The sequence below is a fragment of the Rhipicephalus microplus genome, chromosome X (genome assembly GCF_043290135.1).
Source record: "Rhipicephalus microplus isolate Deutch F79 chromosome X, USDA_Rmic, whole genome shotgun sequence".
NCBI classification, from domain to species: Eukaryota; Metazoa; Arthropoda; class Arachnida; order Ixodida; family Ixodidae; genus Rhipicephalus; species Rhipicephalus microplus.
In genome coordinates this window covers 241,695,545-242,848,977 of record NC_134710.1, presented here as the reverse complement: position 1 = coordinate 242,848,977, position 1,153,433 = coordinate 241,695,545, and the positions used below count along the sequence as shown (strand labels likewise).

General features: G+C 45.0%; 5 protein-coding genes and 4 long non-coding RNA genes across 12 annotated transcripts in view; 5 read left to right on the top strand and 4 right to left on the bottom strand.

The window, feature by feature from the left end:
• The window catches only part of LOC142775200 (sushi, von Willebrand factor type A, EGF and pentraxin domain-containing protein 1-like), a 258,013-nt gene extending 52,123 nt beyond the window's left edge, over positions 1 to 205,890 (bottom strand). Inside the window, exons 1-7 of the mRNA XM_075876543.1 lie at positions 205,766 to 205,890; positions 187,859 to 188,050; positions 163,441 to 163,614; positions 162,490 to 162,663; positions 156,416 to 156,592; positions 121,256 to 121,441; positions 116,591 to 116,767 (exon numbers count right to left, since the gene is read on the bottom strand). Coding sequence (XP_075732658.1) covers positions 116,591 to 116,767; positions 121,256 to 121,441; positions 156,416 to 156,592; positions 162,490 to 162,663; positions 163,441 to 163,614; positions 187,859 to 188,050; positions 205,766 to 205,841 — 1,156 coding nt within the window. The 5' untranslated portion in view covers positions 205,842 to 205,890. The remainder of the gene's footprint in view (positions 1 to 116,590; positions 116,768 to 121,255; positions 121,442 to 156,415; positions 156,593 to 162,489; positions 162,664 to 163,440; positions 163,615 to 187,858; positions 188,051 to 205,765) is intronic.
• On the bottom strand, positions 91,040 to 97,244 carry LOC142776038 (uncharacterized). The gene is made up of 2 exons (XM_075878869.1): positions 96,398 to 97,244; positions 91,040 to 93,380 (listed from the first exon to the last, which is right to left on the bottom strand). The coding sequence occupies exons 1-2, from the start codon at positions 96,669 to 96,671 to the stop codon at positions 93,046 to 93,048; spliced, it is 609 nt and encodes a 202-aa protein (XP_075734984.1). The 5' UTR covers positions 96,672 to 97,244; the 3' UTR covers positions 91,040 to 93,045.
• On the top strand, positions 169,433 to 170,437 carry LOC142776969 (uncharacterized). The gene has a single exon (XM_075881283.1). The coding sequence runs from the start codon at positions 169,433 to 169,435 to the stop codon at positions 170,435 to 170,437; it is 1,005 nt and encodes a 334-aa protein (XP_075737398.1).
• An 8,059-nt stretch (positions 205,891 to 213,949) lies between the features above and the next one.
• LOC142776036 (uncharacterized) lies at positions 213,950 to 322,558 on the top strand. Its single transcript, XR_012887249.1, has 5 exons — positions 213,950 to 214,132; positions 219,968 to 220,147; positions 316,584 to 316,709; positions 320,926 to 320,989; positions 321,114 to 322,558. It is a non-coding gene; the product is annotated as an uncharacterized LOC142776036 (long non-coding RNA).
• Positions 251,745 to 253,854, top strand: LOC142777130 (uncharacterized). Its single transcript, XR_012887936.1, has 3 exons — positions 251,745 to 251,900; positions 253,215 to 253,300; positions 253,664 to 253,854. It is a non-coding gene; the product is annotated as an uncharacterized LOC142777130 (long non-coding RNA).
• Positions 322,559 to 333,680: 11,122 nt separating the features above from the next.
• On the top strand, positions 333,681 to 377,806 carry LOC142776037 (uncharacterized). Its single transcript, XR_012887250.1, has 2 exons — positions 333,681 to 333,883; positions 374,211 to 377,806. It is a non-coding gene; the product is annotated as an uncharacterized LOC142776037 (long non-coding RNA).
• Positions 377,807 to 484,593: 106,787 nt separating this feature from the next.
• On the top strand, positions 484,594 to 548,652 carry LOC142776035 (protein transport protein Sec24A-like). Of its 4 annotated transcripts, none has more exons than XR_012887247.1 (5): positions 496,057 to 497,133; positions 510,635 to 510,815; positions 531,759 to 537,267; positions 543,579 to 543,682; positions 547,365 to 548,652. XR_012887247.1 is itself a non-coding variant. In XM_075878868.1 (3 exons), the coding sequence occupies exons 1-3, from the start codon at positions 485,104 to 485,106 to the stop codon at positions 510,727 to 510,729; spliced, it is 210 nt and encodes a 69-aa protein (XP_075734983.1). In that variant the 5' UTR covers positions 484,594 to 485,103; the 3' UTR covers positions 510,730 to 512,686. The 4 variants fall into 4 exon arrangements, 2 of the variants coding, with proteins under 2 accessions (XP_075734983.1, XP_075734982.1); XR_012887248.1 differs by lacking the exon at positions 496,057 to 497,133 and adding an exon at positions 507,844 to 507,977; XM_075878868.1 differs by lacking the exons at positions 531,759 to 537,267; positions 543,579 to 543,682; positions 547,365 to 548,652 and adding an exon at positions 484,594 to 485,107 and having other exon boundaries at positions 497,023 to 497,133; positions 510,635 to 512,686.
• A 105,465-nt stretch (positions 548,653 to 654,117) lies between these two features.
• LOC142776033 (sushi, von Willebrand factor type A, EGF and pentraxin domain-containing protein 1-like) lies at positions 654,118 to 1,150,347 on the bottom strand. The gene is made up of 22 exons (XM_075878866.1): positions 1,150,271 to 1,150,347; positions 1,149,439 to 1,149,474; positions 998,794 to 998,961; positions 924,775 to 924,954; positions 906,117 to 906,308; positions 889,856 to 890,029; positions 888,839 to 889,012; positions 874,440 to 874,616; positions 837,803 to 837,982; positions 833,128 to 833,304; positions 820,662 to 820,991; positions 817,456 to 817,665; positions 732,567 to 732,767; positions 719,663 to 719,890; positions 718,361 to 718,723; positions 713,981 to 714,256; positions 706,949 to 707,122; positions 686,777 to 686,914; positions 676,710 to 676,883; positions 675,747 to 675,926; positions 674,169 to 674,345; positions 654,118 to 659,259 (listed from the first exon to the last, which is right to left on the bottom strand). Exons 1-22 carry the CDS (start codon positions 1,150,278 to 1,150,280, stop codon positions 658,973 to 658,975), a joined length of 4,206 nt encoding a protein of 1,401 aa, XP_075734981.1. The 5' UTR covers positions 1,150,281 to 1,150,347; the 3' UTR covers positions 654,118 to 658,972.
• On the bottom strand, positions 747,645 to 754,323 carry LOC142776034 (uncharacterized). Its single transcript, XR_012887246.1, has 3 exons — positions 753,818 to 754,323; positions 750,861 to 751,085; positions 747,645 to 748,295 (listed from the first exon to the last, which is right to left on the bottom strand). It is a non-coding gene; the product is annotated as an uncharacterized LOC142776034 (long non-coding RNA).
• Positions 1,150,348 to 1,153,433: the final 3,086 nt, after the last annotated feature.

Here is a 1,153,433-nt window from a genome sequence, read left to right as displayed (position 1 = left end):
TTACGGCATATGCACAAAAAAACGATACGTTCTGGGTCATCAGATGGAACACTGAACCAAACGTGGCACGGAGACGCAGCAACGGTGACTTCGAGCCAACATGATTCAGTGGCACACTTGAGGTTTCATCAGGGCAGTTTTGATAACTAAATGGTGCCGTAGGTGCTTGCATTTGCATTAGTGGGAATGTCTTTCACTGTACTAAAAGCGCACCAGTTGGCATGCCCCACGTTCTGTTTTAGCGTTAGCGCTGAATGGCACGCTAAAGCTAACTTAAGCGTCTTCCAATACTCTTTTCTTGCATATTTCGCGAGTCGAACTGATTGAGTGCCACTTAATTTGTCGACGAGTGAGTCTATCTACTCACCTTCAGAATTACGATCTTGTTTGTATTCACTTCTATAATAACGTGTACTGATATGTATTCCAAGTAGTGTCGTTTATACACCCCGTCAATATTTATTGATGGAAGGCGTGAGTTACGTAGGAGGGAGCTTTGAAATTGATCCCGCCAACGCTTCCGGAGAAGTTCTTGATCAATGTATTTTATGCTGTCATCTCTGTCAAGAAAAATCACCTCACGAGTTTGCCAGCACTCATAACTTGTATTTGAAAGCACTATACCAAAAGGCGCCAAAAAGAGCACCAATTAGGTGAAACATTCGTTTTAAAGAGCACTGACACCATGGTAGCAAAAGCTAAATTTAGGCTAATGGACTCATGAGTCTATTTACTTTGACTCACTCAGGCTCAGATAGAGCCGTAAGTCTGAGCCAGAGTAAGTTCTCGTGAAGAAAATTTGAGTGAGCGTGAGTCCGAGCGAGTCCAGCTTGGGAAAATGTCGGTGAGTCCAAGTGAGCCTACAGCGCAAGGTATATCAAGTGTGTGAGTCTGAGGGAGCTCCACAAGTCTTGCCGACATATGAGGACAAGACGCAGCACGCCCAGTATCAACAGTTGGCACCCGACGGAGTTTTCGCTCCCACTCGTGGGAATCGCACCGCAGACGTGCACCGAATGCTTCGGAAAAAGACAAATCAGCTCGGGCCATTCGAGTCACCCCATATTCGGGCCGAACAGGGGGTACCAAAAACGAGGAAACCGCAAGTGGACATGGAGGAGCCCTAATGGCGAAAATAAGAACGAAATAGACTTTACAATGAGTGCACAACCAGGCATCGTGCAGGATGTGGAAGTGGTTGGCAAGGTACGATGCAGTGACCATAGAATGGTACGGTCTCGAATTCGCCTAGACTTGAGAAAGGAACGGCAGAAACTGATACGAAAGAAGCCAATCAATGAGGTAGCACTGAGAGGGAAAGTACAGGAATTCAGAGTCTTGCTTCAGAACAGGTACTCGGCTTTTAATGAGGAAACCAACCTTAGCATAGATACAATGAATGAGAATCTGACGAGTATTATTACGGAGTGTGCAGTGGAAGTTGGAGGCAGAGTAGTTAGACAGGACACTGGCAAGCTTACCCAGGAAACAAAGAATCTCATTAAGAAGTGTCAAATCATGAAAGTATCAAGTGCAACAGACAAAATAGAACTGGCAGAGCTATCGAAGTTGATTAATAGGCGTATGGCATCCGATGTGAGAAGGTATAACATGGAGAGAATTGAACACACTCTGAAAAACGGAGGAAGCGTCAAAGCAGTGAAGAGGAAATTTGGAATAGGCAAAAATTGGATGTATGCACTAAGGGACAAAGAAGGCAATATAGAGAGGATAGTTAAAATAGCGGAGGAGTTTTACAAAGATCTGTATAGTAGCCGGTACAACCACGACTTTAATACTAAAATAACTAGCAGTAACCCAGAAGACACCCCACCAGTAATGATAGAAGAAGGCATAAAAGCTTTGGAGAGCATGCAAAGAGGCAAGGCTGCTGGTGAGAATCAGGTAACATCAGATCTGCTGAAAGATGGAGAACAGATTGTCTTAGAAAAACTAGCCACCCTGTTTACGAGGTGTCTCCTGACGGGAAGAGTACCAGAGTCTTGGAAAAACGCTAACATCACCCTAATACATAAGAAAGGAGATGGCATCGACTTGAAGAATTACACGCCAATTAGCTTGATCTCTGTAGTATACAAGCTATTTACAAAGGTAATTGCTAACAGAGTAAAAAACATTAGAATTGAATCAACCAAAGGAACAAGCAGGATTTCGAACAGGCTACTGAACAATCGACCACATTCATACTATCAATCAGGTAATAGAGAAATGCTTAGAATATAACCAACCACTATACATAGCCTTCATAGATTACGAGAAGGCGTTTGATTCAGTAGAAATATCAGCCGTCATGCAGACACTGCGGAATCAGGGCGTCGATGAAGTATATATAAACATCCGGGAAGAAATCTACAGGGGATCAACTGCTACCATAGTGCTTCATAAAGAAAGCAACAGAATACCAATCAAGAAGGGTGTAAGGTAGGGGGACACAATCTCCCCAATGCTATTTACCGCGTGCTTACACGAGGTTTTCAGATGCCTAGAATGGGAACAGTTAGGAATAAGAGTTAATGGAGAGTACCTTAGTAACCTGCGCTTCGCCGATGACTTTGCATTGCTGAGTAACTCAGGGGACAAATTGCAACTCATGATTATGGAGTTAGACAAGGAGAGCAGAAAAGTGGGTCTTGAAATGAATCTGCAGAAAACGAAAGTAATGTACAACAACCTCAGAAAAGAGCAGCGCTTCGAGATAGGTAATAGTGCACTTCAAGTTGTAAAAGACTATGTCTACTTAGGGTAGGTAATAACCGCGGAGCGGAACCACGACATTGAAGTAACTAGAAGAATAAGAATGGGGTGGAGCACATTTGGCGAGCACTCAAATTTTGACAGGTAGATTGCCACTATCCCACAAGAGGAAGGTATATAACAGCTGTATCTTGCCGGTACTTAGCTACGGAGCAGAAACCTGGAGGCTTACAAAGAGGGTTCAGCTTATTTTGAGGACGACGCAGCGAGCAATGGAAAGAAAAATGGTAGGTGTAACCTTAAGAGACAAGAAAAGAGCAGAGTGGATTAGGGAACAAATGGGGGTTAAGGATATCATAGCTGAAATCAAGAAGAAGAAATGGACATGGGCCGGGCATGTAGCGCGTAGACAGGATAACCGCTGGTCGTTAAGGGTAACTAACTGGATTCCCAGAGAAGGCGAGCGGGTTAGGGGGAGACAGAAGGTTAGGTGGGCAGATGAGATTAAAAAGTTTGCGGGTATAAATTGGCAGCAGGACGCACAGGACCGGGTTAACTGGTGGAACATGGGAGAGGCCTTTGTCCTGCAGTGGACGTAGTCAGGCTGATGATGATGATGATTATGATGATGATATTCGGGCCGTTTCTTTAGAGGTGCTGATTCCAAACCTTAGAGCATCCTGCATAGAAGGCCCGAAGAGTACAATATGCCATATCAACCGAAAGCACTTCCATTCCACTGCCCAGGTAATATCTTCTGTTGAGGCCTCATTGACTTTGTGCGCACCGTAGTGTCCCCTATGCGACCTGACAAGCTTATAGACACAATAACGGCTGTCTCCTCTTGCGTTTTGGACCACTTCGGTTACGAGCAAGAGCGCCAAAGGACCCTATGCAATCCAATATCAGGTGTATGCTTTCGCTCGGAGGCAGTGTCCGCAGAAGAACATGAAAGTCTAGAGCGCTCGCTCCTTACTTGAACCAATCAAAAGCATAGCCCCGTTATTCACAAGTCCTGTGCGAGCCGAGTATGACAGGTACTTCTGCCATAGGTGCTCCAGGAGTTCCTCCGCTGGATGGCGTCATTTCACAGATTGACTAATGTACAGTGCATATAGGCGAGATAGTCGTGTGCTCATGTGGTCATGTAAGGCGAAAATGCTCTGCCTGCTGCGGCACAAAACCGCTTCGGCTGGCGACACTGGCAGTAAGTCATAATTAACAGCCATCAATGCCGGAAGCGTGCCATACTATCGTGTACCTGCAATCGAAGACCACCATGCTGGTGTGTCGGTCATCGTTTCCTCTGTTTGCCGCAGAGCGCAGGTTCAGTCACCAGAAAAAAAAACGATGCAAGTTAGAGAGGAGAAATAAACCGGCTCTTCTTGATACTTGCCTTCATTAACCGGTGATTCGTTGCTGGGACATTCTAAAACTAAAATGACTGGGCTTCGTAACGCAAAGATTCGATTGCGAATGACATAAAGCCGTGCATCATAAGCTGAACGCCGTGTTCAGTAAGGAATGTGGAAGAACAAAACGTCAGAGGCTCCTTTCGCTGCCGGATGTGTCAGTACTCATGCTTCTTGGCCGATATTTTCTAGTTAAGGTTTGTTTCGTGCTGTGCTGTTTTGCAAAAGGCTACCGCATTGTAGTGTAAACTAAAGCAACACCTTTTGCGGAGGATGCGGAACCTGAACCTGTACAAGGAAGCGTACGAGGAAAGCCGTGTTGACAGAATTATTAGGGATGTTCGCGGAAGATCGCGGAAAGACTGACGTGCTAGTCCAGTGTCAACAGTGGTGATGTCCGCTTTTTGCATTACAACCCCAGACCACACAGCCCGCACAAGCGAGTCTTTTTCGACAAATCGGATGACCTCTAAATGAGATGACCGCCACCGGAGCAGTGTGGTTCTCGGAAAGTTCATGGGCCTTCCCTGCAGTCCTGGTCCCAAGAGACATTACGGCACGTTTCTGCGTGGACCATTGCAAACTGAACCCCGTTACGGTGAGAGATTCGTATTCGTTGCCGAAAATATCAAGCGTAATTTATGCGTTGGGCAGCGGGAATTTCTTTACCATTATTGACAGTTTTTCTGGAAATCTTATAATTGCAGCTCTTGCACTCCCCTAAACGGCCTTCAGATGCTTTTGAGAGTTCTTTCGTGTTTGTATACCCTTTGGTAGTTATAAAAGGCCGGGCATATATTAGCCCATGATGCATATTTTCTTTGGTGATGCAAAGTTTCATTATGCTGCATCTTATCTCAACCATGTGATGGTGTCTTCACGCGCATTTGAAGAACATCTTGAACCCCTGCATATTGTGCTACAGTGTATGTCACTCGCATGCAAAACTGTTAATTAAAAAACTACAGCTCTCTACTAGCAAAATAAACCTTCCGGAGTGTGTTTTCGATGAAGGTGTTTTCAAACTAAACCTGTATGAACTGCGTCAAAGCAATGGCAGAGTACACAACAGTAACGCAACCTTTACACCTGCAACGTTCCTTTTGGACTTCTTGCTTTTTGCCGTCAGTTCATTTATGATGCGCAAACATACTTAGACCGCTATCTCTTTTACTCGACGGGCACGAAAGAGCACTGGAGAAAAGAGCAACACACGTTTCACACTCTTTTGCTTGTGATTACCCAAAACTTCTGGCTTTATCTGCCACCTGTAAAAGATATGCTTTCTGTTGCAGACCAACGGTAATTATTAGCGCGACAAAGACGAAGACATTTCAACGCAGACGTGGTTTCTTTCGCTCCGTTAGAAATTGCTCGCCACCAACGAAAATCTGGACCGTATCTATAGGAAGCTTATCGGAAGCGTATGAGGACCAGAGGACTTCCGCGAGGACATTCCTTTGCCCTGTCCTGCTGATCTTGCGTGACTAGTCGACTTTGAATCTGCAAAGAAGTTGTTTAGGCCTAGTGTGGCTCAGCGGCCATACTCACCTGAAGAAGAAGACGCGCTGGTGGCAGATGTGAGCGTTTCATCTAAGCCATCTACTGGACTATCGTGCCTGACCACATCCGTGTCAACTATGCAGCAGCTACGTGCAGCTGACAGACGATTCAAGGTGCAACGATTAAGGACTGCACACTTCGAGATGAGAGTACGAACCAACGAGAGGTCGTGCTGGTGGACAGTGGGGACCCCATGGACGTGCAGTTTTCTGGCAGTCCCGTGATTCTAGCAAAGTGAGGTCCTCCTGTCATTGTGCATCAACAAGATGCCATCGCATCGGAGCAACCACTGAAAAAGGTAAGGGCCACCCCTGATAATGCCTACGCTCTCCACTTCTCAGTCTTACCCAACGCCCGCCCCTTCCCAATCTTATAGAGTTCACATCTCATGCTAGGACATAATTTCAGTGCCCAACAAAAATGTTCAAAGGGTCATTGACCATGCCCTTGAAACAAAGGAATACAAAGAGTTCGCAGCATACAGATCGACCAACACGATTACTGTGGACTTTGCATCTCTCAACGATGAGAAGAAACTATGCTTTTCAACATATATATCGCTGTCAGAAGATCGAGAGCTGCCTGTGGAGTGCTGCTTTGCAGCGGGCCATAACATACAAAAGTGGGTTGTCTATGGCAACACACGTTGTCAAAAGTCTATGGCATTGACCCTCAAGACTCTTTTGAGATAATATGTCGCGAATTGTACTCCCCGAAGCCCAGGGTTCTTGCCGCCAGATTCATGGGCAAAAGACGTACTTGCTTAGTAACGGTGCAGAGCCCCCAATGTATTCCGGACAAATTTTACTACTATGGGTGTTTGTTGCGCCCTAAACACTGCCTTCCTCGGGCAATTTTCTGTTACCGTTGCTTTCAACGGGAACACATGCAGCAATTTTGCCCACAGCGTACTATTGATCCAGAAAGGCTCACTCCTGAGGGCCAACCAAGATATTGAGGTGGCCTATGTAAATCCGATGAGCACGACATGACAAGCATAAACTGTCCGATAAAACAGAAAGGCACAGAGAGATTACGAAAGGCTACACCGAAAAAATAGAGTAAGAACTAAGCATCGCCTCGAAGTTCTTACTGAAGAGCCAGAGGAACTCACGGCAGAAGACACACAAGGCTTCAAGACACAGCTGTACTCTTCTGTGGTTAAACAAAGCAGACAGACCCAGAAAATGAAACCAAAGTTAGCTGCACCACTGCTTTAATCGAATGATGGCCATGATGATATTGACGCTCGGATAGAAGCTCTGGCCAAAGAAATTGAGAGGCTACGCGAACGTGAAGAACTGGTCATTCTGAGGCGCCAGAATCAGGACCCACACGCAACGACTCACTGAGTGCGTATTCCCCAGTTACGCCTGCCGCTCACACGACACAACGGGTCAACCAACCTGTTTGGACAGCAGTTTTGGATCAGCTTGTTCAACTGACGGCACTCATACAAGATTGCTTGATTCATGGCTAACTCTCTACAGCAGCTGCCACGTGACAGAATTCTTCAGTAAAAATGTCTAGGCTTATGCTCCAAGTTTGGAAAAAGTAAAACCAAGCTTGAATACAACAACCTAGATGTATGGAGACTACTTATTCAAGAGCATAATAGGCTGTGCTCTCCGTACAATTTTAATGGGTATCATAACCCGTCTATTACTGATAGGCATGTGTCACGGACGGCCATTTTTGGCGACCCCGCGTCACGGCAATTAACGGGCGCCGTACTCCACCCCTGACCGTGGGAACGGCGGGCGCATGAAAGAGAGCCGAGAAGTGCAGAATGGGGTGCTCTTCCTCGAACGTCGCCGCCGACGTTTGATCCTTTGTAACTGCGGTGGCGTCTGCAGCGTCGTGGAAGGCCGCGATGTACCCCGAACAAGGATTAGACTACGAGACGCACCAGCTGAGAGCCAAACAGTCTGACCGTTCCCACGGGAAAACCGTGGGAAATCCTCTGGTGGCCAAGTCGTATGACAGCACCCCAACAGCTTGTCACTCTCGCTAGTTGAGGGCCCTCTCCTAATTAAAAAGGGGTGGGGTCAATATATTTTTTGGGTGGAGTTTCCATTAATGAAACGCGCATGATTGGACCCATGTAGAGGTCTCTTGTCCCCAAGGAAGAGAGCGAGGGGACACGAGGGGGATTTAGGCGTAGGATTTTGCCCTGCTAGGCAGACTAGTCGCTGACCAGCATGGTTTAGAAACAGATCAACAAGTATCTCTTCTAGAAGTATTTAGTGTGGCTCTGTATCGGCTTGCCACCTAAACTTAGCCGTTCGTCTAGTTGTGACGCGATATTAACGTCTGCAACGTAGACATCGAGACTTCGCCTCGAGTTAGCTCAACCTGCCCGAAGTCACCTGCGAGCACTAGACTCCCGGAGCCACCAGCGTTGCAACACCGCCGACATCGCAGTCGTGCCAGAACTCTCTTCGACTTCTCGCATGCGATCGTCGGGGACGCAACGCTGCCGGTCATCACACGTATGCCTTCACCTGTTTATATCTTCGAGCTTTCTCCTCCGTAGTTCTATTGTTGTTAGTTTGTGTAGTTTGTAATAGTTCTCTCTCGTAAGCTGATTTATTGTTTTTTAAATGTATTTTTTGTTGTATCAAGTGTTGATGTATTTTGTTAGTTGTATTGAAGTGTTGTACTAGATCCCGTGTGCTGCAATATCACTAGAGTAAAGTTGTTTTGTTTTCTCACGTCTCTGATCCCTTCACTGTCCCTGCTTGCGTACGGAACGAACTAACCTGCTGTCATTCCCGTCGCCGACTTCGCGCTGGTGACGCTAGAGTGGCATCTTGTAACAGCATGCTAAGACTATGGGTTGAACTCCGGGAAAAGCCGCAGTGTATGTGCCATCGCGTATTTTGTTTGTTCTTTGTTGTATATTCAAAAATAGGTACATTTTTTATGAATACATTTTTCGCATGTCGAATGAACAATCGGAGGTCTGAAAGTAAAAACTGTCAGGGGGACCTCCTAAAAAAAGTAAAAAAAGGATTAGTTTTTTACTCAGCAGACAGCGACGAAATCACAGCAATATTTAAAAGAAAACGGTGTAAAATCGTAGGGCCATATGAGCAATAGTGACAATGTGCCTGAAATAAAGAAACCCAAAAGAAAACATCCAAGTCATAAGTCATTTAACAATAAGACCTTCAAGCGCTTACTAAAGGAGTACATTGAGCATGATTTGAAATCAACAGGCAGTATGTTCCACAGTGTTATGCAAGAAAATCTTGCCGTCATTTGACCATAGTTGGTACGTACTTTATGTAGAAGTAAATTACGGTTAGCTGAAAACCTCGTGTTGTTAGTATTTACAAAAGTAGCTCCCGAGAAACTTGAAATGTATAATTCATTATTAAGGATACGAAACATGATCATTAGAATTTTGTAGCTGAAGAGTTTATGCAGAGGTAAAATGTTCACGTTGCTAAAATGGGGCGCTGATGGTGAATAAAATGGTTTGAAAGTAATGAGTCTCAAAGCTTGCTTCTGTAATCGTTCTAGATGATTTACTTGTGACCAATATGTATTTCCCCATGATGATACGCAGTATGACAGGTGACTATGAATGATTGCGTTATATAAAGATAAAAGGATTTCAGTGGAGAAGTAAGGTCGTGTTTTGATGATCACGTGAATACCGAAAGACACCTTTTGAATTAAGGCCTGCGCATGCTCACTGAATTTGAAATGTTTATCTAATGCTACACCAAGAAATTTAGTAGATGAACATGCATGAATGAAGTGTCCATCAAGCATCACTGCTAATGAAGCGATGTTTCGAAACATTTGCGGGGAATGCAATACCATGAAATTAGTCTTTGATGGATTGATGAGTAACAGATTCGATACACACCATGAATGAACGTTATTTAGGTCGACGTTTAGTGATTGTTGTAGCATGAGTGGATCCTTGTGTGCGACAAAGTAGCAATGTCATCAACGTAAAGAAGAGCTTTAGTGTGATTCAGACGAAGTGGTAAGTCATTTATAAATACAAAAACAGGAGGGGTCCCTGGATTGACCCTTGAGGAACGCCAATGTTAGTGGTTTTTGGAGATGAAAAACTCTGGTTTATCTGAACAACCTGCGTCCGATCACCAAGATAGCTTTTGAAGAGCTGAAAGGGTGGTCCAGATTTGCCGTAACAGTCAAGCTTATGAAATAGGATAGCGTGGTTAATTGTATCGAAAGCTTTAGTAAAATCAATGAACACCGCTCGAAAGAAAGACCTCCATCAATTGTCAATTTAATCCCGTCAGTGAAAGTTATTAGTGCAACTTCAGTCGAAAGACCTGGACGAAAGCCAAATTGGTGATCAGATATGTTGAATTTAGATAGGTAGTTCATTAAACGGTTGCAAATTAGTTTTTCAATGACTTTACTAAAGAAAGGTAAAATGGAAATTGGGCGATAGTTGTTACAGCGTTCGCGATCACCTTTCTTAAAAATGGGAATATTTTCCCTGCTTTAAGGTCTTCAAGAAACACAGCAGCAGTGAAAAGCTTATTGATTAAATGGGCTAAGATTGGGGAAAGTTATTTTGATACAAGTTTATTTTAGAAAAGCAGATTTGATCAAGCCCTGGGCCAGTATTCTTTAATGATAGGATGATATTGTTAACTTCATCTGCTACCGTGGGATACAAAAAGAAAGATTGAGGAGTTCTTGGAAGACTTGACAGTGAGAGTTCTGACTGAGTGTGCATTAGTACTCACAGAGGTGCTGAAATGAGAGCTGAAAACCTCCGCAATAGAATCAGAATCAGTGTATCTGTTTTCGTTAACAGATATAGAGATATAGCAGTTGGGTGCGATTAAGGCTCATTGCTGTTCAGAAATTCTTTAATTACTTGCCACTTCTGCCTTGTGTTGTCACAATTATTTCTAATCTTACTTTGATAGTATTCCCGTTGAGCGTGCTTCAGGGCAGCTCCCAGAATATTGGAATAAGTTTTTAGCTGACATTTCAGTGAATAATTGAATGGTTCTGCCTTGATCTTTTTGCAAAGATTGTCGTTTTTCCTTATAGAATGCATTAGTGCCTTAGTAATCCAAGGATTCCTAGGTGCACGGAACAATTGTTTAATTATGATTTCAGATCACGACTGACTAATACATTCTCTTACCTTAGCTGAAAAAAGTTGAATGCAGTTTCGGCATTACTTTCGTCATATATTTCGTTCCAGTTAGTCTTTCGAATGGTGTCTACAAAGGTTTTTGAATCAAAAATAGTGCGCACGTTATTTTTACTACGGCGAATCTCTTTAGAACCGAAACACAAAAATATCGGATAATGATTCATGATAGCAAAATCCAATACTTCTGCGCTAATGTCATCAATAGACATACTGACGAAAATGTGATCGATCAGTGTATTAGAATCGTACATAGTTGGAGTACGTATTACTGACGAAAAGCCGCAACTATGAAAACAACGTACGTATTCAGAACAGGATTGGTTCTGTTGATCAGCGATAATAATGTTTATGTCACCACATATAACTACGTTCTTGTTCTCTTCAATTAGTTTGTTTACCCATAGCTCAAGTTCTGCGTAAAACTCTGCATATGATGAAGAAGGGGATCGGTAAAGTGATATAGTGATGGTGTTACGGTTGTTCATCGACAAATAATGACAGCCAATTTTAATGCAAACAAATTCGCAAAGTGGTGTGCTTAAGGACAAATCAAGTCGCCGCCGGTAAGGCACAGAAGATTCAACCAAAATAGCTGAACCGGCCCCACGACTACCCTTACGATGACAATGTTCTGATGTGTAGCCATGGATTCCATACATAGCGCTGTCGTGTGAAGTCAACGAAGTTTCTGATAAGCATATGAGTGAAAACGTATGATCGACAACTGAAAAGAAAGCGCTAAGGTCATCGTAGTGTTTACGAAGGCTCCTGATGTTAAAATGAATCAGGGACAGTGCAGACGTATTGTCCTTGAGAAGTGCTTTGGTGCGTTCGAGTGAAAATATGGTGGCGTCCATTTCGAACGGTGACTATAGTATAGTAAAATGAGGCTTACAATCACAAGTTATTTATATACGGCAAGATCTCCCACGCCAGAGATGCGGTGTGCTCGACTAGCTTCCGATTTCCTGGCCTTGATAATGCAGTTATCTGTCCAGAGAAATTTCCATCCCTTTGCTCTCTTCAGCTGAAGGGCTTGCGCAAAAAGTCGTTTATTCTCTGGTGTCAGGTGGTCATTGACGTAGATAGGTGCAACTGAATTCCTTGAAAGCCCAATAGCTGTTGTATTAAGTCTTGCCTTTCTTGCTTTAGCAGCGAAGTCTGTTTTTTTCGACCTTGAACAGAACCTCGCAATAATATGCGTGCCCTGCCTTCCCGGTACATGGTGCGCTATATCTACATCACTCGGGGCAATCACACAGCCAACTTTTTCGCCAATGGTCTGCACAATAGCGAGGCAGCTCTCGCCCTCTGTCTTTGGAATACTTTTTATTTCGACATTGTTCGTCCGTTAATACTGCTCAACGTCAGAAAGCCGCTGCGAGAACAGCCTGCAGTCATCTTTCAGTGATTTGTTTTCATCTGTCAACTCCTTGTTTTCTTTCGCGAGAGCTTCATTTCTTGTCTTGACTGATTCATAAATTTCATTGAATGCCTCAAGGCTGTTTCGCATGTCTGAAACCTCAGAGCGGAGAGCTTCTATTTCCCTTGCCAATTCAGCATTTGTAGGCATAGTGACAAGATGCAATCACAACACAAAATGGCAGCAGCGGCAGTGCCTATAACAGAGCACAAAAAGAGAAAGGACTGGCAAAGCACCAACCTATACAGAATTTAAGTGGATAGTTAGAAGCAGTCACGCTGCCACAACCACTGCTGCCAAATGATCGCCGTCGTCCAGGAGCACGTCCTCATGTAGGCTCTTGTCCCAGCTAGGTGTCGGAAGTGCAGACTACGCAGGCGCAGAAGTACAGTCCAAGCCAGCCCAGCAAGTCAGCCACGAGAGCAAGACAGCCGAACGTGACACGTGTATTACTTGAATACACGCTAACAGCATACGACGACCAGCCGGAGGCAATAGGGTCAGTAAATCTGTACAGAATTCAAGTGGATAGTTAGAAGCAGGCACGCTCCCACAACCACTGCTGCCAAATGATCGCCATCGTCCAGCAGCACGTCCTTATGTAGGCTCTTGTCCCCGCTAGACGTCGGAAGTGCAGACTACGCAGGCGCAGAAGTGCAGTCCAAGCCAGCCCAGCAAGTCAGCCACGAGAGCGAAGCAGCCAAATGTCACACGTGTATTACTTGAATACATGCTAATAGCATACGACGATCAACCAGAGGCAACAGGTTCAGTAGATCTGTACAGAATTCAAGTGGATAGTTAGAAGCAGTCACGCTGCCACAACCACTGCTCATACAATGATTACTATAGTACCATGGTGCAGTGGCAATCAAGAAGTTGTAACGGTTCTGACACGATCATTTAAAACTCCTGCCGTACTAGTGTATTTTTATGCAAGACCACACCGTACACGTCTTAACTTGGAATGAACAGCACAACTGCGTTCTACGTATCCGAGTATTCCTACCTTAGTAAGTGGAGATTTCAAGGCTCCACATACAGATCGGGGATACAAGCACAACTCCCAACGAGGATGCCCGGTTAAAAACATCATGACTGATGCCACGTTTACTCTGTTGAACCATCACGCCATGTCTACTTGCTCTGTACGTACAACATCGGAAACGCACGCTCCCGATCTCACATGGTGCTTGGGTCCTGGGACGCCGCAAGGGCGAGTGGAGCCAGCTACCTGGGGTAGTAGTGGCCATATGCCAATCAATATTGGTTTACAAAGAAGACGCATAAAAAAAATTCAACGACGCGTTGCGATCACGCATTGGAATAAATTTAGAAAATTGTCAATTGATAAAGTTTCCACAAACCCCACAGAAATTTTTCCGCTTAGCAAGAACTGCTCCGCAGTAACACAGTCGTGACCACCGTTGATGAAGAACAACCTCAACCGGGCTTCGTTCTTTTGAGACTCTGGGCGAAGTGACATCAGACGGAGCTGTATGCGTCGAGGAATCTAGATGCACCAGGTAGCTGCGTACATGACAACCACATAGCAGCAAAGGCGCGTCGGCACAAAAAGCAGTTTTCTCGACAGCGGTGGTATGAGTGGTGTGAAAAACTTGGATATGGCATGGGAAACAGAGCCCTTTGGCGTACGTTCCAGCCAATGAAACGAGTTCGCAAGCAACCTGACCCTGCAGCGAGCGTTAGGTTATCGATGCAAAGTACGCCACAAGAATTTGCAGCGCGGGCTGCAAGATCATTTTCCCCGAAGTATGATAGCGCATCTTCTATAACCTGCCCCGAAATCGACAAGCTTGACCCAAGTGCCAAATCCGATATATCCAGTCCTTTCAGCATGGCCGAACTAATAGCGGCGATTGAAACTTCTCACCCTGGAATACACCTGGTCTTGACGGTATTCCTTACGAAGTTTTCAAGAACATGGAAGGTGAAGCTCTCGATGCACTTCTGCAGGCTAATAATAAAGTATGGGAGACTGGGGACGTCCGATCTGATGGGAAACACTCAGTTGTCGTCCCGATTACCAAACCCGGAAAGTGTCCAAATAACCTGCAATCCTTACGCCCAATTTCATTGACTGCTACTGTCTGCAAGCTTTCTGAAAAGATGTTGGCCACACGTGTTTCCTGGTGGCTTGTACGACACAACAAGAGCCATCTGGCTTAAATTGGCTTCCGTTCTCCTTTGGGGGCTGAAGACGGTCTTTCTATCTTGTCGAATGACATTTTACAAGTTTTTCCACACAGCCACGCAGTACGCACTGTACTAGCAACCGACGTAACAAAAGCTTACGACAACATAAACCATGACGTCACTTTATCTAACCTGAGCTTGGATTTCCGCTGCGAGTAGTAAGATTTATTTACTCTTTTCTTCACAACCACACATTTGCGGTAACAGTAGATGGAAAGCCTGAAGGTTGCTTTATGTCCAACAGAGGTGTCCTGCAAGGATCCGTTTTGGGTCCGCTCCAGTTCAACATTGCTCTAATACCTCAGGCATGGTAACTACACTGAATTCCAGATGAGAGATTTCTGATATACGCTTATGATGTGAATTTATTGTGTGTGCATTAGGACGTCTCAAGACAAGCACAACAGCTTCAGAAAGGCCTTGATGTTCTTTAAATCTACGCTCGGAACGCAGGGTTAAACATGTCCGCCCAAAAAACAAGCTATGTTCAGGTGGCTAACACGACAGGGCGCAGAAAAATCAAGCAGTGCCCCTTTACATTTACACTAGGTGCAGTGACCATTCCTGAGTCTTCGGAGGTCCGCATACTAGGTATTGATATTCACCAGTCCGGCAGTGGAGTGCACTGCAGATGGCTTCGCAAAGTCAGACAGGGTTCCACAAAAACAATTCATCTGATTCGCTGCATTGCATCGAAAGCAGCTGGAGCTCATACACATGTAGCTGGACAGCTCGTCCACACAGTTCTGCAGCCAATAATTTTATACCAGGCGCGATTTCAACGGTTAACTTTGGCCCAGTTGGAAAAGTTGGAGACTATTAACCGTGATGCTATGCACACAATAACAGCGTTATCTCGCATCCCTCTTATACCAACTTTACAGGAGCACGCCCAGCTTAACACAATTGCAGAGCTGATTTCGCAAAGAGAAAAAGTTCGTGAAATCAAAAGGCAACTTGTTCCAGTTGTTGCTGCGTTGCATGGTCACTTTCAACATGGCTCCCACATTGACAACCAGCCCGAGTCTATGCCTTCCTGGGAAGTCACCACCACCACATCTAATAAAACAACAAAGTTACGGTGCTCCGATACACCATCTACAACCGACGAACGCTCCATCATCGAGGCCCCGTGCGCTAATACTTGCAAACTATATACAGATGCTGCTATCCTACAAGACGGCAAAAGGACATCATTCATGAGTACTAAGCATAATTTTGTCAGTGGCCACCAGCGTTATCTATCTACGGAAGCCACTCCTCTTGTCATGGAACTTCAAGCCATCCACGACGCAATCTAGGATGCTACCTCTAAGCTGCCAACAATTCGGCTGATTGACATATACACTAATTGCTTAGGAGCTATCAAGGAGCTCAAGAAAGTACACAAGGCGATGGATATATGCGAGGCGATTCATAAGCTGAACCATAATACGGCTACTTGCGTGAAAGTACATTGGCTTCAAGACCATGCTGCGAACCCACACAACATTGCTGCTGGGCAGCAGGTGCACTGCCCTCCAGACATAGACCTTCCAGCCATTGCCCTTCCACCTCAGCCCCTAAACTTACTCCATACCCGTAAAAATGTTCTCCGGAAGGATACACGTGCTTTCATACCACCGTGTGTCTGCTCTCTCCCCCTCACCTTACTAGGGCGGAGGAAGTTGTGCTTAGAAGGCTTCGGGCAGGGGTGGACTTTACACCGGCCGTTAGATTGTCATGAAACTGGTCACATTTACGAGTTGGTGATACGCGTCTGTATTGTCTCACTCCTGCGATGCAAGCAGATACATACAACTTTTTATGGACATGTAAAGGGTTGCAGCCAGAACGCTCCCGTCACCTCCTTCAAGCCGGCCTTCGCTACAGCGACACAGATAGTTACAACCGCTGGATACAAGAAAAAAGATTTCACAAGGCACTACTTCATTTCATACACAACACCGGCCAAACAGCACACATTTAACAAAAAATATTATGCCTTAATAGCAAGTCTTTGTCGCAATATAAAAAGGTAATGATTACGGGCTTTTCGCAGTGCTTTTACACTATTGAACAGAAGTTTTGAGGTCCGTTGCTTACTCGAAGTTTCAGATAACCTGAAGCAGAGGTTGATCGATGCTGTTAAACAGACGAGATCGCACTTCAGTGTATCACGTGCGGGACAGGCAAACCAATACGACAAGCGTCGCCGCACTCTGACTTTGAAGTTTCAGTAATCGTGTTGAAGCCAACGCACCCGCACAGCGGCACCTCGAGTTCTCGCAGCATCCCTGGTAAATGGGTGGGACGGATACAGGCCCACAGCCAGGCATTTTCCTCGTGGGGGGAAGGATACTCGTTCCAGACTTTGAATAAGATCTATTTTTATTATTTTTCCTTGGTTAAACACCCTATTTCATCCAAATTATTTGGAGGGGGGGGAGGCTAGCGCTTTCTTCCTTGCTACGGGCCTAGACGGATCACATGGGATCACGCAAAATGTAGCCTTTTACGAATATTTAAAGGTCGCTTCAGTAATAAAGTGTGTGTTTTCCTGTCGTTGTTTCGGATCTGAAACTTCCTTTCTGCCTGACCAGGCGCGAAGGCTAGACATCCCGAAGTTCCTGCCCAGATATTCGCTCCCATGTCACCACCGGCGATATACTGGTGGTGGAAGTCATGTGTACCTCCGGCCAAAGATAACTTACGGAACATGACATATAATGCCTTCTCCCTTTTTGATTGCTTTTTCGTTTTCGAGCTTCTGTAATTAGCAGGGAAAGTTGGGGATGATGCGTTCACAAACCCTCTCACAGCACAGCTGCACTGGTGAATTTCTCATTCTGCATCGGGATGCCGGTGCCTTTTGCTAAATGAAGAGAAGAAATAATTTTTTGTCCTGTTGGCTATGACCCTCGTCTTCTACTTTTGAATCATCGTAGGCGAGACCAAAGACGCCGCCACGCCCGCCACCCGTAAGCCAGACCTCCATTGAGCGCGGCCCCAATATTCCCGTCGTGAGTCCCTGGCCTGCCCGACCTGCAGTATCGTGCACACCGACAACAACCGTCTACATTGCAGAGATGCTGCTGGTGCTTCACACCTTGCAGCCAGACGTTTCCTTATACTCTCGGTCCCTACCTGCACATTTCTGAAGGGAGGGAGATGTGTGCAAACCATAGAAAAACATCCTTTAGCAAAGAGCTGCCACTAAAGCTGTTTCGCAAACGAAAAAGCGAGGGTCTCAACCACTGCCAGGTCGCATGGCGTCGGCTCGGTGGTCACTAACTTTAACAGCCGCCTCAGGAGGACAATCAAAACGTGAGTTAGGCATTATATTTTTGTAAAGCCAAACTTTTTCTGATGTGCACAATTGTTCATGTCTTCTATACATCGTGTCCTGCAGATAGTGTTTATTGTCGAGTGCACTGCCATGATGTCAAATGCACTCGTTAAACCCCACATTTCTATGTCGAATGCACTGTCAGTATTTCTCAATGTTTGAACCACGCACACCGCCTATCCAGAAAACATGCTGCGCAGTGGCGGTGTAATTTGCCCACCTGCGTGACTTATAGGAGTCTACCTGCACGCTATCCCTGAGGACGGACGCAGCCATCCACTCTGGCTGGTCGCTGCGGTCCCGGATCGTGGACTTCCTTGTCCTACCGCGTTGATTGATTGATTGATATGTGGGGTTTAACGTCTTTCAAACTACCATATGATTAGGAGAGACGCCGTAGTGGAGGGCTCCGAAAATTTCGACCACCTGGGGTTCTCTAACGTCCACCCAAATCTGAGCATACGGACCTACAATATTTCCGCCTCCATCGAAAATGCAGCCGCCGCAGCCGGGATTTGATCCCGCGACCTGCTGGTCAGCAGCCGAGTACCTTAGCTACTAGACCACCGTGGCGGGGCATATACCTTCTTGTCACGGCTTAGTGCAAGGGAGCGATTTAAGAAATATGGTCGCAGAGTTGAGCAATAACTCCTTTTTTGTTCAGAAAGATCAGCTGCTTAAGCTACAAATATTACCAAAAAGTGTAAAGTTAATAAAATAAATAAATAAATAAAATTCAACAGATCCAACGTACCTGGGGATCTACGTTATATGCGAAGCATGCTGAAGGACGTTGACCGTGTTGCAATCTTGTTTGTTTAGCGATACGCTATGAAATGACGCTAAATATATGTACAAATGGTGCACGCACAGACATTTGTTGAAGAAGGGTTGCTTGAAGGGCCAGTTGGTACATGATACTGAGAGGAACAGCGCAAAAAACGGGAAGGAGAAAGATTGAACACACGACACAAGCGCGGGCGAACAACTGTGTGTAAATTTATTACACATAGAAATATATAGCTGAAAACCAGAACAAAAACCATCACGTGCATATAAGAGTGAAAGGCAAAAAAGAATCTGCCACGAGTCGAAAAGTACAAGTTAACTACTCAAAAGCATTATCTCTTTTTCTGGGAGGGTGATTGCAAGATACTCTTAAGTTATCGTAACAAGACCGAGCATGAAATTAACGAGGCTTTTCACACAAAGACGAAAGGGAACATGTGCGTCAGTGAGCCTTCACTCATTCTACCAGAAAGCAACACCACGTGTCGGAACTACTTTTCAAATAGACGCTAAGTTTTGTGAAACGTCAATAGTGGCTGCAGTGCTGCATACCCAATTTTATAAACATTACTTACGTACTCCATTTAAACCCCCGTCACGTCGGGTTATAATGTCAATAGTGGTTAGCTTCCATGCGCTCAAGTTGATTTATGTAGCAGCTTCCAGGGCCAGCATCTTCGTGAGAATCAGCACTTCATTTCGGCTTCTGTTGTTGCTAATACGCATGTTCAAGTTGACATCGTTGATATGTGGGGTGTAACGTCTCAAAACCACTATATGATTATGAGAGACGCCGTAGTGGAGGGCTCCGGAAATTTAGACCACCTGGGGTTCTTTAACGTGCACCCAATTCTGAGTACACGGGCCTACAACATTTCCGCCTCTATCGGAAATGCAGCCGCCGCAGCCGGGATTCGAACCCGCGCCCTGCGGGTCAGCAGCCGAGTGCCTTAGCCACTAGACCACCGCGGCGGGGCCAGTTGACATCGTTGAACAAGTGTAAACAACTGGTTATATAAACATCTGCCAGTCTTCAACATATGTCTGTGCGTGCAACATTTGTACATATATTCAGCGTCATTTAATGACATGTCGCTCAATAAAAAAATTGCAACATGTTCTCACCTTTCCTACGCATGCTTCGCATAACATTGATTCCCAGGTACGTGGGATCTGCCAAATGTTTTCCTTGGTTAACAAGCCACGATGACCCAGCGGTTAAGGTACTGAAATGCTGGCCCGAAGGTTGCGAGATCAAATCCCGTACGGCGCCTTCATTTACAATGAAGGTGGATATGCTTGAGCTCAACGCACTCAGATGTTTAACATGTTAAACACGTTAAACAACCACTGGTGCGTGAAATTTCCGCAGCCCGACGTTCATAATTATTAGTGGTCTTGGGACGTCAAACCCGAACAAATAATATTGTCTCCGGGGAAGCGTAGCATACTACCGCCAACTCTGAACTGGTTAACATTCCTTCTTTTCTCCTCTATCCTCTTTTCTTGGTTTTTACGTCCCTCAATTTAGGAAGGTATTACAAGGTAGTAATATTGCCGCCTGGCAATATTACCACGATGCATTACGGTAATGTTAGGTCGAGCTAATTTAAAAGTTTCGTGCAATTGTTTGTTGTGCATGTAGAAATCAAAAAAAAATCAATAGGGTATCTGAAGTATCAACTGTTATTGTACAAACAGAAATAGAAAGCGAGCATCAGCACATCCTTCAGCGTTCGACACTAGATAGCTGCGAGCGGTGAGCGGGTGTTGCTGCAAATAGGTACGTTATGAACGAGGATTTCGTTGCTATCATTGTTAGACCATGCACGCCGCTGGCTTGCGACTGTCATATTTCGGCGAGGACTCTCACAGTGTTTTGTGTTTTAACGCGACAGCATTAGAGAGCTCGTGTCGCAGAAACCCCGCCGTCGGCGTTGGTTGTGAGTGAAAAATCCTGTGTGCGTCTGCGAGCGAAAAAGCAAGTTACAGAAATCGCTGCGGAAGGCCGCTACTTGTCCATGGCTGCACGCGCTATCACACTGCAAAATCCGCGCATTTGTAGAAAACAAGTGCTAAAGGTCCCGAGGCGCGCTAGTTTCTTTGCCTCTTCCAACCCTCCATGCTTAGCTTCCAGCGCTTTCGTCGGGACGAGAGAAGAGATAGTGCAATTGCAACATGTGACAAACCTTTGTAACTTCACTCGTACAGGACGGATTCTTAAACATTTTGCGGCACTGAATTTGTGAGGCAATAAGATCTTCTAGGGAATTCATTCCATGGTTACTTGAAAAAGTGTTTCAGGGCCCCTTGAACACGTTTTGTTCGACAGGTGTCATGACGAAAACGAGCCAATTCGGCGATTTCTGGCGCATTTGGGAAGCCTCAAGCTACGTCAAAAGAGGCTGCGATAGTTAAGCCATCGCCGCTAAAAACACACAGGAACTTTCAAACAGCTCTAGAAATAGACAACTATGTCCATCTAGCGGAAAACATATCATGCCTTTTCAGAGACGTTGATCAAGCAAACAGCAAACGCTAGATAATGTGCTGCTATCTGTGAGGTATTGTGAGACTCTTTATGGCCTCCGAGATGCTAAGCGCGCGGCATGTATCTTGGAGGCCATGACACTCTTGTTTTAGATCAAAAACCTGTATGTACGATTCACCAGCGCTGGTATGATCTACTGTGTGCCTGCGTTTGTGCGCACGCACGCGCACGCGCGCGCGCGTGTGTGTGTGTAACAAAACTTATTAATAAGTATACCCTTAGCGGTTGAAGGGTGCACTAGGGGCCGGATTTCGCTATCACGTTCAACTCTTAAAAGCGAAGCTTAAGGGTCCCGCAATTTTTTGATGGGCTTGATGAGTAAGAATAGTAATAGAAGGGGAGCATAGTCGCAAAAGCTGCACTAACGTTGTCATAGTCTTTGCAATTCTTTTCATAAACTCTTTTTTTAAGCCTGCGTTTTTAGCAAGTCTGATCGCACTGTACGTTTTACCGTGCGCTCGCTATGATGTAATTAGCATCACTTAGTACCATTTGCAGGATAGCTCCTAATTAGAGTTCTAATTATATATACCATAATTACTCCTATATAAGGCTGGTAAAAAAGGTATCAATCGCCAGGTCACTTCAACTGTTCGAATTATGTCATATGAACATTTAAAGTTTTATGAAAAGGAGGTGACGTATACCAGTTTTACGGTCTTATCCATTGGCCGATTGAAAAAAAAATGTATTGCTTCAAATAGTCCAGCTATGTTCTCGTTTCAGAAAGTGATAGTCACGGATGGTTTAATCTAAGATTATTCCTAAGAATCATTCAGAAAGCAACTGTACAAACTACAAAGAAACCAGGCATCTGAAATCGGCTCTGGAGTTTGGGACAACTTACGCTGGTGGAACTGAATAAATGGCCTGTCGTTTGCCTTCCTTGACTCAACAAATAAAACAAATATTGCTCAATACTTGGCTACTTGGCTATTGCGTATGATGTAACTCATGTTGAAGAAAATGCTCACGTTCTCAAAAATGGTTGGATTTAGGACATGTATGCTCTTTTCATCTTAAATTTGATTGTTCCGTCACACCTTATGCGATAATCCCCTTCACATTAGTTTTGCCGACCTCGTCAGTACGAGGTGAAGTGAATGTCCAGACCAACACTGAGTAAGCTACGAGGTGCGGGAAGAATCAAAAGAGAAAACTACCCTAAACACGGAAAAACTTCCTCCCCGCCGGACGAGTAGAGCTACATTAATCCGAGCGAACTGAAAGTAACCTTAAGATACTTGCTTGCCACCGGAAACTGAACGGTGAGAAAAGTTTATCCCCTGGTTTTATTTACAAAAAGCGTGAAAAGCTGCATACCGGTGTACGTTTGCGATAAGGGATGAATTTGTAGGGAAAAATGTTAATTGGTACCAGCACAAAAAAAAAACCACAACAATATCTTGCGTTTAAAATTTAATTTCAAACAACACAGACTCGTCGCAATACTGCTGCAACATTTGGCGAGAACGACAAAGCGATAAGAGGAGAAAAATGTACTTATTAGGTGGTTCGCATGAGGGCGATTTACGCAAAAGCGATTTCGGTGGAGCCCTTTCAGCTCGAGATATGGCGAAAATGCTATGTCATACATTCTGCTGGGACTACAAGCTGAAAGATGTGGTCGGCACGCAAGCTAAAAGGGTGATCCCGTATAAATGTAGGGAAAAACATCCAATGCAGGTGTTTTAAGACCGTTATTTTGATAGTAACAATGAAACATTTTTCGTACGCGAATCTTCTGAGGCTTGTGACTGAAAAAATATTCGTGGGCACGCTAAGAAGATAGAAAATCTTTTTCATGCCAAGGAACACATAAGAATAAAACGCCCTCCGAGAGTGCTGCTTTGGTGTACAGAAATAGACATATAGAGAAAGAGAAAGAATATATTCACACACACACACACACGTGGCAAATAGTCCAGCAATATTCTCGTTTCAGAAAGTGATGGTCACGGATGGCTTAATCTAAGATTATTCCTAAGAATCATTCAGAAAGCAACTGTACAAACTACAGAGAAACCAGGCACACACACACACACACACACACACACACACACACACATATATATATATATATATATATATATATATATATATATATATATATATATATATATATATATATATATATATATATATATATATATATATATATATGGGAAAGAAGTGTATACCTAACGACTCGTTTTTCCGTGTTTTAACAAAATATTAATGAGATCTAACAGACAGTAATGCAGAGGAATGTACAGGGGAAGTTATTAGAACCAATAGAATGTAAATAAGAAAAAAGAAAAGTGGATGAAAAAATAACCAGCCGTGAGTAGGAATCGAACCTACGACCTTCGAATAACGCGTTCGATGCTCTAACCACTGAGCTACCAAAGCGGCCTTCCCTCCATCTGCTTTTTTGGGTTTATATGTGAATTTAGAAGTTTTAGAAATTGAGAAATTTACATTCCCTTGGTTCTAATAACTTCCCCTGTACATTCCTTGGCATTACTGTCTGTTAGAGCTCATTAATATTGTGTTAAAACACGGAAAAAACGAGCCCTTAGGTATACACTTCTTTCCCTTATTTTATTGAACGAGGGTCTCGTACGTGCAGACTTGGTGTGTTTAGGTTGTATAAAAGGGAAAATTAATCAGCTGCCCGCTCATAATAGGTTCACGTGCTACGTGACGCCAAAGATGCGCATAAGAGTGTTTTCACACTCGTCGTTTGGCTTATAGATGGCGCTGACTGTCACTCCTACTTCTAAATTCACATATAAACCCAAATAAGTGGATGGAGGGAAGGCCGCTGTGGTAGCTCACTGGTTAGAGCATCTAACACGTTATTCGAAGGTCGTAGGTTCGATTCCTGCTCACGGCTGGTTATTTTTTCATCCACTTTTCTTTCTTCTTATTCACATTCCATTGGTTCTAATAACTTCCCTGTACATTCCTTGGCATTACTGCCTGTTAGATCTCATATATATATATATATATATATATATATATATATATGTATGTATGTATGTATATATATATGTATGTATATATATATATATATATATATATATATATATATATATATATATATATATATATATATATATATATTTATATATGGGTTGTGCGCATCTGTCTCCGCAAATAAAGAAGAGTCTTCGGTCCTCAACGTTGCTTTACAAGTGGTGGAGAGTGCTCACACTCTCCTGGAGCTTCGTTCTGATGGTCGCCTTACAGCCATCTCTCAGTTATGTCTGACGATGAGCCGAACCACGCGGGCTCATCCACCGTGCCTGCACCATTGCGGATTCCTTCTTGGACCGTCACCTCTCCTAAGAACGATCTCCCGATGTACGCTGGTTTTCGTGGTGAAGACGTGGAGCAATGGTTGGAGGAATACGACCGCATGAGATTGCTCAACCACTGGGACAATTCTACGAAAATGTCTCGCGTCCCGTTCGATCTCACAGGGGTCGCCAAGACTTGGTTTTTCAGCCATGAGCTAGATTTTTCTAACTGGGAGACCTTTAAGCAGCTCCTGCACCAGATTTTCGACAACCGTTCTGTGCGTTCCGACATTGCCAAACGGAAGCTTGCTGAGCGTGTCCAGCACTCTGGCAAGCCATATACTTGGTATTCAAGACATCCTCGCCCTTTGCCATAGGGTCCACGGATCGATGATAGAAAATGACCGCATTCATCACCTGCTAAAAGGAATCGACACCATGGCGTTCAACGCTCTGGTAGCAAACAATCCTACCACAGTCGCAGATATCATCAGCACGTGTCAGCGCCTCGATGATCTTCATCTTCTCCTCTTGCAGCTTAACGTGCCTACTCCGCGAGCACCCAACGACAGCCAGCTACGGGCCTTGATCTTTTCTATTATCCGCGAAGAATTGCAAATACAAGCGGTGTCATCCTCTCTTGAGCGCCGTACCACACCTTCTGGAGACAATCTCTGCACCGTCGTCAGGGAAGAGGTGGCGTCAATGACATGCATTCAAGTCCCGAACCCGCATCCCGCACCAACGCTCACCAATGCCCAGGTTGCCGCTCTCGTGCCACCTTCCCAGCTGTCCACCTGCGTCGACAGTGCCTGCTTCACTCAATTCTCTCACACCAAGGGCAACGCCTGGCGTCGACCACGACGTGTCTGCTAATATTGCGGAATTTGAAGCCACATCTGAAGGCTCTGCTGGTGGCGTTAACAAGATGAGAGGCTTGGCTATGACAATTCTGAACGAGATGAGTTCGCCTGTGTTCCTTTCCGTCACCGCCTATATAATTACTAGGGTCGCTAATCATCTCCGCAGATCTTCGATAAAGCGGATGCGTTCAGTTCATCGCGTCGTCGCTCCCCATTGGATATTCGGCTGTCGTCATCTCTTCTTCGACCAGCTAAAACGACATATGCTCTTCGACTGGAAAACTGAACAGTGCAGCTTAAGGATGGAAAGCCGCATGGTATGAGCTGCATCAAACTTCTCCGGAACGTCCCTCAATGTACTTTCAGTGTGTGTTTAAGGTGTTTGGACGGAAGCCTTGGTGTACATGGGTGCATCAATTTATGTGATAACTGTCGACCTGTGTTCTCGTTTGCGAAAAAGTCAAGACGCCATATGGTGGTCCACCTCTTCGGTGCGCTATAGTTTTTGTACGACACTCCGGTGTTTGGACAGTGCGAATCTCTATTGAGGGCATTCTTCATCACATACGATTTCCTATTCTATCTTTGTGCTCTAACGCACTCATTTTGGCATGAAACTTCCTTTCTTCAGCTTCTGCAGTGATATCTTGCCGTCATAGAATCATTCACATAGCAGACACTACCATTTCCTCAACTTTAGATGCACATAGCCTCCGTTTGGCCGCGTCTGCTGATTGCTCCATTCCTCCAGGTCATGAGCATATCCTGACACTGACATCCGATACCATCAATAATGAAGATGTGTTTCTTGCACCTTCCGGACGTTACATATCTGGCAACCTCACCATTGCTTCTAGCCTGGTGTGGTTCCATGATCATAAAGCGTTGGTCGCCGTAGTTAGCCTTACTTTTCATGTTGAGCTGCCCTAGGGCATCACTGTGACTTGCTTTACTGACACCAAACCACTTTCTCTCGAGCCCCTCCAGGCGGAACCACCCTCTTCAGCGTCTGGTAACAATGACGAAGCAACGATGACTGCTTTGCCGGCCGCAATAAACCCTAATCCTCAGGCTGCGAAAAAAGAAGCACATTTAGCTATACTTCAAAAGCACAGCGCTTCCTTTTATGTCCATTCCAAGCTCCTGAGCAGTACTTCCATCGCAGTGCTTCGCATCGAGACTCAAGGCAATACAATTGTACGCCACTGCCCCTATAGTGTCTCTTTTTCTGAGCGAAAGATGATTGCAGACTACGTCGCCGACATGCTCAAATAAAATGTCATCCGGTGACCATCCAGCTCTTGGTTTTCACATGCCGTGTTGGTCCGCGAAAAGGATGGTTTGGTACGATTCTGTGTTGACTATTGGGGACCTATGAAGATCACGTTCAAAAGACGTGTACCAGATGCTACGCATTGACGACACACTTGGCCCTCTCCAGGGCGCTGAATTCTTCTCCAGCCTCGACCTTCGATCTGGGTATTGGCAAATACTCATGCACAAAGCGGACAAGGATAAAACTGCATTTGCAAGACCACATGGCCTCATTGAATTCAACGTCATACCTTCCGGCTTAAGTAACGCCTCTGCCGCATTTGAACACATGATAGGCACGCTTCTTCACGGCCTCAAATGAAAAACATCTCACTGTTATCTAGACGACATCGTCATATTTTTCACCACATTTAGTCAGCACCTTGAGCGGTTGGACAAAGTTTTGTCGTGTATTTCTAACGCTAGACTACAGCTAAACACGGAGTAACGTCAATTCGTCAACACGAACATCAAAGTGTTGGGCCACCTTGTCAGCAAGGACGGCATTAGGCCGGATCTTGAAATTATTACTGCTGTGATAAGCTTCCCTCGCCCAGAAGCTCAAAAACACTTACGCAGTTTTGTATGCCTGGCGTCGTACTTTCGCCGCTTTGCTAGCATCGTCTCGCCACTGCACAAACTGCTGACGTCCGAACGTGCCTTTACGTGGACCGATGACTGCGAACATGCCTTTCAAGCCCTAAAGCACGCTTTAACATCCGACCCCGTCCTCTCAAATTTCGACCAAAACGCACCCGCTTGTTCACGTACCGACGCTAGTGGCCATGGGAACGGTGCAGTTCTTCTACAACGGAATGAAAGTTCACGAGAAAGAGTAGTTGCTTATGCTATTCTTTATTTTGAGATAAGGAAAAAACAAATTAGTTGCCTATGCCAGTCGGTAAATCACGGCTGCTGAGCATAACTACTCCATAACAGAGGAAAAATGTCCTGCTGTAGCTTGGGCAATTCAAGAATTTCGGCCATATCTTTATGGGCGCTACTTCACAGTAATAACAGATCATCACGCCTTATGCTGGATATCTTCACTGAAGAACTTATCTGGTCGTCTGGGTCGTTGGGTATTCCGTCTGTCTACAAGAATACGATTTCGGCGTCGCTTAGAAGTATGGCAAAAAATACCAAGATGCAGACGCTTTCTCTTGCTCCTTCCTGCCACTATCAATGTCGAGCCCGTTTGGTCGATGTTTGTCACGTGATCTTGACGCTGTGTCAACAGCTACGCTATCCCAACTAGTGGTTGCTGGCACGCTGCCTTCGTATAACTACACTCAGTTCGCCTCGTGCCAGAGGGATGATTCGTACTGCAACCTAATTATAGAACATCTAAATGGCAGGTCGCCTCGTCCTAATGCCAGATCACGTCGTCAACTACGACAATTTAAGATAGACAACAATATTCTGCTACGTTATGTGTAAACCAGTGATGAACATCTCCGGGTTCCAGTTCTTCCACGTTGTCTACGTTGCCAAGTCCTCGAAGCCTTTTATGATGACCCATATGTAGGCCACTTGAGTCACAGCAGTGGATCACCTGACACGGTACGCAGACTGCCCTTTTATGCACAAGTTCTGCCTCAGATGTCACAGATGTACTTTTCAACGCCATTGTGTTACGGAATGGTGCACCTCGCGTCTTGTTGAGTGATCGAGGCAAGAACTTCTTGTCTAAACTCATTGAAGACCTTCCGCGACTTGTCGCACAGTGCACAAAACAACGTCAGTCTACCACCTTCAATGTAATGGGTTGACAGAACAATTTCATCGCTCACTGATCGACATGTTATCGATGTAAATCGGACCACACCACGGTGAATGGGACACATTTCTTCCTTTTGTGAAGTTTACACCGAACACCGCTGTCCAACGAATAACAGGTTCCTCTCCTTTCTACCTAGTGTACGACCATGCACCAACATTCACCATTGACGTTTCTTTGTTGAATGTTCCAACTAGCACCTCGTCAACCATATCCGAGCAGTTCATCACATGGGTTTAAGAATGTCGGCAACGTGCGCGCCTCATCACAGAAGCCAGTCAGCAAGATTGCAAGCAGTGCTACGACAGCTCTCATCGCGATGTTTTCTTCGGTCCTGGGAATGAAGTCCTGCTTTGGACGCCTTCCCTTACTCCAGGATTATGCGATGAAATGCAGTTCCCGTATAGTGGGCCCTAATAAATTAGTTAACAAACATCGCCAGTGAACTATCGCGTCATTCTCGTCGAGCTTTCTCCAGATCGTCGTTGTCGTGTGTCGGAGATTGTTCATGTTTTGCGTCTGAAACCATTCATTCGACGAAGTTCCATGTCCTTCTAAGACACGGCCGGGCTGGCCGCTTGCAAGAGGGGGGAAGTCGGTGTGAGCATTATTCATGCGCCTCATCTTCTCATCTGTATATACTCATCATCACCACTTAGGTCTGGGTTGTGGGGATCTGTCTCGGGTAAAAAAGAAGAGTATTTGACTAGCATACTACTCCAGATGATGAGGGTGACAAGGAATAATCGAGATGTTATTAACGTGTAATCACGACGAAAACACAGCCCTGGCAAACATAATGTCAAGTGTCGTCCACGAAACTCTCAAAAATTGTTTCCGTAAGACCTGAGAAGAACTTTCTGGAATGTGTCACAGTTTTTTTTTATTACTGAAATCGAAAATAAACGAAAAAGTTTTTGTCACCGTTACTTGGTGACGGCTACTCCTTTCCACTTGATTGTTAAAAATAAATGAAAAATAGGTTATATACATACATACAGTCCCACATAGCTGAGAGCAAAAGCTTTCCTATGGGCAGAACAAACACGTAGTCGCCACGATCACATTTAGTTATGTTTCACTAAGCACTGGGCACCAATCTTCGTTTCTTCGAAGAAGTGTTGCAGCACCTTTATTGCTTTGCCATTTGTTTTAAATGACGGCCATGGGCCTAGTATTTTATTCAACGCAAATGGCCGCTCGGGATCCAATTTATGGAGTTCCTGTTCGAGTCGCCTTCGGTGTGTGTCATGTTTCGGACAGTAGAGCTAGAAGTGATAGATACCCTTGTCATCGTGGCCGCATGAACACGCTGACGATGTTGCACGCTGAATACGAAGTAGGAAGTGCTTTGTGTAAGCAGTTCCGAGTCTTAGGCGATGTGTGAGTGTGTCGATACGCCATGGAAGGTCAAGGTATAATTGGCATTCAAGTTTAGGTTCAACAGCATATAGTATCAATTTCTTTGTTTTGTCTGTGAACCAGTTTGACAAGCATAATTCAAGTTTAGTTCTTTTAAAATTTTATTTACACCATATTGAGATACAGAAATGTGACACATTTGCGTAGAATGAAGACGGGTTTTCGCCAACTCATCAGCCATTTCATTTCTCTTGATTCTGCAGTGATTGGATACCCACTGAAATGCCACTCAATGATTTGAATTCGTAGCTTCTGAAAGTTCTTTCAGTATAGCGTATACTATACGCACATCAATGTGTCTTGAAGTGGAATTATCCACACATGCGAGTGCCGCCAGAGCGTTTGTAATTATCACCCGTTTTTTGGTGTCGTTGACTGTGTAAAGCTTATGACTAGTAAAAACGCTACGAGTTCCGACGTTGTTGAAGAGGAGAGATGACCCAGCTGACACGCATAATCTTCGTGCAATTCCGGAATTATAAAAGCTGATGCCGCTGTCTCTTTGGCGATGCAGCTGTCAGTGTCTCATTTTTTTTCGCTAGTGAAGGAATTTAATAAAAGGTTATTTTCAAACACCTCCCACGTCATACCGAATTGATGTTTTGGCTCAAATTTGACCAGTAGAGATTCCCAAAGTTCTGTTCTAACTGCTTTGCTGAGGAGAAGTTCAGGTTCCTAATGCCTCGGCTGCTCCATAAGGAGTAGTTCTGCAGCAAAAGAAAAAAGAATAATACTGAACGGTACCCAAAAGTTCTTATTTATTTTCAGCTGCCAAGATAGTCATTGAGTTATCCGGCGTTTTCCAAGATAAATATGGTGAATTGATTCTTTGTCGCCAAAGTGTTCACCGACGGTGACGTCGGCCATTCCAATATGGAAGGCATATACGAATGGGTAAACACGACAGCCGGAGTATAGCATGAGAAGACGGTCACTTTGTCAGGATTTCAACAAGTTAGACGACGAGCCTCTATCAGAAGAAAGACTATACCACGTCAACGTACAGATTTAACGTCGCGGAAGGGGGTGTTACAAGCACAACTAAGCTTCCAATGATGTACTGACTTGTCAGAACGACTCTGTGTGGAACGCTCTCGTGTGTGTGTCTGTGTTTAGTTGTTCTTCCCCCTTAATATGCATTTATTTTCTCCCTCTCTTTCGACCCCCTATTCCGCAACCTCAGTGCAAGGTAGCTTACCGGATGCTACATTTTGGTGAACCTCTCTGCTTTTATCTTCTTTTTCTCTCTCTCGAAGCTGAAACTCGATCCCAGTGTTTAAAGATTCTGTTCGGGTTAGGTCACCATTCTTTTACAGCGAAAGCTGTTGTGGGATCATAACACGAGTCGCGTGCGCACCGTAGTTGTCCGTCGCCGCCACCGCTGTTGTCTGTAACCGCTCTCACACGAAAAAAAAACCAGTAAATAAAAACATGAAGGACACAACAAGACTCGAACCCGGGTCCGCTGCGTGCTGGTCCAGTATCCTACCGCCGAGTCATGCCGGTGTTGGAACTTCTTTGCAAACTGACCTTAGGCAGGCTTGATGTCGGGAAAATAATCACGTTAATATGAATAATGAAGAGTTTTATAGAAGCAAAGGAAGAACCAGGTGCCACATAATGCGAATTGTGCACCGAATGGGTCGTCGAATGCTCCAACCCTTTACATTAAACTTGTTCACCTATAAACTGTGGCGCATACTCATTGTGGGCGATTGCGGGGATTACAAAGTTTCTGAATGAATGAATATACTTTATTTAAAGTTCAGCAGTTTTACCGGGCGAGGTGGAAGAGGGGATTAACCCTTGTCCTTTCCCACTCTCCGTCGATTATGATGGCGGTGCCTCAGGTGACCGCTTGAAGTCCTTGCACCCGGGCGGCATCTTCAGCTTTCCGGACGACCCAAAGCTGGTTGGCCAGCTCGTCACTTGTGAGTGCCGCCCCCCCCCCCCCCACCTCACTGGCAGCGCAGCTGACGCCCCCGATCGGCAACAGTGACCGCATCCGCGGTGGAGGCCGGCCCCTGCCCTCGCGCAGTGGTGGTAGCAGCAATTAGCCTCGGAGTTCGTCCCTGCCTAACATGCGTCGCGAAGGGAGCGGCGGCAGGGACGTTACCTTTTTCAGCACACTCCCAAAGCTTGTGCCGCAGTGTGGCCCTTTCCCCGCACGCTCTACACACGCCCGTCGGATATAGGTGAGGATAAAACAGGCGTAGGATCACCAGGCTGGGGTACGTATTTGTTTTAATAACCTCAGAGTTACGGCCTGTTTTCTGTACCATTTGTTGTGTGGTGGTAGGTATTTCCGTCTGTTTAGTCTGTAATGTTGTGTAATGTCATTGAATGTGGTCAGGCGATCACCCCACGACCATTCCAGTTGTTATTCAGTGTGTGAATAGTGCCATCACCCCGCTCTCGGAGGTGAAGGCGGCCACCAAATCGGCCGCGGCTCGGTGAGTGAGATCTCGAGCTTCGGTGTGGGCCGCCTGGTTACCTGCGATTGGGACGCTGGTGTGAGCCGGGGTCCACAGAAGGAAGACATTCACCATTTCAGCTTTGAGATACGAGGACGACGACGCCGAGGCCATCGCTCCTCGAAGCTCGCCGCCATTCTTGTTGCCATTACTTGATTGTAGTATTCGGGCCACCAGACACAAGATGCGACCGCGCGCAAAGCCACGGACGGCAGCTTGCGAGTCGCTGATCACGACCGCAGCCTCCGGTGCTGCGACCAGTGCAAGAGCAATCGCCGCCTTTTCGGCCGCCTCTGTGTGTTCCGTACGCACCGTGGCGCTTGCGAGGCATTTGTATGTGCGATTCACAACGGCGATAACAAGAGCACGCCTTCCCTCTGGTATCGCGCGGCGTCCACATACACCGCTTCGTCGCTGTTGCCATAAATTCTTTGGAGGTCACTCGCTCTTTTGTTGCGGCGCCCGACGTGGTGTGTCGGGTGCATGTTCCTGGGGAGCGGTGGGACGATGAAACGGTCGCGGACCGTGATAGAAACAATCTTCTCCCCGCATTGCATGTGGTATGCTACGCCTAGAGATTCGAGAATGCGCCTGCCCGTCTTCGACTTGGACAATCGCTCGCATAGCGCAATGTTGTGCGCCTCGATCAGTTCGTCCAGGGTGTTGTGCAGGCTCAGCTCGAAGAACATATCGGTGCTCGCGTTGACAGGTATGCCAACCGCCCTTTTGAACGCCTTGCGAATCATGCAGTTGACCTTGTTCTGTCCGGACGCCAGCCATTTTAGATAAGGGGCGACGAACGTTATGCGACTGATCGCGCACGCCTGTACGAGGCGGATCGCACAGCTTTCCCGCATGTACCACTGCGTCTGTTCGTTATGTGGCGTAAGAGTCGAATTGTGTCATCTACCGAATGTTTAAGTCTTCGAACTGTTTCACCGTTGTGACCGTTGGCCTGCAGATGTAGTCCCAATATTCTTATGTTCTCTACGCTCGGTATGGAAACGCCGTCCGCCGTTATTACTCTGATTTCTGATCTCCCTCCACTGAGAAGGACGGTTTCGCGGCCCCTTCTCGTGGGTCTGTATATCAATAGCTCGGACTTAGCTGCCGAACATTCGAGGCCCGTACCTCTCAAAAATTCCTGCACCACGTCCCCGCCCATCTGCAGCGTTCACTCCACGTGGCCATCACATCCTCCTCCGGGGACCCAGAGGGTGATGTTTTCCGCGTAAAGGCGGTGATGCACACCCTCTATTGTCGCTAGTTTCTTGGGTAGGCTAAAGAGGACGAGGTTAAACAACATGGGCGATACGACAGAGCTCTGCGGCGTACCCGTAGAACTCGTTTCGAATTCCGGTGATTTCGCGTTGCCGACAACGACGCTCGCACGCCTGCCGGTGAGGAAGTCGCGTATATAGTTATAAAAATTTTCGCCTTATCTCAGCGATCGGACACGATCGAGAATCGCCGCACGCCGCACGCTCCACGCTGTCAAAAGCTTTTTTCAGATCAAGACTGAGAATTGCCTTTGTGGAATTAAAAGTGCTGTCTACAATCTGATGTTTCAGCTGCAGCATCACGTCCTGTGCGGAGAGGTTGCGGCAAAATCCGACCATTGTGGGGGGGGGGGGGAAAGACGTCAGCGTCTTCGAGGTAATCAGTAACGCGAGTCAGGATAGCGTGTTCCATGACTTTAACCACGCAGGATGTGAGCGAGATTGGCCTTAGGTTATCGATTGTCTCCTGCTTGCCCGGTTTGGGAATCATGACCACGTGGGCTCTTTTCCACGCATCGTTGAGGGAGCCCTCTCGCCAGCAGTCGTTAACGTGTTCCGTCAGTCGCGTAATTGACTCATCCTCCAGGTTGCGTAGAGTCTTGCTGGTTACCCGATCCTGGCTAGGAGCAGACCTGGTGATGAGGTTGCTTAAGACTGCCCTAATTTCAGCTTCACTAAACTTCGCGTCTAGCTTCTCATTGTTGTCTCCATTAGACATTGCGTGCTGTGTTCTTTCTCCTGCTCTAAAATAGCGCTCGCGAACAGCCTCAAGAAATTCATCTGGTGTGCCCCCAAAGTCACGTACGAGCCTGCTAATCTTGTGCTCCTGAGCACTCTTGGTCTCCTCCGAATTCACAAGGTGCCGGAAGGGGCGCCAAGCGTTCGCACCACGCATTTGTCTCTCGAGGCCATTGCACGTCTCCTCCCATTGTGTGCGGCATACCTGGAAAGCGTGTTCTTTTGTCTTCCTGTCCAGTTCCCCCCCCCCCCCCTAAATTACATAAAGTTCCTTGCAAGTGTGCAGCTGGTACCATGCTTCTTCGAAGAATGACGAAGGATGGCATAGTGAATGTCTGCCTACCCCACAATAAATAATGGCGTAGTGGATACTCTGCAAGTGCGTTTGGAGCAGCTACCCAAAGAGTGTTAAAAAAGGCTTTTGGAGGCCGCTCTTCCAGCTTGCGCTGTGACAGTGCTGCGCGTTTCGTTAAGGCCTGGCGGTACTGCCTGCCACCAGATATCTAAACGTAATAGAAGCAGCTATCGAGTTAATATCCCTGACACCTGTGAGGAATATGAAGATGTGCAAAAAGCATGCCTCTAGTTAAGACGAACTGTATGTGCCGAAAGTTAGTTTCTAAAACCAACTGACAGAAGAGGAGTGAGAAAAAGAAAAGAAAACAGAACAAAACTAGAACAGATCAAAATACCAGCTTTGTCGAATGGCATGTGCTTAGAATCAAGATGAAATACTGTTAAACTGAAACGCATCATACATAGCTCTTGCTTGACGCAGAAAATATACATATATTGCATTGACACGTTTGTGTGATAACGTAGAGCGCTGTGCTGGAGTAGGTAACGTTTTGCTTTTATTGCAAATACGGCGTTCTCTTCCTGTCTTACGCGTACGCGTCAACAAGGACGAGAGTATTGGAATGCTTTATTGCAAAAGCTATTATATGGACACTATCGGCTCTCGGCTGAGTTTTGCCGTTGCCGTCGTGTTGTCCAGGATATATATATATATATATATATATATATATATATATATATATATATATATATATATATATATATATATATATATATATATATATATATATATATATATATATATATATATATATATATCCTGATGAAGGCCAGACTCTAGGCCGAAACGTCGAAATAAACCACGTTGTGACCGCTCACGGAGGATCTACTGGACTATATATATTGAAATACAACGGTGCAGCTGACGCTTTATTGAAGCAACAGCAAAATGGCACCGATCATGAAGAGGAACGTGCCGAAGACTGATAATGATAATTGATAGATGAGGAAGATGACGTACAATGAATTCTCACACTAATTTCCCCCGTCGACGGAAGCGGCCAGCCTGGCCGCGAATTACGCTGTGGAACGCATACAATAGGGCTTGAGACGCGAAACATGCACAATCTCTGTCCCGCGGCAGCGTTGGTCAGTGGGAACATGAACAGGTGTGACACGGTAGTTCACCGGTGAGGTCTGTTCGATAACTTTGTAAGGGCCAAGATAGCGTGACTCAAACTTTTCGCATAAGCCAGGCGTTCGCGCAGGAGTCCACAGAAGTACATTGTCGCCAGGGTGGTAGAGAACGACGCGGTGAGTGGCATCGTAACGATGTTTGCGATCTTCTTGGCTAGCTTCGGTGTTTACGCGGGCAAGACGACGGCCTCGAGCAACGCGGGACAGAAACTGGTCGCAAACGAATGGTGAAGAGTTGACGGGGCCAGAAAAGAATGAAACGTCGAGTGGTGATGTCGGTTGGCGTCCGTATACTAGGAAAAATGGAGAATAGCCTGTGGTTCGTTGAACTGACGTATTATATGCATACGTGACAAAGGGTAGTATGGCATCCCAATTGCGATAGTCCGGTCGGATATACATGGACAGCATGTCACACAGCGTGCGATGAAATCTTTCCGTTAAGCCATTGGTTTGCGGGTGATAGCTAGATGTTGTTTTATGAACAGTTTTTGATGCTTGAAGAACTTCACTGAGCGTGCTTGAAAGAAATGCCTTTCCCCGGTCGCTCAAAAGGACACGAGGGGCTCCATGACGTAGATAAATAGCATTCAAGAAGAAAGTTGCTACTTCCGAAGCACTTCCTGAAGTGATTGAGGCCGTCTCAGCGTACCGGGTCAAGTGATCAACCGCGGTGACTATCCACCTCTTGCCGTCTGATGTAGTTGGGAGGGGCCCGAAGAGGTCAATTCCGACGACAGAGAACGGCTCCGATGGACAAGGAAGTGGTTGTAGGGTCCCGACTGGAGGAGTAGTGGGCCGCTTGCGGTGTTGGCAAAGTGCGCACGAGGCAATATATTTAGCTACTGTCGTGGAAAGACCTGGCCAGAAAAATCAACTGCGGATGCGCTCGTATGTTTTGTAGTAACCCAAGTGTCCTGACGTCGGGTCGTCGTGGGAAGCGCGCAGAACTTCAGTGCGTAGTGCGCGTGGTACGACGGGAACCCATCGGTGGCCTTCCGGGTGCAAAATGTATCGATATAGCACATCGTCCTCCAACTTGAATAGTCGGAGTTGTTTCCGGAGCCTGGCATTAGGGGAAGACGAAGCACCGGTAAGCCGACCAATGATGTCAGTGCAATAAGAATCGGCTCGCTGGTGAGTAGCAAGTGCTGACGGACGGGTGGATGAAGGTAGGGAAGAAATGGATGATATCGACGAGGCGTCCTCCGTATAGCCAATTTGACAAGGGGATGTGACGTGCACCGAAAACTGCGGCAAAGGGCATCGTGACAAAGCGTCGGCATCTTGATGTTGTCTTCCAGTCTTGTAGATGACGTCAAAGTCATAAGATTGTAATCGGAGAATCCAGCGGCCAAGTCGTCCCGACAAGTTTTTGATTGTGGACAACCAGCAAAGAGCATGGTGGTCTGTCACAACAGTAAAATGTCGACCATGTAGGTACGGACGAAATTTTTGGATGGACCAGACAACAGCCAAGCACTCTTGTTCGGTTATCGAGTACCTCTTCTCTGCAGTGGTCAGAGTGCGGCTTGCATACGCGACAACTTTCTCGCGAAAGGCATGGTCGCGCTGGAGCAGTACGGCGCCGATTCCTTGTCCACTCGCGTCAGTGTGTAATATCGTAGGTGCCTTGTCATCGAAATAACAAAGCACCGGTGGGGATGTCAGTGCCTGCTTGAGTTCTTGGAATGAGGCTTCGCATTGATCATTCCAATCGAAGGAACCGGTACTAGCAAGGAGCTTGTGGAGAGGAGCGGCAATAGTGGCAAAGTTGCGAATGAAGCGGCGAAAGTACGATGCGAGTCCAAGAAAACTGCGTAGTTCTTTGGAGCGAAAGGGTCGCGGAAAGTTGAGGACTGCGGAAATTTTGTCCGGATCGGGCTGGATGCCATCTTTAGTAACGAGATGTCCTAGTACTTTTATAGCTGTGTTGCCAAAATGGCACTTCCTTGTGTTTAGTTGAAGTCCAGCGTTGGAGAGACATGTAAGCACTTGATCTAGGCGTTGCAGATGATCATCAAAAGTGGAAGAAAACACGACGATATCACCGAGGTAGCATAGACAAGTTTTCCACTTGAGGCCACGAAGAACAGTGTCGATCATCCTTTCAAATGTGGCGGGAGCATTACATAGACCGAATGGCATTACGTTAAACTCGTAAAGACCGTCCGGCGTAGAAAAGGCGGTCTTTTCTTTGTCTGCTTCGCCCATTGGTATTTGCCAATACCCGGACCGAAGGTCAAGGGTGGAGAAGTATTGGGCGCCTTGCAATGAGTCAAGTGCATCATCTATACGGGGCATCGGATATACATCCTTTCGGGTAATCTTGTTGAGCGCGCGGTAATCAACACAAAATCGTACCGATCCATCCTTCTTTTGTACCAACACAACGGGTGATGACCAAGAACTGGTAGAGGGTCGTATGATGTTTCTGTTTAGCATATCGGTCACGTTCTCCTCGATGATTTTGCGCTCGGCCAAGGAGACTCGGTAGGGACGACGGCGTACAACAGTCTGACCTTCAGTGTCGATGCGATGACACCTACGCGGTCATAGTTGTCGAGCCAGTCTTCGACATCTTCGCCAGGCAGACCGGAGAAGATTGGAGGCTCCCGAGGGGGGTTGTTGACCGGGCTAGGGTTGGCGGCTGGTGGTTGCGCCGGCGGGTGGTTCGGTTGGGCTTGCTCTTGGGCCATGGTGCTCTGCTGGCGCAAGCGACGTCCCGAACGGAGCTCCAGGAGCTAGCTTTGGATGGAGAGAGGTCGAAGAGATCGGGAAGCACCTTCCACCACTTGAAATACAACGGTGCAGCTGACGCTTTATTGAAGCAACAGCAAAATGGCACCGATCATGAAGAGGAACGTGCCGAAGACTGATGATGATAATTGATAGATGAGGAAGATGACGTACAATGAATGCTCACAATAAATATATATATATATATATATATATATATATATATATATATATATATATATATATATATATATATATATATATATATATATATATATATATATATATATATATATATATATAAGAAATTTCAGAAGAAAAAATTGCGAGGCACCCACCATAAATTCGAACCAGAGACCCCACACTCCTCAGCCGAGCTTCATTAACCAATAAACAATTGTATCGGGCCAGTTGGTAAGGATCCATCTTGCTAGGAAGCGCAGCTTTTATAACACAGTTCTGTTCTGTGTTATAGTGGCTGCACTTCCTAGCAAGATGGTTCATTAACCAAGTAGTGCGATGCCGCTCATACAGTTCATCACACTAACGGCGAGACATGTATACGCCCCTTTTGCCACTGGCTTACTGTCAATCGCTTTAATAGAAGTATTAATAGAAGTATTAATAGAAGTAATAATAGAAGAAATAATAGAAGTAATAATAGAAGTATTATTAGAAGTATTAATCGCTTTAATAGAAGTAGAAACCCCACAAATCAATCAATAGAAGTATTCTTGAACACAGCATGCACTTTGTTTGGACACACCTTACATGCTTTCCTTAAACATTGATGTGCCCCATGGCTCGATAAATGGAGGGGTGGGTTCACTGAAACAGATACAGTTGGATTAAAGAGGCATCTTATAATGTCTACTGCTCCACTTTCGCACGGAAGCAACAGGAACAATTGCTTCATTAAGTCCAGCACTATTCGATAGTTGCTGGTCTTGTCCTATTTCTGAATTCGGTTCCAATAGAAATGCGCACCACCACTATCACTTTAAGCGGACAAACGGAACTTGCTGCCCCAGATTACTTAGGGTTACGCTTGCGCCGTTTAAGCATCACACAGCTTTGTGGTCGCAACAGTGTACATCTCGCTAGAAATCTCGCAAACTGACGTCATGAACTTCTTGCTACAAAACATTCGTGCGGTGTACCTACAGGATGTGCGGGTGATAGTCACTGGACACTTCAACAAGAATGTACTTCAACGTGAAAACCAGTGGCTTTTCACATTTCTCGATGCCAAACTTGGACTTCACCTCCTGTCGGACGACACGCAGTCAACTATTCACAAAAGCATTTCTTTAGATACTGTTGTTACTGCATTACTGTCAATTCAAGCACAATTGACCACGTTCCCTAGATTTCTTATGATTACTAAATCTCCTAGCCTTGCTTCGCATAACAGGCCGATGAGTTGCTACCGAATTCATTGCTTCGGCCTTGTGCTGAAACTGTGTCTGTTTTCATTCCAACTTCATTCTTTTTCTGGAATGTGTTCTTGAGCATAGCTACATGGCGACAACGCTTTTGACATATTAGATCACTCTAGAGGGCCCGATGCTAAGTATGGAAAGAAATCGGAGTATGAGTACATGCAAGTTACTTTCACTGCGTTCGGTTACCACTGCATTTATTACTCTAGGCTGCATTTTAAAGGGCCCGTAGACCCCCTTCTATATATTGTTTAAACATTTCAATTGAACACGCGCATCGTGTGCAGAGTGCCGTTGTGATCAACGATTGTACACGTGCCCCGCTACGAGCAGCCAGCACGCCACAAATTCCTAAAAAAAAACAATTCCTCCTTCTTTCTTGGCCTTTCGGGCCTCCAAGTGATGCGCCGTTCCATATCTTTAACGCGTCGAGCCAAATATGCTGTGATTGGTCGAGCAACAGCCTATGACTTCTGGTCAGCCTGCGAGAAGCTTTACGCACTGCTTATTGTTCGTCGTGTTGCCCATGCGCGCGCCTCATTTCGTGCGGAGGTTGTCTGGCATGGCGTGTCCTTGCACGGTTCCATCGCGCTGGCGATCCTTTGAAGGCGTGCGCGCAATGCAGCGTTCATACCGGCATGACTACGAAAGCCATGGTTCGCCAACAAGCACGCAGCAACAACGCAGCTGATGGATTCGACTGCCGATTTGAGGCAACCGGAAGTAGACGGTGTTTACAGTGCGTCAGCGATGACGTATGCCACACGAGAATGGGAGGGGCATGGCAGGGGCGCCTGGCGAGAGGGCAAAGTAGCTTGGGAGAGGATACCAGTGGAGGGAACGCGCAGGAGAGAGCGGAATGAGTGACCACTGTGGTTTCGATAACCGAACGCGTCAAACTACGTTCTTACTGCACAATTTAGGAAAATTCTCACGGCTCTGTGTTCATCGTACACTCGAGCACAACTTCCCCATCACAACCTAATTTTGACCTCTGGTTGGTGTACGGACCCTTTAAAAGTAATACAAAGCACTTGAGCACATTAAAACAAAGCTGTAACTATCAGAAAATTGCTCAGAGGAGGCGTTATCCGAGAAGTATTTATTTACGAATACAAATAAACAAAAAAACTTATGTTTACTTCTTCTACACAACGACTATGAGGATTGTTGGAGGTAATAAACAAGAAGAAATCCCGCTACATTTAAAACGGACTCGAACTTAGGGCAACATCTGTCTGATGAATAGCCGGAGCGCGAAACATCTAAGCAGATAAGTCTACACTACATGCCACTCAGAATTTAAGAACAATATGCGCATGACGCGTGGCGTTATTCTTGAAAAGTAAGAATTGCTGTGATTTTACGTGACAAAACCACAACATAATTATTAGCCATAACGTGGCGAACATACTAGCATTTTATTGTGACGTCGCCGCCGTGGCCGGAAATTGAATCCGAGTTCTCGAGCTTTGCATTACAATACATTAGTCCTTAGCTATCAATGTAGGTATCTTAGAAGACTCACAAGAAATTTTACATAGGCTGTAGTTTGTATACAAAACATTTGTCAAATTCAAAATTTTAAACAAGTGGGCGACTATTGCTAGCTAAAAACATTTTCTCTGTAAACAAGCAGTGTACACTAATTCGGTTGCTTTAATGGAGATGAATTCTGAATATTTAAGCTTTCTTTTGCATCTTGCAGCCCCATCCACGTACGCACCCCGCAAAAATAGCAGAGGAAAAAAGTACACCGTCTCCCGCTAAAGTGAACCATGCGTATACATATAGATGCGAAGCGGTGGGGAGATTGTCAACGGTACCCACAGAATCTCGTCTACGTTACCTTGAGCAGCTGCACCAACATTCAGAACCTCTACCTGACTAACGCTGGCGTTGACCATCACTTGATGCCGGTGACCACTGCCATGAAGGTTGCCGATAACCATGACTACAGCAGTGCTAAGCAGCTGGTACCTCAACGTGCACGCCGGAGACATCGAACGCGATCCGGTGCTAATCAAAGCAGACAAGCTCTGTCTCACGGAAACGTGGAATGCCGCGACCGACGATCAACGGCTACGAAGTGAGCGTGTGTGCTAAGGAAGCGTCTCGTTGCTTTCGCTGCCGACTCGGGAGAGAGAGGGGGAGCGTAGGAGAAGAGAGAAAGAGGGGGATGCGCATGCACTGTTTAGGTGTGGACGCTGCACTACCGAGGAAGCGTTTCGCTGCCTTCGCCATCGACTTGGGTAAAAGAAGGGGATAGTAGGAGATGAGAGAGAGGGTGGGAAATGCGCATGCGCAGTGGGAGAGCGGACGCGTGATGGAAGGACGGACACAGCCCTGAGCAAAATATGCTTCGCATCTAGTCTTAACAAGGACGCCATCACCCATTAGAAAATGGGTAGGCTGGTAAAGCAATGATACCATGAGTGGCCATACCGCATGCGTGCTCACGGCGTTTGCATAATTGTTATTTCGAACACAACGACTACGGATAGGTGATGCTGGCACAGTCTGCAGCTGCTTTCTTGACTGCAGTGGACAATTGTGATTTAGACCGTACCTCTGGCTTACTGTTTAGTGATTATTCAGGCTTAGTAAAAAGTCAGTGCACGGGTGTCAAGCACCTTCGCCTCCATCGAAAATGCGGCCACCGCAACTGGGACTCGATCGCGTGACCTGCAGGTCAGTAATCGAGTACCATAATTACTAGACCATGGTGGCGTTAACCTTGCATTGGAGGCTACGATCCCACACAAAGCGGCAACATAGCTCCATCTAAAATTTCACTTTGAAACTTTTGCAGGAAGATGTCCAATGTACGTTGTGGAAATATGAATTCTGTAATATTTTACATCAACCTTTGGCTATATAGTAGGGTAGACTGCAGGGGCATTGTTTTTCAGTTGGGCTCTCATGAAATCCTGTAAAAAAATGGAGGACATCAAATTGTGTTTCAGTGCTTCAAACTGCACTTTCATAGGTTATTTACCCTGCTTTAAATATATCTTTGATGGCATGATCGTACTGCTACGAAGTCTTTTCTATATTTTGGAAATCTAAATTGGTAATATCATTAATGGTATTGAAGCCCACTTACTTCTCGGTATCACATTGTAAGTGCATGGTAAATACATTCTGTTTTGAGGGTTGGATGTGGCAAGCCATCTGCATATCTTTCAGGTTTTTTTTTGCATCTTGCAGATGAAGATAGCACTTAGGAAGTTCGAAGACCTTCAACTTTGATTGCACAAATTTACAAACACAGTCTTAGCTAGCTAGATTGCATTCTGCACTGCGATGACGCTGAAACAGTGGCTGTATTTGTTTTTTAGTCTAATCGACAGTGATTATATAATTACAAATATTTTGAATAGTGTGTCAGGCATTTTGAATGAATTGCTAACAAAACAGGGTTGGCTGAATTTGTACACAGGGGTGCAGTTTTTGTTTAGTAAGTTGTTTTAAAAAAAGTAATAATTTTCCTTGGTCATTCTTAAAGGCCCCTGCAACACTTCTGCAAGTAATCGACGACCTGCTTCATGAAAGAAGCTTATTGCCTCAGAAATAATTACATCCAACATATTTAGCATCCGTGACTACGTGCGCAATTACGGGGATTTGCCTCACGCTTCAAGCAAGTTTCGCTTTTAGAACTAGCGAGCGCTCCGAAAGCTACAAAGAGAGGGTGAACGTAAGAAGGCAAGAAGATGCATTGCTTCGTCAGCGCATGTAATAACCTTGACCACTTCTCTGTTTTTTTCTTCGAATGCATCATTTACTTTCAGTACGAGCATGAACAGGTCGCAGCATCCCTTGGTGCCTGCGGTAACTATAAACTCACGATGCTCCAATTAGCCAATGGCCATATTATTTGGGCTTATGGCACCGCATCCCTAATCTCCTTCTTCCCGCAGAGTAGCAATTCGGATATTAGCATATGCCGGCTGAATTCTCTGCTTTTCAATAAAGAGTTCGCTCGTTTCGCGAGAGAACAATGAACGATGTCTGACTGACTGACTGACTTTGAGAATTAATTGTAAGTTCCACGCCGCGTGCTTCGCTATAATGTCTGGCTCGTGTTCTCAGGAGCCTCGACTGCCGACTGGCAGTGTTTACAAATCCTGCTGAAAAAGTGTTGCAGGATCCTTTCAACTGTCGTGCGGTCAGTGAAGAAGTGGGGAAAGTGGGCAGTGACAAGAGAGAGTTGCAAAGAAAAGGCACAGAGGTAAACCTGGCACTAGCAGCCATTATGTCTTCAACAAGATTTTGCAGTGACTTCAAAGCAACTGAAAAGAAATTTCAAGTTCTTTTCCGGTTCAATGGTGCGTCACTACTGCAATATCGAACACCAGCTGCTTGTGCGTGCGGCAGAGATCTTTCCTAATCTCTATATGGCTCTTTTAAGATGAAAAACCTGCTACATGCCACACCCGACCGGGGACATCTCTACCCATATATAAAAAAAATTACAGCATCTTCCACTAAAGGAAGCCATGTGTGCATGCGAAGAAATGGGTGCTAATGCTTACACTGCAGGGTGACGTTGACGCTGGCGCTAATGGCGGCGCTGGCAGGAGGTAAACCTGGGGAGGCGTAGAGCAAGCAGTGATGGACCGTTGTTTCCTACTGGAACATGCCAGTCACGGTTAATGGGCAATTGATTGATTGATTTGTGGGGTTTAACGTCCCAAAACCACCATATGATTATGAGAGACGCCGTAGTGGAGGGCTCCGGAAATTTTGACCACCTGGGGTTCTTTAACGTGCACCCAAATCGGTTAATGGGCAATGAGAGAGAGCAGACTCCGATTGGGCACAGAAACCCGCAGTCTGCTTTTAGTTAATGCGCATCCTGCGAATTTTTATTGTTCAACACCGCACAAAAAAAAAAAAAAAACCTCCCACCGGCACTAGCTTACTTGGCGATCAAGATCCGGTGCCTATATACACGGGGTGGCCAGTGAACGATTGAGCAGCGCGAGCAGTCTACTATCTATCTATCTATCTATCTATCTATCTATCTATCTATCTATCTATCTATCTATCTATCTATCTATCTATCTATCTATCTATCTATCTATCTATCTATCTATCTATCTATCTATCTATCTATCTATCTATCTATCTATCTATCTATCTATCTATCTATCTATCTATACACCTACGACTTTTAGCTCTCCTGGCCGTTTCAACAATGGTATAAATACCAAACTTAGTATGGCATAACATGACTGCGTTAAGAACATATTTAACTAGTCATAACAAGAAAATCATGAATCATAACATGGATGTCATGTTTAACTAGTCATAACATGAAATCATGAATCATAACATGGATGTCATGTTTAACTAGTCATAACATGAAATCATGAATCATAACATGGATGTCATGAATGTAATGATTTACATTTCATGGTCTTGTAGCCCTTGCTGTGGTTTCGTTCACGTGACATGTTGTAAAACTGGTATGGTATGGCTTGATTGCACGGCGAACACAAGCGACAGACCGTAACATGAAAATCATGACATGCATGTCATGTAACAACATGACTACATGCCACGCTCATGATGCGCTCGTGGCCGTTTTGCTAGCGTCACATATACCAAATTTGGTATTGCAGTACGAGAACGGATGACGAAAGTATGTGACTGGTGCAAACATGATAATCATGAGATGCGTGTCATGTAACAACATGACTGCATGTCACGCTCATGACGCGCTGGTGGTCGTTTCGCAAGCTTCAATATACCAAATTTGGTATTACGGGACGTGAATGGATGACGAAAGTATGTGACTGGTGCAAACATGATGATAATGAGATGCGTGTCATTTAACAACATGACTACATGTCACACTCATGATGCGCTGGCAGCCGTTTCGCAAGCTTCACTTATACAAAATTTGTTATTACGGGACGTTAATGATTGACGAAGGTATGATACTATATGATACTAATGCAAACATGACAAACATGAGATGCGTGTTTTATAACAACATGACTGCATGCTAGGTCATGATGTGCTCGCGGCCGTTTTGCTACCTTCACATTACCAAACTCAGTATTACGTGACGTGAACGGACGACATATCTAAATGACACATCCAAACAAGATAATCACGACATGAGCGTCATGTAACAACATGATTACATGCCGCACTGATGATGTCCTCGCGGCCGTTTCGCTAGCTTCACATATGCCAAACTTGGTATTACGTGACGCCAATGAATGACGAAGGTCTGTGACTGGTGCAAACATGATAATCATGAGATGCGTGCCATGTGAGAACATGACTACATGCCACAGTCAAGGCGCCAATACATTTCCACGTGACGCGGTGCGCGTGCTCGCCGGCGTTGCCACGCCAGGCGCCAGTCCTGCCATATACACGCAGGCGCGCGATGCGCTGAGTTGCTTTGACGCATGCGCGCTTCAGCGCGTCCAGCGTCCCTCCGTCACGAAGAGAGGGAGACGCAGTGTTGTCTGGGTAACGCATCGGTGCGAAAGGCAACATGTCGCATTTCCCGCCGGTTGCCGTCGGGCCATGCCGACGGACTTTGGTTGCGCCTGGCGTCGGACCATAGAGCGCTCGCATTTTGCTAGCGTAGCGTCACTGTGCCCTACGTGCGCGTGCGTCATCGCTACGTTGGAGTATATTGGGCTCTTCATGATGCGCTCGCGGCCGTTTTGCTAGCTCCACATATATAAAATTTGGTGTTACGTGACGTCAATGGATGACGAAATATATGACCGGTGCAAAAATTATAATCCTTACACGTGTCTCATGTAAGAACATGACAACATACCCCGCTCATAGCGTGCTCGCATCCGTTTCGCTAGCTCCACATATACTAAATTCAGGATCATGACACATCCAAACCTGTAACACATCCAAACAGGTAAACGACCCATACGAACATGATAGTCATGACACTGAAGTCATGTACGGCATCATTTAGCTCCACCTCGTAACGTTGTGCTGATTTTAAAGTGACATATCAACATTTCTCATTTGTTCTTCGCCTATCATCGATTCCCACAGTACGTGGGATGTGCTATTTTTTTGCTATCACTGCATGAAAATTGCAACTTGATTGATTGATTAATTGATATGTGGTGTTTAACGTCCCAAAACCAGCATATGATTATGAGAGACGCCTTAGTGGAGGGCTCCGGAAACTTCGACCACCTGGGGTTCTTTAACGTGCACTCAAATCTGAGCACACGGGCCTACAACGTTTCCGCTTCCATCGGAAATGCAGCCGCCGCAGCCGGGATTTGAACCCGTGACCTGCTGGCCAGCAGCCGAGTACCTTAGCCACTAGACCACCGCGGTGGGGAAATTGCAACTTGAGGAAGTTGGTACGAATTCATCTAGATTTAACAGGAAGAACGAGGACTAGAAGAAAAGTAAGGGCACAAAACGGCGCTGTTGATCAAGATGTTGCTATCACATTCATTGATGCTCTCTTGTGGTGGAACACAGTTTTTCATTCGTTTTTTTTAGCCGCAGCAGTTGGGGCATATCGCTGGAGCATGCAAATGTCAAAATGTTGTTAGCACATGTGTGATTTTGATAAAGAAATTCCCGCTTTCATTATAAAATGCACAAAAGGAGGCCAACCTTCTCATATGTATAGTGGGAAGCATTGTGTGAACCCTTGCCCCAGAACATGAAGAAGTGCGTTATGGCCATGGTGCGTACGTGGAGCCATTGCAAAATAGATGTCCAGTGTCTCAATGGCGTCAGATTTTCCGGCCTTAAGTTATACTGCATCCAGCATCGCACCGCTTTGTAAAACCATTGTCTGCAAGATCTCTTTGTCGAGTGGTCCGATCCTAGAGTGTCGCACAATACCGAATGGCACTTTACTGCCTGGTCAGACCACCGAATCAGTGGCACGATGCGAAAAATTCTGGCGATTAACGCATATTTTATATTAAAAGAATGGAGTCCCTGATGACGTATGCCGGGTGTCGCATTCAGCTGGGTTGAACCAAGATTGAAGAAGTTCAAAAACGCTAGAGGTCTAGACAAAATCGTACCAACTGCATATCAACGGTAGTCATGGGACATATAGATATTTTAATTGCACAGTATTGGCAAAATTATTGTTTTAATTGCTTATCTCTTCAATTATCACTTCGAGTGCTGAATTGTCGGTTGTAAAAGGTTAAGGCTACGTGAAATAAGCTCAGAATCGTGCATTTCCTTGGCGCTACAACTTGGTTGGGTTTCGCAAGAGTAACTGAATTCCCAGAAGTACACAAAATATGAAAGAACTGCTTCTACATGAGATCTCACTTTTACCCGATTACGTTCCTTCGTTAGTGGTGGTAGCTCGGCTCAGGGCTTTACTCTTTTTCGCGGACGTGGCATTATAACTCGCTGCTGATGCATTGATATGCATGGCGCAGTCACAAGGAGTTGGGGCTGTTGCGATTTAGAAAGCAGAGAATCTGTGGCAGTCCTACTACTCACGACTGTGAGTTTGCGCACCTCTATCGTTCTGTAGGGTGGAGCGCCAGGAATATTGTTTTCTCTTTTTCCTCTAGTGAAGAGTACATAGGCTTTGTGCAAGCGCATGTCCCCTTAATACGAGCAGCACTTGGTGTTGTCAACTCTAAACTATTCGCTTGGCCTGTCGAATGAAAAACTAAATCTGGGGTTTCACGTGCGCCAACCACGATATGACTAGAGGCACACTGTACTGTAGACCTCCGAATAAATTTAGCGACCTGGTTTTCATAAACGTGCACTGAAATGGCACAGTACGCTTGCCTATATGCATTTCGCTTCCACCGAAATATGACTGCCACTGCTGAGATTCGGCCCTTCTGGAAAGTTAAAGCTATGCTGAGTTCTGCACGAGACAACATGGCTGCGCTGGTATATGCTGACGCTTTTTTGCCCGCCAGTTTGGTTGTGAAGCCCATCGTACAATCTTACGGCTTGGAGTCCAGTACGATGTGGTGATAAACGGATGCAGCAGGTATCAATCAAATTTCGCTTGGAAGCTCTTAAGTAGGGGCGAGTGAGCGCGCATCTATTTCGTATTTCGAGGGTTTAGAACGCTTTTTTTCTTGTTTCTCACGATAAACAACTACGAAAATTTCAGCACGGCATAAGTACTTGATTACGGGTTCTCTCAGACGGCATAGAGCTTTTAAATTGACATGTTACTCTTTCAAACAATTATACAAAAAATGACCAAATCAAAAATGTATATTTACTGCAAAGTGATGAGATGAAAAACAACGAATACATGACTGCCATTATTATGAGGTTAGTGCAATTTTTATAGATCTGTTGGTGTTTAAAACAATATTGGTCCGAGTTGGCATGCGCAAATGGTGCCTGTATAGTCAACTTTTCGGTCGGTTTCAACGTAGTAATAGCAGCAGCACGTGTTGCTACCCAAGAAACTTCCAGTCACTTCATTTATTACGCTCTAACATCAAAGCAGAAGCCTTCTGTTTTAAGTTGTGCTAAACTAAAAAAAAATCTGTTTCCACTTTCAGATAAAAGGGAGACGCTCAAAGCGAAGGAATAACTCATAAGAAGCAAATATTTGACCACACAAAGGGAGAAAACTCTTAGAAATGAACTGGCCCTTCGTTAATGCTCCTGTCCCGACCAATACTTCTAGGCTACGCCAGAACGAAACAGGAAGCCATCAAGCACCTTTGTTTGTAAACAGTGATAAGGTCTATACATTGGCTATAGGCTAGGGATCATGATAGGTGGTGGTGCTGTGCTTCTAACACCGGTCATTATCCTTCGACTACGAACTTTAGCGGACGTCACTGTGTAATGAATTGCTATAGCTATGAATGTTTACCCCTTCAACTACAGCTGCTGCTTTTTAAAATGTACTTTCGAGGAAACAAACAAACAAACACATAAAAACATTACCGTCTATTCAGCAGCAAGCTTGAGTGAGAACACAGAAGTATTAGTTTTTACAAATATAAATTTGTATATGCCCTCGTTCACTGGAAGCTATTGATTCTCAAAACATATACATGCACCATCAGAAATCCATGCAAAATTCAAAATCATTATATCACGATTCACGCTGGCGCGTATATTTTTAGGTGCACATTGAGGAACGCCAGGTGGTCGAAATGCAGCGTCTCCTATAATCATATAGTATTTTGGGGAGGTTGAACCCTGCATATCAATCAATCAATCAATCAATCAATCAATCAATCAATCAATCAATCAATCAATCAATCAATCAATCAATCAATCAATCAATCAATCAATCAATCAATCAATCAATCAATCAATCAGCTGGCACCTACGTTCAGAGCCACTTCATGCACTTTAGAAATCCAAGCTAGCGTGCAGGACTTCAATTTATTTAGGTGGCGCTGGCCTAGACACATCTTGAAGAACGCTTGCAAAGCACAGCACCGGTCATGATCCTTAACGTCTAAATGTTCAAGTTTTATACAAAGAAAGTTACATTAAACTTGGCCCTAATCCCAACTGCAGCTAGTTTTGTGTTGCAAAACCTGTACAGTTGAAGAGCCACGTGATTGCATGTACTTTTTTTTTTCAAAGTGTAACGTCGCCCTCTCCATAGTCAGCTAGTTTATTGGGGGTGGGTAGCTGAACTGAAATGGCGATAACGAGAAAGTGACTCCCCGCTGAATATATCAAACAGAGCAGCCGCGCGTCAAGCTAGAAGACATGCCGAGTGCTCAGCAGCCAACGCATATAAAACTCGCTTTGAAAACTCTGCCATGCGCGCCTCTACCTCGTCGCAAACAACGATTAAACATTCAAGCGGACACGGTGAAACAGCAACGTACCACATATTTTCATAAGGGCCGGAGGCTGTTTTTCTGGGCTTTGCAGGGTGTGTTCTTTCTTTTTGAGAATAACTTTCACTCTACCGTGCTCAATTAAAATTTACATATTCCATCGAGAGTGCGTACGGGGCGTCACCCTCACGTGCACTCTCGCTGGTTTCGTTCGCGAGCGCTAAAGCTCGACGGCTCACGGCTTTTATGATTTCTTGAGTGAGATGTATACATGAAAGTTTTACTCAAACAAATCGTTCGAACTTTTGAAAACAAGTATAGTAGTTCGTTTGCGGTTTTATTCTCCTACTCATTTCCGCTCTTCGTGAATGATTAAAGCGAGGATTGGACTTCATTATCCCTGGGATAGAAGAGGCGTTAACGGCGGATGATGGAAAAAGAATTGAATCGAACGAAAGAAATCTTCATCGTATAACGTGCTTTTGCGTATCATTGTCGGGATAACGTTGCATAGGGCGCTTCAGTCACGTGCGTACAATAGAGAGAAAAAAAGTGTAAAAAAAGCCAGGGAGGTGGACCAGGCTGCATCCGGTTTGCTACCCTACATGGACGAGGTGGAGAAAGAGAATGGAGGAAGGAAGAAGGAAAGAGAGGACAACTAGTACGCTCGTAAGCATAGCCATGTTCACCGCGTGCACTCAGAAGGTTTCAGACTACGGACTGGCACAGAGTACGTTCCGACATGAACTGCCTTAGATGAAGTAGACTGCAATGCTTGATGTTAATGAAAGCTTGTAAGGACTGGCTCCAAGGTATTCAGAACTCGCAGTGCGCTTCGAGCTGATGGTGTTACCATTCCGGGGAGAAATGGCAACACGCTCTGCCTCAACACAGTGATGGCACGTAGGTCTTCGCCGCGGAGATCATTAGTGGGATCTTCTGCCGGCTCTCTATGAGTGCGCGTGGTGGTTATGATGGCGTGTTAGAAGCGCTTATGCTGAAGAGCAGCGTGATCACTTCGTTCTAGTCAAAAGTTGACTCAGTACAGCTCATTCGCTCGTGTGCAACGTCATGACGTCTTCATGCCTTTCTCGTTACAACACATTGACTGACTAGCGGTAGCTAGACACAGTCATCAGTGGAGATGAACATGACCTCGTATTCCAGTACTTGTGCCCTAAGCGCAAGAATGTCCTAGCCTTTCAACTACGCTCATATCTCAACAGCAGCGAATAATATTGTTTCATATGCCTTCGCACGTAGCGGTTTGCGAGAGGCATACTCGAACCTCGGTCGTGAGCAACTTTGGAGAACGCTCACAACATTGGCAGGAAGGCTGCGTTTGAAGTTTTGCTGACGCGTGAGCTTGGGTAAAAATTTAGAAAAAAAAGCAGATGAAAAATACAGCTACGGTTGTCACGGCTTGAAAGACAGACCATGATCGCACCAGTATGACATTGAAAACTCCCGTGCGTGTGTGTGTGTGCGTGTGTGTGTGTGCGTGTGTGAATATTCGACTCGGGATACCAGTGATTGTATCCCCATCTCTTTTGCTCGAATAAGGCATGTCCTTTGCAGCTTGCGTTTCGCTTCAGATGGTCTACCTCTTAGCCCCGCCGCGGTGGTCTAGTGGCTAAGGTACTCGGCTGCTGACCCGCAGGTCATGGGTTCGAATCCTGGCTGTGGCGGTTGCACTTCCGACGGAGGCGGAAATGTTGTAGGCCCGTATGCTCAGATTTGGGTGCACGTTAAAGAACTCCAGGTAGTCGAAATTTCTGAATCTCTCCACTACGGCGTCTATCATACTCATATGGAGGTTTTGGGACGTTAAACTCCACATATCTATCAAATCTACCTTTTAGTGCCTTCAATTCAACGTACGAAAGTAGTACGTCATTTATGGCGTTTGACTACTGTGTTGCTTTCTCGCCCTCATCTTGCTTTTATTGCTTTTAGAAATCGTTATCGTGTCGCTGCTCGGGAGTGTCCGTCGTTTCCTTATCGGGTACTATAACGGCGTTGCTTTTCGCAAGAAATGCGATTGTCCTAGGCGTTAATATGTGAGAGGACGCTTATATGCTACCCATGAGACTGAAAATAATTGGGGCGAACGTGAAAGAACGCCCATAATTGGCCCTACAGCGTTAAGAGAGCGTCATTCGCATGAAGCTTCGAGGTGATTACATAACCTTTTGTATAAAATAGGGGAGTGTAAAATAAAGGTTATTGATAATGTTGTAGAAAAACAGCGCCGCTCTCTATCTTGTGTCGTGTTATATGAGGAAAAAAACAAAAAAGGGGAAGAAACAGCAACCCAACCACATGGGCGTCGAACCTGTGTTTTTTTTTTTGATTGTCTTTGTCAATTTAGTAGCAATTATATCATAAAGCAAGTACCAGCTAGGTGATAAAGAAGTTCTAGATTTAAATCTTAGCATATAGGTAACGGGGTGTTGCACATATTGGTACCATTTCGAGAAGCTGCTTAAGCAAACTATGCACGCTGTCAGCGGACAGCTGCATGTGATTAAATACAGTCTAGAAGGTAGCGCGCTTCTTATTGAGTCAGTCTATTTCTAGCTTATAAATAATTTAAATGAGGCCACAAAAAGCTGATGATGTTGTCTGGATGTTCCTCGCGTCCGAGCAGTTTGTACTTAACGCTATAGGATTCATTGCTACCCGCATAAACACGTGCAGACACATTGAGCGGTAGAATGGCAATTGAATAACAATTTTCTATCTTAAAAGAAAAAAAAGTAATTTGATAAAACTTTCTTAGTGAGTAGCGAATGAAGGTTGCTTGTAAGAGTGTTATATGCACCGGGCGGCCATCGTATGGCGCCAGCTGAGCTTATCCAGAAAAGCGCCGGAGCGGCGGCAGGGGTGCAAGAGGCGGCACTGGCATGTGAAGCAGACGACGCGTAGAAGTTTCTGCTACTTTCTGCATCACATTCGTACAGTAGCAAATGGGCACATGTTTAGTTTTAACAGTCAGAAGCTGTACTTAGTTGTGTCTGTCGCCCAAGACAAAGGAAAGCGGCAGCAACAGTGCTTTTTGGACAATGCACGAAGTGTTTGACTGTAGGACTTGTGTTCAGATAACGGGGCTCGTCGTCGGGCTTCTGTGAGACTCCCAGCGCAGTCGATTGTGGTCATGGCAGCGTTTAATGGTCTCCAAGTAATCTAGAAAGAATGATACGTAACCTTCGTGTCTTCTAATCGAGAAGTGCAGTGGGAACATCAAACAACTCAGTTTCTTTGCGTGGTGTGTTCTGGCGTTTGTTTACGTTCGGAGGTGGATCAGGAAGGACACGATAGCTCTCCTCTTTTTCGGAACGGCAAATGAGACTTACCCAACTGGTGAAATATTGTAAAATAAATATCTTTGCATTTCAACTTGATAACTTGCTATTACATTTTTGTCCATATGGTTCCTAGAGAAAAAGTGAGTCCTGACAGCGCAAGCGCACCAATGGCGATGCCACTTATATTGTGCGGTGGCTATCAAGGCTTGACCAGCTGGCATATGCGTTATCGTTTCCTTTAGACAAGGGTTGCCGCTTGCTTGAAACAGGCCAAGTGCGTGAAATTACGGAAAATGGTAGCGACAATGAGTGCAGGTTACGTTGCCGATGCACACCATAGCTGAAGCTCAATGTGACGAGCTGAAATCTAATAACCCCATTTAAATTTATAGTTTCAATGTGAAACATTTCTTCGCGAACCAAAGACACTTTCAGCGTTTCTATCTACGTGTCTATATCTATCAAGACGCCGGACCTAAAATAGGAGCTTTCATGGTCGCCTTCTTAAGCTAATTGGTATCAACCTATATTAGCGTAGGCGGTTACAAGAATATGACGAAATACCTGATAATTGTAACATCTGTAGCACAAAAATCTGAGCGTGTACGTCATGAAACCTTTTGCTACAGCCATGTGTGGCACATGGAAGGGTTGTGAAATACGTGAATGAGCCACATATGATTCATAGTTTATATAATTATAAGGGGGGGGGGGATGAACAACAAGAGAGAAGGCAGGGAGGTTAACCTGGCACATGCCCGGTTTTCTACCCTACGTTGGGGGAATGGGAAGGGGGCATAAAGATGACAGAGAGGGGAAAGAGAAGAGAAAGAGAAAGAGAAAAAAAAGAGGATTGTCAGTCAATCGGCTGCCACGTATGCAGCGGTGGCACTACGCAAAAGTTAAGGGTTGTCACATAGGCCTGTAGTCCTCAAAAAGCACAAGACAGCTTTGACTACTTTCTGAGCCGACGAAAGGCGAGGACGGTGTCCCAGTAGCATCTGCATAGAGAGTGGCCGATCGTCCAATTGTTGCAATGCGTCCGAAAGCTTCTGTCTTTCGGAGCCAAATCGAGGGCAATGGCATATCAGATGGTCCATGTCTTCTTTGGCGCAGCAGACGTCGCATTCCGCATTGTCGGTCAATCCGATGAGGGTTCTATACGCTTTTGTGAAGGCAACCCCATACCAAAGGCAATTACTAACAATAATACGTCCCAAAACCAAGATATGATTATTAGAGACGCCGTAGTAGAGGGCTCTAGAAATTTTGACTATCTGGCGTTCTCAACGCGCACTGGAATCGAATGGTACGTGGTTTTCTACCCTTTCGACTCCATCGACCGCCGCGTCCAGGTTTGAGCCCGTGACCTTCGGGTCAACAGCCGAGTATTGTAGCCTCTATTTCACTGAGGTGGGCTGACACAGTTCATGATCTACCGAAACACAGTGAGAACAGACATTGGTAACTTCAACGGGTACGCGTCGAGAAAATGGGGCATCAGCCATGGTGACCCGTGACAAGCAGATAATAGAATTCAGGATACCAAAAAGAGCCACACCCAGGCATTCTTAGTGGCTACTAAGTATTCTAGAATATAGCCAAGCCAGGTCTTGAAAATCTTTTGGAAAAGACCCTATGTGCAAGAAAATATTGGTGCAAACAACGTCAGTAGTGGTTGCAGGGCTGGCTTTCTAATTTTATGAGAAGGTAATAAACATAACTTTCACCCAATCTTGAGATGCAGACGTCAGGCTGGTTAAAAACCAGTTTTTGTTGCAGTGCGTGTTGGCTCCGCTTCTATAAAGTGCGTTCCCACTGAGTGCGTATCTGGAAAGCGGACGCAGATTATACGCCAAAGCGAAAAATCCGCAACCGCTTCTCGGGGTCGCGCCAGGACCAATTTTATCCACGCGGAAAAGTTGGCCGATTTGGCCACAGCCAATCAGCACCCGAGACGCACGCGTGCTGCACGGCGTAGTGCCGCAAGATCATGTGATAGGCACGCCTATCACAACGTAATAGACGTGCTGTGGTTGTTGTCAGTGCCTCGCGCTAAACTGCCGCCAATCTTTTGCTTCATCTTGTTGAAGCTTAACGAGAAAAGCTAACCCAACGGAGTCAGAAAAGTACGAACTAGTAGAAGGAATGGCAACATTAAATTGAGTGTGATGCTTGCTAAATTTTCTCAGTATCGACCAATAATCAAAATCAAGAGTATTCAGTCAGGCCGCATTCAAGTGCACGAAATCTAGTCTCTTAATCTCGCACGTCGCTGTGGCTGTAGTACTCATGCCTTATTGAAAGCAAAGAAAAGAAAGGGTAAAAAGATGGCCAAATAGGGTTGATTGCGGTAGAGAGGCCCTGAAACCGACACCCTAATACTAGTAGAAATAAACAAAAAAAGGACAAAAACTTAAGAATAATATATGGTGGTGATCAACAAATATCATACGAATTTACTTAATAGATACTGACGGGCTAGTTGTCCAACCGCGATACCGATGAAGTAGCACACCTAAACAAGAGTCAATCACACACACATGAAAAATACACACACACGAGTGCTTCAGTGCGTGTGTGTGTTGTTTTTGTGACCTTGTTTAACTGCACCTCTTTATCAAAAACGTTATACGCGGCGATGATGCCAGAATGGCGACAACGGTTACGAAACGATGATGACACTACGACAACACGAGGCTTCCACGCTGCAGACATGATGCTTAATTTGTGTGGTGGAGAAATAGTGATCACTATGATAATGAACATGATGATAATCAATGCGTAACGACGCTATCACAGGCTATAGGAACGCGAATTCTTTAGACGTAATTCATCCTTGCTTTCTTGATTTCGAAGCAGAACGTCGCAAGTACTTTAGTGGGATTTAGTGGGCGCAACGTTGAGGTTTTCTCAAAAATCAGGTCTGCCTGGTACCATAAAGTCTGAGCTGTTTGTATGAGGAGCCCGGATGTGATAGCCTCACGTGCAAACGCCATTGGCTCGCTGTTAAAGAGCGACTGCATGGTTGCAAGTGAAACATACTCGTTCATTCACTTATTGAAAAAAAGCAGGAAAACATAAAGGCGCAACTCGCAAGTAGAACGATGGACTCGCGAAGCTCCTTACGCTCCCGTAGGCATGAATGATGAGCGGACTCGAGCGAAAGCTCTCCTCCGACGCTTCCACCTCTACAATAAATCTTCAACTGTACTGTTTCGGCTAGAAATTAGAGAACTATATTTCGTCTGCGCGTTAGGCTCAAGACTGAAAGAGAGCAGATAACAGCCACCAGAAACTAGAGAGTTTAGGTTCTCCTATTCTTCGTTCACTATAGAGCCACGCAAGACGTTCCGCGAGGGTTACCTTAAACACGCGCATTTCTCAGGACGCGTGGGACGCCGAGAAGAAGCAGGGTTCGCGTCTCCCTTCATTAGTGCTGAACCCGTACGGAGCTGGAACGTAGGCCGGCGTAGTTGTGTACTATACATCCCACCACTGCTGTGAGGGTTTTAGATGCGGGCGTACGCGCTGGACTGGTTAGGCGCTTATAGATGTCGCACAGACCGAGCTTCTACAGTACAGGCAAGTAATAAAAAAGTGTTTGTCTCATACGAAACATTGTGTCATTTGTGCGAAAATATTGCGCTAACATGTGGTGGGGGCCTCACTTTTGCCTCACTGGGCACCGGTTTAAAATGTCCCTTAGTTGCAGGAAAAAACTTTTCGCAGAAATTTCACGTTAGTGTGAAGATGTGGAACGTGTGTGACTACGAAAACATTTCGAAGACCAGTCGATGCCGAGAATCGATGAACTAGATAACGAATCTTTTGTAAAAAAATATCATTTCCAATCTTCGATAATATCGCTGGGGTGTTGGCAATAATGTCACTGGTGCTGCCGATTGTACATATATAATAGAACAATATCTGGTGTTTTGCATTCCAAAACTACGATCTGTTTATGAGAGACGCCTTAGGGCAGAGAGCAGCAAATTTCGACCATCTGGCGTTATTTAACGTGCACTAACATCGTATAAGCCTTCGGTACTTCGCCTTTAGGTTTATTGAGTCTGAAATTGCTTCAAAAGACAAATAGAAGAATCCACCATTAGTACTTATTAGAACAGTTTCTATAGAAAACAAGTATGTAGTACTGCCTATCAGCGAGGTTAGGAGCATTACAGTAAGCTATAGCCAATGACAAGCAGCGCTTAAACTCTAAACGCAAAATGATAGCCGCGGCAATGAGAATGTTGCAGTAAGCACTGGCCGCAATAATTTATTAGATTACAAACATTTCTTCTTTCGCAGACAATTTTTCATGTGTAAGACACGGGGTCAGATGAAGATGATGTCTCCTGCGCCTATAATCCCAAATAGTTCAATGTTTCCGGTATCCTCGAGAAATGGGTGGGAGGCACAATAAAAATATAAGACCTTTGCTGGTTCATAAACGTGCTACATGCTTACGTCCCTAGATACGTTAAAAATTTGAAGTTCCTATGCTTACACAGCATGAGAGTTCTGCGCTGCATGAAGACAGGAAAGATAACATAATACGATCCCAGAGCTTTTAAAAGTGATTGTATATATGGTCGGGCACCTCTCAAAGCAACAGGGTGGTTTTGTAAATGTTGGTTTGTCTCTAAGCACGGGAACATGTCGTGATATATATTATTTATTGGTCGTAAAATCATTGCAGACCAGTAGAAGGAACCCCGAACAAAGTAATGTATACCATATCAATGACGCTCATTGCGCCCATTATGAGGAAATATGGAATCACTGCACGGAGAAAACGCAGCGTTTAAGTGATGCCTTGAAGATATATACAGAAGAAATATAAAGATCCCGCCGTTTGAAAGAGCCGTGATATAGATGGCGGGACCTTTTAATGATGAAGCATGGTCTCTACACAGAGAATATTTTTCATGTGCATGCATTGACCATGTTTTGCGCCCAGAACATCACCATTCATTTCAAGAATCTCTCACTGGATCCCGTCTTAATTTAGCAACAGCAAATTGTTTTGTTAAAGAATATTACAAAAATGAGTGTTATTGTTGTCGAAGAACATTATTTGTATGAGCAAATTACATTACACAGCATTTGGCTTTGTTCTGGTGCTATATTTGAAACGTAACAACTTAAGGCGCTTGTCGCACGTATTTCTTGGCTGCAACATGTGTTGATAACGGACGTGACGATTGTGTTCGGAGTGTAGCGGCATGTAGCATTGCATATTAGAAAGCAAGAATAACTGGAAGACGACAGCATGTTTGCAGTGCTCGCTGTCCAACAATAATTTTGCTAACTTTTTGTAGTTTTATTTCAGAAAAACCAGTTGTTTTAGTTTTAAATATCTATATAAAAAGCGAAGTACCACTGAAAATATGAAAGAAAAATAAGCGAAAGAGTTAAGTAACGAAAATAATATTATGAAAAAGCCTGAGAGGCCTGATGGCGCTGCGTAAGTCGCGGGAGTATATGAACAAAATGCACGCGTGTTTTAAAATCGCAAAAAAAAAGGTGTTTTGAGGAGAATATGCATGAGGGACATCTTCACAGCAAAACATATGATGCTGAATAAGATGCCCCTTTTTGCCTAGGAATTAAAATTCGCACTCCACAGGTGTCGTGAAGATTGTAAAATCTGGGGGCGCGGCGAAAACTGATTCTGATATGAAGTGAAAATACGTTGCGCCATTGCGCAGCATATTTTCAATACATACCACACGCATACGGGCTGCTTTACCACAGCAAGTCGTTACTTGCTACTACTGTGGAGTTCACCTACAAAAAAAAGGGAAGATCCCACGAACAGTGGGAATCGATGGTACCCGAAGCACAAACGAGCAACGTTACTTGTCACTTCAAAAATCAGCGCAACGTTACGAGGCGAGGCTACGTTATAGCACACATTATTTTTGTGACATGTACATCATGTTTGGACGTGTCCCTGACATTAGTCGTCTATTCACGTCACGTGATACGAAATTTGGTATATATAAAGCTAGAGAAACGGCCGCGAGCGTGCTATATGCGTAACTTGTAGTCACGTCACATGACACGCATATGATGAGTATCATATTTGGACGTTTCATTCACTTTTGTGGTGCATTCACGGGACGTATTACCAAATTCGGCGTATGTGAAGCTAGGAAAATGTCCATGAGCGCATCACGAGTTAGCATGTAGTCATGTTCTTACATGACACGCATCTCATAATTATCATCTTTGCACCATTCACATACCTTTGTCGTCTGTTCGCTTCACTTAATACCAAATTTTGTATATTTGAAGCTAGCGAAACTGCCGCGAGCGTATCATGAGTGTGGCATGTAGGGATGTTGTCACATGACACGCATTTCATGGTTATCATGTTTGGACGTGTGATATACTTCCGTCATCCGTTCGCGTCTCATAATACAAAATTTGTTATATGTAAAGCTAGCGAAACGGCTGCGAGCGCGTCATGAGCATGGCATGTAGTCATGTTGTTACATGACACGAATCTCATGATTATCATGTTTGCACAAGTCACATACTTTCGTCATCCATTCACGTGACGTAGTACTAAATTTGCTATATGTGAAGCTAGCGAAACTGCCGCGAACGTATCATGAGTGTGGCATGTAATCATGTTGTCACATGACACGCATGTTATGGTTATCATGTTTGGACGCGTTATTTACCTTCGTCGTCCGTTCGCGTCACGTAAAAGCAAATTTGTTATATGCGAAGGTAGCGAAACGGCCACCAGCGCGTCATCAGCATGGCATGTAGTCATGCTGTTATATGACCTGCATCTCATGATTATCACGTCTTCACCAGTCACATAACTTCGTCATCTATTTACGTCCTGTAATACCAAATTTGTTATATATGAAGATAGTGAAACGGCCGCGAGTGCGTCATGAGCGTGGCATGTAGTAATGTTCTTACATGACACGCATCTCATGATCATCATGTCTGCTCCAGTCACATATCTTCGTCATTCATTTACGCCCCGTAATACCAAATTTGTTATATGTGACGCCAGGCGAAACGGGCACGAGCGCGTCATGAGCATGGCATGTAGTCTTGTTGTTACATGATACGCATCTCATGATTATCATGTTTGCACAAGTCACATACCTGCGTCATCCATTCACGTAACGTAATACTACATTTGCTATATGTGAAGCTAGCGACACGGCCGCGAGAGCATCATGAGTGTGGCATGTAGTCATGTTGTCACATGACACGCATGTCATGATTATCATGCTTGGACGTGCCATTTACCTTTGGCGTCCGTTCTCGTCACGTAAAACCAAAATTGTTATATGTAAAGCTATGAAACGGCCGCGAGTGCATAATAATTGTGGCATGTAGCAATGTTGTTACGCGACACGCACGTGATAATTTTCATGTTATGGTCTGTCGCTTGTGTTCACTATGCAGTCATGTCATACCATACTAATTTTGCGATATGTATTGTGAACAAAACCACCGCAAGAGCTGCGAGACCATAAAATATAAATCAGGATATTCATGACATAAATCTCATTATTTTCATGTTATGCCTAGTCACTTATGCTCGGCATATCATCATGTTATGTCATACCGATTTGGGTATCGATACCATTTTCGAAACGGTCAGGAGAACTAAAAGTCGTAGGGGGCTAGACAGACAGACAGACAGACAGACAGACAGACAGACAGACAGACAGACAGACAGACAGACAGACAGACAGACAGACAGACAGACAGACAGACAGACAGACAGATAGATAGATAGATAGATAGATAGATAGATAGATAGATAGATAGATAGATAGATAGATAGATAGATAGATAGATAGATAGATAGATAGATAAGACCTTTTCCTCACCACCAGCTGCATGGTGTCTGCCGGCTGCTTTTACTAGCGGTACGTCCAACGCCGTCATTAAATTACACCTGTTTTGGAGGACAACTCTGGTATAATAATTTTTAGAGTGGAGGTGTTACTTTAAAACTGTAGCGCTACATTATACCAGGACAAAGAGATAAGTACTTGACAGGATGGGCACTAATTAATCTTCTCGTCTTTGTCAATCGTAGCGGTACAATTTTAGTAAGAACATATAACCAACTAGCCGCGCTACGTGTTTTCTTAACCGAGGCTGTTAGTGGTAATAAAATTAATCGAGAACACAATGTGTGTGTTTCGATAAATAAACAATTTGCCAAGTTTGTACTTAAAAAAATTTCGGGGCATGTTAGGATGTAATGCAAAGGAAACGTCTAACGTTTGAGTATCGTACTGTTTCTGGATGTGAATATATAAGTTCTAGTGGCGTGCCTGTTTAGATTTCTAACAAAAGCACTTGTCTTTTTGTAACAGTAACACTCTTCAGATAATTAGAAAAGCACTCGAAGCACCAAAAAAATAGTGAAAAACGAAAGTGAAAAATGTGAAAAACGTAATTGGCTACGTGCCTAAAAACTACGACGGCGCAGGCTCATGTGAACTTCACCTAACGCTGTCCTTGTTAGCCTCTTCTTCCGTCCGTTTTTTAGAGCGCTTCAACAAAATTTTCAATTATGAACGTAATTCAACTGGCCCAACTTGCCATCTTGCTGCTTCACTTAACTAGTCGTTTTCATCGCAAGGTCGTGCGCTATATATAAATAAATTGGTTTTCGCGTTTCCCTTCAAAAATTGGGCAGAGGAACTGGACAAGGCAAGTTTTTTTTTTGATGTGGCTGAAGTGATGAACGTGTTGTGGGTGATAGGCGATGGATGTTTTACGCGTGTAAAGCGAAGTATAGGATTTTGTAGTGGTGCTTATTTATACAAGCGTTTCGAGTCTTCACAAATGTGTACAACGAAAACTATGAAGAAACGTGGCCTAATGTCCTGAGATAATTCAATGGACCCCAGCAATAGAGTTTTCTGGTAATTAGGCGCATTTGATTAATTATGCATGGACAAAGCATTAAAAACGTATCACTTAATTGCGAGCACCGAGAAAAACCTATTAATAGAGTGTCCGAGGTCATTACACGGACATTACCCGTAATGTTGCTTCGTGTTCTGGACATTGGTGCAGCCTGTAAGCGGCATCTATTTGAAATTCAGTGGAAAGGTAGGATTTTCAATGTGACAGTAGGTCTACTGAGAACGTTTAACGTTTCTAGGTAAATTACGAGCACTTGCAAAACGTGTCTTTAAAGAGTACTTGTTTTACCTCATTACATCTTCGTGTTCCGCTATGAATGTAGCAAACTTAGTAAGTCTCCTTGGAATCCTCGCTAAATTAAAGAAGAGAGGTTGTTTTTATTTGACGAGACTGACTAAAGCGTCATCATTTGCGTGTAATAATACTGCAGGGTAATTCGTGTGGTTGCAGTGAATTACTTATGCAAGCGCTGCGGGAGCATTATAAGTATGGCATAAGAATGAGGCGAAATTGTCCTGTTATACTTAGGGAACTGTAGCTACGAGTGACGTTTAAGTTGCTCAAAGCTAGGTGAACAGTATGCGCGAAATTCATGCAAGTTTCAGTGTGCACGGATTTTATAATATCTTAAAGTTAATATCAGAACTTTAATATAAATATTATGAGAAGCTCACACTTAAATACATGTAGACAAATAAACCGTTGATCTCATAAACAGTGTGCAAACTCCGATGATATTTTATGCGCTTATATCCATTGAAAATGTAACAACTCTGGGCAGTAAGTTTTCACTAATACAAGGCTCTACTTTTTGCAGAAAGCTGTTTAAAAGTACAATTTCGGCGTACGTTTTACGTGCAGAAATTAAGCGCTTATTGTGAGGCACGCAATTGTGCAGTGCTCTGGAATAATGCTGGCCGCCTCGAGTGGTCCCTATAAAAAAAAAAATCCCCGCTAGATTTGAAAAAAAATGTAATTGCATCTCTGTAGCTCAGAAAGATACGACCCTTCATATCTTCAAATTGCGGCCAATTTGCAGACAAATCAGACAAAGCTCACCTGTAACAAGTGGCTCTGAAGTGCGCCACTTGTTTGTACGTAAAACTCTCGTAATATCTCGTAAATATCAGGCCAGCTTCGTGTAAGTCAAACGCTACAACCATTACACTGTGCTGAACTGCGATGTCTGTTTGGGTGTGAACACAGAACACCTACATTCTATTGTACTCAGACCTACAACGATTTTTGCAACATAAAAAAATAAACTCATAATATTGGCAGAATTTTCTATTGTGTAATTTTTACCAAAAGTTTGAGTAATTTATGTCAAATTGGTCTAGCGCTTGTCTAATACAAGCTTTTGCTTTCTAATATGTCTTGAAGAATGCTTAGAATGCTTGTGATTTAAACAAAAGAGGCATTTAGTTTTATTTAAAACTGTTATGTGCTCATATATGGCTATATAGATACTGTGACTGCCCTAAAACCTATCTTCCCTCTTTTCCACCTGCATACATAACGTGAATTGGAACGTATCACCTAATTTGCTTTGACCACACATGTGTGATAAGCAATTAAAATCAGTATATGATGAACGCGTTTCATCGTATATGTTACAGATATAGTATTCTAAGCGTGTCTTCAATAATTATTTAATATTGTGTTGGAACTATATATTCTATACATCTTCTTTTTTCCTCGTTTCTTTTTTAGAAGGTGAGCATGCTGGTCGGCATGCTGCGCTGCACTGAAGGGTATTCTGTAGGGCTACCACGTACTTTGCTTTTGCTCATGATGAAAGTGTACATGATTTGTTAAAGATGTGCGGGCGAAGTACGCATACCCTGGACACGTGCACACCTATAAATTTTTTTAATGTTCAGAGGTGATGTGCTGCATCAGGTCTTCATAGGTACGTTCTAATAGAAAGTTCGCAGGTGTAACGTGGAGCAGAAAAAAACAACAAAGCCGGGTTGATTGGCGGATCATGAGAGAAGCATCTGCCCGGCAGTGAGTGAGTCAGGCTGATTATGATGATTATGACGTCATATTAGGTTAACACTAGCAAGGGGCTCTGAAAAGCTCTTAATTGAAGTCGCCAAACAGGTATTTGGCAGTAATGGCCACTATTTTGTAATATTTTTCAGCTATATGTTACCGGGAATAGGCGATCACTCTCGAACTCTGCGCCGTGCTCTCGATTTTTATTCAACAACTTTTGCGGCGGCGTTAACGGCCGGGTAAATGAATGCGCGGAACTCTACTGCATCGCCCATTGCTCGTACCTGTTTTGGCACATATGACGCGCTTCCCTGTGAAGCTGTTGTGTAGTTTGTCAGAATTGAGTTGTACTAATTCATGGTGAGGGCCAACATTGAAAAAATATTGCACTGTTGTCGCCATGGTGTAGCACAATGGTTCTTTTGGACGCTGGTACCGCACTGGACGCGTCGGCTGTGTCACATGCACTGATGCTTAACGAAAATCAACAATTTTTATTTTTTTATTTGCTTGATACTGTCAACTTCTTGCTTGGGATCATTACAGAGAGGGTGTCAAGTAATACACATTATTCACACAGTAAAGCAGTATTCATTAGCCCATAGGAATAACAGATAAATAATCATCATCATGAAAAGAAGGAACAAAGGGCAGTGACTATGCTGATTAAAAAATCGAGAAACAAATGCTGGCAACAGAAGTTAGCAATTCTCACTGCATAAAAAACTGTCTAACGCATCTTTAATGTTAATTGACGTCGCCTGCTGCCCAACCAAATCAGGTAAGCTATTCCAAATTTCTATTGCGTCTGAAAAAAATAAGTGGCGAAAAGCGTTCTTGTGTGCGAAATAGGGTTGAATGCCTCTGCTATTATTAAGACGATCCCATCACCTTCCAGGTGGCTCAAAAGATAAATCATTGTTTATTTTTGCTTGCCAGCTTATATTCTTAAAAAAAAATTGGAGGCGTTGTTTGCGCCTACGATATTCTAAAGACTCAAGCTCACAGGACTCTAACAATGCCGTGATGGAGTGTGTGCGTCAGTATTTACCACATACGAAACGACCTGCTAATTTTTGTATTTCCTATTTCCTCATTTTTAGTCTTCAAAACCTTCAGGTGAGGTGACCAGACAATACGAGCGTACTCTAAGACTGGTCTTACGAATGTTTTGTAAGCAGTTAGTTTCACGTCAGGTGTAGCATGTTCGAGCTATTTCTTGTGGAATAGTTTTTTATTCGCCTTAAAACAGATGTTATCTACACGTGAGTGCTACTGAAGTGTGTAGATAATAGTAACTCCTAGGTATTTGAAACAAGCAGCATTATTTAAAGATTAATTTTCGATGTGATACTTGAATAACAGTTCCCGCCCACCTGAGTGATTATGCGCGAATGTTGTCTTGCCGTAGTTTACTTCCATGTCCCCTTTTTTACCCCACTAATCCAATGCGTACAAGTGCCTGTTCAGATTCATTTGCTCTCTTCCACAAGTCACCGGAGAATAAATCAAGCAGTCATCTGCAAACAGTTTCATTATAATAGGCGCCTTAACTATTGAACATATATCATTACAAATGTCAGAAAAAGAATTGGTATAAAACAGACCCTTTGGGGTACGCCTGAGTATACGCGTAGTGGTCTTGATTTATAGTTTTCAATTTTTACAGCCTTTTGATGCATTGATAAATAAGCTTTTATTCATTTCAAAACCTATTCGTTTATACCTAATCTTTCATGCCTGAAAAGTAACTTACGGTGGGCAACCTTATCGAAAGCTTTCCTGAAATCCACGCAAATTACATAAGTCTGCATGTAAGCATCGACCTTCCTATAGAAATCGTGGAGCGTTTCTGCTAATTGTAGCCGTTGAAAGACCATCCTGAAACCCGTAATTGTCAGAACAAAGTAATTGATTAAACTCAAAGAAATTAAAAATGTGTTTTGCAATTACATGTTATAAACTTTACAGCAAGCCGACGACAAGGAAACGGGTCGGTAATTGTTTACTAATGCACGGTTACCTTTTTTGAAAAATCTGTATTACAATAGCATTGCGCTAGTCTCGTTGGAGTGATCGCGTCTTAACTGATTTTACAAATAATATTTCTAAATAAAACAAAACCAATGCGGCATATATCTTGAGAAACTGTGTTGCTTGATTATCCTTTCTTCGCGTCTAGGTCTAGTGGCTAAGGTACTCGGCTGCTGACCCGCAGGTTGCGGGATCGAATCTCGGCTGCAGCGGCTGCATTTCCGATGGAGGCGGAAATGTTGTAGGCCCGTGTGCTCAGATTTTGTTGCACGTTAAAGAACCCCAGGTGGTCGAAATTTCCGGAGCCCTCCACTACGGTGTCTCTCGTAATGATATGGTGGCTTTGGGACGTGAAACCCAACATATTTATCTATCTATCTTTCTTCGCGTCTAGCTCAAGCAGTAACTGAAAAACATTTTCACGATTAATAATAAAGGGCCCCATTGCGGTGGCTACGTCGGTGCTGACGGATGCCTCAATCTTACATGGTTGGTCTATTGTGAAAACAGAATGAAAACAAAACAATTAAAAGTATTGGCTGCGCCTTCAACTTTTCTCAAAATACGCCTCTCGTGATCAATCTGCTCAATTCTTTCCTTTCTCTCACTGAAGTAACGCTAGAACTTGCATGGCGAACTCCTAAGGAAGTTAACAAACGTTTGACCAAAAAACTTCTTTTTTGAATTTCCCAGGGCTTCTTTCAACTTCACATTTATAGCTGCCACTTCCGTCGCTCTATCTTTGTTTTTTCTGAGTATTTTGAGTTGCCGTTTCATATAGATAATGCTGCGTGTTATCCAAGGATTTCGTTTACCCGTTTTCTTAATGCGAGTAGCAAAATATCGATCAACGCAATTCGCAACATTGCTTTTAAATCCCTGCCACAATTGTTCTACAGATTTGAAGCCAATGGAGGCGGAAATGTTGTAGGGCTATGTGCTCTAATTCGGGTGCACGTTAAAAAACCCCAGGTGGTTGAAATTTTCGGAGCCCTCCATTACGGCGTCTCTCCTGTGGTTTTGGAACGTTCAACCCCACAAATCATTCAGATTCGAAGCCAGATGCTCACTCGAAGTCGTGAAGCTGCTGTTCTAAAAAATCTAAGATTTGATTGATGTGTGGGGTTTAACGTAAAAAAAACCACCATATTATTATGAGAGATGTTAAAAAAATCTAAGATGAAAGTTTCATCGGCCTTTTTAAAGTCTCTTACATTTACCGGAAGGAACGGTTTCTTCAATTTGCATGCACTAGTCTTTATGACTAAGGACAACAGTTTGTGGTCGAATATGCCATCTAAAGTGTCTAGTACGTAGTCTGTTATATTTTGCGACAAGAAAACGAGGTCAAATAATGACTTCCACGAACCTGTAACCCTACTTGGCTCATGCACAATAATGTTCTTGGTTATAGCAGAAATTAATTTTCAGAAGCTTTTGAGAACTAATTATTTCAGTCTCACCTGGCGTAATATTTTGCCAGTCAATGTGTGGCAAGTTAAAGTCTCCGGCTATTATCAACCTCGTGTTCCTGTTGGCATGGTTACTGAAAAAATCACTTAGCGAATTTAAAAACTGAGGCGTAGACGTAGGTGGTCTATATACTGAGGCAATAATGTAGACTATATTGATGAAAGTAATCTTACACCATACTTTTTCACAAACATGACATCAGCTGGTACGGGAATTTTTACATTGATAGCAGCAGCGCCACCTTGCGTATCTCTGTTCCATCTGAAAAGCTTATGCGCTGGAGGAACAATGCAATCACTGCGTATTTCATTACGCAACCACGTTTCTGTCAGTAGCACAGCATATGGACTATGTACCATTACCAAATATTCTAATTCCGTAACTTTATTGACGATCACATCGAACACCTGTTGCTCGAAATAATTCCCAGCCGTAAACGGAAAGAATGCATCTTTATTTTAAACGTTTACAATAGCCCCAAGAACAAAGCAAAGTGTCAATTCCTCACTCTCTTTAAAAAGGCCCTCCATGTTGCTGGAACGCAACCTCCCTTTTGCCTGCCTGGAAAACTGCAAAAGTCATCTCAATTCCAAAGCCCGGCAAACCATCTAGCTCCAACAACCTAAGACCCAATTCCCTCACTTCATGCGTGGGCAAGGTTATGGAACATGCCTTCCTGGCACGTGTAAACACCTCGAAGACAACTCTATCTATCCCAACACCATTATTGAATTTCGACCTCACCTGTCAGCACAAGACACTATGCTGCAGCTTTAGCACCAAGTTCTAAACGATCGTTCCCGTAACACAAAAGCTATTCTCAGACTCGACCTTAGTCAAGCTTTTGACAAAATTTCCCATGCTGCTATTCTCGAACAAGTTTGTCTTCTCCAACTGGGAGAGCGAGCCTACAATTACATTCGTGACTTCCTCTCCGATCGTATGGCCACCCTTTCGGTCGGAGATTTACGATCAGCTCTGATTCCTCTTGGCAGTGTAGGCACCCTGCAAGGGTCAGTCATCTCTCCCATGCTCTACAACTTAGTCGTTCTTGGCCTTGCACAGCAATTACAAACAGGTCGACAACATCTACTATACTATCTACGGTGACGACATCACCATCTAGGCGTGCCAAGGTACTGATGGTCAAGTGGAGACAGCCCTGCAGACGGCGATTGACACAGTTGAGGCCTATCTCTAAAGAACCGGACTGTGCTGTTCACCGACTAAGTCGGAGTTGCTTCTTTACAAACCCATTCAGTGGGGACGTCCCCCCAAACACCTACATGAGCAAAGACCCTGTGACACCATCACCCTTCACCTTCAAGATGGCAGCTCTATCCCGCACGTCCCTAGTATCCGGGTCTTCGGTCTCACTAAATCAGCCAATGACGCTAACGGTTTGGCTCTCAGCAAGATTTCCGCTCAATCTCACAACACCTTATGTCTTCTCAAACGTATATCCAACCGAAGAAGTGGTCTCAAGAAGAGAGCCTTCTCCACCTCGTGCAGTCTTTTGTCCTGTGTCATACCACCTACGTTGCTGCTTATCTGAACTGGTAGCGTGCAGAACAAAATAAGCTCGATACCCTCATACGAAAGGTCTACAAGCAAGCACTTGGCCTCCCGCACTACACCAGCACTGAACTTTTCAATCAACTGGGAGTTAACAGCAACCTCGCAAAACTCATCGAAGCCCAACAATGCAGTCAGCTAGAACGGCTCACACTCACTGAAACGGGACGTTGTATTGATTGATTGATTTGTGGGGTTGAACGTCCAAAAACCACCATTTGATTATGAGAGACGCCGTAGTGGAGGGCTCCGAAAATTTTGACCACCTGGGGTTCTTTAACCTGCACCCAAATCTGAGTACACGGGCCTACAACATTTCAGCCTCCATCGGAAATGCAGCCTCTACAGCCGGGATTTGATCCCGGGACCTGCGGGTCAGCAGCCGAGTACCTTAGCCACTAGACCACCGTGGCAGGGTTGGGACGTTCTTTCTCTCCACGCTTGGCTTCACGTATCATCAGCTACAAGTCCCCAAACAATCAATTCCGCATAACATCCGCAGCTGCATCCACGCTCATCCCATTCTTAGAAATATGCATCCTGAGTACAACAGAGCTCGGTGCCAAGCTCGCGCTAGAACCATCACAAAAGCCCTTGCCCACGAACCTGGCGCCACGTTTGTTGACGCAGCTCAGTATCCTCAAGGTACACGTTTTGTAGCTGTCGCCACACGCAAAGGAGTCCTACGCCATGCAACCAGCGTCACTACTTCCTCTGCCGAGACGGCTGAAGAGGTGGCCATCGCCCTGGCCACTCTAGATCCCACCTTTGACACCATCGTATGCGACTCTCGCTCAGCTGTCACTAACTACAGCAAAGGCCGCATTTCTCCTCAAGCGCTTCGCACGCTCTGCCAGGCACCACACTCCAAAGCAAACATGATCACCCTGACATGGACACTCACTCACGCGAGCCCAGTCCACCCACGCCTCCCCAACCTCAACGTGGTCACCCACTTCCTTGCGCGAGGCTTTGTCAACCGCGCTGGAGCTACTGTAGACGAGATGGACAACAGGGACAACCTGACTACCTACAATGATCTGGTTAAAAACTTTTACATCAGACGCCGAGCCTTTCCCCTACCTGAACCCAAGCTCAACCGGGCACAGGCCACCACTTTGCGTCTGCTTCAAACAAACAGGTATCCCTCACCTTCCCGCTTTCACCTCATATTCCCGGACGTGTACACAACCTTCCACTGCTGGTGCTGCGGCACTCACTCGGCTACACTTCCACACATGCTGTGGGAGTGCCCGGCACAGTACAGACACACTAACGCCACGACCCTTTCGTCGAAGCTTTATGACGCTCTGCGGAGCCCCGCTCTTTACGACCAAACCTGGGCGACCCAGCACGCCCGTGAGGTGGCGTCGAGGCAAGCCCTTGACGTCCCCTCATGGGAGGCTTAGGCCCGGCCACCTAAACCTGCTGGTTTCTTATAATAAAGTTTATTCCTCTTCCTCCTCCTCTTGACGATACTACGAGCATTTTCGACAAGAATTCTTAGCTATGAGTGGGACTGGTTTTTTGAACTACCAGCAGAGCTGTTTGAGTCAAAGAAGTCATGTTGGTCATGTGCTCTCGCCACTGGCGTCGCTTTAACTTTGTTATCCTTCTTGTCACTCCGGTATTGAAAAAGACAGCGTTCCTTTTTTTTATCGTTGCGGACAAACATGCGTCCGTTTACCTTCAGTTTATCGTGCACTATTGAGATTCTTGCCCCTTTAGCTTGGTCTGGTGCCGAACGTTTCCATAATTTCTTTCTTAGTTAGACTGTCTCCTTTGAGTAGCCTTTAGTGACACTAAAAGAAGTGCCCTTAAGTTTCTTGCAATTACACAATACATTCTCTTTTTCACAGTAATCTATGAATTTTATGATTACTGCCCTTACTTTTGGTTGCCCATGTTTACCGACACGATGAATTCTTTCTATAGAATCAGTTCAGCATATTTGGTAAGTACTAGCTCGCAAAATAAGGCATTAGTGTATATCACATAATTGTTCATGCCCTTCGCAGAAAATAACGCGTTGATATTGGGGCACCAGGAAGGTTGGATAATTTTTCCTGTTGCTTCAGAGTGAAAGTGGTGCCAGAGACGTTTGCAATGCCTCTTTCATCCAACTGCATGTGCTTAAGTGAACCCACCCCTCCATTCATCACGCGACCGGGCACGTCAATGTTTAGGGAAAGCTTGTATGGCTTGCCCTAACAATGTAAACCCTTTGTTCAAGAATGCTTCTTCTAAGTCCATTGACACTAAGTCAGTTATGAACGGTGTGCCGATAAACCACTTGTAATGAACTTCCATTTTACGAATTCCTCAATATAACGAAGTTTTTCTATTCCCCGCCGTTGCTCCGTAAAATCACAAGTATTTGCGACCTCTATGTGACAAAGTAATAGCGGGAGACAACCTTGTTATAATGAATTTTCCCCAAGGACAATCTAGGAATTTTGCTCCGCATTTTGTCATTTTGGTACGAGCATGCATCTTCTGCGGCTGCCGCGCCGCTGACGAAGCGCAAAGCGGCGGCGCGCACGGCGCACCAGGCGAGAGGCGGCCAGGTGGGCCTTCATCCCACGAACCGGCGTTGCCGCCATTGTCGTCGCCGCGGACGCATGCGCGGGTGTGCCCCGTTTCTTCACTCCAAACAAACAAACAAACAAACAAACAAACAAACAAACAAACAAACAAACAAACAAACAAACAAACAAACAAACAAACAAACGAAAACTTCTTTTGCGTGTTGGCAGTGCCACGCTTTTAGTTAGCGTCACATTGTGGGGCTGCGCTGCATATGGAGGGCGCTTTACCTAATACTTTTCCGTGGTATCCCTGTCTGTGTCGTTCGCTCTTCGTTTTCGACGCCGTGCGCGCGTGCATAGTTTCATTGCGCGCACATGTTGTGGCCCCTGATGACGTTGACAGTTGCTTTTTTAAATGCGAAGCATTTCTTTGCGAACTTCGGCGACTTTTAGCGTATCTATCTATCTATCTATCTATCTATCTATCTATCTATCTATCTATCTATCTATCTATCTATCTATCTATCTATCTATCTATCTATCTATCTATCTATCTATCTATCTATCTATCTATCTATCTATCTATCTATCTATCTATCTATCTATCTATCTATCTATCTATCTATCTATCTATCTATCTATCTATCTATCTATCTATCTATCTATCTATCTAGCCGCCTACGACTTTTAGGTCTCCTGGCCGTTTCGATACTGTTATTGATACTAAACATAGTATGGAATAACATGATTGTATCAAGAACATATTTAACTAGTCATAACATGAAAATTTTAGAGATGTCATGAATGTCATAATTTACATTTCATGGTCCTGCAGCTCTTGCGGTGGTTTTGTTCACATGGCATATTGCAAAACTGGTATGATATGACATGATTGCATGGCGAACACAAGAGACTGACCCTAACATCAAAGTCATGACATGCGTGCCATGTAAAAACATGACTACGTGCTACGCTCATGATGCGCTGGTGGCCATTTTGCTGGCTTCTCCTGTACCAAATTTAGTATTATGGGACGTGAATGGATGCCGAAGGTATGATATTGGTGAAAACATGATTAAACATGAGATGCGTGTCACGTAACAACATGACTACATGATACACTCATGATGCCCTAGCGGCCATTTCGCTAGTTCTACATGTGCCAAATTTGGTATTACGAGACGTCAATGGATGACGAAGATATGTGACTGGTGCAAACATGATAATATGATGCATGTCATGTGAGAACATGACTACATACCACAGTCAATGCGCCAACACATTTCGACATGGCGTGGTGCGCGTGCTCCCCGGCGTTCATTTCGTCGGGTCACGCTGTCGTTGCCACGCCAGGAACCGGTACTGCTATATACTGGCCGGCGCGCACCACGCTGCGTTGCTTTGACGCATGCGCGTTTGAGCGCATCCGGCATCCCTCCGTAACGAAAATATGGAGACGCAGCGTTGTCTGGGCAACGCATCGGCGCGAAACGCAGCATGTCACATTTCGCGCTGGTTGCCGTCGGGCCGCGTCGACGGACGCTGGTCGCGCAGGTCGCGCCTGGCGTCAGACTATATAGTGCTCGCGTTTTGATAACGTAGCGTCGCTGTGCCCAGTGTGCGCGCGCGTCAACGCTACATTAGAGTATAATGGCCCTTAATGATGCGTTTGCGGCAGTTTTCCTAGCTCCACATACACCAAATTCGGTGTTACGTGACGTGAATAAATGACGAAAGTATGTGACTGGTGTCAAACATGATAATCTTGACACGCGTACCATGTAAGAACATGAGAACATACCACGCTCATAGTGTGCCCGCGGCCACATATAGCAAATTTTGTATCACGTGACGTGAATAGATGACGAAGGTAAATAACACATCCAGACATGACAATCATGAAACGGAAGTCATGTACGGCATCATTTACCTCTCCTCGTAACGTTGTGGTGATTTTAAATCGACGTATCAACCTTTCTCATTCGTGTTTCGCATATCATCGATTTCCACTGTACGTGCGATCTGCCAATTTTTTTATTACAATAGCAATTATATGGACAGTCTCGGATAGCTTTTTGCCATCGCCGCCGCCATTCATCGCATCTGTATATATATATATATATATATATATATATATATATATATATATATATATATATATATATATATATATATACATATATATATATATATATATATATATATATATATATATATATATATATAGCTCAAGAAAAAAATGGCCCCGTATCTGCATGTTAATCTGCAAATGTCGGCGAAAAACGACAGTCTTGCGTGCAGAGGAGGTGAACGAGCTCATCAAGTCCCGTCACACGGGAGACATGAGCGCTATCTGGCAGTTTTCTTGGAAAATGAAGCGTGTGGCTCTGAGATGGGCGTGCGCGCCGATCTCAGAGGTGATGAGGTGTGGAACGCAAGGCGACGGGTAGGTGCCACCACCGTGTCAGCAATGCGTTGGAAACACTCGCCTTTTCGTGCAAGCGTTGCATGGTCAGCGCAGCTTGATAATTGCTGCGGTCCTTAAAATTACCTATGTATGCCTTTTCTAGTAAAAGATGCACATACAGAATATATACGTGTTGTTATGGTGCGTCAGATATGCGCAATATTTGCTTTTTAATTGACAATCGCGCAAGTATCAACGCTGAATCTTGAGCGACATTGGTGGGCGCTGCGGACGGTGTCGGACGTTTGGCGTTTCGAGCGGTGCCGTTGAGAGTACCCGGTACCATTAATTGTAGACAAACCGACAATTGTACAGACAGACAGACCAAAATTTTTGCGTCGAAGGTTTTCAAGAAAGAGTATCGTCTTTAAAAATGCCGCCCGCACTCGACACCCAGCTGGTAACGATGGGCCGACGCGCGCTTATCTCTCACGCGTACCCTGCCCCGTGGATGGGGTGGTGGGGGGGTGGGTAGGTGCTTATACGAGCACGCTTATCTTTCGGTGGGGAGAATCGCGCGCATCCGACTTTAACCGGAACGATTGCGTGTTGTTGCCGGGCGCAGAAAAATCACTTCGCTCGCTGGACAGGCTCCGTTTGCGAAAAGAGTGCGCTTTTCAAACTCAGCGAAGTAACAACTGGGGCACTTGCTAGTTCGCTCTCATATCTGTACCTGCGATAGCGTTTCGTACCTTGTTTTTGTTTAAACAGCACGTCAAGTGTCGAGCTGTAAACGTTGTTAGTTCGCTCTCGTCCTCGTGCGTCATTTGTGCGTGAGCAGCGCCCTGCACGTCTTGATCTGCTTGCCGTTCTCAGCGTTACATTCGAAGTTGTTGCTATAGCATTCAATGCTTCGTCCTTGTGGCGAAACTGTGACTTTTTTAATTTCGGACAACCGTATCGTCAACACCGAGAGGATGTCAGACTAGGCGTTGATGGAAGCTACGAGACCATGGTAACGACGGATCTTTGGAGCTGGACTCGTCACGCCCTTCTGCCCTACACCGTGAATTCACAGGCTGGTAGCTTTTGTTATTTGCCGATAAGTTCTGGCAACCCGACGTGCGCGTTGAATGCAATGCAATGAACGCGATAGCGAAAAATTGCAGTCTTATAAGTAGTAAGGCTGGCAGCCAATTTCGGGGATGCGATATCGCTTAACCCCTGCAAAACAATGGTGTGAGCAAATACAATCGCTCCAGGGAGAAGTGCTCTTTTCAAGCCGTCCCTTCGCGTTGAAACCACACTGATACTCGCCGAGATAGCAAGCGCGCCAGCGATCGTGACATCGCTTGAAATCAAAGTTCATTATTGCTACTCGAGCAATCCCCTCCCCACGTTGTTTCATGCTCGTTCAAGACGCGTGGTTTACTTTGTGTTTGAGCATTCGACGGCAGTTGTAACACACGGGAGATGCTGTCTTATGCACTTTCTAGGCGATTGAGATGGGGTGACTCATTTGATATCTGCTTCAGCAGCGCTCATGCGCTTATGCCCGCTCGTGAAAGCTACAATGCGCAGGGGCGTGTTATCAATTAGGACTTGTTACGGCACATGGTGGTACGGCAAAAACCCATCGAGTGTCCATATAATTGCTATCACATAATAACGGAGATTTTGTACTGTAAAATAAGTGTTTTGGGTTAGCTTTGCCTTCAGCCCCCCGTTTGTTTAGTTTACGCATTTACTTTCCGAATTTTCGTACTGAACCTGCATATAACAAAATCGCCTTTATAACAAAATTTTCCTGGAATTCATCAGTTTTGTTATATCCAGGTTTAAGTGTATATACGCAGCTCACCGTTAGTGATATGGATATGAGTGGCGTAGCCCAGTTGCCGAATGCAGTGCGCTGAGAAGCGAGGGGTCACTGGCTCGAATCTCTCTTGGGTGTCTGAATTATTTTTTGTGCATTTTATAAGTATGCACAAACATTACGAATCCGGGACGTGACTTAGATGGTGAAACTCAGCCGAGTGTGCTCATATAATTGCTATCGCAATAAAAAAGAACCTTCTGTGTACCAGGACGAGTAACAAAACTATATTTGTTCTTTATTGTTTTATTTATAGAGCAAAGAACCACCGGGAGCTACTATGGGGAATTGCGCGAGTGGTTCAAAGTTCCATTTTCACCTGGTTGAACTGGACAGATGATGCCATCTAGCGGGACCCAGTTGAACCAAGCGTGCTCGCGATCTGGGAGGCCATGAGAGAAAATTCTTCAGTGGCTGTTGTAGCAGCTGTGGCTCCCACTACTTTCGCTTTGCTGCTACTAATGTTGGTAGCCGTGCAGTAAAGCCCGGCGATGTTGTGCACGGCAACAGTGACGTGAAACGAACCAATTTAAGGTGGGAGATATGAAATGAGCCAATGTTACGCAGACTACTAAATCGGAGTTTTATTTTTTTAACCCTTTCAGCCAGGATTTTTTATTTTGGTCGGATACACTTTTGTACGCGTTTTTCTCGCTCTTAGGACTTCAGAAGACCACAAAGAAAAAAATTTAGCCAATGGTACAAGCATTTTTGGATTATTTAACGTGGCACCAAATTAGGTAATCAGAGCCCAGTGTTAGAAAATGAAATAAAAATGGGTTATTCTTTCTAACAATCAGTGGTTTACTCAAAATGAAAACCAACGTCTTACTTTTCAGCCGAATACTCACTGAAACATCTTCGGTACGTCGTCCCGAAAGGGGCGCTTACCTGCCTCAACTTACGCGCCTCGGCTTCACGGAAGCCCTCGGTCGCACTTCTTCTTTGCGGCTGCTACCTCTGCAAATGTGCCGCAATATTGGTGTTAATTAGAGTGGACATCATTTAAGAACTATGCCCCCAAGAATGAGCAGTATTGGTTACGTTTCCGAGATACTATAGGGGAAATGTTGTGCGGTGTCGTCAAGTGACGACGCCAGGGCCGAAAGGGTTAAATAAGCACTTCCATGGCACAAAAGTAACACCACAAAGTTTTTGGAGAGCTATTTCGGAAATTAACATTAACCTAATGTTTGCCTTTAGTGCCCCTTCTACACCTGTGCTTTTTGTTGACAGCCTGTCAAACTTGGGGCGATATGCAGGATCGGCCGAGTTTCGCGAAACTCGGGATATTCCTGAGCTCTGGCAACACCCCCTTATGAACGAGCCAACAATATAAAAAAAGGCTCATCCCCCCTCCCCCTCAGCGCACTGCGTTTCATTGGTTATGATAAAACCAGTCATCGCGTCAAGGACAGTCGACTAAGTTGGGTAGTGTTTTGCTTACTAACGTGACGCTATGAACTATGCTTATTAAGGATACGTTAATCATGAGCCCGCTAAGTAAAACCATGCTGATTAGCCCTTACTAATATGATGACAATTAGGAACCTGCTAATCAGGAATACGTTTAATAGCTGCATACTGATCGTGGCTTTGCTAATTGCACCTGAGATGATAGACTTTTAATTGAAGCCCCATCAATCAGGACAAGACAGCTTATTGTAATGGTTCTTAAGCCTCAGTCGATTAGTACAATAAAATTAAGACAAAGCTGGTGCTGTCTTCACTTTGAAGCCGACCACACGCATGAGTAGACGACCGACTTAAAAAACTGCAAGAAGCTGTTATCAGAAGCTCCCTTATGGCTCCAGATTTGCACAAGTAGTGTAAGCTCACCAAACTATTTATCCGCAAATAAGCTGCCCTGCCACTTGGCGTTTACCGCATAAAACGCTTGACACTCACGAGTTTAGCTCGCGGCTTTTCAAAATCAACGAGTTTGTATTCCAGTTCACGCGTCAATCAGTTTGATTGATTAGACGCCCGCGGTGAAGATCGGGTACGGCCCCCACAATTGCTCTTGCCGACGAGCCGTACTCACGTCGAGTGGCGCGATTAATCTATCAGCTTTATCGCACTGACTATGCACACACGCATGCAGAAGTAGAAGTGATATCACCACGTGGCTGCGATGTCTCGCATTCAATTTCGCTGCGCTCACGACGTTCACAATCACACCTACATTGCCGCCATGATGCGAGCGCCCCATGGTGACCACCTGTTCTTATATTTATTGGAGATATAAGTGAAACGAGCAGCATGAGAGGGCTGTGTGTGAGCCCTTGCTGCCTTCAAGCGAGGAAATTTTCATGCTGCAGGAGGAACGAAAAAACCTGTTCGAAACAGGACATACGCCCACGAACACGGCTGTGGGAGGCACTTGTTGAGTTGGCATCCCGCTGATGTCGCACTGTTAAAATGTTTACTGAGTGGCGGCGCTGACATTTTTAAACGCGGTGTTTCTTTTATCACCGTCGCAAACGTTCAACATGCGTTTCCAACGCCACGCGCATTCCTGTAGTCAATTTTATCAACGCTCGTATCACGCGCTCCGCACTGTCTTCATGTCATGGCCACCGACCGCTGAGCGATCTCGGAGCAAGTTCATCTGCACGGGAAGCTCAGGTCATCCTGCAAGCACCCTTGTTATCAGTTTGTAACCACAAAATGTATTCGTTATATTTCTGGGTTTCGCACTATATACCTACACTCCAATAATTGTTTTATGTTGATCCATCGCAGACTGGCTTCACTTTCCTCTAGTGCTCTTAAAGGCACCAAGATACAGGGCCAGGAATTATTACGTTCCGATTGAATTCTGTGTGAATATTTTGACATTCCAGTAGACCACGTCTATGCGCTTAGCATCAGAAACGTGAAAAAAGGCGCTGTTTATATAATGAAGCGTGATACGAACGCTCGATTAATTCTTGCGGTCATAATAAAAAAAACGTGCAAAAAACTGGAAATGCATACGGATAATATGTGTTTGTGTGCGCACATTAAATAAATAAATAAATAAACAAATATATAAACTTCCAGCGTGTATATAGACGCATACATACATAGAGAGGATACAGCGGAGCAGAATTTCATGGGAGTTGTGTAAAACAGTAAAAAACAACAAAAACAACATATATCACAGTTATCACTCGATATCGCATGTGTTAAGTACAATTTCTCGTGAGCGAGAACCGACCACAATGTTTATGTGCAGTTTCAAAGTCTTCGTATCAATGGCAAGTGCCCGATCTGGGAGGTCTTCTTGAACAAAAAAAAAAATGAATTGCAAAGCAATTGTGACGTTTAATGTCGCAAGCGTTTTCCGGAATCGAAAGGCTTCAATTTCGGCTCGTTGCAACATCATGTCTCGAGAAGAACGAAACGTTGTTCCGAAATTCATGTTTTTATTTTAACGTGCACGAAAAGAACAAAGGGTTGATTCAAAGGCCTGTTATTGTAATTTGCAAAATATGGTCTTCGTAGCAAGGTTGTCAAATGAACCGCAGCGTTATAGATGTAAGCGTGCTTGTGAGCCGATGTATTAAAAAATTGCGTCGGAGCATAGTAAAGCTGCTTCAACAATTGAGACTCGCTAATAAGATGAACGTGAAATAACAGACGTGAAATAACAGCTGGCGCGTGGGCGTCTTTTACAAAAACGAAGCTTTCTCCACCTAAGCGAGCGGGATTAAGCGCGCACAGGTTGCGTTGTTTCTTGCTGAATAGACAAGTAATATGGCTCTATAGATTGAACGACGAAGTATGGCCAGTGAGAGCCACCTGTTCTACTGCACGAACACTAAATCATTTCATAAAACCAGGACATCTGGTGCCTAGAAACGGGTATGTCGAAATAACGTCGACTGCATATTTCCAAAACGCACACTATTAGATGGCTTCAAACTTTGTGAATACAGATAACCCCTTTTTTGACAACGGCCTATATTCCAGCTGTAAATGGTAAGAAAGTTTGACGAGAAGAATGCCGTAGTGAGCGCAGCTCTGTAATACATTGCGTCAGAAAACAGACCACAATGTAAAACCCGTACACGATATGGTCGGCCTATAAGCGTGTTTAAATCCCACGTGACTCTTCATGAAATAGTGAATGATAGCATCTTTGTTGTCCCGAATTTTTTTTTCTTTCGAAGCCGCACTGACTGTACGCTTAGTCATGGACAATCATCGCGAATTGTCATGAGCCACTGGGACTCAAGTGGCCTTAATTGTGTACAGGTGTGCAGCCTAATTCATCGTGAGCAGGCCTCTCATCAGCTTTGTTCACTCGGTGAGCTTTATATCGATGAACTTCGTCCTCGTAACACTGCTACAGACAACGAGGCTGCTATCAGCTATACTGCATACAACGCTAAGTCGAACGAGTCTAGTTTCGTTCAGATTTCCACTACTGCATTGAAAATACGCGGGGTTCATAAACATACACTTGAACAGCCACTACCGAGTTTGGTAGGCTGAAGTTCGTGGATGACGGCTTGGGGAAAGTTCAACGGCCATGTTTCTATTTGACGATGAACAGATCTGCGTCCTCCCTCTCCCTCACACACACACACACACACTTCAGAATTTTCGCCACTTAATTTACACAAGTAAACTACTGTACCATGTTAGCGACAAACAAGCATAAAAACTTTTTTATAATGCGAAGAGGCTCGATAAAAACGGGGGGCACCAACAAATAAACAAAAGGGTGAGGATGGTGCCCAAGCTCACCGTGATGTCATGAGTTATAACGATATTCTACAGGGCTTTTAGTTAATTGTTATATGCAACTATCTACTAAACAGCATTTAAAGAGAGCCAAGACAATCTTAAATGTCAGGTAGAACTAACAGTCAATGCTAAAAATTCAGGGACGACACTGTCACGCACCAGCACTTGGTTTACAGTGAAAAACGAAATGGAGAACTGTTAGTCTTTGTTACCTATTCCAGAAATTAATTTCTTATCATAGAATTGACGAAAGTAGGTATCAAGGAATGATTATTTGGTAGAAATAGACTAGTCTTTTCCTTTTGCATCTCATTATTTCACTCACTGACACACCACAATCCAGTTAGAGCATTCTTGGTTGGTTATGTTATTGAACCAAAGTTAAAAAACTAACTACCGTGAAAGGCAGAAGTCTCACGTTCCTTACACCTAAAAATATATAAGGACCATATGAAGTAATGCCGCAAGGTAATAGAAAACGAAGGATAGCAGAAAAAAAACAGAGTAATACACACCTATTTTTCCCTACCAGGAACGTAGTCAAAGATCTTTTTTTTCAGAAGGGGGGGGGGGGAGTTCAAACAATCTTAGTGTATGTTCGCGCGTGCGTTAGTAGGGTGCGTGTATATATACGCAAACAAAATTGAAAAATTTGGGATGCATTTGAACCCACCTCCCTCCTGGCTACGTCCATGTTGCACACGTTCAAAAATGCAGATACATAGGCCCATGTTCATAGAGTATGCACGGATGGAGCTCCTGTAGTCAGCCATGACGCCACGTTTCGTAGGTATACATTTTGCTAAATGTGGTTTCTTCCTAAGTTATCGGGTGTGGCAAGTCGCATGGCCTGGAGTGTTTTGCAATGCCAGAAATTTTCAGCGGGCGTGCTTCAAGCCATCGTATCTCGAAACGGATCAAATTTGCAGATTCCTAAAGCGTCCGTTATTTGACGTATGCATGTGGGAGGTAGTGGCCAGATACTGCACGAGGGTGGCCAATCCTTCTCTGGTGAGGGAGTGCGATCCCGGCGGTGTTTACCGGTAAGGCTGCAACCCAGGCCTCTTAATGCAGTTTCATCACCACGCGGATTTTTTTATCCGGTTGGGAACTGCGCAGATCCGGGATTTGAACCACGGATCTTTTGCATGCGAGGCGGATGCTCTAACCACTACGCCATCGCTCTGACCTACTAGGGGAAGAATTGCAACTCATGATTACGGAGTTAGACAAGGAAAGCAGAAAGGTGGATCTTAAAATAATCTGCAGAAAACGAAAGTAATGTACAACAACCTCGGAAAAGAGCAGCGCTTCGAGATAGGTAATAGTGCACTTCAAGTTGTAAAAGACTATGTTTACTTAGGGCAGGTAATAACCATGGAGCCAAACCACGAGATTGAATTAACTGGAAGAATAAGAATGGGGTGGAGGAAATTTCGCAAGCACTCTCAAATTATGACAGGTAGATTGCCACTATCTCTCAAGAGGAAGGTATATAACAGCTGCATCTTGCCGGTACTTAGCTATGGAGCAGAAACCTGGAGACTTACAAAGAGGGTTCAGCTTAAGTTGAGGACGACGCAGTGAGCGATGGAAAGGAAAATGGCAGGTGTAACCTTAAGAGACAAGAAGAGAGCAGAGTGTATTAGGAAATAAATGGGGGTTAAGGATATCATAGCTGAAATCAAGAAGAGGAAATGGACATGGGCCGCGCATGTAGCACGTAGACAGGATAACCGCTGGTCATTAAGAGTAACTAATTGTATTCCCAGAGAAGGCAAGCGGGTTACGGGGAGACGGAAGGTTAGTTGGGCAGATGAGATTAAGAAATTTGCGGGTATAAATTGGCAGCAGCAAATACAGGACCGAGTTAACTGGCGGAACATGGGAGAGGCCTTTGTCCTGCAGTGGACGTAGTCAGGCTGATGATGATGATGATGATGATGATGGTGATGATGATGATGATGAAAGCGTCCGTTTAAGCGCAACGTTGATGCGGTGGACGTGCCTCGGCCACGTCCTGCACCACTTGGTCGCATGGAGAGTACTTTTCATCAAGCCGCGACCACAGTGCAAGCTCTCACGAGCCACGTGCAGCTGCCGTCAACACGCCGTTGAAGGCGCGCTGCGCACCACACGCTGCGATGTGCGCACGCATTCCGGATTCTCCCCCCGAGGCTTAATGGGAAGTAATCGGCCGCTCTCATTATCCGCGTAGGGAGACCGTATACAAAGCATTCGCTCCCCCGTTCGAATGTTATTGAACCTTTTACGTCAATTCAGAGTTTTAGCAGCCGTTGAACTGAACGGCTTCTTCACCAGCTCTTGCGCGTACGTATTTCGAGTTTTGTTAAGTGTTCTTCAGCACGCGAGCATGCCCTCGATTCGCTCTTAACAGGTGGTAGTATGAACTTTACAGAAATAAAGCGCTCCGTGTTGTTACTGTTTGCCATAATCCTAAAACCTTTGTTGCTTCATTAACGAAGGTGCTTTCCAACAGTGTTTTTATGAGAAAACATCTCACTGCTCACTGAGCGAAAACAAAAACAAAAAGAAACTACACATTTCCATCCACCGCTCTCTTCAGGCAAGTCCCGCGATCGCGACTTGCCCTGATGCCTGGGCTATGCGCGCACTCATTGTTCGTGCAAGCTCTCGCTTTCGTCAAAACTGCGTGTCGGTAATTGTTAAGATTAAAATGAATGTAAAACAACAATAAACACGAGAAAATTAACTTGGCGGTCGCGATTTTCAAACTTATGACCCCACGCTTAACAGTCGAATGTCTCACTGCACTAAGCTATCGTCTGTTAGCCAGCATGCAGGTCTATGCAATCTGCTTGATTACGCCATGCTTGAGAAACCGAAAGTTTAACGTCACAGCTTTCAGCACACCTGAATTGTGGGTACAAGAAGCATGACATGACAAAGCCGAGGGCAAGGGCCTGCTATCTAGGTATAGCGTGGCGCATGGTCCGTATCTCTCTCTCTCTCTCTCTCTATGCTTGCGTCAAGAAGAGAAGAGAATGGAAGAGCAGGAAGGGTAGGGTGGTCAAACAGTTCAGGATAACCAGTTTGCTACCCTACACGTCGGAAAGGGAACATTTAATGAATGAGAGGAAAGGAACAGAAAGCTACCCCACCACACAGCACGTGCACGAGCACCTAGTCAGTAAGAATCCAATAATCTGGCGTAGAACGCGACATCACTCTCACAGCTGCTTCACCATGTCCGTCTTCCTCAAAAACTTCAGCAGTGCTTTAGTGACCTTCAGCTGCATAGTCCTTTGTCGACGACATGCTAGAACAGATTCAACAGACATTTGTCTATTGTCAAGGCGCGCTATAATGGACGCCAGTGATTGTCTCTGCACATTTTTGACCGGACAGTCACACAGTATGTGGTGTAGCGTTTCCTCATAATCACGGAAATAGCAGAGAGCATTGTCGGCCACCCCAATGTGGAAGGAATATGATTTCGCAAATGCCACACCTCACCATAACTGACAAAGCAGTGTGGGCTCTTTTCGGTGAAGTCCATTTTGCATACAGGGATACATCAAAGAGCGCAGGCGGTGTTGATGAGTGGTTCGGTTGATCTGGCTGCTTGGTGGGCACCAAAAAGAGAGCATTATCTCCTGTGCAAGTCACCACGAAGGCTGCTGGCCGAGTCAGACCTTGAAAGTGGTATGGCATCCTCAAGTTTGCCGTCAAGAGCTACCCGAGTAGCATTATTGGCGTGTCCGTTTCCTTTGACGCCGCTGGGTAAAATTTACTTGAGTGGGCCATATGGTTGGAGAGACTGGTTGAAATGACACAATGTAACTTCGGCAACGTAAGAGTTTGGTACGTAACACTTTAACTGCATAAGTTTCTCACACACTGCACCCACGCACGCAAATAGAAACTCCTCATAAGCAGATGCTGCGAAGAGAGTATGAAAGAATGTGCGTCAGGTTGTGACCTCCTAATTTATAATATAACACAGGAAACACCGTAACTTTACAGTTAACCGGAAGGTGTCTCATACGTTATGTATACGCAGTTGGCCAGAAATTTACATGCGTTATGACATCATCGAAAAACAACAAGAAGTTGTAATTTCGACTGCTCACGTGCGAGTACAGAGCAAATGTTATGCTAAAAAAACAAAGAAGTTGTTGTCTTCTCCCAACGTGCAAGAATTTTTTCACAGTCACTGTGCACTCAGGAAATGATGTCGCGGCGCGTGTGATACACAAGTAGATTTATTTCTATTACTTTGCTTTTCGCATGTCACACTCATTCCGCTGTCTGATCGTTCGTTTGAACCTAATTAGGAATAAAATGTTCACGCATAACTCACCCCGCTTCAGAGAATATCGTCAGCTAGCAAAGCTGCATACGTATAGTAATTACCTAGCAAGGACATTCGGGGTAATTGGAAGCAATCACGAAGATACTCATGACATTTGCACGACTTGTTGTTTTCCACTCATCCGAAGATATCAGGGAATATCTCAAGCGCGTCCGCCTGTGCGACGATTTTTCCCCATGGAGACACTGCGAGAGCTGAAAACGCGCGAGAAAGGAAAGGACATCAGCCTTTCTTGCTGAGCTTTATTCCTCGTTTTTCTTTTCCGCGCCAATAATCACGAAAGCGGCTGCGCGTAAAATGCAACACGAATGGAAGCGAAAGAGCTGTAATGAGCAGCTGAAGCCCTAGATCATACCTTGACAACTGCTACCACGCGGAAAGCCGTACCCATGCATCATATAATCTAATTAAATCTGAATACGCGACAACGAGGTGGAATTTTTTTCTTATATGCAGGAGCATGTACCACTTTGCGCTTGAAATTTTCCCGCTTTTGTTTATTTAATACTATTGCAGCCGCAGTTACCGCACGCTCCGCTGAATAACACGGGAGAATGAATCACTAGCAGTGAACGCCGTACATTAAAAACCATGTTTCATGCTTTGAATGGTTTAGTGATCTCAGATATCACTGCACAAAAACCATTATACTTGTCAGCAAAATGAAATTTCTCTCACATAATTATTTCGCAGAAGCTTGACGATATTACACGGCGTAAAAAAACAACAGCGTGTAGTAGGAAATTATTCAGCCGAGAATCAATGAAAACGACGAAGTTAATTTCATCATCATCGACGTCGTGAACTGCCGCCCGCTTTTTCGGCTCGTGAACCTCCGTAAAACGTCTGACACGTACCAGCTTAAGGCTCTTCGTCAAATACGCCGACAAACAGCGCGCCAAGTGCAGCGCGCTATACATCACTCGCTGCCAGCCAAACTAACAGGAAAAGCGAATAGGTAGAATAGAGTAAGTGGCCCTAAATGTAGGCGACGCGATCACTCGTGGGTGAAATCTCCGTTAATTAGTGGCGGAGACATTAATTTTACGTCCGTCCACAAAGACAAGTGATCATTGACGTAATAACGCGGAAGACACGCACAAACGTTGACAGAAACCGAGCACAAAAACGTGCGCGGTAGGGGCGAAGAATGACCGTTATTTATTTGTGCCCAATTATACAGCGTCCGAACAAAGCCTGATCATTTTGAGGATGAATTTTTTGCGCCTCCACGGCTTAATTTTTTTTTATCTCGATATCTATAGCTATATCACCATGAATGCCTCTAGTGCTTAAATGCTAATAAGGGCTTTTAGAAAGAGCAAAGTTTTTCATTCTTTTTCCACGGGGTGTCGAGGGGATTTATGACACTGCTGTCAATCCCAGGCAGGGAGGAGTGCCAAAACACGCCGTGCGACAGTACTTTTTTTTTTTCGCTCGCACTAAACAGCCGATTAATTCCGACCGCGGAACTGGGCCCTTCGCGATGAATAGAAAAGCAGCCAGAGAAGGGCCATCCAGTGGGGTCGCCATAATTTTGCCCATGCGCACGAGAGAAGACGAGAATGGCAGAGAACTATCAATATTTGCAGCGTGCTCCCGGTTATACACATATACGTATAACGCACCTTGGGCTCACATTGGAAATATATATAGTGTAAGTTAGAATAACGTATTCTCTGTGGGACACGTACAGTCTTGCACAATTAAACTAAGCGCCATGAGCAAACAAGAACGTACAATCGGCGTTAAGTGAAACCCGAACAGCGGCAAGCATTAGCAACGGTATATTGCGCAACGTCCAGTCATCACAGTGGACATCCGGAGCGCTACCAAATCGAAGTGATGCGCGCAAGTCAATGGTGCTGACTGGATGGAGCGTACTATATCATTGTAATGCTGGCCGCTGCTATGAAAGCGATAGCATGTTATAACTCAGCTACGCTATTATTTAGTAACTATATTGCCATTACATAGTGTCAAAACTTTTTTTACGCGAAGTCAAGCCGTGTATGCATTCATCTAAATGCAACTGCACGCTCGAATTTTCTTCGTATAGCACTATTTGTTCCAAGAGAGCGTTGTTCACGTTTCATCTGCTTTGCACGAAGTGTAAAATTTAAATTAAAGTCGGAAACAACGCTGAAATCAGTTACATCACCTTCACGCGCCAGAAGGTCAAAGCCTATTGAATGTGAAAAGTGAATGTCAATTAGTTGTACGTTTTTATGTGATCAGTGTTACGTTCCGGTTTTGAAGGAAAACCTATTCGAAGCACTGAATCTGCTTTTTCTTTTAAGAATACGTTCCACAACGCGCACTACATTTTCCTATAGGGTAAACGTCGTTCAACATTTCGATATGGCCTCCTTGTGCCTCTTCATCTTGGAGGCTTTCGTTCTGCCGATTGCCATTGTCCTGGATCACCGCGAAAAGCTCTGCCTCCTCAAGAAAATCTACCAATAAGGTAGAGGGAAGCACAAGAAAATGAAAAGGGAAGCCTGAGAAAAAGCAGTGACATCCGGCTGACGTCGGAGCAATACGGACTTCTTTGCGAACCAACATCTCAGGCTCTAAAAGCAAGAACAATGAATAATGATTGAACATAGTGAGGCTGAGGAAGGAAAGCTGGGGCACCCATCTAGCGTTCACTCAAGAGTTAGACCCCTATCCGTTCTAGTTACCTCAGTGCTAGAGGATTTACCGCGCGACGGTCCATAAGGGTTAAGAAATGATGACCCGACAGGTTTAGATAAAAAAAAAAAGGACGGGGTGAAGGACAACAACAAAGGCTTTGCTCAAATGTCAATGTATGATGCTACATTGGTTCTAACATTAACTTACTTTCCAGGTGCAAGGCATTCAACTTACGACGTTTATAGTCATTAGGATTATGCTCCACGACTCACGCTATATAGCATCGCGCATTAATTGCTAGCCTAACGACCAGATAGCGCAAGGAGGTCCGTTACTTGAGCTTCGACACACTTCAGAAAGAGTTTTTTTTGTTTCACTGCTTGATAATATGGTATGTAACAATGTTCGGAAGCATAACAATGTAATAATTTCGCAAGCACTTCTACGTCCCTATAGTTTTGCAATTATAATGTGTGGTACCCTACTATGATTGCTTCAGGAGGTGGCAATGCTTGACCGTGTACAGTTACTGCCCCAGTCCTACGTTAACTACGCGTATGATAGCTGCACTGTGAACCGTATTTGGGGATTGTTCACTTCAATGTGGTAACTCAATATACTGAAGCGCTCTAATGATGTGCCGGACATGTTTGCCCACCCCAAACACCTGCTGGACTGTCTCCGAATTCTTCGTAGAAATAAAATGTTCTTCAACTACGATGATTTCCCACACTTATTTCCCTACGTGTAAAAAAACTGCAGCCACATAGAGATTGAAATCATGACAAAACTAAAAAAGCGTATATTCCTTTGTTATAGGAATGTCTAAAACACGTAAGTAAAACGTGTTCTTACTGAAATAATTTAATGTACGTTGAAATAAGAGGTGCTTACACAATGTTCATTGGTGTTTGACCCTTTTTGGTGTTTGACAGCTACGGCATCGTTTAAGGTAAATGCATGCACGTTGAAGCTTAATCATACATATGCATCGTGATGACTGACGTCCATGATTAATGAACAAACAAACTCTTGAGGTCATAGTTAGCATTTTTTCAAGGTTCTGGTACCCTCCCCTTCACGAGACACTTCGTAAACAGGGTGATCAGCTTTTATAACACAATCTGTTCTTTGTCTTTCATCAGATCTGATGTTACCTGATCCTCACCAGCCGCTTCACCTCCAGCTTTGAGCGATGGAAAGAAAAATGACAGGCGTAATCATAAGACCCAAGAAAAGAGCAGAGTGGGTCAGGGAACAAACCGGGGTTCAGGATATTATAGTTAAATCAAGAAGAATTAATGGACATGAGCCGGGCATGTAGCGCGTAGACAGGACAACCGCTGGTCATTAAGGGTAACTGACTGGATTCCCAGAGAAGGCACGCGGGTGAGGGGGAGACAGATAGTTAGGTGAGCAGATGAGATTAGGAAGTTTGCAGGTATAGAGTGACAGCAGCAAGCACAGGACTGAGTTGACTGGCGGGACATAGGAGAGGCCTTTGTCTGGCAGTGGGCGTAGTCAGGCTGCTGCTGCTGATGATGATGTCATAGATGCTTGTGGTAGCTATAGTAGTTAACGGTGAGAGTGGACCACAGAAAGTTATGCGACAGACAGAACCGCATGGCTGAATGAACGCCTAACTTGGGCTAAGGTCCCCTACTCACGGCATAATAGAGTTATTGAACACCGCTGTCCGGCCAGAGGGAAACGCAACGCGCGTCCTGTCTTCCCTTTGGCCGGCCACAATTATTCGCGGGGCGAGCTTAAATTGGTAACGTGGAGCTAGGCTAAAAAGGCGCGTTTCAGAGGTTGCAGAGCTATGTTTTGTATGGGGGGATGCTATGTGAGACGCTGACACTCGTTGTAATGTTGCCACCAGAATGTGTGTTAAGACGTCGACTAAATTTCACTTCTGCTATTGGAAACACGCCATATGTGACGGACACTTAGAAACGACCCGTTGACAGAACTAATCCCAGACGCCACGGTCATGATGCACTACTGAACTTTATCAAGAACGCTGCGAAAAGTCGGTGGCAGATTTAGGAGGCGTATTTTTTACAGCGTGCATATTATGTGTCCATGGCGAAGTTGATAGCGTGCCTGACATCAATTGTCGATTCAGAAGTCATGGTTTCAAATCCTGTTGACGGAACACTTTTTTCTCTGTCTTCTTATCATGCGCATTCTTTCAACGTCATTTCTGTGACGGAAATATGTCATCAAAGTCTTGTTGAATCTTGGCATAAAACACTTTCGTGTTTAAAAAAAAAACTGCTTGTTTGTCCGAGGCTGTTTCACGACCTCTAAACGTCTGATTTGAGTGATATAATGAAGCACCCACAATGCCACCTTTGTGCGGCATTGTGGGTGCTTAAGCGTTCATCGGGGTAGAAACGAGGACTGTGTTTCCTATATAGCGGCATGCCATTTATACACGCATGAAACAGCTCTCGCCATGCTATCACTGGAAATACAGATCTCCTATTCAAGGTCGGGCTTTTATATTAGCTCTACTAAGCGCTTTTGATCCCTACTACTACGCATCACTTTGAAAATATACCGTTGATTACTTTATCAGTCATTCGATCATGTAGCTCTTGGTCGAGCCCGCTAATAAAAAAAGAAAAAGAAGAAGAAAGCGGGCCCACAGTCTGAGCAGTGTCTGCTTGATGTGGTGCAAAGCGGTTTCTCAAAATAACAATGAAATACAAAGTTTCATTAAACGGTTACAGGAATGAATAATAAGAACTGTTAATTTTCTTACAGTACCCGAGCGTCTAGGAGCTCAATGGACTTGCGAAAGCAGGCTCATGCAGACCCCGACGAATTAAAAAAAGTACATGTGCGCCCTTGCATACACTCAGTGGCCTTCATCGGGAAACATTATTAACTTTCGTTATGGTTCAACAGTAAAATCACATTAATGAGCCTGCTAACTGCGTACCTTTCACAAACTACTAAAGCACGTGCGCTCCGTGTAAAAAGCAAGCAATGCATGGTTTTATTGTGGCTTCGTTAGTCATCGGACACTGTGTGCGTATACCTCAGTACCTGGCAAGGCGTACAGTTAATTAGCTAAAGAGTGCTTTAGTGCGCACAGCTTGTGAGTGTCCGACCGGCTTGTATTACGTGTAACTTGGGAGATACAGCCATCGTCTCACACATTAAACTAAGCGCAGAAAACTAAGGCGAACCAGGCCTGCGCAGGTGCTTTTTAACCGTCTGTTTTACGAAAGCTTAAACTAATGCAGCCATTACTGCTCACGATACGGCCACGATTCAAAAAAAGAAAAAGAAGATTTAAATTAGCAGTCGTTGAGGACGTGGTTTTCCGAAAAAAAATATGAAACGAAATTAGGTAAATTTTATACACGAACTGTGTGCATAATATAGTTTTGGCGATCGTAGTATCCGCCCTGATTGTTAGTTTGATTTAGACGTATGCGGGAATTGAGCCGTGCGAACAGCTTCGACTGCAGGACGCGTCTATATCCAGGGACAACCTTGTGTGGCTTTGAAGCAAAGGTTACGGCTGCACGACCAATCCACTCTGCAACCATCACTGCTCAGTATACGTAAAGGAAGGCCACGCAAAACGCGCGATCTCACATTTGTAACTTCCACTTCACCGCCACAGTGCAGTGGTCTAGAACCCAGCGAGCCGATCTAAAAAACCGCCAATTTAGAGCCTGTCATCTTTCAGGTGCGAAAAGTGTTGCAATAAGGCACGTGATTCAGTATCGAGTTGACATGTGATACACCTGTGTTATGACTGAAAGCGGCGCGAAAGGTTTAGGTGGCTGAAGTCATGTATTATGAATAGAAGTATTGATGAAGAGGCACTAACGGTAATCAAAAAATAGAAAATGCTCTGGAGTGCGCACGTGGCATTACTCCACGGGAGGGCATCGCCCATGCATTGCTAGCATAACGACCAGGTAGCGCAAGGCAGTCCATCACTTGCGCTTTTGTTTCTTGAGAAGAAAATTAACAAATTTTTTTTGTGTGTGCGGATGGGAGAAGGCTCGTACGTTTATTATCGTCAAGTGAAGCTGTACGCTGGTGCTCTATTTAGGCTCTCCCACTTTCAGAAAAGTGCACATAAAGAAAACAAAGACCACACACATACTTTTGTTTGCTAGCTAGAGGTGCGCCTCGAACATCTTCATTACTCTAATGGAACACGGAACTCGCTAACGCGATTAAACTCGTCTTTTTTTTTGTAGCCACCAATCGCACTTTATTGGAACACAGCGTTTAACTCATGGCTGTTCAATATCGAAATTTTCATCACGAAGGCACTTTAACCAATATGCATTGGATGGCAGCTTACAGACGTGCCGCCCAGTTTCGAAGCAACGGGTGTCATGTCGTATTTGCACCGCGTTCGATTCCGCCCAATCTAGATCCACGAAAACAGGTCGATGCAATAACGCAGCGTGGGGCGCATGTTTAGCAAGGGAGACGGCCAAGCGGTGTTCCAGACCACTGCAGCGCCACAAAGGTTGCCCCCGAGTGTATACCTACGGGCGCGGCGGCGGCGAGGCCGTGGGCGGCAGAGACGTCTCTCCTCCCGGGAGGGCTGCCATCCGGCCTGCACGCACCTGGCTGTGGCGTTGCCCGCGCCGCAGAGCTCCCTGCCGCGACGGCCGCCCACTGGATTGGCACTGTGCGTCTTCCCATCATCGCTGCGGCCCCGTTGGCCTGGGCCCACGTTTGGCGCCAGCCTGCACGGACCTGAGGATGATACAGAAGGGAGGGAACGTACCAAAGGCAGTGAGAAAAGGACAACTAAAAGTTTCCTTTATGCAGTGGTCATTCGTACCTTTCGCGACATTAAATTTCAACGTTGGGCATTTTATAAGTTATTTTTTGAGGACGTCGGCTTCATTGCTCACATACAGGACACAGCTGGGCAGCTTGACGAAACAATAACAAAAAAAGGCTCATTCAAAAAATTAGGCATCGTGACTCTTCTGCTCCCGTCGACTTCTATATAGAGCATTAGAAGAGCCGCGAGATCTGGAACTATGCGAGATCTAGGAGGACCCCTCACTCCGCAGCCGCAGTGCAATGACTGTCACGTCACACGAATTGGCATACCGTATATCTCTCAAGAAATATAAGATACAACCGTTTTGTGCCAGGTCAGCTACCACGCAAACGTCGTGCCATAAATGAAGTAATTGTAGCACCAGACCCGTTTAGCATTCTGGGAATGGTTCATTTCTCGTGAGTGATTATCGCTCATGCTCCTGACCTTTTTTTCATTCCATTAGTTTAAAAAGATGCACACAAATTGCATGGTATATCGCAATCCTACCATTTCTGTCTGAAGATAGAACAACGCTGTTTTCGTCACTGTTGTTAAGGCAGCTGAGGCATTGAAGGCAGCTAGATTCACACGAATAATTAATTTTTTTTTCTGAGCTCTAAGGAAACGTAGCATTGCGGACGGGGGCAACATAAGGAAGCAAATGACACTCACATGGCGTTATTTTGCCGTGCCTGTACTGGCTTGCCATGTACTTTATAGTATTCAGTGTGCACAGTAAAGTACTGTGACTTAGCACCATAAATGTTATTCGCTTCTTTTTGTTGTCCTTGTCCATATCGCACTACTTAATGCGAACTAATTACACACTAACTATAGCCCAAATATAAACTGCTCACATTACGCAAAACGGAGTGTTTTATTTCTAAGCAGCCGCGCTGTAGTCCTTATGCCGAGCTTTTGTTACTTGCGTAACAGAATGGCTACATCGGGTCTGAATATAGTAGTGCTGTGAACACAAGCTGTGGTATATTGCCTAAATTAAAATGTCTCGCCTTCTAAATATACTAGGAATTACGTAAATCTTCAATAACTGAATATGAAAAAAAAGCGCCATTCTTAGTTAGGAGCTCGTAGGGCTTATACGCAACGGGACACCCATTCACAGGGCTTTCATGTATACATATAGTTTCGCTTGTTCCGTTGGACAAATATTTAGATTTTATTTCTCAATAGTATAGCTGCCTGGTTTGCAAAGAATGATTGCAAAGAATGATTGCAAGAAAGTTTTTCCGACACTATAATGGGCTCGTAATGACTTCTCTGTTTTTGGTGCCTTGTGAAACTCAATTGTTACAATTGGGAGGCGCATGTGCTATCCGCAAAGTGATGCCGCGGGACCACGACAAGAACCTCGTTTCCCGCATCTGTTTTAAACGATTACATCTATGTTTGCCATTTCGTTTCCGGAATCTCTCACCCGGGAGAGGGCCGCTAAATGGCATTCGATTGCAAAATAGTGCAAAAAGAAAACCACGTAGATGCAGCAAGAAGACCACACGTGCGCCCGCGCTGTCTCTACGTGAATTTCTTTTCGCGATATTTCACTATGAATTACCAACTAGACCTGTTTTCTGTACTACGGCATTCGATTTTTAACTCTGATTACACCCGCAATCGGCAATTAGCCAAAGTGAAATATTGAAATGGGCTCCTAAAAATTGAGGCCCGGAATGAAAGGCGGGTCCAAGCCGGAATCGTATCAAGGAAAAGCAAGACGCCATCCAGGGCGTCACAGGTGTTTTTGATGAAAATGATTCGCAATAAAATAATGCAGTTCCTCAGCTTGGCGAAGGAGTTCATTGATAAAATTAGCGTTCATGTCGTATTGGCTTTTCCCTCTATATCCTAGTCTTCATAGAAAAAAAGTTAATGTAACAGTTTTTAAGCTATCTTAATACTGAAACGTGGGTCATGATGGTGCACACTAAAGAATATTCATGTTATGTTGCCACCCTGCCTTCATCTTGCGGAGGATATTGTAGAAAGGCTGAATCACTTAAAAGTGTGAGCCTGATATCCCCATAAAACAATTGAACTTTTCACTGGCTTGTGCTTTCGTAGGGGAAGTTCTCGTGGACATATAGATATGTGCTTCGCAGTAGTGAAGGGATTGTCTTTGGAAGACACAAGTGTCAATTATTCTCATTCGAACACATGTTGCTTTCCAGTGTTAGGGTTTAGCTTCAATTACATTTCACTTGCACAGGTATCGAACAAATGTGCGATTACACCAAACACATGTATAGTCATTTAGGGCTCATTATTATTTTTAATAAAACACACACACACACACACACACACACACACATTCAGAATGAAGAATTTAGGACAGGGGTAGACAAACTGCAGCTCTTATACTTGAATACTGTGCTGCTAGACCACCGACTTCTTGATCAAGCAGTTATGCTTATGTAAACTTACGTAACGTAGCTTTTTGAGAAACCTGGTAGTTAACACAAACGTGTGTAATGGTGGTCCTTGAAGATGAGAACGTAGTTTCCTAGCCCGGAATATAGTCAAAATGTTTTCTTGCAACTGAAGTATGTATATCTTAATAATGATATCTGAAGATACACGTTCCAAAACAATGCTATTATTTAGGCACGGTGTAGCGATAACGCCGGAAATTTTGACCATCTCGTGTTCTTTAACGTGCACGGACATCGTACAGTACACGGCTATCTAGCACTTCGCCTCGGTCAAAATGCGACCACTGCGGCCATAATTAAACCTTCGACTTTCAGTTCAGCAGCTGAGCACCGTAATCACTGTACCACCGAGGCGGACTAGGCCTCTCTCGTCCTGCGAAGCTCTTTTCTGACTCTTCGAAAGTGCTTGCTTGGCTACCCCTGGATCAGGATAGCTTGCATGGCATGCGCTCCTCGTCAGCGGTGGGAATCGACAGGGCAGTACTCACCCCCCGTGCGGCGCCACCGCCGGCGACGTGTGTGGGCGTCGCGTCGCGTCCTCGCGGCCAGGCGGCGGCGGCGGCGCCTGGCGCTGCGGATCTGGCGCACGTGTGGGTGCGAGCCGCGCACGCAGCGCGGGAGCTCCGACGGACTCCAGCGGCCATCCACGCAGGTGGCTCCGGGGGGCCCGTGCAGGATGGTGTAGCCCCGGCGACACTCGAACATGATCTGCCGTTTGTTGCTCACGCGCCGGACGTACGGTCGGTAGTCGTACATTCCCATGTTGCCAACCAGCAGCACGCGGCCGTGCTCGATCGAGCCCGGGAAGGGGCAGTAGACTGACCGGGAGACACGGGAGAGCAAGCGGTGCCGTTAGTCCCTTTGCTGTGCATCTGCGCTGCTTTACACGGGATTCCACACGTCCCAAAGATCGCGTGTTTTCCACTGACTCAGGCGCACTTGGTAATTGAACACGCTTTCAGTGGCTTCTATTGTTGCGATCATGCGTTATCACGGGACACCGCTTCGCGAGACGACGACACAATGCGCAGTAAGAGAAATTTTGAGAGTGGACTGACTGGAGATCCCTAAAATGTGGGCTTTACGAGAGGCCACGTGGCCGAGCAGCTTGCCAGCATGATGGTCAATTTCTGTTTTCATAGAAATCCCCTAAGGCGGCACGGCGACATCGGCAACAAGAACAATATTGTTGGGCATCATATACTTCTAAAAAAAGTTACATCGTTGTCAAACATCGACACCAGAGGTACTTACGTTGCGTAAGCCATGCAATTTGTGGCGTCATTTACAATAACCAGGAACATTTAAAAAATATATGTTTCTTCTTTAGGGGGCCAAGGGTGAAAGTCGTCGTGGTATGATACATAAACTCGCAATTGTGCTGTCTTTACTTATTTGGAACTGCGGTACTTTCTGAACGTGCTGGGACCTTGCAGTCTGATGCATTGCATCAGCCTTTGAAACACCTGCATGCAGTGTAGGTCAACCCGCTGTGCCGGTGGTTCATTTACGACCGAGGGTGCCCACTTTTTTATCTGAATATATTGATGACAGCTTGGAGCACTGAGATGTGCCTGAGAGTGCCCCTCAATATATTTCCTTTTTCTAGGACCGATGTTGGCCATCAAGGGGTCGGTGCCTGTAAAAAAACCACTTTCAGCTTTTTTTTAGATGTCCAGTGTGACAGGACTTCCAACTGCACTTGTGGTTGCGGCCTAGCTACAAAGCTTCTTTGCACAGTGTGAATATATACCTAATGTGACTTGCTATTTCCCTGAAATTAGTGGCAACCCAACCAAATCATAAGTCTTTTGATTAACACATCATAAACATGGCAAGTCTTAAAAGAGCTCAATGGTCAAACCATTTGATGACCTAATAATGGTTACGCCTGGCAGTGCGAAGCTTCACGTCAGGGATGCACAAAACATACACCAATGTTAAGCTACTCAGTTTGTCCACAAGATGTGTACCAAGCGTATACAAATATTTTACCCACCACCCTTATGATATCACTTGGCTGTTGTCATCCACGTGATAAGTTAGGACGCTGAGTACTCCTGTTCTAAAGGCCAGAATAAAAAAAAAAACTTCAATTTCCGCACCTGTATGACGTAAAACTTATGCTCAGTGATGTACAACTTGGAGAGAAACATATTGGATATAAGCAAACAGCTGGGACGACTGTCAGTTTGGAGTTTTTCATCAGCGCTGTGATAATGACCTACCAAATTCAGCCGGTAAGCTTGCGCTTGAGCACGTCATGCGAAAGATGCCAGTCTCAAGACAGTTTGTTTCATTCTGAAAGCACATAGCGTTATTTACATCTTCTGTATTTAAGGGGGAACTCATTTCAGTCTAACGTTGTCCTGCATCAGGCATAACCGGAAGAAACGAGAAAAACAAAAAAGAAGGCGGTAGCCCACGAACAGTATAATAGGTAGCGATGTCTCATAGACGTACATAGAGTTACTCAATATGCTACCCTTAAGTAGCAGAGTTACACCACTGATAGAACTCGCCGCTCGCGTTCTCATTCGCCAAGCGCGCATACGTGCGCAAAAAACATTCATCCAGGAAAAGCCAACTTTACGGCCACGCGAGTGCTTGCGACTACCACGCCACTGGCGCCACCACCATCGCCGCCCAAGCAGTCCGACGAGGTGATCCCGCTGAGTGCGGAAGTACTTTTTCGTTGGTGTCGTGATTGTGTCCTTTGTTCGTTTTTAGGGAACGTGAGTGTTAATGGTGTCTGTGCGGGGCAACGCCATGACTCAGTGCTGCGTAGTTGCCACGATGACCGGCTCCCACAGCGACATATAGATATACCGAAAATTCTCGTTTGCTTGCGTTATTTCTAAAACATGGAGGGATAGGTCTGGAGATTGTTTATCGAGCTACCTGCTTAATTGTGTAAAGCAGCGAAAAACTACGTGGAATGAGCGATTTGCGGAACTTAAGTTGTCGCGAATCATGTACACGATCCTCGACAAATTAAGTCAAGGTTTTCTTCTTTGCTATTCAAAACAAAAATGTCGTCCTATGGTGACCATTATTTATTCGAGTTTTCCTTTTTTCCTTCGAAGCGAAAGTAATTGTGCCAACGACGTCATGAGCAAGCGAGAAAACGCACGGAGTGGCTGGACTGTAGCTGGACTGCGTCGGCTCCTACATTCGGAAGGGGTGGCTTTCTGGCATGACTTGAACGTCTCAGCGAGCAAGATAACAGACATGCGCAACTCTGCTACCTAAAGGTAGCATACACAGTCACTTTAGAAGCACACACAAACTGCAGTTGAGTGAGGATATTCTAGATGGCACTGTAACGCTACTCTCCGATTGGCTGCTGCGCGAGAAAGGAGCACCTCTCTCAGTCTCCTGGATCGCCGCTTTACGTGGTGGATTGTTGGTGGGGCATGGACGAAGCAGAGCGGCGCATGGAGTGCGCGGCTGCTCGTGCTCATCATTTCGCTGGCGGGGCATAGACGAAACAGAGTGAAGGGCCTTGGTGGCTCATGCTTGCCGCCAGACATAAAAAAAGGACAGGCAGCCAAACGGACAGACTCATGGACGCATGCACGTACGGATGGACACATGGACGGGTGGACGCACACACGGACGGACGGACAGATAAACGGACGAACGCACGGACCCACAGACGGACTGACAGGCAGACGGACGGACAGACACACAGGCAGACAGACAGAGAGACGTACACAAAGACAGATGGCCAGCCGGACAGACAGACACATGGATATACATATTGTTACGCACAAGGAGGACCAGGACGTATACGGCTGAAAGGGGCCGTTTATTTTGGTCGCGAAGAGAAGCGCCGGAGCGGCCAACAGGTTGATGATCGCAGTCTCGTCGTCTTCTTTCTTCCTCCAGCTCTTGGGGCAGTCAGCATGTTCACCCATCTTCGTTTTCTTCCAAGGCATGCGTAACATTCCTCCCCTCGCAGACGAAGCCCGCCGGGCAAGGTAACCGATTCACCTTGGTGTGTACAACTTCAGTCGAGCGACATGGACTACTTGGGTTTTAGCGGCTCTTCTACCACTTCTCGTGAGGCGAGCTATTGTGTATGTGACTTCCGTGATTTTGTCGAGAACGACAAACGGTCCGTCGTATGTGGCCAAGAACTTTTGGCATAACCCGCGTCTTCGTACCGGAGTCCACAGCCCCACTAAGTCGCCTGGGTGGTAAGTTACAGGCCGGTGGCGGACGTCATAGCGTACCTTCGATTTTTCCTGTGATGCCAAAGTGCGTAAACGAGCAATACGACGCGCTTCTTCTGCAAGGCAGAGGATTTCGGTGACTGAGAGGTTCTCGTGCGCCGAGAATGGCAAAACTGTGTCGAGTGTGTGCCGTGGCGGTCGTGCGTACATCAAGAAAAAGGGGCTATAGCCTGTTGTCTCGTGCTTAGCGGTATTGAACGCGTACGTTATAAATGGTAGCACGTCATCCCAGTTCTTGTGGTCAGATGCCACATACACAGAGAGCATGTTTACAATTGTTCGGTTGGTACGCTCCGTGAGCCCATTTGTTTGCGGATGGTATGGCGACGAGTGACCAAGGCGGGACTCACTCAATCGAAGCAGCTCTTCTACTATGTCTGCCGTAAATTGTCGCCCACGATCACTGATGATCACCTGAGGTGGGCCATGTCGGAGGATAACGTGCTGCAGCAGGAACACAGAGACGTCGCTGGCAGTTGCGGTTGGTATGGCCGCCGTCTCGCAGTAGCGCGTGAGGTAATCGACACATACAATTATCCAGCGATTGCCCTTAGCCGACTTTGGAAAAGGGCCCATGAGGTCAATGCCCACCTGTTGGAAAGGTGTGCTTGGAGGTGGCAAGGGCTGTAGAAAACCAGCCGGAGCAGTAGACGGGCGTTTGTGGCGTTGACACTGTGTTCAGCTGGCCACATACGCCTCGACTGACTGTCGCATTCCTGGCCAATAAAAGCGTTCCTTAGCACGGTAAAGCGTCCGCGCAGAACCTAAATGTCCGGACGTAGGATCATCGTGCATCACACCTAAAATCGCTGTCCGAAGGGTTTCTGGCACTACCAGGAGGAAACGTGCACCAGTGCTGGAAAAGTTCTTCTTATATAGGAGTCCGTTGCGTACACAGAAATGGCATGCCGTAGGAGCTGTGCAAAGCGATGATAGCCTGGTGTCCTTTCGCTGTTCATCTTTGAAAGTACTGAGGTCGGAAAATTTTGGTGACACAGAAGCTACGAGGTGATCGAGGTCATCGGCGTCACACTCTGTAGTGCTCAGTGGCATGCGCGAAAGGCAATCTGCGTCAGCGTGTCGTCGACCACTTTTGTACGAGACTATGAAGTTATACTCTTGGAGCCGAAGTGCCCAGCGCGCTAGACGGCCGCAAGGATCCCGAAGGTTGACGAGCCAACACAATGAGTGGTGGTCGGTGACAACTGTAAAAGGGCGTCCGTATAAGTAAGACCGAAACCGCTGAATCGCAAATACTACCGCGAGGCATTCTTGTTCTGTGTCAGTGTAATTCTGTTCGGGCCTACTCAAGGAGCGACTTGCGTATGCAATCACGTGCTCGCGGTTACCATAGCGTTGAACTAGGACGGCACCAATTCCTATGCCGCTGGCATCCGTGTGCAGTTCGGTTGGAGCTGATGGGTTGAAGTGTTGAAGAAGAGGCCGCGACGTCAGGAGGAACTTCAGTTGACGAAAAGAGGAGTCGCACTCCGGAGTCCACTCGAAGGGAGTATTCTTCCGTAGCAAACATGTCAGCGGATACGCGACATCGGCAAATTTGGGTATAAAGCGGCGAAAATAGGAGCAAAGCCCCAAAAAACTGCGGAGCTCCTTCACAGAGCGCGGCACATTGAATGCTTCAACGGCTGCTGTCTTCTGGGGATCTGGACGGATGCCCTCCTGATCGACTAGGTGCCCGAGAACAAGGGTTTGTCGGTCTCCGAAGTGGCATTTCTTTGAGTTAAGAACAAGGCCAGCGTTTCTTATGCAAGTCAGTACAGTATCCAGACGTGAATTGTGTTCGCTGAAGGTGCGGCCAAAGATGACGACGTCGTCGAGATAGCACATGCAAATGCTCCACTTCAAGCCACGAAGAACAGTGTCCATAAATCGCTCGAACGTCGCCGGCGCGTTGCACAGTCCAAATGGCATCACGTTGAATTCAAAAAGGCCGTCAGGTGTTACAAAGGCTGTCTTTTCTTTATCTTCAGGATGCATGGGAATTTGCCAGTAGCGCGATCTTAAGTCTACAGAGGAAAAGTAAGAGGCCGAATGCAGACAGTCTATGGCATCATCAATACGTGGAAGTGGGTACACGTCTTTTTTGTTACAGCATTCAATCGGCGATAATCGACGCAAAATCTCCAGGATCCGTCTTTCTTTTTAACGAGAATTACTGGAGCTGCCCATGGACTTACCGACTCTTGAATGATACCGTTTTCAATCATTTCGTTCACCTGCTCATTAATAATCCGCCGCTCGGATGGCGAAACACGGTATGGCTTTTGTCTAATCGGATTGGCCGAACCCGTGTTGATAGTGTGACATGTTCGAGAAGCAGGGATTAGGGGCGCTTTGTCTTTCTGCGCAAAGTCGAATGCAGAGACGTGCTTCGAAAGTACATTGACCAATGTTCGGCGTTCACTCGTGCTCAGCGACTTATTCACCATTGACAGAAGAGCCGTTTCGAAACTGTGACTACGATGCTCTTCCGGCGCATCTGTAAGCTCGTTCACCAGTAAGGCCTCGTGTTGTCCACTCACGACGGCTAACTTTAGACCATCTGGTAACATCACGGGTTCTGTAGAGCAATTCACAGTTCATAAACCAGCGCGTCCACGTCTGATCGACACCACACAATGTGGGATCAACACATTCTTTTTCATGCAGTTGGTGTACACTGGTTCTACGTTGGCATCAAAGCTGGCGGAATAGCTGTCGCTGCAACCAACAGGTACACGAACGGTTGATAACGGTGGTATGATAGTGTCGCCACAGACACACAATGCCGTCTCACCATCCACAGGGTTTTCCAAGAGTGCTGGCGGAACGTGATCACTCAAGACTATTGTCCCTGTGCGGCAGTCGACAGTCGCACCACACTCCCTCAAAAAGTCCATACCCAAAATAACATCATGTGTCGCCTGCGGAATAATCACGAACTCCGTTGGGATAACACGGCCTCCGAGAAATACGTTAGCTTGACACACACCAACAGGATGCAGTGCCTCACCACTCACTCCGCAAAACTTCGCAGCTTGATTCCACCTAAATAATACCTTCCGCCCCAAGGTATCTTTAAAACACGCACTCATGACCGAAATGGTTGCCCCCGTATCCACCAAAGCCATCACAGGCACACCGTCAACAAAAACACGTACTTTGTTCTTGAGCATCGACACAGGAGGTATTTCTGATATTAGCACGTCTCCGGCGACCTCACCTCCATCGGCCGCGCTTGCTAGTTTTCCTGTGGCAAAGGAGACGTGTTGCGGCGCCGTGGTGAAGGAGAACGGGGAACACGAGGCGGTGGAGGCATCAAGCTCCTGTCAGATGTAGGGGAGTGGTTCCGGAAGCTGCGTGACCAGTAGTCGTCGCGAGGCAGCAGGTGTGTTGCATTAGGGTCATCGTACGGTCGATCAGACGATCGTGTGAAGTGTTGTGGTGGGCCATAGTACGTTGCTCACGGGTCATCACGAAGTCGTTCGGAAGGCCGTGCAAAGTGTGGTGGGTAGCCATACCGTGGGGCTACACGTCGACGGTTGCAAAATCGCGAAATATGTCCTGGTACACCACAGGAGTAACAAACTGGGAGAGGTCGAAACTCTCTTTGTTCGTCGATGAATCGAACATCGTCTTCTCTGGCGGAGTGGGTCAGTTCGTTCCGTATATCATAGGGATAGACTGGGCGTCGCGAAGAAGGCGGACGCTGGGGGCGTCGGTCATGGCGAGTGGTGAGGAGCTGGCAACCGTGGTGCTCTCCTTGGCTGTGGGGGTGCGCTGTACTCAACAGCTGCTGCACTAACCATCGATTGCCAAGGGGTCGTAGAAGGCGGCGGCGCAGTCACAGCCTCACGTGGCACATATACCGAATGTTGGTCGTTTACAGAATGGTGATCAACTGCTAAATGCGTCTGTTCTCTATAGCGAAAAAGTTCTTCGCGAACAATCTCTCGTATCGTCGAGGACAGGTCTGGGCAGGTGCTCGTGTCGATGCTGGCAACCGTTGTAACATTTGTGAGCCGGCCGAACTTTGGAGCAATCCTGCGCATTTTCAGCTGTTCGAAAGTTCGGCAATGCCGAATCACGTCGGACAGTGAGCTCAGGTGCTCTTTTCCGATTAGAAAATTATATACATCTTCGGCGATGCCTTTCAGCAAATGCCCTACTTTGTCGTCTTCTGACATCTGATCATTGACCACCTTGCAGAGCTTCAGCACATCCTCTATATACGTGGTACATGTCTCACCCGGAAGCTGCGCGCGTTGAGACAATGTCTGCTCTGCCCGCTTCCTTTTGACACTCGAGTCGCCGAAACACGCTTTCAGCTCTGCAACAAAAACGTCCCACGTCGTCAGTGTGTCCTCGTGGTTTTCGTACCACACGAGCGCAGTATCCGTAAGGCAAAAGACCGCATTGCTGAGCTGAGCGGCGGCATCCCAGCCGTTGGACTTGCTGACTCGCTTGTACTGGACGAGCCACGCGTCGACATCCTCTCCCGATTTTCCTCCAAAGGTTGGCGGGACTCGGTAGTAGGGCACGGAACCCATTGGAGTTGGCCTTGAAGCGTTAGATGGCTGATCTTGGGCCATTACGATCGGCGCAGGCGGGAGTCCGGCAAGGCGGCGGCTGCGGCGTAGTCCAGGTAGTGAAGCTCCCGTCGTTGGGCTTGTCTTACCCAGCACCTCCACCAATCTGTTACGCACAAGGAGGACCAGGACGTATACGGCTGAAGGGGGCCGTTTAATTCGGTCGCGAAGAGAAGCGCCGGAGCGGCCAACAGGTTGATGATCGCAGTCTCGTCGTCTTCTTTCTTCCTCCAGCTCTTGGGGCAGTCAGCATGTTCACCCATCTTCGTTTTCTTCCAAGGCATGCGTAACAATATATACACACATACAGACGGACAAACAGATGCATGGATAGATGGATGGACGGACGCAAGGACACACAGACAGACAGAGAGACAGACGGACAGACAGACAGACGGACAGATGGACACACACACAAAGGGACAGACAGACAGACGGACAGACAGACAGACAAACGGACAGACAGACAGACAAACTGACAGACAGACAGACAAACGGACGGACGGATGGACGGATGGATGGATGGACGCTTCGCCCACTCTCATCATTCACTCTGTAGATATGCTGTGATTTTTCGTTACAGTATACTGTAACGAAAATGCCAATTTACCTACGCCTTCAAATTAGTGGGCATAATATTTCAATCATCTATCCCCATAAAGACGTGCTATGGTAGGAAAGAAAAGCATTGGAAGTATAGTCATCACTAACTGTTTGGTGTCGCAATAGCTCAGGCAAACGGTAGCTCCACGGCTATATGACGTTGCTCTGCTGTGAACGAGATCGCAGGTTTGATTGCAGCCGCCTTCTAATAAAGCAGAATACAAAAACACTCATGTACTAGGCATAGGGTGCTCACGGAGAAAATCCTCATCGAGGCGTTCAACAATAGACTGCAATAGCGTCTCTGAAAAACGCGATCGTGATTGTGACACCTGAGGTCATTAATTTAAGGCGTGTATAAATAAATTCTTTACGATCTACAGAGAAGAAATAAGCGTATTACAAATTTGCAATTTTTTTGAAGATAAACCTTCCTAGAACATCAAAAAATAGTTAAAAAATGATCTAATTCAAAAGGAGAAAGTACTGTAAGTGCGATCGGCAAACTAATGCACCCAGTGAAATCGTGTTAACAGTTGTGAAATGACTTCTCGAACTTGTTGCTGATCAAAAGCTCCCCTTTCTCAGCATAAAGAAACAAAAAAAACAAAGGAAGGAAGGAAGAAAGAAATAAAAAGAAAGAAAGAACACTTCACTCCTGTGGTTAAGGTGGCATCTTATACCGCAGGGTACCACTATGGTGTGAAGTGTGGCTTCTATGGTGTAGTTTCTGTGTATAGACCTTTGATTCAGTTTGTTGACGCTCTTACAGTCCCCAGCTAAATAAAGCTAACGAAGTCTGAGGCCCGGGCTCTCTCTTGGTGGCTGGTCGAGGCTTGGGAGCGAGTTGGAACACTCAAGGGGCAGGAATGTAGGGGAAGAAAGAGCGAACGGGAGGAACAGGCAACTGTCGCGCGTTCAGCCGATCGGTGCCTCGAGGCATCGTGACCGTCCTTTTTCCTTCGCGAATGGCGCTTCGGCGTTCAATGCTCTGTCGCGTACTGTTGCTCATTAAGAAGGCTGCTCCGCCGGCTTGGGAGAGCAGTGTCTAACTTGACACGTGTTACGCGTCTAACAAGAGCGTGCCGTGGAGGTGAGGCAAGGGAAGAATATATACTCGTGATGGAAGGGTTGTACCCAACAGGTGTGGAGAACACGGGTAAGTTGCGCTGACCCAAACAAGGCCAGCACCACCCAAACCACCAGAATGCACCGCTGCCACCACGAAATCTTTCCCCGACGTGAAATTCCTGGTTCCGACCGTACACCGCGGTATTGCGGGGATGTATACGAGCCACGAGCGGAGCGAACTGCCAAAAAGGAAGTGCGGGCGTGCAGGCATAGCATGCATAGAAGCACGTGCAGAGAGTTCGGATTGCGCTACTGGTGTGACATGCAAACAGTTCATACTGAAAAACCTCCTGTCATGGTAAACAATATATATATATATATATATATATATATATATATATATATATATATATATATATATATATATATATATATATATATATCATGCGCCCGCAACTTTTGAGCGCATGATTGACACCGTGCTGCGTGGCCTGGAATGGAAAACTTGCCTATGTTACCTCGATGACATTGTTGTCTTTTCATCGACGTTTTCTCAACATCTGCAACGCTTGGACGAGGTCCTGACTTGTCTTGCGGGCGCTGGTCTTCAAATTAACACCAAAAAGTGCCATTTCGCCAGCAGATCTATCAAGGTACTCGGTCATATTGTGAGCAAGGACGGAATTCGCCCAGACCCTGATAAAACTGCTGCAGTGCTTCGCTTCCCTCGCCCTGACAAACCAAAAGATTTGCGAAGTTTCCTTGGTCTCGCCTCTTACTTTCGGCGATTCATACAAAACTTTGCCTCCATAGCCGCACCACTTCATAAGCTACTTGCTTCCGGTATGCCCTTTCAGTGGTCTCAGGAATGTGAATCAGCTTTCGACAGGTTGAAGAGTGCCCTCACGACCGACCCTGTACTTGCTCATTTTCACGATGATGCACCGACCTTCCTGCACACAGACGCTAGCGGCCGCGGTTTAGGAGCCGTGCTCCTGCAACGCGACAACTCTTCGCGAGAGCGAGTCGTTGCATACGCCAGCCGCGTCCTCTCTGCAGCCGAGAGGAACTACACGATCACCGAGCAGGAGTGCCTCGCCATCGTTTGGTCAGTACAGAAATTTCGTCCATACCTGCATGGCCGCCATTTCACCATTGTGACCGACCACCATGCTTTATGTTGGCTTTCGACACTCAACAACTTGTCGGGACGCCTCGGACGCTGGATTCTACGCCTCCAAGAATATGATTTTGAGATCGTGTACAAGTGTGGCAGGAAGCATAGTGACGCCGATGCTCTTTCTCGCTGCCCACTACCAGCGACTCCACTCGGGGTTTCAGCCGTCAATTTGCACAACACGCCCTCGGACTCCACGTCTACGGCGGTTTCCTCTCTCGCCTCTATGGACCAGCTGCCTTCGGACGACTCGCACGATTTTCCTTCTCGACAGTTGGCTGACCCATACTGTAGACGTATTATAGACTACCTCACTGGCAGTTCCCGTCCACCTAATGCAAGGCTCCGTCGCCAGCTCTCGCAATTTAAGCTGGACAACTCGGTGCTGTACCGCAAAATTTACCATCCTGACGGTCAGCGCTGGGTTCCCGTTCTACCCCGATCGCTTCGGTCCGAAGTCCTCAGGGCACTTCATGACCATCCGACTGCTGGTCACCTTGGTTACCATAAAACCTACGATCGCCTTCGAAGTCGGTTTTATTGGCCAGGCATTACCACTAGCGTAGCTCGGTACGTCGGGTCCTGCACTACCTGCCAATGTAGAAAACTACCAACATCTGCTCCCGCCGGTAAACTACAGCCTCTTCCGTGCCCAGCCACACCATTCGAAGTTGTAGGCGTCGATCTTTATGGCCCCCTCCCAGTCAGTGCTGCTGGAAACCGGTGGATAGTAACAGCCATTGACCATTTGACGCGCTACGCCGAGACGGCATCCGTTACTACAGGTTCAGCTTCTGAGATTGCCGATTTCATCCTCCGAGCCATTATACTGCGTCATGGTGCTCCACGTGTGTTGCTCAGTGACCGTGGAAGGGCCTTCCTTTCACAACTAGTGAACGAACTTCTTCAGGCCTCCGGCACAACTCACAAGACTGCCTCTAGTTATCATCCCCAGACTAACGGCCTCACTGAGCGATTCCACCGCACTCTTGCAGACATGATCGCCGCCTATATTCAACCAGACCACAAAAACTGGGACGTTGTTCTCCCATTCGTCACTTTCGCCTACAATACGGCCATTCAGCGAACAACCGGCTACTCGCCATTTTACCTAGTTTATGGACGCTCCCCTACTACTTTCCTGGACGTCTCCTTCTTTACCTGCCAAGTGAATTCATCTCCATCCTCTTCAGAGGAATACGTTTCACGACTCGCACAGTGCCGCCAACGAGCTCGTATAAACACTGAAGCCCGCCAGGAAGACAGAAAGCTAGTTTATGATGAATCGCATCGTGATGTATTCTTCCAACCTGGAGACGAAGTGCTCCTTTTGACGCCTGTTCGCACACCTGGTTTGTGCGACAAATTTCAGCCTCGGTTTATTGGACCATACACAGTTCTTGAAGAGACTTCACCAGTGAATTATCGCGTGACGCCACTTGTAGCCCCAGCAGATCGCCGTTATCGAACTACAGAGGTCGTCCATGTCTCCCGTATGAAGCCCTTCATGCGACGTTCTTTGTCCCCTTGACTTGCCGCGGCCAGGCTGGCCGCTTTCACGGGGGGGGAATTGATGTGGGCATTTAGTATACGCATCCTCTTCACCGGTACATTATCATCATTATCATGTGTGGCTCATGCATCCCCATCGTTGTCGCGAAGCATCATCATCTTGGTCCGATCATCTCAGCTGTCGGCTGCCGGTTCTTCGGGCCTAATAAAGGTCTTCCAAACCAAGACTCCATAATATATATATTATAGATGTGAGGCATTAAGAGAAGTAAGGAAGGGAAGGGAATATAGCCTCGAGCATGTGCCCTAAGATGAGCGTAAAAAGGACGTGAATTGCGACGAGGCTGGTCTGGGTGCGCACAAAAGAACCGCTAGCAGTATGCCCCCCCCCCCCCCCACCAACTGTGACATCACATCTGCACTGAATCAATTACCTGTTTTGTCGTGGTAAAACACTGCGACTGGCAGAAACTAACAGACTCGCTTTCAGGTCAATTTTGGAAAATATATTTTGCATAATGCCGCCAATCGAACCTCCACTGATGTGCTTTCAGCCAGATACCCTATAGAAGGAAAAAGGAACAGGAGGGAAATACAATGCAGCGATGCTAACCAGTCTAGAGCGACTGGTATGCTACCCTAGACAGGGGACAAGGTTGAGGGTGTTTGAAAGATGGAGCTACAGAGAGGAGAGCACGCGCACGCAAGGTCATGAGGTTGAAAATGATACGAGGTTGTTATGATAAGATGGGCGTGAACAGGCCCTTCATGCACATACGCATCCCAAGAAACAAGTTTTATGATGTAACTCCTTCAACATCTTCCTTCATGATCCTGTATATTATTCACTTCTCATTTCTTAGTTTCTTCCGCGCATTCACACCAACCCATCGAGTTTTATAAAATGCATTTTCTCTGTTTCTCTCCAGACGTGCGCTCAATCTGCCATGCCAAAATTTTCTTGACAGTTGGGTCCCTTTGAAAAAACAAGAGGTGTCAGATAATAATAAACTGAATTTATACACCCCATTTACCTTTATCACGAGCTCCTAATGTGAGCGTCAGTCACACAAAAAAGGTGTTTTGCGCCATGTAAAAGCCTGGTGAAAGAAAGGTGTGTTTCTTCGGGCTTTGCTCGACTAGCTGACGTTTCTTCGAGCAATGTGTGAGTAAACACTTTCTCTCCAGTGTAACAAGGCTCTAGTAAAGCGTAGTCTGGCTGGTTCATCTGCTTGTTAGTTCAGAGTGTTAAAACGTCGTTCATGACTAGCTTTTGCACACTGCACATGCTCACGTTAAGCATTAGACGATCATTTTACGCGTGTGAAGCTCACACATCACCATGTCACTATAGCTCGCCACTGGACTGAGTCGAAGATTTCTTGACAAGTTAAACGTGCATGCTTTGTCAATGAAAGACGCTTAAAGAAATAATGACGGCTGATCTAATGATGCATATACCGACAGAACGAGTGCAATACTCTTACGTACACTCGGAGAAACGAAAGTTGCAGATTATGGTGAGCCAAGAAAATGGGTGCGGTAAAGATAGCGGCGTCGACTCCACGAAAGAAGACGCCCCTGTAACGTACTAGGAAAAAAACGAGCAGCAACGAGTGAATGGCAGCCATGTGAGCTGTATGGAAATGTTTATGTTACCCAACTTGTCGCCAGAAAGCTTCTGGAGCAATACTTGTTTTTCTGTCGCATGATGCAGCGAAAGGTCACGTATGCCCTTTTAAGCTTTCAGCTCGATTACTAAACTATAAAGCCCATAACCTGCACGACAAAGTCACATAAATAGGGTATAGAATGGCCACAGACAACGTCTAATTTGAAGCCGGCAAATATAACGCATTTCTACAGCTATAACTAAGGTATGGAAGTCACAAAGAATAAGGAAACTAAGAGCGGTTGTGCGGAGCAATTACTGCCATTTTCGCACCGCTACACAGCCTCTCCGTGTGGTCATGCGCACCCCGTGGCTCGAAATGAAACGCTTGGCTGGCGACAAACTGGGATTGCGAGCCCAGATTCGAACTGCCAGAACTGAAAGAAACAAACGAACTGAAGAGAGAGATATAAAAGAAAGAGTTGAAAGTACGAGGTGGGAAGAGAGGAGAGTGCAATTCGAACTGAGGGTCTTATGCGCCACCCGCTCTAATTCTCGCGCCGCTAGTTCGATTAAGGGTTTCGCGGGTCCAGTTGTCTGAACGCGTACCTGCTGACTCGGGCACGCACCTTTTCTCGAAGTTCTTCCTGCTGTGAAGCTCTCGCGTATGCGGCAGCGCTTACCTTGGCACCTCGCGTCACCGCTCTTTTTAAGCCCCCCTCCGCGAATGCCTACGGCTTCGATTTTCCCCGAAGAGCTGATATTTCTCTTTATTCGAACTCGCATCGCTAACTTGGCATTCCCATTGTTCGTCAAAGTCGTCGTCTCGAGCACATTTTCTGTAAGCATGCTGACGAGCCTGCTGTATACTGAGTATGGCTTACTAACCACTTTCATTCCCCTGCCGCCGAGCACGCTGATAAGTTTTCTGGTGTAACAAAAGCGACGTAGAAGCGCTTTCAAGATACCTCATCTCCAGTGAACGTCATGAAATCTCTCCTAATTACGCTTGTTTCTAATACTGTTTTTTTCTTGATAGACGACAGCGCGTCAGCACGAATTCTATAGCAACGCACCGTAGAAAAATCACGAATCGAGCTAACAGTAGCATTGATTTAAAAATAATTAAGAAAAGCGAACCAAAGCGGGTTTTTGTATATGGTGTTACGTCATAAATGCGTGTAAGAGTAAATGAAAAGGTGACGGGTTTTCTTCTGCGTTGCAGGGATCAGGTCTAAGCATCTCATTAACGTCATGCGAAGAGTGTTGTAACAATAGCTTCCTAATATGAGGATCAGTGTATAAGACTACACAGAGGTCGAATAGTATAAGTTACAGTTGGCAAAAATAGCTATAAAACAGTTATAAATAAAATGGAATGTGGAAACGAAATCTTGTGTGCTCTGAACAGTTAAACGCAGATTCGCAGGGTCTCCGATGTGTCCTAAATTACTGTAGACGAGGGATCTTCTACCAAAGCGATTGCCCTGAACGCCTGCTGCCTCACAGTGCATCGGTATTGAAAACCAGATGAGCTGCTCTTCACCTAACTTCAGTGCCTTGCTGTAAGTCCTGCTTCTCTCTGTCTTTCACTCTTTTTTCTCCTCTCTGCATTTATGGTAACGAACCCGGAATGAAGTATAAAGGTATACTTTCACTGTCGTTTCCATACATCCTATTTCAATCTTCGCGCTGGGTACGGAAAAATTTCGGTGTATAGCATGGCTCTTTTCAAAGCCGCATGACTCGCACATCAGGCATATCTGAGTAGGTCCATTCACCCACAGTTGAGTCGTACTTTTAGAGCAATCAGAAATAGGTTGCCACGGAAGCTGTTAGCTAAAAGAGGTTTGTAAAGTTCGCAAAAATACGGCGTCATACACGTAACATAGTAGGTCTGTCTCAACGGTTCCGAGCTCACGAAAGAGGGAGGGGAATACACCTTATCGTAAAGATATGCAGCTGTGTTGGAACGAACTGCAGGATTGCAGCAACTATTAACGCATGATCGGAACTACCTTAAAGGCAAAATGAAATCTCCGAGAGTGTAGGCGTGAATATTTCCAGCAGAGACGGCTAGATGGCTCTATGAGCTCCGTCCAAAAGAAAAGATGTTCGCCTGTCCGCGCAGTTATTAGGCCGCCCTGAAGGTTACCCTTAATAATTAGGAGTAAAATAGACGCGGCCTTCTGCATGCCCTTTGCTTAGGAAACTACGCAAGGGGAATTGGTATCTAGTTAGAGTATTTCTTGAAGCCAGGCACGTGTCGTGAGATCACGATTCTACGACGCACATCTTTTGCTGGTTATCTCGGATACGGCTCACTGTGTGCTTTCGGTAGACGACTAACAATATATGCCTTCTTTCTAAAAGCTGCTGGGACACAAATGTGACTTTTATCTCACGCAAGTTCGTAAACTATATTGTTTAGAAACGGGGGGAGACCGGCAAAGCGAATGTAGTAGAAATAATTTTCAGGTCGCTATACTGAAAGCAGAGACCGCAGTTTAACATATTGAGAAACTCACGCTACTTTGCACAAGAGTGCGATCCACCACAGAGCACTCGACGTATTACTTTCAAGAGTCCCAAGTTTTTCGTGAACAGACAGAGGCAGCTGCAGAACCTCCCGTTACCGTTTCTTAAAAATGGCTTCAAGTGAAACCGATTACTTCGGCATAGCTTCTATGCAGCGCTGAGAACTTCTTTCTTTGCGCGTAACCGGAAACGTCGTGAAAGTATCGGAGGATGCATCAGCGTTCCTGTTGGTAACACCCTTGTTGTCTTTTTTCCCTAAAGAAGTTCAGATGAAGTGAGATCCTCTCGTTCTCACACTTTTAAACTATGCGCAAAAGAGTCTTCAATATGGAGCTTTCTCGTGAAGCACCTTTAGAGTACAAGTGCCGAAATTTTCCGTTAGAAATACAGACGTATTAGAACGTAGGCCGACACGTGCGCCACTTGAAAACACAGAGGCCTTCTTTAGATATAGTGTAAAGCTTTTGCCAAAGGCAGTCCTTCGAGGAAGCTTGCACATGTGTCATACTTGTGATCGTGTGCATCCCAGATTAGTTTTTTGCCCTAAAGAGCAATTGAAATTGGCGCCTCATTGAGTTCCGTGAGCAGTGCACTACGTGAAATTAAATAAAGAAGATGCTGACGCGATGGTCGCTTGCATATGTGTAAGTTGTCTTTTTAATTCAGCAACTGCGTAAACATTGGCTCGCATAATGTATATGAATGAAATATAAATTTGTATAAGATACATCTTGAGTGCACTTTCATAGAAGTGGACAAGGAAACGTAAATCTCAGGACAACAGAAGCAACGAAGCATTGATGATTTACTATACTACTGGCATGTGGCAGCGTGGGCCACTTACGCCTTTTGCTTGTCAGACACTCGATAATGAAACTGTTGAACAGTCGGTGTAAGAGATTTACGCATGGGTGCGTCGCGCCCTGGAAATAATATATTATGAGTATTTTTCTACTCTCCTCTAGAGACTGCTGCGTGCGTGCCTAAGCACTCTGGGAGCGTTTTAGAACGGCGCGTTTACACATCGCATGTTGCTCCACTTCTCATTGGAGCAGATTCAACATGCTCGTACATGCTCGTATGGCATACGTATGGCATACGAGCATGCCCATACATGCTCGTATGCCACTGATGTCGCGCGCCCGCAACCACTCTCGCGAACGACGATCTCTTGAAGCTCGAGCGCGGTGTTCGCTCGTAATGGTTGCTCTCAGGAGACCCCCACCGCTAGATTTGTCTCTTCGGAGCGCTGTGTAAACACGTCGATGAGTACGAAGCGAGTCTCAAGTGCCTGTCTGTTGGGAACATTTGAGCAGGTACTCCTGGGTCGCTTTTCAGAAGACGTTGGATGTGGCGCCTGCATCATGTGAGCTCCTCTGACAGCGTTCCGTTTAGAACTAGCAACACTTTAATGGAGCTATAGTGCCATAGTGCAGAGACAGGCAAAGCCACGGGCTGTGCTTCTTTCCCCATAAGTGCCTTCGGTAACGTTAGTTCTTACTGAGAGAGTGGCAGACGCAAGAGATGTAAACCGAACGGTCCTTTTGAGGGAAACATGCACAGCAGTCAGAGCTCCTGCAACTACAGCGAAGAGACATGCTGAAGTAAAAAAAAAAACTAATAGAGTAACTTATGAGGATAACACTTGGCTCACATATAAAAATAAGCCACCAATTCGTAAGAATAGATGTGAGGTTGTGCTGTTTATTCGCACTGACGCGGCCACCACGCCAAGCTCTCAGGATACCAACATTTCACCGAGTAACGAGGAATTTTTAGGTTTGTGGTACTGATGCCATAAATTTGGAACACACACACCAGAAAATCATAAACATGATCGCACCTTGCATATCTTCAGAAGATCTAAATTGATTTTTTTTGCACTATGAAAAACCAATGGAACATCGAAGCGAAACGCCAGGGTCGATCGGGAAGGTCACGAGCTGCATTTGAAAAACCAAATGCCAAAGAGATTCACGTCAACATGCCAGAAGTCTATGCCGACATTAATGTTATTGCTTAAGAGACTCTTTTTAAACGGTGCATGGGATTTCAGTGTGATCGAAGAAACAAAGAACTGAGTGACTGACCGTCGTTAGATTGTGAACCACAAATTGATGAAAATTGATGAGCATGTGAGCGGTGGATAAATGTTTCAAAAGTTGTCACAGCGCTAACCAAAATGCATAAATGGAATGTTTTTTGTCACAAGCAACACTACAAGTACACGGCAAAAAGCTTAATCACCACACATGAAAAACCTGCCGTGACTGGTTAGGTAAAATCATTTGCATGTGGACAGCGGAGCCAAAAGGCAGCTGACATAGCCATCTCCGACACTTGCCGTCTTCGACGATCTCTCGCGTATTTTTATATGCACTCATAGGTACACAACAGTGCACTCTTTTAAGAAACTTTTGCATGAATTCAGCCTTCTATAGACGCGACAGGTTTTCATTAGATGTAATTGGGAAATTTTCAGTGCACGGATCTTCTTGTAGTGTTGATTTTGACAATAAAAATTCAGTTGAAAGTTAGCACCAGTCCTGTTGTTTTTTCCTCGTCCGTGTATAACAGTGCTATTACATCTTTTGGTGCAATAACAGACTAGCACAAAAAGCCACGCGAATATATGTTGATCGCACAGTGTAGTAAGTAAACGTGTGGGTGGGCTTAGATTGAAGACTTAGCAATCCGATTATTATTTATTGATTATTTCATAGTTTTTCGCAAAATGGCCACCAATTCAGTGTCAGCAAGACAGTATGAATCAACTAGCTGTAACAACAAGCGTTCCTGCGTGGATACGACCACTTGATTTCTGATTCACCGAATAAAAGCAACTTTGTACCAACAACCCTCAAAGAGTGCGTAATTCCCGTTTGCCCAGTGAGGTTGCTCTCGCTAATTTTGATGTGTTTGTTGCTGGAGCAAAACAACACTTTTCATGAGCTTCTGTTTCATACGTAATAGTTGACCATGATACAACTGCATGGTGAACAACTTCTGATCAGACAGGCCGCGAGTTCCCGTCTGATCAGAAGAGCTGCAGAGTGCGCGTGATCGTCAGCCAATAAAAAACAATTCTTATTAGCGAAAATGTTAGTAAGATTGGCACGCAGCCCGACGTTTTTTTTTCCTTTCAGACAACGGGTACACGCTGTGCTTTAACGGCTAGTGATCTTTCGACCACAGGTACATCGACTTGTTGTCGGAGATGTGACTGCTGCAAACCTTTCTTTTTTTACTCGATTTGGGATAAAATAAAAAAGATAAATGGAAAGCGTGGACACCACGGCTTGCTCAAAGTGCCATCACTAGTTCGTTGTCGTCTTACTCACTCTCTCGGCACAAGGGCACAGCCTCGTGCGTCCAATTTCCAAACTGGCAAACGGTGACGTTGGGCCCCACCAGTTGGTATCCGTCGGTGCAGCGGAACAGTGCCCGCATGCCATGGTCCGTCTTGGGTGCGATCACGAATCCATGCGCAGGCCGCTCCGGAAGGCTCTTGCATCGAGCTGTTCGCATGTTAACAGCCGCCAAGTGGAGGAAAAAAAAACGCCACACAAACATGGTCAGACCCGTTTCAGCATAAATTGGTTCCGTCACATTACGCCGAGAAGTTTGAATTGAGACACGAACGCTATAGAACGAGCGAATAATATTTTGCCTGCATTTTCTCACTTTTTTTTTCGTCCACTCGCTTGCTGTTTTGTTGTTTGCGAAGAGAAGCTTTCTTGCTGGAGTCGCGCGTATTCACACTGTTGTCGGTGGTTAATATGCAGTGGAGGAATGGGGAGAGGCGAATGTAAAATAGGGATTGAGATTAAGCTCACGTGAGGTAATTGAAAAAAATAAAAATGTGCATGACGTATAACCCTGGCAGATCTTACAGCTATGCTTGGCTGGTGGCGGAAATAACGCATCCCACTGTGAATGTTGCGTAAGGTATTGCTATTATACGATAGACGACAAATGCACAGCTATACGATAGACAACAAATGAGGGATGAACGTTGACGGGCAGTCAGTAACAAGCACAACAGCGCCTGCTGCGCCGGAATGTGAAGTGCAGCCATGCAGCAGCCGCATAAAATGAGAACGCTCCAACTAGACGAATATAAGTACAGCATGACACGAAACAATACAAATTTTGCTTATTTTGACAGTATCAGGTCAGGATTGGCTTAGAGATATTAACTTGAATGCCCAAAAGCCTTTGAAGTCACGAGTGTATTGTACCAATGGTGATGATGTGTGCCGATTGATGATGGAAGGCCCTGGAGTGGCCAAACAGTATCAAGAGGTAAGCATATGTTTTCCAAGCAACAATGCATTTCTAAGGACGTACACGTGTAATATGGCTGTATAGTGGCCCAGAAGATTTGCTGCAGAATGTGTAAGACCTATAAACTATAAAAAAAGATATGATGATAAAATATGCATAAACCTAAACCATTTGAAATGATATGAGGCTCCTAATATAATGTTGTCTCAACTTAACTACAACGCAGAAAGCACACTTTAAATGCGTAATCAGCAACCTTTCAATATAGCTAAAATGATTTATTTCTGATACCATTTCAAACTTTAAAATTGTAGATAAAGACGTACCTGAAGGAAGAATATTTCCATTTTCCATTATTCATAAATGTTGAGTGCCTTTTTTTCTCGACATTTAACAAAACTTTCGCACGCCATTTTAAGCATATAGCCCAATTCTGTTAACTGAACTAGATTACCTGAAGAGATGCAAATTACGCACTGTAAATCAGAACAAATAATTGACTCACTAATAATATTGTATCATAAACTTCTAAACTAATAATTTGTTGCACACCTTATAATATATAAACCTAAACCCAAATATTTCGAGGCACATCCACCTTGAATGTTCACCTTTCGAAGTCAGTACAACTTTTTCTGCAAGCTCTGTCAAACTGCGAAAACTAGCCACAACAGAAAAAAGAAGCCACCTTTTTACGCATTCGGTCAACCGTTATTGAACCTACAAAAAACGTGGATCTTGACAATGACATAATTAGTACTGGTAACGAGACTAAAGTTTTTGGTGTTACTTTTACGGAAACATTGTCATGGAATAAGCACGCAGTACAAGACGTGTGTAACACGTTAAATTACGTTACTACAGTAATTTACAAAAACCATCAAATATTAATACAAAAACCTAAACCTTTGATATTCAATGGCTCATTTTCGTCAACATTAAATTATTGTTACTTTTTATGGGGTAATACAACTTCTGACAATTTGAAAACAAAAAGAAAACTTAGTATATGCCAAAAGCGACTGGTTTGAGTAATAGCCAACGTTTCCAGTGTTTTCTATGCTACTCATACTGCCTCTTATTTTGAAACATTTGATATGCTTAATGTTAAATTCATGTACACCTTTCGTCTTTCCCATACATGTCATCTCACTATACAGACTAAGAACATAGACTTCATCAGTTCGTTTCGCCTAGCAAGACGTCTTGGTTCCAGCCATTACGCCGAACAATGGAAATCAATCTGTATAAATCCAACTAGCCGCACTCATAGATAAGTACGCTAAATATGGCATAGCCGCTCAGATGGCTTCAACACGCATCTCTCGCCCAATCTTCTCGGAGGAAAATGGGACTTTGTTTCACAGTAACATCTAATAGTGATCATCAGTTGCAGTATGCTCTGTATGCCTAATATGTTCCCACATGGCGTTTTTTCTTTTCATTTTTAAAGTCTCCAGTTGACTTGCTCATATGCATTGAAAATAACTTTCTCACCTATAGCGCTTACCATCTTGGTTCGCATAATCCGAGGCTCCTATATTTCACGAGCTAAAGACAACTGCTCGTTGCTTGGATAACTCATCTAAACTTACTCGTAGATTTCATTCGAAGGAATTTCACTTTCATGTCACTTACCTATGATCGTAGTGCTTTTTTGCTCTCTTGTTGTACTTTCCTTTGCCTTTGCAATTTTTGTTTGCCTAACTGATCTTGTATAGGTTACATTACTTCTAATTATGACGCTTTTTTCTTTCCTTTCCCGCCAATTTTTCTTTCTAAGTCAAATCAATGTGTTAGTACGTATACTAATTCATAAAAAGGCTGACTGATGTTTTTATAGTTCCTGCCATATTTTGCGTCTTCATAAAATAGTGCATTTAATTCAAATGTGTTCTATTATCCACAATCATTTCATGTACTTGGCTTATTTTTGCTGCTGGATATTGTAGGGTGCCGGAGCTCTGTCAAGCCGCAGTATTGTGGCTTTTTTTTCGTTACTTCAATATTTATCAATAAGAAATAAAAGGTGATTGATTAATTTCTTGATGCAAGCTTGCATAAATAATGCACTGTTGTTTCAGTTACTTCTTAATAACCAAGCAACCTTCTAATTGTTGATACATTGAAACTAAAAAAAACTACTGGAGCGCAAATACATTTTGTTGCAACTTGTCGGAACTCAGATACAGATGAAATTCGAAATTCATGGCTATTTCATAAGGTTTCATGAATTAACGGGGCAACCCATGACACACCATGTGTCTTAAGGTAGTTAATTAACAGGTTCATTGGTGATATCTTGTCGATCAGTTTATATTCAATTTAATCTTTTGTGCTAAGAGTATTCATCCCCGAGAGTATCCGGCGCAAAAAGAAAGTATAACTCAACCACATGATACTGGTAATTTTTTCCTAAAGTTTGTTCACAATCCAAGAACAGTGAATATATTAATGACATTGTTTTGAATTTAACATACTCTGAGTGTTTATTGTATACGCAGATGGTGCAATTGCGGCCGCAAGTTACTGGTCAATCGACAATAACTATTAAATCTGCTGACTAATTATTTCACGATTGACGTATATACAAGGCTGTTAGTTGTCTTTTCCTCCAGTTGGAATCCTCTTTCATCAACTTTTTTCGCGGGCCATTAGCTGTCGCCGCCTCTAGAAATGTGTAGTACCAAGCATATTTTCGAAAGTTGTTCCGGATATTATATATGTTGGAATGTGTCTATCACATTTCTGATATAAAACATGATAATTCACAATATCAATCATACAAGCCGTTGTCCTGGAACAATATTTTAAAGTACACTAGGCTATTTTATATAACGATGGTTTTGCTTGGCCTTATTACTCTGTCGGTGGCTTTGTTACGCCGTCGCTGTCGGTGGTTTATATATTACACCAACTCCGAGGTATTTGTCTTCTAGCCAAGAAGTGCGCAGGAAAAGAGAAAGCCTATTAAAAAAGACACGAACGGTTACGAATGACAAGTGTTCTCGTCCGCAATATTTTGTGTGCGACTTCTATTGAATTTTATTGATGGTGCCTTACATGCCAGTGTGTGTCTGTGCACCTTGTAAAAATTAATGAGCGGAATTTGTACTCTTACGAACACTGAGACGCAAAAAAATATTTTCAGAAAGGCAACACACAGGCTAGCTTTAACGTTTTGTGTCTACGTCTTCATTTTTATTGATAAATAAAGATGAATGGTGCAGACATCATGCAATCAATATAAACTATTTCAAGTTCACCCTAACCCTGTAGTCAAGTTGTGGGCATTTTGCAGTTGAAAAATGCATTTCGGTTGTGCCTGGGATTGTTAGATTGAAGCAATCGCATAAATAACATGCAAAACCAACAGGAAACGTGCAGCAGTACGTCTATTTCGCCCATTTATCACCTGTAATATTTTATTTCCTGCTTTGAGGACGCAGCGCAAAATATTGACGATGGGGAAGGTTCCCGAGATATGTACAAGGATGGAGACCAGAGCAAGAAAAGGTAGGCAGCAGCGCAATCAGTATAGAAGCGGCTGCTGCAGCTGAATATGATAAGCTGCACTAATGACATATATGAAAGCCGTGCCGACCAACTCGCACCCATGGAAATTAATATCGCGGCGCGAAAAAGCTCTGTAGTGAACCGTGGTGCAGTTCTCCTTTAGTACAGTGGCAACAAGCTTGCGTGTGTCGTTGGTAACTCACCTGGGGCGCAGATTGGCAGATGTGTCCACGATCCGTTGTTGCATCGGGGGGGGGGGGGCGTAGAATTATAGGCCAGCTCGTAGTGGTCGTGGCAGCTGACGCTGAGCCGGCGCCCATGCTCCAGCCGGGACTCGGGTGTTGATAGATTCACGTATGCGTGCTCCAGCGTCGGAATCTTGCACGGCGCTGTATAGACAACATGTGCGTCACGTGTCAGGGACCGGATTCGTGAAGCACCTTGATTGAAATGGTGATTTTCATTTGGCCTACATTACTGACGGATTTTCTATCGTGATTGGCCTGAAGGTCGTGGTTCCACCCATATTTCTTGGGGCCCCTGTGTGCGGGCACATTTTGTAAACATCCAAGGGAGACAATATGTCAGGCGCCTCAAGTATGCTTTTGACCTTTTTACAGGAACCTCAGTGCTACTTTGCTGGTACAGAGAAGGTGATAACGTCACAAGCTGTAACAGCAAGCTTTGATGACCAACTTATTCACTGAAAGCACAGTTCCTTGAGGGTTTCTTAGCTCTTCAGTTCCCGCCGCGGTTTTATAGTAGGTAAGGCACTCGGATGCCGACCCGCAGGTCGCGGGATCAAATCCCGGCTGCGGTGGCTGCATTTTTGATTGAGGCGAGAATGCTGTAGGCCCGTGTGCTCAGATTTGGGTGCACGCTAAGGAACCCCAGGTGGTCGAAATTTCCAGAGCTCTCCCAACGGCCACTCTCATAATCAAATGATGGTTTTGGAACGTTAAACACCGCATATTATTATCAATATCTAGGAGTACAACATTTTATTTTGAGAGCTCTGGATAGCGGTATATGTTATTAGACGCGGTCGTGGAAACACACAATTCACGTTTTTTTAACTTTTGAAAGGTTAAATGCAACTTTATGTAACGATGAAGTGTAGGCTTCCACTTGATCTTTATGGTCGAGTGGAAGCTTAGACTTTAAGTGCCTTACAGGATATATAGAAAAATAGTGTTTATCGAATCATTTTACTCAGGATAAAGAATAAAGTTCCTGTATTCCTAAAAAAATCTTATGCGTCAACAGGTTCTGAGACCAAATTTCAACAACACCTTGTGATAGACATATATAGTTATAGAAGGTGGCTAGCGAACGGAAAATATCAAGTAAGAATAAAAACAAATTATGCTTCTTTAGACGAATAGGTTTGCTATAAATTAAAAATCCTGGGGCCAAATTTCAAATTTCTATTTTAAGACCATTATTTTTGTTGCTCTTTTTTTCGTACTTTATCAATAGCTCGCACGAATTCAGGCCTAAGCTATACCTGTGATTTCACACAATACAAGACTGATGACACGCGAGTAATGGGAATCGAATATCGAACAGGGAGGTACAATGCGCCGAAACTGCACGGTTGGTTGAAAGGTATTCTAAGTGAAGGAGAGGAAAGTGCTTTTAAACACTGCTTTTCTTTAACATAAGTGCAAGATACGACCTAGAAGCACTTTAGGATTTCCCACTCCATAAAATTTCGATGTGCGGGAAAAACAGTAGAACCTGCGTTCTCAACAGCGAAATGCTACAGTGGCGTAAATTACGGGGGCGGGATCAAGGGGGTACTGCCCCCTCGTGCTCAAGAAAGGGGGCGGGCACCTCTTTCAAGTGGCCCGCCTCAAAATTTCACTTTTAAACATCAAATATTTTAATAACTTGACTGTTGAGCATACTGCATCCAACATTTTCAGTGCCTTTATTTTTTGTAGTCTGTACCGGTGCTCGATACCCCTCAGTTCTATGAGACCTAACGGCCAATTGATCGGCATCACAAGAGAATAGAACAACGCAATTACGTGAGCTGGGAACCTATGTTTGCTTTTGTCAAGCTAATTTCAAGACATGGTTTTCATTTCTTGTATAAGTGAAAATAAACCCTACAACACCGTCAAAACAAAATGGTCGCCCTGCAAGATGTGTGTCCCCCCTTGTGATCTTTCTGGATTTAGGCGACTGGTTTTGACCATCATCTGAAAATGAAATACATGAGGTTGTAAAGAGCGTATACAAAAAAGGATTCCTAAGCGTCCTAATAAAAACGAAAGAAAGAGTTGTACGCGCGGCAGCTGATTGCCTTCATTCGAAACACTGAATTGACGGCTGCTTCTAAAAACGCTCGCAATAGTTATAACGTAAGAGATGCTCAGGCAGACCACTCGCCGGCCGTGCCATAATAATACTGGGGATCACGGAAAAACTGTGTTTTGGATGAGTGGGTGGCCAGTCATTTAGCCATTAGTGACTAGCCATCCAGCCAATTTTTGCGAGGCTAACAGTGACTATGCCACATCACTACCGTCCAAAACAAGTAATGAAATTTTGAAATTTTCTTTACAAAGCTTTAAATGAAATGTACTGGCCAAAATAAATGAAGTAACTATACACCACGAAGACATGCAATGGTTGTTTTCACGTCCTTTATCATGATTCATTTTTTTTAAACATGACTCACTTGAAGCCGCGTCCATGCACTTACAAGAGTTGGTCGCCTAGAACAAGGGATAACAGAACAACACAAAGATAACGGTTGACATAACGCCAAGTAAATCGCAGCTAATGTAGCACACGTTTCTCCATAGAGGGTATCCCAGAAAATGGTGGCGGATGCTGCGGGGCCATCACTACCACTACTGACACTCATAAAGCGCCCCGCAACGTACATCATCGTGCATAAATAATTTCGGTGACGAAAACCTACAAGTCGTCGCTTAGTATAGGTCTCTCATCTCCTCAACAGAATGACAACTCCATCATCTGAATGCGCGCTGCAAGTCCTGGATTCCTTAGAGTCAATCCTTGTAAACCTTTTTAAAATATCGGACTTTGGTTTACATTTAGACAACCACAGAGGAACTGATAGCGAATATTTCTCGGTTGTGACTGCCCATAGTTGTGCGCGGTGAACTCCGACATGTGTGTGCGCGTATGATTTGTTCACTCTTTCCTGCTTTCTTCCTCTCGTCTTTTTCTCCCTTTTTTTTTCTCCTCTTCCCTCTAGTCTCTATCTTTAACGAAGCATTTGTCGGTTCAAGATTTTAATTATACTGTTTAAGAGTTACCGAAAATTGCTGCACGAAAATTATGTTATGCCAGGATAGGGCGAATGTCCAAATTCCTAAGTGGGCTAGTAATCGCACAATCCTCGAGTGCTATTGAGCTTTTATGCAAAGGTGTACATGCACAATTTGTGAAATCGGCGCTGTAAAAGGGCGTCCGTGCTATAGGTGACGCCGTTCAGAGGAAAAGTGAAGTAGGAGAAAGAAAACGAAGCGTCGCGGATGAGAAGTGTGTAGGGGAAGAACAATAAAGTTGCTAGGTGGGAAAAACGTTCTTGTATTAATTACTTTATCTAGCATCGCACAGCAAAACAAAAACACATCTTGCTCGATGATCCGGAACACTCGGTTTCCCAGTAGTCGAGGCGTATCGGGTGAGCCCCTTTGTAAACTGCACTTCCAGTAAAAATTAGTGACATTTCACTCCGAGACCTCAGCAAGCGCACGCAAGCGAGCGAGTACTGTTGCAACCACCAGACGAGGTCAACAGTTTTTCCACCTATACGGACTTTTCCCCTCTTTTTTTCTGCTGGCAGTGGTGCTGGGCGACTCCGACTCTTCACTGTGGAGTCGCGTTGCAAGGACCGGGGTTCATTGTTCTCTGTGACATTGTCTGTGGCATCTGCGAGACGTTTCCATCAACGAGGCGTGGGTTCCCATGCTGGAGTGAGAGTTCGTCAAGGTGTACGTAACAATCTTAGCACCTGCAGAGACTCGCTTCCAGAAGGTAAGGTACCCTCACTTTAAACGTTCAATGAATTTGTGCATCTACATATTCAAGGGACCCCCCCTCCCCCCGGGGCCCCGAGACACTGCCTATACAAATTAGGCGGTGTCTGTAGAATGGCATCCACTACGAAGTTCAGTGGCTGCTGGAGAACACGCACGTGAGAAGTGATGCCGTCATCAGTGCACTGCCTCGAAACATCGAGGACGACAAACCAAAAGAAGTTTGCCGTCCTTAATGTTAACCAAAAAAAAAGATATTCTGCTACTGAATTACAAGAGATATTCCACAGGTGATGAAGAAGAGGGTGACACCCCTTGGTTTGGCCATCACCCCCGCTCCCGGAGTCAAACTTCCCTGTCATTTTTAAAGCTTTGCGATAGATACAGCATCCTGTAGGAGACGCTGAAATGCCTATTGTGTGTGAAACTAAAAGAAAAACATGTGAGGCATTATATTTTCAATTGCGAGCCTTGTAACATTCCGTGCCCGTGGTTCCAGCGTATGGAGCCGCAATATCGCACAGAAAAATTTATCGGAGCAGTCGATACTCTCTGTACTAAGTGCGCGCACGCAGAATTTCATGGTTCCGTATTCCGTGTCTATTTGCGATCGACAAAGAGGAGCCTCTATTCAGTGCTATGAATTAATAACACAATCTCTCTTGTCAAAAGATGGGACATGTTCGCTCTGCGCTGCGTTTGAAAAGAACCCCACGTTCATGCTTTCACAAATCGAGCGGGCAACACGAGAGTCAGTTCAAGAGACAGTCAGCTATAACGCCATTCCTTCGTAGGCTTAATGCGGTGGTACATTTTATCTTCAGGTTTGACATATTTGCTTCCAGCTATGTCCTGTGTCTGTTCGTCGAGACCAAGCTCAAAGAGACCGCTGCATTCATTTCCCGATAAAGTGTTTGAATTCAAAAGAGAACTCGCGCGCATTCTTTTAAAGGCATGGCGACGTTTTGAAAATCAAGAATCGTGCTTATAATTCTTTTCTCTCTCGCATTTCTAAAGTCAAGGTATATTTTGAATAGAGTCATTGAATGCCAAATAAACTGACGTTTACCCGACTATCACGAATATGGATTTAAAATTTTCCACGCTTTTGGTATAGTTTCGAACTCGTTCTGCCTGTTTATTTTCGTTACAAAAGTTATAACCGCCTATTTCTTGGAGTTTAAAGCTTTGGGCCGACTGAGCAAGAGAACGTCAAACAACATTCTCTCTTATTCAGCATTTCAGCAACATTGCTGGATGCGTGTATAGTGGTAAAGATGCAGTAATATTATTTAACTTTGAACAACATAGACAAAGTCTTTTGCTTAATATATAAACCAAATCTGGTTTTGAAACAAAGAACAATACTACCAGATTAATTTTTTGACAAGCCACACTCAGGTGACATTCAACGAAATTCGGAAGATTCTGCTGTGACCTAATTTTTTTCTCTCAAAAACATTTCAGTATTTCCGTTTTCAAGGTGCGAAATCAGCAGAACATTTTTTCGAGCACACCTGAGGTTCCCCGAATGGCTGGGTCGTTTGACATGGAGTGACCAAAAAGAATTTATAATATGCCGGAGCAGTCTCTGATTTGTAATCTGAGTAATCAGAAAGTCCAATGCAATTTACGTTACTAAAAACAAGTAGTGTTTTGACTTTCTTTTTTCCGCAATAATTATTTTCTCTGCAACTTTTTAATGCCATATTTTTCCACTATTTAGACAAAAAACTAGGACTAACAAAGATATGTTGCTCGACAGGGTAAGGACGCTGTAGCTTCAAGATTTTCTCGTTTTGGACGTGGATATTGAACTTTCAACACGTGAGTACTAAACCGTACAATAGCTTTTGAGCTTATCGGTCTGAATATTTTTTGATACATTTAGTTCGTTTTCTTAAATGAAGTTGTCTAGCATTGAAGCTTAGGTTCGAGAACTGCATTTATCATAGTAAATGAAAGCAGAGCATATAGTGCTATTTTTTTCATATGCGCAGAATATTTTTTCTCTGCCAATCTCTGACTCTTTCTTAGGGGGAGATAGAAGTGCCTTGGTCCGGGACACGGTGTTAGAATAGGTTAGGTGGAGCGACGCTCGGCCTCCGCCGCGCAGCCTCCCCGCCGAACACGGAGACGCGTTTCGCATTTTTTCCGACAGGCAGCGCTGGGTGTATCAAGGCTCCAGGTCAGCCGCTTCAACGGGTCCGCGTCGCTTACAAAGCTGCATTTGTTTTTTATCAGGGTAACTACACATATCACTCTGATTTGAAAGTAAATGCACAACATCAAGAAAATTCAGTGGCGGTAGCCAACAGATGGAAACACATAGGAAATATAGCTTCTGCGAACAGTGATAATGAGTGTGCAGGTGAACACGAATTTCAAAAATATTTTAGCTCGTGCACAATTAATTCCACTGTGGCAAATTGGGTGAGGCCGCCGTGACGAACTGGCTTAGTAATCACTGGGTTAGCAGCCGAGCACCTTAGCAACTGATCCACCGTGGTGGACCCGAACTGGGTTAGTCAAATAGAAAAAGATATTCACTGAAAAAGAAAGCGCTGTTGTGTGTAAGGGAGGGGGGGGGGGGGCTGACGTTTTACTAAATGATGATTGTCAGAAGGAAGGAACACTCTTGACATTGGTAGGTTAGAAATTGCTCTCATGGGCTGTCGTTGTGCATGCCCCATATCGGATTATGCTTGGCACGGGTAAACTTGAGTTTAAACGCGCTGGCTGACACGTGGTAATGAAGGTTGACGTACGTTTAACGACCGATCCATCATGGCTCCCCATGTGCCATTCCGATTGTGCCTTTCGTTATTCGTCACAGACATGCTGTTCAGATCTTTGTGCCCTGCTGTGGGTGCACAAACGTGAAATCGTCGTTCTCGTTTCCTTTTCAGCTTCCTAACCATTTCAGGAATCTGGTCCTCTAGAGTCGCGTTTTGAGGGACTGAAACAGAAACTAGACAGCTTAGTGGAAGAAGAAGCTGAGTGTGAGAATGTCTTTTCGGATATATCCTCGTCAGATAATGTGACCGACTGTATAATTTATTATGTGGTAGGATTTTTGTGCAGGAAGATAATGAAGAACACCACTTGTCAACAATGCCGCAATGGCTTGGCAGCTACAAGTAATGCAGCGTCGAAGCCTGAAGCTGCATTAGTAGCCTGCAAGACGCGAGAGGGACTGGTACACCCAAACACTTGCCTGTTTATGTTCTTAAAGGAAGTTGAAGCAATATTTTGCCAACATGCTGGAGAAAAGCACGCATATGACATGACAATAGACTATGTAGTAGAAAATACCATGTTATCATTTCCCTGTCATGAGCACAAGGTGGATAATATGTCGAAAGTGCTTCATTATTATGTTGGAGTCAGGATGAGGCAATACTGTAAGCAACTGCGGAAGGTTGAAGCAGACAAGACGCAGAAGCTACGAAAGCTTTCGAAGCATGTCTAGTGTGTTGTGACTTTTATCCTGTAAGTGCATGTTGTGCTGGTACAGATGATGCACTGTCGAATGAATAAAGTGTTGTTGTTTTTTACTACCACCTTGAGTACTATCCTAAATTCCCTCGTATCATTTAGCCGCACCAGACAGCACTCGAGCTAAAGCCGCTTTTTCAGGCAAAAATATGTAAAATTTGTAGATCGTGCCAATACTGTGATAAAATTGTTGGCGCACCGTAACCTATATATCTTGCAGTCTGTTTATTTTGAATATATCAAAGAGTGGCCATCGGTCACAAGCTGTCGCCCACTTTATTGCATTCGCTTTCAATCCTGCATTTTCGACCTGGGAGCGGCGCGTCACGTGCTACTGCACGCCTTGAAAGACCTAAATAGAGCTATTCTATTTCATTCCATTAAAGCATTCGTTTTCTCGCAGATGTTTACGCAATTTGCAAATAATCGGTTCGTAATAAAAGATTCTGTAGGGTCACTTAATCTCATATGCTGTTTCAGAAGGACCAGGGAGACCGCAGGACCGATACGTCTTCGGTTTATTGTTGACAGAACAGGAAAAAAAAATATGCAGAGCGTGACCCTGGCTACTTCTTCTTCCTCGCCTCCGAGCTCCATCTTCAATCTGTTTTCTACATCTTCCCGCCGGCCAGATTCAACCGAAGCAACTTTCGAGCGAATACAACAGTTGAATCGGCCTCTTGACTAATTTTCCTTCAGGTGTACGAAGCAAGCATGTTCTCACTAGTCCATCCTTGCCAGGGAAAATCGTTTCGACCTTGCAGAGTTTTTACTGAGTTCTTTTTCGCGCTTCTCCAAGCAGAAGTACATCTCCTTCTTGTACATTTGCGTGACGCTCTGTTTTTCTGCTGGCACACTTAAGCTCCCTCAGGTACTCCTTTTTCCATCTGGTCCACCATGTTATCATTGCCCGTTTTCTTGCACTCCAGTAATCCAGCAAACTGTATTCTCCGAGTCTGTTTTCTTCCTGCTTGTTCATTGCTTGCCTGCCTCCTATAACATCCGCCGGTGTGATGGGTTGTGGCTCGTTAGGATCGTCATACACATAAGTAAGAGGCCGGTTGTTAAGTACTCCTTCTGCTTCAACAACCACAGTCCGTAGTTCTTCTTCATCCAAAAGTCGAGCACCTATGGTTTTTGCCATGGATGTCTTAAAGCTTCTGATCAGTCTTTCATAATATCCTCCCCACCATGGAGCTAACTCTACAATAAACTTCCATTTTATTTTCAGGTTACTGGTGTACTGTTGAACCCTTTCATCTTCCATCTTTAATATCTTGTTCATCTCTTTCTCAGATTTCTTGAATGCTCTTGCATTATCGCTGTAAATAGTTGTACACAATCCTCTTCTAGCTACGAATCTTCGGAATGCTTGTATAAACGCTTCTGATGACATCCTCTTGACCAACTCCAGTTGTATGGCTCTTGTTACTGCACACGTAAATATCACAATGTAAAACTTTGTAACTTTTTTGCCTTTCTCCTCTCGAGCATTTAGCGGTCCAGCAAAGTCTATACCAACTGTGTCGAATGGCCTCGTCTGTGTTATCTTGTCAGATCGTAGTGGTGGAATTTCTTGTGCCATTGGTCTAGAATTGAATCCCCTACATGTGATGCATTTCTTTATCACATATTTCACCATCTGTCGGGCACGCAGAATCCAAAACTTCGTTCTTAGATGTGTGAATGTTGCCGCAACGCCACCGTGCATTGTTACTTGATGCGCGTTCAGAACTAGGAGCTCTGAAAAGTGACTTTCTCTTGGTAAAATAATAGGGTGTTTCTCATCAAAGCTCAAATCACTCCACTGAAACCTCCCTTTTACTCTCAGGACACCTTGATCATCTTCGAAGATGTTCGTGCCGTACAGATTCATGTTGTCATATATTCGTGTCACTGCATTTTGTAGTGTTTTCTGCTCCTGCTTTACAGCACAAACTCTGCCTTGTCCAATTCTTCTCCTGTCAGCGAACCTGTTTTCCTTTCTTTTCGTCGGTTTCCTATATAACGCATCACCCACGCGGTAACTCGTAACGCTTTCTTGTATGATCCAAACCTGCTCACATCAATTATTTTTTCTTCACTCATGGTGGTAGTTGAGCTTGCCACGGTCTTTTCTTCGTCTTTGTTGTCATCACTGTCCGATTCTTGCGTTATGTCATAATTAGGTCTTTGTTTTTCATTCTTGATCCACGTGGGGACTTTCCACCATAATTCACTGCCCAGCAAACGTTTCATCTTCATCCCCCTTGTCATCAAATCCGAAGGATTTTCATCACTTTTAACATAACCCCATTGACTCTCATTCGACTTGCTCTTAATTTCTGCTGTGCGGTTGCGAACAAACAGATCTTTCGTCTTGTTTGACTTTATCCAGCATAACACAATTTGAGAGTCAGTCCAGAATTTCACACTCCTCAGTTTCCTGATGAAATTCTCGGTTATATGACTTGCCAATCTGACTGATATTGTGGCCGCCAACAACTCCAATCTTGCTAGTGTGATCTTTTTGATTGGAGCGACTCTACGCTTTGCAATGATTAAATTGGCTTCATTGCTTCCATCGGAGTATTCTGTTACAATGTATGCTGCTGCTTCATATGCCATTGGACTCGCATCGGAGAACACGTGTAGAGTCGATGCTTTCACTTCAGCTTGTCTGTTGTCATAGCATCTGTTAACGGTGAAGTCATCTAAGTGCTGAAGCTCCTCCGACCAGTCCTTCCAAGCTGATCCATGCTGGCTTGGTAACGGGTCATCCCATTTCAGTTTATCCATCCAAATTTTTTGCAGAAATATTTTTGCTCTGACTGAAAATGGTGTCAAAAAACCTAAAGGGTCATATAGCTTTGCCGTGTCCTGAAAAACCTGTCTTTTTGAGAGTTGTCTCATGTCGTTGTCATTTCGCCATGTAGTGTCGGGAAAGCTCAACACGTCGTCTACGAAATTCCATTTCAGTCCCAAAATCTTGATTTGTCCCTCTTTTCTTATCCCTCGATCCAGATCCTCTCCTTCTTCATCAAAGAGTTTTCTTAGCTCGGCGTCATTTGAAATCCGTTTTCTTAAATTCATTCCCGCATAGCGAAAAATATCTCGTGCTTCTTTGTATATCTTTGTCGATGTCGAGTATTCGTCGGCTCCTAGTAAAACGTTATCAACGTAGATTCCTTTCCGGAGTTGCGCCACAACTGCAGGATATTTTTCTTCTAATTTATCCAAATGTCGATGAATCGTGGCCGCTAGAAGGAAGCTACTTGGTGTAGTTCCGAAAGTAACCCTCGTCATCCTCCATGTTTTTATCTTCGGGGTTGGCATATCTTCGCTGGGTATTCTTTCCCACCACATGAATCGCAGTGCGCCTCGGTCATTTTCATGTATCTTGATCTGCAAGAATGCTTTTTCCACGTCGGCTGACATAGCGATCTTGTGATGTCGAAAGTTCATCAGCAAGCTTGTGATGTCGGGGTTTAGGTTTGGCCCCTTTTCCAAGTTGTCATTTAAGGATTCACCTGGATTCTGGCTTGACAATGCGTCAAAGACGATCCGTATTTTTGTCGTTGTTCGGTCCTTCTTAATTACTGCTTGATGCGGCATGTAGTATACAAATTTGTTCTGTATATCGAATCCAGCATCTTCTTCGACGTTTTTTGCTATTTCTTGCTCAAAGTACTCTCGAATAGCTTTGTCATACATAGGCTAGGAGTTCATCTTTTTTTATCCTTGCATAATTTTTTGGTCACCTGGATAAGCCTCTTCTCTTCAATGGTGGTGTTGTCGTCCAATGTCACGTTTTCCTTCCATGGTAGCCGCACTTGGTATCTTCCTGCCTTGAACTCCATTGTTTGTCGGACGTAGTCTAGCACATGTTCATCGTTCTTTTTTGTTGCTGGGTGCTCCTTGATGCCCATGTTTTCCAAGTCCCAGAATCTCTGCAGTTCGTCCACAGTCGTGTCCGACTTGGCACTGACCTTGAGTACCATAACCGTCGATGATTTCATCGGCACACAATGAAGTCTTACAGGACCTTGGACCGTCCATCCCAATATTGTTTCTATTGCCATTATTTTTGGATGAATCTCGCAAATGCGACCAGTGACGACAGTCAAGTAATAATCTGCTCCAATTAATATAGAAGTTTCCATATTTTACTTTCTTTGTCCGTCTTCTGGTTGTGATCTGCCAAACGAATTCCCATGGATCTTGTTCTTTCGTGTATTGTCAACGGTGGCGATGGCAGCACGTCACAGGATATAACTTCTATCTCCAGTGCTTCAATCGTGACTGGCTCCGATGTGGGATCCTTCCTTACGCTGACCTCGACGACTTTCATGTCTAGTTCCATCTCTCCTCCTCCAAATGATCCTACAGTAATCCTTTCGGATCTTTTTACCTTGCACGCTAGTTTTCTTGCCAATCTTTTGAGGATGAATGTCCTCTGGCTCCCGTTGTGCAGCAGAATCCGTGCGTAGCACCCGCTGTTTTTCTCCCTCCGTCCACGAAAAGGCTGTCTGCAGTAGTATGCACTTGTGTTCATCAGACTGCTGTGCGTGCATGTTGCAGGACTTGCTGGTGTTTAACCGGTCAGGTTGCGCGCTTTTGCGCACGTGCTCAACATCATTACCGCTTTGTTGCTGTGCTGACTTTCCTGCAAACGTACGTGGTCGACACATGGATGTCGCGTGCCTTCTCTTGCATGTTTTGCAGCGTACGTTAGCGCGGCATATCTTCGCCGTGTGGTGAGGTCTGGTGCATCTGAAGCACCTTCGTTCCCGTTGCAAGGCTTCTTTCTTCTGTTGCATATTAATGCTTCTTCTGCAATCTTCCGTGTAGTGTCCAGTCATCTCACAAAAGATGCATTGTTTCATCGAGGTGCTTTTAAGCGCGGATGTTCTAGTCCGCCTCATACTGTGCGGTGACTGGGTAACGTCGTATTTTTCCTCTAGAGTTTCTTCTCTGCTGCGTATATATATGTTTAAAAACTCCATAATTTCTTTCAAACTGCTCGTGCTGTCTCTTGACGCTGAGTACGATTCCGTAGTTGCTGGTCTGTTGTCACCTTTTTTTAACCCCTTCTTCTTCATCTCAATCCTCATATCCACCGGTAGAGCAGATTTTACAACAGGAGCTATCACTGTGGCGTAACTACCCATTCCCACTCCTAATGACTGCAATGCTCGTGTGTTCACTTGCAACTTTTGGAAGAGTTTCCATACCCATCTACATCTTCAGGACTCTTCACTGCTTCCAAGCTAGCAAGCTCTTTTATGTAGGTTTCTTTCAAATTATCTTCTCGTCCGAAGGTTTCTTTCAGAAGAGCGACTGCATGCTCGTAATTCTGATCAGAAAACTGCAAACCTTCTATGAGGGACGCAGCCTCCCCGCTCAGAGACGCCAGAAGGTAATTAAATTTTTGATTCTTCGGCATGTTCGCTCTGTTATGCACCGATGTCTCGAACTGATGCCAAAACCTTGGCCATGCTGTTTTTTCCCCATCAAACTTGATCATCGCAAGACGTTGCAACTTAACAAGCTCTTGCGTCTCCGAGATTTGGTTGATACTTTGCACTGAACTCGCCTGTTCTGTGACTATTCTCGTAGTCAGTTGCGTCGCTTGTTCTAACTCGCGTAATCGCTCCTCTATTTTTGTCGTTGCAGCGACGATCTTCATCTCATAATGCAAAGCTCTTTCAAATTCTGCCTCCGCGTCGTCTTCTTCAATGAACGGTTCTATCTGTTCGTTAACTTGTCTTAGCGTCTGTGACACGCTCTTCATCTGGTTCAAAATCATCATAAGTTGCGCTCGATAGGCGTCTTCTTCTATCTTCTTATCGATTTCGCTCGTAAGCGTCGTCACATTTGCTCGAAGCGTCTTCCGCTTCTTCGATAGGACCTCTTTATTCATGCCTAAAACGTGTTGAAAGAGCTCTTGCCTGTTTATGTGCGTCGTCAACAGTCGTCGGTCGTGGTCCTTCTCTCGCCGGTTCGTCCTTGAGCCAGACGCCGCTGCTTCGTTCTTCAACCCGTTGTTGCGAATGGGGTTGAAGTCTGTGCGTCTGTATTCAGATCATCCTGGTCACCATGTTTCAGAAGGACCAGAGAAACCGCAGGACCAATACGTCTTCGGTTTATTGTTGACAGAACAGGAAAAAAAAATATGCAGAGCGTGACCCTGGCTACTTCTTCTTCCTCGCCTCCGAGCTCCATCTTCAATCTGTTTTCTACATATGCGAAATGCCACTTACGCATGATACCTGCTCTTTATATGATCTGACCGCAAATACACCAATTATTCTTTCGAGGGCAAATGAAGGGTGAATTCAACACGCGCCACACAACTGCATATTTACTTTTGTAGACAAAATGCGGGAACGATCGCCTAGCCCACGGTGTTGCCGAGGCCGAATGTGGTGTTTATGAGCTTCACGCCGCATGCCGAACCGTCAGGCGTAAAACACTACGAAGTCTTTATATTTAACATATGATATTACACTGCCACATAATCCTTACAGGGCCTTGCGATATCGCTAAACACGCTAAAACACCGAATGTTACAATCGTCAGGTATACGCTGGGTATAGCCAGGCGGCCTCCGTCCCGCGCGCGCCTCCTTCGGGCAAGAAAGGGAAAGAGCTCCACGATTTCTCCTCACTCCAATGCGCCGTCGCTCCACCTAAACTATTCTAACACCGAGGTCCGGGAGCTGTGCGAAATTGCAGTATGCTGGTAATATATCAAGAAAAGCAAGGAAATGAAAACAGTGGGTCAGTTTTAGCGAGCCAACGCGATACCATGCTTCGCAGTTGACTTTTACATTCGTCCTCCTCGATGACCAGTGCTTGCACTCAGAAGAAAGAATCTAGTTGCCGCAGAAAAAAACTGCCGTAAGACATTGTATCCTTCCAGGCGTATACCTTGCCCCCCAGCCAGCTCATCGAACTTGCTAGTTCATCCAATGACACACATAAATATAAAAGAAGTACGTCTGCACGAGTGGATAAGGGTCGATTCTATTTGCTCTGAGTCCACAGAGCGAGTACCACGACCCTGTAGAAATTGGCCAAGTGACCGACTCCTCGGGCAACCGACAAAGCACCGATGCAACTTGCCTGCTCTGCGCCTGTGGCATTTGTGGACGTTCAACTTTCTGTTTGCCAATCGCATGTCACCCGACGTTCTAGACGACCACCAAGAGAACGCCGTGTGCATGACCATCGCAACACGACTGTCACGAACACACTCATTTGAGCCCAGTGAAAGTCCCTCAAGATAAGTTCAGTTTTTTAGACACTATGCGGTTCAGCACTATATTAAACTGAAGCTAGAGCTCTTTTACCAAACAAAAAATAAAATATATAGTGGTTTCGGATGTAATCTTTCCTCTCGTCAAAGCAAACTTTACACTAGAACTTACCGCAAGCAGGCATAATTTGCATTTAAGTTTAGGGAAGTGGCGGGCTGAGGCTGCCCCATACTAGTCAACCACAGGACGGTCCGCCGTTATCTGCCGAGTCAGCGATGGCCTTATTTGTGGTATATTGCCAAGACACGTGATAGAGCTCAAAGCACATGTACCGCGGGGCTGCGTCCCCGGACGTGCCTTTCCTACGCGTCTGTTTGATAGTGATATAGTGCGCGTGAGGCGGACATATTACCTACATTTGATGACTGATTCAATGTGTGGCTGAATTCGAGGGGAAAAAACAAGTAGACCCTAATAAAGCACAGATATTTTATCGTGACAGCCTCAAAAGAGCCTCTACTTTTCCGCTTTGACTTTACCCTAACATGCCTCTTGAAGTTCTCTCTGCTACATAATCTACCTTTGTAAGAAAAAGCAATAATCGGGTGCTGGCCAAGAACACCGACCAGCGCAAAGCTGAACGCGTTGTTGCGCTTATCGAAGTCAGGTGGATAGGCTTTGACGAATATCATGCTCTTCAGGACATTCATGGCGGGAATTTTTTTTGTTTTCTATTTTTTTTCTCGTGTAGTCAGCTTCTACTATTGCCCCGCCGCGGTGGTCTAGTGGCTAAGGTACTCGGCTGCTGACCCGCAGGTCGCGGGATCGAATCCCGGCTGCGGCGGCTGAATTTCCGATGGAGGCGGAAATGTTATAGGCCCGTGTACTCAGATTTGAGTGCACGTTAAAGAACCCCAAGTGGTCAAAATCTCCGGAGCCCTCCACTGTGGCGTCTCTCATAATCATATGGTGGTTTTGGGACGTTAAACACCACATACCAGCTTCTACTATTTTTTATTCCCTATTTTCTGAGGACAGGCATGACCAATCAGTTTGGGAACTGGCGAACCTCCCAGTCTTTCCTTCTGCTGCAGCTGCATGCTCCTCTTGCAATAGATGGCGCCGCCTGAGCTACGGTCTGCAACATGTTTGCATGAAATATCGAAGGGCACCTATAATAGCACCCCTCGAAGGTATCATGAAGCCTAGACAAATAGATAGATAGATAGATGCCACTACAAAGCAATGCACATGAAGACCCACTACATATGATCCACTACATACGAATCATGATGAAATAACGCCCAATGATATCATAATACGTACCATCATGAGCAATATGAGTTCGAAAACGCGAGTGTGTGGCGAATAGCCTCGAAACTTACATCAGCAGATTCGCAGCCAACGTCGCAAGCAAAGTGGAAGTTTCTGGTATATGTTGACACTCCCGCCTAGGCATCGTTGCTGCAAAACCGTGGCTCATGGCACGCTATAGTGGCTGTCAGCGGTGATATGAACTCACATAAAGGGCACAGTCCTACCCAATCACCCATGTATCTGCTGAGATGTCGGCTGTGACGTACGCTGCCTTGATGTCATGCCTGTAATATATGTATATGGTCTTGGATGCGCATTACGATACACGTCTTTCACTTACATCGTTTCTTGCGCATTTTTATTACAGCGAAAGCTGTTATGAGATCACAATTCGAATTTCGCGCTGCGCCGTAGTCGTCTGCTGCCGCCGCCGCGGCTGGTGTCCGTAATCACATCGCGTGTAATTAGAAGTAAACTTAGTACCAATGTAATAGTGGGGATCGAGCCCGGGACCGATGGGTGACGGCCCAGTATTCTACCACTGAGCCATGCCGGTGCTTGGGACTTGTTGGCAAACTAGCCTTAGGCAGCCTTGATGCCAGGAAAGCAATCGCGTTAATACGACTTATAAAGCGTTTTCAAACAACGAAAGAACAAGCAGTCGTCGCACAATGCGAATAGTGTAACAAGTGGGTATCGTCCAATGCTCCAACCCATTAGAAAACCTTGTAATTGTTTATCTATGAACTGTGGCACATACCCACTTCAGGCATGATTCTTCATCGTCCTCAGCCACTGCATGAACAATGGGCACAAAATTCCTCGCAATAGTTTAGCGGATACCACGATTCTCAGAAGAATGACCAAAAATAGCATAGCGTATATGCCGGCCTACAACACAAAATGTTTTATTATTAGTGCCATAGTAGGTATCAAGCAAGCGTGCTTGCAGCAGCTACCCAATAAGTGTCTAGAAAAAGGCTCCTAAAGGCCGCTATTCTAGCTTTCGCTGCAACTCTGCTGCGCTTTGCGCACAGCAGAGTCGATTGCCTGCAATGCTAGCGAAGCGGGAGTGCCAACAGAGAGTGAAATAGCTCCCCTCCTTTCCCATCTGGTTTCGGCGGGGCCATCCTCGTATTAGTTCATCTTGGTTTTGAAGCTACTTGCCACGCGATCCCGTGTTACAGCTCATATTGCTCACGATAGTACACGCTGAAATTACATTAGCGCTCAAAAGGTTGGACCCAACGCAACCTCATTCGTGCTTGAATAATTCAGCTATACAGTTATAAACGTGGTCGGGCTGCTTCTCGATAAAGATATCTGTCTCTGCTTTGCTGTGAACGGAAGTAAAATGTGATTTGTGAGGTGTAACGCGGTAATTTCTGAAGATTTCGTTGGTTTGCTCGCTCTGCCGCCACCAAAGGTGACCTCTCATTGCTAAGATGAGTTACCGATTAGTACTGAGCCAAATAAATTACTGAGCCAACTCAGCTAACACCAGATAAGGTGTTAGCTGAGTTGCTGAAAATTGTAGGGTTAATTGACCAATTTAACAGTGGCGGAACAATCAGCTAGATAAGTTTCAAAGTTATCTCATCAGCTATATCATTGTAATCAACTTCCTGCTTCTTCAAGGCAGGGTTGTGACGCCCATTCATGTCAGAAGCGTTGCCCTATCACATTAGAAATCTGTTCATTTCTCGCATGTATATATTTTAAAAGGTAAACGTGATAACCTACTCGCTAGCAAACGCACACCAAAGGCCCTGCATATTGATAGGGTTAAATTAATTTCATATTTAAAAGAAGACGAAAAAAATCGCCGCAACTACATATGACTGCGTGCCAAAGGCTGAAATCTGGAATCACTCTGATGGGATAGGCAGCTGTTGAAATTTTTGGAGATGGCCCTGCCGATGGGATAATAGCGTCTTTTTGTGACTAAAACGCATACTATTTCCCTATTGAATGCAAATTTAAATGTTTATTTAATTGTATTGCGATCGTATAACGTATTGCGACCCCTTGGCTAACGTATTGCGACCCCATAGCCTCGTATTGCGACCCCATGGCCTCGTTAATCAGTAAAAAGTGGTTTGAGAAGAACAGTGTGACGAATTGCCTTATATCAGTCCTCAATAGGCTGAGATTAACGCTGCCGTCGTCCGTTCCACATGCAAAAGTGTGGCTTAGCTTTGGATGCAGTGGCCCGAATCGTCTATCGCCAAAATAAGGACTGTGGAGCCAAAGCATGACATAAGCGGGGCGTCGACGAGTATTACATGGTGGTGTCCAACAACGTGCTATTGCGACTGTGGTCTTTGGTCAACATGGATGCGTCCCGAGGGCTATAATTTTCTAACTGAATTTGGCAGGAGCGCTCCATGAACACACACACACACACACACACACACACACACACACACACACACACACACACACACACACACACACACACACACACACACACACACACACACACACACACACACACACACACACACCGCACGCACCATCGACGCTATAGTTGCGACACTGATTTCAGGGCAAACAAGGCTTAGAAATTTCAGAAATGCTTGTGAAGCAATAAATGTTGTTCGCAGAAAGTTTTCTTTTAAATTATTAGCTGATAAGGAGATTGTTCACGAAAGTGGCGCTCAATTTTACAAAATTTCTTGATTTTTTTGGTTGTTTCGTGTACATTGTGGCCTATATGCATCGCTCTCGTTCATCTATGTTGTCGCTCAAATGATATTTACGTACCATAAATTGCTTAGATGAAAAATATAATAATATTAAATAATATCCACACACTCTATGGATTAAGCCCTCCAGGTAAAAACACTTGCGGGAATAGGCTTTCACTTGCAGCATAAATGAGTGGCATCTTAAAAAGTGTGTGTAAGTCGACTCCATACGTGGGCAAGAAACTTCGAGCTCACTCAGGCTCACTCATAAAACGTACATCGCCCCTTGAGTTCACTGGTTCTCACACTCATCAAAGTTTTCCTCAACCGGACCAGCTCGAACTCAGACTCACTGAAATGTTCCTCAGTCGGACTCAATCGGACTGACACTCACTAAATTATTATTCACTTGGACTCACTCTGACTTAGACGCACGACTCTATCTGAGTCTGAGTGAGTCGATTTATGAGTTCATTAACGAATTATTAGCTGTTTCATCAAGGGTGTCAATGCTTTTTAGCACGGATTTTTCGCATAATCTATGCTCTACTTGGCGCTTTTGACCTAGTATCTCTGAATACGAGGTATCAACGGTTGACACTCACTGAGGGCAGTTTTATGGAAAGCAATGAGTCATATGAGATGTTATTTTAGGGTGCCTTCGTTTGAAAGATGATAAGGGGGGGTCAGAAAACTTACCCCTTCAGTACCTTACGCTTTCGTTGAATGGATATTGAGCTGGAACATGAACACTACTCTATAGATGTGCGAGTAGCCATAAATAATATAAATGGAAGCCGACATCATAGTAAAAGTAATGCTGAAGTTCACTAGATAGGAAGAGAGGTCGGAAAAAGAATGTGCAGCTCGTTTAAAATCACTCATGAAATATAACCTTTTCTTAGGTCTCACTCGGATTCGCACACTTCTAAGTTTTCTCCAGGCGTGCTCGCTTGTACTCAGATCAGTGAAATTTTTCTCAGTCGGAATCCCTCGAAGTCAGGGTCTCCAAATTATTACTTGCCCGAACCCACTCAGACTCACAGCACTATCTGACTCTGCATGAATCGTCTCATGAGTGAGCTTGCTTATCTATGATCCCACTCACAACCAATCTTATTGTACTGCATTAACCAACATCGCTTCTACCCAGGCTTGTTCATGATTGAACAATCCCTTTTACCGCCCCTTGACTTGTGCAGTGAGACCGGGGACTAAAATTTTCATATCGTGACGCGCCCAGCACCCACAACAGGTGCTGTTCTACATCCCGAAAATGCCGTTTTACACACGTGAGCTACCAAGACTTCGTGTTTCTCAGGGGGCCACAGCAATGATGAGAAGATTTCAAATACTGCTGGCGTCCTTTCTGCTTCCAGACATGGGTCTAATCAACGTCCGGTAACACCTTCCCTAATAACGCATGAGATGCTAGGGCTAAACAATCCTGGGCTATATGTGCGAGGCTAATTCCTTCTGCTGCATGATATAGTGATAGGAGATAGTGGCGAGACAAGGGATAGTGATAGGAATGAACAGGCAAGAATTTCACCACGACTTGTTTACATTTCTCTCGGTTGGCGATCAGCTTCGATGTGAGCCCCAAAGTTCAAGGCATGCAAATACGAATTAAGAACAATTGGTTGTGTGATCACGCTTTTGTGACGCTGGCGGCCACTGGAACTTCGCAGAACACATTGTTACGGATAGGATGGGTTTATTTACACTGAAAAAATGTCAGCGCTCTACCGTCACTGCCGAATCACCATCGCTTGAGCGCGTCCGTTCTCTACTTCTTCCTCGCTCTTTCAGTCCGCGTTACATTTCCCTGCGGGCAATACGAAGCTCATAGAGCGAATAGAAGCGATCGGTTGTCGTAGGGCTTCAATCAGGCAATGTGCACAATTTGCATCTTGTGCGAACGCCGGTTCTGAGCTGTCACTTTCGCAACAGCGTAAGTGATGTCACTTAAGTACTGAGTAATGACGAATGGTCCTGAGTACTTGGAAAAAAACATCTCGCAAAGTCCCTTCTTTCGAACAGGCGTCCACAGCCAGACCAAATCACCAGTAGCGAAAGTCACGGGTGGGTGTTTGGCGTCGTAACGGTCTTTCGGGCGAGCGTGGGCGGAAAGAGTTCGGAGCCGAGCAAGTCGACGAGCTTCTTCGGCACGACACAAAGTCTGGGCGACACTGGCGTTTTCGTTCGTCGAAAATGGAAGTATGGTGTCAAGGAAACTTTGGGGATGACGAGCATAGAGAAGAAAGAAAGGCGTATAACCTGCGACTTCGTGTTTCGCGGTATTAAAGGCGTATGTAACAAAAGGTAATACGGCATCCCAGTTCTTGTGATCCGCTGCGTCGTGCATTGAAAGCATGTTGATGATGGTACGATTGGTGCGCTCAGTGAGGCCGTTGGTCTGAGGGTGGCATGGCGTGTAATGGCGATACTGACCCCTACAAAGCCGTAGCAACTCTTCGACAACGTCAGCGGTAAACTGTCGGCCGCGATCACTTATCAGCACACGAGGGGCCCCGTGACGAAGTATGATCGAGTGTAGAAGAAACCATGACACATCAGATGATGTGCCTGAAGCAACCGCCATCGTTTCAGTATACCGCGTCAGGTAATCTACGCACACAGTAATCCAGGGGCGGCCGGTGGTAGACTTGGGGAAAGGGCCCAGCAAATCTATGCCGACTTTTTCGAATGGTGATGTCAGTGGCTTAACCGGCTGCAGTGGGCCGGCCAATAGTGTGGTAGGTTGTTTGTGGCGTTGGCAGACATCACAACTTGCGACGTAGTGCTTGGTGGTCTTCCAGAGTCGAGGCCAGTAAAAACGTTGTCAGATACGGTGAAGCGTTCGGGCAAATCCAAGGTTCCCAGACGTGATGTCATCGTGAATGGCTTGAAATACCGCAAGACACAGGCATTCTGGCACGACGAGGAGTAGTGTGGAACCATGGCTGGAGTAATTCTTGCGATATAGTAGGACGTCATGAATTACGAATGGCGTGGCGCGTTTACAGCTACGAGCCACATCCATCATTGGTTTCAGCGAAGGGTCACGCTGTTGCTCGTGACGGAAGACGTCAAAATTTGGGATGTTGGATGAGATTGTGGCCAGGTAGTTGTCGAAAGTATCATAATCAGCATCCACAGTCGGAGATAGAAGAAGAGATAAGCAGTCGGCATCTGCGTGACATCGACCGCTCTTGTAGGGCACAGAATAATTATATTCTTGAAGCTGTAAGGCCCAGCGAGCCAACCGACCAGCTGGGTCACGTAGTCCGACAAGCCAACAAAGCGAATGATGATCTGTGACGATCTTGAACTGCCGGCCGTACAAATAAGGTCTGAACGTTTGGACGGCGAAAACAACTGCAAGACATTCCAGTTCGGTGACCGTATAATTCCTCTCCGCCTTAGTCAAAGTACGACTTGCATACGCCATGGCGTGCTGCCGGCTGTCGTGATATTGAACTAGCACGGCACCAACACCGATACCATTAGCATCTGTATGCAGTTCCGTGAATGCCTCCGGGTCGAAATGGCGCAAGAGGGGCCCGGAAGTAAGCAAATACTTCAGCTGCTCGAAAGCAGCCTCACACTCAACGGTCCATCGGAATGGGGCATTTTTGCAGAGCAACTCTGTCAGGGGATGAGCAAGCTGGACGAAGTCTTTGATAAACCGACGAAAATAAGAACACAGGCCAACGAAGCTACGGAGATCCTTCAAAGACGTCGGTTGCTTGAAGTCTCGGACAGCACTGATTTTGTGCGGGTCTGGTCGTATACCGTCCCTGTCGACTAGATATCCAAGCACAAGGACTTGACACTCACCAAAATGACACTTCTTTGCGTTTAAAACGAGACCAGCTTGTTTGACGCAGTCTATAACAACGCTACAACGCTAAACCGATGGTTGTGCTCGTGGAATGTCTTGCCAAAAATAATTACATCATCGAGATAACACATACATATCTCCCATTTGAGACCGCGAAGGATGGAGTCCAGGAATCGCTCGAAGGTAGCGGGGGCATTGCATAAGCCAAACGGCATAACGTGCACTTCAAATAACTCATCAGGCGTGACAAAAGCAGTTTTCTTTTTGTCAGACGGATGCATTGGTATTTGCTAGTATCCAGACCTTAGGTCGACGGACGAAAAGTATGCGGCCGAGTGCAGACAATCAAAAGCATCGTCGATGCGTCGTAGCGGATACACGTCTGTCTTTGTGACGGCGTTGAGACAGCGGTAGTCTACACGAAATCGCCAAGAGTTGTCTTTCTTTTTTACCAATATAACAGGAGCTGCCCAGGGACTGCTTGACTCTTGAATAACGCCTTTCTGCAGCATGTCGTTGACCTGATCAGCGATCACTTGCCTCTCTGACTGGGATACGCGATAGGGTTTCTGGCGTATCGGTGTAGCATATCTCGTGTTGATGCGGTGGTGCATACGGGATTCGGGCAACATGGAACAACGCTTGTTTTGAGTGAAATCAAAGACTCCCGCGTAGCATGTAAGTACCTCCTCAAGGACATTCTGCTCGGAAGAAGGCAACGACTTATTGATCATACGTTTTATCTCGGCTGAGTAGTTGGGCGCAGTCTGACTGATAGCTGGAGACACTAAGACCATTCTGACGCCAATTGTGGCCTGCTCCTCGAGCGTTCCCAGTTTGAATCCGGCTGGTAGAACAACAGGCTCCGAGACTGCGTTGAGCGCCCACAAGCAAGCATTTCCGTCGATGGCTGTGAGGACAGACCATGGGACCAGCACATTCCTCTTGATGGCGTTTGCATGATTAGGCTTACAAGTCCAGTGCAGGGTCCTGAGTGGACATGAGAAGAGCATACGGGTACAAACACTGCTGTCCGACGAGGAATTGTCACATCTTCAGACAACGAAAGAGCATCGATGGGCAGAGCGAGAAAATCGTCAACTATTGCAGCGGGCAACGTACTTTGTAGAAGAATCTCTCCAGTTCCACAGTCGAGCGTGGCGCCGCATTCGTGAAGGAGGTCTATCTCTAAAATGATGTCAAGAGTTGCGCGAGCCAGCACAGTGAATTCAACTCGGAAATTTTGTCCACCAATCGTGAGAACAACTGAACAAATACCAACAGGGCATAACGCTTCGCCTCCGACTCCACGAAAAGTTTCTTTACGATTCCAAGCGAACATAACTTTGTGACCCAAGAAACGATGTTTGGAACGAAGGCTCATAACCGAAACAGCAGCACCAGTGTCTACAAGAGCAAGCGTATCTACACCGTCTATACACACACGCACTTTGTTCATCAACATCACAGCAGAAGGAGGAATTGGCGAAACTGACCGTCCCGCAACCGCACCTCCATCGGTCGCACCAGTTAGTTTCCCAGCTGATGCGGGGAAGGTTACCGACGACGCGGAGACGCCGACCGGCGGGACCGTGTCGGAGGCGGCGTCAGGTTTCGCTCGGAGGCGGGGGACTCGCTGCGAAATTTGTTAGGCCATTGCTGTCGAGGACGGTAGTCGGCTGGGTTAGAGGTCCAGGTTTCATGCATACGAGGCGGGTGCGTCGAAAAACGTGGCGGCACAAGCGTTTGGTACATACGAGCCGGATACGTCGAAAAACGTGGCGGTGCAGGCGGCCGTCTGAGATAGAAGCGCGAAATATGCCCTGGGAGACCACATGTGTAGCAAACGGGGACTTGTCGACTTACATTAGCAGGAGCAGAGGTGGCAGAAGTACGCGGAGACGGGTCGTGCTTAGCAGGAACATTTGTGATGACGCATAGCAGTCTTCTGGTAAAAGCCTGGTTGACGACGGTCGGAGGTCCGCAGCGGCACGTCGAGATGATGACATCCGGTGGTGGCCACGACCCGTCGGGGAAAACGGAAGCCGCGGGGTAAAATCTGCAGTTTCTGTGCATGGTCGGCTTTCGACGTGGCGCTCTCGCATCCAGTAGGGAGGTGGTTCGGCGCACGCGGCGAACGAGCATTGGTGGTGAACGCCACCTGCTTGAAGTCGTACGAGCTCTTCTCGAACTATCTGACGTACGAGGAAGGAAATGTCTTCGCAGGTGGCGACGTCCATACTTGCGACAGTGGGAACATTGTCCAAGCGCCCAAACTTGGGTGGATTTCTGCGGGTCTTCAACGCCTCGAATGCGCGACACTGCTGCCTGAAAATCGAAGGAGTGTTCAAGTTTTCTTTTGTTATCTAAAAATTGTACACGTCCTCGGCGATGCCTTTTAACAAAGACCGACTTTGTCTTCGTCAGACATCTTTGCGTTGACAATCCCGCAAAGCTTCAACACTTCTTCAATGTATGTTGTGCACGTCTCGCCGGGCAACTGAGCCCTGCGTGACAGCGTTTGCTCAGCTTTCTTTTTCATGGAACTCGCGTCCCCAAAGCAGGCCGTCAGTTCCTTAACAAATATATCCCAAGTGGGGAGGACATGTTCATGGTTCTCAAACCAAAGCAAGGCTGTCCCGGCAAGGAAGAATACTACGTTCACGAGCTTCGCCGGTGCACCCCATTCGTAGTAGCGGCTCACTCTGTCGAAGTGCTTTAGCCAAGCGTCCACGCCTTCCTCAGTTTTACCTGAGAAAATTCGTGGCTCAGGTGCCCAGTAGTCTGGTTGTCGAGGTCGACGGCCACCTTGTGCCGTGTCGGTGGCACTGGTGGATGCAGCAGCGTAGCACGTCAATGGGATTGCTGTGTCGTCGTTCATGCTGATGTTGTCCGGGGGTAGGCTGCAGCTAAGCGTCTGCTTCTTCGAAGAACTTCTGCTGCAGGGTCCAGGATGGCAAGTTACCCAGCACCTCCACCAAAGCTGCTACGGATGTGATGGGTTTATTTACACTGAAAAAATGTCAGCGCTCTACCGTCACTGCCGAATCACCATCGCTCGAGCGCGTCCGATCTCTGCTTCTTCCTCGCCCTTTCAGTCCGCGTTACAATATGTACTTTCCATTCACTGCAATGCTTCAGGGACAGACATCTGTATTGAGAATTTGCCCAGACTACTTTTATAAGTAGACGACCGAAGTATTCCAGCCCGAAGGACTTGCGTTAACATTCGATTTTTCTGAAGACGTGCTGCAGGGCAGCTTCGCCACCTGGTGTGCAAAGAGCCCCGTACCTCAAGTTTCCGCACCGCTTTCGAGAAGCGTCACTTTCGCTGGGACAGACTAAAGGAGGACGTGCTTTTCGGGGTGCATTAACTTTCGCATGCTGCCCGCCAAGTGTTCAGCGTAGTGGAATGAACGTTAAAGTCGAGCTCTGTTTCACATAGTTTGCCGCGGTGAATGACGTGGAGCTGCGGCGGTCCTGACTAGCTCCGGGTTGTTAGACTTAGTTCTCGCTAACGCTGGGTTCCAGGGCAATTAAGTGGTGAAATGATGATAAAATTATGACATTGAGCGTTCACTCATGCAGGTTGCGGATACCATATGGACTAAATTCTCGAAGCGCTATTTAGTGTCAGAGAGTTATCTGAGTGCCAGTGGCGGAACAGCCAGATAATATGTGTCTACATTATTGCACTAATTATGTATGCATTATACAGAACAAGAAATACGTCCAACAAAAAGCCACAAAAGTTATTCTTGAATGCTTTTGGATCAGTGGAAGTGTGTTCGCAGATAAAGCCGTTTGGTCGTCACAAGAAACATCGTTCACATTCTTCTGAACAGGCACTACACGGCAGCTTCGCCACCTGGCGCTTGCGCTCTCGTTGGAATGCTCCCTTTATATAAAGCGTACTAGACTGCCCAACTATCCAGATTCTTCGTTGCAGGCCCCACACCCACTCGAACTTCGTCAACGTGATGCATTGTATTTTTTTGTCGACTTTGCTTTGATGTACACTACAGTAAACATTAGAATGAGGGACATGGCTGTGTGTGGTGTCTGTGCCAGTAAATAAATAATGATCATCTATTTGCCACTGTCTTCCCAGATTTAAGTCAGTGAAACAAACACGTTTTAGCGCATTCCAACAATATGGACGATCAGACGCACGCAGCGCAGGAACAAACTTTTTTCCATAGGCTGATTGTGATCAAGCTTCGGCCTACAATATATGAACAGTTGTGCCAAGGTTGATGGTCGAGGCATGTGATGAAATCTATAGATGGGGATATGTTACTTGTAAGGCGTCTTACACGTTTAACGAATATTTCGAAGTTGCGGAAAATAACTTTCTCTCACCTCCCGTTCGGTTTCATCAATTACGTTACCAATTGGGCCCGTGTTGGAAAATACTCGAACTTGGAAGCGTGCGGTGACGCATGCATTGTATTTAGGCGGACGAGGCAAGCTGTGCAGTTACAGAATATCAAACGAAAAGCGACTCAATGGATTTTCCCGCTTTTATACGTCAAGTCGGACACAAGCACTCGTGGAGACACAATGAACCTGTGAGCTGACCCGGAAGCGAGTGGTGCGCTTCTGTTTCAAGCGTGGTGCGCAGGCCGCAGCACCTCTTGCTAGGGAATCCTTTGTCTACGGCCGTGCTTGAAAGGGTTCGGCTGAATGCCTGAATGAATACGTTCGCGATTAAGTTAAACACTGCGTGCGAAGAGCCCTGTACCATTGTGCACCGCGTTCGCGAAACATCAATTCCGCGCGGACAGGATAAAAGAGGGCGCTTCTCAGAGTGCACTAATAAGTTTCGGTGCCGCCCGCAAAGTGGTCAGCGTAGCGGAAGAAACTGCGAAGTCGAGCTCCGTTTCATATAGCCTGCGGCAGTAGGTGGCTTGGAGCTGCGACGGTTCTGACTCGTTTAGGGTTGTTAGACTAAGTTCACGCTGTGACTGGGTTTCTGCGCAAGCGGCAGGACGATGATGAAATTGTGACATTCAGCTTTCACTCACGCTGGGAAATAAGATGCGGAGAGCGTATGAACTAGATCGAGAGAGAGAGAAAGAGAGAGAGAAACAAATTTGGCCGATCTCACGTACCTCGGGAATCGATGTTATCCAAAGCATGCGGATGGTAGGTGAATGTGTTTTATTTTCTTATTTTTTTTTAATTAAGTGAGGCACTATGTAGCGGCGCTAATTATAAGAAGTGTACAAATCCACGCATGCACATACGTTAAACAGCAGCATATATTAGCAGTTCTTTACAGTTGCGTAACGATGCTAAAAGCAACATGGATATTAGCAACACCAGGAGCGGCAAGCTGATATGAAGCGCTGGTGTTTGCGCTGGTGCGCGCGAGGGCGGTGGCCTTCAACACTGCTACACAAGTCAACTTTAGCTGATGTCACCTAACTACAATTGACGTTAACACAATGTGATGGCTGTACCCCGTGAGTACATATGTAATGTTTATAAAATTAATAGCCAGTACTGCAGCCACAATCGACGTTAAACGAAGATTAGGGTCTATTTGAAACGGATATTCGCGGCCTGGCATGGCTCTGTGGTAGAATACTTCACTGCCACGCAGAATGGTAGGGTGCGATTCTTGCTGGTACACTGACATTTTTTTTCTATTCGTTTGGTGAACGCCGCTTATGGCAGCTCTTTCTTGACGCTCAAGCTTTAAAGTTAGACATGCGTGTTCCCGCCGTTCCTGGCTATAGATATAAAATGTCTATCCCCTGTGGCACATACCAGTGGCACATACCCGCTACTATTTGCTACTGTTTTTGCTACTGTTTTTTTTCTAAGTGTTTGACCACGTAGTGACAATATTCTGACATTATTTTTGTCATGACCAGCGAGTCGCAGTCATCAAACCAACTTACCCTTTTGTACTAGCTTTAGTGTACCCCAAGTTAAGGGGGTGATCATGAGAGCACCCAGACGTAGGCGGACGGACGGTTAGATAGACGGACGGACGGATGGACGGATGGACGGTCGGACAGACATACCCCAAAAGTGCTTGCAGTACGCAAAGAAGTGCTTCACATTTAAAAACAAACGCACCCAGTGAATGAAAAAAAAAAGGCCCGCTGCAGCAGTCTACTGGATAAGGTACTCGGCTGCTGACCCGCGGGTCTCGGCATCGAATCCAGGCTGCAGTGGCTGAATCTTGGAGGGAAGCGAAAATGCGGTAGGCCCGTGTACTCAAATTTAGGTACACGTTAAAGAAGCCCAGGTGATCGAAATTTCCAAAGCCGTCCAGTACAGCATTCCTCATAATCATATAGTGGTTTTGGGACGTTCAGCGCCACATAGTAATCAAGATGAACGCGCGCGCACGCACACACACACACACACACACACACACACACACACACACACACACACACACACACACACACACACGCACGCACGCACGCGCGCACACAAGGACATTCTCGCTACAATCGTTCTGAAAGTCTGGTCGAGTGCAAAAAGTGCAGTATCGCTTGCAGGGCCTTCTTCTGCGACGTTGCATCTTGACGATGGCGCGAAATTGAATTCTTGAAACGCCATTTAGGGCCGAAGAGTTGTTTGCCCGCCGTCTTCGGTCACCGTCAGAACAAGATTGTATCATACAACGCCCAGTAATAATCCTACGCAATTTGTAGTGGGAGTGACACGCACCGCCAAGAGCCCAGACAAACAGAAGATATCGGTTTTCACGCCAACTTTGTAACGGAGAAGGTCAGCTATACTCTCTAAGAAAAACAAGAAGATTATTACTGTCTCGGTTATTTTGGCGAGCGTTCACTTGCGATCGATACAACCACCTTTAAAGGTACTCGTTATCTCACCCTTGGACAGTCGCGCCACCCACAAATTCCCGAGGATAGCATACTGATTTTCCAATGAAGGTGGACGTGTATCTAGAGAGAGTACTATAAGTGGCCAGTCAGGGCTCAATATTTTAGCAACATGTGATCCCTTTTTTTAGCCACCCACACACATGTCAAGCTTCACTCGCCCCCATTTTCCGGAGAGTTAGGAGCTCCCAATTTTTGATATTTTCATATCGGTTCTCGTCTTTCCTTCTAAGTAACGTTCAGGTTGGTTTGAGGGTGAGAATGAAAAGAACTGAAAGTTAGCCCTTATTTTTTTTTCATATTCTGAGTTCAGAGTAACTAATGTATTTTAACTGCGTCCAGACTAGGATTTTGATACTATTTAATATGACCAGCCACAAGATTTTTTACCATAACTATATTTCAGTGCGATACTGACCAAATAATAATAATATATTTTACGCAACGGTAAAATATTGATAGGAGAATAAGTTTAATGCTTTGTCCACAGCCAGAGGTGCATTAAATTTGAGAAAACGATAGTGGCGTGTTAAGGCGAGTGACAGCGAATAAACGCAAACCTGGCTACGACAATGTCTTTACTTGAGAGAGTTGGTCCATCATTAGCAGATACTTGAGAAGCGTGAACGACGACTACAAAACACGCAGATGACTGTCGCTTTAGTTGAAACTGGTGTTTATTCAGTCACTGTGTGTACAAATGCAGACACCAGTTTCAATGTCACGTCACGCGCCATGTGTTTCATCAAATAGCTTGAAACTTAGCGTACATGTTTGTGCAGGCCTCATGAGTAGACTGCTGGCGAATTTTTAACTTCATTATGCTGCGTATTACTGCAGAGGACAACTTTGTTGGATGCACTACCATGTTCGACAATTGTTCCACGTGACCCATTTCAAGACATGAAAACTATTGTTTTTCTTTCAGTCTGGACAAATTCAACCAAAAACTGAACTGTGCAGGCATTGCGGGCATAATACGGGATTATTTTTATTGAAGTACTGAAGCCAACTGGTGGCAGAATATATAGATATTTATTTACACACTCATTAGCTATAATTACCAGAACTCACACGGAAGAACGTTTTCCTTCATTTTCTTACTTGGAATGTAATATTACTGAGTGTCTTGGAGTTATGCCAGCAAATTTGACGCGTTTCCGACAGTGCATGATAATTTGTGACTGAAAGGGTTATAACGAGCATCGTAATATACCATCGTATTATGAAGCGCATATTCACCAATAATCACTCAAGTATTGCGTGCGTCAACCTTCAAACATAAAACTTTGAAACCAAATCAATGGTGTATCAATGTGCGTCGAAAGAAAAAAGCCCTGTCATTTTTTTTAAACTCCAATGATGGTCGAAAATCGGTCCCAACATGGAAGTCACCGGCTCTGCGCTAACATGTAGTTTCCAGAGCCTTAATAAAGTTATGACAACTAACCAACCACAAAAAGCAGCTGGTGCGCTCATCAGCTGCTTTCATTATCAAGTAAGCCTAAATAGTTTCATGTTCTGTTTTTGAAGTGACTTTCTTAAAAAAACGTGGTGTAATGAAATAAAGGAGTATACGCAAATAATGTTTTGCGTTGTTCTGCTAAGTGGCTACGTGGCCCTTACCGACATCGTCATTATGCTGTATAATCCTGTCACTGGAGCAGTGGCTATTCTGTCCAATAGAGACGTGTCTACAACTAATATGCATTTGGGCACAAATCAACGTCGTCATCATCAACCTGACAACACCCACGGTAGGACAAAGGCCTCTACCATGTTCCGCCAGTCTACTCGGTCCGGTGCTTGCTGCTTCCACTTTATACCCGCAAACTTGCTAATCTCATCTGCCCCCTTAACTTTCTGTCTGATCTTCACCGTTTTCATCCTCTCAGAATCCAGTTTCTGACCCTTAATGACATGTGGTTACTTTGCCTTCACGCTACGTGTCCTGCCCATGACGATTTCTTCGTCTTGGTATAAACTATGATATCCTTATAACCAGTTTGTTTCCTGATACCTTCTGCTCTCTTATTCTTCCGTGGGGTCACATCTATAGCCCCGCCGCGGTGGTCTAGTGGCTAAGGTACTCGGCTGCTGACCCGCAGGTCGCGGGTTTGAATCCCGGCTGCGGCGGCTGCATTTCCGATGGAGGCGGAAATGTTGTGGGCCCGTGTGCTCAGATTTGGGTGCACGTTAAAGAACCCCAGGTGGTCAAAATTTTCGGAGCCCTCCACTACGGCGTCTCTCATAATCATATGGTGGTTTTGGGACGTTAAACCCCACATATCAAACAAGGGTCACATCTATAATTTTCCTTTCCACTGCTCGTTGCGTTGTCCTCAACTTAAGTTGAACTCTCTTTGTATTTCTCCAAGTTTGCGCTCCGTAGGTAAGTACCGGTTAGATGCAGCTGCAATACACCTACCTCTTGAGGCATAGTGGCAATCTATTGTTCATTATTTGAGAATTCTTGCCGAATGTCCCCACCCTATTATTATTTTTCTAGTTTTTTTTTAATCTCTTGGTTCAGCTCCGCGGTTACTACCTGTTCTCAGTCGACATACTCTTTTCCAACTTCAAGTCCACTGGTACACCTATCTCGAAGCGCTGTTCTCTTTCGAAACTGTTGCACATTATTTTCGTTTTCTGCAGATTTTCGGCAGAAAACGAAAACGATTTTCTGCAGAAACAATTTTCTGCAAAATTTTATGACCTACCTTTCTGCTCTCTTTGCATATTTCAGTAATCATGAGTTGCAATTATTTCGCAAAGTTACTCAGCAATCTAATGTCATCAGCTAAGCGCAGGTTACTAAGGTACTCTTTATCAACTCTTTTCCCTAACTCTTCCAATTCTCGCCCTCTGAAAACCTCCTGTAAGCACGTGGTCAATTGCATTGGGGAGATTGTATCGCCTTGTATTACACCCTGTTTGATTGGTATTCTGTCACTTTCTTTACGGAGCATAAGGTGGCCATTGATCCGCTGTATATTTTTTCCAGGATGTTTATATAGGCTTCGTCGCGACGCCATAATTCGGTAGTGTCTGTCTGACTTCTGATATATATATATACTGATTCAAATGCCTTCTCGCAATCTATGAAGGTTGTGTAGAGTGGTTGTGTTTATTCTAGGCATTTCTCTATACCCTGGTTGCTAGTATGAATGTGGTACTAAATGTATATGAGTTGTGAACTCGTCTTTATTGAATAGAATAGTCAGTGCTTCAACGACAGGGTCAAATAGAAGAATAAGGATGCCAGGAAGTGCCAGGTAGCCACTTGCGGAAAACAGCAAAAAATATAGATGTACTTTTAATTTAATAATACCACTTTTCTTATGAAAATCAGTATATAACAAAACGCGACACTGTTTAGGCTCACTTGATAAAGAAAGAAGGTGGGAAGTGTGTCAGTTGCACATATTTGGAGTTCAAATAAAATGAAAGGGCTTCTCTTTTGACGCACTCTGAATTGATACACCATAGATTTCATTTCAAGTTTTCATGTTTGAAGATTGACTCACAGAATCTTTTGAGTAATAATGTCCGCATGAGCGCTTGATGCGCGGAATTGCACGTAGTCTGTTTCAAAAACGCCAGTTGCAAGTAAAGCATCAGTACTGTTGTATGTGTTTTGTCCACGTCGTTCGCGCTTGTCAAAGATCTCCTATTGATTACGACGCTTGCGATTGCGTAAACGAGTAGCCGTGCGGCAGCAGGTCGCTTCTGAGCGCATTGCCGAGAATATATCTGGTGGCACAATCCTTCCAGAGCCCTTGTCACACTCGAGGGGGTTCATTCTCGACAAAACCGACGAAAGCTAGCTTTCATTGCGAGCAATGCCACTCATGACAAGGATCGGAAGAGAGGATCCACACGACAGCTTATTGATCGCAGCGCTGGTCTTAGCGGTCGAGTGTTTGCCTTGGATCAGGGCAGCAGATGTGCAATGCCTTAACGTCCACGGGCAAATGAAGTGCAATAATAAGAGAAACTTCTGACGTGATGCGTAAAATAGAAACTATCAAAAAAGTCAAGCCCGAGTGCGCGCTACCAACATTTATACATAAAAACAAAAAGCCATTATGTAATTATTACAATGACTTGCCCCAAAACCAAGCCCTCTCTCTGCCAGCACTAAGACGGAGTGCGCATGCCATCTTAAGAAAAGTTGCTACACTGAAATAGTTCACCCTTGCACTGCTACAAAAGCAATCGGTAGAAAAGAGTTGGCACCTTTCAGCGCAAAATAAGAAGACAAAATAAAGACAGCTTCACCCTAGTGGTAGCATGCATGAAGGAAGGGCGGATCTGGGCGAGCTTTTTTGTTTTATTCACTTTTCTATTTCTTTCTTTTCATAATTTTCAGCTGCTTCAGTGTTTTTTTCTTCATTTCTTTTTATTTCTCTTTTATTCCTCCTTTTCTCCCTTCTCTTTTTCTATTCCTCTCTTGCTTTGTTTCTATCAATTTTTACGTGTTTTTTCTATAACTGTCCAGCCCCCAAAAGTGCTTTGCACCTAAAAAGGTAATGACGCTGCTGAGAGGCACAAAATCGAATTAGCACGTAATAGTTCGTATAAATTCTAGTCTGTTAAAAAAAACTTAAGTGCACAATATGACGGTTGGTATGTGATCACAAAGTGCAACTTAGCGAATATACGAAGACTGAATTCCGGTCGAACATGGTCGCATGACCGGCATTTAACTCACGCCTTCTCACTTGCAAACCAGATATTTAAACCATCGCAGCACGAGAATAAAGCGAAAGTGACAGCATTCCAGTAACTTAACTAGACACTCCGAGACAATTAAACGCGCTCTATTGCGCGTGTGACTTGGACGACTACTGACAATTTTCTCTGAAGCTTTCGTAGGTTTATATTAACGGGCTCACAACCTAACGGGCTGGGCAAAAAAATGAAAGGTCGCAACGCAGATTCGTCGTGACACCTCAGATTGCTCAGCAAACGGGATAGGAGATTTTAACGCCTGAAGTTTTCTGATCACGCGTGTTCCGCAAGACTTAAGATGCGTCTACGGTCTAAGTAAGGAACATAAACATATCCAAACTTCAGCCAGATAAGACTCAGTGTGCAACAATTACACTAGCGATAGGTCATTGAATTGTTGAATGCCTTCCATTTTGTGTCACAAATGAAGGCGTTCTGGCTGAATACTGCTGGTTAAAGATGACTATATAGCGGCTGGAATTCGAATAATTGCAGCAATAGGGAGGAGCACGAACAAAAAGGCTTTTTTGTTTGTGCTGCGTAACTCATGTCATGAAAACAATAACCTAAAACACTGTTTTAAAGAAAATCGAGCACGTGATAAGATATGCACACAGAAAAAAGTATATGTCAAAATATTGAGAATCGCGCGCACGTAGCGACAGCCATTTTGTCTCGTACGCTATCGTTGCGGCGGCTGCATTTTCGATGGAGGCATAAATGCTGTTGACGCATGTGCTCATATTTGGGTGCACCCTAAATAACCAAGTGGTCAAAATTTCCAGACCCCTCCACTTCGGCGTCCCTCATAATCATATGGTGGTTTTGGGATGTTAAATCCTACATATCAATGACTCAATCGTACGCTATTGAAGGTGAAGTTCATTTTTTTCTTGTCTTTTTTTTTCAACAACCAGTGTGTGCTGAAAGGGCTGCACATATACACATTTTGAAAGTGAGCTCCCTCGGCACCGCCATAGTCCTTTTTGGGCTGCGCCAATTGGCGTGACCCCCAAGAAATGCACTGCCGAAGACGTGACTTCAGACTTTGTACTTTCGCACGCAGCCCATCATGGCGGCGTTTTCCCCTCCTGCGAAAGGGTGCATAGAACGTGGCACGCATAGAACGTAAACGTAGCTTACCGAGACACTTAGGCAGCGGGCTGGACCAGTTGCCGGTGTCAAGACAAATGCTGGTGTTGGAATCGCCCTGGAACTTCATGCCGTCGAAGCAGTTGTAGGTGGCCTTGGCGTTGAGCGTCGAGGAGCGGAACTCCACGTAACCGTTGTGCAGGTGCCCAGGATGGCCGCAGTCAATCTCTGCGGGAACGCGAGTAGGTGTTCCTTTGATTCTGCATAAAGTCTATAAGTCTTCAGCCAGGTGGAACTCAGTCATCTCTGGAACCTTGAATAGCGTTTTCCTCCTATGAAAATAAGCTGAAGACAAACTAGATGCAAATATCTTGTAATCAGCCAACGTAAACACTTATTGTTGCAACATTAAAGCCAGAAACCCGCTAGAATCCAGACGCGAACAACCTACTTTGATCAGTGGACGCTTAATCCGTTGGTCGCATTTAATGGCCCTGCGCTAATTTTAGGACACACAGAATGCGTAGAAAGTGGTGATGGTGGTGACAAATAGAATTTCGTTCGACTGCTGTTGCTCAGCTGTTATGACATTGTGAGGTTGAATATCGGCCACAGCTGCCGCGTCCTTATATCGTTGTAAACATGCTTTCTCATTGCGCACTTAATATGCAGCAACCTTCCTGTTCTGAACATATATTTCCTCGAATTAGCGAAGGCCATAAGAAGTAATTTGTAGCCTTATTCCTGCAGAGTTCATTGCAGCTCATAGGGCAGCTTTCGAATACAAAGACAGAAACTGTTTTGATACAATTTGACGCATGCTTCAGATGGGTAGAGCTGTGGTGCCTCGTTTGCATCAATGCCGCACATTTTATCAGCATAGTTTTAGCGGATAACATGAAGGGGTCAAAAGAAGATTGAGCAAAAGCAAGCTATTTTATTTTTTTGGTAATAAATTTATGAACACACAGGCGTATTTCTTCTAAACGCGTATTTTTGAAGGCACATCATGTGCAATGTGATGCGTGTGTGGGTGCTTAAAAAGGCACTGCACTGACCCTGCTGTACTCAATGGTTTGTAAAACCTTCAGTATAATTATTGCTCGAATTTCGTCTGAAATATGTTTCGGGAGATTCAAAGAAACGTGTAGAAAAGACAACCACGACATAATGCAACCCTCTCTGCGCGTCATGCAGAGGACGAGAGCGTGAGTTACGAGCTAGCTGGCTGGTCTCGGCTGCTGTCTATAAAGACGCGGGTTTGATTCAGGTCACGACAGTCGCCATTTGCTGGAGGTGAAGTGTCAGACGCAGTTGACGGGCTTAGGTGCACGTCAAAGAACCGCAGATGCTCGAAATTTCGGGGGCACTCAACTATAGCATGCCACAATCACATATAGTTACCCCAGCAATCATTACTGGCTAGCTATTAAACCACTTGCAGTAAATTAACTAGTTTCATCCTCTATTAAGCAGCCCTATAAATCCCAATTCTATACTATTGGCGAAATTTCAATTCTCTTTACCTATTCTACGAAAATCGTGCATAAAGCAGCACCCACGCTACGGCTAGGAACGGCCAATGAACACTGTGGCTTACTAAAAAATTGATAATTTTATGCGGTCACTAAATGTATTAGTGGTGTTATCGTTATTGTTTTCGCAGCTTCCGGCACTTGAAAGCAATATTCATTATCATAATAATGAAATTGGGTAGAGGTGTCGAAAAATGTTAATTCAGATTCATGAAACGATACTTGAAACCAGACGCACTAGACATGACATTCAGCATTTAACTGGCAGTAAGCGCACTGAGCAAGTTTTACTATAAAGAGTCTCCATTGTAGCTGTTTAGACAAGTGTGAATTGCTGTTGCTCTTGCATTGCTATGAGACGCAATGTAAATGTGATATTTTTTTCCTGTATACACCATTAGTGTATACACCATTAGTTTTTTCCTGTATACACCATTCCTGTATACACCAGTAGTTGTCTTTAACTGTATACATCTTCCCTCATTGCTGTTGTGCTCCCCCGTTGCCCCTTTATTCGGACCCACAGGTACATCCAAGCGTTTCCCTTTGAACGTGCATTCACTCACTTTTTCGCTCGACATATCTGCCCTAAATTTTCATCACCAATACACATTTCTTAGGAAGTAAAGTTTCAAGAAATGAAATGAAAAGATAGCTTCACTGCTTGTATTTTGTGATATCAATGTTGAGAATGCTAAAACCTTGTAGTTTATTAACAAAACTGTTTACGGCGTCAGAATTGGTAAATGCCGTCCGTATTCCTGCTATATAGGACAAGAGATGCATGAAAAAAAATTAAAGCCCAGTTTATGCATATTCAAGTGGCACCTAAACTGCGGCCATCACGTCCATGGCGTAAGTACTTTTGATTTACGCGCATTGAGCTGCTCGCATCACATTTTACATGATTCCGAGGTGATACCTTAAACCATGCAGTAATAGGTAGCAAGTTATGTCGGCTCGGACAACGTTAACATGATTGCGCCTATAGAGTAAATCCCCTTTCTGTTATGCAAGTTTTCAAGCATATTGCCGCAGTTCGACATTCGCAGAAGACGCGTGCAACAATTCGGGTTTGTAAAAGCCGCTACACAAGTAGAAAGAAAGCCGTGCCATGGAACGCCGTCTTGCACGCGCCACGATGCTACGCCACGGGACCGGCACGAGACTCTAGGTGAAGGAGAAAAGGCCGATGAAGCTGGAGACAACGAGCAAGGGAAATTTTGGCTGACGATTTATTTTTGAGTTTACGGGCACAAATTCGCCCTAAATAAATAGTTTTTATAGTACCAGGCGCTACGGTTATTGATAAAACTATTTTGTTTTAGGCGCCACACTGGAGCAACATGCATTCGATTTAAAGTACACGGAAAGTTAATCGAGCCACGCGAAAGTGGAATGAGATTGAGTGTGTTTTGAAAGATTTCCATGCAATTCTTTAGTTTTGCATATTGACTACTTCTAGTTTTGCGCATTTTGTGAAACTTCCCGGTCACGTCCGTGAATGTGAGCGTCAGTCGCAAGATGAGCAAAACACGCTGGACATCCAAACAGAGTGGGTAACGTATACAAAGCCCCTATACATAGTAACGACCGTGCAATTTGGGAAGGCTTATGTCTATAAGAATTGTCCTGTAATTGCATACTATTAGCTTCCTCCGCTACCGGGAGTGGGACAAAATGGGGACAATGTGAGCGAAGAAATAAACTGAAACAGAGCGGACGAGGAACTTAAGCAAGAACACTGCGCCTGAGCCAATATTCACGGCGACTGCAAAAACCACAGGCAAGAAAAAAAAAAGAAAAAGACGAGGGCAAAGAGAAAGAGGCTTACTCAGCGCGAAGGACGACTTAAGCTCACGACCAGCCTTAAGGAAAGGGACAATAAGAAGTTTAACGTTCCCTTTATTTGTTGAAGTCGTCGACCATGGTGTCTTTGTCTTAAAGACTCTCTCGTTTATGTGCACTTCCGGCTGGTGTCGCCACGCTGCAATGACCACCGGATTCGGAAGGGGAGGAACACTATTTCTGCACCCCATACTAGAGCCGCGGGCTGCGGATATACTGGGCAGCAGCAGCGACGATGTTGGCATCCGAAAAAAATAGAGAGAAAAGAAAAGGTCATTACGGAAAACAGAACCTCTTCCTTACGTTTCCTCGCTTTTGTCATCCCAATGTACTCTTCTTTCTCCACCGATATAGGAGAGGGATACTGTTGAAACATTATCATAATTAAACTTCATTACGCACTTAACGAAGACTGAATTGAGTCAAAAATAATCAAGGAAATGGGTATTTGAAGACGCTAAAAATTGAAGAGAAAAAAGAAGATAGGGAGAGAAACAAAGAGAGACAAATAGGGACATGGATAGTAAACGAGGAACGATAAAAAGCTTTCCAGGCCGCAAAAAGGTTCGACGGCTGGCAGAAAGTCAAACGGTGCGCGCGGTCGCACCACCAAGAGTGTGGTGCTAACGAAGCGCGAAATCTGCTGGATTTGGGCAAACAGGTTATTATTGCTCCTCCTCTTTTACGGCCCTCAGGCGCCGAAGAAGAGAAAGAATGTAATGAAAACAAGAGAAGGAGAAAGAAAAATAAAGTGGACTAATGGCGAACCTAACGCAAAAATCAGTGTCTAGAAGGTACGTCGGAGAGAGGCAAAACGGGAATCACAAAAAAAGAAGCGCAAAAATTATTGTACATGGATATACCACGGTGTGTCAGCTGAATATAGCGTTAGGCAACAGGCGGGCATTAGCGGTCTCGGCTGCGCACGCAGTCTGTTAGTTTGAATGGAGGCTAGCGGAGAGGAGGACCGATAATGAGGATGTCGGAAGCGTTGTGCAATCTCCGCACTTCTCGAACAAAGTGTGCAGGCGTCCGCACATTACCTTGGGAGCGTAAATTAAACTATAGTCTCAATATTGAGGAACGGATTTGTAGGGTGCTCTTTTTCTCCTCACCTCCATTTTCAAACGAGGGCTGTTGTACGTTTCTCCACAGGCCAGTAAACTATCGTTTTTTAAACGACTAGAGAAGTTGTTAGATTTTTCAGTAGGCTCACATTGGTTTCTTCGCACTTAGCTTTCCTTAAAGCTTGTACTGAAGGCATAAGTCTTCGAATACAACTATAGGTGATATCTTTCTTTCTTTCTTTCTTTCTTTCTTTCTTTCTTTCTTTCTTTCTTTCTTTCTTTCTTTCTTTCTTTCTTTCTTTCTTTCTTTCTTTCTTTCTTTCTTTCTTTCTTTCTTTCTTTCTCTCTTTTCCTTGCTTTGTTTTTCTTTGTTTCCCAAATAAGGAGAGTTTGCCTAAAGTACACTCACACAGGCAAAAGAAAGTGAGTCATAGTGGTTGCTCGTTACTGTGAGAATTTTTTTAAGTTTATCTAAGCAGTGAACTAGCCATAACATGCACTATCGTGTAGAACTGAACGGTTCTCCTCACGGGTCGCTGGTGTTAATCCCCAAAAAAAGGTCACAGAAAGAGACAACACGAAGTGGTTGTTGTCTCTGCGTTTCTGCACCGCTTCTTCTTGTGCCTTTCTGCGTCAATTGTGGCTTCGAGGTCGCCATTCCTAACCACGAATCTCCAACTGGCCTTCACCCCCACTTTTCAAAGTTTCATTTCAAGGTTTGAAACATAATATGCTCTTAGCTCCTGTTGTTGGTGAACATAAAGTGACCTTGAACCAAAAGCCGGAGCCGTCATCCGAGCACTCAGACGTCAGGGAAACCAGTCAAATGCTAAAGAAGTATGGTCTTTGGCCTCGAACCTTTCTGCAGGACAGCATTATATGCGCTAGTCAGTGCCCAACAAGTTACAAAACATATTGATTCCGAGATCTTCTTGATGACTGCGCATAATTTCTAGTAATGTTTAGTACACAAGAACTATATTTAAGATTTTCGATATGTTCCAAAGGTAAGTACAGGGAGCCGCACAATTTATCGGTGCTCTTTTTAACATCCGTGGTTCGTAAGTTTCGCGGCACGTGATTAGCCGCCTCCATCAAAAGATGACACCATGCTGCATGCGGTGCACGCGCGTCTGACGCGGCGCAGATAGGGATTGGCCGAGACACGACTTTCATTGTGGTTCAGCCCAAAAAACTGATTTATTTCGGTTTTCAAAACTGCATCAAGACGTGGCCGCATATTCTAGGTACGCCTCTAGATTTGTACACCACAGTGAAAGGAAACAAGGACACCTATTAGAACTACCGTGCAGTATGGCGTTGTGTGGTGTGATGTAGCGTATGGCGTGTTATTGCGGACGTGAATTATACATATTTTACGGTTGTGGCTAGTATGATCCCCCACCAATCTTCTTTGCACGTAGCCATTTCATGGTCGCATTTATGCATACTGTTGTTTACGGGAGACCAAGTCATTTTTCTACCAACGGTCTGTTTCAGTGGACAGCTCCAGATTCGTTTTGGCTGCATGTATACACTTTTCTAATAAGCACCATTATGAATACACGCGCAAAGTCGCATTACCCTCCTTCTCTCCAGTTCCTTACTACCTTGAACTCAGTGTTTACTTACATAGCTGCTTAGCCTCTAAGACGAGCTGCGGTGAGGTACTCACCAACACAGTGTGTAGGTGCGCCCTCCCATTGCCGCTGAGAGTTACAGCGTGCCGTGGAAGGCCCCTTCAGGCGAAATCCATGGTGGCACTCGTAGCGCACCACCGAGTTGAACAGTAGCTGGTCGAAGATGGCCCGACCGTTCAGGGGGTCTTCGGGCTTGTCACACTGCACCGCTGCGCACGAAAAAAATGTCAGGTTCCATGGTTAGTTTTTGTTATCTTATTGCTCCTGCACGAACAAGTCCCAATAAGCAAATGCGACCAAAATTTGTGGTCCCATCTGCGCTTATGGTATTACTTGCGCCTCGAATTTCATAGAATCTTTTTTTTAATACGGTCGTTAAACTACCTTCTTTTTATTGGTCAATAATCGTGTATTTATGTTTCAGCTACATCATAAGGTAAAACCAAAACAGCTTTTATTGAAAAATAAATTCGGCTGCAAAGAGAGCAGCGATGAGCCAAAAAAAAAAAACATTTCTCCTAATTACGGCTCCATAGAAGAAAAACAAAGCACATATGTGATCCAGCTTACTAGTTGGCACAACTGAACCTCTCCTAATGTACAGGGTGCTGAGGTGCCCTACTAGACACAGTGTTCACGTGAACCACCGTTCAGAGGTGTTTTTTTATTATTGTTTGGCAATACACACGCTGCATGTGGAAGACAAAAATGAATTTGCTTCAGTTACCTCACGCTTGAAAGTTCACTTCGCCGTCACAACGAGGACCCCCATATTACATCCTACAGCCTAACTTTCGTACGTAATGCTGCACAACTAAAAATCCAGATGTACTGCGTGATGAAGATTGTAGTCTATAGTTGCTGGAATTCGCAGGCAGAGCTCACATGAAAAGGTATTCCGAAAGAGTTAGCAGGCGTACGAGCTACGTGCAATCGTGACGTCAGTGCGTAGAGCATTTCGTCCATGAGTTTCAGTGAATACGTACGCCTGCACTCGGGCAGTGTGCCGCTCCACTGGCCGGAGGACTGGCAGTAGCGGTGCGCCCGGCCAAACAGCTCGTACCCCTCGTGACACTCGTACTTGACCGAGCTGGTGAAGCGCGTCATGGCACCCATGCGACGGCCGTGCTCAACCTCTCCTGGAGGGCCGCAGCTCTTCGCTGCAAGCAGGAAAAGGGGGTCATCGTCAAAGCGTGCATGAAAGCGCCGTCGAATGCACTCCATGGCAATGCGACAGCGTCCTCCTTCTCTGGTGGCAACGTGTGTATTTAGCATGCTATGAGAAAACACGTGTCCTAGCTTGTGTCCGCGACGGTGACCGGCTGCCTTTCTTTGTAACGAAATTGTCCGACAGTCGTTTTCCTAACAGCGTTATGTACGCTACGTGCGCGCTTGCATAATGTGTTATACATGAACGATCATCCTGTTCATCTCGTAGCAACGAACATCCGCCTTCACCATAAGTGACATGCGCAAGGTCCTGAAAGCTTGCCTGCTCACACGCTTCTATCAGAATTCACAGAGGTGCCTGTACGCTTTTGATTACGTGACACCCTGCAGTCTTACATGATGATGATGATGATGACGATGACCTCTTTTGGATGGCGCTCACCCACACAGGGGGATGGGCCAAGAACCGGGTGGCAGGATACTTAAATGAAACTAAAATGAAAATGAAGCCAATCTGAAAAAGTAGTTCAAAAATAATACTACAAAAAAAAAACAAAAATATTTGCTGAGCAAGCGGTCAAACCATCTCTTGTTTTTGATACACATAACTACGAATTATAAACTAAAAATCTGAAAAGATTGGGGTTCACTAGCACGGTAATCTTTTAGTTGCATTGATGTAATCAAACACAGTGTAGCATACATCCCTGTGGCAGGTACCAAATGAAGTTCCGCCAAGTGATAAAATTACTGGTAGATTTACTTGTATTCCTAGCTTTTGTAATGGGGCTACTAAAAATCTTTTTCTCTGATAAGAGTTTTTCTCTGACATGATTGTTTATTCGTAGCCTTCCTTTATTTTTTAACTGTAGGCAACAATATGGTCGCTGAATTAATTACCCTCTAGTGTTTCCCTTCCTTTGTGCCCTTATTTCTACAATTAGTTTGTATATGCTTTGAATAATAATAATAATAATAATAATAATAATAATAATAATAATAATAATAATAATAATAATAATAATAATAATAATAATAATAATAATAATAATAATAATAATAATAATAATAACTATTATTATTACTATATTATTATTATTATTATTATTATTATTATTATTATTATTATTATTATTATTATTATTATTATTATGCACACACGCAAAGAAAAGAAAGAGAGAGAGAGAGAGTACAGCACAGGAAAGATGTTTTTAATACCGTCATTCATAGAGTCTAGTTAGTCACAAAAATTGCAGTAGCGCTTAAAGGGCTCCTTCTGCGACAATGTGTATTATCGATGGCATAGAATTCACACAGAGGTCAGTCGTATAAACTGCTTTGATTTGATTGATATATGGGGTTTAACGCCCCAAAACCACCATATGATTATGACAGCCGCCGAAGTGGAAGGCTCCGAAAATTTCGACCACCTGGGGTTCTTTAAAGTGCACCCAAATCTGAGCACACGGGCCTACAACATTTCCGTTTTCATCGGAAATGCAGCTGCCACAGCCATGATTTGACCCCGCGACCTGCGGGTCAGCAGCCGAGTACCTTAGCCACTAGACCACCGCGGCGGGGCTCGTGTAAATTGTTGAGCGTATTGTAAATTTGCAATGGGATTGTCGCTGTGCACTAGAATTGTTGGCAGTCGCAAAAACAAGGCTTTCGTATAGCGAATACGAGCTAAAAGCTTATTAACAAAGTATTTTGCCGTTGCCATTCTCATTATTTGTACAGTTAGATTTCCGTGTCCAAGAGTAGAACGTCGATCGAGTCTATTCACTTGGAGCGAAGCCTTTGTAAAATGAATTTTTTGTGGGGATGGTTTGAAACTAAACTCTATGCATGCAGTTTCGTGTTTGCTTGACACTACGCGCAATTTCTCTAAATGTTTTACGTAACCACCAGAAAAGCTAATGTCAAGTCAAGTGAAGTTTATTATATATTTCAGTTCAGTTACGTGGTAGGAATAGTAAACAAGAGGAGGTCCCAAAGCTTCAGGGAAACTGACTTAGGGACCTCCTATGGCGACATGAATAGGGTAATTATAAAAAAAATAACGGTGCGAACTTGTGAGCAATGATTAACAAGCTTAACTAACAATAACAATACACCCTTTAGATAACATGATGGTAATACTGCTGATGAATTATACATCAAAATAATCAATAGTAGGGAATAAGACTAAAACGAAGCAAGAATAAACAACTGTATTTGACAAATGCAACTAGTTTTACATCAGTTGCGCAAGTTGTACATACGCAAATGTTAATACAAAACTAACACAGAACTGTTAAAAGCAAATAACAGTTAATTACACATATCAGCTAAGTGCATAGATTCCCGAAGAAAGTGTTTTTCTGTACGCGAGGGGGAAATATGAATGTTGTGCGATGATTTTAATTTGAAGGCCAATGAATTCCAAATTGCTGAGATTGTAAACAGGGTTGCGAACTTGCCGTAGTTTGTTCTAACGGCTGGTAATACAATGTCATACAATATTTACATACTCAGGTGCCGAAATCGGAGGTGTGAATAGAGAGAAGTATAACATGCTTAATCATTCTATTACTGTTGTGACCTAGTTAATGAAGATGTCTGTTTGCTTTGGAGATGCGTATGTGCCAATATTGCGACCAGTATACAAAGTCGTTTTTTTTTCAAATACTTATTCTTTAACTGGCATAATAAAGGCGAGCTCACCGGCACTGCCCGATCAAAATTATGCGCGACTTACTTAGGACGGCCGATTAACTGAGCGAGCTCGTCAAAGAAGGGAAGTAAAAACTACAAAAGAATTTCGGGGCCCTTAAGCTTCTCTTTTAAGAGTTGACCGTGACAGCGATGCCTTGTCTCTAATACGCACTTCAAACACTTATTGCACGAAATCTTTTCGAAGCTGCTATGCACCCACTACATGGCCTTAAGGAAATAGGTGCAGTAATGTGTGTGCGTTATGTAGTGGGTGACCGTCTTTCAACCATAAAGTCATTATGATACTCACACGTTCGCACGCCCGATGGCAATGTACGCTTATACCACGCATTATTGCGGCAATATTTCATGCTGTGTTGCGAAGCATGTATACAGGGCACGTGCGTTTGTAAAGCATGCAAGTTGCTCTCACTGAATTTCAAAACTGAGGAAGTTATTTTCACTAAAACCTCGTGCAGATGCTTGGATGTGTGCTAGAGCATTCGCTTGCCATGCGAATGACCTGAGTTCTATCGTCACTCTGACCCGAAGAATTTTTTTAATTTTTGGTCACGCAGAAGATGATGATTTTTTTAGTAACAGTCAACTATGCCAACGCCAGAGTTTCTGCGAAACGATCTCTTTAATGCTCTCGCGTTAAAATGCATATTGGCCTGTAGCGAAGCTTTGTCTTATATTAAGCATATCTGTTTTTTCTGGCATTAAATGTCATTGTGATGCTGTCGTTTTCTGGTGACTCCGTGAGCATGTATGAAAGCCAGTGATTTCTACCCAACATCAGCTCATTAGGATCATCAAGGCATCTCACTGTGGCCTAAAATATAGCATCCAACCTTCCCTTTCTGTGCATGGGAGATCTTTTCTCAAACTTTCCACTCTGGCAAACATTAATTTACGCTCCTGTGAACAGGAAAACGGCATGGCAAGACCAAAGTAAGAAAGTTCTCACTTCAGAATTTTCGCTTCGAAACAGATTAGGGCTTAATTTCTCTAATGACTGAAATATTCCCACGTGGGTGGCATTGTGCTAAGGAGCGGTACTTATCGAAATACTTGAAATAAAGTTCTTCGTACAGTACCGTACAAAGAGATTGGTTCGTTTACCACGCTATGAAATTTCTAAAATTTATGCACCATCATTAAAGGAAAAAAAATATGTAGCTTTTTTAATAATTTCGCACGAAAAGTGCCCACATAGCACTTGCACATCAGCACTTACATATATGGGCAATCTGTGCCAACCAGGAGCTAATGTTTAGCTGCGGGTTGCTGAAAATTATTTATATACGTAATTGGTGATGTCGTATACCTATTCAATATTAATCGCATGCATTACCAATCGTCTTAAATTATGTTGGTTGCTCGACGACAGATCAGAACTTCACTTGAGCCGTGAAAACCATGGCTTCTTGCATTTGACGTAAATATATTGACTTCAGATGAAAAGAGTTGTAAATTAAGGTCTTCTTGGCATAAGGTTGAGGACCGATTACACATGACCGGCGAAAAGTTTTGTGAAAAAAACAACAACAACACGTGATAATGGTGTCGGTAATGCTTTTTGTGTAAAAAAAACAACATCTGCCACACGTTGTGGGGATCTGAGGCGCGCCTGCGACCATTTCGCGGGCATTCCGCCACACGGCCACACCCTTTCGCTTTCCTGCTCTGTTAACACCACGTGGCGATAGATGGCGCCACGTGCGGGCACGGCGCGCGCCACTGCGCGCGCCGAGGGAGCGCTCTCTTCTCCGTTGGTCGGCGCCGGGTAAGCACGTGTTTTCCTTCGTCCGCGTCCCCTTTGGGAATCGCCGGACTGCAGCCTGCCTGGGGTGGCCTTGGGCACCTCGGCAGGCGTGTTTACTTGAGTGCTAGCTTCGGTAGCGTACGCTAAGCCCACAGCGGTGCCTAGTGCTTGAAGTGGTCGTACCACAACGAGCCGCACTTGCCGTAGGCCCAGCGCGTACGAGGTTTGCCCTAACACTCGCGACCAGGCCCAGTGGCCATCGTGAGAGTGCGCAGCATAGCCGTGAGGGACCTTTTCCCGACCGGCGTGTCAAAGCTCGCCATTGCCAGCTGCGACGTGCTCGCGGTTTTCCCCTTATTGTGAACGTCCGCGTGCGGGTGCCTTTGCTACCCGCGTCCCGGAAGCGGACGTTGTACTGTTGTTCGGGGTGCCGCCAGAGGCAATAAAGTGTTGTGTACTGTTACATTAGAACACTGTCTATTTGCCGCGCTGCGCTAAACGCCTTATCAGTTGAGCGCGCGCGGAGCGGTGCGCTACACGCGAGTAAACGGAGTAGCGGCCCTGTGGCTCGCTAAGCGCGAACCCGCGGTGATCGTCCGCTGCAGTTAGGAGCGGGGTCACCATACTGGCGCCCAACGCGGTATCAAAGGCTCATTAAGCCTTTGATTAGTCTTAGCCGAGTCAGCCCGCCTTTGCGAATCAGGCTCGCCGCGTTTACCCGCGTTATGTCTGCTCCGCGTGAGTTCTGTCCGCTGACGCTTTTAGCAGATACCGCATTGCTCGAGAACAGGGCCAGTGCCCCCCTTGAGCATCACAATCGCGCACCCTCACTTTTCACAAGCCCCAGTCGGGATGACACGAGGCGCTACGTATCAGCTCCCACTGGAGAGGTAGCGTGTTTTGGGTCCGGGGCCATAGCCCAACCCGAACAGTGCACAAGGGCAAATTGGACTACCACTGCTCCCTATGGAATGCATGGCAGTTGTATGTCACAGCGCTCCGAAACGGCTCTCAGTGGAGCTTCCGGGGCGCAGATCGGCACCGCGGCCTCAGCCGTTGCCGAATTTTGCCCGCTGGCTGCTACGCAACCTAGCAGCCAAGCTCATTTCGAGCACGCGCCTGCACCGCTAGCCGCAAGCGGCCTAGCATTTTCACATGAAGCTGCCCCAAGAGTCAGCTGTGAAAAACAGGCGCTCCCCAGAGTCGCGACGGCCGGTATCCATTTTGAAACCGCGCCGCTTATCGAGCTCGGAGACAGTTCCCCATCGCTCGCCCGCGCCGCTAATGCACCGACAGCTTCCTTTGAAGCGGGCGCACAGACGCTGCTGCAAAATGCCGCCCAAATGATTCAGGCACTCACGGGGGCAGTCCAAACGCTTTCGGCCATCCCGAAACGCCCTCATCCCGCTGTCATGTTGGCCGTTCCGACCTACAGCGGGTATGGTGATCTCCAAAGTGCAAGAGATTACCTGGACTCCCTCGCACGTTATCAGAGAGCCATGGGTCTAGACGACGAGGAAGTGCTCGGACGCGTCGTTCCGGCAGCACTGACTGACACGGCGGCCAGGTGGCATAGGCTTTCCGGCCACCGAGCAGCAACCCTCGATGAGTTCCGCGCGGCCTTCCTGCGCGAATTCTTACCCGCTGACTACGAGAGTAGGATGCGGCGCGAGCTCGAGCTCCGCACACAAGCTCCTGATGAGTCGCTTCAGGAGTACGTACGCGCGATGGAAGACCTTTTTTCTATCGCTGAGCCCAGAGCCTCGAACGAGGAGCGCGTCGAACGGGTGATTAGGCAGGCACACCCGACTTTTTCGGCGTACCTGCGCGGCAGTCGCTTCCGTGATTTGGAGCAATTGGCCGCCGAGGCAAAGCGCATCCAAGGCGACATTCTCGCCGCGCGTTCCTATCACCCGCCACCGCCAGCCAGCGAGGCCCTCGAACCGCGCTGCGCGTGGGGAGGGGCCATGACCCTTTCTCAGCGGCAACAGCCCGCCGGAGCTGCCTTTGCGGCTACCCCTACAGCTGGGCGCGCGTGGGAGATAAGCGATCGCGCTTTAGATCCCTACACGTACGGGAGGCGGGCAGCCGGTGCTGCATCGCAACTCGACGCGCGCGAGCAGGGACGAAATCCGCCCCAGCGCATCACCGGTGGTAACGGTCGTCAGAGTGGTTCTTTTGATCACGCGGCGAACCCACCCCGGCAGCTCGCAGCTGCTCCGTCGCGGGAAAGGGACCGCGATGGAGTGCGCTGTTTCCGCTGCCGTCAACGAGGGCACATAGCGAGGGAGTGCTCCGCGTTTGTGCCTCCTGTGAGGCAGGGAAACGGGAGCGCGGGCCGTTCGTGAAGGCACGAGCGGCCGAACCCTTGCTTCTCCCCTCTGTGTATCGGGCAAACAGTCTTTCTGGTGCGCACGCGCCGTTTATTTCGGTCACCATTGTCGGTCGCAAATTCTCGGCGTTGCTGGACACGGGCGCAAGCGCTTCGTTGTTTGGCGAACAGGTGTTGTCCCACTTGCAGAAGCGCTCGGTGCGCTTGCGGGACAGCCGAACGACATTCACCCTCGCGAAAGGCGTGGCCCAGTCGGCGGGCGCCGCGAGGTTGACTGTCAGATGGGGAGGCCGAATGAGACGCGCGCGTTTCGTTCATCTTCCAGGGCTCAGTGTTCCTGTGATTCTCGGTCGGGACTTTCTCCTAAAAACCGGTATCGTAGTGGACATTACGAATGGAGGCTATCGCGACGGACTTTTTTCCGAGCTAAAGCCGTTCATCAGCCCTCCGGCGCTTTCTGTTGCCTGTGCAGTTGAAGCGTCGAAACCGTGTCACGTGCAAACTTCGGGGGCAGGCCCCTGCGCTATGCACTCGTCGGCTCAAAATCCCCATCGGGATCGAGCGGCACGACACGAAGAGGCTCCGCATCCTTTGATCGCCTGTGCGATTCAATTGAATGATACACAGAAGGCTCGTTTGTCGGCACTGTTGCGCGAATACGATGAGCTCTTCACCGATCAACCCGGCTGTACCGATTTGGTGAGCCATTCGATCGAAACTGGCGACGCGCTTCCTTTGAAGTGTAACCCCAGGCCCGTCAGCCAGGCCAAGAGGCAGGTAATTGACGGCTTGCTGGACGAGATGCTTTCAGCTGGCATTGTTCGCCGTTCGTCTAGCGCCTGGGCGTCTCCAATTGTGTTGGTGCCTAAGAAAGATGGCAGTCATCGCCTGTGCGTAGACTATCGTTGTCTCAACGGAGTGACTCGTAAGGATGCCTATCCGCTCCCCACGATTAGCTCCATCGTAGGAAACCTCGGCACTGCGCGGTATTTTACCACATTAGATGCCTCCAAAGGTTACCTACAGGTCCGGATGGGTAACCGTGACCAGTGTAAAACTGCGTTCACGTCCCACAGAGGGTTGTTCGAGTTTACTCGTATGCCCTTTGGTCTTTGCAATGCTCCTGCGACTTTTCAGAGACTCATGGACCGCGTCCTCGGGGAAGCAAAGTGGTCTTACTGCATGTGCTACCTCGACGACATCGTGATTTATTCACGAACCTTCGAAGAGCACTTGGCCCACATTGCCGATGTGCTCGGGAGGGTGAGAGCCGCCGGGATGACGTTAAATCCCGCAAAGGCCCAACTAGCGCAAATCCGAGTTCAGTTACTTGGCTTCACGCTGGGCGAAGGCTCCATTGAGCCAGATCGGGAGAAACTTCGAGCAATCCTCGATTTCCCCGCGCCCAAGGACGTACGCGGCCTGCGCCGCTTTCTCGGAATGGCCAATTTTTACCGGTCGTTCATTCCGTCCTGTGCCCGAGTGCAGGTGCCCTTGACCAAGCTCCTGGGTAAGTCAGCTGAGTGGCGATGGGGACCTGAGCAGCAAGAGGCGTTTTGCCGTCTGTCTAGCGCCATTGCGGAGACAGCGCAGCTCAAGCTCCCCGACCTGACCAGACCGTTTGTTGTCCAGACTGACGCAAGCGATCTGGGATTAGGAGCAGTTCTCCTACAGAAATACGATGGTGTGTTGCAGCCGCTGGCCTTTGCCAGCCGCTCGTTGATACCCGCGGAAAGGAATTATTCCGTGACCGAGAGGGAGTGTCTCGCCATCGTGTTTGCACTGCGGAAGTTTGATGTCTACCTGGATGGGACGAAGTTTGTGGTGCAAACAGATCACAGCGCGCTTAGCTGGCTGATGCGGCTCCGTGAGCCTGCAGGCAGGCTTGCGCGCTGGGCTCTCCTAATACAGCATTATGACTTTTCAGTGCAGTATCGGAAGGGGAGCACTAACGTGGTAGCTGACGCGCTATCTCGTGCCCCAGTGTCGACCAGGAGCTTGGATCCCGGTGCGACAACCGCTAGCGGTGCCTTTGCGCAAGCAAGCGGCGCGGGCGAAACGGCGGCGGAGCCGCCGAGTGGAGAAAAGGGTGAGTGCGGCGACGAGCAAACCCTTTCCACGGGCCAGGCAAGCAGCGCGCCGCGAAGCGGGCGAGAGGGGGAGCGAAAGGGAAGCGAACCCGTGACGCCAATGCGAGCGGAGGCGATGGCTGCAGTCCTGAGTGGGAACGATACCAAGCTCCCCTTTGGGAGAATGGGAATCGCTTTCAGCAGACAAGAGTTACTGAAGGCCCAGCAAGATGATCCGTTTTGTCGCGAGTTGAGCGACGGTCTCAGGGAGACGGAGCGCCGAGACGCTGCTGGTAGTGCGGCGGGCGCAGGGGGACGGGAACCGGCGTGTGTCGCTGGGTCCCCCGCGGATACATACTTGCTGGACCATGATGGACTCCTGCTGAAATACATAGCCACCGATGAGGAGTCAGTGGACCCGTTTAAGGTGGTTGTGCCCAAAAGTCTGAGAGGCGCACTGTTGCGAGCCTCTCACGACGAGCCCATTGCCGGTCACCTGAGTGGCTCCAAAGTTTTTGCGAAACTGAGCAAGGTTGTGACTTGGCTTGGCATGAAGCGTGACATTTTTCGCTATTGCCGTTCCTGCCACGTCTGTCAAACGGTGAAATCAAGGGGTGGCAAGCCGCCCGGCTTGATGAAACCGATTGTCAGTGAGCGTCCGTGGCAAGTAGCCACCTGCGACCTAATGGGGCCGTTCCCCAGGAGTAAGCAGGGGTTCATACATCTGATGGTAGTTGTTGATCATTTTTCCAAATGGGTGGAGCTGTTTCCGCTGCGGAAAGTGACAGCGCGAGCGGTGCTAGAGAGGCTACAGGAAGTGTTTTGTCGGTTCGGCTTTCCGAAAAGATTGATCACGGACAATGCGTCGTATTTCACCGCTCGGTTGTTTGGTAATACGTGCCGTTCCCTAGGAATAGATCACTGCACCACTTCGCCCTACCATCCCCAGTCCAATTTGACGGAGCGAACCAATCGTACGCTCAAACCGATGTTGGCGGCCTTTGCCGAAAGTCAAAGGGACTGGGCAGACCATTTGAGTGAACTCGCGTTTGCAATCCGAACCTCCGAGAGTCGCTCTACTGGTTTCTCTCCCGCCTTCCTTAATTTCGGAAGGGAGTTGGCAAATCCGGTGACCAGTGTCATGCAATGCCAGCTCGGAGACGAGGAAGAACCGGCAGACTGTTCTGCTTACGCTTCCACACTTCGGGACAGGCTTTGTCGAGCTCTCAGTAGAGCGAGGCAAAGTTTGGCATCGGCCAGGGCCGAGCAAAAGGCCCAGTACGACCGAAAACGTCGCCACCTTTCATTTAAGGTGGGTGACCTCGTCCTGAAGCGCAACCACGCTCTTAGCGACGCGAGCAAGGGTTTCTCAACTTCGCTCGCTCCAAAGTGGCTTGGTCCGTACCGAGTGGAAAAAGCTTGGACTCCACTCGCGTACTTGCTGAAAGACCCGCTTTCGGGAAAACTCAGCCGTGCCCACATCGCAGACCTGAAAGCCTTTGCGTCGAGGTCTGACGAGCCTGCGCCAGCGCCCAGTGGCTCTTCGCGCAAGCAACGGCGCACACCCGGCGCGGCGGACCGCATTCGGACCACGCACCGGTATAATCTGAGGAAGCGGTCACCTTAGTGATTTCGCGCCGGACGGCGGGCTTATTTCCGCAACCGAAGGCCCTCAGTTTTACTTTCTAGTCTCAGTTAGCTAACTTCTTTACAGCCAGTGCTAGCAAAGAAGTCTGTTCCGCCCAGTTACTGCTGCTGATTGTCATTTGAGTGTTGTTGTTTACTTGATGTTTTTCAGTGTTTTCTTTTTTTTTTCTTCTCGCTGGAGGAGGGGATTTGAATTGGTGCTTTAGCGTGGGGAGAGGGACAAATGACACTCTGCGCTTCCCTTGCGGTGCGCGTTTGGAGAGACCCGACCATCGGAGGTGTGCGTGTGTGTGTGTGCGTGTGGCGACAACTTAGGAAGTCACCGACCCCTACACCACTTTGGACTCTGGAGGTGTTCGGAGACCTGCACGAGGCTCCTGCACGAGGCCATCTGTCGCAGACGCTCTGCACGACTCGACCGACGCCGAAGCCAGTATATTTGGCGACCATTATTCCAACAGAAGGGCCGGCTGTCGCAGCGAGGTCCATCCGAACCTCCACCAAGGCGGCATTCGTCGGACTCTCAGGGCTGTCGTCAACATCGACGAGACGAAGGTGAGCCCGTTCCTCGCATGAGGGCCTCAACCAGGACCCTCCCCTTGAACTCTCGCATCCACGCAATCACCCAAGTCAGACATTACGTGACGCTGCCCCTCCGAGCCGTGAACGCGCTCTTGCGTGAGCATCATGAACTCCCGTTACCCCTCTTCCGCGGAGCCCTTGTATTTGTCAAGTGTATTCTTGTGTTGTTTATTTTTTTTCTTCAGCAGCAGTTGCAGAGCGAGGCTGAGGCTAGCTGTTGCCCATTGCATGACGCCTTTGCATGCATGGGCGACGACCGGCTGCCTTTGCAGACCGGTATATAGGGTGAATTAAGGAGAGGAGGATGTGGGGATCTGAGGCGCGCCTGCGACCATTTCGCGGGCATTCCGCCACACGGCCACACCCTTTCGCTTTCCTGCTCTGTTAACACCACGTGGCGATAGATGGCGCCACGTGCGGGCACGGCGCACGCCACTGCGCGCGCCGAGGGAGCGCTCTCTTCTCCGTTGGTCGGCGCCGGGTAAGCACGTGTTTTCCTTCGTCCGCGTCCCCTTTGGGAATCGCCGGACTGCAGCCTGCCTGGGGTGGCCTTGGGCACCTCGGCAGGCGTGTTTACTTGAGTGCTAGCTTCGGTAGCGTACGCTAAGCCCACAGCGGTGCCTAGTGCTTGAAGTGGTCGTACCACAACGAGCCGCACTTGCCGTAGGCCCAGCGCGTACGAGGTTTGCCCTAACACTCGCGACCAGGCCCAGTGGCCATCGTGAGAGTGCGCAGCATAGCCGTGAGGGACCTTTTCCCGACCGGCGTGTCAAAGCTCGCCATTGCCAGCTGCGACGTGCTCGCGGTTTTCCCCTTATTGTGAACGTCCGCGTGCGGGTGCCTTTGCTACCCGCGTCCCGGAAGCGGACGTTGTACTGTTGTTCGGGGTGCCGCCAGAGGCAATAAAGTGTTGTGTACTGTTACATTAGAACACTGTCTATTTGCCGCGCTGCGCTAAACGCCTTATCAGTTGAGCGCGCGCGGAGCGGTGCGCTACACGCGAGTAAACGGAGTAGCGGCCCTGTGGCTCGCTAAGCGCGAACCCGCGGTGATCGTCCGCTGCAGTTAGGAGCGGGGTCACCATAACGTCCACGCTCGAGTTCAAGTTTTTGTTTTGGTGCTTAGTTGTTTTTTACGATTGAAATACTCGTAAATATTTGGCAAAAAAGAAGAAATCATAGTCAACGTTATCACACCAAAGCTTCCTCTGATCTTGCATTCAGAAAACAGTACCAAATTAATTTGCCTTAATATATCAGTTTTTTGTGTAAACAAAAGAAAGAATTTTACTCATAAAGCTGCGTATGCGGGAACCCTAAGAGATATCGGAAAGAATAGCGTTAGTTGCATGTTATAACTTTTAAATCACCTCTCTCTGCATAGGATAAACTACCGCCACAGTTACGTGGTATGTCCAGACGGATATACTCACCGCGCGGCTTATCATTAACATATCGAAGATTGAAGAAGTATTCTCTAGCATTATACGTTTGTTATTATGGTCTTTGTCTTCTTTCTTCTCTCTCTTCGCCTCTTCTCCCCCAGTGCAGGGTAACAAACAAGACGCGCGTCGGGTTGACCTCCCTGCCTTTCCTTCCTTCATATCCTTCTCCTCCTTCATCACAAAAACTGTTTGATAAAGTCTGCTTCACCGCTTCCTAATATGTGACCATTGCGTATATACTCATGAATGCGACTCCAAAAGCTTCCGACATCTCAGCATGCGAACTCATTTTTTATGCACTACGTGTTCAAACAGTAAATTGTGTATTCCGTTTCATGCCTAACGGCACATGGGGCGAGTTTCCGTATGTTTTATACAGCAACTAGGCCGAACACAATGAATGGACGAAGCGGAAGGTTGTCTTTGCTGAACGCTTTTACATTCTCGTTAACGCCGTTGCCGTACGTATACCCAAAGAGGTACAAATAAAAAGGTGTTTTCTGCACTGCAGCTGACCATTTGAAATTGTAAAATCACAGAGCGAATTTTGGAAATATCGCCAAACGAAGTCATTATGTATTTCATCAGAATTCAATTAGTCGTTCTTAACCGGGTATCGCTGACCTCGCAATTAATGTTTAGCAACTACATAATGAGAAAAGCATGGTGAGAGGTAATGAAATACAGATGAAAAGGTGACACACGCTTCACATCGTACGTTGTCCGGCTTCAGAATCGAAGGAAACGGCTTGCATAATCGCTCCTATATTGAATTCACTTCTCCAGGGAAACGCTTGTTACTGCGGCCACAAGTGTTTTGTACAGCCTTCTTGCTTCGTAAGGAATGAAATACGCGGGGTTTTGTCGAAACCTGTACTCGCGTACAGTGGTATATACAATAGAGATGACATGATCTACAGTTCGGGAATGCTGATCATTAATGTTCTGCTTGACGAAGTCTCGTTATAATCTGTCAGAAATGTATCTACACTGCATACTCACCCAAAAGGTAGGCGGTTTGTCACAAGCGAACTGGCTCATTGTCGATCTTTAATCGTGAAAGCCTTACGTGTATCGAGAGTGGGGTCGCGGGGTGAAAAGCTGGCTTGTGCACAAAAAAAGACCGATGGGGCTGAAGAAACCTGCAGCCATCACCCACGCGACGCGTTGCTCGAGGTACACGAGTTTTTCGTTCACAATGTCGCTGTGGCATCCACGTGATTATGAGAATAAACGAAACACTTTCTCTTTGCGAAAGCGTGAAAACTAGTCGATAAAGAACATGTAGAAGAAGATCCCCCGCGGCAGCACACGTCATAGATAGCTACTTTCCACGGAGTGGCACCGGCCGCTTGAAGAGTATAAAAAATGTATATACTTGCATTCAACGTGACAAACGCTCTTTAATTTCTTTATTGTGCTGTTTTATACCTCTATCACACTGGAGGTGTTATTGTCAATGTCATTTGCAGCAACAAATGCCACTTGCGCACGAAAAAGGAATGGCATTCCTTCATGACATTAATGTCGATAATTGAAAAAAGAAAATGGCCCGAAACTTCACCAAGGTGCATGAAAATTGACAGAAAAGTGAAGTTATTCCTTTTAGAAGACGTGCGAGAAGTCACTTTGCTAAATAAATATGCATAGGAATAGTATATAGCCACCATAAGCCAAGACGATCCGCTTAGGCGGATCACTGTCACAGCCGAAAAAAGGGAACACAAGCACTACGATATGGGAGGCGTGACGAGAAGAAAAAAAAAACGGGTGAAGAAATGTGTGAGTCTACGTTTTCTAGAATGCGAACGAACAAATGCTCGCGTGATATAGCTTGCGGTGCCGCCACACACTTAAAAACCCAGGTTGTTCCGCATTTGTTCGCTTTAAAACATAGTCGCGTGTGCGTACACGCGGGCAAATACCTTGCAAAGGAATTGCTGTAGTTCTATGAGGGCAAAAGTCTCTGCCTGAGTTCAGTGCACTCATGCAGTTGATTCCATCGCTGCAGATACAGGTATAAACTGGCGCAGAGGTGTCTGCTTGTTGCCGACAGCGCCGACGCCCAGACGCCACTGAGGTAGAGAGTGAAGACATTTTACGACAGCCTTCTGTACTCCTGTCCTCGTTAAAATGATAGATTCATTAAAGGAAGCAATATTGATAGCGTGTTTCCATGAATGCGGGTGAAATTGAGAATGATGAGTGCCGCCTTATAGTATTGTCTCTGAGGTAAATAGTATGCGTTCGGTTCTACTGCGATGACGAATGTGTTTCTCGAACTCATTCGATTTCTTATGTCATTCGATTATAATGACAATATATATCACTATGTATCAGCCGCGAAATGTCATTGGATGCGAATGTCATTACATTCGAATCACGTGAAAAGGCCCAGTGTGACCGGGCTATTAGCAGACTCTAAGCAAGTCTCATTGTACCCCTTTTCCACACCATATGACGTGCCTAATTGATAACAACGGTCATGACCTATTTTACTTAACTATATCCATTGACATTATCGTCCAATTTGTGCGTCGATGCCTGATGCCGTGACTTGGGCGCGCGGTGGCAGATAAACTAGCGCTTTTTATTTAAGTCACAATTGAAATTAAAAAAAAATGTGCCTGAATACTTTAGTGGGAAGTTTTAGTACAGTCGGGCAAATCATTGCACGTGTAAGTTTCTTCAGTGTATATTCACCCTAGGGCTGAATTAAGTCCCCCCCCCCTAAAAAAAAAGACGAGGGAAATTGCATGCCCACGAAGCACATGACCACAAAACAATTTCTTGGAACTTAGTTCGATCACATGGCACTGACAGACAAAAAGTGGCATTTGCACAAGATACTAAAGTTTTAATTGGCCGGCTACACATATGTTTTCGTGTCAACTGATGTTGTTCTTTTCATAAGTAACCTCCAGACTTTTCAAGCGTTCATACCTAGGTGAGACATGTAAGTTGAAAGTATTGTACAGAGCTAGGGTGAAGCTCCATACCGTACTGATATAGCGCCTAAAGTTGCTGCGACGAACTGATGCGCAAATTCTAGCTGGTAGATTACAACAAAAGAAAGGCAAATAGTGCAAGCAAAATAGCAAAGTATGCTTAGAACACCAGGTTTTCTTCAAATTGCTCTTCCTGGATTACCGAAATGCCCCCCCCCCCCCCCATTAAAATCACCCTCCCTCCTAGCTTAAATATTGCACAACGAATCCAGGGCTTTTTTTTATTAGAATGTACCTAAAATGAATCTGCTTGATTTACGTGCGCTTCTTGCCAAATGGCTTCAAAGCATTATCGCAGTAGAAATTACATGACTCGAATGATTGCCTCGTCTCGTGTACCTTGGTGGTTTTGTGGCATTTCTTATTATGATTGTTACTAAGAGATTAACGTTTAAAATGTGTCAAATGCGTTATGGCTACTTTGGTTAGGAACGAGTTAGAAAACTAGGGAAGCCCTGACTGAAGCCCATAATTATGAATGCCTGCAAAATATCCCTATCCCCTTCGTTCTTTAAACAGATCTAGTTCGCTCACGCATTTGCCTGCACTAGGTTACATTTTCTCATCTTAACCTTTCACTCAAACCTCCTCGGGAATACGACTGCCAACGACATTTGCGTGCGCCCGGTGTATCTCGTTTAGGACATGCTGTAGTCAGAGACATATACGAGGCATTGTCATGGTGCTCTAGGTTCAGCAGGCGACGCTCTGACAATGAGGATGATGCAAGGCATCATCGTTCTTCGGTGATGGGTGACACGGTACTGTAGTTTCCTATCCTGTCGATATTCACGGCAAAGAGAGCCTATAGTAGGCCTAGCTGCGTTTTCCTTGTGATCCCTCGCTTAGGCTCTTTACTTAAAATCCTTATTCTCTCAGAAAATATTATAAGTGTCAAGTAAGCAACGTAAGTGAGTGAATTCATCAAGTGAGAATCATATTAGCCTTGTCAGGCGTCTGCGCTAGCAGGGAGAGGAAAGAATATGATGACGACTGGTGTCCTTGTATATTATTTATGAAGGTCCTCCTCCTTCTCCATAAAAAGATCGGTTCGTTAGTAGAGTATTCCAAAAAACATTAAGCGAGCAGACTTTGCTACTACGATTATTCATCTGGAGAACAGTGGCTAATGCATAAGCTGTCAAATTTTCGTGGGGCTTTCAGGTGCTCCTGTGGAGTTATATTCGATCTTCTTCGTATATGCATAAACTTTTCAGCATTTTGTATTGTTTTATCAATACTGCGAGGTTATGTGACTCCACGGAAATGCGTTCGTATTTGAGATTCTTTCGCCGATAACAATGACTTTGTTTAATTACGAAGTTACTTCAGGCCTGAAGGACGACATTCAGGTAAAAGCATTATCCGCTGACAACTAGTGCCATGCTGACTCAATCATCATACCTGAAGCTCTGTGTTCCTTCTGCTAATTTAAATGGTAGAAAGAACTTTTTCCTTCTGTTCAACACTAATCTACACTGAAAAGACTAAGTCACGATTACGACACACTTCAAAGACAGATGAACTGCCCCCAAATTTTCTTCTTCCGTATACAGTGGCCTTCAAGCGGCTGGCCTTCGATATATATTAAAGGAGAAGGAGCCTGTTCCTATTTCCTTCTTTTATTTTCTTTTTATTTATTCATGTAAGAAATTTGCCGCATCTACCCGTCTGTTTGAGAAAGCTACAATGATCAAAGTATAGCTGTAAACGGAATGGCGCCTGCACATTAGCCGGCATTGAATTGGTTCCTCTTGATTCCGAGAGTTATCAATAGACGTCACCCTCATGACATCAGACATTTTCACGTATTGCGCGCATGCAAGTCGGGTGTGCCCACCGAATGCCATGTTACGATGATTGTATTGAATATCAGTGCCAGGCAGCCCTATCATATATGTGTAAGGGAGTGTAGTGTGGCGGTACTCTGTTACCAGTCGTGTGAAGATACGCTCTTGCCTACCACTGGCCGCTCTTTAAAAACAGGGAATGGAAATCACACACGTCCTTTATTTCACTGCAATAAGTCAAAATGGTGACTGGTTTTAAAAACACAATATTGTAGCGTCTGCGCTAGGAATAATTTTGAAGGCTGGCTGTGAGCCCCGAAAGTCGTGTGAATCGCAAACCGTTTGCCTCGATGTAATGACACGACAAATACAAGGGTCTTGTTTGTGAAGGCACAAGCCTGGTTTGGGATATAGCGATATGGAATGAAGCTCTTGAGACCCGCAGCGATCTATAAGAAACGTTCAATAGATTTTTCTAAGTGCGTCAGGAGGACATAAACACACAGGCCTCAGCCACCGAAAACCGACAAATTGGGCTTGACCCCGTTTATAAGCGGATGCTGTTTGCCAGTTCCCCCTCCTCCGACCCCCAGCCTACACCATGCGTGTTCGGCAGGGATCAGGGCTGGCGTGAAGCAAGCGTCTAGGCCTTTCTCACATCGCTACAGCGGCGCTGCTGCTCACGCAAATTGGGCGAAAACAAAGTGGACGTGCAGTTCGCACGTTCGCGTGTTTTATCTTTATTCGTTTCAATTACGTGGGCACCTCAGAAATGAAGTGGATGAAGTCTTGGCGCACTCAATGCTTTTTTAGACCATGTATTTCGGACCTAGAATGACATTTAAACATAGACGTCTATTGAAGGTCTGCACGTTCCATTTACAGATAAAGATTTCGATATATTTAGTTTATTAACTCGTCTTCAGTATTGCACGAAATATTATTCGAATAATTTCCAATAGATTCATGGCGCAATTAAGTTTGCTCAATTCAGGGAGCAGACAAGTTTCTAAAAGTCGTCGCTTACGTTTTCGAGCAATAAGCCGACCTTTTTTTTTATATAGAAACCAACATATTTAAATGATGTAGTCAGGATACTAGCAGTCAGCGACACACTAGGTTGTGGAGAAGTATTTGACCTATGCAATGCGAATATCCTAGCAAATATTCGTAAAATTACCACGGCTTCTTTAGTGATTGTGTTTATTATTATCGTCATAATTATGATGATGATAAGTTCTAAGGTGCAGCAGTTCGGCCTTTTTGAAAGATTTTTGATCGAGGATACTTCGATACCACGTGAAGGGGTTCTTAATTATGATAGAAGAACGCAGCGACAACAGCATATTAAATTTAAGCGTTTCATGAATCCAGTTTCCGGTTTATACCTTTTGTTTAATTTGGAATCGTTCCTTGCTGCAAACTTTCTTTGTGATGCTCAACAACAAATATAAAAATACATTTTAACGCAGCCAGCTTGGAGTACTCTATACAATACAAACGAGTAAGGGCTTGTTTTAATCTTCCGTGTTCTCTCAGCGTTCCGGTCTGGAAATAAGCGGTGACCTTTTGGAAGTGTTTGGCAAAAACACGGCTAGAAAGAAAAAAAAAGCAACTTTTCAAGAGTTTCCACGAGAACGAGAGAAAGAGCAAAATAATGGCTGAAATTTTTGTGGTTGTTCAACGCAGAAAAGAAATGAGAAAAAGACAACAAAACAATAACAAATGCTGACACGGGGCAATATAGTTTAAAATTTGGAAGATTGCACGTCCGGCACTAATGCCCCTTCACCGTGTGGCATTCGCACCTTCAATTTCGCGTGCACTCGGCGGGCTTGCCTTTAGTTAGTACCGCACTGGTGTGCGGCTCCCGAAGTTGCCGAATGCTCGGCTTTCGGATGAACCACTCACCCAAACTGGCAGTAGGGTACTACGTGCTGTGGGCCTGGCTGCCGCTCGATAACAGCTTGGCTGTGTAGCACCAAAGGTTCTTGTCGCGCATGAATCACTGGCGTGTTTCGACGCGCAGATGCTATAGGCTCTCACAGATGAGACGGGGCTGTTCGTTGTGTACATGTTCACGCGTCTGCCGCGGATTGTAAACCAAGAAAGTGAAGTACGTTGGAGCCGCTAATGTCCAATTTAGAAATATTTAGTAAGTGCACTTTAAAATACCCGACAATACTTAGAAACGTTGGAACAAAATAATTATATGCTTCGGGTTTATGCTCGTATGAGGGAAAATTTCACTGAAAGAGCTAGTAACAAAAGCCGTATAATATTGGAGAAATCCTTGTGGCAGAAATGTTGCACGAGTTTGCTTCAAAACATTTTGCTGAGAATAACGCTAGAAGTACGTTGTGCACCAGTTGGTCAACTTTTTTAAATTGCAAATTATATGCGCATGACGTGCGAATAAGCATATGTGTTGTATCTTGACATATACGGGAACCAGGCGAACTTGATAGCAGGCGCTTACTGATTCCTTTGACATATCAGGGGCGTCTCAATACAAGGATGGAAACATGAGACCGATAATGCAGATAGCTGCCGGCTTTTTATAGCCTTCGCAAGGTGTTACAACATAGACACGCAGACAGGTACGAAGGCAGTAAGCGTCAACATCGTGGCTGCACCAACCTTATCACAGATAGCCTCCAGCTTGCGCCCAGCCGAACGGTGTCATGCGTGCCATTATTAATTGATTGATAGGGGGGGGGTTAACGTCCCAAAACCACGATATGATTATGAGAGACGCCGTAGTAGAGGGCTCAGAAAAATTTGACCACCTGGGGTTCTTTAACGTGCGCCCAAATCTGAGCACATGGGCCTACAGCATTTCCGCCTCCATCGGAAGTGCAGCCACCGCAGCTGGGATTTGATCCCGTGACCTGCGAGTCAGTAGCCGAGTACCTTAGCCACTAGACCACCACGGCGGGGTGCCATTATTCATATGTAACATAAGTATATGCGTATTGACAATTAGGAAAGTGAGGACATTAATGTTCTGGTCGTCTCAATAGCAACATGGGCGGAACGCCTGTCATATAGCCTTGCTTGGGTCCCCGCCGCGGTGGTCTAGTGGTTAAGGTACTCGGCTGGTGACCCGCAGGTTGCGGGATCAAATCCCGGTTGTGGCGGCTGCATTTACGATGAAGGCGGAAATGTTGTAGGCCCGTCCGCTCAGATTCGGGTGCACGTTAAAGAACCCCAGGTGGTTGAAATTTCCGGAGCCCTCCACTACGGCGTCTCTGATAATCATATCGGGGTTTTGGGACGTTAAACCACAAAAATCAATCAAATCAATCAAGCCTTGCTTGGGTGGTTGTACTCAAAAAACAAAGTTTTTCTATAATACTTCTTCGTTTTCACTCACTACCTAAATACATGTGCACCACACACTTACAAAAAAGAAACAGCACCTATACAAGAGAGCTCGAATGTGAAGCTTTCTCACCACGCCATCGCTCGTATCATCTAGAACTTCTGGCCTGACTGAAATAGAACTTGCACCAACAGTACGAAGGATGAAACCTGCTACATCAGCATACTGTATAACGATGCTTTGAGTCCCCAAGCACTCGGCGCTGTGAACGTCTTCACAAATAACACCAGGCGTGCGCGACAAGACAGCGCCCATAGAATAAGAGGCAGCCATTAAGATACCAGTGTGGGAGTATGCATTAGGACATACACCTTTGATTGATTATTTGATTGATTAATTATTCAATTGATATGTGCGGTTAATTGTCCCGAAATCACCATATGAATATGAGAGACGCCGTAGTGGAGGATTCCAGAAATTTCGACCACCTGGGGTTTTTTAACGTGCACATAAATCTGAGCAGACGGGCGTACGGCGTTTTCGCTACCATCAAAAATGCAGTGGCCGCAGCCGGGATTCGATCCCGCGACTTGTGGGTTAGCAATTAAGCACCTTAGCAACTATACCACCACGGCGGTGCTTTGGGGCATGCACTCGGTGACCCAACTTGGTAAAAATAAGCTCATTAAAGAAAGACACATACATAGTGTATTTGTCGCGAAACTCGCTAAAGTCTCTCATTGTTGAGCTTGTGGACAAATCAGGCTTGATCACAAATGCGACTGCTGCATAATATAGACTGACAAAAGCTGATTGCGTCAATTTTGTACGCACTTCTGGAGCCGTGCCTTCTTTACCGTACGTTTTTTTCTTCTGTCCAAGGTTGTCTTCCATAAACACACCAGTGTTTTTTGATGGGTGTGTGAAGCGTAAAATATTTGAACAACTGCACTTCTAAAAGGCGCACAAGTTCTGCTTCCCTCTGACACAGGTGGTACATCATATGTTCGAACAATGAAGGAGCATGTTTACGGTAATGAAACCTTGTCGCATTGCCAAAGTTCGTGCTCGTCACAGGCCATGTGACATGGGTTTTATTCCGTCTGACCTAACGAAAGTTCTCATGGATCTCACTTTCATTAGATAGGTGAGAAAAATGGCTATGCAGACATATAGAGTCAGGAAAACGTCTGTCTAAGACAGATATAAAGCGATGATAGCGATAAAAATAATCGCGCCTTTCATCTAACGGACGAGTTCTTCGCATTGGTCGCGAGCCACAGTAAGTTGCTCGGCGGCTGAGGCAACTTCATAATGCACAGCGAATGTTCTAACGATGCTACCGCGGAACCACTACTCGCTACACGCAATGCGGACATTGGCGCAGCACAAATGTATACGGGAACACAACGTACGAAGTCGTAGACAGCACGCCAAGTATAAGCATGTTTGCAGCCGAGAAATATAGAACGCCGTGGAGCCGCACTCGGTCATGCCGAAGTGTTCAACTTACCCATAATAACGTAGAACTTGTTAGTGGGTCTCGAGCTCAAGGTTAAGTAAAATCATACTTGGAAGCTCTTTGTTCGGGTCCGTGCTCATGGCGGGTAATCACTGTGAGTTTGGGGACGCTTTACCACACGTAAGGTGGAAGCATGAAATGCCACCGCATACACATCCTGCAAATCTTATGCACACAATGCCAGACTTTAGGGCAAGTTGTTTCTTGCCTTTGATGACGTCTAATTATAAGCGATGTTTGAAAAAACATCTATTTGGTGTATCTGACACAGATGTAGTTATAAGGAGTGTCAAAAAATAGTAATTGCTCCGAAGGCACTTCACAGCTCTTATTTTGACTTGACGAATAGAAACGGTAATAAAAAAGAAGCTGTCCAAAACGCTCTCTCTGTTTCACTTTCTCTCCGCAGCACATACATGTTGTCCCATATAAATGTGGTTGTTGCTATTTACCAGAAGCGCCTCATAATTCTACGCTAGCCACACGAGGTGGAGAGTGCGAAGCGAGTGAGCTACATAGTATTAAGAGACATATGTTGGCATATAAGACTCCCGTTCATTTCGAATTGAAGATTATCGTAAATGTTGGCAAATTATTACGCATGTTTTATTTTTTTTGCTTTCATTACCAAAGCAAGTTTTGAATAGTGAGTGCTACAACTTTCCACTGTCAAGAGCAAAGCCTCAAATAGGCAAACCACACATTTTCCTGAAACATCAAACTGTGACGCATACAATAAAATTCTGTTCCTCACTGCATATTGTTTTCGTTCACTCAAGAAATATTTTCTCTAATAAATACTCGGTTAGTTCTTGATGCGCCTCATATTGTTCTTCTCCCAGAATAATCATTGCTGGATACCCTTGTTTCAGCAGATTTCTTCTCCCACTGTTGTCTGTGTATAGCTCGTATCTTGTTTTGTTCATTACATTGTGAATAAAGTCACCATTTTTTTGCTACTTTGGTGTTCCCTGGACCGAATTTGCTTTTGGGGTTTTCTATCACTCTAATTTACTTTCTGCTTGATAAAGAGAATAACATTAAAAAAATAAAAAAATTCTTGAAAAAGGAAATTGATAAAAATTTTGTTTTAGTAATTCACTTTTGACGAGCCCACTAAACAGCACTGCTTACTTCTGTTTTAAAAAAGAAAGCCCTGATAAGTGCTGCAACATGCGAAAAATCTGTATTGAAATACTCTGCCTTGTTCCAACTATGTACATGGCTCAAATATATCAAACCTATACGTGATTCAAGTAGCTATATAAACCTAAGGTGTCCCACTGTGTCATATGCTAAAGTGGTAGATCAAATTCATGATACTGACTTTGATCGACTCAATAAATATGAGAGATAACAGACAATGGACAGACTCGATACTCTCAGGTAGTATGCGAGGAATTTTTGGTCTGCTGCCCACTCGTAATATGTACACGTGCTACGTGATGCCACCAGAAAAAAAGAATGTTGTCCACTTGCCTTAATGGCAACAGGGGGCGCTTACAGACGTTCCTATAACTAAGTGCACATATATCTATAAAGTGGGTGGGGGGGACCATTACTGTAGCTAAGTGGTAGAGCATTGGACGTGTTATTCGAAGGTCGCAGGTTTGGATACTGCCGGGGGCAAGTTATCTCTTCGTCCACTTTTCTTTCTTCACAATTATAATACAATTACTTCTAATAATATTCCACACAATTTCATCGGCATCATTGCCAGTTAGCTCTTATTATTATTGTTTCAACGAGCTAATGAATTTACAAGACTTTGAATGAGAAGCTGGAAAGGCAAGGCCAGCTGATCACCTAGAGTGTTGCATTCATTGGTCACACAAACGGATCGCATAGGCCATACAGACACACATACATAAAGTGAAAGTAGTTAAAAAAGTTTTACCAAGGCTTGTGAGACCTTAGAAACGCCAGCAGTGATTGTTTAGCACGTAACGCGCGTTTGTCTTGCTATAGCTCTAAGTGCGAGTCGGCAACCAAGCGTGCCTGCTGCCGTTACTTAATAGAGGGCCCGTCCAAGCTCAATTTGTGTACTCACGGTCGCACTTAAGATCCGGGCCGAACCACTGGGCTGAGCCATTGTAGAAGATACATTTGGCCACATCGAAACCCTTGGCGTCGTATCCTGGGAAGCAGGTGTAGCGCACCGTCGAGTTGATGACGAAGTCCCGGGCGCTGTCGCTCGCATTGGTGCGCGAGTGCGGTACACCTGGCGGGCTGCTGCACGACGCTGTGGGCACAAAAAGAATCCAGGGAAGCAGCTTAGTGTTTAGAACAGAGAGCTGAGCTAATTGGTATGTATACATTTAAAAAGAGACAGGGTGTGCAACCACATGCAGACACAAGAAAGATGTCGAGGCACCATAAACGCTTAGTGTACATGCTTTCGTAAAACCACTGCTTTCATCGTTACCCTCCTCCTTTATCTTCGAAATGGAGATTATAGTGTAGAAAAAAAATTGATAACAAGGGCTATTACACCGCAAATGAGCAACGACAGCGAGCATGTCTGCTTATAAACCGCTTTTGTCAAAGCCGCACGTTTTTCTGTGATCGTCCGGAACTTGTATAGGCCTGCCAATTGAAAACGGGCCGAGAGAATCCAATAGGAAAAAGCATGGTAATTTTTTTTTGTAAAAATAGCATTTCTTCCTAGCTAGCTGACTTCACTGATAGTACGCTAGACTTTATGAATTGCTGGCATTATTTAACGAGCTTTTTAGCAGAACGCACTTCCTTTTTCAATATAGGGCTCCGGGGACTGTTGAGGCAACAGCTTTGCACATTCTCACACGGTGGACATTTAACGAGGCGGCACTGCGCACCACCGTGCACATGTAGTCGAGGTAGCTTTTATCATTTGGTTCTTTTCTTGGTAGTGTATTTTTTTTACTTACTAGCATGGACTTACAAACGGAGTCCTTGAGCGCCCTCTTTTACCTATACCAGCACAAAAACATGCTGCTGGCGGTTACCACCGAAATTCACAACTGTCGGTTTGGTAATGCTGGTTCAAATATTCTCTGTTATGATACTGGTTTAGTTCTCTTCGTCAAGCATGTACATTGTGAAAGCTCACCGCATGCTTCCTATAACATTTATTCCCAAGGTCTTCAGTAAGCTCAGTGGCTCTGTGTCTTCAGTAAGCTCAGCAGGGGCGATGGTTATTCCCGCAAGGCACATCACAATTAAATTCATGACATCGCATTTGACGTCGTCGACAGCTGCAGAACTCGCCGCCATACGTGCATCTCTTGAGTTTATAGTTGGGGAACCTTCGGGAAATAGGTCTATCTTCTCAGACTCGAAGGCAGCTCTTCAATGTTTCATGTCACCCTTTCGCCATAGACCTAATGAACAGTTAGTAGCTGAAACAAGGCTTCTTCATCCCCAAGCAATCGAGAAACAGCACAGCATAGTGTATCAGTGGATACCAGGTCATTGCGGGTATATATGGCAATGACCGCGCAGATGAGGCCGCTAGATCTGCACACGACGGTGCTTAATACACAGCCATCCCGTTCTTAAGAACCGACGCAGCTACAAGACTTTGTTCGCTTGCACGTGATCTCATACTCGTTCAGTGGAACTCGACATAATTTACAAACGCGCGTCTACATAACTTGGATCCCGATCTGCAGCTTTGTCTTCCCTCAGGGATATCCCGAGCTGAGGAGACTCTTCTATTCCACTTGTGGCTTGGAGTGGCCTTCACGAACGTATACTCCTACATCAATGGAATGTCCTGCTCTTCTACATGCACTTACTGCCGGTGCGAAGAAACCATCGCGCACCTTCTATGTGAGTGCACCCATTTCAACGCGCAAAGACAAAAACTGACTGCAGCTTTGGATAAACTGGATGATCGGCCTTTGTCAGAACACAGGATTCTGGGTCATTGGCCAAGCCCATCCTCAGTCCAGAAGGCATTGAAAGCTTTACTACGCTTTTTGCGGACAATTGGCTTCTGAAACAGACTTTAGTGTCTTATACTCTTTGATGTTGCCTTTCCTTTGTCGCTATTTTTTTTGTAATTTCTCTCTCTCTCTTCGCAACATTTCTTTCTACCACCTTTTATTCCCCTCACCCCTTTCTCCAGCCCAGGGTAGCCAGCCTTTCTAAGAACTGGCTAACCTCCCTGTCCTTCTGCTTAAACTTTCCTCCTCCTGCCCTCCTCCTCCTGCTCCTCCTGCTCCTCCTCCTCCTCTTCCTCCAAGGTACATAGGATGTACCGAATTTCTTTAATTGATCAGAGACAGCTGTCTGCCAAAGCCGCTGCGAATAGAGACACATTACTATCACGCTACAGAAGTGCAAATATAGAACCTTTGTGGCTCACGTACCCGCCATGCGCTTTCATGCGTACATCTCTGCGCTTTTGGTTGTTTCACAAATACTGGGCGAAGAGAAGTCTGCTGCTCGAAGCGTGCACTCCACAGATTGAGCGCAGCTTACTCATGTAGATTCAATAAAACGCAAAATCACCCCCTAGTAGGCGTGGAGAATCATAGTTGAAGTAGGCTGAACTGTCTTTTGAATGATTTGTCGGATGAGCTGCCGCAGCTGAAGCGGCTAAATATTCACTCACTATATAATAGATATTTATGAATCGAGAGGTAGAGCCTATCCTCACATGAAATGCTACCAATGCAAGAATATATACATACTACAAAGCCACATGAACCTAGTGCAAACGAAAATTCAGAATTCGCGACACGCAGCCGCGACATGCAAAAGCCAAAATTGAGACTGTTACGCTTATACTGCACCAATTTTGTAGTACTTCAATTAGAGGTAAGTCTTTAAGTAAAATACTGTGGTGCGACTAGGGTTCACAAGAAATAAATACATCTTAAATTACAGTTGACGCTGAAATGCTTAATGTGAATGATAGTGAAAACGTAATTGTTGCATTTCACTACGATATAAAAGATGACAGTGAAATGTCCTTTTGGTAGGATACGCATTGCGCGTAATTGCTGATGCGAGATCTGAAATATCCCAGGTAACGCTTTGCAGACGGCTCAGAGAGCCAGACTGTCGTGGTCTTTCGCTCCAGGCATGCAATTTTATTGCATTCCTCGAGATGTAGGAATTCTCACCCAAATCACGTCGACGGGAAAGAGTGAGGGAAAATTCCTCCGAACAAGAGATGTGCTCATTTGTGACAGCCAGCGCACGAATGCAAAACACCCAATAAGATGTCTTCTTTAACTTTCATTTTGTTATTGCGACAGCAATTACATGGACACTCTCGACGTGTTTTCGCCCTCACTGTGTTGTTCCGTATAAAGTTCAAATCGCTACCTCCGTGTCGTATGTAGTGCGTGCGAGTGGAAGTGCGTGAGCCCGAGAATGAACGCTCATCTAACGTAGAGGAAACGCGCCTGCCGTCTTTAGTAGCGCGATGGAGGAGCGGCTGCATGGCTGCACACTTGGCTCAGCCGGTCGTGGTCCCGCGTGCTCCTCTTTGCAGTGATTGGCAGGTGATCTACACTTATGTAGTACGCGCCCTTGGTTTGCGAATAAGTGATGCAAAACACGAAGGTAGCTTCGCTCATTGCAGCGGCCGTGTTTCTTTGAAACGGCCTTCCTTTAAGTAACGCCAGATTAGGTGCTAGAGGAACTGGCTCTTAGCCCTTATCCGATAAGTATTCGGATTTGTTTCTATCGCATTCATTGTTTTGGCTTTGCGACAAAACTGTGACTTCTTTAACAGCCAAGCTGCTTAAGCTGTCGGCTACTTGTATTTCTACCCCCACCCCCTCCTTCCGTGTAAAGAACTATCATCATCACAAACTGGTGCTCTTTCATTCAATTACTTTACAGTAATAATTGAAAAAATTCTCAGGTGGGTATGTGCCGCGGGAATCTAATAACATCCACTTACCGTGTACAGCAGCTGTGATTGTCAAATGAAAACGATCGCGTGACCATGATATGTATGTAGAAAAGGATAGAAAGAGGGAGATAATTAAAGAGATAGAAAGAAAGAAAAACAAAAAAAGATAGAAAAAGTTAGCAATAGAAAAATTCTAGGGAGAGAAAGACACTGAAAGAAAGGAATAGAATTAAATAGATACGAGATATAAAGAGAATAAATAAAAAAAGGAATGAAGAGGAACAACAAAGGCCATCCGGCTGCGCGATGCCTTCAGGCTTGGCATCGCCAGGGCGAAGCTGCAGAAATATTTAAACGATTTACGGTGCTATTGTTACGTCATCAGCAACTCAGGTCAAGTTGAGCTTCTGTGACATGTCACAATTTCAGAGCAATTATTTACAAATAAACAACAAGAACACTCATGAAGAACTGAGATCGCTGCGACCACGCATTGCAATAGGCACCTGAATGGTGTGCGAGTTGCAAGACATTGCTATAGTTTCCAGGGCTTCTTTTTTTCTTTGTGTGCCTGAATTGAGCCCAACCCTGGACACTTTTATTAATGTCACTATGGCAATATACGACAAAAAGCAACGCTTTACTTTAGTCAACCAATAGTCAGGCGTCTCTTCGCCCCATTATCTATAATTTAATGCATATAGTGAAAAAATAAAACACGTGACCACAAAGAACTAACTCGCCTTTTAAGTGTAGCGGAAGCCAAAATACTGCTACTCGTATTGAGGATATAGGTGACTAAAGATAACACTACCGTTTTGTTTTATAAAAAAAGGACATATCATAAAGATGACGCAAGCACTTTCATTGCTACGTCTAGAATGTGCAAACTGCCAACCTGCTTGAACCTAAGGGTCTGCAGCATGTAATAAATAACAAATATATAAATAAATTAATACTTCCAGACACACAAAAAAAATTTAAAGCAAAGCAAGAAGTGAGCAATGAACATCCAGATGTAGCAAATATTTCAAGCGCTAGTTTGTATTATAATGAAAAAAGTATTTTTCTCAGTGACGAACACTGTTTTTACATACCCTAAACAAGATGGTTTTTTCAATCCAAAGTTAGAAATAGTGGCTGAGAGGCACCCTTTGTTTGCAAACTAGACAACGACTAGCGTTGGCTTTGCATAAACGAGTTAATTTAGAGTAAATGTCGATTACTTCTTGTCACTGCACCAATCCGCATACACAATTTGAGCAACAAAATTTAAAGAAAAATGGATTGGCTAGTAAATAGCAAAGGAACACCAGTAAAATTTAGTTTAATAATTTCACTTCACATTAAAATACAAAGATATTCAGCTTATCATCTTTGATCTAGTGGATATATCTCTTGGTCTTAAGGAGAGATGCTGCCGAATATACCAGGGAGGCTTTTCGTAACACTTATCTTGAGTTCACAGCGGAGTGGCGCGTCTTCCATCCGCACTCGCAAGCTTCTTTTGCCGATTCTCTCGCTGCTTTATTTCCAATCAAGCCAGCATAACATAATTTACAAAATTTTATCACCGTCGATTCTTGCAGCCTTTAAAAAACTCCCCAATTTTATTGAAGATTTTATGGTTTACTCCTTCGCCTTGCTCTTGCGCAATTGTAGGCTGTAAAACGGCGAACACGAGCAATCTGTCCTGAGGTTGACTTGTGAAAATAAATGCTCCCGATTCCTAAATAACGTACACTACTATAGCCGATAGTGCAGTAAAAAGACCAAAGCTGAGTGTGTGCTCAGCTCTTAATTATAATGTATCAAAAGAAAAGAATGGTAGAGAAGGAAAGCTAGGCAGGAAACCAGTCCAGGATAACCGGCTTTCTAGCCTACACGTAAGAAATGAAGATTGAAAGGAGAAAATGAAGGAGAGCAAAAAGACAGAAAGATAGCACAACACGTGCACAAGAACCTAGTCCGTAAGAGTCCAATAATCTGGCGTCAATAGGCACGTTGTCTCGTGGTTCTCGTACCACGTACGAGCGCTGTCTGCCAAAGCAGAGTAGACGCGTGATAGCTTTTGTTAAGTGGGCCAGTGGTTGGCCTTAGTGACTCACTCATACTGGGCTAATCAGTCCTCAACGTCTTCATAGACCTCACCGTGAAAGGTCTCGGGAATTTGAGGCTCCTCAACAGTAAGCTGTGAAGGCCCTCCAGTAGCCATTTCTCCAGGCACTTCTCCAGTTGGAGTAGTCCAGCACCTCCACCAATGTCGCGACGTGAAAATAACAGGATACAGGACGACGGTGCGACCAGGAAAAACAAGGCGTGTATTAACAGCACAAACAAGCTGCCGCTTCGACGTCGTCTTACTCGGAGGAACTGTGGGTGCGGCCTATGCTCATCACTTCGTTGTCCTCTGTCTTCTTGCCCGGCCTTTAACCGTGACATTAGCCTCCCATTCGAGAAAGCATCGTCCCGATGCTTTATGATGAAAGTGGTTTGTACTCATTGGAAATGCATGAGTTCATTCGGAGAAATAAGGTTTCATCTGAACAACGTGCACAACTTCTAGAGCACGCCTTCGACGCCTTAAGGAGTGCGCAGTATCAGGAACAACCTCATTATATAATGTCACTGAGACGGCGTAGAACTTTATAGGGCCCGAAGTACCGTCTTAACAGTTTTTATGAGAGGCCACGGTGTCGAATAGGAGTCCATACCCAAACTTACTCTCCTGGCTCGTATAAAACTGGTCGGTGACGAAGGTTCTACGGTCGTGAATCATAGTCCTGCTGGCGAATATACGTAGGCGTGCAAGTTGTCAGGCTTCTTTGGCAAGCTGGGTGATATAATCAGCATCCTTTTCGACGCTTTCGCACTCGTGCGGCAGCATAGCATCCAACATAGTGGTGACTTCACGACCGTGAAGAAGGCGGAATGGCGTTGTTCTTGTTGTTTCTTGATGAGCCGTCTTATAGGAGAACGTGACATACGGCAAGATCGCGTCCCAGTTTTTATGCTCCACATCGACGTACATGCAGAGCATATCCGCAAGTAAGAGCATTCGCTTGCGTAAGAGCATTCGCTTGCGAATAATACACCATTGTTCGCCGGTGGGATGTACCACTAAGTCTTAAAACCATCTGTAATAGTTCGACTGCGAATGGAGCTCCCCTGTCAGTTATTACCACTGCTGGAGCGCCATGCCTCAGCATTACATTCTCCACAAAAAATCGAGCTGCTTCACTTGCCGTGCCCCTCTCCAGAGCCTTGGTTTCGGCGTAACGAGTGAGGTAGTCGGTGGCTACAATAATCCATCTGGGACCTGCCGATGAGGTTGTAAATGGGCCCAAAAGATACATTCTGACTTGAGCGAATGGAGTAACAGGCACGTCAATAGGATGGAGGATGCCTGCTGGTTTGGCGGGTGGGACTTTTCTGCGCTGGCAATCAAGGCACGTCCGAACATAGTGTTGAACGGTCGCCGTCAGTTTTCGCCAGTAGTATTTCTGCCTCACTCTGCACAGCGTAAGCGCATATTAACCAAGTGGCCGGATGTTGGTTCATCATGGCATGCCTGTAATACTTCACTCCTTAGAGATGTTGGCACGACGAGTAAGTAGTTGTTTCCGTGTGACGTGGAGTTCATCTTATACAGTGAATCGTCGATACGCGGAAGTGCGTAGACGTCTTTTTTTGTCACCTGATTCAGCTTGCGGTAATCCACACAGAAACGTAAAGTGCCGTCTTGTTTCTTCACTAATACAAATGGCGAAGCCCAAGGGCGTTTCGACGGCTGAATAACGTCATATTCAAGCATCTGTCGCACCTGGTTTTTGATGGCTTCACGTTTCCGCTGAGCTACCCGGTACGGGTTTTGCCTGATGGGTCTGGTCATGTCGTCCGTTATAATTCAATGTTTCGTCAATGGCGTTTGATGGACCCTGGACGTTGAAGAGAAACAATCTTCAGACTGGTTAATAAGCTGCAGGATATACTTTGCTTCTGCGCCGGCAGCAAACTTGGGCCAATATCAACCGATAGAGGTACGGGGGCAGATCAGTTGAATTATCTTTCTCAAGAGTTAGGCAGTCTGTTCTCTCGGCGAGCTCTTCAATGTACGCGACTGCCATGCCCCTGGTTAGATGTCGGCGTTCAGAGCTGAAGTTCGTAACAAGGACATGCGTGTGTCCGCATTTTATGCCCACGACGCCTCTTTCGATAGAAAAACCATGGCTGAATAGCAGTGTTGAAATTTGCTCGGCGATGTTTTCAGAATTGCTCGACGTGTCAAATGTCACAGCCACGAGTGCACTCGACTGCGGTGGAATGGCTACGTCGTCGTCGAAGACGCGCAAAGGTTTCTGTCGCTGGTCTGTACAGGACCCATTCGAAACTTGATCTGGGGCCTTCCAAAACGTAACCGATCTCTCAGAAATGTTGATAACGGCTCCGTATTCACGCAGAAAGTCCATGCCCAAAATGAGACCTTTCCAGCACTCCGATAAAATTACGAAAGTAGCGACGAAATCTGAACTGCCGGTATTGATTCGAGCGGTACATTTGCCCAACGGCGTCCCCAATTGACCCCCTGCGGTTCTTATGTTTGGGCCCGTCCATATTGTTCTGACTGTCTTTAGGCAGTCGGCAAGTTTACGGCTGATTATAGTGAAGTCCGTGCCAGTATCTACCAGAGCTGTTACTGGGCATCCATCTATACAAATGTCTAAATTGGCACTTACGATTTCCGTTGATGTCGGTGGCGTCGTATCGTCCTTAGTATCGGTCGTCGTACGATCCGTGGTACCATCCATCGTATCGCGTCGTAGTGAAGATGTTGGGGGTGTGATAGCATCTCGACGGGCAACGTACAACCTTCCTTCCAAAGGTCGCTGCTGTTAGTTTCTCCAATGAGGACTAGGGGATCTGCCCCAGGCAACCTCGACGTAACTGCGCTGCTGCGGCGAGTTAAGTGCAGGTGAAGGAGAGTGGGGTCGACGATACGGCACATAGGGGACGTTAGTAGATCAATTTGTAATGTAAATGTGAAGAAAGAAAAGTGGGTGAAAAGATAACTTGCCGTTTGCAGAAACCGAGCCTGCGGCCTTCGAATAACGCGTTCGATGCTCTACCACTGAGCTACTATTGAGGCTATTCTCCCCGCAACATTATTATATATATATATATATATATATATATATATATATACTTCACATACCTCTCGTTCAACAAACCACGAACACGAAGAGTTTCTTCAGCACAGGCGACATATGTATCTTTTTCCGGATTCCTGGCACAGTAGGACGCAATGTGAGTCGAATAAGGCACCGCGGAGGCATCTATGGCTAAGACGCCATGGTGAAGCCCGAGGGAAGTCTGTCGTTGTACTTGACAACAGTTTTAGCCAACGATGCTTGGCGTCTGTCTGAATGCAGTGCGGCAATGTGATGACAGGAAGCATGTGCGAAATGTCTGACTTGCATTTTCATGACTTGAACCACTTTTTGAGTGTGCATTGAATGGACACGATCAATCACAACAGTTGCCTCTGATGACGTACGTCTGGACAAACTAAGGCACACTTTGAGGGTTTGCGCTTGGACTCCCTGCAGGACCCTATTTGTTTTGCGAGTATTGCTTAGCACCAGCAGCCTATAGATAAAAAAAACTGAAAAACAGCACTTTGTACCATCACGTCAGCACCATCACGTCTACTGACATCCCCCAAGTCTTTCATGCCAAGAACTTGAAGATCCGAGAAAATGCCGTCAAGCTCTGCTTCATGTAGAGCATGTGCGGTTCCAGCCGAGGTTCCTGCCGATGATTGCGCCAACAAACTTGTGAGCTCCACAGTAATAAATGGGCCACGAGTTGATTGAGATGACATGAGGCGCCATTGGTTTTAGAATGAAGGCCACTAGTGTACATTTTTCTGGTAATATGCTCAGGCATTGTTTGTACAAATAGCTCGCTGTAAAAATTTTTGCTCTTTGAAGCTGCGCGCGTATCTGACAAGGACACAGATGTCGTCTGCGTATATTGAAGAGGGGGAGGAAATAAATCAATGGAAGGACAGGGAGGTTAGCCAGTTTTTAGATCAGCTTGATGGTAGTAGGCAAGCATTGACCTAGGCCAAAAGTACGAGATTGAAAAGCGTCGGGCTGAGGACTCCACCTTGAGAGATGCCCTTGGAAGTATATTGGATCATCGTCTGTTGGCACAAAAAATGACTTCGCAGCCAGATACCTTGCAACACACAAAAACGTTTGGCCACCGAGGCCAGTAGCCGAAAGAGCGCCGAGAACGGCCTCATCTAAAACGTTATAATATGCGCCTTTAACATCAGGGAACAACTCTTCAGGTAGTTGCTTACGGGACTTTTTGTGTGGAACATATGAAACAAGGTGAACTACCTTGTTGATGAAAAAAACGGCCACGTCAAAAAACGGCCACTAAGTTCGAATAGATCTTAAAGTGCTCAAGATACCACTCCAAAAATCACGCGTTGCACGGCCCTTCCTACACAGCTGGCCAGTGCTATTCGGCGATACAAGGCGAGCTCGAGCGGAGACTTACCCTTCTTCAAGAGGGGCACCAAACAGCTTATTTTCTAGTCGTCAGGGACATTGCCATCCTGCCATGACGAGTTGTAAAGGCGCAACAACTCTCCTTGCACATTCTTTGAGGTTGCGCAACGCTCGGTATGTGATACCATCGTGCCAAGGAGAAGTAGAACGCCTGCAGAGAGCTAGTACTTCCTGGAGCTCCTTCATCGTTAAAGGAAGATCCACGTGGCTGTCACGAGAATGGGGGATGCCACTTACGGCTAGGGACGAGTCTGAACAAGTCGTATGGTTAGCCATCCACGCACAAAAATAATCTGTGACATCGATGTCTGGCCGCCCTTCAAAAAGCGTGAGCACTTAGAATAGAAACTACTGTTCGGGAAGGCGACGCAAACCTTGTAGCGTTTTCCAAGTGTGAGAAAGTGGCTTGTCGGGGTGTAGTATCTGGCAAAATGTTGTCCAACGTTCCAACGTTAATCTTTCCATGTGACGCTTAATTTTCTTTCGCACCCTCGTGGCTGCCCTGAGATCGTGGATTGGTTTTGTGCGCCGATACCGACACTCCATCAGGCGTCGAAGTGCTCGAATTCGCTCCAACTTTCTGTCAAAATTGTTTCGCGCGGTAGAGGTCATCATCAACGGGCAAGAGGCGTTTTTCATTATGCTGCTAGTTGTTTCTTCCAACCCAGATCATAGGTCCTCGCTGCAAGCCTCTTCCACGTCAAATTTGAAGGTGGTCCAGTCAATTGTTTGAATGGTCTTCTGTGTAACAATGGGCCTCAGTTGTTAAGGTAGATGGGAACGTAAGCGAGTGTATAACCCTATCGGAAAAGCTACCATATACTGGAAACCACTATGGTAATAGTGTACAGTGGCGGGTGGCATGTTGTGCGTTAGATGGCATAGTGAAAAGGAGGGTGGAGAGTGTGAGCAACATAGTGTATATAGTGGTAGGACATTGGGCCCACTATCGTGCGTATACTTGAAAGCAGCGAGGGAATGGTAGGTGAGGAAAATGACCGTGCACTATACAGGAGAAGCTACGCAAAACCACCATGGCGGCAAGGACTTCACATTCGACAGCATCGGAAGTGAAATTCCTTTAGGCCCTGAGGCTGTGACCACTAGCGTCGCCACTGTAGTCTTGCAACATTTTTCTTTCCTGGCATCGCGCCGCGCTGCCGCAACGTGGTCTTGGCGTGGTAATTCTGTTCCTGCTGAAGCGGATAATTTTTTTTTGCCTGCCGGTATTGTGTGTTTTATGGTGCGGTAATTAACTTAGGCGAAACTACTTCAATGAATATGACGTGCGGTATGTGGACAGTGAGTGAGCAGAAGCCGCCAGTTGCATCGTTGCGGCGATCTAGTGGCTAAGGTACTCGGGTGCTTACCCGCAGGTCGCAGGATCAAATTCCGGCTGCGGTGGCTGCATTTCCGATGGAGGCGGAAATGTTGTAGGCCCGTGCGCTCAGATTTGGGTGCATGTTAAAGAACCCCAGGTGGTCGAAATTTCCGTAGCCCTCCACTACAGCGTCTCTCATAATCATATGGTGGTTTTAGGACGTTAAACCCCACAAATAAATCAGAGGCCGCCAGTTCCCCAAGTACGACTCCTGTGTTGCTGATAAACGTAGTTAGTCTTGGCATGCCTCATCTTCTAATGCTTCGGCACACCGTCGTTAACAGCACCAGGTTAGCTTCTGACAACGCGTTCTGTGGCATGAAGAATTGACGTGACAGTTCGTGCACGTCGGAAACTCACCACATTGCCTCCAGATCGAGGAATGCCTGCAAATGGGGTTGTCAGCCAATGACGACTCCTCCCGTCACTCTAACACTGGCGTACGTCACAAGTGTACGCCACCAGCATGTTTTATTTATTTATTTTTGGTAGAGGTAGGTGGCTGTGAGTGTTACTGTGTCAGTGATATTGCATTATACTCATAGGCCTGCACAGAATTTCCCTTCAGGGGGGGGAGGGGCGCCTTCTCCTGTCCACTCGACTATAATTATTGTTGCTGTATGGCAAATATTGTTGCGTTTTTTTTTTTTGTCCCGGCCACCGGCTGCCCCACAGACAAACCACAAACAAGCTTTCTATACTCCTCCTCGTTTCCCTGACGGCGTATTCTTCCCCGTGCCACCGCTTTCCACATGCTGCCAGCCGGCGACTAGCCGTCTTCTTTTGGTCAAAAAGCCTGCCCGTTTTCGCCAAACTTTATCGCCAAGATGGTGCCGCATTACGCAGATATTTAGCTAACATCATTGCATTTGGTATAACTAAACTAAAAGAAATTTTGGGGGCTGGGAACCTGTGGGGCTCGATTAGTTGCATTGGCCGATATTTGCTTAGTGCTTATTCAGTGCCATTTGGGGAGGAAATATCGAACTCCTTACGCTATCACCTGTTCTGTTCTGTTCTGTTTTAACTGTTTTGCTGTGGAGAGGTTGAGGTGCCTGTTGCCTCAGCTACTCCATATCACAAAGTTCTGCAGCGAAAAATAAAATAATAATACAGAACGGTACCCAAAAATTAACAATAAGAAAAAAAAAGAAAAAAAGAAAAAAACATAATAGCACACTGAAACCAGTTCAAATATCATGCCAATACACTGTTTTCTTCACGCAGTTCACACAGTCATAAACTATTTACACGCACACCTTACTACTCTAATGTCAGTATATCCATGACCACACTTTACATAATACTCATCTCTGGCTGTCAGTCATAGGCGCTTGTCCAGTCCGGTCTCCACTGAAAAGTCTGTCAGGAAGATTATTGCCTTTTTCTGGAGATGCATCTCAGGCCATGGTCCAAGTAGTTTCTTTATTGTGAGGGGCCGTCTGTCCAAACTTGCTAATTTGTTCTTTAATTTTTCTCTTTTATTTGCGTATATAACGCACTCCAAAAGAATATGGCGAACATTTTCTTCTGCATGACCACAATGGCATTCCGGTGAGTTGGCTCGATGTATCTTGTGCAGGAAGCTGTTTGTGTATGCTACTTCCAATCTAAGTCGGTGGATCAATGCCTCTAGGTGTCGTGGGAGGTCTGTCGCTATGGAAAATTTTCTGTGTGGATCAACTTCATAAAGTACCGTTTCCTTTGATTTAGGGTTCTCAAACCACTACTCCATCAAACAATAATTAGCTCCTTGCGATATAAAATGCCGAATATCCGCCCCAGACATAGGGATTGCGCAATCCCGTCCTTCCTTCAATGCTTTCTTCGCGAGACTATCAGCATCTTTATTTTTCTTTATTCCAATGTGGCTGGGTATCCATGGTGATACGATGTTGTGACCCTGCGATGAGGCATATTCCACAGTTTCTGCGATACATTGTGCTATTTCACCATTTTTGTAAGGTGATCTCACATTTCTCATTAGCTGAAGAGCAGGTTTGCTATCAGTGCATATCACCCGTTTTCGTGGCTCAGGATTCTCGCAGATAAGCTTAACTGCTTCAAAGATAGCCACCAATTCTGCTGTCGTCGAGGAAGATTTGTGTGATACTTTGTACATCTTCTTTTTCTGAATTTCGGGTATAAAGACCGCACAGGCTGACGCTTCTTCTGTGCATGATCCGTCTGTATATATCTTCGTTTTTTCATTATGCATTACATGAAGCTGATGAAGTTCTGTGCACTTTTATGTTTTTTTTTGTTTCAGAACCAACAAGAATTTGATCAGAAGCCGCACCTGAAAGATAAGAATGTGTTCCAGATGGGCTTCGACGGAAGGCGGGGGTGAAGGGGAGGGTGCAAGTAACGTGATCTTGCCAGCTGTGTAGCTCCGTTGGCTGGCTTCCGGCATCGTGCTGTGTGAATTTGATTTGCCACTGCATTGTGAGTAAGTTTAGGCTGTGGTTCTGTTATGTTTTTTTTTGCTCTGTTTGGGCTAGCGGATCGTGTGTTTATATGGAAGGTTATTTCCCTACATAAGTAACAGTGATTTTAACGAGATTTAGTTCAAAAGCTGCCTTCAAGTAACGCTGCCTGCTTGTTGCGAGGGCTACTGGGAATGCCGACAGAATTTTGTTTACGGCGGCTTGGGAAACAAATAAAGAATACCACAATAACAGCCGGTAAAAGCTGACCAGTTCAAGTGATTGGTAGTAAGATTGTACTGCGTCATGGAAGGCACGTTTAAACTACGCGAAGACAGCACAATAGAACATAGGAACACACGCATCAAGCGCTGAATATAAACACACTGATTGCTTCTTGTGTGTGTCTATTTCCATGTTCTAATGTGTTGTCCTCACCCAGATTAAGCGTTCAATTTCAAGTGGCTTGGAGAAATGAATCTCTTTGTAATAACTTCAACCGGTGCCACCGAAGGACTACCGTAATGCAGAGATGAAGAACTTCTGGTAAAGTTTTCTGCAAAAGCTCTTTGTATTGGCAAAGGAGTAAGCAAATCAAGAAATGTGTAAAAGTGAATAATGTATTCCCCGAGTGAGGCTGTTTGTTGTTTGGTGCAATCACTATATATTGCCTGTGTGGCTTCAAAACACAAGTCGAAAATTTGTTTTCTGTGCTTAACTTCCCTCATGTGTATTCACTGCCCGTTGCCCATCTGCCAACCTCATCCATCATCGACTCTCCGCCACCATCCGCTATCAAGTAGCCGCTATCGAGTATCCACCCACAAAATAATTCACTAATATGGTGGATGGTGGTTTCAAATATGCCTCCTTCAAATATGTTCTCCTTTGTGCACAGCAACCCTCTGTAAACTATATATTTTTTTCAATTTTCAAGATTCGTTACTATGGAGCTGGCGCAGTACTAACTTAGCCAAGGCATTCAGTGAAATTTCATATATTGAAGTCAATAGATTCATTAAATAAAAAGAAAAAAAGCTCATAGCTTGGTTTGGATTGCTTTGACACTTTGATAAAAATGGTGCACGGAATTTACAAACGACTACTTGTGAGCCTGGCACAATGGAACGATTACGTTTCAATACTATCTCGTTTTCTGCTTTCACAGGTGTTCCGAGTAACGTTACAACGATGTGCTTACCGGCACCATCCGGTCATGAATGGTGGTCACTGAAAAGAATTGAAAGGATCAAGAAAGTAAAGACATAAGGCACGAATGCAATTGAGAGAAGAAATTTTTAAGATTATATCTGCCTAGAATAAAGCAGCCTTTCAGTGAAAGCGCTTTAAATATGGTTGCCACAAAGGATGTATACCTTTGAATGGTATAACAATGTCTGAGTCTTTTTCAATGAGGTTACAGGAGACTGTCGAGCTTATTCGGTGACTTGCGTGCTCGATGTTATCTTTGGTTTATCTTCACAAACTCAGATAGATTTTATTAGAGAATAGACACAACTTGCGCTTTGAACATGATGCTTCATGGGCTACCTGTACTGATTACATTCATGAAAGTTTAGGAGGCGGTAATTGCAGCTCCTCCTAAACAATTGAGTCATCTAGGTCGGAATGCAGACAACACCCTTTTATTTTTCAATTATAGGAACACAGTTGTCCGTGATGTAACGCTGTTTTTAGTCGAAAACCAAGCACGCGCAGTTGCAACGAATGGAAGGACAGATTATGTCATTAAAATTTTAGTGTGCATATGCGTTAATTTCGATTAGTTACAACAGAAAAGAATACCCCCCCCCCCCGCTATCATATAACTGGATCTGTGTATACGAAGCGGTCTTAGCAGCAGTGCAAGGACCATGGTATTCGAGAGGACCACCTTTAATTGAACCCTACCATAATTCAATTACATACCTTGACTCAGTAATAAATGCCGCAGGCTACTGAATCTTCACACAGAGACATTATATATTTCAAAGCAATTACTTCAATAAAAGGCATAATTCGAAAAGAAATTCCCGCTTTTTTTGTGTATGAACATAGCGTAAAAAAAGGGGCGAGCCTAATTTAATCGATAGCTGCCCTTGTGTTGTTCAAACAAGGCTTGTTCAGGCCCAAGAAAAGTGGTTACAGGGTTACAGCTAAATATTTGCCCTGGTTGAAGCCAAATATTTGGCCCGGAAGCAATTTCAGGCTGAGGACAAACACCGATATAGCTTATTTTAGTTTCTCATCGGTAAACATGTCTCAGTGCAGTGTCTTTCCGTCAGTACCCAGGTCTTTGGTTAGCGCGCAGTAAATATTCATATTTATATACCACAGAATCAGTAGTTGGCTCAGGTTTTACTCTGATCTACAGCTTTAGACGAAACACAAGCGTGGCGTCAATATTATTCTCGCTATTCGTATACCAGTAAAACGCACCAATATTCTCATGAAAGGACAACAGGATCAGTTTAAATGTAATTTGCCACCATAATCATCAGCTTATTTTCAAGGGCCCCGTCCGATATTTTTTAACACTCTTCAAGTAAACAAGCGCATCGTGTTCAGAATACCGCGATGATCACCGATGCCACATGTAACAGCGCTATACGAGCCGTGGGCGCTTCACAAGTTTCAAGAAACAATGCCTTCTTTTCTCCGGGCCTTTATGACATTTATGGGGACGTACTCGAGGTCGACATGTTGCATCAGTAATGCTGTTGAGAATCGATACTACGGTGTGTCTAACAAGAACCAAAGAGTTACAATTAGTTTGCAGCAGCTGCCCGTGCTACTTGCTGTTCTTCGTCATTCAGCCCGCGAGTCTGCGCTTGAGAATTTGAAACTGTGGCGCGTAGCACAACTGCTGAATCGCTACGTATACTAACACAGGGTTCATACCGACATGGGCTGGTACGGCAACAGCAGCAGGCGGCTGAAGAAGTTGCGAAGTTGGAGTATCGGTAACCGGAAGAGTGTGTCGGGGATCACGACTGTCACGTGAGAATGTGAGGGGCACCCGGCGAAGAGGGTAAAGCGGCCTAGGCAGAGGAGACCAGCTGAATAACGGAGGAAAAGAAACAGCTAAACAATCGCAGTGTATTGATAATTAAGTGCATGTAAGCAAGCTATTGCGGCAGCGTTCCGAAAAATTCTCATGGCACGTGTTCACTGTAGACTACTCATGCACATCTACAACACCACACCTGAATTTCGACCTCTGGGTGGTTTAGGGGCCCTTTAATATGAAAAAGCTTGCAGGCCCACAAACGCCTCCTCTTTTTTCTTTCATTTTCACAGCCACATGAGTTAACTTTATCTCATCATGTGCGTTTTATGCTTGCGTGTCTGCGTGTGTGCGTGCTGCGCGCGAGGTTGACGCATGTGGGGCGCGTTCATTATTCGAGAGAATCAGTGTGAATTTCGGTGCGTTCGACTTTAATGCAGCAGAAATTGAGCTCTTTTCCTCACATTAGATTTTATTGAAAGCTCAAGAGAAAGGAAAATCTGTCAAACTTCGGACACATGGAATCCCCGTTGACGGGGACCATGCGTATTCCACGCCAACGACGTTATACTATATCCCATTTAGCTAAGTGCCGGTTCCACTGAAGGGACTGCTAATTACAGCTACAACGAATTACAAATATGTATATCAAATAGTCACTGGTTTTTGTGCGTATTTCCAATTACTATGGGTATGCATGCCACTCACGTTGTTTCTTGCACTCGGGCGCTCGGCCACTCCAGCCACCGTCGCCCTGGCACATGCGCTCCTTGGGGCCGGACATCCAGAATTTGTCGGCGCACTCGTAGTACACACGTGCCCCGAAGTAGTCGCCACTCACCCGGAACTGGCCGTTCTTCAGTGGCTCCAACTCGTCGCAGTTTAAATCTGCAAAATTCGTGCGTAAGCGGAGAAAGGACTGTTAGTACTCGAGTGCAGCAATTCTACTCAGCTTCCGCCATAATCCCCAATGCCGCTCACAACAACGTCCGGATAAATAGTTAATTAGTGCCACCCTTCACCACCAACAAAGGCTTTGGAAAAATAAAAGCAAAAGCTCGGAAAAATACTTCTTGTTCATTGCTCTGCGATTGCTTTATTTACGCTACTCGCATGCTGATGAACATGCCACTGCTTTCATCACGTGCTTAATAAATAAAAAAAAGACTCTGTAAAGCCACGTACCTTGATAACAGCGCTCAAGCATTATGAAATAAATATGAATGTCGGACTATTTAGAAATGATACGCCCATGGTCGGTTTTTGTTTTGGAAGCGTGCATTTACTCTCGTTTAGTGGAGCCATGAAGCTAATTTATTATCATTTTGCCCATATCTACAAATTACTAATTAGCGTTAATAAATTACCAATAATAATTAAAAAGGTAGTTATACCTGATATTACTCCATCAGGTTAATAAATGATGCACAATGAGGTTTTATTTTGTTCACCCCTGCTGCCTACCCATATCAAGCCAAAGCTGCCGCTGTGCCTTTCTTTGCCGCCTTTAGCGTGTACTATATGTACGTAAAGACTGCCGTTGCTGAAACATCTCATATTGTGGCTTTGCTGAAGATATCGTCTAACACAGCTATATATGAGGACTTTCGGCAACTTCACTCGAACGTCAGTGTATTCAAAGGTGGCATCACGATAGGGATGCCATAGATGCCGTATATAGCTTTGGCGTAGCCAGAAAGAAAAGGGGCTGCCCCCGATACCCCCCTCCCCCGAAATTTTTAATTTTGCATGAACAATCGTGAAAGTTGGTTGATCTTCCTGAAAAATTTCTGGCTACGTTCCTCCAATATACGGTATTATGATTTTGTAAGTAACAAATGATCAGTCACTATGGAGGCCTATGTTGTTCCTCGTCAGTATATGTCGGCAGTATACATGATTTGGTGTACAAGCCACACTGTAAAAAGCGCACGAACAACAACGGAGAACATTAGGCATCAGTTCACCCAGGAAAATTAATCCTATATATGCGTTGCCGAAACAGTAAAAGTGTGCTGATAATAAAAAAGGCTGGGAAGTTGACCATGACTAAGCCCTATCAGATAGCCAATTCACGCAGTAAGTCAAGGCAGCGTGCCTGAAGGTCGTTCTAATCATCTTTGCTTTTAGTGGAAAAAAGAATGTTTTGGGAGATCTATGGCGCAGCTTTTCTTTGACGAACCTATGAACGCTGCTCCCGGAGGGTCAAGCGGAACATGCAACCAGGAGCAAATTAGAGGTAGAAACACCAAAATAAAAAAAGTTCTGGCAACTTCGGACTGGTGCCAAGCCCAAAGGTAGACCGCAGCTGATTTCCTGTTCTCGTTTTTGTTCCTGTTACTATATATTTCTTTTTTTATTTGCCTCTTTATTCTCTTTCTGGCTCTTTCTACATATATTTTTCTGTCTTTCAGATTTTTACTTCGGATTCTCTCTTGCTCTAACTTTTTCTGCCGTTTTCTATTTTCATATCTTTCTCCGCCTCTTTATTTCTCTCTGTTTCTTTGTTTCTCTTTATTTCTGTGTTCCTTTCTATTTAGGTCTTGGTCTCTGTTTTTCCGAACTCTTTTTCGATCATGTCTTTTTTTGTATGATATTTCTATCTCTTTTTTGCGTCTATCTATCTTATTAAGTTCTCATTCCCTTTACTTCATTCTATTATTTCCTTGTCTTTCTTTCGTTCGCATTTTATCCCCCCTCTCTCCCTCTCTAATTTTTTCCTATTTACATTTATATCTGTACGCCTTCTTCTTTCTAATTCTATTCCGTGTGTCCCGTGCAGCACTTTTTGTTTTCATTTAACGCTCACACCTGCCGTACTCGTGGTTTTCCTATACACGGACACACACACAAAGAGAGTTTTTACGGCTGGCATTAACAGCTGCGCTGTTGAATAATCAAAGAGGGAAGGATGTGCTGGTTGCGTTCACCCCTTCATAGATGCAGTGCAGCCATGACTGTCAAGGGAATGGTGCGCGCCACTGAGAACGTACGTATGAAGGGAAACATCGACATAATGGACGCCGCACACGGTCCGGGCAGATCCTCAGCACCATTACTCGCGTGTTCAAGAGCTGCGGAAGATGTCAAATATTCATGCACATCTTCTTTCCCCGTTGAAAGCTGCTGTAAATGAAGCATGAGTTACCTGACCTAACTCAACACGAGGTCTAACAGCATTCCCCAGAACTATAGAGTGAACAGCAAAGTGAAAAGTGTCATGTAGGTTTATAACATAAAAATCTGTTGACTTCGAATAGCGAAACGCCAAAACGATAATATCAATGACGGTGATATGACAGTGACAACGTCAACGACATGAAGTCACTAGTCACGACGGCAAAGCGACGCATGCCATGGCGCAAGGGAAATCCTGACATAATAATCTCCTGAAGCTCCTACAAGTGATACGCTAACGCACTTTACAGAGACGTGCTATTATTCTAATTTAGTTTTCTCTTTTCTTTATGAACAGCATTGTGCCTTGTCGATCCTTATTGAAACACGATATGAAAAATTATGCTTTGTAATAGCTTCATTGAAAGATCGTTCTCGCCAGATATGAGTGATATATGACATTGCAAAAAAATGAATAGCCAACAAAATATTTTCTATATATTAGCCAGCGTTTACATTTGCTAACCGTTCATATGTTCCAGGCGAGAAGCTAGAACCTCTACAATTTTGAAAGTTGAGTGCCGGCTCTCGATCAGTTGTAAAGAAACGTGTAAAGAAACGAATGAAAAAGAACGCCTTCCCATGTAAAGCTGTCCAAGGGGCCTTCAAAGGTTAAAAGTATATGATGATTACGATGACGCATCGGTGGTAGCTCCTCGTAGAGTTAATGTTTTTTTTTACAGAAAAAGTGTAGTGGGCCTTGAATTTCGTCTCGAAAAAAAAAAACACGTTAACAGATCATTGGAGTTAGGAGACATTCATTCAGTATTATGAAACTTGTTTCTTTGCTCTAACTGTTCAGAAGTACAAAATGCATTGTCCTCTAGTGACGCTTCCGCACAATCATACAGAAAGAAGACAACAAGGAGCTTGTCTATAAAGCTCCAAGGCCGCTGCAAGAAAATGTCAATACTTTAATTTCAATTTGATGATTTCAGTTGATGTGACCTGACGGTTTTTGTTTTTCTTTAAGAGCGCAAAACAGAAACGAGCGTAACGGAAAGAATAGACCGAAGCAAAATAAGGTAAACTAGTGTGAACGCCGAAAACGTTGTCGCGTATACAGTGCGCAGTTTATCAAGCTTCTTTGTCACGCCTTATAGGGCGTAATTTAAGGTGCAAATAATTACGGTGAAGTAGGAATTTGACCAAAATTGCTGGACCCTTTTCACTTGCCCTCTGCTTTGTGATTGGACGAAAATAGCGAACGAAAAAGCTTATTTTCCTGCTACCTTTTTTAAAGGCATGCACCCACGTTATCACTATAAGAAAGCTTGACATTCAGTTGAAATAAAAGTTATGAAATAATATGTGAACTCAGTCCTACTAAAGAAAGAACGGCACACCACACGCAGTACCTTCAAACATGCACGCGTAGTGTACGTGTGCATTCACAAAAATACAAGAGTGGAGAAAAGCAAAATGAAAACAGCTGCGCTCACCTATGTTCTTTACCGAATTCAAGCTATGCAGTTAGGCATTATGAAAGAACTAGCCCAGCAACCAATTCTCTTACGATGCGCTCTATTACAAAGGAGGAAACGGAACGAGTGCTCATGGGCGCTGAATGGAGGCTCGTTTCCCGCGTCCCGCCTTGTTATTGTTTTGCCTCCATCTCGCATTACTTTGGAGCAGCACTTTTTGGCACCGCTTTTTCATTTTCCACGTAAAACCGGTAGACCAAAGATATTCGAATAAAAAAGGCAGAAAATGAAGGAAAAGCAAGTATTCCGCAAGGTGCACGTGCGAGCCTACAAGCTTTCGATGACGACACATACGCGCTTAGAACGAAAAATAGCATCGTCCAAACATGCAATGCGAGAGCATGGCTAACGATTGTACAAAAAAAAGAATAACCAAGAAGAATGGAACGTAAGCAAGATGTTGCTTTCCGGCATTCCTACGTGCGTGTACGAGGAATTCCTCTAATGCAGAACTAACGAATGATTTCAGGATTTATTGGCTAAGCTAACACCCTGCAGATAGAAAATTAGAAACCGTGCGAGCATTGGAATACGGTTACTACACTTTCGGGGATCTCGACTTATATATCTCGAAAATAGTTCTGAAATTATTTCTCAAAAATCATAGGCACCATATTCTCTATAGATCCAGCAGGCGCTGAACTGAGAACTAAAAAGGAAGCATCTTCTAAGCATAGAACTATAAAACTACGTTGTGCAAAAGGTATAAAAAGTCAAGCAGAACCACCTTACAGAACAAGAAGCTTGAAGTATAGACACTTATAGCAGATACCATTGCCGGGTACGGGTGGTGTGTTCGCATACGTTTTTTTCTTATTTTCCACAAAAGCCATGCTTTTATAATTTCGTTTTGAGCGAGAATGCCATTACTACTGCTAGAGCTGCTCATTCCGCACCTTGCTTTGGCTTTCAGACTGCAAACACGCGGAAAGTCAAGATAAATGAATGGGCATGAAAACGAGTGCTTCCATATATTTTATTTCTTAGAGGGACAGGGACAAAATGTACTACACGGAAATCATGGCTAGCGGTGGAAGAATTTTGACCATGTCGAGGAATGCGTGAAGTATGGGATATTCCCCAAAGGTGGCATGGGAGGAGGTAAGAGACTGGAAAGAAGAAAAATGACCGGCTAGGAATGCCTTATTTTTTCACTGCTTTTCACCTACGTCCCGTACGGTTAGACATACCACGTATGAGCCCACAACTTTTTCTTCATGTTCTTTAATTCGTTCTTTTGGCAATCGTTGGTGCGCTTCCAAACGATAATACGAGTCATTGCGGGTCCTATTTCGTGGTGCCCAACAGAGCCGAAATTACAGTTGTTTATTCAACTTCCCAAAGAACGTGTAAGCAGTTACTTTATTTTTCTCGCTTACTGTAAGCGATAGTACGCTGGTAAAATACGACGACTCAGCGCACTTCATACTTAAATATGGGATATATAAAGAAATTAAAATGGAACCCATGGACGCCAACAGAGGCAGAGTCCTTCTGATTACCCTTCATATAAGGAAGGGGAAAACGAAAAGAGAACACAGACGGAAAGCCAAGAGTTAACTACCTTAGACGCATTGACAGTAATAGAATCTACAGCACTTTGTCGCCAAAGGTCACTCAGTTTCGTTATCTTCAGGGATGAGGGCCTTCCGCAGCCGTGATACGTGAGACCAGAGACCATCGTTTCTTTAACAAAATATTAGTCTTTGTAACTTATTTTTGTCTAGCTTGTTTAGCGTATAGAGCAAACGTTTCGTCTTCTAAGGACAAAATGTGCCCATAAATTGTCAGTTTCCTCGCAACTTCATATTTCGAAATCGGCAATATCCGTGAATTTCCAATGAGTAACCGTTCGCGAATGTGAGGTTCGTTAATGACTGGGCATACGTTTCCTTAAATTTGTAAGAAACCAGTCGGTGCAGTTGCAGAGATACGGGTCGCGTGAATGCAAAGAATAGAAAGATTACTCGCCGTAGGATGACACGTTGTTAAGCTCGCGAGTGAGGGTTCAATTACCGGCCATGGCGGCCACATTTCTACGGGGGCGCAATGCAAAGAACAACCATGTTATTCACTTAGGCGCACGCTAAAGAACCCAAGGTAATCAAACTTTCCAGAGCGCCCCCACCCACTACCCCATCCCCCAGCCCACACACGCACTACGACGTCTCTCATAATCATATCGTGGTTATGGGGAACAAAAAGCCAACAATTATTACTATTATTAAGAATGTGCTCCACAAGGTAATCATTTGTGAAATGATTTCCTAGATAATTTTGTGTCAGAGCAAGACCACGCAATATTCCTAAAATATTTCTGCACGGAAAACTGCTGTATTGCATCTTCATATTCATATGTGCCTATAAGACTGTTGGCAATGTTTCTTTTATCCTCCTTTCTCCTTTTTTCCCCTTCTGTACGTTTATTTGCAGTAAACTCTTTTGCCAGATTTCTTTTTTTTGTTTGCACTATTGCTGATTTACAGTTAATTGTCAAATTATCTTGTGTATTGGACCTTCACGCCTTCACATATTGTAACTTAGTTTTATAGTATGTATGGGGCTTATATAAATTTATGGTATGAACTTTACTTTCTATAATAATCAATATATACATATACATATATATCACGTATAATCTCTACCGCCCTCTTACACAATGCCGTTAGAAGGTTTTGTAAGGTACTGTAAATAAATAAAAATAATAAAATATGAAAATTGGTTCATTGCCATTCAAATTTCACAGCCGGGATTCGATCCCGTGACCTGCGGGTCAGCAGCCGAGTACCTTAGCCACTGGACCACCTCCGCAGGGCAACATTAAATAAACTCTTGAATTATTCATATAAAAGAAACATAAGCTGTGAATTGTCTTTTACCCTGCCTTGCCGCGCAGTCAATTCTGCCTTGTTTCGTACGAGTATCCTGCACCAACCACTGATTGCACTTTTTCGACGGTGTAAGCGGAGATAGCAGCGTGTTCAACGTGCAATGGCTTTCCCTCTTTATAGGCTCGATGACCTCTTCGACACGGACAAGCTTTAACGTAATAGATGTCGTAAAGTGATGACTTTTGTACTTGATATTTGTAGATATTGACAGCATAATGATGGCATCCATGTAGTGGGTCTGAGCGGACAAAAAGCCCTGGTTCGTTGGTCAAAGCAGACATCGTGGAAATAATGTAAATTTGAATATATGCTTTCCTATAGGCAAACGTACGTCAGTGAGCTAGCATTCTTTCGCACTTATTGCCCTGAGCAGTGAAAACTATGCTATCAACTAATCAAAGTAAATGACGAACGATCTGAGGGTTCGGTCGAGAGGCACAGTCAGTGTTGTCGTCGGTGACGCAAAATCGCCCCTGCTATGTTCATTCTGGTAGAGAGGTAATATGGCTGAATGTGACATACGAGAAAAATATCAAGGGAAGATAGCGGCTTGAGCTATAATGAGAAGTAATTTAGTCTGAAGTGCCACTGGAGCTTAGGTTGCGACAAGGGGACTTGTTTCTGTCTGGGAAGAAATTCAGCGTTTTTGTAAGTGCCTTGCTCGCCCTCCCATACATATGTGGTGAATGAGAAGAAGAATAAGCTTCACTGCAAGAGAAAGAAAGGAAGGAAGGAAGACAGAAAGAAAGAAATAAAGAAAGAGAGAAAGAAAGAAAGAAAGAGAGAAAGAAAGAAAGACAGAAAGAAAGAAAGAAAGAAAGAAAGAAAGAAAGAAAGAAAGAAAGAAAGAAAGAAAGAAAGAAATTGTTTCAATTCTATGTCCCTACTGCCTTTCATTATTATGATGTTTTAAGTTCCGGGAAAGTTTACCCTACGCTTCACTACTGAAGATGGGGGAGAGTGAGCAAAGGAAATGAGCTGCTGACCTGCCCGAGATTTGAGTGCCACAGTAGGGCGCAACGAAACAAAGACTTAAGACCAAAAGAATAGGAGTGAACAGGGCAGACGCTAGAGTACGGCTACGTATTCTGAGAGCATAGTTGAAGTAATTAAACAAACAAACATTTTTCGTCTGTTTCTTCCTGATCTCTTCGTCCTATCTTAATTTTCGCTTTACCGTGTACCCTTGAGCTCAACGAACTCACAGCAACAAATGTCACCAAGCAAAGTGGGGCGACTGCATCCGTGACAAATGTGACATACAGCTGGACGAAAGCATGTGTGATGCAATGAGTGCTTCATAGCGACGTATTCAAGCAGTCATAACTGCTGCAGCTGTGCAAGCGGGTCACGGATCGCCGACTGAAACACCAACTAGCTGTGCCTTCGTGCTCTGAAACGCTCGTAGCTTAGCATTGCAGATATTGCACAGCACAAGAGAGCCCTGGTGCATTGGTCAAAGCAGACAGCGTGGAAACAATGTAACTTTGAAGATATGCATTCCTCGAGGCAGACGTACGCTGGTGAGCTTGCATTCTTTCGCATTTTTTGTCCTAAGCAGTGAGCACCATGATACTGACTCATGAAACTCATATTAACCCCCAAAATCCAATCTAAAGAACTCGCTACAAGCGAAATGTAGTGTGAACTGCCCAATAATTAGTGATCAAATTATGAACTACAAAATTCAATGCTGGTGTCCGTTTTTTTGGGCGAGCAAAACGGGGTTCCTCTAGAAGAGGTGTCTCGAATGATAATGGGACATAAAAAAGGTTATTTCATGATAAAATGGGCGAGAGTTTACATATTTTGGACATGAATTTATTGATGTTTTTCGCAATGAAACTAAAGCACATATTTCGTCGATACGTTTACGTTTTGCATACGACAAAAAAAAATTCTTGCGTCGATGCCTTCCGCATAGCCTTTCCAAGGCTTGTTCACACATAAATGTCGACTAAGCCTAAACAAGACGGATGTTACAAAATTGTACAGTATGAATTTGAAACTATCAGTTACAACGTGACCATATCATCGTTTATATGCATTCTAATATGCTATTGCGCGATTTCTTTCAGTTAGCCTCTTACCTCACTTTAGAACACCACAATTCATGTACTCATTCGTTCGCTTATGAATTGGCTGTAGGTCGTAGTGTATTTTTGATTTAGTGAATATATTTAGCGAAGCCGTTCTCGACGCTTCCTAATTTTGTCTCCTCTAAATCCCACCTGGAAAAGCGCACTTCTGGCTATGTTTGGAACAGCGCATCTTAACCAAACCTGGCCGCAAAGAAGATCACTATGCCCGCTACCGAACTGGAGGCTGGGTTCAAGCTGGTTGGGAAAGTGACATATTGAAACTGGTACAAGCGCTCCGAGAGGTTGACAACGAAAACAAACACACAAGTGCCCGTTGAGTTTCTTTTCATTGTGCCTGTCTTGACGTGCTTACCAGTTTTAATATGTACCCTACAGTAGCTTCTAGGCACGATGACGTCACTGTTTTATTAGCACGGAAGTGTTTTTTGTCCGGGTCCACCAAGACATCGCTGATATCAATACTGTCACAGATGTCAAGTAGGTTAGGATGCACACGTAGAGATGACAAATAAAAAAAAACATCTAGAAGAAACATTTCATCATTTTGGATGACCTGGGAGCCGGACCCACAATTTTTTTGAGAGCAAACATCAACAGATATTACACAAGCTATCATTTACCAATGCACAACATTCAGTCAATTGCTCCTGTGAAGAAGCATTTTATTTTCATCTTATACTGATTTCTATGACAGAGGGATCAACCATGAGTTTTTTTTTAATTTTATTTAGTTACTATATCTACAGGCCCTTTGTAGACGTTACGGAGAAAAGTGGCTTAAAGAGGATATTGACACGTGCCAGGTCAATCACGCTGTCCACGGATAATGCAACGGCGTCAGACTGCAACGTCGCTCACAATGCCTTGAATGTGACAGAAGAGCAGGTAACCATCCCGCCACTGTCGAGCGTCATCATTTCCGTCGGCACCAAAGCGTCTACCAACTTACAAGGTGTCATCGAAGGCGACCAGCACCTGCTCCTAAACCGTCAGATGTGCGTCGCAAGAGGCATAGCCAAGCTTCATAACGGCGAAGCCAAGGTAATGGTGACGAACTTCAGCAACGAATATAGGCACTTGAATAGGGGCACGACGGTAGCATATCTAAGCGAATTTGTGGAAGCGAGCAATGCCTTCGCCCTCACCGATTCTCAGGGAGCCGCAACGTCGACAGCAGTGTCCGCGCCCGCCTTCGACGTCAATCAAAGCCTTTCCAGGCAGCAACAAAAGGAGCTCAAAGCCTTACTCCACCAATACAAGGACTGCTTCTCGTCGTCGTCGAGGCTTCGTCAGACCCCTCTCGCGAAACATCGCGTCATAACCGACGAATATGCCCGTCCGCTCCGTCAGAGCCCCTACCGAGTTTCTGCACGGGAACGCGAGGCCATCAAGCAACAAGTCGACGAAATGCTGCGTGACGACATCATTCAGCCGTCTACGAGTCCGTGGGCATCACCCGTGGTGTTGGTGAAGAAGAAGGACGGAACCCTACGTTTTTGCGTCGATTATCGTCGCCTGAACAATATCACGAAGAAAGACGTGTATCCCCTCCCACGGATAGACGATGCTCTGGACAGACTCTACAACGCCAAGTATTTTTCGTCGATGGATCTCAAAACCGGCTACTGGCAAATCGAAGTAGACGAGAGAGACCGAGAGAAGACTGCCTTCATAACACCAGACGGCCTATTCGAGTTTAAGGTCATGCCCTTTGGTCTTTGCTCGGCGCCTGCGACGTTCCAACGGGTTATGGACACAGTACTCGCAGGCTTGAAGTGGCAGACTTGCCTCGTCTACTTGGACGACGTAGTCGTACTTTCTTCCAACTTCGACGAGCACCTCCGGCGCCTTGAAGCTGTTCTTCGGGTAATCAAAGCCTCGGGACTTACCCTGAAGCCAGAAAAGTGCCGCTTCGCCTACGAGGAACTATTGTTCCTTGGCCACGTTATCAGCAAGTCGGGAGTGCTCCCTGATCCACAGAAAACAGCTGCGATCGCCGACTTTCCTGCACCCACCGACAAGAAAGCAGTACGCCGATTTCTTGGCCTCTGCGCTTATTACAGGCGCTTCGTGAAGAACTTTTCGCGGATCGCCGAGCCACTGACGTACCTCACGAAGGTCGACGTCGACTTCAAATGGGAAACGCCGCAAGTCGAGGCATTTCAAGAATTAAAGCGACGCCTGCAAACGCCGCCAATACTGGCGCACTTCGACGAAGAAGCTGACACCGAAATTCACACGGACGCAAGCAGCACAGGGCTCGGCGCCGTGATCGTGCAGAGAACCGACGGACTTGAAAGGGTCATCAGTTACGCTAGCCGGTCACTTTCGAAGGCAGAAGCCAATTATTCCACGACAGAAAAGGAATGCCTTGCCATCATCTGGGCTACATCAAAGTTCCGCCCCTACCTGTACGGCAGGCCTTTCAAAGTCGTGAGTGACCACCACGCCTTGTGTTGGCTAGCTAACTTGAAGGATCCATCAGGGCGCCTCGTACGGTGGAGTCTCAGACTACAAGAATTTGACATCACCGTCGTCTACAAGAGCGGACGAAAGCACTCCGACGCCGACTGCTTGTCTCGCGCCCCTGTCGATCCGCCGCCCCAGGATGACCAGGACGACGACTCTTTCCTGAGACCCATAAGTACCGACGACTTCGCGGAACGCCAACGAGCTGACCCAGAGCTCAAGATCCTCATGGACTACCTGCAAGGCAAGACCGCCGACGTGCCGAAAGTATTCCGCCGAGGACTGGCTTCGTTTTTCCTGCGAAACAACGTCCTCCTGAAGAAGAACTTCTCGCCGCTCCGCGCCGACCACCTCCTCGTGGTACCTTCAGCGTTACGTCCAGAGGTTTTGGAAGCATTACACGACGACCCGACAGCCGGACATCTTGGTGTTTCCCGCACACTGTCACGAATACAAGAGAAGTACTATTGGCCTCGCCTCACTGCCGACGTCGCCCACTACGTAAAAACATGCAGAGACTGTCAGCGACGCAAGACGCCGACAACTAGGCCAGCCGGACTTCTGCAACCCGTCGAACCACCTCAACGGCCATTCCAACAAATCGGCATGGACTTACTGGGGCCGTTCCCGACGTCAACTTCTGGCAACAAATGGATTGTCGTAGCGACTGACTACCTCACCCGCTATGTCGAAACAAGGGCCTTGCCCAAGGGCACTGCCGCCGAGGTCGCCAAGTTCTTCATTGAGAACATCGTCCTCCGCCATGGAGCCCCCGAGGTCCTCATCACCGACAGAGGTACGGCCTTTACGGCTGACCTAACGCAAGCGATCTTGAGGTACAGTCAGACAAGCCACCGCCGAACCACCACGTATCACCCACAGACGAATGGCCTCACCGAGCGTCTAAATAAGACCATCGCCGACATGCTGGCCATGTACGTGGACGTCGAGCACAAGACGTGGGACTCCATACTCCCGTATGTAACCTTCGCGTACAACACGGCCGTGCAGGAAACGACGCAGTTTGCTCCATACAAGCTCGTCTACGGACGGAGCCCAACAACGACGCTTGACGCCATGCTACCGGTCGGCACCGACGAAGAAGACCTCGATGTCGCCAGCTACCTGGATCGCGCTGAAGAAGCTCGACAGCTAGCCCGCCTGCGTATCAAGAGCCAACAGACGGTCGACAGGCGCCACTACAACCTTCGACGACACCACACCGAATACCAACCCGACGACCTTGTCTGGGTCTGGACGCCAATACGACGACGGGGATTGTCTGAGAAGCTCCTGCGACGCTACTTTGGACCCTACAAGGTAGTCCGACGTCGTGGTGAACTGGACTATGAGGTCGTGCCCGATGGCTTAACGTCATCCCAACGACGCCGTGCACGACCCGAAGTCGTACACGTGGTGCGACTTAAACCTTATTACGCGCGCTGATTAGCTGTGACGCATTGTTAATGTAATTTATTGCATGTACTCTCTCTTATGTTCTGTCTTTAGCATCGGGACGATGCTTTTTCAGAGGGGGGTAGTGACACGTGTGGTTCTTTTGGTTTACGAAGGAAGACGCTATCACTTTCTGTTAAGCGCAACGCAGGCCGCGTTTATCTTGTATGCCACTCTGGAACGCGTTACGACGCGTGTATAAAAAGACTGACACGTGCGGTTCTTTTGGTTTACGAAGGAAGACGCTATCACTTTCTGTTAAGCGCAACGCAGGCCGCGCTTATCTTGTATGCCACTCTGGAACGCGTTACGACGCGTGTATAAAAAGCCGGCGCAGTGCGCCACTGGGGGTCTTTTCTTTTTTTCCGTCGGCCGACGACTGTTCACGCCGCTGTTGCTATGAGTTGTGTTTGGCCCCGTTTTGCTGGGCACAAGTTCGCCCAATAAACAGTTCACCTGACACCGCCCTGACTCCTGCGTGCTTCCTCTCAAGTGCTGCGTGTATCACAACCTCGTGACAATATCAACAATAACAAAAAAGGAGAAGAAACAAAATTAGAAGTGAAAATCCTCATACATAATAATAAGTTGAAATGTAGGAGGAAGGAGAGAAGGAAACAAAAAAAAAAGAGGCAGGGAGGTTAACCAGGAACATGCCCGGGTACCTGTACACCATACACAAAGTTGCATATAAGCACAATAATTGGCGAATCAGAAACGCGGCTATTCATGAAATACGACTTTTATTATTATATACTACTTCCTTATTTCTGCTTCCTTTATCGGAAACAGTATTATTAGAAAAGGCATCATAAAAAACGAAAATGAAAATGGGTTCATCACCGATGGCAAAAGGTTATTGAGATGAAGGGTCTATTGCAGTCATGTTGGAAGATGAATTGTCTAGTAAAAGGTTTACATTACAAGCAGTCACATGAAACTCGAAGTTATATGTAGCGTGAAGTTTTATGTAGTGTGATGTGAAGTTACATGTAGTGGGAAGAACAAATAGACACATACTGTGGAGGCGCGGGACGAGAAAGGTTACCTAATGAAAACTATATGTCCAGCTGCAATATACGGAGCAAAAACTGCATATATACCTTTAATTACAGCTACACTAGTTTTCTGACGCATCAAGGGTCACGTGGTTGGTAGCCTAATGGCTACTGCTTACGTATACGCATGCCGTAATTTTGTCGGACATGGAGAGATGACGCAACCTGGCTCAGTCCGCACCACTGGAATCTGAGACGACATAATATATTAGACAAAAAAACTGCCTCCGTATTCACTTCCTTCAGGACAGCTCACATTTCTTTGTGTCTGCAGGCGCCCCTAATGGCATTGCTGGCACGTGTGGCGCACGGAGACACGAGATGTGCAACTGACAGCAATCGAGACGAGCAACTTGCTTGTGGCTGGGCACCATGGCCATCGGCGCCTCTTGGGAAATCGGGGCAATTGCGCATGTTCGAAAAGTAGCATTGACGCTGCAGCCAACGCTCTCTGGTAAGCAGTGACAGTCAAGGCACGCTTGCGCGTCCATCTGTTATTCGGTGTCCTGCTGCCGCCACCCCTGTTACTCTTCTATTCCCATTCCTGTGTTTGTACGATCCCCACTGGCAGCGCCATGGCGTAAGAGATACTTCGACTCTGGCTAAATGAGGATGGGGGCCCTGTTGCATGCGGCTACAGCTGCCTGCGAGACCGGTAATAAAGGGAACTCATTAAGAGCTTATTCAGCCAGCCTCACACGAATAGAATGACTCGCTTACCATGACACTTCTATAGATTACTTGAAAAACGTTGCTGATAGCAAGGACGTCACTATAAGGTGGCAACGTGTCCATGTTCAGAATGTGAACGCCTTCGTTGCATCTCGTATATATATATATATATATATATATATATATATATATATATATATATATATATATTGGTTCTAATAACTTCCCCTGTGCATTCCTTGGCATTACTGTCTGTTAGATGTCATTAATATTGTGTTAAAACACGGAAAAACGAGCCCTTCGGTATACACTACTTTCCCTTATATATATATATATATATATATATATATATATATATATATATATATATATATATATATATATATATATATATATATATATATATATATATATTCAAGTTGATCATCCGTGAGCGCAGTCCAGTCATTAACGTGGTTTATTTCGACGTTTCAGGCAGAGTCTGGCTAAAACGACTAAATAAACCACGTTGTGACTGCTTACGGAGGGTCTACTTGACTACTTGCAACGCTACGCCCACTCCACCATCATGCCTGCCTATATATATATATATATATATATATATATATATATATATATATATATATATATATATATATATATATATATATATATATATATATATGTAGCACTTCATTGCCTCTTGGATACTGCCTCTTTTTGCATTGCTCTAAGCGTTTCAGTATTTCTGCGCTATCTTTCAAGATACAGCAACCCTGCCCATACGTCTTTCTTGAGTGATCCTTACACGATGAGCTAATAAAAGGGCTGCTAACATCGAACGCCAAGCTTGCCGTTGGCCATTTTACCCTTCGACGTGACGCAGCCATCCTAAAAGGTAGTGGCTAGGTTTAAGTTTTGTCTTCCAAGTAAAGTGCGTTGGGAGGCTAGTTGGTAATTAATTAAAATGGTATGAAACAGTGTGGTTGACAAACAAGTGAAGTCAAGAAAATTTTATTTACGTCATGCTCGAAGTACAATGTTCAAGTATAGTAGACAGGACGTTACACATGATGGTACACAAGACGGGCAAATTTAGTTTGGTCTTTCCTTCAGTGGTGTCATTCACGAGTTTACAGGGTGCTGGAATCGTGATGATCGTTTTTCAATTCTACTTTCACTCCATCCGCCCCTACTGAATACTAGCCGCTACGCAGTTACGTTGGGTGACGACATCCGGTGATCTCTGTTGACCAACCACAAATATATGATCGACGAAACTTTCCAGAGGCAACAGTTTTTTCGTACAATAGGTAGGCTACAGCATTCGTTGCGTGAACAAGGGTGTCCGATGGAAGAGGCTTCTATGTATACCAATGTCGTGACCCGGTAATTTCTTGTTTGAGACATGGTGAACTGAGTACGACCTAGAGATGATTTTCCTAACTCAAACGTTGAATACTGACGCTAGCCAACTGGTACAGCTCTGGCATTGTATACCTTTGTTTCCGTGGCACAATACACTATAGTGAACTGCTGTATTCAAGATTCTGAACACAAACCATCAATCCTGTAGTCCCCCGACAAGACTACTGCATCGTTTACCTGCGTAGGGCAGTTCTTTAGAGCTATGTTGTGACAAAAGCTTTCATACAACCTTCATGTTTAAGTCTATTTTGGCGTATTCTAGATATAGCATTACGCTACATATAAAAAAGCCAAGAAGTATCATTCTTAACGTACTTTTTGGCACGAAATATACACGAGAGACGGACAAGTGCAATAGTTTGTCCATCTCTCGTGTTTATTTCACACCAAAAGTTACGTTATGAATGAATCAACTCGCCCAACAAGCTACTATGCCTAATTACACGAAGGATGCCACTATTGAGCAAGCGCCAAGTGAAACTCGCGAAAAGCAGAATATGTGGTCCCCAATTTTTATATATTATCGCAGGTGTTTATACACTAGTCTCAGGTGTTTATACGTTACTGCTACCTAGCGCCATCTCAATGATTTCACAATACACGCGGCAAGCCCTATCAGTGCAGACGACGAAATCGAATAACACTTCTCTCATGTAGTTTTGCAAGGCACTTTCCCATTGTTCCAGTCTTCACAATGACTAGCTGTGGCTTTGCGCTATAGATTTGCTGCTTTTTGGGCTAGTTGGTGTAGCATACCGCATTTTCGGACGCTCTTGGTGAAGACAAGGCTACAAGACGTAGTAGGGACATAGCCAGACACACATCGGTATTCTATGTGTTTACGTGCTCCTCACTTTGTGCCTCACTTAGTCCTTCATCAAGCGCGCCCATAAATACAGCATAATCGGCGCTGTTGTGCGGATGAGCTTATACTGAAGACAGCAAGAGCGACTACTTTACTTTTATTGTAAATGTTGATACATTATTACTGAATGATTGCAGATTAGGGAGCACAAATTAATCGCATGCACTCGTTTAGGAATTCACTGATGTTCTCGGGAAAGAAGCAGCTGAGCACTCGGCGCAGATTTATTCGAACCAATCTCCTCCTCAAGTACGTCGACACGGCTACTTCGGGAGGGTAACACGTGCTGGAAATAAGAAAACCTTCAATAACAAATCTCTGCTAAAACTCTAATAGAAGTCATATGCAAAATTTCGACTGACTTGCAAAGTGTATAGATGTGCTGATTTCGTATTTCGAGTATTCTCACGCCTCTAGCGATGCGTATTTGTTGACGTCTTCTCAAGTTTTAATTGTCCATCCCCTTTTTTAGCAATCATAGCATTTCCACAGCATTCATAACCTTTTCGCCGAGAAGCAATATTGACACGTAATCGGCAGCACGAGATAGCAAAAGAACAATATAACATGAACCTTCCCAAACATGTGTAAATCTCACAAGATGCGTCGTGGAGAAACGAGAATTCAAAATACAGAGAAACGTAACTTGTAGTACACCTAGTAATAATAATTGCTGGGGCTTAGCGTCCTAAAACCACCATTTAAATATAAAAGAGGTCGTAGTGAAGGGCTCCGGAAATTTGGACCACTTGGTGGAAATTTCCATTTCTAACATTAACGAGCACTAAAGGAAATTTCTAACATTAACGAGCACTAAATCTAAGCACACGGCTTTCCTGATTCGTGCACAGGGCCAATCAATTTACTTCTTCGCAGAATACTACACCCTGAAATCGTATAACCGAGCGTTGCCAGAAAATAAAAGCTCCCGCTTCACGTAACCCACTTAAATGCGAATCAAGGGGTGTCAGTTGCCTAAGCATTGCATTCGAAGCCACGTGATACTTTGGCCTCACCGGAAGAATGTGTTTTACTTTATTTCACCAAAACCTAATCTATGTTCTGGTAATGAAGCCTTTAGAAAATAGTTGAGCGCATATAAACTACACCCTTCTCGTTTTACGCACAGTACATTTTGAAAACGCAAACAATGGAACATCAACAAATAAATTTCAAACATATGAGGTATGACATTCTAAGCATAATCACTTCAACAACGAGCTATCGATTCGCGTCAATGTCATACGGCCACCCGACAAAGTTGGTCTGGCAACCGAGACATGGGACCTCTCAGGTCTGGGCAATGCCGGCGAGGTAGACGGTTATGCGAATCTATAGCAAGATGTTGATGTGCGAATACAGGAAGAAATAATGGACAGCAAAAACTGTGTTATTGGGAAGAAGGCAAAACGGCAAAATGGCTGATTGGGCGAGTGTGTTTCATGATGACTTGAAATGCAAGAGCGTAACGTAGATAGCGACAAATAAGACAAGGACAAGCATGTTGGATAATGTTATTTAGTAGACCGAGTGCAATGATTATGTCAGTAGACAGTGAAAGAAAGTTGCAAGGAGACCACGAGTGCTATCTGACGCATAAGCTATTAAATGACGACAGCATCCACTACGTGCTTGTGGGAGTATTACATGGACAGCAAGCCACCTCCAACCTAAGCTTCATCTGGACGTAAACACGCTGTCGACTGCTTGATCCGAACATGAAAGTGGCGTACAGTCACATCTAAATAGAAGTATAGGATGGGGAGAAGGGCGGCTAGATGTTTTAATGCAATAGCTTTACAGCACCCGCCCGAACGAAAACATGTCCGTCATAAAACTTGAGAAACATCGGTGCATGCCTTACTAATTTATTTTTGTAAAAGCTTCGCTGAATAGAGTTTAGTGATATGATTGCTTTGTCAATTCGAGTTAATGAATACTGTTGTGTGCCCCGGTTCACCGACACGTCCCCTCTGACGTGAGTTGCCGAGACGTCAGCGTTGCGTCGGACCAGGACTCCATTTGGTAGCGTGAAGAGTCTCCGGGCTGCGGAAATGATGCTGGAAAGTTAAGAAAACCATAACAAACAGGTTTACGGGCACTTCGTAGAACTATTTACAACATAAAAGGGTTACATTTTAGCGAACCATGAGCGTGGTTGATGGACTAATTACCCACGGTACAGAGCAACTTCTTGCATTGTGCATCATCGTTTTAACCCCATCAGTCGGGCGCTTCCTTCTGGATTGAAAACAAATCTCACACATGACATCACCCACCATGGCCTTAGCCAATAAACCACATGATCGCCGATGAGTCATTGCACTCGCTGATGCAATGTACTTCCGAAGAAAGAACTCATAAAGGGGGGGGGGGAATCCACGACAGGGCAAGCTGGCGGACGGGCAGCCTACCACTGTATCTTCCCCCAAGGGCTGCAAAGGATGAAGGGCCTTAATCGCTTTTGTTAAAGCCTAAGAGGTCGGTCGGCCGCTCAGCTTGCCTAAACAAGCCATTTTCGAGCGAACGAGAGCATGGACGTTGGATCGCTGTCCGTAAAAGCTTGCCACATTCTCATATCTTTTGTCGCACTTCCCGCTGCAAGGCGCTCGTTTCAGAGAAATATATAAAGGTGTCAAGTCATGGGAACGCATCTCGGGTACGCTTCTGATGGACGCTAAAATTAGGAATAAACGCAAAAATTGACCGGCGCCCAGCCTTGGCAAGAGTGACGAAAAGAAATCGTCAGCACGTGATCCCACCACCATATAAAGTCTTAATGACGTCACTGACGACAAAAATTAGTGACGTCATCACATTAAATCATTGCTTGGTCAAAAGTCGACCGATCCCGGAGGCAGTGCGTAACAAAGAGGGGTGCATAAAGCTAACAATGTCTCCCGATCCCGGAGGCTTTGTAAAAGCACGTTAGTTGCAGAAAGCTTTTAGAAGTGGGCGCGGCAGGTTCAATTCATCGTCTAAGAAGAAAAAAAAAAGAAAGATGGCTTTCACCTTTGAGTCGACAGGGGTGAATGCGTATGGAAGAGTTCCCTTATGCATTCACCTCAGTCGATTGAAAGGTGAAAGCCATCTCGCTAACTGAATGCAGGAACAGCGCAACCTAGAAGTAGTTACTTCGTAACTACGGAAGCGAAAAAACAAGGACCAAAAAGAGCGCTGACTTTCAACAAAGATTTAATATCAGAGTGGTGTACATATATATATAACTAAAAATAAAGCAGGGCGATCTCAGCCTCAAAGCGCGTCTGTTCCTATGAAATGCGTTGCAGTTCCTTATCTGCATAACGTGTTGCATCGGCTGAGAAAAATCGGTAAACGCGCTGGTGTCACTGTTGTTTTTTCCGCCCCGAAAAGCTTGCAAAGCTTTGTAAGCTGGTCAATAATCCAGTTGCTATTAGAGGAAGATGCACTGTGAAACACAGAACGCGCTTTGTACCTTGTGGTATTGATGTCGTATATCTCATTCCGCTTTCGTGCGGAATGGTATACATAGGGCAAATTGGAACGTGCCTTAATGACCGTTTAAGAGAGCACAATAACAATGTACACAACGTAGTTCAAGGACACCTCGGAATCCACTGCCGAGACTGCGGCTGCGTGCCAGTTTTTGAGCGTTGCGAGGTATTAATCAAGCACAACTCGCAGGCCACGCGTGAGATAATTGAAGCTTATGAAATAAACAAGTTTGACGGTAAATGTGTAAGTTGCCCATCGGTTGCGTTGTCGCAAAAAGAGATTGCGTATCTCGATCTTTTTTAAGTTACATATGTATTTGTTTTCAGCCCATTCAACAAGAGACAAGAGTTTTGCTGACATTGTATCGCAGTTGGTGTTCCTGTACCCTTCTACGCATGGCCAACTTTCTAATTTTTCGCCTATATATGTACACCACTCTGATATTAAATCATTGTTAAAAGTCAGCGCTCTTTTCTGTCCTTGTTTTTTCGCTTCCGTAGTTACGAAGTAACTACTTCTAGGTTGCGCTGTTCCTGCATTCAGTTATGTCCTACCAACTTGCCCAAGCTCCCACGCTCCATCTCGCTAAATTATCATTTCAGACCTCCATTAAAAAATAAATCACAAAGGTACCTGTACGATTTATTTCTTAATAGAGGTTTGAAATTATGATTTAGTGGGTGGGTGTGTAAGTCAACATCCCTAAAGTGATAGACACAGATTTTATTTTAGGCATACTCATAGCCAGCAGCAACCAGGCGCTCCAGTGGGCAAAAAAGTAGAAAAACTCAGTACGAAGAAAATTACCTACATTCGCTGGCTGCAGTGTCCCTCAGAACGCTTGTGTTATTTGAGGCCCTGGCAGTTCCAATCTGCATGAAGGCTTATGAGAAATACCCGTAACCAGCCGCCAGAGTGGCGGTGCGTGGGATTTCATCCCTATTGTCGCGAGCTGCAAAGACATTGATCAACAATTTGGGGCAGCTACCACCGCATCGAACAAGCTGGAAGAATGTAGTATTTCAGACATTGACAAAACCATACGAGCAGTGTACAGAATAAAAAAAAACATTGAATGGATTTTAAAAAGTGAACCCTAAACAGAAATTATACTAAAAAACAATCATTGACACCAAGTCAGGCTATTGGAGCTGTCCATGCTGCCAAGCAATGTTCCTTCATAGTTCGATAGAGCGTGAGAAGCTCATCCTGACATCGCAATATTATCGTATCAAGAAGATGCTTTCGAAATCAGTCTCTGTATTAACTGTCAAACAATGATGAAAAAAAAAACGCCACTGGATGATCGGAGGGCGGAGCAGTCACGGAAAGTTGTACGAACACACAGAAAAATGTCATTAACGACACCCTTCCCTGACTTGCGCAAGCCCCGCTAGCATTTCGTATCAATATCAGGGACCATGTACTGCACGCCAGGAAGGATTTCCAGCGTTTGCTGTAGGATGAGTGTTGTAAGTGCTGCAAAGGAGTGTGATTTAGTTTGTGCTAGCGACGAACAAAATTCTCATTATCTTCAGCATTACATCTGGACAGCTGTTTTTTAAAGCGATTTGAAGTTTACCATATTAAGTTTTAGCGCTTATGTACCAAGTAACGCTAGATAATTACGGAATCAGCAGTTAGAAAGGCAACAAAATCGGAGTATAATGCATAGCGGAGTTCTAATTACCCGCCAAACGCGATGTGCACTGTTTATGGGTTTCAAATTACCTTGCTATTTCCCATAGATGGTCATTAGAAAAACATAGGGAGCTTAGCAGGACCTTTTATCTGATGAAACCTGGCTGAGCAGACAGTTAAAAATATAGTAGTACTGGCGAAATGCAGAGCGAAAGGACAGGGCCGAAACCGACACAGAACACTGACTGAAGGGGTTTTCCTGTGGAACGTGTTTTCCTTGCCCTTCCCCTCTCTTGTTTATTTCTTTTTTTTTCGCTGCGTTCTCTACAGCTAAGTAGACCTACAATTCTACTTGACCAAATGAAAGTCCTACTTAAGTTTGACTGATGATAAAAGGGTTTTGTCATGAGTGCTTCAACAAGGTCTTGATAACTATAGATAGTCGAACATTTCGGACTGTCTTTATCGCCGCCATTATGCCCGTTTAACGAGTAATAGATGAATAGAGGGAAATTCAAGCTCAGATCCTAGAGTAGTGCCCCCTGACGTCGAAGTCTGAAACTGTGATTGATTTTAATTTATAACGGCCTTGCGTTCTAATGAAAACAATTATGGCATGAACATTTTTGCGCACTACACATAAACACACTAGCTGTCAATGCTAGAGCTACGTGTTTATGGTAGCGGATGGGAACAATTTTTCTGTATCAATATCTCAGCATGCAGGCTTTATAGTGGCTGCCGTTACGGCCTCAAAGCTCCCGAACGTTCCATGCTTTAACGGCAACGTCATCTGTATATCTTCGGTACCCACTTCGTGCTAAATTTACCACGGGGATCGTCATAAAAGGGCGAAATAGGCTATTGGCCTGAGGGGTGCTTATTTATGGCTAGGCATATACCAGCCCGGCACCGAACGCCGCTGTGAAAGGAAGGCCTTTGTTGTAGAGAAAAAGAAATCTTCAGCCAACGATTTGGCAATAATGCAAGATCGTTAAGTATTGGGAGGCAGTGCATTTGGCGCATTATGGGAGTTCTAAGCCATTTATTCACTTGATATTCTTCCTCATCCCATTGTTGTACCCTTAGAGTTGTTATATATGATGAAATCACTATAAAAAGGTGCCTGCGCGCCAAGTTCATTCAAGTATGCTTGCACAGACCAGTGCCAAACGAAGGAAACATGTAGAAATAAACGCAACTGGACCCTCTATGAGGCCTTGGCTTAGTTTAGGCCAACAAGCGACTATAAGTAATGAAAGTGACTTTAGCATGCGAATTGCGCAGTGCGTATGTGCGTCGATTTCCCCAAATTACTGAGAAAGATGAAATGTGCATTTCATTTCAAGCAAACGTGGCACGAAAGTGGTATTACTGCTCTTGCTGTACTGCCTCGCTGACCGTACAGCTGCAGGACTTCCTTGTTCCAATGATTCAATTTTATAGGCGTGAAACGATCGCTACCACTTCAGGTCACACTGTAGTTCTCCAATTTCCACACGCTCCTTTCACTGCTGCGCGCCGATCTTATTTTTCTTGAGTGCGTGCCATTCAATCACAGCAAGCGAGAAAGCCGCTCTGGTGCTTTATCGGACGAAAGGCTCTGTCGAACACAAGGTCGATGGAGCGTCCGCGCTTTTGCACTCGGTTTGATTGAGTTAAATGGGTGCGCTTCAACCCTGGGCTTTTTCTAACTATGCCAGTATTGGGCATCACAAACCGCACCGACTTATTTACACGCGCCTCCGCCACTCTCAAATATTAATCCAAGTGATGCAAATGACAATGTCGAATGCTCAGTTTTCTGCAAACAAAATTTTAGCCCATAGAAAAAGGAAAGCCTGTTTTAGGACTTCAGATATCACAAAGAGAAGTTTCAGCTGTTGATAATTCTACAAAGCAGCTACTATTGTCGTATTACTTTCATAACTACGTACCTTTCTTCTATTTTGTGCAAATTTACACTCCGTGCCTATATATGTAAAGACAAACCATTTTACAGAAGTTTTTCTCATGTGGAAATATGCATGAGGGTAATTGCATGGCTTCTGCCTGCAATTGTTTACTATGTCTTCCTATGCAATTTGTACAAAAAGTACTGCAGCAACTATACAGAAGTCACCTAAGTGTGCGTAAGCATTCTGCCGCTTCCTCATCTTCATTGCTTTTGATGCTGCTGCTGCTGTTGCTGTTACATTTCTGTATACCTTCATGGTGCTTTCTTTCATGAACGTTTTGCTCATTGAGAGGTCGAGAAACCCTTTTACAAGTTATCATCGAACAACCTCATTATCCAAGTTCATTGCCTCGTGAATATATTTCGGCAAAAATTTCTCTAGTCTAGGAAGAATGAGTGGAGTTGCAGGGGCTCTTGGCGTGTTTCGATCACTCTTCGCTCGTCAAGACCGTTAAAGAGCCCCAGGTGGTCGAAATTTCCGAAGCTCTCCCCTACGGCGTCTCTCCTAATCATATGGTGGTTTTGGGACGTTAAACTCCACATACTAATCAATCAGCTCGTCAAGACGGCCCTGCTAGAAATTACACAGGTAGTAACGACGGCGGGAAAAGAAGTAACGGCGCGTCATCACGCATGACCTTGAGCGTGCGATGAAACGCTACCAATCTCTTTCGTGGTGATTCCTATGCGCCATTGTGCCTCACTTGGGTCTCACTTGGTGGATTCCGTGCCGACCGGTTGTGCCCTCGCGATCCCCGACGACAGCTTCGCTCCGGCCGACTGGGCTGGCCCTACGCCAATCCTGACGCCGACATGAGCTCTCGTCGAGTGATGCCCCGTCCTCGGACTCCTGCGACCGTCCCCATCTTTCCTATCTTCTCCTTACTTCCGTTGTTCGCTGTCCCTGCGCCTATCTCTCTCTCCTTCCTCTCTCCCTATCTCTTTACCTTTTAATCCTACCGTTTTAATCCCTTCTTTACCCCCTCCCCTCGTGAGCTACTGTTGAGGTGTCCTCCCCTTGAGAGACAATTACGGGGCTCACTTTTCTCTTATTTTCATTTAAAAATCACTTTCCCCCCTCACTGTGTATTGCTAGCAGACTATATGGAGAGCACCGCCAGCACTTGCGGTGCCCCGTGGCACGAAGCGCTTTTCAACCAAACACTGCTCTTGATTTATGTCGGCTGTTGGTCAATGGCATGCAATCTGCTGTTTGACGTCATGCAGCAGGCACCCGCAGTTCCGAAGCGACTGAGCGCAGGCCTGAGGGCGTCCGAGAAAATTGCAACTCCGTGCTCCACTCGTAAGCTCTTCTTGTCACGCATGACTGCAAGAGTTGGTTGAGAAGATCATGGTATAGTGCCGGCTTTTCGCAGGATTTGTTCTCTCACCAAGCTCGAGAGTGTTTTATGACCTTTAATTAAAATGAAGTGACGTACGCTTAGAGGTGATCAAGTGGCCCAGTGCCCACGCATACTCCTATGAGCTTCTATGTGGTTATTTCCGTTTCTGCCATATCGTTGCTTCATTTTAATAACGAACATAACTGATCCAACTACCTTGAAAAATGCGTCACCAATTTTGTTATAAAACATTCTGCATGAATTATTGCAGCTTTTGCTTGCTGGCGTGAGTGCGTTCAACTTCAAATATGTAACTAATTCTTTATAGCTTTTTGTGATCTGTGCCGCTCGGCGTGCCACTCCGCTTTGTAATGCATTTATACCCGGAGGGTACTGCTCACAAACAAACAAACACTAGGAAACAATGCCAAGTTGCTGTAAAGTTCAACGACTACATCATTTTTGAGGGAACCGCTTATTTTTACGTGTGCCGACTCTTTTTTACACATGTGAACAGTTTCTCTCGTAAGCGCATCGCATTGTGTGTATGATCTTCTTTCCCTCTGTTTTTTTGTCTTGCGCCCTATTTATCTATTTATTGATAAAGTTTTTGTTTGTTAATTTTTGTTTGTATGTCTCTTTGTTTAATGAATTCCGACGGCTGATGATCAAGCAGCGGGGACACTGCAAAAGCAATACATCGCATAGTGAGAGCAGCGTTCTGGGCAAACTGGTCATCGATTACTTGAGTACAATTCCGAAACAAGAAAGGAACGTACGTCACAAATTGCGGTGGGTATGTTATCTCTTACGTGCGTGTTTTCCTGTTGAACAATCATACTCGCGCAACATCAATTCGAACACTGGGATACCTTAGGCAGACGGATTATTAATGCAAAAGCGTTCTTTGGCTAGGTTGGCTAAAGTGCGCACCAATCTGTCGTCCGCAAAAAGAGTCAGCAAAAGACCTCTCCTACCTGAACTGACGGCAACAACGACAACTGCCACACAAGCCACTAGCACCCGTGACCGCGTTTTTTAATTGCGAATCCAATACTTATTCGAGCTATGTCAGGCGGGTGGCGGCGTCCGCGTGCCGGCACATGTTCTCGCTCCGCTATCACCCCCTCTCTTATACCATCAATATCACTCCCTTTTCTATAGCGTCAGCAGCGGACGCGCACGCTTTTTCTCGCCCCTAACAATCGGAGCATGTGGTGCGGGGGGGGGAGTAGCAGAAGGTGAGTGGAGAGGAGGAGCGCACTCTGGCTTGTGATAGCGCTGGCATCGCGGGAGCTCGGCGGAGCTCCCGCGTGTGCGGAGACAATGTAAGAGAGTGTGGTTGGTTAGTGGTTTGTAAGGAAAAGGAAGCAGGCACCTAATTTCTGTCTGCCTATAGGCGAGACGGCGCAGTGCCTTATAGGTGTGGGGGGAAGGAGGAATAAAATAATAGAAGGAAATAGAGGAAGAAATAGATGGGCAAGCGACGGAAAATAGAAGGAGATAGGAAAGTGGGGACCCAGTCGAAGAAGTCCAAGGGCGGGGCACCACAATGCGAGAGCTTCACGGCGTCAGGAGACCGTGGAGGGCGAACCAGTCGGCGTGAGCTACGCTGGCGTCGGAGATCGCGAGGGCACGACCGTCCAGCTTGAAATCATGCGAGCGAATCAGGAGAGTGTGGGTGCAGTGCTCCACCACTCCTTCTCTCGCCGTTCGCTCTCTATTCTCCCTGCGTGGCTGCGCTCCGCTCTCTGGAGACTCGCTCGCTGTACTCCGCGCCGAACGGTTGTGCCCCTGCGATCTCCGACGACAGCGAAGCTCTGGCCGACCGGCTCGCCCTCCGCAATCTCCCCACGCCGTGAAGCTATCGCTGAGTGGTACCCCGTCCTCGGACTCGTTCGACCATGTCCCCATCTTTTTATATCCTATCTTTCCTTCTCACCCTATTCCTTTTAATCCCTTCGCATGCCCTTCCCTCATGAGCTACTGTTGAGGTGTCGCACTCAGATGCAGACAGCTACGGGGCTCACTTTTATCTTCTTTTCACTCATTTAAGAATCACTTTCCCTCTTCCCCCTCTCCCGTCCGCTTGCTCATAGGTACATATAAATGGAGTTAAGCGCACGCCTCACTCTCGACCGTTCGTTCACTGATGACTGTGTAAATAAATGGTTACAGTACAAAGTCTCGTCTCATCTATAATTTACACCATTAAAATTACTACGCACTGTACTCTCGGTAGAAAAAATGCATTCGCATTTCATCATGATTCCCTTCGGGGAGCTGGGGGCAATTTTTCAGCAATGCTGACGAACGCTCGCACTCACTTGGCTTTGCCGTAGCGACACTCGACGCGCTCCACTCCCCTGCAGTAACCGCCTGCAGCCACGGCGTATTAGAGAGGAAGTCCCGTTGAAAACTTTAAATATCCCTCCGTAAGAAAAAAGCAGCCGAAAGAAGTGTGCTTTGTTCTCATCAAGCAATATTATGCTTAGAAATTTTCTGCAACTTTCTTATGGTGTTGTTTGACCAAGCTGTGAAAGCTGCAAGGAAGGTAGGGTCCATGTTGCGCGTACCCGTCACACGAATCGGGTCATCTCCCGTTCCTGCATAAAGGTAGACAAGCCCATTTCGCACCGTTCCATATGCCGATGATGCAGCTTCCATTTTACCGGGGAAGAATGCCTCACTACGATTTTTTTTTAGCAATCCGATGCTTCAAAGCGAAGCAGTTTACAGAGTGGGGTGAGTATGTTACGACTCCGCACAGCGGCCGAAGTTCACCTATGCCTGAGGGGAAGGAAGGCGATCGAAACCCAATCAGGGTGGAACCATACACAGAGTTCAAAAGAAGACCCTTCTGATCTAAATTTTATCGAGTTTTCTCTTCCCTCCAGCCAGTGACTTCCGTCTCGATATACAGAGAGCGCGCACCAGCGAGAAAGACCACCGGACGGTGCATTACAATGCGTTCCCTGCAGCGCCACAGAACGATGGTCTGCGTTCTAGGCAAGCGCTTGTCTCGTCAGCTGCTTTCCGGGCTTGGCGACCGTTTGCAGAAGCGGGGGCCAAGAGAGGCAAACGATTTCTTATACAGTGCAGCCGTGATGCCTTTGTGATGCCGGTAATTGCGTTCTCCAACGGTTGTCCAAAGCAGTCGGCCCCACGACACAGCTTTTCTGCACCACAATTCGAGTTGGGGAACTCGGTATAAACGGCTCCAGGCCCGACTATCGAACGACGTGCTGTTTTTACGCCACGTTACGAATCCACTTTCTCCCATTTTCCACTGCTTCTCACTGCGGGTCAATCGAGGGGCGCGTGCGCCTTCATCCAACAATTGCCAAGCGAGTTTCTCGCAACCTATCATAATGCGATCTGCTTGATAAACATTGACTGACTGATATGTGAGATGTGACGTCCGAAACCCACTATGTGATTATGAGAGACGCTTTATAGTGAAGGGCTCCGGAAATTTCGACCACCTGGCATTATTTACCGTGCACCCAAATCTGAGCGCATGGGCATAGAGCATTTTCGCCTCCATCAAAAACGCAACCGCAGCAGCTGGGATTCGATCCCGCGAGCTGCGGGTAAGAAGCCCAATATACTTTAGCCACTAGGTCACCGCGGCAGGGCGCTTGATAAACTTTACCGGCAGGAGAGTCTATAATACGTTTTTCCCGTTCTTTTTTACTCGGTGGCTGAGCTGTGCTATGCCCGGCAATGAAGTTTGCTTCGGGCCATTTTTTTTCAAATACGGCGAGTTTTTTCAAATATACAGAACCAAGCTGCGCCCGTTTGGCTACTCTAAAGCAAGAAAGGAGCCTGAGAAACTAAAAGAAAGAAATTCGCAAAATGAACGCCATTCACAGTTCAATTCACCACAAGCAATCACGGGGTCATGTTACAGGATGGTGCATCTCAATGAACACAGCCGTACTTTGATTAACTATAGAGTAAATATGGGCCTATCCAGTGAAAGAATCTTGCGCTGTTTTGTAGATTTCATGAACAAACAAATATCAGGAAAAGGAAGAAACTTGAGTGCCTCAAAATCTTTGTACATAGCAGCACGTGCTTTACAGCCGTCGAAATTCTGTCTGCTATGACCTTAATGTAGGTAATCTAAAAGCGAAGCATTTCTTTGCGTACTGCAGGTACTTTGAGTATCTATCTATCTATCTATCTATCTATCTATCTATCTATCTATCTATCTATCTATCTATCTATCTATCTATCTATCTATCTATCTATCTATCTATCTATCTATCTATCTATATATCTATCTATCTATCTATCTATCTATCTATCTATCTATCTATCTATCTATCTATCTATCTATCTATCTATCTATCTATCTATCTATCTATCTATCTATCTATCTATCTATCTATCTATCTATCTATCTATCTATCTACGTTAGTATGGGAGGGTAAGATGGCGTGATGTATGCACCTCGTTGATCATAACGTGAATAATGTGATAATGTTGTTTTTCGCCAGACACTTGGCACATACTCGTATACCACGGGCGAGCATGTGCCACAGATAAGCAGGCATGTGCCACAGGTGATGATTTACAGTTTATGTCTACCCAGAAACGGGCAGAGGTGACCCGATGAATGCAAATAATGTATCATGGTCTCAGCAGGAACGCAACCCAAGCATTTTGCGTGACAATCAAGTCTTCCACCCCAGAGCCACAGAAGGTCTCACACACCACACAGAAGCTGTCTCAAAACTGCTTTTCAAATAGACCTTATTGTTTGTGAAACGTCCATTGTGGTTGCACTACTGGCTATTCATTTTCGCAAACTTTACATATGTATTCCTATGATTCATCTGTCTCGCTGAGTTAACGTCACTTGTAGTTAAGCGCTACCCACTGAAGCTGATACATGCAGCAGTGGCAAGGGCTACCATCCTCATGAGCCCAAACGCTACATGTCATCTTACCGCTTTTAGTGTTGCTTACATCCATGGTGATGGTGGCATGGTTACGCACCTATAAACAACTGGTTATATAAGAACATATGCGACTTTTCAACATAAGATGGAGGCGGAAATGCTGTAGGCCCATGTGCTTAAAGTTGGATGCACGTTAAAGAACCCCAGGTGGTCGAAATTTCCGGAGCCCTTCACTACGGCGTCTCTCATAATAATATGGTGGTTTTGGGATGTTAAACCCCTCTTTCAATCAACTGTTTGACATAGGTCTGTGCGTATAAAATTGTACATATATTTAGCATCATTACGTTATATTTTGTTCAATGAAAAAAAAGAAAGAAAAAAGCAGCGGTAGCGTCACATTTCTTTTCTCCACGTTCGACTATGATCATTATGACGAGGTTTGCGGAGAACAGCAGTTTATTCTGTTTGACGGCAATCATCACGTTAGCTAAAGCAGTGAAGAATCGCGGAGAGGTGAAGGTGAGTGCGCACAATGGGTGTGACGAGGAGGAGTACCGGAAGATATATAATGGCAAGTGGTAGTTGCTACTTGCTCCTAACCACACCATCCTTTTAGCGATTCAACCTCCAGACCCTTGAACGCACCCCGCGTTCTCTCAAATGCACGTACCTAAGTCCCTTTGGTAAGGAAAAAAAGCGAGGCTCTTGTGAGGGAAAGCGAACTTGTTTAGGCGTTTTGCGGTGCCCAATGTTCGATGTATCAAGTGTTCCGACTATTTTCATTCGATGTGGCCGTCGATTTTTCTATGCGATGATGTTAACACATGTCATGCTTGGAAATCGCTCGATATGAAGAATAATTTGGTTTACCCGCGTTTAATATGGCCGGATTGGACCGCATTTGTTTTTGAGAACAAAAAAATATTTTTTCAGCATGGCAAGCCGCTTGCCGTAATTCTGTGAAGGGCCGCGTCTCAGCCGACACAATTAACATCCTGCAACAGCGAAGCTCTCCACTTCCATATACCTGCGTAATCTGGGTTCTTGGACACGAGGGCCTACAGGGAAATGAACCGGCTCAAGCCGCTGCCCGCGAGCACGTCAGCCGAGCTGTCCTGGGACCAAATGATACCCGATCCGTCGCTGCAGAGATGGAATTAGTAGAAAACACCCACTGGTCACTACTTCAACTCCACAAACTATAGCAACGGCTGTAACCCCCAACCCATTCAAGACTAAAAAGAAGAGAGCGTGATTTTCAGACGCCTACAAAGCAACACTTACATACATGACATATTAATGCATTGCCTCTACTCAACGAAACATGGCTTCATGTTTCTGGTATGTCTGCAGCATACCAGACACCCTGGCACACTTGCTCCTGGAATACCAGTGCCATGAAAACCCCGACGTGCAACTGGAGCGGGACCAATCCGCAAGAATAAACGACGACCACCTAATGGAAACGTGGGAGGCCAAGCTCATCCTCGAGGACATAGAAGACCAGCGACAACTCGTCGCCAAAGCCAAGAGGGCAGTTGAATCCAGAAGGTTCCTGGACTAGGGAACCCTTCAACCTTAGGGTGACACCGGGCCTCGCTCGGAACACTGTTTCTAAATAAACGTTTATTTCTCTCTCTCTTCACCATAGCAACGAACACCCATGTTCGTCATTGCTTTAGGAAATGGCACTCACCAGTTTTGGAGGAGTGGCTATTTTATACTTTTGTCTATAACCTTCCCGTGGCTTCCCGATGGCTTTTTAGCCTTGGATTCGCTGTAGTATGGCGAAACTTAAAACTTTTTTTTTCATTTCTCACACATCACGTAACACGTTGTTGTAACACATGGTCTTCCGTTTATGGCTGTTGCAATAGTGTGTAACTGTATCAAAGAGAAGGCATTCCAAAGGAACAAACTGTTCGAAGTTCAGCGCTTTGTGCCATCTCTTTAGTCCCCTCCCGTCAGTTGCGCAGATTTTTACTCATAATCATGTTGTGTCATTACGCTCAAGCTGCGAGTCTTCTATAGTGGAATGACTCCTTTGTTTCAGTATCTTACGATGGGTTTCATCTTGCCTCTTTCACGCCCACGGTAAACGGTAATTCACAGGGGTGCTATGCAGGATGGCTAGAGCTTCTCGGGCAGAAGAGTTTGCTCGGAGGTCGCTCTGCGGCAGCCATGGCAGGGAGACAGGCCGGAGCGCGTGATAGCAGCCTTGATAAAAATGGCTACAGAAATGCGCGTGGCGTTGGAGACGCATGTGGGACATTTGCGGCAGTTGCGGCAGTCTCATAAACGCCGCGTGCAAACACGTCAGCGTCACCACTCAGTCAACATTTTAGCAGTGCAGCCAGTGCAGCGACGACAGCGGGAACGTTGCGCTATCTTTTTGCGAACTCAACACGTGCCTCCCACAAGCGTGTTCGTGAGTGTAGACCTCTTTCGGACAGGTTCTTTTGTTTCACCTGCAGCATAGAGAGAGAGAAAGAGAACACAAAGAAAAAGGCAGGGAGGTTAACCAGGGCTGAGCCCCGGTAGGCTACCCTGCACTGGGGAAGGGGAAGGGGGAAGGAAATTTGTAGAGGAGGAGAGAAAAGGTGACTGTCTGGGCCGATGCGTAACAGTTTCACCATCACAAACGATGAAACAGTCTGATGTCTTTGAAAAAATGCAACAGTGCTTTCGTTGCCTTTCGGAAATCGGATGGGCCGTGCCATGGTCCCAATACTTTCTCGACAGTGAAATCACTTCTGTCCAGTTGATTTAAAACACTGCGCATGTGAAACCTCTCATTTGTGTATGCCGGGCAGTAACATGTGTTCAATAGTCTCATTGACGGCGCAGTCGCTGCACTCCGCGCTGTCGGCCATCCATATTTTAAATGAGTAGGAATTGGTGAAGGCTACGCCCAGACGCAGACGGCACAACACTGTGCCTTTTTCCCTAGAAAGACCAGAGGGTAGCCGCAGTCGTAGAGATGGGTCGAGAGAATATAGTCGATGATGTGCAAATTGTGACGACTGCCACTTCTGGAGTGTCATGTCCTGCGCCAGCTTATTTAGGTATCTAGCCGACTCAATCCTAGATAAAGGTACGGACACAGGGTTTGTTTGTACGTGTGAATTTCTGGCTGCTTAATCGGCGAGGTCGTTGCCAGAGATACCGCAATGACTTGGTATCCACTGGAACACAACGTTGTGTCCTTGTTCGGTCGCATAGTGTGGCATTTCTCTGATCTTCCATACCAGTTGTTCGTACGACCCGCGACGAAGTGCCGATGAAAGACATTGTATAGAGCCGCCTTGGAGTCACAGAATACTGCCCATCGATTAGCCGGTTGTTGCTTGATATATTCGATAGTACCTCGCAGGGCAACATGAAAATTTCCAGTCTAGAAGGCAGCAAGGGTACACACGCAGCACTCTTGTGCTGCTCGTTTCGCCACAATTAAGTATTGCAGATATATATGAGGACAGGTGGTCACGAGGGACCCTCGCATCATGTCGGCAACGCGGCTGCATGTGTTTCGATACGTTGTGAGCACGGTGAAATCGAATGCGAAGCATCGCGGCCGCGTGGTGAGATCACTTCTATTTCTGCGTGCGTCTGCGCATAGTCTTCGCGATAAAGCTGATAGATTAATCGGGCCGTTCGACGTGATCACTGCTCCTTGGCAAGAGCGAACGTGGTGGGCGTACCCGATATTCCCCACGGGGGTCTGTAAATTAAACTGATTGACCCGTGAACCTCGGATACAAATTCGTTGATTTTGAGAAGGCCCGAGTTCAATTCATGGCTGTGGTGGTGCAGGTGTGATTATATGAAGCATTTGATGCAGTGAGCATTACGCGGTAGCTTCTTTGCATACAAAGTAATTTGGTGAGCTTACACTACTTGTGCAAGGCTGGAGCCATAGAGGAGCTTGTGATAACCTAACTTCTTGCAGCTTTTTAAGTTGGTCATCTACAGTAGGGTTGAGAGCTTGGCTAGTTGGTGAGACATCATTTAACCATATGGTGTAGTAGCGCAATTTTCACGGGGACGAAGAGGACAAGAACAGTAGCGAGTGTCGTGTGTTCTTGTCCTCTTCGTCCCCGTGAAAATTACGCTACTACACCATATGGTTAAATGTGGTCGTCTACACATGTGCATGATCGGCTTTTGAGTGAAGACCCCATAAGCTCTGTCTTAATGTTATTGTACTAATTGGCCGACGCCTAAAGACCATTACACTGGGCTGTCTTGTCTTCATTGATAAGGTCTAAATGAAAACGTATTTACCTCGGGCACAATTAGCAGAATAATGATAAGTATGGAGCAAGTAAATGTAGTATTGATTAGAAGGATACTAATGGCAATTACGTTAGTAAGTGCTAATTATCATATTTTACTGAGCGTGTTCACAAGTAACGTTGAGTTAATTAGCATAGTTAGCTTATCAACTAGCACGCTTTAGTTAGCCTGGTTCTAGCTTTATATGGCTTCATTTGCACGGTCATTGTAAAATGTGGCGTAATTACCTCAGCCTTACTATGACTTGGCGTAATTAGCCTGGTCATAGCATGTCCTGGCCTTAGTGGCCAGCTATACTGCGCAGCTAAAAAAATAACGGCATATCCATGGAGTGAATAATGACGAGTGAAGTGAAGCTTCAGACTGTATTATTGGTAAACCGTGAATCTTCTGTCTTCCGTCTGCCCATGCGTCTGTCCGTCCGTCCGCACTTGCTGAGTGAGTCATCGGACTAGGCGGTCACGTACCACGAGCTATGAGGGACAGACCCACGACTTTAGAAGCTTCGTCCCAAATAGCTAATTAGCCAGCCTCACGTGCTCGAGAGCTAGAGGGCGATGACAACAAAGAAGACGAGCATCAGCCGAACAGCGCGCTAGATTGTACAGGCTGAACATGATGATTGACACGTGTATTGGGTTTAGCGGCGATTGCGATGTTGTAAGACACTCGGTCGGTGCTGCTCTCAGAGGCCACCGGGCTGATAATTAAAAAAAAGACACCTCTTGCTTCTAAAAATATAATCAAAAAAAGGTTCTGAAACTATTATTGCATGGGTGCAGTTCTGCACTCAGTGGAATGACAAACCAATGAAAGAAGGTACCTCAGGTTAGAAAAAACCGCCCAACTTAGTCGACCATTCTTGACGCGATGACTGGTTTCGTCGTAACCAATGAAACGCAGCGCGCTGAGGAGCGGATTTGACATTTTCGTACTGTTGGCTCCTTCATAAAGATGTGTCGCCAGAGCTCGGGAAGATGCCGATCGAGTTTCGAGAAGCTCAGCCGATTCGGCGTAGCCCCCACAGTTATGATATTAGGGAGTTTTAGAATACCGTTTGCAAGCGCTGCGGGCGTTGCGGGCGAAGCGGGCGCCATAAGAGCTTTAGAATAGCGTTTGCCCTGCTGCGAACCGCAACGCACGATCGCAGCGACACCGTAGCCTCGAACACAGCGCTTGCGGCCCCGCCGTGGTGGTCTAGTGGCTAAGGTACTCGGCTGCTGACCTGCAGGTCGCAGGATCGAATCCCAGCTGCGGCGGCTGCACTTCCGATGGGGGCGGAAATGTTGTAGGCCCGTGTGCTCAGATTTGGGTGCATGTTAAAGAACCCCAGGGGGTCGAAATTTCCGGAGCCCTCCTCTACGGCGTCTCTCATAATCATATGCTGGTTTTTGGACGTTGAACCCCACAAGTCAATCAATCAATCAAACCAGCACTTGCGGGCACATGCGGGCCGCCATTACCGCACGCAATTTTGGATTTTCTGCGTGCGGTCCGCAAACGCGAACGCCGACTCGCGTTACGACGCATGCGCAGCGGCAGCGACAGCACCGTAAGGGCTCACCGTGCGCTATTCTAAAACTCCCTATTAACTTTTGAGCGGAGCATCGACAAACTATGCATTATGTCTGCGTTTTATAGGAGCTACTTTTTTTTCTGCCCTTCAGAAACGTGATATGCGTTTCCAGTTCCAGGGGCTAGCATTCTCGGTCAAAACGCGTTCAAGTCAAGGAGGTGGGGGCTCCGGTTGCGCGAGGATAAGCGCGCACGCCCGCAGCTGCTGATGACAGCTGCCGACGCCGAAGCGTGACATGGTGGGAGCTCCGGCTGCTAGGAACGTGCGAGAAGGCGGTAGATGGATCCCGACGACCCTTGACATAGCCCGATTAAAAAATGCGTTCGCATTTAAAAATTATGGAGCTGGGAAGGCCACGTATTGCGTATCATATATATAGGCAGCATGTAAAGGGGCTCTGCTCCTAGGTGCGAGGTCTCTAGCACAAAATGTGGCACTGAATAATGGCGAGATTTTCCTGTGTCTGAGTCATACCTAGTGAAGCCTTATTGTGTCATAAACACAATTGACCAGCGGGGAAGGGGGGGGGGGGCTCTCTAAGCCAGCATTTATCTGTCAAACACCCGCAAAAAATCTTCGAGCAGCAATGACGTCACTCCGTGTTGTTTAGCAACCGGTTGCACAACTGTGCACCTGCATTGCTAGCCCATACACTACTCCATCACCAGGCCAACTGCCTGGACAGTGTTCGCCATAGAGTTTCCTAAAACTAACTAGAGGGGACACTGGCACTGCGATCGTTTGGCGAACTTAGGAATTATAGGTAGGGGATAGCATTGGCTAGTCTTCGTGCTTGTGGGCGGCGAACGCGTTTTTGGCTTCGTTTACAGTTGTGTTTTGGTTTAGTTTGAAGAAAAAAAAGACAAACCGTATTTCAATTTGTGACCCATTTGAAGTGGTAAACCTAAGAGATTAAGTTGGTGAAGAGCAACTGCAGAAGATTTGTCGATTGTTGTTTCGTGACAAAGTAGCTTCAAGCAATGCGAAGTGCGAAGAAACGTAAAGTACGAACACCAGGTAAATTCACGTCATGCCCATAATTCCCATGCCCGCTGAAGCGCTGTGCGTTGCATCTCCCATAGACACAAGCGCCAGAGTTCCCTCTCGTGTATATTTAGGAAACTCTAGGCTACATGCAACCATTCTCTTACGCTTGACGTGACTTCACGGTCAACTGCGCATACGTTTCTTCGTTTTGTAAAAACCGGTGAGCGGTGGAGGTGCGCGGTGGCAGACGCAGACACGGGGAGGCCGAAGAAGGTTCGCACTGTATGTCACTCCAGCACTGTCGATGAGGGAGCCGCTCACCGGGAGTCGCAGTGCGCTAACAAGCGAGACTTCTGGACTCGACTTGTTTAAACTTGTCCACCACATGGTACGACCGACTGTGCTAGACGCAACGGGAACTTCACATCAGTTTGGGCTCCTTCACATGACTAAGCCTCACTTGGCATCACCTCGTATGGCCAGGACCAGACCAAAGTCGCTGAGCTCTGCTATGTCTTGCCTTACGCCAAGCTATGTGCGTTTTTTTTTCTGGTCTCATAGTAAGATTGAGTGAGCGTGCAAACTCGAACGCAGGATACGAGCAAGAGACAACAAAGGCGATAATGAATTCCTACCAATGAGCACAACTTACAGGCGTACTTTTCGTGGGCAAGTAAGCTAAGACAATTGTGACATATAAAATTGGAGGAAAGGCATCGGTAATGTAACCGAAAACTTTTACTAATACACAAGTGACATTCTTGAGGCAGTAGGCTCGTGTGCTGAGATTCGGGAGCACGTTATAGACCCCCCGGTGGTCGAAATTTGCGTAGCCCTTCCCTACGTCGTCTCTCGTAATCATATTGTGGTATTGGGATGTTAAACCCTCATATTGATCAAATCGACATTATTGAAGCAGTAAGTGCTCACTAATAAGTTTCACTTGCTATGGAGGCAATTGTACTAGGTTACTCTTTTATACAAGCTTGATTATTTTTCATGTACCAATAAGCATAAAAGAATACTTTATATTCGAGGTATATAGTGTCATTTTTTTCAAATTTTACTTCAAGGAACCTCTTGAAAAGATCTTCAGCGCTTGATCCTCCCCCGTGTGATATTCACTGCCACCTTGTTCCACAAAATATTTCATATGATTTTACAGCAGTATGTGGACGACAGACAAATTGAAGCGATGTGACCAAACTGCAATGCAAGAAACAAGCCATTTCTGTCAAAAGATTATAGATCTAAACAATGTAAAAGACCCCATAGAATTTTCTACAGTGAGGTATTGTATATTTGTGAGGGGGTTGTACCGGAACTATAACTTTCCTAAGTTCTTGTGAAGTTTGAATGTTTTCCGAGCGTTTCCATCCAACGAATAAATAAAAACGTTATTGGTATTCGTCGAGTGTTTAAGTGTGGAGCAATTCAGAGCCACAAGGCACAAAAGGAACGAGATAACGAGACAACTGCTACACTAGCAACTAATTTATATCGAAGAAAACATTGTAAATATACACAGATAGCATACCACGTGGGACAATGACGTTCAAGTTATAATTATTTCCGCCAATTTTTTGAAAAAGACACTTCTCAATCGCTCAGAACTGCCGATTCTTGGCTGATGCAATCACTCATTTTTTTAGTGATATAGAACGCCATTACCCATATTACTAGCGACATGCCTTTTTTGAAAGATCGCCGGAAAACGTTGTAACTTGAATGTTGTTGTCCCACATGGTATGCTGTCATGTGTGCATATTTATAAAGTATTCTTCAAAATAAACTAGTTGCAAGTGCAGCAGTCGTCTCGTCATCTCGTTCCTTTTGTGCTTGTGTACGTGCACTGCTTAACACGTAAACGTCACCTATCGCCAACTCACCCAACTTTCAACCTTAACCTTTGTTTGCATCGCCATTAGAGATATTCGTTCTTGTATCTGTTTAGCCTTTCCGCGAAAGCCACTAAAGCCAGTATATGAATACGACGAAAAAAAGACGCAAGTTTTTAAAATGCAACATTGCCTGAAGGTCGCATTTACTCAGGTTTGAGCACCGCATTTGTCCGTCAGTCCTTTTTTTTTTTGCGAAGCTCAGAGAGTAAACTCATTGCGAAACACTATGAGATTACTGTCAGACATCAAAGTGGCTCGAGCAGTGAGGCCATGATAGCTACTGTTGTAGCAAAACGCGCCAGTAAACTAAATCCAGCAAATTTCCTCCAAGACCGGCGCTATTTGGGCAACTCAAAACAAACAACGTTTGACGGTTTCACAGATGGCAATGCTCACAATCTACTCTGAGTCTCACAATAAAATTGTTCTTTTTTGTCTGGTCAACAAAATTAATCGCAACGTGTTTCCTCTTCCAAAATTGTTTCCACTTTACTTTACCCATATACCCACTCTTATATTATATATTTTAGCTTTGTAGAACGAAGAAAAGACATCTCGGCGGCACTCTAAGAGCGACAATTGCCTTACACTTCAATGACCACACACTGTCGCGAAAGATGTCCCGAGCCCACGCAGAAGTTGTCGGCCTAAGCCAGCCACGCAGAAAACAAACGCGCACCCGCTTCAAGCAAAACACGGACGAGGTCAAGAAGGACGACAAAGTGTGAGCTCAGTCGTCCACATCGGCTTAATGCTGCTTTCGAAGTCGTCATTTTCAGTTTGAACTTAAAAGGTGGGGTGTGGGGGGGGGGGGACTTAACCTGCAAGAAGAAGAAGCAATACAAGCGAGACAGCTGAAGCGAGCGGTGGAGCTCTTTGAAAGCGAGAAATCGGCGACGCGAAGGCAAGAAGTGTGTGGCCACGAAGGAGAAATAACAACACCGGAAAAACGACGAGAAAGCGGCGATGAGGCGGCAAGTTATTTCTCCATCTTCCTCGCTGTAAACGCCGTCCCCACCGCGTTCTTTCTCGCCGAACAAAATTTAATAACAATGGTCCTGACGACGGCGCACGGAGGCTTGGAGGGGAAGGAGCTTGCGGGAGAAACATGACGAAAAGACGCACAAGCAGGGGACGCGTGGGCAGGAGCCGCGGGAGGACTCTACCGAGGCCAAAGCGCACGCCTTTATGTGCGGCGCTTCTTTCTCGATATATCGCCCTCCTCTATTTCGCTTCGGATGGAACGAAAGTTGGAAATCGAGGGAGTGTTCTCCGAGGATCAATTTCCCGTGAACTGGGCTGTGTGAGCCATCACAGTGGCAGACGGGCATGCGCGTCTGTACGTGCGCAAGCGTGACTGCGGGTCTCACGTACACCAGGCTGCAGTGCGCGGCGCGAAAGTAGTGTGGCACATGCTATGTGCGGCTAAAGCACCTACTTATTCCTGGCAGAAAAAAAACTACAAAAAGAGAAACGGTATTTCGAACGTTGGAGCTCCTTTAGTGCGCTGAGGGAAACCACCCTGTTCAGATGATTCAGTGCAATTTTATTTTCTCTTCTCATTATTGGTGCTCCTGTTGACTATACACGGTATACACAGACGTTCGGTTATGAAATAAAAGCGACGCTGCTTTGAATATGCTAAACACCATAGATTCAAATGTGACAAGCGCACAATATTCTGTTCGAACGCGCTGCTGACCACTGGCCGCGTTTCTTCACTAACAATGTACCCGCCAACACCAAGGGGAGGAAATTAGTTTCTAAAGAAATTTCAGTGTAACTTTCAGGAAACATGGGTGGAGCTTTTTTTGAGTCGAACAACAGCTCGTCGCTAACCCAACCCCAGAACAATGCAGGCTCTTCTGGGGAAATTCGCGCTTATTATTGTAAAGCAAAAGAAGGTATTTAAAATAGGCAATTGTTCTCACTTCATGATTGACATAATTTGTTATGCTGATGCTCATTTTTTAACCGCAAGCGAAAATTCTTTTCTCAACTGTCGTCTTTGTGTGAAGGATTTTCCTGCTGGTGACAGGTGGCTGTTAATTTAAAGAACAGAGCTGGCCTTTTAGTATGGAGCCTTCGTTTCGCTTCACCAAGTGGCAACTTCACACGCAACTCCCCTTTCTGTTTTTAGACATTAGAGAACGACGTCCGGAGAGTTGCTAGCAGAAGTTAAAATTGCATTTGTGAATGCCGAAAAGTAAAAAAAAACAGGAAGGGTTAACAGCAGTTCCAAATTGTTTCCCTATACCTATACAGTGTGAACGAAAAAAAAAAAGAGGCAATCAACAGATGACTGGCGTAGCGCCGCGCGAAGAGAACAAATGCGGCGAGGAGGCGAACGAGAAGTGGGCAAGTCACAAGTTTCCAATAACCTGCTCCAAGCTGTCGTTTTGTCGTCTGCCGCCGGCTTTTTATAGAGAATGCTCGGCCTCGCGACGGCATCGGTGGTGAAAACGAAGGCTGCACTGCGCTAGGCTCGCTGACTTCGACGCCATCGCTGCCAGCTGGCATTTTATGGCAGGCCTGTTTAGAGAGTAACGCTGTGATGCGCTTTGGCCCACCTTCCATCGCTCTGCGGTCGGGAAGTATAAAGGTTGTCGAGTGCGCGTGTCAGCTATTATTTGTCCCGGCTGGCCGTACCGCATCTACTTGTGTTTGAAGCGCGCGCTACGAGTATCGCGTCGAACAAGCGCGGCTTGCCTGTGCGGGCCAGTGTTAGTCCCTCGTTTCCCCTCAGCGGGCGAGCGCGACAGGCGAATATCCGGCCGCAAAGCGTCCTTCTACACCATGGGCTATAAGACGGACGAGGGCGATAAAATTGTTTCATACGCAATGTTTAACCCTTTAACGACAGCCTGGTTATGCCACTACCTTGATTTAGGCACTGCCATTACCGAGGTCTCGGAAAGAGCAACTTATTACTCGAGGAAACAGCGCCGTGTAAGAGGGGCGGAAGCAATTAAGGCTGTCCCGATTGCCATAAAGTCGTTTGGGCGCACCAGATAGAGAAAGAAAAACGTTTTTCATTGAATGTAATGAGCACGCACGCACGTGCGCACTTACGAAAAATTTAGTGTTACATAGGTAGTTCCGACGAAAAAATCGGCCTTTTTACATGATACCCGCTCACGGTGGTATAGCGGTTATCGTGTTCGACTGCTGTCCGCCGAAGCGTAAAATCAAATAGCGGCCAAGGCGCGGCTGCATATTTATTGGAGGCGTGTACATAGATTTAGGTACACTTTTTTTCCACTACGGCATGATAATCTAATTGTCCTTTTCAGACGTTAAACCAAAGCTAATATTTCTACTGAATATGCGTATATTGCGCCAGAACTGATTTATCCAAACAAAATTGCAAATTCCACCTTGTTTTCCGATTTTGTTGAAAGCTTTCATTCTCGTTCGAAATAACGTAGTGGCCCGCAGTGGGCTCATGTGGTTGCGGCGTTGCAAGTTGCCAAGGTCTTGTCAGCGTCGCGCGACGCACGGGCGATGAAGGCTCTGTCCGAAAATTTTTCATCATTGCTACTGGATAGTATAGCGACAAAGGTGCAAAGCTCAAACTTATTGATTCCTTTTTCGGCCGAATTGTGCATTAGATGGCCGTACGCGCCCCGCTTCGGCGGACAGCAGTCGAACACGATAACCGCTATACCACCGTGAGCGGGTATCATGTAAAAAGGCCGATTTTTTCGTCGGAACTACCTATGTAACACTAAATTTTTCGTAAGTGCGCACGTGCGTGCGTGCTCATTCTCTGTTTTCTCTGTTCTCTTTGCATCACGTGACATATGCGAGCCACGTGCGGTTAACTTGAAAGCTTTCAGCCAATCGCAGTGAGCAAACTGCAAACATTAAATAGGGAAGAATGTAATAGTTTTACATTAAACTTACCTTAGTTTCTAGCACTAAAAATGCACTGTTAAGAAGTCTAGCAGCTGAAAGAGAGCGCTACAGGCTTGCCGAATCTACGTGTTCACTATTAATTGTTTCTGCTTGCTGCCTTGTGCGCTGCATCGGATGGGACGTAGTTCAACGTAATCGCGCTATGTCTTCTCCTATCTCCTGTTTTTTTTTCTAAAGTTTTTGGGTTTAGAAACCATTTAGCACAAGAAGTATACCTTGAATGTCTCAGGGCGACACGCAATGATCTGAAATTGCATTATGAGTTTGAGTTATTTCCTGCTGCCTAGTACTTCATCTTACCTGTACCGTTTTTAGAATATTATTCGTATTATGTTTAGATAAACGGGTTGGAAATATTGTTGAGGGCACTGTGTCGCTGCATTACCTCTTGTAAAATTTAGTATATTTCCACAGCCATACTGTTGCCATGAAAAAGCACTGATAAAATTAGCTGGAGGGTCCACCTGTCCTGGCTTATCTAAAAAGTTTTTGTGTACCTAAACGAAATCCAATGGGAAAGTTGTGAGGAATACGCTGCCCAGTGCGTACCACACAGAGAAACTGAAAAATAAACCGGCACGGTATAGGCCTTTAATCTGCTGCCCGGCACTGGGAGGCGAAAAAGCAAAAAGAAAAGGGAAGTAACAAAGAGTCACAAAATTTGACGCGCACACACATCGCATGGTTTGCTCCATTTTACAAAGCAGGGGCGCAGGGCCCTCATCATTGAGAAACGTGGCAAGGGTCCCCGCTAGCAGTATTGTCTCTGGATTATTCTCACGTACGGTATCCCAATCTATGCGTGTGCAGTGTTGTATAAGATGTTTTCTTACTTCTTTAACTAAGGAAGCGAAAGCTGATATCATTGATAGTGTGGTCAGATTGAAGTGAGTTGATGGAAACACTGTCATTTTCCCCGACATGAGATGAACGTGGGTATCTACACAATATGGTGTCAAGGAAGTGCAGGCGAGAGAGAGAGAGAGAGAGAAACAACATTTATTAAGAGTCCGGCGATGATAAATCGGGGTGGGCTTGAACCCCGGCCTAGACATCAGCCGCGAGCCCTTGGGTTCTGGCGGCTTCCTCGGCTCGCTGGACAGCCCATAGTTGTTGTTCTAATGCGGAGCTGAGCAGAGCCGCCTGCCAGCGCGCCCTGTGGTTTGAGACTGCACAGTAAAAATTTTTGCACCCAAAAGAGTGTAAAAAGGGTGCTTTTTCTTTGCAACACCCTTTAACGCCCATAAATGGTCGATTGAAAAAAAGAGCACCCCTTTGTTTTGGTGCTTGCCTCAATAGCACCCTAAAATAGGCTCTAAGGGTGCTTTTGTGCCTAAGAAGGGTGTAGGTGCCGATTCATCAGATGGAATATGCAGCATAAGAAGATCACATAATTATAATATTTGGGATTTTATGTCTCAAAAACCTCGATATGATTATGAGGGTCGTCGTAGTGGAAAGCTGCAGAGATTTTCACCATTTGGTGTTCTTTATTGAGCGCTCATATCACACAGTGCAAAGGCTTCTACCTTTTCGCCTCCGCCTTAATTCGACTGCCACGGCCGGCATCGAACCCGCGACCTTCTGATTGGCGGCCGAGCAGCGCAGCTGCTGCACGAATATGTGGACCTTGCGTTAAATGACGGCGTAATTGACTTAGAATGTGTGAAGGTGCTCTCCGAATACAGCAGAATGTCAGCAGAAGCAAATCGCGTTTCATCTATAATGGCAATTAACTGCAATCCATGTTACGAAAGCTTTCCTTAGCGTTGGTTATAAGCTGCAAGTTTGCTATGGATTATATACACACAAATAATGTTCGCCCGAGTATGGGTGGGTGTGTGTGCGTGTAAGCGCGATTGTGTGTACACCAGTGCATGTGTGCGTGCGCGTGTATGTGCGAGTCCGTGCTTGTGTTAAGCGTGCCTGTGCACATGTGTACGCCCATGCATGCGTGCGTTTACGGTCGCGTGTGTGTGTGGCCGTACGTGTGTATACGTGTATGTGTGTGCGCCTGTGAATAAGTATGCGTGTGTATCAGCCCGTGCGCCCTCGAATTTCGTGTGTGTGTGTGTGCGGGGGGGGGGAGGCACTGCTTCTTATTGTTTAAGGTCCCACACCTGTTCAGACTGGGAGACTATATGGGAGGTGGCTTAAGGAATGGCGGTGATCAACGCACTGTACACGGACTATTCAGTACATGCAAAACAGCTGCACATTTTCGTACCTCATCGTTGCTTACGAACTTGTTGTGGTAGCTGATTAGGTCCGCTGAGGCACTTCTACGCTCGAAAACGTTGGTTATGACCAATTCACACGGAAAGCTGTCACTGCACTAATGCACAACCATCGTTTATATTAACAACGTTTAACAACAACGTGCCCTGCCTTTGCTACAGGTGCTTAGCTAGCTCATTGGGTAACCATATGGAATTATGTGCTGATCATGTGGTCAGCAAACAGTTTGTTATAACAACCTCGGCATGTTTCGTGGTGCGTGACAAGCCTTCTAAACATCCGCGACTGTGGATTAATTTGTTCCAGCTTCGACTACGCATTCAGTGTTTGCGGCACCATACGCGGAAGTGCCAGACACAGACAATGCAAAAAGAAATTCCTCTGGAAAAAGGTGTAGCGATGCTCTCCCGCTAATGTCACCGAGGACGAAATAATTATTGTTTCTGGCCATTCCATGGTGCACTTTGTTTTCCGCATGTTTTGCTTCACTATTTTTCGCCCACTGCAATCGCATTCCGTCAAAATACTCAAGGAACCCGAGGCTGGTAAATAACCTGCGTCGCTGTGCGACTGGCTGGAAGGAGAGTTGCCATTTACAAGTAGTCATTCCGCGAGGAACGGCCGTCCGCCGTATGCGCCATAGCGTTTGCTCTTCGGCGCCGTCCTGGCGAGTTTCCCGCTCCTCCCCCCCCGCTCACCCCGGCCAGCGTTGCTCCCACAACGGCAGCGTAGATAAGCGAATAGTTGCGTCACCGAACACCTGCGTCGACAGCTGCGGCGCCGCCGCGGGGCTTTAGCAGCCGCCAGTGCCTCCTCCTTCTCTCTCTCAACGTCGCTCTCTCTGTCTCATCGTCTTTCAAATGCGTTGCGTTGGTCTGGGGTCTTGGTCGCTGTGTGTATTCTAGCGAACAGGCGCATATTCAATGGTGGTCACGCATGACACCGTGTTCGAAGTGACGCTCGGATTAAGGAATATTCATGGAGTGGCGGACACGGACAACGTGGGCCTGTTAACGGTGAGTGTACTGCTTTCGTAAATAGTAATCATACAGCGCTAGCTGGGCGCCTGCAGCAGCTCTGCCGAAGTAGGCTGCCAGCCATTTACAACAGCATGCGTTCGCGGGCCTGTTGCAGATGCCCGATTAAACGTGTGACTTAACGAGTTCACACTGCTATGCGCGATGTTGTGTAAGTGCCTGCATCACTCTTACAGTGAGTGATGTGATCACTTAACAAGGGCGGGATTAGTTGCTGATCGCACATTGTCTCTACACTGCACAAAGTGATTGATACTGTTTTAAGATGTGCTTTGGGCTACATCGTACAACATTTCTATTAATACTCAAATGTGCAACGTGCTTCTTTAGGTGTAAGCGCAAAAAAAGAAAGAAAAAGCAAAAATTATGTACAGAGGCGCACTGTACGAAATGGCTTTTTTTTGCTTAAAGACGGTATAGTTGGAGGTGCTGATATGCCGCGATGCTCCCAGCACGTGCGCCTCGGTCTTTTAAGCTATTTAGGACAAGTGCCACCAGCAACAGGGAAAGATCTAGCAGACTTCCAAAGGCGCGTTGTTGTGGCCATCGCCGTGCGTTGTTTTCCCTCGTTTCTGTTTCCTGTTTTCGTGCTTCGCTTTCATCTGCGATAATGTTCGGCGTTATAACAGAATCACGAGAGTATACGTGACTGTTGGAGCTATGTGCGGTAGCTCTAGCATAAGCCATGGCTGATGCAACGTAGTCGGCGTCCGCGCGCGTTGGTGTCGTTCGAGCGCTCTTACTTGCGTGATTGTGTTTAACTGAGTATTTAGGCACGGGTTACGTTTGTAAATCCCGTAGTCAATAATCGCTAATAGCGTGCCCCTGATTGCCATCAGAGGATGGGCTTGGTTGTCGAAATATGCCAGACGCTTTTTCTGAAAGCAAGCTTTGAATTTTTTTAAAAAAAAAAGTACTTTCATACGTGCAAGGCAATGCCTATTGCAGGCCCGCAACTCTTTAAAAACTGGACAAGCTATCAGATCTTTTATCAAATTACAATGAATTAAGATGATTGAATTATAGATGACGAATTTCTGTGCTAGATTAGGTGCACAAAACACATGTTCGCAGCCCTACGTCTCGAAAGCAGGCAAATAGGAAGCACAGCGTCAAATTTGGATTAGATTCCATTGACGGAGCGTCTTGTGAGAGTAGAAAGAACGAGAAAATTGTTCATTTTTGATGCCCTTATAGAGGCAGTCAGAATTGCACTGATTGGTGACTTGTAACAATTCCTCAGATTGTTAGAGGCGTGATTAAAGTCAGTAAATCTTTTACTTTTTTTTGCAGACCTCTTCGCTAGTGCCACGCCCAAGATCATTTGTTCTCATGTAAAAGAAAAAGCAGAGATGTCTTCACTGTTTGTACATGAAGAGGTAAGTTTCTTGTGCATTTTGATTAATGCTACATGTTCGGAACGTTGTACTTTAGGAATTGTTTTTCACACTGGCTCACTACCCTAGAAGGAATTTGATTCTTAGGTGAGTTCAGGCAGCGTAAGTGCCATTTTCGAGCTGTAATCTTACACTTCACCTCATTTCGGGAATTTGCTGTATGCTGGAAAACTCTTATCTTTATCATACGAAATTATTGGAATGTATGGGTTGTATGCTTCAAGTTCAGTGTAATGTCAATTACACGCCATTTCGAAGGATACACACTACACATTCTTTATATATGGTGCTGCCAGAACAGCACGAACATCCTTTTATGAGAAGTCATATTTGCACTTATTACAGGATGAGAGGGTGCCGCTGACGTCCTGCGTAGTCTACCCCCCGGCCCCAGCCTAGAGCAAGCCTACTTCCTGAACCTCCACATGGATAACCGAAAAATCTTCCGTGTCAGTAATGACGAAGAAGGAGTGACAGCACTGATGAGTTGATTTTTTTTATTTTCAACATTGTCTACGGCCGCAAGGCCTTTAACATCCACCGTGACTGAGCGGCTTTTTGTCGGCGTGAGTTTGGAGTTTATCAAAGAAGTTGTTCAGGCAGTACGACACTGAAAATTTTAGTGTCACAATGCCTGAACAACTTTTTCTAGTGTGGTCATGGTAGATGAACAAACATTGTTATTTGTGTAAGTTATTTTGCTTAAATATAGCTGGACCACTCCATGCCAAACGTCCCAGCCACTTTGGTGACCATCTGAATTGTATTTGAAAAAAAAAGTGCTGACTTACTGCGTTGAAAACAGTGAACTGCTAGAATATTTCAGCGAGAAAAAAAGTTTTGTTCATGTGGCTGGCTTACAACTTCCTGGCATAATGCCGTCTGTGTGCTGTTTGTGGAAAATTTCGTTTTAAAACTACCGCTTGTTTTTTCTAAAGCAAATTCGGTCTACCTGTTAAGTAAATGTGCTTCTGTAAGGTATTTGAAGCTCAATAATAATAGTGCATTTTTTTGCCACATTCGCTTCCAAGAATAAAGCCAAAATGTGTTATGTTTGCATTTTTATTGCAATATTGCACTTTGTATGAATATCTGAGCAGTGAATACTTACTCTACAGAAGGTATATTTTGAGGAAAAAATATCTTTAGACCTCTCAAGCTGCTGAAATATACGAGAAAATATCATGAATTTCACAAAATTGTGATTTTTGTCCGTATTGAGATGCAATTTGCTCCATGTTGTGATACAATGAAAACTTATCATTATACCTGAATTGTAAGAAAATGAAATTTTTTCTGTAATAAAAATCTTATCGCAACAAGGACAGTAAAGAGCGCTGTCAACTGAATTTTATTGAAGGTGCTACGAGCGTTTTTATACTGAGCACAAGACCAGGGCTCATCTGCAACAACACATGTGTGACCATGACAAAATAATTTTAACCGAGAAAAGAATACTCTTTTTCGGAAAAGATAAGTGAAGGTGTACTCATGCATTGATCCTTGGCCTTCCTGATAAAGAGTTCTAAAATCTCATTTTTCTGCTTGCTTTTTTTTTCAAAAACCGTGTTTTATGAAACCTAGGACTACACTTACATTCTTTACGGTGCCCGGCCATGAGACTACTATAGCCCTTCTTAACATTTAAAGCATGCTGTCTTGCTTGATCATTGAAGCATTGCCCAGTTTGTCCTATGTTTACTTTTCCACATGTTAGCGGCATCTTATACACATTAGATTGGCATTCAGTAAACCTATTCTAGTGAGGAATGGTGCAAGATGGACTATTCCTGTTGCTTTAAGTACATGCACTTTTTAAAGCTTGCAAGGGGTAGAAAACCACAATGTCATATCTGCTGGCTCTTTTCCTAAAATTGTGACACACCTTATGTAGGTAGTACCGTGTGACATGCAAAGGTGATTGGTCATTCTCTTTTTCTTTTGGTCCTGTTTCCTTTAACTTTACTTTCTGCAGGAGGGTTTCGCAAACAAGTGTGATGATGCTTTTGGGGTATTGGCTGGTGCTATCAGCCCAGGAGTGCTAAGAATGTTCTGCCTTTTCATAGTGGGCATTCAAAATTAGTAGAAAGAGGAATTGATACCACATGTACTCAGGCCACCCTTCAGAAGTCATGTTAGCTCAAGGGTGAGGTCAGGTTTGAAAACCAGTATAAGAGACTAAAAGATACTGGGTATCCCAACAGAATCATCACACCCGTTTGCAAAACCCTCCTGCAGAAAGTAAAGTTAAAGAAGACAGGACCAACAAAAAACAATGACCAAAACCTTTGCATGTTATACCACTTCATGTGTCTCACAATTAAAAAATAGCCAGCAGATATGATATTAGCGTGTTGTTTTCCACCTCTTGCAAGCTTTCAAAAGTGTGTGTACTAAACAGCAACAGGAATAGTCAATCTTGCCCTATTCGTCACGAGAATAGGTTTACTTAATGCCAATTTAACGTTTGTAGAAGTATTTTTTATCAGGTAAACCAATGATCAGTGCATCACTACACGTTCACTTATCCTTTCAGAGAGGGAGTATTCTTTTCCCAGTTAAGATTATTTTGTAGTGCTCACACGTGTCGTCGCGCATGAACACGGTTCTTGTACTCCGTATAAAAGCGCTCGTTGCACATTCATTAAATTCAGTCGACAGTCGGCGCTCTTTCCTGTCCTTTCTGTCTCTTCCTAAAGTTGTCGCGCTGTGACTAGCACACAACCACGACGAACCAACTCTCCCAAATTAAGCTCTTGTTACGTAACACGTAGACCGAGTTTCGTATGTAAAGAAGGAGCGGTGCTTTTAACATAAAATTTTTCACACACAACACCTAGACGGCATTCCAGGAAGTTCAGAGGGCAACCACATGACCAAATATTTTTCCTCTCCTAAATATTCCAGAAGTTCACTATTTTCAATGCAGCACGAGTTTTTCGAATACATTTGAGGTGGTTTCAAAATGGCTGGGACATTTGGCATAAAGTGCCCCAGCTGTGTCATTAGCCATAATTATGCATTACCTCTTTTGTTTTTTGTGTGTTTTGACTCAGTTTTGTGTTCGTTTTTAGCTTATTGTGTTTCTGATCATTGTATTGGTTTCTTAAGTATTCGCTAAAGTTATATGTGCGAAAACCCGTATATGTTTGCATGTACATCATTTCTCATAACCAATTGTTATACATCCAGGAATACAAAGCTTAATCCACTGTGATTGTATACATTTGAAAACACTATCCATACATATTTTTGTGTGCATTACTTCTTGGGAACGATTGAGTACATAAAGGCGTATATAGTGAAATCATGGTGATTTTATATATCTGAAAGAATCATAAGTATATATTTGCCTGTATTTCATTCCTATTAACCGATTGTGTACATGAAAGAGTATTAAACTGGAAACCACTGGGATTGTAGATACTTGAAAGAATTATAGGGATATATTAGCGTATATTTCATTTGTAGTCTCTATGTACTTGAAGCAGTATACTAAACTGAAACCAGTGTAATTGTATGTTGCAAAGAATTGTCAATGAAGTGAAACTGAATAAATATAATAAACATTTGAGGTGTTGCATGTGTAGTGTACGTATACGTGAACGTATATCTGGTGAAAAAGTTGTGTGGCAGAAGAAAAGTTTGTTTTATTTGCCTATTAAATAAACGCAATATGCAAGAACATCAAGGCTTCATTTTCTGTAACGCGCATTATGCATATACTGTGAAGTATATATAGATCCAGCACAAGTTCATACACGATAGTACGCGTTTATATTTTTGCCCAGACGCAATGAATGGAGCTCGACAGGTGGCGCACCATTGATAATCAGGACCACTTTCTTCAAGTAGTGTGTAATCAGTGCATGCCGATATCTATTAGTGCAGTCTAAAAGAATACTGGCACCCCTGCCATGGGCACTCAACACCCTTGTGCACCCTTCTCGCACCCTCCTCAGAGGGTGCTAAAAAAGTGATGGACATCGAAGGCACCCTTCCTTAAGGGTGTTTTTGTAACACCCTACAGTTTTTTTACATGTACACCCTATTCTAAGGGTGCATGAAAAAGCACCCTTTTTGGAAGGTGCTGAATTAACACCCTTAGGGTGTAGTCCACGGGACAAGCTCATTTACACCCTTCTGGGTGTAAAAATTTTTACTGTGTGCCTCCTCGTTTGTACTGCTGACTGCGTCATTGAGACTCCAGCACTCCCATAACATAAGCCCCAGCGTTGCCCGGAGATCGCATGCTTTGCATTTATCTGTCGAATACAGGCCAGGGTAACAGAGGCGAAAGATCAATGGATTTGGAAAAGTTGATTTGATTTGTGGCATTTAACGTCCCGAGACCACCATATGATTATGAGAGAAGCCGTAGTGGAGGGCTCCGGAAATTTTGACCACCTGGGGTTCTTTAACGTGCACCCAAGTATGAGCACACGGGCCTACAACATTTCCGCCTCCATCGGAAATGCAGCCACCGCAAGCGGGATTCGATCCCGCGACCGGATTTGGAAAAGTGTCTGTTTGGAGTGGTCTCCATGCAACTGACTGATTCTTGGTTAATTTGCAGTGTGGTGGCGGGTATTTACGCCTATCGAACTTGTAGTGCTGCGTAATCTCACTGTAGCTAGTCATACGTTCCTCCCACTCCGACACTTTTCCGCGTGTGGCCTCGGTAGAGGCGGCATGCGCAGCTGCTCGGTTCGTGAGCTCTCGAGCCGCCGCGTCTGCAGCCTCGTTGCTGGCCAGAGGGCAGTGCGTGTGGGCAGGTGTCCATATCACAAATGTATCATTTTTGTTTCGTATTCTTTCCGCGTTGATCGTGCTAACGTGCTATGCTAACGGCCGGGACACCCGGCCGTTAGCATAGATTTGTATCGCCACTTGCGAGTCGCTGATCACTATTCCGGCCTCAGTGATGGCCACCGCAAGGGCGATGGCCACCTCCTCGGCCGTCTATGCGTGCTGGGTTTTAACCGTAACGCTCGTCTTGCATTCGCCTTCGTGGTCGACCACCACAGCCACTAAGCCGCGCTTGCGCGCGTAACGAGCCGCGTCAACGAACACCGCTTCTTTGCACTTGCCGAATTTCCGCTGCAAATCCCGCGCCCGTATGTTTCTCCTACCAGCGTGATACTCAGAATAGTGGTCCCTCCGTTACCGAGAAATATGCAGACGGGAGCTGGGTACTTTTTTATATCAGTACCACTTTTTCTATAGAATGCGAGAAGTATAGATACGCGCTTGTACAAGTTGACTGTTTGGTACACGTAGTAAATTTTTTTTCAGGTTTAAAGATTGTCGGAAAGATTATGAATTTGTCTCGAATATAGATTTCACATCATGCAAGTTGTTGCGAGGGCGACTGGTTCAGAAGATGTAAGCTAACTTTTACGTTTGAGGTAATTTTGAAGTTTTCGGGTTACATAAAATTTTGAAGATGTGGGTGCCATCAAAACACAGGCGTGCAGACTTTTGTATGGCTATGTTCCGACTACACACACAATGCGGATATATTTCGGAAGATACTGAATCGCTATACGGCAGAAGGCGCGTCTCTTTCTTACCAGCTAACTTTGTTCGGGACGCGCATGGGGAGAGCCGAACGAAGGAATACATATAGATGAGTGCTAACCTGTGCCCTATTCAATTGGGCACTTTACACTTCCGGTTGAAAAAAAAAAACGGTAATGAAGCTATATTTAAGTCCATAAAGTATTAGACTGTTATTTTAAAAATACACACCGAGTGTTGTTCACTGACGGACACACATATTGGGAAAGTCTGCAGTCATGTACAAAATAAACGTAGTAAGGGTACTTCCTTTTATTCGTGCAAGAAGGCTCAAGCATAGGATATTTTCTTCCAAGAGTAACTCGCAAAGAGACACATTTATTGTCGAAGTATTACAGAAGGTGCTTTAATTACCACGTGTATAGCATTGTTGATTATTTTAATGGGCCTCAGTGATCGCTGGGTTCGCGGAGATCACTGCGGCCGTGGCTCTGTGCCGAAGCCTGTCCATTTTTAGTGGGATATGAGTAAGCCTTAGTAGATACGACGGCCAACTCAAACTAAATACGGCACAACAAATTTGGTTCTCAGCGGGATGATGCCTTTAGTTACTAATTGTGTCGCGATAAAGCTTAGAATGAAGTCACGTCGAAGTTGTTGCAAAGAGAGCAGGACGCAGCAGCATGTATACGCGTACAGTGCTGGTGTGGCGTGGCTTTTGCGATGGATGAAGACAAAGCCCTTCCGACGAGGTCATTGAAAGTCACAGTTTTTGTATTCCTGGGATGTCTACAGTAGTTCCTTTTCTAGAGTAACGGTCAGCTTGCTTGCAGAAACTATGCGGCTGTTTGAGAGAAATGGCTCTTCGCGTAGTGCCCCAAAGTTTTGGTTATCTTGTGCTACTTCAGTGCTCATAATTTTTTGCTTGCGCACGCGTCCTTCTTGAATGACAGATGACTTGCCCTGCACTTTTGAGGTCTATAGGCGTAATAAGCTTAAGATGCTCATAAGGCACGTGAATAGCCAGCAATATTTACGACTGTGCAACTCAATTCTCGTTTAATTAAAGGTGCCCCGAACAGACAGGACAGGAAGTATACGAGCGACCGGAATGCGATAAGGACAGTGCCCGTTTCTCTGTGACGACGTCACCAAAACTCCGAGGCCTTCACGGAAAACGTGCATCATTTATTATTGAGTGCCTGATAAGCGCAAAATAAATAAGGCATGACAGCCCCAGTGTTACGCTGAGCCTTCTGCTTGAGGCGTTTCGAGAGGGTGCAGGCGTCGCTTTACGCGGTTGTTCCTCCCGCTAAACTACAACGCTATGTGTACGTGGTACGTGTGCCACGGAACCATGGATCGAGAGGAGATCATTTCGGCCACCATAGAGAGGTCCTAAACTACGTTTCCAAATAATTATCGAATTATCTTAGCATCAAAGTTTGGTCACTCTCGAATCGATTGCCGAAAAAAATGTCTCAGATCCACCAGGGATGAGCGGAGTTACAAGGATTTGACGCACACTTCAAGGCATTCTCTCTTCTCTCGCACAGGACTGTGGAATATACGCATGGAGGGATGGATTGGAGTTAGGTCCACGCGTTTTATAACCTCGAGTGTGCGTGATCAAACGCGGCTACTCCTTCTCGTAGTGAATCCAGTGCGTGCTGGTCTGGCTCCCGGCTAATACTACTGCACCAGGGAGCGCCGCACTAGCACGTGAAGGCCGCGGGACAAGTAGCGCATCTGATCCAAACACCGCTCTTGATTTATGTCAGCTATTGCATATAGCATGCCAACTGCTCTGTGACGCTAAAAAAGCACAGGCCTCGGGCTGAAAGGAGGGCGCCTAACTATAAATGGGAACTTTGCACAGCGATTTCGAACGCTCTGTGTTGCGCACGACTGAAAAATTTGATCTGTTCAATGCAGTCAATTGTTGTCACATAATTTGTTTTTTACCGATCTTGTAGGTCTGTTGGTGTCTCCAACGATGAAGAAACTTTAGGGGAGGTTCTTCTTTATGGACACGAGGTTGTTTCGAACCGGTGTCCACCAAGGCTTCACCGACATCCTTTTCTTCATAGATGTACCGTCGGTGAAGTTCACACGAACCGATTCATTGAATTAGGCGATCTGACACTCTAACTCATTAAATCTAGTTCGCGACGATAACAGCAAGGTGCTCACTCACTGCGCTATTAACACTCAAACAAAACTTAAATTTGTCGGTCACACTTTCTCCATTTCACATTGTTTGGCAGGACGTGGTGTCGCCGTCTGGGATCGGATAATTACAGCATCATTGCACTAACGAGTGCCTACAAGGAGCGCTTGGGTATGTGTCAGCTTTTGGTGGGATGCGGAATGCCTTCCCGCGCTCAACGCTCAAGCTAAAAACGCAGCCCCTCCTGTTCCCTGATGCACTGGGTGGTTACGCATGAGCACAAGTGTCGGTTACCCTGTCATTGGAGGGCGTCCATCTTCGTTTCTATTCTCAACTGATGAGGCTTAGAATTATTGCATATCAAGCTCGAATTTTATGTGCATGCTGATTTTGATGCCGCCTTTGCGTGGCATTCAGTATATGTTGTATCCCCATGTACGTTATTTACTTCGCTACCACAAGCGTCAAGTCATAATCTTGGTGAATTTGTCGTGGGGATGGAAATGTATCATGAATTAGGTGTCAACATCCGTGCACCCACGTCAAATGAGGCTATAGATGCGAAACACCAATATACGTTGTGCAAGCTCTCACACATCAGTGTACAAGAAATGACCAATACACACATGTCTAGACAGGGTTGACTATCATGTTAAAAAGATTTTTTCTTATTATGTTAAAACGTTTTTTTTAGGCGTTCTAGGCAAGGGTAATAGTGAAAGAACGGGGGTGTTGAACATGGCTTAAACACATATCAAACGAGCCAACGTGAAAAAAAAAAAAAAAACACGAGAGTGGAAAGTGGGAGGGTTGCTCGAGCAGCAACTCTGAACTTTGATTTTACAGGTGCGCGCTCTAACTCTCCATCTCGCCAGCCATAAGCGGGTGATTCGTATACCCTTCTACGTGCTGTGCTCTGAACGCCAAGAGTGGGCGAAAGGTGTCCCTGGCGCGGCCGTATTTTCTTACACCAACGTTTTGTAGAGTTGCGTGAGATCGGATTCAAAAGAGTTAGCTGGCACGATCGCTTCGTGGAACATTGCAATTGGTTACTAACCCACTCAAGGCTTCAACTCTGTGGGGAAACTGACTTTTTAAAAATATATTATGGCAACACAAAGACTCAGAAAGACACTGCAGTAGAGGACTCTGGGTTAAAAATTGCCACATGTTGCATATGACGCTTGGCATTCAGACTGAGTTTGTGTACTGCCGCCGTTAAAATGTGACTATACTTGTTGTGTAATCAAGCCCACAATGTCTTCTTTACCTGAAGCCTATTAAAACGATTGATCCATTGGTGTACCCTGGTACGCGTTTTGCTTTCGTGAGCTGCTGTGTGTTCTGTTATTTGATAGAATTTTAACTCTTAGCTCAAAAAACTTTGTGATCGAAGGATCGTTTTCTCATCCTGCATGCACATGAGAACAAGACCAGAAATATATTGGTGAATTTCCGTCAGGCTTGCTATTGTAGTGTGACATGCGTTTCATGTTATGAAGTAATGACATAAAAGCAATACGTTTTTTTTACTTACAGTGTTATAACAAAGGGTGGACACAGTAACCAGAACTTATTTAGCAATTTCAATAAAATCAACTCCAGCTGACGTGTATTCAAAATTGGCCAGCGCTGAAATCAAGCGTGTTAATGCGGAACATGTTTATAGGCATGTATTACGTGTCTTGTAATTCTATCTATGTAATGCCACGCATGCATATCATGCACATATGCTGATATCCCACCTAAAGAGGGCCCGAACGGCACCATGCTATTTACTCATTCATGTAATGCCAAGTCCTTGCTTTTGTCAAAGGCGGAAATGTTGTAGACCCGTGTGCTCAGATTTGGGTGCACGTTAAATAACCCGAGGTGGTCAAAATTTCTGTAGCCCTCCACTACGGCGTCTCTCATAATCAAATGGTGATTTTGGGACGTTAAACCCCACAAATGAAATGAATGCTTTTGCCATATACATTACACTTAAGCCACGTGATGCATATTCTAATATTTACTCAGTTAATGAAAGTTCTACTTAAAGTAGCAGTAATATAGATTGATACATTCATATGAGAGGTCACGCACTCAGGCACACCGCTTGCAGTGCGGCAAGGACCATCTGGTAAATGGGGAAGCGCAGAACAATGAGCGAATACGCTAAACATTAGCTGATAACAGCATCTATATGTGCGAGCAAAAATATTTTATATATGGTGAGAGATTGATCTATAATTTATTCACTTTCTTTCGTTGACATTAAAAAAACTTCTAGTGAGAGTTTTCATATGGCAACTTCTACCGACAATTTTTATCTCGTCGAAGATCACGCCTGCATGCATTACAATGCTGCGCTAAGTTGATGTTGTTTACATATATATATATATATATATATATATATATATATATATATATATATATATATATATATATGCTACGGATGTTCAAACGCTCGATCACTTATGCCACGCTCAGTTTGGACTATGCAGACTGCTTCAAAACTAAGTGATATTTGATAGATCACACGATGGTTCTATTCCCGAATGTTATGATACGTCTTTTGACGCCAGGAACTGTTTACTTTTTTTTCCTCCTTGATATTTCAAGCACGTGTAGTTTTACGCAACACAGAATTAAAAAAAATGCCTGTAATCAATCGACAACTTTATTGCAGCTGCGTAGCTCATTTCAAGCGGCGCCCATTACCTGTGGGAGAAATCGAAATATTAATCTGCTAATTCAAACATAGTAATTATGCTTTAAACGATTACATTGTGGTACATTTTGTAATTCACGAATTGTGGCCCGTGAATCCAAAAGTCCTATTGACTTTCAAAAAATGTTCAGACATTCATTCCCAAAGTGTGGGATCAATGCACTTTCGAGACTATGAGCAGAAAACTTTTCGTTTTTTTTTTTAAGTGTAACGAGAGGGACGGCGAATGTTTGCAGCAAGTTTGATAGCGCATATCTCGAAATTCCTCCTGCCCAATATTTCATTCCATGTGCGTATGTACGGCAAACTGAGCGGCTGAAGTTCTACAATTGTTTTATCTACAATATCGTAATTATTAAGAAATTCATTTGTTTTGTTACAAATGCAATTATGATCGTACCTTCGTTTTTTGTGTACGTATAATGTCGCCCGCTTGAAGTAAATGAGCTAAAGGACTACATTAAGTCCTTTGTCAAAGCCAGTCTGTTAAGATTCTACGTTGAGTGAATAAACACTAATCCGGGTGCACTGATATTCCAGTCAGTAAACGTTTGTTGCTGTAATCCAATAATATTTACAGAAAATTGCTGATGGCATGCGTGTGTCGGCGAAATATAGTGATATGTGTTAATGGACAAGTATGAATGCAGAAGGCCTAATGGTATACCATAAAGCCACGGCGGCAGAATGCCATGCCTTTACAAAGCAACTGGAGCCGCGCGAATCGAAAACGCAGTGCCTGGCTGTTCGACTTTCAACTGCGTCACCTATAGGCACTTTTGCTTCCAGCTCTGTTTCTCTCTCTCTCTCGAAGCAGTCGTCTGTTTGTCGATCGCAGTAGCTCAAGAATCGGCACATGACACAATCTGGGGAGCTGCGACTCACGCGGCATAATGCTTGCTCAACAAAGACGCGGGCAGCTATAGAGAGGAACCGCTATGCCAAAAAAGCTACAGAAGGAATGGCGTTGCACCGCTGCGGCGAGCGCAAATGACAGCGGCATCAAAACCAGGGGTGCAACGAGAGCCCCATGAATGGCACGCGCACTGCCTCCAACCGCGACAGATAGACAAACAGCCAGTCTTTGGGGGGGGGGGGCGGAGAAGATATCTTTGTATAGGTCGAACGGCCTCCCTAAGATTGCACCGTTCACCACCGTTCCGCCCTCTCGTAAGGCAGACGCAGCCAAGTGGGAAAGCAGCGTGCACGAAGAAGAAAACGGTGCAAGCCGACCACACCGACAGTGGCGTCGGAATTCGATAAGGGAAGACCGAAATGCGGTGGTGCCGGCTGTGGCTGCTAGACCCAAAGTGACATACTGAGCGGGTAGTTGCGCAAATTTTCGGCACCGCGTCTCCATATCACTCACTGTGCTGGCTCAGTGAGCCCGCGTTGAATAGTTGCGCCGATTGGTGAACGATGAGAGCAGTGAGACGAAAGAGACGAGAAGGAATCGACGCCAGGTGGCCTTCGTTTTATCAGCGTCTAGGACGCTGCTTGCAAGCAGTTGACTTGGGTGAAATACCTTTTTTTAAAGACGATAGTCTTTCTGGGGGACCTTCGACGGAAAAATTTTGGTCTGTCTGTCTGTCTGTCTGTCTGTCTGTCTGTCTGTACACTTGTCTGTTTGTCCGCCCTAACGATACCTCAAACGGCATCAAACGGCCCACCCCATCCGCCGCGCCCACCAATATTGCTCAAGGTTTAGCGTTTATAGTTGTGCGATTGTCAATTAAAATGAAAAAGTTGTATCTGAGGCACCACAACAACGCGTCTATGTTTTCTATGTCAGCCTTTATACCAGAAGAGGCACACACAAGTAACTCTAAGGAATGTAGCGTTTAATCGCGCTGCACTGACAGTGCAACGCAATGCTCAAAAAGGTGTTTCCAACGCTTTGCTACGACGTCACGGTGGTGGCACCTGCCCGTCGCTTTGCGTTCTACACCTTATCACATCCGAGACTGGCGCGCATCTTTCTTCGCGGGCTGCACGCCTTCGTTTTCGAAAATAACTGCCAGATGGCACTTGTGTCTAACGTGCCTAGATGCGCTCGTTCGCCTCCGCCACACGCTCAAGACACTCTAACGCAGCGCCTCCAGAATACCATTCACCGATTTTCTTTCGCAGAACATCAAATAAACGTTTTGTTCACTCTCTCCAGGCGCAAGACTATCGTCTTTCGACGACATTTACAGTGTAATATGTAGATCCGGGCCAATTTTTTTCCCTCAACGGCTTCACGCTTACACCTTGACTCCGCCTTTGATAGCGTATGGAATATACACGCACTTTTTACCATGCATAGCAGAATAAGCTCTGGGAATTGACGGAAAATATACCGCCAGCTTAGCGGTAATTTATTCCTGAAAGCTTAACCAGTTCACCCAATTATTGAGTGGCAGAAGAGTCGTCAAAATCATACTCTTGCCGAATGTCACCTAAACACTGGCTACTTGAATGGACAAATGATTAGGCCCTGCAGCAATAAAACGATCATTAAGCAGTGCGGGCTCTCACTGTAGGCAACTGTAATAACTAAGCGTACTTTCACCACGCTATAAAACGGCTCGTACCAGCCCCCGACTAGTGTTTTTTCTGTGTGTGAGTTGCGAGGGGGGGGGGGGGGATGTGTGCTTTAAGGAGTGTACACACAAGCTAAGCATACCATGGTGAAAAGAAAGTTATATGCAACCCTCACCACACACATACATGATAAGGTTACAGATTTATAGTAGCATAATAACATAACACATATGTAGATAACAAGTTACAGAAGTAAAAATAAAAATAAATCCTATAACGTTTGTATTCTAATGGTCAGTACTACAGCCCATTTTCTTCGGAGCCCTTTTATTACGATATTTATTTTTATAAAATAATTTATAAGGGTCAGTAAACATAAAAATAAAGACTTTTTGTTTCATTCACGGTAATGAAAATACGGCAGATTCTACTCATTCTAAGAGTCGATGGTGTCAATGTCATGTGAAGCAGTAGGCATGCAAATAAGTAGTGACCCATATAGCATTTTTTTATTGGTTTGAGTCACACGTTGCGAGATGGACAAACTTATTTGTGAATATTAAGCAATGCATACGTCATGGACTGGCTCGTAGGAAGAATCTTTTTTTTTTTTTGCACGGGGATGAACCACGAGGCCTTCGCGATTTGAGAAATGTGCCTATTTGAGAAAGCAACAATTTTAACGTAGAATATGCTTATAAGACCCGTTTAATGTCTACAGCACTGGCTACCAGATTTGTCGTGGGTTTTCTGGTACGTTGACGTCTGTGACGGTATCTGATGGTAAGACCTAGCGTTGGTATACACGTTTACCAACATATGTCAGTTGTATGTAAATGAAGTGCACGTTAATGTGTGATGTGTGCATGTAGTGAAAAATGGGTTTTGTTGTAGTCCTCTGGGTTGGGCAATGAGTAAAGGAAATAATTATTATGTAGTGTTATATACATTGTTACAAAAGCCCATAGCGAACACTGCAACCACAGTTACGCTTCATACGATATGAGGCTACTGTAAGCTTTTTTTTTTTCATGAGCAGTTTCAAGCAGTGGCGTAACTTTGTGGTAGAATACTCGACTATCCCGCAGAATGCCTGGGTTTGACTATGGTTGTCACCGCAATTTTCTATCTAGACGTTCCACCAATTTTTACTTCACCAACAAAGCTGCTTACGCCTGTTCCGCCTGCGATAAAACCTGCATAACGCAATCGCGTAAAGTTTTTCGAAAATCTGTTATCGTCGTTGCCACTTTGGTCCAAAAGGTCCATTACCTGCAGCTCCTACCTGCATTCCTCGAACCGTGGTGTGCGGGTATGTGCCACATGTTCCTGAAGGAAAGTGTTTCATTTCATACGCGGCTAGTGCCTCGGGTTATTTGTTCATCGAGTTCGCCATACACTAATGCCCTTCCATGTAAATTTTGGTGCGTATTAAGCAAAGAAGACGACCACGAGAGCACTCAGACGTAGGCGGCTAAGCAGAGTAGATACGTAGATAGAAACGGTGAAAGTGACATGCAGTTCGTTAAGAAATACTTCACATTTAAAACAGTACAACTCGCACAGTTTGTCACATGTAAGCTTGTCTGAATTACACGCACACAGCGACCACACTCATATTCACTTGTGTCTTTCATAACTATCTTCTTGCAAATACACGCGCTACCATAAAAAATAACGCAAAAGGGGACAAGTTGACTATATATCTCGCAGAGATAAGTAGTTGAATGAAGAAGCGTGCATCGCAGATATCACCAGGCAGCTAGAAAACGACAAAGCCATTTTAGAAGGCGATAACTGAAGGAGAATGTGTATGTGTGTGAGAGAGGCCATAAAATGAAATAAAAGAGCTTGCAAAATAAAAATCGACACATTTTTCGTAGTTTGCCAGAGAACACGAATCCAAGAACCGTCGTTCAACAACAGCATCGAACAAGATACGCCGCGCAGAGACGTGCAAAACCCTTGTCGAGTGAGCAATGAATTCCGGTGCGCTGGGAAACTGTCCAATGCAGCGTTGGGAGATAATGCAGATTCAAAATCAATAATATGTCTGACTCCCAGAGCCGTATCAGGCACTACTACACGTCACGCAAAGCGGACTTGAACAAAACAAAAGAAAGAAATAGTAACGAGAAAAACGTAGCAATAGAAACAAAGAAAACAAGTGACATCACAGACAGAGGCGATGTCATCGTTTCGTTTTGCCCACCGAACCACAAAGAATCACGGCGGCCAGGAACAGATTTCATTTTTTTTTCTTTCGCCTTCACTCCTAGGCCGTTCCAGACCATGAATTTATGAATGTGACCGACAGCAGATGGTGCCCGTAAGATTCCTCCGTTTCAGGGCTGGCACAAGGTGCCGTGCGAGCGGCAGAGCCGGCAGGAGCCGAGTGGTGGTTAGAGCAGCAAATCCCACGAATGCAGGGAAACGGTTCGTGCCTGTCGCGGGCAAGTATTGCACGCTCGCTCCGGGACCTCCCCTCTGAAATATGGGTGCCGGAACGGCGCAGAGAATATCGCGCGCTGCCCGGTCGCGTAGCTACGCTGTGCTGCCGTGTGACGCCAGCGCGAGTGCATGAACTGGCCGCTGCGTCATGGCTGTTTTCAATTTTTCCTAGCTACATTCTTTTTTTTTCCCTTCGGGAAATCATACATGCAGGCGCACCCCTGCATATAGGACACGGGTGTGTAGTTGAGGCAATCGCAGCGGCAGAGATTCTCGGAACATATGTCGCTGTTTGGTTTGCGTTGCCATCGATTGTTATTACTGTATTTTTATTGTATTAGCGTTTGATCGCTCCTTATTTTTGGGAGATGTTGAGAGAGAAGCTTCTGCAGATTTAAATAAAGATGGGGTCCTGTTTCAATACGATCGCTGCTGACTGGCTGAGCCGTAAGGAATTGCAGGCCTGCGCATCGTGACGCGTATGCGACAGCTATACGACGCGATTTCCGACGACAAAAATAACTTTAATATAGCACTTCTTACGTTCCCGAAATCGCTATACTTCGAGTAACGCCACCAAGCAGTCCCTGAACTTCACAGCATTCGCAAGACATTCGGCGACACGGGTAAACTTCACGTAGGCAGTACACACGTGAAAAATTGCATGTGCAGCTTTAAAGGGAGGGTCACTTTTTTACGTAATGTCGACGCCTCCTTTATTTTAATGCCAGTGCAAACGCACGCTTATTAACTAGAGCCGGGAGAAGTTGGTCCACCTTAGTCCAGGGAAATGTCATGTGTGACGCTGCATGAAGGGTCGTGCTGCTTGCGTCACGCGTACTTCCGAGCGCTTTCCCCGGAGATGCGATAGACGTGTTTTTCTCTATATACAGAATGTCCCACGTAACATTAGCCACATTTTAAAAATATGCCGGGAACACCTAATCATGACGCGACCAAATGGATGTTGCTCACCGTTGCCTGGAGTTAGTCAGACTATTTTTTGTGTTCTCAAATATTGTTTATTAGATATCTTTAATTAACTAACTTTTCGAAAATCGAAGATACATAAAAAAATTCAATAAGAAAGCTGTAGATCGGTTTGCAAAATGTCTGATTAGACAGCTTTAAACTTTATATCTGTTATGTATTAGTGTATTTCTGCTAAATACAAATGCCCGCGAAATACAAAAATACTACGTGACAAACCCACTCGTGCGCCAGTGCGCACAATGATTTCAGTGCTCCCTAACGTTCCGCGTACGAACGACCATAGCATTTGCCCCATTGTGCTGTCTCGGCAGGGCCGCCACAATAGTGATGGCTTTACGATGAACACGTTTTGGTATCTGCTACAAAAACAATAACCACTGCGACTGCCTATCACTATCATAAACCGGTGCGAGGGAAGCGTATCATCCGTACGCGGAACGTTAGGGAGCACTAGTATCATCGTGCGCACTGACGCGCGAGCGGGTTCGTCACGTGGTATTTTTTGTATTCTGGGGGCTTTTGCAATTAGCAGAAAAACACTAATGCCTAGCGGATATAAATGCCAAAACTGCCCAACCGGACGTTTTGCAAACCGATCTACAACTTTCTAATTGAAATTTTTCATCTATCTTTGTTCCTTGCAAAGTTAGTTAATTAAGCATCGCTAATTAAACATATCTAATTAAAAATATTTGAGAACACAAAAAAGATGTCTGACTAACTCCAGGCAACGGTAACATGTGTTTGATCGCGTCATAATTACGTGTACCGGCATATTTTTAAACTCTGGCTAAAGTTACGTGGGACACCCTGTATGTACAGTATCATACGTCTGTCAAACTCGTTCCTTCGTGCTCCTTTCTTGGCTCGAAGCAACGCCACCACCGCATCACGGCACATCGCATCTAGAAGCGTTGCAATGACGCTTCTTCATTGGTTGCCCGCATAGTGCTACGAACGGCCATGTGCTATCTCCAAACACCTTATCTTTTACAGAGCCAGCGTGACCACCAACATAGTGAACACAAAGAATGCAAGACGCTGCTCCAAGCATCAGCCCACAACTAAACGAAAATTTCTTCGTATGATTTCCATCGTCAGTACTGCATGAGGGGGCTCCCTCCCCCATGACAGCAAGACACACGCGAAGGCCAGACGATGGGCGAGAGCAGGAAAGGGCTAGGGGAAAGGGTGGTGGACAGCTGGATCAGGCTCGTCTGGCTGGCATTAATAAAATAGAGGAGGTGTTGTTAATGTATTCGCTATCACAAGATCTGATCCACACGTCGCACAACAGCTTATTTGTTTCGGGATTATTGCGACAGGCCACCGCCTAAGCCTGCACTTATTTCTCAGGAAAAGTATACATAAGATGGCGGATCTCACCGGTATGTAGGTTGTTCTGCAAAAAGCGCGAAAAATTCTTGGCCTCTTTGATGCACAACGGAGCAAGTGAATGAAGTGTAGGGAAAATTTTTAAATACTTTTTTATTTGTTCAAGAAAGAAGCCTCCAACTTCGGATGTTACTCAACACGACAAACATACCTTGGGATCAAAAGGCTTGATAACTAGTTATGTTTCTTTTTCTTTCTCACAAGATTCACATTCTGAGCTTTTTGTAGTCGCAGATATCCCTAGAAGTATGTACATAAGTTCACCTCGTACCAAATAAAGATTTTGTCGATAATATCGCTAGCGAAGATTCATGCAGTGCAAACTTTGGACGTCCTCAAGCAATATCTCTGTGGATTCGCAAAGTATTTGTATAGATCATAGCTTCGTTAGTCGGCCCATTTAACACAAAGATCGCATTTCACTCTCGGTTTCTTTAGGAAGAACATAGTATAAAACTCCTGTTCTTGGAGATTACATGAGCCCCACAGTGGTGGTCTAGTGCCTAAGGTAATCGGCTGCTGACCCGCAGGCCATGGGATTGAATTCCAGCTTCTGGGGCTGCATTTTCGATGGAGGCGGAAACGTTGTAGGCCCGTGTGCTCTCATTTGGGTGCAGGTTAAAGAACCTCAGGTGGTCGAAATTTCCGGAGGCCTCCACTACGGCGTCTCTCATAATCATATGGTGGTTTTGGGACATTAAACCCCGCATATTAATAAAATAAATGGAAGATAACATGAGTGCGACGACCTCACTCTTCAAGATTGAATAAAGCGAGCAGGTACAAAAACACTCCGAAAGGCGGAATGCAAATGGCACAACAGGATATTACGGCAGTGTTATGTGTAACATGTCATTAAATTCTTAACATAGGTTGCTACATTGCTAAAACCCCATCTCGGTGTTCCACTGCCTCACGAAACTGAATATCAGCGGCTATGAGTTGTTCAGCACACTGCACGCAATCCTTGAGAATAGTCATGTTAAGTCAAGGAATGTCGCTTTTTTCACACTTTATAGAGTGGTGGGAGAGCGTCAAGTCGAGGAGCGCTTGAATATACGACAATTAGTGCAATAGAAGCCATCCGCTTGCAGGAAACAACGCTTTCCTTTAGCCAGAAAAAGGACCTAGCTACGCTAACAACCAAAACGGCGAAGTCGTAGTATCACACATTGATAACGGCCAAACTCAATTTGAGTACGTTCAACGTCTGAACACTACTATATAGGTTTTAACTTTCTTTTTCAATATAAAAAATGTAATATGCTGAATATTTGCCATTTTTAATAAAAAGCACATTTTTGCTAGTAATATTTATATACCCTTTACATATTCCTATATGGAATGACTAAAATGCTTTTGAAGAAACTAAAGCAAAACATCACCAAAATATTGTGACAAAGTAGACAGAAACATCATTTTAACCCAATGCCGCTGAAGTTTCTCAGTGTTGTGGTCTAAATACAAATATGACTGATATATTGTTGCATCGTAAAATTTGTCAGTAAGATAAGCAGACATTTTCAGCAGGGTAGTTTTTCTTTAAGACAGAAAAACTTTTCCATCTGAACAACTACAAGGTAGTACGAAGCTCACGTATGCCTTGTCTTCGCTGCAGAGCACGTCAGGGCGAGGTTCCAGCGGGGGCTTTTCGATAGCGAATAATGCACAGCGTACACCTGTTTGTTATTTGTTCTAGTAATACTGCTGTAGAGAACGTCAAAAAAGGGCAACAGTGCTTATTTTATGGAACGGTGTCTTCTGCCTTTGTACCATGGAAGGTCCGCTTGTATATTCCTCAAGGGCAGAATTATCATGCAGCCGATGGCCTGCAATACAGTATTGGAACGATGTGTTTGGCTTCTGAGAATTCTCCCACCGATCCGTGTCACCACGTACGCCCGTTGCACCAATCATACAGTGCCCCACAATATTGCACCGGTAGATTCCGTTGCGTTGAAACTACCGAAGCGGTCCTTGTCGCCGCTCGTTAGCGCCCCGATGCGGTTCATCACCGCTCACAGATGGTGACACCGTCCTTACCAGTCCAGTACACTATGAGAAGAAAAAGTGGTGAAAAATATAAGACGCATTAGTGAAAACACGTGTGTGTGCGACGGTAGCGCAGTGGGTCGAGCACCTTACCTATCATTATCTGAATACGCTGGGTTATTCGAATAAGTCGAATGTTTTGATCTGGTGTTGCTTCAGTAATTCGTTTGCCTGCATATATTGCCAATGCCACTTCTGTGACGGAAATAGCGTCAGTTCAGTCTTCGTGGACCACAGCACAGAACACGTTCGTGTTAAAAGAACATTTTTCTGCTCTGCGGCCTCGGTTTTTGAGAATAAATAAAATTTCTTTGGGCGTAAATTCCCTTCAAATGGTTGGGGACGTCCCACCGCGGGAGTCTAGTGGCTAAGGTACTCGGCTGCTGACCCGCGGGTGACGGTATCGAATCCCGGCTTCGGCAGCTGCATTTTTGATGGAGGCGAAAATGCTGTAGGCCCGTGTGCTCAGATTTGGGTGCACGTTAAAGAACTCCAGGTGGTCGAAATTACCGGAGCCATCCACTACGGTGCCTCGCATAATTATATGGTAGTTTGGGACGTTAGACCCCTCATATCAATCAAGAAAGGTTGTTTATGCTTCCTCTATGTTTATGTATGACATGTTTCTTCCATTAAACTTGAAGTTGTTAGAGCAGCGCTTCAGTCATGCCCTTCCATGTATTTTCGTGTTCTTTCTTTGTGCGCTCACCGAGATGAGTATCTTACAACTAGCCCAATTTGCTACTTTACTTCAGTGCCTAACAGGCCCAGAAGCACCTCCCTTAGCTTCCTGGCCGAACCCAGCCCACACGCGGGCTTTCCCTTCTTCTATTCTCTTCCAGTGCCACAATATCCATCAGGCTCACATAAAAAAAATGGTTAGGAAAACCGAAAGCAACAAAGGAATGAAACGACTGACATTTACAATTGCACCTTTTTCTCACGGAGCACACAGAAGAACCAAATTAAAAATACATCTATAGTGTAAATGTTTCGTATAATTTACGATAACCTACAGTGCATGGAATATTGGCCCCAAATTCATCATCTATGTCATTATCTGTTACTTGACCCCGCTTATCAGTTTCTGTTTTTCTTTTCCTTTTTTTTATCGCAAGACCCTATGTTCTCCAGCTCACAGGTGACATGATGCTTATAATAATGAAAAAGCCTTCATAATGCACGAGTTATAACTGAGATAATTGAGTGCCCAGAGTTCTAGCTACAACACCTTCATCAACTGCCGCCACGACATGAAAAAAAAAAGTCTTTGAAGTAACGTTAGAACAGACGTGGTGTGAGATATATACTCTCACTGTCGTAGCTCGCAGAGTGAATCTCACCTCGCTCCTGTTACAGCGCCGCTTTGTTAGCGCTGGATCGACTGTCTGTGCATCACCACTTTCGAAACTACTCTAGACATTTCTCGTCAAGCCTGCTAGCATTTTTTTTGCTGAAATGTGGCAGTTTTCTTTCACGATGTCTATACCATTCCACACCAAAGCCCGTAATCTTGCTGTAGCGGATTGCTGGCAGCAATGCAGGCACGGTAAAGAAGACTGGGCTTTGTCCATCAAAGTGCCGCTGCGCGCCTGTCGTTGACATGCGGGGATATTTATGCGCCAAAAATGTGCGCGTGCACTTTGCGCGGATTTGTAAAACATTACGGTATGCGTCAATAGCCGTCGGGAGTAAAAGACACACAAAAAAGCAAGCAACGCATACATGTCGTTAGAACTGTCGGTGCTGCTTCTCGCCTAGCAATTTCTCATGAGCGCGTCAACGCTCAACCTTTTCTTCTTTCATTATCACTCTTACTTTTTCCATTTCGAGAGAATGGCAGAAACACTAACAACACAATCAGTAACGGCGTCTTTATTCTCAGCCCTTTTCTAAGTTTGTCACCTGCATAGAGCCTTTCAATTTTTGTTTCTTTTTTCAATTAAAAAAAATGTTCTCGCAGATCAACGCAGATATTACTGTGAAGGGGTGTTTTTCTTTCCGCCTTAAAACGCCCATTGAAATGCTGAAAAGTGTCAACGTTTCCAGTCGGCGCTTCTGTCAAAGTCGAAGTGGAACCGTAAGTGACAGGCGGCGACACAATCTCCTGAGAAAAGTGCATGGGCGGGCGAAATATGGAGAAGGAAAGGCAGATAAAAGATCTCCGGGGTGACGAGTGCCAAACACAAGCTGCGTACGCCCTGCTAAAAAAATTTTAAAAGACAACCTTGGCTCCGTGGGTCTTAAGGGAAATCACTCGGTGCACTTGACGTGCGTCAACAAAAGCGAAACGTGAGAGAAAACACAGAAAAAAACAAACAAAAGATAGGCCGCGTCGGCAACATTTTTTAGGGTCCACTTGCACTCGAGTGCTACCTATTGCGGCTGTTGATAGCACTTTGGCAATTGTATGCAATCGGTTTTTTTCTGTTGCAGGTTTTACTAGTTTAGATATGTCAATAGACTGTCAAAAGACCGTCAGAACACTGAAAGCTTTTGCAGAATACGCAACGCCTAGTATTAGCGTAAAAGACCACATATTTATGTAGTCACCTAGTTTCATGTGACACGTGTCCGAACAATGTTGATATATTCGTTTTACTCGTCAATCTCAGGGTCTTACAAAGTCAAAACCAATAGATGGCACGCAGTGCTGTGCCAAATGCTATAGTTCAGTTCATGCAGGTCATACGCGCTGCCGGTTTTCTTGCGGATTATTTGTTATCATTTTTTGTATATCGAGAGAACAGATACTGCAGCTGCGGGAGCTACACCAACGAACCCGAAACCGCGTTTCTCTTTCATTTCTTTATTATTCATTTGTTCAACGTTATGTACTCGTAAAACATTCATTTACTGCTTTCTCGGCTCTTAACGTATAACCTTGGACATTTCACTTTTTGATTCCATGGTGTATGGAGCAGTGGATAAAACGTCAAAAAAGAGAGAGAGAGAGAGAGAGAGAGAGAGAGAAAGAGAAAGTGCATAAATAGCAGCGACTTGTTGCCCTGTACTTGTTAGAAAAAAGCGAGCGTGATAAAAAAAAAATCACACCGTATCCACTGACTGAATGATTATCAGAAGTACAAAATTTAGGATGGCACATCATCTTTTTCTTTACCAGCTACCCAATACACTGTAGCTGACCCGGCTCAGTCTACAGGTTCATCTCCCTGCGATTGTATTACTACTTTTTATTTCTCTCTCTCTATTTCTAACTGCTACTATGTGAGGAGACTTTTAAATACAGGAAAGCCATTTTAAAGGAGCAAGCACTCACATGCCAAAGCTACAAAAAGTAATTGAAAAGATGTCGCTTACAAATGGCCTTCACAAATTATAGAGAAAAAAAGAGAAGAGAAATATCCGAACGTGACTTGCAAGAAAGGACCTAATCTTTCAATTTGCGAAGTGGGGCCTCTTGGAGCCTCTTCAGAATGATGGTTGGAGGCACGGAGGCGTGTTGCGCTCAGGCAAAAGCGGAGCATCTGTAACGAGCAGCGCACTGCTTTCAGGTGACGCACTCTTTTTACAAGCAGAACTAAGTATCGGGCATAATATTCATGTGTGCCCGCGTCCCCGCTTGGCCTTAAGAAACTGAGTTGAGCTATATCGCAGTAACAGTGATGTTTTTTGAGGGCGTCCGCCTTGCGACTTCCGTGATCTCACTAGGAAATGTGCAAGGAAAACTCCGGTGAGTAAATACGCGTAAATATTGCAGCAGTTGAGGTCAGTTAGCTTGTCAGTGCATGACCAACTTTCTCAATCTTGAAAAGGTTCAATAAGTAGACTGTCATTACAGCTGCCGAGAGAGCCGTACAGTGCGTGAAATCTTGCAGCGAAATCTCTATATTGCTAGGAAAAAGAAAAAAAGCTGTTCGGCAGCGGTGTCACAAGTGGTCTCCATTGGCTGTCCTATCAGTTACGTCATTCTCAGTGCCGTACCCAAGCACGCGCGCCATTGGTTGCGTTGTGAGTGACGTCGTCCATCCCGTCGCAGGCGTGGCGCCGAGCACGCGTGCATCAGTTTCTCCTGAATCTTTCCACATGGGTATGCCACGGGCAACTATAGGAGAGCGCCGGCAGTGTAAACGCGAGAGAGGTCGCATTCACCGGGCTGATGGTAAAGTACTGGCACAAAGACTGGCCCGGGAGGGCGAGTCCTAGCAACAACTGAGCACTGATGATCCGGTGGCCTTCGAAGCTACGCTAAATCACTAACGAGAATGCGAGCGCCGGTTGCGGGCGGATCCTGCAAACCACATATTAGCTCGAGGTGTGAAAAGCTTGCAACAACGCCACGCCCAACAATGAATGAGTGGTTCTTGAAAAAGGAAAAAAAAGGCACGTAATTTTTTCTGCAATAAGGCGACATGGTGCAGTGTCTACGCCGAACATGTGGCGTTGCGATGTCAATGTGATGATTGTGGGAGCGCGTTGGCCGGAGTAAACGCCCACTTTCGGTGGGAGTTTCTGCAGGAGCTGCGGCGTCTGTGACCGCCTGTGGTACGAGAACAACCACTGAGATTAACGTATTGCGGAACTCATTTAACCTATCATTGCTCTCTTCCATGACTGTGATCATGCGAGGCACAATGTGCGGCATGTGAAATAAACACTGTGGTAAACACTGTGGTAAAGCCAAACGTGTGTATCATCTGATTAACAAGCATGAATATGTAACAAATATTTGTGAAAGGCTTCAGTGCCACGTCGGGTTGCACCCACTGCTAAATACCGGGGCCTCACGTTTCAGCTTTCGCTGGTTAATCATTTGTACGGAGTGCTTAGGCGGTGATTTTTTTAACTGCACTGAATTTCTGCCTAATTATGTGGTATATAAAATTTTCCCGCTCGCTCATGGACATAAGGAAGCTTTGTCCAAGAGCGAGTGGACAGAGAGACGGACAGACAGATGGACGTGAGCAGCATGAGCAGCAAGACAGACAGACAGACAGACAGACAGACAGACAGACAGACAGACAGACAGACAGACAGACAGACAGACAGACAGACAGACAGACAGATAGATAGATAGATAGATAGATAGATAGATAGATAGATAGATAAATAGATAGATAGATAGATAGATAGATAGATAGATAGATAGGCAGACAGACACAGAGGATTCATGGTTCACCGATAAAACCCTCCGAAGCTTCGCCCTTCTCATAATCATTCAGTCAGTGGATACGGTGTGATTTTTTTTTTATCACGCTCGCTTTTTTCTAACAAGTACAGGGCAACAAGTCGCTGCTATTTATGCACTTTCTCTTTCTCTCTCTCTCTCTCTCTCTCTCTCTCTTTTTTGACGTTTTATCCACTGCTCCATACACCATGGAATCAAAAAGTGAAATGTCCAAGGTTATACGTTAAGAGCCGAGAAAGCAGTAAATGAATGTTTTACGAGTACATAACGTTGAACAAATGAATAATAAAGAAATGAAAGAGAAACGCGGTTTCGGGTTCGTTGGTGTAGCTCCCGCAGCTGCAGTATCTGTTCTCTCGATATACAAAAAATGATAACAAATAATCCGCAAGAAAACCGGCAGCGCGTATGACCTGCATGAACTGAACTATAGCATTTGGCACAGCACTGCGTGCCATCTATTGGTTTTGACTTTGTAAGACCCTGAGATTGACGAGTAAAACGAATATATCAACATTGTTCGGACACGTGTCACATGAAACTAGGTGACTACATAAATATGTGGTCTTTTACGCTAATACTAGGCGTTGCGTATTCTGCAAAAGCTTTCAGTGTTCTGACGGTCTTTTGACAGTCTATTGACATATCTAAACTAGTAAAACCTGCAACAGAAAAAAACCGATTGCATACAATTGCCAAAGTGCTATCAACAGCCGCAATAGGTAGCACTCGAGTGCAAGTGGACCCTAAAAAATGTTGCCGACGCGGCCTATCTTTTGTTTGTTTTTTTCTGTGTTTTCTCTCACGTTTCGCTTTTGTTGACGCACGTCAAGTGCACCGAGTGATTTCCCTTAAGACCCACGGAGCCAAGGTTGTCTTTTAAAATTTTTTTAGCAGGGCGTACGCAGCTTGTGTTTGGCACTCGTCACCCCGGAGATCTTTTATCTGCCTTTCCTTCTCCATATTTCGCCCGCCCATGCACTTTTCTCAGGAGATTGTGTCGCCGCCTGTCACTTACGGTTCCACTTCGACTTTGACAGAAGCGCCGACTGGAAACGTTGACACTTTTCAGCATTTCAATGGGCGTTTTAAGGCGGAAAGAAAAACACCCCTTCACAGTAATATCTGCGTTGATCTGCGAGAACATTTTTTTTAATTGAAAAAAGAAACAAAAATTGAAAGGCTCTATGCAGGTGACAAACTTAGAAAAGGGCTGAGAATAAAGACGCCGTTACTGATTGTGTTGTTAGTGTTTCTGCCATTCTCTCGAAATGGAAAAAGTAAGAGTGATAATGAAAGAAGAAAAGGTTGAGCGTTGACGCGCTCATGAGAAATTGCTAGGCGAGAAGCAGCACCGACAGTTCTAACGACATGTATGCGTTGCTTGCTTTTTTGTGTGTCTTTTACTCCCGACGGCTATTGACGCATACCGTAATGTTTTACAAATCCGCGCAAAGTGCACGCGCACATTTTTGGCGCATAAATATCCCCGCATGTCAACGACAGGCGCGCAGCGGCACTTTGATGGACAAAGCCCAGTCTTCTTTACCGTGCCTGCATTGCTGCCAGCAATCCGCTACAGCAAGATTACGGGCTTTGGTGTGGAATGGTATAGACATCGTGAAAGAAAACTGCCACATTTCAGCAAAAAAAATGCTAGCAGGCTTGACGAGAAATGTCTAGAGTAGTTTCGAAAGTGGTGATGCACAGACAGTCGATCCAGCGCTAACAAAGCGGCGCTGTAACAGGAGCGAGGTGAGATTCACTCTGCGAGCTACGACAGTGAGAGTATATATCTCACACCACGTCTGTTCTAACGTTACTTCAAAGACTTTTTTTTTTCATGTCGTGGCGGCAGTTGATGAAGGTGTTGTAGCTAGAACTCTGGGCACTCAATTATCTCAGTTATAACTCGTGCATTATGAAGGCTTTTTCATTATTATAAGCATCATGTCACCTGTGAGCTGGAGAACATAGGGTCTTGCGATAAAAAAAAGGAAAAGAAAAACAGAAACTGATAAGCGGGGTCAAGTAACAGATAATGACATAGATGATGAATTTGGGGCCAATATTCCATGCACTGTAGGTTATCGTAAATTATACGAAACATTTACACTATAGATGTATTTTTAATTTGGTTCTTCTGTGTGCTCCGTGAGAAAAAGGTGCAATTGTAAATGTCAGTCGTTTCATTCCTTTGTTGCTTTCGGTTTTCCTAACCATTTTTTTTATGTGAGCCTGATGGATATTGTGGCACTGGAAGAGAATAGAAGAAGGGAAAGCCCGCGTGTGGGCTGGGTTCGGCCAGGAAGCTAAGGGAGGTGCTTCTGGGCCTGTTAGGCACTGAAGTAAAGTAGCAAATTGGGCTAGTTGTAAGATACTCATCTCGGTGAGCGCACAAAGAAAGAACACGAAAATACATGGAAGGGCATGACTGAAGCGCTGCTCTAACAACTTCAAGTTTAATGGAAGAAACATGTCATACATAAACATAGAGGAAGCATAAACAACCTTTCTTGATTGATATGAGGGGTCTAACGTCCCAAACTACCATATAATTATGCGAGGCACCGTAGTGGATGGCTCCGGTAATTTCGACCACCTGGAGTTCTTTAACGTGCACCCAAATCTGAGCACACGGGCCTACAGCATTTTCGCCTCCATCAAAAATGCAGCTGCCGAAGCCGGGATTCGATACCGTCACCCGCGGGTCAGCAGCCGAGTACCTTAGCCACTAGACTCCCGCGGTGGGACGTCCCCAACCATTTGAAGGGAATTTACGCCCAAAGAAATTTTATTTATTCTCAAAAACCGAGGCCGCAGAGCAGAAAAATGTTCTTTTAACACGAACGTGTTCTGTGCTGTGGTCCACGAAGACTGAACTGACGCTATTTCCGTCACAGAAGTGGCATTGGCAATATATGCAGGCAAACGAATTACTGAAGCAACACCAGATCAAAACATTCGACTTATTCGAATAACCCAGCGTATTCAGATAATGATAGGTAAGGTGCTCGACCCACTGCGCTACCGTCGCACACACACGTGTTTTCACTAATGCGTCTTATATTTTTCACCACTTTTTCTTCTCATAGTGTACTGGACTGGTAAGGACGGTGTCACCATCTGTGAGCGGTGATGAACCGCATCGGGGCGCTAACGAGCGGCGACAAGGACCGCTTCGGTAGTTTCAACGCAACGGAATCTACCGGTGCAATATTGTGGGGCACTGTATGATTGGTGCAACGGGCGTACGTGGTGACACGGATCGGTGGGAGAATTCTCAGAAGCCAAACACATCGTTCCAATACTGTATTGCAGGCCATCGGCTGCATGATAATTCTGCCCTTGAGGAATATACAAGCGGACCTTCCATGGTACAAAGGCAGAAGACACCGTTCCATAAAATAAGCACTGTTGCCCTTTTTTGACGTTCTCTACAGCAGTATTACTAGAACAAATAACAAACAGGTGTACGCTGTGCATTATTCGCTATCGAAAAGCCCCCGCTGGAACCTCGCCCTGACGTGCTCTGCAGCGAAGACAAGGCATACGTGAGCTTCGTACTACCATGTAGTTGTTCAGATGGAAAAGTTTTTCTGTCTTAAAGAAAAACTACCCTGCTGAAAATGTCTGCTTATCTTACTGACAAATTTTACGATGCAACAATATATCAGTCATATTTGTATTTAGACCACAACACTGAGAAACTTCAGCGGCATTGGGTTAAAATGATGTTTCTGTCTACTTTGTCACAATATTTTGGTGATGTTTTGCTTTAGTTTCTTCAAAAGCATTTTAGTCATTCCATATAGGAATATGTAAAGGGTATATAAATATTACTAGCAAAAATGTGCTTTTTATTAAAAATGGCAAATATTCAGCATATTACATTTTTTATATTGAAAAAGAAAGTTAAAACACGCAAAACAAGTGCTCTACCTCTGGAAAAAGTTAAAACAAAAATAAATAAACTTCTATGGACATGATAGAGTAGCGCTTTTAAATAAAAATAAAATTTTTTTCGTAGTAATTGTTAAAACCAGTAATATAATATATTATTTAGCGCTACACAGTTTCGATTGGGGGCCTTAAGTCTGAAGCGCCCTACAAGGTAACATAATTTTTTTTTGCGAAATAAAACACCTCAATAACTATTTATCACATTCACATATACCTGCATGAAATTTTTCAGCATGATTGGGGATTGTCGAAATTTTACCGGTTACACTAGATGTGTAGTAACCCATTTATATTTGTATTCATATAAAAAAAGACAAGACTTCTTCTATGGCTGTGTATCGCAGACAAGAAGAGATAGAGAGGTAAAACGCTTCATTGTCGTCGAGCTTAAGTAGGTGGGTGATCCACCAGCAGGCTGAACCTGATCATAGAAATGACCATCATGATGAGCCGGTACGTATTCTGTCACTGCGAAAGCTCTCTGTACCAATGTTTAACTAGAGAAGCTGCAAGGTGTGGCCCCTAGTCGGTGTATGCAGCCCATGTGTTTTCTTGTTTATCTTAAATGCGACGCATTTCTTAGCGGACTGCAGGCACTTTCGGGGGGTCTAGATACGCATCTATCTAGGCGCGCCTACGTCTCGGTGCTCTAGTGATCACCTTCTTAACTTAGGGTACGCCAAAAATAATACGGGAAGGTTAAAAAGTTTGAAGAATATGTCTGACTGATCATAACATAAAAAATTTCGGGTGATTCCACGTACCTTCGGAATGGATGTTAAGCTAAGCATGCAGATGAAAGGTGACTGTGCCATAATTTTTTTTATTCAGTCAAACGTTACAGAGTGGCGCTAAACGTTGTACAAATACACGCAAATGCATGTGTTAAATAGCCTCATATGTTGAAGTAACCACTTCTTCAGAGTGGCGAAACGATGCCAAATGCAACATAGCTATTACCAACACCAGAGGCGGGAGTCTGATGTGAAGTGCTGGTGCTAGCAAGGACAGTAGCCCCGGGCACTGCTACATAAGTGAACTTCAGTGGATGGTGCGTAACTGCAATTGGCATTGGCCTGACGTGACGGCTGTATCATAGGAGTATATATGTAATGTTTGTAAATTCCCTAACTAGCCCTGCTACCACAATTGTCGTTTCACAAACAGTAGGGTTTATTTGAGACGTACCGAATCCTGGTGTCGCTCCATGGTAGAATACTTGATTGCCACGCAGTATACCAAGGTTCGATTCCTGCTGAGACTCTGACATTTAACCTTTGCATTCGTCAGGTCAACGCTCCCGATGCAACATTTCGCTTAACGCTCACGCATTAAGGAAAAGGAAGGAAAATGGAAGGAAAAGAACGGCAGGGAATTTAACCAGCCTATAGGCAGCCGGTTTGCTACCCTGCGCATGGGAGGGGGATGGGGGAGATGAAAGATAGAGAGCAGGGAGAGAAGAGAGTTAAACACAGCACACTCAGGAGCACACGCACGCACACTCAGTCATTGTCCAGTCTTGTCTTTCGCAGTGTGTGACATTGCTGTTACAGCCGCTTGTTCAAGTCCGTGTCACGTTAGAATTTCAACAGAGCTTTTGTCACCTTCTGTTGCAATCTCACGCATTAAAATCACCCATGCAATTACCCATGTAGTTTTGTTCGTGGGTATATATAAACGTGTGGCACACGCCTGCATACCAGTGGCACATACCCACCTGCGGGTAGGTGCCACACGTTTGGTGGAAAGTATTTGACGACGTACACAACGGGATTGTGACATTATTAATGTCATGACAAGCACGTCATATTTTCCAAGCCATCTCACCCTCCCACACTAGTTTTGGTTTAGCGCAAGTTATGGGGCATACTGAGATCACCCAGATAGATAGATAGATAGATAGATAGATAGATAGATAGATAGATAGATAGATAGATAGATGCTCAAAGTTCCTGTAGTACACAAAGCAATGCTTCGCATTTTTTATCGTGAAAAGTCCATCGCATACTTTGTCAAACCCTTTCCTACAGTATGTGTGACACAGGCTCATTACCACCGGCCGTGGAATACGGGTATGTGCCACAGGTGATTGACAGATTACCTCTACTTAGGAATGACGAGAACAGACATTGGTAATTTAAATGCAAGAGCGTTAACAAAAAATTAAACTTCTGCCCCTAAAGGGAACCATAAGGGGAGGCGAAGCAGCATTAAGGATTCACACCAATTTTCCGTTTACGATCACTCGGTCTTTTCGTTATAGTGTGTGGTTTACATTCAGTGTCTGTGTCATCATTACGTTCTGTTTGTGCGTTGCTTCCGTTTGCGCCGAGTTGGTGTTCCGAACCTAGGTATTCGCACCTGAATGCCGACGCTTGGCTTGCGCTTCCCTGGGCCAGAGTTCGGTATCAGGTTGAAGTGCTGCTGCAACTGGCGCTAACGATGACGTTACAACTCATCTGAACGGAAGTGAAGCGAGAATTGTCGAAGCCAACAGAGCGCATGCGCTTGTGTTAAAAGGGAGAGGGAGACGAGGAAGGGGGTTTATAGGCTGCAGCGTGGGCAGAGAAGACGTGAGAAGGCCACCGAACGCTTGCCTAAAGGAGGAGAGTGCGCGGCTGCAGCCTTAGGGAGAAGAAGAGAAGGCGACCGCACACGTGCGCAAAGAACGAGAGTGGGAGAGAAAGAGTAGGCGCATGCGTACTGTAGGGCAGACGCCACCGAATCAAGCTCGCTCATAAGATGCTTCGCATCTGAAACTGACATTGGCAGCGTTGACCCGCTGAATGTAAAGAATAAATATGAAGGCTTCAGCAGGCATCGATCCCCGAAATTCTGCGTGACAATCAAGTATTCTACCGCAGAGCAACGCCAGATCTCAGAACTGGCTTTCCAAATAGGTCCTAATGTTCGTGAACAGAATATTGTGGTTACAGTGCTGGCTAGTTATTTTATAGATATTACTAATGTATGTAGTGCTTCTGTGATACAGCTCTCACGTCGTATTAACATCAATTGCAGTTAAGCAACGTCCTCTGATGTTGATTTACGTAACGGTGTCCAGGACTACCATTCTCGTGAGCTCAAGCGCTACGTATCAGCTTACCTCTTCTGGTGTTGTTGCTGTTAACATCATTACGCAAATATAAAACCTGTGCAACATATGGTTATATAAAACATATGTGAATGTTCAACGTATGCATGTGCGTACTACGTTTGTACACATCTTTAGCGTCATTTAGAAAAGTTTCGCTTGATAAAAAAAATACAGAAAAATCACCTTCCATCCGGATGCTTCGCACAACATAGCTTCCCAAGGTACTACATAAGATCTCCTGAATTTTTTAGCATGGTTTGAGGAAAACGACTAGACAGAGTTGGAGGTACGTTTATTTTTCTCTAATAAAGGTATGTTCTCTGTGGAGGCCTCCTGACTTGACCTTGTCACATGACTACAGTGAAAACACTATCAGTGAAATACTTACAAGGGACTTGTATGCCACATCTCGAAACCGTACCAAAATCCTTCTTAACTTCTTTATGACTTGTTGGGATTCTCAAATTGTCATTATCATTGTCATTGTTAAAATACAAACAATTCATAGTAATAATACTTTATTTGGACATATCCACAATTAAAACTGGTTAAAGGGTCGTAAAACGTTGTCTAATGCGTCTTCATGGCAACTTGTAGGAATGCAATTGATGCAGAAAACCCAAACGGGTGAAAGGTTCCAACAGTCGATCCCTTGAATGTAATAGAAGCAGAAGATGCGTTAAAAGGTCAAGGAGCTCGGATGGTAGTTATATCTACTAGTCCGTTACAGGCGATTACTGCTCCATTGCGAGCGCGTGTGGGACGCAAGTCGCACTAAGCTAGGTGCTCAATTTACGACGTTAGATTTTAATAGTATCAGCGATATTCTCTGATTTTTCAGGCACTTTTTTAGCATTTACGTCACAAAGCTTGCTCTCTCTCTGTCTCTCGCAATGTCGCTTTTTTTTCTCTCCCAGAGACGCGCCCTGCTCGACAGCCACTGAGTGTTCTTCCTCGAAGTCTCGCGAGTGTGTTAAATCAGCGGCAAACTTCTGGCGACAAGTCCGTCACACGAAGCAGGAACGACCGCCTCATCGTGCGTTGCAAACTACCGCACGCTCAGTTTTAAGACGCGTCGTATATCACGATGGGCGCAAGGAAGGCAATCGTACACGAACGACGCAAATGCCGTGCGGCCAGCTATCTACACGCAGAAACGGGTGTATGCCCGGGGATATGAGGCAACCACTGCTTCGCATGGGCTGCCTATCATATGCGGGAAAGGTAAAGAAAAAGGGAAAAAAGGGAAAATGGGTGGACGAAAGCCTTACGAACGCGCGTTCAGCGTTTCGCATGAGTTGGCACGTGGCGTACTTTACTGCAGACGGGGAGGCACGTTAGGTTGCCGGCAGTGAGGTCGTCGATAATGAGGCCCCTTATTAGTATCACCTTTTAGCTTTCTTTGTATGGCTTCGTTTTTATTCGACGATTGAGCCTACAAGAGCCCTTGCTTCAAATCCTTAAGGACTTCTCTCAACGCCATGCCTGATATTGAAGGCGCGTGAGAACATCAACACAGAAAGATAGGTCATCCATGTCTGGTCGCTCCTCGCCGTAAAACATTCATTTACATATAATTACACCTCTGAAGAGAAAACTTTCACTGAGGGTCTTTGTCATCAAATAATTGACAAAAAAGCAAGAAGCACTGTCATCAAGTAATGGCCCAACACATCCGAACCAGATCTGTTGCTTAATGTTACAGCGAGTGTTGGCTTTTAAACGGATAAGCTGTTCAAGCTTTTTGTCCCACCGTTTCGTGTTGCCATAAAACTAAGCTGCCCCTCGCACATGCAACGAATCGACTCGACCAGCATGCACTCTCTTCATTCGATTCATCATCACAGGATCGAAAACAAAGACAGTTTACTTTTGGTGACACATGTATTCGAGAAATGAGGATAGCAATCGGAGATCTGGCTGTATGGTAAGCAAGGAAGGGATAAACAGAAGAGAAGAAAGAAGAAAAAAAGAGGGAGAGAAAGAAAGACACAAAAACAAGGGGATGTTTCAATAATTTTTCATGCTAAATATAATATTCATATATAGGCCTGCTACTTACAGAAATACTAATTACGTTATTTAAACCAGACAATTAGCATTTCAAACATTGCTAATAGTCGGGGTTTGAAACAAGCACCGCTGTTAGTCCAGCCTTAAATTGATCTTGGTGGACGTTTCCCAACTCGCACAAGCTTCCATTCTTATCCAGCCTTGCACTACTACTGCGAAATAACCACATTCTTCTTTTTCAATTAGGGCCCCTATTTTTCGCAGAGTCACTGAACGTTTCAACATAATTCAAGTGCCAACTTTCAATTCTCATTTCAAAATAAAAAGACTACTTAAGGTAACTACAGTTGATAAAATTCCTAGTGCAAAGTTTTACGAGGAGCTATTTCGCTCATTAAATTAAAATGGTTACAATAGCTATCTAAAATTTCCTTAACTTTCTTGCACAAGAGAGCTTCCATTTGCGGCCCCTAATATTTTAGTCTCTACACCTTTGGCCCTCTTCTTACACAAAGCTTTCAAGTACCGCGTGTAGTACCGTGAAAAGTGATGAAAAAAAAAAACAAACCTGGAGTACATGTTTGCGTTGAATTTAAGATTTTCTTGCAACATTTTTTCATACTAGTAAGAAAATGCTGCCAATGGGTAGCCGAGGCTCCTGAGAACACGTGCGCCAATTACAGCCCAGCACGCAGCCTAGAATTCATAATTGATTCTTGAAGTCATCTAACAATTGTTTCCCCTACTCTTGTGAAAGAATGCCATAAACCAAAATGAACATGCCAGGAACATCAAGTCCACGGCCGTTGACTGGTTTGATATATACCATGAGCTTAGCCCCTGAGATTTCGGGTGCGCCCATATCTCGGAGGCCATGCCATGAGCTTCGTAGTTACCATGGCTGCTGCATACCGCGCGCGCGTGCGCTCGCAATTAAATCAAAAGTAAGCCACGTGTTCAAAGAAAAGAGAAGAAATCGATCAAGGTCACGACGCGTGCGCTGACGAAGACACTCACCTTATTGTCCCCTTGTCACTTCTTTGCCTGCGGAACTTTCAGCGCGCTCGCTAGTACTAAAGCAGAGAGAAAGTGCAAGCGTGCGAAAAAATCCTTGTAACTCTTCCCCAGTACTTGATCTATTCTAAAATTGAACTCGAACTTTGAAATTTTTTTTCAGCACAAAATGTTTGAGGTGCCCCTAAGCCAAAAGCTCTCAAAGACAGATTGAAGGGAAATGAGGGATCTTTCAGGCAGCAGCGAATAAATTATCGCACAAAAATCAAATCGATAACAATAACTTGAATATGAACATAGCTGCTAAGACTAAGCTTGATAAAAATAAAATTAAACATACAATAAAAAGCATGCATACATACAGATGTGCACTACATGCATGAAGATATACAATCAAAGTAAAAAACGAAACCATGTATTAGAAAAAATACACACTCAGGTAGTGTAAACGTACGGCACTCTGATTGCATAAAAAATAGAATGCAGAAACAATGGTGCAGTGACATAAACTAGCTTAGCTTGTATTGGTTGTGGAATCATTCACAAGGAAAATACTTATTTCTTATTTTTACTTAGGGAGTAGAACATCAAAGTTGATTTGGGAATACACACGATTTGTTTGGTAGGATCGACATTCTGTAATTTGTGCGCGTTCATGGTATTGGTATCTGTTTCTTACGTAGGGGATATTGTCCGAAATTTTCATGTGTCACGCTTGACAAATTATGTTTACGTACGTGCAGAATCCGTTTTTATTGTATAATTTACCCACTTTCAGCTAATTATGCGTAATAAATAAAGAATTAATTGATAAGCTATTTGGTTCACTAAAATAATTTCGAAGTAGTCTGAGCACTTTCTTTCGCATTATCTACAGTTTATTATAATTGGTAGTCGTTGTGGTGGCACAAACTGGTGTACAGTATGTTAAGCGGAAGTAGAAATGAGCGTAATATATTGCCTTCTGTGGCAGTCGATTCTTGTGGCAATGCACTTCTTTAATGAAGCCACTCGATGATTACATTGAGGAGCGTTGCAGAAACCTTCAGGTCCAGCATGATACATTTAGTGTTGTCTGATAAACCGCGCCACTTTACTATACCGAATAATAAAAGAATGGGTTTACTTTGGGCGCTGTTCTGAAAGAGCACAGAAGGATCTCATCTCAGGCGTTGGTGTAGTTTGACGCCTGCCAATCTCGCTTTCTAGAACAACTAATATTAGAGGCATGGTTCATTGTACACAGCTACTGATGTCAGCGTGCTACGGAGAGGCTACAAAAGAAAAATAAAATAAAATAGAACAAAAAATACGCTTGTCTCGTCAATACACGTATTTTGTTCGAATTTTTTCGTGTCTCAGAACCGCGTTTTAATCAGCAGCTCACTTCATACCTAGTAAATATGAGACGACACTCACTTCGTTCAATACGAAACCTGCCCTGTGAGCGGGGTTTCGACGCGCTCAAGTGGAGCTGGGTCAGCTGTCACACATGCTGGAACGGTAAGCATTCGCTGCGTAGTAACTGTTACAGCTCTTAAAAACATAGTCGACCTTCTATGTTGCTTACGGAAGTGAACCTATACCTTGATTGATTGATATGCGAGGTGTAACGTCCCATAACCGCCATACGATGAACCCGTACCTTTAAGTCGCGTAAAGTTTTATCAGGAGATTAGTGATCAGTATATGTTTGGGTTGTTAATGAAAATATTCTCGATGCAAGGGCGACTTCCTGCAGAAAAAAATGTATAGTCAGGGTTTCACCTGGGGTGACGCTGAGAATTTGTAGGCTCAGTATAACCATGTATATTTTAATAGCTGTTAAAAAGCATATAGCTGTCCCGTCGCAGTAGCGGAGCAGCTGGGATGTTGCGCTGTCAAGCTCACCAAGAATGGTGCAATTTCCGTCCACGGCGGCTGTTTCAAGATGGGAGCGAAAAGCAAGGGAACTGGCATACCGAGATTTAAGTACAGTGTTACATTTGGCCGAGTCGGGCTGCAAGCCAGATGGGGAAGACGCCGTGAGGAGGAAGAACGCAGAACTTTTTAATGCAACATGCTTGCCGAAATAATGATTGATTGATATGTGGGGTTTAACGTCCCAAAACCACCATATGATTATGAGAGACACCGTAGTGGAGAGGGCTCCGGAAATTTCGACCACCTGGGGTTCTTTAACGTGCACCCAAATCTGAGCACACGGGCCTACAACATTTCCGCCTACATCAAAAATGCAACCACCGCAGCCGGAATTTGACCACGCGACCTGCGAGTCAGCAGCCGAGTACCTTAGCCACTAGACCACCGCGGCGGGGCGCTTGCCGAAACAAGGTGTACAAAAGAATGGCTCCATGGCGTGGTCCGTAGTCAATTAAAAGGAAAGCCTTCAACAAAAGGGGCGGGAAAACACGTCAAGGCACACACACGATAACAGATTATCGTCCAGAGCAGATGAGCCAGACTTCGGCGCTGGCTGATAAGCGGCGAGTGGTCCGCAAATGCAACAACGGGTACATTAGCCCAGCTGGTTCTCTAACGCGATCAAGATGGCCAAAATAGGTCTAGGTGCCCTACTACAAGGTACCTCATAACCATAGGTCAGCAAAAATTGCGGAGCTTACTCAGACTCACTCATGAAATATATTTTACACTTAGGACTCACTCGGACCCTGACTCACCGAAATTTCCCTGAGCCGGACTCGCGTGGACTCACACTCACGAAAATATTCTTCAACAGCTCTCACTCTGGCTCAAACTCACCAAAAAATTATTCTGCCGGACTCCCTCAGACTCAGCCTAGCAGCTTTATATTTGTTTGAGTGAGTCTGAGTGAGTCGACTCATGAGTTCGTATGTCTTGCATTAGCTTTTTAGATCATGACGTCAATGCTTTTTAACACTAACATCTCACGTTATCGGTGCTCTTCTTGGCGTCTTTTGATTTAGTGCCCTCGAATACGAGTTATGAGTGGTTGCAGACCAGCAAGGGCATTTTTACTGAAAGAGATGACAACACAAGATATGTCGATCAAAAAGCTCCTGGAAAAATTGGGTGGTGGGGGCATTCAAAGCACTCCCTACGTAATTGACCCCTGTAATTAAGAAATATTGAAATAGTGTACGGAGGATATTGCTTTCGAATACTCGTGAGCAGACTTGACTGTAAACATGAATCTAGGTAAGGCTCACAGCTATGCTCAAGATGAGTAGACAAGACTTTAAGTAATCAAACATGAGTGAACCTCACTGAGACTCCCTCTAGAAATACATCTTACGCTTTGACTCAGACTCAGGCTCACCATAACTTTCCTGAGTCGGACTCACTAGCACTCACACTCACTAAAATGTTCTTCAAGCGGACTGACTCGGACTCAAACTCACCAAAGTATTACTCACCCAGATACGAAGCTGTGTTAGCGCCCACTGTTTCGCGTCTACACATGGTTTCTTTTAGGAAAAGATGTTGTCATTTTTTTTAATACAAGCTTTTACAGTGTTGTGCCAACTTGTGCAATAAGATGGCTCAGTCATTCGCTGTGGCTCTTTCTCGCGATAAATCTCGACTTGCCAATGTTACTCTCTGCCCCCATCTAGGAGATTGTCGTCTGCTCAGGTATGTCGAACCTGTTCAGAGCCTTCCCATGATGCTACTCGTAAGTGAAGACAGCAGTGCAGGTGCCATATTGCCGCAGCGCGTTCAAGAAAACAGAGCCTAAGACGACTCAAAGAGAAGGCCGGCTTCTCATTTCTCTTTATTCTCATTCGATGTATTATTCCTGCACGCCCCCCCCCCCCCCTCTGAAGGATTTGTGCACCTAACGTGGTATTACACTGGGTCTAGTAACGGAGGCACTTTGGCTGGTCACACTTACTTCTTTACCGGCCCTTTTTGATTCAACCAAATATTTCAAGTGATGATGTCAGCACGTGCCATCATAACGTGGTGTTGATTTTTTTTATCATTCATGTTGACGGCGTCGACGGGGGATGCTGAATGCCGGTTCATTTTCGTGTTTGATAAGGCATTCAAGGCTTTCGCCCCAATACGTTATATATACAGAGTGGTTCAAGAAATGTGTCGTATATACTTGTGAAACAACATAAAAAAGATGTAAATGGGCTACTGGCGGCCTTACCGTATTTATGGCGGAGGCCATCCTACGATGTGCACAAACATTATTGATGGCAGTAACTATAGAAGCGAGGCCCCAGACAGCGCGTCTACCATTCACTTCGAAAATGCCCTCGATGACGGCACTGTTTCCCTCACCATTAACCTTTAATCTAGATACGCCTTTTCGTGGCAACGCTTTCCTGCCACATGGTCGCTTACTGATGTTCGCTTATCCTCCTCGCCTCATGCGAGGAAAATAGTTTTGTGATTGAGGGTGTTTTCGAAGTGAATGGTAGATGTGCTGTCTGGGTCAGTGGTTTCAGTTTCTCCAGCTAAATTACCCAAATTTCATCATTCCGTGGTGATTACCAGTGACCACGCTTTCGAAATTTGAAAGTTTATATAGAATATTCACAGGAAGGACTTGAATTCGCCCATTTGACTAGACCCCTTATTTCCACTCGTTAATAAGTTAATTGCTTTATTTTATAAATTTAATGGCAGAATTATTATTTGTATACGTGCTACGGTTCTCTCCACCACAAGGAAAGCAATGGAGATATCACGCCTATACCACCTTTCTTTTATTTTTAAATTATATTGAACACATTTCTTGAAACACCTTTTATATATATATATATATATATATATATATATATATATATATATATATATATATATATATATATATATATATATATATATATATATATATATATATATATATATATATATATATATGTGTGTGTGTGTGTGTGTGTGTGTGTGTGTGCGTGTGCGTGTGTGTGTGTGCACGCGCGCGCTTATATTTACTGCCATCCTCGGCAGCGTGTAATGTGTAAACTGATTCGATGTCCATGTATATGCACCACGGAAGCCACAAGTTGAAATGTCGTGGAACCGTGAGATGTTGCAAGATTAAATCTGCAATCCTACGTCTAGTCTGTTTTCGTTTCATGAAAAAAATAAATATAATGTACAGACATCACAAATGCACTGTCAATGTTTATGATAGACACCATTTAGCAGATACACACGTTGAAATTCCGACGGCAGGTCACGCGAATGCTCACTGACGCAGTCACGCAGTGGCGTCACATGGTCGAAGGCGACGTTTTGTGTATGTCAATCGAAGACAATCAAGATCTGCTTCGGTAGAAATAGAACGCGAAATACGGTAGCCAGGGCGATTACTAAACGGATGTTTCCACTGCGAGCGGTGATATTTCTGTGCATCAGTGCCATTGACCATGCCAAGCAAGTTGAAAACAAGCAAGGGTAGAGGGTAAGCACACACCCACTAAACACGCTCTCCCGTAGTCCTACAAGGTCTGCCAAGTTCTCCTCGGTAACCTCTCCCGCCCCCTCATCTTAGAGTGCTTCAGAAGAATAGGCAGCGTGTGGTGGAGACGGATGGTTTTGCTTGTATTTTATACTAGAAAAGTGTGAGTTGCAAGAACTAAAATATAAAGGTGCACCACAGGCCCCCACTTGAGAGATAAGGCGAAAGCATTGATTGATATGTCGGATTTAACGTCCAAAAACCAAGAGACGCCGTAGTGGAGGACTCCAGAAATTTTGACCACCTGGGGTCCTTCAACGTGCACCCAAATCTGAGCACATGGGCCTACACCATTTTCGCCCCTATCGAAAATGCAGCCGCTGTAGGCGGCACTGAATACAGTGACCACGGGGTCAGCGGCCGAGTTCCTCAGCCACTAGACCACCGCAGCAGGGCAAGGCGAAAACGTATTTCGTGTGAAGCGTGCCGTTATGGGGTAACATCCTCCTGAAGGAACTACCTAACAGACGATGGACTCAGCTGAGTGCACATTGTGGGTGTGCGCCTACCCTCGTCTTGTACGTGACTTGGCTTCATCATACGGTGGTTATGCACAGAAAAGTCTCTGCTCATGCAATGTGGTTAAACATTTGGGCAGCTGCCCATACATGCTGCGTATGTAGGATGCATGCGAAAGCTGCGTGAAGTAGACCTACTTTGCGATAACACAAAGAAAGCGTGCGTGCGTGCTGTTGTGGTGAACTTTGTGTTGCTAATGTCGTTTTGCTTTGACAGATCCAGAGCGGCATCCAAACTCCTGGAGCTAGCACACAGAATGCAGTAAACTGAGTCTACCAATGAAATAGGGAAATGCTGTGCATGAGATCTCCTGTGGTTGCTATTGGGCGTACTTGAGTGGAGTATTTAGTACTGATATATAAAAACATTACCATTTCTATTAAGCAAATTCGAAGAAGTCAGAGCACAATTTTATACTTTTGATTGGTCTTCAAGTCACAAATCAGATGCAAATGAATGAACTAGTTATAATAAATTTAGTGTGAATGTATAGTTTATTTGGAATACGCAGCAAATGCCCGATACAAAGTAAAGGGAAACATTCCAGCCATAAAATCAGTTTCCCCCTCAGTGGATCAGCAGCTATAGGGTGCCCGGCTGCTCACCCGAAGGTCACAGGTTCGATCCCGGCCAGGGTAGTCGTATTTCAATAGAGCAGAAAATAGTAGAGGCCCGTGTACTATGTGATGTCAGTGCATGGTAAACACCATATAGGTAATATTTCCGGAGCCCGCTAGTATGGCATCTCTCATATTTTGATCTTAGTTTTGGAACGTAAAACCTAACATATTATTATTAACAAGTCAGTAAAAACATCACACGTTCAAAACAGTGTATCCTTGAAGCTGCAGACCAAACTTTATTAGTTGAGTTTACGTGATCCACCTCCAGCTTGAGATACGAAATTCTGGTTCAAGATAAATGATCTTGCTTTACATTGCACTGGACCCGTATGTTTTGTCCAATTCGTGCGAGAACACGTGCTGTGCATCAGTATTATGAACTCGCGCTCAAAGTCTGCACGTGAGCAGCGTGTTCTGGCCACGTGTTTCCCAGCATGCACGCTACTTCGCCACTTCATATTTTCAGGCGTGGCACATGTTGCGCCCTGGTACCTCGCCGCACACCACGACTTTGTTGGTGGGTGGAAAACGTGCGGACTCATAGGAAGACTTATGATAAAAGCATAAAAACAATGTATTTTATATACAAATGAAGAAAACAATGGGTATGCAATGCCGCGAAACAGAAGTTTGAAAGTAAGCAGCCATCGAGCCAACCAGAAATTTCAGTTGAAAAACGGGGTAAAAAAAAATGCAATTTGACGCAAAGTCGCCACCAACGGCAGCCCTGATTCAGCCCGGAAGCACTTCATGTACACATTGCGAAAACCGATTCCGGAAACTATTAATGCTACCGCTCTGTATTCATTTTCAAAGGAGTATTATGAATACCTTGGTCAACTTCAAAGCATGGCCAAGGTTGCTCTCACAATGATGGAAGTGACGTATTCTGCTTGTTCCATTTCCGCCTGAATCCATCAATTGGTGGTGGAGCATGTTAAAGCCATTCGGAGCGGAGTGAGTTGCTCTGAAACGACTAGTGGAACGCGCAAGTCTGCTCCCGATCGACCATTGAAAGAGGTATTCACCGCTGCAGAGGAAGAAATACTGTTACAGATCTTACACTGAGCAAGAAACTCCAAAATTGATAGCGAAATGGGGACTTTTCAAACCATGACATCCAATAATGAGAATTATCTAAGAGGCAAGGCACCATCAACTGCTAGTGTCTTGGCTATCGTGAGCGTTTCTAGCTCGCCTGCTTTCTCGAAAGACGCTGGTTCAATCCCGGCATCGCACGGTACGTTTTGGTGGAGGAGTGTACAGTGCTTGAGGCACGCGTACTGTGCGATGCCAGTGCAAAGTAAAGATCCCCAGGGGTTTGAAGTTTCCGAAGCCCTTCCCTACGGCATTCCTCCTCATCATGCCGTGGTTTGGCACTTAAACATGTTGAATGGATTCAGCGTGATAGAACGAGGACAGAGGTAAATAAGGAACACGAATCCCAGAATGCACCAAAATGTCATTTATTCTGCACCTAAAGCAGCAGAGATTATTAAATGCAAAGCATTTCTTTGCCTTCTGCAGGCACTTTTAGGGCGCTTCACACTTGGCCTCGAAATCGCAAAGGATACTCTAGCAGCCCAATGAAGCTTGATGGCCTCAACGAGGACACGTTCATCGAGTGCCTGGTTTGGATTACGAGCGCCGAAAACTCTAAAATTAGACGGTGCAGCAGCAGCGAGTTGGCATGTCATAACGTGTCTCGCGTTTCTGTACAGCCGGTTGAATCCGCCGTCACTGCTGCCGGTGAATTCACTCGTGTCGTTTCTGCTAGCGTATCTAACGAAACAACTTTTGTAAAGGTGCCAGCTGTTTCTTTTCAGTACTTTGCATGAATAAGCAAAATTAGGTACGAACTTAAATTCTCAGAAAGCAGGCAAAATTGAACTAATTGTCGAGGTAGCGACTGAAGAGGCGGCGGGATGGGGCTGAACGAATGTGAACAGCTTCGACGCGCACGGTCGTGGTTTTACGGCCGCTCTGGCATTTTCGTTTTCACTTCACTTCTCAAGTGTGGACGCGCCCTTCGCATCTATCTATCTATCTATCTATCTATCTATCTATCTATCTATCTATCTATCTATCTATCTATCTATCTATCTATCTATCTATCTATCTATCTATCTATCTATCTATCTATCTATCTATCTATCTATCTATCTATCTATCTATCTATCTATCTATCTATCTATCTATCTATCTATCTATCTATCTATCTATCTATCTATCCGCGTACGTCTGGATGCTTTCAGGATCACCCCCTTATCTTGGAGTGAACCAAAATCAGTATGAAATGTTACGATGGTTTGACGAATAGGACCCGCTGGTCGTGACAGTGATAGTGTCACGATTCCGTCGCGCATGTCGTCACACACTTCCCGCCAAACATTGGCAACATACCCGTGGGCGGGTATGTTGCCGCTATGGTACAACATTCTTAGGTGTCTGTGGTACATTTTTACATGGTAAATGTTGTCTGTGGTACACCATTTTTACATATATTCAGGGTCGTTCCGTGACGTGTCACTCAATAACCAAAATTATAACATGGTCACCTTCCCTCCGCATGCTTCGCGTTAGGTCGATGCCCAAGTTACGCGGGATCTACTGATTTTCTTTTTGTTACGCACGTTTTTACGCTCCGTCAACATTAGAATACGGGAGGCATAACTAGGAATCGAATAGAGGATAAGTGTTCTGTGACACAGCCACTGAATTGACTACCGCCGTGGATTGCAGTCTGCGTTCAAAGCTTTGCGAGGTTTCAATCTTTGGTATAGTCTGTTCAACGCAATCGGAAATGTGACTCACAGACAACGAAAAGTATTCAATTAGGCCCCGAGGAACTAGCCGGGAAAAACCCGCTAAAGCCCTCGGCTCGTCGCTGGCTTGTTCGCTGATGTGTGACGTATTCCGTAACACAGGTCACTGCCAGAGCATATGTGGAAGAATGATAAACGTCTCCCTGACATCCTGGCAATGTGATAATAAATCTCTACAATTAGTTAAATTGCTTTCACCATAAAGAAAGATAGCTCTGAAATAGCTTGTGAAAACTTTATTTCATGCACACAATGCAAGAAAGTGCGAACAGAACTACCAAATCGTCCACCCAGTATTTCTCATCAGCTGCAAACCAAAGAAGTGGATAAAAAAATAGAAGGAAACGTAATCGACCAAGGAAAATGTTTACCTATTATTATTGTTTAAAATCCAGTTTTACCCGTTCGGATGTGTGCATACAACAGGAGAACCTGGAGCTGGTTATACAATAGTAAATTTTCTAATTCACTCTCGCAATGAAAAAAAAAAAGAAAATAGGGCAAGCAGTGCTGGCGGATGAATGGTCTTCCTTTGTCGAAAAATCACGAAAACCATTCACTATGACTTCAACGTCCGCGCATATTCAAGAAAGATGGATGACGCGAGTGAATGCGTACGTTTGGCCTTTTATTCGCACAAACCATTGTGAAAATGCGCGTCGGGTAAGGGAGAAAAGTTTATGGACAAGCAAGCCAACGTTTTTCGTTCCTGGGAGTTCATCGCGGAATGTGTGGGTAGTTGCTTGCTGATCGACAGTACGCTATTTTCTTACGGCGTCTCTATACTCAGTGGAGCTGAAGCGAAGAAGAAACTTGTTTGGGGGAATAGGAATAGTTAAAAATTGTAAACAATAAATAAAAGCAAGTGGTGGCGTTTGAACCCATAAGAAGTGCTTCACAGTTGCAATGCACCAGACTAGTCTGGAAGCTTCAGAGTAATAACGAAGAAGGCACACAGGCAAGAAACTGAATGATAGAGAAAGTAAAAAAATAATAATAATGTTAAACAGAGACGTAAAAATTATAATAAACTGCATTCACTTCATAAACATTTACAAAGTGGATAAGTGAAGGCGAGAGAGAGAACTGGATACTTTTGGCTATTAACGAACAATGAATGATTCAGGTCTTTAGAGTCTATTATTTCGAGCGGCGGAAAAGACGAAGAAAGCGCTAGTAACGACCGACACGTACGTGAAGGTAAATGTATTTTACTGCAACACACTGTTTATGTTTGACCATGTACCATTACTGTTGTGCGCATAACAAAGCATTCATGCATCCATAATTATGCAACTTATGAAAAACATTTGCACTCTGCGCTTGTGAAAACACATGCAAAGATTACTTTCACTTTTCTAGATGTAATATTTCTTTCAAAGCGAACCAACAAAAACTGCAGCTTAGAGATTTACCAGGTTTCTGTTAAAATATTATGTACAGAGCCAACACAAGCTTGATACCCTACCCTTTCTCTCTCTCACTAACGTGCACGAATGACAGCAACCTCCTGCGCGTGAAGCGTTCTGTGGACTATAAACGGGAATGTACTCTTGCGTAGGTTAAAGAGGCAAGCTGCCATTACTCTCGTCCTCTTGCCAAGCCGTCAAACATTACAGTTCATATTTAACGGGAATGGCTCCTTTCACCACCCATAATAATGGCACCACATTGTCTTCTGCAGATTAATCTAAAACGCTACTCTCACACTTGTCGGCTAGGGTACACAGTGATTCGTCGGAAGTCAACACAAATATGTTAGAATACGGCAATGTCACCATAAAACCTTAGAATTTTGTGATCTTGATCTCCATTTATCGTGGTTCTAATAATAAAGGCTCTAATATATAATCATGCAAAAATAGCGCTGAAGTGTCTGCTGGCTAGTGCCTCTTTTGTCGTTTTTTTTAAGCTTTCTTGCGCTAAGTTAAAGCGACACCGAAATCCGTCAAGAAAGAAATAAATAAAGAAAAAACAAACAAATAAATAAATCAATAAATAAATAAATAAAGAAAGAAAGAAAGAAAGAAAGAAAGAAAAAAAGAAAGAAAGAAAGAAAGAAATTCACAAGTGGTTCATGTACCCTTCGGCTGCGCGGAACCTTTATGACGGCAGACCACGCTGCTAAATGAAATAAATTTCATTAATAAATAAATGACGCATAAGGAGGTTCATTCGATCGTTGTTAGCTACTTGATCAACAGAGTGAATGTGATTAATTTTAGAATACACCTTCATGAAATAATTTTATCGTCTGGGTCAACTAAACATTTGCGAACTTCTCGCTGAATACTTTGCACCTTGAATACCTTGCGAAAGCGCATCTAAGCACACCATTATGTTGAAGGCAGTTCTGTATGTGGCTGCGAGATCATGCTCTTTTTAGCCTTTAAACAAGCTGAGCCACTGGCGTTTTCTGAAATAAGAAGTGCCCCATATTTATCATCACCATCATCACCAGCGTCATCGTTGACAGATTAGTTTTGTTTATTGACCCCCCATTCCCTTTGTCTTGTAAAATTATGCGAACCACTTTTTTATCACCTCACTTTTGTTTACCCTGTCCTCAGCTGTTTCCGATCTCTTGGTGCCAGTTCTGCCCCACTGACTGCCGGTTACCTGTCCTTTGCCGTATGGAATCTTTATGGGTCTACCTTCTTTTCTAAATGTCGGCTAGAAGGCCAATTAATGCTGTGTTTTCTTTGGTACACTCTGCTGCCTTCACATAATTTGATGTGAGGTCTATCATTTTCTGTTCCGTCACGCTCAGCGTCGTTGTAAACTTCTCGAGTTTCTCCAGACTTTACTGCCTACGACACCGTTGAACGTAAGTAGATGCTAATATTTTTCTATCATCAAGAATCGAGATAAGCTGGGGCTTTTTGTTTAAATTATATGGTATGAAGACGTTTGTGCCGAGAAGAAAGAGTTCCAGCAATGTTTTTTGTTGTAGTGGGCAACGACAGGTGAAATACATAGTAAGTGACTATTCAGCGCAACAAGATTGAAAGCTGTTTCGAGAAATCAGCGTGCCCAAAACCAAATATTGCTCCTAACTCCGCACTCTCAACCCTTTAAAGTGCCAGTGAAAAAAGGAACAAGCGTGAAAAATAAACACAATCAGAAAACTAGACCGATCAAAAAAGGAAACCGTATCTAAACAAATAAACCTGCAGAGATCAGTTTTCTCGCTGGAACCAGACAATGAAAACGAGAAAGTGGAAGCCTCTCTATTACCTCAGCATAAGTTAGATTTATCATTAGCTCATCCTTTCTTTCTTTTTCTATTTTGTTGAAGCGCAAGACAGAATGCAAAATACTTACGCGCGCTCATGCGGCAATACGTCCAACCTAGACAACCTCGCCCCCACCCACCCACTCGCGGAAAAGACGGGGCAATCAAGCCGAAGTAAAAACGATCGGCACAGATCCCACCGAGGGGGAATTAAGAATCGACACGTATACCCAGCGAACGCAAGAGCAAAAAAATTAGTGGTACCAGAGCTGCATTTAAGAAAGTGAAATAAAAAAAAGAAAAATGTAAATGTAAAAATGTAAATGTAAATGTAAAAATGTAAATGTAAAAATGTAAAAATGTAAACCTCGCCGCAGGAACTCGGTCGTACGTGGTTACCGGAGCAACACACACGCACGAAAAAAAAGGGGGGGAGGCGGGGTATAGAAAAGAGGCAGAATAAAACAGGAGCAAGCTGCCGAAACCGAGCAAGGAGGCCGCAAATGTCTGCCAAGTCCCGTCCGGGGGCTCCCATAACGAGCGGCAATTAGGAGGCTCGGCTTAACAAAGCGAGGGTGGAGGGCCGATGCTCGACTCTCGAAAGAGACTCGCGGCTTTTTCCCAGCCCCACGGTTCATGTATGCTGTGTGTCATACTGCCTTGCCTTTTGTTCTGACATGTCAGTCACTTTGTTTCAAGCGATTGTCAACTGCTTCCCACGTCTGTGAATAGAAGGCAAAGTCCCAATACAGTTGTATGAATGTGCACATTCATCTTTGTGATGAAATCAGGCTACCGGAATAACGGCTCACTCGCCAAGCTGGCGACCACACGTTACAGGCACAACTGTGGTGCTCTACCACTGAGCTAGCCGTGATAGCTCAGTAATTGAGCATCGAACGCTTTATTCGAAGGTCATAGGTTCGATTCCTGCTCACGGCAAGTAATTTTTTCACCCACTTTTCTAAATTCTTATTGACATTGAATTGGTTCTAATAACTTGCCCTATACATTCCTTGACATCATTGTCTGTTAGATTTCATATATATATATATATATATATATATATATATATATGTTCTTTCTATAAAATATATATATATATATATATATATATATATATATATATATATATATATATATATATATATATGTTCTTTCTATAAAATGGCAAGTGAACAAATCTTATTATTGTTTGAATTTTCACTGTTGTAGCAATAAGATTATACGAAACAAAAGTAGAGCTAAAAAAAGCCGCAAACGTTGATTCCTCAGTATACACTCAGCTCATTTAAATGTTCCTCTCCACTTTAAAACGATGAATAAGGAACCATCAACAATTTTTAAAGAAGATAGTCTTTCTTGGGGACCTTCCACAAAACCTTTGGTCTGTCTGTCTGTCTGTCTGTCTGTCTGTCTGTCTGTCTGTCTGTCTCTGCATTTGTTTGTTTGTTTACCGTTACCGTGAACCGGGTACTTTAAACAGCACCAGCCGATACCTCGAATAGCCGACCCCATCCGCAGCGTCCACAACTGTTGCTCAAGGATCAGCGTTCATACGTTTGCGATTGTCAATTTAAAAGCAACTATTGCGCATACCTGAGGCATCATAACAACACATATATATTCTGCATGTTCGTGTTTTAATAAAAGGGCATACATAAGTAATTCTAAGGACCGTAGCGCTTATCATGCTGCGCTGACCATGCAACGCTTGCACAAAGAAGCGAGTGTTTCCAACGCTTTGCTAAGACGACACGGTGGTGGCACCTACCCGTCGCCTTGCGTTCTACACCTTATCACCTGTGAACCGGGCGCGCACGCCCGTCTCAGGGCCACACGCTTTGTTTTTCAAAAAGAGCTGCCAGATGGTACTCATCTCTTACGTGTGACGTGACTTGATGCACTCGTTCGCCTCCGCTGCACGCTCGAGGCACTCTAACGTAGTGCCTCCGGAATACCATTCACCGATTTTCTTGCGCAGAACATCAAATAAATGTTTTGTTCACTCTCTTCACACGCAAGACTAACGTCTTTCGACATTTGCAGATTACATGCAGATACGGAGCCAATTTTTTTCTGTAATTTTGTAAGTATTTCTTCTAGAGTGTTTTTGTCTTATTGTTTTTATCAACTTTTTCTACCTCTTGCTCCTTCAGCTGTAAGATAATTTGGAACTGGCATAAAAACAAATCAACAATAATACCTTCTTTTTGAGGAGGAAAAAGACCAGAGAGCCCCGCCACGGTGGTGTAGTGGCTGAGGTACTCGGCTGCTGACCTGCACGTCACGGAATCAAATTCCGGCTGTGGCGGCTGCATTTCCGATGGAGGCGGAAATTTTGTAGGCCCGTGTACTCAGATTTGGGTGCACGTTAAAAACCCCGGGTGATCTAAATTTCTGGAGCCCTAAACTACGGCGTCTCTCATGATCATATGGTGGTTTTGGGACGTTAAACCCCACATATATATCGAAAACGACCGGATAAAGCAGCAAAACTGCATCAGGAAGGCATACAAATTCCTACAACCCTGACAAGGCCGCGTGTAGGCTATATACATCTCCAAATCAAGTATTTGTTCTCATCAATTATTTTTGAAAGCCACTGATTTTGTTGATGTACTTCCTTTTCGAGGGTGCTTCAGAGTGATGGATCCATCAACTTCAGTTCCTCATAAGAGGTATAAAGTTCATTGGGAGATAAAATACCCGTGCCACAGAGAAACTCTCTCTTCCGTTCCACCTTCAGATGCCCGTGCTGCAGCAACGTGAACGGAAGGTAATCTCTGAAAATAAAGAGGCGTGATAAAGCCCCGATATTGCATACGATGACAGAGAAGCACAAACGTTACTATATCAAAAGTACGCGACTTTTCAGTCTGCCGCTATAGCGACCTAGTCAAAAAATAAATTACATACACCGAAGTACCCCAAAAGGCTGAATTACCCCCTCAATTCTGTATGCAACAGAACTTCAGCTAACGATCAGTCTTGCATTTTTTTTTTGTTTTCCTCCTACTGCTCGGAGTACTGTTACTCTTTGCCTGCTATCGTAGGAAGCATTTGCATGCCATTTGATTGAGTCCTTGTTCCTTCTTATTGCTGCTAGCCTCCACCTGAGAAGACTGCATCTACTGCTACTATCTGTAGTTGCTAGTCTTTAAAATAACTACCTAACGATGAATCTGTTCTCTATCCTTTGTCTTTTATGTTGGACTTCCTCTACCAGTCCTTCGTGTGCAATGTATATTGATCCTGTTTCATGTTTTCCTGCAGCGTGGAAGCCTCGAAAAGTCCTCGAGTCTGTATTACTGTGCACCCTTGAGAACCCAAGCCGTAATAAGGCGCGTTTATTATGCATTTTTCATTTTCCTCGTTTCTTTCAATCGCGTGCGCACCTGCCTCGAAGTCATCTTCCCCTTTTTCCTCAGTGTCCTTCATCTGTCCTGGCAGTTTTTTTTTTTGATGAAAACACCAATAAAAGTTAGAATGGTTCTACTTCTTATTTTCCCGTTTTATTTTTTTTCTTTTTCCGGCAGCCCACTACTTTCGTTAAACTACGCTCCCGTCATGTGTTACAGATATCCCCGAGTGCAGTGCTTCCCTCGAAGTTTGTGAGAGCATTACGCTCTCAAGCTGCCTTCACAGAACTAGCGACGAAGGAAAAGAAAAAAAGAAAAAGAAGGGAGCATAAGATCTGCCAACCAAGTCACAGTATCGGAGAGTGCGCCCGAACAAAAGGGAAGCAACTGAATCGCACACGAGCCGGACATTGGTCGGGTACGCACTTCGATGGACCACGGAGGACATGCGGGGACATTTGATGGATGACCCGTAGCCACCGTCACCACCGATGCTCCGCCGTTGCAAAGGGGCCCACTCCTAAGAGCAAAGACGTGTTTCCGGCTCGACGCATCACCGGCAGTACGGCATTTCTGTCCCGTCGTCTACGGAGACAGGCCATTCGAAATGTATGAGCAACAACCGCCGTCGCCGCACGAGCTACAATAGTTCTCTTGTTTCGGCGCGGGTGGTGGAAATCTCGGGCAAAAAAGGCGCCGACGAAGAAATCGCACCCTTGTGTTCTTGCCTGAGCCCACAAAATCTGTGCTCTGCTCACTCGGCCAGGACGAAAGGGTGCAAGGAAGAAATCCGGCGGAGCCTTGAAAAGGTGATAGCCCGATGGGAACGCAGCTTTCGGAGGCTTTCTGTTCGCACAGAAAAGATCGCATGTCTTGTTGTTCCCAAGAAAACGTGCACAGCGGCTTTGGTTCAAGAGAAAGCGTTATCGCAAAGTTATGCATTTCGCTGGCTCTTGAGACTACACTACTCGTCGAATGCATACCTGCTATTTGTGTTCGTCGTTCTGTTGTTGTCCGTATCCGTCTTCAACAAAAGGGGCTTTTCGCCACCCACCCCTCCAAAAAAATTATGATTGAATGCGATCGTCAGTAGCAGGCAAAATAAAAAAGCGAACCAAGCACATAAAGGCAAGTGACCATGTGTTTGTGCACGGCATGCATTCTCTCTTTACTGCACGCGCTGCTGCCGTTTCGGCTTGTGAAATGCAAACTATAGCATTTTCTTCGACCTCAGATACTTGAGAATGGGAGAGAGGAGAGCTTTACAGAACCACGGCCTTTGCGTGAAGGTAGGAATTCAGGGGTCATCCAACAAAAATAATAATAACCACTACACAAATGTATTATACATCCGCAAATCAGAAACCAGCCATCTGCGACGTGATTGCGCGTGCATTGGGGCGCTATCGATTGAATGAATGCGCATGCCGGACAACAAGGTGAATGTGAGACCGATACAGCAAATATTTTTGCTTGTTACCTCTGGTTTCTATGTAATCGTTTTTGTCATATTGCACAAGTGCACCATCTGGTATGCTTTGCTTCTTTCTGGCGTCACGCTGGTGACCGCGGGTCAGCCTGCGCAAAGGCTTCGCCCTATTCTTAATTGTGCGCGAAAGGCGACATTCCGCCGACACCTTAAAACTAGAAGTCGTCAGGTGAAATGAGACGCTAATCCTCCGGTGATTGCTACATCCCTCACGAATTCGCGAAATTGCTCGCGTACAAACTATTGGCACTGACACCTATTGCACTTCCCAGAGAATGCTGTAAATCGCTCACGTGTATTGTGCACATGTTTGCTCTAAAATTAGGACTGCTCACGAATACTTGCGTTGGGCTCACTTTAGTATCCTAATAAAGTTTAGTTGGTACTACAGATGCATGGACATAAGAGCAATGATGGAGCGCCTTGAAGCCTCCTGCAAATATTCTTTTTGCCCATGATGGTAAACTTTCATAAGTAGAAACTTTTCGGAGAGTGGCATAACATGTTGCATGAACATTTAGCCTGCTCAATGTTCACAGACAAAATTAAAACGAGCTTAATTCAGAATGATTCCGTCTCTTTTTGACAAAAAATTAAAAGCACCAGTTAGGAATCAATTTAACGCCTAGTGACACAAGAAATACAACAACCAGCAAGTGAAACTCGCCTCTATAATTGACGCAGAAGTACAAGAATTCGTAGTTATAGATTATGCCGTATAAATTATATCGCCTAAGATGGTAATTATCGAGGTTTGACAATTACCATGTTTTTTGTGCGAAGTTCGGTACATCAGTTTTCTCCACGGCACTTGTTCACAGTAGTGCAAGGAAAGTGGGGGCATGACAACAAGCGCTTTTTTTTAGTATCCAAGTTTGTGTTGTTGTATAGTTGTGGGTTTAGACTATAAGCAAGGGCTGATGAAACTCGAGAAAGTACAGCATCGAGATAAACAACAGCTCAATATCGTCATAAGCAGATGCGATGACTTGACGGGAACCAGAAGGCTGTAGTGCGCCTTGGCACTTAAGTATACGCCATGTTCTTCAATAGTACTTTGCGTGTTTTTGTGATGCTGCACGCAGCACTGACGTCATAGTTGTGTTCTCCACGTTATATTGGGTTGTTCGTCGCTATGGAACTCTGTGGAGAATAGCCTATTCTTCCGTTTCGCGGTTAATCATTCGCGGATTATGAGAGGGAGCGGAGGATCGTGCAGGAGCCACCAGTGACAGCGTACGAAAGGTCGTCAGACTCGAGGGCAAGAAATCATGCGAGCAAGCACGTGATGGAAGCAGTAGTTTGTCCCGCTCAGCGTGGCGCCTTCCTAATCACGCTCACTCACCCGAGTTGGGGCAGAAAAGTCCCCCTCTTTGGTGAAAAGTGAACGGTTACGGCTATTTTTGTTTGGTGTAGCTGTAAGTATTTCCATGCATAGTGGTGAAAGCATTGTCATGTTCGAAAATGGTTCGATATAATGGATAACTTGATGTACCCCAATATTATATTGTCAGGTTTGACTGCACAAAGAACCACGTCGCACTTCACGTCGATTCGGGTAGCACCTTTCTTACCAAGCAACGTTGTTTTTCAGCCCACTTAGAACTACTGGGGAAGTTGATTTTGTTAGCAGAGAGTTCGACACGCTGAACTCCGCATTCGTATATCTTTTCTTTTTTTCCTTTATCACCATTAAAAAATGCCCAAATTAGTTACTTGTGCATACACTGAGAGTGCGACAGGAATAGATAAAGTGATACCAGAAGGGCGATAATTACGGAAAGTACTGACAATACATTGCATTCCGTGTAGGAACTTGTGAAGTCCAAGAGCATAATTGTGTTAGCGTGGAGTGCTTGTTAAATAAGGAAGTTTTTCTAAAGAATGGGACGTAGACGCTGCACATTGCGAACCATATTCGCTTTCTATATGGTAACAGTCGAAAGCACGAAAGTCCTGAACCATATAGATCCTTGTACTTAGATACCCTCATTTAAACATTATAAAAATTATGACTTCTGATGAACAATTGAAAGATTTCTTTGTAATTTATTTGACCTGTGCTGTTCGATGCATATCCGTCACCATCACTTTCCCCATCGTGCGCCTCTTCTATAATCCTAATTTATTCACAGCTTTAGGTTAACATATTTTGCTCAGTTGCTGCTCTCTATAGCGCATTTCCGTATACCACCTATATGGTCTTTTGAAATTTTTATAGACGTTTAACTAGTATGTTGGCACACGGATAGGAGCTCCTTCTTAACTTGTAGAGAAGTGTTGCACACACCCACAAAGATGGTCACGTCTACACTCTGACCTAAACAATCAGCAAGAAAACGCGCTTGCCCAGACGGCAGTACACCGACGAGAGCATAGCGGCAAGACAAATAAAACAGCAAAGCTGCCGTTAAAAAAAATCGCACCATATTCACAGAGTGAACTATGATAAGTGGGGCGAAGCGTCCGTCAGCCCGTGCTTCCTTCCGTTCGTCCGTTCGTCCTTGCTTCCGTCAGTCCGTGCGACCATCCGTGCGTAAATCCATGCGTCCGTCCGTCGGTCCGCGCGTCCATCCCTCCGCCCGTCCGTCTGCTAGTCTGTCTGTCCGTCCGTTTGTGCTGTCCATCCGCGCGTCCACCTATAGTGAATACTCCAAGTACCACCATCTCCCATCTCGCAACCCCTGTGGCACATACCAACTCTAGAGCGGGTATGTGCCGCCGGTGGCTACGTGCATACATACATACGGATGAGCGACAGACCCACACCATATGGAGCTTCGCCTTTAAAAAAAAAACTTTCAATTTATGTAATGATGTCGGCGCATCAATGCAACAATGGGAAGCAAAATGTGATCACATATACAACCAAGCAGCACAAATAAGCAGAACTAGTAACATTTTTGGAGGTTTTACGTCCCAAAACAACGATATAATTAATGATGGATGCTGTGGGGGTGCTGGAATTTTCGACCACACAGTGTTCTTCAACGTGCACTCAAATCAATGTAGACAGGCCTAAAGCATTTTCACTTGCGTCCACTGAAAATGCAGCCGCTGCGGCCGGGACTCGATACCGCAAGCATCGGGTCAGAAGTGCAGTACCATAACCGCTAGACCACCGTGGCAGGTAGCCTAACAGACAGAAATAAGATATTCTTCGACCTCATTTTTGTGGAAAAACGTATATCGTGAACTCGCATCTAATGCCAAACAATAATGTCCATCTTTTTCAAGTTTTGTTTGTTTGTTTGTTTGTTTGTTTCTTTCTTTCTTTCTTTCTTTGCAGGTACTTGTTTTGGGTACATAAGTGGCCACTCACTGTGCACCTGCTTTAAGTGTAGAAGGTATACCAGTCTTCCGAGCTGCTGATGGGGAGCGGGGCAATGAAGCAACGCATGTTTCACACGAGAGGGTCCGCGATGATGACACCTTCGGCCGAAAGGGATTACTTCTTCCACAGCCAGTTTGATTACAGGCCATCGTGGTCGCATTTCAACGAGGGTGAAATGATGAAACTCCGTCTGCTCCGACTTAGGTGCATGTTAAAGAACCCCGCGTTATCCCGGTAAATGCAGAGTCAACCATTAAAGCGTGCATTCAAATTCTACTTGGTTTTAGCAAGTAACACAAGAGAATTCAACTTAATTTTCTAATTTTTGGTTAAGAGACGTTACTTAGCTTTTATATAGCACAGAGTACGCGTTCACACCGATAATAAATTTTTCCCCAGACGCTCATCGTCTTGCTAAAAGCACGTGATCGCACAAATTTAGTACTAAGAGCTAGCGAGTAAAAAAAAAACTTAGCAAAGACTCCCGGAATAAAGGAGGTGAGTGGAGACGAGAGTATTGGTTACAGCAAAAGGCAGGAAGCTTTATTAAGACGGTTTAATGGAATAATGAAATACAGCTTTGTTTGTTTTTTTTCTAAAGCACCTCCATACCTTTCGCAAATGTATTAGCCTCGGGAATGTACGAATATGATTCATTCAATACTTGTACAACCTTCCTTTTTATCTACTTTACGTTTATTTATTTATTGCATGAAGTTAACATCAAAAGTCAATTTTCCTCGCTTCCGTGTCCTGTACACGAGCGGCTTTTTAAAGAACCAGCCTGCATATGCATACTGTCTGTTCCCGGTTCGTTCTAAAGAAAGTATATATATATCTGCGTGAACTGGAGGACCGCAGCTAAGCCGAGGACCTCTCATGTAGCGACTTAGTGGCCAAAAGGCCCGGCACTAAAGAGCGCTCGAAATTTCTGAAGCAGGCCTCCTTTTCTCAATTCTTCGCTTTTATCCCACGCGTCTCCTGAAAGTCGATACGCACGACACTGCTTTTTTTCGTTTCCAGGCCTTTCAGTGCGCAATGCGTGACGACTAGCGTCATTAGGCCGTAGGGTGCGCTTGAGCAGACAATGAAGGCAGACCGGTGCTCAGAGAACGGCAAAACTACAGTATAATAAGGAAGCCATGAATGGGGGGCTCGAGTCAGCGTCGAATTTCAAAGGCATCTAATTGTGCCGGTGGCGATATGTGCAGAGCAAGATTGTCGGAAGCACTAAAGTCTGGCGTAGACAACTCTTCTCTGAACGAGTCGAAAGATAAGAATGGCAGTCAGAGCGTCTCGGGCTCGCCAACACTAAAACCTCAAAAAATAAATAAAAAAAAAACAAGTGTGACGAGAAGCCTGTGCTTTCATTGTTAGGAAGAAATGACTATGGGCGCAGCCGAAAGCAGCAAAGTTAAAGCTTTTTTTTTTCTTCAATAAAGCCCTTGTGGGCTAATTTTTGTAAATGGCGTGCATTGCAGTGAAAATAATATGTTAGCTTTTGCTAGCAATAATCTTTCACATGTATAAGCACTGCATTTTATAGCGTCATCATACGCAGACACGCTGCCAAAAGGGGCACACTTGAAGCTTTTCCATCGAACTTTGAGTGCAAGGTGCCGATTTCACAACCAATATTGCTACATAGTTTGGGACCAGAACGAAGATTTTGGCCTGTCTGGGCGTTTGACATGTCAACAGTGGTGGTCGCCCAATAGTAATTGTGTTTACGCATAATAGAATTTGGGAATCTCTTTATCATGAACGCTTCAGCAGCTTTTGAAGTCACTTGACCTGTGCCCTAATTTGGATATCAATTTTGCCTTGCTAAATAAACGCCTGCGATCACAACGCGCACAGTTTGCTGTTGAAGTCGGGACGTATTCGCACAAAAGCACACATGTTCCATAGAAAATTGTTAAATGATTTGTAGTTTTTTTTAAAGTAGTGTTGTAGGGCAGAGAGAGTAACCGTCACTTTTAGACATACTGGCATGTGTGAACTCTATTGCAAAGAAGCCCCACGACTAAGAAACGCACTGGAACAGGTCTGTACCATGCATTAAAGGAGTCGTTTACTGTATTTATTCGCAATACGGCAAAGAATATTTGGGACGGGCTTCTTCAATGATCGACTACGCTAACACACCAACAGTGTCAACGAACTGGCAACGACTGTACAGCTATCCACGCATGGGTTACCGCAGAGTGTACCGTTCTTTTATCGAGACAAAAGACATAAAAATCATGATGTAAATAGAATACGGACACATGAATGTAAAAAAATGCGAAGCTGTTCGACTTGAATAGAAGTAATAATTTGTGCAACTTGGTAGTTTATTGCAGTTTGGAAAAGCCACAAGGAATGATGCGCTAGCACAATGTCGGATGGGGGCGGTGACCAGTGGGCACCGGCTGTGTGCTTGTGTAAGCTGTTTCTCTTTTTTGCAGCAAAAAAACTTTTACGGTTAGGCGAAATGAAAAAAAATGTTCGCCAACAAAACTATAAAGGTCTCCATTGGCTCCATCGTCAGTTACGTCATTCCTTACGTCACACCCAAATGCACGCGCCATTGGGAGCGCCATTAGTTATGCTATTTCTTGCGTCGTACCCACAAATGCGTGCCATTGGCTGCGACGTCAGTGACACCGTTGATCCTTTCACAGCTGTGCCACCAATCCCAATCGCAGCAGTTTCAACCTTTCTGCTTAAACTTCCACATGGAGAGGGCGCGGATGTTACTAACCCCCGAACAGCAGACAACTTTCGAAGAACAGCGCCGACAGTTGATCCGTGAACGAATTCGCGTACGCCGGACTGATGCAGCAGTTCAGGCACAAAGTAGGCGCGGGTGTCGAAGCGCAAGCAGCAAGTGCGCACCGATGATACGGCAGCCTTCAGGACCAAATGCAAGCGACAACGGTGAGCCGAGGAAACAGCGTTGCAGGCAGAGCAGCGGCAACGTGGCAATGGCGGCAACGCTTTCACCAGGGCTGACGCCCGCTTTCGGCGGAAGTTTCTCGAGCGGCACCTTGGCTTCGGTTGCGATGTCTGCAACCACCTGTGGCTACACGTTTCAGCTTTGCTGGTTGACTATATATATGAAGTGCTTTTTGGTGATTTCTTTTATGTGTCGTATCATTTTTCTGAAAAAAAAATCATGTTCCGATCGCTAGCTGTGGCAGCCTGTAACGCACAATTATAAATAAAAGTAATCAGCGTTGTCACGGAGGTTTTCGTGGCCATTACGCTTTTGTACAGACTACAGTATTTCTATTCACATCAACGTCTATAGCAAGCGCACTTAAGCGTGCAATGGACAAGGTCACATCTACACACACGTTGCCCTTCACTTCTCTCTCTCTCTTCTCCTTTAATCCCCTCACCCCTTCCCCTAGTGCAGGGTAGCAAACCGGACGTGCGTCTGGTTGACCTCCCTGCCTTTCATTTCTTCCCTTCCTCCTCCTCCTCCTCTTCCTGGCAGAATGTGCAGTAAGTTTTGAGGATGAATGAATGATCTTCTTATAAAAACATTTTTCATAAAACAATGATCAGCGATGAATACCAGCCATCATTTATTGTTCTTATGAACTGCATTCAGACAATGATAAAAGACATTAACTAGCTAACCTAAACTGCTTTTTTTCTTTCCTATGGTTATCTACACATCGCAAGAACACAGGAAAGAAAAGTTTCTGTGTTCTGGCGATGTGTAGACGCTTTGCTCACTAAACGCAAAACTCGTCATGTAAACTCAGCAAGCACCATCTCAGTTTTCATTGATTGATATGTGGTGTTTAACGTCCTAAAACCACCATATGATTATGACAGACGCCGTAGTGGAGGGCTCCGGAAATTTCTAACACCTGAGTTTCTTTAACGTGCGCCTAAATCTGAGCCCACAGGCCTACAGTGTTTTCGCCTCCATCGAAAATGCAGCCGCCGCAGCCGGGATTAGATCCCGTGACTTGCGGGTCAGCAGCCGAATACCTTAGCCACTAAACCACCGTGGTCGTGACCATCTCAATTTCGCATTGTATTATGTGTTTTGGAGAAAAAAGAAATGTGCAGTAAAAAAAAACAAGCCAGTTTTCAGTAAAATGTTCAATATTAGAAAGCGGTATCCGTAATGCACTTCTTAGTTTAATATCATTTTCAGGAAGACTCTTCTGACGAAGCAGCAAGAATTATTGGCCCACCTGTTTTTCTTTCTTTTTTTGCAATGTAGTGTACGACAGCGATATTTTCTAGTGCCACATGGCACACTTCATTCAGGATATTATACATCTTCCTGCATTTGAGCAACCACAGTGACTAGCACAGTCCCAGTTACTATTTTGAGTCCAATAAACGACTACGAACAACATTCCTTTCATCGGCTGTCAAGGTACGACCTTTGTCATGTATTACAAAAAGAGTATTTGCGCATGCACAACAGCAACTGATACCCTGGCTTGTATAGACGTAAATGCTCGCGTTCTAGAAAAAAAAGTTGAACAGATCGTTGTTGGAAAGCATTGCTCTGAGGAAATAAATGGAAGGCAGTGAGACAGAAAGTGACCAACATTAAAAATTGGTAGGTTGATTTTTGATTAATAGTTGCGGATATGCATGACAAACTTGAAAAACAAGTACCGGTGCGGAAATCGGCGGGAGAGCGTAGGCGACTGACATTTTCTTACTCTTCAATGTCTGCTACAGTTCTCATATTCGAACATGGCATTTCTTACATTGAATTTCGATGAAGCCAACGTGTTACCTGTGTACTGCTGTGGAAATAATCTACCAGCTATGAAAAAAAAATCCTCATTTTCTGAAAAGCAGCTGTTTCTTATTGAGGCATGCATTAAAGGGGCCCTGCAACACTTTTTGGGCATGACCAGAAAACGCTGCTGATTGGTGGTAGAGGCTACCGACATCATGCGAGTCAAATATTATAGCGCAGCACGCGGCCTGGAATTCACACTAAATTATCAAAGTCAGCTAAAATTGCTTTCTCTTCTCTCGACAAATCCCGAAAGACGCTAGAAAAACTACCACGCGACACGTTTCGCGAACGCCCCGTTTCGTCGCTCATAGCATCACTCGTGGATCGCGTGCATTTTCGTGTTTCTGGGGTTTGGCCTTTCGCCTTTAAGAGTTGAACGCGATAGCGAAATCCGGCCCCTAAAGCGCCCTTCAACCGCTAAGTGAATACTTATTAATATGTTTTGTTACACACACACACGCACACAGTAGATTGTACCAGCATGCGCGCGCGAATGGTATATGTTTTATATCTAAAGCAAGAGTCGCAGGGCCTCCAAGATACACGCCGCGCGCTCGCCATCTCAGCGCCATAAAGAGTCTCACAATGCCTCAGAAATGGCATCACATTATCTAGTGTTTGCTGTTCGCTTGATCAACGCTTCTGGAATGGCATGATAAGTTCTCCGCGGTGGACATAGTTGTACATTTTTGGAGCTGTTTGAAAGTTCCTGTATTTTTTAGCGGTGATGGCTGCACTATCCCGGCCTTTTTTGACGTAGTTTGATGGTCTCCCAAATGCGCCTACATATCGCCGAATGGTCTCGTTTTCATCGCGACACCTGTCGAATAAATTGCATTAAGGAGACTCCTTTCACTACATGGCATTTATGTAGTGCTTTTTCCCGACGCACCTGCAAGTACCCTCATGGCTTTTTGGTAGGACACCTCCTTGCCGCGCGAAAGGCCGGGGTTCGGTCCTCAATAAAATGTAAAATTTAATTCATTATTTTATTCAATTCTTTCTCAACCTTTCACTAATGGACGATTTTTCGCTCCCAACCAACGGTGCTGACCCCGACGGCACATTTTCTGCAACACGAGCTCTCTAACACTATCACGTTAAAATCTCTCGTAAAAGGCCGATCTAGCAGCTATTGGCTGATTTGAACATAGCGCGCTTGGTCGTTACAGAGATCGCCGCGGGAAGCCGCGACTTGTCCACGCGTGAGCGTGCGATACTGAAAAAGCCGCGCATTTCAGGAAAAAAAAGTGCTCAAGGTCACGAGGCGTGTGCAACGTATTTTTTTTTCCTCTGCCATTCCTCTCTGCTTAGCTTCCAGCGCTTTCGTCGGGACGAGAGAAGAGATTATGCAATTGCAGCATGCGACAAATCTCAGTACCTCCTCTCGCAATGAACGGATTCTTAAAACCTTTGCGGCATTTAATTCGCGAGGCAATAAGCTCTTTCAGTGAATTCATTTCTTGAGTACTTGAAAAAGTGTTTCAGGGTTCCTTTAGCGATAAAGATACTCAGATTCGTTCTGCGCCATCTCTTGACCCCATGACAACTGCACGCGGACGTTCATGAATGAGATGTGCAAAAGCATTAACTACTCATTTGGAGGATGACCTGTCCATCGCTAATTTGTCGACGTCATACTTGACCTTGGCGCGCATTTCGACATTCACTTGAACAGCGGTGTGATGCTGAATAAAGGTAAACGTAACCACTCACAATATCTAAGAGAAATTAAATACTGAAAAAACCACTGATACCGCGAAATAGCGCGCATGAATGCTGCTGAGAAAAATAATCGTCAAAATACTAAAACGGTGCTGCAGACCAAGCGTGCAGCTCGCGGCAGTTCACGCGCGCGAAATGCAAATGTATGTAGGCACGCTGTGATGCCCATCTAACGTTAACGTGTGACAGAAGATGCCATGGTCTTCGAACAGCTGTGAATGGGCTGCTGTCACTGACACGTGCGTACCTCGCGAAACGAGTAGCTCACAGCACACGCACATGAGAGAAACATATGTGGGCTTCTAGAGCAGAAGATTTTGTCGTCACACTGGTATCCAAGAATTTTCGGTGCGCGAATAATCCCCGTTTTAGAGAGAAGCACTAAAACAACGCTCAAGCACACGTTCATTGTTCTTGCGTCACAGCACATCACGAACCGAAGTGGAAGCTCAAGGCGCTTATTGTGGTTGGCTTAATTTCATAAAGCCGCTCAAACTATTCGCTGACCTAATACACATGCATGTGGCACAAAAAGAAGAGTTCAACGTTCCGAAGGTGGTTTGCAAACAACTTGGTAGACCTCCGCATTAAACACGAGGGTTTTGGCAGTAGCGCTGTGGTGCAACGGGTAGCATGTTGGCTTCACATGCATGCGGTCCTGAGTTCGATTGCAGTGTAGTGCGTAATTTTTAAGCTGGTGTCGCAGATTTGATTCAATGTAGTATTAACCGTTTAGTAATTATTATGAAAAGAATCAGTACAAGCAAATCGGCGAGGCAGTGCACTGACAACGTAAAAATTAAATTTTTCTTCCGCAACTTGGTTACGGAAGGCCGTACCTAACCAGGAAAATTTTGGCTTATAATTCCAGCTAATCTTTTCACGGCTGTTCTGAAGGCTACTTGGAATAGGGCCGCTTCATCTGAGACACGGCTATGGAACTGCGTAACGAACTGAATAGAAGTGGCCATAATATGACCGGATTTCCTCCCTGCAGGTGCGTATTCTCGCCAGGATGTGACTAAGGGTGTAGGGGCTGTGCGTTTGATTGTGCGATAACTGATGGCGAGCCTACACTCGCAGCCATCATATGCAGCATGGTATAAAGACAGGACCAGCACTATATTGTGGTCGTCCGTTCTATATGATCAATAGACGCCGCCAAAAGTAGTTGCAGCCTGCAAGTGAGGAAAATGGTGGTTTATATGCGTATAAACCACAATATAAACCACATATATACCACAATTGTGCTGTGTGATAGTTTGGACGCTCTTCATATGTCACCATGGTGACATATGAAGAGCGTCCAAACTATCACACAGCACAATTTTTAAAAGAAGATTCGTGTGGCACAAGGCAAACACAACACTTATTATGTTCGCAGCTCACTAGAGTAGACACTACTATTTTTTGTAAATAAGTTTTCCTTAATTAGTCATTATATTCTAATTTGCCCAGCGCCTTACAGACTATAAAATGTGAATGAGGAATATTTGTGCAAGTTTAAATAACATATAAATGCTAGTCTCAACAAAGTTACGGGCGCCCCGTCGCGGTGGTCTAGTGGCTAAGGTACTCGGCTGCTGACCCGCACGTCGTGGGTTCGAATCCCGGCTGCGGCGGCTGCATTTCCGATGGAGGCAGAAATGTTGTGGGTCCGTGTGCTCAGATTTCGGTGCACGTTAAAGAACCCCAGGTGGTCGAAATTTCCGGAGCCCTCCACTACGGCGTCTCTCATAATCATATGGTGGTTTTGGGACGTTAAACCCCACATATCTATCTAACAAAGTTACGGGCTCATTTTTTCTACTAATATGAAAAGTATCACGTGGCTTGACTGTTGCATGCATCAGCACGCCGTGCACTCAAACAGGCTCACAGTGAGGCAGCAAGCCAAGAAAGAACCATTAATCATGCTTATCTGTCGTTCTCCAGCTGAATAAATGCGTCAATTTGGTCTCACGGAGTCAGCCGCAATCAGAATATTGCTGCCGTCGTGTTAATGAGGATAGTCGGCTGTAAGATAGGTATATATTGATACTGTCGCGCTATTAAGTGGAAAGAATCTATTCGAAATTTTGTCACACGCATGTTGTTGGCGCTGCTTGTATAGATCCTTGACTTGGCAAAGTGAGCAACACATGTCTCTGACAATGTGTGACAATGTGTGTGTGTGACAATGTGACAATGAGTGTCAGAGACGTGTGTTGTATTTGACAACACATGTCTCTGACAACAGACAATGCGGATCCTCGTAATAAGGTTATTTCAGGGCATTGCATTCTTTCGCGGCTGTAGTCACCTGTTAATTTTCGTAATTTGCAAGCTTTATTTATCATTCGTAAGAAATTTGAATGGAAGTAGTACGTTGGTGAACATAGCGCAGATCTCCTTTGAGCTTGCCTAAATACAGGTCATTCACATTTTGATGATTTGGTTAGTACTTATCGAGGTACAAACCTTATTATCACTAGTTGAAAAAACTATTTACCAAAAAAGTTAGTAGTGGCTACTCTTGTGTACTGGGAACGATATGTAGTTTGTTTGCTTCGCGCATATCCATTCTTTTTAAAGATATGTTGCTTAATAGTCAAGACACCCTGTGTTTGTTGGTTTGGTTTCATATACTACAGGTGCAAAAACAATAAATTGTTAATAGCCCTATATCTTGTTTCCTTCTGTATCTCCGCATGCCCCTTTTCACTATACCACACGGTATTGTTATAGTTGTTAACATTATTTTGCTTACATTTCGCTTAATTTTGTATACGATAAATCTCCACGTTCACATTAACGCACCTCGAGTGATCGCACCAACGTAGCACCGGAAATTATCGGACAATTCCGCACGCACGCCTAAATAACGGTCCTTATATACTCGTGGTCAGAGAATGCATGCAGCAAGAGAACCAAGACAGAGGACTTTAAAGCACCGAGCGTGCGCATTCAACGGGGGAAAGCACTCGTGGGAAGCCGCACAGCTGCCGACGCCCATCACTTGACAGCCATGTTTACACACGCCCCCGAAGAACAAGAATGCGCGGAAAACACGACACGTAAACCGACGCACCGCGCGAGTGCCGCATACCCGCCCACGGGCGGTGGAGAGGCATTCTTCACTCACTGCGGTCACTACTGGGAAGAGGCAGGCTCGATTAATATTCCGCCTCGCAGATGGCGCTAAGCGGTAATAACTGTCGGAGAGTTATACAACACGCCCAAAGTGTATACCGCGAATGTCGATATCGTTGGCTCGAGGGTCCTTCTTTGGTCTCGACTATTGTTCTTGACCATTACTTGAAATTTTCTCAAGAACCCGCTAAAAAGCAAGCAACTAATCACAGGCTTCTCCAGATGGTCATTGCCATGAAAAGTAACTCTATAAATAACCGAGCGCACGTTCACAGAAAAAGTTCTCAAAATATACATTATGCTTAAGGACGAATGGCAGTCAGTTTCCGTATTAGGCATACATACTTCTACGGCATAATTGCGTGCGGCGAAGAAGCGCATCGAAGAAGACAGAGCCTAAGAGGGAGGGAAACATAATCCTGCCGGGCACTGCTTATGCTGTAATCATTGGGCATTTGCTGAGAAAACAAACTGCCATGTTTATTTTTTCTTCCGTGCAACAATGATGTTAGAGAAAACGACTAACTAGTGATAGCTATGACGATATAACGAAAACAACCAACAGCTGTTTCAAAAAAAGAAGAGCCCGTGGTCCTGTATTCGCCAAAACTTCTGTCTGAACAATACATACAACCATTTCAAGCACATTTATATTACATCGGACTATTCCAACCAGTCCTCATTCAGGGCCTGTTATTAGTGAAACCAACGTGGCTGACTAAGAGAAAAAGCAATTACAAACGAGACTGGTTGGTGAATTCGTGCCATTTTTCCAAAACAACACTTCACTCACCGTGTGCACCTTTACACAGATTAGCTGTAGTTTACTTAGTCCAGAGAAGTTGCTAAAATTTGCTACTGCTGTGTACGTCTGCGTTTGTGTGGTGCGTCTGTGCGGGCAAGCGCTATAGCACACGTGCTGTGAGGGCTTCACTTTTGGCATCACTTTCGGCCAATAAACCGTGCGAAACCTCTTCGGGACCAAGCCATCTTTCAAGAGTAATGAAACGCCACATTTCATAATGAACGCGGCACCTGTATCTCACACAACAGCATGTTTCCACTGGTTCTGGTTCAACCATGACACGCCTGTTTCGTCCACTATAACGTTCATATACATTTTTCAACAATGTCCAAATGGGAAGATGTCTTGGGTTGATTCAGTGCTGTTTGAACCATACATTGAATAATAATAATAATAATAATAATAATAATAATAATAATAATAATAATAATAATAATAATAATAATAATAATAATAATAATAATAATAATAATAATAATAATAATAATAATAATAATAATAATATAATAATAATAATAATAATAATAATAATAATAATAATAATAATAATAATAATAATAATAATAATAATAATAAAATTATTATTATTTTATATTATTATTATTATTATTATTATTATTATTATTATTATTATTATTATTATTATTATTATTATTATTATTATTATTATTATTATTATTATTATTATTATGTGGGGTTTTACGTTTCAAAACCACGATATGATTATGAGGGACACCGCAATGAAGGGGTCCACAAATTTTGACCATATCTTGAACGTGCGCTGCCATCGAACAGTGCACGGGCCTCTAGCATTTCCTCTCCATCGAAATGCGACCACATCGTCGCAATCGAACCTCCGGCCTTCTGGTGAGTAGCTAAGTGAAATAGACACCAATCGATGAACGCCACATGTCGTCAAACAAAAAAAAAAAACATTTGGTACATCCACTTGTTCATTCATTATTAACCGCGATTATTTTTTCCTGGTGGTTGCAGAATCTGTTCAAGTTGCTGCTGGTACATTACCGTTTTCAATCAACGTATACTTTACCATTTTGAAACAAATAAGTTTATTGTAAAAATTGTAGAAATGAAGGTAATGTCATAAAAGTTGGGAGAGTTGACAATTCTAGCGCGTAATTTCATAAATACCAACCTTTATTTTCGGACTCTTTGTCTTTGTTTCACTCAAATTTACGCCACGCGTCGATACACCCTGTTATTACAGATCGCTTCTTCGCGTCGTCGTCAAAGTTTTGTTCCGTCTCTTTTGCAGTTTTGATCGTATTCGAGACACTGGATTATTGACGAGATTGATACATTTGCCATCTTAGCTCTGGGTACGTTCCTTACGCTCACGTTTTTTTTTCTTTTTTGGGTGCATAATTCTTCTCACCTAATGAAAGTTTTTAATGAATGGTAAATGATTAGAACATTTTTTTCTGTTTTCTTTATCATCTTTAGTACTCAACTGTGGAGAAGGATTGACTACCGAATAACACAGTCTCACCACGAACGGCGCGCAGGCTGAATGAGGAGATATGTGGCAACTCTCTTGGCCAAGTTTGCCTGTTGTGCGAAAAGCCGTACTAAGAGGTGGCGCACCCTGCCAGCCGACCACCTTCGATGGTAGTCAAAATTTTTCCAGAGTGGGGAGAATGCGCTTGCTGTCAGGTGGCACTTTTTTGTGGTTATACAACGACGAGGTCATAATAAATACAACCAGTGCAAAGTCGGCAAGGATATGCAATTAGGAAAACATTGTTTCGGTGATCCAGAACCTTCTTTATTGTTTATTCGCACACTTTCAATAACCAGCCTTCCCCTAGGAACACGTGCGAGCTCGAAATTTGCCTTTGTGTACGTTGACTGCTCGTCTCCGGCACCAAGTTAAGGAGATAGAAAGCTTTTATAGAAAAAAATGAGCTGTGATTCAAAAAATAAAAAGAACCTAAAAAAAATTCACTGTAGCACATCGTATCATGTGCCACGATCCGACGCTCACTGTAGGCGCTCTGTTATATTTGTCAAACTACATATCATGACCTAAATAATCCTAATATTTGAATGAATAAAGTTACGGCGGATACGCAATCAGTCGTCTTCATAAGCTGTATTCTAGAATATCTTCGTAGTGTACAAACAAGTACGACTACACAGTCACTTAAAAACACCAGCTCATCACGTCGATTCTATTGATGCCATGTTTCTGAGTTATTTCTTTTAGTTAGTCTGTGCACAGTTCATTTTTGCCAACACTCCTGAAAACTTAGCATATACGAAGACCATGTGTCATTGCACCACGGTGTACAAAATAAACAAATGGCAAAACTGACGGCACAGAAAAGTGAGCAGAAGAATGAGACAAGACCATAAGATTTTACACTAAAAAAAAGCAGAAGTACTTGCTGACTTCGGGTATACAACTGCTTGTAATATATGTGGCTACTCTGTAGTTAGTAACTGCAACAGTAGCAACTGTTATTACCCTGGTGATTTCTTACACCAATTAGTACCAGGTATACTACCCTTTTAAGTACTAACTACAGGTAATATTTTAAGAAAAAAATGTCATAACCATCACGAGCATGTTAACTTCCCCATATAATTATCAACAAAGCCGAAGACTAGTCTGTTAACTTCCCATATAATTATCAACAAAGCCGAAGCTTGTGAGGTAAAAGTTAGGTACGACACTAACTTCAAGCACATATGCACGTGGAGTCATGCACTAGAAGAGCACACATACCTAGCAGAAACATCGCTACGCCACACGTACAGATTAAGAAATTCTATACCTTTGGAGACTACATCTCGTATTAGGGAGAAACTGCATTTGAAGATAAATAAGTATAAATACGGACTTGTAGTTTCATACTTTGAAACCGGTGTTTGCATTCCCGGGGACACGGCACAAAGCTGTTAATAAAACGCAATGAAAAAAAACTGCGTTTTTTGCGCGTTTTCTTTTTGTAGATAAAACTGCTGCAACACAAGCAGGGGTGAAGTGAAACATTTTTTCCGGGAGGAGGAGAGTTCTCACTGACTTTACTGGCGAGCGGGGGCAACAAGTTTCCTCTGTGACGTGACTATCGGCGGTGGTTTGAGCAGATCGTGTACTTGTATATCAAAGTCATGAGAATACCACCCCCCCCCCCCTCCCCAGGCGTATGCTTGTGAAGGGAGTAAGTAAAAGTAAACTAATCGCAGTGAAATACAGTAAGCGACAAGTACAGTGACCGTCTTACCATTGATTGGACTAGTTTTCAAAAACGCATAATTGCAATGACCCGCCAGATTGGAGAAGAGATCGTTAATTGTTCATCGCTGTTAAGCGTACATGCCGTAGTCTTCGTCGAGGCGAAGTGCGTTTCACAACTTGAGGACGGATCTGCTTACAACGAGGATTGAAGAATAGGCATACGCAGCATGTTTTGCACATTTAAAATTGCATTTAAATTTTGCTTACTTTACTGAGCTAATAATTTCCTACTGTTGATATTTGAGCCTGCATTCATATGGAAATGATTTTTAATTTTAGCTCTATATGTCGAAAAGCCAGGACGGTGTGAGAGCTATTAGTCAACAGCCCTGCCGCGGTTGTCTAGTGGCTAACGTGCTCGGCTGCTGACCCGCAGGTCACGGGATTGAATCCCGGCTGCGGTGGCTGCATTTTCGATGGAGGCGAAAATGCTATAGGCCCGTGTGATTAGATATGGGCGCACGTTAATGAACCCCAGGTGGTCGAAATTTCTGGAGATTTTCACTTCGGCGTCTCTGATAATCATATGGTGGTTTTCAGACGTTAAACTTCGCATACCAATCAAACTATCAGTCAACATTTTTTTTTATTTTACTGCAGGCATCCAAGCATGCTTGCGATACACAAAAAGTATTTTTTGTCAAATTATGCTGCACGTTGACAGCATGATTTTGCACGCGTTATTTTTCTGGCACGCTTTCTCACAACCTTGGTTCACATTACACTTGCACTGTGACTTTTGGTAGCAATGATGTACTACAATCGTAGAGGTTTTATCGTGAAATCTGTGACGACAAGATAATCATTGTTGAGAAATGTTCACTAGGTCTCAATTCAAAACGCGCCTGAGATGAGACTACACCTACTCACATAGAAACAACTTGTTCGCTGCGTATATGAGCTGGGAAACTTAAATAGGCGCAAAAACACGGAATTTACACATTTTTTTGTATATTTTGTCGCTATGCTACCTGAAACAATACCGTTGTGGTAAGATGTCTTCGTTGTTTGCAAGCATGCAGCCATCATTTCCCTTTACGTCAACAGATTCTAAACTGTACAGAATATATCAAAGTGCCGCATATATAGATACACTGTTCTAACTAGTACGTGCATTCATGTTTGCAGCACTTACGCTGGCGCAAACAGCAGCAGCCTCGCACCTCATAACATTTTGAGGGATCGGTTAACTAGTGATGAACGAATAAACTCCCGTCTTGTTCAGAGCATAGTGCTCCATAATCAATTCATCAGAACGCGTCAACTTCAATGAGAACTGCCAGAGCATGCAACCTGATTTCACTTAACGCTGTACTCTGCACCATATGTGCCTCTCGGTTGTCTGTTTCAAGCATACTTATGAGAGTCGCTGGAATTTTCCTGCTGGCTTCATCTTCTTCGTGTTTATTCACGTTTGTGGTATGGCATCCCAACGCAACAGAAACCACCAGACTTACGAGTGGGCGCAATCACAAACACGCGATTTTTCGTGCGCAAAGTTTGATACTAAGGTGACCTTACCGGTACCTAAAGGGAAGCGGAGGAAATGTATGCCCTTGAATCTTCCAGTCAGAGGAGAAAATAGCGCTAGTGTGTTTAAGGCGCAACTCCACTAGCCGACATTTATCGTCGCTAAAGTTCTTTTCACAATCAGTGTCACTGCCCAAACTTTGCTGAGCGCGTTGCTTTTTATAGCAATGCAAAGTCACCCCCTTGAAATACAATGTCTGCACGTATTGGTGGGTAGTTCGTGTTCTTTGTCAATCATAGCTCATATATGAGACTCGATGGCTGCGGCAAAACGCCGTAATCTAGATCTTGATGATTATTTCTCGAAAGGCTACGCTGCTCTCAGTGCACACTAGACAACTGGCGGAAAGGCTACAGGAGCCGAAGAAACGTTTCCCAGCTGTAGTTCTGCACTGCCTTAATACAACTCGTGTGCCGAAATAACTCCTGAAAACCGACCGGATTATGATGCATGAACGAAAACCACGATTCCTGACAAGAACATTGGTCTTGACGTGTTTAACGGGCCAAGACGCCAGGAGTTGCAGAACGATGAGACTAGACAGCGTTCGCTAATGACGCCATGTCAACCAAGCGCTAACTACAACTTTCTCTCGTTAGCAAGCGCAAACTGAAGTTCCAACCTCTCTGGCAAGAAATGCTTTGCTGGCTGGTGTATTCCAAATACCAGGAGAAGCTCTCTGGAAGACATGCCTGCTTATTGAAAAGAAAGTTTGGGCTAGTGGACTCACCAAGTTTCTGTTACCTTAGTCATCTCTGCATTCAAGCGTTGGAAGAACGCGCTCAGAAATTTCAGAAGCCACAACGAGTGTGACTACCACAAGACCGCTGCTGTACACGCATGTCAATCTTCGTTGTAATTGAAAAGGATAATCTACACTATATTCCGCTGTGTTATGTGTCTGTTTTCTGCCTGAAACAGTGCTTCCACATAATTTATTTTATTTCTTGTAAAAAACTATGATTACTATGTATAGTGTTCTTATTTTACGTAATAGCATGTCCACCTATGTTTCTTCATTCTGTGCATTTCTTGTTGTGCGTCATGTCGCTAGTTGCAGAAATCACTCGGTGTGCCCTTCTCTTGTGCTCACTACAGCTTCCCGCACTGCACTTCTCATTCTCACGCTGTTTTAGGTTTATGATCACCATCTTTTTCTTAGTGACCTTAAGAGACACGACTACTATGTTAGTCAGCCTTTCTAACGTTGTTATTGGCCTGCACGTTTACTCGTGTTGCACCTTAGTCATAAGAGAACACTTTGAAGAACCTTCAGCCGTTAAGGCATAAGAAAAATATATATCAATACATTAAACACTAGCATACAAGCGAAGTTCGGTAGATAAATAGAATATTCTGTCACGCGTGCGTATGTGTGTATGTGTGCGTTTAGTTGTTAGCAGAAAGTGCGAAGGTTCATAAAAAGCTTATTCTCTTGCTTGAGTATATGTTAGAACACGTACAAAAAGGCACACCGTTATATGTTTGAACGCGCCCTTACAGACCTTGCAACATTCCGGCTTTTAGCATTAAAACAAATCTCTGCCTAGTGAAAATTATTGCAGTGATCGACTCCGGCGAAATCTGTTCCGGCGGGTACAAGTATGTCCACCGCTGCAGCAATATTCCCGTCGCCGAGCCAACTTAAAACACTCGTAGCCGACGCTCCGGCACAAAATATCACAGAGTGCAAAACCCTTGCCAAACACCGCGACACGTCTTTACGTGTGCAGGCATTATTCACTGTAAAAGCGCCCAGGAATTATGATAGTAGCAGCGCTTAGTTGCTGAATCATGTCAGTGCGAAGCGATGAAAAGGAAAAGGTTGGTAAAAGGGGGGGGAGGGGGTGCTGAAAAATTTTGTAGTGGGGAATTTAACCCCCCCCCCCCCTCCACCTGCTGGTTACGCCACGGCACACGATGGTCGATACAAAGCACTAAACGGTGGTCTCTTGCTTTGCACGTAGACATTTTCTTCCCGAGTTACCACGTAAAAATGATGTGTCCAGATGATTGCAGCTATGAAATTTCACTTACTCGGCAATAACTACAACTGTAGATTACGTATATAATGGGTGGGTAGCAAAAAAAAAACTACAGATTGCACAAGAATGGTAGTAACCACAGCATTCGGTATCACCTATCTGCCTGAAGTTACTGTGTAATGTGGTAAACGTGTATAGGAAGGACTTAGTAAGAGTTGCAGCTACTATGGCTGTTAAATAAATGGACAGCAAAATGTTGATAACAGCCAAAGAAAGTTGGTAACTATTGCAGTTGCTACTTAAATGTTCTCAGTTAATGGCTTTTTACTAGCCTTTTTAGGAGTGTGTGATCTTAATTCTGCAGCCGAGCCCGGTTTCGGGTTCGTCACTGAAAATACCACTCACATACGAAGCACTCACCTGTGTACACTAATGAAACGAGAAGCGCAAGCAGTATGCGTGACAAATCATGTCCTGTGAGATGGAAGCTCACACCTCCAGTGTTTCTGAAGAACACGATGCCACGTGAATTTATCAGCCCGACGCGCCTACACAATGAAGCACATTTTACTACAGGGAAGAGTTTAGTTGTGTACGCATCTACCTTTGTATTGAAGGCTGTAGCAAGCTATGATAGGACTTAAAAGAGCCGAATTTCAGAAATAATGGCACATGATATCTACACTCATTCACTCACAACTGTCGCGTTTCATTGATCAGTATACCAATCGCGGTGCTTCAGTGTACACTTTGCTGCAGTGACGTGCGTGTTGGCGCATGATGTCACATGTTGGATGCATAGCTGCGCCGAAGGGGTAATGATAGAGATAGAATAATGTTAATAAAATAAAAAGAGGAAGACAAATGCTCACGTTCCATGCTTGGAATCTTTTCTAATTATGACTTATTCTGACCCTATCACGTAATATTCCAGTACTTCACAAACCCGCAGCTTGCGGGATTGAATACCAGCCTATCGCGGCCGCATTTTTGATGGAGGTGAATATGATTGAACCCCGTGTGCTCAGATTTTGGTTCATGGTAAAAAACGCCTGGTGACTAAAATTTCAGGAGCCCCCCACTCTTTCATAACCTTATTGTAGGTTTGGGACATCCAACCTCAACAATTAGTACTATAAGAGTACTTAACAATTTCTTTTTTAAAATCTTCTCTTTGTGCAAGCGCACGGTTTTTTACTACTTGGCTCTAGCTGTGCGTGACGCTAGCTCGAGCCTCCTTTGTGAAGGGGCTTCGGGCAGCAGCGCTATGACATCCGCTTATAATATTATTTAAAACAAAAACTGATTGACCAAGAATGTTCAATGCAAGTGTCCCAACATCTACACCACGTACAGACTAAACAGGAGCTCAGAACGAGCGTTTATTAGACGTTAGAAGCATCTGTTCCTAACATTACACTGAGGAATAAATAAAAAACTATAAAACCCAAAAGGGAAAGTACACAGGAAAAAAAAAGAGTGCCAGAGGAAGGACCGCCTCCAGCCTTTCGTGCTTTTCGCTTCCCGCCGCTCCGACCCCCATCCCCCATTTTCTGCCCTTCTTTCCTCCTTTTTTTTAATTCGCCTTATAAACGACGATGTCATAAAACGCGCTTTGTTCAATCTTTCTCATCTGCTCGTTTCCTTTGTTTGTGACCAGCCTTCATATTTAAAACGTAGCGCAGAGCTTGCGTCCTTGATTGCTCAGATCATAATCACACAAGGAGTTTTAAATATGCTGAGAAACCACTCTATCTTGGTGTCTGAACGCTCCAAGTCCATCTCGCGAAAATCGGCTTGTTTTGATAGCTTTTTTGTGTCATAAACGCCAGTCTCCACAAAGCGCCTATAGCGTAATTAGCATTGTCTGTACAGAGCAATTCTTCGAACTTATTTGGCTTCTTATGGGGCTGTCGATATCGCTTTTGCGGCCTTCACCGCTAGTATACCTGTGTATAAAATTTGTAATAGTCACTTCTAAAATGAATTTTAAGTAACCAATTAGCCGGGAAGATGATTCATGAAGCAATATTATCCGTATGAAGGAGCAGCAAGACAGCGTGCCAGAACCAAACGCCTATTACACGGCGAACGGAGCATGAAGTAGAGATACATTACATTTCACTGCCATGCTGAAGAAAATGCTTTATAAATAGACTTTTTAGTTAATGAAGGTGTGGAGAAGGGATCAAAATCTAAAAGAAGAAAAACGCGAATGCTGGCTTAGAAACGCCAAAAACGCAAAATAAATTAAGTACCATAAAAAAAGGACAATTACTGCCGGAACATAAAGCTAACTATTTAGTGTATAGCCCAAGGCTACATTCAACGTACTTCCCACCTCTCTAGCTGCCTCCGCATTTCTTCGCATAAGAAACGGGAAAAGAATGAGGGAGATAGGACAGAAATAAGTAAAAAAGGACAACGATCTCATTTTATCTAGTTGCTTTACTTGATGGAGCAGTATGCTGTCCTTGAGCCGATGTTGCCATGGCCGATGATAGCTTGCGAAGTAGAGTTTCCCAGCAGTGCCTTCGTTGCAAGAGCCAGCTGCAAGAAATGGTACGAAGCCAGACCCCCTGCAATGGTCGGTCGTCATCACTTTCGTATCTTCCTCTCAGTCCTCGTCCCAGCCCGCCTTCGAAATATCCTTTGCTGTCGTTAATGACGCTGACGGCGTCGTTATAATCATGAACATGAGCATGTAAGGATGCCGTCGTAAGCATGATATTCGCTCGTCGTCTCCAAACTGTATTATCTACACGAGCACCACTTCGGGATCTGCCAAAGCAAAGAGGTTTTAATCGACATCTAACGCGTGGAAGCTGTCCTTATTTGTGTTTGCGTTGAAAGCAAGCCGTAGCAAGAAGTGAAATGTTGTTAACGTGTTATAGAATGGATTTTGGCGGCTTTACTACCGAAACACGACTATGAATATATGTATAGACGCACGTTCGTTCTAAGCGACTGAAATATAACGCGGGCAATGCCTTGACGTTTTTGTTAAGCAAATGCATTAGTTGTGAATTCCTCGTTATGGGCGTGTTCTCATATCAGGAAAGGGTGGGAGCTTTATATTATCGCTTTTTTACAGTGACGTTGAGTAACATTTCTGAATTGCGTTCAGTTAGGCGAACCTAATAAGCTATTTTTGTGGCTCTACCATTTCATCAGTGAAGTTATTCCACAAATATATATGTGCCGGAATATTTTCGACGGTTTAATGAATACCTTATCCCACATGCATCATACACGTGTAAACTTCAGATGATGTTCTCCTCAAATTCCACAACATATGTACATAGCCGAGAGCTGCCTCCAGAATTTTCGTCAAGTACCATATAAGCCAGCTATACGAGAATAGCATGTCCTTTTGCGGTGCGTCAACCAGCCATAGGTATGTCTAGAAATCCCACGTATAACAAAAGCATTTCAGTGTAGCATTCCAGCAAGCGACACTGCTATTTTTACATCATGACATACTAGGGTCGAATGCATATATAGTATACGGTTGGGTTAGTCTCACCAGCAGCTCATCAGATGCCGCTGTAGTTCGGCTGCAGCAATGACACTGAAATTGAAATTATCGCATATAATTACGCCTACAGCAGCAGAGCTTACTGCTATGAGAGTTTTTTTACAATATCTCATTCAAGAGCATCCCGACAAGGGGATTATATTCGGTGATTCGAAGGCAGCACTTCAAAGTTTGCATAACTTATTAGCAATTGGTGCATAAAATAACACATGGTCAACATCAAACTCTAGCAAGAGTACATAATAGTAATAGCAATGATGATAAATGTTGGGGTTTAACGTTCCAAAACCACCATATGATTATGACAGACGCCTTGGTGCACTGCTCCGGAAATTTCGACCCCCTTGGTGCTCTTTAACGTGCACCTAAATCTAAGCACACAGGCCTCAAGCATTTTCACCCCCATCAAAATTGTGGCCGCCGCGACCGGAATTCGATCCCACCACAGGCGGGTAAACAACCGAGTGCCTTAGTCACAAGACCAACGTGGTGGGTATAAGATATGATATTTTATGTAAGTGGCTACCGAAGAATATCGCTATTAAGTGGAATCACTTTGTCGACAGTGCAGCCCGCTCAACCCATGAAGGAACCAATGTGGTTCCGATCACTCTATCAAGGACTGATGCTGCAGTTAAGACAACTTTATTTGCTGTCTCGGGATCTTAGACGCAAGTTTTGGTGATCTACCAGCTTTCAAAGGTGTCACGTAAATGAACTTGATCCTTCAATCAAGCTACCATCGCAGCTGTCCCGCTACGATGCGACATTGTTATGCCGTCTTTGTTTGGGTGTTGCACTCACAAAAGCATCCTCGTTTGACATCGGTATAGCGGACTACATGTGACTCCTGCAGAGCTGAAGAAAACTTGTTCTGTGCAATTTCGACCACCTGGGCTTCTTGAACCTGTACATATGTCTAAGCACACGGACCTACAGTGTTTTCGCCTCCATCGAAAATGTAGCCGCCGCAGCCGCGATTCGATCCCGCGACCTGTTGGTCAGCAGCCGAGTACCTTAGCCACTAGACAACCGCGACGGGGCTCGGTGCTACAATTCAACAAAATATTTTGTAAGAGGTTACTCTGTTGTCTGCTATTATATAAATCTTCCTCCGGTCCGTTCGAACACAGTGACACAGGCTGCGCCTGTTACGGCATATCGTGCACGTATGTGTGTCTGTAGTAGCCAGGTATGGCGAATTCTCAAAGCTCTTTGGAATTGGTGGAGTGTGTTCACTAATGGCATGGGCCATGACAGAATTGGCGGGAATTTTGTCTTGTCGTATAGCGTAAGAGGGCTTAGGGAAGAAAACCTGTTGTTGCATCATGTCGAGAGCTCATCGAAGCCCGTTCATGTCCGCATTAGAGAACGCACAAAGCCTCCAGTCAGTGGAACGTCTCCGTGGCTTTATTTCGTGAAGATTATTTTAATTTTTGCAGTTTTCTTATTGTGCTTCATGCTCACTTGCACGAAGCCACTGTTGCACGTACAAGCCATTCGCCGCTATGGACGATATAAAAATGAAGGTATTCAAATTCGAAGCATGCCACTTTTCCCTAGTATTGGGCACAGATACTGCTAGACCGGCACAGTCATGCTCCTAGATGACTTCTGCCATCACACTGAGTACCGGCCACGAAAACGTTTGTTTTATTTTGAATTGTGTATTGGCAGATACTCGTCCCTTAAATAGACCCGGTACCTGTACAAACGAATCAGCGTCACTGACTGGCACACATGCAGATAAAAACTACGACGCAGGTCGAACAACTTTGTAGTAAATTAGACTAACGTCCTTTCATAGAGTGCAGCGTCTCTCGGGATCTGACGTGCCGCACCTCTGAGGCATGAAACTCCGCATTGGAATTAGTGAGCTGATTGCGAGTTGAGGAGTGGCTCTCAGTTACTTCTGGCGGTAGACGGGTGCACTTGCCTCCGTCCATGTAGTAGTCGGATAGGTGACCTATGCTCCGGCTCCGAAGAATCGCGCGGAAAGAAGGTTGATAGAGGAAGAGTGCGTCGCTGCGGCTGCCAGAGCGTGTAGGCGTCGCGCCAAATCACGCGGAGAGTGGCAGTGCGCACGACTGCTTGACGCTCCGCCCGAGCGCCGATCCAATTAAGGAGTCTCTGGCATTCTATACGGCTCGACTGACAGCAAACGAGTTGCTCCCCAGCAATAGGCCTAGGCGACTATATAATGCCATTCCAGTCACTGCACCCGGTGCGCCGCCGGTTGCCGTGTATTTGGAAACTCAGATTCACTATCGTCTGTATAGGCGGCAAAACTCCGCTTGCCAGCACCTATGAACACCTCCTATTTTTCTCGGCGATGGCTTTTATTTTGCACTGTCAAACTCACAGAGCATTGTGCTATGGCTTGGTGCAAACAGGTTTGTGAAAACATAGTGATACCGAAATGGAGAATTATGACACCTTGCAGACGAGTACGTTCTATCGGAGCAAGACCAAAGAATTAGCGCTTGGGGCGAAACTCAGTGGAAAGGCAAAAAAGAACTTTTCACCTTTTGTCTTCAATGGTCACGTTTCACACGCTCTCACCGTCTGCTTGCGAAACAGATTTGTTATAATTACGAATTTTTAAAATAAAAATAATGCAACCACAGTCACCCACCTCTCTTTGCAAACAAACTCTACGTCGTGGCGGAAATACTTTTCCGACCATCACGTCTCTCAGGGCTAATAACGAAGTTCAACCAACCGGAAGTTACATTCCACTAAGTAACATATACTTAAGAATTATTAAGACGACAGCAGTTTTTTTTTTTTTTACACTCAGATGTTGAAGAGCGTGTCACATTATAGTCCGTCAATTTTTTTTAGAAATTTGAAAGCCACACGCTTACCGGTGAAATTGCAGGTCGAGTTTGTTTTTAACCTGAAGGGAAATTCGCGCGAATTAACATGTATAATTTGTGAGCCAAAATGTGACCGCGTAAAGTCACTTATCTGAATTAAATTTATCTAAAAGACCTCGCTCTGTAGATCTACATCTCAAAAACCTATATGTAACATTCTCGCTATTTCCTTCATAGTACGGAAGTTTTCGTTTTTTGTTTTCAAAAGAAAAAGGATGTAAAAGCTGAAAACTTATCTTTACCATAAATAACAGCGAAAGGCGAAAGCGGGCGAAATTCGTCATGGCTGAAAAGTTACTAAGAAATGAAGCATTTCTTAAAACACGCACCTTTGTTTTCTGCTGAGCCAAATACACCCATGAAAGCACTCAGCTACGCGAAGAATCAGACAGAAAAAGGTGAAAGTGAAGTAGGCTTTGGTGATGTATTGAATATTCCAAGAGTACTGCTTCTTGATCAAGCTGAAATAGCATACTGGCAGCGTTACGCCTTCAAAGACAGTGAAAAAGGCACGCCAAACAACAAACGCGAACAAAACATTGGCCCCGTATCTGCGTGTTTCACTGCAAATGTCGTCGAAAGACGATAGCCTTGCGTGTGGAGAGAGTGAACAAAACATTCATTTGATGTACTGTTCGAGAATATCGGTGAATTGTGGTCTGGAAGCACTGCGTTAGAGAGTCTATCCGTGCAGCGAAAGCGAACGAGTGCATCGAGGCACGTTAGACGCGAGTGCCATCTGGCAGTTATCTTCGAAAAGGAAAGAAGGCTTGAGCGCCCGCGGAGAAATATGCGCGCCTGTCTCAGAAGTGATAAGGAGCAGAACGGAAGGACTCGCTTGCAGGATTTCGGGCCGAACGGTCGGGCGCTCGCGCGCTCCGCGCGCTTGCGATCTCCGGCGTCAGCGTGGCTCTGGCCGACTGGGCTCGCCCTACGTCACCTCCTGCCGCCGACGACCTTCCACCTCCGACGACAGTGCAGCTCGGACTTACTGGACTTGCTCTACGCCATCCACCGACGCCGAAAGGAGCTCTCGCAGGTGCGCCCCGTCCTCGGACTCCAGTGACCGTGCTCCAATCTTTCCTATCTCTTCTATCCCCTCATTTTGTCGTCGCTCGCTCTGGCTCACCACTTCACATCTCTTCTTCTCTTCTCCTTCTTCGGCTTTCCTACATCTTTACTCCTATCCTTTTAATCCCTCCTCACCCCCATCCCTCGTGGGCTACTGTGGCGGTGTCGCTCACTGAAGCAGACAATAACGGGGCTCACTTTTCTCTTCTTTTCTCTTTTTAAGAATCACTTCAGCAGAACGGAAAGCAATAGGCAGGTGCCACCACCGTGTCGTCTTAGCAAAGCGTTGGAAACACTTGCCTTTTTGAGCATCGCGTTGCACTGTCAGCACAGCGTGATAAACGCTACGGTCCTTAGAATTACTTGTGTGTCCCTTCTCTAGTATAAAGGCACACATTAAAAACATCGTCGTGTTCTTATGGTGCCTCAGATATGCGCAGTAATGGCTTTTTGATTGACAATCTCACAAGTACTAACGCTGAAACGTGAGCAATATTGGTGGGTGCTGCGGATGGGGTTGGTCGTTTGAGGTACCGTTTGGTGTCTTTAAAGGTATCGTTAGCGCAGACAAACAGACAAATGTACAGACACACAGAAAGACAGACAGACAGACCAAATTTTTGGCGGCCAAGGTCCCCCAAAAAGACTATCATCTTTAAAAGTGGGTTCATAGAGAACTATACTACGAGTGGTCACTCCAGCCTTTTCGTGGCCCAAAAAGAAAGGGTCTGACAAATCGCTAGATGGCGTAACCATGTTCGCTTTTACTCGTTTCTTAAAACATATAATAGCCTCCTAAGTAAAACAATGAGGACCAAAGTTTGCCATCCATTTTTCGCCAAAAAAAATTTTAATTAATTTGTGCAATTTTTCATAGTCGCTCTTCATCATATCTCGCTGAGGACATTTAATGCCTTACAACAGAAAACAGTGAAGTATGACTAGAAAGTGTTATCTTTCGGCATTCCTTTTGCACATGGAGGCACATTCACGTGGTTTAGATGCACTGTACTTGTGTCCCCCTTGAGGCAGCATGGGTGTGTAGCCTAGTGGTAAAGACAATCGCTCTTGGCGCATGAAGGTACGGGCTTAAATCCCAACGTCGGAAAGAAAAAAATTGCAGATACCACATACAGTGGCAATCGATGATATGCGAACCACGGATGAGAGAGGTTGATATGTCACTTTAAAATGAGCACTACGGAACGAGGTGGAGGTAAATGATGCCGTATATGACTTCTGTGTCGTGATTATCATGTTTGGATGTGTCGTTTACCTTCATCATCTATTCACGTCACGTAATACCAAAATTAATATATGTGGAGCTAGCGAAATGGCCGGGAGCACGCTATGAGCGTGGTATGCTGTCATGTCATTACATGACGCGCGTGTCAGAATTATCATGTTTGCACCAGCCATATATTTCGTCATCTGTTGACGTCACGTAACACCAATTTGGTATATGTGGAGCTAGCAAAACGGCCACGAGCACATCATCAAAGGCCCAATATACTCCAACGTAGCGTTGACGCGCGCGCATGCTGGGCACAGCGGCGCCACGTTAGCCAAACGCGAGCACTCTAAAATCTGACGCCAGGCGTGACCGCCGCGACCAGCGTCCGTCGGCGCGGCCTGACGGCAACCGGCGCAAACTGCGACATGCTGCAATTCGCGCTGATGCGTTACCCAAACAACTCTGCCTCTCCCTTTTTTCGTGACTGAGGGACACTGGACGCGCTGAAACGCGCATGCGTCAAAGCAACGCAGCGCGTCGCGTGCCTGCAAGTATATGGCAGGACACGCGCTTGGCGTGGCAATGCCGCCCCACCGCGGTGGTCTAGTGGCTAAGGTACTCGGCTGGTGACCCGCAGGTCGCGGGTTCGATTCCCGGCTGCAGCCGCTGCATTTCCGGTGGAGGCGGAAATGTTGTAGGCCCTTGTACTCAGATTTGGGTGCACGTTAAAGAACTCCAGGTGGTCAAAATTTCCGGAGCCCTCCACTACGGCGTCTCTCATAATCAAATGGTAGTTTTGGGACGTTAAACCCCACAAATGAATCAATAGCGTGGCTACGCCGGCGTGACGCGACGAAATGAACGCCGGCGAGCACGCACACCATGTCTCGTCGAAATGTACTGGCGCCTTGACCGTGGCATGTAGTCATGTTCTCACATGACACGCATACCACGATTATCATGTTTGCACCAGTCACATACCTTCGTCATTCATTGACGTCACGTAATACCAAATTTGGCATATGTGAAACTAGCGAAACGGCCGCGAGCGCATCATGAGTGTGGCATGTAGTCATGTTGTTACATGACACGGATGTCATGATGATCACGCTTGGATGTATCATTTACCTATGTCGTCCGTTTATGTCCCGTAATACCAAATTTGGTACAATTGAGGCTAGCGAAACAGCCGCCAGTGCATCATGAGTGTGGCATGTATTGATGTTGTTACATGACACCCATCTCATGTTTATCATGTTTGCACCAGTCACATACCTTTGTCATCCCTTCACGTACTGTAATACGAAGTTTGGTATATATAACGCTAGTGAAGCGGCCGCGAGCGCATCATGAGCGTGGCATGTAGTCATGTTGTTACATGACACGTGTCAATATTTTCATGTTATGATGATCTGTCGTTTGTGTTAACCGCGCAATCATGTCATACCATACTAGTTTTGCAACATGTCATGTGAAAGAAACCACCGCAAGAGCAGCAGGAGCATGAAATGTATGTCATGACATTTATGACGTCATAGCATGATTTTTATGTTATGACTAGTCAAATATGTTCTCCATACAGTCATGTTATGCCATACTAAGTTTGGTATTAATACCCTTATCGGGACGACCAGGAGAGCTAAAAGTCATAGGCAGCTAGGTAGATAGATATAGATAGATAGATACGCTCAAAGTCGCCGAAGTTCGCTAAGAAATGCTTCGCATTTAAAAAATTGTTATTTCATTTATGCTGAAGACGTTATCGGCTCTGACCAACCCCTCGTGGCACTGAGAGCCGCGCAGTAGCTGGGCCACAGGGCCATATGGTAGTGTTCGCTCTTTATGTATGTTTCTTCATGACGGGTTTGTGGTTTTGGGCGCCGCCATTTCGCCCTGTCATCGGAAGGTCTTCCTTACCAGTATCCTGTACACCAATGCCACAATGACGCAAAACATTCGTTAAAAAAACACCAATGACAAAATAAAATTTACACAAATCAAATTATTTAAAACCTACGATAATCAACGCCAACAATGCTCCGCTCAACATCGGATTCCATGCACCTGATACGTGCACCTGGACGCGTACTTCTGTATACGCTATGAAGGGGCAGATCGGATTGTCGACTTAAGGTCTTTTGCTTGAAGTCACTGTGTTTAGAGAGTTACTAAGTAGCTGATCCACTTGGTTGCTCTTTGACGAGCAAAAATTCACAGTATAATTTTTATTCTCAAAGTTTTTCGCAAGGAACAAATGGGCGAATCAGGGTGACCAAAAACTTAATGGCTTTAAATTAATAGTGTAAAAAAACTGTTCGGTGCTAGCTACATGCAATGCATCATATTTGGCATGGAAGATTATTGAGTGAAATGATTACCTTGTGGTCCTACAGTGATTACTAATACACTGGCTACCACGGCATTGACCGACCACAGAGCATATAGTACGTACGTACATGACTGCGCCCTATAATTGCCCTAGTGCAGGCGTTAAGGTGAAATGTGGCCACAAATGAACGTTTTATCATTACCACTATGAGGGACACATTGACGACCCCAAAAGTGACAACCATGATAAAAAAAAATTCTGACACTCATATATCTGTGGACATGATTGACCAACAAGACTGCATGGCAAATAGTTTGGCAAAATGAATTCAGCCACTTGTCGACCCATGTCTAGCTTAGCACATGTGCTTATATAGCTACGGATGTGAACCAGAATAATCGAAGATATATCCAGCATGACGCTTCTTCGCCTAGCTTGTGTTGCTATTGTGCTGTTTTGTACGAGTGCAGGCTGTGGGAATGGTGATGTTTGCGTGTGCGTACGACATTCAAAACGTTTGTTAACGCAGTATTTTGTGTTTTTTGACGTTTTACATTCGTCTATATATACTCACAGTTGAATGTTTAGAGCTTGAATACGTTTTGTGCTTCCTTAATTTGTATTGTGCCTGTTTGGTGCCAGTATACTGAGAGCGTGTTTGACGGCACAAAATAGTAGCACGCAATCTTGCATCGTTATTACTCCGTACCTATACAGAAGAAGCCTAAACTGCACAATTTGAACCTGTGGTAAAGAAAACGGCAAAGACCGGGACGCTTGTCGCGCAGTATTTCACTACAGAAGCCTTTACCTTCACCGCGGATCGAACCGGTAGTTGCACTATCTCTGGGATGGGCCTACATTTCGCGCTGACGGACAGCGCCATGAAAAATCTTAACTAACGCGTGCCACCAACAGCATCGCTATGCAAAACCACTTAGTCATCACTGCCCACCGGTCGCATGCTCACAGAATGAAGGCCTAACCGCATGCACGTGATTTTCTTGTCGCGGCAGTGACGAGCGACAGGATTTGCTATCGCGGAGGCCGATCCGTCGCCGCCGCTTGTCGTGTCGCGCGTTTCTGGAAAACTAGAAAAGATCGCTTGTCGCCCGGAAACCAGCAGGGCAATTTCCTGCAACATGAATGCGCTCCTGGTTCTTGCTTTGATTGCAATGTGCTCTTTGTGCTTGCTATCAGCGCGTACTTCAAGAAATGCAAGGTACCGACCACTCTATTGACATTCGTATCTCACGCAGAGAGTGAAAGAGAAGCCATATTTTGTCGTAAATCTGGTTATCGAAGGTTTGTTTTGATATATTGACGGTAGCTGGCGACAATCATGGTCGCTTGCTTCAATGTGAAATCATCATGCGAAGTGAGTCATAGCCATAGTGGCGTCCGCTTTTGGGTACCCTGTCGTGGTGAAACCAAACATTGCGAAACAAGAAGGTCGTGAAATGCTTTTGTGGCTTCCTTATACCACAAAAGACCGTAATTAATTTGGCATGTTGTCACTGAACAACTTTTAAACATCTATTCAGAATTTATGGATATGCACGCGATAGTTTTCATGCAAGCAACCATGACACTTTGTCGCCGACATGCGGTTGCAGCCATTGCGACGCGACGGTGCGAAAGAGCATGTTTGTCACTGCTGCTTGTCGCTGTCGCTAGGAAAATGCGTACATGTGGTTGGGCCTTCACTCGAGGGCGAAACTTCGGTAGCGTTTGTCGAGTGCGTGTCGAGTGCACACGGCGATCAGCAGAGGAATGCTCGACTCATTTCACGGTCACTTCGTGACCTCTCAAAGACGCCATCGATGAAGATCTGTCGTGGTGTGCAATGGCCGTCAAAGGCGAACAAATGTAGAGGCAAGAGACATGGTTGCTCTCGGTGCATGTCATTAATCAGCGATGAGTTCATCGCCCCTTCCACTTGCGAGCTTCGTTGTGGTCGTGGGCCGCAATATAGCAAGCCTCGCCAAAGCCGGCTTTCGGCACTGCGAGTTCCCGGACGCTTGCCGAGTGTGGTGGCCGATCGAATCCCGCGGCAATCTAATTACGCCGAAAGAGCGTGCGCCCACACATGTATGCTATGCGTCTCGTTGTGCGCTCAAATGCTAAATGAACTTCGACTGTGGTGGTGGCTCCCGTCGTGGGTAAACGGGTGCAACAGGGCACAACTTGGAATATCCAGTCCTCTCGGAGCGTGCCTGATAGAGTTCTCTGTGCGGCTACCGTGAACTGCATGCAGACGCACCGGAAAAACGTTGCCCACCTGGGTGCTTATAATTGCTATTCCGTGGTACAAGAGGGAAGCTGGCATCTTTTCTCGCTCGCTCACTTTTTTTCTCGTTTTATTATTATTATTTTTCGTTATTAACAGGATGGACTCTGTATACACGGGCGGGCGCGTCTGCGTGTAAGGGCGATGCTAATGAGCGCGAGCCATCTAGCATAGCCGCACGCATTCTTGACGATCATGGACATCAATTATTTATCGCTACCTTAGCCTCGCCGCGTCATAAGTAACTCCGCGTCATAAGTAACATGGAAGCGAATGTTATTTACGGTGTAATCGAGCTCTTTAGCTGGACAAAGAATAAAATGCGCACAACAGAGCGCAGTCTCGCGATTTTCTGCAAACTATACGCCCCGTTACCAATACCCCGACTTTATATGGCTATCATAGCGCGTTAGCTATTTCGACGCAGGTTTGGAGAGCGCAAATTCAAGGTAACTCGTAAGGAAACCAGGAAAAGGGGCCGTCTTCATTAGAAGCTGCGGGCTCTGGCCTGCATGATCAGACGCCTACAGTGCTATTTGATATGACCCATTCGGGAATATTATACACACCAACACCGCTTCCACAGTAACAAGTAACCTAAAAGTGTGGAGGAGGCCAGTTACTTCTTTGAGCAAGCATAAGGTCATCTGCGTGGAGCGTCTATTGCATATAGCATGTGCATTGCATGGCAAATGAATCTGCTCTAACTCGAAGGAGATGCTCTCTTTATAATACGTAAAATTTCGAGTAGCCATTTATTCCGCATAGCGCGTGGCAATATATGAAATACGGCATGAGTAAGTGAGGATTTCACGTAGTATTAATCAAATTCTTCATTGACCTAAAATATTGTACATTTCACTGCGTATGCTGAAATCATATTTGTTTGCCGCTTACGGTGTAACCTAGCATGAAAAATCAGTAAATTTATGCCGAAGTGTCCTCACTAGTAATAATACATCTCTTAATTGTCAGTAACGTCCAATATTGGACTAGGTACTTCTACGTCTATGTCCATTTTTTCCCTTCATTTTATAGGTGAAGCATGATGGACAGAAAATGTGAAATGAAACCTTTGTGCGAAGTCACATTGTTACATTTTCTATTTTATTCCTTGACTTATACCTAATTAAAAAACGAATAAATACCTCCCTCCCTCTGTGAAAATAGAAAATGTCTCTCCGAAAAGTACCTGCATTTTCAAAAGTATATGGCTCATGGCATATACTGATCCAGCGAGCTCTTCAGGTACCAATTCGGATGCACGTGCAAATAAAGAGAACTAACCCTACAGCGGCCTCCAGTGTCAGGAGCTCTAAAAGAGCGGCCCAGCACAGCTAGATGACATACGTATGAATGATGAAGTCGTGAAGTGGCCTGCTTTTTTTTTTTTGACGGACGCCTCATCATAAAGTTATTTGGAGCAGGTCTATAGCTAACATGGCGCGATGCAATGAATAGCAACGATGGCGTAGTGGTTAGAGTATCAGCCTCGCGTGCAAGACGTTCGTGGCTCGAATTCCGGTGCTCAGCAGCTCCCAACTGGATTTTAAAACATCCGCGTGATGATGGAATTGCATTATATGATAATTAATAATTGATAATTTAGATAAAGGTCTGAGATGCGGCCTCACCGGTGACCACCACCGGTAACGCACTCCCTCACCAGATAAGGATTGGCCACCCTGATGCAGTATTTGGCCGCTACCTCCCACATGCATGCGTCAAATAACACACGGCGCTAAGTCCCCAGCGGCTTAGAAGCAGCCGATCACGGCAATGGTCAGATCTGCAAAACAGCAGAGGGTGCTAAGAATCTCTGGGTCCTGACAAACCGCCATTGTAACCTGAACTTGGCAATGTTTAAAGCTAGAACCTTATCTAGTGAGGGAAGTCTAGCTGTACTATTTGAGGAGCTAGAGGGTGTTAAATGAGATGTAATAGGGCTCACTGAGGCTAAGATGACAGAGGAGGCTTATACAGTGCTACAGACTGGGCACATTCTTTGCTATCGTGGCTTCGATGACAGAACAATATTCTGCGTGGGGTTCCTTATTCACAGAAACTTAGGTGGTGACATAGAGGAATACTATAGCATTAATGAAAGGGTGGTAGATATCATATTTAAAATCAAAAGAAGATACAAAATGAAGGTGGTACAGGCTTAAACTCCTACATCCAGCCGTGATGACGCGCTAGTTGAAAGCTTCCATGAGGACGTGAAACTGGCAATGTGTAGGGTAAAGATACAGTATAATATACTGATGGGTGACTTCAATTGTAAAGTAGGGAACAAGCAGGCTAGAAACAAGGCAGTAGGAGATTATGGAATTGGCATTAAATGTGCCAGAAGGAAGCTATTAGTAGAGTTCGCAGAACGCAATAATTTATGGATCTTGAATGCCTTCTACCGAGAACGAAGGAATCGTAAATGGTCATGGAGGAGTCCTAATGACAAAAGTAAGAAAGAAATAAACTTTAGACTGAGTGCACACCCAGGCGTCGTGCAGGATGTGGAAGTGCTTGACAAGATAGGACGCAGGTACAATAAAATGACAAGGTCTCAAATTCGCCTAGACTTCAGAAAAGAATAACAGAAACTGATACGCAAGAAGTCAATCAATTAGCTAGCACTAAAAGGGAAAGTACAGGAATCCAGAGTCTCACTTCAGAACAAATACTCGGCTTTTATTGAGAAAACCAGCCTTAGCGTTAATGAAATGAATGATAATCTGATGAGTATCATTACGGAGTGTGCAGTAGAAGTTGGAGGTACGGTAGTCAGACAGTAAACTGGCAAGCTGTCCCAGAAGACGACGAATCTCATTAAGAAACGTCAAAGCATGAAAGTCTCAAACACAACAGACAAGCTAGAACCAGCAGAACTTTCGAAGTTAATAAGTCTAAGTTATCCGATGTCAGAAGTTATAGCACGGAGAAAATTGAACACGCTCTAAAGAACGGAGGAAGCGTCAAAGCGGTGAAGAGAAAACTTGGGATAGGCAAAAACCAGATGTATTCACTAAAAGACAACGAAGGCAAAGTAACTACCAATATAGATAGGATAGTTGAAATAGCACAGGAGTTTTACATAGATCTGTACAGTAGCCGGGACAACCATGACCATAATATAAGAACTAGCAGTAACCCAGATAACGTCCCGTCAGTAATGACAGAAAGCAGAAAAGCCTTGGAGGGAATGCAGAGAGGCAAATGTGCTGGTGAGGATCAGGTAACATTAGATCTGCTGAAAGAAGGAGGACAGATTGTGTTAGAAAATGTAGCCACTGAGTTTACGAAGAGTCTCCTGACGGGAAGAGTGCCAGAATCTTGGAAGAATGCTAACATTGTCTTAATACATAAGAAAGTAGATAACAAGGACTTGAAGAATTACAGGCCAATCAGCTTGCTCTCTGTCGTATTCAATCTATTTACAAAGGTAATTTCTGACAAAATTAGGACAACACTAGAATTCAATCAACCAAAGGAACAAGCAGGATTTTGAATAGGCTACTCAAGCATCAATCACATTCATATTATCAAACAGGTAATAGCGAAATACTTTAAATACAGCCAACCACTTTAAATAGCTTTCATAGTTTACGAGAAGACATTCGATTTAGCAGAAATATCAGCAATCATGCAGACACTGCGAAATCAGGGCTTCGACAAAGCATATATATAACCATCCGGGAAGAAATCTACAGAGAACCAACTGCTACCATAGTGCTCCAAGAAAGTGACAGTATACCGATCGAGAAGGGCGTAAGACAAGGGGATAAAATCTCCCCAATTCTATTTACCGCGTGCTTACAGGACGTTTTCACATGCCTAGAATATACTCGGTTAGGGATAATAGTTAATAAAGAGTATACTTTTGTAACCAGCATTTCACGGACGACATTTCTTTGCTGAGTAGCTTTGGGGGCGAATTGCAACTAATTATTACTGAATTAGACTGTGAAAGCAGGAAGGTAGGTCTTAAAATTAATCTGCAGAAAACGAGGCTAATGTGCAACAACCTCGTAAGAGAACAGCGCTTCGAGATAGGTAATAGTGCACTTGAAGTTGTAAAATACTGCGTCTACTAAGGACAGGTAATAAACGCGGAGGCGAACCACGAGATTGAAGTAACTAGCAGAATAAGAATGGGATAGAGCACATTCAGCAAGCACTCCCAAATCATGACTGGTAGATTGGCACTATCTCTCAAGAGAAAGGTATATAACAGCTGCATCTTGTCGGTACTTACCTACGAAGCAGAAACCTGGAGGCTTACAAAGAGGGTTCAGCTTATATTGGGGGCGACGCAGCGAGCGATGGAAAGAACAGTGGTAGGTGTAACAAGAGACACTAAGAGAACAAAGTGGATCAGGGAACAAACTGGTGCTAAGGATATGAGAATCGAAATCAAGAAGAAGAAATGGACATGGTATGGGTATGTAGCACAAAGGCAGGATAACCGCTGGTCATTAAAGATAACTGGCTGGATTCCCAGAGAAGGCAAGCCGGTTAGGGGTATACAGAAAGTTAGGTGGGCAGATGAGATTAGAAAGCTTGCGGGTACAAAATGACAGTAGCAAACACCAACATTCGCAGAGTGTTCTAGCAGGCTGGTGATATTTGCAGTATCCTATAAAGGTACGTTGTTCTTTGGTATATATTTTTTTTCTTTATATTTGCTTCTAAGGCATCTGTCTGCCGCCTTTTCACATTTAATAGTAACCGTTCTGCGTGTTCCAAGTTTGTCTGTAGTTATTTCATACAAACAAGTACATGAATAAATAAATAAATAAAAATCAATCAATCAATAAATAAATACTGATATTACATGGTTGTGTAGGCCGTTCACAAGCTCAATATGGCTGTACAGTAAAATTAAACGCCTAGATAAAATTCATTATTATTCATAAAAAATCTGTCTGCTATCTGGTTGGCTATAAAACAGTATCGATATCTTTTTCCCAGGTTGTAAAACTGGAACACCCTCGGTAGCTGACGGCCTTAGCGCCTTCCTTTTTCAGATGGGTAACGTAATACAGAAAGACATTCCACACAAAGGAAGAGATCGAAAGGAAGAAAGATGAGCAGTGCAGCTAATTCATAGCAACTTGGCAGAGAGACAACTACACATACAATATAAAGATGAGAGGAGGGGGACAGCTACAAAACACGCAAAAACACGCAAACACACACAAAAAGAACTCAAGAAATGGTATGAAATAATGTGACATGCATGTTTAATGACCATCGAGAAGATGCAAGAGTATAAACAGTTTTCTTCTCATGATGTAGTCGCGGGAAAGAGGGAGATAAGGAGCCAGCTGCTTGTGTGCTGGTACTCTAGGCGGCACTCTTAGCAATCTCCCTTGTAGCCCCTTTCACCCTCCAAGGTAAACGGAGCGCGGGCGAAGATATATTCAACGAGCTGGCCTGCAGCCTCCTGTCATGGGTAATCACGGAAGCATCGCAAACACACTCCAAGCAACAGTAAAGGATAGGCAAGGCAACGACATGCACCCCCGGGCATTCATTTAGTTCTGATGTCTCAGTCGCGCCCTACCTCCCTCATTCGACGTCCCTGTATATATACGTGCGCATTTTGTGCGTGCAAAGTGAAGCCTTCCGAAGAGTCGCCTCTTCCTTAATGCTCTCTCCTCGGTTTTGTCACCCCGCTCACCTTCTGTATTTCAGCGTATGCCGGCGTACGTGCAATCTACCTCGCGAGTCTGCATGGCCGAGGCTGCTCAGACGCGGGCGCGTAAAAGCAAGGTGCCGAGTGATACGCGTCAGGCCGCGGAACGGTATGCGCCAGTGGTATAGCTGTATCGGAAGCAGCTGCATCGCTGCAGCTTGGCGGCCGTGCGCGTTCTCGCCAAGGACAGCAGGAAATGGACAGCTTATTAATGAGGCGAGCAATGGAAGAGAAAAGTAGCTGGAGAGTCGGGAGCTAATAATGTGCGCGCCGCGAGGCCTCGTCACGTGGTTTCTCGCGCGTCATAAGTCCCGTCTGATTTCGGCGAGACGCACCGGAGAGAAGGCGCTACAACATAAATCACTCCTCGTGCGGGCTCCAGGGTGCGCGCACTTTTCTTGTGAACAAACCGCGATGTGCATCTGAATCCTCCCTGGGCGCACGTTGGCGCAGACGTGGTACATGAGCACTATACATGTATCAGGCCAATATCAGTCAGACGTCATTAATCCCACGGGATTCGGTGATCACGCTGCGAACAATTTCAACAGGGAGAAACATCGCCTACATTGCCTTTTCTTCCCATATTTTCTCCCTTTTTTGTCCTTCGTATATAGGCGTCGCAGCAAAAACATGGCCACTATTGGTACCACGCAATCCCGAGAAAGTTGACGATTTTGTGGCTTTTCTTACCGAGTGGCAAGAAGTTGTATAGGGAAGTTGCTGTAGCCACTCGCAGAGTAATTGGTGCTAAAGTGCACACTCAAGGTATACGTGGACCCTATTTATGAATGAATTGAATGTGTCATAAATGGACCGAGCTAACTTACGCGTATAGCGGCGTAAAGTTGTCAGGCCCAAAAAACAGCCAACAAAAATTGTTATGACATGATTGCGGGTCAAATATAAGAACGTCCAGTGAAACATTCCAGTCAAAGTGGTCGACCAGCCTGTCAAAGAGGCGGCCATTTTCCCACGTCGATGTTCCCCCCGTAAAATAGGGAAAATTAATTCTCTTCTCGTCTCTGTTTGTTCTGCATGGCATCACCAGCTTCAATAAAGGTTGTTGTCCTCGTCCTGTTCTCCTATCTCCCCAAAAATATTGTGACACTGCACCCACCAAACGATAGCGTTGTTGCGAAAACAGCCGGCAGTTTAGGCGTTCGATATATATATATTTATATATTATAACAGCTCTGTGATCGCCCTGAGCATGTGGCAGGGAACGTGCCACGTTTGTTTCTGAAGCTTGAAAGATTGCAACGCTTCTCCGTGTATAGTGTCTTCATAGCATGATTGCGCTCGGAAAAGCGTGTGCACAATTGTTACGCTCGCTTGGAAGATACTCAAGCGTGCTAAAGCGTGTACATTTCGCGCAAGCTATAGCACGCTCATTGCGAACGGCCGCTATGGAAGACGGAAGCAATAGAGATGAATAAGCGGTATCTTGTGCTCGGTTCCAGTGCTTTCATGTCCCGGGTTTCTTTCTTTTTCTGTCTTTTTTTTTGTCTTAAATATTTTCGTGCGTAGTGTGTTCGCTTACGCTTTCGCTACTAAAATGGTCGGCATGTGCAGGCTGCCGGTGCGTGCACAATACGGACGCGCGTAGCGCAAACAATGACGCCATCCCAGACAGAAGCCCCGGACAGGGGCATATGGCCTCTGGAAACAAAGCAGCCATTGTCGGGTAAGCCCGACACGTTCGCTGCTCGCACTTTGTGACGGCTCCGTCCGCGCCGGACTCGCTTCAAATTACGCTTAATGCTGGAGCTTCCATACGCAGTATAGAATGGAGCGGTCATCCATAAAGAAGAAATAATAAGGCGGGACAAGGGGCGCTGCGTTATAACCAGCTACCCCGAATTTTAACATTTGGGATTCAGATACGCGTTATCGGCACTGCTCGGATGCGCACTCGTATTTCAAAAGAACAAAAAAGAAAAAAAGACGAAACAAAAACACGTTAATTACGCTAATGAACGCTTGTTGGATAAAATAAGCCAGGTGTTTTATATACAGAATAATATATAATGAACAGATTGGTTATACATACTTATTTATTCTTTGCCTCGCAGTATTATCGACGAGCTGCACGCTATAATTATTCTCTTGGTGTACCAACAGTAAATTGCAATGCATCTTCGCACGTGGGTTTTGGAGCGCAACATGTGACCAGTCGACATTAAGGGGTTAACAAAAAGAAATGCCACTCCGATTACACTCGGATGCCTCTTTTAGGTTGCTTAAGTAATGCTTGAAGTATTCCAAAGTGCTCCCAGCTTTGACGTCTCAGCAATTAGAAAATTCTGACGAAGTAGCCATGCTTGTATTTGAGCGGCAGCTTCAGTTTTCGAAAAACCAGCAATAGCGGCAGTTTCGTTACCCAATGCTGAAGAGGATCTTCAGTGGGCTGTAATTGAAATATCTACCCTGGTCTCACTTTGTTTTTTCTCACTGATTTGGAAAAGAGACTTTCCGTTTGGGTGGTGTTGCTCTTGCATGCGGCTCGGATCTGGTGCGTCTGGCAATCGTAGTCCGCAATCAACCACATGATTTGACAACGCTGGAGCACAGAAGCGATGTAAACAAGGCTGACAAGAGGACAATGTTGAAATTATACCTCTCGGACACGATGGGTTAAGTGCTGCTAGGGCACCTGATACCAATCGATCTTACTTTCCTAAACTATTACATTGAGAGCTGTCACTCAGGGTGAAATTGCAATTCAGGAACAGCAAAAACTCAAGGAACGAAAGTTGGGCGCTGAAGAGGAACGCTCAGCAGATTACGAGACCATGCTCCATGGTGACATATACACGAACCATGCATGTAGAGGGCAACGAGAATGTTATCGTGGGTGTGGATATTTAAAAATGCCATTGCGAAGACAACACGTATAGCCTCACTCAAATTCACAAGCAGTCATATTGCTCTCTTTGGTAGCTCATTCTGATGGTTGGCTGGCCTACAAGCTTCATGCTTGCAACTAAATGTCGAATCTCGATGAGCTGCCAAATACTCCTCGCCCAGTCCTAATGCAGTGCTTGGGTGGAGCGCTGATAATTTCGCGAACATCTGTTTCCAACTAACGAGCTTATATCCATTCTGTGCATCATCTATATTCATATTCATTCGCGAAAATACGTCATCTTTCTAAAAAGCGTGGGAAAATGGGAACCAATAATGAGCTCAGGTCACCAATGGCTCGCATAATGTAGAAATGGCGTGCTCTTAAATAGCGTCAATCTCATAATGGAAGCGTCAAAAACGAGAAGAGAAAAATTCCCCACCTCCCCGAAGGGAATCGTGAGGAAATGCGAATGCATTGCGTAGTGTCCATAATGGAGTTTCGAACGTGAAAACTCAGCGTTAGAAGAATAATGTTTTCTTTTTTTTTCTTACACTCTGCCACTAATAGCGCCGTTTGCCGCACGGGGTGTTTTTCAGTCGCGAGAAGCGTGATATGCGTTTTCAGCTCTAGTAGCAAGCGTTCACGGCTAAAAAATTCTATGAAGTAAACAAAACAAACAGCGTTTTCGGCTCGGCGTTGGAGTTTCGAGCAGATATTTCCGGATGTTCTTGAGAGGTGCCCTGAAATGAACGGTCGAGAGTGCGGCGCAAGCAGACGGCAGACTGTAAAATGGGGCGCAGGGAGGAGAGAGAGTAAACAGCAAGAGTAGGAGTGGCGAAGCACTGCACGCACCTTTTCTATATTCTTTCGCAACTCATACTCCGGTTACTAGGGTCGAGGATAAGCACGCACGCCCACCGCTGTTGCTATGGGAGAGGGAGTGAGAGCGGACATATAACACCTGCTGGCGCGCGGACACCGCTGCGGACGCCGTGGACAACGGCGGATGTCTGACATAGCCCGACAAAGAAATGCATTCGCATTTAAAACAAAAGGTCCAGCAGGATTAAAAGCAAGTGCAAAGACCATGTGTCCGGTCAGGTATATATAAGAGCGATGCACCAACTGGTATAACATTTACATTTAGCAGCGAAAATTTAGATGGGATGAGTACACATAAACGTGGGCCCCGGCAGAGATTCCCTTCCCCCCTCATCTTCGTTGTTGTCGTAAAGTACACAGAAAGGTGAATGAAGGCTGTATTTATATTGATGAGCGTATGTGATTGCCAGCTTGTTACCTCTTTAAATACTGTGTAAATGATGATTGTCACTAATAATTTTAGTTTTTTTACATGTCAAGACGAGGACATTACGATAAGGAACACCGAAGTGGAGGACACTAGATAAATTTAGGCCACCTGTTGTTCTTTAACAAGCTCCTAAACCAAGAAGGGACAAGGCTGTTCTTGGATTTCAACCCCTTCGAAACGTGGCCGCCGAGGTTGGGAATCGAAATACACCTGTACTCAATAGACCAGTACACAGTAATCAAACCAGTACTCAGTAAAAATATATATCGTCCACACAATTTGGGACAACAATTAAGCAACGCTTTCTCTGTAAATGCAATGAAAAACTACTCCGATGCGATTATTCATGAAAGTTAAAATTCCGCTATACCTAAAGGGACATCAATGGGGTTTTGATGATGGTTTACAAACACATTAAGCCGGTAAAACAAGTGCTGAGGATAATTTTAGATAAACTAAAGTTCTGTTCGTCAAGTGTGTAATTTCTTACTGAACTATAAATATGTGAATAGCTAGAGATCGCAGTGGCTCAGCCATATTGGTGTTCATTTTTTTTTCGTTTCAAATATGCATACAATTGTTGTATTATACGGAGCACCGGTGACCGACCTGATTGAGTCAGCTGCACGAGAATGTTTTACAGCGAAAGCTAATATGACATCAGAACTCGGGTCACGCGCATCGCTGTAATTGTCAGCCGCCGCCGCCGCTGGTGTCCACAACTAAATCGCGCGAAATTACAGAAAAAAACCTAGTATCAAATACACAGTGGGGCTCTAACCCGGGTCCACTGGGTGCCAGCCCAGTATTCTACTACTGATCTACGCCGGTGCTTGGAACTTGTTGACAAACTTGCCTTCGGCAGGCCCGATGTCGAGCAATCAATCGCGTTAATACGACTTGTAAGGCGTTTTAAACCAGCGAAAGAACAAGCAGTTGTCGCACAATGCGAATAGCGTAACGAGGGGGCGGGCCCTCAAATGCTCCAACTCACTACAAAAGCTTGTTCTTGTTTCCCTAATAACTGTGGGGCATACCCACTTCAGCTATAATTTCTAATCGTCGTCAGCCACTGTATGAAAAATTCGCACAAAATTCCTCGCAATTGTTTAGCGGATACCCCGCTTCTCAGAAGAATGTCGAAAAATAGCATGGTGAGTGCTGGCCTACTAACTTTATATTTTTAATAAAACGTCGCAGAGGGCATCAAGCAAGTGTGATTGCAGCAGTTACCCAATGAGTCTTTAGAAAAGGCTCTGAAAGGCCGCTCTTCTACCTTTCGCTGTGACTGTGCTGCGCCTACCGCGCAGGCCTGGAGTTTTTTTATCTCGTCTTTCTTATCTCGGATACCATGAATCCCCCTTTCTGCGTTGCGTGCAACAAATCTAGCAATTGGTGACTTGTAGAGCCACAACATCGTGTAAGGCATGTATGGCAACTGGCGAACAGATTCGCTTCAGCTCGTCGGTTCGATGAGCGCCGGGCTTTCACTTTCTGCTGAACACCAGGTTCCTCGCGTGTGCGGCGGCAGCTTCACCCGTTAAGATGCAATCTCATCAACCCTGTTTACGCTTCCGGTGGTCGCTCTCAAATACGTTTCGTTTGTCGCACATACATGACTTTTTCATATCGTTGGTGTACAGGATAAAAATAAAATGGGAACAGCTCGTATAGCGTTGCGAACCCCGATGAAGCTGATATCAACTGCCTGGTGTTGCGTCTCCTCTCCATCGAGCCCGCTCCCGGGGCCAGTGACGACTACGTGTTGGCGAGTTAAGGAGAAAATTCAGTTATGAGGAGGAGGGTCACGCATAATTACCTGTAACGGTCTTGATTCAAGGTGTGTCGCTTAATTTATGAAGTCAGTGATTGTACGTTACCGTTTCCTAGGGTCTCTTTACGATAGCGTGAAGCTAGCTAAACTAAATGTGTTGGTTCGGACACCTAACTCGGGATACATAGAGCAGTGAATTGTTAAAGACAAAGTTTTTTTTGATTTTGAGGCTTCTGAAGCATACGCACCACGCTTAAAAGAAACAAAGAAGAAGAAGTGAAAGAGGCAGAGGCAAAGGAAAAGGGAGTGCAGTATGGAGTCTCATCCACGGGGTTTGAAAACGTAGAGGCTGTCTGGCGAGTGGAAGGACAACGCCAGCAGTCATGTGCATCTGACAAACGCCTACGTTTGCCATGTTGTCTCAGACATACTAGCAAACAAAAACTCACATACAGTTGTTTGTAAAGACGGACGATCAGCGAAACTGGGGAAGCTCTGCGATGTCGAAGAGTCACACGTGTGCTTGGCTTCACTTGCTCGATCGTTGTCATTGGCATTGGCTATAAGAAAACGGGTACACTCGCTCTACACACCGACGTTTTTCGAACCGCCACTACTCTTGTTTCTTTGGAATGTCCGACGGGCGTCCTACCCTTGGCCAGTCCAAAAAGCAACCGAACACTTCGTTAAGGCTATCCTTTACTTCCCGATACAACGGACGCACGCGATGGGGTTTACTAAGACATTTTATTTGAAACGGATACGTCAATCACAGCGCGTTTACGAAGCAGATACGCGCTCACGTGACTGTCAGTGTGAGCTGAGGCTTATAATAAAAGAGTGAAACCTGAGGTCCTGCGGAAAGTGTGGTGTAACGCACGCTAATTACAATCCAAAATGCTGCCAACTTGATGTTTCGTATGGTGCTACGAGATGGTGTGAAGTTTCTTTTCGGATGAGGTGTCTTGAACTCATTGGCGCCACCTCCTCCATGAACAGGATTGTGACGTCCCTTGCCCAGGTGAGTGCCATACTCGGTCGAAGTCATTGACGCTGACGCCCCTTCTTACGATGTCATACCAACATGATGGTATATACGTGCGCGAAGCTGTAGATACAATGACCTTTATTAAAAGAACGAACTAAAACCTAATACTAATTTCATATGTTAGAGTGCACGTCTGAGTGATCCGACACAATATAGCGCTCCCGTCACAGTTGTTGCCTAGACAGAAAAATAGACTTAATGACAGTTTACAAGGCCGGCTGTTCTATTCTGCCTCGTTGTCTTCTGCTTCGAGCTAGCCGAGCTCGCGTTAGTGCCCGGTGGCCGCTCTTGCTTCCTTACACCACCCTAAATTTTACCTATGTGAGTACTCCTTGATCCTGTAGAACTGGACAGCTTCGTTCTCAAAAAAGACATGTATCGGTCATCAGCGAATGCAAGACAGCTCGCTCGGAGCAACTGTTTCATCGGAGTTAAAATATACCCTTGGCTTCGCGTTGCTTACAGATGCTGTGGAGGATGCATACAACATTTTTATACCTGAAGAGACATAGGCCCATTCTTGGCAGTGTGCTAGCTGTGCAGCACAATAGAAAAACAGTATCCTCAAGCATGTGGAGGCCGTGGTCAGAGGTCAGGAAAATGAGCCCGAATAAACGATAAGTTCGCAATGTTACAATGAAAAACAGCGGTGCAGGGAAGCTGAGACTCAACAAAAGGGTAAACAGAACGCCTCATTCGACTTATGAAACAGCATTTGTCACACTGATATGTCACCTGCTGCATTAATGCGCATGACAGTACGCATGAGCGGATATGCATATGGCACTAGATTAAACACAAAGGCAGCCAGAACAAAGCAGCATTCAAATGATCGTCCATTGTGTCATCCATGCACTATCAACTCTAGTGAAACCGACAACGCGGGGATCATCAAAATAGCACGAGGATGCGCAAAAAAATGGAGACATAAAATCCTAAAAATTGTAATGTGTTTTTTGCGCACAGCGTATGCGCTTTAGGTCGTTAAACATAAAGTTGCAGCGCACTTTGTTTTCCTTCCTTCCATGCAAATCGAATGCATTGTGTAAAAAGCTCATTTACGGCATTGATTACATGCTGCGCCTGCTACGCTTTGAGCACACCGCACGTCTGTTGCTTCTGTCCGTTAATTCTTTTATCTTATACCAAACTTTCATTGTGTCCTCTATGATGTTCCTCCTTTTTCAAAGGTGTTTCAGTTCAAAATATGAAGAGTGGCACCATTTCGTTTTTTGTATATTAATATACAGTGAATATAGCTTGTGGATTATTTGAATATAGCTTGTGAGTTATTTACTTAAGACAAAGTGTGATTTTTGTTATATGAGGCACGTCTATGGAGACACATTTCACTTTCTTGTTGCACCTATTGTTATGACAGAGGGAAGAGCCATGTTCTTTTTTCTCTTTTTTAAACTGCTTTTATTACTTTAAGAAAACCAGTAGATGATGAAGCCAGGGAACGTATGGCGGACTTCATTGGTATTTTAAAACTATATTATAATGCTTGTGATGTAGATTTTAAGAAAGTAAAGGCGACAAAAAGACAGCTCACTGCTGGCAGAGATCAAACTTGCGACCTTCAATAAACTTAAAAATTACAAGTGATGCTCACCTTACTTTGCCTCACCATATGATCTGCTGGTTTTTCTCAATGCTGTACAAATTGAGAAAAGAGGCCTCGTCAATTATCTTATTTCATTCTTTGTTAGTTTACTTGTCTATTTATTTCTTATCCCTTTTCATTGAAGTGATTGACTTCCTTGTAGCCGCTACTAAATTACTAATTGTAAATTGCGTTTATACTCACCGCTCTCTTCCTAAAATACCTTTGATAAGGGCATTTAGTGGTATTTCTGAAATTAAATAAATAAATAACCCCAAGAAGAGGAACCAAATTATCCACCCCATTTACGTCAGCGTATTTTTCTTTTTTTTTACTTTCAGAGCTTACAAGCCAAAGTTATTTGGGCACTTTGCGCTTGACTTACCAGTGCAACTGCAGCCGCGCACAAACATACAATTATAAATGGCACGACTTTAGTAGCAAAGCAACCACTTACCTCTGAAGCCAAACGAAAAAAAAACTATTTTAACAATAGGCAGGAATGCCACAACGTCTGGGAACAGAAAATGTTACCTACACTAAGAAAACCCTGTAGTAATGTTGGACGAATAGAGATGCACACTAATACGGTGTTTAATGAAAAAAATAATTAGTAGAGCAAGTCAATAAGCCTAATGCTGTAATGAGTGAGTAACGAGCGTGGCGTTCATTTTCCTTCGTCATTTTCAATATTGCTGACCAGACTCTTCTCCACTGACACTGCTGGGAACCGCGAGACAAAATTGGCAAGAAAGCACAAGCCGACTGAATCATTACGGCGCTTTCACTCTGATAAATCCAGTTGCACCTATGCTCCTATATGTGCTCTCTCGATTCCTCCTACTCTGCTGGATTTACCACACTCCCTTCCTCTTTCCTGTCCTCCTCCTCGTTCTCTCTTTAATAAACACACTCTATATTATTGTATTTGTGTTTTACTGTGAGTTCATTTACCACGTACGGAGACGCTAGCAGGTTTTCGGGTTACAGAGAACTGCGCACCGTTAGCAACAATTTCCGGAGCAGAAAAAAAATGATCAAAGCCGCTAACTGGTTCATGGGCAAAAGGTTCACTATAAATACAAAAATATAGATTATAGAAATAACATCGCTGTAACGTAGAAGACGATGTTCTTGTCATTTCGATCCCGGCGTTGTGCGCGTGTGTTTACTTCCAGCTTTCTTTTTTATTTTTTTGTCCTTTGGTACAACGGCTGTTCCTTGCTATCACTCATCCTTGTCGGGGGCTTATTTACCCGTGATTTCTTTTTTTAGTGTGCCACCGTGTTTTCAGGGACGTTGGGCTAATGAAAGAAAGCCACCCTTATGACAGCCTCCCTCAAAAAAAAAAGAGAGCTGGTCGAGGATCCCGGAAGAAACAAGCGATACAATGAGCGTCGTCCACGGGGGCGGAAAAGTTGAAATTGAACCTTTCGTGGCAAACATCACTTTAATCATTCACGCGACTTTTTGTCCTTGCGCAAGCCTTCCTGCCTACCAATTGCAACCATCCTTTTTGTGCTTCGAGCCAAGAAGGAAGAGAAAGGGGAAACCTAATTGCACCACAGAAAGCATTCGTGGCTAAGTACACCACGGGCAGCTGAAAGAGAACGATACAGAGATTGTTCAAAAGGTGAATGAAAAAAAAAGCAAACGAAGTGTACAGAACAAATTCTTTGCGACTCGTTGGCACACTGAAGAAAAACTCTGCTTTCTTCTCATTTTACCAACGGCCATACGACCCGCACGAAAATGCGCGAATGGTTGGTTTTGCTAGTTAAACATGCTTAAAGAATGCTCAACGCAAAACACGACAGCATTTACAGCAGACGCAAGCAATCGCCTTCAGCGTCTTCTTAACTACATGACACTTTTTTGCGCTGTAGATTTGGTTACAAATACAACGTTTGCTTGCTGGAGTCTTGCGATAGAGCTACTGCATCTCTGCTATAGCTGGGAAATGCAAAACGGGGCTTCTGTTGGCGCTCTGAAGGATGACATGGCCAGGCAGCATGTCGAGCGGCAATACGCGTAGTCCCATGGGAACATGGAAGGTTCAAAATTTGTCTAAAGGAGGCAAAATACCATTTTAGTCAACTACCATAACAACGACACTGGTGGAGCCAGGCTTGACATCTTTGTTTCTGAAGAAGAAAGTGGAGGAAGAAATTAACAGAAAGACAGAAAAGTTAGCCAGTTCTCAGGCTATCCTGTGCTTGGAAAAGGCAAAGAAAAATTATGAAAAAGAAATATTGTGAAAAAAGGTGGAGAAGACAAAAAGAATAAGGCACCAGCTAAAGTTTTTCACGAAGCCCAGGTGACCGCAAAAAACGGGAAAACACTTTCATTGCCCTCTGTGCTGATAATGTTCTCGGTCAGAGTTTACAGTTCCACTCCAAAACACTCAAAAAGTAAATAAAAATAAGGAGAACTGATTTGAATATCATCTCTATAATATATTATGATATCATTGTACTATTGCAAAACTATTTAGGTGAAATCACCCGTGAAAAACAAATAAACAAAATGTTATTACCAAATTGTTTTAACAACAGCTTCATCAACTTTCCTTTAAGTACATTATTTCTATTCTAGCGCAAGTACTATCCAGTCGATTCAGAATTTCATCTTGGTCAGTGATGCACTCATTTTTATTACTTGATGTCATTAACCTCTTGTCATTCAGCATACAGGGCTCACGTGTTCATTCGTCTTCATAAATCTAAAAACAAAACGTTTTTGCCCGACCAGGACCAGCTGCACGAATATCATCGATGTTACAAACAAGAACTAGAATAATGATAACATAAAAAATTAGAATGAAACTATAAAGCACTGTAAAGTCTGTAATACATCCAAACAGGAAATAAGCATGTCCACAATCAATGGTAGAAAAAAAAGGCAATTCGACTAAAATGCAAACAAAAGCACGTACGCGCAATACCAACATAAACGGAATAAGAAGTGTAAATTAGCTACCGTAAACGAGGAGTTTGTTTTTCACATGTCCACGCTGAAATCTCTCCGAGCATCTAAGTTGATCTATGTTCGACCGGTGTCCAAGCAGCGCCCACCAAAAGAGCCAGGACGACTGTGAAAGGGCTCTCGCTGCTTGTCATGGTGTGGACACTAAAGGTGACTGTGTACAGCACAAGCTTCCATTGTGCTGCGTTCTGGACGCTTCAAGGACATTTTTTTTTTGCATGCAAGAAGTAAAGTGTATGAGCGCTACCTAGAGTCGTCAGAGCTGTAGGAACGGGTTTTGTGTGTGGCTTCAGCTTGACATAGCAGCGTAGTTGAATGGTAATGTTACAAAGTTAATGACAACATTGCACTGCTATTATTTCATGCGACCAGCGCAACATTTATTCAACGCAGCAAAATAAGATTCTAACACCTAATGTCAAGAAGTCAACAGGTGTGCGTCTCAGCTGCTAGTTTATCGGCTTCTTTTATGCCTGCCCTACAAGATGGCTTGTAATCCATTGTATGTCAAGTTGGCTACCATAATGAGACCCGATCGGTATTGCTTTAAAAATCTAAACAGGCAGTACGAAAAGTCACCATGAGTTTGGCTACAAACTCTTGTCCTTAGTTTTTTTCTCATTTTCTCCTTTTTTCTTTCTCTCAGCAGGTGGGCGTAGCACCCCCTAATTGGCAGTTGTCAAAGAGTGGTATATTTGGCCATTTGATACTGGTTCATAGTGTAGCTGCATAAAAAAAACGGATGGGAATACAAAAGAAAAAGGAAGCACAAACAAGCGCTCTTTGTGCTTGTGTGTGCTTTCCTCTTCTATAGTGTTCCCATCCGTTTTCTTGTGCAGTTACACTATGATGGCAGTTGTCAGCAAGTTTCCTCCCTAATCGGTCTGTGGCTTAGTGTTTTCTATGTATCTAAATCAAATAAATAAGAAAACATGTCAGCCTCACCCACAACCATTGCTGTCCCTCCCAAGAATAATTTGCACAAGTATCCTATAAAATCGCACTCCCTTGTTTTCATGACGCCAAGCACTTATCGAGAGTTGACTTTGTCATACGTTTCTGTTGCAGGTTTTTGGTCGAAAACTTGAACTTCCCTAGTAAATATAATCAGAAGTTGCGATGTCGCAGCAAGGTCAAATGACGTAGGTAATACCCTAAGCCTTAGGCAGTAGTGTCAAATTTTTAACCAATAAAATTCAGGGTATTTACATTAGCTGAAAAAAGGTCTTACCATTCGAACAAGAACCAGCTAACACGATTATCTTTCGCAGGTGCGTTGTTACTATAAGGAGGTGGAGCCTACAATTTTTCTTACTTAGGTTGTATATAGGCGCAGGTCGCGTTCAAAAAAATGTACACGATGAACAAGGGTACAGACAACTAGAAGTGACAGTTCATGACTACTACTGCAGTTGTTCGATTACTTGATTTTGCACGAAGGATATGTTCAATTTGCACCTTCGATAAAAGATAAAAATTTTTGCCAAATTAAAATCGCCAGTGTATAACTGCAGTGCGCCGGCGGAGTGCAAACAAATTTAAAAATAGTGGCGTCGACATTTTCGTCTAGTCGATGAAGCAAAGAAAGAAACACTGCTTGCGTGGAAGGGGAAGCGAAGCTTTTGCGGGAGCTTCATCGTTGCTTTTTCTTATCACCACTTCACACCATCGCACTTTATCTTCTAGTAATTAGAGGCAATTATTAATAATGACAACACCTGTACGTTCGTACTTGCGTTTCGCATTCTCGCCCTGTGTTTCTATACTGGGATAATCCCGCAAATTTCTTCTAATTACCATCACACAGTGAGAGGAAATCGAGTGCGTGCTCACTGACATGGCGGCGGGTGCAGTAATAAATGACACCGCGGGCCTGCCTATTTCCTAATGACTTCGCAGTGAGATCCTTCTTTTCACGCGACTCATACTCTCCAGAAACCCCGTCGGAGCGATTTTTTCCTTGAGTGGCTGCTTTTGTTTCGCCGCGCTCAATTCCTGTCTTGCAGCTTTCGCGCGGTGCTGGTGTATTGACTGAGCCTTTTTTATTACCTCACTGCTTGATCCCTTCATCTTCGTTTTTCTATACGTGTAATGACGTTAGCAGAGAACACCTCAGTAACGACTCCTGTAATCAAACATCATAGCGCATTTGTCAAAGCAGAGCTTATCGCTTCAAATACTTTTTTTTCACTTCTTCGGTCGTCTTTGGTTGTCATTTAGCCTATTTTCCTCATTTTTTTCTCGTTCTCTGGCTGAAGAAGCTGTTTTTAAAGCGCGATTTTCGAATTTGTGTTTTTAGTCACGTGTTTTCTACCGGAGCTGCTGAATTCACCTCTGAACGTTAAATTTTTGTTTCACCTATCGGAGTTTGCTATCGTCGAGCAAAAAATAAATGAGAAATAATAACAATAAAACACGAAAAACAGGACGAAACTGTGTTGAAATGATCGGGTGCAAATCGAACATTAAGATGACTGAAAAGCAGAAACGACGTTATGCAGAAAGACGAAGCTTTTTTTTTTACGTTCTATCCTTTCCTATCTTCGCGCGCGTTGATAATCGATCGTTCCTTCATGTTAACACGAGTTGGACAAATCTTGCTATATGTTCTTTCTAAACGGTGCCAAAAAAAAACAAAAAAAAAGTCCTCAATGGCTTGTCAGCGTAACGTAAAAAGAATGATAAAAAAACTAAGTGCAGGAGACGGAAAGTGTGAACATAGAAAACAACACAGCGTGCGGCTGAACCTAAAGCAATTCTGCTCACTCTGAACCCTTGAAGTAAGTAGCACCAGAGAAAAAAAACGTTTGACGCTGCGATGTTCATATACGCTTACAGCATTTAAGCGACGTTCGCGCTTTCTAGAAGCATGCAAAATTTGACTGAGCGATTTGGAGCGAAGGAACTTTTCGCAACACACAAGCCACAATTTTAATCGCGAGCATTTTTTTTTCTGACGAAGTCGCGCACGAGACCGGATGGGCTTTCGCTACGCTTCTAATTAAGAGAAGCTTCCCTCCTAATGCGACAGCAAGTCTCGTCAAGAATAGGCGCTTTCACCACAATTGTGAGTTCAATGGGCCCTAAATTTTATTAAAATAAAAATGATACTGCAATACCTGTGGCTACTTAAAAACTGTACAACATATTCTGTTTGAGTTCCAAGCGCATGCCGATGAGTGTGCGCTCAATGAACACTGCATGCATCTGTTAACACAAACAACTTTATCAGCTGACTGTGTCTCGGGCACTTTAACCATCTTAAGGCAAGAGAGGCATGCGATGAAACTGTTATTCACGTATTTAGACAATATCGTTCAGATAAACAAACTGTAGTGGCTTCTTGAAAACTCGTAATAGGTCACTCTTTTAGCACACGTCCCCGCCAAAGAGACAAAGAAATGTCTGTATAATTACTTTTTCTCTTTCCGTTTTAACTTTTGATACTTTTACTTTAGCTCCGTTCCTGTCTTTCAGTCCCCAATCCCCTTCTCAACGCAGAGATGGCAAGTCAGCGATATACAGACGCCGGCTAACTTCTCTGCCTTTCAATAAAGAACTCTCTCTCTCTATCTCTATCTCTTTCAAATGAGAAAGGTAATGATTCTTAATAGAAGGCAATAACCGAAGCCTAATTGTTGGTATAGTCTCTCACAAAGATTTACTCCGCAAAGATTAGCGCTGCTGCTTTCAGTTATAGAACACGTCGCCGCAGTGGTGTTTTCGATTACCGACGACAGCCTTGCCGGGATCTCTGAGCTAACTGCAATGAGCCAAAAGAAAGTACGATGGTGCTTAGTCGGAGCACTCGCGAAAGCTATTGCGCTGACGTTTAGCCGATTTTCTGTGCTCCTTCACTTGTGCAGTTAATTTCTCCCCCAAACTGAACGAGATATTACGCCGTCTTAGTAAAAACATTTCGGGTAAGAATAACCCTAAACGTGTGTTTTCTCATGGAAGCTCTCTATTGAGAAGAATAGGATGGAATAAGACGATGTAGCTATAGACCTACGTGGCGTGAAAATTCTCAGTGATCATTCACAAACCAGATTTCAATGTGATTAATCTATTCTAAAGCGTCAGCCTTGTCATAACTATCAATGACTGTCACATTACGTTCCTGTCTGACGTGACAGAGTGGAGACCTTTCATGCGTGCCATGAAGGGTCTGTTTCGATGTCAACTTCAAAAGAGCCACTATGCAGCCACCCATCAACTGGAAGATTTTGGCAAAAAATGGAAGCAGAGGACCTTTTGTGCCCATACATATGCGAAAAATGAATTGTAAATCAATCAATCATAGCAAAATAGCATAGCATCAATGGAGAGAACGCTCGAGAACAGCATAGCATAGCATCAATGGAGAGAACGCTTGAGAACAGCACTAAACGGTGAAGAGAGAGAGAGACGGTAGAGTTCGTAACGTATACGTGGCTTTCAGCAGCAAAATGGAAGACATAAAGGAATGTTGGTGGTAGACACTCTTGATTGATATGTGGGGTTTAACGTCTCAAAACCACCATATTGTTATAAGAGACGCCGTAGTGGAGGGCTCCGGAAATTTAGACCACCTGGGGTTCTTTAACGTGCACCCAAATCTGAGCACACGGGCCTACAACATTTCCGCCTCCATCGGAAATGCAGCCGCCGCAGCCGGGATTCGAACCCGCGCCCTGCGGGTCCGCAGCCGAGTACCTTAGCCACTAGACCACCACGGCGGGGCACATATTTATAAGTAAAGACGGCAGTGTGAATCTAAGAGACTGTAATAATTAGGTCATGCGCGAACGAGGAACAAGCCACCTGTCGGCGCTTCAGTATCGTGAATTAGTGCAAGGTATGCTTTTGTTAGATAAATATTTATTACATGTTTAGAATAGTTATAGGGCAAAGTAGTATCTATAAATTTGCCGAAAATCAAACATGAGCTTTATACAGATTATTCTTATAATGGGAGACCAATACACTTGTAGAACTGCTGAGTGGGACATATGCAATAAATATATTCACTGCCATTGAAGATACCACAAATATTTTACTTCCCGATAAATAAATCCAAATCACATGTGAACCACTGCAGAATAAGGTCACAACCTGGAATAAGTTCCTTATTGGAATTCTTTTTGATGACCTTATCGACTACGTCTTCGTTCAGTAATGAGGAGAGAGCCAATTAGTCGTACTGCAGGTAGAACGCAGGGTAGCGCAAATAAGCAGTATCCAGCGTCTTCCGAAAAGGGTACTTCACTGCAGACATATCAGCAATAAGGAGAAGAACACACGAAATAAAACGACTTGGACGCAGTATTGCGCATAAACTAAATCACTTGCGAAATGATCCTACCTTTCACCGAATCTGAAAGAGTATACAGAATAACCACTCATGCAGAGTATTCAATGGGTGCTCACTGTATGCTAGCATTGCTACTAAATATAAGCAACACGTTTGCATCACTTCTGTAGTACTCGAAAAGGCGTGCGAATAACGAAGGCAATATGGGAGGTGGGGTTGGGGTTGCACGCCAACTTAACTATCAAATGGGGTGCCAAGTAAGCCCCGCAGCTTTTGCTGAGTCTCACCTTTGTTATCAGTAGACACAACCGCGGAGGTGGAGGGAGGGGGGGGGGCTGCAATGAATTTTCACTCCTCGCCAATGAAGGATCTTGTGCATGCCTATAAGTACTCGTACCGTTTTCCAGTGTATTACAACCAAAGAGAACAGGGTTTAGAGCGTTTGCTCTATGTCAAAATTGTTCTCGCCTGAAGCGTCGCCGTTGTGGCATATTTTCATCAAGTGAAAATGTGATGCAATGAAATAAAGCACATAACACGTGCACTGTATGCTGCAACACACTTATATCCGTCAACGTTCGATATCGTGGCAATATTGACACTAATAATTTTATCTCAGCATGAAGAGAACTTTCATAGTCAATAACAGCATCCCGGGAAACCCCACAAAACTGATAAAATTGCCATTTCCCCGTCAACGGAACTGCTGATGAACAGCAGTCAGCGTGATCAGACTAGCCCGACAGCTGAACAATACTAGGTGTAGTGACCGCAGCATAGGGACGCCAAAAAGAAGAATGCGTATGGATATTTTCTATTCGTTTTATTCAGAAACGAGCAACCACGTAGTCACTGTGCCGTGAACCACTCACTCTCTCTGGAATCTACTAAAGCGAATTATGAAACTACTCACCATTACTGCTTAGATTTTTTTTTTGCTGAAAAAGCTCTTTTTTTGAATGCGAAGAGTCTTATCGTCGATCTAAATCCGGTGTGCGGCGTGACCACTCTTAAAGCGCATGCGCGCTCCTCTCTCTCTTCTCTCTCAGGTTACCCCTCTCTGGCCTCACAACGCCGACCGCAGGCTGCGTCTGCTCACTCTCCCCTCTCTTTTCTCTAGGCTTCCCTTACAGCAGCGTCTACACCCTATTGCGCATGCGCGTACCTTCCCCCTCTCTCTTCTCCTACGCTCCTACGATTCTCGCCTCGCAGCGCCGGCGCAGGCAGTGTCTGCTCGTTCTCTCCTCTCTCTCTTTTAGACATCCCTGCCGCGACGTTTACACACCCATTGCGCAAGAACATACCCTTTCCATCTGACTCCTCTCCTAAGCTCTCTCTCACGTCGCAACACCGACGAAGGAAGCCTCTGCTAGTGAATTTCTAGATTGAAAAAAAAAACAAAGGCGCGCACTACACAACCTTTTACTGGCCACCCCGTATAATGGCACATGATCTTGACGTCACTCCAAAGTAGTCCGGTGGGTGACCTTTCCTGTGTGTCGTTGAGCAATAAAATTCGCAGCGTGCACGTTAGCTAAAACAGACTGTGGGCTTCTGTATCCAATCAGATTCTTCCGTCTCTCATTGTCCATCAGCAGCTATTGGCATGTTTCAGTAGGAAACGCCGGTCCATCAGTGCGTGCATTACGGCTCCCAGGGTTTCTCTTCTGCGCAACGCCGCGATGAGCGCCAGCGTCAACGCCACCACAAGTGCAAGCTTTAGCTCCCATCACTTCACATCTACACATGGTTTCTTTTAGCGGGAAATGGTCTAATTGTTCTGCTTTCCTCTTTAAATGATATCGTCTCAGAAGCACTGGAAAAAATCGAGATTACTGTTGCAGTGCCGTTTTGCACAACCACACAATGAAAATGTAGCTAGGAGTCCTTTCATTGTTTCTGAAGTGTCAGCCATGTAAATACAGCGAGGTAGACGCAGGCATTGAACTACAGGTGAGTAAACCCATAAAGGCAACGGTGGTTATAGGCAAGTGGTATTTCAGCCTGATGGGTGCCTGTTGGATGGTAGAGTAGCTGATATGATTTATTGTTTTTTTGTTGCGCTGAAGGTCGTGCAACTAAATTGATGTGCCGATAAAGTCCTTGTTCTATCTCATGACGTCGACTACGTTGTGTAACTTATAAATACGCTAAAAGTATGGCATTCAACGTGAATGACGAGCGCACTCTCTGGAAGCTAGAATGACATGCTTTCGCACTATGTAAAGAGATGAACTAATCGTAACCTAATCAGCACTGAGTACTCAGCATTCAACGTGCTCCACAAACAATGGCAGTGGCTAAACGTTGTAGGATAACAAATATTGAAGGCTGAGCAAACATACATTGCCTTTTAACTAACACTGAATAGGAAGATTGAGATACTGCCTTTAAACCAGTGGCACACATCGGATTAGCATTGACGTAATTACCTGCTACACTAATCGTACAAATAATATGCACTACACCAAATATTTGGCAATCGTAAATTATCAGGCTTAAATAGTCAATACAAGTCGGTAAATGCAGGCATGAAGAATAACCGGCAACATCATTGCAGTTTTCGATAGGCTAACTACCGAGACCTTTCACTAACCGCACGTGTGTGTCGACATTTCATGACAAGACTACAGAATATATAATTACAAAACACTGAATTTAAATAAACTACGATCGCATGTAATGCATGCATAAAACAAGAAACGTGCAGTGTACTGAGACTAGCGAAAAAGTAGGCGAGACGCAATCAGTAACTTCAAAACAAGTTCACTTAGAAACGTGCCCGAATATACAGGGTGCCCCAGTCATCTTTAGCCGGAGTTTAAAAATATGCCGATACACGCAGTTACGACGCAACCAAATGCATGTTGCTGACCGTGTCCTGGAGTCAGACTACATTTGTCTTCTAAAATGTTGTTTATTTAGGCCTGTTAAATTAACTAACTTTTGAAGGCACGAAGATCGATAAAAATTTTCAATGAGAAAAGTATTGACTAGTTCGCAAAACGTCCGGATAGACAGTTTGGATCTTTATATGTGTTAATTATTAGTGTCAAATGCCAGCAAAATACAAAAAAATACCACGTGAAAAAACCCGCTCGCACATTCTGGTGCCCTCTAAAGTTTCGCCTACGAACGATCCGCTTCCCTCGCACCGGTTAATGACAGCGATAAGCAGTAACAGCGGTTATTGTTTTTGTGGTCGACAGCAAAACGTGTTCATCGCAAATCTACCACTATCGCCGCGGTCCTGTCGAGACAGTACAATCGGGAAAATCCTATGGTCGTTCGTACGCGGAACGTTAGAGAGCACTAGAATGATTGTGCGCACTCGCGCGCGAGTGGGTTTGTCACGTGGTATTTTTTTGTATTTCGCGGGCATTTGGAATTAGTGGAAAACCCTAATCTATAACAGATATAAAGTTTGAAACTGTCTAATCCGACGTTTTGCAAACCAATCTACAACTTTCCCATTGAAATCTTCTATCGATGTGTGTTCAAGCATGGTGGTTTACCGTGCATGCAAGCACTCGCGCGCATGCAACATGGCTCCACGTGGTCTACTAACGGCCGCGAGGACAGCGCCGCTTGTTCCCGTGCAACTCTTTTTACCTCGTAAACAGGACATAAATGAGTAAGGATGGAAAATTGTATACATACATTTAATTTTGAAGACTAATCATGACGCACATGACAGCATCAGACCACGTGACTGCCTATGCAGCAAAGTAATCGACCCTATAAAAAGGCTTCAGAGATCTTCTGCTAGGTGGGGCGAAATACCACTTTACGTAAAAACCCCTAAAATTTCGCAAAGTAGCGGCACTTTCTTCCTTCGCTGTCGTTTCTCTTGTCTTCTCTCCTTCGCACTCTCGTTTCGAACGTGGCGCTACCTGCATTGCTCTTGCGTAGCAGACGCCCTTTCACGATGAGAGAGCTTGCTCGGCAGGCAGCGCACTGAGAGGATTCGCGCAAGTCGACTAACTCACCCTACATCTATGTTAACGAGTGTAACGTTGGCCAACGACAGCTCTGTTTAGAACCACGCGCTACGCGTACGTGTTATCACTTCTTGATCTGGTCACTCGGCATCGCCGTGACCAGATGTTCGTGCGCATCACCCCTTAGTATGCATGTTCTTAAACGAAAAAATGTGATTGCTAGTGAGAACCCCCATTTTTTTGCTCATTGTTTAGCCTGTCTCCGAATAAGTTTTATAGTGTAAGTATTAACGCTCGAACGTTCATGTGTGGTTGCTACGGCTTACCTTTCTATTAGTTGGCGCGATAGCGCCCGAAGAGGCAGTGCGATTGCATTTCCTTACAAAGCACACGGGTGGTGCAAGCATTGACGTATATAGGGTATAAAATATGAGAAGAGAGCATTTGCAGTGACTCATGCAGGGGAAGCAATAGCTTGCGATGATGCTGTTGACTCGAGACGGCGATGTCACCGACGGCCAATTTTATTGTTTTGTAAGGCATCTAAGACCTTAATAATGTGTCAGAAGGCGTACATCATTTATAGCTTATACATTCGAACAGCTGTGGTTGTTTCGTGAAGTGGTTAGGTGCACCAATAATATTTCGGAAGTGATCCTTGCGGACGTATCTCACATATTAACTATATCGTTGAAAGAATGAACAAGCGTATGAATGAAATAGTGGGGCATCTTACGCAATTACTTTGTGAGAGTTCTAGTGGCGAATATAAACATTCACACGAAATACAAAATCAACTATCACGTGGAATGACACGTATATGTGAGCTTCCTAAACAATGCACGTACCCAAGGACTCAAAGGTATGCACGCTTTGCATAGCTACCATCGCATCGCGAGTCTTCCGGCTGATCAGTCAATGTAAAAAAGCCACAGAGACCAATTTGCTCTGAAATATACGAGCACGCAACAAAAACCAACGGTGAGTACCAGTCTTAATGTGAGTTGCTGCACTCTAGTTTTGTTTATTCAAAACAGCAGTGCGAAACCTCGAAAGGTTCACGATCACAATTTTCAGCGTCTTTCCACGCACATGCTAAGTGCACAAACCAGCAACACGAACTTAAGCCAGTCGGCGCATAACGACAAGCAGAACATGTCACCATGTATTGTTGACAAAAAAACAATCTGCGCAAAAGCGTTAATGAAACTTGAATGAGAGATGATAACGTCCTGCACAATTAACTGTGACTTGTCTACGGCGTTTGATCAGGCATTGCATTGAGCAAACATCGGATTATACTCATAGTGATAGAAACGCGGCTTACTTCGCCAAGTGGATTAGAAAATGTCGGCCATGTATTTCGTTGCAACTCGTTGCGCTTAACCGGCGGTATCATAAAGACATTTCGGCCGTCACTAAAGTTGCTCTCGCATAAGAAGGCGCAAAAAAACTCACGGAAGTGAACAGGTTCGTCATGTTTGGATGAAAAGTGTTTCACAGCCCAGCACGCATGCAAGGAGAAGTTCCTATCCACCAAAACAGAAGCCCTGCGCACCAAGGAGTCCGCGCTTCATGAACAAAAATGGTTGTCGTGAGTGATTGTGAGCAAACGAACACTGCGAGTGGACCTACGTGACGGCATCTGGCCAATACCGACGCGGCACCGGCCTCGGAGAGGTCGGAGGAAAGAAAAAAAGAGGCGGCACGTGAATAACCACATACGTCGCTAGTTTGCTAAGAATTAGGGGCTTTTTAAAGATGATAGTCTTTCTTGGGGACCTTCGACGCAAAAACTTTGGTCTGTATGTCTGTCTGTCTGTCTGTCTGTCTGTCTGCCCGTCTGTCTGCCCGTCTGTCTGTCTGTCTGTCTGTCTGTACATTTCTCTGTTTGTCCACCGTTACCATGATTCGGGTACTCGAAACAGCACCAGCCGACACCCCGAACGGCCGACCCCATCCACAGCGCCCACCTATTTTACTCAAAGATCAGCGTTCATACGCATGTAATTTTCAATTAAAAAGCAGTTATTGCACATATATGAGGCACCATAACAACACGCACGTATTCTGCATGTTCGTCTTTTACTAGAAAAGGCATACATAAGTAATTCCAAGGACCGCAGCGCTTATCACGTTGCACTGACCATGCAACGCTTGCACGAAGAAGCGAGTGTTTCCAACGACACGGTGGTGGCACCTACCCGTCACCTTGCGTTCACACCTTATCACCTCTGAGACAGGTGCGCACACCCGTCTCAGGGCCACGTGCTTTGTTTTTTTAAAAAAGACTGCCAGATGGCGCACATGACTCACGTAGGACGTGCCTTGATGCGCTCGTTTGCCTCCGCTGCACACTCGAGGCACTCTAACGCAGCGCCTCCGGAATACCATCCACACATTTTCTTGCACAGAACATCAAATAAATGTTTTGCTCACTCTCTCTACACGCAAGACTTTTGTCTTTCGACGACATTTGCAGATTACATGCAGATACGGGGCCATTTTTTTACGTCCCTTTTGGACAATGTTTAAAAATAGAAATCCTTTTTACCTCGCGAAAAGAATGCTTGATTATGTCAATAGAATGCAGTGACTCGTAATTAACACTTGAAGGGGATTATAGTGTCTTTTCATTTCCACCACAATCTAATCTCACAATCTGGCCAGTTTTCAGTCTCTATAATGAAAGTAAGTGGTAGTCCTCCTTTCAACAGATATCATGATGCAGCGTACGCCAAGCAATTTCAACTATGAGGCGCAGCCGTTTGAAACGCTGAAACAAATTCTTAAAAAGTGCGTAATCATAGTTTTTCCTAACGTTGCCACGTGCGTGCTCGCGTTGGTCTGAAAACCTTTGTTTGCAGTGTTAGAACACCCACACACTCTCTCTCTTTCTCCCTCTCTCTCTCTTTCTCCCTCTATATATATATATATATATATATATATATATATATATATATATATATATATATATATATACATCACAAAGTAACAGTAGAGCATTCGTTTGTGTCCACTGTACATTTCTTTTGTCTTCGACATAGCGCTAAGCCACAGCAATTCGAGATGCAGCTCACATCACCAGCCTTGCTCCAAGCACGTCAGCGTAATGTCTTGTGTATTTCTTGTAGTACTGACTGGCATGATGTTTACCTGTCAAACTAATTGGTCTTCGGGTCATCATTGCTGCTCACATCTAGTACGCCATGAGTAGTCCTTGAAGCAGCAATGGTGCGTATTGGGCTCAGTGTTGCTTTTAATTTTTATTTCAGAACACAGCACTCAGTGCTAGGTCAGAATGCGTGGGCGAAGCCCCTCGATTCAGTGAGGTGTGGCAATTCTAAGAAACCGGCATCAGAGGGTTCTGTGGAAGCAAGTTAGGAAACCTAAGCTAACCGAAATTAATACGAGGCCTTCCTTCACAGTTTCCCCGTAACTTGTTCAATAGAGTCTTGACAATAAACCAGACAATTTAAGTTGATTTGCATGTGCAGTTTGCCACTCAAGGACACGATTATCACGCATGAAAAAGTCCCATTTTCGCCGCAAGGGCAAAACAATGAATACGGTAGCAACAACTTTGAATGTGATGCTGAGAATGACAAGCAGATCAACGCGTGCAGTGCACTACTCACGCACAAATGACGCACTAAAACAACACACACAGGACGAGAGTCATCTAACAACGTTTACAGCTTGACAATTAACGTGCTGTTCAAACAAAAAAGTCACAGCTTTGCCACAATGGCGAAGCAAGGAACGCGATAGCAACAAATTATGATTGAACAAATTGGAAGGTCACATGCAGAGTAGAAAATCAAAACGTGCACCGCGTTTCTCACGCACAAGGGACACACGAAACACACGAAACACACAGACAGGTAAGATTCACGCGAATAAGCTTTTTAGTTGGTACTTCACTGTGTCTGAAAAGCGTGCACTTATTGAAAACGGGGACTGCAATGATTGCAGTGATGTTCGTATGCCCAGCAAGTACAACCGAATTGTTTCAGGTAAAACCCTAGGCCAGCCAAAAAGTACAATCTTCCTCTTTTTGCCACCACGAGATAAGGGCGCGCGAAAGAGCGTCGCTCCCCTCCTCTAAGCGGGGCAAAGTACGTGTCGCTGATTAGAGCGCGCGCCGCCGCGGGATGTGGCCACGCGCGCTCATTGCGCCATCTTGCTGGTAATGCTGAAACATGATAGTTTACCCCGATATGCCCGTGAGCAGCGGTAAATGGTAGATATAAATGGCTTGCTGTTTGAACGGTGAAGGACGTGCTCCTTGGGGGCTCAGGGATTAAAGTCTCGCAGTCTCGATTGAGAGGACCCAAGTTTGAGTCCGCGTGCCAAAGACTTTTTTCTGGGTTTTTTTCTTCCTTGCATTTTAATATATGTATAGATACGTATACATATATGGGGGGTGACGCCGACGTCGACGCTAACGCGGGTGGCGAAAACCAGCCAAGAGTGTCCATATATTTGCTATCGCAATAAAACAACGCACGAAAACCAATCACAGATACAGGTGAGTGCCAACTAAGAAGTGTTTCAGTTGTTATACCTCGTTGTGTATGAAAAGCGCACTCTTTTTGCAAACGGCACCAGTGCAGCGACCGAAGAAACCTTTGTGGGCCCGGCAACTAACAAAATCGTTTCGGTGAAAGCCGAAGGCGCACGATTCCCCCCCCCCCCCCCCCCATAGGATAAGGGCGCGAATGAGGCCCCTTCCCTCCACGGAGCAAAGCACGCGCGGGAGATGTGCGCGCATCGGCGCATCGCGGTGAGCTGGGCGCCGACCTTTACGCCAAGCGTGCTCATAGCGCCATACCGCTTCTAATGCTGCAAATTAGCTATTTCCTGCGTGGTAGATATAAATAGCTTGGCATTTAAACGTTGAACGAGATCCTCCTTGATGGCTCAATGGCTAACACCGCGCGCTCATGAATAAAAGGTCGGACATTCAATTTTGCGTGCCGGAGTCTCTTTCTGGATTATTTTCTTGCGTTTCTATATATACAGATATGTATCCATATATGATGAATTACCCCGGCGGCAACATCTATCCGAAAGTGTCCATATAATTCCTATCACAATTAAAGTGGGGAGTAACTCTCTCGAATAAGGTGGTATCTTCTTTGCACTTCCTCCCTACTTGCCCGTGCCTCACATTGTTCTTGATACCACCAGATTATCAAGAACTCTTCGCGTAAGCAAGAAGCTTTACGAATGCATCAGGCTCTTGACTACCAAAATTGAAGTGGCGTGATTTGATTAACAAGACACACTCATCGACACGGGTAGCAATGTATTTGCTGCACACCCAGTTTGATTTGGTATTTTTCTTTCGGAAGATCCACCCTACTCGCTTACCGCAGAAAATTGGTTCAAGATAGGCCAGACATGTGACCAAAGGCACAAATAAAGTCCAGGCAAAGGAGAGCCCTGGGCCAGGGAAGAAGTGCCCGATCCCATAGAGAGGCTGCCACTTCGCTTTCTGAAGGGGATTTGATCACCAGCGACAGATGGTCACCACCTTGAGCCTGCTTACTATCACGGCCCCGACAACGAAGGCTCTCCTCTCTCCGCGTGGACGAAATTGATCAAGAAGACGGTTACAAAACTTGCGGCCAGCTCAACACTGCCAACTCCCCAGAGCGCGAGAAGGGATCAGTGAAGATCAACCGCTGAGGTAGCGCTGGCTTGGGTAAAGCAGTGAAGACAAACAAAAGAACGGAAAGCGAAGGGACTAGAGAGAGTCTAACACGACAGACGGCTGGCACTGCCAGAGTCTCACACGCCAGATAAGCCTCGGGGAGCGGTGAGAAGATTCGCAGCGCCGCAGTGGTAAGTGGTGGCGTGGGAAGTCGATCAACGCTACAGTGGTCGCAAGATAACGGTCCGCGGTGGCGTAAACTATCTGCCTGCGCAGCACGGTGGTGGGCAACCACTTGGCCCCACTGCACGGCGTCAGATTAGAGCATGCTCTGGAGCACGCGCGCTACGCGGTCGCCCGAGACGGTTGGCCGCTTAGTGCAGAAAAAAAGAAATAAAATAGGTTAGCCCTTTGCGAAAAAGACGCAAGCAGATATAATATGTTACCTGCTGACAGCCCACACCACTGATCTACCATCAGACAGCCACATCATCGAAGAGCAACACAAGCATGTGGATCCCTTGTTATGTTGTAGGATTCCTTTTTTTACGTTGATAAATTTTCCTGAGGTTTTGATACTTATGTTTGTTTGTATTGCTTACGCCTCATTGCCTGTGTTCTATTTTTCTTTTACGTCTCTTTCTACTCGTTTCCTTCCAACGCATACGATTACTGCCATTGTGCTGGCTCATATGAAAGAGTATAGCCTACTATTGCGACAATATCTTGATGCATACGATACAAAGAAAGAAAACGCCTGTCTTCGGACTACTTCCTTCACTGAACACAGGTGAACCTTATGAAGAGACTGCAAAAGGCTTAGCTAGTTGGTAGGAGTTCATTGGAGAAGAAACTATGACTTGCTGGTGCAGACAAAGAGAAGTCAATGACAGAAATCGAACATTGACTATTCATTTAAAGTTCGCATTGTGGTGGAAAGAACGGTAGATAAAAATTAATTGCGCATTACCAAGAATAGTAGCCCTATCCACTATTTCACCATACGTGAGATTATGCGGGGGAGATAAAAGTTTGAGCACGACATTTTCCCTTTTTCCAAGGTATTAGACGGCTAGCACTGGTGGACCGAGCTTGAACTACTAGACGCGCTTTTCGTTCTTCTATCAACTGGTGCAGCATTCATCAAAGTTGGGCGCGCATGAACTATTGCGTGTATGCAGCAAACTGTTGGGTGGTGATAATGTTTTGCGCTCAATTATTGTCTGAATAATACAATGACCTGCCTGCAGTATACGCCGAGAATATCCAAAAGCAGGTCAGGCAGTTAATAACCACGGCTCTCTTTTTTTGTTCCTATTGCCTTCGGCAACCATATTTGGGTTTCAGAACTGTTGGATTCCTTAATCTGTTCTGATACAATGTATGCTGCAGCGCAATAATGGGTTGCTTCTAATGAACACCTAGCTGAGTGTTTAAATGGCGCTCACTTTGTGCACACACAATTTGTTAGACGGGGCTTAAGACACAACAAGGCTTTTCAGTTTTCATAGCTTTGGGTTGTTTGAGTTAAAAATGTAGCAACAGATTTGAGGGAATAGTTCAGTGCTTCTAACATACCTAGACATCATACGACCCATCGAAACAATGAAAAATTTACAAGTACATCGTTACTACGACTCAATAACCTCAGGTAATGCTACATTCACCAAAGGCTCGGTACAAGCTTTTATCAACCTTGCTTAGGTACGCCTGAAACACTTGGAAAATATCCACTCTTCTCCAACTTTCTGTACAAACACACCTTCTTTCCATCTGATCAGCGTTAACATTATTACACGAACAGGATCCCCCCACCCCCCCCCCCCAAAAAAAAAGCTCCTGTTGAAGCACGTCATTTTTTCGTAAAAATGTGATTGCTGAACCGTTAATTTGCTACTGTATTTAACAGAAATGAGCAACCCACTTTATGACAGAATATAATGCAAGTCTTCGAGTTACGCATGTTACGCAAGTCTTCGAGTTACGCAAAGTTTAGTGAACCTAAGCAGTTCTTCAGGTAAAATTGCTACAACAAATGTTCACAATAGCTCGTTAGCGTGTCCCAGCCAAAAGAAAAAGGGCATGTATACAATGTTGCCTCACGCCGATGTCTGTCTATCACCAAATACTGAAAACTATGCTTTTAATAAAATGCGGTTAAATAAATATGCAAGGATGTGTCTACTACAGAAACTTGCGATAAGTGAGAATCACGTTGACTAACGAGACAAGACATATTCCTGATGCTTTTTTTTTCGACTGTTTTTTTTTTTTGCAGAAAAAATTTGATCACCATTAAGGGTAAGGAGCATCCCCGACATGAGCCTGCAGGTTACGCCCTTGAAGACGATTGCTTCAAGTCCCTCTCCCGAAGCTCCGCAATTCATTAGTGCAACAGCTGCACCCGATGTCTTTTCCTCTGCACCCGATGCGTAGCCATCAGGTATCATTAGCTGAAAATTTTGAAAGATGTCTATAGTGTGTTTTTTATTACTGGACCTTTGTACAAATCATGCTCAAGTTTCCCTGTTTTCTCAACGACTGCACGGTATATTGTGTTTCAATCGAGAAACAAGCCACCACGTGTTTCACTTTTTACGAGTGCCGTTTGCAGAGGGCTATATTTCCGATGCCACCCTTTATTAGTCGGGTGTCTATTGAACTTCAGCCATAATCTAAGGCGCGGTTATACGTAAAGTACATAGGGAAGAGCTGCTCGACAAAGCTAGTACGCTCAACGTTTTCCAAAGCCTATAGAACACTGAGGTTGATGTCAACGTCGTTACGAAGGGCTTGAATACCACCGTCTAAAGAACAGTGTTTAGAAAAATACGTAACAGAAACAACGTTTTGAAAGAGGTCTAGCACATGCGTATATGTTACGAGCGCAGTGTTTTCCTCTCCGATCGCCCTTCAACGTCATCGGTTTTGAGGAAAAGGAAATGAGGAAATGAAATGTTGCTGAGGCAGTCTTCCGCTGCCTTGCTAGGTTTCGTTGCTTTACTGGGCACCTGCTGCCGGAACTGAGCACAGGACACTCGATCTGTCTCAAACGTACATACCTGTTGTCGAAATTAGACACGCAGACTCTAGACTTTTAGTACAGACATTTATCAGATGCAGCGCAACGAAGTTAGTCTCTTGTGTCTAAACGCACCTAAGTGGCAAAGCGGGCAGACTGGCGGAAATCATATGAAAAGCGGCAACTACGAATCGATCGCTCACTACTTCTTTTTGTTGCCGCTACGCTCCGAGCTTTGCCACGACAAAACAGCCTTTTTTCGGTCAAAAGGGGCTGTTTGCGATCAGTCACCTTGTAACTTGAGCGTACTAAATGACTGGCCACGAGCTTGGTAGCAATCTCTGAGCCTTTGTGAGTCGATCTGCATGTTGTTTAGTTAGCTGTATCATTTAATGTACGATATTTGTGAAGGATCGCATTGCTGGACACACCCTGCCTTCTTCATATTGACCATAAGCAAATGAAACCTCTGTATGTGAATCTAGCCGACGTTGTCAAGAAATTGCTGGTAGCGATAGGTGAGAGGCTCTTCGAAAGAAGCCCGTTTCTAAAGGTATGAACTCTGTCCTTCTGTTCTTAGAGCACTATAAGAATTGTAAAATGTTTTCCTTGTCAAGCATGTTGCACAATGTACCTGCCTTGTTACATGGGAAGCACATATGACGTTGACCTTTCATTTAAAATAAGTATACATGACCATACTATTTCTGTTATCACCAATAGTTCCTTCCCCTCAAATGCCTGCACACTACTGTGGGCCGACTATATTTTATCTGTGTCTAGTTTAAAAATAATTCAAGTGTTCTCTTCTTTCAAGTCACGTGTTCCTCACGAAATTTTATATGCCGATTACTAACTAATATTAACTGCACTGCACCATATAGGTTTGCGCATAATTTCATTCGTCTGGTACATTTAACACAAACTACGGAAAATGACATCAACGTTATCAGATTTGAAATTTTAGTGTTGCCTTTTACTGTCATTTGAACGATTACGATTGTTATTGTATCCACACAAGAGCTGAAGTGTGTTATTCTCTGTAAATGTGTTCTTGTGGCAAAAGAGAAAAGTGTGAATTTGAGGGCTAGTTTTTCTTTGTTAGTCACAATATTAATGAACACTCACAGAGAATGATGTCAAGAAAAGTGTGGGTTATATTATTAGAAGTAATTGTAATGTAAATATAAATAAAGAGAAAGGGACGAAAAGATATACCTTAGCGCCAGCAGGGCCTGGACCTGCGATTTTTTAAGATCACATGTTTGTCTCTGCTGGTCGCAGTCTCTGCGGCGGCCAGTTTTCTCTTCGTCCACATTTCTTTATTCACGCTTACATAACAAAGACTTCTTGTGATATTCCCCACACTTTCTGGTGACAAAGTATATTGTTGTGCGAAATGTTTCCTTGGCGATAATTTTTGTTCTGATGTATATTTACAGTGTTTTTCTGGTATGCATTTCATTCTTTTTTTTCACTCGCCCTTGTATTACCTTTTGCCAGTACATCGTATTGTTTCATATATTCTTTACAGGGTGTCCAAGCTATCTTTAGCCAGAGTTTAAAAATATGCTGACACACGCAATTAGAACGCGACCAAATGCATGTTGCTGACCGTTGCCTGGGGTTAGTCAGAGCTTTTATTGTGTGCTGTAAAATACTGTTTACTCGGATATCTTTAATTAACTCGCTTTTGAAGGAACAAAGATGGCTAGAAAATTTCAATGAGAAAGTTGTAGATTGGTTTGCAAAACGTCTAATTAGACAGTTTCGAACTTTACATCTGTTATATGTTACCGTTTTCTGCTAACTACGCCCCGCAACATTGGTCAAGTGGCTAAGGTACTCGGCAGCTGACCCACAGGCCGCGGGATCAAATCTCGGCTGTGGCGGCTGCATTTCTGGTGGAGGCTGAAATGTTGTAGGCCCGTTTACTCAGATTTGGGTGCACGTTAAAGAACCCCAGGTGGTCGAAATTTCCGAAGTCCTCCACTATGGCGTCTCTCATAATCATATGGTGGTTTAGGGCGTTAAACCTCACAAATCAATCAATCAATCTGCTAACTACAAATGCCCGTGAAATAACAAAAATACCACGTGACAAATCCGCTCACGTGCCAGTGCGCACAATAATTCAAGTGCTCCCTAACGTTCCGCATACCAACGATAGCATTTGCCCAGATGTGATGTCTCGACTGGGCTGCAATGATGGTGGTGACTTTGCAATGAACACGTTTTTTTTATCGGCCAGAAAAGCAATAACCACTGTGACTGCTTATCGCTGCAATGAACTGTTGCGAGGGAAGCATATCATTCGTAGGCAGAACGTTAAAGAGCACCAGAATCACGGCGCGCGTGGGCACGCCAGTGGATTTGTCACGAGGTATTTTTTTGTATTTCGTGGGCATTTGTAGTTAGCAGAAGAACACTAATTTATTACAATTATAACGTTAGAAACTGTCTAATGGGACGGTTTGTAAACTGATCTACAACTTTCTCATTGAAGTTTTTTACCCATCTTTGTTCCTTCAAAAGTTAATAATTTAAACAGATCTAGTAAACTATATTTTGGAACAAAAAATTGTCTGACTAACCTCAGGCAACGGTCAGCAACATGCATTTGGTCACGCTGTAATTGCGCGTGTCTGCATATTTTTTGACTCTGGCTAAAGATATCTGGGGCATCTTTTATATTCTGGCTGCAATAATTCATGTCTTAAGCATTGTTTCTTAAAACTAGAGTCCCGTACCACACTCACTTGGTTTTAGGATGCTCGTACACAAATTTGTCTGCACACAATCACTGTAAAAAATTGGTTATTAAACTGAAATTTATTCAGAAATAGTTGAAATAGTATCACTGTTTCTTCTAAAAAAGGAAGGTTGACATGCTGCTAAACTATATATATATAAAAAATAAGTCTTTTCGAATCGGTTCAGTTTCTATACCACACAAAAAGAAAAAAAAAACAGGGAGAACACAGGAGAAGTAATGACTGCAGTGCTAGAGGCCACACCTATATAAAGTAAAGTTTAAAAAGCAATATCAACTTCTGCTACATTTTTCTGTATTGGTGTTTCTTTTCCTAATAGTGTAGCGTCTAACAAGCTGATAGGGAATAAGAAAGGCTTCGGAGGCAGGCGTCCGAACAAATACAAGGAAATTCAACTTGAGGGAACGTCAAAAAAGCAGAAGCAAACAGTTCTCTTAACTGAAAGTTCACTAACCTGAAAAATCACTACAAAACAGAACTGCATTAGACGCGGCAGGTATAGGGTGAAAAGTGTAAATTACAGCCTATTTTAATAAGAATTTTGTATTTTTTCTGACGACTGGAAGCCTTAAAGCGCAACACAAAGTTGCCCCGAGTGTTTACGTTTGTATACAGTGTGTCTGGTACAGCTCGTTGCTGTATCACGAAGCGCTCATGGCCGTTTTTGCTCATGGCACGCATATGATACGCTAAAACTTCAATACGGCAAAACCGAAGAGCGCAAAACATTATTTAACTGATCTAAAAATAAGCCTTGGTCCATAGGTCAAATTCATCGAACTGAAATATTCGTCGTTGAGTTCTTTTGGCTGAATTGCTTTCGCACAGAAAGCACAGAAAAACCACTGGGGGTTTTCTAAAAGTTCGCTATTTTGAAATATTTATTAGTCCAACCTTTTTATAACTGCAAGTTCCCTGTACCAATAGCTTTGCAAATACCAGCATTAGCAGCTTAACAAACAGGTATATATAATGGATGACCTATGACCTATACAAGAACAGTCGTAACAGTCAGGCACATTATCTTATGACATGGTGCCGTGACTAACTGTGCTGAATGTGATATTTCGACCTGGCCCGTAGCCAGGAATTTTTCAAGGAGTGGGGGTATTCGTGTAAGGTCTTGAAAAACATACATTTAGTTACTTATTTCCGGTAAAACACACCCTTCATCAAAATTTTGGAGTGGGGGGCTAGAGAACTCCCATTAGCTACAGGCCCATATTGAACCAAGGCTTGATCGAAAGTGGTAATCTCATCATAAGACTTAGGTATGATAGTACATGAACCTACGAAAAAAAAGCGGGATCTTCATTCGTAAAACGTCGCGTCGATAGCGAATGCGTCGAGTACAAGGCTAGCTATACTTTTCAATCATAACTCTACTCCCTCGCTGATCTCGCATTGACATTTGGTCGACTTCCTCACATACGCTCTATTGATGAAATTAGTTGGGCAATGTTTTTCGTGCTTCGAAAACAGAAAGCATACTTCAACTATCTTCTTGAAATAAGCCAAATTATCAGTTTACAGCACAAAAGCTATTATTTTACATAGAACTGCGTAGTTACAATACTTAGTCAACGCAATTTAAGATGATTAGAAATAGCTCACCGAACTTCACTTTATCAGAGTAATTTTTTTCAATAAAGAAGCGTGCAGAAAAAACCCGGCAAATTATTTTGTTTTGTCTTTATTCATCCCCACTTTTTTCTGTCTTTACGTGAATAGAAGTATCCAACAACGTGTGATGATTGATATGTGGGGTTTAACGTCCCATAACCACCATATGATTATGAGAGACGCCGTAGTGGAGGGCTCCGGAAATTTCGACCACCTGGGGTTCTTTAACGTGCACCCAAATCTGAGCACACGGGCCTATACCATTTCCGCCTCCATCAGAAATGCAGCCGCCGCTGCCGGGAGGAATTTGAACCCCTGACCTGCGGGTCAGCAAGTACCTTAGCCACTGGACCACCGCGGCGGCGCCCAACAACGTGTGAGATTATATATATATATATATATATATATATATATATATATATATATATATATATATATATATATATATATATATATATATATATATATATATATATATATATATATATATATATATGAGATATAACAGACAATAATGCGAAGGAATGTACAGGGGAAGTTATTAAAACCAATGGAATGTAAATAAGAAGAAAGAAAAGTGGATGAAAAAATTACCAACTGTGAGCATCGAACGCGTAATTCGAAGGTCGTAGGTTCGTTTCCTGCTCACAGTTGGTAATTTTTTCATCCACTTTTCTTTCTTCTTATTTACATTCCATTGGTTTTAATAACTTCCCCTGTACATTCTTTCGCATTACTGTCTGTTATATCTCATTAATATTGTGTTAAAACACGGAAAAACGAGCCCTTAGGTATACACTTCTTTCCCTTATATATATATATATATACGTAAATAAAAATTGTCCCGGAAAAAAACTGACGTTTCTACCGAAACATCACTTTTTTTCCGTTACAATTTTTCCTACGTGCTTGACATATTATTGTGCACTTTTACATCCGAGTGATTGCGGAACGCCGCATCAGGGCAAGTGCGACTTGACCGAAGAAGCCAGCATTTTGAATGGCGCAGGTGATGAATGTTGGATAGCGTGGAACGAGTTGCTGGCACGTCATGCAGTGTACGCTATATTTACGAATTTTCGTCAAGAGCTAGATCTCATGGGAACGCAGTCTCCATAGTATTAGTTGCCACATTAGGAAAACAGTGTAATAGTTTCGGTAATGTTTTTTTAAATGTGATGGGTAATGAGTGAACACTAAGCAAAAAAAGAGGAGAAAAACCTTACGCATGGCTAATCTTGGTTCAATGTTATGAGCACCACTGTAAACCATGACGGTGCTGGTATCGACGCCATAAATAAATAAATATATAAACAAACAAACAAACAAATAAATAAATAAATAATATCTTGACCACGAGGCTTCGAAAGTCAGCTTACCTTCCAGAATCAGAAAGTGGTGTATGATTCAACAAGGCAGACACCGAATTATATTGCGTTTTATCCGAAAGGCGGCGCTGTTAGGTTGCGCAACAGATTTTTTTTTTCCTAAGGGTTGCACTTAGCCAGGTTGACCATTTCGAAAGATGACAATGTTCATAGAGTTGTCAGCAGTAAGCTGTTCAAAGCAGCTGAGAGGTTTTTTCTTTTTTTTTCAGGCTTTCGCCAGGTATTCTTGCTATATTTGTATATGTTCTTCTAAAATTGTATATATATTTGATGGATTTCTTTAACACGATGTTTATGAAGCAGTGAGTGATAATTTTCGAGTTCCACGTTCATGCGCATTGTTTGACGTAGTTACACGCAAAAGAAACAATAAACACTGCCGCACTACAGCTTTGAGTAATAATAGGCTGAGTACCTTGTGAGTGATACTACATTCGCGTATATAAAAACAGTATCTTAATTTCATTGTTCAAATACTTATCACAGGTGTGATGACTACTTTTGGGTGGCCCAGCGGAAGTTTTGAAGTTCACTGTATTAAAACCCATGAATCCCAACAATTTGCATAAAATAGCTGAAAGAAAGCACTCATGCACGTTCCCTTAAACAATCAAGCCGGTATCGAGGCGCTGCTCTCACTGCAGAACACGTTGTCCGTATATGGAGCGTGATGTTGCGTGCAATGAGGCCGTTTCTCAGCCAGGCTTACTGCTCACTTTTTGCGTCAGTGGAAGCCTTGCTTGTTATAAGTAACAATTGTACTTCTTCGTGGCCAAACCAGTGCGAGAAATGGGAGCGCAAGTCACGTGAACAGCAACGAAACAGCCATTTGGGCTAGTTAACGACTGTCCACTGTGAAAGCAAAAAGTGGGGCGAAGTGTGTAACAGGATCTTCTCTGTTACGTTCTGTTCTCTGTTCTCTTTTCCAGTCCCTGTTGCGTAGTGCGCTACACTTTTTGCTTTCACTGTGAACAGCTGCGTTGTCCTTTGTGGAGTAATATAGGCTTAACTTCATCCTTAAATTTTGTCGATGCAGTGGGAATATGCAGCACTGGTATGCCCGCGCTACGCACACAACTACTCAATTGATGAAAAGACCTGTATTAAATTCGTTTATATAAAATGGTATTACCAATGTTATTTTTGCGTTGAGGCACAAAACCCTGTTTATACGGGTCTATCCTTCTTTTTTTGCCCTAATTAATAAATTGTAAAGAATTAAACAATGCCTAACTTGCCTAAAAACTAAAGCTGCCGAATGAATTCGGAATTTCACTTTTTTTTCGGGTTCAGAGTGAGGAGCAATGCCCACCTTCTTACCTTCTGGTAGAAGATAAATAAGGTTTTACAAGCAAATGATTCCAGGTATTTCACACTTACCATCAGTTGTCTCTTCCTCAAACTCTGTAGGAGCATCTGTATGATAGAATAAGAGCATATCACATAATTGGAATGGCTAACGGAGACAGTTCGCTCGCAACAATCCAAATGTCAGCAGCGAGAAAACAATTCCTCGTTATGTCATAAATAAACAAATCACATATGACATGCAAAAAAACACAGTCTTGGAGAAAAAAATTGAAAATTTCTACTTACCTGCTGCGCAATGTGCTTGTTAAAAGTGCATATAGAAAAATCATTGAATTATCATACGATTTGAGATTCCTGAAAATATTAGACTTAAACCATTAGTTCGGAAGAAAAAGTGAGTGCGAAATTAATAGTGCGTTGTAATTATTGTGTCATTAAAATAGTTAGGTTTAAGTCATCGTTGTTTATGAAACATTTAGTCACTTAGAAGGCGCTAGAATACTCAATCGCAGAGCTGTTCGTGCTAGCTTTTTTTTTCGTACTTTGAAATTCTTTTCCCTGATAACATTTCAATGAAATCTAATATCTACTTGTCTTTATTGTGGCTAAGCATGTGACAGCTAGACAATTCTATGCGCTAGCAATATAAGTTTATTTAACATTACGGTTCACGTTGCCTTGAATTGTATCTGGTGACTACTGCAACTCTTTGTGACTGGTGGGATATAAAACGCAATAAATAATATTGAGTGCAAGCGGCCAATGTAGTAGACTGAAGAGCGTTAAAGTAAAATGATGACAGAAATGTTCCTGAGCTTGAGCTGTATCATTGCAGCATCGCCCTGTTGTTATTATATAGATGCGCACAATGCGTGAAATAAAGATAAAAGCTGACGTACCTCTAGGCATGTACCAGGATTCCGTGTGTCGTCGGGAGCTTTTCCTGGACTCTCCTTTGCTTCCGAACGCCCGAATATGGTAGGCCTCTGCAAAGGACACGAAAAGAAAAAACGGGTCATGAGAAGCCAAGAACGGTAATCAACTAGCACAATTGAGAAGTACCAATACAGAAACATCACCTCACTAACAAACAAAATGGTACGAAACTGCTGAGCGTGCTGACACTGCGGCAATGTTGATTTGACGAGTGTAAGAAATGTCAGGAGAATGACAAGTACAAGCGTAGATCTGCAAGTTACTTGTTTGAACTAAAAGCCCTACAAAAGTGCAGAAACCTGCAATTCCTGCGGTGTTTACCTGCTCCAATTCAAATCGGAAGAAAAAAAATTTGCATTACAAATTGTGATAGTGTTTTAAGGTTAGCACAGAAACTTTGAGGCAGCCTTCTGAGACAAATACCTGCACACCGATCACCAAGTTTGTGCATTTTGCTGTGTTAGAAAAACCGGCGGGCTCCTAGATGCAGTGATAATTGAACCTAATATCTTTTCCACAGAATGTGAACTATTCATCACTACAATAACCCTGCGCTGATGAAGTGGATGTCCCAAACCAACAAAAAATTGAACTGTTGAAGAGGCAGTATTTTCCCCTCAGTGTTTATTTTGCATTGCCAAGAGCAAGGCTGACTCACACGAGACTTCAATGTATACAACGAAAGCTTGAAAAGCGGCCTTTCAGAACCTTTTCTAAACACTTTATGGGATGCAAGCACACTGCTGGGTACACATGTCGCCATAAAAAATCATAAATTTTGCGTAGTAGGCCAGCATTCACAATACTATATTTAGTCATTCTTCGGAGGAAGAATGACGAAATTTGTTAGGAAATTTGGTCAATTTTTCATGCAGTGGCTGACGACAATGAACAAATATGCCTGAATTGGGTATGTGCCACAGTTAACAGGTGATCAAGAACAAATTTTCTAATGGGCTGGAGCATTGGACGAGTCACTCGTTACGAAATTCGCATTGTTTGACGCCTGGCTGTTCCTTTGATATTATAAAATGCTTTATTACTCATATTGTTGCGATGCAATTCCCGACATCAAGCCTGCCTAAGGCCAGTTTAGAAATGAGTTATAGGCACTGGCGATCACCTCTTCACGCACACATTTCATCGGAATGGCGATTCACTTTATTTGTGGCTGCAATAATCTGTCTGACGTCGTTATATATATATATATATATATATATATATATATATATATATATATATATATATATATATATATATATATATATATATATATATATATATATATATATATATAGTTTTTATTGGTACCTAACCAAACAAATGTTAGAAGCCGTGAGAATAGAGAAACACCCCCCCCTTAACGCATACACAGAGTTTCTCACGCTTACATTAAGCTGAACTCACTGACAAACTATCTACAATATGCTACAACGACAAACAATATGCGCAAACAAGGGTATTTTTTTCCTAAAGGCGGTGAAAAAAAAGCATTTTAGCCTCCTCTCTTGGCGTGTTCAAGCATGCGCATCCAGCATCGTAAAAGCGGCTGTATTTGTGCCACTGCGTGCGTTTTTTTCTTCATCGCTTATAAAGCAAAGCATTTTATCGCCTTATGCTCAAGCAAACCTCCGTGCGAATGCACCGAGTCTTGAGGTTCACATTCTACCTTTATTTTTATTTCAAGGAGCACGCCAGCCCCACTTGTTAGAAAACGCTTCGTCCACGCTTTTGTGGTCCTGACTTGCGTATTGCAGCACGCATCTATTGATTCTTCAAGCGGTCAGCTTTTTTCTTTTGCTAAGGATTTTTGTGCAAAAAGTGAGCGATGCAGGCACTTTAAGGGAGGGACATTCGTGAACCTACTCATACTTGATCGCATAATTTGGACTATACCGAATGCTTGTGTAGCAGATATCCGTGGCCCTGCATGTGTCGTTGAGCGTTTATACTAATTATACAATATTTTCTAATGTTTTATTGTCCTTGTTAAATCGGGATCACGTCCTAAAGATAACTTTCGATCAAGTTTAAGGAGTAATATTTTTTATTGCAAAATGAAAAGTTTTGATGAAAACCGACAACGCAGCAAATTCAGCAAGCTGGGAGAAATGTCAGATATGCTTGGGAAAATGTCTGCAGCTGGCGGTTATTATTCATGTTTGCGGTATTAGACATCGTAGTAGAATATTTCGAGCAGACTTTGACCCAAATATAGGTTCTTTCATGTGCACTAACATTCCGATACTCAAGCACTGTTGCATATAACGGAATGCAGCCGGCACTGCCGGGACATTGGCCTTAAAAGTAAAGGGCGTAGCTGCTGAGCCACCATGATGTTGTCTTTACTGATTTTTTGATTACCCGGCTTTGAGCTATAATATGAGTAAAAAATGCCTCTGAACGGCATTACGCGAGCCTTATCTACCATTGTGCAGTGCTCATTGATTCTTCTTAAAAACATTCGGGAAAACGTAAGTGTGTCAAATATAAAAAGCACGTGTGAACAGCTGAAAACATAAGTAATGCTTCTTTCCGGTTGAGCTTATTGCTGGTATTTTTATACGGCTCCACTCGGGATTGGAACGTACTTATTCACTTAGTACAGGAACAATGTATTGACTGTAAAGCACCGACGTCATTCTTAGTTACGTCGCAACTAATATATCACAATAGATGAAAAAAATGAAGAAATTAAAATTATGTTTACTACGAAAGTTCAATATTGCAATGTAGGACAAGATAATTTCATACATCTTGTGCAATCTTACAGTAAAGATCTATTTATAGGATCGGGATTAAGTGGCATACGCTGGGAAAACCACTAGCGCACTCTATGAAGCAATTGAAAAATTAATGCTGTTTGATTGATTGATTTGTGGGGTTTAATTTCCCGAAACCTCGATATGAATATGAGAGACGCCGTAGTGGAAGGCTCCGGAAATTTCGACCACCTGGGGTTCCTTAACGTGCGCTAAAATCTCAGCACACGGGCCTACAACATTTCCGCCTTCATCGGAAATGCAGCCGCCGCAGCCAGGATTCGATCTCATGACCTGCAGGTCAGCAGCCGAGCACCTTAGCCACTATACCACCACGGCGGGGTGAACTAATGCAGTTTAAGCACTTTGAAGCACTGAAATAGAGCTCCTGGAGCCCTCTGTGAAGTGATTGGAGAAACTAATGCATAAAAGTGAAAAAAATGTTAGTGATTTTGGTGTTGGAATCTGGGTGCTGACGCTCCGAAGGTAGATGTCTTGAACATTAGACTGCGTACTTACGCTTGCAAAATCTGATTACATCGGAACCATATGAATTCCTCGTGTTTTTTGCCACCGTGATTGGGACTCTCGACGGGAAAGGTCCCTAGAGAAAAGAATAAGAGAACAGCACTGGGCGTGTCGACGGCACCAGTGGGTGCTTGAAGGCGAGAAGAAACAATTATTAGAATAATTAAAAAAAGACACCGAGAGTCTTTTTGTTTTCATAAAATGTGGATTGTAATGCCCCAAGGAAAAATGTCTTCCGAATAATACATTTGTGTTTGGAAGTGCATCGGACTCAAAGTGTATGAGCGTAAGCTTCATTTTTGTACGCTGGCTTTCCCGTATTGGGCGCTGCAGCATTGCCTGCTCATAACCTCGATGGAAGTGTCCTGTAGATGTGTCACAGTGGACTCCACACAGAGGTTTGAACGTTGATGGGCACGTTGGCATTGTGTTCGATACGAAACTGCCCTTCACCATGTTAAATGATCATCCACCTTCACAGAGTGTATTAGACTTTCGAAGATTTTTCTGGTTGACCCTTCTCACGATCACCGAAGTAGTGTTCTGAAAATTGAAGCGATAGCGACAGATTCAATTATACATGCATAAAATAGGCCTAGAGGACTTAGCAGACTAAATTGGATTCTGGAAGCTCGCTTCTTTTTTGTCTTAAGATGCAAGCCGGCCACGAAGAAAGAAAGCGTCATCTAGAAGGTTTCTAAACACTTGAAAATGTCGTAAGTAAACTACATCAAAACAGGTTATTGGGCCATATACAAAACACACATTTATTGCAGTTATCAACATCACACGTAGGTGGCATTTTTTTTTTCTGGACAAAAGCCAATAAAGCTTTCCGAATTGAATAGGACTTATCGATGAACTAGCTTGCCGCCTCACGTTGTTTCAAAAACTGGAAAGTCGGAACCAGAGACATGGTTTAAAACAGTCTTTCAGGTACTCGCAAGCACGCACCGTACGGCAGTGGAGGCCGCCACACTATCGTTCTCGTGGTACAGCACTACTCTAACTTCTGGTCTCCAACATCGCAGTTTGTGAGAAAGCATAACTTCATTTTTTTTTTCGGGCATTCAGCACAATACACATTTCACATGAAGCAGTGTGCTGTAGTCTGTTAAAGTTTGCGTAGAACTTCATGGGCAGTGTAACCGCTTCCTTGTCGACTCACACAAAACCGGCGAAAGGCTCGCTGACCAATTTATCTTCGTTTCAATCATTATTTCGGTCGCAGTCCCTCATATGGCAGTGCCTTACAAAACCACAACTCCAGTCAATAAGCCCCAGAGAACAAGACCGCTTTGATCTACAGGTGAGAAAGAGGATGAAGTAGTGCAGTTTGAGAAAAACGAACTTTCCATGAACGCTTACATTTTGTTTGTTTGTTCTACATACAGACTTGATCAAGGTGAGTGGGATCTCAGTACAATATTACTTTGGCTTGATGTGCGTGACTCAAATTATGGGTTGCTCAACATGTAACCCTCTTCATCCTGCTATCTTAATCTCCTCAGTATCTATTTTCCGTCTTCTTCATTTCAGAACTAATGAATTTCAAACAATCCGTGAGGATCAACAAGGTCATTCAACTGGTCATGCAGTGGCCGTGGCTGGCAAAATGTAAGAAGAAAAAAAACTTGGACCATCCACCCGAAGAGAACCCTCATTGGATGCGAAGCAGCAGGGTTCCGCACATGTGGTGTCACAGGTTGAACGGCGCTAACGCGGGTGCTGCGGTGAGCGCTGGAAGATTCGTTTGAAGCGATGGCTGCGGTAGGACACGTACAGACATATTTCAGCATGTACGTTAGGCGCGAGTTAAGTTCATTGCGCATGAACCAACGAGTCGGCGGTGTAGCGAGTGGTGGTCGCGGCAGGTGTTGCGCACGAACGGACGAGGCAGCAGCTGCGGGCACTGCGGCGAGGACGTGCCAGGTGAGAGAGAGAGACGTCAAAGCGCACTGCGAGGGGAGCGTGACGTCAGCGTGCAGCAGCGGCGTGACGTACTTGGCACCGCGCCCACACCTGCGGTGCGCGGTGTGTACGTATGGAAGGACAGCGTTACACAGTCTAGCCAATCATCTTGTTCACATCTAATAGAAATGAGCACCACCGCAGTGTCTAATAAGCTACCCTACACTAGGTGAACCTAACAGAGAAGTAATTGGCAAGAAAAAAGAAATATGCAAAATATAATAGACTATTCTCGAGAACGCCCTCAAAAAGAAGTTCTCCCTAACAGCCACAACCGTTTGACTAAAAGTCACACTAGAGGGAACATTGAAATACCTCGTTTAGTTGTCCATACTGGAATGCATAGGTCAAGTTCTCAAGGTCTTGTTCTCTGACGCGCTTTGGGATCCAAGTGGTTGAATCGATTTGTATAGCACACCAGTAAAAAGGAGTAAGGAGTACCATTAAAGTGATGGAAGCCCGTCACACTTTTAGCCATTCGCATTTGGAATTACCAGCAATTTGTATAATCAACACTCCAGCACTTGCTACACAACGATTAACGGATATTTTGCCTTTTTTGCGTTAATTTGGTCTGATGCGTTGATCTGTCCTTTTCATTTATGAAAACTTTATGAAAATCTGCTTTAGCAAGCATCCAACAGGTCAATAATTCAAACATTTTGATGGGAGCGCTTCTGAGTATCTAAACACAACGCCTTGCCAGGATCTAGTGAGAAGTTACCAGCCCACATGTAGTTTAGATTAGCAGGTTCACGTGTGTGTGTGTGTGTGTGTGTGTGTGTGTGTGCGTGTGTGTGTGTGTGTGTGTCTCGCTTGCGCACCTTTTTCCTCTGCCTACTTCCACACGCCAGTGCATGACGGCAAACCAGATGCTAATATGTGGTTAGCTTTCCGGCCTTTCATTTCCCATCTCTCTCTTTGTATTTTAGCGTTTTTAGAATTTTCGTTGTGTACACTACAGTGCACCTATTGCTAACATCTTCGCCTCCTATCCTTATTTTTCTACTTCCTATTTCTCTGGCATAGGGTAGCCAATGGTACACTTTTATGGGAATACTTTTCATGCGTTCTGCTTTTGCTTCCTCACTCTCGTATTTAATGTGCAGCAATCAAAAAATCAAAAATGGCCAAGCATGCATCTTACTTCTTTCTGAACATTTCATTGTTTAACACTCCCTTTGCGTAAACGTTCAAGTCTCAGTACTGAGACTGCACATGTAAAGGTTCGTAGATGTGTTCATTTGTATGCCTTCGCGGTTACTGAAAGTGACAATTCTGGGGCCAAATTATTACGTAAAAAAAAAGGTGTAAGCAGTGCCACACCTAGACACCAACCTTTCCTTATATGCATTTATGGTTTAACAAGAAAGCAACTTCGTTTTCTACGAGGAGCACCCCTCAACTAGCTTTTTAATAAGAACAAAGCTTTAAAAACCACACTTAAGACTACTTATATCTCTAGAGGTACCACGTTTCTAGGATGTATCACTAATCAATATTGTTGAGATTTAACGTCCCAAAACCACCATATGATTATGAGAGACGCTGTAGTGGAGAGCTTCGGAAATTTCAACCACCTGGGGTTCTTCAGTGTGCACCTGACTCTAACGACGCGGGCCTCAAGGATTTTCCCTACATGAAAAATGCGGCCGTTGTGGCTGGGATTCAATCCCGCGACCTGCAAGTCAGAAACCTAGTGTCTTAGGCACTAGACCAGCGTGGCGGGTGAGGATTTACTACTAAATATAAGTTAATTTTCTGTGTTCTCTAATCGTAGCCATTGCGCAATGAAAGTGGCAAACACCTTCCTCGAAGCCATTGGCGTGTGCCGTCGAACTAAACACATGATCAGATTATTTGGCTGGTTTTCTCATTGAGATACGCGCATTCGGTACTATCCTATGGCATCAAGCCCTTTCGTTGCGGGAAAGAAGCATGCACGCTGCAACATTTTTATCCGAGTTCCCTAATGCATCTTTCACACGAAGGCGATCCTCGTTAAAGCGCCGGTCACGCTACTCTACTCGCATACATCTGGTGTCGACGGCTGCAGTGTCGTGCACTGGAAGCCGCACCATTATATAGGCAGACCTTGAAATTGTTATTCGAAAGGGCAGCCACCACAGCCCATGTTATACATCCACGTCACGTTACGCTTGAACGGAAAAGCAGGAGTACGCTGGCGCTCGGTGCGACCTGTTGATCTCCTGGCGCACTTCGGTTCTCAGTTACCGGGACACGGGTTCTCACGGCTCGTCGGCTTCGCATGCATCGATCGCCGCTCTCTGTCACGCCTCCCCGTTAACTATGCACGCGAGTCGGTTCTTGATGACGTGCATGCGTGCGCTTGTGCCAACTCGGGTAACAACAACGCGACGTGCGTACAGGGTCTCGAGCTATGGGTGCAACGCTTTCCCAGTCTTCCTCGCCAGCCCGGTCGCCAGCCGGTCCCGGATTGCTTCAGCGAGCCCGCGAGTCTAATGAGCGCTCGTCGCTGGCAGTTGAGCGGTTTCTCTCCGTTTTCTTCGGCTCGGTGCTCGTATGAGCATGTTTAGCCTTGGTCGCTGCATGGCACGCGTGGGTCGCTCAGGGACGGCGGAAGCAATACGCCCTTCAAAGCCTGGGTTACTTGTGTGGGAAAAAACAAAGCAAAAGTACAATCAAAATTTTATTTAAGAAATTTGTCAAAAGAGGTTTACATGGAAAACATTTGTATGTAAGGCCCTTCGTTGTCGGACTCGAAGTCGAGGACACTAATGAAGAAGCCTTAGACGTGTACAGAAAAATAAATGGTAAAGGTTGACTCGCAGCATTTAATGACCCAAATAGAGTCTGATTATGACATACATGGTATAGTGGAAGAATCCGGATAATTTCAACCACCTCCATACCTTTAAAGTGACAAAAACTGCACAATGATGTGTCCTAAATTATTTCGCCTCCAAAAAGTAAATTATATTGTACTTCTACTATAAGGAATCTAAGGTCGACAGAAATCGCATTTGATAATGATAAAATGAAAAAAAGCCATGAATTCTTTCTTTTTGATGTACCAAAAGTTTATGCCGCGATGGGATTCTGTACAAAGAAAGAAAAGGCGGATATTGTGGCTTTCTTGGACGCACCGCGAAAGGAAGAGGTAAATACTTGGCGTCCACAAAAAGGTATTAGGCGATCCGCTTGCGCAAGTGAGATGGCTAGCCGCTTCCCACAACAAAATATTTCCACGATGCACCCTCATTTAAATTTTCTCGTTTCCTTGTCACGAAAAATTTCGGTCTGTCGTAACAGAGTGGCCACGTTACCTGCGAAACAGGATTTTTCGGTTTCAATATCACAATGGTATTTGAATAAGTAATTATGATAACTTCTGGAAAACTTTTGTAACTTCTAAAAGAACTAAATACGCCGTAAACATTGGTGGCCTAAATATTCTCTATTTAAACGACAGCGTTAAAGTGAATGATAATAATTAACAAGCTTTTGTTATTTAGTCACTCTAGACACGGTGAAGCATTTCCCCCTTTATGCGCAGTTGGTCAGATAAGTCGACAAATTCCGAAGTGTCAACGGAGTTTTAATTTTTTAAGATTATTGTTTAAGAAAAACCTGTCTATCCCGCGCGCAGGCAGGGAATACGATGTCACGTCGTACAGCCGCAGCACGTCAGTGTAGAGCACGCGAGCAGCCGGCTTTTGCTCTTCGCGGCGACACCTTGAGGTAGTTGCGGGCTCTGACGTCAGAGCCGCAACTACCTCAAGATTCAGAGCCTGGATGTCCAACGAGACGGAATGTCCAATGGATCACGTGACAGTTGAGACTGAATGTCCAACGAGGCTTGATTGATTGATTGATTGATTGATTGATTGATATGTCGGGTTTAACGCCCTGAAACCACCACATGATTATGAGAGACGCCGTAGTGGAGGGCTCCGGAAATTTCGACCACCTGGGGTTCTTTAACGAGCGCCTAATTCTGAGCACACGGGCCTACAACATTTCCGCCTCCATCGGAAATGCAGCCGCCGCCGCCGGGATTCGAACCCATGACCTGCGGGTCAGCAGCCGAGTACCTTAGCCGCTAGACCACCGCGGTGGGGCTCCAACGAGGCTGAATGTCCAACTGAGACTGAATGTCCAACCGAGACGGAATGTTCATCGAGACGAAATGTCCAACAAGCCTGAATGTCCATCGAGATCATCGGCAGTTTCGTCCATCGGCCCAAAGAACATGGGCATATTGTGCCAAATCCCATGCGCCGACTACCCCGATTCGTACGTTGGGAAAACCGAGAACTTTCTTGAAGAAATGCGGAAGCACAATAATGACCTCCGTCAATGCAACACTGAACAGAGCGCAATGGCAGAACACTGCGAGCAGTTTGACCACCATACCAGTCCTGATGGTGCGGTGTCGAGCTCTTTGATTTGTTTTGTACGCTTCCTGAATTTTTTGAGATGCACAAGGAGCGCGAAAACAGGTACGAGAAAACTTCACCCGGGGAAACGACTAAGCCGCAAAGCATTTTGCAGTGCATGGACTGCATGAACATATCACGGGTGAGCTTTGCTATGTTGTGTCGGTATGAGTAAACTGCAGACGTGTTGGGAAATTAGGGAATATCCCATACGATGACTCTAGAATTCAATGAGTCATTAAAGTTTGAATACCCTTCTGATTGAGGAGACGTAACAGATTTCTTTGACCACATTAAAGTTTGAAGAAATTTGTTTTAGCGAGTGATGAAGCGTTACGTATGGCATGAATGCCGCGTTTATACCCCATTCTTTCTTGAAACCTGGCCGCTACAACTTTCAAGGTACCCTAAATAACGCAACCGCAGTTTAATTTGTAGCGAATGACGTGACAAATCTGATGGTCTCTGTCAAAGCTGCATTTTAACAGAACCTGAAATTCGGCGATATGATGCACAGCTGTCGGAAATTTTCTGCACAAAATGATGCCCTCGCAAAGTGTTCACAATCGCCCGTCCTGTCTCTTTCGTTCTTATGAATAACTTGTTTGGCGTCCATAACCTTCATACTAACCACATTTATTCATGGAAAACCCAAAGCGTCATTTGAGGACACAAGCAGTTCAATGCAAATGATAAAGAAGGGGCGCTTTATGCTCGCGAATTGTGCTGCTTTGTCGCTTTTCAAGCTACATGAAGGATGAAGAGGCACCATTGCACTCATTCTTCATTGATTGGGTACATAACTGTACACGAAGCTCAATGTGAATCACGAAGTCCCGTAATAAAGGTGGCCTGGAGTTCCACATGTTTCTGAACATGCTGCACAACGCACTTCCATGGCCTCTTATACAGTCATCTTTGTATATTTCGAACGTTTATGAAACACACAATAATGAAATGATAAAGAATTATTCAGTTTTTGCGCTTGTTAGTATCTTGATTACCTACACGTTGTTCTCTCCCCTAGAAAAAAGATTCCGCGAGTTTCACAGCATGCATTAACATAAATTGCTGTTTCTACTTCGTCATAAGCTGTCATCTGTGTACTCTATAAACACATCACCTACTAACATTAAAGTGCAAGCCAGTGCGTTGCATAAAAGCCACTATTACATCACCAAAGCTTACAAGTCTTCCGGAAAGAAACTCCCAATGGCTCGTTAGAAATTCAAACTGAAATTTTGAAATCGTTCCGCCGTGAACGGGATTCGCTCCTGGGCTAAAATTAGTTGTGCTAAAATTAGCTGTGCACCATAGATGTATTATTATTATTATTATTATTATTATTATTATTATTATTATTATTATTATTATTATTATTATTATTATTATTATTATTATTATTATTATTATTATTATGAAGCAGTTGGTCGTGTTTAATCTCGCGTTTAGGGTTACTGTATATGCTCCCTAAAGGTATAGCATATGCACCTTTAACCAGTCTTTGTCATCCTGTGAGTTGCCTAACTACTGGAAGATTGTCAAGGTAGTCCCCTATTTGAGGACGGTTATGGGCACTGACCCCATAATCATAGACCGATTTCACTAACATGCATGCAAACTACTTGAACATGTTATAGCTTCTCATATCTGGGATCACCTTGAATCGAATAACTTTTTTCTCCTAATCAGCGTGGCTTCAGGAAAGGATACACATTTGTGACACTCAGTTATTCGAACTTACCGTGGACCTCTACTTTAATATGAACAGTAACAATCCCACCGAATGTCTCTTTTTCGACTTCGCCAAAGTTCTCAATACTGCCCCTTATTGTCGTTTAATCTGTAAATTGTCTTCTCTCTGTATCGATTCACTAACACTGTCTTGGATACGCAACCTATTGTCTTCCCGTCAGCAATTGACGGTGCTTAACGACACTTCACCTTACATTTGCGATGTCACGTCGGGTGTTCCCCAAGGCAGTGTACTGGGTCCTATTCTCGTTTAAATATTGCCATGCGTGTTTCTTATTTTCACTTTTGTTTCTTTCGGCTGTCGCCCACAAGGCCTGTCAGGAATGCTGAGCGCAAACTGCACCTCATAGTTCGAGAAGATTAGCGATCATTGCGAACCGTTCTCTTAAGACTGCGTGCATGACGCGAACTGTCGAGATTATTCCAGAGCTTACGACCAGTAAAAGCGTTAGAATATTCGACGGCGCATGTGTAAATGCCGACGCGTGTCATCGCTTGTAGTTGATTGACGACTGGCACTCTGTTCGCCGCAATCAGTGCCAGTGTCTTGCTGTAATTTAACCTCCCTTTTACGTGGCCACAAGTTCGCTCCAAGAAACAGTTTAACCTGAACACCCAGTCTGTTTCCTTCGTCCACATCACGACACCATGACGATATACATTAAAGACTTGCCCGCTAAACATTCATCATCAGTTAGGTTGTTCATGAATGATGGCTTCATCTACCACAATATTCAGTCTGTTGACTATCATTCCGCTCTTCAAAGTGACCTTATTCTAACCTTGAGGTGGTGGGAAGAATGGCAAATGTCCCTTTAGGTGTCTAAATGCAAGTTAATCTCGTCCACTAGAAAGCGTACTAACTCAGCCTTTCTCTACACTATTAGGAGTACTGTTGTTTCAGCCACACCACCGTACAAATATTTCGGTGTTCACCTCTCATCAGATTTACCTTGGAGTACGCACATGGCAGCTGTCTCTTCAAAAGCCTCCCAGTCTTTCGGTTATATTCACCGAAACGTGCGCAACGCTCCTTCTAACGTATGCGCATTTTCATATCTAACTTACGTTCGTCCACAACTGCAGTATGCATCATCGACATGGTTACCACATCAAGATTACCTTGTGCGTATGTCGGAAGCAGTCCAGAATACGACCGCAAGAGTGATCGCTGGTAACTACGACTATCGTTCAAGCATCACCCTAATAAAACAAGACCTTGTATTTATGTCACTGGGTCAACCCCACGTCATTGACCTTGCGTCATTGAGCTTTTATGTTTATTTCATACGTACATATACAGTGATAAATTTTACTGTTTGCCGTTTCATCTTCCTCTGCTCACATTTGGACGCATTCACAACGTTCGTAGTTTCATGCGCGTTGATGGCCAAACACGGGCATTTAACTCATTACCTTTACCTCGAGCCATAGTACAATTAAATGACTTTCCAGATAGCAGCGTGTCTATCTCAAATCTTTAAACTTTCTGTGATAACCTGATTTCACTGCATTTTAGTGTTTTTTAACTTTGTTGCACTTTGCTGTTTATTATTCACTTTGTTTGTTTCTTTGTTCTTTTTTACTTTTTGTCTGTATTTTTTGCAGTGTATCTACTGATACCACCTTACTCAATTCCTTTTGGTGAACATGTAAGGCATTTTAAATAAATAAATAAACACTACTGGCATTCAGTATACGCCTACGTACACTCGTCTTCTCTGAGCCCGTTTCGGACCCCATTTTTGCATTCACGTCACCGAAAGCGCCGTGCTCGAGCACCAGCACCTGGGGCTGCAACGATCGCGTTCACAAGTTCTGTGGTCACTCATTCTCAGCTGCGATCCTTGCTTGTTGCGTAGGCAGTGTTTCACGTGAATCTTACTTTTGGAAAATTCCGACGTCGTCTACGAGAGCGACCTCCCATTGACAAGTGTTGTGGAGTACAATACAATGACAGCCCGCGGCCCCTAAAGGGATCTGCAAATTAACGAAACACAAATGATATTTTTGTTCCTCAAGCTGGGGAGCCTCGTTTTCCGAACTAGACGGAGTGTCCAACAAGTCGGAATGTCCAGTGGGTCAAGTGACAAGCGAGACAGAATGTCCAACTGAGACTGAATGTCCAACCGAGACTGAATGTCCAACCGAGACGGAATGTCCAAAGAGACGAAATGTCCATACAGACAGAATGCCCACTATTGGACATTCCGTCTCGATGGACATTCTGTCGCGTTGGACATTCAGGCCGCAAGCGGATGCGACAGGAGCATGCAGGCTGACCCCGCAAGGCAATTGCCGGCTGCTCGCGCGTTCTACACAGACGTGGACACGGCTGTACAACACATCTCTTCAGGCTAGAGGGTGCATGGCTAGTCGGTGCATAATAACCAAACTCCAGCAATCTAGCTGTGGCCACAGTATGAAAAAATTTCGACAAGAGTATTGAACCAAGTTGACGCCAACAGGATCATAACCATTCAAGCGGGTGCCAAAATAAGTAACGGCAGTTTCCGAACTGCGCTTACTCGCTCTAGAGAACTAGCTAAAGAACTGCAGCCGAATCAAACGGACCAACCATTTATTCTAGGTTTGGCAATGTTGCAGAAACGACGCTTATGTATTAAACTTGAAGATTCCGTGTCTGCTATAGTCGAGATTACGTTATGAAGCTTTGTGAATACTTTTGTTCCGTCGTTGTGTTCAGATGTTATTTTTCTCAAAATGAATCGCATTGAAGATGGTGCGGACACCCATGTATACGAATCGCTGATGGATCTGAGAAAAACACGAAACGCCTCATTCAAAAATATCCGTTGCGTGTTATCGCGAAAAAACGTCCGAAAAGACAAAAAAAAACTGCGAAAAATTCCAGCATGAGTGTGTAAGACACACATTTACAGGAAATTGCGCGTCACATGTATTCCGAGCTCATTCAAAATCTCTAAGTTATCACTTATTTGCTAGAGAGTGCTAGGAGCTTCGTGCAAACCCACACGTTGGCCTGAGCACGTGAAACTCTCACATAAAATTGACGCAATTACGGCACCAGTTCAGTTAGTGGTGCTTACCACCGTCCGCCCACGTTGCCAGTAAATTCAATCTGCAGGATTTCTAGACACAGCAGCTGTAAGTTTCTCATCGAAGACTGAGGTGATTTCATGCGGCTAAGCGCGTAAGAATAACTTCAAAGCGCGAAACGGTGATAGACGCGTGCATACGAAAGAAAGCTAGCGGCTCTTTTTGTTTCTTTTCAGAAAGAGCTAAAGAAAACAGAACGCTTGCCTTTTGAACCTTACATACAAAAGAATGGCATTAGCAGTCCGCGGATACTAGAAAAAATGGTGGCACGAATTGGCTATAGAGCGCAAAGATAGTGGCGCGTCATTACGTTGAAGTAATAAATAAAAAAGGTATTCCTTTCCAACTGCACATCGCGCACGAACGAGAGGCAGAAAATGGGTTGTTACGAAGAATACGGGTTGCGTGCTAAACTGTCGTACAGGATCCGAAAGAAAAAAAATATTCCAGCCTACATTTCTGTGCATCCAAATGAACGGACTGTCATAAAATGCTTTTGTTTGATACCATGGTCACAGTATCCACGTCCATGTAGTGTCGTTTTTGCGACTTCTGCTCTTGTCAGTCCTTTGTATCTATCACTGTTAATGAAATGTAAAAGAGTAAAAAAAGTTGACCAGAAACACTTTCTTGTATCGAATCCTCGCCCCGCAAAGGTTGTCTAGTGTCTAAGGTACTCGGCCGCTGACTTGCAGGTCACGGGATTCGATGCTGATGTTTGTGATGTTGCATCGTTTAAATGACACAGAAGTGGCAGAGCATGACCGCGTTCTGTAGTTATAGCAGCATGACGCAGCAACATTGCGTCTGTTCTTTCAGCGGCGCTCAGATGTACCGAGCATATCGCCTCAGGATGACCACTCTCGACGATTGTCGTCCCGGTCATTCGTGTGCAGTAAAGTGAAAGTGAAGTTTGAATGTTCACGTTTGTTTTGTGGATTGCGCGCGTTTGTGATTCACCGCCCGCAAAAGCCATATCATAAGCGTTGCCCCATGCACGTCTGTGAGTGTGCTACATAGGTGTCACAACGTGGGAATGTTGGTGATTTTTTTACAATATGCGCTATGTTGTGCGCCCCTATAAGTGATGTAAATGTGGTCGAGACTTCAGAAAAAAACAACAAACAGAACCTGATAACGCGACACAGTACGAAAAACCAGGTGGGGAGAATATACAATATTGTGTGCCTTAGAAAGTAATTGTGGTCATGCTGTGCGTGTGTGTGTGATTTAATTTCACCTGTGTCTATTGGCGCAGCTGCGTTACCTAAATGTAATCAGTTTCCAGCAGCTCAGGATTATGTGCCAGGTTGAAGTGCCTCTTGCGTATGCTTGTCTCACCCTTGATGCACGAGCGACTTGCATGAAAAACAGCGTGCCAAGTTTTTCGAACAGGGGAATGACGTACGCAAAGTCGCAGATCAGTACTAAAACGACGCTGATAAAACTATTATTGAGCAAACAAAAAGACAGAAAATTTTCCTCTTTAAAGCGTTGGACCAAACTTGACGATATCTCATTAGGATGGTTTACTTTTGTTCAACATTTTTTTTAATTTCGCCTGTATTGCGTCCGTGTAGTATGGGGTCATAACTTGTTTATAATAAATTAGTCTTGTGAAAGAAAACATGAAGGATGGTTTGCACTCTCCCGTGAAAGCAAGGTCTAGTACGTACTTCACGCACCTTTATTAGAGAGAGAAAACTCTCTTGTGTAGCGCCTTCGCACACAGACACCTGCGCACAGACACATTAATTGGAGATACTGGCCCCTGTTCCAGCACAACTGGGTCCCATTTTGAAAAAATTTAATATTCAAGGACTGACAGGGTCATTCCAACATCATAGAGTGCATGTTGCCGAAGCAAAAAAAAAATTCGCTGACCGCTTTTAGTCACCGCCACTTTAGCCGCGTACATGGTCTTCGCATTAAATTGAACGACAACGTATGCAGTGACCCGCACTGTTAAACACAGTGTGTGAAACGCGCTTTCATTTCGATAAAACAAGACGTCAAATGAAACATTGGCGCTTACCTCAAACACGATGACATGCACGGCGACATGAGACGCAGAGTCGGTATTTACGGCAACACAAGAATCAAAATTCACGAAGTGAATCTCATATTACTTTTCCATTCTTCGCTTTGAGTCATAGTTGCCATAGTTGCAGAAGAGAGCGAAGAATGCTGACAGGGAAATTTTCGTGAAACAACAAAAATTGCAAACGACTTTATGAAATGCGATTAATGGATCTGTTCAATTTTCTGAACCCGCAAAAGAGCGACACCTTTATTTTGAACATTACGTTAAATGGGACATTGTTTGTTTTAGTAACATCATAGGTACCGCACCGTCGCCTTCGAGAGATGCACATGACGTCTTTGTAGATTCCTAGATGAGCGTGGTGGCGGTTCTGATTTAGGCAACATATATATATTGCTAAGCTAACGCTGTACTTCTTACGATCTCAAGTTTCTTTGTCGAGCTTTGGTGTCTTTATTTCAATACGAATAAAGTATTGCGAGGTTGGTTGTATGTGAGGAAATTATTGTCATTGTTTGGGAACTCCCTCCTTTGTAGCACGGAGGAATGGAAAATAAGGGCAATGCGGAATGCGACCTTCTTGGGTGGAGGTTATATTAAATTCGAAGCGTTTCTTATCTTAGCGAACTTCAACAACTTTGAGAATATATATATATATATATATATATATATATATATATATATATATATATATATATATATAGCCCCGCCGCGGTGGTCTAGTGGCTAAGGTACTCGGCTGCTGACCCGCAGGTCGCGGGTTCAAATCCCGGCTGCGGCGGCTGCATTTCCGATAGAGGCGGAAATGTTGTAGGCCCGTGTACTCAGATTTCGGTGAACGTTAAAGAACCCCAGGTAGTCGAAATTTCCGGAGCCCTCCAGTACGGCGTCTCTCATAATCATATGGTGGTTTTGGGATGTTAAACCCAACAAATCTAATATATATATATATATATATATATATATATATATATATATATATATATATATATATATATATATATATATATATATATATATATATATATATATAAGGGATAGAAGTGTATACTTGAGGGTTTGTTTTTTCGTGTTTGGACACAATATTAATTAGATCTAACAGACAATAATGCCAAGGACCAAGGAGAGTATAGGGGATGTTATTAGACTGAATTGTAATAATACGAAGAAGGAAAAGTGGGTGAAAAGATAACGTGCCGTATATATATATATATATATATATATATATATATATATCTGCCTACGGCTATTAGCTCTCGTGGCCATTTCGAATATCGATAATGGTATCGAAAGCAAAACTGGTATGGCATAACATGACTGTTCGACGAGCATACCTGACCAGTCAAATCGTGAAAATCATTCTATGTATGTCATAAACGTCGCTTGCCATTCAAGTTAGGGTCTACGGGTGTAAATGTTGGTTTACAGTGTGGAGAAGTTGTTGGACGAGGAATGTCGCTCAAAATCACGTTGTTAGGGGGATCGATACAACCTTGATAGCTATTGCGCAAGGAAAATCACATACACTTTTTAGTCGCTGTCTTGAACCATACCTACTTCATTTGTGAATTTTGTTGATTGATTGAAATACTGTATTATAGTGAGGATAGCTCGACGGCCTAGTCATATACATAAATAGAATGCTAGCAAATCGCTTTTGTTGCTGTTTAACCATGATCGTGTTGACAAAAGTGAATTAAAAACGTTTTTCTGTGTCATTTTTAAGATAATGATTGATATGTGAGGCTTAATGTGCGAAAACCACCATATATGATTATGAGATTATGACTGAAGGGCTCCGGAAATTCTGGCCACCTGGGGTTCCTTGACGTTCACCCAAATCTGAGAGCGTCATTCTTGAGATAATCAAGCCGCTTTTGTGCCTTGTTGTTAATCTAATATTGGATGAAAAACTTGGGTCATTGAAGGCACGCGCATTATTGTTCAACGTGAGATACGCAAGATAATAGCAATAAGTGGTGAAGAGGTACACCGGACCAGCCGCACTGGGTGATAAGGAGTTGGCGAGAACCAAGTGGAACTTGAGTGCACACTTATACCCGTGCCACACGGACAGCTTTAGTTGTGGTTGTGCTCAGCCGTGGTGTAGAGCATTAACCGCAGTTAACGTAAACGCGGCTTGCCGTTGCTACACGTGCTCGGTTAGCTAAGTTGAGCAAGTCGATGAAATCACGCGCTCATCTTCTGGTATATGTAAGGTGTTTGGGCACATCCTTGTCAAGTTTACGAGACGACCTGTCTCTACTTGCGCGACAGTGTATTTATTCGTTTCATCTTCCACTGCGTATTCAGTTTTTGCGAGTTTATGAGACAGCCAGACAGGAACAGTACGAAAACCAATACCCTCTAAAAGGATCGTGTAACAATACTCTCTCGCTAATCCAACCGACGACAGAATATCCTTTGTTGCTAGCTGGTCTATGGCGAAACTAGTTTTCCAGAACTTTTGCTTAACCATTGTTCGGCGACTGGAGTCGCGTTTCGTGGAAAACCTCAAACAACGCGATCAACTTGCGCCGGTTGCAGGCTCGTCAGAAGTTTATCCCTCATCGTGTCAGCGTCTCGGTTTGCGGTAAGCACTATTAAGAAACTAACTGCTGTTACGTCTGCCGAGTAGTTACCCCTAAATGTAGTTAGCCGTAACCGTAGTCAGCTTAACCATGGCTAAGGCTGTCTGTGGGACAAGTGTATTAGCCAAGCTGGTTTCTCCAATCCCCATGCTCACGTTGTCCTTGTATAGCTTGCTTTCCATTGCAAGGTAATAAGCACACCCTGAGAAGTTGAAACAATTTTAATAGCTCGGCTGGCCGATTACGTCTTCCCTGTACACTCTGGAACATGAACAAGTGGTCTGGGTGGATGATCCCGTGTTGCCCTTCTGCACTTTATGAGTATTGTCAGTAGGAGTAACGTGAAGCAGCACAGCATAAACCTTGATGTAATTATCCTTTAGCAACAAAAACTTTTTACTAGGGTATCCGTTCAACGTTCATTTAAAGTGGCCTACAGGAAAAGATTATTTGACATTCGAGATCTTTTTCACGCCAAAATAGATTCAATGTATAGTGTAAGTAACGGTCTCTGAAAAGACGTTAATGTAGCCCGTTTCCGGACAATTTACTGGCAACCACACCACAAAAATGTAAAAAAGAGACTATATTTATTTATATATAGCTCACTACTGCTTTTAACAAGTTGTGGTAGAGGTGTACAGTTGACAATACGAAAGACGTATTTTTAGCTAATTTTTCTTATATATCTTACATAGAACGCTTGTTTGATCGCAAATGTTTTGCTTGAATTTTCACTAATATTCCAGAAGCATTTAGCATATACGGTGTAGGTACTACGAATTTAATCAAGCCATCTTTTTTTTTTCAGCTTGACGACTGATATGTGCAAACACTCTAAGTAACCACGTCCTCTTACAGTGAACTTGAACTCTACAAATAATGTTGGTTTTTGTCGATACGTTACAGATAAAAATACGTCGATATGACCAGAACTAAACACTATGGAAAACGAAAGCATCTGCGTTACTTAGGTCTAAACTGTCTTCTTTTTAATCCGTGACTATTGTACATCGGACAAAGTGACATTTTAATGCGAAGCCTTTCTTAGCGAACTCCAGCGACTTTCAGCGTATCTATCTATCTATCTATCTATCTATCTATCTATCTATCTATCTATCTATCTATCTATCTATCTATCTATCTATCTATCTATCTATCTATCTATCTATCTATCTATCTATCTATCTATCTATCTATCTATCTATCTATCTATCTATCTATCTATCTATCTATCTATCTATCTATCTATCTATCTATCTATCTGGCCGCCTCAAATGTTAAGCTCTCCTGACCGTTTCGATAATGGTATAGATACGAAAATTTTTATGGCATAACGTCACTGATTGGAAAGCATAACTGACTACTCATAACATGAAACTCTTGGCATGTATGTCATGATTTACATTTCATGGTCTTGCTGCTCTTGCGGCAGTTTCGTTCACAGGATATGTTGCAAAAATGGTATTGTATGACATGATATGCATGGCGAACATAACCGACAGAATCTAACGTGGAAATCATGATATGCATTTCATGTAAGTCATGACTACACGCCACGCTCATGGTGCGCTCCCGGTCGTTTCGCTAGCTTCACATATACAAAATTTGGTATTACGGGGCGTAAAAGAATGGTACAGGTATATGACTGATGCAAACATGAAAATTATGAGATGCGTGTCGTGTAAGAACATGTCTACATACCACGCTCATGATGCGCTCGCGGCCGCTTCACTAGCTCCCCATGCACAAAACTTAATATCACGTGACGTCAATAGACGACGAAAGCAAGTTAAACTTTCAAACATGATAATCATGATACGCGTGTAATTTAAAATATGACTACATGCGACGCTCATAGCGTGCTCGCAGCCGTTTCGCTATCTCCACATATACCAAGTTTGATATTACGTGACGTAAATGGACGACGAAAGTAAATCACACATTCAAACATGATAATCATGACATACATGTCATGTAAAACATGACAACACACCACGCTCACAATGCGCTCGCGGCCGTTTCGCTAGCTTCACATATACTAAATTTGCTATTACGTGACGTGAATAGACGGCGAAGGTAAAAATGACACGTTCAGACATGATAATGATGACGTGCGTGTTATATAGCTACTTGCGCCCTCGCGGCCGTTTCGCTAGCTCCACATGTACCAAATTTGGTATCACGTAACGTGAATAGACGACGAAGGTAAATTATACGTACAAACATGATAAATATAACATGCGTGTCATGTAAAACATGAGCACTTGTATGCTACGCTCATGGCATGCTCATGGCCGTTTAACTCCACATATACCAAATTTGATATTACGTGACGTGAGTACACGAGGAAGTTAAATAACACGTCCGAACATGACAATTACGATATGCTGTCATGTAAAACATGACGACATGCTACACTCATAACGTCCTCGTGGCTGTTTTGATAGCTCTACATATACCAAATTTTGTTTCACGTAACGTGTAAGATGACGCAGGAAAATTACACGTACAAATATAACAATCATGACATGGAAGCCATGTACGACATAATTCACGTCCACCTCGTAACATTATGCTGATTTTAAAGTCACATGTCAATCTTTCTCAGTCATGCTTCGCATATCTTCGACTCCCGCTGCATGTGTGATCTGCCAATTATTCCTCCTCTCTCTGCTTAGATGTAAGAAAAAAGCATTTTGTAATCATTCGAACAAAATAGTTGAAGAGCTTATTCCACTTTCCGCTCACATGTATTGTCTTTTAACCTGCACTGTCGCAGCTGCTGACTAACCATCTACTCGACGTCATGAGAAGACTAAAGAGGGGGCCGCTTATTTATGCAATGTGGCGTGCTGAAAAGAAAAGCGAAAAATCCCATTAAAGTGAGTCCGGCTACAACGCTTTCCGAAACACCCCCGCACCGCCGCGGGCCACTGGTGCGCGAGCCGTCAGTTTCCGGAGATTTGGCCGGAAGCCGGCTTACCAAAATCTCCGCATTACGAGCCGCTTTTTCGAATAGGGGCCCGCAAACAATTGAAAGCCCTATATATGTATACTAGTGCGAAAAAAAGCGTAATGTGTTGAGGGCGATGTAGGGAAAAAAACAGGCACAATACGGCAAGTTTTCCTGCGGTGGAGGCATGTTCGGACCTTCATGTGCACAACACTTGATGTTTATGACCGCTCTAAACCAGCACCTCAGTGGAAGTACAGATCTTTTGCTGTTTTCAGATTTTTGTGCCTTACGTGTCTGTCGGTGTCACATGAACGCCGTCTATGAGAAACTAAACCTTCTATTCTATCGGTAAATATCCCTTCGTTTATTTTTCAGCTTTTCTCGGTAACTGCTTGAGCTACATATCTAAACCAAAATTATGCGAAAATCTTGCCCATGTCAATTACGCTCTTCGTGCATTTGGATGAAGTCGCAATAAGTGCATGTCAATGAATGAGCAACAGGGATTCGTTGTAACACACTCGACACGGATCCCGCAACCATACCTTCAGCGAAGTCACAGTATACGCACCGTTGAAGCGCTTATCATCCTATAGAGCCTTTCCGCACTTCAAAGGGGCACCGTTTTTTGTACTGATACATCCACCGTGCGATTTGAGAGTGCAGTATTGAACCACTACAGTGTCTACGGACGATGGTTGCTAGATTAGAGATGGTGTGTCAAGTAGCATGCCGCAAGCCTATACGCCTTTTTTACAAATGTTCATGACAAATGGCGGTGCCAGCCACTGCGGAGATGAAAAGACGATCGACACGTCTTTTGTGACCTCCCGTAAATAACATACAAAAGGAATCTTTGCAAATACATCAGCAAGTTTTATGACGAGCCTGTGTGAGAGAAAAGTATATATACTACGTCATCATCCAGCCTCATCTTTGCATAAGGCCATGGAAGCGCTACTGAGCTTCTTGCGAATTACTGGCTTTTATCAACGAGTTTGATTGGATTGATTTCGTATGTGCGTATATATGTCCGTGTATTGTTCTAAATAATTTTTATCTCTCTTTTTCAACCCCCTATTCCCACACCCCATTGCAGCGTTGCATACCGGATCCCAGCGTCTGGTTAACCTCCCTGCCTCCTTTTTTATTGTTTCTTTTTTTATCTCTTTTTCACGACAGGCATTCACCTCTGGGACACTTGTCGTTACGAGGAGACGCTATGCCTCACCTTGTGTGACTGTCCGGAATATGATGTTCAGATAATGTCACTGGCGCCGGTTCAATTGCACCATAACAGTGTACAAATGTATGTTGATAATTTCTTGAATATTGTCCACAGATGGCATCGCAGCTGAAGGCAACAAAGGAACTACTAAAGTTTTTAAGAACAACGAACTTGGACAACCCGCTGTGGCAGTGATGTTGCGCCATACGCCAGCATGATGGACTGTGACTAAGTGGCCGTTTATGTAAGTGCTGTGTAATGTGCCACCTTTCTTTCTCTCTCCTCTCTTCGCTCTCTATCTTTAAAGCTCCCGCTTCCCGTTCCCAACTGTAGGGCAGCAAACCAGCTATCCTTGACTGGTTGATCTCCCTGCATTTACTCCTCCACTATTTTTTCTTTCCTACAGGGGGCACCATATAGTGAAATGCACATCATCTAACATGCTAGCTTGGCAAAATCACCATTTTGAGCTGCACGTGCTCTAACTGGTGTGTTATCTGATGGCGTGAGATGCCTTCTCAGGCCTGTGTTCACCGATTCATCGTTTGTTTAGACTGCTTTGTTTGATATCGTCGCTGCCCCTGACCGATTTGGCGCTGTCTGAACCATGAAGTGACGCAAGATTGAGCACCTTCATCTGCTAGCAGTAGTGCTTCATTATCTGTATACCAGTCACAGCAAGTACCATCAAAGTTTTGCGTACAGACAGAATGTAACTTCTCTAGAGGAGTGGACAGCGTGGCTTTGGACACTGTTGTTGTCCACAGTTGCTCCCTCATGTTGGCTACAAACTTCTGTTCTTGCTTGAATTATAACAAATAAACAAAAATATAGCGCGTAGTATAATGATTTTAGGTATTATTACAACATCTGCATTGGCATATCTTTGCAGAACATGGCAGCTAAAGCGGTCGGCTAGGTGATGTAGACAAGTGTGATTCAGTCTGTACCTTTTATATATATATATATATATATATATCCAAGGTGAAGAACGGCAACATTGATCTCGTCGGTTTTCTTGACGCCAACGAAGGGCAGTGAATGGAGTCGGGACGAGGGCGACACACGGAAGTTCTTCCCATTTACTGACGCCGCCCACTGCTTCCGCAATTCAGGCGACGTCAGAAGGCGATGCAGCGCGAACATGACCCGGTTGCACTCATCCTGTGGCGTACTGGGCTGAAGAGACATGATTACGCCTAAATTGTTCCTCTTGCGTTGATTGCTTGTGCACCCACAGATGACACAGTTATAACCAGATAATTACATTCCCTTTGTACCGGAGAGAGTTGCATATTACACATACTAGACCCAAGCGTTCCAAGATACAGGTCACGATGACAACATTGAGAACATACCCTCGACCCATGCACCTCATTGGTTCAAGGGTGCTCCTGTGACAAGATATACACGGACTGCCCTTAGTCATTCATGGAAGCGGTCACATTTTACGAGAACCTTCGCTCAGTTGCACATGCACTTTGACATGCGGCGTGAAAAAATTAGCTCGCACACGTTGTACCATTCCCCGGAAATCTAGTGACATATCGGGTCACTTAAATCTGGCAAATCCATTGCGATTACCAGTGTCGCCACTCGGGTCAGTGCACGCAGATTTGCTGGCTTGTTAGGCTCCTTTTATTGCATTATTCATTACCTTGGACGAAATCACTCGGCATTGCACCTCCGAAGACAGTAGGAAGCTATTCAATCGTCTTTAGAAGCAATAAACTCTATACACTAGAGTTTGTATGGTAATACGTTAGGCTGACTATACAAGCCAAGTTGTAGGAGTGGTGGACACAAACTCAGAAGGCAAGACGTAAAGGCTGTCTCTACAGGCCCCGTCGCTTTCTGCTCACTCTGAACGCGGAATAGCACCTATATTCTTTTAGAGACAAAGCACTGCACCCTCCCAAGTTGTAGAATTTTCAAGGTGAGTGGCCTGCTTCAGTCTGATTTATAAGATCGCACAATTTGTACGAAATAAACTTTATAATACCATGCATCAATATATGTCTCACTGAAGAGAAAACTATCAACCACAATCTGATAGCACAGTTTCTACCATATATCTCTATGAAGAGACGAGGCTTTAATGCTCCTTATCTATGCGTTATAGAGATACGACCATTCACACCTAAAACCTGTGTTTCGTGGGTCCTGCCACGTAGGAAACGTAGAACGCAGAAGACAACTGATGAACTAGGGTAGCTGTTCTTTCGCGTGTAACCACAAGCACTCAAGAGTTCTGCATGGTTGTGGAAGAAGCACTGTCCCCTATATTGCTTACAGATGTATGCAGTTTTACTTTTTTTTTCTAGGTCACCATCCTATAGGCTTATGTTTTGTAATAAATACAACAGGATTGTTTGAGGCTGCTTTAGTATTTCTCACCATCGAATAAATTCATCAGCCCACTTTTCGACAACCCAGCAACTCACTTCGTGCGCCATTCAGTGATGTCCACGTAATACAATGTTACATTGCTAATGGCGTCAATTCATCTGTTAGTCAGTTTTGAATTGCTCTGATGCAAAGTGCGAACCATCGGGCAGTGGTGTGATGTAATCACCAAGCACCAGTATCAACTGCGTGTCTGTAGTCAGTAATATTTTCAACATTGAGCTAATCCCAGATCAAGGTACATTCCTGAGAGTTTAGTCGGGGTAATTACGAAAAGCAAGATGGTAGACTTCCTCAAGGGCAATAGAGCTAGATGAAAAAAGAGGAAAGGGAAGACCAGGAAGTTAACCAGATGCATGTTCTGTTTGCTATCTGGCTCAGAGGAACGATACATAAAGACAAAAAAAAAAGAGATAGAAAGGAAGACAGTGGCACAGTTTACAATGCACGTTTCCTCTTACTCAGATTGCACAGCAGAAGTGAATGCAGGTCACCGTTGATTCATCAACAGTTGTTACACAATGAATACAACAATAAAGACGACAAAAAAATGGAGACCATGCCTCATGCGAATAATAGAGGCAAGCAAACCGAATGCACACAACAACTCTTTATGCGTGATATGTTATACGCGCGAGCATGTGTACGTGAAAGTGTAGCAACGATCTGCATTGAGCGTGCAGGTATTCGTATTATCTCATGCTGCAAGTAACCGTCAAGGACGAGTTGGTGAACTCACAGGAGCTTTTTGTATGGCACATTCAGGGTGCTTCGTAAAGATAGTTCTCGGTAGCGTGGAAGCAAAATAAAAAATGAGAATGTAGACACATAACAGTGGGATAATCACTAACGTGTGTCCGTCCGCAGAGGCTGGGTCAACAAAAATTGGGGGACCCTTGAGCAAGATAGCCAAATCTTGCCCATAGTGCGTACTTCAAACATTTAGTTCATTAAGTTTTCTTTAACTTGTTATGCATCTACCTCATGGCCTTGAAATAATAGGCGCCGTAACGTGCGTGTCTTATGTATACAGTGAGTGACCGGCTTTCAACAATGAAGTCATTATGATAATCACACGTAGTGACACCCGATGGCATCGTACCACGCATTTTCATGGCAATATTCTATGTTGTATTGGGATGCATGCATACAGGACGCGTGTGTTTGTAAAACGTGAAAGTTGCTTTCACTGCAATTCTATGCAGAGGAACTTATTTTCGCTGTACTCACGAGCACACACGTGACCTTGTGGTAGAACACCCACTTTCTACGCAAATGACTCAGGCTCGATCACCACTCGGAACCGAATTTTCTTATTATTTATTTTATTTGCATCTTTCTCAATTTATGGGTCACGCACGCTCAAGACAATAATTTATCGCTCACAACTGCCGACGCCTGAATTTCAGCAAAATGAGCAGTTTAATGTTATCGCGTTAAAATAGCCGAATGACAAAATACAAATCAGGTTAGTAAAGTTTCCACCATCTCTTTCTACGACGTGAGGACTGATCTGGTGGTAAGACACCGATTCAAATGCTAGCAACGACCTTATTTCACGGCACGTCAAAATGCTTCCTCCAGCTGCTTCCCTGATCACCACAAGCTGTCACCGATGTCCTGACGCACACCAGGAGCCAAAAGAAACGAGGAAGCCAAATATACAAGTTGCTGGCAGTAAAAATACTTTTAAAAAGCAAGCCCGTATACTTATATGCAATAATGAGAAGCGCGAATAAGCACATGTCTTTAAAAGCCGCGATGTAGTGTAACTGTGTTGAATATATGTTTTGTGGTGGCGTCAACACTTCGGCTCACTTGAAATTTCTTTTTTATGCAGCAGTTTAAGAATTTGAGCGACTTTCTTTATTTCGGTGCTTTTTTTTGATGAGGCGGTCCTTATGAACGTTGCACAACAAATTAGAGCAGCATCCTATGATTCCGCTGGTTTTACGGAGGTACCTTATGTCTCTACAAGCGGATGCACATTCATGCTGACAACAAAACAGGCTCTAAATTCTGGCCCCACGTTCTTCCGAATACGGCACGGCTGGGCAAATCTACTATACTGAATCTGTTTCCGACACAGAAAAGTGGTTTTTCGTACGAAGGCAGCATTTCGCTCAGTAACACGCCGGCCTTCACACGCCGTACTTCCTCAGTCACTTTTCTCTACTTGCTCCTCGCGGAAGGCTGGTCGAAGAGCCGTCGCTGCCTATATAGCGTTGCCTGTCGTCGCCTGCCGGTCTTTCTCCATGTCAATCGGTGACATCGCCCGGAAGAAACGAACCAGAGTGGCAAACAACGGCGCGCGAAGTAATGCACCACGGGGTCAGCGCTCGCGTCTCTCGATGCAGAGCCCGATGCGAGCCTCGCGAGGGCCGCGCGGTCTTCAGGCACGTCCACGCGCGAATGGCTGACAGGGTCGCGCAGACTACCGCCGAGGCCTTTGCGGTTTCTCGCTGTTCACCCTCCGCCGTCCCCTCACAACCTTCTCTGCTTCGTGCGCCGAAACTCGATAAACTGCGTAATTTGATATAGTAGGTACGTACGGCACTTCCTTTTTGCCGGTGCTACTTTCTGCCATTCCAGCAGCTCCTTTTTTTCTAACCGCCCACTCGTTCAGTTCTCAGTCACAAAGCACCCTGTTTGCAGTGCTATGGCTCACTGCTTTCCGCGCTTCTTGCTCTCTCTTCCTCCGTGTCCGCATCTGTGGGTGCCTCTTTCTCTTTGGCTCTTTTTGCCGTGCAGGCTACAATCACTCGATCACTGGGATTCTGCCGCTTTCAAATTTCTCTGAAACATCTCATTTCCGAATCTTATTTCAACCTCGCTAATGTGACTGTCATGTGCCTTACTTTCGCGCCACTTGCTTTTATTAGCTATCTCATTGCGCGGCCGACTGAAGCTATTGTTTCCTGTTCAAATTTTATAAACTAACGTCGAAGAGTACACTTGATGGAATGTTTCATTATGATGTCTACATTCATCTCTGAACAACAATGAACCGGGCGGACTAGCTGCCGCTGTCAGAAACCAGGATGCTTGATCGAATGCCTCATGCGTTGACGATAAAAAAAGCAACGTAAACTAGGAAAACTTTAAGCTTCCCTTTAAGCGTTCAACGCGATAGCGATATCCGCACGCACCCATGCATATAATCGCGCACACACACACACACACACACACACACACACACACACACACACACACACACACACACACACACACACACACACACACACACACACACACACACACACACACACAACTACGTGACCGGCTTCCCCACTCCTGATGAAAAAACGAAATCCGACTTCCTGACAACAGACTGTTGTCATTGTCAATAATGCCTATCTGATCTTCTAGGCTACTGAGTCACATCTCAACTCGCCATCATGTTTTGACTTTTACACATACAAAACAATGCATTTTAATTAAGCACACAGACACCAACACACACACAAATATCACACACAAATATCACACACACACACACACACACACACACACACACACACACACACACACACACACACACACACACACGCAACTGTACCTGCTAACTTAGGTTATGTATTCAAAATAACAAATATTTCATTTTAAACGTTGCTTTTGTTGCGTTGCGCCAAGTGATGATGACAGCCTCGGCCCTGAAGTGCTCCGCAATTAAGACACCAGCTGTTGAGATTTCTTCGTCGGGTACTTCGAAGGGTCGTGTTATAAAGAGCTTCTCTGTAACAGGTTACTGTTACAGAGAAGCTGTTTATAACTGGACCCTTCAAAAATCCACGAATAGTTGTCATCTGCTGAATAGAAAACCCTATACTAGGTATGCAGCGCGAAAACGCTCCCTACTCATCACTTGTCAACTTCTCAACTAGAAATAAGATCATCAGCAGAAAATCATAATGAATAATTTAATGAGCAAGTAAATACATTAACAAAATAATTCAAACACAAGTGCATAAGCGATGTTTCCTGTAGGTGCAGAAGCAAATAAACAACTTTACAAAACAAATACCTATCGAAATAAACTGCGCACTGCACATCTAGTTCACGCACATCAAGGTGGAAGAGTTTAAAAATGGCGTGCATCAAATTCAACATGACTTCATGTATCTTTTTGTACCTTTAATGAAATATATGCGCCATGTGCTAGACAGCTACACTGGTCATTCCTACGACTGCGTGACTGACGAATTTTCGTTCCTCAAAACCACATACCTTTCTCTTTTAGTACTCACCTTTAATAAAGGGGAAAAGGCTGTTCAAGATATCAGCGAGTTTTTAGTGCTGCGTACGTGACGTCCGTCACGGAAGTGCGAACACTTAAAAATGGCACGATTCATGCTACGCAAAACGGCGTTATGGTGTTACGCCGCTACAGGCCTGGCGTACGAAGCACTTAAGTTTCATGCTATCGTGTAGCCATGATTGCGGCTGCCTAAAGTGAATGGCCCCCAAATAAAAGAGAGACCACGCAGCAGCGGTAAAAACTTAATGCACCTGCCTCCAAAGCAGAAGGCGCTGCTGGGTTTGATATCCAGTGCCACTGGACACCCACACTTTTTCTAGTTGGGAGCCAAGTAACCCGGCTTGGCGATCGGTGTTGTGGTAAAGCGTCTCTCGAAAAGCCACTCTCTCTGTTTTATCGTTTCACTCCCCTCCATGAAATACGCTGAGCAAAATTGAGCAAAATTCTTATCCCCAAACCAATACAAAAATGAAAAGGGTGTTCAAAAGATAAACCGTCCTGACCGGAAGCATCAACAACGTTATGTACAAATGAAACAATGCTGACTATGAAGCAATTTGACAGTAGACGACGATGTTCTACAGGTCAGCCTTTACCATGTATAAACGCCTTTTGTTGGGAATATTATAGTTTTTTTACGTTTTTTATATTTTCCGTCGACCGTTATAGAAGGCACTAAGCCGACCGAAATTTTTTGTGCACTTTCTACGCGCACTTCTCGCACCACCCCTTTTTGCAACACTGCCAAGCGAGCATTTCAGAGAACTGACAAGCGTATCAGATTTGAACTGACCAGCAACTGACAGACTAGAACTGACAAGCTTATTGGGTTTCGTTCTGGCAGACTTGAGAATTCCCGCTAGTATGCGTGGGATTATTGGTCAGCTGTCAGCTCGCAATAAGATCACATGCTATGTCACGCCAACAGGCAGGAAATGAGTGTGCCACACTCGCCATCTTGCCTATTAGCAGCGCTGACTGATGCTCCCAAGTTTAAATGCACGAATATACCTTGTATATGCCCCATAAAGTGGGCGGGGGGGATTGGCCACCGCGGTAGCTTACTTCTTAGATCATGCAGGATGCGTTATTTGTAGGTCCCTAGTTCGTTCCCGGCCACTTCTCGTCCATCTTTCTTTCTTCATATTTGCTTCACAATTACTACAAATGACATCTCCTATACTTTCCTCGGCATTTATTTCTGTTAGTTCTCACGCATCATAACGACGAAGATGCTAAAGTGGCATCAAAATATAAGTTCTATATTTATGAATTTGTAAAACAGAGACTCTCGTATTCGGCTCTGTTACGTATATTGCTCATACAACAAAAAGAAAATGTAATGAAGAACATTAGTTTCAGGCGCGCTCCGCAGTTTCTCACCTATAACCACATTCCACTTTTTCGGTATGCACTTATCTCACAAGTCAAACAGAGCGTTCTGCAATGCTCGTGAAGACTGTTCTGTCAGCAGCAGAGCCTATAGCGGGTAAATATCAAACATTCTCGATCTTTTCTCGCACCCAGTAGAAAGAAGTACTTGTTTTACTTCCTTTTCCGACCAGAAGCAAGAACGGATAAACAGATCCACTAATTCAGCTCGCTGCTTTGATCCTGTTTCCACGATTGAGTTATGCGACGCGCATGCGCGGCCAATTGAAATCATATTAGCGAGAGTAATACTCGGCACGGAATCCGCAATTCCGGGCACGTGTGGTAGAGGTGGCCGTCAGAAACATCCTTTCTCGTTTTCGTCCACTCATTGATTCGGGGCTCTTACATCCTTTGCACGCGCCTCGGAAACTAATTACCACAATGGGACGACAGTTACGGTGGCATGAACGGCGATAACAAGTTGCCTCGTGCCTCTAAACAGACCCGAACTGCAATATACGAGTGCGAATCGGGGCTATAGAATTTAACATTCAATGCGCAATATAAGCGAGAACACAGCCATACTCCTCTCTCTCTTTCTCTCTCACTCTCGTGTGTTCCTTTGTATTTGTCTCCCTCTAGCGACTGTGCGTGTGAATTTGTGAGAGTCTGTTGCTTTGTTTTGGTGTGCATGTGGCCCGCGACGCAATAACCAGCTCTCCTGAAGTCACATTTTATTGGAAAGAGCGCCAAAGTGCAAATTATGCAAATACGTTCTGACGGGTGGTTTCACTGGCGTTTCCATATGTAATTTTTTTCCCTCTTGAGTTGCCACACAGCATGACATCTTAATGAAGTTCAAATATACGCATGCTTTAAAATGACCCCTCAGAGACTTCCACACTTTAACAAACGTTACATGCTAATGTGGTCACAGGATAATGCGCTCACAGGATATGGTGACGTCGCATTTTTCTTGATGCTGCGCTCAAACAGAAAACTTCACCTCCATTTACTCTAACGCCAATATTACTCCCCTGTAAAATTGTCACTTCCCTTGAACGGGCAATGTGCATTTTCTTGTTGTTGATTCGACAAGGCAACTTTTAAAGGTATACATGAGATACTTCATGTTTTAAGAGAAGAGTATTAAACCTTATGGGTGGAAAGCATACTTAAAAAAAATCAAAAGCTGTGTTCATGTGGTTTGTTTTACAATAGCACGCAAAAGAAAGCTCCATACGGAATCGATGGTATATAACATTCTGGGGCATAGCAAAATAGTATGGAATGAGACTTCAGTAATATATATTTTAACATTAAACATGGTCCTAATTCTTAGTACTGCTTGCGAAGTTACCATCTTTCAAAAGGCACTACATAATCTTTCAGTTCATGGTACTTTGTATTTTTCGACGAGTTCAAATGCTTTATTCTTCTCATTCGCAATCAATCTTTCGAAACTTGCAAATATTTCATCATCAAGAGCTGACATTCGAGGCCAGAATTTTTCGTCAAAGCATGGTGTCATGTTTCATTGTCTGCGTAGTTCAGTTAAATAATGTGCTCAAAGATATATCGCGGAATAACAATAAATATTTGTAAAAGTTATATCATAAGTAAAATGGGTCAGGTGTCATGCCAAACAGGTGACTTTAGGCATTCCAAGTTCACAGACTTTACAATACAGCCTAAGCCCATGATTGAATCGTATCTGATGCAGTATTTTCGTGTAAACCTCACATCTAGGTGTCACTTCGTTTCCGAATATCATTCTTTGTTCATTCGTGAGTTTGTTAGAGCCAGAAAACATTTTATATGTACTTTTCTCGCTGCTCTTTAAAGCCAAACTATAACTACCACGCCTCATTTCTCTATGACAGAAGTAGTATCAGACATCGTACATCACCTAAGCTCACTTACAGACACTTACTTTTCAATATATGATTGATTGATATATTAATTGATTGATTGAATAATTGATTGATTGTTTGATTGTTTGATTGAATTTTTTATTTATTAATTTATTTTTTATTTATTTATTTATTTATTTATTTATTTATTTATTTATTTATTTATATGCGGGGTGTAAAGTCCCGAAACCACCCTATGATTATGAGAGACACTGTAGTGAAGGGCTCCGTAAATTTCTACTACTTTGACTTCTTTACCGTGCACCCAGATCTGAGCACACGGGCCTAAAGCATTTCAGTTTCCGTCGAAAATGCTGCCGCCACCACTGCAAATCGATCCCGCTACCTGTGGGTTCATAGCCGAGTACCTTAGCAAGTACACCACCACGGCGTGACTTTAAGAGATGATTGATTAAGGCAATAATTAGTTATAAGTACGATACGCACTGATAATAATGTCTGCTTTAGCAAGGTAGCGAGATTGAGACAGTTGTGCCGCTTTTATTTTTTAATTATGTATAGAGTAAAAAAAAAAGGCAATGTGTAAACCTCTACACACTCATGTATACTTGTGTACTCGAATGTACCTGCATCTTTGAAGCCTTGAAGCGATTCCAGAAGCTACGTACACAAACACGACTCGTGTGGTGTAGACCTCGATGAACTGCCCGATTTTGCATTTAAAATATTGCAGCGCTTGCTACAGTTCACGAAGACAAGACAGGAAGAACATGAGAGGACATCCCTGCCCTATCATGTTCTTCACAGTCTTGTCCTCTTCATATGCCGCACTACAATATTTTAAGTAGGAATGTATCACCAACTAGCTCTGAAACGTGTTTTGTTAAGTGAAGTATTTTGTATGTTTTATTTGGTTAAGCTGAGCTGCCGACACCGACTCAAGTCGGGCGCTCCAACGCAGCCCCACGCTGTACTAGCGTGCAACCTAAGGCAGCTATCGATACACATTCACACAAAGAAATACTCTTGTGCAGAGAGATGTTACCCTGTAGTGTGATCCACCAGTATACAACACTTCATTCATGTAAGCAATATAATATGGTGCAGTACATTGATTTGCCTAAACTTGCTTCCATTGTCTTTGAGAGCCTTCTGGTTTCAGGTTATATCAGATTTCTTTTAAGGTAGTAATCCATCACTGTGCACAGTCTGACATAAGAGTGCGGACAATTGGAAAAAGGTGCTCCCTTCTCCCTCCCTCATTATTGAAGGAGTGCGCAAAGCATATACCGCATGCCCTTACCATGCCAGGCCTCTACCGTGTAGGTTAAAGTGCGAGGTCATGGCCGAGCTTGTTTTCGACAATAATTTGTAGCCGGAGAGCCCTGGTGTTGCGTTCCAAAAACTCTTTGCTAGCCCCCTTTGTGACAGGAAAGCTTTGGACCAAATGCACACCAAGGTGAGAAGAACGCCATCAGTTAATTTTCACTTTTGCATCCACTGTGACACTTTTTCTTTACCTCGACAAAGTGGGAGGGCCCCACCGTGGTGGTCTAGTGGCTAAGGTACTCGGCTGCTGACCCTCAGGTCGCGGGATCAAACCCCGGCTGCGGCGGCTGCAATTCCGATGGAGGCGGAAATGTTGTAGGCCCGTGTGTTCAGATTTGAGTGCACGTTAAAGAACCGCACGTGGTCGAAATTACCAAAGCCCTCCACTACGGCGTCTCTCGTAATCATGTGGTGGTTTTGGGACGTTAAACCCCACATATCAATCAATCAAAGTGGGAGGATGATGGGGCTGTTGTGAAACTTCCCGTCTCCGCCCCTTACAGAGAAGCCTGCCCATACCAATGCCATCTATTGTTTCTCGCACTTTTTTTTTCAAACTGGGCTTAGATAAAAAGTTAAAGAATTCACGCACTCGAGGGAGACGTGTACGGAAAGCTTCGATGAGCCAGCACGGAAAAGGAACGATAAGAGACGAGACGCCAACAAAATTAAGTCGCAAAAGCATATACGTCATTTATCATGGTGAACCTCAAGAGAAAACCGAAGTCTATTTTTCTGTATTAGAGCTTGTGGATTCTAGGCACGCGGTGTGCTCTACATTATTGAAACACACCATTAACACAAAAGCAGGACGAGATATCCGTAGCAAATTTCGGCGGGGAAAGGGCCAAACTACGTAGATCGCCATTGTTAGCTAAAATAAAGGCAAATTCAAACTTTGTAGCAGCTCTACTTTGTCGCCAAGTGACGCAGCTAACGCGCCAAGTGTATAATCAAAGGAATCCCCACGATGAATGTGGAAGACGGCTCTATACCGCCCGTTTAGGCATGCATTTGTGTCCTAATTAAATCATGCCGGCAACCATTCGTTCTGCTTGCAGATGTGGAGGGTAGATATTTCATGAGAGCCCACTAAGTGCCCTGCCCGTTCAAGCGCGCGCTCATTAGACAGGTCTGAAGAGCCAGCGGATAGGCACGATTAGCAGACTCTAAGACAATGCACCTCTCCCACTGAGTAATCCTTGAGTGCGGCCAAATTGTGAAACAAGCCTACCCAATCAAGGGGAGCTTTGTAAGCTCCTCTTACGTAAATAACACTTTCAATAAGATCTCGTACGGGCTCTTATGCTACACAGTCTAGGTATATCGTTCTTTGTGCTGTATTTTTGTAAAAGGCCGGAAATAATAAAGAGTCGTTGGGCTAACGGTCACCACAATTACGAACCCTGCAAGAACGAGCTTGGAGGACAATTGATGTTATTATTATTGGAGCGCCGCCAACTGAAATGCATTTAGCTTAATTGACAAAGTCGAATTTGAATAACGTGTCGTGTTTACACACGCAACGTAAACCATTCTTAAGGCTAAACAAATGTGCGACTACAGCGTGGCTTGACCACACTGAGAGAAATATTAGATAATGTTCTTTTCTGTATTCTGTGCCATATCTCTAAGAAGTCAGCAAAGGCAGGATTGCTTATCAGTTTGCTTTTTAACATAATCAGTCTCACGTCATCTCACGCAGGTCACGTGGTTTGAGAGATATATACACATATTTTCAGGGCTCGATAATTTGCGCTGAACTGTGCTGAAGCGGTTGAAACTAATAAGAGACACCCAGTTCTACGTGCAGTGATTATACAAGGTGCTCAGCTCACTTGAAATGGTATAATATAAAAATAAAGTACGCGTAATATTTTAACACTTGCATCATTTTTTTACGTTGAATTGCGCTGGTACTAACAAAAATATTCGAAATGTTAACTCATAGGCGTATATCCTGCAGCTTTGGTTTGTAACAACTCTTTTGATGACGCAATAGCAGAATAATCACTGCATTCTTAAGCAAATGACTATTGAAAAAGTAAAAAAAAAGAAAATCTGGTGTCGCTAATTAAACCACGCAATAAATAATTTTTAACATGAAAGTTTGCTATGCCGTGGTCCACCACGGCTCCCCTGAAGTACTTCCGTCACGGAATCGGTGTTTTAAAATATATGTTAAGAACTTCCAAAGTAAAAGTTTCATGGCAAACATTTGTCCCACGGAATTGAACCAGCAACTTCTCGATTCTTAGCGTGAGGCGCTAACCACTACGCCACAAGGCATACCTTTCCCGGAGTGTTAACGCCAAGCCATTTATATACACTATGTATTATTTTTCAGTCCTCAAAACTTCAAAAAGTTAGCGCGTTTTTGCTATCAGTGGCAAAATGGCGCGACGATCTTCGATTCGACGTGCCTTCAAGGTCCCCGCCTCCACGTAGCGGGCTTTCTCCTGCAAGTGTGCTTCTCAGACTCGTAATTCGGAAGAAGAAAAAGGTGACTTCGCAAGCAGCCACGACCACGTTTACGAAAGAAGTGCGCTGGTGACACACTACGCAGGAAGAATTGGGACGGTGGTTAGTCCACGCCAGTTCTGTGTAGGCTCATTTCGCTCGTGCTTTCTGATTGAAGTGTGCGCCACCTGTTTCGAGCTACTTGCCGTTCCTAACGTGACTTTGCAATTTTTTGAAGTTTTTTTCTAGTTAGGCTATTGTACACACGGGGAAAAGTGCTGAGAGAGAACGAAAAGACAAAAAAAAAGCTTTTTGACAATATTATTCAAGTATACGCGCGCACAAACAGTTCCTTGATTGATCTTCAGAAGAGGATTGCAACAGCTAGAGCGTTTACGCAACTATCAGCAGTGTCCTAACGATACCAACAATGACATACACTGAAAAAGCAAGAAAATACAAAGACACTTCAATAATACATGCTAGCTATGAAGGAAAAAAAGGCGCATGTAAGTTCATAAGCGACGAATTTCTTTGAAAGGCTGCGAACTGTAATTTGATAAAGAAAAAAAGAAAGAAAAAAGAGAGAAAGAAAAAAAGAAAGAAATGAAAAAGAGAAAGAAAGAAAGAAAGAAAAGAAAGAAAGTAAGAAAAAAAGAAAGAAAGAAAAAAAGAAAGAAAGAAAGAAAGAAAGAAAGAAAGAAAGAAAGAAAGAAAGAAAGAAAGAAAGAAAGAAAGAAAGAAAGAAGAGAAGGGATGGAGGAAGCCAGCCCAGGAGCATGACCGTTTTACAAATATGCTCAAATCTGATTTTAGACTAAAGGAAACTAGCTTTCACCGTATGTGCGTCATCTTGCGAGAATGAAGGTTTGACACCTTATGTTCATCGCAAATGCCACAGCGACCTCAACAATGACACCGTGGAAGTACTAGCTAGAACTAATGTTACAGCTCTTGTGCGTCACGATTTTTTTTTTTTGAAATTGAGTTTACGTGGCGTTTTCATGTATTACGTTTGCCCTGATGGGCGAATGCAAGGGTTGCATCAGTCTGTGTGAATCACTTGGTAGGAATAAAAAATGAGCAGTTCTTGGTTTAGGAAAGAAATGGAGGGGAAGTTGAACCAAGAAATAGTCTTCTAAATATTTATGGCTATCGAATAGAATACCACAAACGAAAAAAACTTGGACATTATGTCGAAGTTTCTGCTTTTTTTTCTTGTTGCCTAGATTTACGAGTGTCAATTACCCACAGCACTACAAATACTCATCCTAACAGAACAAGAGTTTCGAGATGCCATGATACGCTAGGTGGAAAGTGGAGTTCTAATAGGTGATGCCATTGGCAAGCCTTGTGGTTTGTGGTTTCCATCAAAATTATTCCCGCTGATCTCGCTCTAGTGTAAATTTTCGCACTGCATCTTTCTTGAGATCGAAATAACTACGCGATGAAGGCTGACTCTGGTAAATTGAGCACCTCTGCCTCTACTCGCTATTTCTCTGTAATTGCACCAATTCGGGCGCCATTGTAGAAAGATGGCGTGTTGTTCACGCAGCTGCCTAATGGTAAGTTCCTCTCATGTGTGCCACATTTTTTTGTGTATCTACGCCGTAACGTGCAGAGAGCAAGCTCTCGCCAAAAATCTGCGTTGAAAACATTATAAACCACTATTGGGCTGCTTTCTAATGACGTACTTTAGTATACCACACGCAAGACTGTAGGCCTATCTTGTCGTTGTCTCTGTTATTTCATACCCTGAAATTCAATAAGTTTATATGCAACACACACTAAAACTGCCTAATATGTCAGAGCCATGAATTCATCATCCTAACAACCGAGTAGTCACTGTGGGCTGTGCTCGATAGCAACGCTGTAGCAAGTTTTAGCACACCTGGTGACACTTTTGCATTTCCTCAATGCCTGGAATAGAAAGGCGCACATACTGGAGGCGTATGCCGTAAGCACAACAGTTGGGACGGCTGTGCGATAATCATGCACTGGGACGTTGGGCAGGATATAGATGCAGTTAGAACTAGAGTAGTATGCGTATTTGTTAGTAGAAGTGAAGAGTTACTGCCGAAAGTTAACAATTAAAACTTTCACATCAGTACACAACAATTAGAAGGTAAGTGTTGTGTCGCTACCAGAACTTAACTGTGCTACATTCGGGATTTCGAAACAATATGCCACAATTCTCCGTACCGGCGAAGCTCCACCAGACAGGATTCTGCAAAGCTCTTGAAACTATAACATCGGTTATTCGGTGAACACCCGTCGAGCAACCACCTCCTTTTGAAGGAAACAAATATTATCAATTATTCAGTTTTCAGGAATATTATGCCTGATATCACTGCGGCAAACTCAGTTAATGCTGCGTGAATTCAGATAGTTCACTGTTGCGCATCGGTAAATTTCACACCATATGCACAAGTAAGTGCGCATACCACAGTCAGTCTTACGCATGCGAACAGCTGGTATTTGAGACCACAGCCGACTGATAAAAGAGAAGACATCAGACCACAGTTCAATAGCTACCAAGCAGGTTCGTAGCCAAGAATTTTCTACTTGGGGAGCGGGGGGGAGGCATTTGCTGAAGGTTTTGAAAAACACGTATTTTCATTTATTATTTTCGGTAAGACACTGTCCCCACGACCCAAATTTGGAATGAGAAGTGAATTTATCCTCCTGTGAGAGAAGCAAATGTGCACCTGGTAGTAACATGAACTTTTCTTCTCTATCTTCGTCTCCATTCCAACCTTCATTAGCCCACCTTCGAGTAGTGCAGCAGAGAGAATGTTAGCATCTCGCTTCGCCTTCTCTACCATGCGTATACCTTTCCCCGATTGTTTCATTCTTACCGCTTTCGAAGCAGTCACTAGAAATTCTGTAAGATTTTGATTTAAAGAGCTTTGTTACTTCATTTGTAAACTTTTTAACGATATTATAATTGGTTGCATTCAAGTAAAACTGCGTAGCGCTGGATTTTGTTTGCTCTGCATGCAATAATTCATGTTTAAATGAATAGTGGTTTTGCGGCTCTCTCATTTCCCCATTTATCAACATGCACATTTCTTTATTTGTTTCTACATTTGTTACCATGCACACAGAGACAACAAATGTCAGTTTGCTGGTTTAGTGCGCTGTTGGGCCTCAGTCCATGATCGTCAGCTTGACATCACGAGTCGGTGCCACGCACACATGTAATACTCTTTGCTCATACCTCCACCCTGTTTGAGCAAATCCCAACGTGATCCTAATGGATCGCTGCGCATCCAGTTCCATCAGCTCAAACTCATACATATGGCCCTTCCTGTAGCTTATCGAAAAAAATCCCAGCACACCCACGGAGGGGTTGAAGAGTGGATTGATGCGTCCGTCCGTCCATCTGTCGGTCGGTCGGTCGGTCGGTCGGTCGGTCGGTCGGTCGGTCGGTCCGTGCGTCCTATTGCACACATTTCTATTTAACCAACGCCATCTAGGAAACGAGAAAAAAAGGGTGATGAGACAGCGCCATTTATAACACTGTTGGGGAGATACTGCCGGTTACGACTGACTCAGGACAAAGTTAAACTAAGAGGAGCTTCGTCCACAGAAGGCGGCGTTTTCCGGCATACGTAGGTGCCTCTGACCTGAGTTCTCAACACCATCAGTGAGCTTACATACAGAACCCCCTCACTCAGTACTCCGGGGCGGAAGTGCGTCGTATGGCTCCAAGAAACCTCTGGCTGAGCGCGCGTGATTGCTCCGCTTGAACCCTGGCGGGATTGCGATAGGTGAGATACGGTCCCGTATAACCAAGGTGCCTACCGGGGGCAGCAAGAAACTTCCATTCTCACTTTCATCTCGCTTTGTCAAACGCAGACGCTAAACGTATACAGCAAGCATGACGCCAGTGTTATGAAACCCACACCGTGCGGGTCTCACGTGTAGGCAAGCACTTCCGGTCGTTGCTATAGTTGGGTCCTATTTTCCTTTTCCCCCAAGGATTGGCCCTTATGTTACTTTTTTTCCTCGCCTTCTCTGCCAATCAAGCTTTCTGAGCCGGCAAGCGAAGCAAGAACGACGAAGTTGCAAACGCCGCTGAGAACAGAGCCAGCATCTCTTCTCCTCCGCCTATCCTCGACTCACCCAGCTGTGCGGCGGCGTGCGTTTGGCGAAAGCGACCCGAGCGCGCTCTCCTGCCCGCGACAAATGCTCGTGGGGGCAGTGAGAGACCAGGTCGTCTACAGGGCGCCATATTCTTTGCCGGGGGCTATTCTCTTCCCTTGAACACCTCTGCCTGCGCCACGAAGAAACTTTGATAAATGAAAGGCCACGAAGGCGAAGAAAAAGCGGGAACGACATGACGGCGCCTACGAGGTCTGACTGAACGAAATGAAAGTTTGTTCCACAGTGGAGGCAGCGTGAAAAGGGAATCCGCTGAAGAGAAAGAGAGAGAAGGGGCAATGCTTCTTTAACATCACTAGGTGGAAGAAATGACGACAGCCAAACGGCCCGGAAACCTCGCCACTCGAGTCGAGGGGCGCAGTCGAATCTCAGCGCCGCGCTGTCTGCAACATCGCATTGCTGTCGTGCATTCAGTTCAAGGCTGCTTAATTGTATAGCTCAGAAGTTACACGTAACCCCCGATCCGCGTCAACAATAAAAAAAATAAAAAAACGAAGCAGCTCATGTATGTGTCTTTCCTTCTTTCTCTTTCTTTTCGTTCTTACAACGGGAATCAGCGTAGCAAAACGAAGAGTTTGTGCTTTGTCGCCACTTCTGGTTTCGTCGTCGCCTACTTTCTGCCCTGGTGTAGTGAAAATACTAACCCCCGTATTCGAGAACGCCCCTTCTTCACTCAACACTCCACCTTCACTTGAGAAAGCCTATGGGAGCGCCATCTCTAGGCACGCAAAGTCATTGCATATTAGTGATAATTTGCTGCTATTGTTGAGTAGCGCAGCGTCATTTTCAGCCGAGCAGCGGCGCAGTGTGCAACTCTGTCAAGTGAAGGACGAAAGTCGAATCAAGAAAGTTTGTGAATACGGGGGTAAGCTACTGAAATTTTGAGCTTCAGGCGATGCTTGCCGCTCCCTTTTCGATTCGTCTACTGGAGTTCATTTTATGCTTGCGTGTTTAATTATCTGCACGCTTTTCTTTTCTCCAGTATTTACGAGGTGACAAATTCTGTGTCAACATACGTCGCGGTGCTTTAGTACACAATGTGAACACACGAGGAAAACACCAAAGCATATTGAAAGCAGGCTTTGATGGGGTCTTATCTGTTTTCTCAGCCTCTGATAACAGGGCATATACAACAATTATCAAGGCTAGCCCTACTCCTACATCTTGCAGGATTATACCTCAACCCGCCGTGGTAGCCTAGCGCATATGGTTTTGCGTTGCTAAGTTCTGGGACACAGGCTCTCCATGTTACGGTAGCCGATTTTTATTGGGTGCTCGAATGGTGCGATAATTGTATACTTAGATTTAGGAGCACAACGAAGAAATCCTGGTGGTAAAAATTAATTTGTAGTCTTCCATGATGGCGTGCCTCATAATACTATCATGGTCGTGACTTGTAATAAGCCCACAATTGAAATATTAGGATTATTCCGGACTTCTTAATTGTGGTGCCCTGTTAGATAACTGTTGTGTCGTACGAGCAATCGCGTCTCCTCCACATAACTTCTTATTTAGGTTGCAAATGTTCACATGGTGTAACACCGGTTGCCATTCTACGCTTTTTATAAGCAATATTCCATCTCTTTACCATAACTTCTCACACGACATGACACACGTATGTGGTGTTTTTTTTTTTTCAGAGCAGTTTCAACATTGGAGTGGATTCGCGCTTGAACATCAGCCCGCCACGCGTCATTATCATAACGATTCTTGGTTGAAGCGTGTTTGTTAGGGCCACGTCTGCAAGGTCACCTGAGTTTCTGCAGTGCCACACACCGCATTTTTAAAGGCAGTGTCTGATGAAGCACCTAAGGCTTTCACTTTAGGAATTACTAATATTGACTCCTTAATAACTACTGTAACACAGGTTGCTTTTAAACTGATTTAAACGGCACAAGTCTTTGTTAAGTCAGCCAGAAGACACACACATCTGTCTCTCTCTCTTTCTCCCTCTCTCTCTCTCTCTCTCTCTCTCTCTGTGCATGTGTGTGTGTGTGTGTGTGTGCGTGTGTGTGCGTGTGTCTGCGTGTGTGTGCGTGTGTGTGTGCGTGTGTGTGTGCGTGTGTGTGTGTGTGTGTGTGTGCGTTTGTGTGTGTGTGTGTGTGTTGTCTTCTTCTTAATTGCAAGGTACAACAACGTATTGTGACCATGGGTGCTTCAAAGAAGAGAAAAGGAGCAGTCATCTCCAACAAACCGTGACTATACTTTTTTCTATTGCACAGCTACTATGAAGAAATCACTAACAGCCGGGCAATTTCTTGTTTTACGATCCGCATAATGACTAAATAAAAATTGTAGGTTGGAGTACGAGATCAATATTCATAAGGTAATTCTCTAAGGGCAAACTCCTGCCTAAACACTTTAGGGTTTTTATCGTACCCATAAGGCGAAGATCGTAATAAACTCCCTGCTCTGAGTGCATGTTGAAGCAAGCATTAAGAACAGTCATATTTTTTCGTTCTTGGAGGGTGACAATCCATTTTCTTTTCATTTGATTGTCTGCAGGCAGAAGAGCCAGGCACCACATGAGAGGTTCGAAGAAAAATAATATATCCATCTTGTGTTCAGTGCGTTGAAAGCCGCCAATTCCACACACACACACACATACGCACGAACAGCTCTACATTATGGTGCACAATTTTGTTTCGTTTTGCTTTTTATCATAAGCTGAAAAATCTCGCGGAACTTCATAAAAAATACTTGGTGAGGTTTCGAAACAAAGAAGCGCTGAATATGATGCACTTTTCATAACTTAAAATTCGCTTCGTGAGCGAAACGTGCATATGTAAATACTTTGGGCGAATATCTCATTATACGGTCAAACAGCGCGTCGAAAGAATAAAGCTTAAAACTCCTTTGACGCGGCCCGGCCAGCGCGCGGTGAATTGAGTCTTCCACAACGCTATGATTAATATTGCCCTTTACTCAAGAAAAGTTATTTTAATATTATCACGTTGGTTTGGCCAAACAAACAATATTTTTTAACTCTGACCACCCACCACAGGAAGCACGTAATTGAATGCATGTACTTCTTTCTTTACTTCAGGAGCGCTTATGAAACAGGTTTTAGTGCGCACGCAAGACACAATGTACGCTATTGTATACAGGAAGGTTTACAAGGTTCGCATTTATGGCAATCATCCCACTGGTGTGGTGCTTTTACGTTGACCACACAATCAGGAAAATGCGCGCGTTATATACAAGACATTGCCACAGATACAACCGACAATATTTTTGTCTTTTTTCAGATGTCTCTCTAAATCAACCTTCCTAGACTGAGCAGCCCTTCCGCACACAAATTTCGTGGTCAATATAACCTCTAACAATCGCAGTCGCATCAGCTGCAGTCACCCCATAGCTGCGGTATATTCAGCCACGAAGGTAGTTGAACGTATACATATAATCTCATTGTAATGAACAGGAGAAAGAAGAGTTTTCACGTGCATGGCTGTGTGCCCAATTATCGTGTGAGTACTACCTATTTCGAACATTTAGGACGTCGGTCCTGGGTAACGGAGGGTAGGAACCAGTTTAGACGATGTGAATAACACTCGCCGTAGTTCCCAAAATATTTGGTTGAAACCAGAAGACGATCTAAAATTATTAGTAGCGGAGATTTACTGTTTGTATGGAATTGGCGTAACGGTGTCCATGGTGGCTTCAATAACGCATGAAACGGCAATGACCCTGACAAGCATTATGTGCGCTGCACGAGACAGGTGACGGCGTTGAGCTCATAACAGGGCGTGCCGACGTAAGTCACAAGATTGTGAAACGGGTCTGCGGGATGATACGACCTAGCGATTCACCGCACGTTAATGTTGCGAATCCACAGTGCATTAAGGCTTAAACAGACTGGCAGCAAGCATAGGTGATAATCTGGATGCAGTTGCGAGGACATAAACGAAAGAAGTAGAGCCTCTCGATGTAGAAAAACAGCTGATGGCATAAAAAGCGCGATGGCGTTTGGCATGGCAAAGCAAAATACGGGTGCAAGGACCGGCGTTTTAGATTGGATGTCCGTGCCGATTACAACAGTTTGCTGAAGGACCTGGCAGCGTGGAATCAGAGAGCAGTAAAAGCGTCGCTTTGGTTCGGGCGCATGTCGACGATGCCACGATACGGTGCGACAAGAAGTCTCAGCCGGGAATGATGTCACGTGAGCATGAAGACCGCATGAAATATTTGACAATATGTACGACGCCTTCGATAACCATGGCGCCCGTTCAGTGCACGCAGCTATCACTTTGAAATGCGTAAACCTTTTTATGTCGACACAACCAGAAAGAATAGTCCGCCCGGTTGTTAGGCCATCCATCTGGTGAGATGAATGGCTATAAAGAAATAAGTGTGCAATAAAAAATTACCAACGATAACGATACGTCCTAGTGCAAACTGGTAGCGCAGATATTGAATTGTTTCGTTTTTGCGATAAGTTGAGGCACGACTGCTTCGCTACAGCCAGCATACCGTGAAAGGCAGCGCGTGGACGCGTTACACAGCAGCCGCTACAGACAAGCCTCCGCTCATGAACCCCTCAGCTTACGTGCATGGTATTGGTGGACGCCAGAGATGCTAAGCGTATGGGTAATTGGATAGGCATTTCCGGAATTCTTCGGGCAGCCTGGAATAGTTGGGCCAGCGATTTTCTTATCGATTTTCTGATACGATTTTCTTATCAGATACAGGGTAATTTCCAGTTTCTGCTCCTCATCGATCACCGAAAGGCATGAACCATTGACACGATTTCCCCCAGGGTGACCGTTCTTAAATACACCCGAAAAAAATATTTCTTTGAATAAAACTCTAAATGTCTCCAGCTTAGGGTAAACGCGAAGTATAATACTGCCACGCGTGTTATTTTGATGTGGTCGGTTTAAACCAACGATTCCTTTATTTCTTTCAATTCCAGTGCAATCGCGCGCTTCTACACAGGACCCATCGGTCCGCCTTAATTCAGGGAGCGGTCGTGATGCGGCGCTACATGAGGAGTCGCGCTTTAGGTCGCGCTGCTCACGTCACACGTGCTTCTGAGGTTTCCGAGCGCTTTCGCCTTAAGTTGCGACAGACGTGTTTCCCACTCCAATATCATACAATTGTCAGGTTTGTTCATTCGGGCTTCTTTGTGGCTCGAAGCAATGCCACCGTTGCATCACTGCTCTCTCAAAGTCAGCGCATGCAGTTGCGTTGCAGTTGCAGTTGCCCGCATAGTGCCACGAACGACGACACGCTATCTCTAAACACCGTATTGTTTACAGAGCTAGTGTGACAGTATGAACACGAAGAATGCAAGACGCTCCCGCACGGATCTGTATGTAACTGGACAAAAATTACTTGATATGGTTTCCGTCGTGAGGCACTACATTATGGGCTCTCTGCCCCGTGACTGCAAAGCACTCACGAAGGCGAGACGTTGGGCGAGAGCAGGAAAGGACAAGAGGAGAGGGTAGTGATCGGCTCGATCGGGCGCATCTGGCTGGCTTTGATAAATTGGAGAAGGCACTAGTTTAAACGAACAAAGACTGCGAGTGCAAGTCGCGCCTCAGTGTTCGAGAAGCTTCACGTTTGTAGTAGTGCATTTTGTTCAGATAGCGCACAGGACGCGAACACTCAATATTATTTTAGAGCCTGCGTGACTACAAGTGATAACAGCGGAATATTTTGGCGGCAGATGTATAAATGCCGACGCTCGTCAACGCTTGTCAGTTTTATCGATGGCCGATGCTCTGTTCGCCGCTATCAGTGCCAGTGTGGATCGCTGTAGTCTGACTTTCCGCTTTACCGGCCACAAGTTAGTCAAAATAAAGAGACGAAGGTGGCAGTACAGGGTGAATTAACCCTGGACTGCCACCATAGTCAACATGACTCTATGACAATACGTGACGGTGCTTTGGAGGGCGGGGTGATCAATACAGTCGTTGAAGAAAATGAAAAAGAGGGTGGTTTTCGCCTTTAGGGTGGTTTTTGAGGGTGGGTGGGAAAATAGGGTGGTTTTCGTAGTAGCTCAGTGCGCAAAGGATCATGCGAGTTTTTTTTTTTTCGATGAGAGAAAATGGACGGATAAAAGAACGTTCTCTTCGTGACGAGGTGGTTAACTGAACGTCGCCGAGCTTAAGATTTCAAATGCGAAGCAAATCTTTCCCGACTGCAAGCACTTTGAGCGTCTATCTATCTATCTATCTATCTATCTATCTATCTATCTATCTATCTATCTATCTATCTATCTATCTATCTATCTATCTATCTATCTATCTATCTATCTATCTATCTATCTATCTATCTATCTATCTATCTATCTATCTATCTATCCAACCGCCTACGAGTTGGTGCCCTCGTGATCACCCCCTTAACTTGAGGTAAACCAAAATTAGTATGGGAGAGTAAGCTGGTTTGACGAATATGACTCTCTGGCCATGACATAAATGTGCACAACTTAGTTGCATACGTCGTCAAACCATTTCCACCAGATGTGTGGCACATACACGCGGGCGGATGTGTGCCACAAATATCCGGTTGTGTGCCATAGGTAATTGACAGTTTATATTTACAGAGGAATGGTGAGGACAGACATAACTCATTTTAACGTGTGAGCGTTAATAAAACGCCTTCATCGGAAGCATTGACCCGAAAAATGCAAAGAGTAAATGTCAGAGTCCCAGAAGGATTTGAACACCCACATTGTGCTTGGCAATCAAGTGTTCTACAGAGGCAAGCGAGGTGTCGGAACTACTTTTCAAATAGACTTTAACGCTCCTGATACGTCAAATGGGGTTGCAGAGATGGCTATCTAATTTTTTAAACAGTACATATGTAAACTCAAATGTTACACCCGTCACGCCCCGCTAATATAGGTATGCGCCATCCGCTGAAGTTGATTTATGAAGCAGTGGCCTGGGCTACCATCCTGGCGAGCACCGGTGCTTCATATCAGCTTGCCCCTTCTAGTGCTGCTATTATCCATGTTGCTGTTAGCATGTATGCAACTGTAAACAACTGGTTATATAAAACATGTGCGTCTGTTTAATATTTGTCTATGCATGCATTTCTACATATATTTAGTGATACTTCGTAATATTTCGCTCAATACAAAAACTTACAACACGATGACCTTCCATTCGTGTGCTTCGAATGACATCGATTCCCAGGGTACGACAGATTTGCCAAATTTTATCAATGTTTTTAGTTGTTGTTTTGTTGTTATCATAAGACTGATAATAATTATCATTACGTTGTAGCATCACCAAGGTTCTCGTTCTATTAAATGATTTTATAAACTCACAACCAAACTCTCTGATTCTTAGCGCGAAATAACGTTAGTTTAGCATTTCTTTTTGCCACCTGGCTACTTTTCCGCCACTACTTCACCAGTAAACTTTTAGAAATCGCCAACCTGCTCACCTTTCGAGTGTTGTCCCTTAAAACCCGAGAGTTCATCAAAACTAGTGACATAACACGCACCCGGGTGGCTATTTGCACACTCGCTTAAACCTGTTTTGCATTTTCCTGAACTTCTCATCTTCACTCAGTCGCGCTTTACAACTCTGCCTACTAAGGTAACCCGAGCTCGCAGTAAGGCACACCACCTCTAATTACTGTTGAGTGTACTCGTGCTTATTTCTTAACCATCAGTTCCGTACTTACCCAGAGCCGGCTTTATTTCAATCACTGCTATATATATACTTTTTTCTTATTCGAAGTATTTATGAATGCTCTTTTTCACAATACCGCTTACACTGCAAGCCGTATGTACTTGCTGATGAATCTGCCAGTTCTTTTTCTCTACTGCAAGTCAACCTTTTTCTCATAGAAATGTGAGAACGCTCTCTTGTCTGATCACTTCTCTTTCATGCTCTTTACTCTTTCTTCGAATTTTTTTCTAACCAACTTTCGAGGCAGCTATCGATTTCAGCGCCTCTACACGTCTGCTTTTTGAGCAGTTGGTCGTATTATGTACTTTTTTATTGTCATACTGTGCCTATTTTACCAATATGTGGAGTTTACCTTCTCAAAATCATCATGAATATGAGAGACGCTGTAGTGGAGGGCTCCAGAAATTTCGACCTCCTGTGGTTCTTTAACATGCACCAAAATCGGAGCACACGGGCCTACAGCATTTTGGCCTCCATCGAAAACACAGCTGCCCCAGCCGGTATTCAATCCCGCGACCTGCGGGTAAGCAGCCGAGTACCTTAGCCACTAGACCACCGTGTGCGGGACGCCTACTTTAAGGCATAGGGTAAAATGTAGGGTGGTTTTTGCGTAGAATATTGACTTCATTGTGTAGAACTTGCGTGGAATAAAATAGGGTAAGTTTGATTGTGATTTAAAGTTTTTTTTTCCAAAAACAGGCTGTCAACACTGGTAGACACCCTTGCTTATACCCTGGTGATGACCTCATCGGCGACCATATGACAGTGCGCGCTACTGGGGCACCGCGGGCGGCCGAAGGAGAACTTGTCCTCTCTAAACTCGCTCTTCGCTACCACGACTTTTCACCTTCCACAGCGGTCCGCGTTCGCTGTTTTCTCTTCGCTGACATTGGCAGTTACGACGATGACGCTCAATTAAGAAACATGCGCCAAAGAGAGGCACTCCATAAATAAAATGTCTTGGTGCTGCTGGATTTCAAACCCAGAATTCCACATTTCTAAGGCAAGTTTTTTAACCTCTGGGCTGAACCTTGAAGAGTGTGAATACCGGTAGCATGTCTAGAATTTTTTTTTCGTCGGGGTGGGGGAGGTGTGACAATACTTTATGTTCGTGTGTGCGTGATTTTTTATGTATACGTGCTAAATGGCTAATTCTCGTTGTGGAGTTTGAACCCTCCCCCTTTCCCCTCCACTTACAACAGTGCACTTCAACAGTATATGGGGGCGACCCACCGGCGGTAAAAAAGAAAACGAAAGAATAATGCTCACGACAGTACTGTTATGGGATGATGCACGTGTGGTAAGCACGAGGTTATTTGTAAACCGCTGACCGGACATGAACATATAATTGCGAATTGAGCTTCGGGCTTCACATTTTATGGCGTAGTTTTTGAGAGTGCTGCGCAAAACAACACCACGAAAAAGAACATTTTCTATAAGGCTTCCCTGACTTCTTTCGTGGTGGTCCAATTAAAGCTTTCACTAGGACAAGATATAAACATCTAGTATTGTACGCATCCGAAAAATAAAAATTTCAGACATTACAAAATATAAATGTCAAGCCACCGTTTCCTTGGTCACGCCATGCGTCTTTCATGAATCCGTTCCTGACGCTGACACACGCAGAGGTGAAGGAAGCCGTGCGAATGCCCGGCACAACAACGTTCCAGGAAAGCCTGCTAAATAGCAACGAAATGCGCAATTTCCGAAACGAACGTTTTTTCGAACAAATAAAGCGAAATAAATTATATTAGCAAAATGTCTGCGAATCTGCTGTGTGCTCGTTTCATCTGTCCCATGCTGGAGGGACAATATTTCTACGTGGCATTAATGCAGGGAACTTTATCCAGCTTGGTACTGCGACCCTTTTCGCGTAGTCGTGCTCGGGGTCCAGCCTGTGGGAATCCTCACGGTGGAGAGTTGCAGCATGCTCATAACAGCAACAACGCTGTTTAGTTAATAATACCATGGGACGTGCGTACACGTACACTTCCCTGTTTTTACATACGTGTGTGATTTCGTAACTTCCACTCCTTTAATAGTTTTGTCCAGAGGGGAAATAAATGAACAATTATTACGTAGAGCTAAGTTAATGTCAGTCAACAGGCCATCCACAGTAACAGTAAGTGGTTTTCCTATCGTCATAAGGTGAGGTAGAAGCGATAAAAGTGCCAGCCGTTTCACATCCCATCGTATACAACATCTGCGATAGCGTCGGGGTCGGTTCAACGCAGTAATATAAGTGCCGTCTGTAACTCAGTCCGCAGCAGGGCGGCCAAGGGCGCGGGCAGTAAAGCTCTTTTGAAGGCCGGCAGCTTATGGCGAAGCCTGTAAATACCGGGAGCTATACGACACCACCCGAAAGTTTCTCTCTTTTCGTTCAACTCATGGCGCGATACAGCGTCGGCGGTGCGGTCTAATCTACCTCACCAGAGCTGCGCACATGTTGCAACCATATTACGGCCGGATATAGGAGCGACTATAGAAGGCTTACATGAAAGTCGGCGGATAACTACCAGTATATTCGCACCACACCTCGAAATACCTTGAGTATAGGATCTGTGGTTTCGATCCATCTTGGAGTAAAAATGATATGGCAGAGCAAGGGTGGACGTTACGTAACTTCTACGAGGAAAGCAGAGCCGTGGGAACATTCTTAAGGTAAGGTTAGGGCTCCGTTCGCATGAAATAGAAGAGTGCATTGGCACGAACGAAAGCTATATGCCGCAACGAGAAGATCCGACGGAGCAAATCATTGAGGCGGAGGTCAGCCTCAAGCTTGTTTGTTTATTTTTTATCTTTATTGTTATTTTGATGAATTAAGGTTGTTTCATTCGTGTGCTTTGGTTTACCTCGCAGGTATTCGGGTCCACCGCCCGGGACGTCCCTGTATTTTTCGAAGATAAAAATGCATTTCATTGTTTTAGGAAAAATAAAAACGCCAGGCCTGCGTGGAAGGCGCAGCACAGTGACAGCGAAAACTAGAAGAGTGGAGTTTCAAGCCTTTTACAGTTGTTCTTTTTCTTGTTGCCCTTCACTTGTGGCTCATACCCACTGTGAGCCCCGCCACGGTGTTCTAGTGGTTAAGGTGCTCGGCTGCTGACCCGCAAGTCGCGGGTTCGGATCCCGGCTGCGGTGGCTGCATTTCCGAGGGAGGCGGAAATGTAGGCCCGTGTGCTCAGATTTGGGAGCACGTTAAAGAACCCCAGGTGGTCGAAATTTCCGGAGCCCTCCGCTACGGCGTCTGTCATAATCATATGGTGGTTTTGGGACATTACACCACAGATATCAATCAATCAATCAAACCCACTGTGAGGGATCACTCATTGCCCTTACAAAAATGGACTTTGAGTTTCAATTGACCACGAACTGCGGCCTTTTCGGCTCAATAAATGGTCAACTAAATGGCATCTTCTGATGAGTGCACTCAATGAAAGTTTAATTGAGATTAGGTACGAAAAAGTCAATTGACTCTTACTCTTTACATTTTTAATTGACATGCGTTGAAAATTTTCAATTGAACAGCAGTCGCTACTGTTTTAATTGACATGCGTTAAGAAATGTTCCAACTGAATCGCAGTCACTAAATATTCAATTGACATGCGTTAAGAAACGTTAGACTGAACCGCCGTCACTATACGTTTAATTGACCTAGTATTGATCACTCTCACTGAGGGATAGCTGAAGATGAATGTTGACACCTAAACCTACATCAATATTGGGGGCCCAACGCACAAAACTTTGTGTGTGTGTGTGTGTGTGTGTGTTCTGCAGTTTTATTGCGGGTATATTTCTGCAAGATGCATTCGTCATTATGGGCCCTGCATAATGCATACAGTTGCAGCACTCCAGGAAGCAGCAATGTATTACATAAAACTGTACGCAAGGAAATGTTTTCAGGTACTAGCTGTCCAACGCACGTGTGTCTGAATTGCGTGCGCGGATATTTATCTCATACACACTAGCGTGTAGCAGTCAAAAGTGGTGGATGCATTTTCTTCATTGACGCGAAAAAAATTGACTTCTGGGATTAGCAAAAGTATTGTTGATTCGTTGTTTATAGCGATGCAGATTCTGTGCATTGAGAGACAGGGCCTTTATAAATATTATGATTCATATTACTTTATTCTTATTGTAATTATTTATTCAATAAAAGTATGGTAAACACACGGAGAAGACGTATCGTGGTAGCAGTTCTCCGCGATAAGTTTGCATATTCGCCGTGTCTTTCAAAGGTTGGGCCCTTTTTCCCCTGCTGTCGACTCGTGCGGGGAAGATTAGTGGGCTACATAATGCGCACTCCATTGTTCGAAATCTTGCCGGTCTGACCGGTTTTTTTTCTTTCTTTTTTTAGCAAATATAGAGCAGGGGTGGTTGCAAGTGCAGAAAGGATCCAAAGCACGGGTAGTTGGCGACCACTGAAGGGGTGAAAAGGTGCCTAAGGCCTTTTGCTGTTGCGATCAAGAAAGTATACAACGAGAAAGAAATAATTTGTAGAGTGTTTAACGTTGCGTTATAAAAACTTGAAACTTAGTTCTCAAACATGCTTCACAGTATTAGCTGCCAGTTACACCCGTGTGAAGTGAAAGTTTGAGATGGCCGCTTTGCGCTTGTTGTCCCTCCCTCCGTACGGCACTTCTTTCTTAACAATCGCTCACTAGAGTCACACGTGTGGCTCGTGCTTGTCACTTGATTTTTCTTGCCCTGATTTCAAGGAAAGTGAGTGCCGTGACTTACGCATACTATATGCTCAAAAGTGAAGAAGCTACTCTGCTGCATGTGATGCAATTTTTACGGTATACATGGACATTTGTGCCGGCGGCACGGCTGTTCATCAGACCCATCATCGCAACCTTCCAGCGGAAAAATGAACACCTCGCTTATATTCAAGACTCAGCGCAGCTTCCTTTCTGCAAACTACAGAAATGGACGCCGTCACCTTGATTTGTGATCAACATTCACTGCTATTGCTGGATCTGCAAACCACGTGCCTCACTTGATTATTTTAAAGGTAAGTTTGTCATTTTCCATTGGCTTCATACGTTCTATTCATAAGTTAGGAAAACCGAAAAAATTATTGGGCGTAGGATGTTAGAATATTCAACTGCGTAATTATTCGGGTTTACAATGTATGGCCCTCCTCTCTTAGATACTTTATTTGTATAACAGCGCATTCTCTCTTTTTTTCATTTCTTACAGGCAGGCCTCACCCTAAAGATTCGGAAACAGGCGCTCCACCAACTAAACGATCCAAGCCTTCTCTATTGTCGTTGTGGTAAAAATAAACAAGGATGCTAACAGATCTGTGTTTTGCTTCTTGGATTGAACAATTTATAGAACACCGTGCATCACTGTGTACGTGCGTGTGTGGTATTATTCGTGTGAATTGAGTACCCATATCCTAATTTGTGATTATCACCCAGTTTATACCTTGTTTAAGGGACTGAACGTGTTTCCAATAGAAATAACGTGCGCGCCAAGAAATTGTCGCTCGGGCGAGTTTTCAATGATCACCCCTACTTTATTTCTAGCAACCGCTTAAAGAATGAACTGATAGCAGTTCATTCGGTACCGCTTCTGAAACAAAATAGTCAAGTGGCGAATTTTCAAGAGATGTTAGCTTGAATATTTGAAAATTGCATAACACACTTGCTTATTGATGATTTTGACCGAACACGATAAGGGTTGAATATACACTCCCCTAAATTGTTTTAATTGACACTCGGTACGGAAAGCCACTAGCTGGTCAATAATTTCTTTTGGCTTGCTCAAAAGACGCTCAATTCATCCGCAAAAATTGATATTCAATAGAAACAAAGAGGTCAAAATTCTTGTGTAACTCAATAGGAAAACTCAATAGACGCTTAATTTAAACAGAGTACATCCTATGAAGAAAAGTCAATTTAGCCTCAATTAAATCTCTATAAGCATTTTTCTAAGGGTGGGTAACTGCTGCAATCACACTTGCTGTGTACCCACTAGGACATTAATTATGATAATTTCTGGGTAGTAGGCATGCATTCTCTATGCTATCCTTTGCCATTATTCTGAGAAGCCTGGTATCCGCTATGCACTTGCAAGGAATTTTGTGCCCATTGTTCATGCAGTGGCTGACGACGAATATGCCTGAAGTGGGTATGCACCACAGTTCATAGGTGGTCAAGAACAAGCTTTTGTAGTGGGTTGCAGCATTGGATAACCCACTGGTTTCGCTATTCGCAATCTGTGATGGCTAGTTGTTCTTTTGCTGTTCTAAAACGCTTTATTACTCATATTAACGCGATTCCTTTCCCGAAATCAGGCCTGCCTAAGGCAAGTTTGCGAACAAGCCCCAAGCACCGGCGTGGCTCAGTATAGTAGAATACTGGGCTGGCAAGCAGCGCACCCGGAGTCAAGCCCCGCTGTGCCAATGGTTTTAAGTTATTTTTTTTCCTTCTGCGATAGTGGTATCGGACACCGGTGGTGGCGGCGGCAAACAACTACGGCGCAGTGCGTGACCCGAGTTTTTATCTCATAACTGCTTTTGCTCTAAACCAGTTTGTGAAATTGCGCCCGTGGTGTCTATTTCTTTCCGGTCCGTGTGGGCGTCCCGCGAAAATTCACGAGTCAGAAATATTTTAACTGCAACATTGCTAAAAAAAAAAGTCTCCATGTCCTTGCCATGTGCTGACGCGCTAAACACTGGTTGAATCGCCGAACCGTAACAAAAAGTCTGGTAGCATCGCCTTCTGCTGTCTCAATACAGAAGCATCATCTGTTCCACTATAATGTAAATGTTTATGCGAAAAGGCATTTCCGAGCCGGCCGCTAATGACCGCATATGGCACGCGACAGCGCTCACACTGCGAACGCCAAGCAGCAGCTTTCCAATGACGCTGACGTGACCAGAATAAGGCACGTTTTGTATCGCTTGCGTGACCCGAATCGCAACGCCGATTAAACCGTGCCCAATAAATGCCGAGCAAGGCTCGTGTGCCGCCGGGGAGTGTGCTTCCTTTTTCTTCCCTTTATCAAAGACCCGTTTCTGGATTAAAAGGATCAGCCTGTTTTCTTCGTTGACGCTGACGTGTGAGTCGTTTTTTGCACTCCGATTTTCCAGGCGCGAATCACTGTTGCCGCCAAGAACGCGAAAACGGTTGCCTGAGAATAGTCTATATAGTGCGAAGATTGTAACGTCAGTTTCCTACAAAACTGTCAAACGGCGTTACAGAAATGAAGAGACGGCGTGGTAGCAACCATGCCACGCCTTTCTATCACAAGAAAAGTGGAAAAAATGTAGCGTTTCTCAGTTTCCCTTATTTGTTTCGTTTCTTCTGTTGTTTAATTGTGTGTATTTTAAAAAGTTGTCAGTCCTGTTACGCTTCATTCAGTATGGTACTGAAGTCAATGCATTAAAAAATTTAAGCATGCTAAGTTCTCCATGACACTGAAGACAGGCTGACAACAAAAACAGCTCCGCCGCGGTGGTCTGTTTAACGCACTCGGCTGCTGGCCCGCAAGTCGCGGGATCTAGTCCCGGCTGGGGCGGCTGCATTTTCAATGGAGGCGGAAATGTCGTAGGTCCATGTGCTCAGAATCGGGTGCAGGTTAAATAATCTCATAAGGTCAAATTTTCCGAAGCCCTCCAATAGATAGATAGATAGAAAAATAGATAGATAGATAGATGTTCAAAAAGACTGCCGTACGCAAGAATTGTTTCGCATATAATATCTTTGTGGTATAGAGCCCCTGCACAATGATATCCTCTTACACCATTCTAGCATGCAGGGCGCTAAAGTACCGCGTGGACAGGTTGCACCGCAAGAAGCCAACCACGTGTCGTGGAGGAGCAAGGAAGTGTAGAACACACCATAAAACTCCGTATATAATTAAATTACGGTTGTGTAGAAAAGAAACCTTGCCTGAACTGTTGCTTTGAGAAACGTCTGCTAATTATCTGACAGGCAAATATATCCACTCCACATTGTGTCCGTAGGTTCACTTTTATCTTCTTATTCTTGTGGTGAATACGCCTGTGGGAAGATTGGCGCTGTATTTAACAGACAGATATTCAGAAGTCTGCTCGTAGTGAAATACAGACATGGCGGAATATCGTCTGGGAAATTGCGAATTTCATAAGAGTCTTAATCCTCAGACATTTCTAAAAGTGTCAAGTGTGCGTTCATGTGTGTGTGGGGAAGGCAATACAAAACGAGGCCTAATATATTGAGCAAATCAACGTTAGGGGAAGCTAAACGCAATGCGTACACTTGTTTACGCTTTAATCTTATACAACCTCTTATATTAAGCACAGGTCACCACACAACTCATGTAGTTGTCTGCATTACATTGTCCACTCTGAGTTACACTGAAGGGCACTTTAACTTATGTCTGCTGTCAAGCTATACTTGGTGCATAGATATGAAGGATTCTTTTTCAAGCGTAAACAATACATGCTTGTCTTTGTTTGTTATCTGATCCGTGTCTTGTTTCAGGCTTTTAAAAAACTTTTTACGTAATGCACTCTGCGTCTGAGGCGTTGGCTATGTTGGAGCTTTGTCGGTTATTACTGCTGCTGAGAAATGTATTTAGAAACAAGAACAAACGGGACATTCGTAATATACGTTCTACTTAATGTCCGGACCAGTTGTAAAAGTGGCGCACAACCCTTCAGGGAACTCACCAGGAACTAGTACATAAACATGTTCATGTTCACGCATTCAACAAATATGATAATAGCTGAAGAGCTTCTCTCATTATCATATGTTTGCTTCAGGACGTTAGACCCCAACAATTATTTTGATAATAAGGAAGTGTATTTCCACTTTATGTACAGTGAGATAAAAGAAAGAAACGATATTTTGGAAATTAGAAGGACTAACTATATTATGAGCTACCAATCAATAGACAATGATGGATTAGCAAAATAGAGTACAATGAATGAAAAATGGGCAGAAGCGTGTAAATAAAAGAAAGATTTTGTCCATTGCCACTAGAAACCACCGTAAAAACGGCACAGCTACTCCTACAATGTAGGTACTTTAAAAAGAAGAAAATAAATAAGTCCTGCATCGCCTGGAATTGGCACCGGCAAAATACGGCGCCGAAATCTCGACATAATAAAGTACCGGAACGTTTTCACTACAATCGTGGTTTATGAGTTTTTACGACTTTAATTTTTCTATTAGGATTCAATTGTCTAGGCTGCATGGTGGTTTGTCTGTGACGCCGCAATTCTCAGAGCCACCGAACAGAGCCGAACTTGGATGCGAGAATTCACGCCCACAGCTTCCGATTGCCAGCCATCATTCTTTTAGGGAGTTATATTTCCGTCATTTTTCACGGTTGCGGCGCTATTTGGCGCGTTTGTTCTCCGCCAATTCTCAGCCGCCATTACTCTGCTGGTCAGAAGCACCGCTTCAGTGGGGCCCCACCAGACAGATTTCACTCAGAAGCAGTAGGCGTGTTCATTACTCCGTGATAAAGCCCACCGCCAAATAAAAGCGCATGCTTGCAGTCATAGACAGCCTGTTTTCTTTCGTTTTTTCCCCTTCGTCTTCACATTCTTCAGGTGCCCACCAAACCGCAAAGGGAGTACGGTACACGTTCAGAACGCACCTCACACTCTCGCTTCCCTCCTCCAGCAACGTTTTTCTTTTATGGCTCTGTCCTTACATTCAGTTGACGCTTATTACGTTCCTTCGCGGCATCTTTCTCCTTGTTGCACCCCGAGCCACGTAGGAGGCACGCCATAACGTCCCATCACAGCGCAGTGCACCGCGCCGTCCCTTAATAGGTGAGAAGGGAGTCCGGGCCACATATACAACGCGGTGATGCCGCGAAATTGCGATTCCCTGTCGTATAATTGGTGCGTTTGCTGCGCCGGCACCGGGCACAGATTTCGCGCCGCTGCGCCAGGCCCTGCCTTGCGAGAAAGAGGTACGCGGCGTTTAGTGCACTGCCCGCGAGAGCATTAGTACTAATAGCAGCCAGGAGTTGAATCTCGTCGCTGATAGAACGTGCGCGATGCACACCCACGCCAACAGCCCCGTGGTTGGCGGCCGAGTCAATATACGGAATTCTTAAAGGTCCTCAGGCGCGGCCAGACACTACATTTGCGTAATAGTTGACAGTGAGCAAAGCTGCGCTTCAGAAACTGGAGGTCCAACTTGAAACTTCTGAAGAAAATTATTAAGTGCTTCAGAAATCGGTTTTTTTTTTGACGTAAGCTGCGGCAAAGACAAGTTACCCTCAATACATAAATATGCATGTCTAGAATGTATAATGCCACTTCATGTAGGTACGGCTATATATGCATGGCTAGGGGGGTTCGCGGCAGTGTACGCATTTGTGTACGCACTTGTAAAGTAAAAAAATAACAACTATCCGACTTGTGTCTTCTCCATGTGATTATGTGTGAAAGATATGGGCAGGAAATGCTGTGAGTTGCCCAGCGACTTTTCAACGGTACTTGATATTGCTTAGGCATTTCAGCTGTCGTAACGAAAACAACACATGCTAAAGCTATACGATATCGACTGCATATTGTTCTATGCTGCTGCCTCACTTCTGCGTGGTTCCCGGTATCGGCGCCCCGCGCAGTGCACACATCGCCTTTTAAATACTTGCCTTCGCTAACCTTGGAAATAAACGGTCCCCAGTATACGATTACTAATTGGTGTAAAGCTATTTTTTCTGAATATGGACCCTACAAAAAAAGCAAATATTGATATTTAGGTATTCTCAGAGACATTCAGGTTGCTCTCTGGTCATAACACTTCCCGGGCATTTCATTCCTGCCTTCACTTTTGTGCCATTCATCGGACTTCAGATCGCCAATTAAGTCCCGTTGATGATCCCGACTACTCGAATCAAGTGTATTTGTACATGGCAGCTTTAATATAGTACACCTGGTTATAAATAATTCATCTGCTGCCTTTAGCGACGAACGTGACCCACTTCATCTTGTTCGAGCTAGCAGTGACAATATCATGACGTCAGAGATCAGCGCTACATGTGTTACGTCACTACATGACCTCAGTTGTTGCTGCGATCAATTGGCACCGCCGATTGGTCGAAGGCGGAATGATCACGGAGGCACTGCAAACACCACGTGCGGCGCACACTGGCTGTGTTCCAATTCTTAGACAACACGTAGGCAGTCTATGCAGACAGCTTAAAAGACAGCACTGAGCCCATGCTGTCCGAGAATTGGAACACGTGTGGACGGCTTTTACGCAACGAGGCGCCACCTCGCGTCGAGAAAAGAAAACCAAAAGAAACAAGTGTAACAGATGTATTTTCTGGCTTATTTCGTATTGAAATCGCAAAAAAATTAAACGTTAATCACATTGAGCGTCTGGAGAAGCGACTGCTTGCGTGCAGACGACCATTCCGGCGAGATCCGATCTATCTGAGCGATTCGCTGAGTCGCCATCTTGTTTAGACAGCAAAGTAGCCTGCATCGTATTTGTCTACGATGCGGTCTTCTCGGAGCTGTCTATTTTGCCCGCCAGTGAGAATTGGAATGGGACTTCAGATGGCCGCCGTCCATTTAGCTGTCTATTTAGCGGTCTGCGGTGGATGTTGAAACACACCCACTGTTTCAAAAGAGCCGTGCGCCTCTCGTGCCCGTTTCGCCATGTCGGTCGAGTATATAGAACTTTCTAACAGAGAAGAGGATCCCCTACTTTCTGGGCTGTTGCACGTGAGCAGAAAATCTAACGTCACAGGCTCGGCAGTGCATTTTTGGGGAGTCTCGCATGTTAACAAGCGTCCAAAGAGGACTATAGCGGTGCCCAGGGCACTTTCAGTAAAAAGGTGCTGCATTAGCGCGGCTGTCTGAAGCGAGTGTGGTTCGACCACGCCTGTAAAGGACGCCGACGAAAGCCGAAACGTGAGTGGGCCGGTAACACCATTGGTCATCTGCCTTCACAGTGTTTTTTGGTTATTGTTTTTTTTTGAAAGAGCATTGTTATCATTGTTTTCAACTATAGTCGTATAAGCATTACTTCATGGGGATAAGTCATTGTTGTCTTTCTTCTATTCAGCGCATTCACAGTCAAGACATGCGCATCATAACCCGACGCCATTTTTCCGCCAATGCCTCCTCGTAACTATGAAGCCAAAGCTTTGGTCGATTTTCCTATATAAGCACCTTCGGTAGGTTATATATATATATATATATATATATATATATATATAAATATATATATATATATATATATATATATATATATATATATATATATATATATATATTTATATATATATATATGAGAGAGAGAGAGCGAGAGAGAGAATAGTCCTTTAAAAAAGAAATTTTTATACAATAAGGCTACTGCCATTTTCGCTAACTCCACGTCGATACGAACATACATTGCCGCAGTCAAAATTACACATTTGCGACTAATTCACAAATACTACTCAATAATTAACTTTTTAAATTATTATCTTTAGAGCAAGTGTCTATAATAAAAAGTTGTAATGTGTGCCTAATTACGGCAAATGCATTTTTTTTTGGAAATACCATAAGTTGCACGCAGTTTGGTATATTCTCATCGCATGTCATGAGAGAACACGAAGCTGATTGTAAAGGGTACGCACGAAGTGCGACCATTCTACTAGGTCAGACCGGAACTACCCGACACATAGGAGTGACGAAATGTAAATGACGGCGCACCATGGCCGCATGTTTTCGTGAAATCCTGCAAGTAATCTTACTTGTGCCTGCGCATCACCTTACTCTTGCACGTATAGTGCTTGTTGCTTACCTCTTTTTGTTAAAGTGTGCGCAATAAAACCATAAATATCAACATTTTGTTAGTGTGAAAAACATAACACAACGGACGGCCGCTGCGGCACTTCCTCTTTCAGACAGGCGAAATAATTTTTTGCACCTCTTCATAGTTTAGGAAGCAGATAGGGACCACCCATCTCACGCAAATATTAAACTTCCCATTAGTGTGTTTGAGAATGCTTGCTAAATTTTCTGACCAGATTCTGCTTTGTCGTCCCTTCGTTCAAATTTCGTCACTTTCCTATCAGGTGTCATTCCGGTGTTCCGATGCTCTTGTGGTGTTCCGCCATGATCAACCGTCAATCTAAATCATCATCATCATCGTCGTCGTCGTCCTCATCATCATGATCATCATAATGACTTGACTACACCCACTGTAGGGCAAATGCATTTCCCATCATCCGCCAATCAACCCAGCCTTGTGTTTTCAGTTGCCTCGTTATACCTGCGAACTTTTTATTCTCATCAGCCCACCTAACTTTCTGTCTCCCCTTCGTGCGTTTGCCTTCTCGGGGAATTCAGTCAGCAACACTTAATGACCAGCGGTTATCCAGTGTACGAGCTACGTGCCCGGCACATGTCCATTTCTTCTTCTTGATTACCACTGCCCTGCCGCGGTGGTCTAGTGGCTAAGGTACTCGGCTGCTGACCCGCAGGTTCCAGGATCGAATCCCGGCAGCGGCAGCTGCACTTTCGATGAAGGCGAAAACGCTGCAGGCCCATGTGCTCAGATTTGGGTGAACGTTAAAGAACTCCAGGTGGTCAAAATTTCCGAAGCCCTCCACTACGGCGTCTTTCATAATCATATGGTGGTTTTGAGAAATTAAACCCCACATATCTATCTATCTATCTATCTATCTATCTATCTATCTATCTATCTATCTATCTATCTATCTATCTATCTATCTATCTATCTATCTATCTATCTATCTGTCTATCTTCTTGGTTTCCACTATGATATCCTTAACCCCGATTTGTTTACTGACCCACTCTGCTCTCTTCTTGTCTTTTGATTGATTACTATGTAGAGTTAATGTCCGAAAACCACCACATGATTAAGAGAGACGAACTTCTTGTCTCTTAAGGTTACACTTATCATTTTTCTTTCTATCGCTCACTGCGTTGTCCTCAACTTAGATACTTCTGGTATATTCGACTGGTCGCCTCTGCCCTCCGGCTCAGAGGTGAACGGATCCGTCATCGCTCGCTCTCTGAGGCAGAGTACAAATGCTCAAGCCAAGCGTCAAGCGCGTTGAAAGAGGCAAACCGGAACAGTAGGAACAACGCGCCTACAGTGCAAATTCGTTTTCTAGTAGTAGAAATAACAGCGCATTTTTTCGCACTGTTAAACCTTAAAGGGGCCCTCTAACACTTTTGAAGCATCTATTTTTTGTATGTTTTTTGCGTAGACCGATGGCCGGCCGAACGCGAAGCGTGCTGAACCAGCCGAATGCGAAGCGTGCACACTCTTTCAATCTTCTGAACACAATGCCGCTCTCGAGAGCACTGTAGAGTGTTCGGACACTACCGGTTGAAAATGGTGGTCGTTCTGTGGCACCCTCCCGTGGTGGTCTATAGTCGGGTACCACTTTAGAAGAAACGAGAGGCCCCACCCAGATAACCCAATTAAGCGCGGCAGCCAATTCGCTCCGCGACTAAAGAAGTAGTCCCACTCAAAAAATTTTTGTCTTCTTCTAAAACGCGTATTCCGATAAGCAACGTCCCTCACACATCATGCTCGATTTGAGAGGTGGCATAGAAACACACTTCAATTCTGGCATATCTGAATGGAAACACTATTGTTCTCTGATTATCGTTGATGAGCTCAAAATGCTCATTCGAGCATCTAGACGCTCAGCTATCTGATGTCACTTTTGCCAACGATCATTTCCGCACTGAGCTCGAAACAACGAAGGCTGGCAGGGTCACCGGCCGTCCGGCTCATGACGTCATCGAAGTGGGCGCCTATTGATAGAGGCTAGTGTGGATCAGCCTTTGAGGGGAAAATGTCACTCCTTCTAAAGTTGTACCCGACTATAGTGGTTATGGCATTCGACCGCTAACCCCGAAATCATGGGATCGAATCCCGGCTGCGGCGGGTGCATTATCGATGGATTCTAAAATATCTGAGGACTGTGTATTTACCTATAGATTTAAGTGCATGTGAAAGAATCCCAGGTATTCGAAATTTCCGGAGCCCTTCACTATGGCGTCTCCCATAATCATATCGTGGTTTTGAGACGTTAAACTCTAGATATATTATATTATTATTCTGTAGCAATGCTTGCCCGCCACATGGCCATTTATCAACGCTCGCTTATCCTCCTCCACCGATATGAGGGAAACAGTGCCGTCGACTTGTCATTGAGGGTGTTTTCGAAGTGAATTGTAGACGCGCTGTTTGGTGCGTTGGTATCCGTTTCGCCTGCTAAATTAGGCAGATATCATTGCTCCGCAGTGATTACCAGTGGCCGCCTTTCAGAAATTTCAAAGTGGCTATAGAATTTTCGCAGGAAGGGCTTGACTTCGCCTATTTCACTCGGCCACCTATTTCCACCAGTAAAAAATGCAATTCTTTAAATTTCTATAATTACGGCCGTAAAATAATGTCTGTACGCATCTAAATATGCCTTTGTCACAGTGAAGGGAATGCCGCAGGTTGCGCAGATGCCTCCTTTCAGTCATTTATTTAAAACATTTTTAAAACACCCTATATATATAGCCGACGCCATTCGCAGGGAGGCTTCTCCCATGTTTCGCCAATCAACTCGATATTCTGCTTGCTACAGTAACGTTGTCATCCTGCGTTAGATTTAGAGAGATCGCAATATCGCCGAGTGCCATTTTTGAACAAAACGCCAGAGAAAGAATGCTACATCATGACGCATGCTATGCCATGATGTGATGTTTTGAAGGATGAACCATGTTTAATATCTACATCCGAAAAAAAGCATTGTTTCAAGAAAACAGGATGATTACTGTCAAATATATTTACACATGCCACCTTCTGCATCAACTGTATTTTGCTGATAAAAAAAACTGCGCACTTTCTAAAAAATCTATCAGCTCTCGTAAAACGCCACAGCACCCGCGTAACACGAGCACCCGAAAGTTGTCAATAAAGATACCATATAAAAAACTACTACACTCAAACCCTGAGCTACAATATACCCAAACAGTTAAATATATGCAGAATTACGTAAATACAGAAACGTCATTATCACGCAAGCACTTGCTTGATGTATTTCTCAATGATCAATTTCAAATTTATGCCTAAAGCTTGCAAGTTTACCTCGTATTTATCTATCTATCTTTTTTAAAATGTATTCATCACGTACATGCTCTTTATATTTTATTTTATTTCCAACTACTTTTGTTCATATCCAGTTTTGCATTGTAAATGAACAATACTTTTTTGGCGGTCGCATTATTCAATATTCACACACTTATTCACAGTGCACACGCATGCATTTATATGAAAGTACAACAACAACAAGTGTTGTCTCTACGGCGCATGCGGGCACTGCTGCTTTTGCCTGGTTTCGGCCCCTAGCATCGTCAAGCTATATGCTTACAGTTTCTTGCTAGGGTGGCCTTCAACATTCTGCTTCGTGCATGTCGTAAACAAAATTTGACTTGACTTGATATGTGATTCCATACTTGGAGTGCTCACCATTCTTTAACTAGTTGAAGGTGACGCCCTCTGAGCTAACAGCAAAATATAAAACACTATTTAAAGGTAATAGGAGCTTCAAGGCCTTTTTTTGTACGGTTACAATGCGTTTGAATAGTTTGACACAGCCATTGCCGTTCTCATCTACGTCTTTGACCTCCCTGTATTGTAATTACGTGTAGATCGGTCAAATTCTAGGCGACTTTTGGACTCATCATCTACTAGGTGGCTTTTTGTTTCGGGCGCAACAACCGTGTTCAGAGAGGTTTAAATGGGACGCCGGTTTGTGGCCGGGACAGCTCTTATTATTGTTAATATTTTTGTTATCATTTATTTTTTCGTTTTAAGGAAGAGAATGACTAGTAGGGCCGGCGCAAAGGGCGAATCTTCGCTATGAACAAAGACCAACAAAAAAAAATGCCGATGAGAAATATCCAAAATCGGGTTCTCCTTGTTTTCTTTCACCCTGCGGCATCACGTGTTGATTCAACTCCAGCTCATCTGAGTGCCCGAGCAGCCTCTGTGTGCTCATATGCTATCACCAAAGAGGGCAGGCATACGATAGCGAAGGATAGAAGGTTCGCAACCGAGGGTGACCTGTACACACCACTGGCCCTTGCGCTCTTTGGTATATACGCTATGCTTTTGCTGCGCCACCATGCGGTGTCTGTCAAACGAATGAACACGATGGCAGGATGCCAGGGGCGCGGTAACGCTACCCCCTAAAACTAAAACACACCCTAACAGAAAAGACGACCTGGTTTTTCTTATGGAAGTTTTCTAGACAATTCCTTATTTTCGTTCTTTTTTTTTTCCTCGCTCCGCCCAGTGATCCCTTTTTCCTCGGTTATTTCTCTCTCCCCTCTTTCTTTTTTTTTCAGAAGGTTAACGCAGCTACGGAGCTTTTCTCATGTTTACGCTTCGCTGGAGCGTTTGGGTGTGAAACGTGCCTCTGCGAGTGTGCCTGGGGCACTTCCGGCCTTTCGACACCGGCTTTGCTTGCACAAGTTTCTCCCTAAGGAACTATTTCTTGTCTCCGCTATTTTCGTTGGCCTTACTTTCATAGGGTAGGCCGCTACGGCCAACAACGTCAAAAAAGAGAGAGAGAAGTGCCTCGCTGAATTCACCGAGTGAAACTTTAGTCCTTTCAACCTATGGAGTCCGCGTCGCTGACATTCTCTAGCAGGACAAGGCAGGTGGAAGTAATTTATGTGCAGGCTTATTGATGATGGCTGCATAGCACGATCTTACACTGAAGTATCACATCTTGTTCTTCACTACTTTTTTTCAACATAGAAGAGCCTAAGCGCCACTTGATGTGCGGTATGGACTATTATTCAAGCTAATGATGTAGGTGGTTAATTAGACGCCCATCCGGTTCGATAGCATGCACTAGGCAAAAGATAAACAGGAGCGAAGTGCGATAGAAGAAGAGAGAGATGCACAGAATTGTAAAAAGGTGGGGCTCTCTACTAGTACCAGAATAAAGAATTGATTGATTGATTGATTGATTGATTGTTTGATTCATTGATTGATTGATTGAAGTGTTTTGTGTAGATTTTTTGAGACACGGCAAAACAAAGGGGACATCCTCAATGTGCCCTTTTTGTCTTTTTTCGTCTCGAAAAAATCAGCGATAAATCACTTTGCATATGTCGTATCAACAAGGCCAGAAGTGAGCTCTTGGTCAATTTGGTTATCCAAGTCATCGTCATCGTGGCAGCTGTAATAGCTACAACACAAATTAATCAACAAATCAATACGATCAGTTGTGAACCTGTAACTTGAGTTTGGATCATTGTTTCCAAATTTCCAGGCCAGATGGACACTGTCGAATCAACAGCGTCTCCAGCGCTTCCTTGTATTCCTCGTTCACATTTCATATACTTATTCTTAGTATACGTTATTAGTTTTTTCTCAGTGCCTTGGCATTTTAAAGGACAGGGATATTACTGGTGGGAAGAGCACCAAAAAAACTACTTCTAAGGGGCGAGCAACACTTATACAACCCACAGGTCTGTGCATAGGCAAGTAGTCGATCGAGTCGTAGTAGTTGTAGTAAAATGTAGCCCAGTCCGAAATATTGTTTTCGAGGTGGGAACGGGTAGCGGGGAAGGATCAATCATACTTTAATATCTGTTAAAGCGTGTGTTTATACGTGGACTTGTCTGTATGCGCACACAAAATAAAAATAGAATTGAGTGGGGGGAGGGGTTGAACTTCTCAACCTCTGCCCTGACTAGACCTTTGATGGTATTAACAGTAGTTGTAGTAGTTGGTGGTATAATTGTTTGGAAAGCTACGATGATGATGTCTAGCCTCCAAAAAAATTTCCACGTAAAAGAATTTCGCAAAACTGGTTTTTCGAACCTCATCAGAGATTATAAATAGATATAACAGTTCTACTTTCAGCTTGTTTGTTCACTCAAGGGTTCATAAAGCGGACGAGAGAAGATCCACGAGAAGAAAATGATTTTAATTGATACCATATTCCATGCCCCGCCGCAAGTGTCTAGTGGCTAAGGTACTCGGCTGCTTACCCGCAGGTCGCCAGATCAAATCCCAGCTGTTTGCTGTAGGTCCGTGTACATACATGTAGGTGCACGTTAAAAAACCCCAGATGCTTGATATTTTCAAAGTCCTCTACTACGACGTCTCTCGTAATATTATAGTCGTTTTGAGACATTAAGCCCCACATATCAATCAATTAAACATTTATTCAATCAATTATACTCCATAAACCGCTGCTGTGAACGTGGAGTAATTACTCACGTTACGCGCATCACTTCACTTGAACACTAGGAATGAGATACTATATAGCGAAACACTGCCAAGAACTTTACTAGTTGTCGTTTGGGTAACCTTGAAAAATATTCTCCTCGGCACAGCGGACCACTAAAAAACTTGAACACTCGCGAACAGTCCGTTGGGGCGCAACCCGCCGAGATTAAACTGCTCGATCAACTTGAGCTCATTTTCTCTGCAGAGTAATAATTCGAGCTAGCGAACAACGCCACCGGGATTGCCTCTACTGGTGAAGCGGAATAAATTGTACAAGCGGGAAAGGAAAGGGCCTTTTTTTTCATAACAGTGCTCCTTCAGAACATCGACTGTTCCTGTAAGTCACCGACAGCAACTAAACATTTATCGGAGTGAGCACTGTTCTAAAAATGAGAAGTGCGGTTATGGAGTTTTGTGATGACGGGACAAAAGCATGCGAGAATGCTTGGCAAAGCCGATGGAAAGATACTCAAACACAGAAACGTATGCGTAGCTCCGAGTACTTCTGGATTCTCAGCCTCGGCTCTCACACCTCGTTTAAATGGTAAAGTATGCATACGCTACTACCTGCATTAGCAGTTACGGACTGTCCACCAAATGATTTCATTCGGGACAGCCGTTTTCACTGAGACAGTTAGCTGCAAAGCGCTCGAAAGCATCGTGCTCCACACCATGTACGGATGAGACGTTTTAATTCCTAGTGCGTTAAAAGCGCAATTCCGAACTTATTTTTTATTATACAGGTGTCCTCCTTAGGGCTATCACAACGTGTTCGCCTCATAGTTGCCACATGGACTTAAATGTCATAGGCGGCAACACCATCGCCTAAGCAAATGACATCACAGTAACCATCGTCAGCTACAGAATTCCACGCTGTGACCTCAAACTATATATATGCTTTGGTGCCCTGGTTTTCAGTGTCATCATTGCGTGAAAAAACCCCGAGAAAAAAGCCATACTCAAAACAACAGTGATAGCTCAGCCATAAGCGCGTGTAAATGTGGTAGGTAATGCATGGTTTGATCTTTATTTCAAACTGCCCAGCGGTTATTATCAAATTTTTTTTATCATTGGCTGACAGGTAGTGCGGTGAGATGTATAAATAATATTGTTACCACATATGTAATTTAGGTATGTGCACCTGGGTAGCGGGGTACAGGCAGATTAGAGAAGAGGACGTTCGGCTAGCGAGATAGGCCTCCGGTGCACGACCCCTTGACGTCTACCAGTACGCCACAGCGTAATAAACACATTACTAAACGTAACAGAGTGGTGGAGGTACTGGGTAGTAGGATGAACAGGTAGGCGGATGATGGATGGTGTCGTCGACCAGTGTGTCTGGTCGCTGTACCTCTTCGTGCACTATTGCCCTGATAGTAGCGGTAAGGTCGGCAGGCGGGCTTACGTTGACGCTGGTGACCGTTGTGACATTTGCCAGCCTACCAAATTTCGGGGCAATACGATGGGTCTTCAGCTTCTCGAAAGTATGGCAGTGACGTTGGACTGTGGAGACGGAAGTGAGGTCTTCCCTGCCTATCAAAATATTGTAGACGTCCTCTGCTATACCCTTCAGAAGGTGTCCGACCATGTCCTCTTCAGACATATACGGGTCTATGATCTTGCAGAGCATCAGAACCCCCTCTATGTAGGTGGTACACGTTTCTCCAGGAGTCTGGGCTCTTTGAGCCAACGTGCGTTCCGCGCTTTTCTTTTTCGAATCAGAGTCGCCGAAGCATTTCTTGAGTTCTTCGGCGAAACGATCCCACGTTGTTAAGAAATCCTATTATTATTATTATTATTATTATTATTATTATTATTATTATTATTATTATTATTATGTTAAGGAACAATATTAATCATATCTAGATTATTATACACGCCAAAAAGACGACATGATTATTATGAACGCAGTATTGAAGGGCTTGGGAAACCTCGATCACCTGGTGTTCTTCACCATGCATTGATGTGGCACAGTGCACTCTCATCTAACATTTCGCCTCCATGGAAATGCGACCGTCGCGGCCGCGATCGAACCCACGACTTGCGCGTCAGCAGCCGAACACCGTAAACACCGTGGCGGAGTGAGAAGTATAATTGGCGGGGCGACAGTGATAAGTGAAAGGAGCACATGGACAAAGTGAAGTAGCATCGCTGTTATCTGCAGTCGCAAATACGCTGATGAGAGCCTAGCACTCATCCCTTTCGAGTTCCGTACACATATATGACTACACCGAAATAAAACATTGTTAAATGAGCTCGTTGATCAAAAAAATTGGCAGATGCCACGAACAATGCGAATCGATGATATGTCACTTTGAAATCAGTACAACGTTAAGAGCCACACGGATGTGACACTGTAAACGCAAGTAGAAATGTTATGCTCAATCGGGTATCTAGATAAGATGCAAGTATGTTGTTTATAGTCGCGTAACAACGGCACCACTTGCATTTGCGATCAACTGCAGTGGTAGGCATGTAAATTATGTCATACATGACTTTAGTGTCATGATTATCATGTTTGCGCCTGGCGTTTGTGCTCGTCATCCATTCACGTCACGCAACAGCGCAACACAAAATTAGGTATATTTGAAGCTAGCGAAACGGCTGCCAGCACGCTACGAGCGTAGAAGGCAGTCATGTTTTACATGACACGCATGTCATGATTATTATGTTTGGACGTGTGATTTCCATCGTCGTCCGTTCGCGTCACTTAATGCCAAACTTGGTATATATGAAGCAAGCGAAACAGCCATGAGATCATAACCATGGCATGCAGTCATGTTATTACATGACACGCATGTAATCATTATGATGTGTTCACAAGTCATATAACTTCGTCATCCATTCTCGTCGCGCAATACCAAATTGGGTATATTTGAAGCTAGTGAAACGACCACGAGCGCGCTATGAGCGGAGCATGTAGTCATGTTTTACATGAAATTCATGTCATGATTATATATTTGGACGTGTAATTTCCTTCGTCGTCCGTTCGCGTCACTTAATACCAAACTTGGTATATATGAAGCAAGCGAAACAGCCACGAGCGCATCATAAGCATGACATGCAGTCATGTTATTACATGACACGCATGTCATCATTATGATGTGTTCACAAGTGATATATATACCTACGTCATCTATTCACGTCACATAACACCAAGTTTGGTATATGTAAAGGTAGTGAAACGGCCACGAGCACACTTTGAGCGTGTGTGGCAGACTCTTTATGAGCCTGTTTGGCGTCACGTAGCACGTGAACTTATTACGAGCTTGCAGCTGACCAACCCATAGTCCATTGTATACAAGCTAAAGACACCAAGTATGCCAGTACGAGACCCTCGTCAATGAATAAGAGAAAGAAATGTATGCCTAAAGGCTGTTTTTTGTTTTTTTTTGTGTTCTGACACAATAATTATGAGAATTGACAGAAATAATGCCAAGGAAAGTATAGGGGAAGTTTAGACAAAATCTATATATATACATATATAAATATATATATATATATATATATATATATATATATATATATATATATATATATATATATATATATATATATATATATATATATATATATATATATATATATATATATATATATATATATATATATATATATATATATATATATATATATATAGCCCTTATCAAGACATGAAATTGTAAGCAACGTGTTCAACTTATCCACATATGTGCGAAGCTCCTGCGTGTGATGCGTTTGCTTTTTGTGGTGTGCGAAATCCGAATGAGTGAATGACTACAAGATTCAATCAATACGAGTAAATATAGTTAGAAAAGCTGCAGACAATATGTACGTTAAGTTTAGTTGTTACTATAGTGAGAAATCAAACTTCCTTGTTATCCGCATACTTGTGACTCACCCCACTCTGGCATGTCAGCTCATGAGAGCCGATCCCACGACTAACCACACAATACTGGAAAGCTTTCTCGCTGTCTAGCATAATCAAGTCGCGGGACCAACTCGATCTAGTCGCGAGTGTGCGAAGTGTGACCGTAGCTTAAGGGATCCTGAGCTGAGGAGTCGTCCAAGACCCTGAGCTCGTTGAACGAACTCGCGCTGTCTTTTTACTTTAAGAAATATTTTCACTGACTCACTCACTCCCATTAATCAGCGTGGCCACCACACCGGCAACATTCATGCACTAAGTTGTCATACACGACGGTTGACTGACTGGCGAGTGGCGTGCTTCTCAGTTCACGTACTACGTCGCACATTTACCGCCATGGACGTGATTAGCTGAGTATAACACCCCCAGAGCTAGATCTCTTGCAGAGATACCGAAGAACTTCAAAGTGGGACTACTGAACCTGCAAAATGAGGGTTTGGCTTCCAATGAATCCCAAGCTGTTGATCCGCTTTCATTTCACGTTGCTTCATTATTCGTACGCATTACAAATAAAGGCGTAGCTATATTTTCGTTCGCTGTCCTGGAGGCCATAGTTATTGTACTGATGTGGTGCTCTTGTATACTCGTTATACCTTCTGTTCGTTACTTTTAATGCAACAATAATGACTACTGCTCTATTGGAGTGATTGAATACTTCATTATCCTCAGGAGAACCAACACGCGTCAATTTCACGAGCCTCAAGAATTTCAGCAGCAAGGTGGCCCCGGTGAAGTTTCTTAACGCCACAACTTTGAAGCTCCTGTACGCAGCCGCAGGCGATGAATGCCGAGGCACCCGGAGACTGTCTATTCATACAGGGTGTTTCAACACACGTGACCAATATTTTTCTTAAATCACCAAAAAGACGCTATTCGCTCGCTGTCTTCACAGTTGTTTTTTTCTGTAGCGGCAGATATCTTAATAGGGTTGAAGACGTCAGTTGTAATCGTAACAAGAGAAGTTAACTTTTTAGTTCGTGGAGTAGGCAGTTAAGTCAAATAAAAGAATTGAAGTCATTGATGCGAAAAACTTGCTGCTTTGAGACTTCGGAGAAGCGGCCCCCTGATAAAAAACAAATTAATGAATCTCTCCTCAATTCTGCGGCGAAACCGAAACGCGAAATGGCACAACTGAAATCAGGAAACATTGTTATATCTACCTCCAACCGACTTTATTATGTGGTTGTGTGGGCTGCACTCGCAATATGCATTACGAATGACGCACATACGTTAACGAACGGGGAAGAACTGCAGCACTGTAATCACTGTTTTGAACAGTGACGTCACCGCAGTCGTCTGCTTGTTGCGCTCACAATCCTTTGGCTTCCGTTTCGCCGCAAAGTTTACGAGAATTTCAATATTTCATAGATATTACTCGAGGCCGTTTTTCGGAAATCAAAAGGTCTAAGCAGCAATGGGTTCTTCATGTCAAGTACTTCAATTCTCTCATTTCACTTACCTGCCTATCTCAACAAAATATAAAGTCATATATTTAACATTCTTATTTACTGTTCCGGATGATGTCTTCAACCTATTTAAGATACCATGCCACCACAGAAAAAGCAACTGTGAAGAAAGCGAGCAAATAGCATCTTTTTCTTGTTTTTAAACAATATGAGACACGTTTCTTTAAACTCTGGCCCTGTATATACAAATTCTACGCCGTCTGTGCTCATGCTATTTCAAGAACTCCTTCGGATGAACGAGTGCTTGAAGAAACCCCTTCCTCACAGAGCACAAAATCGTCACGCTGAAGTGTGCCTATTTTTGATAGTGTTACCGACTGATGTGCTCCTTGAAGGTAATAACTCAAACTATGACTTTACGGGATCGACTTGCTCGACTAAGCCACTTGGTGGACACGGGATCGACTTGCTTGCAACTTGGTGGACACAAGGGAACTTAAGGTTACCAGCGCGAAAATAACACATGGCGGACAGTGAAACGACGGTACAAGCGCTGTCCTGCCTTGTTCCTGTCCCGCATGGTTTTTTTTTTTTTTGCGCTGTTAACCTTAACCTTATGAACAACCGACTAGCCCAGTCAGCCACTTTGACAAGGGTACTTTTTGTCCAATGTGTCTTAAACTAAACCTCACTGCGCACTTCAACCATTTGGTCTAAGAACTGACTTGTCTTTCCGTCTGTTTTTTCCTCTTTTCTCCGCTGACACTGCCCTGCCGTGAAGAAAAAGTCATAATTAAGCGTTACCTTCTGCACACATTGAGTTGAGGCACAGCGCGGTTTTTCTACCAGACTGCCGAAAAAGGCGCTTTTTTCTTTTAATCCCCACCACTAATCAGTCGGCCGTATACGACTGGGTTCGGTAGGACGTGCGAGCAGTTGCCCGGGTACATGACAGTCACTGACTCGAGGCTACAATTACTATAAGGAGTCGGCCGGTTTTTCGTGGTTTCTATGTTATAGAATATTTTCAGAGAATTTAAAGCTACGAGTATATTGCGATGTGCCCAATATATACGATTGGTGGCATCGCTTGGCGAAACTGCAACACTCCTAAACACGCAACTTTCATTAGTAGAAGTTTTCATATATGTGCAAAACTAAAGAATTTAAACAGCACAAATGGCTCCCCCGAGTTCCCTACGGCATAAGTAAACCTAAAGAAAGCAGTTTGAAGGCACATCTTACCACTGGTATATAAAGCAACGCGCCAGGAGCAGCAACTCTGTGACCCCATATGCTGCCCTTGTGCGGTGACCCTATACAGAGTGAGCAGCGAAGTTGTATGAGGCGAGTTAAGCAGCTTCCGCGAACTATACCAACTCTTGGAGAGGCGAGGCGGGGCATGCACCGGTAATTAGGTATACCAAGCCGCTGGCGGCGACCGATGTGCGACAACAGCGACCCGCTGCAACGCGGCAGCAATTGTGTGCCGACCGGCTGCCTCATTCAATAACGCCCATCTTGGCCGCGACATAGGTGCTTCGCCGCAGAAACTGCCAACTCACCGAGGGTCGTGTTGCTGCCATAGGCACGCCCTCTGCATGCAGGGCTTTCAGAGGAAAAAGGATCGCAGGTGCACTGTTCCAGAAGCGGAAACAAAAAAGCCGGCCAGATGAGCGCTGCTCTCGAAAGTTTGCCGCCCCATAGTTGCTTTGATCGGGGTTAGCAGGGGCATCCGTGGTGGTGTTCGAGACAGGTGACGCCTTACAGGCGTCTACTGGCTCTGTATAGGCACCGTACGCTGGCCAGAGGGAGTTGCGTTACTCACGCTGCCCCGTCTCAAAGTCTTTGACATTCGCCGATAGGGGCACGTAGAAAATAAACACGTGCGTGCGTCCCCCATGTACGCAAGCCACAATCCGCCGACAAATGCAGGGCGTGAAACGCGCTCGTCCCGTTCCGGAAATTGGGACCATCAGGTGTTCTGTAACGTGCACTGACATCGTACAGTACACGGGCTTCTACCAATTTGCCTCCATTGAAATACGACAGCCACAGCCAGTTCATCATGATGGATTTCTACATTGTTGTGATGTCGCAAATTATTCGTCCAGATGGGGGAGAAGAACAGTGCTTAAAACGATCACAATTAGGGAGAGCCGCAGACAAGCGTTCTTGGCCCTTTACTCTTCAACTGAGTCATGACTGCTTTAGCTAGAAGTGTGCCGTTTCAGTTATTATTTTCCTTATATACAAAGATTATGCTTGCATTTGGACAACTCGGAATAATGTATTTATATGCAATCATCAGAGGGCACAAATATCATCACTTTTTTTAAACGAGAGGGTTGGTTCCACTCTAAAGCATATAATGGCTGCACACTTCAAAGAAATAAAATTATGATGCATAAATATCATCCTGCACATCATCGCGTGCCACTTTGCGGAATTGTGTTATTTTATGTAGCCGAGATTCCGCAGCCTTTCAGGTTGATAGACGTAAAACTCATGAAATGCTGGCTTCTTACCCAACCACCATCCCCATGCCTTTCCTGTTGTATATGTATACTCTATGGCTGATAGTGGCAAGAAGGCTCTTTATCCACCTGCTTTCACATATCGCCCGCAGATAAGTCGAAATCCCTGTGTTCATGCCATTTAGGTTGACCCCGACACCAGCAGCGGTGAGCCTTATCTTGCTTGCAAGTGAAATAAAAGAGCGCATCACCAATGCCACCCCCCCCCCCCTCCTATATATAGATACCAGAAATTGAAAGCAGCTGCTACTGCATTCAGCCTTCATGCGCATTATACCTTCATTTCACCTCGCCACAAAGGCAAAGCCGAATGGTACACGGGTCAGCAATTGAACACCGCGCATAGTTAAGCGAAGCTTCGGGGCTCACATCTGGCCGTGACGTGTTCTTTGTGACTCCAAAAGACAACCCACATACCGTAACAAATGGCCAACGGAGTTGAGCTGGGGGAGCACGAGCTGTGCAGGAAAGGCCTGGTACTGAACAAAACAAGCGTATGGTTACTCACTACAGGCATCTGGGCTGGTGCAACTGGGCGAACAGCATCCCAAGTACTATTACTTTTATTTGGAATAGAAAGGAGTCAACAGTAACGGTATTCCGTGTACAACCTTCCGCTACGAGATGCCGTAACACTAAGTAATCTTAGCCTCATCGTGATGTTCGTATCGAGAACTGCTGCGTCGTTCTACCGCATGTGATGTCGGAGGAGGAATATGGAATCACAGTAAAGCTGCATTGAATCCACAGGAAGGTAATTCAGAAACCGGAAGAGCTGCTTAGAAAACAATTGTAGTTTGTAGATTTACAAAAGAAACAGGTTTACTTAGAAACAACTTTCAACCTAAAAATAGCGTGAAATTACCTTTAGATCATACTGGTGTAATTTGAAGACAGGGGTATCAAAAATCGTTAGGAAATGCCTAGTGAACATCTTATAATATTATAACAAGCAAAAACTACGAATTTAGTGTGTGTGGGGGGGGGGGGCGCTTGTGTCTGTATGTCTGTCATTGCACACGTGTGCGTGCTACAATTATCAATTTCCCTTAGAATCCACCTCTCTCAATGTGGAAGTATTTGCATCTGCACTATTAATGCTTCGACCTGCTCTACTCGGTAGTGGCACTCGCCCAATTTCTGTGGTGCATACTCACCTGAGGAGCTCCACACTACGGAGTGCCAGTTACCGAGAACTGAAACAGTTTCGCTGCTAAAATGGCGAAAGAAAAAAACAGAAATTTAATACTCAAGGTTGCAAAACAAAGGAAGGGAGGGGGGGTGAGACTGTGAACGTATCAACTCTCACGGTATAGGTATTCGTAAAAAGAGGCGCATGCCATTCGCGCCGCAGTGTTGACCTTATTATTAAGGAGCGCTGCCAGCCAACGACAAACAGTGCTTGCGTACCAGTGATCCTGTGCATTCAGATCCTCTAAGTAGTGAAGAAAAGGCGGGCGCCAAGTTGAAAGTGAAGAAAAAAATGGGTATGCCACGGTGTCTATAAGAATAAATGACGTTTTTTGTCTACACGCCCGGAGCAGAAGTGTTTCGAAAAAAAGAAAGGGGAACTGCGGACCAAAACACTGAGCAAAAAAACATTCCTCGGAGATCTCCCTCTGGGTCAGCGTCAATTCATTCACGGGCTTAGATAGCCATGAGGGCGTATTGTTCTCTTCTTTGAGAAGTAAGTTACAACACTTTCACTTTACCCTTCACTCTTTCGTTATAATTTTTTTCTACACGCAGCTACTTGTATCTGTTTTACACTTTGCCAGTAAGAGAATTTACGATATCTTCGCCTATCTTCTTTTAAATTTATCAGCTTTTGGTGAAAACGACACCTCCTTCATTTCTTTAAAGTAGAGAAGGCATTGGTCAAAACGGCCACAAGGCTCGCCACTTTGTGTATTATATGAATACGTTGTTCGTGTCATTACGTTTCTGCCACGGCATGTCTGTAAAAGGGTACTTTTTTGCTGTCGTTCTCGTTTTTTTTCTCGCAAAAACAAATTGAGGGATGAAACCCCGAAACAGCACTACTACAGTGCATATTACTGATGCCTTATAGATCAGCGACGTAGCATGCTTTATTGAGAGAGATCACCACTGTTCTCGCAGTTATAGTTAGTGACTCAGCATTCGCCCACATCAGCAAAGGAAGAAAAAAACTAAAGTGATTTTAAAAGATAAGGAAGGGAGGAAGGAAAATAGAGGGAAAAGAAAGGCAGGGAGGTTAACCAGCCTATAGGCAGCCGGTTTGCTACCCTGCGCATGGGAGAGGGATGGGGGAGATGAAACAGAGCAGAGAGGGAAGAGAGAAACAGCACATTCGGCAGCAGACGCGCGCACACTCAGTCATACTCCAGTCTTGTCTTTCGTGGTGTGTGACATTGCTGTTACAGTCGCTTGTTCAAGTCGGTGTCGCGTAGGAATTTCAACAGAGCTTTCATCGCCTTCTGTTGTAATGTCTTCTCTCGGGCACTTGACAGAATAGTGTCCACAGACATTTGGCTGTTGTCGATGCGCGCAAAAGCGGACGCCAGTGACTGTCTCTGGATTTCATACAACGGACAGTCACACAGCATGTGGTGTAGCGTCTCTTCACAATGACAGGCATCGCAGAGAGCGTTGTCGGTCATTCCTATGACAAAGGAATAAGATTTTGTAAATTCCACTCCTAGCCATAAGCGATGAAGAAGGGTGGCTTCTCTTCGGTCGAGTCCAGTGGGCATGCGGAGAGCCATCAAAGAGGACAGGTGGTGTTGACAATTCGTATCGATGCTTGGTGGGCACCATAGTGAAAACGTGATTTCACGCGCAAGTCGTTGAAGATTACTGGCAGCATCGGTCCTCGAAAGTGGTATGGCTTCTTCTCGTGTTCTTTCAAGGGCTGCCCGCGCGACAGTATCGGCATGTTCGTTCCCTAAGATGCTGCAATGACTTGATAGCCATTGAAGCGTCACATGATTCCCTTTCTCGTGTGAAGTGTGGAGAAGGCATCGAATTTCTAAAACAAGCTGTTCGTATGGCCCGCGACGCAGTGCTGATAGCACAGATTGTAGGGCAGCCCTGGAGTCGCTGAAAATCGACCATTGTTGCGTTGGTTCCCGATTGACCACACAAAGTGCAGCGCGCAAAGCAGCTAGTTCCGCTGCTGTAGATGCCGTGGAGTGGTCAGTCCTAAAGCTGATGGTAACACCTCTTGCTGGGATAACTACTGCCCCTGACGAACACTGGTGGTTTGTGGAACCATCGGTGTGTACATGTATGCTGTCTGAATATTTCTCGTGCAAAAGAAGAAGAGACAGTTGTTTCAGCACGGGCGACGAAAGCTCAGATTTGCTCCGGATCCCTGGTACACTAAGATGCACTGTGGGTCGAATAAGACACCAAGGTGGTATGGATGATTTAGATGCAGGAGTGAAGCCCGAGGGAATTTTATCGTTGTATTTCACAATTGTGAAAAAAAATTAAAATATAAGGTGTATATGACAGCTAAGGGCATATTTCATGGAGCTTGCGCCAAGAAACTCCCAGACATGAATTTATAAAGCAAAAAAAAATTTCTGGATAGGACCAGCTATGAACGGGGACCCCCGTAGCTATGCACCGTGTGTTTACTGTTATAAGTGAATACTTTTCTGAACTACGTGTATGTGTTGCGCCTGCAGCACGAAACAAATATAAAAAACGAACCCGTTTCATCAACTGTTACACAAACCACTTGCAGAGCAAGATGTATAGCCTACACAGCGCTCAACGGGAAAATTCTGGCTTTCCCAAAATGTTAAGCCGCGGACATGCATTTTTTATGCCGAACATGTGGTCCGACTTTTGAAGCACCGTTCAAGAAGCTTACGAACGCTAGCCATGATGATGGTGCGCCCAATGCCGATCCAGGCAACAAATGAGTTTGTATATTTGTTGCAAATTCATTGCCACCTCTGCGCCGTGCACTCAACAGGTTCGCTGGCCATCCACCCTCGCAGATTATAAATAAGATTGTAATGCCTCCTCAACTTCTTTCTTTTAGCTTCTAACCGCAAAATAAACAATAAATTATTATACCAGTACTTACAGTTCACTAATTGCTCATTCAGTTGTATGGCTCATACTACAATGCTTTACTAAGCTTGCATATACCAGCTGGTCGCTTAACACAGGACGCGCATTGAATTTCAATCTTCGCTTTCGAAATACAGCCCGCGGATTAAACGGATTGTTCTAGCCATCGTTTTCTCAACCAGCAGTGACTCGCTTTACAAAATGGCCCCATCTCGACGCTCTCCCTTTGGGAGGATGGTCGTGTGTAGGCGTCGTAGGGCTGTCTTCAATTTACCTATTTTGTATATTTATTCTTAAAGCAGATAAGAGCTCGGTGCAAGGCCAGTGAGTGCTAGCAGCCTCTGGCACGACAAGAACAAAAAAAGGGGGGAAGGAGTGGAGGGGGGCGACACAGCGCAACGGTACCCGGCCAAATCAAATAGCGAACCGACAGCATGTGCCACCACTTGGACGCTTTTTTTTTCCGCTTGTTTGTTTTTTTTCTCACCACGAGAGATTCCGGTCTTCAATCTGTTACGACGGCTCTATTTGAGTCTCGGCGACGAGCCGGCAAAATGTGTTAGCGGCGCAGAGATTGAAAACCGAAACAGAATTGTTTTCATATACGCCTCCGTTCCACGGGCTTTAAAGGGGGAAAAGAGGGCTGCCCTCCCCTTTTCTCTGACATTCACTTGTGCCGCCTTTGTTGGAGCTCCCTAGAATTCGCCGCGGCTGAAGTGGTTGTTGTTGTTGTTGCGGCTGCTGCTGGTGCTGCTGCTGCTGCTGCCATTGAGTATAGTAGCACTTTCTCTCAATTTATTTCTCTCTCACTGCCACTTTTTCTCACATTATTCCGGCTCTCGCCCCAACTCCAATATTGTTCGACAAACTGCGGCCGCGTTTGGCTCCAAAGCCGCGGTTGAGCAAACATAAGCGATCATCGAAGGCAGCTGTGGCCAGCAAACGCGCTGCGCTTCGTACTTCACCCAATTTGGGCGCTCCCAAGCGGGCGGCGTAGGAAACCACGGCACGCTGGAGGCGGCGCGTCTGGAGCCGCTACTGGCTGCGATTTCATCTTATATCAGGCTGGGCTCGCAGAGACAGGGACCTTAATTTTGCCTTTATCTCGATGCATACGGAATGCACCCCGAGAAGGAAAGTTCATAGTAAGCGTTGACGCTGCAGTGTCACAGGCGGTGATACAATGACGTCGTTCTCAACTTCATTGTGAAGCGAACAATAATAAAACTAACAGTCTTCTTCGAACTCTACATCTGCAGACTTTTTGTAATAGTGTGTGTCATGTATTTGTTCTATCTGTTTACTTGATAAAAATAAGATCAATGTAGAAGCCTAATACATCCAAAACATGGGCGTGTGTTGGTTTCTGGTAGCTATGCCGAACTGAGGAGCAGAAATTCGTAGGTTTTGTAGAATCTACGCCCAGTACGCGTTTAACGAAGCAGCTGGACCAGAAAACGACAGCAGTTCCACTTAAAGAGCTGAAAATTGGGCGAGTTATTAGGAGTTCATACTTGAACAAGAAAAAAAAACAAGCCCACACAACAGACGTCTTGTCTTGTCTTCTTTCTTGTGTCATGGTTTATTGCGCTTCTTGTTTATGAGTGAGCTCTTCTGCATATACGCGACAACCATGTCACAAGGTTGAGTACGCGGCTGCAAATACGCGGCTGCAAATACGCTGTGTATGGTGTTGCGTACGACGTGTCTGATATGAACTATTGTCTGCATTCTAATTCATCCTTCCTACATGCAGAACAAAAATCAGGATGAAATCTGTGTTACTTTCTTACTCCGCTCTTCCTCTCGTGGTCTGCACGTGCAGTGCGACGTGATAATTTATCGGCTGAAAACAGGTGCCTGCATCGAACGCCAGCTGACCACGGTCCCGTTTAATAGATGCTATTGCCGATTTCATCGAAGCGGATGCCACACACAGCAACCATGCGGTGATGCTCTCCTCTTAAGATCATACGGCGAGTTCTCCGGACCTTTTCACCATCCTCTCTCTTAACGTTGAGCATGCATTGTACAACCGTCGGGGACCTTAGCGTAAGCTCGACAATGAGTTTCAGATCTAGTTGAAGCTGTTCAAGAACGCAATTGTGCCGGCGCTGCAAGCGGTGATTCACAGAGTGATAACATAAAAACGGCGATAAATCAGCGATTGCGATCATAAATAAGACGACTCATGTAGTGGAACAGACCAATATCTACCACGTTCAAGTTTGGTATTTTTGTTTGTTTGTTTTTCTTTCTTCTAATTCACTTTACTTTTATTTCGCTGTTGGCTAGCTGTCCGCAACAATCTGATGTCAAGAAACGACGCAGCCTCAAGGATTAATACGCTCGTACACATTGCCGCAAAGTCTGTGTGGAACACGCCCGCTTTTGTTTACACCCATCTTCACCACCTGGGTCCGTGCCTACGACTGACCATTCCATCTGGTTTATCAAGATCTGAGACAAGCGTTCTCTGCCTTATGTGGCTTGAGGTGTCTTATACAAATGCCTTTGCTTGCCGCTTCGGATGAGCAGACAGTGTTGCATGTGACCATTGCGGCGCTGACAAAACCACCGAACATATTTTGTGTCAGTGCCCTCAGTACAGCTGTCAGAAACAGTCCCTGTCAGCAGTATTTACACGCCTTGATGACCAGCCGCTTTCCGAAAGAATAATTTTGGAATGCCGGAAAGATCGAGATTCACGCTGAAAAGCGACCAAGGTTCTCTTGAAGTTTCTGCAATCGACCCACCTCATCGAACGATTGTAACATTCTAGTGTGTGTGTGTGTGTGTGTGTGTGTTTTCGCTTTCATCCCGCTCTCTCTTTCTCATTCCGTTTTCTTTAATTTTCTGTCTTCCATTTCCCCTTATCCAGTGCCGGGTAGCAAACCACATACTTCCCTGCCTTTCTTCACACCATATCTCTCTTTCTCTCTCCTCTTAATCTAGCACATTTAGCATATAGAGTAGTTACAATAAAATCTCGGAAGTCCAGTGCTGCAGACTCAAATGAAAACACACATTAGCTTAACTTCGTTGCTAGCTTAACCTTCTGTTAGGGTTGTGATCATCAAGCAGTAAAGCGAGTATCCATAAGCATTCCAAAGCAACTGCCACCTCTTCAACACGGAACATTAGGCAAACGACGCCGCATGCCTCTCAGCTCGACAGTCTTGGTTCCAAAAAGGCCTGCTGGTATTCACGTGCTACGCTAGCGGCTAAGCCATTAGGTGATGACGAGCAGTAAGCGGCAGTAGAGCAAACGACACTTCCCTTATGACATTCCAGGAGCTAGCTTGGGAACCGTATTATTTTGTGTATCGCCATTTACATTAGCATAGGGGACTAACAAACTTGTCCACTGAAATGAGCGCCATTGTGTATAGGGCACTTCAATTCCGTATCTCTCCATGGAGACAATCAAGATTGACGATCCAGTCATATCTGGCAGTCAATCAATATGCTGAACATTAACTGCTAAGTAAAGCTGGTATTTACAGCCGTCAGCAAGCTCAACACAAACGCTCCGACGCATGTCCTGAACAACTTTGCCTGATGCCAGGTGGAAAGTGCTTGACGTTATTGCCGAGATAATATCTCGGTATGCTTGGATAGTATGTCGGCTTGTATGGGTAACATCTCGGCAACAGAGCCAAAGCTACGCGGCGCTAGCGTGAATCGAACTGTTTCGGGACATACTGCGAAGCGTTTGGGTTAATCTTTATGACGGCTGTCCCTATATAAGTAATGAATCTAGTGGCTATGAATGTCGACGCTTCATTTTTCGCAAAACAGAAATGCTACAATAACTATTGTTGTTATTTTCACTGAAAATTTATCTCACTAAATAAAATATTGCCTCGTCATTCCCTCGTCATAAGATGACGAGGGAATGCTAGGTGACGTGGGGCGGCGAGCTGATGGTGATCGTGATTGGGGGCGTTGACCAAGGCGAGGAGCTTGCTGGCCCGTAAGGTACGCTTCTATGTCGCGGGGACGCTCACCGTAACGCGGGCACCGAGCATCAGGGTGAAAGCCACGGAGACCAAGTTGGCGGTACTGGCAGTTACGGTAGACGTGACCCGCTTCGCCACAGTGGTAGCAGAGTGGACGGTTATCGGACGTACGCCACACGTTGGCCTTTGTGGCATTCTGCCGCGATCCAGACGGACGATAAGTTGGTGCACTCGGAAACCTTGAGGCGGGTGGTGGAGTCGAAGAGGTGCCCTGGAATCGATGGCTAGCCTGATCCATTCTCCCCATGGTGGGATCAGGGCCATGTGGTGCAGGAGGTCGCAGAGCCGCCGCATAGGTCAGAACAGGGGCCTCAGGCCTTGTTGGCGCGAGTGGGGTGACAACCTGTCGGATCTCATTTCGGATTAAGTCTGCGAGAGCACTTACGGGTGGTTGGGGTCCCACTGCTTGGAGTGGACGCAGCTCACCCCGCACGACGCTTCTTATGAACTCAGCGAGGGCATGCCTCTCGCTGTCAGCACCGATAAAGCATGCAGCAGGGGTCACGTCGTGGCGTTCATACTGTGACGACCTATACTGGAGAGTAAGCTCCATTGTGGTTGCCTCATTTATGAACTCTGCCACAGTCGTCGGTGGATTGCGCATGAGTCCGGCGAAGAGCTGCTCTTTTACCCCACGCATTAAATGCCGCACCTTCTTTTCCTCGGACATTGCAGGGTCAGCACGCTTGAAGAGTCGAAGCATGTCCTCGACAAAGATCGAAACTCTCTCGTTGGGTCGTTGATTCCGAGACGAGATAGCCTGCTCCGCTCTCTCTTTCCTTTCAGTGCTGCGGTACGCATCACAAAACTGTCGGCTGAACTCATGCCACGTCGCAAAGGAACCCTCGTGATTCTCGTACCACGTTTTGGTAGAGTCTTCTAACGCAAAGTAAACTCTCCGCAGCTTGCGAGCTTCATCCCATTCGTTGATGTTGGCAACTTGATTGAAGTGGTCAAGCCAGTCGTCAACATCTTCATAAATGTCTCCATGAAATGAGCATGGTGTTTGTGGAGCATGAAAAACATGCGGGAGAAAAGAATAGGCGTCGTTGGTTTGACTCGCGTGGTTGTTAGTTGAAGTTGCCATCTTGTCTTGAGAGAGGGGACCGTACTTGGGAGATAGTCCTCGCAGACGGCGACTACTTCTTGCCGTGGGAGCTGTCTCCAAGTAGCTCGGTGTGTCAGCTGAAAATCTGCAGCCAAGGCGCATTTATCCAGCACCTCTACCTGTGCCGCGAACGTAATAACAGACAGTGAGGAAACGACGTCTTTCTTGCCCTCAGACCAGGACGCAAAAGTCCTCTTCTTTCTTCACTTCCAAGGGATTCCCCTACAGTTGATGGCTCATACCCATTACCTGTGACAATATATTCTTAGCTTGGTGTAGCAGCCATGAGCTATATCAAACAGCAGTAAACTTACGGAAGAATTGTCCCGAGTGATTCGTGCGCGGCCCTAATACCGGCAGGTTACAAAGTTACACCTGCAAGAACGCAGCTACCTCAAGTCCAACCCACTGATTTAGGAGATTGCTCGCCCACTGTGGCATCGTAGCCAATGTTCGTGATGACAATGCGAGCGTAACTTCACACATGGTGCTCGTAGTTCACAAAGGCTGAAGATGATACTGATGCTATCTTCGACAGGTAATGGAACAGTGCTGTGCCAGCCATTGTTTGACGCTCTCAGCGTGACGGATGGCTTGACAGCAAGGCGGTGATGTGGGGTTTGTCACCACAGCGGGCGCCAATCATCACTTGCGTGGGATAAATGGCTTGTATAGGGGTTGTCGAACAAGCCACCATTTCCCACTCACCTGAGCATTGCTACCGCAGGGCATGATTCATTTAACAGCACACCATTATGTCTAACTTGCGGTGTTCACATTCTTATTTTTAGTTTCACCAAGTAATTTCTGTATTCCTCAATGAGCAGAAGCTAATTGGAAGATGGAGAATTGAAATGATAAAAATTTCAAAACATACAATATCACTGAAGCCAACCTTTCGACAGGAGGACTTGTCTGCCTCATGACAGCAATTCTTGTTCTACATTTTTGAAGGGCCGTTTTCAAGAATGCTTTAAATATGCAACGTGACGTGCAATTTCAGCTGCAGTACGTTCCTGAGCTGCGGCAGTGCCCCTAGTCTTCACTCTGCCCAACTAATGATCCAATAGAAAACCAGCCCTGCCCAGGTGGCATGTCGAAAATGCACACGCGGCACCACCTATTGACCTGAGGGAAAAAGGTCTGGTAGGACAGGGCCACCGGGCCACGTTGAAACACATATAGAACAGTGCGCAAAACGTTATCGGCTATACCTGCTTTTGTGCCGCGTCTTTTTTTGTGTGTGCGAAATTTACAGCACCGAACATCGAATTTACGCGCATTGTTGAAAGGAACAAATCAAAAAGAGCAGACTGGTGTAACCAACGTGCACTGATGCCACCTCTTATCTTGCCGTACGGGTTCAGCAGTGTCATGTTCGTGAAGGGGTACTTTTGTGGCAGTGAGCTGTCGCAATCACACGAGCTTTGCGCGGAAAATTATGGTGTGAAGAAAACTGTGCGGCAGCAACTCACATTCCGATATTGCAGCGAACGCCACTCGTGAAGAAGCATTGTAGCGTGAAAGTACAGGTAAGTAAGTCTTGAAATTGTGCATGAAAGTGCTCGTCCCAGCCAGTGCTGCCCGCAAGTTATATTGTCACTTTCAATTGTCATTTGTATCGCAACATAACTGGGGATGCGTTCAGCCAAGTGGCAGCTTATTTGAGCAATCACGACGTTATATACGTAATTGGCATTTGCAGCTTTCGTGGCGCGTTAACGAGCATGGGGAGATGCCATTTTGTTTCGCGCTTTTGTTTTTCGATGTTTTGAACAGTACCAAGAGCGGAAGACTCAGCATAATCGGTAGTTAATGTTTTCGTAGTTCGTCAACTCACAGGTGATAATCTTTTTCGTATCACGCTTTCCATCATGGGTTCCAAGAGAAGATAACTCTTACACGCTCACGTAAAGGCCATCCAGCGGCTTGAGGAGGCTTTGGCGAAGCAACGAAGAAAAGGAGCCGATGACCCGTCTAACGGGCGCGGAGGCATCCGAGTAACTGTCGCCTAGCCGGAGCACAACGTCCTCGAGGTCAAGGCTCTGAGATTATCAGGCTCTAATAGCCGTAATCTTGAGATAGGGAACATCCGCGCCCTGCGAGGCCGGAGACTTCCTACACGCCGGATGTATAAATAAATGTTATCTCTCTCTCTCTCTCTCTCTACACGCTCTCGTGGCCTATACTAACACGCAGGTGCGAATCCGTTTTCATTGGCAAATTTACGATCGGTGTTATGCACAGCATCGACCTAATCAATCTTCATTTCACTCTTTTGGTAGCTGACATTGTAGCACGAAGTGTCCGCGTTAACCTGCACTTGCAAGGCCAGAGTGACTGGAAAATGGAAACGAATTGCAGTTGTCATAATTTTAGGTAAATGATGTCGACTCGCCGTCCTCAAGATACCGATTAGAAGTTTGGGGTCGGCCGTCTTCTACACCTGACACGTCAGTAAAAGAACCCGTTTTGAGGAACGTTTTGGTGGTAGGCACAAAAGGTATCCATGCTGTGTGTTATTAAGATACTCTGTGCGCGAAAAGTGGCAAAGCACTTCGCCTACGCCAATTTTTAGTTCAGTACTTCCTTCTAGCTAGCATGTCTAGAACTGTGTACGTGGCAATTCATTGAAAATAAATGCGCAATTCTTTGCGTGATTTTACATACGTAAGCTGTAAGGCGCTTGCTTAGTTAAAGCTTTGTTGTGTTTTACAGATCCAGCGTTGCCGCCGCTTCAACTCGCATGGCCTCGACGGAAATGAGTAAAAGATTATGTTTGGATGGCACCCCTCTCCTGCGCGGCACTTTACACGCAAGAGTACCATCGTTCCCTGTGTTTTCTTTGGACGCCCTTCCGCGCATTCGACCGTGGTAGCCATTCCCGTCCTACCACCCGTATGGCAGCAAGCCCACCAGGGCGGCTCCACGTGTCAACACAAACTCTAGCGCTGGAAGCCTACAACGTAAACTTCAGATACAGGCTTCAGTAAGACTATGTAAATAGCTGCTAGGCGAGTTGTTAATTCATCTGAACGGTGGTAAGCAAAATAAAGATAGCACAGAAGCACGAAAACAAAACACGGTGCGCTGTGTTACGTTTTCTTCCTTTCATGCTATCGTTATTTTGCGCACCACCGTTAAGAAGGTAAACAGCTTGTGTATCAACGCATTTTCTGCATGTGTATGTATTCGTATGCGCGTACACTTTGTGTTCTTTATTTGAATTCTTATTTTCTCTTTCCTCATCAAATCACTTGAAATTCGCTGAAATAATTGAACGTTTCACATATCAATAAACGCTATATTTCGCTTGCAATATATCATTCATTACAGCTTGGGAAGCAACAGATTCTGCAGCATTCGATATCACATGAAACACTTCGAATTTTACTGTGACTACATGTGGTAGCAATCAAATTGAAGGTTTCTTATGCCAAACAAATATTAACCAAACATGTATCCCTAACCTGTTCTTTAAAGGCATGTGATCGTATTTTGGTGCCACCAGGTCACGTCAGCTTTGTCGGCAATGACCCCTCTAAGAAAGTTGCTCTATTTATCTGTAAAATATATTCCGACAGTCCATGTCAACGTAAGATAAACAGACTCTGAATATAATACTTGGTTGTATGCACCAAAACACTTTCCTACTTGTGTTTCAGTCTCTCGAACCACATATACTGCGCACTCTGAAGCCTTTCTTGAAACGCATTGCCAAAGGCCTGTTCGGCGTTTAAAAGGCCACATTGTGTGTTTTTGGGTACGGGTGGCTCTAATAGCTGCTCACGTATCCTCATAAGAATGGCTCACAAAACCCCTGCTACAGTCGGTACGCGCTGTTTTGCCTTGCACTCTTTTGGCATGCACCCTTTTGAATCTAAAGAAACCTTTGAAAACCTATCTTCTTTCTTGCTTCGCCCTGCGGTTCCTGGTGGATGCGTTCCTATATCAGTTTTCCCAGGGATAAAGAAAGTGAAAGCTATTGAAAAAGGGCTGTCAAGGCTACAAACACTAGAGGTTGCAATCAGCCGCAGCTTTTTTTATTTTTTTCCTTGAAACCTGTTCCAGCGCGCTTTATTTTAACCACCCGAAACATGGTTGGAAGCCCTTTTGATGTCAGTTGCGGTTGTGATCCTTGCAACTGGAGTAGAGTGAGTGCATGTTCTTGCAAGGTATAATGTTTCCTATTCTAAAATACAAATTCCCTTCGCCCTCTATAGGTAATATAAGTTCCTCAGTGTGAGCCAACAGTAAATTGCGCAAAAGATTCTGAAACGCGAGACCGATGGCAGTGACCTATACTTATACCAAAACTATACCAAAACAGCTGTATGAATACTTTACTATAGTAGTATAAGTATGAATACTATACTTATACTACTATACCAAAACCGCTGTATGAATATGAGGGATGCCGTAGTGGCAATTTCTACCATCCGGTATTTTTTGCCGTGAACTGATATCGCACAGTACAGGTCTCTGGCATTTAGTCTCCATCAAAATGTGACCACCATGGTTAACGTAACTGGTTGCTGCAAAGTTACCGTACTACCCAAAACGCTCAGTAAATGAGCTTAGACCTTTGTAATATTGATATACTAAAGTTCATGCACCTTAACTGTGTTTCCTTTAACACATGGTTCTAAAAAAAATTCTAAGCTTCTGACACCGCCACCAAGCAGGGTGGCGAAACCAAGAACTTGACGAAAACTAACCACCCCGAGGATTTCCTTTACAAACATAAACATTTTCCCCTTCAAGCGTCTGAACACGGTTGAATTGATGCTCTTTATGATGACTGGTCTCATAGCTTTTAGACTAAGCATGCCGGCAAAACTTTTTTCAGTGTAATCTACGATGTTACACATATTTACTCAACGCCTTCGATTTGGACTGTACATTAAAAAAATTAAACAGCCACTCGCCAAGTATTCCGAGAATTAGTTAATGTCTAAAAAGTATCCCGGGCTTGTTCTCAGTCAAGAGTGAGCAAACATTTATGCAGCGTCTTTGCATTTGTAGTCATGCATGGAGAAAATAAAGAGAAACGAGGCCATGAGTCCTAGCCGCAAAATCAATAGGCTGTCCTAATTATGTGGAACAATAGGTAGACGTAAGACTAGAGAAATAACGTTCACTGAACAAATTTACGCGCGAGGAAAATGCATGGTTAGAGACAATGAGACTGTCAAGTTGGTTTTTTTTTTTTTAAGAAGCTACTTTCGCAACATTGCGTGCCTCCGAAGGTCACCTCGGCACTTGGCATAATGATTCTTGCACACGTGATGACTGGTCATTAAATTGCGCTTATATAATGTGGACCATTTCACCTTTTACGTCAAATTGTACGCTCGGATATAAAATAACAAGAAAATGTGATCGATACCCTTAACTACACCAGCAGACAATACGAATAGACTGCCCATCAGTAAAAGTATTCATATTTGACAGGTAGGCCGCCTTGGCCACTTTCCTTCAAGAGAATTTCCTCAACGTCTGACAGCCAGGCAATGACGAACGTCACAGAAGCATTATGTTTGCAACACATGGCATTAAACAAAATATATATAACCCAGCGGAGACCAAACGGCGGCGCAATACCCAGAGTCGACTCCGTTCGGGTCCTCGGTATGACCATCGAGTCCAATGGTTCCGACGGCAAGACTATACTCAAGCTCACCGCCAAGACAGATAACGCGGTTCTGCTGGTTCGGCGGGTGTCCAACCATTACCAAGGCCTCAAGGAAGACAACCTAATCCGCCTAGTCAATTCCTTTGTGCTCTGCCACTTTTCATATGTCGCGGCCATGCACAATTGGCAGCGTGCTGAGCGTGACAAGATGAACGTCTTGCTCAGAAACATTACCAAGCGGGCCCTCGGTATCCCGATCAGGACGCGCACCGAGTGCCTGCTCCAGCTCGGAGTACACAATACGTTGGAGGAGATTGCCGAAGCGCAGGAGCGGGCCCATCAGCTCGCGCGCCTTTCGAGCTCCCAGACCGGCAGACATACTCCGAGAGCTCGGTCACTCTCCGGCTGAAGTGGACGAGAAGATAAGACAGGTGCCCCGTGAGATTCGCGACCTCATCACCGTGACACCGATACCGAAAAATGTCCATCCCGAGCACAATCGTGGTAGGCGACGGGCTAGAGCTGCCACTCTTCTCAAGCAGATTCACAGTGAGGAGCACGGCGTCAGTTTTGTCGTCGCGGCAGCGTACCGTGGGAGCCGCGCCTTCTCCGCAGTCGTCGTCGACTCCAAACAGCAAATCCCCAACTGCGCATCGGTTCACACTGACGATCCGACGATTGCCGAGCAAATGGCCATCGCACTGGCCATCCTGGAAGGTGAAAGGGAGGTCATCTATAGTGACTCTAGGTCAGCTATTCGTGCTTCCGAGCGTGGTGTAATCTCCAAGAAAGCCCTGCGCGTGCTCCAGAGTGGTGGCCGCAACGGCATCAAGCACCACGTACTGATCTGGTTTCCTGCACATGTTGAACAGGTCTAAGGCGCTCCCCCAACCTCAACGAGTCTGCCCACGAGGCCGCGCGCGCTAACCGACTGCGCCGGTTCCGGGCAACGATTCGGGGCCAACGGGGTTACGGAAAAGAGGGACGCACCTGCCACGTACAACGAAATAACAAAACATTTTTACCTTGCGCGAAGACTATATCCACTCCCTCAACCAAATCTTAATAGGCCAAAGGCGCTTACGCTCAGACTACTGCAGACCGACACGTACCCTAACCTAAGATCCCTTCACGCTATTTATCCTGACGTGTTCCCCAATGACGCTTGCCCCGCATGTGGGGATGTATTCACGCTGGCGCACATGCTCTGGGAGTGCAAAGAAATGTACACTAACCCCGACACTACATCGGTCAGGTGGGAGGCGGCCCTACGCAGCTCCATCGTGGACGACCAACTTTGGGCCGTCCAGCAGTCCCGCGGAGCAGCCGATTGGCTTGGCCTAACGGTCCCGACGTGGGAGTCGCCCTCTGCGCGCTGACGAGCGCCTTGCAGGACCACAATAAAGTTTCGCAACCAACCAACCAACTGATAAATTGGTACAAAAATGTATAAATTGAGCATCACTGAGGGTCAGGTTTAACAATATTTTTCTATTATCGCTAGAACCGAAACATAACTGTCAGTAGCAATGATTGTAAAATTTGTGTACTACTATCGACGGTATCAGCCCATTCAATAGAAACTGACATTATTCAACTCATTGATATAGTTCCACGTCCATCTGTAAGTCTTAGCACGTATTCTATGTTACACTGTGCGCTCCTTTCGAGCGAGCGCACTCCGGTCACATCTACGTAGCGTTATCATGCAAGTTGCAGAGGTAGGTTAGTCGATGGCCGATTCGACTGCGTTCTTTATCGGGCGAGCAAAGAAAGGGGATCAGTGCGCGTAAGAGGCGCAACGTGGGTGCCCGTTTGGGCTGATAGCGCACGAGGGGAGAGGGGGTAAACGTTCATAGCTCAGTGAAATCCTATAATAATTACGGTAATTGCCGCAATCGACAACTTCTGAATAGAGTAAAATTCATAAACTCGGTCAACTTTTTTCTCGCATCGTCGTTTTTCACACGGCCCGTTCATATTCAAATCAACGTGAAAAAGTGCCTCGATCACCCAGCGGCTCTTCGAAAATTCTCGACGCATGCCGAAGCATGCCACAAACGTCAGTACAGGTCACGCGCCCACAGACGCGCTCGCGACTTTTCTCTCTCTCTCTCTATCTCTTGGTGGCGCAGCACACATCTGTGCTTACTACCACTTCCTCTTTTTTTTTTTCGAATCAACCATCATATAGGTTGACTTTGCTATCAGCTTCTCCTGCCCGCTGTCTCGCGATACGCAGCTTCATGCCCCGCCCTTTGCATCGCATACAGCGCTAAGTGTACACGCCATGTTTTGACAAGTTAAGTGCGAAATCACAAAGACCAAGCTCCACCTATAATTTCCAACAGGTCGTTGGCAGAGCTACGCGCCAGGCATGCCATGCAGTAACTCCAGCGAGGCTCGACAACATCGCAATTGTATAGTACAAGATGCCCGCCCGAACGCACCGGCGAGCGTGCAGGCACATACGCGCACGGGTATAGGACATTTCCTTCGTCTTGGAGCGCGGGTCTGAACGCTTTGTGAGCACGCGTGTGGTCCACGCTGATTCGCAAGCTAATTAACGTTGCAGAATAGGCTTAGGAGAGAGCAAGACGACGAAGAAAAGAAAAGCTGACGCACATCGTGCGTCGTCACGATGGGTATGCGCTATAAAGGCGTGAGCGGTCGTTTCCTTCTCTGCCTGCTCACTGCACGATCAGCTCTCTGCTTCTGCGGCAGCTTTCTGGTACTTTACTTGTTTGTAGGGAGTTACGTCTAGAGCTTTTTGGTACACTCGTAACTAAAAAACAAAAAGAAAATCTCGGGTAAACAAAATTGTTCCCACCCACACGGCTGTTCCGAAGTGCTTGCTATCAAAACTTTCAAAACGAAGTGCCTTCAAACACGTCTTGTCAAGATTCAGAAGCTCAAAATTTTGTGAAGGAAACAACAACAACAACGACGACGACGACGACAACAACAACAAGAAAAGATGAAGAAGAAGAATCATATTAGCGATCTGTGATAAGCACTCAGCCTTCCATGAATTATAATACTGGCACTGGCGAGCTTAAGAATGTTTCTGTAGACTGAGTGGACACAATGATATATACATTCAGATGAACTTACCACCGCCGGAGAGCAGCTTTTTTATTCGTCTACATTATTTTCTCTCTTTTTTTGGTAACTACTACCGATGACACACCCTTTACAATTTGTGCAATGATTAACTGTTGGCGTCACATGATTTCGCATATTGAAAAACGAAACCACTAATCCCACCCCTTGATTTTGTTGTATTTATTGATACGTGAGGTGTAACGTCCTAAAATCACCATTCGATTATGAAGGACGCCGGAGTGGAGGGCTCCAGAAATTTCGGCCACTTGGGGTTCTTTAACCTGCACACAAATCTGAGCACACGGGCCTGCAACATTTCCACCTCCATCGAAAATGTAGCTGCCACAGCCAGAATTCGATCCCGCGACCTGCGGGTTAGCAGCCGAGTACCTTAGCGATAGACCACCGATGCGGGGCTTTTGTTCAGAGAGCCAGAACGTTCTCCCCATGTGTGTGTGTGTTTTGTTCTCGCTCGCGTGCACATGCGCTTCGTTTTTCTCTTTCTTTTCCTCTCTCCCTACACCTCCTTTTTTGCCCCTATTCGCCACCCTCCACCCCACCCTCGTGCTGTGTAGCAAACCGCGTGCTCATATCTGGTTAGACTCCCAGCCTTCCTCTTCGTCTCTTTTTCTCTCTAGCGATCATGTCAAGTGCATGCAAACATGTCATAATGCTCTAAAAGCATTGTCAACACATCATTTTTTTATCTTAGAAATAATTACCTTCTCCCCAAGTGAACACGTAAAGTGGTACATGTGTCGATCACGCTCAGGGGCACGCTTGTGAACCCAAACGATCAAAGTTGCTTTGGTTCACGCAGCATGTCGTTTAAATAAAGGCAAAAGAAGCACGTTTGGTAAATTTAAGCAAATTTGGATCGAGCCTGGCCTCAACACTGAAAGCGTGTGTCACAAATGATCCGCAGCGCAACGCGAAAGCACTCACTCATGTCACTGATACTGCTAAACAAGCTAGAAAAATCAGAGTTGCCGCTCGAGAAAAGTAGTAAGGTCTACGACGGAACTGGATACAAATATTCAGAATCATATTGCTCCTCCTCATCTGCTGTATGCACTGTGCCTGTTTAAACTAAGTTCTTGTCGACTTTTTCGGAAGTTGTATTTCTGGTATTTTTTCGTACGCGAACAGTCAGAACTATTTCTGCTAGTAAACGTTTTGCGTTGAGACTCAGCGCACTTTTTTATCGCATCAATAGGCATGCAATGAACCTGAATCAGCAACATCGTGCCACAAAAGTTAGTACGGCTGCTTGTTATACGAAGGTGCTTCCATGGCCAGTGCATACTTTTTTGTTATTTAAATCTGTTTAATATTGTCCAGATCTCACTTGTTTTGGCTCATTGCACAGGACAAAGCTTTCTTATGTCCCTACAGCAAACTTTGAAAAGTTTTAATGAAGGGAACTCTAGTCGGGAGTGTTTGCGCAAGGCACCCTCTAAATGATTTTTTTAATTATGAAAAGTTTACAAGAAATTAAGGACTAGCTTTTTAATGTTGGCATGTACCTAAAAATAGATGGTTTATATATCAGATAATGAAGATTGATAATCTCCAGACATATCGTTTTTTTAACAATATTTTACCGACACTTCGCCTCCTCATACATCTCACACCTTGCATTTTTTGCAGGAAAAGAAGAAACTGCGATGTCTACATCCTGGGAATAATTTGAACAGTGTCTGAAATGCGATTCTCGAAGTGCGTTGTTACATGCGGCGAGGGCAGGACGTTCGTACTAGCCCGCAAGATGCTCAGAAAGAAAGTCCCGCACGTCACCGTTCCTCCGAGGTGGCACGCGTGTCAAGCACGTGCGCATCGAGGCAGCACCTTCGGCGTTGCTGAAAATAACGGACTCCGGTGTTTGCACGCCCAGACGGTACGTCTTCGTAAAAGGAGACACGCGCCTGGACAAGCACGTGTCTGCTGGCTAAGAGGCCGAGCCTCGCGGTCCGATTGGACAGCGCCCCCTTTTAGAGCTAGGCCTCTTGTCGTCATCGGCTACTCGCCACGCTCTCAGACCAGCGAGGCAAAAAATGAAGGAAAAGATTTATGAAGCTACCGGAACACGGTACAAAACCTCTTGCCTGTTGGTGAGTGGCCCTGCAACGTTTCCTTTCTTCGCTTTTAACACGCATTCCTCTCAGCTCACTCCCCGACTCCCATTTATTTTTCATTTTTTTCCTTCGCTGTCGCCTCCACGACCCGAACCGCGACGCCCCTAATGCGGTGGTAAAAAGTGCGGTTTTATAACCCTCCCATCGACTCAAGCGCGGTGACCCGCGAAGCTAAAGGACCGAGGGTAAGGAGGGCGGTGGGCCTCCACGGCCATGCGATGGTCAGGTATACGGCAGCTGAAGAGACAACCGATGCACTGCGGAGGCCGACAGGCAGGCTCCTCCGGAAGGAACTATAAAATTGTTTCCGCGCAACTTCCGCGGCCTCTGACCGGCGCTGGTACAGTGGAAGTGAAATGACAGCTCGGCAGGCCTGGCTAGGGGCCATTTCCCAAACTTTTCCCCGTGTGCACTATTCGCTCTTCCGCCCGTTCTGCTCCACGAAGGCACCTTTTATTATTACTGCCAGATCGGAAACGTGAAGCACAGGAAAGGAAACCACGGATGGAAAAGATATATACACGGTGGCCCCACTTACCTCTCTTAGGAACGTGTTAGCTTGTTTCTTTTTCACTTCTTTTCGTGCGTCAAGGTACACCTTCTTGTTTGGCTCTACCACCTTTTTTTCTTCGCTGAACGTCCCGCGAGAGCAACAAGCAGATGAAAACGAAGTCCTCCCCTTTTCTTTCCCGTCTTCGCCTACAATGCCCTCGTTTCTCGTGCACTAGCACCTCATCCCTACCACTTAAATAAAAGATACTACCCCCAAACGAAGGCGAAATGCTTTCGACTCCGATGGGTATCGGTATATCTATGCAGCGGCGGCCCAACGATGCTCTCGAAGCTTTTAGTACGGGTGCCGGCTGACGCGTCTTTATTTCTTGCACTGGGAGTTTCTTTCGGGAGAGATAGTATAAAGCTCGCAAGAGTGAGGCGCTTCACGGCACATCAAGCTGAGAACCCTGAACGGTTGAGATCTGGCGAGGTTGGCCGCCGGCTTCGCAGGAAAAGCCGACTATCGGGCGAGCGCGGCGAGAAAAGATGCCCGTGAATTGCCCCTGCCCCGAGATGTCAACTGGCGATACGTTTCCCGCAAATTTACTTTTCTTTCTGCTTCTTTGCAGACCGGTGTATGTTCGTGCGTGTTTGCGGGCGTGAATTTCGCTTGATTGCGAGAGTGCGTACGAGCGTTGGTATTCCTCGGAGCCCTTATTAGGATTCTAATCATTTGAGCTGGTTAGTATACATGGTGTGTTCATAACAGCCTTAGCCACGCCCAATCTACACCTTTAAGACTGATCCCTGATTCTTGTTCGCAGAGTCGACACCCTTTAGTTCGTTAACCTGCTGCTTGTTCTGACTGTTCTGCGTGAAAAATGAAACTGTCCGCCTTGGTAGAACAGTGGCTACAGTGCTTGGCTGCTGACGCAAAGGTCACGGGTTTGATTCCGGCCGCGGCGGTCGCATTTTGGTGGAGGCGAAATGGTAGAGGCTCGTGTACTGTGCAATGTCAATGCACATTAAGACACACCAGATAGTCGAAATTTCCGGAGCCCTCCACTCGAATCACACACAGGGTGGTTTTCGGGCGTGAAACCCCAGATATTATTATTGTCAAAAATGAAAATAGTGGCGAAGTGTCACAATTTCAAACTTACCGCCCAAGTTTACCGTCATTTGTATTTTGAAAACTCCTGCAGTTTATATTGTTATTATTATTATTATTATTATTATTATTATTATTATTATTATTATTACTATTATTATTCGATACCACTACTTCCCTACTCCGCCTATATGTGTCCGCACCGCTATTCCAATTTTCAACTGTCCCACTCCCTGCCCATGATTCAGAGAGGAACATGTGACTGATGTCAGAAATGACGATGTGCGTGCCCATATGCTGTCTTCTTTTTTTTTCCTGTATGACGGAACACAGACATGACTTAATGTCGCAGAAGTAGGACGTTCAGGCTGTGCTGAGCTTTCTTTTTTAAATCAATACAGGTCTATCCGAACGACCATGACGGGAACGACCTGCGTGTGTGTGTACACGTGCTTTATTATTTTTTTATCGCTCTTGGTCTATATGTTCTTTTAGATCCTTATACCCCTCCCGTGTGCACGATAGAAAACCGGTTCTTTTACCTGGCTAACCTCAGGCATTTTGTTTTTATCAATTTTTCCCCCTCTCTTTCTTTTGTGATAGAACGGAAGTTGTCGGCTATATTACCAAGCAGCTGATCTATGCCTATGCTGGATATCATCCAACGCACGTGTTTCGTTTACACCCTGTCTCGGTAGAGTCCATTTACTCATAAATCACGCTGATACGACTTGACAATACCACTCGTTTACTGCAAGCTCACTCTTGTGCTACAAAGTGTGGTGCACGTGTCATTCCTGTGCAGCGGCGTTGTTTTCTGCACGGTTATTTCATCTCTCCAGCCACCGCATGTGAGCTGTCGTACCGCGTAATATGCGACACTACCTTATTAAAAGCGCCTATCGAGCCCTTGGCGCGAGTCGAGGCGCCAGAGCGCGAGGCGGTAAAGGCACGAGACCAGGGAAGGGGGCTCAGCGAAACTTCATTTACTCGAGTCCCTCTCTGTCGGGCTGTGGCAAGGCAGCATTCTAGATTGTCGCCGCATGGGGCTGAAGAGAATTGAAACACAAACGAATTGTACTGCCGAGGATAAGACGCGCATACAGAAAAAAAAGGCCAAGTATATCCGAAGTACCGCGCGAGCTCTGCACACGTTACATATTACACCCACAGGGAGAAAAATAATAACTTCTTGTCACTGTATGTAAATTGCTTTTGTTCTAGGCTGCCCTTTTGCTTGCCTTTTTTTCCACCGGCGCTCCAGTTGAGGCTTGAAGAATCGATATGAGTTTTTACTGCTTTTTCCCCAACCTTTCTTTCAATCCCCCCTTCTGCCCCTTAATCTTAGTTTTCGGTTGATATGACAAAGTTTAGATACATATGGCTCATGTTCAATGCTTTCTATGCTCGAGCAGAAAATAACGAGCAGGGAAAGCTTTTCGATTTGAACTACAACGACCCTACAACGTACAGGGACTACTTCTGGTCTGGCAAATTAGCTGTTTCTTCCGCTCTCTCTCTCTTTTTCGCTCTTTGTCTTTTCATTGCTTAGCGTGATCGGGGAAGTGCCTTACGCGTGTGGACACGGAAAAAGAATTGTTCGGTGACAACTGAAAAATGATCCCAAGGGATTGTGGCGACTAAAGAGAACAACGAGCGCATAAACATGAAGTGGCATGTGCATTCAAAAATAAAAAAACGGTAACAGTATTTCCTGGGATACAAAAGCATTTGCATGACTAGTATCTTTAAATTGGAATAAAGGATTCAGTGGTGGGGCGAAAAAGAATGAAAGTTTAAACACATGTGAGGTATAGTGAATGTATACTTGAGCTGACAGAGTTAAGATTAAAAGAAAAACTTCACTCGAATAGCAGTGCGGGTCGCCTAAAGAAATCTATATAGCTGGTATCATTAGTCATTGCACTGCGGATGTTTCGTTTTACTGGAAGAAAACGCACGTACGTGAACCGGGTAGGGAACCTAAAGCACTAAAGTTTTCTGATCTGCCACATAATGCGTTCAGAGGCACCGTGACATTCGAGAAATTTTGACAGCGATGCATGCTTGTTATATAAAAATAGTGTATTACGTTACTTGCACGGGAATCTTCGTTCTAAAACACCGATGATTTACTCCATTTCTTATGAGACCAGCGTGGCCAGGAAAAGCTGTGACATCGTAATCAAAGATAAAACGTTTTATTTTGTTGTTTGTTTCTTCATGCACAAACAAGAGAAGCTCTTGCTACTTCTTTGCTGAACTATATATAACGTGCCCTATAAAATGACTAAAGACCAGCGAGCATTTTGAGCGTTTAAGGTAACACTTTAACAACTAACCTCGTTGAATAGTTTCGGAAATACCAGACTAAAAGTTTTCAGAAGGTGTATCACTCGGTAAAAATGGCAGGCCGAATTATTAAAAAACCGTTATAGTTTGTTGGTGTATTCTGTCATTGTCTAGCCGCCTACGCTAACCAAATGTCCATCCTTATGATTGATCGCAATTATATTAAAAATCCTTTGCGCAGGAATGAAACAGCTCTTTGAAAATACAGGCTCCAAATTCCTTCGCAATATCAGCGCACTGTATGTAGACTCTAAAAAAATATAGAGCAAAATTTATTTTGCAGGTGTAATTTGGGTTGAGCGTTTTTCTGTGTAATCGGACACAATCGCAGCGAGTTCGACAATGGCGCAGCCAGGGTAAAAGTCTAAACACTTAAAAAAAGGAAAAAAAGAAAAAAACTTAGCATATTTGTTGATTAAAAGAATTAGTGCCAAAAAGCCTTACCTTCTTAGTAGCTGCAGGTAGTATAGGTGGAGGCAGAAAAATTTCGTGTCTATAGTTACCGAGTAGTGCCCCAGCAAACTAGCGAATAGCACCATATGCGGACCTGAGAAAAGCGGCTCCCACCAAGACGCATCATGGCGACAGTGACACCCTACATAGAGTACCATACGCGTACATCGCAACGAAATACAAATGAAACTGACTACAGTGAAACATCAGTGATAGTATCAACTGCAGCGATACCATCAGTGATACTCATGTTAACTTCGGAGTGATGCGAACTTTTTTTTGGTCCCTGCTAAGGCCCATTGACCTGCACTGTAATGTAGTATGATTGTTGCGAGCCGATTTTTCTCCCACGACGTTTGATACGAATGTACGCCACTGCCCAGGTCCGCAGACATGGCGACCGCGCAGTCGCGGAGGACGCGCCAAGCACGAGCGAATGCCAAAACGCGAGCGCGGGTTTGCGCGCCGCACCGCCAAATTGTCAGAATCACGGTTTACGGTCATACTAAACTGTCAGAGACATGTCACGGCCTCCGAAGTTGTTTTTTTTTTTTTTGAGGTTGTAATGTACTTTGTTGCATTCGGGTTTTGATTACTAATGACACTGATGCCAGATTTTTTTTTTCTTTAACGCGTCGACGCGGGCTGTTGTCGTACTGTTTTACACGTGCCTGCCTCGTGCATAATACAATCTGTGAAAGGTGAACGAGGACCGAAAGATGGCGAGAATGGTCTTGGCGAAAAATTCAGGACAACATGCGCGACTGTTGAGGTCGCAATTATGTGGGCATAGCCGTAAATCTTCAAAAACAAAAACAAAATAACATCCTCAACACCTTCGTGGGAAGAAAATCTAAACAAGGGACTGGGACTCTGAAATTCGGCGGCTTTGATATATCGCGTCAAAGCACTTTATCCGTTACTTTCGCCACAGTACAACAAAAAACATAATACAATTTGGAAGCAGCTACTGCATTCGCAGGACACAAGGCACCTGGTTCATTAAATAAGCACGCGCGTGCGCGCCGTATATTTACAAGTGACTGTACGATTATAAAAATCTAAAAACTTTACTAACACTCATTCAGAGGTATTTCTGACATTGCTGCGACCCTGAAAAACAATAAAAGAAAATGTACTCCAGCTTTCGTTTGTCGTGTGCTAACATTTTTTGCTTTCTGGTGATACTGATTTCGAATAAAACACATATTTTTGGTAGTCCCGTGAGATTCACTGAGGTTTCACTGTATTACTGAAGCGCTTTATGAATACTTTTGCTGCGGCTTGTGACGAGCTATCCCTACGCCCCCTTTCCTTCACTCGCCTAAAGTGACAATAGTATCAATTGTTCTCGCTTGAATAATTCATTGCATTTTCAAGTGTACGGTTTCTTCAGCAAAATGGTAAAGCAGCATTAGTTGAGGCAGAAAATTTTGATTTAGATTTTTTTTCATTTATTATTTGCAGTTTCAACTGTGTCAACGCCCTGTTATGACCGTCGTCAGTAGGCGCCATGCTGTCGCTGAGAAGCGTAGCCGGACAGCGTTCCCACGCCTGGAACCCAGTGTTCTCGTATCCTCCAGCGACCTTCCTTCCGACCCGCAACAGCTGGTTGGCAGCGGTCGGATACGAAGCTACAAGTGACAACAACAGTCGGCCCAAGGGAAGCAGCTGGCTCGAGACATGGATCAAGTATGGGTGAGTGCTTGGCTTTTCCCTTGAGTGAACCAGGTTCTAAAAGAGGGTTAAATTTTAGAACTGGTAGTTAACTTTGCCGAAAGACTCAGTTTCGCCGTTTCGGAAAGTTATTTTGGAAGTAGCGAGCACTCGGTACGATCGTGGACTTACGGGAGCTGCAGAAGTCAGACTTGTTGCTGTTGTGTGAGGAATTGGGGATCGATACAAAGGGTTTGGCACGAAAACCCATAATCATACAAGTGATTATTGATTTGGGGGCGGATGATGAGGAACTAAGCGAAGAATGGGACCTCATGTTTGAAAGAAAGTTAAGAGCAGCTCAGATGGAAAGAAAGAGTGAAGACGAAAGAGAAGACCTCAAGATAAAGTTTTTCGAACAAGACTATGAGTTGAGTATGAGGTTGGGACCCCAGCGAGGAGTAATTTTCGAAAATGAGGCAGAGTTCGAGATGTCTAGATACATGCAGCCATATGAGATATCATGGGATATGGGCCTGTATCTTAGACTCTTTGATCGAAAGTGTAGTCAACTGAAGTGTGAGCGAGACACCTGGTCTCAGAAGCTACGCACGGTTCTGTCCTGCGAGGCAGTGGATGTTGTTGCGCGACTCAGTGCACGTGAACAACTACGAAGTTGTTAAAGCAGAGCTAATCAGGAGATTCGGAACTTCTGTTAGCAAAAAGAGAGAAAGATTCAGACCGGAGTTTGAAAGCGAGGTGCGTCACAAAGCGCCGGAAGTTAAGGTGCGTCATGAAGCGCTTTAAACAGAGATCGCGTCAGTAAAGTGCCTGCGTATTTTAGAATCCATCAAGGTAGAGTATGCTGAGAACGAGGCCTTGGCGGGTCTGGAGGTAGGGACGATGTCGAAAGACGCTTCTTGCATGAATGACGAAGGTGCCAGCAGCCCTAATGGGCCCAGTAAGAGGCTGGAAACCTTCTTCGTGCCTCAAGAGGACGTTTCGGCATCGTCAAATGTAGGCATGGTTAGCGCAGTGGCTGATGAGAGCAAGACCACCACGCTTCAGCAGTGCAGCGATAATACCGAGCTGGTTTGCAAACATCGCAGAAAAAGGAAGAAGCGGAGGCATTCGTCACTGCGCAAGCCTAGGACAGGTCCCACTCAGTCGCAAGAAAGACGAGAGGGTAGGCCATTAATCCATTTCAAGGAACGTCAATGGTGGCGTTCAGGGAAGCACAAGCGGCGAGCCAGGTGTAGAGGGAGGAAACGAGGTACGCCACCCCAACGCAGCGTGCGGTTCAGTTCGACAACTTCGGGAAAGCGGCCTTTGCCGAAGGGTCAGAGTCGAAAGGGCAGAGTGGCTAAATACCGCGTAGGGGAGAACACAAAAGAAAAATGGCACAGGCTTCCCCCCTGCTTCTGGCACCCCTTTCACATTACCGAAGAAAGCCGGCCGAAGTGCAGAATGAGGCGTGACGGCAGGACACAGCCTAACGCTCGTGTGTTTAGTAGCCTCAGGCGTGCAGGAAAACCGCCGGGACCGCGACCCCATCGTGTGCGATTCAAGCGAATCTAGTTGAGAAAAGGGGGTGGTCAGATTGAGTAACACAGGCGTGTTCTGTATGGTTAGTTAGTTTTACTTTGTAGATGTAATTTCAGTCCTTTGAATTTTGTAAGTTACGTGATGCGGAGTAAATTTTTCAAAAGGAAAACCGCCGAACTAAAGGCTGAAAATTGAAGTTAGTTTAAACATGAGTGCGAAAATTTGCATAAGGTAAAAACCGAGAAAATATGTTGTTTTTCTCGTTTTTTTTCAAATGTTTAGTGTAATATCGTATGCCTTCACTGCCATGGGGATGTGGCGTGAACGAGCATTCGAGGAAGATGTTAGCATAAACCGAATCATTTCGTAAATTGATTAAGTTTGGCGCGACACAGTGGAATTGTTGTTGCGCGCATTGAGAATTGAAGGTCATTGAGGCACGATTTTAGCCATAAAACCTGTGCATTATTGTGAGGTGATATTAATGCGTATCGCACCTAGGATGCTTTTTGTGTTGTACACAGAGAATTACAACATAACGTAAGGATGAGCAATTGGACAAATTGTGAAGGATTAAGCTTTTGGTTAGTAGTGCCGTGTATTTTGCAATGCTGTAGAAATGAGATTAATTGAAAACGCTCTGGAGAACTCAGTGGGTTTTTTCTCTCAAAAGCGTTTGCATAAGCGGGTAACTTTAACCAAATGAGCCTTTTAAAAGGCAGTGTTTGTCTCCTATATTTTGTTGGCTATACTTTGAAGAGTGATCGATCAAGGGATCATACGAGTGGAACAGTAAGCTTTTACTAATGCTGAGCAAACGAAGAGTATTTTGGCCACAGTGTAGGCCAAAGATTCAGGAAATCTAGATAGCTTAATGACTCCGTTGTCGACAAGTAGTGGCAGCCGTAAACAAAGACTGACGTTAGAACAATCTTGGCGCTCGCTGAATCCGATTTCCGGACTGATGCTATCAGCGGGACAGAACCGATGAAAGTAGTCAGCGATGAAAAAGAGCCTGCTGTTTTATATCACGACTACAGTGGTATCAAGCAAAGCTGCGCTTTACTTGCGCCATAATTTGGGCTCTCGTGAGATAACGTGCTACGCTTCAAGAAAGGAGTGCGCTTGCATTGTGTAGGCCATTCATCAGTTGCAGTGTTATCTCAGAGGTGCTAAATTAAAAGTAGGGACAGACCATTTTCCCCTTACTTGGCTGCAAACCGTGACATCAAAGAACAGTCGCCTTTTGAGGCAGAGCTTGATTCTTCGAAAATATAATTTTGGCATCAGGTGAAGGGCAAATTGAATGAAAACGTCGACGCGCTCAGCCGCTCTTTCTAAGCCATTCTGGGGTGCTCTTGATGTATCAAAATTGATATTTTAGTTTTTTTTTCGTGCATCTTATTATGAGAATGTTTAAGGTAGCACGTTTGGTTTCTCAGCACGAGTCCTGATAGTTCTGAGTGTGAGCTTTTTGTTAAAAGCTAGTGAGAGAAAATTGGTTTGCCATCCCTCTTTTGGCTTGGTTTGTTCGAAGGGGGCCGAGTGCATGCTTGTGCATGTGGTCGAGTTTCAGAAACGCTGTCGAAGATTTCGGCAGTTACCTAGACCATGCGACAAGCAAAGGCGAGGTCCTGGCATTGAACTACGGACCCTTTCATCGTCTCTGCGAGCAGCAGCGGTGACTGCTGCCCTCCGTGACTCATCTGGCGAGGGGAAAGCTGTTATGACCGTCGTCAGTAGGCGCCATGTTGTCGCTGAGAAGCGTAGCCGCGCCGCGTTCCCACGCCTGGAACCCAGTGTTCTCGTATCCTCCAGCGACCTTCCTTCCGATCCGCAACAGCCCTAACAACATTAACAAGTAAAAAAATATCTGACACGAAAGAGATGGCATAGTCGGATAACAGGCGCTACGCTCTAAAATTATTGACCCCGTATCTACATGTTTCACTGCAAATGTGATCGAAAGACGAAAGTGCTGAGTTCGGAAAGAGTAGTCAAAACGTTTTTTTTATGTTTTGCGTGTAAAAATTGGTGAATTTGTTCTGTAGGTGCTTCGTTAGAGTGTCTTGATCCGTGCAGTGAAGGCGAACGAGCGCATTGAGGCACGTTAGACACAAGCGGTATCTGGTAGTTATCTTCGAAAACGAAGGAAGGTGTGCACTCTTGTCTCGGAGGCGATAAGGTGTAGAACGCAAAGCGCCGGACAAGTGCCACCACCGTGTCGTCTTAGCAAAGCGTTGGAAACACTTGCCTTTTTGAGCATCGCGTTGTATTGTCAGCGCAGCACGATTAACTTTACAGTCCTTAGAACCAATTATGTATGCCTTCTCTACTATATAGACACACATAAAAAATATTGACATGTCGTTATGGTGACTCAGATATGCGCATCAATTGCTTTTAATTGACAATCGCACAAGTATGGACACTGAAACTTGAGCAGTATTGTTGGGCGCTGCGGATCGGGTTGGCCGTTTTGGGTATTGTTTAAGATCGTTACGGCGGACAAACAGACAAGTGTACAGACACACAGAACAAAATTTTTGCGTTGAAGTACCCCAAGAAAGACTATCGTCTTTATGAGCATGTTTTAAAGCGAAAGCTTTCATGAGATTAAAACTCGGGTCACGCGTGGCGCTGTAGTTGTCCGCCACTGGTGTCCGTAATCACCATCGCAGAAATAAGAACGAAAACTACTACGAAATACACAGTAGGGCTCGAACCCAGGTCCACTGCGTGCCAGCCTAGTATTCTGCCACTGAGCCATGCCGAAGCTTCGGACTTCTTCATAAACTTGTCTTAGGAAGCCTTGATGTCGGGAAAGCAATCGCGTTATCATGACGCGTGCGTGCGTGCGTGTGCGTGTGCATGTGCGTGTGCGTGTGTGTGTGTGTGTGTGTGTGTGTGTGTGTGTGTGTGTGTGTGTGTGTGTGTGTGTGTGTGTGTGTGTGAAATTATCTTACTGCCCAACTGCCACGCTCTCGAAAGATAGCAGTATTGTAAAAAGAGAAAGATAAAAAATAAATAAACCTTATAACAGTGGTGCACACCCACTTCAGGCTTAATTCCTCATCGTCATATGCAAGCCCACTTGCTTGATACCCATTAGAGCACTAATAAAAAATTTTGAGTAGTAGGCCGGCATTCGCTATGCTATTTTTCGTCATTCTTCTCAGAAGCGGACACGGTATCCGCTGAACACTTGCAAAGAATTTTGTGCCAATTGTTGATGCAGTGGCTGACGACGACGAGGAATTATGGCTGAAGTGGGAATGTGCCACAGTAAAAAGGGGAACAAGAACAAGCTTTTGTGATGGTTTGGAGCAATGTACGGCCCACTCATTACGTTATTCGCACTAAGCGACAACTGGTTGTTCTTTCTCTAGAATACTGGGCTGGCACCCAACGAACCCGGGTTCGTGCCCCCCTGCGTCAGTGGTGCTAGGTCAATTGAAAACAAGTTACATGCACTGGCGTAACATTTAAAGTACTGACCTACGTTTTTATTGTTTCAACATGAACACACCAGAAGGTTTTGAATATGCTGCTCACATTTCACAGCAAAAAAAACATTTTTTTAATCTGCATAATGAAGTAAAACACTGCACACCGATGTTTACTTAGTGAACTTATATTTCACATTTTTGCTGCAGCTTACTTCTATGGTTGCCAGATTCGTTGTGAGTAGGCTTGTGCGAATATTTGAAAAAGTAGCAGAGTATTCAAATTTGCTTTGATTTGAATTTAAATTATTGAAAATTTCGAAGTATTCGCAACGAACGAATAAGTATATTTGTCCGCATGTAACTTCCTGTTAAGGTGGTGTCGCTGCGGTGTAGGAGTGCTAAGCCAAGAAAGCACCTACCCAGAGGAAATCCTCTCTGCTGCGAAGCTCTACTTCAAATTTAAAGGGGCCGTGCAGCATTTTTTGAGCATGGTCAGAAAACGCTGCCGATCGGTAGTCGAGGCTACCGAGAACACCCGAGCCTAATAATATAGGGAACTGAAGCTCAAGCTTGTAGAGCGACGACAACGCCGCGCCTGGCTCTGACGACGAGCTCTGGAAAAACTTGAGAATAGGCGCGGGAGAAGGCACAGGTAAACCGGTGTGTTTCGCTAAAATGGGAAAGCGTGCAAAACGTGTGGAAAACGTTTTGCAGTCAGTACGGGGAACTGCAGTGCCGTGTTGTCAGCTTGGTGCACTAAAACGAGACGCTTGCTGTGCAAAGTTGCCTTTCCACGATGAAAGAAGCTGCCCCATGGAAGCGTCGGCGTGGTCCATAGTATTGTTGTGTTGTGGGCTGCCATAACAATGCAGACAACACCAAGAGACACTCTCCACGTGTAAAGCTGTGTCGGTTTCCCAGGAAGTCACAGCCGGCGAACACAGCCACGTTCGCGAAAGATAGAGCAAGCATGACACGACAGCAGAAAAAAAAAACGAGGCAAGCACTTCAACTTTACTCGCTGTGGTCAAAGCTCAGCTTGCTGTTTCGCAACGAAGTCAGCGGGTCTTGCTCCCACGGCACGGAGGACACGACTCTAAATCTTCTGAGACATTTTAATGTCATGGCCGTAGAACTTCAGTTTCTATTTATTTTTTTAGCATGCCGCAAATGTTTGCACATGACAGTACATGGCTGCTACTGTTAGATACCGTATAAAAACAAAATTATATGGTTTTCATAAACTTCAGTGCAAACAAAATTATATGGTTTTCATAAACTTCAATTCAGTACATTGATAGAGTATGTGGCTTCATGTCGGGAGAATGAGACTTACCTCGAGGCATATGTCGTAAATGGTATTGTCACAAACCTGAGAAATGCATTTTGTAGTGACTCGGGTGTCCTCATCTTCCGTCGTCTGCTCCACATCATAAACTTGACTAACGAGCTTTACTCCTTTTGTTACATTTACTTCTTGGAAGTGGTTGTCCAGTTCAGAGATCTTTATGAAGCCGCACTGTTGGCATTACATTGTGAAGTGACTCAAATGCACAGCGCGGTTTCTGCTTGAGCACATAAGCAAGTGGGAGCGCGTTGGCGGGAAGAGAACACCCGCAATATACGTACCCGATTTCTACTTTCTTTCCAGAGATGGCGCTGCCTTTCCAAAGTTGCACTGACACCATGCGTTGCTGCAATTCGCAATAAATTCTCAAAGTCAGCTAAAAGTTGCTCTCTTCTCTCTGGAAATGATGCCACAAGCTCAAAAATTACTCGTGCTAGCCATTCTATGAGCCATTGGCTCATTTGAGCATGGTGCACTCGGTCATTACTGGGGCGGCCGTGGGAGGCTGCGACTTGTCCATGCGTACGTGTGCAATCGCACTGAAAAGCTCCGTATTCGGAAAGAAAAGGGAGAGAGAAAGGGCTCGAGGTTATGAGGCGCGTGTGACGTATTTTCTTTCTCCGTGCCATCCTTCCGTGCTTAGCTTCCAGCGCTTTTGTCCGGACTAGAAAAGAGGATGCAGTTGCAGCATGCGACTAATCTTTACCACCCCGCTCGTACTGGACGGATCTGTAAAGATGTCGCGGCGGTGATTTCTTGAGGCAATAAACTTCTTCAGTGAATTTATTCCATGGCTTTTTCAAAAAGTGTTGCAGGGCCCGTTTAAATGAACATATTACCTTCAAATCAATTCTTCATTTATTAAAGATTGTTATGCCAGCTTATATGCTACAAGTAAAATAAATTGTAATATTTTACATATTTGAAAGGTTATCACTTAAAGGGAGACGCTCATTGAAAAATATTTTTTTATTTCTAGTCATAGACACTTAAAAATTTTGTTATTAATATAGTTTTTTGGAGATTTCAAATATGCAATCATTTTTTGTGTAGCTGCTATAGTTATTGAGTTATGCCATGCACAATTGCAAAAACTTACATGTTTTGCAGGTACTCTTTCATGTACCTAATTTTTAGTAAAACCATAGTCTCTGATGTTATTTGACTCTTGGTAGATTGTAAAATGCAAATATCTATCGAGATATGTCACTGAAATATTGGAACAAAGAAAAAAAATTGCATAAAATGACTAATTATTTTAAATATACCTTGAAACAATAACCCAATATCTTCGCACAAGTAATTCTGGTAGGCATCGCAATTTCAAGTAGATATTTGCATTCTGCATGTGTTGAAGAATATGCCTGCCAAGTTTCGTTATTATACAATAAGTATAAGTGTCTAAAAGACTGCCCGGAAAATGTGAAATACCGTATTTACTCGCATAAACGGCGCACTCGCATAATAGGCGCACCCCTAGTTTGGTCGCGGAAAATTCGATTTTTTTAAAATCCGCACATAATAGGCGCACCCCGAACTTGGCCGTGATCAGAAACGATTCTACCCCCCAGCGGTACAGTTGGAACGCGGTCCCCGTACCCTGAAGAAAAAAAGAAGGCGAATCGACGAGCAAATAAAAAAATTCGAAGTGCAACGACCTAACCAACGTGTTCGTCGAAATAAAACTTGAAAAAAAAGCGTCCATGAGCGAAAAAAAAACGGCTGTTCCATCAATTACTGATACCTCCCAAATCGCCGCGCTTTTTGGAGGTCACGTGTACAACGCCGGGGGCTCGATCGCCATCACCACCATCAGAGAAAAAGAAAGAAATGCCATTTTGCAAGCGGTGTGCGTATGTTGTGGTCGTGTATTCAACTTTGGTTCCACCATGGGGAAGTACGCGAGCTACACGGCTGGTTTTAAACTGAAGGCAGTGCAGTACGCGCTGGAGCACGGCAACCGGGCTGCAAGCAGGCATTTCGGCGTTGGAGAAACGAGTATTCGGTACTGGAGGGACCAAGAAGAAAAACTTAAGGCGACGAAGACACGACGGGCTTTCCGCGGTGCCAAGACCGGCAGGTATCCGAACGTCGAAGAGCAACTGGTCCGGCATATACGGGAGCTACGACAAGACGGCTGTGCTGTGTCGTTGGATATTGTGCAGACTGAGGCGCGCAGAATAACCCGAGCGCAGGGCATCGAAGCAAAAGAGTTCAAAGCCAGCTCCGGATGGACAACTCGTTTCATGCGGCGCCATGGCCTCGCACTGCGAAGGCGGACCACCTTGTGCCAGCGCTTGCCCACAGTATATGAGGACAAAGTGGTGGACTTCCACAGTTTTGTTATAAAGCTCCTACAGCAGAAAGACTTCATTTTGTCCCAGATCGGCAACGCTGATCAGACCCCTCTTTGCTTTGATATGCCGTGGAACACGACAGTGGAGGAGAAAGGTGCACGGAGCGTCATCGTCAGAACGTCTGGCGCTGATAAACAACGATGCACCGTAATGCTGGCGGTGAGAGCGGATGGGCGTAAGCTGCCGCCTTACGTTATTTTTAAATGTAAGACGCTCCCAAAGGCAAAATTCCCTCAAGGCATCTACGTCAGAGTCCAGGAAAAAGGCTGGATGAGCGCTGAAATCATGGTGGATTGGGTGAAAACAGTGTGGGGTCGGCGTCTGGGTGGTCTGTTGTTGCCGTCCATGCTTGTCCTGGACAGTTTTCGTGGGCACCTCGTAGACTGCGTACGAGATGAGCTAAAGGAACTGCGCACAGATTTGGCAGTGATTCCGGGCGGCCTCACATTGATACTGCAGCCTTTAAACGTGTCCTTGAATAAACCTTTCAAGGACAATGTTCGAAGGCTGTACACCACCTGGATGGCTGGAGGACAACATCAGCTGACTCCAGGTGGTAAGATTAAGAGGCCGCCTGTGGAAATGCTGTGCGCTTGGATCGTGGAAGCGTGGCAGGCGATCTCCGACGAAGTAGTCAGGAAAAGCTTCAAGAAGACGGGTATCTCGAACGCACTGGATGCGAGTGAGGATGACATGTTGTGGGGTGCGGATGATTCGGACACCAAAAACGAATCCCCGCTCGGCGAGGATGAATGTGTGATCTCCGACTCGGACTCCAAATAGGGAAAAGGAGGAACAGCTACGACTTTTGTGTAAATAAATTTTACGTGTGTGTGTGTGCAGTTGACGGCTCTCGCTTGTTCATTAAAAGGTACGGAGGTATGTTTGTTTTATGCTGAAGTAATTGGTAAACAATAAAGTCGCCTTTTACTTGACAAGTGTGCAGATTTAAAGCGCGAGAACCGAGTTGAAAAAATTTTCGAAAATTTTACCCCGCGTAATTGGCGCACCCCTAACTTCGAGCCGGATTTTCTGAAAAAAAAGTGCGCCTATTATGCGAGTAAATACGGTAGCCAAAAAATGAAAATGATAAAAACAAGTTTGAAAGTTTGCAAAGTTGACATTTATTAGGGAACCATTTTTTTGCATCAAATTGGGGCACAATGAAAAGCATCTTGCACTGAATGCTCGGAAGGCCGAGAATCGCACAGAATTGTCAAAGTTGGTCATGGCCTGCGCCTATAGCGCGTGCTGCCAGAACTGCCTTCAATGTTTACAGCAAAGCTATTACGTGAGCTGCCGCTGTCGAAACGAGCACTCGTTCCTTGGTCCCTGGCCGAAGTAGTATGTCTCGACGCGTGCGTGAATGAAAGTGTAGATTCAGGGCAATGGGTATTTTCACAGCACAGTTCAAGGAATGTCGAAAGCCCTTTGCGCTTTCCAGCTACCTCGGACGCCGAGTTCCCATTCGCGGCAGGTTGGGCATTGCGCACAGTCAGCGCATCGATTTCGCAAAGCAGCGTGTTGGCAGTAGCAGCACCGACTGGTCTGCGTTCACTCTCGAAGAATCTGCGTCTAATTTGGGATGCATTGACGAATTCTACGGCAGCGGCTATTTCACAACCACTGTCGCCGCGGGGTTCGGTGTACTTAGGCCTATCCGAAGTCGGGGCGTTGGTCAGCGGTGACATCAGCGTTCGCTGTCGCTTTGTGAAGCGCCTGATGCAGTTTCCCTCGATACTTGGGGCGAGTTCTGAACTTTCGATTATCTAGACTGCACTTCTCGGGGCTTGCCATGACGCAAAACTGGAGAGAAACACCAAAGAACTCGATTGCGACGTTCGAGGCTTTGCTCTTTTGCCGGAAGGATAGGAGAGGGAGGCGCACTGCCGACCAATGGCGGCCTCGCGCCGCTGGCCGCGATATTCAAAACGCGTAACATATGCATTGTTTTTCTTATTTTTGGTTCATTCTTCATGAAGATACGAGACAGACTACTAGTGGGTTGTGAAGAAGAAGGCCTTCGCCGCATGCGTGCACGATTGCAAATGGCGGCCAACGTGTCGTTTTCTCGACAGGACATCGTGAACTATGCCATTTTTTTTGGCGACTTTCGTGCATTTGTCACATCACCGCTCCCTACTAGGAAGCATTTTTAGATCATTTCTCGTGTGAATTTCAGCTTGATATTTTCAAAAGTAAAAGATAATAGTCCAGGGATGCCGATACAACCAGAAAAAAAGCAAAAATTTTCCGGAAAACCGCGACTTTTGGACTCGCGTCTCTCCTTAAATTCGCGAAAAGTCAAATCCTGCTACTACTCAAATTTGTAAAGTTGTTTTGACTTCCCTTGAATGAAAAAAAAAGGCATTTGCATAGAGGCCTTATTTCATTAAAATATATATATATATATTGTGCTGGTTGGTTAGGTCATGATAAATATGCCCATTTTTTGTATATGTCATATGTAAAATTCAAATTCAATTTAAAATTATTCAACGAAGATCACTATTCACTTCTAAGCTGCTTCGAGCCTAAAATTCACCATTCGCACAAGCCTACCTGTGATGACCTCTCAAGTTCAGGTTATTATTAGTGTGAGCTCATCTAGTAGACCCTTGACAGACATCTTGAGCTCCTGAGTCCTGAGCTATAGTGTTGATTTTCAATCCATGCAACCTTTATACCACTCTCAATGATCTACACCTCCCCATAAATGCCATACTTTATGTCACAAAGTAAGACTTGTTTACTGCACGAAAGGCATCATAAGTGTGCAAGTGAGCAGAGTGATGCGTTTCCGCAACCAGCAGCTATAGTGCATCATCAGATTTGAACCTCTTTATAAGAGACATGCACTGGGCAGCAATTCTTGCCTTATATAAGCAGGATACCATGTATGCATTTCCTTATCAGCCCCAATTTCAATGTAGGCACACTGGGGCTTTTTATACCCCATTGCATGCTACATCAGGCTTCAGCTGTATAAAGCATGTGTCCTATACTTACAGATGGGCAAAAGTAACATTTGATTTGATGTTAACTTGCGCATGCAAATTGTAGTTAGAATATATGAAATACATCCCCCACGAAAACTGTTGCATACTAATACAGCTGCTCTGTAAAGGGGCTGATTTAGGCCTCTGTTGTGTAGCTTTTGTAGTTGCCTGCTATATTTAAAAAACAAAGAGCTGTGATCGTCCAACAAATTCATTTGTACACTTTTGGATGTGTTCCGTTTTTTTACTGTCCACTCAGGGAAAAGGCGGATTCGGGTGCACACATTGTGCCTTCCGGTGACTGCAATGCTGCAAGACATCCTTGGATCTGTAGATCAGGAGGCAGTTAAGGGCATGCTCTGTAAAATGGGTGAGTGAACCTTTCTTTCTATGTCTTCACGACATCGTAAGCCATGTGCAGTCATGGTGGGCTCAGCTCTGGCTATTTAATTCTTTCAATGCTGTAATTTAAATATTTTATTAGTAGTTTTTTGTATACCATATTTACTCGCGTAATGAACCCACCCCTCATCTTGGTCCTCGTTTAAAAACAAGTTTATTTAATGTATCTGTGCATATTATTTTGGTGTGATGGCCAGTGTCAGTGACAATCGAAACAATATTAAATCACCTCATCATATCACAAAATAAGAACACAATCAAAGTAAAAGATTGAAGAGGACGTTGATCAAAATTTAAAAGTTTCGCCTTTTGCAGTAGAGCACCATCTGTCAAACGCAGAAGAAACCTTCACCTTATACCACCACACAAGCACAGCAGCCCGAAAACGAAGCAAAAAATTGGCCCCATATCTGCATGTTTCACTGCAAATGTCGTCGAAAGACGATAGTCTTGTGTCTGGAGAGAGTGAACAAAATTTGATGTCCTGCGTGAGAAAATAGGTGAATTGCATTCTGGAGGTGCTGCGCGCAGCGATCCGTGCACCGAAGGCAAACGAGCGCATCGAGGCATGTAAAACATGAGCTCTATCTGGCAGTTATTTTTGAAAGCGAAGGAAGGCGTGCACGCCTGTTTCGGAGGCGATAAGGTGTAGAATGCAAAGCAACGGGCAGGTGCCACCACCGGGTCATCTTAGAAAAGCGTTGGAAACAGTTGCCTTTTTGTGCATAGGATTGCATTGTCAGCGCAGTGTGATAAATGCTACGATACTTAGAATTACTCATGTATGCCTTCTCTAGTATAAAGGCTCACATACAGAATATTGAAGTGTTGTTATTGTGCCTCTGATATGCGTAATAATTGATTTTTAATTGACAATTGCTCAAGTATGGTCTCGGAAACTTGTGCAACATTGGTGTGCGCTGCATATGCGTTGGATTGTAGCCGTTTGGGTTAACGTTTCGGTGGACAAACAGACAAATGTACAGACAGGCAGACCAAAATTTTTGCGTCGGAGTACTGCAATAAAGACTATCGTCTTTAAAAACAAAGCGCCACCGGTGCACTGGCTCACTGCGTGGTGCATTGCAGGTACACTGCGCGGACGACGCGACGTGCACCCGCAACGTGTGTGCGCCGCCATACGACGCTGCGTTTTCGTTGACAATTTTTGAGTATGTTACCAACATAGCTTCATTTACATTTAATCTTACAGTTGGTCGAGCCTACGCCGGAGCATGGGAACGAAACGGTTGGATATAACTTTTAGTGTCGATCTGTGCACGTTGGCCTCTACAAGTGCTATAAATGAATGCATGGTTCTTGAAGAAAGGAAAAAGGCACAGTGCCTTTTTCCCCCACAAGGCACGTGGTAAAGTGCCTTGTAGAGGATGGGAGAAGGAAATAAAAAGAATAGTTGTAAAATAAAAAACGAAGGAGCACTTGCCACATAGGAGCGACAGAAAGAAGAGATATTAAAGATGGGGGACACGGTCGAAGGAGTCCGATGACGGGGCACTGCTCAGTGAGAGCAACTTGACGGCAGGAAACAGCAGACGGTGGGCTGATCAGTGAGAGCTATGCTGGCGTCTGGGATAGCGGGCGACACAATCATTCAGCACGGAATTCAGTAAGCGAGTCTCTGTGCTATCCGCCGACAGCCGCACTGCATGTGCCGTGACCCTGCTGCACGCAATTAGAGAGTGAATGAGCGTCACCGATCTTCTCATTCACTCTCCACTTGCGTGTCGCAGGTGTCCCGGCACGTGCGGCGTGGCTGTGCAGATAGCGCATGTACTGCTTTGGGCTACAAAAAAAGGTACGCCGCGCATTTCGCGGGCCAAAACAAGGAAAGTTTTCCTTTGTGGAGAACGAAGTTTTTGAATAGAGGCTCCATAGTGCTGCCACTGAATTGAAAGCCAGCAGCGGTGGGACAGTGACTTTTTTAATATGGTCCTGTGAATTTTTTGTTGTTATAACCCGTTTAACTTTCTTTCTTCCGCATAATGAACCCTCCTGAATTAGTGTCAACTTTTTTTAAAAAAAGGTGGGTTCATTACGGTAGTGAGTACGTTATGTCGGAAAAAAAGCTTTTTCCAGTTTTAGAGGGACTCAAGCACGGATTGTAGCGTACCGAATCATGCATCATGAAGTTCTTCTTCCACAAAAAAAAAGAAATTAGTTGTAGAGCAGCAAAAATATTCTGGAATGCATAAAAGTTAGAAAAGTAAGAAATTTTTTATTGACAACTGATGAACAGCAGGATAAACAGCACTATACTGGCAAAAACATTCAGAACGACAAAAATTCAAATTAAACGTACTGAAGACAAACACCCCAGGAACAGTGTATTAAAAAAATGTTCTACACTATGTTTTTATCGACATAGACAAGAAAAGACCTGAAGCAAGGTGCTGCTCATGGCATGTGGGGAAGCATTTTCTTGTTTTTCATGAAACACAGTCATGCACTTTTTACAAAATTTTTGTTTTTTCATGTGAAGAGCCTGCTGGTGTTCCAATTTGGATCGATACTCGTGATGTGAACATCACCTACATAATTAAAATGTTTAATGAACTTCACAAGTTTGTCTGGCATCGCCTGTTTCTACAAGCAACCCCTGTCCGCATAAGTTGTCGTTGAAAAGTTCGCATTCAGTCACATTAGTTTGTATTTTTGTAAATACTATTTAAATAAAAACTAAATTGCATGCAGTCTAAATCGTCTCGCGACACTTCGTAATGTGCGGCTGCTATGTGCTCTGGCGGCCTTCTTGTCTTCGGGAGAAGCTCTGCAGTGGGCGCCTGCCCATCATGCCCCAGTGGCATGCGAACCTTGCACCTAACCAGAATAGCTCCAAGATTGTGCAGAAAGATCAGCAGTCAGTAGCTACGCACATGTGGCGAAGTCGTTTGCTTGACGCTGTAAACGGAACGAACCCCTGAACGGCTGTGGATGTCCCAGGCGAATGTAAAACATTGTCACGATTTGAGCAGGAGGCTGAAGGGCTGTCATCTTCGAACTCAAACTTGACATCACTCAGATGACATGTGGTTCCAAGATGGTTTCAAGCAGCGCGTGTTTCTCGTTGCAAATTTGCACATTCACACGAGCATCATGTTGATGCCATAGGAGGGACTAGTCACAGTAGATTCAGCCCTGTGTCGGATGTAAAAACAGCAGCAAAGCTGAAGCTGCTGGAAACTGGCGGAAAAGGCCACTTCCCGACAATATACATGTGATGAACCTTTGGAAATACCGAATTTACTTGCGTAATCCTCGCACTCGCATAATTCTCGCACCCCCCACATCACCCAACAAAACTAGAACTTTTTTCCTCGAGTATAATTATCGCACCCCCGAAAACTGCCGCAATAATGTCTTCTGCTCGTTCCAATCACTCATGATGATAGCGTGCGCCATCTCTTAAGCATCAAGTGTACTATTATTGCATGGAGATTCAATCCAAGCCAAGCCAAAGTCGCAAGTGCGCATTGCGGCGTGTTTTGTATGTTGTGTCGGTAATCTTGTCACGTTATGGGGCTATACTGAAGCTACAAGGCTGCATTCAAGTTGAAAGTGATAGATCATGCACCAAACAACGGCAACAGGGCCGCTAGTAGGCCCTCCGGAGTCTACGAGTTTTGTGTTCGCTACTGGTGACGGCAGCACAAAGCCACCAAGACGCGTGGGGCCTGCCGTGTGCCTAATACCCGAGATTGATGGTAAACTTTATTTCATCAGAAGGAAACTCTAGACAATTCTGTTAAATAGCCATCAGCAGCCCATTACTGACGTCCTACGCTTACTTTTTGAGGGCTCCTGTTGATCAAAGAACGCTACTGCTACGCCCGCAACGCCCACAAGCTTTGCGTATAATATTATAATTCTCGACTATTTGCTTCCACTTTTTGTGTCTCAAATAAATCTTGCCTTGTGTTGAACCTGTGCTTTTATTGTTGAGGTAAGTTTTAGTTAGTACTTCCCAAAGCTTGCTGTTAGTTGCTGGTGTGAGAATCCCGATTTGCGGCCACTTAGTTTGATTTTTTGCTGTGTACGTGTTCGTGGGAAATTTTCCCCGCGTAATTCTCGCACCTCCCAACTTTGCATCGGTTTTCCGCGAAAAAAAGTGCGAGGATTATGCGAGTAAATACGGTAATGTTTCTTCCCCCACACCAAAGTACACCTCTCTAGTGCATAGGTGGCAGAAATTTCAGGCAATTAGTACAGCTCAACACTGTCAGATTGCGAAACCAAAATTGTAGTTTCATATTTTGACTTGCAAAGGTTCTTTAATTACAGAGCTATGTTACTGCGACATAACCACGAGCGGCACGTATTTCTCTCAAGCTCATCAGCCTAGCTCACTTTCCCAACAACACGCACACATTGGTTCTTTCAGTGTCCTTCAAAAATCACTATGTTGCCAAAACAGCCAAATTCAAACTTATTTTGAAAATTCAGTGGCTCGACTAACTACAGTGTAACCCCGACTATAAGACTTTCAGAGGACCACTCAAAACTGCCTTATAATGCCGGCATCGTATAATCATAACTCTATAATGCGTGGTCGCAGTCACACTCAGCCTAGCCCAAAAAACGGGTACAGACCACCTGAATAAGCCTATGGCACGACCTTGTGCCTCTGCACGGAAGGTAGATTTAATTATCCTTGCCACTGGCAGCTAATGACAGCATTACATAATTGGGGGAGGTGTGAGCGAATCTTCATTCTCAACTTCAAAGAAATTTAATCCAACGCGCGCATTTCTACCGATAAATATGGGTCTGAAAATTGCCTGTGCATGAAAACAAAACTTAAACCGCATTGGCAACAGCTACCTGTCTAATGAGTCAGACACAGTGTCATCGCTATCACATAATGGCAACGAACCACGAGCTGCGCCACTGCTGCGCTGCACTCATGGGCTTTTCGTGCTCGGGAGCATGCAGAAAGTAAGGGGCATCTGCTACGTGCTGTAGTTTTTTTGTGCTGTGTTTCGACACTGGGCACTTGAAGTCTATTTAACACTAACAGACTTCAAGTGCCCTCTGTAGAATGGGGCTTACCATCTAAAAGCGTTGTTTGGGAGTAACAACAGAATGCGAAAAATAATGTGTCAAGTGGCACCAGCATGGCCTAGTTAAGGTTATTGAGCTTGTGAGCTCTAAATAATTGCAATAAAGGGGTCCTGCAACACTTTTTGAGCATGGTCAGAAAATGCTGCCCATTGGTAGTACAGGCTCCCGAGAATATATAATATAGAGCTAAATATTATAGCGAGCTAAATATTATAGCGTAGCACGCGGCCTGGAATTCACAATAAGTTATCAAAGTCGGCTAAAAATTGCTTTCTCTTGTCTCGACAAATCACAGAAGATGCTCAGAAATTGCTTGTAAAAAGCCATCTATCAGCCATTAGCTGATTTGAACATGGCGTGCTCAGTCGTTGCATAGATCGCCGCGGGAGGCCGCGACCTGTCGACATGTGCGCGCGATCACTCTGAAAAAGTTGCCTATTAAAAGAAACAAAAAAAGTTCCCAATGTCATGAGGCACGCGTGACGTATTTTGTTCATCCCTGCCGTCCCTCCCTGCTTAGCTTTCAGCGCTTTCGTCAGGACGAGAAAAGAGAGAGTGCAATTGCAGCATGCGTCAAATCTGTGTAACTCCACTTGCACTGGATGTATTCTTGAAATTTTTGCGGCGTTCAATTCATGAGGCAGTAAGCTCTCCCAGTGAATTCATTTCGTGGTTACTTGAAAAAGTGTTTTAGGGTCCCTTTATCAAACACAGCCTGTCAGTCATCGCCTCAACAAATATAAAAAGATTGTCTGATAGGTAAAGCAAGATTCTTGTGTAATCAGCTCCTGTGAGCTGAGAGTCACATTTGTTTTTGGATGATCGCTCATAACGTGAAGTGTGGTGTATACGGTGGTGCCCCATTATCTATTCATCTACTTTGGTTTGTCTTTTTTTTTAGGCAAAATCCTTAGGTGCCTCATCAAACATGGAAATTAACTGTAGGCATCCCACGTCGTCAATACGAGTGATGCAAAAAATTATCACGCATCGACGTCTCTATGATGTCTCAGATCAATAAAATTTGGGACGGAATCATGACGTCAGTCAGCGTGATGTCACCATCACCTGGCATGGTCTCTTTGAATTCCCTCTGTGATCCGTTGGCTGATCACAGTGGTCATGTAAAACGGTGACTTGTAGAAACATTGCAATGCCTTCGATACTGGGGACAAGAAAGTATATGAAGTTTGCAAACGCGTTAGCATGAGAATGTCATTTACAATGGGCATATATCTGCTACATTCTCCTGGTTATCATTGTGATCTACTGTTTCTTCTCTCCCCTGCAGCTTGTTTACATTTGTTATTCCATACAAACTAAATCGAGCACCTTCGCCCACGATGAGTGAGCGAAGAATGTGTTCATCAAACGGGAGTGTAAGTGCAGATGATTGCTGTGACAAAAAAAAAACAGGTGAAAAGAAATATACAAGATCTCCACTTGGCAACTACCAAATGTGTTATATGTGTGGTGAGTTTATACAGTATTGTGTTGCAGTGACGCAGCATTAAATCTTGTCCATATTACCACAATGTTGACTCGTAGCGGCCGAAATATCGCAAGCGTTGCAGACGCCCCGCCACTTTGCCGCCGCTTCCAGCGTGGAGAAAGTCCACATGTTCGGCGTAGGAGTGCCGTGACGCAGGAGTTCTCTGCGAAAGGCCCTCACTCCTCCCATGTATTCGCGCAGCGCTTTGAACACTCGCCCTATTCTAGGTCACTCTAGCTTGCATAGAGTGCCTTTGTGCGCGACTGAGCTGTGCGCATTGTAATTGGTAGCTTGTGAAGTGCAACTAGTGATGCCCTGCTGTTATTATGAATGTTGACATCAAGTGAAAGTAATTTTGCACGGTGAAAACGGCTGCGTCTTGACCTTATGCGTGCTCAAGCCTGTGACTGTGAGTGTGACAAAGGCTAGCGAACAGCTGTATTTCGACCAGAAAGACGTTTCCACGGACTGAAATTGTGAAAATATCAGCTTTTCGGCTGGCTCAAGCTACTGCGTGAATAAAGTGACACTGTAACGACCGCGGATATGCACGCGTGCGATCGGGGCATATGTAAAAAAGCGTGAACTTTCAGGAGAATACATTTTTTGGTTTTAGAAAACATTGTCTCACACTCTACTTTTGTTATCCTAAACCTAAGGGAACGCAAGTTTATATTTTGCACTAATGAATGTTTGGTCGATGTTTGACTTGATAAGTGTTTTCTTTTGGGCGGGATCTCAAAGTCGTCATAAGATGTGGGGTCAGCGTAAAACTGCATTGTATAACCAAGGTTTTTAATGCACTATTTTTATAGAGATTTTGCCAGGACCATACTGATTCATTGTATAATGCGGGTCGTCGCAAAACCATAAGGCATATAATCGTACAAGTGTACTTGGAAGTGCTCGGTGCACTATAAAATATATCGACACGCAAAATTCGTCAATTCAAAGCATCAATCACTGGTGATTGATTTGTATAGGTGCGGTAACGAAAGAGTTCAATAACTCTTAAAGAACACTTATTTTAAGGGTGTGCAAATATTCAAACTATCAATTATTTTTTATAGCGTTTGTTATTAAATTTGCTCTGAGCCTTTTAAAATTCTTAAAAAAGTGTACTGATTTCATTCTCAGAAATGAAATCACGGTGTTTTATAATAATGCATGTGAACCAAATTTTTCTCGCAAACTTTATCTATTGAAAATGTTGAGGCCACCACTACAACTTGACCCTGTACTATTTGTTATGGTAATTTGATTAGTGCTGACCAATTACAAAAAAAAATTTTCAATGAATATGGTACCTCATAAGGAATCATAAGAGCATTTGTTAAATTCAAATACTTTTTTTCTTTGAGGAAATTTGTCTGAAAATATTTTGCTCAGGTGTAATCCAGTATGAAACCAAAACCTAAATTGTGATTACAGATAAGTAAGAGTCATTGTGGAAAGTATTCACACTATCATTTTCTTTACAAGGTCATGGTCATTAAAGGGGTCTTGGAACACTTTCTTAGGTAGCATGGAATGAATTCACTACAGGAGGTTATTGCATCACGGATTCACTGCCGCAAAAGTTTTTAGAATCTGTCCTGTATAAGTGGAGTTACGAAGACTTGTTGCACGCTGCAATTGCATTCTCTCTTCTGTCGTTCCAACAATATTGCTGGACGCTAAGCAGAGAAGAATGGCACGAAGAAAGAAAGTATATTACGTGTGCCTCATGACCTTGACCATTTAATTATTATTTTTTTTGTCTTCGAATATGAGACTTTTCAGTGCCATCATGCGTGCACGTGTTGACAAGTTGCGGCTTTGTGCGGTGGCCCCAGTAATGACCGAGCGCACCATGTCCAAATCAGTGAATGACTGATACAATGGCTGTCAGGAGTGATTTTTGAGCTTGTAGTGTCATTTGGCGAGAAAAGAGAAAGCAATCCTTAGCTGACTGAAAGTTTGTGAATTCCAGGTGCCGTGCGGCGCTATGTGTGGTTCGCGTGTTCTCTGGAGCCTTGACTACTGATCAGCAGCATTTTCTGACCTTGCTCAAAAAGTGTTGTAGGGCCTTTTTAATGGTGTGTTGTTGCGGTGTGGCTGAGATGGCAACCCACTTTCATTTCAGTTACAAGGGCACCTTCAGACACTGCAGGCATGATTTTTTTAATTATGTTGGTGCTGCAATTAGGCCCTGTATCAAGTTCTTGTTACGATTGCGCCCAAGCATTGTATTGTAAATACACTGAGCAGTTCCACTTAAGGGCTAGCTCCGGCGATTTTTCGAGGTCAGTGAATCTCAATGAAATTCACTGGGTACGTTCATTTGCACGTTTGCGCCATTTATGCTAAATTGCATGCTTGGGAGTTTCGCAGATTCTTTTCAACTGAATTTTATAGCTTGCCTGGAAAAACTCACCTCTCTTGCCAGAATTAATGGTAACATTGTGTGTGTGTGACGCGGAGTTTTGCCTGGCGGAAGTGACGAACTGATGTGTGACTGCAGCGTCTGCTTGTCTGCTATGTATTGTGTGGGTTTGGCTGGCACTTTCTTGGTTGAGCGTGCGATTTCCTTTTCTATATTGGTGTGCATGCAATAGGTGGGTGCCAAGAGGTGTTTCGTTGTGAGCCACACACGATTCGCCATATATTCACCATAACAGCGTAAGCGTTTTAGCCGATCTGATCGCCACAGATGGCGTGGACCGGTAGTGATATCTGGTGGGCATTATGTGCAGGCAGGCAGGTTCCGGCAATGTCAGGCAAATCTTGATGTCAGCGTGCGTACTTGGTTTGGTTTCAGTTTCGGTATTGTGGTTTTTCGATAATTAAAAATTATTTTCTAGATTTTAATCATTTAAGTTTTTGAATGTGCCAGAAGAGTGTCTAAGGAACAAAAAAGCACCATTATCCTGACATGGTCAAAAAATGGTCACCCTGCTTAAATGCTGGAGTAGGCTTTTAAGCAGGGTGGAAATGCTCAGACTGTTTTTCTTCACCCAAAAGGCCCATTGAGGGTCCCTGAAGGTGGGGGACTGCTCGGCTCTGGCAGCAACTGCTTACGTTGACTTGCCAGGTGCAGTTGCATGCTTACAGTCTTGACAAAGATCAGAACAGGTCTTGCACCTTTGTATGTGCTGTGTTCGGCTATGTTTGTGCTGAAGTGATGGACAGTGCAAAGGTTGTTTAGCTTGCTGCAGCGGCCGTGTTTCTTTACGCATGCGTTTTGTTAAGGTGCACGAGGTCAGATTCTAAAGGGGTTAGCTGCTAGTCTTGCTTGGTAATACTTCTAATTTGTTGCTATGGCTTTCATTGTTTTGTTCTTGTGGCAAAATTGACTTTACTTTAGTTGCTCAGCTAGTGCCATCAGGTCATGTTTTGGTGTTACACGAGAATCAGGGTGCAGGAAGTCTAGAAGTTGTTAGCCTGGCAAGGACCGCTATCTTGTTTTAGAGTCGTTTGATAAATGCAGTGGTACAACTCTTGGCTCCGTACTATTAGTACCAAAAAAAATATAGGCCAGGGTGTTCGTTGAAAAATCAAGGGGTGTACTACCGCGTGCTTTTGTAGACTGGGCGGGCAATTTAGTAAGAATTCAGTGGTAGCTTGAGCACCAGTTATCATTTTTTGATCAGTTAATAAAAAAAAACATGGAATTCTTAATTGAATGGTTCTTGAACATTCCAGATTATGCCAAATTTTAATAATATTGCATTTATGGTGATGTGCAACATTTTTTGTTGTTTTGTTGAAATTTTGTTTATAGAACAGCTTTTTTATGGAGAAGTGTGCGATGTGGGAATCGAGAGCGCCCTCCTACCTGGCGCCTCGTTCCCCAGCTGCCGCGCGCGTGCCGACAGCGTAGCCCGGGCGCGCATAAGCACCGGCATCCGCCAAGATGGCTGCCAGGGCGCCTCTTGGTCTGGGCCAGTCAACCGTCGGCTCTTTCCCGCGCTGGCATGTCCGGGCACGCTACACTGGTACGCTGCGCGGGCCTACGTCACAACGCAGCGCCATTTCCCTTTGGGCCGCGCACGACATCCTCCTCTCCTACGAGCTATGTTGCGCCCGACGATTCGCTCGTCGCGGCAGATGCTCTCAGGCCTCCACGAGAGGTTGACGTGCTGCTTAGCAGGCGGCTTCTCGTTCGTGCGTTCGACTTCGGCCCTTGTGCGGGAGTCGTCGCGCCCTAGGCAAGCGTACTTGCTCGGTCTTGCGGAGTTCCCTATACGGCCTGCAAGCCCGTGAGTGTCGCACTGTGCGGCATCTTGGGTTGATAAACCCGTTGTTGTTGTTATCCTGCCTCATGCGTGGTTTCTGCGCCGTGCCGGAGAAAACGACGAACCCGGCCGCAGCGTCTTCGCACGCAGCGGCAGTGGAGGACGTCACATCCCTACACGATTGTGCTTAGTTGGTGAGCCTAGTGCAAACCTATCTCCACAGCAAATATCAAAATTTTCGAATACGTATTAAATACAAATACATAGCCTGGAATAGGAATCCAATATAGAATAATCAAGAGGTGCAATTTTTTTCTACCAGTAATCTTTTACTCAATCTTATATTTATGTTGGAAACAGTACAACTATTATTATAGTCAGTATTGCACACCAAAATAAAATGTCACCATCTGTACATGCCAGAAAGCATAAGTCTGTAATAGTTGAACTTGTGACTGTGATGTCTTGGGTTTAATCCACATGTTGAACAAACCTTTTCTATCTTTTTTTTATTGCAAAAAAAAATATCTTTCGTACCTGCCATGATGACTAGTGAGCATGAGGCCACTGGTTTGATTTTGCAATAGTGAACACCTGTGTAATTAAGTCTAAGCAATTATTAAAGCAGCCTAGGTGGTCACAATTCATCCAGGTTCCCACACTATCAGTTTTGGCTCGAAAGACTTCGATTTTTTAGTGTTCTTTTTAATTTTCTCCTGTTTTCACCGGTCAAGCTACTTAGGGAAATAGGAGTACTTTGGGTGTTTTTTTTTCATTACACAGCAATACTCGTTATTTCGCTTGCTTCTGTTGCCTTTCTCGAGGACTGTAAGCTAGCCATATTCCGATCAAGAATTCTGGTTTGCGCTGATAGCAGCACGACCGTGATGGTGTACCGGGCGCGCAGCGATAACGCCCGGTAAGCGCGCGAGATAGATGAATACTTATGTGTGATAGAAAGACACCCCAAATACGCTTTTTATTAATGGAGCCACAACTCTAGGCAGTGAGGGCCTTTTTTTTCTGCATCGTTGACCCCCTTCGGCGCACTGACTGCCGACGGCAGTAACATAATATTAGCAAAAGAGCGAGATCGCAGCAACAATGTAACGGAGGGTGGATTGCAGGAGACGTTGCCGCGCTAGCGCGATGCACGTACAATGGATTTTCGAAGGTGCTGTCAGGAACACATCGGAACTATGCATTAATCCGTGCGTCTCCTTACTTGCGCTGTCGTTAGTAATGAAAAACTATCTGTGATGACACCATTGTAAAGTTACCGAAAGTGCATGGGCTTTTCTATGTTTGCCATTGTGCGGAAGAACGTTTCAGCTCATTTGCATGACCATATCCGCTACCATGAAATCATTCAGGAACTATGAAGAGCTGAAGTAGAGGCACAGCTGACGAACGACTTGTCTGGCTTCAAAATGTGTGCGTACATTTGTACAGTGATCTATTAGCGAAAACTGGCCTGGCTATACATGACGTGGCGTTACCATCGTACATCAAGCTGAGCGCGCCTCTAGCTAGTTGCATGCAATGCATTTGCCCTTGTATAGAGGTATTTTCTTTCTTTGTGCTTGTTCAGCACGGGACCGTGCAAAGATGTGAAGACTATTTTGTTGAGCCGATGCGGCGGTGATGAGTTGCCTTCGTTTCCACGAGTGATACGCCTTTGTGGCCCCGCACGCAAGGGCACGACAGCGAACGGCGTGGTCAGTACGCTTATATGAACCGTAATAGCGCTAAACTGCTAAGCTACATGTGCTGTCGGCCAGGCAGTACATGATTTAGATTTATCAAGATGTTTATCGTTGGTAGGTTTGTCGCAATGACATGCTGCCTCATTCGCCGGTAGCCGACATCACGCTATTGGGAATTTCTATGCAGGCATCACTGCACTCGTGCCGAAGTTATAGTTCACTGCATGATCTACCTAGGCTCTTATCGCAAATGCGTAAAAGCGCAAGTTCTTCACAGTGAACCATGCGAACGAATATTCGTGAACACCGAATATTCTAGGAATATTTGAGTTAGTGCGAATATTCTAAATATTCGAATATGTGGTTATCGAATCGACTACGAATATTACAAATGCAATATTCGATGAATACTGAAAACTTTCGAATATTCGCCCACCCCTATTTAAATGTTTTGCCCATGCATTCATTTTGGGGGACGGCCATTGGGTTTTGTGAAAGTGGGAAAGCTTCGCGCCCTTGCTTGCACATTTACCATCATCACTAAAGGTGCTCCTCCCCCCTCTCATTATACAGCTAGTTGTGTGAATCATGTGCTGCTTGCTGTAAAACTGACGAATCCAACTGAGCCCTCTGATTTTGGCCTAAACCTTGAATAAGAGCATAGGTAGAGTGGTTATTCGAGTATGCTTACGTTTTCTACCAGGTAGCGCACGTGGTAAGTCACTCTTCTCTGCACAGCCTTTAACAAGAATGTGCAAGAGAGTGACAATTAGCTTTTCTCGTGAAATGCATAGATGCGTGTATGAGCAGAAGATGGTAAAACATTATATTTGACAAAGGGATTCAGGCATGTTTTTTGGGGTCCCCATCGCAGCCTCTCTGTACATGAATTCCCGACTTTAAATGTAAAGCATGGCTAACTGTATCTGAAGATGAACCTGAAGCATATTGTGCTGTTTTGCTGGTGCATTGCAGCAGTGGACCGGAGCCTTTCATCGTCAGTGGTGGATGACGAGAGGCAATGTCTAATGCCTGCCTGGACCTTATCCAAGCTTTCAAGACAACACTGAGTTCTGGTCAAGCAGCTGCATTGGGGCTGCCCATACCACATTGTGCCCGCCTTGTGCCGCTCTATGTACTTGCACTCATGAAACATGTAAGTGCGAGAGAAAAGGCAAGGCCTTTCCTCTTTTTGTAAAATTTATACACTTGTGGGTCCAACAGCAATGTGCTTGGCCAGACTACTCAAGTTTTTTGAGTCATTGTTTGCGCAGCTAATATTGGTCTATAATTATTGCTGGAGTTTCAGGAAATTTGTGCTTGTTATTTGAGAAACATAGAGTATTACAGTCACTTGTCTAGACATAAATTTTAAGAAGTTGTAGGTACAGTCAACATGGAATTTTTTCTTGCTTCCTAGGCACTGTTAATAGTCTTAAGGGTCATGCAATGCACAAAAAGCAGATGAAAAGACAACAAAAACTTGCTCTTTATTGCCTATAATAGCTTATATTGCCTCAGCCACATCTAATATCATTGAAAAGTCTGCCAGTGCTCATATTGGGTGAAGCAGTACTTGTAATTTGACTGGAAAGAGTGAGCAAAGCCACATGTAATACTTACATAAAACTCCTGAGAATGGCCCCTTTCTACTCTTGCAAGACTCACTTCAATATGTTGAATATGCTTGGCCCCATATCAGCACCAGAGATTACTTATTTGAGAGTGTGCACAAATAATCAAGGGTGGGTACAAATAAGCTTGGGTTGATGCCATTTGGATGTTGCTCTTGGGGAATAATGTCGAAAGGGTTTCAGCTTGCAGAATGCCCTGTGTCCTTATACATTCAGAGAATATGGCAGTTTAGGTGCATGAAAGACTTGCTTGTAACTTTAGGGTGCAAGATGCTTAAGTACCAGCAGAAGCAAAGCGGGTCTTCCTTTTTTGTTATCCAAGATGCTTCTACTCCCTGATCTCAAACTCTTTGTTGGCTCAATGGGCGGGCATGTGTCAAAGCCGTGAAGGTGTTTGAATAGACATTTTTCATAATTGTAAAGCCAACTTTACTGCTATGCAGTTTGTCCAACTAATGGCAGCTGCTGTATAAGCCGGAATATAAATCGAGACATTTTCAATAAAACAACGAGCTAAAGTCGCCCGTAGTCTTGTATAGCGGTGTCTAGCCGATAGTGCACCCCTGTCTGGCAACATGTGGCTTGGATGTGCAGGAGAAGCTGGACACGGCCATATTCGCAATCAAATCCAATAGCAGGTCGTTGTTTTTTCTCTCTCTTGTCTGTTTTCTTGTGTTCATGATTTGCCTCCGATCTGTTCCAAGTTCTCGCTCTGCTTGACATTGTGTTTTATTTTTAGTGGTCTTTTTTTCGTTCACTGAATATATGTAGCGGTACGAGAAGACAAGACTCAGCTGCGTTTAAACTAGAAGTTGTTGAGTTCGCAGAAGTGAATGGAAATATGGCTGCTCAGCGCCGCTTTGATGTATCAGAAAAAAGCGTGCACTACTGAAGGGTGTAGAAAGGGAAGCTGAAGATGTGCAATCCTCGGAAAATGTGATTTCGTGGGCGAAGTGCGGTTCATCCGCAGCTGGAGGATACGCTAGGTGTGGGAAGTTCATGTGTGCTCGCTGCCAGTGACCGTGAATACCATTCGCAAGAAAGCTGTCGAACTCGCTCGCGAAGCTGCGCTCACGAGCGAAGAGTTTCGTGCACAAAACTCTTGGTTGCATCAATTCATGAGACGCAAAGGATTTTCTTTCCGCTGGCGCACATCCATCTGTCAGAAGTTTCCAGACGAGTTCGAGGACAACCTTACAAACTTTCAAGGCTTCGGGAACAGAACAATTACATGATGAGCCAGATTGACAATGCGGATGAGACCCCTGTATGGTTTGACATGCCTTCATCGACCACGATCATGCAGCGTGGCGCCAAGGATATGAAGCTCTTGTCCACTGGCAATGAGCACTCACACTTCATCGTCATGCTGGCATGCATGGCAGATGGTAGAAAGCTTCCGCCCTTCATCATTTTCAAACGTAAGACAGTGCCGAAGGAAGTGTTCCCGCCCGGGGTTGTCGTTCGCGTCAACAAAAAGGGATACATGGACGAGGCCATGTTGCTCAAATGGACACGAGTAGTCTGGAACCGTCAGCCAGGTGCACGGCTGCATTTTTGCAGCATGCTGGTGTTAAATGCTTTTTGTGGTCAATTAACCGACGCTGTGAAGCGTGCATTGAGCGATGGAAAAACGGACCTCGCCGTGATACAAGGTGGTGTAACGTCCACCCTCCAACATATCGACGTTGTGCTAAACAAGCCGTTCAAGGACCGAGTACGGCTGGGGTACCAAAAGTGGATGTCTGGCGACAACCCAAAGACACTGACGGGCCGCCTACAGAGGCCTCCACTTGCGACTATTTGTGGCTGGGTGCTTTCCGCCTGGCGTTCCTTGCCAGATTCCATGATAGAAAATGCTTTTAGGAAAAAATCCACCAGCAACTCGCTGTATGGCACGGAAGACAAAACACTGTGGGAGGTGGCTAGCGACAAACTCTTGTCTTCAGAAGACAGTGGTGCTTCGTATGACGAATAGGAACAGTTCCGATGGTGGTTGAGGGGAGCTCTGACGATCGGGATGCGGTGTGCCCAGTTCGCAAATAAATGTCGTTCGGCAATTTTGGGTTGTTTTCCTATTTTTCTTTTTTGATAACCTGAACTTGGAGGGTCGACCTATATACCCACTCGACCTACCGTCCGCTTTACACGGTAACCTGTTACTAAAATCAATGTACTCAAGCACACTTTGCTTGCTTGTGCAATGACGCGGAAAGTCTTGTCTATTGTCTGTGTCTATATCACGACAGCAGAGTCAAGTCCTAGAACATGCAACTAGGACCTCATTTTTACTTGAAGCACCACCGGTGCTTGCATTAATAGGGAAAATATGCATCGCAGAGAAGCGCACTTGTGGATTAGGAAAATTTTCTATTATCAGGCGTGTTTCAAAAAAATAGGGCTGTGGGAAAATGGGTTGTTGACTGCAGCAGATAGATGGAAATTACCACAACTGAAAAAGGAAAAGGCTGTTAGTAGCATATTTTAATCATCTTTTGCACAAGGCCGAGTAAAAAAAGAAGAATGCTGGAAGCTTGTGAAATGTTAGAATTTAATAAATGCAGCGAAATCTAAAAAATTATCATTTTACCCTTTCCAAAAGTATATTGTGTTCAGTCATGTGGTTTTCTCTAGACTATTAGGAAAAGTTTAGATGAGTTAAAGTTGCTAGGTGAAAAATTTTTTTATAGGTTGTTAACAAGGGGATAAGCATACTTGCGTAAGACCGTGTGAATCGTGGTGCTCTAGGCTTGTACAAATATTCAAAATGATTTGAATATTCGAACTCACTTCGAATAAAAAAAAATTGAAGTTATTAAAAATTTTGAAGTTCGAAATAAACGAATAAGTGTACGGTATTAGTTCACATGAAACACTTTGTAAAAGTGGTTTCACTGCATCAAAGAGGTGCTAAACCGAGAAAAATCTATTCAGCGGAAATTTGCACTGCCGCGAGGCCCCACTTGAAGGTTAGTGGGGGGCGCTGCGAGCGCGCGGAGCGAGCGGTCAGGCTTCACATCGGCTCCGTAGGAAATGCTAAATTTCGGCGGACCATCGACCCCTACAGGACTAATTTTGGTACGTGAGTAATCAACTCGGTGAGTGGACCACGTCAATACCAAATTTGGGCCGTTTCACCCAATTTTGGGAGTCTTAGAGCGATTTCATGTGCGAAGCGGGCGAGGCCCCGCTATGCATAACGACGGCTACATTCGCTCCGACCATGTGCTCTGTCGGCGCGGCACTTGAGGCGGCCTTGGAGGCCTCCCCAGAGCTCGCCAGGCTTCGGAACGATGAGAACGACCAACACTACGAAGAATTCCAAGCTATGGACACCTCGGCCGCGAATATAAGTGCGGATTCTGCTCGCAAGAGGCGGCATGGCCAGCTAGGCCTAACCGCCGCGAAGAAGAAAGCCGCCGAACAACCGACCGGATCGCGACTCGACGCCAGTGGCGACTGCTCGACGACGATCGGCGACGCTTTTCCGACCGCCACCGGCATCGGACAGTGTGTTACCGCAGTGAACAGTGACTGTGACCCGCCGAACTCGTGTGCGGGTTGGACTGTAGTGGCCTCTCGACGCGAGAAGAAACGGCAAAAAACGGGCAGCCCATCGCAGCGGGATACCCTAACCGCAGGTGAGCCGAGCAAGTTTCTATCGGCTTCAAACGCTAAGTTGAAGGAGGTGCGTAGGCGCAAACAGAAAGCGCAGTACGTTGCCAAAGTGAACGCTAATATGGCAAAGTCAGCCCGCATGCCTACTTTCGCCAAGAAAGACGAACACCACGTGGTTGTTAGGCCTCGTGGGGGACTCGTAGTGAGTGCCACCAAAATGACCACGCTGCGCACAGCCATCATAACAGCGGCTAACATTAAGATCGAAGAAGCGGAGGACGATTCGTTTGCGCCTAACGCTGCCCAGAACATTATAGTGCTGAGCACTCCTAGCGAAGCGAGATCTTTTCGCTACGGATCGATCCGTAATATCACGGTGGAGGAACGCACGTATGAAACGTTTGCGTATAAGAGCACCCCAGAAAACACCTCACGGGGTGTAATAAGGGGAGTGGGCAGAGAGGAACCCGAGGAACAGATCACTCGGTTCCTAGTGAACAAGCATAACCCCACCGTTATGGCCTCACACCGGCTCGGAAATTCTGAGTCGGTGGTAATTCTATTTGAAGGAAACAAAGTACCACGCTAAAGTATGGCGGCTTTGTCTCGAAGTGTACACTGTACAGGCAGCACCATGAGGTCTGCAATACATGCGGCAAGATAGGGCACAGGAAAGATGTGTGTCCAACTCTGAATGCTAGGGTGTGCTTCGCTTGCGGTAGAAACAACCCAGGAGAAGACCATGCAGAATACTGCAAACCAAAATGCAAGTTCTGCGGCGGCTCCCAAATCACGGGCGCGGGCAAATGCAAGGACAAATTCAAAACGCCGCTACAAATCAAGCAGCGGCAGAGGATAAAACAGATCACTGAAACTATAACCGAGATGGCGCCCGCGAAAGCGCCCGGGGAGGCTGCGCTTTCTAGAAGATTCGACTTTCCGGAGCCGGGAGCCAGCGGGACATGTCACGAACAAAACGGCGTGGCAAGCCGTGATAGGGGCAGAGTGAAACCGGAGGACGTGAAGTGGGCTAACGTCACCTCCGGAAGACCGAAAGAAACGCGTCCGCCAAGACCGGCGCCGCAGGTGCAAGGGCACCTGAGCGTGACAAACAAGTCTGACGTCAATGGCGCGGCGATGACGCAAACGAGCGGGGCCCTGAGCAGAGCAGCAGCTGCAACGCTGAAGGAGCCTGGCAAGATGCCAAGCGGCGGCGGCTGCAGCGAACAATGCAAGAAAGAGGCGCGGGAGTTGAAAGCTACCGTTAAGAAAATGGAGAAGGCGATGGAGGAACTCCAGACGGCGATGGCGGCGACGCAGCTCACCATCAAACAACAGCGAGGCGTCATCGACGAACAACGAGACGCCATTAGAAGGCTTCAAGAGGGGGGATCAAGGAATGAAGCCAACAACAAGATGGCGACAGACGCCGATGAGGATGACAGCGGAACCCCAACGAACATCATGGGCAACTGCTTTGTCAACACTACAACCCCTAAGACCTACCAATTCACCCCCAAAGCGAAGACTCCGACAAGGGCATCCATGATTGCGGTGGCAAAAGGGTTGGAAGCACAACACGAAGAGGAACTATAGAAAGCGAAAGCAACGAGGAAGAAGATGATAGTGCCTCTGTCATCTCGGTGGCAACTACAAACAACGGAGACAGGACCAAACCTCTCGGCTACGGGAGCTTCAGTAAGAAGATCGGTCGGAACGCGAGAGCTATAAAGAAATGGGGCAAGAGCTTTGAGGGCATCGAGCAGATAATCCTCACGAAATGCACCCAAGTCATCCAACAGCAACTTGCGCAAACGATTCAGCTCCAAATCGAGCAAGCACTAGAGAGGGCCCTTAGCCCCGAGAAGCTGCAGCCGCTAATTGGTGAAGCGGCGCATCAATATTGCCAAACACAAAAGGCTCTCCCTCATAATGGACAGCAACAATAAGATCAAGATCTGGCACTGGAACGCCAACGGGTTCCGGTGCCGAAAAGCAATCCTACAACAGTACTTGAGATCGCTGGCGCCGACGGCTCGCCCGGACGTGATAGCGGTCCAAGAAACCCACACCGAAGACACGCCGACGCTGCCAGGGTATCGGACACACGCCTGCCCCCCGTCCGCTCGCACATGCGGGAAGGGTGCGGCGCAGGGCGTGTGCACGTTCATCCGGAAAGGCATCGCCCACGTGAAACACCAACAGTTCCTGGGCAGCAGGGACACTGCCATCGAGCTGTGCGTCACCGAGCTAGCGATTAGCGGCAAAGGACGAGGAACCCGGGGTGCAAGAAAGAAGAAGACATGAACCACCGTCTTCATCGCTAACATCTATAGCAATCCAAGACATGGAAAGCAGAAATTCAAAACTCTTTTCCATAAAATCAAGAGCGCCACATCACAAGCACAGAAAGACCTGGCCAAAAGAGGAGACGCTGCCGCGGTAATATGCGGCGATTTCAACGCCCAACATCGAGAGCTCGGCTACACGACCACCACGTCCAAGGAACCTTCTTGAAGATGCCGGCGAAGCCGAGTTCACGTTACTGATCAATCCAGCCCATCCATCAAGGATCGGAACATCGGTTGCCCGGGATACAAATCCAGACCTCACCTTTGCGATGCTGCCCGAAGGTGGCACCGCGAAGTGGAGGAATACGGGATTCAACCTGGGCAGCGATCACTTCATCATCGAAATTGAATTACCGCTGGCTCATCTCAACGAAAAACCGAACCGCGACAAAATATCAAAGCACAAACTCGTTGACTGGAGCAAGTTCCGTAACACAGAACTCGGCGAAGTCGACAATATCGACGAGTGGTCAGCGAAGCTGCTGGCGGTACCAGAAGAGGCCACAGAAGAGATCGATGCACCCGAAGAAATCGAAACCATGGAACCGAGACTGGCCCACCTCCTCGAAGCCAGGCGCTCGCTCCAAAAGCGTTGGCGGCGGCAACGTCACAACAGAAAGCTACGAAAAAAGATCGCAGAACTCGGCCGAGAGATCGAGCGACACAGCAGGCAGCTCTGCTCACAGCAGTGGTTTGCACTCTGCAGCCAGGCTGATGGACAGCTTCACTGTGGCGGCACTTGGAAACTCCTCAGGCAACTGATGGATGAGACCAAGAGCTGCGAATACCAACGTACACGCATGGCCCAAATCCTACACACCACCGCTCGTCAACTGGGCGAAGAGGAGATGTTCAAGCGACTCAACGAGCGCTACCTCCTCATCGCCAGTCACGAAGATCACCCAGACTACGCCGGCCAGCCGAACCTCCACCTCGACCGAGATCTAGAGGAATGGGAAGTGAGGCAGGCGGCGCAGAGCCTGAACTGTCGTTCGGCCGCCGGACTCTACAGAGTTACTAACAAAGCTCTACGCAACCCGAGTGACTCAGCCATCAAATCACTGCCACGCAACTACAACGAATGCTGGCGTAACGGCAAGCTGCCCAAGGCCTGGAAGACAGCAAAGACGATCCTGCTGCCAAAACCAAACAAGCCACCGGGTATAGAGAGCCTGCGTCTCATCTCACTCACGTCCTGCGTGGGCAAGGTACTGGAGCACGTTCTTAACACCCGGTGGAACCGTTACATGGAAGCGCACCATGTCTACCCGGACTCAATGCTTGGCTTCCGGGCCAAGTTGGGAACGCAAGACGCCATGCTCCTGATCCAACGAGAAGTCCTTGACCCACTGGGCGGGACTCCAAAGAATGATAACCGAGCGATCTTGGGCCTGGATCTGCAGAGCGCCTTCGACAACGTTAGACACTCGTCGGTCCTGGCTCAGGTGTCCCGCCTGGGGCTGGGCGCAAGATCGTACAACTACATCAGAGCCTTCCTTTCTCGCCGCATGGCCAGGCTGGAGGCGGGAGGAACGAAGCTCGAAGAACGAGAGCTGGGCAGTGTCGGGACCCCACAGGGCTCGGTCATCTCCCCGTTCCTGTTTAACATTGTCATGATCGAGGTGGCCAGGCGTCTGGAGGCGCTGGGCCCGGGGATACGACACTGCCTCTACGCCGACGACGTAACCATCTGGGCCACGGGTGGAAGCGACGGAGACATCGAGGCGGGTCTGCAGACGGCGGTGGACGCCGTGGAGTCCGCACTCTTGGGCACGGGCTTGCGGTGTTCGCCACAAAAATCACAGCTACTCATCCTGCCACCACCTGGGAGGCACAGAAAGAAGGCAAGTCGAGAGGCGGCCGAGAACATCATCGTGCGCACCAGTGACGGTATGCAGATCCCGCACGTCCCGGGGCTTCGAGTCCTGGGGATGTTCGTGGACGGCACCCAAACCAACGCCACGGCGGTCAAGAACATCACAACCAAGATGGGCATCGCAGCGCGCCTGGTCAAGCGAATGTCGTCCCGCTACCGGGGCATGAAAGAGAGGGGGCTCCTGCATCTGCTGCAGGCTTTCGTTATAAGCGACGCGGCATATGCGGGGGCCTTTCACCGCTGGACCGGCGCGAAACGAGCCAAGATCGACGCTGCCATCCGGAAGGCTTACGCGGGCGCTCTTGGGCTCCTACCAGGCACAAAGACAACGGCCTTGCTGTCTCTGGGAACACACAACACGCCCTCGGAGATCAGCGAGGCCCAGAGAGCTTCGCAGCTGAGCCGCCTGAGCGACACAGCCGCGGGCAGAGGATTACTCGATCGGGTAGGATTATTACCTCCTGGAGAACGCCCGGGAGCAGGACCAGACGGGGAGCTAGAAGAACAAGTCCCCCTGAGCGATGAGGCAGCGAGTAAAATCATTGTCTACCCGCTGCCAAACAACATGGACCCAGAAAGGGACGCGGGCAGGCGAGCGGCGAGAGCAGAGGCGCTGGCCCGTCAACATTAGAGAGACGAGGGCGCAGTCTACGTGGACGCCGCAAGATATCCGGGAAGACGCAACGCCTTCGCAGCAGTGGTGGTCAGCGCTACTACCGGTAAACTACTAACAGCAAGCACCGTGCGCGCCCGAACAGCCGGCCAGGCAGAGGAGGCGGCGATAGCCCTGGCCACAGGTAGGCCGGGCACGCGCACGGTGCTAAGCGACTCAAAGCAGGCAATCAGGAATTTTGCCCGAGGCATGGTCTGGCGGGGCACGGAGCGGCTAGTGACGTCCATCGCGGCTTCGCGGGCTGCTCGCGGCGCCGCTACAGGGCCAACCATCGCCGTCAAATGGTTCCCAGCCCACATGGGACAACTGGCTCCCTACATTGAGAACCGCAACGAGGAGGCGGACGCTGTGGCCCGTGATCTCATCACGTGCCGGACCGCGGCAGCCCGTCTCCCTGAAGCCATCGGTGAAGAACGAGAAGAAGACCTCGATCCCCTCACCGACTACGGAGGGATCCTGGTGGCCTACAGAGAGGCCAGGAGAGCCTTTCCGCCCCCGCATCGTGAACTGTCACGTGCGGAAGCAGTGAAGCTCCGACAACTGCAAACGGAATGCGTGCTAACGCCGGCATTGGCCCGGCACGTATGCCCCGACATGTTTGTGGACGCTAAGTGTAGCGCGTGCGAACGTGAACTAGCCACCCTCCGCCACATCATGTGGGGCGGGTGTAACAGTGGTGTGAACAATGGGAATGGGCAGTGCCAGGACGCCACGTATCCCGATGAGGTGGGAGCATGGATACGCTCCCAAGACTTAAACACACAACGAAGGGCCATCCAGCGGCCTTAGGAGGCCCTCCTGGCAAAGCAGACGAGAAAGGGAACTGACGCCCCGGACAACAGGATCGGAGGAGCCCGAGTATCCAATGCCTAGCCAGAGCACAACGTCCTCAAGGTCTAGAGCCTGGGACTATAGGACTATTAGCTATAGTCTTTAGATAGGGAATACCCGCGCCTTGCGCGTTATATAGGACTATTAGCTATAGTCTTTAGATAGGGAATACCCGCGCCCTGCGCGGCCGGTGACTTCCCGCACGCCGGATGCACGAAAAATGTTGTTTCTCTCTCTCTTGAAGGTTAGTGAACATACTAGCCCCACATGATTTAATCATATTTAAGTTTAAAGTTTAAAACTTGTTATACCAGCTCATGTGTCTAATTATAGTAAATTTTAAAACTTTACATATCGTGCAGGTGAGTGCTTACATTATAAAAGTCAAATCTTTTTGCTATTGTGCAGGTTAATTGGGTTACGACAAATACAGTCAAGCCCACATGTAACAGCCCCACTTAAAATGACCCATCGCTTGAAACGAAGGATACCCGCATGACTGTCAAAATATGCATAATTTGAATGGCACAAAATCACACTTACTACGAATGTCTCTGAAAGTCGCCACTCGGTTACAGCAAACGGAGTCGGTGCTGCGGCAAATTCCCAGGAAACTACTTTCGACCACTGATAAGCCAGTGGCGAGGTGCCCATAGATTCTTATTGTTAAATGTTGACCCTGCCTCCGTAGCCCTCAAGTTTTCGCTCTCCCAGACTGTTTTTTGTTGCGTACTCTCTTTGTCCCACCACTACTCTGAGCACCCCGAATCGCCAGACGAGGCCCGTGTTTTCTCACTGCCACCGATCTTTCAGAGATCGATCGGCCAATCAGTCTCCCTTCAGTTTTTGATTGCTGGTTTTGTTACACTATCATTGGCGTCGCCAGCCTGGAATGACCAGACAATTTGTCAACATCATCGGCCATCGACTCTACCGTTTTCTGCATCTTGTCTGGATTGCTGTTGTATCGTTCCAGTGCACGCGCTTGCGCTACTCCACTGACTTTTATAATTCAGGATTCGTCCCGTGTTTAGAACCTGTTCTTGATCACTTCACACTCTGCTCAGCATGCCCTCTGCACGCGTTCAGAAGTGTGAAAACGGCTTTTACGAAGAACGAATCGCGAATGATCGAAATCAGTAGGGCCGCGCAAGTCCGCCGGCACCACAATGCGATTCTTTGACCTCTGCTCTCGCAGACCACTCTCCCAAGTCTTTTTATGCAAGAGTTGCACGTTTCGTGGACCCTGCAAGCAAGCTAACTGACCTGCCTTCTTCCCCCGTGTTTTGGTTTTCAAGGTCGTTTTTTTTGCCATATGTTCCCCTCTCTTCACTCTTTTGCAACTCCTTCACACATCTTTCGCAAGTCTACTCTCCACTCATTATGGCAACTTCTTCGCTCATCTCCACTGCTCCACGACTCTAGCCACACTGGCTTGCATTCAGAAGTTTCATTTTCTGACTAGAAACGGGCCCAGAGCAGTTCCACGCGTGCTGGCTTCTATGATACTCTTGCGCGCCTTGCTCGCTGTTCATGTGCATTTGAGTCAGGATGGCGAATGGCAGGCCTTTCGTACTGTTTTCTGTCGCTCAGCAAGCGTCAAAAGTGTCACCGCCTGGCTTGGACGTAATCCGCACCTTTAAGACTTGTAGGTGCTGCATTGTGGAGTGCTTGCTCATATCTACTGACTGCCCGGCAGCCAACGTGCCACTTCAGGTGTCCCTGTATTCAGCTGTCATGATGGTGAAGGCTTCGTGGGTGGCGGTGACGCCTACATGTTTCCGAAACTATTTTCGCGAAGCTGACTTCGTCGACATCGGACCTGGTGCCAAGCCTGAAGCTTTGGCACAGGACCACTCCGGCGGCGATTTGTGGCAGCGCATTGTCGCCTCCGGCATGGGAGGGAGTGTGGGACATCTGTTGTGATGATTTCATTACAGCCGATAATGATGCCGAGACTGTGGAACCGTGTACAGATAAGGGCATTGTGAATGAAGTGCGTAGCAAGAGTGACTTGTAGGAATCGCATGGGGAGCACAATGAAATTTGGGAGCCGATGGCCACCAAAGTGCTTGTAGCAATTGGCTACAGTAATAGCCTCAGGCAGCTTGTATATGACACGAGCTTTGGTGAAGCACACAATGCCATAAGCTCGAGACCATACTTATCGCTTCTGCTCTTTGAAACACCTGCACCACGGACTTTTTCTTTTAAAGAAAAAGACTGTGTTTTCATTTTCAATATTTCTTTAAAGCTGTGTTCCATTTACTATGAACTTCAGTATACAGAGAATAGAGGCCGCATCACGTTCAGGTTCGTTATAAGCAGGCCCGACCATATGCCCATTTTTTTATTATGCGATATATACCATTCTCGAAATTATTCGAACGAAATTGCTATTAGCTTCAGACCTACAATTCACTATTCGTACAAGCTTATTAAGCCTGGTCAAAACATGGGTATTTATTGGTGATGTTTTCAACTGAGGAGGCAGTCGCAGTTCATAATACACGAGAGTATTCATACACCTCAATAACTACGGTCGAATCTCGTCATAACAAAGTTCATGGAAGGTCTAAGTTTACTTCATTACATCCATTGCTCCGTTGTAACCATTACTGTCCTTTACACCAATGGTGTATGCTTAATAAGGCTCAAAAAGATGTAGACGGCTACGACGCGATCCCGGAGGCCATGTCTTTGCCACTCTTTGCTGCTGCAATCTCGGAGGTCAAGCTCTGATACTGCATAATTGTGCCATGACTAAAGGACAGGCATTGCGACGCTGTGCTTAATAAAGCAATGAATTCTCCCTAGCTTGTGCTCTTTTACATAACTGCGCCAGTCAGCATGGCACGCTGCAGTCAGAAAGGCAGAGAGATGCAGAAGTACGACCGCAATTAGTGTCGTGGATGGCAATAAATTAATGCGTGCACTTGGCTATGCAGTTTGCCATGTAGAAGTAATGGGGTTGTGGGAGCTGGGAAATGCTTCTCTGAATGTCAACGAAACACTGCAGAAAGGGATACAGCAGCTGCAAAATAGTGGCAGTATTTTTGCTGAGACAAGTTTAGTTCCTTACATTCTTCGACAGGGCATTTTAATTAATTTAGGCACAGTTTCAAATACATTTATTTTATTGGGATTTCAAGAGTAATATTATTTACTTTATCCATCATTTCATTAGTTCCCATTCTTTTATAACAATGTTTGAGTGTACTTATAAGTGGGACAGTTAAACCTGCTTATAACAAACCTTCATATAACAAATTTCTTGATATAATGGTTCTTCCTATTTCCCACCATTACTCCATAGAAACACATGTATTTACAACCTCTATGTAACAAAGTAACAGTGGGAGACTACCTTGATGTAACAAGTTTTTGCCACTGACAATCTAGGAATTTTGTCCCGGATTTTGTTATTTTGGCTCGAGCATGCCATCATCTGCGATTGCCCTGCCGCCAACAAAGAAAGCGCGAAGCGGCGGCAGCAGCACGCCTGTGGCCCCGGCGGCTAACAGGCGAGAGTGAATACTCGTTATTGTGCGCTGGTGTGCGCGAGGCGGACAGGCGGGCCTGCACCCTACGAGCCGACATTTCCGCCGTTCATGCCACTACGGGCACATGCGTGGGGGTGCTCTCCCCCTCAAAACCAAAAACAACAACAAAAAAAGCTTTTTTGTTGGCAGTGCTACGCTTTTAGTTGGCGTCGCATATGTGGGCCCGCGCTGGATAAGGTAGGTAGGTAGTAAACTTTATTCACTCAGCTGACAGGAGAGAGTTGGGGACGGCTTTAAGGGCCGGCCCATTACGAAATCTAGGAGGAGTCCCTAGTCCGGGACCCCTGTGGCTTCTGCTGCAGCACGCGCTCGGGCCACTAGGGCACGCTGGTCCTCTAGGGTCGAGCAACCGAGCAGGGCAGCCTCCCAGCTCTCTCGGGTAGGGAGGGAAGGGGAAGGAAGTGGCGGGACCGCCGGATTTGAGGGGCATGCCCACACCATATGGAAAGGATCCGCGAACGGATGGTCACAGTGCGGGCATTCCCCAGAGAATGCCGGATTGAAGTGTTTGAGTATCGCCAGGCACAATACTGTATTGGTATAGAGACGGAGGAGCCAGCGCTCGTCCTTCTTGGGCAGGCCCGATGCTGGGGGTGGAAAGCGGAGCCTGTTCGATTTGTACAAAGCGGTGATTTCTCTGAAAGAGGTAGCCGGATTGGGTTCTGGAACATCAGGCGATGGAGGGCGAGGCGGGTCCCTGTAATTAGGCGCGCGGGCCGAGGCATCTGCAGCCTCGTTTCCAACTGGCCCCGTATGAGCAGGAGTCCAAATGACGGTGCGTGGATTTGGGCGATCTAGATAATAGCATCGCTTAAGGATTTCGGCGGCGCGATCATTGATGCAACCCCGTGTGAGATTTTGGCACGCCCTCCGCGAGTCGGTAATAATTATCCGAGATGTGGGGTCCGCTGCGGCGAGGGCTATGGCGACCTCCTCCGCGTGTGTGATGTCCGGTGCTCGAAAGGTGAGCCCTTGAATAGGTACGTTTTGGTGAACCAAAGCGGCCGTGTACCACCCGCCGTGGTGGGGGCCGGATGCGTCCGTGTAGAAGACTCCCGGGCGTGAGCCATACTGTTGCTGTAGGGCTGTAGCCCGCGCTGTATGCCGCCCATCGTGAGTCCCATTTGTCATGTTTTGGGGCAGAGGCGGAATGATGAGTGCACCACGCCAATCCTCGGGGATCGCGGTACGCTCTTCCACCTTGTGGGTGTTGGAAATGTGGAGGCGGTGTAGGAGGTTGTTCCCATCCTGAGACCTACTAAGGCACAGGTACTGGTTATTGAGATGAGCCTCTTTAAGTTCCCCGTACGTGTTTGTCATGCCCAGGTCTGCGAGACGTTGGTTCGACGTTGAGATGGGGAAGCCTAGGGTACGTTTGTAAATTTTGCGGAGTATACAGTCTAGTGTGTTCTCGTCGCATTTACGCAGACGCAGGTAAGGTGTCGAATAAAGGATCCGGCTGGTCACGAAAGCGTTGGCGAGGCGCAGAGCAGCACGGCTCTTGAGACCTCCTCGCTTGTTCGAAACCCGGCGGATCATGCGGCCCACCTGATCCCCCCCAGTGCGTAGTTTGCGCAGAGTTGTGTCAATTTTGCGGTGTTTGTGTAGGAAGAGTCCCAGGACTCTGATTTCGTCGCGTTCCGGAATAGCCCTGTTACACAAGGTGAGTTCAATTTGTGTCGTGTCGTTTGGTTTGGGGCGAAGATGTGCGTATTCCGATTTGGTGGGTGACCATTCGAGACCGCAGCCGCGGGCGTAGCTGTCAACTATCGACGGGGCAAGTTGCAGGCATGTCTCGATGCTACCAAGGGAACCCTGAGTTGCCCATAGCGTGATGTCGTCGGCGTACAGAGCGTGCTGTACGCCTGGGACATCGTTTAGCAATGAGGGAAGGTGAGCCATGGCAAGATTGAACAGAAGAGGAGAGAGGACTGCTCCCTGTGGTGTTCCGCGCGTACCGAGGGGGTACGGTCCGTGCTCCTTGTCTTGAATACTCAGGTATGTCTGCCGTTCTATGAGGAATTGGCGGACGTACCTAAAAGCATTATGCCCACAGTTTGTTTGTGATAGGTTGGTAAGGACGATGTCATGGGTAACGTTATCGAAAGCTCCCTTGAGATCTAAGGCGAGGACTACCTTGTCGTCACTGGGATGTTCGACCGGTTCGACAACGTCACGATGGAGTTGCAGGAGGATGTCCTGAGCAGAGCGATGTGGGCGGAAGCCGTACATAGTGTCTGCAAAAGTGTGTCGGGCCTCTAAGTAATCAGAGAGCCTGTCCCGGACCATGGCTTCCATAAGTTCCCCTACGCATGAGGTTAGGGAAATTGGTCTGAGATTGTCGATGTGTACAGATTTGCTTGATTTAGGGATGAAAGTTACTAAGGCCGTTTTCCAATCGAGCGGTAGGGGTTCGCGCCCCTCCCAGATCTGATTGAAGTAGTCGAGGAGGTGAATGTACGCCGAGTCAGGGAGGTTGGCTAGGAGCCGAACCGTCACTCGATCCCGACCTGGCGCTGTGTCTCGTTTCATTTTGGACAGGGCCGCCTTCAGATGGTGGAGCTGAAAGCAACGATCCAACTCGGCGTTTTCCGTGCCTGCATATGAATACGCTGGTCCGATGGAGTCCTGTTGGCTACAGAGATATTTGTCTGTGAGAGCCTGTGCCAATTTTTCTGCGTCACCCGCATAGGCGTGAAGCGCGCGCTGAAGGTGTTTCTGTGTTTCTGTGCGTGTTTGGCTAGGGTCGATGAGAGCCCTAAAGAGACGCCAGGTGTTGCGGCTTGACATCTGTGTGGCGGCAGTGTTGCAGCGCTCTACCCAGTTTGAGTCGGCGAGCTGGGCCGCGTACTCGTCGGCCTCTAGGGTGAGAGCCGCTATGCGGATTTTGAGCTGTCGGTTGTGTTTCTGTCGGCGCCATCGGCGCACTAGGCTGTGCCGAGCCTCCCAGAGATGCAGGAGGTGGTTGTCCACCACCAGCGTAGCCTCTGAAAGTTGAACCGTCTGCTCAATTTTGTGGAGTGAGTTTACGAGATGTATCCTTGGTGAGCTGTGGGAGTCGGATCGGAGTATACCAAGTGAAATTTGGTCCAGTCTGGAAGTTTCGCTTGGTGGTGGGGACGAGTAAGGGGGTGTGTCCGGATTGTGGTAATGACAATGCAGTGGTCACTACCGAGGGTTTCCTCGGTATTGAGCCAATCTGCGTGTTTGATGTTTTTGGTGAGTGTGAGATCGGGACATGTGTCTCGGGTAACAGAGTTTCCAATGCGGGTTGGGTGTGTGGGGTCCGTCAGGATGGTTAGGCCCATGGTGGAAATGAGTTCCGCCAATTTCCGACCACGTCATTCCTCCCGACGATAACCCCAGTGAGGGCTGGGGGCATTGAAATCGCCTACTATGACTAGTGGTTCTTTGCCTGCCACCGTGTGAGCTTTGCTAAAGATGTCGGCGTATGTTATGTTGGGCAGTTTGGGTGAACTGTAGATGTTAAGAATGTGTATGGATGGGTCCTGCTTCCTAAGAGGGAGGAGAGTCACCATAGCATACGAGTTAGCCGGGTTGCATTCGAGATCCACCAAACAGGCGGTGTAATCTCGATGCACACAAAGTGCCGTTTGCGCGTCCTTTTGATACACGGTATAGTTTGTAAGGGCGGCGTGTTCGCCCGGTTCCTGTAGGGCCACTACCGCGGGTAATTGGGGATAGGTTTCTAAGTGGAGCCGGAGAGCAGCCCGCTTAGTGCGAGCCCGAAATCCCCGGCAGTTCCATTGGAGGATTGTGAAAGGGTCCGAATTAACGCGGGCGCGGCGCGATCTAGAGGCGTTGCCCGCCATCATGGGTATTAGAATTTTGGGTAGCCTCCAGGAGAGCAGAGAGACCCAGAGGTGCTCCACCGCTCGGTCCGGGGCTTGCTGCTGATGTTGCAGTCAATATGGTAGGCTGCCTGTCAGCCTCAGCCCTTTGGGGAAGTGGCCGGGGCGTCTGAGGTTTATTAACCCGCTTAAGTTTTGGGGTGGGACGACGGGTGCTGGAAGCGAGTTTGGGCAGCTGGGCCACTATCATGCCCGGGATTCTGGCGAATACGGTTTGGAGGGTGGCAGCCAAGCCATCCTCGATAGTAGTTACTATGGAGGCCACCTGGCTCTCTAGGCTATTTAGACGCGCCTCAATCGGAGCGAGGAGTGCCGTGGTGTCCCTTTGTTCCGAGGGGGCACTATCCATCGCTTCCGGCGCCTGCCCGGAAGGTGTCGAGTTAGATGGAGGTGGGCGGTTTGCGAGTGCCTCCATTGCACGGGTCAACGAGGCCACTTGGGCCCGGAGCTGTTTAATTTCGAGTTGTTCCCGTGTGGGGGCGGAAGAGGTTTGAGGTTTCGGTGGGTTAGAGGGGGTTCCGGATTGGGAGGCTGCCCCGCCCGAGCCGCTCACCTCGAGTCCTTGTCGTACACGAGCGGCCCATGTGGCATCCCCTTGGGCAGCAGGCTGGATTCCGGGTGACGGCGGGTGCGGTGTAGGGGAGGCAGGTGGGCCCTGGCTCGAGGTGGACCTCGCGGCGGGAGGTCCGGCCGGGGTGGGGCCTCGCTTGGAGGGCCCGGGAGCCCCCGCGCCAGGATGCGGAGTGGAGGAGAAGGTTTGGTGGCAGGAGGCTGGGCCCCCTGCGGTGAAGTCCCGGTGGTCGGCCTGCTTAGCTTCCGTGTTCGCAGGCGTTTGCGTTTCTTGGAGGCGGTTTGGTTCTTCGGTAGAAGAGTGGAGGGTTTTGGTGGTGGTGCCCTGTAACGTTCCTTACAGCACTGGTCCCCGGTGACGTGGGGTCCGGCGCATAGAGCACACTTCGGCGTGCATTCGTGAGGTGCGCGAGCACCATCTATGAGTGGCACTGTGTTGCCACAGGTACCACAGAGGTCCGGTTTAGGGCCAGGGCAAGCGTCGGGTCGATGCCCAACTGAGCCGCACTGGTTGCAGGCTGGTACAGTTTTTCTGTATGGCTGCACCGGGATCAGCAGGGCGTCATAGGTGACGCACCTGGGCTTCACCTTTCCTGCAAAAGTGAGCCGCACCTTGCTGGAGGTGCCCAAACGCCGGATGTGCAGTATTTCGCCTTCCGGCCAGTAGAAGCGTTGGCGAAGTTCGGCTTCAGAGTCAGAGCTGCGCACTGTCACCACTCCGTAGCAGGAGTCCTCGGTGTTCGCGCGGAGATACCCGAACAGGGGTTCTGAAAGCACGGACACAACTATCCCTCACCGCAGTTTTCCCCGAGAACGGAGCCGGCAGCGCGCTCATCGCCCACCTCGGAGCGAACGCGAACCGGCCGGTCACAGTCATGATGGTGCAGGACCAAAACCTCATCCTGGCCTACACCCCATATCCGCTTATTGCGGACAAACTAATTGGCGAACTGGATAAGGAGGCTGGAATAGTTTTCTGCGGTATCCATGTCATTTGCTCTTTGTTTTCAGTGCCGTGCGTAAGTGCATGGTTTCACTGCGCGTGCATGGTGTGGCCCCAAACGATGTTCAGCTTTGCTTTTTTTTAATGCGGAGAACTGCGTCGTCACTACCCAGAGGATCTCAGATTAAGCGCTGATGGAAACCCTCCGAGACCACGCTGACAACGACGAATCTTTGGAGGTTGACTCGTCACGTGTTTCCATTCGCGCCGCAAAACTATGAGGGATCGCAGCCTTCGCGATTAGCCAATTAGCTCTGAAAACGATGGCACGTTGAATGCAATGCAATGAATTCGAGAGCAACAAATTGTAATGTTATACGAAGTAAGGCTGGCAGCCAACTATTTTGGATGAGATATCGCGGAACTCCTGCAAAACGCTAGTGTAAGCATATACAGCCGCTCCACGGAGAAGTGCTCTTTTCACACAGTTTCTACACGTTGAAAGCACACTGGTACTTTTCGAGGATAGCATGCGCACCAGCAATTGCGACTGCACCCTTAAAATCAAAGTTCACTGCCGCTACTTGAGCGACTCCCCCCTCCCTTCACGTTTTTTCATGCAGTGGCTAAGGTACTCTGCTGCTGACCCGCAGGTAGCGGGATCGCATCCCGGCTGCATCGGCAGCATTTTCGATGGAGGCGGGAAGGCTGTAGGCCCATGTGCTGAGATTTGGGTGCACGTTAGAGAACCCCAAGTGGTCGAAATTTCCGGAGCCCTCCACTACCGCATCTCTCATAATCATATGGTGGTTTTGGGACGTTAAACCCTACATATCAAACCATTTACCTGCTCGTCGTGAATGTTACGATGGCACGGGCTTGTTATCAAATTGGGGTTGTTAGGAAACATGGCGGCGATGGCGAAAACCAGTCCAATCCATATAATTGCTATCACAATAATAGCGCGTTCTTTACCACTACATAAAAGTTCTGGGTGAGCTCTCTCTCCAATTTCCCTTTTTAGTGCATTTTTTGTATTTATTTTTCAAATTTTAATACCGAACCACTGTATAGCGAAATTCTCTTTCTAAAGATATTGTTTTGAATTTGTCAATTTAGTTATATTCAGGTTTAGCTGTACTTACTTTATTAAGAAGAATCTTTGCGGGTATAGTCATTAGCAAGTCTTTATGAAACTACGATTTTACAGCAAAAAAGAACCAAGAATTCGTACATTTCAAATGTACTAAACTACTGTGTAGCTCTTCACATCTGCCACTAATCAAAACTTTGACCCAGAGCTGATGTTCAGTAGACTCTCGGTAAACGGAAATCTGTTAAACGTAACTGCTGTTTAAATGGAACAGTTGTCTCTGATAGGATTGTTTTTGTCCTAGCATACTGTACCACTGTTCATCTCTCAATTAACAAAACTCCTGTTAAATGCAATATATATTCCTGGTCCCTTCAGGTTCCATTTGATGAGTCTACTGTATCTAGAATACTGCTAAACTTTTTTTTTGCAAGTTTTGTAATCTTTAGGATTTGCTGATTGCAGAGGCACTGAAAATGGGACAGAACATACTACTTGCTTTTTATATTCTCTTTTTATATTCTCTATTCTCAACAATGCTTTATGCTTTTTGAGCATTTGCAAAATTTTGAATCACTGTTTATAGACCTTTTTATCGTATAGGAGGATCCCCTTCTTTCTGGGCTGTTGCACGGGAGTACAAAAGCTCATGTCGCAGGTTCGACCCTCCATTTTCGGGGGGTCATGCATGTTAACCAACAGCCCATAAGGGCTTATGGCAGCGCCCAGGCAGCCTTTGTTGACAAGGTGCATAAACAATGGAAATCCAAATGAGGGAAGGTTTAGGGGCATATGGAAGCTTAAAGTGATGAAAAATTAATGAATACTGCGTTGCCGAGGCCTACGTTTCGATTAGTGGTTTTTTCATTTCTTCAAAGCAGTTGCTGCCTTGAAGAAAACAAGACCACTTGTCGAAAAATTGACTTCAGGGACACTCTGTGTTAAACAATTTTGATCTCTTAGGAAATATCTGAAAAATCATTGTGTTTGTTTTTCACTATGATGTTTTTTTTCATTTTTTTATCATACCCCTTATATTGAGTATAGACCATCATTCTCTTCTAATCCATTGCAGACAGCATTTCGTGTGGGCATAAGTACCAAGATGGATGAACGAGAATTTGCTATGGAGCAGATGAAAATGATGCCTCTGTCGTACCTGACAACTTACATCTATCCAGCATTATATCCTCTACATATGCTTGATGATCAGGTAAGTAATGGTGCATGGATCACATGTATTGCCTATGTTTTTGCAAGCTTTAAAGGTATACGCTGTCTCTGGTTATCTCTGTAGAATTAAGCACTTTTACTTCTGGAGTACTAAAGCTTAAAAGGGCCCTGCAACACTTTTTGAGCATGATCAGAAAATGCTGCCGATCGGTAGTAGATGCTCCCAACAAGATGTGAGCCCAATATAATAGCGCAGCACGTGGCCTGGAATTCACAATAAATTATCAAAGTCAGCTAAATATTGTTTTCTCTTCTTTCGAAAAATGACAGAAGACGCTCAAAAATCACTCATGGAAAGCCCATCTATCAGCCATTGGCTGAATTGAACAAGGTGCGCTCAGTCGTTGCAGAGATCACCGCAGGAGGCCGCCACTTGTCCATGTGTGTGCTTGCGATCACTCTAAAAGAGCCGTGCATTTCTAGAAAAAAAATAACAAAGGGCTCAACGTCACGAGGCGCTGGTGACATATATAAATATTTTTTCGCCCCTGCCATCCCTTCCTGCTTAGCTTCTAGCGCTTTCGTTGGGACTAGAGAAGAGAGAATGCAATAGCAGCATGTAACAAAGCCTTGTAACTCCAGTCACACTAGACAGATTCTTAAAATTTTTGCCTCGTTGAATTTGTGAGGCAATAAGCTCTTCCAGTGAATTCATTCCATGGTTACTTGAAAAAGTGTTTCAGGGCCCCTTTAGGTAGTTGATAATCATGCGAACATCAGTAGTCTATAGCCACAATGCCTGCATAGTAGAAATGAAGCCGGCATGCTTAAAACAAACCACAGTCATGGCCAAACACATCGCAACCCCTGTGGATATTTTCATCTGAAGCGCCATGAGTAAGTCTTTGACATTGAAACGTTTAAGCTGGAGGTCTGGCCGCAAAAGTTGAAACGGCCTCTTTGTTGGCTCATCTGGTGCGTCACTGATGCCTTGAGTGAGTGGTTGCTGAACATAAATGAATTCGAATGACAGATAACATCAGGGTGGCCAGCTTCGACTATTTTGCACCAATTTGTCTACCTTTACTTAGCCAGTGGTGGCACAAAAACATGTTGGCTACTTTGCTAGTTTTGGCTACGTGTTACACTAATTTGAGCCAAAATATCAATACCTTGTGATTTAGCTGGTGCTGTTCGAGTATGTGGTGTCAAAACAAGCTAGCCAAAGAGTGTTTCCAGCTCTTGAAATTAAGTTTGGCTCTTGTGTTACATAAAAGACTTTCGGACAGAGCCTGGCACTCGCAGCAAAGCTTGCACGAAGCCCAATTTTGCTGACCTTGCTGATTGTACGTTCGAACTTAATGATACGAAAAGAAGGGAACTGAAAGCAATCCGTGTTCAGGATTCCTTTAGCACTCATCGATGTTGGCAAACGAATTACCAATGAACTGTCTGTCTCATATTTCTTTAGATTTCTGTACACACTGCAACTCGGAAATACAGTCGAAACCCGCAATAAGGAAATCGCCGGGGAAACCAAAAAATTTCGTTTTCGCGAGAATTTTGTTGCCGCGAGTATGAGTCACAAAAACAGTGATACGGCCAGCAGAACGAAAATTTCTTGCCAGAAGTCGGTCAACTTACTTGGCCGACCCTTGCCATGCAACAACTTCAAAGCTCTCCCTTCGCACTGGAAAAAGTGGTCCATTGCTACGTCATCATGTGCGCCAAAGAAGGAGCGAAGGGTGTCCAGCGCACCCAAAACAACCCGCGGGTTGTTCTGGATGCGCTAATGCGTCGTTCCTGCCCGCAGTCTCGCTGTCAGCGGAGTTAAGGATAAAGCCGACTCCGATGGCACACCGCGCTCGTAGACTGCGCGCCCGCTCGTAGTAATCTGATTGTGCATCCGGTGCAGCCACTCGTAGTAATCTGACCGTGTCGCCGCTTACAGCTTCGTTGCTTGCGACGAAGCACGTCGCCACGAGTGCGCTAGCGCGTCGTTCCTGCCCGCAGTCTCGCGGTCGGCGGAGTGAGGGCTAAAGACGACTCCGATGACGAGGCGCGCTCGTAGTAACCTGATCACGCATCCACCTACTGCTCATAATTAAAGCATAATTATATCTTAAGTAATCATCGAGCCGTGAACACGTCACGAAGTTGCAATTTTCGAAAGCCATGTCCTCGTGATGCACAAGCAGCAAACGACGATCTCCCTGAGCGAGCATCCATCCGGGAGATCATCCGGGAGATCATCGAGATCACGGGGTTTTCGTACTCGCAAGGTTTCGTTATTGCAGGTTTCGACTGTACATTTGTTTTCTCATCAATATGGCATGAACCCAAGCTGAGGAATTTGCCAGGAGTTAGTCATCTGACCATTTAGATGGTAATTCGAACACGGTATTTACTTATAATGAACCTGCCCTTTTTTTTCAGAAAAGTTTATGCGAATTTGGGGGAGGGTTCATTATGCGGGATAAAAAAGTTATACAAGTTATAACAGCAAAAATTTCGCATGGCGTTATTAAGAAACTTGTTGTCCAACTGCTGCTGGCCTTCAATTCAGTGGCAGGACTACGGTGCCTCTAAACTAGAACTTTGCCTTTCACAAAAGAAAACTGTCCTTGTTTTGGCCCGCTAAATATGCAATGAACCTTTTTTATAGCCGGAAGTTCTTCTTGTTTTCTTTAGTCGCGAACACGCACTGATCAATGCTGAAGTGTCGTCTAGCCACTCAGTTCCCATGCTCCAGCGCATGCTCGATAAACTTTGTTTCAAACTGGCCATGTAACTAGCGTTCCGGCCATTCGTGCCCTGCGCATCAGGTGTTCAAATAAGTTCACTACAGCATGGAGTTTCTGTAGCTTTTTTTCTATTTCCAAGAAATCTTCACTGCAAACTATGTTGAACTGCTGTAGAAAAATTTTGCGCCTGCTGAGGTGGTGAGAATCATTGGAAAGGTCAGAAAAAAAATGGTGTTTTGCAAACACAACCATCAGAAATCGCACTACTTAGTGATGTTTTCACAATCGTTCTGTGTTCACAGGTCGCGATTTAGTCAAGGCAGCTGCATGGGAATGTTCAGTCATCTGATTATAACAGCACGCCGCACTCGTTGTGAACATTGCAGAGACGCGTCTCGGACTTACTGTGATAGCATTGTCTCGTCAGACGTGTCCTTAAAAGGGTTACTTATCATCACTTTGGACCTTGTGATTAAGACCACCACGGGACAACTCTTTACACTCGCGATCAAGTATGAGGTACTTTGAAACATCAGGCACCGTCGTCATGCATGTCGCATCCGAGCTTTCTGCTCGAATGCGTGGCTGGCCCTAACTTTGCTCCGAATATTGCGTACCCGACTATCTATCTAGCGGACATGCAAAAGCGAAGAAGCGGTAATGTGCTTCATCGAAAGCGATAAACTATATTGCCCCTGGCTCCTCGTAACAGTGAATGGACGTTCTGCGCATCGGCAACTGGCAAGCTCGCCATGCAGCGACCGTTCAGAGCAGCGTTGGCCGCAGCTAGCTTGTCAGTGCCCCAAAGTGCAAGGCTAAGCATGCTACACACCATTTTTTGTTGCCTAGGCATAACTGATTATTATTAACTGAATATTAGGCTAGGCATAACTGATTATTAACTGACCGGGAATTGGAGGCCTTTGTTCTTTATTCAGTATGCCGATATTTGTGATGCACTCACTATTCCTGTCCCGAAAGTGTACCAAGTATTGTTTGAAGTCTGAAGAGATTGAATCTGAAATCTGCATGGTTGTAAAGTCAGATGTAATAGTGTCCTGTCTACCTTGCTGGCCTCAAATTTCAGTCAGTTATATCTGACTGTTTGTTACTGGATTACATAGTACCGTATGTACTCAATTCTACCGCGCCCTCGATTGTAACGCGCACCCGGTTTCAACGACGAAAAAAAAAGGAAGACATCGATTGCAACGCGCACCCATTTTTCTCGTTGGCCCTTCACGATCACACCACTCGGGAAAAAGACTCCTTTCGGGAGCGTCTTCCGTTTAATTATGAGGTTCGGGTGAAGTTTGTGCCTATCTGACGTGCAACGGAGCATTGCCGTCACTCTAGTTTTACCATGGCCCGATGTCAGCACGCGAACTTGCTTCATCCCCTTCTTCTCGACGGTTGTGGTGCCAGGCATGTCGAAGTAAAGAGGCGTCTGATCGGCATTCCCGATTTGCTCAAGCAGGGATCCGTTGTTGTGCCGCAAGTTTAGGACGAACCTTTGAAAACTGAAGCTTTTCTTCGTACTCCTTCGGCAACTTTTGGCATATGCCCGTTCGCCTTCAGAGGGAAAAGCCTTTCCTCTTCATAAATTTAGTTAGCCAGCACCTGCTCACTTTAAACTGGCTCCGCATTAGCCCTTTTTCTAAGGCTAACTGCATAGCCTGCACTTGGAGCAGTTCTGTCGCCACGGGCCGCTGTGCTGCTCACTGCTCAATCACATACTCGCCGAGCAGCTCTTCAATTTGCGGAAACCGATCCTGCTGTGGTCCGCTGAAGCCTTTGCGTGAATATTTGCTGTCGACAATATTCTGCTTTTGTTTCCGCCAGTCTGCACGCACACATGATTTACGTCCGTTTCGGCACACGCGATGACTTTTTTTAAAAGCGGCATCGTGGTGCACTCGTCGAGTTTTTAGAGTCGGCCCTTCCATGCCATCGATGCTGATGCAGACCAAGATGGCGAACTCCTCAGCACACGTACGAAGAGCCGCACATGGGAAACACATAAGCATAAATGGCCGACGCGCCATGCCGACGCAGGTAGGGGGCGGCCATTTTGAAAGGCCGATAGCAATAGAATGACCGTATTAATTTTTTTTTCGTGCTCGATTCTAACGCGCATGCGATTTATGAACTCGCTAGTTGAAAAAAAGGTGCGCGTTAGATTCGAGTAATTACAGTAAACAAAGTTCAATCAATGGAACAAATAGGGAAGTCGGCATGACAATGCCAATCTGTGTGTAATATCCTAATGTCTATTGTAAGCACATCTGCTGTAACGAGGTTGTACTGCAGTAAAATTACAATGTGAATCCCATTGAATAGCAACCATTACTTGAAAAATATTCAAAATTTTGAATATTTGCACACATTTAGCACTATTATGACTTGATATTTACCATCAAAGTATTAGTGAGTTTTAAACAATCACTTTTTTTTTCTTTCATGCACGACGCCTTGGAGCTAGAGGATGGAACACTGGTGTGCCAGCCACCTAGACTGCAATTGTCGTTTGAAAATATTGATAGGCACGGCTGCTATGCATTGGACACAGTTGACCGCCTCTACCTATACGTGGGCCGTGCACTTAGCGACCGATTCTGCACGAATGTGCTGGGTGTGCCAAACTTTGCTGCCATTCCTGAGGACATGGTACACACCTCTCTCCTCTTCAGTATATTGTGAATATACAGTTAATGCTCAATATAACCAACTCTAGTAGTATGACATTCTTAGTGTAATGAAGCATTTCACTTTTTGCATCTATATCCATTGAAGAATAGTTATTTTTAACCTCAGTGAAGCAAAGCATTCTCATTTGCTATTTCAGTATAATGAAGCTTGAGTGCTGAAACTTCATTATGTTGAAATGACGGTCAACTTTCAGCACATAAAGAAAACAAAAACAATAAATTGAAGCTGCTCTAAGTGCCACTGGTCGAAGAGTTGTTGTTATACGCTACTTTTGCAAATGCATTTTGAAATCATGCACTGCATGAAAGAAACAGCTGAAAGCTGAAAAGCTGAAAGTAGCAGTCCCGTATATCTGTTGAAGTTGACCTGCAGAGAAATTTTTGGCATATTTGAAATCGGCATAAAAACTGAACAGGTTAATTTTCAGCAGGTCTGTCAAAATTTAGCAAAGACAGTTTACTCTTGTTACAACGGACTATCATAATCTGACAAAATGGGTTCATATTATCCGAAGTCCGTATCATCGAAATTTTGTGGGGGGGGGGGGGATGCATTGCTCTGTGTGACAATCTTTTTTATTTCGCTCAGCAGTATAGGGCAGGCTAGTTCCAGTGATACATGTTGAACGTATTTGACAGCATGTTTACAAAACACTTCAATCACCTGCAGCATTTCTTAAAACTGCAGCGCCAGTTCATAATGAGCAAGTACAGTAGGTCCAAGGAAGCTATGCAGCCGCTACACTCCAGGAAAGCTTAGCCCCATAGTAGAAAATTTCTAGCAGACCTTAACAGCCAATTCTCTTGATCAGCTTGGAATACTTTTTTTTAGTATTGTGGAAGGGAGGCATATTTGCTTAAAGCAAAGCTGAAGCACTTTTCTAAAAAGACTGAGGAGCGTGTAAGGACAGTTTGATTCGTGCTGAATTGGAAAAGCAATGGGAGAGCTCTCAAAAGTGAATGCCAATAGTAGCACTTTTTGGTGGAAAAACAGTGGCTGTGGCCGCCAGCCTTCTTGAGACGCCGAGCGAACACGGTGACATCATTCACGGTATGCCACGTCATCTGCAACAGCAGCACTGCTGAAGTGTGGCCTCTTCAATTAGTTCCGGCAACGGCACATAATGGGTTAGTCACGGAGGCCGTGATTGAAGATAAGAAAGAACAGTTGCTCCGGGCCAGAGGAAACGAAGATGACGCATGTTTACACGCCCACACTTTCATCACGCTCGTGGGGGTGGAGCAAGACAAGCTTTTATTTTGCCTGCTCTAAAGCTCCTGCTGCTACAACCACGAAAACAATTATGACATCGTCAAAAATAATGTCAGTCCTTCCTAAACACAAAGTTTGATTGAATTCTCAAATTCCTTCAGTTTTCCTTTAAATTGGGCGTCTCTCCCGCGTAGCGTCAAGGCATGCTGGACGGTTCAAAGTAGGTTATAACTTCTCACCGTAATATTCCAATTAGGCAGTTAAACTCACCTGCTTGGTGCCCCAAAACTTACTCTTGGAAGCGTTTCTCTTACTTTGGAAGCTTTGGTTGCGATGCATAATAACGTTGCTGCATGAATCAATAACAAATGTCTGATGCGAAACCCCAACAAGAACTTTTTATTTATACTTAGCTCGAAAAGAGAGTAGTGATAAGAGATTGGTGACCACCTTTGAACGAAAAGGCAATCACTTTATGCTGAATTTCAGTCTGCTGCAACACTTCAACCATCGGCATGATCAACGTGTTCTCAGACTAGCTTGGCTGGAGGCTTAACTTCGCAGGAAGCCGCCAATGTTGTCAGATTCAATTTAGAATTATCGTGGCATTAGTGTGCGGAGAGCAGCGTGGTCAAGTCTGTTGTGAACCCTAGTCAACATAGTAAAAGTACGCTTTATGCATCCAACTTTAAAGAAATATGGTGCTAATGTCGTCCACTATAGCTGATAGTTCATTGTGTCGCATTCTGTTATAACTATACCTTGGTTTAATAATTTATTACACAGACCAAACTCAGGCTGAATAATGGTATGTTGTATCCAAATGTACGTTTGGGTTCGTTATACTGAGCGTTGACTGTATGTCCACAAGCAATGTTCTCCTTTAAATAAATAGCCGGTAAATGGCTATATACAGTGGCATACAGTAAAACCGCATTAATTCGATTGCAGTTATTTCAAAATCCCACTTAATTCGAAATATTTCCGCTGTCCCGTATTTTGCAATGTGATTCTGAGCAAATAATTTTAAGCGGCAGTCTGCACCAGTTCTGTTAATTTGAAAATTCTGGGTGCTGTGTGCCGATTCCCAATCCTGCTTTCGCCGCAAATCCACAGAAAATACAATCCTTAAGAGCCACTAGGCAATGCAATGCAGCGATACTAGTGAATGGCAGCTGAAGCATGGCAGCCTCGCTACTTTCAGCGCAAAAAAAGGAGGAAAAAAGAAAAAGAAATTGGTCTCGTGGTCAACTCTAATGCACGCCTGTGGAAAACAAAATGTGCTTCACTGCAACACAGTGGCAGCACCCGGGCAGCACACCACATTTCCTCTCGCAACGTCAGCATGTCATGATTTACCCATTCTTTTCTGGGAACATGAAGAAATAACAAAGGACACATTGGCGAAATTCGCGATGTATGCAAACCTCTGGTTGTTGGTTTCTCTAGCAACTTGCGCACTTGCAGTGCTGGTGGAGTTCTTGCCTGCAACGTCTACTTCAAAAACTATGTATGAAACCTTCTTTCATCATGTTTTACAGCCATACCACATCACAAATTTCGTCATACTGGCCATCATCAAATTCTGTACTTTACCAGAAGAAATGGGCGAATGATCTCATCATGACACGCTGACGCAGCGAGGAGCAGGCGACATGCTGCCCGTGCATAACTATCGTGTTGCAGTGAAGACGCCTTGCCCTCCGCAGGCGCGTACTTCAGTCGATCACGACAGCTGTTTTTCTATTTTCCTTTTTTTTTTGGTGGCAGTAGTGAGGCTCACTGTTCCAGCCCTGATTACTTTGAATAATTCCAAGTTCCTGGCATACCACTTTTTGTATCTTGTGTTAATTTGAAAACCCAATTAATTTGAAGGCTTCTCATGGCCCCGGTGACTTCAAATTAACAAGGCTTTATTGTACCTGCCAAGTCTCCCGGATTGTCTGGGAGGCTCCCAGATTTCGACCGTTTCTTTAATTTGTACTGTTGTTGGGAAAATCTCCCAGAAATTTATATTTCTGTGCGTGATCTGGCCACATTGACAAAAATGCAGGTGAATCCACTCCACATTTTTAGGAGCATTTCAGGAAGTGAATTTAGAAGGCATTAATCAAAACGTACAGTTGAATCTCAGTGATGCGAAACTGTGCCAGATACAAATTCATGAAATTCCCCAGCCAAATTCCACTGTGTTCATTGGACGAAAATTTGAATGTTCCAAACACTTTTCCTAGTCGCTGTAGGTCGTAGCAACTCTAGTACTGTAACCATCGAATGAAGGCCGAGAGCTGCGCGCTCGAAGCTTCGGAAGTACGTGTGCGACCAGTGCACGCACTGTCGTCTGCAGTGCATGCGGTTGAGGTTCTTGCCACAACCGCTGTGGACGAAACCGCAGTCGTTCTTGACACGATCATGTAAGCAACGACGTAACTGACAGCACTCCGAAATTGTGTGTGCGTCCAACGCTCAACTAGTCAAAGCTATGCTGCTTTCTGCAAACTTTGTGAACAAAACCGCGGCAGATGTGATCATAAATATATAGCATAAAACGACTTAGTTTTAAAAGCACGTATGCAGCCAGCGCACGGGGATTGAAAACGGAGCTACCGTTCGCCACAACCGGCAAGTCCGAAACCACGGTCGCGTCCACGCGTTAGCAATCTGTGAGCTTTGATGGCACGCGGCTAATGCAATGGTAGGTTAAAGTTAGTCATAAAAAAGGCTAGAAGGGTGTTGGCGTTCCTGTCGAAAGAACCTAGTAGCGAGCAAAGCTTTGACCCGCGCTATCTTGGGAGCCTGTCGTGCCATTCCGTCCGTTCACATGTTTCCCAAGAAGATATACGCGAGTGGTTTTGACGGAAAGAAATTATGCTAGTTGTTTTGATGACGCGAACTTTCAGGAGCATTTGCACTCCCCCTTTGAGATTCTCACCTTAGTGGGAAACCCTACCCTCGTGTGTTTCGGCCACTTCAAGTCACTATAAGGCTGCAGCGCCAATGTTTGCACTTGTGATTGGGACCTCTCCCCCCCCCCCCCTTGTTTTTTGCAATGTTTTTGTTTTCTTTTGGTGCCAAAAAAAATGGTGGCAAATAATTTAGCCCCCCCCCCCCCCCCCCATTCTGCGGAAATCTCCCAGATTCAGAATCCTTCAACTTGGCAGGTATGCAGTGATATATACTCGAGGGCGCCTCACGATTCTGTTTGAATTATCAAAAGAGTTTGAATTACCAGTAAGTGCAAAGTGCACTTAATGCCCCATGCAGTGAAGAATGCTGTAAAAAAGAATATTTTTTCTATATTTCGGTAGGCTTCCTTTTATTGGCAGTCCTACTATCTTTGTGCTACTGTCATGACTGCATGGTCTGAAGGCTGTGCCAGTCCATTGAACAGAGCTTAAAGCTGTTCTTTTTTTGTGTGTGTCATCAGGATGACTGGCTCCAATTTAGGTTAGCTTGGGCAAAGATGGCTTGTTTTTTTCACCATTATAAACACAAGAAATACACAAAATTATTGTATTTTAACAAAAGCTTTTGAATGACAACAATTTATGAAAAGAAACCTCAATTTGATAAAAGTGCTATCATTACGATCAGCCAGAAGTGACACGAGCGCCAAAAGATTTCCTTCTGCTGTGATGGGTTCACTCGTTGCTTAACATACGGTGCGTGCATCCTATCCTGTGCTGGATGGTTGCATATAATTAGGGATATCTAGGTATTGGAATCTCTAAATCAAATGTATATGTTTGATAAAAACTGCCTCCATATATTAAATTGAATGATGAGTATTGTTTCATTTCTAAACAATGTGACATACTTTATTTTCTTGTGTGTAGCTTACATTTACATATAAATAACTGTAGCCCATTATAAATTGGGGGGGGGGGGGATTTTTTGTGTAGTGTCGTTTAGTCTCCTTTCTTCTTTAAAATTAAAGTCATGCTGTGAATCCAGCATGTGCACCAAATTCACCTTTAGCCTCGGTTTTTTTAATATTTTGAGCAGTTATATTTCAGAAAATAAGGTAGTTAAATATTTCATGGAGTTGTATTTCAAAAGTGGCGTTTTCACATTCTTTCATGCATGCAGTCATCATACGTGCATGTAATGCTATCTGTAACTGGATGTCTGTTCAACCTGGACATTGTAAATAACTGCTTTTAGTTGTTTGTGCACTACATCAATGGCAGTAGTGATAATTGGGGAATGTACTTCACCAGATGCACATGTGCTCACAAAAGGTGATGCGTAATTCTATTCGGAGGCCAGCTTAAGTGTAATTCATGGTATTCTTGTCGAATCACTGAAAATTATCGCATCAGGAAACCTGTCCCTTAAAACCTTATGTCTCCAAGCAACAATTACGGCTTTCTTGCTGAAGAATGATTCTCAACAATCCTTATTTGCATGCGTCTTTCTCCTTTTAGACTCCAGTAACTAATCTTTGGCAGCTGAATGTGAAATGTGTTTCAAGAGCTATCGTCTATGTACAATTAAAATTTTTAATATTTGTCACCCCTAAATTATATTTAAGTACAGTAAGTGCAAAAACTTTACACCAGGATTCGCAGATTAATATGTAACATTGTGTAGTAAGCAGTCGTGTGAGCACATTTATTCCAATTTTCAGAGGTGCTTATCACCTGTAGTAAGTCAATGTGACTGAAACGGTACCCTCTCTTTTGCCCTCCTGACTGTATGAGAAAGGACGATTTTATTATTCATTTTCATTACCCATATAGGTTCTATCGACTAAACTAAATTATAGCATTCATTGCGTGCACTGGCACATGCATTATGCTTTTTTTAGCCTGCTATTTGAGAATGTAGGTATGGCAGTTGACCATGATGGCCGCACTTTGATGTCAGTGAAATGCACTATTAAGCATGTACTTTCACATGCACATTAAAAGAACCCCTACTTGTCATAATTGATTTGGATTTTCCCACCATGGCATACTTGAACGAGAAATTGTGGTTTTGGCGCTTCAGATACCATGAATTATGTGCTTATATGTTAAACTAAAAGAAGAGTACTTACGACTTTTGCTGTGCAGAATGAGCTGCCCCAGCTTGAAACTGAGGAGTCTGAAAGGGTACGAAACTTGCTTTCCTGGACGCAGTCAAGACGACCCTTCTACAGCCCCCTCAGGGTGATCAGGTGCGTTCACATGCGGCACTTGTATTCAGCTTAGCTCTGTCATGCTTTGTGATGTTTGTTTCTTGCTTATGTGGTGTTATCGGGTGATAAAAAATTGTGATAATAAATAATGATAAAAAACTCTGCACAGGTAGGTGAAACAATGTTGAAGGTTGAAACCTTGCAGTATCATGTGTAGCATGTGTTGATATTTGTATCATGAAGTACTCATCTGGAAGTCTGTGACAAACAACTTCGCAAATAACATAGGAAATATGGCAGATGCATTTCAAGCAGTATAGTCTTCATCAGTTATCCTCTCCGGGCATTACGTTCACACATATAAATTTCTCGTAGCTAGGAGATTCGGAAGTGTGAAGGTGAAACTAGAAATTCTAGATGCAATGTACAGGTCGGTCCACTGGTAGAGGGAACACGTGAGCGTGTGGCTCATGCTCTGCGCAGCGCCACGCACAGCAAATGGCCAAAACCAACCGTATATGCAAAACAACGCTGAGATGGCACATGCTGTGCGTCGTCTGGTACTGAAACGCTCCTATGTTTGAGTAGGCTAGCCATCCTAGATTTAGCGGGGCCATGTCGTTGCGGGCCTGCCGAGCAATCGCATGCCGATAAGTGTGCGAACAGTTTTATGCGGGAGTCCACCATGACTCCGCTGAAATATTTTCGTGGCAGATATGTTGTTGTCAAATATGTACTAACAGATTGCAAAGAAAAAAACTGAGAAAGAAAAAGGTTTTGCTGTGGGGCGTCGAAGCAGCAACCTCTCAATCCGCAGCGCGTGGCGCTAACCACTGGACCAGTAAGCAGACGTTGTCAAACCTGCTAACGCCAAGCCATTTATATACAATATACACTGTTTGGCGGTCCTCAGAGCTCCGCAACTTCGGCACATTTTCGTGCAGCAAGATGGCGAAATGAGATAGCGTTGGGCGTGCTTTAAAGATTGTTGCCTTTCACGTTTCTATGGGCGGCATTTCTATGGAGCATGGTCTCTCCTGTGCGCACGCTTATCAGACTTGATTCTAAAGAGCACGAAGGTCACTTTGCTTGCTGTCTTGGCCGCCTTTAGGAAAGGAGCACGCTGCTTACGCTCGAAGTAAGAATTGTGAGAGTTGTTCGCGCTTCTTCTGTGTATATTTGTGCATTTGTTTCTTGCGTCTTTCTGTTTTCTTCTTGTAGCGGCACGCCCCCACTATCGCTTACAACGCCATGAATCTTGAGCGAAGGCTCAGTGCACTCCCGCTTATAGCGCCCGGACCGCGTGTGGTGCAATTCGCGCTCATCAGCGATAATTAATATCCACCAAAATGTGTGGCACAATCTTAAGTCAATGGTTAGTGAGAGCTGTTTAATTGTGGCGATTGCGGAACTGTTCACAACTTGTAATGATGCCGTCCTCTTAGCGCATTGCCGATTGAGATGTGAGGCAGGAATAACGCTCACCTCGGCACCCCTGTCCACCGGGAAATGACGTCCTGTTGTTCTGTCTGATGTGTAGAAAGATGGCTGCGTGTCATTGTGGTATCCTGCAAGTCACTCCCCGGCATTGGCGACTTGCATTTGTGTTTCCCTGCCAGCGACAGGGTTTTCGGCACTTCATAGGACTGGCATCAAAACGAGCGCGGTACCAGCAGTAGCCGTAACGGTTACTTGTTGAGAGTGAGCAGGATTGTGAATGTGAGCTGCCACGAGAACGGCGAGGCTTTGAAGTCCACATCGCAGGGATGGAGGCAGCGAGTTTGTCGACTATCTCCTCGAGGCGAGAGTGCCGTGCTTCTGTGTCAGGTGTCATGGCGATTGCCGACACAACTGCGGGGCCAGCAGGGAAGTATGCGTATGTACGATCAGCCAGATCCGCTAACTTTTCTAGTGGCATCTCACCAGCAGCAACCAAGACAGGGGGCAGCCGTTGTAAAAACAACTCGTAAAGCAGTGGGCTTTCGGAGTCTTGCGCGCTGTCGCCGACAAGCTGGCACATTCGGTGCAGCATCTGTGATGGTCGCCTGTTTCTGAGCTCTTCGGCATTGAGGAGTTGCTGTAGGCAGCTATGCTCCGAAGCCATTTTCTGCTTCGGAACAATGGCTTTGAAATGTTCTTACGGCTCGGATGGGTGTGGCACGCTCAAAACGTCGTCCAACTTGTCTGCAACGTTCGAGGGCAGAGTTGAAACGACATGCAAGGACTCCACTCATTGTGAAGTTATGCGATGCAAGTCGAATAGCGCTTCTATTTGAACAAACCAAACTAGTAGGTTCTTGGACAAAAATAGCGGCACTTGCACATTGAAAACCGCTTCCATGTCCGCTGTCAGGGCATGATCTCGTTCCCCACCGTTGACTGCGGTTGCTGCGGTCGTGTGCTGTCGGGCTCGTGTTAGTAGGTAGCCCTCACGTCCGGGTCACCAAGATAGAGACACGAGGTACGTTGTCTATAGACAGACGCGTGTAGGAGAGCAGCGGAATGTACGTCAGCACACGACGAACGCTGGAGGGAGAACATGATCTTTATTGTGCGCGAATTGTGCCACGCGGGGTCCGGGCAGTGTAAGCGGGAATGCACCGAGTGCAGCGATCTGGATCTGGATTCGTTGCGCTGTGAGTGATAGTGGGGGTGTGCCACTACATTTCCGTTTGTTTCTTTTTGTTTGAACAGCGCACTTTATTTGTTGAGCTTTGGCAGTTGTTAGTTCATGCTCGCCCTGTGTATGCTCATTTTGTGCGTGTTTCCTGCTTGAGGTGCACGTTGCAAGTTTCGAGCTGCTGGCCATTCTTCATGTGATTTTACAATTTGTTGCTGTAGCATTCATTCCTTCACCCTTATGGTGAAACAATGCTCAATAAACACCTAACTATCTCTGTGAAGACACGTTTAACTTTCATGTTTTATGATTCCTAGAAAGAGGGATCAGCCACGTTTTTTGCGCCCTTTCTTCCCTTGAAGAATGTGGGCTGTGTAGCAAGCTACCGGAGATATTAAGCAGTACAAGCCCGTCAGTTCAAATGTAATTTGTTTGAACGCCTCACAACTCCTTCGAATTGCCGTGACAGGATGGCCGTAAGCAAGCTATGGTAAGCGTGTTTCAGTAGCTCATGACATGGGGCATGTACCGCCTCTTCGTTGGTTTGTGCATGTGTATGGTTTTTACTGCTTGCGCTGCACAGAGTGGGAGCCATGCACTCCCATGTTCCCTCTAACAGTGTATTGACCTGTGCATGTTACGCATTTTCCTAAAGATTGTCTGGTAAAGTCCTAAAGCCTAGAATTCAGCTTCTAGGAATGAGTAACTGCTCTCTGAAATCCTTGTAGCAGTTTCTGTTTTTCGGCAAACACTGTACTTGTCATGTTTGGACAGGTGCTGTTCATGTATCTACTAGCAGACACATTGCTAAGTTTCCGTTGTATGGTCATTTGCAAATGGCTTATGCTTTCTCAATGCTTTACACGGAAGACAGCAAGGATCGGCACCTTTTTGTGCAGTACATGGTTGACGACCGAACAGAATCGGCTCTCTCCTACTACGAATTCCTTCAACACTTGAAGCAGCAGCTAAGCAAATAGCAAAAAGACTGCTTATAGTTTATAAATGTTATTTTACTATTCTTGTTTTCTTTCTTTCCCCAGTGGTCTTGCCTCTTTCTCACTTCTCTGTGGCTCCTCTTTCTTGTCCACCCTTGTGCAGCTGTACCTTGCAGCAGAACCTTCGTGGGCAAGCCTACTTTCACAGTTCGTATGAAGACGACGATGCGCGTGATGTGTGCGTGTGTGTGTGTGTGTACTACAAAACACCCTGACATGCCAGAAGTGTGGTGCCAAGGAAAAGAAATATTCTCTCGGTATAATGAGCGAGAGAGAGTGTGCCGATGGAGCATAAGACTATGTGCTTTTTTTTTTGCTCCCGCCTCCTTTCTCTCAGTTTGTTTTAAGGGCATGAAAAAGTTGTATGCAAAGTTTACCCATGGGTGTTGTGCTGTGAAAGCTGCTCTGTTGTTTACTTAGGCACTATTTTAATGTTGTTGTTTTTTTAAATAAAACTTACAACTCTTCGTTTAAAAAGTTTTCGTAGCATGGAAATTATTTTTTTTCTTGTGGTGTCATTTTCTTGAAAAACAAGAAAAGCCCATTTTAATAATGGCCTTTTCTTTTTCACTTGTGAAGCTTATCTCAATTTCTGAGTATTGAAGTATCAATTTTTATAGTATCTCTCTATGAATAGAACTATTTGGCTTATTTTCATGTATTTTATTTCAGTTGAAAGGGAGTTTGGTTGGTTATGCCATAGAGCATAACGAGAGGCTAATTTTTTTTTCTGAAGTAAGTCTTCGAGAGATAACTTCTGGTTAGAGTAGTAAAAATATCTGCACAGTTTACACAGGACTGTTAAAAATGTGCTCAGCTGTTTGCATTAGAGGCTAATTTTATGGCTTTTCAACAAGTTCACGACTACTGCGTCAGGCCAGTTGAATGAAGACGTACCTTTTATCATATGAACTCATCTTATATGTGTTTTGTACACATGGTTTTCTGCTTTTGTAGAATTTTTTCAGATGAGAAGTGCTTGGAGATGGATTATCGGGGCAGCCATGACATTGTAATTTGCAGTTATATTTCCTTTCGTGTTTGTGGTTGCGGGGTCTTAAAAATTGTGAGTGTTGCCACAGCACTTGACTTTTTAACAAATTGCCCTTTACAAATTGCTTCAGTGATGTGCACTAGAAGATGTGTGTATATAAACATAGGTATATATACATATTATAAATGTGTCAAGAACAACTGTTTGCTGTTTTGTTTGTGTTTGCTTTTGGGTGTGATGCCACTAGAACATTTTACTGCTTTATGCAAAGAAAAAAAATTTTGCAACTACCTTGCTAATGTTGCAATATATAACCGAATAAATTATGACATCAGAGCAGTTCTTATTCATGGCGACATGTGGGGAAGCTGGTTGATTAAACATTTTTTGAACGAAATTGATGTTTCTTTTTGCATTAGTGAATGCTATTCCACATGTGACAACCAAGTATGGTGTGCATGTATGCATGCATGTATATTCTTGCTTTTGTTGCTTGCTTGTTGGAAAATAGCCAGTCGTTGACTGCTAGCAAAATCCTGAATCAGTTTTATTATGCCAATTATACAGACACTAAGTACTGTTCTAAAGTTGTGCTGCTGTTTGACACACTACATTCACACTCAAGGCATGGATGCCACAATCAATATTTGTAAAATTTTGGTAAGGTTATTTTATGAGCAAGCATCTATAATGCCTTTTATGGCACGAAATCATGCCTCAATACCGAAAACTGCATAAAGCACTGCTCTCAACTGACATCATTTATTGCATCTCTTCTCTCTTTGTACACCTTATGGAGAACAGATGCCCGAAAGGTCGCACGTAGTGCACACTATTTGAAGCAGCCACCTCAGTTTCATCTATGATATGGTGTCGTGCATTGTCAGATTCGGAGTGGCTGACCAACTCTGCACCAGAGCACTCTACTCTATATAATAAATAAATATACCTCTGGAACACAGGCGCTCCCGCTAGACCTGATGGCAGGGTCAGAATGGAACGTGATGCGCGCGTCTCCCATCTTTCATGAGTGGCTGCGGCGTCTGCATTTTCCATAGTCGCGAAAATGCTGTAGGCCCGTGTGCTTAGATTTGGGTGCACGTTAAGGAACCCCAGGTGGTCAAAATTTTCAGAGTCTTCCACTACATAGACCGTTGGTGCGCGTCCACAGTTGGCATCGTTTCAGGGCGCGAGGTGCTTGTGACTTCCTGTCGAATCGGCCGCTTTTATTAGTGTCGAATAAGTTGGTTTTTGAAAAGTATTTTGCGATGAAGCTGTGCCGGATCTGCCAGTGGAAGAGACTTGCACAATATGGAGTAGAAAAAAGAGCTGCCGGAAGTGCTCCGAAATATCCAATGGATCACGCCAATAGAGTTTTTTGGATTCATGAAACTGGATCCAAAAAAAATTGTGTGCTAAACAAGGTTAAAGAAAAAATACTAATGTACAGTGAACCCCATAATTGAAAAGCGCATCCAATAATTCCCGAGTGGTGGTGCCGCAATTTTCCATTAACTATTTCGATACGGCAGAAAAATGGCATTCTTTTAGTACTTTCAAAATACAATTCATTTCTCTTAAAAAAGTTAGCACATTTAACATTGGAATATATGAAATTTCAGATTATTGATTTGGCATTTTTATACCTGCCAAGTCTGCCGGATGGTCCGGGAGACTCCTGGATTTCGACCGTTTCTTCCGTTTGTACGGTTGTTTTGCAAATCTCCTGGAAATCAATGTTTTGTGTGTGATCTGGCCGCATTGACAAAAATGCATGTCAGTCCACTCCAGGCTTCTTGTGACCCCACCACATTATGTTATAAACGAATTTAGGAGGTATTCATTTAAACATACAGTAGCCTCAGTGATGTGAAACTGCGGCCGATACGAATTCACGAAATTCCCCAGCCAAATTTCGCTGTGTCTATTGAGGCATAGTTTGAATGCTCCGATGAGTTTTTCGAATTGCGGCGTGAACTTTAGTACTGAAACCAGCGCATGAAGGCCAATCAAGAGCAGCGTGCTCGAAGCTTCGAAAGTATGCTTGCGAAGAGTGCACGCATTGTCTTTTACAGTGACCTTGGTGCTGACGTCCCGGGCTGCCAAGGTCACCAACCGTTTGCTAGCGTGTGTTTTTCAGCTCGCGACTGCTTCTGCACAGAGCTGATAGACAAGCGCCCAAGACGACGGTAAGTTAAGGCAAGGTTTTTATCCAGCATGGAAATAGAGCCGTTAATTATTCGGCACTGTGACTGACAGCTTACGGACTCGAAGAGCCGAGATGTCTTCTCCCGCTCGCATACGTCGGCTTCTCTCTGACGCATGGGTCAAGTGCTGGCGAAGCACCGCTTGGCTTTATTTATAGGCACCGGGTGGACCTTTTACATCACCAACGTCCAACCAGAAGCGCCGCTGGCCGTGATGTCAGAATCTTCTAACGGGCTGGGCTGCGTCATGATCATCAAATCCGGAGCCGCTGCACGTGGTTGCACCCAAGGACGAGTGATGTTGCTACGCATTGCGTAAGACTCGCCAGACTGGAAGGCGCTGATTGCTTCATCGGGCTCGTGGGCTGAGGGAGCTTGCTGTCCATTGCATAAGACAGACCGGCACCGCCGCGTGATGACGTTGAGCTCATCACATCAGGCGGGCTCGATCGCTGGCCTTGACACAGATTGCCTTTGCAGAGGCCAGTGGTCTGTTTCGACCACAAACCTCGATCGAACTAAACACATAAGCTAGCTTTTGAATGGCCCACACGAGACAAGTGGATTCCTTTTCATAGGTACTCTATGCCTCTTCTCTGCTCCTCAGTTTTTTACTTAAATATAAAACTGGCCTTTCGTTATCAGCACTGTCTTCCTGGCACAATATAGTTTCCATGCCGCGATCACTCGCCTCGCATTGAATGACAAATCCCTTAGAGAAATCGGGTTCCATGAGAACGGGCTTTTCGCTTAGGGCCTGTTTCAGCTCGCAAAACGCATTCTCTTTTCTGGCTTGGACTTTCGAAGTGCGTCAGAGAGCTGGCAATGCTAGAGTAGATTTCCACGTAATGCTGATAGTATCCAGCTATACCCAAAATATCTTAGGTTTTGTGGTTGGTCGTGAATAGTTCACAGCAGCGGTTACCTTAATTTCTGAAGGTCTACGCCGTCCACGTCCGTCAACGTGTCCCAGGTAAGACACTTCGTCGCACCCTCGATGACATTTAGCAGGTTTCACGGTAAGACCAGCTTCTTTCAACCTGTTCAGCACGACTAGTAAATGCTCGACATGTTCTTCCCATCTGTTTGAGAAGATGGGGATATCGTCAAGATACGGCAGAGCGAACTCAGAGAGGCCTTTAAGAACGCGGTTCATTAAGCCTGAAAAACAAAAAGGCACATTCTTCATACAAAGCTCAGCTTAAGTGAACGATACGTTCCAAATGGAGAAACGAATGCCGCATAGCGGCTAGCACGCTCCATAAGGGGGACTCTCCAATACCCTCGCACGAGGTCTGACGTGGAAATATAACTAGACTGTGACACAGTGTCTACCATCTCTAGATTTGGTATCGGGTAAGTTTGGTCGAGTTATGGCGTTAAGATGCCGTTCATCCATGCATGGCCTAGGATCTTTTCCCGGCACTTGAACCAATATTAGAGAGGGGATGTATAGTCACTCTCGCCCGGTACTATGACTCCTCTAACTCCAGCATTTTATCGATCTCATCTTTCATGATCTGCTTTTGCACAGGGGAACATCGATACAGCTTGCTATGTATTGGCTCTTCACAAGTTAGCTCGATATCATGTTCAATCTCAGTCGTGTTTCCGGGACGGTCCGTTAAAAAGTCTTGAAACTCTGAAACAATCCTCTTCAAGTCCTCCTTCTGAACTTCGTAGTACTCCTTCCACAACACTTGTGCAGCCTTCATGTGGCGTTTCACAAGATTTTTCGTTTTTCCAAGCCTCCGAAGGAGGTCTAGAACATACGCAACTACATTAGGGTCCTCATCGAATCCCTCCCAGGACTCGCGTAGCATTTGCAGTGGTGTTCTCAAACTCCTGCCATACACAAGGTCTGTAGGGATAAAACCTGTGCTCTCATAAAGAGCTGATCTCAAAGCAAACATAGCGGGAGAAATGCATGCTTCCCAGTCGCATTTGTCCCCGCAGGGTCGCCTGCGCAAGTAGGCGTTTGGTGTGTAGCGACACCACAGACCCGAGCTAACGGGGGAGTTTTGATTCCCTCCCACGCCTAGCCGTGCGTGGCCTTGCCGTGTCCGGGGAAATGGGGATCCTGGGGGTTGAGCCGACGCTGGGTGATTGGATCTTTAAGGCACCCTGGCAGAGGCAACACACCCCTTTGGCCCTGGCTTCACGTAGACGCCCCCCCCCCCCCCCGGATTGACCCGCCTGGGGGGAATCGGCAGTCGCCTTTTCCTGTCTCCCCCTAACATGTTCGTCTTTTCTTTTACTTTCAATCTTTCCTATTCTCTTCTCTCTTCCGTTGACTTCTGTGTTTCCTGGCGGCAAGGGTTAACCCTGTGTGGCTATCCTACCTTGGATACACCATATTCAGTTATAGTGGTGGTGTACAGCTGGCGTCTGCAGGGCCTGTGCGCACAGACCCTGCAGCGTCTCCTTGTAGGACTCCATGGTGGGTGGCTGGTGCCGCTGCCGAAAATAAACCTTCTCTTATGGCTATATCCTTTCCCCCACTCCCTGATCGCCCTCAGAAAAGAGGGCGCACCGGTGAAGTATCCCAGTTTTTTGGTCACCAGAGAGTATTCTTTCACCGATTCCACGTTATCCACGCTGACACACCTGGCAAACCAGTGAGAACAATTTCACCTTTTCTTGTTTCGAAGCCTTTAATAGAAATCTTTGGCCCAGGATATAAAGTATCAAGAATGGCAAGTGGTGACCTCCTGTTGGAGCTCCGTGAACAGAAACAGTATGAAAAATTGTCTAATCTAGTGAAATTTGGAGATACCAAATTAATAGTAACCCCACACCGAGCCATGAACACCACCCGTGGCGTTGTCTCAGATGATGACCTGTTAGGGCTGACGGAGGCTGAACTCCTGGAGGGTTTCAGCGAACAGAATGTCATTAACGTGAAACGAATTAGGATGAGGCGTGATGGCAAAGAAGTCCAGACTAAACACCTGATAGTTACCTTCAATTCAAGTATACTGCCCGACTCCGTTGAGGCTGGGTATATTAAGCTTCGAGTGAGGCCATATATACCAAACCCTCTCCGATGTTTCAAATGCCAGCGTGCTTAGTTAGGCGTGTTTAGTTAGGCGGCCTCGTCAGTTCACAGAACTGCCGAGGCCGGCTAACTTGCGCGAAATGCAGTGCTGAAGAGCACACATCAGATGCCTGTGAAAACTCTCTTCACTGTGCGAACTGCAATGGGGACCATGCCGCATACTCGCGGTCATGCCCGTGCTGGAAAAAGGAAAAAGAAACTGTCACAATTAAAGTAAAACAAAACATTTCATTTAAGGAGGCACTAAGGCAGGTGTCCTGCCTACCAGAAACTAGCTTTGCCGAAGTGGCGCGTCAGGGGGCAGCGCCACGACGGGCCCCGGCGCCTGTCTGGCACATGCTTAGTGAGCCAGCGGTGACGGCATGCGCCCCCTCGGCGGTTGCAGCCAGTGCTGCTCCGCTGTACGAGAAAGACCCACCAATCTCCGGGCTGGGGGCCGCGGAGGTCTCGTCTTTTCAGGCGAGGCCCTCAAAACAAATGCAGCGCTCGCAAGAGCGCGTGTCCAGCGCCTCGCAAGAGGCAATGGACACAACACCGAGTTTGAGGGCGCAGCCAGCGCCTAAGGATCCGCGCGACTCCGTCGACCGATCCAAAAAAGAAAAATCTCGTGTCACGGCCCCTGGAAAGGGTCCGTGAGCTAACATTCCATCCTTGAGCACACAGCACAAAATACATCCAAAATGGACACACAGATCTTACAGTGGAATGTGAGAGGACTTCTCCATAACCTCGATGATATTAGAGAACTTCTTAATAAACATACTCCAAAGGTGCTGTGTGTTCAGGAAACACATCTCAAGTCCACACAAACAAACTTTCTAAAGCAATATGCCATTTTTTGCAAAGACCGTGACGACGCTGCCGTTTCGTCGGGCGGTGTCGCTATAATAGTTGATAAAGGTGTTGCCTGTAAGCAATTAAACCACCGAACTTCTCTTGAGGCAGTTGCTGTCCGAGCAGTGCTGTTCGGGAAGCTACTAACAATTACCTCTATTTACATTCCCCCGTGCTGGCAACTTTCAAAGACACAATTTCAAAGCTTCATTGATGAACTTCCTCCGCCATATATAGTCGTTGGTGATCTAAATGCACATAATCCCCTATGGGGCGACTCCCGTTTAGATGCGCGAGGACGCCTAATTGAACACTTTCTGTTTTCTTCAGGTACGTTTCTACTAAACAAAAAAGAACCAACCTACTATAGCACTACACACAACACATACTCTTTTATAGACCTGAGTATTGTGTCGAGTACATTAATTCCATATCTGGAGTAGTTCGTTCTCAAGAACCTCTTTGGGAGTGACCACTTCCCGATTATGTTGAAGCTAACAAAAGAAGATACATGCTTGCCTGACTTTCCTCGCTGGAACACCAAGTCAGCCAACTGGGAACTGTTTCGAGAAATTACATTTTCAGACGGAGATGAGATTGCTGATTTTAACATAGACGATGCTGTAGCATACCTAACAGGTTTTATTATTGACGCTGCAGTGAAATGTATCAAGGAAACTAACGGAATTACCAATAAATGTGGCATCCCATGGTGGAACGGCGATTGTCGGAAAGCGCGCAATAGACAAAATAGAGCTTGGAGACTACTCCGAAATTACCCAACGGCTGAAAACCTCGTCAATTTCAAACAGGTTAAGTCCCAAGCTAGAAGAACGCGTCGTCTTGGAAAGAAAGAAAGTAGGAATAGGTACATCTCCAGTATAAATTCTTACACCGACGAAACGAAGGTTTGGAATAGGGTAAACAAGTTATTGGGTCGGGAGTCACACCTCCTACCCTTGGTAAGTAGCTGAGGGGAGGGCCTGGAGGAGCAGGCAGACTGCCTAGGCGAACACTTTGAATACGTCTCAAGTGCATCGCACTACACAGAAACGTTCTTAAGGTTCAAAGAACGTGAAGAGCGGCAACCCCTTAAATGCAAACGTCCATCCAGGGAGGATTACAACTGCCCATTTTCATTAGCTGAACTTAAGGCATCTCTTGCGTACTGCAACAACTCGGCGCCAGGTGGCGATCGTACAATGTACGCAATGATCAAGTATCTTCACCCAGAAGCACTAAAAACACTCCTAACTCTCTTCATTACCATGTGGGAAGCTGGATATATTCTATTGTCATGGAAAGAAGCGATAGTCATCCTGGTAATTAAACAAGGCAAAGACCCGTCCTTTGCCACCAGCTACAGGCCAATAGCGTTAACAAGCTGTTTATGTAAACTATATGAGAAAATGTTAAACCGACGCTTAACCCACTTCCTAGAAAGTAACAGTATACAAGACCCCCTTCAGTGTGGTTTCAGAGAGGGGAGGTCGACAATAGACCACCTTGTTCGCATAGAGACATATATCAGAGATGCATTTATTCATAGGCAGTTTGTACTTTCGGTATTCTTAGACCTGGAGAAAGCGTACGATACCACATGGCGATTCGGGATTCTACGCGATCTTGCCGCCATGGGCATCCATGGGAACATGTTAAACACAATTGAAAGCTATCTGTCTAATCGAACCTTTCGCGTAAAAGTGGGAACTGCTCTCTCTAGATCATTCACCCAAGAGACTGGTGTTCCGCAAGGGGGCGTGCTTAGTTGCACACTCTTCCTTGTAAAAATGAACTTCCTGCAGTCAGTCATTCCAAGCGCGATGTTTTATTCCGTGTATGTAGACGATGTGCAGATGAGTTTCAAATCATGCAATTTGTCTATCTGCGAACAACAAGTGCAGCTTGGAATGAATAAAATCTATAAATGGGCGGATGAGAATGGTTTTAAAATAAACACCCAGAAAAGTACTTGCGTACTCTTCTCCAACAATCGAGGGGTAATGTCACTACCAAATGTTGCGATCAAAGGAGACGAACTCTCTGTGAGCAGCGAGCATAAATTCCTGGGAATCAATTTAGATTCTAAGCTCACGTTTATTCCCCATATTAAACATGTAAAAATGAAATGTCTGAAAGCGATGAACCTCCTAAAGCTCCTATCACGTACAACATGGGGTAGTGATCGAAAGTGTCTCTTGAACTTGTACAAAAGCCTTGTCTGGTCGTGCCTTGATTATGCCTCTATAATTTATCATTCCGCAACGCCATGTGCTTTGAAAATCCTAGACCCCGTTCACCATCTGGGTATCCAAATGGCAACCGGAGCCTTCAGGACAGGTCCGATCCAGAGTCTCTATGTTGAGTCGAATCAGTGGTCACTTTACCTGCAGCGATTCTTTAGCAGTTTCACTTATTTTATAAAGGTAGGCGCAAACATAAAGCATCCTTCCTATTCAGCTATAAACAATATGACCGCTGCCACCCTCTACCATAATCGACCCGCAGCGAAAAAGCCGTTCTCTTTGCGTGTGAGAAGCTTAAATGAGGAAATGCGTGTTCCGCTGCTAGAACTTTGTCCTATGCCCACAACAAAACATTTACCGCCGTGGCAGTGGCAGCTCATACATTGTGACACTTCATTTGCCGAGATCACTAATTGATTGATTTGTGGGGTTTAACGTCCCAAAACCACTATTTGATTATGAGAGACGCCGTAGTGGAGAGCTCCGGAAATTTTGACCACCTGCCGGGGTTCTTTAACGTGCACCCAAATCTGAGTACACGGGCCTACAACATTTCCGCCTCCATCGGAAATGCAGCCGCCACAGCCGGGATTTGATCCCGCGACCTGCGGGTCAGCAGCCGAGTACCTTAGCCACTAGACCACCGTGGCGGGGCTGCCGAGATAACTAAACACGCACCAGAAGCACATATTAAAATGCATTTCCGACAACTCCAGTCCAACTACTCATGCGTAGACTTTTATACTGATGCTTCTAAGTCGCATGCAGGGGTGGCTTATGCAGCCGTCAGACCATCCTTCTCGGAATCCGGTGTGCTGCACCCGGAAACAAGTATATGTACGGCTGAGGGTTATGCACTATTGTCCGCTGTGAAGCATATACGGGAATAGAACATACCAAAATCAATTATATTCACAGACTCGTTAAGCGTCGTAAATGCATTACGATCCCTTTTCAGATTCAGAAATCCGGTAATAATTGAGCTGTATTCCGTTCTGTGTACACCGTATATGTCCAACCAGCATGTTACTATTTGCTGGGTACCTGGCCATAGAAGTATCGAGGGCAATGTGTTAGCTGACCAAATGGCCACGTCAATTATATTGCGCGCTATTAACCCCACCGCTACTGTCCCTGCAACAGATCTAAAACCCTTCCTACGTAAGAAACTGCGAAACCACTGGCAGCGCTTGCTGGACACAGAAATAAATAATAAGCTTCATTTGATCAAGCCGTGGTTGGGTTACTGGCCCTCCGCTACAAGAACACTGTGAACTGATGTCCTATTCTGTCGCCTTAGAATACGACACACTTATGGTACCCATAGCTTTCTTCTGACTGGCGATGAACCTCCTACTTGTGGTAGATGTGGCGACAGGCTAACCGTCCTCCACGTCCTCCTAGAGTGTGTGGAAGCTGAAAGGGAGAGAAAGAAATATTTTGCTTCAGCATACCGCCATAATCTTCCTTTACATCCGATTATGTTTCTCGGTGAAGAGCCGCTTTTTGATGCAAAATAAGTTTTAAGCTTTTTAAAGGATGTAGTATTAAACGTTTTTATCCTAACATTGAATGTTTTTAGCCCAACAGGTTCATAGCGCATCCTCTGTTCAGAGGATGCCGCTGTGATAGCAGCTTTCAATGAGCCCAAACCTCCATGCTCTTGTTTAAAGGGCTCTGTCGAGGCACTGGTGCTCCATGCCAAGTTTTTATTTGACTTACATATCACTTTTAAACCATTTTATGTCCCCATAGCTCACATCATTTGTCATTGCCATAATTTTACTAGATGTATATTTTTACACACCTACAGCAACTGTTTTTAGGCCCATTTACAGCCACGTCACATCTGTTTTATCTACACTGCACATCCCACAGTTCATTATCATCGCTCTGGCGCTCTTTGGCCATATCTGGCCCTTGCGCCAATAAACTCCACTAATCAATCAATCAGTCGCATTTGTGGTCGTAGCAAAGAGCTCTCAGTGTCTGTTTCAGAACGGAATGCATACGCTCTACTGGATCAGATTGTGGGTGATGGATCGAGCGGTGCACTACTTTTATTCCGAATTTATCCAAAAAGGTAGAAGTACGGTAGCTGGTGAAGACACTACCGTTGTCGCATTTCATTTCAGAGGGAAATCCGACGCGTGCAAATATAGATAGCAGTGCATCCACGACATTAAGGGAATTGAGCTCCTTAAGCGGTATCGCTTAATTTTGTGGCTACGCAGAGAGCCGTCAGGATGTACCGACAACCTTGCCTTGACTCTGGCAAATGCCCGACGATATCAATTACTAGGCGCCGAAAACGTTCTGTGATAATTGGCACAAGCTTCATGGGTGCCTTGCACTTGTCCGTGGATTTCCTCGCTATCTGACAAGTGTGGCATATGCGTACTAAGTCTTCGATATCCTTCCAGCAGTTCGGCCAATAAAACTCAAGGGAAACTCTAGCCTTGGTTTTCTTTATGCCAAGATGTCCTCCCCACACGTTTTCATGAACCAGTTTCAATTGTTGGTGACGATAGTTTTGTGGCACCAAGAGCTGCTCATACTTGCTACCTCTCACATTTGTGTAGCTCCGATACAGGAGCCCTGCCTTAAAAAAAACATTCTTTTTCCTTGTTCCCAACTTTACGCTTCCCATTAGTGCTTTAATCGAGAGGTCTTCACGCTGCTCTCGAATGAGCGTTTCTCGATCTACCTTCGACAGCTCATTCCAACTTTCCGCTACAGGCGAGAGTGTAGCACCCTTTAGCTCTCATCCAATGGCATCATGTCGTCTTCTCCGCCGACAGAGACGGTTTCCGTGACGGGTGGCTCGAGTGACTTATCCGGAGAATTTCCTGTCCGAGGCACCATCGCCTCGCCGCCAAGGTCACGCAGATCAGTCTCTTTAGCTTGTGGTGTTTCACTACACTGAACGAGATTAAGTTCCTGCGAAAGCTTCCGCGCTTGCGATCGCGTGAGGGCCGTGTACGCTGTTAGAAAAAAACGACTTAACCTGCTCTTTGAGAAGCTGCTCAGAGTTATTAGAAAAAAAGATAAGGAAAACGATCGGGAAGCGCAGCAGACAGCCGCTTCGATGCGAAGCTTGCCGAACGGGTTTTCAATGATAACCGTAGCGATTGGTAAGCAAGCACACTGCTTCTCGGCGACTTGCCTGATCTACGCGTATTCTACTGTAAAGTCTTCCGGAGACACCAACGAAGGATGGACAACGTCCATGGTTGCCGCTGAGTCTCGAAGTGCTCGAGACGTTTTCCTAATCACATTAATTTCCTGGTGATACGGCTCTAACAACCGCATGTTCTTTTCCGAATCTCGGATTGTTGCAAAAGCAAACATTTGTTTACAGTTTACCGCAATGTGTACCTCCCTTTCACAGTTGTAGCAGATTGGCGGCTTCCGTGATTCAAACGCCCGTGTGGTATCAGTGCGTTGTTTAGGAACGTCACTCGATTTCTCCGCTTCCGTTTGTCCTTCCCGTATACAGTGTCCGTAAGAGACGGGTCATTTCTGAAATCACGTTGTGGAGTGGGTTTTCGTTGATCATGTTTCTTTGAAAAGCTCTTGCTCTTTCCTGTCATTCTTATCAACGCGCACTGCCTTCCTATGCAACTTTCGGCGAGTATAATCAACACTACTTAAATTAGGTGGTGTTGGTATAATACTCCTCAGCTAACTGCTGCCTTGTTAGGCTCCACTTCACCAAGTTTGTCCTGCAGCCAAAGCTTGACATTATCCTCGATGTAGTGGTAGAATCGCTCCTATGCAATGCATTCTACCACTTTATCTCGGTCGTCATAAACACCTTCACCCTTGAGTCGTTCAAATAAGTCGGCTTTAAGACGAAACACGAAGTCAACGAGTGGCTCATTGCCATTTTTTTTGCATACCGTGTGGAGATAGGTTTGCACTATAGCTTACCTACTAAGCGCAACCATGTAGGGACGCGACGTCCTCCACTGCCGCTGCGTGCGACGACGCTGCGGCCGGGTTCGTCGTTTTCTCCGACACGGCGCAGAAACCACGCACGAGGCAGGAAAACAACAACGGGTTTATCAACCCAAGATGCAGCACAATGCGACACTCACGGGCTTGCAGGCCGTTTAGAGAACTCCGCAAGACCGAGCAAGTACGCTTGCCTAGGGCGCGACGACTCCCGCACAAGGGCCGAAGTCGAACGCACGAACGAGAAGCCGCCTGCTGAGCAGCGCGTCAACTTCTCGCGGAGGCCTGAGAGCATCTACCACGACGAGCGAATCGTCGGGCACAACATAGCTTGTTGAAGAGGAGGATGTCGCGCGCAGCCCAAAGGAAAATGGCACTGCGTTGTGACGTAGGCCCGCACAGCGCGCCAGCGTAGCGTGCCCGGACATGTCAGTGCGGGACGAAGACGACGCCTGACTCGCCCAGACCAAGAGGTTCCCTGGCAGCCATCTTGGCGAATGCCTGGGCTTATGCGCGCCCGGGCTACGCTGTCGGCGCGCGCGCTGCAGCTGGGGAACGAGGCGCCAGCAGGAGGGCGCTCTCAATTCCCACATCCCCCCCTCCTATGACCGAGGCCGCCCTAAAGACGTTGTAATAAAAGCATCCACCGACACCGAAAAAACTAAGGCCCAGCTCAGTGCCCTCCACGAGATCGTCGGGGCCCCCGGTGCATTCGTTTGGCGGCGTCTCAGCAGAAACCTGGGGCCGCGGGAGGGCGGCGGACCCGAAGCAGCGATGGCCGACTTGAATGAAGAGTCCGTGACGAGCGCCGCCACGACCACCTGAACGGACAGGACCGCAGGAGCGCCGCCAGACTTTGCTTGGTGAACCCGCGAACGAAGGTGGGTAGCCTCGTGCACAAGCAGGACACCGCAAGCGTCACAGTAGGAAGCCTCAGGAACAGGCGGCATCGAGGCACCTCCGGAAGCGTCGAGCAGGTCCGAAAGAGTGCGTCCGTGGAACGGACTCAGGGTCTAACCCCACCCAGACTTTGCGTTGCTTGGACCAGCAACGAGTCGACATGAAGGCGACCGGGGCCTCAGTGCCCTGATGGAACTTCCACGTAGCGACTTCACGACGACGCGGTGTCCTGTTGGCCGGGGCCGGGGGAGCATTCGACGGAGGGGGCATGGACGCGGCCGGTGCCTGTGGAACGACCGAGCGCGCGGCTGGTCTCCCGGGCTTTTTCTTGGAGTAACGGGCCATCAAGGAGGACATCACGAATGGTGGGGTGTCGGTGAAAAGCAGAAACGCAACTGGAGGTGCGGCCCCGGAGGCGCGACAGGCTGGCCCAATAAAGAGAGCCTACTCCGTCGGATTGAAGGTTGCGTGAGCCAATAGGGCTCACGCTTCCCTTCTACCACCGACTACGTGGAAGATAACCAGTGAGAGAGTGAGCCACAAGGGGAAAGGGCTTTTCTCTCTCGAGCACGGGAGCGCTGGGAACAGGCTGAATATTCCGCGCGCAGCGCGTGTAATGGTGTTCCCAGCTAGAAAGCTCGCCAGGTAGCCATTAGTGTAGCTGCTGGATGGGCTCTCGCACAGCAGCTGTAATCTCCGCTCCCTTACATGGAGGGGATAACGTCCCGCTACACGCCGGGGACGAAAATCAGCCTAAGTGCGTTTTCGCAGGTTGTACCGGTGGCGTGGTTTGGAACCAGCCTTATTCCGGTTTTCCTGCAGTTCGGTGACCGCCTCCCCCTCCCCGAAGTCGTTGCTGCGGGCAACGAAAGGTTTGAGGTCGGGCACGTTAACTGGACCGCCGACTCGTTTCCCTTGGGAGTCAGCCAGCTTGTATATCAGGGGCGACACTTTGGTCTGCACTCGGTATGGGCCCAACCACTTGTCCGAAAGGGAGGCCGAGATGCCTTTGGCGGCGTCACTCAAGACGTGATTGCGCCTGAGGACGAGATCACCGACGTCGTAACGGACATCCCGATGCGACCGGTCGTATTGAGCCTTCCGACCAGCTCGCGCTTTTGCCAGGTTGGAACGCGTCAGGTCGAGGGCCGCGTTCATCCGTGAGCGCAGTTCCGCCGCGTAGCCAGACGGGCTGACCTTTGCTGTGATTGCCCCGCCGCCGCCCCGTAGGACGTGGTCCATGGGGTTAGGCAGCTCTCTCCCAAAGCTGAAGAAGGCGGGCGTGTACCCTGTGGAGCGATTGACCGTAAACCGCAAGGAGAAGCCGATCCCATTAAGACAGGCATCCCAATTCCTGTGTTGCTGCGCAAAGGCTGTCAGCAAGGGCTTGAGGTTCCGGTTGATCCGCTCGGTCGGGTTGGCCTGTGGGTGATACGTGGTTGTTGTATGGTGCTTAATGCCAAAGGCAGCACACGCTTCCACAAACACCTTGGCCGTGAAATAGGACGCATTGTCCGTGATCAACTTCGCCGGAAAGCAAAAGCGTGTAAAGACCTTGGTCAACTTGTCCCAGATTGCGCGTGCCGTTAACTTCCGAAGGGGAAACAGTTTGACCCACTTCGTGAAGTGATCTGTGACAGCCAGGAGGAAAACATAGCCTCTCCGGCTTCTTGGGAAAGGTCCCATAATGTCACAGGCCGTGATTTGCCAAGGTTGTTGGCTGTCGATCTGCTGCATGAGCCCGGGAGGCTTGCCCCCGCGAGGCTTCACGCATTGGCACACGTGTCATGAGCAGGCGTGGTGAAGGGCGTCGCGCTTCATGCCAGGCCGGGTAGCGGAGCGGCCCAACTTTTGAAAAGTCTTAAGGCCACTTTCGTGTCCGGCCAACCACGAGTTGCGGAAATAACCTGGGGTAGCTTTCCTTAGACGGCGGGGTATCACCACCTTGAAAGACTTCTGGGGAGCTTCTTCAGATGGGACGTAGCGCAGGAGAACGCCGTCGGCATCAAGCAGGTACGAGTCCAACGTGCCCGCAGCAATACCAGCCTACGTACGGCACTCGGTGCCGACGGCAACACCAGCTGTCTGTTGATTGATTGATTTGTGGGGTTTAACGTCCCAAAACCACCATATGATTATGAGAGACGCCGTAGTGGAGGGCTCCGGAAATTTTGACCACCTGGGGTTCTTTAACGTGCACCCAAATCTGAGTACACGGGCCTACAACATTTCCGCCTCCATCGGAAATGCAGCCGCCACAGCCGGGAATCGAACCCGCGACCTGCGGGTCAGCAGCCGAGTACCTTAGCCACTAGACCACCGCGGCGGGGCAGCTGTCTGTTCGCGCCCGGCGGCTTACCACCACGCTCCGCTTAGGAGCTCAGCTCTTTGAGATCGTTAACGATGTGTTGACAAAACGGATCGTCCTGCTGTGCCTTGAGCAGCTCCTCTCTGCTAAAGACGATACCGGCGGACGTGAAAGGGTCTACCAGGTATGCGTCCTCACCCGAGGCTGTCGACTCGAAAGTCACTACACCATCGGGGTTCGCGCCTTTCGAACTTTTGGAGCCAGAGGACCCGGGGTCTACTTGATGCGACTGCTTTCGGGAGTTGCGGACACAAGTTCCGGACGCCAAATCGGGGACACGCGACAAAGCGTCAGCCACGATGTTCGAACTCCCTTTCCGGTAGCGCACAACAAAGTTGTACCACTGCAAGTTCAACGCCTAGCGCGCGAGGCGGCCCGAGGGCTCGTGCAAGTGCAAGCCAGGTGAGTGCCATGTGGTCCGTTTCCACCACGAATGACACGCCGTTGACATAGCAGTCGAACTTCCGGAGAGCAAAAACTATAGCGAGATATTCCCTTTCTGTGACGCTATAGTTCGGCAGCGTTAAGTGGCCGGCTCGCAAAGGCGACTGGCCGGAGGACGCCGTCTTGCTCCTGAAGCAGTACCGCGCCGAGACCCAGGTCGCTCGCGTCCGCTTGAACAACGAACTTCCTGTTCAGGTCGGGCAGCTTTAACTCGGCTGTGGCCACTAGAGTTTCGGAAAGCGCCTTGAAGGCTCGCTCTTGTTCTGGCCCCCAGCTCCGTCGTGTCGACTTTTTCAAGAGTGCAGTCAAGGGTGCTTGGAGGGCCACACAGTTTGGGATGAACTGTTGATAGTAGTTCACCATGCCCAAAAAGCGTCTCAAGCCCTGAATGTTTGCCGGCGTCGGGTACTCCACAATGGCACGTACCTTCTCCTCGCACGGCAGAACACAACCGCTCTAAATGGTAAAGCCCAATAGTGGGATGCGAGTCTCAGCTAGTTGAGCTTTCTTCAGGTTCAAAGTCAACCCGGCGGCACGCAACCTCCCGAGGACATCCTCCAAGTGGTGAAGGTGTTCTTCGAACGTTCGAGAGAAGATGACGATGTCGTCGAGGTACGCCATGGCGTGTTGCCATATAGCGTCGCCTTGGACGCGGTCTATCAATAATTGGAACGTAGCTGCAGCTCTAGAACAGCCAAACGGCATGCGGGTAAACTCGTAAAAACCTCTGTGAGAGGTGAACGCAGTTTTCTCCGCGTCAGCCTGCTCCATCTGAACCTGCAGGTAACCACGGCTAGCATCCAAGGTGCTGAAGTAGCAAGCACCGCCTAGAGCAGCCACGATCGTGTCAACGTCAGGCATATGATAAGCATCCTTCTTCATGACCTTGTTCAGCCGGTGGTAGTCCACACAAAGCCGGTGAGAGCCGTCTTTTTTCGGGACCATTACCACCGGTGAACCCCAAAGACTGTTAGAGCATTGGACAACTCCAGTTTCAATGAACTCACCCAGTGCCTGGTCAATTGCATTCCTCTTTGCCGCACTAACGGGGCGAGGATTGCATTTCCACGGTTGTGCGTCGCCTGTGTCAATCCGGTGCCTCACCAGAGCGGTGCAACCCGGGCGTTCCGTGAACGTGTCGCTGAAACGTGTCAACAGTGACGACAGGCGTGCTTTATCGCGTTTCGACAAACTTTCCGGCAAAGGTGGCATCGAACCATTCAAGTTGCTGCTTAGCGGGAGGGGGGGGGGGTCACCGGCATAGCCGAGACCTCGTTCACCACGGCAGGATTATGTTCGAGGGAAAGCTGTACGCACGGACCGTTTTCCGCCGCGCGGGCCAAAGGACCAGTCTTGGCGTCGGAAGGGGAGACGCGGGCCGCGGGGGCAACACTTGGTCTCCTTTCCTCCTTCTTCCTCGTGGCGTCCAGCGACTTACTGGAAGCCGAGACCACGGGAGGTGCAGCGAAAGGCCGTAGGGTGCCGGAAGGGCCGTCCCTGTAGCCTCCGCTTGCGTGGAAGCTTGGGCGACTTGGTAGGACATAACTGAATGAAGGAGCAGCGCAACCTACAAGTAGTTACTTCGTAACTACGGAAGCGAAAAAACAAGGACAGAAAAGAGCGCTGCATGTTTGTGACGTCAATCCCATACGACGTCAATCACGATACCTGTGCACGCGAGAATGTAGCGACCGACAATCACAGGCACGGGAAGACCAGGGAGATGCACAAATCGCTGTCGGCGTGCGCGATTCTCCCAACGCACAACAAACCGCGCAGCGCCGGACGAGGTGGCGGTACCGCTGGCGAGGTGGAAGTCAGTGTCGCAAGCTCGAATGCGGACAGAGCGGTCGCGCAAATGAGCCCTAACCTCTTCGTTGAACAGCGAGATCGAAGCCCCGCTATCCAGCAACGCCGCAAACTCTCGACCAGTGATCGTAAGGGCGATGAACGGCGCCGGCGTGGCTGGAGTGTCATGTCCAGCGCGACACGCCATCGGTGCCAGAGATTGTATTACACTCCCGTGCTCTCTTACTGCTGCCGCCGCCGGTGTTGGGGAGCTCACCGACGGCTCACCTCATTTCCCGACGGGCGAGGAGGCCCTTGTGTCGGTTGGGGCGCGTTGCACTCACACGCGGTGTGACCACGCTCACGGCAATGAAAGCAGACAACGTCTTTTCCTCCGACAGGGGTGGATTTTGGCGATTCTTTAGAGCTACGAGGTGTCCGTTCGCTAGCCGCAGTGGGGGCTCCACGATCGGATATCCCGTCGTGCACTGGATCACGGGGTTTCCGTTCTTGCTCACGCTGCCGGGCAACGGTGGCCGCTCGGGCGTACGAGTACGAGTCCAGAGCGCGGTCCGACACGTCGAGCGCGCCTTGGCCTCTCGCGGCAGAGGCCACCTCGTGGTTCAGGGAACCCCAGTGTGACGAGGCACGACCGGCCCATGCGCAGCGAGGCTCGAGAGACGCGGACAGCGGCGGCAGTGGGCGATAAGCTGGCGCCGCCAGAATGTCGCCCTTAATACGCTTCGCATTGGATGCCAGTTCGTTTAGGTCGCGATAACGGGCGCTCCGAAGGTCAGCGGCGAAGGTTGGATGAGCCTGACGTATAGCTCGCTCCACCTTCTCGGCGTCTGATGCCGTAGAATGGACAAGGAGGTAGAGCTCCTGCAAAGCCCGAACGTACTTTAGAAGAGATTCGTCGGGATGCTGTTTGCAAAGCTCTAACTCGCGACGCATGCGGCGCTCGTATTCAGGAAGAAGGAATTCGCTACGGAAGAGCGCCCTAAACTCCTTCATCGAGCAAGCTTGGTGGCCCACGAGCCGGTACCACCTCGCCGCTTGGGCTGTCAGTGACAGGGGCAAAACAGAGCCTAGCATAACGCTGTCGTTCAGCCGCGTAGCCTGCTGATAGCGCTGCAGCGCCTCGGGGTACTCTGTGGCACTGATGCGGTCCGAATAACCACTGTACTGAGGCAGAGGTACCCTTAAGCTACTCGGAACGCTTGCCTGAGGGGACTCGGGGTCTCCCTTTAAAGCACAAGGCTGCGAACGCACCGCTTCCAACAGAACGTTTAGGAGCTGCGCCGCAGTTGCGTGCAGCGGGAATTGCTCCGAGGTGGGCGCGGCCGTAACAGGTGCGCGCGCCTGTTCCCCAACATGCGCATCCGACCGAAAATGGCCGGTACACAGCATGGAGGTGGGTAGGGTTTGCGCTCCGACTGGTGCTTGAGGCCTCACACGACTGGCAAACGGGTCGACAGCGGAGCACGGTGGTCAACGTCCGTCGAAAGCGTTGCCTACGTGAGTCTCAGGCCAGGGAGCGTCGGTGAACGCGGCGACGTTGTCGATTAAGCGAGCAGGCTCACGAACGACATCGTCAACCCTTTGCACTCGCGACCACGACGGACCAGTAAGCGTGTTCCCGCCAACACCTTAGTGCCCCCGGTAGGAAGGACTGGGTGCGACGATTTGAGCTGTCAACGGTGCTGCTGACGGGGAAAGGCAAGCGAGCGGAAACTGCGCCGGGGACGGGCCCGTAAGCGCGTGAGTCTCGAGCAGCTGATACAGCCCGTTACTGGCTCGGCTAGGACGGTGGCCCTTGTTCAAGCGGCTCGTAGTGGGTCCCGAAAAAGGGATCTCTCCCGGTGAACGAAAGCAAAGGATTGCCGAGAGGGCCGTATGCGGTGCTGTTGCAGCCGTCCGCCTCGAACGAGATCAAGTCCGTCACCACAGGACCGAACAGGAACGAGAGCCTCGAAGGGGTCTGCTCTGAAGCCATGCCGAAACCAAGTTTGGCGCCAGTTATGTGAAGATAGGTTTGCATTAGGCTTACCTACTAAGCGCAACCGTGTAGGAATGCGACGTCCTCCACTGCCGCTGCGTGTGACGACGCTGCGGCCGGGTTCGTCGTTTTCTCCGACATGGCGCAAAAACCACGCACGAGGCAGGAAAACAACAACGGGTTTATCAACCCAAGATGCAGCACAGTGTGACACTCACGGGCTTGCAGGCCGTATAGGGAACCCCGCAAGACCGAGCAAGTATACTTGGCACAAGTGCTGAAGTCTAACGCACAAACGAGAAGCCGCCTGCTGAGCAGCGCGTCAACCTCTCGCGGAGACCTGAGAGCATCTACCGCGACGAGCGAATCGTCGGGCACAACATAGCTCGTAGAAGAGGAGGATGTCACGCGCGGCCCAAAGGAAAATGGCGCTGCGTTGTGACGTAGGCCCGCGCAGCGCGCCAGCGTAGCGTGCCCGGACATGCCAGCGCGGGATGGAGCCGACGCTTGACTCGCCCAGACCAAGAGGCGCCCTGGCAGCCATCTTGGCGGATGCCTGGGCTTATGCGCACCCGGGCTACGCTGTCGGCGCGCGCGCGGCAGCTGGGAAACAAGGCGCCAGGTAGGAGGGCGCTCTCGATTCCCACAACTGGAACCATTGCCGGAAAAACTCGGGTGACAACTTATAACGTCTCAAGAGCACTTCTTTAACCTCGTCATAGCTCTCAAACACTTCCCTCGACAAGCACGTTATCACGTCGGACACTTCACCGAAAAGAAGAGCTAACTTTGAAGAATACCGTGACAGTTAAAGCCACGATTGTGGAAAACGCGCAGAGAAACATCCGACGACGAAGAAGGGATAGAACATTTTTGGTTTCTGGGCTCCTGCAAATTGGGTTTTTCCAGCCGTGAAAAGCTATATACTGTGTTGAGGAGAACATCAGCTGTGACTCCTGACAGCAGGAAGTGGTGTGACGGTACTGAACGCCGACGTTTCACCATCACCGTGGCGGACGGAACCAGCCAGGATGTGCAAGCATGGCAAGGGCCACCTTCACCACAGCGTGACTTCGGAACCGACGAGCATGTGAGTCAACCTGGTTCTACCAGGGTGTCTTACATCAGGGCACCGACACTCGTTTTGGAGGCGATGAGGAAAGCTGAGGTTATGTCGAACGAAGTAAGCTCTGCGAAAAAGGTGAGAGTGGAAGAGCATACGGAAAACATTCAGGAGGGGACATCGACCTACTCCTTTATTGATGAAGATATTGAATCTGTTGAGGAAGCATATTCTTTCACTCAAGTGACATATAAAAAGAGTAGATATGAGAGAATTCATGTGGTATTCCGACCAATAGAGGAAATGAGAGCCTTCTGGAAAGTAAACCCAAACGTTGTAGCCTCGGAAATTGTTGCAATTGCTAAATAAAAAGTGCGTTCTTTCCGAGTGAACAAAGATGGAACTTTCTCAGTCACCGTGAGCTCCCTTGCTTCAGCCAAAAGCTTGTTGTCTTGTGCGCAGGTGGCTGGCTTGCTGGTGAAGCCATTCATTCCGGAGTCTTACATGCGAAATGTTGGCAAAATCAGACATGTGCCTCTAGAGTAAATAGAAGAACAACGTACAGAATATTTAAGAGAGGCAGGAGGGATATCACCCAAGTGCCAGACTCGTTCCATACGACAAGAAGATGACACTGTAGCATCGCACCCATTGAGAAGTGTGATTTTATAATTCAGATATAACAGACCTCGTCCAGAGAAAGTATTTCTTTTATTTACAAGTCATCCAGTTGAGGAATATCTGGGCCTAGCAAGACGTTGCTATAATTGTCAGAGGTTCAGAGATTTGGCGAAAAATTGCCGAGGAACAAGGCGCTGCAATATATGCACCGAAGACCACCATCACAAGGACTGCAAATCGATAACACAACGTAAGTGTGCCAATTGCAAAGGGCCCCACGCTGCATCGTTCTCTTTATGCTCACAGAACAAGGCAGCTTCTCTTCAATATCAACACGACATCATCTACGGTCGCACGCATCAGCATGACGCGCCTGAGCCCAACATGAACACCATGAACCCTGCACAGCCTCCTCGACCGCAATCAACTAAACGCCAGGGCCCTGTAATGACGTACGCGCAAGCTGCAAGAGGACAACGAAAGCAAGAGAAAAGGTCGGGGACATCAAAAAGCCAGCAGTAAGCTCGACAAGAGTCTCAGGAGGGACCTCAAGAGAAAAGTAACCACGTGGTTAACATTCGAGAAAGCACGAGCACATCGCGTCCAGTAAATGTAACGCAACCAGAAGACTCCTCTGGGTCGATAGCTCATCTTGTCATACCAATGTTATTCTCTGCTTTAAAAGCCATGCTAGCCACGATCCCACAGGCTAACAACCTTCCTGAGGTCAAAGCCATCTTGTAGATGGAACAGGTAGTGTTACAATTGGCCACAACAGTCACTGCGCAGGCAAGACATGAATAATTGTTATTAAAATGTCGCGATCTTTCAAAGAACTGCGAATAGTATTCGCCCTAAAAGTGCAGACTTCAGAAAACTTGTGGCTTAGAGCTCCTTTCCTGTGTTATGTATTACAGAGGCCGGGCTAGACACTACTTTTCGGTTATCGAACTACGTTGTGTATATATCCTCTAGATGTACAGGACCAAGCGGAGCGATGATATGTGTGAGAAAAGATCTGCCATCAGTACAGTTGAATGCTACATCCAGAATATGCAGCATGTGAGGTTAGATTCGGTCGAGTAAATATAACAGTAGTCAGCGTTTATCTCCAGCCTTTCACAAATATCTCGCTTTCTGCATTGACAGCACTTTTCCAGACGTACACGAACGCTGTAATATACTGCGGAGATTTCAATGCTCACAATGCCATGTGTGGAAGTGCGTACTGCGTTCGTCGCGGAAAGGACCTACAAAAAGCAATTCAGGATAGTTCCTTGTGCTTGTTAAATGACGGTTCAGTGACGTTCCTACGGGGTTTCAATTACTCGAGTTGCCTAGACCTCACGCTCTGCTCACATCATATTGCATCTGGGGCTTTATGGCGAACAGTCATTAAAACAAGGGGTAGTGATCATTTACCTATCCTAATACGGCATTCAAAGCTATGCTTTTCTAAATATAGGCCCTCAGCAAAGCTAACTAACTGGAAAGCATTTCGTTATCATATATCACATCAAGCTGATACTGTCACTGACACTGACAGCTTAGTTTAACTCATAGAAAACCTATTAAATCAGTGTTACAAGTTCGTTAAAATTCCTGAAGGTTACGCTGGAGTAGATGCTGAATACGAAAAACTTATGGCCATTCGCCGCAGAGCTGAAAGAAAATACAGACGCACGGGTCTACTTGAAGATTACCGCAACTGTCAAAAAACGCATGACCGCATGAGACGACAACTGGATAGACTCGGTACAAAGCGCAGGCGAGAATTCTGCACTTCGCTAGCGCCACTTACACCCGAGTAAAATTATGGAATGTTCTACGCTCTTTAAGTGGGACAGTAAAACATCAACAATCATTTAGAGCCTTAGCTTTAGTGAAGAATGTACCGGAAACGACCGTTGTGGACAAATTTTGTCAGCATATTACACGACCAAGTGCAGCCGGGCACACGCCTGAATACATTAAGTCTGTTGGGGATATTAAAGCATTGATTACTTTTTCACTGAATAGACATCATGATGACCTATATCATCCGTTTTCACTGCAACAATTAAATGATGCTCTTGCAGCGTGCCGACAGAGGACAGCAGCTGGTCCTGATGGGATAACATATGCAGCATTAAAAAACCCGGGTCTTATGACCACATATACTTTGTCGAAGATATTTAATACATGGGCAACAGAGTGCTTTCTACCCTCCTGGAAAGTTGCAAGAGTGGTCCCAACTCTCAAATTCGGAAAAACGCCTTTATCGATAGATTCTTTCCGTCCTATCAGCCTGACTAGCTGTCTTGTAAACTTATGGAAAAGATGATAGACGCTAGACTTCAGTGGTGGGTGGAATGTACGAACGTGCTTCCAGAAAATATTACAGGCTTTCGTAAACCACGCTGCACCATGGATGCCATTCTAGACATTGTAACGTATGTAGATCATGAGAGCAGCTGTGAAAGAATCATCGTTGCAGTATTTCTAGATATAAAGCGAGCATTTGACACAACCAGCCACGCTAATGTACTACACGGTTTAATTCAGTTGGGAATAGCAGGCAGAATACTATGATGGATTGCAGAATTCTTAAGAGACAGGAAAATCTTCATGGACACGGCTTACGGTAAAAGTAAAGAGCATGAAGTTAGTCAAGGAGTCCCACAGGGTAGTGTACTAAGCCCATTTTTATTTAATTGTGTTATGGCTGAAATATCCCATATCTTACCTACCAGTTCGAGATATTCCATATATGCAGACAATCTGTGTATTTGGGCATCATGCACGAGCATTCAAGAAGTTCAGCAAAAACTTCAAGATGGGCTGACAATAATCAACTACTTTTTTAAGGGCAGAAGCAAAATTCTATCAAATCAGAAAACATCTGTACTTCCATTCACAAGGAAATGCCTTAAGAAATTCAAACTTCAGATAGACTCTCAGCGCTTACAACTTGTGCGGCCGCACAAATTTTTAGGGGTTATTTTAGACAGACGTCTGTCTTGGGCACCACAGATAAAATCATAAGAGGACAAAGTCAACTCCCTAATCAATATATTACGTCGACTGACCGGAGTGAGATGAGGTTGTTCATGTTCTTCGTTATTGCGTGTACATTCAGCAATAATTCGACAAAGAATAGCTTACTCTGCCCCGGTTTTACATGGGATATCACGTAACTTAGAGGAGAGAATTCAAAGATTGTTGGCCAGAAGCCTTCGTATATGTCTTGGTGTACCGCGAGCGTCTGCCAGTGCTTTGGTAATTGCGGAGTCTCGTCAACCAACTTTCCATGCTATGAGATCTACGGAAACTTGCCGGCATTATCTTCGGTTGGCAACTCAACACGCTAATCATCCCCTATACCGAGCTATTCATGAGAGATCAGCTGCAAGAATACATAAAACTATAGTAGAATTCCAGAGTTTACTGCCTACGCACGAATACTGGCCTCCATGTGTATCCCACCCAACATGGCGACTCTCTATCCCAGATATTACAACTTCGATATCACAAATCCGAGAATAAATTGTAAGACTGATATACCCATATTTGTAATAAAGCAATTAACCTTAACACACCTTTATACCAATTATGAAGACTATATTCACGTGTACACAGACGGATCATGTCTGAATCAAAGCTCTACGTCGGCGTTCTTTGTACCTGTATACCAAGCAAGACAAGCTTTTAAACTCAGCCATTTCACAACATCCACAACAGCAAAACTCTATACAATACTTTGTGCTTTTCGCGTCGTATGTTTACAGCCAGGCCCACTTCGATGGGTAGTTATCAGTGACTCTCAGTCCTTATTAGTGTCTTTAAAAGAAATCAGCTTGGGCAACAAAGCTAGGGAGCTCGCATATAAAATACAGAGGATTTACGCTATAGCAAAAGATTTAAACCACACCATAATGTTCCAGTGGGTGTCAAGCCACTGTGGAATCACAGGAAACGACATAGCTGATTACATTGCACATGCAGCACATCAAGAAAATAATATATCACTTCAACCGTTATCGATGAGCGATGCACGGTGTCTGATAAATAAGCTGAGCTGTCAACTGTCTAAGGAAACCTGGTTCCAAAATGGTGCGCACAACTCTGTTGTATAACATTGATCCCGGTATAGAGTTTAATATTCCGTTAAAGGTTAGCCGATTTGTAGAAACAGTCATCCATAGGCTTCGACTTGGTACAGCCTACACGAAGGCTTTCCTGTATAGAATAAAGAAAGCTGGCTGTCCTACCTGCTCATGTGGAGAAGTTCTAGAAGACGTTGAGCACATTTTTCTGCATTGTAAATATCATGACGTACCTCAAAAGAACCTCTTTCAAAAACTCAATTCTTTAGATAAGCGACCTCCATCAATTGCAAAAATCTTGGGTCCATGGCCAAAAGGAAAGCCACAAGCCACTGCAGTGCGTGCAGTTGTTCACTTTCTGAAGGAATCAGAAATAGCTCAAAAGTACTAAACAAAAAACAAATGTACTTCACTGTTAACCGCGGTATGCTTCAAAGCAGTACTTTCGTGTTTCACTGCGACATTTTTAGAAAAACGTTTCTGAAACAGTTCGGTATTTAGGCGACAAGATCACCTTAGACATTTTATTGAACTTTCACGTTTTTGTGTGAGCAATTAAATTGGCGTGATTACTTGTGTTTTTTACAAACTCAGTGTGGTGCGGACACATTTCTAAGCTGTGTGGACCCATTTCTGTGTGGTGTGGACACTCAGTGTTGTTGCGGGTCGGAAGGAAGGTCGCTGGAGGATACGAAAACAAAACCCGGTCTCTTGTGGTAGCGTGGTGTAGCTTCGGGTTGAGGAAACGAGCTCTTACAAGATGGGCATACTAAAAAACAAACAGGTTTATGGCACTATTTACAAAGATTTACAGCATGAGGTTAAGATTTCACAAACCACGAGCGTGGTGGTTAAACCGTTACATGGTTCAGAGCCTTCACAAACTACGAACGTGGTGGTTGAACCTTTACATGGTTCAGAGCCTTCACAAACTACGAACGTGGTGGTTGTACCTTTACATGGTTCAGAGCCTTCACAAACTAGGAACGTGGTGGTTGAGCCTTTACATGGTTCAGAGCCACGTCCCGCACTCTCCAGCGTCCTTATAAGCCCTGTCGGGCTCCTCTCATTGATGGGAACACCAATCACACACACACAACAGGTGAGGGGTACGAGCATGCATGGCGCACGTGAACATCCAATTTTGAGTCGAGATCCCTGCACTGAAAGGTGGCGCCAGAGGGGCTCTTGCTCGTCGTGTGTGTCGCTGGTCGAGGGGTCCCAAGCTTCGGACAGCAGACATCAAATGGTCCGCCAATCTGTCCGCTCAATTAGCAGGGCACTTTGTGGCGGCGGTCGCCTTTTCTTCAAAGGAAGACGCTGTCTTTGTTGTCCTCTCAGGAACGGCTTACAGCTTCGTGGCGACACGACGTCTCATCCTCCGGCAAGCAAGGGCAATACCTGGCGGGCATAGGCAGCCGACCAGTCGGCTACCTCTTTGAGGATAAAAAGAGCGCTGCTCCCCCGTCATCTCTGGACGCTGGTTCCGAGAAAACTGGGTTCAAGGCGTGGGAACGTTGCCCGGCTACGCTTCCCAGCGACAGCATGGCGCCTACTGATGGCGGTCGTAACAGCTTCCCCCTCGCCAGATGAGTCACGGAGGGCAGCAGTCAACACTGCTGCTCGCGGGGACGACGAAAGGGTCAGTAGTTGAATGCCAGGAACTGGCCTTCGCTTGAGGCACGGTCCGAGTGATTGCCGAATCTTCGACAGCATCTCTGATACTCGACCACATGTACAAGCAAGCACTCGGCCCCCTTCGAACAAACCAAGCCAAAAGAGGGATGGGAAACCAATTTTTCATTGCTAGCTTTAATAAAAAGCTCGCACTCAAAACCCTCAGGACTCACTTGCGCTGAGAAACCAAACGTGCTACCTTACATATTTTACATAATAGGTTGCACGAAAAAAACTAAAACATCAATTTTGATACATCAGGAGCACCCCAGAATGGCTTAGAAAGAGCGGCTGAGCGCGTCAAGGTTTCCATTCAATTTGGCCTTTACCTAATGCCAAAATTATATTTTTGAAGAATGAAGCTTTGCCTCACAAGGCAACTGTTCTTTGATGTCATGCTTTGCAGCCAAGTAAGGGGAAAATGGTCGGTCCCTACTTTAAATTTAGCACCTCTGAGATAACACTGCAACAGATGAATGACCTACACAAGGCAAGCGCATTCATTTCCTGAAGCGCAGTGCGTTATCTCACGAGAGCCCAAATTCTGGCATAAGTAGAGCGCATCTTACTTGTTGCCGCGGTCGTCGAGACAGAACGGCAGCCTCCTTCTTTTCGTCGCTGACTACTTTCATCGGTTTTGTCCTACTGAGAGCATCAGTCCGGAACTCGGGTTCAGCGAGCGCTAAATTTGTCCTAACGTCCGTCTTTGTCTACGGCCGCCAACAACCGTCTTCTATTTAAGACATTAAGCTCACCAGCCTCCCGAAAGCTTAACCTAAGCTGTGACCTAATGGTCTACCTTAACGGTAAGAGAAAGCTTGATGATCTGCTCATATGATCAATCGATCAATCGTCTCCAAAAAAACCAACAAAACATAGGAGACAAACAATGCTTTCTAGAAGGTTCATTTGGTTAAAGTTATCTGCCTATGCTAACGCTTCTGAGAAAAAAAATCCTACCAAATTTAAAGTGGCTCAAATCTGCATTTCCAATGCAACACTGAGTAACAATATTTGACCCGCCCGCGCAAAAGTTACTCGAACTGACCGTTCCCCCTTTTCTCATGGTTCCTTTAATCGTACACGATGGGGTCGCGGTCCCGGCGGTTTTCCTGCACGCCTGAGGCTACTAAACACACGAGTGTTAGGCTGTGTCCTGCCGTCACGCCTCATTCGGCACTTCGGCCGGCTTTCTTCGGTAATGTGAAAGGGGTGCCAGAAGCAGGGGGGAAGCCTGTGCCATTTTTCTTTTGTGTTCTCTCCTACGCGGTATTTAGCCACTCTGCCCTTTCGACTCTGACCCTTCGGCAAAGGCCGCTTTCCTGAAGTTGTCGAACTGAACCGCACGCTGCGTTAGGGTGGCGTACCTCGTTTCCTCCCTCTACACCTGGCTTGCCGCTTGTGCTTCCCTGAACGCCACCATTGACGTTCCTTGAGACGGATTAATGGCCTACCCTCTCGTCTTTCTTGCGACTGAGTGGGGCCCGACCTAGGCTTGCGCAGTGACGAACGCCTCCGCTTCTTCCTTTTTCTGCGATGTTTGCAAACCAGCTCGGTGTCATCGCTGCACAGCTGAAGCGTGGCGTTCTTGCTCTCATCAGCCACTGCGCTAACCATGCTTACATTTGACGATGTCGAAACGTAATCTTGAGGCACAAAGGAGGTTTCCAGCATCTTACTGGGCCCATTAGGGCTGCTGGTACCTTCCTCATGCACGCAAGAAGCGTCTTTTGACATCGTCCCTACCTCCAGACCAGCCAAGGCCTTGTTCTCTACATGCTCTACATTTATGCATTCGAGAATACGCGGGCCCTTCTCTGGCGCAATCTGTTCCTGTCGCGCTTTATGAGGCGCCTCAACTTCCGGCGCTTTGCGACGCACCTCGCTTTCAGACTCCGGTGCGAGTCTTTCTTTTTGCTGACAGAAGTTCCGAATCTTCTGATCAGCTCTGCTTTGATAACTTCATAGTTGTTCGCGTGCTGCTCACTGAGTCGCGCAACAACATCCGCTGCCTCTCAGGGCAGAACCGTGAGTAGCTTCTGAGACCAGGTGTCTCGCTCACACTTCAGTTGACCACACTTTCGTTCAAATAGTCTAAGATACAGGCCCATATCCCATGATACCTCATATGGCTGCATGTACCTAGACATCTCGAACTCTGCCTCATTTTCGAAAAGTACTCCTCGCTGGGGTCCCAGCCTCTTACTCAATTCGTTATCTTGTTTGAAAAACTTTTTCTTGAGGCCTTCTCTTTCGTCTCCACTCTTTCCTTCCATCTGAGCTGCTCTTAGTTTTCTTTCGATGATGAGGTCCCATTCTTCACTTAGTTCCTCATCATCAGCCCCCAAATCATTAATCGCTTGAATGATTATGGGTTTTCGTGCGAAACCTTTTGTATCGATCCCCAATTCCTCACACAACAGCAACAAGTCTGACTTCTGCAGCTCCCGTAAGTCCATGATCGTAGTGAGTGCTCGCTACTTCCAAAAATAACTTTCCGAAACGGCGAAACTGAGTCTTTCGGCAAAGTTAACTACCAGTTCTAAAATTTAACCCTCTTTTAGAACCTGGTTCACTCAAAGGAAAAGCCAAGCACTCACCCATACGTGATCCATGTCTCGAGCCAGCTGCTTCTCCTGGGCCGACTGTTGTTGTCACTTGTAGCTTCGAATCCTACCGCTGATCACCAGTTGTTGCGGCTCGGGGTGCTGAGTCGAATCCCACCTCTGCCAACCAGTTGTTGCGGGTCGGAAGGAAGGTCGCTGGAGGATACGAAAACAAAACCAGGTCTCTTGTGGTAGCGTGGTGTAGCTTCGGGTTGAGGAAACGAGCGCTTACAAGATGGGGATACGAAAAAACAAACAGGTCTATGGCCCTACTTACAAATATTTACAGCATGAGGTTAAGAGTTCACAAACCACGAGCGTGGTGGTTAAACTGTTACATGGTTCAGAGCCTTCACAAACTACGAACGTGGTGGTTGACCCTTTACATGGTTCAGAGCCTTCACAAACTACGAACGTGGTGGTTGAGCCCTTCACTAGGTTCAGAGCCTTGACAAACTACGAACGTGGTGGTTGTATCTTTGCATGGTTCAGAGCCACGTCCCGCACTCTGCAGCGTCCTTATAAGCCTTGTCGAGCTCCTCCTTCTTGATGGGAACACCAATCACACACACACAACAGGTGAGGGGTACGAGCATGCACGGCGCACGTGAACATCCAATTTTGAGTCGAGATCACTGCACTGAAAGGTGGCGCCAGAGGGGCTCTTGCTCGTCGTGTGTGTCGCTGGTCTAGGGGTCCCAAGCTTCGGACAGCAGACATCAAACGGTCCGCCAATCTGTCCGCTCAATTAGCAGGGCACTTTGTGGCGGTGGTCGCCGTTTCTTCAAAGGAAGACGCTGTCTTTGTTGTCCTCTCAGGAACGGCTTACAGCTTCGTAGCGACACGACGTCTCATCCTCCGGCTAGCAGGGACAATACCTGGCGGGCATAGGCTGCCGACCAGTCGGATACCTCTTTGAGGATAAAAAGAGCGCCGCTCCCCCGTCATCTCTGGACGCTGGTTCCGAGAAAACTGGGTTCAAGGCATGGGAACGCTGCCCGGCTACGCTTCCCAGCGACAGCATGGCGCCTACTGATGGCGGTCATAACAGTGTTGAAAAACGTGAACTCATTGTGTAAGTGTTGTGCTATGTACATATGTATAGCCTTGTGTTTGCTACAAAATGTGCGATGTTGACTTTTGTGCAAGAGAAGCCGGCGCCACGCATCGGCACCATCCTCTCCTTACATACATTTAATTAAAAAATAGCTAACAGGTTCTGTGCCCAACGAATCCGCTCCTAGGCATTTCGCTCACAGACGTGTTCGAACTTGACGAGATACTTCGCCATGTCCTCGCCGACTACGAATGGTGGGAGTAGGTCCCGAATTCTACGACCGCTGACCTGAACTGTCGCAGAAGTTACGCTGGCATCTGCGAACACTGTAGAATTACTAATTCAATTCGTTTCTACTCGAGACACTCCTGCCTCTCGGCCTCCTCACGGTGTTCTCGCCTCTCAGCTTCTTCGCGTTCGCGAATCCTCGCCTTTCAGCCTCCTCACGGCGTGCTTTACATCCGCCAGGCAGGCCTCATCGACTTCCTCAGCCGTCACTATTTCATCCATCATGATCTCAAGGATCGCTAGCTTTCATTTCGCACGGCCCAAAATAAGGCCAAGTTTCTCAAAACTTTCGATGAGTTCCTTCACTTTAAGGTTCTCCATTGTTCACACTAGCCTCTTGTTGTTTGTCCCTGTTAAGAATATACTTGCCGTACCCACTATAAGTCGACTAGCAAGACGCGCAAACAATTTTTAACACTGCTGTGTTTACATCCTCCACAATACCTTTGGTTTCAAAGCGCTCCGACTTGGCTTGAAACGATCAAAGCTCACCCCAATGCTTCACACAGCTTTCTCTAAACTACTATAACCTTTGCTAGAGAAGTCTGGTGAACTGAACTACTATAACCTGTGCTAGAGCAGTCTGGTGAACTGAGGGGAAAACATTAGGCACTCACCGCATCAATGTCGCTGACGCCGGCCGATCCCGCATCTGCCATCCACTGTTCCGAAACTCCGACGCCATGGTTCCGCAGGGCGCCGATCCCACGGGCCGCCAAGGTTACCAGCCGTTTGGTAGCGTGTGTTTCTCAGCTCGCGACTGCTTCTGCGCAGAGCTCATAGACGAGCGGACAAGACGACGGTGAGTTAAGGCAAGGTTTATGTACAGCATAGAAATAGAGGTGTTACACATTCGGCACTGGGACCGACAGCTTAGAAACTGGAAGAGCCGAGATGTGTTCTCTCTGACGCATACGTCGGCTGCTTGGCGAAGTGCCACGTGATTTTTTCTAGGCCCCAAGTGATCTTTTACGTCATCAAGGTCTAATCAGAACTGCCACCGGACCGCGTCAGAATCCTCAAATCCGGTGCCACTGCACTGGGTTGGACCCAAGGACGAGTGATGTTGCCACGCCTTGCGTAAGACGCGCCGGACTGGATGGCGGCGCTTGCATCATCGGGCTGCTATCGGGTCCGCGGGTTGAGGGAGCTCGCCGTGCGTTGCGTAAGACAGACCGGCGGCGCCGGGCTACATGACGTCGTGGAGATAATGGCGTCAGGCGGGCTCGCTCGCTGGCCTTGACACAGATTGCCTTTACAGAGGCAATGACGTTCGGTGTGGACTCCCAGGCGTAACAATGTGGCTGTTGCCACAGCCGCTGTGGATGAAACCACGGTCACTCTTGACACAATCACGAAGGGCGACGACCCTGACAGTACTCCGAAAGTGTGCGCACGTCCAAGGCTGGACCATTCAAAGCAACGCTGCTCTCCGCAAACTATGGACAAGACCGTGGGAAATGCGATCGTAGAAAGCATAAAACTACTTCTTTTTGAAGGCACGTGCACAGCCACTGCACGCACATTGAAAATGGATACAATTTTCCGCAACCGCCGCGCACAAAACCATGGTCATGGCGACGCGATAGTGGTCTACGAGCTCCAACGAGACCTGGCTAATGCAGTGGTAAATCAAAGGCAGTAAAGACATGAAAAATAAAGAGGCTAGAAGCCTTTTGGTGTTCCTGTCCAAAGATTGTAGTAGCGAGCAAAGCCAAAGCTTTGACACGCACTTTCGTGGCAGCCAGCTGCACCGTCCAATTCGTTCACTAGTGTTCCAGTAAAACACACACTAGTTGTTTTGACGCAAATCAAATTTTTGCTTGTTGATTTCATGACGCGAATATTTTGGGAGTATTTACGCTGCCCGTTGAGACTCTCACCATAGTGGGAAAACTACCTCGTATGTTCGGCCACCAGAAGCCAGAACACCGCAACTCTGCGCTTGTGATTGGGAATTCCCTCCCCCTCTTTCTTGTTTTTGCGGGATCTCTTTTTTCCCTTTCTCTTGGTGCGAAAAAATGCGGGAAAAAGATCCAGCGCGTCCACATCTCCCCCCCCCCGCACCCACCTACTCCTGTTGCGGAATTCTTCCTGACCAAGACTCCTTGAACTTACCAGGTATGCATTTTATATACGTAATACACTTTGATATGAGGTTCCCAGGATTGAAAAATTTAGTTGTCAAATAACAAAAGTTATACCAAAAATTATGCAAGCGCGTTACTGGTGAATATAGAAAGCGAAAGAAATATTTTGAAAAGTCTGAAGTCTACAAATTGTAGCTGGTTCTCTCAGCTATCATTCTAGTATAAACACAAATCCAGTGGAGGATGTCAACAATTTTTTACGGCCCATCAACCTACTGTCTCCGACGATTGTGTCACTCGGTGAAACATTCTCGCGAAGGCTGAAAGCGAAGGCACATTTTACAGGTCGACCAGAATACGTTTGTTCTGTTTTGCGTTTTCGTTTTCTCGTCGCAGAGCTTGCAGATCCTTCTCTTTTCTATTCTTTTCGGTTGGTGCCGAACAGGATCCAGAGGTGAAAAGGGGGTGAACAAGGGTCGTGTCCTTGTGAAACTTCATCGTATTGAAAATTCTGTTGAATCAATTGTTCTCTGAATGCCAATTGGTAAATGTTTCTGTTTCTGAAAATATCTGACATTGCGATTCTCTTTCTGGTGTTCGTGGAACAAAATGAAACTGTTTACGCAGAGTTTTCAACAATGTTCGAACTTTCTCAGTACGTTGTACGTGCCAATAATCTGATCAGATTTATCCACACCTAGCATTCTGGTGCCGTATTCGTGAACAAGGACGGCTTGCTTATGACATTCACAAACCACTGGCCTGCCTTTTTTTCTCTTCTTTTTGTAGCAACATGTTTTCCTGTTGTGTGCATTGTGCTAATCAAAAACACAAATTGTTGATCTTTCCATTGAGTGAATAAGATACTGCCTTCTCGAATCCAATGAATGTCCCCACGCTTTGCTCTTTCCTACGTAGTGCCCTTCTGTTCCTTAGGGAATCCCCGGCGATCTTTGCGTGTGGTTCCGCAGGCAAGAGTCTTGCGCTCAAGATGATGTTCTAACAGTTTTTTTTGACGTAGTAAAGTTATTCATAAAAATTTTATATCCCTGATTGAGATACTCTGAGGAAAGTAGAGTTGCTATGTCGAAGGCTAATCTATGGGGTCCTGGTACTTCACGCTTTCCAGTGTACATAATAAATTTTACTGTATTGCCATGACTCGGATCTGCCAACACCTACAGCTTATATAGGAATTTTGTCACTTCGTCTCGAATGTACTTTCGGATTCATGATCTGAATTCTGATTTCACTATGCGTTCATCAACCGAGAGGTTGCGCCATGGTTGAGAAAAAATCGATTGGCGATTCGTGTGCTGCAGGACCCATGACATCCTCCAAGTTTTGCCGTCAGCTGCTAGGTCTTCCGGGTCTCCTACACTCAGAAACGAGAGCAAATCGAAGAATCGGTCCCATTTCATAAATTTTGGTGGGAGAAGGCCTGAGGATATTGCTGCTCTCCAGTACATGTGAAGCCGTGGCATATCAACATAGGCATCCGACTGAGGAGTTTTTCGGACACGCAGCGCCACCTGTCGACAAAGTTTTGAGTAGTGAAAAGCCCGACTCCCTTGCACAGTTTGCTGCGCAACCAGGTGTAACTACAGCGTAAAAAACAGCGATTGAGCTAAATATTAATTGTTTTTGAGCATTGAACTCTCAGAAAATGAGCTACGAGTTTTCGACCGCTAGTCAGGCGCGTCACCGAACTGCCGTGAATGGCTTATACTGGTTCACTCGCCAGAACGACGGCGAAAATTTACTGTTTTCTCCAGCTTTCGCAAAGCAGAATGGCGAGAGCACTGGTTATGGGTTGTTGTGTTGGGTAAGCGAATAAATCGCGTGGTCCACAGCCGTTCGCGTGAGAAAGTGTGATGATGTAGGTCCCCTGGCATTGTTTTGAGTAGCTTTGATATCAAAGGAAACCAGAGCAGCTTTGATTATCAAGCTTAACATAGCATATCTGACCGTGGTGCGCACCATGCAACAGTAGACAGGGGATGTGCACGACATCACACACGCCGCGGCTGCCAATAACCTGAAGCTTCACAGCATTACGCCTGAGGGCTTTCAAGGCTCTAAGTTCCAGATTTATTTACAAAATGCGAACATGCACGCCATACAGGTAAATCGCAAAATGATCATGACCACAATAACTTTTTTTTTTCTTGCCGTTGGTCTCCGCGATCGCCGGAGATATCTCGGAGGCCTCGGTTTTGCATTTCGTTGTACACTGAGAAAGTGGACACGCATGCATCCCCGTTTGCACTCTATACAAACCGATGACAACCGTCAACAGAACATTCCAGCATGCGTAATAAAACATTTCAACGAACAGGAAGCGAGAGATCGATGGAGAATGCAACTGCGGTGGCGAAAATAGCCAGGGCTATTCGTGCCGAATAAAGTGAGCTTCGTATCACTGATAGTGAGATAGATTGCTCGTGTATGCACTTAATCGCTTCCGCATCATGTGCATGCCTAAGTTTAACTCATTTAGGCGTTAAATGACGAACGCCAAAGTGCTTGCCTCGAACTTGATGTCATGTGATGCTCACTTGCACTTAAATTGCCTGTTGCAGTACGCCGAATTAAGTGAAACACCTTTCGCATTGTACCCAAAGTTTGTTTTGTTGAGCTTCCTACTTTTCTGAAGCGAGGTTGGATTGAAGTGAGTAGCTTGCCAGGTCTTTGATTTTCAGGAAACCGCACCTCAAGGCCAACGAAAGAGGAGGGCCTATGCACGTTCGCTTGTGGACGGCTCGCTTTGCACTACCCATTTAGTGTCGGTGCGTCTAAGAAGGCGCTGATGGCAGCGTTCTTCGCAGCGCCGCCTGGGCAGAGTCGATACAGTCCGTTAAACCTCAGCATCTCAAGTGGCGTTACTTCTTCCCAGGAGCCATCCCGGCTAGCGTAGGTTTGCCTGCCGAAAGTATGCATCGAGGCGTACTATGTGCGTGTTGTCGCACAACGTATAGATCACTTGTAAAAAAAATAATAAAAAAGCAAGCACACTTGAGAAGCGACGCACGTGACTCCATAGCGCTGCTGCAGCATTGATACCAGGCTGTCTTGTCGGTGTAAACTTGACACGCCGGGCTGCACTTGGCGAAACATCTTCGCCGTATGTTGTTGAGGCCCTAAGCAAAGAAAAGATACCGTAGTAGTCAAACGCTCTTTTTCTTTATATGTATCGCGAAGTCAAACCGAACTTTACCTGCATGGTTGTACTTGTTTCAGTTTGAGGCGTCTTATCTGAAGTGTCATCGTCGGAAGTCAAATCTGAAGCCTCCACATCGTCACTCGATGTCTTCACTAAGAATATTGAAAAAATTGTCGGTAGAAGCGGCTGAAGTGCTTGCAATAGCCATCGGCGGTTGCAGTGCGCGACGCGAGCGGGCCACAATTCTCACGCAACACGAAACCAACCTCCAATCGAAGTGCGCACGCGGAAGCGGCTCGGCGGGCGATTGTAAAAAAAAAAAGACGGCAGTGAACAGTTAGTTGACCTAGCTTACGCTAGATAACGCCACACGTCTTTATAATGAGATTGATTTAATTGAAGTAGATAACACATTAGGTCAACACAAAAGAAAGATTTCTTTTTTTTCCGAGCTGAATGGCACATTTGTCACCGCACATAGCATCCATCCATCGACGTGAGTTTCAACTTTTTGCGGGAGATTCGAAATCATCAGAACTCCGTGTCCGATGGCTGATTTATTGATATGTGGGGTTTAACGTCCCAAAACGTCCGGTGATTACAATAACTGAAATGTTGTGGGTGTAAATGTTGTGGGGTTTAATATGTGGGGTTTAACGTCCGGTGATTACAATAACTGAAAGAGCGGATGATCCATGGTTCACCCGTGACATTAAAAGATGGCTTAATAGAAAAAAGAGAGCGTACACTAAAGCGTCGAGAACGAACGCGTCGGAGGACTGGCAGAAATATAAAAACGTTTCCAAACAAACAGTAACCGCAATTTCTGAAGCGAAAAATAAGTACTACAATGACACGCTACCTAACATGTTCAAAACTGACCCTAAGAAGTTCTGGAGCACTGTAAATCCCAAGAGAGTCGGTGCCAGCACTCTGTGGAGAGGATGGCAACACCCTGAGCTTAGCAGGCTGTGCTGAAAAACTTAACCTTTTTCTTCTGAAGTTCACACAATCGAGAGACCGCTCGGTAACAACCTAAATTTGCCACAGCTAACTATCTCTAATCAATTTTCTCCCATCACAATTACTGCACACGGTGTAGCTTGTGCAATAGATCGTTTAGCTCTTAAAACCATCCCCGGCCCTGATGATATTGGCGCTAAGCTTTTGAAACTAACCAGCCACTTCTCAGCCTCTTTGCTCGCGTAAATTTTTCAACAATCTTTAGATACCGGTTGCTTACCAGAGGACTGGAAATCTGCTTACATAATCCCAATATTCAAATCTGGTGATGATACTCAGCCCAATAACTACAGACCAATCTCTTTGACGTCCATATGTTGCGAACTTCTCGAACATATCCTATTCACAAATATAATAACTTATCTTAATTTAAATAACTTGCTCCTAAACAACCAACACGGTTTTCGTAAAAATTTCTCATGTCAATCGCAACTTTTCGAATTAATCACTGACCTTCATTCTGCGCTTAACTCTTCCCGTCATGTCGATGCCATATTTATTGATTTCTCAAAGGCATTTGATAGGGTCCCCTACAAACGTTTAGAACTAAAAATTTGCAATCTTAAGCTTGAAAACAATACAACACAATAGATACTAAAATTTCTTACTAAGCGCTCCCAATCTGTAAAGCTAAATAGCTACATCTCGAACCCTACTAGCGTTTTATCCGGTGTTCCCCAAGGCTCGGTTCTTGGTCCTCTTTTGTTCTTAATTTACATTATTGACATAGCATGTAACATAAGTTTGCAAATTCGGTTATTTGCAGACGACTGCGTTATTTACAAAAAAATAACTTGCCCTACCGATAATACCATTTTACAATCTGACCTTGATAGGCTGGCCGAGTGGTGCGACACGTGGCAGATGGAAATTAATATAGGGAAAACTAAGCACTTGGAATTTAGTTCTGCTCTAATCCTTTTGCATAAGTCATACACCATAAATGACATGCGAATTGATTCAGTACAATCCTTTGAATATCTTGGGGTATTTTTCACAGCCAATCTAAACTAGACCACTCACATTGAACATATCACTACTAAAGCAATAAAAAAACTTGGTATCCTCAAAAGGCGATTATACCTTGCCAACAAAGAAACCGGACTGCATGCATACGTTTCCCTGATAAGACCATCGCTGAAGTATGCTTCAATATTATGGCACCCCCACATTGAAAATTTGAATTACTTGGTTGAATCAGTTCAAAACAAAGCTGCGCGCTTCATAACGTCGTCATACTCACCGTATGAAAGCATAAGTTTCATACTGAAATCGCTTAATCTGCCCTCCCTTGCCACGCGCCGTAAACTTGCAAGGCTATCTAATTTTCACTCGCTCTTCCACAGCAACTCTCAGTTTGCGCGCAAGCATATCCTCCCGCCATCACACATTTCAGCCCGTGTTGATCACCCTAACAAAGTTAATCCCATCTTCCCGAGAACAAAACATTCCAAAACTCGCCCTTAGCCATGTCAATAACCAACGGGAATTCCTTGCCAGCTGATGTAGCCACTCTAACAGAATCATCATCCTTTCTGAAAGCGGTAAAAGTCTTCTTAAAAGTTCCAGTCGATTAATGTAGTTATGCGGTGGTGTTGTTTATGTGAATTACTTGAATATTTTGTGTGTGTTATTCGTGCCTACACTTGTTACCTGGAGCCTATTGTATTTTGTTAACGTACCTTTTCTTCTGCTGAGTTTATTTATATGTTTTTATTATCCTTATCACCACTGTGATGTGTACTCTTTTTTTCAATTTTCTGCCATTTAAGCGTTATATAATGATGCATTATATAATATTTAATGTAATATACACATGTTGAAAATCTTCCTGATCCCCCCCTATGTAATGCCCTCCCGGGTCCTTAGGGTATGTAAATAAATAAGTAAATAAATAAATAAACGCCGTAGTGAAGGGACCACATGGGGCTCTTTAACGTGCACCCAAATCTGAGTACACGGGCCTACAGCATTTTCGCCTCCATCGGAAATGCAGCCGCTGCAGCAGGGATTCCATCCCACGACCTGCAGGTCAGCAGCCGAGTACCTTAGCCACTAGACCACCATAGTGGGGCTTTGTGTCCGATGGTCTATTGGTCCGTAGCGAAAGAGCTAAAATTGTGGTTTGTCTAAACAACGGTGTAAAAATAAGTTAGAGGCTGGATCCATCCATCCATCCATTCACCATCCATCCATCCATCCATCCATCCATCCATCCATCCATCCATCCATCCATCAGAAAATGAGCTACGAGTTAGCCATCCATCTATCCATCCACCCACCCACCCACTCACCCACCCACTCACCCACCCATCCATCCATCCATCCATCCATCCATCCATCCATCCATCCATCCATCCATCCATCCATACATACATACATACATCCATCCCTCCGTCCGTCCATCCAGTAGTAGTAGTAGTAGTAGTAGTAGTAGTAGTAGTAGTAGTAGTAGTAGTAGTAGTAGTAGTAGCAGTAGAAGTAATAGTAGTAGTAGTACAGTGGCTAGAATAGGAAAGTGTGATGAAACGCCGGCTAGCGTGTAACGCCTTGAGAGGAAACCGCCAGATGACGCTGGCGCACGTTTGCACGTAAGCCATATGTTTGTAAGCCATATGTCAACAAAGAGCGTTAAGGGAAAAGTCAGGGAGGCGGAGAGGATTTACTGGATGGCAGCTATGGAGAAAAAACCGGCTTTGAGTAACTACCGAAAGGGCAAAAATGAAATAAGGAGGGAGGCATTTTACGATAATTCAAGGGGAAGCGCTTTACTGTTTGAAGCGAGATCGGGTTGCCTTAGAACGCGTAGTTATAAAGCAAGATTCAGTAAAGAAGAAGAACAATGCACATGCTGCGGGAAAGATAAGGAAACGGCGGAGCATGTTCTGATTGAATGTGGAGATATCCACCCAGGTGTACGTTTGGGCACGAGCCTACAAGAAGCCTTGGGTTTTAGGGACAACAATGGAAAGCTGAACACACCCGCGATTGAAATAAGTAAGAGACGGTTAGAGTATTGGTGGCAGAAAATTAGAGAGAAAGGACAAAAATAAATATTGGAAAAATAAAATATGGACAGTGTGCCGTAAATGGCAGAGAACTTAAGCTGAAAATTTACCTTTTTTTCCATTAAGATAGAAGTTATCGAAGTAGAGGCATTAGGCCAACATAAAAAAAGAAAAAAGGTTTTTTTTTTTTGTCGAGCCTGGTGGCATACTTGTCACCACCCCGTTATAAAGGGGACGCTCATAGCATCCATCCATCCATCCATCCACGTCACCACGTCACCCAAGGCAGCGATGCGCTGCGCAGAGTGGGAAATCAATCGCGCGCGCGGGCAGTGTGAAACATTTAAAATACATTTTTTTTGCTCGGGCATGGCCTCAAATGGTGACCGGGAAAATATGTTAATTAGCTTCTGGAAAACAGGATGCCTACGCGGGTGCGTGACTGAACTTCAATATCGTCAGGTCGACAGGATGCCGAAAGTGAGCGCGTGACTGCACTGGAACATTTTATCGATGTGAAGTGGTAGAAGAGTGGAACGATGAACTCAGTTGTGAGTCATAGCTTGCAACACCTTCCACGGCGAACCATCATTTCCTCAAGCACTAATCTGTAAACAAAGCCCCATCATTTATAACGTCGTACTCACAGACGAGAATCACGAGCGGTATCTGGATTAAAACCTTTTATTTTCTGCACACAGGTCATACAATGTATTTCCGAGTAGTGACTCACTATCTGTTTACAACAACGCATTCTTAATAATTGGTCGCGCGTCCTTTTTTATCTCCAAGAAAAAAGTTTTACACAGAACATTGGGCTGCAAGCATGGTGATGTGCCTGAGCTTCTGGTACCTCCTTTTTTCACGGGAAGATGCTTGTTCCTTGTGGAATACCATTGTGTAAAATGGCAAATGGGTGAGCAGAAAAAAAAAAACTTGTTCACTTGATTGGTGAGGCTCGGACCATGTTGTGCGCAGTCGAGTGTGACATTTTTTTTTACTAAGCAGAAAAAAAGCTCTTCCAAGCTTTGACTGTGAACTCGTTGTAGCTAAAACACTTTGAAAAAGGGATTTCAAGGGCGTCTACAAATGCGAAGAGCTTCTCCGAAAGGCCTACCCAGGGGCATCCGCACGAGGAAGGCAAAGAGGGCTGGCCACCTGGGAGGGTGGCGCTATATCTGTTCTATACATTTACTAGGCAGCGGGTCACTCTTTTAGTAATCTAAAAGGGAGCTGCCAAATCTGCCTCATACACTGATTTAATAGACAGGAGGCGGCCTGCAATAAACTTTTGCCCCTCCCCCTCCCCCCTAATGGCAAGCACGCCTATGGACTTACCCCTTTCAATGGGGACAATTTCGCCATTCACAGTGTGCTCGAAGTGCCGGGAGATGTACATCTCGCCGAAGTACAGCTTGTACACAGCCGAGTTTTCTTGAAGCAGCTTGTCAGCGCGCGCAATCGCTCTCCGTTACTGCGCTAACAGAGCTTCGTCCTTTGGAACACCGAACAACGCATGCTTCTTTTTTAGCTGACTTGTAGCCTGTAGTGAGTCCCGGGACGAAGCAATGACTTTGTTTTCGCGAAATGAGAGTGCATACAGAAGCATTGGTGTCGGAGTGCCACCACAATTAAAAAAATATACGAGGACAAACGTGCTTGACGAAACTGTCGGAAACGTGCAAACAACGTATAAACGACTGCACGCGCCCCCACGTGGCTCCTCCTCGGAGGCTTTAGTGCGCTCCATAGCCGCCGCTTGCCGCTCATCACACTTTCTCATTATAGCCACTGTATACCAGTAGTTCTAGAGTGCACTAGTAGAGCCCCTAAAACTTCGTAAAGTAGCGACGTACGTGGTTATTCTCGTGCATCCTGTTTTTTCCCTCTCTCCGACCTCTCCAAGGCCGGTGCCGCGTCGGTATTGGCCAAATGTCGTCACGTGGGATCACTCGCAGTGTTCGTTTGTTTGCAATCACTCGCGATTGCCTTCTTAGGTCTAGATGCGCGGACTCCTTGGGGCGCAGCGCATCTGTTTTGACGGATACGAACTTGTCCTTCCATGCACGCTGTGCTGCGAAATACTTTTCACGCGAGAATGACGTAGCTGTTCGTTGCCGTAAGTGGTTGTTGCGCCATCTGCTACAAGTCGCCGTTATATGTGCAGGACGTCGCAATCTCTCACTCAGGTTTTATTAACGCTTCTGTGGGGGCTGATTTTTTTGTTCACAATACATGCTTACGTGTTCTGCTTGTCGTCATACGCCGACTGGTTCGAGTTCGCGGCACTGGTTTGTGCGCTTAGAATGTACGCGGAAATACGCCTAAAATTTCGATTACGGAACATCAGAGAACCCGTGTTGCTGTTTTAAATAAACAGAACTAACTAAAATTAAGATTGGTACTCCCCGTTAGTTATTGTTACGTGCTCGTATATTTCAGAGCAAATTGCTCTCTGTGCCCCGCCGCGGTGGTCTAGTGGCTAAGGTACTCGGCTGCTGACCCGCAGGTCGCGGGTTCAAATCCCGGCTGCGGCGGCTGCATTTCCGATGGAGGCGGAAATGTTGAGGCCCGTGTGCTCAGATTTGGGTGCACGTTAAAGAACCCCAGGTGGTCAAAATTTCCGGAGCCCTCCACTACGGCGTCTCTCATAATCATATGGTGGTTTTGGGACGTTAAACCCCACAAATCAATCAATCAAATTGCTCTCTGTGGCTCTTTTACGTTGACTCATCAGCCGGGGGACTCGCGATGCAAGGGCATGCAGCTATGCAAGCCGTGCATGCCCTTGAGTCATTGTCTTCGTGCATCATTTAGGAACCTCACACATACGTGTCATTTCACGTAATAGTTTATTTACTATTTCATGTGAAGGTTTATATCCGCAAGTGGAGCTATCGCGAAGTAATCGCGTATGGTGGCACGCTAGTTCATTCATATACGCTAGCTTATTCTTTAGGCGATATAGTTCGCATGCGAGATACGTCTACAAGGCACACTTCTGTAATATGATTGGTGCGCTAACCACTTCACGAAACAACCACAGCCGTTCGAATATATCAACTGTGCGCCTTCTGACACATTATTAAGGCTTTAGCATTAAACGTCAATATTGGCCGTCGGTGACATTACCGTCCCGCGTCGATAGCGTCAGCGCGAGTTGTTGCTTTAATTGGACGACAGTCAGTGTGAGTGCTCTCTGCACATATTGTGTACCCTATACACGGTGAAGCTTGCACCACCAATGCGCTAAGTAAGGAAAGAGAGTTGCACTGTCCCTTCGGGCGCTATCATTCCTGTTAACAGAAAGGTTAGCCATAGCAGCCGCACATGAACGTTTGAGCCATGTTATTTACAGTGTAAAGCTTATTCGGAGACGCGATAAACAATAGGCCAAGAAAAATTGAGTGTTCTCACTAACGATCAAATTTTTACGTTTAAGAACATATAAAGGGTGATGCGCACAATGTCAACATCCAGTCACTGCGATGCGGCATGATTCGATCAAGGCCTGATCACAACTACGCGTTGCGCGTGGCACTGAACAGAACAGATATGGGCTAACGCTACACTCGTCAAGACAATTTTAGGATGAGGTAGACGATTGGTGCGAATGCTCTCAGCGTGCTGCCTGCCGAGCAAGCGCTCTCTTCGCGAAAGGGCGTCTGCTACGCAGGAGCAATGCAGGTGGCGCCACGTTCGAAATGAGAGTGCGAAGGAGAGTAGACTGAGGAGAAACACGAGTGGAGGGGAGAAGTGGTTATGTTTATAAAAGGGAAAAGAAAAGAAAAGTGAGCCCCGTAAGTGTCTGCTTTAGGGAGCGATACCTCAACAGTAGCTCACAAGGTTTGGGGGTGAGGAGGGATTAAAAGGATAGGAATAAAGGTCCTGGATTCTGTGCCGACCAGTTGTGCGCTCGCGATCTCCGACGTCAGCGTAGCTCTGGCCGACTGGGCTTGCCCTACGTCATCTCCTGACGCTGACCTCCGACGACAGTGTAGCTCTGACCAACTGGACTTGCCCTACGCCATCTCCTGACGCCGACAAGGCTCTCGCAAGTCGTGCCCCGTCTTCAGCCTCCTGTGACTGGTTTCCATCTTTCATATCTCTTCTATCCCCTCAAGTGGAGGAGGAGAGCGTCACTATCTTACAAAGTTCAAGGGGTTTTAGATGCCAGGTATTCGTGTGGCGCTCATTCTGAAATTCGCTTTCAAAAGAACATCTTCCAGGGGAAGTGTTTATATTTATCAGAGGGAAAAGAAAAGAAAATTGAGCCCCGTAACTGTCTGCATCAGGGTGCAACACCTCAACAGTAGCTCACAGGTGATGGGGGTGAGGAGGGATTAAAAGGGATAGGGTTAAAGGTATTGAGAGAGAGAAATATGCGCTGGGACAGCGAGTGAGGACATATCGAGGGATAGGAGAGATAGGAAAGATGGAAACATAGTCACAGGAGTCCGAGGACGGGACACCACTTGCGAGAGCTCTTGTCGGCGTCAGGAGATGACGTAGGGTCAGCCCAGTCGGCCAGAGCTAAGCTGACGTCGGAAATCGTGAGGGTACAACTGGTCGGCACGGAATCCAGTGAGCGACTCCCATGAAACTTTGTGTGCATGGGATTTTGTGATTGAGAAACGCGTTGCCCTGTCCGCGTGAGCATTGCCAGTGCATTTGTTTTGCTCAGGCTCTTTGTGAATAAGAGCACGTATAGCTCGGCGCTGCACATGACTCCGACTACCCGTGAGCGTCCTTTTCGCTGGTGGCGCCTCGAAATGGGCAAGTGGTGTTTTTCCCTGAATTGCAAGTAGGGGTATCTGAAGCTTGTACAGAGCGTGTGTCGCTTTTCAAGGCTCCGCTTGAACCAGACCACTTGAAAAAGGGGCGACGGGCAATTCCGTGAGCTGACAGGGCCTTGCAGCCTACTGACTATGTGTGCGCGAAGCATTTTCCGGAAGAATCGAACTCTGCCACATATCATGCAGAATACAAGGAAAACGACCTGTTGCACACACCAAAGAAATCTGCGCTCACTTCGGAGCTGTGCCTGCCATTCTACCGGGGCAGCCTAAAATACCTGACCGTGCAGTGAAAAGCCACGAAAGCTCTATGAAAACGGCTGGCTCTACGGCCGACTTCTCTTAAGTGACGGGGACCAAAACGTTCAACTGCATCTGAAGTGCCTAACACGACCGCTGAAAGTATGCCAAATTCATTGCGCGTGGAGACAACTGCGTAGCATGGCGATGATAAATCAGCAGGTACGCGTGCAAAAGGCCGCGCTTCTACATCAGCAGTGATGGGCCTCCTCCACATGAAGAGGAGCTAGGATGCTTCTCAACACAACACTGATAGTGTGGGCCTATGCGCTACCGTCAGTGCCTCATCATGCCAGAAAAGTAATATCTTGTTTTAAATTCAGATGCCATTTTTTTCGAGCTGCCTCATCTATGCCTATTTTGACCAAGGCAATTTTAATGTTGTTTAACATAAATAATTGTGCATACTATTTCTGTGATGCAGCCGTGTTTTAATTTTTAGTTCGCTATATTCACATGATTATACTTAATTTGCCATGCTTGATACAATCGGGCCAGACTTTCTCGTATTTCAATGTCTCTAGCACTTCATCATCATCGTCTTGCAACATTGCAGGAGCACTTCCGAACATAGTATATTTATGATACAACATCGTTTATTAAGGTGAAGGCCTTATGCAGTCTTAGATGCCTTATCAAACGCGAAATATGATTGTCGGCATCCCGCGCCAGTGGCGTAAGGGACGAGCTGCACAAAACATGCAGTCTTACAAAAAAGTTAGTAATCAGTTAGTAAGCAGGTGCGTTTACTCGTTTCTGGAGTTTTTTGCTATGTATACCTTTGCGGCATACTTTTACTAGCCGGCACCTACAGTTTGCAACTTTAGCTGTTACTAACCAGGGGACCTTTCTTAATATTTTTAACTAAGCAACTACTAAGCCACCTAAGTTGCCAGATCTTTCGAAGATGCCAGAGTACATTTTGCCGAAATGGTGACATCGTAAGCGAAATTCATGCAAGCTTTAATTTTATTGATTACCTTGGAAAAGAAGTTTCCTGCTACGTAATGGCGCACACACTAAATAGAAGGGGACATGATGATGCGTAGAAAACAACAATTATCTTATAACTTCTGTGACTACTAACTAGTACGCGGGGTGTGATCCCAAAGCAGCGGTATATATAGCCTTTAACCAGATGTTATAGTAGAAATCTGCTATGTCCAAGTCTTGAAGATATACTTGTGAATGCGTTTGCGTGCGTGCTCTCGTGATCCGTTTATATTTCTCATACTCATATGAGCATATAATCATATGAGTATAAAGACTCATATGAGCATGTGATATATGCTCATACAGTATTTGATATGCTCGTTTCATGATGATATGTGTGATCATATATGAATCTGATTTGATGATATGATCATGCGGTCAGTTCCCCATCAGTATGTTGCTGCGATGCGCGCTTACCACAGTATAGTTACATGGCGTTGTTAGAAGCCAATAATTAATTTACGAGGGCCGTGTCAATTCGTTTTTTATCCCATACTTTTGCAATGGAATCATTTTGATCTGGGAACTCACGCGCACATTTAACAAAGTATGGGTAAACCTCTTTTTGGGGGGTTACTAGCAATTTAGTAATGGATTACCCACCCGAGTAAGCACTATTCACTTACTAATTAGGTAGTAAATTTCACTAACCTGCAATTTATACCTTCCTTTACTAAGAGGTTAGTTATTTATGTGTCAAGTGAATGGTCAGCATTTATATAGTGAATATGCCAACCTTTATGTTGTGGGGTCTCAGCGAGGCGAACGAGTGCACCGCCACGCCACGCTCTTGGAGTGAACGGACGCAGCAGACGCGGTCGGTACAAAGCACACAACATACATACATGTATTAACTAATTTAGACGACGATATCGCCCACCGAATGTTACATCAATTTCAACTAACACGCTAGCATACAAACAACATAACGCAGTGACACACTAAACACACAATAACATGATAAACACACACTAACACACCCAACACACTAACACATACCCAAGGCGGCGTCGCCAACGCCTGACTTTTCACGTGGGACTCCGGCGCGAAGCCCGCGGTGCCGAGCACCGGTAACCCACGCTACAGACAACCGTTCGCGGCAGCCGCCACGCGCAGAAGAGCCTCGCTCAACGCTCGCCCACCACCAAGGCCTGCCTTCCGCCAGGGGCCACCGCCGGCGCTACCACTCTACCAACAGTGGTACTCAAAGCGAACACAACGCCACCTATCGCCCGGCGGTGGTCACCACCGAAACAAAGCCTTGGGGCGAGACACGTGCGCACGCGGCACAGAGAACTTTACAGGGGGGGGGGGGGGGGTGTCAGCACCCCCACATTCCCCCAACCTTAAATCAAACCATATCTCGAAATCAAAAATTAGCTACACAAGCTTTCACAAAAAATGATATCGCACGACCTCGCACCATGACACCACCGCTGGTTGACACTGCTGCACTGTCCGGCTAGATTCACCTCAGTACCGGCCCCGCAACAGCAACGTTGCCGTCGGCACGACGATCCGTCGCTAGCGCCGACACGTCTTCCAGTTGCGACCAGCCCTCGCGAGGGCGCCGGACTGCAGGCAGTTGCGCAGGTCCCAGGCATCTCCATCGCCCGACCTCACGACCGCATTCCTAGCCAGCGACGCTGACGATGTGCAGGACAGCCGGCCGTGGATGACATCCCTCCCGCCGAATACATCAATAATAACAACAAAAAACAAAAAAACTAGAAAGAAAACAATCGAGCAGGTCCTCGGGAACAGAGCTTCGAGCTTTTCGTCCACGTGGTACGTTGGTCAGTACTGCTAGCTAATACATCGGTGGCGGCCGAGACGCCCATCAAAATAAAACAAAAATCACTTTGCCTAACTCGTGCTCACAAGAAAAAAAAAAGTGAGGGAAGCAGAGCGCAACACCTCGACGCCACGATCCACCTAGTTGTGCCACGTGCGACAGGCGGCTGCGCAGAGCCTTAGGCCTAATGAGTCGCTCGGCAACAACCGGCATCCACCCAGCCTAGGCGCAGAAGAGGCAGCCGCGAGTAGACGTCCACTCTGTGAGGTGGCCCTATCGCTCGCCGCACACAGCAGCTTACCGAGCGATCGGCGTCCACCGCCCCGGGCGGTGTCAGGACGCCTCGGCGTCGAGCCGCAATACCAGACAGCAACGACACCCGGCTCCCTGAGCCCAAAGATAAAGAAGAAGCTATTTAAAGAAAATCGGACCACCCACGAGGCTTCCGTACTCACTCGCTTCGGGCCTGGCCTACAAACCACGTGCTCTAGGCCTTACTCACCCCAGGATGCGGACCGCATGGCTCTCGTCCTAATTCAACGTTTTGAAAACTAACAACAACAAAAAAATAACAACACTAACGAGCAAGAAAAAATAAATAGAAAGTCAACCTGCCGACAAATTCAAACATGTTACAAAACCAATCTCATCGCTTCTCAACAAAGCACACCACCGACGCTAGCAAAGAAGTCCCCCCTAGGCCTACTCTACTCCGGCTCTAACAAAATCCCTGTATTGAACCGGAAAAACTGTCGTCCGATACTCCAAAAGCTCTACGTTGGGCAGCCAGTGTGGGGTCTCGGCGAGGCGAACTAGCGCCTCGCCACGCCACGCTCTAGGAGTGAACGGACACAGTTGACGCGGTCGATACAAACCAAAAAACATACACACCTTTAATAACTAATTTAGACGACGATATCGCTCGCCGAATGTTACATCAATTTCAATTAACACGCTACCGTACAAACAACATAACGCAGTGACACACTAAACACACAATAACATGATAAACACACACAAACACACCCAACACACAAACACATACCCAAGGCGGCGTCGCAAACGCCTGACTTTCCACGTGGGACCCCGGCGCGAAGCCCGCGGTGCCGAGCACCGGGAACCCACGATACAGACAACCGTTCGCGACAGCCGCCACGCGCAGAAGAGCCTCGCTCAACGCTCGCCCACCACCAAGGCCTGCCTTCCGCCAGGGGCCACCGCCGGCGCTACCACTCTACCAACAGTGGTGCTCAAAGCGAACACAACGCCGTCTATCGCCCGGTGGTGGTCACCACCGAAACAAAGCCTTGGGGCGAGACACGTGCGCACGCGACGCAGACAACTTTACAGGGGGGGGGGGTTGTCAGCACCCCCACAATTTCTAAGAGTGTGGCTGCTTTAGGAGCTCGTTTCCCCTGTGTGATAAACTCTTCATCAAGTTGAAGTCCACGCGCGGCTTAATAAAATAGCACAAAGTATGGATAATAACACTAGCCCGACATGGGTTTTGTACGGGTTAACCCAGGGTCAACCTTCGGGACCAAATGAAATTCTTCTCACCATATCATGCTGTTTACAATGCCAGAAACCGAAATGTAGTCATCTGCATGACGCTAACAGTAAGGCTGGCAAGGGTAGTGTATCAATTTAACTTCCTAATATAACGCGTGTAAGTGTTGCGCTACATTTTTTGAAAGTTTTCTGACGAAGTTTTTTGTTCATTATGCTAAACAAACAGAAAGCGACAGCGATAACACACACGTGCAGGCACACATGCACTCACATACATGCACAAACACATGCAGACTATTGCTTTGCCTTTGACCTCGGGCTAATATTCTTATTGCAAATGCCTCAAGTTTTCTCTCACATGAGTGCACGTTAAAGAATCCCAGGTGGTGGAAATGTCCGAAGCTCGCAACTATGACATCATAATCATACGGTGGTTTTGGGACGTTAAACCCCACATATCAATCAAGTTTTCTTTCACGTGCAATGTTGCTTTTTTGTTCTGAATCAAAGATGTGGACGCCTGCACCGCCGACACCGACTCCAGAATTTCATCGAAAGGAGATCTTGAGTGTTGTCGTGTCAAAATGTGACCACTATCCTGGCTATAGAGTTTCCTAATATACACTAGAAGGAACTCTAGCGCTAGTGTCAATGGGAGCTGCAACTCTTCAGCGAGCATGGAAACGATGGGTAGTACACAGATTTGTCTAATCTTCGTACTTCTGGCCTGCTTCTGGCTCTATGTGAGTTCGTGAAGCTTGGAGCTGTTTTCTCAGGAAACGAAATTCAGCAAATGCTCAGCGGTTGTGCTTCACCACCTTATTTTTTTAGGCTTACCTTTTCAAATCAGGTCACGAAGTTCAAAAAGGTTTGTTCTTTCCTTCAAAACCAAACCAAAACACAGCAATAAGCGAAGCCACAAGTTCTATTCGCTGCCCACAAGAACGAATACTAGGCAAGTCTGTGTACTACCCATCATTCCTATGATCGCATAACAATCGCAGCGCCAGAGTCCCCTCTTGGTAATTTTAGGAAACTCTTTGCTCCAGGCCAACGCTTGCTGCTGTCGGAGCATTTATATGACAAAAACATTGTTAGCAGATAAGCTGCATATAAAACTACGAAATCTATTTCGTTGCAGCAGAGTCACAGTGTATTAATTTATTTCCATCCGTGTATATGTGTATTTCAAGCGTAATAAACAAGCGAGGTTCTGCAGCAATAACCTTTACACACGGATCGGGGTCACTCGTCCCCAAAGAGCACCGTGGATGGATGGATGATGGATGGGGTGATGTGACTGTACCCTTTAGATCGGGCGGCGGCTAACGCCCCCTATCCGTACTACTTAGTGAACCTACAACTACATTTATCTTTTTTTCCACTTTAAATAGTGAAGTTGAGGACTGGTACCTTGCAGTGAAAGGTTTAATTTTCACTCGTGCCTTGACTTTATCCACCAGTCAGATAACCTCCTTCTATTTAATTCTACCTGCTTAAAATCTATTTTGCCCTCCCTGTCCCTAAACCCCAGTGCTTTGAAAAACTCTGCACCATCATCCTGAACTATAGGGTGAAACCCTTTACAGAACATTATCAAGTGTTCGGCAGTTTCCACCTCCTTTCCACAGGCACTGCATACCGTGTCTACCTCTTCGTATTTGTCCCATATGTCTGTGTTCGCAATACTCCCGTCCTGGCCTCAAACAGTAGAAAACTACCCCGAGTATTATCGTAGATCCTTTCCTTGGCAATTTCATGCTTAAAAGTTCGACAGATCTCTAGTGCGAACTTCTTAATTATGCCAACTTTCCACATGTTAGTCTCCGTTTTCTTCACCTTCTTATTAACCGATAGTTCTTTTTGGTTTGGCTCCTTGCTGTTTCGTATGTATTTACCCGTCAAATTTCTGGTTCACTTCCTCCATTTTGTATTGACATTCTTCATGTACAAGTAGCTGAAAACCTTCCTAGCCCAACGCTCCTCCCCCATTTCTCTCAATCACTTCTCAAGTTTTATCTTGCTGCTAGCTTCCTTGCCCTCAAATGATGTCCATCTCATATCACCTTGTACTCCCTGATTTAGTGTATTCCCTTGAGCTCCTAAGGCAAGTCTACCTATTCCACGTTGCTTAATTTCTAACCTTGCTTGAACTTCTGATCTCATGCACAAGACCTCATTGCCGAACGTCAGGCCAGGAACCATGACGCCTTTCCATATTTTTATCACAACACCATACCTATTGCAATTCCACAGTGGCCTAATTTTCATCACTGCTGCATTCCTGTTACCATTAGTCGTTACATATATTTCGTGTTCCCTTAGGTACTCGGTTTTCTTGCTTATCCATACGCCCAGATGTTTGTATTTATCTGTTATCTTCAGCGTGACCTCCTGTATCCTAAGCTCACTACCTTCATTATCATTAAAAATTATGACTGCTGATTTTCCCTTACTGAATCTGAAATCTCACCTATCTCCCTCATTACCGCAGATGTCCATCAATCTCTGCAAATCTTTCTTGTTGTCCGCAATTAGCACTATATTATTGGCGTACATCAATGCTGGTAGTGCCTGTTCAATGAGCTTTCCTTGTTTTGACGAAAGAGAGGTTGAAGCCAAGTCCACTTCCCTCTAGTTTGACCTCTAACCCGTGTAGGTACGTCATAATTAACCTCCGCTAACCAACCCTTCACGAGCGCCATCTGTCGCATCAAGAGGAAACAGCCCAGGCAGCGAACACTATCTGAACAAGCCGCCGGGTGCAGTGTCATCACCTAAGTTATTCTTACACCGTGGTATAAACCAGGGGTCTCAAATACGCGGCCCGCAGGGTGCATTTGGCCTGCGGACCTTTCGCTAGCGACTGAGATAATAATGGTCTCAAGCATTTTTTCGTGAAGCACCCCCTGTGGTCGCCATGTGTTTAAACGTAACTGTGAAACAAATTATCTCTAGCTCGAAATTGGTTTCCAGATTTGTCATTCTGGATATCGCTACCGGCTCTTTCTAAAATATTGGCATGAAATCGCTCGCTATTTATTGTTAAATAAATAATGCTCAGAATAACATAGGTGAGCTGGTTGGTTAGTATTCATGTTAAAGGAACACCAAAGCCAAATATTAAGTGGATGTTGATTGCTGAAAGAGCAGTCCAGAAACCTCGTAGTGCTACTTTTTTGCCAAGGAGTTAAGTGCTCATTGTGAAGTAAAACCACGTTTTAGTGGTCCGCATCGCGTTAGCGCACTTCAAATTCCCCGCCTGAAAGTGGTCCATCTCACGTCATTTGCCGTGTGCAATGTTGTCCGGCTTTACTGCGTGGCTGCCGACACTAGTAGCAGCAGTGCAAAACTAAAGGGAGCCACAGCAGCAACAACGACCATTTCCTGCCATAGCCTCCGAGATGGTGGGCGTGCTTGGTTCAATTGGTCCCCGCTACGGGGCACCCCCTGTGCAGTTTAACCAGACGAAAACAGAACTTTTGAACCATTCGCGCCAGGCGCGTAAACAAATTTTTTTTGTGGGGGGTGGGGGCACCACCTTGATTTCGTGAGGGGCACCAAGAGACCTCCTGGATAGCCGACGAGCACGCCATTTCCACCGACCGCATTGCTGGTAAGAAAGTGTAATTATGTGTGAGTGATTTCGTTCGTCATCTGCAGTTTCCGCCGTATTCTGCGTATACAATACTATTGGTTCAGTTGTTTCTTTCGATATTTCAATAAGCACGCCTTTCTACAGCGTCTACAAGTAAGTAGACACAGCTTGCAAAATGTCGTGGTCTCATATGTGGCGCGGCAGTGTACGACGCAGGGCACATTGAATGCACCGTCGAGGCCGTCAACTGAGATCGTATAACGTTGCGGCTCTGGTCCGGCAAACAAGTGGAATTGCGAACCAGTCACGTGGCTTTCTCGGGCTCGCTGGATACCGTGCCGACTGATTGTGTCCTCGTGATCTCGGACGACAGTGCAGCTCTGGCCGACTGGGTTGGTCCTACGCCACCTCCTGACGCCGGTTCCCGACGATGACGACAGTGTAGCTCTGGCCGACTAGACTAACCTTACGCTATCTCCGTTCACCGACAAGAGCTCTCGCCAGTGGTGCCCCGTCCTCGAACTCCTGCGACCATCTTTATCTTTCCTGTTTTCTCTTCACTTTCGTCGTTCGCTGTCCCTGTGCCTCGCTTTCTTCTTCCTTTCTCTCTATCTTTTTACCTTTTAATTCTATCCTTTTAATCCCTTCTCTACCTCATCTCTCGTGAGCTACTGTTGAGGTGTCTTCCTCCTGAGAGACAGTTACGGGGCTCACTTTTCTTTTCACTTAAAATCACTCCCCCCTTTCACACAACGTCTTGGTGACGATCGACTTCGTGATGAATAATCCTCTCTCTCTCTCTCTCTCTCTCTCTCTCTCACACACACACACACACACACACACACACGCGCGCGCGCGCGACAGAATTTTAAGCTCATACACCTAACTTGCCTTATATGCGAGTGTACAATATATTTGTACATATCATTACTATGCCCCAACAGCTAAATGCACTCCGAAGTGTTGTGTAGTGATGATGGTACAACACAGACAAACGTGCAGGCCAATCAGCGCCTTACAAAGGCCTACGAAAATACTCATCATGTAACTTCGGCTGATAAATAAAAAAAGATTGTGGTCATAAACTTAAGGCAGCATAATGAGAAACGCAGTGTGGGCAGCTGTAGTGAGCACAAGCTTTATTAATGAGCACTGTGGCGAACAGCGAAATAATAAGCAACATAAAGCTGGAAAACTTTACGATAAGTTATATATATTGATTCGCTTCACCTGTTCGTTTCTTTACATTAGCTTGACGAGAAGGCACACTGAACAATTTCTGCAACTGGTGACATGACGCACGACCAGAAATGCACAGTGTAAAGAAACATGAGTGGGTTTGTTATCACGTAAAATTATGCACAATATACATAGTAACCATGATTTTTTGAAAGAAATGAATGAAACTCTGTGCAAGCTGTGTCTCAAGCAGCAAAGAGACACAATGCATAGCGGAATACCCTTGATTATCTTTTTTCATTTGACACGAAGGTTATCCTGCGCATTACATGTCATATTATACGCCCCATATGTTACCGAAAATTTGTGAGTATTGCCACATGCAAATTTGTATTGTTGCATTGCCGTTCACACCTTTCGTATCCGCGAACCACTCATGAAACCGGCTGCCAAATTATTAGCAATGACAGGGAAGGGTAGCGACACTAGAGAACCGCACTACTGGGAGGCACCTGACTTATGCGCCACACTTCGTTGTAGGCCTCCAGCAACCAGGGCCGCATGAAGGGGTCAATATTGCGCAGCACCTGGTAGGTGAAGCCATCCACACCCGGGGCAGACCGCTTCGTGCAGTTGTTGAGCACTGCGGTCAGTTCGCTGAGAGTAAAGTCCTCCGCACACAATGTGCGGATCTCCAGCAGAATGCCCTCGGTCGGGAAGTACTGCTCGGGAGCGAACAGCTCAGGCCTCATGAGTGCAGGCACAGGTGGTAGTCCCTGTAGTGGCTGTGGGCAAGCAGGAGGAGCAAGCTTGTCTGCCAGCAGCTCAGCCAACTCTTGCGTGGTGATCTTCATTGCAACAGTAACACAGAGAACCATGCATCGAGGCTCTCTGGTACGAAGAACGACAGCGGAAATGCACCAGGCTTGGGCGTGGTTTTGAGGGTCATCTAGAGACGAGCAGAGGCTCCCCCAGCTGTGGACACAATGGCGTCTGGTGTGCCTGCGGCACACCGCGTCAATACAGTTATAGGCACGCCAATGTTCCGGCTTCTGCGAGCGCACCGCCACAATCTGCGCCCTGCGACGCGCGGCGCGAAGGTTGAAGAGGCTGATGTCTGGTGCGGAGGTGCCCGCAGACACGGTGCAACGGGTGGTAGCCGCGTTGTGGCACTTGGCCAGCGCGGTGAAGAAGTCTGCAGAGACTGGTAGTGTTGCGCACAGTTCTTTGAAGCGCGCCCACTTCACAACACTGTAGTACGAAGTGTACCTGATGCTAGCTAAGGGGTGTGTGACCACGATGGGATAGTGGTCGGAGCCCTGAGAGTCCGGTGCACGTTGCCACTCATATTTACACGTACCACTCACGAGAGTCAGGTCGATGGCACTGTCGGTTACACCACGGCGCGCGAGAGTACAGCTACCGGTGTTTATAACGAGCAGTCCGGTCTTTTGCACGACCTCGAGGATGTCGTGCCCACGGTGGTTCGTCACGCCACTGCCTCACGAGGTGTGGTGAGAGTTAAAGTCGTCACGAATGACCGCGTCGCGATTTAGGTGGTATGTGAGGTGGCATACGAAATGAGTGTCCCTGCGTGTCGAGTAGTTCGATGTGGACACGTACATGCTCACGACAATGGTGTTCGTGCTCCCGATGCGCACAGTCATAGCAACGGCTTCGAGGGTGTCACAGAGAATGTCCTCGATGTCCACCGCAGCGTGAGGGAGGTCGGCGCGCACATAAACCTAAGCCCGCGACGTGCTGGAAGGAAGCGAAGAAGTGCTGCACCGGACTGCGCGACATTCTTCAAGTTCGCACTGCGTGGTGCTGTGATAGCCGACAAAACCAGGTAGGTTGAGTGTTTAGACGCGAACGTGAGTTTCGTGCAGCAGCAAGACGTCGTACTCACGTCGGAGGAGTTGGGTAGACAGCTTGGCGTGACGGCAGCGGAAAAAACGGACGTTGCATTGAAGAATCCGCGGCCGAAACACCTTGCTGCTAGCCATGTTGGTTGAGGGCAGTGTGGGTGGCCAGGGCCGCGTTGCACAGCTTGAGCACAGGGCCGAATAGCGGTATTGTCCCGATAAGGGCCTGCACGGCAGCGGCCAGGGCACTAATCACCATGTCCTTTTGCACCTCACTGTCGGGGGCGAAACAACCACGCCGTACGTTCGGTCCGGTTGCATTGCCGAGGAAATACGAGGACACGGTGCTTGAGCAGGCACGGCTTTTCCTCGCTCTCAAGGTCCTCTCGGCCTCACGACGAGAGAGCGGCAAGTCCACAGAAACTATGAATCCTAGCACCTTGCTCTAGTGTCACCGGCGAGGGCATCGGGGCTCGGTGGCGGGATGGGGGCCGCCACAGTGTAGGCACTTGGGGCCGGGTGCAACGCAGTCGGCGCGGGCGTGGTCGCCACCACAGCCCGAACAGCGTGCGTAGCTGGTGCAGGTCACATGAGTGTGTCCGAAAGCGCCACAGCCAACGCACTGGAGAGGGCGACGACGACGAGCACGTACAGCGCGGGTATGCTTAAGTAACGCCAGCCCAGGTGGCTGTGCGTTACCCGCAAATCGGAGGACATTGCGTCCAGTACGGGCACAAGAGAGGATGGGAGCAGAGCTCTGTATGTTATTTTTGAGGACCTCCTCGTCAAAAGCAGCGTCAACGCCATGAAGTACGCCGCTACAGGTTCCTTTGTTGGCGGTCTTGGCGTTGACAGCCACTTCTCCGATGCTTTCCACTGCCAGGAGAGCAGAGGTGTCAGCTCCGGGTAAGGTGTCAACCGCAACAACGTTGCCGCGGAAGTTAACGCGCACACGCTTCGTGCCGGGCACCTTCGAGAGCTGTTGTGCAATTGCGCCTCGGCTGAGGGAGAGGAAGTTGTTCTTCCTGCCCTTGGGGCGGTAGAGGATAGTGGAAGAGGCATGACGGGGGCTCATTCGACACCAGGTGTTCGATAAGATCGAGCTGGTGCTGGCGGTGACCTTGTTTCTGGCGAGGCCCTTTTCCGTTGCTTGGGGGAGCTGCACTGGCTAGCTGCCTACTGGAAGGGGCATTTGTAGCTGTTGTTGCCTGGCACGGAAATCCGTTTTTCTGCTAATGCTTGCGTCGGGACTCTTCGTAATGTCCTTCGGCAAAGGCGTTCACCATCAGGGAGCGCATGAGGCTGAAAGCAGAAGGAGGGTTGGCGGGATGCTAGCGGCAGAGTTCGGAAGAGCTCCGGCTGTAGCAGGCAGACAACGCGCCCGTGCTCTCCATTGAGCGGGAGAGTGGAGGGGGATGCTGTGGTCGCGGTGGGGTGGTAGGAGGTAAAGAAACCACGCCATCTGATAGCGGAGAGGCCGATATCTCTGGAGGATGGGTTGTGTGACCGGAAGGTTGTGGCGAAGGCTCGAGGAGGGTACGATTTCCTGTGGCGGTCTGGGAGGCTCCCACTTGAGCAAGACTCCAAAGTTGCCTCAGTTGCCTTTCCAGTAGGGGTCATGTGCGTTCCTTCGCCTGGAAAAAGGGGAGAAACAGCCCTACGTGCACACCCCTCTTTGACCAGGTCTTCTTGACCTCCGGCGCGTGGCAGGCTTGCACAGACAGCAGCCAAGGCCAGAAACTGGTTGCCGGCGGCTAAGAGGGAGCGCTCGCTCGCTTGGAGGGAGCTGCAAATGACGCCTGTTGTGTTGCACGTTGGTGGCCTGGTCTTTCAGTGCAGATTACGGTTTTGAAACGGGCCAGATACCTTGGGGAGGGCGACAGGGATGTGGAGGAGGACAGAGGCGTGTTGTTTTTCCAAGAGGAGGATGATGTGGGCGGGGAGGAATCGGTACTAGTCGGTTCCCCGTTGTCAGCCGGTGTTGATGCGACCAATTCTTGGTAGTCCTGCAGCTCAGCCTAGCTTTTCGCTTGTTGTGTGGGTACAAGATGGAGTTGGGAAGGCTGTGATTCTAAGGAAATGGCGGCGGCGGCCTCGTTGGCTGCGGCCGTGAGCATCGCGCTTTTCGTGGTGGCGGTATTTATTTTTGGTGTCTGACGCCGGCGTGGTGTCAACAGTTTCCCGATTCTTCGTGCACGTGACCAAGAAGTTGGGGTGCTGAAAAATGAGTCCTTTTGAAGACGATTGGCAGCAGCCTTCAGTTTACGAGCTCGGATCATCATCGGGGCCACAGGCGATTGTTTGGGTGAGCTGGGGCGGCTCGTCGTGGTTGCATGCAGGCTCGCGCCGAGGGTGATCTCGTCAGGAGCATCCTCAGAAGGGATGTCCGTCATTACTGGTAGAGGCGATGAGCTGCACTGGGCGATGTCATTTCAGTTTAAAAAAAAAGAACTAAAGGAAAACGAGAGGGCTCTACATTTACTTCATATCTTGATAGCCCTGAAGAGGGCTTGAGACAAAATATGGCTCAAGAGAACAATGGAGAAAAATTCTTAAAATGGTTCATGGGTTTGCACGAAAGCTATCAAAATAGAAACTGGGGGAAGAAAAGGAGGCATGGAAGCACCCGTAAGGTACGGCGCCACACTAGACGCTAGCGTGCTCCTCCAGAAAAACCTGTCGGGGACCGACTGTAAAACACGTCCGCTCTCTTCAGCGGTCGAGACGAGACTGTTTTAACCGACTATCCCTACTTCTCTAGACCTTCATTCTCACTAAACAGGGATGGTGAGATTTAAGAACTGAGTTCTTCGAGCTTGGAGTGTGGCCTCCGTGATTAGCTGAGGCAGTGCACATTGCTGCAGCTAATCGCGGAGACAACGCTTGGAGTAAGGCTGGCAGCAAAGGCAGTAAGCTGAGCGAGTATGCACCACAGAATGCGAGTGTATGCCACGCAGCTCCTAGCAGTTAGCATAGCCATGCAAAGTTTAGTATGGCAGGTGGTTCAGTAAGGGTAGCTGGGGTGAGGGTGAATGATGTCACGGTGGGTAGAGTAAAAATGAATGGAGAGGGTAAATGATGGCATAACCTTGTATATTGTAATTCAGCAAGAGATTGAAAAGGGTGAGAACGAGGAAAATAGGATATGGGATGCTATACCATAGCTGATTCATGTACTCTATAGCATAGCAAGGGAGGGGAAAAAGAACTGAGGGTGTGGAGGACTTATGTTATGGTTAGGAGGAAAGAAAAGTGAAGAGAGGGCAATGCAGAAAGGGAAAAAAATGTTGAAAGAAAGAAGGAAGAAAGAGGTAAAGAGATGAAAGAAAGAAGAAGATTAAGAAATAATGTAAACTGAGTTCGCCAGGTGGCGGTGCTTGTTTCCCAGCTTCACCGTTCACTCAGATTCCACAGGCGTAGAACTGGCTTCGTTAGATGCAAAACAGCTCTTTGACTTACCTGTGTAACGCTGTGTCTCTGTCCGCACCGCGCTCCCCTGGCCGCAGGTGTTTGGACAGTGCCAAGTACACTCTAAAAAAAGAGTGAATAAAAAGGTGTATTTTTGTCCAACAACAATAATCGTAATCTATATTGTGTTCCATCCTTGCGCTATCGCCCCGCGCCCGCTACATTCCGGTCACGATCGACATGCCCATTAACAGGGTTTAACTGCATTTTCGATAGGAATGTGGCCAGCGCAGAGTTTTCAAGAAAGGAAGCGCACGCAAGTCTGATGACAATTATTGTTGTGGGACAAAAAGACACCTTTCTTACTCGATATGTTTTTTAAGTGTAGGCCACGCCTTCCCGCGGAGTGCGCGCACGTTGACGTCACTATCTCCCCAGCCTGTCGGCGCTAGCCACGTCTCTTGTCCTTCTCGCTTCACCCTCTCCACCACTCGAAATGTTAGAGGAGTCGCTGTTTACGCTCGGAGTCATCGTGAGCTACGCGCGTTTAAAGTCTACGTGGAAGAATGATGTGGAACCTCTTGAAGACGCTCCTGATCCGAGTGCGTTGCCGTGCACGTCAGCGAGCTCACAATCCTCGCGCTGTACCTCGCTCCCAACTTGCCAAAGGAGCAGGTTCAGTGCTGTCTGGAAGAGACGCTGACTGATTGCGGCGAGGCGTGTCGACGCACGCTTCTAGTAGTCGCGGGAGATTTTAAGGTTGACGTAAGCGTAGGAGGAGTAGAATGGCTCACCAATCACATGCATGACATGCGCCTGCTGAAGTGCGTGTCGGTGGAACAGAAACTACCCGCCACGATAAGGGGAACGTGCATCGATCTGGTCTTTACCAACTTCGACGTTGAATGTCTGCAGGAACGTCTCAGTGTGTACTTCACCGGTCCCAAGACCGCGGTAGTCGAGGCGAAATGCGCGCCAGCTCCAGTCCAGCGCCCGTGTCCACTCTGAAGGAACTACAAGACCTACGTCAGCCATCGCTTCAAACGAATCTTCGAGCGCTCACTGCAGCACCCACGTTAGCACTGTTCAACCCGTGACGCCACTCGTGCGCAATGCTGCTGCTTCGCATATAATCAGGGTTCCCCTTTGGAAGATGTCGTTAATTTTAATTTTTCTTTTCTGCATAAGTAAATTGTCACAACAAAAAAAATGTGCTGAATGTGGACAAAGGTACATTGAAGAGCTAGGCTTTCTCCACCTTCCACGCGATTGTAAAGAGGAGCTGCTTTTCCTTGTCTAGCGTGTTCTGATTCTGCATTTTTTGTGGCAAAATATTTTTATTCGTCATTTCAATACGCAGATCCTACGTAACAAGGGGCTCAATGCAACACACATACATGGTTCACCCGCAGGGTACGTCGAAAGGAGTATCCAAACCTCCTGACCAGGTCCTACCGTACTGGGACAGCAGAAGCAGCGGATTTGAAAACAAGTCAGCTTGGGAAATTCTGAATCAACAAGGACATAATCATTGTTATAATAAGCTTATAATCACCAATTATAGTAATAATATAGCGACAGTAATGAACATAAAGTAAGAATGTATTCACAGTAACAACATAATCACCAATGTAATAAAAACAACAAACATTAATAATGTGGTAATTAGCCATAGTAATAACAATAACATCTAATAACATTACGATGCAATTGCCGACTGTCATTATTATTTGTGTAGTGAAAGTTACATTAAAAATTGTACAACACATTCATTCTACTTTCCGAATAGCAGCTGTTTCGTTATGGAATTGGTTACTCTCTACATGACATCTGAGGTTAGATTAACAAGCTGTGACGTAAGAACGCACGCGAAAGTTTAGCTTGCTGCCAGTTGTCACAATGCATTAGACGTGTGCTTCCGCTAGTTTGGCCTAGACTTTGTGTTATATATATATATATATATATATATATATATATATATATATATATATATATATATATATATATATATATATATATATATATATATATATATATATATATTTATGTATATATATATATATATATATATATTCATATATATACATATATATATGTATATATATATATATATATATATATATATATATATATATATATGACGCTTCACAGGTGAATGTGGGGAAGGAAGATGAAGTGGCAGAATAAACTGGTGTTCTGAGTGACGCCATGTCTCATCCGTTACGCTAAGTCGACAGGATCTACCGCAGCAACATCATGAGCCCACCAAAGAAGATGATCAGCCTGCCGAAATACACTGGATCTGAAGACGACGTTCCTGTTGACAAGTGGTTGCACCTCTTCGAAACGAAGGCGAGCAACATCGGCTGGTCCGAACGAGATCGCATCGACTGCATCAGTGAGTAACCTGGAAGGTGAGGCATCCCGCTGGTACCTCACCGAGATTTTCGACGCAGAAGATACGTGGGAAGGCATCAAAACAAGCATGATATCACGATTTTCTGCACCTGTTAGTGACCCTTTCCGCCAATTTATACACTTCAGGCTCAAAAGAAAACAGCGCATCAGGCACTACTACAAAGAGAAGACACACCTTGGTCGCCTCGCAGACTTAAAAGACGTTCACATAGTATCAGGATTGACCGATGGTGTACCTGAAGAGATCGAAAGGCGCCTCGCTAGATTGACGCTCACCACCCCGGCCAAGTGGCTTGCTGCTGCGCTTCAAGCGGAAGACTCTGTCCACAGAGATGCTTCCCAATACTCGTCAAAACGGCAGCTCAGGCGTCGAGAGCCTCATTGCACGCGACCATGGCTCCCCGCAAGATCGATGCGCACCCCTCACAATGTGTGCCGACATTGTGCATCCGCTGGTTTGCCGAATCAGTTTCACTGGCACAATGAGTGCCCTCGTCGTGAAATGGTGTCTGCTCTAACTGACAACCAGGGAAACGAAGAGGGCGGCCCAAAGCTTCATCAATACGTTTTAGTGCACTTGTGAACGGACACATGGTGAACGCAACTCTGGATACAGGAGCGACTATTACCTGTATTAATGAAGTTGTGTTCAAAAAACTCAAGCTGCAGTTGCTCAAGGATCCATGCATTGGTGTCCAACAAGTCACCTCAACCACAAAAACTTTGGGCCGCGTACACATACAGTTGGTAATAGGGAAGATAAAGCGGGCAGTCCAAGCACACGTTCTACCAGACATGAAGACTGAATTCTTGCTAGGCCTGGACAACGCTTCCTTTTTCAACCTGTCACTGGATTTAAACACGATGACTTTGCTTCAAGACAACAAAGCTTTGCAGAATTCCTTTCAAACACAAAAGTGTGTCTTCAGCGCCGATACAACCCCTCTCCAAACCGTTGATGTGACGCACCTTCCACCATCACAACAAGCTGCTTTGAGAGAGAGAGGTGCTTCACAATTAAGAAGACGTTTTCTCAAAGTCTCAGATGGACTTCGGATGTATCGCGAATGAACGACACTGCATTGCCTTCAGCAACAACGCCCCTATCCACAGACCACCATATTGATGCTCCCTGGCAGACGAAGAGGAAATTGTCAGGCAAGTGGGCTTACTTCTCAAGCAACGTGTAGTGCGTCCATATTTTCCCCATACGTGGCTCCCGTAATTCTTCCAGAGAAGAAAGGTGAAGGACACACCCGTTTATGCGTTGATTATCGAAAACTTAACTGTGTCACTGTGCCTGACTACCAACCTATTCCGTGTATAGACGATGTTCTAAACTACCTGAAAAAATTGAAATATTGTTCGACATTAGATGTCACATCAGGCTATTGGCATGTCAAAATGAACCCTGAGGACATCCCAAAAACAGCTTTCGTCACGCAGAATGGCCATTATGAGTGGCTTGTTATGCCTTTCGGTTTGAAAAATGCTCCTGCTACATTCGAAAGAGCTATGAAATCAGTTATCAGAAAACGTAATTTAAAGAATGTAGTTATTTATTTTGATGATATTGTAGTCTTCTCCGACACATTTACTGAGCACCTACAGCACCTCCAAGCTCTATTGCATGCCCTAAAAATGGAGAATATAAAACTTAAATTGAAGAATTGGCATTTTGCCCAAGATTCTATTGAATATCTGGGTCACAGAGTGTTGCACGGTACAGTGTCGCCTATACGAAGAAACATAGAAGCTGTATTGCGATTCCCAAGACCGAAATCCCCGAAAGAGCTTCAGCGTTTATTAGGCACCACCAACGTTTACCGCCAGTTTATACCACACTTCAGTGACATAGTTTTCCCACTTACGAAGCTGTTGAAGAACACACCATGGGAATAGGATTCCTCATGTGAACAAGATTTTGAGAACATGAAATACTGTCGGACCAAAGAACCCATTTTACGAATTTTTTCTTGCGAGAAACCATGCATTCTTCTTTGCGACGCATCTAACGTAGGTGTAGGTGCAGATCTGAAGCAACGAGATCATGATGGTAAAGAACACCCCGTTGCCTATCATTCGCGTTAGCTACTCACGCACGGATTAAATTATGCCATTACAGAGCTCGAATGCCTCGCTAATTCACGCTGTTGACAAGTGGCACTGCTATCTACATGGACTACCATTCACTGTTGTCAATGATCATGCTGCTTTACAATAGCCCAGAAACATAAAAAACCCACATGGCCGGCTCTTTCGGTGGTCTTTGAAGCTGTCGATGTATGACGTTAACATTCGACATCAAAAACGCAGCGAAAATATCGAGGCGGACGCATTTTCGCGAAGCCCTATTGTTCAACTCCTTTCATTACCAGAACTTCAAACTTACCAGGATGACCGCCCTCGCTTCAAGTACACAACGGAAAACGGGGTCACTATCGTGACGCGTAAAGGAATTCGCAAAGTGTACGTTCCTCTCAAGCTTATACTGGGCCTTCTGCAGAAAGCACACTGTCAGTTTGGACACGTCGGAGTAAAGAAAACTCTGGGCTTGTTGTCATCATCCTACTATTGGCCGGAAATCATCACAAACGTTTCATCCTGCGTCCGCCACTGTGACATATGGCAGTGTTGAAAGAAGCCGAAAACCAAGAGATTCGGATCTCTCGAGTCACTACCACCTCAAGAACAACCCTTTGATCTTTTAGTAATGGACAGTATAGGTGGCTTTTCAGGTTATGGGTCGACAAAGAAGTTTATTCTTTTGGCGATCGACCAGGCTACGTGGTATGTCTGGGCGTTTCCCCAAAAGAACTAAACTTGTGACGCATACATTTCGTGCATCACCGCCATCTTTGCAGCAGTAAAACCCAAGAAGTTCCTATCTGATCGTGGACCAGCTTTCACACTGGAAAATTCAAGCAGTTTTTAAAACGCAATGGTGTCCACCAATTGTTCACGTATTCCCAACACCCTCAATGTAATAACATGAACGAACGTACAAATCAGACTATTGTAATCCGGCTAAAGTGCAAAATGAATGAGCAGCCACAGAAGTCTTGGGTCGAACATCTTCCGGATGTCGTGGATGAATACAACAAAACCCTACATGAAGTAACACGATATCTACCATCGTACTTCATGTATGGAATTCCTTCATACGAGACAATGTTAGATGCACCAATGGAGAGTGTGCAAGAAGCAAGGAAAACTGTATTCAAGAACACGCTTGCCTATCATGAGAACAAGATAATCTACGACAAAAAACTCCTACCACAAGATCTCCAACCTGGTGAATTGGTCCTCTACGAAACACCTTGGCACCCGAACAAAGGAAAGCTCAGTTCAGTCATGGAAGGACTTTACACAATTCTTCGCAGAGTCTCTCCTGTGAACTATGAGATCGACCGATGCGTAGCTCCGTTAAGCAGAACTACTGACATTGTGCACGTCAACAAACTGCGTCGCTACTATTGTCCCAATAAGTTGACGCTCTCTCGGGGGAGGGGGAAACGTGTGGCGCTTAACAGGTGAATGTGGGAAAGGAAGATGAAGAAGATGAAGGGTCAGAATAAACTGGTGTTCTGACTGACGCCATGTCTCATCCGTTACTCTTTCACACACACACACACACACACACACACACACACACACACACACACACACACACACACACACACACACACACACACACACACACACACATATATATATATATATATATATATATATATATATATTTATATATATATATATATATATTAAAGCGTGTTCTGTCCGCCAGGTTCTAAACATTGAAGTCATTTGAAGTCATTTCTTTAGACTGCTCTATTCCAGCCAATTTTAAGCCCCTGCCGTGTAAAATAATCTGTTGTCAGTCAAATTTTGCATAAAAGGTGTAATTAAAGTATAACAAAGTAAAATGCATACTTCAATATTTCTATAGTGTCGATGTTTGTGAGGTTCAGATTGAGAATCATGGATGGATGGGTGAAAGAACTTTATTATGGTCCAATAGGTTGTGCTATCCTAGCCCGAAGTGAGCCACTCCCATGTTGGGACCGAAAGACCTAGCCTCTCAGCCGCTTCGAGGGCCCGTTGGACTGCCCATAATTGTCCCTCTAATATAGGATTGCACAGAGCTGCGTCCTATAGTTCTTCAATATTTTCCTCATCGCTGCGTAACGATGAGCAATGCCAGAGCATATGAGAAAGATCTATTGTCGTGGCATTTATCACATGTTGTAGGAACAGAGAACTCCGCATAGATCCTGTTAATTAACAGCGGGTTCGGGTGGGTCCTTGTTTGTAATGGCCTGAGCTCTGTTTAGATTACTGTGTGAAAGAGAGAAGACCCTGCGTCATAGATAGAAATGTTTATTTAGCTCGTTGTACGAGAGGAGGTGATCTTGCGTTGTGAGAGGAGGTGATTCTTGCATTCTGGAACCTCAGCATCTTCTTGCCTTGTGGCTGCATGGTCGACAATTTCTCGTGCAGCATTGTGGGCACGCCGGTATTATATAAACTATACCACCTCCCGCTAAAGGAAGCCATGTGTAGACAGATGTAGACAGGAGCTGAGTTCCAACAGCTGAAATCGGCGGACTCTTCACTTGCAGCTCAGCTGGACCGGGTTGGAAGGCGCCAAGATGACCTTAAAATAGGTCGCGCAGAAATAACCTGGTCTTTCACAGAATGAAAGATGCATCAGGCGAGACATGGGAAGACTTTGAACGTCGGGTGCTATCTCTTTGCTCAGACCATCTGTGTCTCCAGGTGTCGTCATCGGACACTGAACGGACTCACAGTGTGGGCCGCTTTACTACCTCGAAGAAAATGACCCTTGTAGCAAAATTTCGTTCCTTCAAAGAAAAGAAAAGCAAAATGTGCTTACGAAGGCACACACGATGAAAGAAACCATACACTATAAGCGAGGATTACTCAGCAAAGTTCGTTTGGAAAGAAGAAAAGCAGTCGCACTTGCCAAAGAGGGCAAAGAAAAATTCAGGCTTCGCTTCAATAAGCTGGTTATAGGGGCCTAAACATTCATCTACAGTACCTCCAGTGATGACGTAAAACCGTTGCAATAACAATCAAAGCCCTCTGTTCGATGCCAAGGGCACGATCAGCTAGAACTGGTTGTTATTGTTGTGAAGTGTCGGAGCATAAAATATTAGAATTAAGGGTGCGCTTTTAGACCTTGTATCTACTACGAATGCCGATATAATTTCTGGCACCGAGTCGTGGCTCGTCGACAATATTTACGGCGCAGAAGTGTTTCCTTCCCATATGAATGGCTATAGCAAAGATCGCGATGCGTGTGGCGGGGGAGTTTTCATATTGGTTAATAACAGATTAGAAAGCATGTCTGTATTAATTACCAGCCTTCAGTACGAAGCCGTGTGGAGTAAAATTGAGCTGTCACAAGTGCAACACGTTGCGGCGGGCTGTTTTTATTGGCCGCCTAACTCCAACAGTGCGCAGCCTTTGGAAGCTTTGTCTCAAGCACTGGCTACCTTAGGAACTGAATATGTAATACCAGGAGGCGATTTTCACCTTGCACATGTTGACTGGTGTTGCGGATCCCGGTGCTGAGTCGTATCCCACTACTGCCATCAGTTGTTGTGGATCCCGGTGCTGAGTCGTATCCCTCCAGTTGTTGCGGCTTTCGGCGCTGTTCACCAGTAGTCGCTTCGGATCCCAGCGCTGAGCACCCGTTGTTGCGGACCGGGATCTGCCCGGTCTCTTGTGGTAGCGTGGTGTAGCTTCGGGTTGAGGAAACGACCGCTGACAAAATGGGGATACGAAAAACAAACAGGTTTATGGCACTATTTACAATTATTTACAGCATGAGGTTAGGAGTTCCCAAACCACGAGCGTGGTGGCTGAACCGTTACATGGTTCAGAGCCACATCCTGCACTCTGCGGCGTCGTTATAAGCCCTGTCGGGCTCCTCCTTCTTAAGTGGAGCACCAATCACACACACACAACAGGCGAGGGGTACGAGCATGCACGACCCACGTGAACATCGAATATTGAGTCGTGATCACTGCATTGCAAGGTGGCGCCAGAGGGGCTCTTCCTCGTCGTGTGTGTGTACTGGTTGAGGGGTCCCATGCTCCTGACAGCATACATCAAACGGTCCGCCGATCTGTCCGCTCAATTAGCAGGGCAATTTGTAGTGGTGGCCGCGGTTTCCTCCAAGGAAGAGGCTGTCTTTGTTGTCCTCTCTGGAACGGCATACGGCGTCATGGCGGCACGACGTCTCATCCTCCGCTTAGCTGGGACAATACCTAGCGGGCATAGGCAGGTGGCCAGTCGGGTACTTGTTTGAGGATTAAAAGAGCGCCGCTCCCCCATGAGCTCTGGACGCTGGTTCCGAGAGAACTGGGGTTCCAGGCATGAGAGCGCTGCCTGACTACGCTACTCAGCGACAGCATAGCGCCTACTGACGACGGTCATAACAGCTTTCCCTCGCCAGATGAGTTACGGAGGGCAGCAGTCACCGCTGCTGCTAGCAGGGATGATGAAAGGGTACGTAGTGAAACGCCAGGAACTCGCCTTCGCTTGTCGCATGGTCTGGGTAATTGCCGAAATCTTCGACACCGTGCCACGAACTGTTCGCCACCGCTAAACAAGCGCTGCCAGTCTACGCTGCGCGCGCTTTCTATCTTATCTCCCTCTTCCCCTTCCCTTACCTTTCGTTCTTATAAAAAACCCAAGCCGGACAATAAACGCTCGCTTTTTGCCGTGGCCACTCTTTTCGTGCATTTCGGGGCGCGGCCCAGCCGCGGGGCCGGTTATAACAGTGGCGACGAGTATTTCAACAAAGAACGAGACCCAGCTGCTTCCTGAAGGCGGGCAAGCAGCCACCCCATTGACAGGCATGAGTCACCGCCTCCTGGAATTCAACGACGGCACAGATAAGTGGCAAGCGTACCTTGTGAAGGTTGAGGCATATTTTGAAGCAAAAGAAGTCACGGACGATGCCAGGAAAAGAGGCCTGTTGGTAGCCGCACTTGGGTCGCGAACGATTGATGTGCTATGCGGTAGAGTGGCAGCGCAGAAGCCAAACGCACTCGGCTACGATGCGGTAGTGAAAGTTCTAAGCGAGTATTATGACCCACGACCAAACGAAATTTCAGAAAGCTTCAAGTTTTTCCACCGAAACCAGCAGGAAGAAGAGTCTGTTCACGCATTCATTGTGGAAATACGGCGCCTAGCGCATAACTGCAACTTCTCGTCCATGCTGGATAGGATGTTAAGGGACCGTATCGTGTGCGGGGTACGTTCAAGAAACTTGCAAAAGCAGCTGCTCGCGAAACCTGCGTTGACATTACAAGAAGCAGAGGCACTTGCGTTGGCGGCAGAAAGGGCAGAGTTAGATGCGGAGAACATATATCGAGAAACGCCCCCGGTAACAGTGTCGGCAATGAAGGAGCAACGCTGGGTGCCGCGAGGACAGAACAAAAACGAAGACGGAAAGCCATGCGAGTGCTGCGGAAAGCGTAATCATAAGCGCGCGACCTGTTCAATGCGTGGGAGGCACTGTTACAAATGTGTAAAAACAAGGGCACTTGGCACGCATGTGCCAAAGGATCGACAACGCGTTGAATGTAACAGCCCAAGCCAACGACAGTGATAGCAGCGCGTCGCAACTTTGGTCCGTAACTTCGAAGAATTCATAGGTGCCACCGATTCAGGAAACGTTCACGTAGAACGGCGTAAAGCTGAAGATGGGCGTTGATACCGGCTCGCCCGTATGCGTCATTCCTAGAGCAACCTACAAAGCCCACCGTCATCAATGGCCGAAGTTGCAGGAGCCGAAGATAAAGCTGGCGTGCTATTTGGGGAAGCTACCCGTACTCGAAGTACTGTCAATGCGTGTATGCCACAAATCGGCGGAGGTTGATTGCAACCTAATCGTCTTGGACTGCGAAGGTCCTCTCTTGTGCGGTCGTGATTTGCTGCAGAAACTACAAGAGCAGGGCGCAGCAGTACTCCACGTAGCTGCGTCACCACTCGGGTTGAGCCCGGAGTCTCCGCGCGCGCCTGCTGTGTTGGACCGCTACTCCGACCTGTGCACGGAGGGCGTAGGACTCACGAAAGGCCCACCGGTGCGCCTTCACATCAAGCCTGGAGTTACGCCAAAGTTCTTCAAGGCAAGAAAGGTACCCTACGCTCTGTTGGATAAAGTTTCAGAGGCATTAGATCGACTCGTGGCAGCTGGGATTATATCACCAGTGACGCACTCGGAATGGGCTACGCCCATTGTTCCAGTCTTAAAGAAAGACGGCACAGTTCGCATTTGCGGTGACTTCAAAGTTACTTTGAACTTAGTATGCGAGCTGGAACAATACCCGCTGCCTCTTATTGAGGATATTTTTGCGCAAAAAGGTGGGGGGGAGCGGTTCAGCATTTTGGATTTGCGCGACGCCTACAAGCAGACCCCGCTAGACGAAGAGTCTCGCAAATTGGCCGTGATAAACACCCACAAGGGCCTCTTTTGCTTCAACCGCCTCCCGTTTGGGATTGGTTCGGCACCGGCGATATTTCAAAGGCGGATTGAATCAATCCTACAGGGCTTGCCTGGGGTGCAAGCGTACCTAGATGACGTGTTGATAGCGGAAGAGGGTGACAGCCAAAACCGCAATCTGATGGCTGTGCTCGAGCACTTCCGTGAACATGGCATTAAGCTTCGTGCTGATAAGTGCCGCGTTAGCGAGCCCTCTGTTACATATCTAGGTCACCGTATTGACGCGAACGGACTGCATCCCATGGAAAAGAATGTAGATGCTATCAGGCTAGCCCCCTCTCCACAGAACGTCTGCGAGCTACGCTCATTTTTGGGCTTGGCAACCTTTTATAACAAGTTTATGCCCGACTTGTCTACCATTCTAGCACCGTTGTACAAACTGCTGAAAAAGGGCGCTAAGTGGACGTGGAGCACCAAAGAAAAGAAAGCCTTTGTCCAGGTGAAAAATGCGTTGTGCGCGGCACCCATACTCACTCATTTTGACCCGAACCGTGAGCTCTTCTTGGGGTGTGATGCGTCCCCATATGGAGTTGGTGCTGCACTTTTTCATCACACCGAAGGCGAGAAGCAACCCATAGGCTTTCGATCGAGAACGCTGACAACTGCCGAAGGAAAGTACTCTCAGATCGAGCGCAAGGCGTTTCCCTTGATATTTGGTGTTACTAGGTTTAGGGACTACCTGTTGGGGCGAGAGTTCACTCTGGTTACGGATCACCAGCCGTTGCTGGGCCTGTTAAGGCACGACCGTCAGACCCCCGTCATGGCGGCAGCCAGAATACAAAGATGGGCGCTACTACTTGGTGCATACAAGTATAAACTGCAGTAAAAGCCGGGAAAATTTATGATCAACGCGGATGCATTAAGCCGGTTACCCCAATCTCTTGATCAGGAGCTGCAGGACGACGACGATGCGGCCGAGTACGTCCTCGTCGTGGACCAGTGGGATGAGCCGGCGGTGCCCATGAAAGAGCTTCAAGCCCTCACGCAGTCAGACGGCGTACTGTCAAGTGTGTGCAGATACGTCATCAAAGGTTGGCCCCAACGCACTGCGGAGGAAGGCACAGAGATGCGGGAATATCACAAAAGGCGGAACGAGCTGTCCGTGCAGCATAACTTGCTTCACTGGGGTCATCGTGTTGTGGTTCCGGCGGAAGCCAGGAAGAAGCTACTGAAGTTATTACATGGAGCTCATCAAGGAGTTTCTGCAATGAAGGCAGTTGCACGGTCAAACTTTTGGTGGCCGGGCTTGGACCACGATATTGAGCACGTAGCCGCTGTGTGTCAGCACTGCGCACAGGCGTTGCCCATGCCACCCGCGCAAGCACCTATTCGCTGGCCAGAGACACAGGAAAGATGGTCGCGATTGCATGTCGACTTCGCGGGTCCGATCCAGAACAAGATGCTTCTTGTCGTCGTGGACTCTCACAGTAAATGGATTGAGGCCATTCCCCTGGCTCACGCGACCTCGCGCAACACAGTCGATGCCCTGCGAACGCTGTTCAGTAGATTCGGTCTGCCACACACAGTAGTGTCTGATAATGGCACGCCATTCACTGGATGGAAGTTCAAGAAGTTCTTGCAAAAGAACGGGGTAGTTCACGTGCGGGCACCCCCCTACCATCCACAGAGTAATGGACTCGCCGAACGTGCGGTGCGAACCATCAAAGACGGACTAAGGAAGTGTGGGGACGCAGACTTGTCAAGGGCGCTAGCTAGAACACTGTGCCGCTATAGAAACACGCCGCTTCCGTCCGGGAGCTCACCATCAGAAATGTTGTTAGGTTACCAGCTCCGCACCCGATTAGACATGTGTTTTCCTCTCAGGAGCCGAGCAACAGGGGTTGTCCACTCTGCTGACAGCGCCGAGTGGAACTTCGCACCGGGAGATCCTGTGTACCTTCGCAATTACGGCCGTGGTGACAAGTGGACACCTGGGAAGGTCCGGTCAACCTCTGGTGCACACATCGTGTCTGTCGACACGGAGAACGGGCTTGTTCACCGGCACATGGACCAGCTCAGGCGGAGAAGCATCGAAGAACCGCCGAGTCCAGAGGCTCTCACTAGCCCCCAGATAAGCCCGGACCCTCCAGTACAAGACTGCGAAGCTCCAGCGGTTACTGGTCCCGGTCTTCCGGGCCACCCGCCCCCAGAGCTAAGACGTTCCACACGTATCAAGAAGCCAGTGGAGCGTTATGGATTCTAAGGAAGAAGGAATGCCACGAGCTGTTCGCCACCGCTAAACAAGCGCTGCCAGTCTACGCTGCGCGTGCCTTCTATCCTATCTCCCTCTTCCCCTTCCCTTACCTTACATTCTTATAAAAACCCAAGCCAGACAATGAACGCTCGCTTTTTGCCCTGGCCACTCTGTTCGTGCATTTCGGGGCGCGGTCCAGCCGCGGGGCCGGTTATAACACACCGTGTCTGAAACTCGACCACATGCACAAGCAAGCACTCGGCCCCCTTCAAACAAACCAAGCCAAAAGAGGGATAGCAAACGAATTTTAATTGCTAGCTTTAACAAAAGGTCACACTCAGAACTCCCAGGACTCATTTGCGCTGAGAAACCAGTCGTGCTACCTTACACAATTCACCTAATAAGATGCACGAAAAAACTAAAATATCAATTTCTATACATCAAGAGCACCCCAGAATGGCTTAGAAAGAGCGGCTGAGCACGTCAGCGTTTCCATTCAATTTGCCCTTTTTTTACCAAATGCCAAAATGATATTTTTGACGAATCAAGCTCCACCTCACAAGGAAACTGTTCTTTGATGTCACAGTTTACACTCAAGTAAGGGAAAAATGGTCTGTTCCTACTTTAAACTTAGCACCTCTGAGATAACACTGCAACTAATGAATGACCTACACAATGCAAGCGCACTCTTTTCCTGAAGCGCAGTAAGTTATCTCTCGGGAACCCAATTTCTGGCTCAAGTAGAGCACATCTTTCCTCGTTACCACTGTCGTCTTGAAGTGATACGGCACGAAAGCCTCGATTTCTTTTTCATCGCTGACCACTTTCATCAGTTCTGTCCCGCTGAGAGAATCAGTCCGGAACTCGGATTTACTGAGCGCTAAAATTGCCTTGAAATGCTCATTCACTCCACATTAACATGGCAGTGAAGGCATACGATATGACACTAAACCTTTGAAAAAAACCTAGAAGAATAACACATTTTCTTCGTTTTTACCTTCTGCGAATTTTCGAACTCATGATTAAACCAGCTTTGATTTTCAGCCTTTAGTTCAGCGGTTTTCCTTTTGAAAACTTTACATCTCGTAACCTACAAACTTAAAGAGACAAATATGCATCTCCGATGCTGCGCTGAGTAATCATAGTTAGCACGCGCGTGCAAAAATATACTCAAACTGACCACCCCCTTTTCTCATGGTTCTTTTATTCGCACACAAGGGGGTCGCAGTCCCGGCGGTTTTCTATCCTGCCAGGGGCTACAAAATGCACAAACTCTAAGTATTGCACTGCCCTCAGACCTCATTTTACACTTCGGCCTATTCGCTGCAGGAATTTGAAAACGACGCCAGAAGCTGGGGGGGGGGGGGGCCTGTGCCATTTTCTCTTTGTATGCACCCCTGCGCGGTATTTAGACACTCTGTCCTTTCGACTTTGACCCTTCTGGCAAGGCCGCTGTTCCGAGGTCGTCGAACTGAACTGCGCGCTTCGTTTGGGTGATGTCCCTCCTTTTCCCCCTCCACACCTGGCTAACCGCTTGTGCCTCCATGAATGCCACGAATGACGTTTCTTGAAACGGATTAACGGCCTACCCCTACGCCTTTCTCGTGACAAGGTGGGACCTGTCCTAGGCTTACGCAGTGACGAACGCGTCCGCTTCTTTTTTTTTCTGCGATGTTCGCAAATCACCTCGATAATAGGGCTGCACTTCTGAAGCATGGCATTCTTGCTCTCACCGGCCACTGCGCTATCCATGCCTACATTTGACGATGTCGAAACGTCCTCTTGAGGCATGACGAAGGTTTCCAGCTCCTTACTGGGCCCATTAGGGCAGCTGGAACTCTCCTCATCCACGGAAGGAGCGTCTCACGACATCGTCCCTACCTCCAGACCGGCCAAGGCCTCCTTCTCTACATGCTCTACCTTGATGCATTCAAGAATATGCGGGCACTTTTCTGGCGCGATCTCTGGTTCTAACGCTTCCTGATGCGCCTCAACCTCCAGTGATTTGTGACGCACCTCGCTTTCAGACTCCGGTGCAAGTCTTTTTTTTTTCTTTTGGCTAACGGAACTTCCAAATATCCTGATTAGCTCTGCTTTCAACACTTCGTAGTTGTTCGCGTGCGGCTCACTGAGTCGCGCAACATCCGCTGCCTTGCAGGGCAGAACCGTGCGTAGCTTCTAAGACCAGGTGTCTCGCTCACAATCCAGTTCACTACACTTTCCTTCAAAGAGTCTAAGATACAGGGCCATATCCCATGATGCCTCATATGGCTGCATGTACCTAGACATCTCGAACTCTGCATCGCTGTCGAGAAGAAGTGTTCCTTGCTGGGGTCCCAACCTCTTACTCAACGCGTTATCATGTTTGAAAAACCCCAACTCGAGGTCTAGTTTTTTGTCTTCTCCCTTTCCTTTCATCTGAGCTGCTCTTAACTTTCTTTCAATAATGAGGTCCCATTCTTTACTTAGTTCCTCATCATCAGCCCCAAATCATTATTCGCTTTTATGATTATGGCTTTTCGTGCCAAACCCTTTGTATCGATCCCCAATTCCTCACACAACAGCATAAGTCTCACTTCTGCAGCTCCCGTAAGTCCATGATCGTACTGAGTGCTCGCTACTTCCAAAAAAACTTTCCGAAATGGCGAAACTGAGTCTTTCGGCAAAGTTAACTACCGGTTCTAAATTTTAACTCTCCTTTAGAACCTGGTTCACTCAAAGAAAAAGCCAAGCACTTACCCATACGTGATCCGTGTCTCGAGCCAGCTGCTTCTCTTGGGTCGACTGTTGTTGTCCCTTGTAGCTTCGTATCCGACCGCTGCCAACCAGTTGTGGTAGATCCCAGTGCTGAGTCGGATTCCACCGCTGCCACCAGTTGTCGTGGCTCTCGGCGCTGTTTACCAGTAGTCGCTCCGAATCCCAGCACTGATCACCAGTCGTTGCGAATTTCAGCGATGTACTCCAGTTGTTGTACGCTTCTCAGCGACAGCATGGCGCCTACTGACGACGGTCATAACACTGGATAAGTTATGCTTTAATATTGCGTTCGCGGTCCGGCCCATACTTAGCACTAGTGGAGCTCATTAGGGAAGACGCATTGCATCAGTTCGTTGCATCTCCCATAGGGTGCACTGGGCAATGTGCTAACGTACTAGATCTTCTGTTTGTAATCGTTCCGCCTTTATAAGGTCAGTTACAACTATGAATGGGATTATTATACATGAGGTAGGTGTTGGAAGTTTGGTTTGCTTAAACCTAAAGTTAAAAATAATGTCACCGCGAGCCATTTATTTTCATGAAAACGGTACCTATGAAGCTATATTCTCCAAGCTTATTTTGTTCTTCACTGAGTTCCAAGAGTGTTCTTTGATAATGAATATCACCAGTCTAAGGAAACTTTTTAAAACCAAGGTTGCTAGTTTTGTCAGTAGTCATGTACCTTCCAAATTTATTTCCAGGAAACGGAAAGCTGACAAACCCTGGGTTACCGCAGCTTAAAGAACTTAATTAATCAAAAAATCGCACTTTCAAGCATTTTCATTAATCAAAAACTGCTGATATTCAAGAAAAACTTGCTGAGTTAAGTCGACTGTTAAAAAAACAATTAGGAGAAGCGAAAGATAGCTTTTTTGCTTCTCTGGAAAGAAAGCTGATTACTAATTCCTAGGGAGTATCGAAATATGTTAAACCAAATCAGATGAATTCTGTTGGCATTCCGGACATAACTGATGGTGAAACAACCATTGCTAAAGATGCAGAGAAAGCAGCCTGCTTAAACCAATATTTTCAATCTGAGTTTTTTTAATCCTTTCAAGGTGAACTGTCATATATGACACTCCAGAAATTTCAACCTATGGATAACATTTTCATTTACGCTAGTGGTGTATGCACTCTGCAATAACGACTTCAACCAAACTCGGCTCTCGGACTGGATGCCATTTCTAATCACGCATTGAAGAGGTGTGCAAGTGCTGTAGCACCATTTTTACCCATCTTATTTTCGAAATTGCTTGAAGATCAAAAACTGCTGTCTGAATGAAAGCTAGCAAATGTTATGCTAATACTAAAGTCTGGAAACAAAAATAATGTTGCCGACTACCAGCCAATTTCTTTGACCAGCGTATGTTGTAAAACTCTTGAACACGGTATATATAGTGGTATTATAAAGCACTTGAAAACGAATGATTTTTTTCTGTACATTTCACCATGGTTTTAGGTTTGGTCTGTCATGTGTCCCACAACTGTGCAAATTTTCTCATGATGCTTTGAGTTCGTATGATAAAGGCTATCAAGTCAATTTAGTACTTCTAGACTTTCAGAACGCATTTGACACCGTTTCACATGCTCTTTTATTACATAAATTATCTTTTTTAGGTCTGCCTGCTTCTGTTATTTGTTAGTTGAGGGATTATTTTACTTCTAGAAAACAGTCTGTCCGAGCAAATGGTTCGTCTTCTTCATACATCAGCATAACTTCGGGCCTACAGGGTTCGGTATTGGGTCCTTCACTCTTTCTGTTCTATTTTAATGATTTTTTCAGAGACGCTAACATCGAACGTGAGGCAGTACGCGGATTATTGTGTTATTTATAAATCAATGCACAGTATGGACGATATTTGTGCTTTACAACGTGAACTTGACACTGAGGAAAGGTGGTGTGATAAATGAACGATGTGTTTGAATGCAAAAAAATGTTGCTTCTTTAGTTTTGTCAGAAAACGCAAACTTTTTCGCTCATCCCACAGCTTGTCAGGAGGACAACTTGATCGTGTTGAACATTTTAGATACTTTGGTGTATACTTGTTTGACGATTTATCTTGGAATAAGCATACATGTTACGTAACTGGCAAGGCCAACGGTGTGTTAAACTTTCTGCTTCTGCCAGAAAGTTTCTACAGAAAGAAAAGTCGGCTCCAAAAAGTCGGAAAGAGGCTTTCTTTGTTGCAAATATCTGACCTATTCTTGAATATGCCTGTCTGTACAGTGTGGGCAAGCTCTAATCTCTAAACTTGAACGCATACAGAACCACGCGGTGCGCTTTGTCAGTGACAATTACAATTTTTACTCCGGTGTTACATTCATTAAGAATAACTTAGGATAGAAGCCTCTTGAGCGGTGCAGGAAATTTTTGCGATTAAAGCTATTTCATTCTATATTTTGTTATAAAATCCGCATAAACAAGAGTTTATACATGATGAGCCTACACTACATGTCACATAGAAATGATCACTAAAAAATATATCCGCCAGGTCAGATATCGTACTGGATCCTTTGCAAACTCTTTTTTTTTCTCGTTTACAATTCGTGAATGGAATAAGTTGGATGTGTATGTTGTTGATATTCCAGCCAATGCTTTTTGTTCGTCACTACAAGTTGTGTGCTTTTCGTGAATGCGCATGAGCTGCTGCGCAAATTTGCGCCATTTTCGACGGTGCAAACGTGCGCCTTGTTCGACTGTAATACTGCGTTTTTTTTCTCACCCCCCTACAAGAATGCCCACTTGAGCGATGTAGGTTACACTGATAAATAAATAAATAAAAATAAATAAAAATCAGTGGCCGCTGATGTTTACACTAATGGCGGCATTGACGATGGCACTCATCAGGGCGTTGCGCAGCAGAGAAACCTGAAGAGGCGCAAAGCGCGTAGGGACGGACCGGTGTTTCCTTCTGAAACATGCCAATCGCTATTAATGCGCAATGAGAGAAAGATGACCCCGACTATGCACAGAGACTCACAGTCCACGTTTATTTAACGCGCACGCTGCGAATTTTTATTGTTCAAGAATGCACAGGAGAAATCTCCCATCAGCACTACCTTGGAGGTAAAAGTATAATGCGCCTATATACAACCAAATCCGGCTACAGCGAATTTGACCAGATGCGTGAAAACATTCTTTGCATGGAATTTTATTGCAGTAAAGTTCCACCTATATACCACATAATCTGGTAAGATCTGATGATTATGACTCGTCATTTGGGCCCAGCAAGTGCATGCATCGAAGTCTCGCTAACTGAGACGTACCTGGCCACACACTGAGTGAATGTGTTTCCTCGCGCATAACTCGATCAAAATATACACAACATTTGGAGCTAAAGTCGGGGTGTGAATTATACCGAATACTTTTGTGCGCAACTTGGCTTCACGGCAGGACTTGACGACAATGCAAGAAAGGCGAAAATGCGTCTATAGTTTTTTTTTTTTTTTTTTTCGTCCCGTGGTTTGCGGTTGGTGGTGCCGGTTATATGCAGGGGCGGGTTATACAAAACAGAACACGATTTTTAGACGACCTTGGGGCGTGCTAAGTGCGCAGCGTCGTGAACTAGCGTGCCAGAGCTTCGCTAAAATCCAACTGAAAACAGCAACTGAAAGTGCCGAAGTTCTGCAGTATACCGTTGCCATGAGTGAACAACAGGAAAGCCGTAGCTCTTCGTGTCTTTTTATGACATTATTGCCTTTATTATACGGCTGTGTTTTATTAAAAGTTCTTTATTGATGCACTACTTCATGTAATTTACAGAATATATACATTGAAGCATCAGATCTTTGTTGCATTGCAGAAGCATCTGGAACTCGAAGTGAGCACTAGAAGGGCTTCATGCTGAAAGGGCGCTCCAGCCTAAAGGGCGAGCAAAGGGCTTTGTTGAGCATTGTGAAGTTATTTCATTTTTGGGTGTGCTTAAAAGGCAATCAGCTCAGCTGTTCCGCAGTCGCTAATTCCAAAAATGCCTTTGGGATTACCAGTTAAACCATCGCGGTGAAAACTTGTCACTCTTTTGAGTAAGCTTCTTTTCGTCTCAAAAATTAGTTCAATTTGCTCGACTAAATTATAATTGGCAGCGGGGGGGATCAATGACCGCAGAACCTAACAAGCTTTTTACAAAGGCAATTCCTTTATTAAGGGGACACGGTTACGTGCTTGAAACTTTAAAACTCTTCATTCTGTTGCTCACACGTAATAAGCAATGCGGGGAGCCGTTGTTTACCTTCGTTATTTGTTTTTTTTTGGATAAGCAAAGTTTTTCTCTTTTTAACGAAACATCATGTGTTTCTAGGATGACCTAAACCATCGCCGTTTTTAACTTCAAAATATTTCTTTGCGTACTCCCGGCAATTGTAGTGTCTATTTACTTACCTCTCTATCTGTATATCTATCTATCCATTTAGCCGCCTACGTCTGTGTGCTCTCATGGTCACCCTCTCAACTTCGAGTAAACCAATCTAGTGCGAGAGGGTAAGATGGTTAGTCGAATAGACTTCCTGGTGATAACATGAATGATGTGACAATCCTCTTGCGTACGCCATAAAACCTTTTGCGCCAGACACGTGTGGCACATACCCATTCCTGGGGCGGGTATGAGCCAAAGATATGCGGATACGTGCCACTGGTGATTGACAGTTTAGATCTTCTATCCAGGAACTTTTAAAACAGACGCCTGTAACTTTCACACGATAGAGTTAAAAAAAGCTGGCATCGGCAGCACTGACCAGATAAATGCAAATAATAAATGTGTGGGTCCCAGCAGGAATCGAACCTTCGCATTCTGCGTGGCAATCGAGCCACGCCAGGTCTCGGAACTGTATTTCAAAGAGACCCTAACGTCCGTGAAAAGTCAATTGTGTTTGCAGTGCTGCCTATCCAGTTTCTAAATATTACATACGTACTTATAGAATACAGCTGTCATGTCGCGTCAACGTCAATTGTAGTTAAGTGCCATCCGCTTAAGTTAAGTGCCATCCCCTTAAGTTGAGGCAAGGTTTATGTACTGCATAGAAATAGAGGCGTTACATATTCGGCACCGGGGCCAACAGCTTAGGGACTCGAAGAGCCGAAATGTCTTCTTTGACGCATAGGTCGGCTGCTTGTCGACGTGCCACTTGGCTTTTTTTATATGTCCCGGGTCATCCATCACGTCCCCAACGTCTAATCGGAACCGCCGCTGGTGGCGTCAGCTTCATCAAAGTGGGAGCCGCTACGCTGGGTTGCACCCAAGAACGAGTGATGTTGCCATGCATTGCGTAAGACTCGCCAGACTGGATGGCACCACTTGCTTCATCGAACCCGTGGGCTGAGGGAGATCGCCATGCTTTGTGTAAGACAGACCGGCACCGCCGCTTGATGACGTCGTTGGGTTGATGGCGTCAGGCGGGCTCAATCGCTGACCTTGACACAGATTGCCTTTGCAGAGGCAATGACGTTTGGTGTGGACTTCCAGGCGTAACACCATGTTGCTGCTGGATTGAATCATTGTGCAACTGTAAACTTCTTATATATAACCAATACGGCCAATAAACGTAGTCTGCATGCATAACATTTTTATATGCGTTTAGCATCAATTCGTAACGTTTTGCTCAATAAAATATTACAACACGGTCGCCTTCCATTCACATGCTTCGCATAACATCGATTCCCAAGGTACGTGGCATCTGGAGAACTTTTTTTTTCATCCGTGTAAATGATCTACCGACTGACATTACGTCACATTTACGACTCTTTGCTGACGACTGATCGATTGTGGATTCTCACAATACGCAAAGTTGTTTTCACTAGCACTTTATTACAATTAGCCGCAATCTTCGATGTCTTAATATTGTTTGTTTTGTTGTTTTTATTCTCGGCAATTTTTATCAGGATTAAAGCCCAACGTGTCACTACCGCTTCAGGTGTAATGCCTTAGGGCTCTTTTGGAAACCAATAAAATGAAGAGGTATTAGCTGAAGTGCAACGGGTATTATGTAGCCGATGAAATACGAAACAAAACCAAACAAAAACGCGAGGTCTGCGCTGAAAGCGCAGCACAGTTACAGCGAAAGAAGAGCGGCCTTTCAGCACCTTTTGAAAACACTCATTGGGTACTTAATGCAAGCACACTTGCTTGATATCCACTAGGGCATTAGTAATAAACTTTTGAATAGTAGGCCGGAATTCGCTATGCTATTTTTTGTCATTGTTCTGAGAAGCGTGGTATCCGCTAAATACTTGCAAGGAATTTCGTGCCAATTGTTCATGCATTGGCTGACGACGATGAGGAATTATGGCTGAAGTGAGTATGCACCACAGTTGATAGGTGAACAAGAACAATCTTTTATAATAGGCTGGAGCGCTGAATGGTCCAGTCGTTACGCTATTAGCATTGTGCGATAACTGGTTGTTCTTTCGCTGTTTTAAAACACTTTATAAGTCGTTTTAACGCGATTGCTTTCCCAAAATGAAGCCTGCCGAAGGCAAGTAGAATACTTCAGTAGTAGAATACTGGGCTGGCACCCAGCGGACCCGGGCTCGAGCCCCACTGTGCTTTTGGTGCTGCAGGTTTGCCAACAAATCACAAGCGTAGCTCAGTGGTAGAATACTGGGCTGGCACCTAGCGGACACGGGTTCGAGCCGCACTGTGTATTTGGTGCTATAAGTTTGCCAACAAGTTACAAGCACCGGCGTAGCTCAGTAGTAGAATACTGGGCTGGCACCCAGCAGATCCGGGTTTCGAGCTCACTGCGTCTTTAGTGCTAGGTTTTTTTTCCAATTTCGCACGATGTTGTGACGGACACCAGCGGCGGCGGCGGACAACTGCGCGTGACCCGAGTTGTTATCTCATAACAACGTTTGCTGAAATAAGCGCGGACAACACGAATGCTTTGTTCGTGAAGTTCCCCAAAACGCATACTGATTACCAATTGAATCCAATGAGACTGCACATACCAGCGTCGCGCAACTCTGGATTAGCTGAAACGATTGTTTACTGAGACAGTTACATGGAGTCCGGTCAGATAGCGTGAACTCGGTTAACGGCGATAGGTGCATAGTGTTTTGCTAGGAAATGGGAACGTTGTGGTGATCCAGATTGGCGTTTCCGAGGCAGCACCACCACACCAAATTCCAGGCTTCACTCGTAAGAGTTGCCCCGCCGCGGTGGTCTAGTGGCTAAGGTACTCGGCTGCTGACCCGCAGGTCGCGGGTTCGATTCCCGGCTGCGGCGGCTGCATTTCCAATGGAGGCGGAAATGTTGTAGGCCCGTGTACTCAGATTTGGGTGCACGTTAAAGAACCCCAGGTGGTCAAAATTTCCGGAGCCCTCCACTACGGCGTCTCTCATAATCAAATGGTGGTTTTGGGACGTTAAACCCCACAAATCAATCAATCAATCAATCAATCACTCGTAAGAGTATAGCGGCATGCATGACCGTACATTTTCAAGAACTGCGACCCTTGAAATTTAGAAGCTGTTGCCGAACCAAACTGATTCGGAACGGTATGTTCACGAAATTCTTGCTTGTGGGTTCGGATCCAACACGTCAAAAAAGAGAAAAAGGCCAGTTTGGTTGCAGTGGAGCCGAGAATAAAGGTTCAGCTTCAGCTTTCGCGTAATTCGGTTCAACTCCCTTGATCGAAGCCCAACATGCGCAATTTTACTTCCTTTCCACAACATGAAGCAGGCAAACCTAGTCGCTTACTGGCTGGACGAATGAAACGTGAACGAAAATGACGAAGTAGAAACACTTTCGCTAATAATTAAGCGCGAGCACTATCTCGGAGTGCTAATTCTGCGGTTACCAAAGATGTTGTAGGCCTCAAAATAAGCGTGTATGCTGAAATTACACTAGCATTACGCGTACTAGTGGAATGACATGAATTAAGTAACCTCGTATACAGGTAATATATTGCAGTAAGATGGTAAGTTAGGCCAGTTGGTTTGACTTCATCGTGAGCTTGCTTACGAAGTTGGGGTTAACTGTGTTTCCATAGTTGGGGTGAACTATATCGCGAACACGTTCACGATATAGTTAACCCCAACTTGTTCTTATTTCATATATGTTCATGACTGCATATATATATGCACATACGATACTACTGAGTGATTCCATTCAATGTTGCCATTGTACAATGAATTTATAGGTAGATGTGCAATAAGAGAAGGCACCAAAGCGGCATTCTATGCGGCTGTCCCAGATAGTAATCGAGGCTGATGGAAGTCGTTGAGAGATTACGTGCCATTTGCTTGGAAGCGATGAAAGGGCACTTCCCCTGGGACTCCCTGACTCCCTGCGCACAATATAGCGGCGAAACGTAAGTGATGTTAGGGTTCTTTTTCTTGATTTTGTTGCTTTGTAAAGCCACTCTGAATAATTTGGCATTGTGGCAGAGGGCTTAACACAGAGTTTGGCCGGCGGCCACTGATCTACCAATTTTATCTTCGCTTTAGTTCAGCAAATAAAAGGGCCCTGTTTGGCGAGCCTCAGTGTCACCCAATGAACGCCCAATGGCTGATTTGGTTGGTAGTTAGATAGGGAAGAACGTTACACTCTAAAAAATTTTACACCCTAAAAGGTGTAAAACGGGTGTACGCATTAAAAGCACCCGTGTGAACACCCTTTTTATGCCCCATTTTTAAAATTGGAAGTGTTCATATATAAAACATCCTCAAAACACCCCATTTACACCCTTATATTTGGGGTGTAATGAGCAAGGCTACAAATGATTGATATGTGGGATTTGATGACCCAAAACCACCATATGATTATGAGAGACGCTGTGGTGGAGGGCGCCGAAAATTTCGACCACCTGGGGTTCTTTAATGTGCACCCAAATCTGAGTACACGTGCCTACGAGGCTACAAATGCACGACATTTTCGGGCCGTTTTGCTTATACTGTTAGTATACGTTAACCATCTTGATACCAGCAAGGCTCCCACTACTAGCTGCTTGCGAGTCTAGTAATGAATAGAAGCAGAAAGTAATGTGACCGAAACGCAGTTTTTATTGATAAAGCACGCAAACTACTATAAGATGAAAGATACAATAAAAGCGACGCTTGTTCAATAGAGTAAGGGCCAATTCTCCTGTACCTGTTTCATTCATCTGCGTCATTTGCGTGATTATTCAACAATCACAAAGTACACTGATTTTCCTGAACAAGGTAATGTTGCGCACATTTGTGTAGCCATGCATGGGACACTCCCCCGCTCCCCTATTCATAAGATCGAAGCTTTTAAAGTTGGAGATAAAACGTCCACCACCTGCAAAAAACAACAACAACAGCAGCACAGTTGTTCAGCCATAACCACCAGGTCAGCAGGCCATCAGGTTCTTTAAAAACGAACATTGACGTCATGTATTTTTAGCAGGCACGTTTTATTTAATTACTGTAGCGAATGTTCCTCTTCTTGTGTCCTTAAGAGTGCGTCATAGAAATTAGGAAGAGGACACCGACCATAAAAAAAATGCAGAATAAGGACATTTCGGTGACCTTGACCCAGCCTTGGTCACAAAGACGGGAGCCTTGTGGACTAAATTGCGAACAAAGCTCTCCTCAGGGGAGCCGAAACGCATTCTATAGTTCTCTCTCTCTCTCTCCGTTTTTTCGTGGATTCCTTCTTTAAATTTAGGTAACTTCCCCAACAAACTTGCTTCGGTCATTGTCGAGGCCACGCAGATGGCACGCAAACAGGTGCTTTGTATTAGCAAACCCTCCGTGGCTTTGTCCGAAAAGGAACGCAGGTTCCTCAAAGGTTTCGGTGCGGGCAGGTAGTTATATTATTTTTACCTTTCTGTTTCGTTTTCTTCTAGATTTTTCTTTGCTGTTTTTCAGTGCTTTTGTTTTTGTGTTGTTTGTTTTTGTTTTTCTTACTCATGTTCTGCTCTTTGTGCCATATGGTTTTTATCACATGGTTACTGTCTCCTCTATATGTTTTCGTGCTCTGCGCAATAAACTCAGTTGGAAGTTAGCGCTCGTGTCTTTCGTGTCCTTCTTGTCTCTGTGCCGTCGTTTTGTTCTCGCGCTATAACTATCGTCATGCCATACCAACTAGCCCAAGCTGCCACACTTCGGTCAAAGCCTTGACTTTGTATGTAGTTTGAAAACAGCATTGATGAAGTATTCTCAGCCGTGGTCTTGTTTCAAGGACTGCAAGCTAAGTACAAATGTATTGCCGCAACGTGAAGACAAAAGTAGTACTTAACAGGTTGAGAAAGTAGCAGCAGGTCAGTATTTTTATTTACTGCTTGACAGAGCGTTCCTCTTCTTTCTTGTTATTGCTTGCTGCATAAAAGCATGCAGATGCGTATATGCGCTGTCGTCTTTGTCTTCCTAGCAGTACGCACGTGGCAATATGTTCTCATCGAATAGTGTGACGGCCGATGCATGCAATGTTGCAATGTATTTACCGAAATGAACGTGTTGATAAAATATCGCCTGCGTGACCTTGAATGTGCAGTACCTAAAGGCCCATAGAGCTAAGGAAAAAGCATCAGCTTAGGTTTTTTACCAAAATTTTCTACATTAGGTCGGTGAAGGTGCGCTAAACATTGTTCCTGAACATTACAAATGCGCGTTCTGACTAGTAGCTCGTGCTGGCCGCACTGCACCGTCACAAAGTTCATTGCGATTCAGATGCACTGTTAAAGAACAAATATAACGCAACAGATCGCTGCCGCAAAAAAAAACAACAAAAAACAGCACCCGCGTTATCAGCAGAGAGCCGGAGCTAGCGTTAAACCGCATCTAGCCGGTCTGAGAGCGTCACAAGGCTCCATCAAGTCTCGTAGCCTAGAGAACCTTGGCTGCCCTGTATTGCTGCGTGCCGGGCGCACAGCGCGGGAAAGGGGTCGACATCGTCTTACATGTCACTGCGTGCGCTGGCGAAAAACCCTCCCGTGTGTGTGCGTGTGGTGCGCGTGGCTTCTCGATCGGTAGAGTTTATTAGTCGGTGTTTAGTTTGAAATGTGCCTGCGCTTTGTGCTCCACCAGTGTGTTCTGTCAGTGCTGATTATTGTGAAGGTGCACCATCCTGAAGACTGGACCTGTGGATTCATATTGTGGAGCACTCGAAGTGAAATAGTGAGTACACTCTAAGCCAAAAATGGTCAAAATGGGAGCAACGGCTGTTTTTACTCCTTCAGACCAACTGTTACTCTCCGAAAAGACCAAGCGGAACAAGATGGCCGACTTGTTCGAGAATGGGGGAGCAACTGTATTCATCTTAAGTTTGTAAGGGAGCAACGGAAGGAGGAACCGCTGTAAATGCTCTCGTCACGCAACGGTTACTTTCCAGCAGGACACCGCACACAAATATGCAAGCCGCCCACATTGATATTCATGGGCCAGATTATTGTTTGTTCTGTGTGCCAAACTTCACCAAACCAAAACAGTGATTTATTTTAGCATCTGTAGATAATAAGATAGCAGCGCTGGCTGAACACAGAAGGCCTGAGAATACAGTACGGCAAGTACCTAACACACGCAGCAGCAGAATGGAGAGTTGGCACGTTGAAGCGGACCGAACGCCAAAACACGTGCAAAACAACGATAAAAAAAGCCTAGACACGCCGTTCGTCCGCGAAGTAAGGGCGTCAAAGTCGATCAAGCACCGAAACACGTGCATAAGGAGCCCCCCCCCCCCCCTCCGCCCAGGTATATCGGAGAAGAAAAAAAAAAGCGGACCCAGACGCGCTTCTCATCAGCCATACACTTAGTAGCACGCTTCACCGTGTAGTTTGAGGGCAGAATGACAAATCTGCGCCCGCACGACAAGTGTGGCGCTAGTGTAGCAAACGATGTAAGTTACAAAGTAATTTTTATTCAGTGTTTATGTTGACTAGCACTAAATAAAAATTATACTCAACTCTTTATATTTATTTATGAGTTTTAGTGTACCTCAGTTTTTTTTATATTTGTATTAGGAGAACACACTGAATTTATTGCGCTGACGCCTGTGCTGCCACTACTCGACGTTTTTTTTTTCGGCGCAACTAGGTTCGCGTTCGCACTACTTACTCATTTTCATATGGTCTGTGGTTGGCGAGCACATGGACGTGCGGGCTTGTGAGCTATGTTTTGATCGTGTGTGTGTGTCGCAGATTTGCGTTTCTACTTATTCGTGATGAAGGTTAGTGTATATTTATCTTTATGGAGCGCGAAGTAGTTGTGGATTTTGCTGCTGGGTAGACAAACACATCGTAAACACGTCTTCAGCTATCTGCAAGCCTGTTCGCTCGTCGGACAAAGGACTGTGCATGCATCAGCGTGCAGGTGAGTGGCATTTCCAGCAACATTTAATGCTCTTACAATACATTGTTGAGTGGTTGCGCTATTGAAAGAGAAATGATTTGCGCTTATTCACAGTATCCTTTGCTAGCCGTATCGGACTAAATTACCTCTATTACCGCCTGCATACCCTCTTGCTTCCCCTGTCACCACTGCAGTGCCAGTGTACTTTTGCAGTTAAAAGTTCATTTCCGCAACACTACCTCGCTTGAAAAAACATTGGGGTGGGGTTGTAGCTGCATTCATACTGGCACTTTTCTACCATTGGCTTTATGTAATGTTAACGGCTGAGTGCTGGGGCCTTGGGCCGCATTTTTTAGAGATGTAAAGTGTATGAAAATCAGTAAGTGAACAAATCATTGTCGCATCACTTCACTGGCATAGCCAGGCGGTTGCGCGCAGAATTTTTTTAGGCCGGGCGTAGGGAGCCCAAATTGACGACCATATTCGCTTGCCCGGCCTATTCAGATAAGCGGACCCCCCCCCCTCCCCGCACGCCTAAAAAAAAAAAATATGCCAACATCACTGCGTCACTTGCTTCACCTCTGCGCTGAACGTACTATTTTATAAGCGCACCATCAAGCGAGCAGTTTACATATTGACAGAACAATTGGAGGAGGAATGACCCAAATCTTTCAGATTTCTTTAGTGATGCAAAACCTTAGCAAAACTGAATATTGTAAAAGACAATCATAAATGCTGTATGTTCTCGTTAGCGCTGTCATTATTCCGCATCATGAAATCTTTATGCGCTGTGAAAACTTGGCATGCCGTTGAAGTCACATATCGATGTTAATACCAATCGACGAAAATTTCGACAACCTCAAAAACGCCGTTTGGGATTTGCCGCATGCATATAATTAGGCTGATTCCCACTTGGCTGTTCTTAACCTGACTTCACTGCTACCAAATGAAACAATATTTGATGCATGTCTTTTACATTTTTTTCAGGGATATGACACAAATTTGGTTATACTGCAGATAAAGATGCTCCCAACGACGCTAAAGTACAGAAAGCAAGTGAATTTTGGTAAGTGCAGACCTTTTGTACTACGTATATGAAAGCATCGCTTTTTAGGGGCAAACTGTGCATGTGTATTGGCCAGAGAATAGTTCATTATGCCACATGGTTACACTGGCACTGACAATTCGACATGGCTCCGCTGGCCCGTGTGTGTGCTCACACTGTTACCGTTAAGATAAAATGTTTATGTTTCCATTGCAGGGATTGCTGTTTGTACTAAAAAGCCAACTGCCAAGATTTGTTTACGCTGGTACTCCTAAAAGTATGCTTTCCCTATTTACATGGATTTTGGCTTGCACAAAGCATAACACTTGGGCCTAGATTCACAAAGCTGTCCATGCGCAGGCCTTCATAACAGCGTTTCTTGACTTGCCTTTACCCTGTTTTCTGCAGATGTTTCGTGGGTTTAAAAGCGCCACAGCATGTTGACCTCCCCTACTCTGAAATATTCGCGTTCAAAGTTCCGCAAGAGTGGGCTTAACTTTCTTGTGCACCTCTTTGCTAGTCCAAGATACTGAAGTGTTATGCTCTTACTAGAGGTGGCAGTGTTTCTAACGTTTGTATTTCCATCACATTGACCAAGTATGCGATCTTGGCTTGACTGGTAGCACATCCTCAACAAATGTCTTTGTGGCACATGTAGAAGGCAGTACAAAATAAATAGGCAGACATTCACTCCTGGAGCTAACTTCTAATAATGCTTTTTTTTTTGGAAAGCATGGTGTGCTTATTCCAATTTGTCTAACAAGCAGTAACCTGTTTGGCTGTGAACCAACAAGACGTTGAACTAATAAAAGCTTCACATCTTGTTGCTCTCAAGTATATATGTATTGGCAAGCTATATGTGACACTTTCAAACAAAGAATCAGAATATCTGTGCATGCCTTAAGATATATTGCTTCGTTTACATATTTCGTGGCTGTGACTCGTCAACCGAGTGAACAAATGCACCCTAGTTTTCTAAATTTAAAGCATTTTTTGAAGGTAGCACGGTCTACATTTATTTGTCTAAAGTTTTGTCCAGCCGTTTGCGTCAGGTACAAAGAAATATACTGAAGATTATCATGTAGCCTCTGCAAATGGTTGCTTTCAAGCAGGCTTTGCATGCTTGGCTTGTGCCTACAGGTATTGCACAATTCAAGACGCAGAGCGTTGATAGAACAGTAGAATCGAGAGCAACTATGTGCACGAGCTAAATAAGTATTTTAACATGAGCGGACAGTACGTGTTATTTGCCACACACATGACCTCATTTAGAATGCCCATTGGTGAATGGGCTCATAGAAATGTCACTCAGCTGTGTATAGGAAACAAGTTAACTGAACCTAAGGGTATCTTTAACTGCTACAAATATGCCTTGTTGAGGTGCTGCACATTTTCTTCCAGAATATTGCTGTCTGAGACATCATGTGAAGAGCGTCTACCACATCAGCATTTATATGGCTTGCCAAGTAACGTTTGGCCGAACCTTCCTTTTTTTCACATTTCGTTTTGCAGTAGACATCCTAGAATGTAAGCGCTGCTGCAGTGTGTGTGACTCATTGTTATGAATTGATTCTGGCATGTTTAACCTCACACTTCTATTTTTTTTCTTGCAGCAATGAGATGCTTCACATATGCCTGCGGTGACGTTCTGCTGCGCTAGCCTGATGGAAACACCAGCTGCGAAACTTGAGTTCTTCAGAATTGGAGAAGTGGCCCTTCTCTCACCAATGATGACACAGACTGCCCTGTGCTAGAAAATCAAGATTGTTTTTCCACGGATGACGCAGAAAACCTTTGATGTATTATGGTGTTTGTTTAGTGCTGGCTGTGGTGTGGCGAAGTCTACTTTTACGTGTAGTCACACGTCGCCTCATAAAAAGAACAATAAAGCATTTATTTTCCTTTCAATATTGTCCACTTTTTGTGTTAGAAGCACCCAAGCAGTGCTCTTCTAAGGAGCTCTCGCCATGTGTTAAGCGTGTGACAAGCATACTCGAGATAAATACTCATTTCCCCAAGGAGTAACTGGAAGCATGTGCAGTTGGTTTTCAAAGAGTAACTGCGAACACGTGGGAGGAACGGTAAAGAGTAACTGTTGCTCTTAGAAGAGCAACTGGTGGGAGTAATGGTTGGTCGGCAGGGAGCAACTGGTGGGAGTAACTGTTGGTCTGCAGGGAGGAACTGGAGGGAGTAACTGTTCATCCCCCGAAGGAGGAACTGAAAGGAGAGCAACGGTTCCTCCCTCTGCAGTTACTCCTTTTAGGAGAGTAATGGGAGTGGCAATGCAATTGCTCCCTGAAAGGAGCAATCCCTATACCCCTGTTGCTCCGTTTTGGCTTAGAGTGTACCGCTCTCACGCTGTACCGTTCAGCGCTTTGTTAACTGCGTGAGCACGAGAATAATGCCTTCAAACAATTTTGTTTTCAACTAGTTGATGACAAATCAGCATTTGTTTACTTAGCGAGAATATTTATCCGAACTGTTTCACGGGGATGATGGCGAAGTGTGATTGTGGGCAAGTTTTTTGTTTGTTTGTTTTGATTGTTTGGAGTACAAAGCAGAGTGAGCGTGCGCCGCTGAAGTTCAGCGAAGAAATTGAACGGATTTTTGCGGTGCCCTTTGTTGGCAGCCGTTTTTAATGGGGCCCGCTCGTGCTGCACATCAATTTTAGTTTACTAATTAATGTACGTGTGGGGACGGCGCCTGTTAACTCTAAGCGTCAACCGTATGTAAGACGCATATGCTTGGGCATGTCGGTAGTTCTTTTACTTTCTTTTTTTTCTTATTGCACAAAAAGACCGAGAACGGAAAACAAGGGCGTGGTGTCCATGTCGTTCTTTTCGGTTCTTTTTCGTTTTGTGCGGTAACACTACCAAGATAACTCGGGTTGATGCATCGGGTGACAACACAGCATATTGTTTCGCGTTAGGTGCGACTCAAGAAGTTTGCCTACTTGCTAATACATTCAATTTCGTTAAATTTGTCCTCACCGGTATTTTCGTTCACCCGCAACTATATAGCGTGACACTGCCGACAGCCGTGCCTATGTAGCGGATCGAGCACTGAAGCTGGACTTTTGTTTGAACAGACCTTTAGTCTGTGTGTGTGGTCGAATTGCCTGCTTGAACAGCGCAAACGCTTGTTTGAACATAACTGCAAACGTTCGAGCACATTTTATTCAGATTGTTTCCATCATGTGTAACTTTCAAAATATTCTTGTTATTCAGACTTTTATTGCCATCGGCTCGCTTTGGCTTTTAACTTCGCTAAGTACTTCAGATGTTAAAGGTATTTTTGCTATGTGACGCGTAATATTAGTTTTTTGTTGCACAAAAACACTTTAGTGTTATACATACCGCACGGTATCTAAGCATGTGTTGCAGCCGTAATGTAAAACTGGGCAGCATATCTATCTGGGAACACAACACGCACAGCCACTGAACAGCCTACGCTGCATCGGGAAGGAGTAATGCTTTCTCACCCTGACAGCATGATTGAAACAAATGGCCCTAATTTAGCAGTAAGCAATTGTCATTGAGTGAAGATAACAGGGTCACTTTATTCGACATTTCCCAGCCAATTTTGCGGCTATGGCAATTGTGTTTGAAAAAAAAATCGTGCTGATTTAATGCACTGAAAACAGTGACCTGCTTGAATAATTCCGAGAGAAAAAACATTTTGGCCACGTGTTTGCCTTTCAAACTTTCGAGACTGTTGTTTGTGAAAAAATAGTTTACAAGTACCGCACCTTTTTTATACTAATTTTGGTACCTGTTAAGTAAAGGGGCTTATGTAAGGTGTTTGAAACTCAGCAATATTAATACAAATTTTCGGCCACATACGTCTGCCAGAATTTAGCCAAAGTCTGTTATGTTTGCATTTTCTCATTGCTATACTGCACTTTGTATGAATATCTGAGCTGTGACTACTTACTTCACAGAAAAGATATTTTGATGAAAAATTATTTTTAGACATCTTAAGCTGTTAAACTCTACGAGAAAAGATCACTCATTTCACAGAATTGTCATTTTTGTCCGCATTGAGACGCAATTTGCACCATGTGGTGGTCCAATCAAAAATCCCCTTTTACCTAAATTGAAAGCACATAAACAGTTCTTTGTATGTGATAAGTTTCTTTATTACAAGTTCTATTTCAAGGAATAAAATATTTTTTTTTTAATTTTCCCATCAACGGCTTTGGGGAACTTCGAGGCGTCGGCTGCTGTATGACCAAATGGTGAATGGGGAACCTAGAACTTCAAAAATCATTTAGGGGCAAAGCTTTTGAGGCCTTGGGTCATTCCCTCCTGTGTAGTCGTACTAGTGTTATGTAGCCACTTGATGAGTTGCCAATAGATAGCGTTAGTGGTTTTCATAGCATATACATGGACAAAATGACGATTCGTGGGGCGAATCGTTCGTCCGTACATTTGTGCTTTCGTCTGTTCGTCTGTGCATCCATCCGTCCGGGCTTCCGTGTGTCGGTCTGTCCGTGAGTCCGTCCGTCTTTCTGTTCGTCGATACTGGCGTCAGACTGTCGGTCCATCAGTTTGTGCGCCCGGACGGATAAACGCTACGCCCAACTCATCATTATTCACTCCGTAGATATGCTGTGATCTTTTTCTCAAAACATAAATTGCTAAGACAAAATTTGGCACATGAAAAGAACTGTTTATTTGCTTCGATTTAGGTACAAAGTTTATTTTAATTCAACCGCCACATGGTGCAATCTGCGTCTGATTATAGACAAAACAATTATTTTGTGAAATTTGCGATTTTTTCTTGTAGAGTTCGACAGCTTGAGAGGTCTAAAATATTTTTTCCTCCAAATATACCTTATGTGGATTAAAAATTAACTCCTCAGATATTCATTCAATGTGCGGTATTGATATAAAAAATGCAGAGATAACACACTTCGGATAAATTATTCGAGGCGTATGTGGTCGAACAATGGTAACATTATTACTGAGCTTCAAACACTTTACGCATGCCCTTCACTAAACTTGTAGACCAAATTTGGCACGGAAGAAGAGATACTTATGAAATATTTTTTTCAAAAACATACAGACGAGATTCCGGGAAGTTCAGGAGGCAGCCACATGACCAATAAATTATTTGTCTGGGAAATATTCCAGCAGTTACACTTTTTATTGCAGTAAAATCAGTGCGATTTATTTTCGAATACATTTGCGGTGGTCACCAAAATGGCTGGGACGTCTGATGTGGAATGACCCAATAGCCAATTCTTCCATTGTATAATCGTGTCAATGTGAGCCGGTTCATGAACACTAATACATTCGCATTTTAATACGTAACTGTAGAGTACTTAATTTTACAAGTTACCTGCACTAAATACCTTCTCAATGCGCATACCGTCATGTATCCTCAGTGGCATTGTGCTGTTGTGCAATACAGATAAAATATGTATATGTTGTTGCGCGTCGTACTGTATTCCTTTTCATAAACTAATCGAATGAGTACCATGGTAGATCTGCAGAAATACACATGCAGCTGTGTTGATGCATACTTAAGCATAGAACTTGACATTCTCTTAGATTGGTCGTTGCATGCAGCTAATGGAACATTATCAACTTGGAGCAGCACCTTTTTATTTGCCTGCGCGAGCAAGCCGAAAGGGTAAAGTAAGGTTCATATCTACGGCATGAAAGGTATAATTATTCTGCCACAGTGCGCTTTTTATGGCGTTTATTGCTCAGCCTACCTTTTCTAGCAATTATCACTGCAGTGGAGCCTGATGCCACTGAAAATGCTTGCTATGCACTAAATTTATACTGATACATAAGAAAGCAGTTATGCATGGTGCACACTGTACGTTGCACTCTTTGTGAAATTTCAGTTATTGTTCCTTGTATATTTATTTTAGGTTTCCCGGATTGAATTTCCTGTACAGAAAGAACCGCTTCGCCCAACTTCTCTCAAAGGCACCAGTCATCTCAGCAGCCGGAGATGATTGTGCAAGCAGCAGTGACGAGTGGTTTTCCAGTTAGAAGTATACCAACACAGACATTACATTATTACAAACCCAATTACACTACCTTGTTGAATGTTTTCTTTTTTAATGTCGAAATTTATACTGCGAGATGTAATAGGTTGTAAATGTAACTCCAAAACTCGCTTACTCTTTCTACGTGTTTTTTTGCTTCTATTGTATAGGTGTCAATCAAACGTCATACGTCTCAGTCGTTTGCCCGACTAGCGCAAAATGTTTTGAAAGTTGTGGAGATTTATTGTATTGAAAACAATAAATTTAAGTATAGAGAGAAAGAAACTTGGTCCCGTGACATATTTCAAAATTTTGCAGAATGTCATTGAGTCCTTTTTGTTATATTTGCAGTTTTTTTATATTAAAGGCAGATGTTAACATATGGGCTTAATTGTTTTTTGCTTCGGCGTTATGTTCGGTTGGACGTTACGCTACAGGTTACTGCTTGCACTACTGTGGTGTGGTGTGTTGTGTGTGTGCATGTGTGTGCGCGTGCGTAAGTGCCTTCCGCGTCTTTCTCGTTTACGGCCCAGTCTACGTACACATATATACACTGATCTCATGCAGCTCATTCAAGACCATGGCACCTTATTTTATCAGCTGCATGCATGCAGGTATAAGTACAGTGGGTGACACCAGTATCTTCCTTCTTCCCTGTCAGCTGCAGAGAAGCTTCGTATATGCTTCTTCCTGAGAACAATTGAGGCTTGGGCCACTTGGTGATGTATATTTAATGGAATGAAGTGCTGTGAACGGCTCTTCTCAACACAGAAGTCTAAGCGTAACCTCTTGTGTCTCTGCTTTTGTTGCCCATTGATTGCGCTTCATTTGATCAAGTATGCTCATCCATATAACTGCCATAGTTTCAAGGGGATTTTCAGTGTACACCCCACTCGCATGGGTGTAGCTTCATCCAACACGCATAGTTTAGGGGTGTTCATAAACACCTATAAAGTAGGTTGTAACGTTTCTTTACACCCTATGGTTTCAGGGGGTTTCTAAACACCTTATTTAGGGTGTTCCTAGACACCCTAAAGGGGTGTTGCTCATGGGACAAAACAAATACACTCTTATGGGTGTGAAAAGTTTAGAGTGTATGGTTTAACGCCTATTGAATGTATACGCCTAGTGACCCCGATATGATCACATACGTTCAAAAGTGGCCGCGTTAATGCTTTAATGCCTCTTTAATTTCTAATTACTGTGAGCAGCCTTTGATGTCTTCACGGCTTGTAAAAATAACCATTGCGAAAGCCACTGCAATACAACAGACCAACACAATGCAGTGGCACACGAGCTTTCCATGAAAAAATCAACCTTCGTTACATTTTTGGTGCGGATATATTGTGCGTCTTCGTTATAATTTATATGAGTTTTCCGCCGGTGTTATTATAATAGCTGCTTGTGCTTGGCATTGGCGTATGCAATTACAGGATTTTTGTGTAACATATGTCACGGCTGGTATGTTGATCATTCGGAAGAGGTCAATTGAATGAATTCGTAGGTGAACATAGAGTGAATAGTTGCTTCTCAGAATAATTTAATCGATAAATCGATTAAACTTATTGGTATTACCATCTTGACTGTGGAGCTGCACAGTAAAAATTTTTACACCCAGAAGGGTGTAAATGAGCTTGTCCCGTGGACGACACCCTATAGGTGTTAATTAAGCACCTTCCGAAAAGGGTGCTTTTCTATGCACCCTTAGAATAGGGTGTACATGTAAAAAAACTGTAGGGTGTTACAAAAACACCCTTAAGGAAGGGTGCCTTCGATGTCCTTGACTTTTTTAGCACCCTCTGAGGAGGGTGCGAGAAGGGTGCACAAGGGTGTTGAGTGCCCATGGCAGGGGTGCCAGTATTCTTTTAGACTGCACTAATAGATATCAGCATGCACTGATTACACACTACTTGAAGAAAGTGGTCCTGATTATCAATGGTGAGCCACCTGTCGAGCTCCATTCATTGCGTGTGGGCAAAAATAAACACGTACAATCGTGTAGGAACTTTTGCTGGATTAATATATACTTCACAGTATATGCATAATGCGCGTTACAGAAAACGAAGCCTTGCTGCCCTTGCATATTGCATTTATTTGATAGGAAAATAAAACTTATAAACTTTTCTTCTGCCACACAACTTTTTCACCAGATGTGTAACATGTTCACGTATACGTACACTACACATGCAACACCTCAAATGTTTATTATATTTTTCAGTTTCACTTTATTGACAATTCTTTGCAACATACAATTACACTGGTTTCAGTTTAGTATATTGCTTCAAGTACATAGAGACTACAAATGAAATACACGCTAATACATCCCTATAATTCTTTCAAGTGTCCACAATCCCAGTGCTTTCCAGTTTAATACTCCTTCATGTACACAATCGGTTAATAGGAATGAAATACAGGCAAATATATACTTATCATTCTTTAATTTTTTCAAATATATACAATCACCATGATTTCACTATATACGCCTTCATGTACACAATCGTTCCCAAGAAGTGATGCACACAAAAATATATACGGATAGTGTTTTCAAATGTATACAATCACAGTGGTTTAAGCTTTGTATTCCTGGATGGATAACAATTGGTTATGAGAAATGATGTACATGCAAACATATACGGGTTTTCGCACATATAACTTTAGCGAATACTTAAAAAACCAATACAATGATCAGAAACAGAATGAGCTAAAAACGAACACAAAACTGAGTCAGGACACACAAAAAACAAGAGGTAATGCATAATTATGGCTAGTGACACAGCTGGGTCACTTTTATGCCAAATGTCTCTGCCATTTTGGCAACCATCTCAAATGTATTCGAAAAACTCGTGCTGCATTAAAAATAGTGAACTTCTCGAATATTTAGGAGAGGAAAAATATTTGGTCACGTGGCGGCCTTCTGAACTTCCTGGAATGCCGTCTAGGTGTTGTATTTGAAAAATTTTATTTTAAAATAAGCACCGCTCCTTCTTTCTATACGAAACTCGGTCTACGTGTTACATAACAAGAGCTTAATTTGGGCGAGTTGGTTCATCGTGGTTGTGTGCTAGTCACAGCGCGACAACTTCAGGAAGAGACAGAAAGGACAGGAAAGAGCACCGACTGTCAACTGAATTTAATGAATGTGCTACGAGCGCTTTTACACGGAGTACAGGAACCGTGTTCATGCGCGACGACACGTGTGAGCACTACAAAATAATCTTAGCTGCGAAAAGACTACTCCCTCTCGGAAAGGATAAGTGAACGTGTAGTGATGCACTGATCATTGGTTTACCTGATAAAAAATACTTCTACAAACGTTAAATTGGCATAAAGTAAACCTATTCTCGTGACGAATGGTGCAACATTGACTATTCCTGTTGCTGTTTAGTACACACACTTTTGAAAGCTTGCGAGGGGTGGAAAACAACACGTTAATATCATATCTGCTGGCTATTTTTTTAATTGTGAGACACGTAATGTGGTATAACATGCAAAGGTTTTGGTCATTGTTTTTTGTTGGTCCTGTCTTCTTTAACTTTACTTTCTGCAGGAGGGTTTAGCAAACGGGTGTGATGATTCTGTTGGGATATCCAGCATCTTTTAGTCTTTTAATCTGGTTTTTAAGCCTGACCTTACTCTTGTGCTAACATGACTTCTAAAAGGTGGCCTGAATACATGTGGTATCAATTCCTCTTTCTACTAATTTTGAATGCCCACTATCAAAAGGCAGAACATTCTTAGCACTCCTGGGCCGATAGCACCAGCCAATACCCCAACAGCATCATCACACTTGTTTGCGAAACCCTCCTGCAGAAAGTAAAGTTAAAGGAAACAGGACCAAAAAAAAAGAGAATGACCAATGACCTTGCATGTTACATGGTACTACATACATAAGGTGTCTCACAATTTTAGGGAAAGGGCCAGCAGATATGACATTGTTGTTTTCCACCACTTGCAAGCTTTCAAAAGTGCATGTACTTCTGCAACAGGAATAGTCAATCTTGCACCATTCGGCACTAGAATAGGTTTACTGAATGCCAATCTAATGTGTATGAGATACCGCTAACATGTGGAAAAGTAAACATAGGACAAACTGGGCAATGCTTCAACGATCAAGCAAGACAGCAAGCTTTAAATGTTAAAAAGGGCTATAGTTGTCTCACGGCCGGAAACCGTAAAGAATGTAAGTGTAGTCCTAGGTTTCATAAAACACGGTTTTTGAAAAAAAAACGAAGCAGAAAAAATTAGAGATTTTAGAGCTCTTTATCAGGAAGGCCAAGGATGAATGCATCAGTACACCTTCACTTATCTTTTCCGAAAAAGAGTATTCTTTTCTCGGTTAAAATTATTTTGTCATGGTCACACATGTGTTGTTGCAGATGGGCCCTGTTCTTGTGCTCAGTATAAAAACGCTCGTAGCACCTTCACTAAAATTCAGTTGACAGCGCTCTTTCCTGTCCTTTTTGTGATGAGATTTTTATTGTAGAAAAAATTTCATTTTTTTACAATTTAGGTATAATGATGAGTTTTCATTGTATCACAACATGGAGCAAATTGCATCACAATACGGACAAAAATCACGATTTTGTGAAATTTGTGATATTTTCTCGTGTGTTTGAGCAGCTTGAGAGGTCTAAAGATATTTTTTCCTCAAAATATACCTTCTGTGGAGTAAGTAATCACTGCTCAGATATTCATACAGTGTGCAATATTGCAATAAAAATGCAAACATAACACATTTTGGCTTTATTCTTGGAAGCGAATATGGCGAAAGATTGCACTACTAGTATTGAGCTTGAAATACCTTACAGAAGCACATTTACTTAACAGGTAGACCGAATTTGTTTAGAAAAAATAAGCGGTAGTTTTAAAACAAAATTTTCCACACACAGCACACAGACGGCGTCATGCCAGGAAGTTCAAAGCCAACCACATGAACAAAACTTTTTTTCTCGCTGAAATATTCTAGCACTTCACTGTTTTCAACGCAGTAAGTCAGCACATTTTTTTTCAAAGACATTTCAGATGGTCGCCAAAGTGGCTAGGACGTTTGGCATGGAATGGTCCAGCTATATTCAAGCAAAATAAGTTGCACAATTAACAATATTTGTTCATCTACCATGACTACACTAGAAAAAGTTGTTCAGGCATTGTGACACTAAAATTTTCAGCGTCCTACTGCCTGAACAAGTTCTTTGATAAACTCCAAACTCACGCCGAGAAAAAGCCGCTCAATCTCGGTGGTTGTTAAAGGCCTTGCGGCCGCAGACCATGTTGAAAATAAAAAAAAGTCAACTCATCAGTTCTGTCACTCCTTCTTCGTCATTACTGAGACGGAAAATTTTTCGGTCATCCACGTGGAGGTTCATGAACTAGGCCTGGTCTAGGCTGGGGCCGGGGTAGACTACGCAGAACGTCAGCGGCACCCTCTCATCCTGTAATAAGAGCAAATATGACTTCTCATAAAAGGATGTTGGTGCTGTTCTGGCAGCACCATATATGAAGAATGTGTAGTGTGTATCCTTTGAAATGGCGTGTAATTGACATTGCACTAAACTCGAAGCATACAACCCGTGTATTCCAATATTTCGTATGATAAAGATAAGATAGTTTTCCAGCATACAGCAAATTACCGAATTGAGGTGAAGTGTAAGACTACCGCTCAAAAATGGCACTTACGAAAGCCTGAACTCACCTAAGAATCAAATTTCTTACAGGGTAGTGAGCCAGTGTGAAAAACAATTCTTAATGTACAACGTTCAGAACATGTAGCATTAATCGAAACGCACAAGAAACTTACCTCTTCATGTACAAACAGTGAAGGCATCTCTGCTTTCTCTTTTACACGAGAACAAATGATCTTGGGCGTGGCACTAGCGAATATGTCTGCAAAAAAAGTAAAATATTTACTGACTTTAATCACGCCTCTAACAATCTGAGGAATTGTGACAATTCAGCAGTAAGTGCAATTAGGACTGCCTCTATAAGGGTATCAAAAATGAACAATTTTCTCGTTCTTTCTACCCTCACAAGAAGCTCCGTCGATGGCATCTAATCCAAATTTGACGCTGTGCTCCCTATTTGCCTGCTTTCGAGACGTACGGCTGCGAACATGTATTTTGTGCACCTAATCTAGCACAGAAATTCGTCATCTATAATTCAATCATCTTAATTCATTATAATTTGATAAAAATGTGATAGCTCGTCCATTTTTCAAAGAGTTGCGGGCCTGCAATAGGCACTGCGTAGCACGTATGAAAGTATTTATTAAAAAATTCTTCAAAGCTTGCTTTCAGAGAAAGCGTCTGGCATATTTCCAATCAGGGGCACGCTATTAGCGATTATTGACCACGGGATTTACAAACGTAACCCGTGCCTAAATACACAGTGAAACACAATCAAGCAGGTAGGAGCGCTCGAACAACACCAACGCGCGCGGACGCCGTCTACGTTGCAACAGCCATTGCTTGTGCTAGAGCTACCGCACATAGCTCTCACAGTCACGTATACTCTCTCGATTCTGTTGTAACGCCGAACGTTATCGCAGATGAAAGCAAAGCACGAAAACAGCAAACAGAAACGAGGGAAAACAACGCATGGCGATGGCCACAACAACGCGCCTTTGTAAGTCTACTAGATCTTTCCCTGTTGCTGGTGACACGTGTCCTAAATATTTTAAAAGACCGACGCGCACGTGTTGGGAGCATCGTGGCATATCAGCACCTCAAACTATACCGTCTTTAAGCAAAAAAAGCCATTTCGTACAGTGCGCCTCTGTACATAAATTTTTCTTCTTCTTTCTTTTTTTATGCTTACACCAACAGAAGCACGCTGCACATTTGAGTATTAATAGAAATGTTATTACGATGTAGCCTAAAGTGCACCTTGAAACAATATCAATCACTTAGAGCAGTGTAGAGACAATGTGTGATCAGCAACAAATCGCGCCCTTGTTAAGTGATCACATCACTCACTGTATGAGTGATGCAGGCACTTACACAACATCGCGCATAGCAGTGTGAACTCGTTAAATCACATGTTTATTCGGGCATCTGCAACAGGCCCGCGAACGCATGCTGTTGTAAATGGCTGGCAGCCTACTTCGGCAGAGCTGCTGCAGGCGCCCAGCTAGCGCTGTACGATTACTACCTACGAAAACAGTACACTCACCGTTAACAGGCCCACGTTGTCCGTGTCCGCCGTTCCATGAATATTCCTTAATCCGAGCGTCACTTCGAACACGGTGTCATGCGAGACCACCATTGAAGATGCGCCTGTTCGCTACAACTCACACAGCGACCAAAACCCCAGACCAACGCAACGCATTTGAATGACGGATGAGACAGAGAGAGAGCAACGTTGAGAGAGAGAAGGAGGAGGCACTGGCGGCGGCGCCGCAGCTGTCGACGCAGGTGTTCGGTGACGCAACTATTCGCTTATCTACACCGCCGTTGTGGGGGCAACGCTGGCCGGGGTGAGCGGGGGGGGGGAAGCGGGAAGCCCGCCAAGACGGCGCCGAAAGGCAAACGCTATGGCGCATACGGTGGACAGTGGTTCGACGCGGAAGGCAATCGAATTGCGCTTCAAGTATGACTCCTTGTAAATGGCACCTCTCCTTCGAGCCAGCCGCACAGCGACGCAGGTTATTTATCAGCCTCGGGTTCTTTGAGTATTTTGACGGAATGCGATTGCAGTGGACGAAAAATAGTGAAGCAAAACTTGCGGAAAACAAAGTGCACCATGGAATGGCCAGAAACAATAATTATTTCGTCCTCGGTGGCATTAGCGGGAGAGCATCGCTACACCTTTTTTCAGAGGAATTGCTTTTCGCATTTCCGGTGTCTGGCAATTCCGCGTATGGTGCCGCAAACACTACATGCACAGTCGAAGCTGGAACAAATTAATCCACAGTCGCGGATGTTTAGAAGGCTTGTCACACACCACGAAACGTGCCGAGGTTGTTATAACAAACTTTTTGCTGACCACATGATCAGCACATAATTCCATATGGTTGCCCAATGAGCTAGCTAAGCACCTGTAGCAAAGGCAGGGCACGTTCTTGTTAAACGTTGTTAATATAAACGATGGTTGTTCATAAGTGCAGTGACAGCTTTCCGCGTGATTTGGTCATAACCCACGTTTTTGAGCGTAGAAGCGCCTCAGCGGACCTAATCAGCTACCACAGCAAGTTCGTAAGCAACAATGAGGTACGAAAATGTGCAGCTGTTTTCCATGTACTGAATAGTCCGTGTACGTGCGTTGACCACCGCCATTCCTTTAGCCACCTCCCATATAGTCTCCCAGTCTGAACAGGTGTCGGACCTTAAAATAAGAAGCAGTGGCCCCCACCCCGCACACACACACACACACACGAAATTCGAGGGCGCACGGGCTGATACACACGCATACTTATTCACAGGCGCACACACATACACGTATACACTCATACGGCCACGCACACACGCGACCGTAAACGCACGCATGCATGGGCGTATACATGTGCACAAGCACGCTTAACACAAGCACGGACTCGCACATACACGCGCACGCACACATGCATGGGTCTACACACAATCGCGCTTACACGCGAACACATGCGCAGGCTCACGCACACACCCCCATACTCGGGAGAACATTATGTTCCTGTATATAATCCATAGCAAACATGTAGCTCATAACCAACACTAAGGTGAGCTTTCGTAACGTGGATTGCAGTTATTTGCCATTATAGATGAAACGCGATTTGCTTCTGCTGGCATTCTGCTGTATTCGGAGAGCACCTTCACACATTCTAAGTTCTAGGCCGTCATTTAACGCAAGGTCCACATATTCGCGCATTAGCTACGCTGCTCGGCCACCAATCCGAAGGTCGCGGGTTCGATGTCGGCCGTGGCAGTCGAATTAAGACGGAGGCGTAAAGGTAGAAGCCTGTGCACTGTGCGATATCAGCGCCCAATAAAGAACACCAAATGGTCAAAATCTCTGTAGCTTTCCACTACGACGACCCTCATAATCATATCGAGGTTTTGGAGACGTAAAATCGCAAATATTATAATTATGTGTTGTTCTTATGCTGCATATTTCATCTGATGAATCGTCACCTACACCCTTCTCAGGCACAAAAGCACCCTTAGAGCCTATTTTAGGGTGCTATTGAGGCAAGCACCCAAACAAAGGGTTGCTTTTTTTTCAATCGACGATTTATGGGTGTTAAAGGGTGTTGCAAAGAGTGCTTTTTTAAAAAAGCACCCTTTTTACACCCTTTTTGGTGTGAAAATTTTTACTGTGTGAAAGTGACGCAGAACGAAAAAGTGTGAATCCAAACCAAATTAGAAAAGTGCTTTAGTTAGAAACCTTTTATTGTTCATGTTATTACGACTGTAGATGCCAATAGAGAGTAATTTCGCGTACGAAAGAGCATAACTGCATTCACACTACTTCCGTCAGCCTGTCTTGGGAAGTACTGCTCCGGCCAAAGTTCCGATGCCGCGCTTCGGTTGTAATGCATGGAATATTGGCCTGGGAACTTTTGACTACCCGTATGTTCGTGAATGGTGTACATACGCCAGGAATGGCGATGAGAGATGTCATCCACGTTGATTATTCTAATGACCCTATTCACGACGATAACTTCAAAATACAACTGGTGTAAAATGATGCCACTTTCGCTTACGTCATGTTGGTTCTGCCTTCATTTATTGTAGTCACATGTTTCAAAATCTGAAGCTGTATGCTATATCTAATGGAAACAAGGGGACCGCTGTTGTCTCAATTGCTTCTTGCGAATGTCTTTAGCAAGCAGAATATATAGCACATATGTAGGCTACCAGAACTATAAAGCTGAAAATTACGGCTAACACTACGCTAGATTGTGACAGGGTTAAGAAATCCACGGCGCTCTCTGCGTCCTATATACGTAACTGTGCTTACCCGTACATAAGGCTCTTAGTTTTGCGAATTCGCAAGAAATTGTGGAAGAGCTGAAGGGCCTCCTATTTTAGTACAAAATGCACATTGCGCTTATGTTTGGGACTCGTGTTCGGGTGCTGTGAAAATGCCAGCACTTGAGGGTCAGCGTCATAATGTGGTCACTCTATAAATAATTACCCCATGCTTTACAGTGTACATACATAGGATGATGACGCATCATAGTGCCTGCCTTGCAGAGCGGCACAGGAGTTAGCACCGACACAGAGCGGATGTAGAAAAGGAGGTTGAATTGAGTCCTGTGTGATCAGCTACACCATTTTTACATAAGTGTGGTGAAGAATTTATGCATAAAAGTAAACTTAAAATAACTTAGTCCATCCGTCCACCGGCCCACCCACCCGCCCACTCGTCCGTTTGTCCACCCACCCACCCACCCACCAACCCACCCATCCATCCATCCATCCATCCATCCATCCATCCATCCATCCATCCATCCATCCATCCATCCATCCATTGGTCCGTCCGTCTGTCCATCCATCATTTTTTTGCGTTCTCGGAGCCTTCTTCGTTGGCCTGAACTCCAACGCAGCGTGGAGTCACAGTGCCTGTGAGGCTGCTTATGAATGTCATGGAGGCACAAGATTTAGAGCTGAGTGCGCAAACATGATAAGCAGAGCCGAGATAGGAAGCGGATGTAGCCTAAAACGTGGTGACTTGCCAGGGGGGGGGGGTGAGCAGCACGAGTTCGCCAACAATGTGGATACTTCAGGTATTGTGTGGACACTCATTTTGCAGATGAAAAACACTTTTCTTAGTGGAACAATAGCTTTATTAGGCTATATATGAATATAGAAAGTAAACACAAGCGCCCATACATACACACAAAGAGAGATAACTATAACGACTGTATACGAAAGAATGCTAAGAAACGTTGCGCAGTCTTGTCTGGAAAGACCTACAAAAATGAAAGAACCGACTCGTGAGGCACTGATACTACCCGCGCGAACACTTCGGAAAGAAAAAATGACAATCTGTGCTAAAAGCGCACTGTCTACACTTTTGAAACAGCTGAGTACGTTGGTTAAAACACAAGAAAACCCATAAAAGCTTTGCTTGTCTGCTGAAAACAAATTCTTCCAAGCAAATAACATAGTCAATATTCTCGCTCACAGATCATTTGCAATATACCAGCTATGCTTATAGTTCAAACCTTTCTTTAACACTCTACCAGTGAGCCTTGAGATGTGCCGACAATCTTCCATTAAAGGGGTCCTGAAACACATATTCAAGTAACCATTGAATGAATTCACTAGAAGAGCTCATTACCCCATGAAGTTAATGCCGCAAAAATTTAAGAATCCGTCCAGTGCCAGTGGACTTACAAAGATTTATGCCATGCTGCAATTACATTCTATGTAATTCTATGAATGCATATGGAATCTCTGGCCATTCAAACTACTGCGCGTACGTTGAACAGAAATATTAGGACACTACCCACTGTGTACGCGCGATGTCTGCGACACGGGATGAAACGCGCAAAAGAAGAGCGCACTACGCCACTTGCGGTCACTGTGAACAAGGCTCCCGTGTGCGGAGCCTTGTTTTTAAGTTTTGTGTATTTCAGCTTGATCGGCATTTTTGTTATTTTGCACTAAAATACATTCTATATTCTCTCGTCCAGACGGAAGCGCTGGACGCTAAGCAGGGAGGCACGGCAGGGGCAAAGAAAAACGTCACGCTCAACTCCTGACCTTGTGCACTTCTTTTTCTTTTTCTTCAAATGCACGACTTCTTCAGTGTGATCGCGTGCACATGCGTCGAAAAGTCACGGCCTCCCGCGACGATCTCTGAAACGACCGAGCGCACCATGTTAAAACCAGCGAATGGCTGATAGATGGTCTTTTCACGAGTGATTTTCGAGCGTCTTCCGTGATTTGTCGAAAGCAGAGAAAGCAATGTTTAGCTGACTTTGATAATTTATTGTGAGTTCCAGGCCGCGTGCCTGGAAGTGTTGTCGAGGCCCGTGTGCTCAGATTTGGGTGCACGTTAAAGAACCCCAGGTGGTCTAAATTTCCGGAGCCCTCCACTACGGCGTCTCTCATAATCATATAGTGGTTTTGGGACGTTAAACCCCACATATCAATCAATGGAAGTGTTGTCGGGAGCCTCTATTACCGATTGGTAGCGTTTTCGGACCATGCTCGAAAAGGGTTGCAGGGTCCCTTTAAACAGTCTTTCTTGTAACACACCAATCCCGCTGATGGTCTGCAGCGTTGTTTTATATTTGAACATGTGCCAGTCGCAAAACTGTTAGGGGGACTTGTACAGCTAGAAAAGCTGTTGTTTTGATTAATTGATTAAAAATAGAGGGAATTCGTAAATGAACATATGGTCCAAGTCAGGCGTTCAATGAGGAACAGAACAGGAAATAATGCCGTCAATACAACGTGGGACGTTAGATAAGTCTTGTAATTTTTCAGAAAGCCTTTGCATTAGCTAAATGCTTAACAAAAGCACTGACGTGTATCCATCTGCTACACTGCAGGAACGATCGTCTCTCATGAGTCACTAGCAAGTGGCACTGTCAGTACGAAGTAAGCGAGCATGTTGATACTGTTCATTTGCATGGCATATATTCACAATGAGTGGCACATCAAGAATGAGACTACGTTGTGAACGGCTCTTTCTCTTCCAGCTAATGTGGTCGTACTTTGGAGCTGACAATGAAGTTCTGGGAGATTCACAGGAAACTACTTCAAAGCGCTTGCTGCCACACAAATCTGAGTAACCAGGGCGGCTCAGCACTGCACTTTTCACACTTAATCGTCTGAATGCTTTACGTCGGAACCATTGAAATCGCTACAAAAGGCAGCCGTAGCTATACGTAACCTGTATAAGCTGTCAAATGTTCAGAATAGATAGAGAGGTTTTGCCCTACGGCTTCATTATCTCTGAAATGTATCTGCTCGGTCCCCACTACGGCGGCGTCCTAGACAAATCGACTGAATGACTTTAGCAATGCGTAATTGACAACTATAACGCCCCACCAAAACGTAGTAGTATTGCGAACACGCTCGAAATGCGGTGTATACAACAGTCACTCGAACATAGCACATTGTTCACACAAAATACCCCCTTGGGGGTCTTTAAGGGAAATAAACTGACTGACTGACTGACTGACTGACATGACACATATCCACAGCGATTAGCTTATGAAGAATATGAAACGATTTCCTCATACTTGATACATGTACCGACAACGCCACCCTCACGATTCTATAAGTATACATAGTGAAGTTTACACTTACTCTATATGCGCAAGAACAGGAGTATATCTAAGGATGCAGTGCTTCACGGGGTGAGAAGACATCGCTTTCTGTTTTTTTTTCTCTTTGAAGCTGGTTCATCGCAGGAGGGGACTTTTTTGCGACTACGTAGGTATTTAGGTTGAAAGCTCTACAACTTCAATTTTTCCCCCAGCTGCAAGAGTGATAACGCTTACGGGAAAATTACCGCGTTAGTGAACGCTTCTGTGCAGAACAGAGAGCTGCAGAGGCGTCTAAAGCTTTTTAGCGAACTCTTCAGTAGATTCTCAAGAGAACTTGTTTGCGCATTAAATACTCATAATTTTCAAAGTGATGCAGCACTGTGAAATATCAAATAAGATTTATTTTTTATGACAGCGCACTGCACCTTTGCTCTTCCTACGTGAAGAGCAAAAAAATTTTTTAACCACATTTCTTATTTTTCTTTTTTGTTTTTATCTATTTTGTGACACATTTGTGCTCTTGCAGCTCGGGTAATAAAGGACGTCAACTCATTGACAAAAACTTCCGCTACTTGCAAAACAACCGTAGCTGTGTGCACTGTCAATGTGGAAGACGTAAACAGTTCTGGTAATTTTTTATGCTTTTTGGCTCTCTCTCATCTTGCTGGAGAATGAGAGCGTTCATAACGGCACTTCGGGCGATGCGCGCATCACGGTGTCCTCTAGATGGAGGCGCACATTAGAAAGTAGTCCCGCCGTACGCACCACACGTCCGCTGGGTTGATCGGTGCCCTTCTGCTTGACAGTTCTGGGCGCCGCAGGTGATTCACTGAAGCACTGCACCGAGTATTTCGCATCCATCGCAGCCGGTCGAGCACAGTGTTCCGTAGTTCAATGGCGAGTTTTCAAACAGGAAAGAACAACGTATACCTAATCTATGTCACTAATGTTTCAGGATTTGCCCATGCTGAATATGCGCGCCATGTGCATAACCTTCGTTAAAACAATGACTTTTTCGGGTACAATGAACAATGTCTGCACGAAAAAAATATCGTTTTATCTTTCGCCTTCAAAAATCTAGACGCTGACTACTCTGTTACATTCATTTCACAGCATGAAATAATTTATTTTGTCTTATAGGTTACTCCTGAAAGAAAAAGAAAAATCAGTGACTTCAGCAGCACGCAAGTAATCAATTATGTTTCAGCATAAAAGTCCATTCGTTTTCTTTTTTACGACGCAGGGGTGTAGGTAGATATTTTTTCGGGGCACGGGTGAAAGGGAACCTTTTTCATCTGAAGTAGTGGTCGGGCATGCAGATGTGGTCGAGTGTCAATCCGTGCTCTGTATATCATGATAAAAAAAGGGGGGGGGATGTGCACGGTCCGGGTATGCAACCCCCTTGCTACGCCATTGGACGCAGCACTCCTTTCATTCAGTCAGTGAAAACGTCACTGCCACCCATAGGCTCTATCAAGATGCGCCATCACAAGATGATGCGATTCTAGTCGTCTACTCCGAAGAGTGTTTTTGCACCGCCGCTCTGAAAAGATATGCAAATGCATCATACAAATGTTTTCACTTTGGTGTCCTAACGAAGACAGAATAAGTTGTGCTTAATGTGCTGGCGTTCACGATGCCATGACAGACGTCTTGACTTTTTGGAAGCGAGTGAATCAAGGTCAGTCTAAGGCAAACAGTCCTACAAAGCCCTGAAATGGCAAGTTTAACAAGAGTAGACTTGCCTACATTACGTTGCTTGTTGGTTGTCCAGGGCCAAAAGTCATTCAGATAAAATGTTAAACAAAAAGAGCGGCGCTAAGACAGGCTCAGCTTTCAGCCAAGGTGAGGTCAAGTCCAGCAGATCTATCGCATTCTCTCACACAAGACAAGGACAACGAACCGAATAGAGTCACTTTTCGTTGAGCTCGACCAGGGTTAATGAAGAATACGGAAAATAGGAGAGCGACAGCAAGGGAAAGATAGAGAACAATGCGAAATATCGCAGTGCTGCAATGGTGCTACAACAGAGAATCGAAGATGTTTTCTTTTTCACGGCATCATGGGCAGCGTAACGCCCTGTGTGAGTACCGCCAACATATGTGTGATGAACCCACCCGCTGCTGACTGAGCGAAAATTCGTCATTGAATTCCACGTTCTGGAAGTGTCTGTAGCCAGCCGCACAGACCGTACAAGGACGATCATGAGAGCTAGCTTCTGGCGGCTGATGACGAAACTATAGGTGCAACTGAGCCAGACTACCTACAGTTTTTTATCGGCCCACGAGAACCATTGGCCGCGAAGGGATAGATTAATATGCGATCGCTGCAATGCGAGCGACCTCTGCGAGCGAACTTGACGAGACGAGCTCAGCGCGTGCTGCTTAGCCTGGTCACAGGTTCCGGTGAGCCGCGACGGGCGTGGCGAGCTGCAAGCGCCGATGGTGCCTCCTGAGCCTCCTCTCATGGAAAGAGGACGTTGACGGGGCGAACGGCTGGCACCTGGGCACGGCGGCCGACCACCGGCCCTTGGCCACACACTGGATCATGGGACTACCACGTAGCTGGAAGCCCTCAGGGCATTCGAACGACACCGTCTCGTTGATGCGGTAGAAGTAGTTCACTCTCGATAAAATACGTGCCCCATCGCGGACGCTTGGGTATTGGCACGCCGGAACACCTGCAAACAATGGAAGAATGATTTCCTTGTGAAAGTGCGACTGCCCCACATGCATATAGGCGTGCGCACGAAAGGGGTAGAAGGTGCGCCACACGTCCTGATCGCGTAATAAAGGGCGACAATTTAGTACCACACGTTTACTTTGTCTGACCTGTCCGATCAAAGTTTAAAGAGCAGAGTTACGACTATGCAGGCTTTGACAATAATGACGAACGAATGCCGATGTTGTTGCATTCCCAGAATTGTTTACATTCGCACCTCCTCCACTTCAGCAAAGCAAGTGGCCTAAATGCTGGCCGTTGTGAGAAGCAAATCATCGCTTCGTTTTCAAAATTCTTTCATCGTTAGTGAAGCACGTTGTATTTTGACAGGACATACTGGAAAAGGGGAGTTAATGCGATGACAGCTATAACACCTTACCTCTATAATAGGTAATTTCGCGCATACCTCTATGCACGCACGCACACACACACACACACACACACACACACACACACACACGCACACACACACACACACACACACACACACACACACACACACACTCCCTCTCTATCTCGCCGAGTTGCTGTTCTGCCCGTGATAAGGTAACTTGGAAAGCACAATATCCAGCGTGGGCATCACGAGATTTGCAAAACAGGCCGTTCTCGTAGGAGAATAAACGCGCAATAGCAGGATGGGCACCAAGTGCCTGATTTTCCCCTTGATGGAGACGAGCCCTTATAACTACAATCACTGCCAATACTATACTACAGGTGGCGCCAACAACGGAAAACAAAGAAAGCCCACATTTTTTCCATGAAAACGTACGTATGCTGTTATACCACCTCCTGCCTCAGAAAAGTAACTCATGAATAAATAATGAGTAAATAATTACATTTATGGTAATTTGCTTCTGATTTTATGTGTGAATATTTCTTTGCCTCTTCACACTAGAAAAGTTGCTTATAACGTGTGTTCCAAACGGAGCGGCTCGCACGTCGAAAAATATTCAGTTCAGCTGTGCTGTGTATCGTTGCAGAGAACTCGTGTTCAAGTCACGAGCTTGTGCAAGTCAACAAGTTATGTATAAACGTAACTTATATTCATAAAGCATTCGTCAACTAAAATGCTGTTGCAGTTACGTAGCGACTCGTAGCAGTCAGTCGTAAAACGTAAAGGTGCGGACATTTGAAGTCGCAAATTGCTTGTGTACATAGTATTTGGGCACGTCCTTCCATTGCACAGCGAACCTTCATTAATGTTGAAAACGCTGGAGAAATGTTGGGGAATTTATACACTGAAAGGTCAGGAGGTATTGAAGGAAGTCGAAAAGCGGAAGCATAGCGAAATGCCAAATATGTTGCCGGAAATGTAGAAATATTTGGTTTTCCTACGCAAACATGCGAATACATCAGGCTGCCGCGTTCCAGGATTGCGGGCATTGATTATTGATATGGGGGATTTAACGTCCCAAAACCAACATATGATAATGAGATGCCATAATGAAGGCCTTCGGAAATTTCGACCACCTGGGGTTCTTTAACGTGCACCCAAGTCTGTGCACACGGGCCTACAGCATTTGCCTCCATTGAAAATGCAGCTGCCGCAGCCGGCATTCGATCCTGCGACCTGCGGGTCAGCAGCCAAGTACCTTAGCCACTAGACCTCCGCGGCGGGGCGTGATGATTGCGGGAATGCCGTAATCCTGGGGCCATGGCCAGGAACCATTATCAGGGTTGTTTATGTGTAGAACGGCTAACTTTGGTAACTATAGTGGTCAGTGTGAGCGAATGTAAATACTTTAGTATCACCCCAAAACATAGAAGTACGAAGAAATTCCGGGGGGTGTCGAACCCCCTTAACTCCCCACCTGTTACGGCCCTTCATACTGTTGCTCACGCGAAATACCACTGCTAAAAATGGCACCCCCTGTTACAACCTTGTCTTAACGAATGAAATAACGTTACATGTAATTGCAGAGAAGATCACTGAATTACAGAGACCAAGTAAAAATAAACATGCAATTACATAACTACCAAAAATGTATTTGCTTCCAAATAAATAATAACAGGAAATACACTTTGTAAATATCTAGCATGAATGTCCACAAAATCGTATACTGCCACGCGTGCTTCTTTTTCTGTTATTGCAATAACAATTATATGGACATTGTCAGCTGAATTTTGCCGCCGGCGTCAGCGAGCACCGTCATTCGCCATATATATATACATATGTATATATATGGAAACGCAAGAAAGAACAATAATTCAGAAAAAGACTCCGGCACGTGGCATCGAACGTCCGACCTCTTGCTAGCGAGTGCGTGGCGTTAGCCACTGAACCACAAAGGAACACCTCCTTCCACGTTGAAACGGCAAGCCATTTATACCTGCCACTTATCGCTGGCAATGCCGATCTCGGGGGAACAATCGTGTTTTAAGCATTACCAGCGAAATGGCGCGAAGAACGCGCGTCACCAATTCGTCAGAACGCGGCGACGCGCGCTCATGCGTTCATATCGCACGCGTATTTTCCCCGCGAAGAAGGAGGATGGTGGTGGTGGGGAAGACGCACACACGCGCGCGCGCTTATCTCGCGGCGTGGAGAATTGCACCCCTTGGGCTTTCACTGGAACCATTTTTTGTAGTTGGCCGCGGTGGTCTAGTGGCTAAAGTGCTCGGTTATGGACTCGCTGGTCATGGGATCAAATCTTAGCTGTGGCGGTTGAATTTTCAATGGATAAGAAAATGCTGTAGGCCCATGTGCTCAGTTTCGGGTGCACGCTAAAGAACCTTATAAGTTGTCAAAATTTCCGGAGACTTCTATTACGGCATCTCTCATAATCATATGGTGCTTTTGGGACGTTAATTGTCATATAGACCACTACTAGAATGTGCCTCAGTCATGTGGAGCCCTCATCAAGACAACCTGAGAACAAAATCAGAAAAAGCTCAACGATGTGCCATCCGCTTCATATGCACGAATTACCGCCGGTTAGATTCTGTCACCCAGATGTTGGAGTCCTGTGAACTGAAATCACTTGAGACACGAAGACAAAAGAACCGGTTGAAAGCTCCTTTCAGGGTACTGCAAGGACAACTAAATAATTAACAAAGATTTGTAACAAAAAGTGCCAGGGAAACAAAGCAGTCGGGTTTATCACGACTGTATTTTAGTATTGTACTCTTGTCGGAGCGATGTGTTTTGTCTTTCTTTTTTTTCAGCTGCGATTGAGCATTGGACTGCGTTGCCAGGCGTTGTAGTAAATGCAAGCGATCTTTGCAAATACGAAAAATTGTTGGACATATATTTGAGTGATGGAGCTGTCAGATGATAAGCCTGCATGTTTCTTTGGTTTGAGTTTCTTTGTTTTCTTTGCCCCAGCTGTGTCTAAGGCTTGTAATGCGTAGCCAGGCATTGCTGTAAATGTAGGCAGTGTTTGCCGATTTGATAAAGTGTTACACATGTATTAACTGATTGCCCTACCAGCTGACATAGATGTATGTTGGTTGGTTTGTATTTGGTTGTACCTTCCCTGTAAAAGCCCTCAAGAGAGAGCTGACAGTAATATAAAATAAATAAATAAACATATCAATCAAAGCAAGTCTGTTGTACTTACCGGGCGCACGAGTCTCTGTTTGTGTAAAAGGCACGCTTTTCAGACAGCGACGTATGAACTGAGACACTTATTCGCGTTAATCTGTACCTGTGAGTACGTTTTGCGCGTCATTTTTGCGTGAGCAACGCGGGGGCACGTTTTGATCTGCTTGCCATTTTTAGCATGACAATGAATTTTGTTGCTATCGCATTAATTGCTTCGCCTTTGCGGCGAACTTGTAACTTTATTAAATGTAATCGATCCGTTACACGGGTAACCACTGCTTTAATTAGGCTGCGTCGAAGTTTCCAGGAGCATTTTGGACTATTTTAGATTGTTTTGATAAGCTTGTGTGCACAACGCCAACAGTACAGCTTATTCAAGAACTAACGAAACTACGAACGATAATAAGGCAGGAGCCTTCGATGCCATATTCATACAGATGCTGGCACACTTTACCGCGGACCAGAAAACGGCCGTGCACTGATCGCCACTATCAGTGTAGTACAGCATGTATTGCTTGTTCTGTGACTTAATTTCCTGGGCGCAATTTCACCCATTAAATTCGTCTTTACCATCCCGACTGCCACATACGTCATCGTCACAACCACTTGGCACCAATGGTTTTTATCAAGGATAGGCACTGATGGTTCGCTCACACATGTAGATCACTGTCGTCCATTGTGCAACTATACTGAACTCATCATCAAGGGCTTTGGTAAAGTCATAATAATTGTATACACTGCGCTACTGAAGTTTATATGAGCTTTGCGGCAAACTTGACTATTTCAGCATCATTAGAAAGAGACCACTCCCACTTGTCTCATGTCATATAGTCAGAATTGTGATACGCGTAATATGCGGGTATTCACCAATTTATGTATAGGTTTTATTAGTGGTGTCTTTACGATTTCTTTATTATATAAACAATCGTGAAGACTTTCCGTGATTCATTCATCTATTTTTTATTTTCATTTGAAGATTCATGAATGATGGGCTTGATTTTGTTATCCAAGTTTCTCGTACAGTCGCAGCTATTAACGACGCCAGCAGAATAGAAATTGTGGCTACCAAAGCCAGCATTCACAAAAATGCTCCTATAGTAGCACAGTCTGTGAGAGCACATACCAGCCGACAGCGATGATGAAAAGATTAGCGAAAGTGGTCGCTCAATGGCAAACAGCTCATATGATTGAAATGCTTCGCGAATTTGGCTCCAGAAGTGGAGCGGTAATAAAAACCAGCGCCTGTATCCTCAGCGCCGCTTGGCGTCATTTTTTGTGGGCGCGACCAGGTTGCAACTGTTCGGAATACTTATAAAAGGTGATGTCATGTTTCTCAGCCTAAAATGAATGACTTATGCACACCTGAGGCATAAACAGCCGTGTGTGCCAACAAACTCAAATCTTTACCGATGAAATATGTGCGACGTCGAACGCATTAGGGCATTAGCATGCTACCAGGGAGCCAAATATTTGATCGTTACGGGATTTTCACTGGTTGCGTGTAATATCGCCATTCAACGCAGCCACCCGGCTTCGACCAATCGTTGAGCAACGCCTACAAAAGGTGGTTCGTGAACCGATGACGTGCTTTCGCAAAACGTTCTCTGCTGACGAAACGCCATCGATATAGCCTCGCGGACGGCCAGCACCTCAATCAAGTGCACAAAACGACTGCTGACTGGAGGGCGATAATCTGTGTGGCGTGTTTGGCTTTGACGAAGATGGGTGATGACTGCCGTGACACCGAGTGCAGAACGTCCATTTAGGTCGAACTTATGTGGTGGGACCTGTGGCGCAATTTATTGGCTGGGTTGACTGACTCAATAGCCTTAACCCTATACGGCTGTCTGTAGGCCACTTTGCTTGAAAAGTGCACCTGGATCTTCGCAGACCGGGCAGCGGGGCACAACATAATACAGCAACCAGAACTCTAGTGATAAGTTTCTAGTCTCAGCGACAAAAGGGCACAACGGCCAGATTGCCTGTCATGGCGACGTTCCACTTTCCCAGAATCGTATACCATGTGCAGCCTGTAGTTTGTCAATGCCGTGAGCAATATCGTCGCTCCTGCTTAGTTTTGCTGAGACTCACGTACCAGCATTTGTTTAGGAGGACAGTATGGTGCAGTGGACGTTTCAATGTGTCTTACTGTTTAGTTGCTGGAACCAGTTCAATCTACCCAGGCGGTGGTAATTAGTAAACAGAAGAATAGATTGAATACTCGTCTGTACAGTTTATGAGTGCCCATGGCACACAACCCTCTTCACATGTTGCGTCATGCGAGGGAGAGGTGAAGCCCCATCAAATAGAAATGTATTTTGTCTGCCCTATACGTTATTCCTTCGTAGACAGTGACCTAATCTACTTGATTCACTTTCCCTCGACTCCAGGCTTGCGTGAAGAATATGAGCTTTCTGCGCGTCTTATAGCATATATACCTGTACACGTTAGAACAAAAAGTAACGGATCACAGTTACAATTACTTGAACAACCTAATTGATTGCAGCTGTCAGTTAGTGCCGCAAGAAAGTAACTAAGGAATTACTAAAAGGTAGTGAAATAGTTATGTTACTTTTCTACAAAGTGTAGTGGGGAATTCGCAAGGCACTGACTAGTGGGACCATCCCTGAGTGCGAAGCGCGAGCGTGTGCACGAGCTGTAGACGCTGGGCTACCCGAGCATTTGTGTCTGTACCGGCTGCCTGCCTACTACCTGGCGTCGCTACTAAACTCCCTTGCAAAGTGGTGGAAGTATGCTGGGTACGCAAACCTGGCACTTCGAAGCCGGAAGCTGCCCACTGCATCAGCAATGCCTGATCAGACGACCGAGCAAGGCACCACCCGGCAAAGCACGGCCCAATATCAACTGGTCATCGTACCTACCACCTTGCGCCAACGGGATCCCTCCTTCTTTAGCGGCACCGAGGACCAAGATGTGGAAGACTGGTTGCAGCTGTTCGAAAAAGTGAGCGCCGCCAACAAGTGGGACGACCTCTCGAAATTGGAGTATGTCCCAATTTATCTTGAAGACGTCGCCAGCCTGTGGTTCACAAACCACCGTAATGAATTTACCACTTGGGCCGCTTTCAAGACCACCCTTGCAGCTGTGTTCAATCGCCCCGCAGTGCGCAAGCTGCGTGCTGAACAGTGCCTACGCGGACGAGCACAAAGACAGGGCGAAAGCTTCACAAGCTATATTGAAGATGTCATCGATTTATGCCAGCGCTTTAACCCTGAGATGACCGAACAAGACAAGATTAGGCATATCTTGAAAGGAATAGACGATGATGCCTCTCAAATGTTGCCGGCAAAGGGCCCAAGTACCGTATCCGAACTTGTGACCTTGTGCCAGAGCTTGGGAGAGATTCGGAAACAACGTGCGTCAGTTCGGAGGTCGACGACGGCAGATGACTCTCTCGCTGCCCTGGCCGTCGGTGGTGACAGCACCCTGCTGGAACAGATAAAAGACTATGTACGCGAAGAGGTCGCACGACAGCTTTCGTGTCTTTCGTATCCGCCGAGCACCGAAGCACCGGCGAACCACCTAAGGCCGACAATCAGACAGGCTATTCAGGAGCAGGTCTCCGAGGCGTTGCTATTACCTACGTCTGCCTCTCCACCAACACTTGTTGCCGCGCCACTGACTTATGCGGCCGTCGCGGCAATGCCTCCACCTTGTATGCCACTGTATACGCCACAACCTGTGTGACCTTCCACCGCGCCGTTTCCACCTACACAGCAGCACGGCGGAAATCCTTGGCGCACTGCTGACAACCAGCCCATATGTTACTTTTGTGGAATTCCAGGTCACGTTGCACGTCTATGTCGTCGGCGCTTCGCAGTTAATGCACCAAGATACGCTGACTACTCGTTTTGGCCTCCAGACCACGCGCCTCACGTGCCACCTGAAGTTCACGAACGCGATGCGCAAGCTGCTTCCAACACCCGAACCTCCGCTTCTCGACGTTCTACTTTGCGCTCGCCTTCCCCTTCAACAAGTCGTCGTTCTGTATCGCCTATGCGTCGACGACCCAGCTCCATTGAGACGGAAAACTAACTGCCGCCGCTCCGGAGGCACTAGCTGCGTCGTCGTCTAATCGTTTAAGTCCTCGCCTGTCTCCCGCCAATCTTATCGATGTAATCGTTGAAGGTGTACGAACACTTGCACTCATCGATACCGGTGCCGCGATATCTGTGATTAGTCAGAGAATCTGCCGCTCTCTTCGTCAAGTGACGATGCTTTCTCCCGTGGTTCCTCTTAGCACTGCGAGCGCCCAACAAATTGAGCCCGTCGCGGCATGTACAGCAAAAGTGGTTATTCGCGACGTGTTGTACATCATTGAATTTCACGTGTTGGCTTTATGTTCCCACGATGTCATCCTAGGATGGGATTTCTTATTACGTCATCACGCCGTCGTGACTGCGCTCGGGCCGAAGTGGAGCTGTTACCATTTCGTGATGTGCCTTCTGTTGATGCAGCCGTATCTAGTGTGGCTAGCCTTGTCGTTGCGATGGACATAGAGCTTTCTCTTTTCAGCGCCCAGTTTGTCCCTGCCTGCTGCGCTTCACTTTCTGACGCTACCGTCCTATTTATACCATTTGACATCTTCGGTAGCCACCACCACAGATCGCTACCATTCGCCGTTCTTGAGCTTTGTCAAGACACTACCGGAATATTTATTTCCAATCCCAACTCGTGCCCCCTCAGTTTGCGCTGCAACGAGACACTCGGCCACATTCAGCTTATCGATGAAGGTACTATCGTGCCTGCCGATTTCGTCGACACCAAGCCGAATATGGAGCTGAACGCATTGGTTCCTCACTTTGCCTCCAACACCATGTCGTCTGATGCGTTTCTCCGTTCTATTGACAGCCATGTCGCCCCGGCTCAACGAGAGTAGCTTGTTACCCTGTTGCACGAATTCAGGCGTTCGTTTGACTTTCCCCAAGCGGTGCTAGGAAGAACGAACACCGTTGTGCACACAATTGACACAGGGAAGAGTACTCCTTTGTGCCAGCGCCCCTATATCGTGTGTCCCCGGCGGAGCATCGCGTAATTGCAGAACAAGTAGACGACATGCTACAGCGCAGAGTCATTAAGCCTTCTTGTAGTCCTTGGTCTTCACCAGTTGTACTCGTCAAAAAAAAAAGATGGTTCGATCTGGTTCTGCGTAGACTACAGGCGCCTAAACACATTACGAGGAAAGATGTTTACCCTCTTCCCCGCATAGACGACGCTCTCGATTGTCTCCAAGGTGCAGAATTCTTTTCCTCGCTTGACCTTCGCTCAGGTTATTGGCAGGTCCCAATGTCTGAGTCTGATCGTCCAAAAACGGCGTTCATCACACCGGATGGTCTCTATGAATTCACCGTAATGCCATTCGGACTCTGCGATGCGCCCGCCACATTAGAGCGAATGATGGACAGCATTTTACGCGGTCTCAAATGGAACATATGCTTGTGCTATCTTGATGACGTTTTGGTCTTTTCACCAGATTTTACTTCACATCTCACTCGTCTGCGCAAGATTCTACAGTGGCTTACAAACGCCAGGCTTCAGCTTAACCTGAAGAAATGTCACTTTGGGGCTAAACAACTCACCATAATTGGTCATGTCGTCTCGAAAGCCGGCATCCTTTCCGACCCTGACAAGCTTCGTGCTGTTGCCGAATTGCCTAAGCCGACTACAGTTAAAGAACTACGGAGCTTTGTGGGCCTGTGCTCCTATTTTTGTCGGTTTGTCCGGAACTTTGCTTCTATCATCGCTCCGCTCACGAAACTTCTTGCCAGACCTGCAGATGTTTCGAATCGTACAGCAGCCTGTGACGAATCCTTCGCAACACTGCGCCAACTCCTTACCTCACCACACGTACTGCGTCATTACGACTTTACTGCGCCGACTGAAGTACACACGTATGCAAGTGGCGTCGGTCTTGATGCAGTACTCGCACAACGCAAACCAGGTTTTACGGAGTATGTGGTCGCCTATGCCAGTCGCTCTCTCACTAAGGCAGAAGCCAACTATTCAGTTACGGAAAAATAGTGCCTGGCGATTGTGTGGGTGTTAAGCAAGTTTCGCCCCTATTTGTATGGTCAAACTTTTGATGTGGTAACTGACCATCACGCACTCTGTTGGTTGGCTTCACTGAAAGATCCTTCTGGTCGCCTCGGACGTCGGGCACTACGCCTCCAGGAATTCAACATACGCGTCGTCTACCGATCGGGGCGAAAGCACTCTGACGCAGATGCGCTTTCACCATCACCCTTGAAATCTGATGATACGGAAATATGAGCCCTTGACCTTCCCCTTTCTGCCGTCAGCGTCACAGACATGCCATCCGAACAGCGGAAGGACCCTTGGATTGTCTCGCTCTTGAATATGCTTTCTGATGCATCGACTTCCGGTTACCCGCGTGCTCTTCGCCGCCAAGCAACGCATTTCACCATACGGAATGGCTTGCTATACCGTCGCAACTACCAAGTGGTGGGTCGTAAATGGCTGCTAGTCATACCCAGCCATATGCGGTCTGATATCTGTACACGCACACGCTGGTGCGCTAAAGACGTATGAACAAATCCGCCAACGTTACTACTGGCGGGGTATGTACACGTTTCTACGCAAACACATTCGCTCATGTTCCCTGTGTCAGCAGCGCAAGACATTTCCTCATTCATCCGGTCAACTGCAGCCATTACCATGTCCTGCTCGCCCATTTGATCGTGTTGGGATTGACCTTTACGGCCCACTACCGTCCTCTGTTGGTGGTATGGATGGGTGATTGTGCCTGCCGACCATCTAACAAGGTACGCCGAAACGGCAGCGCTACTTAGGCTGGTGCTCGTGACGTTGCAACCTTCATCTTGCATCGGTTTGTTCTTCGTCATTGTGCACCACGGGAGCTCCTGAGTGACAGGGGCCGCGTATTTTTGTCCGAAGTTCTGCAGCAGCTCTAACGTTCATGCCGTACGGTACACCGCACATCAACAGCTTACCACCCTCAGACGAACGGCCTAACGGAATGTTTCAATAGAACCCTCGGAGACATGCTCGCTATGTATATTGATTCCGACCACTCCAATTGGGACGTTGTTCTTCCTTTCGTGACGTACGCCTACAATACGGCGATTCAATCAACAACAGGCTTTTCTCCGTTTTTTCTTTTATATGGTCGTGACCCATGCAGCACACTCGACACAATTCTGCCATGCAATTCTGATGCCTCCGAGTTCAGCCCAGTTTCTGAAATGGCCGAACATGCCGAAGAGTGTCGTCAGCTTGCACGGTCCTTCACAGCCGATAATCAAGCCCTCCAAAAAAATCGCCCCGACCGTGATCTTGTTCAGGACACTTTCCCCGTCGGTTCTATTGTGTGGCTCTGACTGCCTTTCTACTCTCCTGGACTGACTCCCAAGTTTGCACCGAAGTATACAGGCCCTTACCGCGTCATACAGCACCCTTTTTCTGTCAGCTATGTGATTGAACCGCTCAAGTCGTCCACGGACAAGCGTCGCCTTGGTCGTGAGACGGTCCACGTCAGTCGTCTCAAGCCCTGCTACGACCCTCCTGTTCTCTCATCACCTTGAGTCGCCAGGATGGCTCGTTTTCGTGACCGGGGTATTGTAGTGGGGAATTCGCAAGGCACTGACTAGTGGGACCATCCATGAGTGCGAAGCGCGAGCGTGTGCACGAGCTATAGACGCTGGGCTGCCCGAACATTTGTGTATGTACCGGCTGTCCGCCTACTACCTGGCGTTGCTATTAAACTCCCTTGCAAAAGCTATATTTTCATCGTACCAACACTGTAACTAAAACGTTCGGCTATTTTTAGCACCCTCTGGAGATATCCGCACAATGTTCGCATTCGCTGCCCGTTGCTTTTAGAAAATTTTTGTAGGCAATTCTTTCTGTTTTTTTTTCTTCTTCGTGATTGTATTGATGAAGATAAAGCCGGCAGACGCCACCCATTAACTTTGTTGCAATTAATGTTATGCGAAGCAGCCAGCGCATAACAAGCTAGGCCGATTTTCTTTGCTTTGAGTGAAGCGATACGAGGTGGATGGATGCTTTTGTGTAAATTGAGAAGTTATGCGCCTACCGTGCGTTTACCACTCACGCCTTGTACACTGGCGCGTAAAGGGCATATAACGGCCAGAGATTACGTCGGCAATCACGCTTGAGTAGAGGCGTCAACTTTATAGCCACGAAATGCGCGCTAGGGTTTAATGACTGCATATATGTATTCAAGTGCAACAATCGAGTATAGCTTACTTAGTCGTATGCACACGTGTGTAATGTTTATCGCATTGATGTAGAATTGGATATCAAGCTCTGCAACAACATTTGCCATTGTAGTTTTAACTATATACTGGCTTGGTTCTGTGGTAGAATACTTGTCTGCTATATGCAGAATGGGTTCTAGTCCGGCTCGATTCGTGATTTTTAATCCTTGCTTCCGTCAGAATATTTCACTCATCGGCAATCACGACAGGTGTTCCTTTTTGTGATACGGGCTCTCCCTCACGCTGACGCATCAAGATTTTCAAAGACGGGGTCGATATAGATTATCAAGCACCTTTGACGCCTATACCGCATACCACGGGCAGCAGTATGCCAGTGATATGTGCCGCATGAGACTTGGGGAAAGGATTTCATGAGTTACGTAACAAGAAGATCACGTTATTGATGCCATGACCAGCAAATTGCCTTCTTCATACGGTGGTGTTCTCCTGTGTTAGTTATAGTATGTATCAAGTAATGAGGGCTGCGGGACAGCGCCATTACGTAGGCGGGCTAGATAGGTAAATAGAGAAAAATGGTCAAAATTTCTTTGGTTCGCTAAAAAATGGTTCGTATTTCATAAAACTGACACTGAAATTCAATTTAAGAGTGTTTGGCGCTTTACTTTTTTTTACGGCTTGTAAAATGCGGGCCCATAATGACCACTGGAAAGGTGAAGTCGTACCTATCGAGCTATAGTAGCGTCAATTTTAATGGTGGACCAATATCTGGTGGATTGTTAAGACGAGGAAACTAAAACAGATCACACGGTTTTTCGCCTGTTGAAATTCACGTGGCTGCTCATAGCACGACCACGAGCTTTCTATTTTATACTTTTGCAGGGTTTCTCCAACACGCACCAGTATTCGATCGACCCAAACCGACAACATTGTTTGCCATCCGGGCTCCCACGATGCGCTGAAACTTTACTGTGTCGCATGAGGTTGGGCGTGGCATTTACGAATTCGTACTCTTGTCTCCTTGGAATGGCGAGCACTTCGACATGCAACATCTGCGCCTGCGAGAAAACGCTTGAGCACATTCTATGTCATTGCCCAGCACACCAGACCGAACGACGTATTATGGAAGCCAAGCTCTGTCAGCTGGATTCACGGCCGCTTACAGAAGAGAAGATCCTGGGACCTTGGCCGACGGCTTCCCATACGCGCAAAGCCACGAAAGCCCTCTTGTACTTTTTAAAGACCACCAAACTTCACCACTGCTTGTGAAAGAACTGTGCGAGGCCGTGCTGTGTAGTCTCGAGCTGACTATTTATGCTTCTCTTTCTTACTCCTCTTCTTTTCTGTCTCTTTCTGTTCTATTATTCTCCTTTTCCCCCACCCCAAGTGTAGGGTAGCCAACCGAGCCAAGCTTAGTTAACCTCCCTGCATTTCCTCTCTATTTATCTCTCTCTCTCTCTTGCCTAATTCCCGTGTTCAAGGCTCAGTCTCCAATTACACGCTCTTGTTCTGTGATACGCTCTTGTTCTGTGATACAAAGTAACGAACTAGTACTAATGAATCACTCTATACAGCAACAAAATCGAGCATAATTGCTGCATCAGAAACACTGAAGGCAAAACATCAGATAAAATTAGGGGCAATAATCGCATTGTGGCAAGCAGTGTAGCTCAAGATACCAATGCTTGTTTCCCTGGGCCCAGGAGTGTCGTTCAACGAATAGATGGAGGGAAAGTTTTGGCGTTACGTCTGTGTCATCAGGCGATATGTGATTACTTATGTGGACAGGCATTTTATCGGGCCACGGAATGGCTATCTGACATGGCTGCAAGGGAGGGCCAGTTCCGTATACAGTGTAATATTAAACTGTCTTCTACTGGAGAGACATCGACCAAACAAATGCACCAAACCAAGAATAGCAGTTATATAGAGATTTATTTTAATAAAATGATTGTTATATAGTATCTCAAGCATTTCTTGTACCAGGATGTTCAGGCACACTTTGTTGGTTCACTGCGTTCTTGTGTAGAAAACAGAGCCAGCAATCAGCACACCTACGGGATCCGGTACTTTTTCTGAAGTTTTTTTTGTGACAGCGATTTTATGGACATTCTCCACGGGCTTCTGTCGTCGCTTTAATGTCTCGTATAAATTACAAATTCATAAGATCGAAGCATCATATGTACCACTGGCGGGTAAAAGCGCCTTCGTGAGCGGGGGCGCCCAACATGGCTGACGCAGAAATTAAACAAGCCGGCCTATATCTCCGTCACTCGGAGGGTGCATGCGATAACATTTCTCCACTTGCGAGGTCTGCCGTCGAAATGCCGCTCAATTAGAGAGAAAACGCCCTACCCACCTTGAAGGAGCATGAAATGACGCGAGGAGGGGGGGGGGGGTCAGTCGTTTGAGCAAAACTGTAAACTGAACAAAATGGCGCGATTGCTGGGGCGTGCATTATGTCGGCCGGCGGTGGCTCGTACACCCATCTATACGTGCTGCTGACTGGTCGAGTTGGTGCATGATAAAATTATATTGCTTTAGCGCAGCTCAGTTTGCGTTTACAACGCGAAGAGACAGCGAAATCCACTTATGTACCAGCAGCGGCCCTATTCTCGAATACCACTATATGGTATTGTTATGCGAGATGCGTACGATTAACTTTAATTTTATTGAAAATGCTTCCTCGCTTTGTATAAGGTTTGATTGCAGAGCACAGGGTCATGTACGATACAAGGACACACACACACACACACACAGATAGAGGAAGAAAGAGATTGAAGAAAGTTACCCCAAGAAAGTCACCCGCAGGTCGCGGGATTGAATCCCGGCTGTAGCGGCTGCATTTCCGATGGAGGCAGAAATACTGTAAGCCCGTGTGCTCAGATTTGAGTGCACGTTAAAGAACCCCAGGTGGTCGAAATTTCCGGAGTCCTCCACTACGGCACATCTTATAATTATATGGTGGTTTTGGGACGTTAAACCCCACATATCAATGAATCATCTACGCGGCTAAAGAAGAGCAAAAATGATCAAGTAAGGAATGAAGAGCTCAAAGCAAAGATTGCGAATGTGGTGGAATCGTACACTCGGGGACGGTGCCACTCCAGTGGTCGTTGTCCAGGCACTCGAGCACAGCAGCGCCGAGCATCATGTGGTCTGGCCGGCAGGCGAACTGCATCTGTTGACCACCGCGGTACTGTGACCCATGCTCACTTTCCACGTAGCCGTTCTCTGGAGCAGGCAGTGCCGAACACACCACCTCTGCTCACCGCCGGCCGGAATGCGAGAGATAGGAAAGAGCGTTCTTGCATCAGCCAGAGCACGATTATGTTGCTTAAAAGCGAGGAAAAATTAAATAGAATATTTTATTCCTCTCTTCATAAACACAAACGAGAGCGGAACGCAAGGAAAAAGATCCGTAGCGTCGAAAAATATGAGAAGAATTTTGAACCCGCGCCAAAATGAAAGCAACAGGGGTAAAAAATACATACAGTGCAAATCAATGCAAACACAAGAAGAAAATCGGTAACATTAATGTATTTGATTACCATCGTAGGATTCAAACATAAAAAAATAACGTACATACAAGAAACAAAAGTGATTTCATCCGAATATTGGACGAAACTCAGAGAAAGTAACCTTATATGTACAGCGCTGGGCCTTTATTGAAATGTTTAATGCTTGTTTAATGCTTAACCAGGCTTTCAAGTAAGCGGCAGCGTGAAGACACAAGAGCAATGAAACAAAGTAGATGCCACGCGTCTTTGTGCCGCCGTTTTCTAACAAGTGCGATAATGGTCCAACTAGCCCAAATCCAAGTACTGCTCGAGTCTAAGTGATACACTGTATGCGGGCACACGACTATTAAAGTTCAGCAGTGTCAGAATGCCTCCATTATTTTCTCGTCATACATCCTTGTTTACGTGGGTCATCTTGAAAGCGTAAAGGTTTGACCCTTTAACCATGCTAAGCTGAGAATATTTTGCTGTATGGGCACGCTGAGGTATGTTAGCACCAACCCTATCGTTACTGAGCAAGAATCTTCGATATGTTATGCTTCGTACTTGTGCCCTAGACAGTGTGACAACATTTAAGTATTGAAATTTTAAATACGTTGTAGATCACAACTCGATCGTTGCTTGTAGAATATATATCTGCGAAGACATAGCATACCGTTTTCTTTGCCGAATTTTCACCGTTTGTTGTTGATATGCGCATCCCAATCAAGTGGTTTCAGTATGAGTACCGTGGAAAAAAAACACAAAGCTTTTCTTCTCAAGCACTCATTGCGACTGAATTTACACGTTTGCGAATAATGTGAGGAGTTAGACTTAGCTGGCGCAATTAAGAAATTAAATGTCAAGGTATTTTTTTGAATACAGGCGTGCACAGTTTACTTTTTGAATTGCGTGATGGCAAAAAAGGCGTGTTCTGACGAACGGCCGCTAGGAATCGTATGAAGGCAACAATTTTTTTTTGTATACGCTCGGACGCTCATTTATTAACGAATTAGTTACCTGAACCTGTCCTCTTCAGGCAGGTACTGAAACGTAACAGATCTTTTATCGACGACCCGGACGTTTCCATTTCTCGGTCATGCGAGCAAGCAGCTGCCTCGTGGTTTCCGCTCTGAGACAATGTTTTCACCACTGAAGTACACACCTTCACAGCGCGGCAGTGAGCCGGACCACTGGCCAGTGTCGAGGCACTCCACGGACGCCTGTCCCCGCAGTGCGTAGCCCAAGGGACACGAAAAGTGCGCCCGAGAGCCGACCGCCCGCTGCTCGGCCTTCACCACGACGAGGCCATCAGAGGCACCGGTGATGTCGTGGCACTCGGCCACTGCAGTGTAGCAATTGAGTCTTGAGACTTTGCAGGCGCTAGAAACGTCACACTGGACAGGAAACACGCGAAAGTGCGCAAGCATGGCTACGGGGAAAATTTATGTGCGTGGAAGCTGCTGAGAGCTATAGCATGAAATAGTTTATGCTCCTAACGAAGCGAAATTTCATGACTAGCTGAATAAGCTTATTTTCTTCTATGGATCTAAATTCGCCGGGAAAAACACTAAAAGCAAAAGATACAACCGTAACTATGCATATCTTCAACAAAATGTTACTGATCGGCAAGCCGGCAGCTATTGTGACGAGTTGTTACGTATATAGGGTGCAGGTTCGATACCCAGTCACTGTGAATGCATTTTGATGGGAGCGAAACGCGAAGAACACGCGTGTTTTATAGCTACAGGTGCACGTTAACGAACCCCAGGCGGTATAAATGAATCCGAAGTCGTGCCTACGGCGTGCCTCAGTCATATCTTGGTTTTGGCACGTGACACCCCTGCACTTAATATTACTGTCACGTATACGCTCACCGCTTTTGTTGAAATGAAGGTGGCGCAAGCGTCTTGTGTGCCATTCCTATGTAATCACTACTACGTAAAGAGCTGGGACAGTTGTCTTAAGAATTGTACTTATAGGCTTTTGAGGCTACTCTCATGAAATTCCTCGCTATTACGGAAAGCCTATGCATTGAGGCCCATCACAATATTCTTATAGAATATAGATATGCATGGACGCGGGTAATATGGAGGTGTGAATAACAAGTACAAGCATGCGCGCTGACCTTGGCAGATGGGAGGAGGCGCTGACCAGTTCCCTGAAGGCAGGCACATGGCCTGCTGGCTGCCGCGTAGCCGCTGGCCCTCATCGCACGAGAAGACCACCTTGGTGCCCATCCGCGTCGTCGCGGTGCTGACCGACAACCCGCTCACGCTCGGCAGTGGACGACAGTGCACCGCTGAAAAGGGCACCGTAAGACAACAATTTTATATACTGCCAGTATCTCGTATAATCATCATGCAACAATATTACGCACTTTCCGCCTCGATGCTACTGACACCCCGCTTCTATGAAAACGAAGCGCGAAAATTGACACAAATTTGTAGACCTGCTGTTTACCCACCGCGGTGGGTCAGAGCACGTGGCGTTTTGCTACTTAGCGTGAGATCACCGCTTACATTCTCGCTTATGACGACCGAATTCTGATGGGATGCAAAAGCGATGATTTACCGAGCAGTGGGTGCGCATTATAAAGCCTTTGATGAACAAAAGTAATCGGGAGATCTCAAACATGCAGCATCTCCGCACGTTGCGTTTAAATGCACAAATGACTCGTAAGGCGTTTACTTAAAGTGGATTTGAAATTTGCAAGCCTTCAATCATGGCCGTATTTTTATCGTGCTGCAAGGTGTGAAAAGGCTGCGCGCAAACTTGTAGTGAACTACCATGCCTCCTTACTGCGAGTGTTCAAAGTTAGGCTTCGGAGTTTTCTTGAAATTCAGCACTGAAAAAAGATAAAAAGCATTTTTCGAGGTAACCTATGTATTCGTATCCAGGGGGACACAATGTGAGACAATAATTATGGCTGTCAGTGTCCCAATTGCCTATTTTTATTAATTAATATTTGAATGACTGCAGTAAGCGGGTATATTGTCACGCAGCAAAGGACGACACAGTTGTCTATAAAGAAAACAAGTTTATTAGAGCGAACCTGTGCTGCCCTAACAACTGAAAGAATACACAGGTGGCGAAGCAGCGGCCGGCAAAACAACGGACACGCTAGTGAGCGTCGGCAATCGAATGTTGCGGCATCGGCTGTGCGGGAATTCATATCCCTCGGCGCGAGGGTTTCTCGGATAGTCAAATTGTATCGAGAACGCCGTGATAGCGTTTGTGCGAAACGCCGTTCGTTTGGAACGCTCGAAGCGCTGTTCGATAGCGTTTGTTCGAAACGCTGTGATAGCGTTTGTTCGAAACGCTGTGAAAACAGTGATAGCACAGGCCGGCGCAGCCAGGCCGGAAAAACAGAACACAAATAAACAAATCCAATGCATGGTTCGCGGCATTACCCCCCCCTCTAAGAGTGCATCGACCCGATGCTAACATAGGGGACAGTCCAAACAAATTAAAATAAAAGTTCGTCATCGTCCGTAGAAAGGTTTTAAGCGAACCACATGGACGACTTCGGGCCGCGTGCGTCGTCGTGATGTACGGGAGTCACCATCGAGGATAACTTCGTACGTTAGTTCGCCAACACGTCGTAGAATCCGGTAGGGTCCGAAATAGCGCCGTAGAAGTTTCTCACCGAGTCCACGTCGTCGAATGGGAGTCCAAACCCACACACGATCTCCAGAATGGTACTCGGCGTCTCGGCGTCGGAGATTGTAGCGTCCGGCATCCACCAGTTGCTGGTCCGTTATACGAACTCGAGCGAGCTCGCGGGCCTCCTCCGCACGTTGGAGGTATCCTTGCACGTCGGCGTTGAGGTCGCCGTCCTCTACGTGCGGAAGCATGGCGTCGAGCATTGTAGTCGGCCGTCTTCCGTAGACGAGCTCGAACGGTGTCATCTGCGTGGTTTCTTGGATAGCCGTGTTGTACGCAAACGTGACGTACGGGAGGACTTCGTCGCACGTCTTATGTTCAACGTCGACGTACATAGACAGCATATCCGCGATTGTCTTGTTCAGCCGTTCCGTTAGTCCGTTCGTTTGGGCGTGGTACGCCGTCGTTCTTCGGAGATCTGTGTTGCTGTAGCGTAAGATTCCTTGCATGAGCTCCGCAGTGAAGGTCATTCCGCGGTCCGTGATTAGGACCTCAGGGGCTCCATGTCGCAGCACGATTTGGTTAATAAAGAACTTTGCAACTTCTTGTGCAGTTCCCCTAAGATGAGCGGTGGTCTCTGCGTAGCGCGTCATGTAGTCTGTCGCTACGACAATCCATTTGTTCGTGGATCGAGATGTAGGGAACGGGCCCAGAAGGTCCATTCCGATCTGTTGGAAGGGCCTCGTTGGGACGGCGATCGGCTGCAGAAGTCCGGCGGGTCTCGTCGGTGGTGTTTTTCGTCGCTGGCAGCCACGGCAGCTCCGGACGTAGTGGGTGACATCGGATGTAAGGCGGGGCCAGAAGTATTTCGCCTTGATTTTCGTAATCGTGCGAGCTGTTCCGAGATGTCCGGAAGACGGGTCGTCGTGGCACGCTTCCAAAATTTCGTCATGAAGGTCTGCGGGGATGACAAGTAGATAATTCGTTCTCGTTCCGGGGTTGAAATTCTTTTTCACTAGGATGGAGGTTTTGAGGCTAAATGCTGGTAAGTTGCGCTTGAACGCCCTAGGCACGGCGACGTTGCGTTCTTCGAGGTAGTCGATCATGGAGCGGAGGTCAGGGTCGGCACGCTGCTGGGCGGCTAGGTCGCTCTCTGTCACGACTCCGAAGAACGCGCTGTCTTCATCGGAGTCCTGTGGTGATGGGTCGACGGGGGCACGGGACAGGCAGTCGGCGTCGGAGTGTTTCCTGCCGGATTTGTAGAATATTGTAACGTCGAACTCTTGCAGGCGCAAGCTCCACCGCCCAAGACGGCCAGAGGGTTCCTTCAAATTGGCGAGCCAACACAGCGCATGATGGTCTGTCACAACCTTAAACGGTCTACCATAGACGTATGGGCGAAATATTGAAATGGCCCATATGATAGCCAGGCGCTCTTTCTCGGAGGCAGAGTAGTTTCTCTCCTCCTTTGACTAACCACGGCTTGCATAGGCGATTACCTTTTTGTAACCGCTTTGCTTTTGGACGAGGACGGCACCCAAACCGATATCACTGGCGTCCGTGTGCACTTCCATTTCGGCGTTTTCGTCGAAATGAGCGAGCACGGGCGGGTTTTGCAGGCGTTGTTGCAGCTCGCAGAATGCCTTTTCTTGGTCGTTTTGCCATCTGAAAGGGGTGCTTTCTTTCGTCAGGCGCGTGAGTGGCTCTGCAATGTGTGCGAAGTTTATGACGAAGCGCTGGTAGTATGCGCACAGTCCGAGAAACCTTCGCACACCCTTCTTATCTTTCGGCCTTGGGAAGTTCGCAATGGCTGATGTTTTGGCCGGGTCAGGTAGGACTCCCGCGGCGTTCACGACATGACCCAAGAACTTGAGTTCCTCGTACGCGAAACGGCACTTCTCAGACTTCAGCGTTAACCCCGACGTACGAATGGCCTAGAGTACAGATTCCAACCTTGTGAGGTGTTCGTCGAAAGTCCGGGCGAATACGACAACGTCGTCGAGGTATACGAGGCAAGTGTGCCACTTCAAGCCTGCTAGCACAGTGTCCATGACTCTCTGAAACGTTGCGGGCGCCGTGCACAGCCCAAACGGCATCACCTTGAACTCGTATAGACCGTCCGGGGTTATAAATGCAGTCTTCTCTCGGTCTCTCTCGTCCACTTCAATTTGCCAGTAGCTGGTCTTCAGATCCATGGATGAGAAGTACTTGGCGTGGCAGAGGTGGTCGAGGGCGTCGTCGATTCGTGGCAGGGGGTACACGTCCTTTTTGGTGATTTTGTTTAGTCTCCGGTAGTCAACGCAGAATCTTAAAGTGCCATCTTTTTTCTTCACGAGTACAACCGGCGCAGCCCACGGACTATTCGATGGCTGTATTATGTCGTCGCTGAGCATGTCATCTACTTGAATCCGGATGGCTACGCGTTCGTGTGAAGAAACGCGGTACGGTGACTGTCTGGTAGGTCGGGCTCCATCTTCGGTCATTATCCGGTGCTTCGCCAAAGGTGTCTGACGTAACTTCGCGTTCGAGGAAAAACGCTCGCTGTAGCGACGGAGCAACTCCAGTAATCTGTCCCGATTTTCTTGCGACAGCGCCGGGTTCACGTCGAAAGGATGTGGCAGCCTGGAAGCATCTGCGCGTGCGCGTTCAAAAGTGGCGACCACGATCACTTGACTCGCTTCTTGCGTTTCTTCGAGGAACGCAATCGCAGCGCCCTTGTTTAGATGCCAGTACTCCTCGGTGAAATTGGTGACGAAAACGTAGGATCTGCGTTGCTTAAACCGCGCAATGCCTCTTGCGACAGACACACCGCGGTCTAGAAGCAACCTTTGGTCAGTCTCCACGACAGCGTCGACGTCAGGAGCAGCACCTTCACAATAGACAGCGATCATCAAGCTTGCGTGGGGTGGCAGGGTGACGTGATCGTCGGCGATCGTTACAGCAGCACGGTGTCCGAGGTTTGGCTGCGGCGTCTTGGAGTGATCGGAAGAAAACGTTATCGACCTGGTCTGCAGATCAATTATTGCGCCATTGTCCGTCAAAAAGTCCATTCCGAGAATTACGTCGCGGGAGCAGTTAGGCAAAATGACGAACTCCAAAGGGTAGGCAGTGCCGTCTATGGTGACGCGCGATGTGCACATTCCACTTGGGGTCACGAGGTGGCCTCCTGCTGTGCGTATGTGCGGACCGTCCCATCTGGTCGTAACTTTCTTTAGCTTGGACGCGAATGACCCGCTCATGACCGAGTAGTCGGCTCCCGTGTCGATGAGGGCGACTACGTCAAGGCCGTCGATGGACAACTTGACGTCGGATGCCGCTTTCCTCGAATTTCGGATGCGTCGTGGCGTCATATCGCGGCTTGCGCGTGTTGATGGTCGGGCACTATGCGTCGTCATCGTCGTCTTCTCACCGGCAGGCTTCGTCATTTCGGGTACGCGTCGCGCAGCGTAGCTCTCGTCGTTTTCGGGGGTCTCGTCATGGTGTCGTCGGGTCGTCGGGATGAGGGCATGTCGTGAATCACGGTCTTGCGTCGTTGGAGGGTTTTCATTTTCTCGCCGTTGTGCAACTTCACCTCCAGAAGTTGCTGCTTTTAGTTTCCCCCTCGTGGGCTGGGGGACCTTCCACGGGCGAAGTCAGCATTGCTGCGACGGTTGGGGGATTGGTACGGGTAGGGCGACGGCGAACGGTTGAAACGGGATGGTCCACGGCTGGTGTTCGACAGGTATTCTTCGATCTCAAATGGGCGCTGGCCGGCTCGCGGGCGGGGTGCGTCGACGGAGAACCCACGCAAACCCAGCCACTTGTACGGGCAGCGGCGGTAGACGTGGTCGGCCTCTCCGCAGTGGTAGCACAGTGGACGATTATCTGGCGTTCGCCACACCTCGGTCTTCCTGGGCGCCTGGTTTCGGGTTACAGGGGGTCGGACGGGCGACATTGGGCGGCGGTACGGCGGGGCCTCTTGATAACGGGTTGGGACGGGTCGAGGTCGACGAGCAGCAGCGGAGTAGGTCATCGCTTGTGGTTCGCACGATGCTTCCGATGGCGCGGAATTCCCCAGTGCTTGCTGAACCTCCTCGCGGACGACGTCAGTGAGGGAGGCGACTTGGGGCTGCGGCGTTGCTGGGAACAATTTCCTCAGTTCCTCGCGAATGACGGCGCGGATGGTCTCCCGCAAGTCTTCCGTCGCCAATCCAGGGGCGTTTACCGGGTTCACCGAAAGGGTGTTGAGTGGTCTATCGTATTGCCGCGAACGCATATCCAAGGTCCTTTCGATCATCGAAGCCTCGGTGACGAACTCAGCGACGGTCTTAGGGGGGTTGCGGATGAGTCCAGCGAAGAGCTCTTGTTTAACTCCCCGCATCAGAAAGCGCACCTTCTTCTCTTCTGCCATTTCGGGGTCAGCTCTCCGGAACAGCATCTTCATCTCCTCAGCGAACAGTACAACACCTTCGTTAGGGTGTTGCATTCGCGTCTCCAACAAAAGGGCGGCTCGTTCTTTCCGCACAACCGTAGCGAATGTTTTGAGGAATTCGCTCTTAAAGACAGTCCAGTCGGTTAGGAAGCCTTCATGGTTCTCAAACCACGTTCGAGCTGCATCCTCCAAATAGAAGAAGACATGACGAAACGTTTCTTCGTCATCCCACCTGTTAAAGACACGGATGCGCTCCAGCTTCTCCAGCCACTCTTCCGGGTCTTCACCAGGAGATCATCGGAATGATGGGGGCTCACGAGGTTGTTGCAGAACGACGGGAGGGTTGGTAGCGCTGGTCATGGTGCCTGCGTTGATCACCGTGGTTTTTACGTCTTCTTTCCTTTTTTTTATCCGGGAGCAGTCCAAACTCTGGCTGAAGGCCTTGCTGTCGGCGGCTGACACGAGTTGGGCGTGCTTGTCGTGTTGGGCTTGCTTGTCGGCTTGGCAATGGCTTAGGGTTCATGGACCCCGCACCTCCACCAGATGTCACGCAGCAAAGGACGACACAGTTGTCTGCAAAGAAAACAAGTTTATTGGAGCGAACCTGTGCTCCCCTAACAACTGAAAGAATACACAGGCGGCGAAGCAGCGGCCGGCAAAACGACGGGCACGCAAGTGAGCGTCGGCGATCGAATGTCGCGGCATCGGCTGTGCGGAAATTAATATCCCTCGGCGCGAGGGTTTCTCGAATAGTCGAATTGTATCGAGAACGCCGTGATAGCGTTTGTTCGAAACGCTGTTCGTTTGGAACGCTCGAAGCGCTGTTCGATAGCGTTTGTTCGAAACGCTGTGATAGCGTTTGTTCGAAACGCTGTGAAAACAGTGATAGCACAGGCCGGCGCAGCCAGGCCGAAAAAACAAAACACAAATAAACAAACCCAATGCATGGTTCGCGGCAATATTTGTACTCAAAAGTTAGAGGCGTCGTCGCGTTTCGACACATTTACACTTGGAAGAATTCTTTTATAGCTGTTGTCCGAGATATCCTTCCGTAAATTTTATTGTGCTTAGCATGATTACGCACGCAAGACAGTCAGCACTGGCGCGAAGCGCCTCCCTGATGGGCCGCGGCAGTGGCCGGCGTCGTTTATTCTGACAATGGGTCAAAGATGATATCGTTTACTTTTTACTACCGGCTGGTGATAGGAAGCTATATGACTGTCCATCACATCAAGGACGAACATTGCGCCGATCTTCACGGCCCTGCATGCGCAATCGTGCAATTCACAATTAAACCTTGCCTCGGAATATCTTGGTGCACAGACAGGCTAGAAGAATATTGTCGTGTAACTGTGTTGCCTCCAATTTTTCAATACAAATATGGCCACTTGCTGCAGTTATTAAAAAGTTAATTATTAAATCTTAGTTAATTGTGCACTGACAGTCACCGTTGTCTCGATTTGTGTCCCCCTGGATACACAAACCATCGGCAAAAGTGCTTCCCCGTGCTGAATTTTAAGAAAACCATAAACCTTAACTTTGAACACCCGGTATAGCGGGGCCATAAAGGCCATTCCTTAAGCTGTTCTTTTGTGTGGAGGAGCCTAAACGCATCGTGGCTTAATAATGAGAACGCACTGGACAAGATCTTCCGAAGGATTGCCGTCTCTGTCTAATCTATATGTGACAACTACAAAGTAACTATACTGGTGAATAGGCCAAGTGCTTTCCACTATGGTAAAAACACTGTACTGTAAACAATGCGAAAAGAAGTTTATGTGTAAGTATCCTAGCTTAAAGACTAGCTTTTTTGGCGCGGTTTCAAAAAGAAGCACCTTTGTTCTCAATTTATCAGCGCAGCCAGTGCCGCATGCACTATGCTACTTAATTGAGCGTCGTGCAAGGATCTGTTGTGCACACGTCCTCAGCCATCTTGCCCGCCTTCGCTTGAAAGTGTAGATGCCGCAGAAGCTATACCCATAGCAGATTACATGGTGTTGCAAATGTCGGTTATAGTAACGCGGGGACCGCAGTGTTTCATGGGTGGTATTCACCAAAACTTTTTACGCTATAGTATCTTTGAAAACATGATCCCGTGCAGCACGGCGTGCGTCACTAAAAAAACCTTTTCAAAAAATTAGAAGATTCACGATACCGAATGTTCTTGACACACATTGACTGTGTAACTTCAAAATGCAGAACCCTTTAGGCAGTCGATGAAACAGTGAGCGATACGCTGTCAATATTTAATGAAAGGGATCCCGGGAACACGTGGCCTGGAGCGCTCTGGCCGCTGATGGCAGCGCGTTTTAGCGGGAGCGAAAGCAACCGCAACCTCTTTTCGCATCATCTTGAAGACAGCAAAAGAACCAGACTTCGGTGATATAAAACCAGAGGCAAGATTGCAGCCTTCTGCCCCTTCACGGTGATTACCGGTTTCGGATGGTATCGTCTATAAGGGGGAGGAAGTTGTCAGACCTCAGAAAGTCTGAAGTTCCACCCATCACCGAACGGGGGCGAATAATCGGCAGCTAAAGAAGAACCATAGTGGCTTCGTTTAAATCTGCCGTCAGGGACGCCAAAATATCCGCAAGAGGCACCATAGTAGGCTCACAATTTCAAGCGGTGAGAGCCCCCATTTTGGGAAAAAATGCTCTTTTCTACACAATTGAAGGGTAACATTCGAATTCCGCGTCGCGCATAGTATTTCTGAGCACTAAATTTGTTTAGCGATCACGGTGCTATCTGAGCTCTACTATAGATTCTCTTATCCGTGACGAAGCGGAAAACACGTGCTGCCGCTTTCTGACGGAGGCAGCGGGCGCCAGATGCGCAGTTAGTTTTCATCCCATGATTGGCGTGGTCATCGGCGTTCCGTTTTCTTTTTAGAATTTTTTATTCGCTTCTGTAAGTCCCTCCAGTTGCTGTACGTATAGTATCTGTACTGCTGTATGGTGCCGCAAGAATTGTCATACCGGCAAAGGCATCGATTTCTGAATGTTTCACGGCGATGACAGGTAGATTATTTTTGCCAATACGTGCATATTTGTTATTTAGTGATGGAGATTTCACCCTGAGGCCTTTTCACCAGTATCAGTGGTGTGTATTTGTGTACTACGTATTTTTTCACTGATCCTGCACGTGTTCGAATGCTAGCACTTCTCTCGACTTTCGCGCCACCATGATTTCCTTGCGAAAAACCCAACCTTGTTGTGTCCTCAGCTTGAATGCACTATCTGGTAATGCAGTAACACGTGCAGATGTTAAGTCATGCTCGGTGGAAGCAGGAGCTGTAATTCGAAGCTTTCAGTAAAGCACCTCATGATGATTTCTATGAATGTTTTCTAATTATAGTTTCTATAAAAACGAGACACGCTTATCTGTTCGTTTTGCCTTTTAAAACGAAGGCGTGCCGTTTGCGAGCTTCTGATAATGGTGCTAACACGATAAATTTATTACTTTTTTATTTAAACATGATTGTTGGTTTGCTGTCAATAAATAATATGGTTCCCTGTACACACTCGTGAATTGTTTTTACTGAGGCCAGCTGTCGAGTATGCCTTTCGCCCCGCCGCGGTGGTCAAGGGGCTAAGGTACTTGGCTGCTGACCCGCAGGTTGCGGGATCGAATCTCGGCTGCAGCAGCTGCATTTCCGATGGAAGCGGAAACGTAGTAGGCCCGTGTGCTCAGATTTGGGCGCACGTTAAAGAAGCCCAGGTGGTCGTGATTTCTGGAGCTCTCCACTACGTTGTCTCTCATAATCATATGGTGGCTTTGGGAAGTTAAACCCCACATATCAAGTATGCCTTTCGGTTCCATGTAACCTTTGCACGCACAGGTGTTGTGTCATGAAGGGCGCTTTAGTGTGCTGTTGGTCGTACCGACGCGCTTAAATAAAGCGGGCGAAAGATAACGAGACACCCATAGCCCTGCATTAATCCCGCACTCTTTCGTCCACTTCTGTTGAAAAAGGATAGCCGTAGAACAGAGAAGCGGCCAAGGTAACCACGTAGATGCATACACGCCCAGTACGGAATAGAAAGGACGGCCGGAGGGCCGGCCATTTGGTTTTTTTCCTACCTAAAGAAACTCAAAACAACGAATTCTTCCTGTTTACGCAGCGCCATCTCTTGGGTGCCCTCCACAGTTTTATGCGCTACCGCATGGTTGGTGCTTACGGGAAACGACGATGTCGACGGAGTGCTTGTGGCCCATAGGCGTGATGCAGGTGTACCGACCCGAGTCGTCCTTCTTGGCATGATAAATGGAGAGCCGGTACTCGAGTTGGGAATCCCTGCCAGGTTCCGTGGTCCAGCCTGTTGGCGAAAGTCGTAGGGAAGTTCATTATTGGTCAAGACCTATGCGTGCCAATTTTTTTACTTAAGAAATAACTGTATTGAGTGCAAATTTTGAGCACATCTGGCTGAAACGATAGTCACCACAGCTAGCTTCTATAGTAAACGTGATGTACTTGTATTGCGAGCTCAATCACACTTTCAATCAGTTGTCACTGTAGATGGAGACATCTTTTCAAGCGTATCTGTTGTTGTGGCATCAAACCATCCCTTATGTACGCGAGGTGGATCAGTGCAACCCTTATTTTTTAAAGACGCGCACCTCGTTGTCTGCGTCACACAGTATTTCTTTTCTGTGATAACAATTAAAAGAGGAGTGATTGCTACTTTTTCCTGATGAAAGCTACTTACTAAAGTTTGGTTATAACTTAGTAGATAAATTGAAATGAAGTTCTTTAAGGACCGCTAGGCATACTCTAAAAAAGAGCAATACAAGACTGGCGACCACTTCATATAGGTATAGAGGGTGTTGCGAAAAATGCACCCATGATAATATTGAAAAATATCAGGGAAAGGAGGTACCTGTGTGCTAACTTCGGTGATCTCTTAATTGTGCCATAAGGCGTGTTCAAAAATGTACGAACATTACTTACGGAAATAATTATAACCGACTAATTTAGTGAAACCAAAACTGACGCACTTCCCAGCGCATCTACTATTCATTTCAAAAACGCCCTAGGTGACGACACTGTTTCCCTTTCATCGGATGAGGAGAATAAATGAGCGTCGATAAATGGCCATACAGTGGGACGACGCTGCCACGACCTGAAGTATGTAGACTGACAGCTGATAACAGCGATAGGAACAGTGTCGTCCCCGATGGCGTTTTTAAAGTGAATTGTAGATGCACTGGGAAACGCGTCGGTTTCGGTTTCACCTGTGAAATTAGCCAGGTTTTATAACCCCTCGGTGATTACCAATGGCCGCGTTTCAAAATTTCAAAGTTGCAACAGAATATTCGCAGGAAGCACTTGAATTTGCCAATCGGACTCGATTACTTATTTCCACTGGTTAAAAAACCACCATATCATTATGAGACACGCCCTAGTTGAAGGCTCCGGAAATTTCAACCACCTGAAGGTTCCTTAACGTGAGCACACGGGTCTACAGCATTTTCGCCTCTATCAAAAATACAGCCGCCGCAGCCGGTATTTGATCCCGCGAACTGCGGGTCAGCACCCGAGCTTCCACTTGGCCACTGCAGCAGGGTGCACTTCAGGTATAATTCTTCATCGTAGTCAGCCACTGCATAAAACATTTGCACAAAATGTCTTGCAAGTGTGAAGCGGAACAGCGCTTCTCCGAAGAATGACGAAGGATAGCATAGCGAATGTGAGCCTACTACACAAAAGTTATAATTTTTGCAGTGTGTACTCAGCAGTGTGCTTGTAGTGGACGTAGTGGGAATAGGGCTTGCTTTGTTGGTTCTCAAACGCACAAGTATGGTCGTGCTTGCTCTAGGGTTTTGGCCTAAGTTTGTGTAGTGGCTGTGGTTTCTTTGTCTTTGTCAGGTGTTCTTACAGTGCTTTTACAGCTGAGTAAGCGCTGTAGCGCTAGCAAGAGCACTCAGATGCCGTTTTCTTCACCTGGACCAGGGGCTTTTCTCTGGTCTGCTTCACTTCTGCCACAGGAGATACCAGTGGATCAGTTTCTGCGCAACGGCACTCCCGCAGTTCCTGTGGCCCTTGTCCCTTGCAATGACGGCTTCAATCGGATGAAGAATCCGAAAGTGGTCTAGGCGGAGCTTAGAGCTGCGACGTCTCACTTCCACAGCATCGCAGAGGTCCGCTAGTTCGGCAGAGGTGGTATTCTATGTTTTTCATCTGATCAGCTCTGTGTCCAAGACCTACTGAAGTGCTCGAGTTTCGCGACCAGTCTGGTGAGCGACATCATTCCCCCGCCTCTGGCATGTGTGAAAGGCATTGTTTGAGCTGTGGATGTTAACTTGGCCCCGTCTGAGGTATTAGAGATGTTGGCCATGACTGGTGCTATCTCCATTTGTAGGTGTGCACGACTGGTAGAGAAACAGACGATCCCGACTAAGTTGGTAATTGTAACCTTTGCTGGAACGAATCTCCCAAGCGAAATCAAGGCATGACCACTAACATACAGAGTGGAACCTCTATTACCGTGACCACTCCAGTGTACGTAAGTGCTGGCGATACGGTCACACAAATAAAGGATGCAGGTCAGAACTCATATGCCGGGTGTGTGGTGACAACCACAAAACAAATGACTGCGAAGCTAAAGAATAGAAATGTTGTCTCTGCAACAAACAACACTGTGCAGATAGTCCTGATTGCTCAGCTAAGGCTCGAGAAATACAAATTCTTTAAATTATAGGGCGTGGGCGCTGTTCTCGATGAGAATCCATGGAGGAAATACAGGCCAGAATTCAGGGATATGCCAGTGTTGCAGCATGACGTGTCTCGAAAATGAACGGGTCGATTTCACTGAATATCGCGGAGGTCACAGAAAAGGCTTTAGAAAAAGCCACGGAACGACTGGCTTATAACCTTTGTGATTCTCTATCTAAAATTTTGGCTTACCAGATGAATCGCATATTTGGTGCAACAGGAGAGTCAGGCTTAGTATCCCAACATGTTGAGAGTTCACGACCATTAATTGACGGTGAATCTGAAACTGCGCCATCGTATTATTCGTCTGCAGGAGCCTCTGCAATAGGCGTCCACAGCCAAAATGAGAAATTTGAAACCGCACCATCGTATTCTCCGTCTGCGACACCCTCTGCAGTAGATAAGTGAGGACAATGTTGCAGATACAATAAATTCAGATGACAGATTTGGACCCCAGGTCCCTGAAGCGTTCTAGATCCCCTCTGTCAAGGAAAACTAGCTCACCAAAACAGACAAAGAACAAAAAGTATCTGAAGGAAAAGGAGAGCCTTTCAAAGAGAGATTTCTAGAAAGAAAGCATTTTAGATAAAGCTGTAGCGGAAGCAGCTCTTTCGAAACCATAGGGTCGCTTAAGATTCTCCATTGGAATTGTCGATCAATTTATACTCCATCTATGGATTTGGTATACTTGACTTCTAAATTCGCTCCTGATATTATAACATTACAAGAGACATGGTTATCTGTACACAATTTGTTCCAGTTAAATAACTTCCGGTCTTTTCGACTAGACCGTTCATCAAGAGGTGGGGGTCTAGCTTTCTTTAGTAATAATAGAATTAGTATGAAAGTTAAATGTTCATACAAACATATGTCGCCAGAATGCGAAATTTCGGCAGTAGACATTACACGGCCCAACTGCACTCCTTTCACTTTAGTTATTATGTATTTTCCGGATGGAGTTCAAGACACGAAGTTTGGATCTAGCTACAAAATCGTGGTGCAAAGACAAAGTTTTAGTTGGAGACTTTAATTCCCACCACACGAGTTGGGGTTTTAGAACTGATCTTAGTAGGAAACGCTTGTGGGAGTGGACAATGTCCAATGACCTGACGTGCCTCAACGTCAGAACCCCCACATTTATTCGTAATCACTCCAGGTCGGCCTTAGATTTAAGTTTTGTCAGTTCAGCCATTAGTACTTCTTCTTGGAAAGCGCTGGACTGTGGCACCAAAAGTGACCACTTACCGATAAGTTTTGAAATTTCTTGTCCGATAATTCCATCTTGTTCAAATGTAAGAGTATTTGTAAATTACACTAAATTTAGGAATGACCTGAAGTCAGCACTGGCTTTTCACTCGGAAGATAGCGATGATAAAAAAGCACTGAAAATAAACGCAGTCATTAAACGATCCTACAAAGGAGCCGAATTTACTGTTGAATCCACAAAAAGAGTATATAGCCGTTGGTGGAATGATGAATGTACAAGAGAGCACCGGTGACGTCAGGCAGCTTGGAAGCAGCTCTTACATAATCAATCCCCACAAAACTGGGCCGATTATAAATTCATTGCTGCGGGCTTTAAAAGAACGGTAGCTCAGGCTAAACAAGATTATGACAGAAGACATTATGAATACCTGTTGAAGCCTAAACATATTAAAGCACTGTTCCGATATATGAGAGCTCGGAAAATCTTGCCATCACCAGTTAATGTAGCTTGTGATAATCTGTCGGCACAAGAAATGACCACTACCTTAGAGGCAATCGGTAAAGGTCTGGAAAGCAGATTCACTTCAGTAGTGCCAAACAACTGGCACAAGTCTACGACAAAGTCTGACTTTGAAGAAGTGACACAGACTGAAGTATCCAACGTGATTAAACATTTACCCTGTGCATCTCCTGGCCCAGATGGAATCACAGTACCCATGATTAAAATTCTGTTCAATTTATCGCCTCGAGACGTCGCCAATGTTATTAACTACTCCATAAAAAACTCATGGGTGCCGCAGGATTGGAGGATAGCAAAGGTCATTCCTATACTAAAAAATCCGGGTGTAGGATTAACAGTCGATAATATCAGACCAATCTCTCTAACATCTAACATAATCAAACTAGTAGAGAGGGTCCTACATAGCCAAGTAAGTATCTGGATGGCCGACAATTTAGTATTAAAACCAAAACAAATCGGCTTTCGTAGTGATTTCTCTATTTGGTGTGTCCATGCTGATTTAGAGAACCGAAAACAGCTCGCTCGAAAAAGAAGGCAATACGCTGCTTTAGTAACGCTTGACATAGCCAAGGCGTATGACAGTGTGGAGCACTTCATTTTGGTAAATACGCTAAAGAGATTGAATTTCCCACAATATTTTATTTAGTGGGTGGCAGAATTTTTAGAATCAAGAGAATTCCACTACGTCAAGAATAGATGTTCCTCATCTAGATATAAGCAAACGCGTGGAGTTCCCCAGGGAGCAGTCTTATCTCCAGTGTTATTTAATGCTTGAATGAGCACAATTCCAACAGATCAAGAAGTTATTGTCTACGTTTATACTGATGACATCGCATTCTTTGCTGCTGACTATGATATTTACTCACTACAACTTAAATTACGAAGTTATATTAGCATGTTAGAAATTCGGTTGCAGTCGATTTCATTATCGTTAAATGCCATCAAAAGTGCGCCCTTGGTGTTTCCGCTTGCAGACCCAATTTCAATTTCATTTCTATATAAACTGGAACCCATCCAGCAAGTAGTCTCTAAAAATATTTGGGAATAATTTATAATGACAAACTTAACTGGAGTCTACACATAGAGTATATAACTACCAAGGCACAGCGGGCTTCAGGCTTACTGCGCCCCGCCGCGGTGGTCTAGTGGCTAAGGTACTCGGCTGCTGACCCGCAGGGCGCGGGTTCGAATCCCGGCTGCGGCGGCTGCATTTCCGATAGAGGCGGAAATGTTGTAGGCCCGTGTGCTCAGATTTGGGTGCACGTTAAAGAACCCCAGGTGGTCTAAATTTCCGGAGCCCTCCACTACGGCGTCTCTCATAATCATATAGTGGTTTTGGGACGTTAAACCCCACATATCAATCAATTCAGGCTTACTGCACAAGCTATGTAACCGGAAATATGGTTTACGGAGGCACACCTTGATAACGTTGTACAATATGTATATGCGCCCCATCATGGAATTCGGATGCATACTATTCTCGCGTGGCCCTGCTTATAAAACGAAACCTCTAGTTGTCTTGGAGCGAGAAGCACTGCGAATGTGTCTGAAACTCCTTAGTTTTGTGGCTATCAACGTACTGTACCAGGAAGCGCGCCTGCCTACACTACTTTGTAGATTTTGAATTTTGACCGTACAACCATTTTTAAAATTTTATAGCTTACCGGCAAGAAGATCTCAATATGCTTTTATCGCAAACCCAGACGCCTTCTTTCTTGCTCATTGGCCACGGTTTCACACACCTCAGATAATGTTTGTACAAAAGAATCTACAAGGTATAAATGTGAACATTAGAAATGTAATTGAGAATATTGACTTGCATTGTCATGTTATAATTGAGTATGATGATATACTCCCCTAAAAAGTGAAGTTATAATCTCTCAAATTTTGAAATAACATATTATTAGATTACTTGGAGCATGCAGAAACTAAAAAATATAATAGCTACAGATGCTTCAGTAAATAATCAAAAGGCAGGTGTAGGCATTGCCTGTGATTTGCTTGACTGGTTCTTTTCAGTGAGACTGCCTGACTTCACTCCAGTTTTTGAAGCGGAGCTCGTGTCGATTATTTTAGCTCTTTGAAAACATCCGCAAATCAAAACAACGCAATCATCAAAACAGCGCAATCATCAAATCAAAACAACGCAATTCTCTTTCAGTTTGTGCAGCTCTGACAGCTTCAGAGAACTCTCGAATTCTAAGGACTTCCAAAACATTAGTACCCCCGCAGTTGAGACTCCTGAGGTTACTATGGGTTCCGGGACACTGTGGATTAAGATTAAATAGATTGGCCGATTCCTTAGCCCGAGCCGCACTTGATGGCCCAGTTTTTTCCATACTGCCAGATGTTGAATATATTACAGCAATAAGATATCGAAAATCAGCAATTTTCACTGATACAATAGAAAAAGACTACATGGACAGAATATAACCACCTCAAGTTTCCATGGCGACTCTACTGAAGCCAGTCCAGAAAGCTGGAAGTTTTAATCACTAAATTTCGATGTCGTGTTCCCCTTCTAAACCTGTATCTACACAGAGCTGGTCAGACAATTTCACCCCTCTGCACATTCTGCGGAGAAATGGAATCACTAGAACATTATATTTTGTATCGTCACTGATACGCTATACTTCGAAAAAGGTTACCAGTTATTCCATTTTTGAAAATAGGCGTTAGATTGATGGCGGAAACTGCACTAAGCTTTGGTGCCTCAATTTTGAGACATTGCCACAGGGATGCTTTCAATGCTGTTTGTGATTATATTCAGGCATCCAAACGTATACCTCTGTGATCTTCATTCAAATATTTATTATTTATTACTCCTCCAAAACAATTCTAAGTGGCAAAGAAGTAAACGCAGCTGAGTGGTAATTACAACACCTGAAATCTCAAAATTTTTCAACTTGACTTTTCTATTTTTTTTTCTCGTTTGCTCTTTTTTATGTGGTTTTCCTTATGTTATTCTTATTACAATACAAATTTATTATACATAGTTAAAATGATCACAGATAAACTGCACTACGCTTTCTTGGCCAATACCCCTGAGTGCGTCTGAGCCATCAGTCCAGAGAAACAAACAAACAAACTGAATGCGAGCCTACTACCCAAAAGTTATATTTCATGCAGTGTGCACCCGGCAGTGTGCTTGTAGTGGGCGTAGTGGGTACTCTGACAGTGTGCTTGAAGCAGTTACCCAAAAAGTGTTTAGAAAAAAAAAGACTCTGAAAGCCGCTCTTTCATATTTCGCTGTGACTGTGCGGCGCTTTCCGCGCAGGGCTGGTGTTTTTTTTTTTATTAAATGTGGACGCCTTTCTTGAAACATCCTTTAGGTCATTGCGTTGTTGTGATGGTGATCAAAGTGATATCAGCCGGGAAAGATGAACCTCTTTATTTGAACGATCTTTTGCCCGGAAAAAGAACGACACTCAAAAGTGCGACGATATCGGCACAGAGTGGGTGCACGTTAAGGAACTCCAGCTGGGCGAAATTTCCGGAGCCCTCCACTACTGCATCTCTCATAATAATGTGATGGTTTTGGGACGTTAAACCCCACATATCAAGATGTCGGCGCATACAGTCATCGGTCGTCGAATAATCTGATCGGCGCGAAGGCTTATCTGCATTTATACTTAAAACATCGAAGATTCCTCATGCTTATCGTTGGTGTCCACATTTAAATAAACTGTATTGTTAGAGTTACGCACTCAAGCTCATCAGAAGGTGATAAAATAATCTGAAACGTTCCCAGACACTCGGGCATGGTTTGCGTGAGGCAGTGGTTATAACGTGCGTAATGCACTGGTTGCATAAAAACATAAAAAGAAACGTAAGTAGCATTTCCGCCTCTGAAAAAGCATCGTGCCGATGCTGCAAAATAACACGAGTTTGAACCAAAGAAATGCATACATGAATATAAGAAACGCCGAAAAACAAGTAGGACAATAAAGTTTAACAATTTCGCTAACGCACATAGAAATGCCGGAGGCGTAAATCACATGCGCGACTTAGGAGCGTCACCCGGCTCCGCGATAATTTGTGATGCCGACGGGGACAACCTTATAGTCGCGTACGCCGATACGTCGATGTACCCTCTACGGTCCAAGGTACTGTTGAAGAAGCTTTTCACTAAGAGCGAGTGTATAGGATTATCGGCGTGCACATCCAGACACGGTCACCGATCTGCCATTTCGCGAAGCGTCATCGAAGATTGTTACGGTGGCTGTGGGTCGCTTGCTGAGTTTGTAGACGCGTGAACTGACAAGCTCCTTCAGAGCTCTGGAGGTGTAAGTTGCAACATTGAAGTAGGTAGCGAACCAGGCAAAGGCTTGTTATGGAGAGCGCTGTCTGAATACAACGATATAATTATCGCGTAACAGAATGTATACAGACGCAGACAACAAATAAAGTATGAGACTTTTAAATGACCCTTCACCTGGCCCAATCGGAAGTTTTAGTAACATGTTAAAACTTGCAAGGTGCCGTTTAAGACAAGGTATCACCAAAAAAGAAAATACAGATCGGTTATTGTATACACGATAGACTAAATTGAACTGCCCTGTAACGGGACTTCCAATATGCTAACTTCACATAAAAAAAAACAAAAAACGACAGTTTTTTTCATTCGCCTCGGCTATAGCGTCCGCAAGCCGCATGTTGTTAGCGTTCTCCCAACTTTCGGAGGCGAGAGAGCTATATGCTCATGCAACGAGCACCCATTCTTTCTTTTCTTTTTTTTTTCTTCGTAATTTGCTTCGCGATCTTTTGCAGTGGACGTATTTCATGCTCCTCATTAAATAAAAAAAAAACCTGTGATCCCAAGCCACAGTGAGTAACGCTCGAAGGAGTGTAGTGAACAGGGTGTTTCCATTTTATAGTAGAGTGAAACTTTGGGCTAGTTGGTTTTGCATAATGAAGTACGTACAACGTGAACTCAAGACGGTGATACTAAAGAAGAGACACAGACAAGCGCTTACTAGCAACTGCATTTTTATTAACACGAAAGGAAAATATACACGGGAGAACAATTGAAAAATAAAAGCATCACAAGAATTTTTCCAAGTTATCAATACATGCGCTCTCCCAAAAAAGATGATTCTTTTGTGAATAAACCGACAGAAGCCATGCAGATGCATAGCGAACCTTCTTTCGCATTATGGGCGGCTTCAATGATTTTGCGAGTACGCTGGTCCTGATGCCTGCCGATGATCGTTGTTTCTTCATTGATCGATATGTGGGGTTTAACGTCCCAAAACAACCACATGATTATGAGAGACCATGTAGTAGAGGGCTCCGGAAATTTCGACCACCTGGGGTTCTTTAACGTGCACCTGAATCTGAGCACACGGGCCCAGAATATTAGCCGCCATTATGCAGCCATTGCCGCCGGGATTCGATCCCGCAACATGCGGGTCTGCAGCCGAGTTCCTTAGCCGCTAGACCACCACGACGGGGCAATGTTGTTTCTTCAAACAGGGTTGTACAACCGCAGAGTTGGCAATGAATGACCAAAAAACCTTCTTTGGCATTGCGTCCATTATTTTGTGCTCACGGAGGCGGTGATTCATACACCTAATCTGTTTGGCCTATATAACAACACCCGCATGAAAGTGTAATCCGATAAATAGCATTGTGTGTACATTCTACATATCTTTTGCGATGCTTGATAGTTCACTGGTATTTCTTTTTGTTTACCGGACAAGTGACACGCGAAAAATATGACAGTTTATGGGATGCTGAAAAAACCACTCGAATTCCGCACTGTTGTCCTATTTCCTTCAGACGATGTATTATGCATGTAGAGTATGACCGAAATCTTCTTGCGCTGACCTGCTTCCATGTTTGCCTGTTGAACATGTTCCGGGCAGTTTTTCCTCTTTTCTTTGAAATTTGCTTCTGGTAGCCTGCTCCTTCAAGCCGTCGTATCTCCGCCATGAAACTTCCAGTGACAGCGTGTTCACATAATTTTTTACATGAATTAAAAAGACATGTTTGAACAATGCTTCTCACGACTAATTTTGTGCCTGAGAATGTGTACGGCAACAATGGTTGTGCTCGCGGTTCGTACTTCCAACACGTATGTTGATTGGCGAATGTAATTCTCAAATCTATATGGGAACTGAATGATGCTGTCTTGTGGCATTTCGTGTGTATTAAACAGAGGTGACAGACACTCCTTAAATAATGAGATGAGGTGACTTGTTACAACTTGGAAGTTATCAGTATTCCACTTGAGAACCACAGGATGACCATCAACAAACCGGAAAGTTCTCAGAGCACTGCTACCTTATAGAAGTGTGGCAGCTTGGGCTAGTTGCTATGACATGACGATAGTCATAGCGCGAGAGCAGGCGTGTCCTTCGTGTCCTTCTTGTCTCTGTGTCGTCGTTCTGTTCTCGCGCTATAACTATCGGTTGTGCTACCACTGAGGTGTACGTGAAGAGCTCTGTCTAGCTCAGCTACATACAGATCGCTCAAAAATGGGGCAATGCATAAACCTATAGACTCACCATTCTTTTGAAGAAAAATTTCATTATTCCATTCAACATAGGTAGATTTAAGGTATAACGAGAAAAGGTCAAGGAAAGCACTGGCACCTATACAAGTCGTGTTCTGGAATGGGTCCAAATTCATCGATACATTCTTCAATACATGAAATTAGTTCTTTGGTTGGCAAAGAATAATGCAGTTCATTCAGATCGATTGGAAAAGCGGTGAGCTGTTCTTTCGGGTTCTGGTTGATGAAGCTTATGTCTTCTTGGGAATCACGAATGAGGAAGGGATCATCCATACATAAGAGCTTCAATTTTTTTTAATTGAAGCATGCTAGTGCTTTCTGCCACGTTCCTTTTTCTAAAATCATTACGCGAAAAGTTACGCCTTCTTTATGGGTTTTGCATGAAAAAAGCATATAGAGAGCTAAATTCTCACATTTACTTATCATTAGTGACAGCATTTTTTAGATCTTGTTGCGAATAAAGTACTTTGGCTTTTTTCTCTACTTTTGCTAGAGATACATCAGGGCACCGTTTAAACATTGAGGAAACGGCGCCATGCCTTTTTCGAAGGTACACATTATTTGGTAGCGCAGCGAATTCTCCCTCTTCATTTGCTGGTACGACGCATAGTTCCTTCCGGAGCAAGAACGCGGAGACTTTATTTACAAGCAAGTTGTGGCTTCTGGGCTCACTTCTGGGCTCACTTCTTCTGGGCTCACTATTCCCACTCCGGAGTGCAGTTTTATTTCATTATTGTAATTCTTCAACAAAAAAAATGCATCTTGATAGCTTTATTGAGTAAAGAATAAACAGCCCATAAAACTGGTGTCATCAGATGTATTAAGAACTGCAAAACTACGCAAACCACGTTTCCGAGGTCGAAGTTAGCAGCTTGGTGAGGTATCTAGTGTAATACAACCACCCACCTAAATCCTATGTGGGCAGTGTTCCCGCTTTCCTAGTCAACAAGTTTGAAAGTGATTTTTTATTAGTGTTTACGCTTAAATGTGTTAATGCTAAAATGATGACATAGCGTACTTTTACGCTAAAAACTATTGTTCAAGAAAACTAATGACGAATTCCAACAGATCCGGAGCAGTCGCCGACATCCTGGAGCGAGCACTCAGATTGCCCCAAACCAGATTTGCGGGTGGAACACGTGAATGCTCCACGTGACGTCACTCCGGAAGTTGTTTACGCATACGTCGCTACACTGTAATGGGAAACGCTCTCTACGTTTCCAGGAGAACTGTGCTGCCACTGCAAAGCACGCATTTTGCCTACGCAGTCACGCAATGCAGGGATACCACTTTCCTATTTCAGGAATGTAAACCAGCGCAGTGTTACTAGACCACCTCAAAAAACGCTGAAGGCAACCTAGCTGCCCAACTGCATCGGAAATGACGGCAACAATTTCTCGGTGTTCCAGCGAAATCGGTCGCTGCAAGACGGAGCATGTGGAACACTCCGTCGCGGAGTGAGTTGCTCCAAATCTACCAGTGGAAAATGCAAAATTGCTCCGAATCTATCGGAATGCGGATTCTCAGCCGTGAATCAAGAAAACTTACTCCCGCTCGACAAGTGGAACTCACCATAAGCAATTTTTTTATACGTCTGAATTGTGGAACAGTCGTAAACATACAGAAAACTCTAGATCTCCTGGTATTGGATGGAAACGTACACCACTCGGGCACCTGGTGCCTTTTTTGCTAAAAAACGGATCACTTCGCCACACTCTCGTCAGCATCCACACTTTTCAAGGGCGCCTCACATGCATGGAGGGCTGAGGAGAGCTTTCTTTGTATGCATGTGCGCAGCTATGCAATATATTTCTTGCCACAAATATTACGCGTATACACGTGTTCCAAGTATACTCAACTGGGGCGCTATGCAGGATCAGCCGAGTTTCGAAAAACTTGGGATCTTCCCAAGCAACAATTTGAAAGGTTATGTGCCCAATGGAAAGCAGATCGAAACGTGCCCCGCGTTTCTCGCGCACAAATTACGCACAAAACGTACTCACAGGTTCGGATGCACGCGAATAAGCGTCTCATTTGTTACTTTGCTGAGTCTGAAAAGCACGCGCTTTTCGCGAACGGAGACTGCAATGATTGCAGTGACCTTTGTGCGCCCGATAACTACAGCAGAATCGTTCCACGTAAAGCGCCCAGCCAAGGCGTATGATCCTCCCCTCCTTGCCACCGCGACATACGGGCGTGCGAGGGATTGTTGCTCCCCTTCTCTAAGCCGGGTAAAGTACGCGTAGGAGGTTAGAACGGGCGCCGCTGCGCGATGTGGCAACGTGCTCTCATTGTGCCATCTTTCTGGTAATGCCGAAAACACAGCATCGGTAAGTGGTAGATATAAATAGTTTGCCGTTTGAACGGTGAACAACGTTATCCGGGGTAGCTCAGTTGCCAACGCCCTGCCTTCACGATGCAGAGGTCCCACGTCCGATTCCGCACGCCGGTGTGCTTCGTTTCTGGTTTTTTTGCCCTTTCTTGCGTTTTCATATATATAGATACGTATATATATATACGGTACATGACATCAACGCCAGTGGCAAAATGCAGCCGAAAGTGTTCATATAATTGCTATCGCAATAAAAATCAAATCTGTCCCTCCGAGCACTGCGTTCTATTAGTTACGGTGAAACCAGTCATCGCGTCAAGGATGGTCGACAAAGTTGGGCGGTTTTTTTCTAACCTGAGGTACCTTCTTTAATTTGTGTGTCGTTCCACTGAGTGCGGAAGTGCACCCATGCAATAGTAGTTTCAGAACCTTTTCGTGATTATATTTTTACAAGCACGGGGTGTTTGAATTTCTTTTGAAGCTTTTACTGCCTGAACTATGTGTTTTAGAATAACCAGCACGGTGGCCGAGCGTCATACAACGTCGGAACAGCAGCCAAACCTGATATACACGTCTTAATCATCGTGTTCAGCCTGTACATTCTAGCACGCTGCTCGGCTGGTACGTGTCGTTTTTTTTGGTCATCACCCTCTAGCACCCAAGCACGTGCAGCCGGCTAATTAGCTATTTGGGGCGAAGCTCCTAAAGCTGTGAGTCTGTCCCTCCTAGCTCGTGGTACGTGACCGCCTGGTTCGATGACTCACTCAGCAGGTGTGAACGGACGGACGGATGAATGAACGGAAGGACGGACGGACAGACGGACGGACGGACGATGCACCGTTTATTAATAAAACCATCCAGAGCTTCGCCCCACTCATCATCATTCACTCTGTGGATATGCTGTGATTTTTTTGGCTGGACGGTACACTTGGCTAGTTAGGCCAGAACATGCTATGACGGAGTTAATTACGCCATGTGATGGTAAAGCTGAGGTTATTACGCCACATCTTAAGAAAACCATGCTAATGAAGCCATGTAAACATAGAACCGGGCTAACTAAAGCATGCTAGTTGATTAGCTAGCTAAACTATGCTAATTAACGCAATGTTAATCATGAGCACGCTAAGTAAAACTATGCTTGCTAGCCCTTACTAATATGATGACGAGTACTATCCTGCTAATCAGGGTTAGGTTATTGAGCTCCATACTGATCATGGTCTTCCTAATTGCGCCCGAGATAATTGCCTTTTACTTGAAGCCTTATCAGTGAATGCAAGACAGCTCAGTGTAATGGTCGTTAAGCCTCTGCCAAGTAGTACAATAAAATTAAGAGAGAGCTGATGCGGTCTTAATTTTGAAGGCGACCACACACATGAGTAGACGACCTACTTCTGCAAGAAGCAAGGTTATCACAAGCTCCTCTATGAATCCAGCCTTGCACAAGTAGTGTAAGCGCACCAAATAATTTTATACGCAAAAAAGCTGCCGCGTAGCGTTCACCGCATCGAACGCCTGACAGTCACAACGGTACCATCACACTTAAGAGTTAAACTTGGGCCTTCTCAGAATCAACGAGTTTGTATCCGAGTTCACGCGTCAGTAAGTTTTATTGACAGACGCCTGTTGCCCCGCCGCGGTGGCTTAGTGGCTAAGGTACTCGGCTGCTGACCCGCAGGTCGCGGGATCGAATCCCGGCTGCGGCGGCTGCATTTCTGATGGAAGCGGAAATGTTGTAGGCCCATGTGCTCAGATTTGGGTTCACGTTAAAGAACCCCCGGGTGGTCGAAATTTCCGGAGCCCTCCACCACAGCGTCTCTCATAATCATATGCTGGTTTTGGGACGTTAAACCCCACAAATCAAATCACAGACGCCCACGGTGAAGATCGGGTACGCCCACCACGTTTAATCTTGGCGAGGAGCAGTACTCACGTGGAGCGGCACGATTGATCTATCACCTTTATCACGCAGACTATGCACACACACACACGCCGAAGTAACAGTGATATGACCACGCGGCTACGATGTTTCGCATTTAATTTCGCCGCGCTCACGACGTATCCAATCACAGCCGCGTTGCCGCCATTATGCGAGCACCCCTGGTGGCCACTTGTCCTTACATTTATGTGCAATACTTAATAGAAGCAATACAACCAGCAAGAGAGTACTGCGTGTGTACCCTTGCTGCATTCGAGACTGGAAATTGCCATGCTGCAGGTGGAACGAAAGAACCTGTCCGAAAGAGGACATACGCCCAGGAACACGCCTGTGGGAGGCGCGTGCTGAGTTGGCAAAAAGGTAGCGCGACAATCATGCTGACATCGCTATACTCTTAAAATGTTGACTGAGGGGTGGCACTCACGTGTTCGCACGCGGTGTTTCTTTGATAACCACTGCAAATGACCCACATGTGTTTCCAACGCCAGCGCGTTCCTGTAGTCATTTTTATCAAGGCTGCTATCACGCCCTCCGCGCTGTCTTTATGCCATGGCCGCTGCAGAGCGAGCTTGGAACAAACTCGTCTGCCCGAGAAGCTTAGACTATCCTGCATAGCACCCCTGCTCGTGAGATGAACATCAGGCCGTGCATACAGCATTTGCGACTTTCCTGTGAGGGTATCAATGGGTGCCACAGAGCATTATAATTGTTTTTCCCTTTAGTATCTGCTGGGATACTGAATTTGCTTGTACACTAACTTATGTCTCTGTTTCTCATTCACAAATTGGCAGATCGTTCACACATTTACACCACGCCTACCCTTGGCTCTGGCTAACTAGAGGTAGACTTAGAGAACATGCTGCGGCTTGCGAATTCTAAAGAGCATGTACTCAGGCCCAGACTGATTTGAGCGCAATATTACAGGGGTAGCCATTAAGAGTGTGGCAAATTAAGTTCCTCCCCAATGCCCTCTTTGCTTGGCGAAGCGAACCCGTGTAGGTAACGAGTTGTAGCAACCAAACGAAGAACTGTGCAGCGCTGATCTGCAGACCATCGCCAACAGAATTTAGGGCAAAGGGGCCCATAAGGATAGACAAAGAGGAAAGTATTGCGAAAGAAGGTGGGGGCTATGAGGTGAGATGGTGCGCAAGCTGCTTTAAGAAAGCTTGCAGTGAACACAAGCATCACGCCATCGTCAACACACATCACAACTTAAAAGAGCACTTATACAAACATGTGTCCGAGTCACAGATGACGACAGAAGCAAGAAAAAAGAAGCGAAGGGTGAATGGGGAGAGATTGGGGCGCCACCAAAAGGAAAAAAAAAGGGGGGGAGGTTCCCCCGCACGACGGATACCAGAGGCATAGAAACACGGTGACACGATTAATAGCGACGAAATTTGGAGCAACACAGCCTATGAAAGGAAGGCATTGTGGTAGGCCCATTGCTCATTATTGTAGTGTGCTTATAATCAGCCAAGCCATTTTAAAAACTCTGCTTCATTGTTAAATTCAAGGCTCCGGCTTTTTAATGTCTGAATTTCGAAAAACAGTGTGTTAACGAAAGCGTGCCCTATTTTCGGGGAGAAAAAAAAAGATGCCATTCCATTCCCATGCCACTCCATGCAAAGGGCACCTAATTTCATTCTAATTCAATTGCTCCAAAGTGTTTTCCCCTTTCCATTCCCATTCCAATCCGGGGTCACGAAATTGTGGAATTATTCCGGAGTCATTCGAATTCTGGAGAGGCAAATCCGCAACACCGAAAGGAGTACACCTGCGACGTATAACCCTAAGTTATTGCGAGCACCACCACCCCTTCAAGCATGTATCCCTCGAAAAGGAGAGGACATGGCTTCCTATTTATAATTTCGACCATTATCACGCCATGAAAGCGTATCATACTTTGCATACGCGATCACCGTCGACCGATGTATACATGCCGATCTTGTTAATTTCGAATGCCCTGCCAGGGTGAAGGGCCCCTCGACTACCGTCGCAGTGAAAAACAAAAAGTAAACAAACATATCAGATCAGTACGATGATGAAGTCCTAAACAAGTATTTTTCTCCCATATATCTGGCACAGCATGAACTTTTTCCATTATAGTTTTATTTTTAAGGGTAATTAGGCCAGCCGAGTGAAGCTAAGGCAAAAGCATCGCATCCCCATGCCGTCTACGACGATAAGCACCTTCAACGCGTGGTTAAATATCTAACATTATTGTGCCAACAATGCCTTTTACTACATATGCGCTTTTTAAAAACAGGAACAACAAGAATTATTGAAAATTGGCGCCACTACTTGCGTAATGGCCGCAGAACGCGGCGTAAGTCGTTTTGAATTGAATTTTTTTTTAAATAAGTAAGTCAACTATATAAGTGTCACGTCAGCTCGCCCCTCACCGTTTGCCGCGAATTGGCGTTGGTAGTTTTGCCTCATGGCACGTTGCGTAAAATTAGATTTGCTCACGACGCTGCAGCAATGCCCGCGATGGCGATTTGCTGCAAATAGAGGGGCGGCTGTGTATACAAAGGCGCCAAAAGCTTTTGCAGGCTATAGACAGGTTTTTCTCAAGCTTTGTTCTGCGCAGTTTATTCATGTATGCTCTATGATTTTCCGCCTTCTTCCCATTCTACGCACATACACACCGGCCCTTCTTCATGAAGCGCAAAAGCAAGCGCAGAGATGTGAGTCGGCCGTATTGACATAAGATGGCCGAAAAATCTTGAAGCATGACAGCTCAGAAAGTACAGCCATGACCACACCCATAAAGGTTCTCTTAAAGCTGGAAGAATTTAAGTGTGGAAGCTGACTATTATGTATACTTGTTTCGAAACCCAATACCAGAAATATGTCACCGCGTACAGGTGTTTGCGTTCTGCTTAAAACTTACTCGACGTGTTTCATTTTTTGCAGGTTATATCGAGAGTGTCATAAGCAGAATTGCAGGTATGTGGAAAGGACTTGAAGAATTTGTATGCGTAGCGCTAAGGAAGCAAAATTTTTTTCGCGCCTATGGGCGTGTGTGAACTGACCGCCTGCAGAACTCTCAGAATGCGGAATAGCGGGATTCCGATGCGGAACGCTGATACTTTCGCGTTTTAGCTGTATTCCTGCGTGCAAAGTTCACGATGAAGGCCCGCGTTTTCATGCTGCTACCTTGTACATTGGTGGCCTAAGTTGCTGCAATGGCATGGTTGCGCTAAATCTTTTGCCGGCGCACACTTGAAATTGTGTGTATGTGCAATTCACTTATTTCACAATGCAATTCTTCAATGGTAATACTTCGTATCAATAAATAAATAGAGAAAAAAAGACGATGTTTGATAACAAGCCTGCTCGCGTTCGCTCCGGAAGCTATATCGCGCAAACTCGTGGTCTTCAAGCTGTATACGAACATAAGCGCAGCGACCTCCAAATGTCTATTTCTTTCTGCTGATGTCTCATGTAATGTACCAAATAAACAGTTTTAATGTATCGTTTTCCTCGTCTGACTTCGTGTGCCGCAGCAAAAATACTGGCGAATCGATTTCCCTCATTTTGACGCGCGCGAAAATGCTTGAGACGCATGTACTTGGATAATTTTCGAGCCTTGTACAATGGCGTCCATCATAATCATAATTTAGTTTTGGAAAGTTGAAAACACATCAATTATTATGGTATATTAAGAGATTAAGCCTATACAAGGCTTGGAGAAATGCTGATAGAAGAGTAGGTAGGACCATACCTCGGCAATAAACGTCGCAGTTCAGTCAGACTCACTCAAGAAATACATTTTGCACTTAAGAGTTCATTCACACTCACTACCAGCAATATTTTCCTCCACCGCGCTTACTCGGACACAAACTCGCCAAAATATTACTCACCCGGATTCATTCTGACTCAGATTGAAGGCTGGATTGGAGTCTGAGTGAGTCGAATCATGACTGATTTCGCCTACCTATGCTTGGCACACTAGCGTTGCCAGAATAGAATGGGAAAAGTTTTTTTTTTTTTGTCCTGCAGGACGAGTTTAGCGCGTAGTGGGCGTCTCCCACGTAGAGATTTACAGGTAAAACTTGACATTTTTCTAGGGAAGGGGGGGAGGTTCAGCTATACTCTATATATGTTCGTGAGTACGTTTGTTATGTGCGTGCTTGTATATATACGCAAGTAAAATTGAAAAATTATGAAGGAAAACTTGACCCCCATCCCCACTACACCTGATTACGCCCATGCTTGGCAGTAACATTGTCGAGGGCGAATTAACATTACCGAATTTCCGTATGGGTTACCTACATTATTAAAGTTATGGAGGATTTCTAATTTTGCTTGATACCGTGCCCATGTGCAGTATAGGAGCAGGGGGCCCGTAAAACATCGTCTTTCGCTTCCGTGTTTTTGGGCAGTACACAGCAAACGTTGGCACGCGTAATCACTTATTAACGATAAACCTATTTAAGGAGATCTTTGTCCGTATACGTTTAGCTACGGCCACTATTTTTTTCTTGTATGAAAGCTGTCATTGTATTGTGGTCAACAATAGCAAAACTAGGCAAATAAACCCATATTCTAACTTTCGCACAATCTCAGTAGTCAATAAAGAATGTTCACGAACTAAAAAAGTTTCCATAACATAAAATTCACACAGACGAAGTGTATACGTACTAACAATAATATGTGCGATTTAACGGCCCAAAACCACCATACGATTATGAAAGACGCTGTATTGGAGGACTCTGGAAATTTAGAGCACCTGCGGTCCTTTAAAGTGCACACAAATGTGACCACACGATCCCAGCTGCGGCGGGATCGAATCCCGCCGCAGCTGGGATTCGATCCCGTGACCCGAGCAGCCGAGTGCCTTAGCCGTTAGAACACTATGACGGGGCTGTAGGTGCATGCACTAGTTAACAATTTTTAAAGTTACTATCACATCATTCGAGACTTGCGGAGTGTCTCTTCATTGCCGTACTTTGACTGCTTTGGTCATGCAGCTCGCAGAATTAAGTGCTGCATAAGGACAAAAATACAAGGAACAGCTACTCAAGATTGAGAGCTGATTGATAACAAAAATGCAGGCAATACTTTTTATCTGATTTTCGATAAGGCCATTGCCGCTGCATGGTGAGAGGGTGCGCTTACCTTCAGCGTACTTGCGGGACTTGTGGCTGACCTCCCACTTGGGCGTGCCGTACTTGCGCAGCCAGAGGCACTCCAAGTGCAGGATAGCCCCCGGGTACACGACCAGCTTGCCGTCATTGCTCTGCGCTACCGGCATCACGTGCGGCCGGAAGAGGATCGTCGGAGGCTTTTCCACTGCCAGATATTATTGTGGTCGCACATTAGAAAAGCAGAAACGGTGAGGTCAGGTTTAGCTTTCTACAACACTTGGCACAACGTCAGAGACAAAATGACGACTGATGACGACGCAGGCCATGATTACTTTTGGGTGTGAACATTTAAAGATAACGGCACCACGAAAAAAGATTGACAAGATAATAGTGAGGTGCAAGACATCTTTTTTCGACATCTGTCGTCCTCACACTTTACAAGCTACTGACATTACGGGTCCACATGCAACAAAACCCATGTAGACAACATGCCTCTACTCTGTTTCTCCACTTTTGTTCAGCACTACCGAAGCTATGGGGTGTAAAAAAACAACACGTTTGCGCGGCGAAACGTAGTCCCACGCACAAGTGCCATCAAATTGACATGCAGGGTTGGCTAGAATTGGCGTTTCTTTGGTGCGTTTTAGGTCACATTATTACATAATGTTTATCCTTCTTCGCATTTATTTCTAACGCATTTAAATATTTGTGCTGGTTACAGCCGTTAACTGTGTTTACAAATCAACATGGTAGCACCCAAGCAGAAGTGACCACCCACTCCAATCCGGCGCGGACTTGCTCTAGATACACGCCTACTGCGCTGACAGCAGTAAACAAATGGTGAAATCAGCCGTCAATTTTTTTTTCATGTCACTCAGAGACTAACGCATCAGGTACGTTTTGCCGACATTAGCGAGATATGCTGTTTGCTTAGCCGCTCCAGCTAAGCCTAACGCGCCGAGGCAGTGTTCGGATTGCGTCGTCAGCCCAAGAACGCTGCATCTCCAAATATTGGACATGCAACCTCGCACAGCATTCCGTGCGCGTCAGACCCTCCTTCGGTGGAAACAAAAAAGAGAGAAAAGGAGCGTTGCAGCAGGAGACGCGAAGGAACGCGTCAACGGAGAAACAGACATACGAGAGCCACGTACAGCATAAGGGAGAAAAAAGCCACAAGGTAAAGTTATCCGCCAGCATGAGATTCTACCAATTTTTAGCCGAGCAACACATTCATGCTTTTTCAAACCGCAGCATAGTTGCTTGTTTATTAGCTTTACTGCATTTTCAAGTTAATAAACTAGCCATAATAACTACAATTCATTGCGCAGCCGCCGTGAATGCGATGAGCAGACGGGTGCCAATGAATACTTGTGGAGGGGATAAGCGCCATTCCTATTGGCTCAGGAGCCTGTAGCTCCACAGTGCTGAAGGGAACTTCTGAAACAGAACATAGAGAAAGTGATCATAATACTACTCGAGTGTCCCTTGTCGCGCTGGCAGGAAATGACTTAGCTGTAACAACGACCCTGTCAATTAAACACACTAGCCACCTTTTTAGAACACAGTATGAAGTACCTGAAAAAAGCTTGTAAATTAAATCATCAAGAAGTGGGTGTACTGTAAAATAACCGAAGCATACAATATTCAAGAAAGTCTCATGTTATGTCACTGCAGCTTGTTCGATGATGGGGAATTATGCTGCCGACTGAACTGCCACCGGCGGCAAGTTGCCCTTTCGTCCACTATCATTTGCCTTCCCCATTAAAGCCATGAAAGTCCGTGTCTTGTTCTCGTTACACGCCTAAATCATACGTTACTTTTTTTTACGAGCAGAATGTGTCATGTCAACACAATTTATTTGAACCAGAGTTCATTTGAGGAAATCTGCATTTCCACGTATGTGTAGTAGCTACGCACGTACGTACCTACGCGTATGTATGTATGTATGTATGTATGTATGTATGGGTGTATGCATGTATGTATGGGTGTATGCATGTATGTATGGGTGTATGCATATATGTATGGGTGTATGCATGTATGTATGTATGCATGTATGTATGGGTGTATGTATGTATGTATGTATGGGTGTATGCATGTATGTATGTATGTATGTATGGGTGTATGTATGTATGTGTGTATGCATGAATGTATGCATTTATGTATGTATGTATGTATGTATGTATGCATTTATGTATGTATGTATGTATGTATGTATGTATGTATGTATGTATGTATGTATGTATGTATGTATGTATGTATGTATGTATGTATGTATGTATGTATGTATGTATGTATGTATGTATGTATGTATGTATGTATGTATGTGTGTATGTATGTATAATGTATGTATGTATGTATGCATGTATGTACGTACGTATATATGTATGTATGGGTTATGTATGTATGCATGTATGTACGTACGTATGTATGGGTGTATGCATGTATGTATGGGTGTATGCATATATGTATGGGTGTATGCATGTATGTATGTATGCATGTATGTATGGGTGTATGTATGTATGTATGTATGGGTGTATGCATGTATGTATGTATGTATGTATGGGTGTATGTATGTATGTATGTATGTATGTATGCATGTATGTATGTATGTATGAATGTATGTATGTATGTATGGGTGTATGCATGTATGTATGGGTGTATGTATGTATGAATGTATGTATGTATGTATGTATGAATGTATGTATGTATGTATGTATGTATGTACGTATGTATGTATGCATGAATGTATGCATTTATGTATGTATGTATGTGTGGGAGTATGTATGCATGTATGCATGTATGTATGTATGCATGCATGTATGCATGTATGTATGTATGCATGTATGTATGTATGTATGTATGTATGTATGTATGTATGTATGTATGTGTGTGTAAGTATGTATGTATGCATGTATGTACGTACGTATATATGTATGTATGGGTTATGTATGTATGTATGCATGTATGTACGTACGTACGTACGTATGTATGTATGTATGGGTGTATGTATGAATGAATGTATGTATGTCTGGGTGTATGTATGTATGTATGTGTGTATGTCTGGGTGTATGTATGTATGTATGTATGTATGTATGTATGTATGTATGTATGTATGTATGTATGTATGTATGTATGTATGTATGTATGTATGTATGTATGTATGTATGCAAGTAAGCGTGTGCGTAGGTATGTCATAGCATACTACTTATCCCTCCTTTATATGATGCCCATTCGTTAAAGGGCCCTAACCAAGGCCGCATAGGAAATTTAGTCAAACACTGAAAACAGTTGATTTATTACGAGCTGAGATAACCAATATTTTGAAGCGTCGCGAAAGCAGGAATTGAGTTTGATACTCTTGCAACTCGCCCCGTTTAAGGGCTCGCAAAGCATATTCCTTTCCTAAACACGGCCCGTCCCGAGTGCCCACGAACAAGCTGCCAATCTTGGTTTGGCGGTCCCTACCTGGGACTTGCCGGGTGGCATGGGGTCTCCCCTGCGTCCTCTTTGGACTAAAATAGAGTTTTCATCATCATGATTCCCTGCCTTTTCTCGCATTGGAGTCATGTTATCACATGGCGCAGACGCATAATCACTCCAAGCACTCGTCATGTCACGTGCGCATGACGTTGACGAGCATGCAAACGTTGTCTTGTTTCGACGTTCTCTGTGGTGCACTACCGGCTTCCGAGGTATGGAAACATCAGTAGTCGAACGTTAGGTGAGGCTGGTCCGGACCATGGATCCATACGGGGGGAACACGTAGCTGGAGCTCCCCTAATACCTCTCTTTGCCCCCCCCCCCCCAGCAAGTATAGTCGAAACACAGCACACATGTTCCCAGTCTCCTTGCCCTCCTGAAGGAACTTAATTTTCTCGGTACACTCCTCCCTACCCCGCCGCAGCGAAAAATCCTGGCGCCGCCACTGCTGTCAGAGAAAAAGCAGAAACCCCTTCCTTTAGCAAACTACGATTAGAAACAGTACGCAAATGAAATGACCTATTTCACAAATTGAATTGCATACATTATCAGCATTAAGGTTGCCTACCGTTGCTGGTTTCCACGGTAATCTAGTTGAGAATGTACGCGGCTGCTGACCCGCAAGTCGTAGGAACAAATCCCGTGTGCTTAGATTGCGGCACACGTTAAAGAATCCTAGGTGGCTGAAATTTTCGGAGCCCTCCACTACACCGTTTGGGACTTTAAAGCAGAACAGTTAAGAGTTGGTGCAATAGCGTTGAAGATCACGTATTGTAACACCTGGCCCACTATCTACGGCGAAAGCTGTAACTGGCAGTTTGCGATGAGAGCGCTTTGCGATGATAAATTTTTTAGCCTTAAAGTACCCTTAAACAACACCAAATTCAACGGTGTGAGAGTAGTTTCTTTCTCGCCTTCGCTGTATACCCTTCTTACAAGCCCTCCTCCTCACTACTTATTAAAAAATAAATAAAACATCTGGAGTATCAACACTAATTGTTAAGCAATGCAGTCAAGATTTGGCGCTTTTCGTCAAACGCTGTTATGTTTGCTTGAAGGTGTTAGGGACTCGGGGTTGATGGCATCCCACCGCTGCCACCAAAGGGTGTGGAAGGCTCAGCGTGTTTTTTTTTTATGGTAGCTGGCTCGCCGCCGTCGTCCACACAGCCTATGATCACCAGTGAGGAGACACGTTCTTAGAGATAGAACGAAGGTTTATTTACATGATGCAAGAGAAATGAAACTGTACAGTGATTCAGCTATTAAAGTATGTACAAAACGTCTTCGGCTTCTATAGCCCGTCGTTTCCTTATACGGCAGTCCGAAGAAGGCGACGACCACTGTTGCCATGAATCAGGTGACATTAAGTCTCAGTGATCCACCTGCCAGAAAGGGTGCAGACATTGAACCACTCGAATGATAAGAAACACGGGCGAAAATGTCCAATGGGTAACACGAGTGTACCACAAAATGATGCACCCGGCCCACGCCTTGAAGATATCGCAGGGCGAGGAGGTGAAGTCCGGTGAAGGGTGAAAGTTGAACTCCTCTGTGGGGAAGATGGCCACTGACACGAACGTCAGCAGTGGTCCATGTCTGCGTTCAGGTACAGAGTTCTAGAACCTTGTCGAACTCGGCAGTCCAGGTTCTCGATTCCTGAGAACTGCTACTGCTGTGTCGTCCCACGCTTCCGAACTATCAGTGCTTTGTCACGACCTCGCGTAGGTGACAATGGCTGAGGGGAGAAGTTGACTCTTAGAACTGCAACACTTACGCCATCTCACGCTGTTCAACCAACACCCCCAAGATTTTTAGAGGCTGTTGGTTCAACCCCGCTCATCAAAGGGTTGTTCGCGAGGTTTCCGTCGAGTTAATTCAAACCCGACCACACCGAACTGCCTGGCCCACATACAGCGCAGGGTTGTACGTGGTGCTACCGACCGGGTGCCGATATTGGCGTGAAATCATTCTTGCAGACCAGCTCACGCACAATGGCGTCTGCTATGATGAACTGCGGGTCAAACGTAGCAACGGTCGCAAGGCAGATAATGAAGTGAAATCAGTTTATCGCCCACTATGGTCACGAGAGACGAAGAATAACGGGCGTGCGTCTGCATGGCAAAGCTATACGTAGGAGGCAATTCACAACACGTGTCTCCAGAGCTTATTCCATCCCGAAGTCATGTGAACAGAGTGCTGGCGCCACGAAAGTCGCCGCAAAAACGGGAGATGCCGAGGGAGAAGTAAGAGTTCGTTTTTAATATTTTCAGAGGTTGTTTCAGAGGTTGGGACCCTTAAAGGGGTACTGACACAAACTTTTACGGCCGAGATAGCCTGTGGGGTTGATTCTCGTGAACATTTCTATATCATCTGCAAGATAGCAAGAGCGAATATAGCTTGGAAAGTATTTTAAATTAATTTTGAAGTTTGTGTGAGCGACTGACTCTATAGCGCTATAGACACCCTCGGAGGTGACCCCGAGGTGACCCCCTACTTCCCTCATGCACCACGCTACGGTCAACAAAACAAGTTATGATGACGTCATATTCATCATTTCTCTTTTGCCGCGTTAGTCCCCGAAGTCTATATTTCTCGGCGGCTTGTTGCGAGTGCGTGGCCGTGGCGCACGCTTAAAAAGTTTTGTGTTTGGCAACATTCCAGTGCCATTTTCTATTCGAAGGTAATTTTGGATGCGGATCATGCGGAAGTACATCCCAGTTCTGTGTGCTGACATGGTCAAGGGTTGCACACGCTATGTGGGGACAGGTGCACCCAGTTGTTGGAACTCTCTCAAACAGAAACTGAAACTGATCGATAATGAGGGGCCTGTAAATAATTATCTCTCGTGTGCTGCAGCAAACAATGTGTCGTGGCATGACTAAGAGCCCAACAGCAACGCATTGTAGCAGAAAAAAACGCGAGGCCAAGTTTTTTGTGTCAGTACCCCTTTAAGCTTCCCCAGGACAACAGACGCGTTCATCTGTTATGTGGTTGACAACGTTTATTTCACCATAAAAACTACGTTTCACCACTGATTTAGAGAGAGTTTCCCTCGTTCGGAATCACGTACAACAGACGCTCACCTCCACCGGTCTGCCAAAGATTTCTGTTGCTGTTCGCCACCGTTGCATACCATGAGAAAATAATGTGACCATCTCTAGAAAGTTATTGCTCCTAAAAGTGCACAAATGACATTGCCAATGGTGTATGCACCGATATTTAGAGAATAGTTTGTTGCCTTCATGTAATTAGGACCTCCAATGGCGCAGTTTCTGCTTGCCCCCTTCTTTCAGATGAAACCATGCAATCGTTTAAATAAAACTACCTCTGACATTCTTTTATACACATATGATTTTATAACTTTCGTAAGAATGTAAACGTTTCTCTATGGTGCATGTTTCGCACACAGACTTGAACCACGGGATGATTGACGTTATATTGACATATGATGTAATGTGCTTTGCAGTACAACTTCACAATGATTCTAGGTATTTGTTCTTTTCAGTGCTGAATCCATCAGTACACCAAGGCTTGCGGTAAGCTCGTATTAAAACTATAGATAACTTGTCTTTCAGACACTTACGCGCGTAGTCGTTCTCCTGGGAGAGTCCGAAGCAGGAGGGCTTGACGCCATCCCAGTCGCCGTAAACGCAGCGTCGGCGTACGCTGCCCACCAGACTGTATTTGCCGATGTCCTTGCAGCGGAAGACGAGCTCAGAACCCGGCGGAAAGTGGAGCGTGTCGTCCGTGATGCGTCGGTCGCCCTGAAAGGCCTCTAGGTTGGGCTCCGTGTTGCGGAACACGCAGGACCGATTGCGCCGCTCTTCCTTGGGCACCGACAGCTGCTGGGCTCCGTCCTCTGCGCCAACACACATTGCCTTATTAACACGAGTGCGTATCAGCCGGTTTACGGCCGATAGCCGGGTACGAGTTGAATGTCCCGGGTAACAAAATGTGTTGCTCTTGCACCAGTTGAAACCTCCATATTGAAGAAAAGGATTATACAACTCATGCTTGCTCAACAGAAATAATAAAACTTACATAATTCTCGAACTTCGCGATTTAAAAGTGGTCTCTGATAGCGTGTCTCTGAAAGTTAGGGACGGTATATTAATCGATATCAGAGATATTTTAGCAGATGTTGGAGATAAATGTCTTAAATGAAGTGCTGGTTCTGTCGAGTGGACTTGACTTCCTCATTGATCTACTTCTTTTTATGCATTCGAACACGTGCCCTAAAGTAATGCAATTTGAAAGTAAAGACTGTAATTCCCGTAATAGGAGAAATGATGGTTGAACTTTTTCCTTGTAGCTCACGTCCTCCTATTGGCAAGTAACCGATCTGCAAAAGCGAAGGGAGCCTGCAGATAGAACAGTTTCTTTGAAAGTTGCCACCTGTCCTGTTTTAGACCAGCCTGGCAGGTTTTTGTGCAGTGGGCCGTGTGCCAGTGCATACGTAAGACCGACATCGTTGGGCGGTCTTTTGGTCTTCTTATTGCGATTAATATTTTTCACATTTTATTTAGCGTAAATGCAGCGACTTCGAAGATGCTAAATACCTTGTGTTAGATAACCAAAGCTCTCATACAATCTTCAACCTATTCCTATATTGTAACTATAAAAACTCGAAGTAAGACTCTTCCAGCTATAAAAGGCATTTAACTGTAGCAAAAAATCTACATCAGCTGTTATGTTCTTGCGTCATATAAGCACAAATTCTTCGCGTGCAGTGAAAATTACGCCAGTGTTTTTTCCGAGAGACTGTAAACCTCAACGTGAAAATGACGGCTGGTTACTGGCCGTGTATGACAAGAGTTACAAATAATTGCGCCAATTTTGTCCTAAACAGACGTAACATACGTATTCGGGAGTTACTTATTTTTATGCGAACAAGATAGCTGGTTCCCTCTTGTCTTTTTTTTTTTTCGTACTGGTACATTACCCTAATTTCTGACTAGGCAAACAATGTTACAACACATTTTGACATTGTGCGTCAGATACTATACATGACATCTTTTTTTTATATCGGCATGAAGTAGCCGTTTTTTTGCAGTGGTAATGTGGTAACTTTAGTGGATTTAAAATAAAAGAGTTTGGAGATTACAAAAAAAACAAGTAGTCATTTATTGCGTTCATTTGACGCACACGAATTAAAAAAAGCAAAAAAAGTGAAATGACCTTGCGTCGAAATAGCTAACTCAAGAAAAGTGGCCGCCAGTTGATGATATTGCTGCAACCTTTTTTGGTGCTGGGAACATTACAAAAATGACGTTTAGTTGTAAAGCGTTATGATAACGCTAAGTCCCTTACCTTGAATGTACAAACTCCCGTGATGTAAAAAATAATTTCCCCAAAAGTGCACATGGACGCCCCGTGTATCTGAAATGGGATATCCTCTGCAGTCATAGCCCTCCCCTCCCTCTACCCCTCTCTATCTCTGTCTGCTCCACTTGATGTTTGTATGCACGCTAGCACCTCGAAAAAAAAGTGTCTATCTTTCTTTTCTTCTCTTCTAAATTCTGGCACATGGTACCCTGCCTAAGGTAAATCTGACTCAAGACCACAGTTTTTTTTTTGTTTTTTTTTTAGGCGTGGCCGCCTTGACTGCTAGGGGCGCTGTCTGTGACTTGAAAATAGCGCTACAATTGTATCAATCAGTTCTGCTCTCTGGCTTGATGTAAGAACTGCCTATTTTGAAAGTGCCACCAAGTTTGATGTATCAACTCGAACGGGACCATCATGTTGCCCCCCAAAAAATATTTGGCTTACTTCGCGATGCGCAGTCTCTTCCTCTACTCACCGTAGCACACAAGTTACACGTGAGGTTTCAGGCTGACCAGAGAGCGCTGCACCATATCGAGCACACGAACAGAGCACCAAAATGTAATCCACCTATTATTCGCCTCAAAGCTCTTGCATGGGGAAAATGGCGGCATTGTTTACCACAATTAAGCGCAGTTCAGAAGATTATACTTCTTTGAAAACTCCAAAAGAGCGTGACATATACGCATCTTCCCAAATTATCTTTCTATTCCCGGAATGCTGATAAAGTCTGACCAGCTAGTTTCGACACTATTTTAATTGGCCCAGTCGCGCCTACATGAAAGTGACTGTAGAATATGTATACAATTACGACCAAGATGACTCTGCAGGTTTCTTTTGCCATTTTACTGACGTCTGACGGGTGCTTTGTATACCGCATTTATCCTCTTCAACGACAGCGAAATTATAGCTACAAGATGTTGTGCTGAAATACGTACAAGAAGAACTCGAATAATCGAACTACATATTCCCATGCTGCCTTTAACAGATTGCTAAGAAAAGACTCCATTTGCCCAATTATATGCAGCATTGTTAAATCTGCCACAAAACTCATTGCTCGTGGGGTGTCCCTAATTTGCCAGTGGAAGCCTTCATATGTTGGCATTCCTGGGAATGAAGAGCCCGATCGTCTCACTTCAACTTGTGCATACAACGAGTGCGACTGCCGAGAAAATTTCATGCCAGTTGTCTGCTGATTGTCTGCTGATTCACCGACATCTTCAAAAGTAGCATTCTGACCAGCGTGTCAATTGGACTGTTTCCTGTTGGTATGCGTGGTAGTGAATTGAGTCATCGTGACAGAGCCCTGCTATATAAGGTAAGAGTTGGTTCTGTGTCGGTGCGCGAACGATTATACCGCTAAGGACGTGCTGACAGCCCGATATGCTCATCGTGTGGCTCCTGTCAGGCACTAAAACGCGTAACTTTAGCATGTCCTACGTTTGTTGTGCAGCGAGCACTACTCAGAAAGGACTATGGTCTGATTGGACTTAGGTGCACGACCCTTGACTACTGCTTCGCCCCAGAAGGATGTGCTCCTAGGCATCACCAGACCCATAGATTCATTTTAACTTTCTTAAAGAAAAGGGACTTGGCGTTGTGCTTATAGATATTTTCATGTGTCGATTTATTTGTGTTTGCGTGTGTGTTATTTTTTCCTCTTTTTTACTTTCCTTTTCTCTCTCCTTTTTTCTTCTCTCCTGCCTCCCTTTCCTCTTGTCTCCCTTACCGAAAGAGCAGGCAGGCGTTGTGCCCCTATAGGTGACAGTTGTCAGCCTGTTCCTTCCCTATTTACTCTGTGCTCTTCGTGTTTTCTATGAAAACAAAATGGGTAGATAAATAAATAAATAAACGAAATAAATAGTATGCCCTACAGTGTAAATTAAATAACAATATGTAACTTTGTCATATCTGGCGTCTAGGGTATTAAAATCTTAAGATAGCACTGAGTTGAGAAGATATAAAAGGGTGAAAAGGTACAGGCTTAGAGAGGAAGAGGACAGTTGGATTGCGCTTTCCTTCTCTCACAGAGTCGCGTGCCCTCAGGATGCAGTTTTTTGTGCTTCTCGATGTCACCGTCGCGGAGTATTCATTCGTTACAATGCGAGGGAGATACAAACACTTTACTAGCCCGACATGCTGTTTCCAACGACGCACCGCAATCGCGAAAGGCAAGCATTCGAAGCGGGCACGCATGAAAATCCAACAGAAAACGTTGTCGCTTTTTTGGCAGCCTCGAGACAACGAAACGTTGAGTGAGAAGTGAAGCGTTTTAAGCGAAGATTGAGCAAGAGCGACAGACATGACTTCACATAAATCACGAAAGCACTCTGAAAAAAAAAACAAAAGTGTTCGTGTCTACTCTGCTTGCTCGTGTGCATTATACAGAAATTTCCAATGATGTTTTTGTGAAATAAGGTAATAATGGTCAGGAGAAAATGTATCCAAAGCTTTACGATGTACTAACTTTCTTGGACGCACCTGCTTACGACTGTTCCATGCAGAAACACTACTGAAATGGTCGCTGGTGACATGGCGCGACAGAAACGCTCGTGCATGAACTGTTACGTGACACGGATATCTCAGACTTAATGTGCTTGGAAGGAACGCCATTTAAAGAGCGTAAGGCATGTTTGCTAACCACACTTCTCGGGGCGGCCCAGCCAGCTGCCGTCCTCACACAGGAGCTTCCAGGTGCTCCTCTCGCCGCCTCCCGCACTGTCGATGCAGCGGAAGACCACTTCCGTGCCGTGAGGGAACTGCAACAGGCCTCTGGAGTCTTCCTCCCCGTCCTCCTCGGATTTCGATGGGGACGAGGACCGGAAGGCGAGCGCGTTGTGCAGTCGCTCCGGAGCGCTGCAGGGCTTGTCCGAAGGCGGCGGTGGCGTTGCGCGGCGCGAGACGGCGTCACCTCCACTGGGGGGCCCCGGGGACGCTGTAGACCCCTGAGCCTCCTCCACCACCGCCACGGGTGCCGACTCCGGTTGTGGCGCCTCCTCCGGTGCTGTGGGACGCAACAGTCACGCTACACCATTTGCTGACCATTTCGAAAAACCGCAGCATCTGGCGCGACGGACAAATGACATGGGAGTTTACGAAAGTATTTTTTTTTGCTAGAAATAAGCTAGTGCACTTTCGCATCATGACCCATGGGCACCTTTTTTCTAAGAAAAGTCCTTAAAATGCTAACTTCTGGCACATCGTTGTTAACGGGAAGAAAACTAAAACAAGGCGTCTAGCATTTTTTTCTATTCCATTCAAACTGTAGTGTCCATATCCACGCAGACCTCTTAAAGTAAAATTGTTTATAAGAGAAAATGTAAGCCAATCCTGATACCAGACTGGCCAAGTGAAAAGAACACCTACACATGTGAAGCGCGGTGTATTTGGCTGTATAGATGAACTCGCTAAAAACAGGCGCCAACTCGTTTCTGCTGCCATCGACTAGTAGTGTATGCTGCACATATAAAATGTTTTGCCATCGCGTTCATCTGAGAGCGAAGAAAGACGATACGCTATGACGTCGAATTTGTGTAAAGGCGGCTGTAACGAACATCTTCGATGTTCGCGAATACGACTCCAGTTTAACCAAGTGGTGCTTCAAGGTTCCCAGTTGGTAGATGTCTTGGTGACCCTCCTTTTAACTCTATGAACGCCGCGGTAGTATATAAAGAAGCTCTTACGCGGTTGGCCATTCATGACACACTTTACGCGTAACATCGCTAATCGAAATCAACGCGACCCTTAAATGTGCCCAATTTATTCTTACGTGGTCAATCATTGTTTAGTTGCTCGCTGATAAATATTTCTTCAGTACTCTATTTTACAAACAAGAAAGCGGTGGAATGTGAATTCGTTTTTTTTTCTTTTCTGAGTCGCCTGAGAGTCCAAGTCGCGCCAGTGTGTAGTGACATGAGTGGCGTGAGGTGAGCATGCATAGCACCTGCGCCCAGGCTGGAGCCGGTTGCCGAAGGCTTCTGCGGCGGTGGCAGGCAGGTTGGTGGAGCCGGTTGCAATCGGCCCATGCGGCAGCGAAGTGGTGACGGCGGCCATTGGCGCAGGTGCGGTTCGTCGCAGGCGTACTCGACCGACGAGCCCGGCGATATGGTTAGGCCCGTCCGGTATCCGCCCAGGTAGCGGCCGCCCCGCAGCGCTGGCAGCTCGCACGGCTCTGCGGCACCGGCAACCGATATTTTATAGGCGGACTTACAGAGCAGTGCGGAAAGTTAACGTCAACTGCTAAGGCGCTGAAAGAGGTGCTGCCAACAGCAAGATCAGAGGTATACTGTGTTATACAGGTCACCGTGTTACATGGGTGGTTCCACCGACTAATCTTAGAAGGGGGGGGGGGGGGAATTCATTGAAATAACACCGGAGGAAGGAGGGTGGGGTCCTGTCTTCTGTTTTTAGATGCACGAAAATTTCGTCAGAGCATAAATGTTGTTAATGTATGCTCACAGTGTTCTCGCTCATTTGTTCCAATTGGTGATAAGAGGTGGACGACAAGCACTGAAGAAAGGGGGGAAGGGGGGGTTGCTGACACGAGCTTTGGAGAAGGAGCGATCGCCCCTACAACATCACCCCTCTGAATCCACCACTTCTGCGTTAAATGTAGAGCACCACGACGCTAAAATTTAGTCGCGACGTAAGGCACCCTTCTTTATATGCATCGATCATTTTGTTGTAGAGACATTTGCTAACTGTAGATCCGTACTGCTGTATTTCAGATGTTGGTAGAAAAATACATGGGTGATGGCGAATGGGGAGATAACGTTGAAACTGAATGATGTGTCACTGTGGGTTGTACAGCGTTCATATAAAGATATGCAGATCAATGGTTAGTTTATCTAACAAACTGTTTTTGGGTGTGTCTGAGGCGTAAGAGTTTTCAACATGTGAAGGACCGTTCATACTTATGTCAAACACGTCATTAGTATTCACGAGGGCGCATTCAGGCCTTTTTTTACATTACAGCGAAAAAAAAGGCCGCTGTAAGGCCAAAAGTCGATGCCAGTAATGAATGGTTAGTTAACCCACCTTCACGGTACATTGAATCTTAAGAGCGCTTGGCAGCATCTGAAATGTTTGCCTGAAAGTACGCCACTTTCTAGGCCAGCCATATTAATTTAAAAAAGTGGTCAGATGCCAGCACTGATACAACTCTGTACCATGTATATATAGGTACTTCAGTGTAATGTCTCGCATCACTCAAGCAAAGCAAGACTCGATGAATACATACCCTATGAAGAAAAATTGGGGGACCCTTAAGGTTCGCCTTTAAGAGTTGAACGTGATAGTGAAATCCGGCCTCTAGTGCGCCCTTCAAGCGCTAAGTACGTACTTGTTAATATGTTTTTTACAGACACATGCACACAAACGCACACGAACGCACGCGTGCAAGCGCGAGAGTTTGATGGCACACACACACACACACACACACACACACACAGATGCGCGCACACACACACACACACACACACATGCGCGCACACACACACACACACAGATGCGCGCACACACACACACGCGCGCGCACACACACACACACACACATGCGCACACACATGCGCGCACACACACACATGCGCGTGCACACACACACACATGCGCACATACACACACATGCACGCGTACACACACACACACGCACACACACTTGCGCGCACACACACACACACACGCACACACACACACATGCGCACACACACGCGCGCACGCATGCGCACACACATGCGCACACACATGCGCACACACATGTGCACACACACATGCGCGCACACACACACACACACACACACACACATGCGCACGCGCGCGTGTACAGGTTTTTGATCTAATGCAAGAGTCGCACGGCATCTAAGATACACGCCGTGCACTCGCCATCTTGAAGATAAGGCCACGAAAAGTCTCACAATGCCCCACAAATGGCAGCAGATTATCTAGCGTTTGCTGTTTGCCTGATCAACGCTTCTGGAATGGCATGATATATTTTCGGCTAGATGGGCAGAGTTGTCCATTTTTAGAGATGTTTGAAAGTTCCTGTGTGTTTTTAGCAGTGATGGCTGCACTGTAGCTGCACTATCCCGGCCTTTTGCGACGTAGTTTGATTACCTCCCAAATGCACCTACAAATCGCCGATTGGGCTCATTTTCGTCGTGATATCTGTCGGACAAAATGCGTTGAGACGACTCCTTTCACTACGTGACATTTATGTAGTGTTTTTTCCTGACGCAGCTGAAAGTAACATCATGGATTTGTGGTACGACACCTGCTTGCCACTTGAATGACCCAGATTATTTATAACCTTAATAGAACCGAGAATTTTATTCTTTATTAATTTGGTCCTTTCTCAATTTTTTCGGTCACGCCCAATTTTTCACTCGCAACCAATGGTGCCGACGCTGACGGCGGAATTTCTGCGACGCGAGCTCTCTAACGCAATAGCATTGATAGAAAATGGCTCACAGTTATACCCAAGTTTAGCAACGTGTTCCTTGCACGTGAGGTGACATCGATAGCAAATTATATAAGTACACAGAACAGTAAAAAAAAAAGTCGAGTAGCGTAATTATTATTTTCTGAAGACCTCCCCATTTCCTAACGACAAAATTATGGCGCATACAACACACATACTGGGCACCGCAGGAGATTCCCGGTGGTGATCTGACCCACGTAATTATGGGGCGCGCGGCTCTTTCATATTGGCGTTTTGTTTCCTTGCCTCAATCTGAATCTTCCCACACACCCACTAAGCAAACAGCCACCTTGCATTCACAGAGCGTGCACATGGTTCGCTACTGAGCCTGGCGGGCGCTGATCGCTATTTTCGTCTCACACTTTCTTTCTCTTCTCTTTTCCTCAAATCCGCAGAATTCTAGATCACGAAGAAAATGAATTATACCGTCGGACCTAATGCCACGTGAGTGGGAGGTAGCGAGAAAAGTAAAAGGGAACGAATGACGTCTGCCATCTTCCGGCAGCCACAGTGCGATTGTCACCACTGTGCAAACAAGAAGCTCCCCCCCCCCCTTCCCCATCTTTCTCCGAGCTGCAGCCCGGTCTACGTCAAACAGCTCGCGCTCTTTGCCGTTCGCGACGAAGAACGTTCGTGGGTCTTCTTGAGCGCATACACAACATCCCAAACTAGACCAGCAGTGCTCGCGACGCGGTGACTTTCTTACGCCAAACAGCCGCCAGCCATCCCCCCGGCTATACGAGCGCGCTAAGCGTATAAGGACGAAAACAAAATGTAAGAAAACAGAAAGAGGAATGAGCGGGCGTATATATATATATATGTATATATATATATATATATATATATATATATATATAATATATATATATATATATATATATATTACAAAAAGAAAGAAAGCACTGACTCCTCTTAAACACCCTTCGTAGTTTTAATGTGGGTGAGTACATAGCGCTGCCCGCTCTCTGATTAGCAAGATTAAAAAAAAATAGTCGGCATGTTCGTTGAATATGACACAAATCGCGATGAAATTTTTTTCTTTATTCGCCCTTGTTCGTTGCCGATGACACGTTCATGAGGCTATTTCAGTTGCTCCTGCGCGTGATTCTATTTTATGGATGTCAATAAAAAAATATGGAGTGGTAATACAGAACACCAGTATTGTGAACTGGTATGTGCAGTATGCCATACGCGCTCTTTTCAGAAATGACGAGTTCATGATTGGGTTCACTGCAGCATTTAGAGTCTCCTGCAAAAGCATCGCGTGATCTGATATCATAAACAAGTGTCGTCAACGCCATTACCAAGAAACAAGAAAACAAGAGAGGGTAGAAAAGGGAGATACTAATTGTAGTAGGGTCCGTAGTTGTAGCACTTCAGACCACATGCGGGCAAAAAAAAAAACTAGAAAGGCACACATTTTGTCCGTGTGCTATTTAAGCTGGTTTCTTTGTCATGCAATGCCAACAAACCCTAATTTCTGTTCTTCGCAAAGATGGAAGAAAAGGATGACCACGTTACAGATGCGTCCAGCGATGCGCGTGCAATTTATTTTCTTTGCTTCCAGCAAAATTACTCGCCATCTCTCTCGGGAAGACAGAAGAGCAACTACGGTGCACTCGAGATAATGCCCGACAGTGTTTCGCCAGAATCTAATTAGTTCTTTCAAACTTGTTTGCTCCCTGGCTCCCTTCCTTTTTCTTGACAATGTACTCGCCGCTTGCTTATTCCCGAATGCCGTAGAACAAACGTCTCAACGCAAGTACATTGTTCTCATTTGCTCGCGCGTAAACTATGTTCGTTTACATAATATGGCCTACCGCCTCGGCTCTGCATGTCTCCAAACATTGTGTTGCTTCTCGTAGGCTGTTCTTCTTCAAAACATTTTAGAACTACTGATATATGGTATTTCAAAGCCTCGCCTAATGTGGCAGACGGCACCGAAACATTTTAATGCTACGACTTAGACAATATATATTTAAGCAACTTCATTTTTAGGAAGGGTTGTCAAGTTAGTGAATGTTGTGAACCTGCTTAAACTTACCTATGCATCAGCTTCTTTTGTTAACACGAAAATGTTTTTCCTGGGGTCCACAAAGACCTCACTGACGTCATTTCCGCCACAGAAATGTCATCGGTGAAATGCAGATGAACGTAATGCTATATTAATGCCAAGAAAAACTAGAAGAAAACGTTTTCGTTCATGGCGATTCTCAAACCAAAAACCTCTCGGCCGGAAATGATAGGTGCAGGGTTCTTTAACCCACTGAGATAGCGATACAGTTGGTGGTGGTGGTAGGCGTTAGAAGATGAGAAAAGGCACCTAATTTCTGCAACCCGGTCGGGAGCACGGCGCAGTGCCTGATATAATTGCACAGCAGTTCACAAAGGCACCTTGTGTCTCTCACATCCTCTACCTTTCGCAGCGCTCCTGTGGGGTGGACCAAGTGTAACCGGTGCGCTTTTTCATCCAGCGGCCGTGGATTAACCCCTCCTAGACGGTTACACTTGGTCCACCACACAGGAGAGCTGCGAAAGGAAGAAGAGGGTGCTTTTTCATCCAGCAGCTATGGTTAACCAGCATACAAAATAAACCCCCTCATTCTCTTAGAGCGGGAAGCCCTACGTAGTTGTTTAGGTGTGCCAAAATTCACAGCTAACAATGTTTTGTATCAAGAAGCTCGGATACCCACCCTTGCTTGCAGATTTCCTATTTTAACAGTAAACACCTATTTAAAATTTTCTGAATCCACTTTAAGAAGGCGACAATTTGTATTCTTTGCCGAGCCTGGTATCTTTTTCAATGAGCATTGGTCCCGTGTATATAAACCCCAAGTGCTATTTGTTCAAACACTTCTAGATGCTTTAAATGTTAAAATATTCGAGATCACACCATCTGTCAAACCAATCGGCCAAGTGCAAATAAAATTTGACGATATCTTCCCCATGAATGCTAAACACTTGCCCTCTAAATATTTGATTGGTTTAGTAGAACAACACCTGTCTCAATTAGGTACTAATATAGTAATTGCAACAGATGCATCTATGAGCGGCGAGAAGGCAGGTGTGGGTACTTTTTCTCTCTCATTATTCTGGTCATTTTCATTACGCCTCCCAGATTATACGCCAATATTTGAAGCGGAATTAATGGTCGTTATACTAGCTATTCGTAAACTTCCTGCGACTCAATCGACAGCTGTGATAGTGTACTTGATTTCCCACAGCGTTACTTCAAGGGGGTCCTCATCATCTTTATCATCATTTCAAAGCGCTTGTTACATTCAAACTGACAGCACTTATCATCAGCAGCAACATTATTCCAGAAAGATTTGCTTGTTGATGGCTATGCTTCAACGCGCTAATTATCGCTGCTCTCAAAATTGAAACATTCGCTTCCGCAAATCAACTCGAAAATTCTGGCATATATCTTTTACCTATATTAAACAATGTTTTGTGCCAAGTCACTTGTCGAAGAAGTGGGTCCTAATATCATTCGATATTGTATCAACTCCCTACACGAACTATATGCCTGGCCTTCACAGACATAGACGCCGCGGTGCCAACTCAAGTAGCAAAACTTAAAGGGCCAGTAAACAACCCCAATGTACAAAAATTGTTGAGAAGAGAAATATGCGCGCTTTTACTTTGTGAACATACTGCCGCAAGAATTTTGCGAATACGTGCTATATTAAGGAAGTTACAGGGGCTAGAACATCATGTTCACCTGGTTTCAAATTTTGGCGTGGTCTCACCAAGAATGCGTGATCCGTCGTCGTGACTCCACGCACATCTGCAATGTGACAAGACGTCAGCAATTGACGTCATCGGTGAACTCGATCAGTCGCAACATACTTCCGCTTGCTGTGATGCCTGGTTGTTTTCCGTTTACCCGGTGCCGATGCTTATCCGCAGCCCAGTCATTCGATTGGCAGCCGACCATGGAATTTGCCCCACTGTGCTGTCTCGGCAGGGCCGCAACGATGGTGGTGGCTTCACGATGAACACGTTTTGCTATCGGCCACAAAAACGACAACCGATGTGACTGCTTATCGCTATCATGAACCGGTGCGAGGGAAGCGGGTCGTTCGTACGCGGAACGTTAGGAAGCACTAGAATCATCGTGCGCATTGACGTGCGAGCGGGTTTGTCACGTGGTATTTTTTTTTGTATTTCACGGGCATTCGCAATTAGCAGAAAAACACTAATACTTTACAGATGTAAAGTTCAAAAATGTTTGATCGGACGCTTTGCAAACCGATATACAACTTTCTTATTGAATTTTTTATCTATATTTGTTTCTTGAAACGTTCGGTAATTTAACAGATATAATTAAACAATATTTGAGAACACAAAAAATAGTCTAACATCAGGCAACGTTGAGCAACATGCAATTTGTCGCGTTGTAACTACGTGTTCTGGTATATCTTTAAACTCTGGCTAAAGTATCGTGGGACATCCTGTATTTGCACGTAAACGTGGGAAAGTCAGTCAGCACTCAAGTCTGCACCGCCAGTAGCCATGACAGTGAGTGTGCACCACTCGTTTTCTGCCTGTTGGCGTCACGTATCGCGTGATCTTGATACGAGCTGGCAGCTGACCCATAATCTCTCGAATACTACCTGAAACATTAGGTCTGCGAGACCAGGACCCTCATCATGAATGAAGGAAAGAGAAAATTTTAATGGATCGTGTTGTTCCCTTTGTTAGACATACTATTAATAAGAACAAACTTTTAATACATACATACATACATACATACATACATACATACATACATACATACATACATACATACATACATACATACATACATACATACATACATACATACATACATACATACATACATACATACATACATACATACATACATACATACATACATACATACATACTGTTGTATATTGGTCTGTTTGGTTTCGGTTCCATGATCCCTGCCGCTGGTGGCGCCAGTGTTGTTTATGTATATAAGCATGTGCAAGTTGGAATAAAGGGGCTTTTGTTCCAATGGGCACTCAAGTTGTCTAGTCGTTCATTAACCGGCGGCACACGCCGCCACTACATTGGCGACGAGGATGCTCGTTTAGGAGGGGTGTGATGCCCCGCCGCGGTGGTCTAGTGGCTAAGGTACTCGGCTGCTGACCCGCAGGTCACGGGTTCAAATCCCGGCTGCGGCGGCTGCATTTCCGATGGAGGCGGAAATGTTGTAGGCCCGTGTACTCAGATTTGGGTGCACATTAAAGAACCCCAGGTGGTCGAAATTTCCGGAGCCCTCCACTACGGCGTCTCTCATATTCAAATGGTGGTTTTGGGACGTTAAACCCCACAAATCTAATCTAGGAGGGGTGTGATTTTCGTCATTTTTGCCGACTCTTTCCCGCGCCATGAGTTTTTCCGGACTGGCACCACCACCCCCGTTTCTGCCCACGCCTGGCCGCCCTGCTATTGCCTGGCCGCAATGGATCCGCATCTTCGAGAATTTTCTGCTCGCATCTGGTGTTTCGGACTGTGCGCCGGACCGTCGCAAGGCTCTCCTAATCCACAGCCTCGGCGTAGAAGGTCAGCGCATATTTCACACACTACCGCTTCAGTATTCGGCCAACGCAAAGTCCGGTGAGCCAACTACTGATACGCATTCGGAAGATGTCAAGTACAGTTCTCAGATACAGCATGAAGCGTCGTCGTATGATACCGCTGTCGCAGCGCTGCATGCGCACTTCATGACAACAACAAATGTTGTGGTTGAACGGCACCGGTTCGGTAGGCGCGTGCAGCAAGTTGGTGAAGCAGTCAATGAGTACATTACCACGTTAAGTGAGCTTTCTACTACGTGCTCTTTTCCTTCTCTGGAAGATTCCTTGCGTGACCAGTTCGTTGCGAGCATATTATCTCGGAACTTGCGCGAGCGGTTGCTGCTTGAAGGGTCTTCTCTTTCGTTCGCTCGAGCTGTACTAATAGCGACGCAGTTTGAGCAGGCAACCAATGATTGCAAATAATTTTCTACTGCAGATGTCCAGAGCATAAATTCTCGCGAAAACACCCCTCCGCCCGCATCTTCTGCCAGCGACCCCTCGAAGCGGTCGCGCAGCCAACAGGGCCAGTGTTACCGCTGCGGTTCACCTCGGCACAACACATCTTCATTCCGCTGCCCCGCCAAAGACAAGCGGTGTCATGGTTGCGGTATTATGGGTCATTTTCGCTCGGTCTGCAACAGAAACGCTGCTCCTGTTCGTGAACTAGACGACGAAAGTTCTATAACTGAAGAAGTATTAAGCATTCTTGCCGTGACGACATCCACTCGTCCCGAAATCTACGTAATGGTAGTAGTTGGTGAAACGAAGTTAACTTAACCCGTGGATTCAGGGTCATCAGTATTGATTTTGACGCATGACCTATTTAGGCAGCATTTTGAAGGTCAGCAGCTTTCCGCTGCTCGAATTAGGCTACTGGACTATTCGAAGAAACCCATTCCAGTGTGTGGTTGCTTCTTTGCTGATGCCACGTACAATAACTGAACAACAAAGCTTCTTTTTTATGTCGTTGAACAAGGCACCTCGCTTTTGGGTATTGATGCAATTAGGGCGCTCAGTCTGCAGGTTGATGGGTCGTCACTACAGTGCCTTGAAACGACAGCGGTGCGTACTAGCGCTCGAACGGAGCACACCACAGTGAAGACAGGGGCGGAGGAGTCCATTCACCTTCCACCAGAATTAGTCGAAGAGTTTGGTGCTATTTTCGATCCAGGACTTAGCATCGCAAAGGGTTTTGTTCATCGCGTCAAAACACGGTCGACAGTTCAGCCAGTTGCTTCAAAACTCAGACGCCTTCCGCTCTCACTGCGGCCACGAGTCTCGGAAGAACTGCGCCGCTTGGAAAAAATGGACGTGATAGAGCGAATAGAGGCATCCGAGTGGGTGTCCCCCATTGTGGTGGTTGAAAAGAAGGATGGAGGTATCGGCCTTTGTGTATATCTTCGACGGGTAAACAAAGCCGTCGTAGCAGATAGTTTTCCCCTCCCTCATGCAGAAGAGCTATTGCATAGTCTAGTGGGGGCAACCCACTTTTCCAAGCTTGACCTTGCATCAGCGTACCATCAAGTCATACTTCACCCCGAAAGCCGCGATTTAACGGCTTTTATAACACACGACGGCCTCTTTCGTTTCAAGCGCGTGTGTTTTGGGCTCGCGTCGGCATCATCTGCTTTTCAGAGTATGATGTCGAAAATTCTACAGGGCTGCAGCAGCGTCCTGTTCTATATCGATGACATCATTGTGTTTGGGAAGGGCAGAAAGGAGCACATGGCGAATCTTACCGCAGTGCTGAGGTGCATAAAAGAGGCAGGACTCAAATTGAACACGAAATGCGTCATCGATACGCCGGAGCTTGCGTTCTTGGGCCACAGGATCACCGCAAGCGGTATTGTGCCGTTGAAGGAAAAGGTTGCTTCCATCCGAGACACTCCAGCGCCTACGGATCCAACCAGCCTTCGATCATTTCTGGGATTGGTCTAGTATTATTCTAGGTTTATTCCCAATTTCGCTGACATGGTTGAAACAATGCGTGTCCTACTAAGAAAGGGGCAGCGATTAGTTTGGTCTGAAGAGATAGACGCTAGTTTCAGAAAGACCAAAGACGCGCTGGCATCTAGCACTATACTGAGAATGTTCGATGAATCTCTTCCAGTCTTAGTGTCGACGTACGCATCAGAGTGTGGAGTTAGAGCGGTCCTACAGCAGGGGGATGGACATAAACTGCACACTGTCACTTTCGCGTCTCGAGTCCTTTCACCAGCCGAGAGGAAATATTCGGTAGGAGAACGGGAAGCGTTAGCCTGTGTTTGGGTGTGCGAGCGGTGGCACGTGTACTTGTGGGGACGCCACTTTACTTTGCTCACTGATCACCAAGCCTTGGTGGTATTGCTTTCAACCCAAGGAACAGGAAGGCGCCCCTTGCGGGTAGCGCGATGAACAGAGCACCTTTTACGGTACAACTATACAGTCGAGTACCGCAAGGGGTCACAAAACCAAGTGTCGGATGCACTCTCACGTCTGCCCGCGTCGTCTTTCCAGGAAGAAGAGACGCTGTTTGACGAGGTTGTATCAGTTCTCGAAATTCCTTCCTGCATCACCAGAAAACAGTTTGAGCAGTCCCAATTGCAAGATAGCACATTGCAACAAACCAAAATCTATGTGCAATCGTCGTGGCCTGCACACAAATCGTTATCGGCCGAGCTTCAGCCATTATTAAAAGTACGTGACGATCTTTCTGTGGTAGACAATCTTATCTTGCGTGGCAAACGGCTTGTGGTTCCCACGTCACTCACGCAGCAGGTAATCGCTGCAGCACATGAGTCGCATCCCGGAGTGGTGCGAACAAAAGCGCGGCTGCGAGAAAAGTATTGGTGGCCGGGCATGGACCGCCAAGTCGAGCTAGCTATCCAGATGTGTAGCATATGCCAGGAAGCAGACAAGAGCGTCAAGGTGCGAGCTACACCCTTGCAACCGGTCCCCTTTCCAGAGCAGCCGTGGTTCAAACTCGGCATGAATATTGTAGGCCCATTTGAGAGGGCGCCCTACGATTACAGATATGCAATCACGCTTGTAGATTATTATTCCAAATGGCCCGAAGTGCATTTCTGTAGCGAGACGACAACCAGCTCAGTAATACGCTTCTTAGTCGCTGTGTTCGCGCGCGAAGGCTACCCAGAAGAGGTTATTTGCAATAACGGTCCACAGTTTGCATCTCGGCAGTTGGAGGTATTTCTTCAAGATCGTGGCATCCAGGTCAAACATTCGTCCGTATACTATCCACTAGCAAACGGCCAAGTGGAGCGCTTTAACAGAGTATTAAAAAGCTTCATTCAAGTGGCGGTTCTTGAGCAGCGACCTTTGCGCCTGGTGGTAACAGAGTATCTGGGTGTTTACCGATGCACACCGCATGCTATAACGGCAAGGGCTCCAGCTCTTCTGCTACACGGGCGGCTGCCAAGAACTCGGCTGGATGTCATCGGGCATCCGTCGGTAACCTTCTTTGATGACCCTAACTCGGAACTCCGGCGCTTACGTGAGCGGGTAAAGCAAAAGCAACAGAGCAGCAAACGATACACGGACGCTCAGAGGGCTGCAAGAGAAACCAGAGTTAACGTTGGTGACTTCGTCAGGGTGAAGAAACCCACAACTAGATTTAAAGGCGACCTGGAATTCAGCCACCCAAGAGAAGTGATCAGCAGGAAGGGACCATCTTCTTTTCACCTGGCTGACGGCAAAACGTGGAATGCATCCAAGTTCTCAAAGGTGCCACGAGCCTCTACCACTCTTTATACGTGGGGAGGAAACGGTACAGCTAGGGGGGGGGGGAGGATCGCTGCCTACATGCGGGGGCGGGGCCCCACCCCAGAGATAACTACCAGGACTTCAGCTGCTGCTCCTTCGGCTGCGCAAGCACCCACGTCTTCTGCGTACGCTGCGCAGGCACCTACGTCTCCTGAGTACGCTGCGCAGGCACCTACATCTCCTGAGTACGCTGCGCAGGCACCTACGTCTCCTGAGTACGCTGCGCAGGCACCTACGTCTCCTTTGGCTGCGCAGGCACCCACGTCTCCTTTGGCTGCGCAGGCACCCACGTCTCCTTTGGCTGCGCAGGCACCCACATCTCCTTCGGCTGCGCAGGCGCATGGGTCGCCTGCTGCGACGCAGTCAGCCAAGTCTCCAGGAGCAGTCACACAACAACGCAGGGTGCAACCACCAAGAAAGAGACTACCACCAGAGCGTTATGACTACTAGGTGTAGCAAGAGAAGTTGTGCTAAAGTGAATGAAACGGACGTATCCACTGCGGTGGATTCCTTTTGTAAACTGTGATTTTGTAGTACTAAATAGTTACGTTCATTGTACAGGTTGTATTTTTGTATAGTGTTTTTGCATATGTTCTAACACACTAAACTACTAAATCACTACTCCATATAGCTGTTTTTAAGGAAGGCAATGTGTTGTATATTGGTCTGTTTGGTTTCGGTTCCACGATCACTGCTGCTGGTGGCGCCAGTGATCGTGGAACCGTGGATCGTGGTGTTGTTTATGTATATAAGCATGCGCAAGTTGGAATAAAGGGGCTTTTGTTCCGATGGGCACTCAAGTTGTCTAGTCGTTCATTAACCGGTGGCACACGCCGCCACTACACATACATACATACATACATACATACATACATACATACATACATACATACATACATACATACATACATACATACATACATACATACATACATACATACATACATACATACATACATACATACATACATACATACATACATACATACATACATATGTGCACACGTGAGCAAGTTGGACTAGCATGTACATTAGCGCACCTGGCAAACACTCTGGGAGCAGGCCGGGCGTCCACTCCCCCTGCCAGCAGCGCAGCTCCGGCTGTCCCTGAACTTGGAAGCCTCCGGCGCACACCAACTCCACCAGGGTGCCGTGGCCGATCAGCTCCGCCGGATCCAGAGGCCGCTCCGTCGTCAGCTCCCGGAACGAGCCATTTGGCACCTCGGGCAAACTGCACGTGGCTGCAAACGGCGGGGTGATGATCATGCCCATGGACCTCTGTTCGTCGCTTGTGCTAGTTTGACAGCTATAATAAATGCAATTTGGTTCTTTTTCTCGGGGTGTCAAACTGAACTCGAACCGAAAAGCGTACCAGAACAAGAATATTAACAGGAACAAAACACGAATCGATATTTTCGGAATGTGGCTGAGCCGGAACCGAATTGTAGTCAACAAAAGAAAAAAAACACAGATTACTGCTTCAGCCGACAATGGTTCAACCATATGCGACGAGACCGAAAGAACAACGGATCTGATTCTTCGTCAGCGACTCCCACAAGCCGATAGTGACGGCTCATGGGCAGTGATGTGTACGTAGTGGCGATAGGCGACAGTTGTGCGCTTGAAGCTATACGGACATCTGCACCTCAATGCTTCCACTTCGTTGGTGTTGTGCAGCACATACCTTGTTTCAAGGGCATCAGTCGAATCTCACTTTTCAACTTGGCCGTTAGGTCGTTTCACCATTATTATTAGCGAAACTACAAAATGAGTACACCAGCATATATGGCGGTAAGAAAAAACATGGACCATCTTTTCAAAAGAAACGCTGATGGGATGCGAAAGGTGGTGTGACGCGTGGAACGGCGCTAACGCGGGTGCTGCGGTGATCACTGGAAGATTCGTTTGAAATGATGACTGCCTTGTAGGTGACCCGGACAGACATGTTTCAACGCATACGTTAGGCGCGCGCCAGGTTTCATAAGTGACTTTTCAAAAGGGTAGAAGGAAGAAAGAAGCGCATTTCTGTTACTGCCTTAATGGAGGGCTCCTCCACAGTTCTGCCCAGGGGAGGGGGGTAAGGAAGGCTAAAAAAGGATAGGGAGGAAATAAATGTATAGAGACAGAGAGAGGAGCAGGAAGAGAGAGAGGTGCATGGACAGTCACATACAGAAGTAAGGAGAAGATAGAAAAGATGAACATGGTCGCAGAAGTCCGAAGACGGGGCACCATTCAGCGACAGCTGTTGTCAGCGTCAGGAGATGGCGTAGGGCGAGCCAGTCGGCCAGAGCTGCGCTGTCATCGGAGATCGTGGGGGCACAAGCGGTCAGCATGAAATACAGCGAGCGAGTTTTATTGCGCGTGAACCGACGAGTCGGTGGTGTAGCGAGTGGTGGTCACGGCAAGTTTTGCGTCCGAACGGACGAGCAGAGAGCCGCGGTACTCTACTACACTCTAGTCGCGGGCGCCACTGCGAGCACGCAGCAGGCGAGATAGAGAGTGACGTCAGCGCGCAGCAGCGGCGTGATTTACTTGGCACACACCTGCGGCGCACGGCACTTTCGTACGGAAGGACATCATTACAAAGGTGAGTCAGTGAGCTGCTTCGCATCTAATAAAATACGATGCACCCGAAAAGCAAAAAAAAATAACAATGCCAACGAGTTCAGTAGCACGGCTTGTCGTAACCTTAACACTACTGACTTCTTTTGAGTGCACGATTACAACGTGTGGTAAACGCAAGGAAAATGTGTTTAGGTTGCTTACCATATTTGGTGTATTTATTTATTACAATACCCCCCGCGCCTATCGGTGTTACAGTAAGGCGGTAAATACTAGCATAGCCATAACAAAATCAGGTATTTTGTATCTGATTTTGTTACAGCGGTAAGTAGCCATTTACACAAAAAAGCAATGACAGCAAAAGTATTTAGTACAAAACACAAAAGCAAATACACCACAGGGGATAGCTAGGACTATTGACGCTACGTATCCTGCAAAGAGGAAGCAAATACATGAGGGGATATAATGGTGGCTATATCTTCAGGCAGCTTATTTCACTCACGAATTGTTCGGGGAAAAAGTCATCCTAAAGTAGTTCGTCCTACATCTTATCTCCTTGATTTTAAAGGCATAATCAAGGCAGGGTGATACGTAATTAGAAATATGCAAATAATGATCCCGATTAATGCTAGTGTTACATTAAAATAGACTATGTTGAAAAATTTTATCCGTAAGTATTGCCTACGTGGCTGCAGAGACTCCCACACAAGACTTTTTTTTTGCACTTGATAAGCTAAAGTGGCGGGAATAATTGGCATGAATAAAGTGGCGGGAATAATTGGCATGAACAAACCTCCCAGCTAAATTTTGTATTCTTCAAATCCTTTCCATGTCCTCCTGCTGCCAAGGATCCCAGAAGCAACAGGCGTGTTCAAGTATTGGTGTAATGGTTTTATACAAGAGCTCTTTGTTGTTATTTATCTTTGTTGTTATTTATATGGTGTGGAAAACACGTGCACCGGCTATCTCTAAATAGGAGAACGTTCTGCGCAGTGGCTGTGCGCGTGACCCCCCTGTGAGGATCAAAAGGGGCAGCCCGCGCGCTGCTTGGGGACTGATCCCTTACTTTTCCGAGGGAAGAGCGTGGCCAACTGCTATGGCTGGCAGCTGCTGTCCCAGATCGCCGACTTCAGTGCCTTGCTAGCGCAAATGGGGTGCTGCGCTGGCCCTCTCGTATGGGCCATTGCGTGAATGAATTGTTTTGCTTTGAGGCCTCATTCTTTGACTGCGGATGGGCGTAGGCTAGCAATCCCTCATGACTCGACTCACTCGGGCTCACTCAGACTCAGATAGAGACGTGAGTCTAAGTTAGTCCGGGTGAATAAAATTTTCATGAGTGTTAATCCGAGTGAGTCGGTTCGGGAAAATTTTGGCGAGTTTTAGTACAGCGGAAAACAGCAAATTCAAGGTATTACCGTTAGCGTTAATGTTAACATTGCGTGCTCCAAACTGAGCATGTGCATAACGATAACGTATACCCCGAACTAATGCAAGAGTGCGTGCGTTAGTGTTTAACGCACGCAAGAGATCCTGTACGTAGGGCAGGATGGCGGTGCCTGCTGAAACGGGAGTTTTTCACTTGGAATCTTCGTAGTCGTTACCCTGTATTGTTAAATCTCTTCATTCCCAAATACTGGTTACATTTGTTTCATATTTGAGAAATGAGGTTTCACCAGCTGTATACTGCCGACGAGAGAGGTACGTTTTCAAGATAAACAGTCGATTTGGGGTGCAGAAGGCTTAATAAACCTGTCTATACATGGTTCTCTCATATTCTTGGTAGCCACGCAGAGATGGTGACGAAGAGCACTGACACCATGGTAGCAAAGCTAAATTCAGGCTAATGGACTTATGAGTCAATTTACTTGGACTCACTCAGGCTCACATAGAGCCGTAAGTCTGAGCCAGAGTAAGTTCTCGTGAAGAAAATTTTAGTGAGCGTGAGTCCAAGCGAGTCCAGCTCGGGAAAATGTCGGTGAGTCCGAGTGAGCCTACAGCGCAAGGTATATCTCGTGAGTGAGTCTGAGTGAGCTCAACAAGTCTTGCCGACCTATGAGGACAAGACGCAGCACGCCCAGTATCAACAGTTGGCACCCGACGGAGTTTTTGCTCCCACTCGTGGGAATCGCACCGCAGACGTGCACCGACTGCTTCGGAAAAAGACAAATCAGCTCGGGCCATTCGAGTCACCCCATATTCGGGCCGAATATGGGGTACCAAAAACGAGGAAACCGCAAGTGGACATAGAGGAGCCCTAATGGCGAAAATAAGAACGAAATAGACTTTATAATGAGTGCCCACCCAGGCATCGTGCAGGATGTGGAAGTGGTTGGCAAGGTACGATGCAGTGACCATAGAATGGTACGGTCTCGAATTCGCCTAGACTTGAGAAAGGAACGACAGAAACTGATACGCAAGAAGCCAATCAATGAGGTAGCACTGAGAGGGAAAGTACAGGAATTCAGTCTCGCTCAGAACATGTACTCGGCTCTTAATGAGGAAACCAACCTTAGCATAGATACAATGAATGAGTATCTGACGAGTATCATTACGGAGTGTGCAGTGGAAGTTGGAGGCAGGGTAGTTAGACAGGACACTGGCAAGCTTACACAGGAAACAAAGAATCTCATTAATAAGCGTCAAATCATGAAAGCCTCAAGTGCAACAGACAAAATAGAACTGGCAGAGCTATCGAAGTTGATTAATAGGCGTAAGGTATCCGATGTAAGAAGGTATAACATGGAGAGAATTGAACACGCTCTGAAAAATGGAGGAAGCGTCAAAGCAGTGAAGAGGAAACTTGGGATAGGCAAAAATCGGATGTATGCACTAAGGGACAAAGAAGGCAAAATAACTACCAATATGTACAGGATAGTTAAAATAGCGGAGGAGTTTTACAAAGATCTGTACAGTAGCCGGTACAACCACGACTTTAATACTATGATAACTAGCAGTAACCCAGAAGACACCCCACCAGTAATGATAGAAGAAGTCAGAAAAGCTTTGGAGAGCATGCAAAGAGGCAAAGATGCTGGTGAGGATCAGGTAATATCAGATCTGCTGAAAGATGGAGGAGAGATTGTGTTAGAAAAACTTGCCACCCTGTTTACGAGGTGTTACCTGATGGGAAGAGTACCAGAGTCTTGGAAGAACGCTAACATCATCCTAATACAGAAGAAAGAAGATGACAAAGACTTGAAGAATTACAGGCCGATCAGCTTGCTCTCTGTAGTATACAAGCTATTTACAAAGGTAATTGCTAACAGAGTAAAGAAAACATTAGAATTCAATCAACCAAAGGAACAAGCAGGATTTCGAACAGGCTACTCAACAATTGACGACATTCATACTATCAATCAGGTAATAGAGAAATGCTCAGAATATAACCAACGACTATACATAGCCTTCATAGATTACGAGAAGGCGTTTGATTCAGTAGAAATATCAGCCGTCATGCAGACACTGCGGAATCAGGGCGTCGATGAAGTATATATGAACATCCTAGAAGAAATATACAGGGGATCAACTGCTAACATAGTGCTTCATAAAGAAAGCAACAGAATACCTATCAAGAAGGGTGTAAGGTAGGGGGACACAATCTCCCCAATGCTATTTACCGCGTGCTTACAGGAGGTTTTCAGATGCCTAGAATGGGAACAATTAGAGATAAGAGTTAATAGAGAGTACCTTAGTAACCTGCGCTTCACCGATGACATTGCATTGCTCAGTAACTCAGGGGACGAATTGCAACTCATGATTACGGAGTTAGACAAGGAGAGCAGAAAGGTGGGTCTTAAAATGAATCTGCAGAAAACGAAAGGATGTACAACAACCTCGAAAAAGAGCAGCGCTTCGAGATAGGTAATAGTGCACTTCAAATTGTAAAAGACTATGTCTACTTAGGGCAGGTAATAACCGCGGAGCCAAACCACGAGATTGAAGTAACTAGAAGAATAAGAATGGGGTGGAGCACATTTGGAAAGCACTCTCAAATTATGACAGGTAGATTGCCACTATCCCTCAAGAGGAAGGTATATAACAGCTGTATCTTGCCGGTACTTAGCTACGGAGCAGAAACCTGAAGACTTACAAAGAGGGTTCAGCTCAAATTGAGGACTACACAGCGAGCAATGGAAAGAAAAATGGTAGGTGTTACCTTAAGAGACAAGGAGAGAGCAGAGTGGATTAGGGAACAAACGGGGGTTAAAAATATCATAGCTGAAATCAAGAAGAAATGGACATGGGCCGGGCATGTAGCGCGTAGACAGGATAACCGCTGGTCGTTAAGGGTAACTAACTGGATTCCCAGAGAAGGCAAGCGGGTTAGGGGGAGACAGAAGGTTAGGTGGGCGGATGAGATTAAGAAGTTTGCGGGTATAAATTGGCAGCAGCAAGCACAGGACCGGGTTAACTGGTGGAACATGGGAGAGGCCTTTGTCCTGCTGTGGACGTAGTCAGGCTGATGATGATGATGATGATGATGATGATGATAATATTCGGGCCGTTTCTTTAGAGGCGCTGATTCCAAACCTTAGAGCATCCTGCATAGGAGGCCCGAAGTGTACAATATGCCATATCAACCGGAAGCACTTCCGTTCCACTGCCCAGGTAATATTTTCTGTTGAGGCCTCATTGACTTTGTGCGCACCGTAGTGTCCCCTATGCGACCTGACAAGCTTATATACACAATCACGGCTGTCTCCTCATGCGTTTTGGACCACTTCGGTAACGAGCAAGAGCGCCACAGGACCCTATTCAATCCAATATCAGGTGTATGCTTTCGCTCGGAGGCAGTGTCCGCAGAATAACATGAAAATCTAGAGCGCTCGCTCCTTACTTGAACCAATCAAAAGCATAGCCCCGTTATTCACAAGTCCTGTGCGAGCCGAGTATGACAGGTACTTCTGCCATGGGTGCTCGAGGAGTTCCTCCGCTGGATGGCGTCATTTCACAGATGGACTAATGTACAGTGAATATAGGCGAGATAGTCGTGTGCTCATGTGGTCATGCAATACGAAAATGCTCTGCCTGCTGTGGCACAAAACCGCTTCAGCTGGCGACACTGGCAGTAAGTCTTAATTAACAGCCATCAATGCCGGAAGCGTGCCATACTATCGTGTACCTGCAATCGAAGACCACCATGCTGGTGTGTCGGTCATCGTTTCCTCTGTTTGCCGCAGAGCGCAGGTTCAGTCACCAGCAAAAAAAAAACGATGGAAGTTAGAGGGAAGAAATAAACCGGCTCTTCTTGATACTTGCCTTCATTAACCGGTGATCCGTTGCTGGGACATTCTAAAACTAAAATGACTGTGCTTCGTAACGTAAAGATTCGATTGCGAATGACATAAAGCCATGCATCATAAGCTGAACGCCGTGTTCAGTAAGGAATGTGGAAGAACAATACGTCAGAGACTCCTTTCGCTGCCGGATGTGTCAGTACTCATGCTTCTCGGCCGATATTTTCTAGTTAACGTTTGTTTCGTGCTCTGCTGTTCGGCAAAAGGCTACCGCCTTCTAGTGTAATCTAAAGCAACACCTTTTATGGAGGATGCGGAACCTGAACCTGTACAAGGAAGCGTACGAGGAAAGCCGTGTTGACAGAATTCTTAGGGATGTTCAGGAAGATCGCGGAAAGGCTGACGTGCTAGTCCAGTGTCAACAGTGGTGATGTCCGCTTTTTGCATTACAACCCCAGACCACTCGGCCTGCACAAGCGAGTCTTTTCGACAAATCAGATGACCGCCACCGGAGCAGTGTGGTTCTCGGAAAGTTCATGGGCCTTCCCTACAGTCCTGGTCCCAAGAGACATTACGGCGCGTTTCTGCGTCGACCATCGCAAACTGAAACACGTTACGGTGAGAGATTCGTATTCATTGCCGACAATATTAAGCGTAATTTACGCGTTGGGCAGCGTGAATTTCTTTACCAGAATTGACAGTTTTTCTGGCAATCTTATGATTGCAGCTCTTGCACTCCCCTAAACGGCCTTCAGATGCCTTTGAGAGTTCTTTCGTGTTTGTATGCCCTTTGGTAGTTATAAAAGCACGGGCATATATTGGCCCATGATGCATATTTTCTTTGGTGATGCAAAGTTTCATTATGCTGCATCTTATCTCAACCATGTGATAGTGTCTTCGAGCGCATTTGAAGAATATCTTGAACCCTTGCATATTGCGCTACGGTGTATGTCACTCGCACGCAAAACTGTTAATTAAAAAAACTACAGCTCTCTACTAGCAAAATGAACCTTCTGGAGTGTGTTTTCGATATAGGTGTTTTCAAACTAAACCTGTATGAACTGCGTCAAAGCGATAACAGAGTACACAACAGTAACGCAACCTTTACACCGGCAACGTTCCTTTTGGACTTCTTGCTTTTTACCTTCAGTTCATTTACGATGCGCAAACATATTTAGACCGCTATCTCTTTTACTCGACGGGCACGAAAGAGTACTGGAGAAAAGAGCAACACACGTTTCACACTCTTTTGCTTGTTATTACCAAAAACGTCTCGCTTTATCTGCCACCTGTAAAAGATATGCTTTCTGTTGCAGACCAACGGTAATGATTAGCGCGACAAAGGCGAAGACATTTTAACGCAGACGTGGTTTCTTTCGCTCCGTTAGAAATTGCTCGCCACCAACGTAAATCTCGACCGTATCCATAGGAAGCTTCTCGGAAGCGTATGAGGACCAGAGGACTTCGGCGAGGACATTCCTTTGCCCTGTCCTGCTGATCTTGCGTGACTAGTCGACTTTGAATCTGCAAAGCAGTTGTTTAGGCCTTGTGTGGCTCAGCGGCCATACTCACCTGAAGAAGAAGACGCGCTGGTGGCAGATGTGAGCGTTTCATCTAAGCCATCTACTGGACTATCGCGCCTGACCACTTCCGTGTCAACTATGCAGCAGCTACGTGCAGCTGACAGTTAGACAATTCAAGGTGCATTGACCAAGGACTATACACTTCGGGATGAGAGTACGAACCAACGAGAGGTCGTGTTGGTGGACAGTGGGGACCCCATGGACGTGCAGTTTTCTGGCGGTCCCGTGATTCTAGCAAAGCGAGGTCCTCCTGTCATTGTGCATCAACAAGATGCCATCGCATCGGAGCAACCACTGAAAAAGGTAAGGGCCACCCCTGATAATGCCTACGCTCTCCGCTTCTCAGTCTTACTCAACGCCCGCCCCTTCCCAATCTTATAGAGTTCACATCTCATGCTAGGACATAACTTCAGTGCCCACCAAAAATGTTCAAAGGGTCATTGACCATGCCCTTGAAACAAAGGGATAGAAAGAGTTCGCAGCATACAGATCGGCCAGCACGATTACTGTGCACTTGGCATCTCTCAACGATGAGAAGAAACTATGCCCTTTAACATATATACCGCTGTCAGAAGATCGAGAGCTGCCTGTGCAGTGCTACTTTGTTTGCATCGGGCCCTAACATAGAAAAGTGGGTTGTCTATGGCAACACACGTTGTCTATGGAAAGTCTATGGCATTGACCCTGAGGACTCTTTTGAGATAATATGTCGCGAATAGTACTCCCTGAAGCACAGGGTTCTTGCAACCAGATTCATGGGCAAAAGACGTACTTGCTTAGTAACGGTGCAGAGCCCCCAATGTATTCCGGACAAATTTTACTACTATGGGTGTTTGTTGCGCCCTAAACACTGCCTTCCTCGGGCAATTTTCTGTTACCGTTGCTTTCAACGGGAACACATGTAGGAATTTTGCCCACAGCATACTATTGATCCAGAAAGGCTCACACCTGAGGGCCAACCAAGATATCGATGTGGCCTATGTAAATCCAATGAGCACGACATGACAAGCATAAACTGTCCGACTAAACAGAAAGGCACAGAGAGATTACGAAAGGCTACACCGAAAAAAATAGAGTAAGAACTAACAATCGCTTCGAAGTTCTTACTGAAGAGCCGGAAGTACTCACGGTAGAAGACACACAAGACTTCAAGACACAACTGTACTCTTCTGTGGTTGAAAAAAGCAGACAGACCCAGAAAATGAAACCAATGTTAGCTGCACCACTGCTTTAATCGAATAATGGCCATGATGATATTGACGCTCGGATAGAAGCTCTGGCCAAAGAAATTGAGAGGCTATGCAAACGTAAAGAACTGGTCATTCTGAGGCGCCAGAAAACAGGACCCACACGCAAGGAATCACTGAGTGCGTATTTCCCAGTTACGCCTGCAGCTCACACGACACAACGGGTCAACTGACCTGTTTGGACAGCAGTTTTAGATCAGCTTGTTCAACTGACGGCACTCATACAGGATTGCTTGCTTCATGGCTAACTCTCTACAGCAGCTGCAACGTGACAGAATTCTTCAGTGAAATTGTCAAGGCTTATGCTCCAAGTTTGGAAAAAGTAAAACCAAGCTTGAATACAAGAACCTACATGTATGCACACTACTTATTCAAAAGCATAATAAACTGTGCTCTCCATACAATTTTAATGGGTATCATAACCCGTCCATTACTGATAGGCATGTGTCACGGACGGCCATTTTCGGCGACCCCGCGTCACTGCAATTAACGGGCGCCGTACTCCCCCACTAACCGTGGGAACGGTGGGTGCATGAAAGAGAGTTGAGAAGTGCAGAATGGGGTGCTCTTCTTTGAACGTCGCCGCCGACGTTTGATCCTTTGTAACTGCGGCGGCGTCTGCAGGGTCGTGGAAGGCCACGATGTACCCCGAACAAGGATTAGACTACGGGACGCACTGGCTGAGAGCCAAACAGTCTGACCGTTCCCACGGGAAAACCTTGGGAAAACCTCTGATGGCCAAGTCGTATGACAGCACCCCAACAGGTTGTCACTCTCGCTAGTTGAGGGCCCTCTCCTAATTAAAAAGGGGTGGGGTCAATATATTTTTGGGCGGAGTTTCCATCAATAAAACGCGCATAATTGGACCTATGTAGAGGTTTCTTGTCCCCAAAGAAGACAGCGAAAGGACACGAGGGGGGTTTAAGCGCAGGATTTTGCCTTGCTAGGCAGACTAGTCGCTGACCAACATGGTTTAGAAACAGATCAACAAGTATCTCTTCTAGATGTTTTTAGTGTGGCTCTGTATTGGCTGGCCACCTAAACTTAGCCGTTCGTCTAGTTGTGACGCGATATTAACGTCTGCAACGTAGACATCGGGACTTCGCCTCGAGTTAGCTCAACCTGCCCGAGGTCACCTGCAGGCACTAGCCTCCCGGAGCCACCAGCGTTGCAACACCGCCGACATCGCAGTCGTGCCAGAACTCTCTTCGACTTCTCGCATCTGATCGTCGGGGACGCAACGCTGCCGGTCATCACACGTATGCCTTCACCTGTTTATATTTTCGAACTTTCTCCTCCGTAGTTCTATTGTTGTTAGTTTGTGTAGTTTGTAATAGTTCTCTCTCGTAAGCTGATTTATTGTTTTTTATATGCATTTTCTTCAGTTGTATCAAGTGTTGATGTATTTTGTTAGTTGTATTGAAGTGTTGTACTAGATCCCGTGTGCTGCAATATCACTAGGGTAAAGTTGTTTTGTTTTCTCACGTCTCTGATCTCTTCACTGTCTCTGCTTGCGTGCGGAACGAACTAACCTGCTGTCATTCGCGTCGCCGACTTCGCGCTGGCGACGCTAGAGTGGCAGCTTGTAACAAAACTGGCGTCCGTGGCAAGAACGTTCCGTACAAGAGTAAGACAGTGAGGGGTGAACGAGAACCATGCGGACAGCGTGGTGATAGAGCCGCACAGTTGAAGCGGTTGCATCCTGCATATGATTGCGGTGTTTTATAGTGGCATTATAGTGACAGTTCCAGTATGGAGTGTATGGATTTTGATAAGTGGATCGCGCACGGTAAACAGTTAGGCCTCGAGGGCACCGAAATGAGACAATGGGTTAAGGAGCAGCAGGAACAGGCGCAGGCGTTAGCCAGAGAAGAGCGGGCGCTGGCCCGGGAAGAAAAGGAGAGAGAGAGCGCAAAGAAAAGAAGAGAGACGCGAAGAAAGGGAGAAAGAACGAGAAGCAGCAAGGGAAGTGGCAAGGGAAGCCAGAGAACGGGAAGTGCAGTTACTGCAGTTAAAGATTCGCCTCAGTGAGAGTAGCAGTGTGAGCCAATCCAGCAGTGAGCACGGCGATGCCGGGGAGGAGCCGAGTTTGAGAATACACACAGGTAGACTGCTCGTCACCTTTGACGAAGGAAGGGACGAGTAATTGCGAACTTGGCGTGGATTAAATCGACTTCTTGGGTAACCGAGTTGGCAGGGGCAGATTGCAACCGCTGGGGAAAACACTCGACAAGATCGAAGCTGCACCACGTCCTTCAACCAAGCGACAAGTGCGCGCCTTCCTCGGTTTGACCGGGTACTATCGGGAATTTATCCCGAATTACGCAGAAGTCAGCGCTCCCCTTACAGATTTAACCCGGAAGGGCGAAGCTAACTCGGTGAAATGGACAGCAGCCCACGAGGAGGCTTTTCGAAGTCTCAAACAACATGTCTCTACGGAGCCGATACTACGGCTACCAAATTTGCACCAACCATTCGTACTTCGAACGGACGCATCGGACACAAGTCTCGGAGCCGTGCTCATGCAGGCCCATGAAGGCAAGCTCCACCCCACAGCTTATGCCAGCCGAAAGCTGCTTCTACGGGAGGCTTCCTATAGTACCATCGCACGCGAATGTCTCGCGTTGGTATGGGGAATTCAGAAATTCTCCATGTACTTATATGGAGTACATTTTTTTGTCCAGACAGACCACCAGCCTCTGAGTTATATCCAACAGGCAAAACAGCTGAACGCTCGAGTACTTCGATGGAGTTTACTACTCCAAGAGTACCAGTTCACCATTACGCATATTAAGGGTAGCGAAAACGTGGGAGCCGATTACTTGAGCCGGATATAGTTCTTAAGGTCTGGAGAGTATGTTATTTTTTTATTCCTTTCGTCGTTTGTTTTCTGTTTGTATGTGTATATTTCATTGTATAAGTAGTGTATTTTGAGTTATTTTCTTTTTGTTTAGTGCATTGGTTGTTTTTACATGTTGTAATGTACATTGAAGGATTTCACTACAGTAGAGGAGCGCACCTGTTCCGTTTTGTTTCGTAGTATACATTCGTGCAGTGTATTCTGTATTGATGGCTGCCGTACACGGCTATTTCTTTTTCTTGTTTGTATGGCGCATTGATATTATTGCGTGTAACTGAAGCTGGTACTCTAACAATTGTTTTTTCCCTTTTGTTGTTACTTTGATGCACTCTGCCTATTTATGTTGTATATGAGGACAGTCCTCATGTCTCCCTTGTTGGTGGTGTTTTGTTCTTTGTTGTCGAAAAATTCCCCTCTGTGTGAGCAAATGTTATGAATAACATCTGAAAGTGGGGGGCAATGTCACAGACGGCCATTTTTAGCGACCCCGCGTCACGGCAATTAACGGGCGCCGTACTCCCCCACTGACCGTGGGAACAGCGGGCGCATGAAAGAGAGCCGAGAAGTGCAGAATGGGGTGCTCTTCTTCGAACGTCGCCGCCGACGTTTGATCCTTTGTAACTGCAGCGGCGTCTGCAGGGTCGTGGAAGGCCGCGATGTACCCCGAACAAGGATTTGACTACGGGACGCACCGGCTGAGAGCCAAACAGTCTGACCGTTCAGCCGGGAAAACCGTGGGAAAGCCTCTGGTGGCCAAGTCGTATGACAGCACCCCAACAGCTTGTCACTCTTGCTAGTTGAGGACCCTCTCCTAATTAAAAAGGGGTGGGGTCAATATATTTTTTGGGCAGAGTTTCCATCAATGAAACGCGCATGATTGGACCCATGTAGAGGTCTCTTGTTCCCAAGAAAGAGAGCGAGGGGACACGAGGGGGATTTAAGCGCAGGATTTTGCCTTGCTAGGCAGACTAGTCGCTGACCAACATGGTTTAGAAACAGATCAACAAGTATCTCTTATAGAAGTTTTTAGTGTGGCTCTGTATCGGCTGGCCACCTAAACTTAGCCGTTCGTCTATTTGTGACGCGATATTAACGTCTGCAACGTAGACATCGGGACTTCGCCTCGAGTTAGCCCAACCTGCCCGAGGTCACCTGCAAGCACTAGCCTCCCGGAGCCACCAGCGTTGCAACACCGCCGACATCGCAGTCGTGCCAGAACTCTCTTCGACTTCTCGCATTCGATCGTCGGGGATGCAACGCTGCCGGTCATCAGACGTATGCATTCACCTGTTTATATCTTCGAACTTTCTCCTCCGTACACACTAAACCAAATCTGACCCTTAAGGGTGTAAATGAGCTTGTCGCCAGACGAACACCCTTTGCTCCCTATTGGGTGTTCAAAAAAGGGTGCTGAGAAAGGGTGCAGAGATCAGCACCCTTAAGAAAAGGGTGCAGAGCAAAAATTTTGAAGGGTGTAATGAGTGCACCCTTTAAAAAAAGGTGCTGTGATGTCATAACACCCTTTCAAATGGGTGCTGGAAGGGTGCTCCACATCGACGTACCAGTGGGCCAAATCTAGGATTGATGCTGGAGATGGCTAAAAATGCACATTGCTGTATACTCTGTAGACCATGCTGAGTGACAGCCCACATACGGTTTGTTAGTACTTGAACACATGTACTAAGTCGTCCATTCCACCCTGAACACGTGCACCATGCACGCGGCCGGCCCTCCACAGAGTGCCTTCCGCAGGCGCTTATGAAACTAGCACTGAAACACAGTGACAGCTCTAGGCAGGGCTTTTGCATCATCGTCTTTTAAAACACATCGTCTCTGCAGTGAAGCTACTGGTAAGTTGGCTCCAGTGTTTTGCTTTCTCTATGTGTAGGCAAATAGAGAATCCGGCACTGTTATCGAGAAGTGCTGCAATTGTGCCTTCCCCTTTCCAGGTGCTGTTCCTCGGGTTTTCATTTTTGGCTGCTCTGGATAGAACAACCTGCACTTCTGAAGTGTCGAATTTTAGATAAGCTTGTACAATTGCAAGAGCAAAGTTAGCTTCACCTCAAAGGAAGTGTGATTTGGCGAAGCTGCCGTTCTCCAGCAGTCAACAAAGTGGCGGCCCACTTACAGCTGTCTGTACGTTTGTGTACTAGTTACCAAAGTGCCCTCGAGAAGCGCTCGGCAGAGTGCCGGATGCATGGTGCAATGTTCAAGGTGGAAGTAGACAATATGTAAATATATACCTTAAAGCAAGCTATATTGAATAAATATGTGTGTTTCAATAATCATGAAATTGATCCCAGAGTGCGTATATGGCCTGTGCTACCATTTTTGGTCCAGAATGAATGTAATCTATTCAAGGCCCCTTGCTGCACACATGCATGCACAATTTATGGATGCTTGGTCACCATACAGACATGCAAGCCTGCAAATTAAAAATTCACAAGTTTCGAATACTGGTGATTATTTCAAATGCCATATACTCACTTTGAAAGACACACAGATAATATGCACTAAACACAGAACCTTACCACATTGCGCTCTTTTAAATTATGTGTAGCAGACATGAGCTTTTATGCATGTTAGAATGCAAGATATTAGGCCCCAACAAAAATTTATGACAAATAAATTAACATGATGCAAATATTCACTATTTTATTGTACATAGCATACAAAAGAAAAGGTTGACAATAGTAAACATGAGCTATGACCTTCTGCATCGATTGTAATGGTGAGATCTTTGTGAGTGAGGATCAATCTTCTGTTTTTCAAATCTTTTTTCTTACGAGTAGACATCTTTTTTGTGACGAGACTTGTTTTTTAACTTTTAACATTCTGACTTCCCTCCTTGCATAGTAGGTAACAAATAAATTATTTAGAACAACAAAATATAAGTTAGAGGCACCAGCAGTCCAAAGGCACTTATTGAGGGCGTGGCCAGTGCCCACAAAATTGAAAAAGAAAATAGATAGGAAAGTAGGTGTGTGGTAAAACATGTGGGCTTATATAACATGCTTTGGTCATCATGCTAAAAGCCTTGACTACAAACTTGCTCAAGGCTTATTTACAGCTCTCCCTTTATATATGTGTGTGTGTTTCTAAACTTGGGCGTTACAAAATCACAAATATGGGCAAAGTAATGCAAGTGGTGTTGGATTAATATAATGTGATCATTCAAACACTTGCACAATCCATCTTCAGCTGCCCAGGCGACTTTGGTTCCTTTTACAAAAGTGTGGTCAGGGCGCTCCTTCTCTACAGCACATCCGCACCTCGAAGCCTAAAATAGAGACAGAAGTAATCACTATGAGTTTCACAAGACAGACTGTCCAAGATACAATATGTTTGTCATGTTGGAGTGTTCTTAGTTCTATGTGAGTAGAAGTCAGCATCAAAATTCGCTTTGTTTTCAACGGAAAACATGCTTGTTGGAGGTCCCCCAGGCAAAAAGCTGTGTAAACAACTTGACAGTACCTGGGGGCCTACAGAGGGTAGCACGTACAACAGATTTCACATACAAAAACAAACAGCATAGTAGAAATGAAATATATAGACAAGAAACATCTGAGCAATGATTCAGCATGATGCACACGTGAAACATGAGTTAGGTTTGAGTAAAAAGCTATTCATCAAGTAATTGTGCACATCCGATTTGAGCAAACCGAATAAGGCACTGAAGTTAATTAGGTTTTTAAAGAATTGTGAAGTGCCAATAAGCAATATTCTAGTCTAGCTCTACAATAGTGTGTCATGTCTGTAGTACTAGTATTTGCCTGTTAGGTATGCTGTAGTCATGAACATATTCAGTTTTCCTAATACCTAAAACTTAGCATGTTGCAGTCCAGCTGTTCATGTTCAATAAATAATTGTTTATGATAGCATTTAGGTTACAAAACTGATGCTAAAAATTTGGCAGACCCCACCTACTTTGGGAATCGATGTTATGCGAAACACGCATAACATGTATTTTAATCTTTTTATTGAGCGATCTTATGAAGTGGAGCTCAATATAAGTACGAATTCTCGCACACACACACGTTAAACAGCCGCACATGTTTCATTTGTTATGGGGAGATGTCACACCTTTGACAACATTACCAGTTATTTGCTGTTTCGTAACGATGCCAACAGAAACATGGATATTAGCCACACTAGAAGTGGTAGGCTGGTATGAAGCACTGGTGTTTGCGCTGGCACTCGCGACGATGGTAGCCCTCAACACTGCTACACAAATACTTCACAGGATGGTGCCTGACTACAATTGACTTTGATTCGACCTCACGGCTGCATCATAGGAGTGCACATGTAATAGTTATAAAATTTGATAGCCAGTACTGCAACGACAGTTGATGTTACACAAACATTTGAGACTATTTAGAAAGTATAACCGAGGCCGGGCATGGGTCTGTGGTAGAATACTTAATTACCAAGCAGAATACTAGGTTTCGATTCCTGGTAGGACACTTGACTTTATTCTTTGCATTCATTTGGTCAATGCTGCCTATGTCAGCTTTTTAACATGATAGCGTTGAAGAGCTCGTGTCGCAGAAAACCCGCCGCCGGCGTCTGCCCCGTTGGTTGTGAGCGAAAAATCGTGTGTGCATCTGTGACCGAAAAATCACGTTACCTAGTTTCCAGAAACTCAAAATTCCTACTTATGACCTAATGGAGGCGTGCTAATTGCTGCAAAACAAAACCCCCAAGTCGTACTACTAGACACTCATCAGAGGGCTTAACACACAGAAGTCTACTGACATCGGCCAAAAATTAACGTTAGATGTACAGCGCTATTCCTTTTCCCCATTTCATGAACTACACAATGCCATGATAATTGTACCCTGGTATTTTTGGTGGGCTATATCGCACAAAAAATGCAAGGATTATGTCAAAATAATGGCATCAAATTTTACCAACATGTCATCGAAATAGAGACACAGGCTACTAGTCTTATTTATAATGCTAAGAGCATTCAAGGTAAAGGCATTGAAGATAGCTGGTGGCCTTTTTCACTATATAGGTATCAATTTTTCACTATCTAGGTATCAAAATTCTGCCATGTCAGTCATAGTTTACTGACATTGCAAGCTCAAGAAAAGTGTGGCTCTGAAGGCATCAACACAGCGTTTCGCCAGATCTTCTAAGAAGGCAGTCTTTAAAATTGCTAATGTTTCCAATTTTTTTTGCTATAAATTTCGTGCCTTGCATCCAAATGAACCTCCATCCTACTTGTTTTTTTTGCATTCGTGCTCTCACTAACTGCTTACCTTGTCTTGTCAAGTGTTCGTTGACATAAATAGGACTACTTGATCTAAAAGGAAAGGCCACTGTAGACAGACGTAAGTTTTTTGTCTTATCCAGAACATTTCAATTGTAACATCGTTCATAATGCACTATTTTTTTTCAAACTAGGCTTGTTTGTTCCTACTCTGTCTGCAGTGTCAATATCATCACGAGTAATGGTTTTTCCATCAACGCCCAAAAATTTCAGACAGCATCAAAAGAAAACCCTCATCTGAGATGCCTTTGATGTCGGATAGTTCAACCTTGAATACAGTGTAAATTCTTCGATTTTCATCTGAAGTTGCTTATTTTCACCTGGAAGTTTTTGTGCCTGTTTCAAGGTGGGACAGGCTCTTCATGCAAAGCCTTCATTTTTAAAGAGAGCGCGTTGACACTGTCACCACCTTCGTTCCACACTTCTTGAAAGACTAAAGTTCAGTATGAATTTTGTGCTTGAAATCCTCTGTTTACCATGACAAACAACACAGGAAACATTAGTACTCTTGCTTGGCAGGAGTGCATGCAGTAATACTAACACAATTAAAGCAAGAAATAAGTGTCTCACCTGTGCAAAAATGATTTTGGCAAGCACTGTGAAGACCACAGACACTGCTGCCAAACTGAGGAGAATATGGAGAGCACTTAATATAAGTAGGCAGCGTCCAGTAGCTTGGTGAGGCACAGCGCATAAGCAGGGTGAACAGAGCTGATGCTTGGGCTCCTTGACCTTGTCAGGAAATTTCCTTGAGCAGCCTCACTCAATGAAATGACAGACCGTGCCAAAGAATTTCTGCACCAGTGCAAAAAAATTATTTTAGTGAGGTTTGTCTAGACTGCATGCGCTGCTTGCCAAATTGCAGTGAATGGCTAGAAACGCATGGCCAACATATATTTAGTGGCACGCAACTGAGAAATACAAAAAGGGCATGCTGCAGTATAAATACAACGAAAAACATGCTGCTGCAGAGCTTTTCATGTCGATGTCATACATGTGAATTTTCATAGCTCACTCATGCACAAAGATGAAGTTAGAACTCTTAGATGAAGACACCCCCTTTTAGCTTTATTGACTGCGCGTAATTAATAGATAAGCATGCGTGAGTAATGCTGTTGCCTGCAATCAATAAATTCTGTTCTTGAAGCTGACCAAATATATGCACGAGTGCATCCATAGAGGCATATTTGCATTTCTGTAGTTATGATACCCATGTGATGTGTTTCTTAAGTAAATGCCATGCAATATGCAGCATATGAATATTTTATTTCGTAAAATTGCAATATCACTACATATACATGTCAGTATGCGCATATGCATCCACTGCAGATAAAGCATAAAATTAAAGCAATACTGACACATGAATTTTTTACCAAGGTAGTGGAAGGCTCCAGAAATTTCGACCACCTGGGGTTCTTTAACGTGCACATAAATCTAAGAACACAGGCCTACATCATTTTCACCTTTATCGAAAAAGCAGCCAGCAAGGCCGGAATATCATCCTGCGACCTTCGGGTTAGAAGCAGAGTACCTTAGAGACTAGACCTGTGACAGGACTTCAATCTCCCTGTTCCCCCGTGTAGGGTGATAGACCGTCTTTGCTGGTCTGGCTAACCTCCCTGCCTTTCCTTCTCTACCATTTATTCTCATGAGTTCAACGAATGAAGCTTCCTTCAAACGGCTAACATTCGGACGTTTATAATTTGCCTGAAATTGAGTTCACTAAATGAATATTGTGTGCTGCTTCATAGTGATCATTGATCTAAATTGTTCTGGTTGGCTAAAAAGGCACTACTTCTCACTTCTAATCAAACAGCACAAGCTGTCTGACCATAGGGGAGGAAAAGTGGAAACGCTAAGACAAAACATCAATCTTGAACCCCATGCCATCACAATGAAGCAGGCAAGCTTCCGCAATATTGACTGGCAACCAGGATCTCAGACACTGCAGATAGCTACATAACGTAATGGTTTCCCAACATGACGTAAAGGCAGCAGAATCACATATTGCCTAACCTGCTTCATTATGATAACGATGAGATAATAACGTTATTGGCCTCTGTATGCTAATAACAATTTACCTTGCATATCATGTGACATTAACATTCAATATGACGTCATGAATCTTGCATCCTACCATGTGGTCTAAGTACCAACAATGCGGCTTTAGTGACGTCGGTGCAAAGCAATAAACAACAATCAGTTGGTGAACATTATTTTTGATATTATTCAATTGGTCTTATGTGTACATCTTCAAAAAATGGCAGTTTAGATTTGTTCATTCTTAGATAAATACAATGTCTAAGTTTGCATGTCAGCAGCAACATATGCACGCCTTTGACACGCATACTGTGATGTATAACCTTATTGTGTTTTGAGCAATAAATTAGGCATTCATACACTGCACATATCACAGGTCACTTGTAAATCTGCAGCGAGGTCATAAAAAATTTATGATATCAGATAAAGCGTTACACTTGTATTCGAAAGTGTCATTGGAAGTTTTGGTAGAACTTAGTTTTAGAATGTTTGTAGACGTATAGGTATTCGGCAAAGTTTTAACACCAAAGCGGGCTGCAGCGCCCACAATTCTTTTACAAACCAGAAGAATGCAATGATATGTGAACAGGGGGGAACAAGCAGTACCACCAAAATTGCACTCGAACGAGTGAACTACTGCTCAACCTAGCGCTTGCACAGCTATGGTACGGCTATTCGGCCACTCATAGAAAAAATGTATTGACCCAGGCGTAATTGCACGCTTTGAGAACCGCACCTACAGCAAGCTGTGTCAAGTTTACGCACACTTAATTAAGCTGAATATCATGGTAATTTAATATTATACGTGCCCGGTGGATGCAAACACATTTGGTCACACAGGAAAACACATCTACCTTATAGTAGTCACACACATTTAATGATCATGTAGCTGTTGAAAAGAGGACGCGTAACACAAAACTTTCTTCATATACTTCTTTGGCACAGAAAACGAACAAGGCCGCGTAAATACCAACGCGGACACCACGTTATTCTTCTCCATTCTTCTAAATTAAATACGCAAAGATCTAATTCAACGCGAATCACCGGAATACTCCAACGCACGCGACACACAGACGACGCTTACGGCTCCCATGCGCAGTCCCCGAACGGCGTCCGACGGCATTGCAAAAATATAGTGATTCATAGCGTGAAGAGCATCGCCCGCCGACTCACAGCATCACAGCGCACATTGCTTTAACCTCCTTCCCCACAGAAAAAAATTCATCCGCGCGTAACGTCCCTGAACTTAGACTTGAGCCTAATGAAATCAGACACGCCAGCAGGCTCGCTACGTTAATAAAAACTCACTTATCGTCTACAAGATAGGAAAACCTTAGTTCACAACGTTATTATACTATAGCGCTTTCGGTGTTAACCGCGGGAGGAGCCGAGGACGCGAGCGGAAAGACAACAGCCTGGATCGGGCACGCCGCGGCCTGGCCGGAGAAGCAAAAAACAAAGCGTCGACAGCAGAAACATCCACCTACCTTTTTAGTTTGACGAGCGCTCGACGGTACAAAGCAGCCGGTCCTCTCTTGAGTATAGTGCATCTTCGTAACAAGCAGCACCGACAGAACACGAAAGACAGCGCAAGCACACTTTGAACAACATAAAAAATCGACTTTAGACGCTCGGCACACGGCCGTTGCGGCTTCCAGGAAGATACCGCCATTTCTGTCCTGCTGACGCCACCGATCCGCATTTGCGTATATAATCTTTTATATGATAAGTAAATAGATTTATTCTGCTTAAATTTTAAGTAAAAGATAGTGAAAATAGAAGATACGCTAGTGTGTATTGCATAGAATATTTTTTACCTTCGAAATTGACAAAATCACATAACGCGTATTTGCGCGAAATTTGAAATGTGAAAGAGCGCGCGAAATTTGAAACGTTTGCTTGCTTGTGTATTTCTTATACCGATACCTTGTTAACATCTGTACATTGGTTGAGTGGTTAAGCTGGCTGTTAAAAACAGTGTTAAAACGGTTCTATATTAGTACAAAGTACAGGCAGCAAGCAAAATTTGTCACAACAAAATAAGCGTATTAGTTGGCAAACAATATTTTAGCTGTCTTTAGTGAATTTTCTTTAGGAAAATGTTTTAGTCAAGGCTCATATTAACTTGCTTTGAAGAATATTTCTATAAACAAAATCAAGAAAACGTTTCTTTAATGTTATAATATTAGAACGTCAAAGTCCATAACCCGCCATAAAAAGTGGTAACACGTGTCAACTGATACATTGTAAGGTTAACAAATATTTGTACAACACAAAAACTATTTTATCTACCACGGTCTTGTTGGTTTGTATTTCTTTGCATTAACAAATGTATGATTTATATATACTGTCATGGACGAAGCTTTGTTTTCAATGTTAGGCGCAAACGAGGCCGAGAGCTCTATATGTGTAAGGCACAATCCTGTTGTAGCTTTACAAGCTGCGTGCTCCGCCATTGGCTAGTGAGCTTGTAGCGCATGGCTTGGTCAGCGCCGGCCGTGAGGCGACGAGAAAGGGGCAGCAAGAATGCAAGAACCAGTGCAGAACTTACGTTCAGCCGGGCACTATCGCTATTCAGATATCCGTTACTGCGGTGGGGCTATTAACGAGACCATGGTGTCTAACCAGTAGACATCTAAAAGCTGTTGGTTATGCTCTATGACCACGTTACTCACAAAGCTTTGTTGGTGACTGTGCACCCTAATGGGTGCTCATCAGCACCCATTAGTTGTTGCACCCTTTTTGCACCCCAGTTTCCACCCTTTTGATGTGTTCACCCTTTAGGTTCCGCTTGTAGGGTGCTGAGACGCGAATAGGGTGCTCAAAGGGTGTGCTTAGGGTGTCGGCACCCTTTTCGACACCCTTAAGGGTCAGAATCGGTTTACTGTGTAGTTCTATTGTTGTTAGTTTGTGTAGTTTGTAATAATTCTCTGTCGTAAGCTGATTTATTGTTTTTTATATGTATTTTTTAGTTGTATCAAGTGTTGATGTATTTTGTTAATTGTATTGAAGTGTTGTACTAGATCCCGTTTGCTGCAATATCACTAGAGTAAAGTTGTTTCGTTTTCTCACGTCTCTGATCTCTTCACTGTCTCTGCTTGCGTACGGAACGAACTAACCTGCTGTCATTCCTGTCGCCGACTTCGCGCTGGCGACGCTAGAGTGGCAGCTTGTAACAGCATGCTAAGACTATGAGTTGAACTCCGGGAAAAGCCGCAGTGTATGTGTCATCGCGTAATTTGTTTATGTTGCTTGTTGTTTATTCAATAATAGATACATTTTTCATGAATACATTTTTTGCATGTCGAATGAACAATCGGAGGTCCGAAAGTAAAAGCTGTCAGGGGGACCTCCTAACAAAAAGTAAAAAGAGGATTAGTTTTTTACTCAGCAAACAGCGACGAAATCACAGCAATATTTAAAAGAAAACGGTGTGAAATCGTAGGGCCATATGAGCAATAGTGACAATGTGCTTGAAATAAAGTAACCCAAAAGAAAACATTCAAGTCATAAGTCATTTAACAATAAGGCCTTCAAGCGCTTACTAAAGGAGTACATTGAGCATAATTTGAGATCAACAGGCAGTATGTTCCACAGTGTTATGCAAGAAAATCTTGCCGTCATTTGACCATAGTTGGTACGTACTTTATGTAGAAGTAGATTACGGTGAGCTGAAAACCTCGTGTTGTTAGTATTTACAAGAGTAGCTTCCGAGAAACTGGAAATGTATAATTCATTATTAAGGATACGAAAGATGATCATTAGAATTTTGTAGCTGAAGAGTTTATGCAGAGGTAAAATGTTCATGTTGCTGAAAAGGGGGGGGGCGGCTGATGGTGATGAAAATGGTTTGAAAGTAATGAGTCTCAAAGCTTGCTTCTGTAATCGTTCTAGAGGATTTACTTGTGACCAATATGTATTTCCCCATGATGATACGCAGTATGACAGGTGACTACGAATGATTGCGTAATATAAAGATAAAAGGATTTCAGTGGAGAAGTAAGGTCGTGTTTTGATGATCACGTGAATACCGAAAGACACCTTTTGAATTAAGGCCTGTGCATGCTCACTGAATTTCAAATGTTTATCTAATGCCACACCAAGGAATTTAGTAGATGAACATGGATGAATGAAGTGTCCATCAAGCGTCACTGCTAATGAAGTGATGTTTCGAAACAACTGCGGGGAATGGAATACCATGAAATTAGTCTTTGATGGATTGATGAGTAACAGATTCGATACACACCGTGAATGAACGTTATTTAAGTCGACGTTTAGTGATTGTTGTAGCATGAGTGGATCCTTGTGTGCGGTAAAGTAGTAGTGTCATCAGCGTAAAGATGAGCGTTAGTGTGATTCAGACGAAGTGATAAGTCATTTATAAATACAAAAACAGGAGTGGTTCCTGGATTGACCCTTGAGGAACGCCAATGTTAGTGGTTTGTGGAGATGAAAAACTCTGGTTTATCTGAACGACCTGCGTCCGATCAGCAAAATAGCTTTCAAAAAGCTGAAGGGGTGGTCCAGATATGCCGTAACAGTCAAGCTTATGAAATAGGATGGCGTGGTTAATTGTATCGAAAGCTTTAGTAAAATCAATGAACACCGCTCCAAAAAAAGACCTTCATCAATTGTCAATTTAATCCTGTCAGTGCAACTTCAGTCGAAAGACCTGGACGAAAGCCAAATTGGTGATCAGATATGTTGAATTTAGATAGGTGGTTCATTAAACGGTTGCAAAGTAGTTTTTCAATGACTCTACTAAAGAAAGCGAAAATGCAAATTGGGCGATAGTTGTTACAGCATTCGTGATCACCTTTCTTAAAAATGGGGATATTTTCTCTGCTTTAAGGCCTTCAGGAAACACAGCAGCCGTGAAAAGCTTATTGATTAAATGGGCTAAGATTGGGGAAAGTTCTTTTGATACAAGTTTATTTTAGAAAAGCAGATTTGATCAAGCCCTGGGCCAGTATTCTTTAATGATAGGATGATATTGTTAACTTCATCTGCTACCGTGGGATACAAAAAGAAAGATTGAGGAGTACGTGGAAGACTTGACAGTGAGAGTTCCGACTGAGTGTTTGTATTAGTACTCACAGGGGAGCTGAAATGAGAGCTGGAAACCTCCGCAATAGAATCAGAATCAGTGTATCTGTTTTCGTTAACAGATATAGCAGTTAGGTGCGATTTAGGCTCATTGCTGTTCAGAAATTCTTTAACTACTTGCCACTTCTGCCTTGTGTTGCCACAATTATTTCTAATCTTACTTTGGTAGTATTCCCGTTGAGCGTGCTTTAGGGCAGCTCCCAGAATATTGGAATAAGTTTTTAGCCGACATTTCAGTGAATGATTGAATGGTTCTGCCTTGATCTTTTTGCAAAGATTGTCGTTTTTCCTTATAGAATGCATTAGTGCCTTAGTAATCCAAGGATTCCTAGGTGCACGGAACCATTGTTTAATTATGGTTTCAGATCACGACTGACTAATACATTCTCTTACCTTAGCTTAAAAAAAGTTGAATGCAGTTTCGGCGTGACTTTCGTCATATCTTTCGTTTTAGTTAGTGTTTCGAATGGTGTCTACAAAGGTTTTTGAATCAAAAATAGTGCGCACGTTATTTTTACTACGGCAAATTTCTTTAGAACCGAAACACAAAAATATCGGATAATGATTCATGATAGCAAAATCCAATACTCCTGCTCTAATGTCATCAGTAGACATACTGACCAAAATAAGATCAATCAGTGTATTAGAATCGTACCTTGTTGGAGTACGTATGACTGACGAAAAGCCGCAACTAAGAAAACAACGTACGTATTGAGAACAGGATTGGTTCTGTTGATCAGCGATATTAATGTTTATGTCACCACATATAACTACGTTCTTGTTCTCTTCAATTAGTTTGTTTACCAATAGCTCAAGTTCTGCGCAAAACTCTGCATATGATGAAGAAGGGGATCGGTAAAGTGATATAATGATGGTGTTACGGTTGCTCATCGACAAATAATGACAGTCAATTTCAATGCAAACGAATTCGCAAAGTGGTGTGCTTAAGGACAAATCAAGTCGCCGCCGGTAAGGCACAGAAGATTCTACAAAAGTAGCTGAACCGACCCCACGACTACCCTTACGATGACAATGTTCTGATGTGTAGCCATGGATTCCATACAGGGCGCTGTCGTGTAAAGTCAACCAAGTTTCTGATAAGCATATGAGTGAAAACGTATGATCGACAACTGAAAAGAAAGCGCTAAGGTCATCGTAGTGTTTACGAAGGCTCCTGATGTTAAAATGAATCAGGGACAGTGCAGACGTATTGTTCTTGAGAAGTGCTTTGGTGCGTTCGAGTGAAAATATGGTGGCGTCCATTTCGAACGGTGACTATAGTATAGTAAAATGGGGCTTACAAACACAAGTTATTTAAATACGGCAAGATCTCCCATGCCAGAGATGCGGTGTACTCCACTAGCTTCCGATTTCCTGGCCTTGGCAATGCAGTTATCTGTCCAGAGAAATTTCCATCCATTGGCTCTCTTCAGCTGAAGGGCTTGCGCAAAAAGTCGCTTATTCTCTGGTGTCAGGTGGTCATTGACGTAGATAGGTGAAACTGAATTCCTTGAAAGCCCAATAGCTGTTGTATTAAGTATTGCCTTTCTTGCTTCAGCAGCGAAGTCTGTTTTTTTTTTTACCTTCAACAGAACCTCGCAATAATATGCGTGCCCTGCCTTCCCGGTACATGGTGCGCTATATCTACATCACTCGGGGCAATCACACAGCCAACTTTTTCGCCAATGGCCTGCACAATAGCGAGGCAGCTCTCGCCATCTGTCTTTGGAATACCTTTTATTTCGACATTGTTCGTCCGTGAATACTGCTCAACGTCAGAAAGCCGCTGCGAGAACAGCCTGCAGTCATCTTTCAGTGATTTGTTTTCATCTGTCAACTGCTTGTTTTCTTTCGCGAGAGCTTCATTTCTTGTCTTGACTGATTCATAAAGTTCATTGAATGCCTCAAGGCTGTTTCGCATGTCTGAAACCTCAGAGCGGAGAGCTTCTATCACCCTTGCCAATTCAGCATTTGTAGGCATAGTGACAAGATGCAATCATAACACAAAATGGCAGCAGCGGCAGTGCCTATGACAGAGCACAAAAAAGAGAAAGGACTGGCAAAGCACCAACCTGTACAGAATTCAAGTGGATAGTTAGAAGCAGTCACGCTGCCACAACCACTGCTGCCAAATGATCGCCGTCGTCCAGGAGCACGTCCTTATGTAGGCTCTTGTCCCCGCTAGGTGTCGGAAGGGCAGACTACGCAGGCGCAGAAGTACAGTCCAAGCCAGCCCAGCAAGTCAGCTACGAGAGCGAAGCAGCCAAACGTGACACGTGTATTACTTGAATACACGTTAACAGCATACGACGATCAACCGGAGGCAATAGGTTCAGTAGATCTGTACAGAATTCAAGTGGATAGTTAGAAGCAGTCACGCTCCCCCAACCACTGCTGCCAAATGATCGCCATCGTCCAGGAGCACGTCCTTATGTAGGCTCTTGTCCCCGCTAGGCGTCGGAAGTGCAGACTACGCAGGCGCAGATGTGCAGTCCAAGCCAGCCCAGCAAGTCAGCCACGAGAGCGAAGCAGCCAAACGTGACACGTGTATTACTTGAATACACGTTAACAGCATACGACGATCAACCGGAGGCAATAGGTTCAGTAGATCTGTACAGAATTCAAGTGGATAGTTAGAAGCAGTCACGCTCCCACAACCACTGCTGCCAAATGATCGCCATCGTCCAGGAGCACGTCCTTATGTAGGCTCTTGTCCCCGCTAGGCGTCGGAAGTGCAGACTACGCAGGCGCAGATGTGCAGTCCAAGCCAGCCCAGCAAGTCAGCCACGAGAGCGAAGCAGCCAAATGTCACACGTGTATTACTTAAATACACGCTAATAGCATACGACGATCAACCGGAGGCAACAGGTTCAGTAGATCTGTACAGAATTCAAGTGGATAGTTAAAAGCAGTCACGCTGCCACAACCACTGCTCATACAATGATTACTATAGTACCATGGTGCAGTGGCACTCAAGAAGTTGTCACTGTTCTGACACGACCATTTAAAACTCCTGCCGTACTAGTGTCTTTTTATGCAAGACCACAGCGTACACGTCTTAACTTGGAATGAACAGCACATCTGCGTTCTACGTATCCGAGTATTCCTACACTAGTAAGTGGAGATATCAAGGCTCCACATACAGATCGGGGATACAAGCACAGCTCCCAACGAGGATGCCCGGTTAAAAACATCATGACTGATGCCACGTTTACTCTGTTAAACCATCACGCCATGTCTACTTGCTCTGTACGTACAACATCGGAAACGCACGCTCCCGATCTCACATGGTGGATGGGTCCTGGGACGCCGCAATGACGAGTGGAGCCAGCTACCTGGGGTAGTAGTGACCATATGCCAATCAATATTGGTTTACAAAGAAGACGCATAAAAAAATTCAACGATGCGTTACGATCACGCATTGGAATAAATTTCGAAAATTGTCAATTGATAAAGTTTCCACAAACCCCACAGAAATTTTTCCGCTTAGCAAGAACTGCTCCGCAGTAACACAGTCGTGACCACCGTTGATGAAGAACAACCTCAACCGGGCTTCGTTCTTTTGAGACTCTGGGCGAAGTGACATCAGACTGAGCTGTATGCGTCGAGGAATCCAGATGCACCAGGTAGCTGTGTACATGCCAACCATATAGCAGGAAAGGCGCGTCGGCACGAAAAGCAGTTTTCTCGACAGCGTTGGCATGAGTGGTGTGAAAAACTTGGATATGGCATGGGAAACAGAGCCCTTTGGCGTACGTTCCGGCCAATAAAACGAGGTCACAAGCAACATGACCCTGCAGCCAGCGTTAGGTTATCGATGCAAAGTACGCCACAAGAATTTGCAGCGCAGGCTGCAAAATGATTTTCCCCGAAGTATGATAGCGCATCTTCTATAACTTGCCCCGAAATCGACGAGCTTGACCCAAGTGCCAAATCCGATATATCCAGTCCTCTCAGCATGGCCGAACTAATAGCGGCGATTGAAACTTCTCACCCTGAAACAACACCTGGTCCCGACGGTATTCCTTACGAAGTTTTCAAGAACATGGAAGGTGAAGCTCTCGATGCACTTCTGCAGGCTAATAATAAAGTATGGGAGACTGGGGACGTCCCATCTGATTGGAAACACTGAGTTGTCGTCCCGATTACGAAATCCGGAAAGTGTTAAAATAACCTGCAATCCTTACGCCCAATTTCATTGACTGCTACTGCCTGCAAGCTTGCTGAAAAGATGTTGGGCACACGTGTTTCCTGGTGGCTTGTACGACACAACAAGCGCCATCTGGCTTAAATTGGGTTCCGTTCTCATTTGGGGGCTGAAGACGGTCTTTCTATCTTGTCGAATGACATTTTACAAGTTTCTCCACACAGCCACGCAGTACGCACTGTACTAGCAACCGACGTAACAAAAGCTTACGACAACATAAACCATGACGTCACTTTATCTAACCTGAGCTTGGATTTCCGCTGCGGGTAGTAAGGTTTATTTTCTCTTTTCTTCACAACCACACATTTGCGGTAACAGTAGATGGAAAGCCTGAAGGTTGCTTTATGTCCAACAGAGGTGTCCTGCAAGGATCCGTTTTGGGTCCGCTCCAGTTCAACATTGCTCTAATACCTCAAGCATGGTAACTACACTGAATTCCAGATTAGAGATTTCTGATATACGCTGATGATGTGACTTTATGGTGTGTGCATTAGGACGTCTCAAGACAAGCACAACAGCTTCAGAAAGGCCTTGATGTTCTTCAAAGCTACGCTCGGAACGCAGGGTTAAACATGTCCGCCCAAAAATCAAGCTATGTTCAGGTGGCTAACAAGACAGGACGCAGAAAAATCAAGCAGTGCCCCTTTACATATACACCAGGTGCAGTGACCATTCCTGTGTCTTCGGAGGTCCGCATACTAGGTCTTGATATTCACCAGTCCAGCAGTGGAGTGCACTGCAGATGGCTTCGCAAAGTCAGACAGGGTTCCACAAAAACAATTAATCTGATTCGCTGCATTGCATCGAAAGCAGCTGGTGCTCATACACATGTAGCTGGACAGCTCGTCCGCACAGTTCTGCAGCCAATAATTTTATACCAGGCATTTCAACGGTTAACTTCGGCCCAGTTGGAACAGTTGGAGACTATTAACCGTGATGCGATGCACACAATAACAGCGCTATCTCGCATCCCTCCCATACCAACTTTACAGGAGCACGCCCAGCTTAACACAATTGCAGAGCTGATTTCGCAAAGAGAAAATCAAAAGGCAACTTGTTCCAGTTGTTGCTGCGTTGCATGCTCACTTTCAACATGGCTCCCACATTGACAACCAGCCCGAGTCTATGCCTTCCTGGGAATTCACCACTACCACATCTAATAAAACAACAAAGTTACGGTGCTCCGATACATCATCTACAACAGACGAACGCTCCATCATCGAGGCCACGTGCGCTAATACTTGCAAACTATATACAGATGCTGCTATCCTACAAGACGGCAAAAGGACATCATTCCTGAGTACTAAGCATAATTTTGTCAGTGGCCACCAGCGTTATGTATCTACGGAAGCCACTCCTCTTGTGATGGAAATTCAAGCCATCCATGACGCAATCCAGGATGCTACCTCTAAGCTGCCAGCAATTAGGCTGATTGACATATACACTAATTGCTTATGAGCTATTAAGGAGCTCAAGAAAGTACACAAGGCGATGGATATGTGCGAGGCGATTCATAAGCTGAACCATAATACGGCTACTTGCGTAAAAGTACATTGGCTTCAAGACCATGCTGCGAACCCACACAACATTGCTGCTGGGAAGCAGGCGCACTGCCCTCCAGACATAGACCTTCCAGCCATTGCCCTTCCACCTCAGCCCCTAAACTTACTCCATACCCGTAAAAATGTTCTCCGGAAGGATACACGTGCTTTCATACCACCATGTGTCTGCTCTCTCCCCCCTCACCTTACTAGGGCGGAGGAAGTTGTGCTTAGGAGGCTTTGCGCAGGGGTGGACTTTACACCGGCCGTTATATTGTCATGAAACTGGTCACATTTACGAGTTGGTGATACGCGTCTGTATTGTCTCACTCCTGCGATTCAAGCAGATACATACAACTTTTTATGGACATGTAAAGAGTTGCAGCCAGAACGCTCCCGTCACCTCCTTCAAGCCGGCCTTCCCTACAGCGACACAGATAGTTACAACCACTGGATACATGAAAATAGATTTCACAAGGCGCTACTTGATTTCATACACAACACCGGCCAAACAGCACACATTTAACAAAAAATATTACGCCTTAATAGCAAGTCTTTTTCGCAATATAAAAAGGTAATGATTACGGGCTTTTCGCAGTGCTTTTACACTATTGCACAGATGTTTTGAGGTCCGTTGTTTACTCGAAGTGTCGGATGACCTGAAGCAGAGGTTGATCGATGCTGTTAAACAGACGAGATCGCACTTCAGTGTATCACGTGTGGGACAGGTAAACCAATACGACCAGTGTCGCCACACTCTGACTTTGAAGTTCCAGTAATCGTGTTGAAGCCGACGCACCTGCACAGCGGCACTTCGAGTTCTCGCAGCATCCCTGGTAAATGGGTGGGACAGATACAGGCCAACAGCCAGGCATTTTCCTCGTGGGGGGAAGGACACTCGTTGAAGGCTTTGAATAAGATCTATTTTTATTATTTTTCCTTGGTTAAACCCCCTATTTCATCCAAATAATTTGGAGGAGGGGAGGCTAGCGCTTTCTTCCTTGCTACGGGCCTAGACGGATCACATGGGTCACGCAGAAACGTAGCCTTTCACGAATATTTAAAGGTCACTTCAGTAATAAAGTGTGTGTTTTCCTATCGTTGTTTCAGATCTGAAACTTCTTTTCTGCCTGACCAGGCGCGATGGCTAGACATCCCGAAGTTCCTGCCCAGATATTCGCTCCCATGTCACCGCCGGCGATATACTGGTGGTGGAAGTCATGTGTACCTCCGGCCAAAGATAACTTACGGAACATGACATATAATGCCTTCTTTCTTTTTGATTGCTTTTTCATTTTCGAGCTTCTGTAATTAGCAGGGAAAGATGGGGATGATGCGTTCACAAACCCTCTCACAGCACAGCTGCACTGGTGAATTTCTTATTCTGCATCGGGATGCCGGTGCCTTTTGCTAAATGAAGAGAAGAAATCATTTTTTTGTCCTGTTGGCTATGACCCTCGTCTTCTACTTTTGAATCGCCGTAGGCGAGACCAAAGACGCCGCCACGCCCGCCACCCGTAAGCCAGACCTCCATTGAGCGCGGCCCCAATATTCCCGTCGTCAATCCCTGGCCTGCCCGACCTGCAGCATCGTGCACACCGACAACAACCGTCTACATTGCAGAGATGCTGCTGGTGCTTCACACCTTGCAGCCAGACGTTTCATTATACTCTCGGTCCCTACCTGCACATTTCTGAAGGGAGGGGGATGTGTGCAAACCATAGAAAAACATCCTTTAGCAAAGACCTGCCACTAAAGCTGTTTCGCAAACGAGAATGCGAGGGTCTCAAGTGGCGTGGCGTCGACTCGGTGGTCAGTAACTTTAACAGCCGCCTCAGGAGGACTATCGAAACGTGAGTTAGGCATTAAATTTTTGTAAAGCCAAACTTTTTTTGATGTGTACAATCGTTCATGTCTTCCATACATCGTGTCCTGCAGATAGTGTTTATTGTCGAGTGCACTGCCACTATGTCAAATGCACTCGTTAAACCCCACATTTCTATGTCGAATGAACTGTCAGTATTTCTCAATGTTTGAAACACGCGCACCGCCTAGCCAGAAAACATGCTGCGCAGTGGCGGTGTGATTCGCCCACCTGCGTGATTTATAAGAGTCTACCTGCACGCTATCCCTGAGGACGGACGCAGCCATCCACTCTGGCTGGCCGCTGCGGTCCCGGATCGTGGACTTCCTTGTCCTACCACGTTTATTGATTGATTGATTGATATGTGGGTTGATTGATTTGTGGAGTTTAACGTCCCAAAACCACCATATGATTCTGAGAGACGCCGTAGTGGAGGGCTCCGGAAATTTCGACCACCTGGGGTTCTTTAACGTGCACCCAAATCTGAGCACACGGGCCCACAACATTTCCTCCTCCATCAGAAATGCAGCCGCCGCAGCCGGGAATCGAACCCGCGACCTGCGGGTCAGCAGCCGAGTACCTTAGCCACTAGACCAGATTGATATGTGGGGTTTAACGTCTTTAAAACCACCATATGATTATGAGAGATGCCGTAGTGGAGGGCTCCGGAAATTTCGACCACCTGGGGTTCTTTAAAGTCCACCCAAATCTGAGCATACGGGCCTACAATATTTCCGCCTCCATCGAAAATGCAGCCGCCGCAGCCGGGATTTGATCCCGCGACCTGCGGGTCAGCAGCCGAGTACCTTAGCCACTAGACCACCGCGGCGGGGCATATACCTTCTTGTCACGGCTTAGTGCAAGGGAGCGATTTAAGAAATATGGTCGCAGAGTTGAGCAATAACTATCCTTTATTGTTCTGAAAGATCAGTGCTTAAGCTGCAAATATTAACAAAAAGTGAAAAGTTAATAAAATAAATAAATAAATAAAAAATTCCACAGATCCAACGCACCTGGGAATCTACGTTATATGCGAAGCATGCTGAAGGACCTTGACCGTGTTGCAATCTTTTTTGTTTAGCGATACGCTATGACATGACGCTAAATATAAGTACAAATGCTGCACGCACAGACATGTGTTGAAGAAGGGTTCCTTGAAGGGCCAGTTGGTACATGATACTGAGAGGAACAGCGCAAAAAAAAACGGGAAGGAGAAAGATTGAACACACGACACAAGCGCGGGCGAACAACTGTGTGTAAATTTATTACACATTGAAATATATAGCTGAAAACCAGAACAAAAACCATCACGCGCACATAAGAGTGAAAGGCAAAAAAGAATCTGCCACGAGTCGAAAAGTACAAGTTAACTACTCAAAAGCATTATCTCTTTTTCTGGGAGGGCGATTGCAAGATACTCTCAACTTATCGTAACAAGACCGAGCATGAAATTAACGAGGCTTTTCACATAAATACGAAAGGGAACATGTGTGTCAGTGAGCCTTCACTCATTCTACCACAAAGCAACGCCACGTCTCGGAACTACTTTTCAAATAGACGCTAAGTTTTGTGAAACGTCAATAGTGGCTGCAGTGCTGCATACCCAATTTTATAAACATTACTTACGTACTCCATTGATACACCCGTCACGTCGGGTTATAACGTCAATAGTGGTTAGCTCTCATGCGCTCAAGTTTATTTATGTAGCAGCGTCCAGGGCCAGCATCTTCGCGAGAATCAGCGCTTCATTTCGGCTTCTGTTGTTGCTAATACGCATGTTCCAGTTGACATCTTTGAACAAGTGCAAACCACTGGTTATATAAACATCTGCCACTCTTCAACATATGTCTGTGCGTGCAAGATTTGCACATATATTCAGCGTCATTTAATGACATGTCGCTGAATAAAAAAATTGCAACATGTTCTCACCTTTCCTACGCATGCTTCGCATAACGTTGATTCCCAGGTACGTGGGATCTGCCAAATGTTTTCCTTGGTTAACAAGCCACGATGACCCAGCGGTTAAGGTACTGAAATGCTGGCCCGAAGGTTGCGAGATCGAATCCCGTACGGCGCCTTCATTTACAATGAAGGCGGATATGCTTGAGCTCAACGCACTCAGATTTAGGTTTAACATGATAAACACGTTAAACAACCACTAGTGGGTGAAATTTCCGCAGCCCGACGTTCATAATTATTAGTGGTCTTGGGACGTCAAACCCGAACTAATAATATTGTCTCCGGGGAAGCGTAGCATACTACCGCCAACTCTGAACTGGTTAACATTCCTTCTTTTCTCCTCTATCCTCTTTTCTTGTTTTTTACGTCCCTCAATTTAGGGAGGTATTACAAAGTAGTAATATTGCCGCTTGGCAATATTACCACGATGCATTACGGTAATGTTAGGTCGAGCTAATTTAAAAGTTTCGTGCAATTGTTTATTGTGCATGTAGAAATGAAAAACTCAATAGGGTCTCTGAAGTATGAACTGTTATTTTACAAACAGAAATAGAAAGCGAGCATCAGCACATCCTTCAGCGTTCGACACAAGATAGCTGCAAGCGGTGAGCGGGTGTTGCTGCAAATAGGTACATTATGAACGAGGATTGTCGTTGCTATCATTGTTAGCCCATGCACGCCGCTGGCTTGCGACTGTCATATTTCGGCGAGGACTCTCACAGTGTTTTTGTTTTAACGCGACAGCATTAGAGAGCTCGTGTCGCAGAAACCCCGCCGTTGGCGTTGGTTGTGAGTGAAAAATCCTCTGTGCGTCTGCGAGCGAAAAAGCAAGTTACAGAAATCGCCGCGGGAGGCCGCTACTTTTCCATGGCTGCGCGCGCTATCACACTGCAAAAACCGCGCATTTGTAGAAAAAAAGTGGTAAAGGTCCCGAGGCGCGGTAGTTTCTTTGCCTCTGCCAACCCTCCCTGCTTAGCTTCCAGCGCTTTCGTCGGGACGAGAGAAGAGATAGTGCAATTGCAACATGCGACAAACCTTTGTAACTTCCCTCGCACAGGACGGATTCTTAAAATTTTTGCGGCACTGAATTTGTGAGGCAATAAGATCTTCTAGAGAATTCATTCCATGGTTACTTGAAAAAGTGTTTCAGGGCCCCTTGAACACGTTTTGTTCGACAGGTGTCATGACGAAAACGAGCCGATTTGGCGATTTCTGGCGCAATTGGGAAGCCTGAAGCTACGTCGAAAAAGGCTGGGATAGTTAAGCCATCGCCGCTAAAAACACACAGGAACTTTCAAACAGCTCTAGAAATAGACAACTATGTCCATCTAGCGGAAAACATATCATGCCTTTTCAGAGACGTTGATCAAGCAAACAGCAAACGCTAGATAATGTGCTGCTATCTGTGAGGTATTGTGAGACTCTTTATGGCCTCCGAGATGGTGAGCGCGCGGCGTGTATCTTGGAGGCCATGCAACTTTTGTTTTAGATCAAAAACCTGTATGTACCATTCGCCAGCGCTGGTATGATATACTGTGTGCGTGCGTTTGTGCGCACGCACACGCGCGCGCGCGCGTGTGTGTGTGTGTAACAAAACATATTAATAAGTATACCCTTAGCGGTTGAAGGGTGCACCAGGGGCCAGATTTCGCTATCACGTTCAACTCTTAAAGGCGAAGCTTAAGGGTCCCGCAATTTTTTGATGGGCTTGATGAGTAAGAATAGTAATAGAAGGGGAGCACAATCGCAAAAGCTGCACTAACGTTGTCATAGTCTTTGCAATTCTTTTCGTAAACTCTTTTTTTAAACCTGCGTTTTTAGCAAGTCTGATCGCACTGTACGTCTTACCGTGCGCTCGCTATGATGTAATTAGCATCAGTTAGTACCATTTGCAGGATAGCTCCTAATTAGAGTTCTAAATATATATACCATAATTTCTCCTATATAAAGCTGGTAAAAAAGGTATCAATCGCCAGGTCACTTCAACTGTTCGAATTATGTCGTATGAACATTTAAAGTTTTATGCACAGGAGGTAACGTATACCAGTTTTACGGTCTTATCCATCGGCCGATTGAAAAAAAAAATGTTTTGCTTCAAATAGTCCAGCTATGTTCTCATTTCAGAAAGTGATGGTCACGGATGGTTTAATCTAAGATTATTCCTAAGAATCATTCAGAAAGCAACTGTACAAACTACAAAGAAACCAGGCATCTGAAATCGGCTCTGGAGTTTGGGACAACTTACGCTGGTGGAACTGAATAAATGGCCTGTCGTGTGCCTTCCTCGACTCAACAAATAAAACAAATATTGCTGAATACTTGGCTACTTGGCTAATGCGTATGATGTAACTCATGTTGAAGAAAATGCTCACGTTCTCAAAAATGGTTGGATTTAGGACATGTATGCTCTTTTCATCTTAAATTTGATTGCTTCGTCACACCTTATGCGATAATCCCCTTCACATTAGTTTTGCCGACCTCCTCAGTACGAGGTAAAGTGAATGACCCGACCAACACTGAGTAAGCCACGAGGTGCGGGAAGAATCGGAAGAAAAAACAACCCTAAACACTGAAAAACTTCCTCCCCGCCGGACGAGTAGAGCTACAATAATCCGAGCGAACTGAAAGTAACCTTAAGATACTTGCTTGCCACCGGAAACTGAACGGTGAGAAAAGTTTATCCCCTGGTTTTATTTACAGAAAGCGTGAAAAGCTGCATACCAGTGTACGTTTGCGATAAGGGATGAATTTGTAGGGGAAAATGTTAATTGGTACCAGCACGGAAAAACCACAACAATATCTTGCGTTTAAAATTTAATTTCAAACAACACAGACTCGTCGCAATACTGCTGCAACATTTGGCGAGAACGACAAAGCGGTAAAAGGAGAAAAAAGTACTTATTAGGTAGTTGGCATGAGGGCGATTTATGCAAAAGCAATTTCGGTGGAGCCCTTTCAGCACGAGATATGGCGAAAACGCTATGTCATACATTCCGCTCGGACTACAAGCTTAAAGATGTGGTCGGCACGCAAGCTAAAAGGGTGATCCCGTATAAATGTAGGGAAAACATCCAATGCAGATGTTTTAAGACCGTTATTTTGATAGTAACAATGAAACATTTTTCGTACGCGAATCTTTTGAGGCTTGTGACTGAAAAAATATTCGTGGGCATGCTAAGAAAATCGAAAATCCTGTTCATGCCGAGGTACACATAAGAATAAAACGGCCTCCGAGAGTGCTGCTTAGGTGTACAGAAATAGAAATAGAGAGAAAGAATATATTCACACACACACACACACACACACACACACACACACACACACACACACACACACACATATATATATATATATATATATATATATATATATATATATATATATATATATATATATATATATATATATATATATATATATATATATATATATATATATATATATGGGTTGGGCGGATCTGTCTCCGCAAACAAAGAAAAGTCTTCGGTCCACAACGTTGCTTAACCCCAATATGAAAATCATGACATGCATGTCATGTAACAACATGACTACATGCCACGCTCATGATGCGCTCGCGGCCGTTTCGCTAGCGTCACATATACCAAATTTGGTATTACAGTACGTGAACGGATGACGAAAGTATGTGACTGGTGCAAACATGATAATCATGAGATGCGTGTCATGTAACAACATGACTGCATGTCGCGCTCATGATGCGCTGGTGGCCGTTTCGCAAGCTTCAATATACCAAATTTGGTATTACGGGACGTGAATGGATGGCGAAAGTATGTGACTGGTGCAAACATGATAATCATGAGATGCGTGTCATTTAACAACATGACTACATGTCACATTCATGATGCGCTGGCAGCCGTTTCGCAAGCTTCACTTATACTAAATTTGTTATTACGGGACGTGAATGGATGACGAAGGTATGATACTAATGCAACATGATAAACATGAGATGCGTGCCTTATAACAACATGACTGCATGCTAGGTCATGATGTGCTCACGGCTGTTTTGCTACCTTCACATTACCAAACTCAGTATTACGTGACGTGAACGGATGACATATCTAAATGACACATCCAAACAAGATAATCACGACATGCGCGTCATGTAACAACATGATTACATGCCACACTGATGATGCGCTCACAGTCGTTTCGCTAGCTTCACATATGCCAAACTTGGTATTACCTGACGCCAATGAATGACGAAGGTCTGTGACTGGTGCAAACATGATAATCATGAGATGCGTGCCATGTGAGAACATGACTACATGCCACAGTCAAGGCGCCAATACATTTACACGTGACGCGGTGCGCGTGCTCGACGGCGTTGCCACGCCAGGCGCCAGTCCTGCCATATACACGCAGGCGCGCGATGCGCTGCGTTGCTTTGAGGCATGTGCGTTTCAGCGCGTCCAGCGTCCCTCCATCACGAAGAGAGGGAGACGCAGTGTTGTCTGGGTAACGCATCGGTGCGAAAGGCAACATGTCGCATTTCGCGCCGGTTGCCGTCGGGCCATGCCGACGGACTTTGGTTGCGCCTGGCGTCAGACCATAGAGCACTCGCATTTTGCTAGCGTAGCGTCACTGTGCCCTACGTGCGCGTGCGTCATCGCTACGTTGGAGTATATTGGGCACTTCATGATGCACTCGCGGCAGTTTTGCTAGCTCCACATATATCAAATTTGGTGTTACGTGACATCAATGGATGACGAAATATATGACCGGTGCAAAAATTATAATCCTGACACGTGTCTCATGTAAGAACATGACAACATACCACGCTCATAGCGCGCTCGCATCTGTTTCGCTAGCTCCACATATACTAAATTCGGTATCACGACACATCCAAACATGTAAGACATCCAAACAGGTAAACGACACATACAAACATGATAATCTTGACACGGAAGTCATGTACGGCATCATTTAGCTCCACCTCGTAACGTTGTGCTGATTTTAAAGTGACATATCAACATTTCTCATTCGTTCTTCGAATATCATCGATTCCCACAGTACGTGGGATCTGCTATTTTTTTTTTGGCTATCACTGCATGAAAATTGGAACTTGATTGATTGATTGATATGTGGTGTTTAACGTCCCAAAACCAGCGTATGATAATGAGAGACGCCTTAGTGGAGGGCTCCGGAAATTTCGACCACTTGGCGTTCTTTAACGTGCACTAAAATCTGAGCACACGGGCCTACAACGTTTCCGCTTCCATCGGAAATGCAGCTGCCACAGCCGGGATTCAAACCCGTGACCTGCGCGCCAGCAGCCGAGTACCTTAGCCACTAGACCACCGCGGTGGGGAAATTGCAACTTGAGGAAGTTGGTACGAATTCATCTAGATTTTAACAGGAAGAACGAGGACTAGAAGAAAAGTAAGGGCACAAAACGGGCACTGTTGATGAAGATGTTGCTATCACATTCATTGATGCTCTCTTGTGGTGGAACACAGTTCTTCATTCGTTTTTTTTTAGCCGCAGCAGTTGGGAAATATCGCTGGAGCATGCCAATGTCAAAATGTTGTTAGCACACGTGTGATTTTGATAAAAAAATCCCGCTTTCATTATAAAATGCACAAAAGGAGGCCAACCTTCTTTTATGTATGGTGGGAAGCATTGTGTGAACCCTTGCCCCAGAACATGATGACGTGCCTCATGGCCATGGTGCGTACGTGGAGCCATTTCAAAATAGATGTCCAGCGTCTCAACGGCGTCAGATTTTCCGGCCTTAAGTTATACTGCATCCAGCATCGCACCCCTCTGTAACACCAATGTCTGCAAGATCTCTTTGTCGAGTGGTCCAATCCTAGAGTGTCGCACAATTCCGAACTGCACTTTACTGCCTGGTTAGACCACCGAATCAGCGGCACGATGCGAAAAATTATGGGCATTAACGTATATTTTATATTAAAAGAATGGAGTCCCTGATGACGTATCCCGGGTGTCGCAATCAGCTGGCTTGAACCAAGATTGAAGAAGTTCAAAAACGCTAGAGGTCTAGACAAAATTGTACCAACTGCATATGAGCGGTAGTCATGTGACATATAGATATTTTAATTGCACAGTATTGGCAAAATTATTGTTTTCATTGCTTATCTCTTCAATTATCACTTTGAGTGCTGAATTGTCGGTTGTGAAAGGTTAAGGCTATGTGAATTAAGCTCAGAATCATGCATTTTCTTGGCGCTACAACTTAGTTGGGTTTCGCAAAAGTAACTGAATTCCCAGAATTACACAAAATATGAAATAACTGCTTCTACATGAAATCTCACTTATACCCGATTACGTTCCTTCGTTAGTGGCGGTAGCTCTGCTCAGGGCTTTACTCTTTTTCGCGGACGTGGCATTATAACTCGCTGCTGATGCATTGATATGCATGGCGCAGTCACAAGGAGTTGTGGCTGTTGCGATTTAGAAAGCAGAGAATCTGTGGCAGTCCTGCTACTCACGACTGTGAGTTTGCGCACCTCTATCGTTCTGTAGGGTGGAGCGCCAGGAATATTTTTTTCTCTTTTTCCTCTAGTGAAGAGTACATAGGCTTTGTGCAAGCGTATGTCCCCTTAATACGAGCAGCACTTGGTGTTGTCAACTCTAAACAATTCCGCTTGGCCTGTCGAATGAAAAACAATTTCTGGGGTTTCACGTGCCCCAACCACGATGTGAATATGAGGCACACTGTACTGTAGACCTCCGAATAAATTTAGCGACCTGGTTTTCATAAACGTGCACTGGAATGGCACAGTACGCTTGCCTATATGCATTTCGCTTCTACCGAAATATGACTGCCACTGCTGAGATTCGGCCCTTCTCGAAAGTTAAAGCTATGCTGAGTTCTGCACGAGACAACATGGCTGCGCTGGCATATGCTGACGCTTTTTTGCCCGCCAGTTTGGTTGTGAAGCCCATCGTACAATCTTACGGCTTGGAGTCTAGTACGATGTGGTGATAAACGGATGCAGCAGCGTATCAATTAAATTTCGCCTGGAAGCTCTTAAGTAAGGGCGAGTGAGCGTGCATCCATTTCGTTTGTCGAGGGTTTCGAACGCTTTTTTTTTTCTTGTTTCTCACGATAAACAACTACGAAAATTTCAGCACGGTATAAGTACTTGATTACGGATTCTCTCAGACGGCATAGAGCTTTTAAATTGACATGTTACTCTTTCAAACAATTATACGAAAAATGACCAAATCAAATTGTATATTTACTGCAAAGTGATGAGATAAAAAAACAACGAACACATGACTGCTATTATTATGAGGTTAGTGCAATGTTTATAGATCTGTTGGTGTTTAAAACAATATTGGTCCAAGTTAGCATGCGCAAATGGTGCCTGTATAGTCAACTTTTCGGTCGGTTTCAACGTAGTAATAGCAGCAGCACGTGTTGCTACCCAAGAAACTTCCGGTCACTTCATTTATTACGCTCTAACATCAAAGCAGAAGCCTTCTGTTTTAAGTTGTGCTAAAGTAAAAAAAAATCTGTTTCCGCTTTCAGATAAAAGAGAGACGCTCAAAGCGAAGGAATAACTCATAAAAAGCAAATATTTGACCACACAAAGGGAGAAAACTGTTGGAAATAAACTGGCTCTTCGTTAATGCTCCTGTCCCGACCAATACTTCTAGGCTATGCCAGAACAAAACAGGAAGCCATCAAGCACCTTTGTTTGTAAACAGTGATAAGGTCTATACATTGGCTATAGGCTAGGGATCATGATAGGTGGTGGTGCTGTGCTCCTACCACCGGTCATTATCCTTCGACTACGAATTTTAGCGGACGTCACTGTGTAATGAATTGATATAGCTATGGATGTTTCCCCCTTCAACTATAGCCGCTGCTTTTTATATTGTACTTTCGAGGAAACAAACGAACAAACAGATAAAAACATTACCGTCTATTCAGCAGTAAGCTTCAGTGAGAACACAGAAGTATTAGTTTTTACAAATATAAATTTGTCTATGCCCTCGTTCACTGGAAGCTACCGATTCTCAAAACATATACATGCATCATCAGAAATCCATGCAAAATTCAAAATCATAATACTACGATTCACGCTGGCACGTATATTTTTGGGTGCACATTGAGGAACGCCAGGTGGTCGAAATGCAGCGTCTCCTATAATCATATGGTAGTTTTGGGAGGTTGAACCCTGCATATCAACCGACCGACCGACCGACCGACCGACCAACCTACCAACCAACCAATCAATCAATCAATCAATCAATCAATCAATCAATCAATCAATCAATCAGCTGGCGCCTACGTTCAGAGCCACTTCATGCACTTTAGAAATCCAAGCTAGCGTGCAGGACTTCAATTTCTTTAGTTGGCGCTGGCCTAGACACATCTTGAAGAACGCTTGCAATGCACAGCACCGGTCATGATCCTTAACGTCTAAATGTTCAAGTTTTATACAAAGAAAGTTACATTAAACTTGGCCCTAATCCCAACTGCAGCTAGTTTTGTGTTGCAAAACCTGTACAGTTGAAGAGCCACGTGATTGCATGTACTTTTTTTTTTTCAAAGTGTAACGTCTCCCTCGTCATAGTCAGCTAGTGTTTTGGAGGTGGGTAGCTGAACTGAAATGGCGATAACGAGAAAGTGACTCCACGCTGAATATATCAAACAGAGCAGCCGCGCGTCAAGCTAGAAGACATGCCGAGTGCTTAGCAGGCAACGCATATAAAACTCGCTTTGAAAACTCTGCCATGCGCGCCTCTACCTCGTTGCATACAACGATTAAACATTCAAGCGGACACGGTGGAACAGCAACCTACCGCATATTTTCATAAGTGCCGGAGGCTGTTTTTCTGGGCTTTGCAGGGTGCGTCCTTTCTTTTTGAGAATAACTTTCGCTCTACCGTGCTCAATTGAAATTTACATATTCCAGTGAGAGTGCGTACGGGGCGTCACCCTCACGTGCACTCTCGCTGGTTTCATTCGCGAGCGCTAAAGCTTGACGGCTCACGGCTTTTTATAGTTTCTTGAGTGAGATGTATACATTAAATTTTTACGCAAACAAATGGTTGGAACTTTTGAAAACAAGTATAGTAGTTTGTTTGCGGTTTTATTCTCCTACTCATTTCCGCTCTTCGTGAATGATTAAAGCGACGATTGGACTTCATTATCCCTGGGATAGATGAGGCGTTAACGGCGGATGATGGAAAAGGAATTGAATCGAACGAAAGAAATCCTCATCGTATAACGTCCTTTTGCGTATCATTGTCGGGATAACGTTGCATAGAGCGCTTCAGCCACGTGCGCCAGTATGTTTTCTTCCCATGTGTGCGTGCGTGCGACGTGCGTACAATAGAGAGAAAAAACAGTGCAAAAAAAGGCAGGGAGGTGGACCAGGCTGCATCCGCTTGGCTACCCTACATGGAGGAGGGGGAGAAAGAGAATGGAGGAAGGAAGAAGGAAAGAGAGGACAACTAGTACGCTCGTAAGCATAGCCACGTTCACCGCGTGCACTCAGAAGGTTTCAGACTACGGACTGGCACAGAGTACGTTCCGACATCAACTGCCTTAGATGAAGTAGACTGCAATGTATGATGTTAACGAAAGCTTGCAAGGACTGGCTCCAAGGTATTCAGAACTCGCAGCGCGCTTCGAGCTGATGGTGTTACCATTCCGGGGAGAAATGGCAACACGCTCTGCCTCAACACAGTGATGGCACGTAGGTCTTCGCCGCGGAGATCATTAGTGGGATCTTCTGCTGGCTCCCTATGAGTGCGCGTGGTGGTTATGATGGCGTGTTAGAAGCGCTTAGGCTGAAGAGCAGCGTGATCACTTCGTTCTTGTCAAAAGTTGACTCAGTACAGCTGATTCGCTCGTGTGCAACGTCACGACGTCTTCATACCTTTCTCATTACAACACACTGACTGACTAGTGGTAGCTAGACACAGTCATCAGTGAAGATGGACACGACCTCGTGTTCCAGTACTTGTGCTCTATAGGCGCAAGAATGTCCTAGCCTTTCAACTACGTTAATATCTCAACGGCAGCGAATAATATTGTTCCATATGCCTTCGCACGTAGCGATTTGCGAGAGGCATACTCGAACCTCGGTCGTGAGCAACTTTGGAGAACGCTCACAACATTTGCAGGAAGGTTGCGTTTAAAGTTTTGCTGACGCGTGAACTTGGGTAAAAATTCAGAAAAAAAGCAGATGAAAAATATAGCTACGGCTTGAAAGACAGACCATGATCGCACCAGTATGACATTGAAAACTCCCGTCCGTGTGTGTGTGCATGTGTGTGTGTGCGTGTGTGAATATTTGACTCGGGATGCCAGTGATTGTATCCCCATCTCTTTTGCTCGAATAAGGCATGTCCTTTGCAGCTTGCGTTTCGCTTCAGATGGTCTACCTCTTAGCCCCGCCGCGGTGGTCTAGTGGCTAAGGTACTCGGCTGCTGACCCGCAGTCATGGGTTCGAATCCTGGCTGTGGCGGTTGCACTTACGATGCAGGCGGAAATGTTGGAGGCCCGTATGCTCAGATTTGGGTGCACGTTAAAGAACTCCAGGTAGTCGAAATTTCCGAAGCTCTCTACTACGGCGTCTCTCATACTCATATGGTGGTTTTGGGACGTTAAACCCCACATATCTATCAAATCTACCTTTTAGTGCCTTCAATTTAACGTGAGAAAGTAGTACGTCATTTCTGGCGTTTGACTATTGTGTTGCTTTCTCGCCCTCGTCTTGCTTTTAATGCTTTTAAAAATTGTTTTCGTGTTGCTACTCGGGAGTGTCCGTCATTTCCTTATCGAGTACTATGACGGCGTTGCTTTTCGCAAGAAATGCGATTTTCCTAGGCGTTAATATGTGAGAGGACGCTTATATGCTGCCCGTGAGACTGAAAATAATTGGGGCGAACGTGAAAGAACGCCCATAATTGGTCCTACAGCGTTAAGAGAGCGTCATTTGCATGAAAGCTTCGAGGTGATTACATGACCTTTTGTATGAAATAGGAGAGTATAAAATAAAGGTTATTGATAGAGTTGTAGAAAAACTGCGCCGCTCTCTGTCTTGTGTCGTGGTATATGAGGAAAAAAACAGAAAAGGGGAAAAAACAACAACCCAACCACATGGGAGTTGAACCTGTGTTATTCTTTTGATTTTCTTTGTCAATTTAAGGGCAATTATGTCATATAACAAGTACCAACTAGGCCACAAAGAAGTTCTAGATATAAATTTTAGCATATAGGTAACGGGGTGTTGCACATATTGGTACCATTTCAAGAAGCTGCTTAAGCAAACTTGCACGCTGTCAGCGGACACCTGCATGTGATTAAATACAGTCTAGTAGATAGCGCGCTTCTTATTGAGTCAATTTAATTCTAGCTTATGAATAATTTAAATGAGGCCGGAAAAAGCTGATGATGTTGTCTAGATGTTCCTCGCGTCCGAGCAGTTTGTACTTAACGCTATAGGACTCATTGCTACGCGCATAAACACGTGCAGACGCATTGAGCGGTTGAACGGCAATTGAACAATAATTTTCTCTCTTAAAAGAAAAAAAAATTAATTTGATAAAACTTTCTTGGTGAGTAGCGAAAGAAAGTTGCTTGTAAGAGTGTTATAGGCACCAGGCGGCCGTCGTACGGCGCCAGCTGAGCTCATACAGAATAGCGTCGGAGCGGCGGCAGGGGTGCAAGAGGCGGCACTGGCATGTGAAGCAGACGACGCGTAGAAGTTTCTGCTACTTTCTGCATCACATTCGTACAGTATCAAATATGTACATGTTTCATTTGAACAATCAGAAGCTGTACTTAGTTGTGTCTGTCACCCAAGACAAAGGAAAGCGGCAGCAACAGTGCTTTTTGGACAATGCACGAAGTGTTTGACTGTCGGACTTGTGTTTAGATAACAGGGCTCGTCGTCGGGCTTCTGTGAGACTCCCAGCGCAGTCGATTGTGGTCATGCCAGCGTTTAATGGTCTCCAAGTCATCTAGAAAGAATGATACGTAACCTTCGTGTCTTCTAATCGAGAAGTGCAGTGGGAACATCAAACAACTCAGTTTCTTTGCGTGGTGCTGTGCTTTTAGGCGTTTGTTTACGTTCAGAGGTGGATGAGGGAGGGCACGATGGCTCTCTTCTTTTTCGGAACGGCAAATGAGACAGACCCGACTGGCGAAATAATGCAAAATAAATATATTTGCATTTTAACATGATAACTTGCTATTACATTTTTGTCCATAATGTTCCTAGAGAAAAAGTGAGTCCTGACAGCGCAAGCGCACCGATGGCGATGCCACTTATATTGTGCGGCGGCTATCAAGGCTTGACCAGCTGTCGTACGCGTTTTCGCTTCCTCTAAACAAGGGTTGCCGCTTACTTGAAACAGGCCAAGTGCGTGAAATCACGGAAAATGGTAGCGACAACGAGTGCAGGTTACGTTACAGATGCACACCGCAGATCAAGCTCAATGTGACAAGCTGAAATCTAATAACACCATTTCAATTTATATTTTCAATGTAAAACATTTCTTCGCGAACCAAAGACACTTTCAGCGTTTATATCTACGTGTCTATATCTATCAAGACGCCGGACTTAAAATAGGAGCTTTCATGGTCGCCTTCTTAAGCTAATTGGTATCAACCAATATTAGCGTAGGCGGTTACAAGAATATGACGAAATACCTGATAATTGTAACATCTGTAGCACAAAAATTTTAGCGTGTACGTCATGAAACCCTTTGCTACAGCCATGTGTGGCACATGGAAGGGTCGTGAAATACGTGAATGAGCCACATATGATTCATAGTTTAGATAATTATAAGGTGGGGATGAACAACAAGAGAGAAGGCAGGGAGGCTAACCAGGCACATGCCTGGTTTGCTACCCTACACTGGGGGAATGGAAAGGGGGCATAAAAATGAGAGAGAGAGGGGAAAGAGAAGAGAAAGAGAAAGAGAAAAAAAAGAGGATTGTCAGTCAATCGGCTGCCGCGTATGCAGCGGTGGCACTACACAAAAGTTAAAGGCTGCCACGTAGGCCTGTAGTCCTCAAAAAGCACAAGACAGCTTTGACTACTTTCTGAACCGATGAAAGGCGAGGACGGTGTCCCAGTAGCATCTGCATAAAGAGTGGCCGATCGTCCAATTGTCGCAATGCGTCCAAAAGCTTCTGTCTTTTGGAGCCAAATCGATGGCAATGACATATCAGATGGTCCATGTCTTCTTTGGCGCAGCAGACGTCGCATTCCGCATTGTCGGTCAATCCGATGAAAGTTCTATGTGCTTTTGTGAAGGCAACCCCCACCAAAGGCAATTACTAATAATAATACATCCCAAAACCAAGATATGATTATTAGAGACGCCGTAGTGGAGGGCTCTAAAAATTTTGACTATCTGGCGTTCTCAACGCACACTGGAATCCAATGGTACGTGGTTTTCTACCCTTTCGCCTCCATCAACCGCCACGTCCAGGCTCGAGCCCATGACCTTCGGGTCAACAGCCGAGTATTTTAGCCTCTATTTCACTGAAGTGGGCTGACACAGTTCATCATCTACCCAAACACAGTGAGAACAGACATTGGTAACTTCAACGGGTACGCGTCGAGAAAATGAGGCATCAGCCTTAAGGAGAAAAGCTAACCCAACGAAGTCAGAAAAGTATACGAACTAGTAGAAGGAATGGCAACATGAAATTGAGTGTGATGCTTGCTAAATTTTCTCAGTATCGCCCAATAATAAAAATCAAGAGTATTCAGTCAGGCCGCATTAATGTGCACGAAATCTAGTTTCTTATTCTCGCACGTTGCTGTGGCTGTAGTGCTCATGCCTTATTGAAAGCAAAGAAAAGGAATGGTAAAAAGATGGCCAAATAGGGTTGATTGTGGTAGAGAGGCCATGAAACCGATACCCTAATACCAGTAAAAATAAACAAATAAAAAGGGACAAAAACGTAAAAATAATATATGGTGCATGGTGATCAACAAATATCATACGCATTTACTTAATAGATACTGACAGGCTAGTTGTGCAACCGCGATACCGATGAAGTAGCACATATAAACAAGAGTCAATCACACACACATGAAAAATACACACACACGAGTGCTTCAGTGCGTGTGTGTGTTGTTTTTGTGAAGGCGTACCATGTTTAACTGCACCTCTTTATGAAAAACGTTATACGCGGCGATGATGCCAGAATGGCGACAACAGTTACGAAACGATGATGACACGACGACAACACGAGGCTTCCACGCTGCAGACATGGTGCTTAATTTGTGTGGTGGAGAAATAGTGATCACTATGATTATGAACATGATGATATTCAATGCGTAACGACGCTATCACAGGCTATAGGAACGTGAATTCTGTAGACGCAATTCATCTTTGTTTTCTGGATCCCGAAGCAGACTCGTGGCAAGTACTTTAGCGGGACTTAGCGGGCGCAACGTTGACGTTTCCTCAAAATTCAGTTCTGCCCGGTACCATAAAGTCTGAGCTGTTTGTATACGTAGTCCGAATGTGATAGCCTCACGTGCTAACGCCGTTGGCTCGCTGTTAAAGAGCGACTGCATGGTTGCAAGTTAAACATACTCGTTCATTCACTTATTAAAAAATGCAGGAAAGCATAAAGGCGCAACTCGCAAGTAGGACGATGGACCCGCGAAGCTCCTTACGCTCCCGTAGGCATGAATGATGAGCAGGACTCGAGCGAAAGCTCTGCTCTGACGCTTCCACCTCTAGGATAAATCTTCAACTGTACTGTCTCGGCCAGAAATTAGAGAACTATATTTCGTCTGCGCGTTAGGCTCCAGACTGAAAGAGAGCAGATAACAGCCACCAGAAACTAGAGAGTTTAGGTTCTCCTATTCTTCGTTCACTATAGACCCACGCAAGACGTTCCGCGAGGGTTACCTTAAACACGCGCATTTCTCAGGACGCGTGGGACGCCGAGAAGAAGCAGGGTTCGTGTCTCTCTTCATTAGTGCTGAACCCGTACGGAGCTAGAACGTAGGCCGGCGCAGTTGTGTACTATACATCCCACCACTGCTGTGAGGGTTTTAGATGCGGGTGTACGCGCTGGACTGGTTAGGCGCTTATAGATGTCGCACAGATTGAGCTTCTACAGTACTGGCAAGTAATAAAAAAGTGTTTGTCTCATACGAAACATTGTGTCATTTGTGCGAAAATATTGCGCTAACATGTGGTGGGGGCCTCACTTTTGCCTCACTGGGAACCAGTTTAAAATGTCCCTTAGTTGCAAGAAAAAACTATTAGCAGAGATTTCGCGCTAGTGTGAAGATGTGGAACGTGTGTGACTACGAGAACATTTCGAAGACCAGTCGGTGCCGAGAATCGATGAACTAGATAACGAATCTTTTGTAAAAAATATCATTTTCAATCTTCGAAAATATCGCTGGGGTGGTGGCAATAATGTCACTGGTGCTGCCGGTTGTACATAGATAATAGAACAATATCCGGTGTTTTGCGTACCGAAACTACGATCTGTTTATGAGAGACGCCGTAGTGCAGAGAGCTGAAAATTTCGACCATCGGGTGTTATTTAACGTGCACTAACATCGTACAAGCCTTTGGTACTTCGCCTTTAGGTTTAATGAGTCTGAAATCGCTTCAAAAAAGACAAATAGAAGAATCCACCATTAGTACATATTAGAACAGTTTCTATAGAAAAAAAGTATGTAGTACTGCCTATCAGCGAGGTTAGGAGCATTACAGTAAGCTATAGCCAATGACAAGCAGCGCTTAAACTCTAAACGCGAAATGATAGCCGCGGCAATGAGAATGTTGCAGTAAGCGCTGGCCATAATAATTTATTAGAGTACAAACATTTCTTCCTTCCGCAGACATTCTTTCATGTGTAAGACACGGGGTCAGATGAAGACGATGTCTCCTGTGCCTATAATCCCAAATAGTTCAATCTTTCCGGTATCCTCGAGAAATGGGTGGGAGGCACAATAAAAATATGAGACCTTCGCTGGTTCATAAACGTGCTACATGCTTACGTCCCTACATACGTTAAAAAAATTGAAGTTGCTATGCTTACACAGCGTAAGAGTTCTGCGCTGCATGAAGACAGGAAAGATAACATAATACGATTACAGAGCTTTGAAAGTTGATTGTATATATGGTGGGGCACCTCTCAAAGCAACAGGGTGGTTTTGTAAATGTTGGTTCGTCTCTAAGCACGGGAACATGTCGTAAGATATATTATTTATTGGTGGTAAAATAATTGCAGACAAGTAGAAGGAACCCCGAACAAAGTAATGTATACTATATCAATGACGCTCATTGCGTCCATTATGAGGAAATATGGAATCACTGCACGGAGAAAACGCAGCGTTTAGGTGATGCCTTGAAAATTATACAGAAGAAATATAAAGATCCCGTCGTTTGAAACAGCCGTGATATAGATGGCGGGGCCTTTTAATGATGAAGCATGGTCTCTGCACAGAGAATATTTTTCGTGTGCATGCATTGACCATGTTTTGCGCCCCGAACATCACCATTCATTTCATGAATCTCTCACTGAATCCTGTCTTAATTCAGCAACAGGAAATTATTTTGTTAAAGAATATTACAAAAACGAGTGTTATTGTTGTCGAAGATATTATTTGTATGAGCAAATTACATTACACAGCCTTCGGCTTTGTCCTGGTGCTATATTTGAAACGTAACAACTTGAGGCGCTTGTCGCACGTATTTCTAGGCCGCAAAGTGTGTTAATAACGGACGTGACGATTGTGTTCGGAGTGTAGCGGCATGTAGCATTGCATATTAGAAAGCAAGAATAATTGGAAGACGACAGCATGTTTACGGTGGTCATTGTCCAACAATAATTTTGCTCAATTTTTTGTAGTTTTATTACAGAGAAGCCAGTTGTTTTAGTATTAGATATCTACATAAAAAGCGAACTGCCACTGAAAATATGAAAGAAAAGTTAAGAGAAAGAGCTAAGTAACGAAAATAATAATAATAAAAAGCCTGAGAGGCCTGATGGTGCTGCGTAAGTCGCGGGAGTATACACCGTGTTTTAAAATCGCAAAAAAAAAAAGATGTTTTGAGGGTAATATAAGGACATCTTCACAGCAAAACATATGATGCTGAATAAGGTGCCCATTTTTGCCGAGGAAATGAATTTCGCACTACACAGCTGTCGTAAAGATTGTCACTGTTTAAACGTGGGGGCACGGCGAAAACTGATTCTGACATGAACTGAAAATACGTTGCGCCGTTGCGGAGCATACTTTCAATACATATCACACGCATACTGGCAGCCTCACCACAGCAAGTCGTTACTTGTTACTACTGTGGAGTTCACCCGCAAAAAGAAAAAGGAAGATCCCATGAATAGTGGGAATCGATAATATCCGAAGCACAAATGAGCAATGTTACTATGTCACTTTACAATCAGCGCAACGTTAAGAGGCGAGGGTACGTTATAGCACTCATGATTTTCGTGACATGTATATCATGTTTGGACGTGTCCCTGACATTCGTCGTCTATTCACGTCACGTGATACGAAATTTCGTATATGTAAAGCTAGGGAAACGGCCGCAAGCGCGCTATAGGCGTAACATGTAGTCACGTCACATGACACGCATATGATGATTATCATATTTGGACGTGTCATTCACTTTCGTCGTGCATTCACGTCACGTATTACCAAATTCAGCGTATGTAAAGCTAGCAAAATGGCCATGAGCGCATCACGAGCTAGCATGTAGTCATGTTATTACATGACACGCATCTCATGATTATCATGTTTGCACCATTCACATACCTTTGTCGTCTGTTCACGGCACGTAATACAATATTTTGTATATGTGAAGCTAGCAAAACTGCCGCAAGCGCATCATGAGTGTGGCATGTAGTGATGTTGTCACATGACACGCATTTCATGGTTATCATGTTTGGACGCGTCATTTACCTTCGTCGTTCGTTCGTATCACGTAAAACCAAATTTGTTATATGTAAAGATAGCGAAACGGCTTGGAGTGCGTCATGAGCGTGGCATGTAGTCATGTTGTTACATGACACGAATCTCATGATTATCATGTTTGCACATGTCACATACTTTCGTCATCCATTCACGTGACGTAGTACTAAATTTGCTATATGTGAAGCTAGCGAAACTGCCACGAGCGCATCATGAGTGTGGCATGTAATCATGTTGTCACATGACACGCATGTCATGGTTATCATGTTTGGACGCGTCATTTACCTTCGTCGTTCGTTCGTATCACGTAAAACCAAATTTGTTATATGCGAAGGTAGCGAAACGGCCGCCAGCGCGTCATGAACGTGGCATGTAGTCATGCTGTTTATGACACGCATCTCATGATTATCATGTCTTCACCAGTCACATACCTTCGTCATTCATTTACGTCCCGTAATACCAAATTTGTTATATATGAAGATTGTGAAACGGCCGCCAGAGCGTCATGCGCGTGGCAAGTAGTAATGTTCTTACATGACACGCATCTCATGATCATCATGTCGGCTCCAGTCACATATCTTCGTCATCCATTTACGTCCCGTAATACCAAATTCGTTATACGTGACGCTTGGCGAAACGGGCACGAGCGCGTCATGAGCATGGCATGTAGTCATGTTGTTACATGATACGCATCTCCTGATTATCATGTTTGCACAAGTCACATAACTGCGTCATCCATTCACGTAACGTAATACTAAATCTGCTATATGTGAAGCTAGCGACACGGCCGCGAGCGCATCATGAGTGTGGCATGTAGTCATGTTGTCACATGACACGCATGTCAATATTATCATGCTTGGACGTGCCATTTGCCTTTGGCGTCCATTCTCGTCACTTAAAACCAAAATTGTTATATGTAAAGCTATGAAACGGCCGCGAGTGCATAATAATTGTGGCATGTAGCAATGTTGTTACGTGACACGCACGTGATGATTTTCATGTTACGGTCTGTCGCTTGTGCTCACTATGCAGTCATGTCATGCCATACTAATTTTGCGACATGTCTTGTGAACAAAACCACCGCAAGAGCTGCACGACCATGAAATGTAAATCAGGATATCCATGACGGAAATCTCATGATTTTCATGTTAAGCCTAATCACTTAGGCTCGGCATATGATCATGTTATGTCATACCAATTTTGGTATCGATACCATTTTCGAAACGGCCAGGAGAGCTAAAAGTCGTAGGGGGCTAGACAGACAGACAGACAGATAGATAGATAGATAGATAGATAGATAGATAGATAGATAGATAGATAGATAGATAGATAGATAAATAGATAGATAGATAGATAAATAGATAGATAGATAGATAGATAGATAGATAGATAGATAGATAGATAGATAGATAGATAGATAGATAGACCAATAGATAGATAGATAGATAGATAGATAGATAGATAGATAGATAGATAGATAGATAGATAGATAGATAGATAGATAGATAGATAGATAGATAGATAGATAGATAGATAGATAGATAGATAGATACGCTTAATGTGGCCGAAGTTCACTAGGAAATGCTTCACATTTAAAAAAAAAGCGATGCGGCGCTGTACTTTTGTTTATCTCGTAAAAACTGTTCGATGGCGGGGATAATAAATGCCCTCTTCGTAAATTCCCAGCGCTGCGCTTTCGCGGATAGCAGCGACCGAAGTGCATGCGTACAGGGGACGTGAAAAACGCGCGTGTGTTCGAGGTTTTTGATAATTAAGTACATTAGTAAAGGCGAGGGGCCATACGGGTTAAGCTTTAGCTCACCACTATGAATATATCCGGTTCTTTTTGATTTCCTGAATGATGCGCGTTTGATCGGGGAAATATCTAGAAGAGAGAGCCCAAGAGGCCAAGTATAAGCCGTTGACGCACTCCGAATAGCAGAGAACTTTTGGGACAAATATGATAAAACAAAAAAAATACAAAAAATACCTTAGGGAAAACAAAAACAGCCCTTCAATGGCTAAGTAGGCAGGTACTTTATCATCAAAAAAACTTTCAAGGGGATGGCTGAAAGACAAAGGTATATGCGACTGTCTCAATGAATAAATGAACGTACTTCATGGCAAGTGACCCCGTGTTCTAAATGCTTAACGCCTTCGCTAGTTTATTAATACTAGTCTTCGGGCAAACATGAACAAGAAAAACCAAAAACGAGATTGCCTTATCAAGAGCACGAAACTCAATACCGGCGTGCGCATGGTCGTTCTGAGAAGGCAGACGCAGTGGAGGCACAAATAATAACACTACCGTGACAGGAAAAGAATAAGCCATCAAGCACCTCTTAAAAACCCAAAGCACAAATAAAACGGGCGCCAAACTAAAACTGCGAATAAACTATTTCGTTAATATTGTGCAAGAGGGACCTTGGCATTAGCAGCAAACTGATTTCATTCATCCATGACGCAATTATGGAATGGAGGTGTGCATAATAATTCAGAGGGCTGAAAGTGCATATACGTGAACTAAGCTCTGCCGGAACCTTATCTCCCAACCCACCCTTTTTTTAGTGCTGATCATCTTCTTTTGAACACATTTACTATCACTAAACATCCTTATTATTGTGTGAATTTCTGGCACCTTTTAATGGCTGCTTTTAAACATGGAGCATTTGTTAGTACCACGATGTTGCGCGCCGCGCGTCGGTGACAATGTCCACCCCCCTCCCTTCATGTGCATGCTCGCGCGTCGCGTCTCGTGCCAACTGTTTGCTCCCCCCTTCTCTCTTTCTCTCGCCTCGCAAGGCCGACGCAGGCCGCATCTGTTCGTGAAAACCGACTGCTCGAGCTGCACAACCGTTCACTGGCCACCCCATATATGTAGGCACTGGATCGTACATTAGCGTTCCACCACTCCTTGATGGCAACGTTTGTCCTTCATTAAATAAATGAGAATAATAAAGACTAAATAGCAATTAAGCATTCCAAAACCAACATTCACGTGACACCCCCCTCCTTCTCTGCGACGCATTTACTCGAATTCTACCCGTGGGAAGATGCGGGTGACTATTTTTTTCATGTTTTTTTTTTCGTACGAGTAATTTTCCACTCGCGCCGACGTCCTGTGAGAGTTCGGAATGCATATGGTCCATGAAATTAGACCCCACAAAGTCACGATGACACTATGTTATTGGCAGCAATCCGTGTTGAACAGGCATGAATCTATTTGACCCTGCTTTCCAAGATTAATTAGAAAGAACAAAAAGGGAGAAATCAAATGAAATAAGCTTGATCGATAGATAGATAGATAGATAGATAGATAGATAGATAGATAGATAGATAGATAGATAGATAGATAGATAGATAGATAGATAGATAGATAGATAGATAGATAGATAGATAGATAGATAGATAGATAGATAGATAGATAAATGAAAACTTTTCCTCAGCACCAGCTGCATGGTGTCTGCCGGCTGCTTTTACTAGAGAAACGCCCAACGTCGTCATTATAATACACAAGTTTTGGGGAGCAACTCTGGTATAATAAATTTTAGAGTAGAGGTGTTACTTAAAAACTGTAGCGCTACATTAGACCAGGACAAAGAGATATGTACATGAGAGGATGGGCACTAATTAATCTTCTTGTCTTCGTCAATTGTAGCGCTACAATTTCAGTACGAACATATCACCAACTAGCCGTGCAACGTGTTTTGTTAAGTGAGGCTGTTAGTGCTAATGCAAGCAATCGAGAACACAATGTGTTTCAATGAATAAACATTTTCCAAAGTTTATACTTCAAAAAAATTCGGGGCCTGTTAGGATGTCATGCAAAGGAAACGTGCAACGTTTGAGTATCGTACAGCTTCTGGGTGTGAATTTATAAGCTATAGTGGCATGCCTGTTTAGATTTGTAACAAAAGCACTTGTATTTTTGTAACAGAAACACTCGTTCAGATAATTACAAAAGCACTCGGAGAACCAAAAAAATAGTGAAAAACGAAAGTGAAAAATGTGAAAAACGTAATTGGCTATGTGCCTAAAAACTGCGATGGCGCAGGCTGATGTGAACTTCACCTAACGCTGTCCTTGTTAGCCTCTTCTTCCGTCCGTTTTTTAGTGCACTTCAACAAAATTTTCAATTATGAACGTAATTCAACTGGCCCAATTTGCCATCTAGCTGCTTCACTTAACTAGTTGTCTTCATCGCAAGGTCGCGCGCTATATATAAATAACTCAATTGGTTTTCGCGTTTCTCTTCAAAAATGGGGTAGAGGAACTGGACAAGGCAAGTTTTTTTTTGATGTGGCTGAAGTGATTAACGTGTTGTGGGTGATAGGCGATGGATGTTTTACGCGTGCAAAGCGAAGTATAGGTTTTTGTAGTGGTGATTATTTATACAAGTGTTTCGAGTCTTCACAAATGTGTACATCGAAAACCCTGAAGAAACGTGACCTAATGTCCTGAGATAATTCAATAGACCCCAGAAATAAAGTGTTCTGGTAATTAGGCACATTTGATTAATTATGCACGGTCAAAGCATTAAAAACGTATCACCTAATTGTGAGCACCGAAAAAAACCTATTAATACAGTGTCCGAGGTCATTACACGGACATTACCCGTAATGTTGCTTCGTGTTCTGGACATTGCTGCAGCCTGTAAGCGGCATCTATTTGAAATTCAGTGGAAAGGTAGGATTTTCAATGTGACAGTGGGTCTACTGAGAACGTTTAACGTTTATAGTTAAATTACGAGCGCTTGCAAAACGTGCCCTTAAAGAGTACTTGTTTAGCCTCATTACATCTTCGTGTTCCACGAGGAATGTAGCAAACTTAGTAAGTCTCCCTGGAAACCTCGCTAAATTAAAGAAGAGAGGTTGTTTTTATTCGACGAGACTGACTAAAGCGTCATCGATTGCGTGTAATAATACTGCAAGGTAATTCGTGCGGTTGCAGTGATTACTTATGCAAGCGCTGCGGGAGCATTATAAGTATGGCATAAGAATGAGCAAAATTGTCCTGTTATACTTAGGGAACTGTAGCTACGAGTGATGTTTAAGTTGCTCAAAGCTAGTTGAACAGTACGCGTGAAATTCATGCAAGTTTCAGTGTGCACGGATTTTCTAATGTCTTAAAATTAATATGAGGACTTTAATAAATAATATGAGGAGCTCACTTTTAAATACATGTAGAAAAATGAACCATTGATCTCATAAACAGTGTGCGAACTCCGATGATATTTTATGTGCTTATATCCAGTGAAAATGCAACAACTCTGGGCAGTAAATTTTCTCTAATACAGGGCTCTACTTTTTGCAGAAATCTGTTTAAAAGTACATTTTGGCGTACGTTTTACGTGCAGAAATTAAGCGCTTATTGTGAGGCACGCAATCGTGCAGTGCTCTGGATTAATGCTGACCGCCTCGAGTTGTTCCTTATGCAAAAAAAAATCCCTGCTAGCTTTGAAAAAAAAAGTAATTGCATCCCTATACCTCAGAAAGATACGACCCTTCATATCTTCCAATTGCGGCCGATCAGCAGACAAATCAGACAAAGCTCACCTGTAAAAGTGGCTCTGAAGTGCGCCACTTGTTTGTACGTAAGACTCTCGTAATCTCTCGTAAATATCAGGCCAGCTCCGTGTAAGTTAAACGCTCCAATCATTACACTGTGCTGAACTGCGATGTCTGTTCGGGTGTGAACACAGAACACCTACCTTCAATTGTATTCATAGACGTACCACGATTTTTGCAACATAAAAAATAAACTTGAGGTCCTAAATTATATTGATATTATAATGATAATGATAATATATTGAATAATAATGACATTATATTGGCAAAATTTTCTTGTGCATAATTTTTACTATAATATTGAGTAATTTATGTCAAATTGGTCTAGCGCTTGTCTAATACAAGCTTTTGCTTTTTAATATAACTTGAAGAATGCTTAGAATGGTTGTGATTCAAAACAAAAAAGGCACTCAGTTTTTTTAAAGCTGTTATGGGCTCATAAATGTCTATATCTATACTGTGACTGCCCTAAAACATATCTTCCATCTTTTTCCCCTGCATACATAACGTAAATTGCAACGTATCACTTAATTTGCTTTAACCATGCATGTGTGATGAGCAATTACAATCAGTATATTATGAACGCGTTTCGTCGGATATGTTACAAATATAATATTTTAAGCGTGTCTTCAATAATTATTTATTATTTTGTAGGTAATATATATTCTATAGATCTCCTTTTTTCCTCGTTTTTTTTTAGAAGGTGAGCGTGCTGGTCGGCATGCATCGCTGCATTGAAGGGCATTCTGTAGGGCTACCACGTACTTTGCTTTTGCTCATAATAGATGTGTACATGATTTGGTAAAGATGTGCGGGCGAAGTACGCACATCCTGGACACATGCATGCCCGCAAATTTTTTTATATGTTCAGAGGTATTGTGCTGCATCAGGTGTTCATAGGTACGTTCTAATAGAAAGTTCGCAGGTATAACGTAGCAGGAGAAAAAAAAACAAGGCTGGGTTGATTGGTGGATCATGAGAGAAGCCTCTGCCCGGCAGTGAGCGTAGTCAGACTGATGATGATTATGACGTCATATTAGGTTAACACTAGCAAGAGGCTCTGAAGAGCTCTTCATTGAAGTCGCCAAACAGGTATTTGGCAACAATGGCGACTATTTTGTAATATTTTTCAGTTATATGTTACTGGGAACAGGCGATCACTCTCCATATCCCCTCCGTGCTCTCGATTTTTATCCAACTTTTGCCGTGGCGGTATCGGGTACATGAATGCGCGGAACTCTACTGCATCGCTCATTGCTCGTACCTGTTTCGGCACATATGACGCGCTACACTGTGAAGCTGTTGCGTAACTTGTCAGAATTGAGTTGTACTAATTCATGGTGAGGGCCACCACTGAAAAAATATTGCACTGTTGTCGCCGTGGTGTAGCACGAGGGCTCACTTGGACGCTGTTACCGCAATAAACGCGTCGGCTGTCTCACATGCACTGATGCTTTACAAAACCCAATAATTTTTATTTTTTATTTGTTTGGTACTGTCAACCCCTTGCTTGGTATCATTATAGGAAGGGTGTCAAGTAATACATATTATTCACACAATAAAGCAGTATTCAGTAGCACACAGGAACAACAGATGAATAATCATCATCAGGAAAAGAAGGAACAAACAGTAGTGACTATGCCGACTAAAATCGAGAAACAAATGCTGCAACAGAAGCTATCAATTCTCACTGCAGAAAAAACAGTCTAACACATCTTTAACGTTGACTGACGTCGTCTGCTGCACAACCAAATCAGGTAAGCTATTCCACATTTCTATTGCGTCTGTAAAAAAAGAGGTGGCGGAAAGCATTTGTTTGTGCGAAATGAGTTGAATAGCTCTGCTATTATTAAGACGATCACATTGCCTTCCAGGTGGCTTAAAATACAAATCGTTGTTTATTTTCGTTTGCCAGCTTATATTCTTAAAAAGAAATTAGAGGCGTTCTTTGCGTCTACGATCAGTCTGCATGTGGGCATCGACGTTCTAATAAAAATCGTGGAGCGTTTCTGCTAATTGTGTGACCGCTGAAAGACCGTCCCGAAACCCACGTTTGTTAGAACAAAGTAATTGATTTGACTCCAAGAAAATAGGAATGTGTTCTGCAATTACATGTTATAAAACTTTACAGGAAGCCGACATCAAGCAAACAGGTCGGCAAATATTTACTAATGCCCGGTTACCATTTTCAAAAATCGGTATTACAATCGCACTGCACCAGTCTTGCGGGAGTGATCGCGTCTTGACTGATTTCACAAATAATATTTCTAAATAAAACGAAACGAATTTAGCATATCTCTTGAGAAACTGTCGGTAGATCATCCTTTCTTCGCGTCTATCTCAAGCAGCAACTGAAAAACACCTTTACTGTTAATAATAAAGGGCTCCATTCTGGTGGTTAGGTTGATTTTGACGGATGCCTCAATCTTATATCCCTGGTCTATTTTGAAAACAAACTGCTCAAACTGCTCAATTCTTTCCTTTCTTTCACTGAAGTAACGCCAGAATTTTCATGGCGAACTCCTAAGAAAGTTAACAAGCGTTTGACCAAAAAACTTCTTTTTTGAATTTCCCAGGGCTTCCTTCAACTTCACATTTATAGCTGCTACTTCCATCGCTCTATCTTTCCTTTTTCTGAGTATTTTGAATTGCCGTTTCATATAGATAATGCTGCGTGTTATCAAAGGATTTCGTTTACCTGTTTCCTTAATGCGAGTAGGAAAATAGCGATCTACGCAATTCACAACATTGCTTTTAAATCCCTGCCACGATTGTTCTACAGATTCGAAGCCAACGGAGGAGGAAATGTTGTAGGCCTATGTGCTCAAATTCGGGTGCAGGTTAAAAAGCGCCAGGTGGTCGAAATTTTCGGAGCCCTTCATTACGGCGTCTCTCCTGTAATTTTGGAACGTTAAACCCCACAAATCATTCAGATTCCAAGCCAGATACTCACGCGAAGTCATGAAGCTGCTGTTCTAAAAAATCTAAGATTTGATTGATATGTGGGGTTCAACGTCCCAAAACCACTATATTATTATGAGAGACGCTAAAAAATTCTAAGATGAAAGTTTCAGCGGCCTTTTTAAAGTCTCTTACTTTTACCGGAAGGAACGGTTTCTTTATTTGCATGCACTAGTCTTTATGACTAAGGACAACAGTTTGTGGTTGTATATGCCATCTAAAATGTCTAGTACGTAGTCTGTTATATTTTGCGACAAGAAAACGAGGTCTAATAATGACTTCCACGAACCTGTAAGACTAGTTGGATCATGCACAATAATGTTCTTGGTCATAGCAGAAATTAATTTCCAGAAGCTTTTCAAAACTAATTGTTTCAGTCTCACCAGGAGTAATATTTTGCCAGTCAATGTGTGGCAAAATGAAGTCTCCGGCTATTATCAATCTCGTGTTCCTGTTGGCATGGTCACTCAAAAATCACTTAGCGAATCTAAAAACTGAGGCGTAGACGTAGGTGGTCTATATACTGAGGCAATAGTGTACACTATATTGATGAAAGTAATCTTACACCATACATTTTCACAAACATGACATCAGGTGGTACGGAAATTTTTACATTGATAGCAGCACCGCCACCTTGCGTATCTCTGTCCCATCTGAAAAGCTTATGCGCTGGAGGAACAATGCAATCACTGCGTATTTCATTACGCAACCACGTTTATATCAGTAGCACAGCATAGGCACTATGTACCATTACCAAATATTCTAATTACGTAAGTTTATTGACAATCATATCGAACACCTGTTGCTCGAATTAATTCCCAATCGTAAACAGAAAGAATGCATCGTTATTTTAAACGTTTACAATAGCCCCAAGAGCAAAGCAAAGTGTCGATTCCTCACTCTCTTTAAAAAGGCCCTCCATGTTGCTGGAACGCAACCTCCCTTTCGCCTGCCTGGAAAACTGCAAGTCATCTCAATTCCAAAGCCCGGCAAACCATCTAGCTTCAACAACCTAAGACCCCATTCCCTCACCCATGCGTGGGCAAGGTTATGGAACACGCCTTCCTGACACGTGTCAACACTTACTTCGAACACAACTCTATCTATCCCAACACCATTATTGGATTTCGACCTCACCTGTCAGCACAAGACACTATGCTGCAACTTTAGCACCAAGTTCTAAACGATCGTTCCCGTAACACAAAAGCTATTCTCGGACTCGACCTTAGTCAAGCTTGTGACAAAATTTCCCATGCTGCTACTCTAGAACAAGTTTGTCTCCTCCAACTGGGAGAGCGAGTCTACAATTACATTCGTGACTTCCTCTCCAACCCTATGGCCACCCTTTCGGTCGGAGATTTACGATCAGCCCTGATTCCTCTTGGCAGTGTAGGCATCCCGCAAGGGTCAGTCATCTCTCCCATGCTCTTCAACTTAGTCGTGCTTGGCCTTGCACAGCAATTACAAACAGGTTGACAACACCCACTATACTATCTACGGCGACAACATCACCATCTGGGCGTGCCAAGGTAGTGATGGTCAAGTGGAGACCGCCCTGCAGACGGCGATTGACACAGTTGAGGCCTATCTCTAAAGAACCGGGCTGTGCTGTTCACCGACTAAGTTGGAGCTGCTTCTTTACAAGCTCATTCAGTGGGGACGTCCCCCCAAACACCTACATGAGCAAAGACCCTGTGACACCATCACCCTTCCCCTTCAAAATGGCAGCCCTATCCCGCACGTCCCTAGTATCCGGGTCCTCGGTCTCACTAAATCAGTCGATGACACTAACGGCTTGGCTCTCAGCAAGATCTCCGCTCAATCTCACAACACCTTACGTCTTCTCAAACGTATATCCAACCGAAAAAGTGGTCTCAAAGAAGGGGGCCTTCTCCGCCTCGTGCAGTCTTTTGTCCTGGGTCATATCACCTACGTTGCTGCTTATCTGAACTGGTAGCGTGCAGAACAAAATAAGCTCGATACCCTCATACGAAAGGTCTACAAACAAGCACTTGGCCTCCCGCACTGCACCAGCACTGAACTTTTCAATCAACTGAGAGTTTACAACACCCTCGAAAAACTCATTGAAGCCCAACAACGCAGTCAGCTAGAACGGCTTACACTCACGAAAACGGGACATTCTGTTGATTGATTAATTTGTGGGGTTTAACATCCCCAAACCACCATTTGATTATGAGAGACGCTGTAGTGGAGGGCTCCGGAAATTTTGACCACCTGGGGTTCTTTAACGTGCACCCAAATCTGAATACACGGGCCTACAACATTTCCGCTTCCATCGGAAATGCAGCCGGCACAGCCGGGATTTGATCCCGCGACCTGCGGGTCAGCAGCCCAGTACCTTAGCCACTACACCACCGTGGCGGGGTCGGGACGTTCTATTCTCTCCACGCTTGGCTTCACGTATCATCAGCAACAGGGCCCCAAACAATCAATTCCGCATAGCATCCGCAGCTGGATCCACGCTTGTCCCATCCCTAGAAATATGCATCCTGAGTACAACAGAGCCCGGCACCAAGCTCGCGCTAGAACCATCACAAAAGTCCTTGCCCACGAACCTGGCGCCACATTTGTTGACGCCGCTCAGTATCCTCAAGGTACTCGTTTTGCAGCTGTCGTCACACGCAATGGATTCCTACGCTGTGCAACCAGCGTCACCACTTCCTCTGCCGAGGTGGCTGAAGAGGTGGCCATCGCCCTGACCACTCTAGATGCCACCTGTAACACCATCGTATGCCACTCTCGCTCAGCCGTCACTAACTTCAGCAAAGGCCGCATTTCTCCTCAAGCGCTTCGCATGCTCGGCCAGGCACCACGCTCCAAAGAAAACGTGATCACCCTGACAAGGATACCCACTCACGCGGGCCCAGTCCACCCACGCCTCCCCAACCTCATCGAGGTCACCCACTTCCTTGCGCGAGGCCTTGTCAAGCGCGCTGGAGCTACTGTAGACGAGATGGACACCAGGGACAACCTGACTACCTACAATGATCTGGTTAAGAACTTTTACATCAGACGCCGAGCCTTTCCCCTACCTCACCCCAAGCTCAACCGGGCACAGGCCACCACTTTGCGTCTACTTCAAACAAACACATATCCCTCACCTGCCCGCTTTCACCTCATATTCCCGGACGTGTACACAACCTCCCACTGCCGGTGCTGCGGCACTCACCCGGCTACACTTTGGCACATGCTGTGGGAGTGCCCAGCACAGTACAGACACACTAACGCCACGACCCTTTCGTCGAAGCTCCATGAGGCTCTGTGGAGCCCCGCTCTTTACGACCAAACCTGGGCGACCCAGCACGCCCGTGAGGCGGCGTCGAGGCAAGCCCTTGACGTCCTCTCATGGGAGGCTTAGGCCCGGTGACCGAAACCTGCTGGTTTTTTATAATAAAGTTTATTCCTCTTCCTCCTCCTATTGACGATACTACGAGCATTTTGGACAAGAATTCTTAGCTATGAGTGGGACTGGTTTTTTCAACTACCAGCAGAGCTGTTTGAGTCAAAGAAGTCATGTTGGCCATGCGCTCTCACTACTGGCGTCGCGTTAACTTTGTTATCCTTCTTGTCACTCCTGTATTGAACAAGACAGCGTTCATTTTTTTTTTTATCGTCGCAGACAAACATGCGTCCGTTTACCTTCAGTTTATCGTGCACTATTGAGATTCTCGCCCCTTTAGCTTGGTCTGGTGCCGAACGTTCCCATAATTTCTTTCTTAGTTAGAATGTCTCCTCCGAGTAGCCGTTACTGACACTAAAAGAAGTGCCCTTAAGTTTCTTGCAATTACACAATACATTCTCTTTTTAACGGTAATCTATGAATTTTATGGTTACTGCTCTTACTTTTTGTTGTCCTTGTTTACCGGCACGATGAATTCTCTCTATAAAATCAGTTCAGCATATTTGCTAAGTACTCGTTCGCAAAATAAGGCGTTAGTGTATATCACATAATTGTCCATGCCCTTCGCGGAAAATAACGCGTTGATATTGGGGCACCAGGAAGGTTGGATAATTTTTCCTGTTGCTTCAGAGTGAAAGTGGTGCCAGAGACGTTTGCAATGCCTCTTTCATCCAACTGCATGGGCTTCAGTGAACCCACCCCTCCATTCATCACGCGACTGGACACGTCAATGTTTAGGGAAAGCTTGTATGGCTTGCCCTAACAATGTACACCCTTTGTTCAAGAATGCTTCTTCTAAGTCCATTGACACTAAGCCAGTTATGAACGGTGTACAGATAAATCTGCTTGTAATGAACTTCCAGTTTACGAATTTGTCGATATAAGGAAGTTTTTCTATTCCCCGCCGTTGCTCCATAAAATCACATGTATTTGCGACCTCTATGTCACAAAGTAACAGCGGGAGACAACCTTGGTATAATGAATTTTCCCCAAAGACAATCTAGGAATTTTGCTTCGCGTTTTGTCATTTTGGTACGAGCATGCATCTTCCGCGGCTCCCGTGCCGCTGACGAAGCGCAAAGTGGCGGCGGCGGCGCGCACGGCACACCAGGCGAGAGGCGGGCAGGCGGGCCTTCATCCCACGAACCGGCGTTGCCGCCATTGTCGTCGCTGCGGGCGCATGCGCGGGTGTGCCCCGTCCCTTCACTCCAAACAAACAAACAAACAAACAAACAAACAGACAAACAAACAAACGAACAAACAAATAAATAAACAAACAAGCAAGCAAACTAACCAACAAACAAACCAACAAACAAACCAACAAACAAACAAACAAATAAACATAAAACAAAACAAACAAACAAACAAACAAAATCTTCTCTTGCGCGTTAGCAGTGCCACGCTTTTAGTTAGCGTCACATAGTGGGGCTGCGCTGCATATGGAGGCCACTTTACCTAATAGTTTTCCGTGGTATCCCTGTCTGTGTCGTTCGCTCTTCGTTTTCGACGCCATGCGCGCGTGCATAGTTTCATTGCGCGCACCTGTTGTGGCCCCTGACGACGTTGAGAGTTGCTTTTTTAAATGCGAAGCATTTCTTAGTGAACTACGGTGACTTTGCGCGTATCTATCTATCTATCTATCTATCTATCTATCTATCTATCTATCTATCTATCTATCTATCTATCTATCTATCTATCTATCTATCTATCTATCTATCTATCTATCTATCTATCTATCTATCTATCTATCTATCTATCTATCTATCTATCTAGCCGCCTACGACGTTTAGCTCTCCTGGCCGTTTCGATAATGGCATCGATGCCAAACTTAGTATGGAATAATATGACTGTATTAGGGACATATTTAACTAGTCATAACACGAAAATCATGACATGGACGTCATGAATGCCATGATTTACATATCATGGTCCTGCACCTCTTGCGGTGGTTTCGTTCACATGGCATGTTGCAAAACCGGTATGGTATGACATGAATTCATGGCGAATACAAGCGACCCACCCTAACATCAAAAACATGACATGCGTGTCATGTAAGAACATGGCTACATGCTACGCTCATGATGCGCTGGGGGCCATTTCGCTAGCTTCACTTATACCAAATTTGGTATTATGGGGCGTGAATGAATGACGAAGGTATGATACTGGTGCAAACATGATAAACATGAGATGCGTGTCATGTAACAACATGACTACATGCCACACTCATGATGCGCTCGCGGCTGTTTCGCTAGTTCTACATGTGCCAAATTTGGTATTACGTGACGTCAATGGATGACAAAGGTATGTGACTGGTGCAAACATGATAATAATAACATGCGCGTCATGTGACAGCAAGACAACATGCCACAGGGGAGGCGCCAATACATTTCGACGTGACCCGGTGCGCGTGCTCACCGGCGTTCATTTCGTCGGGTCACGCTGGTCCTGCCATATACTGACCGGCTCGCACCGCGCTGCGTTGCTTATGCATGCGCGTTTCAGCGCGTCCGGCGTCCCTCCGTCATGAAAAATGGAGACGCAGTGTTGTCCGGGAGTAACGCATCGGCGCGAAATGTAGCATGTCGCATTTCGCGCTGGTTGCCGTCGGGCGGCGTCGACGTACGCTGGTCGCGCCTGGCGTCAGACTATATAGTGCTCGCGTTTTGCTAACGTAGTGTCGCTGTGCCCAGCGTGCGTTCGCGTCAACGCTACATTGGAGTATATTGGCCCTTAATGATGCATTAGTGATGATGCAATGATGTTGGTAGTGGTCAGAAGATGAGAAAGGCACCTAATTACTGCAATCCGGTCGGCAGCACGGCGCACTGCCTAGGGGGGAGGGGGGGTAGGTGCTTGTACGCGCACGCTTATATGCTTCGGTGGGGAGAATCGCGTGCCTCTGACTTTGACAGGAACGATTGCTTGTAGTTGCCGGGCGCACAAAAATCACTTCGCTCACTGGACAGGCGTCGTTGGGAAAATAGTGCGCTTTTCAAACTCAGCGAAGTAACAACTGGGGCACTTGTTAGTTCGCACTCCTATCTGTACCTGCGATTACGTTTTGTGCCTTGTTTTTGTTTAAACAGCAAGTCAAGTGTCGAGCTGTAAACGTTGTTAGTTTGCTCTCGTTCTCTTGCGTCATTTGTGCGGGAGCAGCACGCTGCACGTTTTGATGTGCTTGCTGTTCTCAGCGTTACATTCGAAGTTGTTGCTGTAGCATTCAATGCTTCGCCCTTGCGGCGAAACTGTGATTTTTCTTAATTTCGGACAACTGTATCGTCAACATCAAGGGAATGTCAGACTAGGCGTTGATGGAAACTCCAAGACCATGGTAACGACGGATCTTCGAAGCTCGACTCGTCACGCCCTTCTGTCCTGCACTGCGAGTTCACAGGCTGGTAGCTTTTGAGATTAGCCGATAAGTTCTGGCAACACGACGTGCACGTTGAATGAAATGCAGTGAACGCGATAGCAAAAAATTGCAGTCTTATAAGAAGTAAGGCTGGCAGCTAATATCGGGGATCCGATATCACCTAACTCCTGCAAAACGCTAGTGTGAGCAAATAAAGCCACTCCAGAGAAAAGTGCTCTTTTCAAACAGTCCCTTCGCGTTGAAACCGCACTGATACTCGCCGAGATAGCAAGCGCGCCAGCGATCACGACAGCGCTTGAAATCAAAGCTCATTATTGTTAGTCGAGCGATCCCCTCTCCGCGTTCCAGGTGGTCGAAATTTCCGGAGCCCTCCACTACGGCGTCTCTCATAATCATATGGTGGTTTCGGCACGTTAAACCCAACAAATCAATCAATCAATAAACCTCCCCGCGTTGTTTCATGCTCGCTCAAGACGGGTGGTCTACTTTCTGTTTGAGCATTCGATGGCAGTTCTAACACACGCGAGATGCTATCTTATGCACTTTCTAGGCGATAGAGATGGGCCGACTCATTTGATCTCTGCTTCAGCAGCGCTCACGCGCTTTTACGTGCTCGTGAAAGTTACGATGCGCAAGGGCATGTTATCAATTTGGACTTGTTACGGAACAAGGTGGCGACGACAAAAGTCCACCGAAATTGACCATATAATTACTATCGCAATAATAACGCAGGTTTTGTACTGTAAAATAAGTGTTTTGAATTAGCTCTGCCTTTGGCCCCCCGTTCGCTTAACTTACGCGTTTAATTTCCAAATTTTCGTACTGCACTTTCATATAACAAAATTGTCTTTATAACAAAATTTTTCTGGAATTCATCAGTTTCGTTATATCCAGGTTTAGGTGTATATACGTAGCTCACCGTTAGTTATATGGATATGAGTGGCGTAGCCCAGTTGGCGAATGCAGTGCGCTGAGAAGAGAGGGATCACTGGCTCGAATTTCCCTTGGGGGTCTTTGAATTATTTTTTGTGCATTTTATAAGTATGTACAAACATTCAAATCCGGGACATGACTTCGACGGTGAAACTCAGCCGAGTGCGCTCATATAATTGCTATCGCAATAAAAAAGAACCTTCTGTGCACCAAAACAAGTAACAATATTATATACGTTCTTTATTGTTTTATTTACAGAACAAAGAACCACCGGCAGCTACTATGGGGAATGGCGCGAGTGGTTCAAAGTTCCATTTTCACCTGGTTAAACTGGACAGATGATGCCATCTAGCGGAACCCAGTTGAACCAAGCGTGCTCGCGATCTGGGAGGCCATGACAGGAAATTGTTCAGTGGCTGTTGTAGCAGCTGTGGCTCCCGCTACTTTCGCTTTGCTGCTACTAATGTCGGTGGCCATGCAGTAAAGCCGGCAATGTTGTGCACGGCAACAGTGACGTGAAACGAACCAACTTAAGGTGGGAGATTTCAAGTGCGCCAATGTTATGCAGACTGCTAAATTGGAGTTTCATTTTTTTAACCCTTTCAGCCTGGATTTTTTATTTTGGTTGGATACACTTTTTGTGCGCGTTTTTCTCACAGTTAGGACTTCAGAAGACCACAAAGAAAAAAAATTGAGCCACTGGTACAAGCATTTTTGGATTAATTAACGTGGCACCAAATTTGGTAATCAGAGCTCAGTGTTAGAAAATGAAATAAAGATGGGCTCTTTTTTCTGCCAATCAATGGTGTACTCAAAATAAAAACGAACGTCTGACTTTTCAGCCTAATACTCACTGAAACAGCTTCCGTACGTCGTCCCGAAAATGGCGCTTCCCCACCTCAACTTTCGCGCCTCGGCTTCACGGCAGCCCTCGGTCGCACTTCTTCTTTGTGGCTGATACCTCTGCAAACGTGCCGCAATATTGGTGTCAATCAGAGTGCGGATCATTAAAGAACTATGCCCCCAAGAATGAGCAGTATTGGTTAAGTTTCCGAGATACTATAGGGGAAAGGTTGTGCGGTGTCGTCAAGTGACGACGCCAGGGCCGAAAGGGTTAAATAAGCACTTCTATGGCACAAAAGTAACACCAGGAAGTTTTTGGAGAGCTATTTCAGAAATTAACATTAACCTAATGTTTGCCTTTAGTGCCTTTTTTACACCTGTGCTTTTTGTTCACAGCCTGTCAAACTTGGGACGATATGTAGGATCGGCCGAGTTTCGCGAAACTCGGGATAATTCTGAGCTCTGGCAACATCCCCTTATGAACGAGCCAACAATATAAAAAAAGTCTCATCCCCCCTCCCCCTCGGCGCACTGCGTTTCTTTGGTTATGATAAAACCAGTCATCGCGTCAAGGACAGTCGACTAAGTTGGGTAGTGTTTTGCTTACTAACGTGACGCTATGAACTATGCTTATTAAGGTGACGTTATTGATGAGCACGCTAAGTAAAACCATGTTGATTAGCCCTTACTAATATGATGACAATTAGAAACCTGCTAATCAGGAAAACGTTTCTTAGCTGCATACTGATATGGCTTTTCTAATTGCACCTGAGATAATTGACTTTTCATTGAAGCCCCATCAATCAGGACAAGACAGCTTATTGTAATGGTTCTTAAGCCTCAGTCGATTAGTACAATAAAATTAAGACAGAGCTGATGCTGTCTTCACTTCGAAGCCGACCACACGCATGAGTAGACGACCAACTTAAAAAACTGCAAGAAGCTGTTATCAGAAGCTCCCTTATGGCTCCAGCCTTGCACAAGTAGTGTAAGCTCACCAAACTATTTAGCCGTAAATAAGCTTCCCTGCTACTTGGCGTTTGACGCATAAAACGCTTGACACTCACGAGTTTAGCTCGTGGCTTCTCAAAATCAACGAGTTTGTATTCCAGTTCACGCGTCAATCAGTTTGATTAATTAGACGCCCGCGGTGAAGATCGGGTACGCCCCCCCCCCCCCCAATTTCTCTTGCCGAGGAGCCGTACTCACGTCGAGTGGCGCGATTAATCTATCAGCTTTATCGTACTGACTATGCACACACGCATGCAGAAGTAGAAGTGATATCACCACATGGATGCGATGTCTCGCACTCAATTTCGCTGCGCTCCCGACGTTTACAATCACACCTACGTTGCCGCCATGATGCGAGCGCCCCTGGTGACCACCTGTTCTTATATTTATTGGAGATATAGGTGAAACGAGCAGCACGAGAGGGCTGTGTGTGCGCCCTTGCTGCCTTCGAGAGAGGAAATTTTTATGCTGCAGGAGGAACGAAAAACCCTGTTCGAAACACGACATACGCCCACGAACACGAATGTGGGAGGCGCTTGTTGATTTGGCATCCCGCTGACGTCGCACTGTTAAAATGTTTACTGAGTGGCAGCGGTGACGTTTTTAAACGCGGTGTTTCTTTTATCACCGTCGCAAACGTCCAACATGCGTTTCAAACGACACGCGCATTCCTGTAGTCAATTTTATTAACGCTCGTATCACGCGCTCCACACTGTCTTCATGTCAGGGCCACCGCTGAGCGATCTCGGAGCAAATTCATCTGCACGGGAAGCTCGGGTCATCCTGCAAGCACCCTTGTTATCAGTTTGTAACCACAAAATGTATTCGTTATATTTCTAGGTTTCGCACTATACCTACACTCCAATCATTGTTTTATGTTGATTCATCGCAGACTGGCTTCACTTTCCTCTAGTGTTCTTAAAGGCACCGAGATACAGGGCCAGGAATTAATACGTTCCCATGGAATTTTGACATTCCAGTAAATCACGTCTATGCGCTTAGCAACAGAAACGTGAAAACAGGCGCTGTTTATATAATGAAGCGTGATACTAACGCTTGATTAATTGTTGCGGTCATAATAAAAAAACATGCAAAAAACTGGAAATTCATAAGGATAATATGTGTTTGTGTGCGCACAATAAAAAATAAATAAAAAAATAACTAAATAATCTTCCAGCGTGTATATAGACACATACATGCATGGAGAGGATACAGCGGAGCAGAATTCCGTAGGAGTTGTGGTAAAACAGTAAAAAACAACAAAAAGAACAGATATCACGGTTATCACTCGATATCGCACGTGTTAAGTACGATTTCTCGTGAGCGAGAACCGACCACAAAGTTGATGTGCAGTTTTAAAGTCTTCATATCAATGGCAAGTGCCAGATCTGGGAGGTCTTCTTGAACAAAAAAAAATGGATTGCAAAACAATTGTGGCGTTTATTGTCGCAAGCGTTTTCCGGAATTGAAAGGCTTCAATTTCGGCTCGTTGCAACATCATGTCTCGAGAAGAACGAAACGTTGTTCCGAAATTCATGTTTTTATTTTAACGTGCACCAAAAGAACAAAGGGTTGATTCAAAGGCCTGTTATTGTAATTTGCAACATACGGTCTTCGTAGCAAGGTTGTCAAATGAAGCGCAGCGTTGTAGATGTAAGCGTGCTTGTGAGTCGATGTATTAAAAAATTGCATCGGAGCATAGCACAGCTGCTGCAACAATTGAGACTCGCTAATAAGATGAACGCGAAATAACAGACTCCCACGCGCCGGCGCGTGGGCGTCTCTTACGAAAACGAAGCTTTCTCCACCTAAGCGAGCGGGATTAAGCGCGCGCAGGTTACGTTGTTTCTTGCTGAATAGACAAGTCATATGGCTCCATAGATTGAACGACGAAGTATGGCCGGTAAAAGGCACTTGTTCTACTGCACGAACACTAAATCATTCCATAAAACCAGGACATCTGGTGCCTAGAAACGGGCATGTCGAAATAACATCGACTGCATATTTCCAAAACGCACACTATTAGACGGCTTCAAACTTGGTGAATACAGATAACCCCTTTTTTGACAACAGCCTATATTCCAGCTGTAAATGGTAAGAAAGTTCGACCAGAAGAATGCCGTAGTGAGCGCAGCTCTGTAATACACTGCGTCAGAAAACAGACCACAATGTAAAACCTGTACACAATATGGTCGACCTATAAGCGTGTTTAAATCCCACGTGACTCTTCATGAAATAGTGAATGATAGCATCTTTGTTGTCCCGAATTTTTTTCTTTCGAAGCCGCACTGACTGTACGCTTATTCGTGGACAATGCTCGCGAATTGTCATGAGCCACTGGGACTCAAGTGGCCTTAATTGTGTACAGGTGTGCAGCCTAACTCATCGTGAACACGCCTCTCATCAGCTTTCTTTAATCGGTGAGCTTTATATCGATAAACTTCGTCCTCGTGACACTGCTACAGGCAACGAGGCTGCTATCAGCTATACTGCATACAACGCTAACTCGAACGAGTCTAGTTTTGTTCAGATTTCAACTACTGCATTCAAAATACGCGGGGTTCATAAACATATACTTGAACAGCCACTACCGAGTTTGGTAGGCTGAAGTTCGTGGATTGCGGCTTGGGGAAGTTTAACGGCCATGTTTCTATTTGAAGATGAACAGATCTGCGTCCCCCTCTCCCTCACACACACACACACACACTTCAGAAGTTTTCGCCACTTAATTTACATAAGTAAATTACTGCACCATGTTAGCGACAAACAAGCATAAAACTTTTTTACAATGCGAAGAAGCTAGATAAAAACGTGGGGCGCCAACAAATAAACAAAAGGGTGAGGATGGTGCCCAAGCTCACCGTGATGTCATGGGTTATAACGATATTCTACAGGGCTTTTAGTTAACTGTAATATGCAACTATATACTAATTAGCGTTTGAAGAGAGCCAAGACAATCTTAAATGTCAGGTAGAACTAACAGTCAATGCTAAAAATTCAGGGACGACACTGTCACGCACCAGCACTTGGTTTAAAGTGAAAAACGAAATGTAGAACTGTTAGTCTATGTTACCTATTCCAGAAATCAATTTCTTGTCATAGAATTGACGAAAATAGGTATAAAGGAATGATTAATTGGTAGAAAGAGATTAGTCTTTTCCTTTTGCATCTCAATATTTCGCTCACTGACACACCACAATCCAGTTAGAGCATTCTTGGTTGGTTATGTTATTGAACCAAAGTAGAAAAACGAACTACTGTAAAAGGCAGAAGTCTCACGTTCCTTACACCTAAAAAAATATATAAGGACCATATAAAGTAATGCCGCAAGGTAATAGAAAACGTAGGATAGCAGAAAAAAAAACATAGTAATACACACCTATTTTTTCCCACCAGGAGCGTAGACAAAGATTTTTTTTCAGAAGGGGGGGGGGGGGTGGGGTGAGTTCAAACAATCCTAGTGTATGTTCGTGCGTGCGTTAGTATGGTGCGTGTATATATACGCAAACAAAATTGAAAAATTTGGGATGCGTTTGAACCCACTTTCTTCCGGGCTACGTCCCTGTCGCACACGTTCAAAAATGCAAATACATAGGCCCATGTTCATTGAGTATGCACGGATGGAGCTCCTGTAGTCAGCCATGACGCCACGTTTCGTAGGTATACATTTAGCTAAATGTGGTTTCTTCCTAAGTTATCGGGTGTGGCAAGCCGCATGGCCTGGGTTGTTTGCAATGCCAGAAATTTTCAGTGGGCGTACTTCAAGCCATCGTATCTCGAAACAGATATAATTTGCAGATTCCTAAAGCGTTCGTTATTTGACGTATGCATGTGGGAGGTAGTGGCCAGATACTGCACCAGGGTGGCCAATCCTTCTCTGGTGAGGGAGTGCGTTCCCGGCGGTGGTTACCGGTAAGGCCGCACCCCAGGCCTCTTAATGCAGTTCCATCACCACGCGGATTTTTTTATCCGATTGGGAACTGCGGAGCACCAGGATTTGAACCACGGACCTTTTGCATGCGAGGCGGATGCTCTAACCACTACGACATCGCTGCAACCTACTAGGGCGAGAATTGCAACTCATGATTACGGAGTTAGACAAGGAGAGCAGAAAGGTGGGTCTTAAAATTAATCTACAGAAAACGAAAGTAATGTACAACAACCTCGGAAAAGAGCAGCGCTTCGAGATAAGTAATAGTGCACTTCAAGTTGTAAAAGACTATGTTTACTTAGGGCAGGTAATAACCGCGGAGCCAAACCACGAGATTGAAGTAACTAGAAGAATAAGAATGGGGTGGAGGACATTTCGCAAGCACTCTCAAATTAAGACAGGTAGATTGCCACTATCCCTCAAGAGGAAGGTATATAACAGCTGTATCTTGCCGGTACTTAGCTATGGAGCAGAAACCTGGAGACTTACAAAGAGGGTTCAGCTTAAGTTGAGGACGACGCAGTGAGCGATGGATAGGAAAATGGCAGGTGTAACTTTTAGAGACAAGAAGAGAACAGAGTGGATTAGGAAACGAACGGGGGTTAAGGATATCATAGCTGAAATCAAGAAGAGGAAATGAACATGGGCCGGGCATGTAGCGCGTAGACAGGATAACTGCTGGTCATTAAGGGTAACTGACTGGATTCCCAGAGAAGGCAAATGGGTTAGGGGGAGACAGAAAGTTAGGTGGGCAGATGAGATTAAGAAGTTTGCGGGTATAAATTGGCAGCAGCAAGCAGAGGACCGGGTTAACTGGCGGAACATGGGAGAAGCCTTTGTCCTGCAGTGGACGTAGTAAGGCTGATGATGATGATGATGATGATGATGATGATGATGATGATGATGATGATGATGAAAGCGCCCGTTGAAGCGCGACGTTGATGCGGTGGACGTGCCTCGGCCTGCGCCACTTGGTCGCTTGGAAAGTACTTTTCATCAAGCCGCGACCACTGTGCAAGCTCTCACGAGCCACGCGCAGCTGCCGTCAACACGCCGTTGAAGGCGCGCTGCGCACCACACGCTGCGATGTGCGCACGCATTCCGGATTCTCCCCCCGAGGCTTAATGGGAAGTAATCGGCCGCTCTCATTATCCGCGTAGGGAGACCGTATACAAAGCATGCGCTCCCTTGTTCGAACGTCATTGAGCCCCTTACGTCAATTCAGAGTTTTAGCAGCCGTTGAACTGAACGGCTTCTTCACCAGCTCTTGCGCGTACGTATTTCGAGTTTTGTCAAGTGTTCTTCAGCGCGCGAGCATGCCCTCGATTCGCTCTTAACAGGTGGTAGTATGAACTTTACAGAAATAAAGCGCTCCGTGTTGTTACTGTTTGCCATAACCCTAAAAATTTTGTTCCTTCATTTACGAAGGTGCTTTCAAACAGTGTTTTTATGAGAAAACATCTAACTGCTCACTGAGAGAAAAAAAGACAAAGAGAAACCACACATTTCAATTCACCGCTCTCTTCAAGCAAGTCCCGTGATCGCGAGTTGCCCTGATGCCTGGGCTATGCGTGCACTCATTGTTCGTGCAAGCTCTCGCTTTCGTTAAAACTGCGTGTCGGCAATTGTTAAGATTAAAATGAATGTAAAAAAACAATAAACACGAGAAAATTAACTTGGCGGTCGCGATTTTCAAACTTACGACCCCGCGCTTAACAGTCGAATGTCTCACTGCGCTAAGCTATCGTCTGTTAGCCAGCATGCAGGTCTATGCAATCTGCTTGATTACGCCATGCTTGAGAAACCGAAATTTTAACGTCACAGCTTTCAGCACACCTGAATTGTGGGCACAAGAAGCATGATATGACAAAGCCGAGGGCAAGGACCTGCTATCTAGGTATAGCGTAGCGCATGGTCCGTGTCTCTCTCTCTCTCACTATGCTTGCGTCAAGAAGAGAAGAGAATGGTAGAGCAGGAAGGGTAGGGAGGTCAAACAGTTCAGGATAACCAGTTTGCTACCCTACACGTGGGAAAGCGAAGATTGAATGAATGAGAGGAAAGGGACAGAAAGCTACCCCACCGCACAGCACGTGCACGAGCACCTAGTCAGTAAGAATCCAATAATCTGGCGTAGAACGTGACATCACTCTCACAGCTGCTTCGCCATTTCCGTCTTCCTCAAAAACTCCAGCAGTGCTTTGGTCACCTTCAGCTGCATTGTCCTTTGTCGACGACATGCTAGAACAGATTCAACAGACGTTTGTCTATTGTCAAGGCGCGCTATAATGGACGCCAGTGATTGTCTCTGCACATTTTTGACCGGACAGTCACACAGTATGTGGTGTAGCGTCTCCTCATAATTACGAAAATAGCAGAGTGCATTGTCGGCCATCCCGATGTGGAATAAATATGATTTCGCAAATGCCACACCTCACCATAACTGACAAAGCTGTGTGGGCTGTTTTCGGTGAAGTCCATTTTGCATATAGGGTTACATCAAAGAGCGCAGGCGGTGTTGATGAGTGGTTCGGTTGATCTGGCTGCTTGGTGGGCACCAAAAAGAGAGCATTATCTCCTGTGCAAGTCACCACGAAGGCTGCTGGCCGAGTCAGACCTTGAAAGTGGTATGGCATCCTCAAGTGTGCCATCGAGAGCTGCCCGAGTAGCATTACTGGCGTGTCCGTTTCCTATGACGCCGCTGGGTAAAATTTACTTGAGTGGGCCATATGGTTGGAGAGACTGGTTGAAATGACACAATGAAATCTCGGCAACGTAAGAGTTTGGTACGTAACACTTTAACAGCATAAGTTTCTTACACACTGCACCCACGCACGCAAATAGAAACTCCTCATAAGCAGATGCTACGAAGAGAGTATGAAAGAATGTGCGTCAGGTTGTGACCTCCTAATTTAAAATATAACACAGGAAACACCGTAACTTTACAGTTAACCGGAAGGTGTCCCATACGTTATGTATACGCAGTTGGCCAGAAATTTACATGCGTTATGACATCATCGAAAAACAACAAGAAGTTGTAATTTCGACTGCTCACGTGCGAGTACAGAGCAAATATTATGCTAAAAAACAAAGAAGTGGTTGTCTTCTCCCAACGTGTAAGCATTTTTTTACAGTCACTGTGCACTCAGGAAATGATGTCGCGGCGCGTGTGATACACAAGTAGATTTACTTCTATTACTTTGCTTTTCGCATGTCACACTCATTCCCCTGTCTGATCGTTCATTTGAACTTAATTAGGAATAAAATGTTCACGCATAACTAACCCCGCTTCAGGGAATATCGTCAGTTAGCAAAGCTGCATACGTATAGTAATTACCTAGCAAGGACATTCAGGGTAATTGGAAGCAATCACGAAGATACTCATGACATTTGCACGACTTGTTCTTTTCCACTCATGCGAAGATATCAGGGAATATCTCAAGCGCGTCCGCCTGTGCGACAATTTTTCCCCGTGGAGACACTGCGAGAGCTGAAAACGCGCGAGAAAGGAAAGGACACCAGCCTTTCTTGCTGAGCTTTATTCCTCGTTTTTCTTTTCTGCGCCAATAATCACGAAAGCGGCTGCGCGTAAAACGCAACACAAATGGAAGCGGAAGAGCTGTACTGAGCAGCTGAAGCCCTCGATCATACCTTGACAACTGCTACCACGCGGAAAGCCGTGCCCATGCATCATATAATCTAATTAAATCTGAATACGCGACAACGAGGTGGAACTTTTTCTTATATGCAGGAGCATATACCACTTTGCGCTTGAAGTTTTCCCGCTTTCGTTTATTTAATACAATTGCAGCTACAGTTACCGCACGCTCCGCTGAATAACACGGGAGAATGAATCACTACCAGTGAACGCCGTACATTAAAAACCATGTTTCATGCTTTGAATGGCTTAGTGATCTCAAATGTCACTGCACAAAAACCATTACACTTGTCAGCAAAATGAAACTTCTCTCACATAATTATTTCGCAGAAGCTTGACGATATTACACGGCGTAAAAAAAAACAGCGAGTAGTAGGAAATTATTCAGCCGAGAATCAATGAAAACGACAAAGTTAATTTCATCATCATCGACGTCGTGAACTGCCGCCCGCTTTTTCGGCTCGTGAGCCTCCGTAAAACGTCTGACACGTACCAGCTTAAGGCTCTTCGTCAAACACGCCGACAAACAGCGCGCCAAGTGCAGCGCGCTATACATCACTCGCTGCCAGCCAAACTAACAGGAAAAGCGAATAGGTAGAATAGAGTAAGTGGCCCTAAATGTATGGCGACGCGATCACTCGTGGGTGAAATCTCCACTAATTAGTGGCGGAGACATTAATTCTACGTCCATCCACAAAGACAAGTGATCATTGACGTAATAACGCGGAAGACACGCACAAACTTTGACAGAAACCGAGCACAAAAATGTGCGCGGTAGGGGCGAAGAATGACCGTTATTTATTTGCGCCCAATTATACAGCGTCCGAACAAAGCCTGATCTTTTTGAGGATGAATTTTTCGCGCCTCCACTGCTTAATTTTTTTTATCTCGATATCTATAGCTATATCAGCATGAATGCTTCAAGTGCTTAAATGCTAATAAGGGCTTTTAGAAAGAGCAGAGTTTTTCATTCTTTTTCTACGGGGTGTCGAGAGGATTTATGACACTGCTGTCAATCCCAGGCAGGGAGGAGTGCCAAAACACGCCGTGCGACAGGATTTTTTTTTCGCTCGCACTAAACAGCCGATTAATTCCGACCGCGGAACTGGGCCCTTCGCGATGAATAGAAAGGCAGCCAGAGAAGGGCGATCAAGTGGGGGCACCATAATTTTGCCCATGCGCGCGAGAGAAGACGAGAATGGCAGAGAACTATCAATAATTGCAGCGTGCTTCCGGTTATACACATATACGTATAACGCACCTTGGGCTCACATTGGAAATATATATAGTGTAAGTTAGAATAACGTATTCTCGGTGGGACACGTACAGTCTTGCACAATTAAACTAAGCGCCACAAGCAAACGAGGACGTACAATCGGCGTTAAGTGAAACCCGAACAGCGGCAAGCATTAGCAACGGTATAGTGCGCAAAGTCCAGTCATCACAGTGGACATCCGGAGCGCTGCCAAATCAAAGTGATGCGCGCAAGTCAATGGTGCTGACTAGATGGAGCGTACTATATGATTGTAATGCTGGCCGCTGCTATGAAGGCGATAGCATGGTATAACTTCAGCTACGCTATTATTCAGTAATTATATTGCCATTACATAGTGTCAAAACTTTTTTTACGCGAAGTCAAGCCGTGTATGCATTCATCTAGATGCAACTGCACGCTCGAATTTTCTTCGTCTAGCACTATTTGTTCCAAGAGAGCGTTGGTCACGTTTCATCTGCTTTGCGCGAAGTGTAAAATTTAAATTCAAGTCGGAAACAACGCTGAAATCAGTTACATCACCTTCACGCGCCAGAAGGTCAAAGCCTATTGAATGTGAAAAGTGAATGTCAATTAGTTGTACGTTTTTATGTGATCAGTGTTACGTTCCGGTTTTGAAGGAGAACCTATTCGAAGCACTGAATCTGCTTTTTCTTTTCAGAATACGTTCCACAACGCGCACTACATTTTACTATAGGGTAAACGTCGTTCAACATTTCGATATGGCCTCCTTGTGCCTCTTCATCTTGGAGGCTTTCGTTCTGCCGATTGCCATTGTCCTGGATCACCGCGAAAAAGCTCTGCCTCCTCAAGAAAATCTACAGATAAGGTAGAGGGAAGCACAACAAAATGAAAAAGGAAGCCTGAGAAAAAGCAGTGACATCCGGCTGACGTCGGAGAAATACGGACTTCCTTGGAAACCAACATCTGAGGCTCTAAAAGCAAGAACAATGAATAATGATTGAACATAGTGAGGCTGAGGAAGGAAAGCTGGGGCACCCATCTAGCGTTCATTCAAGAGGTAGACCCCTATCTGTTCTAGTTAGCTCAGTGCTAGAGGATTAACCACGCGACGGTCCATAAGGGTTAAGAAACGATGACCCGACAGGTTTAGATAAAAAAAAAAAGGACGGGGTGAACGACAACAACAAAGGCTTTGCTCAAATCTCAATGTATGATGCTAGATTGGTTCTAACATTAAATTACTTTCAAGGTGCAAGGCATTCAACTTACGACGTTTATAGTCATTAGGATTAGGCTCCACGACTCACGCTATATAGTATCGCGCATTTATTGCTAGCCTAACGACCAGATAGCGCAAGGAGGTCCGTTACTTGAGCTTCGACACACTTTAGAAAGAGTGTTTTTCGCTTCACTGCTTGATATAATGCTATGTAACAATGTTCGGAAGCATAACAATGTAATAATTTCGCAAGCACTTCTACGGCCCTATAGTCTTGCAATTATAATGTGTGGTACCCTACTATGATTGCTTTAGGAGGTGGTAATGCTTGACCGTGTACAGTTACTGTCCCAGTCCTACGTCAACTACGCGTATGATAGCTGCACTGTGAACCGTATTTGGGGATTGTTCACTTCAATGGGGTAACTCAATATACTGAAGCGCTCTAATGATGCGCCGGCCATGTTTGCCCACCCCAAACACCTGCTGGACTGTCTCCGAATTCTTCGTAGAAATAAAATGTTCTTCAACTACGATGATTTCCCGAAAGGGCACACTTATTTCCCTACGTGTAAAAAAACTGCAGCCAGATAGAGATTGAAATCATGACAAAACTAAAAAAACGTAGATTCCTTTGTTATAGGAATGTCTAAAACACGTAAGTAAAACGTGTTCTTACTGAAATAATTTAATGTACGTTGATATAAGAGGTGCTTACACAATGTTCATTGGTGTTTGAACCTTCTTGGTGTTTGACAGCTACGGCATCGTTTAAGGTAAATGCATGCACGTTGAAGCTTAGTCACACATAGACATCGTGATGACTGACGTCCATGATTAATGAACAAACAAACCTTTGAGGTCATAGTTAGCATTTTTTCAAGGTTCTGGTACCCTTCCCTTCACGAGACACTTCGTAAACAGGGTGATCAGCTTTTATAACACAATCTGTTCTTTGTCTTTCATCATATCTGATGTTACCTGATCCTCACCAGCCGCTTCACCTCCAGCTTTGAGCGATGGAAAGAAAAATGACAGGCGTAATCATAAGACCCAAGAAAAGAGCAGAGTGGGTCAGGGAACAAACCGGGGTTCAGGGTATTATAGTTAAATCAAGAAGAATTAATGGACATGAGCCGGGCACGTAGCGCGTAGGCAGGATAGCCGCTGGTCATTAAGGGTAACTGACTGGATTCCCAGAGAAGGCACGCAGGTGAGGGGGAGACAGATAGTTAGGTGAGCAGATGAGATTAGGAAGTTTGCAGGTATAAAGTGACAGCAGCAAGCACAGGACCGAGTTGACTGGCGGGACATAGGAGAGGCCTTTGTCTGGCAGTGGGTGTAGTCAGGCTGCTGCTGCTGATGATGATGTCATAGATGCTTGTGGTAGCTATAGTAGTTAACAGTGAGAGTGGAACCACAGAAAGTGATGCGACAGACAGAACCTCATGACTGAATGAACGCCTAACTTGGGCTAAGGTCGCCTACTCACGGCATAGTAGAGTTAATGAACACCGCTGCCCGGCCAGAGGGAAACGCAACGCGCGTCCTGTCTTCTCTTTGGCCGGCCACAATTATTCGCGGGGCGAGCTTAAATTGGTAACGGGGAGCTAGGCTAAAAAGGCGTGTTTCAGAGGTTGCAGAGCTATGTTTTGTATGGGGGATGCTATGTGCGACGCTGACACTCGTTGTAATGTTGCCACCAGAACGTGTGTTAAGACGTCGACTAAACTGCACTTCTGCTATTGGAAATATGCCATATGTGACGGACACTTAGAAACGACGCGTTGACAGAACTAATCCCAGATGCCATGGTCATGATTCACTATTGCACTTTACCAACAACGCTGCGAAAAGTCGGTGGCAGATTTAGGAGGCGTATTTTTTACAGCGTGCATATTATGTGTCCATGGCGAAGTTGATAGCGTGCCTGACATCAATTGTCGATTCAGAAGTCATGGTTTCAAATCCTGTTGACGCAACACTTTTTTCTCTGTCTTCTGATCATGCGCATTCTTTCAACGTCCTTTCTGTGACGAAAATATGCCATCAAAGTCTTGTTGAATCTTGGCATAAAACACTTTCGTGTTAAAAAAAAACTGCTTGTTTGTCCGAGGCTGTTTCACGACCTCTAAACGTCTGATTTGAGTGATTTAACGAAGCACCCACAATGCCACCTTTGTGTGGCATTGTGGGTGCTTAAGCGTTCATCGGGGTAGAAACGAGGACTGTGTTTCCTATATAGCGGCATGCCATTTATACACGCATGAAACAGCTCTCGCCATGCTATCACTGGAAACACAGATCTCCTATTCAAGGTCGCGCTTCTATATTAGCTCTACTGAGCGCTTTTGATCTCTACTACCACGCATCGCTTTGAAAATATACCGTTGATTACTTTATCAGTCATTCGATCCTGTAGCTCTTCGTCGAGCCCGCTGATAAAAAAAAGAAAAAGAAGAGGAAGAAGAAGATGAAAGCGGGCCCACAGTCTGAGCAGTGTCTGCTTGATGTGGTGCAAAGCGGCTTATCAAAATAACAATGAAATACGAAGTTTCATTAAACAGTTACAGGAATGCATAATAAGAACTCTTATTTTTCTTACAGTACCCGAGCATCTAGGAGCTCAATGGACTTGCGAAAGCTGGCTCATGCAGACCCCAACGAATTAAAAAAAAGTACATGTGCGGCCTTGCATACACTCAGTGGCCTTCATCGGGAAACATTATTAACTTTCGTTATCGTTCAACAGTAAAATCACATTAATGAGCCAGCTAATTGCGTACCTTTCACAAACTACTAAAGCACGTGCGCTCCGTGTAAAAAGCAAGCAATGCATGGTTTTATTGTGGCTTCGTTAGTCATCGGACACTGTGTGCGTATACCTCAGTACCTGGCAAGGCGTACAGTTAATTAGCTAAATAGAGCTTTAGTGTGCACAGCTTGTGTGTGTCCTACCGGCTTGTATTACGTTTAACTTGGGAGATACAGCCTCCGTCTCACACATTAAACTAAGCGCAGAAAACTAAGGCGAACCAGGCGTGCGCAGGTGCTTTTTATCCGTCTGTTTTACGAAAGCTTAAACTAATGCAGCCATTACTGCTCACGATACGGCCACGATTAAAAAAAGAAGATTTAAATTAGCAGTCGTTGACGACGTCGTTCTCCAAAAAAAATATGAAACGAAATTAGGTAAATTTCATACACAAACTGTGTGCATAATATAGTTTTGGCGATCGTACTATCCGCCCTGATTGTTAGTTTGTTTGATTTAGACGTATGCGGGAATAAAGCCTTGCGAACACCTTCGACTGCAGGACGCGTCTATATCCAGGGACAACCTTGTGTGGCTTTGAAGCAAAGGTTACGGCTGCACGACCAATCCACTCTGCAACCATCACTGCTCAGTATACGTAAAAAAATGCCACGCAAAACGCGCGATCTCACATTTGTAGCTTCCACTTCACCGCCACAGTGCAGTGGTCTAGAACCCAGCGAGGCGATCTAAAAAACCGCCAATTTAGAGCCTGCCATCTTTCAGCTGCGACAAGTGTTGCAATAAGGCACGTGATTCAGTATCGAGTTGACATGTGATACACCCGTGTTATGACTGAAAGTGGCGCGAAAGGTTTAGGCGGCTGAAGTCATGTATTAGGAATAGAAATATTGATGAAGAGGCACTAACGGTAAGCAAAAAATCGAAAATGCTCTGGAGTGCGCACGCGGCGTTACTCTACGCGAGGGCATCTCCCATTCATTGCTAGCATAACGACCAGGTAGCGCAAGGCAGTCCATCACTTGCGCTTCTGTTTCTTGAGAAGAAAATTAACAAATTTTTTTTTTTGTGTGTGCGGATGGCAGAAGGCTCGTTCGTTTGTTATCGTCAAGTGAAGCTGTACGCTGGTAGTCTATTTTGGCTTTCCCAGTTTCAGAAAAGTGCACCTAAAGAAAACAAAGACCACACACATACCTTTGTTTGCTTGTTAGAGATGCGCCTCGAACATCTTCATTACTCTAATGGAACGCGGAACTCGCTAACGCGATTAAACTCGTATTTTTCTTGTAGCCGCCAATCGCACTTTAATGGAACACAGCGTTTAACTCATGTCTGTTAAATATCGAAACATTCATCACGAAGGCGCTTTAACCAATATGCATTGGATGGCAGCTTACAGACGTGCCGCCCAGTTTCGAAGCAACGGGTGTCATGTCGTATTTGCACCGCGTTCAATTCCATCCAATCTAGATCCACGAAAACAGGTCGATGCAATAACGCAGCGTGCGGCGCATGTTTAGCAAGGGAGACGGCCAAGCGGTGTTCCAGACCACTGCAGCGCCACAAAGGTTGCCCCCGAGTGTATACCTACGGGCGCGGCGGCGGCGAGGCCGTGGGCGGCAGAGACGTCTCTCCTCCCGGGAGGGCTGCCATCCGGCCTGCACGCACCTGGCTGTGGCGTTGCCCGCGCCGCAGAGCTCCCTGCCGCGACGGCCGCCCACTGGATTGGCACTGTGCGTCTTTCCATCATCGCTGCGGCCCCGTTGGCCTGGGCCCACGTTTGGCGCCAGCCTGCACGGACCTGAGGACGATACAGAAGGGAGGGAACGTACCAAAGGCAGTGAAGAAAGGACAAGTAAAAGTTTCGTTTATGCAGTGGTCATTCGTACCTTTCGCGACATTAAACTTCAACGTTGGACATTTAATAGGTTATTTTTTTAGGACGTTGGCTTCATTGCTCACATACAGGACACAGCTGGGCAGCTTGACGAAACAATAACAAAAAAGGCTCATTCAAAAAATTAGACATCGTGACTCTTTTGCTCCCGTCGACTTCTATATAGAGACTTAGAAGAGCCGGGAGATCTGGAACTATGCGAGATCTAGGAGGACTCCTCACTCCGCAGCCGCAGCGCAATGACTGTCACGTCACACGAATTGGCATACCGTATATCTCTCAAGAAATATAAGATTCAACCGTTTTGTGCCAGGTCAGCTACCACGCAAACGTCGTGCCGTAAATGAAGTAATTGTAGCACCAGACCAGTTTAGCATTCTGGAAATGGTTCTTTTCTCGTGAGTGACTATCGCTCATGCTCCTGACCTTTTTTTCATCCCATTAATTTAAAAAGATGCACACAAATTGCATGGTATAGCGCAATCCTACCATTTCTGTCTGAAGATAGAACAACGCTGTTTTCGTCACTGTTGTTAAGGCAGCTGAGGCATTGAAGGCAGCTAGATTCACACGAATAATTAATTTTTTTTTTCTGAGCTCTGAGGAAACGTAGCATTGCGGACGGGGACAACATAAGGAAGCAAATAACACTCCCATGGCGTTATCTCGCCGTGCCTATACTGGCTTGCCATGTTCTTTATAGTATTCAATTTGCACAGTAAAGTACTGTGACTTAGCACCATAAATGTTATTCGCTTCTTTTTGTTTTCCTTGTCCGTATCGCACTACTTAATGCGAACTAATTACACACTAACTATAGCCCAAATATAAACTGCTCACATTACGCAAAACGGAGTGTTTTATTTCTAAGCAGCCGCGCTGTGGTCCTTATGCCGAGCTTTTGTTACTTGCGTAACAGAATGGCTACATCGGGTCTGAATATAGTACTGCTGTGAACACAAGCTGTGGTATATTGCTTAGATTAAAATGTCTCGCCTTGTAAACATACTTGAAATTACGTAAATCTTCAATAACTGAATATGAAAAAAAGCGCCATTCTTTGTTAGGGGCTCGTAGGGCTTATACGCAACGGGACACCCATTCACAGGGCTTTTATGTGTACATATAGTTTCACTTAAGAATATTTAGATTTTACTTCTCAATAGTATAGCTGCCTGGTTTGAAAAAAATGATTGCAAAGAATGATTGCAAGAAAGTTTTTCCGACACTATAATGGGCTCGTAATGACTTCTCTGTGTTTGGTGCCTTGTGAAACTGAAGTGTTACGATTGGGAGGCGCATGTGCTATCCGCATAGTGATGCCGCGGGACCACGACAAGAACCTCGTTTCCTGCATCTGTTTTAAACGATTACATCTATGTTTGCCATTTCGTTTCCGGAATCTCTCACCGGGAGAGCGCCGCTAAATGGCATTCGATTGCAAAATAGAGCAAAAGAAAACCACGTAGATACAGCAAGAAGACCACACGTGCGCCCGCGCTGTCTCTACGTGAATTTCTTTTCGCGATATTTCACAATAAACTACCAACTAGACCTGTTTTCTGTACTACGGCATTCGATTGTTAACTCTGATTACGCCCGCAATCGGCAATTAGTCAAAGTGAAATATTGAAATGGGTTCCTAAAAATTGAGGCCCGGAATGAAAGGCGGGTACAAGCCGGAATCGTATCAAAGAAAAGCAAGACGCCATCCAGGGCGTCACAGGTGTTTTTGATGAAAATGATCCGCAATAAAATAATGCAGTTCCTCAGCTTGGCGAAGCAGTTCATTGATAAAGTTAGCGTTCATGTCGTATTGGTTTTTCCCTCTATATCCTAGTCTTCATAGAAAAAAAAGTTAATGTAACAGTTTTTAAGCTATCTTAATACTGAAACGTGGGTCATGATGGTGCACACTAAAGAAAATTCATGTTATGTTGCCACCCTGCCTTCATCTTGCGGAGGATATTGTAGAAAGGCTGAATCACTTAAAAGTGTGAGCCTGATATCCCGATAAAACAATTGAACTTTTCATTGGCTTGTGCTTTCGTAGGGGAAGTTCTCGTGGACATATAGATATGTGCTTCGCAGTAGGGAAGGGATTGTCTTTGGAAGACACAAGTGTCAATTATCCTCATTCGAACACCTGTTGCTTTCCAGTGTTAGGGTTTAGCTTCAATTACATTTCACTTGCACAGGTATCGAACAAATGTGCGATTACACCAAACACATGTATAGTCATTTAGGGCTCATTATTATTTTTAATTAAACACACACACACACACACACACACATTCAGAATGAAGAATTTAGGACAGGGGTAGACAAACTGCAGCTCTTATACTTGAATACTGTGCTGCTAGACCACCGACTTCTTGATCAAGCAGTTATGCTTATGTAAACGTATGTAACGTAGCCTTTTGAGAAACCTAGTAGTTAACACAAACGTGTGTATCGGTCATCCTTGAAGATGACAACGTAGTTTCCTAGCCCGGAATATAGTCAAAATGTTTTTTTGCAACTGAAGTATGTATATCCTAATAATGATATCTGAAGATACACGTTTTAAAACAATACGACTATTTAGGCACGGCGTAGCGTTGACGCCGGAAATTTAGACCATCTCGTGTTCTTTAACGTGCACGGACATCGTACAGTACACGGCCATCTAGCACTTCGCCTCGGTCAAAATGCGACTGCTGCGGCCATAATTGAACCTTCAACTTTCACGTCAGCAGCTGAGCACCGTAATCACTATACCACCTCGGTGGACTAGGCCTCTCTCGTCCTGCGAACCTCTTTTCTGACTCTTCGAATGTGCTTGCTTGGCTACCCCTGGATGAGGATAGCTTGCATGGCATGCGCTCGTCAGCGGTGGGAATCGACAGGGCAGTACTCACCCCCCGTGCGGCGCCACCGCCGGCGACGTGTGTGGGCGTCGCGTCGCGTCCTCGCGGCCAGGCGGCGGCGGCGGCGCCTGGCGCTGCGGATCTGGCGCACGTGTGGGTGCGATCCGCGCACGCAGCGCGGGAGCTCCGACGGACTCCAGCGGCCGTCCACGCAGGTGGCTCCGGGGGGCCCGTGCAGGATGGTGTAGCCCCGGCGGCACTCGAACATGATCTGCCGGTTGTTGCTCACGCGCCGGACGTACGGTCGGTAGTCGTACATTCCCATGTTGCCGACCAGCAGCACGCGGCCGTGCTCGATCGAGCCCGGGAAGGGGCAGTAGACTGACCGGGAGACACGGGAGAGCAAGCGGCGCCGTTAGTCCCTTTGCTGTGCATCTGCGTGCGCTGCTTTACACGGGATTCCACGTCCCGAAGATCGCGTGTTTTCCACTGACTCAGGCGCACTTGGTAATCGAACACGCTTTCTGTGGTTTTCATTGTTGCGATCATGCGTTATCACGGGGCACCGCTTCGCGAGACGACGACACAATGCGCAGTATGAGAAATTTTGAGAGTAGACTAATTGGAGATCACTAAAGGGTGGGCTTTACGAGAGGCCACGTTGGCCGAGCAGCTTGCCAGCATGATGGTCAATATCTGTTTTCATAGAAATCCCCTAAGGCTGCACGGCGACATCGGTAACAAGAAAAATATTGTAGGGCATCATATACTTCTAAAAAAGTGACATTGTTGTCGTACATCGACACCAGAGGTACTTACATTGCGTAAGCCACGCAATATGTAGCGTCATTTACAATAACCAGCAACATTAAAAAAATATATGTTTCTTCCTTAGGGGGCCAAGGGTGAAATTCGTCGTGGTATGACACATAAACGCGCAATTGTGCTGTCTTTACTTACTTAGAACTGCGATACTTTCAGAACGAGCTGGGACATTGCAGTCTGATGCATTGCATCAGCCTTTGAAACACCTGCATGCAGTGTAGGTCAACCCGCTGTGCCGGTGGTTCATTTACGACCGAGGGTGCCCACTTTTTTATCTGAATATATTGATGACAGCTTGGAGCATTGCGATGTGCCTGAGAGTGCTGCTCAATATATTTCCTTTTTCTAGGTCCGATGTTGGCCATCAAGGGGTCGGTGCCTGTAAAAAACCACTTTCAGCTTTTTTTTTAGATGTCCAGTGTGACAGGACTTCCAACTGCACATTTATCTTGTGGTTGCGGCCTAGCTATAAAGCTTCTTTGCACAGTATTATTATATACTTAATGTGACTTGCTATTTCCCTGAAATAAATGGCAACCCAACCAAATAAGTTTTTTGATTAACACATCATAAACATGGCAAGTCTTAAAAGAGCTCAATGGTCAAACCATTTGATGACATAATAATGTTTACGCCTGGCAGTGCGAAGCTTCACGCCAGGGATGCACAACACATACACCAATGTTAAGCTACTCAGTTTGTCCACAAGATGTGTACCAAGCGTATACAAACATTTTACCCACCACCCTTATGATATCACTTGGCTGTTGTCATCCATGTGATAAGTTAGGCCACTGAGTACTCCTGTTCTAAAGGCCAGAATAAAAAAAAAACTCCAATTTCCGCACCTGTATGACGTAAAACTTAAGCTCAGTGATGTACAAATTGGAGAGAAACATATTGAATATAAGCAAACAGCTGGGACGACTGTCAGTTTGGAGTTTTTCATCAGCGCTGTGATAATGACCTACCAAATTCAGCCGGTAAGCTTGCGCTTGAGCACGTCATGCAAAAGATGCCAGTTTCAAGACAGTTTGTTTCATTCTGAAAGCACATAGCGTTATTTACATCTTCTGTATTTAGGGGGGAACTCATCTCAGTCTAACGTTGTCCTGCGTCAGGCGTAACCGGAAGAAACGAGAAAAAAAAGAAAAGGCGGTAGCCTGCGCACAGTGTAATAGGCAGCGATGTCTCATAGACGTACATAGAGTTACTCTATATGCTACCTTTAGGTAGCAGAGTTACACCACTGATAGAACTCGCCGCTCGCGCCCTCATTCGCCAAGCGCGCATACGTGCGCAAAAAAACATTCATCCAGGAAAAGCCAACTTTACGGCCACGCGAGTGCTTGCGACCACCACACCACTGGCGCCACCACCATCGCCGCCCAAGCAGTCCGACGAGGTGATCTTGCTGAGTGCAGAAGTACTTTTTCGTTGGTGTCGTGATTGTGTCCTTTGTTCGTTTTTAGGGAACGTGAGTGTTAATGGTGTCTGTGCGGGGCAACGCCAGGACTCAGTGCTGCGTAGTTGCCACGATGACCGGCTCCCACAGCTACATATAGATATACCGAAAATTCTCGTTTGCTTGCGTTATTTCTAAAACATGGAGGGATAGGTCTGGAGATTGTTTATCGAGCTACCTGCTTAATTGTGTAAAGCAGCGAAAAACTACGTGGAATGAGCGATTTGCGGAACTTAAGTTGTCGCGAATCATGTACACGATCCTCGACAAATTAAGTCAAGGTTTTCTTCTTTGCTATTCAAAACAAAAATGTCGTCCTATGGTGACCATTATTTATTCGAGTTTTCCTTTTTTCCTTCGAAGCGAAAGTAATTGTGCCAACGACGTCATGAGCAAGCGAGAAAACGCACGGAGTGGCTGGACTGTAGCTGGACTGCGTCGGCTCCTACATTCGGAAGGGGTGGCTTTCTGGCATGACTTGAACGTCTCAGCGAGCAAGATAACAGACATGCGCAACTCTGCTACCTAAAGGTAGCATACACAGTCACTTTAGAAGCACACACAAACTGCAGTTGAGTGAGGATATTCTAGATGGCACTGTAACGCTACTCTCCGATTGGCTGCTGCGCGAGAAAGGAGCACCTCTCTCAGTCTCCTGGATCGTCGCTGTACGTGGTGGATTGTTGGTGGGGCATGGACGAAGCAGAGCGGCGCGTGGAGTGCGCGGCTGCTCGTGCTCATCATTTCGCTGGCGGGGCATAGACGAAGCAGAGTGAAGGGCCTTGGTGGCTCATGCTTGCCGCCAGACATAAAAAAAGGACAGGCAGCCAAACGGACAGACTCATGGACGCATGCACATACGGATGGACACATGGACGGGTGGACGCACACACGGACGGACGGACAGATAAACGGACGAATGCACGGACGAACGCACGGACACACAGACGGACTGACAGGCAGACGGACGGACAGACACACAGGCAGACATACAGAGAGACGTACACAAAGACAGATGGCCAGCCGGACAGACAGACACATGGATATACATATATACATACATACAGACGGACAGACGGATGCATGGATAGATGGATGGACGGACGCAAGGACACACAGACAGACAGAGAGACAGACGGACAGACAGACAGACGGACAGATGGACACACACACAAAGGGACAGACAGACAGACAAACGGACAGACAGACAGACAGACAAACGGACAGACAGACAGACAGACAGACAGACAGACAGACAAACGGACGGACGGATGGACGGATGGATGGATGGACGCTTCGCCCACTCTCATCATTCACTCTGTAGATATGCTGTGATTTTTCGTTACAGTATACTGTAACGAAAATGCCAATTTACCTACGCCTTCAAATTAGTGGGCCTAATATTTCAATCATCTATCCCCATAAAGACGTGCTATGGTAGGAAAGAAAAGCATTGGAAGTATAGTCATCACTAACTGTTTGGTGTCGCAATAGCTCAGGCAAACGGTAGCTCCACGGCTATATGACGTTGCTCTGCTGTGAACGAGATCGCAGGTTTGATTGCAGCCGCCTTCTAATAAAGCAGAATACAAAAACACTCATGTACTAGGCATAGGGTGCTCACGGAGAAAATCCTCATCGAGGCGTTCAACAATAGACTGCAATAGCGTCTCTGAAAAACGCGATCGTGATTGTGACACCTGAGGTCATTAATTTAAGGCGTGTATAAATAAATTCTTTACGATCTACAGAGAAGAAATAAGCGTATTACAAATTTGCAATTTTTTTGAAGATAAACCTTCCTAGAACATGAAAAAATAGTAAAAAAATGATCTAATTCAAAAGAAGAAAGTATTGTAAGTGCGATCGGCAAACTAATGCACCCAGTGAAATCGTGTTAACAGTTGTGAAATGACTTCTCGAACTTGTTGCTGATCAAAAGCTCCCTTTTCTCAGCATAAAGAAACAAAAAAAAGAAAGGAAGGAAGGAAGGAAGAAAGAAATAAAAAGAAAGAAATAACACTTCACTCCTATGGTTAAGGTGGCATCTCATACCGCAGGGTATCACTATAGCGTGAAGTGTGGCTTCTATGGTGCAGTTTCTGTGTATAGACCTTTGATTCAGTTTGTTGACGCACTTACAGTCCCCAGCTAAATAAAGCTAACGAAGTCTGAGGCCCGAGCTCTCTCTTGGCTGGTCGAGGCTTGGGAGCGAGTTGGAACACTCAAGGGGGCAGGAATGTAGGGGAAGAAAGAGCGAACGGGAGGAACGGGCAACTGTCGCGCGTTCAGCCGATCGGTGCCTCGAGGCATCGTCACCGTCCTTTTTCCTTCGCGAATGGCGCTTCGGCGTTCAATGCTCTGTCGCGTACTGTTGCTCATTAAGAAGGCTGCTCCGCCGGCTTGGGAGAGCAGTGTCTAACTTGACATGTGATACGCGTCTAACAAGAGCGTGCCGTGAGGTGAGGCAAGGAAAGAATATATACTCGTGATGGAAGGGTTGTACCCAACAGGTGTGGAAAACCCGGGTAAGTTGCGCCAACCCCAACAAGGCCTGCACCACCCAAACCACCAAAACGCACCGCTGCCACCACGAAATATTTCCCCGACGTGAAATTCCTGGTTCCGACCGTACACCGCGGTATAGCGGGGATGTATACATGCCACGAGCGGAGCGAACTGCCAAAAAGGAAGTGCGGGCGTGCAGGTGTAGCATGCATAGAAGCACGGGCAGAGAGTTCGGATTGCGCTACTGGTGTGACATGACATGCAAACAGTTCATAGTGAAGAACCTCCTGTCATGGTAAACTATATATATATATATATATATATATATATATATATATATATATATATATATATATATATATATATATATATATATATATATATATATATATATATATATATGTGTGTGTGTGTGTGTGTGTGTGTGTGTGTGTGTGTGTGTGTGCGTGTGTGTGTGTGTGTGTGTGTGTGTGTGTGTGTGTGTGTGTGTGTGTGTGTGTGTGTGTGTGAGGGAATATAGCCTCGAGCACGTGCCCTAAGATGAGTGTAAAAAGGACGTGAATTGCGACGAGGCTGGTCTGGATGCACACAAAAGAGCCGCCGGCAGTATGCCCCCCCCCCCCCCCCCTACCTGTGACATCACGTCTGCACTGAATCAAATACCTGTTTTGTCGTGGTAAAACACTGCGCCTGCACAGAAACTAACAGACTCGCTTTCAGGTCAATTTTGGAAAATCTATTTTGCATAATGCCGCCAATCGAACCGCCTTTAATGTGCTTTCAGCCAGATACCCTATTGAAGGAAAAAGGAACAGGAGGGAAATGAAATGCAGGGATGTTAACCAGTATAGAGCGACATGGTATGCTACCCTAGACAGGGGACTAGGTTGAGGGTGTTTGAAAGATGGAGCGACAGAGAGGAGAGCACGCGCACGCAAGGCCGCGAGGTTGGAAATGATACGAGGTGGTTATGATAAGATGGCCATGAATAGGCCCTTCATGCACATACGCATCCCAACAACCAAGTTTTATGATGTAACTGTTTCAACGTCTTCCTTCATGACCCTGTATATTATTCAGTTCTCGTTTCTTAGTTTCTTCCGCGCATTCACACCAACCCACCGAGTTTTATAAAATAAATTTTCTCCATTTCTCTCCAGACGTGCGCTCAATCTACCCATGCCAAAATTTTCTTGACAATTGGGTCCCCTTGAAAGAGCAAGAGGGGTAAGATAATAATCAACTGAATTTATACACTACATTTACCTTTCTCACGAGCTCCTAGTGTGAGCGTCAGTCACAAAAAAGAGTGGTTTCGCCCCATGTAAAAGCCTGGTGAAAGAAGGGTGTGTTTATTCGGGCTTCGCTCGACTAGTTGACGTTTCTTCGAGCAATGTGTGAGTAAACACTTTCTCTCCGGTGTAACGAGTCTCTAGAATAGCGTAGTCCGGGTGGTTCATCTGCTTGTTCGTTCAGAGTGTTAAAACGCCGTCCATGACTAGCTTTTGTACTCTGCACATGCCCACGTTAAGCATTAGACGGTCATTTTACGCGTGTGAAGCGCACACACCACCATGTCAGTATAGTACGCCACTGGACTGAGTCGAAGATTTCTTGACAAGTTAAACGCGCATGCTTTGTCAATGAAAGATGCTTAACGAAATAATGACGGCTGACCTAATGATGCATATACCAACAGAACGAGTGCAATACTCTTACGTGCACTCGGAGAAACAAAAGTTGCATACACCATACAAGCAGGTTATGGTGAGCCGAGAAAATGGGTGCGGTAAAGATAGCGGCGTCGACTCGACGAAAGAAGACGCCCCTGTAACGTACTAGAAAAAAAAACGAGTAGCAACGAGTGAATGGCAGCCATGTGAGCTGTATGGAAATGTTTACGTTACCCAACTTGTTGCCAGAAAGCTTCTGGAGCAATACTTCTTTTTCTGTCGCATAATGCAGCGAAAGGTCACGTATTCTCTTTTAAGCTTTCAGCTTGATTACTAAACTATAAAGCACATAACCTGCACGACAAAGTCACATAAATAGGGTATAGCGTGGTCACAGACAACGTCTAATTTGAAGCCGGCAAATATAAGGCATTTCTTCAGCTACAACTAAGGTATGGAAGCCACAAAGAATAAGGAAACTAAGAGCGGTTGTGCAGAGCAATTACTGCCGTTTTCGCACCGCTGCACAGCCTCTCCGTGTGGTCATGCGCACCCCGTGGCTCGAAATGAAACGCTTGGCTGGCGACAAACTGGGATTGCGAGCCCAGATTCAAACTGCCAGAACTGAAAGAAACAAACGAACTGAAGAGAGAGATATAAAAGAAAGAATTGAAAGTACGAGGTGGGAAGAGAGGAGAGTGCAATTCGAACTGAGGGTCTTATGCGCCACCCGCTCTAATTCTCGCGCCGCTAGTTCGATTAAGAGTTTCGCGGGTCCAGTTGTCTGAACGCGTACCTGCTGACTCGGGCACGCACCTTTTCTCGAAGTTCTTCCTGCTGTGAAGCTCTCGCGTATGCGGCAGCGCTTACCTTGGCACCTCGCGTCACCGCTCTTTTTAAGCCCCCCTCCGCGAATGCCTACGGCTTCGATTTTCCCCGAAGAGCTGGTATTTCTCTTTATTCGAACTCGCATCGCTAACTTGGCATTCCCATTGTTCATCAAAGTCGTCGTCTCGAGCACTTTTTCTTTAAGCACGCTGACGAGCCTGCTGTATACTGAGTATGGCTTACTAACCACTTTCATTCCCCTGCCGCCGAGCACGCTGATAAGTTTTCTGGTGTAACAAAAGCGACGTAGAAGCGCTTTCAAGATACCTCATCTCCAGTGAACGTCATGAAATGTCTCCTAATTACGCTTGTTTCTAATACTGTTTTTTTTTCTTGATAGATGACTGCGCGTCAGCACGAATTCTATAGCAACGCACCGTAGAAAAATCACGAGTCGAGCTAACAGTAGCATTGATTTAAAACTAATTAAGAAAAGCGAACCAAAGCGGGTTTTCGTATATGGTGTTACGTCATAAATGCGTGTAAGAGTAAATGAAAAGGAGACGGGTTTTCTTCTGCGTTGCAGGGATCAGGTCTAAGCATCTCATTAACGTCATGCGAAGAGTGTTGTAACGATAGCTTCCTAATATGAGGATCAGTGTATAAGACTACACAGAGGTCGAATAGTATAAGTTACAGTTGGCAAAAATAGCTATAAAACAGTTATAAATAAAATAGAATGCGGAAACGAACTCTTGTGTTCTCTGAACAGCTAAACGCAGATTCACAGGGTCTCCGATGTGTCCTAAATTACTGTAGACGAGGGATCTTATACCAAAGCAATTGCCCTGAACGCCTGCTTCCTCACAGTCCATCGGTATTGAAAACCAGATGAGCTGCCCTTCACCTAACTTCAGTGCCTTGCTGTAAGTCCTGCTTCTCTCTGTCTTTCACTCTTTTTTCTCCTCTCTGCATTTATGGTAACGAACCCGGAACGAAGTATAAAGGCATACTTTCACTGTCGTTTTCATACCTCCTATTTCAGTCTTTGCGCTGGGTACGGAAAAATTTCGGTGTATAGCATGGCTCTTTTCAAAGCTGCATGGCTCGCACATCAGGCAAGTCTGAGTAGGTCCATTCACTCGCAGTTGAGTCGTACTTTTAGAGCAATCAGAAATAGGTTGCCACGGAAGCTGTTAGCTAAATCAGGTTTGTAAAGTTCGCAAAAATACGGCGTCACACACGTAACATAGTAGGTCTGTCTCAACGGTTCCGAGCTCATGAAAGAGGGAGGGGAATACACCTTATCGTAAAGATATGCAGCTGTGTTGGAACGAACTGCAGGATTGCAGCAACTATCAAAGCATGATCGGAACTACCTTAAAGGCAAAATGAAATCTCCGAGAGTGTAGGCGTGAATATTTCCAGCAGAGACGGGTAGATGGCTCTATGAGCTCCGTCCAAAAGAAAAGATGTTCGCCTGTCCGCGCAGTTATTAGGCAGCCCTGAAGGTTACCCTTAATAATTAGGAGTAAAATAGACGCGGCCTTCTGCATGCCCTTTGCTTAGGAAACTACGCAAGGGGAATTGGTATTTTAGTTAGAGTATTTCTTGAAGTCAGGCACGTGTCGTGAGATCGCGATTCTACGACGCACATCTTTTGCTGGTTACCTCGGATACAGCTCACTGTGTGCTTCCAGTAGACGACTAACAATATATGCCCTCTTGCTAAAAGCTGCTGGGACACAAATGTAACTTTTATCTCACGCTAGTACGTAAACTATATTGCTTAGAAACGGGGGGAGATCGGCAAAGCGAATGTAGTAGAAATAATTTTCAGGTCGCTATACTGAAAGCAGAGACCGCAGCTGAACATATTGAGAAACTCACGCTGCTTTGCACAAGAGCGCGATCCACCACAGAGCACTCGATTTAATAATTTCAAGAGTCCCAAGTTTTTCGCGAACAGACAGAGGCAGCTGCAGAACCTCCCGTTACCGTTTCTTAAAAATGGCTTCAAGTGAAACCGAGTACTTTAGCATAGCTTCTATGCAGCGCTGAAAACTTCTTTCTTTGCCCGCAACCGGAAACGTCGTGAAAGTATCGGAGGATGCATCAGCGTTCCTGCTAGTAACATCCTTGTTGTCTTTTTTTCCCTAAAGAAGTTCGGATGAAGTGAGATATTTGATAAAAAGGAACTCCCTCTCGTTCTCACACTTTTAAACTATGCGCAAAAGAGTCTTCAATATGGAGCTTTCCCGTGAAGCACCTTTAAAGTACAAGCGCCGAAATTTTCCGTTAGAAATACAGACGTATAAGAACGTAGGCCGACACGTGCGCCACTTGAAAACACAGAGGCCTTCTTTAGATATAGTGTAAAGCTTTTGCCAAAGGCAGTCCTTCGAGGAAGCTTGCACATGTGTCATACTTGTGATCGTGTGCATCCCAGATTAGTTTTTTGCCCTAAAGAGCAATTGAAATTGGCGCCTCATTGAGTTCCGTGAGCAGTGCACTACGTGAAATAAAAAAAAAAAAAAGATGCTGACGTGATGGTCGCTTGCATATGAGTAAGCTCTCTGTTTTTAAATCAGCAACTCGTAAACATTGGCTCGCATACTGTATATGAATGAAATATAAGTTTGTATAAGATACATCTTGAGTGCACTTTCATAGAAGTGAACAAGGAAACGTAAATCTCAGGACAACAGAAGCACCGAAGCATTGATGATTTACTATACTACTGGCATGCGGCAGCGTGGGCCACTTACGCCTTTTGCTTGTCAGACACTCGATAATGAAACTGTTGAACAGTCGGTGTGTGAGATTTACGCATGAGTGCGCCGCGCCCTGGAAATAATATATTATGAGTATTTTCCTGCTCTCCACTAGAGACTGCTGCGTGCGTGCCTAAGCACTCTGAGAGCGTTTTAGAACGGCGCGTTTGCACATCGCATGTTGCTCCACTTTTCATTGGAGCAGATTCAAATATGCTCGTATGCCACTGATGTCGCGCACCCGCAAGCACTCTCGCGAACGACGATCTCTTGAAGCTCGAGCGCGGTGTTCGCTTGTAATGGTTGCTCTCAGGAGACCCCCACTGGTAGATTTGTCTCTTCGGAGCGCTGTGTAAACACGTCGATGAGTACGAAGCGAGTCTCAAGTGCCTGTCAGTTGGGAACATCTGAGTAGGTACTCCTGGGCCGCTTTTCATAAGACGTTGGATTTGGCGCCTGCATCATGTGAGCTCCTCTGACAGCGTTTCGTTTAGAACTAGCAACACTTTAATGGAGCTATAGTGTCATAGTGAAGAGACAGGCAAAGCCACGGGCTGTGCTTCTTTCCCCATAAGTGCCCTCGGTAACGTTAGTTGTTACTGAGAGAGTGGCAGACGCAAGAAATGTAAACCGAACGGTCCTTTTGAAGGAAAGATGCACAGTAGTCAGAGCTCCTGCAACTACAGCGAAGAGATATGCTGAAGTAAAAAAAAACTAATAGAGTAACTTATGAGGATAACACTTGGCTCACATATAAAAATAAGCCACCAATTCGTAAGAATAGATCTGAGGTTGTACTGTTTATTCGCACTGACGCGGCCACCACGCCAAGCTCTCAGGATACAAACATTTCACCGAGTAACGAGGAATTTTTAGGTTTGTGGTACTGATGCCATAAATTTGGAACACACGCACCGGAAAATCATAAACATGATCACACCTTGCTTATCTTGAGAAGATCTAAATAGATTTTTTTGCACTATGAAAAACCAATAGAACATCGAAGCGAAAACGCCGGGGTCGATCGGGAAGGTCACGAGCTGCATTTGAAAAACCAAATGCCAAAGAGATTCACGTCAACATGCCAGAAGTCTATGCCGACATTAATACTATTGTTTAAGACACTCTTTTTAAACGGTGCATGCAATTTCAGTGTGATCGAAGAAACAAAGAACTGAGTGACTGACCATCGTTAGATTGTGAACCACAAATTGATGAAAATTGATGAGCATGTGAGCGGTGGATAAATGTTTCAAAAGTTGTCACAGCGCAAACCGAGATGCATAAATGGAATGTTTCTTGCCACAAGCAACACTACAAGTACACGGCAAAAAGCTTAATCACCACACATGAAAACCTGCCGTGACTGGTTAGGTAAAATCATTAGGTAAAATCATGTCGACAGCGGAGCCAAAAGGCAGCTGACATAGCTATCTTCGACACTTGCCGTCTTCGACGATCTCTCGCGTATTTTTATATGCACTCATATGTACACAACAGTGCACTCTTTTAAGAAACTTTCGCATGAATTCAGCCTTCTATAGACGTGACAGGTTTTCATTAGATGTAATTGGGAAATTTTCAGTGCACAGATCTTCTTGTAGTGTTGATTTTGACAATAAAAAGTCAGTTGAAAGTTAGCACCAGTCCTGTTGTTTTTTCCTCGACCATGTATAGCAACGCTATTAGATCTTTTGGTGCAATAACAGACTAGCACAAAAAGCCACGCGAATATATGTTGATAGCACAGTGTAGTAATTAAACGTGTGGGTAGGCTTAGAATAAAGACTTAGCAATCGGATTATTATTTACTTTTAGTTTGTAGTTTTTCGCAAAACGGCCACCACTTCACTGTCAGCAAGACAGTATGAATCAACTAGCAATAACAACAAGTGTTCCTGCGTGGATACGACCACTTGATCTCTGATTCATCAAATAACACCAACTTTGTACCAACAACCCTCAAAGAGTGCGTACTTCCCGTTTGCCCAGTGAGGTTGCCCTCGCTAATTTTGATGTGTTTAATGCTGGAGCAAAACAACACTTTTCATGAGCTTCTGTTTCATACGTAATAGTTGACCATGATACAACTGCATGGTGAACAACTTCTGATCAGACAGGCCACGAGTTCCCGTCTGATCAGAAGAGCTGCAGAGTGCGCGTGATCGTCAGCCAATAAAAAACAATTCTCATTAGCCAAAATATTAGTAAGATTGGCACGCAGCCCGACGTTTTTTTTTTCCTTTCAGACAACGGGTACACGCTGTGCTTTAACGGCTAGTGATCTTTCGACCACAGGTACAACGACTTGTTGTCGCAGAGATGACTGCTGCAAACCTTTCTTTTTTTCCTCAATTTGGGATAAAATAAAAGAGATGAATAGAAAGCGTGGGCACCACGGCTTACTAAAAGTGTCATCACTAGTTCGTTGTTGTCTTACTCACTCTCTCGGCACAAGGGCACAGCCTCGTGCGTCCAATTTCCAAACTGGCAAACGGTGACGTTGGGCCCCACCAGTTGGTATCCGTCGGTGCAGCGGAACAGTGCCCGCATGCCATGGTCCGTCTTGGGTGCGATCACGAATCCATGCGCAGGACGCTCCGGAAGGCTCTTGCATCGAGCTGTTCGCATGTTAACAGCCGCCAAGTGGAGGAAAAAAAAAACGCCACACAAACATGGTCAGACCCGTTTCAGCATAAATTGGTTCCATTACGTTACGCCGAGAAGTTTGAATTGAGACACGAACGCTAGAGCACGAGCGAACAATATTTTGCCTGCAATTTCTCACTTTCTTTTCGTCCACTCGCTTGCCGTTTTATTGTTTGTGAAGCGAATCTTTCCTGCTGGAGTCGCGCGTATTTACACTGTTGTCGGTGGTTAACATGCAGTGGAGGAATGGGGAGAGGGGAATCTAAAATAGGGATTGAGATTAAGCTCACGTGAGGAAATTGAAAAAAATAAAAATGTGCATGACGTATAACCCTGGCAGATCTTACAGCTATGCTTGGCTGGTGGCGGAAATAACGCATCCTACTGTGAATGTTGCGTAAGGTGAGGTGTAGCTTTTATACGATGGACGACAAATGCACAGTTATACGATAGACAACAAATGAGAGATGGACGTTTGCGGGCAGTCAGTAACAAGCACAACAGCGCCTGCTGCGCCGGAATGTGAAGTGCAGCCATGCAGCAACCGCGTAAAATGAGAACGCTCCAACTAGACGAATATAAGTACAGCATGACACGAAACAGTACAAATTTTGCTTATTTTGACAGTATCGGGGCAGGATTGGCCGAGAGATATTAACTTGAACGCCCAAAAGCCTTTGAAGTCACGAGTGTATTGTACTAATGGTGATGATGTGTGCCGATTGATGATGGAAGGCCCTGGAGTGGCTAAACAGTATCTAGAGGTAAGCATATGTTTTCCAAGCAACAATGTATTTCTAAGGACGTACACGTGTAATATGGCTGTATAGTGGCCTGGAAGATTTGCTGCAGAATGTGTAAGACCTATAAACTATAAAAAAAGATATGATGATAAAAAATGCATAGACCTAAACCATTTGAGATGATATGATGCTCCTAATATATTGTTACCTGACCTTAACTACAACGCAGAAAGCACACTTTAAATGCCTAATCAGCAACCTTTCAATATAGCTAAAATGGTTTATTTCTGATACTATTTCAAACTTTAAAATTGTAGATAAAGACGTACCTGAAGGAAGAATATTTCCATTTTCCATTATTCATAAATGTTGAGTGCCTTTTTTTCTCGACATTTCACAAAACTTTCGCACGCCATTTTAAGAATATAGCCCAATTCTGTTACCTGAACTGGATTACCTGAAGAGACGCAAATTACGCACTGTAAATCAAAACAAATAATTGACTCACTAATAATATTGTATCATAAACTTCTCAGCTAATAATTTATTGCACACCTTGTAATATATAAACATAAACCCAAATATTTCGAGGCACATCCACCTTGAATGTTCACCTTTCGAAGTCAGTACAACTTTTTCTGCAAGCTCTGTCAAACTGCGAAAACTAGTCACAACATAAAAAGGAAGCCACATTTTTACGCATTCGGCATACCGTTATTGAACCTACAGAAAACGTGGATCTTGACAATGACATAATTAGTGCTGGTAACGAGATTAAAAATTTCGGTGTTACTTTTACAGAAACAATGTCATGGAATAATCACGTAGTACAACACGTGTGTAACAAGTTAAATTCTATCACTGCAGTAATTAACAAAAACCATCAAATAATAATACAAAAACTAAACCTTTGATATGCAATGGCTCATTTTCGTCAACATTAAATAATTGTTACTTTGTATGGGGTAATACATCTTCTGACAATTCGAAAACAAAAAGAAAACTTAGTATATGCCAAAAGTGACTGGTTTGAGTAATAGCCAACGTTTCCAGTGTTTTCTATGCTACTCATACTGCCTCTTATTTTGAAACATTCGATATGCTTAATGATAAATTCATGCACATCTTTCGTCTTTCCCATACACGTCATCTCACCATACAGACTAAGAACATAGATTTCATCAGTTCGTTTCGCCTAGCAAGACGTCTTGGTTCCAGCCATTATGCCGAACAATGGAAATCAATCTGTATCATTCCAACTAGCCGCACTCATAGATAAGTACGCTAAATATGGCATAGCCGCTCAGACGGCTTCAACACGCATCTATCGCCCAATATTCTCGGAGGAAAATGGGACTTTGTCTCACAGTAACATCTAATAGTGATCATCAGTTGAAGTATGCTCTGTATGCTTAATATGTTCCCACATGGCGTTTTTTCTTTTCATTTTTAAAGTCTCCAGTTGACTTGCTCATATGCATTGAAAATAACTTTCTCACCTATAGCGCTTACCATCTTGGTTCGCATAATCTGAGGCTCCTATATTTCACGTGATAAAGACAACTGCTCGTTGCTTGGATAACTCATCTAAACTTACTCGTAGATTTCATTCGGAGAAATTTCACTTTAATGTCATTTATCTATGATCGTAGTGCGTTTTTGCTCTCTTGTCGTACTTTCTTCGCCTTCGCAATTTTTGTTTGCCTAACTGATCTTGTATAGGTGACATTACTTCTAATTATGACGCGTTTTTCTTTCCTTTCCCGCCCATTTTTCTTTCTAAGTCGAATCAACGTGTTACTATGTATACTCATTCATAAAAAGGCTGACAGATGTTTTTATAGTTCCTGCCATATTTTGCGTCTTTATAAAAAAGTTCATTTAATTCAAATGTGTTCTATTATCCACAATCATTTCATGTACTTGGCTTATTTTTGCTGCTGGATATTGTAGGGTGCCGGAGCTCTGTCAAGCCGCAGTATTGTGGCTTTTTTTTGGTTACTTCAATATTTCTCAATAATAAGTAAAAGGTGATTGATTGATTTCTTGATGCAAGCTTGCATATTAATGTACTGTTGTTTCAGTTACTTCTTAATAACCAAGCAACCTTTTAATTGTTGATACATTGAAGCTAAAAAAAAACTACTGGAGCGCAAATACATTTTATTGCAACTTGTTGGAACTCAGATACAGATGAAATTCAAAATTCATGGCTATTTTATAAGGTTTCATGAGTTAACGGGGCAACCCATGAAACACCATGCGTCTTAAGGTAGTTAATTAACAGGTTCATTGGTGATACCTTCTCAATCAGTTTATATTCAATTTAATCTTTTGTGCTAAGAATATTCATCTCCGAGAGTAATTCGACGCAAAAAGAAAGTATAACTCAACCACATAATACTGGTATTTTTTTCCTAAAGTTTGTTCACAATCCAAAAACAGTGAACATATTAATGACATTGTTTTGAATTTAACCTACTCCGAGCTTTTATTGTATACGCAGACGGTACAATTGCGGCCGCAAGTTACTGGTCTATCGACAATAACTATTAAATCTGCTGACTATTTATTTCACGATTGACGTATATACAAGCCTGTTAGTTGTCTTTTCCTCCAGTTGGAACCCTCTTTCATCAACTTTTTTCACGGGCCATTAGCTGTCGCCGCCTCTAGAAATGTGCAGTACCGAGCATATTTTCGAAAGTTGTTCCGGATATTATATATGTTGGAATGTGTCTATCACATTTCTGATATAAAACATGATAACTCACAATATCAATCATACAAGCTGTTGTCCTGGAACAATATTTTCAAATACACTAGGCTATTTTATAAGACGATGGTTTTGCTTGGCCTTATTACTCCGTCAGTGGCTTTGTTACGCCGTTTCTGTCGGTGGTTTATATATTACACCAACTCCGAGGTATCCGTCTTCTAGCCAAGAAGTGCGCAAGAAAAAAGAAAGCTCATTAAAAAAGACACGAACGGTTACGAATGACAAGTGTTCTCGTCCGCAATATTTTGTGTGCGACTTCTATTGAATTTTATTGATGGTGCCTTACATGTTAGTGTGTGTCTGTGCATCTTGTAAGAATTAATGAGCTGAATTTGTACTCTTACGAACACTGAGACGCAAAAAAAAAAATATTTTCAGAAAGGCGACACACAGGCTAGCTTTAACGTTTTGTGTCTACGTCTTCATTTTTTTTGGTAAATAAAGATGAATGATGCAGACATCATGCAATCAATATAAATTATTTCAAGTTCACCCTAACCTTGTAGTCAAGTTGTGGGCATTTTGCAGTTGAAAAATGCATTTCGGTTGTGCCTGGGATTGTTAGATTGAAGCAACTGCATAAATAACATGTAAAGCCAACAGGCAACGTGCAGCAGTACGTCTATTTCGTCCATTTATCACCTGTAATATTTCATTCCCTGCTTTGAGGACACAGCGCATAGCAATATTGACGACGGAGAAGGTTCCCAAGATGTGTACAAGGATGCGACCAGAGCAAGAAAAGCTAGGCAGCCACACAATCAGTATAGAAGCGGCTGCTGCAGCTGAATATGATAAGCTGCACTAATGACATATATGAAAGCCGTGCCGACCGATTCGCACCCATCCAAATTAATATCGCGGCGCGAAAAAGCTCTGTAGTGAACCGTGGTGCAGTTTTCCTTTAGCGCAGTGGCAGCAAGCTTGCGTGGGTCGTTGGTAACTCACCTGGGGCGCAGATTGGCAGATGTGTCCACGATCCGTTGTTGCATCGTGGGGGCGTAGAATTATAGGCCAGCTCGTAGTGGTCGTGGCAGCTGATGCTGAGCCGGCGCCCATGCTCCAGCCGGGACTCGGGTGTTGATAGATTCACGTATGCGTGCTCCAGCGTCGGAATCTTGCACGGCGCTGTATAGACAACATGTGCGTCACGTGTCAGGGACCGGATTCGCGAAGCACCTTGATTGAAATGGTGATTTTCATTTGGCCTACATTACTGACGGATTTCCTATCGTGATTGGCCGGAAGGTCATGGTTTCACCCATATTTCTTGGGTCCCCTGTGTGCGGGCACATTTTGTGAACATCCAAGGGAGACAATTTGTCAGGCGCCTCAAGTATGCCTTTGACCTTTTTACAGAAACCTTAGTGCTACTTTGCTGGTACAGAGAAGGTGATAACGTCACAAGCTGTAACAGCAAGCTTCGATGACCAACTTATTCACTGAAAGGACAGTTCCTTGAGGGTTTCTTAGCTATTCAGTTCCCGCCGCGGTTTTATAGGGGGTAAGGCACTCGGATGCCGACCCGCAGGTCGCGGGATCAAATCCCGGCTGCGGCGGCTGCATTTTTCATTGAGGCGAGAATGCTGTAGGCCCGTGTGGTCAGATTTGGGTGCACGCTAAAGAACCTCAGGTGGTCGAAATTTTCAGAGCTCTCCCCAACGGCCGCTCTTATAATCATATGATGGTTTTGGAACGTTAAACACCGCATATTATTATTAACATCTAAGAGTACAACATTTTACTTTGAGAGCTCTGGATAGCGGTATATGTTATTAGACGTGGTCGTGGAAACACGTAATTTACGTTTTTTACCTTTTGAAAGGTTAAATACAACTTTATGTAACGATGAAGTGTAGGCTTCCACTTGATCTTCAAGGTCGAGTGGATGCTTAGACTTTAAGTGCCTTACAGGATATATACAAAAATAGTGTTTATCGAATCATATACTTAGGATAAAGAGTAAAGTTCCTGTATTCCTAAAAAAATCTTATGCGTCAATATGTTCTGAGGCCAAATTTCAACAATACCTTGTGAAAGACATATATAGTGATAGAAGGTGGCTAGCAAACGAAAAAGATAAAGTAAGAATGAAAAAAATTGTGCTTCTTTAGACGGATAGGTCCGCTATATATTAAAAATCCTGGGGCCAAATTTCAAATTTCTATTTTAAGACCATTATTTTCGTTACTCTGTTTTTGTTTTTCGTACTTATCAATAGCTCGCGTGAATTCAGGCCTAAGCTATAGCTGTGATTTCACACAATACAAGACTGATGACACGCGAGTAATGGGAATCGAATATTGAACAGGGAGGTACAATGAGCCGAAAGTGCACGGTTGGTTGGAAGGTATTCTAAGTAAAGGAGAGAAAAGTGCTTTTAAACACTGTTATTCTTTAACGTAAGTGCAAGATATGACCTAGAAGCATTTCAGGATTTCTCACTCCATAAAATTTTGGTGTGCGGGAAAAAGAGTGGAACCTGCGTTCTCAACAGCGAAGTGCTGCAGTGGCGTAAATTACGGGGGCGGGATCAAGAGGGTACTGCCCCTTCGTGCTCAAGCAAGGGGGGCGGGCACCTCTTGCAAGTGGCCCGCCTCAAAATTTCACTTTTAAACATCAAATATTTTAACAACTTGACTGTTGAGCATACTGCATCCAACATTTTCAGTGCCTTTATTTTTTGTAGTCTGTACCGGTGCTCAATACCCCTCAGTTCTATGAGACCTAACGGCCAATTGATCGGCATGACAAGAGAATAGAACAATGCAATTACGTGAGCTGGGAATCTACGTTCGCTTTTGTCAAGCTAATTTCAAGACATGGCTTTTATTTTTTGTATCAGTGAAAATAAACCCTACAACACTGTCAAAACAAAATGGTCGCCCTGCAAGATGTGTGTCCCCCCTTGTGATCTTTCTGGATTTAGGTCACTGGTTTTGACCATCATCTGAAAATGAAATATGTGAGGTAGTGAAGAGCGTATACAAAAAGGTATTCCAAAGCGTCCTAATAAAAACGAAAGAAAGAGTTGTACGCACGGCAGCTGATTGCCTTCACGCGAAACACTGAATTGACGGCTGCTTCTAAAAACGCTCGCAATAGTTATAACGTAAGAGATGCTGGGGCAGACCACTCGCCGGCCGTGCCAGAATAATACTGGGGATCACGGAAAAACTGCGTTTTGGATGAGTGAGTGGCCAGTCATTTAGTCATTAGTTACTAGCCATCCAGCCAATTTTAGCGAGGCTAACAGTGACTATGCCACGTCAGTACCATCCTAATCAAGTAATGAATTTTTTAAATTTTTTTTCCAAAGCTTTAAATGAAATGTACTGGCAAAAAAAATGAAGTAACTATACACCACGAAGACATGCAATGGTTGTTTTCACGTCCTTTATCATGATTTATTTTTTTTATACATGACTCACTTGAAGCCGCGTCCATGCAGTTACAAGAGTTGGTCGCTTAGAACAAGGGATAACAGAACAACACAAAGATAACGGTTGACATAACGCCAAGTAGATCGCAGCTAATGTAGCACACGTTTCTCCTTAGAGGGTATCTCAGAAAACGGTGGTGGATGCCGCGGGGCCATCACTACCACTACTGACACTCATAAAGAGCCAGAGCAGAACGCCCCGCAACGTACATCATCGTGCATAAATAATTTCGGAGACGAAAACCTACAAGTCTTCGCTTAGTGTAGGTCTCACATCTCCTCAACAGAATGACAACTCCATCATCTGAATGCGCTCTGCAAGTCCTGGATTTCTTAGAGTCAGTCCTTGTAAACTTTTTTTAAAATATCGGACTCTGGTTTACATTTAGACAACCGCAGAGGAACTGATAGTGAATATTTCTCGGTTGTGACTGCCTGTAGTTGTGCGCGGTGAGCTCCGATACGTGTATGCGCGTATGATTTGTTCACTCTTTCCTGCTTTCTTCTGCTCGTCTTTTTCTCCGTTTTTTCTCCTCTTTCCTCCAGTCTCTCTCTTTAACCAAGCATTCGTCGGTTCAAGATTTTAATTATACTGTTTATGAGTTACCAAAAATTGCTACTCGAAAATTATGTTATGCCAGGATAGGGCGAGTGTCCAAGTTTCTAACTGGGCTAGTAATCGCACAATCCTCGAGTGCTATTGAGCTTTCATGCAAACGCGTACATGCACAATTTGTGAAATTGGTGCCATAACGTGTGTCCGTGCTATAGGTGACGCCGTTCAGAGGAAAAGTGGAGCAGGAGAAAGAAAACGAAGCATTGCGGATGAGAAGTGTGTAGGAGAAGAACAATAACGTGGTTAGGCGGGAAAAACGTTCTCGTATTAATTACTTTGTCTATCATCGCACAGCAAAACACCAACACATTTCGCTCGATGATCCCGAACACTCGGTTTTACAGTAGTCGAGGGGTATTGGGTTAGCCCCTTTGTCTACTGCACTTCCAGTAAAAATGAGTGACATTTCACTCCGAGACCTCAGCACGCACGCAAGCGAGCGAGTACTGCTGCAACCACCAGAGGAGGTCAACAGTGTTTCCACCTATACGGGCTTTTCCCCTCTTTTTTTCTGCTGGCAGTGGTGCTGAGCGACTCCGACTCTTCACTGTGGAGTCACGTTGCAAGGATCGAGGTTTATTGTTCTATGTGACATTGTCTGTGGCATCTGCGAGACGTTTCCGTCAACGGGGCGTGGGTTCCCATGCTGGAGTAAGAGTTCATCAAGGTTGACGTAACAATCTTAGCTACTGCAGAGACTCGCTTCAGAAGGTGAGGTACCCTCACATTTGTGCGTTTACATACTCAATGAAAGTGGAACTCTGTTTCAAAGGAACCCCCCCCCCCCCGGGGCCCCGAGGCACTGCCTATGCAAATTAGGCGGTGTCTGTAAAATAGCATCCACTAGGAAGTTCAGTGGCTGATGGAGAACACGCACGTGAGGAGTGATGCCGTCATCAGTGCACTGCCTCGAAACATAGAGGACGACAAACCAAAAGAGGTTTGCCGTCCTCAATGTTAAGAAAAGATATTCCGCTGCTTAACCACAAGAGATATTCCACAGGTGATGAAGAAGAGGATGACACCCCTTGGTTTGGTCATCACCCTCGCTCGCTCCCGGAGTCAAACGTCCCTGTCATTTTTTAAAGCTTTGCGATAGATACAGCATCCTGTAGGAGACGCTGAAATGCCTTTGTGGGTGGCTCTAAAAGAAAAACATGTTAGCCGTTATAATTTCAATTGCGAGCCTTGTAACATTCCGTGCCCGTGGTTCCGGCGTATGGAGCTGCAATATCGCACAAAAAAATTTATCGGAGCAGTCGATACTCTCTGTACTTAACCACGCTGTGTGCGCGCACGCACAATTTTATGGTTCCGTTTTCCGAGTCTATTTGCGATCGACAAAGAGGAGCCTCTCTTCAGTGCTATGAATTAATAACACAATCTCTCTTGTCAAAAGACGGGACATGTTCGCTCTGAGCTGGGTTTGAAAAGAACCCCACGTTCATGCTTTCACAAATCGAGCGGGCAACACGAGAGTCAGTACAAGAAACAGTCAGCTATATCGTCATTCCTTGGTAGGCTTAATGCGGTGGTAGATTTTATCTTCAGGTATGACATATTTGCTTCCAGCTATGTCCTGTGAATGTTCGTCGAGACCAAGCTCAAAGAGACCGCGGCATTCATTCCCCGATAAAGTGTTTGAATTCAAAAGAGAACTCGCGCGCATTCGTATAAAGGCACGGCGATGTTTTGAAACTCAAGAATCGTACTTATAATTCTTTTCTCTCTCGCATTTCTAAAGTCAAGATATATTTTGAATAGAGTCGTTGCATGCCAAATCAACTGACGTTTACCCGACTATCACGAATATAGATTAAAAATTTTCCACGCTTTTGGTATAGTTTCGAACTCGTTCTGCCTGTTTATTTTCGTTACAAAAGTTATGACCACCTATTTCCTAGAGTTTAAAGCTTTGGGCTGACTGAGCAAGAGAACGTCAAACAACATTCTCTCTTATTAAGCATTTCAACAACTTTGCTGGATTATTGTATAGTGGTGAAGTTGCAGTAATATTATTGAACTTTGAACAACATAGACAAGGTCTTTTGCTTAATATATAAAACAAATCTGGTATTGAAACAAGGAACAATACTATCAGATTAATTTTTCTGACAAGCCCTACTCAGGTGACATTCAACGAAATTCAGAAGATTCTGCTGTGACCCAATTTTTTTCTTTCAAAAACATTTCAGTATTTCCGTTTTCAAGGTGTGAAATTAGCAGAATCTTTTTCGAGTGCTCCTGAGAAGGCTGCCCAAATGGCTGGGTCGTTTGACATTGACTAAAAAGAATTTATAATGTGTCGGGGCAGTCTCTGATTTGTAATCTGAGTAATCAGAAAGTCCAACGCAATTTACGTTACTAAAAACAAGTAGTGTTTTGACTTTCTTTTTTCTGCAATATTTAATTTTTCTGCAACTTTTTCGATGCCATATTTTTACACTATTTAGACACAAAACTAGGACTAACAAAGATATGTTGTTCGACAGGGTAAGGACGCTGTTGCTTTATGATTTTCTCGTTTTGAACGTGGATATTGAACTTTCAACACGTGAGTACTGAACCGTACAATAGCTTTTGAGCTTATCGGTCTGAACATTTTTTGGTACATTAAGTTTGTTTTCCTAAACGGAGTTGCCTAGCATTGAAGCTTAGCTTCGAGAACTGCATTTATAATAGTAAATGAAAGCAGAACATAGAGTGCTATTTTTTTTCACACGCGCAGAATATTTTTGCACTGCCAATCTCTGACTCTTTCTTAGGTGGAGATAGAAGTGTCTTGGTCCGGGAGCTGTGCGAAATTGCAGTATGCTGATAATATATCAAGAAAAGCAAGGAAATGAACACAGTGGGTCAGTTTTAGCGAGCCCACGCAATACCAGTGCATGCTTCGCAGTTGACTTTTACATTCGTCCTCCTCGATGGCCAGTGCTTGCACTCAGAAGAAAGAATCAAGTTGCCGCAGAAAAATACAGCCGTAAGACATTGTATTCTTCCAGACGTATACCTTGCCCCCCAGCCAGCTCATCGAACTTGCTAGTTCGTCCAATGACACATAAAAATATAAAAGAAGTACGTCAGCAGAAGTGGATAAGGGTCGATTCTATTTGCTCCGAGTCCACAGAGCTAGTACCACGACCCTGTAGAAATTGGCCAATTGACCGACTCCTCGGGCAACCGAAAAGCACCGATGCAACTTGCCAGCTCTGTGCCTGTGGCATTTGTGGACGTTCAACTTTCTGTTTGCCAATCGCATGTCACCCGACGTTCTAGACGATCCCCAAGAGAACGCCGTGTGTATGACCATCGCAACACGATTGTCACGAACACGCTCATTTGAGCCCAGTGAAGGTCCTACAAGATATGTTGAGTTTTTTTAGACGCTATGCGTTTCAGCACTATATTAAACTGAAGCTAGAGCTCTTTTACCAAATAAAGAATAAGATATATAGTGGTTTCGGATGTAATATTTTCTCAGGTCAATGCAAACTTTACAATAGAACTTACCGCAAGCAGGCATAAATTGCATTTAAGCTTGGAGAAGTGGCGGGCTGAGGCTGCCACATACTAGTCAACCACAGGACGGTCCGCCGTTATCTGCCGAGTCAGCGGTGGCCTCATTTCTGGTATATTGCCAAGACACGTGATAGAGCTCAATGCACATGTACCGCGGGGCTGCGTCCCCGGACGTGCCTTCTCTACGCGTCTGTTTGATAGTGATATAGTGTGCGTGAGGCGGACATATTACCTACATTTGATGACTGATTCAATGTGCGGGTGAATTTAAGGAAAAAAACAACAAGTAGACTCTAATAGAGCGCAGAAATTTTAATGTGACAGCCTCAAAAGAGCCTCTACTTTTCTGCTTCGACTGTACCTTAACATGCCTCTTGGAGTTCCGTCTGTGTCGTAGGCCCGTGTGCTCAGATTTGAGTGCACGTTAAAGAACCCTAGGTGGTGAAAATTTCCGAAGCCCTCCACTACGGCGTCTCTCATAATCATATGGTGGTTTTGGGACGTTAAATCCCACAAATCAATTAAATAAATGAAGTTACGTCTGCTACATAATCTACCTTTGTAAGAAGAAGCAATAATCGGGTGCTGGCCAAGAACACCGACCAGCGCAAAGCTGAACGCGTTGTTGCGCTTATCGAAGTCAGGTGGATAGGCTTTGACGAATATCATGCTCTTCAGGACATTCATGGAATGCAGTTTTTTTTTACTTTTCTACTTTTTCTCTCCTGTAGTCAGCTTATACAAGTTTTTATTCCCAATTTTCTGAGAACAGGCATGACCAACCAGTTTGAGGACTGGCGAACTTCCCAGTCTTTCCTTCTGCTGCAGCTGCATGCTCCTCTTGCAATAGATGGTGCCGCCTGAGCTACGGTCTGCAACAGGTTTGCATGAAACATCGAAGGGCACCTATAATAGCTCCCCTCGAAGGTATGATGAAACCTAAGCAAATAGATAGATGGATAGATACCATTACAAAGCAATGCACACGAAGGTCCACTGCATATGATCCACTACATACAAATCATGGTGATGAAATAACGCCCAATGATATCATGATATGTACCATCATGAGCAATATGAGTTTGAAAACGCGAGTGCGTGGCGAATAGCCTCGAAACTTACATCAGCAGATTCGCAGCCGCCGTCGCAAGCAAAGTGGAAGCTTCTGGTATATGATGACACTCCCACCTAGGCATCGTTGCTGCAAAATCATGGCGCATGGCACGCTATAAAGGCTGTCAGCGGTGATATGAGCTCACATAACGGGCACAGTCCCACCAAATCACCCATGTATCTACCGAGATGTCGGCTGTGACGTACGCTGCCATGATGTCATGCCTGTATTATATGTATATGGTCTTGGATGCGCATTGCGATACTGTCTTTCACTTTCATCGTTCTTTTACGCATTTTTATTACAGCGAAAGCTGTTATGAGATCACAATTCAAATTTCGCGCAGCGCCGTAGTTGTCTGCTGCTGCCGCCACGGCCGGTGCCCGTAATCACATCGCGTGTAATTAGAAATAAACTTAGTACCATTGTAATAGTGGGGATCGAGCCCGGGTTCGATGGGTGACCGCCCAGTATTCGACCACTGAGCCATGCCGGTGCTTGGGACTTGTTGGCAAACTAGCCTTAGGCAGGCTTGATGCCAGGAAAGCAATCGCGTTAATACGATTTATAAAGCGTTTTAAAACAACGAAAGAACAAGCAGTCGTCGCACAATGCGAATAGTGTAACAAGTGGGTATCGTCTAACGCTCAAACCCATTAGAAAACCTTGTAATTGTTCATCTATGAACTGTGGCGCATACCCACTTCAGGCATGATTTTTCATCGTCGTCGGCCACTGCATGAACAATGGGCACAAAATTCCTCGCAATAGTTTAGCAGATACCACGCTTCTCAGAAGAATGACGAAAAATAGCATAGCGTATATGCCGGCCTACAACCCTAAACTTTTATTATTAGTGCCATAGTGGGTATCAAGCAAGCGTGCTTGCAGCAACTACTTATTGAGTGTCTAGAAAAGGCTCTGTAAGGCCGGTATTCTAGCTTTCGTTGCGACTCTGCTGCGCTTTCCGCACAGCAGAGTCGATTGCCTGCAATGCTAGCGAAGCGGGAGTGCCAACAGACAGTGAAATAGCTCTCCTCCTTTCCCATCTGGTTTCGGCGGGGCCATCCTCGTATTACGTCATCTTGGTTTTGAAGCTAATTGCCACGCGCTCCCGTGTTACAGCTCATATTGCTCACGATAGGACGCGCTGAAATTACATTAGCGCTCACAAGGTGGGACCCAACGCAACCTCATTCGTGCTGGAATAATTCAGTTATACGCGTAGTCGGGGCTGCTTCTCGATAAAGATATCTGTCTCTGCTTTGCTGTGAACGGAAGTGAAATGTGATTTGTGAGGTGTAACGCGGTAATTTCTGAAGATTTCGTTGGTTTGCTTGCTCTGCCTCCACCAAAGGTGACCTCTCATTGCTAAGATGACTTACCGATTAGTACTGAGCCAAATAAGGTACTGAGACAACCAAGCTAACACCAAATAAGGTGTTGGCTGAATTGCTGCGAATCGTGGGGTTAATTGACCAATTCAACAGTGGCGGAACAACCAGCTAGATAAGTTTCAAAGTTACCTCATCGGCTATAGATTTGTAATCAAGTTGCTGTTTCTTCAGGGCAGGGTTGTGACGCCCATTCATGTCAGAAGCTTTGCACTATCACAGAAATGTGTTCATTTCTCGCATGTATGTATTTTAAAATGTAAACGTGATAACCTACTCGCTAGCAAACACACACCAAAGGCCCTGCATATTGATAGGGTTAAATTAATTTCATATATAAAGGAAGATGAAAAAAATCGCCGCAACTACATATGACTGCGTGCCAAAAGCTGAAATCTGGAATCACTCTGATGGGATAGACAGCTGTTGAAATCTTTGGAGATGGCCCTGCCGATGGGATAATAGCGTCTTTCTGTGACTAAAACGCATACTATTTGCCTATTGAATGCGAATTTAAATGTTTGTTTGATTGTAAAAAAATAACGTATTGCGACCCCATGGCCTCGTTAATCAGTAAAAAGTGGTTTGAGAAGAAGAGTGTGACGAATTCTCTTATATCAGTCCTCAATTCGCTGAGATTAACGCTGCCGTGGTCCGTTACGCATGCAAAAGTGTGGCTTAGCTTTGGATGCATTGGCTTGAATCGTCTATTGCCAAAATAAGGACTGTGGAGCCAAAGCATGACGTAAGCTGGGCGTCGACGAGTAGTACATGGTGGATTCCAACAACGTGCTATTGCGACTTTGGTCTTTGGTCAACATGGATGCGTCCCGAGGGCTATAATTTGCTAACTGAATTGGGCAGGAGCGCTTCATCAAACACACACACACACATACACACACACACACACACACACACACACACACACATCATGGACGCTATATTTGCGACACTGATTTTAGGGAAAACAAGGCTTAGAAATTTCAGAAATGCTTGTGAAGCAATGAATGGTGTTCGCAGAATGTTTACTTTTAAATTATAAGCTGATAAGGAGATTGTTCACGAAAGTGGCGCTTACATTTACGAAATTTGTTGATTTTTCTGGTTGTTTCGTGTACATTGTGGCCTATCAGCATCGCTCTCATTCATCTATGTTGTCGCTCAAATGATATTTACGTACCATAAGTTGCTTAGATGAAAAATATAATAATATTAAATAATATCCACACACTCTATGAATTAAGCCCTCCAGGTAAAAACACTTGCGGGAATAGGCTTTCACTTGCAGCGTAAATGAGTGGCATCTTAAAAAGTGTGTGTAAGTCGACTCCATACGTGGGCGAGAAACTTCGAGCTCACTCAGGCTCACTCATAAAACGTACATCGCCCCTTGAGTTCACTGGTTCTCACACTCATCAAAGTTTTCCTCAACCGGACCAGCTCGAACTCAGACTCACTGAAATGTTCCTGAGTCGGACTCAATCGGACTGACACTCACCAAATTATTATTCACTTGGACTCACTCTGACTTACATGCACGACTCTATCTGAGTCTGAGTGAGTCGATTTATGAGTTCATTAACGGATTAATAATTGTTTCATCCATGGTGTCAATGCTTTTTAGCACCGATTTTGTGCATAATCGATGCTCTACTTGGCGCTTTTGACCTAGTATCTCTGAATACGAGGTATCAACGGTTGACACTCACTGAGGGCATTTTTATGGAAAGCAATGAGTCATATGAGATGTTTTTTCAGGGTGCCTTCGTTCGAAAGAAGATGAGGGGGGGGGGTCAGAAAACTTCTCTCTTCAGTACCTTACGCTTTCGTTGAATGGATATTGAGCTGGAACATGAACACTACTTTATAGATGTGCGAGTAGCCATAATTAATATAAATGGAAACCGACATCATAGTGAAAAAATGCTGAAGTTGAGTAGATAGGACGAGAGGTCGGAAAAAGAATGAGGAGCTCGTTTAGAATCACTCATGAAATATACCCTTTTCTTAAAGATCACTCGGACTCGCACACATCTAAGTTTTCTCCAGGCGTGCTCGCTTGTACTCAGATAAGTGAAATTTTTCTCACTCGGAATCCCTCGAAGTCAGGCTCTCCAAATTATTTTTTGCTCGAACCCACTCAGACTCACAGCACTATCTGACTCTGCATGAATCGTCTCATGAGCGAGCTTGCTTATCCCACTCACAACCAGTCTTATTGTACTGCATTACAACCAACACCGCTTCTACCCAGGCTTGTTCATGATTGAACAATTCCTTTTCCCGCCCCTTGCCTTGTGCAGTGAGATCGGGGACTAAAATTTCATATCCTGACGCTCCCAGCCTCCACAACAGGTGCTGTTCCACATCCAGAAAATGCCGTTTTACACACGTGAGCTACCAAGACGTCGTGTTTCTCAGGGGGCCGCAGCAATGATGAGAAGATTTCAAATACTGCTGGCGTCCTTTCTGCTTCCTGACATGGGTCTAATCAACGTCTGGTAACACCTTCGCTAATAATGCATGAGATGCTAGGGCTAAACAATCCCGGGCTATGAGTGCGCGGCTAATCCCTTCTGCTGCATGATATAGTGATAGGAGATAGTGAGGAGACAAGGGATAGTGATAGGAATGAACAGGCAAGAATTTCACCATGACTTGTTTACATTTCTCTCGGTTGGCGATCAGCTTCGATGTGAGCCCCAAAGTTCAAGGCATGCAAATACGAATTAAGAACAATTGGTTGTGTGATCACGCTTTTGTGACGCTGGCGGCCACTGGAACTTCGCAGAACATATTGTTACGGATGTGATGGGTTTATTTACACTGAAAAAATGTCAGCGCTCTACCGTCACTGCCGAATCACCATCGCTCGAGCGCGTCCGTTCTCTACTTCTTCCTCGCTCTTTCAGTCCGCGTTACATTTCCCTGCGGGCAAGACGAAGCTCACCGAGCGAGTAGAAGCGATCGGTTGTTGTAGGGCTTCAATCAGGCAAAGTGCACAATTTGCGTCTTGCGCGAACGCCGGTTCTGAGCTGTCACTTTCGCAACAGCGTAAGTGATGTCACTTAAGCACTGAGTAATGACGAATGGTCCTGAGCACTTAGAAAAAAACTACTGGCAAAGTACCTTCTTTCGAACAGGCGTCCACAGCCAGACCAAATCACCTGTAGCGAAAGTCACGGGTGGGTGTTTGGCGTCGTAACGGTCTTTCGGGCGAGCGTGGGCGGAAAGACTTCGGAGCCGAGCAAGTCGACGCGCTTCTTCGACACGACACAAAGTCTGCGCGACACTGGCGTTTTCGTTCGTCGAAAAAGGAAGTATGGTGTCAAGGAAACTTTGGGGATGACGAGCATAGAGAAGAAAGAAAGGCGTATAACCTGTGACTTCGTGTTTCGCGGTATTAAAGGCGTATGTAACAAAAGGTAATACGGCATCCCAGTTCTTGTGATCCGCTGCGTCGTACATTGAAAGCATGTTGATGATGGTACGATTGGTGCGCTCAGTGAGGCCGTTGGTCTGAGGGTGGTATGGCGTGGAATGGCGATACTGACACCTACAAATCCATAGCAACTCTTCGACAACGTCAGCGGTAAACTGTCGGCCGCGATCACTTATCACCACACGAGGGCCCTGTGACGAAGTATGATCGAGTGTAGAAGAAACCATGACACATCAGATGATGTGCCTGAAGCAACCGCCATTGTTTCAGTATACCGCGTCAGGTAATCTACGCACACAATAATCCAGGGGCGGCCGGTGGTAGACTTGGGAAAAGGACCCAGTAAATCTATGCCGACTTTTTCGAATGGTGATGTCGATGGCTTAACCGGCTGCAGTGGGCCGGCCAATAGTGTGGTAGGTTGTTTGTGGCGTTGGCAAACATCACAACTTGCGACGTAGTGCTTGGTGGTCTTCCAGAGTCGAGGCCATTAAAAACGTTGTCGGATACGGTGAAGCGTTCGGGCAAATCCAAGGTGCCCAGGCGTGATGTCATCGTGCATGGCTTGAAACACCGCAAGACACAGGCATTCTGGCACGACGAGGAGTAGTGTGGAACCATGGCTGGAGTAATTCTTGCGATATAGTAGGGCGTCATGAATCACGACTGGCGTGGCGAGTTTAGAGCTACGAGCCACATCCATCATTGGTTTCAGCGAAGGGTCACACTGTTGCTCGTGACGGAAGACGTCCAAATTTGGGATGTTGGATGAGATTGCGGCCAGGTAGTTGTCGAAATTATCATCATCAGCATCCACAGTCGGAGATAGAAGACGAGATAAGCAGTCGGCATCTGCGTGACATCGACCGCTCTTGTAGGTCACAGAATAATTATATTCTTGAAGCCGTAAGGCCCAGCGAGCCAACCGACCAGCTGGGTCACGTAGTCCGACAAGCCAACAAAGCGAATGATGATCTGTGACGATCTTGAACTGCCGGCCGTACAAATAAGGTCTGAACTTTTGGACGGCGAAAACAACTGCAAGACATTCCAGTTCGGTGACCGTATAATTCCTCTCCGCCTTAGTCAAAGTACGACTTGCATACGCCACGACGTGCTGCCGGCTGTCGTGATATTGAACTAGCACGGCACCAACACCAATACCACTAGCATCTGTATGCAGTTCCGTGAGTGCCTCCGGGTCGAAATGGCGCAAGAGGGGCCCGGAAGTAAGCAAATACTTCAGCTGCTCGAAAGCAGCCTCACACTCAACGGTCCATCGGAATGGGGCGTTTTTGCGGAGCAACTCTGTCAGGGGATGAGCAAGCTGGACGAAGTCTTTGATAAACCGACGAAAATAAGAACACAGGCCAACGAAGCTACGGAGATCCTTCAAAGACGTCGGTTGCTTGAAGTCTCGGACAGCACTGATTTTGTGCGGGTCTGGTCGTATACCGTCCCTGTCGACTAGATATTCAAGCACAAGGGCTTGACGCTCACCAAAATGACACTTCTTTGCGTTTAAAACGAGACCAGCTTGTTTGACGTAGTCTATAACAACGTTAAGCCGATGGTTGTGCTCGTGGAATGTCTTGCCAAAAATAATTACATCATCGAGATAACACATACATATCTCCCATTTGAGACCGCGAAGGATGGAGTCCAGGAATTGCTGGAAGGTAGCTGGGGCATCGCATAAGCCAAACGGCATAACGTCCAATTCAAATAACCCATCGGGCGTGACAAAAGCAGTCTTCTTTTTGTCAGACGGATGCATTGGTATTTGCCAGTATCCAGACATTAGGTCGACGGACGAAAAGTATGCGGCCGAGTGCAGACAATCAAAAGCATCGTCGGTGCGTGGTAGCGGATACACGTCTTTCTTTGTGACGGCGTTGAGACGGCGGTAGTCTACACAAAATCGCCAAGAGTTGTCTTTCTTTTTTACCAATATAACAGGAGCTGCCCAGGGACTGCTTGACTCTTGAATAACGCCTTTCTGCAGCATGTAGTTGACCTGATCAGCGATCACTTGCCTCTCTTACGGGGATACGCGATAGAGTTTTTGGCGTATCGGTGTAGCATCTCTCGTGTTGATGCGGTGGTGCATACGGGATTCGTACAACATGGAACAACGCTTGTTTTGAGCGAAACCAAAGACTCCCGCGTACTATGTAAGTACCTCCTCAAGGACATTCTGCTCGGAAGAAGGCAATGACTTATTGATCATACGTTTTATCTCGGCTGAGTAGTTGGGCGCCGTCTGACTGATAGCTGGAGACACTGAGACCCTTCTGACGTCAATTGTGGCCTGCTCCTCGAGCGTTCCCAGTTTCAATCCGGCTGGTAGAACAACAGGCTCTGAGGCTGCGTTGAGCGCCCACAAGTAAGAATGTCCGTCGATGGCTGTGAGGACAGACCATGGGACCAGCACATTCCTCATGATGGCGTTTGCATGATCAGGCTTACAAGTCCAGTGCAGGGTCCTGGCTGGACATGAGAAGAGCATACGGGTACAAACACTGCTGTCCGACCAGGAATTGTCACATCTTCAGACAACGAAAGAGCATCGATGGGCAGAGTGAGAAAATCGTCAACTATTGCAGCGGGCAACGTACTTTGTAGAAGAATCTCTCCAGTTCCACAGTCAAGCGTAGCGCCGCATTCGTGAAGGAGGTCTATCCCTAAAATGATGTCATGAGTTGCGCGAGCCAGCACAGTGAATTCAACTCGAAAATTTTGTCCACCAATCGTGAGAACAACTGAACAAATTCCAACAGGGCATAACGCTTCGCCTCCGACTCCACGAAAAGTTTCTTTACGATTTCACGCGAACATAACTTTGTGACCCAAGAAACGATGTTTGGAACGAAGGCTCATAACCGAAACAGCAGCACCAGTGTCTACAAGAGCAAGAGTATCTACACCGTCTATACACACACGCACTTTGTTCATCAACATCACAGCAGAAGGAGGAATTGGCGAAACGGACCGTCCCGCGACCGCACCTCCATCGGTCGCACCAGTTAGTTTCCCAGCTGATGCGGGGAAGGTTAACGACGACGCGGAGACGCCGACCGGCGGGACCGTGTCGGAGGCGGCGTCAGGCTTCACTCGGAGGCGGGGGACTCGCTGCAAAATTCGTTAGGCCATTGCTGTCGAGGACGGTAGTCGGCTGGGTTAGAGGTCCAGGTTTCATGCATACGAGACGGGTGCGTCGAAAGACGTGGCGGCACAAGCGTTTGGTACATAAGAGCCGGATACGTCGAAAAACGTGGCGGTGCAGGTGGCCGTCTGGGATAGAAGCGCGAAATATGCCTTGGGAGACCACATGTGTAGCAAACGGGGACTTGTCGACTTACATTAGCAGGGGCAGAGGTGGCAGAAGTACGCGGAGACGGGTCGTGCTTAGCAGGAACATTTTGTGATGACGCATAGTAATCTTCTGGTAGAGGCCTGGTTGACGACGGTCGGAGGTCCGCAGCGGCCCGTCGAGATGATGACATCCGGTGGTGGCCATGACCCGTCGGGGAAAACGGAAGCCGCGGGGTAAAATCTGCAGTTTCTGTGCGTGGTCGGCTTTCGACGTGGCGCTCTCGCATCCGGTAGGGAGGTGGTTCGGCGCACGCGGCGAACGAGCATTGGTGGTGAACGCCACCTGGTTGAAGTCGTACGAGCTCTTCTCGAACTACCCGACGTACGAGGAAGGAAATGTCTTCGCAGGTGGCGACGTCCATACTTGCCACAGTGGGAACATTGTCCAAGCGCCCGAACCTGGGTGGAATTCTGCGGGTCTTGAACGCCTCGAATGCGCGACACTGCTGCCTGAAAATCGAAGGAGTGTTCAAGTTTTCTTTTGTTATCTAAAATTGTACACGGCCTCGGCGATGCCTTTTAACAAATGACCGACTTTGTCTTCGTCAGATATATTTGCGTTGACAATCCCGCAAAGCTTCAACACTTCTTCAATGTATGTTGTGCACGTCTCGCCGGGCAAATGAGCCCTACGTGACAGCGTTTGCTCAGCTTTCTTTTTCATGGAACTCACGTCCCCAAAGCAGGCCTTCAGTTCCTTAACAAATATATCCCAAGTGGGGAGGACATGTTCATGGTTCTCAAACCAAAGCAAGGCTGTCCCAGCAAGGAAGAATACTACGTTCACGAGCTTCGCCGGTGCACCTCATTCGTAGTAGCGGCTCACTCTGTCGAAGTGCTTTAGCCAATCGTCCAGGCCTTCGTCAGTTTTACCAGAGAAAATTCGTGGCTCAGGTGCCCAGTAGTCTGGTTGTCGAGGTCGTCAGCCACCTTGTGCCGTGTCGGTGGCACTGGTGGATGCAGCAGCGTAGTACGTCAATGGGATTGCTGTGTCGTCGTTCATGCTGATGTTGTCCGGGGGTAGGCTGCAGCTAAGCGTCTGCTTCTTCGAAGAACTTCTGCTGTGGGGTCCAGGATGGCAAGTTACCCAGCACCTCCACCAAAGCTGTTACGGATGTGATGGGTTTATTTACAGTGAAAAAATGTCAGCGCTCTACCGTCACAGCTGAATCACCATCGCTCGAGTGCGTCCGATCTCTGCTTCTTCCTCGCACTTTCAGTCCGCGTTACAATATGTACTTTCCATTCACTGCAATGCTGCAGGGACAGACATCTGTATTGAGAATTTGCCCAGAATACTTTTATAAGTAGACGATCGAAGTATTCCAGCCCGAAGCACTTGCGTTCACATTCAATTTTTCTGAACACTTGCTGCAGGGCAGCTTCGCCACCTGGTGTGCAAAGAGCCCCGTACCTCAAGTTTCCGCACCGCTTTCGAGAAGCATCACTTTCGCTGGGACAGGCTAAAGGAGGACGTGCTTTTCGGGGTGCACTAACTTTCGCATGCTACCCGCCAAGTGTTCAGCGTAGTGGAATGAACGTTAAAGTCGAGCTCTGTTCCACATAGCTTGCAGCGGTGAATGACGTGGAGCTGCGGCGGTCCTGACTAGCTCCGGGTTGTTAGACTTAGTTCTCGCTAACGCTGGGTTCCAGGGCAATTAAGTGGTAATATGATGGTGAAATTATGACATTGAGCGTTCACTCATGCAGGTTGCGGATACCATATGGACTAAATTCTCGAAGCGCTATTTAGTGTCAGAGAGTTATCTGAGTGCCAGTGGCGGAACAGCCAGATAATATCTGTCTACATTATTGCACTAATTATGTATGCATTACACAGAACAAGAAATACGTTCAACAAAAAGCCACAAAAGTTATTCTTGAATGCTTTTGAATCAGTGGAAGTGTGTTCGCAGAAAAAGCCGCTTGGTCGTCACAACAAACATCGTTCACATTCTTCTGAACGGGCACTACACGGCAGCTTCGCCACCTGGCGCTTGCGCTCTCGTTGGAATGCTCCCTTTATATAAAGCGTGCTAGACTGCCCAACTATCCAGATTCTTCGTTGCAGGCCCCACATCCACTCGAACTCCGTCAACGTGATGCATTGTATTTTTTTGTCGACTTTGCTTTGATGTACAATACACAGTAAAAAATTTTACACCCAGAAGGGTGTAAATGAGCTTGTCCCGTGGACGACACCCTAAGGGTGTTAATTCAGCACCTTCCAAAAAGGGTGCTTTTTCATGCACCTTTAGAATAGGGTGTACATGTAAAAAAACTGTAGGGTGTTACAAAAACACCCTTAAGGAAGGGTGCCTTCGATGTCCATCACTTTTGTAGCACCCTCTGAGGAGGGTGCGAGAAGGGTGCACAAGGGTGCCGAGTGCCCATGGCAGGGGTGCCAGTATTCTTTTAGACTGCACTAATAGATATCAGCATGCACTGATTACACACTACTTGAAGAAAGTGGTCCTGATTATCAATGGTGCGCCACCTGTCGAGCTCCATTCATTGCGTCTGGGCAAAAATATAAACGCGTACTATTGTGTATGAACTTGTGCTGGATCTATATATACTTCACAGTATATGCATAATGCGCGTTACAGAAAATGAAGCCTTGCTGCCCTTGCATATTGCGTTTATTTAATAGGCAATTAAAACATAAACTTTTCTTCTGCCACACAACTTTTTCACCAGATATACGTTCACGTATACGTACACTACACATGCAACACCTCAAATGTTTATTATATTTATTCAGTTTCACTTCATTGACAATTCTTTGCAACAAACAATTACACTGGTTTCAGTTTAGTATACTGCTTCAAGTACATAGAGACTACAAATGAAATATACGCTAATATATCCCTATAATTCTTTCAAGTATCTACAATCCCAGTGGTTTCCAGTTTAATACTCCTTCATGTACACAATCGGTTAATAGGAATGAAATACAGGCAAATATATACTTATGATTCTTTCAAATATATACATTCACCATAATTTCACTATATACGCTTTCATGCACACAATCGTTCCCAAGAAGTGATGCACACAAAAATATATATGGATAGTGTTTTCAAATGTATACAATCACAGTGGATTAAGCTTTGTATTCCTGGATGTATAACAATTGGTTATGAGAAATGATGTACATGCAAACATATACGGATTTTCGCAAATATAACTTTAGCGAATACTTAAGAAACCAATACAATGATCAGAAACACAATAAGCTAAAAACGAACACAAAACTGAGTCAAAACACACAAAAAACAAAAAAGGTAATGCATAATTATGGCTAATGACACAGCTGGGTCACTTTATGCCAAATGTCCCAGCCATTTTGGCAACCATTTCAAATGTATTCGAAAAACTCGTGCTGCATTGAAAATAGTGAACTTCTGGAATATTTAGGAGAGGAAAAAAAATTGCCCGCAGCTTCCCTTGGGGGAACACTGAGGAGGATGCGGAGCATATAATTGGTTAACGGGGTGTTAAAGTGCGACTTACTTGGGTCGATGGCTAAATTGGTTAACGTGGTTGTGAAATGGGGTGTTAAATTGCGACTTACTTGGGTCGATGGCTAAATTGGTTAACTTGGTTGTAGGAGGGGGTGTTAAATGAGTGAACACGTACACACGTATGCGAAAGGGCGGCGCTGGTCGAAGGGACGTCGATCATTGTGTTTGTGGATTCGTTGGAATTCATTTCACCGCGACCTTGGACGTCGACGCGCCGTACAAACCAACCGACGAGCGGCAACTGAGCGAGCGAGCGCCGACCTTGAGTATATATACAGCACGACGGCGCATGCACTGTCAGCTGTTGAATGTTCTCGAAGCGCGACGCCACATGCGCGTCCACTGGAGAATCAGGAGAATTGTAGATGTCGAACGCGCTGTGTAGAGGAGGAAGGGTGCACAGATGGTGGAGGAGTGAAGCGCGCGCGGTGTGTAGAGGAGGAAGGGATGCACAGATGGTGGAAGAGTGGGCGACGGCGCGACGGCGCATGCGCGCGCGTCAGCTGTCGAATGTTCGAGAAGCGGTGCGGACGGCACGGACGGCGCACTACAAGGCGCGAGTATAAGATGCTTCCGCATCTAAAATATTTGGTCACGTGGCTGCCCTCTGAACTTCCTGGAATGCCGTCTAGGTGTTGTATGTGAAAAATTTCATTTTAAAAGCACCACTCCTTCTTTCCATACGAAAGTCGGTCTACGTGTTACGTAACAAGAGCTTAATTTGGAAGAGTTGGTTCATCGTGGTTGTGTGCTAGTCACAGCGCGACAACTTTAGGAAGAGACAGAAAGAACAGGAAAGAGCACCGACTGTCAACTGAATTTAATGAATGTGCTACGAGCGCTTTTATATGGAGTACAAGAACCGTGTTCATGCGCGACGACACGTGTGAGCACTAGAAAATAATCTTAACTGTGAAAAGAATACTCCCTCTCGGAAAGGATAAGTGAACGTGTAGTGATGCACTGATCATTGGTTTACCTGATAAAAAATACTTATACAAACGTTAAATTGGCAATAAGTAAACCTATTCTCGTGACGAATGGGGCAAGATTGACTATTCCTGTTGCTGTTTAGTACACACACTTTTGAAAGCTTGCAAGGGGTGGAAAACAACACGCTAATATCATATCTGCTGGCTATTTTTTTTATTGTGAGACACATGATGTGGTATAACATGCAAAGGTTTTGGTCATTGTTTTTTGTTGGTCCTGTCTTCTTTAACTTTACTTTCTGCAGGAGGGTTTCGCAAACGGGTGTGATGATTCTGTTGGGATACCCAGCATCTTTTAGTCTTTTAATCTGGTTTTTAAACCTGACCTCACCCTTGTGCTAACATAACTTCTGAAGGGTGGCCTGAGTACATGTGGTATCAATTCCTCTTTCTACTAATTTTGAATGCCCACTATGAAAAGGCAGAACATTCTTAGCACTCCTGGGCTGATAGCACCAGCCAATACCCCAACAGCATCATCACACTTGTTTGTGAAACCGTCCTGCAGAAAGTAAAGTTAAAGGAAACAGGACCAAAAAAAAAGAGAATGACCAATCACCTTTGCATGTCACACGGTACCACGTACATAAGGTGTCTCAAAATTTTAGGAAAAGAGCCAGCGGATATGACGTTGTTTTCCACCCCTTGCAAGCTTTCAAAAGTGCATGTACTTACAGCAACAGGAATAGTCAATCTTGCACCATTCGTCACTAGAATAGGTTTACTGAATGCCAATCTAATGTGTATAAGATGCCGCTAACATGTGGAAAAGTAAACATAGGACAAACTGGGCAATGCTTCAATGATCAAGCTAGACAGCATGCTTTAAATGTTAAGAAGGGCTATAATAGTCTCATGGCCGGGCACCGTAAAGAATGTAAGTGTAGTCCTAGGTTTCATAAAACACGGTTTTTGAAAAAAAAGCAAGCAGAAAAATGAGAGATTTTAGAACTCTTTCTCAGGAAGGCCAAGGATCAATGCATCAGTACACCTTCACTTATCTTTTCCGAAAAAGAGTATTCTTTTCTCGGTTAAAATTATTTTGTCATGGTCACACATGTGTTGTTGCAGATGAGCCCTGGTCTTGTGCTCAGTATAAAAACGCTCGTAGCACCTTCAATAAAATTCAGTTGACAGCGCTCTTTCCTGTCCTTTTTGCGATAAGATTTTTATTACAGAAAAAGTTTCATTTTCTTACAATTTAGGTATCATGATGAGTTTTCATTGTATCTTAACATGGAGCAAATTGCATTTCAATACGGACAAAAATCACAATTTCGTGAAATTGGTGATATTTTCTCGTATATTTCAGCAGCTTGAGAGGTGTAAAGATATTTTTTCCTCAAAATATACCTTCTGTGGAGTAAGTATTCACTGCTCAGATATTCATACAAAGTGCAATATTGCAATAAAAAATGCAAACATAACACATTGTGGCTTTATTCTTGGAAGCGAATGTGGCAAAAGATTGCACTATTATTATTGAGCTTCAAATACCTTACAGAAGCACATTTACTTAACAGGTAGACCGAATTTGCTTTAGAAAAAATAAGCTGTAGTTTTAAAACGAAATTTTCCACAAACAGCACACAGACGGCATTATGCCAGGAAGTTATAAGCCAGCCACATGAACAAAACTTTTTTTTCTCGCTGAAATATTCTAGCAGTTCACTGTTTTCAACGCAGTAAGTCAGCACTTTTTTTTTTCAAATACAATTCAGATGGTCGCCAAAGTGGCTGGGACGTTTGGCATGGAATGGTCCAGCTATATTTAAGCAAAATAACTTATACAAATAACAATGTTTGTTCATCTACCATGACCACACTAGAAAAAGTTGTTCAGGCATTGTGACACTAAAATTTTCAGCGTCGTACTGCCTGAACAACTTCTTTGATAAACTCCAAACTCACGCCGAGAAAAAGCCGCTCAATCACGGTGGATGTTAAAGGCCTTGCGGCCGTAGACAATGTTGAAAATAAAAAAAAATCAACTCATCAGTGCTGTCACTCCTTCTTCGTCATTACTGACACGGAAGATTTTTCGGCTATCCATGTGGAGGTTCAGGAAGTAGGCTTTCTCTAGGCTGGGGCCGGGGGATAGACTACGAAGGACGTCAGCGGCACCCTCTCATCCTGTAATAAGAGCAAATATGACTTCTCATAAAAGGATGTTCGTGCTGTTCTGGCAGCACCATATATAAAGAATATGTAGTGTGCATCCTTCGAAATGGCGTGTAATTGACATTACACTGAACTCGAACCATACAACCCGTACATTCCAATAATTTCGTATGATAAAGATAAGAGTTTTCCAGCATACAGCAAATTCCCGAAATGAGGTGAAGAGTAAGACTACAGCTCAAAAATGGCACTTACGAAAGCCTGAACTCACCTAAGAATCAAATTCCTTCTAGGGTAGTGAGCCAGTGTGAAAAACAATTCCTAAAGTACAACGTTCAGAACATGTAACATTAATCAAAATGCACAAGAAACTTAGCTCTTCATGTACAAACAGTGAAGACATCTCTGCTTTCTCTTTTACATGAGAACAAACGATCAAACGATCTTGGGCGTGGCACTAGCGAAGAGGTCTGCAAAAAAAAAGTAAAAGATTTACTGACTTTAATCCCGCCTCTAACAATCTGAGGAATTGTTACAAGTCATCAATCAGTGCAATTCTGACTGCTTCTATAAGGGCATCAAAAATGAACAATTTTCTCGTTCTTTCTACTCTCACAAGACGCTCCGTCAATGGAATCTAATCCAAATTTGACGCTGTGCTTCCTATTTGCCTGCTTTCTAGACGTAGGGCTGCGAACATGTGTTTTGTGCACCTAATCTAGCACAGAAATTCGTCATCTCTAATTCAATCATCTTAATTCATTGTAATTTGATGAAAGATGTGATAGCTCTTCCAGTTTTTGAAGAGTTGCGGGCCTGCAATAGGCACTGCCTTGCACGTATGAAAGTACTTATTTAAAAAAAAATTCAAAGTTTGCCTTCAGAAAAAGCGTCTGGCCTATTTCGACAACCAAGCCCATCCTCTGATGGCAATCAGGGGCACGCTATTAGCGATTATTGACTACGGGATTTACAAACGTAACCCGTGCCTAAATACTCAGTTAAACACAATCACGCAAGTAAGAGCGCTCGAACGACACCACCGCGCGCGGACGCCGACTACGTTGCAGCAGCCATGGCTTATGCTAGAGCTACCGCACATAGCTCCAACAGTGACGTATGCTCTCTCGATTCTGTTATAACGCAGAACGTTATCGCAGATGAAGGCGAAGCACGAAAACAGCAAACAGAAACGAGGGAAAACAACGCACGGCGATGGCCACAACAACGCGCCTTTGGAAGTCTGCTAGATCTTTCCCTGTTGCTGGTGGCACTTGTCCTAAATAGCTTAAAAGACCGAGGCGCACGTGCTGGGAGCATCGCGGCATATCAGCACCTCCAACTATACCGTCTTTAAGCAAAAAAAAGCCATTTCATACAGTGCGTCTCTGTACATAATTTTTGTTTTTTCTTTCTTTTTTTGCGCTTACACCTACAGAAGCACGTTGCACATTTGAGTATTAATAGAAATGTTATTACGATGTAGCCCAAAGCACATCTTAAAACAATAATCACTTTGTGCAGCGTAGAGACAATGTGCGATCAGCAACTAATCCCACCCTTGTTAAGTGATCACATCACTCACTGTATGAGTGATGCAGGCACTTACACAACATCGCGCATAGCAGTGTGAACTCGTTAAGTCACACGTTTAATCGGGCATCTGCAACAGGCCCGCGAACGCATGCTGTTGTAAATGGCTGGCAGCCTACTTCGGCAGAGCTGCTGCAGGCGCCCAGCTAGCGCTGTATGATTACTATTTACGAAAACAGTACACTCACCGTTAACAGGCGTTAACAGGCCCACGTTGTCCTTGTCCGCCACTCCATGAATATTCCTCAATCCGAGCGTCACTTCGAACACGGTGTCATGCGTGACCACCATTGAATATGCGCCTGTTCGCTTGAACACACACAGCGACCAAGACCTCAGACCAACGCAACGCACTTGAAAGACGATGAGACAGAGAGAGCGACGTTGAGAGAGAAAAAGAGTAGGCACTGGCGGCGGCGCCGCAGATGTCGACGCAGGTGTTCGGTGACGCAACTATTCGCTTATCTACGCCGCGGTTGTGGAAGCAACGCTGGCCGGGGTGAGCGGGGGGGGGGGAGGAGCGAGAAACCCGCCAGGACGGCGCCGAAGAGCAAACGCTATGGCGAATACGGCGGACGGCCGTTCGTCGCGGAATAACTCCTTGTAAATGGCAACTCTCCTTCCACCCAGTCGCACAGCGACGCAGGTTATTTACCAGCCTCGGGTTCTTGGAGTATTTTGACGGAATGCGATTGCAGTGGGCGAAAAATAGTGAAGCAAAACTTGCGGAAAACAAAGTGCACCATGGAATGGCCAGAAACAATAATTATTTCGTCCTCGGTGGCATTAGCGGGAGAGCATCGCTACACCTTTTTCCAGATGAATTTCTTTTTGCATTGTCTGTGTCTGGCACTTCCGCGTATGGTGCCGCAAACACTGAATGCGTAGTCGAAGCTGGAACAAATTAATCCACAGTCGCGGATGTTTAGAAGGCTTGTCACGCACCACGAAACGTGCCGAGGTTGTTATAACAAACTTTTTGCTGACCACATGATCAGCACATAATTTCATATGGTTACCCAATGAGCTAGCTAAGCACTTGAACTGGTATAGCGCATTATGGGGAAGAAGAAACGGCTGAGCAGACCGACACAAGAGGACAGAGCGCTAACTTCCAACTGAGCTTTATTGTCAAACTGCATCAAATATATAGACCGGCGCAAGCATACAAAACCACCCTAACGCAACGACAAGATAACACACAACATCATGAATCTGTGATATGAATCTGTGATATGTGACGGTGTGATGTTGTGTGTTATCTTGTCGTTTCGTTAGGGTGGTTTTGTATGCTTGCGCCGGTCTATATATTTGATGCAGTTTGACAATAAAGCTCAGTTGGAAGTTAGCGCTCTGTCCTCTTGTGTCGGTCTGCTCAGCCGTTTCTTCTTCCCCATAATGTGCTATACCAGTTCAAGTACGACGAACCAACTCGCCCAATCTTCAACACTCGTGGCCTAGCTAAGCACCTGTAGCAAAGGCAGGGCACGTTCTTGTTAAACGTTGTTAATATAAACGATGGTTGTGCATAAGTGCAGTGACAGCTTTCTGTGGGAATTTCCATGTACTGAATAGTCCATGTACAGTGCGTTGACAACCGCCATTCCTTAAGCCACCTCCCATATAGACTCCCAGTCTGAACAGGTGTGGGACCTTAAACAATAAGAAGCAGTGCCCCCCCTCCGCACACACACACACACACACGAAATTTGAGGGCGCACGGGCTGATACACACTCATACTTATTCACAGGCGCACACACATGCACGTATATACACATACGGCCACACACGCATGCGACCGTAAACGCACGGATGCATGGGCGTACACATGTGCACAGGCACGCTTAACACAAGCACGGACTCGCACATACACGCGCACGCACACATGCATGGGTGTACACACAATCGCGCTTACACGCACACACACCCATACTCGGGCGAACATTGTTTGTGTGTATATAATCCATAGCAAACATGCAGCTTATAACCAACACTAAGGAAAGCTTTTGTAACATGGATTGCAGTTAATTGCCATAATAGATGAAACGCGATTTGCTTCTGCTGACATTCTGCTGTATTCGGAGAGCACCTTCACACATTCTAAGTCAATTAGGCCGTCATTTAACGCAAGGTCCACATATTCGTGCAGTAGCTGCGCTGCTCGGCCACCAATCCAAAGGTCGCGGGTTCGATGCCGGCCGTGGCAGTCGAATTAAGGCGGAGGCGAAAAGGTAGAAGCCTTTGCACTGTGCGATATGAGCGCTCAATAAAGAACACCAAATGGTGAAAATCTCTGCAGCTTTCCACTACGACGACCCTCATAATCATATCGAGGTTTTTGAGACGTAAAATCCCAAATATTATAATTATGTGTTCTTCTTATGCTGCATATTCCATCTGATTAATTGGCACCTACACCCTTCTCAGGCACAAAAGCACCCTTAGAGCCTATTTTAGGGTGCTATTGAGGCAAGCACCCAAACAAAGGGGTGCTTTTTTTTTCAATCGACCATTTATGGGTGTTAAAGGGTGTTGCAAAGGGTGCTTTCTCGTAAAAGCACCCTTTTTACACCCTTTTGGGTGCAAAAATTTTTACTGTGTACAGTAAACATTAGAATGAGGGACATGGCTGTGTGTGGTGTCTGTGCCAGTAAATAAATAATGAGCATCTATTTGCCACTGTCTTCCCAGATTTAAGTCAGTAAAACAAACACGTTTTAGCGCATTCCAACAATCTGGACGATCAGACGCACGCAGCGCAGGAACAAACTTTTTTCCATAGGCTGATTGTGATCAAGCTTCGGCCTACAATATATGCACAGTTGTGCCACGTTGGTGGTCGAGGCATGTGATGAAATCTATAGATGGGGGTATGTTACTTGTAAGGCGTCTTACACGTTTAACGAATATTTCAAAGTTGCGGAAAATAACTTTCTTGCACCTCCCGTTCGGTTTCATCAATTACGTTACCAATTGGGCACGTGTTGGAAAATACTCGAACTTGGAAGCGTGCGGTGACGCATGCATTGTATTTAGGCGCACGAGGCAAGCTGTGCAGTTACAGAATATCAAACGAAAAGAGACTCAGTGGATTTTCCCGCTTTTATACGTCAAGTCGGACACAAGCACTCGTGGAGACACAATGAACCTGTGAGCTGACCCGGAAGCGAGTGGCGCGCTTCTGTTTCAAGCGTGGTGCGCAGGCCGCAGCACCTCTTGCTAGAGAATCCTTTGTCTACGGCCGTGCTTGAAAGGGTTCGGCTGAATGCCTGAACGAATACGTTCGCGATTAAGTTAAACACTGCGTGCGAAGAGCCCTGTACAATTGTGCACTGCGTTCGCGAAACATCAATTCCGCGTGGACAGGATAAAAGAGGGCGCTTCTCAGAGTGCACTAATAAGTTTCGGTGCCGCCCGCAAAGTGGTCAGCGTAGCGGAAGAAACTGCGAAGTCGAGCTCCGTTTCATATAGTCTGCGGCAGTAGGTGGCTTGGAGCTGCGACGGTTCTGACTGGTTTAGGGTTGTTAGACTAAGTTCGCGCTGTCACTGGGTTTCGGCGCAAGCGGCAGGACGATGAAGAAATTGTGACATTCAGCTTTCACTCGCGCTGGGAAAGAAGATGCGGAGAGCGTATGAACTAGAGCGAGAGAGAGAAAGAGAGAGAGAAACAGATTCGGCCGATCTCACGTACCTCAGGAATCGATGTTATGCAAAGCATGCGGATGGTAGGTGAATGTGTTTTATTTTCTTATTTTTTTAATTGAGTGAGGCACAATGTAGCGGTGCTAATTATAAGAAGTGTACAAATCCACGCATGCACATACGTTAAACAGCAGCATATATTAGCAGTTCTTTACAGTTGCGTAAAGATGCTAAAAGCAACATGGATATTAGCAACACCAAAAGCGGCAAGCTGATATGAAGCGCTGGTGTTTGCGCTGGTGCGCGCGAGGGCGGTGGCCTTCAACACTGCTACACAAATCAACTTCAGCTGATGTCACCTAACTATAATTGACATTAACACAATGTGATGGCTGTACCCCGTGAGTACAGATGTAATGTTTATAAAATTAATAGCCAGTACTGCAGCCACTATCGACGTTAAACAAAGATTAGGGTCTATTTGAAACGGATATTCGCGGCCTGGCATGGCTCTGTGGTAGAATACTTCACTGCCACGCAGAATGATAGGGTGCGATTCCTGCTAGGACACTGACATTTTTTTCTCCATTCGTTCGGTGAACGCCGCTTATGGCAGCTCTTTCTTGACGCTCAAGCTTTAAAGTTAGACATGCGTGTTCCCGCCGTTCCTGGCTATAGATATAAAATGTCTATCCCCTGTGGCACATACCAGTGGCACATACCCGCTACTATTTGCTACTGTTTTTGCTACTGTTTTTTTTCTAAGTGTTTGACCACGTACGTGACAAGATTCTGACATTATTTTTGTCATGACCAGCGAGTCGTAGTCATCAAACCAACTTACCCTTTTGTACTAGCTTTAGTGTACCCCAAGTTAAGGGGGTGATCATGAGAGCACCCAGACGTAGGCGGACGGACGGTTAGATAGACGGATGGACGGATGGATGGATGGACGGTCGGACAGACATACCCCAAAAGTGCGTGCAGTACGCAAAGAAGTGCTTCACATTTTAAAAAAACGCACCCAGAGAATGAAAAAAAAAAGGCCCGCTGCAGCAGTCTACTGGATAAGCTACTCGGCTGCTGACCCGCAGGTCTTGGAATCGAGTCCAGGCTGCAGTGGCTGAATCTTGGATGGAAGCGAAAATGCGGTAGGCCCGTGTACTCAAATTTAGGTACACGTTAAAGAAGCCCAACTGATTGAAATTTCTAAAGTCATCCAGTAGAGCATCCCTCATAATCATATAGTGGTTTTGGGACGTTCAGCGCCACATATTAATCAAGATGAACACACACACACACACACACACACACACACTTACACACACAAACACACACACACACAAGCACACACACACACACACACACACACACACGCACACACACACACATATACACACACACACACACACACACACACACACACACACACACACACACACAAGGACATTCTCGCTACAATCGTTCTGAAAGTCTGGTCGAGTGCAAAAAGTGCAGTATCGCTTGCAGGGCCTTCTTCTGCGACGTTGCATCTTGACGATGGCACGAGATTGAATTCTTGAAACGCCATTTAGTGCCGAACAGTTGTTTGCTCGCCGTCTTCGGCCACCGTCCGAACAAGATTGTATTATACAACGTCCAGTAATAATCCTGCGCAATTCGTAGTGGGAGTGACACGCACCTCCAAGAGCCCAGACAAACAGAAGATATCGGTTTTCACGCCAACATGGTAACGGAGAAGGTCAGCTATACTCTCTAAGAAAAACAAGAAGATTATTACTGTCTCGGTTATTTTGGCGAGCTTTTACTTGCGATCGATACAATCACCTTTAAAGGTACTCCTTATCTCACTCTTGGACAGTCGCGCCACCCACGAATTCCCGAGGATAGCATACTGATTTTTCAATCAAGGTGAACGTGTATCTAGAGAGAGTCCTATAACTGGCCAGTCAGAACTCATTATTTTAGCAACATGTGATCCCTTTTTTTAGCCACCCACACACATGTCAAGCTTCACTCGCCCCCATTTTCCTGAGAGTTAGGAGCTCCCAATTTTTCATATTTTCATATCGATTCTCGTCTTTCCTTCTGAGTAACGTTCAGGTTGGTTTGAGGGTGAGAATGAAAACAACTGAAAGTTAGCCACTATTATTTTTCATATTCCGAGTGCAGAGTAATTAATGTAATTTAACTGCGTCCAGAATAGGATTTTGATACTCTTTAATATCGCCAGCCACAAGATTTTTTACCATAACTATAGTTCAATGCGATACTCACCAATTAATAATAATATACTTTACGCAACGGTAAAATATTGATAGGAGAATAAGTGTAATGCTTTGTCCGCAGCCAGAGGTGCATTAAATTTGAGAAAACGATAGTGACGTGTTAAGGTGAGTGACAGCGAATAAACGCAAACATGACTATGACAATGCCTTTACTTGGGAGAGTTGGTCCATATTTAGCAGATTCTTGAAAAGCGTGAACGACGACTACAAAACACACAGACGACTGTCGCTTTAGTTGAAACTGGTGTTTATTCAGTCAATGTGTGTAGAAATGGAGACACCAACTCCAATGTCACGTCACGCGCCATGTGTTTCATCAAATAGGTTCAAACTTAGCGTACATATTTGTGCAGGCTTCCTGAGTAGAGTGCTGGCGAATTTTTAACTTCATTAAGCTGCGTATTACTGCAGAGAATAACTTTGTTGTATGCACTACCATGTTCGACAATTGTTCCACGTGACCCATTTCAAGACATGAAAACTATTGTTTTTCTTTCAGTCTGGATAAATACAACCAAAAACTGAACTGTGCAGGCATTGCGGGCATAATACTGGATTATTTTTATTCAAGTACTGAAGCCAACTGGTGGCAGAATATATAGATATTTATTTAAACACTCATTAGCTATAATTACCAGAACTCACACGGAAGAACGTTTTTTTTTCATTTTCTTACTTGGAATGTAATATTACTGAGTGCCTTGGAGTTATGCCAGCAAATTTGACGCGTTTCCGACAGTGCATCATAATTCGTGACTGAAAGGGTTATAACGAGCATCGTAATATACCATCGTATTATGAAGCGCATATTCACCCATAATAACTCAAGGATTGCGTGCGTCAACCTTCAAACATAAAACTTTGAAACCAAATCAATGGTCTATCAATGTGCGTCGAAAAAAAAAAGCCCTGTCATATTTTTTAAACTCCAATGATGGTCGAAAACCGGTCCCAACATGGAAGTCACCGGCTCTGCGCTAACACGTAGTTTCCAGAGCCTTAATAAAGTTATGACAACTAACCAACCACAAAAAGCAGCTGGTGCGCTCATCAGCTGCTTTCATTATCAAGTAAGCCTAAACAGTTTCATGTTCTGTTTTTGAAGTGACTTTCTTAAAAAAAAAAGTGGTGTAATGAAATAAAGGAGTACACGCAAATGATGTTTTGCACTGTTCTGCTAAGTGGCTACCTGGCCCTTACCGACATCGTTATTATGCTGTGTGATCCTGTCACTGGAGAAGTGGCTATTCTGTCCAATATAGACGTGTCTACAACTAATAGGCATTTGGTAGACAGTGTAAGCATTACTATATATGATCAGTGTGACGTTTCACTGTTTATTTGGTCTTTTGAAGGTTACAGATTGCTGGTAGCCTATAATGCGCCGAAAAAAAAAACTAAATGTATATTATGTCGGTTATCTACATCTTACGAGTTATGAGACGCTCTGCGGAAGTCATGCCTTTATGAGATGGAGCTAAGTGTTTCCAAACAAGCTGATGGATACAAAACGGAGGTCTTCCAGTGCATGTGGTCTCGTTTGTATGTGAGACACATCTTGGTGTTGTGATATATGAAATGATGTGTTAGTACATATCCTGTGAGTAGAAACAGAAAAGTGTGCGTGTGAACGTTTCATTGTAGTTTTAATCGCTGCAAGCAAACTGTACATACATTCCCTTGTTATTTCAACTTGTTTCAGTGTGCATTTACGTTTATTTTTTGCTGATTGTTCATTTTGGGGAGCCTTTGTTATTTTAAATGCGAAGCATTACTGAGTGAAATTCGGCAACATTGAATGTATATCTATCTATCTATCTATCTATCTATCTATCTATCTATCTATCTATCTATCTATCTATCTATCTATCTATCTATCTATCTATCTATCTATCTATCTATCTATCTATCTATCTATCTATCTATCTATCTGTCTATCTATCTATCTATCTATCTATCTATCTATCTAACTATCTATCTATCTATCTATCTATCTATCTATCTATCTATCTATCTATCTATCTATCTATCTATCTACGACATTTAGCTCTCCTGGCCGTTTCGTAATGATGCCCACGTGAGAAGTGGGCTCCAGCGTTGCCAGCAGTGGAGAGGGTGAAGCGAGAGGGAGCTGACACGTGGTGAGCACGTGGCAGGCGAGGGAGAGATACGTCAGTGCGCACTGCAAGCAGAGCGTGAGCTACTTGGCACCACTTCAACACTTGTGGCGAGGGGGAGTGGTGCGGACGGAGGAACATCGTTACACAGGTAACGCTGCTTCGCATCTAAAAGCACAATAGGGCTTTCGCTACACTGTGGCCGATTATTCATTTGCTGATCATCCATTTGCCGTGGTGCGTTGGCAAGCATTTCTCTCTCCGTGGCAAAACGAGGGCAGTGGTACGGCAAGTGTGCTATGTTTTCGTCGGTGCCTCAAACATCACATGTGTGATGGGATATGTCAAAGTTGTGAAATGTCACAATAATGACAGCCCTGTGGCTACCGCTATTGTAGTGTACGAAATACTGCAGTGTATATCACTGAGGGGGGGCACAAATCAACGTCGTCATCATCAACCTGACAGCACCCACTGCAGGACAAAGGCCTCTACCATGTTACGCCAGTCTACTCGGTCCGGTGCTTGCTGCTTCCACTTTATACCCGCAAACTTGCTAATCTCATCTGCTCCCTTAACTTTCTGTCTGATCTTCACCCGCTTTCATCCTCTCAGAATCCAGTTTCTGACCCTTAATGACATGTGGTTACTTTGCCTTCACGCTACGTGTTCTGCCCATGACGATTTCTTAGTCTTGGTATAAACTATAATATCCTTATAACCAGTTTGTTTCCTGATACCCTCTGCTCTCTTATTCTTCCTTAGGGTCACATCTATAATTTTCCTTTCCATTGCTCGTTGCGTCGTCCTCAACTTAAGTTGAACTCTCTTTGTATTTCTCCAAGTTTGTGCTCCGTAGGTAAGTACCGGTTAGATGCAGCTGCTATACACCTACCTCTTGAGGGATAGTGGCTATCTATTGTTCATTATTTGAGAATTTTTGCCGAATGTCTCCCACCCTATTATTATTATTCTAGTTATTTTAATCTCGTGGTTCAGCTCCGCGGTTACTATACCTGTTCTCAGTGGACATACTCTTTTCCAACTTCAAGTGCACTGGTATACCTATCTCGAAGTGCTATTCTCTTTCGAAATTTTTGCACATTACCTTCGTTTTCTGCAGATTTTCGGCAGAAAACGAAAACGATTTTCTGCAGAAACAATTTTCTGCAAAATTTTATGGCCTACCTTTCTGCTCTCTTTACATATTTCAGTAATCATGAGTTGCAATTAATTCCCAAAGTTACTCAGCAATCCAATGTCATCAGCTAAGCGCAGGTTACTAAGGTACTCTTTATTAACTCTTTTCCCTAACTCTTCCAATTCTCGCCCTCTGAAAACCTCCTGTAAGCACGCGGTCAATTGCATTGGGGAGATTGTATCGCCTTGTATTACACCCTGTTTGATTGGTATTCTGTCACTTTCCTTACGGAGCACAAGGTGGCCATTGATCCGCTGTAGATTTTTTCCAGGATGTTTATATAGGCTTCGTCGCGACGCCATAATTCCGTAGTGTCTGCCTGACTTCTGATATATATATATACTGATTCAAATGCCTTCTCGCAATCTATGAAGGTTGTGTAGAGTGGTTGTGTGTATTCTAGGCATTTCTATATACCCTGGTTGCTAGTATGAATCTGGTACTAAATACATATGAGTTGTGAACTCATCTTTATTGAATAGAATAGTCAGTGCTTCAACGACAGGGTCAAATAGAAGAATAAGGATGCCAGGAAGTGCCAGGTAGCCACTTGGCGGAAAATAGCAAAAATATAGATGTACTTTTTATTTAATAATACCACTTTTCTTAAGAAAATCAGTATAAAAACAAAACGCGACACTGTTTAGGCTCACTTGATAAAGAAAGAAGGTGGGAAGTGTGTCAGTTGCACATATTTGGTATTCAAATAAAATGAAAGGGCTTCTCTTTTGACGCACTCTGAATTGATACACCATAGATTTCATTTCAAGTTTTCATGTTTGAAGATTGACTCACAGAATCTTTTGAGTAATAATGTCCGCATATGCGCTTGATGCGCGGAATTGCACGTTGTCTGTTTCAAAAACGCCAGTTGCAAGTAAAGCGTCAGTACTGTTGTATGTGTTTCGTCCACGTCGTTCGCGCTTGTCAAAGATCTCCTATTGATTACGACGCTTGCGATTGCGTAAACGAGTAGCCGTGCGGCAGCAGGTCGCTTCTGAGCGCATTGCCGAGAATATATCTGGTGGCACAATCCTTCCAGAGCCCTTGTCACACTCGAGGGGGCTCATTCTCGACAAAGCTGACGAAAGCTAGCTTTCATTGCGAGCAATGCCACTCATGACAAGGATCGGAAGAGAGGATCCACACGACAGCTTATTGATCGCAGCGCTGGTCTTAGTGGTCGAGTGTTTGCCTTGGATCAGGGCAGCAGATGTGCAATGCCTTAACGTCCACGGGCAAACGAAGTGCAATATTAACAGGAACTTCTGACGTGATGCGTAAAATAGAAACTATCAAAAAAGTCAAGCCCGAGTGCGCGCTACCAACATTTACACATAAAAACAAAAAGCCATTATGTAATTATTACAATGATTTGCCCCAAACCAAGCCCTCTCTCTGCCAGCACTAAGACGGAGTGCGCATGCCATCTTAAGAAAAATTGCTACACTGAGGATAGTTCACCCTTGCACTGCTACAAAAGCAATCGGTAAAAAAGAGTTGGCACATTTCAGCGCAAAATAAGAAGACAAAATAAAGACAGCTTCACCCTAGTGGTAGCATGCCTGAAAGAAGGGCGGATTTGGGCGAGCTTTTTTGTTTTATTCACTTTTCTATTTCTTTCTTTTCATAATTTTCAGCTGCTACAGTCTTTTTTCTCTTCATTTCTTTTTATTTCTCTTTTATTCCTCCTTTTCTTCCTTCTCTTTTGCTATTCCTCTCTTGCTTTGTTTCTATCAATTTTTACGTGTTTTTCCTATAACTGTCCAGCCCCCAAAAGTGCTTTGCACCTAAAAAGGTAATGAAGCTGCTGAGAGGCACAAGATCGAATTAGCACGTAATAGTAATTTATAAATCCTAGTCTGTTAAAAAAAACTTAAGTGCACAATAAGACGGTTGGTATGTGATCACAAAGCGCAACTTAGCGAATATACGAAGACTGAATTCCGGTCGAACATGGTCGCATGACCGGCATTTAACTTACGCCTTCTCACTTGCAAACCAGATATTTAAACCATCGCAGCACGAAAATAAAGCGAAAGTGATAGGATTCTAGTAACTTAACTAGACACTCCGAGACAATTAGACGCCCTCTATTGCGCGTGTGACTTGGACGACTACTGACAATTTTCTCTGAAGCTTTCGTAGGTTTATATTAACGGGTTCACAACCTAACGGGCTGTAGAAAAAAAAACGAAAGGTCGCAACGCAGATTTTTCGTGACACCTTAGATTGCTCAGCAAACGGGAATGGAGATTTTAACGCCTGAAGTTTTCCGATTACGCGTGTTCCGCAAGACTTAAGATGCGTTTACGGTCTAAGTAAGCAACATGAACATCTGCAAACTTCAGCCAGATAAGACTCAGCGTGCAACTATTACACTAGCGATAGGTCACTGAATTGTTGAATGCCTTCCATTTTGCGTCACAAATCAAGGCGTTCTGGCTGAATACTGCTGGTTAAAGATGACTATATAGCGGCTGGTATTCGAATAATTGCAGCAATAGGGAGAAGCACGAACAAAAAGGCTTTTTTGTTTGTGCTGCGTAACTAATGTCGCGAAAACAATAACATAAAACACTGTTTTAAAGAAACTCGAGCACGTGATAATATATGCACACAGAAAAAAGTATATGTCAAAATATTGAGAATCGCGCGCACGTATACTGAAGTGCGTAAGTGCCTTCTGTCGGATGGAACGCCATTACTCTGGAGCGACAGCCATTTTGTCTCGTGCACTATCGTTGCGGCGGTTGCATTTTAGATGGAGGCATAAATGCTGTTGACGCATGTGCTCATAATTGGGTGCACCCTAAAGAACCACAGGTGGTCAAAATTTCCGTAGCCCTCCACTTCGGCGTCTCTCATAATCATATGGTGGTTTTGGGACGTTAAATCCTACATATCAATCAATCAATCGTACGCTATTGAAGGTGAAGTTCATTTTTTTTGTCTTTTTTTTCAACCACCAGTGTATGCTGAAAGGGCTGCACATATACACAATTTGAAAGTGAGCTCCCTCGGCGCCGCCATAGTTCTTTTTGGATTGCGCCAATTGGCGCGACCCCCAAGAAATGCACTGCCGAAGACGTGACTTCAGCCTTTGTACTTTCGCGCGCAGCCCATCATGGCGGCGTTTTTTTCCCCTTCTGCGAAAGGGTGCATAGAACGTGGCACGCATAGAACGTAAACGTAGCTTACCGAGACACTTAGGCAGCGGGCTGGACCAGTTGCCGGTGTCAAGACAAATGCTGGTGTTGGACTCGCCCTGAAACTTCATGCCGTCGAAGCAGTTGTAGGTGGCCTTGGCGTTGAGCGTCGAGGAGCGGAACTCCACGTAACCGTTGTGCAGGTGCCCAGGATGGCCGCAGTCAATCTCTGCGGGAACGCGAGTAGGTGTTCCTTTGATTTTGCATGAAGTCTATAAGTCTTCAGCAAGGTGGAACTCAGTCATCTCTGGCACCTTGAATAGCGTTTGCCTCCCATGAAAATAAGCTGAAGACCAACTAGATGCAGATACCTTGTAATCAGCCAACGTAAACACTTATTGTTGCAACATTAGAGCCAGAAGCCCGCTAGAATCCAGACGCGAACATCATACTTTGATCAGTGGACGCTTAATCCGTTGGTCGCATTTAATGGCCCTGCGGTAATTTTAGGGCACACAGAATGCGTAGAAAGTGGTGATGGTGGTGACAAATAGAATTTCGTCCGACTGCTGTTGCTCAGCTGTTATGGCATTGTGAGGTTGAATATCGGCCACAGCTGCCGCGTTCTTGTATCGTTGTAAACATGCTTTTTCGTTGCGCACTTAATATGCAGCAACCTTCCTGTTCTGAACATATATTTCCTCGAATTAGCGAAGGCCATAAGAAGTAATTTGTAGCCTTATTCCTGCAGAGTTCATAGCAGCTCATAGGGCAGCTTTCGAATACAAAGACAGAAACTGTTTTGATACAATTTGACGCACGCTTCAGATGGGTAGAGCTGTGGTGCCTCCTTTGCATCAATGCCACACAATTTATCAGCATAGTTTTAGCGGACAACATGAAGGGGTCAAAAAAAGATTGAGCAAAAGCAAGCTATTTTATTTTTTTGGTATTAAGTTTATGAACACACAGGCGTGTTTCTTCTGAACGCGTATTTTTGAAGGCACATCATGTGCAATGTGATGCGTGTGTGGGTGCTTAAAAAGGCACTGCACTGACCCTGCTATACTCACTGGTTTGTAAAACCTTGAGTATAATTATTGCTCGAATTTCGTCTGAAATATGTTTCGGGAGATTCAAAGAAACGTGTAGAAAAAACAACCACGACATAATGCAACCTTCTCTGCGCGTCATGCAGAGGACGAGAGCGTGAGTTAAGCTGGCTGGTCTCGGCTGCTGTCTATAAAGACGCGTGTTTGATTCAGGTCACGACAGTCGCCATTTGCTGGAGGTGAAGTGTCAGACGCAGTTGATGGCCTTAGGTGCACGTCAAAGAACCGCCGATGCTCGAAATTTCGGGGGCACTCAACTATAGCGCGCCACAATCACATATAGTTACCCCAGCAATCATTACTGGCTAGCTAATAAACCACTTGTGTAGTGGGGAATTCGCAAGGCAATGATAGTGGGACCATCGCTGAGTGCGAAGCGCGAGCACGAGCTGTAGACACTGGACTGCCCGAGCATTTGTTTCTGTACCGGCTGTCTGCCTATTACCTGGCGTCGCTAATAAACCCCCTTGCAAAGTGGTGGAAGTGTGCTGGGTACGCAAACCTGGAACTTCAAAGCCGGAAGCTGCCCACTACATCAGCAATGCCTGATCAGACGACCGAGCAAGGCACCACCCAGCAAAGCACGGCCCAATCTCAACTGGTCATCGTGCCTACCACCCTGCGCCAACGAGATCCGCCCTTCTTCAGTGGCACCGAGGACCAAGATGAGGAGGACTGGTTGCAGCTGTTTGAGAAGGTGAGCGCCGCCAACAAGTGGGACGACCCCTCGAAATTAGAGTATGTCCCATTTTATCTCAAAGACGTCACCAGCCTGTGGTTCACAAACCACCGCACTGAATTTATCACTTGGGCCGGTTTCAAGACCACCCTCGCAGCTGTGTTCGATCGCCCCGCAGTGCGCAAGCTGCGTGCTGAGCAGCGCCTACGCGGACGTGCACAAAGGCAGGGCAAAAACTTCACAAGCTATATTGAAGATGTAATCGATTTATGCCGGCGCTTCAACCCTGAGATGACCGAACATGACAAGATCAGGCATATCTTGAAAGGCATAGACGATGATGCCTATCAAATGTTGCTGGCAAAGAGCCCAAGTACCGTATCCGAACTTGTGACCTTGTGCCAGAGCTTGGAAGAGATTCGGAAACAACGTGCAGCAGTTCGGAGGTCAACGACTGCAGACGACTCTCTCGCTGCCCTGGCCGTCGGTGGTGACAGCTCCCTGCTGGAGCAGATAAAAGAATATGTACGCGAAGAGGTCGCACGACAACTTTCATGTCTCTCGTATCTGCCGACCACCGAAGCACCAACGAACCGCCTAACGCCGACAATAAGACAGGCTATTCAGGAGCAGGTCTCCGAGGCGTTGCCATTACCTACGCCTGCCTCTCAACCAACGCCTGTTGCCGCGCCACTGACTTGTGCGGCCGTCGCGGCAATGCCTCCTGCATCTCATCTGCCAATGTATACGCCACAACCTGTGCGACCGTTCAACGCGCCGTTTCCACAGCAACACGCCGGAAATCCTTGGCGCACCGCTGACAACTGGCCTATATGTTACTTTTGCGGAATTCCAGGTCACGTTGCACGTCTATGTCGTCGGCGCTTCACAGTTAACGCACCAAGATATTCTGACTATTCGTTTCGACCCCCATACCACGCGCCTCACGTACCACCTGAAGTTCACGAACGCGATGCGCAAACTGCTTCCGGCGCCCGAACATTCGCTTCTAGACGTTCTACTTCCCGCTCGCCTTCACCTTCACCAAGTCGTCATTCCGTGTCGCCTATGCGTCGACGACCCACCTCCATTGAGACGGAAAATTAACTGCCGCAGCTCCGGAGGCACGAGCTGCGTCATCGTCTAATCGTTTAAGTCCTCGCCTGTCTCCCGCCAATCTTATCGATGTAATCGTCGAAGGTGTACGAACACTCGCACTCATCGATACCGGTGCCGCGATATCTGTGATTAGTGAGAGACTCTGCCGCTCTCTTCGTAAAGTGACGATGCTTTCTCCCGTAGTTTCTCTTAGTACTGCGAGCGCCCAACAAATTGAGCCCGTCGCGTCATGTACAGCAAAAGTTGTGATTCGAGACGTGTTGTACACCATTGAATTTCACGTGTTGGCTTCATGTTCCCACGATGTCATCCTAGGATGGGATTTTTTATCACGTCATCACACCGTCGTGGACTGCGCTCGGGCCGAAGTGGAGCTGTTACCGTTTGGTGATGCGCCTTCTGTTGATGCGGCCGTATCTAGTGTGGCTAACCTTGTCGTCGCGACGGACATAGACCTTCCTCCTTTCAGCGCCCAGTTTGTCCCTGCCTGCTGTGCTTCACTTTCTGACGCTACCGTCCTATTCACGCCATCTGACATCTTCGGTAGCCGCCACCACACATCGCTGCCATTCGCCGTTCTTGAGCTTTGTCAAGACACTACCGGGATATTTATTTCCAATCCCAACTCGTGCCCCCTCAGTTTGCGCCGCAACGAGACGCTCGGCCACATTCAGCTCATCGATGAAGGTACTATCGTGCCTGCCGATTTCTTCGACACCAAGCCGAATATGGAGCTGAACGCGTTGGTTCCTCACTTTGCCTTGAACAGCGTGTCTACCGACGCATTTCACCATTCTATTGACAGCCATCTCGCCCCGGCTCAACGAGAGCAGCTTGTTACCCTGCTGCACGAATTCAAGCGTTCGTTTGACTTTCCCCAAGCGGTGCTAGGAAGAACGAACACCGTTGTGCACACAATTGACACAGGAAAGAGTACTCCTTTGCGCCAGCGCCCTTATCGTGTGTCACCAGTGGAGCGTCGGGTAATTGCAGAACAAGTAGACGACATGATACAGCGCGGAGTCATCAAGCCTTCTTGTAGTCCTTGGTCTTCCCCAGTTGTACTCGTCAAAAAAAAAAAAGGATGGTTCAGTCCGGTTCTGCGTAGACTACAGGCGCCTAAACAACATTACGAGGAAAGATGTTTACCCTCTTCCCCGCATAGACGACGCTCTCGATTGTCTCCAAGGTGCAGAATTCTTTTCCTCGCTTGACCTTCGCTCGGGTTATCGGCAGGTCCCAATGGCTGAGTCTGATCGTCCAAAAACGGCGTTTGTCACACTGGATGGCCTCTATGAATTTACCGTGATGCCATTCGGACTCTGCAATGCGCCTGCCACATTCGAGCGAATGATGGACAGTATTTTACGTGGTCTCAAATGGAACATTTGCTTGTGCTATCTTGATGACGTTGTGGTTTTTTCACCCGATTTCACTTCGCATCTCACTCGTCTGCGCAAGATTCTACAGTGCCTTACAAACGCCAGGCTTCAGCTTAACCTGAAGAAGTGTCACTTCGGGGCTAAACAACTCACCATACTTGGTCATGTCGTCTCGAAAGCCGGCATTCTTCCCGACCCTGACAAGCTTCGTGCTGTTGCCAAATTTCCTAAGCCGACTACTGTTAAAGAACTACGGAGCTTTGTGGGCCTGTGCTCCTATTTTCGTCGCTTTGTCCGGAACTTTGCCTCCATCATCGCTCCACTCACCAAACTCCTTGCTGGCCCTGCAGATCTTTCGAATTGGACAGCAGCCTGTGACGAATCCTTCGCAACACTGCGCCGACTCCTTACCTCACCACCCGTACTGCGCCATTATGACCCTACTGCGCCAACCGAAGTACACACGGATGCAAGTGGCGTTGGCCTTGGTGCAGTACTCGCGCAACGCAAGCCAGGTTTTACGAAGTATGTGGTCGCCTATGCCAGCCGCGCCCTCACTAAGGCAGAAGCCAACTATTCTGTTACGGAAAAAGAGTGCCTCGCGATTGTGTGGGCGTTAAACAAGTTTCGCCCCTATTTGTACGGCCAAACTTTTGATGTGGTAACTGACAATCACGCACTCTGTTGGTTGGCTTCGCTAAAAGATCCTTCCGGCCGCCTCGGACGTTGGGCACTACGCCTCCAGGAATTCGACATACGCGTCGTCTACCGATCGGGGCGAAAGCACTCTGACGCAGATGCGCTTTCACGATCACCCGTGAAATCCGATGATACGGATATATCAGCCCTGGACCTTCCCCTCTCTGCCGTCAGCGTCACAGACATGCCATCCGAACAGCGCAAGGACCCTTGGATCGCCTCGCTATTGAATATGCTTTCTGACGCATCAACTTCCGGTTACCCGCGTGCTCTTCGCCGCCGAGCAACGCATTTCGCCATACGGGATGGCCTGTTATACCGTCGCAACTATCAAGTGACGGGTCGTAAATGGCTGCTAGTCATACCCAGCCATATGCGGTCTGATATCTGCAAATATTTTCATGCTGAACCGCAACACGCACACGCCGGTGCGCTAAAGACGTATGAGCGGATCCGCCAACGTTACTACTGGCGGGGTATGTACACGTTTGTACGCAAACACATTCGCTCATGTTCCCAGTGTCAGCAGCGCAAGACATTCCCTCATTCACCCGGTCAACTGCAGCCTTTGCCATGTCCTGCACGCCCATTCGACCGTGTTGGGATTGACCTATACGGCCCGCTACCGTGCTCTGTTGGTGGCAATCGATGGGTGATTGTGGCTGCCGACCATCTGACAAGGTACGCCGAAACAGCAGCGCTACCTTCGGCTGGTGCTCGTGACGTTGCAACCTTCATCTTGCACCGGTTTGTTCTTCGTCATGGTGCACCATGGGAGCTCCTGAGTGACAGAGGGCGCGTATTTTTGTCCGAAGTTCTGCAGCAGCTCCTACATTCATGCCGTACGGTACACCGCACATCAACAGCCTATCACCCTCAGACAAACGGCCAAACGGAACGTTTCAACAGAACCCTCGGAGACATGCTCGCTATGTATATTGATTCCGACCACTCCAACTGGGACGTTGTTCTTCCTTTCGTGACGTACACCTACAATACGGCGATTCAATCAACAACAGGCTTTTCTCCATTTTTTTCTTTTATATGGTCGTGACCCATGCAACACACTCGACACAATTTTGCCATACAATCCTGATGCCTCAGAGTGCAGCCCAGTTTCTGAAATGGCTGAACATGCCGAAGAGTGTCGTCAATTTGCACGGTCCTTCACAGCCGATAACCAAGCCCTCCAAAAAGATCGCCACGACCATAATCTTGTTCAGAATACCTTCCCCGTCGGTTCTCTCGTGTGGCTCCGACTGCCTTTCCACTCTCCTGGACTGACTCCCAAGTTTACACCAAAGTATACGGGCCCTTACCGCGTCACACAGCACCCTTCTTCTGTCACCTATGTGATTGAATCACTCAAGCCGTCCACGGACAAGCGCCGCCTTGGTCGTGAGACGGTCCACGTCAGTCGCCTCAAGCCCTGTTACGACCCTCCTGTTCTCTTGTCACCTTGAGTCGCCAGGATGGCTCGTCTTCGTCGCCGGGGCATTGTAGTGGGGAATTCGCAAGGCAATGATAGTGGGACCATCGCTGAGTGCGAAGCGCGAGCACGAGCTGTAGACACTGGACTGCCCGAGCATTTGTTTCTGTACCGGCTGTCTGCCTATTACCTGGCGTCGCTAATAAACCCCCTTGCACTTGCAGTAAATTAACTAGTTTCATCATCTATTAGGCAGCCCTATAAATCCCAATTCTATACTATTGGCGAAATTTCGATTCTCTTTACCTATTCTACGAAAATCGTGCATAAAGCAGCACCCACACTACGGCTAGGAATAGCCAATGAACGCTGTGGCTTACTAAAAAATTGATAATTTTCTGCGGTCACTAAATGTATTAGTGGAGTTATCGTTATTGTTTTCGTAGCTTCCGGCACTTGAAAACAATATTCATTATCATAATAATGAAATTGGGTAGAGGTGTCGAAAAATGTTAATTCAGATTCATGAAACGATACTTGAAACGAGACGCTTTGGACATGACATTCAGCATTTAACTGGCAGTAAGCACGCTGAGCAAGTTTTACTATAAAGAGTCTCTATTGTAGCTGTTTAGACAAGTGTGAATTGCTGTTGCTCTTTCATTGCTATGAGACGCAATGTAAATGTGATATTTTGTTCCTGTATACACCATTAGTGTATACACCATTAGTTTTTTCCTGTATACACCATTCCTGCATACACCAGTAGTTGTCTTTAACTGTATACATCTTCCCTCATTGCTATGGTGCTCCCCCGTTGCACCTTTATTCGGACCCACAGGTACATCCAAGCGTTTCCCTTTCAACGTGCATTCACTCACTTTTTTGCTCGACATATCTGTCCTAAATTTTCATCATCAAGATCACATTTCTTAGGAAGTAAAGTTTTAAGAAATGAAACGAAAATATAGATTCACTGCTTGTATTTTGTGATATCACTGTTGAGAATGCTAAAACCTTGTAGTTTATTAAAAAACTGTTTACGGTGCCAGAATTCGCGAATGCCGTCCGTATTCCTGCTGTATAGGACAAGAGATGCATGAAAAAAATTAAAGCCCAGTTTATGCATATTCAAGTGGCACCTAAACTGCGGCCATCACGTCCGTGGCGTAAGTACTTTTGATGTGCGCGCATTTAGCTGCTCGCATCACATTTTACATGATTCCGAGATGATACCTTTAACCATGCAGTAACAGGTAGCAAATTATGTTGGCTGGGACAACGTTAACATGATTGCGCCAATAGAATAAATCCCCTTTCTGTTATGCAAGTTTTCAAGCATATTGCCACAGTTCGACATTCGCAGAAGACGCGTGCAACAATTCGGGTTTGTAAAAGCCGCTACACAAGTAGCAAGAAAGCCGTGCCATTGAACACCGTCCTGCACGCGCCACGATGCTACGCTACGGGACCGGCACGAGACTCGAGGTGAAGGAGAAAAGACCGACGAAGCTGGAGACAGCGAGCGAGGGACATTTTGGCTGACCATTTAGTTTTGAGTTTACGGGCACAAATTCGCCATAAATAAATAGTTTTTATAGTACCAGGCGCTACGTTTATTGATAAAACTATTTTGTTTTAGACGCCACTCTGGAGCAACATGCATTCGATTTAAAGTACACGGAAAGTTAATCGAGCCACGCGAAAGTGGAATGAGATTGAGTGTGTTTTGAAAGATTTCCATGCATTTCTTTAGTTTTGCATATTGACTATTTCTAGTCTTGCGCATTTTGTGAAATTTCCCGGTCACGTCCGTGAATGTGAGCGTCACTCGCAAGATGAGCAAAACACGCTGGACATCCAAACAGAGTGGGTAACGTATACAAAGCCCCTATACATAGTAACGACCGTGCAATTCAGGAAGGCTTATGTCTATAAAAATTGTCCTGTAATTGCATACTATTAGCTTCCTCCGCTACCGGGAGCGGGACAGAATGGGCACAATGTGAGCGAAGAAATAAACAGAAACAGAGCGGACGAGGAACTTAAGCAAGAACACTGCGTCTGAGCCAATATTCACGGCGACTGCAAAAAACACTGGCAAGAAAAAAAAAGAAAAAGACGAGGGCAAAGAGAAAGAGGCTTACTCAGCGCGAAGGACGACTTAAGCTCACGGCCAGCCTTAAGGAAAGGGAAAAAAAAATTTTTAACGTTCCCTTTATTTGTTGAAGTCGTCGACCATGGTGTCTTTGTCTTAAAGACTCTCTCGTTTATGTGCACTTCTGGCTGGTGCCGCCACGCTGCAATGACCACCGGATTCGGAAGGGGAGGAACACTATTTCTGCACCCCATACTAGAGCCGCGGGCTGCGGATTTACTGGGCAGCAGTAGCGACGATGGTGGCATCCGAAAAAAATAGAGAGAAAAAAAAAGGTCATTACGGAAAACAGACCCTCTTCCTTACGTTTCCTCGCTTTTGTCATCCCAATGTACTCTTATTTCTCCATCGCTATAGGAGAGGGATACTGTTGAAACATTATCATAATTAAACTTCATTACGCACTTAACGAGGACTAAATTGAGTCAACAATAATCGAGAAAATGGGTATTCGAAGACGCTAAAAATTGAAGAGAAAAAAGAACATAGGGAGGGAAACAAAAGAGACAAATAGGGACATGGATAGTAAACGAGGAACGATAAAAAGCTTTCCAGGCCGCAAATAGGTTCGACGGCTGGCAGAAAGTCAAACGGTGCGCGCGGTCGCACCACCAAGAGTGTGGTGCTAACGAAGCGCGAAATCTTCTGGATTTGGGCAAACAGGTTATTATTGCTCCTCCTCTTTTACGGCGCTCAGGCGCCGAAGAAGAGAAAGAATGTAATAAAAACAAGAGAAGGAGAAAGAAAAATAAAGTGGACTAACGGCGAACCTAACGCAAAAACCAGTGTCTAGAAGGTACGTCGGAGAGAGGCAAAACGGGAATCACAGAAAAAGAAGCGCAAAGATTATTGTACATGGATATACCACGGTGTGTCAGCTGAATATAGCGTTAGGCAACAGGCGGACATTAGCGGTCTCGGCTGCGCACGCAGTCTGTTAGTTTGAAAGGAGGCTAGCGGAGAGGGAGACCGATAATGAGGATGTCGGAAGCGTTGTGCAATCTCCGCACTTCTCAAACAAAGTGTGCAGGCGTCCGCACAAGACCTGGGGAGCGTAAATTAAACGGTAGTCTCAATATTGAGGAACGGATTTGTAGGGTGCTCTTCTTCTCCTCACATCCATTTTCAAACGAGGGATGTTGTACGTTCCTCCACAGGCCAGTAAACTATCGTTTTTTAAATGACTAGAGAAGTTGTTAAATTTTTCAGTAGGCTCACATTGGTTTCTTCGCACTTAGCTTTCCTTAAAGCTTGTACTGAAGGCATAAGTCTTGGAATACAACTATAGGTAATATCTTTCTCTCTTTCTTTCATTCTTTCTTTCTTTCTTTCTTTTCCTTTCTTTGTTTTTCTTTGTTTCCCAAATAAGGAGAGTTTGCCTAAAGTACACTCACACAGGCAAAAGAAAGTGAGTCATAGTGGTTGCTTGTTACTGCGAGAATTTTTTTTAAGTTTATCTAAGCAGTGATCTAGCCATAACATGCACTATCGTGTAGAACTGAACGGTTCCCCTCACGGGTCACTGGTGTTTATCCCCAAAAAAGGTCACAGAAATAGACAACACGAAGCGGTTGTTGTCTCTGCGTTTCTGCACCGCTTCTTCTTGTGCCTTTCTGCGTCCATTGTGGCTTCGAGGTCGCCATTTCTAACCATGAATCTCCAACTGGCCTTCACCCCCCCCCCTCTTCAAAGTTTTATTTCAAGGTTTGAAACATAATATGCTCTTAGCGGTGCGGCGATGGCGTAGTGGTAAGAGCATCCGCCTCGCATGCAAGAGGTCCGTGGTTCAAATCCCGGTACCGCGCAGTTCCCAACCGGATTAAAAAAAAAATCCGCGTGTTGATGGAACTGCATTAAGAGGCCTGGGGTGCGGCCTCACCGGCAAACACCGCGGAGAACGCACTCCCTCACCAGAGAAGGATTGGCCACCCTGGTGCAGTATCTGGCCACTACCTCCCACATGCTTACGTCAAATAGCTCACGGCCCTCAGTCCCCAGCAGCTGCGAAACAACTGACCACGGCGGCGGTCAGATCTGCAACGCAGCAGAGGGTGCTAAGAATCTCTGGATCCGGACAGGCCGCCATTGGAACCTGAACTTGGCAACGTTTAACGCTAGAACCTTATCTAGTGAGGGAAGTCGAGCTGTACTATTCGAGGAGCTAGAGAGTGTTAAATGGGATATAATAGGGCTCAGTGAGGTTAGGAGGACAGATGAGGCCTTTACGGTGCTACAGAATGGGCACGTCCTTTGCTACAGAGGCTTGGCAGACAGAAGAGAACTGGGAGTGAGGTTCCTAATTCACAGAAACATAGCTGGCAACATAGAGGAATACTATAGCATTAATGAAAGGGTGGTAGGTATCGTAATTAGACTGAATAAAAGATACAAGATGAAGGTAGTACAGGCTTACGCGTCTACATCCAGCCATGATGACGCTTCAGTTGAAAGCTTCTATGAAGACGTGGAATCGGCAATGAGTAAGGTAAAAACACAGTACACTATAGTGATGGGCGACTTTAATGCAAAGGTAGGGAAGAAGCAGGCTGGAGACCAGGCAGTACGAGATTATGGCATCGGCACTAGAAACGCCAGAGGAGAGCTACTAGTAGAATTCGCAGAACGCAATAATTTACGGATTTTGAATACCTTCTACCGAAAACGAGAAAACCGCAAGTGGACATGGAGGAGCCCTAATGGCGAAAATAAGAACGAAATAGACTTTATAATGAGTGCACACCCTGGAATCGTGCAGGATGTGGAAGTGATTGGCAAGGTACGATGCAGTGACCATAGAATGGTACGGTCTCGAATTTGCCTAGACCTGAAGAAGGAACGACAAAAGCTGATACGCAAAAAACCAATCAATCAGCTAGCACTGAGAGGAAAAGTACAGGAATTCAGAGTGTCGCTGCAGAACAGGTACTCGGCTCTTAGTGAGGAAACCAACCTTAGCGTAGATACAATGAATGATAATCTGACGAGTATCATTACGGAGTGTGCAGTGGAAGTTGGAGGCAGGGTAGTAAGACAGGACACTGGCAAGCTTTCCCAGGAAACGAAGAACCTAATTAAGAAGCGTCAAATCATGAAAGTGTCAAGTACAACAGACAAAATAGAACTGGCAGAGCTTTCGAAGTTGATTAATAGACGTAAAGTATGCGATGTAAGAAGGTATAACCTGGAGAGAATTGAACACGCTCTGAAAAACGGAGGAAGTGTCAAAGCATTGAAGAGGAAACTTGGGATAGGCAAAAATCGGATGTATGCACTAAGGGACAAGGAAGGCAAAATAACTACCAATAAGGATAGGATAGTTAAAATAGCGGAGGAGTTTTACAGAGATCTGTACAGTAGCCGAGACAACCACGACCTTAATTCTATAAGAACTAGCAGTAACCCAGATTACACCCCACCAGTAATGATAGAAGAAGTCAGAAAAGCTTTGGAGAGCATGCAAAGAGGCAAAGCTGCTGGTGAGGATCAGGTAACATCAGATCTGCTGAAAGATGGAGGACAGATTGTGTTAGAAAAACTAGCCACCCTGTTTACGAGGTGTCTCCTGACGGGAAGAGTACCAAAGTCTTGGAAGAACGCTAACATCATCTTATTCATAAGAAAGAAGATGACAAGGACTTGAAGAATTACAGGCCGATCAGCTTGCTCTCTGTAGTATACAAGCTATTTACAAACGTAATTGCTAATAGAGTAAAGAAAACATTAGAATTCAATCAACCAAAGGAACAAGCAGGATTTCGAACAGGCTACTCAACAATTGACCACAATCATACTATCAATCAGGTAATAGAGAAATGCTCAGAGTATAACCAACCACTATACATAGCCTTCATAGCTTACGAGAAGGCGTTTGATTCAGTAGAAATATCAGCCGTCATGCAAACACTGCGGAATCAGGGCGTAGATGAAGTATATATAAACATTCTGGAAGAAATCTACAGGGGATCAACTGCTACCATAGTGCTTCATAAAGAAAGCAACAGAATACCAATCAAGAAGGGTGTAAGGCAGGGGGACACAATTTCCCCAATGCTATTTACCGCGTGCTTACAGGAGGTTTTCAGAAGCCTAGAATGGGAACAGTTACGGATAAGAGTCAATGGAGAATACCTTAGTAACCTGCGCTTCGCCGATGACATTGCATTGCTGAGTAACTCAGGGGACGAATTGCAACTCATGATTACGGAGTTAGACAAGGAGAGCAGAAAGGTGGGTCTTAAAATTAATCTGCAGAAAACTAAAGTAATGTGCAACAACCTCGGCAAGGAGCAGCGCTTGGAGATAGGTAATAGTGCACTTGAAGTTGTAAAAGACTATGTCTACTTAGGGCAGGTAATAACCGCAAAGCCGAACCATGAGATTGAAGTAACTAGAAGAATAAGAATGGGGTGGAGCACATTCGGCAAGCACTCTCAAATTATGACGGGTAGATTGCCACTATCCCTCAAGAGGAAGGTATATAACAGCTGTATCTTGCCGGTACTTAGCTACGAAGCAGAAACCTGGAGACTTACAAAGAGGGTTCAGCTTAAATTGAGGACGACGCAGCGAGCACTGGAAAGAAAAATGGTAGGTGTAACCTTAAGAGACAGGAAGAGAGCAGAGTGGATTAGGGAACAAACGGGGGTTAAGGATATCATAGCTGAAACCAAGAAGAAGAAATGGACATCGGCAGGGCATGTAGCGCGTAGACAGGATAACCGCTGGTCATTAAGGGTAACTGACTGGATTCCCAGAGAAGGGAAGCGGGTTAGGGGTAGACAGAAGATTAGGTGGGCAGATGAGATTAAGAAGTTTGCGGCTATAAATTGGCAGCAGCAAGCACAGGAGCAGGTTAACTGGCGGAACATGGGAGAGGCCTTTGTCCTGCAGTGGACGTAGTCAGGCTGATGATGATGATGATGATGATGATGATGCTCTTAGCTCCTGTTGTTGGTGAACATAAAGTGACCTTGAACCAAAAGCCGGCGCCGTCATCCGAGCACTCAGACGTCAGGGAAACTAGTCAAATGCTAAAGAAGTATGGTCTTTGGCCTCCAACCTTTCTGCAGGACAGCATTATACGCGCTGGTCAGTGCCCAACAAGTTACAAAACATATTGATTTCGAGCTCTTCTTGATGACTGTGCATAATTTCTAGTAATGTTTAGTACACAGGAACTCTATTTAAGATTTTCGATATGTTGCAAAGGTAAGTACAGGGAACCGCACAATTTATCGGTGCTCTTTTTAACATCCGTGGTTCGTGAGTTTCGCGGCACGTGTTTAGCCGCTTCCATCAAAAGATGACACCATGCTGCATGCGGTGCACGCGCGTCTGACGTGGGGCAGATAGGGATTGGCCGAGACACGACTTTCATTGTGGTTCAGCCCAAAAAACTTATTTAGTTCGGTTTTCAAAACTGCATCAAGACGTGGCCGCATATTCTAGGTACGCCTCTAGATTTGTACACCACAGTGAAAGGAAACAAGGACACTTATTAGAACTACCGCGCAGTATGGCGTTGTGTGGTGCGATGTAGCGTATGGCGTGTTACTGCAGACGTGAATTATAGATATTTTACGATTGTGGCTAGTATATTCTCCCACCAATATTCTTTGCACGTAGCCATTTCATGGTTGCATTTATGCATACTGTTTACGGCAGACCAAGTCATTTTTCTACCAACGGTCTATTTCGGTGGACAGCTCCAGATTCGTTTTGGCTGCATGTATACACTTTCCTAATAAGCACCATTATGAATACACGCGCAAAGTCACATTACCCTCCTTCTCTCCAGTTCCTTACTACCTTGAACTCAGTGTTTACTTACATAGCTGTTTAGCCTCTAAGACAAGCTGCGGTGAGGTACTCACCAACACAGTGTGTAGGTGCGCCCTCCCATTGCCGCTGAGAGTTACAGCGTGCCGTGGAAGGCCCCTTCAGGCGAAATCCATGGTGGCACTCGTAGCGCACCACCGAGTTGAACAGCAGCTGGTCGAAGATGGCCCGACCGTTCAGGGGGTCTTCGGGCTTGTCACACTGCACCGCTGCGCACGAAAAAAATGTCAGGTTCCATGGTTAGTTTTTGTTATCTTATTGCTCCTGCACGAACAAGTCCCAATAAGCAAATGCGACCAAAATTTGTGGTCCCATCTGCGCTTATGGTATTACTTGCGCTTCGAATTTCATAGAATCTGTTTTCGATACGGTCGTTAAACTAACTTCCTTTTATTGGGTCACTAATCGTGTATTTATGTTTCAGCTACATCATAAGGTAAATCCGAAACAGCATTACACCACACCTTTAAGTAGTGAGTATACGTCTGAGCGCTTGAAATACGTGCCTCATTATTTTCGTGCTTTTATTGAAAAATAAATTCGGCTGTAAAGAGAGCAGCCATGAGCCAAAAAAAATATTTCTCCTAATTATGGTTCCATAAAAGAAAAACAAAGCACATATGTGATCTATCTTACTAGTTAGCACAACTGAACCTCTCTTAATGTACAGGGTGCTGAGGTGCCCTACTAGAAACAGTGTTCACATGAACCACCGTTAAGAGGTGTTTTTTTATTATTGTTTGGCAATACACACGCTGCTTGTGGAAGACAAAAATGAATTTGCTTCAGTTACCTCACGCTTGAAAGTTCACTTCGCCGTCACAACGAGGACCCCCACATTACATCCTACAGCCTAACTTTCGTACGTAATGCTGCACAACTAACAATTCAGATGTACTGCATGATGGAGATTGTAGTCTATAGTTGCTGAAATTCGCAGGCAGAGCTCACATAAAAAGGTATTCCGAAAGAGTTAGCAGGCGTACGAGCAACGTGCAATCGTGACGTCAGTGCGTAGAGCATTTCGTCCATGAGTTTCAGTGAATACGTACGCCTGCACTCGGGCAGTGTGCCGCTCCACTGGCCGGAGGACTGGCAGTAGCGGTGCGCCCGGCCAAACAGCTCGTACCCCTCGTGACACTCGTACTTGACCGAGCTGGTGAAGCGCGTCATGGCACCCATGCGACGGCCGTGCTCAACCTCTCCTGGAGGGCCGCAGCTCTTCGCTGCAAGCAGGAAAAGGGGGTCATCGTCAAAGCGTGCATGAAAGCGCCGTCGAATGCACTCCATGGTAATACGACAGCGCCCTCCTTCTCTGGTGGCAACGTGTGTATTTAGTACGCTATCAGAAAACACGTGTCCTTGCTTGTGTCCGTGACGGCGACCGGCTGCCTTTCTTTGTAACGAAATTGTGCGACAGTCGTTTTCCTAGCAGCGTCATGTACGTTACGTGCGCGCTTGCATAAAGTGTTATACATGAACGACCATCCTGTTCATCTCGTAGCAACGAACAGCCGACTTCACCATAAGTGACATGCGCAAGGTCCTGAAAGCTTGACGGCTCGCACGCTTCTATCAGATTTCACAGTGGTGCCTGTACGCTTTTTATTACGTTACACCCTGCAGTCTGACATGATTGTTTATTCATAGCCTTCGTTTAATTTCTAACTGTAGCCAACAATATGGTCTTCCAATTCATTACCCTCCAGTGTTTTCCTTCCTGTATGCCCTTATTTCCACAGTTAGTTTGTATGTGCTTTGAAATATAATAATAATAATAATAATAATAATAATAATAATAATAATAATAATAATAATAATAATAATAATAATAATAATAATAATAATAATAATAATAATAATAATAATAATAATAATAATAATAATAATAATAAAGTTTATTATTATTATTATTATTATTATTATTATTATTATTATTATTATTATTATTATTATTTTGCACACACGCAAAGAAAACAGAGAGAGAGAAAGTACAGCACAGGAAAGGTGTTTTTAATACAGTCATTCAGAGAGTCTAGTAAGTCACGAAAATTGCAGTAGCGCTTAAAGGGCTCCTTCTGCGACAATGTGTACTACCGATGGCGTAGAATTATTCTTGCACACAGAGGTCAGTCGTATAAATTATTTTGATTTGATTGATATGTGGGGTTTAACGCCCCAAAATCACCATAAGATTATGAGAGACGCCGCAGTGGAAGGCTCCGGAAATTTCGACCACCTGGGGTTCTTTAATATGCACCTAAATCCGAGCACACGGGCCTACAACATTTCCGCCTCCATCGGAAATGCAGCCGCCACAGTCGAGATATGATCCCGCGACCTGCGGGTCAGCAGCCGAGTACCTTAGCCACTAGACCACCGTGGCGGGGCTTGTATAAATTGTTGAGCGTATTGTATATTTGCAAAGGGATTGTCGCTGTGCACTAGAATTGTTGGCAGTCGCAAAAACAAGGCTTTCGTAGAGTAAATACTAGCTAAAAGCTTATTAACAAAATATTTTGGCCGTTGCCATTGTCACTATTTCTACATTCAAATTTTCGTGTCCAAGAGTAGAACGTCGATCGAATCTATTCACTTGGAGCGAAGCATTTGTAAAATGAATTTTTCGTAGGGATGGTTTGAAACTAAACTCTATGCATGCAGTTTCGTGTTTGCTTGACATTATGCACATTTTTTTATGTTTTACGTAACCACCGGAAAAGCTAATGTCAATGCAAGTTAAGTTTATTACATATTTCAGTTCAGTTACGTGGTAGGAATAGTAAACAAGAGGAGGCCCCAAAGTTTCAGGGAAACTGACTTAGGGACCTCCTATGGCGAAATGAATAGGGTAAATATAAAAACAGAAAGGTGCGAATTTGTGAGCAAGCTTAATTAACAAGCTTAACTAGCAATAACAATACACTTTTTAGATAACATGATGGTAATAATGCTGATGAAATATACATCAAAATAATCAATAGTAGGGGATAAAACTAAAACGAAGCAAGATTAAACAACTGTACTTGACAAATGCAACTAGTTTTACATCAGTTGTGCAAGTTGTACAAACACAAATGTTAATATAAAACTAACAAAGAACTGTTGAAAGCAAATAAAAGTTAATTACACATATCAGGTAAGTGCATTAATTCCTGAAGAAAATGTTTTTCTTTACGCGAGGGGAAAATATGAGTGTTGTGCGATGATTTTAATTTGAAGGCCAATTAATTCCAAATTGTTGAGATTGTAAACAGGGTTGCGAACTTGCCGTAGTTTGTTCTAACGGCTGGTAATACAATGTCATACAATATTTACATATTCAGGTGCCGAAATCGGAGGTGTGAATAGAGAGAAGTATAACATGCTTAATCATTCTATTACTGTTGTGACCTAGTTATTGAAGATGTACTTGCTTTGGAGACGCGTATGTGCCAACATTACGACTAGTATACATAGTCGTTTTTTTTTTCAAATACTTATTATTTAACTGGACATAATAAAGGCGAGCTCACTGGCACAGCCCGATCAAAATTGTGCGTGACTTAGCACGGCCGATTAACTCGTCAAAGAAGTGAAGTAAAAAGCACAAAAGAATTTCGGGGCTCTTAAGCTTCTCCTTTAAGAGTTGAACGTGACAGCGATGCCTTGTCTCTAGTGCGCACTTCAAACACTTATTGCATGAAATCTTTTCGAAGCTGCCAATCACCCACTACATGGCCTTAAGGAAATAGGTGCAGTAATGTGTGTGCGTTATGTAGTGGGTAACCGTCTTTCAACCATAAAGTCATTATGATAATCCCACGTTCACACGCCCGATGGCAATGTACGCTTGTGCCACGCGTTATTGCGCCAATATTTCATGCTGTGTTGTGAAGCATGTATACAGGGCACGTGCGTTTGTAAAGCATGCAAGTTGCTCTCACTGAATTGCCAAACAGAGGAAGTTATTTTCCCTACAAGCGCGTGCAGAAGCGTGGATGTGTGCTAGAGCATTCGCTTGCCACGCGAATGACCCGAGTTTGTTACTCACCCTGACCCAAAGATTTTTTTAAAATTTTTGGTCACGCAGAAGATGATTTTTTTTAGTAACAGCCAACTATGCCAACGCCAGAATTTCTGCGAATAGATCTCTTTAATGCCCTCGCGTTAAAATTTATATTGAGCTGTAGCGAAGCTTTGTCTTATATTTAGCATATCTGTTTTTGCTTGCGTTAAATGGCATTGTGATGCGGTCGTTTCCTAGTGACTCCGTGAGCATACATAAAAGCCAGTGATTTCTACCCAACATCAGTTCATTAGGATTATCAAGGAATTTCACTGTGGCCTGCAATATAGCATCCAACCTTCCCTTTCTGTGCATGGGAGATCTTTTCTCGAACTTTCCACTCTGGCAAACATTAATTTACGCTCTTGTGAACAGGAAAACGGCATGGCAAGACCAAAGTAAGAAAGTTCTCGCTTCAGAATTTTTGCTTCAAAAGAAATGCGGGCTTAATTTCTCTAATGACTGAAATATTCCCACGTGGGTGGCATCGTGCTCATGAGCGGTACTTATCAAAATACTTGAAATAAAGTTCTTCGTACAGTACCGTACAAAGAGATGGGTCCATTTACCACCCTATGAAATTTCTAAAACTTAGGCACCGTCATTACAGGAAAAAAAATTATGTAGTATTATTAAATAATTTCGCATGAAATGTGCCCACTTAGCACTCGCACATCAGCACTTACATCTATGGGCAATCTGTGCCAACCAGGAGCTAATGTTTAGCGGCGGGTTGTTGAAAATTATTTATACACGCAATTGGTGATGTCGTATACCTAACCAATACTACAGCATGCGTTAGCAATCGTCTTAAATTATGTTGGTTGCTCGACGACAGATCAGAACTTCACTTGAGCCGCCAAAACCATGGCTTCTTGCATTTGACGTAAATATATTGACTTTAGTTGAAAAGATTTATAAATTAAGGTCTTCTTGGCCTAAGGTTAAGGACCGATAACACTTGACCGCCCAAAATGTTTGTGAAAAAAAAAACAACACGTGATAACGGTGTCGGTAATGCTTTTTGTGTAAAAAAAAAATCTGCCACACGTCCACGCTCGAGTTCAAGCTTTTGTTTTGGTTCTTAGTTGTTTTTTACGATTGATATACTCGTAAATAATTGGCAAAAAAAAAAGAAATCACAGTCAACGTTATCCCACCAAAGGTTCCTCTGCTCTTGCATTGAGAAAACGGTACCAAATTAATTTGCCTTGAAATATCACTTTTTTGTGTAAAAAAAGAAAGAATTTTACTCATAAAGCTGCGTATGCGGGAACCCTTAGAGATCTCGGAAAGAATAGCGTTAGTTGCATGTTATAACTTTTAAATCACCTCTCTCTGCATAGGATAAACTACCGCCACAGTTACGTGGTATGTCCAGAGAGATATACTCACCGCGAGGCTTCTCATTAACATATCGCAGATTGAAGAAGTATTCTCTAGCATACGTTTGTTATTAAGGTGTGTCTTCTTTCTTTCCTTCTCTCTCTTCGCTTCTTCTCCCCCAGTGCAAGGTCTGAGTGTGTCTGAGTTCACAAGACGCGCGTCGGGTTGACCTCACTGCCTTTCTTTCCTTCATATCCTTCTCCTCCTTCATCATAAAAACTGTTTGATAATGTCTGCTTTGTTCACCGCTTCCTAATACGTCTCTATTGCGTATATACTCATGAATGCGACTCTAAAAGCTTCCGACATCTCAGCATTTGCACTCATTTTTTATGCGCCACATGTTCAAACATTAAATTGTGTATTCCGTTTCATGCCTGACGGCACATGGGGCGAGTTTCTGTGTGTTTTATACAGCAACTGGCCCGAATACAATGAATGGACAAAGCGGAAGGTTGTGTTTGCTGATCGCTTTTACATTCTCGTTAACGCCGTTGCCGCACGTATACCCAAAGGGGTACAAATAGAAAGGTATTTTCTGCACTGCAGCTGACCATTTGAAATTGTAAAATCACAGAGCGAAATTTGCAAATATCGCCAAACGAAGTCATTCTGTATCTCATTAGAATTCAATTAGTCATTCTTAACCGGGTATCACTGACCTCGCAAATAATGTTTAGCAACTACATAATGAGAAAAGCATGGTGAGAGGTAATGAAATAGGGATGAAAAGATGACACACGCTTCAAATTGTACGCTGTCCGGCTACAGAATCGAAGGAAACGGCTTGTATAACCGCTCCTATATTGAATTCACTTCTCCAGGGAAACGCTTGTTACTGCGGCCATAACTGTTTTGTACAGCCTTCCTGCTTCGGAAGGAATGAAATACGCGGGGTTTTGTCGAAACCTGTACTCGCGCACAGTGGTATATACAATAGAGATGACATGATCTACAGTTCGGGAATGCTGATCATTAATGTTCTGCTTGACGAAGTCTCGTTAGAATCTGTCAAAAATGTATCTACACTGTAAACTTGCCCAAAAGGTGGGCGGTTTGCCACAAGCGAATTGGCTTATTGTCGATCTTTAATGGTGAAAGCCTCACGTGTATCGAGAGTGGGGTCGCGGGATGAAACGCTGGCGTGTGCACAAAAAAGGCCAATGGGGCTGAAGAAACCGGCAGCCATCACCCACGCGACGCGTTGCTCCAGGTACACGAGTTTTTCGTTCACATTGTAGCTGTGGCACCCACGTGTTTATGAGAATAAACAAAACACTCTCTCTTTGCGAAAGCGTGAAAACTAGTCGATAAAGAACATGTAGAAGAAGATCCCCCGCGGCAGCACACGTCATAGATAGCTACTTTCCACCGAGTGGCAACGGCCGCTTCGAGAGTATAAAAAATGTATATACTCGCATTCGACGTGACAAACGCCCTTTAGTTTCTTTATTGTGCTGTCTTATACCTCTATCACACTGGAGGTGTTATTTTCAATGTCATTTGCAGCAACAAATGCCACTTGCACACGAAAAAGGAATGTCATTCCTTCATGACATCAATGTCGATAATTGGAAAAAGAAAATGGCCCAAAACTTGAGCAAGGTGCATATAAACTGACAGAAAAGTGAAGTTATTCCTTTAAGAAGACGTGCGGGAAGTCGCTTTGCTAAATAAATATGCATAGGAATTGTATACAGCCACCATAAGCCAAGACGATCCACTTAGGCGGATCACTGTCACAGCCGAAAAAAGGGAACACAAGCACTACGATATTGGAGGCGTGACGAGAAGAAAAAAAAACGGGTAAATAAATGTGCGAGTCTACGTTTTCTAGAATGCGAACGAACGAATTCTCGCGTAATATAGCTTGGGGTGCCGCCACACACTTAAAAACCCAGAGTGTTCCGCATTTGTTCGCTTTAAAACATAGTCGCGTGTGCATTCCACACGGGCAAACCGCTTGCAAAGGAATCGCTGTAGTTCTATGAGGGCAAACGTCTCTGTCTGAGTTCACTGCACTTATGCAGTTGATGCCATCGCTGCAGATACAGGTATAAACTGGCACAGAGGTGTCTGCTTGTTGCCGACAGCGCCGACGCCCAGACGCCACTGAGGTAGAGAGTAAAGACATTTTACGACAGCCTTCTGTACTCCGGTACTCGTTAAAATGATAGATAGATTAAAGGAAGCAATATTGATGGCGTGTTTCCATGAATGCGGGTGAAATTGAGAATGATGAGTGCCGCTTTATAGTATTCTCTCTGAGGTAAGTAGTATGCGTTCGGTTCTCCTACGATGACGAATGTGTTTCTCGAACTCGCTCGATTTCTTATGTCATTCGATTCTAATGACAATATATATCACTATGTATCAGCCACGAAATGTCATTGGATGCGAATGTCATTACATTCGCATCACATGAAAAGGCCCAGTGTGACCAGGCTATTAGCAGGCTCTAAGCAAGTCTTATTGTACCCCCTTTGCACACCATATGACGTGCCAATTTATACCACCAGTCATGACCTATTTTACTTAACTATAACCATTGACAGTATCGTCCAATTTGTGTGTGGATGCCTGATGCCTTGACTTGGGCGTGCGGTGGCAGATAAACTAGCGCTTTTTATTGAAGTCACAGTTGAAATAAAAAAAATGTGCCTGAACAATTTAGTGGTAGGTTTTAGTACAGTCGGGCAAATCATTGCACGTGTAAGTTTTTTCAGTGTATATTCGCCATAGGACTGAATTAAGTCCCCCCCCCCCCCCTAAAAAAAGGCGAGGGAAATTGTATGCCCACGAAGCACATGGCCACAAAACAAGTTTTGGAACTTAGTTCAATCACATGGCACTGACAGACAAAAAGTGGCATTTGCACAAGATAGCGTAAGCTTTAATTGGCCGGCTACACATATGTTTTCGTGTCAACTGATGTTGTTCTTTTCAGAAATAACCTCCAGACTTTTCAAGCGTTCATACCTAGGTGACACATGTAAGCTGAAAGTATTGTACAGAGCTAGGGTGAAGCTTTATACCATACTGATATAGCGCCTAAAGTTGCTGCGACGAACTGATGCGCAAATTCTAGCTGGTAGATTACAACAAAAGAAAGGCGAATAGTGCAAGCAAAATAGCAAAGTATGTTTACAACACCAGGTTTTCTTCAAATTGCTCTTCCTCGATCACCGAAATGCCCCCCCCCCCTAAAATCACCCTCCACCCTAGCTTAAATATTGCACAACAGATCCAGGGCTTTTTTTTGTTAGAATGTACCTAAAATGAATCTGCTTGATTTACGTGCGCTTCTTGCCAAATGGCTTCAAAGCATTATCGCAGTAGAAATTACATGACTTGAATGATTGCCTCGTCTCGTGTACCTTGGTGGTTTTGTGCCATTTCTTATTATGATTGTTACTAAGAGATTAACGTTTAAAATGTGTCAAATGCGTTATGGCTACTTTGGTTAGGAACGAGTTAGAAAATTAGGGAAGCCCTGACTGAAGGCCATAATTATGAATGCCTGCAAACTATCCCTATCCCCTTCAGTCATTAAACAGATCTAGTTCGCTCACGTATTTGCCTGCCCTAGGTTACATTTTCTCATCTTAACCTTTCACTCAAACCTTCTCGGGAATACGACTGCCAACGACATTTGCGTGCGCCCGGTAGTATCTCGTTTAGGACATGCTGTAGTCAGAGACATATACGAGGCATTGCCATGGCACTCCAGGTTCAGCAGGCGACGCTCTGACAATGAGGTGGATGCATGGCATCATCGTTCTTCGGTGATGGATGACACGGTACTGTAGTTTCCTATCCTGTCGATATTCACGGCAAACAGAGTCTCTAGTAGGCCTAGCTGCGTTTTCCATGCAATTCCTCGCTTAGGCTCTTTACTTAAAATCCTTATTCTCTCATAAAATATTATAAGTGTCAAGTAAGCAACGTAAGTGAGTGAATTCATCAAGTGAGAATCATACTAGCCTCTTCAGGCGTCTGCGCTAGCCGGGAGAGGAGAGAATATTATGACGACTGGTGTCCTTGTATTTTATTTATGAAGGTCCTCCTCCTTCTCCATAAAAAGATCGGTTCGTTAGTAGATTATTCCTTAAAAAATTAAGGAAGCAGACTTTGCTACTGCGATTATTCTTCTGGAGAACAGTGGCTAGTGCATGAGCTGTCAAATTTTCGTGGGGCTTTCAGGTGCTTCTGTGGAGTTATATTCGATCTTCTTCGTATATGCATAAACTTTTCAGCATTTTGTATTGTTTTATCAATACTGCGAGGTTATGTGACTCCACGGAAATGCATTGGTATTTGAGATAATTTCGCCGATAACAATGAATTACGAAGTTACTTCAGGCCTGAAGGATGAAATTCAGGTAAAAACATTATCCGCTGACAACTAGTACCATGCTGACTCAATCATCATACCTGAAGCTCTGTGTTCCTTCTGCTAATTGAAATGCTAGAAAGAACTTTTTCCTTCTGTTCAACACTAATCTACACTGAAAAGACTAAGGCACGATTACGACACACTTCAAAGACAGATGAACTGCCCCCAAATTTTCTTTTTCCGTATACAGTGGCCTTCAAGCGGCTGGCCTTCGATATATATTAAAGAAGGAGCCCGTTCCTCTTTCTTTCTTTTATTTTCTTTTTATTTATTTATGTAAGAAATTTGCTGCATCTACCCGTCTGTTTGAAAAAGCTACAATGATCAAAGTTTAGCTGTTAACGGAATGGCGCCTGCACATTAGCCAGCATTGAATGGGTTCCTCTTGATTCCGAGAGTTATCAATAGACGTCACCCTCATGACATCGGACATTTTCATGTATTGCGCGCATGCAAGTCGGTTGTGCCCACCGAATATCATGTTACGATGATTGTATTGAATATCAGTGCCAGGCAGCCCTATCATATATGTGTAAGGGAGTGTGGCGGTACTCTGTTACCACTCGTGTGAAGATACGCTCTTGTCTACCACTGGCCGCTCTTTAAAAACAGGGAATGGAAATCACACACGTCATTTATTTCACTGCAATAAGTAAAAAATGGTGACTGGTTTTAAAAACACAATATTGTAGCGTCTGCGCTAGGAATAATTTTGAAGGCTGGCTGTGAGCCCCGAAAGTCGTGTGAATCGCAAACCGTTTGCCTCGATGTAATGACACGACAAATACAAGGGTCTTGTTTGTAAAGCCACAGACCTGGTTTGGCATATAACGATATGAAATGAAGCTCTTAAGACCCGCAGCGATCTATAAGAAACGTTGAATAGATTTTTAAAAGTGCGTCAGGAGGGCATAAACACACAGGCTTCAGCCACCGAAAACCGACAAATTGGGCTTGGCCCCGTTTATAAGCGGACGCTGTTTGCCAGTTCCCCCTCCTCCGACCCCCAGTCTACACCGTGCGTGTTCGGCAGGGCTCAGGGCTGGCGTGGAGCAAGCCTCTAGGCTTTTCTCACATCGCTACAGCGGCGCTGCTGCTCACGCAAATAGGGCGAAAACAAAGTGGACGTGCAGTTCGCACGTTCGCGTGTTTTATCTTTATTCGTTTCAATTACGTGGGCACCTCAGAAATGAAGTGGATGAATTCTTGGCGCAGCTGGCGCACTCAAGTTTTTTTTAGACCATGTATTTCGGACTTAGAATGACATTTAAACATAGACGTCTATTGAAGGTCTGCACGTTCCATTTACAGATAAAGATTTCGATATATTTAGTTTATTAACTCGTCTTCAGTATTGCACGAAATATTATTCGAATAATTTCTAAGAGATTCATGGCGCAATTAAGTTTGCTCAATCCAGGGAGCAGACAAGTTTCTAGAAGTCGTCGCTTACGTTTTCGAGCAATAAGCCGACCTTTTTTTTTTAATAGAAACCGACATATTTAAATGATGTAGTCAAGATACTAGCAGTCAGCGACACACTAGGTTTTGGAGAAGTATTTGACGTATGCAATGCGAATATCCTAGCAAATATTCGTAAAATTACCACGGTTTTTTAGTGATGGTGTTTATTATTATCGTCATAATTATGATGATGATAAGTTCTAAAGTGCAGCAGTTAAGCCTTCTTGAAAGATTCTTGATCGAGGATACTTCGACATCACGTGAAGGGGTTCTTAATTATGATAGAAGAACGCTGCAACAACAACACAATAAATTTCAGCGCTTCATGAATTCAGTTTCCGGTTTATACCTTTTGTTTAATTTGGAATCATTCCTTGCTGCAAACTTTCTTTGTGATGCTCACCAACAAATATAAAAATACATTTTAACGCAGCCAGCTTGGAGGACTCTCTATACTATACAAACGAGTGAGGGCTTGTTTTAATCTTCCGTGTTTTCTCAGCGTTCCGCTCTGGAAATAAGTGGTGACCTTTTGGAAGTGTTTGGCAAAAACACGGCTAGAAATAAAAAAAAAGCAACTTTTCAAAAGTTTTCACGAGAGCATGAGAAAGAGCAAAAAAAAATGGCTGAAATTTTTGTGGTTGTTCAACGCAGAAAAGAAATAAGAAAAAGACAACAAAACAATAACAAATGCTGACACGGGGCAATATAGTTTAGAATTTGGAAGATTGCACGTCCGGCACTAATGCCCCTTCACCGTGTGGCATTCGCACCCCCAATTTTGCGTGCACTCGGCGGGCTTGGCTTTAGTTAGTACCGCACTGGTGTGCAGCTCCCGAAGTTGCCGCATGCTCGGCTTTCGGATGAACCACTCACCCAAACTGGCAGTAGGGTACTACGTGCTGTGGGCCTGGCTGCCGCTCGATAACAGCTTGGCTGTGTAGCACCAAAAGGTTCTTGTCGCGCATGAATCACTGGCGTGTTTCGACGCACAGATGCTATAGGCTCATCACAGATGAGACGGGGCTGTTCGTTCTGTAGATGTTCACGCGTCTGCCGCGGATTGTAAACCAAGAAAGTGAAGTACGTTGGAGGCGATAATGTCCTATTTAGGAAACTTCAGTAAGTGTACTTTAAACATTTCTGATGGAGGCAGAAATGTTGTAGGCCCGTGTGCTCAGATTTGGGTGCACGTTAAAGAACCTCAGGTGGTCGAAATTTCCGGAGCCCTCCACTACGGCATCTCTCATAATCATATGGTGGTTTTGGGACGTTAAACCTCACAAATCAATCAATTAAGTGTACTTCAAAATACCCGACAATACTTAGAAGCGTTATGAGGGAGAATTTCACATCAGGGAGAATTTCACTGAAAGAGCTAGTAACAAAAGCCATATAATATTGAATAAATCCTTGTGGCAGAAATGTTGCACGAGTTTGCTTCAAAACATTTTGCTGAGAATAACGCTAGAAGTACGTTGTGCACCAGTTGGTCAACTTTTTTTCAATTGAAAATTATATGTGCATGACGTACTAATCAGCATATGTGTTGTATCTTGACATATACGGGAACCAGGCGAACTTGATAGCAGGGGCTTACTGATTCATTTGACATATCAGGGGCGTCTCAATACAAAGATGGAAACATGAGACCGATAATGCAGATAGCTGCCGGCTTTTTATAGCCTTCGCAAGGTGTTACAACATAGACACGTAGACAGGTACGAAGGCAGTCAGCGTCAACATCGTGGCTGCACCAATCTTATCACAGATAGCCTCCAGCTTGCGCCCAGCCGAACAGTGTCATGCATGCCATTATTGATTGATTGATATGTGGGGTTTAACGTCCCAAAACCACGATATGATTATGACAGACGCCGTAGTAGAGGGCTCTATAAAATTTGATCACCTGGGGTTCTTTAACGTGCGCCCAAATCTGAGCACATGGGCCTACAGCATTTCCGTCTCCATAGGAAATGCAGCCACCGCAGCTGGGATTTGATCCCGTGACCGGCGAATCAGTAGCCGAGTACCTTAGCCACTAGACCACCGTGGCGGGGTGCCATTATTCATATGTAACATAAGTATATGCGTATTGACATTTAGGAAAGTGAGTACATTCATGTTCTGGTCGTCTCAATAGCAACATGGGCGGAACGACTGTCATATAGCCTTGCTTGGGTCCCCGCCGCGGTGGTCTAGTGGCTAAGGTACTCGGCTGGTGACCCGCAGGTCGCGGGATCAAATCCCGGTTGTGGCGGCTGCATTTCCGATGGAGACGGAAATGTTGTAGGCCCGTCCGCTCAGATTCGGGTGCACATTAAAGAACTCCAGGTGGTTGAAATTTCCGGAGCCCTCCACTACGGCATCTCTCATAACCATATCGTGGTTTTGGGACGTTAAACCACAAAAATCAATCAAATCAATCAAGCCTTGCTTGGGTGGTTGTACTCAAAAAACAAAGTTTTTCTATAAACTTCTTAGTTTTCACTCACTACCTAAACACATGTGAACCACACATTTACAAAAAAGAAACAGCACCTATACAAGAGAGCTCGAATGTGAAGCTTTTCTCAACACACCATCGCTCGTATCATGTAGAACCTCTGGCCTGACTGAAATAGAACTTGCACCAACAGTACGAAGGATGAAACCTGCTACATCAGCATACTGTATAACGATGCTTTGAGTCCCCAAGCACTCGGCGCTGTGAATGTCTTCACACATAACACCAGGCGTGCGCGACAAGACAGCGCCCGTGGAATAAGAGGCAGCCATTAAGATACCAGTGTGGGAGTATGCATTAGGACATACACCTTTGATTGATTATTTGATTATTTAATTATTTAATTGATATGTGCGGTTCATTGTCCCGAAATCACCATATGAATATGAGAGACGGCGTAGTGGAGGATTCCGGAAATTTTGACCACCTGGGGTTCTTTAACGTGCACATAAATCTGAGCACACGGGCGTACAGCGTTTTCGCTACCATCAAAAATGCAGCCGCCGCAGCCGCGATTCGATCCGGCGCCTTGTGGGTTAGCAATTAAGCACCTTAGCAACTAGACCACCACGGCGGTGTTTTGGGGCATACACTCGGCGACCCAACTTGGTAAAACTAAGCTCATTAAAGAAAGACACGTACATAGTGTATTTGTCGCGAAACTCGCTAAAGTCTCTCATTGTTGAGCTTGTGGACAAATCAGGCTTGATCACAAATGCGACTGCTGCTTAACATAGACTGACAAAAGCTGATTGCGTCAATTTTGTACGCACTTCTGGAGCCGTGCCTTCTTTACCGTACGTTTTTTTCTTCTGTCCAAGTTTGTCTTCCATAAACACACCAGTGTTTTTTGATGGGTGTGTGAAGCGTAAAATATTTGATCAACTTCACTCCTAAAAGGCGCACAAGTTCTGCTTCCCTCTAACACAGGTGGTACATCATATGTTCGAAAAATGAAGGAGCATATTTACGGTAATGAAACCTTGTGGCATTGCCAAAGTTCGTGCTCGTCACAGGCCATGTGACGTGGGTTTTATTCCGTCTGACCAAACGAAAGTTCTCATGGATATCACTTTCATTAGATAGGTAAGAAAAGTGGTTATGCACACATATAGTGTCAGGAAAACGTCTGTGTAAGAGAGATATAAAGTGATGATAGCGATAAAAATAATCGCGCCTTTCATCGAACGGACGAGTTCTTCGCATTGGTCGCGAGCCACAGTAAGTTGCTCGGCGGCTGAGGCAACTTCACAATGCTAGCGAATGTTCTAACGATGCTACCGCGGAACCACTACTCGCTACACGCAATGCTGACGTTGGCGCAGCACCAATGTATACAGGAACAGAACGTACGAAGTCGTAGACAGCACGCCAAGTATAAGCATGTTTGCAGCCGAGAACTATAGAACGCCGTGGAGCCGCGCTCGGTCGTGGCGAAGTGTTCAACTTACCCATAATAACGTGGAACTTGTTAGTGGGTCTCGAGCTCAAGGTTAGGTAAAATCATACTTGGAAGCTCTTTTTTCAGGTCCGTGCTCATGGCGGGTAATCACTGTGAGTTCGGGGAAGCTTTGCACACGTAAGGTGGGAGCATAAATTGCCACCGTATACACATCCTGCAAATCTTATGCACACAATGCCAGACTTTAGGGCAAGTTGTTTCTTGCCTTTGATGACGTCTAATTATAAGCGATGTTTGAAAAAACATCTATTTGGTGTATCTGAGACAGATGTAGTTATAAGGAGTGTCAAAAAATAGTAATTGCTGCGAAGGCACTTCACAGCTCTTATTTTGACTTGACGAATAGAAACGGTAATAAAAAGGAAGCTGTCCAAAACGTTCTCTCTGTTTCACTTTCTCTCCGCAGCACATACATGCTGTCCCATATAACTGTGGTTGTTGCTACTTACCAGAAGTGCCTCATTATTCTACGCTAGCCACACGAGGTGGAGAGTGCGAAGCGAGTGAGCTACATAGTATTAAGAGACATAGGTTGGCACATCAGACTCCCGTGCATTTCGTATTGGAGATTATCGTAAATTTTGGCAAATTCTTATGCATGTTTTATTTTTTTTGCTTTAATTACCAAAACAACTTTTGAATAGTGAGTGCTACAACTTTCCACTGTCAAGAGCAAAGCCTCAAATAGGCAAACCACACATTTTCCTGAAACATCAAACTGTGACGCATACAATAAAATTCTGTTCCTCACTGCATTTTGTTTTCGTTCACTCAAGAAATATTTTCTCTAATAAATACCCGGTTAGTTCTTGATGCACCTCATATTGTTCTTCTCCCAGAGTAATCATTGCTGGATACCCTTGTTTCAGCAGATTTCTTCTCCCACTGTTGTCTGTGTATAGCTCGTATCTTGTTTTGTTCTTTACATTGTGAATAAAGTCACCATTTTTTTGCTACTTTTATGTTCCCCGGACCGAATTTACTTTTTAGGTGTTTTATCTCTCTAATTCACTTTCTGCTTGATAAAGAGAATAACATTAAAAAATAAAAAATTCTTGAAAAAGGAAATTGATAAAAATTTTGTTTTAGTAATTCACTTTTGACGAGCCCACTAAACAGCACTGATTACTTCTGTTTTAAAAAAGAAAGCCCTGATAAGTGCTGCAACATGCGAAAAATCAGTATTGAAATACTGTGCCTTGTTCCAACTATGTACATGGCTGAAATATATCAAGCCTTTACGTGATTCAAGTAGGTATATGAACCTAAGGTGTCCCACTGTGTCATATGCTAAAGTGGTGGATCAAATTCATGATACTGACTTTGATCGACTCAATAAATATGAGAGATAACAGACAATGGACAGACTCGATACTCTCAGGTAGTATGCGAGGAATTTGTGGTCTGCTGCCCACTCGTAATATGTACACGTGCTACGTGATGCCACCAGAAAAAAAATAATGTTGTCCACTTGCCTTAATGGCAACAGGGGGCAGTTACAGACGTTTCTATAACTAAGTGCACATATATCTATAAAGTGGGCGGGGGGGGGGGGAACATTATTGTAGCTAAGTGGTAGAGCATTGGACGTGTTATTCGAAGGTCGCAGGTTTCGATACTGCCGGGGGCAAGTTATCTCTTCGTCCACTTTTATTTCTTCACATTTATAATACAATTACTTCTAAAAATATTCCACACAATTTCGTCGGCATCATTGCCAGTTAGCTCTTATTATTATTGTGTCAACGAGCTAATGAATTTACAAGACTTTGAATGAGAAGCTGGAAATGCAAGGCCGGCTGATCACCTAGAGTGTTGCATTCATTGGTCACACAAACGGATCACATAGGCCATACAGACACACATACATAAAATGAAAATAGTTAAAAAAGTTTTACCAAGGCTTGTGAGACCTTAGAAACGCCAGCAGTGATTGTTTAGCACGTAACGCGCGTTTGTCTTGCTATAGCTCCAAGTGTGAGTCGGCAATCAAGCGTGCCTGCTGCCGATACTTAATAGAGGGCCCGTCCAAGCTCAATTTGTGTACTCACGGTCGCACTTAAGGTCCGGGCCGAACCACTGGGCTGAGCCATTGTAAAAGATACATTTGGCCACATCGAAACCCTTGGCGTCGTATCCTGGGAAGCAGGTGTAGCGCACCGTCGAGTTGATGACGAAGTCTCGGGCGCTGTCGCTCGCATTGGTGCGCGAGTGCGGTACACCTGGCGGGCTGCTGCACGACGCTGTGGGAACAAAAAGAATCCAGGGAAGCAGCTTAGTGTTTAGAACAGAGAGCTGAGCTAATTGGTATGTATACATTTAAAAAGAGACAGGGTGTACAAACACATGCAGACACAAGAAAGATGTCAAGACACCACAAACGCTTAGTGTACATGCTTTCGTAGAACCACTGCTCTCATCGTTACCCTCCTCCTTTGTCTTCGGAATGGAGATTATAGTGTAGAAAAAAATTGATAACAAGGGTTATTACACAGCAAAAGAGCAACGAGAGCGAGCATGTCTGCTTATAAACCGCTTTTATCAAAGCCGCACGTTTTTCTGTGATCGTCCGGAACTTGTATAGGCCGGCCAATTGAAAACGAGCCGAGAGAATCCAATAGGAAAAAGCATGGCAATTTTTTTTGTAAAAATAGCATTTCCTCCTAGCTAGCTGACTTCACTGATAGTACGCTAGACTTTATGAATTGCTGGCATTATTTAATGAGCTTTTTAGCAGAACGCACTTTCTTTTTTCAATATAGGGCTCCGGGGACTGTTGCGGCAACAGCTTTGCACATTCTCACACGGTGGACATTTAACGAGGCTGCACTGCGCACCACCGTGCACATGTAGTCGAGGTAGCTTTTATCATTTGGTTCTTTTCTTGGTAGTGTATTTTTTACTTACTAGCATGGACTTACAAACGGAGTTCTTGAGCGCCCTCTTTGCCTGTACCAGCACAAAAACATGCTGCTGGTGGTTACCACCGAAATTCACAGCGGTCGGTTTGGTAATGCTGGATCAAATATTGTCTCTTACGATACTGGGTTAGTTCTCCTCGTCAAGCATGTACATTGTGAAAGCTCACCGCATGCTTCCCATAACATTTATTCCCAAGGTCTTCAGTAAGCTCAGTGGCTCTGTGTCTTCAGTAAGCTCAGCAGGGGCGATGGTTATTCCCGCGAGGTACATCATAATTAAATTCATGACATCGCATTTGACGTCATCGACAGCTGCAGAACTCACCGCCATACGTGCATCTCTTGAGTTTATAGTTGGAGAACCTTCGGGAAATAGGTCTATCTTCTCAGACTCGAAGGCAGCTAGCTCTTCAATGTTTCATGTCACCCTTTCGCCATAGACCTAATGAACAGTTAGTAGCTGAAATAAGGCTTCTTCATCCCCTAGCAATCGAGAAACAGCACAGCATAGTGTATCAATGGATACCAGGTCATTGCGGTATATGTGGCAATGACCGCGCAGATGAGGCCGCTAGATCTGCACACGACGGTGCTTAATAGAAAGCCATCCCGTTCTTAAAAACCGACGCAGCTACAAGACTTCGTTCGCTTGCACGTGATCTCATGCTCGTACAGTGGAACTCGACATAATTTACAAACGCGCGTCTACATAACTTGGATCTCGATCTGCAGCTTCGTCTTCCCTTAAGGATATCCCGAGCTAAGGAGACTCTTCTATTCCACTTGTGGCTTGGAGGGGCCTTCACGAACGTATACTCCTACATCAATGGAATGTCCAGCTCTTCTACATGCACTTACTGCAGCTGCGAAGAAACCATCGCGCACGTTCTATGTGAGTGCACCCATTTCAACGCGCAAAGACGAAAAATGACTGCAGCTTTGGATAGACTGGATGATCGGCCTTTGTCAGAACACAGGATTCTGGGTCATTGGCTGAGCCCATTCTCAGTCCAGAAGGCTTTGAAAGCTTTACTACGCTTTTTGCGGACAATTGGCTTCAGAGACAGACTTTAGTGTCTTATACTCTTTGATGTTGCCTTTCCTGTGTCGCTATTTTTTTGTAATTTCTCTCTCTCTCTCTCTCTTCGCAACATTTCTTTCTACCACCTTTTATTCACCTCACCCCTTTCTCCAGCCCAGGGTAGCCAGCCTTTCTAAGAACTGGCTAACCTCCCTGTCCTTCTGCTTAAACTTTCCTCCTCCTGCCCTCCTCCACCTCTTCCTCTTCCTCCAAGGTACATAGGATGTACCGAATTTCTTTAATTGATCAGAGACAGCTGTCTGCCAAAGCCGCTGCGAATAGAGACACATTACTATCACGCTACAGAAGTGCAAATATAGAACCTTTGTGGCTCACGTACCCGCCATGCGCTTTCATGCGTACATCTCTGCGCTTTTGGTTGTTTCACAAATACTGGGTGAAGAGAAGTCTGCTGTACGAAGCGTGCACTCCACAGACTGAGCGCAGCTTACTCAGGTAGATTCAATAAAACGCAAAATCACTTCTAGTAGGCGTGGAGAATCATAGTTGAAGTAGGCTGAACTGTCTTTTGAATGATTTGTCGGATGAGCTGCCGCAGCTGAAGCGGCTAAATATTCACTCACTATATCATAGATATTTATGAATCGAGAGGTAGAGCCTATCCTCACATGAAACGCTACCAATTCAGGAATATATACAGGCTATAAAGTCACATGAACCTAGTGCAAACGAAAATTCAGCGTTCGCGACACGCATCCGCGACATGCAAAAGCCAAAATTGAGACTGTTACGCTTATACTGCACCAATTTTGTAGTACTTCTATTAGAGGTAAGTCTTTAAGTAAAATACTGCGGTGAGACTCGGGTTCACAAGAAAGAAAGTAATACATCTTAAATTACAGTTGACGCTGGAATGTTTAATGTGAATGATAGTGAAAACGTAATTGTTGCATTTCACTACGATATAAAAGATGACAGTGAAATGTCCTTTTGGTAGGATACGCATTGCGCGTAATTGCTGATGCGAGATCTGAAATATCCCAGGTAACGCTTTGCAGACGGCTCAGAGAGCCAGACTGTCGTGGTCTTTCGCTCCAGGCATGCAATTTTATTGCATTCCTCGAGATGTAGGAATTCTCACCCAAATCACGTCGACGGGAAAGAGCGAGTGAAAATTCCTCCGAACAAGGGATGTGCTCATTTGCGACAGCCAGTGCCCAAATGTAAAACACCCAATAAGATTTCTTCTTTAAATTTCATTTTGTTATTGCGACAGCAATTACATGGACACTTTCGACATGTTTTCGCCCTCACTGTGTTGTTCCGTATAAAGTTCAATTCGCTACCTCTGTGTCGCATGTACTGCGCGCGAGTGGAAGTGCGCGAGCCCGAGCAACAAACGCTCATCTAACGTAGAGGAAACGCGCCTGCCGTCTTTAGTAGCACGACGGAGAAGCGGCTGCATGACTGCACACTTGGCTCAGCCGGTCGTGGTCCCGCGTGCTCCTCTTTGCAGTGATTGGCAGGTGATCTACACTTATGTAGTACGCGCCGCTTGGTTTGCGAATACGTGATGCAAAACACGAAGGTGGCTTCGCTGAGTGCAGCGGTCGTGTTTCTTTGAAACGGCCTTCCTTTAAGTAACGCCAGATGGGATGCTAGAGGAACTGGCTCTTAGCCCTTATCCGTACAGTATTTTGATTTGTTGCTATCACATTCATTGTTTTGGCTTTGCGACAAAACTGTGACTTCTTTAGCAGCCAAGCTGCTCAAGCTGTTGGCAACTTGTACCTCTACCCCCACCACCCTCCTTTCGTGTAAAGAACTATCATCATCATAAACTGGCGATCTTTCATTGATTTACTTTACAGTGATAATTGAAACTTTCCTCAGGTGGGTATGTGCCGCGAGAATCGGATAAGACCCCCTTACAGTGTACAGCAGCTGCGATTGTCAAATGAAAATGATCGCGTGACCATGATATGTATATAAAAAAAATAGAAAAGGGCAGATAAATAAAGAGATAGAAAGAACGAAAAACAAAAAAGATAGAAAATTAAGCAATAGGAAGAAATTTCTAGAGAGAGAAAGACACTGAAACAAAGGAATAGAATGAAATAGATACGACGTATAAAGAGAAAAAGTAAACAAGAAATGAAGAGGAACAACAACGGCTATCCGGCTGCGCGATGCCTTAAGGCTTGGCATCGCTAGTGTGAAGCTGCCAAAATATTTAAACGATTTACGCTGCTATTGTTAAGTCATAACCAACTCGGGTCGAGTTAAGCTTCTATGATATGCCACAATTTTAGAGCCAATATTTACAAATAAACAACAAGAACACTCATAAATAACCGAGATGGCTTCGACTATACAGTGCAATAGGCACCTGAATGGTGTGCAAGTTGCAAGACATTGCAATAGTTTCCAGGGCTTCATTTTCTCTTAGTGTGCCTGAATTGAGCCCAAGCCTGGACACTTTTATTAATGTCACTATGACAATATACGACAAAAAGCGACGCTTTATTTTAGCCAACCATTTGTCAAGCGTCTCTTCGCCCTATTTTTTATAAAGTTGATGCATATTAAAAAAAATAAAACACATAATTACAAAGAACTAATTCGCCTTCTAAGTGGGGCGGTAGCGAAAATAGAGCTACTCGTAATGAAGAGATAGATGACTAAAGATATCACTAGCGTTTTGTTATATAAAAAAGGATATATTATCAAGATAACGCAAGCGCTTTCATTGCTACGTCTAGAATGTGCAAACTGCCCACCTGCTTGGACCTAAGTGTCTGCAGTATGTAATAAATAAATAAACAAATAAATAAATGAATAATACTTCCACATACCTAAAAAAACTAGAACAAAAAGCGAGCATTGAACATCCACATGTAACGAATATTTCAACAGAACAAAACAGAATTAACAGAACACAAGAGCAGCCGCTCCGACGTTGTCTTTTTCAGAGTGGGTGCTGCCTACGCTCATAACTTCGTCGTCTTCTGTCTTCTTTCCCGGCCTTTAGCCGTGACAATAGCCTCCCATTCGAGAAAGCATCGTCCCGATGCTTTATGATCAAAGTGGTTTGTACTCGTTGGAAACGCATGAGTTCATTCGGAGAAAATAAGGTTTCATGTGGACAACGTGCACAACTTCTGAAGCATGCCTTCGACGCCTTAAGGAGTGCGCAGTATGAGGAACAACCTCATAATTAATGTCACTAGGACGGCGTAGAACTTTATGGGGCCCGAAGTACCGTCTTAATTGTTTTTCTGAGAGGCCATGGTGCAGAATAGGAGTCCATACCCAAACCTTCTCTCCTGGCTCGTATGAAACTGGTCGGTGACGAAGGCTGTACCGTTTTGAATCATAGTCCTGCTGGCGACTAATACGTAGGCGTGCAAGTTGTCGGGCTTCTTCGGCAAGCTGGGTGATATAATCAGCATCCTTCTCGACGTTTTCGCACTCGTGTGGCAGCATAGCATCCAGCATAGTGGTGACTTCACGACCATGAAGAAGGTGGAATGGCGTTGTTTTTGTTGTTTCTTGATGAGCCGTGTTATAGGCGAACGGGACATACGGCAAGATCTCGTCCTAGTTTTTATGCTCCACATCGACGTACATGCAGAGCATATCCGCAAGTGTCTTGTTGAGACGCTCCGTAAGAGCATTCGCTTGCGGATGATACGCCATTGTTCGCTGGTGCGATGTGCCACTAAGTCTTAAAACCGTCTATGATAGTTCGGCTGCGAATTCAGTTCCCCTGTCAGTTATATTACCGCTGACGGAGCGCCATGCCTCAGCACCACATTCTCCACGAAAAATCAGGCTGCTTCACTTGCCGTGCCCCTCTCCAGAGCTTTGGTTATGGCGTAACGAGTGAAGTAGTCCGTGGCTACTATAATTCATCTTCGACCTGCCGATGAGGTGGAAAATGGGCCCAGAAGATCCATTCTTACTTGAGCGAATGGAGTAACAGGCACGTCAATAAGATGGAGGAGGCCTGCTGGTTTGACGGGGGGGACTTTTCTGCGCTGGCAATCAAGGCACGTCCAAACATAGTGTTGAACGGTCGCCGTCAGTTTTGGCCAGTAGTATTTCTGCCTCACTCTGCACAGCGTACGCACGTAACCCAAGTGGCCGGATGGTGGTTCATCGTGGCATGCCTGTAATACTTCACTCCGTAGAGAGGTGGGCACGACGAGTAAGTAGTCGTTTCCGTTTTACGTGAAGTTCATCTTATACAAGACGTCGTTGCGCAAGCAAAATGATGAAAGCCCTCTCACAAACAGTCTAGGTACAGCTGAAGTGTGACCCTCCAAAAAACGAAGTATGGGTCCTAGTTCCGGGTCATCTCATTGCAGCTGCGCGATAGTAGCCGTATTTACAACTCCGACAAAGGCTGTATCGTCATCTGCTGCCATTACAGGTTCGTATGGCGCACGAGAAAGGCAATCGCCGTCTGAATTTCGCTTCCCGGGACGATCTGTAGAGAACCGTCATGTCAAATTTTTGAAGCTTCAGGCTCCAGCGCGCCAACTGTCCTAAAGAGTCTTTTAAATTTGTCAGCCTACAGAAGGAGTGATGGTCGCTGACAACATTAAAAGGACGACCATACAGATATGGGCGGAATTTCATAACGGCCCACCCTACCGCAAGGCACTATTTTTCCGTGGGGTTATAATTTTCTTCTGCACGTGAAAGAGTTCTGCTTGCGTAAGCAGTTACTTGTTCAGCGCCATCTTGCCACTGCACGAGTACAGCTCCAAAGCCGAAATGCTAGCGTCGGTGTGCAGTGTTGTCGGGGTGTCATCATCAAAGTGTGCGAGGACTGGTGGCTTCTGAAGGTGTTGCCGCAGCTCGTCGGATGATTTTTGCTGTTCTTCATTCCACACGAATACGACGTCTTCTCTTGCAAGGCGGGTCAAGGGCGAGGCAATGCGCGAGAAATTTTTAATGAAGCATCGGTAGTACGCACACAGGCCTAAAAACCGTCCGACCACCTTTTTGTCAGTTGGCGCTTGAAAATTTGTAACGCCAGCTATTTTTTTTTAGGATCAGGCCGCACACTTTCACTGATGACAAGATGTCCCAGGAACAAAAGCTTTTCGAAGCCGAAGTGGCATTTTTTCTGGCTTAAGTGTTAGTCCAGCGGAACAGATAGTTTGAAATACTGAGTGCAGACGCGTAAAGTGTTCGTCGAATGTGGCAGAAAATACGATGACGCCATCTAAATACACTAAGCACGTCTGCCACTTGAGGCCTGATAGTACGGTATCCATTAGCCGCTGAAACGTTGCCGGTGCTGAGCACAAGCCAAATAAAAGTACCTTAAATTCAAAAAGGCCATCAGGTGTCACAAAAGCTGTTTTCTCTCGGTCTCTTTCATTGACTTCTATCTGCCAATACACACTCCTTAGATCCATCGACGAGAAATAACGCGCATGCCGTAGTCGATCGAGTGAATCGTCGATACGCGGAAGTGGGTAGACGTCTTTTTTTTTTGTCACCTGATTCAGCTTGCGGTAATCCTTGCAGAAACGTAAGGTGCCGTCTTTTTTCTTCACTAATACAACCGGCAAAGCCCAAGAGCTTTTCAACGGCTGAATAACGTCATTTTCAAGCATCTGTCGTTCCAGGTTTTTTATAGCTTCACGTTCCCGTGGAGCTACCCGGTACGGGTTTTGCCTGAAGGGTCTGGTCATGTCGTCCGTTATAATTCGATGTTTCGTGTGTGGCGTTTGATGGACCCTGGACGTTTAAGAGAAACAATCTTCAAACTGGTTAATAAGCTGCAGGATATACTTTGCTTTTGTGCCGGCAGCAAACTTGGGCCAATATCAACAGATAGAGGTACGGGGGCAGATCAGTTGAATTATTTTGCTCAAGAGTTAGGCAGTCTGTCATCTCGGTGAGCTCTTCAATGTACGCGACTGCCATGCCCCTCGTCAGATGTCGGTGTTCAGAGCTGAAGTTCGTAACAAGGACGTGCGTGTGTCCGAATTTTATGCTCACGACGCCTCTTGCGATAGATAAACCATGGCTGAATAGCAGTGTTGGAATTTGCTTGGTGATGTTTTCAGAATTGCTCGACGTGTCACATGTCACAGCCACGAGTGCACTAGACTGCGGCGGGATGGTCACGTCGTCGTCGAAGACGCGCAAAGGTTTACGTCGCTGGTCTGTAGAAAGCCCATCCGAAACTTGACCTGGGGCCATCTAAAACATAACCGATCTCTCAGGAATGTCGATAACAGCTCCGTAATCACGCAGGAAGTCCATGCCCAAAATTAGATCTTTCCAACACTCCGATAAAATTACGAAAGTAACGACAAAATCTGAACTACCGATATTAGTTCGAGTGGTACATTTGCCCATCGGCGTCACTAATTGACCCCCTGCGGTTCTTATGTGTGGGCCCGTGCATATTATTCTGACTTTCTTTAGGCAGTCGGCGAGTTTACGGCTGATAATAGTGAAGTCCGTGCCAGTATCTACCAGCGCTGTTACTGGGCGTCCGTTGATTCAAATGTCTAGATTAGCGCTTACGATTTATGTTGATGTTGGTGGCGTCGTATCGTCCTCAGTATCGTTCGTCATACGATCCGTGGTATCATCCGTCGTATCGCGTCGTAGTGAAGATGTTGGGGGTGTGATAGCATCTCGTTGGGCGGCAACCTTCACCCCAAAGGTCGCTGCTGTTAGTTTCCCCGACGAGGGCTAGGGAATCTGCCCCGGGCCACCTCGACGTAACTGCGCTGCTGCGGCGAGTTAGGTGCAGGTGAAGGAGAGTCGGGTCGACGATACGGCACATCAGGTTGCTGTGCTTGCGGGCCTGCACTGTTGTCACGGCAGTTATCGAAATAAGCACCAGGGGAGGTTTGTAGAAAGTTCTTATGTCTATGGTCACGGTATGGGCGAATGCGAAAACGTGGCCAGCTTCTCCGATATGGAAGCAAAGCGGTCGACGGTCTACGGTCGACGGTGCACCACAAGTCCATCTTACGAATGAATGGTCGACTGTTGGGCATTCTTTGCGACAAAGATGCAGATGTCGGTGGAGTGTACATCGACGACGTTTGCATAGGTACGTTAAACTGTGGATACGGAAGCGGCAGATTGGAAGCTGGGGTCCACGGCTCGTTGTAAGACGCTTGGCTGACGTCACGATAAGCCAGTTGTGTCGAGTTGTACGTAACTGGTGTGGGGTGAGGGACGGCTGGTGCGTAGCTTACAGACCGCTGGTCTGAAAGCGATTTGGGCAACGAAAATGCCTGGCGGAGTTCTTGCCGCACAACTTCTTCAACGCAAACCACGGTATTTTCTTGCGTAGTCACAAGAAGGTTTCGGATCTCCTCACGAAGGACCTCACGAATGAGCTCACGCAGAGAACACTCCCTGCTGGCAGTCGAAGCAGAGAGGCTGGGAGATGTGTTGGTTGGTTCGTTGTGGTATCGGCGCCATTGCTGCAGTGCTCGCTCGATTGTTGTAGCCTCTTTGATAAATTCCGCTACGCGTGTTGGCGGGTTGCGTAGGAGAGCGGTAAACAGCTCTTCTTTGACGTCCCTCATCAGATGTCGCAGTTTTTTACCTTCAGGCATCTCGGCGTCAGCCCACCCAAATAGGCGGGTCATGTCCTCCGAAAACAAGGCGACGCTCTCGTTCGATTTTCGTATGCGTGCCTCGATGAGCTGCAGAGAAGAATTCCGGCAGTCGGTGTTTGCGAATGTCCCGAAAATTTGCTGCCGAAAGTCATCCCACGAAGACAGCGTTAACTCGTGGTTCTCGTACCACGTACGAGCACTGTCTGCCAAAGCAAAGTAGACGCGCGATAGCTTTTGTTCAGTGGGCCAGCGGTTAGTCTCGGCGACTCGCTCATACTGGGCTAATCAGTCCTCAACGTCTTCATAGACCTCACCGTGAAAGGTCTCGGGAATTTGAGGCTGCTCAACAGTGGGCTGTAAAGACCTTCCAGAAGCCATTTCTCCAGACATGGTGTGTTGGTGGAGAAGTTCAAGGGGGATTGCCTTGGGACTAAGGCCTCGCTGTCGGCGACTGTAGCGGTGGACAGGAGCATCCACTGCGGGAACGGGTTGCGGTGGTGAACTCGAAGTTCTAGGGCGCCGAGGTGTCCCAAACATCAGTTGGAGAAGTCCAGCACCTCCACCAATGTCGCGACATGAAAAGAACAGAATACAGGACGACGGTGCGACCAGGAAAAACAAGGTCTGTATGAACAGAACAAAAGAGCAGCCGCTTCGACATCGTCTTCCTCGGAGCAACCGTGAGTGCTGTCGACGCTCATCACTTCGTCGTCCTCTGTCTTCTTGCCCGGCCTTTAGCCGTGACAATATATATGAGAAAGAAAAGTTTATACCTAAGGGCTCGTTTTTTTCCGTATTTTGACTTAATGGTAATTAGATATAACAGACAATAATGCCAAGAAAAGTATAGGGGAAGTTAGTAGACCAATTTTAATGTAAATGTGAAGAAAGAAAAGTGGGTGAAAAGATAACTTGCCGTGTGCAGGAACCAAAACTGCGACCTTCGAATAACGCGTTCGATGCTCTACCACTGAGCTACCACGGAGGCCCCGCCACTTTATCGAATATATATATATATATATATATATATATATATATATATATACTCCACATACCTCTCGTGCAATGAAGCACGGAGAACTGCTTCAGCACAGGCGACATCTCTATTTTCTTCCGGATTCCTGGCACAATAAGATGCAATGTGAGTCGAATAAGGCACCGCGAAGGCATCGATGACTAAGCCGCCATGGTGAAGCCTGAGGGAAGTTTGTCGTCGTACTTGACAACAGTTTTAGCCAACGATGCTTGGCGTCTGTCTGAATGCAGTGCGGCAAGGTGATGACAGGGAGCATGTGGGAAATGTCTGACATGCATTCTCATGACTTGGACCGCTATTTGAGTGTGCATTGAATGAACATGAGCAATCACAATAGTTGCCTCTGTTTACGTACATTTGGACAAACTAAGGCACACTCTGAGGGTTTGCGCTTGGACTCCCTGCAGAAACCTATTTGTTTTTAAAGTATTGCTTAGCACAAGCAGCCTATATATAAAAAAAACTGAAAAACAGCACTTTGTAGAGTTTCGTCATCGCGTCTACTGACATGCCCGAAGTCTTTCATGCCAAGAACTTCAACAGCTGAGAAATTGCCGTCAAGCGCTGCTTCATGTAGGGCATGTGCGGGTCCAGCAGAGGTTCCTGCCAATGATTACGCCAACAAACTTGTGAGTTTAACAGTAATAAATGGACCACCAGTTGATTGAGATGACATGAGGCGCCATTCGTTTCAAAATAAAGGCCACTAGTGTACATTTTTCAGGTAATATGCTCAGGCATTGTTTGTACAAATAGCTCGCTGTCAAAGTTTTTGCTCTTTGGAGCCGCGCGCGTATCTGACGACGACACAAATGTCGTCTGCGTGTATTGAGGAGGGGCAGGAAATAAATCAGCAGAAGTACAGGGACGTTAGCCAGTTTTTAGATCAGCTTGATGGTAGTTGGCAATCATTCACTGGGGCCAACAAGTGCGAGATTGAATAGCACCGGGCTGAGGACTCCATCTTGAGGGATGCCCCTGGATGTATATTGGACCATCGTCTGTTCACAAAAAGAATGAATTCGCAGCTAGATACCTTGCAATACACAAAAAAAGCTTGGCCACCGAGGGCAGCAGCCGAAAGAGCATCGACAACGGCCTCATCTAAAATGTTATATTATGCGCCTTTAACATCAAGAAACAATTCACAATTATGCAGGCAGTTGCTTACGGGACTTTTCGTGTGGAACATGTGAAACGAGGGGAACTACGTTGTTCATGAAAAAACGGCCACGTCGAAAAACGGCCATTAAGTTCGGATAGATCTTGCAGTGCTCAGGATATCACTCCAAGAATCATGCGTTGCATGGCCTTTCCTACACAGCTGGCCAGTGCAATTGAACGATACGAGGCAAGCTCGAGTGGAGACTTACCCTTCTTCAAGAGGGACACCAAATGGCTTATTTTCTAGTCGTCAGGGACAATGCCATTCTACCATAAAGAGTTGTAAAGGCGCGAAAACTCTCCTTGCACATTCTTCGAGGTTGCGCAACGCTTGGTATGTGATACCATTGTGCCAAGGAGAGGTAGAACGCCTGCAGAGAGCTAGTGCTTCCTGGAGCTCTTTCATCGTAAAAGGAAGATCCACGTGGTTGTCACGAGAATGGGGGATGCCACTTACGGCTAGGGACGAGTCTGGACAAGTTGGCCATCCACGCGCAAAAATAATCTGCGACATTGATGTCTGGCCGCCCTTGAAAAAGCGTGAGCACTTGGAATAGAAACCACTGTTCCGGAAGGCGACGCAAACCTTGTACCGTTTTCCAAATGTGAGAAAGTGGCTGGCGGGGTTCTAGTGTCCGACGAAAAGCTGTCGAACGTTCCAACGCTAATCTTTCAATGCGACGCTTAATCTTCTTTTGCACCCTCGTGGCTGCCCTGGGGTCGTGGATTGATTTCGTTCCCCGATACCGACACTCCATCCAGGCATCGAAGTGCTCGAAGTCGCTCCAACTTTCTGTCAAAATTGTTTCGCGTGGTAGAGGTCATCATCAACGTGCGAGAGGCGTTTTTCATTATGCTGCTAGTTGTTTCTTCCAACCCAGATCATAGGTTTTCGCTGCAAGTCTCTTCCTCGTCTGATTTGAAGGTGGTTCAATCAATTGTTTGAATGGTCTTCTGTGTAACAACGGGCCTCAGTTGTTAAGGTAGATGGAATGTAAGCGAACGTATAACCCTGTCGGAAAAGCTACCATATACTGGAAACCATTATGGTAATAGTGTACAGTGGCAGGTGGGATGTTGTACGCTAGATGGCATAGTGGAAAAGAGGGCGGAGAGTGTGAGTGAGCAAAATAGTGGATATAGTGGTAGGACACTGGGCCCATTATCGTGCGTATACTTGAAAGCAGCGAGGGAATGGTAGGGGAGAAAAATGACCATGCACTATACAGGAGAAGCTACGCAAAACCTCCATGGCGGCAAGGACGTCACATTCGACAGCATCAGAAGTGAAATTCTTTTAGGCACTGAGGCTGTGACCACTAGCTTCACCACTGTATTCTTGCAACATTTTTCTTTCCTGACATTGCGCCGTGCTGCCACAACGTGGCCTTGGCGTGGTGATTGTGTTCCTGCTGAAGCAGATAATTTTTTTTGCATGCCGTTATTGTGTGTTTTATGATGCGGTAATGAACTTAGGCGAAACTTCTTGAATGAATATGACGTGCGGTATGTGGAAACTGAGTGAGCAGAAGCCGCCAGTTGCCCTGTTACGGTATTCTAGTGGCTAAGGTACTCGGGTGCTTACCCGCAGGTCGCAGGATCGAATACCGGCTGCGGTGGCTGCATTTCCGATGGAGGTAGAAATGTTGTAGGCACGTGTGCTTATATTTGGGTGCATGTTAAAGAACCCCAGGTGGTAGAAATTTCTGGAGCCCTTCACTACGGTGTCTCTCATAATCATATGGTGGTTAAAGGACGTTGAACCCCACGAATCAATCAGAGGCCGCCAGTTTCCCAAGTACGACTCCTGTGTTGCTGATAAACGTAGTTGGTCTTGGCATGCACCATCTTCTAATGCTTCGGCACACCGTCGTTAACAGCACCAGGTTAGCTTCTGACAACGCATTCTGTGGCATGAAGAATCGACGTGACAGTTCGTGCACGTCGGAAACTCACCACATTGCCTCCAGATCGAGGAATGCCTGCAAAAGGGGTTGTCGGCCAATGACGACTCCTCCCGTCACTCTAACACTGGCGGACGTCACAAGTGTACGCCACCAGCATGTTTTATTTATTTATTTTTGGTAAAGGTAGGTGGCTGTGAGTGTTACTGTGTCAGTGATATTGCATTATTCTCATAGGCCTGTGCAGAATTTCCCTTCAGGGGGGGATAGGCGCCTTCTCCTGTCTACTCGACTATCATTATTGTTGCTGTATGGCAAATATTGTTGCGTTTTTTTTGTCCCGGCCACCGGCTGCCCCGCAGACAAACCACGAACAAGTTTTCTATACTCCTCCTCGTTTTTCTGGCGGCGTATTCTCCCCCATGCCACCTCTTTCCACATGCTGCCAGCCGCCGACTAGCCGTCTTCTTTTGGTCAAAAAGCCTGCTCGTTTTCGCCAAACTTTATCGCCAAGATGGTGCCGCATTACGCAGATATTTAGCTAACATCATTGCATTTGGTATAACTAAACTAAAAGAAATTTTGGGGGCTGGGAACCTGTGGGGCTCGATTAGTTGCATTGGCCGATATTTTCTTAGTGCTTATTCAGTGCCATTTGGTGAGGCAATATCGAACTCCTTACGCTATCACCTCTGTGCACTTTTATGTTTTTTTGTTTCAGAACCAACAAGAATTTGGTCAGAAGCTACACCTGAAAGATAAGAATGTGTTCATGATGGGCTTCGACGGAAGGCGAGGGTGAAGGGGGAGGGTTCTAGTAACGTGATCTTACCGGCTGTGTAGCTCCACCGGCTGGCTTCCGGCATCGTGCTCTGTGAATTTGATTTGCCACTGCATTGTGTGTAAGTTCAGGCTGTGGTTCTGTTATGTTTTTTTTTTTTTGCTCTGTTTGGGCTAGCGGATCGTGTGTTCATAATGTTGATTGATACGTGGGGTTTAACGTCCCAAAACCCCTATATGATTATGAGAGATGCCGTAGTGGAGGGCTCCGGAAATTTAGACCACCTGGGGTTCTTTGACGTGCACCCAAATCTGAGCACACGGGCCTACAACATTTCTGCCTCCATCGGAAATGCAGCCGCCGCCGCCGGGATTCAAACCCGCGTCCTGCGGGTCAGCAGCCGAGTACTTTAGCCACTAGACCACCGCGGCGGGGCGTGTGTTCATAATGTAAATGGAAGGTTATTTCCCTACACAAGTAACGGTGATTTTAACGAGATTTAGTTCAAAAGCTGCCTTCAAGTAACGTTGCCTGCTTGTTGCGAGGGCTACTGGGAATGCCGACACAATTTCGTTTACGGCGGCTTGAGGAACAAATAAAGAATACCACAATAACAGCCGGTAAAAGCTGACCAGCTCAAGTGATTTGTAGTAAGATTGTACTGTGTCACGGAAGACACGTTTAAACTACGCGAAGACAACACAATAGAACATAGGAACACACGCATGAAGCGCTGAATATAAACACACTGATTGCTTCTTGTGTGTGTCTATTTCCATGTTCTAATGTGTGGTTCTCACCCAGATTAAGCGTGCGTGCCGTATCTATAAACCAACTAGCCCAACAATATGCTTCACCTACAACAAGCACCCCCTATGTGTACTTCGTTGCGCAAAAATAGCAGTGTATGTATGACTCATCAATATGCTGATTAACTAGAAATTACATTTCTACTTTTTAATGATAATTTTTATTGTCTTTCAAGTGGCTTGGAAAAATGGATCTCTTTGCAATCACTTCAACCGGTGCCACCGAAGGACTACCGTCATGCAGAGGTGAAGGGCTTGTGCTAAAGCTTTCTGCAAAAGCTGTTTGTATTGGCAAAGGAGTAAGCACATCAAGAAATGTATAAAAGTGAATAGTGTATTCCCCGAGTGAGGTTGTTTGTTGTTTGGTGCAATTACTATATATTGCCTGTGTGGCTTCAAAACACAAGTCGAAAATTTATTTTCTGTGCTTAACTTTCCTCATGTGTATTCACTGCCCATTGCCCATCCACCAACCTCATCCATCATCGACTCTCCACCACCATCCGCTATAAAGTATCTGCTATCGAGTATCCACCCACAAAATAATTCACTAATATGGTGGATGGTGGTTTCAAATATGCCCACCATTTGACTTTTTTATATGCTCTCCTTTGTGCACAGCAACCCTCTGTAATTTATATACTTTTTTTCAATTTTCAAGATCCGTTACTATGGAGCTGACGCAGTACTAACTTAGCCAAGACATTCAGTGAAATTTCATCTATTGAAGTTAATAGACTCAATAAATAAATAAAAAAGCTCATAGCTTGGTTTGGAAGGCTTTGACACTTTGATAAATATGGGTGCACGGAATTTACAAACGACTACTTGTGAGCCTGGCACAATGGAACGATTACGTTTCAATACTATCTCGTTTTCTGCTTCCACAGTTGTTCCGAGTAACGTTACAACCATGTGCTTACCGGCACCAACCGGCCATGAATGGTGGTCACTGAAAAGAATTGAAAGGATAAAGAAAGTAACGACATAAGGCACGAATGCATTGAGAGAAGAAATATTTAAGATTATATCTGCCTAGAATAAAGCAGCCTTTCAGTGAAAGCGCGTTAAATATGATTGCCACAAAGGATGTATACCTTTGAATGGTATAAGAATATCTGAGCCTTCTTCAATGAGGTTACAGGAGACTGTCGAGCTTCTTCGGTGACTTGCGTGCTCGATGTTATCTTTGGTTTATCTTCACAAACTCAGATAGATTTTATTGGAGAATTGACACAACTTGCTCTTTGAACATGATGCTTCATGGGCTACCTGTACTGATTACATTCATGAAAGTTTAGGAGGCGGTAATTGCAGCTCCTCCTAAACAATTGAGTCATCTGGGTCGGAATGCAGACAACACCCTTTTATTTTTGAATTATCAGAACAGAGTTGTCCGTGTTGTGACGCTGTCCTTAGTCGAAAACCAAGCACGCGTAGTTGCAACGAATGGAAGGACAGGTTCTGTCATTAAAATTTTAGTGTGCATATGCGTTAATTTGGATTACTTAAAACAGACAAGAATACCCCCCCCCCCCCCCCGCTATCATATAACTGGATCTGTGTATACAAAGCGGTCTTAGCAGCAGCGCAAGAACCATGGTATTCGAGAGGACTACTCTTTAATTGAACCCTACCATAATTCAATTACATACCTTGACTCAGTAATAAATGCCGCAGGCTACTGAATCTTCACACAGAGACATTATATATTTTAAAGCAATTACTTCAATAAAAGGCATAATTCGAAAGGAAATTTCCGCTTTCTTTGTGTATGAACAGAGTAAAAAAAGGGCGAGCCTAATTTAATCGATAGCTGCCCTTTTGTTGTTCAAACAAGGCTTGTTCAGGCCCAAGAAAAGTGGTTACAGGGTTACAGCTAAATATTTGCCCTTGTTGAAGCCAAATATTTGGCCCGGAAGCAATTTCAGGCTGAGGACAAACACCGATATAGCTTATTTTAGTTTCTCATCGGTAAACATGTCTCAGTGCAGTGTCTTTCCGTCAGTACCCAGGTCTTTGGTAAGCGCGCAGTAAATATTCATAATTATATACCACAGAATCAGGAGTTGGCTCAGGTTTTACTCTGATCTACAGCTTTAGACGAAACGCAAGCGTGGCTTCAATATTATTCTCGCTATTCGTATACCAGTAAAACGCACCAATATTCTCATGAAAGGACAACAGGATCAGTTTAAGTGTAATTAGCCACCATAATCATCAGCTTATCTTCAAGGACCCCGTCCGATATTTTTTAACACTCTTCAAGTAAACAAGCGCATCGTGTTCAGATTACCGCGATGATCACCGATGCCACATGTAACAGCGCTATACGAGCCCTGGGCGCTTCACAAGTTTCAAGAAACAATGCCTTTTCTCTCCGGGCCTTTATGACATCTATGGGGACGTACTCGAGGTCGACATGGTGCATCAGTAATGCTGTTGAGAATCGATGCTACGGTGTGTCTAACAAGAACCAAGGAGTTACAATTAGTTTGCAGCAGCTGCCCGTGCTACTTGCTGTTCTTCGTCATTCAGCCCGCGAGTGTGCGCTTGAGAATTTGAAACTGTGGCGCGTAGCACAACTGCTGAATCGCTACGTATACTAACACAGGGTTCATACCGACATGGGCTGGTACGGCAACAGCAGCAGGCGGCTGAAGAAGTTGCGAAGTTGGAGTATCGGTAACCGGAAGAGTGTGTTGGCGATCATGACTGTCACGTGAGAATGTGAGGGGCACCCGGCGAAGAGGGTAAAGCGGCTTAGGCAGAGGAGACCAGCTCATTAACGGAGGAAAAAAAACCACTAAACAATCGCAGTGTATTGATAATTAAGTGCGTGTAAGCAAGCTATTGCGGCAGCGTTCCGAAAAATTCTCAGGGCACGTGTTCACTGTAGACTACTCATGTACATCTACAACACCACACCTGAATTTCGACCTCTGGGTGGTTTAGGGGCCCTTTAATATGAAAAAGAAAAAGCTTGCAGGCCCACAAACGCCTCCTCTTTGTTCTTTCATTTTTACAGCCACATGAGTTAACTTTATGTCATCGTCTGCGTTTTATGCTTGCGTGTCTGCGTGTGTACGTGCTGCGCGCGAGGTTGACGTATGTGGGGCGCGTTCATTATTCGAGAGAATTGGTGTGAGTTTTGGTGCGTTCGACTTTAATGCAGCAGAAATTGAGCTCTTTTTTTCACATTAGATTTTATTGAAAGCTCAAGAGAAAAAAAAATCTGTCAAACTTCGGACACATAGAATCACCGTTGACGGGAACAATGCGTATTCCGCGCCAACGACGTGATACTATATCCCATTTAGCTAGCGCCGGTTCCACTTAAGGGACTGCTAATTACAGCTACAACGAATTACAAATATGTATATCAAATAGTCACTGGTTTTTGTGCGTATTTCCAATCACTATGGGTATGCATGCCACTCACGTTGTTTCTTGCACTCGGGTGCTCGGCCACTCCAGCCACCGTCGCCCTGGCACATGCGCTCCTTGGGGCCGGACATCCAGAAGTTGTCGGCGCACTCGTAGTACACACGTGCCCCGAAGTAGTCACCACTCACCCGGAACTGGCCGTTCTCCAGTGGCTCCAACTCGTCGCAGTTTAAATCTGCAAAATTCGTGCGTAAGCAGAGAAAGGACTGTTAGTCCTCGAGTGCAGCAATTCTACTCAGCTTCCGCCATAATCCCCGATGCCGCTCACAACAACGTCCGGAGAAATAGTTAATTAGTGCCACCCTTCACCACCAACAAAGGCTTTGTAAAAATAAAAGCAAAAGCTCCGAAAAATACTTCGCGTTCATTGCTCTGCGATCGCTTTACTTACGCTACTCGCATGCTGATGAACATGCCACTGCTTTCATCACTCGCTTAATAAATAAAAAAAGGCTCTTTAAAGCCACGTACCGTGATAACAGCGCTCAAGCATTATGAAATAAATATGGATGTCAGACGATTTAGAAATTATATGCCCATGGTCGGTTTTTGTTGTGGAAGCTTGCATTCACTCTCGTTTTATGGAGCCATGAAGCTAATTTATTATCCTTTTGCCCATATCTACAAATTACTAATTAGTATTAATGAATTATCAATAATAATTAAAAAACTTAGTTATATCTGATATTACTCAATCTGTTTAATAAAGGATGCACAATGAAGTTTTATTTTGTTCACCCCTGCTGCCTACCCATGTCAAGCCAAAGTTGCCGCTGTGCCTTTCTTTGCCGCCTTTAGCGTGTACTATATATACGTAAAGACTGCCGTCGCTGAAACATCTCATATTGTGGCTTAGCTGAAGATATCGCCTAACACAGCTATATATGAGGACTTTCGGCAACTTCACTCGAACGTCAGTGTATCACGATAGGGATGCCATAGATGCCGTATATAGCTTCGGCGTAGCCAGAAAGAAAAGGGGCCGCCCCCGATTCCTCCCCCCCCCCGAAATTTTTAATTTTGCATGAACAATCGTGAAAGTTGGTTGATCTTCCTGAAAAATTTCTGGCTACGTTCCTCCTATACACGGTATTATGATTTTGTAATTAACAAGTGATCAGTCACAATGAAGGCCTATGTTGTTCCTCGTCAGTATATGTCGGCAGTATACATGATTTGGTGTACAAGCCACACTGTAAAAAGCGCACGAAAAACAACGGAGAACATTAGGCATCATTTCACTCAGGAAAATTAATCCCATATATGCGTTACGAAAACAATAAAAGTGTGCTGATAATAAAAAATGCTGGGAAGTTGACCATGACTAAGCCCTATCAGATAGCCAATTCAATCAGTAAGTCAAGGCAGCGTGCCTGAAGGTCGTTCTAATCATCTTCGCTTTTAGTGGAAAAAAGAATGTTTTGGGAGATCTATGGCGCAGCTTTTCTTTGACGAACCTATGAACGCTGCTCCCGGAGGGTCAAGCGGAACATGCAACCAGGAGCAAATTAGAGGTAGAAACACCAAAATAAAAAAGTTCTGGCAACTTCGGACTGGTGCCAAGCCCAAAGGAAGACCGCAGCTGGGGTGCCTTGTTTTTTTAATTTTGTTTCTCTTTCTTTTGATTTCCTGTTCTCGTTTTTGTTCCTGTTACTATATATTTCTTTTTTCATTTGTCTCTCTATTCTCTTTCTGGCTCTTTCTACTTATATTTTTCTGTATTTCCAATTTTTACTTCACATTCTCTCTTGCTCCCTGTTTTTCTGCCGTTTTCTATTTTCATATCTTTTTCCGCCTCTTTATTTTTCTCTGTTTCTTTGTTTCTCTTTATTTCTGTGTTTCTTTCTATTTAGGTCTTGGTCTCTGTTTTTCCGAACTCTTTTTCGATCATGTCTTTTTTTGTATGATCTTTCTATATCTTTTTTCCGCCTATCTATCTTATTAAGTTCTTATTCCCTTTACTTCATTCTATTATGTCTTGTCTTTCTTTCGTTCACATTTTCTCCCCCCTCTCTCTCTCTATTTTTTCCTGTTTACATTTATATCTGTACGCCTTCTTCTTTCTAATTCTTTTCCGTGTGTCACGTGCAGCACTTTTTGTTTTCATTTAACGCTCGCACCTGCCGTACTCGTGGTTTTCCTATACACGGACACACACACAAAAAGAGTTTTTACGGCTGGCATTAACAGCTGCGCTGTTGAATAATCAAAGAGGGAAGGATGTGCTGGTTGCGTTCACCACTTCATAGATGCAGTGCAGCCATGACTGTCATGGGAATGGTGCGGGCCACTGAGAACGTACGTATGAAGGGAAACATCGACATAATGGACGCCGCACACGGTCCGGGCAGATCCTCAGCACCGTTACTCGCGTGTTCAAGAGCTGCGGAAGATGTCAAATATTCATGCACATCTTCTTTCCCCGTTGAAAGCTGCTGTAAATGAAACATGAGTTACCTGACCTAACTCAACACGAGGTCTAAGAGCATTCCCCAGAACTAGTGAACAGCAAAATGAAAAGTGTCATGTAGGGTTATAACGTAAAAATCTGTTGACATCGAATAGCGAAACGCCAAAACAATAATATCAATGACGGGGGTATGACAGGGACGACGTCAACGACATGAAGTCACTAGTGACGACGGTAAAGCGACGCATGCCATGGCGCAAGGGAAATCCTGACACAATGATCTCCTCAAGCTCCTACAAGTGATACGCGAACGCACTTTACAGAGACGTGCTATTATTCTAATTTAGTTTTCTCTTTTTTTTATGAACAGCATTGTGCCTTGTCGATCCTTATTGAAACACGTTATGAAAAATTATGCTTTGTAATAGCTTCATTGAAAGATCGTTCTCGCCAGATATGAGTCATATATGACATTGCAAAAAAATTTAATAGCCAACAAGATATTTTCTATATATTAGCCAGCGTTTACATTTGCTAACCATTCATATGTTCCAGGCGAGAAGCTAGAACCTCTACAATTTTGAAAGTTGAGTGCCGGCTCTCGATCAATTGTAAAGAAACGTGTAAAGAAACTAATGAAAAAGAACGCCTTCCCATGTAAAGCTGTCCAAGGGGCCTTCAAAGGTTAAAAGAATATGATGATTACGATGACGCATCGCTGGTAGCTCCTCGTAGAGTTAATGTTTTTTTTTTTACAGAAAAAGTGTAGCGGGCCTTAAATTTTGTCATGAAAAAAAACACGTTAACAGATTATTGGAGTTGAGAGACATTCATTCATTATTATGAAACCTGTTTCTTTGCTCTAGCTGTTCATAAGTACAAAATGCATCGTCCTCTAGTGACGCTTCCACACAATCATACGGAAAGAAGGCAACAAGGAGCTTGTCTGTAAAGCTCCAAGGCCCCTGCAAGAAAGTGTCAATACTTTAATTTCAGTTGAAATATTGATGTGACCTGACGGTTCCTGTTTTTCTTTAAGAGCGCAAAACAGAAACGAGGGTAACAGAAAGGATAGATCGAAGCAAAAAAGTATAAATTAGTGTGAACACCGAGAGGGTAGTCGCGTATAGAGTGCGCAGTTGATCATGCCTGTTTGTCAAGCCTTATAAGACGTAATTTAAGGTGCAAACAATTACGGTGAAGTAGGAATTTCACCAACATTGCTGGATCCTTTTCACTTGCCCTCCACTTTATGATTGGACGAAAATGGTGAACGAAAAGGCCTATTTTCCTCCTACTTTTTTTAAAGGCATGCACCCACGTTATCACTATAAGAAAGCTTGACATTCATTTGAAATAGAAGTTATGAAATAATATGTCAACTCAGTCCTACCAAAGAAAGAATGGCACACCACACGCAGTACATTCAAACCCTCGTAATGCACGCGTAATATACGTGTGCATTCTCAAAAAGGCAAAAGTGGAAAAAAGCAAAATGAAAGCGGCTGCACTCATCTATGTTCTGTACCGAATTCGAGCTATGCAGTTAAGCATTATGAATGAACAAGCCCAGCAACCAATTCTCTTACGATGCGCTCTATTACAAAGGAGGAAACGGAATGAGCGCTCATGGGTGCTGAATAGAGGCTCGTTTCCCGTGTCCCGCCTTGTTATTGTTTTGCCTCCATCTCGCATTACATTAGAGCAGCACTTTTCGACACCGCTTTTTCATTTTCCACGTGAAACCGGTAGACCAAATATATCCGAATAAAAAAAGGCAGAAAATGAAGGAAAAGCAAGTATTCCGCAAGGTGCACGTGCGAGCCCACAAGTTTTCGATGACGACACATACGTGCTTAGAACGAAAAATATCATCGTCCAAACATGCAATGCGAGAGCATGGTTAACGATTGTACAAAAAAAAGAATAACCAAGAAGAATGGAACGTAAGCAAGATGTTGCTTTCCGGCATTCCTACGTGCGTGTACGAGGAATTCCTCTAATGCAGAACTAACGAATGATTTCAGGATTTATTGGCTAAGCTAACACCCTGCAGATACAAAATTAGAAACCGTGCGAGCATTGGAATACGGTTACTACTACACTTTCGGGGATCTCGACCTATATATCTCGAAAATAGTTCTGAAATTATTTCTCAAAAATCATAGGCACCATATTCTCTATAGATCCAGCAGGCGCTGAACTGAGAACTAAAAAGGAAGCATCTTCTAAGCATAGAACTATAAAAATACGTTGTGCAAAAGGTATAAAAAGTCAAGCAGAACCACCTTACAGATCAAGAAGCTTGAAGTATAGGCCCTTATAGCAGATACCGTTGCCGGGTACGGGTGGTGTGTTCGCATACGTTTTTTTCTCATTTTCCACAAAAGCCATGCTTTTATAATTTCGTTTTGCCATTACTACTGCTAGAGCTGCTCATTCCGCACCTTGCTTTGGCTTTCAGACTGCAAACACGCGGAAAGTCAAGATAAATGAATGGGCATGAAAACGAGTGCTTCCATATATTTTATTTCTTAGAGGGACAGGGACAAAATGTACTACACGGAAATCATGGCTAGCGGTGGAAGAATTTTGACCATGTCGAGGAATGCGTGAAGTATGGGATATTCCCCAAAGGTGGCATGGGAGGAGGTAAGAGACTGGAAAGAAGAAAAATGACCGGCGAGGAATGCCTTATTTTTTCACTGCTTTTCACCTACGTCCCGTACGGTTAGACATACCACGTATGAGCCCACAACTTTTTCTTCATGTTCTTTAATTCGTTCTTTTGGCAATCGTTGGTGCGCTTCCAAACGATAATACGAGTCATTGCGGGTCCTGTTTCGTGGTGCCCAACAGAGCCGAAATTACAGTTGTTTAATCAACTTCCCAAAGAACGTGTAAGCAGTTACTTTATTTTTCTCGCTGACTGTAAGCTATAGTACGCTGGTAAAATACGACGACTCAGCGCACTTCATACTTAAATATGGGATATATAAAGAAATTAAAATGGAACCCATGGACGCCAACAGAGGCAGAGTCCTTCTGATTACCCTTCATATAAGGAAGGGGAAAACGAAAAGAGAACACAGACGGAAAGCCAAGAGTTAACTTCCTTAGACACATTGACAGTAATAGAATACAGAGCACTTTGTCGCCAAAGGTCACTCAGTTTCGTTATCTTCAGGGATGAGGGCCTTCCGCAGCCGTGATACGTGAGACCAGAGACCATCGTTTCTTTAACAAAATATTAGTCTTTGTAACTTATTTTTGTCTAGCTTGTTTAGCGTATAGAGCAAACGTTTCGTCTTCTAAGGACAAAATGTGCCCATAAATTGTCAGTTTCCTCGCAACTTCATATTTCAAAATCGGCAATATCCGTGAATTTCCAATGAGTAACCGTTCGCGAATGTGAGGTTCGTTAATGACTGGGCATACGTTTCCTTAAATTTGTAAGAAACCAGTCGGTGCAGTTGCAGAGATACGGGTCGCGTGAATGCAAAGAATAGAAAGATTACCCGCCGTAGGATGACACGTTGTTAAGCTCGCGAGTGAGGGTTCAATTACCGGCCATGGCGGCCACATTTCTACGGGGGCGCAATGCAAAGAACAACCATGTTATTCACTTAGGCGCACGCTAAAGAACCCAAGGTAACCAAACTTTTCAGAGCGCCCCCACCCACTACCCCATCTCCCAGCCCACACACGCACTACGACGTCTCTCATAATCATATCGTGGTTATGGGGAACAAAAAGCCAACAATTATTACTATTATTAAGAATGTGCTCCACAAGGTAATCATTTGTGAAATGATTTCCTAGATAATTTTGCGTCAGAGCAAGACCACGCAAAGTTCCTAAAATATTTCTGCACCGAAAACTGCTGTATTGCATCTTCATATTCATATGTGCCTATAAGACTGTTGGCGATGTTTCTTTTATCCTCCTTTCTCCTACTTTTTTCCCCTTCTGTACGTTTATTTGCAGTAAACTCTTTTGCCAGATTTCTTTTTTTTTTGTTTGCACTATTGCTGATTTACAGTTAATTGTCAAATTATCTTGTGTATTGGACCTTCACGCCTTCACATATTGTAACTTAGTTTTATAGTATGTATGGGGCTTATATAAATTTATGGTATGAACTTGATTTTCTATATTAATCAATATATACATATACATATATATCACGTACAATCTCTACCGCCCTCTTACACAATGCCGTTAGAAGGTTTTGTAAGGTACTGTAAATAAATAAAAATATTAAAATATGAAAATTGGTTCATTGCCATTCAAATTTCATATGCAAGCCTCCGTAGAGGGCTTCCAAACTACCCATAAAAATATGAAGATTTGATATGTGGGGTTTAACGTCCCAAAACTCCTTATGATTATGAGAGACGCCGTAGTGAAGGGCTCCGGAAATTTCGACCACCTGGGGTTCTTTAACGTGCACCCAAATCTGAGCACACGGGCCTACAACATTTTCTCCTCCATTGAAAATTCAGCCGTTACAGCCGGGATTCGATCCCGTGACCTGCGGGTCAGCAGCCGAGTACCTTAGCCACTGGACCACCTCCGCAGGGCAACATTAAATAAACTCTTGAATTATTCATATAAAAGAAACATAAGCTGTGAATTGTCTTTTACCCTGCCTTGCCGCGCAGTCAATTCTGCCTTGTTTCGTACGAGTATCCTGCACGAACCACTGATTGCACTTTTTCGACGGTGTAAGCGGAGATAGCAGCGTGTTCAACGTGCAATGGCTTTCCCTCTTTATAGGCTCGATGACCTCTTCGACAAGGACAAGCCCTAACGTAATAGATGTCGTAAAGTGATGACTTTTGTACTTGATATTTGTAGATATTGACAGCATAATGATGGCATCGATGTAGTGGGTCTGAGCGGACAAAAAGCCCTGGTTCGTTGGTCAAAGCAGACATCGTGGAAATAATGTAAATTTGAATATATGCTTTCCTATAGGCAAACGTACGTCAGTGAGCTAGCATTCTTTCGCACTTATTGCCCTGAGCAGTGAAAACTATGCTATCAACTAATCAAAGTAAATGACGAACGATCTGAGGGTTTGGTCGAGAGGCACAGTCAGTGTTGTCGTCGGTGACGCAAAATCGCCCCTGCTATGTTCATTCTGGTAGAGAGGTAATATGGCTGAATGTGACATACGAGAAAAATATCAAGGGAAGATAGCGGCTTGAGCTATAATGAGAAGTAATTTAGTCTGAAGTGCCACAGGAGCTTAGGTTGCGACAAGGGGACTTGTTTCTGTCTGGGAAGAAATTCAGCGTTTTTGTAAGTGCCTTGCTCGCCCTCCCATACATATGTGGTGAATGAGAAGAAGAATAAGCTTCACTGCAAGAGAAAGAAAGGAAGGAAGGAAGACAGAAAGAAAGAAATAAAGAAAGAGAGAAAGAAAGAAAGAAAGAAAGAGAGAAAGGAAGAAAGAAAGAAAAAAAGAAAGAAAGAAATTGTTTCAATTCTATGTCGCTACTGCCTTTCATTATTATGATGTTTTAACTTCCGGGAAAGTTTACCCTACGCTTCACCACTGAAGATAGGGGAGAGTGAGCAAAGGAAATGAGCTGCTGACCTGCCCGAGATTTGAGTGCCACAGTAGGGCGCAACGAAACAAAGACTTAAGACCAAGAGAATAGGAGTGAACAGGGCAGACGCTAGAGTACGACTACGTATTCTGAGAGCATAGTTGAAGTAATTAAACAAACAAACATTTTTCGTCTGTTCCTTCCTGATCTCTTCGTCCTATCTTAATTTCCGCTTTACCGTGTACCCTTGAGCTCAACAAACTCACAGCAACAAATGTCACCAAGCAAAGTGGGGCGACTGCATCCGTGACAAATGTACATACAGCTGGACGAAAGCATGTGTGATGCAATGAGTGCTTCATGGCGACGTAGTCAAGCAGTCATAACTGCTGCAGCTGTGCAAGCGGGTCACGAAACGCCGACTGAAACGCCAACTAGCTGTGCCTTCGTGCTCTGAAATGCTCGTAGATTAGCATTGCAGATATTGCACAGCACAAGAGAGCCCTGGTGCCCCGCCGCGGTGGTCTAGTAGCTAAGGTACTCGGCTACTGACCCGCAGGTCGCGGGTTCGATTCCCGGCTGCAGCGGCTGCATTTCCGATGAAGGCGGAAATGTTGTAGGCCCGTGTACTCAGATTTGGGTGCACGTTAAAGAACCCCAGGTGGTCAAAATTTCCGGAGCCCTCCACTACGGCGTCTGTCATAATCAAATGGTAGTTTTGGGACGTTAAACCCCACAAATCAATCAAATCAAGAAAGCCCTGGTGCATTGGTCAAAGCAGACAGCGTGGAAACAATGTAACTTTGAAGATATGCATTCCTCGAGGCAGACGTACGCTGGTGAGCTTGCATTCTTTCGCATTTTTCGTCCTAAGCAGTGAGCACCATGATACTGACTCATGAAACTCATATTAACCCCCAAAATCCAATCTAAAGAACTCGCTACAAGCGAAATGTGGTGTGAACTGCCCAATAATTAGTGATCAAATTATGAACTACAAAATTAAATGCTGGTGTCCGTTTTTTTTGGGCGAGCAAAACGGGGTTCCTCTAGAAGAGGTGTCTCGAATGATAATGGGACATAAAAAAGGTTATTTCATGATAAAATGGGTGAGAGTTTATATATTTGGGACATGAATTTATTGATGTTTTTCGCAATGAAATTAAAGCACATATTTCGTCGATACGCTTACGTTTTGCATACGACAAAAAAAATTCTTGCGTCGATGCCTTCCGCATAGCCTTTCCAAGCCTTGTTCACACATAAATGTCGACTAAGCCTAAACAAGACGGATGTTACAAAATTGTACAGTATAAATTTGAAACTATCAGTAACAACGTGACCATATCATCGTTTATATGCATTCTAATATGCCATTGCACGATTTGTTTCAGTTAGCCTCTTACCTCACTTTAGAACACCACAATTCATGTACGCATTCGTTCGCTTATGAATTGGCTGTAGGTCATAGTGTATTTTTGATTTAGTGAATATATTTCGCGAAGCCGTTCTCGACGCTTCCTAATTTTGCCTCCTCTAAATCCCACCTGGAAAAGCGCACTTCTGGCTATGTTTGGAACAGCGCATCTTAACCAAACCTGGCCACAAAGAAGATCACTATGCCCGCTACCGAACTGGAGGCTGGGTTCAAGCTGGTTGGGAAAGTGACATATTGAAACTGGTACAAGCGCTCCGAGAGGTTGACAATGAAAACAAACACACAAGTGCCCGTTGAGTTTCTTTTCATTGTGCCTGTCCTGACGTGCTTACCAGTTTTATTATGTACCCTACAGTAGCTTCTGGGCACGATGACGTCACTGTTTTATTAGCACGGAAGTGTTTTTTGTCCGGGTCCACCAAGACATCGCTGACATCAATACTGTCACAGATGTCAAGTAGGTTAAGATGCACACGTACAGATGACAAATTAAAAAAAAACATATAGAAAAAACATTTCATCATTTTGGATGACCTGGGAGTCAGACCCACAATTTTTCTGGGAGTGAACATCAACAGATATTACATAAGCTATCATTTACCAATGCACAACATTCAGTCAATTGCTCGTGTGAAGAAGCATTTTATTTTCATCTTATACCGATTTCTATGACAGAGGGATCAACCATCAGTTTTTTTTTAATTTGATTTAGTTACTATATCGACAGGCCCTTTGTAGACGTTACGGAGAAAAGTGGCTTAAAGAGGACATCAACAATAACAAAAAAGGAGAAGAAACAAAATTAGAAGTGAAAATCCTCATACATAATAATAAGTTGAAATGTAGGAGGAAGGAGAGAAGGAAGCAAAAAAAGAGGCAGGGAGGTTAACCAGGAACATGCCCGGGTACCTGTACACCATACACAAAGTTGCATATAAGCACAATATTTGGCGAATCAGAAACGCGGCTATTGATGAAATACGACTTTTATTATTATATACTAATTCCTTATTTCTGCTTCCATTATCGGAAACAGTATTATTAGAAAAGGCATCACGAAAAACGAAAATGAAAATGGGTTTATCACCAATGGCAAAAGGTTATTGAGATGAAGGGTCTATTGCAGTCATGTTGGAAGATGAATTGGCTAATAGAAAGTTTACATTACAAGCAGTCACATGAAACTCGAAGTTATATGTAGTGTGAAGTACAAATAGACACATACTGTGGAGGCGCGCGACGAGAAAGGTTACCCAATGAAAACTATATGTCCAGCTAAATTATACGGAGCAAAAAGAGCATATATACCTTTAATTACAGCTACACTAGTTTTGTCACGCATCAAGGGTCACGTGGTTGGTAGCCTAATGGCTACTGCTTACTTTACGCATGCCGTAATTTTGTCGGACATAGAGAGATGACGCAACCTGGCTCAGTCCGCACCACTGGAATCTGAGACGACATAAATTATTAGAAAAAAAAACTGCCTCCGTATTCACTTCCTTCAGGACAGCTCACATTTCTTTGTGTCTGCAGGCGCCCCTAATGGCATTGCTGGCACGTGCGGCGCACGGAGACACGAGATGTGCAACTGACAGCAATCGAGACGAGCAACTTGCTTGTGGCTGGGCACCACGGCCATCGGCGCCTCTTGGGAAATCGGAGCAATTGCGCATGTTCGAAAAGTAGCATTGACGCTGCAGCCAACGCTCTCTCGTTAGCAGTGACAGTCAAGGCACGCTTGCGCGTCCATCTGTTATTCGGTGTCCTGCTGCCGCCGCCCCTGTTACTCTTCTATCCCCATTGCTCTGTTTGTACGATTCCCCACTGGCAGCGCCATGGCGTAAGAGATACTTCGACTCTGGCTAAATGAGGATGGGGGCCCTGTTGCATGTGGCTACAGCCACCTGCGAGACCGGTAATAAAGGGAACTCATTAAGCGCTTATTCAGCTACCCTCACACGAATAGAATGTCTCGCTTACCATGACACTTCTATAGATTACTTGGAAAACGTTTTTGATAGCAAGGACGTCACTATAAGCCGGCAACGTGTTCATAATGTGAACGCCCCCGTTGCATTTCGTATATATATATATATATATATATATATATATATATATATATATATATATATATATATATATATATATATATATATATATATATATATATATATATATATATCCAAGTTGATCATCCGTGATTGCAGTCCAGTCATTAACGTGGTTTATTTCGACGTTTCAGGCAGGGTCTGGCTGAAACGTCTAAATAAACCACGTTGTGACTGCTTACGGAGGATCTACTTGACTACTTGCAACGCTACGCCCACTCCACCATCATGTCTGCCTATATATATATATATATATATATATATATATATATATATATATATATATATATATATATATATATATATATATATATATATATATATATATATATATATATATATATATATATCACTTGATTACCTTTTGGATACTGCCTCTTTTTGCATTGCTCTAAGTGTTTCAGTATTTCTGCGCTATCTTTCAAGATACAGCAACCCTGCCCATACGTATTTCTCGGGTGATCCTTACACGATGAGCTAATAAAAGGGCTGCTAACATCGAACGCCAAGCTTGCCGTTGGCCATTTCACCCTTCGACGTGACGCAGCCATCCTAAAAGGTAGGGGCTACGTTTACGTTTTGTCTTCCAAGTAAAGTGCGTTGGGAGGCTAGTTGGTAATTCATTAAAATGGTATGGAACAGTGTGGTTGACAAACAAGTGATGTTAAGAAAATTTTATTTACGACATGCTCGAAGTACAATGTTCAAGTATAGTAGACAGAACGTTGCACATGATGGTACACAAGACGGGCACATTTAGTTTTCTTTCCTTCAGTGGTGTCATTCACGAGTTTACAGGGTGCTGGAATCGTGATGATCGTTTTTCAATTCTACTTTCACTCCATCCGCCCCTACTGCATACTAGCCGCTACGCAGTTACGTTGGGTGACGACATCCGGTGATCTCTGTTGACCAACCACAAATATATGATCAACGCAACTTTCCAGAGGCAACAGGTTTTTTGTACAATAGGTAGGCTACAGCATCCGTTGCGTGAACAAGGGTGTCCGATGGAAGACGCTTCTATGTATACCATTGTCGTGACCTGATAATTTCTTGTGTTTGAACTATGGTGAACTCAGGACGACCTAGAGATAATTTTCCTAACTCAAACGTTGAATACTGACACTAGCCAACTGGTACAGCTCTGGCATTGTATACCTCTGTTTCCGCGGCACAATACACTGAACCGCTGTATTCAAGATTCTGAACATAAACCATCAAGCCTGTAGTCCCCCGACAAGACTGCTCCATCGTTTACCTGCGTAGGGCAGTTCTTTAGAGCTATGTTGTGACAAAAGCATACATACAATTTTCATGTTTAAGCCTATTTTGCTGTATTCTAGATATAGCATTACGCTACGTATAAAAAAGCCAAGAAGGATCATTCTTAACGTACGTTTTGGCACGAAATAAACACGAGAGACGGACAAGTGCAATAGTTTGTCCATCTCTCGTGTTTATTTCGCACCAAAAGTTACGTTATGAATGAATCAACTCGCCCAACAAGCTACTATGCTTAATTACAAGAAGGATGTCACTATTGAGGTAGCGCCAAGTGAAACTCGCGAAAAGCAGAATATGTGGTCCCCAATTTTTATATATTGTCACAGGTGTTTATACACTGGTCTGAAGTGTTTATACGTTACTGCTATGTAGCGCCTTCTCGATTATTTCACAATACACGCGGCAAGCCCTATCAATGCAGACGAGGAAATCGAATAACACTTCTCTCATGTAGTTTTGCAAGGCACTTTCCCATTGTTCCAGTCTTCACATTGACTAGCTGTGGCTTTGCGCTATAGATTTGCTGCTTCTTGAGCTAGTTGGTGTAGCATACCGCATTTTCGGACGCTCTTGGTGAAGACAAGGCTATGAGATGTAGTAGGGACATAGCTAGGCACACATCGATTTTCTATGTGTTTACGTTCTCCTCATTTTATGCCTCACTCAGTCCTTCATCAAGCGCGCCCATAAATACAGCATAATCGGCGCTGTTGTGCGGATGAGCTTATACTGAAGACAGCAAGAGCGACTACTTTACTTTTATTGTAAATGTTGACACATTATTACTGAATGATGCAGATTAGGGAGCACAAGTTACTCCCATGCACTCGTTTAGGAATTCACTGATGTTCTCGGAAAAGAAGCAGCTGAGCACTCGCTGCAGATTTATTCGAACCAATCTCCTCCTCAAGTAAGTCGATACGGCTACTTCGGGAGGGCAACACGTGCTGGAAATAAGAAAACCTTCAATAGCAAATCTCTGCTAAAATGCTAATAGAAGTCATATGCAAAATTTCTACTGACTTGCAAAGTGTATAGATGTGCTGATTTCGTATTTCGAGTATTCTCACGCCTCTAGCGATGCGTATTTGTTGACGGCTTCTCAAGTTATAATTGTCCATCCCCTTTTTCAGCATTCATAACCTTTTCACAGCATTCATAACCTTTTCGCCGAGAAGCAATATTGACACGTAATCGGCAGCACGTGAAAGCAAAAGAACAATATAACATGAACCTACCCAAACATGTGTAAATATCACAAGATGCGTCGTAGAGAAACGAGAATTCAAAATTTCAGAGAAACGTAACTTGTAGTACACCTAGTAATAATAATTGCAGGGGCTTAGCGTCCTAAAACTACTATATAATTATAAAAGATGTCGTAGTGAAGGGCTCCGGAAAATTGGACCACTTGGTGGAAATTTCCATTTCTAACATTACCGAGCACTAAACGAAATTTCTAACATTAACGAGCACTAAATCTAAGCACACGGCTTTCCCGATTCGTGCACAGGGTTAATCAATTTACTTCCTCGCAGAATACTACACCCTGAAATCGTAGAACTGAGCGTTGCCAGAAAATAAAAGCTCCCGCTTCGTGTAACCCACTTGAATACAAATCAAGGGGTGCCAATTGCCTAAGCATTGCATTCGAAGCCACGTGATACTTTGGCCTCTCCGGAAGAATGTGTTTCACTTTATTTCACCAAAACCTAATCTATGTTCTGGTAATGAAGCCTTTAGAAAATAGTTGAGCGCATATAAACTACACCCTTCTCGTTTTACGCACAGTATATTTTGAAAACGCAAACAATGGAACATCAACAAATATTTTTCAAACATATGAGGTATGACATTCTAAACATAATCGCTTCAACAACGAGCTATCGATTCGCGTCAATGTCATACGGCCACCCGACAAAGTTGGTCTGGCAACCGAGACATGGGACCTCTCAGGTCTGGGCAATGCCGGCAAGGTAGACGGTTATGTGAATGTATAGCAAGATGTTGATGCGCGAATACAGGAAGAAATAATGGACAGCAAAAACTGTGTTATTGGGAAGATGGCAAAACTGCAAAATGGCTGATTGGGCGAGTGTGTTTCATGATTACTTGCAATTCAAGCACGTAACGTAGATAGCGACAAATAGGACAAGGCCAAGCATGTTGGATAATGTTATTTAGTAGACCGAGTGCAATGATTATGTCAGTAGACAGTGAAAAAAAGTTGCAAGGAGACCACGAGTGCTATCTGACGCATAAGCTATTAAATGACGACAGCATCCACTACGTGCTTGTGGGAGTATTACATGGACAGCAAGCCACCTCCAACCTAAGCTTCATTTGGACGTAAACAGGCTGTCGACTGCTTGATCCGAACATGAAAGTGGCGTACAGTCACATCAAAATAGAAGTATAGGATGGGGAGAAGGGCGGCTAGATGTTTTAATGCAATAGTTTTACAGCACCCGCCCGAACAAAAACATGTTCGTCATAGAATTTGAGAAACATCGGTGCATGCCTTACAAACTTATTTTCGTAAAAGCTTCGTTGAATAGAGTTTTGTGATATGATTGCTTTGTCAATTCGAGGTAATGAATACTGTTGTGTGCTCAGGTTCACCGACGCGTCCCCACTGACGTGAGTTGCCGAGACGTCAGCGTTGCGTCGGACCAGGACTCCATTTGGTAGCGTGAAGAGTCTCCGGGCTGCGGAAATGATGCTGGCAAGTTGGGAAAACCATAAGAAACAGGTTTACGGGCACTTCGTAGAACTATTTACAACATCAAAGGGTTAAATTTTAGTGAACCATGAGCGTGGTTGATGTACCAATTACCCACGGTACAGAGCAACTTCTTGCGTTGTGCATCATCGTTTTAATCCCATCAGTCGGGCGCCTCCTTCTGGATTGAAAACCAATCTCACACATGACATCACCCACCATGGCCTTAGTCAATAAACCACATGATCGCTGATGAGTCATTGCACTCGCTGATGCAATGTACCTCCGATCAGCGAACTCATAAGGGGGGGGAGGGGGGATCCACGACAGGGCAAGCTGGCGGACGGGCAGCCTACCACTGTATCTTCCCCCAAGGGCTGCAAAGAATGAAGGGGCTTAATCGCTTTTGTTAAAGCCTAAGAGGTCGGTCGGCCGCTCAGCCGACCGACCTCCGTAAAAGCTTGCCACATTCTCATATCTTTTGTCGCACTTCCCGCCGCTAGGCGCTGTTTCAGAGAAATATATAAAGGTGTCAAGTCATGGGAACGCATCTCGGGTACGCTTCTGATGGACGCGAAAATTATGAACAAACGCGAAAATTGTCCGGCGCCCAGCGTTGGCAAGAGTGATGAAAAGAAATCGTCAGCACGTGATCCCACCACCATATAAAGTCTTAATGACGTCACTGACGACACAAATTAGTGACGTCATCACATTAAATCATTGCTTGGTCAAAAGTGGACCGATCCCGGAGGCAGTGCGTAACAAAGAGGGGTGCATAAAGCTAACAATGCCTCCCGATCCCGGAGGCTTTGTAAAAGCACGTTAGTTGCAGAAAGCCTTTAGAAGTGGGCGCGGCAGGTTCAATTCATCGTCTAAGAAGAAAAAAAAAAGATGAAAGATGGCTTTCACCTTGGAGTCGACAGGGGTGAATGCGTATGGAAGCGTTCCCTTATGCATTCACCTCAGTCGATTGAAAGGTGAAAGCCATCTCGCTAACTGAATGCAGGAACAGCTCAACATAAAAGTAGTTACTTCGTAACTACGAAAGCGAAAAAACAAGGACCGGAAAGAGCGCTGACTTTCAACAAAGATTTAATATCAGAGTGTTGTACATATATAGGTGAAAAATGAGAAAATTGGGCATGCGTAGAAGGGTACAGGAACACCAACGGCGATACAATGTCAGCAAAACTCTTGTCTCTTGTTGAATGGGCTGAAAACAAATACATATGTAACTTAAAAAAGATCGAGATACGCAATCTCTTTTTGCAACAACGCAACCGATGGGCAACTTACACATTTACCGTCAAACTTGTTTATTTGATAAGCTTCAATTATCTCACGCGTGGCCTGCGAGTTGTGCTTGATTAATACCTCGCAACGCTCAAAAACTGGCACGCAGCCGCAGTCTCGGCAGTGGATTCCGAGGTGTCCTTGAACTACGTTGTGTACATTGTTATTGTGCTCTCTTAAACGGTCATTAAGGCACCTTCCGGTTTGCTCTATGTATACCATTCCGCACGAAAGCGGAATGAGATATACGACACCAATAACACAAGGTGCAAAATTAAAAATAAAGGAGGGTGATCTCAGCCTCAAAGCGCGCCTGTTCCTATGAAATGCGTTGCAATTCTTTATCTGCATAACGTGTCGCATCGGCTCAAAAAAATCGGTAAACGCGCTGGTGTCACTGTTGTTTTTTCCGCCCCAGAAAAGCTTGCAAATCTTTGTAAGCTGGTCAATAATCCAGTTGCTATTAGAGGAAGATGCACTGTGAAACACAGAACGCGCTTTGTACCTTGTGGTATTGGTGTCGTATATCTCATTCCGCTTTCGTGTGGAATAGTATACATAGGGCAAACCGGAAGGTGCCTTAATGACCGTTTAAGAGAGCACAATAACAATGTACACAACGTAGTTCAAGGACACCTCGGAATCCACTGCCGAGACTGCGGCTGCGTGCCAGTTTTTGAGCGTTGCGTGGTATTAAGCAAGCACAACTCGCAGGTCACGCGTGAGATAATTGAAGCTTATCAAATAAACAAGTTTGACGGTAAATGTGTAAGTTGGCCATCGGTTGCGTTGTTGCAAAGAGAGATTGCGTATCTCGATCTTTTTTAAGTTACATATGTATTTGTTTTCAGCCCATTCAACAAGAGAGAAGAGTTTTGCTGACATTATCGCAGTTGGTGTTCCTTTACCCATCTACGCATGCCCAAATTTCTAATTTTTCGCCTATATATGTACACCACTCTGATAAGAAATCTTTGTTGACAGTCAGCGCTCTTTTATATCCTTGTTTTTTCGCTTCCGTAGTTACAAAGTAACTACTTCTAGGTTGCGCTGTTCCTGCATTCAGTTATGTCCTACCAACTTGCCCAAGCTTCCACGCTGCATCTCGCTAAATTATCATTTCAGACCTCGATTAAAAAATAAATCACAATGGTACCTGTAAGATTCATTTCTAAATAGAGGTTTGAAATTATAATTTAGTGGGTGGGTGTGTAAGTCAACATCTCTAAAGTGATAGACACAGATTTTATTTTAGGCATACTCCTAGCCAGCAGCAATCACGCGCTCTAGTGGGCAAAAAAGTAGAAAAACTCAGTACGAAAAAAATTACCTACATTCGCTGGCTGCAGCGTCCCTCGGAACGCTTGTGTTATTTGTGGCCCTGGCAATTCCAATCCGCCACAAGGCTTATGAGAAATACCCGTAACCAGCCAGAGTGGCGGTGCGTGGGATTTCATCCCTATTATCGCGAGCTGCAAAGACATTGATCAATAATTTGGGGCAGCTACCACCGCATCGAACAAGTTGGAAGAATATAGTCTTTCAGACATTGACAAAACCATACGAGCAGTGTACAGAAAAAAAAAACATTGAATGGATTTTAAAAAGTGAACCCTAAACAGAAATTCTACTAAAAAAACAACCATTGACACCAAATCAGGCTATTTGAGCTGTACATGCTGCCAAGCAATGTTCCTTCATAGTTAGATGGAGCGTGAGAAGCTCATCCTGACATCGCAATACCATTGTATCAAGAAGATGCTTTCGAAATCAGTCTCTGTATTAACTTTCAAACAATGATGAAAAAAAACGCCACTGGATGATCGGAGGGCGGAGCAGTCACCGAAAGTTGTACGAACACAAAGAAAAATGTCATTAACGACACCCTTCCCTGACTTGTGCAAGCTCCGCTAGCATTTCGTATCAATATCAGGGACCATGTACTGCACGCCAGGAAGGGTTTCCAGCGTTTGCTGTAGGATGAGTGTTGTAAGTGCTGCAAAGGAGTGTGATTTAGTTTGTGCTAGCGACGAACGAAATTCTCATTATCTTCAGCTTTACATCTGGACAGCTGTTTTTGAAAGCGATTTGAAGTTTAACATGTTAAGTTTTAGCGCTTATGCACCAAGTAACGCTAGTTAATTACGGAATCAGAAGTTAGAAAGGCAACAAAATTGGAGTATATTGCATAGCGGAGTTCTAATTACCCGCCAAACGTGATGTGCACTGTTTATGGGTTTCACAGTACCTTGCTATTTCCCATCAATGGTCATTAGAAGAACATAGGGAGCTTAGCAGGACCTTTTATCTGATGAAACGTGGCCGAGCAGACAGTTAAAAATATAGTAGTACTGGCGAAATGCAGAGCGAAAGGACAGGGACGAAACCCACACAGAACACTGACTGAGTGGTTTTCCTGTGGAACGTGTTTTCCTTGCCCTCCATCTCTCTTGTTTATTTCTTTTTTATTCGCTGCGTTCTCTACAGCTAAGTAGACCTACAATTCTACTTGACCAAATGAAAGTCCTACTCAAGTTTGACTGATAATAAAAGGGTTTTGTCATGAGTGCTTCAACAAGGTCTTGATAACTATAGATAGTCGAACATTTCGAACTGTCTTTATCGCCGCCATTATCCCCGTTTAACGAGTAATAAGTGAATAGAGGGAAATTCGAGCTCAGATCCTAGAGAAGTGCCCCCTGACGTCGAAGTCTGAAACTGTGATTGATTTTAATTTATAACGGCCTTGCGTTCTAATGAAAACAATTATGGCATGAACATTTTTGCGCACTACACATAAACACACTAGCTGTCAATGCTAGAGCTACGTGTTTATGGTAGCGGTTGGGAACAATTTTTCTGTATCAATATCTCAGCATGCAGGCTTCAATGTGGCTGCCGTTACGGCCTCAAAGCTCCCGAACGTTCCATGCTTTAACGGCAACGTCATCTGTATATCTTCAGTACCCACTTCGGGCTAAATTTACCACGGGGATCGTCATAAAAGGGCGAAATAGGCTATTGGCCTGAGGGGTGCTTATTTATGGCTAGGCATATAACAGCCCGGCACCGAACGCCGCTGTGAAAGGAAGGCCTTTGTTGGAGAAAAAAAGAAATCTTCAGCCAACGATTTGGCAATAATGCAAGATCGTTAAGCATTGGGAGGCAGTGCATTTGGTGCATTATGGGAGTTCTAAGCCATTTATTCACTTGATATTCTTCCTCATCCCATTGTTGTACCGTTAGAGTTGTTATATATGATGAAATCACTATAAAAAGGTACTTGCGCGCCAAGTTCATTCAAGTATGCCCGCACAGACCAGTGCCCAGTGAAGGAAACATGTAGAAATAAACGCAACTGGATCCTCTATGTGGCCTTGGCTTAGTTTAGGCCAACAAGTGACTATCAGTAATGAAGGTGACTTTAGCATGCGAATTACGCAGTGCGTATGTGCGTCGATTTCCCCAAATTACTGAGGAAGATGAAATGTGCATTTATTTCAAGCAAACGTGGCACGAAAGTGGTATTACGGCTCTTGCTGTACTGCCTCGCAGACCGTACAGCTGCAGGACTTCCTTGTTCCAATGATTCAATTTTATAGGCGTGAAACGATCGCTACCACTTCAGGTCACACTGTAGTTCTCCGATTTCCACACGCTTCTTTCACTGCTGCGCGCCGATCTTATTTTTCTTGAGTGCGCGCCGTTCAATCACAGCAAGCGAGAAAGCCGCTCTGCTGCTTTATCGGACGAAAGGCTCTGTCGAACACAGGGTCGATGGAGCGTCCGCGCTTTTGCACTCGGTTTGATTGAGTTAAATGGGTGCGCATCAACCCTGGGCTTTTTCTAACTATGCCTGTATTGGGCATCACAAACCGTACCGATTGATTTACACGTGCCTCCGCCACTCTCACATATTAATCCAAGTGATGCAAATGACAATGTGGAATGCTCAGTTTTCTGCAAACAAAATTTTAGCCCATAGAAAAAGGAAAGCCTGTTTTAGGACTTCAGATATCACAAAGAGAAGTTTCGGCTGTTGATAATTCTACAAAGCAGCTACTATTGCCGTATTACTTTCATAACTACGTACATTTCTTCTATTTTGTGCAAATTTACACTCCGTGCCTATAGAAGTAAAGACAAACCATTTTACAGAAGTTTTTCTGATGTGGATATATGCATGAGGGTAATTGCATGGCTTCTGCCTGCAATTGTTCACTATGTCTTCCTATGCAATTTGTACAAAAAGTACTGCAGAAACTCTACAGAAGTCGCCTAATTGTGCGTAAGCATTCTGCCGCTTCCTCATCTTCATTGCTTTTGATGCTGCTGCAGGCTACTGTTGCTGTTACAGTTTTGTATACCTTCATGGTGCTTTCTTTCATGAACGTTTCGCTCATTGAGAGGTCGAGAAACACTTTTACAAGTTATCATCTAACAACCTCATTATCCGAGTTCATTGCCTCGTGAATATTTTTCGACAAAAATTTCTCTAGTCTAGGAAGAATGAGTGGAGTTGCAGGGGCTCTTGGCGTGTTTCGATCCCTCTTCGCTTGTCAAGACTGTTAAAGAGCCCCAGGTGGTCGAAATTTCCGAAACTCTCCACTACGGCGTCTCTCCTAATCATATGGTGGTTTTGGGACGTTAAACCCCACATACCAATCAAGCAGCTCGTCAAGACGGCCCTGCTAGAAATTACACAGGTAGGAACGACGGCGGGAAAAGAAGTAACGGCGCGTAATCACGCATGACATTGAGCGTGCGATGAAACGCTACCAATCTCTTTCGTGGTGATTCCTATGCGCCATTGTGCCTCACTGTGGGTCTCACTTGCTGGATTCCGTGCCGACCGGTTGTGCCCTCGCGATCTCCGATGACAGCCTCGCTCTGGCCGACTGGGCTGGCCCTACGCCAATCCTGACGCCGGTATCCGACGACAGCGTAGCTCTGGTTGACTGGACTCGCCCTACGCCATCTCCTGACGCCGACAAGAGCTCTCGTCGAGTGATGCCCCGTCCTCGGACTCCTGCGACCGTCCCCATCTTTCCTATCTTCTCCTTACTTCCGTTGTTCGCTGTCCCTGCGCCTATCTCTCTCTCCTTCCTCTCTCCCTATCTCTTTACCTTTTAATCCTATCCTTTTAATCCCTCCTTTACCCCCTCCCCTCGTGAGCTACTGTTGAGGTGTCCTCCCCTTGAGAGACAGTTACGGGGCTCACTTTTCTCTTCTTTTCATTTAAAAATCACTTTCCCCCCTCACTGTGTATTGCTAGCAGACTATACGGAGTGCACCACCAGCACTTGCGGTGCCCCGTGGCACGAAGCGCTTTTCAACCAAACACTGCTCTTGATTTATGTCGGCTGTTGGTCAATGGCTTGCAATCTGCTGTTTGACGTCATGCAGCAGGCACCCGCAGTTCCGAAGCGACTGAGCGCAGGCCTAAGGGCGTCCGAGAAAATTGCAACTCCGTGCTCCACTCGTAAGCTCTTCTTGTCACGCATGACTGCAAGAGTTGGTTGAGAAGATCATGGTATAGTGCCGGCTTTTCGCAGAATTTGTTCTCTCACCAAGCTCGAGAGTGTTTTATGACCTTTAATGAAAATGAAGTGACGTACGCTTAGAGGTGATCAAGCGGCCCAGTGCCCACGCATACTCCTATGAGCTTCCATGTGGTTATTTCCGTTTCTGCCATATCGTTGCTCCGTCTTAATAACGAACATAACTGATCCAAGTACCTTGAAAAATGCGTCACCAATTTCGTTATAAAAGATTCTGCATGAATTATTGCAGCTTGCAGAAGGGTACTGCTCACAAACAAACAAACAAACACTAGGAAACAATGCCAAGTTGCTGTAAAGTTCAACGACTACATCATTTTTGAGGGAACCGCTTATTTTTACGTTTGCCGACTCTTCTTTACACATGTGAACAGTTTCTCTCTTAAGCGCATGGCATTGTGTGTATGATCTTCTTTCCCTCTATTTTTTGTCTTGCGCCCTATTTATCTATTTATTGATAAAGTTTTTGTTTGTTAATTTTTGTTTGTATGTCTCTTTGTTTAATGAATTCCGTGGGCTGATGATCAAGCAGCGGGGACACTGCATAAGCAATACATCGCATAGTGAGAGCAGCGTTCTGGGCAAACTGGTCATCGATTGCTTGAGTACAATTTCGAAACAAGAAAGGAACGTACGTCACAAATTGCGGTGGGTATGTTATCTCTTACGTGCGTGTTTTCCTGTTGAACAATCATACTCGCGCAACATGAATTCGAACACTGGAATACCTTAGGCAGACGGATTATTAATGCAAAAGCGTTCTTTGGCTAGGTTGGCTAAAGTGCGCACCAATCTGTCGTCCGCAAAAAGAGTCAGCAAAAGACCTCTCCTACCTGAACTGACGGCAACAACGACAACTGCCACACAAGCCGCTAGCACCCGTGACCGCGTTTTTTAATTGCGAATCCAATACTTATTTGAGCTATGTCAGGCGGGTGGCGGCGTCCGCGTGCCGGCACATGCTCTCGCTCCGCTATCACCCCCTCTCTCATACCATCAATATCACTCCCTTTTCTATAGCGTTAGCGCGGACGCGCACGCTTTTTCTCGCCTCTCGCAATCGGAGCAGGTGGTGCGGGGGGGAGTAGCAGAAAGTAAGTGGAGAGGAGGAGTGCACTCAGGCTAGCTCCCGCGTGTGCGGAGACAATGTAAGAGAGTGTGGTTGGTTAGTGGTTCGTAAGGAAAAGGAAGCAGGCACCTAACTTCTGTCTGCCTATAGGTGAGACGGCGCAGTGCCTTAAAGGGGTGGGAGGAAGGAGGAATAAAAGAATAGAAGGAAATAGATGAAGAAATAGATAGGCAAGCGACGGAAAATAGAAGGAGATAGGAAAGTGGGGATCCAATCTACGCAGTCCAAGGGCGGGGCACCACAATGCGAGAGCTTCACGGCGTCAGGAGACCGCGGAGGGCGAACCAGTCGGCGTGAGCTACGCTGGCGTCGGAGATCGCGAGGGCACAACCGTCCAGCTTGAAATCGTGCGAGCGAATCGGGAGAGTGTGCGTGCAGTGCTCCACCGCTCCTTCACTCGCCGTTCGCTCTCTATCCTCCCTGCGTGGCTGCGCTCCGCTCTCTGGAGACTCGCTCGCTGTACTCAGCGCCAAACGAATGTGCCCCTGCGATCTCCGACGACAGCGAAGCTCTGGCTGACCGGCTCGCCCTCCGCCATCTCCCCACGCCGTGAAGCTATCGCTGAGTGGTACCCCGTCCTCGGACTCGTTCGACCGTGTCCCCATCTTTTTATATCTTATCTTTCCTTCTCACTCTATTCCTCTTAACCCTTCGCATACCCTTCCCTCATGAGCTACTGTTGAGGTGTCGCACTCAGATGCAGACAGCTACGGGGATCACTTTTATCTTCTTTTCACTCATTTAGGAATCACTTTCCCCCTTCCCCCTCTCCCGTCTGCTTGCTCATACGTACATATAAATGGAGTTAAGCGCACGCCTCACTCTCGACCGTTCGTTCACTGATGACTGTGTAAATAAATGGTTACAGTACAAAGTCTCGTCTCATGTATAATTTACACCATTAAAATTACTACGCAGTGTACTCTCGGTGGAAAAAATGCATTCGCATTTCCTCATGATTCCCTTCGGGGAGCTGGGGGCAGTTTTTCGGCAATGCTGACGAACGCTCGCACTCACTTGGCTTTGCCGTGGCGACACTCGACGCGCTCCACTCCGCTGCAGTAACCACCTGCAGCCACGGCGTATTAGAGAGGAATTTCCGTTGAAAATTTTAAACGTAAGAAAAAAGCAGCCGTAAGAAAAAAGCAGCCGAAAGAAGTGTGCTTTGTTCTCATCAAGCAATAGTATGCTTAAAAATTTTCTGCAACTTTCTTATGGTGTTGTTTGACGAAGCTGTGAAAGCTGCCAGGAAGGTATACGGTCCACGTTGCGCGTACCCGTCACACGAATCGGGTCATCCCCCGTCCCTTCATAAAGGTAGACAAGTCCATTTCGCACCGTTCCATATGCCGATGATGCAGCTTCCAATTTACCGGGGAGGAATGCCTCACTACGATTTTTTTTTTTTGAGCAATCCGATGCTTCAAAGCGAAGCAGTTCACAGAGTGGGGTGAGTATGTTGCGACTCCACACAGCGGCCGAAGTTCACCTATGCCTGAGGGGAAGGAAGGCGATCGAAACCCAATCAGGGTGGAAGCATACACAGAGTTCAAAAGAAGACCCTTCTGATCTAAATTTCATCGAGTTTTCTCTTCCCTCCAGCCAGTGACTTCCGTCTCGATATACAGAGAGCGCGCACCAGCGAGAAAGACCACCGTATACGGTGCATTACAATGCGTTCCCTGCAGCGCCACAGAACGATGGTCTGCGTTCTAGGCAAGCGCTTGTCTCGTCAGCTGCTTTCCGGGCTTGGCGACCGGTTGCAAAAGCGGGGGCCAAGAGAGGGAAACGATTTCTTATACAGTGCAGCCGTGATGCCTTTGTGATGCCGGTAATTGCGTTCTCCGATGGTTGTCCAAAGCAGTCGGCCCCACGACACAGCTTTTCTGCACCACAATTCGAGTCGGGGAACTCTGTATAAACGGCTCCAGACCCGACTATCGAACGACGTGCTGTTTTTACGCCACTTTACGAATCCACTTTCCCCCATTTTTCACTGCTTCTCACTGCGGGTCAATCGAGGGGCGCGTGCGCCTTCATCCAAGAATTGCCAAGCGAGTTTCTCGCAACCTATCATAATGCGATCTGCTTTATAAACATTGACTGACTGATATGTGAGATGTGACGTCCGAAACCCACTATGTGATTATGAGAGACGCTTTATAGTGAAGGGCTCCGGAAATTTCGACTACCTGGATTTATTTAACGTGCACCCAAATCTGAGCGCATAGAGCATTTTCGCCTCCATCAAAAACGCAACCGCTGCAGCTGGGATTTGATCCCGCGAGCTGCGGGTCAGCAGCCCAATATACTTTAGCCACTAGGTCACCGCGGTGGGGTGCTTGATAAACTTTACCGGCAGGAGAGTCTATAATACGTTTTTCTCGTTCTCTTTTACTGGGTGGCTGAGCTGTGCTATGCCCGGCAATGAAGTTTGCTTCGGGCCATTTTTTTCAAATACGGCGAGTTTTTTTTTTCAAATATACAGAACCAAGCTGCGCCCGTTTGGCTACTCTAAAGCAAGAAAGGAGCCTGAGAAACTAAAAGAAAGAAATTCGCAAAATGAACGCCATTCACAGTTCAATTCACCACAAGCAATCACGGGGTCATGTTACAGGATGGTGCATCTCAATGAACACAGCCGTACTTTGATTAACTATAGAGTAAATATGGGCCTATCCAGTGAAAGAATCTTGCGCTGTTTTGTAGATTTCATGAACAAACAAATATCAGGAAAAGGAAGAAACTTGAGTGCCTCAAAATCTTTGTACATAGCAGCACGTGCTTTACAGCCGTCGAAATTCTGTCTGCTATGACCTTAATGTAGGTAATCTAAAAGCGAAGCATTTCTTTGCGTACTGCAGGTACTTTGAGTATCTATCTATCTATCTATCTATCTATCTATCTATCTATCTATCTATCTATCTATCTATCTATCTATCTATCTATCTATCTATCTATCTATCTATCTATCTATCTCTCTATCTATCTATCTATCTATCTACGTTAGTATGGGAGGGTAAGATGGCGTGATGTATGCACCTTGTTGATCATAACGTGAATAATGTGATAATGTTGTCGCGTACGTCGTCAAACCATTTTTTCGCCAGACCCTTGGCACATACTCGTATACCACGGGCGAGCATGTGCCACAGATAGGCAGGCATGTGCCACAGGTAATGATTGACAGTTTATGTCTACCTAGAAACGGGCAGAGGTGACCCGATGAATGCAAATAATGTATCATGGTCTCAGCAGGAACGCAACCCAAGCATTTTGCGTCACAATCAAGTCTTCCACCCCAGAGCCACAGAAGGTCCCACACACCACACAGAAGCTGTCTCAAAACTGCTTTTCAAATAGACCTTATTGTTTGTGAAACGTCCATTGTGGTTGCACTACCGGCTATTCATTTTCGCAAACTTTACATATGTATTCCTATGATTCATCTGTCTCGCTGAGTTAACGTCACTTGTAGTTAAGCGCTACCCACTGAAGCTGATATATGCAGCAGTGTCAAGGACTACCATCCTCAGGAGCCCAAACGCTACATGTCATCTTACCGCTTTTAGTGTTGCTTACATCCATGGTGATGGTGGCATGGTTGCGCACCTACAAACAACTGGTTATAGGAACATATGCGACTTTTAAGCACAAGATGGAGGCGGAAATGCTGTAGGCCCATGTGCTTAAAGTTGGATGCACGTTAAAGAACCCCAGGTGGTCGAAATTTCCGGAGCCCTCCACTACGGCGTCTCTCATAATAATATGGTGGTTTTGGGATGTTAAACCCCTCTTTCAATCAACTGTTTGACATAGGTCTGTGCGTATAAAATTGTACATATATTTAGCATCATTACGTAATATTTTGTTCAATGAAAAAAAGAAAAAGAAAGAAAAAGCAGCGGTAGCGTCACATTTCTTTTCTCCACGTTCGACTATGATCATTATGACGAGGTTTGCGGAGAACAGCAGTTTATTCTGATTGACGGCAATCATCACGTTAGCTAAAGCAGCGAAGAATCGTGGAGAGGTGAAGGTGAGTGCGCACAATGGGTGTGACGAGGAGGAGTACCGGAAGATATATAATGGCAAGTGGTAGTTGCTACTTGCTCCTAACCACACCACCCTTTTAGCGATTCAACCTCCAGACCCTTGAACGCACCCCGCGTTCTCTCAAATGCACGTACCTAAGTCCCTTTGGTGCGGAAAAAAAGCGAGGCTCTTGTGAGGGAAAGCGAACTTGTTTAGGCGTTTTGCGGTGCCCAATGTTCGATGTATCAAGTGTTCCGACTATTTTCATTCGATGTGGCTGTCGATTTTTTTATGCATTGATGTTAACCCATGTCATGCTTGGAAATCGCTCGATATGAAGAATAATTTAGTTTACCCGCGTTCAATATTGCCGGATTGGACCGCAATTGTTTTTGAGAACAAAAAAAAATATGTTTTCAGCATGGCAAGCCGCTTGCCGGAATTCTGTGAAGGGCCGCGTCTCAGCCGACGCAATTAACATCCTGCAACAGCGAAGCTCTCCTCTTCCATATACCTGCGTAATCTGGGTTCTTGGACACGAGGGCCCACAGGGAAATGAACCGGCTCAAGCCGCTGCCCGCGAGCACGTCAGCCGAGCTGTCCTGGGACCAAATGATACCCGATCCGTCGCTGCAGAGATGGAGTTATTAGAAAACACCCACTGGTCACTACTTCAACTCCACAAACTATAGCAACGGCTGTAACCCCCAACCCATTCAAGACTAAAAAGAAGAGAGCGTGATTTACAGACGCCTACAAAGCAACACTTACATACATGACATATTAATGCATTGCCTCTACTCAACGAAACATGGCTTCATGTTTCTGGTATGTCTGCAGCATACCAGACACCCTGGCACACTTGCTCCTGGAATACCAGTGCCATGAAAACCCCGACGTGCAACTGGAGCGGGACCAATATGCAAGAATAAACGACGGCCACCTAATAGAAACGTGGGAGGCCAAGCTTATCCTCGAGGACATAGAAGACCAGCGACAACTCGTCGCCAAAGCCAAGAGGGCAGTTGAATCCAGAGGGTTCCTGGACTAGGGAACCCTTCAACCTTAGGGTGACACCGGGCCTCACTCGGAACACTGTTTCTAAATAAACGTTTATTTCTCTCTCTCTTCACCATAGCAACGAACACCCATGTTCGTTATTGCTTTAGGAAATGGCACTCACCAGTTTTGGAGGAGTGACTATTTTATACTTTTGTCTATAACCTTCCCGTGGCTTCCCGATGGCTTTTTAGCCCTGGATTCGCTGTAGTATGGCAAAACTTAAAACTTTTTTTTTTCATCTCTCACATATCACGTAACACGTTGTTGTAACACATGGTCTTCCGTTTATGGCTGTTGCAATATTGTGTAACTGTATCAAAGAGAAGGCATTCCAAAGGAACAAACTGTTCGAAGTTCAGCGCTCTGTGCCATCTCTTTAGTCCCCTCCCGTCAGTTGCGCAGATTTTTACTCATAATCATGTTGTGTCATTACGCTCAAGCTGCGAGTCTTCTATAGTGGAATGACTCCTTTGTTTCAGTATCTTACGATGGGTTTCATCTTGCCTCTTTCACGCCCACGGTAAACGGTAATTCACAGGGGTGCTATGCAGGATGGCTAGAGCTTCTCGGGCAGAAGAGTTTGCTCGGAGGTCGCTCTGCGGCAGCCATGGCATGGAGACAGGCCGGAGTGCGTGATGGCAGCCTTGATAAAAATGGCTACAGAAACGCGCGTGGCGTTGGAGACGCACGTGGGACATTTGCGGCAGTTGCGGCAGTCTCATAAACACCGCGTGCAAACACGTCAGCGTCACCACTCAGTCAACATTTTAGCAGTGCAGCCAGTGCAGCGACGACAGCGGGAACGTTGCGCTATCTTTTTGCGAACTCAACACGTGCCTCCCACAAGCGTGTTCGTGAGTGTAGACCTCTTTCGGACAGGTTCTTTTGTTTCACCTGCAGCATAGAGAGAGAGAGAGAACACAAAGAAAAAGGCAGGGAGGTTAACCAGGGCTGAGCCCCGGTAGGCTACCCTGCACTGGGGAAGGGGAAGGGGGAAGGAAATTTGTAGAGGAGGAGAGAAAAGGTCACTGTCTGGGCCGATGCGTAACAGTTTCACCATCACAAACGATGAAACAGTCTGATGTCTTTGAAAAAATGCAACAGTGCTTTCGTTGCCTTTCGGAAATCGGATGGGCCGTGCCATGGTCCCAATACTTTCTCGACAGTGAAATCACTTCTGTCCAGTTGATTTAAAACACTGCGCATGTGAAACCTCTCATTTGTGTATGCCGGGCAGTAACATGTGTTCAATAGTCTCATTGACGGCGCAGTCGTTGCACTCCGCGCTGTCGGCCATCCATATTTTAAATGAGTAGGGATTGGTGAAGGCTACGCCCAGACGCAGACGGCACAACACTGTGCCTTTCTCCCTAGAAAGACCAGAGGGTAGCCGCAGTCGTAGAGATGGGTCGAGAGAGTATAGTCGATGATGTGCAAACTGTGATGACTGCCACTTCTGGAGTGTCATGTCCTGCGCCAGCTTACTTAGGTATCTAGCCGACTCAATCCTAGATAAAGGTACGGACACAGGGTTTGTTTGTACGTGTGCATTTCTGGCTGCTTAATCGGCGAGGTCGTTGCCAGAGATACCGCAATGACTTGGTATCCACTGGCACACAACGTTGTGTCCTTGTTCGGTCGCATAGTGCGGCATTTCTCTGATCTTCCATACCAGTTGTTCGTACGACCCGCGACGAAGTGCCGACGAAAGAGGCGCAGAATACTGCCCATCGATTAGCCGGTTGTTGCTTGATATATTCGATAGTACCTCGCAGGGCAACATGGAAATTTCCAGTCTCGAAGGCAGCAAGGGTACACACGCAGCACTCTTTTGCTGCTCGTTTCACCACACTTAAGTATTGCAGATATATATAAAGACAGGTGTGGACCCTCGCATCATGTCGGCAACGCGGCTGCATGTGTTTCGATACGTTGTGAGCACGGTGAAATCGAATGCGAAGCATCGCGGCCGCGTAGTGATATTACTTCTATTTCTGCGTGCGTCTGCGCATAGTCTTCGCGATAAAGCTGATAGATTAATCGGGCCGTTCGACGTGATCACTGCTCCTTGGCAAGAGCGAACGGGGTGGGCGTACCCGATATTCCCCACGGGGGTCTGTAAATTAAACTGATTGACCCGTGAACCTCGGATACAAATTCGTTGATTTTGAGAAGGCCCGAGTTCAATTCATGGCTGTGGTGGTGCAGGTGTGATTATATGAAGCATATGATGCGGTGAGCATTACGCGGCAGCTTCTTTGCATACAAAGTAATTTGGTGAGCTTACACTACTTGTGCAAGGCTGGAGCCATAGAGAAGCTTGTGATAACCTAACTTCTTGCAGCTTTTTAAGTTGGTCGTCTACACATGTGCATGATCGGCTTCTAAGTGAAGACCACATAAGCTCTGTCTTAATTTTATTGTACTAATTGGCCGTCGTCTAAAGACCATTACCCTGGGCTGTCTTGTCTTCATTGATAAGGTCTAAATGAAAACGTATTTACCTCGGGCACAATTAGCAGGATAATGATAAGTATGGAGCAAGTAAGCGTAATATTGATTAGAAGGATACTAATGGCAATTACGTTAGTAAGTGCTAATTAACCTATTTTATTGAGCGTGTTCACGAGTAACGTTGAGTTAATTAGCATAGTTAGCTTATCAACTAGCACGCTTTAGTTAGCCTGGTTCTAGCTTTATATGGCTTCATTTGCACGGTCATTGTAAAATGTGGCGTAATTACCTCAGCCTTACGATGACTTGGCGTAATTAGCCTGGTCATAGCATGTCCTGGCCTTAGTGGCCAGGTATACTGCGCAGCTAAAAAAATAACAGCATATCCATGGGGTGAATAATGACGAGTGAAGTGAAGCTTCAGAATGTATTATTGGTAAACCGTGAATAGTCTGTCTTCCGTTTGCCCATGCGTCTGTCCGTCCGTCCGCACTTGCTGAGTGCGTCTTTGGACTAGGCGGTCACGTACCACGAGCTATGAGGGACAGACCCACGACTTTAGAAGCTTCGTCCCAAACAGCTAATTAGCCAGCCGCACGTGCTCGAGAGCTAGAGGGCGATGACAACAAAGATGACGAGCATCAGCCGAACAGCGCGCTAGATTGTACAGGCTGAACATGATGATTGACACGTGTATTGGGTTTAGCGGCGATTGCGATGTTGTAAGACACTCGGTCGGTGCTGATCTCAGAGGCCACCGGGCTGATTATTAAAAAAAAAGACTTTGTGCAGGCAATAGACGCTTCAAAATAAATTCAAACACCCCTTGCTTCTAAAAATATAATCACGAAAAGGTTCTGAAACTATTATTGCATTGGTGCAGTTCTGCACTCAGTGGAATGACAAACAAATGAAAGAAGGTACCTCAGGTTAGAAAAAACCGCCCAACTTAGTCGACCGTTCTTGACGCGATGACTGGTTTCATCGTAACCAATGAAACGCGCGCTGAGGGGCGGATTTGACTTTTTCGTACTGTTGGCTCGTTCATAAAGAGGTGTCGCCAGAGCTCGGGAAGACGCCGATCGAGTTTCGTGAAGTTCAGCCGATGCGGCGTAGCCCCCACAGCTATGGTATAGGGAGTTTTAGAATACCGTTTGCAAGCGCTGCTGGCGTTGCGCGCGAAGGGGGCACCATAAGAGCTTTAGAATAGCGTTTGCCCTGCTGCGAACCACAACGCACGATCGCAGCGACACCGTAGCCTCGAACACAGCGCTTGCGGCCCCACCGCGGTGGTCTAGTGGCTAAGGTACACGGCTGCTGACCTGCAGGTCGCAGGATCGAATCCTGGCTGCGGCGGCTGCATTTCCAATGGAGGCGGAAATGTTGTAGGCCCGTGTGCTTAGATTTGGGTGCATGTTAAAGAACACGAGGTGGTCGAAATTTCCGGAGCCCTCCTCTACGACGTCTCTCATAATCATATGCTGGTTTTTGGACGTTAAACCCCACAAGTCAATCAATCAATCAATCAAACCAGCACTTGCGGGCACATGCGGGCCGCCATTACCGCATGCAATTTTGGATTTTCTGCGTGCGGTCCGCAAACGCGAACGCCGACTCGCGTTACGACGCATGCGCAGTGGCAGCGACCGCACCGTAAGGGCTCACCGTGCGCTATTCTAAAACTCCCTATCAACTTTTGAGCGGAGCATCGACAAACTATGCATTATGTCTGCGTTTTATAGGAGCTACTTTTTCTTCTGCCCTTCAGAACGTGATATGCGTTTCCAGTTCCAGGGGCTAGCATGCACGGTCAAAACGCGTTCAAGTCAAGGAGGTGGGGGCTGCGGTTGCGCGAGGATTAGCGCGCACGCCCGCAGCTGCTGCTGACAGCTGCCGACGCCGAAGCGTGACATGGTGGGGGCTCCGGCTGCTAGGGACGTGCGAGAAGGTAGTAGATGGATCCCGATGGCGCTTGACATATCCCGATTAAAAAATCCGTTCGCATTTAAAAATAATGGAGCTGGGAAGGCCACGTATTGCGTATCATATATATAGGCAGCATGTAAAGGGGCTCTGCTCCTAGGTGCGAGGTCTCTAGCACAAAATGTCGCACTGAATAATGGCGAGATTTTCCTGTGTCTGAGCCATACCTAGTGAAGCCTTATTGTGCCATAAACATATTTGACCAGCGGGGGGGGGGGGGGGGGGCTCTTTAAGTCGGCATTTATCTGTCAAACGCCCGCAAACAATCTTCGAGCAGCAATGACGTCACTCCGTGTTGCTTAGCAACCGGTTGCACAACTGTGCACCTGCATTGCTAGCCCATACACTACTCCATCACCAGGCCGACTGCCTGGACAGTGTTCGCCATAGAGTTTCCTAAAACTAACTATAGGGGACACTGGCACTGCGATCGTTTGGCGAACTTAGGAATTATAGGTAGGACATAGTATTGGCTAGTCTTCGTGCTTGCGGGCGGCTAACGCGTTTGTGGCTTCGTTTACGGTTGTGTTTTGGTTTAGTTTGAAGAAAAAAAAACAAACCGTATTTCAATTCGTGACCCATTTGAAGTGGTAAACCTAAGAGATTAAGTTGATGAAGAGCAACTGCAGAAGATTTGTCGATTGTTGTTTCGTGACAAAGTAGCTTCAAGCAACGCGAAGTGCGAACAAACGTAAAGTACGAACACCAGGTAAATTCACGTCATGCCCATAATTCCCATGCTCGCTGAAGCGCCGTGCGTTGCAGCTCCCAGACGGAAGCGCTAGAGTTCCCTCTAGTGTATATTTAGGAAACTCTATGCTACATGCAACCATTCTCTCAAGCTTGACGTGACTTCACGGCCAACTGCGCATACGTTTCTTCGTTTTGTATAAACCGGTGAGCGGTGGAGGCGCGTGGTGGCAGACGCAGACACGGGGAGGCCGAAGAAGGTTCGCTCTGTAGGTCACTCCAGCACTGTCGATGAGGGAGCCGCTCACCGGGAGTCGCAGTGCGCTGACAAGCGAGACTTCTGGACTGGACTTGTTTAAACTTGTTCACCACATGGTATGACCGACTGTGCTAGACGCAACGGGAACTTCACATAAGTTTGGGCTCCTTCACATGACTAATCCTCACTTGGCATCACCTCGTATGGCCAGGACCAGAGCAAAGTCGCTGAGCTCTGCTATGTCTTGCCTTACGCCAAGCTATGTGCGCTTTTTTCTTTGTCTCATAGTAAGATTGAGTGAGCGTGCAAACTCGAACGCAGGATACGAGCAAGAGACAACAAAGGCGATAATGAATTCCTACCAATGAGCAGAACTTACAGGCGTACTTTTCGTGGGCAAGTAAGCTAAGAAAATTGTGACATATAAAATTGGAGAAAAGGCATCGGTAATGTAACCGAAAACTTTTACTAATACACAAGTGACATTCTTGAGGCAGTAGGCCCATGTGCTGAGATTCGGGAGCACGTTATAGACCCACCGGTGGTCGAAATTTGCGTAGCCCTTCCCTGCGTCGTCTCTCCCAATCATATTGTGGTCTTGGGATGTTAAACCCCTCATATTGATCAAATCGACATTCTTGAAGCAGTAAGTGCTCACTAATAAGTTTCACTTGCTATGGAGGCAATTGTACTGGGTTACTCTTTTATTATAGTGCATATGAGCTTGATTATTTTTCATGTACCAATGAGCATAAAAGAATACTTTATATTCGCAGTATATAGTGTCATTTTTTTTTCAAACTTTACTTCAAGGAACCTCTTGAAAAGATCTCCAGCGCTTGATCCTCCCCCGTGTGATATTCACTGCTACCTTGTTCCACAAAATATTTCATATGATTTTACTTACAGCAGTATGTGGACGACAGACAAATTGAAGCGATGTGACCAAACTGCAATGCACGAAACAAGCCATTTCTGTCGAAAGATTACAGATCTAAACGGTGTAAAAGACCCCATAGAATTTTCTCCAGCGAGGTATTGTATAATTGTAAGGGGGTTGTACCGGAACTATAACTTTCCTAAGTTCTTGTGAAGTTTGAATGTTTTCCGAGCGTTTTCATCCAACGAATAAATAAAAACGTTATTGGTATTCGTCGAGTGTTTAAGTGTGGAGCAATGCAGAGCCACAAGGCATAAAAGGAACGAGATAACGAGACAACTGCTACACTAGCAACTAATTTATATCGAAGAAAACATTGTACATATACGCAGATAATAGCATACCACGTGGGACAATGACGTTCAAGTTATAATAATTTCCGGCAATTTTTCGAAAAAGACACTTCTCAATCGCTCAGAACTGCCGATTCTTGGCTGATGCAATCACTCTTTTTTTTAGTGATATAGAGCGCCATTACCTATATTACTAGCGACATGCCTTTTTTTCGAAAGATCGCCGGAAAACGTTGTAACTTGAACGTTGTTGTCCCACATGGTATGCTGTCATGTGTGCATATATATAATGTTTTTTTTTTTCAAAAATAAACTAGTTGCAAGTGCAGCAGTCGTCTCGTCATCTCGTTCCTTTTGTGCCTTGTGTACGTGCACTGCTTAACACGTAAACGTCACCTATCGCCAACTCACCCAACTTTCAACCTTTACCCTTATTTGCATCACCGTTGGAGATATTTGTTCTTGTATCTGTTTAGCCTTTCTGCAAAAGTCACTAAAGCCAGTATATAAATATGACGAAAGAAAAGAGACCCGAGTCCTTAAATGCAACATTGACTGAAGGTCGGATTTACTGGGGTTTAAGCACCGCATTTGTCCGTCAGACTTTTTTTTTTTTTGCCAAGCTCAGAGAGTAAACTCATTGCGAAACACTATGAGATTACTGTCAGACATCAAAGTGGCTCGAGCAGTGAGGTCATAACAGCTACTGTTGTAGCAAAATGCGCCAGTAAACTAAATCCAGCAAATTTTCTCCAAGACCGGCGCTATTTGGGCAACTCAAAACAAACAACGTTTGACGGTTTCACAGATGGCAATGCTCACAATCTACTCTGAGTCTCACAATAAAATTGTTCTTTTTTGTCTGGTCAACAAAATTAATCGCAACGTGTTTCCTCTTCCAAAATTGTTTCCACTTTACTTTACCCATATACCCACTCTACGCTTTATATTTTAGCTTTGTAGAACGAAGAAAAGACATCTCGGCGGCACTCTAAGAGCGACAATCACCTTACACTTCAATGACCACACACTGTCGCGAAAGATGTCCCGAGCCCACGCAGAAGTTGTCGGCCCAAGCCAGCCACGCAGAAAACAAACGCGCACCCGCTTCAAGCAAAACACGGACGAGGTCAAGAAGGACGACAAAGTGTGAGCTCAGTCGTCCACATCGGCTTAATGCTGCTTTCGAAGTCGTCATTTTCAGTTTGAACTTAAAAGGTGGGGTGTGGGGGGGGGGGGGGGGGACTTAACCTGCAAGAAGAAGAAGCAATACAAGCGAGACAGCTGAAGCGAGCGGTGGAGCTCTTTGAAAGCGAGAAATCGGCGACGCGAAGGCAAGAAGTGTGTGGCCACGAAGGAGAAATAACAACACCGGAAAAACGACGAGAAAGCGGCGATGAGGCGGCAAGTTATTTCTCCATCTTCCTCGCTGTAAACGCCGTCCCCACCGCGTTCTTTCTCGCCGAACAAAATTTAATAACAATGGTCCTGACGACGGCGCACGGAGGCTTGGAGGGGAAGGAGCTTGCGGGAGAAACATGACGAAAAGACGCACAAGCAGGGGACGCGTGGGCAGGAGCCGCGGGAGGACTCTACCGAGGCCAAAGCGCACGCCTTTATGTGCGGCGCTTCTTTCTCGATATATCGCCCTCCTCTATTTCGCTTCGGATGGAACGAAAGTTGGAAATCGAGGGAGTGTTCTCCGAGGATCAATTTCCCGTGAACTGGGCTGTGTGAGCCATCACAGTGGCATACGGGCTTGCGCGTCTGTAGGTGCGCAAGAGTGACTGCGGGTCTCACGCACACCAGGCTGCAGTGCGCGGCGCCAAAGTAGTGTGGCACATGCTATGTGTGGCTAAAGCACCTACTTATTCCTCGCAGAAAAAGAACTACAAAAAGAGAAACGGTATTTCGAACGTTGGAGCTCCTTTAGTGCGCTGAGGGAAGCCACCCTGTTCAGAGGATTCAGTGTAGTTTTATTTGCTCTTCTCATCATTGGTGCTCCTGTTGACTATACACGGTATACACAGAAGTTCGTTTATGAAATAAAAGCGACGCTGCTTTGAATATGTTCAACACCCTAGATTCAAACGTGGCATGCGCACAACATTCTGTTCGAACGCGCTGTTGACCACTGGCCGAGTTTCTTCACTAACAATGTACCCGCCAACACCAAAGGGAGGAAATTAGTTTCAAAAGAAATTTTAGTGTAACTTTCAGGAAACATGGGTGGAGCTTTTTTGAGTCGAACAACAGCACGTCGCTAACCCAATCCCAGAACAATTCAGGCTCTTCTGGGGAAATTCGTGCTTATTATTGTAAAGCAAAAGAAGGTATTTAAAATAGGCGATTGTTCTCACTTCGTGACTGACATAATTTATTATGCCGATGGTCATTTTTTAACCGCAAGCGCAAATTCTTTTCTCAACTGTCGTCTTTGTGTGAAGGACTTTCCTGCTGGTGACAGGTGGCTGTTAATTTAAAGAACAGAGCTGGCCTTTTAGTATGGAGCCTTCGTTTCGCTTCACCAAGTGGCAACTTCCCACGCAACACACCTTTCTGTTTTTAGACATTAGAGAAGGACGTCCGGAGAGTTGCTAGCAGAAGTTAAAATTGCATTTGTGAATGCCGAAAAGTAAAAAAAAAAACAGAAAGGGTTAACAGCCGTTCTAAATTGTTTCCCTATACCTATACAGTGTGAAGGAAAAAAAAAATAGGCAAACAACGGATGACTGGCGTAGCGCAGCGCGAAGAGAACAAACGCGGCGAGGAGGCGAACGAGAAGTGGGCAAGTCACAAGTTTCCAATAACCCGCTCCAAGCTGTCGTTTTGTCTTCTGCCGCCGGCTTTTTATAGAGAATGCTCGGCCTCGCAACGGCATCGGTGGTGAAAACGAAGGCTGCGTTGCGCTGGGCTCGCTGACTTCGACGCCATCGCTGCCAGCTGGCATTTTATGGCAGGCCTGTTTAGAGAGTAACGCTGCGATGCACTTTGGCCCACCTTCCATCGCTCTGCGGTCGGGAAGTATAAAGGTTGTCGAGTGCGCGTTTCAGCTATTATTTGTCCCTGCTGGCCGTACCACATCTACTTGTGTTCGAAGCGCGCGCTGCGAGTATCGCGTCGAACAAGCGCGGCTTGCCTGTTCGGGCCAGTGTTGGTCCGCGATCCCTCGTTTCCCCTCAGCGGGCGAGCGCGACAGGCGAATATCCGGCCGCAAAGCGTCCTTCTACACCATGGGCTATAGGCGGACGAGGGCGATAAAATTGTTTCACACGCAATGTTTAACCCTTTAACGACAGCCTGGTTATGCCACTACCTTGATTTAGGCACTGCCATTACCAAGGTCCCGGAAAGAGCAACTTATTACTCGAGGAAACAGCGCCGTGTAAGAGGGGCGGAAGCAATTAAGGCTGTCCCGATTGCCATAAAGTCGTTTGGGCGCACCAGATAGAGAAAGAAAAACGTTTTTCATTGAATGTAATGAGCACGCACGCACGTGCGCACTTACGAAAAATTTAGTGTTACATAGGTAGTTCCGACGAAAAAATCGGCCTTTTACATGATACCCGCTTACGGTGGTATAGCGGTTATCGTGTTTGACTGCTGTCCGCCGGAGCGTAAAATCAAATAGCGGCCGAGGCGCGGCCGCATATTTATTGGAGGCGTGTACATAGATTTAGGTGCACTTTTTTTCACTACGGCATGATAATCTAATTGTCCTTTTTGGACGTTAAACCAAAGCTAATATTTCTACTGAATGTGCGTAAATTGCGCCAGAACTGATTTATTCAAACAAAATTGCGAATTCCAGCTCGTTTTCCTATTTTTTTGAAAGCTTTCAATCTCGTTCGAAATAACGTAGTGGCCCGCAGTGGGCTCATGTGAATGCGGCGTTGCAAGTTTCCAAGGTCTTGACAGCGTCGCACGACGCACGGGCGATGAAGGCTCTGTCCGAAAATTTTTCATTATTGCTACTGGATAGTATAGCGACAAAGGTGCAAAGCTCAAACTGATTGATTCCTTTTTCGGCCGAATTGTGCATTAGATGCCCGTACGCGCCCCGTTTCAAGATGTAGCGTTTTCTCTGTTCTCTTTGCATCACGTGACATATGCGAGCCACGTGCGGTTAACTTGAAAGCTTTCAGCCAATCGCAGTGAGATGAGCAAACGGCAAACATTAAATAGGGAAGAATGTAATAGTTTTACATTATACTTACCTTAGTTTCTAGCACTAAAAATCCGCTGTTAAGAAGTCTAGCAGCTGAAAGAGAGCGCTACAGGCTTGCCGAATCTACGTGTTCACTATTAATTGTTTCTGCTTGCTGCCTTGTGCGCTGCATCGAATGGGACATAGTTCACCATAATCGCACTATGCCTTCTCCTATCTCCTGTTTTTTTTTCTAAAGTTTTTGGGTTTAGAAACCATTTAGCAGAAGAAGTATACCTTGAATGTCTCAGGGCGACACGCAACGATCTGAAATTGCATTATGAGTTTGAGTTATTTCTTGCTGCCTATGATACTTCATCTTACCTGTACCGTTTTTTAGAATATTATTCGTATTACGTTTAGATAAACGGGTTGAAAATATTATTAAAAGCACTGTGTCGCTGCATCAGCTCTTGTAAAATTTAGTACATTTTCACAGCCATACTGTTGCCATGAAAAAGGACTGATAAAATTAGCTGCAGGGTCCACCTGTCCTGGCTTATCTTTTTGTGTACCTAAACGAAAGCCAATGGGAAAGTTGTAAGGAATACGCTGACCAGTACGTACCACACAGAGAAAGTGAAAAATAAACTGGCACGGTAGAGGCCTTTAATCTGCTGCCCGGCTCTTGGAGGCATAAAAGCAAAAAGAAAAGGGAAGCAACAAAGAGTCACAAAATTTGACGCGCACACACATCGCACGGTTTACTCAATTTTACAAAGAGAGGGCGGAGGGCCGTCATCATCAAGAAACGCAGTCAGGGTCCCCGCTACCAGTATTGTCTCTGGATTATTCTCACGTACGGTATCCCAATCTATGCGTGTGCCGTCTTGCATAAGATGTTTTCTTACTTTTATAACAAAAAACGCAAAAGCTGATATCATCGATAGTGTGGTCAGATTGAAGTGAGCTGAAGGAAGCACTGTCATTATCCCCGACATGAGATGAACGTGGGTATCTACACTACATGGTGTCAAGGAAGTGCAGACGGGAGCTGGGTATTTTTTTATATCAATACCACTTTTCCTATAGAATGCGAGAAGTATAGGTACGCGCTTGTACAAGTTGCGTGCCATATTGTTAGGTACACGTAGGGAACGTTTTTTCTATGTCTAAAGACTGTCAGAAACATTCTTATTTGCCTCGATTATAGATTTCGTATCATGCAAGTGGTTGCGAGGGCAACTGGTTCAGAAGATGTAAGCTAACTTTCGATGTTTGAGGTAATTTTTAAGTATATATATATATTGAGGCTACATAAGATATCGATGATGCGGGTGCTAGCAAAAAACAGGCGTGCAGACTTCTGTATGGCTATGTTCAACCTGTACACACAATGCGGATATATTTCGGAAAATACTAAATTGCCACGGCAGAAGGCGCGTCCCTTTCATACCAGCTAACTTTGTTCAGGACGCGCATGGGGAGAGCAGAACGAAGGATTAAATATAGATGAGTGCTAACCTGCGCCGTTTTCGGTTAGACACTTTACAATTCTGGTTAAAAAAACGCTAATGAAGCTATAATTAGGCCCCATAAAGTATTAGACTGTTATTTTAAAAATACTTACCGAGGGTCGTTCACTGACGGACACACATATTGGGAAAGTCTGCAGTCATGTACGAAAAACGTAGTAAGGGTACTTCCTTTTAAAAATTTGTGCAAGAAGGCTCAAGCATAGGATATTATCTTCCAAGAGTAACTCTTAAAGAGACATGTTTTGTGTCGAAGTATTACAGAAAGTGCTTTAATTACCACGTGTATAGCAATGTTGATTATTTTATTCGGCCTCAGTGATCGCTGGGGGTTGGCGGAGATCACTGCGGCCATGGCTCTGTGCCGAAGCCTGTCCATTTTTAGTGGGATATAAGTAAGCCTTCGTAAATACGACGGCCAACTCAAACTAAATGCGGCGCAATAAATTTGTTTCCCGGCGAGATACTGCCTTCAGTTACTAATTGTGTCACTGTAAAGCTTATAGTGGCACGTCGAAGTTGTTGCAAAGAGCGCAGGAACAAGCAGCATGTATACGCGCACAGCGCTGGTGTGGCGTAGCTTTTGCGAAGGATGAAGACAAAACCATTCCGACGAGGTCAATGAAAGTCACAGTTTTTGTATTCCTAGGATGTCTACCGTAGTTCATTTTCTAGAGTAACGGTCAGCTGGCTTGCAGAAACGATGCGGCTGTTTGAGAGAAATGGCTCTTCGCGTAGTGCCCCAATGTTTTGGTTATCTTGTGCTACTTCAGTGCTCATAATTTTTGCTTGCGAATGCGTCCTCCTTGAAGACAGATGCCTTACCCTGCACTTTTGAGGTCTAGGCGTATTAAGCTTAAAATGCTCAAAAGGCACGTGAATAGCCAGCAATATTTACGACCGCGCAACTCAATTCTCGTTTAATTAAAGGTGCCCCGAACAGACAAAGAAGGAAGTACGAGCGACCGGAATGCAATAAGGACAGTGTCAGTTTCTCCATGGCAAAGTCACTAATAGTCGGAGGCCTTCACGGAAAACACGTATCATTTAATGTTGAGCGCCCGATAAGCGCAGAATAAATAAGGCGTGACAGCCCCAGTGTTACGCTGAGCCTCCTGCTTGAGGCGTTCCGAGAGGGCACATGCGTCGCTTAACGTGGTAGTTCCTCGCGCTAAATTACGACGCTATGTTTACGTGTGCCACGGAACCATGGATCGAGAGGAGATCATTTCAGCCACCTTAGAGGGGTCCTGAACTACTTCTCGAAGTAACCATCGAATTATCTTAATATAGGAGTTTGCTCACTCTCGAATCGATTGCCGAAAAAAAAGTCTCAGATCCACCAGAGATGAGCGGAGTTACAAGGATTTGACGCACACTTCAAGGCATTCTCCCTTCTCTCGCACAAGACTGTGGAATATACGCAAGGACGAATGGAATGGAGTTAAGTCCGCGCGTTTTGTAACCTTCAGTATGCGTGATCAAACGTGGCTACTCTTTTCCGTTGTGAATCCAGTGCGTGCTGGTCTGGCTCCCGGCTAATACTAGTGCACCAGGGAGCGCCGCACTGGCACGTGAAGGCCGCAGGGCGAGTAGCGCATCAGATCCAAACACCGTTCTTGATTTATGTCAGCTATTGCATATAGCATGTCCACTGCTCTGTGACGCTAAAAAAGCACAGACCTCTGGCTGAAAGGAGGGGGCCTAACTATAAATGGCAACTTTGCACAGCGATTTCGAACGCTCCGTGTTGCGCACGACTGAAAAATTTGGCCGATCTGTTCATTGCAGTCAATTCTTGTCACATAATGTGTTCTTTTATTGATATGTAGGGTTTAACGTCACAAAACCACCACATGATTATGAGAGACGCCGTTGTGGAGGGCTCCGGAAATTTCGACCACCCGGGGTTCTAATGTGTGTGTGTGTGTTTTTTTTTTACCGATCTTGTAGGTTGGTTGGTGTCTCCAACGATGAAGAAACTTTAGGGGAGGTTTTTTATGAACACGACGTCGTTTCGAGCCGGTGTCCACCAAGGCTTCACCGACATCATTTCCTTCGTGGATGAACCATCGGTAATGTTCACACGAACTGACTCATTGAATTAGGCGATCTGACACTCTAACCCATTAATTCTCACTCGTAACGATAATAGCAAGGCGCTCACTCACTGCGCTATTAACACTCAAACAAGCCTTAAATTTGTCGGTCACACTTTCTCCATCTCACATTGTTTGGCAGGACGAGGTGTCGCCGTCTGGGATTGGATAATTACAGCATCATCGCACTAACGAGTGCCTACAAGAAGCGCTTGGGTATGTGTCAGCTTTTGGTTGGATGCGGAATGCCTTCCCGCGCTCAACGCTCAAGCTAAAGACGCAGCCCCTCCTGTTCCCTGAAGCACTGGGTGGTTACGCATGAGCACAAGTGTCGGTTACCCTGTTATTGGAGGGCGTCTATCTTGGCGTTTCTATTCTCAACTGATGGCGCTTAGTAGTACTAAATATCAAGCTCGAATGTTATGTGCATGCTCATTTTGATGCCACCTTTACGTGACATTCAGTATATGTTGTATCCCCATGTACGTTATTCGGGAGTTTTAGTGCTGGGTACCCAAGCGGCTTGCGTACGCAGGACGTGGGGGCGGCGGTATTGCGCATGCGCGAAACCCCAAACAGATGCGTCGCAAGATCGCTGAGGCGATGGGGCCATGCGTCCGCGCGGTCCACCTTCGCAAGAACTCACGGTATCCGCACTGCGTATACTCTAGCCGTCGAGTTAAAATAAGGCAAAGTGCGAGCACTCATAGCGATTACACGATTTCAGCCAGATTTCCAAAGCTAGAATGGCCTGGAACATAGAAACTAAAAAAAAAAACATATGCCAGCCCACGACCAGCTGAATAGGTGGCGTCATCTAGCGCGGCCTTAGTGAAACAGACAACCACAACTTTGTTATTGCAGAAACATTGTGCATTGTACATCTGGTGCAAAAACTGCGCCGTGATAATATTACAAATAAGTAACCTTTTTATTCATTTTCAACTCAAAAACATTACGCGTAAGCTAACATGTTCATGACTGCGGTTGCACGAAGTGTCACAAGATGTCGACACTGTCGTTACAATAACCTTGTATTTTTCATTTTTTTGCGTATACCAGATTACTGTACACAATAAAAAGGTGTCCTGATCACTATGCATGTTTAATTTAACATTCCAAATCATAAAAAGACTTAAACAATACTTACGCGACAAGACGCTATGGCTCTGCGAGAGCGTGTGAACTTCGTGGGGCTTGCGTTTGCGTTCGTGCCACCGTGGCGCCAACTAAAAGGCATTCCGGTTGGGTATGGGTTGGGCATGCAACGCCTTGCGCTCCCAAGCCCGCAAGGCCCCAAGAGAATGCGTACCCAGCACTAAAACTCCCTATTTACTTCGCTACCACAAGCGTCAAGTCATGATCATGGTGAATTAGTCGTGGGGATGAAAACGTATCATGAATTAGGTGTCAACATTGGTGCACCCACGTCAAATGAGGCTATAAGTGCCAAACACCAATATACGTTGTGCAAGCTCCCACACATCAATGTACAAGAAATGACCAATACGCACATGTCTAGACAGGGTTGACTATCATGTTAGAAAGATTTTTTTCTTATCATGTTAAAAAGTTTTTTTTATAGCGTTTTAGGCAAGGGTAATAGTGAAATAACGGGGATGGTGAACATGGCTTAAACACATATCAAACGAGCCAACGTGAAAAAAAAAAAAACCGCGAGAGTGGAAAGTGGGAGGTATGCTCGAGCAGCAACTCTGAACTTTGATTTTACAGGTGCGCACTCTAACTCTCCATTTAGCCAGCCAAAAGCGGGTGACTCGTATATCCTTCTACCTGCTGTGCTCTGAACGCCAAGAGAGGGCGAAAGGTGTCCCTGGCGCGGCCGTATTTTCTTACACCAACGTTTTGTAGAGTTGCGTGAAATCGGATTCGAAAGAGTTAGCTGGCACCATCCCTTCGTGGAACATTGCAATTGGTTACTAACGCACTCAAGGCTTCAACTGTGTGGGGAAACTGACTTTTTTTAAATATATTATAGCAACACAAAGACTCAGATAAGACGCTGCAGTAGAGGACACTGGGTTAAAAATTGCCACATGTTGCATATGACGCTTGACATTCAGACTGAGTTTGTGTACTGCCGCCGTTAAAATGTGGCTATACTTGTTCTGTAATCCAGCCCACAGTGTCGTCTTTACCTGAACCCCATTAAAACGATTGATCCATTAGTGTACCCTGGTACGCGTTTTGCTTTCGTGAGCAGCTGTGTGTTCTGTTATTTGATAGAATTTCAACTCTTAGCTCCAAAAACTTTGTGACCGAAGGATCGTTTTCTCATCCTGCATGCACATGAGAACAAGACCAGAAATATATTGGTGAATTTCCGTAAGGCTTGCTATTGTAGTGCGATACGCGTTTCATGTTATGAAGTAATGACATAAAAGCAATACGTTTTTTTTTTACTTACAGTGTTATAACAACGAGTGGACACAGTAACCAGAACTTATTTAGCAACTCCAATAAAATCTACTCAAGCTGACGTGTTGTCAAAATTGGCCAGTGCTGAAATCAAGCGTGTGTTTATAGGCATGTATTACGTGTCGTGGAATTCTATCTATGTAATGCCACGCATGCATGTCATGCACATATGCTGATATCCCACCTAAAGAGGGCCCGAACGGCCATGCTATTTACTCATTCATGTAATGCGAAGTCCTTGCTTTTGTCATATACAATACACTTAAGCCACGTAATGCACACTCTAATATTTACACAGTTAATGAAAGTTCTAATTAAAGTAGCAGTAATATAGATTGATACATTCATAAGAGAGGTCACGCACTCAGACACACCGCTTGCTGTGCGGCAAGGACCATCTGGTAAATGGGAAAACGCAGAACAATAAGCGAATACGCTAAACATAAGCTGATAACAGCATCTATATGTGCGAGCAAAAATATTTTATATATGGTAATAGATTAATCTATAATTTATTCACTTTCTTTCGTTGGCATTAAAAAAACTTCTAGTGAGAGTTTTCATATGGCAACTTCTACCGACCATTTTTATCTCGTCGAGGATCACGCCTGCATGCATTCCGATGCTGCGCTAAGCTAGTCTTGTATATATATATATATATATATATATATATATATATATATATATATATATATATATATATATATATATATATATATATATATATATATATATATATATATATATATATATATATATATATATATATATATATATATATATACCACGGATGTTCACTCGCTCGATCACTTATGCCACGCTCAGTTTGGACTATGCAGACTGTTTTAAAACTAAGTGATATTTCATAGATCACACGATGGTTCTATTCCCCAATGATATGATACGTCTTTTGACGCCAGGAACTGTTTACTTTTTTTTCCTCCTTGATATTTCATGCACGTGCACTTTTACGCAACACAAAATTAAAAAAAAAATGCCTGTAATCAATCGACAACTTTACTGCAGCTGCGGAGCTCATTTCAAGCGGCACCCATTACCTGTGGGAGAAATCAAAATATTAATTAGGTAATTCAAACATATTAATTATAGTTTAAACGATTACATTGTGGTACATTTTGTAATTCACGAATTGTGGCCCGTGAATCCAAAAGTCCTATGGACTTTCAAAAAATGTTCAAACATGCATTCCCAAAGTGTGTGATCAATGCACTTTTGAGACTATGAGCAGAAAACTTTTCATTTTTTTTAAGTGTAACGAGAGGGACGGGGAATCTTTGCAGCAAGTTTCATAGCGCATATCTCAAAATTCCTGCTGCCCAATATTTCATTCCATGTGCGTATGTACGGCAAACTGAGCGGCTAAAGCTCTACAATTGTTTTATCTACAATATTGCAATTATTAGGAAATTCATTTGTTTTGTTACAAATGCAATTGTGATCGTACCTTCGTTTTTTGTGTACGTATAATGTCGCCCGCTTGATGTAACTGAGCTAAAGGACTACATTAGGCCCTTTGTCAAAGTCAGTCTGTTGAGATTTTACGTTGACTGAATAAACACTAATCATGGTGCACTGATATTCCAGTCAGTAAACGTTTGTTGCGGTAATCCAATTATATATACAGAAAATTGCTGATGGCATGCGTGTGTCGGCGAAATATAGTGATATGTGTTAATGGACAAGTATAAATGCAGAAGGCCTAATGGTATACCATGAAGCAACGGCGGCAGAATGCCATGCCTTTACAAAGCAACTGGAGCCGCGCGAATCGAAAACGCAGTGCCTGGCTGTTCGACTTTCAACTGCGTCACCTATAGGCACTTTTGCTTCCAGCTCTGTTTCTCTCTCTCTCGAAGCAGTCGTCTGTTTGTCAATCGCAGTAGCTCAAGAATCGGCACATGACACAATCTGGGGAGCTGCGACTCACGCGGCATAATGCTTGCTCAACAAAGACGCGAGCAGCTATAGAGAGGAACCGCTATGCCAAAAAAGCTACAGAAGGAATGGCGTTGCACCGCTGCGGCAAGCGCAAATGACAGCGGCATCAAAACCAGGGGTGCAACGAGAGCCCCATGAATGGCACGCGCACTGCCTCCAACCGCGACAGATAGACAAACAGCCAGTCTTCGGGGGGGGGGGGGGCGAGAAGATATCTTTCTATAGGTCGAACTGCTTCCCTAAGATTGCCCCGTTCACCGTCGTCCCACCATCTCGTAAGGCAGACGCAGCCAAGCGGGAAAGCAGCGTGCACGAAGAAGAAAACGGTGCAAGCCGACCACACCGACAGTGGCGTCGGAATTCGATAAGGGAAGACCGAAATGCGGCGTTGCCGGCTGTGGCTGCTAGACCCAAAGTGACATACTGAGCGGGTAGTTGCGCAAATTTTCGGCACCGCGTCTCCATATCGCTCACTGTGCTGGCTCAGTGAGCCCGCGTTGAATAGTTGCGCCGATTGGTGAACGATGAGAGCAGCGAGACGAAAGAGACGAGAAGGAATCGACGCCAGGTGGCCTACGTTTTATCAGCGTCTAGGACGCTGCTTGCAAGCAGTTGACTTGGTTAAAATACCTTTTTTTAAAGACGATAGTCTTTCTGGGGGACCTTCGACGGAAAAATTTTGGTCTGTCTGTCTGTCTGTCTGTCGGTACACTTGTCTGTTTGGCCGCCCTAACGATACCTCAAACGGCATCAAACGGCCCACCCCATCCGCCGCGCCCACCAATATTGCTCAAGGTTTAGCGTTTATAGTTGTGCGATTGTCAATTAAAATGAAAAAGTTGTATCTGAGGCACCACAACAACGCCTCCATGTTTTCTATGTCAGCCTTTATATCAGAAGAGGCACACACAAGTAACTCTAAGGAATGTAGCGTTTAATCGCGCTGCACTGACAGTGCAACGCAATGCTCAAAAAGGTGTTTCCAACGCTTTGCTACGACGTCACGGTGGTGGCACCTGCCCGTCGCTTTGAGTTCTACACCTTATCACATCCGATACTGGCGCGCATCTTTCTCCGCGGGCTGCACGCCATCGTTTTCGAAGATAACTGCCAGATGGCACTTGTGTCTAACGTGCCTAGATGCGCTCGTTCGCCTCCGCCACACGCTCAAGACACTCTAACGCAGCGCCTCCAGAATACCATTCACCAATTTTCTTTCCCAGAGCATCAAATAAACGTTTTGTTCACTCTCTCCAGGCGCAAGACTATCGTCTTTCGACGACATTTACAGTGTAATATGTAGATCCGGGCCAACTTTTTTCCCTCAACGGCTTCACGCTTACACCTTGACTCCGCCTTTGATAGCGTATGGAATATACGCGCACTTTTTACCATGCATAGCAGAATAAGCTCTGGGAATTGACGGAAAATATACCGCCAGCTTAGCGGTAATTTATTCCTGAAAGCTTAACCAGTTCACCCAATCAGTGAGTGGCAGAAGAGTCGTCAAAATTATACTCTTGCCGAATGTCACCTAAACATTGGCTACTGGAATGGACAAATGATTAGGCCCTGCAGCAATAAAACGATCATTAAGCAGTGCGGGCTCTGACTGTAGGCAACTGTAATAACTAAGCGTACTTTCACCACGCTGTTAAATGGCTCGTACCAGCCCCCGACTAGTGTTTTTCTGTGTGTGTTGCGAGGGGGGGGGGGGGATGTGTGCTTTAAGGAGTGTACACACAAGCTAAGCATACCATGGTGAAAAGAAAGTTATATGCAACCCTCACCACACACATATATGATAAGGTTACAGATTTAGAGTAGCATAATAACATAACACATATGTAGATAACAAGTTACAGAAGTAAAAATAAAAATAAATCCTATAACGTTTGTATTCTAATGGTCAGTACTACAGCCCATTTTCTTCGGAGCCCTTCGGACAGAGGAATGATTATGACTGATTATTACGATATTTATTTTTATAAAATAATGTATAAGAGTCAGTAAACATAAAAATAAAGACTTTTTGTTTCATTCACGGTAATGAAAATACGGCAGATTCTACTCATTCTAAGAGTCGATGGTGTCAATGTCATGTGAAGCAGTAGGCATGCAAATAAGTGTTGACCCGTATAGCATTTTTTTTATTGGTTTGAGTCACACGTTGCGAGATGGACAAACTTATTTGTGCATATTAAGCAATGCATACGTCATGGACTGGCTTGTAGCAAGAATGTTTTTTTGCACGGGGATGAACCACGAGGCCTTCGCAATTTGAGAAATGTGCCTATTTGAGAAAGCAACAATTTTAACGTAGAATATGCTTATAAGACCCGTTTAATGTCTACAGCACTGGCTACCAGGTTTGTCGTGGGTTTTCTGGTGCGTTGACTTCTGTGACAGTATCTAATGGTAAGACCTAGCTTTGGTATACAAGTTTAACAACATATGTCAGTTGTATCTAAATGAAGTGCACATTAATGTGTGATGTGTGCATGTAGTGAAAAATGGGTTTTGTTGTAGTCCTCTGGGTGGGGCAATGAGTAAAGGAAATAATTATTATGTAGTGTTATATACATTGTTACAAAAGCCCATAGCCAACACTGCAACCACAGTTACGCTTCATACGATATGAGGCTACTGTAAGCTTTTTTTTTCATGAGCAGTTTCAAGCAGTGGCGTATTTTTGTGGTAGAATACTCGACTATCCCGCAGAATGCCTGGGTTTGACTCTGGTTGTCACCGCAATTTTCTATCTAGACGTTCCTCCAATTTTTACTTCACCAACAAAGCTGCTTACGCCTGTTCCGCCTGCGATAAAACCTGCATAACGCAATCGCGTAAAGTTTTTCGAAAATCTGTTATCGTCGTTGCCACTTTGGTCCAAAAGGTCCATTACCTGCAGCTCCTACCTGCATTCCTTGAACCGTGGTGTGCGGGTATGTGCCGCACGTTGCTGAAAGAAAGTGTTTCATTTCATACGCGGCAAGTATCTCGGGTTATTTGTTCATCAAGTTCGCCTTACACTAATGCCCTTCCACGTAAATTTTGGTGCGTAATAAGCAAAGAAGACGACCACGAGAGCACTCAGACGTAGGCGGCTAGGCAGAGTAGATACGTAGATAGAAACGGTGAAAGTGACATGCAGTTCGTTAAGAAATACTTCACATTTAAAACAGTACAACTCGCACAGTTTGTCACATGTAAGCTTGTCTGAATTACACGCACACAGCGACCACACTCATATTCACTTGTGTCTTTCATACCTATCTTCTTGCAAATACACACGCTACCATAAAAAATAACGCAAAAGGGGACAAGTTGACTATATATCTCGCAGAGATAAGTAGTTGAATGAAGGAGCGTGCATCGCAGATATCACCAGGCAGCTAGAAAACGACAAAGCCATTTTAGAAGGCGATAACTGAAGGAGAATGTGTATGTGTGTGAGAGAGGCCATAAAATTAAATAAAAGAGCTTGCAAAATAAAAATCGACACATTTTTCGTAGTTTGCCAGAGAACACGAATCCAAGAACCGTCGTTCAACAACAGCATCGAACAAGATACGCCGCGCAGAGACGTGCCAAACCCTTGTCGAGTGAGCAATGAATTCCGGTGCGCTGGGAAACTGTCCAATGCAGCGTTGGGAGATAATGCAGATTCAAAATCAATAATATGTCTGACTCCCAGAGCCGTATCAGGCGCTACTACATGTCAAGCAAAGCGGACTTGAACAAAACAAAAGAAGGAAATAATAACGAGAAAAAGGTAGCGAAAGAAACAATGAAAACAAGTGACATCACAGACAGAGGCGATGTCATCGTTCCGTTTCGCCCACCGAACCACAAAGAATCACGGCGGCCAGGAACAGATTTCATTTTTTTTTCTTTCGCCTTCACTCCTAGGCCGTTCCAGACCATGAATTTATGAATGTGACCGACAGCAGATGGTGCCCGTAAGATTCCTCCGTTTCAGGGCTGGCACAAGGTGCCGTGCGAGCGGCAGAGCCGGCAGGAGCCGAGTGGCGGTTAGAGCAGCAAATCCCACGAATGCAGGGAAACGGTTCGTGCCTGTCGCGGACAAGTATTGCGCGCTCGCTCCGGGACCTCCCCTCTGAAATATGGGTGCCGGAACGGCGCAGAGAATATCGCGCGCTGCCCCGTCGCGTAGCTACGCTGTGCTGCCGTGTGACGCCAGCGCGAGTGCATAGACTGGCCGCTGCGTCACGGCTGTTTTCAATTTTTCAAAGCTACATTCTTTTTTTTTTTGTCCTTCGGGAAATCATACATGCAGGCGCACCCCTGCATATGGGACACGGGTGTGTAGTTGAGGCAATCGCAGCGGCAGAGATTCTCGGAACATATGTCGCTGTTTGGTTTGCGTTGCCTTCGATTGTTACTACTGTATTTTTATTGTATTAGCGTTTGATCGCTCCTTATTTTTGGGAGATGTTGAGAGAGAAGCTTCTGCAGATTTAAATAAAGATGGGGTCCTGTTTCAATACGATCGCTGCCGACTGGCTGAGCCGTAAGGAATTGCAGGCCTGCGCATCGTGGCGCGTATGCGACAGCTATACGACGCGATTTCCGACGACAAAAATAACTTTAATACAGCACTTCTTACGTTCCCGAAATTGCTATACTTCGAGTAACGCCACCAAGCAGTCCCTGAACTTAGCAGCATTCGCAACACATTCGGCGACACGGGTAAACTTCACGTAGGCAGTACACACGTGAAAAATTGCATGTGCAGTTTTAAAGTGAGGGTCACTTTTGTACGCAATGTCAACGCCTCCTTTATTTTAATGCCAGTGCAAACGCACGCTTCTTAACTGGAGCCGGGAGCCGTTGGTCCACCTTAGTCCAGGGAATGGTGATGTGTGACGCTGCATGAAGGGTCGTGCTGCTTGCGTCACGCGTATTTCCGAGCGCTTTGCCCCGGAGATGTGATAGACGTGTTTCCCTCTATATACAGGATGTCCCACGTAACTTTAGGCACAGTTTAAAAATATGCCGGGAACAGCTAATCATGACGCGACCAAATGCATGTTGCTCACCGTTGCCTTGAGTAAGTCAGACTATTTTTGTGTTCTCAAATATTGTTTGATTAGATATCTTTAATTAACTATCTTTTCGAAAATCGGAGATACATAAAACATTCAATGAGAACGCTGTAGATCGGTTTGCAAAACGTCTGATTAGACAGCTTTGAACTTTATATCTGTTAGGTATTAGTATATTTCTGCTAAATACAAATGCCCGCGAAATACATAAAATACTACGTGACAAAACCACTCGTGCGCCAGTGCGCACAATGATTTCAGTGCTCCCTAACGTTCCGCGTACGAACGACCATAGCATTTGCCCCATTGTGCTGTCTCGGCAGGGCCGCCACGATAGTGATGGCTTTACGATGAACACGTTTTGGTATCTGCTACAAAAACAATAACCACTGCGACTGCTTATCACTGTCATGAACCGGTGCGAGGGAAGCGTATCATCTGTACGCGGAACGTTAGGGAGCACTAGTATCATTGTGCGCACTGACGCGCGAGCGGGTTCGTCACGTGGTATTTTTTGTATTCTGCGGGCTTTTGCAATTAGCAGAAAAACACTAATGCCTAGCAGATATAAATGCCAAAACTGCCCAATCGGACGTTTTGCAAACCGATCTACAACTTTCTCATTGAAATTTTTCATCTATCTTTGTTTCTTGCAAAGTTAGTTAATTAAGCATCGCTAATTAAACATATCTATTTAAAATATTTGAGAACACAAAAAAGAAGTCTGAGTAACTCCAGGCAATGGTAACATGCGTTTGGTCACGTCACAATTGCGTGTTCCGGCATATTTTTAAACTCTGGCTAAAGTTACGTGGGACACCCTGTATGTACAGTATCATACGTCTGTCAAACTCGTTCCTTCGTGCTCCTTTCGTGGCTCGAAGCAACGCCACCACCGCATCACGGCACATCGCATCTAGAAGCGTTGCAATGACGCTTCTTCATTGGTTGCCCGCATAGTGCCACGAACGGCCATGCGCTATCTACAAACACCTTATCTTTTACAGAGCCAGCATGACCGCCAACATAGTGAACACAAAGAATGCAAGACGCCGCTCCAGGCATCAGCACACAACTAAACGAAAATTACTCCGTATGATTTCCATCGTCAGCACTGCATGAGGGGGCTCCCTCCCCCATGACAGCAAGACACACGCGAAGGCCAGACGATGGGCGAGAGCAGGAAAGGGCTAGAGGAAAGGGTGGTGGACAGCTGGATCAGGCTCGTCTGGCTGGCATTAATAAAATAGAGGAGGTGTTGTTAATGTATTCGCAATCACAAGATCTGATCCACACGTCGCACAACATCTTCTTTGTTTCGGGATTATTGCGATAGGCCACCGCCTAAGCCTGCACTTATATCTCAGGAAAAGTATACATAAGATGGCGCATCTCACCGGTATGTAGGTTGTTTTGCAAAAAGCGCGAAAAATTCTCGGCCTCTTTGATGCACAACGAAGCAAGTGAATGAAGTGTAGGGAGAATTTTTAAATACTTTTTTATTTGTTCAAGAAAGAAGCCTCCAACTTCGGATGTTACTCAACACGACCAACATACCTTGGGATCAACAGGCTTGATAACTAGTTATGTTTCTTTTTCTTTGTCACAAGATTCATATTCTGAGCTTTTTGTAGTTGCAGATATCCCTAGAAGTATGTACATAAGTTCACCTCGTACCAAATAAAAATTTTGTCGATTATATCGCTAGTGAAGATTCATGCAGTGCAAAGTTTGGACGTCCTCAAGCAATATCTCTGTGGATTCACAAAGTATTTGTATAGATCATAGCTTCGTTAGTCAGCCCATTTAACACAAATATCGCATTTCACTCTCGGTTTCTTAAGGAAGAACATCGTATAAAACACCTTTCCTTGGAGATTACATGAGCCCCACAGTGGTGGTCTAGTGCCTGAGGTACTCGGCTGCTGACCCGCAGGCCATGGGATCGAATTCCAGCTTCTGGGGCTGCATTTTTGATGGAGGCGGAAACGTTATAGGCCCGTGTGCTCTCATTTGGGTGCAGGTTAAAGAACCTCAGGTGGTCGAAATTTCCAGAGACCTCCACTACGGCGTCTCTCATAATCATATGGTGGTTTTGGGACATTAAACCCCGCATATCAATAAAATAAATCGAAGATAACATGAGTGCTACGACCTCACTCTTCAAGACTGAATAAAGCGAGCAGGTACAAAAACACTCCGAAAGGCGGAATGCAAATAGCACAACAGGACATTACGGCAATGTTATGTGTAAAATGTCATTAAATTCTTAACATAGGTTGCGACATTGCTAAAACCCCATCTCGGTGTTCCACTGCCTCACGAAACTAAATATCAGCGGCTATGAGTTGTTCAGCACACTGCACGCAATCCTTGAGAATAGTCATATTAAGTCAAGGGATGTCGCTTGTTTCACACTTTATAGAGTGGTGGGAGGGCGTCAAGTCGAGGAACGCTTGATAATACGACAATTAGTGCAATAGAAGCCATCCGCTTGCAGGAAACAACGCTTTCCTTTAGCCAGAAAAAGGACTTAGCTACGCTAACAACCAAAACGGCGAAGTCGTAGTATCACACATTGATAACGGCCAAACTCAATTTGAGTACGTTCAACGTCTGAACACTACTATAGGTTGCATAAAGGTTGTAAAATCTCCAATGGCTTGAACACAGGCGCCTGTGCTGGAATAACAGAAGAGAGAACGTACAGATAATAAGAGAGAAGGTACACATAATAATATCTGCGGTTTTACGTCCAAGACCAACATATGATTATGAGAGATGCTGTAGTAAGAGGCTTCGGAAATTTTGACCACCTGGTGTTCTTCAACATGCATTGACATCACGCAGTACGCCCCCTTTAAAATGCGACCACCGCGGCCGAGCTCGAACCTGTGACTTTCGGGTGAGCGGCCTAGCACCCTGTAGCCACTGCTCCACCACAGCGGGCGAGAGAAGGTGCAGAGGATACAGAAGTGTTTATAGTACTTCCTCCGATTATTCTTTTCTTTAATTTCATTTCTTTTTTTCATCGCATGAGTTTCCTTCAGTTGTACACGTTATCGAGATATTTAGATTTTCTCAGCAGCTAGTTCCCGTAAAAATGGCAATTGATGCCAAAACTTCAAAAGCGAATTGTGACCTTTCCTTCGCTGATGGCATCACTGGCGCTGAGGTAGGCTAATTGTGATCGGTTAAAATCAAACTGTCACCAGGCTAGAGAAAAGATAATTAACTCTCGCGGAACGCTTCCTTGGTCACCCCGGAAGACGTTTCGATAATATTAACAGACACCCAATCCACATCAGAGGACAATGACGAGCAGGCCATTGCCTTCAGCAGCAATAACCGACGGAAGGCTACCATGGAAGGGCACGCTGAGTCGCAATGATAAGGCGTGACGTACCGGCCACAACATGCCTCTCGCGCACCCCATACGGCATTCTCTCGTTCCAGCGGTCGTCCTTGCCCCTAATTTTCTGCAACAACGCACCGAGTTTTGATCGACTGTGCTGTCGGCGTAGATCTAGATCTTCAGGACTAGTGACTCATGGCCACCATTCTCGTTATCTTGTAGGCCCACTCATTCGTGCCACACTCTGACGTTCGATGACATGTTTTATGCATTTGCTAATTGGTTCCTTGTTACTCAGTAACCTGGCGCAACCCACTACAAGAGATTGACCACAAAATTAACGGTACCGTGTTTGGCCTGATTATGCGTGCCATAAGTCAGTTTTTTATTTTATTGCTTATCAATACGCCGAGAAGCACCCGGCAAAATATTCTTAATATCGACATACAACGGGAATACGGCTTTATAAAGAAATACTGAACTATAAGCGACGAGTTCACGAAGCTTTCGATCAAAATGGCGATTTGCCATATTTCACAATATCACTGGATGGCTTCTCACAGCTACTATCATGTGCCAGATAACGCGACAAACCAGTATGAGCCTGTACGAACAGCTTTCATATACTCCCCCCCCCCCATCCTTTTTATTTATCTGGCAATTGCGCCTGTATACTTCCGATGACTTTTAGTCGACAGTGTATGTATTATTGAGGGCAGGCCGCCTTCATGAATATTTAGCTTTTAGAAAGGAACGAAAACAGGGAAGTGCAGGTGTGTTAACTGGTATAGAATAAGCGCGAATAAGTGATATGCTAGCCCTTATCGGAGAACAGCAGAGAGGAATTTCAGTTAGAAGAGTGCAGATAGAGAAAAGATGATATATATATATATATATATATATATATATATATATATATATATATATATATATATATATATATATATGAAAAAGAAGGTGTCCTTGGATCCAGTGGAAAAATACCAAAAAGTGCAGGACGGGCAAAACGAAAACTTTTTATTTTTCCTACGTTTCAGCCGGGGACCGGCCTTCATCAGGAAAAACACGATACAAAAATGCGCTTTTCTTAGGGAAGGCATGGTATATCAAGGGCCCTTGACACGTGAACTATCACTATCATACACTATCTACTGTGACGTGGCCAGTAATGAACAGCAGAGAATGTCAAAGCAATGTCAAAGAAAGATTATGAGAATGCATGAACGGTGTTTACATCAAGTAGATCACATGAATAGCAGTTTGAAAAGTACAGTAATATCTACAACCAAAACTATCAAACCCATACAGCAAATCACACGCACAAAAAAGTATAGCAGAAAACGTTCAAATGGAAGAAAATGCGTAACTAAGAGTTTCATGGGGCACAAACAGAATTGATAACACAAAGTCAAGAAATTCACTGCATCAAAAAGGTGTAGTAAAAATCTGCGTGTACAGTGATTATGAACAAACTGTGATAAAACTAGAACTTAGTTCTGCTCCGAAAGAAACGTGAGTTTGCCTGGATCTTCATTTATACCGGATAAGATTGCGTTGAACTTGTGTATCAGAGTCATTTCTGATACACGAGTTCAACGCAATCTTATCCGGTATAAATGAATATTTCTTTAGATAGATGAAGGCTACAAGATTTAGATGTCAGCATTGTTCACAAATCTGGGCGGAAACACAACGACGCTAACTGTCTATCACGTGCACCGGTCGAAAATGCCAACACTGACCTTGAAGACGACGACACTTTTCTTTCAGCCGTATCAGCAACCCGCTTGGCTGAGCAACAGCGTCACGACTCGGAGCTCATTCCGCTCATTGACTACCTGGAAGGACGCAGTTCCCACCCTCCTCGAAGCTTTGCACGCTCGCTATCCTCTTTTTGTTTCCGCGATGGAGTGCTTTACAAAAAGAACTTTCATCCTACACAAGCTATGTATCTGCTTGTTGCGCCAACTACGCTTCGTGGTGACATTTTACGTGGGTGTCATGATGAGCCATCGTCCGGACACCTCGGCTATACGCGCACGCTGCAACGGATTCAACACTCCTATACTGGCCACGTCTCGCAAAGACTGTGAAGCACTACGTTCGCACATGTCGTGACTGTCAGCGACGTAAGATTCCACCTTTACGACCAGCGGGACTACTGCAACCAATAGACCCACCGAAGGCACCCTTTCATCAGATTGGCATGGACTTGCTGGGGTCATTCCCGACGTCTTCGTCTGGAAACCGGTGGATTGTGGTCGCTACCGACTATTTAACACGCCTCTGTGAAACCAAGGCGCTTCCAAAAGCAACCGCAGCAGATTTCGCCCAATTTTTCGTGAACAGCATCGCCTTACGTCACGGTGCTCCAGCTGTCGTCATAACTGATCGTGGGACAGCTTTGACCGCAGAGATGCTGCAGGAAGTCTTGCGATTAAGTGGCACAGAACATCGTAAAACAACGGCTTACCACCCGCAAGCAAACGGGCTGACTGAACGACTCAATAAGACAATTGCAGACATGCTGTCGATGTATGTGGACATCAATCACAAGAACTGGGACGCCATACTTCCCTACGTAACTTTTGCGTATAACACTGCTGTTCAAGAAAGTACCGGTTTCACACCTTTTCGCTTACTCCACGGTTGCGAGGTCAAGACGATGCTCGACGCCATGCTCCTGCCCGACAACTTAGGAATGTGCCGCACCGATGCCGCCAAATTCGCGCAGTGTGCAGAAGAGGCCCGTCAACTCACTCGTCACCATATTCAACATCACCAAACTGCAGACGCGCGCCGCTACAATCTTCGTCGCCATGGAGTTATTTTCAAGCCCGGTGATGAAGTCTGGGTGTGGACCCTTATCCGACAACGTGGCTGTTCAGAAAAGCTTCTTCGCCGCTACTTTGGCCCTTACAAGGTCGTACGACGTCTCAGCAACGTCACATACAAGGTTCTCCCAGAAGGCACTTCGAGGCGTTCCCGTTTCACCCCGCGAAGTGAAGTCGTTCACGTTTCACGACTCAAACCATACTTTTCGCGTTGTGAATCGCCAGTGACTGACTGACTTTATTCGTCTCTCCGTTACATTTTTAGCTAATTTTCTTATTTCTCATTTAACCCTTGGCTCCACAACCCACTATGTTATTCCTCCTTACGCCATTCATTCTGCTTGCATGGTAATTTTCATCCCATTTTCTTTTTTTTTTTGCCTTCATGTACAGCATCGAGACGATGCTTCTTGGGAGATGGGGTTATGCCACCATTGATGAACGAGCCGCTGTGGCTCATACCCGTTTTGGGCTGCGAAGAGGAAGAGAACATTTTCGTTGCTCGGATTCTGGTGATCTCCTGCCTGCAGGTCTTATATATATATATATATATATATATATATATATATATATATATATATATATATATATATATATATATATATATATATATATATATATATATAAGAGAGAGGAGAGAAACATGAGGCGCTCACACACACACGTCCGTATTGCGTGGTATAAGGCATCACTATTAATCTATGACCACTCGTCCACATTTCTTGTCCTCTAAATTTTAATGCAAGGGCTTTTTGTTAATACGGGCGGAAATCTCACGCCATTACATAAACAGGGAGTAATAATAAAAGAGCAGTATTGTGCGATGAAGCAGAATACTCATTATGAGTTGCCAATCTCTCGTACTTGAAATGTTGCTCCATTGGAGTGCTTGTTGATACGGTTTGATTATGATGGGATTTATTCGCTTCGGAAAAAAGGCGTAAACGACTACTGTCACTGCAGTAAAAAAACGAGAACAGGGTAATGAAAATAACATTGAGATAAGAATTCATGCACGCATATATCAAAATTTTAACTAGGCAGCCACCTCTAAATAAACAGTGCAATTTTGTTTCCTTTTTCGCAAGCCTCTACTCCTGCGTTCTGTACACTACAACAGGTGGAGACAATGAACATACATGTGCGAAAACTTGGATCTGAGTTTCTCAAAGGGTTGCACAAATCACGGGTTATAATTATGTTGACAGGCTTTCCCACAATATGAGTCAAAGCAAGGTGTAGTATGCTTTACAAAAAATAGATATAATTTAATCGCATAGCTTAGACCAAAACAAACGAGGTTTTCAGCACAATAATACCATTAAGAAGATGTGGCTGGATTTACAACACACACACACACACACACACACACACACACACACACACACACACACACACACACACACACACACACACACACACACACACACACACACACACACACACACACACACACACACACACACACACACACACACACACACACACACACACACACACACACACACGCACACGCACACGCACACGCACACGCACACACACGATATATACAGGGCACCCCTGCTATCTTTAGTCCGAGTTTAAAAATATGCCGGCACACGCACTTAGGACGCGACCAAATGCATGTGGCTGACCGTTACCTGGAGTTGGACCAAATATTTTTTGTGTTCTAAAATATTGTTTGATTAGATCTGTTTAATTTACCTACTTTCGAAACAATAAAGATGGATAAAAATTTTAGTTAAAATGTGGTAGGTTTGTTTGCAAAACGTCCGATTATACGGCTTCGAACTTTATATCTGCTGTTTATTCGCGTTTTTTTGCTAACTACTAATGAACGCGAAGTATAAACAAATCCAGCTTACGAATAGGGGCTATTCGAGGGCTGGATGACGCCACGCTTGAGCATGTCAGCTACTTTGTGATCGATAACCTGGCGCACTGTCGTGGACATGCGATAGGGTCTTTGACGCAGTGGCACATTGCTACCCGTGTTGATGTGGTGACACACAGCTGATGTGAGGCCGAGGGAAGTATGCTGGCAGTCAAAGAAAGAACGGAACTTGTCCAGGAGTAGTAGTAGAAGCTATCACGTTGCAAAATGGTTAGCGCGTCGGCGATGAAGCTGCTGAGTAGGTCAGGCCTACACTCTTAAAAAAAGTTAGTAACCAGTTAGTAACCGCGTGTGTTTACTAGTTTCCGGAGTACTTTACTACCTTCGCGGCATACATTTACTAGCCACCAGCTCGTACAGCTAGTAACTTTAGCCGTTACTAACCATGGAACCTTTCTTAGTGTTTTAACTAAGCAACTACTGAGCCACCTACGTTGCCCGATCTTTCGTAGAAACCGTAGAACATTTTCCCGTAATGGTGATATTGTAAGCAAACTTTAGGCAAGCTATAGTTTTATTGACTACCTTGGAATAGAAGTTTCACGCTACGTAATGGAACAAACATATGTGAATAGAAGGGATGATGATGCGTAGAAAACGACAATTATCTCAAATTCTGTCACTGCTAACCAGTACGCTGTGTGTGATCCCAAAGCAGGGGTATATATAGCATTCAAGCGGCTGCTACAGTAGAAATCTGCTATGTCTAAGTCTTGGAGATTTACTTGTGAATACGTTTGCGTGCGTGCTTTCGTGATCCGTTCATATGAGTTCGCATACTCATATGTGCATACAATCATATGACTATAAAGACTCATATGAGCATATGATATATGCTTATATGAGGCCATATGAGCATATGAGATTCACATATGTATGATCATATGTGAATCTGATATGATCATGTGGTCTGTTCACTATAAGTATGTTTTTTGTGATGCGCACTTACCACAGTATAGTTACATGACGTAGTTAGAAGACATTAATGGATTTACGAGGGTCACGTCAATTCGTTTTTTATGCTATACTTTTGTAAGGGAATCTTTTCGATAAGGCAACGCACATGAACATTAACCAAAATTGGCGTAAACCTCTATTTGCGGGGGTTACTAACAATTTAGTAAGGAACTAATCACTCGAGTCCGCACTATTCACGTACTAACCAGGTACTAATTTTCACTAACCTGCATTTTACTACCTTCCTTTACTGAGAGGCTAGTGCTTTATGTTACAACTGAATGGTTAGTATTTAGTTAGTGAATATGCCAACCTTTATTTTTAAGAAAACGCTGTTTAAAAGTACGCAGTTTGTCCACGTAAACGCTAACGTCGACCAGAGCGCCTTGATCAGCTTCACAGACGGAACTTGGCCGCGTTCGATAATTAATTCTCTACAACGCTCCGGTTCGGTCAACACACAACGTATACTTTTGTTTTTATATCTATTTATTACCGGGAAGAAAGGAAGACAATATTTAAGTATTTTGTAAACTATGGGCGCCATGAATAATTAAGAAAGAACAAGTTTCAATTACGACAAACTAGAGATTAAGGATGAAATTATAAGTAAACGCAATCAATGTCATCACTGTGCAGCCATTTCATGAAACACTTCTTGACGCACGTGATGTTTCAGCAATTGAAGTAAAATGAAAATGACGCATTCATTCCCACTTTCATAAAACTGTTGTAATTAGGCGCTATGTCGCAATCTAATGTTTTTTATCATTCCGTATCAAATAAATGTTATATAAACCCACTAGCGATTCACCTAGAAATCACTAGAGCCTCAGCTGCACTGAAACGATCATTGAGGCTAAATTTGATATGTTTTCCACGGCGGAAAGATTAATCTTCCGAATAATAGTTTTCCTACGCTGTACTGTCTCTTGTGCCTCTCAAATATACATGCATGGAAACCTACGAAAGGCCTAAAACCGCGGACGCCAAAACTTCGGAGTGCGATATAAGTCCAATAGATCACTGGTGTTGCGCGTTCTGTCAGCACATTGTCGCCGAGGCAGCAACGAAAGTGGCAAGGAAGCATTTCTTTTTCTTCACTATATGCCGCATGGTGAGAGTGAATATGAAGAAAATGAGGGATCAGGTGGCCTGAAGACGACGCGATGTCGGCGATGTTGGAATGAAGATGACGTGTAAGAGAAAGAACACTTGTTAAAAAATAGATTATTTGCTAATTATGTGCTATCGTAGCTAGATAGAGAGAGAAAAATAAATTTATTGAACTTTCGCAAAGTATTGCAATCAGTATGCGCGAAGCTTTTCTGAGCTATTGAAGTTGAATGGAGCCTTACAAAAGGATGCGCAATGTCCACTTTACTGACGAATGCGTCTTTCAGTCATAATGCTAAACTTCCCTGACCGACTCTATCATTTATTCTCCCTCAAAACGTTTGCGAATGTCTGCGTTTGCGTCAATATGACGTCACGTCATGACGTCATCACCCTGAAGGCACTGCTACACAAGGCGAAGTGCAAAACATTCGGCATATACCATGTACCTTGGGAATTGATATTATGCAGACATACAAATGAAATTTGACTGTATTATAATTTTTTTACCCTGGGAAACGTTTTTTAGTGGCGCTGAAGAAATATGTACAAATGCACGCACAGACACACGTTAAACCACTGCATAGGTTTTATAGAACCAGTTGTTTACAGTTGCATAACGATTCGCAAAGCAACATGGATATTGGCAGCTTCAGACAAGGTAAGCTGATATGAAGCACTGGTTCTCACCAGGATGGTAGCTTTGAGCGCTCCTACATAAATCAGATTACATGAATGGCACTTAACTACAATTGACGTTGACCTGACGTGACGGCTGTGGCACATCTAATGTTTAAGAAATTCGATAGCCACCACTGCAACCACAATTGATATTTCAGGAACATTAGGCTGTATATGAAAAGTGGTTCCGAGACCTGGCGTGGCTCACTGGTAGAATACTTGATTGCCGCGCAGAGTGTTGGGGTTTGATTCCTGCTGGGGCCCAGAGATTTATTATTTACTTCCAACACGTCAATGTTTCCGAAGTCACTTTTTTCACCAGATCGCTAGTGCCACACAATTTTATTGCGATTTACGTGTTGTAGTGCGAAGCCTGGGAACAGGACACGCGCGTTTGTAAAGCATGAAAGTTATCGGCAGTGCATTTCGAAGCAGAGGCATAGCTGTCTTGTAGAACACCTGCTTGCCACACAAACGGCCTTGATTCGATCTTCACTCACATCCGGAATTGTTTACTTTATTTGCATCTTTACCATACTTTGGTCACAAGAAAAAAATGACTATTTTTGCTCGCAACCAATGACGCTGACACCAGGATTCCTGCGAAACGAGCTCTTTAATGCTATTACGTTAAAATTGAATAGTCAGCACTGCAACCACAGTTGACGTTTCCCGAACATTAGGGTCTATTGGAAATGTAGTTCGAAGATCTGGCGTGACTCCATGGTAGAATACGTGATTGCCACCCAGAATTCTGGAGTTCAATTTCTGCTGGGGCCCTGACATCTATTCTTTGCAGACGCCGAGTCAACGCAACGAATGGCAGCTTTTTCTTAACGCGCACGCATTAAAATTAACCATGTCTGTTCTCGCGGAAAGGGTTTGATGACGTACGCCACAGGATTGTGACACTATCCATGTGATAACCAGCGTGTCATACTCGCCAAACCATTTTACCCTCTCATACTAATTTTAATTTACTGCAACTTAAGCAGGTGATCATAAGAGCACCCCGACGTAGACACCCATATAGATAGATAGAAGGATACATAGATAAGATACGTAGATAGACGCTTAAGGTACCCACAGTATGCAAAGAAATGCTTCGCCATTCAAAGCTTTCAGTGATTCTGATCCTGGCACGAGTTCAAAACTACGTTAGGTGCAGAAAGCTTTCGGAGTAATTCATGAGAGGTGGGGGGGAGGAGTAATAGACACAACGTCCGGCAAAAAGAGACGGTGCCAAGGTAATTAGAATTTGTCAGCATAGTCAGCGTCGAGTGCCCCTCTTAAACCCCGAAGTCTCACATAAGGGTCATTTCCATTTTTTTTCTTTTTGTCTTCCGTGGCACAACAAAGTGCACTATTGCACAAAACATGCTCTATATACAACTTGACAAGTCGTATCTTGTCGCTGGGTTGGCCGCAAGTTATCGATAAGAACGTTTACTCTCACACAAGCCCCTATAGTTGATTTTCTAGGCCCTGTCGGCACGTTAGGTAATGTGCTCGCGCTCTAATCTTACACCTCGGTCGAGGCTGTGCGCATACATAGTACCCTGAGCGACAAGAATGACGTGCTGGGTGGTCATCACCACCCAACAATCCAGTAGATGAGATCAGTCTCTTCGCCTCCTTGCTTTCAGAATCTGAAGGTTTCATGCTTTCTTTCTTTCTTCCTTTCTTTCTTTCTTTCTTTCTTTCTTTCTTTTCTCTTTCCTTCTTTCTTTTCTTTCTTTCTTTTTTTCTTTCTTTCTGTCCTTCTTTCTTTCTTTCCTTCTTTCTTTCTTTATTTCTTTCTTTCTTTCCTTCCTTCTTTCTTTCTTTCCTTCTTTCTTTCTTTCTTTATTTCTTTTCTTTGCTTCGCTTTATTGTTTTTTTTTCTTGTCGTTGATCCACAGAAAGCGTTGATCCATTGAGCGACCAGAAGGAAATGAGGCTTGCAGCCCATCAAGTCCCTGTGTCGCTGATACTCTGGGATGCTAAAGCCGTACAGTGTTCTAGAAGTTGACGACAGCCCAACAGGGTCCAATTCATCGTCTGGCAAGAAACCGCCTCTTACCGGTGTGCGTCCCAGCTGTAGATTAGCCGAAGTCAGCAACAGCTTCCTGAAAGCTGCACGGTTTTACTGAGGCACGGTTCACACGTGCATATGAGGATCTGAGAGGACAGAAACGTATAACAACAGAGCACTGCTACGCTATGCAGGAAGCTTGTGTGTACACGTGACGGAAAGTGCAACAGAGGAGCTGGAGGGCGCCGACGTCCCGATGCCGTGGCTGTCCGCGATGAAAGAATGCGCACGTCAGTGTCGAGTCCCAGGAGAAGATACGCTGTTTCTGCTCATGGCATTTGCCTGCTTGTCCTCGTTCACTGAACCAACACTGTTTTCCCGTATGTGGCTTCCGCCGCTCACGTCGCTCAGCCGGCTGAGTGGTTGGAACGTCGGCAGCGAAGTTACTCGTCAAACGAGTGTGGCGCACAGAAGCCCGAATAGCCAGCTGCTTATGTATCTGATAGATAATGACGTTGCCCAACACGATTCTGGATACCGCAGGTTGTCTAAAAAGGCCTACGACTGAACGCAGAGGCTGCAGCCAACAACGACAATTATGTCGTTGTTGGTTGGCGACACACACAAACACACACACACACACACACACACACGCACGCGCACACACACACACACACACACAAACACACACACACACGCACGCACGCACGCACACACGCACACACACACACACACACACGCACGCACGCACGAACGCACGACCGCACGCACGCACACACACACACACACTAAAATCATTGTGCGCACTGGCGCACGAGCGGGTTTGTCACGTGGTATTCTTTGTATTTCACGGGCATTTGCAATTATCCGAAAAACACTTTATAACCTAACAGTTATAAAGTTCAAAACAGTCTAATCGGATGTTTTGCAAACAGATCAACAACTTTCTCATTGAAATTTTTTATCTATCTTCGTTTCTTGAAAAGTCAGTTAATTAAACATATTTGTTTAAACAATATTTGTGACCACGAAAAATTGTCTGACTAACTCCAGGCAACAGTGAGCAACATGTATTTGGTCGCGTCGCAATTACGTCTTCCGGCATATTTTTAAACTCTGGCTAAAGTTACGTGGGACACCCTGTATACTATGACTGTTTATACTATATGCGTTCTCTGTCTCTCTGTTTTTCCTATCTCTGTCTCTCTCTATATTTCTTTCTCTTCCTTTCATACTCTCCCTTTCTCTGTGTTTTCTTTTCTCTGTTTCTCTTTCTGTTTCCTTCTATCTTTTTAAATTTCCTCTCTCCTAGTAACGTAATCGTATGAATCTCATAAATGCTGATCATTCTCGCGTGCGTGGATGACCGTGTGGTTACGACACTCGCCTTCGTACTGTAATGCCACACGCGTTTCTTGTGTACACTCATGTTTCATTCAGTATTTGGCCACAAAGCCTGTCTGAAATACTTACCGCAAACAGAGCCTCATTCCAGAGTGTTCACGAGTACAGCAGATCGTTTTGTCAAGATGACGCCCACTTCGTGAAACATTTCAGATTATTCTGGAACCTACGTCGCCGCTAACGACAACGCTAGAATGTTCCATGGCAAGTGTATGAATGCCGACACGCTTCGCCGCTTGTCAGTTGATCGACGGCCGACGCTCCGTTCGCCGCTATCGCTGCCAGTGTCTTGCTGTAATCTTTTTACATGGCCACAAGTTTGACTGAATAAACAGTATAATCTTCAACCTACTGTCTGCTCCCTTCGGCGACGTCGCGACCCCGTGACGGTGAACGTACGCAGGTTCGAAGCTCCTTAAAAGAATCCAGTTTGCTTTATTTATTTCTTCTCCTTCTTCTAACCCTTTATATTTCTCTCCTCCTGCGTTCTTTCCTAGAACGCGTCGCCAGGTGACACTACATGCCGTATGAGGTGGAGGCCGTTCATGATGATAGCTTTTTGCGCATGCTCCGCTGTTAAAAGAAACATTACATCTCACACTAAACAGAAGAATGAGTAGCATGAGAAGCAGTACATGGGTTGAATTAAAGTTTCATTCATCATGGGCAGCTTGTTAGATGTAAACTCACGCTTGCAAGTGGAGCACACCGGGAATTCGCCGTAGTTTCTGTTGCTGTTACTCGCCCCAAAGTCTTGTTGGGGCCCATCACTCGGGTTCACCGCCATGCCACTCTACAGCACACCACGCGAGAGCATGAGGGTTCATTGCGCGTCTGCAAAATCTCGTTCACCGGAGCCATCACGTGATTGCTGAGAGAGTGTAAGTAGAAAAGGCCGTACCCTCTTACGCGCTAGCGCGTGTCCGCGCGTTCCGACCAGGATACAAGGCGTTGGTTAATCGCGTGTCTACAGAACCTCGTTTCACGACGCTATCATATAATTGCTGAGAAAATGTAAGGGGACGAGGCTACAGCATTTTAATCAGCCCCTTTCACACTCTGGAATGCGCTAGCGCGTGAGCGGGTTCTGGCAGTGCTTGAACTGTTGTTGCGCATGAGCAGTAAAGCTGGTCACACCACACACTGAATTGAACTGCGCCATAAGCTGCTTCACATCTGAGAAATGATGAGTAGGACGACAGCCAAGCTACACAAAGAAAGTGCAGTAACGTTTCTTTTTTCAGCTATTTTCAAATTAAGAAGCAATCGTGCTGGTCACTACGAGGTCCTGTAACGGTTAACAAATGTGCTGTGTGCCTCAACAGACCAAAATAGGTAAATGCCCGTTAGTGTCTTCTACCAGATTCGTAGATTTAGAACACGTGACATCAATTTTTGCAGTCATTTTTCTTGCAGGACCACATATCTTTAGATCACCATGGAAGCCTCCTCTAACACTCTGAGCTTGCAAAAAGTGAGGTGGATGATGGAAACTGTGCAGTGATCGAGGAACTCTTGGGGAGTAAAGAAGCAGAAATTGTGTCCGCAAACAAAATGTGTTGGGCACTGAATGAATGAATGAATGAATGAATGAATGAATATACTTTATTTATTGTCCGGCAGTTTTCACCGGGCGAGGTAAAAGAAGAGGGGATTAACCCCCTTTCGTTCCCACCCTCCATCAATTTTGATTGCGGTGTCTCAGGTGACTGCTCGAATGAATGTTTTTTTTTTCTTGTCCCTGCTATGGCACTTAATATATCTGAGCTATGTTTTTGCGTCCAGGTAAGGTGAACACTGCGAGTGAATTAATGAAAAGCTTATATCTCTTCCGACAAACTAATGTGGTGTAAATGACTCACTTCAGCTCCTCAACGACAGTAGAAGAACCAGTATGTGTACTTAAGGGAATGACGGATGAATGGAAAACTATATTCTAGCCTTGCGGAGCGTGTCTCATCACGCAGGGGTACCTGATATGAATGAAGCTGCCTCAGTGCTACCATTTGTGTTGTCCTGTTCAAGCTATCACAGAACTTCGTAGTATATTCGTTGTTTTCTTGCAGAGACAAATTAGAAGAAATGGTTGAACGCATACGTACACTATAACGTGTTATAAGAGTGTCTTTGTTCATAGCATATGAAACCAAGGGTTCGTTAATGTGCTGGTGTATCTTGAGTTGAGGTTTATTGTTAAAACCAAGAAATTTCTTAGTTTTAATGCACACATTATTTTAGAGAAACTCATTGACTGTAAGTGTCAATCATGATATTTTCTAAAGAATAATTTTTAATTTCAGCAGCGCGCGCAAAGTGTTGTCTTTGGTTTGTAGATTCGTTCATTGTGCTGCCACTTTTCCGGTGGCGTTCAGCATGGCATTGTATTGAAGAGTGAACACAATGTTAATGCGGAAATTGCTGATCACACTCATCCTTTAAATATATGTTATCAATCTAGCCCCCTGCTTCACGATTAGGGTATGAAACTTAGACAGAAGATTATCTATGATTGTAATTTAAATAAAATGGCCTTACAGGCTACTTTAGCATCTACTCTTCTATATTAAGGGGCGGTTTTTACTTTAAGACTGAAGGTTGACTTTGATGTATTTTTCCTCTTTCTATTTTAAATGAAGCGAAGGCATCTAGTGGTTCCTTGAGAAAGTCGTGGTCTATAACAGCTAAATGACACCTCAAGTGCCACTGGAGGCAGCGCCATGTCTCCTGAGCACTTTGAAGGAGCAAAAAGGCAAAAAGGGAACGCTTACTGGTCACAATGTGTTGCATTGAGGTAGAGGGTTTCGCCGCGGCATCAATCCACACTTTTAGTAGCCCGTGGTATTGGCGCGTTTCTTTTCCGCGAAAGCTGTCGTTTCCATTTTATATTCACGTCGGCAACTACAATAACTGAAAGCACAAATTTTAGGTGGTTACTAGATTCGAACTTACGACCGCACGCTCAGAAGCCGAGTTCGGTACCCGTGTGGCCACACCAGCGGCTCTTATGGGGCAGACCTGTGCACTCTGTTTCATAAATCACGCTTAATGGAGCGAACTTTTCACGCTAACGCTTTCGTGGCACAGCGCTTGGAAATTGAAAATTTTGTTTCAGCAGCATGACATAACAAAGTAGAGGTCACAGACCTGCTATACAGAAAACGCTGCGCACTATCCACACCTCTCTCAAGTTTCACAGCTTCGTCAGAAATAGCGACTTTGCACACTGAAAAAAGCTTCGAAATTTATTCAAGCTATAAATTATTTACATACCATGTCCTCGTAAGGACATCATCCGGAATATGAAAGCAATTTCTTCAGAAATAACACATAAATTACGATCACATTTGGGAGCACGTTAAAGAACCCCGGGTGGTCGAAATTTCCGGAGCCCTCCACTACGGCGTCTCTCATAATCATATGGTGGTTTTGGGACGTTAAACCCCACAAATCAATCAATCAATCAATCAAATTACGATCACATATAAAAACTTACAACACATATTGACGTCACAAACTTGAAGGCAGTCGTACAATTATCATAAAAGTACCATTTTATCTTTCTACCCTACAAAGCGGCCGCGTATTTGTATATAACTGATGCAAAACCATTCTTTGTGTTTACCTTATTGCGCACAAGGCGCCGATAAGTGCGTATGAGAGTGCGACTTCTGTGTGCCGTAATAAGACGTGCACCACAGCGTTCGGTGAAGAGAGAGAGGCAAAGAGGAAGGCCAGGAGGTTAATCGAATGTTAGCATCCGGTTTGCTTCTGAGCCCTGGGAGTGGGAAGGGGGTTAGGTGTAGGAGATATATCCCAGCTCACTCCTGCAACTTAAGGGACGGTGCTTTAGTTTGGAAATTCCGCAAAAATGGCAGTCGCAAAAAAGATGCTAAAAAAACAAGAATGTTGTATGGTGGCTTTATTTTACGCCACGCCTTGTGTCACAGAAGGTTTACACGGGGAGCCGCGTTTCGTGGTCAGCGCACCACTAAGCGTGGCTCAATCAAAAATTTGAAGCCACCTAATTAGTCAACGTGACCTTTTTAAAACGCAGAAACAATTAACTACTTAGACAGAACAATTGTTATCACAATTCACGTGAAAACTTTAATGTAAATATATCTTGTTTTCAGAGGAAGTTTGCAACCAAGAAGCTAACTAATGTAACGTGTAACTAGTGTTATGATTTGGAGACAACACTGCTTTGGTTGATCTTGAAAACGTTGTCTACTGTGCCAGATAATTCATGTTTTGTGATAGAATTCAAATGAATATCATTGGGTTTTTCATAAAAAAATACCCAAATACTTTACGCCCAACGAATTCTTTGCACCCTTAACCAGCGCGCACTGTCATGAGCATGCAGATAAATTGAAAATGAACAGAGCATAATTCGGGATATGTTTCAAATGGATTTCGTCACGGTACACACGATTAAAGAAATTAGGATAACGTGACTTACTTTATAAAAAAGTGGCACTTCAGAAATTCACGCTCCTCTGCTAAAACACATCTGCAATGAAAGCCTCGATGTGCTGAATAATAAAGGCTCAATATTGTATGCAACAAAAACAAAATTGTAACAAGAACTACAGGAAATAAGCAAAAAGAAAACTAAAAATTGCCAAACGCGTAGATGAGAGGGAGAAAAAATGAAACATAGTAGCCGGACTGGCACGCACGCAAACTAATGCAAGTGAGGGCCCACACTGAATACCACAGGGATGCCGACCCGGACACGTAATAAGAAAGCTCGAAGGGAATAAAACGTGGAATGGAAGGAAGATGACTGGAGAATGGTCCGAAAAGGATGAGACGCGTCTGCAGTTGCTGCCCTTAAGAAAGCTCATCGCGTGCCTGAGGAATGAGTTACTGACGAGTCGCCCTTAATAAGGATGGCATGCAACGCCCAGCCACAAGTTGCGGTTTCCTGCGTGTCAATTGCGTCCCTTGCACTTCCATCTAAGAAACACGAGTCCTCGGACAGGGCTAGACTGGACAGAGCAGCGGGGCTGGAGGAGTTGCCACTGACAACGCTCTTTCCTTTGATCTGCAGCCAGAGAGAGTGAGGGAGGAATGCGTGATTGAAAACGTGACTTGCTTAGCGACTCGAATCACGTCCGGAACCAAAAGCAAGAAGAGCAAATAAAGCTAAGTATTAACGCCACGCCACAAGCGCACCACCATCGATGGAGTGGTCAAGATATACATGTATGCTTTGTAATAGGTAGGCTGGTGTAGGTATTAAAGATGAAAAAAAGTATAATGGCTGTAGAAGGATGCAGCACTACGGGCTTTCCTTCTTCCACGCCTGAATAATTCTTCTTGATTATTTGAATGCCACTTTCATGTGGAGCATTCCGCTAGAGAAACATACGCAAAATGAGTAAACATAGAGACGTCCATAGTTGACAAGTTCATAAAACTCCTGTGCACTTCTCCAGTGGAGTGTCCTCTTTCATTCTACCGGTGACGTTAGAGGCACGACCCAATCACTGGGCTTCTCTCTTCGTTTCCGAACTGCTCTGATAGAACTCCGCGAGTCTTTTTTTTACTGCGTAATCACACGCGAGAGGGTAAGTGTTCATCGAAGAAAGATGCAGCGCGATGGAAGAGGGAGAGGCCGAGTTTTTTTCTTTTTTGGAGGCCTAATGCATTGTTAACTCGACGGAAAGATCTACGCAGACGAGTGAGACGCTCTCGAAGCAACGATAAAAAGAAAACGATTAAAGGAGAAGGTTGCCTTCCTCAAAGCCATTCCGTCGCTTTGAAGTCATCGGGAAGGTATCAAGAGCCATTAGGGAAAGCGTACTCCGCCGCAATCAAGAGCGGCAAGAAACCGCAGGCAGTACCAACTCGTAGTTCGCAGAAAGACTACAAACTATGTAGTGACTATTTCACATTTTTTATCTCTCTTCTTACAAAGAACACGTTTATAAAACAAAGTAAAGACAATTAGCTGATAACAAAATGGATTCCATTGCGGATGTATTGACAGCATGGATGGTTGATGCATCCTATTCTCTGTTCACTTCCTGTCAATTACATTTAGTTTTTTTTTTCTTTTTGTTATCATCGCTAGGGATCAGCAAGCGAAGAGGGCTTAACTTTCAGTGCGGTTCACGACACATCGACTCTCATCCGAGAGGACATAAGCGAGGCAGGACCCACTGGGGTGGGCCGTTCTGGTAACGACAGTCTTCCTTCATACACTGCCTTCCAGGCGCAATCAGTTCAGCACGGCAGCTTCTTCGAAGCACTTTCTTTTTATTTCGACGTCTGTTGCCTGTCGCGCGATGACAGCAAGTGACCTGGAAGCCGCCTTGGGTCCCGCCGTAGTGATACCAGTTTTGGTTGCGCCACAATAAAGGATCGTTACGGGCCCGGATCTGTTCCGATCGGTTAACCTGAGCTGGTATGGGGAAGCTTCAGCAAAGCGCGCAGTACAAAAAACGTGAGTTGATCTGCCGAAAACGGGTCTCGAGCAAAGCTCTATGGCTGTGGCGAATTGGCCCCCTGCGTTGCAGAGGCCTCCTCAACTGGCATTGATCCGGAGGTCCGACTGCGCAAGACGTCTAACGACGCTTTTTACGCAATAAGAGCAACGTCAGTCACGGGCATTCCCTTCCTCCAGTAGAGTGCCGAGGTGGCTGCTGACACGGTAAAGAAGGGGAAATTGGCTGGCTTTCTCGAGCTCGAAAACTGCACCGAAAAAAAAAAAGGTCAGAAGCAGAGGATGCCAACAGGAAAGACGGCATTCCTCGAGTGAATGCTATGCTGACAGCGTGTTCAACAACAGTTGCGATGCAGAAAATTGAAATCACGATGCATGAATCATTGACGAAAGCTTGACACCTTACACACACACACACACACATTCTATATATATATATATATATATATATATATATATATATATATATATATATATATATATATATATATATATATACAACCACGCTATACAAAGGGCTATCGTACTGAGCGCTTTGCCAGTACATTATCGCCCTCTATGTCGCAGTTCTGGCCAATAAATATCATACGACCATGCTCTATTTTTTCACAATGCTCTGCTCACTTGCAGATGTCGGCTATCGCATTAAGTAACCGTACAGAGCGTTTTACAAAGAACTACTGCTGACGAATAATACCCTTGACCGACACAACCTTTAGACGAGACAAGGTTGGGAACCTTATGTCGACTAGAAGCTAGTGGTCGGAATGGTGTGACCATATACAGAAACAGCTGAGTCGTGCAGAAATGCAGACGAGGGCAGACTGACCTGGCCTGACGCAACTCCAGCCGCAGCGTCCGTCGCAGAGGCACTTCTTCTTGGAGCTGATGCAGTCCTCATCGGTCTTGCACTTGCGCAGGCAGCGGCGGCCCAGCGCGGCCGCTTCCTCCCGGTTCTGCGGGCAGCCCTCGCGAACGTCCTCCTCGTCTCCCTCGGCTACGGATTAAAAAGAAAGAGCACGTGGACACACAAGTGTCGATATTAGGCGTGCTGCGTCACCTCTCAAGTAATTCGTGGGACACTTAGTGCTCCTTCATCTCGCGCTCGAACAAGCGTCGCATATCACAACAGAGTGCACAAAAGTTCTTCGAACTTGGTTTGGCCAGATGTCAACTCTTATGTCGATGGCTACCATTTTTCTACATCACGCGAACAACGGCCAGTCAGTAGCAATGCCCATGTGCAGACACTGTGGTGGAACGTGCTGTAAGATGCGATGCTAGTATTCAGAGTAGTGAGTGCAAACCGGTTTTATTACGCCCAATCTCCTTTAGAATCTCGATAGCACGAAGGCTAGCCATACTGAACACTCGCGGACCTTCATATGGCACCTTCTTCAAGTTACTAGATAACATGACGAGGCACGACACTTTGGCTCCCGTATCGCTTACATGAATTCTGCTGCCAGATTTGGAAGGCGATTATGAAAAGCACAAAGACTCTGCCAGTAACCAAATTAACAGACGCAATGGAAATGGTTCTTTTCGCATGGATTAACTGGAAAAAATAGAAGACCTCATTTTCAACGGTGTCGTTAAATGAGCTTGAAAAACATGACTGATAGCCATTTTGCCGTGTTAGTGCAGCGCTTAGACTGCATGAGCAATACTTTCTGGGAAAGCTTCTCTTGGTTTGGCTAATTGGTTTCTTTATGGGAAAATGAAATGCCACTGACATTAATGCTACGCTCAGGGAGGATTCACTAACGTCGGAAGAGGCCTGTCCGCTCGAGTCCGCAAGCAGTCTGAAAAATATCAGCTTATGCAAGTGCATTAATCTGTATACGCACACCCAAGATGGGGCCGAATGTGGAAGACCCGTGCAGAGCATGCACTCACTTGGCGGAATTTCAGCTCCGAAGATCACTCATAATGTCATGACTGGTGAGGGGAGGAGGCGAAGCAAAAGAAACATGTACTTCGTTCGTTCGAGTGAAAGAAAGAGTCCGCATGAGGGCCGCAAGTAGCGTGGTATATCAAGAGGGTTTGGCCACTACAAATGATGCGTAGACAAGGGAGTTATGGTAATAATAGACGCTATGGGAGAGTTGGACACGTGGAAGTAAAAATTTAATTTGTTTTTTTTTTAAACAAAACCAGCGCTGGTTAAACGCCAACCTCGTCCCGTAAGCTGAGTGCATGTCGTCGTGTTGCGACCTAACAGGCGAAAGCATCCGCTCGGAAGCTGGTGGATGAGTGATTTCTTTTCGGAAAGCCCCCCAGCAGGTCCAAAGTGTCTAGAAAAGACGCTTTAGCAGCGAAGACGTATCGCGGTGTCTGTTCATTAATATGGATCAGAGCGCGGGCCTACCTTTCCCTAAGCAGCCAGCTCAAGGAGCTGCGCGCATAGGTGGAAGAAACGGTGCAGCTTGAAGATAAAACTAAAGCGTGGCTGCAAAGAACGTACGATGCTTCAAACAGAGCGTTTCTATAAAGGCTCTCGTCTCTGGTACAAAGCAGTAATAAGCGCGTGTTTCGATGTTCCCCAGCATTAAATATTTAAAATGACTGGGAGGTAAGCCTTTAGAGCGCTTCATGTTTTAGAAGAAAGACAAAAGGGTGTGCAGAATCCGTGGGTTTCTAGAAAAAAAAGAGAAAAAGGCTGAATATAAGCTTGGACAAAAAGAAAGAAGAACGCTAAATAATTTCGCAGGCTCTTTTTTTTATTGATATGATATACGGAGATGTTAGCGCACAAGTAAGGTGCAGGCTACTCCTTAGCCCTTGAGTGAATGCTGAAGACATCTTGAACGAAAAAATAAAGAGCAGTGCATGGAAAATAGAATACCCGAGCACTAATAAGTGAAAACACACGCATACTCACATTTCAAACAACACCAACGTAAAGTTAAAGAAATGTTTGAAAGTAAATTAATAATGTTTCTGATAATGTTCCTAGTTAAAATTCAATCGCGGATTCCTTAGCGTGCATGAAATATAGCGTGGCCATGCTTTTGGCAAGTACGTTTACTTTTATTGAATGGTTTTAAGCAGAAAATAAATTTTTTCCAGATGTGAGAATGCCTAACCTATGTTCCTGGTCATCGGAAAACTTCCAAGGACCAATTTTGCGTGCCAGCAGCACTAAGCAATTTTGGAAGAAGGGTAGCATTGGTCGGCACACTTGATCGAGGCACGCTTGCACTGCATGGCGTTGTACTGCAAATGAAGTACGGCTACTATGAAAGTATACTCATTTTTGTTTATTTGCTTGTGAAGTTTGTACAGTGTTTTTCTCTCATTTCGTCAATAGTACAGAATCCCCCCCCCCTCCCCCTCCCCCTGGCATTCGCTCTGCTTTCTGCGCCATATAGTAAGTTTCGCCCTGCTTTGTAACTTTGTCTCTCTTTATTTGTGCTTAGTTTTTAAACTCTATGTGAAGACGTCAAAGCGTTGAGGGAGCATTATGTCAAAACGCTGTAAAATAATTAGACATATTGTATTAACCGGCTCCTTGTGACTATGCCTTATGCAGTGTGGTTCTGTGTCGGTGGGACCTTGACATTGACATAATGACGTCGTAGCGTTCTCTGTTTCTTGAATTCTTATCGTTCCTTGGCCTATATGTCTATCAGTCTCTATAGTATATATAAATATATATTTTAGACCCTGAAATACGAACACAGTTCCGGTTACTTTATGTCACAATTAGGGTTAAGAACAGCGCACACAAACAAATAGTAGTAGCAACAGGTGAGAAGCAGGAACAAGTGGTAAGAAGGTTAACCAGAAAGAGGGTAAAAAACAGTGTCCTACTCTGTAGTCGAGAACGAGAGATTTAGAAGCATAGGTTGAGATCCGATAGAGATGATTTAGGAACACCGCAGTCGGTTACTGTTACTGCAAACTTCCGAAGGTCAACATCCTCGCTTGGTATATCCCACGAGAACAATAGTTTGGGCTGAATACTGCTGTCTCTGTTGCGCCGTTGTTCACAAAAACTGTTCTGATGCCTCCGCCGCTGTCAGCTTAGTCAGCATTCTGAAGGCTCGAGACGCGTTACTTATAGCTGTATATATGCAGTCAACAAAACCAACAACAGGGAAGTCGAAAAAACCTATACTGACTTCGCGGTTATAAGCCGCTCACATGAGAAATGCACACAAAGGAAAGAAAAAAAAACTGTTACTTTACGAAATACATCAAAGCAATGATCAACCATACAACCTTCTGGTGCCGATGACGGATTATAAATAATTCGTTCATAGCTAGATTTTTTTCGTTCCCATTTACAAATGAATGCGTTATCACAGTCCTACATGTACTGAAAGTTCTCAATGGCCGTTGAGCCTTTGGAAAGCAGCGCCCATTGCGTCGACTGTGCCTCTGTACATATGTTTTTTAGCGCTGCGTTAACCAAATGTTTGATCAACAGCTAACGTGCTCGAACTAGAGTTCTGTTCACTTACCACATTTTATTCAATGTGGTGGCAAAACAAGTGTAGGCTAGATATATACGCTCAAGGAATCCTAAATTGTTCTGAAAGCATGAAGAAAAATTGCCTTTAAAGAGACAGACTAGTGTTCGATTTATGTAAGCTGTGGCGTCGCAATTGTGTCATGTGCTGCTCAAGTACATACTTAGGACAAGCTGTATTGCATGCATACTACAACATGTAAAATTCCTATGCCTTGTTATCATCATACCACAAATAAATGTAAGGCGACATCATCTAGCACATATGTTGTAGATAAGACATAGGGAGATCAGTTACGGAAGCATATATGCAGAACGCTTTTTTTACCCATATGCAGGAGCTGCCCACACTAACTCTTGTTGGCGAGCCACCAACGTCGGCATGTTTCAGCAAAGACGACCTTTTGAATGATAGTGGGCAGTTATTGCGTCATGTTTGAGAAATCAGTGATCACTGAAGAGCAAACTGTAGTAGCAATGCGTCACGAAGGTGGCATATTTCGCCCCAAGGAACAATGTATCAGCTCGGTATACCAGCCATACTGCTGGGCAAACATTGCCGTGAGCCACACGCTCCCAGTATCGCGTTTTATTCGCCGAGCACTGTACATATATAAGAATTTGCACCATGTTATGTAAATATCGGACGATCTTGGACATGAGAACAAGAGAGCGGGATGAATAGTGGTGCAAGATGCAAGGCACCGTGATTGAATTATCATTTTTCACTGTCCAGCCACTTCCATTGTCCCCTTCCCCATCTTGTCCTCACACGCACGCGTGCGTTAGGACCCATGAAGTAAAAAAGTTGGGCAAGTTAGTTCTAATGCATTTTCTGTTATATACTTTGCAAGCACGAGAAACCCCAGGGACAGACGTGTGCAACAGGACAGTATATTTTCTCCCTCTACCTCTCTCGTTGTACAATATTCATGCGTCACAGAAAATACGTTACAACAGAGCGACAATGGCAAGAAAGTCTTGATTATTTTCGTGAAGTAATACCCCCCCCCCCCAAAAAAAAAACAAAAAAAGAAGGCCTCGCGCAACATTCATCACTGCCTAGAATATTTTGCCATGGCCAGTTCTATCTATCCAGCTCATTACACGGCGGCTTTGTTTCTCGTCAATCACTTGGCCTAAGGCAGGCAGCCTGCTTATAAGGAGCAGCGCCGACCGCTTGCTCCCTCGTCACCTGCTTTAGTTTCGAGCAGTGAGAACGCTATGCTATCCCTTAGCCGCGAAGCGCGCTGAACCAAGAGGTCGTCTCGCTTGAAAGCATGCCTCCTTCATGGAAGCGGCTAGAACACTGTAGCGTATGTGCCACCTCTGCAAGGCGCCGCTACTCAGTTCGTGGAGAATCCACCGATCGGTGGAACCAAGCTTTGATTCAGAGGACCACTCGAAACACCTGGTGAATAGTAGCTCCTCTCTAAGGCTCTGTGGAAACGGACGAGCACTCGCCAAGAGCCTCGTACCCTACATATGACCGCTATGAGGGAACAGGGATCCGCCATCATTGATCCCGCCGCATCCCATCGTTGACGGCTCTGAGATCGTCTGCCTGCTCATGTCATTATATTATTATTATTATTATTGTTGTTGTTGTTGTTCTTGTTGTATCAATATTACGAGAGTATACATGTTACTTATCAAAAACTAGCTTTAGCTTATCTCCTAACTCGGACTTCGTTTAGTCCTTTGTAAATTTTGCTAGTTTATTGAGAAATAATATTGACCAGCGTGACCTGAAGACGAAATTGTGCGTGAGGTAGTGTGCAACGATAAGGGATGAGTAATCGTTGAATAGAGAATTTCACTGGATTTGAAAGTTTCTGATGAACTTGCCTTCTTCAAGACAACTGAAAGTCATTGCTTTGGCGAAGACGAGTTCACTTGTCTACTTGTACAAGCCCAAACACACAACCCACAATAGTGCTGTGTATTGTTACATTTGGCCCGGCAGTTCGTCATGGCAGACGTCATTGCATGTGAGCCTATCTGCAAGAATGCTTTCACCGTGATATCGGCGCCTGGCTGGGAGCACTTAGCATGGTGTTGTCCTGCCAGTGGACCAGGCAGTTCGCTGTGACCGGGTAACAAGGAACTCGACAAAATCTTCATGAACAACCTTTTGCTCAGCGGGGTTGAACAGCGTGAGATAGCATCACTGTTGCAGTAGTCATAGAGTCAACATCTCATTCATCTCAAATGAGTCATTCTCGCCTACGTGGGGTCGTGAAAAAGCACCGATGGTTCAGTTGCGTGGCACAGCGTCGCCGTAGAAGTTCTCAGGAATCGAAGCCATGGACCGCTGCGTCGCTCGTGTCAGCGGCCACCTTCTCCACAGAGGAGCTCAACTTCCCCTCTCTGCCACACTCAACCTCCTCGCCCTGCGTACAGCCTTCAAAGCGTGAACCGGGTGTGTCATTGTGTGGTGCGCCCGTGCTGCTCATTGAACCTTTTTACCCATATCACTCTTCAAATGAGTGGCGCAGTTTCGGCACCCCTTCTGGTGGATGGACCTCTGCGACGTCAAGTCACTTCATGTGCGACAGCAGTGGTCGCCGCCTTCTTCGAACTTTTGTGTAGGGAAACGATGGGTAATAGAAGCAAGATATATTTGTATAAAATCGCAGTACAGTGCGTTTTTCTTCTTCCACCATGTAAATAAACCAACGTTCTGTCTGTGAGATCGCGCCTCCTCACTGGTGGACATCGGCTATGTGGACGACAGCAGGGAGCCAGCCTCCCCAACGGAAAAACCACCAATCCTCCCCACTCCTTACAGTATTTAATGTATTTCATTCAAGAAGAAATGGGATGAAGCACCAAGGCAAGATATCCGCTGTTCTTTCAAGAGTCACTGACTTCATTTCTATGGAAAGGAAACACGCAAGGCGGGCTGAAAATTGGCTGTGCAGATTAAGAAGTTTTATAACTTGGCTACAACAAGCACACGACCGGGTTGAGAGGCGGAACAGAAAAGAAAGGCTTTTGCCCTGCAGTGGGCACAGTCGAGCTGCTGCTGATGATGAAAACGTGACGATAGGGGAGAGTCGGGAGGATGGGTACTCTATTCACAATTCTATTTTTGGTTTGGTTGAGCCTGAACACAAACATGCTTGATTGTTTACAATACACGTGCAGTCATGCGGCAAAATGTCTGAGACGCGCCGGTTCTTACAATCTTTGGTGCAGTTGTAAAAAGCAGTTCGTGAAGGCTAAAATATACGTGTCCCATACCATCCGCCTCTATGGTCGGAGCGCGACATCACCTGGAAGAAGTAGAACACGTGTCACAAAATGGTCTCAGTGTCCTGGGAGACCTTTAAATTGGATAGTTCCACACCAATCATTAAGCGGTGTTGAAGAAACTTTGCTGCACCTACAGGTTTTGACACTGGAAGCTTCATCACAATTCCCGTAATCGGGTAAAGTCCTCATATCTTTCTTAGGTTAAAAGGAGAACTGAGAGCTCTGTTCTTAGTTTTATAACAGCTGCGCACTGACACATACATGTTAGTACTGCTCGTAACTAGCCATGAAATGAATGCCATGTTTTATTACCACTTTCAAGAAAAAAATGTGTTTTGTTTCATAATTATATTCTTTAGGCCAATTATTTCCCAAATGTGATGCCAGGCATTACCAAAACCTGACATGTCGTTGTCAAACTCGTGAAAGGCAACGGTCAGTGTATTTTTTTTTCTTTTGAAGAACAGCAATAATTTAGCAAAGACCATTTCTCTCTTTTTGTCCTTTTTTAGATAGGCTGTGCTTTCTTTTTAAGACTGTCGTGCTAACCTCGGTGAATTCTTTTTCATTCGTATGTTTACCCATAGTACATGCAAGTGCTTCTGTCTCACTGTTATTTTTTTTTTTGCGCTGTGTAACGTAGTGTGGTATAAAGAGGAATGAGACAGTGTCCCGTTTCTCTTTCAACTCAACACTCCCATTCCTAAGCTATACGTTTTCCAATGGGAACAACATTTAGCGGGTAAAGTACAGTCGTAACGCCTTAACCTTTTATTATAAAAATTATAGCGCTGATGTGTGTTTTCAGTGAAAAATTAATGTTATAGCGTCCTCGAAGCAGTTAAAATCCAAGAGCGTTACAATTGCTACAGCAGTAACTTAATTGGAACACGTGAAAAGGGAGACTTCCAGTTACAGAAGGATACATTGGTAGACGTTTGTCATTCCATCTATGCAATCAGTCTGTTAACACCATTTAATTAGTCATTGGCTAACGTCTTTGAAGTAACTGCAGGAGAGAAAGACGTGCTGTCCCAAACCTCCCTGACTCTGCCATATATAATGCTTCTGATAAGCTTGTGCTTTCAGTGTTTTGAATAGCTTTCAAAAGGTGAAATGGTAATACTAGAGCTGAATTTGCAAAATTCATTCGTTCTAAGTGTTATTTCACAATAACCAGCTATATTTACCAATACAGATATGGCATCAAAATTATGTGATGTAATATTTCCAACATTAGATTGTTTGTGCAAGGAGCTGTATTGATTCTATCATATGAAATTTATTTCTCTACCTCCTGCTGGTCGGAAATATTTGTGGCGTAAGCGCAAAGGCCACGTTATAGGGCCCCTAAACCAACGCGCGAGCTCCTTGCGTTTTTACCTCGGACCCAGAGGAAGGACATATGGAGAGGTGGACAGAGGATCCTATGAACGCGTTCGGTGTATCGACTCGTGCACAACTGCTAGTACACAAATAAATTTCGATGTCTGGGTTGTTTATGGGCCCTATCACAGTTGAAGGGAAGCGGCATATTCTTCTATGCAATCAGGCGTACAGCCTATTACGAAACAACAGGCTCCAAAACCTTAAGAGAAAACGCAAGTTTATTATACAGTCATGGCGAACTATCTGTCCTGCCGCCTCTCGCGAGCTCTGTCCCTTCGGCTTTCTCTTCTTCCCTCCCGGTGTCACACGTTCTATTTGCTCCGTTCCGGTTCATTTTTCAACATTATCTGGGGTGGGCCAAGGTGAATCGGAGGCTTCGAGCAAGCGAGTCCTTTGCATAGGGCGAGTTACAAGTGAACCGTTGGTGAGACGAATGGAGTGAGCGTGCACTATGTTATCTCTCCCTGGCAATAACTCAAGCGCTTTGCCCGATTCCTATGACGTCGCTGGTGCCGTGTCTTCTTGCAAGAGCACCACATCACTGACTCGGAGTTTTGTTGTTGGTCATGTCAAGCGATTCTGTGCTGACCACAGCAATATCAGGTGCGCTCGTTTTCATCTCTCCTAAAGTTCCGCTGTTAGACACTGGCAATGACGAGCCTTTCGTTACAGATCAACGGATACGTGAAGCTCTGATGGGCAGACCTGTTGTGGCAAAGCTGCGCTGTGTTTACTCAGCCGAAAATGTGATGGTACTAATGGTTGTAGCTCATTATGATCACTTTCAAGACAGGCGAGCGGTCTGCTGTTGATCGCAGCTTCAACTTCATATAGAACCGTTGTGAGGCCTTCCACGTTAAGACTACAGCATCTGAGTGACTTCTTGAGCGCGGTTTTTGTCGTACGAATGAGGCGCTCCCACCATACACCTCACCATGGATCGCCTTCTGCGATACCCTTCCATTGTGTTCTGATCTCCACGGCGTACTCGCGTAGAGCAGTTAGCGCAGATGAAACCATCAAGCACAACTCCGAAACGTCTGGGCATTGTCAAAGTACACTATAGGGTACACCACGGCGTGTGACGAAACGACGAGAGGCGATCGAAGTTGTGGCGGTGGTCATGTCTGATGTTAGCTCAAGGTGAATGGCACGTGTGACGGCGCATGAAAACAAAAGTATGTAAGTTCTTCTTGAACTGCTTGCTGACTTCGCGTACAGCGACCCGTAGTAATGAAGCCCAACGACCATGAAGGGGCTGGTTTCCATAACTCTTTCGCGAGAAAGTTGGGCCATGGGTGCTATCTCTACTGTAGTTTCCCATCGTTTGCACATTCTACCTTGAAAAATGATCCTCTTCATGGTTTGACGCCTTCTTACTAACCAGAAACGCTCTCGAAGCTCAGTGAGGGTTGCTTCAGCACCACTGTGAATCGTACGATATGTGCTGCCGAAACAAGCAAGCTGGTGAGCTAATGGTCGCTTGATAGTAAGACGGGGTGACAAATGTCCTGTTCAGCGTGCAGCTCTTACAGTGCCCACCGACAGGAAGTAAGCCATCCTCTTTCATAAACGGGCACAAACGCAGTACAGGAGATGTTGAAAGTAACAGCAGACCTTTCTGCAGCGCCTGGACCTCGATTGGGAATGAGTCTTCCTGCATTATATGCAACCAATAATGATCAGCATGAAACAATTCTTTTGCTGCCAGGGAACCAGACGCTGGTGGGAAGCGTGTTGCGTGGTGGCTGAAACGCTGGATCTATGCAGTTACTCTAACCAGTCTTGCTCTGTAGTTTTCTAGGGGCACGACACCGTTGCGAACACTAATGGCGCATGAACAAACGGATGTAATTTCTGCAGAAAATCTTCAACCATTCTTCAGTTGCTGTGGTACGGTGAACAGTATTTTTTTTTCGTTAGATTTCTTGACGTCTATACCTTCGCAAGACCTGGTTTTGCCAGACAGCCAGGTTAAGTCTTGCCACCACTTGGATGATTTGGTAAGATCCGAGAGTGATAGTCGTCGAGTGATGACATAGGCGGGATTTTCCTTGCTGCTACAGTAAAACCACTGGGAACGTCTTGTATGCGGCTGGATTTCGGTGACACAGTGTGCTTCAAATCGTTCCAACGTGGTCGCTGAACTCCATATCCAGTTTAAAGCCACAAGCGAGTCCGTCCAAAATGTAATAGTGGCGTGTTGGAGAAAAGGAACCTTTTGCACGTAGCGTATAAGCAGCACAGTGATGGTGCATGCCAGGAGCTCCAAGCGTGGAAGTGATACCATTTTCAAAGGAGCAAGTCGGCCCCTACTGATCAAGAGTCGTGTGAAGCACGTTTCGGGTGGCGAGTTCACTCATACGTAAATGTAAGCACCGTATGCTCTAGGACTGGCATCTGCAAAAATGTGCAGCTCAAATAAAAAGGGCTTATTGTTGTCCCGTAAGGATATATACCATGAAATAGTGATGGACAAGTCGGGCAGCTCACAACACCAACTATTACACTCGGCCTGTTCATCTTCAGACATACCATGCAAGATGCTTCGTCCATAGATTCTGAATACCATTTAGGCCTTTGTGGCGAATGAAGTGAGGTAACCCAGTGGGTCGTATACTCTGGCCAAGATTTTCAGTTCTGTACTTTTGGTAGCCAGCTTTCGGGCGGTAAACATGGCTGCATGCTCAGTGCCCAGTATAAGATGATCACCTGAAGGTCCCCAGGAAACACCTAAAACCTACATGTGACTGTATCCAGCTTCATTTTCGATGGCGCAGCTATCACGTAAAAATCTTTCTTTCAACTCGTCGCAATTTGAGACCCACTTACGAATTTCCAAGCTTGCCTAATGCAATATTTGTTTTGTTTCTTCATATACCTTCATTGCCGCCTGCGTGCTGGGCAGCCTGATGATAAGGGTCGTTATACCATCCATCGAAACGTTGTTTTGATCTGTGGTCTCCCAGCGATCTCCCTGTGGTCTCCCAGAAGTGGAGAACATACCACCTGCGCATAAGGCTGTCCTACAACACTATCACGACAACAGTATGACGATACTATAACTAGGACGTAAAGTGTATACCAACCAACCTCACCCCTTGCATAACACTATATCACGAAACACTATGACTAGGACATACGGTGTACCTAAAATCTCACCTCAAGCTGGCTAAGGAGAAAAGCACTGAATTTCGAAGACTACATTGCAACACCCTCACTCATGGTATCATACTACGTGAGATATATCTAACGCTTAACGCACAAAACCGCCCGATCTCTGACGTACTAGACCCACTAGCACAGCAATTGCCAGCGGTGCCGCGAAAACACCAATAGCAAAGGCACAGTAGCCACAGACAAGCTGGTCACCGAGACCTCGAAAAGCAATATCTCCTCACAGTGCTTGGTCAAACAACGAAGACTCGTGTCAAGTGTCAGGAGGGTGATCACGGCCGTAAGGATTCATTGACAGAGGGACACCCCCTCCATCGTAGGGTAAGTCCATGTTTACAGGATCAGCAGCTGTTTTTTTTTTCATTCCACATTTATCTAATAATAAATGAATCATTTCCTGAATTACCGTACCACGACATTTGCAGTCTTCTTAAGGCCTGCAAGGGGGAAAAAGGCTCGAAAAGAAAACTTCCATCCGTCTCCGAGCAAGAGTCTCACCTCCTCACTTTCTTCCCTTACAGCCTTTCGCTTCATTTCTGCGTCAACAGCTTCGGTAGATGATTGGTTGGACGATGGCCTTCTTGTCTGCCTTCATTTCATTTCGGCAGCTGATTTTCTTTTTTATTCTTCTGCCTAACTTATTGCATATGCACTACTGTACAGGTGTCCTCCATGAGAGACACAGTTTCTCTTCCAAAAAGCACTTACGTATAAAAATCGCTTGCAGTTCAGTTACTTCAAAACCCTTTTCTAATCAGATTTGGGGTAGAACGCTTCCTGAAGGGCACTGAACAACTGCATCGTGTTCAGTACAAAATTTAGGATGGCACATCATCTTTTTCTTTACCAGCTACCCAATACACTGTACCTGACCCGGCTCAGTCTACAGGTTAATCTCCCTGCGATTGTATTACTACTTTTTATTTCTCTCTCTCTATTTCTAACAGCTACTATGTGAGGAGACTTTTAAATATAGGAAAGCCATTTTAAAGGAGTGAGTACCTACATGCCAAAACTACAAAAAGTAATTGAAAAGATGTCGCTTACAAATGACCTTCACAAATTATAGAGAAAAAAAAAGAGAAGAGAAATATCCGAACGTGACTTGCAAGAAAGGACCTAATCTTTCAATTTGCGAAGTGGGGCCTCTTGGAGCCTCTTCAGAATGACGGTTGGAGGCACGGAGGCGTGTTGCGCTCAGGCAAAAGCGGAGTATCTGTAACGAGCAGCGCACTGGTTTCAGGTGACGCACTCTTTTTACAAGCAGAACTAAGTATCGGGCATAATATTCATGTGTGCCTGCGTCCCCGCTTGGCCTTAAGAAACTGAGTTGAGCTATATCGCAGTAACAGTGATGTTTTTTGAGGGCGTCCGCCTTGCGACTTCCGTGATCTCACTAGGAAATGTGCAAGGAGAACTCCGGTGAGTAAATACGCGTAAATATTGCAGCAGTTGAGGTCAGTTAGCTTCTCAGTGCATAACCAACTTTCTCAATCTTGAAACGGTTCAATATTTATATTTGCGGTAGACTGTCATTACAGCTGCCGAGAGAGCCGTACAGTGCGTGAAATCTTGCAGCGAAATCTCTATATTGCTAGGAAAAAGAAAAAAAGCTGTTCGGCAGCGGTGTCACAAGTGGTCTCCATTGGCTGTCCTATCAGTTACGTCATTCTCAGTGCCGTACCCAAGCACGCGCGCCATTGGTTGCGTTGTGAGTGACGTCGTCCATCCCGTCGCAGGCGTGGCGCCGAGCACGCGTGCATCAGTTTCTCCTGAATCTTTCCACATGGGTATGCCACGGGCAACTATAGGAGAGCGCCGGCAGTGTAAACGCGAGAGAGGTCGCATTCACCGGGCTGATGGTAAAGTACTGGCACAAAGACTGGCCCGGGAGGGCGAGTCCTAGCAACAACTGAGCACTGATGATCCGGTGGCCTTCGAAGCTACGCTAAATCACTAACGGGAATGCGAGCGCCGGTTGCGGGCGGATCCTGCAAACCACATATTAGCTCGAGGTGTGAAAAGCTTGCAACAACGCCACGCCCAACAATGAATGAGTGGTTCTTGAAAAAGGAAAAAAAAAAGGCACGTAATTTTTTCTGCAATAAGGCGACATGGTGCAGTGTCTACGCCGAGCATGTGGCGTTGCGATGTCAATGTGATGATTGTGGGAGCGCGTTGGCCGGAGTAAACGCCCACTTTCGGTGGGAGTTTCTGCAGGAGCTGCGGCGTCTGTGACCGCCTGTGGTACGAAAACAACCACTGAGATTAACGTATTGCGGAACTCATTTAACCTATCATTGCTCTCTTCCATGACTGTGATCATGCGAGGCACAATGTGCGGCATGTGAAATAAACACTGTGGTAAACACTGTGGTAAAGCCAAACGTGTGTATCATCTGATTAACAAGCATGAATATGTAACAAATATTTGTGAAAGGCTTCAGTGCCACGTCGGGTTGCACCCACTGCTAAATACCGGGGCCTCACGTTTCAGCTTTCGCTGGTTAATCATTTGTACGGAGTGCTTAGGCGGTGATTTTTTTAACTGCACTGAATTTCTGCCTAATTATGTGGTATATAAAATTTTCCCGCTCGCTCATGGACATAAGGAAGCTTTGTCCATGAGCGAGTGGACAGAGAGACGGACAGACAGATGGACGTGAGCAGCATGAGCAGCAAGACAGACAGACAGACAGACAGACAGACAGACAGACAGACAGACAGACAGACAGACAGACAGACAGACAGACAGACAGATAGATAGATAGATAGATAGATAGATAGATAGATAGATAGATAGATAGATAGATAGATAGATAGATAGATAGATAGATAGATAGATAGATAGATAGATAGATAGATAGATAGATAGATAGATAGATAGGCAGACAGACACAGAGGATTCATGGTTCACCGATAAAACCCTCCGAAGCTTCGCCCTTCTGATAATCATTCAGTCAGTGGATATGGTGTGATTTTTTTTTATCACGCTTGCTTTTTTCTAACAAGTACAGGGCAACAAGTCGCTGCTATTTATGCACTTTCTCTTTCTTTCTCTCTCTCTCTCTCTCTCTTTTTTGACGTTTTATCCACTGCTCCATACACCATGGAATCAAAAAGTGAAATGTCCAAGGTTATACGTTAAGAGCCGAGAAAGCAGTAAATGAATGTTTTACGAGTACATAACGTTGAACAAATGAATAATAAAGAAATGAAAGAGAAACGCGGTTTCGGGTTCGTTGGTGTAGCTCCCGCAGCTGCAGTATCTGTTCTCTCGATATACAAAAAATGATAACAAATAATCCGCAAGAAAACCGGCAGCGCGTATGACCTGCATGAACTGAACTATAACATTTGGCACAGCACTGCGTGCCATCTATTGGTTTTGACTTTGTAAGACCCTGAGATTGACGAGTAAAACGAATATATCAACATTGTTCGGACACCTGTCACATGAAACTAGGTGACTACATAAATATGTGGTCTTTTACGCTAATACTAGGCGTTGCGTATTCTGCAAAAGCTTTCAGTGTTCTGACGGTCTTTTGACAGTCTATTGACATATCTAAACTAGTAAAACCTGCAACAGAAAAAAACCGATTGCATACAATTGCCAAAGTGCTATCAACAGCCGCAATAGGTAGCACTCGAGTGCAAGTGGACCCTAAAAAATGTTGCCGACGCGGCCTATCTTTTGTTTGTTTTTTTCTGTGTTTTCTCTCACGTTTCGCTTTTGTTGACGCACGTCAAGTGCACCGAGTGATTTCCCTTAAGACCCACGGAGCCAAGGTTGTCTTTTAAAATTTTTTTAGCAGGGCGTACGCAGCTTGTGTTTGGCACTCGTCACCCCGGAGATCTTTTATCTGCCTTTCCTTCTCCATATTTCGCCCGCCCATGCACTTTTCTCAGGAGATTGTGTCGCCGCCTGTCACTTACGGTTCCACTTCGACTTTGACAGAAGCGCCGACTGGAAACGTTGACACTTTTCAGCATTTCAATGGGCGTTTTAAGGCGGAAAGAAAAACACCCCTTCACAGTAATATCTGCGTTGATCTGCGAAAACATTTTTTTTTAATTGAAAAAAGAAACAAAAATTGAAAGGCTCTATGCAGGTGACAAACTTAGAAAAGGGCTGAGAATAAAGACGCCGTTACTGATTGTGTTGTTAGTGTTTCTGCCATTCTCTCGAAATGGAAAAAGTAAGAGTGATAATGAAAGAAGAAAAGGTTGAGCGTTGACGCGCTCATGAGAAATTGCTAGGCGAGAAGCAGCACCGACAGTTCTAATGACATGTATGCGTTGCTTGCTTTTTTGTGTGTCTTTTACTCCCGACGGCTATTGACGCATACCGCAATGTTTTACAAATCCGCGCAAAGTGCACGCGCACATTTTTGGCGCATAAATATCCCCGCATGTCAACGACAGGCGCGCAGCGGCACTTTGATGGACAAAGCCCAGTCTTCTTTACCGTGCCTGCATTGCTGCCAGCAATCCGCTACAGCAAGATTACGGGCTGTGGTGTGGAATGGTATAGACATCGTGAAAGAAAACTGCCACATTTCAGCAAAAGAAATGCTAGCAGGCTTGACGAGAAATGTCTAGAGTAGTTTCGAAAGTGGTGATGCACAGACAGTCGATCCAGCGCTAACAAAGCGGCGCTGTAACAGGAGCGAGGTGAGATTCACTCTGCGAGCTACGACAGTGAGAGTATATATCTCACACCACGTCTGTTCTAACGTTACTTCAAAGACTTTTTTTTTTCATGTCGTGGCGGCAGTTGATGAAGGTGTTGTAGCTAGAACTCTGGGCACTCAATTATCTCAGTTATAACTCGTGCATTATGAAGGCTTTTTCATTATTATAAGCATCATGTCACCTGTGAGCTGGAGAACAAAGGGTCTTGCGATAAAAAAAAAGGAAAAGAAAAACAGAAACTGATAAGCGGGGTCAAGTAACAGATAATGACATAGATGATGAATTTGGGGCCAATATTCCATGCACTGTAGGTTATCGTAAATTATACGAAACATTTACACTATAGATGTATTTTTAATTTGGTTCTTCTGTGTGCTCCGTGAGGGAAAGGTGCAATTGTAAATGTCAGTCGTTTCATTCCTTTGTTGCTTTCGGTTTTCCTAACCATTTTTTTTATGTGAGCCTGATGGATATTGTGGCACTGGAAGAGAATAGAAGAAGGGAAAGCCCGCGTGTGGGCTGGGTTCGGCCAGGAAGCTAAGGGAGGTGCTTCTGGGCCTGTTAGGCACTGAAGTAAAGTAGCAAATTGGGCTAGTTGTAAGATACTCATCTCGGTGAGCGCACAAAGAAAGAACACGAAAATACATGGAAGGGCATGACTGAAGCGCTGCTCTAACAACTTCAAGTTTAATGGAAGAAACATGTCATACATAAACATAGAGGAAGCATAAACAACCTTTCTTGATTGATATGAGGGGTCTAACGTCCCAAACCACCATATAATTATGCGAGGCACCGTAGTGGAGGGCTCCGGTAATTTCGACCACCTGGAGTTCTTTAACGTGCACCCAAATCTGAGCACACAGGCCTACAGCATTTTCGCCTCCATCAAAAATGCAGCTGCCGAAGCCGGGATTCGATACCGTCACCCGCGGGTCAGCAGCCGAGTACCTTAGCCACTAGACTCCCGCGGTGGGACGTCCCCAACCATTTGAAGGGAATTTACGCCCAAAGAAATTTTATTTATTCTCAAAAACCGAGGCCGCAGAGCAGAAAAATGTTCTTTTAACACGAACGTGTTCTGTGCTGTGGTCCACGAAGACTGAACTGACGCTATTTCCGTCACAGAAGTGGCATTGGTAATATATGCAGGCAAACGAATTACTGAAGCAACACCAGATCAAAACATTCGACTTATTCGAATAACCCAGCGTATTCAGATAATGATAGGTAAGGTGCTCGACCCACTGCGCTACCGTCGCACACACACGTGTTTTCACTAATGCGTCTTATATTTTTCACCACTTTTTCTTCTCATAGTGTACTGGACTGGTAAGGACGGTGTCACCATCTGTGAGCGGTGATGAACCGCATCGGGGCGCTAACGAGCGGCGACAAGGACCGCTTCGGTAGTTTCAACGCAACGGAATCTACCGGTGCAATATTGTGGGGCACTGTATGATTGGTGCAACGGGCGTACGTGGTGACACGGATCGGTGGGAGAATTCTCAGAAGCCAAACACATCGTTCCAATACTGTATTGCAGGCCATCGGCTGCATGATAATTCTGCCCTTGAGGAATATACAAGCGGACCTTCCATGGTACAAAGGCAGAAGACACCGTTCCATAAAATAAGCACTGTTGCCCTTTTTTGACGTTCTCTACAGCAGTATTACTAGAACAAATAACAAACAGGTGTACGCTGTGCATTATTCGCTATCGAAAAGCCCCCGCTGGAACCTCGCCCTGACGTGCTCTGCAGCGAAGACAAGGCATACGTGAGCTTCGTACTACCTTGTAGTTGTTCAGATGGAAAAGTTTTTCTGTCTTAAAGAAAAACTACCCTGCTGAAAATGTCTGCTTATCTTACTGACAAATTTTACGATGCAACAATATATCAGTCATATTTGTATTTAGACCACAACACTGAGAAACTTCAGCGGCATTGGGTTAAAATGATGTTTCTGTCTACTTTGTCACAATATTTTGGTGATGTTTTGCTTTAGTTTCTTCAAAAGCATTTTAGTCATTCCATATAGGAATATGTAAAGGGTGTATAAATATTACTAGCAAAAATGTGCTTTTTATTAAAAATGGCAAATATTCAGCATATTACATTTTTTATATTGAAAAAGAAAGTTAAAACACGCAAAACAAGTGCTCTACCTCTGGAAAAAGTTAAAACAAAAATAAATAAACTTCTATGGACATGATAGAGTAGCGCTTTTAAATAAAAATAAAATTTTTTTTCGTAGTAATTGTTAAAACCAGTAATATAATATATTATTTAGCGCTACACAGTTTCGATTGGGGGCCTAAAGCCTGAAGCGCCCTACAAGGTAACATAATTTTTTTTGCGAAATAAAACACCTCAATAACTATTTATCACATTCACATATACCTGCATGAAATTTTTCAGCATGATTGGGGATGGTCGAAATTTTACCGGTTACACTAGATGTGTAGTAACCCATTTATATTTGTATTCATATAAAAAAAGACAAGACTTCTTCTATGGCTGTGTATCGCAGACAAGGAGAGATAGAGAGGTAAAACGCTTCATTGTCGTCGAGCTTAAGTAGGTGGGTGATCCACCAGCAGGCTGAACCTGATCATAGAAATGACCATCATGATGAGCCGGTACGTATTCTGTCACTGCGAAAGCTCTCTGTACCAATGTTCAACTAGAGAAGCTGCAAGGTGTGGCCCCTAGTCGGTGTATGCAGCCCATGTGTTTTCTTGTTTATCTTAAATGCGACGCATTTCTTAGCGGACTGCAGGCACTTTCGGGGGGTCTAGATACGCATATATCTAGGCGCGCCTACGTCTCGGTGCTCTAGTGATCACCTTCTTAACTTAGGGTACGCCAAAAATAATACGGGAAGGTTAAAAAGTTTGAAGAATATGTCTGACTGATCATAACATAAAAAATTTCGGGTGATTCCACGTACCTTCGGAATGGATGTTAAGCTAAGCATGCAGATGAAAGGTGACTGTGCCATATTTTTTTTTATTCAGTCAAACGTTACAGAGTGGCGCTAAACGTTGTACAAATACACGCAAATGCATGTGTTAAATAGCCTCATATGTTGAAGTAACCACTTCTTCAGAGTGGCGAAACGATGCCAAATGCAACATAGCTATTACCAACACCAGAGGCGGGAGTCTGATGTGAAGTGCTGGTGCTAGCAAGGACAGTAGCCCTGGGCACTGCTACATAAGTGAACTTCAGTGGATGGTGCGTAACTGCAATTGGCATTGGCCTGACGTGACGGCTGTATCATAGGAGTATATATGTAATGTTTGTAAATTCCCTAACTAGCCCTGTTACCACAATTGTCGTTTCACAAACAGTAGGGTTTATTTGAGACGTACCGAATCCTGGTGTCGCTCCATGGTAGAATACTTGATTGCCACGCAGTATACCAAGGTTCGATTCCTGCTGAGACTCTGACATTTAACCTTTGCATTCGTCAGGTCAACGCTCCCGATGCAACATTTCGCTTAACGCTCACGCATTAAGGAAAAGGAAGGAAAATGGGAGGAAAAGAACGGCAGGGAATTTAACCAGCCTATAGGCAGCCGGTTTGCTACCCTGCGCATGGGAGGGGGATAGGGGAGATGAAAGATAGAGAGCAGGGAGAGAAGAGAGTTAAACACAGCACACTCAGGAGCACACGCACGCACACTCAGTCATTGTCCAGTCTTGTCTTTCGCGGTGTGTGACATTGCTGTTACAGCCGCTTGTTCAAGTCCGTGTCACGTTAGAATTTCAACAGAGCTTTTGTCACCTTCTGTTGCAATCTCACGCATTAAAATCACCCATGCAATTACCCATGTAGTTTTGTTCGTGGGTATATATAAACGTGTGGCACACGCCTGCATACCAGTGGCACATACCCACCTGCGGGTAGGTGCCACACGTTTGGTGGAAAGTATTTGACGACGTACACAACGGGATTGTGACATTATTAATGTCATGACAAGCACGTCATATTTTCCAAGCCATCTCACCCTCCCACACTAGTTTTGGTTTAGCGCAAGTTATGGGGCATACTGAGATCACCCAGATAGATAGATAGATAGATAGATAGATAGATAGATAGATAGATAGATAGATAGATAGATAGATAGATAGATAGATAGATAGATAGATAGATAGATAGATAGATAGATAGATAGACAGATAGATAGATAGATAGATAGATAGATAGATAGATAGATAGATAGATAGATAGATAGATAGATAGATAGATAGATAGATAGATAGATAGATAGATAGATAGATAGATAGATAGATAGATAGATAGATAGATAGATAGATAGATAGATAGATAGATAGATGCTCAAAGTTCCTGTAGTACACAAAGCAATGCTTCGCATTTTTTATCGTGAAAAGTCCATCGCATACTTTGTCAAACCCTTTCCTACAGTATGTGTGACACAGGCTCATTACCACCGGCCGTGGAATACGGGTATGTGCCACAGGTGATTGACAGATTACCTCTACTTAGGAATGACGAGAACAGACATTGGTAATTTAAATGCAAGAGCGTTAACAAAAAATTAAACTTCTGCCCCTAAAGGGAACCATGAGGGGAGGCGAAGCAGCATTAAGGATTCACACCAATTTTCCGTTTACGATCACTCGGTCTTTTCGTTATAGTGTGTGGTTTACATTCAGTGTCTGTGTCATCATTACGTTCTGTTTGTGCGTTGCTTCCGTTTGCGCCGAGTTGGTGTTCCGAACCTAGGTATTCGCACCTGAATGCCGACGCTTGGCTTGCGCTTCCCTGGGCCAGAGTTCGGTATCAGGTTGAAGTGCTGCTGCAACTGGCGCTAACGATGACGTTACAACTCATCTGAACGGAAGTGAAGCGAGAATTGTCGAAGCCAACAGAGCGCATGCGCTTGTGTTAAAAGGGAGAGGGAGAGGAAGAAGGGGGTTTATAGGCTGCAGCGTGGGCAGAGGAGACGTGAGAAGGCCACCGAACGCTTGCCTAAAGGAGGAGAGTGCGCGGCTGCAGCCTTAGGGAGAAGAAGAGAAGGCGACCGCACACCTGCGCAAAGAACGAGAGTGGGAGAGAAAGAGTAGGCGCATGCGTACTGTAGGGCAGACGCCACCGAATCAAGCTCGCTCATAAGATGCTTCGCATCTGAAACTGACATTGGCAGCGTTGACCCGCTGAATGTAAAGAATAAATATGAAGGCTTCAGCAGGCATCGATCCCCGAAATTCTGCGTGACAATCAAGTATTCTACCGCAGAGCAACGCCAGATCTCAGAACTGGCTTTCCAAATAGGTCCTAATGTTCGTGAACAGAATATTGTGGTTACAGTGCTGGCTGGTTATTTTATAGATATTACTAATGTATGTAGTGCTTCTGTGATACAGCTCTCACGTCGTATTAACATCAATTGCAGTTAAGCAACGTCCTCTGATGTTGATTTACGTAACGGTGTCCAGGACTACCATTCTCGTGAGCTCAAGCGCTACGTATCAGCTTACCTCTTCTGGTGTTGTTGCTGTTAACATCATTACGCAAATATAAAACCTGTGCAACATATGGTTATATAAAACATATGTGAATGTTCAACGTATGCATGTGCGTACTACGTTTGTACACATCTTTAGCGTCATTTAGAAAAGTTTCGCTTGATAAAAAAAATACAGAAAAATCACCTTCCATCCGGATGCTTCGCACAACAGAGCTTCCCAAGGTACTACATAAGATCTCCTGAATTTTTTAGCATGGTTTGAGGAAAACGACTAGACAGAGTTGGAGGTACGTTTATTTTTCTCTAATAAAGGTATGTCCTCTGTGGAGGCCTCCTGACTTGACCTTGTCATATGACTACAGTGAAAACACTATCAGTGAAATACTTACAAGGGACTTGTATGCCACATCTCGAAACCGTACCAAAATCCTTCTTAACTTCTTTATGACTTGTTGGGATTCTCAAATTGTCATTATCATGGTCCTTGTTAAATTACCAACAATGCATAGTAATAATACCTAATTTGAACATATCCAGAAGTAAAACTGGTTAAAGGGCCCTAAAAAAGTTGTCTAATGCGTCTTCATGGCAACTTGTAGGAATGCCATTGATGGAGAAAAACCAAAAGGGTAAAAAGTTCCAACAGTCGAGCCCTTGAATATATTAGAAGCAGAAGATACGTTTAAAGGTCAAGACGCTCGAATGGTAGTTACATGTACCAGTTCGTTACAGGTGATTAATGCTCCACTGCGAGCGCGTGTGGGACGCAAGTCGCACTAAGCTAGGTGCTCAATTTACGACGTTAGATTTTAATAGTATCAGCGATATTCTCTGATTTTTCAGGCACTTTTTTAGCATTTACGTCACAAAGCTTGCTCTCTCTCTGTCTCTCGCAATGTCGCTTATTTTTTTCTCTCCCCCTGCTCGACAGCCACTGAGTGTTCTTCCTCGAAGTCTCGCGAGTGTGTTAAATCAGCGGCAAACTTCTGGCGACAAGTCCGTCACACGAAGCAGGAACGACCGCCTCATCGTGCGTTGCAAACTACCGCACTCTCAGTTTTAAGACGCGTCGTATATCACGATGGGCGCAAGGAAGGCAATCGTACACGAACGACGCAAATGCCGTGCGGCCAGCTATCTACACGCAGAAACGGGTGTATGCCCGTGGATATGAGGCAACCACTGCTTCGCATGGGCTGCCTATCATATGCGGGAAAGGTAAAGAAAAAGGGAAAAAAGGGAAAATGGGTGGACGAAAGCCTTACGAACGCGCGTTCAGCATTTCGCATGAGTTGGCACGTGGCGTACTTTACTGCAGACGGGGAGGCACGTTAGGTTGCCGGCAGTGAGGTCGTCGATAATGAGGCCCCTTATTAGTATCACCTTTTTAGCTTTCTTTGTATGGCTTCGTTTTTATTCGACGATTGAGCCTACAAGAGCCCTTGCTTCAAATCCTTAAGGACTTCTCTCAACACCATGCCTGATATTGAAGGCGCGTGAGAACATCAACACAGAAAGATAGGTCATCCATGTCTGGTCGCTCCTCGCCGTAAAACATTCATTTACATATAATTACACATCTGAAGAGAAAACTTTCACTGAGGGTCTTTGTCATCAAATAATTGACAAAAAAGCAAGAAGCACTGTCATCAAGTAATGGCCCAACACATCCGAACCAGATCTGTGGCTTAATGTTACAGCGAGTGTTGGCTTTTAAACGGATAAGCTGTTCAAGCTTTTTGTCCCACCGTTTCGTGTTGCCATAAAACTAAGCTGCCCCTCGCACATGCAACGAATCGACTCGACCAGCATGCACTCTCTTCATTCGATTCATCATCACAGGATCAAAAACAAAGACAGTTTACTTTTGGTGACACATGTATTCGAGAAATGAGGATAGCAATCGGAGATCTGGCTGTATGGTAAGCAAGGAAGGGATAAACAGAAGAGAAGAAAGAAGAAAAAAAGAGGGAGAGAAAGAAAGACACAAAAACAAGGGGATGTTTCAATAATTTTTCATGCTAAATATAATATTCATATATAGGCCTGCTACTTACAGAAATACTAATTACGTTATTTAAACCAGACAATTAGCATTTCAAACATTGCTAATAGTCGGGGTCTGAAACAAGCACCACTGTTAGTCCAGCCTTAAATTGATCTTGGTGGACGTTTCCCTACTCGCACAAGCTTCCATTCTTATCCAGCCTTGCACTACTACTGCGAAATAACCACATTCTTCTTTTTCAATTAGGGCCCCTATTTTTCGCAGAGTCACTGAACGTTTCAACATAATTCAAGTGCCAACTTTCAATTCTCATTTCAAAATAAAAAGACTACTTAAGGTAACTACAGTTGATAAAATTCCTAGTGCAAAATTTTACGAGGAGCTATTTCACTGATTAAATTAAAATGGTTACAATAGCTATCTAAAATTTCCTTAACTTTCTTGCACAAGAGAGCTTCCATTTGCGGCCTCTAATATTTTAGTCTCTACACCTTTGGCCCTCTTCTTACACAAAGCTTTCAAGTACCGCGTGTAGTACCGTGAAAAGTGATGAAAAACAAACAAACCTGGAGTACATGTTTGCGTTGAATTTAAGATTTTCTTGCAACATTTTTTCATACTAGTAAGAAAATGCTGCCAATGGGTAGCCGAGGCTCCTGAGAACACGTGCGCCAATTACAGCCCAGCACGCAGCCTAGAATTCATAATTGATTCTTGAAGTCATCTAACAATTGTTTCCCCTACTCTTGTGAAAGAATGCCATAAACCAAAATGAACATACCAGGAACATCAAGTCCACGGCCATTGACTGGTTTGATATATACGATCAGCTTAGCCCCCGATATTTCGGGCGCTCGGAAGGTTTCTCAATTACGCCGCGCGCCCATACCTCGGAGGCCATGCCATGAGCTTCGTAGTTACCATGGCTGCTGCATACCGCGCGCGCGTGCGCTCGCAATTAAATCAAAAGTAAGCCACGTGTTCAAAGAAAAGAGAAGAAATCGATCAAGGTCACGACGCGTGCGCTGACGAAGACACTCACCTTGTTGTCCCCTTGTCACTTCTTTGCCTGCGGATCTTTCAGCGCCCTCGCTAGTACTAAAGCAGAGAGAAAGTGCAAGCGTGCGAAAAAATCCTTGTAACTCTTCCCCAGTACTTGATCTATTCTAAAATTGAACTCGAACTTTGAAATTTTTTTTCAGCACAAAATGTTTGAGGTGCCCCTAAGCCAAGAGCTCTCAAAGACAGATTGAAGGGAAATGAGGGATCTTTCAGGCAGCAGCGAATAAATTATCGCACAAAAATCAAATCGATAACAATAACTTGAATATGAACATAGCTGCTAAGACTAAGCTTGATAAAAATAAAATTAAACATACAATAAAAAGCATGCATACATACAGATGTGCACAACATGCATGAAGATATACGATCAAAGTAAAAAACGAAACCATGTATTAGAAAAAATACACACTCAGGTAGTGTAAACGTACGGCACTCTGATTGCATAAAAAATAGAATGCAGAAACAATGGTGCAGTGACATAAACTAGCTTAGCTTGTATTGGTTGTGGAATCATTCACAAGGAAAATACTTATTTCTTATTTTTACTTAGGGAGTAGAACATCAAAGTTGATTTGGGAATACACACGATTTGTTTGGTAGGATCGACATTCTGTAATTTGTGCGCGTTCATGGTATTGGTATCTGTTTCTTACGTAGGGGATATTGTCCGAAATTTTCATGTGTCACGCTTGACAAATTATGTTTACGTACGTGCAGAATACGTTTTTATTGTATAATTTACCCACTTTCAGCTAATTATGCGTAATAAATAAAGAATTAATTGATAAGCTATTTGGTTCACTAAAATAATTTCGAAGTAGTCTGAGCACTTTCTTTCGCATTATCTACAGTTTATTATAATTGGTAGTCGTTGTGGTGGCACAAACTGGTGTACAGTATGTTAAGCGGAAGTAGAAATGAGCGTAATATATTGCCTTCTGTGGCAGTCGATTCTTGTGGCAATGCACTTCTTTAATGAAGCCATTCGATGATTACATTGAGGAGCGTTGCAGAAACCTTCAGGTCCAGCATGATACATTTAGTGTTGTCTGATAAACCGCGCCACTTTACTATACCGAATAATAAAAGAATGGGTTCACTTTGGGCGCTGTTCTGAAAGAGCACAGAAGGATCTCATCTCAGGCGTTGGTGTAGTTTGACGCCTGCCAATCTCGCTTTCTAGAACAACTAATATTAGAGGCATGGTTCATTGTACACAGCTACTGATGTCAGCGTGCTACGGAGAGGCTACAAAAGAAAAATAAAATAAAATAGAACAAAAAATACGCTTGTCTCGTCAATACACGTATTTTGTTCGAATTTTTTCGTGTCTCAGAACCGCGTTTTAATCAGCAGCTCACTTCATACCTAGTAAATATGAGACGACACTCACTTCGTTCAATACGAAACCTGCCCTGTGAGCGGGGTTTCGACGCGCACAAGTGGAGCTGGGTCAGCTGTCACACATGCTGGAACGGTAAGCATTCGCTGCGTAGTAACTGTTACAGCTCTTAAAAACATAGTCGACCTTCTATGTTGCTTACGGAAGTGAACCTATACCTTGATTGATTGATATGCGAGGTGTAACGTCCCATAACCGCCATACGATGAACCCGTACCTTTAAGTCGCGTAAAGTTTTATCAGGAGATTAGTGATCAGTATATGTTTGGGTTGTTGATGAAAATATTCTCGATGCAAGGGCGAATTCCCGCAGAAAAAAATGTATAGTCAGGGTTTCACCTGGGGTGACGCTGAGAATTTGTAGGCTCAGTATAACCATGTATATTTTAATAGCTGTTAAAAAGCATATAGCTGTCCCGTCGCAGTAGCGGAGCAGCTGGGATGTTGCGCTGTCAAGCTCACCAAGAATGGTGCAATTTCCGTCCACGGCGGCTGTTTCAAGATGGGAGCGAAAAGCAAGGGAACTGGCATACCGAGATTTAAGTACAGTGTTACATTTGGCCGAGTCGGGCTGCAAGCCAGATGGGGAAGACGCCGTGAGGAGGAAGAACGCAGAACTTTTTAATGCAACATGCTTGCCGAAATAATGATTGATTGATATGTGGGGTTTAACGTCCCAAAACCACCATATGATTATGAGAGACACCGTAGTGGAGAGGGCTCCGGAAATTTCGACCACCTGGGGTTCTTTAACGTGCACCCAAATCTGAGCACACGGGCCTACAACATTTCCGCCTACATCAAAAATGCAACCACCGCAGCCGGAATTTGACCACGCGACCTGCGAGTCAGCAGCCGAGTACCTTAGCCACTAGACCACCGCGGCGGGGCGCTTGCCGAAACAAGGTGTACAAAAGAATGGCTCCATGGCGTGGTCCGTAGTCAATTAAAAGGAAAGCCTTCAACAAAAGGGGCGGGAAAACACGTCAAGGCACATGCACGATAACAGATTATCGTCCAGAGCAGATGAGCCAGACTCCGGCGCTGGCTGATAAGCGGCGAGTGGTCCGCAAATGCAACAACGGGTACATTAGCCCAGCTGGTTCTCTAACGCGCTCAAGATGGCCAAAATAGGTCTAGGTGCCCTACTACAAGGTACCTCATAACCATAGGTCAGCAAAAATTGCGGAGCTTACTCAGACTCACTCATGAAATATATTTTACACTTAGGACTCACTCGGACCCTGACTCACCGAAATTTCCCTGAGCCGGACTCGCGTGGACTCACACTCACGAAAATATTCTTCAACTGCTCTCACTCTGGCTCAAACTCACCAAAAAATTATTCTGCCGGACTCCCTCAGACTCAGCCTAGCAGCTTTATATTTGTTTGAGTGAGTCTGAGTGAGTCGACTCATGAGTTCGTATGTCTTGCATTAGCTTTTTAGATCATGACGTCAATGCTTTTTAACACTAACATCTCACGTTATCGGTGCTCTTCTTGGCGTCTTTTGATTTAGTGCCCTCGAATACGAGTTATGAGTGGTTGCAGACCAGCAAGGGCATATAGAACCGTTGTGAGGCCTTCCACGTTAAGACTACAGCATCTGAGTGACTTCTTGAGCGCGGTTTTTGTCGTACGAATGAGGCGCTCCCACCATACACCTCACCATGGATCGCCTTCTGCGATACCCTTCCATTGTGTTCTGATCTCCACGGCGTACTCGCGTAGAGCAGTTAGCGCAGATGAAACCATCAAGCACAACTCCGAAACGTCTGGGCATTGTCAAAGTACACTATAGGGTACACCACGGCGTGTGACGAAACGACGAGAGGCGATCGAAGTTGTGGCGGTGGTCATGTCTGATGTTAGCTCAAGGTGAATGGCACGTGTGACGGCGCATGAAAACAAAAGTATGTAAGTTCTTCTTGAACTGCTTGCTGACTTCGCGTACAGCGACCCGTAGTAATGAAGCCCAACGACCATGAAGGGGCTGGTTTCCATAACTCTTTCGCGAGAAAGTTGGGCCATGGGTGCTATCTCTACTGTAGTTTCCCATCGTTTGCACATTCTACCTTGAAAAATGATCCTCTTCATGGTTTGACGCCTTCTTACTAACCAGAAACGCTCTCGAAGCTCAGTGAGGGTTGCTTCAGCACCACTGTGAATCGTACGATATGTGCTGCCGAAACAAGCAAGCTGGTGAGCTAATGGTCGCTTGATAGTAAGACGGGGTGACAAATGTCCTGTTCAGCGTGCAGCTCTTACAGTGCCCACCGACAGGAAGTAAGCCATCCTCTTTCATAAACGGGCACAAACGCAGTACAGGAGATGTTGAAAGTAACAGCAGACCTTTCTGCAGCGCCTGGACCTCGATTGGGAATGAGTCTTCCTGCATTATATGCAACCAATAATGATCAGCATGAAACAATTCTTTTGCTGCCAGGGAACCAGACGCTGGTGGGAAGCGTGTTGCGTGGTGGCTGAAACGCTGGATCTATGCAGTTACTCTAACCAGTCTTGCTCTGTAGTTTTCTAGGGGCACGACACCGTTGCGAACACTAATGGCGCATGAACAAACGGATGTAATTTCTGCAGAAAATCTTCAACCATTCTTCAGTTGCTGTGGTACGGTGAACAGTATTTTTTTTTCGTTAGATTTCTTGACGTCTATACCTTCGCAAGACCTGGTTTTGCCAGACAGCCAGGTTAAGTCTTGCCACCACTTGGATGATTTGGTAAGATCCGAGAGTGATAGTCGTCGAGTGATGACATAGGCGGGATTTTCCTTGCTGCTACAGTAAAACCACTGGGAACGTCTTGTATGCGGCTGGATTTCGGTGACACAGTGTGCTTCAAATCGTTCCAACGTGGTCGCTGAACTCCATATCCAGTTTAAAGCCACAAGCGAGTCCGTCCAAAATGTAATAGTGGCGTGTTGGAGAAAAGGAACCTTTTGCACGTAGCGTATAAGCAGCACAGTGATGGTGCATGCCAGGAGCTCCAAGCGTGGAAGTGATACCATTTTCAAAGGAGCAAGTCGGCCCCTACTGATCAAGAGTCGTGTGAAGCACGTTTCGGGTGGCGAGTTCACTCATACGTAAATGTAAGCACCGTATGCTCTAGGACTGGCATCTGCAAAAATGTGCAGCTCAAATAAAAAGGGCTTATTGTTGTCCCGTAAGGATATATACCATGAAATAGTGATGGACAAGTCGGGCAGCTCACAACACCAACTATTACACTCGGCCTGTTCATCTTCAGACATACCATGCAAGATGCTTCGTCCATAGATTCTGAATACCATTTAGGCCTTTGTGGCGAATGAAGTGAGGTAACCCAGTGGGTCGTATACTCTGGCCAAGATTTTCAGTTCTGTACTTTTGGTAGCCAGCTTTCGGGCGGTAAACATGGCTGCATGCTCAGTGCCCAGTATAAGATGATCACCTGAAGGTCCCCAGGAAACACCTAAAACCTACATGTGACTGTATCCAGCTTCATTTTCGATGGCGCAGCTATCACGTAAAAATCTTTCTTTCAACTCGTCGCAATTTGAGACCCACTTACGAATTTCCAAGCTTGCCTAATGCAATATTTGTTTTGTTTCTTCATATACCTTCATTGCCGCCTGCGTGCTGGGCAGCCTGATGATAAGGGTCGTTATACCATCCATCGAAACGTTGTTTTGATCTGTGGTCTCCCAGCGATCTCCCTGTGGTCTCCCAGAAGTGGAGAACATACCACCTGCGCATAAGGCTGTCCTACAACACTATCACGACAACAGTATGACGATACTATAACTAGGACGTAAAGTGTATACCAACCAACCTCACCCCTTGCATAACACTATATCACGAAACACTATGACTAGGACATACGGTGTACCTAAAATCTCACCTCAAGCTGGCTAAGGAGAAAAGCACTGAATTTCGAAGACTACATTGCAACACCCTCACTCATGGTATCATACTACGTGAGATATATCTAACGCTTAACGCACAAAACCGCCCGATCTCTGACGTACTAGACCCACTAGCACAGCAATTGCCAGCGGTGCCGCGAAAACACCAATAGCAAAGGCACAGTAGCCACAGACAAGCTGGTCACCGAGACCTCGAAAAGCAATATCTCCTCACAGTGCTTGGTCAAACAACGAAGACTCGTGTCAAGTGTCAGGAGGGTGATCACGGCCGTAAGGATTCATTGACAGAGGGACACCCCCTCCATCGTAGGGTAAGTCCATGTTTACAGGATCAGCAGCTGTTTTTTTTTTCATTCCACATTTATCTAATAATAAATGAATCATTTCCTGAATTACCGTACCACGACATTTGCAGTCTTCTTAAGGCCTGCAAGGGGGAAAAAGGCTCGAAAAGAAAACTTCCATCCGTCTCCGAGCAAGAGTCTCACCTCCTCACTTTCTTCCCTTACAGCCTTTCGCTTCATTTCTGCGTCAACAGCTTCGGTAGATGATTGGTTGGACGATGGCCTTCTTGTCTGCCTTCATTTCATTTCGGCAGCTGATTTTCTTTTTTATTCTTCTGCCTAACTTATTGCATATGCACTACTGTACAGGTGTCCTCCATGAGAGACACAGTTTCTCTTCCAAAAAGCACTTACGTATAAAAATCGCTTGCAGTTCAGTTACTTCAAAACCCTTTTCTAATCAGATTTGGGGTAGAACGCTTCCTGAAGGGCACTGAACAACTGCATCGTGTTCAGTACAAAATTTAGGATGGCACATCATCTTTTTCTTTACCAGCTACCCAATACACTGTACCTGACCCGGCTCAGTCTACAGGTTAATCTCCCTGCGATTGTATTACTACTTTTTATTTCTCTCTCTCTATTTCTAACAGCTACTATGTGAGGAGACTTTTAAATATAGGAAAGCCATTTTAAAGGAGTGAGTACCTACATGCCAAAACTACAAAAAGTAATTGAAAAGATGTCGCTTACAAATGACCTTCACAAATTATAGAGAAAAAAAAAGAGAAGAGAAATATCCGAACGTGACTTGCAAGAAAGGACCTAATCTTTCAATTTGCGAAGTGGGGCCTCTTGGAGCCTCTTCAGAATGACGGTTGGAGGCACGGAGGCGTGTTGCGCTCAGGCAAAAGCGGAGTATCTGTAACGAGCAGCGCACTGGTTTCAGGTGACGCACTCTTTTTACAAGCAGAACTAAGTATCGGGCATAATATTCATGTGTGCCTGCGTCCCCGCTTGGCCTTAAGAAACTGAGTTGAGCTATATCGCAGTAACAGTGATGTTTTTTGAGGGCGTCCGCCTTGCGACTTCCGTGATCTCACTAGGAAATGTGCAAGGAGAACTCCGGTGAGTAAATACGCGTAAATATTGCAGCAGTTGAGGTCAGTTAGCTTCTCAGTGCATAACCAACTTTCTCAATCTTGAAACGGTTCAATATTTATATTTGCGGTAGACTGTCATTACAGCTGCCGAGAGAGCCGTACAGTGCGTGAAATCTTGCAGCGAAATCTCTATATTGCTAGGAAAAAGAAAAAAAGCTGTTCGGCAGCGGTGTCACAAGTGGTCTCCATTGGCTGTCCTATCAGTTACGTCATTCTCAGTGCCGTACCCAAGCACGCGCGCCATTGGTTGCGTTGTGAGTGACGTCGTCCATCCCGTCGCAGGCGTGGCGCCGAGCACGCGTGCATCAGTTTCTCCTGAATCTTTCCACATGGGTATGCCACGGGCAACTATAGGAGAGCGCCGGCAGTGTAAACGCGAGAGAGGTCGCATTCACCGGGCTGATGGTAAAGTACTGGCACAAAGACTGGCCCGGGAGGGCGAGTCCTAGCAACAACTGAGCACTGATGATCCGGTGGCCTTCGAAGCTACGCTAAATCACTAACGGGAATGCGAGCGCCGGTTGCGGGCGGATCCTGCAAACCACATATTAGCTCGAGGTGTGAAAAGCTTGCAACAACGCCACGCCCAACAATGAATGAGTGGTTCTTGAAAAAGGAAAAAAAAAAGGCACGTAATTTTTTCTGCAATAAGGCGACATGGTGCAGTGTCTACGCCGAGCATGTGGCGTTGCGATGTCAATGTGATGATTGTGGGAGCGCGTTGGCCGGAGTAAACGCCCACTTTCGGTGGGAGTTTCTGCAGGAGCTGCGGCGTCTGTGACCGCCTGTGGTACGAAAACAACCACTGAGATTAACGTATTGCGGAACTCATTTAACCTATCATTGCTCTCTTCCATGACTGTGATCATGCGAGGCACAATGTGCGGCATGTGAAATAAACACTGTGGTAAACACTGTGGTAAAGCCAAACGTGTGTATCATCTGATTAACAAGCATGAATATGTAACAAATATTTGTGAAAGGCTTCAGTGCCACGTCGGGTTGCACCCACTGCTAAATACCGGGGCCTCACGTTTCAGCTTTCGCTGGTTAATCATTTGTACGGAGTGCTTAGGCGGTGATTTTTTTAACTGCACTGAATTTCTGCCTAATTATGTGGTATATAAAATTTTCCCGCTCGCTCATGGACATAAGGAAGCTTTGTCCATGAGCGAGTGGACAGAGAGACGGACAGACAGATGGACGTGAGCAGCATGAGCAGCAAGACAGACAGACAGACAGACAGACAGACAGACAGACAGACAGACAGACAGACAGACAGACAGACAGACAGACAGACAGACAGACAGACAGACAGATAGATAGATAGATAGATAGATAGATAGATAGATAGATAGATAGATAGATAGATAGATAGATAGATAGATAGATAGATAGATAGATAGATAGATAGATAGATAGATAGATAGATAGATAGATAGATAGGCAGACAGACACAGAGGATTCATGGTTCACCGATAAAACCCTCCGAAGCTTCGCCCTTCTGATAATCATTCAGTCAGTGGATATGGTGTGATTTTTTTTTATCACGCTTGCTTTTTTCTAACAAGTACAGGGCAACAAGTCGCTGCTATTTATGCACTTTCTCTTTCTTTCTCTCTCTCTCTCTCTCTCTTTTTTGACGTTTTATCCACTGCTCCATACACCATGGAATCAAAAAGTGAAATGTCCAAGGTTATACGTTAAGAGCCGAGAAAGCAGTAAATGAATGTTTTACGAGTACATAACGTTGAACAAATGAATAATAAAGAAATGAAAGAGAAACGCGGTTTCGGGTTCGTTGGTGTAGCTCCCGCAGCTGCAGTATCTGTTCTCTCGATATACAAAAAATGATAACAAATAATCCGCAAGAAAACCGGCAGCGCGTATGACCTGCATGAACTGAACTATAACATTTGGCACAGCACTGCGTGCCATCTATTGGTTTTGACTTTGTAAGACCCTGAGATTGACGAGTAAAACGAATATATCAACATTGTTCGGACACCTGTCACATGAAACTAGGTGACTACATAAATATGTGGTCTTTTACGCTAATACTAGGCGTTGCGTATTCTGCAAAAGCTTTCAGTGTTCTGACGGTCTTTTGACAGTCTATTGACATATCTAAACTAGTAAAACCTGCAACAGAAAAAAACCGATTGCATACAATTGCCAAAGTGCTATCAACAGCCGCAATAGGTAGCACTCGAGTGCAAGTGGACCCTAAAAAATGTTGCCGACGCGGCCTATCTTTTGTTTGTTTTTTTCTGTGTTTTCTCTCACGTTTCGCTTTTGTTGACGCACGTCAAGTGCACCGAGTGATTTCCCTTAAGACCCACGGAGCCAAGGTTGTCTTTTAAAATTTTTTTAGCAGGGCGTACGCAGCTTGTGTTTGGCACTCGTCACCCCGGAGATCTTTTATCTGCCTTTCCTTCTCCATATTTCGCCCGCCCATGCACTTTTCTCAGGAGATTGTGTCGCCGCCTGTCACTTACGGTTCCACTTCGACTTTGACAGAAGCGCCGACTGGAAACGTTGACACTTTTCAGCATTTCAATGGGCGTTTTAAGGCGGAAAGAAAAACACCCCTTCACAGTAATATCTGCGTTGATCTGCGAAAACATTTTTTTTTAATTGAAAAAAGAAACAAAAATTGAAAGGCTCTATGCAGGTGACAAACTTAGAAAAGGGCTGAGAATAAAGACGCCGTTACTGATTGTGTTGTTAGTGTTTCTGCCATTCTCTCGAAATGGAAAAAGTAAGAGTGATAATGAAAGAAGAAAAGGTTGAGCGTTGACGCGCTCATGAGAAATTGCTAGGCGAGAAGCAGCACCGACAGTTCTAATGACATGTATGCGTTGCTTGCTTTTTTGTGTGTCTTTTACTCCCGACGGCTATTGACGCATACCGTAATGTTTTACAAATCCGCGCAAAGTGCACGCGCACATTTTTGGCGCATAAATATCCCCGCATGTCAACGACAGGCGCGCAGCGGCACTTTGATGGACAAAGCCCAGTCTTCTTTACCGTGCCTGCATTGCTGCCAGCAATCCGCTACAGCAAGATTACGGGCTGTGGTGTGGAATGGTATAGACATCGTGAAAGAAAACTGCCACATTTCAGCAAAAGAAATGCTAGCAGGCTTGACGAGAAATGTCTAGAGTAGTTTCGAAAGTGGTGATGCACAGACAGTCGATCCAGCGCTAACAAAGCGGCGCTGTAACAGGAGCGAGGTGAGATTCACTCTGCGAGCTACGACAGTGAGAGTATATATCTCACACCACGTCTGTTCTAACGTTACTTCAAAGACTTTTTTTTTTCATGTCGTGGCGGCAGTTGATGAAGGTGTTGTAGCTAGAACTCTGGGCACTCAATTATCTCAGTTATAACTCGTGCATTATGAAGGCTTTTTCATTATTATAAGCATCATGTCACCTGTGAGCTGGAGAACAAAGGGTCTTGCGATAAAAAAAAAGGAAAAGAAAAACAGAAACTGATAAGCGGGGTCAAGTAACAGATAATGACATAGATGATGAATTTGGGGCCAATATTCCATGCACTGTAGGTTATCGTAAATTATACGAAACATTTACACTATAGATGTATTTTTAATTTGGTTCTTCTGTGTGCTCCGTGAGGGAAAGGTGCAATTGTAAATGTCAGTCGTTTCATTCCTTTGTTGCTTTCGGTTTTCCTAACCATTTTTTTTATGTGAGCCTGATGGATATTGTGGCACTGGAAGAGAATAGAAGAAGGGAAAGCCCGCGTGTGGGCTGGGTTCGGCCAGGAAGCTAAGGGAGGTGCTTCTGGGCCTGTTAGGCACTGAAGTAAAGTAGCAAATTGGGCTAGTTGTAAGATACTCATCTCGGTGAGCGCACAAAGAAAGAACACGAAAATACATGGAAGGGCATGACTGAAGCGCTGCTCTAACAACTTCAAGTTTAATGGAAGAAACATGTCATACATAAACATAGAGGAAGCATAAACAACCTTTCTTGATTGATATGAGGGGTCTAACGTCCCAAACCACCATATAATTATGCGAGGCACCGTAGTGGAGGGCTCCGGTAATTTCGACCACCTGGAGTTCTTTAACGTGCACCCAAATCTGAGCACACAGGCCTACAGCATTTTCGCCTCCATCAAAAATGCAGCTGCCGAAGCCGGGATTCGATACCGTCACCCGCGGGTCAGCAGCCGAGTACCTTAGCCACTAGACTCCCGCGGTGGGACGTCCCCAACCATTTGAAGGGAATTTACGCCCAAAGAAATTTTATTTATTCTCAAAAACCGAGGCCGCAGAGCAGAAAAATGTTCTTTTAACACGAACGTGTTCTGTGCTGTGGTCCACGAAGACTGAACTGACGCTATTTCCGTCACAGAAGTGGCATTGGTAATATATGCAGGCAAACGAATTACTGAAGCAACACCAGATCAAAACATTCGACTTATTCGAATAACCCAGCGTATTCAGATAATGATAGGTAAGGTGCTCGACCCACTGCGCTACCGTCGCACACACACGTGTTTTCACTAATGCGTCTTATATTTTTCACCACTTTTTCTTCTCATAGTGTACTGGACTGGTAAGGACGGTGTCACCATCTGTGAGCGGTGATGAACCGCATCGGGGCGCTAACGAGCGGCGACAAGGACCGCTTCGGTAGTTTCAACGCAACGGAATCTACCGGTGCAATATTGTGGGGCACTGTATGATTGGTGCAACGGGCGTACGTGGTGACACGGATCGGTGGGAGAATTCTCAGAAGCCAAACACATCGTTCCAATACTGTATTGCAGGCCATCGGCTGCATGATAATTCTGCCCTTGAGGAATATACAAGCGGACCTTCCATGGTACAAAGGCAGAAGACACCGTTCCATAAAATAAGCACTGTTGCCCTTTTTTGACGTTCTCTACAGCAGTATTACTAGAACAAATAACAAACAGGTGTACGCTGTGCATTATTCGCTATCGAAAAGCCCCCGCTGGAACCTCGCCCTGACGTGCTCTGCAGCGAAGACAAGGCATACGTGAGCTTCGTACTACCTTGTAGTTGTTCAGATGGAAAAGTTTTTCTGTCTTAAAGAAAAACTACCCTGCTGAAAATGTCTGCTTATCTTACTGACAAATTTTACGATGCAACAATATATCAGTCATATTTGTATTTAGACCACAACACTGAGAAACTTCAGCGGCATTGGGTTAAAATGATGTTTCTGTCTACTTTGTCACAATATTTTGGTGATGTTTTGCTTTAGTTTCTTCAAAAGCATTTTAGTCATTCCATATAGGAATATGTAAAGGGTGTATAAATATTACTAGCAAAAATGTGCTTTTTATTAAAAATGGCAAATATTCAGCATATTACATTTTTTATATTGAAAAAGAAAGTTAAAACACGCAAAACAAGTGCTCTACCTCTGGAAAAAGTTAAAACAAAAATAAATAAACTTCTATGGACATGATAGAGTAGCGCTTTTAAATAAAAATAAAATTTTTTTTCGTAGTAATTGTTAAAACCAGTAATATAATATATTATTTAGCGCTACACAGTTTCGATTGGGGGCCTAAAGCCTGAAGCGCCCTACAAGGTAACATAATTTTTTTTGCGAAATAAAACACCTCAATAACTATTTATCACATTCACATATACCTGCATGAAATTTTTCAGCATGATTGGGGATGGTCGAAATTTTACCGGTTACACTAGATGTGTAGTAACCCATTTATATTTGTATTCATATAAAAAAAGACAAGACTTCTTCTATGGCTGTGTATCGCAGACAAGGAGAGATAGAGAGGTAAAACGCTTCATTGTCGTCGAGCTTAAGTAGGTGGGTGATCCACCAGCAGGCTGAACCTGATCATAGAAATGACCATCATGATGAGCCGGTACGTATTCTGTCACTGCGAAAGCTCTCTGTACCAATGTTCAACTAGAGAAGCTGCAAGGTGTGGCCCCTAGTCGGTGTATGCAGCCCATGTGTTTTCTTGTTTATCTTAAATGCGACGCATTTCTTAGCGGACTGCAGGCACTTTCGGGGGGTCTAGATACGCATATATCTAGGCGCGCCTACGTCTCGGTGCTCTAGTGATCACCTTCTTAACTTAGGGTACGCCAAAAATAATACGGGAAGGTTAAAAAGTTTGAAGAATATGTCTGACTGATCATAACATAAAAAATTTCGGGTGATTCCACGTACCTTCGGAATGGATGTTAAGCTAAGCATGCAGATGAAAGGTGACTGTGCCATATTTTTTTTTATTCAGTCAAACGTTACAGAGTGGCGCTAAACGTTGTACAAATACACGCAAATGCATGTGTTAAATAGCCTCATATGTTGAAGTAACCACTTCTTCAGAGTGGCGAAACGATGCCAAATGCAACATAGCTATTACCAACACCAGAGGCGGGAGTCTGATGTGAAGTGCTGGTGCTAGCAAGGACAGTAGCCCTGGGCACTGCTACATAAGTGAACTTCAGTGGATGGTGCGTAACTGCAATTGGCATTGGCCTGACGTGACGGCTGTATCATAGGAGTATATATGTAATGTTTGTAAATTCCCTAACTAGCCCTGTTACCACAATTGTCGTTTCACAAACAGTAGGGTTTATTTGAGACGTACCGAATCCTGGTGTCGCTCCATGGTAGAATACTTGATTGCCACGCAGTATACCAAGGTTCGATTCCTGCTGAGACTCTGACATTTAACCTTTGCATTCGTCAGGTCAACGCTCCCGATGCAACATTTCGCTTAACGCTCACGCATTAAGGAAAAGGAAGGAAAATGGGAGGAAAAGAACGGCAGGGAATTTAACCAGCCTATAGGCAGCCGGTTTGCTACCCTGCGCATGGGAGGGGGATAGGGGAGATGAAAGATAGAGAGCAGGGAGAGAAGAGAGTTAAACACAGCACACTCAGGAGCACACGCACGCACACTCAGTCATTGTCCAGTCTTGTCTTTCGCGGTGTGTGACATTGCTGTTACAGCCGCTTGTTCAAGTCCGTGTCACGTTAGAATTTCAACAGAGCTTTTGTCACCTTCTGTTGCAATCTCACGCATTAAAATCACCCATGCAATTACCCATGTAGTTTTGTTCGTGGGTATATATAAACGTGTGGCACACGCCTGCATACCAGTGGCACATACCCACCTGCGGGTAGGTGCCACACGTTTGGTGGAAAGTATTTGACGACGTACACAACGGGATTGTGACATTATTAATGTCATGACAAGCACGTCATATTTTCCAAGCCATCTCACCCTCCCACACTAGTTTTGGTTTAGCGCAAGTTATGGGGCATACTGAGATCACCCAGATAGATAGATAGATAGATAGATAGATAGATAGATAGATAGATAGATAGATAGATAGATAGATAGATAGATAGATAGATAGATAGATAGATAGATAGATAGATAGACAGATAGATAGATAGATAGATAGATAGATAGATAGATAGATAGATAGATAGATAGATAGATAGATAGATAGATAGATAGATAGATAGATAGATAGATAGATAGATAGATAGATAGATAGATAGATAGATAGATAGATAGATAGATAGATAGATAGATAGATGCTCAAAGTTCCTGTAGTACACAAAGCAATGCTTCGCATTTTTTATCGTGAAAAGTCCATCGCATACTTTGTCAAACCCTTTCCTACAGTATGTGTGACACAGGCTCATTACCACCGGCCGTGGAATACGGGTATGTGCCACAGGTGATTGACAGATTACCTCTACTTAGGAATGACGAGAACAGACATTGGTAATTTAAATGCAAGAGCGTTAACAAAAAATTAAACTTCTGCCCCTAAAGGGAACCATGAGGGGAGGCGAAGCAGCATTAAGGATTCACACCAATTTTCCGTTTACGATCACTCGGTCTTTTCGTTATAGTGTGTGGTTTACATTCAGTGTCTGTGTCATCATTACGTTCTGTTTGTGCGTTGCTTCCGTTTGCGCCGAGTTGGTGTTCCGAACCTAGGTATTCGCACCTGAATGCCGACGCTTGGCTTGCGCTTCCCTGGGCCAGAGTTCGGTATCAGGTTGAAGTGCTGCTGCAACTGGCGCTAACGATGACGTTACAACTCATCTGAACGGAAGTGAAGCGAGAATTGTCGAAGCCAACAGAGCGCATGCGCTTGTGTTAAAAGGGAGAGGGAGAGGAAGAAGGGGGTTTATAGGCTGCAGCGTGGGCAGAGGAGACGTGAGAAGGCCACCGAACGCTTGCCTAAAGGAGGAGAGTGCGCGGCTGCAGCCTTAGGGAGAAGAAGAGAAGGCGACCGCACACCTGCGCAAAGAACGAGAGTGGGAGAGAAAGAGTAGGCGCATGCGTACTGTAGGGCAGACGCCACCGAATCAAGCTCGCTCATAAGATGCTTCGCATCTGAAACTGACATTGGCAGCGTTGACCCGCTGAATGTAAAGAATAAATATGAAGGCTTCAGCAGGCATCGATCCCCGAAATTCTGCGTGACAATCAAGTATTCTACCGCAGAGCAACGCCAGATCTCAGAACTGGCTTTCCAAATAGGTCCTAATGTTCGTGAACAGAATATTGTGGTTACAGTGCTGGCTGGTTATTTTATAGATATTACTAATGTATGTAGTGCTTCTGTGATACAGCTCTCACGTCGTATTAACATCAATTGCAGTTAAGCAACGTCCTCTGATGTTGATTTACGTAACGGTGTCCAGGACTACCATTCTCGTGAGCTCAAGCGCTACGTATCAGCTTACCTCTTCTGGTGTTGTTGCTGTTAACATCATTACGCAAATATAAAACCTGTGCAACATATGGTTATATAAAACATATGTGAATGTTCAACGTATGCATGTGCGTACTACGTTTGTACACATCTTTAGCGTCATTTAGAAAAGTTTCGCTTGATAAAAAAAATACAGAAAAATCACCTTCCATCCGGATGCTTCGCACAACAGAGCTTCCCAAGGTACTACATAAGATCTCCTGAATTTTTTAGCATGGTTTGAGGAAAACGACTAGACAGAGTTGGAGGTACGTTTATTTTTCTCTAATAAAGGTATGTCCTCTGTGGAGGCCTCCTGACTTGACCTTGTCATATGACTACAGTGAAAACACTATCAGTGAAATACTTACAAGGGACTTGTATGCCACATCTCGAAACCGTACCAAAATCCTTCTTAACTTCTTTATGACTTGTTGGGATTCTCAAATTGTCATTATCATGGTCCTTGTTAAATTACCAACAATGCATAGTAATAATACCTAATTTGAACATATCCAGAAGTAAAACTGGTTAAAGGGCCCTAAAAAAGTTGTCTAATGCGTCTTCATGGCAACTTGTAGGAATGCCATTGATGGAGAAAAACCAAAAGGGTAAAAAGTTCCAACAGTCGAGCCCTTGAATATATTAGAAGCAGAAGATACGTTTAAAGGTCAAGACGCTCGAATGGTAGTTACATGTACCAGTTCGTTACAGGTGATTAATGCTCCACTGCGAGCGCGTGTGGGACGCAAGTCGCACTAAGCTAGGTGCTCAATTTACGACGTTAGATTTTAATAGTATCAGCGATATTCTCTGATTTTTCAGGCACTTTTTTAGCATTTACGTCACAAAGCTTGCTCTCTCTCTGTCTCTCGCAATGTCGCTTATTTTTTTCTCTCCCCCTGCTCGACAGCCACTGAGTGTTCTTCCTCGAAGTCTCGCGAGTGTGTTAAATCAGCGGCAAACTTCTGGCGACAAGTCCGTCACACGAAGCAGGAACGACCGCCTCATCGTGCGTTGCAAACTACCGCACTCTCAGTTTTAAGACGCGTCGTATATCACGATGGGCGCAAGGAAGGCAATCGTACACGAACGACGCAAATGCCGTGCGGCCAGCTATCTACACGCAGAAACGGGTGTATGCCCGTGGATATGAGGCAACCACTGCTTCGCATGGGCTGCCTATCATATGCGGGAAAGGTAAAGAAAAAGGGAAAAAAGGGAAAATGGGTGGACGAAAGCCTTACGAACGCGCGTTCAGCATTTCGCATGAGTTGGCACGTGGCGTACTTTACTGCAGACGGGGAGGCACGTTAGGTTGCCGGCAGTGAGGTCGTCGATAATGAGGCCCCTTATTAGTATCACCTTTTTAGCTTTCTTTGTATGGCTTCGTTTTTATTCGACGATTGAGCCTACAAGAGCCCTTGCTTCAAATCCTTAAGGACTTCTCTCAACACCATGCCTGATATTGAAGGCGCGTGAGAACATCAACACAGAAAGATAGGTCATCCATGTCTGGTCGCTCCTCGCCGTAAAACATTCATTTACATATAATTACACATCTGAAGAGAAAACTTTCACTGAGGGTCTTTGTCATCAAATAATTGACAAAAAAGCAAGAAGCACTGTCATCAAGTAATGGCCCAACACATCCGAACCAGATCTGTGGCTTAATGTTACAGCGAGTGTTGGCTTTTAAACGGATAAGCTGTTCAAGCTTTTTGTCCCACCGTTTCGTGTTGCCATAAAACTAAGCTGCCCCTCGCACATGCAACGAATCGACTCGACCAGCATGCACTCTCTTCATTCGATTCATCATCACAGGATCAAAAACAAAGACAGTTTACTTTTGGTGACACATGTATTCGAGAAATGAGGATAGCAATCGGAGATCTGGCTGTATGGTAAGCAAGGAAGGGATAAACAGAAGAGAAGAAAGAAGAAAAAAAGAGGGAGAGAAAGAAAGACACAAAAACAAGGGGATGTTTCAATAATTTTTCATGCTAAATATAATATTCATATATAGGCCTGCTACTTACAGAAATACTAATTACGTTATTTAAACCAGACAATTAGCATTTCAAACATTGCTAATAGTCGGGGTCTGAAACAAGCACCACTGTTAGTCCAGCCTTAAATTGATCTTGGTGGACGTTTCCCTACTCGCACAAGCTTCCATTCTTATCCAGCCTTGCACTACTACTGCGAAATAACCACATTCTTCTTTTTCAATTAGGGCCCCTATTTTTCGCAGAGTCACTGAACGTTTCAACATAATTCAAGTGCCAACTTTCAATTCTCATTTCAAAATAAAAAGACTACTTAAGGTAACTACAGTTGATAAAATTCCTAGTGCAAAATTTTACGAGGAGCTATTTCACTGATTAAATTAAAATGGTTACAATAGCTATCTAAAATTTCCTTAACTTTCTTGCACAAGAGAGCTTCCATTTGCGGCCTCTAATATTTTAGTCTCTACACCTTTGGCCCTCTTCTTACACAAAGCTTTCAAGTACCGCGTGTAGTACCGTGAAAAGTGATGAAAAACAAACAAACCTGGAGTACATGTTTGCGTTGAATTTAAGATTTTCTTGCAACATTTTTTCATACTAGTAAGAAAATGCTGCCAATGGGTAGCCGAGGCTCCTGAGAACACGTGCGCCAATTACAGCCCAGCACGCAGCCTAGAATTCATAATTGATTCTTGAAGTCATCTAACAATTGTTTCCCCTACTCTTGTGAAAGAATGCCATAAACCAAAATGAACATACCAGGAACATCAAGTCCACGGCCATTGACTGGTTTGATATATACGATCAGCTTAGCCCCCGATATTTCGGGCGCTCGGAAGGTTTCTCAATTACGCCGCGCGCCCATACCTCGGAGGCCATGCCATGAGCTTCGTAGTTACCATGGCTGCTGCATACCGCGCGCGCGTGCGCTCGCAATTAAATCAAAAGTAAGCCACGTGTTCAAAGAAAAGAGAAGAAATCGATCAAGGTCACGACGCGTGCGCTGACGAAGACACTCACCTTGTTGTCCCCTTGTCACTTCTTTGCCTGCGGATCTTTCAGCGCCCTCGCTAGTACTAAAGCAGAGAGAAAGTGCAAGCGTGCGAAAAAATCCTTGTAACTCTTCCCCAGTACTTGATCTATTCTAAAATTGAACTCGAACTTTGAAATTTTTTTTCAGCACAAAATGTTTGAGGTGCCCCTAAGCCAAGAGCTCTCAAAGACAGATTGAAGGGAAATGAGGGATCTTTCAGGCAGCAGCGAATAAATTATCGCACAAAAATCAAATCGATAACAATAACTTGAATATGAACATAGCTGCTAAGACTAAGCTTGATAAAAATAAAATTAAACATACAATAAAAAGCATGCATACATACAGATGTGCACAACATGCATGAAGATATACGATCAAAGTAAAAAACGAAACCATGTATTAGAAAAAATACACACTCAGGTAGTGTAAACGTACGGCACTCTGATTGCATAAAAAATAGAATGCAGAAACAATGGTGCAGTGACATAAACTAGCTTAGCTTGTATTGGTTGTGGAATCATTCACAAGGAAAATACTTATTTCTTATTTTTACTTAGGGAGTAGAACATCAAAGTTGATTTGGGAATACACACGATTTGTTTGGTAGGATCGACATTCTGTAATTTGTGCGCGTTCATGGTATTGGTATCTGTTTCTTACGTAGGGGATATTGTCCGAAATTTTCATGTGTCACGCTTGACAAATTATGTTTACGTACGTGCAGAATACGTTTTTATTGTATAATTTACCCACTTTCAGCTAATTATGCGTAATAAATAAAGAATTAATTGATAAGCTATTTGGTTCACTAAAATAATTTCGAAGTAGTCTGAGCACTTTCTTTCGCATTATCTACAGTTTATTATAATTGGTAGTCGTTGTGGTGGCACAAACTGGTGTACAGTATGTTAAGCGGAAGTAGAAATGAGCGTAATATATTGCCTTCTGTGGCAGTCGATTCTTGTGGCAATGCACTTCTTTAATGAAGCCATTCGATGATTACATTGAGGAGCGTTGCAGAAACCTTCAGGTCCAGCATGATACATTTAGTGTTGTCTGATAAACCGCGCCACTTTACTATACCGAATAATAAAAGAATGGGTTCACTTTGGGCGCTGTTCTGAAAGAGCACAGAAGGATCTCATCTCAGGCGTTGGTGTAGTTTGACGCCTGCCAATCTCGCTTTCTAGAACAACTAATATTAGAGGCATGGTTCATTGTACACAGCTACTGATGTCAGCGTGCTACGGAGAGGCTACAAAAGAAAAATAAAATAAAATAGAACAAAAAATACGCTTGTCTCGTCAATACACGTATTTTGTTCGAATTTTTTCGTGTCTCAGAACCGCGTTTTAATCAGCAGCTCACTTCATACCTAGTAAATATGAGACGACACTCACTTCGTTCAATACGAAACCTGCCCTGTGAGCGGGGTTTCGACGCGCACAAGTGGAGCTGGGTCAGCTGTCACACATGCTGGAACGGTAAGCATTCGCTGCGTAGTAACTGTTACAGCTCTTAAAAACATAGTCGACCTTCTATGTTGCTTACGGAAGTGAACCTATACCTTGATTGATTGATATGCGAGGTGTAACGTCCCATAACCGCCATACGATGAACCCGTACCTTTAAGTCGCGTAAAGTTTTATCAGGAGATTAGTGATCAGTATATGTTTGGGTTGTTGATGAAAATATTCTCGATGCAAGGGCGAATTCCCGCAGAAAAAAATGTATAGTCAGGGTTTCACCTGGGGTGACGCTGAGAATTTGTAGGCTCAGTATAACCATGTATATTTTAATAGCTGTTAAAAAGCATATAGCTGTCCCGTCGCAGTAGCGGAGCAGCTGGGATGTTGCGCTGTCAAGCTCACCAAGAATGGTGCAATTTCCGTCCACGGCGGCTGTTTCAAGATGGGAGCGAAAAGCAAGGGAACTGGCATACCGAGATTTAAGTACAGTGTTACATTTGGCCGAGTCGGGCTGCAAGCCAGATGGGGAAGACGCCGTGAGGAGGAAGAACGCAGAACTTTTTAATGCAACATGCTTGCCGAAATAATGATTGATTGATATGTGGGGTTTAACGTCCCAAAACCACCATATGATTATGAGAGACACCGTAGTGGAGAGGGCTCCGGAAATTTCGACCACCTGGGGTTCTTTAACGTGCACCCAAATCTGAGCACACGGGCCTACAACATTTCCGCCTACATCAAAAATGCAACCACCGCAGCCGGAATTTGACCACGCGACCTGCGAGTCAGCAGCCGAGTACCTTAGCCACTAGACCACCGCGGCGGGGCGCTTGCCGAAACAAGGTGTACAAAAGAATGGCTCCATGGCGTGGTCCGTAGTCAATTAAAAGGAAAGCCTTCAACAAAAGGGGCGGGAAAACACGTCAAGGCACATGCACGATAACAGATTATCGTCCAGAGCAGATGAGCCAGACTCCGGCGCTGGCTGATAAGCGGCGAGTGGTCCGCAAATGCAACAACGGGTACATTAGCCCAGCTGGTTCTCTAACGCGCTCAAGATGGCCAAAATAGGTCTAGGTGCCCTACTACAAGGTACCTCATAACCATAGGTCAGCAAAAATTGCGGAGCTTACTCAGACTCACTCATGAAATATATTTTACACTTAGGACTCACTCGGACCCTGACTCACCGAAATTTCCCTGAGCCGGACTCGCGTGGACTCACACTCACGAAAATATTCTTCAACTGCTCTCACTCTGGCTCAAACTCACCAAAAAATTATTCTGCCGGACTCCCTCAGACTCAGCCTAGCAGCTTTATATTTGTTTGAGTGAGTCTGAGTGAGTCGACTCATGAGTTCGTATGTCTTGCATTAGCTTTTTAGATCATGACGTCAATGCTTTTTAACACTAACATCTCACGTTATCGGTGCTCTTCTTGGCGTCTTTTGATTTAGTGCCCTCGAATACGAGTTATGAGTGGTTGCAGACCAGCAAGGGCATTTTTACTGAAAGAGATGACAACACAAGATATATCGATCAAAAAGCTCCTGGAAAAATTGGGTGGTGGGGGCATTCAAAGCACTCCCTACGTAATTGACCCCTGTAATTAAGAAATATTGAAATAGTGTACGGAGGATATTGCTTTCGAATACTCGTGAGCAGACTTGACTGTAAACATGAATCTAGGTAAGGCTCACAGCTATGCTCAAGATGAGTAGACAAGACTTTAAGTAATCAAACATGAGTGAACCTCACTGAGACTCCCTCTAGAAATATATCTTACGCTTTGACTCAGACTCAGGCTCACCATAACTTTCCTGAGTCGGACTCACTAGCACTCACACTCACTAAAATGTTCTTCAAGCGGACTGACTCGGACTCAAACTCACCAAAGTATTACTCACCCAGATACGAAGCTGTGTTAGCGCCCACTGTTTCGCGTCTACACATGGTTTCTTTTAGGAAAAGATGTCATTTTTTTTAATACAAGCTTTTACAGTGTTGTGCCAACTTGTGCAATAAGATGGCTCAGTCATTCGCTGTGGCTCTTTCTCGCGATAAATCTCGACTTGCCAATGTTACTCTCTGCCCCCATCTAGGAGATTGTCGTCTGCTCAGGTATGTCGAACCTGTTCAGAGCCTTCCCATGATGCTACTCGTAAGTGAAGACAGCAGTGCAGGTGTCATATAGCCGCAGCGCGTTCAAGAAAACAGAGCCTAAGACGACTCAAAGAGAAGGCCGGCTTCTCATTTCTCTTTATTCTCATTCGATGTATTATTCCTGCACGCCCCCCCCCCCCCCCTCTGAAGGATTTGTGCACCTAACGTGGTATTACACTGGGTCTAGTAACGGAGGCACTTTGGCTGGTCACACTTACTTCTTTACCGGCCCTTTTTGATTCAACCAAATATTTCAAGTGATGATGTCAGCACGTGCCATCATAACGTGGTGTTGATTTTTTTTATCATTCATGTTGACGGCGTCAACGGGGGATGCTGAATGCCGGTTCATTTTCGTGTTTGATAAGGCATTCAAGGCTTTCGCCCCAATACGTTATATATACAGAGTGGTTCAAGAAATGTGTCGTATATACTTGTGAAACAACATAAAAAAGATGTAAATGGGCTACTGGCGGCCTTACCGTATTTATGGCGGAGGCCATCCTACGATGTGCACAAACATTATTGATGCGTCTACCATTCACTTCGAAAATGCCCTCGATGACGGCACTGTTTCCCTCACCATTAACCTTTAATCTAGATACGCCTTTTCGTGGCAACGCTTTCCTGCCACATGGTCGCTTACTGATGTTCGCTTATCCTCCTCGCCTCATGCGAGGAAAATAGTTTTGTGATTGAGGGTGTTTTCGAAGTGAATGGTAGATGTGCTGTCTGGGTCAGTGGTTTCAGTTTCTCCAGCTAAATTACCCAAACTTCATCAATCCGTGGTGATTACCAGTGACCACGCTTTCGAAATTTGAAAGTTTATATAGAATATTCACAGGAAGGACTTGAATTCGCCCATTTGACTAGACCCCTTATTTCCACTCGTTAATAAGTTAATTGCTTTATTTTACAAATTTAATGGCAGAATTATTATTTGTATACGTGCTACGGTTCTCTCCACCACAAGGAAAGCAATGGAGATATCACGCCTATACCACCTTTCTTTTATTTTTAAATTATATTGAACACATTTCTTGAAACACCTTTTATATATATATATATATATATATATATATATATATATATATATATATATATATATATATATATATATATATATATATATATACATATATATATATATATATATATATATATATATATATATATATATATATATATATATATGTGTGTGTGTGTGTGTGTGTGTGCGTGTGCGTGTGTGTGTGTGCACGCGCGCGCTTATATTTACTGCCATCCTCGGCAGCGTGTAATGTGTAAACTGATTCGATGTCCATGTATATGCACCACGGAAGCCACAAGTTGAAATGTCGTGGAACCGTGAGATGTTGCAAGATTAAATCTGCAATCCTACGTCTAGTCTGTTTTCGTTTAATGAAAAAAAAATAAATATAATGTACAGACATCACAAATGCACTGTCAATGTTTATGATAGACACCATTTAGCAGATACACACGTTGAAATTCCGACGGCAGGTCACGCGAATGCTCACTGACGCAGTCACGCAGTGGCGTCACATGGTCGAAGGCGACGTTTTGTGTATGTCAATCGAAGACAATCAAGATCTGCTTCGGTAGAAATAGAACGCGAAATACGGTAGCCAGGGCGATTACTAAACGGATGTTTCAACTGCGAGCGGTGATATTTCTGTGCATCAGTGCCATTGACCATGCCAAGCAAGTTGAAAACAAGCAAGGGTAGAGGGTAAGCACACACCCACTAAACACGCTCTCCCGTAGTCCTACAAGGTCTGCCAAGTTCTCCTCGGTAACCTCTCCCGCCCCCTCGTCTTAGAGTGCTTCAGAAGAATAGGCAGCGTGTGGTGGAGACGGATGGTTTTGCTTGTATTTTATACTAGAAAAGTGTGAGTTGCAAGAACTAAAATATAAAGGTGCACCACAGGCCCCCACTTGAGAGATAAGGCGAAAGCATTGATTGATATGTCGGATTTAACGTCCAAAAACCAAGAGACGCCGTAGTGGAGGACTCCAGAAATTTTGACCACCTGGGGTCCTTCAACGTGCACCCAAATCTGAGCACATGGGCCTACACCATTTTCGCCCCTTTCGAAAATGCAGCCGCTGTAGGCGGCACTGAATACAGTGACCACGGGGTCAGCGGCCGAGTTCCTCAGCCACTAGACCACCGCAGCAGGGCAAGGCGAAAACGTATTTCGTGTGAAGCGTGCCGTTATGGGGTAACATCCTCCTGAAGGAACTACCTAACAGACGATGGACTCAGCTGAGTGCACATTGTGGGTGTGCGCCTACCCTCGTCTTGTACGTAACTTGGCTTCATCATACGGTGATTATGCACAGAAAAGTCTCTGCTCATGCAATGTGGTTAAACATTTGGGTAGCTGCCCATACATGCTGCGTATGTAGGATGAATGCGAAAGCTGCGTGAAGTAGACCTACTTTGCGATAACACAAAGAAAGCGTGCGTGCGTGCTGTTGTGGTGAACTTTGTGTTGCTAATGTCGTTTTGCTTTGACAGATCCAGAGCGCCATCCAAACTCCTGGAGCTAGCACACAGAATGCAGTAAACTGAGTCTACCAATGAAATAGGGAAATGCTGTGCATGAGATCTCCTGTGGTTGCTATTGGGCGTACTTGAGTGGAGTATTTAGTACTGATATATAAAAACATTATCATTTCTATTAAGCAAATTCGAAGAAGTCAGAGCACAATTTTATACTTTTGATTGGTCTTCAAGTCAAAAATCAGATGCAAATGAATGAACTAGTTAAATGAATGACCTAATGACCTTAAATGAATGAACTAGTAAATGAAATGAATGACCTAGGTAAATGAATGAACTCAAATTTAGTGTGAATGTATAGTTTATTTGGAATACGCAGCAAATGCCCGATACAAAGTAAAGGGAAACATTCCAGCCATAAAATCAGTTTCCCCCTCAGTGGATCAGCAGCTATAGGGTGCCCGGCTGCTCACCCGAAGTTCACAGGTTCGATCCCGGCCAGGGTAGTCGTATTTCAATAGAGGAGAAAATAGTAGAGGCCCGTGTACTATGTGATGTCAGTGCATGGTAAACACCATATAGGTAATATTTCCGGAGCCCGCTAGTATGGCATCTCTCATATTTTGATCTTAGTTTTGGAACGTAAAACCTAACATATTATTATTAACAAGTCAGTAAAAACATCACACGTTCAAAACAGTGTATCCTTGAAGCTGCAGACCAAACTTTATTAGTTGAGTTTACGTGATCCACCTCCAGCTTGAGATACGAAATTCTGGTTCAAGATAAATGATCTTGCTTTACATTGCACTGGACCCGTATGTTTTGTCCAATTCGTGCGAGAACACGTGCTGTGCATCAGTATTATGAACTCGCGCTCAAAGTCTGCACGTGAGCAGCGTGTTCTGGCCACGTGTTTCCCAGCATGCACGCTACTTCGCCACTTCATATTTTCAGGCGTGGCACATGTTGCGCCCTGGTACCTCGCCGCACACAACGACTTTGTTGGTGGGTGGAAAACGTGCGGACTCATAGGAAGACTTATGATAAAAGCATAAAAACGATGTATTTTATATACAAATGAAGAAAACAATGGGTATGCAATGCCGCGAAACAGAAGTTTGAAAGTAAGCAGCCATCGAGCCAACCAGAAATTTCAGTTGAAAAACGGGGTAAAAAAAAATGCAATTTGACGCAAAGTCGCCACCAACGGCAGCCCTGATTCAGCCCGGAAGCACTTCATGTACACATTGCGAAAACCGATTCCGGAAACAATTACTGCTACCGCTCTGTATTCATTTTCAAAGGAGTATTATGAATACCTTGGTCAACTTCAAAGCATGGCCAAGGTTGCTCTCACAATGATGGAAGTGACGTATTCTGCTTGTTCCATTTCCGCCTGAATCCATCAATTGGTGGTGGAGCATGTTAAAGCCATTCGGAGCGGAGTGAGTTGCTCTGAAACGACAAGTGGAACGCGCAAGTCTGCTCCCGATCGACCATTGAAAGAGGTATTCACCGCTGCATAGGAAGAAATACTGTTACAGATCTTACACTGAGCAAGAAACTCCAAAATTGATAGCGAAATGGGGACTTTTCAAACCATGACATCCAATAATGAGAATTATCTAAGAGGCAAGGCACCATCAACTGCTAGTGTCTTGCATGCGGCTGTGCGTTCGGCACCAATTGTCGACACGTTTAGGTTAGATTTTGTCGGCTATCGTGAGCGTTTCTAGCTCGCCTGCTTTCTCGAAAGACGCTGGTTCAATCCCGGCATCGCACGGTACGTTTTGGTGGAGGAGTGTACAGTGCTTGAGGCACGCGTACTGTGCGATGCCAGTGCAAAGTAAAGATCCCCAGGGGTTTGAAGTTTCCGAAGCCCTTCCCTACGGCATTCCTCCTCATCGTGCCGTGGTTTGGCACTTAAACATGTTGAATGGATTCAGCGTGATAGAACGAGGACAGAGGTAAATAAGGAACACGAATCCCAGAATGCACCAAAATGTCATTTATTCTGCACCTAAACCAGCAGAGATTATTAAATGCAAAGCATTTCTTTGCCTTCTGCAGGCACTTTTAGGGCGCTTCACACTTGGCCTCGAAATCGCAAAGGATACTCTAGCAGGCCAATGAAGCTTGATGGCCTCAACGAGGACACGTTCATCGAGTGCCTGGTTTGGATTACGAGCGCCGAAAATTCTAAAATTAGACGGTGCAGCAGCAGCGAGTTGGCATGTCATAACGTGTCTCGCGTTTCTGTACAGCCGGTGGAATCCGCCGTCACTGCTGCCGGTGAATTCACTCGTGTCGTTTCTGCTAGCGTATCTAACGAAACAACTTTTGTAAAGGTGCCAGCTGTTTCTTTTCAGTACTTTGCATGAATAAGCAAAATTAGGTACGAACCTAAATTCTCAGAAAGCAGGCAAAATTGAACTAATTGTCGAGGTAGCGACTGAAGAGGCGGCGGGATGGGGCTGAACGAATGTGAACAGCTTCGACGCGCACGGTCGTGGTTTTACGGCCGCTCTGGCATTTTCGTTTTCACTTCACTTCTCAAGTGTGGACGCGCCCTTCGCATCTATCTATCTATCTATCTATCTATCTATCTATCTATCTATCTATCTATCTATCTATCTATCTATCTATCTATCTATCTATCTATCTATCTATCTATCTATCTATCTATCTATCTATCTATCTATCTATCTATCTATTTATCTATCTATCTATCTATCTATCTATCTATCTATCTATCCGCGTACGTCTGGATGCTTTCAGGATCACCCCCTTATCTTGGAGTGAACCGAAATCAGTATGAAATGTTACGATGGTTTGACGAATAGGACCCGCTGGTCGTGACAGTGATAGTGTCACGATTCCGTCGCGCATGTCGTCACACACTTCCCGCCAAACATTGGCAACATACCCGTGGGCGGGTATGTTGCCGCTATGGTACAACATTCTTAGGTGTCTGTGGTACATTTTTACATGGTAAATGTTGTCTGTGGTACACCATTTTTACATATATTCAGGGTCGTTCCGTGACGTGTCACTCAATAACCAAAATTATAACACGGTCACCTTCCCTCCGCATGCTTCGCGTTAGGTCGATGCCCAAGTTACGCGGGATCTACTGATTTTCTTTTTGTTACGCACGTTTTTACGCTCCGTCAACATTAGAATACGGGAGGCATAACTAGGAATCGAATAGAGGATAAGTGTTCTGTGACACAGCCACTGAATTGACTACCGCCGTGGATTGCAGTCTGCGTTCAAAGCTTTGCGAGGTTTCAATCTTTGGTATAGTCTGTTCAACGCAATCGGAAATGTGACTCGCAGACAACGAAAAGTATTCAATTAGGCCCCGAGGAACTAGCCGGGAAAAACCCGCTAAAGCCCTCGGCTCGTCGCTGGCTTGTTCGCTGATGTGTGACGTATTCCGTAACACAGGTCACTGCCAGAGCATATGTGGAAGAATGATAAACGTCTCCCTGACATCCTGGCAATGTGATAATAAATCTCTACAATTAGTTAAATTGCTTTCACCATAAAGAAAGATAGCTCTGAAATAGCTTGCGAAAACTTTATTTCATGCACACAATGCAAGAAAGTGCGAACAGAACTACCAAATCGTCCACCCAGTATTTCTCATCAGCTGTAAACCAAAGAAGTGGATAAAAAAATAGAAGGAAACGTAATCGACCAAGGAAAATGTTTACCTATTATTATTGTTTAAAATCCAGTTTCACCCGTTCGGATGTGTGCATACAACATGAGAACCTGGAGCTGGTTATACAATAGTAAATTTTCTAATTCACTCTCGCAATGAAAAAAAAAAGAAAATAGGGCAAGCAGTGCTGGCGGATGAATGGTCTTCCTTTGTCGAAAAATCACGAAAGCCATTCGCTATGACTTCAACGTCCGCGCATATTCAAGAAAGATGGATGACGCGAGTGAATGCGTACGTTTGGCCTTTTATTCGCACAAACCATTGTGAAAATGCGCGTCGGGTAAGGGAGAAAAGTTTATGGACAAGCAGGCCAACGTTTTTCGTTCCTGGGAGTTCATCGCGGAATGTGTGGGTAGTTGCTTGCTGATCGACAGTACGCTATTTTCTTACGGCGTCTCTATACTCGGTGGAGCTGAAGCGAAGAAGAAACTTGTTTGGGGGAATAGGAATAGTTAAAAATTGTAAACAATAAATAAAAGCAAGTGGTGGTGTTTGAACCCATAAGAAGTGCTTCACAGTTGCAATGCACCAGACTAGTCTGGAAGCTTTAGAGTAATAACGAAGAAGGCACACAGGCAAGAAACTGAATGATAGAGAAAGTAAAAAATAATAATAATGTTAAACAGAGACGTAAAAATTATAATAAACTGCATTCACTTCATAAACATTTACAAAGTGGATAAGTGAAGGCGAGAGAGAGAACTGGATACTTTTGGCTATTAACGAACAATGAATGATTCAGGTCTTTAGAGTCTATTATTTCGAGCGGCGGAAAAGACGAAGAAAGCGCTAGTAACGACCGACACGTACGTGAAGGTAAATGTATTTTACTGCAACACACTGTTTATGTTTGACCATGTACCATTACTGTTGTGCGCATAACAAAGCATTCATGCATCCATAATTATGCAACTTATGAAAAACATTTGCACTCTGCGCTTGTGAAAACACATGCAAAGATTACTTTCACTTTTCTAGATGTAATATTTCTTTCAAAGCGAACCAACAAAAACTGCAGCTTAGAGATTTACCAGGTTTCTGTTAAAATATTATGTACAGAGCCAACACAAGCTTGATACCCTACTCTTTCTCTCTCTCACTAACGTGCACGAATGACAGCAACCTCCTGCGCGTGAAGCGTTCTGTGGACTATAAACGGGAATGTACTCTTGCGTAGGTTAAAGAGGCAAGCTGCCATTACTCTCGTCCTCTTGCCAAGCCGTCAAACATTACAGTTCATATTTAACGGGAATGGCTCCTTTCACCACCCATAATAATGGCACCACATTGTCTTCTGCAGATTAATCTAAAACGCTACTCTCACACTTGTCGGCTAGGGTACACAGTGATTCGTCGGAAGTCAACACAAATATGTTAGAATACGGCAATGTCACCATAAAACCTTAGAATTTTGTGATCTTGATCTCCATTTATCGTGGTTCTAATAATAAAGGCTCTAATATATAATCATGCAAAAATAGCGCTGAAGTGTCTGCTGGCTAGTGCCTCTTTTGTCGTTTTTTTTAAGCTTTCTTGCGCTAAGTTAAAGCGACACCGAAATCCGTCAAGAAAGAAATAAATAAAGAAAAAACAAACAAATAAATAAATCAATAAATAAATAAAGAAAGACAGAAAGAAAGGAAGAAAGAAAGAAAGAAAGAAAGAAAGAAAGAAAGAAAGAAAGAAAGAAAGAAAGAAAGAAAGAAAGAAAGAAAGAAAGAAAGAAAGAAAGAAAGAAAGAAAGAAAGAAATTCACAAGTGGTTCATGTACCCTTCGGCTGCGCGGAACCTTTATGACGGCAGACCACGCTGCTAAATGAAATAAATTTCATTAATAAATAAATGACGCATAAGGAGGTTCATTCGATCGTTGTTAGCTACTTGATCAACAGAGTGAATGTGATTAATTTTAGAATACACCTTCATGAAATAATTTTATTGTCTGGGTCAACTAAACATTTGCGAACTTTTCGCTGAATACTTTGCACCTTGAATACCTTGCGAAAGCGCATCTAAGCACACCATTATGTTGAAGGCAGTTCTGTATGTGGCTGCGAGATCATGCTCTTTTTAGCCTTTAAACAAGCTGAGCCACTGGCGTTTTCTGAAATAAGAAGTGCCCCATATTTATCATCACCATCATCACCAGCGTCATCGTTGACAGATTAGTTTTGTTTATTGACCCCCCATTCCCTTTGTCTTGTAAAATTATGCGAACCACTTTTTTATCACCTCACTTTTGTTTACCCTGTCCTCAGCTGTTTCCGATCTCTTGGTGCCAGTTCTGCCCCACTGACTGCCGGTTACCTGTCCTTTGCCGTATGGAATCTTTATGGGTCTACCTTCTTTTCTAAATGTCGGCTAGAAGGCCAATTAATGCTGTGTTTTCTTTGGTACACTCTGCTGCCTTCACATAATTTGATGTGAGGTCTATCATTTTCTGTTCCGTCACGCTCAGCGTCGTTGTAAACTTCTCGAGTTTCTCCAGACTTTACTGCCTACGACACCGTTGAACGTAAGTAGATGCTAATATTTTTCTATCATCAAGAATCAAGATAAGCTGGGGCTTTTTGTTTAAATTATATGGTATGAAGACGTTTGTGCCGAGAAGAAAGAGTTCCAGCAATGTTTTTTGTTGTAGTGGGCAACGACAGGTGAAATACATAGTAAGTGACTATTCAGCGCAACAAGATTGAAAGCTGTTTCGAGAAATCAGCGTGCCCAAAACCAAATATTGCTCCTAACTCCGCACTCTCAACCCTTTAAGGTGCCAGTGAAAAAAGGAACAAGCGTGAAAAATAAACACAATCAGAAAACTAGACCGATCAAAAAAGGAAACCGTATCTAAACAAATAAACCTGCAGAGATCAGTTTTCTCGCTGGAACCAGACAATAAAAACGAGAAAGTGGAAGCCTCTCTATTACCTCAGCATAAGTTAGATTTATCATTAGCTCATCCTTTCTTTCTTTTTCTATTTTGTTGAAGCGCAAGACAGAATGCAAAATACTTACGCGCGCTCATGCGGCAATACGTCCAACCTAGACAACCTCGCCCCCACCCACCCACTCGCGGAAAAGACGGGGCAATCAAGCCGAAGTAAAAACGATCGGCACAGATCCCACCGAGGGGGAATTAAGAATCGTAGCCGCTGTGGGAATTAAGAATCGTAGCCGCGAGGGGGAATTAATTAAAACGTAGCCGCTGTGGCCGGGACTCGATACCGCAAGCATCGAGTCAGCAGTGCAGTACCATAACCGCTAGACCACCATGGCAGGTAGCCTAACAGACAGAAATAAGATATTCTTCGGCCTCATTTTTGTGGAAAAACGTATATCGCGAACTCGCATCTAATGCCAAACAATAATGTCCATTTTTTTAAGTTTTGTTTGTTTGTTTGTTTCTTTCTTTCTTTGCAGGCACTTGTTTTGGGTACATAAGTGGCCATTCACTGTGCGTCTGCTTTAAGTGTAGAAGGTATACCAGTCTTCCGAGCTGCTGATGGGGAGCGGGGCAATGAAGCAACGCATGTTTCACACGAGAAGGTCCGCAATGATGACACCTTCGGCCGAAAGGGATCGCTTCTTCCACAGCCAGTTTCATTACAGGCCATCGCGGTCGCATTTCAATGAGGGTGAAATGATGAAACCCCGTTTTCTCCGACTTAGGTGCATGGTAATTAAAGAACCCCACGTTATCCCGGTAAATGCAGAGTCAACCATTAAAGCGTGCATTCAAATTCTACTTGGTTTCAGCAAGTAACACAAGAGAATTCAACTTAATTTTCTAACTTTTGGGTTAAGAGACGTTACTTAGCTTTTATATAGCACAGAGTACGCGTTCTCACCGATAATAAATTTTTTCCCCAGACGCTCATCGTCTTGCTAAAAGCACGTGATCGCACAAATTTAGTACTAAGAGCTAGCGAGTAAAAAAAAATAAACGTAGCAAAGACTCCCGGAATAAAGGAGGTGAGTGGAGACGAGAGTATTGGTTAAAGCAAAAGGCAGGAAGCGTTATTAAGAGGGTTTAATGGAATCGTGAAATACAGCTTTGTTTTTTTTTTCTAAAGCACCTCTATACCTTTCGCAGATGTATTAGCCTCGGCAATGTACGAATATGATTCATCCAATACTTGTACAACCTTCCTTTCTATCTACTTTACGTTTATTTATTTATTGCATGAAGTTAACATCAAAAGTCACTTTTCCTCGCTTCCGTGTCCTGTACACGAGCGGCTTTTTAAAGAACCAGCCTGCATATGCATACTGTCTGTTCCCGGTTCGTTCTGAAAAAAGTATATATATATATACCTGCGTGAACTGGAGGACCGCAGCTAAGCCGAGGACCTCTCATGTAGCGACTTAGTGGCCACAAAGAGCCGGCACTAAAGAGCGCTCGAAATTTCTGAAGCAGGCCTCCTTTTCTCAATTCTTCGCTTTTATCCCGCGTGTCTCCTGAAAGTCGATACGCACGACACTGCTTTTTTTCGTTTCCAGGCCTTTCAGTGCGCAATGCGTGATGACTAGCGTCATTAGGCCGTAGGGTGCGCTTGAGCAGACAATGAAGGCAGACCGGTGCTCGGAGAACGGCAAAACTACAGTACAATAAGGAAGCCATGAAAGGGGGCTCGAGTCAGCGTCGAATTTCAAAGGCATTTAATTGTGCCGGCGGCGATATGTGCAGAGCAAGATTGTCGAAAACACTAAAGTCTGGCGTAGACAACTCTTCTCTGAACGATTCGAAAGGTAAGAATGGCAGTCAGAGCGTCTCGGGCTCGCCAACCCTAAAACCTCAAAAAAAAAAAAAAAAGAAGTGTGACGAGAAGCCTGTGCTTTCATTGTTAGGAAGAAATGACTATGGGCGCAGCCGAAAGCAGCAAAGTTAAAGCGTTTTTTTCTTCTTCAATAAAGCCCTTGTGGGCTAATTTTTGTAAACGGCGTGCATTGCAGTGAAAATAATAAGTTAGCTTTTGCTAGCATTAATCTTTTACATGTATAATCACTGCATTTTATAACGTCATCATACGCAGAGACGCTGCCAAAAGGGGCACACTTGAAGCTCTTCCATCGAACTTTGAGTGCAAGGTGCCGATTTCACAACCGATATTGCTACATAGTTTGGGACCAGAACGAAGATTTTGGCCTGTCTTGGCGTTTGACATGTCAACAGTGGTGGTCGCCCAATAGTAATTGTGCTTACGCATAATAGAAAGTTGGGAATCTCTTTATCATGAATGCTTCAGCAGCTTTTGAAGTCACGTGACCTGTGCCCTAATTTGGATATCAATTTTGCCTTGCCAAATAAATGCCTGCGATCACAACGCGCACAATTTGCTGTTGATGTCGGGACGTATTCGCACAAGAGCACACATGTTCCATAGAAAATTGTTAAATGATCTGTAGTTTTTTTTTTAAAAAAGTAGTGTTGGAGGGCAGAGAGAGTAACCGCCACTTATAAACATACTGGCATGTGTGAACTCTATTGCAAAGAAGCCCCATGACTAATGAAACGCACTGGAACAGGTCTGTACCATGCATTAAAGGAGTCGTTTACTGTATTTATTTGCCATACGGCAAAGAATATTTGGGACGGGCTTCTTCAATGATCGACTACGCTAACACACCAACAGTGTCAACGAACTGGCAACGACTGTACAGCTATCCACGCATGGGTTACCGCAGAGTGTACCGTTCTTTTATCGAGACAAAAGACATAAAAATCATGGTGTAAATAGAATACGGACACATGAATGTAAAAAAATGCGAAGGTGTTCGACTTGAATAGAAGTAATAATTTCTGCGACTTGGTAATTTATTGCAGTTTGGAAAAGCCACAAGGAATGATGCGCTACCACAATGTCGGATGGGGGCGGTGGCCAGTGGGCACCGGCTGTGTGCTTGTGTAAGCTGTTTCTCTTTTTTGCAGCAAAAAAACTTTCACGGTTAGGCGAAACGAAAAAAAAATGTTCGCCAACAAAAAATTAAAGGTCTCCATTGGCTCCATCGTCAGTTACGTCATTCCTTACGTCACACCCAAATGCACGCGCCATTGGGAGCGCCATTAGAATTGCTATTTCCTGCGTCGTACCCACAAACGCGTGCCATTGGCTGCGACGTCAGTGACACCGTTGATCCTTTCACAGCTGTGCCACCGAGCCCACGCACAGCAGTTTCAACCTTTCTGCTTAAACTTCCACATGGAGAGGGCGCGGATGTTACTAACCCCCGAACAACGGACAACTTTCGAAGAACAGCGCCGACAGCTGATCCGTGAACGAATTCGCGTACGCCAGCCTGATGCGGCAGTCCAGGCACAAAATAGGCGCGGGTGTCGAAGCGCAAGCAGCAAGTGCACACCGTTGATACGGCAGCCTTCAGGACCGAATGCAAGCGACAACGGTGAGCCGAGAAAACAGCGTTGCTGGCAGAGCAGCGGCAACGTGGCAATGGCGGCAACGCTTTCACCAGGGCTGACGCCCGCTTTCGGCGGAAGTTTCTCGAGCGGCACCTTGGCTTCGGTTGCGATGTCTGCAACCACCTGTGGCTACACGTTTCAGCTTTGCTGGTTGACTATATATATGAAGTGCTTTTTGGTGATTTCTTTTATGTGTCGTATCATTTTTCTGAAAAAAAAAACATGTTCCGATCACTAGCTGTGGCAGCCTGTAACGCACAATTATGCATAAAAGTAATCAGCGTTGTCACGGAGGTTTTCGTTGCCATTACGCTTTTGTATAGACTACAGTATTCCTATTCACACCAACGTCTAGAGTAAGCGCGCTTAAGCGTGCAATGGACAAGGTCATATCTACACACACGTTGCCCTTCACTTCTCTCTCTCTCTTCTCCTTTATTCCCTCACCCATTCCCCCAGTGCAGGGTAGCAAACCGGACGTGCGTCTGGTTGACCTCCCTGCTATTCATTTCTCCCCTTTCTCCTCCTCCTCCTAGCAGATTGTGCAGTAAGTTTTGAGGATGAATGAATCATCTTCTTATAAAAACATTTTTTATAAAACAATGATCAGCGATGAATACCAGCCATCATTTATTGTTCTTATGGACTGCATTCAGACAATGATAAAAACATTTACTAGCTAACCTAAACTGCTTTTTTTCTTTCCTATGGTTATCTACACATCGCAAAAATACAGGAAAGAAAAGTTCCTGTGTTCTGGCGATGTGTAGACGCTTTGCTCAGTAAACGCAAAACTCGTAATGAAAACTCAGCAAGCACCATCTCAGCTTTCATTGATTGATATGTGGTGTCTAACATCCTAAAACCACCATATGATTATGAGGGACACCGTAGTAGAGGGCTCCGGAAATTTCGACCACTTGAGGTTCTTTAACGCGCACCCAAATCTGAGCCCACAGGCCTACAGCGTTTTCGCCTCCGTCGAAAATGCAGCCGCCGCAGCCGGGATTTGATCCCGTGACTTGCGGTTCAGCAGCCGAATACCTTAGCCACTAGACCACCGCGGTAGCGACCATCTCAATTTCGCATTGTATCATGTGTTTTGGAGAAAGAAGAAATGTGCAGTAAAAAAAAAGCCAGTTTTCAGTAAAACATTCAATATTAGAAAGCTGTATCCGTAATGCACTTCTTAGTTTGATAGCCTTCTCAGGAAGACTCTTCTGACGAAGCAGCAAGAATTATTGGCCCACCTGTTTCTTTTTTTTGCAATATAGTGTACGACAGCGACGTTTTCCAGTGCCTCATGGCACACTACATTCAGGATATTATACATCTTCCCGCATTTGAGCAACCACAGTGACTAGCACAGTCCCAGTTACTATTTTGAGCCCAATAAACGACTACGAACAACATTCTTTTCATCGGCTGTCAAGGTACGACCTTTGTCATGTATTACAAAAAGAGTACTTGCGCATGCGCAACAGCTAACTGATACCCTGGCTTGTAGATGTAAATGCTCGCGTTCTAAAAAGAAAAGTTGAACAGGTAGTTTTTGGAAAGCATTGCTCTGAGGAAATAAACGGAAGGCAGTGAGACAGAAAGTGATCAAAATTGAAAATTGGTTGGTTGATTTTTGATTATTGGTTGCGGATTTGCATGAGAAACTTGAAAAACAAGTACCGGTGCGGAAGTCGGCGGGAGAGCGTAGGCGACCGACATTTTCTCACTCTTGAATATCTGCTACAATTCTCGTATTCGAGCGTGGCATTTGTAATACTGAATTGCGATCAAGCCAACGTGTTACCTGTTTACTGCTGTGGAAATAATCCAGCAGCTATGAAAAAAATCCTAACTTTCTGAAGGGCCGCTCTTTCTTATTGAGGCATGCATTAAAGAGGCCCTGCAACACTTTTTGGGCATGGCCAGAAAACGCTGCTGATTGGTAGTAGAGGCTACCGACAACATGCGAGTCAAATATTATAGCGCAGCACGCGGCCTAGAATTCACAATAAATTATCGAAGTCAGCTAAAAATTGTTTTCTCTTCTCTCGACAAATCACGAAAGACGCTGGAAAAACTACCACGCGACACGTTTCGCGAACGCCCTGTTTCGTCGCTCATAGCATCACTCGTGGATCGCGTGCATTTTAGCGTTTCTGGGGTTTGGCCTTTCGCCTTTAAGAGTTGAACGCGATAGCGAAATCCGGCCCCTAGTGCGCCCTTCAACCGCTAAGTGAATACTTATTAATATGTTTTGTTACACACACACGCGCGCACAGTAGATTGTACCAGCACGCGCACGCGAATGGTACATGTTTTCTATCTAAAGCAAGAGTCGCAGGGCCTCCAAGATACACGCCGCGCGCTCGCCATCTCAGCGCCATAAAGAGTCTCACAATGCCTCAGAAATGGCATCACATTATCTAGCGTTTGCTGTTTGCTTGATCAACGCCTCTGGAGAGGCATGATAAGTTCTCCGCGGTGGACACAGTTGTCCATTTTTGGAGCTGTTTGAAAGTTCCTGTATTTTTTAGCGGCGATGGCTGCACTATCCCGGCCTTTTTTGACGTAGTTTAATGGCCTCCCGAATTCGCCTACATATCACCGAATGGTCTCGTTTTCGTCGTGACACCCGTCGAACCAATTGCATTAAGGAGACTCCTTTGACTACATGGCATTTATGTAATGCTTTTTTCCGACGCACCTGCAAGTACCCTCAAGGCTTTGTGGTAGGACACCTTCTTGCCGCGCAAAAGGGTTAGGTCCTCAATAAAATGTAAAATTTAATTCATTATTTTATTTTTATTCAATTCTTTCTCAACTTTTCACTCATGGACAATTTTTCGCTCCCAACCAACGGTGCTGACCCCGGCGGCAGATTTTCTGCAACACGAGCTCTCTAACACTATCGCGTTAAAATCTCTCGTAAAAGGCCGATCTAGCAGCTATTGGCTGATTTGAACATAGCGCGCTTGGTCGTTACAGAGATCGCCGCAGGAAGCCGCGACTTGTCCACGCGTGCGCGTGCGATACTGAAAAAGCCGCGCATTTCAGGAAAAAAAAGTGCTCAAGGTCACGAGGCGTGCGCAACGTATTTTTTTTTCCTCGGCCATTCCTCCCTGCTTAGCTTCCAGCGCTTTCGTCGGGACGAGAGAAGAGATAATGCAATTGCAGCATGCGACAAATCTCAGTACCTCCTCTCGCAATGAACGGATTCTTAAAAGCTTTGCGGCGTTGAATTCGCGAGGCAATAATCTCTTTCAGTGAATTCATTTCTTGATTACTTGAAAAAGTGTTTCAGGGTTCCTTTAGCGATAAAGATACTCAGATTCGTTCTGCGCCATCTCTTGATCCCATGACAACTGCACGCGGATGTTCACGAATGAGATGTGCAAAAGCATTGACTACTTATTTGGAGGAAGACCTGTCCATCGTTAATTTGTCAACGTCATACTTGACCTTGGCGCGCATTTCAGCATTCACTTGAACAGCGGTGTGATGCTGAATAAAGGTAAACGTAACGGCTCCCTATATGTAAGAGAAATTAAAGACTAAAAAAAAAAACCACTGATACCGCGAAATAGCGCGCATAAGTGCTGCTGCTGAGAAAAATAATCGTCAAAATACTAAAACGGTGCTGCAGACCAAGCGTGCAGCTCGCGGTAGTTCACGCGCGCGAAATGCAAATGTATGTAAGCACGCTGTGATGTCCATCTAACGTTAACGTGTGACAGAAGATGCCATGGTCTTCGAACAGCTGAGAGAAACATATGTGGGCTTCTAGAGCTGAAGATTTTGTCGTCACACTGGTATCCAAAAATTTTCGGGGCGCGAAAAATCCACGGTTTCGAGAGAAGCACTAAAACAACGAACAAGCACACGTTCATTGTTCTTGCGTCACAGCACATCACGAACCGAAGTCGAAGCTCAAGGCACTTATCGTGGTTGACTCAATTTCATAAAGCCACTCAAACTTTTCGCTGACCTAATACCCATGCATGTGGCACAAAAAGAAGAGTTCAACGTTCCGAAGGTGGTTTGCACACAACATGGTAGACCTCCGCATAAAACACGAGGGTTCTGGCGGTAGCGCTGTGGTGCAACGGGTAGCATGTCGGCTTCACACGCATGCGGTCCCGAGTTCGATTGCAGTGTAGTGCGCAATTTGTAAGCTGGTGTCGCAGATTTGAATTAATGTAGTACTAACGGTTTCGTAATTATTATAAAAAGAATCAGTACAAGCAAATTGGCGAGGCAGTGCACTGACAACGTAAAAATTAAGTTTTTCTTCCGCAACTTCGTTACGGAAGGGCGTGCCTAACCAAGAAAATTTTGGTTTATAATTCCAACTAATCTTTTCACGGCTGTTCTGAAGGCTACTTGGAATAGGGCCGCTTCATCTGAGACACGGCTATGGAGCTGCGTAACGAACTGAATAGAAGTGGCCATAATATGACCGGATTTCCTCCCTGCAGGTGCGTATTCTAGCCAGGATATGACTAAGAGTGTAGGGGCTGTGGCTTTGGTTGTGCCATAACTGATGGCGAGCCTACACCCGCAGCCATCATATGCAGCATGCTATAAGGACAGGACCAGCACTATATTGTGTTCGTCCGTTCTATATGATCAATAGACGCCGCCAAAAGTAGTTGCAGCCTGTAAGTGAGGAAAATTGTGGTTTATATGGTGACATATGAAGAGCGTCCAAACTATCACACAGCACAATTTTTAAAAGAGGATTCGTGTGGTACAAGGCAAGCACCACACTTATTATGTTCGCAATTCACTAGAGTAGACACCACTAGTTTTTGTTAATGAGTTTTCTTTAATTAGTCATTATATTCTAATTTGCCAAGTGCCTTACAAACTATAAAATGTGAATGAGGAATATTTGTGCAAGTTTAAATAACATATAAATGTTAGTCTCAACAAAGTTACGGGCTCATTTTTTTCTGCTAATATGAAAAGTCACACGTGACTTGACTGTTGCATGCATCAGCACGCCGTGCACTCAAACAGGCTCACAGTGAGGCAGCAAGCCAAGAAAGAACCATTAATCATGCTTATCTGTCGTTCTTCGGCTGAATAAATGCGTCAATTTGGTCTCACGGAGTCAGCCGTAATCAGAATATTGCTGCCGTCGTGTTAATGAGGACAGTCGGCTGTAAGATAGGTATATAATGATAGTGTCGTGCTATTAAGTGGAAGGAATCTATTCAAAATTTTGTCACATGCATGTTGTTGGCGCTGCTTGTATAGATCCTTGACTTGGCAAAGTGAGCAACACATGTCTCTGACAATGTGTGACAATGTGTGTGTGTGACAATGTGACAATGTGTGTCAGAGACATGTGTTGTCTTTGACAACACATGTCTCTGACAACAGAATATGCGGATCCTCGTAATAAGGTTATTTCAGGACATTGCATTCTTTCGCGGCTGTAGTCATCTGTTAATTTTCGTAATTTGCAAGCTTTATTTATCATTCGTAAGAAATTTGAATGGAAGTAGTACGTTGGTGAACATAGCGCAGATCTCTTTTGAGCTTGCCTAAATACAAGTCATTAACATTTTGATGATTTGGTTAGTACTTATTGAGGTACAAACATTATTATCACTAGTTCAAAAAAACTATTTACCAAAAAAGTTAGTAGTGGCTACTCTTGTGTACTGGGAACAATATGTAGTTTGTTTGCTTCCCGCATATCCGTTCTTTTTTCAAGTTATGTTGCTTAATAGTCAAGACACCCTGTGTTTGTTTGTTTAGTTTTATATACTACAGGTGCAAAAACAATCAATTGTTAATAGCCCTATATCTTGTTTCCTTCTGTATCTCCGCATGCCCCTTTTCACTATGCCTCATGGTATTGTTATAGTGGTTAACGTAATTTTGCTTACATTTCGCTTAATTTTGTATACGATAAATCTCCACGTTCACATTAACGCACCTCGAGTCATCGCACCAACGTAGCACCGGAAATTATCGGACAATTTCGCACGCACGCCTAAATAACGGTCCTTATATATTCGTGGTCAGAGAATGCATGGAGCAAGAGAACCTAGACAGAGGACTTTAAAGCAGCGAGCGTGCGCATTCAACGGGGGAAAGCACTCGTGGGAAGCCGCACAGCTGCCGACGGCCGTCACTTGACAGCCATGTTTACACACGCCCCCGAAGAACAAGAAAGATGCGCGGAAAACACGACACGTAAACCGACGCACCGCGCGAGTGCCGCATACCCGCCCACGGGCGGTGTGCCGGTGCAGAGGCATTCTTCGCTCACTGCGGTCACTACTGGGAAGAGGCAGGCACGATGAATATTCCGCCTCGCAGATGGCGCTAAGCGGCGATAACTGTCGGAGAGTTATACAGCATGCCGAAAGTGTATACCGCGAATGTCGATATCGTTGGCTCGAAGGTCTTTCTTCGGTCTCGACTGTTCTTCTTGACCGTTGCTTGAAATTTTCTCAAGAACCCGCTAAAAAGCAAGCAACTAATCACAGGCTTTTCCAGATGGTCATTGCAACGAAAAGTAACTTTATAAATAACCGAGCACACGTTGACAAAAAAAAGTTCTGAAAATATACATTATGCTTATAGACGAATGGCAGTCTCCGTATTCCGCATATATACTGCTATGAGGCGAAGAAGTGCATAGAACAAGACAGAGACTAAAAGGGAGGGAAACAGTATCATGCCGGGCACTGCTTATGCTGTAATCATTGGGCATTTGCTGAGAAAACAGACTGCCGTGTTTATTTTTTTTCTTCCGTGCAACAATGATATTAGAGAAAGCGACTAACTAGCGATAGCTATGACGATATGACGAAAACAACCAATAGCTGTTTCGAAAAAGAAACTCCCGTAGTCCTGTATTCGCCAAAACTTCTGTCTGAACAATACATGAGACCCTTTCAACCACATCTATATTACATCAGACTATTCCAACCAGTCCTCATACAGGGCTTGTTATTAGTGAAACCAACGTGGCTGACTAAGAGAAGGAGCAATTACGAACGAGACGGGTTGGTGAATTCGTGCCATTTTTCCAAAACAACAGTTCACTCACCGTGTGCACCTTTACAGAGATTAGCTGCAGTTTAATTAGTCCAGAGAAATTGCTAAAATTTGCTACTGCTGTGTACGTCTGCGTTTGTGTGGTGTGTCTGTGCGGGCAAGCGCTATAGCACACGTGCTGTGAGGGCTTCATTTTTGGCATCACTTTCCGCCCTTAAGCCGTGCGAAACCTCTTCGGGATCAAGCCGTCTTTCAAGAGTAATGAAGCGCCACATTTCATCATCAACGCGGCACCGGTATCTCACGAGACAGCATGTTTCCACTGGTTCTGGTTCAACCATCACACGCCCGTTTCGTCTACTATAACGTTCATATACATTGTCAACAACGTCCAGATGGGAAGCCGTCTTGCCTTGATTCAGTGCTGTTTGAACCATACATTTAATAATAATAATAATAATAATAATAATAATAATAATAATAATAATAATAATAATAATAATAATAATAATAACATCGAACTGGTGGCGTTCACCGATTGGTGCCTATTTCACTTAGCTACTCACCCAAGTGAAATAGGCGCCAATCTGTGAACGCCACCAGTCAAGCAAAAAAACAACAACATTTGGTACGTCCACTCCTTCATTCATTATTAACCGCGATTATTTTTTTCTTGGTGGTTGCAGGGTCTGTTCAAGTTGCTGCTGGTACATTACTGTTTTCAATCAACGTACTGTACCATTTTGAATGAAATACTATCATCGTAAATATTGTAGAAATGGAGGTAATGTCATAGAAGTAGGGAGAGATGACAATATCAGCGCGCGATTTCATGAATACAAACCTTTATTTTCGCACTCTTCGTCTTTGTTTCACTCAAATTTATGCCACACTTCGATACTCCCCGTTATTACAGATCGCTTCTTCGCATGGTCGTTAAAGCGTTGTTCCGTCTCTTTTGTAGTTTTGATCGTCTTCGTGACACTAGATTATTGGCGAGATTGACACATATGTCATTTTAGCTCTGGGTACGTTCCTTACGCCCACGTATTTTTTTTTCTTTTTTGTGTGCATAATTGCCGTCACCTAATGCAAGTTTCTAATGAATGGTAAATATTGAGAACATTTTTTTCTGTTTTCTTAATAATCTTTCGCGCTCAACTGTGGAGAAGGATTGACTACCAAATAACACAGCCTCACGGCGAACGGCGAGCTGGCTAAATGAGGAGGTATGCGGGCACTCTCTTGTCCAAGTTTGGCTGTTGTGCGAAAAGCCGTAATAAGAGGTGCCGCACCCCGCCCGCCGACCGGCTTCGATGTTAGTCAAAATGTTTCCAGAGTGGGGAAAACGCACTTGCTGTCAGGTGGCACGTTTTCGTGGTTATACAACGACGAGGTGATAATAGATAAAACGAGTGGAAAGTCGGCAAGGATTTGCAAATAGGAAAACATTTTTCCGGTGACTCAGAACTTTTTTTATTGTTTATTCGCACACTTTCAGTAACCAGCCTTCGCCTAGGAACACGAGCGAGTTCGATATTTGGCTTCGTGGACGTTGACTGCTCGTCTCCGGCACCAAGTTAAGGAGACAGAAAGCTATTATGGAAAGAAATGAGCTGTGATTCAAAAAGAAGCACATAAAACAAGTAATATGCGTTGTAGCACACCGTATCGTGTGCCATGATCCGACGCTTACTGCAGGCGCTCTGTTATATTTGTCATATTACATCTCAACCCCTAAATAATCCCGATATTTGAAGAAATAAAGTTACGGCGGATACGAAATCAGTCGTGTTCATAGGCTGTATTCTAGAATATCTTCGTATTGTAGGTACAAGTACGAACACATAATCGTTTAAGAAAGCCTGCTGATCACGTCAATTTTATTGATGCCCTGTTTTTGAGTCATTCCTTTTAGTTAGCCTGTGCACAGTTCATTTTTATCAACACTCCTAAAAGCTTAGCATATACGAAGACCATTTGTCATTGCACCACAGGGGACAAAAACAAATGGCAAAACAGACGGCACAGGAAAGAGAGCAGAAGAATGAGACAAGAACACAATATTTTACACTCTTACAAAAAAAAAGCAGAAGTACTAGCTGACTTCGGGTATACAACTGCTTGTAATATATGCGGCTACTCTGTAGTTAGTAACAGCAACAGTAGCACTGTTACTACCCTGGTAATTTCTTACACCAATGAGTAGTAGTTATACTACCATTTTCAGTACTAAGTACTGGTAACAAAGTAAGAAAAAATGTCGTAACCATCACTAGCCTGTTAACTTTCCTATATAATCATAAACAAAGCCAAAGCTTGCGAGGTAAAAGTTAGGTATGACACAAGCTTCAAGTAAATATGCACGTAGAGTCATGAACTAGAAGAGCACACATACCTAGCAGCAACATGGCTACGCGACACGTACGGATTAATCAGTTCTATACCTTTGGGGACTATACCTTGTACTACTGAGAAACTGCATTTTAGGATAATTAAGTACAAATACTACTTGTAATTTCATACTTTAAAACATGAGTTTGCATGCCCGGAAACACGGCACAAAGCTAATAATCAACCTCAACAAAAAAATGCGTGTTTTTTTTTTCAGATAAAACTGCTGCAACACAAACAGGGGCGTAGCCAAAAAATCGTTCTGGGAGGAAGGGGGGGTCTCACCGACCCAACTGGCGTGGGGGGGGAGGGGGGGAGGACGCAAACAACAGCTTTCCTCTGCGATGTGACTATCGGTGGTGGTTTGAGCAGATTGTGTACTCAGATTGTATATCAAAGTCATGAGAATACCCCACCCCCCTCATCCCCATGCATATGCTTGTGAAGAGAGTAAGTATAAGTAAACTGATCGCAGTGAAATACAGTAAACGACAAGTGCAGTGAACGTCGCACCGTTGATTGGACTAGTTTTCGAAAACGCATCAGTGCGATGACACGTTCGATTGGAGAAGAGATCGTTAATTGTTAATCGCTGTTAAGCGTACATGGCGTAGTCCTCGTCGAGGCGAAGTGCGTTTCACAACTCGAGGACGGATCTGCTTACAACGAGGATCGAAGGAGAGGCGTACGCAGGATGTTTTTGTACATTTAAAATTGCATTTCAATTTTGCTCACCTTGCTGAGCGAATAATTTCTTACTGTTGATGTTGGAGCCTGCATTCATATGGTAATAATTTTAAATTTAAGCTCTATATATCGAGCAGCCCTGACGGTGTGAGAGCTATTAGTCAACAGCCCCGCCGCCGTGATGTAGTGGCTAAGGTGCTGGACGGCTGACTCGCAGGTCGCCGTATTGAATCCCGGCTGCGGTGGCTTTATTTTCGATGGAGGCGAAAATGCTGAAGACTCGTGTCCTCAGATTTGGGTGCACATCAAAGAACTCCATGGGGGCGAAATTTCCAGAGCCCTTCACTACGGCATCTCTTATATTCATAAGGTAGTTTTGAGACGTTAAACCTCACATATAAATTAAGCTACTAGTCAGCATTTTTTTTTACTTTACTGCGCACATCCAAGCATGCTTGCGATATACAATAAGGAGTTTTTGTCAAGTTATGCGGCACGTTGGCAACACGATTTTGCACGCGTTATTTTTCGGGCAGACTTCCTCGCAACATTGGTTCACATTACAGTTGCACTGTGACTTTTGGTAGCAATGAAGTACTACAATCGTGAAGGTTTTATTATGCAATCTGCGAGTACAAGATAATTATTGTTGAGAAATGTTCACTAGGTCTCAATTGAAAATGCGCCTGGGATGAGACTATACATATGCTCACATAGAAATAACTTGTTTGCTGCATATATGAACTAGAAAACTTAAATAACTATAAGCGCAAAAACACACAATTTTCTCGTTTTTTTGTATATTTTGTTGCTATGCTCCCTGAAATAATACCGTTGCGGTAAGCTGTCCTCGTTGTTTAAAAGCATGCAGCCATCATTTCCCTTTACGTCAGCAGATTCAAAACTGTACAGAATTTATCAACGCGCAGCATATATAGATACACTGTTCTACCTAGTACGTGCATTTATGTTTGCAACACTTACGCAACAGGAGCAGCCTCGCACCTCATGAAATTTCGAGGGATTGGTTAACTAGTGATGAACGAATGAACTCCCGTCTTGTTCAGAGCATAGTGCTCCATAATCAATTGATGAGAACGCGTGAACTTCGGTGAGAATTGCCAGCGCATGCAACCCAATTTTACTTAACGCTGTACTGTGCACCATTCGTGCCTGTCGGTTGTCTGTTTAAAGCATTCAGACGTTAGTTGCTGGAATTTTACTGCTGGCATTGTTTCCTTCGCCAACGTTTGTGGTATGGCATCACAACGCAACAGAAACTACCAGCCTTCCAAATGAGCACAATCACAAACGAGAGATATTTGAAAAGAAAGTTCAGGCTAGATGACTTACCAAGTTTTTGGTACTTTGGTCGTCTCTACATTCATGTGTTGGAAGAACGTGCTTAAAAATTTCAGAAGCCACAACGAGTGTGACTACTACAAGACCGCTGCTCTAGACGCATGTCAATCTTCGTTGTATTTGAAAAATGTAATCAACACTATATTTCGCTTTGTCATGTGTCTGTTTGCTGCGAAAAACATTGCTTCCACATAGTTTACTTCATTTCTTGTAAAAACTATGGTTACTATGCATATTGTTCTTATTTTACGTAGTGACATGTCCACCCAAGTTTCTCCATTCTGTGCATTTCTTGCTGTGCGTCAAGTCGCTATAGTTGCAGAAATCACTCGGTGTGCCCTTCTCTTGTGCTCACTAAAGCTGCTAGCACTGCATTTCTCATTACGCTGTTTTAAGTTTATGACTCCTATTTAGTTATTTATCAGCTTAAGTTACACGGTGAGTATGTTAGTCAGCCTTTCTAAGGTTGCGATTGCCCTGCACGTTTATTTGTGTGTTACCTTAGTCATAAAAGAACACTTTGAAGCACCTTCAGCCGTTCGGGCATAATAAAGATATATATCAATACATTGTACACTCGCATACAAGCGAAGTTTGGTGGATAAATCGAATATGCTGTCGCGCGCGCGTATGTGTGTATGCGTGTGTTTAGTTGTTAGCAGAACGTGCGAAGGTTCATAGAAAGGTTATTGTCTTGCTTGAGTATATGTTCGCACACGTACAAAGAGGAACACTGTAATATGCTTGAACGTTCCCTTACAGACCTTGGAACATGCTGGCTTTTAGTATAAAACAAACCTCTGCTTAGTGAAAATTATCGTAGTTATCGACTCCGGCGAGATCTATTCCGGCGGGTACAAGTATGTTCATCGCTGCAGCATTAATTCCGTCGCCGAGCCAACTTAAAACACTCGCAGCCGACATTCCGGCCCAAAATCTCACAGAGTACAAAAGCCTTGCCAAACAGCGTGACACGTCTTTACGTGTGCAGGCATTATTCACTCTACAAGCGCCCTGAAATTATCACTCTAAGCCAAAAACAGCCGAAATGGGAGCAACGGCTGTTTTTACTCCTTCAGACCGACTGTTACTCTCCGAAAAGACTAAGCGGAACAAGATGGCCGACTTGTTCGAGAATGGGGGAGCAACTATATTCATCTAAAATAAATAAATAAATAAATAAATCTAAGTTTGTAAGGGAGCAACGGAAGGAGGAACCGCTGTAAATGCTCTCGTCACGCAACGGTTACTCTCCGGCAGGACACCGCACACAAATATGCATGCCGCCCACATTTATATTCATGGGCCAGATTATTGTTTGTTCTGTGTGCCAAACTTCACCAAACCAAAACAGTGATTTATTTTAGCATCCACAGATAATAAGATAGCAGCGCTGGCTGAACACAGAAGGCCTGAGAATACAGCTACGGCAAGTACCTAACACACGCAGCAGCAGAATGGAGAGTTGGCACGTCAAAGCGGACCGAACACCGAAACACGTGCAAAACAACGATAAAAAAAAGCCTAGACACGCCGTTCGTACGCTAAGGAAGGGCGTCAAAGTCGATAAAGCACCGAAACACGTGCATAAGGAGCCCCCCCCCCCCCCCCCTCCCGCTTCCTAGATATATCGGAGAAGAAAAAAAAAAGCAGACCCAGACGCGCTTTTCATCAGCCGTACACTTAGTAGCACGCTTCACCGTGTAGTTTGAGGGCAGAATGACAAATCTGCGCCATCTGCGCCCGCACGACAAGTGTGGCGCTAGTGTAGTAAGCGATGTGATTTACAAAGTAATTTTTATTCAATGTTTATGTTTACTAGCACTAAATAAAAATTACACTCAATTTTTCATATTTAATTATGAGTTTTAGTGTACTTCAGTTTTTTTTTATTAGTGTATTAGGAGAACACACTAAAATCATTGCGCTGACGCCTGTGCTGCCACTGCTCGAGATTTTTTTTTTCGGCACAACTAGGTTCGCGTTCGCACTACTCATATTCATATGGCCTGTGGTCGGCCAGCACATGGACATGCGAGCTTGTGGGCTATGTTTTGATCGTGTGTGTGTGTCGCAGATTTGCGTTTCTACTTATTCGTGATGAAGGTTAGTGTATATTTATCTTTATGAAGCGCGAAGTTGTAGTGGATTTTGCTGCCGGGTGGAACAAACACATCGTAAACACGTCTTCAGCTATCTGCTAGCCTGTTCGCTCGTCGGACAAAGGACTGTGCATGCATCAGCGTGCAGGTGAGTGGCATTTCCAGCAACATTTAATGCTCTTACAATACATTGTTGAGTGGTTGCGCTATTAAAAGAGAAATGATTTGCTCTTTGTTATTTGCCGTATCCATTCCTAGCCGTATCGGACTAAATTACTTCTATTATTACCGCCTGCTGTTACGACCGGCCCTGGGGAGCCAAGCAGGGAGAGTTTGGGGGAGAACCGGTTCTTGACCTGACGGTGTCGTCCACCCCCACCTCCCCATTCGGGTTCCTCCTCGCCGGGAGAGCTACGGGGTCTGCTGTGCGTTCGTGACCATATTTGGTAACATTTTGGGGCGCCGGGACCATATATGGACTTCGTGTTGGGTTGGGCCACTCCTTGTGTTGTGAGAGGTGTTTTCCCCTCCCTCGTGGCCGAGGTGCCGGCGACACCGTATTGGCTGACGATGCGGACAAGGCGCCCAGTGTCAACAACGTGGCGCTATAAAATGCCGAAGACGTTTTGTATCGGACGCACTCTTCCCTCTTTGGGTCAGTTGACCACTTTTCCACTTGTAAATAAATCTCTGTTGTTCGTTCGGGCGCTTCTTCTCGCTGAATTGTTGGACGATGGATCCTGCGACGGGGCCAGCTACCGACAACGAGACTGGCAGGACCCGGAGTCCCAACAACTGGATGGCAGCGGCGGGATGCTGATAACCCCGAAAGCGACCACTGGACGGAGTGAGCCCGAAGTTCAACAACAGGACGACAGGAGAAGGATTACACGAGCTCATCGACTTCCAAAGGGAATCGAACGGCACTTCTGAGAGGCACGACGCCGGAGACATGACTGCGAACTGGGTGAGTGCCGGCTTTCTCTGTTAAATTTTACCAGGCATTTACTCTATGTGTTAAGTAAAAGCTGGTAGAGAGGGGCTGTCTTGGTCATTGGGTTAACAGGTAACTTGCGTCAGGCAGAAATTGTTTGATAGCTTGGTTAAGCTCTTTCTGTCAGTGGCGTCAAGGTTAACAGTGGCAGGGCAGGATTCCGTATAAGAGCTTTTGAAGCTTTATTTGTAGACTAAGTTAACGGAAAACTTGAGGCAAGGCAGGTATCTAGAGCTGTCGTTGCCGTCAAGGTTAATTAGTTGCAGGACAGGAATCTTTGTGGAACAGAGACAGCGGTACTGGAGGCAGCCATGAATCTGAAATCCCTGCGAAAGTCCATGTTGTTGCTTCTTGCAAGGGAGTTGAATCTGGAGGTGTCGGACTCTCAAAGAAAGCCAGAGCTGATAGAGGCGATTCTCGCATTGGGGGCGGAGGATGACGAGCTGTCAGAATGTGTCGAGGAGATTCAGGAGAGGCAAGCGGCAGAGGCCGAAAGAAAGGCGGCCGAGGCCGAGAGGAAAGCGGCAGAAGCCGAGGCAGATAAGATGCGAAAGCACGAGCTTGAAATGAAGCGCCTCGAGCTAGAGATTAGCCATAATAGTAGAACAGGAGGCAGCGAGGCATCCGGTACAGCAGAGCGGGTCAGGTTCAAAATGACGGACCTAATGAGATCGTACAAGCTAGGGGAGGACATTGGGCTGTTCCTCGTCAACTTTGAGAGAACTTGTGAAAGGCAAGGTTTCAGCCAGGATACATGGTCTCAACGCTTGTTGTCCCTGCTTCCGGGGGAGGCCTCAGAAGTAATCGCGCGCCTCACGAAAGAGGAGGCTGACGAGTACAGTGAGGTAAAGTCGAGCCTTCTCAAGAAATACAGGTTGTCAGCGGAAGGTTTCAGACAAAAATTTCGCAACGCCGTAAAAGAGAGCAATGATTCATACCCGGAGTTTGCTTACAAGTTAATGGCCAACATGGGGGAGTGGCTGAAAGAGGCAAAGGCGTATGGGAATCATGACAAGGTGCTCGAGTGTATCGGCCTGGAACAATTCTATCAAAGGTTACCAGAAAAGGTGAGGTTCTGGGTTCAGGATAGACCAGACGTGAACACCGTAACAAAAGCCGCAGAGCTCGCTGAAGAATTCGTTACGCGCCGCGCCCTCGGGGCAAACAGCGAGCCTAAAAGGGAAAAATTCCTACGGCCGAATAAGGCGCCGTTTAGAAAACAACCGACAAGTCTCGCACAAAAGGGTGAGGAAAACAATTCATCTAACCATGGGGCGTCGGCAGAGGCTAGCAAAAGGAAATTTGAGGCGAGAAAACCGGCTGCTTGTTTCAATTGCCACAAAACAGGGCACTTCGCGAAAGACTGCCCGAAAGAAAAGGTGGCCTTTTTATCTATAAATGAAGCCGACGAGAACATGAAGTTGTTAGAGCCCTATATGTACGACCTTACCGTGAACGGCAAGCAGTGTCGGGTTCTTAGAGACTCCGCAGCCACTATGGACGTAGTTCATCCATCCTTTGTTCAGTCCGGACAGTATTCAGGAGACTGTGCCTGGATTAGACAAGCCGTAGAAGCAAACAGTCAGTGCCTCCCCGTAGCTAAAGTTGTCCTTAAAGGCGCATTTGGTACGTTGGAAACGGAAGCCGCGGTATCGCCATATCTACCCCCTCAGTATCCTTACTTATTTTCAAATAAGTCAGATCAAATGCTGAAGGAGAAAGGTCTAACGTTGGGAGAAGGCATAGTGCAGGCACTGACTAGATCGAAGGCACGTGCGCTAGCTGCGAGAGCATCATTCACTGAGGCAAACAAGCCTCAAATTGACAACGGGACTGGTTGCGAGTTGGACACCACGGTAACAAATCGACTTGTGCGAGAACAGGCTGCAGAAGCCGTAGTCGCGGAGGCAACCATTCCTAAAGGCGACGTTGAACCTCCTCCCGAATTGGAAGGGGTCAATTACGCCTCGTTGACCGAGCAAATAGAAAATGCCGTTGCTCCCAAGCCGATTCCTGGTAGTACAGAGGATAGCACAGAGGGTGACACATTCCAGGTACTAGGAAATACAAAAGAGTTGTGTGTCATGCCAACTTCGGATAATTTCAGTCGGCTGCTGCAGGTGAGTCCCGCTTCATTAATAACCGAACAAAAGGGGGACCCGACGCTTAAGCAATTCCAGGACAGTTCGAAAGAGGGAATCGCCAAACGAAATGTGAGATTCCAAGAGAGGAGCGGCATACTCTATCGAAAATATCTAGATAGGCGAGGAGTAGAATTTGACCAGGTAGTCGTACCTCAGGCGTATCGTCAGGATTTGCTTAGTTTGGTGCATGGAGAATCATGGTCAGGCCACTTAGGCGTAAAGAAGACGAAAAATCGTCTTTTACAGGAATACTACTGGCCTGGATGCTTTAAAGATGTAGAGAGGTTTGTAAAATCTTGCGATGTGTGTCAGCGAGTGGGTAAGCCGGGAGATAAGGCGAAATTTCCAATGAAGCTGGTACCCGTAATCACTGAGCCCTTTCGTCGGTTGGTAATTGACACAGTAGGTCCTTTGCCCAAGACAACTTCAGGCTACCGTCACATCCTGACCTTAATCTGCCCAACTACTAAATTTCCAGAGGCGGTCCCGCTAAAAGAGCTAAGTTCCGTCGAAGTAGTGAACGCACTTCTGTCCGTGTTTGCCCGGGTAGGCTTTCCTGCCGAGATACAATCAGACCAGGGCACCATTTTGACGAGTGCCTTAACGACAACCTTTCTAGAGCGGTGTGGCGTGAAATTATTGCATAGTTCAGTGTACCATCCGCAGTCGAACTCGATAGAAAAGCTTCACTCCGTGATGAAGTGAGTGTTAAGAGCCTTATGTTTTGAACGAAAAATTGACTGGGAAATGTGCTTACCTGCAACGATGTTTGCACTAAGAACTGCACCACATGAGACAACAGGGTTTACGCCAGCGGAACTTGTTTACGGCCGCAGACTGCGGTCTCCTCTTCGTATGCTGAGAGAGTCGTGGGAAGGTCAGGGTGATGATCCTGTAGTAGTGGAATATGTCCTCACCTTATTAGATCGTCTAACAAAAGCCCAAGAACTGACCGAGAGTGCGATGACCAAAGCACAGCAGAAGGCTAAGATTTACTACGATCGGACTGCTAAAGCACGACACTTTGCTGTAGGAGACAGGGTCATGTTGTTGAGGCCCTCCCAAAAGAATAAGCTTGAAGTGCAATGGGTCGGCCCGGCCGAGATTACTCGAAAATTGTCTGACACCAACTATGTGGTAAAATTACCAAGAAGTCGTAAGGTACACCAGGTGTATCATAGCAACTTACTCAAACCCTATAAAGAGAGGGAAGCCATCGTGAACATGACTTTAAATGTTCCGGAAGAGGTTCCGGCAGAAATTCCTGAATTAGCTCCAGAATCGGACGAAGTCCCGATCGAGAAAAGAGTTGAGGATTTAGTGTCAAAGTCACAGCTGACAATAAAGCAGAAGCAGGAATTGCGTGGTCTTTTGACCGAGTTTCAGGACAGATTTGTAAGCGAGCCAGGCCGGACATCTGTCCTCACTCATGACATAGAGCTTACCTTGTCGGAACCGGTAAGATCTAAGACGTATCGGGTGTCACCTCGCCGGCTTGAGCTAATAAAAGCAGAGGTTAACAGGATGCTGGAATTGGGCGTGATTGAGCCGTGTGAAAGTGATTACACTTCCCCGTTAATTCTTGTGGAGGTACCCGGCAAAGATCCGCGTCCTTGCGTAGACTATCGTAAGTTAAACCTCATCTCCAAGGATCAGACATACCCAATTCCCCACATTGATGAACGCGTCGAGAGGGTAAGCAGCGCGCAATTTATCTCAACGCTAGACCTAGTGAGAGGATACTGGCAGGTGCCGCTCACCGAGAGGGCGAGCCGGTATGCTGCATTTATTTCACCATTGGGGACATTCCGCCCTAAAGTGTTGAGTTTCGGCCTAAAGAACGCGCCTTACTGTTTTTCCAGCTTAATGGATAAGGTTTTGCGTGGTCAAGAGGACTTCGCATTGCCTTACTTGGACGACGTCGCCGTGTTTTCCTCGTCCTGGCCAGAACACTTGACGCATTTGAGAGCAGTACTGACACGACTACGCGAAGCAGGTTTAACGGTAAAGGCGCCCAAGTGTCAGCTAGCACAAGCAGAGGTACTCTATCTCGGGCATGTTATCGGTCGAGGGCATCGCCGTCCCTCTGAAATGAAAGTGGCAGCTATCCGAGACTTTCCCCAGCCCCGAACGAAAACCGATATTCGGGCTTTTCTTGGAATAGCTGGTTACTATCGTAAGTACATTCCTAGATATTCCGACATTGCCAGCACTCCTACTGACGCGTTGCGCAAGACCGAGCCCCAAATGGTCGACTGGGATGAGGAGAAAGAAAAGGCTTTCCGCGTCTTGAAAGCGGCCTTGTCGAGCCAACCTTTGCTTAGTTCACCGGACTACTCGAGGCCTTTCATAGTCCAATGCGACGCTAGTGATAGAGGCATGGGGGCAGTTCTTAGTCAAAGGGATGAGGGGGATCAAGAGCATCCCGTCCTATATGTTAGCCGGAAACTCACCCTTCGCGAGCAGGTTTACAGCGCTAGTGAAAAGGAATGTGCGTGCTTGGTTTGGGCAGTCCAGAAACTGGCTTGTTATATTGCCGGAAGCAAGTTCATTGTGGAAGTGGACCACTGTCCTCTCACCTGGCTACAGACCATGTCCTCTAAGAACGGCCGCCTGCTGCGTTGGAGCCTCGTTTTGCAACAATATACGTTTGAAATACGCTACAAAAAGGGTGTACTCCATGGCAACGCTGATGGCTTAAGTCGATGCCCCTGACGCGAGAGGATGTCTCGAGAACTCTGGCATTTTTTTTTCCTGACCTAGACAAGAGCTAGTGATTGTTTTTTTACTCTTTTAGGTGTACTTGTTTGAAAACGTTGAAGACACGGCTATCCAGGGTTTCGGGTTCGGTGTGCTTCCAGTGTTGTTGTTTTGTGTCACCTTAAAGTGTGAGTAACATTTTGAATAAATTGTGTATTTCCTTTAATATCAGTTAAAGGGGAAAATTGCCTGGTGGAGTTTGGCGGAATTGTCCGGCGCTCACCGGCTGAGTAGTTGTGTTTTCATGTGCGTATGTGACGTCTGTTGAGCCCTCAATGAAGCAGGTGTTGCCCTCTACTTCATCAAAGACGGTCGTCACCAAACCGACTGCCGGCGCTGATCTCTCCGGACAGTGGCTGCAAACCTCAGCCCATCGAGATCTTCACCCCCCCGCGCGAGAGACTGTTACGACCGGCCCTGGGGAGCCAAGCAGGGAGAGTTTGGGGGAGAACCGGTTCTTGACCTGACGGTGTCGTCCACCCCCACCTCCCCATTCGGGTTCCTCCTCGCCGGGAGAGCTACGGGGTCTGCTGTGCGTTCGTGACCATATTTGGTAACATTTTGGGGCGCCGGGACCATATATGGACTTCGTGTTGGGTTGGGCCACTCCTTGTGTTGTGAGAGGTGTTTTCCCCTCCCTCGTGGCCGAGGTGCCGGTGACACCGTATTGGCTGACGATGCGGACAAGGCGCCCAGTGTCAACAACGTGGCGCTATAAAATGCCGAAGACGTTTTGTATCGCACGCACTCTTCCCTCTTTGGGTCAGTTGACTACTTCTCCACTTGTAAATAAATCTCTGTTGTTCGTTCGGGCGCTTCTTCTCGCTGAATTGTTGGACGATGGATCCTACGACGGGGCCAGCTACCGACAACGAGACCGGCAGGACCCGGAGTCCCAACACTGCATACCCTCTTGCTTCCCCTGTCACCACTGCAGTGCCAGTGTACTTTTGCAGTTAAAAGTTAATTTCCGCAACACTACCTCGCTTGAAAAAACATTGGGGTGAGGTTGTAGCTGCCTTCATACTGGCACTTTTCTACCATTGGCTTTATGTAACGTTAACGGCTGAGTGTTGGGGCCTTGGGCCACATTTTTTAGAGCTGTAAAGTGTATGTAAATCAGTAAGCGAAGAAATCATTGTCGCATCACTTCACTGGCATAGCCAGGCGGTTGCACACAGAATTTTTTTAGGCCGGTCGTAGGGAGCCCATAATGACGACCATGTTCGCTTGCCCGGCCTCCAATTCAGATAAGCGGACTCCCCTCCCCCCCCCCCCCCCCCGCTCCCCGCACGCCTAAAAAAAAAAATCTGCCCACATCACTGCGTCACTGTCTTCACCTCTTCGCTGAGCGTACTATTTTAAAAGCGCACCATCAAGCGAGCAATATACATATGGACAGAACAATTGGAGGAGGAATGACCCAACTCTTTCAGATTTCTTTAGTCATGCAAAACCTTCGCAAAACTGAATATTGTAAAAGACAATCATAAATGTTCTATGTTCTCGTTAGCGTTGTCATTATTCTGCATCATGAAATCTTTATGCGCTGTGAAAACTTGGCATGCCGTTGAAGTCACATATCGACGTTAATACCAATCGATGAAAATTTCGACAACCTCAATAACGCCGTTTGGGATTTGCCGCATGCACATAATTAGGCTGATTCCCACTTGGCTGTACTTAACTTGACTCCACTGCTACCAAATGAAACAACATTTGATGCATGTCTTTTACTACTTTCTTTCAGGGATATGACACAAATTTGGTTATACTGCAGATAAAGATGCTCCCAACGATGCTAAAGTACAGAAAGCAAGTGAATTTTGGTAAGTGCAGACTTTTTGTACTACGTATGTGAAAGCATCGCTTTTTAGGGGCAAACTGTGCATGTGTTGGCCAGAAAATAGTTTATCATGCCACATGGTTACACTGGCACTGACAATTTGACATGGCTCCGCTGGCCCGTGTGTGTGCTCACACTGTTACCGTTAAGATAAAATGTTTATTTTTTCATTGCAGGGATTGCTGTTTGTACTAGAAAGCCAACTGCCAAGATTTGTTTACGCTGGTGCTCCTAAAAGTACGCTTTCCCTATTTACATGGATTTTGGCTTGCACAAAGCATAACACTTGGGCCTAGATTCACAAAGCTGTCCATGCGCAGGCCTTCATAACAGCGTTTCTTGACTTGACTTTACCCTGTTTTCTGCAGATGTTTCATGGGTTTAAAAGTGCCACAGCATATTGACTTCCCCCACCCTGAAAAATTCGCGTTCAAAGTTCTGCAAGAGTGGGCTCAACTTTCTTGTGCACCTCCTTGCTGTTCCAAGATCCTGAAGTGTTATGCTCTTACTAGAGGTAACAGTGTTTCTAATGTTTGTATTTCCATCACATTGACCAAGTATGCGATCTTGGCTTGAGTGGTAGCACATCCTCAACAAATGTCTTTGTGGCACATGTAGAAAGCAGTACAAAATAAATAGGCAGACATTCACACCGGGAGCTAACTTCTAATAATGCTTTTTTTGGAAACCACGGTGCGCTTATTCCAATTTGTCTAACAGAGCAGTAACCTGTTTGGCTGTGAACCAACAAGACGTTTAACTAATAAAAGCTTCACATCTTGTTGCTCTCAGATATATATGTATTGGCAAGCTATCTGTGACACTGTCAAACAAAGAATCAGAATATATGTGTATGCCTTAAGTAATATTGCTTCGTTTACATATCTCGTGGCGGTGACTCGTCAACCGAGTGAACAAATGCACCCCAGTTTACTAAATTTAAAGCATTTTTGAAGGTAGCACGGTGTACATTTATTTGTCTATAGTTTTGTCCAGCCGTTTGCGTCAGGTACAAAGAAATATACTGAAGATTATCACGTAGCCTCTGCAAATGGTCGCTTTCAAGCAGGCTTTGCATGCTTGGCTTGTGCCTACAGGTATTGCACAATTCAAGACGCAGCAGCGTATGATAGAACAGTAGAATGGAGAGCAACTATGTGCACGAGCTAAATAAGTATTTTAACATGAGCGGACAGTACGTGTTATTTGCCACACACATGATCTCACTTAGAATGCCCATTGGTGAATGGGCTCATAGAAATGTCACTCAGCTGTGTATAGGAAACAAGTTAACTGAACCTAAGGGTATCTTTAACTGCTACAAATATGCCTTGTTGAGGTGCTGCACATTTTCTTCCAGAATATTGCTGTCTGAGACATCATGTGAAAAGAGTCTACCACATCAGCATTTATATGGCTTGCCAAGTAACGTTTAACCGAACCTTCCTTTTTTTCGCATTTAGTTTTGCAGTAGACATCCTAGAATGTAGGCGCTGCTGCAGTATGTGTGACTCAATGTTATGTATTGATTCTGGCATGTTTGACCTCACACTTCTATTTTTTTTTCTTGCAGCAATGAGATGCTTCACATATGCCTGTGGTGGCATTCCGCTGTGCTAGCCTGATGGAAACACCTGCTGCGAAACTTGAGTCCTTCAGCGTTGGAGAAGTTGCCCTTCTCTCACCAATGATGACACAGACTACCCTATGCTAGAAATTCAAGATTGTTTTTCCACGGATGACGCAGAAAACCTTTGATGTATTATGGTGCTTGTTTAGTGCTGGCTGTGGTGTGGCGAAGTCTACTTTTACGTGTGCTCACACGTCGCCTCATAAAAAGAACAATAAAGCATTTATTTTCCTTTCAATATTGTCCACTTCTTGTGTTAGAAGCACCCAAGCAGCGCTCTTCCAAGGAGCTCTCGCCATGTGTTAAGCGTGTGACAAGCATACTCGAGATAGTCATTTCCCCAAGGAGTAACTGGAAGCATGTGCAGTTGGTTTTCAGAGAGTAACTGCAAACACGTGCGAGGAACGGTAAAGAGTAACTGTTGCTCTTAGAAGAGCAACTGGTGGGAGTAATGGTTGGTCCGCAGGGAGCAACTGGTGGGAGTAACTGTTGGTCTGCAGGGAGGAACTGGAGGGAGTAACTTCATCCCCCGAAGGAGGAACTGGAGGAGAGCAACGGTTACTCTCTCTGCTGTTACTCCTTTTAGGGAAGTAATGGGAGTGGCAATGCATTGTTCCCTGAAAGGAGCAACCCCTATACCCCAGTTGCTCCCTGTTGGCTTAGAGTGTATGATAGTAGCAGCGCTTAGTTGCTGAATCATGTTAGCGCGAAGCGATGAAAAGGAAAAGGTCGGTAAGTGGTGGGGGAAGGGGGTGCCTGAAAAATTTCGTAGTGAAGAAGTGACCCCCCCCCCTGCTGGTTACGCCACGGCACACGAAGGTCGAGACAAAGCACTAATTGGTGGTCCCTTGTCTTATACGTAGACATTTCCTTCACCAGTTATCACGTAAAAGTGATGTGTCCAGACGGTTGCAGCTCTAAAATTTCACTTACTTGGCACGAACTACAACTGTAGATTACGTATATAATGGGTCGGTATCAAAAACTACAAATTGCACAAGGATGGTAGTAGCCACAGCAATTAGTATACCTACTTGCCTGAAGTTACTGTGTAATGTGGTATAAACGGGTATAGGAAGGACTTACTAACAGTTCCAGCTACTATGGCGGGTAAATAATTAGACAGCGAAATGTTGGTAACAGCAAAAAAACGTTTATAACCATTGCAGTTGCTACCTAAATGCTTGCAGTTAATGACTTTTACTAACCTTTTCAAAAGTGTGTGATCTTAATTCTGCAGCCGAGCCCGGTTTCGGGTTCGTCACTGCACGTACCACGCACATACGAAGCACTCGCCTAATGTACACTAATGAAACGAGAAGCGCAAGCAGTATGCGTGACGAATCATGTCCTGTGAGATGGAAGGTCACGCCTCCAGCGTTTTTGAAGAACACCAGCGTTTTTGAAGAACACCAGCGTTTTTGAAGAACACGATGCCACGTGGATTCATCAGCCCGACGCGCTTGCACAATGAAGCACAGTTTACTACAGTGAAGAGTATAGTTGTGTGCGCATTTACCTTTGCAGTGAAGGCTTTAGCAAGCTATGATAGGACATGAAAGAGCCGAATTCCAGAAATAATTGCACATGATAGCCACACTCATTCACTCCCGACTGTCGCGTTTCATTGATCAGTTTACCCCTCGCGTTGCTTCAGTGTACACTTTGCTGCAGTGACGTTGTGTGTTGCCGCATGATGTCACATGTTGGATGCATAGCTGCGCCGAAGGCGTACCGATAGAGACAGAATAATATTGATAAAATAAAGTAAGAAAGACAAATGCTCACGTTCCATGCTTGGAATCTCTTCTAATTACTACTTATTCTGACCCTATTATGTAATATTCTAGTACTTCACAAACCCGCTGCTCGCGGGATGGAATACCGGCCTATACGGCAGCCGCATTTTTGATGGAGGTGAATATGATTGAGCCCCGTGTGCTCACATTTTGATTCACGTTTAAAAACGCCAGGTGGTTGAAATTTCAGGAGCCCACCACTCTTTCATAACCATATCATAGGTTTGGATAATGAACTTCAACTTTTATTATTATTAGAGTACTTAAGAATTTATTTCTTTAAATCTCCTCTTTGTACAAGCGCACGGTCTTTTACAACTTGGCTCTAGCTGTGCTGGAACCTCCTTTGTGAAGGAGCTTCGGGCAACCACGCTACAGTGTCCACTCATAATATTATTTAAAAAAAAACTGATTGTCCCAGAACGTTCAATGCAAGTGTCCCAACATCTAGACCACGTACAGACTACATAGGAGCCCAGAACGAGCATTTATTTGACACAAGAAGCATGTTCCTAACAATCCACTGAGGAATAAAAAAACTAGAAGACCCAAAAGGGAAAGTACACAGAAAAAAAAAGAGTGCCAGAGGAAGGAACGCCTCCAGCCTTTCGTGCTTTTCGCTTCCCGCCGCTCCGAGCCCCCTCCCCCAATTTCTGCCCTTCTTCCCTCCTTTTTTTTTATTTCGCCTTATAAACGACGATGTCATAAAATGCGCTTTGTTCAATATTCCTCATCTGCTCATTTCCTTTGTTTGTCGCCAGCCTTCATATTTAAAACGTAGCGCAGAGCTTGCGCCCTTGATTGCTCATATCATAATCACACAAGGGGTTTTAAATTTGCTGAGAAACCACTCCATCTTGATGTCTCAACGCTCTAAGTCCATCTCGCGAAAATGGGCTTGTTTTTGATAGCTTTTTTTTGTCATAAACGTCACTCTCCACAAAGCGCCTATAGCCTTATTTGCATTGTCTGTACAGAGCAATTCTTCGAACTTATTTAGCTTCTTATGAGGCTGTCGATATCGCTTTTGCGTCCTTCACCACTAGTATACCTGTGTATAAAATTTGTAATGGTCACTTCTAAAATGAATTTAGAAGCAGGGTCCCACTGCAGTCGCTTGACTTTGGGACCCTCGTCTGCATACTACATTCTACGAATTTTGTATTTTGAATGAATGAATAAGCTGAACTGAACTGAACTGAATTTTAAATAACCAATTAGCCGGGAAGATGATCCATGAAGCAATATTCTCCGTATGAAGGAGGAGCAAGACAGCGAGCCAGAACCAAACGCCTATTACACGGCGAACAGAGCATCAAGTACAGATGCATTACATTTCACTGCCAAGCTGAAGAAAATGCTTTATAAATAGACTTCTTAGTTATTGAAGGTGGGGGGGGGGGGGTCAAAATCTAAAAGAAGAAAACGCGAATGCTGGCTTAGAAACGCCAAAAACGCAAAATAAACCAAATACCATAAAAAAAGCACAATTACTGCCGGAACATAAAACAAACTATTTAGTGTATAGCCCAAGGCTACATTCAACGTACTTCCCACCTCTCTAGCTGCCTCCGCATTTCTTCGCATAAGAAACTGAAAAAGAATGAGGGGGATAGGACAGAAATAAGTAAAAAAGGACAACGATCTCATTTTATCTAGTTGCTTCACTTGATGGAGCAGTATGCTGTCTTTGAGCCGATGTTGCCATTGCCGATGATAGCTTGCGAAGTCGAGTCTCCCAGCAGTGCCTTCGTTGCAAGAGCCAGCTGCAAGAAATGGTACGAAGCCAGACCCCCTGCAATCGTCGGTCGTCATCACTTTCGTATCACTCTCAGTCCTCGTCCCAGCCCGTCTTCGAAAACTCCTTTGCTGTCGTTAATGACGCTAACGGCGTCGTTATAATCATGAACATGAGCATGTAAGGATGCCGTCGTAAGCATGATATTCGCTTGTCGTCTCCAAACTCTATTATCTACACGAGCACCACTTCTTCGGGATCTGCCACAGCATAGAGGCTTTAATCGACATCTAACGCGTGGAAGCTGTCCTTCTTATTTGTGTTTGCGTTGAAAGCAAGCCATAGCAAGAAGAAGTGAAATGTTGTTAACGTGTTATAGAATGGATTTCAGCGGCTTTACTACCGAAACACGACTATGAATATATGTATAGACGCACGTTCGTTCTAAGCGACTGAAGTATAACGCGGGCAATGCCTTGACTTTTTCGTTAAGCAAATGCATTAGTTGTAAATTCTTCGTTATGGGCGTGTTCTTATATCAGGAAAAGGTGGGAGCTTTATATCATCGCTTTTTTACAGCGACGTTGAGTAACACTTCTGAATTGCGTTCAGTTAGGCGAACCTAATAAGCTATTCTTGTGGCTCTACCATTTCATCAGTGAAGTTATTCCGCAAATATCTATGTGCCGGAATATTTTTTGACGGTTTAATGAATACCTTATCCCACATGCATCATACACGTGTAAACTTCAGATGATGTTCTCCTCAAATTCCACAACATATGTACATAGCCGAGAGCTGCCTCCAGAATTTTTGTCAAGTACCATATAAGCCAGCTATACAAGAATAGCATGTCCTTTGCGGTGCGTCAACCAGCCATAGGTATGTCTAGAAATCCCACGTATAACAAAAGCATTTCAGAGCAGCATTCAAGCAAGCGACACTGCTATTTTTACATCATGACATACTAGGGTCGAATGCAGATAGAGTATACTGTTGGGTCGGTCTCACGAGCAGTTCATCAGATGCCGCTGTAGTTTCGGCTGCAGCAATGACACTAAAATTGAAATTGTCGCATACAATTACGTCTACAGCAGCAAAGCTTGCTGCTCTGGGAGTAGCTTTGCAATATCTCATTCAAGAGCGTCCCGGCAAGAGGATCATATTCTCCGATTCGAAGGCAGCACTTCAAAGTTTGCAGAACTCATGAACAATTGGTGCATAGAATAAGACATTGTCACCATCAAACTCTAGCAAGAGTACATAGTAATAACAATGGTGATAAATGTCGGAGTTTAACGTTCCAAATCCACCATATGATTATGAAAGACGCCTTGGTGCAGTGCTCCAGAAATTTCGACCACCTTGGTGCTCTTTAACGTGCACCTAAATCTAAGCACTCAGGCCTCAAGCATTTCCGCCCCCATCGAAATTGTGGCCGCCGCGACCAGAATTTGATCCCGCCACCGGCGGGTAAACAACCGAGTGCCTTAGTCACTAGACCAACGTGGTGGGTATAAGATATGATACTATATAAAAGCGGGCTAGCCGAGGATATCAGTATTAAGTAGAATCACTTAGTCGACAATGCAGCCCACTCAACCCATGAAGGAACCAATGTGGTTCCAGTCCCTCTATCTAGGACTGATGCTGCAATTAAAAAAACTTTATTTGCTGTCTCGGGATCTTACACGCATGTTTTGGTCATCTACCAGCTTCCAAAGGTTTCACGTAAATGAACTTGATCATTAAATCAAGCTACCATCGCAGCTTTCCCGCTACGATGTGACATTGTTATGCCGTCTTTGTTTGGGTGTTGCACTCACAAAACCATCCTCGTTTGGAATCGGTATAGCGGACAACTCTACATGTGACTCCTGCAGAGCTGAAGAGAACTTGTTCTGTGCAATTTCGACCACCTGGGCTTCTTGAACCTGTACACATATGTGATCACACGGACATTCAGTACTTTCGCCTCTATCGAAAATGTAGTCTTCGCAGCCGCGATTCGATCCCGTGACCTCTGGGTCAGCAACCGAGTACCTCAGCCACTAGACAACCGCGACGGGGCTCAGTGCTACAATTCAGCAAAATATTTTGTGAGAGGTTACTCTGTTGTCTGCTATCATCTAAATCTTCCTCCGGTGCTTTCGAACACAGTGACACAGGCTGCGCCTGTTACGGCATATCGTGCACGTATGTGTATCTGTAGGAGCCAGGTATGGCGAATTCTCAAAGCTGTTTGGAATTGATAGAGTGTCTTCACTAATGGCGTGGGCCATGACAGAATTCGCGGGAATTTTGTCTTGCAAGTATAGCGTAAAGGGGCTTAGGGAAGGAAACCTGTTGTTGCATCATGTCAAGAGCACATCGAAGCCCGTTCGTGTATGTCCGCAGTAGAGAACGCACAAAGCCTCCAGTCAGTAGAACGTCTCCGTGGCTTTATTTCGTGAAGATTATTTTAATTTTTGCAGTTTTCTTATCGTGCTTCATACTCACTTGCACGAAGCCACTGTTGCACGTACAAGACATTCGCCGCTATGGACGATATAAAAATGAAGTTATTCAAATTTGAAGCATGCCACTATTCCCTAGTATTGGGCACAGATACTGCTAGATCGGCACAGTCATGCTCCTAGATGACTTCTGCCATCACACTGAGTACTGGCCACGAAAACCTTTCTTTTATTTTGAATTGTGTATTGGCAGATACTCATCCCTTGAATAGACCCGGTACCTGTACAAACGAATCAGCGTTACTGACTGGCACACATGCAGATAAAAAATACGACGCAGGTCGAACAACTTTGTAGTAAATTAGACTAACGTCCTTTCATAGAGTGCAGCGTCTCTCGGGATCTGACGCGCCGCACCTCTGAGGCATGAAACTCCGCATTGGAATTAGTGAGCTGATTGCGAGTTGAGGAGTGGCTCTCAGTTACTTCTGGCGGTAGACGGGTGCACTTGCCTCCGTCCATGTAGTAGTCGGATAGGTGACCTATGCTCCGGCTCCGAAGAATCGCGCGGCAAGAAGGTTGATAGAGGAAGAGTGCGTTGCTGCGGCTGCCAGAGCGTGTAGGCGTCGCGCCAAATCACGCGGAGAGTGGCAGTGCGCACGACTGCTTGACGCTCCACCCGAGCGCCGATCCAATTTAGGAGTCTCTGGCATTCTATACGGCTCGACTGACAGCAAACGAGTTGCTCCCCAGCAATAGGCCTAGGCGACTATATAATGCCATTCCAGTCACTGCACCCGGTGCGACGCCGGTTGCCGTATATTTGGAAACCCAGCTTCAGTATCGTCTGTATAGGTGGCAAAACTCCGCTTGCCAGCACCTATGAACACCTCCTATTTTTCTCGGCGATGGCTTTTATTTCGCACTGTCAAACTCACAGAGCATTATGCTATGGCTTGGTGCAAATACGTTTGTGAAAACATAGTGATACCGAAATGGAGAATTATGACACCTTGCAGACGAGTATACGTTCTATCGGAGCAAGACCAAAGAATTAGTGCTTGGGGCGAAACTCAGTGGAAAGGCAAAAAAGAACTTTTCACTTTTTGTCTTCAATGGGCACGTTTCACACGCTCCCACGGTCTGCTTGCGAAACAGATTTGTTATAATTACGAATTTTTAAAATAAAAATAATGCAACAACAGTCACCCACCTCTCTTTGCAAACAAACTCTTCGTCGTGGCGGAAATACTTTTCCGAGCATCACGTCTCTCAGGGCTAATAACGAAGTTCAACCAACCGGAAGTTACATTATACTAAGTAACATATACTTAAGAATTATTAAGACGACAGCAGTTTTTTTTTACACTCATATGTTGAAGAGCGTGACACATTATAGTCCGCCAATTTCTTTATAAATTTGAAAGCCACACGCTTACCGGTGAAATTGCAGGTCGAGTTTGTTTTAACCTGAAGGGACATTTGCTCGAATTAGCATGTATCGTTTCTGAGCCAAAATGTGACCACGTAAAGTCAATTATCTGAATTAAATTTATCTAAAAGACCTCACTATACAGATCTCTATTTCAAAAACCTATATGTAACATTCTCGCAATTTCCTTCATAATACGGAAGTTTTCGTTTTTTGTTTTCGAAAGAAAAAGTATGTAAAAGCTGAAAACTTGTCTTTACCATAAATAACAGCGAAAGGCGAAAGCGGGTAAAATTTGTCATGGCTGAAAAGTTACTAAAAAATGAAGCATTTCTTAAAACACGCGTCTTTGTTTTCTGCTGAGCCAAATACACCCATGAAATCGCTCAGCTACGCGAAGAATAAGACAGAAAAAGGTGGAAGTGAAGTTGACTTTGGTGATGTATCGAATATTCCAAAAGTACTGCTTCTTGATCAAGCTGGAATATCATACTGGTAGTGTTACGCCTTCAAAGACAGTGAAAAAGGCACGCCAAACAACAAACGCGAACAAAACATTGGCCGCGTTATCTGCTTGTTTCACTGCAAATGTCGTCGAAAGACAATAGCCTCGCGTGTGGAGAGAGTGAACAAAATGTTCATTTGATGTACTTCACGAGAATATCGCCGAATTGTGTTCTGGAAGCGCTGCGTTAGAGAGTCTTGATCCATGAAGCGAAAGCGAACGAGCGCATCGAGGCACGTTATACACGAGCGCCATCTGGCAGTTATCTTCGAAAAGGAAAAAAGGCTTGAGTGCCCGCGGAGAAATATGCGCGCCTGTCTCAGAAGTGATAAGGAGTAGAACGCAAAGCAATGGGGAGGTGCCACCACCGAGTCGCCTTGTCAAAGCGTTGGAAATACTTGCCTTTTTGAGCATCGCGTTGCACTGTCAGCACAGCGTGATAAACGCTATGGTCCTTAGAATTACTTGTGTGTGCCTTCCCTAGTATAAAGGCACACATTAAAAACATCGTCGTGTTCTTATGGTGCCTCAGATATGCGCAATAATGGCTTTTTGATGGACAATCGCACAAGCACTAACGCTGAAACGTGAGCAATATTGGTGGGTGCTGCGGATGGAGTTGGTCGTTTGAGGTACCGTTTGGTGTCTTTAAAGGTATCGTTAGTGCGGGCAAACAGACAAATGTAGAGACACACAGAAAGACAGACAGACAGACCAAAATTTTGGCGTCCAAGGTCCCCAAAAAGACTATCGTCTTCAAAAGTGGGTTCATAGAGAAATATACTACGAGTGGTCACTCCAGCCTTTTCGCGGCCCAAAAAGAAAGGGTCTGACCAACCGCTAGATGGCGTAACCATGTTCGCTTTTACTAGTTCCTTAAAACATGTAATAGCCTCTTAAGGAAGACAATGAGTACCAAAGTTTGCCATCAATTTTTCACCAAAAAGAATTTTAATTAATTTGTGCAATTTTTCATAGTCGCTCTTCATCATATCTCACTGAGGACATTTAATACCTTACAACAAAAAACAGTGAAGTATGACTAGAAAGTGTTGTCTTTCGGCATTCCTTTTGCACATAGAGGCACATTCACGTGGTTTAGATGCACTGTACTTGTGTCCCCCTTGAGGAAGCATGGTTGAGTAGCCTAGTGGTAAAGACAATCGCTCTTGGCGCATGAAGGTACGGGCTCAAATCCCAACGTCGGAAAGAAAAAAATTGCAGATACCACATACAGTGGGAATCGATGATATGCCAAGCACGGATGAGAGAGGTTGCTATGTCACATTAAAATCAGCACTACGGAACGAGGTGGAGGTAAATGATGCCGTATATGACTTCTGTATCATGATTATTATGTTTGGATGTGTCGTTTACCTTCATCATCTATTCACGTCACGTAATACCAAAATAATATATGTGGAGCTAGCGAAATGGCCGCGAACACAAGATGAGCGAGGTATGCTGTCATGTCATTACATGACGTGCGTGTCAGAATTATCATGTTTGCACCAGCCATATATTTCGTCATCCATTGACGTCACGTAGCACCAATTTGGTATATGTGGAGCTAGCAAAACGGCCACGAGCACATCATGAAAGGCCCAACATACTCCAACGTAGCGTTGACGCGCGCGCATGCTGGGCACAGCGGCGCCACGTTAGCCAAACGCGAGCACTCTAAAATCTGACGCCAGGCGTGACCGGCGCGACCAGCGTCCGTCGGCGCGGCCCGACAGCAACCGGCGCAAACTGCGACATGCTGCATTTCGCGCCGATGCGTTACCCAGACAACACTGCCTCTCCCTTTTTCCGTGACGGAGGGACGCTGGACGCGCTAAAACGCGCATGTGTCAAAGCAACGCAGCGCGTTGCGTGCCTGCAAGTATATGGCAGGACACGCGCTTGGCGTGGCAACGCCGGCGTGACGCGACGAAATAAACGCTGGCAAGAACGCACACCGCGTCACGTCGAAACGTACTGGCGCCTTGACTGTGGCATGGAGTCATGTTCTCACATGACACGCATACCACGATTATCATGTTTGCACCAGTCATATACCTTCGTCATTCATTGACGTCACGTAATACCAAATTTGGCATATGTGAAGCTAGCGAAACGGCCGCGAGCGCATCATGAGTTCGGCATGTAGTCATGTTGTTACATGACACAGATGTCATGATTATCACGCTTGGATGTATCATTTACCTATGTCGTCCGTTCACGTCCCGTAATACCAAATTTGGTACAAGTGAGGCTAGCGAAACGGCTGCCAGTGCATCATGAGTGTGGCATGTATTGATGTTGTTACATGACACCCATCTCATGTTTATCATGTTTGCACCAGTCACATACCTTTGTCATCCCTTCACGTACTGTAATACGAAGTTTGGTATATGTAACGCTAGTGAAGCGGCCGCGAACGCATCATGAGCGTGGCATGTAGTCATGTTGTAACATGACACGTGCATTATTTTCATGTTATGATCTGTCGTTTGTGTTCACCGTGCAATCATGTCATACCATACTAGTTTTGCAACATGTGATGTGAACGAAACCACCGCAAGAGCAGCAGGAGCATGAAATGTAAATCATGACATTCATGACATGCATATAATGATTTTGATGTTATGACTAGTCAAATATCCTTTTCATACAGTCATGTTATGCCATACGAAGTTTGGTATTGATGCCCTTACCAGGACGGCCAGGAGAGCTATAAGTCATAGGCGGCTAGATAGATAGATAGATAGATAGATAGATAGATAGATAGATAGATAGATAGATAGATAGATAGATAGATAGATAGATAGATAGATAGATAGATAGATAGATAGATAGATAGATAGATAGATAGATAGATACGCTTAAAGTCGCCGAAGTTCGCTAAGAAATGCTTCGCATTTAAAAAGTGTTATTTCATTTATGCTGAAGACGTTATCGGCACTGACCAACCCCTCGTGGCACAGAGAGCCGCGCAGTAGCTGGGCCACAGGGCCCTAGTGTCCGCTCTTTATGTTTCTTCATGACGGGTTTGTGGTTTTGGGCGCCGCCATTTCGCCCTGTCATCGGAAGGTCTTTCTTACCAGTATCCTGTACACCAATGCCACAATGACGTAAAACATTCTTTAAAAAAACTCCAATGACAAAATCAATTTTACACAAATCAAACTATTTAAAACCTATGATAATCAATGCCAACAATGCTCCGCTCAACATGGGATTCCATGCACCTGATACGTGCACCTGGACGTGTACTTCTGTATGCGCTCTAAAAGGGCGGATCGGATTATAGACTTAACGTCTTTTGCTTGAAGTCACTGTGTTTAGAGAGTTACTAACTAGCTGATCCACTGGGTTGCTCTTTGACGAGTAAAAATTCACAGTATAATTTTATTCCCAAAGTTTTTCGCAAAGAACAAATGGGCGAATCAGGGTGACCAAAAACTTAATGGCTTTAAATGAACAGTATAAAAAAAACTGTTGGGTGCTAGCTACATGCAATGCATCATATTTTGCATGGGCAGTTTATTGAGCGAAATGATTGCCTTGTGGTCCTACAGTGATTACTAATACATTGGCTACCACGGCATTGACCGACCACAGAGCATATAGTACGTACATGACTGCGCCCTATAATTGCCCTAGTACAGGCGTTAAGGTGAAATGTGGCCACAAATGAACTTTTTATCATTACCACTATGAGGGAGACATTGACGACCCCAAAAGTGACAACCATTACAAAAAAAAATCTGACACTCGTATGTCTGCGGACATGACTGACCAACAAGACTGCATGGCAAATAGTATGACAAAATGAATTCAGCCACTTGTCGACCACTGTCTAGCTTAGCGCATGTGTTTAGCTACGGATGTGAACGGGAATAATCGAAGATATATCCAGCATGACGCTTCTTCGCCTAGCTTGTGTTGCTATTGTGCTGTTTTGTACGAGTGCAGGCTGTGGGAATGGTGATGTTTGCGTGTGCGTACGACATTCAAAACGTTTGTTAACGCAGCATTTTGTGTTTTTTGACGTTCCACATTCGTCTATATACTCACAGTTGAATGTTTAGAGCTTGAATACGTTTTGTGCTTCCTTAATTTGTATTGTGCCTGTTTGGTGCCAGTATACTGAGAGCGTGTTTGACGGCACAAAATAATAGCACGCAATCTTGCATCGTTATTAGTCCGTACTTATACAGGAGAAGCCTAAACTGCACAATTTAAACCTGTGGTAAAGAAAACGGCAAAGACCGGGACGCTTGTCGCGCAGTATTTCACTACAGAAGCCTTTACCTTCACCGCGGATCGAACCGGTATTTGCACTATCTCTAGGATGGGCCTACATTTCGCGCTGACGGACAGCGCCATGAAAAACCCCAACTAACGCGTGCCACCAACAGCATCGCTATGCGAAACCACTTAACCATCACTGCCGACCAGCCACATTCTCACAGAATAAAGGCCCAACCACATGCACGCGATTTTCTAGCGAGAGCAACAAGCGGCAGCGACGAGCGACAGGATTTGCTATCGTGGAGGCCGATCCGTCGCCGCCGCTTGTCGTGTCGTGCGTTTCTGGAAAACTAGAAAAGATCGGTTGTCGCCCGCAAGCCAGCAGGGCGATTTCCTGCAACATGGATGCGCCCCTGGTTCTTCCTTCGATTGCAATGTGCTCTTTGTGCTTGCTATCGGCGTGTACTTCAAGGAATGCAAGGTATCGACCACCCTATTGACATTCGCATCTCACGCAGAGAGTGAAAGAGAAGCCGTATTTTGTCGTAAATCTGGTTATCGAAGGTTTGTTTTGATATATTGACGGTAGCTGGCGACAATCATGGTCGCTTGCTTCAATGTGAAACCATCATGCGAAGTGCGTCGTACCCATAGTGGCGTCCGCTTTTGGGTACCCTGTTGTGGTGAAACCAAACATTGCGAAACAAGAAGGTCGTAAAATGCTTTTGTGGCTTCCTTATACCACAAAAGACCGTAATGAATTTGGCATGTTGTCACTAACCAACTTTTAAACATCTATTCAGAATTTATGGATATGCACGCGATAGTTTTCATTCAAGCAACCATGACGCTTTGTCGCCGACATGCGGTTACAGCCATTGCGACGCGACGGTGCGAAAGAGCATGTTTGTCACTGCTGCTTGTCGTTGTCGCTAGGAAAATGCGTACATGTGGTTGGGCCTTCACTCGAGGGCGAAACTTCGGTAGCGTTTGTCGAGTGCGTGTCGAGTACACACGGCGATCAGCAGAGGAATGCTCGACTCATTTCACGGTCGCTTCGTGACCTCTCAAAGACGCCATCGATGAAGATCTGTCGTGGTGTGCAATGGCCGTCAAAGGCGAACAATTGTATAGGCAAGAGACATGGTTGCTCTCGGTGCATGTCATTAATCAGCGATGAGTTCATCGCCCCTTCCCCTGGCGAGCTTCGTTGTGGTCGTGGGCCGCAATAAAACAAGCCTCGCCAAAGCCGGATTTCGGCACTGCGAGTTCCCGGACGCTTGCCGAGTGTGGCCGCCGATCGAATCCCGCGGCAATCCAATTACGCCGAAAGAGCGTGCGCCCACACATGTATGCTATGCGTCCCGTTGTGCGCTCAAATGCTAAATGAACTTCGACTGCGGTGGTGGCTCCCGTCGTGGGTAAACGGGTGCAACAGGGCACAACTTGGAATATCCAGTCCTCTCGGAGCGTTCCTGATAGAGTTCCCTGTGCGGCTACCGTGAACTGCATGCAGACGCACCGGAAAAACGTTGCCCACTCGGGTGCTTATAATTGCTACTCCGTGGTACAAGAGGGAAGCTGGCATCTTTTCTCGCTCGCTCACTTTTTTCTCGTTTTATTATTATTATTTTTCGTTATTAACGGGATGGACTCTGTATACACGGGTGGGCGCGTCTGCGTGTAAGGGCGATGCTAATGAGCGCGAGCCATGCAGCTTGGGCGCACGCATTCTTCACAATCATGGACATCAATTATTTATCGCTACTTTAGCCTCGCCAATCTCATTTCTCCCTCCGCGTCATAAGTAACTTGGAAGTGAATGTTATTTACGGTGTAATCGAGCTCTTTAGCTGGACAAAGAATAAAATGCGCACAACAGAGCGCAGTTTCACGATTTTCTGCAAACTATACGCCCCGTTACCAATACCCCGACTTTATATGGCTATCATGGCGCGTTAGCTATTTCGACGCAGGTTTGGAGAGCGCAAATTCAAGGTAACTCGTAAGGAAACCAGGAGAAGAGGCCGTCTTCATTAGAAGCTGTGGGCACTGGCCTGCATGATCATACGCCTACAGTGCTATTTGATATGACCCATTCGTGAATATTATACACACCAACACCGCTTCCACAGTAACAAGTAACCTAAAAGTGTGGAGGAGGCCAGTTACTTCTTTGAGCAAGCATAAGATCATCTGCGTGGAGCGTCTATTGCATATAGCATGTACATTGCATGGCAAATGAATTTGCTATAACTCGAAGGAGATGCTCTCTTTATATTACGTAAAATTTTGAGTAGCCATTAATTCCGCATAGCACGTGGCAATATATGAAATACGGCATAAGTAAGTGAGGGCTTCACGTAGTATCAATCAAATTCTTCATTGACCTAAAGTATTGTACATTTCATTGAGTATGCGGAAATCATATTTGTTTGCCACTTACGGTGCAACCTAGCATAGAAAATCAGTAAATTTATGCCGAAGTGTCCTCACTAGTAATAATACATCGCTTAATTGTCAGTAACGTCCAATAATGCGCTAGGGACTTCTACGTCTATGTCCATTTTTTTCCTTCATTTTAGAGGTGAAGCATGATGGACAGAAAGTGTGAAATGAAACCTTTGTGCGAAGTCACATTGTTAAATTTTCTATTTTATTTCTTGACATATTCCTAATTAAGAAACGAATAAATACCTCCCTCCCTCTGTAAAAATAGAAAATGTCTTTCCGAAAAGTACCTGCATTTTCAAAAGTATATGACTCATGGCATATACTGATCCAGCGAGCTCTTCAGGTACCAGTTCTGACGCACGTGCAAATAAAGAGAACTAACCCTACAGCGGCCTCCAGTGTCAGGAGCTCTAAAAGAGCGGCCCAGCACAGCTGGATGACATACGTATGAATGATGAAGTCGTGAAGTGGCCTGCTTTTTTTTTTTGACGGACGCCTCATCATAAATAAATAAATAAATAAATAAATAAAGTTATTTGGAGCAGGTCTATAGCTAACATGGCGTGATACAATTAATAGCAACGATGGCGTAGTGGTTAGAGTATCAGCCGCGCGTGCAAGACGTCCGTGGCTCGAATTCCGGTGCTGAGCAGCTCCCAACTGGATTTTAAAAAATCCGCGTGATGATAGAATTGCATTAATTGATAATTAATAATTGATAATTTAGATAAAGGTCTGGGATGCGGCCTCACTGATGACCACCGCCAGTAACGCACTCCCTCACCAGATAAGGATTGGCCCCCTTGGTGCAGTATTTGGCCGCTAACTCTCACATGCATGCGTCAAATAACACACGGCGCTGAGTCCCCAGCGGCTTAGAAGCAGCCGATCACGGCAATGGTCAGATCTGCAAAACAGCAGAGGATGCTAAGAATCTCTGGGTCCTGACAAACCGCCATTGTAACCTGAACTTGGCAACGTTTAAAGCTAGAACCTTATCTAGTGAGGGAAGTCTAGCTGCACTATTTGAGGAGCTAGAGGGTGTTAAATGAGATGTAATAGGGCTCACTGGGGCTAAGATGACAGAGGAGGCTTATACAGTGCTACATAATGGGCACATTCTTTGCTATCGTGGCTTCGATGACAGAACGATACTCTGCGTGGGGTTCCTTATTCACAGAAACTTAGGTGGTGACATAGAGGAATCATCATCATCATCATCATCATCAGCCTGACTACGTCCACTGCAGGACAAAGGCCTCTCCCATGTTCCGCCAGTTAACCCGGTCCTGTGCTTGCTGCTGCCAATTTATACCCGCAAACTTCTTAATCTCATCTCCCCACCTAACCTTCTGTCTCCCCCTAACCCGCTTTTCTTCTCTCGGAATCCAGTTAGTTACCCTTAATGACCAGCGGTTATCCTGTCTACGCGCTACATGCCCTGCCCATGTCCATTTCTTCTTCTTGATTTCAGCTATGATATCCTTAGCACCAGTTTGTTCCCTAATCCACTCTGCTCTCTTCTTGTCTCTTAAGGTTACACCTACCATTTTTCTTTCCATTGCCCGCTGCGTCGTCCTCAATTTAAGCTGAACCCTCTTTGTAAGTCTCCAGGTTTCTGCTCCGTAGCTAAGTACCGGCAAGATACAGCTGTTATATACCTTCCTCTTGAGAGATAGTGGCAATCTATCTGTCATAATTTGAGAGTGCTTGCCGAATGTGCTCCGCCCCATTCTTATTCTTCTAGTTACTTCAATCTCGTGGTTCGGCTCTGCAGTTATTACCTGCCCTAAGTAGACATAGTCTTTTACAACTTCAAGTGCGCTATTACCTATCTCGAAGCGCTGCTCCTTGCCGAGGTTGTTGTACATTACTTACGTTTTCTGCAGACTAATTTTAAGACCCACCTTTCTGCTCTCCTTGTCTAACTCCGTAATCATGAGTTGCAATTCGTCCCCTGAGTTACTCAGTAATGCAATGTCATCGGCGAAGCGCAGGTTACTAAGGTATTCTCCATTGACTCTTATCCCTAACTGTTCCCATTCTAGGCTTCTGAGAACTTCCTGTAAGCACGCGGTAAATAGCAATGGGGAAATTGTGTCCCCCTGCCTTACACCCTTCTTGATTGGTACTCTGTTGCTTTCTTTATGAAGCACTATGGTAGCAGTTGATCCCCTGTATATATCTTCCAGAATGTTTATATATACTTCATCTACGCCCTGATACCGCAGTGTTTGCATGACGGCTGATATTTCTACTGAATCAAACGCCTTCTCGTAATCTATGAAGGCTATGTATAGTGGTTGGTTATACTCTGAGCATTTCTCTATTACCTGATTGATAGTATGAATGTGGTCAATTGTTGAGTAGCCTGTTCGAAATCCTGCTTGTTCCTTTGGTTGATTGAATTATAATGTTTTCTTTAATCTGTTAGCAATTACCTTTGTAAATAGCTTGTATACTACAGAGAGCAAGCTGATCGGCCTGTAATTCTTCAAGTCCTTGTCATCGCCTTTGTTATGTACCTCCCACATGCTTACGTCAAATACATAGAGGAATGCTATAGCATTAATGAAAGGGTGGTAGATATCATATTTAAAATCAAAAGAAGATACAAAATGAAAGTGGTACAGGCTTAAACTCCTACATCCAGCCATGATGACGCGCTAGCTGAAAGCTTCCATGAGGACGTGAAACTGGCAATGAGTAGAGTGAAGATACAGTATAATATACTGATGGGCGACTTCAATTGTAAAGTAGGGAAGAAGCAGGCTGGAAACCAGGCAGTAGGAGATCATGGAATTACTATTAAAAGTGCCAGAAAGAAGCTATTGGTAGAGTTCGCAGAACGCAATCATTCATGGATCTTGAATGCCTTCTACCGAGAACGAAGGAACCGTAAATGGTCATGGAGGAGTCCTAATGACAAAGTAAGAAAGAAATAAACTTTAGACTGAGTGCACACCCAGGCGTCGTGCAGGATGTGGAAGTGCTTGACAAGATAGGACGCAAGGACAATAAAATGACAAGGTCTCAAGTTCGCCTAGACTTCAGAAAAGAATGACAGAAACTGATACGCAAGAAGTCAATCAATTAGCTAGCACTAAAAGGGAAAGTACAGAAATCCAGAGTCTCACTTCAGAACAGATACTCGGCTTTTATTGAGAAAACCAGCCTTAGCGTTGATGCAATGAATGATAATCTGATGAGTATCATTACGGAGTGTGCAGTAGAAGTTGGAGGTACGGTAGTCAGACAGTAAACTGGCAAGCTGTCCCAGAAGACGATGAATCTCATTAAGAAACGTCAAAGCATGAAAGTCTAAAACACAACAGACAAGTTAGAACCAGCAGAACTTTCGAAGTTAATTAATAAGTCTAAGTTATCCGATGTCAGAGGTTATAGCACGGAGAAAATTGAACACGCTCTAAAGAACGGAGGAAGCGTCAAAGCGGTGAAGAGGAAATTTGGGATAGGCAAAAACCAGATGTATCCACTAAGAGACAACGAAGGCAAAGTAACTACCAATATAGATAGGATAGTTGAAATACCACAGGAGTTTTACGTATATCTGTACAGTAGCCGGGACATCCACGACCATAATATAAGAACTAGCAGTAACCCAGATAACGTCCCGTCTGTAATGACAGAAAGCAGAAAAGCCTTGGGGGGAATGCAGAGAGGCAAAGGTGCTGGTGAGGATCAGGTAACATTAGATCTGCTGAAAGATGGAGGACAGATTGTGTTAGAAAATGTAGCCACTAAGTTTACGAAGTGTCTCCTGACGGGAAGAGTGCCAGAATCTTGGAAGAATGCTAACATTGTCTTAATACATAAGAAAGTAGATAACAAGGACTTGAAGAATTACAGGCCAATCAGCTTGCTTTCTGTCGTATTCAATCTATTTACAAAGGTAATTTCTAACAAAATTAGGACAACATTAGAATTCAATCAACCAAAGGAACAAGCAGGATTTTGAACAGGCTACTCAAGCATCAATCACATTCATAGTATCAAACAGGTAATAGCGAAACACTTTAAATACAGCCAACCACTCTAAATCGCTTTCATAGATTACGAGAAGGCATTCGATTCAGCAGAACTATCAGTAATCATGGAGACACTGCGAAATCAGGGCGTCGACAAAGCATATATATAAACATCCGAGAAGAAATCTACAGAGAACCAACTGCTACCATAGTGCTCCAAGAAAGTGACAGTATACCGATCGAGAAGGGCATAAGACAACGGGATAAAATGTCCCCAATGCTATTTACCGCGTGCTTACAGGACGTTTTCACATGTCTAGAATATACTCGATTAGGGATAATAGTTAATAAATAGTATACTTTTGTAACCAGCATTTCACGGATGACATTTCTTTGCTGAGTAACTTTGAGGGTGAATCGCAACTAATTATTACTCAATTAGACAGTGAGAGCAGGAAGGCAGGTCTTAAAATTAATCTGCAGAAAACGAGACTAATGTGCAACAACCTCGTAAGAGAACAGCGCTTCGAGATAGGTAATAGTGCGCTTGAAGTTGTAAAAGATTGCGTCTACTAAGGACAGGCAATAAACGCGGAGCCGAACCACGAGATTGAAGTAACTACCAGAATAAAAATGAGATAGAGCACATTCAGCAAGCACTCCCAAATCATGACTGGTAGATTGCCACAATCTCTCAAGAGGAAGGCATATAACAGCTGCATCTTGTCGGTACTTACCTACGGAGCAGAAACCTGGAGGTTTACAAAGAAAATTCAGCTTAAATTGGGGACGACGCAGCGAGCGATGGAAAGAACAATGGTAGGTGTAACAAAGGACACTAAGAGAACAAAGTGGATCAGGGAACAAACTGGTGCTAAGGATATGAGAATCGAAATCAAGAAGAAGAAATGGACATGGAATGGGTATGTAGCGCAAAGGCAGGATAACCGCTGGTCATTAAGGATAACTGGCTGAATTCCCAGAGAAGGCAAGCCGGTTAGGGGTAGACAGAAAGTTAGGTGGGCAGATGAGGTTAGAAAGCTTGCGGGTACAAAATGACTGTAGCAAACACAGGACAGAGTGGACTGGCGGATCATGGGAGAGGCCTTTGCACGGCAGTGGACGTAGTCAGGCTGATGATGATGCTGATGCTGATGATGATGAAGATGATAGCTAGCAGCCATGCTTGGAACTTTGCACTTTCTCCACATCTTTGTGTTCCATACAGTCCTTGAGAACGCTGCTTTCTGAGAACTCCTTTCGGAGGACATAAAAAACAATACTATAAAGGATGAATATAACATTTTGCGCATAGCAACCAGCTTTTCTAGAAACACGTTTCCTCTGTGAGATGCAGACGCGATAAACGAGTTCAGACATACTGCTTGATGTAACCTATTGCTTACGAATGATTCATTTTTTTACATTAGGTCTGTATGGCTTGGGTTTCATGCAATTTTCATGTTTATACTTTAACAATAAAAATATAAGGGAGGGCCACTCCCGGATGATGTGCAATACCGGGCTGAATAACAGCAAGCGCTCCGTCAGGGGATAACCTCAGGCTTCCAAATACTGCAGCTTGGGCGAGTTAGGACATGATACTATTGTATTGCAATAGCGAAGTTCAGTATTAGCATCTTCATTCTCCTACTGAGCTGCGCTTATCAGTACTATATTAGGCAGCCAGAACAGTCTTCTCAACATTTCGCAGAGTGTTCTAGCTGGCCGGTGATATTTGCGGTATCCAATAAAGGTATGCTGTGCTTTGGTATATATTTGTTTTCCTTTATATTTGCTTCTAAGGCATCCGTCTGCCGCCTTTTCACATTTAATATTAACCATTCTGCGTGTTCCAAGTTTGTAGTTATTTCTTAAAAACAAGTACATAAATAAATAAATAGGTTAATTATATATTAATTAATTATTACTGATATCACATGATTGTGTAGGCTGTTTACAACATCAATATGGCTATACAGTAAAATTAAACGCTTAGATAAAATTAATTATTATTTATAAAAAATCTGCCTGCTATCTGGTTGGCTATAAAACAGCATCGATATCTTTTTCCCCGGTTGTAAAACTGGAACACCCTCGGTAGCTGACGGCCTTAGCGCCTTCCTCTTTCAGATGGTTAACGTAATACAGAAAGACATTCCACACAAAGGAAGAGAAGGAGAGGAAGAAAGATGAGCAGTGCAACTAATTCAAGGCAACGTGGCAGAGAGACAACTACACTTACAATATAAAGATGAGGGGAGGAAGAACAGCTACAAAACACACAAAAACACGCAAGCACACACAAAAAAACTCAAGAAATGGTATGAAATAATGTGACATGCATGTTTAATGACCATCGAGAAGATGCAAGAGTATAAACAGTTTTTTTCTCATGATGCAGTCGCAGGAAAGAGGGAGACAAGGAGCCAGCTGCTTGTGTGCTGGTATTCTAGGCGGTACTCTTAGCACTCCCCCTTGTAGCCCCTTTCACCCTCCAAGGTAAACGGAGCGCGGGCGAAGATATATTCAACTAGCTGGTCTGCAGCCTCCTGTCATGGGTAATCACGGAAGCATCGCAAACACACGCCAAACAACAGTAAAGGATAGGCAAGGCAACGACATGCACCCCCGGGCGTTCATTTCCTTCTGATGTCTCAGTCGCGCCCTACCTCCCTCATTCGACGTCCCTGTATATATACGTGCGCATTTTGTACGTGCAAAGTGAAGCCTTCCGAAGAGTCGCCTCTTGCTTAATGCTCTCTCCTCGGTTTTGTCACCCCGCTCACCTTCTGTATTTCAGCGCATGCCGGCGTACGTGCGCTCTACCTCGCGAGTGATAGCGAGTCCGCATGGCCGAGGCTGCTCAGACGCGGGCGCGTAAAAGCAAGGTGCCGAGTGATACGCGTCAGGCCGCGAAACAGTATGCGCCAGTGGTATAGCTGTATCGGAAACAGCTGCATCGCTGCAGCTTGGCGGCCGTGCTCGTTCTCGCCAAGGACAGCAGGAAATGGACAGCTTATTAATGAGGCGAGCCATGGAAGAGAAAAGTAGCTGGAGAGTCGGGAGCTAATAATGTGCGCGCCGCGAGGCCACGTGGTTTCTCGCGTGTCATAAGTCACGTCTGATTTCGGTGAGACGCGCCGGAGAGAAGGCGCTACAACATAAATCACTCCTCGTGCGGCTCCAGGGTGCGCGCACTTTATTTGCGAACAAACCGCGATGTGCATCTGAATCCTCCCTGGGCACACGTTGGTGCAGACGTGGTACATGAGCACTATACACGTATCAGGCCAATATCAGTCAGGCGTCATTAATCACACAGGATTTCGTGATCACGCTGCGAGCAATTTCAACAGTGAGAAACATTGCCTACATTGCCTTTTCTTCTCATATTTTCTCCCTCTTTGTTCTTCGTATATAGGCGTCGCAGCAAAAACATGGCCACTATTGGTACCACGCAATCCCAGGAAAGTTGACGACTTTGTGCCTTTTCTTACTCATTGGCGAGAAGTTATATAAGGAAGTTGCTGTAGCCAATCGCAGAGTAATTGGTGCTGAAGTGCACACTCATGGTATACGTGGACCCTATTTATGAATGAATTGAATGTGTCATAAGTGGACCGAGCTAACTTACGCGTATAGCGGCGTAAAATTATCTGGCCCAAAAAACAGCCAATAAAGATTGTTATGACATGATTGCGGGTCAAATATAAGAACGTCAAGTGAAACATTCCAGTAAAAGTGGTCGACCAGCCTGTAAAAGAGGCGGACATTTTCCCACGTCGATGTTCCCCCCGTAAAATAGGGAAAATTAATTCTCTTCCCGTCTGTGTTTGTTCTGCATAGCATCACCAGCTTCAATAAAGGTTGTTGTCCTCGTCCTGTTCTCCTGTCTCCCCAAAAATATTGTGACACTGCACCCACCAAACGATAGCGTTGTTGCGAAAACAGCCGGCAGTTTAAGCGTTCGATATATATATTTATATATTATAACAGCTCTGTGATCGCCCTTAGCATGTGGCAGGGAACGTGCCACGTTTGTTTCTGAAGCTTGAAACATTGCAACGCTTCTCCGTGTATAGTGTCTTCATTGCACGATTGCGTTCGGAAAAGCGTGTGCACAATTGTTACGCTCGCTTGGGAGATACTCAAGCGTGCTAAAGCGTGTGCATTTCGCGCAAGCTATAGCACGCTTATTGCAAACGGCCGCTGTAGAAGACGGAAGCAATAGAGATGAATAAGCGGTATCTTGTGCTCGGTTCCAGCGCTTTCATTGCCCGGGTTTCCTTCTGTTTCTTTCTTTTTTTGTCTTATTTTCGTGCGTCGTGTGTTCGCGCTGACGCTTTAGCTACTAAAATGGTCGGCAAGTGCAGGCTGCCGGTGCGTGCACAATACGGACGCGCGTAGCGCAAACAATGACGCCATCCCAGACAGAAGCCCCGGACAGGGGCATATGGCCTCTGGAAACAAAGCAGCCATTGTCGGGTAAGCCCGACACGTTCGCTGCTCGCACTTTGTGCCGGCTCCGTGCGCGCCGGACTCGCTTCAAATTACGCTTAATGCTGGAGCTTCCATGCGCAGTATAGAATGGAGCGGTCATCCATAAAGAAGAAATAATAAGGCGGGACAAGGGGCGCTGCGTTATCACCAGCTACCCCAGATTTTAATATTTGGGATTCAGATACGCGTTATCGGCACTGCTCGGATGCGCAGTCGTATTTCAAGAGAACAAAATAGAAAAAAAAGACGAAACAAAAACACGTTAATTACGCTAATGAACGCTTGCTGGATAAAATAACCCAGGCGTTTTAAATACAGAATAATATATAATGAACAGATTGGTTACACATACTTTTTTATTTTTTGCCAGGCAGTATTATTGACGAGCTGCACGCTATAACTATTCTCTTGGTGTACCAACAGTGAATTGCAATGCATCTTCGCATGTGAGTTTTGGAGCGCAACATGTGACCATTAGACATTAAGGGGTAACCAAAAAGAAATGCCACTCCGATTACACTCGGATGCCTCTTTTAGGTTGCTTAAGTAATGCTTGAAGTATTCTAAAGTGCTCCCAGATTTGACGTGTCAGCAATCAGAAAATTCTGACGAAGCAGCCAAGCTTGTATTTGAGCGGCAGCTTCAGTTTTCGAAAAACCAGCAATAGCAGCAGTCTCGTTACCTAATGCTGAAGAGGATCTTCAGTGGGGTGTAATTGAAATATCTACCCTGGTCTCACTTTGTTTTTTCTCACTGATTCGGAAAAGAGACTTGCCGTTTGGGTGGTGTTGCTCCCTGCATGCGGCTCGGATCTGGTGCGTCTGGCAATCATAGTCCGCAATCAACCACAACATTTGACAACGCTGGAGCACAGAAGCGATGTAAACAAGGCTGACAAGAGCACAATGTTAAAATTATACCTCTCGGACACGATGGGTTAAGTGCTGCTAGGGCACCTAATACCAATCAATCTTACCTTCCTAAACTATTACATTGAGAGCTGTCACTCAGGGTGAAATTGTAATTCAGGAACAGCAAAAACTCAAGGAACGAAAGTTGGGCGCTGAAGAGAAACGCTCAGCAGATTACGAGACCATGCTCCATGGTGACATATACACGAACCATGCATGTAGAGGGCAACGAGAGTGTTATCGTGGGTGTGGATATTTAAAAATGCCATTGCAAAGACAACACGTATAGCCTCACTCATGTTCACAAGCTGTCATATTGCTCCCTTTGGTAGCTCATTCTGATGGTTGGCTGGCCTAAAGCTTCATGCTTGCAACTAAAAGTCGAATCTCGATGAGCTGCCAAATACTCCTCGCCCAGTCCTAATGCAGTGCTTGGGTGGAGCGCTGATAATTTTCGCGAACATCTGTTTCCAACTAACGAGCTCATATCCATTCTTTGCATCATCTTTATTCATATCCATTCGCGAAAATACGTCATCCTTCTAAAAAGCATGGGAAAATGGGAACCATTAATGAGCTCAGGTCACCAATGGCTCGCATAATGTAGAAATGGCGTGCTCTTAAGTAGCGTAAATCTTATAATGGAAGCGTCAAAAACGAGAAGAGAAAAATTCCCCCACCTCCCCGAAGGGAGTCGTGAGGAAATGCGAATGCATTGCGTAGTGTCCATAATGGCGTTTCGAACGTGAAAACCCAGCGTTAGAAGAATAATGTTTTCTTTTTTTTTTCTTACACTCTGCCACTAATAGCGCCGTTTGCCGCATGGGGTGTTTTTCAGTCGCGAGAAGCGTGATATGCGCTTCCAGCTCTAGTAGCAAGCGTGCACGGCTAAAAAATACTATGAAGTGAACAAAATAAACAGCGTTCTCGGCTCGGCGTTGGAGTTTCGAGCAGACATTTCTGGATGTTCTTGAAAGGTGCCCCGAAACGAATGGTCGAGAGTGCGGCGCAAGCAGACGGCAGACTTTAAAATGGGGCGCAGGGAGGAGATAGAGCAAACAGCAAGAGTAGGAGTGGCAAAGCACTGCACCCACCTTTTCTATATTCTTTCGCAACTCATACTCCGGTTACTAGGGTCGAGGATAAACACGCGCGCCCACCGCTGTTGTTATGGGAGAGGGAGTGAGAGCGGAGATATAACACCTGCTGGCGCGCGGACACCACTGCGGACGCCGAGGACAACGGCGGATGTCTGACATAGCCCGACTAAGAAATGCATTCGCATTTAAAACAAAAGGTCCAGCAGAAGTAAAAGCAAGTGCAAAGACCATGTGTCCGTTCAGGTATATATAAGAGCGATGTACCAACTGGTATACCATTTACAATTAGCAGCGAAAATTGAGATGGAATGTGTACACATAAACGTGGGTCCCGGCAGAGATTCCCTTCCTCTTTCATCTTCGTTGTTGTCGCACACTACACAGAAAGGTGAATGAAGGTTGTATTTATATTGATGAGCGCATCTGATTGCCAGCTGGTTACCTCTTTAAATACTGTGTAAATGATGATTTCTACTAATAATTTCAGGCTTTTTACATGTCAAGACCAAGACATTACTATAAGGAACACCGAAGTGGAGGACACTAGATAAATTTAGGCCACCTGTGGTTCTTTAACAAGCTCCTAAATCTGGAAGGGACAAGGGTGTTCTTGGATTTCAACCTCGTCGAAATGTGGCCGCCGAGGTCGGGAATCGAAATACACCTTTACTCAATAGACGAGTACACAGTAATCAAACGAGTACTCAGCAATTAATATATATCGTCCACACACTTTGGGACGACGATTAAGCAACGCTTTCTCGATAAATTCAATGAAAAACTACTGCGATGTCATTATTCATAAAAGGTAAAATTCCGCTATACCTAAAGGGACTTTATTATGGTTTTGATGATGGTTTACAAACACATTAAGACGGTAAAGAAAGTGCTGATGATAATTTAGATAAATTAAAGTTCTGTTCGTGAAGTGTGTAATTTCTTACTGAACTTTAAGTATGTGAATAGCTAGAGATCGCAGTGGCTCAGCCATATAAGTGTTCATTTTTTTTTGTTTCAAATATGCATACAATCGTTGTATTATACGTAGCACCGGTGACCGATCTGAGTCAGCTGCACGAGAGTGTTTTACAGCGAAAGCTGTTATGAGATCAGAACTCGGGTCACGCGCATCGCCGTAATTGTCTGCCGCCACCGCCAATGTCCACAACCACATCGTGCCAAATTAGAAAAAAAACTAGTACCAAATACACAGTAGGCCTCTAACCCGGGTCCACTGGGTGCCAGTCCAGTATTCTACCACTGATCTACGCCGGTGCTTGGGACTTATTGATAAACTTGCCTTAGGCAGGCTTTATGTGGAAAGCAATTGCGTCAATACGACTTATAAGGCGTTTTAAAAAAGTGAAAGAACAACCAGTCGTCGCACAATGCGAATAGCGTGACGAGTGGGTCGTCCGATGCTCCAACCCATTACAAAAGTTCGTTCTTGTTCCCCTATTAACTGTTGTGCATACCCACTTCAGATATAATTCCTAATCGTCGTCAGCCACTGCATGAACAATTGGCACAAAATTCCTCGCAATTGTTTAGCGGATACCCCGCTTCTCAGAAGAATATTAAAAAATAGCAGAGTGAGTGCTGGCCTACTTTCTTATATTTTTTATTATTAATGTCGTAGAGGGCATCAGACAAGTGTGATTTCAGCAGTTACCCAATGAGTCTTTAGAAAAGGCTCAGAGAGGCCGCTTTTCTACCTTTCGCTGTGACTGTGATGCGCCTTCCGCGCAGGTCGGGAGTTTTTTTTATCTCGTCTTTCTTATCTCGGATGCCAAGAATCACCTTTTCTGCGTTGTGTGCATCAAGTCTAGCGATTGGGGACTTGTAAATCCACAACATCGTGGAAGGCATGTATGGCAACTGGCGAACAGATTCGCTTCAGCTCGTCGGTTTGGTGAGCGCTGGGCTCTCACTTTCTGAAGAACACCAGGTTCCTCGCGTGTGCGGCGGCAGGTTCACCCATTAAGATTCAACCTCACTGACCGTGTTTACGCTTACTGGTGGTCACTCTCAAATACGTTTCGTTTGTCGCACATACAAGACTTTTTCATATCGTTGGTGTACAGGATAAAAATAAAATGGGAACAGCTCGTATAGCGTTGCGAACCCCGATGAAGCTGATATCAACTGCCTGGTGTTGCGTCTCCTCTCCATCGAGCACGCTCCCGGGGCCAGTGACGACTACGTGTTGGCGAGTTAAGGAGAAAAAGCAGTTCTGAGGAGGAGGGTCACGCATAATTGCCTGTAACTGTCTTGATTCAAGGTGTGTCGCTTAAATTAGGGAGTCAGCGATTTGACGTTACCATTTCCTAGGGTCCCTTTACGATAGCGTGAAGCTAGCTAAACTAAATGTGTTGGTTCGGACACCTAACTCGGGATACATAGAGCAGTGAATTGTTAAAGACAAAGTTTTTTTGATTTTGAGGCTTCTGAAGCATACGCACCACATAAAAAAAGAAGTGAAAGAGGCAGAGGGAAAGGAAAAGGGAGCGCAGTATGGAGTCTCGTCCAAGGGGTTTGATAACGTAGAGGCTGTCTGGCGAGTGGGACAACGCCAGCAGTCATATGTATCTGACGAACGCCTACGTTTGCCATGTTGTCTCAGACATACTAGCAAACAAAAATTTACATACAGTTGTTTGTAAAGATGGACGATCAGCGAAACCGGCGAAGCTCTGCGATGTCGAAGAGTAAGACGTGTGCTTAGCTTCACTTGCCCGATCGTTGTCATTGGCATTGGCTATAAGAAAACGGGTACACTCGCTCTACACACCGACATTTTTTGAACTGCCACTACTCCTGTTTCTTTGGAATGTCCGACAGGCGTCCAACCCTTGGCCAGTCCAAAAAGCAACCGAACACTTCGTTAAGGCCATTCTTTACTTCCCGATAGAACGGACGTATGCGATGGGGTTTACTAAGACATTTTATTTCAAACGAATACGTCAATCACAGTGCGTTTACGAAGTGGGTACGCGCTCACGTGACTGCCAGTGTGAGCTGAAGCTTATAATGAAAGAGTGAAACCTGAGGCCCTGCGGAAAGTGTGGTGTAACGCACGCTATTTACAATCCAAAATGCTGCCAACTTGATGTTTCGTATGGTGCTACGAGATGGTGTGAAGTTTCTTTTTGGATGAGGTGTCTTGAAGTCCTTGGCACCGCCTCCTCCATGAACAGGATTGTGACATACCTTGCCCAGGTGAGTGCCATACTCGGTCGTAGTCAATGACGCGGATGCCCCTTCTTACGATGTCATACCAACATGATGGTATATACGTGCGCGAAGTTGCAGATACAATTACCTCTATTAGAAACAACGAACTAAGACCTAATAATAATGTCATATGTTGTAGTGCATGTCTAAGTGATCCGACTCAATATGGCGCTCCCGTCACAGTTGTTGCCTAGACAGGGAAATAGACTCAACGACAGTTTACAATGCCGGATGTTCTGTTCTGCCTCGTTATCCTCTGCTTCGAGCTAGCCGTGCTCGCGCCAGTGCCCGAGCGCCGCTCTTGCTTCCTTACACCCCCCCTAAATTTTGCCCATGTGAGTACTCCTTGATCCTGTAGAATTGGACAGCTTCGTTCTAAAAAAATACATGTATCGGTCATCAGCGAATGCAAGATAGCTCGCTTGGAGCAACTGTTTCTTCCGAGTTAAAATATACCCTTGGCTCCGCGTTGCTTACACATGCTGCGGAGGATGCATACAACCGTTTTATACCCGAAGAGACATAGGCCCATTCTTGGCAGTGTGCTAGCTGTGCAGCACAATAGAAAAACAGTATGCTCAAGCATGTGGAGGCCGTGGTCAGAGGTCAGGAAAATGAGCCCGAATAAGTGATAAGTTCGCAATGTTACAATGAAAAACAGCGGTGCAGGGAAGCCGAGACTCAACAAAAGGGTAAACAGAACGCCTCATTTGATTTATGAAACAGCATTTGTCACACTGATATGTCACCTGCTGCATTAATGCGCATGACAGTACGCATGAGGGGATATACATACGGCGCTAGATTAAACACAAAGGCAGCCAGAACAAAGCAGCATTCAAATGATCGTCCATTGTGTCATCTGTGCACTATCAACTCTAGTGAAACCAACAACGTGGGGATCATCAAAATATCACGAGGATGCGCAAAAAAATGGAGACATAAAATCCTAAACATATTAATGTGTTTTTTGCGCACAGCGTATGCGCTTTAGGTCGTTAAACAGAAAGTTGCAGCGCACTTTGTTTTCCTTCCTTCCATGCAAAGCGAATGTATTGTGTAAAAAGCTCATTTACGGCATTGATTACGTGCTGCGCCTGCTACGCTTTGAGCACACCGCACGTCTGTTGCTTCTGTCCGTTAATTCTTTTATCTTATACCAAACTTTCATTGTGTCATCTATGATGTTCCTCCTTTTTCAAAGGTGTTTCAGTTCAAAATATGAAGTGTGGCACCATTTCATTTTTTGTATAATAATATTGTCGCGGGTTATAAATTACAGAGGGTTTATTTAAAAACACGGACAGTGGAACTTATAGAGACGCTCTCAGAGAAGGCCGCTATGATTGTCGTCTTCTTCACTTGCCTGCGCTGCGCCTCTCGAGCAAAACCACCTTCTTCGTTGTCGTTGCTATCTCGCCGCTAAATGCAGCTATGCACGCGGCATTACCCTCCCGCCAGAATGAGCGTCGTCCCGATGCTCAACAGGTAGAGATGCAGCCAGCGGGTGTTTACATCACTGAGAGTGGTAAAGTTTCATGCGGACCACGTGCACTGTCTCAGGCAGATGCTGGCGACGTTTCGAACAGGAGGAGGCGTCGGGCACGACTTCGTAAGTCACGTCGCTAAGACGGCGCAAAACCTTGTAGGGTCCGAAGTATCGGCGTAGGAGTTTCTCTGAGAGGCCTCTTCGTCGTACAGGAAACCAAACCCAGACTCTATCTCCTGGTTGATATATGACGAATCGATGGCGAAGGTTGTACCGTTGGGCGTCAAGTTGCTGCTGGTTCATTATTCTGACGCGGGCAAGCTGCCTTGCTTCCTCGGCGCGCTCAGTGAAGTCTGCGGCGTCTGTCTCTGAATCATTGCAATCGTAAGGCAGCATGGCGTCAAGCATTGTCGTAACTTCTCTGCCATGAATTAGCGCGAACGGCGTCATTTTTGTTGTTTCCTGGCGCGCCGTATTATACGCGAATGTGATGTACGGCAATATTCGGTCCCAATTCTTGTGTTCCACGTCGACGTACATGCAAAGCATGTCAGCGATTGTCCTGTTAAGTCGTTCTGTGAGCCCATTTGTTTGTGGGTGGTAAGCAGTCGTCTTCCTATGCGCTGTGCCACTGAGCGTAAGCACAGTGCGCAAAAGCTCGGCTGTAAACGCGGTGCCTTTGTCTGTTATGACGACAGCTGGAGCACCATGTCTCAGGACAATGTTCTCAATGAAGAACTGGGCCGCTTCAGCTGCAGTGCCACTCGCGATTGCCTTGGTCTCCGCGTATCGGGTGAGGTAGTCCGTCGCTACTATAACCCATTTGTTGCCGCTGTCCGATGTTGGGAATGGGCCCAGCAGATCCATTCCGATTTGAGAAAACGGCGTTTCTGGCACGGGCACAGGATGTAGTAGCCCAGCGGGTTTGACAGGTGGTACCTTGCGCCGCTGACAATCAATGCATGTTCGGACGTAATTTTTAACCTCTGCTGCGATTCTTGGCCAGTAATATTTTTCTTTGATGCGTGTCAGTGTTCTTGTGAAACCGAGGTGGCCCGCAGTGGCTTCGTCATGGCAGGCTTGTAATATTTCGCTGCGAAGAGCTCCAGGAACTACCAGCAGATAGCTTCTACTTGTTGATGAAAAGTTCTTTTTGTACAGAATTCCGTCCCGTAAACAGAATGACGATAAGTTCTTCGAAAACACTCTTGGTGCATTGGCGGCCCGTCCGTTCAAGAATTCTATAGGCGAGTTGAGCTCCCGATCATCTTGTTGTTGCCGAGAAATGATAGCTGCATCGACAACTCCTAAAAAACCTGGGAAATCATCATCCTCTATAGCCGGTGATTCAATCGGAGACCTTGACAAACAGTCGGCGTCTAAGTGTTGCCTTCCGGACTTGTAAACTACGGCCATGTCGTACTCTTGGAGCCGTAAGCTCCATCGTGCTAAACGTCCAGATGGGTCTTTCATGTTGGTCAACCAACAAAGAGAATGATGGTCGCTTACGACTTGGAAGGCGCGGCCATATAAGTACGGGCGGAACTTCGCAACTGCCCAGACGACGGCCAGACACTCCTTCTCCGTTGTTGAGTAGTTAGACTCGGCACGTGTCAACGTTCTGCTAGCGTAGGCGACCACTCTCTCCATACCATCTTGGCATTGGACAAGAACAGCGCCTAGGCCCACATTGCTGGCGTCTGTGTGGATGGCTGTTGGTGCATTCTCGTCGAAGTGAGCGAGGACAGGTGGAGTTTGTAGACGCTGTCGCAGCTCGTTGAACGAAGCTTCTTGCTCTTCACCCCATACAAATGCAATGTCTTCCCTTGTAAGGCGGGTGAGTGGAGAGGCGATGTGTGCAAAGCCTGCTATAAATCGCCGGTAGTAGGCGCAGAGACCCAGAAAACGCCTGACCGCTTTCTTATCAACAGGCCTTGCGAACTTTGCGACGGCTGCCGTTTTATCTGGGTCAGGCTTCACACCTTCGCGACTGATCACGTGTCCCAGGAACTGGAGTTCTTCGAAGACGAAGTGGCATTTTTCCGGTTTCAGTGTGAGTTCAGCGGACCGTATGGCTTGAAGGACTGACAGTAGCCGCTTTAGATGCTCTTCAAACGTGGCCGAAAAAACGATCACGTCGTCGAGGTACACAAGGCATGTTTTCCATTTCAGGCCGGACAGAATGGTATCCATTAGTCTCTGAAACGTGGCTGGGGCTGAGCATAGACCGAAAGGGAGGACTTTGAATTCATAAAGCCCGTCTGGCGTCACGAATGCGGTCTTTTCTCGGTCGCGCTCATCTACTTCTATTTGCCAGTATCCACTTTTAAGGTCCATTGACGAGAAGTAGCGCGCATGCCGTAGCCTGTCCAAAGAGTCATCAATCCGTGGTAATGGATAAACGTCTTTTTTTGTAACATGGTTCAGCTTACGATAATCGATGCAGAAACGCAAGCTGCCATCTTTCTTTTTCACGAGAACCACTGGCGATGCCCAAGGACTCTTCGATGGTTGGATTACATCATGCTCTAGCATCTTCTTGACTTGCTGCTGGATTACCTCACGTTCTTTCTGAGCAACGCGATATGGGTTCTGTCGGATCGGTCTTGCTGTGTCTTCCGTAATGATGCGATGCTTAGTCAGAGGCGTTCGACCCACTCGTGATGTCGATGAGAAGCAGTCCTTGAACTGGTCGAGCAGCTCCATGAGACGGCATCTTTCAGTCGGTGTTAGACTCGGACCGATATCAACTGGTGGTGTATGTGGAGGTGATTGAGCTGTGGCTTCCCCTTGCATTAGAAGACAGTCGTGAGAGTAGTCGAGCTCTTCGAGGTACGCCACAGCCGTGCCTTTACCGATGTGCCGGCGCTCATTCGTGAAGTTGGTCAGAAGCACCTCTGCGCGCCCATCCACTAAGCTGACGATGCCGCGAGCGATGGCGATGCCTTGGCGAAAAAGTAGGGCAGTGATGCGTTCGGCTATGGCGTCTTCATTACAGTCCACGTCACAACACACAGAAACAAGACTACAAGACAGCGGTGGCACGCAGACGTCGTCGTCAACCACACGTAACACCCTGGGTTCTTGGTCTGGATCTTGGGTCACAGACTTGTCAGCGGCGAATGTGATCACACCATCGCGTATGTTAACCACAGCACCGTACTCTCTTAAGAAGTCCATTCCCAGTATCATAGGTTTGCAGCACTCCGGTAGGATCAGAAATGTGGCTACAAAAGCTGCATTCCCAATTGTGAGTCTTGCTGTACATTTTCCGGTGGGAGTCATTATCTGGCCTCCAGCATTTCGGATATATGGGCCCGTCCATTCCATCCTGACTTTCTTAAGTTCGTCTGCCATTCGTTCACTCATTATGGAGAAGTCTGCACCCGTATCGACTAAGGCTGTCACTTCAACGCCGTCAACCGTTACAGCGAGGTCGGCAGTCACAGTTTTCTCGGCGGAGTCTTTATCGTCATCTCTCACGTGTTTCGGCAGCAGTGGGGGATTTTCGGCAATTCGACGGCTTGCAACCTTCCCCCCAGAGGTCGCTGCTTTCAGTTTCCCCGCCGTGGGCTGGGAGACCGACCTCTGACGGCGTCGGCAAAACTACGGCGGCTTGGTGAACCAAAGCGAGCCGGGGATGGTGAGTGCGTCCGGGAGGTAGAAGAACCTTCCCGCCTGCCAGCCTGGTCGTCGTCGATGTGGGCATGGCTTTCGTCAAACTGTCGGCGCGTAGCTGCAGGTGCACTACCGCGGTATTCAGCTCGGCGATGTGGGCAAAAACGGTAAATGTGCCCTGGCTCTCCACAGTTGTAGCACAGTGGTCGGTGATCCGCAGTGCGCCATATGTCGGTCTTTCGCATATAGGGTCGCCTGACAGAATCCTGCTGAGCCCAGGCTGCCACAGGATACGGCTCGAGGTACTGCGGTGCTGGCATGGGCGTGGGTCGACGAACAGCGTCTGCATAGCTGTATCCGTTCGGCTGGTAGGATACTTCTGGAGCCAATGGACGACGCACAGCATCTGCATAGGTATACGAGTTTGAACGGTGCGGTGGAGCGAAATATTGCTGAGGAGAGGCAAACGCTTGTCGAAGTTCATGGCGAACGACTTCAGCGACGGAGGCTACCGTGGACTCTTGCTGCGGGGGCGCCTGTGACTGCAATGAGTATTTTGCGTTCTCCTTCGCGATCTCCTCACGTACGATCTGTCTAATCAGGTGGCGTAGAGAAAACTCGTCGTTTGCGGTAAGTGCGGCGGCGCCTGCAGCTGCGCCGGTGGCCGGGCGATCAGACTGTCGGTACCGTTGCTGCAGCGCACGCTCTATTGCGGTGGCCTCCCTGGTGAACTCGTCCACTGTTGTCGGTGGATTGCGCACAAGACCAACAAATAGCTGCTCTTTGACGCCCCTCATGAGATGGCTTAGCTTTCGAGCCTCGGGCATGTTGGGGTCCGCGCGGTGGCACAGACGCACCATATCCTCAGCAAACATGGCGACGCTTTCATGCAGCTGTTGGGTGCGTCCTTCAAGAAGGCGTTGTGCGTTTTCGTGTCGGTCCGCGTTACCGAAGGTGTCAAGGAACCGACGGCAAAACTCCTCCCATGTCGTCAATGTTGCCTCCCGGTTTATAAACCACGTCTTCGCGCCGTCTTCAAGGGCGAAGTATACGTGGAAGAGCTTTCCCTCGAGGCTCCAGTAGTTCGATTTAGCTACCCGTTCAAACTGCTCAAGCCAGTCTTGCGCATCTTCGTTCGGCCGGCCATGAAATGGTTCAGGAATGCGCATATTCTGAACCGTCACCTGTGCAGGACTCCTTGCCATTTCTTGAGTAGGAGTGGCTGTCGAAAGTGTTGCTCCCTTTAAAAGGCCAAACTCCGGTTGAAGACCTTGAAGGCGACGGCTTGAGCCGTGAACCGGCGTCTCCACGCGTGGCTGTCTCGTAGGGCTGGACTCGGGGCTTCTCACAGGGGTGCTGACCATGAGGTGGTAGTACCCAGCACCTCCACCAGTGTCGCGGGTTATAAATTACAGAGGGTTTATTTAAAAACACGGACAGTGGAACTTATAGAGACGCTCTCAGAGAAGGCCGCTATGATTGTCGTCTTCTTCACTTGCCTGCGCTGCGCCTCTCGAGCAAAACCACCTTCTTCGTTGTCGTTGCTATCTCGCCGCTAAATGCAGCTATGCACGCGGCAATATACAGTGAATATAGCTTGTGAATTATAGCAGTAATTTACTTAAGACAAAGTGTGATTTTTGTTACATCAGGCACGTCTATGTAGACACGTTTCACTTTCTTGTTTCACCGATTCTTATGACAGAAGGAAGAGCCATGATCTTTTTCCTCTTTTTTAAATTGGTTTTATTACTTTCAGAAAACCAGTAGATGATGAAGCCAGGGAACGTATGGCGGACTTCATTGGTATTTTAAAACTATATTGTAATAATTGTGATGTAGATGTCAAGAAAGTAAAGGCAACAAAAAGACAGCTCACTGCTGGCAGAGATCAAACTTGCGACCTTCAATAAACTTAAAAATTACAATTGATGCTCACCTTACTTTGCCTCACCATGTGATCTGCTGGTTTTTCTCAATGCTCTACAAATGAAGAAAAGAGGCCTCGTTAATTATCTTATTTCATTCTTCGTTAGTTTACCTGTCTATTTATTTCTTATCCCTTTTCATTGAAGTGATTGACTTCTTTGTAGCCGCTACTAATTTACTAATTGTAAATCGCGTTTATATTCACCCTCCCCTTCCTAAAATACCTCTGATAAGGGCCTTTAGTGGTATTTCTGAAATTAAATAAATAACCCCACGAAGAGGAACCAAATTATCCACCCCATCTACGTCAGCGTATTTTTCTTTTTTTTTTACTTTCAGAGCTTACAAGCCAAAGTTATTTGGGCACTTTGCGCTTGACTTACCAGTGCAACTGCAGCCGCGCACAAACATACAATTATAAATGGCACGACTTTAGTAGCAAAGCACCCATTTACCTCTGAAGCCAAACGAAAAAAAAACTATTTTAACAATAGGCAGGAATTCCACAACGTCTGGGAGCAGAAAATGCTACCTACACTAAGAAAACCCTGTAGTAATGTTGGACGAATCGAGATGCACACTAATACGGTGTATAATGAAAAAAAGAATTAGTAGAGCAAGTCAATAAGCCTAATTCTGTAATGAGTGAGTGACGAGCGTGGCGCTCATTTTCCTTCATCACCTACAATATTGCTGACCAGACTCTTCTCCACTGACACTGCTGGGAACCGCGAGACAAAATTGGCAAGAAAGCACAAGCCTACTGAATTATTATGGCGCTTTCACTCTGATAAATCCAGTTGTACCTCTGCTATATGTGTACTCTCGATTCCTCCTACTCTGCTGGATTTACCACACTCCCTTCCTCTTTCCTGTCCTCCTCCTCATTCTTTGTTTAACAAACACACTCTATATTATTGTATTTGTGTTTTACTGTGAGTTCATTTATCACGTACGGAGACGCTAGCAGGTTTTCGGGTTACAGAGAACTGCGCACCGTTAGCAACAATTTCCGGAGAAGGAAAAAAATGATCAAAGCCCCTAACTGGTTCATGGGCAAAAGGTTCACTATAAATACAAAAATATAGATTATAGAAATAACATCGCTGTAATGTAGAAGACGATGGTCTTGTCATTTCGATCCCGGCATTGTGCGCGTGTGTTTACTTCCGGCTTTCTTTTTTTATTTTTTTTGTCCTTTGGTACAACGGCTGTTCCTTGCTATCGCTCATCCTTGTCGGGGGCTTATTTACCCGTCATTTCTTTTTTTACTGTGCCACCGTGTTTTCAGGAACGTTGGGCTAATGAAAGAAAGCCACCCTTATGACAGCCGCCCTCAAAAAAAAAAAAAAAGAGAGCCGGTCGAGGATTCCGGAAGAAACAAGCGATACAATGAGCGTCGTCCACGGGGGCGGAAAAGTTGAAATTGAAGCTTTCGTGGCGAACATCACTTTAATCATTCGCGCGACTTTTTGTCCTTGCGCAAGCCTTCCTGCCTACCAATTGCAGCCATCCTTTTCACGCTTCGAGCCAAAAAGGAAGAAAAAGGGGAAACCTGATTGCACCGCAGAAAGCATTCGTGGCTAAGTACACCACGGGCAGCTGAAAGAGAACGATACAGAGATTGTTCAAAAGGTGAATAAAAAAAAAGCAAACGAAGTGTACAGAACAAATCCTTTGCCACTCGTTGGCACACTGAAGAAAAACTCTGCTTTCTTCTCATTTTACCAACGGCCATACGACCCGCATAAAAAAGCGCGAATGGTTGGTTTTGCTAGTTAAACATGCTTAAAGAATGCACAACCCAAAACACGACAGCATTTACAGCAGACGCACGCAACCGCCTTCAGCGTCTTCTTAACTACCTGACACTTTTTTGCGCTGTAGATTTGGTTCCATATACAACGTTTGCTTGCTGGAGTCTTGCGATAGAGCTACTGCATCTCTGCTATAGCCGAGAAATGCAAAACGGGGCTTCTGTTGGCTCTCTGAAGGATGACATGGCCAGGCAGCATGTCGAGCGGCAATACGCGTAGTCCCATGGGAACATAGAAGGTTCAAAATTTGTCTAAAAGAGGCAAAATACCATTTTAGTCAACTACCATAACAACGACACTGGTGGAGTCAGGCTTGACATCTTTGTTTGTGAAGAAGAAAGTGAAGGAAGAAATTAACGGAAAGGAAGAAAAGTTAGCCAGTTCTCAGGCTATCCTGTGCTTGGAAAAGGCAAACAAAAATGATGAAAAAGAAATGTTGTGAAAAAAGGTGGAGAAGACAAGAAGAATAAGACACCGGCTCAAGTTTTTCACGAAGCCCAGGTGACCCAAAAAACGGGAAAACACTTTCATTGCCCTCTGTGCTGATAATGGTCTCGGTCAGAATTTACAGTTCCACTCCAAAACACTCAGAAAGTAAAGAAAAATAAGGAGAACTGATTTGAATGTCATCTCTATAATATATTATGATAGCATTGTACTATTGAAAAACTATTTAAGTGAAATCACCAGTGAAAAACACATAAACAAAATGTTATTACCAAATTGTTTTAACAACAGCTTCATCAACATTCCTTTAAGCACAATATTTCTATTCTAGAGGAAGTACTACTCAGTCGATTCAGAATTTCATCTTGGTCAGTGATGCACTCATTTTTATTACTTGATGTCATTAACCTCTTGTCATTCAGCATAAAGGGCTCACGTGTTCATTCGTCTTCATAAATCTAAAAACAAAAAGTTTTTGCCCGACCAGGACCAGCTGCACGAAAATCATCGATGTTACAAACAGGAACTAGAATAAGGATAACACAAAAAATTAGAATGAAACTATAAAGCACTGTCAAGTCTGTAATACATGCAAACAGGAAATAAGCATGTCCACAAATTATGGTAAAAAAAAGGCAATTCGACTAAAATGCAAATAAAAGCACGTACGCGCAACACCAACGTAAACGGAATAAGAAGTGGAAATTAGCTACCGTAAACGAGGAGTTTGTTTTTCACATGTCCACGCTGAAATCTCTCCGAGCGTCAAAGTTAATCTATGTTTGTTCAGGTCACGACCGGTGTCCAAGCAGCGCCCTCCAAAAGAGCCGAGACGACTGTGAGAGGGCTCTCGCTGCTTGTCATGCTGTGGACACTGAAGGTGACTGTGTATAGCACAAGCTTCCATTGTGCTGCGTTCTGGACGCTTCGAGGGCATTTTTTTTTTGCATGCAAGAAGTAAGGTGTATGAGCGCTACCTAGAGTCGTCAGAGCTGTAGGAACGGCTTTTGTGTGTGGCTTCAGCTTGACATAGCAGCGTAGCTGAATGGTAATGTTACAAAGTTAATGACAACATTGCACTACAATTAATTCATGCGACCAGTGCAACGTTTATTCAACGTAGCAAAATAAGATTCTAACACCTAATGTCGAGAAGTCAACAGGTGTGCGTTTCAGCTGCTAGTTTATCGGCTTCTTTCATGCCTGCCATACAAGATGGCTTGTAATCCATTGTATGTCAAGTTGGCTACCATAATGAGACCCGATTGGCATTGCTTTAAAAATCTAAACAGATAGTACGAAAAGTCACAATGAGTTTGGCTACAAACTCTTGTCCTTAGTTTTTTTCTCATTTTCCCCTTTTTTCTTTCTCTCAGCAGGTGAGCGTAGCACCCTCTAAGTGGCAGTTGTCAAAGAGTGGTAAGTTTGGCCACTTGATACTGGTTCATAGTGTAGCTGCATAAAAAAAAACGGATGGGAATACAAAAGAAAAGGGAAGCACAAACAAGCGCTGTTTGTGCTTGTCTGTGCTTTCCTCTTCTATAGTGTTCCCATCCGTTTTCTTGTGCAGTTACACAAAGATGGCAGTTGTCAGCAAGTTTCCTCCCTAATCGGTCTGTGGCTTAGTGTTTTCTATGTATCTAAATCAAATAAATAGGAAAACATGTCCGCCTCACCCACAACCATTGCTGTCCCTCCCAAAAACAATTTGCACAAGTATCCTATAAAATCGCACTCACTTGTTTTCATGACGCCAAGAACTTCTAGAGAGCTGACTTTGTCATACGTTTCTGTTGCAGGTTTTTGGTCGAAAACTTGAACTTCCCTAGTAAATATAATCAGAAGTTGCGACGTCGCAGCAAAGTCAAATGACTTAGGTAATACCCTAAGCCTTAGGCAGTAGTGTCGAATTTTTAACCAATAAAATTCAGAGTATTTACATTAGCTGAAAAAAGGTCTTACCATTCGAACAAGAACCAGCTAACACGATTATCTTTCGCAGGTGCGTTGTTACTATAGAGAGGTGGAGCCAACATTTTTTCTTACTTAGGTTGTATTCAGGTGCAGGACGCGTTCAAAAAAATGTACACGATGAACAAGGGTACAGACGACTAGAAGTGATAGTTCATGACTACTACTGCAGTTGTTCGATTACTTGATTTTGCACGAAGGATATGTTCACGTTGCACCTTCGATAAAAGATAAAAAATTTTGCCAAATTAAAATCGCCAGTGTGTAACTGCAGTGCGCCGGCGGAGTGCAAACAAATTTAAAAATAGTGGCGTCGACATTTTCGTATAGTCGATGAAGCAAAGAAAGAAACACTGCTTGTGTGGAAGGGAAGCAAAGCTTTTGCGGGAGCTTCATCGTTGCTTTTTCTTATCACAACTTCACACCATCGCACCTTATATTCTCGTAATTAGAGGCAATTATTAATAATGGCAACACCTGTACGATCGTACTTGCGTTTCGCATTCTCGCCCTGTGTTTCCATACTGGGATAATCCCGCAAATTTCTTCTAATTACCATCACAGAGTGAGAGGGAATTGAGTGCATGCTCACTGACATGGCGGTGGGTGCAATAATAAATGACACCGCGGGCCTGCCTATTTCCTAATGACTTCGCAGTGAGATCCTTCTTTTCACGCGACTCACACTCTCCAGAACCCCCGTCGGAGCGATTTTTTCCTTGAGTGGCTGCTTTTGTTTCGCCGCGCTCAATTCCTGTCTTGCAGCTCTCGCGCGGTGCTGGTGTATTGACTGAGCCTTCTTTATTACCTCACTGCTTGATCCCTTCATCTTCATTTTTATATACGTGTAATGACGTTAGCAGAGAACACCTCTGTAACGACTCCTGTAATCAAACATCACAGTGAATTTGTCAAAGCAGAGCTTATCGCTTCAAAAACTTTTTTTTTTCACTTCTTCGGTCTTCTTTGGTTGTCGTTTAGCCTATTTTCTTTTTTTTTTTCTCGTTCTCTTGCTGAAGAGGCTGTTTTTAAAGCGCGATTTTCAAATTTGTGTTTTTAGTCATGTGTTTTTTATCGGAGCTGCTGAATTCAGCTCTGAACGTTAAATTTTTGTTTCACCTATCGAAGTTTGCTATCGTCGAGCAAAAATATAAATGAAAAATAATAACAATGAAACACGAAAAACGGCAAGAAACTGTGGTGAAATGATCGGGTGCAAATCGAACATTAAGATGACTGAAAAGCATAAACGACGTTATGCAGAAAGACGAAGCTTTTTTTTTTACGTTCTATCCTTTCCTATCTTCGCGCGCGTTGATAATCGATCGTTCCTTCATGTTAACACGAGTTGGACAAATCTTGCTATATGTTCTTTCTAACCGGTGCCAAAAAAAACGAAAAAAATTGCCCGCAGCTTCCCTCGGGGGAACACTGAGGAGGATGCGGAGCATATAATTGGTTAACGGGGTGTTAAAGTGCGACTTACTTGGGTCGATGGCTAAATTGGTTAACGTGGTTGTGAAATGGGGTGTTAAATTGCGACTTACTTGGGTCGATGGCTAAATTGGTTAACGTGGTTGTAGGAGGGGGTGTTAAATGAGTGAACATGTACACACGTATGCGAAAGGGCGGCGCTGGTCGAAGGGACGTCGATCATTGTGTTTGTGGATTCGTTGGAATTCATTTCACCGCGACCTTGGACGTCGACGCGCCGTACAAACCAACCGACGAGCGGCAACTGAGCGAGCGAGCGCCGACCTTGAGTATATATACAGCGCGACGGCGCATGCACTGTCAGCTGTCGAATGTTCGAGAAGGGGGACAAGCGCAACGGCGCATGCGCGCGCGTCAGCTGCCGATGTTCTCGAAGCGCGACGGCGCATGCGCGCGCGTCAGCTGCCGATGTTCTCGAAGCGTGACGGCGCATGCGCGCTACATTATACAGCTAGCGAATGTTCGTGAAGAGGAGAAGCGCACGCGGTGTGTAGAGGAGGAAGGATGCACAGATGGTGGAGGAGTGAAGCGCGCGCGGTGTGTAGAGGAGGAAGGGATGTACAGATGGTGGAAGAAGGAGGAGGAAGCTTGCGGACGGCGCCGCACTACAAGCCTCGAGTATTAGATGCTCCGCATCTAAAAAAGTCCTCAATGGCTTGTCAGCGTAACGTAAAAAGAATGATAAAAAAACTAAGTGCAGGAGACGGAAAGTGTGAACATAGAAAACAACACAGCGTGCGGCTGAACCTGAAGCAATTCTGCTCACTCTGAACCCTCGAAGTAAGTAGCGCCAGAGAAGAAAAACGTTTGACGCTGCGATGTTCATATACGCTTACAGCATTTAAGCGACGTTCGCGCTTTCTAGAAGCATGCAAAATTTGACTGATCGATTTGGAGCGAAGGAACTTTTCGCAACACACAAGCCACAATTTTATTCGCGAGCATTTTTTTTCTGACGAAGTCGTGCGCGAGACACAATAATGTCCGGATGGGCTTTCGCTACGCTTCTTATTAAGAGAAGCTTCCCTCCTAATGCGACAGCAAGTCTCGTCAAGAGTAGGCACTTTCACCACAATTGCGAGTTCCATAGGCCCTAAATTTAATTAAAATAAAAATAATACTGCAATACCTGTGGCTACTTAAAAACTGTACAACATATTCTGTTTGAGTTCCAAGCGCATGCCGATGAGTGTGCGCTCAATGAACACTGCATGCATCTGTTAACACAAACAACTTTATCAGCTGACTGTGTCTCGGGCACTTTAACCATCTTAAGGCAAGAGAGGCATGCGATGAAACTGTTATTCACGTATTTAGACAATATCATTCAGATAAACAAACTGTAGTGGCTTCTTGAAAACTCGTAATAGGTCACTTTTTTAGCACACGTCCCCACCCAAGAGACAAAGAAATGTCTGTATAATTACTTTTTTTCTTTGCGTTTTAACTTTTAATACTTTTTCTTTAGCTCTGTTCCTGTCTTTCAGTCCACAATCCCCTTCTCAACGCAGAGATTGCAAGTCAGCGATATACACACGCCGGCTAACTTCTCTGCCTTTCAATAAAGAACTCTCTATCTCTATCTCTCTCAAATGAGAAAGGTAATGATTCTTGTTAGAAGGCAATAACCGAAGCCTAATTGTTGGTATAGTCTCTCACAAAGATGTACTCTGCGAAGATTAGCGCTGCTGCTTTCAGTTATAGAACACGTCGCAGCAGTGGTGTTTTCGATCGCTGACGACAGCCTTGCCGGGATCTCTGAGCTGACTGCAATGAGCCAAAAGAAAGTACGATGGTGCTTAGTCGGAGCACTCGCGGAAGCTATTGCGCTGACGTTTAGCCGATTTTCTGTGCTCCTTCACTTGTGCAGTTAATTTCTCCACCAAACTGAACGAGATATTACGCCGTCTTAGTAAAAACATTTTGGGTAAGAATAACCCTAAACGTGTGTTTTCTCATGGAAGCTCTCTATTGAGAAGAATAGGATGGAATAAGACGATGTAGCTATAGACCTACGCGGCGTGAAAATCCCCAGTGATCATTCACAAACCAGATTTCAATGTGATTAATCTATTATAAAGCGTCAGCCTTGTCATAACTATCAATGACTGTCACATTACGTTCCTGTCTGACGTAACAGAGTGGATACCTTTCATGCGTGCCATGAAGGGCCTGTTTCGATGTCAACTTCAAAAGAGCCACTATGCAGCCACCCACCAACTGGTAGATTTTGGCGAAAAATGGAAGCAGAGGACCTTTTGTGCCCATAGATATGCGAAAAATGAACTGTAAATCAATAAATCATAGCAAAATGAGCCCTAGAAGTCACCGGCTCTGAATCCCACTTACGTCTGGCCACCACCTTTCTGCCATAACGTGTATTTCATCATGTGCTTCATGGTGTGCAGCCGCATTGTCTTCCAACTGAGTTTCAGTCGAGCAAATTATTCACTTTTTAATGTCATGCTGAAGAAAACTGCAATAGCGGTATTCTACGTGCAGCTGCCTATGAAACTAGCTTGTTGGACGGAATACAGACTGTCAAAAAAAAAAAAAGCCATCTGTTGCGTCATGGCTCGCAAGTGCGCCAGTGTTCACAGACTATCAGGCTACTCACGTGTTTATAATAAAATATTAATAATTAGGAGCTTAAGAAAATGCGTCATTACTTGGCTAGCTTGATTTATGATTAACCCACATAACACAGATTATAAACAGAAATAGGGTGTCATGGCTCCTTTAAAAGGTGAAGTGGGGTTGAAGGGTCAACTTTTGAAGTGCTGCACCAATTTCGATGAAACTTTCAGGGATTGCTTATCGTCGTGTCATTATAACGTATTCTGAATGTCAGCAAACCAGGGTTTTTACAGTAAAACATGCGTGTTTTAATAATGAACCGTGCATGCCAGCTTGGAAAAACTGCAATTAAAAAAATAATAAAAATATTTTATATGCATATTTTTATATGCCTTTCGCATAATTTCTAGTGCAGCATAACGCCAGTCACGCATTGTTACAACATTTCTATAAAAATGGCATCGCCCTAAAAGCAAATATTTCTTTTCCTTGTCACTGCCCGTCAGATATTTGAGTTTTTGGGCACAATGCGTTATTGATGAAGACGTTAGACGAAGGGACACAGATAAGGTCTGTTTTGCAACGGGGGGTTTTATTTGTAGAACACATCAACTTGAAAGCAATAAAAACGAAAACAAGAAATGAAGAAAGGATCGAGCGCATCGACATTGTGCAGACGTGTTAATAAAGAACACAAGAGTTACATAGCGTATCACCTACTGACACATGTGCTGATAAGATATGCGAACTATTCGTCTGTGAGCCAACTTTCAATGTTATTTAGACATCCGAAGTTTTCTTGTGTTCAAAAATACTTTGGGGCCAGAAAAGTACCCTATCTTGTTCCTGACAAAATGTAAATGTAAAAACAACCTTGTAAGCACCTATTGGCGACGCATTTTTGGAAATTAAAGTTTTTCAAACAGGTTCTTTCTCTCCAGACGCGTAAAGCAAAAAAAAAAAACTAGTTCACTGATTTCACAACAAACTATTCAACTGATCAACTGATCATATTGACCTGCCTAATAGGTGTAGTTCAATACGACGCTGTTCTGGGACAAGAGCATCGGATCGTCTTCATTTTTTAGCAGCTTTCAAGCTGTGAATGTTGCTTAGAACACGTGTTGCTTAGAACACGTGCTTAGAACACCACCCGCTGATCACCATGAACTCGCAGAAGAGAGAACACATAAATCCTGTAGCACACAAGCACAGCAGGAATAACTCTTTATTGGTTCGAAACCAGCTGTGAGAGGGCACGTGAGACGTTTCCGCCAATTCGAGCTTCGATTACGGTTTGCCAGTGACTCTGCTGAAGACACTGCTTTAAAAATGTGCCTTTTTAATTTATTAGTTTCTATTGTAGTGTAATCTAGTCATAAGAGCCTCCATGACAAAAAGTTGCAAAAAGAACCAGAACGAAAACCTTCTCACAATTACATACCCTTCGTGTTCAACTTCTTGACAAATTTTCAGCCACGTTTTGAGAATGGCATTTTAGAAGCGCTTTCGACAGCAAACACGCATCACCGTCTTATGAAAAAAATTCATTCGAGTATATTCTGCTTGGCAGATGACAATCAAACATCGTGAGTACACTATTTAACAAATCAACAATCCAAAACAGCTCTAATTTAAGAATGCACATTTTTGTCGAAAATAGTTTTTTGCCCGGAATCCCCCCTTGAAGTTTGAATAAAAATATTCCAAATTGTATGCAACTTTCTTTATTTCTAAAAAATCTTTAAACCATAAATTTTCACGACCACCTTTTAATGCCAAAAACAGCCCTAATAGCAACAACTTAGAAGTTCATAAACGTGTCTTTGTTATTAGTCACAAAAATGTTATTTTTGCAAGGACAAATTGTTCCCGTCTTGACGAATAATTTGTGTGCAAAAGTCACAGGATCCATGTTGTCGCAGATTTTTTAAAAACCTATTGTTTAAAGGCACCGTTGCGCACACAATAAACTGTATAAGCATAAGAATTTCTTAAGCCCTACAGTTTACCGCTTCTTATGTATACTGCGCTATATTATTTATACGTATTTTATTCCCCTTACATTATCCCACCGTGGGTACTCATAAAAACATGCAGTAGTATGCCAGCCAGGATCATGCACTCAAGGCGCAAAATAAAATATTTTTTGCTTTTACGTTACTACAAATAGGCGCCTCTGTTATTCAATGCAAATGAAATAAAACCAACCAAATAAGAGAGAGAAGCACAGACAGGCAGAGAGTGTGACTAGACGCACGTTCGATATACTGCCCTGCACTGGAAGAAGAGATAAAGGGGAAGAAACAGACACAGGATTCAAAAGCAAACAGTTCCTTTATTCGCATGCGTACGTGGTGGTCAAGTCTGCAGGTGGTCAAAAAGAACTGGTACGGAAACGACCGAAAATATGCGCGGACAGCACAGTAATGAAAGAAAAAGCACCAGGCTTGCGCAGAACGCGCAGCAAAGTTACAGCTAAAGCTGAAAGAGCGGCCTTTTAAAGCCTTTGTTTAACAATCTTTGGGTACCGCAACAAGCACGCTTGTGGGCTACCCACTACGCCATAAATCATCATTATTTCTGTGTATCAGGGAGGCATTCACTTCGCCCCCTTCGTCATTCTTCGGAGAAGCGTGGTACCCGCTACATACTAGCAAGGAATTTCGTGCATTTTTTATGCTGTGGCTAATGAAGAGGAAAAATCGTGCCTAAAGCTTTTGTAATGAGTTCAACCATTCGATGACCTTCTCGTTACGCAAATCGCATTGTGTGACGTCTGGTTGTTTCTTAGCTATTCTAAAATGCTTTATTACTCATGTTAACGCTCCTTTCCCGACACCAAGCCTGCCTAAGGCCAGCTTGCAACAAAATTTCAAGCACCGGCGTGGCTCCGTAGTAGAATGTCGGGCTGGCACGCAGGCGACCCAGGTTAAAATCCGAATGTGCTCTAGGTGTTTTTCATTTATTTATTCAGTTTTTTTTTCTTATTTCTAACGATAGCAGTTACGGACAGCAGTGCTGGCAGCGGCGGCGGTGGCAGACAACTACAGCGCACTCGAACTTTCTTGCAATCTCATAACATTTTTCTGTGTAAAAAAAAGACTCACAGGGTTCCCTATGCATTCACCTGAGATGACTGGAAGTCCATAGCCACGTTTCTTTTTCCTGTCAATGTATTGAACATACCCCGCCCCTTCCAAATTACCCCTGCACCTAATGTGGTTTTTGTTACGGTCTCAAGGAGCAGAGGCCATGAAAGCTATCTGCCCCTCAGCGGGTTATGCACTGCCTCCGTGATCGGCGGCTCACCGACCAAGCAAATATTTGCCATGACGTAATCGTGTGACGTCCCTTATTTTGCCAATATGTGATGTCATCTGTTGACAATGAACTTTCTCGCCAGTTTTGGTAACGCCGCCAGACGTCGACAGTCTATTTTTGTGTTTGATGAGTTTAATTAGCAATCTCAAATAAAGTTTTTTCATTAAATAAAGTTTTTTCATTCCATTGCATGAGCAATCTGAGGCTTCCAACTTAAAATCAAATCATATAAAACGAAATGTTTAGCTTTCGGTAGAGTTTGGGGGCGTTAGGTGAAAAGTGGTTATAAAACCAGTTTAGACTGCCTGACAGCTGACGTACATGACAGCAGAATTGAAGCACGGGCTTTTAAAGAAATAAAAAGCGCTAATAGCAAAAAATGCAGCAAAAATTTGAAGGATGTTGTAGAAATGGGACACTACAACAAATGTAATAACCATGAAGGGTAACTTATCAATACCATGAACAATAATAAATACACGTGATCAAAACAAATATACGTTACAAAGACTAATTATTTCAATCGGTTAGTGTTCGTACATCGTAGTAGATAAAATACAAAAGTTTACGATGATAAAATATTCACGCATTTATTTTTTTGTAAACATAAAAGAGTTACTGTCATTATCCACATATTTATAGGTAAATACGGCAGTGTGAGTCTAAGAGACTGTAATAACTAGGTCATGCGCGAACGAGGAACAAGCCACCTGTCGGCGCTTCAGTATCGTGAATTAGTGCAAGGTATACTTTTGTTAGATAAATATTTATTACATGTTTGGAATAGTTATAGGGCAAAGTAGTATCTATAAATTTGCCGAAAATCAAACATGAGCTTTATACAGATTATTCTTACAACGGGAGACCAATGCACTTGTAGAACTGCTGAGTGGGACATATGCAATACATTGCACTGCCATTGAGGATACCACAAATATTTTACTTCCCGATAAATAAATCCAAATCACATGTGAACCACTGCAGAATAAGGTCACAGCCTGCAATGAGTTCCTTATTAGAATTCTTTTTAATGACGTTATCGACTACGTCTTCGTTCTGTAATGAAGAGAGAGCCAATTAATCATACTGCAGGTAGAACGCAGGGTAGCGCAAATAAGCAGTATCCAGCGTCTTCCGAAAAGGGTACTTCACTGCAGACATATCAGCAATAAAGAGAAGGACACACGAAATAAAACGACTTGGACGCAGTATTGCGCATAAACTAAATCACTTGCGAAATGATCCTACCTTTCACCAAATCTGAAGGAGTATACAGAAGAACCACTCATGCAGAGTATTCAATGGGTGCTCACTGTATGCTAGCATTGCTACTGAATATAAGCAACACGTTTGCATCACTTCTGTAGTACTCGAAAAGGCGTGCGAATAACGAAGGCAATATGGGAGGTGGGGTTGGGGTTGCACGCCAACTTAACTATCAAATGGGGTGCCAAGTAAGCCCCGCAGCTTTTGCTGAGTCTGACCTTTGTTATCAGTAGACACAACCGCGGAGGTGGAGGGAGGGGGGGGGGGCTGCGATGAATTTTCACCCCTCGCCAATGAAGGATCTTGTGCATGCCTATAAGTACTCGTACAGTTTTCCGGTGTATTACAACCAAAGAGAACAGTGTTTAGAGCGTTTGCTCTATGTCAAAATTGTTCTCGCCTGAAGCGTCGCCGTTGTGGCATATTTTCATTAAGTGATAATGTGATGCAATGAAATAAAGCACATAACACGTCCACTGTATGCTGCAATACACTGATATCCGTCAACGTTCGATATCGTGGCAATATTGACACTAATAATTTTATCTAAGCATGAAGAGAACTTTCATAGTCAATAACAGCATCCCGGGAAACCCCACAAAACTGATAAAATTGCCATTTCCCCGTCAACGGAACTGCTGATGAACAGCAGTCAGCGTGATCAGACTAGCCCGACAGCTGAACAATACTAGGTGTAGTGACCGCAGCATAGGGGCGCCAAAAAGAAGAAAACGTATGGATATTTTCTATTTGTTTTATTCAGAAACGAGCAACCACGTAGTCACTGTGCCGTGAACCACTCACTCTCTCTGGAATCTACTAAAGCGAATTATGAAACTACTCACCATTACTGCTTAGATTTTTTTTGCTCAAAAAGCTCTTTTTTTAAATGCGAAGAGTCTGATCGTCGATCTAAATCCGGTGTGCGGCGTGACCACTTTTAAAGCGCATGCGCGCTCCTCTCTCTCTTCTCTCTCAGGTTACCCCTCTCTGGCCTCACAACGCCGACCGCAGGCTGCGCCTGCTCACTCCCCCCTCTCTTTTCTCTAGGCTTCCCCTACAGCAGCGTCTACACCCTATTGCGCATGCGCGTACCTTCCCCCCTATCTCTTCTCCTACGCTCCTACGATTCTCGCCTCGCAGCGCCGGCGCAGGCAGTGTCTGCTCGTTCTCTCCTCTCTCTCTTTTAGACATCCCTGCCGCGACGTTTACACACCCATTGCGCAAGAACATACCCTTTCCATCTGACTTCTCTCCTAAGCTCTCTCTCACGTCGCAACACCGACGAAGGAAGCCTCTGCTAGCGAGTTTCTAGATTGAAAAAAAAAAAAACAAAGGCGCGCACTACACAACCTTTTACTGGCCACCCCATATAATGGCACATGATTTTGACGTCACTCCAAAGTAGTCTAGTGGGTGACCTTTCCTGTGCGTCGTTCAGCAATAAAAATTCGCAGCCTGCACGTTAGCTAAAACAGACTGCAGGCTTCTGTATCCAATCAGAGTCTTCCGTCTCTCATTGCCCATCAGCAGCTATTGGCATGTTGCAGTAGGAAACGCCGGTCCATCAGTGCGTGCGTTACCGCTCCCAGGGTTTCTCTGCTGCGCAACGCCGCGATGAGCGCCAGCGTCAACGCCACCGCAAGTGCAAGCTTTAGCTCCCATTGCTTCACATCTACACATAGTTTCTTTTAGCGGGAAATGGCCTAATTGTTCTGCTTTCCTCTTTAATTGATATCGTCTCAGAAGCACTGGAAAAAATGGAGATTACTGTTGCAGTGCCGTTTTGCGCAACCACACAAGGAGAATGTAGCTAGGAGTCCTTTCATTGTTTCTGAAGTGTCAGCCATGTATATACAGCGAGGTAGACGCAGGAATTGAACTACAGGTGAGTAAACCCATAAAGGCAACGGTGGTTATAGGAAAGCGGTATTTCAACCTGATGGGTGCCTGTTGGATGGTAAAGTAGCTGATATGATTTATTGTTTTTTTGTTGCGCGGAAGGTCATGCAACTAAATTGATGTGCCGATAAAATCCTTGTTCTATCTCTTGAGGTCACCTACGTTGTGTAACTTATAAATATGCTAAAAGTATGGCATTCAACGTGAATGACGAGCACACTCTCTGGAAGCTAGAATGACATGCTTTCGCACTATGTAAAGAGATGAACTAATCGTAACCTAATCAGCACTGAGTACTCGGCATTCAACGTGCTCCACAAACAATGGGAGTGGCTAAACGTTGTAGGATAACAAATATCGAAGGCTGAGCAAACATACATAGGCTTTTAACTAACACTGAATAGGAACATTGAGATACTGCCTTTAAACCAGTGGTACACATCGGATTAGCATTGACGTAATTACCAGCTACACGAATCCTACAAATAATATGCGCTACACCGAACATTTGGCAACCGTAAATTAGCAGTTTTAGATAGTAAATACAAGTTGGTAAATGCAGGCATGGAGAATAACCGGCAACATCATTCCAGTTTTGGATAGACAAACCATCGCGACCTTTCGCTAACCGCACGTGTGCGCTGACATTTCATGATAAGAATTCAGAATCTATAATTACAAAACACCCAATTTCACTAAACTACTAGCGCATGTAATGCATGCATAAAACAAGAAACGCGCAGTGCACTGAGACTAGCGAAAAAGTAGGCGAGACGCAATCGGTAACTTCAAAATAAGTTCACTTAGAAACCTGCCCGAATATACAGGGTTCCCCAGCCATCTTTAGCCACAGTTTAAAAATATGTCGATGCACGCAGTTACGACGCAACTAAATGCATGTTGCTGACCGTGTCCTGGAGTCAGACTATTTTTTGTCTTCTAAAATGTTGTTTAATTAGGCCTGTTGAATTAACTAACTTTTGAAGGCACAAAGATCGATAAGAAATTTCAATGGGAAAAGTATTTATTGGCTTGCAAAACGTTTGGACAGACAGTTTCAATCTTTATATCTGTTAATTATCTGTGTTTTTCTGCTAACTACAAATGCCAGCGAAATACAAAAAATACCACGTGAAAAACCGGCTCGCGCAGTCTGGTGCCCTCTAAAGTTTCGCCTACGAACGATGCGTTTCCCTCGCACCGGTTCATGTCAGTGATAAGCAGTCACAGCGGTTATCGCTTCTGTAACTGATAGTGGAACGTGTTCATCGCAAATCCACCACCATCGCCGCGGCCCTATCGAGGCAGTACAATCGGGAAAATCTTATGGTCGTTTGTACGCACAACGTTATAGAGCACTAGAATGATTGTGCGCACTCGCGCGTGAGCGGGTTTGTCTAGTGGTATTTTTTTGTACTTGGCGGGCATTTGGAATTAGCAGAAAAACACTAATATATAACAGATGTACAATTAGAAAGTGTGTAATCCGATGGTTTACAAACCAATATACAACTTTCCCATTGAAATTTTCTATCGATGTGTGTTCAAGCGTGGTGGTTTACCGTGCATGCGTGCACTCGCGCGCTTGGACCATGGCTCCACGTGGTCCACTAGCGGCCGCGAGGACAGCGCCGCTTGTTCCCGTGCAACTATTTTTACCTCGTAAGCAGGACATAAATGAGTGGGGAAGGACAATAATATACATACATTTAATTTTGAAGACTAATCATTCCGCACATGACAGCATCAGACCTCGTGACTGCCTATGCAGCAAAGTAATCGAACCTATAAAAAGGCTTCAGAGATCTTCTGCTAGGTGGCGCGAAATACCACTTTACGTAAAAACCCCTAAAATTTCGCAAAGTAGCGACAATTTCTTCCTTCGCTGTCGTTCCTCTTGTCTTCTCTCCTTCGCACTCTCGTTTCGAACGAGGCGCTACCTGCATTGCTCTTGCATAGCAGACGCCCTTTCACGACGAGAGAGCTTGCTCGGCAGGCAGCGCACTGAGAGGATTCGCGCAAGTCGACTAACTCACCCTACATCTATGTTAACAAGTGTAACATTCGCCCACGACAGCTCTGTTTAGTGGCACGCGCTACGCGTACCTGTCATCACTTCTTGATCTGGTCACTCGGCGTCGCCGTGACCAGATGTTCGTGCGCATCACCCCTTAGTACGCATGTTCTTAAACGAAAAAATGTGATTGCTAGTGAGAACCCCCATTTTTTTGCTCATTGTTTAGCCTGTCTCCGAATAAGTTTGATAGTGTAAGTATTAACGCTCGAACGTTCATGTGTGGTTGCTACGACTTAGCTTTCTATTAGTTGGAGCGATAGCGCCCGAAGAGGCAGTGCGATTGCATTTCCTTGCAAAGCACACGGGTGGTGCAAGCATTGACGTATATAGGGTATAAAATATGTGAAGAGAGCATTTACAGTGACTCATGCAGGGGAAGCAACAGCTTGCGATGATGCTGTTGACTCGAGACGGCGATGTCGCCGACGGCCAAATTTATTGTTTCGCGAGGCATCTAAGGCCTTAGTAATGTTTCAGAAGGCGTTCATCATTTATAGTTGATACCTTTGAACAGCTGTGGTTGTTTCGTGAAGTGGTTTGGTGCACCAATAATATTTCGGAAGTGATCCTTGTGAACATATCTCACATATGAAATATATCGTTCAAAGAATGAACAAGCGTATGAATTAAATAGTGGGCCATCATACGAAATTATTTTGCGAGAGTTCCAATGGCGAATATAAACATTCACACGAAATAGGAATTAAACTATCACGTAGAATGACACGTATATGTGAGGTTACTAAACGAGGCACGTACGCAATGGCTCAAAGGTACGCAGGCTTTGCATACCTACCCTCGCAAAGGGAGTCTTCCGGCTGATCAGTCAACGTAAAAAACCACGAAGATCAATTTGCTCTGAAAATACGAGCACGCAACACAAACCAATGGTGAGTACCAATCTTAATGTGAGTTGCTGCACTCTAGTTTTGTTTATTCAAAACAGCAGTGCGAAACCTCGAAAGGTTCACGATCACAATTTTCAGCGTCTTTCCACGCACATGCTAAGTGCACAAACCAGCAAGACGAACTTAAGCCAGTCGGCGCATAACGACAAGCAGAACATGTAACCATGTATTGTTGAGAAAAAAAAACAATCTGTGCAAAAGCGTTAATGAAACTTGAGTGAGAGATGACAACGTCCTGCACAATTAACTGTGACTTGTCTACGGCGTTTGATCATGCATTGCATTGAGCAAACATCGGATTATACTCATAGTGATAGAAACGTGGCTTACTTCGCCAAGTGGATTAGAAAATGTCGGCCATGTATTTCGTTGCAACTCGTTGCGCTTAACCGGCGGTATCATATAGACATTGCGGCCGTCACTAAAGTTGCTCTCGCATCAGAAGGCGCGAAAAACCTCACGGAAGTGAACAGGTTCGTCATGTTTGGATGAAAAGTGTTTCACAGCCCAGCGCGCATGAGAGGAGAAGTTCCTATCCACGAAAACAGAAGCCCTGCGCCCCAAGGAGTCCGCGCTTCAAGAACAAAAATGGTTGTCGTGAGTGATTGTGAGCAAACGAACACTGCGAGTGGACCTACGTGACGGCATCTGGCCAATACCGACGCGGCACCGGCCTCGGAGAGGTCGGAGGAAAGAAAAAAAAGAGGCGGCACGTAAATAACCACAACCGTCGCTAGTTTGCTAAGAATTGGGGGCTTTTTAAAGTTGATAGTCTTTCTTGGGGACCTTCGACGCAAAAACTTTGGTCTGTCTGTCTGTCTGTCTGTCTGTCTGTCTGTACATTTCTCTGTTTGTCCACCGTTACCGTGATCCGGGTACTCGAAACAGCACCAGCCGATACCCCGAACGGCCGACCCCATCCGCAGCGCCCACCAATATTGCTCAAGGATCAGCGTTTATACGCTTGTAATTTTCAATTAAAAAGCAGTTATCGCGCGTATATGAGGCACCATAACAACACGCACATATTCTGCATGTTCGTCTTTTACTAGAAAAGGAATACATAAGTAATTTCAAGGACCGTAGCGCTTATCACGTTGCACTGACCATGCAACGCTTGCACGAAGAAGCGAGTGTTTCCAACGCTTTGCTAAGACGACACGGTGGTGGAACCTACCCGTCGCCTTGCGTTCTGCACCTTATCACCTCTGAGACGGGCGCGCACACCCGTCTCAGGGCCACGTGCTTTGTTTATTAAAAAAGATTGCCAGATGGCGCACATGACTCACTTAGGACGTGCCTTGATGCGCTCGTTTGCCTCCGCTGCACACTCGAGGCACTGTAACGCAGCGCCTCCGGAATACCATTCACACATTTTCTTGCGCAGAACATCAAATAAATGTTTTGTTCACTCTCTCCACACGCAAGATTTTTGTCTTTCGACGACATTTGCAGATTACATGCACATACGGGACCAATTTTTTTACGTCCCTTTTGGACAATATTTGAAATAGAAATCCTTTTTACCCCGCGAAAAGAACGCTTGATTATGTCAATAGAATGCAATGACTCGTAATTAACACTTGAAGGGGATTATTGTGTCTTTTCATTTCCACCACAATCTAATCTCACATTCTGGCCAGTTTTCAGTCCCTATAATGAAAGTAAGTGGTAGTCCTCCTTTCAACAGATATAATGATGCAGCGTACGCCAAGCAATTTCAACTATGAGGCGCAGCCGTTTGAAACGCTGAAACAAATTCTTAAAAAGTGCGTAATCATAGTTTTTCCTAACGTTGCCACGTGCGTGCTCGTGTTGGTCTGAAAACCTTTGTTTGCAGTGTTAGAACACCCACTCTCTCTCGTTCTATGTATATATATATATATATATATATATATATATATATATATATATATATATATATATATATATATATATATATATATATATATATATATAGCAAAGTAACAGTAGAGCATTCGTTTGTGTCCACTGTGCCTTTCTTTTGTCCTCGACATAGCGCCAAGCCACAGCAATTCGAGATGCAGCTCACATCACCAGCCTTGCTCCAAGCACGTCAGCGTAATGTCTTGTGTATTTCTTGTAGTACTGACTGGCATGATGTTTACCTGTCAAAATAATTGGTCTTCGGGTCATCATTGCTGTTCACATTTAGTACGCCATGAGTATTCCTTGAAGCAGCGATGATGCGTATTGGACTCAGTGTTGCTTTTAATTTGTATTTCAGAACACAGCAATCAGTGCTAGGGCAGAATGCGTGGGCGAAGCCCCTCGATTCAGTGAGGTGTGGCAATTCAAAGAAACCGGCATCAGAGGGTTCTGTGGGAGCAAGTTAAGAAACCACAGCTGACCGAAATTAATACGAGGCCTTCCTCCACAGTTTTCCCGTAACTTGTTCTCTAGAGTCTTGACAATAAACCAGACAATTTAAGTTGATTTGCATGTGCAGTTTGCCAATCAAGTACACGATTATCACGCATGAAAAAGTCCCATTTTCGCCGCAAGGGCAAAACAATGAATGCGGTAGCAACAACTTGGAATGTAATGCTGAGAATGGCGAGCAGATCGAAGCGTGCAGTGCACTGCTCACGCACAAATGACGCACTAAAACAACACACACACAGGACGAGAGTCAACTAACAACGTTTACAGCTTGACAATTAACGTGCTGTTTAAACAAAGAAGTCACAGCTTTGCCACAATGGCGAAGCAATGAACGCAATAGCAACAAATTATGATTGAACAAATTGGAAGGTCACACGCAGAGTGGAAAATCAAAACGTGCACCGCGTTTCTCACGCACAAGGGACACACGAAACACACAGACAGGTACAGATGCACGCGGATAAGCGTTTCAGTTGTTACTTCACTGTGTCTGAAAAGCATGCGCTTATTGACAACGGGGACTGCAATGATTGCAGTGATGTTCGTATGCCCGGCAAATACAACAGAATTGTTTCAGGTAAAACCCTAGGCCAGCCAAAAAGTACGATCTTCCTCTCCTTGCCACCACGAAATAAGGGCGCGCGAAAGAGCGTCGCTCCCCTCCTATAAGCGGGGCAAGCACGCGTCGCTGATTAGAGTGCGCGCCACCGCGTGATATGGCCACGCGCGCTCATTGCGCCATCTTGCTGGTAATGCTGAAACATGATAGTTGCCCCCGAGATGCCCGTGAGCAGCGGTAAATAATAGATATAAATGGCTTGCTGTTCGAACGGTGAAGGACGTGCTCCTCGGTGGCTCAGGGATTAAAGTCTCGCAGTCTCGATTGAGAGGACCCAAGTTTGAGTCCGCGTGCCAAAGACTTTTTTCTGGGTTTTTTTCTTCCTTGCATTTTAATATATATATAGATACGTATACATATATGGTGGGTGACGCCGACGTCGACGCTACCGCGGGTAGCAAAAACCAGCCATGAGTGTCCATTTATTTGCTATCGCAATAAAACAACGCACGAAAACCAATCACAGATACAGGTGAGTGCCAACTAAGAAGTGTTTCAGTTGTTATACCTTGTTGTGTATGAAAAGCGCACTCTTTTTGCAAACGGCGCCAGTGCAGCGACCGAAGGAACCTTTGTGGGCCCGGCAACTAACAAAATCGTTCAGGTGAAAGCCGAAGGTGCACGATTCTCCCCCCCCCTCCCCCATAGGATAAGGGCGCGAATGAGGCCCCTTCCCTCTACGGAGCAAAGCACGCGTGGGAGATGTGCGCGCATCGGCGCATCGCGGTGAGCTGGGTGCCGACCATTACGCCAAGCGCGCTCATAGCGCCATACCGCTTCTAATGCTGCAAATTAGCTATTTCCTGCGTGGTAGATATAAATAGCTTGGCATTTAAACGTTGAACGAGATCCTCCTTGATGGCTCAATGGCTAACACCGCGCGCTCATGAATAAAAGGTCGGACATTCAATTTTGCGTGCCGGAGTCTCTTTCTGGATTATTTTCTTGCGTTTTTATATATACAGATATGTATACATATATGATGAATTACCCCGGCGGCAACATCTATCCGAAAGTGTCCATATAATTCCTATCACAATTAAAGTGGGGAGTAACTCTCTCGAATAAGGTGGTATCTTCTTTGCACTTCCTCCCTACTTGCCCGTGCCTCACATTGTTCTTGATACCACCAGATTATCAAGAACTCTTCGCGTAAGCAAGAAGCTTTACGAATGCATCAGGCTCTTAACTACCAAAATTGAAGTGGCGTAATTCGATTAACCAGACACACTTATCGACACGGGTAGCATCGTATTTGCTGCACACCCAGTTTGATTTGGTATTTTTCTTTCCGAAGATCCACCCTACTCACTTACCGGAGAAAATTGGTTCAAGATAGGCCAGACATGTGACCAAAGGCACAAATAAAGTCCAGGCAAAGGAGAGCCCTGGGCCAGGGAAGAAGTGTTCAATCCCATAGACAGGCTGCCACTTCGCTTTCTGGAGGTGATTTGATCACCAGCGACAGATGGTCACCACCTTGAGCCTGCTTACTATCACGGCCCCGACAACGAAGGCTCTCCTCTCTCTGCGTGGACGAAATTGATCAAGAAGACGGTTACAAAACTTGCGGCCAGCTCAACACTGCCAACTCCCCAGAGCGCGAGAAGGGATCAGTGAAGATCAACCGCTGAGGTAGCGCTGGCTTGGGTAAAGCAGTGAAGACAAACAAAATAACGGAAAGCGAAGGGACTAGAGGGAGTCTAACACGACAGACGGCCGGCACTGCGGGAGTCTCACACGCCAGATAAGCCTCGGGGAGCGGTGAGAAGATTCGCAGCGCCACAGTGGTAAGTGGTGGCGTGAGAAGTCGATCAACGCTACAGTGGTCGCAAGATAACGGTTCGCGGTGGCGTAAACTATCTGCCTGCGCAGCACGGTGGTGGGCAACCGCTTGGCCCCACTGCACGGCGTCAGATTAGAGCATGCTCTGGAGCACGCGCGCTACGCGGTCGCCCGAGACGGTTGGCCGTTTAGTGCGAAAAAAAAAGAAATAAAATAGGTTAGCCCTTTGCGAAAAAGACGCAAGCAGATATAATATGTTACCTGCTGACAGCCCACACCACTGACCTACCATCAGACAGCCACATCATCGAAGAGCAACACAAGCATGTGGATCCCTTGTTATGTTGTAGGATTCCTTTTTTTTACGTTGATAAATTTTCCCGAGGTTTTGATACTTCTGTTTGTTTGTATTGCTTACGCCTCATTGCCTGTGTTCTGTTTTTCTTTTTCGTCTCTTTCTACTCGTTTCCTTCCAACGCATACGATTACTGCCGTTGTGCTGGCTCATATGAAAGAGTATAGCCTACTATTGCGACAATATCTTGATGCATACGATACAAAGAAAAAAAGCGCCAGTCTTCGGACTCACTTCCTTCACTGAATACAGGTGAACCTTATGCAGAGACTGCAAAAGGCTTAGCTAGTTGGTAGGAGTTCATTGGAGAAGAAACTATGACTTGCTGGTGCAGACAAAGAGAAGTGAATGACACAAATCGAACATTGACTATTCATTTAAAGTTCGCATTGTGGCGGAAAGAACTGTAGATAAAAATTAATTGCACATTACCAAGAATAGTAGCCCTATCCACTATTCAACCATACGTGAGATTATACGAGGGAGATAAAAGTTTAAGCACAACATTTTCCCTTTTTCCAAGGTATTAGACGGCTAGCACAGGTGGACCGAGCTTGAACTACTAGACGCGCTTTTCGTTCTTCTATCAACTGGTGCAGCATTCATCAAAGTTAGGCGTGCATGAACTATTGCGTGTATGCAGCAAAGTGTTGGATGGTGATAATGTTTTGCGCTCAATTATTGTCTGAATAATACAATGACCTGCCTGCAGTATACGCCGAGAATATCCAAAAGCAGGTCAGGCAGTTAATAACCACGGCTCTCTTTTTTTGTTCCTATTGCCTTCGGCAGCCATATTTGGGTTTCAGAACTGTTGGATTCCTTAATCTGTTCTGATACATTGTATGCTGCAGCGCAAGAATGGGCTGCTTCTAATGAACGCCTACCTGCGTGTTTAAATGGCGCTCACTTTGTGCACACACAATTTGTTAGACGGGGCTTAAGACACAACAAGGCTTTTCAGTTTTCATAGCTTTGGATTGTTTGAGTTAAAAATGTAGCAACAGATTTGAGGGAATAGTTCAGTGCTGCTAACATACCTAGACATCATACGAGCCATCAAAACAATGAAAAATTTACAAGTACATCGTTACTACGACTCAATAACCTCAGGTAATGCTACATTCACCGAAGGCTCTGTACAAGCTTTTATCAACCTTGCTTAGGTACGCATTAAACACTTGGAAAATATCCACTCTTCTGCAACTTTCTGTACAAACACATTTTCTTTCCACCCGATCAGCGTTAACATTAATACAAGAACAGGATCCCCCCTCCCCCCCCCCCCCAAAAAAAAGCTCCTGTTGAAGCACGTCATTTTTTTGTAAAAACGTGATTGCTGAACCGTTAATTTGCTACTGTATTTAACAGAAATGAGCAACCCACTTTATGACAGGATATAATGCAAGTCTTCGAGTTACGCATGTAAAGTGTCTGAAATGTTTAGTGAACCTAAGCAGTTCTTCAGGTAATATGGCTACAACAAATGTTCACAATAGCTTGTTAGCGTGTCCCAGCCAAAAGAAAAAGGGCATGTATACAATGTTGCCTCACGCCGATGTCTGTCTATCGCCAAATACTGAAAACTATGCTTTTAATAAAATGCGGTTAAATGAATATGCAAGGATGCGCCTACTACAGACACTTGCGATAAGTGAGAATCACGTTGACTAATGAGACAAGACATATTCCTGATGCTTTTTTTTTCGACTGTTTTTTTTTTTGCAGAAAAAATTTGATCACCATTAAGGGTAAGGAGCATCCCCGACATGAGCCTGCAGGTTACGCCCTCGAAGACGATTGCTTCAAGTTCCTCTCCCGAAGCTCCGAAATTCATTAGTGCAACAGCTGCACCCGATGTCTTTTCTTCTGCACCCGATGCGTAGCCATCAGGTATCATTAGCTGAAAATTTTGAAAGATGTCTAGAGTGTGTTTTTTATTACTGGTTCTTTGTACAAATCATGCTCAAGTTTCCCTGTTTTCTCAACGACGGCACGGTATATTGTGTTTCAATCGAGAAACAAGCCACCACGTGTTTCACTTTTTACGAGTGCCGTTTGCAGAGGGCTATATTTCCGATGCCACCCTTTATGAGTCGGGTGTCTATTGAACTGCAGCCATAATTTAAGGCACGGTTATACGTAAAGTACTTAGGGAAGAGCTGCTCGACAAAGCTAGTACGCTCAACGTTTTTCAAAGCCAGTAGAACACTGAGGTTGATGCAAACGTCGTTACGAAGGCCTTGAATACCACCGTCTAAAGAACAGTGTTTTAGAAAAATACGTAACAGAAACAACCTTTTGAAAGGGGTCTAGCACATGCGTATATGTTACGAGCGCAGCTTTTTCCTCTCCGATCGCCCTTCAACGTCATCGGTTTTGAAGAAATGAAATGTTGCTGAGGCAGCCTTCCGCTGCCTTGCTAGGTTTCGTTGCTTTACTGGGCACCTGCTGCCGGAACTGAGCACAGGACACTCGATCTGTCTCAAACGTACATAACTGTTGTCGAAATTAGAGACGCAAACGCTAGACTTTTAGTACAGACATTTATCAGATGCAGCGCAACGAAGTTAGTCTCTTGTGTCTAAACGCACCTAAGTGGCAAAGCGGGCAGACTGGCGGAAATCATATGAAAAGCGGCAACTACGAATCGATCGCTCACTACTTCTTTTTGTTGCCGCTACGCTCCGAGCTTTACCACGACAAAACAGCCTTTTTTTCGGTCAAAAGGGGCTGTTTGCGATCAGTCACCTTGTAACTTGAGTGTACTAAATGACTGGCCACGAGCTTGGTAGCAACCTCTCAGCCTTTGTAAGTCGATCTGCATGTTGTTTAGTTAGCTGTATCATTTAATGTACGAGAACTGTGAAGGATCGCATTGCTGGACACACCCTGCCTTCTTCATATTGACCATAAGCCAATGAAACCTCTGTATGTGAATCTAGCCGACGTTGTCAAGAAATTGCTGGTAGCGATGGGTGAGAGGCTCTTCGAAAGAAGCCCGTTTCTAAAGGTACGAACTCTGTCCTTCTGCTCTTAGAGCACTATAAGAACTGTAAAATGTTTTCCTTGTCAAGCATGTTGCACAATGTACCTGCCTTATTACATGGGAAGCACAAACGACGTTGACCTTTCATTTAAAATAAATATACATGACCAGACTATTTCTGTTATCACCAATAATTCCTTCCCCTCAAATGCCTGCACACTACTGTGGGCCGACTATATTTTATCTGCATCTAGTTTAAAAATAATTCAAGTGTTCTCTTCTTTCAAGTTACGTGTTCCTCACGAAATTTTATATGCCGATTACTAACTAATGTTAACTGCACTGCACCATATAGGTTTGCGCATAATTTCATTCGTCTGGTACATTTAACACCAACTACGGAAAATGACATCAACGTTATCAGATTTGAAATTTTAGTGTTGCCTTTGACTGTCATTTGAACGATTAAGATTGTTATTGTATCCACACAAGAGCTGAAGTGTGTTATTCTCTGTAAATGTGTTCTCGTGGCAAAAGAGAAAAGTGTGAATTTGAGGGCTAGTTTTTCTTTGTTAGTCACAATATTGATGAGCACTCACAGAGAATGATGTCGAGAAAAGTGTGGGTAATATTATTAGAAGTAATTGTAATGTAAATATGAATAAAGAGAAAAGGACGAAAAGATATACCTCAGCGCCAGCAGGGCCTGAACCTGCGATTTTTTAAGATCCCATGTTTGTCTCTGCTGGTCGCAGTCTCTGCGGCGGCAAGTTTTCTCTTCGTCCACATCTCTTGATTCACGCTTACACAACAAAGACTTCTTGTGATATTCCCCACACTTTCTGGTGACAAAGTATATTGTTGTGTGAAATGTTTCCTTGGCGATAATTTTTGTTCAGATGTATATTTTCAGTGTTTTTTCTGGTATGCATTTCAATCTTTATTTTCACTCGCTTTTGTATTACCTTTTGCCAGTACATCGTATTGTTTCATATATTCTTTACAGGGTGTCCCAGCTATCTTTAGCCAGAGTTTAAAAGTATGCGGACACACGCAATTAGAACGCGACCAAATGCATGTTGCTGACCGTTGCCTGGGGTTAGTCAGAGCTTTTATTGTGTGCTGTAAAATACTGTTTATTCGGATATCTTTAATTAACTCGCTTTTGAAGGAACAAAGATGGCTAGAAAATTTCAATGGGAAAGCTGTAGATTGGTTTGCAAAACGTCTAATTAGACAGTTTAGAACTTTACATCTGTTATATGTTAGCGTTTTCTGCTAACTACGCCCCGCAACATTGGTCAAGTGGCTAAGGTACTCAGCAGCTGACCCACAGGCCACGCGATCAAATCCCGGCGGTGGCGGCTGCATTTCTGGTGGAGGCTGAAATGTTGTAGGCCCGTGTACTCAGATTTGGGTGCACGTTAAAGAACCCCAGGTGGTCGAAATTTCCGGAGTCCTCCACTACGACGTCTCTCATTATCATATGGTGGTTTAGGGACGTTAAACCCCACAAATCAATCAATCAATCTGCTAACTACGAATGCCCGTGAAATACAAAAAATACCACGTGACAAATCCACTCACGTACCAGTGCGCACAATGATTCTAGTGCTCCCTAACGTTCCGCATACCAACGATAGCATTTGCCCAGTTGTGTTGTCTCGACTGGGCTGCAATGATTGATTGATTGATATGTGGGGTTTAACGTCCCAAAACCACCATATGATTTTAAGAGACGACGAAGTGGAGGGCTCCGGAAACTTCGACCACCTGGGGTTCTTTAACGTGCACCCAAATCTGAGCACATGGGCCTACAACATTTCCGCCTCCATCGGAAATGCAGCCGCCGCCGCCGGGAATCGAACCCGCGACCTGCGGGTCAGCAGCCGAGTACCTTAGCCACTAGACCACCACGGCGGGGCTGGGCTGCAATGATGGTGGTGACTTTGCAATGAACACGTTTTTCTATCGGCCAGAAAAGCAATAACCACTGTGACTGCTTATCGCTGCAATGAACCGGTGCGAGGGAAGCATATCATTTGTAGGCAGAACGTTGAAGAGCACCAGAATCACGGCACGCGTGGGCGCGCCAACGGATTTGGCATGAGGTATTTTTGTATTTCGTGGGCATTTGTAGTTAGCAGAAGAACACTAATATATTACAATTATAACGTTAGAAACTGTCTAATAGGACGGTTTGCAAACCGATCTAAACTTTCTCATTGAAGTTTTTGATCCATCTTTGTTCCTTCAAAAGTTAATTGATTAAACAGATCTAGTAAACTATATTTTGGAACAAAAAATAGTCTGACTAACCCCAGGCAAAGGTCAGCAACATGCATTTGGTCACGCTGTAATTGCGCATGCCGCATATTTTTAGACTCTGGCTAAAGATATCTGGGGCATCTTTTATATTCTCGATGCATTAATTCAAGTCTTAAAGATTGTTTCTTAAAACTAGAGTCCCGTACCGCACTCACTTCGTTTTAGGATGCCCGTACACAAATTTGTCTGCACACAATCACTGTAAAAGAATGGTTAATAAACTGAAATTCATTCAGAAATAATTGAAATAGTATCACTGGTTTTTTTTAAAAAAAGGAAGGTTGACATGCTGCTAAACTATATATATATATATATATATATATATGAAAAATAAGTCTTTTGGAATCGGTTCAGCTTCCATACCACACAAAAAGAAAAAAAAAAAAAACAGGGGAAACACAGAAGAAGTAATGACTGCAGCGCTAGAGGCCACACCTATATAAAGTAAAGTTTAAAAAGCAATATCCGCTTCTGCTACATGTTTCTGTATTGGTTTTTGCTTTCTTAATAGTGGAGCGTGTAACCAGCTGATTGGGAACAAGAAAGGCTGATTGAGAACAAATACAGTGAAATTTAACTTGAGGGAACGTCAAAAATTAGAAGCTAACAGTTCTCTTAACTGAAAGTTCACTAACCTGAAAACTCACTACAAAACAGGACTGCATTAGACAAAGCAGGTATAAGGTGAAAAGTGTAAATTACAGCCTATTTTAATGAGAATTTTGTATTTTTTTGACGACTGGAAGCCTTAAAGCGCAACACAAAGTTGCCCCGAGTGTTTACGTTTGTATTCAGTGTGTCTGGTACAGCTCGTTGCTGTATCACGAAGCGCTCATGGCCGTTTTTGCTCATGGCACGCATCTGACACGCTAAAACTTCAATACAGCAAAACCGAAGAGCGCAAAACTTCATTGAACTGATCTAAAATTAAGCCTTGGTCCATTGGTCAAATTTATCCAACTGAACTATTCGTCGTTGAGTTTTTTTGGTGGAATTGCTTTCGTACAGAAAGCACAGAAAAACCACTGGGGGTTTTCTAAAAGTTCGCTATTTTGAAATATTTATTAGTCCAACCTTTGTACAACTGAAAGTTTCCTGTACCAATAGCTTTGCAAATACCAGCATTAGCAGGTTAACAAACAGGTATATATAATGGATGTCCTATGCAAGAACAGTCGTAACAGTCAGGGACATTATCTCGTGACATGGTGGCGTGGCTAACTGTGCTGAATGTGATACTTGGCCGGGGCCGTAGCCAGGATTTTTTCTAGGAGTGGGGATATTCGTGTAAGGTCTTGAAAAACATACATTTAGTTAATTATTCCCGGTAAAACACCCCCCTCCATCCAAATTTCGGAGTGGGGGGGGGGGGCTAGAGAACTCCCATTAGCTACAAGCCCATATTAAACCAAGGCTTGGTCGAAAGTGGTAATCCCATAATAAGACTCAGGTATTGTATTCCATGAACCTACGAAAAAAAAGCGTGATCTTCATTCGCAAGACGTCGCGTCGATAGCTAATGCATCGAGTTCAAGGCTAGCTATACTTTTCAATCATAACTCTACTCCCTCGCTGATCTCGCATTGACATTTGGTTGACTTCCTCACATACGCTCTATTGATGAAATTAGTTGGACTATGTTTTTCGTGCTTCAAAATCAGAAAGCTTGCTACAACTATTTTCTTGAAATAAGCCAAATTATCAGTTTACAGCACAAAAGCTATTAGTTTACATAGAACTCCGTAATGACAATACTTAGTCAACGCAATTTAAGATGATTAGGAATAGCTCACCGAGCATCACTTTATCAGAGTAATTTTTTTCAATAAAGAAGCATCCAGGAAAAATCCGGCAAATTATTTCCTTTTCCCTTTATTCATCCCCACTTTTCTCTGTCTTTACGTGAATAGAAGTATCCAACAACGTGTGATGATTGATATGTGGGGTTTAACGTCCCAAAACCACCATATGATTATGAGAGACGCCGTAGTGGAGGGCTCCGGAAATTTCGACCACCTGGGGTTCTTTAACGTGCACCCAAATCTGAGCACACGGGCCTAGACCATTTCCGCCTCCATCGGAAATGCAGCCGCCGCAGCCGGGATTTGAACCCACGACCTGTGGGTCAGCAGCCGAGTACCTTAGCGACTGGACCACCGCGGCGGGGCCCAACAACGTGTGGGTATATATATATATATATATATTTGATTGATTGATTGATTTGTGGGGTTTAACTTCCCAAAACCACCATATGATTATGAGAGACGCCGTAGTGGAGGACTCCGGAAATTTCGACCACCTGGGGTTCTTTAACGTGCGCCCAAACCTGAGCACATGGGCCTACAACATTTCCGCCTCCATCGGAAATGCAGCCGCCGCAGCCGGGATTTGAACCCGCGACCTGCGGGGATATATATATATATATATATATATATATATATATATATATATATATATATATATATATATATATATATATATATATATATATATATATATATATATCAAAAAATTGTCCAGGAAAAAAACTGACGTTTCTACGCGAAACATCAGTTTTTTTTTTGTTACAATTTTTCCTACGTGCTTGATATAATATTGTGTACTTTTACGTCCGGGTGATTGCGGAACGCCGCATTAGGACAAGTGCGACTTGACCGAAGAAGCCAGCATTATGAACGGCGCGGGTGATGAATGTTGGATAGCGTCGAAAGAGCTGCTGGCACGTCATGCAGTGCACGCTATATTTACTAATTTTCGTCAAGAGCTAGATCTCATGGGAACGCAGTCTCCATAGTATTAGTTGCCATATTAGGAAACAGTCTAATAGTTTCGTGAATGTTTTTTTAAATGTGATGGGTAATGAGTGAACACTAAGCAAAAAAAGAGGAGAAAAACCTTACGCATGGCTAATCTTAGTTCAATGTTATGAGCACCACTGTAAACCATGCCGGTGCTGGTATCGACGCCATAAATCAATAAATATATAAACAAACAAACAAATAAATAAATAAATAATATCTTGGCCACGAGGCTTCGAAAGTCAGCTTACCTCCCAGAATCAGAAAGTGGTGTATGATTCAACAAGGCAGACACCGAATTATATTGCGTTTTATCTGAAAGGCGGCACTGTTAGGTTGCGCAACAGATTTTTTTTCTGAGGGTTGCACTTAGCGAGGTTGACCATTTCGAAAGATGACAACGTTCATAGAGTTGTCAGCAGTAAGCTGTTCTAAGCAGCTGAGAGGTTTTTTCTTGTTTTTTTTCAGGCTTTCGCCAGGCATTCTTGCTATATTTGTATATGTTCTTCTAAAATTGTATATATATATTTGATGGATTTCCTTAACACGATGTTTATGAAGCAGTGAGTGATAATTTTCGAGTTCCACGTTCATGCGCATTGTTTGACGTAGTTGCAAGGAAAAAAACCAATAAACGCTACAGCACTACAGCTTTGAGTAATAATGGGCTGAGTACCATGTGAGTCATACTATATTCGCGTATATAAAAGCCGTATATTAATTTCATTGTTCAAATACTCATCACAGGCGTGATGGGTACTTTTGGGCGGCCCAGCGGAAGGTTCGAAGTTCACTGTATTAAAACCCATGAATCCCAACAAATTGCATAAAATAGCTCAAAGAAAGCACTCGTGCACGTCCCCACAAACAATCAAACCGGTATCGAAGCGCTTTTCTCGCTGCAGAACACGTTGTCCGTATATGGAACGTGGTGTTGCGTGCAATGAGGCCGTTTCTCAGCCAGACTTATTGCTCACTTTTTGCGTCACTGGAAGCCGTGCTTGTTATAAGTAACAATTGTACTTCTTCGTGGCCAAACCAGTGCGAGAAATGGGAGTGCAAGTCACGCGAACAGCAACGAAACAGCCATTTGGGCTAGTTAGTGACCGTCCACTATGAAAGCAAAAAGTGGGGCAAAGTATGTAACTGGAACTTCTCTGTTACGCTCTGTTCTCTGTTCTGTTTTCCAGTCCCTGCTGCGTAGTGCGCTACACTTTTTGCTTTCACTGTAAACAGCTGCGTTGTCCTTTGTAGAGTAATATAGGCTTAACTTCATCCTTAAATTTTGTCGATGCAGTGGGAATATGCAGCACTGGTATGCCCGCGCTACGCACACAACTACTCGATTGATGAAAAGACCTCTATTAAATTCGTTTATATAAAATGGTATTACCAATGTTATTTTTGCGTTGAGGCACACAACCCTGTTTATACGGGTCTATCCTTCTTTTTTGCCCTAATTAATAAAGTGTAAAAAATTAAACATTGCCTATCTTGCCTAAAAACTAAAGCTGCGGAATTTCACTTTTTTTCGTGTCCAGAGTGAGGAGCCATGCCAACCTTCTTACCTTCTGGTAGAAGATAAATAAGGTTTTACAAGCAAATGATTACAAGTATTTCACACTTACCATCAGTTGTCTCTTCCTCAAACTCTGTAGGAGCATCTGTATGATAAAATAAGAGCATGTCACATAATTGGAATGGCTAGCGGAGACAGTTCGCTCGCAACAATCCAAATGTCAGCAGCGAGAAAACAATTCCTCGTTATGTCGTAAATAAACAAATCACATATGGCATGCAAAAAACACAGTCCTGGAGAAAAAATTGAAAAATTCTATTTAACTGCTGCGCACTGTGCTTGTTAAAAGTGCGAATCCAAAAATCATTGAATTCTCATACGACTTCAGATACCTGAAAAGGTTAGCCTTATACCATTATTTCAGAGAAAAAAGTGAGTGCGAAATTCATAGTGCGTTAGAATAATTGCGTCATTGAAACGGTTACGTTTAAGTCATCGTTGTTTATGAAACATTCAGTCACTTAGAAGGCGCTAGAATACTCAATCGCAGAGCTGTTCGTGCTAGTTTTTTTTTCGTACTTTGAAACTCTTTTCCCTGATGACATTTCAATGAAATCTAACATTTCACATTACTTGTCTTTATTGTGGCTAAGCATGTGACAGCTAGACAATTCCATCCGGTAGCAATATAAGTTTATTTAACATTACGGTTAACGTTGCCTTAAGTTGTATCTAGTGACTACTGCAACTCTATGTGACTGGTGAGATATAAAACGCAATAAATATTATGGAGTGCAGGGGCCAATGAAGTAGACTAAAGAGCATTAAAATAAAATGATATGAGAAAGGTTCCTGTGCTTGGGCTGTATCATTGCAACATCGCCCTGTTGTTACTATATACATGCGCTCAATGCGTGAAATAAAGATAAAAGCAGACGTACCTCTAGGCATGTACCAGGATTCCGTGTGTCGTCGGGAGCTTTTCCTGGACTCTCCTTTGCTTCCGAACGCCCGAATATGGTAGGCCTCTGCAAAGGACACGAAAAGAAAAAACGGGTCATGAGAAGCCAAGAACAGTGATCAACTAGCACAATTGAGAAGTACCAATACAGAAATATCAGCTCACTAACAAACAGAATGGTACGAAACTGCTGAGCGTGCTGACACTGCGGCAATGTTGATTTGACGAGTGTAAGAAATGTCAGGAGAATGACAAGTACAAGCGTAGACCTGCAAGTTACTTGTTTGAACTAAAAGCCCAACAAAAGTGCAGAAACCTGCAATTCCTGCGGTGTTTACCTGCTTCATTTAAAATCAGAAAAAAAAAATTTGCATTACAAATTGTGATAGTGTTTTAAGGTTAGCACAGAAACTTAGAGGCATCCTTCTGAGACAAATACCTGCACACCGATCACCAAGTCTGTGCATTTTGCTGTGTTAGAAAAACCGGCGGGCTCCTAGATGCAGTGATAATTGAACCTAATATCTTTTCCACAGAATGTGAACTATTCATCACTACAATAACCCTGCGCTGATGAAGTGGATGTCCCAAACCAACAAAAAGTGAACTGTTGAAGAGGGAGTATTTTTCCCTCAGTGTTTATTTTGCATTGCCAAGAGCAAGGCTGACTCACACAAGACTTCAATGTATACAACGAAAGCTTGAAGAGCGGCCTTTCAGAACCTTTTCTAAACACTTTACGGGATGCAAGCACACTGCTGGGTACCCATGTCGCCATGAATAATCATAAAATTTGCGTAGTAGGCCAGCATTCACAATACTATCTTTCGTCATTCTTCGGAGAAGAGTGGTATCCACAACAAACTTGTTAGGAAATTTATGCAATTTTTCATGCAGTGACTGACCACAATGAACGAATATGCCTGAATTGGGTATGTGCCACACTTAACAGGTGATCAAGAACAAGTTTTCTAATGGGCTGGAGCAGTGGACGACCCACTCGTTACGAAATTCGCATTGTTTGACGCCTGGCTGTCCCTTTGATGTTATAAAATGCTTTACTACTCATATTATTGTGATGCGTTTTCCGACATCAAGCCTGCCTAAGGCCAGTTTAGAAATGAGTTATAAGCACTGGCGATCACCTCTTCACGCACACATTTCATCGGAAGGGCTATTCACTTTATTTGTGGCCGCAATAATCTGTCTGACGTCGTTATATATATATATATATATATATATATATATATATATATATATATATATATATATATATATATATATATATATATATATATATATATATATATATATATATATATATATATATATTTTTTTTACTGGTACCTAACCAAACAAATGTTAGAAGCCGTGAGAATAGAGAACCCCCCCCCCCCCCCCTTAACGCATACACAGAGTTTCTCACGCTTACATTAATCTGAAATCACTGACAAACGATCTACAATATGCTACAACGACAAACAATATGCGCAAACAAGGGTATTTTTTTCCTAAAGGCGGTGAAAAAAAAAGGCATTTTAGCCTCCTCTCTTGGCGTGTTCAAGCATGCGCATCCAGCATCGTAAAAGCGGCTGTATTTGTGCTTTACCAGCCACTGCGTGCGTTTTTTTCTTCATCGCTTATAAAGCAAAGCATTTTATCGCCTTATGCTCAAGCAAACCTCCGTGCGAATGCACCGAGTCTTGACGTTCACATTCTACCTTTATTTTTATTTCAAGGAGCACGCCAGCCCCACTTGTTAGAAAACGCTTCGTCCACGCTTTTGTGGTCCTGACTTGCGTATTGCAGCACGCATCTATTGATTCTTCAAGCGGTCAGCTCTTTCCTTTTGCTAAGGATTTTTGTGCAAAAAGTGAGCGACGCAGGCACTTTAAGGGAGGGACATTCGTGAACCTACTCATACTTGATCGCATAATTTGGACTATACCGAATGCTTGTGTAGCAGATATCCGTGGCCCTGCATGTGTCGTTGAGCGTTTATACTAATTATACAATACTTTCTAATGCTTTATTGGCCTTGTTAAATCTGGATCACGTCCTAAAAATAACTTTAGATCAAGTTTAGGGAGTAATATTTTTATTGCAAAATGAAAAGTTTTGATGAAAATCGACAACGAAGCAAATTCAGCAAGCTGAGAGAAATGTCAGATATGCTCGAGAAAATGTCTGCAGCTGGCGGTTATTATTCATGTTTGCGGTATTGGACATCGTAGTAGGATATTTTGAACAGACTTTGACCCAAATATAGGTTCTTTCATGTGCACTAACATTCCGATACTCAAGCACTGTTGCATATAACGGAATGCAGCCGGCACTGCCAGGACATTTGCCTTAAAAGTAAGGGGCGTAGCTGCTGAGCCACCATGGTGTTGTCTTCACTGAATTTTTGATTACCCGGCTGTAAGCTATAATATGAGTAAAAAATGCCTCTGAACAGCATTACGCGAGCCTTATCTACCATTGTGCAGTGCTCATTGATTCTTCTTAAAAACATTCGGGAATACGTAAGTGTGACGTGTGAACAGCTGAAAACATAAGTAATGCTTCTTTCCGGTTGAGCTTATTGCTGGTATTTTTATACGGCTCCACTCGGGATCGGAACGTACTTATTCACTTAGTACAGGAACAATGTATTGACTGTAAAACACCAACGTCATTCTTAGTTACGTCGCAACTAATACATCACAATAGATGAAAAAAATGAAGAAATTAAAATTATTTTTACTACGAAAGTTCAATATTGCAATGTAGGACAAGATAATTTCATACAACTTGTGCAATCTTACAGTAAAGATCTATTTCTAGGATCGGGATTAAGTGACATACACTGGGAAAACCACTAGCGCACTCTATGAAGCAATTGAAAAATTAATGCTGTTTGATTGATTGATTGATTTGTGGGGTTTAATATCCCAAAACCTCAATATGATTATGAGAGACGCCGTAGTGGAGAGCTCTGGAAATTTCGACCACCTGGGGTTCTTTAACGTGCGACAAAATCTGAGTACACGGGCCTACAACATTTTCGCCTTCATCGGAAATGCAGCCGCCGCAGCCGGGATTCGATCCCATCACCTGCGGGTCAGCAGCCGAGTACCTTAGCCACTGTACCACCGCAGCGG

Excerpts from the sequence above, each read along its gene's own strand:
- LOC142776038 (XM_075878869.1), bottom strand. The coding sequence starts at position 96,671 with ATGGGAATGTACGACTACCGACCGTACGTCCGGCGCGTGAGCAACAAA. Across the intron at positions 93,381-96,397 it reads GCGGTGGCGCCGCACGGGGG|GTCCGTGCAGGCTGGCGCCA; the intron begins GTGAGTACTGCC and ends TATCATCCTCAG.
- LOC142776969 (XM_075881283.1), top strand. The coding sequence starts at position 169,433 with ATGATTCAGGCACTCACGGGGGCAGTCCAAACGCTTTCGGCCATCCCG.
- LOC142776035 (XM_075878867.1), top strand. The coding sequence starts at position 537,061 with ATGCACGACGCCTTGGAGCTAGAGGATGGAACACTGGTGTGCCAGCCA. Across the intron at positions 537,268-543,578 it reads CTGCCATTCCTGAGGACATG|AATGAGCTGCCCCAGCTTGA; the intron begins GTACACACCTCT and ends TTTGCTGTGCAG. Across the intron at positions 543,683-547,364 it reads AGCCCCCTCAGGGTGATCAG|CTGTACCTTGCAGCAGAACC; the intron begins GTGCGTTCACAT and ends ACCCTTGTGCAG.
- LOC142776033 (XM_075878866.1), bottom strand. Across the intron at positions 714,257-718,360 it reads GGGCCGCCCCGAGAAGTGTG|AGGACGGAGCCCAGCAGCTG; the intron begins GTTAGCAAACAT and ends GTGTTGGCGCAG. Across the intron at positions 707,123-713,980 it reads CCAGGAGAACGACTACGCGC|TGGAAAAGCCTCCGACGATC; the intron begins GTAAGTGTCTGA and ends AATATCTGGCAG.